The sequence below is a fragment of the Chelonia mydas genome, chromosome 1, assembly GCF_015237465.2.
Source record: "Chelonia mydas isolate rCheMyd1 chromosome 1, rCheMyd1.pri.v2, whole genome shotgun sequence".
Taxonomy (NCBI): domain Eukaryota; kingdom Metazoa; phylum Chordata; order Testudines; family Cheloniidae; genus Chelonia; species Chelonia mydas.
The window spans coordinates 47,207,798-48,242,218 of NC_057849.1; the positions used below are offsets into that span (position 1 = coordinate 47,207,798).

A 1,034,421-nucleotide genomic window follows, 5' to 3' on the forward strand; every position below is an offset into this window, starting at 1 on the left:
AATTCATATTGTTTACTTAAGACCACCTTACCAAGCAATCCAGACCACTCTGCATCAATGACCTGTCCTCTTCATTATATAGCCCCCCCAATTTTTATCTCATCTGCAAATATCAGTGATGATTTGATATTTTCTTCCAGTCCATTGATAAAATAATGAAATAGGATAGGGCCAAGAACTAATCCCTGTGGGACCCCACTAGAAACACACACACTCAATGATGATTACCTGTTTACAAATACATTGAGACCTATCAGTTAGCCATCTTTTAATCTATTTAATTTGTGCCATGCTGATTTTATAACAGTTTTAATCAAAATGTTGTGCAGTAACAAGTCAAATGTTTATTACATCATTATTGCCTTTATAAACCAAGCATGTAATATAAAAAAAAATCCAATTAGTTTGACAGGATCTATTTTCCATAAACTCATGTTAATTGGCATTAATTATGTAACCCTCCTTGAATTCTTTATTAATCAAGTCCCAAATTAGCCACTCCATTACCTTTCCCAAAATCAAAGTCAGACTAACCGATCTATAATTACCCTGGTAATCCCATTTACCCTTTTTAAAAAATTGGTATATTAGTTTTCTGCCAGTCACCTAGAAATTCGCTATTGATTTATTGAAAATCAACATTAATAGTCCAGTCAGTTCTTCAATCCACTCTTTTAAAACTCTTGGATGCAAGTTATCCAAGAGTGTTATCACATGATATTGTTACACTAATAAAATAATACCAATAGGATCTTATAAGAGGGATAAGGCAAAATGCCACGTTTATTGTAAATACAACAATTAACATATGCTTTTCAATCTCACACACACAGACCGTGCACACAGTCCTGCCAGTTGATGTTTATAGTTACCAGTCCAGAGTCTGGATCAGTCTAGTGGCCAGCCAGATTGGTCGCAGACGGGAGCAGGGCTCTGTTGGTCATGATCCGATGCTCCTGGAATGTGGCAAGACAAACCCGAAGTCTCATGGTCAAGCACCCTGTTCTTATGGTCTTTTTTTCTCTGTTGAAGTCTATGGATTTTGCTGTGTCAGTTTTTGACTGGTTATTCTTTGATTGGCGTTAACATTTCAAAACACCTTTGAGAGGGTCATCCTGTCCTGGTTTCGATTTAATCAATTGTCTTTAGGGGTGCCGGCCTTCCCCTCAGGGTCGTCAATCTGCCCTTCCTTTATTATGGATGCGCATTGATGATTTTCTGGTGTCCTTAAGTCTCTTCACTCCTTCTTCCTTGACCATCTGGCTATAACAATGGCCTTCACACCTTATCTTTTCCTGATGCATGCATTCCTCATTCACACAGTCTCTCACAGAGAAGACAGAAATTAAACTTCACTAAACCTTGTGGTCAAAAACAGTTTACATTGTGCTCAGGCCTTCAACATTCCTTTAATCTAATTAACAGACATAATACAAGATCCTGTCTATTAACTAAACTTTATTACAGGTCCTAATTGTAATGCATATGGAAAAATAGAATCTCATAGTCTTAGAGGGTCATTCCCTTCTGCTATTCATATGGGGAGGGCTAGCAGGATGAAATCAAGACATACATTAATGCTTATAGTACAAATATAAAATCCTGCTCCTACATATCCCCCTTTTGACACTAAGATTATTAATCGCCAGTGTCACTTCTTATTTAGCCCACGTAATAGAAAATACTGGGAGGTGATTTAGGCCTGTGGCTCTAGCTTTGCATACATTCGTTACAGCACACTCCAAACATCCCAATTAAACAAATACAATTTAAAACCAAAACAATTAGGGGGTGTAACATTACAGATAGTATGTCAGTAGTTATGGGAGACCATCCAGAAAACATGTCATTCCAATGGTAAGCTGTTATTTGTCCTTCTGCAGTGGCAATTCTTATCACGTCCCCGTTACATGTATAATATGAATGCTTCAGTTTCCCACATTGCCTTTTGTTTGTTCTAGGAACTGTGTTACTTCTTTACCTTTTAACAGATGATTGGTACCTTTCTGCCATTCAATGCCAAGATTGATAGATAACTCAGCTAAATCAGTGCTTACATTATATTTACATTTGTTTACTGGTGGGTTGCTAACACTTTCATCCTCCCAAAACACTTCTTTCCAAGAATTAACACATACACATAGTCCATTATACAGTACTTTGGTCTTATTATTCAATTCATCCCACATACACTATCCTAGCGAAATGTTTTTACTACAGAGCTCTGGAGCAACAGGCAAGGACAAGCACACCCACTTTTGAGGAGTTTACTTGGTACAACCTCTGGTGTCCAATAGCTTAATCACATGATATGACATCATTTGTTTTCCCCCAAATACAGAACAGAAATATTTACTGAACACATCTTTTATGCATTATCATTGACGGGTCTTAAATTTTTTATTTCTCAGCGGGGGGCCCTCCTCCCCACATCCTTCAACATGTTATAAAATCTCCAGGGGGGGTTGAAAATATTTACCAGAGCTCTGCTCCGGACAACACTGGCTGAATTTAAACTCTGATTATTGATCATTCTACCATTTCCATCTAGTAATGGACCAATACTATTGTTGTTATTCTTTTTAAAAAAATATATTAGGAACAAACTCCTTATTGTCCTTAACTCTGCTGGTTATAGGTATCTCCTTGCTTCCCTTATCAATTTTCTACAATTCCTAGCTTCTGACTTATATTATTCACTATCAACTTCCCCCTTCTTCCATTTGTTTATTTTTATTATATATAATAGCTGCATTCCCTTCCTCTCTAAAACAGTTTATTTTAAAATCAGCTCAGACCTTCCTTGATTGTAGGATTGCAACTTTTTGGACATCTAGTAAAGTGTTCTTAAACAATTCCAAATTATCACTCTGTGATGGGTTCCTGGGGTACAACCTGGAACTGTGAGAACACTGTCTCTCCTTAACTCTCCAGCCTGCACTGTCTCAATGTATTGCCAGTGACAAGCAGCAAACCTGTCTCAGTGCTACAGTCACTCAGCCACCAGCATGCAGAGGCACACCCAGCTAAGCTGCATGAATACTTTGCAAGCCACTTATGAACTATACACAGGGAAACACCAGCAAATATCCCAAGGCCCCAGCCCCAAATCTTACTGATTTGTTTTTAAATATGTCAAGTCAACCTAAACAAATGAGAAACAAATCTGCAATGAACAATATCAGAACGAGTAGATAAGCATGCTATTCAGCAATTCATTTTCCACATTTCCTTTTAAATATTTAAATATAACAATTTTATTTCCATTTCATTTTCCTTAACTACTTGCTGTGTAATACAACTGCAGGCAGTAACAAGTAAAGCTTATTGGGCAGTAAAACAACTGAAGTCTGCTCCACAATGGAGGCCATTAGACTATATCAGTTAATAGTTTCACATAAGCTGACCTTTTAACGTTCAAGCTACTGAAAGAGATTTGTCTGTAATACACATTCAGTGCAGATGTTATTGTAATTTCTCCTATGTTTCTTGTAGTCCACAACTATCCTACGAAAAACTCAACAGTTCAGGGCACCGATCTCCTACAGAATTTACAGAAAAGGCCACTTTAATCAGACATTAACAAAGCAGAATCAAAAAGGAAACACTGTGAAGTAAGGGATTCAGGCCAGGGCTACACTAGATTTATATCAGTATAACTACATCGCTCAGAGGTGCGAAAAATCCACACCCTTGAGCAATGTAGTTATACCGACCTAAGCCTTGGCAGAGACAGTGCTATGTCAGTGGGAGAGCCTCCGCATTGCTCTGGGGAGCTGGATTAAATATGCGGATGGAAGACACCCTCCCATTGGCATAAGCCTATCTTCACTTAAAACGCTTCAGCAATGTTGCTATAGCGCTTAAGTGTAGACTTAACAGGTGCCATCTTCCCGCGCCCCTGGGGGTGCTCAACCCGCCCCCCCCTCCAAAAAAAACCTCTTCACACCCCTGGCCCGCCCCAGCCCTGCCTCTTCCTGCACATTTCAGCCCCGTCCTGGCTCCTCGCTCCCAGCGCCTCCTGCAGGCAGCGGCACAGCTGATTTTGGCAGGCTGGAGACACGGGGGAAGGGGGGAGGGGAGCTGGCTGCCGGTGGGCGCTAAGCACCCCCTAATTTTTTACCACGACTGCTGGAGCACCCACAGAGCCGGCACCTATGGGGGCGTTACTGTCAAGGCAGGGTGAAAATGGGAACGGCAGAAAGGCTGCTACAGCTGCGGTGCCAGCTTTGCCTCACGCCAGGGAAGCCCAGGCACCCGAGGGGCGCGAAGCAAGGGTGGGGCACAGTCGGGTGGGTGGAAACATTTCCCACGGTCCCGCTCGCCCCTTCCTACCCCAGCAGCCCGCGCAGGGGCCGCGGCTCCCCGGCCCCCGCGAAAGCCAGGCTGCCCCGCGAGCTGGGCAGCGGCAGCGGAAAACGTCCGAGGGGCTCGCGCCGTAGCCACCCAGGCCGGGCTCTGTGGGCTAGACCCGGGCCCGCCAAGGAGGACACGACGCCCCGCCCCGCCCCGGTCACAATCACCAGACGGGCGCCAGGGGCAACCGGGCGGCGTCCCGCGCCAACGGCTCCCAGCGGCCCGGCCCCCTGCAGGCCCAGCCCTTGCCCGCGGCACGGAGCGGCGCCCCCTGGCCCCCGCTGACTCTGGGCCTCGGCCCCCGCCGCCGAACGGGCTGGAGCCGCCGGGGGGAAGCGCCTCTTGCCGACCCCACACGGCGCCGCGGGGCGGGCAGCGGAGACCCGCCCTTCCCGCCATCAACGGGGCCACGGCCGCCCAGGACCCCCGCGGGAGACCCCGCCCCGGCTCGCCGGCCCCCGCTCCGCCAGGTGAGACCCGCCCCGCGGGCGCTGGGAGCGGAGCCCAGGCGCGAGTGAGGTGCGCATGCGCCTTAGCAATAAAGACGCGTCCGCTACAGGTCCTCGGCTGTTGCCAGAGTCCCCGGCAGGGGCTGGGAGCAGGGAGTCGGGGAAGGGGCGTGGCCAGGGGGCTTGGCCGGCCAGGGGGCGTGGCCAGCCAGAGAGGGCCAAAGGTACCGTGGTGGGAGCCGTGGGTAGGGTTGCCAGAACGCCCCCGGGGCAAAAAGGAACCCTGGCAGCTCTGATCAGTACTGCTGACCGGGCCGTTAAAAGTTTGGTTGCGGCACAGGCAGGTGCCCCGAAGCTGCCGGCATGTTCCTGCAGCCCCTAGGCACAGGGCCGGCCAGGGGGCTCCACGTGCTGCCCCTGCCCCGAGCGCCTCCTCCACAGCACCCATTGGCTGCGAGCGTGGCCAATGGAAGCTGTGGGGGAGGCGCCCGTGGCCGGGGGGAGCACGCAGAGCCGCCTGGCCGCACCTCCGCTGCCTAGGAGCCAGATATGCTGGCTGCTTCTGGGAGCCGCCTGAGGTACGCGGTACCCGGCTGGAGCCCGCACCCCGAACTCCTTCCCGTGCCCCAGCCCTGAGCCCCCTCCCACACCCAAACTCCCTCCCAGAGCCCAAACCCCCTCCGGACCCCAACATCCTGCCCCAGCCCTGAGCCCTCTCCCACACCCAAACTCCCTCTGGAGCCTGCATCCCACACCCCCTCCTGCGTCCCAACCCCCTGCCCTGAGCCCCCTTCCACACTCCAAATTCCTCAGACCCAGCACAGTGAAAACGAGTGAGTGAGCAAGGGTGGAGAAGAGTGAGCGACAGAGGGAGCGGGGATGGTGTGGGCAGGGCAGGGGGCAGGGCAAGTGTGTTCGGTTTTCTGCAAATAGAAAGTTGGCAACCCTAGCAGTGGGGCAACCAGAGGAGCGTAGGTTGCAAGGTGGTGGGGTGGGGGAACTGAGGGCCAGGCAGAAGGAATGTGAGGCAGCCCCATGGAAATGCTGCCATCAGCAAATACGCCCTGGTTAGTTGGGCTGGGCTGTGGGTAGCAATCTGTGCTGGTGCAGCTGGCCCCTCCACGCAATTCCTCCCTGTGCTGACCTAAGGAAGAGTTCTGTGTAGCTCAAAAGCTTGAACCTGGCGCCACCAGAAGCTGGTCCAATAAAAGCTGTTACCTCCCCCATCTTATCTTTCTCATATATTTGGACCAAGATAGTTACAGTAACACCGCACAGGGCAGATTAGCACTTTCCTGCTGCTTCAATTGGAAGAGCTCAAAGTCCCCCAGGAACCAAAGTCCATCATGCATCTCATCACCTTCCCTTCCAAGCACATGCCTTCTACCTGTCTTCTCAAATATAAGCACATAGCAACACATTCATAGAACCTCCTATAACAAAGAAAACTCTACTAAAACAAAAACACTACACTAACCATGGCAAATGTTAGTCACATCACTTAATGCACTACTGGAAAGTGCTCAGATACTATGATGATGAGCATGGTATAAGCCCTTATACAGAATAGTTTCATCGGGCTGCATTTTTTGTAGGGGGAGTGTTAAATTATCTATAATGTAATGCCTGGCTTTGGAAATGTAATGTATTGTAATGTCTGGCATTTACAAAAGGAATAGCCCTGCCCCTTTTAGTCTCTAATCGCAAATTCAGTCCCTAACCACAAATTCAGAATTCTCTATTGTCACATCAAGTTCTACAAGTGTCATCAAAGGAGCAGATACAAAATAGGGTGATCTTGTAACACAAACCGAACACTGCAAGGCCCTGTCACTTTAGAACTAGTTTTGTTTAGTGTTTACAACTTACTTTCCATAGAAGTGAACTTCCACATATTCACTTGTTTAAATTATTTTTTGTCAGTGCTGTGATCTTAATTAACTCCTTTGAGGTATGGAGTGCTGAGTTTGGTTAGGGTTTCTGCACAGAAATAGCAAGTGACTATTACCCCAAATCCCACAAAAACCTTTACACCTTTACACATGCTTAATTTTATGTATATGAGTAATCTAAGACCCAGATCCACAATGGTACTTAGCATAGGCACTGACTCTGTGGGTGCTCCGGGGCTGAAGCACCCATGGGGAAAAATTAGTGGGTGCTCTGCACCCACCGGCACCCAAGCTCCTGCTCCCCCTCGCCCCACCTCCCCCCAAGCACGCTGCGTCCCCGCTCCTCCTCCTACCTCCCAGCGTTTCCCGCTCGGCTGCCGCCAAACAGCTGTTTGGCAGTGTTAGCACGCTCCAAGGGGAGGAAGAGCAGGAACGTACACTCAGGAGAGGAGGCGGGGAAGAGGCAGGGCCAGGGCAGGGATTTGGGAAAGGAGTTGGAATATTGGCAGGGAGGGGACGGAGTTGGGGCGGGGACTTTGGGGAAGGGGTGGGAAGAGGTCGGGCGGGGTCAGGGTTCATGGAAGAGTGGGGGTGGGGCCAGGGGCAGAGGGGGGGTCGAGTGCCCATGGGAAAGAGGGGAATTCGGTACCTATGGTACTTAGGCACCTAAACCCCAGTTGTAGGTTCCACTGTGATCCACAAAACTTCTGGACGGGGGCCAAAGCCTGAGCCTGCCTGAGCCCTGCCACCCCAGGTCGCGGACCAAAACCTAAGCCCCACTACTCCAGGCAGGGGAGCCAAAGCCAGAGCCCTGCCACCCAGAGGCTGAAGCCCTTGGGCTTTGGCCCTGGGCGAAGGGGCTCAGGCTTCAGCTTTGGCCCCAGGCAGTGGGACTTGGGCTTCAGCTTCGGCCCTGGGGGATAGGGCTCCGGCTTTGGCCCCAGGCCCCAGCAAGTCTAATGCCAGCCCTAGCAACCCCATTAAAATGGGGTTACAACCCACTTTGGGGTCCCAACCCCAGTTTGAGAACCATTGCTTGAAAGTTCTAATCCATTCACATTTTATTATTTCCAAAACTGTTCAACTTCTCCTTTTTTGGTTTCCCCCATTCTCATCTGTCTCCCTCTTCTTTGAAAATGTTGTCAATATCACTACCCTCATAGCACTGTATATTCACACTCTAGTTCAAATCTCTGCTCTCCCCTCTTCCTAATACTGTTCTCAGTTTTTACGCCTTCCCTCTCCAAACCCCTCTGCTTTTCTCCTGATTGTTTCCCATGGCCATGTATACTATGCCAGAAATGGGGCCTGTAATTCTCCCCGGTGCAGTCCAATGGTAGCAACAGTGGAAGCAGTACTGTAGCTAGGGCTCAGGCTTTTTTACCATCAGTGTCACCAGACCCTACTTTAAGCATGCTGTTTTCTTATGGTAGCAGCTAGAGGCGCTAACACCATTATACTAGAGCAGGGGGAGACAACCTATGGCACGGGTGCCAAAGGCGGCACGCGAGCTGATTTTCAGTGGCACTCTCACTGCCCGGGTCCTGCTCACCGGTCCGGGGGGCTCTGCATTTTAATTGAATTTTAAATGAAGTTTCTTAAACATTTTAAAAACCTTATTTACTTTACATACAACAATAGTTTAGTTATATATTATGGACTTATAGAAAGAGACCTTCTAAAAAGGTTAAAATGTACTACTGGCACGCGAAACCTTAAATTAGAGTGAATAAATGAAGACTCGGCACACCACTTCTGAAAGTTTGCCGACCCCTGTGCTAGATGATGTGCAAATACAAATTTTACAAATGTGTAAAAAGATGGTTCCTGCTCTAAAGAATTTCAATCCAAGTAAAGAATTTACCTATTTCTGCCAACATATACTCAGCCCTGTTTGGATTAACTGCTCCCAACTAACATGATGCTTAGAAAGGCAGATGAAATAGCATACAGATTCAAAGGCAAGGCAAGGCAAGCACATCAGTTGCTGCGGTTGACTCCAGCTGATTCAATTGAGAGGGAATTCTTTGCGGCCACAAATGGTCCTGAGTTATTTTGTGTGTATAGCTTTATGAAATTGCTTATCCATAGTTTCTTACATCTGAATGATTTATTTGAATAGTCACAAAGATAGGATAGACCACATTGTGTATTTATCACATTTATAACTGGTACAATATGTTTTTAGGAGACAAAATAATGTGGGATCCGTTTGAAACTACAATGAAACATGAATACCCATATAGAGCACCAGTAGAGACTGAAGCAGTACGGTAAGACAATATTGGTTAGATTAATGCTAACACTTCTGTTAGTTTTGTTTTTGTGATGTATTGAAAACCTGTGTTCATTTCCAGATGAGTAACTGTTGAGTTACAGTAGCACTTGGCAAAAACAAAACCCAACAGATTTAATGCATGATAGTATGTGACTTTACCCCAGTGTTTGCAATACTTATAATAGGAAATACATTTACCACAAAAAGAAAAGGAGTACTTGTGGCACCTTAGAGATGAACAAATTTATTTGAGCATAAGCTTTCATGAGCTACAGCTCACTTCATCGGATGCATGCAGTGGAAAATACAGTAGGGGGATTTTATATACACAGAGAAATGAAACAGTGCTTGTTACCAAACACACTGTAAAAAGAGTGATCCGGTAAGGTGAGCTATTACCAGCAGAAGAGGAAAAAAAAACCTTTTGAAGTGATAATCAAGGTGGTCCATTTCCAGCAGTTGACAAGACCGTGTAAGGAACAGGGGGGGGGGGGGGAATAAACATGGGGAAATAGTTTTACTTTGTGTAATGACACATCCACTCCCAGTCTTTATTCAAGCCTAATTTATTGGTATCCAGTTTGCAAATTAGGTTGTAGATCCTTGATGATGCGCTGCAGAGGTTTTAGTTGGGGGCTGAAGGTGACGGCTAGTTCTCGTCCCCTAATGCCCCTACTCTACTTGCACTACATTGATGACCTCTTCATCATCCGCACCCATGGAAAAGAAGCTCTTGAGGAATTCCACCATGGTTTCAACAATTTCCATCCCACCATCAACCTCAGCCTGGACCAGTCCACACAACAGATCCACTTCCTGGACACTACAGTGCTAATAAGTGATGGTCACATAAACACTACCCTATACCAGAAACCTGCTGACTGCTATACTTACCTATATGCCTCCAACTTTCATCCAGACCACACCATACGATCCATTGTCTACATCCAAGCTCTACGATACAACCGCATTTGCTCCAACCCCTCAGACAGAGACAAACACCTACAAGATCTCTATCAAGCATTCTGACAACTACAATACCCACCTGCTGAAGTGAAGAAACAGATTGACAGAGCCAGAAGAGTACCCAGAAGTTACTTACTACAGGACAGGCCCAACAAAGAAAATAACAGAACGCCACTAGCCATCACCTTCAGCCCCCAACTAAAACCTCTCCAGCGCATCATCAAGGATCTACAACCTATCCTGAAGGACGACCTATCACTCTCAAAGGTCTTGGGAGAAGGTCAATCCTTGCTTACAGACAGCCCCCAACCTGAAGCAAATACTCACCAGCAACCACACACCACACAACAAAAATGCTAACCCAGGAACCTATCCTTGCAACATAGCCCATTGCCAACTGTGTCCACATATCTATTCGGGGACACCATCATAGGGCCTAATCACATCAGCCACACTATCAGAGGCTCGTTCACCTGCACATCTACCAATGTGATATATGCCATCATGTGCCAGCAATGCCCCTCTGCCATGTACATTGGCCAAACCGGACAGTCTCTACGTAAAAGAATAAATGGACACAAATCAGATGTCAAGAATTATAACATTCAAAAACCAGTTGGAGAACACTTCAATCTCTCTGGTCACTCGACTGCAGACCTAAAAGTGGCAATATTACAACAAAAAAACTTCAAAAACAGACTCCAATGAGAGACTGCTGAATTGGAATTAATTTGCAAACTGGACACCATTAACTTAGGCTTGTATAAAGACTGGGAGTGGATGTGTCATTACACAAAGTAAAACTGTTTCCCCACGTTTATTCCTCCCCCCCACAACTGTTCCTCACGCGTTCTTGTCAACTGCTGGAAATGGCCCACCTTGATTATCATTACAAAAGGTTTTTTTTCCTCTCCTGCTGGTAATAGCTCACCTTACCTGATCACTCTCGTTACAGTGTGTATGGTAACACCCATTGTTTCATGTTCTCTGTGTATATAAAATCCCCCTACTGTATTTTCCACTGCATGCATCCGATGAAGTGAACTGTAGCTCACGAAAGTTTATGCTCAAATAAATTTGTTAGTGTCTAAGGTGCCACAAGGACTTGTTTTCTTTTTGTGGATACAGACTAACACAGCTGCTACTCTGAAACCTGACATTTACCACAATATTTGCAGTATTACAGGTGGTAAATGATAGATGTGCTTTTATACTTTGTGTCCCTATTTGTAACTGCAATTTCTAACGTATTTCTTATAGTCCCAGAACAGCAAAAGGACATGTGAATCCATACCAACTTAGTGATCCTATTGGCTTTAACACTTACAGAGAAGAGTTCTGTTGGAAACCATATTCCAAGGCAGAACCTATAATGACTGGCTCATCATCAGAAACAAGGAGAAACAATCCTCATCCCAGTCAAGTAAGGAATGCTATAGCATTCTCCCTCATTTATGGTTGGTGGAAAGGTACTGTGGTAGGGCTTAATATTTTGTTTCCGATACAAAGTTTATGGCGCTGTAGTTTTGGAGCACACCACTATATGGGATGCCAGTAGAAGCACTTAGCAACAAGAAACTTTGAAGAGGTGGGTGTTATTCTGACTCTGGGATCTGGTAGTTGAAGAAAACAACATCATTCACTAATATGTTTACAGTGTAAAAGAACAATGTCAGGTCTCTTCTTTAAGTACTATCTTGGGCAGATATTATTTGGGAAGTTTGGTGGCTCTTCTATGGTGATGCACGAATATTCCCATTCTGAAATATGCAGTCTCTGCTCCGTTTTGGGCTGCAGCCACTCCATAGCAGACTAACCATAGCATTCCTTCCATTCAGTAAACTCTTCTGTGTATCACCATCTTCTGTAGATGGTCTCCATTTCTTCATGTATGTCCAGAATATTCAGCCCTTAGCATTTACATCTTTTCATCATTCCCAATGGTCTGAAAAGAAAAATAAAGACTCATATTTAAATATTGCCCATCTCAAAGGATCCCAAAGATTTTACAGACCATAAGCACATACCCACACTAATCACTTCATCCACCTGTGATATACAGCAGTGCACAGTGCTATTACCCAATGTTTATGACAGGAAGGGGCAAAGTATTCAGCTGCTGAGTATTTGAGGAGCAGAATGTAATTATTAGCCAGACTGGAATTTGGCCTGAGGTTAACATCCCTGCTTTTGTGTTAAGAGCCAGGGGCTCTTTTTCTCCATTTTCAGCTTGTTTACTTTGGACATTTGACAGCATTTTGGATCAGGCTCTTAGCTTATAGTCAATTTCACTGTTTCCTCTTTTTTGTTAGTTTCCTCTGCTGTTTGTGTGTCTTTCTTACACAGCAACTAGGGAGAGAGAAGCATTCTAAAAATAGGAAAATATGATTATAAGCCCACAAAAATTGGTTAGGGGTCTTGGGAGAAGAAGAAGTACCTGAAACGATTGTAAATTCATTTTTATTTTGTAATTGGCTGACTAATTTTCAAGTTGATACGTCCCTTTTCAAAACTGGCAGCATATAACTGGTGCTTTCTATGAATACTACTTGAAACTCCTCATATAGTAGAATTATTGTGCTTAATATACAACAAAAGGGAAAGGCTGGTCCAGTGACTATGGCATTGGCCTAGGATGTGGTTCAATTTCCTGCTCTGCCATGGACTTCCTGTGTAACCTTGGGCAAATCACTTAGCCTTTCTGTTCCTCAGTTTCCCATCTGTAGAATGGGAATAACCCCTAATAGGGGTGTTTGAAGGAGGAGAAATAGATTAAAGATTATGAAGCATTTCAAGATCTACTGATGAAAAGTGCTATATAAGAAACAGGCATTATTATTACTGAACTTCAAATTATATCTTACTCTGTGGGAGCTGGCTGAATACAATCTAATTTACTGTACATGTGATGCTCTGATTGTAGACCTGCAGATCTACAAAATCCCACTCTTTGTGTTATTAGAGTTTCATGATTTGGAAGATGCCTCGAGAAGAAAAACCGCAGCCCTCCAACAGCCTTTCACCCTGGACACAGCCTATTTCTAAACAAGAAGTCAGGGAAGCAATCAGAGCAAAGTTCAACTCTACCTATAATGGAGATTATTTAGGATTACCACAGGGTAAGGTCAATGATTTCTCTCTCTTCTTTTAAAATGGTCCATTAAGGGTCCATTAAGACACTCTGAGGCACAGTGCTGTGGTAATGTCGAGGACAGAGCAGAGGCACATTGCCCCAGCAGGGGTCTTGGAGGCACTGTGTCTCAGGCAGACACTGTTTCTCTGGGAGCATAAAGGAAGTGTGGGCCACAGGGTGCATGCAACATGTATGTTCTCCCCATTGCAGCTGGGGCAGACGGATGGTAGGGTCAGGGCCCCACCAGGAATCCAACTAACCCCTTTTTTTCCCATCTCCTCCCTTTTCCCTCACCTAGTCACATGCTTCTGGCATTTATCCTTGTAGATCAGGGTCCCTCTAAGCCTCCCAGTAGGTTATGGCCAAAAGTACAAGGCTGTTACTACTTTATCGAAGACAACTAACTGAAGCTTCATCCCTGGTTCCATTGTTCAGTGCTTCCTCATTGTCCCCTTGACAATCTCTCTTTCTGTGGTGCCCACTGAAATAAATGGAAAGGCTTCCATTCACCTGAATGGACTTTGGGCAAGGTCCTAACACATCTTGGAAGTAAAGCATCTGTTGACTCAGAAATTTAGTGCCGGTCTATTGTAATCTGATCTCCCTCACCACAAATCCAGCCTTTCAACTCTTTCCATCTGTAGTGAGGTGCCAATATGACTGATTAGTAGAGCAGGTCAGAAGATGAGGGGGTTTTTTCATATAGAAAATTTCAACTAAAAAGAAATGCTGCCTTGGTGCCTCTTGGGAGTTGTAGTTTTGGTGCTTCATGCTCCTGTTCTCCTCTATAAGCCAGGCTCCCTGATTGAACTACAACTCTCATAACGCAGCATGGTCTTCCCTTTTGCTGAGGGTAGGGCATGCATCATGGGAGATGTGGTCCTGCTGGGTAGCCTGGTCCAAGAGGAGAATGGGAGCACGTGGCACGCAAACCACAACCCCATGAGGTACTATGGTGGCATTTTAGACTCAAAACACGCAGGTTTTTGATCGGGAACCAAATTTTTTTTTAAGTTCTTGAGCATTCAGTTTGTCAATAACAACTTGTAATTTTCCATGGAAGCAGATCCTTTTCATTTAGTTGAAAGCCCAATTTTCTATTTAAAAAAAAAAAGAAAAAGATTTGACAGAAAAATTTTGACTGGCCCTACTGGTTAGCTTCCTGTTGTTTACTTCTGAGATGCGCACACACACACACACATCTCCTGTTTCACTGAGAAGAAGATATTTTATTGGACCATAAAACTGACACTATTTTTTAACTTCTCCAGGTTTACAAATTAAAGATACTATTCCTGTGCCTCCTGACTGGAAAAAAAGAATCCCACATCCTCCAGCAACTGAGTTTAGGCATCATTACCAGGCCCCAGCCCACATCCATGACTTCATGGACTTTTCCTGGAAATATGGATGTAATGCAAACCGGCATATTCCAGCAAAAGGAGTTGGTAAGAATATATTTGTTTTTAAAACCTTAAATAAGTAAAATATTGTGAACTGATGAAAACCATGGCTTCAGCTCTTCACATGGTATTCCTCTGAGGAATCAGATTCTTTTGAAATCCTGTCAAGTATTACATTAGTTCTTCGGTAGTCTCTGGTCACTTCTACTTACGTAACTGATTGGTGATGTCTGAAGTTTTCCTGTGACAGGAGAAAATGAGCCTGTTTCTTTATGAAAGTCCAGCATGGCTTTGCACCAGGGAGTAATTTTACACACAGAAGTGCAAATGTGCTTTTCATTTGCTTATCTCTGCTCCTATTGAAGTCAAAGGGAGCTGAGTGCTCTTGTAAATCCCACCACAAGAACTCTGTTCACCAATATTTGACATGCACAGACATGTCAGGTTGGGAAAATGATCCCTAGCATTGGAAAGTCTGCTGGGAGTGAGGGCACAGTGATGCAATTCCTCATCCACTGGGGGAGAGGTTCAGAGCTCACCAATGCCACACACAAATTGGTCAAAGCCAACCCAGGAATGGTCAGGGCCAGCCCATTGGGAAATACACTTGATTACGTGCATCTTCCAAGCAGCCTTTGCCACCCTGTGGAGCTGCTATTTAGCTAAGTCCTGATTTTTCAACAAGCCATTGAGAAAGCTGGAAGATGGTGCTGTTTAAAGAAGATATAGAGCTAGGTGTCTATCTAGGATCTTATATGACCTTAATCATTGTATCTAAGCACCTTTCACTCATTAATGGGTTTTATCCTCACAACACTCCTGTTAAATAGGGAAGCATTTCCCCCCATTTTACAGATGGGAAATGGAGGCACAGGGTAGATTAAGTGATTTGAACAAAGTTACACAAGAAATCTGTAACTGAGCCAGGAACTGACCTTCGGTCTCTTGAGTACCAGTTCATGCCTTAGTCCTCCTTCCTACTACAGGTGCCATCTGTGTACTGCTGGCATTTCAGCCTGTGTTGTCTCACCATCTCTCTCATTGGCTTCCTATTGGTGCTGAAATAATACGAGGAGAGACTGATCCTAAGGGAACCCCACAGATTGAGGGATTTAGAGAGGGAGGTATACTTACCCATAATGACTCTGTTGGGTTGGTCTAAAGATATGCACCTGAGCCAGTTTAAGGCATTTCAGATCCCTCTTGGAGCTTCCTGGAGGTGGCACAGGAATATTTGTTAATCAGAGGTATGAAATACTGCAGAGAAGTCCAGAAGGATGTGTATGTCTCAGTACCATGGCCAAGCTGAAGCCTGACTGAGAGAAAATTCAAAATACTGTGTTACCCGCTCAATTTAAGGCACCCCGCCTATACCCTTCCGAGGGCTCAAGGCATGACCCAATCCATTTAGGCACCCCCACCCTTTCCCTTCCGAGGGCTCAGGGTGTAAGGCACCTATCCTTACCCACAGGGCTCAGGAAGAAATCTGGTCAATTTAAGTACCTGCCCTTTCCCTCGGGGCTCTACGGGTCTGCGGAACCTTTTCCCAGTGAAAGAGCCTTTACACAGTTGTGCTCTAAACATCTATTTATTAGCAACACACAGAGAATACCAAGCAAATCTTTTATGCTCACCACTCCCAATATACAGACAATTTTCACCCGATGGCCAGTCAGGATTCATTCATCTGGGGGTTCCCAGTGATGCCTCTGCACGTCATGGTCATGCAGAGGGGTCAGAGTTCTAGCAGCGTGAAGTTGCACTGCAATCCGGAAATGCTTCCTAAAGAGCATTGTTTTTCATTTACATTATATAGGTAAAACTAGCTACCTCCTTCAAATTTACTAAACCTATCACATTATCTCACATTCCTAAATAACAAAATTTTTAACCAATTACACACTAGCACCTATGTGTCCTCCTTCGTGCCCAAGTTTTTTACATTTTATCTTTCATGCCCAAATTGTAACTTAGTTGTGACCTTCTCTGGTTGTCCAGATGGTCAGCATAAAACGCTGGTCAGAGCTTATTTTACCATTTGTTGAGTCTCTTTCTGGATCCTCCCTAACTTCCCAGCATCTTTACAACCTTGGTGGTTCTAGCTCTAGTTAGGGACATTCCTGAGGTAGGGGTGCTTTATCAGCCGCAGAACATTCCTTTTTTCAATGTTAGTGGTGAACTCCCTGACTTTCACCCAAGGCTGGTTCAATATGGGGGAGGGGAAGGGAGTTGATCAGGTCTCAGGCCTAACACCTGGTAGCTAAAACTGGGTATAGACTGGATTCCAAACAAACACTATCCAAAGCTAACTACACAGAGCATTATTATTATTACTATTATTATTTATATAGTATCACAGATATTAATGGTGCTTTACAATACAGATAAGGCTTCCCTTTCCTTAAGGCACTTAGATGTACTCTTAAGGTGCTAATTCTGCACTAAGATATGAAGAGACTGATTCTATTGAAGGAAAAGGGCCTCAATTAAAATGAGAAGAACAGAGGAGACTACACTACAAGGAAGGAGAGGGGAAAGATGAAGGGGAGGATTATAGGGTTATGTTTGGTTTCACTCAAATGTTCCTACCTGGTTTACCTTTACAGTTCCTACCGTGACATTTTCTCACATCCAGAACCAAGAAAACATTAAACAGATGACCACATACCAAAGAGATTTTGGGAAAGAATATTTCAATATCTTATCAATTTTAAATTCTCTGGATCCAGAACAAGTTAATAAGTACATTGAAAGAGCTCCAAAGCAAGGTAGGGTACCATACTAAGAAACAATTTAATCCATCCTGTGTAAATTATCATGCACCCAGTCACTGATGAAACACAAGCTGCGAAACTTTCTGAACACTGCACTCTTCACACTTGTTGGAAAGGTAAAAAAAATCATCTCTCTCTGTCCTGCAGGGGGGGTGAACCCTGAGCCTCTTGCCCCTACTGGAGGAATTACTAGGAAACAGAGAATTTTTCCTCCCCTACACACGAATATGTAGGAGAGAATTGTCTGTGCTCCTATAAAAACAGTATATTAAAAGTGCAATGGTTGTTGTATCCTCACTCAGAATTTGTAAATGAAATCTTTAGATAAAATAGACTATCCCAATGTTCATCTTTCCTGGAATTTATTGCAGCTGACAGCTTGAGATTCAAATTAACTCTTTTGTTTTTTAATTGTATTGACAGAGAGAGCAATTCTTCAGCACTTTCTTAACACAGTTTGTGGGAGCCAGAGTGAGAAGTTCAGAAGGACTTCACCCTCAAAGAAACCAGAAGACAAACTATCTGACAGACTATCTGAATGCAAATGATACCCAACAATCCAAAAGGAGAAAGGCCTCCAGAATCCAGCTGGGGCTGAACGAGTGGCATAATTATAACCCATAATGTCTGTGTGTTCTCTGTGTGTGGGATGAATAATTTGCAAAACCCTGTTTTAAAGTAATAAAGGCTGTTGTGCTGCTACCTCATCAAATAGGGTGCTGCCTTTGAGAGCGATAGAATGTTAAAAGGGATTTATGTTTTGTCATTTCTGTACGGTAAATTCCAGCAAAACATTTATTCCTGGCTCAGAAGATCCTATAAGTATATTGTCAGTCAAAGATGTCATGTACTCTAATTATGATTGTTGTTTTGTAGGGGTAAACAAAATAATATCTCCCACCCTCAAATTCAGTCCTCAAACCCAAGATTCAGCATTAGGGCTAAACTCCTGATTTTTAAATATTTTCCCCATGGCCAACGTCAGTCTTACCTGAATGACATCCCACCACTGACAGACCGGAAGGCCAATACTGCAGTTTTTATGTAGTCAGCCAGCTTGTGAACCATCCTTCAAGTAACCCAGCCTTTGAGGGTTATGTGTACCCTCACCCAAGGGCAGCAGATGCTTAAATCCCAAGTCTACCATCTCTCACGTCTGCCAGCTGGCTCAGGCTTACGGGGCTCAGGCTAAGAGACTGTTTAATTGTGGTGTAGATGTTTGGCTCTTGTAGGGTCCTAGAACCCAGGCGTCAGCCCAATCCTGAATGTCCACACTGCAATTAAACAACACCTTAGCCCAAGCCCCAAGTCAACTGGAAGAGGCCAGCTGCAGGTGTCTAACTGCAGCGTAGACATAGCCCAAGTGGTGAATGAACATCCACACCCCCAGCACACACACACACACACACACACACACACACACACACAACAGAGTAGCTGCGTAAGTGCCTACAGCTGCTAGAAGCTCTCCTCAAACTGGAAATATTGTTTAAAAATTAGTGTCAGCCCTATAAGAAGCAACATCCTGTATGTTCACTGAACCTACAGCTCTTGATGCATGTTATCTCCATTAAGAATTGGATTAAGAAGTCAATTTTAATTATTTTAGCTCATTGATTCAGCAGCTGTTAATTTCTCCAATCTACTTTTACCCTAAACCTAACCTGCCCACACACACATTTTAATTCTAAAGACAAGATTTTATACTGAAAACCCTTCTCCTAAAAAATTATATTATTTCTTATACCTTGAATTTATCAAAATTAAACATCAGATGGTTTATCTGCAGACAAATCCCAGATTTTGTGAAGCTGGCCTCTTTACAAGTGCTACTCAAAACCTGATCACTCTTGGAGTTCATGTGTTTCCATTTTTCTAATTAAAGGATCTTAGATCAATAGTCACTCCTCTTCTGATGAGGAATGTGTCTTGAGATGGGGGACTTGGAACAGCCACTGACTTCACTATACTTTGTCTATCTACCATTTAAAGTACCAGTCCTCTAAGGACAAGTTAGTATGTGCATGTAATTATACATGTGAGTAGCGTGTGACTACTTAAACCATGCTCCAGACTAGTCTGTAGGAAGAAACCCTGCTATGTACAGGACCAGGAGACATTAAACAAGTGGGTTTGTTTGGAAGATGGGCTTCATTAACCTGCCACTTAGGGACCTGCTGCCCTTGGGTGAGTGGGGTCTTGCCAGCCCACCCACACCCAATTCTGCCACCCACAAGAAAGGCCTTCAGCCCAGATAGCTGTTTGGAATTGCCAGTGAACCAAAACAATCAGTTATTCACACAGCTCTTGCAAGGAGACCCAGTGACTATGTGACTCTTCTGGCCTAACCTGATACACAGAGGCAGTATTGCTTGAAATGGATACTAGTGCTCCATCCCATGCCCTTGTGTTTGGAAGGAGGATGTCAGTCTGCGCAACCACTGTGCAATTGTCTTGCACAAAGTCCAGATGGTTGCAGGCAGGGACCCAATAATTACTGAAAGACTAAGAAAAGAAAATGAAGACGTCTCACCTATTAATAGTTAAATAGTGGTAGCTGCTAAAACACTGAAATGAGCTTTTGAGGCAAACAGCAAATCAGCAGTATTATCAGATACTTTACTTCAGAGAGTCTTATAGGGCTTGTAGTCATTGCTTGTGAATGGGCTGCAAGACGTGGAAGATCACAGTAATATGGCTAAGGGTCACAGAAGAATGTCTCATTCCTAAATTTAATATAGTTGACACTGAGGTCACCATGTAACACTAGACTCAAGGCAACATCTCATATGCTGAAGGAAGGAAAATGCATCAGTGAGAGCATTAAAAGCAACACTCAGAGCAAACACAAAGAAAAACAAGGCCCTTATTTCTATGGTTGGTACATATGTACTAGCAGCAGAGATAGTGAATTTATATCCAATATAAAGTTATGTATGGATGGTCATGTAACTGAAAAAAGAAGCTGTCATTCTGTTTGCTGTATACTGAACCTTGAAATGTATAAAAGGTCTCTGCTTGCTGCAGTTGTGGTTATGAGGCACTTACTATTGTGTGTTTTATTTTTGATGCAAAATATTTCTGAGAAAGTCATTTTTTGTGCTCTCATGAAGACTTTATATGTTTTCTCACTCTGTATTTCCTTAATCTGAAATAAGTAATCTGGACTGAAAATACCTGGTTTGTTCTTTGTGTGCTGGAGAACACAACAGAATTTTGAGTTCCCTTAACTAGTTCTTAAAAGTCACTATTTTATCTTCCATGCATTTGATGGTCTTTTACTAAAGAACTGTACCTTTTGCCTCTCTAAATGTTTTGCCTTTCTAAATAAAGTATTTTGATTGAGTATTTTGTTGGGAAAATGACTGTTATTACAAGAATTCATATGAACAAATTATATGGTACTTATTACACTTGATCAGATGGACTATACACTGCAGCATAACTTTTTTGGGGAATTCCTGCATCAGAGGAGTTCATCTTGTTGTGACTTTCTGGTAAGACTCTATAATACTTGTTTGGAATGCAGTACAGTTCCAAAGGTAACATGTACTGGCACTTCTCAAGCCTAGAAGGAAGGCAGATGACTCAAAGGACTATCATCCAATCACTTTGATCAGCATAACTTTTAAGCTGTTTGAGAGACTGGTACTTAAATGACTATTGCCTTTAATTGCCCCACAGTTACCTCAGTATCAGGCAGGGTTCCAACCAGGCCATAATGCTGAGGATCAGCTGATTAGACTGACAGCTTTTATTTGATGCATTCATGTGACACACTGTACTTCGTATTCATCACTTCTATATGGTTATGATATATTTTGTACAAAGTGTACCTTTAAAAACTCATTTATAAACTCATAATCTGATGAATATTATTATCTTGTTGAAATGTGTGTAACAACACTGCATGTGAAATTATGAGATTTTGCTGTAAGATTGCTACAGAAATATGTTGTAATTCTGGATAACACTCCTAAGCCATTTCCTCGGAGACAAAGCCACACTGGCATGCCAGCAAAGTGCTAAATAGCCATTACATGCTTAACTGGGGACTTGCCAGCAGGGGAGTTGTAAAGAAGAAATTTACAATTCACACCGGAAGGACAGTTGGCAGCTCATGTACGCCATGGAACTGCCTGACCCCATGATCCAGCAAAGGTGCCTCTAGACCAGGGGTGGCCAACCTGTGGCTCTGGAGCCACATGGGACTCTTCAGAAGTTAATATGTGGCTCCTTGTATAGACACCAACTCCAGGGCTGGAGCTACAGGCGCCAACTTTCCAATGTGCCCGGGGGGTGCTCACTGCTCAACCCCTGGCTCTGCCACATGCTTTGCCCCCACTCCACCCCTTCCTGCCCCCCCTCCTGCACACCATGAAACAGCTGATCAGGAGGTGCGGGGAGGGAGGGGGAGGTGCTGATTGGCGGGGCTGCCAATGGGTGGGAGGCGCTGGGAGTGGGGAGGGAAACTGATGCGGGGCTGCTGACGTATTACTGTGACTCTTTGGCAATGTACATTGGTAAATTCTGGCTCCTTCTCAGGTTGGCCACCCTTGCTCTAGATACCTCTCCTCCCCCATCCCTACTGATGACAGTAAGATCCCCTGAAAGACATCATTGAACTAGAGGGAGTGGTCCTCTGGAGGTTTTTCCAGCCATTACAGACTGTTGAAAGCTTTTGGGTGAGATAAATCTTTTTGCTTTTACATTTATTAGCCTTTGTAAAGTTTAGGAATTAGCTTGCAAATTTATCTTTTTATTTCTTTTGTAACCAACTCTGACTTTTATGCCTTTTCACTTGTAAATCACTTAAATATATATCTTTTTCAAGTTAATAAACTTGTTTTACTGTTTTATCTAAAACAGTGAATTTGAATTGAAGGGTTTGGGAAGGCTCCACTTGAGACAACAAAGCTGGTGCAAATTTATTACCCTTTGTTGGAATGATGGAGTAATATATGAGCTTGTACGCTCCAGTGGGCTACTGAATGGTACAAGATGCACATTTTTGGGGGGCAAGACTGGGACTGAGAGATATGCTGGTGTCACCCTGTATATATTCATGGCTGGCTGGGCATAGCATTCATGTACTCAGCTGGGAGTGACTTTGAATGTTGGTGATTGAGTGATCAGAGGCTGGAGAGGAAAGTCACAGGCCCATTGTGAGCTGAGTGTCCTTAATGGGCCATCAAAACATAGCTGTCTAGCCCTGATGTAAATCTATTGGGTGGGGGGGAGAGAAGGTGTGAGCCAGGCATACAACACATTTCTGAGATACAGATACATAGCCAATATTCATAACTTCAGATATAAAGATATAAACAGAACTATCATACTTAGCAGGTTACAACTTTTCATTGATATCTTACATGCCATACTTTGCATAAGATTTGTTGCAATTGTATAACAGTGCTAGCAACAATAATATAAATGGTCATATTCAATCATACAGCATCACAGTGATTTCTAACAGAACAGTGATTGTCAAGTGTGGAGATGGTTCAAGTCCCCAGTGTCATATGAACAATGGATTTCTGTAGGGATCTGTACTCCCTCCCATACTCTTTACTCCTGGGGGAACACTGCACACGCCCATAATTCATGTCCTGCCACAGATTTTTTTTCCCTGCAGAAAATACATTCTGCCTGAGAAGTGCTGCAGTTCTGCTTTTTGCCTGCCGGAGGCGGCTGTGGTGCCAGAACAGCCAGCAGCAAGAATGCAGCCAGCTGCTGGCTGTTCTGGCACCACAGCCGCCTGTGGTGGGCAAAAGGCGGAACTGCAGCACTTCTCAGGCAGAACGTATTTTCTGCAGGGAAAAAAAATTGTGTGCAGTGGCGCAGAATTCCCCCAGAAGTAGAAGTTCATCACAGCACTCTGCCTGTGGAGCCAAGTTAGCACAGGCAGAGTGGGGCACACAGGGCTGCTGGAGGGAGGGGGCAGGGAGGGTCACAAACCAGGGTTCAAAATGGCTAGTGAGTGCGATACCCTGGAGCACAGGCTCGGAGCTAGTGGGGTGACAGCACTGAGCCGGGGCCAAATAGGAGTGGGGGTGCAGGGCCACATGGAGATGGGGGAAGAAGGCTGCAGGGCCACATGGGGATGGGGGGTGTGTGGGGACAGGGTCAGATGTGCCTGACTGCAAAGGAGAGGTTTGGGGTCAGCCAGGGTCTGCATTGGGAGGCTCCCCAATTCCCTAACAATGCCTCCCTTCTCCCCCCTCTCTGTCCCCCCAAAAAAACTCCTGTTCCATACCTTTCCCACCCACACCCAACAACCCACCAGGTTCATTCCAGGCTCCTTTCCTCTCCCTCAACTGCTCCATTACCCCTGATTCCCCCAAGCCTTTTGTGACATTGTATACCTTGGGGGACCATAATGTAACCCCCATATTCCTCATTTTCATATAATTGTGATCTTACATATAAAGCATGCCTTGTAAGGTATTGGGGAAAGGTTATGATCTGCTGAAAGGCATTTCTCTATCCATATATGTGTATCATTAATGCATATGAAGTTATAAGAATTGTGTGGTATGGTTGTCACTAAAACAGGCTGTAAGTTGGGGGAATCAGCCAGATATTAGCTCCGCAGAGGCAACAGCAAGGAAAATATCCAACACCCAGGCGGGGTGTCAATCAACTCATCAACAACCATTGTCCAGCAAGAAAGCTACAATGCGATGACTCACCTGTATGAGGCCACACCAGGGAATTTGCTCAACCTTGCTTAGAGAGATTCAGTAATGCTCACCTGACTCTGAAGGTGGGGGGCAAAGGCAGGAGGGAAGAAAGGACATGATAAAAGGGAGAGACAGTTGCCATGCTGGCTCTCTCTCTTCCACCTACATCTACAGACACCACACCAAGTGACTGAAGCGCTGATCAAAGGGGAAAGCCTGACTGAAAAGTAACCAGCCAGCCTGTGGTGAGAAGTACCTAAGTTTGTAAGGACATTGAAAGTGTTAAGATCAGCTTAGAATGCATTTTGCTTTTATTTCATTTGACCAAATCTGACTTGTTATGCTTTGACTTATAATCGCTCAAAATCTATCTTTATAGTTAATACATTTGTTTGTTTATTCTACCTGAAGCAGTGCGTTTGGTTTGCAGTGTGACAGAGGCTCCCCTTGGGATAACAAGCCTGGTACATATCAATTTCTTTGTTAAATTGACAAACTTATATAAGCTTGCAGCGTCCAGCGGGCATAACTGGACACTGCAAGACAGAGGTTCCTACAGTTGTGTCTGGAACTGGAGATATTGGGTAGTGTCATTCGCTTGCAAGTAGCTGGGAGCAGCTTACACCCAGAGGCTGTGCGTGAACAGCCCAGGAGGGGGGGTTCTCACAGCAGAGCTCCCAGAGTCAAGGATTGGAGTGGCCTAGCAGACCACTGGTCTAGACAACACCAGAGGGAAACATCACACCTTTGCACTGCTTCTGACAGGTGCAGGAAATACGTTTCTGTGTTGTAGTTTAATGAATTACTCAAAGTTCTGTATTAATATGTCTAGTAAGGAATCTATTTGTTAAAAAAAATCTTTTTTTTTGGTCTGTATTGTTACAGACATACTTGCTGACAAGTATTTTGAAATAAATTATCAAAATAATTGAACTGGAGTGATTATCTTGTGTTACTTTGACAAATAAAATATGCAGAATTTTTCAGAATTTTTAATTTTTTGGTGCAGAATTCCCTCAGGAGTACCTCTTTTATAGGTAGATAGATAGACACAGCTGAACTGCCACCCTCCTCAACAACAAAGTTTATGTACACTGATGACATCTGCCTGTCAATAGGCAGAAGGAGCTCTGAGGAGCTGGAGTCCTGCCTGTTATCTGACCTCGAGACTTCAGCCAAGTATTTTTTGAAGTGAAGACTCAAAAAACACACTGAAGACAGCATCATCTTGTTTCAACTCATCATCGAGTTGAGCTCATTGACAGCTCCAGGTCCTTCTGCACCATCAGCCAACTGTACCCTACTTATTTGGGGATAAAGCTTGAATGCGCTCTGTGCTTTCAACAACACGTCAAGAAGACAGGCTAAATCCAGTCAAGAGTCATACTCCTCTGCAAGTTTGTCAACAACTCATGGGGAGCCAGCACAGCAACCTTGTGGACATGTACCAACGCCCTAATTATTGCACCTACTGAATACTGTGCAGCAGCTTGGGACTCTAATAATCATTGTGGCAAGCTGGATTCAATGATCAACTGAGCCCTTCATATCATGACCGAGGTGACCAGGACAACTTCAGTTTCCAACTTTCAGGTCCTGGCTGGCATTGTTCTCCCGACGATTAGGTGTGAAGGGAGGGCCCTGGCCATCTTACTGTGTGCAGCCAACTATCAAGACTGCCTACTTCACAATTTCATCTCAGAGCCACATCAAAAAAGCCTGTTAAAGTTTTCTTTTCTAAAATAGCCATGCCTCTTAGTAAATCAGACATGACCTTTTTAAAGAAAAGCACCACAGGTTGCACAGGACTATTGTCATAAATATAAAGGGAAGGGTAACCACCTTTCTGTATATAGAACTATAAAATCCCTCCTGGCCAGAGGCAAAACCCTTTCACCTGTAAAGGGTTAAGAAGCTAGGATAACCTCGCTGGCACCTGACCAAAATGACCAATGAGGAGACAAGCTACTTTCAAAGCTGGAGGGTGGGAACAAAAGGTCTGTCTGTCTGTGTGATGCTTTTGCCAGGAACAGATCAGGAATGCTCTTCAGAACTCCTGTAAAAAGTTAGTAAGCAATCTAGCTAGAAATGCGTTAGATTTTCTTTTGTTTAATGGCTGGTAAAATAGCTGTGCTGAATGGAATGTATATTCCTGTTTTTGTGTCTTTTTGTAACTTAAGGTTTTGCCTAGAGGGATTTTCTATGTTTTGACTCTGATTACCCTGTAAGATAGTTACCATCCTGATTTTACAGAGGTGATTCTTTTACTTTTTCTTCAATTTAAAATTCTTCTTTTAAGATCCTGATTGCTTTTTCATTGTTCTTAAGATCCAAGGGTTTGGGTCTGTGTTCATCTATGCAAATTGGTGAGGATTTTTATCAAGCCTTCCCTAGGAAAGGGGGTGTAGGGCTTGGGGGGATGTTTTGGGGGAAGACGTCTCCAAGTGGGCTCTTTCCCTGTTCTTTGTTTAACACGCTCGGTGGTGGCAGCATAGGGTTCAAGGACAAGGCAAAGTTTGTACCTTGAGGAAGTTTTTAACCTAAGCTGGTAAGAATAAGCTTAGGGGGTCTTTCATGCAGGTCCCCACATCTGTACCCTAGAGTTCAGAGTGGGGAAGGAACCTTGACAACTATATTTTGGATCGATGGTGCATTTTTTGGCAGATATACAATTCAGATCTGCACTCCCTAGTCTATCCGGATCAGCTGTCGCATGCCCCTCAGCAGGGCAGGCGAGTTATATGAGCCTGTGGTGCCTGGGCTCCAGCAATGTTCAGGGCCTGGGGGCCCAGCTCCACCAATGTTTGGGGCCGGGTCTCTCCCCTGGCCCCCCTGCTGCCCCCCTACGCCTCCCCCGAGTGTCCCCCAGCCTCTGCTTGCTGCCCCGGCACACTTCTCCTGGGGCCCCAAAGCATCTCTACCTCTCCCCTGCAGCTCCATATGCTGCCTCCCCTCTGCTGGCTCCCGGCATCAACTGCCACCGCAGGGTGCAGGCTCCTAGCGCCCCCCAACTACTAGTGCTTGTCCTTCTCTGGCCTGCCTGCACTCCAAACTCCTCATCCCCAGCCCAGCCCCACCCCAGAGCCTACACCCACAGCCAGAGCCCTCACCCCTCTCACCCCAACCCTCTGCCCTAGCCCTGAGCCCCTCCCACACTCCAAACCCCTCATCCCCAGCCCCAGCCAGAGCCCTCATCCCCTAACCCTCTGCTCCAACCCTGATCCCTCTCCTGCATCGTGAACCCCTCATCCCTGGCCCCACACCACAGCCCTCACCCCACCCCCCAGCCCTCTGCCTGAGCCCCTCCCACACCCCCAACCCCTCATCACAGCCCCATCCCAGAGCCCTCACATTTTTACATTATTTTAAAATATATTTTTTGGCTTACAAGGCAGATGTGTGTGTGTTGGGGGGGGGGGGGGGGGCGGAGACTTGGACCTGTTCTGGGCACCACCAAAAATTATACAAACCTGCCGCCCCTTTCCCTCAGAACAACCATCTGAACCAAAAGATCCTTCTTTGTTACAACGGGATAGGTTGTGGTCACAAACATCTTAATTTACATCTTTACCCCGAGGGCTTCTTGAGCTCCCTGCCTTGACCCAGTGGAGCTCAGGAACAAACAGTGTGTCATCTGGTTATGGACTGCCCTCCTCCTCTTTATCATCTTGATGGTGGATGGATGTGCTTGATGTCTCCAGATGATGCTACCGTGATAAAGTGACGACATTGCTTACCCAATATTTGTTTGCGCCATCAGAAGCCATATGACAGAAGACTTTATGTATAGTGTCTTACCTACAAACTGTAGCCCCAATCCTGAAAACGTTTATACACATGCTTAACTTTAAGCACAGGAGTATTCCCATTGAAACTTAAAATTGTGCTTAAGAGTCTGCAGGACTAGTGCCTTAGTTTGTTGGCAAGACAATAAATATACATACTACACAATGAAGTTATGCTACCATATTGTCTAGTGTAAGTGTTCGTAGGATAAGTGCTCAAATTTCAAAATGCTTTACAGTCTTAGGGCCTGATCCTGCAATTCTAACTTGGGCAAAACTCCCACTGACTTTAGGTCCTTAAAAATATCCCTATTACAGAAGTTAGGGTGTGAGGAATTTACAGATAAGAGATCTTGTATTCTAGCTGAGATTGTTATGAGACAGAATGGCAATGAAGTGATTAGGAATTCTATTTTAGGGGGTATAAGCTCCAGAGGAGATGTCTCTTGCACCAGCAATGGCCAGATTCAAAAGAGGCTAGAGACAAGTTATGCTCCCTCCTGTAGGATGAAAAAAGTTCATGAAGCATTTAGCAAACAAAGAGCAATGGCCAATTAACAACATAAAAATAAACAATTAACACATTAACAAAGGCTAAAGAAACACTTATCAAGATTTAAGTTGATATATAAAAAGGAGGAAATGTTTGCTAACCATTAGCAACTGATTGATTAAAAGCAAATTTTAGAATAGGTATGCAAATAAAGTAATGTAAAATGAACGTATTCCAAATATTAGTTTTAAATAGAAATTTTTAACATAGAAAATAACTTAATGGTAAATAATTTGGAACCTTAGTAACTCAGGCTGTCATGGGAAATAAAATAAAGAAGTAAGAGTCACAAATTTATAGAAAAAATGCAAAAGTCATGGGTAAATGTATTTAGAGCAAAATATCCAGGTCACTGTCCCATATTGCACTGTACTGGACATACATACAGGCATTCTTGGATTCTTTTTTAATTCATGGCAAAACCTTCCTTATTAATGAGCTTGAAGATAATGGGTGAAATCCTGGCCCCACTGGAGTCAATGGCAAAATTTCCATTGATTTCAGTGGGGCCAGGATTTCACTCCAAGACTTCTATAGTGTTGGGTGTGGAAGGGAAAGACAAGTTATACAAACACTCCCTGGGGTATGCAAGACCCGACTTACACAAATTCGCACTTACGGAAAAAGTTCCATAAGCCAGAAATAGGATTTTCGAGTTGTGGAAATTTTTGCATAATGTACAGCTATACGTTTCCGACTTACACAAAATTCAAGTTACGCAAGGCTTTCCAGAACAGAACGATTGGGTAAGTCGGGTGGCTTCTGTATTGTTAATGTCATGAAAGTTATTATGGTTATGCTTAACAACCTAACCCTCAGTTGTGGATTACATCTCAAGTGGTCTCCTCCAATCTGTCCTAATCTGCATTTAGTTTAGACACTCTTCCTCAGACCAAAAGAAGAGCTCTGTAAAGCTTGAAAGCTTGTACCTTCCACCACCAAAAAACCCCCCATCATGTCACATATCTTGTCTCTCTCATGAAAACCATGACACAGACAAACACATAGTGTTACCCATAACTTTAAAGGATGTTCTCTGGAGGGAAATGCAGTAGCTTTGAATCACAGAGGTATGTGTTCTACCATATTAATAAAAGAACAAAGGGAACAATGCTGACACTCCCTCTCTCCATGGGTTTTGATGGGCAATTGTTGGGCCACTCCACATCATTCAGTTTTTTAAAATATTCTGCCCATATGGGTCCTGATTCTGCCACTGTTACATTCTAAATGGGCGATCTTGATTATCACTACAAAAGTTTTTTTCTCCTGCTGATAATAGCTCATCTTAATTAATTAGCCTCCTACAGTTTGTATGGCAACTTCCACCTTCTCTGTATATATATATATATCTTCTTACTATATGTTCCATTCTATGCATCCAATGAAGTGGGCTGTAGCCCACGAAAGCTTATGCTCTAACAAATTTGTTAGTCTCTAAGGTGCCACAAGTACTCCTGTTCTATTCACTGAGTAGTTTCTATTGATTCCATTAGGTGCCTAAATACCTTTGTAGATTCACCCAGCTGGCTGATTGTTTTACAGGGTTTTAAATTGTATTACTTTTCACACTATCTCTCTGACACCCTGAGGTGGGATTGTTTTATCAGCAAAATGTTTCTATATCTAACATCCTTGCTAATCTCAAATTGGGTATATTCTGTGCTGGAATCAGCCTCTTTCTGCAAAACACACTAGCTTTAACAACCCTGCTCCTTGCTGTTCTTTTGAAACCCGGCAAAATGAAATTAAAAGCAAGTGACAATAGCTGCACCTATTCTTTTCTGATCTTCTCTTGCCCTGACTGGGCAGGAGAGGAAAAATGATTTACCCACAGTGTCAATCAAGGGTGGCATTTTCCTGCCTATAACTGACAGCTCCATAGATTGGGGGAAAGTTCTGTTTATTACATGAAGTGACTAAATGTTGCCAAGTAGGGGCTGCTCTTCTGTGGGCATTTTCAATAAACTCTTCAGATCGGGGCTAGCGCTGAAATTTTACTTCTTTTGCTCACTATTGCGGCACCCCCTCTCCCTTTTAGCCAGGGGGCCGAGGGCCAGCCCCCGGAGAGATGCATTCTGCACAGGCTGCGCCACAGCCCCGGGCAGCAGACCACGCTGCAGGAGCACCGTTAAGCTGAGGAGAAGAGTGATCGCACTTGGCAGCGCTGTTCCCGCCAGTCCCGTGCACTCCTCGGCCTCACGTGCCAGGCCCGCGGAGCGAGGGCGGTGCTGGGCGGGGAGCAACCCCACGTGCCAGGTCTGCAGCGCCCTGCAGTGCGGCGGGGCACGGGCTGCTGCCGCTGCCGCTGAGCGGGCTTGGCTGGGGGTGCCCGGAGACCATGGCTCTGAGGAAGGCAGCGCGACCGCGCTCTGCATCCGGAAAGCTGGAAACATTCCCCCGCGGCAGGTGAGCCCCCTTTTCCCCTCCAGCCTGCGGGCGCGGGCCGAGCCCCGGCGGCAGCAGCGTTGTGGGCTGTTGTCAAGCAACCAGGGCTGCGGCTTGCGCCGGCCAGGAGCCGCAGGTGCTCCCCGCGCCCAGCCCCGCCCCGCCTCCCCTCGCCGCGGAGCGAGACGTCTGAGGGCAGTCGCCGCGCGCCTTCCACTCCGGGCTGTGCGCGGGCTCGGGGCGTCCCTCCCCGCCGGGTCCCGCTCTGCTGTGCGCAGCCTGGGGAGTCGCTAGCCTGCTCCCGCCGCGGAGCGCTTGGTGCTGCCATGGGGAAGGTTTTGTTGTGGGCGCTTAGAGAAAGCGGTGCCAAGTCCCCCGCTGCTCGGGACAGCGCGAGGGAGGAGATGGAAGGAAGGAGCATTGCAATAAACACTGGGAGCCTGAGGGTCCTTTTTTTAAACCGTTTCCTGTTAATGTCCTTGGTTATTGCCAGTAGTTATTCCCCTCCCTTTCTTCTTCTTCCTCTTCTGCTGCTGCCACTGTATTTGTCCCAGAGCCCAGACTGATGCACAGGGCACAAGGTTGTGTCCTGGTCCCATGTCTGTCCTGGATCCGGCTCACCACTGCTGTAGCGTATTGTGGAGGGGGGACAAGCCGCTGCTTCCGGGAGCTGCACAGAGCCATGTCACCCGTGGAGCGGGGCAAGCCCCCGGCCCTGCTCCCCAGCGGGAGCTCGAGGGCCGGATTAAAAGGTCGGTTGCCTGGACGCGGCCCGCGGGCCGTAGTTTGCCCACCCCTGCACTAGGAGAACACTGTAGGGACTGGTTTCAGAGTAACAGCCGTGTTAGTCTGTATTTGCAAAAAGAAAAGGAGTACTTGTGGCACCTTAGAGACTAACCAATTTATTTGAGCATAAGCTTTCCTGAGCTACAGCTCACTTCATTGGATGCATACTGTGGAAAGTGTAGAAGATCTTTTTATATACACACAAAGCATGAAAAAATACCTCCTCCCACCCCACTCTCCTGTGACTGTCCGTCTTTCCCAGGCCAAGTGTAGGAGGACTGGGCTGAGTGGAACTTACCCAGAACTTGGAAGGAAAGAACAAAGTTTAGGTGAGACCCAGGCATGTAGGCTTTTTGATCTGCATGCTGTGTACCTTTGGTTGAATACGTAATAGTTTGTTTTGAAGAAGTCTTGAAGTTACATTAATCAGCCACTGGTCACAGGCTTTTGGAGGAAAAGGGCTAATGTGCCAAAGTTGGGGCTGTCATGTTATCCCAATTGGTAAACAGGAGGGCTGCAGCATGGTCTAAGCATGGTAGGACCATGTGCCCCTTTCCAGAAGGGGTGAAGATAGCAAAACCTATCTGCAGAGAGGTCCACTCAAGAGGGACTAAAAGGGGCTTAAACTGCAGCTCATCCCATAACTTTGACATTTGACAACATCTGCTTTTATAAGAGGAGACTTCCAGGTGCTTCTAAAACAGTCCTGGTGAGATCCCTACTTATAAAGAACAGGAATACTTGTGGCACCTTAGAGACTAGCAAATTTATTAGAGCATAAGCTTTCATGGGCTGCGATGAAGTGGGCTGTAGCCCACGAAAGCTTATACTCTAATAAATTTGTTAGTCTCTAAGGTGCCACAAGTACTCCTGTTCTTTTTGAGGAAACAGACTAACATGGCTGCTACTCTGAAACCTACTAATAAAGGTATCTCTTGACATGACAATCTTGACTTCGCAACCTGTATTGAATTTCTTAGCATGTGAGCAATGTTTTTAGTCTTGGAAGAAATGCTTGTGGTGGTATATTTTTTGTTATACAAGTTTGGGGTAGAGGGAGCTGTGCAAGTAGCAGGAGAGTCTGCGCTCTGCTCGCTCTGATTAGACTGAGGCAGAGTTGTATGCTGGAAACTGACCTTTGGTGGTGGACTGAGATTTCTGAACGAAGTGATTGCCTGCATCTCTGTTCCAGGACTAGTATATTTGTAACTAGAGCAAGTTACGTTACAGCTATGTCTACACTTAAACCACCGCAGTGGCCCAGCTGCAGTGGTGTGGCTGCGCTGTTGTAGCGCTTCAGTGTAGACACTCACTACAGTGGTGGGAGGGTGTCATAGGTGCTGACTCCATGGGTGCTCCGGGGCTGGAGCACCTATAGGGAAAAATAAGCGGGTGCTCCGCACCCACCGGCAGCCAAGCTTCCCACTTGTCACCTCCTTCTCCCACCCTCCGACCGTGCCACATCCCCGCTCATCCCCCTCCCTCCCAGCGCTTCCCACCCCACCCCTTGCTGCCTAACAGCTGTTTGGCAGCACTTAGGACTTTCCGGGAGGGAGGGGGAGGGGTGGGGATGCAGTGTGCTCAGGGGAGGAGGTGGGGAAGGGGTGGGGACTTGGCGGAAGGGGATGGAATTGGGGCAGGGACTTTGGGGGAGGAGTGGAATGGGGGTGGGGCGAGGGCAGGGCAGGGAAGAGGTGAGGCCAGGGTGGGGTGGGGGGGTTGAGCACCCACTAGCCAGAGGGGAAGTCGATGCCTATGGAGGATGTGACGGTATCCCTGAGGTGCAACCGGGGACTGTGGGTCTGCGGTGCCCCCTTAACTCACTAATCTTGGTTGTCTCAATGCCTTACTGGTGACAAGTAGCAAACCCCCCCAGTAGACCCACACGTGGAGCCCCACACCCACCCAGATTGCATGAATCCTCCCAGAGACATTCATGAATCACACAGAAAAGGACACCAGCCAAATCATGCCTGCTCCCAGCCTTGTACCACCGGAATATACCATCTTGCACTGCTCAAGACCCTTTCTTGGGCAATGCAGGTTTATTAATTTGTTCATCACTTCATCAATGGAAAATGGACATAACACCAGCCTTTGTAACCTGAGCGGATTTATCAAGCACTTCAGTCAAACTCACTGGTAAGGATAAACATTAGAATAAGTTTATTGATTACAAAAGATGGACTTTAAGTGATTATAAGTGATAGGCAAAATTCAGAGTAGTTACCAAAGGAAAATAAAAGATAAGCACTCAGTCTAAATTCTCAACCTTAATAGACTAGGCAATATCCGGACTAAGCAGTTTTTCTCACCCCACTGGATACTGCATATTAGTTACACCTTCATATGCAGGCAGAGCCATCCTTAGGATTTATGGGGCCCTATGCAGTATTATTAAACTGGTGCCCCTGTACCCCACGTCAGCCGAAGCTTGCAGCCCAGTGGGGGGTGGAGGGGAGGGAGGGATGAGACAGCAAAGGATAACGAGATGCCTCAAGGTGGCGGAGAGTCACAGTTCCCCGCAGAGACCCCTGTACTCTCTCCCTCACGCAGAATGGACATGCAGAAGTTACCTATTTAAAAGCACTAAACTTGGGAATAAAAAATGTCAGTCACAGGTTTTTTGATATGCTCTGAAGTTTGTCAGACATTTATTTTCAAAAACTTTGTAGTAAGGGTGAGTCAGCTGTCTTGCTGAATACAACATTAAATATTATGGAATACATGATGGAGCTCTTCTCTGTTTTACATTTTCTTAATCAGTATTTCTAAGCTGATTTTATATTTTAAATGTACTCTTAAGCCTTCATAAAATAATCATTCCAGATTACTACATATTTAACTCACTGAAACAAAGACATTATTTTAAATTAATCAGTCACAGAGGTTTAGTGTGTTCATAACAATGTTCATTGCTTTTAGAAAAAGGGAACATTAACTTACTTTGTGTAATCGCCATAACAATAGACATGCTTATGAAATTTCACCAACTTTAAAAAATATGTTTCCAAAGATTTTAGGCATAACAAAGGATTTTATATCTTATTAAGGTACTGATTTTGCTGGAGGGTTCTCTTAAAACTAGTTCATCAGATAATCAGAAGTAAAGAAAGGGAAACTTTGTCCAGCTATCTGGAAAGAAAGGAGTGTTGTCTCTTTAAGGGCTCTCTTCAATGGGGGGTGGGGGGAGAGGGGGTGAAGGGAGACAGGGAAGGACAGGAAGTCTTTGGAAGCAAGTTCTTTTTACTATAGTAATTAAAATGTGTATTTTAGATAAGGGTGGTCTCTTTGAAGGATTTATTTAAAAAACTATATGTCTGAAGATCCCAGCATTTAAGGCTAAAGATAATTGTGCATCTGAAAATCTATGCAAGGATTTTTTGGAGATATGATTTTATAATAAAAAGAAAAGGAGTACTTGTGGCACCTTAGAGACTAACCAGTTTATTTGAGCATGAGCTTTCGTGAGCTACAGCTCACTTCATCGGATGCATAGCATATCGTGGAAACTGCAGAAGACATTATATACACACAGAGACCATGAAACAAAACTTCCTCCCACCCCACTCCCCCGCTGGCAACAGCTTATCTAAAGTGATCATCAAGTAGAGCCATTTCCAGCACAAATCCAGGTTTTCTCACCCTTCTCACCCTTCCCCCCCCCCCCCCACACACATACAAACTCACTCTCCTGCTGGCAACAGCCCATCCCTCTTTGAAACCCCTCTTTATAATGCGCATGATAATCAAGGTGGGTCACCTCCAGCACTAATCCAGGTTTTCTCACCCCCCCCCCACACCCCCCCCTTTCCAAAAACCACACACACAAACTCATTCTCCTGCTGGCAACAGCTCATCTTACAATGTGCACAGCAATAATCCAAGTTTAACCAGAACGTCCAAGACGTTCTGGTTAAAATTGGTTTATTGCTGTGCACATTGTAAGATGAGCTATTGCCAGCAGGAGAGTGAGTTTGTGTGTGTGGTTTTTGGAGGGGGGTGTGTGTGGGGGGGGGGTGAGAAAACCTGGATTAGTGCTGGAAATGACCCACCTTGATTATCATGCGCATTATAAAGAGAGGTTTCAAAGAGGGATGGGCTATTACCAGCAGGAGAGTGAGTTTGTATGTGTGTGTGGGGGGGGGGGGGGGAAGGGTGAGAAAACCTGGATTTGTGCTGGAAATGGCCCTACTTGATGATCACTTTAGATAAGCTGTCACCAGCAGGAGAGTGGGGTGGGAGGAAGTTTTGTTTCATGGTCTCTGTGTGTATATAATGTCTTCTGCAGTTTCCACGATATGCTATGCATCCGATGAAGTGAGCTGTAGCTCACGAAAGCTCATGCTCAAATAAACTGGTTAGTCTCTAAGGTGCCACAAGTACTCCTTTTCTTTTTATTCCATGTGCTTGGAGAACACAAGTCCAGGCATGTCAGGTGGGCATTGCTGAGTCACCAGGCAAGGCTGAGCAGTTCCCCTGGTGTGGCCTTGTGCAAGCGAGTCATTGAACTGTAAAAAGAAAAGGAGTACTTGTGGCACCTTAGAGACTAACAAATTTATTTGAGCATAAGCTTTCATGAGCTAAGTCTCTAAGGTGCCACAAGTCCTCCTTTTCTTTTTGCGAATACAGACTAACACGGCTGCTACTCTGAAACCTGTCATTGAACTGTGACTCCCTTGCTGGACAATGGCTGCTGATGATTGGTCAACACCCACCTGGGCATTGGTTAGCTCCCTTGTGGTTTCTGGGGAGCTAATATCTGGGTGATTCCCCAATTCACAGTATATTTTAGTGACAACCGTACAGCACAATCTCATAATTTCATATGCACTGATATACATATTTAGATAGAACAATGGCTTTCAGCAGATCATAACTTTTCCCATGATACCTTACATGGCATGCTTTATATGAAATATTACAATGATATAAAAATGATGAATAGGTAGGTTACAGGGTGCTCCCCCAAGGTATAGAGTGTCACAGAGGGGTTTTCCCGTTGCTGTAGTTAATCCACTTCCACGAGATGCGGTAAGTAGGTCGACAGAATTCTTCTATCAATTTACTGCTATCTACGCCAGGGATTAGGTCGGTTTAACTATGTCCCTCAGAGCTGTGTTTTTCACACCTCTGAGCATCGTAGCTGGGTTGACCTAACTTTTTAGTGTAGACCTGGCCTCAGAATGTACCCAGAATCTGTATCACTGATTTCTGCTCTGCTGGGAAAGCTGACCTGCAAGGTCCTGACATCTGCTACCGCTTGGCAGATGGGCAAGACTGGTGTCAGACTGGGACAGTAGTATCAGAAGGGGGCATTAGGATTGAGTTGTGTTAATTAATCACAAAGTACTGGCATTCTGTTCCAGCCTTCGTACCCAGCCTTCAGAGACTGACACCTCTTGGGTTTCTCTTTCTGTCAGTTTGAGCAAAATCAAAAGACTTACTGATGTTGGGTAATAGAGTTTGGCGTGAATCCATACATCATCCTGGGTCATGATCATAGTCCTCACTTCATCCTTGGCCCAAGTTGTTGGTCAATCCATCACAGATATGGCTGGCACAAGAACTTCACAATCTGCCAGAAAATAAATGGTTGTGGTCAATAAGGGGCGTGTTGCCTACACCTTCCAGGCTATTTATACTGCCCTAGAACATCCTGGTGATGTAACATTACCCTATTGATACATAATGTGGTGTGGGGAGCATAGCGTGCAGGCACAGAATGCTCCTTGTTACATTTGGTGCACTGCATTATGGGATTGGTGCACTGCATTGTGGGATTGCCTACCACAAAGAAAAATGGAAGTTAAGAGAATGTTCTAAACTGACTAAACTAGTGTGAAAGGTTTGATCACAGAGATCGCCTTGGGACTGTCACCTGACATGCTGAATTTACCTCTGAGCCCATTTTCCCTGCCATCTTGGGACTCCAGAACCCTGTCTTGGTGAGCCAGACACGCTAGCCTGCTGCAACACAGACTCAGATCTGGTCCACGCCCCCCAAAGCTGCAGACTTTAACCAAAAACTGCTCACCAGGTCACCTATCTCCAGCACCCAGACACCCAGTTCCCAATGGGATCCAAACCCCAAATAAATCTGTTTTACTCTTTATAAAGCTTATACAGGGTAAACTCATAAACTGTCTGTCCTCTAAAACACTGATGGAGAGATATGCACAGCTGTTTGCTCCCCCGGTATTAGTCACTTACTCTGGGTTTATTAATAAACAAAAATGATTTTATTAAGTATAAAAAGTAGGATTTGAGTGGTTTCAAGTAATAACAGACAGAACAAAGTAAGCTACCAAACAAAATAAAACTCTCAAGTCTAAGCCTAATACATTAAGAAACTGATTACAGGTAAATCTCACCCTCAGAGATGTTCCAATAAGCTTCTTTCACAGACTAGACTTCTTCCTAGTCTGGGCCCAATCCTTTCCCCTGGTACAGTCCTTGTCAGTTCCAGCAGACATCTTAGGTGGAAACTAGGGGTTTTCTCATGACTGGACCCCTTTTGTTCTGTTCTACCCCCTTTTATATCTTTGGCACAAGGCGGGAGTCTTTTGTCTCTCTGGGTTCCCACCCCACCTTCTATATGGAAAAGCACCAGGTTTAAGATGGATTCCAGTATTAGGTGACATGTTCACATATCCTGTGAGACCTCAGCCTCCATTCTTCCAGGGCTGACCCCCAGGAATACAGGAAGGCTTACAGGTAAATAAACCATTTACAACCAATTGTCCTAGTCAATGGGAGCCATCAAGATTCTAAACCACCATTAATGGCCCACACTTTGCATAATTACAGTAGTACCTCAGAGTTATACTTCATATTCCTAGTTTCAGATACAAGAATGATACATTCATACAAATAGGATGAACACACTCAGTAGATTATGAACTTTGTAATGATACCTTACAAGAGACCTTTTGCATCAAGCATATTCCAGTTACATCATATTCACACTTATAAACATATTTTTATAAAGCATATGAAGTGCAATGTCACAGCTGGCACTAGTCATGCTTCCCATCCATATCAGGAAGCTAGCACACTACCAAGAGTTCAGAATGACACTAGCCCCAAGCAAGACTGTCAGTTTTGTCAAAACAGTCAATTCTGGGTCTGATTCTGTTCAATATCTTCATCAATGATTTAGATAATTGCACAGAGAGTAAACTGTGGATGATACCAGGATGAGAGGGGTTGCAAGTACTTTGGAGGATGGGATTAACATTCAAAATGGTCTGGACAAACTGGAGAAATGGTCTGAAGTAAATAGGATAGAATTAAATAAGGGCAAATACAAAGTACTCCACTTAGGAAGGAAAAATCAGTTGCACACATACAAAATGGGAAATGACTGCCTAGGGAGGAGTACCGTGGAAAGGGATCTGAAAGTCAGAGTGGATCACAAGCTAAATATGAGTCAACAGTGTAAGACTGTTGCAAAAAAAACAAAAAAAAACAAGTATAATTCTAGGATGTATTAGCAGGAGTGTTGTAAGCAAGACACGAGAAGTAATTCTTCCGCTCTACTCCACGTTGATTAGGCCTCAACTGGAATATTGTGTCCAGTTCTGGGCACCACATTTCAGGAAAGATGTGGACAAATTGGAGAAAGTCCAGAGGAGAGCAACAAAAATTATTAAAAGTCTAGAAAACATGACTGATGAGGGAGGATTGAAAAAATTGGGTTTGTTTAGTCTGGAGAAGTGAATACTGAGGGGGGGACATGATAATAGTTTTCAAGGACATAAAAGGTTGTTACAAGGAGGGGGGAGAAAAATTATTCTCATTAACCTCTGAGGCTAGGACAAGAAGCAATGGGCTTAAATTGCAGCAAGAGTGGTTTAGGTTGGACATTAGGAAAAACTTCCTTTCAGGGTGGGTAAGCCTTGGAATAAATTGCCCAGGGAGATTGTGGAATCTCCGTCATTGGAGATTTTTAAGAGCAGCTTAGAGAAACACCTGTCAGGGATAGCTTGAGAAGCACTGATCTAGACTATCTGATGTGGGGGACCGGTGTTTTTTTTTTCCAATATGTGCGCAGACCGGCAGCTGATGGCTCGCAGACTGGCACCGGTCCGCGGACCCACCACTTTGAGTAACACTGGTCTAGATGATACTTAATCCTGCCGTGAGTGCAGGGGACTGGACTAGAGGACCTCTTGAGGTCCCTTCCAGTTCTACGATTCTATGATTCTGTTAATTTAATTTCAGTTCCAACAACCTGTGTTAACCCATGTGTATGTGTGAATACAACCTAGGTTTCATCTTTAAAAGAATTGGGCACTGAATTTGAGCATCTTTTTGGCCAGGGGTAGATGGGTGATTAATTGTTCAATAGCTTCATGTCTATGTTCTCAGACAAATTATTTTGGTGCTAACTTCTCCTTACTCCTGGCAATGTTGTTGTCATGAGCAAACTTCACAGCTGCTGCTGATGTGCTCTCTTGTGTTAGGAGGAATGACTCTCACTGTGGCAGTAAATGATAACAAGAAATCTCAGTAATGCACAAATGAGATCATCCTCTCACAACTTCAAACCAACATGTGATTACAAACCATGACATTTCAATGCAGCGTGATCTCCTGCATGATGGAGAAAAGCAGCTTGCCATATGGATTGCTGCTCCATCACATACCTTTGCAAGTACATTCACAGACATGAGTCACAGTAGAGAAGAATCATTAGTGTTTGGGCAAATGTAAGCTGTACTCGAGTGTGCATCGGTGATTATTTTGTTATGTGCTACATCTTGGGGAAACATAAGATGGTTCCTGCTTATAGGGGCCTGAGCCACATAAGAATTATTTTCAATTATATTTGATTGAAAATACATTATGGAAATATGTTGGAGAGCCTGTATCAAGGGCTCTTACTCTCCTAGGCTAGCATGACAGATTGTCTTGTGTACCCTAGCAGCATGAACATCATCATCATGTGAAAATAACTATTCTTGCTTCCATGTTCCATGAGGGAAATTCATTTGCTTTCATCTAGAAAAATTGTTTGTGCTTTTCAGACCTGCAGATGAGGCAAGATTTAGCAAGTGCGCAAAGGACCCAGTTCTTCTGCCCTTACTCTCGTTAATGGGGCTACTGACAGGAGTAAGAGCTGTAGGATCAGGTCCATATCCAGATCATATAGTGCTGTAAAATAATTTCAGAAAATTCTAAGGAAGATCAACAATCTCACTAGTGCCTAATGCCTAAACTAGGCGGGGGAGGTTGGTAGCATGCCTCACCACCCTCTCCCCAAACTGATGGTGTGTTCTAGCTTCCCCCTACCGTCATTCATTGCCTTTTCCCATTTGTCAGCAATGAGAAGTAGAAGTATGGAATAGCTAGCAAAATCTCCCTAACTTAGTTCAGAGAGGCAGTCTTCTCTAGTAGGTAGAAACACAGCCTAGGAGTCAAGCAACCTGCTTTCTGTTCCTGGCTCTGCAACCAGTGTCATGTGTGGAAGTGAGCAAGCCATTTCCCCTTTCAGTATCACCATTTCCCCATCTTTAAGAGGGACAGTAAAACTTATCCCCCTCTGTAAAGTGACTCGAGATGTACAGATGAAAAACACTACACAAGAGCCAAGTATCATTGGTTTCAGTACTCTGACGTTGCCCCGTACATGATTCTCTTCTGATGTTTGTTCTGACAGCATTCTGAATGAGCTACGGGAGTCGATGGCCGAAACCGAGGCTTCATTTCGACGTGCCCGGACTTCGCTAGGAGGCCCCAGATTGCAAGCTGCCTCTCCAGTTTCCCTCAGGAACTTTTCAGAAGAAGCACGAGAAGAAAGCTCTTGGCTTCCAGAATGGCTGGTGAAAGAGTTACTGAAAGGGCAGCAGAGGAGTCACTCAATAGGACTCCTGGAGAATATTTTGGAGCGTGAAAGTTTTCGGCATCACATTGACTCTGCCAAGAGTCTGAGGAAAGGAAAGGTATTTTCAGTGCTCTCCAGTTTGTGTCTCCTGTGGTATGCCCCCTTTGTGAATAGCATTTGCCACAGGAGAGGAGCCAGAAAGCCAGAACCCTGGTTTTCAGTGTGAGTGTAATGATCTTAAGAACTTTACAGTGTAATGTGTGTTTTAACCCCCCCCCCAAAAAGCCTGTTTAGGCATATGCTTGCCTTTTGATGCACCGAGTTATATGGCTAAATCCCTGCATGGTGACAGGGATGCATACTCAGATGCAACCCACCTGAAAATTTATCTGGCCATCTAAGAAAGCAGAGCATCAAAAAGCCCTGGATGCTGGCTCTGCAGTAGGCTGATCTGAGGCAGAAACCAATTTAAAAAAAAAATCTGCGTACAAAAAGCAACCCTCCAGTTTTATGGTGCGAGTTGCCCAATGTAGGGATCGCTGCTCAGGTACCTGAATTACCTGCATGCACTCCTATAATCAAGACCATCAGCCTACAAGTCTCAAAAGAGTGACTGAGTGTGGGTTTGGGAGGATGATACCTCTAACACTCAGCTGCACCAAGCCTCCACTTAGCTAGTCTAAAAAGGAATGTGGCGAGTTGGGGTGGAATATCAGTTGCTGGAAGTTGGGCTGAGTAAGGACTTGTCTACACTTGAAATGCTAGAGCAGAGCAACTGCGGCACTTCAGTGTGGACGCTGCCTATGCTGATGGGAAAGGTTCTCCCATCAACATAAATAACCCACCTCCCTGAAAGGTGGTAATTAGGCTGAGGGGAGAATTCTTTCATCGACCTAGCGCTGTCTACACAGGGACTTACATCGGCTTAATTATGTCACTCAGGGGTTTGGTTTTTTCACACTCCTGAGTGATGCAGTTATGTGGGCGTAACTTTCTAGTACAGACCAGGGCTAAGGACTGCAGGATTTAGCTCAAGAAAAGGAAAAGTAGGGTAAGTGTCACATTCTGAGATGCAATCCAAACTGGTGATGAGTTGTCACCTCTCATCCTGTAACCCTTAAGTGCCTTAAAACTTCGCTATTGTAGCTCTTTGCCTGGGACACCCACAGTCAGGAGCAAGCATGCACTCTACGTCTATGTATTGGGCAGCTCTGGTCCAATGTTTTGGATCCAGGAGCTTGCCTGCAATACCACAGACTTCTACTGGTCTCCACCAGCCTTGGTTAACAACTGGTAAGGTGACTCCATGCTCTCCCCAGCCCCAAAATTTCCCCGAAACGTGTTCTGAAATGTCCAGCTCTGTCCTGGCACAATCAGAGGAAAGTTTAGGTTTTATTGCTCCTTTAAAGAGTCAATATTCAACAGTTTGTTATTTTAACTGGAGTTACCAAACAGTTTGGTTCAAATTAGCGCTGGATTGGTTTAGATTAAAGATAAACCAAGTTTATTTAATTCCAAAGAGAGAGGTTTTAAGTGAGTACGTGTATAAGGATTAAAGTCAGAAATGGTTACAAGAGAAATAAAGCTCAAACCCTTTCTAGTAACTAAAACTTAACACTCTAGACTTGGTTCAAGATAAAATCCTCACCATGTTTCCATCAAGATGGCTGATCAAACTCCTGAGTCAGGATCCCCAGAAGTCAAAGGGCTGGTACCTTTGTCTTCTTAGGTGAAAGATGGATAATTTAGGATTCTGTACCCCTCTCTTTTATAGTCCAATGAATCTTTGAAATGGATTCTTCTGAAGGATACCTCCAGATAAGTCTATTTCTAGCTCTGGGGCAGGCAACATGGAGTTTGTCTTGAAGGAAGTGATCTGCTGCTTCTTCTCCCACTGGGGTTGGTTGCTAAAATGCAGATTATTTAGTTTCTGCCCCCTCCAGTGCGGCAGAATGACCATTAAACACACGATAGTCAATCTTTTCCCTGCTGTAATAGTGTGAGGTTTGCCTCCACAAGTTGTTAGCTTGATGGGTCTGTTTATGTAATATATAAATACATTCTTATGGTCTGTCAAAGTATTTTGGAAGTAACTTCCTGGTGGTAAAACCACATTCCTTTGTCTAGTGTGGGATAACTCTTCTTTGGCTGGCAAACACATTTCAAGAATTATAATTTCAGTTTATGTCCATAGTTCAGTTCTTTGCACCTATATAATGCAGTAGAGATGGGCTGAACACTTCAATAGTCTACTCAATAGACCATCCACAACTGATCGGCGTGTCCTTGCTCATTTACCCAAGAAACCTATCAAAGAGGATCTCGACTTCCCTCCATCAGTTGAGGAAGTTATGAAAGCCATTAAACAACTGAACTCTGGCAAAGCATCCAGATACGATAGTATCCAGATACTATCCAGAAAAGATAGTATTCCAGCAGAATTGTATAAAGTAGCAGGCCCAAAGGTTATCAAGGTGTTTCATGACATCTTGAGGAGCATTTGGGAGGAAGAAGAAATGCCACAAGACTTCAAAGATGCTATTATTGTATTACTGTTAAAAAACAAAGATAGCAAAGCTGACTGTGGAAACTACAGAGCCAGTGCTCTCCTCTGTACAGCAGGGAAAATACTAGCTTGCCTTCTACTGAGCAGACTCATTGCAAACATATATGAGGAGAATCTTCCAGAAGCGCAGTGTGGTTTCAGACCTGTTCGTAGTACTATGGACATGATTGTTGTTGGAAAGCAGGTCCAGGAAAAATGTTTAGAGCAGAACATAGACCCATATGCAGTTTTCATTGATTTGACCAAAGCTTTTGATACGATCAACAGAGAGGGTCTAAAGAAAAGGAGTACTACGGGCTATTCTACATAAACTGGGCTGCCCAAGAAGGTTCATATAAATCATCCATCTGTTCCAAGACCACATGACAATGCAAGTGCTCACCAGCAGTGACTTTTCTGATGCATTTGAAATTTCGAATGGAGTGAAGCAAGGCTGCGTACTTGCTCCAGTGCTGTTCAATTTGTTTTTTGTCTGTGTCCTCAGCCATGCCACAAGGGACTTGGATCAAGGGATATACATCCGCTACTGACTCAGTGGCTCCCTCTTTGATCTTAAAGACTCAATGCGAAGACCAAGGTGCTGGAGAGACTTCTCATCTAGGCACTTTTTGCAGATGACTGCGCCTTAATGGTCCACAGACATGATGACCTTCAGGCCATTGTTGATAGGTTTTTTGAAGCATCCCAGCTCTTTGGATTTACGCTCAATCTTGGTAAGATAGAGGTCTTGTTCCAACCAGCATCTCGTTCCAATGCCCCAGTGCCAGCCATCTTCATCTAAGGTACACAGCTGAAAAATGTGGATCAGTTCAAGTATTTGGGCAGCACCATCTCAAGTGGCAGTTCCCTTGATAAGGTAATTGCCTCCAGAATCAGTAAAGCCACCCAGGCTGACTCCAAACAAAAGTCCTTAACCAACACAACATTCGTCTCTCCACCAAATTGAGGATCTACAGTTCAGTGGTTCTAACATCTCTCCTGTATGGATCTGAGACATGGACTCTTTATTGCTTGAGCAATTTCACATGTACTACCTCCACTCAATAATGAGCATTCACTGGCAGGACAGAGTGACCAATATTAAGATAATTGAGCATAGGTGCTGACTCCATGGGTGCTCCACGGTGTGAGCACCCATGGAAAAAAATTAGTGGGTGCTTAACACCCACTGGCAGCCAGCTTCCCCCTTTCTCACCCAGCACTTTCTGTCCACCAGCAGCCCTGTCGATCAACTCCTTCCCCTACCTCCCAGCCCCTCCCGCCTCCTGCAGATCAGCTGTTCTGTGGTGTGCAGGAGGTGCTGGAGGGGTGGGGGAGGAGCGGGGATGGGGCACACTCAGGGGAGGGGCGGAACTGGGCAGGAAGGGGCGGGAAGAGGCAGGGCAGGAGTGGGGGTGTGGGGGAAGGGGTTGGGTGGGGGTGGGGCCTGGGGCAGAACTGGGCAGGAAGAGGTGGGGTGGGATGGAGGCTTGGAGGAAGGGGGCGGGTGGGGGCAGGGTCTAGGGTGGAGCGGGGGGGTTGAGCACCCCCAGGGCCCAGACGTAGCTAGGGCCTGTGTCCTTGAGAAAGAAAACACAACCAACAGTGAGGAAATGTTACTGAGAGCACCAGACATGTCATCCGAATGGAAGAACACCATCTCCCAAAACAGATCTTGTAGCTGAGTCAGGGCAAAAGAAAGAAGGATCGTCCATATAAGCACTTCAGAGATAATCTGAAGAGCAGTCTCCAGTGGGCTGGCATCATTCCCAAAGAACTTGAGCAAATGGCTCAGAACAGGGCTCACTGGCAGTCTCTGATAAGATCAGCATGTAACAGGTTTGAGAGGGATCGACAAAATCATCTCCAGGCTGCATGTGAAAGGCGCCACAGAGCTGCATCATCAAACATCAAAGATACAGACTTCCCATGCCCTCAGTGCTGCCAACTCAGTGAACCAGGGTTTGGACTTCAGAGTCAAATGTGTAGCCATAGATGAGCACTGCAACAATATCGTTGTCATCGGCATCAATGGACTACCAACATGCAATTATATTAGTAACCAGTGGGTTATGAGCTTTCTGTTGGTACCTTGCATGGCACTTATCAGATACATTTCATTACATTAGAACTGGTAGGCCAGCTGGAAATTCATTAGCAGATATCAGAGTGCCCCTTGCCCCCTGGGCTGTTCTTAATGTCACAGTAAGAAATATTAAAATGTTCCTGGTTATAAACATATTATGCAGAGAGAAGGGTAATTACAAGGGTGGATTAGTCAGACAAATTCTGCACTTGTATCCAAGTATGAAAAGCTGATAGCCTTAACATGAGTGGCGACTTATGGGAGTGTCTGTGCAATGATACGTACCATTACATACATGGGGAATTATCAGTGTGTTACGGTTCTGAGCATGGCCAGCGTTACCAAGATATTTCCAGAAGCCTGAGTAGACTCAGTCAAAAGTACCTCTTCTCAAACCAACTGGCCTCTGGAGTTCATATTAAATATTACATCCACTGAAACTCTGTGTGTGTGTGTGTGTGTGTGTGTGTCTTCAAGAGCAGAATTTCCCCTTAATATTTGTGTGGTTCTTGGAAGGTGTAAAGCTCAATATAAATTATAAGTATTATTACTCTTGCATGTTTATACAGTGGTAAAAGTATCATGTCTGTGGTAAATTGTTGTTGTGTCTATGTTAGATCAGTCATGATGCACTCTCACTTTGCCACAGATACTGTGGATAAGAAGGAACTTTAAGTGAATCAGGTAGAGCAGGGGTGGGCAAACTTTTTGGCCCTAGGGCCACATCGGGTACAGAAATTGTATGGAGGGCCAGATAGGGAAGGCTGGGGGAGGCGACGCCTCCCCAAACAGCGAGGCGTGGCCTGGCCCCTGCCCACATTCCAGCCTCCCAGAACTCCCACCCCCATCAAACCTCCCCTGCTCCCCACCCCTGACTGCCCCCTGGGACTCCTGCATCCTATCCAAACACCCTTGCTCTCTGCCCCCTGACCATCCCCCTGGGACGCCCATCTCCTATCCAGTCCCCCCTGCTCCCCACCCCTGACCGCCCCCGTAGTGCCCCCCCCCATCCAACCCTCCCTGCTCTCCCCACCCCGCGTTACCTGTGGGGTGGGGGAAAGGGGTGCTCAGTCATTTCCCTGTGCATTTTCCGTGCTCGTTCGGCTGCTCTCCCTGGCAGTCGGGCAGGGCTCGCTCCCTGTCTGGGCTTGGCTACTGGGGACAGGGGCCAAGTATGCTGGAGGTGGAGAGGGGCCCTGGTTTGCTCTGCCCCTGTCCTCAGCAGCAGGGCCCAGGCCTCTTGACCACCCCCCTGCAACTCCCTCTGTTCCTCACCTCCCCCCCAGAACTCCCCCTGACCGCCCTGCCCTGGGGCACCAGGTTGGGCCGTGCTATAGCCATGCCACCTGGCCAGAGCAGCAGCCACGCTGCCCAGGTGCTGGGGGAACTGTGACTGTGAGGGAGGCAGGGGAACAGAAGGGGAGGGACCAGGGGCTAGCCTCCGTCCCGCTCACCACGCTGCTGCCGGGGAGTTGGGCTGGCTCCTCTCAAGCCTGTCCTGACCCCACTCCCTGGCAGGAGTTCGGGGGCCAGAGGGAAGGGTCTTGCGGGCCGGATGTGGCCCGCAGGCCGTAGTTTGCCCCCCTCTGAGCTAGAGACTCCAGCCAGTAGGAGCCGTGGCAAAAGGATCCAAAGCAGGGAATGCTGCATTGGTGGGGGTGGGAAGAGGTAAAATGAGGTCCAGCCAGGGCCACCTCTTTCCCCAGTATCCCTGCACCCAGAACAGTGCAGGGAAGACACTCTACCCCATCTCTGGGGAAACTAGGATCCAGGCAGTTCCTTCACACTTCACCCCCACTCCACTATGTATGTGGCCTTGTTTGGGGGGTGGAACTACAGGGAGGAGCCAGCCAGATGCTCTGTTCAGTAGAAGCTGAAGCAGACAAAGCAGAATTCAGAGACCTGTGTACAGTTTTGACAGGACTTTCTCTGCCCTGTGCTAATTGGTGGTTTGCTGTAACCCTCTCCCTCCCTTTCCTCACAGTCTCTTCACTTCAGCTGCATTCCACACCTGCCCCTCTTACCACCTTCTCCCCTGCCCAGTCCCCTTCACTCCCCTGCCCTTCAGTGTCCCATCTCCCTTCAGTTTTCTTTCCACGTAGCTGATCTCTTCTAAACTCACCTGCCCTCAAAAAATTGTGGAATTAACCTCAGGTTTGCTGCCATCACATTGTTCGCTCTGTTTGTGTGTTTATAACCTTTCCCCTACCCTGTGTCTGTTTTGTCTATTTAGACTGTTAACTCCTTGGGGCAGGGACTGTTTGCTACTCTGTTTGTACAGTGCCTAGCACAATGGGGCCCTGTCCTTGGTTGGTCCTTAGGCACTGCCTTAATAATTATGATTAGACCTAAAGTGAAATGCAGCCTGATTCATTGTTTGTCATTTCAATTAAGCCAACAATTGTAGTGTTGCATAGATTACAGCTTCAAAAGACACATTGTTTATTCAATAAATTATTGATGAATGCATCTCAGTGAACATTTGAAACAATTGCTTGTCAATCTACTGAATAAATAACAACACCTAAAACACTTACGGTAAATATTGCCTCCTGGATTCAAAGGGACTCAGGGAAAAGGATAGATGGATGCTCTTTTACTTTGTCTTCATAGAGGTATATAAAAATGCATTTCATATTTGAGGGTCTGATTATGTGGTGGTTTGAGCATCTCCAGTGATGTGTTTGGCTTCAGTAGAAATTGAAAACAGTCAAGTGAAGTTGAGCGTTCTCAATATTTTACAGGATCAGGCCTTTAGTCTGTCATAAAGTTTAGTTTCAAGATGATTTTGATAAAACAAAGAACGGGCCTGATCCTCTTCCAGTTACAGGCAATTACAAACCCCCTTTGTCTTCAGTAGGTGTAGGATTGAATCTTAATTCAGAGAATGTACAATTGGGATTTTCTTAGCATTGATGCAACAATTATGTTTAAGAAAACAATCTGAGGGGAAAGAAGTTGGTTTAACTTGTACGTAAGTAGAGATCCTCTTCTTTCCTTTCCTCTCGACTCCCTTTTAGACACGAGCCTCACTCAGGGTTCATATCAGTTGTGTATTCCACTTTTGTGTCTTCACTAAAGGTGTGGCTCTAATACAGTACATATATTTTTAACTCTTGCTTTCTCTCTTTATTTTGGAAAGATTGAACAACAGGTGACCCTTGAACAACTTCAGAAACTAAATACAGCTTTTCAGGTATGACTTTATTAGTGAAATCATATCAGTACATAGCCCTGATCACAAAAGGAAATGCCTAATTTATGCAAAACAATGTGTAGATTAGAAATAAACTTGGGGGGCAGGAACTGTTTTTCTCTGTACAGCGATGAGCCTGTTTTGGGTACCACTGTAATACAGGAATCATTTATAGAATCATGGTTGGTGCTTCAGATGTTTCAGGTAATGTTGTGTCTTGTGCTTTTATGTAATGTTGTTAATAGGTACATTATGCATTGAGGTTTGTTTCCCTATGTAGTTGTCACTCACACCCATGTTTGTTTCTCAGAACTGTGGTCTTTCCTGGTTTGCTTTTTGGTAAAGAATATTTCAGGCTGAACTTGTGGATCTAATTGTTAACATGACAAACTCTTTCTTTTTTTCTCTGAACTATATATGGGGTTTTCTTAATGCATATGCCAAGCAGAATGCCCAGAAGATTTGAATATTCTTTGTGGAACATGTCTTTGTACAAAATAATACAGTTTGCCTCATGCAAATATTTTAGGATCAGTGTTCTAAAATCAATAAAGAACAGGTTTTTTGGACTCTAAAACCCCAATGTGTGGATCATTCCTTTATATCCAGGTTGATCTGCAAAAGGACAAGCAGCAAAAGTGATCAGGGGCTCTACAGTAAAGTTATTACATTAAATAACAGTAATACAGTGAACTCCCAATGATCTCAAAGAACAATATACAGAGAGAGCAGATCTACCAGTGGCCTGTACATCAATGTAGTTACACCAGTGCAAAACCCTAATGGCAGACAACAGCACTGTTGCAATCTCCTTTATGCTGAAGTTACACCAGCGTGAATTTCCTAGCGAGGGGCTGCTGTTTTGTAGGAGGAAGAGGGGAAATGGGAGCTGTGCTCAGGAACTGGAGCTGCCAACCACCATCAGGAGCTGTTGCAAGGAGAGAAGGCAGGAACTAATGGAAGGAGAGGAATGTCTGAGGGGGAAGGAAACCTAACACCCAGGTAGCAGGAGAAGGGAGCTGGTGGCCAGGCAGCATGTGCAAAGGGAGAGGAGGAGCAGGAAACATGCAGTAGAGGTAGCATGGTACTTTGTTTTGTTGCAATCCAATACCTAAATACTTCCCTAATGCTGCTATTGTTCTAGAAGTCCCAAGGTGGTGTTCTGCATGACTGTGAATGGTCGGGGAAGTTTCTGTCAGAAGAGAGATGATCAGGGAGCTAGCCTGGAACGTAGGAGATCTGAATTCAATTCGCTGTTCCATCCCAGACTTCTGGTGTGATTTTGGGCAAGTTGCTTAGCCTCTGTGGGCCTCAGTTCCCCATCTGCAAAAGTGGGGGTAATTGCACTTCCCCTATTTCCCCGGGATGTTGTGAGGGTAAATACATTACAGGTGTTCTGATACTACATAGATGAGATGAGCCAAATTATCAAAAAGCTTGAGAATCTCTGCAGTAACTAAAATAGCAGTTTTTTAAGTTCTCAGATTGCTTGTGAAGGAGTCAGTGAGCCAACTGCAAAATGAGATGGATGTGCTGACTAAGCCCCCTGCTAGCAGCTTCCTGAAATCTGTGCAAATGTTGCAACCCTTTAGAGCAGGGGTCGGCAAACATTTTGGGTCAAGGGTCACATCTGGATGGGGAAATTGTGCGCAGGGCAGGGGGTTAGGGTGTGGGAGGGAGTGCGGGGTGTGGGAGAGGGTGCGGTGTGCAGGAATGGGCTCAGGGCAAGGGATAGGGGCAGAGGAGGAGTGTGGGGTGTATGAGGGGGCTCAGGGAAGGGGGTTGGGGTGCAGGAGAGGTGCAGACTGGGAGGGAGCTCAGGGCAGGGGGTTGGGGTGCAGGAGAGGTGCGGGGTGTGGCAGGGGGCTCAGGGCAAGGAGTTGGAGTGCAGCAGGGGGCTCAGGGCAGGGGGTTGGGGTGCATGGAGGTGCAGGGTGCAGCGGGGGCTCAGGGCAGGGGGTTGGGGTGCGGCAGGGGGCTCAGAACAGGGAGCTGGGGTGCAGGAGGGGTGCGACGTGCGGCGAGGGGTTCAGGGCAGGGAGTTGGGGTACAGGAGGGGGTGTGAGGTACAGCAGGGGGATCGGGAGGGGGTTGGGTGCAGTGTGCAGCACGGGGCTTAGAGCAGAGAGTTGGGGTGCAGGAGGGGTGCAAGGTGCAGGCAATGAGGTTAGGGCAGGGAGTTGGGGGGCAGGGTGAAGGAGGGGTTCGGGCTCCAGGCTCCGGCCCAGCGCCCCGTACCTAAAGCGGCTCCGGGGTGGCAGCGACGCGCACTAGGGCCAGGGCAGGTTCCCTGCCTGCTCTGGCCCCACGCCGTGCCGCTCCGGGAAGTGGCCGGCACTATGTCCCTGCGTGGTCCCTGGGCTCCATGTGCTGCCCTTGCCATGCCTCCAGGGACCTCCCCTGTAGCTCCCATTGGCCGCGGTTCCCCGTTGCCGGCCAATGGGATCTGCGGTGCCTGGAGGCAAGGGCAACGCATGGAGCCCTCTGCCCCCGCTCCCGGGGCCCCAGGGACATGCCGGCTGCTTCTGAGGGTGACGCAGGGCCTGGGGCACCATGGGGGGCAATCCTGCGGGCCGGATCCAAAGCTCTGAGGGGCTGGATCTGGCCCGCAGGTTGTAGTTTGCCCACCCCTGCTTTAGAGGAAGTTTGATAAGTTGAGCAGTGCAGTCATCAGTTCTGGAAATACAATGACTCCTCCCATCTGGTTGAATTCAAGCCCTAGAAATAGCACTGAGAGGCATTAATATATGGTTTGAAATGAGCAAAACTCAATGCTCAGGCTCAAACCGACACTTACTTGCACTTCTAGCCAACCATGTCCTATTCGCTCAGAGTGCCTGTGCTCCCACAGGGGGGTCAGCGAAAGGGTGGGAGGGGAAAATGAAACAGGGCTACATGGCTGGAGGGAGAAACAAACAGGGGTGACCCAGAAGAGAGAAGAGGGGCCAGTGAGAGAGAAATGAGAAGGGGGGGGGGGAAGGGCCCAATCCAACTGAAGTCCATGGGAGCTGTTCCGAGGTCTTTTATGTGGATTGGGGCCCTGCAGGGAGGGAGAGGCAGAGAGGAAATAGGGAAACAGGCTGGGGAGTGAGATGAGATGGGGGACTAGGGAAGGAAAGGATGGGGAGCAGTGATAGGAGAGAGACAGTAAAACAATAAAAGGGAGAAAAAGAGACAAAAGAGTTTAGTGCTAGGGAGGATGAAGGGAGAGATGGAAGGAAAGAGCAAGAGAAGCAAAAATAAAAAGCGAGGAACAATTCACCACTTTCAGGTTAGACTCTATTCATACATTTTTTTCACACCAATTTAGAGCCTGGTGGGGAGTGGTGAGATCGGGGCCAATTGTAGCCTGGGCCTGAAGGGCATATTTTCAGATTGATGGTGGGGAAAGAGATGTATTTGCTCAGTTCATGGACCTGAACATCCTTGCAGGCTGGGTAGATGGGACACTGACCACTGTCCCAAACTGCACCTTGGGCATGGGGAGGATTGAACTTCCCTTTCCTCACTTGTGGAACGTGATCCAGAGACTGCCCCCAAACCTGGTGGGTCTGGGGAGGCCAGGGCTGCTCAGCCAGACATCCTGTGCCCCTTCCTTGGCCCTGGTAGCTTCGTCCAGCTCCCTGGCAGCATGACTTCATTGGGCTCTCCTCTGTCTATGTCGGCCTCCGAGACCCAGGGATTATACCACAAAGGTGGTAGAGCTCTAAGATATATTAACTTTTCCAGGATCCTTCCCTGGGACCAGATAGAGGAGGATTTACATGCTCCCTTCAGCCCACCCACTGCTCCTCCCAGCTACCCTCTTTCTCCCCTCTTACCTCCCCGGTACAGACCAGAGAGGTCCCTGCTAGGTCTGGAGGAAGGCGGTTAAGCCACCCACTTCTGTATGGAACAGGTGGGCCCTCTCTGTGTTGGATCTATGGAACAACAGTCTGGCCTGATATATATTACAAACCCACAATATCCTATCGAGCAGTCTGCCTTGACACCAGGTGTCCTGTGATAGGATGGACTGTCCAAGCAGTAATATAGCATTTACAGCCATGCCAACCCTTGCTAACAGCAGATTGTTAGAAGGGTCAGACTAGAGGAGCATGCTGTTCCTTTTCATATAACGTTCCTGTTCCTGTTATGTTTCTCTAACCTTGTGGTCTGACTTAGGCTTCCTACTAGTCATAAATGAACACAGTAAAAGGCTGGTTCTGATTGATGATGTTAGACTACTTTACAGGTACACTCATTATTGTCCATTATACGCTCCATGACTTGCTGTAATACTCTTCTTGGATACCAAACATTTTGAATATTGTCTCAGGGCATGGCTACACTTGCAGATGTAGAGCGCTTTGAGTTAAACCAGCCTTTGGCGAGCGCAGTAGGGAAAGCGCTGTAGTCAGTCCACACTGACAGCTTCAAGCGCACTGGCGTGGCCACATTTGCGGCACTTGCAATGGCATTGAGCGCGGTGCATTATGGGCAGCTATCCCAGCATGCAAGTGACTGCAACATGCTTTTCAAATTGGGGTGGGGGGTGGAGTGTGACAGGGAGTGTGTTGTGTGTATGTGGGGGGAGAGAGAGTGGGTTTTTGGGGGGCTGAGAGCATGTCAGCATGCTGTCTTGTAAGTTCAGACAGCAGCAGACCCCCCCTTCCCCCTCCTCCTCTCTCTCTCACACACAGCATTCCACACTAATGGTTGCTTTGTCTCGGAGCAGTTAAGCATGCCCGCTGTCAGAAACGGAGCTTTCAAAGGGCATATCCGCATTCCTACAGTGATTCAAAAACAATGAGAAGAGTGGCCACTTGACTTAAGGGGATTATGGGATGTTTCCGGAGGCTGATCAGAGCGCAGTAATGCAACACCTCGTCCACATTGGCGCCATGGCGCTCCAGCGGGGGCACAGCAAACGTTATTCCACTCGCCAAGGTGGAGTACCAGCAGCACTGTACCTGCAGAGTCAGAGTGCTCTACATGCCTTGCCAGTGTGGACGGGTAGTCAGTTCGTGTGCCCAGGGCTCCTTTATTGCGCTGTAACTCGCAAGTTTAGCCAAGCCCTCAGTGTTCCCATTTCCTTGAGTTGCTGGTACCCATGTATGAACTGAAAAGTGTTAATGGATGCTTTTGCGTACTTAGCACATATACCAAGCTGTGAAAATATTGATACCCACTAGCATCCACTGGTACTGTGCCCACTGTAAATCCTTTGCTTCCCAAATAAGGAAACTGGTAGATCCTGAATCTGGGTCCTTTGTGGGCTGGGGAGAGAGGGATCTTCTGGATATCCAGATAGATTAACACATTAAATCAATAAGTTAAATTAAAGTATGGCGCATACACTTGAAACTATTTCCCTAATAGTTATAATTTTCTCTGCCAGCATTTCCCAAATTTAGCAAACTAAGCCTTTCTCAAAAAAGGCTACATTTATTAGAAGTTTGAAACTACCATCATTTTTTATGTATCCGAGTGCAAAACCAATCTGAATATTTTTTTGGCAAGGGTTTGGAGTTTATTTTTAATGAGTGGGATAAACAATATTATCATCACATTCAGGTAACTAAAAAATAGCTACGCAGATTTTCTTGATATTATTAAAAAAAATTAGGGAGTAAGAAAGCATGAGAAATCTCAGTCTAAATGTTATAATTTAGAGCAATAGGCTGATACATGCATATCTAAGCATCTATTTATGTTAATGCAAGCTAAGGCTATGGGTATGTCTACACTACGGAATAAGGTCGAATTTATAGAAGTCGGTTTTTTAGAAATCAGTTTTATATATTCGAGTGTGTGTGTCCCCATAGAAAATGCTCTAAGTGCATTAACTCGGCGGAGTGCTTCCACAGTACCGAGGCTAGAGTCGACTTCCGGAGTGTTGCACTGTGGGTAGCTATCCCACAGTTCCCGCAGTCTCCGCTGCCCATTGGAATTCTGGGTTGAGATCCCAATGCCTGATGGGGCTAAAACATTGTCGCGGGTGTTTCTGGGTACATATCGTCAGGCCCCCCTTCCCTCCCTCCCTCCGTGAAAGCAAGGGCAGACAATCGTTTCGCGCCTTTTTTCCTGAGTTACCTGTGCAGACGCCATACCACGGCAAGCATGGAGCCCGCTCAGGTAACGGTCACCTGGGTGCTGGCAGACGCGGTACGGCATTGCTACGCAGTAGCAGCAACCCATTGCCTTCTGGCAGCAGACGATGCAATACGACTGGTAGCCGTCATCGTCGTGTCCGAGGTGCTCCTGGCCACGTCGGCCAGGAGCGCCTGGGCAGACATGGGTGCAGGGACTAAATTTGGAGTGACTTGACCAGGTCATTCTCTTTAGTCCTGAAGTCAGTCCTATTGAACCGTCTTATGGTGAGCAGGCAGGCGATACGGATTGCTAGCAGTCGTACTGTACCATCTTCTGCCAGGCAGGCAAGAGATGAGGATGGCTAGCAGTCGTACTGTACCATCTTCTGCCGGGCAGGCAAGAGATGAGGATGGCTAGCAGTCGTACTGTACCATCTTCTGCCGAGCAGCCATGAGATGTGGATGGCATGCAGTCCTTCTGCACCGTCTGCTGCCAGCCAAAGATGTAAAAGATAGATGGAGTGGATCAAAACAAGAAATAGACCAGGTTTGTTTTGTACTCATTTGCTTCCGCCCCTCCCCTGTCTAGGGGACTCATTCCTCTAGGTCATACTGTAGTCACTCACAGAGAAGTTGCAGCGAGGTAAATCTAGCCATGTATCAATCAGAGGCCAGGCTAACCTCCTTGTTCCAATAAGAACAATAACTTAGGTACACCATTTCTTATTGGAACCCTCCGTGAAGTCCTGCCTGAAATACTCCTTGATGTAAAGCCACCCCCTTTGTTGATTTTAGCTCCCTGAAGCCAACCCTGTAAGCCGTGTCGTCAGTCGCCCCTCCCTCCGTCAGAGCAACGGCAGACAATCGTTCCGCGCCTTTTTTCTGTGCGGACGGTATACCAAGGGAAGCATGGAGGCTGCTCAGCTCACTTTGGCAATTAGGAGCACATTAAACACCACATGCATTATCCAGCAGTATATGCAGCACCAGAACCTGGCAAAGCGATACCGGGCGAGGAGGCGACGTCAGCACGGTCACGTGAGTGATCAGGACATGGACACAGATTTCTCTGAAATCATGGGCCCTGCCAATGCATGCATCATGGTGCTAATGGGGCAGGTTCATGCTGTGGAACGCCGATTCTGGGCTCGGGAAACAAGCACAGACTGGTGGGACTGCATAGTGTTGCAGGTCTGGGACGATTCCCAGTGGCTGCGAAACTTTCGCATGCGTAAGGGCACTTTCATGCAACTTTGTGACTTGCTTTCCCCTGCCCTGAAGCGCATGAATACCAAGATGAGAGCAGCCCTCACAGTTGAGAAGCGAGTGGCGATAGCCCTGTGGAAGCTTGCAACGCCAGACAGCTACCGGTCAGTTGGGAATCAATTTGGAGTGGGCAAATCTACTGTTGGGGCTGCTGTGATGCAAGTAGCCCATGCAATCAAAGATCTGCTGATATCAAGGGTAGTGACCCTGGGAAATGTGCAGGTCATAGTGGATGGCTTTGCTGCAATGGGATTCCCTAACTGTGGTGGGGCCATAGACGGAACCCATATCCCTATCTTGGCACCGGAGCACCAAGCCGGCGAGTACATAAACCGCAAGGGGTACTTTTCAATAGTGCTGCAAGCTCTGGTGGATCACAAGGGACGTTTCACCAACATCAACGTGGGATGGCCGGGAAAGGTACATGACGCTCGCATCTTCAGGAACTCTGGTCTGTTTCAAAAGCTGCAGGAAGGGACTTTATTCCCAGACCAGAAAATAACTGTTGGGGATGTTGAAATGCCTCTATGTATCCTTGGGGACCCAGCCTACCCCTTAATGCCATGGCTCATGAAGCTGTACATAGGCAGCCTGAACAGTAGTCAGGAGCTGTTCAACTACAGGCTGAGCAAGTGCAGAATGGTGGTAGAATGTGCATTTGGATGTTTAAAGGCGCGCTGGCGCAGTTTACTGACTCGCTTAGACCTCAGCGAAACCAATATTCCCACTGTTATTACTGCTTGCTGTGTGCTCCACAATATCAGTGAGAGTAAGGGGGAGACGTTTATGGCGGGGTGGGAGGTTGAGGCAAATCGCCTGGCTGCTGGTTACGCGCAGCTAGACACCAGGGCGGTTAGAAGAGCACAGGAGGGCATGGTACGCATCAGAGAAGCTTTGAAAGCCAGTTTCACGACTGGCCAAGCTACGGTGTGAAAGTTCTGTTTGTTTCTCCCTGATGAAACTCCCCGCCCCTTGGTTCACTCTACTTCCCTGTAAGCTAACCACCCTCCCCTCCTCCCTTCGATCACCGCTTGCAGAGGCAATAAAGTCATTGTTGCTTCACATTCATGCATTCTTTATTCATTCATCACACAAATAGGGGGATGACTACCAAGGTAGCCCAGGAGGGGTGGTGGCGGAGGGAAGGAAAATGCCACACAGCACTTTAGAAGTTTACAACTTTAAAATTTATTGAATGCCAGCCTTCTTTTTTTTGGGCAATCCCCTGTGGCGGAGTGGCTGGTTGGCCAGTGGCCCCCCACCGCGTTCTTGGGCGTCTGGGTGTGGAGGCTATGGAACTTGGGGAGGAGGGCGGTTGATTACACAGGGGCTGTAGTGGCAGTCTGTGCTCCAGCTGCCTTTGCTGCAGCTCAGCCATACACTGGAGCATACTGGTTTGGTCCTCCAGCAGCCTCAACATTGAATCCTGCCTCCTCTCATCACGCTGCCGCCACATATGAGCTTCAGCCCTCTCTTCAGCCTGCCACCTCTCCTCCCGGTCATTTTGTGCTTTCCTGCACTCTGACATTATTTGCCTCTATGCATTCGTCTGTGCTCTGTCAGCGTGGGAGGACAGCATGAGCTCGGAGAACATTTCATCTCGAGTGCGTTTTTTTTTCTTTCTAATCTTCACTAGCCTCTGGGAAGGAGAAGCTCCTGTGATCATTGAAACACATGCAGCTGGTGGAGAAAAAAAAAGGGACAGCGGTATTTAAAAAGACACACATTTTATAAAACAGTGGCTACACTCTTTCAGGGTAAACCTTGCTGTTAACATTACATACATAGCACATGTGCTTTCGTTACAAGGTCGCATTTTGCCTCCCCCCACCACATGGCTACCCCCTCAACCCTCCCCCCTCCCTGTGGCTAACAGCGGGGAACATTTCTGTTTAGCCACAGGCAAACAGCCCAGCAGGAACGGGCTCCTCTGAGTGTCCCCTGAAGAAAAGCACTCTATTTCAACCAGGTGACCATGAATTATATCTCACTCTCCTGAGGATAACACAGAGAGATAAAGAACGGATGTTGTTTGAATGCCAGCAAACATACACTGCAATGCTTTGTTGTACAATGATTCCCGAGTACGTGTTACTGGCCTGGAGTGGTAAAGTGTCCTACCATGAAGGACGCAATAAGTCTGCCCTCCCCAGAAACCTTTTGCAAAGGCTTTGGGAGTACATCCAGGAGAGCCACGAATGCCAGGGCAAAGTAATCCTTTCACATGCTTGCTTTTAAACCATGTATAGTATTTTAAAAGGTACACTCACCGGAGGTCCCTTCTCCGCCTGCCGGGTCCAGGAGGCAGCCTTGGGTGGGTTCAGGGGGTACTGGCTCCAGGTCCAGGGTGAGAAACAGTTTCTGGCTGTTGGGAAAACCGGTTTCTCCGCTTGCTTGCTGTGAGCTATCTACAACCTCATCATCATCATCTTCTTCTTCTTCTTCTTCGTCCCCAAAACCTGCTTCCGTGTTGCCTCCATCTCCATTGAAGGAGTCAAACAACGCGGCTGGGGTGGTGGTGGCTGAACCCCCTAAAATGGCATGCAGCTCATCATAGAAGTGGCATGTTTGGGGCTCTGACCCGGAGCGGCCGTTCGCCTCTCTGGTTTTCTGGTAGGCTTGCCTCAGCTCCTTAAGTTTCACGCGGCACTGCTTTGGGTCCCTGTTATGGCCTCTGTCCTTCATGCCCTGGGAGATTTTGACAAATGTTTTGGCATTTCGAAAACTGGAACGGAGTTCTGATAGCACGGATTCCTCTCCCCATACAGCGATCAGATCCCGTACCTCCCGTTCGGTCCATGCTGGAGCTCTTTTGCGATTCTGGGACTCCATCATGGTCACCTCTGCAGATGAGCTCTGCATGGTCACCTGCAGCTTGCCACGCTGGCCAAACAGGAAATGAGATTAAAAAGTTCGCGGTTCTTTTCCTGTCTACCTGGCCAGTGCATCTGAGTTGAGAGTGCTGTCCAGAGCGGTCACAATGGAGCACTCTGGGATAGCTCCCGGAGGCCAATAACGTCGAATTGTGTCCACAGTACTCCAAATTCGACCTGGCAAGGCCGATTTAAGCTCTAATCCACTTGTCAGGGGTGGAGTAAGGAAATCGATTTTAAGAGCCCTTTAAGTCGAAATAAAGGGCTTCATCGTGTGGACGGGTGCAGGTTTACATCGATTTAATGCTGCTAAATTCGACCTAAAGTCCTAGTGTAGACCAGGGCTATGATACCATGTTTTCTAGGCTAGCATACTGTAAAAATTCAGGTGGCATCCCACAATATATAGTATAAGACTTTGACCAAGTTTTAAAGAGGAAATGGTCCTGAAGATTAGGTTCATGTTAAGGTACTCACATAACGATGCTCTTTTACAACAAGCAAACCAAAGGTAGTCCTTTTCAGTAGCTAACTGTGCTTTGCCTGTTGCTGCTTCTGCTTTCAGGAGTTAGAAAAGAATGGATGTAAATCACTAGATATGGAGAAATTCAAGCAGGTAGTGAAGAACTGTATGGCACCACATAGAACAGTAAGTGAGCAATTCTCTTAAAAAAGTTGTATAATAGAAAACCTTTTACGTTAAAGCCTAGCTCAGCTCTGTAGGCATAACCTTGAAATCTTGAATATATTTGATCCATGAGTTGTTGGATTGACTGGCTTCTTCCTGCAAACCCAAGAATGTTACACATCTGTACTAAAAGTTCAGAGCAAATGAGTGTTAAAGTTCCCATTTTGGGCTTGAAACTGGGAGTTCTCCTGAGTAAACACTGCAGGATTGGACCCTTTAGGACAACTCTCTTAACAGATCTGAACAACATCTGGAACTTTTTCTTCTGTGTTCAGTCTTCGGATCTGAGGATTTGAAAAGTTTAGATAAAACTCAACAAATTTGGAATATTCCAATGTGATTCACATTTGGAAACAAGCTAGGAAATCAAATAGAATTTTTTAAAAAATTTAAATAATGTAGCATCTGCAAAACCTGTTGTCCCTAGCTGGGAAGAGATGCACTATGAAAACTTAAAATCTTTTGATTATTCTTCATATACTGTACTTGTAATATATAACAATACTTTTAATATGCCTTTTTCCCATAGAGTGATGAACAAATAGAAAAACTTTTCATGAAAATAGACTGTGCTGCAACGGGAAGAATTCAGTGGGTGAGTGAGTGTATGTGTGGGTGGTGGTTGTTTTGGGAGCTTTTTGCAGTTCGTGTAACACAACTTTGTCAGTAAGGAAAGTGTTTTAGAATCGCAGATCCACAACTTCTGGAGACATAACTCAAGTGGGACTAAACATTTATTTTATTCAACCTTTTTAAATCAGTGGTGGAAATTTAATTCAAAGGGAAGGGGCAAATTGTATAATTACAGTTTACAGAATTTTTTGAAGAGAGAGAGAGTATTAAAATGAGATTTTATTGTTTCAAATTGAAAATATTCCACAGCATGCATCATTTTGTCCTACTTTAGAGTATGACCTAGGAAGGGGTCCAAGTCTCATGGTTGAATTTTGACTTAAGTGAGCAAGAAGCTAGGAATATTATCCTGGAATCCTTTTCCAATCAAACTTACATAAATTCACAGCTCCAGCATCTTGTCAATGCTCTCTTTGTTCTGTACAGCACTAAGCATGCAACTGGTGCTCCAAAAAATAAAGTACCTGCATCTCATGATATTAATATAGAATGTGACATTGTTTCTTCCAGCTAGAAATAATGACTAGGTAGCTGGCCGGTGAGGATTGCTGATATATTTTTTATCTTATAATAATAATAATATAATTAATAATTATTAATAAATATATTATTCGTATTATTATTTATTATTATAAATAAAAAACTTGTAACCCTCAAGTTGTGAACATAAGACATGGTTCAGCAAAGCATTTAAGGACAGGGGCCCTTGCTGGTCTGTGTAGCAGCATATTCCTATTGCATTTGCCTTTGTCCTCTCCCTCACATTCCTTCTATTTATTGCACCAACTTGTTCCATCTTGTCATCTTAGATTACAGTTTCATTGTGGCAGGTACCTTGTTTTTCTCTATGTTTGTAAAATGCCTAGCACAAAAGAGCCCCAACTCTCACTGGTGCCTCTAGGCACCACCATAGTAACATATTCGCTGTCTTTCTATTATAGCTATGAATCACCAGCTCTTTTCTGTACTAGGATGAGTTTTGCACATACATGCAGCTAGAATATGCAGAACAAGACGTATCATCTGCCCGATTAAAGGAGCTGACATTCTCGCTTCCTGCTGTGATAGTAGAACGTTCTCCTGGAGAGCCTGTCCTGCGCATTTGTTCTCTGTTTGACAACACCTTAGTAATGATCCAAGAAGATGGAGTTATTTCCTTCTGGTCTCCACAACTAAAGCTGAAACGAAGCAAGATGGTTTTTGTATGTGCATTTTATTTTCTCAGTAACTGCTCAGGTTTCATGGAAATGCTAGAACGCTTGATTTCATTGACAATTAAATTGTTTATTTTAAGTTCAACATTGTAAATCATGATTGATTCTGCTATATTACCAGCACGATAGGGAACTGCTCTTAAAATATAAGTTTTTATTATGCTCCCTTGTTCTATGGTGATTTAAAGCAGAAATGATTCTTTACATGCTGTGTTCGGAATAAAAGTTTGTAATGGCTGAATTTGCAGAGGTCCTGAGCACCCTCCTGGCTTTTCCTGAGGTGACCTGGGAAAAGTACATGTTAAATGCAGTTGAATTTAACTGAAACTACACAAGCAAGGTGGAGAAGGATCATACATGTGGGGCTGGAAGGGACCTCAAGAAGTCATCAAGTAAGCTCCCTGAGCTGAGGCAAGAGCAAGTATACCTAGACCATCCCTCTTCTGGTGGTTCTGGAATACTCCACAATCCTGCCTACAGGATAATAAACCGTAATAACATCACCAGAACAAACTTGTATTTGCTGAGCGTGTGATGCTGTTCACGAGTAACTTCTCAGAGGTATTAACCTTTTTTGAGTGCTGTAGGTCCTGATCCAGTGACAATGGCTGTCAACTCTACCAGGGTTCAGTGGGACTTGAGTGCTCAGCACCCTGCAGGATTGGACCTGTATATAATAATTTGACACGATACAACGTTTTGTGATTTGCTTCTGAGCTATATCCTGTAGGCAGCAGCTTTGTGTGTAAGAAATGGTTCCACTCAGAGGGACTTGGGAAATGAAACGATCTAAGGGCTGATCCCGAGAGATGCTGAATGCCTCTTAATTCCCATTATATTCAGTGGGAAGTGTCCTGTGCTTTGCAGGATCTGGCTATAAAGGACATATACTCTTCCTAGTTAACCCATGCAACCCCTTTTCAGTGGGTTTGCAACAGTGTCACCAAGAACAGATTCAACCCTCATCTGTGGTGTCTTGTCTTTTCATATGATGTAGGGATGACAACTAGCTCTCTCACTTTTTAGGAAAAACCTGTCAACAAAAAATCTAAGTGGGCGACAGATTCCACTGTTATGACACATTACAACAAACTCATCCTGGGAACTGGGTAAGTGCTGTTGTTTATCAGAATCAGAACTAAAATTGAATGTGGTATTATCAGCACTAATTATCTCTGGGGGCTGGGAACTTGCAGAATAACGCTGCATAAGTGAAACAGTTGGTGATGTGAGTTCCAAAAATGCTGTCACAGCTGGTGTTCTTGTGGACAGCCTCATGGTGGCTGAGCTGCCCTCTCACACCCACAGAGAGTCTTTCCAGGTCAGTGTAGAGTGAGATTGGGAATGCAGAATAGGGAAGCGTGTGCTGACCATATTGTCATTAATTAATTCATTTATTAGGTTATTAATAATCGTAATATAAAGCTGTGCATGCCCCTTTAAAGACATAAAACCTATTCCTTGTCCTGAAGTGCCTGAATCTAAGTTATTGTGCCAACCCACACCCCCAGACCCTTAAATACCAGGTTCAGGATTTAATCCAGCCCAAACTGGTAATGAAATGACAAAAAGTTATTCCTATCTGATGGCTGCTCAGTGGCCTATGTGCAATGAGATTGGTGATCTCAATCCAGATTCCTATGAAAGGATGCCCCTACCTGAAAAATCACCACCACAGATTGCAAGCTTGTTACAGTCCTCTGCTAAGAGGCCAAGGATGGAGTGAACATGGAGATTGGTCCCTTAGAGGAGGTCTCTCAGGGTCAGGGATTAGGGCTTGGCTACACTTGCGAGTTAGAGCGCATTAAAGCAGCCCCTGGCGCCCTAGCTCACTCCCCGTCCACACTGGCAAGGCATGTAGAGCACTCTGACTAGAGCGCTCCCAGTACTCCATGTCGGCGAGAAGATTAACACTTGTTGAGTAGTGGCTGAAACGCCCGGGCGTCACTGTGAATGAGGTGTTGCATTAGTGCACTCTGATCAGCCTCCGGAAACATCTCATAATCCCCTTAAGTCAAGTGGCCACTCTTCTCATTGTTTTTGAATCACTGTAGGAATGCAGATATGCCCTTTGAAAGCTCCGTTTCTGACAGCGGGCATGCTTACCTGCTCCGAGACAAAGCAACCTTTAGTGTGGAATGCTGTGTGAGAGAGAGAAGCGGAGGGGGGAGGAGGGACTGCTGCTGTCTGAACTTACAAGACAGCATGCTGATGTGCTCTCAGCCCCCCAAAACCCCACTCTCTCTCCCTGCACATACAACACACTCCCTGTCACACACCACTCCACCCCACCCCCCCATTTGAAAATCACGTTGCAGTCACTTGCATGCTGGGATAGCTTCCCATAATGCACCGCTCCCAATTCCGCTGCAAGTGCAGCAAATGTGTCCACGCCAGTGCGCTCAAAGCTGTCAGTATGGACAGATTGCAGGGCTTTCCCTATTGTGCACTATGAAGACTGGTTTAACTCAAAGCGCTCTACATCTGCAGGTGTATCCATATCCTTAGATACATTGGTGGGTAAGAAATGGTTCCACTCAGAGGGACTTGAGAAATGAAACGAACTAAGGGGCAGTGTGGAGAAGATTGTCTTGCAGCATCCTCAAAACACTTGTTTGATAGTTAAACAGAAGATTTCAATCTCCAGGACTGCTAGATAAACAGCATCCTTAAATTAACTACACTTCACACCCATTAAAAAATATAATTTAAAAGACAAACTGTTTAAAAGAAAAGATTAACAGTGCCTCAAAGGGATGACTGAAACCTGTGCTCATTTAAAATCTGTCTTGTTTTCTGACAGGGATCGTGAAATCCAGTTGTACGAGATGTCCAACTTTGAACCGTACTGCCAGATCAGTGGTTTGGAAGCAATCCCTTTAAAACTTGACTATTGGTAAGCAATGTGCTATGTTCATGTTGTCAGTCCCAGGTCAACAGTATTTCATTGCACACTTTAAGACACAAGGTATTTATTTGTGATATCTGTCTGGTCTCGGTATCATCTCAATGTTCAGTTTTTCTGTTTGTGTGGTATCTTGTGCTATTTCTTTTCAACATCCTGTCAGACATACAGTGTTTTGTTGTCAGTTCATCATTTTATCCCTATAGATGATGATCAGAGTTTTACTTTTCTACTTCAATTTGTACATTTTGGCTCTTATTAAGCAAGATAGTGGGACACTCATATGCTTAAAGTTAGGCAAGTGCAAAAGTACAGTGGTGCATCAGGGCTGTAACGGGAAGTGAATATGAGTCTTTGTAATGTGCATGTTGAAAAGCTATCACCAAAATATTGTGCACGGATAAATATGCAATGAGGGTGGGAGGTAGGAGATTACTCTGACTGGATATTGTGGTAGAAGTTGAGTAGTGTGGATGAAATGACCTCAGTGCTTCCTCGTGAGGTTCTATAGCAGTTACTGCGTATTGGAGGTCATTAAGCAACTGGAAAGCCTCATTTTATTTCCTATAAAAACGTGTTTATTTCTCTTTGTTTCAAAATCTTACCAAAACACGCATCTGTCTCATGTTCATGTACACTGAATTCCTATGCAACCTTTGGCAAATTACCTGAGGTAGAATTTCAAAAGTACTGTGGTGATTTACGAGCCAGTCCATGGGGGCGGGGGGGCGGTCCAGAGGTGCCACGGGTGCTGGGGAAGGTGGCCCGGGGGACTCCGCTGTTGCTGGGGTGGGAGGTTGGCAGGGCTATCAGGGGCTCCCTACCCAGCTCCATGTCCCTGCAGCTCCTAGGCGGTGGAGAAGTCGGGGCTCGGCACACTGCTCCTGCCACAAGCGCCAGCTGCCACAGCTCCCACTGGCCAGGAACCACAGCCAATGGGAGCTGCGGGGGCAAGGCCTGCAGGCGTGAGCAGTGTGCAGTGAGCAGAGCCCCCCCCATCCTCCCCCCCGACCCCTTCGCCACCTAGGAGCTGCAGTGCTGTGGAAGCTGGGGAGCCCCCCACTCTGAGGTAAGCTCCCCCCTGCCCCTAGCCCCCTCCCACACACCCAAACTGCTGCTGCTGGCCCAGGGGCTGCCCAAGTTGGGCAGCCCTTGAGCCAGCACCAGCAGCTGCAGAAGTCACTGAGGTCACAAAAAGTCACGGAATCCGTGACTTCTGTGACCTCCATGACAGACTCGCAGCCTAACTCATAGGTCATGTTTTCTAGACCTGTAATCATTTATGTTGCTCTCCTCTGGACTTTCTCCAATTTGTCCACATCTTTCCTGAAATGTGGCACCCAGAACTGGGCACAGTACTCCAGTTGAGGCCTAATCAGCGTGGAGTAGAGCGGAAGAATTACTTCTCATGTTTTGCATACAATCCTCCTGCTAATACATCCCAGAATGATGTTTGCTTTTTTTTTTTTTTTTTTTTTTTTTTTTTTTTTGCAGTAGTGTTGACTCTTGACTCTCATTTAGCTTGTGATCCACTGTGACTCCTAGATCCCTTTCTGCAGTGTTCCTTCCTTGGCAGTCATTTCCCATTTTGTATATGTGCAACTGATTGTTCCTTCCTAAGTAGAATACTTTGCATTTGTCCTTATTGAATTTCATCCTACTTACTTCAGACCATTTCTCTAGTTTGTCCAGATCATTTTGAATTTTAATCCTATCCCCCAAAGTATTTGCAACCCCTCCAAGCTTGATATCAACCACAGACCTCGTAAGTGTACTCTCTGTGTGATTATCTAAATCATTGATGAAGATATTGAACAGAACTGGACATGTTGAGCCACTGTTTTTCTTCACTTAAAAAAAATCTCCCTGTGCACAGTCTGTGTTCTAGTTTATGGCATTAAAGTCTGCATTTATGACATTAAATTCTGCATTACATTCCTGGTGCCAAATGCAACATGGAGTAAATGGGTCCCTGAATATGTCAAGGCCAAATTGAGCAGGGACATGAATGAGGGAGTGGCTTACACTTTGACACAAAGTAGTGAAGTAATTTTCACCAATTTGTCATTCTGTAGATGTGCAAAAACAGGGGTAACATAGAGAAGTATTTTCTATTTGTGTTCTCCTCCATCACTACCTCTATCTCTCTCATCACTGTAGTATCCGAGTGCCTTCTGGTAGTGCATAAACAACACAACTAACATCTGTCATGTGTGATTTGTTCTCTCTCTGTGTGTTCATGGCAGAGAAAAGAAGCCAAAGATGTGTACCTTTCACTTGGAGCAGAAGGTAGTGAGGTTTGTGGTGGCCCTCAGTTCCTAGGGGAATTCATTATGCAGTGTTGGATCAGCCTCTAATAAGTTCTTGTCTCCTGCACAGACGAGCTTCACCTTTGTGACAGAAAATTCCATTATGCCTGAGGAGCAGAATTATTGATCATTGTCTTCATCCCAGAGCTTTATGTGATTTTTAGGTATCCTAGGCCATTGGGTTATCAGGAATCTCTGTCACACGCATATTGCTCGCTGGTTTGATGATGTTCGTTGTGGTTTCACACTTAACAGGATAGGCTGCGTGAATGTCGTCATATTCCAACCTGTTATCAGCAATATGTAAGATAAAGCAGCCCTCTCTCTCCATTAACATTTACTTGCAGTTTGCACCATCCACAACACTGGTGGGGACCAAATTTGTCCCTGGTGTAAGTAGATAGACCTCCCATTGAGTTAAGGAGAACATTTATCCTTATACCAGGCCTGAATTTAGTCTTTACAGAATGCCACACCTGTGAACAGCGGCGGATTAGAGGTTTGTGGGGCCCTGGGCCAGAGCAAGCGGGGGAGGAGTGCCAGGCGGGCAGAGCAGGTTGGGGTGCCCACTTTTCTGGGGTCCCCCCATTTGGCTGGGGCGCCTGGGCCCCGTTGGTCCAGTGGCTAATCCACCACTGGCTGTGAACATGGCATTTGTTTTGTCTAACGTATGTTTCACTCAGTATGACTTTTATTTCTTTTAAACTGAAGTGTTTTGACTAGATTGCACTTATCCTTTTTTCCATCTTTTTTTTAGTTGCACTGATCCTGATGAGTGCATGATTCTATATGGTGATGACCAGGTAGATTTTTTTGGTGTGTTTTTTAAAACAACAACAAAACAGTGGTTGATATAAGTAGGGCCCGTCATTTATTTAATTTTTCCAGGGAATTATCAGTGTTTATTACTACAACAAAAACAGGTGAAAATTGGTGGAAAAAACTATTAATAATTTTTCTGGATAAATATTGGGGTTTATTTTGGTGGATGGAAGGACGGGGGGAAAAGTATTCAGTGAATTAACGCTTTGATGAACGGAATTCAATGTGGCTTGCTGCTGAACTAAAACAGAACTTAAATACAATGCCACCTTTGACTTTAAGAAAACAATATATCTCTAATCCCCAAATAAAACTTTTCATTTGAATAAACAGTTTACGTTGTAGACTTAGACCCATCAGCCTATAAATATTTAAATTTAATAATTGGGCCACACCATTTGCAGTGCACACACTCAACTTCATCCTTTTCTCCTGTTTTTGTTTTTTTAAAACTTTCAAATACTTCCTGTGTTCTGAAAAAAGAAAAGGAGTACTTGTGGCACCTTAGAGACTAACCAATTTATTTGAGCATAAGCTTTCGTGAGCTACAGCTCACTTCATCGGATGCATACTGTGGAAAGTGTAGAAGATCTTTTTATACACACAAAGCATGAAAAAATACCTCCCCCCACCCCACTCTCCTGCTGGTAATAGCTTATCTAAAGTGATCACTCTCCTTACAATGTGTATGATAATCAAGTTGGGCCATTTCCAGCACAAATCCAGGTTTTCTCCCCCCCCCCACACACAAACCCACTCTCCTGTTGGTAATAGCTTATCTAAAGTGATCACTCTCCTTACAATGTGTATGATAATCAAGGTGTGCCTTGACTTGAAGTCAGTGGTGTCTCGAAGGTAGCTGGGAGTGCTGGTAGCGTAGGGCCTGAGGAGGGAGTCTACATAGCCAGACAATCCTGCTGTCAGGGTGCCAATGCCTGAGATGATGGGGCTATGGATGTAGAAGCCCTCTACACCAACATTCCACACAAAGATGGACTACAAGCCGTCAAGAACACTATCCCCGATAATGTCACGGCTAACCTGGTGGCTGAACTTTGTGACTTTGTCCTTACCCATAACTATTTTACATTTGGGGACAATGTATACCTTCAAATCAGCGGCACTGCTATGGGTACCCGGATGGCCCCACAGTATGCCAACATTTTTATGGCTGACTTAGAACAACGCTTCCTCAGCTCTCGTCCCCTAACGCCCCTACTCTGCTTGCGCTATATTGATGACATCTTCATCATCTGGACCCATGGAAAAGAAGCCCTTGAGGAATTCCACCATGATTTCAACAATTTCCATCCCACCATCAACCTCAGCCTCGACCAGTCCACACAAGAGATCCACTTCCTGGATACTACAGTGCTAATAAACGATGGTCACATAAACACCACCCTATACCGGAAACCTACTGACCACTATTCCTACCTACATGCCTCCAGGTTTCACCCTGACCACACCACACAATCCATTGTCTACAGCCAAGCTCTGCGATACAACCGCATTTGCTCCAACCCCTCAGACAGAGAAAAACACCTACAAGATCTCTATCAAGCATTCTTACAACTACAATACCCACCTGTGGAAGTGAAGAAACAGATTGATAGAGCCAGAAGAGTTCCCAGAAGTCACCTACTACAGGACAGGCCTAACAAAGAAAATAACAGAACGCCACTAGCCGTCACCTTCAGCCCCCAACTAAAACCCCTCCAACGCATTATCAAGGATCTACAACCTATCCTGAAGGATGACCCAACATTCTCACAAATCTTGGGAGACAGGCCAGTCCTTGCCTACGGACAGCCCCCCAACCTGAAGCAAATACTCACCAGCAACCACATACCACACAACAGAACCACTAACCCAGGAACCTATCCTTGCAACAAAGCCCGTTGCCAACTGTGCCCACATATCTATTCAGGGGACACCATCACAGGGCCTAATAACATCAGCCATACTATCAGAGGCTTGTTCACCTGCACATCCACCAATGTGATATATGCCATCATGTGCCAGCAATGCCCATCTGCCATGTACATTGGTCAAACTGGACAGTCTCTACGTAAAAGAATAAATGGACACAAATCAGATGTCAAGAATTATAACATTCATAAACCAGTCGGAGAACACTTCAATCTCTCTGGTCACGCGATTACAGACATGAAAGTTTCGATATTACAACAAAAAAACTTCAAAACCAGACTCCAGCGAGAGACTGTTGAATTGGAATTCATTTGCAAATTGGATACAATTAACTTAGGCTTGAATAGAGACTGGGAGTGGCTAAGTCATTATGCAAGGTAACTTATTTCCCCTTGTTTTTTCCTACCCCCTGCCCCTTCCTCAGATGTTCTTGTTAAACCCTGGATTTGTGCCGAAAATGGCCCACCTTGATTATCATACACATTGTAAGGAGAGTGATCGCTTTAGATAAGCTATTACCAACAGGAGAGTGGGTTTGTGTGGGGGGTGGGGAGAAAACCTGGATTTGTGCTGGAAATGGCCCAACTTGATTATCATACACATTGTAAGGAGAGTGATCACTTTAGATAAGCTATTACCAGCAGGAGAGTGGGGTGTGGGGAGGTATTTTTTCATGCTTTGTGTGTATAAAAAGATTTTCTACACTTTCCACAGTATGCATCCGATGAAGTGAGCTGTAGCTCACGAAAGCTTATGCTCAAATAAATTGGTTAGTCTCTAAGGTGCCACAAGTACTCCTTTTCTTTTTGCGAATACAGACTAACACGGCTGTTACTCTGAAACCTGTGTTCTGAAACATATTCTGATACAGATTTTCGTTTTCTTTCCATTTTAGTGTGTCAGATCTTTAAGCCGTTATCTGCTAATAGTTTGAAATGTGTACATGATGGGCGTGAGACTCATCAGTATGTTCAGATTCGCATGCACTTCAGAGCTTGCATGCGTGCCTGTTTTCTTTATTGTTTTATCTTCTACACTAATACGTAGCCTTACTTCAACAGGCAGCTTTTGTATTAATGTATTAACAGACTAAGATATTATCATAATACATATATCTCATGCAATGTATTGTATTTTCCTAATAAAACAAGTTATTTTTTTATATATTTGAATGATACAAAAGTAGAGAAAATCAGAAAAAACGAATAATACTTCCTGTAAAACCTGGGATTTTTTTTGGTAAAAATTGGTTTAATCTGAAAACGAAGGGGCTTAAATATAAGCCATGAACTCACGGAGCATCCCTTAGATCTTTGGGTAATCAGGGACCTGTCCTAGAAGTGTCTCCTGGCCAGTCTCCCTGATTATCCAGTGGATGGGGTGTGTAAGGTACACCTTTTATACAGTAGGTTGCAGGACTGCTACTTGTAGGTCAGGCTTCTGTACCAGATACAGACTGGCTACAGAGCTTCCTTCCCAGAGAGATATACCAGAGGTGTTCACTGTAAGATCCTTTAAAGCACTTCCTGGCTCTAGCTGTGACCAGCTCAGATAAAGTATGGCACCCCCTTGTGGCTGAAGCCCCCATATCAGAACCTCCCCCTCCCCCTAGTGCATCCTGCTTGCCGGAAGGCCCCACCAATCAACACATCCCTCTTCTTCCCCACGCCTCCCGCCCACTGCAATCAGCTGTTTCGCGGCATGCGGGAGGCTCTGGGCGGGAGGGGGAAGGAGCGAGGATGCGGCGTGCTTGGGGGAGGGGGCGGAACGGGATGAGAAGAGGCAGGTGGGGTGGAGTGGGGGCGGAGTCTCGGGCAGAGCTGCGGGTCGAGCACCCCCCGGCACATTGGAAAGTCGGCGCCTGCGTCCATATAGTTGCTGTTGGTGCATGGGATGAGGTATACCACATGTTGTGATAGGACCCAGGGATCTTGGAAGCTTGTGTCTCTCAAACAAAAGTTGGTCCAATAAAGGATATTACCTCACCCACCTTGTCTAAATATAGTCCAGAAATTCTTATTCTGGTAAATCTCCTCCCACTTACTTCAGGGACTGAATGAGAACTACAGGATTTGGCCCTATCCGTTTAGATTTCTATAACAACTTTTTTTTTCTCTTTTCAGGGGTGTGTGAATATCTTGCTTTTGTCTTCCGTGGGGGAGCTCCTACGGTAAGGACTTTACATTGTAGATGTAATTTTAAAAACTGACAAAAATGCAGTCACTTCACCTATTTAACTGAACACTAAAAGTCTTTGTAAGCGTTATCACTGAGGTTACCTGTGCTCATGTTCTTCTGCTACACTGATCGATACTTCTAACTGACATCCCCACAGCATTCTGGCTCTTGTGTCTGCAGAAGTATCAAGTTGGGATCCTTGGACATGACACGAATGCAGCAGGCTTCCAAGTGTTTGGAGGATACTAAACTTGGGGGCAGAGAAAATGAAGAGAAGTGCAGCAGATTCAAAACTATTTAGACACCTACATGATTAAGCCAACAGGTGGCACTTACTGCTTTTTTCATTGTTGTTCCAAGAAACCCCGGTTCAGTGTCTGTGGCCAGATCATTTGCCCACCTCTTAGTAGAATCATAGAAATGTAGGGCTGGAAGAGACCTCCACAGGTCATCAAGTCCATCTCCCTGTACTGAGGTAGGACCAAGTAAACCTAGACCATCCCTAACAGACGTTTGTCCAACTTGTTCTTAAAAATCTCCAGTCATGGGGATTCCACAACCTCCCTTGGAAGCCTATTCCAGAGCTTAACTACCCTTATCGTTAGAAAGTTCTCCTTAATATCTACCCTAAATCTTCCTTTCTGCAGATTAAGCCCATTACTTCTTGTCCTTCCTTCAGTGGACAACAAAGTTCATTTGTTTACCAGGGGACACTTGTAAGAACCCTGACTACTAGTCATTTTTCAAAGGGTTGGACTGTGAAACAATTTCCACCTCCACTCAGCTAGCTTGAAATCCTAAACCTTCAACACCAATGGTCAGAAATCTAAACCCTTATGGTTTGGGCAGGTTTCATGAACTGTTTTTCCAGTGTTGCTCCTAGCCGCTATGACACTTGAAACATTTCTTGACAATTGTTGGCGTTAAAATCCCAGTGTGGGGAGTTAGTCGTTTAATGTCACTTGTAACTTGGCCAGTTGTTTCAATAAACACACGTGTTGGGACAGCTTGTGTTTGCTACATTTAAAAAAGCCCAAGGAAGTATATGTAGACAAGGGCGATGCTCGGAAACAGGGCCGGCTCCAGGCACCAGCTTTCCAAGCAGGTGCCGAGGGTGGCATTCAGAATGGGGCGGCAGTCCATGTCCTGCTGCGGCAATTCGGCGGCAACTCTGCCGCTCTTCCCGCTGCGGCGGCTTTTGGGCGGCAGCTCCGCCGCTCTTCCGGGCGCGGCAGCAATTCGGCGGCAGCTGTTGCAGCGGTGGCAATTCGGCGGCGACTGCTTGGGGCTGCAAAATTGGTAGACACTAGGACTGCTAGGAAGACACTGAAGAGTGGGGGAATGAGCTTGAGGCCACTTTGTCCAGGAAAAAAGGGGTGGTGGACACTACAGAAGAGAGCATTCCCGCACTGTTCTCCCTGACAGAAAAGGAGCTGTACATATCCTCATGGCGGAGGGGAGAAAACTGCTGTGTCCCCCCAGTATAGGGACGGGAAGGAGAGAAAGGACTCTACAAGCAGGGCTTAGATTGAACCAATATGCAGCAGTACAGTGTTCTGACCCCTTTCTTGCTGTCTAGTTCTCAAGGACAGATCCTTCTGCAGCCCCATCTGAAAATCAGCTGCTGGGCTAGGGAGTGGAACCTGTCCCTTCTCACTGACTGGGCTGGGACACAGCTCTCGTTGGCTGTGCCTCGGGTTCCCCATCTTGGGACAAAGCCCTGGTCTCCACCCAATCAAGCCCTGTCTCCGGTAGCTCACTTCCCCCCCCAGTCAGAGGTTTCTTCGCGCCCTGTTGAGTAGGTTGCCCGGTGCTAGGGCAGGGTGCCTCTCCCTGACTCTGGCCCCAGGCAAGGATCAGGGCACTCTGAGTGCCGTCCAGCCACTCTTCCAAATCATGCAGTATTAACTTTGTTGACATTTAACTCAGATACCCAGTGATGAGGATGAACTATTTAATTCCTCATGGAGGAGAGGAAGAGTTACAGACTGCACAATTTACTGTGAGTGACATCTCATTTTGCTGCCATAAGTGGGTGGCATTTTGGAGATGGCACTAATTATTTTTTGCCCAGAGTCATAAGGGAGCCAGGACCCAGGAGCCCAGTAGAGCCCATGGGCACATTCAAGCCATACTGAGGAGGAGCTCAGAAAGCCACAAGATCTACTCGAAGCAGTGTTTCATTTTGGCAACTCACATGGGCAGGGTTTGGAAGAGTATGACTGCCTTTTTCCCTCCCCCAGTAAGACCCCTGCCCACTAGTGACTCCCAGCAAGTGGTCTGCCCTCCCCAATCCGTCAGGCCTCCCTGGATCCTTGCTAATATAGACTGTGGTGGGATGGTCACCCCACCATGCCTCGAAGCGCTTAAAACAGCCTAAGAGAGGGCTGTAGCGGGAGGAAAGCTAGGCTGATTGGCGGAAGTAGCCACAGGGGGGGCCACACCCCAATCAGGCCACAGCTGGCCCTATAAGAGGGCTGTTAGCCAGGAGCTGAGACAGCCACTCTCTCTAGCTACATGGAGAGAGGGGGACCTGGCTGCTTGGGAAGCTGAGGGTACCTAAGGCAGAGCAGTGCTGGGGAAGGGCAGAGGGAGCTGGGGAGCTCCAGCCTAGCGGAGCTGCAGGCCGAGGTAAAGGCCCACAAAAGAGTAGTAAGGCTGCAGAGGAGCAGCCCAAACCTAGACAGCAGCAGCTGGTCTGATTCCCCCCTTGCCAATGATGAGTGGTACAGACTGCAGTCTGCCCCAGGGAGTGGGGGCTAGACGATGACTGACAGTAGCCACTGAGGCAAGGGAGGGATTGGGGGTTCCCCTGGGAGGGGAGACCCAGACTGAGGGGGTACTGCCAGGGGGCAGAACCCTTCTCTAGAAAGGCACCAAGGTCTGGGAGGGGCATGGGGCCAGTGGCAGGCAAGACACTGACTGGCAGAGGGCACTCCTGGCTGAAAAGAGCTAATTCCCTGGACAACCAGCAGGAGGCGCCACAGCGGTGAGTCGTCACCCTGTCACATAGACCCAGGCAGAGCCCTTGCTGGCTTCTCCAGCAGCTACTCTTCTTTCCTCAGCAGGGTGTCTGCTGGAGCAGCCTGCAATCAGAAATTGCTGGGGCAACTTTTCAGTATCCCAAAAGGCAGGGTAAATAGCTACAATCTTTTGAAATAACAACCTTGGGTTGGGAGTTTAATGCCAGAGAAATAGTCCAGATTTTAGGAGTGTGAGGAAATATTTGCTTCCTAGCACTTAAGGATGATGGTTGCCGTCTCTCTTCTCTTCTTTGTCCCTGGATTTTTCAGAACGTGGAAGAAACTGCCAAAAGCTGAAAACCTGCCTAGTGTTAGCATTGAGAATGCTGTTCTTTCTCCAAATGTGACTTACATTCGTTGGAAAGTGCATGGAGATTGGGTTACACAGGTAAAAGAACCAAAATCTTTCTCACTCCAAAAGAAATAAAATAGAAAGTTTTCCACAAATGAAATTGTCATGGGAATAGGTAAATAAGGTTTCAGCCACAGCATCTAGTCAGTCTACAGAAAAAACTCTTATTTGTCAATTAGAATAGCACTGTCAACAGTATGATAGGAAGAACAGGGAAATGGCACAAACTGTCAAACTTGATAGAATGAGGGCTTGACAATAGAGAATAAGGCATGAAATTCAGATTGAAAGTTGTGAAGCTCAAATTCAACACCTGTTTAGTTTTCAATTGGACTTCAGTAGTACTAGCTTTTAAAGTTAGGCAAGTGCATAAATTCCTTGCTGATTGGGGCCTGAATAAGGAGAGATCTGAGTTTGGGATTACTGCACCCCCAGGATCCAAAGTCAGAAGCTAAAGGAGAATGGGCATGGAACTAAAGAAATGCTCTCGATCTCTTCTAGCCCTGACTGCAAAGTGTACAAACTTTGAAGTCGTCGCTGCCCCTGGACTGACTGTTGCCCATCCTTGACCTTTCAACAGTGTCATTTTGGGGGATAAAAAGGAAGTATTTGATAGCTCTCTGAAGCTATTCTGAGTTTTGGAATGTTAAAGATAGTCCTAGTGGCATATTTATACATTGTCTCACTAGCTGATCTGATGAGATAAATAGAGCCCTGCAAATCTGTGGATATCTGCTTGTTATCCATGGACCATCTTTGCAGATTGTGGACTGGATGTGGATATAAATTTTGTATCTGCTCAAGGCACTAGAGATAAAATGTATTTATTATAGCACCGTACATTTTTTTTAAAGCTATGCCCTCATATCTAGAAAGAATTTTAGCCCCATTGCACAGACCAAGCAACTGGGTCACTATTGCAGCCTTAGCACTGGAGTGACCTCTGCACAGCTTTACACCCCTTTCATATCTAGAGTAACGGCTTCCTCTTCCCCCAGCCCCAGTGTGCTCGTCATTGGATAAGTGTGGCTCAGACCTCAGGTTCCCAAATCCTGAACCCTTGTGCAGCAGCACCACATTGGGCTAGATCCTGGAGGACCCTCCTTGACCTTGGAGGAAGGGTCAAGACTTTTTCTAAAATGCAGCTTTATGGGTCATGTTTTACATTCTTGAAACCAGTCTGGGGGTTACATGCCATGGTACATGATGGGAGCTGAGTATTTTTTTGCTTTTCTAATGCTGCTGTTGCTGCTTTCTGCAAGCAGTGGGGGCCCCACCAAGCCGACTGTAGCTCAGATGAAGTACCAGATTGTTTTCCATGTTCTGGTCCATCAGGGAAGAAGTAGGGAAGCCTCTGACTTCCACAGAGAGTCCTGAAATGGAACTTAGAATCTGCATGTCATGCTTTTGGATACACAAAGGAGTGAGGTACACACATTTTGCCCTTTTTACGTGAGAAAAACAGCAGGAACGTGCTGGAATAAGAGCCACTGTAATGCACCCACTCAACCCACCCTTAGGCAAACAACTTTAAATGTTCTTATTATTCATCCTGCCTTCAGAAAGAAAAACATTATAAGAACAGAAACAAATGAAATAATCCCAGCCGATTATATTCTCTTCTAATCTGTATTGTGTATCATTTATATATAACAGTAATCTCTTGTTCTGTTCCTTTTAGCTGCACTACTATGATTCCATTAAAGCAGTGATTTCTACCTCCAACCATGAACCTACAGCTTTAGTAATAGGTAACCATTTTAATCCTATTAAGGCCTCTAGGAATTTCTTTCAACTTAATGTTTCTCTGATTTACACTCCGTTCCCTCTCCATGTCTGCAGTCTTACTTGTGGTATAGTGCTGGTCACATTGCTGTCACCTAGTTGGCTTTATTTCTAGTAGTGCCACTGTGTGTAAGATTGTAATTGGTAATGGGAGAATCTCAAAGGGTTTTTCAGTCTTCTGATTTAGTTCAGCTAAACATCCTATCATTAGGAGGCTAGAATGACCTTCCACAAGGGCATATTGTGTCCTCAGAGCCAGCTGAGTCAGAAGTAAGGGCAATTTTTAAATGCCATCTGGGGCTGCATAGGAGACACGCCAATCAGTGCATGTCCCAGCTGGCTTGGGCCCAGTCCCTTTCCCTCACCAGCCCCACTCAGTTTGGGGGATGAACCAGCTGTCCATGGGCCTTCTGGCAGAAGGCAAGTCACAAGCCGCTTTCACTGCTGTATCTCTGCTCCCATGGATTTACAGTACCTCTGACAAGGGCCTGCATCAAGCCCAGTATGTTTGTCCAAACTATCTATTCTCTTGTTTCCATCACAATTATGTGGCTATTAGTGGAAACCTTACGAGAACAGGCTTTCTCCTGAGACTGCCAACTTTTTCATTCCTGTTCCAGGTGGATATACCATAAGACTAGCATTTGCATGGTGTTTTACACACACTAATGTAGTGAGTAAAAACCTCCTTTTATCTACTGTATAAAAGCCAGTTGCTTGGGACAGGTTTACCACCCATCTCCTATTTCTCTGAAATATTTTCTAGTCCTTCTGATATTTTTATCATTGCTCGTTCAAGAACATTGCTCAACAGATAATTTGTACCCTCTTTGTGCAGGCTGTCACACTGTCTGTCTGGAGTGGCTCATGGCCATGAGTACCTACCTCAGGGCAGACTGTCAAAAGCAGGGCAGACACCCCAAACTGGTGGTATGTTCTATAATTAGATTTCACCAACCCAGTAACAAACATGAACTCCTGGATCACTGTAACTGTCTTACCATGGAGTCACAGACAGTCTCCTTAAACTCTCCAGTCTATCGTGCCACCCAGACAAGCTGGACTTAGTGACAAATGATACCCAAAATCACACAATATTCTGGTTGCTTCCTGTCCTGAGAAACCAGTCACTTATGCCAGATCAGTTGGTACCCTAGATCTTACACCAAGGCCTGTAGCCAATCCTGTAATAAACTATATAAAAGTTTAAACAGGAAAAAGAAATTAGTTATTTACAAGTTAAAACAAGCAAAAATGCACACAAATGAGTTATCAGCTATGATTCTGAAACATGACAGAGATGTGGTAATATGTCAATTCAAAGTGTAACCTTTTTATTTTATTTAAAGTGAATTGAGTGATGCTGTATTATACTACCATGCATTCGGCACAGGTTGCTACAGTTTCAAACTCAACAGAGTGAAATTGCCTCTGATGCTTTTCTCAAATTTGGAGGCTCTAGAAACACATGGAGTCCAAGGATAATGACCACAGACACAGTCACAAGTACAAAGTCTTATCTGTACTACAAGTTTTATTAAAGCAATAAATAAAGTTACAATTAATTACCCATGCATATAGAAATCCTACAAAAACCTATGCAATAATTATGGCTGTAGTCATACTCACATCCTCAGAGATATTCTAAGGTCCGAAGGACCTCTCAATAGATGATTGAGGAATAGTTCCTGTAGGGGTTTCCCGTGGGCTCATCCCTTAGATCTTCCCACTTTTACCCAACCCTGGGAACCCTCTTTTATATTGTAGTTCTGACCACACCTAACACTTATGCACATGCATGAAGGTGTCAACCCTCTTTTCCTTATCTGTACTTCCACACCCCATGAATATTGGGGAGCTTGATTTTTCGCAGGTTATTTGTAGTTCCTCTTATTCTCATTAGCATCTATGCATGACATGTATCCTGTGGTCCAGACAGACATTTAAAGATGTTACAATCAGGTGTCTACTGGCCTTGGACAATGCATTTCAGTCTATTGCAATCCATTTTTCTATGACATCACTAATTGGCACATCTTTGGCAGTAATCCTGTGACTTTATGGGCACAGAGTTATTGCTAGGTCACTCGTTCATGTCCAGCATTCTTAAACCTATGTCCTAGTGTGGCTAAGCTAAAGTCTTACAGGTCTCAGCCTGTAGGCCTTGTGTTCCAGCCATGCTTTACTTATACACCCACTACACACTTATCACACCTAAATACTTATCAGTCCTATAATTCTATAATTTAAATCTGTTTAGCATACATTAATTCTATATGAAATAGCATATAAATTGACCATAACGTCACACAATACAAGGATAAATGGATGATAAAATGAACTAATTAGCTATAAAAGTGTCTTTCAGGGCAGACCCCCGGCTAACTCCTGGGGATCTCTGCCTCACTTTAGAGTCTCTGGCCCTGTGAGTGCTCAAATAGCAGAGAGGACAAATTTTCTTATGCCCTGTTTTATCTTTTACATTTGGCTTTCCAGTCCATGCGAAAAGCTCCCTTGCACATAGCATTTCCATGGTGTGATAGGGCCATTCACCAATCCCTTGTATTGTCATGTTTCTTAATGGCTCATTTAATCTTGATTCCTGTGCCTGGGCTCACAAGTTCAGAGCAAACATTTTTAAAGTTATAAAGCAAAACTTATACAATTCCTTATAGTGTGGTATACAGGCATTACAGGTGAGATTAATGCGTGCAGCAATTTACAAGCATTTCATAGAGTCTAAACACTAAATACATTCTTATAAGACTAATACCTATTTTGAACAAAACTAATATACTGTTGAGCTGTTTTGGTTTCCAGCTATGAGTTTGTCGGTTCTTAGTTAACACCTATGGCCTTGGCCAAAGCTGGCACTTGGTTTACCATTATCATGCAGGTTGTGAAGAACAATCTTATTTTACACAAGTTATACAGGAGAGTCTTGTTATGATGCAGAGTCCGCAGATTCATAGATTTGATTTTTTTTTTTTTTTTTTTTTTGAAGCCAGAAGGGACCGTTAGATCATCTAGTCTGACCTGCTGTATATCACAGGCCATTATACCCATTACTCATGTATTTAGCCCAATAAACAAAAGCAGGCTGTTTTACACAACGTAAAAGCAATTAATATAAAAATGTGTCTTTTGTTTGATGTTTTGGTATTTGAGTTGTGGCAACCAAAGAGGTTCCAAACTCTGCTGGAGAGGTGTTTCTTCAGGTTTGGGGAATGGAACCAGCTTGGAACTATGTTCTTGTTTGTTCATGTTATGCTTTACATCATAGACTTGGTCTTGGGAGGGAGTGTGTGGTTCCTCTTAGGGCACTGAACTGCAAATGTGTAGGATGGAAACTGTCCATCAGTCAGGATGATAGCCATAGAAATAGATGACCCAGAAGTCATTCTGTATTTTTCAGCTATGTTTGGGAACCCTGAGAGCAAAGGACAGATGTTCATGGTTATGGAATGAGTTAATAAAAAGATGTCCAAGCCAAGTGCTAACTGACAACAGTATGATTGTCATATTTCTTTGTCTCGGGGCTTATGGGTTTTTTCCCTCCCCCATTTATGTTGCCTCGCGTCAGTCAGTCCTTAAATAACAAATGCATGTGAAAAAGATTTGTACCTGGTTCACTTCAAAATTCAGATAATCTAATATCTTCACATTGGGCCCAATCATAGGCAGTTCTGAGCACCCACAAATCTCATTGGGTAGGCAATGGGAGATGCGAGTGTTCACCTCTCGAGCCCTGATTCAGCAAAGCAGGTAAGCACATGCAGAATTAGGACCAGAGTTAGGTTCCTCCAATCTGTTCCTACTCCCAGAAAAGTCAATAGCAGTACTCCCATTGACTTCAGGGGGTACAGGAGCAGGCTCTTTTATTCAGTGCAAATAACTGAATGAAATTACTTCAATATACAAAGCAGTATTCATGTAGCACAAAGTAGTGTGATACAGCAAATTTCTCCTTTATTTAAGCATCACAGAAAGCTGAAAATAGTGCTGAAAATAGTCCAAATTAATTCATGGTCCATACTTCCCTTAATTTTTCATCTTAAAATATCCAGTACTGTTACCTGGAACTCCACATATGATGAAATCAAATGAAAGTCCTTACATCTATTTCAGTTTCTTAAGCGTCTCATTTGCTCTAGCCAAATGAGTAAAACATACTAAAACTACTCCCTTAAGCAAGCTTATAAAACCCCTACCTAATCTACCTAGCCCATGTAGATTTCAATTATTCCATTCTTTGCTTGTTGAGATCCCTTTCACACTTACTCCTAAGAGACTCGGAGGACAGGTTGACAAATATTTAGAATTGGTTTAGTGCATTGGGGGAGGGATAGCTCAGGGGTTGGAGCATTGGCCTGCTAAACCCAGGGTTGTGAGCTCGATCCTTGAGGGGGCCATTTAGGGATCTGGGGCAAAAATTGGGGATTGGTCCTGCTTTGAGCAGGGGATTGGACTAGATGACCTCTTGAGGTCCCTTCCAACCCTGGTATTCTATGATTCAATGCACAGTCAACCTGTAGAACTCTTTGCCAGAGGATGTTGTGAAGGCCAAGACCATAACACAGTTCAAAAAAGAACTAGATACATTCATGGAGGATAGGCCTATCAATGGCTATTAGCCAGGATGGGCAGGGATGGTGTTCCTAGCCTCTGTTTGCCAAAAGCAGGGAATGGGTGACAAGAGATGGATCACTTGATGATTACCTGTTCTGTTCATTCCCTCTGGGGCACCTGCCATTGGCCGCTATTGGAAGACAGGATACTGGGCTAGATGGACATTTGGTCTGACCCAGTATGGCTGTTCTTATGTTATTTCAGAGCAGTTTCTTGCTGGTTTTGGTGAAGCTTTATTTCAGTCGCAATTATACTTTTTTTGACCACCTAATTTATAGTAATGTAATAACACTTCCATCCAGTGACCTCAGTGCATAGTAAAGTATTAATGAACAACACTGCTGTGAGTCAGACAAGTATTCTTACCCACAGTTTGCAAAGAGGTAAATGAAATACAGAATGGTTAATGGCCCGTCTACAGTACAATCATCATGAATGTTAATTTCAGACAAAAAATACCCCAGCAGTCTGACTTCACCAGATGGTGGACACACACAATCTGGAGTAAGTCAAACTGACACAGTGACAACAACAGCTCCCATAATTCATAAACACAAAGTTCTTTTAAATCCCATCAAGATCTTATTTTCTAAGGAGTAGCTCACAACTGGAAAATGTACCTAGTTTAGTGAGAGAGAATTAATAATAGATCACTAATCTGTTCTGGAAGCACTGAAACCCCCTAGGACAGAATCTTCTCAGCAGCAACATTTTGTGGTGGACTCTGAATTTCCAGCTTTTTATTTAAAAGCTTTTTGCTTTGTGTGTGTGCATTTTCCAGATCCCCTTGTTTTAGATCTTGGAGGTGGAGGGGGGAGTTGAATGCCATTGTTTGTGGCATCCTTTGCCCCTTAATGTGGGCTTTTTTACTCCCCCTCATACTGGGATTAAGCATCAGAATTAGTCTTGGGAAAGCAATAGTGACATAGAAATGAGTCTTCAGAGACTAGTTTGCTTCTTCTTTGTATCTTGTCTCCTGCCTCTCCTTCCTGGCACTTTTCTTTGTTTTATTTTGCCTGAAATTAGAAGCAGCAGCAGCAAATGTCTGTTCTAGACATTGGTGCAGACTCTGTGCCTCGATGAAATGATGAGCAGCATGTTCAACATGGCGTTCAGTTTTGAACCTCTCTTTGCCAGAACGATGTTAACAAACTGTAAGAAGTTCCAGAAAGTGAAGCTGGAAGGATTTTCTTATCAGGAAAGATCAAAATAGCTAAGTGCTGACTAATGGGAAACATGGTTAACTAAAGGGTTCTGAAAATAGTAAACCCCAGTGGGATTGGGAGGAGGGATTTTTTTACCATAATAAAAAGGTTATAATAAATAGGACTAATGGCATGAAATGAAGAAAGAAAATTATAAAAATTTATAAAATGACTATTGGGAGAAATTTCCTGAGGATGAAAGTTATTAGTACCTAATCTGCAGGAGGTAGTGGGAACCAAGATGTCTAGGATATTTTCAAATTTATCAGCTGTTTCGGTGAGTATGTTCTTTTTCAGGGTGTACTGTTGGCGCTACTAATGTTGAGCAGCAGATGAAAAAAATAAAGGACCGTGGGAAAGATTCAAAAGCAAGAAAAGGGCAGGTGATACCTAGAATCCCTCCAAAGAGAGCTGAGGGAGATCAGACTGTGTTTCAAGTCTACAAAGGAGTAAAAACATTTGCATTCTGTAAAAAAAACAACCTCATAGTGACAGGCGGAATGGATCGAATCATTCGGATGTGGAACCCTTACATGTCTGGGTAAGAGACGGTTACAATACTCACTGAAAGACTCTGTTATGAAGGGCTTTGTAACTACACATTACTGATAAGTAATTCTTACTGTCTAGTGAATTGCCCTGTTAATAGGCATCAGCTAAGTGCATTGAGGAGACAATCACAAATGTCCTGGAAATATGCGTGAGTTTACAGAATGGCTCTGCTGCACTGTTGATAATATCAGCATGCACACGCGCGTGCAGCAAAATCATTCCCATAAGTTTAAATATTTTATATAAATATAAAAATTCATGGATTATCCTCTGTTTTTTATCCAAGATTGATTTGAGATTTTGATTGTGCCTAAGACCCCAGTCCTGCGATGATCTCTGCCCACACGGATCTCATTGTATAATTGAGGTCTAGGAATCCATTTGGCGCATTAACATCTCATGAAAAGCTGAACTCTGCAAGCAGATACTATTGTTTCATGTACATCACTCCAAGTGCCTGATACTGGAAAACTGCTCTGTTTATGTGTGGGTTTTTTTTTTTTGGTGAAAAAACCCAAAATACAATTCCCACCAAACATACAACTAGTAGCAGATTCCAGCCCATTTATTTTTACTTTGTTTTATAAAAAACGATCAATTTGAAACCGCTTAATATTGAACTGTTCTTATTAAATTTCAGCCGACCAACAGGCATGCTCAGAAGCCACACAGCGCCAGTCTGTTACCTCTCCATAGCTGCAGAAGATGCGAAAATATTTTCCATATCCACAGACAACACTATTAAGGTCTCATTGTATATAGCAAGTGTCTGATATCCTACCCCAGTTCTCTGTTTTGTTTTCGTGGAAATAAATATAAATATGTTCAATCTAATAAACATGAACACATACATAATAGTACAGTATGGAAATGTAGGGCCTGATCTAATTCTCACTGAAGTCAATAGAAAAGACTCCAACTGAAATTGAAGTTGGATCTGGCCCTTAGACAGATCAATGTAGAGAGCAATTCCAGCAAGTACTCCTATGAGTCAACAGTCTCTTAGGTTTTCAGTTCAGTTGTATTAAATGCATTTGTTGCTAAATGTTTCACAAATTATGATAAAACTTTTAACAGGGATCTAGTACTCTGAAGTTTTTAAAGTGTTGTTCTACTTTAGAAAGCGACTTTGTGTTTTGTTTTTTAATTTAGGGATCTTGCTTCTATGGTATTTTCTCTAGGATAGAAAAGGAGTACTTATGGCACCTTAGAGACTAACCAATTTATTTGAGCATAAGCTTTCGTGAGCTACAGCTCACTTCATCGGATGGGAAATAACAATAAATTGGTTAGTCTCTAGGGTGCCACAAGTCCTCCTTTTCTTTTTGCGAATACAGACTAACACGGCTGTTACTCTGAAACCTGTTTCTAGGATAGGTATTTCTGTTTCTTCCTTTGCTGAAATCTCCCTAACCAGGCATATATTACATGCGTGTATTACACAAAAAAACAACAACCATACATTAAAATAATATGATGAAGGTTGGAAATGCTGGAATTAAGGTTTTCTCATGCAACATGAATTTGGGCTCTCCTGCACAGGCAGACTAGTTTAAATACACATACTATTTTTCCCACAATTCTTTTGCCTCATTCAGTGCACAGAATGGATAGTGCTCACTTAATGAGAAGCTATCAAATATTCTGCTTTCTTCTTGTTCAACCCGGGGCCTCATTAATTCTGGCATTTTCCTAACTTTTGAGTGCTTGACTTTGCAACCTTGTAATGTGGATTTTTGTGTGTAATTTCTTAGGTTTTCAAAAAGCTAACTGAAAAAAAACCTGAAACTCTGTCACATGAAATCATATTGACATTTGCATGGGTCATCAGCAGGGGTGGAACTTGATCCACCGCACAGACCTCTACCATTTGAGCTAACAGGACAACTGGTAGCAGTAGTAGGTTGTCATCATCTGTGTAGACAAGCACTACAGGAGAATGGGACACTTTCCCAGTGTGTGACCCACTCAGGGATCTTGGGCTCCACTCAAGCTTTGACGGGGAGTGTGCTCTAGTGATGCAGACTCTTCTGTGCATTCCCCTGAAGTGTGACCCCGTCTGCCCCATTCCCTTCAATTTATCCCTGTCCCAGTCCTGTCTATTCCATACCCCAGGCTTCTCATCCCTTTCCAAGTCCCATTCTCCTAGCATAGCCAGTCCCAGTCTCCACTCCTCAGATTTCTCATCCCACCCCCAGTCTTCTTGCCTAGCAAGTCCTAGTCTCACTCCTCTGCACTACCTGTCACCATCTTCCCCGTGGCCCCAGCAACATTTCATCCCCAGTCTCCTTGACAAGCCAGTCCCCCACTCCTGGATCTCTCCAGTTCCAGTTTCTATACGTCCCAGCTCCTTGTCACATTCTACTTCTCCCAAGCCCCAATAGGTTAATCTTTTGTCCCCTCTGTATTTGAATCAGGCAGCTTCCTCTTCCACGCTGCCTGGGCCCAGCAGGGTGTCATGGTCTCCCTGCTCTCAGTCTAGGTGGTCAGACCCAGCATGGCCCACAGCAGCCAAGAGCTGCAGTTGCAGGGAAAGTCTTGCTTAGCCCTGGGCTAGAGCATGCCCAGGGTGGGTGGAATCTTCAGGGAGATTAGCTGCTAAAATTAATCTCTGTTTAGCATGTGCGAACTGTGATTTTTTTTTTTTTAAAAAGAAGGCTTATAACTTTGCCAAATTTGGCAGACTTTCACAGGAATGGCAAAAAGCACATCCCTGACACAAAAGCCCAGCCCCTTGTTAAATCTAAAGAATACCTTCTCCAAAGTATGGAGGAGCTAGAGCTTTCCAAAGACAAGTTTGATAGATTTTTTTTAACATGAGTAAAGCACATTTTTTCTTACCCTTGTTCTCAGAAACTGCTGAACCATTTTGGCTGAAATTTTCCAAAAGTATTTAGCTTAATGCAGACACTCAGCATGGAGAACTTCAGCTCAAGTGGTTAAAATTTGCTAAAATAAGTCACTGAAAACAGGGTCTTATAATGGAAAGGGTTGAGGAACCTTAATAATAGGCAGTGCTACCAACTCTGCCTATAGTAATAATATTAATAATATTATTTTGCACTTCTTCCAGTGTATGACTTCAATATTAAGTTTATGTTTCTGACTGCTATATTAGCAAGCATTATTATATTATTATTTTTAATTACCTATTTAATCTCCAGTGGCATGTCTTTAGAACTCTGCTCCACACTTTATAATCACAGACATCTTCTGGTGTTTGTGTGGGTCTTTTGTGTTTCCAGAGGATTCCACTGTTTTTCTCCAAGTTTGTACCTCATTTGAACCATGTATGTGTACATCCATTGTGAGCACCTTTTCTGTTTGATTAACTTATTAATTGCCCCTAATTTAAAATTTTATTCAGAATTTGTAAAAACACGATGCAGGGGTTGACTTGTTTTATAAATGTAAATTATTGTTCATCATTTTCCATTATACCATATGTGCCAAATTCATCCTTAGTGTGTCTCCATTGAAGTCAGTGAACATACACTGAAAATTAATTTAGATATAGGGCTAAATTAATCTCTGGTATATTTCCACTGACTTCACTGGGTATAGTCTAAGGATGAATTACGCATACATGGTATGAAGGAAAATCACAAACAGTAGCCTACAGTTATATTTCATCTCAGAGCACTTTCACCAAGTGTGGGCTAGAGTCAGTGGAAAGACTCTCAGGATTAGACCTATAAAGCTACTTAGGTGCCTAAATCCAACACTTAGGTGCCACTGATGTTTTCAAAACCACCACTCAGCTGCTGCCTAACCCTGCAGGTGCCTAAAGTCCACTAGCTGTCTAAGTTTCGACCAGTGGGTATGCACAAAAAGGGGCCTGAGTCCTGATGCTGCACCACAGCTAACTAGCTGCTTAGAGCCCTTGTTTGTGCCTAAGCCCAGTGGGATTCTTAGACTAGCATGTGTGTGTTGTGTATAATACCCAATAGTCTTGTGGTTTGGGCACTCAGCTAGGAGGTAGGTGACCTGATTCACATTATAGACTTGAACCTGGGTTTTACATATTCCAAGGGAATAACATAACCACCAGGCTATTGGGTATCCTGGCATTGGTCTCTCTCAATCGCCCCTCTTGAAGCAGCTCCACTTTGTATAGCTAATTAATTATTCACTGGAGCAGAGACTTGAACCTGAGTCTCCTACATCTCAGGTGAGTGCCCTAGCCTCTGGTCTATAGAGTCAATCTCTCTGGCCTTGTGAGTGAGTATGTATGTATTTATTTATACAAAGAGGAACGGCTCCAACAGGAGAGATGGAGAGACCTACCCCAGGATAATCTATCTTGTGGTAGCTGTTCCCTTCTGTGGAAAAGTAACACAGCATTTTTAGGGTAAGTAATTTGTTGCTTACTTCCCTTCTCTGATTCTAAAATACCCAGAGACCCTGGTCTAGCAGCATTGTGTTGGGGGTACTGTTGGTCAGGGTCTAACCTTCCAGTGTATGTGCCATGCATAAATACTTGACCTGGGAAGGGAAGCATAGCAGTGTAATTTTAGAATTGCATGAGGACGAGTGTCTGACATTCGAGTGCAACCCTACTAATTTTTGTTCCGTTTGTGTAACATCTTTTCCTGCAGATCTGGGATACTGTGGACCAGACCTGTTTATTTACAGCCTGTTCAAAAACCAGTGGAATTAAGGGAGAGCTCACTGCTTGCCATTACATCCCAGGCATCAGATCGCTTTGTGTTGCTGCAGATACACTTGCTCTTCTTCATCTAAGATTAAGGTACGTGGCAAGCTCATTTGAGTTTGAGGGTTTTTGAGCCTCTTCAGCTGTTATTCAAAAGTTCAACAGATGGGAGGTTTGTGCGTGTGGGAAACCTAGAGCATATGAAATATAATTGGAGAAGTTTGCCCTCTGTGGGAACAGGGTAGCATAGATCCCTGTCCCCTCCTTTCTTATCTACCCTCAGGCTTCCACTATAACAGCTGCTGGTGCAGTGGGACTGGTAGCAGCACAGGTGGGAATTATTTGCAAAGATTCCCTAGAGTTTGGTCGAATAGATGCAGGCAGACTAATAATGGGATGGGTGTGGAGACCAAAAGCCTCCCTCTTTCTTCCCGCCGCTATCAGTATCTTTAAATTAAATTCACAGCATCGCTTTTCCCCTTTTGGAAGATGTACTGAGGAAATAGCATAGAAATGCTTAATGCTGTTGTACTTTCTCCAGCTCTTGTAGAGTCTGGTTGATATATGGTGCATTGCTTTGGTTTGTTTTTCCGTGAGACAGGCCTCCTCCAGAGCCCCACTTGATCGTGTCTCATAAGGAGCCCGTTCTGTGCTGCAAATACAACAAAGAGTTCAGGCACGTGGTGAGCTGCTCAGAGGGATCTGTAAGTGAAAACTATACCACATAAAGGCAATGTAGTTGCTGACACGACTCCATGTGCCTGTCTAATCTGTTGTATGTAATCTGTGCCTTTTTAACACACCCATCACTAGAGCTGGTCAGAGATTTTCCAGTGAAATAGCTTTGTCAGAAAATGCTAGTTCTTTAAACCCCAAATGTTTCATGAAAGCAAGTCAGGTTCGACAGACTTTCTGTGAATCAACCTGCCTGGTTCCCTGTCAGCTTGCCTTGTGGGCTGCTGCAGGGCTATTCTACGTGGACTGCCCGGGGCCAGAAACTCCAGGCTTCCAGGATCCATAGCTTCAGAGCCACCCTGTCATGCCAGGGCTTCCAGACTCCCTGCCGTAGAGCCAGGAATCTGGAAGTCCTGGGAGACCTCTCTCTAGTCAGGACTCAGAATCTAGGTTCCGAGCTCCACAACAGGAAGCTTAGAAATCACAGGGCTTCTAGGCTCACTGGGCAAAGCTGGGACCTGAGAGGCCCTGGGACAGAAGTGGGGGAGCCAGCTGAACGAGGAGTCTGGAAGCCCTGGAGTCCTGGGACACATGCTAGGGCTACCCTGGAGCCACAGACCTCAAAGTCTGGGCAGCTGCTGCCTGCAGTTGGCATTCTTGTCAATCTCACTGTTGCTGTTAGCAGTGGTGAAACTCATCGCAGCAGTGACACTGACCACAATGTCAGTTGCAGTCAGCAACTGCCAGCCCAGAGAGCATATTTTGTTTTGGAAATGCAGGATGTCAGAATCAGGTTTCTTTCTTCTCCAGGATTTCTGGTTCACAGGAAACGTCAAAAATTCTGGAAATTTGGAATTAAATCAAGTTTGAAAATGTTGCAATTTCTCATGAACCAGAAAGCCCAAGTTTCAAGCAGCTCTACCCAGTGTAGCTAATCGCCAATCTGTAAAGTATTTTAAAGGCAATAAATCAAGTCATGTCATCTACAGTGACATCTTCAGAAGAACTTCACATATTTTTGAGAAGAGGCATATGTTACTTAGGGCTTGTCTTCACATACAGCGCTGCAGCTGCACCACTGTAGCACTTGAGTGAAGATGTTACTATGCCAACAGGAGAGCTTCTCCCATCAGTGTAGTTAATCCACCTCACTGAGAGGCAATAGCTACACTAGGAGTTAGGTCACCCCAATATGTGTCTTTCTAGAGTCAGTGTTTCTTTTTTCTCTCTCAAACACTGAGCCCGTGAGAGGCATAGTGCTTAGGTCGATGTAGTTAGGTCAACACAGTATCAGTGTAGCTTACATCGGCTGTTGCTGCCTTCCAGAAGCCATTCTACATTGCCCCAAACGGACAGTTAATCAGTGCAAGTGCTCCTGGTGAGGATATGCGCTGCCAACACAAGGCGCATAGCATGGACATGCAAAGGAGATTTAATTACTTCCTTGCTGTACATTGACGTGACTTAGGTCGTCTTAATTTTGTCCTGAGTAAATCTGGATACTGATTAAAGTGATGGTAATCCAGGCAGTCACGTTGAGTAGTGCTATATAAATTTCTTCATGCATCCGTGCCAATCCAGGATAGGTAGATACTTGGCAGACATCATATTGGTATCTAGGCACCTTACAAGACTCATTTTGAGACACTGAAGATCTCAGTAAAGGAGATCAAATAATAGGCTCTCCTGCTGCCTGCAGCGACACCATTCAGCTAAAAAAAAAAAGCAGTTGGGAAAGGCTGGGTTGAAGGGGGTAAAATGGAAAAATCCTGCTACTTTTCGGACTCCTTCAATCACTATTTGTTTGCTTGTCTTTTAAAAGGTGGTTAAAGTGTGGGATTTTGAAACAGGAAAGCATTTATTTGAGTTTAGTGCTGCTCATGGAGGTGCTGCAATCACCTGTTTGACCTTTGATGTCAGTGGAAGAAGGTATGTTTCTTTTTATGTCTATTTAAAGCTATATATATAATTGTTGGCACATGTGGGAAATATATTGAATTTTAATCCCATTTTAGGTTAATTACAGGCGGAAGAGATGGATGCTTGAAAATATGGAATTACAACAATGGACATTGTTTGAATACTTTGAAAAGGGGTAAACAGCATGTTTAAAAATATTTGAAAGACTGGAAAAATGTGATTTAAATTATTGAAAAGAATAAATGTTTGGTTTATTTTTCCCAACAGAAGACAAATGTGCTGAAGTCTGTGACTGCACCTACGTGGAGGTGAACAGAAGCAGGTCAGATCTTTCACAGCTTGGTGTGAAGCTTGTCCTAGGGCTAGGGAGTGATATGTATTGTGGGAATTTATACGGCAAGTGCTAGCTCTTTTCTGTAAAAAGTGATTACTGGAGCATTGGTCACACCTGTGCCACAAAAAGAACTGCAACCTCTGAAAAAATAAACATAGTGCAAATAAACAGACTTGTACAGCTATACAAAGCAGGTTACATTCTTTGATGAATGCCTATAGGGCCTTTAATGGAGCACTGGCCTGTAAGTATGGGGGCAGCCAGCCCATCTGTTGATGGGGCATGGCACAGGGTTGCTGAGAGTTGTAGTCACCAGACAAAGCCCATGAGGAAAGGGGTCAGCTGACTAAGCAGTATGTGACTGTATGCTGGAGACTACATAATGGAATGCCCCTGGCTCAGTCTGGAGAAGATAAGGGTTGACCTAAGACCCTGAGAGAAGTCCCTTCATGGGAACCTGGCAGGAGGCCTAGCAAAGATAGCCAGGAAAGGCAGCTCAAGGTGAAGGTTGTGTCCTGTCTCTTCCCAGCTTGCTGAAAGCTTCAGAGGCCTCTGGTGGTTGGGACCAAGTGTTTTGAGATACTTTGCTCTTGTTTTGAATCCTCTAGTGATGACAAAGCCAGCCCAGAAAAAAAGGGTATGACCCAAACTGCAGTTTTGGCTTTATTTTACCTTCCCTGGCTAGTGTATCTGCTTACTGGCTTACAGACCCCTAGTTCTCTGAGACAGATACTGTTGCTCCGCTACTCAGTACACAGTGCTCCCATGTTATTATCATTTGTGTTACAGTAGCATATGGAAGCCAGGACCCCAGTTGTGTTAGCCACTGCAGAAACATAATGAAAAACACAACATTGTCCTAATAGGTGCTGTCATTCCATGAAGGCAGTTCTCAGTGGATTATTTAATTAATTTTGGCAAGTTGTGTGTAACTTTCCCATTTCCTTGATGTTTAAAACAGTAATATTTAAAAAACATCTCTCTTTAAAAGAAAAATAACTAGTATATAAAATCAAACAGAAGAATACTGAACACTTTATTAAATCTTCTCGTAGGTATATCATAGCTGTTGGATGGGATAGAAGAATAAACATGTATTTTGTAAGTGAAAAATATATATCTAAAATGACTTAGTATAAATATAAAATTATTATTATTTTAAAACAAACACGTAAAATTTGTGTTTTTTGCTTCTCATTCAAAGTAAAAAGGGAAAAAAATCTGTTTACAGTCACTGATGTATTAACCGTTTCTGTTTTGGGCTAAGATTAAAAATGTTGTCCAACACTCAACCTCCTCCGCTTAAAGGTAGGACGTAAAACTTGATCTCACCCTCTGTAGGTTGCCTACGGTTCTATGCCCAGTAAACAAACAAAATTTCAAGGACATGATCCTGCAGAGACACAATAATGTGGGTAACTTATTCCACTGAGGGTGAAGTCCTAGTCCCATTGACTTCAGTGGCAAAACACCAACTGACTTCACTGGGGTCAGGATTTCACCCTGAGACTAGTTCCATTGAATTCCACATGGCCACTCAGCACATAAAGTTGGGCACACATGTAAATCTTTGCAGGATCATGGCCTGGACATTTTATCTATTTTCTGAATTCAGTACCTTAGGCAACCTGCAGGAGCAAGTAAATGCAAAATTACATTTGACAGTCATCAGTGAGCCATCCAGTTGCCCATCATCAAACACATGGCCAAATCAAAGAGCCTTTAGCAAGCAGTGCTGTTACATATACTGCTATTAATATGCAATGCATGTTTATTATAATATTTAGCCAGATTTTAATTAAGAAATTAACTTAAATAGACATCGGAAACATGCTGTTCTCAAACCTTTTGGTTTGTTACCTATTGTTTCTAGCAATATGAAGGGCCTCATCTGCTCCCTTTTGTATCAGTGGGAATTACTTGCGTTTTAAAGCCATTTGGCCTTTGCACATGTGAGTTCAACTTCTTTTGAGCTGTACATACATACCTAGTAGGAGAACAAATCCCTGTTGGCTGAGAAAATGCTGAAAATACACCAACTTCTCTTTTATCTATGTTGTTTGGAACAGGACTCTGCAGACGACCTTCATCACTTTCAGAAACCTCAGCCCTATTGGCATGATGACATAGTAAGAATCCATCTTGATTCTGTATTACAAATAAATTTCTTTAAAAAAAAAAAAAAAAAAAGTCAGATGTGATTTGACACAAAGCTGGATAAATAATTGAACATAGGATTGAACACAGACAATTAGACTTTAGTAAAGAGCAGTTTATTTGAATTCTTCCCAACATATAATTCTAGATAGATTATTTTCACACCTGAGTTTTGAGCAAATTAGAGAGGAACTAGGTAAGTGTCATACAGGTTGGAAAGGCGGAGGAAAAGGAGATGTAGTAGTTGAGGCATGAAATGATCGAGGTCTGAACAGGAGCTTTTTATGTTGGGAATGGAAAAGAATAGCTGATTTTGCAGAAGTTTTGGAATGAAAACCAGCAGAATTAGATGGCCACTTCAGTGTGAAAAGGAGAGAGGAGTAAAAAACTGACATCACGGTTGTGAGGCTAGGAGGATGGTTGGGCTGTGGATGTAATGGAGAGGAAGAGGGAGGGAAGATGATGATCCTGGAGGAAAGACGAGTTCGTTTTTTGACTGGTCTAGTATCTTGAGGCTTCAGTGAGACATCCAGCAGGAGATGTCAGAGAGACAGACACAGTCTTAACTGAGGATGGGAAATCTGTGAGTCACCAGCAGAGAGAGAGAGAAGGTGGTAATAATTAAAGTTGTGTGAGTTGTAATCCCTGATGGGATGGGAGGAGGAAAAGCATCTGCAAATAAGATGTATGGTCCAAAAGACACTAATCTCAGTTGTTTTAAATTTCTCACCTGATGCTACGTAGGAGATTGGACTGGAGAGATGACATAGGTTCTTGTGTGTGAGCTGCAAGAGCCAGGGGAAGTCCGTGCCTGGGTCCCTGGGTCCCTTTCTCTTGCTGAACAAAGGGAAAGGAGCAGCCTGTGTTTCTTTGATGTCATCTTTTTTTCATTTAGAGCTGTGGCCACAAGGAGGATATTCTGTGTATTTCTCAGTGTCCACCTACTCTTCTTGCCACCTCCAGTTATGATGGTGAAATTATTGTTTGGAATATGATCTCAGGACACATATACCGCAAACTTCACACATCTTTTCCCACTCACTGTGCTGGCATAGAAGGTAAGTACTCACTAGGGAAACTATAGGGAAAACAATTCCTAAACACTTTCCAGCTTAATCCTTCATTGGAAATCTTTTCTGGAGAGATGTGGACCTTGCATGTTACAGCAAACTACTATTAGAAGGACACTTAATAAATTCAGTAGAGCAGGGAGACAGCAGGGTAGCTGTACATCAGATAAAATTATTGCAAGGTAGGGCAAAGGAGCGCTGCCATACCATTGGTTTAGTTAAAGCTGTTATCTCTAACGTAATGAGCAAATCAAATAGTTTGTAGTAAATATCAAGGACAAAGGATGAAGTTGGTTATATATGTTTTCTTGGTGTGTTTGAGAGAGTATATATACACATATACATGAATAATTATTTGTATTACAGTAGTGCCTGCCTAAAGGCTCCAAATGAGACACTGTGTTACATATGCTGTATACGCAGAGAGAGAGAGAGAGAGAGCGAGTCCCTCCCTTGAACAGCTTATATTCTAAGTAGACAACCCAAAGGAAAGCTTATTATGCTCATTTTATAGCTGGGAAACTGAGGTACAAAGCGACTAAATGACTTGCCCAAGGTTAGGCAGGGAGTCTGTGGCAGACCAGAGAATTGAACCCAGACCTTCAGAGTCCGTCTACTGCCTTAGCTGCAAGGCCATCTCTTTCTTTAAGCATTACAACTAAATGAACAACTGTCCTTTGGCTACGTGCTTAAAAGTATAATAGTATTTACAAGTTCCTTCTTCTGGAAATATTGGGCCAGGTCCTCAGACCATGCTCTGTCTCCTTAGCTCTGCAGAGCAGCAAAGGGGATGGAAAGCTGCCCTAATAGGGTATCTGGAGATTCCCTTGGCATGGTGGAATTCCTGATTGGTGTAACTCAATGGTTCTCAAACTTCACTGCACTGTGACCCCCTTCTGACAACAAAAGTTATTACATGACCCCAGGAGAGTGGACCGAAGCCTGAGCTTGCCCAAGCCCCACCGCCCGAGGTGTGGGGGACAAGCCAAAACCCAAGGATTTCAGCCCTAGGCAGGGGGCCTGTAACTTGAGCCTCACCACCCAGGGCTGAAGCCCCCTTGGGCTCTGGCTTGGGCCCCGCGCAATGGGGCTTGGGCTTTGACTTTAGCTCCGGACCCCAGCAAGTCTAAGCCAGCCCTGGAGATACCATTAAAACAGGGTCGCAACCCACTTTGGGGTCCCGACTCACAGTTTAAGAACCACTGATATATCTGGCCTTCCTCAGTGTAAGAGGTGCATTGGGAGGTATGGTGGGGCATGGTTACAGTGCCTTTCATTCCAATGGTCCCCAACGGCCTGTTGGCCCCTAGCAGGCTATTACCGGTCAGAATCAGTTGTCCTTTCAGCAGTTCCATAGGACCTGACTATGGAACTGGTGCTTAGGAGCAGCTCCACATCACTTTCTGCCCCAACTTGACTGTCCTTGGGATCGGTCAGGCTGGCAACAAGCTCCCCTGTGCTGGAGTTTGGGGCATGTGTATCCTTTAATCCCATGGATAACAGGGTCAGAATTTGGCCCCAAATTGATATTCTAGTGCTTGGCCTGGCCTGTGGAAATGACCCAACTTCCCCATCCGGTTCAATCCTATATACATAAGAATGGTACAGAACCATTTTCTGTCATGTCTCTTTATCTAGATTCTTGTACCATACACATCACTGGTGTCCTGCCTTAGCATGCTGCATGCTCTGCAATACTATACATTATCTTTCTCAGGTACACATATATTAATACAGCAGTGATGAGGCACATTTCCAAATGCCTTCACTCTGAAGAAATGCAAATGTGCTGCTATACACCTACCGACGTTTTCTTATTGTGTACTAAAATTCTGAACGTTCCTGAAAGTAGAAAATATTTTGAAAAATTTTCCATAGTAATTATAAAGGAATTGCTGTCGAAGAAAAAAGGCATTCTTGCCAAAACCATAATTTGTACTTTCTTCCTTTCACCATCTCACCACTAGCATCCAGATATTTTGTTTATCTAAGGTTGCATTAAATGAAAAACTACTAACAAAAGGAAGGGTGGAACTTTTTAGGTGTTAAAAGAAATCTATGTAACAATTGCTTTAATTTATCAAATTAAAAATTGCACAACATATTTTATTAATAAAATATTTATTATCATTTCATTTATTTGTATTGTGGTAGTACCTATGCGCCCTCATCATGGACCAGGACTTCACTGTGCTAGCCATTGTACAAACACAGAACAAAAAGAAAAGGAGTACTTGTGGCACCTTAGAGACTAACCAGTTTATTTGAGCATGAGCTTTCGTGAGCTACAGCTCACTTCATCGGATGCATAGCATATCGTGGAAACTGCAGAAGACATTATATACACACAGAGACCATGAAACAAAACTTCCTCCCACCTCACTCCCCCGCTGGCAACAGCTTATCTAAAGTGATCGTCAAGTAGAGCCATTTCCAGCACAAATCCAGGTTTTCTCACCCTTCCCCCCCACCCACCCCCGCCACACACACACATACAAACTCACTCTCCTGCTGGCAACAGCCCATCCCCCTTTGAAACCCCTCTTTATAATGCGCATGATAATCAAGGTGGGTCACCTCCAGCACTAATCCAGGTTTTCTCACACCCCCCCACACCCCCCCTTTTTTCCAAAAACCACACACACAAACTCATTCTCCTGCTGGCAACAGCTCATCTTACAATGTGCACAGCAATAATCCAAGTTTAACCAGAACGTCTTGGGGGGGGTTTTGCAGGAAAAAAACAAGGGGAGACAGGCTACCTTGCATAATGACTTAGCCACTCCCAGTCTCTATTCAAGCCCAAATTAATAGTATCCAATTTGCAAATGAATTCCAATTCAGCAGTTTCTCGCTGGAGTCTGGATTTGAAGTTTTTTTGCTTTAAGATAGCGACCCTCATGTCTGTGATTGCGTGACCAGAGAGATTGAAGTGTTCTCCGACTGGTTTATGAATGTTATAATTCTTGACATGTGATTTGTGTCCATTTATTCTTTTACGTAGAGACAAGTTTTGTTTCATGGTCTCTGTGTGTATATAATGTCTTCTGCAGTTTCCACGATATGCTATGCATCCGATGAAGTGAGCTGTAGCTCACGAAAGCTCATGCTCAAATAAACTGGTTAGTCTCTAAGGTGCCACAAGTACTCCTTTTCTTTTTACGAATACAGACTAACACGGCTGTTACTCTGAAACCTGTCATTATGCAAGGCACTGCATTTAGCCGCATGGAGTGGAAATCTATCAACTGCATGAAAAAACTTGTACAGATACAGACAGACATCATCTTCCTTTCCAAATGCAAACAGATGGACATCGTACCAAAAGGACTGAAGGTAAAAAATCCATTACAATCTACATACCACACAGACTATGCTGACAGCTTGTGCCACACGCTCTCAAAGAAACTGCGGAATCACCTGATCAACATCCTCTACAGCAAACAGGGGAAGATTAAGAATGAGCTCTCAAAAATGGATACTCTCATAAAAAACCAACCTTCCACACAAACTTCCTCGTGGCTGGATTTTACTAAAACTAGACAAGCCATTTACAACGCACACTTTACTTCTCTACAAAAGAAAAAGGACACTAAACTTTCTAAACTACTACAGGCTACAAGGGGCCACAGCAATGGTTCCCTCAACCCACCCAGCAATATTGTTAATCTATCCAACTATACTCTCAGCCCAGCAGAAGCTGCTGTCCTATCTCGGGGTCTCTCCTTCTGCCCCTCCACCCCCTCGAACATGATACAGTTCTGTGGTGACCTAGAATCCTATTTTCGATGTCTCCGACTCAAGGAATATTTCCAAAATACCTCTGAACAACATAATGATCCACAGAGGCCTGCCTACCAACATTACAAAAAGAAGGATTCTAGGTGGACTCCTCCTGAAGGTCGAAACAGCAGACTGGACTTCTACATAGAGTGCTTCCGCCGACGTGCACGGGCTGAAATTGTGGAAAAGCAGCATCACTTGCCCCATAACCTCAGCCGTGCAGAACACAATGCCATCCACAGCCTCAGAAACAACTCTGACATCATAATCAAAAAGGCTGACAAAGGAGGTGCTGTTGTCATCATGAATAGGTCGGAATATGAACAAGAGGCTGCTCGGCAGCTCTCCAACACCACTTTCTACAAGCCATTACCCTCTGATCCCACTGAGAGTTACCAAAAGCATCTACAGCATTTGCTCAAGAAACTTCCTGAAAAAGCACAAGATCAAATCCGCACAGACACACCCCTGGAACCCCGACCTGGGATATTCTATCTACTACCCAAGATCCATAAACCTGGAAATCCTGGGCGCCCCATCATCTCAGGCATTGGCACCCTGACAGCAGGATTGTCCGGCTATGTAGACTCACTCCTCAGGCCCTACGCTACCAGCACTCCCAGCTACCTTCGAGACACCACTGACTTCCTGAGGAAACTACAATCCATTGGTGATCTTCCTGATAACACCATCCTGGCCACTATGGATGTAGAAGCCCTCTACACCAACATTCCACACAAAGATGGACTACAAGCCATCAAGAACACTATCCCCGATAATGTCACGGCTAACCTTGTGGCTGAACTTTGTGACTTTGTCCTTACCCATAACTATTTTACATTTGGGGACAATGTATACCTTCAGATCAGCGGCACTGCTATGGGTACCCGCATGGCCCCACAGTATGCCAACATTTTTATGGCTGATTTAGAACAACGCTTCCTCAGCTCTCGTCCCCTAACGCCCCTACTTTACTTGCGCTATATTGATGACATCTTCATCATCTGGACCCATGGAAAAGAAGCCCTTGAGGAATTCCACCATGATTTCAACAATTTCCATCCCACCATCAACCTCAGCCTGGTCCAGTCCACACAAGAGATCCACTTCCTGGACACTACAGTGCTAATAAACGATGGTCACATCAACACCACCCTATACCGGAAACCTACTGACCGCTATTCCTACCTACATGCCTCCAGCTTTCACCCTGACCACACCACACGATCCATCGTCTACAGCCAAGCTCTGCGATACAACCGCATTTGCTCCAACCCCTCAGACAGAGACAAACACCTACAAGATCTCTATCAAGCATTCTTACAACTACAATACCCACCTGCGGAAGTGAAGAAACAGATTGATAGAGCCAGAAGAGTTCCCAGAAGTCACCTACTACAGGACAGGCCTAACAAAGAAAATAACAGAACGCCACTAGCCGTCACCTTCAGCCCCCAACTAAAACCCCTCCAACGCATTATTAAGGATCTACAACCTATCCTGAAGGATGACCCAACACTCTCACAAATCTTGGGAGAAAGGCCAGTCCTTGCCTACAGACAGCCCCCCAACCTGAAGCGAATACTCACCAACAACCACATACCACACAACAGAACCACTAGCCCAGGAACCTATCCTTGCAACAAAGCCCGTTGCCAACTGTGCCCACATATCTATTCAGGGGACACCATCACAGGGCCTAACAACATCAGCCACACTATCAGAGGCTCGTTCACCTGCACATACACCAATGTGATATATGCCATCATGTGCCAGCAATGCCCCTCTGCCATGTACATTGGTCAAACTGGACAGTCTCTACGTAAAAGAATAAATGGACACAAATCAGATGTCAAGAATTATAACATTCATAAACCAGTCGGAGAACACTTCAATCTCTCTGGTCACGCAATCACAGACATGAGGGTCGCTATCTTAAAGCAAAAAAACTTCAAATCCAGACTCCAGCGAGAAACTGCTGAATTGGAATTCATTTGCAAATTGGATACTATTAATTTGGGCTTGAATAGAGACTGGGAGTGGCTCAGTCATTATGCAAGGTAGCCTGTCTCCCCTTGTTTTTTTCCTGCAAACCCCCCCCCAAGACGTTCTGGTTAAACTTGGATTATTGCTGTGCACATTGTAAGATGAGCTGTTGCCAGCAGGAGAATGAGTTTGTGTGTGTGGTTTTTGGAAAAGGGGTGGGTGTGGGGGGGGGGGTGAGAAAACCTGGATTAGTGCTGGAGGTGACCCACCTTGATTATCATGCGCATTATAAAGAGGGGTTTCAAAGGGGGATGGGCTGTTGCCAGCAGGAGAGTGAGTTTGTATGTGTGTGGGGGGGGGGAAAGGGTGAGAAAACCTGGATTTGTGCTGGAAATGGCTCTACTTGATGATCACTTTAGATAAGCTGTTGCCAGCGGGGGAGTGAGGTGGGAGGAAGTTTTGTTTCATGGTCTCTGTGTGTATATAATGTCTTCTGCAGTTTCCACGATATGCTATGCATCCGATGAAGTGAGCTGTAGCTCACGAAAGCTCATGCTCAAATAAACTGGTTAGTCTCTAAGGTGCCACAAGTACTCCTTTTCTTTTTACGAATACAGACTAACACGGCTGCTACTCTGAAACCAGAACAAAAAGATGCTCCCTGCCTGAACCAAAGCGTTTCCAGTCTATATAGATTTCACTAAGAGTGCCCACACTCTCTGACAACAGACAGTGGCTGTCACTACACATGGTAAAATCTAGAGCTGGGTACAGAACAGAAATTCCATTTCATGGAGGATTTTGAAATTTCTAAATTTTGTGTTCATTCTGAATTGGGACAAAACCTGAAAATTAAATGCTCCAGGAAAGAAAATTTTGATTAAAAAAATTCTCTTCAAATTTATCCAAACATTTTGTTTCAATGAAATCGAAACATTTTATTTCAGTTGACTTTTGACTTTATTATATTATAATTCTGTATTATATAATAAAATAATTTAAAATTCAAAATGGAAAATCATTTTAAAAGGAAAAATCAAAATGTTTTGTTCAGAAAATGTAGAAATGTCTTTTTTGAACTAATTTCCCCTTTTCTCTGTAATTTCATGAAAAATAACATGATTTTGCAAAGCGTTTTTATTTAAACTGAACTGTGTTTTTTCCCAAGGAAAACTGTTCTGTTGAAGTTTTCCCAACCAGCTTTAGTAAAAATCATCAGTGCTGATATATTTGTCATCAACACACAGAGCGGTTTAGTATGTCTCAAGCAAGTATAGACAATAAATATGGAGTTGTGCATTATGCCTACTTAGAGAGCAGTAGGAATTTAATTGTTATAATCTAAATATGGTGGAAAATAATACCCTGATCTCTGGAAAACCTGCAGTTACAATATAATTCTATTTTAACATTTTGGTTTTATCCTTCACTAGAGAGCAATTAAGTTGTGTTCAAGATTTAAGTAGGCTTAGAATGAACAAATCAATCTTGTTCTTCTTTTTCCTTCCCAAGCTGTAGACACAAGTATTACTCAACTCGTATTTCTGAGGACTCGCGCAGTGAAATTTGAATCAGCAGCAGCCTCTCTTATTTCCAATGGGCCTCAAGGTAGGAGTTAATAACTCTAGCGTTTATTACAATATGTTGCATCTCTAAGAAATAGGATTTTTTAAAAATGATTCATGCTACTAAATTGATTTTAAAAAATCCAGACGATTATGGTTTTTCCGGAAAAAGAGCATTGAACAATCCTTACCTTCTTTGGGACCATAACTAATTGCCGCCTTTAATCCAACTCAGTTCCCACAACACCTTGGACTCTGGAAACCAACTTCCAGCCAAGAAGAATTGAACAGCTTTCCCTTCAGAGACCATCAACAGCTCATTCCTTAAACCTGCATAATCTTTCTGAGGCTACATCTACGCTATGAGCAAGAGGTGTGATTCCCCTCCTTGTGTGCACATACTCACACTAGCTTCATGAGAGGTAGTGCAAGCATAAATAGTAGTGTGGGTGGCCGCAGAGCATGGGCAGCAGCAGCATGGCTCAGCCATGCCAAGTATGTACCCAGGGGGTTCCGGAGGGCTTATATTCAGCACGACTAAAGCAGCTTCCACTGCTGCTGCCCGCGCGACTGCAGCTACATTACTATTTGCACTTGCACTCGTTCTCATCCAGCTAGCGCACGTATGTGTATGCAAGCACGGGAATCACACTCCCAGCGTCTACTGTAGGCATACAGCCTTTCCTATCCATCCATCCAGCTGAAACTCTCATCACGGTTCTCATCATCTTGTCTCAATTAAAGCAACATCCTTCTCCTTGGCCTTGACAAATGCAATCTTGCCCTGCTCAGATCCATTCAAAATACTGCTTCAAAGGTAATTTCCTAGTACATCGCTGTGACCATGTCTCTCCTCTTTGCTTTCCTCCACTAGCGCCCGCTTCTCTTTTGCATCAAACATAACCTGCTTGCATTCACTTTCAAGGCCCTTCACAGTCTGTCCCCACATTGCCTGTCCCCTCTCATTTACTGTTGAGATATCAGCTCCCACCTCTGATTGGCCCATGGGAGAACCTCCATTGCCCACTTGCTGAATTTTCAAATAATCACCTTCGTGCTTTCCTCATGGTGCCCCTCACACTTAGGAGAAGTTCCCTGTAAACATCTACAAAGCTACGTCCTCCAAAACCCTCCTTTGTCATGATGCCTACTAAATGTTGACCACGGTTAGGCCACTGATGTGCTGAGACCACAGCCTGTCGTGTTGACCAGTATTGTCTCATTGTTTCCTTGTACTCCTCTGTCTGTATCTGTCTCTTGTCCCTTGTTTTATACTTAGATTGTAAGCTCTTTGGGGCAGGGACTGTTCTGTGTTTGTACTGTGCTTAGTACAATGGAGTCCTGGTACTTGACTTGGGCTCCTGAGTGCTACAATAATACAAATAATTAATAACTAATTACTGTTGTGTTATGCAGCACAACCTCTGGGACCTTTGCAGTGATCCCATAAGCTGCCAGTAAGCTGCCCCAGAATAGAATTTAGGGCTACTCTATGGCAGGATTCTCTAACCATTTTTGTATCACTTGGATTGATGCTTCCTCTTGTTTTTGCAATCACATTACATCCCTATAGCAATTACAGCAATTGCTTACATGGAAACTAATACCAGGGAAAGTACTTACACTGAACTGAAAGAAGCTAAAAATATATTATAGCTAGAAATGAGGAGGCAGAACCAGCACTGCGTGAATGGCTAGCTCACTGTAGATCCAGTGCCCTGTGGGGGAGAGACCTCGATATTGATGATAAAATTATTATGCCTTTTTTCATAAGTCATAACAAACTTGTTTGCATCTTTTCTGAACATTAAGATATAGCTACGCGCATGTTATAGCTAGGATGCTTGGAAATATAACGATACAGTATACTCCTGATTATCCGAATAGCATGGGCGACACGGATTTTAGCCGGATAGCTGGGAGGTGGGATAATTGAGAAGGCGGCAGGAGCAGGAGCACAGGGAGCCCTCTGCAGTGCCACTGTCCCAGCCCTGCTCACCCACAATTCTGGATGCCTGTGAAGTAGCGATCAGTTGAACAAGGAGTGTTTATGAAACAAAAGTTCAGCAGGAAAGAAGTAACCCTCTTTCTGTGAGCTTGCTGAAAAATCTGTATTATTTCTGGGCCACCGCCTGCAGCACTGACCTGTCAAAGGGTGCCACTGCAGAAGAGAGAGGATCCACCTTATAGTGCCCAACGAAGGTGTTCGGTGTAGACCCGGGGGGGGGGGGTCTCAACTTTTTTCTTTCTGAGGACCCCCACAATAGGCTATAAAAACTCCACGGCCCACCTGTGCCACTACAACTTTTTTTCTGCATATAAAAGCCGGGATGGCATGAGGGGGAAGCAAGCAGGGCAGTTGCCTGGAGCCCCACGAAACTAAGCTGCTCAGGCTTTGGCTTCAGCCCCGGGTGCTGGGGTCAGGGCAGCGTGGACTTTCTGCCCTGGGACCCAATGAGTCTAATGCCAGCCCTGTTTGGTGGACCCCCTGAAACCTGCTCATGGACCCCCAGGGGGCCTGGGACCCCTGGTTGAGAACTGCTGGTGTAGCCCAAGTGGCTGCTTTGCAAATTTCTGAAGTGGGCACACTTGCTCGTTCCACCCGTGAAGTTGCTAAGGATCTTGTGGAGTGTGCCTTGATCTATAGGTGCTGGAACTGGGGGTGCTGCTGCACCCCCTGGCTTGAAGTGGTTTCCATCACATACAAGGTTTACAGTTTGGTTCAATGGCTCTCAGCACCCCCACTATACAAATTGTTCCAGCACCCTGCCTCGATCCTTTCTGGGACAGGAGCCTCTGATGATTTGTAGGCTTCCACAATACATAGTCTAATCCACCTAGTGATGGAAGACTTGGAAGCTCTGAGTCCCTGGCATTTTGGTGGAAGGACACAAATAGGGAACCTGATTTTTTCATGGATTCTGTACACTTGAAAGAGATTTTCAGTGCTTTTCTGACATCTAAGGCATGTCACACCTCTTCAGTTGGATGTTGTAGTTTTGGACAGAACTTAATATCTTCTGTGAATGCACAGTAGTAGGGGTGGTGCATTGCAGAGAAACAGCTCTGAGGAGCTCAGAGGTTGGAGTGTACTGATTATTTCCTACTAGGTGAGATTTGGACTGGGAGGTTCTTGAGGAGTTTGCTGGTGAGGGAGATTGACTGGTGTGGCAGGGAGCTGACAGCCTAATTTCTAGCAAAGCTCACTCTTGCTGAGGCAGAAAGGTGTAAACAGAGACTCGGTGTCCCCAGCAGACTGTTACACCCTTGCAGTCCCACAGTCCGGGGGACCAAAAGTGGTTCATGGACCCCAGTTTGTGAACCTCTGCGTCCAGAAGTCAAACTCCTAAATATTTGTATTTCTGTCAAAATAGACTTTTGTTTCATTGCTATTAATAAACATTTTCACTGTTTGCTTTTTTTCAGGTTCTGTCAACTTCTGGAGTCCGTTCAGTGGAATCCCACTTACAGCAAGCTTCATACCTGTAAGTTTGAGCGATGAATTTCAGAGGGCTAAGCTGTGTAGGACTGAGTGCAGCATACTTCTTACAGTTCAAGATATACTCTGTATGGGGGAGGAGGGGAAACATTGCTTTGCTTTGCTTTGCTAAATTATGGTAAGTACACATCTGCTTGTTTAGATTTATTATGAGCATTCACATGTTGCAGTTTTATTTCCATTATAATCAATATAGTATTATCATGCTGCATGAATTATTAGCTAACAACACAGCCTGTATTAATGTTTGTCTCAGTCTAGAGTGAAATCCCACATCAGCAGTATTGCCGTCACTGCGGACGATTCATTTATTTATGCAGCAGATGATGATGGATACGTGTACGTCTACAGCATCAAGGACTATGCCCTTCAGGACCCAGAGCGAGAACCACCGAAATGTGTGTCTTGTGGATTGGGTTTTTATATATTAAATATTTTTGTATTTGTATTTTTATATATAAGTATAAAACATATTTTGGAACATATGTGATCTGGGGGAAAAGGGTTTAAAAACCAAGTCCTTCTCATGATCTGTGTCTACTTATACTTCTATTTCATTGTAATATTTTAATCCCCTTTTTCCAAATCATGTACGCTCCAAAATGTTTATGCCTTAGCTTGTTCTTAGCATAGCTGAGTATGGTGGCCATAGTTCCCATATAATTTCCTTAACAAAATTAATATACTGTGGACCAAATACAGGCAAATCTCAATTGAATTCAGTGGGAAGGAAGGACTGAGTAAAACCTGGATGAGACTTCAGGATTTCATCTGGTGCAATGGTTCTCAACCTATTTACCATTACGGGCCACATATGCAGCTCTGTATGTGTTACGTGGGCTACATCCACTCAATATCCTCAGGGCTGTCCAGGTAGTATATATGTCACATGGGTTGCAGCTGTGTACTGATTGGGCCACAAGCGGCCTGTGGGTTGCAGGTTGAGAACCACTTATCTGGTGACGTTTATAACTGTGTATCTTAGTGGGAGCTACCTAGTAACAGAAAACAGAGCAGTTTCAAAATACATCCAGGGTAAAGTTTTAACAACTTCGTTGCATTTACAAAAAAAATTGCTTTAAAACCATGAATACTCTTTAATGTCCTTGCTTCTTAGGTAGTGGTTGGTTTACACCTAACATTTCTATCTTACCTGACACAGTGCAGTGTTCTTGTGTAGTAACATATTTGTGTATTAATCTGAATTATATGTATAATACATATTTATTCTCTATATTGCTGTAGATGTGAATCATTGGAGAGCTCATGTAAATATAGTTGTATCGTAAGTATTGTCTCGTGTGTTTTTAACAGAATATTTTTTATGTATAAATACACAAACCTGCACACGTGTTGCTTGATATAAATATAATTAGGTTTTATGTCTATTATGATAACACCTAAAAGGCTCAGTCATGAGTCAGGATCCCTGGTCCATTTTCCACTATTATACGATGATCATGTGCAGTAAATACTTTTCAAATGACAAACTCATTTATGGTTCACTTCAGTGTCATTCAGCACTATCAGAAATATACAATATCAGATATTGCTTTGAGCTGTAATCCCTTGAAACAATGAATACTGTAGCAGCATTCCCATTAAACTGTACCATTGGCAGAAATGACCCATGTAGACAATTTGCAACACAAGAAGTTTCTAATGACAAAATGTAAGTGACATGGTGTCCTAAGTCTTTAGTTAATATGGTTCTTAAGTAGATTTGTTCTGATTATCACTTTCATTTTGACAGAGTAGAAGTGGTTGATGAAGAAAAAGTCCTGCTCTCCTCTTCTATTGATTGTACCGTTCGTCTGTGGAGTTTGGGGGGAGAGTACATTGGTAAGGCTTATATCTACAAAAATAGCATGGCTAGGATAGTCAACTTTAAAAAGGAGTGACATACAACAAAAATATCTACTCAGGTAGCCCCTGTGGACATTCATAAACTCCCATGTTGCTGTATCCATAGGCTAATAAATTATCTTAGCCAGAGGAGTCTCAGCTCACAGTGGAGTATTTCATGTTAGGACTTGTACGTTTTCATGGATAAGCAGGCCCTGTTTCAGTTCTACATGGGCTATCTTTGGCTCACGAGGCAGGATTTGCCCACCCCTGAAACAGATGCTCTTTTTTATTCCCAGTGAAAGCCAGCAGTGGCATTAAAATAGTGTATGATAAAACTGCTTTCCAATACAGAGCTTTCTAAGGAGGTAGAGTATGGCCACACCATATTTAGAAATGGCTGTCCTTCAGTTCAAAGCACTAAAGGTTAGATTTTGAAGTATTTACATGCCTAAAGATGCAGATAGGCACCTAGTGGGGGATTTTGCAATCAATAGGAGTTAGGTGCATAGGCACTTTTGAAAATTCCATTATATGCTATCTGCATATTTAGACACCTAATTAAAATATCTTTAAAAATCTGTCCCTAAGTGCCTGATCCAACACCCCCACTCAAGCAAACATATATCTTTTAATTGGCCTCAGAGGCATTGGATCAGACCCTAATGAAATAAAATCTCCTGACAAACTACCTTGCAATTAAAGACTTTTCTGGTCAGTTTATTTCATCCACAAAAGTTTTTAAACCACAAGTGCTATTCCGAGACACAATTTCTTTTCAAAGTTCTTCCTAGCAGCAGAAGTTTGTATACTTTAAAAAGTAAAATTTTTAAAGAGTTGCTCTCTGTCTTAGGTGTGACTTCCCTTGATTTTAGGAAAAGGGTTGGGACTGTGTACCCTTTGAAACTTTACAATGCCTGCTTGTTTGTATTTTCTTTCTAGGGACTTTTGGGCAGGCAGAACCATGGGAAATTTTCACACCTGCCTCCTGGAAACATCCCAGGGTTCCCTATGAAATCTTGATGAACCCACAAAGCATGCCAATTCACCCCATGCTAGAAGGAGAATCACCTGTCTTACAACCCATAAACACAGAGCCAAGTAATGTAACTCTGGAAAACTCCTTATCTAAGGTTTGTGTATAGGCAGCAAAGTGGGGTGTATTTCATGTGGGGTGGCTGTTTTGCATGTTATCTAGTGAAGTACACCTGTAGGAAAATGATGTAATAGATTTATGTAAGGCAAATGGATTAAAACTGTCTAGCTATAGGTCTCAAAATGTAAATGTAAATGGGGAATCATCAAGCGGATGTATTCCAAGTGGGGGCCCACAGGCATCAGTTCCTGGCCCTACCCTGTTAAACATTTTTTATCCATGTCCTGCAAGAAAACAAAATCATTACTGGTGAAGTTTGCATATGACAAAGATTTGGGGAGTTGTAAAAAACAACTAGTCACTGTTGCAGTGTTTTCTGGATTGTTTGGTAAGCTGGGTACTAGCAGATGTGTTTCAGTAGGGCCAAAGTCATACATCTAGGCCTGAAGAATGCAGGTGCCATGCTCACAGGATAGGGGACTCTATCCTAGGAAATAGTGACTCTGAAAAGACTTGAGCCATGGTGGACAATCAGCTTAACGTGAAATCCCAGTGTAACACTATGGCCAAAAGAGAATATAGGGTAGGAGTAGAGAGATTATATTACCTTTGTATCTGGCACTGGAGCAACCACTACTTTGTCCAGTTCTTGTGTCCACAATCAAGAAGGATGTTGATAAATTATAGAGGGTTCAGAGAAGAACCAAGAGAATAATTAAAGGCTTGGAAAATGCGCCTTACACTAGCTTGAAGGAACTCAATCCGTTCAGGTTAAGAAAAGGTTAGGAGTGACTTGACCATAGTTTCAGTATCTACCTGGGGAACAGATATTTAATAATGGCCTCTTCCATCTAGCAGATGCAGGTATAACAAGATCCAACAGCTGGAAGCTAAAGCTAGCCAAATTCAGACTAGAAATAAGGCATAAATGTTTAATAATGAGGGTAATCAACCCCTGAAACAGCTTAAAGGTTGTGGTACATTCTCCAGCACTAGAATCTTTTAACTCAAGATTGGATGCTTTCCAAAAAGATAGCTCTTATTCAAACAAGAATTAATTCAGGGAAGTCCTATGACCTTGTTATGCAGGAGGTCAGACTAAATGACCATGATAGTCCTTTTTGGCCTTCTATCTGTGAATAGACAACTTACAGCCCAGTTTTCATTTTTTACCTTTAAACCATAGTGTCTAGGACCTTGCTCCTGAAAATCCTAGCACAGGTGCACACAGTTATGTTGCAGTGCAGCTGAAGGCTACATGTGAGCACAGTTAAGATTAGACTAGGCACAGGCCCCTGCATTGAACATATGCAAGTATCTGGCCCCTGGCATACCTGTACCTTTACTTGCAAGTAGCCATCTTATCAGGAAAAAGGTGTGGGAAGACAATGGGTTTCTTCCTTCTGAGTTCTCAGAATCCATTTCACAATATAGGGATTGCTTTAGTTTCACTGTCTTTTCTGTTTTTAAATAGCAATCAGTGTGTAGTGGTTCAAGTCAGTGTTCTCTTGAAAAGGCTTCCCACAAATCTTCTATTCCAATTATCTGTCTGGCTCCTGATTTGTTCTTATATATCGAAAAAGACTAGCTGAGATTTGAATCTCAACAAGACTAAAGACCAGGCAGACTGGTATAGCGGGCTATAGGAATTCGTTTCTTTTAAAATAAAATCCATTATGAGGAAGAAGTCCTCCTGGTAGTGTAGCAATCAAGGTTTGCCTCCATCTTCCTTCTCAAACCAGAATGCTATATCAGCAAAAAAAATTTTTTTAAATAAGCAGTTACAAATAGTTTACCAGAGTTCAGTCCACATACATGAAGCTAAAATGGATAGTATCCCATGCTGTATCCTAAATAGTAAGCAAAGAAGAGTGCATGCAGCCTGCTAAATGCATATTCTTATTAATACAATCTGCACACACTTGAAGAATTGTCACAACATAAGGTTCATGCAAATTGAGGCCTTACATAAGATTGTAATCTGAGAACCTTCCAAATAAATTTAACAATTAACACACATGTATGACATCAAATACATTTAATTCATCCCTCATCTCTGTTTTAAAGCAACTGTTTTCTTCCAAACATTTTTTAAATGGTTTACTCAAACTCGTAAAGCTGCCCCAGAAGTGACAGGATTAGATAGAGGGACCATCATGGCAGTAATATGAAGAAATGTAGTGGCAGTCTAAATACTTCCTGCATTGCTAAGTGTTCTCTTGGTGTGTTTTTAGCATGAAATGAGCTTTAATCCCAAACTTCCTCAAGTCACCATTCCTGACCTGGATATCAAAGAGGAAATCAACCAGCGGTCTTATGCACAAGCTTTGGGTAAAAGGTAAAAAGAAAACAAGGCCACCAGGTAAATTAATTTCCCCCCACTTTCAAGACAAATTAATAATTCATGCTTTCAATTTTCTTTCCCTAGATTGAAGCAGGAGCATTACAAGAAGATAAATAGACCACTTGCGTCTGGGGGACAGAGTACATATCACCTAATCAACAGCTGCGAAGTTGTCATTGCACCACCAATATGTAAAAAGCCTGACTTGTCTGTTCTTGGTACAGACTACTTTTATGAAGAATCGTTAGGGGAAGAGTAGAGCAATAATTCTGGAGGTAAACTGAGCATAGGACCATCTGTCCCTTCAGTGGTAGAAAAGCAGTTATTTTTGTTTCTGGTGTAATTTTTCTTCTATTGTTTTGACAGAAATACACTTAAAATATGGTGAAGTGGGTTCTAGCCCACGAAAGCTAATGCCCAAATAAATTTGTTAGTCTCTAAGGTGGGGCGGGCAAATTTTTTGATCTGAGGGCTGCATCGGGTTTCCGAAATTGTATGGAGGGCTGGTTAGGGGAGGCTGTGCCCCGGCCCCCCTGCCCCATCCAACCCCCCCAGTTCCCTGACTGCCCCCTGGGACCCCGCCTCATCCACACACCCCCATCCTCTGTCCCCTGACCACCCCTGGACCCCACACTGCCCCATCCAACCCCTCCTCTCATTCCTGACTGCCCCCCTGGGATCCCTACCCCATACAACCACCTCATCTCCCTGACCACCCCCAGACCCCCCACCCCTAACTGCCCCCTGCTGCCCCATCCAACCTCTCTCCTTCCTAACTGCCCCCCCGGGACCCCTGACCACCCCAGAACCCCTGCCCCTGACTGCCCCCCACTGCCCCATCCAACCCCTCCACTCCTTCCTGACTGCCCCCCTGGGACCCTTCCCCCATTCAACCCCCCTGTTCCCCACTCTCTAATCGCCCTGACCCCTATCCACACCCCCGGCCCCTGACCACCCCCTGCCCCCTATCCAACCCTCCCTGCCCCCTTACCGCGCTGCCTGGAGCACCAGTGGCTGGCGTCGTGGCTGCACCAGGGCAGGCAGGCGCGCCATCTGGCTGGAGCCAGCCATGCACCGTGCAGCACAGAGCATTGGGGCAGGCCCAGAGCATTGCGCCAGCAGCGCAGTGAGCTGAGGCTCCAGAGGACGGGCTAGGGGAGAACCTCTGGGGCTAGGCAGGAGGGTCCTGTGGGCCGGATGTGGCCTGTGGGCTGTAGTTTGCCCACATCTGTTCTAAGGTGCCACAAGGACTCCTTGTTTTTAACTTAAAATATGCATGTTTCTTAATCACTTCTGGACAGTTTATCCTTCTAAGCTTCCTACTATAGTAGCTCATCAATTAATTCTACAGAGCTGGACTTATGTGGCATTTAAACAAGAATTATATAAGCAAAAAGTGAAACCAGAACATGACTGTTAAATAAACAATTCCATATTAACTAGAGCCTGGTGATATAATAGCACTGTGGAAGCATAGTAAATCTGCACACTTAAGGCCTTAGCAGCCTTGGTTTAGGTCTAATGAGACTTATTCAACTACTTTCTGGCTTTGGGGGTCCAAGCGATGGCTGGTGTATTGCATATGCTCCTGGGGGAATTCTGCACCAAAAAATTAAAAATTTCATGCACAATATTTTAAAATTCTGCATATTTTGTGTGTCAAAATAACACAATATAGCCACACCAGTTTCAATTATTTTTGGTCATTTATTTCAAAATACCGGTCAGCAAGTATGTCTGCAACAGTACAGACAACAAAAAAGATTCAGGAAATATTTCTTGACAAAGGGATTCCTTACTAGTCTCATTAATACAGAACTCTGGGTAATAATTCATTTAAACTACACTACAGAACCATATTTCCCATACTGCTCAGAAGCAGTGCAAAGGCTACTGGAGGAGCTGAGGGAGAGGGAAGTAAGTAAGTTGCTGGGAAGGAGCCTGGGTGAGAACTTTGAGGGTTGTTGGGTATCGGTGGGAAAAGTATGGACCAGGTTTTTGTGTGGGGTAGGAAGGGATTATTATGGAGCTTCTTCCATGCAGACCCTGGCATGCCTAGCCTCTCCCATTGTCAGGCACATCTGCCCCATCCCCATGTGTTCCTGCACCCCCACTCAGACACCCCTCTCCCACCCCCATGTGGCCTTGCACCTCCTTCCCCCTATGTGGCTCTGTACCCCAACCCCATGTCTATGCCCCCACTCAGCCACCTCCCATGCCTGTGTCACTTTACCCCCTCCCAATGTCTGTGCCCCCACTCAGACACCTTCTGTCCCTCTGCACCCCCTCCCCCATCACCATGTGGCCCTGTGCCTCCACTCCCATTCAGCCCCTGCCCTGGTCTGTCCTCCCCAACTTGCCCTTATGACCCCCCCCCCTCCCCCAGCACCCTATGCTGTCTGTCTCCCCAGAGCCCCCATCTCCTGACAGGCACTGAGAAGAAGGCAGAGTCTCTCTTCCCTAGCTGGCTGGGAGCTGCTGCTGTGTTCTATTGCCACAGCACCCTCAGGTGGGCAAAAGGCAGAACTGCAGCAACATTTTGGCTGAAGCTTTTTTACACACAAAAAATTAATATGCATGGCTCATTAATTATGTGCACACACACAGTAGTGCACAATTCCCCCAAGAGTAGCATATGCACCTGACATGGAGCTGAGCAGCGATCAGAAGAGCCTGCCCTGTCAAAGTGCTCTAATATTACAGCTACTTATGGTAGCTCAAGAGGGGCCAAAGCATGAGGGAGCTGAGCAGCTGGTTAAAAGCTGCAGGCAGGAATATGCCCCCATCAGAGCTAGTGGAGGAGGAACATAAAACAGGGCCAGCAAAAGGGTGTAATTGGCTTCCTTAGTACTGACTAATCAGGTATGGTCTGCACCATTAAATCAATTCTGTTCAGAGTAGTGCCAAGCTCACCCTTTTGCTTGTAGTATGTAAGTTGTTCCTTATAGCAGTAAGCAAGCCCTCCCAACTGCATGCTACTGTCTTGTAGATCTTATTGGGCTGTCTATTTAACAGGAAGGCTTCACCACCACCATTGTGTTCTCCACATCAATTGTTCCTTTGCAAGAAACTTGACCAGAAATTCCTGAGGGGAGAATCTTAACCTTTAACTGGCTTTTCAAGCTGGCCCTCCCCCAAAGCTGCTTGCTTAGCATGGGAGAACATCTCATTTACTGTGTTTGAGATCAACTCCTTTCTAATAAAGGCCAAGAAAGACTTCCAACTGATTTTTTAAAAAAGGAGTACTAGTGGCACCTTAGAGACTAACCAATTTATTTGAACATAAGCTGTAGCTCACGAAAGCTTATGCTCAAATAAATTGGTTAGTCTCTAAGGTGCCACAAGTACTCCTTTTCTTTTTGCGAATACAGACTAACACGGCTGCTACTCTGAAACTGATTTTTAGTATCTCAACTGAAAATTTTAGTCTCTTTAGACCCGCTTTTGAAAGTTTTATGCCCAGCCTTTGCTATTTTAAGTTTCCAGGCAGTCATGCTGTCCCCAGATGCGTGCTGGTTTGTGCAGTTATTAAGAGTAATAAGCTGTTTCTGCTTGGGTAGGCTGAGTATCCACAACTCCAATTTTTTCCACACTCAATGGGAGGGCAGGGGGAAGTTCTATAAGCTTCTGTTCACACAACACAGCTATTTGGCTTTATTGTCTTTACCATTTGTGACAAAAGACAGCAGTCACACTGAAAACAGTACTGAATATAATCAACGCAGCATTTTAGGAAATACCAGTTAGATGAACTTTATTATTAAAGCTCATTAAAAGGTTTCACAACAAGATGAACAGGATCAGCATCTCTTTCATTTTGCTTTCTCCACATGAAAATGTACTGTTTAACAAGATGAAATCTACCACTTAACATGCTACTTAACACCTTTCACCATCTTACTAGTCAGCGAGGGTACAGGACAGTGATAAAGAGAGTGAGGCTTAGGACAGGAGGTTTATTTTGTTCATTGTAAATTGAACAGCCATTGGCTTTATACAGATGTGCCAAATGAGTGGTCAAATGAAAGAAAACTACCTTGGCATCTACAAGTGCTTATGACTATTTCAGTTACAAGCCTGGTGAAGGAGCAGTAAGTATCATAGCAAAACTGATTTCATCCTTACTGAAGCTAACGGTTAAATACTGCACAGAAGCTTAGTATGAAATCACAATTCCACAGGAATCTGAAAGTTACCAAGGCAATTTTCCCTTTTATGGTAGTCATGATCAGCTTTCTACTCCCCCGCCCCACCATCATACAACACATTCCAGACAACCTTATGAAAAAAATATAAATAGTTCCCAGAACTATATGTCCCCCCCACAAAATCACATACTAAAGCAATAATATTTTCTTTCATGAGATCTAATTGCTCAATACAATGCAGTAGTCTAGTCCAAGTCCATGCTCGTCGTGTTTTTATCGTTTGGATGACAATCACCATTTTGTTGATGGATTTCAGCATTATTTTTATCTTCTTCCATACCTTCATTTGTATGAAGACTGGGTCCATTCAATGGATTTTCCTCTTTAGGTGAGTCAACATTTGGTTTTGGTTGCAGCACTATAGGCTCACACACACTGTGTAATTCCTAAGATCAAGAGAGGCACTCAGAATACAATTCATGGGATCCACAAGCTACCTGATGAGCCAGCACTGCTGGTCAGAGACTGATTCCCAGTATCTTTGCTTCCTGAGCACAAAGAGGCTGGAGATACTTTAGGGGTAGCATATCTAGTTTACTTTTTAGACAGGTTATATTAAGGTTCTTTATACAACACTTTGGCACTTTAAGTGAAAAAAAAATATCCAATCTCTCAGAAATGTTGCACTGCTTTAATATTTTCTTACACACCCTGTTATATGTATTTACATACTATTGGAAAAGCAGACACTGAATTTTTAACTCTACTGAAAGATGTTTGTAGTGTAAGTTTATCTGCCTAACCCATATATATAGTAAAAACATTCTCCACAGAAATTTTTACACAATAGATTGTAGCTTCATCCCTCCCTTGCTACTCAGATTATTAATTACCCTTTAGAGCTGCCAACCAGTTAGAACATACACTGTGATTTCTAAATAATGGCCTAGCTATATCACTAGTCAGTGGTTAGAATTAATTTCTTTCAGCACTAACCTTTAGCTTTGCTTTGATTTCACTTGCACGTACAACTGGATCTTGATCAAGGCTCATTTTAGCCTGGGCATTCATAACATTACTCATCCATTCCATCATTTCCTTGACACATTTCTCTACTTCTATCATTTCCGATTCATCAATGTGAATGTATTTCTCATCCTGCATGGAGTTGAATATTTTGGGTTTGTCAGTAAGAACCAATTCAATGATATCAGATTATCCAGACAGACCATCCAAGTTGGTTGTGTTCTCTCACTATTTAAATATTTGTTACATTACTGCTTACTTTGGAAAGAAAATAAGTTCACTGCAGCAAGAAGGGCCATGAAACAGTGGCAGAATCAAACCCATTTCTGTGTTTGATAAACAAGCTCACAGAGAGGAAGCTGGGCTTCACCACAGTTTAATGGGGATAACATACCTAGAATTGGGAAGTTCATACTTTCATGTTAATAGAGCAAATCCTGCCACCCTCCAGAAGCCATGTATTAGGTTCTGTAGGATATAATCCAACCTTTTTAGGGCTCCAGTCAGTGCTGTAGGTGGGGGCAATAGAGGGAGAAAAGGTATCCAATTACACAGTCTGGTATTTTGGCTGGCCTTAGATTGGAGAATTTGGGTTTATAAAAATGAAAGCTTGAGCCAACCAGCAGAAATTACCTTTCATAGCTGGATGAGTCAATGGAATCGGACACCCAGCTGCTTTGATATTTCTGGACCACGTGATATTAATTAGGGCTGTCAGGCGATTAAAAAAAATTAATCACGATTAATCACATTGTTAAACAATAATAGCATACTATTTAAATTTTTTGGATGTTTTCCACATTTTCAAATATAATTTATTTCAATTGCAACATAGAATACAAAGTGTACAGTGTTCACTTTATTTTTGATTTCAAGTATTTGCACTGTAAAACAAAACAAAGTATTTTTCAACTCCCCCATTACAAGTACTGTAGTGCAATCTCTTTATCATGAAAGTTGAACTTCAGATGTAGAATTATGCACAAAAAAACCTGCATTCAATAATAAAACAATGTAAAATTTTAGAGCCTGCAAGTCCACTCAAGTCCTACTTCTTGTTCAGCCAATCGCTCAGACAGACAAGTTTGTTTACATTTGCAGGAGATTTGCCCGCTTCTTGTTTACAATGTCACCTGAAAGTGAAAATAGGCGTTCTCATGGCACTGTTGTAGCCAGCGTCTTAAGATATTACATGCCAGATGCGCTAGAGATTCAGATGTCCTTTCATGCTACAACCACCATTCCATGGGACGTCCATGCTGATGACAGGTTCTGCTGGATAACAAGCCAAAGCAGAGCAGACAGATGTATGTTCATTTTCATTATCTGAGTCAGATGCCACCAGCAGAAGGTTCATTTTCTTTATTGGTGGTTCAGGTTCTATAGTTGACGCATCAGAGTGCTGTTCTTTTAAGACTTCTGAAAGCATGCTCCATAGTTTGTCCATCTCAGATTTTGGACGGCACTTCAGAGTCTTAAACCTTGGGTCGAGTGCTGTAGCTATCTTTAGAAATCTCACATTGGTACCTTCTTTGCGTTTTGTGAAATCTGCAGTGAAAGTGTTCTTAAAATGAAGAACATGCTTGGTCATCATCCAAGACTGCCATAATATGAATGTATGGCAGAATGCAGATAAAACAGAGCAGGGGATATACAATTCTCCCCTAACGAGTTCAGTCACAAATTTAATTAACGCATTTTTTTTAAACGAGTGTCATCAGCATGGAAGTATGTCCTCTGGAATGGTGGCTGAAGCATGAAGGGGCATACAAATGTTTAGCATATCTGGCATGTAAATACCTTGCAACGCCAGCTACAAAAGTGCCATGCAAATGCTTGTTCTCACTTTCAGGTAAATAAGAAGAGGGCAACATTGTCTCCTGTAAATGTAAACAAACTTGTTTGTCTTAACGATTGGCTGAACAAGAAGTAGGACTGAGTAGACTTGTAGGCTCTGAAGCTTAGCTTTACAGTATTTTGTTTGAGTGCAGTTATGTAACAAAAAAATCTGCATTTGTAAGTTGCCCTTTCATGACAAAGATTGTACTACAGTACAATGAGGTGAATTGAAAAATGCTATCTCTTTTGTTTATCATTTTTACAGTGCAAATATTTGTAATAAAAAACCTTTGATTTCAATTACAACACAGAATACAATATATATAAAAATGTAGAAAAACGTCCAAAATATTTAATAAATTTCATTTGGTATTCTATTGTTTAAGAGTGCAAATAGTTGGGATTATTTTTTAGTTAATCATGTAAGTTAATTGTGATTGACAGCCCTAATATTAATGCAAGTTTACTCTTTTTTTAAAAAAAAAAAAAAAAAAAGGTTTTCTAGCCCTTTTCGACATGAAGAAACCCACTCTGAATTTGGCCCTGATGCAGTCCTGACAGACTGGCTAAACCAGCTTTGAATGTTGTGAATTACCCCCATTCACATAAACAGCGTATTGGCTCCAAAACCCAATGACACCAAGGACTAACCAGATTTCCAAAGGGCAGGTGTGCTATTGTGACTAATAGTATGTCAGTGGTCAAATAACAGGCACAAATATAACATACGTAAAATAGGGATGTGTAAGTAACTTATCTTAGGCTGTTGTATAGACAATCATCACTGAGCCACTTCACCACCAATAAAGTTGGAAGAGCACAAAACTTGGCTCAAAAAGTTCAGTTAAAAAATCATAGCTCATTCTTTGTGCAAATGCCCTTTTTGACCAGAGATATATTGAGCAACTCAGGTTCAGATTCATTGTCTGTGGGAGATGTGTTACAGATTATGTTCTTAGTTGCGTAGGCTTAGCATACAGGCTACCAATAAGTGAACAGCCCACTTGACAAGGATTTTGACACCACTGCTATCTGGTGCAAGTCTGAATGAATCAGTCCCCTCCTACTCCCAGCCCATTCCCTGTGAGGCTACTTACCTTGTCCCTGTATTCTCCTGCTATTTTGGCATAGTGTTGAAGCTTGTGTCCCAGTTCTTCCAACACCCGTGGTCGCTCCTCAGCTTCTTGGTATCGCATTTCAATTGGAGTACCTAGTTTCTATAGAAAGTAATATTTTCTATGCATTTCATAATTCAAACCTACATTTACAAAAAAAAAATCATTCCTGCAATACACCTCTACCCCGATATAACGCGATCCGATATAATGCAAATTCGGATATAACTCGGTAAAGCATTTCCCCTCCTCCCCCCTCGCTGGCTTGCGCAAGCCTGGGTGGGAGGGAGGGATGGGGGAGAAGCGGAGCAGCAGCATGCTCAGGGGAGGAGGCGGAGCGGTGGTGAGCTGGGGGGAAGGGGAAGACAGGACGCGCGCAGAGGAACCACTCCCCGCCCCAGGTCACCTCCACTCTGCCTCCTCCCCAGAACACACCGCCGCTCTGAGCAACATGTTAAGGGGGCCGGGCCATTGGCTAAGGGGCAGAGGGTTTCGGGGGGCAGTCAGGGGACAGGGAGCGGGGGGGTTGGAAGTAGGTGGGGGTCGGATAGGGGGCGGGGCCAGGCTGTTTGGGGAGGCATAGCAAATTCGATATAACACGGTTCCACCTATAATGCGGTAAGATTTTTTGGCTTCCAAGGACCGCGTTATATCGGGGTAGAGGTGTATTTTGAAAGTTACATTATACGAGAGTGTAAATGGACCTACCTTTAAATCATCCAATTTATCTATGTACACCTGTTTAGCTTGGTCCTCTCCATCCTCATACAACCAATCTTCTATCTCTGTTAGGAATGCAGAGAATTTTTGAAGATCCTAAAATAAAATTTGGATGCAGTTTAGAATACCAATCAGGCCAAAATACTTAGTAAGTAAAGGAAAAAGGAGTACAACTGCACCATGGTCTGTTACAAAGAAGGCTATTTGCATTTTTCATAGTCAAGCCCTAAGGCTGTTTCATGTCAGGGGCTCAGAAAACAAGAAATACAAAGATTACTTAAAACCACACTTGTACACCAGCATTTGTTTCTGCACTGAGAACATCTTGGTTTGAACAAAGAACCCAGCCCAGCAATCTGTCTTGACACTGCATACTTTTCTGTGACACCACAGAAAGGCGCTACCAAATTCATTTTTGTCTGCCTCATATTGAGGGGACACAATGTTTCACGCAAGGCACTCATTTCAAGTCTCCTAGCTGGGAACTGCATTTACTATTGCAATTTCTAGAAGTCTGTGCAAGTCAAGCTAAGCTGCAAGGGTGAACGTAGATGAAGGCAAAGCCAACAGAAATCTGTTCGTTCCCTAATATGTTTTTACCAACTACAATAAAAGCTTGATAGCCTGCAGGGGAAAAAAAAAAAAACTTGCACTGAACAAAATAATATGGGTACTGTGTCTTTTTTGGATACATTTTTAAAAAAGTCACAAGGGTCTGTTTTCATAACATCTATGCATTTGGACAACTCTCTGTTGATAGTTAGCAAGATACGCTGGACCAAATGATGTCCTTTTGAAAATACAAGTGCAATTTTAGTAGATGTACATTGCTCTGCCTTTTGATTTTAATGGATCAAAATGTGGCAGGTGTTTGCATCTCATATCTTTCAAATATTTAAGATCCAGATCTAGATCCAAGTATGGCTTTGTTGAGTGGAATGTTTACTTCTAAAAAGGTTTACTTGATCAGTTATTTGTGGGAGGATCAATTGGCCAGTGATATATTTTAGGGGTGAAACTGCTGGAGATTCTCTTTGAAGAAGAGTCCAACACCCTTTGCTTCCTCCCCTTTCATCTCCTCTCCTTTCTTTTCTCTTCCTGCTTCACCTCCCCATCACCAGATACCTCCACTTATTCACTCTCTGGTCTCATCCCTTCCACTTGTCCTCCGTGCCTTCCATTCCAGGTCTCAGCCCTATTCTTCCTTGCAGTCTTCCATGGTTATTTAACTAGTTTATGACTAGTCAAATTCAGACTGATTTATTACTTCAATTTTTAACACTTACTATAGTAGAACCTCACAGTTACAAACTGATCAGTCTACCACACACCTCATTGGGAACCAGAAGTATGCTATCAGGCAGCAGCGGAGACAAAAAGAAAAGCAAATCCAGTACAGAACTGTGTTAAACAAACTACTAAAAAATAAAGTTTAAAAATATATTTGACAAGGTAAGGAAATTTTCTGTGCTTGTTTAATTTAAATTAAGATGTTTCAAGCAGCATTTTTCTTCTGCATAGTAAAGTTTCAAAATTTTATTAAGTCTATGTTATGTTGTAAACTTTTGAAAGAACAACCATAACATTTAGTTCAGAGTTACAAGTAACCTCCACAGTGTTCATTAACTCTGAGGTTCTACTGTAATTGCAATTGTTTTTGGACAAAGCTAATTCTGAAAAGGATATGTACATTTTGCAAAACTAATGCAACTCCAGATGATAGATAGCTATTTTTCAACTGCTTAACTAAGATTTTCAGATATCTACAGTACAGGTATGAGGGCAGAATTTCACCACAAATAAGCAGGACAGATTTTTGATGCTAATGTTTCAGGTAAACTACTAACTTTATAGCATACCTCTTCACAAACAAACTTTTGGTATGGTCCTGATAACTTATCCCTGAACTCATACACATATTCTTCCACAGCATTTTTTGCATCATTTCTTTCCTTCTCCAGCTTGTCTTGCATGATCATCTTGCCCTGTTTGATCATAGAAAACAGCAAGTACTTTATTAAAACAAAATTAAACTTAAAAGCAGTCTTACAAAAGACTACAATAGTCTTTGAAGGCCTTAATTCATACTGTTGCTGAAACTGTGCAAGTAACAGTGGAATGAACTAAAAAATGGAGACTCTCCCAAAAGGTTCAGATGGTTTTGAAACAATATGCGATCTCATTACATAGATTACTGCTGTAATGCTATAATTCAAAGTGACATTACAATGTTGCCAACATTTGCAGTCAAGAGCTTAAATGAGGTATTGCATTAGCTCATTATGAATGTATTAGTGGCAGGAGTCTATTTTCAGGTTTTTTTAAATGTAAAGTCTGACGTTGCTCAGAAATAGTCACTGAATAACAGTAAGCAAGAATCAGTCTCCCTCACCAAGATTACTGAACTCACCTCTGTTTTGATATACATGTTGAGAAGGTCTTTCCCTAACTGCCAGACCAGATTAGCTTCAATAGGCAGCTCTACATTCTTCACCTTTATCTTGGGTTTTTTGGCTTCTGGAGGTTGATCACTTTTCTTCTCATTTGTCTAGATTGGAAAGGAGAAAAAAAAAATAGAAAATAAAAAAATCATATCCATGACTTAGTAGGAGTGGTTTTTCACTGCTATGCTAAAATCCCTCAGCAGAACATGGATCAGTATGTATTTTCTCACTGTTCCTTGGAATCTCACAAATATATCCTTACACAGGATTTTGTTTTTCAGCTGCTGTATATCTTACCTTCCCACTTCACCTAGTCAAACGTAACCCATATTTCAGGAGAATGATGTTGGAAGATAGAAAGGGCAATTGCCAGAAACACTGTCTATTAGAAGGAGACAGCCATTCTTTGCAAGTTCTTTTACAGATTATCACTTCAAAATTAATGCTTACAGTTACATGTTATCATAACACTTGGATGAAAATTAAGTGCAAACTTCATTAGCCTGAGGCAGCTTCTTGAAGTCAATTTTTTTGTTTGTTTTTAAAACAGTAATTCTCACTATTAAGCGTCAGTACTAATGCTTGAAATAAAAAGAGTACAAGCCCTTTGTGGCAACGACTACATCATGTTTGTTAAGAGGCGTAAACTTGTGTTATAGGCACCTTCTCAGTCTGGTTTCTCTGCCTACAGTTTAGTTGTGGTAAATTTAATAAGCTCAGCCTCTAGCAGTTGTTATACAAAGTGAAATACCTTCAAGGAAATGCACATATTATGTAATGCTGCATAAATTGAGGCAGTAAAGAGAAAGCCTTGTTCCTTGCAGGAAGATTATGACTAGAATAGTGAGATTTTGCCAGCTTTATCTTGTCTTAGACAATTATTGGTTATGTTACACAAAAATGAAAGTAAAGATGCAAAAGGTAATACACACAATACACTGCAAGAGCACCAAACTGCCTACTTTTGCGTGTGTGTGATGGTTACGGTTTTAAAATGCCATCATAATAGATATCATTTTTCAATACAATTATTTGAAAGGGTCACTCACTTTCTTGGCATCTGGTATTTTGTTTTCTTCAGAGGAAGGTTCTGGTGAAGGGGGAGACTGTGGAGTTGGTTGACCATCAGTTTGTACCTGGGACTGTGTTCCAGCTTCATTGTTGTCTTGCTGGATATTTTTCTGAAATGAAAGCCCAGGCACAAAGGATGTAGAAAGAATGTGCACTTGTATTTATTAGAAGTTATAGTGTAATTGCTTTCCCACATGCTTTCTTACTTACTGAGCAATAACTCTGTAGTCAATGTATTCATGGAATGATAAGTATAAGATGAGAGACTGATCAAGACATCTAGGCCGCCCTAATGTTGCAGGATTCTTTCCCCTCCCCCATTATAGAAAGTCAATAGTTTTTCCCCATGGGTAAGCCATTCAGTACTTTACTAATAATGCACGATTATGTGCAGATAATCAAAACTAACTTTTTTATGCTACAGTTATTATCGTCACACATTAAAGTTTTCCCTATTTGGGGATATACCAACAACCTGAATGTTAGTTACAAGCAAAAATTGCTACTGCTATTTGACTCTAAAGATATTAAACTAAATGTACAGATTGAATACTTAAGTTCCTACTAAAAATGTCAAACTGATTCCATCATGGGACATAAGCTTGTTTCTGGACACACTTTTCCAAGGAGACAGCACTCAGCTGCCCCCCTTTCTTGTAAAAGAGTTTTCTTTCTCCTGAAGCCTGGCCCAAACTTAATTACTTGGTCTCCCTAGGAGAAGGTATTTATAATTCATCAAGTATTACAAAAGAATGCATTTTGTTCAGAACACTGTGTGCAAGAACAGACCAACTTACATCATCTGAATTCTCCGGAGGCCTCTGGTTCACAATCACTACTTCAGTCTCCACACTGAGATCTTCATTCTCTTCAGCTTTAACTTGTTCTACCATTGAGGCAGTAGACACACTGAAAATGCCATGAGTATTGACACGGACTTTAACTTTAACTTTAGACCTCTCTCCATCTTTCTGAGCTGCCACATTTTGGACAATGTATCTGCCTAAAAACAAAGGGGATATAAATTTGTCTGTTGTCATTTTAGCTATTTTTCCAGCATAGCATCTTTCACAAAAACTGTATTTCCATATATTTTATGGAGTTAATGGAGAAAAGAATGCAAGACATGAGATCTGGCTCAGGCAGAGGAAGTTGCAGAGAACTGTCATTCTAACAGTGAAGAGAGGTAAGAAGACACTGATGATCAGGGAGTGAGTGTTGAAACCTAAAAATTCCAGGGTGGGTTTAAGTTTCTCTCCAATTTCCATACCAGATGCACTTAATCTACAGACAAGATATCTCCCTTCCCCACACCCCAAATACACAAACTTTCAGCCCTGCAAACTCAGTCCAAAATCTGAGTCAGAATTGGGCACTTTGTCTCATCTGCACCACCACCAGTGAGAGATTCTAAAAGCCAAATTAGGCTGTACCAGCTTCAATGGGGTCATACATGTGGCCCTGCAACCGAACTTAAATAATTTGATTGATGATGCACAAAATGAATTAGAATCCAGGCAGTAATTGAGGGGAAGATGGGTATAAAACAAAACTTTCCGAATACAGACTGTGGTCTCCAGTCACAACTGTAGTAGAAATATAAAATAAAAATAATGAAGGAAGTTCACCCACAGTTGTGTTGGCTCAAAAGTAATGCCAAGATTTAAAAGGTTACTATAGTAAACAGATAATGAATGAGTCAACAGATCCTGCGTGTATTCAAATTATGTCATTTTTACATAAATTCCTGTTCAGTGTAGAACAGCACTTTGAAAATACAGTCAGATTCCCCCCACACTTTTATAATCTTTACCAGCAACAGCATTCTATTAATATCCTTTGCTCCGGGTGTCAGAATGTGTTGGTCTTTTGCTACTCACACGAAGAATTTCAAAGGGTTGTGAAACTGAGAAATATAATATTAGCTAGAGCCAATTGCTGCTGTGCCAGCTTCCCCCTACAGCTCTGGTTCACACAACTCAAACCATGCAACCTGGAATTTTTGAATATGGATGTTTCCTGGTTTTTAGTTCAATGTTTATAACTTTCCTCAGTCATTGACTTCTATTATATAATGCTATTTAAGAGTCCTCCAATTAGCTTTCTATTACTTAATATGTAGATTGTGGATGTGCCAGAGAGATGACAGGGAATTATGGTGCATGATTAATTGCCAGTCAATAAAATGCTGTTGTAACCAGCAAATATTGGATTATAGATTTGTCAAATATGTGAAGCTGAAAAAGTGATTTCCCTGCATTCACTTTGCTAGCTGGCAATTGGAGACTTGAATTCAGATTTAGCTACCACTTTTTTTTTTTTAAGCAGATAAACTGGAGCAAGCTCAGATAGTATTTTGAGAAGTATTTAGGAAATTAAGATATAAGAAAAGGTTAATGCATGTTTCTACTCTGAGAGGTGACTACATACAAATGTCCTCTTCTTAATCAGAATGTCTGGTCCCTTTGTGTACTGAGTTATGTCTGCTTACTTTACTGACTGAAGTCAGTTCTAAATTCTATTTTGTCTTGCAAAATGAATACAGCTAAGGAGCATGACCTGCATCCTCTTCTGGCTCACATGTCACAACTACTAACTCAATTCTGATGAAGAAACTAACTATTGATTGTGTGAACCAGTACCAAACTGACTTTCAAATTCCAGGTAAAGTTTTCAGGGTTGAAGTTAAATCTTTTGACTTGTAAAACTGTACAGATGTTCTAAATTACTGTAGACAAACATGAACCCTACAATGCCTTTATAACAGTCACAACTGTGAATGTTCCATCTAAGGAAAAAAAAAGACAAAGGGAAGACTATTATGTATAAGCATGTAAAGATTATGAGCCCAATTCTCATTAATCAAGGAGACAAGTACATGTTAATAAAATGCAATACAATTTTCTGATTAAATATTAAGGGAATCCCTACAACAGTAAAGCAATGGAACAAGTTTCCAAAGGTGGTTTACGGTTTCACTTTCAGTGGAAAATTCAAAGCTTAATTTTTTTTGGTATATAGGGGATGGGTTTAGGGATACATTAAAATTGAGACTGCGGTGGTGCAAGGTGGAAAACTAGTTTTAAAAAAGCGTTAAGAAATCCCTTGCACTTATAATGGTTTCATTCTAGTCAAGGAACTTGACATAACTGGCAGTCTCTCTTTAGCTTGTGACATGGAAGTGCCTACTAGGGGCTAGGCTAAATGCAAATTCAGTTCAAATGTAAATTGGGCTGGAAACATAAAAACATATACATAAATCCATGCGTTACAGCTCTATCAAAACAGAATGAGGTGGGTTAACATTACACAATTCCAGTGAAAGTAATGAAGGTATAGTATACCAAGAGATTTGATAGATGGCAAAGTGCCACATTCACCAGGACAATCACTTACCAATCTTTGTTTCAGGATATGGGACACCATTAGGATCAGAATAGAAAGCTTCTAGCTCAAATGGACCTTTTCTGTAGAAGGTGAGAACTTTGGAGAAAGGTGCTGCATGATTTCTGCTGAACACTTCATGAACCCTACAGTTAGGATCAAGCAAAAAGTACTTTAGAACAGTACACATAAATAGTCCTGAGAAAAAGTTATTTCTGGGAAAGAATCTTTGCTATCAGACATTACAGAGAGACCTACATTCTAAGTTGATAAATGTGAAGCGATTACACATTCCAGCTATTTTAGGACCTGGTGAGTAAGACAGTTTAGTCATGTTTGAATAGGATTTGGGAACAGTTTACCAGTAGATGTACAGTACTTGACTTTTCTTCAGATGTGTCCCTCAATTATCTTGACATAACTATTTAAATTCAAAATTGCACTTCTATAATGCCTTTCTGAATCTCAAAAGCTATGTTCCTGCTTACCAGCTAATCTGCTTTGTGGCTCAGTGAAGAGAGACACTATCATTTTTCCTCCCTTGCTCTGACAGGAAGGCTGACAATTATTCATCCAGGATTCTCCTGTGCTCTGGGCTTTCTGTGTCAGTCTGATTACTTCCAGTCTCCAGAAAGTTTAATCTAACAAATCTTTTGTTGAACTCCAGTCTTGGAAACATGGCGGGGAGAGGAATTAACTGCCTCACAACTGAGCCACAGAAAACAAGATAGTTGAAAATGGGAATACAGTTTGCCTTCAGAGATTCAGTCTACAACAGAACAAATACTGAGATCTGTACAGCTGCATCCTATGAGAAAACACAGATGGACAACAAGAGATTCAAGGCTGAACTAAATGGAACTTTGGGCAAGGACAGACTTTATCATTTTGGAGAACTGGTGTAGAGATTGAGGTGTATATACAGCACTGCTGCAAACCACATGTGGTAGATTTAACAGAAAATACGGAAGTGTTGACTCTATTTCAATTGCAAGAATTATAAAACAACAACAACATTCTTTAAAGATTATTATGAGGAGACACTAAAGGGTTTTCATTTTTTTTAAAATATGGCTTAGTAGCACATCTTGCCACAATTTTTTTTTTAAAACAGTTACTGAATGTATTCTTATATCAGTATCTTTAATTAATCAAAGAAAAATCCTCTACAAAAGTTTGTTTTATCAAACAATTAGGATTTCAAACTATTAGAAATATTTTCATCTAGAAAACTGCCCACCAGCCAGTCCACCTTTGAAAGGAATTGGAAAGGTAAAAAATGTTTTCAATGTATGTATTAACATTTACATAGTTCTTGATTAACCTCTCATTTTTGTATTTATTATCCAATAAGTTTTCTTCTCAAATATGCAAGTCAAATTGGGCCCTGTATACAGGTGGCCACTTTATCTCATAATCAGTACAGTTCACTGACGAAGGAGGTTAATTCTGAGTCTGATTTACAAGCCACCGTTCTTACTTGTGGTGGGGATTAATACAGCATTCATTCAGTTTCACTTGTGAGACAAAAGTACATATTGTTAGCACAGAACCACTACCAAAGCTATGAATAGCACACCTCAATGGACCTATGAGTTGTTAGATTATTTAGCACTGACCCTTCAAGACAAATGCATAGATGAACTTTATCCTTATATAGCGTAAAACCGAAGTCCAAATGGGAACAATACTTTAAGCTACCTACCCTTCAGTGTCATCTGCTTCTGTGTTCCACATCAGAGATATTGGGAATGGAACTGCATCTGTGACAGAGAATTCTCGCACTTTAAATGCTGGAGAAAGAATTGCACACTAAAAGACAAACAAACAGCTGTTATGATTGGCTATGTGCCTGAATGTTATGCCTTAAAATAAAATAAATATTATAAAAAGAGTCCTATACTTTATTGATTGTACCAAAAAAAATTTGGTAAATTAACTGCTTAAGTGAAACCCTGATATGAAGGAAAAAGGAATTATGTTCAAAGAGTCCATGTTCTTTAGGTACAAGGGACCTTCAGTTTATCCCTTGCACTGTAGCAGAACTGCTAGTTATCCCTAAACCAACCAAAATTACTCCTATCACCTTAGTTCTAACACAGATTAACTAAGTTTTTCTTTCAGAGTAACAGCCGTGTTAGTCTGTATTCACAAAAAGAAAAGGAGTACTTGTGGCACCTTAGAGACTAACCAATTTATTTGAGCATAAGCTTTCGTGAGCTACAGCTCACTTCATCGGATGCATACTGTGGAAAATACAGAAGATGTTTTTATACACGCAGACCATGAAAAAAATGGGTGTTTATCACTACAAAAGGTTTTCTCTCCCCCCAAAACCACTCTCCTGTTGGTAATAGCTTATCTAAAGTGAACACTCGCCTTACAATGTGTATGATAATCAAGGTGGGCCATTTCCAGCACAAATCCAGGTTTTCTCCCCCCTCCAACCCACTCTCCTGATGGTAATAGCTTATCTAAAGTGATCATACAGTTCTTCTTGTTGCTTAACATTACAGTTCTCAGGGGATGCACTTGGTATGTTCCAAAGGAGTAGCAGCATTGCACAGAATGCCATGTGAGTGAGCTGTGCATGTCCAGCAGTAAAGGGGGTTAAGCCCATTACCGTTGTTTCTTGTTCTGTGCTTATGGGAGTAGTCAATGGATGTTCAAGGGCTGTGGTTAGTGAGGTGGAAGACAGGAACAGAACACAAAACAAGGAATGAAAGGAAACAAGGGTGATGGAGGCAGAGAAGGAAAAAAGTTTCAGAGCAAAAGCAATTTACTTTCAGGGTATGTGTACACTGCACATGACTGTGTGTCTGTAGCTTGGGTAGTCACATCCCACTTGGGCCAGCTGCCTGAGTAGAAACCCATCAGGGACCCCGAGCATATACTTGGGCTGCAAGCCCATGCCACCACATGTTCGCTACTAGCTAGCGCCCTTAACAATAGATTAAGGGTAGCATGGGCATGCCTAACTGTGCTACTTCACACCTTCACTTGCAGTGTAGACATACTGTAAGAGATAAACAATCTACTTTCAAAGTCAAGTAAATATGGATTGCGGGAAGAGCAGCAATGACTAACCTTCTAAGTTAGTGTTACATTTTGTGATTAAGTCCAATACCAGAAAATGTTACACATAAATGTATGTATTTGTATGTTCAATGGTAGTACATACAAGCCATCTGAATACGTTAGGAAACAAAGGAGGCTTTTGCAGCCTTTGATGGATAATGCTAAATCATTCGTGCCAGAGGTGATCCTCCTATATTTCTGAAGAGTTTTGCTTCTGGAATGCACCTAATTGTAAATGTTTTCTAAACCAGCATAGCAGAGAATACCCTGAACCCCCTACAAAGGCCTACTGTCTTTTTGCTGATTACTTTGTATTGTCTAGACTGGTCAATGACCATGGCCTCACCCCGTCTGCACCTGGCAGGGAGGCTTTGAATGAAGCCTGAGCCCTCTCAGCAGCACCCCCTCAGGACTGACTGGAAGAGAGGTGAAGTGGAGAGAGAGAGAATAAGGTATATGACAAGAGCATTGGGAGTCTGGGAAAAAAATGGCAATGGCTCCACAGGCTCAAGCCAGGTAAAGTGCAGTGACTAGTTACAGTTTAGTCAAATCAGTAAGTATGTCAAATTAAAGTGAAAGAGCTTTTTAAGCATGTCACTGTTTCAGCACAAAGTGTATGTTCCATTGCTCGCTTTAAGAGTGCCACTTTTGCCATCTGCCATAACTACATGGTCAATTCTCCAAAGGAAGTACTTTCAGAAGACTTAAGTGGTACTGTGAATACTGTACCTGTAGAGCACAGCCTCTTGCAACAGCTTCGTCTGCATTCAGTGTTGTGCTGACATCTTTGCCAAAGAACTTAGCAATTTTCTCTTTAACAGCTGGAATGCGTGTAGCTCCACCAACAATCTCAACAGCATTCACATCTTCCACTTTAAACTGAGTTTGTTCCATTAATGAATGGAGGGGCCCCTCTATCCTTTGTAGGAGCTCAGCACATAATTCTTCAAACTGGGATCTAGGAAAATTAGACAAAAGCCACAGTTAAAAACTCTGGAGTTTTGCCTTAGCAGGTTTTGTTAGGAACTGTTTAGAACTGCATAGTTCATAAAGCCTTTTTGCTGAAACAAGCCACCATGAACAGATCTTAAAGCTGTTTAGTATTTTTAAAGTTAGTGAATTTAGTGTTTGCAAATGTGCCAAACTCAAGTGATGTCCACACAGGCTAACACTACAAACAGATACCATGCAAATTTCCCCACATTTCTGTCAACACAGCTCAACTTGTGCCTCTAGTTTCTAGGGCTAAACACCAAATATCCACCTGAGATAGTTACTTTTGGTCAGTAGTGATTGAGAATGAATGTAAATTAGTAAAGCAGTCTGTATGACAGTCAGCTAGTCGCCTGTATAGCATTATTCTGCCCTCCAGTTCTATCATGGGGTGCATTACAGTATTTGCAGATAAAGCAATAAAGCTCCTTTTATCACCAAGGTTGAGATCGTCAAAGAGGTACAGGGGATTTAGTTTTAATTAAGGGTGTGTAGCCAACTTCCCTGCCCTGCTTTGAAAGTGTCAACCCATGCTTGTAAGTTAATGTCTTTCTGTATAAGTGGAGAGTTTCTATGTTTCTACAGATGAAGAGGGCAACTATGTTACTTTAATTATTTGCTTCAGTCTCTCAACCAGCAATGAGAATTCACTGCATGTACAACATCTCTACACATGAACACTTAGATGAATTTATACCCCACTTTAAACCCATGTTTTTCTCTAAAAGGAGGCAGCCAGTCAGTGAGAGATTTTACACCTTTGGATTCTTTGTGTAGTTTGAATGTTTTCTTTCTCTCCATACATTTTTAATAGAAATCTTTTGAATTTGGGCTCTCAAACAAACACACAAAACTTGGCACAAAAGTGAATCTTGAGTAGATCTGGTGTAACAGGCAGGTTTTGTTTTTTTTTAAAAAGGTTGGATTTAGGGTAATTTTTAGCTATTTTTCACATCATAATAGAAAGTTTGTGTGCTGTGCAAACAAACAACTATAAGTAGAGGAATAGAGGGTATGCACATTAGGTGGGTTAACTTTTTATTTCCTTACTTTCATGGATTTGTATCACGTATGTTGCGTGTTGCAAAATTAATTGCTTCAAACTACGAAGTATTTTGTGTATTAAGTCTAGCAGGTTTACTTCTAGACCCAACATGACAGTGCCTTGTACCTAAAAATGAAGGCATTTCAGATTAGGAGTATAGGCAGGCACTGCAACATCAGTGTTTAACATTGTACATTTGTTTCATTCATATGGACACCACATACATTATGTAATCGAGTCTGAACTACTCCAGCATCACAAAAAAGCTGGAAGTATTCACAACAAAGATTAGATTTATAAGTGGCCAGGATTGGCCACTATTTCAAAGATACTCCATGTTTAATAAACAGTACTACATGTAATCTAAGTATAGATGGTCCCTTTTCTTTTAAGGCCGTGGAAACGAAGAATCCCATCCCCTGAGGTTTTGCTTTAAACAGTGTTCCCTCATTTTCCTTTAGCTCTTATTCACCTGTTCATCTTTCCAGCCACATCTCTATCATTCATAAAGCACTCAATGTTAAGTGGGATGTCCGTGCTGTTAGAGCTCATTAGCTTCTTCAGTTTCTCACACTCCTGATACAGACGAAGAAGAGCTCGAATTTTTGATTTCGGATCCAGTTTATACTTTGCTTTTATTTCCACACAAAAGTGATCCACTAACTTTTCATCAAAGTTTCTCCCCCCTAGGAAGGGATCAAAGGCTGTGCCAAGCACCTGGTTTGACAGAGAAAATAGTTTAGTGTTACATTTGACAATCAGACATTACGCTGGACTTCCACCTATACCAGCAGGACTTTTTTTAAAAACAAAGATGCCACCACATAGGCTTATTTCTTCCAATGTGTAGGTTTAAAGATTTAGTAAGATGTATTAGCATAAGTTGGTCTGTACACCTGTAAGTTAGAAGTTTGCCTTAAAAACAAAGAAAAAAACCCATAGTCTTTCTAGAATGGGTGACAGTCCAGTGTCATCAGGGCCTTAGTCCACACACACTTCAAATGGCTTCTTACAATCTCAAATGGCTGTACTCTGATTACAAGAAGTCAATCAATTTACAGCTTCAGTGTAAGGAGCCAATATTAATGGTGCTAAAATCCTTAATGTTTGTGTCCATCCTATCACTTTCCACACATTAAATAAATACTTCCAAAAAATGAAGCTGTAAGTTGTATATTTTAGTAGTCTTTACATATACTGCCACTAAGAGCTTTTCTTTTTTAAATGTGGTCAGCAGTTCAAGAGGTGTAATTGCTTTAGTTGTTTCAGTGTACTGTTACAACTATTTCACATGTTTATATCAGAACAGTTTTCAGGTCACTTGAGTCCCATCTCCCCTGCAAAAAAATAAATTCACAATCTAGAGCTACACCTGCTGATCAATATGAAGAGATGTAAGGTGTTGTACAGCCAAGTTCTGTTTGGTCATCATTTCAATTCAAGCCACATTTTAGTGGTACAGTTTTCCCCCCTTTTTTCTTGACTAAACTTTACATGGCCCATGGAGTAACACAAAAATGGATTATCAGCTGACTACCTTTAATTTACCCTTGTTAAAAGCACAGGCTGATACTTGAAATGCAGAATGTCCCATGTCAACAAACACCACTATCCGTGGCTTCTCTTCTGGAGCTGGAAGGTCTTGTTTATAAATTCCATAGTTAAGAGCCACTGTAAAGCAAGAAGCATCAAATGTTATCTGCACAATCACTAGTGGATCTCCATTCAGTGCATCATTCAACTCATCATTTTTTTAATGGTACACAGTGACAAAAGGCAGGTTCCAACTAAAATGTTTACATATATACATTGCTATACATACTTCCTAGCACTAATACTTTATATTACATCTACCAATGAATTTTCTGAGCCCTGAGCACATCAGCAAAAGTAGATTAAATATGTATATGGATGTCGACAACCACAGTTACACTGACAGTGGTTTTATATCCTTGAACAAAAAATTCTAACTGATGGCAAATACTACGAAAAAGTTCCTCATACAGGCAACTTACTGAACAATTTATCACTATGACGCTTCTTACACATTCCTCTGAAGAGACAGGATGCTGGACTAGATGGACCATTGGTCTATACTGCTAGGGCAACTGTGTGAGTGAGGGGGAAGTTAACTACAGTAGAGTAGAACCTCAGAGTTAAGAACACCAGAGATACAAACTGACTGGTCAATCGCATACCACATTTGGAACCAGAAGTATGCAAACAAGCAGCGGCAGAGACAAAAAAAACAAATACAGTACAGTACTGTGTTAAATATAAACTACTAAAAAAATAAAGGGAAAGTATAAAAAATGTGATAAGGTAAGGAAACTGTTTGTGCTTGTTTCCATTTAAATTAAGATGGTTAAAAGCAGCATTTTTCTTTTGCACAGCAAAATTTCAAAGCTGTATTAAGTCAATGTTCAGTTGTAAACTTTTGAAAGAACCACCATAATGTTTTGTTCATCGTTTCAAACATTTCAAAGTTACGAACAACCTTCCCACCGGAGGCGTTTGTAACTCTGAGGTTCTACTGTATTCCTATTAAGTCACCTTAGGAAGCAAAGCTTTCTCTTTTTACCATCTTCACAACACCTCATGACAGAAGTTTTATAGGTCAAGAAAAAAAGGGCACAAGTGTTGTAAAGCAATTCTACTTTTAGTGACTGGTCTATTTTTAGGAATTCTTTGTTTCTTAGTTTGAAGTTATTTCAGTACAACTTTACCCCGATATAACGCGACCCGATATAATGCGGCTTCGCATACAACATAGTAAAGCTCCGACACGCTGCTCTGAGCAGCGTGTTAAGGGTGCTGGGCCGGGGCCGAGGGGTTGGATAAGGGGCAGAGGGTCTCGGGAGTGGTCAGGAGCTCCCCCCCAGAGTCTGTGAGGCAGGAGCTGTGGGGGGGCACTTTTGGGGCCCCACAGTCCCAGACTGGCCCGGGGGATTAGCAGGGGGCCAAGGAGCAGCCCGCTCTGCTTCCCTCGCCCCGGCCCCAGCTGTGTCGCTCGGGGGAGGGGGTTGGGGGAAGCGATCCCCCCGCACTCACCGGCAGAAGCGGAGCAGCCCGGTCCCAGCCCGCTCTACTCTGCCAGCTTCCAGCCATGGTGCTCCGCTTCCCGCTGCAGGTGAGAGCGGGACATTTCCCCAACCCCCCCAACCCCAGCATAAAATGGCTGGGGCAAGGAAAGCGGAGTGGGCTCGGGCCACGTCACTCCCCTTCCCGCCGTGGGTGAGTACAGGGGGCATCCTTTCCCCAACCTCCCCGGCGATGGGAAGCGGAGCACCGCGGCTGGGAGCTGGTGGAGTGGAGTGGGCTGGGGCTGTGTTGCTCCACTTCCCGTTGCTGCCGGTGAGTGCCTGTCAGGGGTCGGGGTGGTGTGGAGCAGCCAGGGGACAGGGGGGGTGGTCTCTGGAGGGAGTAGTCAGGGAACAAGGAACGGGGGGGCCAAAGCAAGTTTGATATAACGCAGTCTCACCTATAACGCAGTGAGATTATTTGTCTCCTGAGGACTGCGTTATATCGGGGTAAAGGTGTATCTAAATGGATCGCCATTAAACATACACTTGCTGGAATAGGTTTCCTTTGCTTTACCTGCTGTCATGTCATTCATCAGTCTCAGACAGTTCAGGCCAACAATCTGAGCAGCATCTAGGACAGACCTCCTTTCAGCATCAGTGAAAAATGATGGAACCTGAAGAAATCATGTGGGAACAGAATAACCATTAGAAAGCCAGACTTTCAACACAAACATTTGTTTGAAATCCTACCCATTCATCATCCCCAAAAGGAGATATCTGCCACTGTATCTAGCCACTGCAAGATTTTAGCCCAAAATAAAGTTAGTTACTTAAGACCCTGATTCAGGATGGTACTTAGTAGTCCCATTGAAGCCAATGATTAAGTACTGTGCTGAACTGGGCCTAAAAGCACATGCAACACCAAACAGTAAAGTAGAATATTTTGAGGAGAGGCATAATGTAGATGAATCAAGCCTAAATTAATTTTTGACAAGAAATAGTCACTTTGATGTTAACATTAGATGCAGCGTACTGCCAAAAATTTTTAGTTTAAATTCTTTGCTATACTTGAAACCAAAGGAAATTTTCCAAGTGGCACGGTGGTGCCCACTGGCAGATCACTTAAAATAAATATTTAATAGCTTGATATATTGTGCAGCTTGACAGAGTACTCACAATATTTCTGTCTAGGTATTTTAGCTTGTTCATCTCCATGGTATCTGAGCATCTGTTCAGCACTTAATGTAACACCCCCTATCGTCTTTTTCCTAATTACAATGCTTTTCAAAGCTATTTTACTTTAACATAAAGGCAGTATATTAATATGAAGTAATAAATCTGTACTTTTAATATTGGCGGTTTATAGCTTCCATTGCTTTATAACAAGCTCATATATAGAATACACATATTCCTTTTTAGAAGGTTAACGTTAAATCTGATATGTACAACATTACCCTGAGCATACAAGTACTTGAGCTGAACAGCTTCTCAAAACGTTATTTAAGCTAGAAATCTTCAGTGATTACAACTAGGGAGATTAATATTTCTACTGGTCCAATGTAAATAGAATTACTTACAGAAATAACACAGTCTGTTACTGGCTTTTTTAGGTTAGTCTCAGCAGTCTCCTTCAACTTAGTCAACAGCATAGCTGTTATCTGTTCCACACTAAAGAAATGTTCCTCACCCATGTACAATACCTGTATAGCAAAAAAAAAAAAAAAAAAAAAAGAGAACAATTTCATTTTAATTGCAGAAAAGCAGAGTTCCACCTAATAGTTCTGGATGCTCTGCTGACCAACAACCCTTCCCTCCAATCTTAATGCACTGACCCAACTCATTATACAGTTACAATTGAGAATTCAACCCCCTCAGAGTTTGCAGATAATGTCATTCTGTTTCTACACACTCAGCCCTGGTCTACACTAGGAGTTGAGGTCAAATTTAGCAGCGTTAAATCGATTTAACCCTGCACCCGTCCACAAGACGAAGCCCTTTTTTCCCCCGACTTAAAGGGCTCTTAAAATCAATTTCCTTACTGCACCCCCGACAAGGGGATTAGCACTGAAATCGGCTTTGCATGGTCGAATTTGGGGTACTGTAGACGCAATTAGACAGTATTGGCCTCCTGGAGCTATCCCAGAGTGCTGCATTTGACTGCTCTGGACAGCACTCTCAACTCAGATGCACTGGCCAGGTAGACAGGAAAAGGCCCGCGAACTTTTGAATTTCATTTCCTGTTTGGCCAGCGTGGCAAGCTGCAGGTGAGTGCAGAGCTCATCAGCAGAGGTGACCATGATGGAGTCCCAGAATCACAAGAGAGCTCCAGCATGGACCGAACGAGAGGTACGGGATCTGATCGCTGTATGGGGAGAGGAATCCGTGCTATCGGAACTCCGTTCCAGTTTTCGAAATGCCAAAACATTTGTCAAAATCTCCCTGGGCATGAAGGACAGGGGCCATAACAGGGACCCGAAGCAGTGCCGCGTGAAACTTAAGGAGCTGAGACAAGCCTACCAGAAAACCAGAGAGGCAAACGGCCACTCCGGGTCAGAGCCCAAAACATGCCGCTTCTATGATGAGCTGCATGCCATTTTAGGGGGTTCAGCCACCACTACCCCAGCCGCGTTGTTTGACTCCTTCAATGGAGATGGAGGCAACACAGAAGCAGGTTTTGGGGATGAGGAAGATGATGATGATGAGGTTGTAGATAGCTCACAGCAAGCAAGTGGAGAAACCGGTTTTCCCGACAGCCAGGAACTGTTTCTCACCTGGGACCTGGAGCCAGTACCCCCCGAGCCCACCAGGCGGAGAAGGGAGCTCTGGTGAGTGTACCTTTTTAAACAGTATACATGGTTTAAAAGCAAGTGTGTTTAATGATTAATTTGCCCTGGCATTCGCGGCCAGTACAGCTACTGGAAAAGTCTGTTAACGTGTCTGGGGATGGAGCAGAAATCCTCCACGGACATCTCCATAAAGCTCTCCTGGATGTACTCCCAAAGCCTTTGCAAAAGGTTTCTGGGGAGGGAAGCCTTATTCCGTCCACCGTGGTAGGACACTTTACCACTCCAGGCCAGTAGCACGTACTCGGGAATCATTGCTGGCGTTCAAACATCATCCGTTCTTTCTCTCTCTGTGTTTCCTCAGGAGAGTGATATCATTCATGGTCACCTGGTTGAAACAGGGTGCTTTTCTTAAGGGGACATTCAGAGGTGCCCGTTCCTGCTGGGCTGTTTGCCTGTGGCTGAACAGAAATGTTCCCCGCTGTTAGCCACGGGGAGGGGCTAGCCACGTGGGGGGAGGCAAAATGTGATCTTGTAATGAAAGCACATGTGCTATGTATGTAATGTTAACAGCAAGGTTTACCGTGAAAGAGTGTACCCACTGTTCTATAAAATGGGTCTTCTTAAATACCACTGTCCCTTTTTTTCTCTCCACCAGCTGCATGTGTTTCAAGGATCACAGGATCTTCTCCTTCCCAGAGGCTAGTGAAGATTAGCAGGTGAAAAAAAAGCACTCACAATGAAATGTTCTCAGAGCTCATGCTGTCCTCCTACACTGACAGAGCACAGACGAATGCGTGGAGGCAGACGACGTCAGAGTGCAGGAAAGCACAAAATGACCGGGAGGAGAGGTGGCGGGCTGAAGAGAGGGCTGAAGCTGAAAGGTGGTGGCAGCGTGATAAGAGGGAGGAGCAAATGAATACAAAACAAATCCGGTGTATTTCTTGTTTTGATCCACTCCATCTATCTTTTACATCTTTGGCTGGCAGCAGACGGTACAGTAGGACTGCTAGCCATCCTCATCTCCTGGCTGCTCGGCAGAAGATGGTGCAATAGGACTGCTGGCAGGACTAAAGAGAATGACCTGGTCGAGTCATCCCTATTTTAGTCCCTGCGCCCATGTCTGCCCAGGCACTCCTGACCCACCTTACCGAGGCGGCCAGGAGCACCTCGGACATGATGACGATGGCTATCAGGCCTATTGCACCGTCTGCTGCCATAAGGCAATAGGTTGCTGCTGTGTAGCAATGCAGTATCGCGTCTGCCAGCACCCAGGAGATGTACGATGACAGTGAGCTGAGTGGCCTCCATGCTTGCCGTGGTGTGGCGTCTGCACAGGTAACTCAGGAAAAAAGGCATGAAACAATTGTCTGCCGTTGTTTTCACAAAGAGAGGGAGGGCCTGACGACATGTACCCAGAACCGCCTGCGACCATGTTTTTGCCCCATTAGGCATTGGGATCTCAACCCAGAATTCCAATGGGTGGCGCAGACTGCGGGAACTGTGGGATAGCAATCCACAGTGCAACGCTCCGGAAGTCGACGCTAGCCTCGGTACCGTGGAAGTACTCCGCTGAGTTAATGCACTTAGAGCATTTTGTGTGGGGACACACACAATCGACTATATAAAAACCATTTCTAAAAACCGACTTCTATAAATTCAACCTAATTTCGTAGTGTAGACATACCCTCAGTGTCATTGATGAATGAATTCCCCTGGATAAAGTCACTGCCAGATGACTTACAACTTACACCATTATCTGAATTGCTGTAAGCGTCAATTAATAAGGCTAGCACACAGTAATGAATCACTATGCCAATAAGTTAAAAGTGGCCAGCAACTTTTAAATTGCTCACCACTGCAGAAGAGGTAAGTAATTATCTACCACAAAACATTCAGTTAGGAAGAGTTCTTCTCAGCAGTATTAAAAACATTTACTTAAGAGCTTCTAAACTATTTCATAAAAGAGTTTCCCAAAAGATCACTATGCTCAAAACCTAAGATTTGTGTTGTGTGTCTTGGTAGCCAAAACAGCCTGCACTTCAATAGTTCAAGTTATATCCAAGAATCAAATAATATAAACAAGCTTAAAAGACAAAGTTAAACAAGCCTTTACTCTCATATTGCTTCCTTCCTATAGGCATCTTTGCAAACTAAAATGGCTGGGAAGGGAAAAGAAGTACCACTGTAAAATCAGTTTTAAATTACCTCTGTATATCCCTTCTTTTGTGTATTCACCTTTTTGTCACCTATTTTATAGTATAAAAAAGGTGTAAAGCAGAATGCTTTGCAAGAGATCCTCTTGTGGACTCCAGACATGGCAATCCCCTACTGCTTTGTTCTTAAAACATTTTTCTCCATGGACAAGAAAAAGCTCCACACAGATTGAGAAAAAATTGACAGTGACCATCACAGTACTCTCTCTCTTAATACCAAATTTATCTAACTCGTATATGTGTTAAAGAAAGCTACTTAAACTCGCTCCCATTAAAGAGACACCACACAAAGTATCTACCATTGTTACAACTCACAGTTCAGGTAACTATGGATGGATGAAGAAAAAGTCTCTTTGCAGTTTATTTTGTGCATTGCCCACGTTTGTGCGGATCTTTCACAGAGCACTGAGGGAGAGGGTTTTTTTTGGGGAGGGGGTGCGGGGGGGTATTAAAGAAACGGAATTGTGACTACAAAAAAATCACACTAATTGGTTGTGGAATCTATGGGGCAGGTTTAGTAAGTGAATCTATTTTTAGTTCTTTTAAAAACTGACTAGATTTCAGATTGAAACCATGGGATACTGTTTCGATCCTCCCATGTACCAGCAAAAAAGTCCAATCTAGAGGTAGATAAGGACTACTTGTATGTATGCATGCTTCGTGTAGTTTAATTATATGATCACATACCCTATCAACTATATCACTTTTTTCTTATAGCCTTAGATACACATAACACATTGAAACATTCTCATTGGCATAATGGCCACTGTATTTACCTGACAAGCTTCTTCTATGCTAAGTTATCGTCTCTAGGTCTCACTATTACTTTGTTAGTTAGACCTGGTGCACGCTTCAAAGTTTTGCCGGCACACCTATGTCAGTTAGAAGTGTGGGGAATAAAATATAATAAAAACCCCTAGCTGACATAGCTCTGCTGGCAAAAGTCCACATGAGGATAGTCATACCAATAAAATGGTCCTTTTGCCAAAATAGCTTATTTTATTTGGGGCATGGTGTATGCTATACAAGAAAAATAAATCTTTTGCCAGTGTTGCATCTCCACAAGGAGGGTTGGGAGGCATAGCTATAGCATCCTTTCTAGTGGAGACAAGGTTCTAGTCTGCAACAGATGTTGCAGGAACAGTTTGTGTACATTTACTGCAAATGTCCTTAGGGTCTCTGTCAAGTAATAGTAGAGGTTCTAACAAAGTATATAGCATTAACTTGTATTGAGAAACAGTACGCCACCATGTAATCAGATTATCACAGTGCACAGGCACAGGGGGAATTAAGAACACCATTTCCCTGACTTCAGTAAAAAATTATATAATCCTATAATTATCTTAATAGTTTTTCCTGCCAGAATGTGTAGACTGTGCTCACAATTGCCACCAGGGAAGCTCTTGTTTGAGAAAGTATTTATAACGAAAACTTGACTCCACTCTGGAGTAAAAAAGGCTATTCAGTTCAAAAGCCCTTCTGGTACAGAGTAAAGAACAGCTTTTATGGGAATTAATCATGAAAATAAGGGATTTTAATTAAGTGCTAGAAAACAAAACCTTTCCAACACAGCTATAGAAACTAGAAAGCTAGACTGAAAATATGACACCCTTACCTTTATTCCAACACCGCCATTTTTCATTGGAACCAAATCATAACTCAAGCTTTCTTTCTCCTTCTGAATAAAAGGATCATTAAATGCACGGCCATGGAACCTCTTGAAGTTAGATACTGTGTTGTTAGCATGAGTAATTTGCTGCAAGAAAGAAAAAGAAGGTATCCTGAATGCAACACTTAGCCTGCATGTTAGTAAAAGAATGGCAGTGTCAGATTGCTAGCCTCTGTTCCTAAACCAGACACTTGACATCTGACCTCTTTTCTCTAATATTAAATGATGTAGTACTCTAGTTTTATACAGAAATATACGGGTATAAGAGGTGAATGAGCATTGCATTACAGTGTTTACAGTTTAAAGTCTCAAGCTGTTACAATACAGAAAGTCTACACTCAGTCTATGTAACAGTTTAATTTTAACAAGAGCAATAAAAAAAGCCTTTTGTTCTCTACCATCTACTGATGACTTATAGTACCCAGCAAATACCAACAAAACTTCAAAAACAGACTCCAACGGAGAACTGGAATTAATTTGCAAACTGGACACCATTAACTTAGGCTTGAATAAAGACTGGGAGTGGATGTGTCATTACACAAAGTAAAACTATTTCCCCATGTTTATTTTTCCCCCCTACTGTTCCTCACACGTTCTTGTCAACTGCTGGAAATGGCCCACCTTGATTATCACTACAAAAGGTTTTTTTCCTCTCCTGCTGGTAATAGCTCACCTTACCCGATTACTCTCGTTACAGTGTGTATGGTAACACCCATTGTTTCATGTTCTCTGTGTATATAAAATCTCCCCACTGTATTTTCCACCGCATGCATCTGATGAAGTGAGCTGTAGCTCACAAAAGCTTATGCTCACATAAATTTGCTAGTCTCTAAGGTGCCACAAGTACTCTTCTTTTTGCGGATACGGACTAACACAGCTGCTACTCTGAAACAAATCTAAAGGTAGTAAGTCAAGGGATCAACATATTGATGGAGACTTGTTTTGTTCGGTCACCCCAGCACAGACGAAAACAAGGGCCTTGGTAGCGTAAAACTAACTATAACAAACCTCCCGAGGAAGGGTACTTGACATCTACTTATAGATACTTAACCCATAGCTCTATGGTCATTCAAGTTGGAAGCACTTAAACAGCAAAAGTAACTTAGTATGCAATAGGCAACAAAGCAAAAAACTTTAGTGGCTTTTAATGAACTGATTTAGAGTTATCTTGATTTTAAAAAAAAATTGTTAATTTTCAGGTTAACTGTATGTACAATCTGAAGACACTTTTTTAAAGTAATCACATGCCATTAATACTGTAGGATATTTGAGAATATTCCTGCTGTCTTGGCCACAGTTAAACAGCAGCAAGCCAGTTAGCATGCCACACTTAACCAGCGCTACTACAACATGGTATTCTTCTGAAAATTCAGCAGAACATACAGCAAGTAACAGTGAAAGACCAGAATGAAGTAATTAACTATTCCCAAATCTGTCTAGCATTTCATTGAAGATGCACAAAAACTGAAATTTAAGTTGCTGTTAAATAGAAAACCATGTCAAAGTTAAATTAAGATGATTACTTGTTAAAAACCCAAAACAATTCAGGTGTGTAGTTCTTCTGCTTGAAGAAATGACTGTTACACTCCCTTGTTAGTGAAAATGCAATGCCCAGATTGTCATGGGCCAAGAAGTGCCCATGCTTGCATGGGCAACAATGACCTAAAATTCCACTGTTGTCAGGAAAAGAGACTGTTCACTACTAAGATGTACTTGTATTTTGAAATCCTCAAATCACCCCAAATTTTTAAGTGTTTGTCAAATGGAAAAAATTGGTTCATTTTGTTTTCAAACTGTTAAAACAAAAAAGCATGAAAAATTGAATACATAGTACCCTTTTGAAGTTATTCCAAAAGCAATTGAAGCCACAAACTGTCCAAGAACAAAAGTCTGTTGTGAATGCATGTTCTCAGATGTAGGTTGAGAGAGAAACTGCTTTGCTTTCAATTTAGCTAAAGCTGCTGGACAGCTTTTAATTGAATGATCTCTTAGTAACACTCCCCACATCAGTCTCTTGAGAATCCAGATAGAAGCCATTTATGTAAGACAACAAATGCTCTGAAGACACCTTTACTTTTTCTCACTACTTTATTGAATTATGTTAACATCTGAATCAGTGACATGGAAATATAGTCTAAAGAAATAAAAATAAAAGTAGTGGTATGAAAGTCCTGATCAAAAAGATCAAAGTTAAATCTCTAGTGAAATATTTGTTCCACAATGTTTTATGTGGCTATTTGTTTTAATTAAATACATTTCCATTCCTAGGAATGAATGAAAAACTGCAAAACTCACTATGCAAATCACTTTGTTAGCTTCTGTCTTTGAATCCTGTACTTGCAAACGTATGTGTGAGTAGCTTAGGAAAGAGGTTATGATCACTCGTATATTTTCAATCACATCTCCCTGTTTGTTCATAGCTAAATGGAAGACTTTCACAGTTGATGCTCTCTCTCTCCATGGAAACCTGCCACAGCATCTTTTCCCCTTGACAGATATGAATAGGCCAGTAGACAAAGCATGCTTGGTCTGCACCTGCAGTACACTAATCTTATTTAGATATAATCAGCCCAAAACATGGCTTTTAGAAGTTGATATCTGAAGTTTTAAACATTGTACATGGTTATTTTAAAAAACGTATTAATGTTTTAGCACTTTTTAAAAAATATATTACTGCAGTGAATAAGACAAAATATTTAACACTTTCTCCTTTTAGAGTAGTTCATTCAAGCAAAGGCCAAAGCTCTTAGTTCATATTTCAGTTTAAGGACACATTCTACATAATTTGTGAAGATGCATTTCTAATGCAAAGAAATTTCTTAAGTAAGCGTGTGTTCTGGTGATTTTATTTTTAAAATTATCAAATAAGGCAGGCATCTAACTAGAAATTATTAACCCAGCAGACAGACCTAGAGTTCTAGCAATGGCATCCTCAGCAGCAAACCTGGAGAGGAGACTGTCGGCATAATGCAGTTCTCTGATTCTGAAATGTTACCTGACAATTAAGATCACAGAATTTTATCTAGCTGCAATCAGCTATCTGGAACATATTTATGTTATTAATTTTACTAGTAGTTGGATTCTCTTTCATAGAAGATAACCTACCTGGTTTTTAGCTGAAACACCAATAGCTCTGTTTTTGGATCCAAATGATACAACTGATCTGAAAAGAGAGAGAGAGGCTTGTTAACTAAGTATTTTATTTTATTGCAAGCAGAATTTGAGAGTTTGAGCAAGTTAAACTGCTACTCTTGTGGCTTATGCTAATACACGGCATTTAAAAAAACTGATCAGCAATCTCTCACTCTGAGCCACATACTTTTCTCTATTATATATTGCATGTTTTTATTTTCATGCACAGAAAGTCTCAGCTCCAAAGCATGTTTTGTAAAATTACAACACGTGCGTTGGAGTTGAAACGTTCTGTACTTAGTCTCAGCCCAAGTGTAAATTGTTCTGTACAATTTCAAGAACAAACTTCAACCAAGTTATCTGCATGAAAAGAAACAGATGTTTGTGTCACCATTTTTTTTAAATGGTAATTTTTTTTTGGTATGACTAACCTATGAATAGCTGAACTTCTGAGTTCACATGTAGCACTAAGTAATTGTTTCAATGTGGGTTAGAATTTTCTCCAGTGTAAAGCTGAGCAATTACAAAATAAATTTCTGTACAATAAAGCTTTAAGTTGTTTAACAGCCTGCTGTACTAAGAGCTTGAACAAGAGAGACTGCATATCTTCAGTTCCATAGCTTAAGTTTCTTTATGCCCTTTTAACAAAAAATTAAAGCCCAAAGACTATATTAAAGCAAGGCTGCAAATTAAACCACACATCAGGAAATTTATAATTCTGATTCAAACATGACTTCTCCCAAAATGCACCTAAGAGCCTTCCTGGTTACAAAAGCTACTACCAAAGCATATGCATAAATATATTTGCAGTGTGAGAGAGTTAACACTCAGTGAGAATCTTTTCTAATCCTTCAGTGTGGTTAAACATACAAACATTGCATGAGAAGTATTTTAATTTAGCTATAAATTACATTCTCAGTGTGTACGCCCAAATCTGTCAAATGTTAGTGCATCTGCTTTGCTGTGGGAACACTCTCCCCCCGCGAAGTTGTCTATTTCATTTCCGATCACAATACAGCATTACTCTTCAGATTTTAAATAGGAAACCTCCGAAGATTACAGAGCTGTGCACGTTACATGCAGCTGTTTATATTCCCCGGTGCTTCTCCAGCAGCCGCTTTCCGATTCCTGCTGCTCCAAGTGCCCGCTCCCGGCGCGTCCATGTCACGATCCACCCGCGCCCCGTCTCCCGGGACTGGAAGGCTGCGCGCTTCAGGGCAGCTTTACTCAGAGGGCGCGGACCCCACCGCGGGGAGGCAGGCGGGTACCCAGCCCCCTGCAAGTCCCCGCTGCCGGGGCTCCGTCCCTCCCCTCACGCCAGGCGGCGGCGGGGCTCTGGCAGGCGCGCGGGACTGAGGAGGCGCGGGAGTAACGCGGCCGCGCGGGGTGGGGGGAAGCAGGCGGCTGCTCTGGGAGCTTCCAGCAAGTTCCGACTCGCGGCGCAGCGAGCGCGCCCCCCCCGCCCCCAGCGGCACGAGCCGCTTCAGCATCACCGCCCCGGCCGCAGCGTTCACTCTCCCCCGCTCCCGGGCCACACTGGGGCCGGGGATGCTGCCCCGGCCCCGCGATACCCCGCCCGGCTCCCGCTGCAGCCCAGCCGCCCGGCGCCCCGCACGCGGCGCGGGAAGGGCCCATAGCCCCCGCTCCGGGCGGGACAGCCCGACTCCCCTCGGGGCCCCGGCAGGCCCCCACCCCAGGCTCGGCCGAGCAGCCCCCGCACTCACGGGGTGCATCTGTCGCTGAACTCGTTGGCGACGGTCTCGATGCCCCCGGCCCGGGCCACCGCGATGTAACAGCTCTGCGAGCCCAGGTCGAACCCCACCACGGCCATGGTCCCGCCGGCAGGGGCAGCCCCCGTCCCGCCCGCGCGAGCCTCTCCCTGGACGGCTCCGCCGCAGAGCGCTGGCTCCGGCGCTGTGTTGCTGCCTCTGGCCGCGGGAAGGGAGGGGGGGGGAGGTAGCTGGCGCCGCCGCTTTAAATATGACAGCGGGAGAAATTTCCAGAAACTGCGGCAGCGCCTTGCCGGCTCCACGTGCGGCTTCCGCTTCCGCTTTCTCCAGCTTTCTCGAACAATGCTAACCAATGGCGGGCGGAGGAACGCAGTGACGTCTTTCGTTCTCATGACGACCTGGGACGCCGCGCATTCTACGCCGGCGGCGGCTGTCAGACTGGGAGGAAGCCAGCTGGACAGGAGGGGGTGGGGCCTGGAGGCTGGTAATACGGCTTGTGAGGGGCGGGCGTGTCCTCGGATGCCCGCTTCACGGCGCTCCCGGCTATGGGCTCCTGGCGCCAGTGCGGCCCCCGTAGCTGGGCTCAGGATACCGCGTCTGCCGGATCCCTGGGTCCGGCTCGGCCTGTGTCTGCTGCACCACTCCCCGTCCCGCGCGCCCTGCCCCCAGCCTCCCCCGCTCCTGCCGCTCTCGCTTGGCGGCCTGTCCCTGCCTCTGCCCCCACCGCGCCGGGCCCCCGGGACACGCTTTATCCGGACTAGCGCGGGGTGGCGAACGGACGGGGCGGGCTCGTGACTGGTGCTCGTGTGGCCATGGAGGGTTGTGCCGGGAAGGGGAAGTCTCAGGAGGGTGAAACTGGCAGCCAGGACTACAGGGTAGTTAGGGCTTGGCGGGCCTCGTCGCTGTTCCCGATGGCTACTGCGGAGTAAGCAGTCCGGAACTCCCACTGCCGTGTGGACGCTCCTGTTCTAGACTAGCCAGCTAGACAAGCTCTTTGAGAGGCGCGGGCGGGGAGCAGACACCGCAGGAGATGGGCTGGCGCAGTGGGAGGCACAAGTAGCCTGGCCAAGAATTCTCTTTTAAGACCCCCCCACAAACTCCACTCCACTCCCCTCCGCTTGCCAGATTCCTGGGTGCCCCTTTATAGAATGAGGACCAGGCATGACTTATAGCCATTTGGGTATTAGGCTTGCTGTAAATTAATAAAAATTTAAAGATTTAGGCTCTGATCATGAAGACATTAGGACCCTAAATACCTTTGGGATCTGGGCCTTACTGATTTAATTCCTCATTTTACTTTTTCTCCCCGCTTTTCATTTTTCCTTTGTCTTCTGCTGTATTTTGCTGAATCCTTTCTTTTGTTTTTTAAGGATAGATTTATACTGCATGGTTTGCCTATGTCAGTATTATTCTCAGCAGTGTTAATTGTTCTCTGTCTGTCCTTGCTCATCTACATTTATTTCTGTATTGGGTCCTTGTTTTTCTTTTTCATGTTGTCAGTTTCTTCCCAAAGAAAGAATGATTTCCATGATTTCCATCCCCAAAGTAACTTTTTTAATTTTCCATTTTTTCCTCCTGCAATCCCAACTATTTCTTTCTCCTCAAAGGATAGGGTCAGGTTATTTCCATCCCAATTAAAAGGGGCAGTGGGAATAAATTGGGCGTGTGTGAGGGTTGAGATAGAAGCATGTGTGAGGGTTGATATTGCTGGTAGAGATGGCATAGCAGTTTGCTCCCAAGGGAGAGGATGCTTTGGTGCTAGAGAGGTTGGGGAAGAACTTTGTCTCGGAAATGTGAGTGAGGCATGATTTTCTTCTCTCCCCACAACCCAAGTCACAAGAGAAGAAGGTCTGTCTGAGTTGGATATGAGGAAGAGCTGGTATGTTTGCCGTTCTAGAGGAGTTGCAGAGTAACTGGGCTATGCAGTAGAGGGAAGGTGAGATCATCTGTTCCTGATTCTCACCTCTTTAATTCCCAACTACTTTCCAGCTGCTCTTGCAAAAGTGAAAGTATTATCAAATTTCAGTTTAAAAAGACAGATCCACAAAGGTGTCCCTGTGCCTCCCAGACCTTTTCATTTAAACTATTTTTCTTGAAAATTTTACTCAATCTCAGATAGTTCAGAAATGTTGGTTTTAAGAGGAAAAAGAATGCTGTCATTGCTGAGACACAAAACATACATCCTAAAATAATGCTCAAATTAGATCAATAAATCTTAGGCCTTATAATTAATATCAAGCACTTCAGACATTGAGAGATCTAGTAACAAGAAAGGCAAAGATAACTGATAATAAAATATGAATTCAAGATGGCTAAATAAAAAGTAAGTGCACCCATGCCTAATTCCAATTTAGGAAATCTGAATGAAAAAAGTATTTCCCATCATATTTTATCAAAAGTAACTATGGATTAAGTTAGAAGGAGAAGTTCTACATTTCCTGATTTGGGCAGTTGTCTTTATCATTTCCAGACACTACCCAAGTAATTCTGGATAAAATCCTTACCACCTGTCAAACTAAGATTGAAATTATGATTCTGATCCTGCATCAACCTGGACCTCAGTAGCTGTTCTGCGTCTCACTGAAATCAATGGGCTAGTGCAAGCATCTGCACTATCCTGTCCTGATGGATGATTGGGGCCTTATGTGGAATGGAAAACCTCAGAGTTAAAAATATCCTTAAATCTAGAGACAAAGGTGGACTAATTATTCTTAGTCTGCAGTTCTATTAGGTGGCAAAATTAAGAACAACAGTAGATTCAACTAAGCAAGCACATGATACATCCATAAAACATAGGTTAAAATGGAACGTGTATTTTCCACATTTCCCTTTTGGGGGTTTAATTTTAATTCCTTAAAACGAAATTGGCCACGACTCTATATGAATGTTGCTTTATGATTTTAGCTAGATGATATGCATTATCTTGGTGTCTCCAGAATTGTTTATTAAGCATACTTTGGATTAAAAACAAACAACAACAAAAAACCTGCTGAACCAATATTACAAAAAAAGGAATTTGGTGACTGTTTTCACAAGTAAAACATTAAATTATTATGTATTGTTTGGGAGCATTCAGACAGTTGTGTGACAGACTAACAGTATTCTGCAATATCCTGAACAAAACTTATGGAATTAAGAAAATTTTTATTGAATTAAGTTAAACCATTATTAATTAGATTTAATACCTTTGGGGTCCATTGTATTAAAATGTGTATGTGTTATTGTGGATTTGTATTAGGGTTTCCAGGTGTCTGGTTTTTGACCAGAACGCCCAATCAAAAAGGGACCCTGGTGGCTCCAGTCAGCACCACTGACTGGGCCATTAAAAGTCCGGTTGGTGCAGGGCTGGCAGGCTCCCTACCCGGCTCTGCACTGCTCCCCGGAAGCGGTGACATGCTCCTCAGCTCCTAGGCGGAGGGGTGGTCACGAGGCCTCCATGCGTTACCATGCCCCAAGCACCAGCTCCGCAGCTCCCATTGGCTGGGAACTGCAACCAGTGGGAGCTGCGGGGGCGGCACCTGCAGGCGGAGGCAGCGCGCAGAGCCGCCTGTCCATGCCTCCACCTAGGAGCCGAGCAATATGTCGCCACTTGCGGGGAGCCACCCAAGGTGAGCACTGCCCAAAGCCCACACCCCCTCCTGCACCCCAGCCCTGAGCCCCCTCCCTCACCCTAACTCCCTCACGGAAACCACACCCCCTCCCACACCCCAGACCCCAGCCCCCACCCACACTCTGAAACTCTTGGCCCTAGCCTGGAACCCCTTCCTGCACCCAAAACCCCTCATTCCCAGCCCAGAGCCCGTACCCCTGGCCTCAGCCCGGAGTCCCTGCCCCCCTCACACACTCTGAACCCCTCGGCAACACCCCCCCAGCTCAGAGCCCCCTCCTGCACCCCAAACCCCTCAATCTCGGCCCCAGCCCAGAGCCCCCTCCCCCAGCCAGAGCCCTCACCCCCCCTGCCCCAGCCTGGTGAAAATGAGTGAGTGAGTGAGGGTGGGGGAGAGCGAGCGACAGAGGGAGGGGGATGGAGTGAGTGGGGGCAGGACCTCACAGAAGAGGCAGGGTGTTCAGTTTTGTGCAGTTAGAAAGCTGGCAACCCTAACTTGTATGTAACTCCGCTAGAAGGAGGAGGGTGCTAATGTAATTCCTCTGTTATCAGTCATCCCCTGGAGAGGTGTGCGTATACTATTTCAAACTGGATTCTTCAGGGGTCAACAGAGAAAGAAAAGATTTTTGGATAAATAGCTTGGTTTTAAACAGGCTCTGGGCCTTTTAGCTGATCCAACAAATGGACAAGACCCCTGGTCCAGTGAGGGCCGCAACCCTTATGAAAGGCTTGGAAGGACTGGACCTCTGAGGCCCCATAAGACTGTGCTTCTTCTAAGCTGAAGCTGTGATGAATTGAAACCACAAGGAAATTCCTGGGGTGGGGTATTGAAGGACTGCTCCTCCCAGAGACCATGCTAGGGCTGAGGTGATCTCTGGTAAGCTTATTAGCGTGCATGTAGGTTCTTTTATTGTTTTTATATATGTTCTCTCTGTAATGATTTTTTATTTTAAGAATAAAATAGGCTTACTTAGAATGCACTGTGTGTTAACTTACATCTGTGGGTAGTCACACTGTTAACTGTCTCTGCAGAGAAAGCAAGCAGGTATGCTTGGGCTGCCTCTCTCTGGAGAATTACACTGAAGACAGGGAACTGTGCAGCCTGGAAAAACCTGGGTCAGGAGAGAATGAGGTGCAGGTCTCCAGCCAAGAAGGGCAATGGTTGGGGAACTAGAAGCCTAGGAGTTGGTGTCCTAACTGGACCACTGAGCAGAAGTACAGGTGCAGTTACCCTGAACTTGATAAGCTGTCCAGTGTTAGTGGAAATGTTCATGAATCCCAACAGTTTCATGAATTATAGCTAAGGCTACGTTTATGTCATGGAGGTCATGGAAGTCACGGAATCCCTGACTTCCAGAGACCCCCCGTGATGTTTTCTGCTTCAGCCGCAGGGGCTGTGGGACTCTGGAGCTGGCAGCCAGCAGGGCCCTGGCAGGGTTCCAGCAACAGACAACAGCAGTGACAAGTGGCAGGGGGCCCCCTGCAAAGTTCCAACGACAGGTGACAGACTCCTGAGGGAGTCCTCCTCGTGGTTCCGGTGACAGGCGACAGCCTTGCAGGGGAGGGAGAGATTGGGCAGAGGTGAAAGTAAGCCGGTACGCCCCGGTAAGGCGTACCGGTAAGAGGCGGTGCGCCGTACCGGGACCGGCTTTCCCAGACGGCAATTTAAAGCCCTGGGGTAGCGGCGGTGGAGCTGCGACGGATTTAAAGGGCCCCGGAGCTCCAGCTGCCGCTACTGCCCTGGCCCTTTAAATCCCCACCTGAGCCCTGCTGCCGAAGCCCTGGGGTAGCGGCGGCGGGGCTCTGGCGGGGATTTAAAGGGCCCCGGGCCCTGCTTCTTCCAGTTGAGGCCATGCCCCCTGCTCAGGACTCCGGCATACCGGTAAGTCCTCTAACTTACTTTCACCCCTGAGAGGGGGACACCTTGGGTAAGCGGCTGTGGATGTCCCGTTTTCTCTTTGGGAAATATGTTCACTCTGCAGCTCCCAGCCACCGTGGGTAGAGAGGGAGCCCCCCTGGAGCTTCCAGCTGCCGCAGGCAGAGGGGGAACCGCACAGCTCTCAGCCACTACGGTGGTGGGGGAAACCATGGAGCTGTGCAGCAAAAGTCACAGACAGGTCATGACTTCTGTGAATTTTTTTTTATTGCAGGTGACATGTCCATGACTTTTACTAAAAATAACCATGGCAAAATCTTAGCCTTATTTATAGCCTGATGAATGATTATCAATTTGAAATTTCCTACTTGAACTTTATTATTTGTCATTCTCAATATGTTAGTAGTAATCCATTTTTTCTCTTGTTTAAAAAATTGATAATACAATAAAGGTACAGAAACAATGTAATTTAGCTGACCAGTCACACACTACAAATTTCAAGTAGCAAACAATCAAGTTTGCAAGTAAAACACAGGCTGAAATTTGTTTGCATAAATGATGTGTGAATACCTTCAAATAATTAATACATTTATATAAATCAGGATTTGTTTGCAAAATAAAAAGGGCTACATTTACAATAAATATTCAGAACGAATAATTTGACCTGTTGTATTTATTAACTTAAATTAATTAAAATAGTTTCTCTCTCTAAATATACAAATTTCTGATAAATGAAAAAACAGATGAGGAACAAAAATAGAATTATATGTCAGCTTGGAAAAGAGAACTTGACATTTAACACTTGATCCGCAGCAATCAATCTGGCAAAGGGAAACCATTGATATGTACTCTTTCATATACAATAATAACACCACTCTTATTAATAAATCATTTTAAGATGGATAAAGTGATACCCAGAGAGCTAAAAGTAACTTGCCCAAAGTCACACACATGCTAGGAGCAGAGCCAGGAATAAAAACCAGGCCTCCTTAGTCTCCGGCTAGTGCTCAAGCGACTAAACCATATGGACTCCCTAGAATACTGTCTATTCCAGGCCCTCTTATAATTGCAATGTTTAACATTGGGAGGAGTGAGGAGGAGGCAGAGAGAATCCCACAGCTCATGGTACTGTTTGAAGAAACTAGTAAGCCTCTTTTTCTCTCTCCTCCCATTGAACTTGTGTGATTCATTATTATTCTCTAAAGTTTATTGTGTTGGTTAAGTTTAAAATTTTTTTGAAGAAAAGCTTTGTTTACTGAATATATTGAATGCCCACTGGACTTTTAACATGGGCTGAAGATTATTATATATTTCTTTAAATCAATAAACAAGTATTTTTGACCCAAAGTCACTTACAAGATGTGCATGAAATGTGAAGGCTACCTGTATTTTGAACATTGGTAAAATGTGTTGAAAGTCATAGTACCCAGAGTGGTGTGAGTATGAAGTGCAGTTTCCAAAGTCTGCCAAATCAAAACCAGTTTTAACCAGAAAAATCAAGAAATACTTTGATGAAGACTACTGCAGTGTCCAAATGCTGGTAAAAATAAAATAAGGGGATTTTTTCCATATTCAGAATGTGCTGAGCATTCACCCTCTGAAAATCAGTCCACCTTAGTGTCTCAATTTGGACACCCAAAAATTGAGGCACCCAGAATAACTAGTCACTTTTGGCCTAGATCTTTTTGCCTTGATTCTCCTAAACAGTGGGAGTATTCATTTTATATAGAACTAAGGCTGTAGTCTTATGTCCCTATGTAATCTTAGAAGGATTTTTTTCTGTTATGGAATTTAACAAGTCACAACATTTTGTATGAATTTTTATTACTGAGCCACTTGTATAATTTTACTAAAAATCCAAAATAGGAGGTAGCTTATATTGCTTCTCTCTCTACCACAATAGCAAACAAAAAAATGTATATGCTCTTTTGGACATTAGGCAGTACCATAACACCATATAAACCATGAGGTCACTGTTCTACTAGTCAAATCTATTGGCCTTTCTTATCTTTGCTACTATTCCTACTCCTGGGGGAATTCTGCACCAAAAAATTAAAAATTCTGCACACAATATTTGAAAATTCTGCAATATTCTGCATATTTTATTTGTCAAAATAACACAATATAATCATACCAGTTTCAATTATTTTTGGTCATTTATTTCAAAACATCTGTCAGCAAGTATGTCTGTAACAACACAGACCAACAAAAAAGATTCTAGTAATTTTTTTTATAAACAGATTCCTTACTAGGCATATTAATACAGAACTTTGTGTAATTCATTTAAATTACTATACAGAACTGTATTTCCTGCACCTGTCAGAAGCAGTGCAAAGGCTTGGGGGAGTCAGGGGTAACAGAAGAGCTGAGGGAGAGGGAAGGAGCCTGGGAGTGAACCTGGAGGGTGTTGGGTGTGAGGTTTTTGTTTGGGGGTGGGTGGGATTGTTAGGGTGTTGGGAAGCTTCCCCCATGCAGACCCTGGCTGACCCCAAGCCTCTTCCATTCAGTCAGGCACATCTGCCCCTGTCCCCGCACCCCCCATCCCTATGGGTCTCTGAAGGCCCCCTTCCCCATACCCAGGCTCAGCGCTGTCACCCCACTAGCTCCTGATCCCATGCGCTAGTCTGTTTCCCCACTAGCCATTCTGAACCTCAGTCTGTGACCGCCCCAGCAGCCCTGTGTGCCCCACTCCATCCTAACCTGGCTCTGCGGGCAGCGTGCTGTGATGAATTCTGCAGCACTGGGCATAGAATTTTTACTCCTGGGGGAATTCTGCGCGTTCATCTGTCTCACATAATTTTGTATTTTCCCTCATAAAAAACATTTTGCCTAAGAAGTGCTGCAGTTCTGCCCTTTGCCCACCAGAGGCTGCTGTGGCGCCAGAACAGCCAGCTGCCTTGATGCGCAGAATTCCCCCAGGAGTAAATTCAATAACGCAGGTCAGGAACGAGAAAGTTTTAGGTGCTTGTCTCTCTTTTTTTTTTTTAAAGCTTCCATCCCCCCTCCAAGAGACCAGCAATTGAGGGTTCTTAGTTTCATGGATTTGTTGTTAGATTATTCATAGAGTGGAGCAAGAAATCAACAAGACTGTTGACTGTGCAGTAAATAGGGTCTCTAAGGGCTTGTCTACCTTAGTGAAATTTGCACCAGCTACTCTGTGTAGCTATGCTGCACCAAAGTAAAGAAGGGCTTACGCCAGTGTGGTTTGCTCTGGTAATTTACTGGTTTAAATTGCACCATTGTAAGCCCTGCTTTACGCCAGTTACACCTATTCATATTAGAGATTTGCACTGATGTTTACACCAGTGCAAATTTTTGAAAAAAACCCTAAATGTAGACTACCTTTAGTGTTTATGGCTCAAGTGAGGCAAATACGTCATTTGGGTTGTATACAGATCCATTCTTTCAGAAGGTGTTTGAAATCACTGAGATAGTGATGCCCAAATATGTTCAAGTAGTAGATAGTCCTATGTATGTCAATGATTGAGTTCACTGATCTCAATGACTGCATTCTTAAACTGATTTACCAATTATGCAGTATTTGGCAGGAGCTCTTCATTTTGAGCTAACAGAATGAGTGAGTAAAAAGAATGGTGTTGTTTGGGGGTCTGTGACACTATTCCAACTAGAGAGAAGCCAAAGTTTTCAAAGTTTCTGAAACTTGGCTGAATTTTCTCATGGCAATATAATCTGTGGAAATTCTAGCTCAGTCTTGAGAAAGTATAGTGGATGGAGCGTGGCATTCTGATTAGAGCTGGATGAATAACAGTGATTTGTGATATTTTACATAGATAAATATGACAAGTTCGTTCTGTTGTTATTCAGGTTGTATTATTCATTGTTTGCAACTATTTGGATGACTATTGATGCAGAAAGTTTCACAAATTTTACCATGCATGTCTATTTGTCTGAAAATTTGTATCAGAAATGTGGTGTTCATTATTCTCCTGTTTAAAAAGCTTCAGCAGTTCAGAGTGGTAACAGAAACAATACCACATGACTTAACTAATATACAACCAGTAGTTGTTATAGTTTGTGAACCTCCCACATGTTAAAATTTACGTGAACAGTTCAATACTTATAAATAACAAATATATTCAGAGAAGTTAGAATCAGTTCACAAAATATTCACAGACAGAAGAATAGGCTAAATTAATTGGATTGTTTATTTGCAATGAATAATATGACCACTGTAAGCTTGATGTTTATTCTATATAGAAATTATTACTATGGAATACCATGAGTTCAGATTTCTGTTAAACTTCAGATATCTAGAGCCTTCCAGATAACCATAGAGTAGCATGCAGCCAAATGGAAGACATGGAAAACATACTCTGGAGGCTGGTAATATCCATATTGGGGCAAATAGTGATGAACAATCATTTGAAAATTTTATATTGATGAAACTGTTAGAAACTCAATATCATTTCCTCTCTTGCATGTATTTTGTCCAAAATAGGATCCCTGATCTGTATAAGCAAAATTATTGTCAAGTAATAATGATGCTGAAAACAAAAATCTATTATTTATTTAGAGAAGATCATTGCCTAGCCTTTTCTTGAGTTTTACAGTCCCCTAGGCCATCAGGAATGTCAAAAGATCACTGATTTTCCATTATGAGGATTTTGATACTAAGCACACAGGGATTTCCACATAATGTTTAGCTGCATATTTTATAGGAATGTGTGATGGGGTTAGGCTGCTCCTTAAAAGTAATAAGGCCTAGAGGTCAGCTCAATCCCATCCGGTTGTTGCATCCTTTTAAGAGTTGGGGAAGTTTGATATAGGAAAGGGTTTGGGATATAGAAGATATGGGTAGAGAGGAAATGGTCTTGGGGGTAAGTAGTACTTGGGACTAGAAATTGTTACTATTCCTTTAAGGTCCTGGCCCAGGACACTTGCAGAATGGCTTTCACCCAACCAATAGGGGATGTGCTGGGGAAGGGGTCAGGATATATGCTGCTTTTTCCCGCATAGTGAGGATATACACTGTAAGAGGAATGTCTGCCTGCTAAAGTCCTCACGTCTAACAGTGAAAGGGTTGATTTAGGGATTATTTTTCTTTTTTCTCAAGCATTAGATACTTGCTACTATCCCTACAGGTTATGTACATTTCAGAGTAGCTCCTTCCGCAATAATAGTTCTACATTCTGTATTTAAAAGGAGTCAGATGGCTGCCAGGCCCCACATTTACTCCTCAGCCCATGAAAATGTCACTTTTCTCTTTTTAAAATCTTCACCTAACAGAAAACAAACATCTATTTGTCCTCCAAAATAGGGCCCACAACAATTTGACAGTCCCAGCTCCTAGGCCAGGAGGAGACTTACAAACAACAAATAGTAGGCTTATTGAAGTCATAGATAAGTCTTTCATATACCTGTCATCATTCAATGCCTTCATTCTTCCTGCTAGCTCTGTTTTTTGTGAAGTAACTAGTGACTGAATATCATGACCATGGCCCTACCAAATTCATGGTCCATTTTCGTAAATATCACGGTCGTAGCATTTAAAAACTCTTGAATTTCACGGTTTCAGATATTTAAATCTTAAATTTCACGGTGTTGTAACAAAACATGAATATGTATTTAAAAATGGCAAAATATAAACATGTAAAGCCCTTAAGACTCAGCATTTCTCAAACTGCAGGACTCAACCCAAAAGGGGGTCGCAAGGCTATTTTAGGGGGTCACAGTATTGCCACCCTTTCTTCTGTGCTGCCTTCAGAGCTGGTGGCTGGAGAGTAGTGGCCTGACTAAATTGTAACAAACATGATTGTATTGTGTCCACACAGTCTTTTCGCCCCACCCCTAAATAGTACCATATATCAACAGTTGTTGGTATGTCCAAACATACCATGCTGCTTGCTTGTATTGGTCCATTCTGGGAAAACCTTGGCGGCTATCCCAGATTGTGCTAGGGTGAAACATACACAGGGTTGCACAAGCAGCACACAGGTGTCATACTAAACAGAGAGCTGGTAGAAAGGAGGACTGACAAAACCAATTACAGTCACAGTTAAGGGGTCCCCTGTATACAGCAAAATGGCGGTGTCTCAAGATGACAACTATGTGCCAGTCTATGCCATTGGCAGGATTCACACATTTACCCATTCATGTCAGCAACTGGTTAAAACTTATAATGTAAACAGGCCCTACAATTCTCAGTACTATCATCTTGACAGGGTAAGGCTGAATTGGATATTTTAAAAATCAGGAACTGCCTTATTCAGGATGAGGTGGGACTACCAACACTAAGTCCCCAAAAGTTGGTCTAAAGATGAGTGAGTTGTGGAGCTTTTAAAACAAAGAAAATTATTAATTCAGATTTTACCTCTGAATTGATCCTGTCTCCTGCAGTACAGAATGGATCCCTTCTATTCATTTAAGCCAATTCTACCTGCTTTATTCTTCGTGTCACTTTGTTTTAGTGGTTAATTGTAAATTATAGGTAATTCTTTTTACTGCTGTTTCAGTTCTCCTAGTGTGAAAAAAGGAGAGGGGGGAGTGATACTGAGTTTTTACTTATTTTTATTTTTTAAGGATGCATTCCATTCTTGTTGTCTTTATTAGTTTTAGCCCTCTTTGTCCATTATCTATATTTAAATACACTTTGAATTGGCAAGATAGTGTCTCTTTAACAATATTCAAAAATAGTATCCAGTAGCTTAGGCTTAAAACTTGTTTTACTTTAAAACTGTTGCAGTTTAGCAGGGAACGTATAAATCCCTCTGGTATTCTCTGTGAAGGCAGTTCTATCCGGAAGCAGCAGGGAACAAAAGAGCAAAGAGTACTGTGTCTGACAGTTCTTTAAACAAGCTGTTAATTTGACTAGGGATGCTGGCAATCTACCCACGACTCCAAATCAAAACTGAAGATCTGCAGTCTTGCTTTATAAGTTTGCCTTCCTATAGTTTCTCCTCAAAGCTTTATCATTGGGGTTTCTCCTTCACTATGTAGGGTACAGTAGAAAAAAAGATGTATAACACATAAACTTGACTGGCTATAGAAAAATGTTATGGCAACTTCTATAAGCTTAGCCTTGTAAATGGTATTTGTCTATGCTTTTTCTCTGGCTTCTCTTAAAGGGACCTGTCATGGATTCACAGGCCCGGTGTTCTTGAACAGCTCTGGAACAGACCCTGGGAGGACCCCCTTCAGTTTGGCAACCCTCTATGAGAGTTGCAGTCTCTCTTTGGGATAAGCCCCTTCACCTGGGATCGAATGTCAGAGCCTTCAGCACCCTTGCGTCACACCATGAGCGTCCCTCTGCGAGTCCACTTGCTTTGGACCCCTGAGTGGAGAATTATTCACCCAAAGGGAGCAATGCACCCCCAAATTAGTTTGGAGTGACTCTTGGCCAGCATTGTAAAATGGAAGGATTTGTTAACTGTCTGGAAGTCCTGGGGCAGCATAGAAAGCTGAAAAGTTCAAGTGGGTCTGACTAGAGCTCAGAATTATCTTGCAGCCCCCAGTCCAGAAGTGTCCCTGCTTCCAGCAGTCCACACTCAACTGAACCAATCTGCCCCTCCTCCGTCCTTTGTTCCTCTTTCTGGGCAAATCAAAGGTCACCTGGCCATCCACCTTAGCTCTTTGCTCTCCAGCTGATCCGAATTGGCTGGCCTCTGTTGTTAGTTGCTAGTCACCAGATATCTGGGCATTGTCTTCTGGGTTCTCTGTGGGCATGGGGCCCAGATACCCAGGCGTCAATCACACCTGGTCCTCTGAGTCTCTGCAGAGATCAAACAATCTTTCCCCCCACCTAATTAAACATACAGCACATAGGGGAAACTGAGGCACACAGAATATTCACACAAAATATTAAGAAACTTCCCACTTTGTCACAGGGCCCTAGATAACCAGGAGCTCAATCACAAACTGGGTAGCAACTTCAGAGAAATTGCTTGCCTGAGCTCTGTCTTCCCAGGAGTCTCTCTTGCAGTTCCATACAAAACTTGCAGTGGATTCCTTGAGAAAATATCTCAAAATGAGGCCCTGAAAACTTGAACTGTTTAAAGCAGATATCTCCTAGACACCCAACAAGGAGGGACACAGAGGACTCTGACCATATTCTGTACAGTTTTAAAGTGAGTATTTACCTCCTTCAATGTTCTGTCTGCTTGTTAGGGCCAGCTAATGTACATGCAATGACACATATAAGCCAAACCCACAAACTGTTAATTGCATGGTTCCAATTTTATACCTCAGCTGTTAAATTCTTAGCCTTCAGTAGCTAAAAGCTGGGGAATCCCACCCATTCTGCCTTCCCTAACAAAGAAACAGCCTTGCAAACTATTATAAGGAGATCAGTTACAACAGATTATTCGTTACAAACATTAGGAAAAATACAGTTTGACAGTTAGCCATAAGCAGGGATGTGCAAACTAGTTCTGCAAAAGTTAATGACCTTATTTCTGAACCTTCACTAGTGCCTGGATCTGAATCTGGGTCAAGAGGGGTTGCAAATAGAGGAATATGTGTGTGTTACTGAAATATGCGGTGAGGTTGGGAACACCCACAACCAGCCTTTCAGATACAAGAGTGGAGTAGCCAGACCTGCTGATGGCCAATTAAAGGGAATCCACACCCAGTGGCCATCCCAGAAGACTTCTCAGAGAGAACATATAGACATTATAATGGAGACTGCTTGACTAGTGGGGACTGCCAGATCCCTATGTGAAAAGATCTTTCCAGCAAGCTGGAAGAAACTATAAAAGAGGGGAGGTGATGTCATGACCTCCCTCCCCCCACAACTCAATCCTGGAAACAGGTCTGATGGACAAAGACTTTGAACTGGGGAGGATGGTCCTAGGCTGGAAAAGAGTCCCAGAACTATGCCATCTGTCAGAGTGAGACGCTGCTTGATTCAAATCTTGTTTAGTTTGTAGAACTCAGACTGCAAATTTACTTTTGTTTCTCAGCTCAGTTTACGAAAGGTAGTGTGTGTCCTCTCCACGTCAAGGGAGGGGTGGACTGGATAATGAACTTCCACTAGTCAGGCTTCTGACCAGTGCAAGATGGTACAGTTCTCGGGTGCAAGACTGGGAAGCTGGGGGGAATTGGCTGGACCCTCTCTATTGTTGGTTCATGAGTGGCTGGGGAAAGAATTCATGTAACTCAGTTGGGTGTGTCACTGCCTGTGGATGTCTGTGTAAGTGCAGAAACTTACCAACAGCATCACAGAGTGAGAGGGATACATGCCAGGTTGGTGGGACAGACAGTTTAGCAATCTCACAGTCCAGGCTGCACTCCGGGAACCCCGTCACCGTCTCACAATGTAAATGTAAGATTTCATTATTTTTATATGTCTTTCTACTGAGCCTATTTTTGTGGCATTTGTGAGCTTCACAAATGTGAGCCAAACGCTGGACTGTTAATGTAGCACTATCATAATGACTGGTCACATTTTTGTGGAGACATGAAGATATAGTTATATCTTAACCACTGTGATAGTCTGTACCCCTATGTTCACCCCTTTTACAAGACTATGTGAAATTTTGTACAAAGCATACTGTGTAAGGTATCATTTGAAAACTCATGATTTGCTGATCATTATTGTCCTGGTAAAATATGTGTATAAAGATGTAAGATTCCATTGTGTGATATACTGGGATATGTTCTAGAGGGCAGTCACAAACAAGTTCCCCAGAGACAAAAGGTAAGCCAATGCCTCAGTCAGGTGTCAATGGGATCAAAGGGACCATCACCTGATTAAGTGACCAGGAGAGAGGGTGTGTGCAAAAATCTACATTTTGATAAAGAAGCAGTTTAAGGTTCACAGCCACACAGACTTTCTGTCTCCTGAACATCAGCTGGAGGTGATTCTTGTGTAAGGGAAGGCCTATAAAAGGAGAGGGGAGATGCCCCAAATCATCTTCTCTCCCTTACTCTCTTCCCATGGCATCCTCAACACCTGAAGAACAAAGGAAGCAGCATTGGACTGGGAGGGAGATCCTGACTGAAAGAGGTTCTGCCAGTAAGACTGCTGGAACATGTGACGAGAGGACCTTTGCTTTGTATTTATGCAGCTTGTTAAATTAGATGTTAGATGCATTTTACCTTTTATTTCTTTGCAACCAGTTCTGATTTATATGCCTCATTACTTATAGTCACTTTGAATTTATCTTTCTGTAGTTAATACATTTGCTTTATTGTTTTATCTAAACCAGTGTGTTTGGATTGAAGTGTTTGGGAGACTCCATTTGGGATAACAAGATTTGTGCATATCATTTTCTATTAATAAATGACAGACTTTATATGAGCTTGTATTGTCCAGGAGGATGCTGAGCAGTACAAGATGCACATTTCTGGGCATAGGCACTGACTCAGTGGGTGCTCCGGAGCTGGAAAACACATGAAAAAAAATAGTGGGTACTCAGCAGCCACCGGCAGCCCCACGGATCAGCTACTCCCCCTTCCACACAGCTCCTCCCACCTGCTAGCAGGCCCCACTGATCAGTGCTTCCCCCTCCCTCCCAGTGCCTCCTGCCTGCCATGATCAGCTGTTGAGTGGTGTTCAGGAGGTACTGGGTGGGGAGAGGGTGGAACAGGGCAGGAAGGAGGGAGGTGGGGGTGAGAAGGGGCAGGGGAGGGGGCTTGGAGGAAGGGGTGGAGTGGGGGTGGGGCCTGGGGCAGAGCAGGGTCGAGCACCCACCCAGGAACTGGGGGAAAGTCTGGGACTGGAAGTTTGATGGTGTTGCCCTGCAGGGTAATTCGAGTGGCTGCTAGAGCACTCATACAGTATAGCTGGGAGTGATTTACATGCTAGAGGCTGTGTGTGAGCAGACCAGGAGTGGTTCCTTTCACAGCAAAGCAGTGTAAAAGGTACCCTAGGTTGGGAATTGAGGGGACACATAGCTGTCCATCAGCCCAGACTGTACCCTGGGTAATGTCACAACCACCATTTTGAAGATGGCAAGTCTCAAACTCAGCCTAATCTGGTAATGAATGCCATTGCCATAGTCCCTCCACGAAGAATACCTTGCCTATCCAACTACCCTCCAGAACAGAACACACAACAGAATTGATACCTGACTGAGGCATTGGCTAGCCTTTTGTCTCTGGGGAACTTGTTTGTGACTGCCCTCCAAAACAGAACCCACAGCAGAATTGAGAAATCTGGGAAAGGTCTGGGAAACACTTCTCAGATTTATAGGGGGAAATAGTGAAATGCAAGCATATATAAAATATTCAGAGGGGTGTACTTTTAAAATCTTGTATTAAAAATGAATATAGACAGGTGAACAAATTAATTTTTTTTTCAAATTGACAACATACCACGTATCCCTCTGATGTCTCTGTGTATGAACGTTTCCAGTTAATCACAACAACAAAATAGCTGTTTTGGAGCCCAGAAATTTATTTGCTGAAGTGGAATGGTGGGCAAAAAGTCCATGCAAAGGTTTTCTGGCTGTGGACGGAGTTTGTTTATATATTGTGGATATGTCCTGAGCCTCAAAGACTTTGGAATTATGACAATTATGCAATTAAAATTAAAGTTTTAACAAAATGGGATCTACTCTTGAGGCCTGTGCATGTATTTGTTGTGTACCTGTGTGACACCTGTATTACAATAGTATACAGAGACCCCAGCTGAGGGTGTGGCCCTGTGGGCATTGTAAGAGACAGTCCCTGCTTTGAACAGATTACAGTCTAAATATGCAAGACAAATGGAGGGAAGAAAGAGCGTGTGATAGTGCAGGGTGTCAATGTGAGAGTTGATGTGTTGTCTGTGTCTATAGAATGTGTTGGATATGTACAGGGAAAGTGTATGTGTGAGAGTGTTCTCTATGTGGGTGGCTCAAAGTATTAGGAGTCGTAAAAGTCATTTCAAAATGTGAAGACGAAACTTGTGTCTAATCCTAGAAAAAAGGAGAGCTGCATCATAACTATAGCACTCTGCCACTGGATTTAGGAATGCACAGTAGTGACAAATGAATGAGAGAGACCCAAACTCCAATACAGAGCCTGACCCTCCTCTCACGTATACCATTGTAAATCATGAGTAATTCTACTGAAGTCAGTGGCATCAGAATAGTGTAAAACTGGTGAGAGAGGAGAAATAGGCCCACAGTTTGTAGCCCTATCCTGGGTGGAGTGTACCTACTTTTGACATGTACCAAGGGATCTGTGTGTGTGTGTGTCTCACTCTCTCTCTCTCTCTCTCTTTTTTTTTTTTTTGACACATTGGCAAAACTTTTATAGCTTATTGAATTGAATGTGTGTGGGGGAGGGGGAGGGGGGACAGAGATGTGTTTGTGTGTAGAGGCGCAGGGTCAGATTACAGCATAAGCCCTAGGACCATGTCTGCACTGCAGCTGGGAGCAAGCCTCCCAGCTTGGGTAGACAGATTCACCTAGCGGAGCTTGAGGCAGTATGCTAAAAATAGCAGTGTGATGGATGCTGTGGCTTAGGCTCTGAAGCATAGAGGTTAGGTGGACTAGCTCAAGCTCTGCTAGTGCAAGTCTGTCTACACAGGCCGGGAGGCTCACTCCCAGCTGAAGCATAGAAACATATCCTATATGTCCATGTCTAGGGCCCTCACTCCTGGAGTCATGTGACTATGTCAGACTCTCAGCTTTTTTCTTTTTAAAGCATATTTCCTCCTCTCATTGTTCCCAAGAAAAGTTTGAAAACATGAATGAAGGGCAAATGATGTAGTGATATCTGCCTGAGGTTGCAGACAGCTTGAAAATAAAGCTCTGACAAAGATGAGTTTCCTCATTCATCTCCAAGGCTCCCTGCTCTGGGGTACCCTACCTAAACCACCCCAGGAGAAGACTGTATGTGTGGTAGAAGCCCACTCATCCAATCAGACAGTCCATTTTATAGGTCAAGTGTAGGGTACTGCACTAGAGTGAGGTCCCTGCTGCCAATTCTGAGGGAAAGATAGCCCCATGATGCTGTCCTTACCCCCTTGATGACACCAAGAGGGGATAGAACTATGATTCGGGGCAGCAGAGGCAGAGCCCTGGAGGGCCCCATGCCTAGCACCAAAGACTGACATAATCTGGTCCTGTAGAGGGGTGGTGGGTATTTTCTAGTAAGAAGCTGGTATGTCTGGTTGGATCAGTGGAAGGGTGCTACCGGCAAGGTGTTTATATAGAGAGGGGTGTGTGGGGGGGCAGTTTATGTGCTGGGTGTCTCCAGTTGGGACTGGTCTTTCTAAAGGTGCTGGGCATCCAGAGGATTTTTGTGTAGGAGTGCTGGGTGTTTGTGGAGTAGTTGTTTGGGGGTGATAGCTGCTGTCTGTCTGAGGAAGGGGGGGCTTGGTCTGCGTGAGGGCCATCCTATGGAATGCTGGGTGTCTTTGGTCCAGTTGTTGGCATGGGATTGGTGTCTTTGTGAGGTTCTGGATGTCTAGAAAAGTTTATGTATGCAGAAGTGCTGTCGTCAGGAGATGTTGGTGAGTTGGGCCTATCAGAGGGATTGCATGGGGAGAGATGTGGTGTGATGAGTGGGTGGGATTGATGTCTTAGGTGGATTATGAGTAGGGCCCTACCAAATTCATGGCTACGAAAAATGTGTCATGGACCGTGAAATCTGGTGTCCCCCTGTGAAAGTTGTATAGTATAGGGTAAAAACACATAAAACACCAGATTTCACAGGGGAGACCAGCTTTTCTCAAATTGGGGTCCTGACCCAAAAGGGAGTTGCAGGGGGAGCCAAAAGGTTATTTCAGGGGGGTCGTAGAATTGCCACCCTTACTTCTGCGCTGTCTCCAGAGCTGGGTGGCTGGACAGCTGTGGCTGTTGGCCAGGAGTCCAGCTCTGAAGGCAGCGCCCCGCCAGCAGTAGCACAGAAGTAAGGGTGGCAATACCATACCAAGCCATCCTTACTTCGGCTGCGCTGCTGATTGCAGAGCTGCGTGGCTGGACAGTGGCAGCTGCTGTCTGAGGGCCCAGTTCTGCAGGCAGCAGCGCAGAAGGGTGGCAACACCATACCAGGCCTTCCTTATGTCTGTGCTGCTACTGGCAGTGGCTTTGTCTTCAGAGCTGGGCTCCTGGCCAGCAGCCGCCGATCTCCAGCTTCCCAGCTCTGAAGGCAGCATCACAACCAGCAGCAGTGCAGAAATAAGGGTAGCAGTACTGCAAACCCCTCCCCCACAATAACCTTGCGACCCTACCACCACTCCTTTTTGGGTCAGGACCCCTACAATTACACCACCATGAAATTTCAGATTTAAATAACTGAAATCATGAAAGTTATGATTTTTAAAATCCTATGACAGTGAAATTGACCAAAATGGACTGTGAATTTGGTAGGGCCCTAAATGAGTAGGCTTGGCAGAATTCAATTTTTAAAAATTTTGATTGATAATGTATATTTCAGATTTTTTCTATTTTTATATATTTAAAATTTCACAGTTGTGGGAAATTATGGGGGGTGTCACACAATTAATTATTTAATTGCCATAGATGTCGATTCAAAAATTTAAAGCTTTATAACTGTTAAAACACAAATTGTCAATTTCACATCAAAATATACAAAGTAAATATCCTTAAATCAAACTAAGTTTTCATTCAGCATTGTTCTTACTTTGCCTATCCATAACTTTTGATTATCATTGATGGAAATATGTTTCATTGGTTTGTGTGTGTGCGGTGAAATCAATGTATACTGACACTTATGAATACAAAATCTAATCCTTCCAAGCCTAGTTATAAGTGACTAGTTATAGGTGTCTGTAAAGGAACTCTCTGTATGGTAGCTGCTCCCTGCTAGGTCTTAGTGGGGGGAGAGCTGAGGTGCATATGGGGATGCTGGATGTCTCTGCTGGGTGGGACTGGTGTGTGTGAGGTGCTGGCGGTGTGGTGAGGAGTTAGTGGTGTTTCTGAGTGGGACTGGGGGATGGATAGAGGTGTAGGATGGAGGTGTCTGTGGGGGATGTCGGACGGGTTTCTGAGGGGAGTGGGGAGTAGGATGGAAGTGTCTCTGGGGAGATGTGGGGGAGCAGGATGGAGGTGTAGGATGGGGAGCTTCTAGGGGGAGTGGGGAGGTGTGGGGAGTAGGATGGAGGTGTCTATAGGGAGAGTGTGCGGAGGTGTCTCTGGGGAAATGTGGGATGTGTGAAGATGTGGTGGAATAGTATGGGGGGATCTCTGGGGGAAGGGGGAGTTATGGGGAGTAGGATGGAGGTGTCTCTGGGTGGCGATGGTTTGAGGATGTTGGGGTGTAGGATGGGTATCTCTGGGGGAAGGGGAGAGGTGTGGGGAGTAGGATGGAGGTGCCTCTGGGGGCAGAGGGTGTGAGGATATGGGGGGGGTGTAGAATGAGGGTCTCTGAGAGAAAGGACACCTGGGGAGTAGGATGGAGGTGTCTCTGAGGAGATGTGGGGGAATAGGGTGGGGTGTCTCGGGAGTGTGTGGGGTGCAGGATGGGGGTCTCTAGGGAGAGGGAAACGTGCGGGGAGTACGATGGGGGTGAGGAGGTGTGTGTGTGGGCGGGTGGGTCTCTGCAGGAGGGTGGAGTCGGTGCGCCAGGCTCGTCAGCCGCTGGGTGTGTGGAGCCCCGAGGGGCCGCCCTTCCCCCTGCCGCCCGCTAGATGGCGCCTCTCACGCGCAGCGGCAGCTCTCTCGTTCCTGGCGCCCGGCTGTGCCGGGCGGGCGCGCTCCAGCGGGGGCGGGTTGGCGGCGGCAGAGGCACCATCCCGAGGCCGCTTGCTTGAGCTCCTGCCGCAGAGGGAGGCGGGGAGCCAGACGCGCCGCTCCCCTCCGCGCGCGGGCGGCGGCCGCTGCCAGGATGCCTCGGGAGCGCGGCGGCAGCTGGCTGCTCCCCGCGCTGCTGCTCCTGCCGCCGCTCTGCGCGCCGGGTGAGTGGCCGGGGGGGCTCCGGTCTGCGCGCTGCTGCCGGGGGAGAGACCGGGCACGCGGAGCGGCGGCACCGGAGCCGCAGCGGCCGCTCGCCTCCTTTCCGCGGGCGGGGACACGGCTGCGGAGGGACGTTCCGCCTCCCTCGAAGTTTGTTGGCGGGATGGGCTGGGCTGGGCTGGGGGAGGAGGCGGCGAGCAGCCGCCTCCCTGGGGCCCCGCACGGCGCCCTCTGCCGCCTGCCGGCCGGCCGGGGGCTGGCCGGACTCGGAGCGTCCCGCGCCGGGCAGGGGGCTCTCTGGTGAGGGCCGGGAGTCCTGTGCCTGGCGCCCGGGGGTGCTGCTGGCCGTTGGCCGCGAGCTCCGGGGCAGGGTAGGGTCCCGCGCTGCTCCCCTGACACTGAGGAAGGGACCGCAGCCTCCCTCCGCTTGCCTGGAGGCCGGCGGGGGAGCCTCGGGGGGTGCCTCCTCCCACAGAGCCCCAGCCCCGCGGGCTGCGGCGGGAGGGGGGTTGCCAGGGCTGGGGTTGTGTCTGGTGCTGTTTGTGAAGCGCTGGTGGTTGCGTAGGGCCTGAATCACAGCACGGTAGGGCTGGAGAGTCCCAGCCCCAGCCCAGTGCAGGACCAGGGAAACCTAGACCAGCCCTGACAGGTGTTTCTCCAACCTGCTCTTAAAAATCTCCACTTAGGGCGATTCCGCAACCTCTAGGTAGAGTCCTAGAGAAATTGCCAACTCTTAGGGCTGGATGGGGACCCAGTCAGGTAAAAATCAAGTGTTTTAAGAACCAAATAATTCATACCTCTAGTCCAAATAGCTGTTTAGGCTGGGGGTGCTGCAAGGTTTTTAGGATGTGTGGAGCACTTCTTAATACAGAGGAGTGTCATGGAGCATCTCCCCATCTTTTGATATTGCAAGAAGCAATTGCTAACATAAAATAAGGAAATACTTTCCAGGTATTAATGTGGTTTACCTGACTTGTAATGTGCTTTGGCAGATGGGAGAATAAAAGAGGAGAGTTAGTCCTATGTGAGCAGCTTTCCGCAGCCCAGTGGTCTATGTACCACAGTTTGGAAACCACTGCCTGGATGGGTAAAAATGAAACACTCTTCCAAATCTAATTTGTTTTTAATTATTTGTGCTGATTTTTAAAAAAAAAATTATCTCATCTTGGAGAATAACATAGCGTTGTCAATTTGTTATTAACCAACCTTGATATCTGGTTCTTTTTCATTAGCACACTTTTGGGGTAGCAAACCCTGCAGGGGAATATTTAAATATAAACAAACTTCAAACTCAAATAAAAATATTGATTTTTCTTTCTTGTACAGTTTATCTTCCTCACCAAAATAACTGCATTTTGGGATTAAACTATCTGACAGTCTCTTTTTAAAGCCATATTTCAATCCCTCTCAGGATGAAGGATTTTGTTTGACTGTAAATATCACTGAAACAGGTTTCTTGATAAAGGTGAATCTCCCATCCTCCAAATTGTCATCCCAGCCTTAGAATAGCAGCTTCAAGTTTATTGCTATGTAAGGGGAAAGTCAGTCAGTTTTTTAAAAAAACCTTAAAAATTAATTAACTTCTGAAGGGGGAGAGGGCAATGGAATTGTAGGTGTGTGGACCCAATTTAAGTCAGTGGGTGTCAATATGGGTCTAGGGGTCTGCTCACATGGAGCTCATTGCAGGATCAGAACCTTAGTTTGCATAGTCTTAGAAATACCCATTTCTTTTAAGCTAAGAGCAGCCTCTTCTTTCACAAGCATCCTGTGATTTTGTGATGGCAGACGGAAAGTTGAATATTTCTCAACAGTGTTAAACATTCTTTTCCATTGCCATTTTACAAAAAAGGTAATTAGATATCTTTGAACTTTCTTCTATGAAATGTATTTGCTGGTAACATGCACAGTGGAGAAAAATATTTACATAGTTTTATACTTAGTCTTAGGCTCAGGACTTTTTCATAAAGAACCACAACAGAATGACCCCCTCCTCCTAACCCCCCCCCCTCTTATATTTCATATAAAGAGATAGTGTACATAATAAACAATTTAAGGAATCATTTTTAATAGTTTAAAAGGTGACTTCAGCCTGAATATTTTTTCATACATGTCTCAGTTGCTTCTTTAAAGGGCTAATCTAAAAAATTAAATGTGACTTGTTTTAATTGCCTTACATAATGTTTGGGGTTCTGAAGCTTCCAGTACCCCTCAAAACTCTGGCCTAACAAGTTTGTAGCACTAACAAGGCTTTATCTTTACTGGTTAGGTTAGAAGCCTTTGAAGTTAATAGGGCAGTAGCAGTCAAGAAGAGTTGGTATAAAAACTTCAATGTAAATAGATAAAAGACTGATTTATTTTGCCTCTTTACTGCTCCTCGGTTGTCTCAGTATCAAAGACCCCGATCTGTCTGAGAGACAGCAGCAATGTAGCTGTTACCGAAACCCTGGAGTGCTGTGAGAATCTGACAAAGGCAACAAAATAATACAGGGCACCAAAAGAGAGACCCAGGCTGAAAGGATCTCTTTATTAAATGATAATCAGTAAAAGTCCAAGGACTGTCTTGCATGCTGTACCTACAAGAGTCAGTAATATCAGCTGTTTCAGCATTCTAAACCTAGCTGTTCCCAAGTATTTCAAATTTTTGAAAACTGTTTATTAACAGTGTTTTTTGACACATGTAAACAATAACAACATGAAAAGACTCTCATAAGGTAAGGGATAATATCATAGTTTTTCATCACCTCGTTAAGAGACCAATGCAAAGCACCTCAACTGGAAAGACTCCCTGAAGTCAGGCCCTCAAAGAGGAAGATACAATAAATGTCCTTTAGGTCCTTGGTATATGCTTTAGTTTGATCTGGTTATACCATGCTTTTGCTCTTATAAATATTTGTACCTTAAATGAAAAATTTTAAATAATGTTAAGTGTGTGGAAGCTCCTCTTGTTTCTAAAAGGGAACACTTCTAAATGTAAAGAAAAACATTTTATTATTATAGAATGAAGGTTCATAGTAGTCTGCTGTTTACCAGTTGAGCAATGGAAAAGATAAGTGAGAGCTTTCCCTCTCCAATACTATCTGCCAGTGACCTTTCCCATCCCAATTTTCGTGAATGTGATGGGGAACTTTAGAAAAAGATCAATGGTAATGAAAAGCCGTTATTTTACTTTCCCGGATTTCAATTTCCAATTTTAGTGGAAATCGGCTGAAAACCAGGAAGTCTGACTTTTTCTGAAAAAACAAAAGGAGTACTTGTGGCACCTTAGAGACTAACAAATTTATTTGAGCATAAGCTTTCGTGAACTACAGCTCACTTCATCAGACGCATTCAGTGGAAAATACAGTGGGGAGATTTATATACACAGAGAACATGAAACAATGGGTGTTACTGTACAGACTGTAACGAGAGTGATCACTTAAGGTGAGCTATTACCAGCAGGAGAGCAGGGGTTTTAAAATATCTAAAAGTGCTCTGCTCGCCTTTACCTTATTCAACTTCAGTTACTATGGAAGTAGAATCAGAATGGCTACTGGTAGCCAGCCAGAAAGTGTGGGGACTGGAACTTGACATTTTCAACTTATGGCTGATTGCTGTGCAAATCACATAAACAACTACAGGTGCCAACCAGGTCAAAGTCTACAATACTAGAAATATGAAAAATGTGAACTTAAAATAGCAGGTAACACTTATGTGATTTCCTTACTATTTTTTTCTTAGACAATTGTAAAGATTGCCTGCAAGATAAATTGGTTAATGAGTTTGACTTATGTGGTTTCTCTTGGTGCCTCCACAACTGGAACATTCACTAGCTAATCAAATTCTTCTCATAATACTTTTATGATTATCATGTAACATGGTAACTATTCCATGCGGGGTGTGTGTGTATGTGTATATGTATATTGGTTGACAAACATTAGGGGATTGGAAGTGTTTCTGGAATTGGGAGGTCTGAGTGGGCATTTGAGTACTTGTGAGTTTGGAGAACAGAATAGGTCTCTTCTAAGAAACATTAAATGAAACATACTGCAATTGTCTGAATTTGTGGCAATGTTTGGAGAACACCACTGTTGTTATGTGTATTGTGGTGGTGCCTAGGAGCCCCAGTCTTGGACCAGGACCTCACTGGCACAGAACAGTCAGACAGTCCCTACTCCAAAGAGTTTACAGTCTAGTCTGCTGGGCTCCGCCTTGTGCCTTCTTTTCAGAGCACTGAGTAATCTACCGAGGGAGTGGTTCCTGAGTGTTAAGAAATTCTTTGAGCAGTCATTTTCTACTGAGTGTCTGCCAAAAGATAATTCAATATTTGTGCATGTTAAACTCTAAAGCCACTAGTGGCCTCTGTGAATATTTGAAAAGTCTTCCCAGTTCACTTAGTGCGAAGGATACAAAGTAAATTTTTGTGCTTATCTGTTGGAAAAGAGCAGGGCTGAGAATGTAAAATTATCAGGAGAAGGATAGTGACATATTTAGACTACCAGTGTCATTACTTTTCTGGACTATGTCCAAAAAGTGAATTTTGGTGGCCACAGAAACTGCATATGAGAGAGTGTCCTAGGTGAACAGCAGAAGTAGGAGATGGGAATAACAGATTTAGCAAGGCTGAAGATTTTCTGGACAGATGTCAGGGTATGCTTCTACGGGCACAAGGTTCTGAAGATTCAGACCAGGCTGCACATCGGGGACAGGAGGACGGTGAAGAAAATTGGCATCATGTGACCTCCAGAAGAAAAAAGGGGAACGTCCATGTACCAGCAACGCACATACAAGTAAGTAACCATTTTCATGTTCTCTCCACATGTACTAAAGCGGAGAGTGGACCAGATGATATGTCTGAGGGAAGGGAGCAGAAGGAGACTCGGCCGATTAGAAGGCATGAGATGCACTGTCCTAGGGTTGGGGGTTCCACAACCACCACTCCCAAGAGAAGGAGGTGGGTGGTGGTGGTCGGGGACTCTCTCCTCGGGGACTGAGTCATCTGCCGCCCCGACCGGGAAAACCGAGAAGTCTGCTGCTTGCCAGGAGCTAAGATTCGCGATGTGACGGAGAGACTGCCGAGACTCATCAAGCCCTCGGATCACTACCCCTTCCTGCTTCTCCACGTGGGCACCAATGATACTGCCAAGAATGGCCTTGAGCGGATCACTGCAGGTTACGTGGCTCTGGGAAGAAGGATAAAGGAGTTTGAGGTGCAAGTGGTGTTCTCGTCCATCCTCCCTGTGGAAGGAAAAGGCCTGGGTAAAGACTGTCGAATCATGGAAGTCAACGAATGGCTACGCAGGTGGTGTCGGAGAGAAGGCTTTGGATTCTTTGACCATGGGATGGCGTTCCAAGAAGGAGGAGTGCTAGGCAGAGATGGGCTCCACCTAATGAAGAGAGGGAGCAAGCAGGCTGGCTAACCTAGTGAGGAGGGCTTTAAACTAGGTTCACCGGCGGAAGGAGACCAAAGCCCTGAGGTAAGTGGGGAAGTGGGATACCGGGAGGAAGCACGAGCAGGAGCGCGTGAGAGGGGAGGGCTCCTGCCTCATACTGAGAAAGAGGGGTGATCAGCGGGTTATCTCAAGTGCCTATACTCAAATGCAAGAAGCCTGGGAAACAAGCAGGGAGAACTGGAAGTCCTGGCAAAGTCAAAGAATTATGATGTGATTGGAATAACAGAGACTTGGTGGGATAACTCGCATGACTGGAGTACTGTCATGGATCAAACTGTTCAGGAAGGACAGGGAGGCCAGAAAAGGTGGGGGAGTTGCACTGTATGTAAGGGAGCAGTATGACTGTTCAGAGCTCAAGTATGAAACTGCAGAAAATCCTGAGAATGTCTGGATTAAGTTTAGAAGCGTGAGCAACAAGGGTGATGTCGTAGTGGGAGTCTGCTATAGACCACTGGACCAGGGGAATGAGGTGGACGAGGCTTTCTTCTGGCAACTCGCAGAAGTTACTAAATCGCACGCCCTGGTTCTCATGGGAGACTTCAATCACCCTGATATCTGCTGGGAGAGCAATACAGCGGTGCACAGACAATCCAGGAAGATTTTGGAAAATGTAAGGGACAATTTCCTGGTGCAAGTGCTGGAGGAACCAACTGGGACAGAGCTCTTCTTGACCTGCTGCTCACAAACTGGGAAGAATTAGTAGGGGAAGCAAAAGTGGATGGGAACCTGGGAGACAGTGACCATGAGATGGTCAAGTTCAGGATCCTGACACAAGGAAGAAAGGAAAGCAGCAGAATACGGACCCTGGACTTCAGAAAAGCAGACTTTGACTCCCTCAGGGAACTGATGGGCAGGATGCCCTGGGAGAATAACATGGGGGGGAAAGGAGTCCAGGAGAGCTGGCTGTATTTTAAAGAATCCTTATTGAGGTTACAGGGACAAACCATCCCGATGTGTAGAAAGAATAGTAAATATGGCAGGCGACCAGCTTGGCTGAACAGTGAAATCCTTGCTGATCTTAAATACAAAAAAGAAGCTTACAAGAAGTGGAAGATTGGACAAATGACCAGGGAAGAGTATAAAAATATTGCTCGGGCATGCAGGAGTGAAATCAGGAAGGCCAAATCACACCTGGAGTTGCAGCTAGCAAGAGATGTTAAGAGTAACAAGAAGGGTTTCTTCAGGTATGTTAGCAACAAGAAGAAAGTCAAGGAAAGTGTGGGCCCCTTACTGAATGAGGGAGGCAACCTAGAGACAGAGGACGTGGAAAAAGCTAATGTACTCATGCTTTTTTTTTTTTTTTTTTTTTGGCCTCTGTCTTCACGAACAAGGTCAGCTCCCAGATTACTGCACTGGGCAGCACAGCATGGGGAGGAGGTGGCCAGCCCTCTGTGAAGAAAGAAGTGGTTCGGGACTATTTAGAAAAGCTGGACGTGCACAAGTCCATGGGGCCAGATGCGTTGCATCCGAGAGTGCAGAAGGAGTTGGCGGATGTGATTGCAGAGCCATTGGCCGTTATCTTTGAAAACTCATGGCGAGCGGGGAAAGTCCTGGATGACTGGAAAAAGGCTAATGTAGTACCCATCTTTAAAAAAGGGAAGAAGGAGGATCCTGGGAACTACAGGCCAGTCAGCCTCACCTCAGTCCTGGAAAAATCATGGAGCAGGTCCTCAAGGAATCAATTCTGAAGCACTTAGAGGAGAGGAAAGTGATCAGGAACAGTCAGCATGGATTCACCAAAGGCAAGTCATGCCTGACTAATCTAATTGCCTTCTATGACGAGATAACTGGTTCTGTGGATGAAGGGAAAGCAGTGGACGTGTTGTTCCTTGACTTTAGCAAAGCTTTTGACACGGTCTCCCACAGTATTCTTGCCAGCAAGTTAAAGAAGTATGGGCTGGATAATGGACTGTAAAGTGGATAGAAAGCTAGCTAGATTGTCGGGCTCAATGGGTAGTGATCAATGGCTCCATGTCTAGTTGGCAGCTGGTATCAAGTGGAGTGCCCCAAGGGTCTGTCCTGGGGCCGGTTTTGTTCAATATCTTCATAAATGATCTGGAGGATGGTGTGGATTGCACCCTCAGCAAGTTTGCAGATGACACTAAACTGGGAGGAGAGGTAGATACGCTGGAGAGTAGGGATAGGATACAGAGGGACCTAGACAAATTGGAGGATTGGGCCAAAAGAAATCTGATGAGGTTCAACAAGGACAAGTGCAGAGTCCTGCACTTAGGACAGAAGAATCCAATGCACCGCTACAGACTAGGGATCGAATGGCTAGGCAGCAGTTCTGCAGAAAAGGACCTAGGGGTGAGAGTGGACGAGAAGCTGGATATAAGTCAACAGTGTGCCCTTGTTGCCAAGAAGGCCAATGACATTTTGGGATGTATACGTAGGAGCATTGCCAGCAGATCGAGGGACGTGATCGTTCCCCTCTCTTCGACACTGGTGAGGCCTCATCTGGAGTACTGTGTCCAGTTTTGGGCCCCACACTACAAGAAGGATGTGGAAAAATTGGAAAGAGTCCAGCGGAGGGCAACAAAAATGATTAGGGGACTGGAACACATTAGTCATGAGGAGAGGCTGAGGGAACTGTGGATGTTTAGTCTACGGAAGAGAAGAATGAGGGGGGATTTGATAGCTGCTTTCAACTACCTGAAAGGGGGTTCCGAAGAGGATGGCTCTAGACTGTTCTCAGTGGTAGCAGATGACAGAACAAGGAGTAATGGTCTCAAGTTGCAGTGGGGGAAATTTAGGTTGGATATTAGGAAAAACTTTCCCTAGGAGGATGGTGAAACACTGGAATGTGTTACCTAGGGAGGTGGTGGAATCTCCTTCCTGAGAAGTTTTTAAGGTCAGGCTTGACAAAGCCCTGGCTGGGATGATTTAATTGGGGATCCATCCTGCTTTGAGCAGGGGGTTGGACTAGATGGCCTCCTGAGGTCCCTTCCAACCCTGATATTCTATGATTCTAAGGCCTGTGGGATCCATGTACCTTTTGACAATATAAAAGAGAGATTTATAACCTACTTCATCTCTATATAACTCCTTAAATTTTCTTCTGTGCTGTCAAGGATATAGTACAGTCTTTTTTTCAGGTTAGCTGTGTAAGCCTTGATTTATTTTAAGGATCCTGTAAATTAATATTTTATAAATCTCAGAAGCTGTGTTGTGTGAGTTATTTAAAGGTCTGATGAGAAAGGAAGTATTTCTTTTCAGTCTCAGTTGCATATTAAAGCCTCTCACTGGCATGTTAAAAATCGAGAATAATGAAATTCGATATTTATGTTGCAGTCATGCAAAGCAACACAATTTACCTGGCGATACATCATTTTCAGGTTAATGCCTTGCGAATATTAAGTTTCCCAAAAGATGATTTCTTGCATTAATCTTGAAATTAGAATTCTGTCAAATAGAGGACATGGAGCTGTTTTGCCTATGCAAGGTTTTCCTTGTGTAGTGCTCCAAATGCAGTTATTTTGATTCATATAGTAGATAGAGGATAAGATTTTGAGGTTTTCAGAGAGGTATAAAATTAGTGTTTGGCAATGTCTGCACTAGTGAGCTTACAGCGGCACAGCTGAACCAATGCAGCTGCACCTCGGTAAGATCACTCATGTAGCCACTCTATGCCAGCGGGAGAGAGCTCGCCAGCTGACATAGCTACCATCGTTTGTGCAGATGGTTTTATTATGTTGGCGGGAGAAGTTTTCTCGCCAACATAGCACTGTTTACACCGGCACTTCTGTTGGTATAGCCCATGTCGCTCAGGGGTATGTGTTTTTTCACACCCCTAAGCGACATAAGTTATACCAACAAAAGTGGTAGTGTAGCCTTTGTTGTTCATTAGAAAACACTGGAGTTCTCAAAACACGTTGTGTCCTTTCAAAATAGGAGTGCAAAATGATTTCTTAGTCTCTGATTTGGAAATAACATTGTGCGGGTAGACCCCCTGCACTAATGGAGAGTGCCATTGAATCCAATGGGTCTTCCCATGCATAACCCCTGAAAGAACGGGGGCCTTAATCAAATCAAGTCTTCCCCATTAGATGTTTTGGGGTGGCTGTTTACCACTGTTTTCTTGTCTTCATTGGTATGAGTTAGAGATTAGTTTCAACAGTAGCTGGGATGTCATCATGAAATACAGTGCCTAGATATTTAGTGACATTTGGGCTCCAATTTAAAGGGTATAGGACTATGGATAACCAGAAATGAAAAAACAAAAGAGTTGGGACAATCCTGCCTAGTCCTTCTCCTAAATTACAAGATGCCTAGTGGGGATACTATTTACTAGTATTCTGGCTAAGCAGATTTATAAAGAGTAGCTATTCATTTTTTAAAAACTTCATTCCAAACTTTATATGTTTAAAAGCTGCAATAAGAAACTTCATCTGATCCAGTAGAAGGTTTTCTTGGTGTCAAGGGAAACAGTAATTGTGTAATAAGTGACCAGGCTGAGTGGAGTCTTTGGATCTTTCCTTAAATTATAGCAGTTTTGGTTCAGAATACTTTTCACTTCTTTGTCACCTTTAATTAAAAAAAAAATCTTAACGATCTTTACAAAGCCTCAGCCCCCTGAGGTAAATATAATCCCCATTTTACAGCAGGTAAATTGAGACATAATTGGCTAAAAAGTTACATTGGGAAGGAAGCAGAAAAATTAATAAAAATCTTTTTTTCAAATTTTAAATACTTAAAGGTTAGAAAGAAATTAATGTGGACATGTGTGCTCCTAAGGCAATTTCAGCTTACCAGTAGGCAGGGACTCAAGATAATATTAGGTCAGTCCAAATTGGGAGCCTGGGCCTCTCTTCACCCTGCTAATTCCTAATTGGACCTCCTTTCCCCATGCATTAAAAACTGCTATACTGCTTGCTGTTCAGCGTATGTGATCAAGAAATATGATGGCCCTCTTCAATTATGACATTTTTATTCCAGCTCCTGACAGTATTTCAGAGAGTTTGTGTATGAACTCGCCTTCACGCTGGATTTCCAGTGGGTCTTCTCTATAATAAACACAACCCTTAACCTCAGGGTAGAGTGAAATCTAAGTCCTCCCATATGATACATTGTACTATCATCTGAACCATTGGACTGGCCAGATGTTTTTTCTTTTTTTAAATGAGATTTATTTTGACTTGAAGCCAAAATCAGTTGGCCTCACATCAAAGAACAATTTTCTGTTCAGAAATGTATGATAACAGAATTGTCAGGCTAGATCAATGCAGCTTCTCAAACAGCAGATTGTCTAATGGTTGAAAAGATTATCACAAATATTCTCCACATTAAGTGACTCTATTATCTAAGTTGCTTTCTTGTTCTTAAAAAGGCAGAACTTTGTCCAATGTGATGATCAACTACTGTATTTTGAAAAAATATATTATTTTTGCTTTTTTTTTTTTTTTTTTTTTTCCAGCTTTGGCTATAAGTGTAGCTGCTGAAGATGCAAAGGAACAGATTGAGCGACTGGTATCACAGGTAGTAAATTCTAATTCTGTCCCAGCAGTAATGTACCATCTAGATTATAAAATCTTTGGGGAAGAGACTGTGGGTAAAATTCTGATCCCTTTGAACTCAATGAGATCTTTGTCATTGACTTCATTGGAGCCAGGACCTAATGCTGCCTTATTTTCTCTGAGGCACCTAGCACATCTTTAGTAATACCACTTTTCTAGAGCCTCTATCTTACAGCTTTTCCCACCCAAAGAGTTCTTAGAATGACCACACCTGGTCCTATATTGATTTTATTCATTTCAATCCCTTTCTTAAACTGGATCTAATATATTTTGATATTGTATTTTAAGAGTTATAGCTTTATTTTATTTAACACATCCATTTTTCTAACAGAAATGTTGTAAAACTTGTTTTGCAATTTAGACATAAATTTTATATATATACAATTATAAATTGGCCTATGGAATTCCCCAAATCTGCATTGCTGAGACCTGCAACTGTCAAATTCTTCCATTTTTTGTAGTACTGATCACATATTGTGGTAGCTGCTTTCCTACTCTGTCTTCCTCTTCTGTCTTGCCAGTTGGTAATGTCAGTTGAAGTCTTTCATTATCACATGTTTTAGGTAGGTTTTTTTGTACAGTAAGCAGAGTGCTTTGGCATGACAAGAAGTCACTCAAAAATAAAATTGTGTTTAGTAATTGAAGGACAGAAACATTTTTCCTGTCCAGTACTCATTTAAAAGTAGAGTAAAAACCTTAGTAGTTAGTATAAACAGATAGCAGTTGACGAAGTTATCCAGAGTAAATTTTGAACACACAACACTATCAACACAGAGCTCCTCCCAGTTTTCATTTTATACTTTGTGTGTATGTGTGTGTGTGTATATGTATGTATGTACACCTGCTTGGTTAGTGGGGATAGGAAGTGTTAAGTTTTACTTCTTTGTTGATTTTGAATAATATGGAATAACTTGAGGATCAAATGGTGCCTTTCTGCTAAATTAAATCTGACATATTTCTATACATGCCACTCTGCAAATAAAACTTGCATATCTAATTTTTATATTGTGAGAACACCACATAAGTAACTCCTAAATTCAGGTAAAGCCATCCCTGCCCCCATTTAGTTGAATAACAAAATTGCTAGGTTTTGGGGGTTTAAAAAAAAAAAAAAAAGAACCAAAAATGAATTAGTCAGGAATAGACTCTGTGAGCAATATCCACTTTTTATTCTTAACCAGCTGAAGAATTTGCATCCAGTAATGTCTTGGCATCATCACAGTCAAAGACCTAATTAATGTGTTCATAAATCTTAATTTTTGCTGGACATTGCTGCTCCAGCATTAATCTTAATACATTCAGATTTCTGTACCACAAACTTTTGAGGTACTGACATACATGCATTCTAGTATGAAAGATAAGTTGTCATATTTTCATTACCATCAGATGCTTTTTTGTTTGGCTACTTCTAATGCAGCTTCTCAGTCAAATGTAGACCTAAAAGAAACAATGAAAATCTTGCTTCTGTCACTTTCCAGGGTATGCTCTTACTTGTGTTGGGCTTTATGAAGTCCTTCCCATTAAGTCAGAATTCCAAAAACTTCACTCAAATTAACTTAATCCCTATAGAAGTGCTCTCTTGAGAATTCTGTAGACTATAATCCTCTATTTGTAGAACAGAAATGGCACAGGTGACAACTGTGCCAAGCTTCACCATACAACCCTATGTGCTTACCAGTAAAACTTGAATTACCGGGCAGTTTTGGAGGACATTCCTGAACTGTATGGCATACTGTAAATACTGTTCTATCAGTTTATAATAAGCAACCACTATCTGTCTGTGACCCCTGAAAGAATTTACTCTTTAGAGAAAATTCCTCAACTGGCTTTTACTTTAACATTGTGGATGAATGCTAACTCAAGGTCAGAGAAGGGGCCACAAAGACCAATATTGCTCCCATTATGGAGGGCACGTGAGGATATGTCTCACTGTAGCTGGGAGGGGTGATTCTCAGTGCAGGTAGACAGACTTGTGCTAGCTCACCTCAAGTTAGCATGCTTGGACTTGGGTGGCTAGCCCGAGCTGCTGTGAGTGCTGCAATGCCCTCACGGCTATATTTAGCGTGCTAGTTTAAGGTGAGCAAGCTAGAGTGAGTCTGTCTACTTGCACTGGAAATCACCCTTCCCAGCTGTAGTGTAGACATATCTGAGAGAGTTAGAGGATGGCTTACTGGTAGGCTGAGAGGCACACGTCCAGGGTAGAAGCATTGTGGATTACAAATGAAATCCAGCTTCTGTTTTGTTTATGTTCATGTGCAAGGCTTGTCTTTCTCCTTGGCTTATGAAATGTGTTAGGTATGCTAGGTGTTGGACTGTGGGGATTTTATGTGTAGTTGATTGATTTGTTGTATTTATGTTGAGGCTGTGTATTGAGTTGATCTGGGGAAATTGTTGGGTCTGCTTATTTTAGTGTATTTTAAAAAAAACTGTTAAGAATACCCAGAGAATTAGATGACTGCTCTTTTTATTATGTTTCTAGATCAAACTAACAAATAAAATGCATTACGGTAGTGTTAGTTTTTAATTTTAAAAATAACAACCAACTGATATCAGCTTTTGCCCTGTTAGTTTTTACAAATTATTTTGAGTCTGAGAGCTGTATGTCCAGAAAGAAAGTATCTCCTCCAGATACTCTCCGACACCGCTGTCAGAGAGCAAGGTTATGTGTGCATCATACATCTGCATGGAAGGTCTATCTTCAAAAGTCAGTGGCCTACTCTTCATGACTATTCTGCCATTGTCTACTTTGCTGCCACTGTTACTGAGGGTGACAGTTGTGAAGGTGTGTTTTCCGAGGTGGATACTTGTTTTCTGGAAACTAGACTGACGCCTTGTCTCGACTACAAAATTAAGTAGGTTGACGTACAGCCACTGCAGTAATTACTGCAGTGGTTCATGACCACACTATGCCCCTGCTGTCAGTGTTGCGTGTCCTAACCAGGAGTGCCTCTACTGACTTAACTGTTGGGATATTGTGGGGCACTGACAGCTGGAGCAGCCCTGCCCCAGAGTGGCCAGCTTCTGGCTGTGTAAGTAATATAGTCTCTACACAAACAGTGCGTCACTCTAACTACATCAGCCTAAGTGCTATGCCTCTCATGGAGGTGGAGTTATTAGGTTGGTGTAGTGGGCAATTTAAATCAGCGGGAGCAATGTTGTAGCGTAGACACTTACAGAATTAGATTGACGCAAGCTGCCTTACGTTGACCTAACTCTATAGTGTAGACCAAGCTTTAGACTAGTAGCCCAGTTTGCATCTCATTCTGTCGGACACAGATTTCATACATTTGTGATTTCCAGGCTTGGTTACTGTAACTCATATGTGGGTATGAAAGGTGGGGTCTGATTGAGGGAGAGATCCCCAACAAATCACCAACGAATTAGATGGAGATAATGGGAAGGAGGAGAGGGATTTACAGTCAGAGCCCCAGGTTTTTGCACATTCAGAGTAACACAAAATAAAATGAAAACCAATGTGTATGAAGAGTTAAAATGAAAAACTTACCCCGCAGTGATAGCTCCTGTGGCTATTGTCCCCTGAGGCTTGGCCTTGCTCCCTGCTTCAGGAGTTTGTGAACTCCATACATAGGGTAGCGTGCTGCTCAACTTCGGCCTGGCCACCCCGCACTTCGCAATCCCTCACTGCCTCTCATCCCCCAAGGGGCAGGACCTGACATGTCGTCTTTTCCTCTGTGGATAAAACAAACTGCCCAAAAAATAAAATGAAAAATGATAAAGAATGTCGGGGGCGGGGGTCTATTTATAGTCAGGAATTAACAGACACAATGGTAGGGGAATTAAAAATAAGTTCACTATTTAACAATAAATAAACAGTACTTGTGTACTTAGTCTGTTCCCTCTAAGCATCTCAAAACACTTTTTAAACGTAGTTAAACCTTATGCTATCCCTGTGAAATAGATATTTATCTTGATTTTACATGTGGGAAATGGAGGCATTGAAGAGGTGCTATCAGTGAGAAACTATGCAAACTGGGACTTTTTTCTTTTTAAAACTTTTGTAGGAGGCCCAAGCTGCTATTAAACTTAGGGCTAGTCTACACAGGCAACACTAAAGTGCTGCCGCGGCAGCACTTTAACATGCCTTGTGTGGTCGCGGCAGAGCACTGGGAGAGAAAAAAACCCACCTCCACGAGGGGCGTAGCTCCCAGTGCTGGTGCACTGTCTATACTGGCATGTTACAGCGCTGAAATTTGCTGCCCTCTGGGGGGTGTTTTTTCACACCCCTGAGCGAGAAAGTTGCAGCGCTATAAATTGCCAGTGTAGACAAGCCCCTATCTCTCTATCAGCCAGCTGAGCTCAAGCACACACTCTTTCGAATCAGTCTTCAATTTATTCAGAATCAGTTGAATAAGCTCCCCAGATATTTTTAGAACTTACGTCTTGGTTTCCTCTGTGATGCTGTAATGTCACTACTCTGTTTCTAAGCACACCACTAAAATTCCATCACAAATGTGTATAATATGAAATTACGGGGATTTATTTGGGCAGCTGCAGCAGCCTTTTTATATTTCTTTGAACTCTGTGGTGTAACTTCGATTTAGGGGTTTTCTTTAAGAATGTTGTTTATCTCAATATGCAATGCAGTTATAGCTGTGTCAGTCCCAGGATATTAGAGAGACAAGGTGAGTGAGGTAATATCTTTTATTGGACCAGCTTCTATTGGTGAGAGAGACTATTTTTCCAGCTTACATTGAGCTCTTCTTCTGGTCTGGGAAAAGTACTTCCAGCATCACAGCACCAGGCAAGGTGGAACAGAGGGTTTAGCTTAAGTAGTTAGCACTTATTGTAAGGGAATATTCAAGGTAAAGTGGTCCGTTAACACCTCTGCAGTCATAGGACAAAAAGAGGGGTTTAAAGGATTACAGATTGTTGTAATAACCCAAAAATTCAGTGTTTCTGTTAAGCCCATGATTTTTAGTGTCTGTCAGAGTACATAAGCTCCCAGGCTCGTCTTTTGAAAGTGTTGTGTAAATTTCCTTTGAGGATGAGGACTGATAGGTCAGATATAGAGTGATTGCTCTCTGAAAAGTAAAAAAAACAACAACAAAAAACGAGGAGTCCTTGTGGCACCTTAGAGACTAACAAATTTATTTGGGTTTAAGTTTTCGTGGGCCAGAACCCATTCTAGCCCATGAAAGCTTATGCCCAAATAAATTTGTTAGTCTCTAAGGTGCCACAAGGACTCTTCGTTTTTTTTGCTGCTACAGACTAACACGGCTATCACTGAAACCTGTCATCTCTGAAAAGTGTTCACTAACAAGTGATGTGGTGTGTTTGTCTTATTTTCCAGTGATAGTTCATTCGAGAGCATAGTGATTGTCTGGTTTCACTCACATAGTTCTTGAGGTAAGCTCCTCACAGAACAAGAGATATCAACTGGACAAGAAACTGGATATGAGTCAGCAGTGTGCCCTTGTTGCCAAGAAGGCTAACGGCATATTGGGCTGCATTAGTAGGAGCATTGCCCGCAGATCGCGGGAAGTGATTCTTCCTCTCTGTTTGACACTGGTGAGGCCACATCTGGAGCATTGCATTGATGTGGACAAATTGGAGAGAGTCCAGCGGAGGGCAGTGAAAATGTTTAGGGGGCTGGGGTACATGACTTATGAGGAGAGGCTGAGGGAACTGGGGTTATTTAGTCTGCAGAAGAGAAGAGTTGGGGGGCGGGATTTGATAGCAGCCTTCAGTACCTGAAGGGGGGTTCCAAAGAGGATGGAGCTAGGCTGTTCTCAGTAGTGGCAGATGACAGAACAAGGAGCAGTGGTCTCAAGTTGCAGTGGGGGAGGTCTAGGATGGATATTAGGAAACACTCTTTCACTAGGAGGATGGTGAGGCACTGGAATGGGTTACCTAGGGAGGTGGTGGAATCTCCATCCTTAGAGGTTTTTAAGGTCCGACTTGACAAAACCCTGGCTGGGATGATTTAGTTGGTGTTGCTCCTGCTTTGAGCAGGGGGTTGGACTAGATGACCTCCTGAGGTCTCTTCCAACCCTGAGTTTCTATGATTCTAACTCCAAGTGGCAATAGACCCTACCAGAGCAACAGATTCAAAACCTGCACTCCTATCTCCTCTGCTACGATGTTCAACACATCTTTCAAGATCCATGGGTTCCACACATGCCTATCACAACATGTGGTGTTCCACATCCAGTGCACTAAATGCCCCAATAGCAACTGTGTGGGTGAAATCAGATAATCACTATACCCTCAAATTACACAGGAAAATAAGACAAAAACACCATGTCACTTGTGAGTGAACACTTTTCCTGTGCCAGCAATGCCCCCTCTGCCATGTACATTGGCCAGACCGGACAGTCTCTACGCAAAAGAATAAATGAACACAAATCAGACATCAAGAATTGTAACATTCAGAAACCATTAGGAGAGCACTTCAATCTCCCTGGATACTCAATAACAGACTTAAGTGTCCATTCTTCAACAAAAAAACTTCAAAACCAGACTTCAACAAGAAACTGCAGACTGGAATTAATTTGCAAACTTGACACCATCAAATTAGGCCTGAATAAAGACTGGGAGTGGCTGGGTCACTACCTCCCTCTGTTGATACTCACACCTTCTTGTCAAGTGTTGGGAATGGGAATGGGTCACTTCCACCCTGATTGAATTGGCCTCATTAGCACTGACTCCCACTTGGTAAGGCAACTCCCATCTTTTCATGTGCTTTATATTTAAACGTGCTTACTCTATTTTCCACTCAATGCATCTGATAAAGTGGGTTATATCCCACAAAAGCTTATGCGCAAATCCACTTGTTAGTCTGTAAGGTGCCACAAGGACTCCTCGTTGTTTTTTCACAGAGCGATCACTATATCTGACCAATCAGTCCTCATCCTCAAAGGAAATTTACACAACACTTTCAAAAGACGAGCCTGGGAGCTTAAATTCATTACTCTGATGGATACTAAAAATCATGGACTGAACAGAGACGCTGAATTTATGGGTTATTACAACAATCTGTAATCCACTAAACCCCTCTATTTGTCCTATGACTGCAGAGGTGTTAACGGACCACTTTACCTTGAATGAGTAGCAGCTGTGTTAGTCTGTAGCCGCAAATTTATTTGAATATAAGTTTTCGTGAGCTACAGCTCACTTCACACGAAAGCTTATGCTCGAATAAATTTGTTAGTCTCTAAGGTGCCACAAGTACTCCTTTTCTTTTTACCTTGAATGTTCCCTTACAAAACACCTCTACCTCGATATAACACGGGTTCGCATACAATGCGGTAAAGCTCCGACATGCTGCTCTGAGCAGCGTGTTAAGGGTGCCGGGTCGGGGCCGAGGGGTTGGATAAGGGGCAGAGGGTCTTGGGGGTGGTCAGGGTCTCCCCCCTCCCCCCGCTCCCCATGGTCTGGGAGGCAGGAGCTGTGGGGGGGTCACTTTTGGGGGCCCTGGTGTCCCAGAGTGGCCCGGGGGATTGGGGGGGGCCAGTAGCAGCCCGCTCCGCTTCCCTCGCCCCGGCCCCAGCCGTGTCGCTTGGGGGAGGGAGTTTGGGGGAAGAGATCGCCCCCCGCACTCACCAGCAGCTACAGAAGCGGAGCAGCCCGGCTCCAGCCCGCTCCACTCCACCAGCTCCCAGCTACGGTGCTCCGCTTCCCACCTCAGGTAAGTACGGGGGGGCATCCTTTCCCCAACCTCCCCACACTCACCGGCGGTGGAAGCGGAGCACTGCAGCTGGGAGGTGGCGGAGTGGAATGGGCTGAGGCCATGTTGTTTCGCTTCCCGCCTCTGCCGGTGAGCACTTTTCAGGGGGCGGGGTGTGTGGATAAGGGTCGGAGCAGTCGGGGGACAGGGAGCAGGGGGGTTGGATAGGGGTTGGAGTCCTGGGGGTGATTAGGGACGGAGGGCCTCTGGAGAGGGCGGTCAGGGAACAAGGAACGGGGGACCAAAGCAAGTTCAATATAATGTTGGTCTCACCTATAAAGTGGTGAGACTTCTTGTCTCCTGAGGACCGCGTTATATCGGGGTAGAGGTGTATGTGCTAACTATTTAAGCTAAACCCTCTGTTCCACCTTGCCTTGTGCTGTGATGCTGGAAGAACCTTTCCAGACCTGAAAAAGGGCACTGTGGCTTGAAAGCTTGTCTCTCTCACCAACAGAAATTGGTCCAATGAAAGGTATTACCGCATCCATCTTGTTTATCTCAATAGACATGTGGTAGCGGATCATGTATAAATGAGGTGTTCCTGAATTTGCTATGATTTTTTTTCTGTGTTTTGTACCTTTTTATATCATAGAATCATAGAATATCAGGGTTGGAAGGGACCTCAGGAGGTCATCTAGTCCAACCCCCTGCTCAAAGCAGGACCAATCCCCAATCAAATCATCCCAGCCAGGGCTTTGTCAAGCCTGACCTTAAAAACTTCCAAGGAAGGAGATTCTACCACCTCCCTAGGTAACGCATTCCAGTGTTTCACCACCCTCCTAGTGAAAAAGTTTTTCCTAATATCCAACCTAAACCTCCCCCACTGCAACTTGAGACCATTACTCCTTGTCCTGTCCTCTTCTACCACTGAGAATAGTCTAGAACCATCCTCTCTGGAACCACCTCTCAGGTAGTTGAAAGCAGCTATCAAATCCCCCCTCATTCTTCTCTTCTGCAGACTAAACAATCCCAGTTCCCTCAGCCTCTCCTCATAAGTCATGTGTTCCAGACCCCTAATCATTTCTGTTGCCCTTCGCTGGACTCTCTCCAATTTATCCACATCCTTCTTGTAGTGTGGGGCCCAAAACTGGACACAGTACTCCAGATGAGGCCTCACCAATGTCGAATAGAGGGGAACGATCACATCCCTCGATCTGCTGGCTATGCCCCTACTTATACATCCCAAAATGCTATTGGCCTTCTTGGCAACAAAGGCACACTGCTGACTCATATCCAGCTTTTCGTCCACTGTAACCCCTAGGTCCTTTTCCGCAGAACTGCTGCCTAGCCATTCGGTCCCTAGTCTGTAGCTGTGCATTGGGTTCTTCCGTCCTAAGTGCAGGACCCTGCACTTATCCTTATTGAACCTCATCAGGTTTCTTTTGGCCCAATCCTCCAATTTGTCTAGGTCCCTCTGTGTCCTATCCCTGCCCTCCAGCGTATCTATCACTCCTCCCAGTTTAGTATACGTTTAGTCACAACTGGTATCCACAAAGGACATTTTTAAAAAAGTAAAATGCTCACAGTAATACAAATCTAATTATGGAGGAATTTGTTAAGAAATAAGCATTATAAAATGCTTTTCAGTAATTCTTTAAATATGCAAATACCTTGCTTCAATCATTGTATGGCCATGTAGAAAATGTCCTTATTATATTAAATAGCTGTCCCTGAGGGTTGAAAGGTTTTACTCTAGGATTTTTTTAATTGTAGAGTCTGTTAAAACATGCTAAGAATTCGGATAGAACCTGATGAACACTTCGTTATTTAGATCTCTGAAAGCAAACATTAGGATTTTTGTCGGCATCCTCATGGTTTTTTCTTTTCTTAAAACAGGAGTCTGAAAAAAGTGGAAAATCAAATAAAATAAACATAGGTAAGTAAACAAATTCTTCTTAGTCAAACTATAGTAGTCCCATATTGAAATGTATATGTATCCTCATGTTCTGTCAGTGGTCTTGCGTAATGCTTATTTTCTCTTTACTTATAGCTGCTTTACTAGTAGTGTTGAAGTACAGTTATGCTTAGATTAGTCACTATGTAAAATGGCACCTTATTACTCAGCAGTATTGTTTAACTGCTAATTCCAGAATCTTTTGGTGATGATACTTGAGCTAGCAATAGAACAGCTAGCCATTTGCAGAGCTGGTAGTTAGAAAAATCCAGCTTATTTATAAACTGAGTATCTGTGATATGAAAGTGATTGAGACAATAAGCTTAATACCTCACAATGGTATTTTTTTTATCAAGTTGCTTCTTAGAATGTAACTGAATTGTAAGGACTTAATTGTGAGACTACAACTCTAAAGGTCTAATAGTATAGTAGGTTTGTAAAAACTTAGATAAATATATGTTAAGCACATGTGGAAACACTAGTATAATGCTAAGTAGCAGAACAAATATCTTTATTGGACATGCCATGTGAGGCAGACTATAGAGTTCACTTTTCATGTACCCATTCAAAAGAATGTTGAAAATGTCCAGGCCATCTTCCAATATGGAGAAACTCTCTACCTGAAAAGTACATAAAACGTAATAAAAATAAACATCCTTCTGTAACGGAGAAACTTTTCATAGTGAAAATAGTAAACAAAGTTTCATTATTTACATTTTTGATTGTGAGCCAGTGTATTCTCATACAGACTGCCACACTGGCCTGCAGGCTATTGTAGAAGGAGCAAAGAAAGGCTTAACCATGATAGTGAATATGTAATGGGGTGGCACCCGCCTCTCATGAGCACCCCCAGTTGAGTGTGTGCGTGCCTGCAGTTTCTCAATTTCTAGGCTCACGGTGACCCGTCAGCTGCTGTGCTTGTCAGGCGGGTCTTTGGTGACTCAGCCCTCCCGCCAAGTCTCTCACACAGTCCGTTTGCAAACATACAAACAAACTCCTTCTGGAGTATAAGTCCAAAATGTCCTACAGCCCTCCCTGGGCTCAGTCCTTCAACAATCCAACTGGGCCCATCATAGTACAGGTACCCCTCTGTTGGCAATGTCTCTTTAGCTCGTCCTGGGCTCGGTCCTCAGTCTGACCAACAGGTCCTATCTCAGTACCCTAGGTGGTCAGCTTATGTGTGAAGGTTCCTGCTCTGGGATGGAGCAGCACCCCCCAGGGCTTCATCCCTGGAGGCTCTTCACCTGCCCTTTAGTTCTGTGACTCCAGGTATCCAGCTGGGTCAGTCTCAGTTCAGCCCCCTTCCAGGGGGGCCGTAACAGGTCCACGTACAGTCCCTTCCCTAGGCCAGTCTAAACTCTCTTCTCTCAGGGAAAAGCCACTTTCCCAATGGCAGTTGGGGGTGGGGGGAGAGACCCAGGCCCCTCCACTACTCCAAGTCCCAGCCCAGGGACCTTCTAAGTAGCAGCCACATACCATGTCCCTTTAACTAATTACATTTCCCTGGGCCACTTCCCCGTAGCCCATCTTAATTGAGTCTTGATAGCCATCCAGAAACTATTCCCTTGCTTTCCTGCTCCCTGCCAGCAACTACCTGCCTTAGCCCCTGCAGTCAGCCAGGAGCACCTCTAGCTCCCTCAGTCCCAGCAAGCAGACTGATCTATCCAGCCCTTTTAGCTCCTTTTATATGAGCCTTCTGGGCTCTGACTGGCTGGTCCCTGCGACTCCTCTCGTTGGCTGTGTCAGGGTTCCTTCCCCACTCTGAACTCTAGGGTACAGATGTGGGGACCCACGTGAAAGACCCCCTATTCTTACCAGCTTAGGTTAAAAGCTTCCCCAAGGTACAAACTTTGCCTTGGCCTTGAACAGTATTCTGCCACCACCAAGCGTTTTAAACAAAGAACAGGGAAAGAGACCACTTGGAGACATCTTCCCCCAGAGTATCCCCCCAAGCTCTACACACCCCCTTTCCTGGGGAGGCTTGAGAATAATATCCTAACCAATTTGTTACAAAACATCAAAGACCCAAACCCCTGGATCTTGGAACAATGGAAAAATCAGTCAGGTTCTTAAAAGAAGGATTTTATTAAAAAAAAAAAAAAAAAAAGAAAGGTAAAAATCATCTCTGTAAAATCAGGATGGAAAATACTTTACAGGGTATTCAGATTCAAAACACAGAGGATCCCCCTCTCGGCAAAACCTTAAAGTTACAGAAAACAGGACTAAACCTCCCTCTTAACACAGGGAAAATTCACATAAAACAAAAGATAAACTAATCCACCTTGCCTGGCTTACCTATATTGGTTGCAATATTGGAGACTTGGATTAGGATGGGTTGGAGAAGATGGATTTCTGTCTGGCCTCTCTCAGTCCCAAGAGAGAACAACCACGTAAACAAAGAGCACAAACAAAAGCCTTTCCTCCTCCTACCTGCCTTGCGCCCCCCCCCAAGATTTGAAAGTATCTTGTCCCCTTATTGGTCCTTTGGGTCAGGTGCCAGCCAGGTTAGCTGAGCTTCTTAACCCTTTACAGGTAACAGGATGTTGCCTCTGGCCAGGAGGGATTTTATAGCACTGTGTACAGAAAGGTGGTTACCCTTCCCTTTATATTTTTGACACGCCCCCCAAATCACAGATAGAGTGAAACACTGGCTGTGATTTCTTCCTGGAGCTCTAGGAGAAAACAGAGTTAATAAGACACATGCATCTCTAAATATACTACTAACTGTATAAAGACTAATAATATTTCACACATCTTAAGGACGATTTGGACCAGTTGATTCTGGGAAACTTTCACGGGAGAGTGCATCAGCCACTTTGTTAGAAGCTCCTGAAATGTGTTGTATGTCGAAATCAAAATCTTGGAGAGCTAAACTCCACCGAAGAAGTGTTTTGTTTTTTCCCGTGGCGGTATGAAGCCACTGTAGCCCAGCATGGTCGGTTTGCAGCTGGAAATGCCGTCCCCAAACGTATGGGCATAGCTTTTCCAGAGCATAGACAGTGGCATAACATTCCTTTTCACTGATTGACCAGCGGCTTTCCCTCTCAGACAGCTCCTTGCTGAGAAACACGACAGGATGGAACTCTTGATTCGGTCCTTCCTGCATTAAGACTGCTCCCACACCATGCTCGGACGCATCTGTGGTTACTAGGAACGGTTTGTCAAAGTCTGGGGCCCTTAGCATAGGGTCAGACGTGAGTGTCGCTTTAAGCTTGTTAAAGGCCTTCTGATACTCTTCAGTCCACAGAACTGCATTTGGCTGTTTCTTTTTGGTTAGGTCTGTCAGTGGGGCGGCAATTTGGCTGTATTGCGGTACAAATCGCCTGTAATATCTGGCCAAGCCTAAGAAGGATTGGACCTGTTTCTTTGACTTGGGGACAGGCCACTTTTGGATAGCATCCACTTTGGCCTTTAGGGGGTTGATAGTTCCTTGACCCACCTCTTGTCCAAGGTAAGTCACTCTGTTTAGGCCTATTTGACACTTCTTAGCCTTAACAGTTTGTCCTGTCTCCCTTATGCACTTGAAGACTTTTTGTAGATGTTCCAGGTGTTCTGCCCAGAAATCCGAAAATATGGCCACATCGTCAAGGTAGGCGACTGCATATTCTCCTAATCCCGCTAGGAGACCATCTCCAAGTTTTTGGAAGGTGGCAGGTGCATTCCACAGCACGAAAGGGAGCACATTACATTCATACAGCCCGACATGTGTGATGAAGGCTGACCTTTCCTTGGCAGATTCATCTAGCGGTACTTGCCAGTACCCATTGGTTAAGTCCAAGATAGAGATGAACTGGGCCCGTCCCAGTTTCTCCAGTAGTTCATCTGTGCGTGGCATTGGATAGTTGTCTGGGCGAGTTACAGCATTTAGCTTACGGTAGAATACGCAAAAACGTATCTCCCCATCTGGTTTGGGAACTAGAACCACTGGAGATGCCCATGCATTGCAGGAGGGGTGGATTACACCCATCTGTAGCATATTCTGGATCTCCCATACCGAGGAGACACCCGGTTAGGTTGGACTTTAATTGGGTGAGCATTACCTGTGTCAATGGAGTGGTATGCCTGTTCAGTCAGTCCTGGGGTGGCTGAGAACGTTGGCGCGTAGCTAGTGCACAGCTCCTTGATCTGCTGTCGCTGCATACTCCCAAGGGTCATGGAGAGGTTCACCTCTTCCACACCACCAGCACTTTTCCCTTCGTAGTAGACACCTTCAGGCCACTCAGCGTCATCTCTTCCCTGGGCTGTAAACTGACAAACCTTTAATTCTCTGGAATAAAAGGGCTTTAGAGAATTAATATGGTACACCTTAGGCTTTCGGTTGGAGGTGGGGAATGCTATGAGATAATTAACAGCTCCCAGGCGCTCCTGGACCGTGAATGGCCCTTCCCACGATGCTTCCATTTTATGGGCCTGGAGCGCCTTTAAGACCATGACCTGGACTCCTACTTTGAAGGAATGCTCTCTGGCATGTTTATCATATCAGGGTTTTTGCTCTTTTTGAGCATCCTGTAGGTTTTCTTTAGCAAGGGCTAAAGAGGTTCGGAGGGCCTGTATTGTTACAGACATACTTGCTGATGGGTATTTTGAAATAAATGACCAAAATAATTAAAACTGGTGTGGTTATATTGTGTTATTTTGACAAATAAAATATGCAGAATTTTAAAATATTATGTGCAGAATTTTAAATTTTTTGTTGCAGAATTTTTATTTTTTTGGTGCAGAATTCCACCAGGAGTACAATATGTAATTACACACATTTCATAATATGATTGCACACATTTAATCTTTCCCATCACCCTTTCACCAGGTAGGAACATGCTCTACAATGCTACCACAAATCTGTGGGCTATATGAATGGGTTCTTCACCATAACTCCTGGAGCAATATAGGTTAGATGCTTTAATGGCCGAATAACCTGCTCACTTCTATTTACTAGGCTCTACTAAGCACTACTGGTACAGTCTCAGCCACTCCCTAGGCCAGTGGTTCTCAACCCACGGGCCGCTTGCAGCCCAGTCAGCACACAGCTGTGGCCCATGGGACATCCTCAGGGCCATACAGGTAGTATATATATTATGTGGATGTGGCCTACACAACACGCTCAGAGCTGCATATCTGTCCCACAGTGGTAAATAGGTTGATAACTAGTACCCTAGGCTATTGTGGAAGAAGGGTCCCCGGAGCTTATTTCAGACAGGAATACCCTTGTCCTAGTGTTCTGATACTGAAGGTATCAAAGTATTTAGAACACCCTCCATATCACTATATGTATCATCTAACAGTAAGTTATTGGGATCCTTCGCTCCTTCTTCAAGTAGTGTCTCTGTGGGTGCTCCACTCTAGGTGTGCTTGCACCCCCTGCTCCTTTCATCGGAGATTTCTCATAGCAGCATCCGTTCAGCCTGTGCATGCATGTTACTCAGTCTCATGCTCTGTGCTGCTGTTATATAGCACTGCATGGGTGAACTGGCCTTAGTTCCCTCTCAACCACCTTGGCCTGAGATGGAGCTTTAGCAGCTGTCTGTATTGAGTGTTACATTAACTCTGTCCCCTTAGCTCTTTTCGTGGTTATAGTTGTTTTTAGTAGTAGTTAGTACTTAGCACTTAATAGCAGCTTTAGCTGTAGTAGATTTGAAAAAACCCAACAACTTAACTTGAAAAAAAAATTATGTAGCTTTCTTCCTAGTACCTTTTAGACAAAGCTCCCAGGAGGGGAGAAAGCTACTGCCTGGTTTGCCTAGTTTTGAATGTTGCCTGTTGTACCAGGAGGCAATCCTGGTGAATGGCAGACACTCCCAGTGCATCTGTTGCCTTGGGGAATCTCATCTTTCCCAACAGTGAAACTTCTGTCTGGCATTAAAATCTAGAGCCAGAAAAAACAAGGAGATCAAACTTTGACTCCTCATGATGGGGAGTTTGCTGCGCCCAGCCTCTGACCCTGGCCCTCTACTCCAGTCTCTGAATAAGTCCACTGTCTATGAACTGCACTGTTTGGGGGCATCTTAAGAGGAAGACCCAATCTTCCTACAGTAAGACCCCCAAAGACCGTACCTTGAGTGCTCCAGGTAGGGAATCTACTCCAAGGAAGTCGTGGTCTCTGATGACTCCAGCCACTTCTGCACCCATTGCTCTCTGACCCAGTACCCACAAGATTGCTGGTTCCTCAGGTACTGAGGGCACTATCAAGCCCAAAGCCTGTAAAGTCTAGGGCTCTGAGAGGTCATTGGTACCGTCAGTGAAGTGAGGCAGCAAGAAAAGCTCTACCTCTTCTCACTTGGTACTGAAAAGCCTGTTCGGGCTCTGACTGGACTCCCCTTGGAATAGTCGAGGTCCATGGTACCGTCAACTCCCTCAGCCACTATCTCTTTGGTGCAGGCCATGGACACGGTACCGACAACACACTTGTTACTGCAGGAGTTTCACTTTCTCCAAGACCTTGCTGTATCTGAGACACCAGACTCACCTTTGCTTGGCTCCAATGTACTCGTGGTACCAAGGACTTCCAATCTTTGGACATTTGCCTTGTACCGACTGTTTCACCTCATGTTTCTTCTGGTGCTCCACCGCTAGAGTGATTTGGAAGAGGAGGATTCTGATGAAGATCTTTCCTCGGTCTCCCAAACATCTGTGCAAGGCTTTACTCTCCATTCCTATAAAGACAGGTTTCAGAGTAACAGCCGTGTTAGTCTGTATTCGTAAAAAGAAAAGGAGTACTTTCGTGAGCTAAAGCTTATGCTCAAATAAATTGGTTAGTCCTCTAAGGTGCCACAAGTACTCCTTTTCTCATTCTCCTCTTTCCTGGAAGTCTCTGAGGAGATTGGCATCACTTGTGAGAGATGGCCCCAACCACCAGCTTGCTGGTATGAACACCTCGGGTGTTCATGAGAAATCTCTGATCAAAGGTACAGGGGGCACAAAAAACCTGCATCCATAGGGGTAGACATCTTGAACAACCAGTTACTGCACAGGGTGTGTAACCATGTCTTCCTCCAAGTGATCAGGTCCCACATTCATAGTCTGCTCAACTGAGGGCTCAGATGAAACAGATGCTGGCACAAATATCTTTGCATCAAGGTTAAGCCCATTAGACTGCCTATGCTCATTGCCTTTTATATAACTGAGCAAAGCACTTGGACGACCCAGAGTTGAGCCAGGATCACTTATCAAGGACTGGAGTCGCATCCCTGACCCCACATCTGAGTACTCTAGAGCAGTGGTTCTCAACCAGGGGTACGCAGAAGTCTTCCAGCGGGTCTGTAACTCCTCTAGATCAGTGTTACTCAACCTGGCTGTCATGGGGCAGGTTTAGGTGGGGCTGCAAGCACAGGGCTGGTATTAAAGAGTGGCTGGCAGGGCAGTTGACCAGGGCCCCATGTCACAGGTGGCCCCACAAAACTAAGTTACATGCTTCAGCACTGGGTGGCGGGGCTTAGGTTTCAATCCTGGGTGGCGGGGCTCGGGCTTCAGGGGTACAGTAGTCTAGAAAGGTTGAGAACCACTGCTCTAGAGCAGTCTCCTCTCCTTCTGAATCACTCTGAGCTACCTACGTGAGGTACTTTATGTCTATGCAGTCTGCCATAACTTGAGTGTGAACCTCTTTTGACACTTTTCCTTTGCTCAGTCTTGGAATCCGTTTGCCTCACAGTGGGTGCTTACTGGGTCCTCCACAGGTAAGAAATAATTCCTATGCAATGTCTTTGACCAGGGCTGCTCTCAAGTCTGATCTTGTAGACAGGCAGATTCCCTGATTTTTCCACCACCCAGTGGGGGAGTGCCTCCCACTGGTTGGCTATTTTACAGTTTCTCATAGCACCAAAGTTGCACAACAGAACACTTATCACCTGGCTGAAGCTCTTGAGAGCACATGCTACTATCATATCTGTATTTGTTCCTGTCAGGCGTTGAGGCTGAGAGTCCCTTGGCAGGTGTTAAGGGGTGGTCCTTGCATCTTTAATCCCAGCCATACTGAGCACCACCTTTAAAAAGTGACTTGCAAAATCCTGTCCTTGGTCAGAGAGTATCTGAGCTGGGAAGCCATACACTGAACAATATTTTTCCATAACACTATGGCCACTGTAGTAGTCTTCTGATCCCTAGTTGGACAGGCTTGTGCATACTATATAAAATGGTTAGTCATGACCAAGGTGTTGGCAATATTCTTTTGGCCTGTTTCCAGAGACAGAAAATCAATGCATGCTAGCTCCAGTGGGTTGCTGCTGGTGCTATTTTCCAAGTATGCCACTGTGGTGGCTAAAGTTTTCCTCTGTGTACCTCGGGCACATGATCCCATTTCCTGTGAAGGTCATCCACCATTCAGGGCCAATAAAATCTACTTTGTACAAGGTCTTGTACAAGGTCCAAGGTTTTCTCAAGTCCCAAATGCTGGAAGTCATGGTGCAGTGCTCTCATAGCTAGTGCTCTGTACTCTTCTGGTAATTCTAGTTGTTTTTGTAAAAGGTCCGTGGTTATTTAGTATCCTGTCCCATTAATCAGTTTTAACTTCCACCATTCCCTTAATAGAAGTTTAGCCTATACCAGGGTGGGCAAACTTTTTGGCCCGAGGGCCACATCTGGAGATGGAAATTGTATGGTGGGCCATGAATGCTCACGAAATTGGGGTTGGGATGTGAGAGGGGGTGAGGGCGCTGTCTGGGGGTGTGGGCTCTGGGGTGGGGCCAGAAATGAGGAGTTCAGGGTGCAGGAGGGGGTTCTGGGCAGGGGGTTGGTGTGCAGGGGGGGAAAGAGGTGAGGGCTCTGGGTGTGGGATCTGGGGTGGGGCTGCGGTTGAGGTGTTGGGGGTGCAGGAGGTTGTTCTGGGCTCGGATGGAGGTGTTTGCAGGGTGGGAGGGGGATCAGGGCTGGGGAAGGGGGTTGGGGTGTGGGAGAGGGTCGGGATGCAGGCTCTGGGCGCTGCTTACCTCAAGCAGCTCCCGGAAGCAGCGGCATGTCCCCCCTCCGGCTCCTATTTGGAGGCGCAGCCAGGCAGCTCTGCATGTTGCCCTGTCCGTAGGCGCCACCCCTGCAGCTCCCGTTGGCCTCACTTCCTGGCAAATGGGAGCTGCAGGGGCAGCACTTGGGGAGGGGGGCAGCGTACGGAGCCCCCTGACTGCCCCTATGTGTAGGAGCCAGAGTGGGGACATGCTGCTGCTCCTGGGAGCTGTGCAGAGCGGGGCAAGTCCCGGACCCTGCTCCCCAGCGGGAGCTTGAGGGCTGGATTAAAATGTCTGGAGGGCCGACAGCGGCTTGGAGCTCCTTCCAAATGGCATGGAACGTGGCTGACTCGGCGGCTAGGGTGATCGTGTCGGCGGTGGTTATCAGGCGCAGCTCCTGGCTTCAGACCTCCAGCCTCTCCCAAGAGATGCAGATGTCGATCGAGGACCTCCCATTCGATTGGATCAGTCTTTTTTTCAAAAGAGACGAATGTGAGGCTTCATGGGTTAAGACATTCGGGCCACCCTTCAGTCGTTGGGCATGCATATGCCGCAGTCTGCAAGAAAGCAGTTCTGTCCGCCCCCACCGCCAAGGCCTTGGCCTGAAAGGAGAAGGGACAGACACGTTAGTTTCAGTGGTCACCGCCTTTCCTCCTCCCTCCCTCCACCCGTTCACCTGCATAGCCTGGCCCAGCAAAGCACCCCGGGGACCAGAAGTGCTTGTTTTGAGGGTGCAGTTGAGAGCGACTCCCCAGTCACCTCCCAGGATCCACCCCATTCTTTCCTCAGCTGTCTTCGTCCCTACCATTCGGCCCGGTCACAGGTCACCTTGGACTGCTGGGTGCTGGAGATAGTGTCTCAAGGCAACACCCTGCAGTTTTTGTCCGCCCCTCCTTCCCACCTCCCCTTTCCCCATCTCTCTTCATGGACCCTTCTCACAAGCAAGTCCTCGTTCAAGAGGTCGAGAACTTCCTGCACATGGGGTGATGGAGGAGATCCCTCGGGACATGACTGGAAAGGGATTCTACTTCAGTTATTTCCTAATCCAAAAAGCAAAAGGGGCCTAAGACCCACTCTGGACCTGTGATGTCTCAACAAGTCTCTCAGGAAGTTGAAGTTTTGCATCATTCCCTCCCTGGATCCAGGAGACTGGTACCCGCCCTCGACTTGAAGGACAATTATTTCCATATTTCAAGGTTACAGACGTTTCCTCCATTTCATAGTGGGCGGATGCTATTTTCAATTCATGGCACTGCCCTTTGTCCTGTCATCGGCCCCAGGGGTCTTCACAAAATGTATGGCTCCAGTGGCCAGTGACCTGAGACATCGAGGGGTCCATATCTTCCCGTATCTCGACAACTGGCTCATCAAGGGCAGGTCTTGGGAACAAGTTTAGAGGACCCTCGATCTGGTGCGTTCCACCTGCCACGACCTGGGGCTGTTGATAAACGAGCAAAAATCCACCTTCAGGCCAGTCCAATGAATAGAGTTAATCAGGACAGTTCTCAGCTCCATGCGAGCCAGAGCCTTCCTTCCAGAGGCTCTTTTTCAGGCCCCATTGGACCTGATCTCCCATGTGAAGAACCACCTGCTCACTATGGCTCACCTGCCTGTGGTTGTTGGGCTACACGGCCGCCTGTACATACGTGGTCAGTTATGCCCAACTCCATCTCCGGCCTCTGCAAGCATGGCTGCTGTTGGTTTACATCCCCAACAGACACGACCTAGACTGGTAGGGTGCTGGATCACATCCTGTCGTCCCTGGAGTGGTGGTTGAACCCTGGGTCAGGGTTGGAGGGAGTTCCCTTCGTGGCCCCATCCCCGTCACTCACCCTGGCCTTAGACGCTTCAGAGCTGGGTTGGGGAGCCCACCTGGGCGAGCTCAGCACTCAGAGCTGCTGGCTGCCGGACAGTCTGGACCTTCATATTAATGTCAGGGAGCTAAACGCAGTTTGCCTGGCCTGCCAGGCTTTCTTGCCCCACCTGAAGGGCAAGGTGGTGCAGGTCCTCACAGACGGTACCACCGCAACGTATTACATTAACAGGCAGGGTGGGACCAGGTCATCGTCCCTTTGCCAAGAAGCTCTCTGCCTTCGGGACTTCTTTGTGCGGCATGCCATTCATCTGGTAGCCATGCACGTGCTTGGGACCAGAATTACTTCAGCAGGACCTTCTCATCTCACCACGAGCGGTCACGTCATCCGGAGGCGGTCAGTATGATCTTTCAATAGTAGGAAACTCCCCAGGTGGACTTGTTCGCGTCCCGTCAGAATAGGAAATCCACGTGTTCTGTTCACTCCGGGGGATGGACAGGGGTTCCCTGTGAGATGCTTTCCTGCTCCCTGATGTACGCCTGATGGTGGGGCCTGATGGTCTTTCTCTCCGGACATAGAATAGTCTAATGGCCTGAGCATGGAGGTGGGAGTCAGGAGCTCCTGAGTTCAAATCCTAGTGCTGTTACTCCCAATTCTTTTAAAATGGATTTCATACCGACCTGCCTCTTTATTTAAATCCAGAGGCTAATAATCACTTAGAATTTCCCTTCCAAGTGTTCTCTTACCATTGCTTTTATTAAGAAAATATAGAAACACTCAAACTCACTCCATGTAGATAGTGACTAAGTCTACTAAGTGTTTGGGGGCCTGATGTACGCCTTCCCACCAGTGCCGTTGATCCACAGAGTTCTCGTGAAGATCAAACAGGACAGAGAAAAGGTGATCCTGATAGCCCCTGAGTAGCCTCGCCAACACTGGTTTGGCACGCTGCTGGACCTTTTGGTAGCCGCCCTGCTGCAGTTACCTCTCTGACTGGACCTGCTGTCCCAGGACCATGGCAGTCTTCTACACCTGAACCTGGAGACTTGCGCTTGTTGGCATGGCTACTGCATGGGGAAGAGCAGGAATGCTCAGCCTTGGTTCAACAGGTCTCATTGGGTAGCAGAAAGCCCTCCACTAGAGCGACTTACCTGGCCAAGTGGAAAAGGTTCATGTGCTGGGCTTTGGAACGATATATCCGGGCCTCACAGGCCTCGCTGCAGGTGATCCTGGAATATCTTTTGCACCTCAAACTTCAGGGTTTGTCCCAGAAAGCTCTATAAACTGGCATTTCTGATCTTCATTGAAATTCTGGTTTATAGTCCGGTTGGCGCGGGGCTGGCAGGGGGTTGGGGTGTGGGAGAGGGTGTGGAGCACAGGCTCTGGAAGGGAGTTTGGGTGCAGGAGGAGCTCGGGGCAGTGGGTGTGAGGTGCTGGATCCAGGGGTCACTCACCTTGGGCGGCTCCCCGCAAGCAGCAACCTGTCCCGGCTGCTCCCAAGCACAGGCGTGGCAGGTGGCTCTGCGCACTGCCTCTTCCCGCAAGCGCTGCCCCCGCAGCTCCCATTGGCTGCAGTTCCCAGCCAATGTGAGCTGCGGAGCTAGTGCTCAGGGCAGGGCGGGGGCAGTGCGCAGAGCTGCCTGCCGCGCCTCTGCCTAGGAGCAGCCCCAGGACAGTTCGACACTTGCGGGGAGCTGCTCAAGGTGAGCGACCCCTGGATCCGGTACCCCCCGCACCTCCTCCTATGCCCTAACCCACTGCCCCGAGCCCCCTCCCGCACCCAAATTCCCTCCCTCTTAGTTAACCAGCATTTTTCACTTACTGGCATCCCCCATTCCCCCAACATGCTGGATAAAACAGCTTGTACTGTATTGAGGCAAATAGCTTTGCAAGATTAGAAAAGGTGAGTGAGGTACTATCTTTTATTGAAAGTTGGTCCAATAAAATATATTACCTCATCTACCTTGTGTCTCTGATTCCTGGGACCAGCATTGCTACAACAACACTGCAGACAGAAATAGAACAGAAGTAGACATTTATATTTATGAGACTAACGTATGCAGCTATACTAACTCTCTTAATCTTCATACTGCAGAGTATGAGCTGATATCCAGCTGGAGTGATGAATAATACATTTATATACTGCTTTTCATCCACAAAGATCCCAATACTCTTTACCCAACATATTTACAAATTTATTATTCTCTTCTCCAGCTATTGAGGTAGATTCGTCTCCTGTTTGACTTCTGGGCGCTTACAGTACACAGCACTATGGACAACTGTTCAAAACCAACTTCAGGTCTTGTTTTAGAGCAGTGGTTCTCCACCTTTTTTGGGCTCAGGACCCATTTGTAAATGTTTATGGCCTGTTGTGACCCAGTAAATTGTCTGAGGGTGGAGGCCCTGGGGTGGTTTCAGTTGGATCCTGCCCCCCCAGGGGAAGTGGGGTTTGGCTCCTGTCCAGGACTCACCCCACAATGGCGGCTCCTGAAGCTCCTATGCTGTGGGGCTGGCTGAGCTTGACTCTCTGCTCCAGGCATTGCAACCTCTGGGGTTGCAGTGCCATTCAGTCCTCCTGATTGGACCAAATTTGTGTGAGTGGAGTTGTGACCTGCTCATGGGGTTGCAGTGCCCCTCACTCAAATTTGGCCGACTCGGACTCCCGTCGTCATGACCGCTGGGCTAAACCTGAGTGGTGCTGCAATCCCAGAGGTTGAGGTGCCTGGAGTGGGGAGGCGAGCCCAGCCAGCCCCGTGGGACAGGAAATGCTGCGCATCTCTTTGAAACATTCTGGTGACCCAATTTTGGGTCCTGACCCACATGTTGATAAACCCTGTTTTAGAGTGCAGGTAATGTAATTACCTAGATTAGAGGACACTTGCATTCCTATCTGTTGTAAAAATTACTGTGGGACTTTTAATTACCACAAGCAGTAAGGACCTATTTTTTTCTAATTTGAAAGATGCCTCTTTTGGTATCATTCCCCCCACCATCATGTTTAAGCACTTGTTCAATACTGATTCAAAAGGAAGTGTGTCACTTTACTGAATCGACATTTGGGCTTTCTAAAGGACACTTTACTAAAGGCTCTTCCAAGTATCTACCAAACCTTAACCCTGCTTAGTTATGAGATCTGTTGTGACGTTGAGATATTGATGTTAATAGGGGTCAGGAAGAATCGTTACCCTTGTATTTTATTATTGCACAGAATATTTTAGTGACTTTGCAGCATCCTCTGAAGCACAGGTATTGACAATTATGAGGACAGTGCTAGATGTAGTAAAGCTTTTCAGTAATGAGCTCCTACTTAAAACGTAAACTCTTTGGAACAGGGATAGCCTTTTTGTTAGGAGTGTAGAGTGCCTCGCACAATGGTGCCCCAATTCCTGATTGGCAATACAAATAATCACAGTAAAATAGTTATTGTTCAGACATGTGAGCAATTACATCTCAGGCAAAAACTGGACCACAACGCTTCGCTTTTGTAGGAAGGCTTGCATAATATGATTTTATTAAGTTCCTGTGGGGAAGATAATTTTCTTACCAACAGTTTAAATTCCTGTAAATTTAAGGTGGTGAATGATAATTTTTATCATTCATCACAAAAAAGATACATAAAAAGAACGAGAGAAGGAAAAGTGACATGGTAGTAAACCAGATATTTCTCAAGCAGTGAAATACTGTAGTTCTTATCAAGTCAGGAAGAGAAGGGAGCCTTCTAAAATACTAATAGGTCTGCTGAGTATTAATCATGAAGTGTTTTGTTTTATGTTTTTATATAAAAGTGTGCATTGAATTTTTTTTAAAGAAATGTATTTCTTTATTCCTTTAGATGGGTTCTTCTGTGCATTTGTTTACTCTAGTAAAGGATACTTCCTGGGAAGTCTCCAGTGCACAGACCGCAAAGTGGGTATTGGATTCTTTCTAGGGAGTGTTCTTCTCCAGTACATCCCCATTTGCTGCTAAATATACCATAAATGAAACTGTCTATAGTTCAGACACTGCCGTATCTATAAATGTACTACTAAATCAGTAATTTTATAAAACTATCTAATTTTCATTATTTATCTCTAGGGATATATTTTGAGAGGTATACATACAGATTTAGCCTTGTGACTCCCATTCATATCAATGGAAGTTGTGTAAATCTGTGCACTGAAAATGTATGCTTTTAGATAGCAAACAATTTATATTCATAAGCTTTCACTGCAGATTCTTTTCAAGTAGTCACTATCTTTGTGTGTGTGTGTGTGTGTGTGTGTGTGCGCGTGCGCGCGCGTGGTGAGCCTGGAGGTAAAATAAGGCTGTGAGGGAGAAATGGAGGACATCGGGGGATAACTATAGTTATTAGTTGTTTGCAGTGTTGTAGCTGTGTTGGTCCCGGGATATGAGAGACAAGTATGCCTGAACCCCTTATGGGTAACAATTTGTCCCAACTTGTATTTAGTTTAAACACTCTGATTACCATCCCCAGAAGGGAAGAGCTCTGTGAAACTCGAAAGCTTGTTCTGGCCCCAAACACAGTTATGCCTTCCACTACACCATGAGCACAAACTTGTAAAAGCCCAACATGGAGTGAGTTAGGACTGCACATTTAATGAGTCACGGAGGTGGTCTCAGAGTCATGGGTGGAGGCAAGTATGAAAAGAACAATATTGATGTGGATACAGCAGCAAAGTGAGGATAGACACATATATGGAATTAAGTGGCAGGCCACAACTTTTCTTAAACTTTAACACAGGGGAGGGTGGCTACCTGCTTATCACTCATACTTTCCTATACCAGCATGGGCAGCAGGTGAACCGCGGGCTCAGGCAGGCTAGCCCCCACTGCGCCCCTTGTGCCCAAGGCCCCACCCCTCTGCCCCTGCCAGCGCCCAGCACCTCCAGCCCCAGAGTGCCAGGCGGGTGGCACAGTCCCCAGCGCCTCCTGCCCCCGAGTGCCAGGTGGGTGGGCAGTGCATGCACTGGCTCCAGTCGCCTGTAGTCCCTGGCCGCAGGCCGGCCCCCATTAGCCCCAGCCAAGGGCCCAGGCCATGGGGGAAAAGTTGCAGAGTGCTCGGAAGCAGGAAGGGGCCTGGGGGTGGAGCATGGGCAGGGCCACACAATGCTGTTTTGAGATGCTCAGCCTCCCCTGGCCTTTGATACCTCTGCCCGTGTATACCAGGCATTTAATTGGTTCCAGTGCAGGGGTTACAGGTCTCCATATCATATAACCTGTAATTTGGGGTAGGTTAATCTCAGCTACCACCCAGGACGCAACTCTGAGTTCTAGGACTTTAACAATAACAAATGTGTTTTGGTGTGGGATTAATAAATAGATGTTTAAACTTTGGATATTTCCTCCTTGGATTACAGTGGTAGAAATTTTGAGCTGAAACTGCATTAGTTAAAAGTTTTTCTGATACTGTTTTCTTCTCTGCTCTTTGTTCACATAGTTTATCTTTTCTTTTCCTTGAAATTACTTCTCTTTCTTTCATTGTCGTTCCTTCCATTTCTCTGCCTTTCTTTAAGAATTAGTCTCCCATCTTCACTCCTTCCTCTTGTTGTAGCAATTCTGTGGTTATCTTAGCAGCTTTATCCTGAAGGACTTAAAAGTGACACCATAGTCTGATAGATTGTCTTGATAATGTGATAGAAGAGTGTTTTTCCTTTTCTAAAGTAAATTAAGAATATTTATTTTCTCCAAGCTAGTCTTCTTGCAGGATATGAAAATTAGAATGCATACCCCCTCCAACAGAGGGGCAGTCCTGTAAGTGCTATCTAGGTGGTGGTTGTACATAATGCATTCCCTGTGGTGCACCAACAGCATTATGAAACTGTTCAGCACTGCTGTGGCTACAGGCATAAAGACAGAACTGCATGGGGCCTGATGTAATAATACCAGTATTGCCAACTCTTGTTGTTTTTATCAATTTTGGGGGTGTTTTTTTGCCTGTATCTCGAAAACAAGATGGAAGGCTGCCAATTGATTAAATTTTCCTTATTCAAAATGGCCACCATGTCTGATTATTGTCAATGGAACTGAAGACTGCAAGATGTAGACTGCAGGGAAGTGACAATCTGCAGGTTGAAGTGAGGCTGCCCTTAATAAAAGTGACTGCCATCTCCCAATGTTTTCAGTGAGACTGAAGCCATATCCTCAGGCATGATGGCTGCCACTCTATGGTTCAGCAGGCTAGTCTGGGCATATGGACTGTGAGGAGCAGCATAGACATGGTGAAAGGTAAATAGTGGGAATGAGAGGGTGCAGGAGAAAGGGGGGCTCTGGAGGGGAGGGTTGGAGAGGAGAGGGAGGTCAATCATAGTGATGAGCAAAGAAGAGCATGCGTGGTGGGGCTTAGTGAGTGCTGTCCAGTCTCAGGTAGAGAAGTGGGAGGGGGTCAGGGAAGTGTTGCCTCTTGCAAAAGGCCAAATCAATTCCATATTTTAACATTATTGCTTATGTGATTAATATAAGACAGACTAAAACCCATGATTTGATGGGTTTTAAAATCTCATGTTTTGGGGGGCTGGTATCACGATTTTTTATCTCTTGAGGTTGGCAATTCTATAATACCATGACAAAGTTAGAGTTCTACTTTCCTACAAGCAAACAGTTAAAACTGGGGCTGTTTGAGAAAATAAACACTTTTATGTATGTTTATGCATTTTTATTATTAATTAAATAAATCAGTTATGATTTTATGTCTTGCTTTTCCCCCTCAAAGTTCTCTTTAGCAGTGGTGCAGAACTTACATTTATTTCTGTTTTCTTTAAATATTTTTATTTCCTTGTTCACAGAATTACAAGAAATTGTATTTGTCATCCAGAGTCAAAGTAACTCTTTTCATTCAAAAAGAGCAGAAGATTTAGAGCGCAATATTTTAAAACAGGCTGAAGAGCTTGGAAAGGTATGTGTAGATAAAATATACTGCGTGCTTCTTGCATATGTCTGTACAACGTTTTACTACCTTTTGGCTGAGCCTATTTTTATAATCCATTTTATTTTGTTAACCTATCTCAGGGCTTGTCTACATAGTGTATTAGTCTATATCAGAGAGCTGTAAATTGTAATGCGCACTAACTGCCATGTCTGGACCCTTATGTTGTCACTAAAAGTTCCCCAGTGCACATTTAATGTAGTACTGTTTTAAACAATACTACATTAATGCACATTAGGGAGCTTTTAGTACACACTAGAAGAGTCCACATAGCCCAGTTAGTGCACGACATGCTAGTGCACGCTAGAATTTACACCCTTCTAATGCAGACTAGCGAACCATGTGGACACGCCCTCAGAATGCATTTGTTTACTCTTCTCTGTGCATTTTCTGAAGAAATTGTTTAAGCTCAAGGCTATCACTGATGGCATATGATGATGATCACCAAGTGGGATTTTCATGCTGAATTACATACTGTAGTGAATAATGTTTGTAAAACAACTGTTTTTGTGCGAGTGGAATTTGATCTGAAATGATAAAAGAAGTTGTTGAATGGAAAAAGCTTACAAATAGGATCTAATGGTATAAGTTGTTTTTTTTTTTTTTTTTTTTAAAGTTTTTTAATATGTTTTTTCTGATGAAGTAGGTACATCAGTTTAAGTTAATATGTAGGATCACTTTCAGGGGCACACCTTAACATTTGTAATGCATCTTCATTTGCTTCGGTATAGCTTTTGTCTGCATTTTTATCACATAAATGTATTATCACTGGTTTAGAATGAACATTAGTCAGAAATTTGGATCACAGAACCTTAGCTTAGAGCTAAAATTGACTTGTTAAACCATAGTTGTTCAAAGATCTTAAAATTTCTCTTCCTCATTTTTTGATCTTTTTAAAATAAAAGTTTATATTTAAAATGAAATTGTGAGGTAACATACTGTGGTGGGGTTATTGAACTGAACTTTCGTCTCTAGTAAACTGGGTTCAAAAAGTTATTAAAAAAAATGCTATGTGCACTAAATCTCTAGGATTCTTGCTGCCCTTGTATGAAACGCTTCCTAATTATGTATCTACCTGAGCTGATCAATACTATATTAATTAAATATGTTCTAACTGCCCTTTTTTCAGGCCACATTTCTGTAATTGCATCCATGCAGGCAGTCCTTGCACCACATGGAGCCCCCGTTAAGTTCAGTGGGTTCCTCGCATGGTTATATTTGCACGGATCCAATGGCAGGAACAAGGTGTGGCTATTAAAAATGAATTCCTGGTAAACTTTGTTAATGCTGACACCTCAGAATGTCGCTGGCTGGGAGCCAGAAAAGTCAATAAGAGGTAGCATAGATATGTTCATCAAGAGGGAATAAAGACATGCTTGTTTACACAAGGGAAGGAAGAGAGGTTAACATCCCGTAAGAAGGCAATAGTCATGTAGTTGGGAGCAACTCTCACTTCTGAATGAACTAAAGTGGGGTTTTTTTAGTATTGGGTTTATTTTTCCAAGAGAATCCCATAGTGCTTTAGAAAAATGATCCCTTCATCCTAGATTGAAATGGAAACAGTTTTCAGATGTAACAATGCCTGCTTAACAGTCCACGTGACGATTTAGGACAGGAAGTGAGGAAAACGATAGCAAACTAAAACTTATGTCCAGAACCTGATAGAGGGGGGGTGGGAAAAAAAGGCAGCAAAATGTAGAAAAAAGTTCAGCAAACCTCTTTGTATTCCTTGTGTCTCTATTCTCCTGTCGTCACTTTCAAATACTGTACCCTCAACCATTGTGAATAAGATCATGAGTATTGGTCACTGAAGGGAAAAACCTTTGAAATCTCTGTGCATTGAAATTTGGAGTTCAGACTTCCATTTGAAAGAATGTGTTCAAGGGCATCACCTTCAGACCATACTGAAGTTAAGTCCCTGATGATATGCATCTTAAGCATTTACAGTTAATGAGTTTTAAAATTGAAAAAATAAAACTTGTCACCTGTATTTATTTTGTTTACTGAACTACAGTGAATGTCTCTTGCAGTGTTTTAAAAGTCACTGCACTGTTTGCATCCACTGTAAAAGTTTCCTATTGTATAATTTATTTTTTTATTTTACACTTCACATTTTAAAAATGTAATCCTACCTATTTTATACTATCATTCAGGTTGCCACTAGATGTCAGTGTTGCTTTAATTGTTAAAATGAAGTTGATGCTTATTACTTAGCTATAAAATGTTTTTTTCCAGTATTTTTTCATATTAAGTAATTATTTAAAACCTATTGATGAGGAAAATTTCTTAAGTTCTTTACCAGTTTTTTAAGCTATGCAGTGGAGCATGATAAAAATAGAAATACAAAGAGGAATAACATGTCAAGTATGAGGAAAATATTAGGTAAAGCATATTATAATGTTTGGACTTGGCTCACCCCAGGAATTTAGAAACGCTGCTACTTCTGGGAATAGCTAACTTTACAGCTGAAACAGCTTGTAAAAATATTGACCCTTTAAAATCACCAAATCACTCTGGACTACTAATGGAGTTTTTGAAGCAGTCCTAGTAGCTTGGTTGCCTCTAGGGGCTGATAAAACTACCTTGGAAGACAGGGATACTATGTATCAAGTTGATCTAGTAGGTGAAACATGTTCTTATTATAAGAACCTTCAGGTTACAGAAAACTCTGAAACTAATTCATTACGTTTGTAGACATGTTGCTTTTAAAACGTAAAGATGAAAGGGAATTATGAATGACTTAACCAAACAGCTGTGGTGTAAAGTTTCTGGAACTCGGGTGTCATTAATACGCAAGTGTACTTGAACATAAAGTTTACAAAGCTTATAAGAGTGCAAGAAAATCATTTAAGTCCTTTTCATTCAGTCTTCATTGCCTTTGTTTTCCAGGGCTTTGCATGCTTCCATGGGATTAATATGTATAAATGCTATTGTATAAAACAAATGTCATATATCTCTGTAATACACAGTATTTGTGCCATAGTGCTTTGCTTGTTATGAGCAGAGATCCTAGAAATCCATTTGCCATGGGAAAAATGTGGAAAAAAATAGACTTTGCATTTTTACAGAGAATCTTTAGTTTTTACATTTTGTGAAAAAAATAAAAACATATATTAACTATCAACTAAATTTTGCTGAAAGTTAGTGTGACCCTATTTCCCAAAGTGAAAATGAGAGACTATGCACGGCTGGTCTGAGGTGTCCTGGGCTGGGGATTACGGCCCAAGCCCTGTCGCCGCTTGCCCCCCTGTACGTTCCTCTGCGCCCCCATGGGGGCACACCCCTTTTTTGGCAAAACTACTCATTCTTCCTGTTTGCTGCTCAGTTGGCAAGAGCAAATGGGACAAATGCCCAGTTTTGCCAAAAAGTCAGGATGTCTGGGACAGGGCTTAAAGAGGGGACTCCTGGCCAAAACAGGGCTCATGGTCACCCTAGTTCAACTGATACCTATATATATTGTGACTAGGGAAACTAAAGTTCATCATTTCATTTTAATTGCAGAAAAATATGGACTTTTATATTTTTTTTATTGGAGAATTTTGATATTTTTAACACGGGAAAACTAGAATCCCTGGTTATGAGCAAAATCACATTCTAAAGCATATAGCTGAGATCAATTGCACCAGTTTAAACTGATGCCACATACAAAGGTGAGACACTTAAGGCTAGTCTACACTAGAAGCTACAACAGTGCAGCTGCACCAGTGCAGCTGTGCCACTGAAGCACGTTAGGTGAAGACACTCTATGCCAACGGGAGAGAGCTCTTCCATTGGCATAATAAAACCACTTCTTTGAGAGGCGGTAGCTATGCTGGTGGGAGAAGCTCTCCTGCCGACATAGCACTGTCCACACTCAGGACCTGATTAACCTTTTGTCGATCCAGCGCCAAACATATTTGTAGGCTCCCAGGGGGAATGTTTGTAAAAGACAGGGGATTGACATAGAAGTTGTCTGTGACACAGCACACAGCTGTACAAGTTTTATTTACGTTTACAGATTTAAATTGCAGATGGAAATGGCTGTCGCTAGGGTACCAGCAACGGTAGCCCTAGGGCAAAAAGCATATACAGAAGTGTACATAAAATAAATTCTAAAAGAAAAAATACAAAATAAAACACAGTGGATAAAAACAGCTAACCAAATCCAAAGCTGGCCAAAACATCAGCCATGTGCTGCTCCCGTTAAAAGGAAACCATCACACTATCTCACCCTTCACATTTCTCATATGAATTACTAGTGCTTCAGTTATGTTTTTGTATGAAATTGGGGCAAATTTAAAACTGTTTAAAACATTTTAAAAATAAAAAACATGAAAAACTTTAATACATTTTATTTACAGTGTCATTATTCATATTAGTCCGGCTTCAGGACAGACAGCAGACAGGACCCTGCATCCCACACACTCCCACGCCAGCACTGGTGCCAGTCAGGACGCTACCCCAGGACTCTGCATGAGCTGCCCACAACCAGCACCCAGTGTGGCAGACTGCGCAGACCTTGTTGTTCCACAGATCCACTGCCATGTGAACTGGTGCCCCTGCCAGGGTTAGGGCCAGGCACATTGCACTGAAAATCCAATGCCTATGGTCCTGTTGCCCTGCGCCAGCAATGGCAGAGCTGCAGTGGGGAAGGGTTCAGCCCTCGAGGACAAAACAGCCTGCACCCAGAACCAGTCACCAAAATGAACCAGAAACATGAGTGCAGCTGCCAGTCTGTGTTGCCCCAGCCAAGAGAGGGTCAGTGGCCCACATGCTGCAGTGGGGGGGGGGCACACAGAACTCGCCAGGGGACACACATGGGGAGGGGTGACACCCCCCCACTCCCACCACAAACATGGGGAAGGGTGACACACACACCCTTACCCATTTCTCACACGTGGTGGGTGATATTTGACTGACCCTCCCTGCTCAATGCTCTGTGCCCTTCATGCCTGGCTGGGCCCTGGGGACAGGTCCACTTTTCCCGGTACCTGGCGCTGCGTCTTCCCAGTCTCGCCACCTGGCTCTGGTGGCACCTCAGCCCGGCTTGGGGCCGCCGCTGCCACCCACCCACCCACACGCACTCATCAGCCACCACAGCTCTCAGTGTGCAGCCAGTGCCGGCTGTAGACGGGCCTGGGGCTGGGGAGCGGGGCCCTGCTGGCCAGGCTGGGATTGGCCCTGGAGCCAGCAAGTCCAGGTGTGTGGGGGCTGCAGTGATGCACCTTGCCCCATGCGCTGCAGCATCACCTTGCTGCCTCCTTGCACACCCACCCCCATTGGCTGCTGAACACCCCCCCGCCCACCACTCACTGCCAGTGGGTGGGCAGCTGGTGGAGGAGAGATTTGACCAGCAGAACCCGTCACAGTGCTGCAGCCGTGGCCATCCCCTCGTGGGCCCCCTCTGAGTGTAGGCCCAGCCCTTTGGTGCCATTTTAAACCCAGTGCTGTCCACACCAGTGCTTAGGTCAGTGTAATTTACGTTGCTCGGGGGATGGCTTATTCATACCCCTGAGCGACATAAGTTATACCGACATAAGTGTTAGTGTGTACAAGCCCTTAAGTTTCTGTCATTTCAGCCTGTAATTTCATCACTGCAGATTGTTCCTTTAGTGGCCGTTATTTCTGTTTAAAAAAATGAGTTAATACAAGGTGTTCTGAAGTTTGTGTGTGTAAACAAATGTCATGCCATGCTGCCTGAGCAGAGATGTATTTATTCTTTCATAGGTTCTGTGAAGTAATGAATCTGCATAAAGAAAAGGAGTACTTGTGGCACCTTAGAGGCTAACAAATTTATTTGAGCATAAGCTTTTGTGAGCTACAGCTCACTTCGTTGAATGCATGCAGTGGAAAATCCACTGCATGCATCCGATGAAGTGAGCTGTAGCTCACGAAAGCTTATGCTCAAATAAATTTGTTAGCCTCTAAGGTGCCACAAGTACTCCTTTTCTTTTTGCGGATACAGACTAACACGTCTGCTACTCTGAAACAAATCTGCATAAGACTTTTTATACTCTATAATGCTAATCTTTTGCAACAGCCTAAATCTGACTTTCATATATTTCTAGTCCTGTTTACAAGAGAGGCAGAAATTTGTGGAGTTGCCGCTTTAGACTGAACCGTTAGCCTAAATTTGGCAGGGTTCTTTTCATTAGGAATAGATGTTTGTGGCACAAGTCAGGTACAGTCTTGGTATAATCTCATTTATGTATTTTCAAAAAAGTCAGTACTGTTTCTCTGAACACAGTAGAAACAGTATCCTTGCTCAGAAATCCCCTAGTCTAGCACTCCAGTGAGCTCAGTTCCCAAGAAGTTCTGTCCTTCTGCTTCCTTTCAGGGTAATGTTCACAACTTTCTCTTGCCTGTCTGCCACCAGCGTGCACAGTCTGCAAATCACTATTCTGGGGGAATTCTGCGTCAAAGAATTAAAAATTCTGTGCACAATATTTTAAAATTCTGTAAAATTCTGCATATTTTATTTGTCAAAATAACACTATATAATCATGTCAGTTTTGGTTATTTTGGTAATTTATTTCAGAATAGCTATCAGCAACTGTGCCTAATAGTACAGACACAAAAAAATTCCTCCAGGAGTAGAGTGTTGAGGAAACCGCTATGACAACCCAGTTCCTGTTTCTCTGCTCCCTTCCCGCAGAGCCCAGTAGGGGGGCCAGACACCCTGTCCCCACCAGAGTCCAGCCCCAGACACTCGCATGCACCTCCCCCAGATCCCAGCTGCGGGCCTCCCCATCCAGACACTTGCACCCCCGCCCCCGACTCCAGCTGTGTCCCCCACACCCAGACACTCGCAAGCCCTCCCTCCCAGAACCCAGCTGTGCCCCCCCAGCCCAGACACTTACACCCCCTCCCTGCCAAGACCTCAGGGATCCAGAGGGAGAAACAGCTTGATGCTGGGTCCTCGGCTTGTGTGGAGTTTCCTGCACACCGCCTCCTTCCTTAAGGGCATACTAGGAACTGCAGTTGCCAGGAACCCTCCAGCTCCTCCTGCCCTGCCACCCACGCAGTGTCCTCTACTTGTGAGCTTGCTCTGCCAGGTCCAGCAGCCACTAGTGGCGGCCAGCAGTGGTGCAGAATTCCCCCAGGAGTATTAACCTACTGGGCTGCTTAGTACCTTGAGCAGTAGTCTCTGTTTGCAGCTGTATTTACTACATAAGAGGCTGGATTGCTCCTCCCCTTCGGTCTGAAAGAGGGTGCTTGACACACCCATAGGCTTAATGAGGTCTTTGAGGTTTTGGATCCAAGGGTCTTCTGATGACGCACGTTGCGGCATAAGGGTATCATGGACCGGTGAACATTTGCAACATTTAATTTGAAAAGTTAATTAAGCAAATGTTATATTGTTGTCTTTGTTCTATGCATACCCATTTTTAAAAATAGCTATTTCTGTAACCACAATGTTTTAATTGCCTTGTTACATGTAAAAAGGTATCTTTTGCTTTATGTGCCTAGTGTATTGTTTTCTTTCTTTGCAAGGAAAAGAGCTAGACTTCTTTTTAAATGAAAGGTGAAATTTTCTTTCATGAGGTCCTCTCTAGTTAGTGAGTGGAAAAGGCCGGACACAAAGTGTTTTGGAGTATTTTTCAGTGTGGATTCTACTTAGGTGTGCATGCGTCTAATGCATGTGAGGTCGGAGTTTATTTAGTAGTCATGTCCACTGGGCCTGTGCATGCACCCTTGTGCAAGGACATAAAGGGCAGAGTGGATGTGACCCTCCTTCAGTTCCTTCTTACCTGCGGCAGTGAGATGGAACCTCGCAAGTGTCTGATCTACTACTTTTGAGATTCATACTTACCTTTTAGGCACTTCTTCACTCTCCTTATCTCTGTTCATTTTTAATTTGAACGTTCCTTAAAAGCCAAAACTCTCTCTGTACACACCCCTTTGCAGCAAAGCAAGGCAACCCAGGCCAACTGCCATGGTGAACTCTAACCATTGTTTCATGTTCTTTATGTATATAAATCTCCCCACTGTATTTTCCACTGAATGTATCCAATGAAGTGAGCTGTAGCTCACGAAAGCTTATGCTCAGATAAATTTGTTAGTCTCTAATGTGCCACAAGTACTCCTTTTCTTTTTGCGAATACAGACTAACATAGCTGCTACTCTGAAACCTCTAAAACTTCTATAAGCCCTGCCTGACTTGTGATGGACTCATCCTTGTGATCAATTGGCATCGCTGATGCGTTTTCTGTCTGGGGGACAGTTACATCCCTGATAAGTATTTAGTGTGTAAACCCTTCTCATTGAGGACTTGCAAGTTGAGGCCTGGGTAAGGAATGGTGTCCCTAGCCTCTGTTTGTCAGAGTTTCAGAGTAACAGCCGTGTTAGTCTGTATTTGCAAAAAGAAAAGGAGTACTTGTGGCACCTTAGAGACTAACCAATTTATTTGAGCATGAGCTTTCGTGAGCTACAGCTCACTTCATCGGATGCATACTGTGGAAATTGCAGAATATCATTATTATATACACAGACACCATGAAACAATACCTCCTCCCACCCCACTCTCCTGCTGGTAATAGCTTATCTAAAGTGATCATCAAGATGGGCCATTTCCAGCACAAATCCAGGTTTTCTCACCCTCTGCCCCCCACAGACAAACTCACTCTCTTGCTGGTAATAGCCCATCCAAAGTGACCACTCTTTTCACAATGTGTATGATAATCAAGGTGGGCCATTTCCTGCAGAAATCCAGGTTCTCTCACCCCCCTCCAAAAACCACACACACAAACTCACTCTCCTGCTGGTAATAGCCTATGCAAAGTGACCACTCTCCTTACAACATGCATGAAAATCAAGGTGGGCCATTTCCAGCACAAATCCAGGTTTTCTCACCCCCCCCCCCCCCACACACAAACTCACTCTCCTGCTGGCAATAGCTCATCCAAACTGACCACTCTCCCCACAATGTGCATAACAATTAAGGTGGGCCACTTCCAGCATAAATCCAAGTTTAACCAGAAGGCCGGGGGGGGGGGGGGTAGGAAAAAACAAGGGGAAATAGGCTACCTTGCATAATGACTTAGCCACTCCCAGTCTCTATTTAAGCCTAAATTAATAGTATCCAATTTGCAAATGAATTCCAATTCAGCAGTTTCTCGCTGGACTCTGGATTTGAAGTTTTTTTGTTGTAAGATAGCGACCTTCATGTCTCTGATTGCGTGACCAGAGAGATTGAAGTGTTCTCCGACTGGCTTATGAATGTTATAATTCTTGACATCTGATTTGTGTCCCATTTATTCTTTTACGTAGAGACTGTCCAGTTTGACCAATGTACATGGCAGAGGGGCATTGCTGGCACATGATGGCATATATCACATTGGTGGATGTGCAGGTGAACGAGCCTCTGATAGTGTGGCTGATGTTATTAGGCCCTGTGATGGTGTCCCCTGAATAGATATGTGGGCACAGTTGGCAACGGGCTTTGTTGCAAGGATAGGTTCCTGGGTTAGTGGTTCTGTTGTATGGTATGTGGTTGTTGGTGAGTATTCGCTTCAGGTTGGGGGGCTGTCTGTAGGCAAGGACTGGCCTGTCTCCCAAGATTTGTGAGAGAGTTGGGTCATCCTTCAGGATAGGTTGTAGATCCTTAATAATGCGTTGGAGGGGTTTTAATTGGGGGCTGAAGGTGACGGCTAGTGGCGTTCTGTTATTTTCTTTGTTAGGCCTGTCCTTACACATTGTGAAAAGAGTGGTCACTTTGGATGGGCTATTACCAGCAAGAGTGTGAGTTTGTCTGTGGGGGGGCGGAGGGTGAGAAAACCTGGATTTGTGCTGGAAATGGACCATCTTGATGATCACTTTAGATAAGCTATTACCAGCAGGAGAGTGGGGTGGGAGGAGGTATTGTTTCATGGTGTCTGTGTATATAATATTCTGCAATTTCCACAGTATGCATCCGATGAAGTGAGCTGTAGCTCACGAAAGCTCATGCTCAAATAAATTGGTTAGTCTCTAAGGTGCCACAAGTACTCCTTTTCTTTTTGTTTGTCAGAGGGTGGAGATGGATGGCAGGAGAGAGATCACTTGATCCTTACCTATTAGGTTCACTCCCTCTGGGACACCTGGCATTGGCCACTGTCAGTAGACAGGATACGGGGCTGGATGGACCTTTGGTCTGACCCAATATGGTCATTCTTATGTTCTCATGGGTGGCAGAAACTACACCTACTCTAGCAATTGATTCACGTTGCCTTGGACCTCCAGGAGGCCACAACCTCTTAGCAATCCAAACGGTCATTCTCAGTGAGTGACCCTCTGAGTAGACCTCAGACCCAGGGCTCCAGCAGTGAAAGGAGGGCAGGGAAGAAAACTCCAGTGAAAATGGATGCCTATCATCCCAGCATTGGGGCCCTTGGCATCAGCTGCCACTGTTTCAAGACCAACGCTGTCAGCCAATTTGAGGGCGAACCTAGAGCCAGGACTGGAGATCCCTCTTGTAGGATGCTGTGTAGGTTAAGTATAAAATTAAAGAATTAAAGTTAGTTTATTGGTTAAGGAAATATATATATGTGTTGTAAAGAAAGGGCCTGACTAGCAAATAGAAGGAAGGCCTTGAAAATAATGAGTTATAAAGTGAAAAGGAATGAAGCATGGAGGATGTCTGGTTCAAAGAATAACTCATGAGATCAGGAGAAGTTTCTAAAAAGTAGACCTTTGACCAATAGGGGTGTCTGCAGATGGTTTTAAATCACACAAAAATTTGTCTTAAAGGAGCCAACATGGACCTTTGTGCCCCCATACCAGTGTTATCTCCTATTGAACCCAGGTGCAATGAAAAAGCTGTTGGTTAGCAGGAAGGAGGGGAAGAGATATAGAGGAATGGCTTTGGGAAGAACTGCAGTACAGGAAGCCATGGATGCCTCTGATGTAGTCATGAGTTTGATGGCCACAGCTGTGACCATGAGGTTTGCCTCTTGACTGTAAGCATCCAGAATACCAATACAGTCTCTTTTAACCACATACAGATTCAAGGAGCTTGGTCCCCAGATGACAGTGAATTGCATGTGAAAGTCCTCCAGCTGAAAATCCTCAGATTGTCCTGTATATAGTGTCCCTACATGTTTTCTGGAACTCAGTGGTGCAAATTTTCACAAACATGACAACTGTGTACTACTTAAACAATGGGATGCTCATTTCTCACATCTCTGTCTGGAAGCCATCAAGCTCTGGACATGGTGATGTTTCAGTGGGTGACCACACTAGCTCTTCACCTTCTAGGGGTCAGCAACAACTTGACCAGTATCTTAAGCAGGCAGTCAATGACCAGCCATGAATGGTCCTTGCACAGATCCATTATAAAACTGATATTCTGCTATTGGGGAATCCCCTCCCCCAGACTATTTTGCCTCCAAAAACAATGCCAAATGTCAAAATTCTTCTTCCAGGAGAAGACTAACCAATGATTGTTGCCAGATGCCTTCCTTCTACAGTGGAACAGAGACTTACCCTACACTTTTCCACTGATTCCTAGAGAATATCCAAGATCAGGAGAGATAGGACCGTGATGGTTGTTGCCCTGTATTGGGTGAGGCAGTCTTGGCTGACAAACCTGTTACAAATGCCTGTTCAGTCTTTAGTTGAGCTCATGCTCTGTACAGGTCCTGGAAAATTTGGCTCAGAACAGGAAAAATCTAAATGGAACAGGTTCTCAATATGGGCAGCCCAGCGTGGCTGGGTCTCAGTCCAAGACTTGATACTGAAGATCCTTGACTACCTACTACACTTAGAACAGGCTGGCCTGTTGTTCAGCTCTAATAGTCCACTTCACGGTAGCTTCGGTTTGCCACCTGCCTGTACAGTTGTCAAGGTGGATTTAAATCACTAGGTGGAAAGACTTTATATAAATCATCAATTTTAATCAACTTTTCCATTTGCACTTTTATTTTCTAAAGAACGGTCCATTGTCACTGGTTCCTATAGCAATTAAAACAAGTTGATTTACAGTGAAATAGAGCCTTTACACTAGATTTGGTGCATCTTTTTGCTACTTAGGAAGGTACACTATAACTATACACATTTAATTAAGCAATTACATAGGTTAATATTTTCAGATTCTTATTGTACATTTTTAGTATGTTAGAAAATGGTGAATGGTATTGCTTATTTACTAGATAATTAACTTTTAGTCATGATTTGTGTCAAGCTTCATTAGTATGGTAACTGTAATTTAAAAAATCTATTTTTATTAAAGCAACTTTAAATGTTTTGGATACATAAGCTCTTATCAAACGATTTTTCACATTTACAGCTAAATGAGTTATTAAAGGAACAGAGGGATTAATTTTAGTCAGTGAATTAAGATGATAATGCAGGTCAGGCGTATTTGAAAATTTTTCTAGGCTAAGTGAAAGTGATTGGCGCTTAAGTTCCTACATGCCTAAGGCTATGTCTACACTAGAGAGCTTACAGCAGTGCAGCTGTAAGATCTCTAGTGTAGCCATGCTAAGCTGATGGGAGAGAGCTCTCCCGTCTACATAACTACCGCTGCTCATTGGGGGTAGATTAATTATGTTGACAGAAGAAGCTCTCCCACCGACATACCGTTGTCCACAACAGCGCTTATGGCAGTGTGACGTATGATGCTCAGGGGTTTGTTTTTTTCACATCCCTGAGCGACATAAGTTATACTGACATAGGCTATGTCTACACTACCACTTAAGTCTCTTGAAAATGAGATGAGTCTCCTAAGTTACTTAGTCTGTGCGTCAAACTTTTAGAACTGTAAGTTCTAGATCTAGTTTTAGATCTCATGTCCTCCCCCCTCATTTTTATTCATAGACTGGAAGAGAAAAGGATTGATTTTTCCTGTTTTTTCAGCTCCCAGTTGATTTCTCAACTTTGAATGAAGTAGTTCAAATGAAGAAAATATTCTGTGTGCCTGCAGAAGAGGTTACTACTGTAAAAAAAACTGGTTCAGCACTTCAATAAACTCTGGTCCCAGCTGCTTAACTGGTGATGTACACCAGTTCAGTGGTGTGACTTTCTTAGCAAACATATACTGCTTGAATGTTTCATTTCCAGCCCTGAAATTTATTATGATTGATTATTAGATGCCCGTTTAATAGTAGCATCTTCTTCAGCAGTGAGGCATTTACCCTAGTATGTTGAGCTGAGAATATTGCCAAGAAAATGAGGTAAAGTATTGGGTATTTCTTTCTTTAATGTCTCTTAAGTGATTTCTAAATTTCAACAGCATTAGCAGTACAGTAGCAATCTTTCTGCAGCTTGTCCAAGGCTATGGAAATAGTTTTCAGTATATTCAGCTTATCTTCTACATTTCTCTTTAGTCCAGTGTTGACTACTTTGACTGTGTTAGTTCCATCTGTTTTGGCGTGATTTTCTTCACAAATTGTCATCTGAATAGGCCAGTTCTTAATAAATAGCTCAAAACAAGTCAGTCACTGAATTCCATAATACATCTTGGAGATGAATTAGTTGGGATCATCCTGCTCTCTTTAGTGAAGCTGAAGCAAAGTGGTTGTTACAGAAAATGTTGCAATTTCAACAACATTTTCCTTTATTCCTGGAGTTGAACTTAAGTCTTTAGCTAAAAGATGCATCAGATGAGCACTGCACCCATATGTTATAAGCTTCAGGTTCCCTTCTTCAAGATTTCTTGCCTTTGCTACATTTTGCAGCATTATCTGTGACAAAGCTACATATGCAAGGCTTGATTTTTTTGTTCAGTTTCTTATAGCTTTTACTGCTGTTACTTTTAAATATTATGCTGTATGGCCATTCCCTGATGTATAATTTTTTTTCTTCAAGATAGAAAACCCCATCTTTTGTTTCATACAAACACACTACTAGAACATTGTATACATTGCTTCACCCCTCAAGACTCAGCTTAATGAATTTCCCATTAATGTTTTTTTGCACACTGTTCAATTTTTTTCTCGTACAGGAATCTTCCAGCAATGTTTGCTCTGCTAGGTGGAGAGTAGCCTGGTTGTAATGATTGCACCCTATGAGATGTTTGTCCTGAACAGGATAAAAGGGAGAATTCAGTGTGTGAATAAACTGTGAGCAATCCTTTCATCTATGGAGTCTTTCTGGAATTTGCTGGTCTTGATTAGGAACTCATCCATGTTTTTATTGGATGATTGAAGAAAATCTTTTGTTTAAATACAGATAATTTACTATCTGATGTATGCTTAGTTGCAGCACTGCCTGTGTACCAGCAGATGACTGAAGTTGTAGACATTGCAGATGATGGACGTTCATAACCCGTTATGTCTAAGCTGGACCTTGAAACAAAATGGTAAAAAAAAAGTCACTCACTCACTATTACTCAGTGCACTGCTTCTTCTTTTTTTTTTTAAGACTGTAAATGAAAGATTCCGCTTACTACAGCTATTTTTACCATGGTTTATATGATATAATTTATTCTAAACCCAGTTTTATAGGTAAAATAATAAATCATAAGAGTTATTTAAACCTATTTAAACCTTTATCTCTAGCAACACACCAAACAGCTTGAAAAAACCCTATTTTAAATGTTAAAATTCGTAAGTGACTAATAAACATTGCTTTTAAACAGGAAATCTTTACTTAGGATGTTTGATTATATTGAGTAATAAAATTAGTCAGAAGTCCTGTAGTAATGGTAAAAATGCAGCTGATAAATACTCCCACAACAAAGTAATATACCAATTATATTTTGAACACAAACATTTTGAAATTCATAAGTAAGTGTAATCCACCCAAAACACAATTTATGACAATAATCTGTTATCATTTACAAGCACAGTAAGTCATGGTAGGCAGTCCATAACAATGGTCCAAAAATAAGTTTACTAACCAGTTGATCCTGATTGTTCAGACTTGTCCACATCATCTTCAAAGTCATTGCTTTCTGAAGAATATTTGTCATATTATTTCATTCTGACAATCAGGTCTTGCATCTCTTTATTGCACTGTTTATTTTGACAAGTGTTCCTTTTTTACCTAGAAATACAGAAATTCCTTGAAAATATTCCCACGTTAGTCTTTTTTACAACCTCTATCCATGGCAGTTTTTTCCCCGTCAGTTCCCAGGTATTGAAATCAACACTAGAGGCTTCACTCTAAAGAATATTGTTCCTTTTTCCCAAGTGTCCTGCTCTGCTACCAGTGTTGCTCATTGCTGGTTGTGCACGCTTTCTCCTTTATTACCGGGGCCGGGGAGGGGGAAGGGGAAGGGGAAGGGGAGAGAGAGGGAGGAAGAACTGACGACAATCCAAGACTTTTGCTGTGTAACCCACATGTCTTTTACATTGTGGTGTTTTATTTAGTTAGAGAGGAGGCAGTTGAGAAATTAATGGATTTCTGTTTGTATCTCTCTCTGTGTACACATGCAAACAGATTAAGTAAGTGGCTTTACTCTAAGTGCCCAGAATCATGGGTGGCGGGTACCATAGGCAGGGGAAGGCTGTGTCTCCCCAAACAGCCTGGCATGGCCCTGCTCACACTCCGCTCCCAGGCCCCCTCCTGCCTACTTCCAGTTGCCTTCCCTTCCCGCTCTTCTGTGGCCGAGAGGCCGGGGCAGGCAGGATGGGGCCGGTGTGCACAAGACCCCCAGGCCATGCCATGCTGCCTATCTGTTCGGCTGGTGCTGGGGCTGCACTGCCTGCTCTGGCGGGGGATGGGTGGGGCCTCAGGCAGAGGAGGAGGGGCTGGGGGCTAGCCTCCCCAAGGGTGCGTTCACCCACCATGCGTGCCAAGAGCCATCCAGAAAAAAAGTGCTGGTATTTACTGAGCAGATCAGTGCTTTTCTGTGAGCTGGAGAGTAAGTTTCCATGGTGGATGGAGTCATACATATTCATAATTTGAAAGCTGAGCCAATCAGAGGGTGTCAAGGCTGATTCCCCACTCTGGCACTTCAAGTGCAGAAGGTGGGGGCCCGCAAAGATTCAAAAAATTAATACTGGCCACTCCAGGCTTGTATTAAGCTCCCAAGGTTACAGCTTTTCTCTGGCCTTGGATGGGTAGATGCTGCCACCACCCAAGTGCAAAACTCCCTTTTAGAACCCAAGAAGGCGCACTTGGGAATTCCTTCCTGTGTGGTACCCTCAAGCCCCTTCATCCATCCTCCCCCCACCCCCCAAAGTCATCATAGGCTTTGGGACCTGGCCTCTTACTCTAGGAGACACCCTCATGTATTCCATCAGGATCATCCACTGAGCATACCCGGTTGCTGTCCTACTTCTGTTTTATAGCTTCTCCTTACTTGGCCTCTGTGCTAAATGAAAGGGGTGGGGAAATAGCTTCCTTTTATGGACACGCAGCCAACCAGTTAGCTATAAAACCCCTATTTGTAGCTGTTCTCTACTTGCTTTACCTGTAAAGGATTAAAAAGTCCATAGTAAAAGGAAGGGAGTGGGCACCTGACCAAAAGAGCCAATGGGAAGGCTAGAACTTTTTAAAATTGGGGAAAAACTTCCCCCTTGTCTGTCTGTGTTGTTCTCCCAGAGGAGAGACAGGGCTGGAACTATGCTGTAAAAAGCTTTGGACCAGGTATGAAAATCATCAGATCATGCCTAGAAACTACTCATTTGAAACCCCAGATATGTAAGATACTTTTTATCTTTTCCCAAATCATGTCTTCAAACCTTGTTTGCTTTATACAGTCTTCCCAGTTTCAGGGCTGCCCCAGGTTCCACAGCTCTGGGGCAGCCCTGCCACGCAGATTTCCCCCAGGCAGGGGACATGAGGACTTCCAGACTCCTGGGCTGTCTAGAATCCCAGGGAGCCAACTGGTCCTTGAATCTGGAAGCCTTCGGGTCTTTGGCCCTAGGGCAGTCTGTATGGTAGGGCGCCCCTGGAACTGCAGACCATGTTAACCCAACCCAGGAATTCCAGGCTCCCTGTTCAGTGACGGTGAGCTTAGAAGCCCTGGTAGCTCACAGCACTTTCAGGCTCGCTGTCAGACCCGGATGTGGAGGTCATGCCTTGTGGTTGGAGCAGGAGTCAGGCAGCCAGGTATTGGAATCCGGGTCAAAGGCTAGATGTCAGAGCCAGAGTTAGAGGCCAGGAATCGGAGCTGAGAGTCAGAACCAGGTTATCTGGAGTCAGGCAAGTCTGGGTCCAAGGCAGGAGCAGGGTGGGAGCAAGGCTAGGAACAAGCAGGCGGAAGAGCTGTTGCAGCTGTGGGCAAATGCTTTGAAGAGCCACCAAACTGCTGCTTCTGGGCTTAGGAGCTGGTCTATTGACTTTTCCCACTAATACCACAGAGAGTAGCCAATCAGGCAGCCTGCTACAGGCAAGCTGCACTTGTTAGGTTGCCCAGAGACTGCTGCAGGTCCAGATTCCTTATACTCCCAGCTCCAAGATAGGGAGCCTGGAAACCCTGGTGTGGTTGGGCTGTCCCAGAGCTGCAGACCCTACAAGCCTGGGGTCCTCAGCCCTTAGAGCAGACTGCATGGCAAGTCTCCGTATCAGTCTGCCAGGCAAGCTGGCAGGGAACCCTGCCTGTGCTTGCCTGAAAGTTCATCAAATCAGACTCGATTTTTTTGAGAGAAATTTTGGGTTCGAGCAGGTATTTTCCAGCACAACTGTTTCATCAGAAAATTTCTGACCAGCTCTGACCAGCCTGCTTCCCACCTTTGCCTCCTGTCTATCTAAATTGTAGCTGTTAGCATTCTTGCTCGCCCAACACTTCAGCATCATCACATATCTCCCTTTTTCCCCTTAAACATCCTTTTACTCGCTTCTTGTCTTTCACCTCATCAGATGCAAGCTCTTTGTCCTTGCTTTCAGTTCCTTATGTAATCTTGTTGCACATATATCTCAGCTTTCATTTCTTTCTTTCCTCCTCCCTTGGGCCCTGGCAGTCTTCCCAGTCTTCTCCCTTATTGCTCCCTTTTGTCTGTATTCCCCTCCTAGTTTTATGCTTTCTATCATCCTGTGCCGAGAGCAGTCTGTTTTCTGCTCGTATGTATTCTTGTACTTCAGATGCCTCCTTAACACCCACATCTAGGAATACGTTCTATCTTATCCCAAATCATGTCTTCAAACCTTGTTTGCCTTATACTGTAAGATACATAGGTAGATAGAGATAGATAAATGAAGTGATATCTAATAAACATAATCTATGCTTATTTGTAATGAGTGCAATTCACCGCTTGTTCCCTCAACTCTTCCTTTTGTGTCTTGTAGGTAATAATTGGATAATTATATATTTCTAAAGTTTTCTAACCTAGATGAAAAACCACTGTACGCATTTGTGTATACTTACACAAATGTCATCCTAGTCGCATATTCTCTGGCAGCATTGTTTACTTTACACTTCAAGGCAGCAGTGACACCTATCATTGTTCATTTTTGAATATATTGTTTAGCCTGCTGATATTCATTCACCTTTAACATCAGCATACTGATCTTCATCATGCTTTCATCATGGTGCACACTTGGACACCAGTGGCTTTTAGTCTGTTGTTGAAAATGTAAAAGGATCCAAATTTCTTTCCAGAAAGAGGGAACTATTCAGAGTATATGCTTTAATGTAGTTTACTGCTTGTATAACATCCACCATAGCATTAAGGCACATTAGCAATGTCTTTGCAGCTAGGACTTTGATGATGGATTCCACAATGAGTGACAGTCACACTAGGTGACATGCACTTTACCTTCTGCTGAAAGCCGGACCATGTACCCATCATGGCTGGAGCACTGTCGGTACGGATACACAAAGATTTTTCCACTCATTGCCATTGCTTTTGAAAAAGGCATTTACCTTATTGAAAACGACCTATGCTGTTGCTGTTGTTTTAAGTTGTTCGCAGAGTAAGAATTCATGCTTAACATCCCCAGCATTAACATACTGTATGAGCACTATCAATTGTGCACACTTAGTAACATCAGTAGTTTCATCAAGTTGCAGGCTGAACATACTGAAAGCAGAATATTTAATTTCATGCACAACTTGTTCTTTGATATCTTCAGACATCTCACATATTCTGCGTTTCACAGTATCATTCAACATGGAAAGTATAATAAGCTTTTTGGCAGTATCATTGCCAAGCATAAGAGACACAATGTCTTTGCATGCTGGCAGAACAAGTTCCTCACCTCTCATATGCAGCTTTTTGGTACGAGCGATTCATAGCGACACAACATAAGAGGGCTTCACAGCTGAGGATGTGTGCTGTTGGAAACCTCCATCTGCATCAAGCCTGGCTTTCTTTGTTGCTTCTTCTCAGTGTTTGGAAAAATCCACATTCAGATTTTTATGCTCAGGATGTCTAGTTTCAAGATGTCGCTGCAATTTGCATGGTTTCATCAGTTCATCAGATAAAACTTTGCAGCAAATGATGCACTGCGTTTTTTCAATACTGGAGGTGACAATGCTGGTAAAACCGTGTTTAATGTAAGACTCTAAATACTTTTGCGTTTTAGCAATAGAGGGGGCCATTGTTTTCAGGAAAGGTATGCGCCTGTATGTCTGACTGTTAAATAATAAAGTACTTTTTCAGCTGCTGAACAATCAAGCGGATGGTGTTTCAGTCCCAAGGCTGGCCTTAGGGAAAAATGACGCCCTGGGCAAACTTCTATTTGGTGACCTTTCTTTGGAGGCGGAGCAGGACTGAAGGTGGAGTGCAGATGGGGTGGAGCTGGGCTGGAGGGGTTGGGGACTGTGAGCCAGACCCAGGATGGGGCTCAGGATCCACAGCTCCATGCGTGGTCCGACTCTGGGCTGACAACCCTGCATGTGGCCGGGCTCACAGCCCCACACCCTATGGGGGTCGGGACTCACAGCCCTGCGTGTGGGCAGACTCTGGGCTGACAACCCAGCATGTGGCTGGTGATCGGGTCGGGGCTCCTGGCCGGTGGTTGGGTTGGGGCTCATAGCCCCGCACGTGGCCAGGAGTTGGGTCGGGGCTCACAGCTCGTGACTCCCACATAATCACCTCACAACCCCCTAAATGGTCACAACCCCAAGTTTGAGAACCCCTGTTTTTAGGAGACATTCAAACAATATGCCATAATCAACTCATTTGATTTTTTTGGGGAGGGATAGCAAGAACATCTGCTGAGTTTAACTGACCAAGAACTTCAGTAATGGAGATAGTTTTACCAGCTGATGCAAAAATCTTCAAGGCAACATGTGTGAGAGAATGAAATCTTCATAATTTAACATTTATAACAGTTCAGGTCTCAAAAAAAGAGAGGTTAGAGAAATTATGGGAAAAAAGGTGACGTATAGATGAGTGTGTTCAGTCATTAAAGTATTGGAATGTGATTCATAACCAAATGTTACAAATCATTAGATGTTTGTTACCAAATGATCTGTTGGTGATTCTGGTGCTTACTAGTAGAAATGGGTCTCATTCAAGAAAATAGTTAATTTCTCATTAGTTAGTAACTACTATGAGTAGTAGTCCTACTACTCATTACTAACTACTATTGCTAGTTTTTCAATAGAAAGGAAAAATTTGGCCCAAATTTAAGAGAATATTGTTTAAAAAGAAAAAAGTTATGGAGAGAAAAAAGGTCCAAGCTTCAGAATCACATAGCAAAATGGCAGGTTTCAGAGTAGCAGCCGTGTTAGTATGTATCCGCAAAAAGAAAAGGCGTATTTGTGGCACCTTAGAGACTAACACATTTATTTGAGCACAAGCTTTCGTGAGCTACAGCTCACTTCATCGGATGCATGCAGTGGAAATTTTCACTGCATCCGATGAAGTGAGCTGTAGCTCACGAAAGCTTGTGCTCAAATAAATGTGTTAGTCTCTAAGGTGCCACAAGTACTCCTTTTCTTATAGCAAAATGGGTGAGCACTACTGAAAAGCATATTCTGCACTTCACATCATACAACATCAATAGTCCTGCCAGAAGTGGTTTATTGAGCTTGCCAAAGGCATAATTACAGTATATTTTTAAAGTTCCCATCTGTCTTGCTAGTTGAGTTCTGATATTTTTCCACATGAATCATTCCAACTGAAACATATGTAATTTTTTCACATGCATTTTGAAATTAGAAAGTGCTGTAATGTTGCCCTACTTGAGATTGCAAAAGTTACTTGGCATGTGGGATGTAATTAGGTGGAGAAGGAAAGGGGGAGGGTGGTTGTGTTTCGGTTTTTTTGCTTGTCTGAAGAATTCCAATTCTAGTAGGAATATTTTTTTTCAGATTGGGTCTGTACACACTCATTGGTCAAAGCTCCTGAAATAGTCAGATAACATGGTGATAGTTGTGATATTAAAAATTTGACTAGAATAAAATAAATTCTGATGCCTGTAGCACTACCTCAGCCACTAGATCACCTCTATGATCCTCAGTTGTTCCATTCATCTGTACAGGTGGCAGAATCTGTTTCTTGTGTAGTCGTAATCTTCAGTTCTTTGCACAAGAGTCTGAAGATCTGAAATTTTAATGCTTTCCAATAAGTAGATGACTCTATCTTTCATATTTATGTGGACAATGATGAGTACCTTCTCTTATGCAGTCTTTCTAATACTGGACAGTTTTCTTCTTCCCATAGTGAGGTTTTCCTTCTGACATGCAGTATGTTGTCCTGCCTTCAGCGTGCAAAACAATTGTCCACATTTCTGAACATTATGACCTACTGGTAGAACGATCTGCAGCTGCTCTCAGTGCCAATATCTTTTCTTCTATCTCTTCAGAGTTTTCTCTCTCTGCTCATTGTCCTTGTTGGCATTACATTTTCAAAAGTGACTGAGTGCCTCAATATTTGGGTGCCCAACTTTTGAGACCCCTCTAAAAGGGTCTGATTTTCAGAGGACAAGTGCTCAGCACTCTGAAAATCTCAGGCCTTTTAAAGTTAGATTGAGCTCCAAAATATAGAAGCATTCAAAATCATTAGTCACTTTTGAAGATTAAGGCATTAGCTTGTATTCAGATGTTTCCTCCTTAAAGTCATCTAGAAATAGGTGATTCTTTGAAGGTTTGAGATAAAAAGAAGTTTTGTATATTTGACTTCTTCTCATCCTTATCTTTGCTTTCTTCTAACTATTTCCTTTTGCCACTTCTTTATCATTGTGGTCTCTGCCTTTATGGTCTGTGCTTGTTTCTTGCATTCTGCAGTGCTGCCTTTTACAAAATCTTATACAGAATATTTCTAACAGCCAAGTTGAGTTCATAGACATTAAAAGTCCAGGTGCTATATCTAGCAGGGCACATACCTGCCTTGAACCTATTGAAAGATAAATATTTTAGATTTTGAATTCTTCTACATCTTTAATATTTTGAATTTTTGAGGAATTGTTGAGCAACTGGCAGCTATATAAACCATGTAACATTTTACTGTCGCTAACTGGGCCTGCTCCTGTTTCCACTGAAGTGGATAATATTCTCGATTTCTCTGTAAGGAAGATTAGACCTGTGCATCCAGTCTTGGGAAACTTTGAGTGTTCTTAAGCCCCATTGTTAGGCAGGAGAGCTAGGGATGCTGGGAGTGCTGCAGTACCCCCAGGTTTTATGTGAGGCTCTGGCCGCTGGCCCGGGGCTCCACTCCCTGGCCTGGGGCTCAGGTCCCGGCCGCTGGCCCTACGCCTGGGATTCTGCTCCTTGCCTAGTGTCCATCTCCAGCTGTGGCCCCAGCTTTGGCCCCCTTACCCTTGTCCAGGTCCCCCCTCCCGGAGACATGACCCTGCTCCAAGCCGCAGCTCTGGGGGATGGAGGGGCATGTACAGGGGTAGGGGAACATGAGGTCAAAAGTAAAAACTGCTTTCAGCACCGCCACTATTAAAAGTGGTCCAGCGCCACTGGCCCCATTAGCTTCACAAGATGTGTTGAGCATTTCTGGTCAGAATGAGACTTCTCCTTGAGGTGACTTGAGCATTCTTCTCATCCCAAGTCAGTCCACCCAGATTGACAGTGCTGGTAAATATTAAGTCAGAAAATTTGGTTGCCTACAGATTTGCAAAATGTGTTGATTGTCCAGTTCCTAGTGGATAGATGTGTGTAAAGCCATGGATTTGAATAGGCAGGAAACTGCATTGTACTTTCATACCTACGAGCAGCACCTTCAGAACAGAATTGATACATGTTACTGAAGAAGAGGGTGGAAGAAATTGGGCTTCTACATAGGGACAATGGCCAAGCATACTTCTTGTGTTGCATAAATGATAAATAAATAAAACATATTGCAGGTCTCTGATGTGCACAAATAGAGGAAATAGGCTTCCCAGTCTGTCAGTCTAGCAATTTTTAAAGTATTATATTTCCATTAAAAATACACTGTCAAAATGTCAATCAAATGACAAACACATTTGAAAGATCATTATAATGTATTTTAGGTTCTGCAAAAATATTTACCAGTATATTTGTTGTAAAAATTGCTTCTTGGATATGGAGCCAAACAGGTAATTGCTGTGTAAATGAAGACTATTAATTCATACTGAAAATCTTGTATGGGTTCTCCAGCCTCATTGATACTTTTTTTAGACTGTCGAAAATAAGACTTTGATGGTATATAAACCCACACCAAGAACAGGCACCAAAAGATAGAAAAGGACAGATTTAATTCAATAAGGTTCATCCAGCATATTGCAGAAAACTGCCATAGCTATCACACTATGATTCAGTTTCTTTTGGAATTAAGAAATGACATAGACTGTCGATCCTTATAGCTGTACTACAGACTTTGCGTATTTCAACATGAAGGTATATGGGATGCATGGAATGATTCTACATCCTGGTTCACATACTACAACTCTGAAAATATTCAAAAGTTGCATCAGTCTTTTTTCTCATCATCTGCATTTTGCCTTGTCACAAAATAATCGAATTACATTTTGGGAGACTGTTTAAAGCCAGCTTTCTGAAGAACAGATGGGGGAGAAGAAAAGGGGTATAATATAGAAAAAGATAAAGTGAGAAAGAATGAGACAATAAACAGCTGAATCTTGAATTCCCCCCTCCAAGAAACTTGTGGTGGACATACACCATACATTTGATCCAAATTTTCTATTAAAAATTTTAACTAAAATATGCTAGTGCTTTGAATTAAGATAATGAAATACTAAAAATGGCTATAGTGTTAAAGTGGGAGGTGAGGAAGTTGTTGGGCTTTTTTGTGCAATGACACTTGTCAACACAGTTGTTTCACTGTTGATTCAGGGTATTTTTAGAAAGACAAAATGCATATTATTGATTATTTTCCCATGACTTTGAACAATGGTACATCAGACGCTACATAGATCTCATTTGCAGACAACATTTTTTGAATGTCTGATAAAAATAAAGAGTAAAACTACAAGACAACTAGAGATATTTAAATACAGAATAACAGAGAAGAATACAGAATCCTGACCTGAGTTTTGTGAGTGCTTGTGGGTTTTTGAGAGTGCTTATTAAAAGAAGCATCAATGTGTTTTGTTTCTGAACTGATTTGTTTTACAGTCTTTTTAATATTGCGGTTCTGAATGCTTTGGGTTTAAGTCAGGTAAAAATAGTCTCTGTTCTTGTTTGTTTAATATCTGCTCTGCGCCTGGGAAGAAAGCATATTTTTGTCTGCATAGCAGAGCACCCAAGGTTATTCCAACCGTTTTTGGAAGAGAACTTGGCAGTGTAAAATACTTCAGGGTACAAATCTCAATTTAAAGCACCTATTATAGTTAAGTCAGAGTATTTTACACATACAGTATGTTGTCCTCCTTCCTGGGAAATCCACATACAAAAGGTTGAGTAATATAGGTTAAAAGTGTGAAGTCCTGTGAGGGGGGTCTTAGAAATCAGTTTTAATAGACATCTCATCTTTGTTTAGGTTCCAATCCTGGGATTGGATCTGTGTCCTGAATTAATAAAGACTTTCTTCTCTCACAATGCTCGCAAGAAGTCAACATATCAAAATATTTATGTAACTCAATATTAATCCTTCCTCTGGTCTTCTCAGTGCATGAATCCAGAAAAGTTGTATCTTTTGGATTGTAAATTCCTACTCTAAAGAGCTATCTTCACTTTATGTCTTGTTGGCAAGAAATGAAATGATCTATCATTAGAATTTTATATGTATTGTTCAGATTGAAAGTAAACACAAAGGTTAATGCTTTTATTAGATGGCAAACCCTGAATTCTTGCTAAAGCAAACACAAGTCACATTTTGATCACTGAAAAGTAAGATTAATTCCATCATTGCTGTCACCTGAAAATTGTGGAGTTTGGAAACTGAAATATTTTTATGCTCCCTCTCCTCCCCAATAATTTCTGAAAATAAAGGCGCTATTCTTGAGCAGTATGGTTACTTTGAATTTAGGTACATATGCGACTATCCAATCGTGAACGTGGATATATTTTGAAATTTTTTTCCATTAGACATTTATGTTACTTCAACTTTCTGGCATCCTGGTCAACTGAGCAGTACTTTGTAAGAAGAACGTGTTAATGTCTTAACCTAGTTTCTGGCAATGTTAATGGTAAATGTAAATACATTTATGAGGTTACTTGCTTTTTAAATATTTATTTTGGTGGCTTATTCCAAAAACTTCTTTCTAACAGAATCTAAGAGTACCTTTGGGCACCTTGTCAGCATAATGCAAAATAAAATTTAGGGGAATGGCCCACCAAAAACAAGCAAATATTGGTAAAGGTGCCTTATTTACAATACTAGGCTCTAATCCCACAGAAGGAGACTGCGATATTTATATTGAGGCCCATTGAAGTCAGTCGGACTCCATGCACGTGCAAAAGTCTGTTTCAGGGTATGTCTGTACAGCAATAAATCAAATCAATAAGTAAATAAATAAATACCCGTGGCAGAGAGTCTCGGAGCCCGGATCAACTGACTTGGGTTCCTGGGGCTCACACTGTGTGACTAAAAATAGCTGTGTAGATGCTGGGACTACTGGAGCCTGGGCTCTGAAACCCAGTGAGGCGGGGGCGTCTTGGAACCCAGGCTCCTGCCCAAGCCTGAACACCTACATGGCTTTTTTAAGTCTTGTAGCTAAAGCCGGTTCACCTGGGCCCCGAGACTTGCTGCTGCAGGTTGTTTGGTGGTTGTTGGTTTTTTTGTTTCTTTGGGTTTTTATTTATTTGTTTGTTTGTTTATTGCTGTGTAGACAAACTACTCGTTAGTCTTGGTGGCCCTGATTCTGGTCCCATTGAAATCAGTGTTAAAACTCCCTTTGATTTCAGGGGTGCAGGACTGGGCCCTGGCAAGGTGAGTCCCCATCTGAGGTCCATACAATGTGGTAATCTTTTTGGATTTCAAACATCTTTCTCTTGATTGATAGAAGCAGAGTATGGCTAAGACCTTGACCTCTTTGTAGAACTGCACTTGTTTTTATAGAACAGGTCCATTTTTCAAAACAACAATCCAAACACTAGAGAAATAGAGATTTTAAAGTAACACTGTTACATTATTGTTATATATATTCAGAGGGAGACTTAACACAGAATAATTTTTTTTTTCCTTGCTGGTAGCTACTTGTTTAAAAAGCTTCTAAAATAGGCAAATTAATGGGGAAGGATAAAAAATACTAACTAGTTGATATTTGCACACCTTTTGTTCCTTTGGGCGGAATTCCTAAATTGTGCACTTCATAAAAGAGATAAACACTGTACAGTTCTGTGCAGGAGTAGTAGGTCAAGGCAACCTTGGATAAACAACCTAATAACTGATGATGTGTTAAGTTGAAATAAAGCAATTTTGCTACTGGTAGTTTCATGCAAAACCAATATTTTTACATCACTTGCATTTTTTGTTTGGATAAAATTTTGTGAAAAAATGGTTCGGGTTCCTTGGAATATAACTGGTTGTCTGATGCTTATCAATACTTGTGGCTTCAAAGCATTTTAAAATTGATTATTATAAATACAGATTTAGTTTTAAGTGAATTTAGTTAGGTGATCACTCTCATAAAAAAAAGCAGTTCATAGCATTTGACAGTAAGAATTCCTGGCATGATGCCCTTCTTTATGAGTTTAGAGCTCAGAGACTTGCACTATCTTTTCACTATGTCAGAAATCCTACAGAGACCTACAATATGGTATGTCTTTTTAAAGGAAAATCCAAGAGAAACTTTTGGATATATTTTGCACTTGTTCTGTGTGAGAGGGTTGAATAAATTGCTACATAGGAACATAGAACTCATCCTGGGTCACTGAGTCCAGTCTGCTGCTGTCATAGGCAACCCCTTCATATAATCTTCGTGAATTTATCAAGCTCCATCTTAAAACTAGCTAGGTTGTTCGCCCCTAGTATTCCGACTGGAAGGCTATTCCTGAAACTTATTCCTTTGATGGTTAGAAACTCTCTTCTGATTTTCAGCCTAAATTTATTCATGACCAGTTTATACCAATTTGTTCTTGTACAAACATAGTCCTTTATTTTATCTAGCTCTTCTCCCTTTCTGGTGTATATTATGTATTTCTACATAGTCATAATCTGTATTGGGCATGCATTTGTTGACGCTTTGATCAAATGACTTGTAGTTTAAATACAAATATCACCATCCACTACTGAGTTTTATATTTCACTGACGATTACAAGGCACTCACATACAATGGCATGTAGAAGTCACACAGGGCATGTTGCATATATCATAGCAATATCAAGATTGGATGACTTTCTAAAAGATATGCCCTAGCTCAACTACAAATTGTTGGGTTAGACATAAGAATTCCAGGGTGAACTTCTGTGGTTGTGTTATGCAGGAGATCAAACTGGGTGATCACAGAGGCTCATTCTGGCCTTAAAATCGATGAAAGTTCTAATCTCTTTTTGGTTAGTACACTGCTTCTTTTCACATTGGCTGTAGTTGTACAATACTGATAGATTTCACTGTACAGCTGTGAAACTATATCCAATACTATGTGAATCTAGGTATTTGCATACCAGATTTGGTTAAATTAGGTTGCATAGCCACATTCTGCCAATATTTGTCTCAGATTAGCAGTTAATCTGTGAAATTTCAGTATTAACAAAAATGTTTAAAAAAATTATTAGACTCTGAGCAGTTATTTTCATGTGGAAATCTGGTAAGCCATTCTCAAAATATTTAGCTTACTGATGGAGAAGATTTTTAATGCATACAGCTAGGAAAAGTCATGGCCCTGAGTTCTATTTCTAGCTCTGCTTGATTCACTGTGGATTGAGCAATGCTTTTAGCATCCCTCTGCCTCATTTATACACCTATAAAATAATTTTATTACAGCTTATCTACTGGTGAGTTATAAGATTGCTTTAATGTTTATAAAGTACTTTGAAGACATGTACCTAACCGTTAAATAAATGTTTGCTTCTTTGTCTTGTCTGTGTAGACTGTAAGATCTTAGGGGCAGGGACTACTACTGCCTGTATGTTTCTAAAGGGCTTGGCACATTTTGGGCTGAAGTGTGTTACGCTACGTTCCAAGCCAGAAGTGACTTTAAAAAAGTAATTAAAAAATGACCAGAACGCCTGATTGAAAAGGTGCCCTGGTGGCTCCGGTCAGCACTGCTGACTGGGCCTCTAAAAGTCAGGTCGACGGCGCAGTGGGGCTAAGGCAGGCTCCCTGCCTGCCCTGGCTCTCTGCGGCTCCCAGAAGCAGCAGGCAAGTCTGGCTTCTAGGCGCAGGGGTGGCCATAGGGGCTCCGCATTCTGCCTCTGCCCCAAGCACTGACTCCACAGCTCCCAATGGCCGGGAACCGTGGCCAAGGAAAGCTGTGGGGGTGGCACTTGCGGGGGCAGGCAGCACGTTGAGCCCCCTGGCCTCTCTGCCTAGGAGCTGGACATGCCTGTTGCTTCCAGGAGCCGCCTGAGGTAAGCACCACCTGGCCGGAGCCCGCACCCCAACCCCCCCACCCGACCCCTCCAGCCCTTAGGCCCCTCCTGCACCAAAACTCCCTCCCAGAGCCTACACCCCGTGCGCCCTCCTACACCTTAACCCCCTGCCCCAGCTCTGAGCCCCCCCCCCGCACCCAAACTCCCTCCCAGAGCCTGCACCCTGCACTCCCTCCCACACTCCAACCCCGTTCCCTAGCCCTGAGCCCCATCTGCACCCTGAACCCCTCATTTCTGGTCCCACCCCAGAACCTGCATCCCCAGTCAGAGCCCTCACCCCCTCCTGCACCCCAACCCCCTGCCCCAGCCCGGTGAAAATGAGTGAGGGTGGAGGAAAGCGAGTGACGGAGGGAAGGAGAATGGAGTGAGTGGGGGACGGGCCTCGGAGAAGGGGCAGGGCAGGGGCAAGGGGTGGGGCAAATGTGTTCGGTTTTGTGCAATTAGAAAGTTTGCAACCCTAGCATAATTTAGCAAGGCTTTTGGCAGAGAGATGTGAAATGCGGAAGTAGGAGCCATATAGACAACCTCTGTCATGTTGGAGAAACATATGTGCTATGACAGAATAGATTCTGTAGACCACTGTTTGAATAATAGGAGAACAACAGAGTTGGTGCATCTCTGGAGATGGATAAAAGGGAAGATCGGCACCCTAACATTTTCTGGTTTTAGAGAGAGTTAGGAAAGAAGGAGAAAGACAGCACCAGAAAGAGCGAACTTACAAGAGCAGAATGTAGACTAAACCTAAGGGAAAGGGATAATAATAATAATATGTGTACAGGAAAAGATATTGTGCTAAGGATAAGATTGTTCCCTCCATTTCCATTAATGGAGGAGCCTCCGATATGAGGAGAGAGAGAGAGTGCTTTTTCTGAGCTTCATCCCATTGGTGCTTCCCAAAAGAGAGGAGCTGAGCCAAGGAAAGGTGATTGAACCAGTTTACTTTGTTCAGACTGCTCTCTTCCTACATATACTGTAAACTACCCTATAAATTTTGTGTGTAACTCCTGATTATATCCAAAGTGTATATTAATCCAGCCCTTTCATCCTTTTGCTTTCTTACCTTGAACCATTAGATCATATTGTTATGATATTCATAAAATGTGTTCTGATAACATGCAATGGTGGTTCTTGAATCACACTAACAGTAAACAGCCAAATGTTGATTGAAATTTTAGTAGAACATATAATGACCCGTAAAATACACTGGATTGTTGATTTAAGTCTTGGATTGTTGATTTAAGTCTTGACTGGAAATTTGGGGACACTGCATACTTGTAGTAACTACTCCTAACAATACCAGTGGAATTGGAACAAAAACAATGGTGTCATCAAGAATAGTGGGCTTTATGTTATAATCTTCTGTTAGATGATAAATTAGCTCTATAGAATTAAATAAGTATTTCTGGTTAACATAATTTATGTATAATTCATTAGAAGAGTTTGCATACTCCACTTTCATTTATAAACACTGTCTTTATAAGATAAACATTTCATTGTTCCAGAAGTGATAACCAAATAGATTATCCAGAATAGTTATAAAATTTCACTGAAGTGAGAGGTGCATTAGTTTTATACCTGAGAGAGGGTTTAGAAACAAGAAATTGCAAGAAGTTCCCTCTCCAAGAATCTGAATTATATCCCTCTGCTACATCCCTAGTCTCTTTTAGTCTACAAGCGTGTTTGCTACTCAGTTCTATGGAAAATAACAGAGTGAAATAGTCTTTCCACAAGAATTTAGTTTTAAAATTAATTAGGCATCTAAGAAAATACTGTGTTGTAAAATACTTTGTTGTCTCATAAGAATATTTTTGGTTTTCTTAAAGGAATTACCTAGAGTTCTGCTTATTCATCAGATGGACAGACATGATGGTGCATGGACCATACTACCATTAATGCACGAGTAAGTTAAAATTCTGTACAAATTGTTGACGTGCTTTAATGCTTTTGTGTAAGTAAAAACATCAACACCTGTGAATCTCTTTTGTTTGTTCATTAGCAATGATTTAAAAATGGAGTTTTAACTTTGAATTTTTTTGCACTTCTTGGTCAGTATTAAAAATGTTTCCTAAAAATAGTTTTCCAAAACAGTTTGCTTTTAAAATTCACTAAATCAGATAAAACGTTTATCAAATATAAAGAGATTTAAAAAGTGAAGTAATGTAACATAATTGAACAATCAGCTTCCTACAAAAATCAGTTACTAAATTACTTACTAGAAAAAGTGAACTAATTCAAAAGAAATATAATTTTGTGCTAATGTTTGAGAGCTCTACTTTCTAAATGGCTTTGTTTGCTATACCAAATATTTCAATTTTAATACAGCCGTTCTTCAGAGGAAGGGAATTCCTTTTCAACTTTTGTCACCTTATCTGGTCAACTTCAAATTTACCTTTGTGACATGTCAAAACTTCTTATTTTACATGTTGCATACTAACGATATTTATGCGAATAAGTTCACTGATAATATGTAAGGGGTCATACTATTCTGTAATAGCAGTAGATCACAAAGGTAAATCTGATATAAACTGGTTGTATAATTATTATTTACATCCATGCCCAATACCCTATGGCAGGTGGCAGAGTATAGGACACTATGTGGAGGTACAGAGTGATTCTGTTGAGTTGTCCTGGTAGCTAGACCAGGTAGGTCTCATTTATTCTGATTCACTAAAAGTATGGCATTGTTTCTGAGGTGAGAAAGGTAGGATGATGTATGTGATGTCCTTCGTGGAGAAACCTTAGTAGCTGCCAGCTGAAAAGTAGACCCAGGATAAGGTTTAGGTTTGTAAGATAAGTCCTGCCCTGGGGAACATAAGTTAATTAATGAAGGTAAAACACCAAGAGTTTGAATGGTAATGCATTGTATTGTACTGCATGAAAACTGAGATGAAGGATCTCATCTGTTTACATGCACCTGCTATTGTAGAATCTGGATGATATTTACATAGGGTACAAAACAAACATTTCCTAAAGTTGGGGATGTATATATCCCAAACCCTTACAGATGCAAGCTAATTTCTCTGAAGGAGTCAGAGATGGGAAAACTCAGATGGCAGACTAAATATCAGTGGATTCCAGGACTGGTTTTATTTAACAAAGATTTAAATTTTACAGTATATTCCAAAGCGGCCAAATGTGGGTTCAGACTGTTCTAGTGGAAGTTAATTCTAAAAGTGAAAGTTCCAGTGATTGCTGCAATGGGACGTGCATCGTGAAGGGCTTTACAGATAGTAACCTAGCAACTTGAATTTCACCTGGAAGTAAATTGGTAACCAGTGCAGAAAACTTAGGCAATTTGCCAGCTAATGAGTCTTACAGTACATGTAGGAGGGGTTCTTGCCTAACTATCCTGAAATTAAGTTCAGTCCTCTGATTCCAGGCCTTCTAGAACATGCTAACCAGTGTAGGACTCCTGATGACTCATCTTGTTTTTCTTATGCTGTTCTGTAGTTAATCTTGATGGAGAAAATTATATTTTCCATTACTGTCCTCACCACTGTTCAAGAACAGGGATTTCTTGCTGGAAAACTGTAGTATAAAAAAAAATTCATGACAAGTTGACTTGCATTTAAGCAAGGCCCTCATAGAGAAACTTGGTTGAATTTCAAGTAAACCTTATTATTAAACAACTAAAATGATAAGTCTGCTGAAAGTAAGCAAAAAGAAATAACTCTTACATAGAATACAGAGTGGAGTCGCATCTTACACAGGGATTAGGTTCTAAAGTCAATGTGTAAGGCGAAAATCGCGTATAGTCAAAATTACCCTTGAAAATCCCTTAAATTGCTCATAAAGTACAGTATACTGTACATGGTTTTGTGTATTCAACCCTGTACAGTAATAGATGTAAATGTATAATGTATACAGTATATAATAAAGAGTACATATGCAAAATATAATTTTACAGTACTGTATTTTTAATTGCAGGGGATAATTATAGGGAGGTAATTACAGGGGGTCATCAGGGCTTGATGTTGAGCTAGGAGACGGAGGTGACGGAGAGCTTGGGTGACGGAGAGTGAGTCGTAGACGAAGTGGTTGGCTCCGGTTCAGCTCGAGAAGTTGATTGCGTAGGCTCATCTGCTGCTTGTTCTTTTTTCTTGAAAAACATGGTGATTGGCAACTGTCGCTGTTGTCTCTTGAGCTGCTCAAACATTTTTTGATATGGTCTCAAATCGTCCGTAATACGAGGCTTTGTTCCATAGAGGGATTGTATTCAGAAATTAAATCATTCAAGTGTTTTGCTGCTTTGAACACTTCAGCAAATTTATGAAGATTCCAACTTGCTGGCTCTTCCTGTTCGTCGTCATCATCTTCATCTTCTATAGACGATTTTATCAGTTCCTCTAACTCTTCGTTAGTCAATGTTTCTCTATGGCCCTCAATTAATTCTTCAGTTTCTTCCTCAAGGATGTCAACGAAGCCATCACCACCCACTTGCCTGGCCATCTGAACAATGCGTTTCGCTTCTTTGTCAATGGTTGGGAAACCCTTAAAATCATTCACACATTCTTTCCATAGGTTTCGCCAACATGCATTGACTGTTTCAGGCTTGACTGCATCCATTGCCTGTTTAATATAAGTGATGTAATCGGCAATGTTGAAGGACTTCCAACACTCCATCACATTAAGATTGGGATCAGCATCCATAATGCTATGTATCCGTGAGAACGTAAGCCTTGTGTACGTGACCTTGAAACAGTGAATCATGCCTTGGTCGAGAGGTTAGAGGATGGAGGTGGTATTGGGAGGGAGAAAGACTACTTCAACGTCATTATGCGCAAACTGGAGTGCCGCAGGGTGATCAGGAGCATTGTCTACAATCAGCAACACTTTAAAGTCAAGTCGTTTCTCTTCAAGGTACCGCTTGACCTCAGGAATGAAACACTTGTGGAACCAATCCAGAAATAATGCTGCCGTCACCCAAGCCTTTTTATTTGATTGCCAGAACACAGGCAGGAGATTTTTGTTCTTGCCTTTTAGGGCACGGAGATTTGCAGCCCTGTAGAGCAAGCCCGGCTTTATTAAATGCCCAGCCGCATTGCCACAAAACAACAGTCACACGGTCTTTAGCTGCTTTGAAGCCACGGGCTTGTCTTTCTGATTTCGAAGTGTAAGTGTGGTTGGGCATTTTTTTCCAGAAGAGCCCAGTCTCGTCAGCATTAAAAACTTGTTCCGAAGATAGCCCTTTTCTTCTATGATTTTCTTTAATTGTTCGAGGTAAGCTTTTGCTGCCTCTTCATTGGCAGATACAGCTTCATCAGTAGTCTGCACGTTTTTGAGGTTGAAGCAGTTCCTAAAACTGTTAAGCCATCCTTGGCTGGCTTTGAATTCCTTCTCATCAGAAGGCTGTCCCTCTTTGGCGGGAGGTTTGAACAGCGCGTAGAGGCTAAGAGTCTTTTCTCGCAACGTGTTGCCATCGATAGGCACACGTTTATGGTTCATGTCTTCCAGCCATAAGTTTAATGCCTTTTCAGTCTTCACTAAAGTCTTATCATGCACCTGGCTCCTAACCTTAGCAGTTATTGGAGCACTTAATGCCACGGCTTGATGAATTTCTCTCTCTCGAATCTTGATGGCACAGATGCTAGATTCATTGCAGCCATATTTCTGTGCCATGTTGGAGACTGACATACCATCTCTCAATAAATCCAACACAGCCAGTTTTTCCTCCAGCATTAGAACAGATCGCTGTTTCTTCGATTGAGCACCAGATGAAGAAGTTGGCTTGCATTTAGGGACCATGTTGTACGAAAAATACATACAGTATTTTTAAACACTAGAATCACACTCAGCATGGCGAGATGCTCACACTATGAGAGGCACGTGGGAACTGAGACCGACTGAGGGAAGAGCAGATTCACGTCTCCCATCTCACGCTCACTCCGGGGCATATGCTCATTGAGTGGAATGGTGGGCGGAATCGTTCGCACTATTTACAGGTATCCTGTTATTTTTCTTCTTTTTTGCCGAGTGCGTATAGTTGATTTCGTGTAAATTAAACGCGCCTATGATGCGATTCACCTGTACACCGAAAATATGTGCATTTGCTTATACCTCTTAAATGTAGTTTTGCATTTAGGATGTAGGATATTTTTACAGTAATATTCCTATGATTTTTGTCCTAATTATACATATACAGTTTTGCAATTATGTATTTAGGGGGCTTTCTCTGAGAGGGTTGTGGTATGTGGAGGAAATATGTATTTAGAGACTTTATATTACTGACTATATCTATATAAAGTATTACTATATGTATATATACACTATATATTACTATACTATATATAAGTTATACTTTATATAGAGACTTTGTGTTATTGAATTGGTCTTGCAAACATATATTGGAGACAAGGTGTTTCTTATACATCCACATACATAATTGTTTCAATCTGTTGTTGTCATGGAGTCACAGACTCAGTGCTTTGGAACCGCTCTGAATGAAGTCAGACAGGACTGTAGTGCAGTGTGTCTCCCCTCTGGGCATACTCTCACTCGGGCAAGCCTCCTCCTCTTTAGCACCTCCTGGGTCTGACCTCGGAGTGTTCAGCACCCCTGTTCACACGGTGAACTTCCTGCAGGGAGTCCACCTGAATGGGACACATGGGGAAGCCTTATATGCCCCCCAAAGGGGCCATGCACCCCAGCTTTGCAGTCAGCAGTGACTCTCAGCCACCGTTGTGAAACAGAAGGGTTTATTAGTCATCGTCAACACAACATAGAACAGATCTTGTTAGTAAAGAAAGCAGGAAGTGACAGCCAGGGGCGCCATTTCAGATTTTGGTGGGAGGGGGGCAACTTTAACTGTGAGTCCAGGGGCTACTTAGGCACCTGAAAACTATTTTTTTTTTAGATAATAACTTAGATGAAGTGCTTCTGTCAGCTAATTTCTAATTCCTATATAAAGGAAGAAAATTAAATAAATATTAGACCCACTTAGGTCTAATACTAACATGTTCTGACATCTTGTGTCAGGTCACTTAAGGGACACTGGTTAGGTTTAACATTTTAATGTATGTTCTTACTTTGTTACTAACTCTTGAACACAACAATTCTAACAACTGTAGAAAAATCTGGATTACTTTCTATCACTTTTTTGCAGTTCACCGAGCTTGGAATAGATCATTTAACTTTTGGAAATATCGTACTTGGGCAAGGCCCTGTGAGTTTGTACTGAATCTGCCTTGGGCTCTAGGGATATTATCCCCCTACAAATAATAGACTAGAAACTGACTTTAAACAGGAGTGAAACTGACATTTTCAAGTCACTTTCTGACAGTCTTGCTAACCCTAAATATTCAAAAATCATGAAGCAGGTTCACAAAAAAACATGAGATTGACTTTAGAATCATGAGATTATGTAAAAATAATAAGTTTGGTGTTCTTTGTATTTGCCTTCTGCTTTTTGAGCTTTGAGGGTTCACTGGAGTCACATTTTGAAGCTTTCTCCACAGCCACGAGGGTTAGAAACTTCATTTTTCTTTAAGAATGAAGGCTGAAATCATTACGTATCCACTTGACTCCATGAGCTGGGGCTCTAAGGAAAACAATAATGATCATGAGACTCCTGGTTACAGCACAGTCCATCTTGGGAAGGGGAAGATAGAGAGCCCAGAGCCCTGGGTTCTGCCCCCGAGTCCCAAACCAGGAGACTGACTTGCTTCTGGCAGCCCAGCCTCTGTCATGCCCAGCTGCTCCATCTCCAGCCTTTGTCTGTTTCTCAGGCAAACACATGACCTTGCCTCCACTTCTCTCTTTGTTCTCCAACACCTTTGGCTGGCTCCTTGCAGAGGATGGGCCTGGCTATCAGTTGCCAGTCACTCCTGCACTCTAGCAGTCTCTGCAAAGGTCACACATCCTTATCCCACTACCCAAATACTTGAGTAACACAGAGGGGAAACGGAGACACACACAGTATTCAGAGAAAACATTAAGAACATTCCCACTTTGTTACAGTTGTACAGACCTTGTTGTTGGCATCCTTTCGTCTGCAAGGGATGGTGGGAATTGCAGCGTATGATGTAGATGGTTTGCAATGTCTCATGTGTCTGAATAGTCCAATCCAAGATTTGCATGATCTTTGGCAGTTATTGCAAATGTATGTATCTTGGTTGGGAGCTGCTTGCTTCCTATGGACTCTTTTCTCTTCAAGGTGTAGGAGCCAGCTTCTGTCATGGTCTTCGATACCCTGATGGAGACGATAGCACCACTTGTTGTGATCACTTGCCAAGATTTCCCATTGGTTAGGATCAATTCCAGATTCCTTCATATCTTGCTTGCATGTGTCTTTATAGCAAAGCTTTGGACATCCTGTTGTTCTTGTTCCCTCTGATACCTCCCCATATAGCATGTCCTTGGGTATGCATCCGTCTTCCAACCTACTCAGATGGCCCAGCCAGAGCAGTCGTCTTTGCTTGAGCATGGCTGTCACACTAGTTACGTTTGCCCTTTGAAGAACCTCTGCATTGGTGACTTTATCCTGCCATTTGGTGTTGAGTATGCGGCATAAACAACATAGGTGGAAACTGTTTAACCTTTTCTCCTGATGAACATAAGTTGTCCATGTTTCCCCACTATACATGAGAGTGCTGAGGATGCAGGCTTGGTACACTAGCATTTTGGTCTTGATGGTAAGCTTTGAGTTGTTCCATGGTCTTTTAGTTAGTCTGCTAAAGGTGGTGGCGGCGAACATTTCCAGTGCGAACATTTAGTTCATCATCCAGTGAGAGGTTGGTGGTCACTGTGGAACTTAAATAACTGAGCTTTTGGACTACTTCTAGCTGGTTTGCATTTAAGGTAATTGAAGGATCTTGTGGAACCCCCTGTCCTAATACAACCATTTTCTTGATGCTGATGGTGAGAGCAAATGCGTGACAGGCACTTGAAAGGCAGTCCATGAGTTCTTGTAGTAGATCTTCATTGTGGGCTATGAGGGCAACATCATCAGCGAATAGTTGTTCCCTGATAAGCACTTTTTGGCTGTGGTCTTTGACTTAATTCGGGACAGGTTGAAGAATTTCCCATCTGATCTTGTGTGGGGATACACTCCATCTTTCATGTCCTTAAATGCAAAGTTCAAGAGTACCGAGAAGAACATTCTAAAGAGTGTAAGGGCAAGAACACATCCTTGCTTCACTCCGTTTTCCATCTCAAAGCTGTCCGAAGTGGACCTGTCAAACTGGACAGTTGCTCTCATGTTGTGGAACGAACGTATAAGACTTAACAGGGTTGGTTGGCATCGTATCTTTTCTATTGCAAATAGACCTGCTCTGCTGACTGTGTCGAATGCTTTGGTTAGGTCCAGAAAGGTGATGCACAATGGTCGGTTTTGCTCTCTGCACTTTTCTTGGAGTTGACACAGAGAAAATATCATGTCTATAGTTGATCTTCCAGCCCTGAACCCGCACTGTGATTCAGGGTAGACATGATTCACTAGCTGTTGTAGGCGAACTAAGATGACTTTCGTGAAAGCTTTTCCTGCTACACTTAGTAGTGAGATACCCCTGAAGTTGTTGCAGTTGCCCTTTTCGCCTTTATTTTTATTCAAAGTGATGATGTTTGCATCACACATCTCTTGTGGTACCTCACCCTCTTTCCAGCATTTAAGTAGCAGCTGATGAAGATATGGTAATAGGTTGTCTTTCCCGCACTTGAGGATTTCTGCTGGGATGCCATCTTTTCCAGGAACCTTGCCACTTGATAGCAAATCAGTGTCCTTGCTTAGCTCTTCTACAGTGGGCTTCACATCTAGCTCTGGCATGACCTGTAGACTTGGTATTTGGTCCAGTGATTTACTGGTGATGTTTCTTTCTTGTGCGAATAGCTCCGAATAGTGTTCAACCCAATGAGACAACTGCTTCCTTTTATCTGTAATGATTTCACCACTGTGCGATTTGAGAGGGGCAACCATGTCAACAGTGGGACCGAGAGCTTTCTTCAGGCCATCATACATGACTATGAGGTTTCCTGACTTCCCATTGGGTGTTTCTACGAGTTTTACCCACTTGTTTCTCACAGCAAAACTGATACTGTGCAGATGAGTTTCTTCACAGATTTTACCTTGCCAAAAGAGGGTATAATTGGCCTCTTGGACAAAACCAGCATCTGCAAGTCTTGTTTCCTGAAGTGCTGCAATATCAACATTGGGTTTGTACAGCTCACGATCTATCAAAGCTGACTTCCGTATGCTGCTTCTGTATTGTAGGTCATCATCATCTGTCATTCCCACTTTTACAGTTGTGTAGACCTTAGTCCATCCCAGGCTTTGCTGCACATTGGGCTACCCACATTTGCCATTCTTGCATAGGTTTGAGATACAATGCAAATAAATGTAAAGTCATAGGATAAGCCTATAGGGACAGAAATCAAAATTGAAGAGAGAAACTGGAGAAGGTGGACAATTTTACGTATCTTGGAAGTGCCATCAGCCAAGATGGTACTAGTTCCGAGGAAATAAGAAGAAGAATCGGGAGGGCAAACGCTGCATTTGGAAGACTCAAAAACATCTCCCTCAAGACACAACTGAATGTGTACAGTTGTTATCACTGTCACAACATATAGCAGTGAGACATGGCAATTTACCGAAAAAGATGTACAAAACCTGGATGCATTTCATCACAAATGTCTGAGAAGAATATTGTGAATAACATATGGAAATAGGAAGACGAATAAAGAAGTCAGAAAAATTACTGGACAAGGTACCCTCTCATATCATAATATATAACATACAATGTCTGAGATGACCCTACAGGTAGCTGCTGTTTTTGTTCCTGACTTTGGATCTGAAACAAATTTTGTTCTGAGCTTTTCCTTCTCATATTTAGTGTTTCTGTTCTTCTGGGATGGGGAAAGGGCAAAGAGATTTCTCACTTTATTTCTTCTCCTCCACCATTCAGTAAAAGGGAGTCCAGAGATGGTTCTCTCCAGAACCCTTCAGTGATCTTGCTGGTGAGCTATGCTTGATCCTCCCTCCAGCTTCAGTAGTGTTCCCCACCCCTCCTGGTCTGGGACTCAGATTTGTATCTTCCACATAGTAGCAGGCCAGCTACTTAGTATTGAAGTATATTTGTTTATGACTGCTACCAAAAGCAAATGCAGTGAATACTTGTCTGCTTCAAAGAGAGTTAGCTAGATTGTGTGAGCAAGATCTCAAGAATGGATAGTGAGCTTTAAAGGTGAATAAGGTCTTTTAAGGCCAGCCTTAGCTAAAGAGAGAAGAAACTAGATAAATAAGGTATTACAGTAGCATCCTTGCTATAATCCCTGATAGTGAAGCTTCTCCCCATGAGATGGTAAGTCTTACAAGTGGACAGTACCTTGTTGTAACATTCTAGTAATAGATGGGGCCCAGAAATGTCAACTATAATTTCAAATTTTATTATAAAACATTTTCCGCTTTATTCATCAGGTTAAGTGCTTCTTCATTTTGAACTTTCAGATTACTTGCCTAAGGCAAATGAGTAATTTACTTTTAAACCAGACCATATATAGCCTGTTGTCTTATCCTGTTGCCTCAGTGAACTATCAAGCATTGTTGGCTACATATCACTATCTGAACTATTCTAACTTGAGACTTTATAGACAGGCTCTCACAGCATGACAGTGCCCACTTCCAGGGTCTTATTGAGAAAGATAAGACAGAACTGTATTTCAGTCAGCAGTTGATGCAGCAGACACATAATCTAGGTCAATAGCAACAGCCACTGTGATGCGCCATGAGTCATGGCTACACACTTCAGGATTTCCCAGGGAGGTCCAAAATTCTGTAGAGGACTTGCCCTTTGATGAAGCCCACTTTTTCAACGAAAAGATGGATGAGTTCTTTCATATTTTAAAGGACTCCAGGGCCATCCTCCATTCCTTGGGAATGTAGACACCTGCCCCAAAAAGGGCATCAAAGAAAGGCAGCCTTACAGACAGACTAACATCTCAATAGTTTTATCACCAATGATCTTATGACCCTCCTCATAACAGACAAAGAGTACAGAAGTCTTGTTTCCCTGCATCTCCCACATCTAATGCACCATCTCAATCCCATCCTCCAGCAAAAAGATTTTTGACGGGAGTTTGAGAGCTGCAAACTATTAATGATGCCACCACTACCCGATCTCCACATACCTTTCGGGGATCATTTAGCTCTCTGTTTGCATAACTGGAGTGCCGTAATGGACAAGTGGGTATTAGCTATCATCCAGTGTGGCTATGCAATTGAGTTTACTTCTCTTTGTCTTTCAAAACCCCCATCCCTGCCCCTCTTCAGGGACCATTCTCACGCAGGAAGTGGAATCCCTTCTGAGCGAGGAGCAATAGAGTGCGTACCTCTTCAACACCAAGGAAAAGATTTTTTACTCTATACTTCCTAGTCCTCACAAAGAAGGGAGGTTGGAGACGTATGCTCGATCTTTTCAGTCACTTTATTCACAAGCTGAAATTTCACGTGGTCACTCTGGTGTCAATAATCCCCCCCTGGAAAAAGACATTTGGTTTACAGCTCTCAATATGGAGGATGCTTACTTTCACATGTTCACTCTGCCCACGGGTGTTTTCTCAGATTCGTGGTGGGCCCCAGTAACGTCCAGTACAGGGGTGCTTGCATTCAGCCTCACCACTGCCCCCAATGTCTTTCTGGTAATAGTAGTGCATTTCAGATGGAACAGCTTCACCGTCTTTCCCTATCTTGACAATTGGCTTCTCAGTGCTAGGACACATCAGGAAGCCTATGAGTTGACCTTATTAATTATGCAACTACTTTCTTCACTAGGAGTCAGTGTAAACTTGGGAAAGTCTGTCTGTCCTCACTCCGATGCAGACTATAGATTTCGTAGGGGCCAACCTAGATTCAGTCACCGCAAGAGCTTATCTACCAAGGGACAGGTTTCACACCATGAGTGACCGGATAGATCAGGTTATGTGCAACTCTTGAGCTTCAGACAGTACTTGTCTTTCCTTCCTGGGTCACATGGCTTCTTGCACTTACATTAGCCCATTCAGCTCACTCCACCTACATTGCCTTCAGGTGTGGTTCCAGACAGTGTATTCACCAACCAAACACAGCATAAATACCATGGTAACAATTCCTTCCAGTGTGTGATGGGGAAGGATTTCCATCAGGGATGTGTGGTGTCCCCTTCCTACTATCCTCACCAGACTAGATGATCATTACAGACTCCTCTCTCTCTCAGGCTGGGAGCCCACATAAACAGTAATATGGCACAGAGCACTTGGACATCCCAGGAGGCCAGGATATACATCAACCTTCTGGAACACTGAGTCTGAAAGGCTTGCAAGATTTTTCTGCAATTTATCAGTCTCACCATGTCCTCATAATGTCAGACAGTATGACAACTGCTTTTTACATCAACAAACATGAAGGGGTGAAATCCATTCCCTTGAGTGTAAAAGTAATCGCTATATAGAATGGGTGTAACAGGAATCAAATCATCCTGATGGCAGCTGACCTTCTAGGAACTCCGAATGTGTTGGTGTACGCCGTCAGTAGGCATTTCACGATCAATCATGAGTGGGAATTGGATGATTTGGTAGTTAAGAACATCTTTATTTAATGAGGGGCTCCCACCTGGCATCTCTTTGCCTTCCAAACGAACAAGAAATGCAACATATACTGTTCCAGAGGAGCTCTAAGACTACACTTTCAGGGTGATGCTCTCCGTCTCCCCTGATCAGGCCATCTGAGCTATGCCTTTCCTCCCTTACCACTCCTACCTTGGGTCTTAAAGAAAATTTGCCAAGACAGGGCATGAGTCATCCTCATCGCCTCCAGCTGATCCAGATAATTTTAGTCTCCAAATGTCCTCCGATCAGCATCCGGTCCTTACCCTTCTTCTGGGTCAAGAAATGGGGAAGGATCTAGCATCCCAACCCCAAAGCACTTCACCTCATGGCTTAGTTTTGGACGGGCATCAGCAGTAGAACATGTCTGCTCTCAAGCTGTAAAGCCATCCTTAATAGCAGAAAAGATTCCACTAGATATGCTGTTCAGCCAAGTGGAAGCATTTCTCCATCTGACCGCAGCAGAAACATGTATCTCCTGAGTCAGCAAATATTCCACTCATTTTGGACTACCTTTTCTCTCTCAAAACAGGTGGGCTTTCCCTCAGTTTTATACGAGGCAACCTGACAGCAATCCATGCATGCCATCCACCATCAGACATTATTCAATTTTCACTCACTTCTGATTAACGGATTCTTAAAGGGCTTAATCAGAACTTTCCCAGCAGCAAGGAAACATACTTCTCAATGGGACTTAAACCTTCTTCTTTTGGCACTCAGTAAGCCTCCCTTCAAACCATTTCTCACTTATAAATTAAAGTTGCATTCCTTATGGTCATCACCTCAGCCAGGAGGGAAGGTGAGCTGGGAGCGCTGATGTATCATACATTATATTCCATAAGGGCAAAGTCTCTTTATGGCTGCATCTGAAATTCACCCCCCAAAGTAATTTCAGAGTTTCACATAAACCAATCAATTCACTTTTGCTGTGGGTTTTTTTTTTCCTGAAACCACATGCATTGGGGGAAAAGAGGAGACTTCATTCCCTTGAGGAATAATGCATTCTTACCTTCTAGCTGCAAAGGACTAAACCAATTAGAAAATCACCTAGATTATTTCTCACTATAGCAGAACGAGTCCAAAGTCAAACTGTTTCCTTCCACAGAGTCTCTAAATTGATCTCTGGCTGTATCTGTTATCAGTTGTGGTATGTTTCTCTCTGCATGGGATGAGGGCTCATTCTATAAGAGCATAAGTAACTTCAGTGGCATCCATTCAGGAAATATCCTTACCTGACATTTGCAAGGCATCTACATAGAGTTCCACCACACGTTCACGAGACATTATTCTCTTGTGCAGTACTGCTCCACTGATGCATCTTTAATTGTTTCCTGTTATCCAGAAGGCACTGTTTTCCCTCCCAGAGGAAGGACAATAAAAGCACCTTTAAGAGTACAGGGAGGCATTATTTGGCTAAGAGATATTTTAGTTGTGGAAGAATTTGACTGAGAGAAAAATGGGAAGATCCTCCTGGAGAGGCTGAGAATCCTGCATTGTGATTAGTTGTTGCCTGCCTAACTAAACCTCAGTGAAGGGAAATCCCTTCCATCTGTGCAGTTTTTAACTGAGTTAAAGAACACAAACACCATTAGATTCAGGGGCTAGTGTAGTTAGTGCAGGGCAGTTTTGCTAAAACACCAACTAGTATCACTTCTAAGGTTAGTGCTCTGTTTGTTAGACTTCCAACAAGGGGATTCTATGGAAGAAAGGTAAGGTGGAGGGGAAGTAGGTTATGTACCAGTACCTGGAGAACTCTGAATTTATTTACTCTGCACATCTACATTCGTCTCTGTGCAGATTATGGGCAGATAGTCAGGAACCGAGAGCAGGTCTTTGAGTTTCCCTTAAGTAGACATCTACATTTCACTGCATATGGGTTATGGTCCATGATCCTGCATTGACACTAATTGTTTTAGGGTCCATATGGCTGAGAGATTGACTTCCAGTTAACAGGGTTTTTGTTTCTTTGTTTTACTTAAGGTTTGTAATCTCTTCAGAAATCAATCTTGTAGTAAACCAACCTCTTTCTTTTGTTAGCTTCTCTGCTTCCTATGGTAGAAACTCCTCATGGATTTTCTTCTGTGAAGAAGATACAAGAATACAAATTGTTAAGCTGCTGGAAACACTTAGAAGATTTGACAAGTCTAAGGTGAAATAAAAAATCATCAGATGTCTAACCTTTTGAATGTGCTTGAAGGAGATTTTTATATTGGATAAAAACACTGGAAAACTAGTTCAAATAATTAAGGCTATGATTTAGTCATGGTATTTTTATTAAAAGTCACGGACAGGTCATGGGCAGTAAACAAAAATTCACGGTCTGGGACCTGTCCATGACATATTAAAAATACCTGTGATTAAATCTGGGGGGAGGGGCCGCTGCTGGGGGTGGCACTGGGGGAGGGGGGGCGCTGCTGGGGCGAGGGTACCAGCTGCCGGGGACCGCGGATCACGGCTGCTTCAGATGGCTGGCTGGGAACCACGGCTGCTCTGGCCGGCCACCCGGGGACCGCTGCCAGAGCCAGCGACTGTGACTGCTCCGGCCGGCTGCTTGGGAACAGCTGTCTGGGGCTGTGGATCGCAGCTGCTCTGGCTGCCCCAGGAAGGCTGGTGTGGATGTCCCAGGGGCCACCTGAGCACCTCGGCCCAGAGCCAGCTCCTTGGGCAGCCCTAAGGTCAGCCACACTGGCCTTACAGAAGTCACGGAGGTTGCGGAAAGCCACGTAATCAGTGACTTCCTCGACCTCTGTGACAGACAGAGACCTACAAATAATTCATTTAAAATACCAAATGATGAATATAAAATGTTATTTTTTAAAGTTATAATTGTTTCTATTATAAAGAGTTCCATTGTAGACTTGTACTTGCATGGCTCGTAGCTTACAAAATAGTGTGTGTGGGAAATCTAAATAGCTTATCATAGGAAGTATATACCCCGCATTCAAGCAGGGAATGTGTTAAAGCTTGCAGTATGAAAAGGTATGAGTACCTGTCCTGCCTTGGAGGAATTGCTAAAGTTGACTGTAATGGAGCCCTTCGCTGCTCGTTCCACAAATCAGCCGGAGACCGCTTAGCGTGCAGGCACCAGTGCTCTTTTATTTGCAGTGTCACTTCCCACCACCATCAATATACAGTCTGTTCAACACAACTCCCTGGGGGACAGCTACCTTCCTCAGCCAGCAGGGACCTACAGACACAAGCTCCTCCCTTTCCTGTTCCCCCCTCCTGCTTCCTTCCTGCCAGCTTTTATATAGCCCCCCTGACTAATAAGGTCCGCAGGTGTTTCTCATCAAGCCCTTAGGCGAGCCATACCCAGCCAGCCCCAATTAATGCCCCTTAATTGGAGTTGGGCTAACAGGGGCCTGGCCAGGACCTCCTGGCCAGCACCCTGTTACATTGACCATAAAGAAGATTTCTCTAGGTGGGTCTCATGACAACAAAGCAGCCATAGGAGGAGTGGGTGGCAGTCTACTTTGGGGATTCTTGCACCTTCCTTTCAAGCAGCTGTCACTGACGATTGCCAGACAGAAAACTGGACTAGGTGGACCCTGGTCTGATTTGGTAGGACAATTCTTTGTTATTAGGCTAGTTGGTTCCTAAGAGAAAAGTAATCTTTCATACCTGCCCAAGAAGAAAAGGAGTTAGGAAGCTTTTGGAACAAAGGACCAGACCCAAAGCCATCAATGAAGAGCTGCTCAGTTGACTACTGCCCTGCCCACAGAGGCTGTGTTAGAGGGGAGCCATGAGTTGGACTGTTGATCTGGTATTTTGGGGGACTTGCTGAAAAACACGCATCTTGATATCCTTACTTTGACTGGCTGAAGGAAGCCATACTTCTATATTACTTGGGAAACTGGCAGGAATTGGCCTTGTTCATTTACTGTTGTTTTGTTCAAGGGCTGAGGGAAGCCTTACTTCAAGTATGAGTGTAGGACTTTGTTTAGAAATACACTTTCTTTACAGCCACCTGGCATAGCCTCTCTTCTAAACAACCACTTTTAAAATGTGAGACCCTTAACAACATAGAGTTTTTAAAATGCTATTTGTAGTCTCATAACCAGGGATCCTAGATTTCTGTGATTTTAAAAAAAATCCAAATTCTCCGATTAAAACCCCCATAAAATCCGTGTTTTTGCATAATTAAAATGAAACGCTGAACTTCAGTTTCACTATCCACAATATATATGGATATCCATTGAACATGTTTTATTGATATACAGTAGAACCCTGTTTATCCAAGCCTCCATTATCCGGGTCTCTGTATAAACCGAACCATCAGCCACCTGGGCCTGACAGTGGCTGGGGCTCCGGCTGACTGCCCCGAACTCCCCCTTCCCATCTTAAAATAAGGGACACATAGCTCTTTGCCCTTTCTCCTGATTATCCGAGCTGGCCCCAGTCCTAATTAGATCCGATAAACGTGGTTCCGGTGTAAATTTAAAGCACATTCAAAAATCAACCACAAGGAGTGGTTATGTGCATTGAATAAGTGATATTGGTACTTTCAGTAAAATTTAGTTAATAGTTAATGTTTTTATTTTCCACAAAATTATAAACTAGAGATTCTCTGAACATAAGAATGGCCACACTGTGTCAAGCCAAAAGTCCATCGAGCCCATTATCCTGTCTTCTGACAGTGGCCAACACCAAGTGCCTTAGAGGGAATGAACAGAACAGGTAATCATCAACTGATCCATCCTCTGTTGCCTATTCCCAGCTTCTGGCAAACAGAGACTAGGAACACCATCCCTGCCAATTCTAGCTAATACCCATTGATGGACCAATCCTCAATTAATTTATCTAGTTCTTTTTTGAACTCTGTTATAGTCTTGGCCTTCACAACATCCTCTGGCAAGGAGTTCCAAAGGTTGACTGTGTGTCATTTGAAGAAATACTTTCTTTTGTTGGTTTTAAAACTGCTGCCTATTAATTTCATTTGGTGACCCCTAGTTCTTGTGTTATGAGAAGGAGTAAATAACACTTCTTTATTTACTCTCTCCACACCAGTCATGATTTTATAGACCTCTATCATATTCCCCCTTAGTCATCTCTTTTCCCCAAGCTGAAAAGTCCCAGTCTTTTTTAATCTCTCCTCAGACGGAAGCTGTTCCATACCCCAATCATTTTTGTTGCCCTTCTCTGAACCTTTTCAGATTCCAATATATCTTTTCTGTGATGTGGCAACCAGATCTGCGTGCACTATTCAAGGTGTGGGTATACTATAGATTTATATAGTGGCATTATGATATTTTCTGTCTTATTATCTATCCCTTTCGTAATGATTCCCAACGTTCTGTTTACTTTTTTGACTGTCACTGCACATTGAGTGGATGTTTTCAGAGAACTATCCACAGTGGCTCCAAGAGACATTATTAAGGGCACAAGAGCAAACTATCCCACTGTGTAGGAAAGATAGGAATGATGGCAAGAGACCACCCTGGCTTAACCAGGAGATCTTCCATGATCTAAAACACAAAAAAGAGTCCTACAAAAAGTGGAAACGCGGTCAAATTACAAAGGATGAATATAAACAAATAACACAAGCATGTAGGGACAAAATTAGAAAAGCCAAGGCACAAAACGAGATCAAACTAGTTAGGGACATAAAAGGAAACAAGAAAGCATTCTACAAATATATTAGAAGCAAGAGGAAGACCAAGGACAGAGTAGGCCTGTTACTCAATGAAGGGGGAAAGACAATAACAGAAAATGTGGAAATGGCAGAGGTGCTTAATGACTTCTTTGTTTTGGTTTTCACCAAGAAGGTTGGTGGCGATTGGACGTTTAAAATAGTGAATGCCAGTGAAAATGAGGTAGGATCAGAGTCTAAAATAGGGAAAGAATAAGTCACAAATTACTTAGACGAGTTAGATGTCTTCAAATCACCAGGGCCTGATGAAATGCATCCTAGAGCATCAAGGAGCTGACAGAGGAGATATCTGAGCCATTAGCAATTATGTTTGAGAAATCATGGAAGACAGGAGACATTCCAGAAGACTGGAAAAGGGCAAATATAGCGCCCATCTATAAAAAGGGAAATAAGGACAACCCGGGGAATTACAGACCAGTCAGCTTAACTTCTGTACCTGGAAAGATAATGGAGCAAATAATTAAGCAATCAGTTTGCAAACACCTAGAAGATAATAAGGTGATAAATAACAGTCAGCATGGATTTGTCAAGAACAAATCATGTCAAACCAACCTGATAGCTTTCTTTGACAGTAACAAGCCTTGTGGGTGGGAGGAAGCAGTAGATGTGGTATATCTTGACTTTAGTAAGGCTTTTGATACTGTCTCGCATGACCTTCTCATAACCAAACTAGGGAAATACAATCTAGGTGGAGCTATTATAAGGTGGGTGCATAAATGGTTGGAAAACCGTTCCCAGAGAGTAGTTATCAGTGGTTCACAGTCATGCTGGAAGGGCATAATGAGTGGGGTCCCGCAGGGATCAGTTCTGGGTCTGGTTCTGTTCAATATCTTCATCAATGATTTAGATAATGGCATAAAGAGTACACTTATAAAGTTTGCGGACGATACCAAGCTGTGAGGGGTTGCAAGTGCTTTGGAGGATAGGATTAGAATTCAAAATGATCTGGACAAACTGGAGAAATGGTCTGAAGTAAATAGGATGAAATTCAATAAGGATAAATGCAAAGTACTCCACTTAGGAAGGAATAATCAGTTGCACACCTACAAAATGGGAAATGATAGAAAGGGATCTGGGGGTCAAAGTGGAACACAAGCTAAATAGAGTCAACGGTGTAACGCCGTTGCAAAAAAAGCAAACACATCATTCTGGGATGTATTAGCAGGACCATTGTAAGCAAGACACGAGAAGTAATACTTCTGCTCTACTACGCACTGATTAGGCCTCAACTGGAATATTGTGTCCAGTTCTGGGTGCCACATTTCAGGAAAGATGTGGACAAATTGGAGAAAGTCCAGATAAGAGCAACAAAAATGATTCAAGGTCTAGAAAATATGACCTATGAGGGAAGACTGAAAAAATTTGATTTGTTTAGGGACATAACAGTTTTCAAATACATAAAAGGTTGTTACAAGGAGGAGGGAGAAAAATTGTTCTTCTTAACCTCTGAGGATAGGACAAGAAGCAATGGGTTTACATTGAAACAAGGGCGATTTAGGCTGGACATTAGGAAAAACTTCCTAACTGTCAGAGTGATTAAGCACTGGAATAAATTGCATAAGGAGGTTGTGGAATCTCCATCATTGGGGATTTTGAAGAGCAGGTTGGACAAACACCTCTCAGGGATGGTCCAGATAATACTTAGTCCTGCCTTGAGTGCAGGGGACTGGACTAGATGACCTCTCGAGGTCCCTTCCAGTTCTATGACTCTATGAAGAGCTCTCTCTTGAGTGGTGTCAAGGTTCCCTCCCCACTCTGAACTCTAGGGTACAGATGTGGGGACCCGCATGAAAGACCCCCAACCTTATTTCTACCAGCTTAAGTTAAAAACTTCCCCAAGGCACAAATCCTTCCTTGTCCTTGGATGGGTACTGCTGCCACCACCAAGTGAGTTAGACAAAGATTCAGGAAAAGGACCACTTGGAGTTCCTGTTCCCTAAAATATCCCCCCAAGCTCCTTCACCCCCTTTCCTGGGGAGGCTTGAGAATAATATACCAACCAAATAGGTAAACCAGATTCTTAAAAAACAGAACTTTATTATAAAGGAAAAAAAGTAAAAGAAGCACCTCTGTAAAATCAGGATGGAAGATAACTTTACAGTGTAATCAGATTCAAAACGCAGAGGATTCCCCTCTAGGCAAAACTTTAAAGTTACAAAAAACAGGGATAAACCGCGCTCTAAACATAGGGAAAATTCACAAGCTAAAAACAAAAGATAATCTAATGTGACTTGCCTTATTTACTTACTCTTTTTGCAATATTGAGACTCATTTTAGGATGATTTTAGGAGAAGGAGTTTTCTGATCTGATGCTTCTCTGCTTCCCCAGAGAACACACAACACAGGGCACAAACAAAGCCTTCCCCCCCACCCCCGATTTGAAAGTATCTTCTTTCCCTTATTGGTCCTTTTGGTCAGGTGCCAACCAGGTTATCTGAGCTTCTTAAACCCTTACAGGTAAGGAGGAATTCTAGGCTACCCTTAGCTGTATGTTTATGACAAGTGGTAACAGCTAATTTAGACCCCATAATTTTATGTGTATAGTCGGGATTATGTTTTTCAATGTGGATTACTTTGCATTTATCAACATTGAATTTCATCTGCCATTTTGTTGCCCAGTCACCCAGTTTTGTGAGATCCCTTTGTAGCTCTTCGCAGTCTGCTTTGGACTTAACTATCTTGAGGAGTTTTGTATCATCTGCAGATTTTGCCACCTCACTGTTTACCCCTTTTTCCAGATCATTTATGAGTATGTTGAATATGACTGGGCCCAGGACAGACCCCTGGGGGACACCACTATTTACCTCTCTCCATTCTGAAAACTGACCATCTATTCCTACTCTTTGTTTCCTATCTTTTAACCAGTTACCAATCCATGAAAGGACCTTCCCTCTAATCCCATGACAGCTTACTTTGCTTAAGAGCCTTTGGTGAGGGACCTTGTCAAAATCTTTCTGAAAATCGAAGTACACTATATTCACTGGATCCCTCTTGTTCACATGCTTGTTGACCCCCTCAAAGAATTCTAGTAGATTGGTGAGGCATGATTTCCCTTTACAAAAACCATGTTGACTCTTCTCCAACAAATTATTTTCATCTGTGTATCTGACAATTCTCTTCTTTACTATAGTTTTAACCAGTTTGCCTGGTACTGAAGTCAGGCTTACTGGCCTGTAATAGCTGTTTTCACCTCTGGAGCCTTTTAAAAAAATGGCTTCACATTAGCTATCCTCCAGTCATTTGGTACAGAAGCTGATTTAAATGATAGGTTACAAACTACAGTTAGTAGTCCTGCAATTTCACATCTGAGTTCATTCAGAACTTTTGGGTGAATACCATCTGGTCCTCGTGACCCAGTACATGTCTGATTTACGAACACTGTCACTGCAGATTTGACAAAATGCAAAGAAGGTACCAATGTGAGATTTCTAAAAATAGCTACAGCGTGCGATCCAAGGTTTGGGTCTGAGAGGGATGAGGTGTGAAGCATGCTTTCAGAAGTCTTAAAAGAGCCATATTCAGACGTGGAAACTACAGAACCCGAACCACCAAAAAAGAAAATCAGCCTTCTTCTGGGTGGCATCTGACTCAGATGATGAAAATGAACATGCATCAGTCCACTCTGCTTTGGATAGTTATCATCATGGATGCATATGCATATCCTCTGGAATAGTGGTTGAAGCATGCAAGGGACATATGAATCTTTAGTGCATCTGGCAAGTAAATATCTTGCAGCGCCGGTTACAACAGGGCCATGAGAATGTCTGTTCTCACTTTTAGGTGACATTGTAAACAAGAAGCGGGCAGCATTATCTCCTGCAAATGTAACCAAACTTGTTTGTCTGAGCGATTGGCTGAAGTAGGACTGAGTGGACTTGTAGGCTCTAAAGTTTTACATTGTTTTATTTTTGAATGCAGGTTTTTTTGTACATAATTCGACATTTGTAAGTTCAGCTTTCATGATAAAGAGATTGCATTATAGTACTTATATTAGGTGAATTGAAAATACTACTTCTTTTATTTTTTACAGTGCAAATATTTGTAATAAAAAACAAACATAAAGTGAGCACTGTACACTTTACATTCTGTGTTGTAATTGAAATCAGTATATTTGAAAATGTAGAAAATATCCAAAAATATTTACATAAATGGTATTCTATTATCATTTAACAGTACAATTAATTGTGATTAATTTTTTTAATTGCGTGATTAATCACAATACATTTTTTTAATCACTTGGGAGCCCTAATAAATGTATAAGAATTGCTGTTTACCTGCCAAAATGTGGGTTCATGGCTCCATATGTGATGACGTGGAATATGTCTATCAAATTGTGAACTCCATTTTGTATTAGCACCTCCATTTTATATTATGGGTAGAACACGTTTAATCTTGCCCAATGCTAGTTTATTGAATTGAATTCCAAATAGGTGCTCCATCCAGGAAAGTTGCTTGACCACCTCATTGAAGCACCATCACTCAGAAACCATCACAAAGCAAACTGGAGCCATCACTTTTGTGGCTCAGGTTCTGGCTCTGACTCCATCAAACTATGGATTTTCTATACATGGGTGCCAGTATGGCAGGTGGATCTCCAGCATCTCAGCCTGGGAACCTGGAAAAGAAGAGAGACCGTACATAAGATTTGGGTACTGCTTTGAGCAGGGGGGACTGACCATTGCCACTTGGAAGCACGACGTGTAGGATTGAAAAGGGCAGGAGGAACTCTGCCCAACTGGTAATGCTGACAAACCTCAGACTTGCAGAAGAGGCAAGATCAGACAAGGGAGGGAGTGCTTCTCAGGACCTCCGTAACTTTTCAAAGAGTTAGAACTCCTGAGTGCCTTCAAGAGTATAGTCGCTGTGGTTAAATTCCTTTAAGTATGTGTACCTTGCTTTCCTGCCATGTTATTCCTGAAAGGGTTAAACTAGAAGCCCAGAGCACCTGCAGCCTATTTGGAGCTCTGGGGGATCATGTGGAAGCAGCTGGGGGGCTTGGGAAGTCTCAGACATCGATTTTAGGTACTTGTGCAGCAGCGCCTCACATCTCAAAGAAGGATGTCAGACCAGAAGTCTGATTCTGGGAATGTGGTCTAGAGCCTCAGAGCTAGAAACATTGACTTAGACTGCATAGGCCCAGTTGACTTGGAAGCACTTGGACCCCAGAATTGGGACTACTCACAACAGACTGGTATTCCTACAGAAGGGCACTGGATCAGGCTATGACACCATGTATCTAGCTCCCCTGCATGAGCTGTTGACATCACAATCTGCTTGTGATGGGCTAGAGTGTCACAGGGTAAATGGACACTCTATCCCACTTTTGTTTTAAAATGTAAATATTTAAATTTTGAATCAGCATGCATTCTGTTAATGATTTGGCTCTTAAACACCTTTAAACATTAGCTTTATATTTCACCTTTAAATAAATTAGTTTGTGACACTAGGAAGAGTTCAAAATTAGAAGCTGATGCTCTGTATTTAACTTGCTCCATTTTTCAGTTGTGTTGCAGTTCTGATACCTGTGAGATGTTGTATGCTTAACACACTATATCACTTCACTTTCAATGCTGCCTACTCCTTCTCTTCTTGAATTTATTCTGCCAAAAAAGAAATATTAAAATTTAAAACAAATAAACTAACAAGAGGCATGTACAACCATAATTTCTGTAAATCCAGTGCACATCAATGGCCTTGTAAAACTATAATATGGAATACAATACTTAGATGTGACAGAACACACTTGAGAATAGAATATCAGATGTAATTTTGAATGTACTTGCTGTTGTTGATTGGTGGGTTAATATTGCAGACACAATATTCTAATGAAAATTTATACCAATGGTTTTCATTTTCTACTTTTTATAGAGTAAGGAAAATAATGTATGGTTTTTACACCCAGGAACCATGGGAAGTAGTTCTTATAGGTTATTTTAGCATAACTAAAATACACAATTACATAAGAATGGCCATGCTGGGTCAAACTAATGGTCCATCTAGCCCAGTATCCTGTCTTCTGACAGTGACTAAGGCCAGATGCTTCAGAAGGATTGAATAGAACAGGGCAGTTATCTAGTTTTCCATCCTCTGTCGTCCACTCCCAGCTTCTGGCAATCAGAGGTTTAGGGACAGCTACAACATGGGGGTGTGTCCTTGACCATCTTGGCTAATTGCCATCAATGGAACTATCCTCCATGAATTTACCTATTTCTTTTTTGAACATACTTGTACTTTTGGCCTTCACAAAATCCCCTGGCAACAAGTTCTCAGGTTGACTGTGCGTTGTGTGAAGAAATACTTTCTTATGTTTGTTTTAAACCTGCTGCCTATTAATTTAATTGGGTGACCCCTTGTTCCTGTGTAGGAGGGTAAATGTGTGAAGGGGTAAATAACACTTCCTTATTCACTTTCTCCACACCATTCATGATTTTATAGACTTCTATCATATCCACCCGTAGTCGCCTCTTTTCTAAACTGAACAGTCCCAGTTTTTTAATCTCGCCTCATAAGGGAGCTGTTCCATACCCCTAATCATTTTTATTGCCCTTCTCTGTACTTTTTCCAGTTCTAGTATATCCTTTATGAAATGATGTGACCACATCTGCACACACTATTCAAGGTGTGGGAATACCGTAGATTTATATAGTGGCATTATGATATTTTCTGTCTTATTATCTATCCCTTTCTTAATGGTTCTTAACATTCTGTTAGCTTTTTTGACTACCACTGCACATTGAATAGATGGTTTCAGGGAATAATCCACAATGACTCCACGATCTTTCTTGAGTGGCATTTATACCCCATCATTTTGTATGTACAGTTGGGATTATGTTTTCCAATGTGCATTACTTTGCACTTATCAACATTGAATTTCATCTGCTGTTTTCTTGCCCAGTCACCCAGTTTTGTGAGAACCTTTTGTAACTTTTCACAGTCAGCTTTGGTCTTAACTTGGTATAAGAACCACTTTTTGATCTGTTTATTTATTTAGGAAGTTTAGCAGGATCACAAATCATTATCATGTAAATATCAGAGACTGAAAAATAATCATTACAGCCGTGAGCTTTTGTATAGAAAAATATTATACAGCAGTACAACCATGAGAGCTCTCCATTTTGCACCATAATATCACAGAGTGAGCCTTTCCACACTACCCAGGGCATGTTGTTTCTGGTGATTTGATTAAATTGAGTGACATCTCTGATTACACATTGCCTAGCACAGTGCCTGCTCTTGACGAGAGTCGCTAAATGTTACCATAGTATGAAAATGTTAGAAATAATTTACTGAAACTGGTTGTCAAATAGCATAGAATGTATGTAGCATCAAAATGATTCAACCCTTAAGGACCTAAATCTAGACTGGAAACGTTTTGTATGGCTTCACTTTTAAAGAGTGATTTTGTTACTCAGAATAGTACCTTTTTATACACAAGAGTTTGCATCTCTATCCATTTCCATTCTTCCTCAAATATTTTTATCTGCTAGATGGCTTTCCAGTGGATACTGTTGTCACTAATAGTAAACAAAGAAAAATGGACTTATTTTGTTGGTGGGATAAAACTCAGTGCCTAAGGGCATAGGGGATGGTAGGAACCCCTCTGACTTCGGTGGAGGGAATGTCAAGAAGCCTTTCACCCTTAACCTCCTTCTGTCCTGGTAGAAGCTGGTTTGACTAGGGAATCAGATGGGGGAGCATGTTTGGCACCTGTATAGAGATGCAAGGGATTATGGGAGCTGGAGAATTAGGAGCCTTTCCATATGCAATTGTACAAATGGCTGCTGAGAAGAAGGGAAGGATGTCTTGAGGTTGAGGTGTCCTGCCTTAATATTTCTTAATGTTCTGCTTAAATATATTCTTTTTGTCTAATAGATCTAAAAGTTTGGTATCAAAAAAATATATTCCAGAAGACTAATTTTCAAAAAAAGAGTGATTATTTTTCCTGAAAGTTATAAACAGATGGAAAATGGGGTTTAGACTGGAATTTTGACACAATCTTTACTATGGCCTAAATAACACTACATGACATTTTGTATGTTGTGATGAAATTATGAACCCAGCTTTGTCCATTTTACCTGAAGAATTTGTAATTTTATATTGTAAATTGTCAAAAGCCAAACAGTGTGGGCCATGAGGCACTGCAACAATACATAGAATAATATCTACAATTAAAAAGCTTTTGTTGAACCACTGCTTGAGATGATCCAAATGTTCCTAGTATTACTTTTTGGCCCTGTGGCTGTGGATACTGACCCATTCCTTTCTTAGGTGTTGGTTTTATGTTAAAAATCCTCTTTAGGGTCCTAGTCCTGCAAATACTTAGATGTGAAATTAACTTTAGGCATGTGAGTAGTCAGTCTTGCTATTTAAAATTAATGTCAGGGAAAGTACCAGCATTTAAGTTTATTAAATATCTCCCGACACAATAAATCATGTCTTGAACTGCCCTTTTTGTAATGTTCTGTTATAAGTAATTTCTTATTCTCCCGCTTCATTCATGTAAAACTTAGAACAGACTCTGGTCATCTTCGGTCAGTTATTCTTTTGAGGGATTGGGTACTTAAAATGTATTTGCCTGAAAAAATCACTAGTGAAACATAACTGAAGATTGACGGACATGGATTCCAAATTTGATGTGGATTCAACCTGTGAGGATATGGTGCACCCTCTAGCCGACACTCAGAGTAGTATTAGAGGTTTCAGAGCAGCAGCCGTGTTAGTCAGTATTCGCAAAAAGAACAAGGAGTACTTGTGGCACCTTAGAGACTAACAAATTTATTTGAGCATAAGCTTTTGTGAGCTACAGCTCACTTCATCGGATGTAGTATTAGACTTATTCAGTCCTCAGTTGAGGGGGAAGCTGCTGCAATGCAGGACCAAAGGGAGCTGATGGTTTGGAAGTACTTTGCGTGTGGATCTTTAAAATATTTTCTCTCCCTCCCCTGTTTTCTCCTCCTCAGTTCTCACCATCAGCAAACAAATGAAATTTTAGTCAGTCTCATTACAAACAACACACCCTCTCTCTCGGGTTCATTTTATTCAGTATGAATATTGTTTTTTATCTGTTTCCTTTATTAAAGCAATGCAGTAGATGAGCAAAATGATATATCCCACCTCTCTTTACAGGAATGGTTCTTAGGAAAAGCGTTGTATGATGAAGAATCTACAATAATACATCATTATGCCTTTGCTGAAAATCCTACAATCTTTAAATTTCCAGATTTTGCTGCTGGCTGGGCACTTAGCATTCCGCTTGTAAACAAGTAAGAATTTAATTTGTAATCTTTTCTAAAATTGTTTTATTTATAGTTAATTAGTTCATGTTTGTAAAGTGCTTTGAAGATATAAAAAGCTATATAAACACTAAGCAATATTATTTTAAGGAGTTATGATTGAGCACAGATTAGTGTTTTACACGAAATTTAAAATACTACTATTTCTTATAAAATGCCTTCCCTCCTCATCCCGCATACCGAAACACACAAAAGAAACTTTGCAAACACAAATTATAATAATAAATAATTAAAATTTCATAAATACATATGTGCAGAAATATATTTTTGCATGTAACTTTGTCTCTTTGGTATACACTTTGATTTCACATACCGTGTGAAGTTTAAAGTCTTATGCACCTTTATGCAGTAAAAGTATATATTCATAAATGGAAAATGTTTAAATATTACAAATGGGAGCACAAATAGGAAGAAAAAGCTTAGATTAGTGAGCAAGGGGCTGATCATTAAGCAGCTGCAAGCACAAAATTGTCTCCTTGAATGTTAAAAATGTGATTCTGGATTGCAGGTCCTCTCCTATTGAAGACTTTCTTCTTGGGCAGGCAAAATTGACACTGAGAGGCATCTGCTAAGAACTAGTACTCACAGCAGCGGGCTATGTTCAGATGTTTGCTTTCCATTCCAGATTATTTTATATAAACATTTTCTGGTTCTAATAAATCCAGAAGTGTGATTTTTTTTTTTTGCAGTCAAGAACCCCCAGCCCCCAAACGACTCTCCACCTCTCAAATTCCTGATGAATTAGCTTAATTTTTTTTAAATGTTGAAGGAGGGTTGTATAGTAAAATAACACTGCAAATGTTGTTTTCTAAAAGAATTAGTTCATTTGTAGCCTATTTTGGAATTGTATCTGCTAAATTCCTGCAACTCATGTGTAAACAGCTCATTATCAAGAAGCCCTTAGAAAATGATTTGGCATTTCATAGACATAAATAAAATCTCAAGTTTGTTTTAAAAATTGTTGCTGTCTCCATTACATTACTCTTGTTCTTACATTATGAAGTAAGTAAATTTCATTATGTTTATTTTACAGGCTTGCAAACAAGCTGAAAAGTGAACCACTTAAGTCAGACTTTACAATAGATTTAAAACATGAGGTAAGCCATGTTCTATTCCTGTGAGACATGTAAGAAAATAACCTTGTCATTTTCTGTTTAAATGCTGATAAATTGAAGCCTAAATAATAGACTTTTTAAGGTTGTTAAAGTTTTGAACTTTCTGGACTGTATATTTTTTTCCTTCCTTTTCAGTGTTATAATATGTAGAATTGTAAAAGTTCTATTATTACAAAATGTAGATGGTACTGCAAGTAAAGCTGAATTTGTATTATGGGGTAGTGTGCAAGAAGGCATCACTTTTTGGAAGTTTGCTAGGGAAAAAAGGAAGAGGTCCCCAGCTCATCAAATAGAAAAGTTTGCATTTTGAGTCTCCTCTTCTATATCCACTAAGGATTGTCTCAGATATCAGACTGCCTCACTGATATTGAATTTCAAACTAGACTGAACTATTATGATGGTTGTTGGCAGCAGGAAGCATTTTAAGAGGCCTGCTTGTGGCTTGTGTGTGTGTATTATTCAGGCAGTACAGCCAAACAGATTTGGGTATTTGTGGAAGTGTGTGTGTGGGCGGGGGGTGAGGGGTGGGGAATGGAAATGCATCACTGTTTTCTGAGAAAGGAAGTTTATATTTGGATGGTCGTCGAGTCATTTCCACCATTTCTGGTTTATCCAGAAAGTCCCTCTATTTCTCTCTGATGCAGACCTTCCTGGGGCCATCCTCTTTTGCCACACCCAGACTAGGCTACTGTAACACACTCTAATTGACCCCAAGGCTGTAACAATTGAAATGGCAATCGCTCGCTTGCTTCTTCAGATAGAAGTAAAGGGGTGGTTACACCTGTCCTCCATAAATTACACTGCCTGCAAGTAAATCAAAGGATACAATCCAGTATCTTTAATATTGGTATTATAGAGTCTAAATTATGAAGATGTTAAATATTTGAGCTTAGTTTACGATCCTGCCCTCATGAATCCACTCATTCCTTAATCCCAGTATATTTAGATTTCAGTGAAGACTGGAGAAGCTGGAGATACAAGGGAGATGCGACAGAAGAGTGATTACCATGTTCTTCTGTTTTGCTTTATCATTGTTGAGGGGAAAAGGAATTGTATTATGCTAATGTACCTTCAGTAAGAGAATCCAAGTGACATCATTTGCCTTAAGTGCTTTTTTTTCACCTTTGTGTCTATTAGGTCTAGCTGCTGCCTATTCATTAGTCTTCTTCCTAATACTGTCTACATTCACTTCTCTGCTGTGGCTTTCCAGATGGAACACAGTCTGTCTTACAAATATATGGCTTTTTTTTGTCATAAAGCACACACATTGTGTTCGTTTATGGTTTTCTGCAAGAAGACCTTTTAGAATGGCATTCCATAAAATACCTTTCATTTTCAATGTGAATCTTAGAACTCTGTTTTATCCTCCACATTCAGTGGAGCCCCATGCTTTATTTAATGCACACTAGCCTATGCTGTACTGAATACAAAATTATTTATTTTCTCCTGGGTGTTTCTGTGGCGCTCTCACCATAATATCTGAGTGCTTCACAAACATTAAAGAGTTTGTTTTCACAACATTTCTGTGAGATTAGGTGATATTGTCCCCATTAGAATTATTGTCCCAATTTTACATCTGGGGAACTGAGGCACATTGAAATTAAGATCCAAGTGCTCACTAATTTTTGGAGCCCAGCTTGAGACACTTAGGTCCTTATTTTTTGTCTGCTTAGCCTTTTTATAGCACTTCATTTATTCAAAGCAAGCTTCCAGTCAACTTCAGTTGCAGTTGAGTGCTCACTAATTCTACAAATCTGAAGATCACTTTTAGTGATCAGCAATGAATTATGTTGGTTTAAGTGACTTGCCGGCACTTACAACTTTAATCAAAAATGGATTCTAACATAAGCTGAAGAGTGGTTTAGTTTTCCTTAACCTTACTGTGGCATATGATATGGTTTGGCACACAGGCATTTTGATGAAATTGTCTAGAACTATGCCAAGTTGGTTAGTATGTGCAATGGCTCTGTTTTTGAGAAGTCGCCATTTCAGTGTGCATATTGGTGATAGAACAAGTGCTTGGAGGCACCAGAAGAACAGCTTCTTGCAAGCATTATCGCCAATGTTATTCAACTTATATTCGAATGACCTACCATATATTGGGTCTCACAAGTTTGTTTATGCAGGCAACATATTCCTCGGCACTCAGTCACACTCCTCTGACATACTTGAGAGTGTTCTGAGTGCAGATATGGCAGGTATGGTCAATTATTGTTTTCTGTGGCATCTGATACCAAGTGGAAGTAAGACTGTGTCAATTGTCTTCCACTTACATCATGCATAAGTGGGCAGAGACCTGAAGATAGTTCTCAATGGTCAGTGAATAAAACATGATTTACACCCAGTTTATGTAGGCGTCATGTTGGATAGAACTCACATATTGTGACCATCTTAAAAGACAGTGACTAAGGTCAAAACACGCAACAACCGGCTCTGAAAACTACCCAGAATGACATGAGGCTCCAGTGCCCAAACATTATACACTTCAGCCTTGGCAGTGTTATTCAGTGGCAGAATATTGCTCTCCAGTATGGGCTTGCTAGTCTCACACAAAGATAATTGACGTATAACTTAATTCCACTGTGCATATTATTTCAGGCACTCTTAAATCTACTCTTCTACCATGGTTACCAGTTCTCTGCAATATTGCTCTGCCCAGTGCATGCAGAGAGGAAAACATAGCAAAGCTTGTGACAAAATTATGTGATATTAAATTAAAGACCTGTTTAATCCACCATATTGTCATCTGCCCTCTTGGCTACCGATTTGGGTATGTTTACCAGATGAGGGATTTACGGTAGAGGAAGCATTGCGAGCTTCATGGTCTGCAGAGAAAGTAATTATATTATCTTGTCTTGTACTCCACTCAAACTCAGCCTGGGTTTGATTTACCACAAAGGCATGGAGCTTTCTGAAGCAGTTTCATACCAGACATGGAATTTGTGCTGCAGCAGAATTTCATTGGTGTTTTAGAGTCAGTCCACTATGTCAGTGTGGGCAGCCACAAACCATGACACACTGCTGAGAACTGCAAAATGACTCAACTTCAAGTCTTTGTGCCTTGAATATGATTGATGAGAATGCCGTTGCTTGTCTTGACCGGATTGCATATGCCAAATGTAGTGACTTGCCCAGCATCACTTAGGAGCTCTGTGGTAGAGGCACAGCTAGAATTCAGTCCTTCATAGTAGTATTTAACTTTAACTAAAAGACTATCCTTTCTCTTCCTGCAGTTCCCTGCCTCATTCACTACATACCTTCCAGCTTCTGCAACAAATGAGGCAGGGTCCTATAGACAACAGTCTCCTTCAGTACACAACCCTGATTCATTCTCAGAACACATCCTGGGATGGGGGGATGAGCTGGGGATCCTGGGGTGGGGGGAAAGTAGTATCTGAACATGTAATTAAAGACTATATCATGGCTGGCTAGACTGTCGGGCTCAACGGATAGTGATCAATGGCTCAATATATAGTTGACAGCCGGTATCAAGCAGAGTGCCCCAGGGGTCGGTCCTGGGGCCGGTTTTGTTCAACATCTTTATTAATGATCTGGATGATGGGATGGATGGCACCCTCAGCAAATTCGCAAATGACACTAAGCTTGGGGGAGAGGTAGATACGCTGGAGGGTAGGGATAAGGTCTAGAGGGACCTAGACAAATTGGAGGATTGTGCCAAAAGAAATCTGATGAAGTTCAACAAGGACAAGTGCAGAGTCCTGCACTTAAGACGGAAGAATCCCATGCACCACTACAGGCTGGGGACCGACTGGCTAAGCAGCAGTTCTGCAGAAAAGGACCTGGGGATTACAGTGGATGAGAAGCTGGATATGAGTCAGCAATGTGCCCTCGTTGCCAAGAAGGCTAATGGCATATTGGCCTGCATTAGTAGGAGCATTGCCAGCAGATGGAGGGAAGTGATTATTCCCTTCTATTCTGCACTGGTGGGCCACATCTGGAGTATTACCTCCATTTTGGGGCCTCCACTACAGAAAGGATGTGGACAAATTGGAGAGAGTCCAGCAGAGGGCAACAAAAATGATCAGGGGGCTGGGACACATGACTTATGAGGAGAAGCTGAGGGAACTGGTCTTGTTTAGTCTGGAGAAGAGAAGAGTGAAGGGGGATTTGATAGCAGCCTTCAACTACCTGAAGGGTGGTTCCAAAGAGGACGGAGCTTGGCTGTTCTCAGTGGTGGCAGATGACAGAACAAGGAATAATGGTCTCAAGTTGCAGTGTGGGAGGTCTAGGTTGGATATTAGGAAACGCTATTTCACTAGGAGGTTGGTGAAGCACTGGAATGGGTTACCTAGGGAGGTGATGGACTCTCCATCCTTAGAGGTTTTTAAGGCCCAGCTTGACAAAGCCCTGGCTGGGATGATTTAGTTGGTGTTGGTTCTGCTTTGAGCAGGGGGTTGGACACTAGATGGCCTCCTGAGGTCTCTCCCAATTCTAATCGTCTATGATTCTATGATCATAACGCATACGTTCAAAGGAGACGGATCAAGATTACACAGGCAAACTTGATCCTGGCTTTTCCTATGCTTGACTTGGCAACCTAAGGTAGATTTTTAAAATAATTTTTGAAATTTTTTTTTTTTTTTAAAACCAACTGAGACGGAAATTCTATCATGTGGAACCATATTGCTCCCCAGGTTGGGTCATCATTTGGTTTAGGACTTTAGGTTCACCTCTACCACTAGAGCTGAAAGAGTAACTGATAGCAGCAGGAAACTGTTATCCTCTGTGTGTATCAGTCACTAGAGGAGGGCCGTGAGACACCTTGCCAGCAGGTTTCATAGCTATCTGCTGAAAGAGGAGTGGAGAGACTAAGTTCTGTAGGAGTTTTCTCTCGTGGTTGTAGACACTTCTGCTCCTGTGCCCCTACCTGTCTTTGTCTCCCTCTATTACTATATATGCTTGCAACTTCTGGCTTCTGCTCCTGTCCACCACCCCCGGCTCCTGATGCTAACCTCCACCTCTCGTTCTATCCAAATCTTCCCACCCAATCCTGAATCCTGCTCACCTCTGTCCCTGCTCCTGTCAAAGTCCTCCTGCCCCACCCTGGGTCCTGCTCACCTCCGTCCCTGGCCCAAATCCTCTTTCCTGACCGTGGATGCTGCTCACCTCCGCCTCTGCTCATATCCAAATCCCCCCATCCCAGCTTCTGCTCCTGTTCCCCCCCCCCATCCCATCTCCTATTGCCTTCTCCTTCTGCACCTATCCATGCCCCACCCGTATGAGTTCCTGACCCTTCCTCCCCTCTATTGCTTCCTAGCTTCTGGCTCCTGCAACACCCCCAGATGTCAGGAGGAGTATTTGCAGGGAAAATTGTGCTATCCTCCTGCATTCCCAAGATAGAGCATTATTCAGTGCAGACAGTATATTAGGAGAATTTAGCTATCAAAAGTCTCCACTGAGTATGTGCAAACTGAGGGTTGTTTTTTTGTTTGTTTTTTAAGGTTTTATAACTTGGCCAAATTTGTGAGATTTTTCATGGGGGTGGCCAAAGATATCAGAGCAACCCTCCTGCCAAAATCAAGTGTCTGCTTCAAAACATGGAGGTGCTGGAGCTTCTCAGTGAAGTAGTTCAGCGTTTAAGGCCAGAAGGGATCACCAGATCATCTAGTCTGATCTCCTGTGTATTTCAGGATACCAATGTCACCCTCACAACTGACAACAACTGAAACTAGACCAAAGTATTACAGCCTATAGGAGACTATGTGCCACAGGCAGAGAATAAGAGGGACTGAGGTGCACAGTACCTGAGGCCCCAGTAATGGCAGGGAAATGAGTAAGTGAGATATACCCAAATAATCCTGACAAGTGACATGCACCCACATGCTGCAGAGAAAGGTGAAAACCCTACAAGGTCACTGTTAATCTGACCTCGGGGGAAATTCCTTCCTGACCCCACATATTGCAATCAATTATACTGTGAGCATGTGAGCAAAGAAAGAATTTGAAAGAATTTTTTTAATTATAGCAGAAACATATTTCCCTCTCCTTTTGTTCTCTGAAACATCTGAACCATTTTAGCTGAAACTTTCAAAAAGGAGGGAGGGAAGGAATCAGCCTGATGCAGACATCCAGCATAGAAAATTTCATCTCATACAGTTAGTTGAAGTTAATAGCAGCTGAAAACAGGGACTTAAAATGGGAAATGTCAAGTAACCTTAACTAGAGGTGGTACTAACAGCTCCACATATAATAATTTACAACATGGAGCATAATTAATTCAAGATACGCTGAGACAAGATGAACCTTTGTCTTTACTTCAGACTTTGTCCTTGTATTACTTTTTCTTTCTTTAAAGACGTTTGTTAGCATTCTGGTAATCTTTCAGTTTACAATAGACAAAAGGATCTTTCAGTACACTTCCATGGTAGTTTCATGTTCATTCTGGAGTATTTTAAATTATCATCAGAGAACAGGTCCATTTTAAAATCTATTTATTGTTGACATTAAAACAAACAGAATTAAGCATTCCATATCACCAAAATTAATTGCAAAGAACAACACAAAAAATAAACTTTATCTTATATTTAAGAGTAGGTGCAGATAAATTTATTCAGTCTCCTTCCTCCTGTACCCCGGCTTTTTTTGTTATGTATTTACACTTACAGTTTTTTGGCAATTTGGAATGCCTGGAGCTAATTATTTTTAAAACTTTTAAGTTATGGCAGAGAGGTTTTTTTTAAGTAAAAATTGTGGTTTGATTTTAAAATCAAAATGCAAAGTAAATAAACTAGTTAATCAGTTCATACACACAGTCTCTGCAGAATCCTCTTTATTTCCCTGTTTCTTCTGTCATGTTTTATTAATTTGCTTTATAACAACGATTTCTGAGTATATTACGAAAACTATTGTTTAATTCCATTACTCATTACTACTTATGTTGTATATTTTGATAGATTGCATTATATATTTGGCAGAAAGGCAATGGACCACATCTTACTCCAGTGCCTGAGTTTTGTACGGATGACTTGAACTCATATAAGGCTGTTAACTGTGCCACAATGTTCAGTAACTTCCTACCAGTTTGCGTAAGTATCATATTTTAAATTATACTTACAAGCTAGAGAGAGCATTGTTATTACAAAGGCTGAAACTTGACTTACAGAAAATCTCAGGGACCTGGAGAAAATATTTTTACCAAATTAAGGGGAAAAAATATCACATTTGGAGTACCATTCTCCTACTGTTTCTTACATGCTCAGCCCTCTATTACACATTGTATTTCTTATAGACATGATTGATCTATCTAAGGTACTCATGTTCCCCCATTACCAGAGTATCTGAGTACCTCACAGTCTTTAATGTATTTTGCCTCACAACATCCCTGTGAGCAGGGGAAGTGCTATTTTACCCATTTTATGAATGGAAAAGTGACTTGCCCAACATCACACAGGAAGTCTGTTAGACCCCAGTCTTCCAGATACCCATACTAGTGCTCTAACCATTGAATTGTTCTTCCTGTCTGTTAAATAGATAGTTCCATATCATGTACCCTTCAACAGGAATTGAAAACACAATACCTAGTAAGATTATTACCTGTCCTCATTTTTATTTATAGAAGCTGTTTGATGAAAGTATTGCATGCACTATTTAATTATTTCTCCTGGTGACCCTTTTTCTTTAAATGTAAAGTGATGGCAATGCTGTTAGTAATTCTACTCCTTTTGCCTAGTCCCTTTAACTATGTTGAATAGTTTTATATGTTGTTGGTGTTCTGCCATGGTAAGTGATATGTTTTCAGTTTCCTTTTAGAATCCTTAGAACTATCAGTGTGGGTCAGTGGCTAGAGCACTGGACCATGGCTCAGGAGTCCTGGGTTGTATTCTCAGCTCTGCTACTGGCTTGCAGAGTGGCCTTGGGCAAGTCACTTCACTTGCTGTGCCACTGTTTCCTTATCTGTAAATGGGAATAATGATACTTACCTCCTTTGTAAAGCACTTTGAGATCTACGGATGAAGATCAGTATATAAGAATTAGGTAGTGGGGGTATTAATTTGAATGTAGTGCACTAAGGTAGGATTACAAACCCTTGTGTTCCCCACAAGAAATGTGAGCTAAACAGATAATAGCAAACCTAGAAAAAAATTAAATAAAATCTTGGAGCTAAGAAGACACACACATGAACTTCCCTGATCTATCCCTTCCCCCATTCTTAATTTGTTAGTCATATGGTTAGTTTGTAAACTTTTTGTCAAGCATTTAGCATGTATAGCAAAAGATGATAGAGCTAGGAGAAACTGCTATGAGAGAAAACCAAGTGTGACACTCTGTGCCCCATATTCACCATGGTGATATAATTATGATATGTTTTGTACAAAGTATGCCTTGTAAGGTATCATTTTAAAATTTTAAATCTGAACATTAAGTTGTATGTGCTATCATTGTATATGAAGTTATTAAATTTTCCTATGTATGTGCCACTGAAACATGTTGTGAGGTTGGGAACACCCACAAGCAGCCTTTCACGTACAACAAAACAATAAAGCCAAAAAACATTGATGGCCCATCAAGGAGAATACACTCTCAAGGATTATCCCAGGAACTGTGTGCAATGGAAACCTTTCAGAGATAGCACATAGCCAAGGGAGACTGTTTGACTCATGTCACAGCAAAAGCTCTTTCCAGCAAGCTGAAAGAAGATACAAAAGGGGGACGTGACCTCACTTGACCTCACTCCCTTTACAACACAACACCTGGAAACACATTAGGAACAAAGACTGACCTGGGGAAGAGGGGTCCAGGCAGGACAGAAGAATTCCAGCCTGTGTACGCAAAAGCTATAACTTGCTTGTGCTAGCTAACAGGATGAGACACCACTTGATTCAAATCCTATCTAATTTATAAGGCCTAGATTGCATTTCTGTTTATTTCTTAGGTAATCTGCTTTGATCTGTACGCTCACTAATAATCACTTAAAATCTATCTTTCTGCAGTTAATAAATTTGTTTTATATTTTTTATCTAAAACAGTGTGTTTTGCTAGAAGTGCTTAAGGAATATGCTCAGGATAAAAAACTGGTGCATTGTCTTCTCCACATTGGGGCAGGGGCGGACTGGGAAATAAACGTACAGGTCAGGCTTTTGACCAGGACAAGACAGTACACCTCTGAGGTGGATAAGGAATTGGTTAAAGGGGAGACTACAGCGGGTCCTACTGAAAGGTGAACTGTCAGGCTGGAGGGAGGTTACCAGTGGAGTTCCTCAAGGATCAGTTTTGGGACCAATCTTATTTAATCTTTTTATTACTGACCTCGGCACAAAAAGTGGGAGTGTGCTAATAAAGTTTGCGGATGATACAAAGCTGGGAGGTATTGCCAATTTAGCGAAGGACCGGGATATCGTACAGGAGGATCTGGATGACCTTGTAAACTGGAGTAATAGTAATAGGATGAAATTTAATAGTGAGAAGTGTAAGGTCATGCATTTAGGGATTAATAACAAGAATTTTAGTTATAAGCTGGGGACGCATCAATTAGAAGTAACAGAGGAGGAGAAGGACCTTGGAGTATTGATTGATTATAGAATGACTGTGAGCCGCCAATGTGATATGGCTGTGAAAAAAGCTAATGCGTCTTGGGATGCATCAGGAGAGGTATTTCCAGTAGGGATAAGGAGATTTTAGTACCGTTATACAAGGCACTGGTGAGACCTCACCTGGAATACTGTGTGCAGTTCTGGTCTCCCATGTTTAAGAAGGACGAATTCAAACTGGGACAGGTACAGAGAAGGGCTACTAGGATGATCCGAGGAATGGAAAACTTGTCTTATGAAAGGAGACTCAAGGAGCTTGGCTTGTTTAGCCTAACTAAAAGGCGGTTGAGGGGAGATATGATTGCTCTCTATAAATATATCAGAGGGATAAATACCGGAGAGGGAGAGGAATTATTTAAGCTCAGTACCAGTGTGGACACAAGAACAAATGGATATAAACTGGCCACCAGGAAGTTTAGACTTGAAATTAGACGAAGGTTTCTAACCATCAGAGGAGTGAAGTTTTGGAATAGCCTTCCAAGGGAAGCAGTAGGGGCAAAAGATCTATCTGGCTTTAAGATTAAACTCAATAAGTTTATGGAGGAGATGGTATGATGGGATAACGTGATTTTGGTAATTAAATATTCATGGTAAATAGGCCTAATGGCCTATGATGGGATGTTAGATGGGGTGGGATCTGAGTTACCCAGGAAAGAATTTTCTGTAGTATCTGGCAGGTGAATCTTGCCCATATGCTCAGGGTTTAGCTGATTGCCATATTTGGGTCGGGAAGGAATTTTCCTCCAGGGCAGATGGGAAGAGGCCCTGGAGGTTTTTCACCTTTCTCTGTAGCATGGGGCACGGGTCACTTGCTGGAGGATTCTCTGCTCCTTGAAGTCTTTAAACCACAATTTGAGGACTTCAATAGCTCAGACATAGGTGAGAGGTTTTTTGCAGGAGTGGGTGGGTGAAATTCTGTGGCCTGCGTTGTGCAGGAGGTCAGACTAGATGATCATAATGGTCCCTTCTGACCTTAGTATCTATGAATCTAAGCTGTGGAGCTGGGGGAGAAGCCTCCATGTAACTGCAGCTGGGTGTGTCCCTACCTGTGTAAAGGTTTGTGTAAGTGCAGGACCAGGAGTGGTCTGCAGCTTGTCACAGCCTTCACAGTGAGAGGGGGCCCAGATTGGTATGTCAGAGGGCTTAGTTCCAGGTTGCACACCCGAGGGGCTCGTCACACCATTTCTTGTGCTTGAGGGGAGCAGTGCTTTGCATCTCGGCAATAATCTCTGTGGCAATTCAGACGTGATTAACTGTGGTCCTTGAGGATTGTCTACTTTGGGAAGATAGCACAGAGCTTGCATCCCATGGTAAGGGCGGGCCTAATGTGGCATTAAACCATCTTTGTGACCTCCAGAGTCCTAGGGCCGGTCTATGTAATGGCAGCTTCCTATAGCTGTCCTATAAGCTGCAGCTCCCTATGCCCATACTTCTGAGGTGGTCCTTGGAAGGCAGCTTTATGTCTATCTTCCACAGTTCATGTGTTGGAAGAATCTTCCCCCAAGCAGATCCAGGGCTTTTAGGGATCCTTTACATTGCTCTGGCCCTCCTACCTGTATAAAGGGGCTGGAGCTGGGTGATGTTCTCACCCTATCTGTTTGAGCAGGACAGTAGGAGTTTGGAGACCAGTCCTTCTTTACTCAGCACCTTTATTGACTCACTGTGTGACTTTAAACTCTCTGTCCCTTAGTTTCACTGTCTGGAAAATAGGGTCAATAATCATCAATTTTCTGTATGAAGCACTTGGATTCTTACAGTACAAAGGTGCTGTATAATTACAAAGTAGTATTAGTAAGGCATTTTTTAATTAGAAAAGAAAGTGATCATACTACCATATTGTTTAATGTCTAGTGAGATAAAATCCTGACATCTACCTCAGAACTCATTACTTTTAGATAGCTTTTCACCACAAATCTCCACTTCAGTGATTTCTTCTCTCACTCTGGCATGTGATCCTTTAAAAACAAATACAAACAGTGAAAAATCCCAAAGCACCTAAAACAAAATATCATAGAGAAAAATGTATGAAAACATTTTTATTGCTTTTCTTGTACTGCCCTTTGTCAGCGTTTGTCTAATTTAGATTTTAAATTATTGGAAACAGGTGTGCTTTAAAGTGCTTTGCACTTCAATAACTATAAAAATGTGTTAATTATTGTCTGTATGTCAATGAATGCAGCATAACTTTATGAATATTGCTTACACCAAAACAGTTTTTTCTGATATGTAATCCTTTTTAAATTTCTGCTTCCCAACATTGGGGGAGGGGTAGCTCAGTGGTTTGAGCATTGGCCTGCTAAACCTTGGGTTGTGAGTTCAAGCCTCCAGGGGGCCATTTAGGGATCTGGGGCAAAAATTGGGGATTGGTCCTGCTTTGAGCAGGGGGTTGGACTAGATGACCTCTGGAGGTCCCTTCCAACCCTGAGATTCTATGATCCTGCAGTTTCTGCATCCTACATTACAACAATTATTTTGTTACAAAGATGACCAAACATGTGACATTTTATCAGGGTTAGTACACGAATTCCTCCTATTCATTTTCTTAATGATTTGTGTTTCTGACTCCAACTATAATACTACAACATTTGAAAACAATCATTGGACAATGTTATTTCAATCATTTGAAAGTACTGATGCCATATCTTGACAGGTAGAAAATGTATTTTGAACTGTACTACTTAGCACTGTACACTATGCAATGCAAAGGTATTTTCTGTTTTATTTCCAAAACATACATGTGTATACAATGTAAAGTTAAAAGCAGTGCCTGCAATTACATCATTCATTTTTCCATTTCCTTATAGGGAGACCCAGTGAAGAAAGAGGATATCTTTGTTGCTGTAAAAACATGCCGAAAATTTCACAGAGACAGAAGTAAGTTCTTAATTTTTCAAGACTGAAGCTGTATGTCGCATAGGTTAATGAAATTACCTTAATAGTTAATCAGCAAGCTAACATACTAGAATAATTGTTTGTTGTATGTAGTTCTCATAACTAACTATAACTTTAACTTATAACTTTAACTGTTTGTGAAATCTCCAGGAAAATATAAAAGCTGAATAGTTCCAGTTTTCAGAATTTAACAAGATCCCCAAACTGACCCACCTTAATCCATTTATAATCTGCTTAACTATTTCATGATTTAAAAATGCCAAGTTTAAAAAATATTCCTTCAATCCCAAGTGGCCCAAACAAATGCACTGCACTCTTTCATTTCTCCCTGAATGTCAGGAAGCCTTCACACTGTTGATATTCAGGGAACATTCAGAATGCCGTCATTATAAATTATTGTGGCTATGTGGAAACGTAGCTATTTGCTGAGGAAAGAATTACATAGTGTTGCATTTTTATCCAAACTGTTTCTACTTCATGTTACTTTATTTAGGTTAACATTATCATTCTATGAAAAATAATAATTACTTGAAAAAAATTACCTAACACGAAGTATCTTGCATTCTTATCCAAACGACCGTCTTCCTTTCATATTAATGGCTTCAGATTAAGTAAAATATATTTTACTTTTACACCAGGGTGTCTTATAAAAAACGTAATTCAAATAAACCAACAATTCCAAATAAACTCTGTGTAATAATTTGGGAAACAGCAATCTTGGTTAGCTATCTTGCCCCCTCCCCCAATAACAGGGGTTTGTCAGGCTCATTGCTAGGTGATCTATTTAGGTTCCAGACAAATAGCTGATACAGGGAGGATCAAATCACTCTCAGGTTGAAGCTAATTAAGGTAGCCTGCCTAAATTAGTAGTTGTTAGGTAATAGCCAGTATTTTCTACCCCCAACATAGGGGTACATGAAACAGTCCAGTACAATTCAGGATGACACAGCTATTTAATTTACTATTTGAATGACAAATTTAGAATTAAATAACATGATTTGTCAGGATTAAACATACGACTCCTAACCCATGGAATATATGTGTGTGTGATCTTTTAGATGACAGTGTTGTTTAACCTACGGTTGTCTCAGGTATTTGAGCAACTGCTTTGTAGGAGTTGTTTTTAAATAGGTTCTATGGGTTCTGTCCACACACTTCTGTACTCTTACATGCGCGACCAGTCATCTGCTGGAGTTAAAAACAAGTGCAAGAATTCTTTGGTAGAGACATCCTTCTGGTAATAAAAAATATGGGAAAAGAAAACAAAACCAAAAAGACAGATACTTATGCAGGATGGTTGTCACAATTCTTGTGGTTTCATTCAGCCTCAAGAATCTGGTACATGGTTGAAAAGATTAGCCATTGGTCCTACTGGCTTCGATGATTAATGTTGACACACTTGCTGGCTGCCTAGAGGTCACTTGCTTGAAGATGCTGAATCTTAAATGTTGCATGTTGCTGGACTCCTACCCATTAGTGGGCTTGCTGGAACAATGGAGGCAGCATAGGCCTCTTAGTCAGTCATTGCATAGCCAGAGGCTAGCAGCCATGACAACAGCCATTGCAGGCAAACAAGCCAGTAGCAGGTCATCTTCCTAATGTTCAGTTTTTGAAGCTGGTGGTCTGACTGGTCCCAACACCTCCTCCTCCTCTCCCCCTCCGCCCCCGCCCACACACTTTGGAACTCTTCTCAGGAGCTTCTCTCCTGTTCTGAGGCCATTGGCATTACCTAGTAGGGGCGGGTTAGGTCACCTTTAGGCAAACAAAGTGCCTCCCCATTCTAGTAATTTCAAGTTCAGGAAAGTCCACAGATACAGACTAACATGGCTGGTACTCTGAAACACAGATGCAAAGTTTACTCACTGACTTGGTCAGCAAGTTTAGGTGTATTTTGAGACATTTGAGGTCATGGGTCAGTCTAAAGGCATTATTCGACTATCCTAAAAAGCCCTGACTCAAAAATAATTTTAAAAAAGCAAAGCTAGCAAAAAGTTGGAAGTAAAATCATAGGAATAGACCAATCATACATTTACTCAGCCATGAGGGGGATGAGTTCTGTTTACAGACATTCTTATAACTTAACCTTTATATTTTGGCTCTTAGCCCCTCAACTTTTGAATAGTATCTTGTTGACACACACAATCTGTGTGAAAGGTTGGACTTCAACTCAGTCAGAGTAAAAAAGTCTTTTGCTCCTAAAATCACAATTTTGGGGTTCAGGTTTTTTAATGCAGGTCTGTGTGCCTCACCCCTTGTGAGTTAGGTAAAGTTTATTGATGTTGTTAATTTGTTATTCTGTCAGAATTATGTGACTATAGTAATTGTTGCTGTTGGCATGTATTCTATAGGAAAACAGAGTATATTTATTAAAAAGAAGAGTTTAGATTTTAGAAACGAGATTTTTCCCGAGTTAATCTCTCTTTTTTCTTACTGTATGATGTTGACCTCCCAGGAATTAAGATGGGGGCGCAAAAGTTATGCATGGTGAATTATTCTTTGAGAAGACCATAATGGGGGGGTTGAATAAGAGGGAACTGTGAAGTGCAATTCATATTATGTGAAGAAAGGACAGAAGTGGTGAAGGGAGCACCCATTATTAAATATTTACCATTTGAGCACAAATTATTTTAATAGTTTAGGGTGATATATATTATATTAGAGCTAAAAAAAGGAACCAAAGGCTTTAAAGGCTGGGAGACATGAATGCACAGTATAAACATCCTTCAAGGAACACATGTTGAAGACGGAGGAAAATTCTTGAACTTTCCTCACAGCTTCCAGTGTTACACAGTGAAGGATAAGCTCAGCCAAGAATGTGAAAGATTAATGGATTCCAGCTTCAGAAAGCTCCTTTTTTCCAGTAAGTCATTTTTTTATTATATGCCAAAAGCTACATTAATGCAACATTAAGGCTGAGAATTTAATTACATGTAAGTGAGGGCATTTAAAATTAAGAATTTAACACAACTTTAACTCTCCCTGTTGCATGTATGCATTTTATGATCACATTAAAAGAATAAAATGTACCTCCAAGGTTTTAGAAAGAGGCGCAATTCAAATATAAACCAGGAGCACAGAGTTGAGTTAGAATCATAGAATATTAGGGTTGGAAGAGACCTCAGGAGGTCATCTCATCCAATCCCCTATTCAAAGCAGGACCAACACCAACTAACTCATCCCAGCCAAGGCTTTGTCAAACCGGGCCTTAAAAATCTCTAAGGATGGAGATTCCACCACCTCCCTAGGTAACCCATTCCAGTGCTTCACCACCCTCCTAGTGATATAGTGTTTCCTGATATCCAACTAGACCTCCGCCACTGCAACTTGAGACCATTGCTTCTTGTTCTGTCATCTGCCACCACTGAGAACAGCTGAGCTCCATCCTCTTTGGAACCCCCTTTCTGGTAATTGAAGGTTGCTATCAAATCCCGCTTCACTCTTCTCTTCTGCAGACTAAACAAGCCCAGTTCCCTCAGCCTCTCCTCATAAGTCATGTGCCCCAACCCCATAATAATTTTCGTTGCCCTCCGCTGGACATTCTCTGATTTGTCCACATCCCTCCTGTAGTGGGGGGACCAAAACTGGACGCAGTACTCCAGGTGCAGCCTCACCAGTGCCAAATAGAGGGGAATAATCACTTCCCTCGATCTGCTAGCAATGCTCCTACTAATACAGCCCAATATGCCACTAGCCTTCTTGGCAACAAGGGCACACTGCTGACTCACATCCAGCTTCTCGTCCACTGTAATCCCCAGGTCCTTTTCTGCAGAACTGCTGCTTAGACAGTCGGTCCCCAGCCTGTAGCGGCACATGGGATTCTTCCTTCCTAAGTGCAGGACTCTGCACTTTTCCTTGTTGAACCTCATCAGATTTCTTTTGGCCCAATCCTCCAATTTGTCTAGGTCACTCTGGACCCTAATCCCTACCCTCCATCGTATCTACCTCTCCCCCAAGTTTAGTGTCATCTGCAAACTTGCTGACGGTGCAATTAATCCCATCATCCAGATCATTAATAAAGATGTTGAACAAAACCGGCCCTAGGACCGACCTCTGGGGCACTCTGCTTGATACCAGCTGCCAACTAGACATCGAGCTGTTGGTCACTAAATTTGCTTAAGAACTTTTGGTAAAAATTTGCATTTATAGTTAGAATAAAGTACATTTTCTTTGTAGTCATTGCCATATAATGCAACATTATGCGATGTGGAGTGATCAAGTAGTGAAAGTCACTTTGAAATATGTTATGTACAAGGAGGCAGACTTAAGGTGATGGGAACTTCCTGTGTTCAGTGCAGTTCAAATCTCAACCTTAATATTGTATTGACATAACTTTTTGCATATATTTACTTTTGGGGTTTTGCTGCAATTTGCAAAAAAATAAAAACATTTAAAAAAGTGCACCGAAATATTTTTAAAAACAGTATCTTCTAGAGCAGAATGTTACTGCAGTGGAATCATATCTTCTACAGATCTTAAAGCTTTGTTCATTTTTGTTCACCAATTCTCTCCATTCTTAAACAGCAGTTATCTTTTTGTGCAGTTTAATTCTTAAACTGATTATTATTCAAGCAAGAATAAACGACTCTTGTAACTACTTATGTGAATAGAGCATAGTACAGGAAAGCAAACATCAAATCAAGTACGATTGTTCTTTATGAAGAATCCACTTAGCTGTCAAGAGTTTGTAATGTTTCCACTTAGCTGTCAAGAGTTTTGTAATGCCATACAGTGCACATTTTCTGGTCAGCCATGAACCCTCCAGTTTCCCAATTAATGTTCTTCCAACAATTATCAATAGTTTTCCTGCACTGTTGGGGTGCACTGGCAGAAGTGTGGGGTGCAGAAAGGTTGGAGTACAGGGACTTGAGGTGTAGTGGCACTGCTGGGGCTGCAGGGGCTTGGGGTGCACTGGCAGAGCTGGAGGCACATTGGGGGTTGAGGTGCACTGACAGAGCTGGGGTATGTCATACCTCTTGCCTTCCCTCACTGAAGCCCCAAATCCCTCTCCTCCTATTTTCCCCATTCCCCCACCTTCTAATACCCCTCCCCTTCCAGGAAACATTCACATGTCTATTGTTTTCCCAGAAATTACTTGGATTGAATTCCCCCCAAAATAAAATTGCCACCCATTACTCACAAATTGTAGAAACCTTTCACCATTCAGTTCAAAACTCCTTTTTGTCATAGGTTAGAATAGATGCATTAACTGAAGGATGAATTCATAGCAAGCCAAAGGACTGTTCATTCATCAGTCATTAATACCTTAGTTTAACAGTACCAGCAGAAGGAAACCATGTGGCTTTTTTTGGGGGGGGGGGGCGGAGGCGTGACGGGTCCGGCACCGCAGCGCCCCTTTGTGGCAGGGGTGGATGGGGTGTCGGGGCCTCGCCGCTCTTACTTTCCTACGCCTGTCCTGTAAGGGCATTCCAACATGGCCTAATGGCCAGTTTCCCTGTGCTCGCCCCTTAGTCGGGGTAGCGGGACCTAACGACTTGAGTCCATGGGTCGCCCTGTGTCCCCCTCGCAAGCGGGGTGGTGCGGCCTAGCGGCCAGAGTCTATACCATCCCCCTCACAAGCGGGGGTGGTGCGGCCTAGCGGCCGGACTCTAGATAACTCGCCCCACACGTCAAGGCAGTGTGGCCCAACGGCCCGAGTCCATATAACTCCCTCTCAGTCAGGGAAGTGTATCCCAGGGGTGGGGACCTGGGCCCGCCCTCTCCACCAGGTCCCGACCCAGGGCTCTCCTATTGGCAGGATTTCCCCATGCACTTAGCTCGGCAGGGATCCGCCCGCAACATGCTGAGCGTCAGTGCAGCTTGAAAGGTGCCCGTCTCTAAAATGCCCCTAGGTCACTTCTTTCCCTCAATGTCATCTTCTCCACTCCGGGTAGGGGGGGATCCTCCGGTCCGTCCCCTCCTGCCAAGACCTCTGTCTGGGATGTTGGGTGTGTCCCGGCTTGGTTGGCCCCTGGATCCGGGAGCTTTGGGTGTGCCTCCTTCTCCTCCAGTGGTCAGCCCAGACTGAGCACCTTTGCAGGCTTTTATACCTATTCTCCAGTTGGAGCATGCCCAGCAGGGCTTCCAGGGCGGGGCTTTCTCTCCCAGAAAGGAAGGGTGTTAACCCCTGCGATACCAGTGCGGGGCCACTCAGCCCCGTCACAGGGGGGAAGGAGTTGTAGCTGAGGGATTCCTTGGTCAAATGATCCCAAATTTGGATCACTTATGCTGTCCTGCACCCACATGAGGCTCACCAAATTACAAAGCAGTCCGATTAACTGTTCGTATTTTAAAGCACTTACAAGAGTTGAACTTCTAAGCATTCAAAATGGCAGGAATGGAAACTCTCAGGCCGTTTTTCTGTATTGTTACATGAGCAGTGTTAAAATGTACATTTTCCTAAATACTGTTCTCAAATTGAGTCCCACCAAAGATGTAGTGGATACCATGCATTACCTTGGATAAAACTCAACAGAATGGGACAATTTGATCCGCATCACATTAATCAGTTGATCTCCAGCTCTGGGCAAAAAACCCCCCAAACATCTACAATTTTTTTAAAATGTTAATTTTGTCAGGGCTTATATCTCTGGAAACCCTGGCTCAAATGACTCCAGATGACTAACCCTACCCTATACCCTCCTGAGGCACACCAAATTTTAAAGAAAATCTGACTAAGCCTGTCGATTTTAGAAGAGTTAGAAAGGTACACCTTTAAACAGATGTCATGATGCAAACTTAACTATAGTGGCACTCCCACACCACTGTAATCATTGTTACCACAGCATTATAAACAAAATCTAACACAGATGTAAAGGTAATAAATTCCATAGCCTGGTCAGCATTTATTTAAACATCTTGTACAAAGGTGTTGGATTAAATCCTTCATACAATATGAATGAAAATACACTAATATTTTATGAGAAGTTTTATTTTTATGTAAAACTCACCCAACCACTCGAGGCTTGTCTTTTACAGAACAATAAAGCTGCCTCTCCTAAATACTGTGGTACTGAAAAGAACAGAATAAGTGTTAGGGTCATGATGCCTTAGTTAGAAGCAGCATTTTCATTACCATGCCACTGAATATATCAGCTACCAGGCATCCAACTGTTATGGGTTCGATTTAGTTTATAACACGAGATGTCAAATAACATAGGTTTAATCAATTTATGAGTAAAAGACAAAACAAACAGCATAATATAGAAAGGAAGGCCAATATGCGGTCAGCCAATCCGGGACACCACAATGCAGCTGCTCAGCTGTCTCAAAAGTTGCAGAAAAAGCCTAACCCCTCTGGGATGTTTTCAACAAACAGAAGATTTCACAATTTCTTTGAATTACTTTAAATCTAATACATCTTTCTTATATATATTGTTTGACGTGTTTTCAAAGCCAAAGTGATGCCCATAATGGTCTGTACCTGGATTGATGGGGCATATTTTGTAAGACACACATTTAACACTCTTTACACAAACCCTGCACATAATCAGGACAGAGATTTGCAACAGTTTCTTATCTTTGTTTTGAACATTTGTGATAAATGAAGGGGAGAGGGGCTAGCTCCCTTTTATGGACACCCAGCCAGCCAGCTAGCTATAAAATCCCTCTTAGTAGCTGTTCTCTACTTGTTTTACCTGTAAAGGGTTAAAAAGTCTCTCTGCTATGTATAGGTAAAAGGAAGTGACTGGGCATCTGGCCAAAAGAGCCAATGGGAAGGCTAGAACTTTTTGAAATTGAAACAAGACTCCTCTTTTGTCTGTCTGTGTTGTTCTCCTGGGGAGAGGGGAACAGAGCAGCAATGCTGTAAGAAGCTTTGGGCCAGGTATGAAAAATCATCTGTATCATACCTAGAAAAACTACTCATTTGAAACCCCAGATATGTAAGTAGATCAGGAAATGTCTAGGAAGACGCAATTAGGTTATCTCTTTTATTTCTTTATTTACATTCCTGGTTAATAGCTCTGTTTTGAGAGAGCTCAGTTTTGCAAATGTTCAGTATAATTCCATTCCTTTTAGGTGGAGCTATACCAGCAGCATAAGCAATGTATGTAACTAAAACTTTCCAAGCAGTGTTTTTCCACTTTGCCTTTGGCCTCGCTGCAAAGCACTTGTTTTGTTTTAATTTGGTCAATACAGCCATTTAAATAAACAGTAGCTACTTATGTTTCTAAATTATCTGTTACCAGTCAAGAAAGATCTTGGCGGATTATCATGGATAATTTTCTGAAAACATCCACTCAGTGTGCATTGCAGTGAAAAAAGCTAACAGAATGTTAGGAACCATTTGGAAAGGGATAGAAAATAAGATAGTAAATAGCATAATGCCACTATATAAATCTATGGTATGCCCACACCTTGAATATTGTGTGCACTTCTGGTTGCCCCATCTCAAAAAAGATATATTAGAATAGGAAAAGGTACAGAGAATGACAACAAAAATGATTAAAGGTATGGAACAGCTTTCCTCTGAGGAGAAATTAAAAAGACAGGGACTTTTCAGCTTGGAAAAGAGACAACTAAGTCGGGGGGAATATGATAGAGGTCTATAAAGTCATGAATGGTGTGGAAAAAGTGAATAAGGAAGTGTTATTTCCTCCTTCACATAACACAAGAACAAGTGGTCATCCAATGAAATTAATAGTCAGCAGGTTTAAAACAAACAAAAAGGACTGACTTCTTCACACACGGCACAGTAAACCTGTGGAACTCATTGCCAGGGGATGTTGTGAAGGCCAAAATTATGACTGGATTCAAAAAAGAATTAGGTAAGTTCATGAAGGATAGGTCAATGAATGGCTATTAGGCAAGAAGGTCAGGCATGCAACCCCATGCTGCGAGTGTCGCTAGCCTCCGACTGCCAAATGCTGCAAGTGTACAACAGGGCATGGATCACTTGATGACTGCCTGGTTCATTCTCTCTGAAGCACCTTGGCATTGGCCACTGTCAGAAGACAGGATATTGGACTAGATGGACCATTGGTCTGACCTAGTATGGCCATTCTTATGTTTCAGTATGACTAATTATTTTGCAGTACCGATTGTAAAGCAGACCTGGGAAGGTGAGGCTGCCATTGTTGAATATTATAGTGATTATGCAGAGACCTCCATTCCTACTATAGATTTAGGAGTACCTAATACTGAAAGAGGTAAGCTTCTAATATTATCTTTGCAGAAAGTTTCATTGTATGAGTATGATAAGTTTTCAAGGTGAAATGTCTATTCAGTGTATAGTAAGTTATGCTGAAGTGTTACATTTTTGTAACACAGTCCCCTGGAAGTAAAAATAAACTAAAAATTCTTCCTACTAACCACACAAAACAAGAGAAGGTGGGAGAATACAGTTCCTTTGGACAGAATCATTTTCTTATGATTTGGTGCCTAGTTACTATGGAAGTGGACACAGTACAAATGCCTGACTGGACAGTTTTCTGCCTGTTGAAATGTTTCCTTCTGCCACCACTATTCTATCAGTCTTGTGATGAACAAGGTTGTTACAGGTTTCAGAGTAGCAGCCGTGTTAGTCTGTGTCCGCAAAAAGAAAAGGAGTACATGTGGCACCTTAGAGACTAACAAATTTATTTGAGCATAAGCTTTTGTGAGATACAGCTCACGAAAGCTTATGCTCAAATAAGGTTGTTACAATAGCAGTGTCAGAATGATACATTCATAACAGAAGACCTTATATGATGCTAACTATGATGTAGCATGAAGCACTTACAAAATGGTTTCAAAGTAATATGTAAAAAGAAAAGGAGTACTAGTGGCACCAATTGGTTAGTCTCTAAGGTGCCACTAGTACTCCTTTTCTTTTTGCGAATACAGACTAACACGGCTGCTACTCTGAAAGTAATATGTGCCTACATCTAGTACGCCTGTGTTTTTAAACATTAAAACTAAATGGAAAAATCAAACAGTATTTTCTCTGAGCATGTAACATAGTAGTTTAAAGTAATAATTTGGGGTGCCCTTGAACAGAAAAAAGCTTTCGATACTATGGCTTCAGTGGTTTGTTCATTCTCATTTTCTTACACCAAGTGAAGTGCGTGAAAGAAGGCATTTCTCTTCACTGGATAGCATAGAACTGGAAACATTTGCTGTAAATCCATTTTTATTATGTTAATGGATTCAAAAAATAAGTAAAGATAAATAGAGGTTCTCAATGCCAAGAGGAAAGAAAAGAGAAGTTTTTAACCAAAAATATTCTGCTGTGTGTCAAAAAATGTTTTTGTTGAAAAAAATCCCAACTATAATACCTCAATCTTATTTGTTTATTTATTACAAGACACATTAATAGTGTTAATTGCTTCTGAAATGCTTCTGAAATATCTCTCCTGAACACAAGTGATTTTTAGTGAGTATTAGTGGTTTACAGTTTGATCTTCCTGGAAGACATTTTTAGCTTTAACTAAGCTTGTATGACACTTTATTTCTCTTGCCATTTTGATTCTAATCAAGAACATCTCACTTACCAGCTGTAAAACATTGCTTTGTATTAAATTCTAAAGCTTTTGCTAAGAAGCTATCAGGAGCCATGATTTAATCTGAGTTAATGCCTATACATTTGATTATTCCATTGATTGGTTGTGCCTACTCAAGTCTTAAAAAAACAAATCTAAAACAAATCCCCCAGCAGGCCAGTGGTAGACCAGGGAATAGAACCCAGGTGTCTGGAATCATAGTCTAGTGCCCTACTCTGTAGGCCACATTGCATCATAGAAAGCAGCCTCTTGTGGATCACATCCAAATTGAAAGCACTCTCTACAATACAAATTGAAATTTGGATCCTTGGCTCCTTTGCCAGTTTGCCATTATCTGCAAAAACATGTTTCCACACCTTGGTCAATACTGTATTATCTAGTAAAGTGTATCATTCAGTTTAATTTATAAATAATTGTACACACACACACACACACACACACACACACACACACACACACTCTCTCTCTCTCTCTCTCTCTCTCTGTCTGTCTCTCAAAAACAATGTACGTCCTTTCTCTTATTCGTCCCCCTTTTAGGTCATTGTGGGAAGACTTTTGCCATTTTGGAAAGATTTTTGAATCACAGCTCTTCCAAAACACCATGGTTAGTCATTGTGGATGATGACACCTTAATAAGGTACAAATTACAGTATTTCAGAAATACTGCTCTTAATTTGTATTAATAAGAGTTTTAGAAATATTTATTTTTATTTATACTCCAATAAATAGGAGCACTATCTTTTGCTCCATATATTCCTGGATTCCTTTTAAAAATACAGTTTACTCATATAAAATCTCCTATAACAAATAATTTATACACATAATAATCTGTCACTACTTTGAAAATGTGACAGTCATACGTTGCAATCTGTTGATAAAAGAGCATATAAGGCATTAGCTGGTTGTGACTAACTTTAAGTTAACACATTTTCTAATACAGTGCATTTTCCTGATGTGGAGTAGATCCCAGAGGATGAGGGCTCCAAACCCATACTTAGTCCTAACAGCCAACCATACCTATGTCTAGGGCTTGGCTTTGTTAGGAAATTATCATGTTCGAACCTAGAATCTAATTTTCTAAAAAAGAAAAGCCCTAGAAATGTTTACTGTATGTCTCTTTCAAAGTAGATTAGTAAAGTATATTTTGTTATTGCTTTCAAAGAAATATCAAGTCGGTAATTTGAACAGTCATGCAGAAGCGGAAAAATACACATTTACTACTTTACATTCAACACATTTTGAAGGGAAATTAGTGCTGCAGAACTCACATGGAGTAATGGTGATCCCACAGTGATGAATGAGGAATAAATTAAATTTCCTGTTTTGTTGAAAAATACAAATTGTCAAAACCAAAGTGTTTTGCAGAACACCTTGAGTTTAACAACCTTTTGTTGAATCACAGGCAGGCTTCTATCAGAACCCTGTGTGGTTTCCTGGGGCTGCTGGGGAGCCTGGGCTTTTAGGGTCTGTGGACTGCCCCAGAGCCAGGGACTCCAGGGTTTGTAGCTCGGGAGCAGCCCTGCCCTGCGACCTGCTCCAAAAAACGCAGTGCTTCCAGGATCTACAGCTGTGGAGCAGTCCCACCATGTCTCAGGGCTTCCAGGCCACCATGAAGCTAGGAGCCTAGAAGTCCTGGGACCCAGGTTCTAACAGGGCTCAGCTCCCAACTTGACAGAAGGAGCTTCGGGCTCTAGAGGCTTCCAGGTTCAGTGCCATGGAGTCAGGAGCCTGAAAGTCCTGGTACGGACTGCCTAGAGAGTTTAGGGAGTCGGCTGATCCAGCAGTCTGGAAGCTCTGAAGCCCCAGCTCAAGACAATCTGCATAGTGGGTCTGTCCAGGCGCTACAGACCCTAGAAGGCCCAGCAACTACTAATTGAAAAATTGATACAATTGTTGTCAGTTTCATCTCTCCTGTTCAGTGGTAGGTAGGAGTGAAACTGACAAGAATGTCTGTTTCACCCAGCATTTGCCAAGGTCATAGGAAGCATTTTTTGTTCAGAAACACAATGTTTTCAAATAAAATGTTTCAGACTCCCCAGTTCATGTGTAATTCTCAAATTAGACTGAAACCAGATTTCAAAATATCAAAAATTCCCATGAACCAAAAATTCCAGCTTTTGGACAGTTCATGCCTAATTAAATGAAGCTTAGCAAGTAGCAGGGTCAGTGTGCTATTACTAAGGCTATGTTTAGGTCATGGAAGTCACAGAAGTCATGGAATCCGTGACTTCCAGAGGCCACCCTGATATTCTCTGCTTCAGCCTCAAGGGCCGAGGGACTGGAGCTGACAGCCAGCAGGGCCCCGAGAGGCTTCCAGTGACAGCAAGAGCCTCCTCATCAGGCCCCCCCTGCAAGGTTCCAGCAACAGGCAACAGCCTCCAGAGGGGGCCCTCCTCAGGGTTCCGGCAACGGGCAACAGCCTTGCGTGGGGGGCGCCTTGAGTGAGCGATTGTGGGTGTCCCATTTTCTGTTTGGGAAATATGGTCACCCTGCAGCTTCCAGCTGCCTCGGGCACAGGGGGAACCCCACAGCTCCCAGTCACCACATTGGCGGGGGAAACCATGTAGCCGCAGCAGGAAAAGTCACAGAAAGGTCACGGCTTCCGTGAATTTTTGTATATTGCCCGTGACCTATCCATGACTTTTAGTAAAAATAACCATGACCAAAATCTTAGCCTTAGCTATTACCTTTCAAAAAAAGAAATCCAGGACAAGATTGAACCAATTAAGAAGCGTGACTCAAAAGTTCTGATTAAAACTGGATTTGATACATGTGGCAGAAAATTAGATCAGCATGTTGAAAGATGGTGAATCTGTAACAATTGGCACTTGTTGAGATAGAAAATGAACTTACATTGCTTCTGTGACACTGAGATACAAGAGAACAGGCAAAGCAATCAGATATCAGCATCATGGGCCCCTGAACATGAGGAAAAATGGGTCAAGACAACAACAACATTCTTAAGGTTAAATCATATGACAAAAGAGGAATTTGCGAAGGGCTCGCTATAAGTAATGAGTTTGTTACAGCTGAATTTGCCAGTTACCATACAAGGAAGAGGAGACATTCTACAGACTCTGTATAGGAAAGAGAAATATATGGATTATAAAAATAACAAGATTGCTATAACCTAGTGATGAGAATTGAAAATCAGAAAAAATAAGTTTGTCACAGCCCCAATAAAAATCAATCGAGTGTTAGGAGTTGATTTATTATTTGGTATCCTGGTAAACTGAAGATTACATGTCAATAATAATTTTACCCTTCCGACTGGAAACTGTGGACTAGACTGAAATATTGTAACAAAAGATGGCTAGTTTTTAATGGTACTGATTTAAGTGACTCTTAGATTGCATAATAAAGTTGAATTTTTAGCCCATTTACATTGCAAGGAACTAGTTTGATAGCACCTACCATCATCTGTACTATAGTAATTTCTCAGCATATTTTCCACACCAGATCACAAAAACTGATGCTCATTACTTTGGAGATTACTGTAAAAAAAAAATCACATAATTCCTCATTCTTTTTGACTGAACAAAAGAAAGGACGGGAATTAAAAAGGGAAGAGAATTTAATTATAGCTAATAGATAGCTATTGAAATCTTAATTCTATATGGTATGACTACACTATGATCAATGAAGCTATTATCCAAAGACTGTGTTAATGTTTTGGGGGAGGATATAGTGACTGTGAAGTAAGAATTTTAACAAGTGTTCCAGTTTGTTACCTGTGTTGATGAAAAATCATTTGACAAGAGAGATTCCAACTCTGGTTTAGAGAATGAATAATTCAGTTACAAAATCCAGATGTAATTATTCTACCTTTATAGCAATTTTGAAATGATTTATTAAGCTGTTAAAGGTATCTCTTTTCTCTAAGTACTTTGTGGGATACATCACAACCAGTTTTAAGAGATAAAGGAGTAGTTCAAAAGTATAAAGATATTGCATATAAAGTATGGAAATAGAGGTTATAAAAAGAAGTAGAAATAGAGGTTTAAAAAGAAAAATAGTAGTAAACAGGTTTAGAACCAGACTATTTAGTGTTTAATAGTACCTTACACCATACATATGGAGCAAAGCGCTACCCATTGTGCATAAAGGTATTGAATCTGCCGTTTGAAAGGTCGGGGGAACAGCTTTTAAAACAATAGGATCAGATGATTTTTTTTAAAAGAAAAAAATATGGAATGTTTTTATATATACACACATGCAATGATTCTTGTCCATAGTTTGTGGTTGAACTAGAGCAGTGGTTCTCAACCAGGGGTCTGCATACCCCTGGGGGGTAAACAGAGGTCTTCTAAGGGGCACATCAGCTCATCTAGATATTTGCCTAGTTTTACAACAGGCTACATAAAAAAGCACTAGTGAAGTCAGTACAAACTAAAATATCGTACAGACAAACTGAGAAAGTAAGCAATTTTTCAGAAATAGTGTTCTGTGACACTTTTGTATTGCTATGTCTGATTTTGCAAGCAAATAGTTTGTAAGTGAGATAAACTTGGGGTACACAAGACAAATCAGACTCCTGAAAGGGGTAAAGTAGTGTGGAAGAAAAGGGGGGAGGGATAGCTCAGTGGTTTGAGCATTAGCCTGCTAAACCCAAGGTTGTGAGTTCAGTCCTTGAGGGGGCCATTTAGGGATCAGGGCAAAAATTGGGGATTGATCTTGCTTTGAGCTGGGGGTTGGACTAGATGACCTCCTGAGGTCCCTTCCAACCCTGATATTCTATGATTCTAAGAGTTGAGAACCACTGAACTAGAGCACCCTTTTTGCAATTTGTGTTAGTTTAGCTGTAAAATCACTTTAGAGTAGCATGAAGAGGCCCAAGCAAGGACTGTCTTTGCTTTGGGATCCTGATCCTACTTAGGACTCTTGTTGTTACTGTCATATAAATAACAATAATAAAATAAGACCAATTTTGGTACAGATCACTGCAGTACTCTGTTAGCCTTTCAGTCTTCGAAAATTCTGCCTCTCCACCCTTCTTTCAGTGTAGTCTGGAAAAATCCAAGTATACTTTAAAATTGAAGACTCAGTGTTGCTGCAGAACTAATTGTTTCTTTTGATAAATGTTTCATGAACAATCTAGTTAATCATTTGAAGTATTATGAATTATTTTTCAAAGGAAATGGCCTAATTAGCTTTAAACTTCCATTACCAAGTTCAGATTGCCTGTCTATATCTGATTTAATATATTTTTAATAAAATGGACTCTCATTTTAGTATCTTTAGGCTCCGGAAATTACTCAGCTGCTATGACCCAAATGAACCAGTGTTTCTTGGAGAGCGTTATGGCTACGGATTGGGAACAGGAGGATATAGTTATATCACTGGCGGAGGAGGGTAACTTACTTTATTTCAAATCCTACTGAGAGCTGACTAAACCACTCACTCTTCCAGTGCAAATGTTTTGGAATATTAGAGATAACAAAGAGGTGACAAGAATAATATTGTTTTATCACGTGATATAATGTAAAAAGAAAAGGAGTACTTATGGCACCTTAGAGACTAACCAATTTATTTGAGCATAAGCTTTCGTGAGCTAAAGCTCACTTCATGGGATGCATACTGTGGAAAGTATAGAAGATCTTTTTATACACACAAAGCATGAAAAAATGGGTGTTTACCACTACAAAAGGCTGTAGCTCACGAAAGCTTATGCTCAAATAAATTGGTTAGTCTCTAAGGTGCCACAAGTACTCCTTTTCTTTTCGCGAATACAGACTAACACGGCTGTTACTCTGAAACATGATATAATGTAGTGGAAGTAAAAAGGAGGGGGGGGGCTTAGAGCACAGTTATTGCCTTTGTTGAGGGAGCATCCCTCTCCCTCTTTGTTTGTCTAGGGTGTGAGTGAAAGTGATTGTCTTCCTTTTGTTTTTTTAACTCATGTTCTGAAGAGGTAGGTGAGCGAGTTCTTTAGTGTTGGTATCAATGGAAGATAGTTTCTCATGCAGAGAGATCACTGCAGATAGATTGTCCAGTCCTTATGGTTGAGAACTATAGTTTCCCAGTGGATCTGGTGAATGATTTGGGTTTCAGCTTAATATATCCATGATCTTCTAGGTTGATCCAAATAACATTAGTGAGACCCATCACTTGTGGTTCTGATCTCTGTCCATTTTGTTTGTTGGGTAGTTGTAGATCCATTATTCTATTTTGATCCATTATTCAGTCCCATGCTCTGAATGCCCTTAAAACACATAAAATTGGTATTCTCCAGGAAAAAAAAAAATATTATACTAACTCAGTAGACTGTTCATGTGTCCATAAATAAGTAAGACCAATTGGCTGGCATTTTCATTGTCTTGCATAGTGTGGGAATATGCCTATCATTCTTAATTATGCAGAGTTTACCCCTTTCTTAAGAAACCATCTTTTGACGCTGGAGTGCTTGCCAGTTACCAACAGATTTTTTTATATTTTCTGTTGTTTGTTCTGCGATACTGTTTTTCTATACCTTCAAGAAGCATCAGAGCTTTCTGATACTCAGGTCTGTGAAGATATGTATATAAGATAGCTCACTTCTCCTTCATATCCCTGTTTATTGTTGAGGATATTTCTTGGGAGGTAGTGAGTAAAGTTAAAGATCTTGTATCACTTTGACCATGCCCTTTCTGTTATCAAGTAGTGAGTGGGTTTTTAAATTTGCTAACTTTATACTATTTACTTTATTCTTCTATGACAACTTTTCAACAGCAACACATGCTATTCTAGTCACAAGGCATGGTTATTATAACTCCCTTTTTTCCAAGGTTCTCAATATAGTTGCTCCTTTGCTTGCAAATTGATCATAATACAGCAACATGACTGGTCATGATTATATTTTGCCTGTGCTCTACTCTTTTTCCTGTTTGCCTGCCAGATTGACCTTAAATTGGCACTGCTGTTTCTAAAGCCTTTAACAACAGTGATCCTGGCAATATTCAAAACTTATTCCTTGAATTTTGTATTGGATGTATCGGAGTCTACACACCAGCTGCCATTTAAGGATACTTCATTAAATACTTTTTATAATTGCATTTTTATTAGATAGTTTCAGAGGAGGGAAAAAGAGATGAGTATTCAGTTCATATAAAAACACACACAGCTTCAAACAAAAGACTAAATTATGTAAGTACAGGATTTCTGAATACTCTATATGTCCTATGTATACTCGCCATTCCTCCAAACGGAGTTCTCCCCTCACCCTGCATCAAGAAATAATGTGTGGAGGTAAGGGACAAGTAAGGATCACTAGCAAGTAAAATGTTGGGTAATTAAGATTTTCTGTAATTAAATAAATCACATCATAATTTGATCTTACTATTTAGAATAAATATGTCTCAGAAAAATCTTCATTAAGAATTCAAGCCTGAATGCTATCTTCTCACATCTTTCAGTTTCCCAAATACTGTACACCAGTGGACTACATTCCATGTTGTGATTTTATTCCACTGAGCAAGATTTAATAAATGGAAATTGTTTACAGTTATTCAACTATATTGCTAATGAGTGTCTCATACTTTGTTTGCTTTTATTGTTTAGGATGGTTTTCAGCAGAGAAGCAATTCAAAAACTACTTGCTAGTAAATGCCAGTGTTACAGCAATGATGCTCCAGATGATATGGTCCTTGGAATGTGTTTCAGTGGTTTAGGAATCCCCATAACACATTGTCCACTTTTCCATCAGGTGAGAGACACATTTTTACAAGTATTGAAAATTGATATTTATTTAACTTATTCATTTAAAGTGCACCCAACTCCTTAAAATCCCATATAAATTGGACTATACCAATAATTTTAAACTGTCTCAATCTCAGACATTCCCACTACAACCCCCGCCTCGCTCACCCCTTCCACCCAGAGAAAGTCTGATAAAACAGATAAAATAGATTTTAAAAAATGTAAAATGTGGGCAAATATCCATTTTAATAGTGCTACAGAGGTGTCTGAGTCCCACTTCCCCGGCAATGACAAGGATTTAGGACTAAATTTAGCTAGTTAGGCACCTAGTGGGATTTTCTAAAATGATGAAGTGCCTAAGTCTGATTGGAAGTGCTTTTGAAAATACTATTCTGTGTCTGTCTGCCTCTTTAGGCACCTAACTACCTTTAAAAATCTGGCCCTTAAATACTGCAACGATGGGTCCTATAGAAAAACCCCAGATACATGAATATTTACAAACTCTAACAGTAGTCTCATCCTATCTATATTTGCTACGGGAAAGTCTTAAAAGTTGAGGAAGTAGAGTGGCAGGCACAAGAGCAAGCGAAAGTAAAAAGGGGGAGAAGGTCATGTGGTATGGAGGTAGGAGAAGATATGCTGTTTAAAAGGATCCAAATTGTACATATTTTGGAAATGTTTTTGAGGGGAGAGTACCCAAGACTCCCATCTGATTCACAGATTTAAAATCTCCAGAAAATTTAATTCCTTGTTTTGTCATCGGTGTACCTAACCATTTTTTCTAGTTTATTTAATTTATAAAATTTAGCAAAATTGAAATCCATCCTCATTTGTTACATTATTTCATATCACCTTTAGTTTATAAACCTATTCAGATATTCTTTCAGAAGGCTAATATCAAAAAAATTCCAAAGTTCACAATGCTTTAAGACCGCTTACCTCCTGGACATTTTGTCAACTTTCCTAACAGATCAATTAATGATTTTGATTCCTTGTAGATCTGCGATGTGACTTTTTGCCAGGAAATCATCTTTTTAGATTACTACATACCAATAAAAAATTGGTAAAAATACCTTTTTCCATCGTCAGACATTTGATTCCTGATGATAGAGCAAGCAAAATATGAATGATTATCATTTTTTATTTCCTAAAATTAATGGCTACCTGTACTATATTTTTTAAATAGGTGTAAATATATATTTAATTATATAGGGTCACATTGTGTCTTATTCTGTATGCTCAGGCAACAAGTAAGAAGGCATAAAGTGCTCTTTTCCTTCTTAGTGCAAGTGTGCTGTACCACTGATTGCTGCATATGTGGATAAACAGTCTCCACAGAGCTGCAGCATTCTCCACTCACACAGATGGGTGAAGGAGCAGTGGAGCCTTGTCTCTGCCCATCAGTGTGCCCAGCAGTCTAGTTATGCAAGGGCATGGGGAGTATATGCTGCAACAAGTATAGATAGACTGACCCATCGCAGTTTACTTCCTCACAGGAGTAGCAGGGAGGAGGGGCAATAGATTGTGACTCCTTGAGTTACAGACTCCCTCTTGGGTTCCTGTCTGCAACAACTCTGCCCTTTACTCTGGGACAGATTGCAAACTGATGATCAGGCTGGACACACAACAGGCTGCTATGTTTAGACACACATGCTTGGCTTATATGCTCTTAAACTCCTCTTGCTCCCTAGGTAGGCTTCAGGCACCACCTCTGGCTTAGCATTTGGGCACTGTAAAAAATATCTAACTAGCACGGTTGGTGATAATTGTATACAGTAATTGAGTCCCCAGAGCATGAAATAAAGGAAAATAGAGAAAGCGCAATCAGGAGAGTAGTATATAAGCATCTATGATGATATACAGAGTCATACATTTTAAGTCAGAGTTATCTAAAGTAATCTGAAATATAAAGAATGTTGTAATTAATACAGATGCAGTTAAAGCAAATTTGTTCCTTATCAAACAGCAGAGGGTTTATATAAATTTCAAAGTAAAACTACTGAAAGAGGGTTTTTTGCCAGGCTCAAGTGAGAGTAGTTCAATAATTGTCTATGTCAAAATAAATTTCTTAAGGTCATCAAATCCATAGATATTCTCCAATGCTGAGATTTTCAAAGTGCCTCAGGGTATTAGACTCCCTCTTGGCTCTTCAGTGGTTGTTTTGTTTTTTAAATAACTTAAATATCAAAGAAGAAAATCCCAAGAACAGGATTTTGTTAATGTCAAATTGTATTACCTGATTGTAGGAAAGGAATATACAAAGTATGGCATGAAAGCGCTATGGAGCATTCATTAATACATCCATCAGTAATGAAAGCATACAATAGCTTGTAAATCAATTTTTAGCTTAGCTTCCTTAATATGCTGTTCTCCTTTTCTCTTATGTTTGTTACTGTAGAAAAAGAAAAACATTTTTACATTAGTTATTTCTTTGTCAGCAAGACACTAAAGTGTTGAGAGAGAATAAAATCTTATTTTGGGAGTTTATATACATTTTTACTGAAATCCTCTTTAGTATAAATCTAATTGCAAAGGACGAATTTAAATATTTTAATCGGAACAACTGCAATTGAAACCTGTTTTACATAAGTGCTTTGCTCATATTCCATTGAATTCTTGTAGGGAAAATCATAGAATCACAGAAGATTAGGGTTGGAAGAGACCTCAGAAGGTCTAGACCAACCCCCAGTTCAAAGCAGGACCAACACCAACTAAATCATCCCACCCAGCCAAGGCTTTGTCAAACTGGGCCTTAAAAACCTTTAAGGATGGAGACACCACCTCCCTAGGTAACCCATTCCAGTGCTTCACCACCCTCCTAGTGAAATAGTTAAAAGAAAAGGAGTACTTGTGGCACCTTAGAGACTGACAAATTTATTTGAGCATAAGCTTTCGTGAGCTACAGCTGACTTCATCCGATGCATTCAGTGAAATAGTGTTTCCTAATAGACCTCCCCCACTACAATTTGAGACCATTGCTCCTTGTTCGGTCATCTGCCACCACTGAGAACAGCCGAGCTACATCCTCTTTGGAACCCCCTTTCACATAGTTGAAGGCTGCTATCAAATCCCGCTTCACTCTTCTCTTCTGCAGACTAAACAAGCCCAGTTCCCTCAGCCTCTCCTCATAAGTCATGTGTCCCAGCCCCTTGATCATTTTCGTTGCCCTCCACTGGACTCTCTCCAGTTTGTCCACATCCTTTCTGTAGTGGGGGGCCCAACACTGGAGGCAATACTCCAGATGTGGCCTCACCAGTGCAGAATAGAGGGGAATAATCACTTCCCTCGATCTGCTGGCAATGCTCCTATTGAAGCAGCCTTATATGCCATTAGCCTTCTTGACAACAAGGGCACACTGCTGACTCCTATCCAGCTTCTCATCCACTGTAATCCCCAGGTCCTTTTCTGCAGAACTGCTGCTTAGCCAGTCGGTCCCCAGCCTGTAGCGGTGCATGGGATTCTTCCTTCCTAAGTGCAGGACTCTGCACTGTGCCTTGTTGAACTTCATCAGATTTCTTTTGGCCCAATCCTCCAATTTGTCTAGGTCACTCTGGACCCTATCCCTACCCCCCAGCATATCTACCTCTCCCCCCAAAAGTTTTTTTTAACAAACAAAAGTGAATACTTCTGTTGCACTGAGAAGTCAGCCACATTTGGGTTGGTTTTGATTCTGTCTCCTTGAATGTAGCTGACAAAGGGTAACAATGTGAAGATATCTGGCAAAGGAGTAATATCTCCTGGAATCAGTTATCTTTTTCATCATAAGAGCCTCACATTTTCACAATTACTCTGTATGGTGGTAGCGTCTTGGACTTATTATCCTGCCACATTGACAGTTCTGGCATCCAGCATTTAGAACTGGAGCAAAAAGAATGACCCTAACCTTAGGTTTCTCTTCGTAGAATCCAAGCAGTGCATAAAATAGGGACATATTATAAAATGTTTCCTCCCCAATTTTAAAACAAGTTTCTGTCATTTGGCCCAAAATTACTTACCCTAATAGCAGTCCTCTGTTTGATCCTATATATGTGCCAATGTTCAAACAAACACTATATGCACTTATTTCAGTGCAGGATCATATTGTGTGTGTTTGTTTAAAAAAATTAAAATATTTTAATTTAATTTTACTAGATTTGTTGTGAATGTTAGAGGCCTAAAGGTATGCAATGTCCTTTTTTACACAAAGAAACACAATGTGGTCCTGCACTGAAATAAGAGTGCACAGTGTTTTGGTCTATATATTGGCATGTATGTAAGGGATCATATGAGGGAATGCTACTATGGTAAATAATTTTGGGCCAGATCACAGAAATTTGTGACTAGGTTGGGTGTTGAGACAAGAATGAGAGATATCAACGTATGCCATGCAAACTGTCCCTTATGGTAAACATACCACACAGCCATAGCCAATAGCTATAACCAATAGATCCTGCAAGTTATTCCATGCAGGCAAACCATATGCCCATAGATGGACTGTTGAACAAAAATGTATACAAAAAACAAGTTACAGGATCACAAAATAATAACCAAACAAAATAAAAAACACAGCAATTTTCAGCTGATGTGACCACATAGTGATGTTGGAGGTAAGATTGACTTTCAACATTTTTTAAATTATAGTACATACTGAAAAACCTATATTAAAAGAAAACTATTTTGGACTTTAGTGCAAAGTCAAATGCTAAAAATTAGGAAATGCCAGATTTATGGTTGCCCATATAACCTTAATTCTACCTCTTTGTGCATCCATGCTATGCACTGAAACCCTGATCCTGTACAGAAAATAAATGGGTGCAAGATAAAGCCTTGGATGAGATGGGAGTCCTGTTAAAAAACTTTATATAATAATGTACTTAAACACTGTATCATAATGCTTATTTGCAAGGGAGAAGATTTGAGATTACACAGGCAACCACAAATGTGGCATTTCTTAACTTTAAAGTGTTGGTCTTTACAACCTTTGCAACCTTTTCTTAACATTTTTAATGTAGTTTCCTATGTTTTTCTTAAAAGGAAGAATGTGAAAATAAATATATTATGTACAATTGTAATAACAACCCCCATACAGACACAAAATCATGCATCAGCAGGAGCATTTGAACCCTGACCTTTCAGCCTGCAGCACAGACTTCAACCATTTGACAGGAAAAACTGTGATCCTAAAGAAGAATATGCTTGAGGGGATTGTTGTTGAGAGCTCAGACTGTCTTTCCCTTTCCTCCCAGGAAGGACCTGAGGGAGCTCTTGTTATATGGTGCCCTCACAGTGGGGATGTGGGTTGCTGGGGCCAGAGCCTGCCTCAGCATTCCTCTTGCTGCCCCACGTCCCGCAGCTGCTCCTGCAGCTCCAAAGCATTTAAAAATCAGTATTGCAGCAGTTGTAGCAGCACTTCAGAATGCTTGTGTTTAGTTATTATTTTGGCATTCTGTCAAAAATTTCCTGAGGAAACGCAAGTGAGAGAAGAGAAATGACAATTTTCAAAAATCTCTCAGCAAAACTTAAATGGAATTTCATAGGACAAAGAAAAGAGACTTCTCTAGCCCAAGGGCTTTCCTCCTGCCCCAATTCAAAGGTGTGCTGCATCAACATAAAAGCTTCTCAAAAAAGGGTTGTAAGAATCTTTTGTGGTGGAATGTGTTAGGCAACCTACGTGTGTGTGTGTGTGTGTGTGTGTATATGTGTATATATATATTGAGAGCAATTAGCTTCTAGCAACCCCTAAAATAAAGCTATAAAAAGTTAATGCTAGTTTTGGGATTATCTGGGATAAGAAGGTCTGGAGTTGAGTTGTGAATAAAGAAAACAACTAGAAAAAGTACTTGGCATGGATTTTTTCACTAAGTTTTATTTGTTTTTGGTGTGCCTGGCCAGTTAAGATTATCCCTCATTTCCATGTCTGTCATATTCCCAACTTGGCAAAGACTGAAATCAGATAGTCATGAAATAATTTCAATATGATAATTTCTAAACTGGCAGGTCCCCTCAAAACAAACAAACTGACTATGAGTTCATTCTATATTATTTTAAACTTTTGCAGCTTGGTACAACATGAAAAATGTAATTGAAAACATAATACAAACATTTTGTGAAAATATTCTAGCTGTTTCCCTCTACTTTTACATGTTATAACAAGGGCCGTTGATTAATCGCAGTTAACACGTGATTAACTCAAAAAAATTAATCTCAATTTTAATTACACTTTAAACAATTGAAATGTATTAAATATTTTTAGATGTTTTTCTACATTTTCAAATATATTGATTTCAATTACAACACAGAATACAAAGTGTCCAGAGGTCTATTATTATTTTTCATTACAAATATTTGCACTGTAAAAATGATAAACAAAAGAAATAGTATTTTTGAATTCACCTCATACAAGTACTGTAGTGTAATCTCTTTATTGTGAAAGTGCAATTTACAGATATATCTATTTTTTGTTACATAACTGCATCCCCAAAAACAATATAAAACTTTTGAGCCTACAAGTCCACTCAGTCCTACTTCTTGTTCAGCCAGTCGCTAAGATAAACAAGTTTGTTTACATTTACAGGAGCTAATGCTACCCACTTCTTATTTACAGTGTCAGCTGAAAGTGAGAAAAAGGCAATTCTGGAGCCGGCTTTGCAAGATATTTACGTTCCAGATATGTTAAACATTCATATGCCCCTACATGCTTCGGCCACCATTCCAGAGGACATGCTTCCATGCTGATAACGCTTGTTAAAAAAATAATGCGTTAATTAAATGTGACTGAACTCCTTGGGGGAGAATTGTATGTCTCCTGCTCAGTTTTATCCGCATTCTGCCATATATTTCATGTTCTAGCAATCTTGGATGACGCCCCAGCACATGTTGTTCGTTTTAAGAACACTTTCACCACAGATCTGACAAAATGCAAAGAAGGCACCAGTGTGAGATTTTTAAAGATAGCTAAAGCATTCGACCCAAGGTTTAAGAATCTGAAGTGCCTTCCAAAATCTGAGAGGGATGGGGTGTGGAGCATTCTCTCAGAAGTCTTAAAAGAGCAACACTCCAATGTGGAAACTACAGAACCCAAACCACCAAAAAAGAAAATCAGCCTTCTGCTGGAGGCACCTGACTTAGATGATGAAAATGAACATGCATCGGTCTGCACTTCTTTGGATTGTTATCGAGCAAAACCAGTCATCAGCATGGACACATGTCCTCTGGAATAGTGGTTGAAGCATGAAGGGACATAGGAATCTTCAGTGCATCTGGCGCGTAAATATCTTGTGACGCTGGCTACAACAGTGCTACACAAACACCTGTTCTCACTTTCAGGTGACATTGTAAACAAGAAGCAGGCAGCATTATCTGCTGCAAATGTAAAGAAACTTGTTTGTCTGAGCGATTGGCTGAACAAGAAGTAGGACTGAGTGTACTCATAGGCTCTAAAGTTTTCCATTGTTTTATTTTTGAATGCAGTTATTTTTTGTACATAATTCTACATTTGCACGTTCAACTTTCATGATAAAGAGATTGCACTACAATACTTGTATTAGGTGAATTGAAAAATACTATTTCTTTTGTTTTTTACAATGCAAATATTTGTAATAAAAAATATAAAGTGAACACTGTACACTTTGTATAGTGTTGTAATTGAAATCAATATATTTGAAAATGTAGAAAACACCCAAAATATTTAAATAAATGGTATTCTATTATTAACAGCGCGATTAATTTTTTTAATCACGTGACAACCCTAGTTATAACCTTGTCTAGCTGAGTAGTAGGACTCAAACACCATGATGATTGTAGTCCTTAAAAGTCAGATACATGAATATAGATTAATGCAAGCCAGTCAGTTTAATAGTACTATGTAAAAATGACTGCAATCATTATGGAATATTTTACAGTAATACTATATTACTGATGTCAAAACATTTGAGATGAGAAGTCTATTTAGTGATGATTCTTTATCCAAAATTCACTTTACTGTTCTAAAACATTTTTTAAACCAGTGAGAACTAGCATTTTTGTTTTATCCTCCCATCTTAGGCAAGACCAATGGACTATCCAAAGGACTACCTTGCTCACCAAATTCCAATATCATTTCACAAGCATTGGAACATTGATCCCGTGAAGGTGTATTTCACATGGCTGGCACCAAAGATGGAAGATTCATTTACTGAAAAGAAACAGAGACGTATTAGGGAAGATTTATAATATATAAAATATTTTAAATCTCAATAATGTACTGCAGATTAGTGAGAGACAGGCTGTACTGTAGTTTCGGTGTTGTGTTGTACTACTTGTCTGCTATATTGCATAGAACCCTAAATGTTTCAATCCATTACGTGTTACACTTGTTAGAAAAGGAAGAGGGAATCAGCTTGAGTGTGTGTGTGTGTGTGGTTTGAGGATTTATTGTTGGAAATACCTTGAGTTTTGAATCTTGTGACCATTGTATTTAACATTTTAAACATTGTATACAGTATTTGTGTGTGTTCCCGTTTGGAATTCTCTGTCAAACACCAGCAATTCACATTTCTCTTTTCCTCACTGTCTAATAGTGGCCTAAGTTCTATATTTAGGGGCCTAATTCTAAAAGGTACTGAATACCTACACTTCCCAATGACTTCAGAGGAACTTCTGGGTTCTTGAAATCAGTCAGAATCAGGCCTTAGGTAATGAAAGGGTAGGGTGGTGTGACTATTTTAACAAACAGTGGTCTGGAAGGAAAATGTCATGTACTGTACTTTGTATAGTTTCCAAATAGAGAAGTTGCGGATGCATGGGACAGATCCAAAGGAAGGTCTGGGATTCTTAAACTGATTACAAGATGTTGCCATGATTCATTAAAAAAAACCTAGGTGACAGTTTCTATCTTTGGCAAATATAAATGTTTGTCTCTTAAGGAATTTTGAAAATCTAATGTTTAGATATTTATAATGTGCATATCACCATAGTGTCTAAGTGCCAAGCTAAAAATTAGTTTGTAACATCCACAATTTATATCATCTGCAGTATACATAGTAAAAAAATACAACTAAGTAATATAATGCATATAATATTAACATGTAAAGAGTGCTGCATATTTGACTTTGTTTGTTTTCTATGTATGATTCAGTTTTGTAAAGATATTTGAATAAAATCTGGCTTTAGTATGTTCTAAACTAATTTTTATACAGTAAAGGATTTTTTCCTTTTAAGACAACAGCATATCGTGTATATATGCTGTTATCTAACTTTGCTTGCTATGTTGTAACCAAATGCAGGGTCTTAAAGCCATATTACTGAAATTGTTTATTTGTACACGTTTTACAATATTTTCTGTAGTTCAGCACTTGTTTCAGTTCCAAAGTAATGCAATACTTACTCCAAGTCTAAATGGGGAAGTAATTCGGTAATCACTGAGAAGTATGCACCTTTTGTGAACGTAGCTTGTGGATTTTTAAGCATTTGAACAGTGCTCACATTCATAGTGGTTTAGAAGAATGTTGATATAGGTGTAACCAACATAATGTAACTTTTTCTTACCAATATCAGTGCCTTGAACAGTAGACATTTCTACTGATACCAGAGCTACATTCTTTGGTACCGTGGATGTATTGTTAATTAGGTTTACTGTTTAGAACTGCGTGAGCCTAAAACAGAATAAAAACATACTTGTTTAGATTTTTGAGTGCATTGTTCCCATCCTTCTTCAAAGACCAGATACACTTTGGAATGTTTAAACTCATTTATCCAGTACTCCTTGTGGTAAATACACCACAGGATATTATAAAGTTAACAAAACAGAGGTCAGTAGCACCAAAAGAAAGAGTTCAAACAGTGTTATTCTTTCTGGTTCCTGACCTCTTTCTCCAGTCCACGCTGGTTGGCTGTGTCTCTTTCTGTGCAAATGGTAAAGGCAGATTACAAACTCTGTTTGTTCAGTGCCTAGCACAATGGGTTCCTGGTGCTAATGCAAAACAAATAATACACAGTATCACCAGACGGGTCGGAGGGCACTATGATTTAACCATCCAAAAAAACCTAAAACCACACCTACCAATATAAGACACTCCAATGCACATACTCCTCCTAGGGAGAAGGAAAGAGAACAAATACATGACAAATGTTAGTTACATTGCTTAGTTAATGCACTAGTGGAAGGCATTCAGATACCACGGTGATGAGCACAGTATAGGAACATGAACAGAAAGAATCGCTTTCCAGCCAGAACTTCCCTCCAGAACTGCAAACAAAGCAGCTTTTTAAAGTCTCTGCCTTATTTTGCCATTACCCTAGCTTTTACTGCAATTCTTTGAGATGGCTATGAGTATTGTGGAGGTTGGAATTGGGGGAGACTTCTGTTGCAGTCCTGAACCTTCAGGTCCTAAGATCAAACACCTAGAAAAGTCAGAGCAAGCGTTGACTCTTTAAACTAGGTGTTATTGAGAATAGAGGGTACAGATATAATTTCAGTGTTTGGTGGAGCAGGGGATGAGGTGCTAAGGGAAGTCATATTGTTCCAGTGGCTCTCAACCGTTCCAGACTACTGTACCCCTTTCAGGAGTCTGATTTGTCTTGCATATCCCAAGTTAAACCTCACTTAAAAACTACTTGCTTACAATATCAGACATAAAAATACTAAAGTGTCACAGCACACTTATTGAAAAATTGCTTACTTTCTAATCTTTACCATATAATTATACATGAAATGTAAGTACAATATTTATATTCAAATTGATTTATAGTGTATAGAGCAGTATAAATAAGTGTCTGTGAAATTTTAGTTTGTACTGACTTTGCTAATGCTGTATATGTAGGCTATTGTCAAACTAGGCAAATATCTAGAAGAGTTGATGTACCCCCTGGAAGACCTCTGTGTACCCCCAGGGACTATGCGTAGCCCTGGTTGAGAACCACTATATTAGACTATGGGATGGGGAGGGAGCCCTTAGAACATAGAAAAAAATGTTTTTCCTCCACTGAGTGTAATTCTATGCCCTGTGTTATGCAGATCAGATTAGATCATTTTAACAATCTCTTTACTGCGTTGGTAAACTAGTTCTGAAAGCCTCAGAAGTAGTAATTGACAATACACAGAACCCCATCTTCTCTGCCCCCAAGACATAGTGCTGCATCTTATTAATTATCAGCAGAAAGTGTCTCTTATGTGCAAAAGCACAAAAAAAAACCCTTTTCTCCAAGGAGAAAAAATTCAAGTCTTTCAAGATTTTTCAGCGGTTACTTTGAAGCAGAGAAGAGAAATAGGGAAGACAGAGAATTAAAGAAAGCTTGATCTAAATGAGGCTTTCCATTTTAAATTCACTTTTATCTAGCAAAGCAAGAATGTTAGTATCTGAAAACTAAATATGGGGGAAAGCGCTTCAGTCCCTGGGACTCTGTTAAAATTGAAACAAGCAGAGAATTCTGAGGTGGATCAAGAGGCTTATCAATGGCAAAGTATAGAGGAGGAGTTTGGGACTGAGCTTTGCAGGAAGCAGAGGAAGATTAAGCATTGAATGTGTCCTTAATTCCCTTTCCAAGAAGTTTAAGAACCATGGCATAAGAAAATCTGGGAATGCTTATGGAAAACTTAACCTGACAAATACTTAGTCAACAGGGGTACTAAGTTATCTGGCTTCCTTTTATTCAATTCTCTGAATCTAGCGGTTAATTATACCTTGTTTTGAGTATTACAGGTAATCTTCATAGTAGAAAAATCTTGACATATCAGTGCCATTAATACAGTAGGGCACATGCAACACATCGACAAAGACCACCGCAAAAATGAGAGATCAGAGCTCTTTGTTCACATTGACGGAACTTGGAGCACTCAGCCATCTATCAAGACTTAACTCCCAGTGAACTGTGGGTTGTTGGACTAGATGGTTTAACTATGTAATAGAAAACACATTTTGATCCAAACAGTATGTTATGGAGAGCAAAAAATTTGCTTCTTTTGATCAAATTCTGAATACGGTGTATAAATACTATAAAATATTTTTAATGAGTAAGTGCCATTCTTGTTGACCAGCAATTTTTTTCAGATAGGTGGCTGAACTCCCCCTGAAAATGGGAAATGCTTTTGATCAGAGAAATGTCTGATCCCATGGAAACAAATATTGCTTACTTTATAAGTCAGTGTTTTGTTTTCGATTTGCATGTTGCCCAGAATGTAGCATATCTTTCTCTTAGATGTGCTGTCTTTCCAAATTATAATTTAGTAGCAGAATAATTATGGAGTGTTTTGATTAGCCTTTGAACAAATCTACATTTGATCAGGACAAAAGATCAAAAACATGTTGCTATGAATTGTCCATTATCTGTCTAATCAGCAGATAATAGGACACATAGTTTCAAATTAAACTTTGATTAGTTATTCGTCAACCACGTTTGTCTTAAGAAATGATCCTGAAAAGAACATCCAAGAAATTGTAAGCACAGATTGAAATAAAGGGTCTGGAGTTTGAAGCCAGGAAGTTCAATATTATATATTTTTCAAGCAGTAGATGTAGTTTAGTATAAAAGGGATGGTTATTTTGGTGGGATGGACTATACAAGTGCAATGTTGCATGTGGTTTTGATGATTGTTCTGTCCATAACGTATTCGTCCCAACATGTGCTATGCATTTATGTAGTGAAAAAAAAAATCTTGGTAACTCTAGAAAATGTAAGCAATTAACACTCTTTAGCTTAAAAAACCATAATAAAAAGGCACAAAGCTAAGAAGTGAGATAAGTGATGGTTGGGAAAAGATCTATCTGAAATTGAGAAGTTCCAGAGAAGGGAAATGAAGACTGTTAGAGGCAGTGAATGAGTGTGTGTGTGTGCACGTGTACATACATACACACACACACACGATGAGAGATGCACAAACTAGGATTTTTTCGTCTAGAAAGGAGAAAAGTAAGAGGATTTTGTTCAATATATGTCGTTATGACAGTTATAGTGAAATTTATTCCTTTTACCCTGCTCCGTAATGTGTAATGAGAATGAGAGAATACCGCCTATGGAATTCATTGCTGGAAGTCATCAATAGCAATTATTTGTTTAGGAGGCAGTTCCATGAAGCTCCTCAACGCTCAGTCATCTTGTCTGACCTCCTGAATAACATAGGCAATAGACCTTCCCCACAATAATTTCTGTTTAAACTAGATCATGTCCTTTAGAAAAACAAATATAATCTTAATTGAAAAATTCCTAGTGATGGAGAATCCAAGACAGCGCTGGGAAAATCCAGTGATTAATTACCCTCACTGTTAGGAAGTAACACCTTATTTCCAGTCTGAATTTGCCTAGCTTCTACTTCGAGCCATTGGATCCTTTTGTACCTTTGTCTGCTGGAATGAAGAGCCAATTATCAAATATTTGTTTCCCCTGTAAGTACTTACAAACTGTGATCAAGTCACCCCATAACATTGCTTTTGATTAGCTACATAGATTGAGCTCCTTGAATCTTATTTTCTAATCTTTTACTCATTCTCGTGGCTCTTCTCTGAACCCTTTCCAATTTTTCAGCATCCTTCTTGATTTGTGGACATCAGAACCGGACACAATGTTCTAGTAGTACCAGGACCAAATACAGAGATAAAATAACTTCTCTACTCCTACTCAAGATTCCCTTGTTTCTGTATCCAAGGATTGTATTATCATAGAATCATAGAAGATTAGGACTGGAAGAGACCTCAGGAGGTCATTGTGACGTTACTGACATAACCTGTGACCATATAGATTATTGCTGCAACCACTGTTATATATTTGCAGCAAGTATTGTACAAAGGTTGTTGTGTAAGATGTCTATGGAAAGGTTATGATTTGCTGATGATGATTATGCTATCTGTATAGGTGTATCATTTTTGTAGTTGAAGTAATGAATATTGGCTGTGTACTTGTATATCAGTGTGTTTTGATTCTAAGTAGCCTCAGTGAAGCAGTTGGTCAGCTTCTTCAGTAAGTGCCCAATCAAAAAACACTTAACTAACAATGGACTTTGCAAGACGCCAATCCACATCTGAGCTTTCCTGGGAACATTCAAACTAACATGTAAACAATGGCGTCGGCCTGTAAAGAACTGAGCCATGCATGGACATGTGACTTGCCCATGTGACTCCAAACTCCCTCTTGCTGTGATCTTGTACAGAAGAACAAAGGTGTGCTTCCACCTGGAAGAGACTATAAAAGGCAGCTGCCTCATCTCCATCTTGTCTTCAGTCCTGCTTCTTGCCCCTGGAGGGACTTGGCTACAAACTGAAGCTCTGAACAAAGGACTGAATGATCCATCCCAGCTGTGGATGTACTCCAGAGACTTGATTTGTGCCTGCAGTTTATTCCATCACTGCTACAAGCCTGAACCAAGAACTTTGCAATTACAGTATATAATTAATTCCATTTAACCAATTCCAGCTCTCATCTATATCTTTTTCCTTCTATAAATAAACCTTTAGATTTTAGATTCTAGAGGATTGGCAACAGTGTGATTTGTGGGTAAGTTCTGTCTTGTATATTGACCTGGGCCTGGTCCTTTGGGATCAAGAGAACCTTTTTTTCTTTTGCTGGGGCATTGGTTTTCATAACCATTCGTCCCCATAACGAGTGGCACTGGTAGTGATGCTGGGAAACTGGAGTGTCGAAGGGAATTGCTTGTGTGACTTATGGTTAGCCAGTGGGGTAAAACTGAAGTCTACTCTGTTTGGCTGGTTTGGTTTGCCTTGGTGTGCAAAGGAACCCCAGCCTTGAGCCGTAACTGCCCTGCTCTAAGCAATTTGTCCTGAATTGGTACTCTCAGAAGTGTGCCACCAAAGGCAGCATCATTACAGTCATCTAGTCCAACCCTTTGCTCAAAGCAGGACCAACGCCAGCTAAATCATCACAGCCAGGGCTTTGTCAAGCCGGGCCTTAAAAACCTCTAAGGATGGAGAGTCCACCACCTCCCTAAGTAACCCATTCCAATGCTTCACAACCCTCCTAGTGAAATAGTGTTTCCTAATATCCAACCTAGACCTCCCGCACTGCAACTTGAGACCATTGCTCCTTGTTCGGTCATCTGCCACCACTGAAAACAACTGAGCTCCATCCTCTTTGGAACCCCCCTTCAGGTAGTTGAAGGCTGCTATCAAATCCCCCTTCACTCTTCTCTTCTGCAGACTAAACAATCCCAGTTCCCACAGCCTCTCCTCATAAGTCATGTGTCCCAGTGCCTTGATCATTTTCGTTGCCCTCCACTGGGCTCTCTCCAGTTTGTCCACATCCTTTCTGTAGTGGGGGGCCCAACACTGGAGGCAGTACTCCAGATGTGGCCTCACCAGTGCAGAATAGAGGGGAATAATCATTTCCCTCGATCTGCTGGCAATGCTCCAACTAATGCAGCCTAATATGCCGTTAGCCTTCTTGGCAACAAGGGCACACTGCTGACTCCTATCCAGCTTCTCATCCACTGTAATCCCCAGGTCCTTTTCTGCAGAACTGCTGCTTAGCCAGTCGGTCCCCAGCCTGTAGCGGTACATAGGATTCTTCTTTCCTAAGTACAGAACTCTGCACTTTTCCTTGTTGAACTTCATCAGATTTCTTTTGGCCCAATCCTCCAATTTGTCTAGGTCACTCTGGACCCTATCCCTACCCTCCAGTATATCTACCTCTCCCCCAAGCTTAGTGTCATTTGCGAACTTGCTGAGGGTGCAATCCATCCCATCATCTAGATCATTAATAAAGATGTTGAACAAAACCAGCTCCAAGATGACCCCCTGGGGCACTCTGACTGATACCAGCTGTCAACTAGACATGGAGCCATTGATCACTACCCGTTGAGCCCGACAATCTAGCCAACTTTCTATCCACCTTATAGTCCATTCATCCAGCCCATACTTCTTTAACTTGCTGGCAAGTCCTTTTTGACCACAGCAGTGTATTGAGAGATCATGTTTAGCTGATTATCTACCAGCATCCCCAAGTCTTTTTCAGCATCACTGATTCCCAGGATAAAATCCCTCAGTCTGTAAATATGGCTTACATTCTTTGTTCTGAGATGCAGGACTTTACATTTGGCCAAATGAAAACAGATATAAACTGGGTGCAAGCAAGCGAAGCAATCCAGATTGCGCTGTATTAGGGGCCTGTCCTCTTAATTATTTACCACTCCCCCAATCTTTGTGTCATCTGCAAACTTTATCAGTGATGGTGTTATGTTTTCTTCCATGTCATTGATAAAAATGTGAAATAGCATAGGGCCAAGAACTGATCCCTGCAGAACCCAATTAGAAATATATCCCCATAAACTCCTGTGTTACAACTATAATTCTACTGATATGCCAAGCAGAAGCACCATCCAGACTCCCCCTCACAGGCACTGACTTTCATTTTTCCAGGTGGGTGCTCCACCCCCACTCTGTCCTAAGGCCCTGCCCCCACTCTTCCCCTTCCTCAAGGCCTCACCTTCACCCTCTTCCTACCTGTCTCCACCACTCCCCTGAGGCCCTGCCCTCACTCCACCTTGTCCTGCCCCCTCTCCGTCCTCTACCCCCAGTGCCACTGTAGCCCAGTGGGCTAGCTTGCCTTTATTATATTCACTGCTTTGCATTATATTCTGCTTTGCATAATATTCAGCAGTAATGCGAGAAATTTGTATCCTGTAAGACATTAGCTTCAGCAAGTTAGCATAAGGCTTGAGGCCTATGAACTTTGAACAGATAAACTTTGCACAGATAAACAGCCCAATGGAAAACCCCAAGTATTTGGGGAACTGAAAATAGAGTTTAAGAGGAAGTTCTGATCACAGGTACATGAGTCAACCACAGAAGCATCCTGACAATGAACTGATGTATATAACAGGTACATGAGACACATCTAAGCCTAGCCTGCTTGCTTGCCTATATATCTTTTCTTATAAGTTTCTTATCGGTTTGATTATTTGTTTTATTATAATTGGTTTATATTAGAGTATATTTTGGCTATAACACAAGGGACCTACAGGCCACATCCTGTACGTTGAGCTAAGACAAAGTTAGCATACATACGTTTGGGACCTTTCACCTAGATGGCAATGAGCTAACGCATACAGTCCATATATGGCTGAGAGCTTTAACATAAAGGATGCTTTGCAGTAGGTTGGCATAGGGGTCTTCCTAAGTTCAGACCCTTTTAAACTTAACAGGTACACCACAACTTGGAAAGAACCGAAATAACTGGTTAGGACAGAAGTAACAAATGTGACATCTAACCACAAAAGGGCCATGGTAACAAATTGACATATATGATAAGTTGAGATCACTGATATACTAACCTATAGAAGAAAAGACGCTCCAACATTAGTAAGGTGAGGAAATACAAATAAGGAAAAGGGGGAAAATCCCCTAATGAATATGCAACAAACATAATGGCATCAGTGTAACATATTATAAAAGTGGCATCACAGCCCAGGGGCGGTAGGAGAAGGAGATATAGTCCTTAGGACGAGCCAGAATGATGGCCACTGGTGATGAGGAAGATGATGGCCAACGCTTCAGGTTGTTCTACAAAGGATGGTACGAGTATATGGATGTGCATATGTACATTCTGTAGTATCTCTACCTTACTGAGTTGGGGTGTTTGTGACTGTGCTAAATGTATTCATAAACTATATTTGTAAATATAAAAGAGTTCCTATAGTGTGAGTGTTGCAACTGTGCACCTTGGGGTTCCCAACTATATAATAATTTAAATTAGGGCGGTTGATTAATCGCACTTAACTCACATGATTAACTCAAAAAAAAATTGTGATAAAAATTAATCACGATTAATCGCACTGTTTAAAGGATGTTTTTCTACATTTTCAAATATATCAATTTCAATTACAACAGAATACAAAGTGTACAGTGCTCACTTTATATTATTTTTCATTACACATATTTGCACGGTAAAAATAATAAACAAAAGAAATAGTATTTTTCAATTCACCTCACAAGTACTGTCGTGAAATCTCTATCATGAAAGTGCAACTTACAACTGTAGTTTTTGTTGTTATATAAGTGCACTCAAAAACAAAACAGTGGAAAACTTTAGAGCCTACAAGTCTACTAAATCCTACTCCTTGTTCAGCCAATCACTAAGACAAACAAGTTTGTTTACATTTACGGGAGATAATGCTGCCCACTTCTTAATTACAATCTCATCTGAAAGTGAGAACAGGCATTCACATGGCAATGTTGTAGCTCGCATTGCAAGATATATACGTACCAGATGCGCTAACGATTCATATGCCTCTTCATGCTTTGGCCATCGTTCCAGAGGACATGCTTCCATGCTGATGACGCTTGTTAAAAAAATAATGCATTAATTAAATTTGTGACTGAATTCCTTGGGGGAGAATTGTATGTCTCCTGCTCTGTTTTACCCACATTCTGCCATATATTTCATGTTATAGCAGTCTCAGATGATGACCCAGCACATGTTGTTCGTTTTAAGAACACTTTCGCTGCAAATTTGACAAAATGGAAAGAAGGTACCAATGTGAAACTTCTAAAGATAGCTACAGCACTTGATCCAAGATTTAAGAATCTGAAGTGCCTTCTAAAATTTGAGAGACGAGGTGTGGAATATGCTTTCGGAAGTTTTAAAAGAGCAACACTCCGATGCAGAAACTACAGAACCCAAACCACCAAAAAAGAAAATCAACTTAAATGAACATGCATCAGTCCACACTACTTTGGATCATTATCAAACAGAACCCGTCATCAGCATGTCCCCTGGAATGGTGGTTGAAGCATCAAGGGACACACGAATCTTTAGTGCATCTGGCATGTAAATATCTTGCGATGCTGGTGTAACAGTTTGCCCCCCTTCAAGATGCTACCTTATGTACTGGGATACAGCTGAGCCCTCCTGTTCTGCCAGCCTGGGCGCCCTTTTTACCTGTCTTGCTGAGCCAGGCTATTAAGCCTCCTCCAGCACACACACAGGCAGGGCCACACCCAACTGCAGAATGACACAGACACTGAGATCAGCTCTGGGAAGACTCAGCTTCAGAGACTTATCCCATGACTCAGGTGCCCACTTCCCCTGGAGTGCGGACCCAAAGGTATATTATGAAATCCACCTCCTCCCTCAATATGGAGGAAGGTATGCACAGCCTCCCTGCCCCCCATTATGAATTTCACCAACGGGGTTATATTATAAACAAGAAATAAGTTTATTAACTACAAACGGTGAATTTTAAATGGTTAAAGAGATAGCAAACAGAACAAAACAGATTACTAAGCAAATAAAACCAAACATGCAAACTAAGCTTGTTTCCCTAAAGAAATTGGTTACAAATAGTAATTTCTCACCCTAGATATTATTGCAGTTAGATTATAGAAAGTCTTGAAAGGCAGCTGCACTGGTCTCCAGCTTGAGACCTCAGGTATTATTACTCACAAGCTAGACGCTCTTCCAACTTGGGCTCAACCTTTCCCCCTCAAGTTCAATTCTTGCTTCCAGATGTTTTTCAGTGTCCCTTTGGGTGGGGCAGCAGAGGAGAACCACGATGATGTCACTCCCCTGCCTTGTATAGCTCTTGTGTAAGGCGAGAACCCTTCGTCTTCCAGTGGAGAAACACTGGCATTCCAAAAGGGGAAGAGGCGTGTCCAATACCAGGTAGAGCTCTACTGCTGTATCTCTACCCCCTACTAGCAAACCCTTTCAAGTGCAGACAGGGCTGTATTGTGGACACAGGCAGACTATATGTACACTAGCAACTGTATGCGTGTCCATAAGAACGGCTATAGTGGGTCAGACCAAAGGTCCATCTAGCCCAGTATCCTGTCTTCTGACAGTGGTCAATGCCAGGTGCTTCAGAGGGAATGAACAGAACAGGTAATCACCAAGTGATCCATCCCCTGTTGCCCATTCCCAGCTTCTGGCAACCAGAGGCTAGGGACCCCATCCTGGCTAATAGCCATTGATGGACCTGTCCTCCATGAATTTATCTAGTTCTTTTTTGAACCCTGTTATAGTCTTGGCCTTCACAACATCCTCTGGCAAGGAGTTCCACAGGTTGACTGTGCGTTGTGTGAAAAAAATACTTCCTTTTGTTTATTTTAAACCTGCTGCCTATTAATTTCATTTGGTGACCCCTAGTTCTTGTGTTATGAGAAGGAGTAAACAACACTTCTTTATTTACTTTCTCCACACCAGTCATGATTTTATAGACCTCAATCATATCCCCCATTAGTCGTCTCTTTTCCAAGCTGAAAAGTCCAGTTTTATTAATCTCTCCTCATATGGCAGCCATTCCATACCCCTAATAATTTTTGTTGCTGTTTTCTGAACCTTTTGCAATTCCAATATATCTTTTTGAGATTGGGCGACCACATCTGCATGCAGCATTCAAGATGTGGGCATACCATGGGTTTATATATAGGCAAGGTGATATTTTCTGTCTTATTATCCATCCCTTTCTTAATGATTCCCAACATTCTGTTCACTTTTTTGACTGCTGCTGGATGTTGAGTGGTTGTTTTCAGAGAACTATCCACAGTGACTCCAAGATCTCTTTCTTGAGTGATAACGGCTAATTTAGACCCCATCATTTTATATATATAGTTGGGATTATGTTTTCCAATGTACATTACTTTGCATTTATCAACATTGAATGTCATCTGCCATTTTGTTGCCCAATCACCCAGTTATGTGAGATCCTTTTGTAGCTCTTCGCAGTCTGCCTGGGACTTAACTATCTTGAGCAGTATGGTATCATTTGAAAATTTTGCCACCTCACTGTTTACCCCTTTTTTAGATCACTCATGAATATGTTGAATAGGACTGGGCCCAGTACAGACCCCTGGGGGACACCACTATTTACCTCTCTCCATTCTGAAAACTGACCATTTAATCCTACCCTTTGTTTCCTATCTTTTAACCAGTTACCAGTCCATAAGAGGACCTTCTCTCTTATCCCATGACAGCTTATTTGCTTAAGAGCCTTTGGTTAGGGACCTTGTCAAAGGCTTTCTGAAAATCTAGATACACTATATCCACTGAATCCCCCTTGTCCACATCCTTGTTTACCCCCACCCAAGGAATTCTAGTAGATTGGTAAGGCATGATTTCCCTTTACAAAAACCATGTTGACTCTTCTCCAACAAACTATGTTCACCTATGTGTCTGACAATTTTGTTCTGTGCTATAGTTTCAACCAGTTTGCCTAGTACTGAAATCAGGCTTACCGACCTGTAATTGCCAGGGTCACCTCTGGAGCCCTTTTTAAAAATTTGCATCACATTAGCTATCCTCTAGTCATTTGGTACAGAAGCTGATTTAAATAATAGGTTACAGACTACAGTTAGTAGTCCTGCAATTTCACATTTGAGTTCCTTCAGAACTCTTGGGTGAATGCCATCTGGTCCTGGTGACTTATTACTGTTTAGTTTATCAAGTTGTTCCAAAACCTCTTCTACTGACACCTCAATATGGGACAGTTCATCAGATTTGTCACCTAAAAAGTATGACTCAGGTTTGGTTATCAAGAAGCTAAAAAAAGAGCAACCACACAGCCCCCTTTATTACATCCCAGACTCTGGCTCCCAGTCAGCATGTAGGCTGCTGTGGCACCAGAAGGGAGGGCAGCTGGCTCCAAGCAGTCAGGCGCAGAGAGAGAGAGAGGGGTCAGAGGCTGCCTTCCTCACAGTGCCCTGCCTGTGGGGCCAGGTGAGAAGGCACAGGATATGGGAGGGATGGCCAGAGCAGGACACATGGGGCTGCTGGGGGGAAATCACATAGACTGTGGGTCAGAACGGCTAGTGGGGGGACAGACTGGGGAAAGGGCACAGGAGCTAGTGGGATGACAGCACTGAGCCAGGGGCTGAATGGAAGTGGGGGTGCAGGGACACATGGCGACAGGGGCAGCTGTGCCTGACTGAATGGGAGAAGCTAGGGATCAGCCAGGATCTGCATGGGGGAGGCTCCCCCAACTCCCTAATAATCCCTTCCACCCCTCCCCCACAAAAAATCCTGTTCCATACTTCTCCCACCCACATCCAACAACCCTCCATGTTCACTCCGAGGCTCCCTCCCAACAATTATGTCCCTCTCCCTCAGCTCCTTCATTACCCATGATTCCCCCAAGCCTTTGCACTGCTCTTGAGGGGTGCAGCAAATACATTTCTGTATTATAATTTAAATGAGTTATTACTCAAAGTTCTGTATTAAAATGCCTAGTAAGAAAGCTCTTTGTCATTTCCTGAATTTTTTGTTGTTGTTATCTGTATTGTTACAGACATACTTGTTGATAGATATTTTGAAATAAATTACCAATGTAACCCTTCTGCCCATCAGAGTTGGCAGCAACAAGGGCCGGGTTCAGTATCTAGGGTTTCCATTCCAATAACACAATGCAAAACCGGCTCGAGCCCCCACCCTCTCACAAGCACAGAGTCTGAGTGTAGCAAAAGCCTTTTAATAACAGAGAGAAACAATGTGGCATTATGTTGGGGAACCACCACCAATAGGATTCATAACAACCCATGAGCAAAAACTCACCCCAAGCAAATTGGGCCGTGTCCTTTCCCTTTGGTTCTTGAGTCCACCCACCCAGAAGTCACCCAAAGTCCCAAAAGTCCAATAACCCAAAAGTCTCTGTTCCTGGTCAGTGCAGCCCCGGAGTTCAAAAGTTTATCTGCGGAGTTTTACCCCCCCAGCCTTGGTGGAAATGGGGGGGGTTAAGAGGCACCTTACGTGGTCCAACACTGACTGCCCCGCTTCTCTGTGGCACTCCGTTCAACTCCACCAGCCATCCCATGAATCGCTCTGCTCCACCAGCTGCTCCACTCCGATCCGCCAGCTGTCCCACAAACTGCTCCGCTCTGTCGTCCCATGAGCCGCCCCAGCCATCCCACAAACTGCTCCACAATATAGCTTCAGGCCCCCCACTACTTAACACAGCACTCAGTGATTTCAGCTCTTAGTAATTTTAACTCTTTATTGATTTCAGCTTGTAGTATGGAAACCTCAGTCCTGGTGCACCATTGGCCCAAAGTGAATTCAGCTCAATGGTCTGTAACTAGACTCCTAATGGAATCAAAACTAGCTCTGATATTCCACAGTTGGGAGAGAAGGTGCAATTGGCATGTAGAGCCCTCACCAGGAGCCCGTACCACCAGGTATTAATACCTGTCCCCAGCCTCTCTCAATTCACTGGGGTTTTGAACCCATGATTCTTGCCTAGCAAGTGCTGCTTAGTTGATGACGAGTCCCTCCATTCTAACAAAAGGCCAAGTACAGTTCCACTGTCCTTGATTCACATAATTAGGATAACAAGAGTTTATTCTTCCTGCCCCAATAAAAGAGAAACTCGGGTTCCTACAGCAGCCAAAGTGACCATCTAGGCGGGGTGGGTGTGCCTATGCAAATTAGATCACCCCCTGAAGTTCTTTTCCACAACCCACCACAACTCGCCACCAGATATCAGGTTAGAGCTCATCCTGACTATTCTTACACCAACATAATTGAAACAGACATGATTATATTGTGTTATTTTGACAAATAAAATATGCAGAATTTTAAAATATTGTGTGCAGAGTTTTAATTTTTTGGTGCAGAATTTTCCTAGGAGTAATAATTAGAATAGATAATGACTGTGATTATCACAGTGTGGCAAGTATGTTGAACATCAACTATTTACTGATGAATACTGTACAAATAAGGTTTATGTTTCAAAAGTGCTAAGTCCACGTGGGGCAGGATTCACAGGGGGAAACTTAGGCACCTGACTCCATCATTGCCACCAGCAATCACAAAACTTCTGCTTACTGGAGAAGTCCCTTAGGCACATACATTTTTGCTGAGCATGCACCCACCTGCATTCTTCCTGACATGACTGAGCAGCTTGATGCGTAACTCATCCCAATTGGACTCACAACCCTTGCCTACCTCATCTGTGGGGCCTGATCCAATAGAATAAATCCAGTGAATTGGACCCAACACAAAATGATGGTGGTGATAGTAGGGCCACTACCACAGTTGCCAACTTTCACTCGGTAAATAAACACCCTGATAAGCCAGAAATCAAGCTAATCCCATTTCAAAACAAGGCCAAAACAAGCCAATTCCTAAGAACCCCAACGCTCTATGTGATTAGATCCCCCCCGCCGTGCAGTCTGGGACTGTGGTGGGCCCGCTGTGCACCCCAACTCTCTCCTCCCTTGTCCCTGCTTGCCCCCCATGCTTGCTGGGAGCTGATCAAAAAAAAAAAAAAAAAAAAGCAGGAACAAGCCAAACAAACAAGCTACAAGCCAAGAACTAGCCAACAAGCAACTCTCAACCAATTAAGCCAAAACCAAGCTCAATTTCTGTGTTTTTTTGTGGGGGTTTGGCATGGCTGGCCACTACTACTGTTTTACCCAGTGGTTAGTATGCTCACCCATGATGTGAGAGGCTGATCCTCTTACTTTTGGCCATATTCCACTTATGTAGAACACTAAAATATTCACTGGAGGAGAAACTTGAACCTGAGCAGGTGAGTGCCCAAGCCGCTGGACTATAGAATCAGTCAGTCATTCACTCTTATTCTCTCCCAAAGAATATTTGATTATTTGTACAAAGTGGAACAGCTTCAGCAGGAGAGAGAGAGCAAGCCCAACAACCCCAGCACATCTGAAATCCACCTTCTCGGTGCACTCTCATGGGAGGAAGGAGACATCAATTCAAGTCCCTGCTCCACCTCAGGCAGAGTGGGGATTTGAACGTGAGTCTGCCCCATCCTGTGTGAATGCTCTGAAGACTAGGCTCTTGAGTAAGAGGTGGGAGGCACCACCGTCTCCAGCTGTGCTTTGTGCAAGGCCCAATCTGGTAGACATGCTCAAAGGCAACCTCTGAGCATGTCTACTGGATCAGGCCCTGACAGTTAACTGGGCAGAAGTTGTGAACTCTGCTGGGAGTTAGGCACCCAGCTGCTGGGTGGTTTCAGGTAGTGTACGTGCCAACCAGCAGAAGTACAGGTGCCTACAGAGTTAGGGGGCAGCTGAAGAGTGATACCTTGTGATCCCACCCTCAGGAGTCGAACTCCCACTTATTTTCAGGACTGCAATGTACTGCCCCTATCTATTGGGTTACTCCTTTAACACCAATCTCCTTATGGGTTTTGATGGACAGGCCTGGGTTTGTCTGGATCCCACCTCCAGCTTAGCAGGGTTTAACTTCCTTATTTTCTCCTCCTATGAATTTTTTCTGCAGTGCCTCCACTTCACTCACTCCTTCCTGGCAGGGTCACCAGGACAACTTGGAAGGAAAATTCTAACCACTTACTTATCAGCTAGTTAGAGACTCCCAAGGAGTAACGCAAACACACACAATATATTCAACAGAGTATTAAACAGGAAGCAAATACAACTTAACAGGGAAACTGCTACTCTGAAGGACACCGGTTCCGCAGCTGATAATACCCATAAATTTCCCCACACATGTGACCCGATAGCGCAAGAGTCAGATTTAGTGTCCCGGTGGTATTCATACATCGTTGGGGCCTGGGATGACCTGTGACCACGGTATATTCTGAGCAGCAATAAGCAACTTGTCTGACTTGGCTCAGTACAGCCCAAAAGACTCACAAACGGGGTAAGATGGTAAGTCCCTCCACATATTTAACAGGCAGCAGGTAATAAAATTCCCAAACCCTTATCCCTTGGCTTGAGGACACAGTTCAGGGAATAGAGGGACTCCCAACAGTTTCCCTGACGATCTCACTAAAACGGGGGCAGGCAAACTTTTTGGCCTGAGGGCCACAGCGGGGGTGCAAAACTGAATGGAGGGCCGAGTAGGGAAGGCTGTGCCTCCCCAAACAGCCTGGCCCCTGCCCCTGCCCCCTATCCATCCTCTCCCACTTCCCACCCCCCTCAGAACCCTTGACCTATCCAACGCTCCTTGTCCCCTGACCGCCCCCTATCCAACCCCCTCTTCTCCCTGTCCCCTGACTGCCCCAACCCCCATCCATACCCCCAGACAGGCCCCTGGGACGCCCACGCCTATCCACCCGCCCTGCTTCCTGTCCCCTGAGTGCCCCAACCCCCATCCACACCCCGACCCCTAACTGTCCCCCGGGATCCCACCCCTTATCCAACCCCCCCTGCTCCTGTCTGCCCCGACCCCTATCCACACCCCCACCCTCTTACAGCCCGCCCAGGATTCCCACGCCTATCCAATGCCCCCTGACTATCCCCCCCAAACCTCCACCCCATCCAACCACCCCCTACTCCATGTCCCCTGACTGCCCCCCAGGGCCCTTTGCCCCTTATCCAACCCGCCCATACCATGCTGCTCAGAGCAGCAAAGCCCCTCCGCCTGGCCAGAGCCAACCCTGTTACCACCGCTGCGCTGCCCGGCAGGAGTGGCAGGCCAGACCTCTGGCAGCATGTTGCGCTGAGGCTGCGGGAGAGGGGGGACAGCAGGAGAGGGGTCAGATCCTAGCCTCCCTGGCCGAGAGCTCAGGGGCCGGGCAGGATGGTCCCATGGGCTGGATGTGGCCCGCGGGCCATAGTTTGCCCACCTCTGCACTAAAAGATGCCGTACTCACAACTCCAGCAGTGATCCTCAGATTCAGAGATGGATCTGGACTCCTCAGCCATTGCAGAGGGGCTGACAATCACAGGCCAGGGGCTGGCTCCAAACTCCCCCAAATAGCTTCTCCCCTCTCACAGTGCTCCCAGAGGGGCAGGCTAGCTCTTCTTCCCCAGGCTTTTACCTCCCAGTCTACCCCGTTCCTTTCTCTCAAACACTGCTTCTCCTCTGAGCAAGCACACAGGTGGTCAGCCAGGCACACCTGTTATATATTTCCCTGAGCTTACTAGGCCCTTCAGATAGTGTCTCTCTTCTCTCTGTCTTAGTTGCCTAGCAGACTATGAGTCTGCCTAAGGCCCTCATGCCTCCCAAGGTCAGCTTGCCTCTCCTTGAGTTATTAGCACACAGAGACCCAGGCACCAAGGTAAGCTCCTTGGGGGTTACAGCAATGTTTATCAAGTTGGACTAATGGTAAAACTTTTAAAAATATTTTTGTGACTGACAGGAGGTATATTAGTGCACTAGGGCTGAGGATCTTATTGCTGTTTTAAAAGAACATCAACATAAAAGTCATGCTGGTGTCTGAACACTTTCCCCTACCCTTCCAGCCCTTGCTCATTGTGCCAATCATCTGTCTGCTTTGAATTTTATTCTTCTCTGAAGTTGTGCTTTGGCTGTAGCCATCTGTGACTCTCCCTTCCCCGCTCCCTATGCTGCGTTCTCATGTTTGAGTGTCAATATTTAATGGAAAAAACTAAATTGGAGGCATAAATTCAATGGCAGCTGGAGAATCTAAAAAGAAAAAAATAGCAAACAAATGACATCAGTTATTTGCATTATGGGTCAGATCCTCAGCTTGTGTAAATCAACATAATTCCATTGGCTCAAATGAAATTATGCTGATTTACACAAGTTGGGGATCTGACCCTATGATTTATATATTATGTTTAATATTTAAAGAAAACAATTCCATAGGAACTAGTTTACCAGGAGTAGCAATGTCTAAAGCAATGCTTAAAAATTACTCTTTTAAAAATAAAACCATACAACCACTTTATAATCACAATTCACGTCAGAGTAAGCCATATGGCTGAACGATCCGCAACACAGGAGTGCTGTATTATTCCCTGAGGTTATTCATTGCATTTGTTAGTGGTTCTGCACAGTCTGTTGTGTCATATTGCTTAATTAACTCATGCTGCAGTGGATCTCTCTGGGTATCAGATGGCACTTATACTTTCAAAGTGAGCAACACACAAACCATTCTGCTTCCCTTGTCTATAATTTTGGTCTTGACTAAGCTGCTCATGTGACCACTTTCAAACCGCAAAAGCAGCAATTGCTGTGACTGATTTTACAGCAATATTAAATGTATCATCAGTGGGAACCAGATCTCATTCTTGTTTCTTTGTTATAACAAGCTTAATTGCATAGGGAATTTGTGTAATTTGGAGTGAGGGTACTGTGAGGAAAAATCCCTCTGAGAAGGTTATAGATGTGAAAGTGATATCCGGGGTGAAAATGCTTTTCTTAATTTCTTGAGCTATGAAAGGCCACTAGGATTCAGGCAAAATTAAGTGAATCCTAACAACAAGGAATTTGGTCTAAGAGGAAATTTAGCAGGCGAGTACTGGTGAGAGTTTGAATATTTAAAGTTATGTAGGGGTCAAATTCTGTTCTCAGATATAAGTATAGGAAAAATTCTATTTAAGTTTCTGTAAGATTTGAACATGCATGATTTAGTTCTTAAAATAATGGATGGTTCTCTTGTTTCAAAAAAGTTCAAGTGAAAGGAAAACCAGTCCAAGGTACTTTGGAAGTGTAATATAGTGTCTCAAAATAGGTGTGTGGATGTGTGTGCTCTCCATGTTTAGGATAAAATGCAAAACCACCAATAAAATCTGAGTCAACATAACTTTAATACTGCAATGAAATATTCAGCAAAGGTAATGGCTGGATTCTTATGTACTTTACAGGACAAACTCTCTACAATATGAAGCCACTTGCATCCACTATCATGATAACTGCAAGAGCAACCTAAGTGCAGAAATGCAGTGTTTGTTTTTGTGCATGCATTGTGCTCAGGACTTTTAACAAATCAGATCTAGTAAGTTATTTCACGTGATTGTCTTACACCAGTAAAATGAAATTTTAAATGTTCTTTATGTAATGAAAAATCCCATCAAATAATTATTTTGCCCTGACTTCAAGACTTAATGAACAGGTACAGCCTATATCAAAAATGTCTGGTTACCAGAGTGACCTTTTGTGTTCTTCATGAGTTGAAGGTTGATCTGTTTTTCTAGGACATGATGTTTAGTGGGGATAAGGTAAAGGGTTCTGACAATAAACATTTCCCAACTTTCTTTCTGGTCCTGTATGTCAAACCAAAGCCAGATCAACACCTGTGAATGGTCCTCTGAATAGCCCTGTTAGGATGCCCAGTGTCATCATGTCATATTTCCACAAAACTATGGAGAAACCTCTGCAATTTACCATGCCCAATGCCATTCAGTTTAATACCTGAGGCCTTGTCTACACTACCTGGGAAAGTCAATCTAAGCTACACAATTTCAGTTCCGTTAGTAGCGTAACTCAAGTAGACGTAGCTTAGATCTACCTACCGAGGGGTCCACGCTACACTATGTTGACGGGAGACGCTCTCCTGTCAACTCCCCTTACTGTTCTCGTTCCAGTGGAGTACAGGAGTTGACAGGAGATACATCTGCTGTCGATTTAGTGGGTCTTCACTAGACCGGCTAAATTGGCCACCGATGCATCGATCGGCCCACATTGATCCCCTGGTAAGTGTAGACAAGCCCTTAATTTCCCAGGAAGCTAGACTATCTTTCCATCTAGTCTGAGTAAGAAACTCTAGCGGGGCATGCTGTATTGCAGCCTTATTCAAGAATTCAAAGGGGAATAAAGCTCTCAGTAGTGCCCTCCATATTTGTACATTGGAAAGAATTTTCCCACCTCCTTTTAATTTCACTTTAAGCAGAAGCCTGTGTATTTTGAAGCAGATACCCAACAGGCAGCAACTACTGGATTTCAACCAGACTTTCCCAATGTGGTTTTGCTTCTCGGTGTTTAAGTGTTTAATTTCTAGAAATAGGATATGATCTTATGGCCAAATTCTACTCTCTGTTACAGCCATGAAACTCCCACTGACTTTAGTAGGCATGAGAGAGACAAGGTGGGTGAGGTAATATATTTTACTGGACCAATTTCTGCTGGTGGAAGGGATAAGCTTTCAAGCTTCATAGAGTTCTTCCTCGGGTCTAAAATATTGTAAGTAGAGTGTTCAAGATAAATACAAGGTGGGACAGACTGTAAAGCATAAGAGGTTGGCACGCGTTGTAGGGTACCACTTAAAATGAAGTGGGCAATTAACACTTTTGCATAGTTGTGTAACTGAAAGCATAATCCAGCTCTTAAAATATAAATTCAGAAGTCTTCTGAGACACTGAACAATATGGTTACAAACTTTGTTACTTTTACTGAAGAACAATCAGTTTTGACTTTAAAAAGAAATATAAAGTCCATAATATTGTCCACCACTGGAAAGTTTTTTTCCATAGATGACTTACAGAATGACAAGTGTAGCTTGGCAGCCTTTTAATAATAAATAGTTAATAGAAGCAGTTAATGAAAGATAGCTGAAACACAGATCCACTTTGCTTCACAGAATCAGAGTTATATCACGCAGTAAAATTAAATTATTCTTCCCACATGAAAGTTTAAGGAGCCTTACCCTCGGCCAGACACTATTACTTTCTTCATGTAAAGCCCAGGGAGTGTCAGCCAGGTATATTGTACCTCAGTCCAGCAGGTGGGGCTACAGCATAATTTCAGATTCTTAAAAGACAAAAAACTATCTCCTTTACATGCAAATAATGTTACAACATTTTAAGATAAAATGTACTAGAGCCCCCTTCCATATACTACTTTCACATACCAAATTAGCTTCCGAAGTCCATGTACTTCCCAGTCTAATTTAAAGTGCATTTCCTAGATGTTCCATGCTTCTCAGACACAGCAAAAATATAGTTTCCATAGTTCAGTTTCTTTTGTGCAAATCCAACACATTTCCCAAAGAAATATGTCCATTATTATGAATTGGCATGTGTGTGTGAACTACTTATTTGTGCTAGAAGGTGATAGGCCTCCTGAGACATAACTGGACTTACTTGAATCAGTAGGGGCCTGATTCTATTCTCATATTGAGTGTAATTCTATTCATTGATTTTAAAGTCAGAAGGGATCATTACAATCATCTAACGTGTAAGGTGATGAGTGCTCCTGAACTCGAGCCTGATTAAGTCACATGCACTGATGAATCATTCCTGTGGTAGGCTCCAGCCAATCCACAAGCCAAGAAGTGGTCTGGTGAATTGCAGGGTAGATATATAAGCCTCACAGGAGGAGCAGCAGCTCAGCCCGCTCAACCTCACTCCAAGGCTTGGAACTTTTCCTTGCCTGATAGTGGCAACAGACTTTCCAAGCCTTAGCCTGCTCCAGCCTTGCTCCAACCCCATTCTGGACTCCTGATTCTTGCTGTGACCCCCTGGCTCCAGCCACTAGGTCTCACTGCCACAGCTCTGACCACTAAGTTTGACTATCCCTGTCACAGAGTGTGATGGGGATAGTCAAAATCTGACCTTCTGCATAACACAGACCATATTGAAGTTAACTGAGGTACCCTGGTGTAAAATCAGTATGACATCAGAGCCAGGCCCCACTAAATTTAGTAGCTGATGGGTAGGGCCCTACCAAATTCAAGGTCCATTTTGATCAATTTCACAGTCATAGGATTTAAAAAATCGTAGATTTCATTATTTCAGCTATTTAAATCTGAAATTTCATGGAGTTTTAATTGGAGGGGTCCTGACCCAAAAAGGAGCTATGGGGGTGGGGGGTTGCAAGGTTATTGTAGGGGGGCGTTGCGGCACTGCTACCCTTACTTCTGCGCTGCTGCTGGCGGCAGCGCTGCCTTCAGAGCTGGGCGGCTGGAGAGCGACAGGTTCTAGTTGGGATCCCAGCTCTGAAGGCAGAGCTGCCGCCAGCAGCGGCACAGAAGGAAGGATGGCCTGGTACGGTATGGCCACCCTTACTTCTGCGCTGCTGCCAGCAGAACGGGGCCCTCAGTCAGCAGCCACCCCTCCCAAGCTGCCCAGCTGCGAAGGCAGCAGCGCACAAGTAAGCGTGGCATGGTATAGTATTGCCATCCTTAACTCTGCACCGCTGCTGGCGGGGCGCTGCCTTCAGAGCTGGGCACCTGGCCAACAGCCACTGCTCTCTGGCTGCCCAGCTCCGAAGGCAGTGCAGAAATAAAAGTGGCAATACCACAACCCCCCTAAAATAACCTTGCAACCCCCCTGAAACTCTCTATTGGGTCAGGGCCAGACATGCCAAACCCACCAAAAAAAAGTGCAGAAATTGGGCTTGTTTTTGGCTTAACTGGCTTGTGAGTTGCTTGTTGGCTAGGTTTTGGCTTGTTGCAACTTGTTGCTGCTTGCCTTTTTATTTTGTTTTGGTTTTTTTTATTGGCTCCTGGCAAGCAGGGGCAAGGGGAGGTGTCAAGGTTCCCTCCCCACTCTGAACTCTAGGGTACAGATGTGGGGACCTGCATGAAAGACCCCCTAAGCTTATTTTTACCAGGGTACAAACTTTGCCTTGTCCTTGAACGGTATGCTGCCACCACCAAGTGATTTAGACAAAGAACAGGGAAAGGACCACTTGGAGTTCCTATTTCCCCAAAATATCCCCCCAAGCCCTTACACCCCCTTTCCTGGGGAGGCTTGAGAATAAACAAGATGGGCACAAACCAGCTTTGGATTTTTAAGACCCAAAAAAACCAATCAGATTCTTAAAAATCAGAACTTTATTAGAAGAACAACAACAAAAAAAAATAAGAGAACAACTCTGTAAGATCAGAATGAAAGATAATCTTACAGGCAGTCAGATTCAAAACATAGAGAATCTCTCTAGGCAAAACCTTAAGTTACAAAAAGGCACACAAACAGGAATACACATTTCCTCCAGCACAGCGAATTTACAAGCCAAATCAAAGAAACCTAATGCATTTTCTAGCTAGATTACTTACTAACTTTATAGGAGTTGGAGGGCTTGCATCCTTGATCTGTTCCCGGCAAAGGTATCACACAGACAGATAAAAGCTCCCCCCCCAGATTTGAAAGTATCTCGTCCCCTCATTGGTCATTTTGGGTCAGGTGTCAGTGAGGTTACCTTAGCTTCTTAACCCTTTACAGGTGAAAGGATTTTGCCTCTGGCCAGGAGGGATTTTATAGCACTGTCTACAGAAAGGTGGTTACCCTTCCCTTTATATTTATGACAGGGGGCAAGCAGGGGCAAAGGGGGGAGAGAGTCAGGGGTGCACAGAGGGCCCACCACAATGCCAGACTGCATGCCAGGGGGATCTAGTCACATAGAATGTTGGGGTTTTTAGGGATTGGCTTGTTTTGGCCTTGTTTTGAAATGGTATTAACTTGATTTCTGGCTTATTGTGGAAAGTCAGGGTGCTTATTTACCGCGTGAATGTTGGTAACTGTGGTCAGGACTCCCAATTTGAGAAATGCTGGTCTCCACTGTGAAATTGTATAGTATAAGGTAAAAGCACACACAAGACCAGATTTCACAGTGGGAGACCAGATTTCACAGTCCATGATGCATTTTTCATGGCTGTGAATTTGGTAGGGCCCTACAGATGGGCCCACCTCTGATTTCACACCAGTGCTGCTACTTCACTGACTTAAGTGAAACAGCTCCTGCTTTTCCCAGTGTAAATTGGATCAGAACGGTTTCTTTTAGTTCAAATTCCACTTCCTCTTTTGAGTACCAGGGCCTGATTCCATCGGTACTTACCTTGCGGTAAAGCAGGAGTGATGTGGTGTGAAACTGAGCTCAAAAATCAGATCTATGCACATGTCTACACCTGATTGGTGCCAACCACGAAAAACTATAAGCAGCAAACGTCCTTTCCTTTTTAATCAATGAATAACCTGAAATTAATAAAAATGAAAATTTTTTACCAATGCTTGCCGTAGCAATAGATATATGGTTTAAAATTTTTATTTATCCATATGCATTGGTAGGGCCAAAAAGTTTGCCCACCCCTGCCCTAAGGTTGCCCCATCTCAAAATGGATATTGTGGAACTGGAAAATGTTCAGAGAAGGGGAACAAAGATGGTTAGGGGTAGGGCCACATTTACAGCTTACGTGCCCCTAGGCACAGCATCTTCAGCTCCACCCCCTGTCTCCCCATGTGGCCTGGCCTGGAGCCCCCCTCCCGCATCCCCATGTGGCCCTTTGACCTCCCAGCAGCTCTTTGTGGTCCACTCTGCCTCCTAACTTGGCTCCAAGAAGGCTGCTGTGACTTTTCACTGGAGGAAAAATGCACCCGCCACCCGCCTGCTAGCTGTTTGCCGCCACCCACCAGAACAGTCAGCCTCAACGCAAGCCGGTTCTGGTGCCACAGCGGCCTCTGGTAGGCAAAAGGCAGAACTGCAGCACACTTTCTGCAGGAAAAAAAATTCTGCCTCCCTTGGACAAGAGTTCTGCGCATGCTGCAGCAAACATTACCTAAGGGGAAGGGGCATGACATGAGACAAGCGGTGTGTGGGGCGTGTCAGCAGGGGATGGGGCAGCTCAGGAGGCTCCCTCCTCCCCAGGAACTCCCCATAGTGTGGCCAGTGGTAGACCAAAATACCACAACTCTTAACGGCTAAAAAACCCTGGCAACTGTCAGCTACAAATAGTCTAATTGGGCTAGAAAATCACACACTTGACAACCCCCTTAGAATGCCAGAACCCCTGTGCATGTACTACTGTGCTTAACTGGAAACTCGGCCCTGATTAAGGGTATGGAATGGCTTCAATGTGAGGAGAGACTAAAATGATTAGGGCTGTTCAGCTTAGAAAAGAGAGGATTAAAGGGAGATACAATAGAGGTCTATAAAATCATGAATGGTGTGGAAAAAATGAACAGAGAAATGTTTTTACCCTTTCCCACAATACACAATGAAATAAATAGGCAGCAGGTTTAACGCAAACAAGAGGAAGTACTTTTTCCACACAGTGCATAATTAACCTGTGGAACTCATTGCCATGAGATTTTTGTGGTGGCTAAAAGTATAATTGTGTTAAAGAAAGAACTAGATATGTTCTTGGAGGGATAGGTCCATCAGTAGCTATTAGTCAAAATGGTCAGGGATGTAACCCCAGACTCGGGGTGACCTTAAATCTCTGATTGCCAGAAGCCAGGAGGAATACACAGGGGTCGATCTCTCCAAATTGCCCTGTTCTGTACACTCCCCCTGAAGCTCTAGTACTAGCTCCTATCAGAGACAGAATCCTGGGATAGATGGACCATTGGTCTGACCCAGTATGGTAGGTCTTATGTTCCAGAATGTTTGCTGCAATTTATTCCTCTGTAAAGCTTTCTTTCAGATTGCTATGATTTCAATAGAGGTAATTCATAGCAATCATATTTTATAAAATAGGTATGCTATAAAAGTTTGATTTCAAAAGATTTTTCTGTTTTTCCCCCTACTTAGGGTCAAGGTCTGCCCTTGTATGCGCAATCTGTGATTCCCTTCCTCATGTCATCTTCATGCCAGAAATACTTATTCCAGACTCCTCATGTTTGCAGGTGAAACACAAGAATATAGTACAACTTTAAAATTATCACCACCACATTGATGTACTATATGGACTTTTTCCAGTAATCTGCAGAAATAGAAAGTTAAACATTAATTTTGTACAGTTGAGTTTCTAGCTATTCTATTTTTGTTAAAGAAGAGGAGAACCTCTTGCATCTGTCTGAATGTTCAAAATTCTCTACTGAGCAAAAAAGGCAATTCTTTACTTCAAAAGGCTCAGATCATTTCAGGTAGAAGTCGGTACTAGCCACAAACTGTTCTTAGTAGCTCTCCGATGCGTCATCTTTCAATACCTTTCCCCTATCTTGCCTTACCATGAAAATCATTGATGTTCAAAGCCTGCATTGTGCTGTGACCTGGAGTGAGGATGCCAAGATATGGTGTCTGATGCACCCGATGAAGTGAGCTGTAGCTCACGAAAGCTCATGCTCAAATAAACTGGTTAGTCTCTAAGGTGCCACAAGTACTCCTTTTCTTTTTATGAATCAGAATGGTTTTTCTATTTGGATTATTTTCAGTACATTCCAGCGCTTCATTTCATGATCATTCACAGAACAAATATAGCGAGTGTAACTGTTCCTATAAATCTTCCAGTCCTGGAAGAGACTGCAGAATCAGGATAGCATTAGAAAGACAGGGAACTCTTTTGAAATAGGAATGAGTATATATGCTGAAAGTAAATAAACTTGAGCAATCCAGAAAAGTTTGGTTGTTTTGAATATGGGAGTGCAGGCACCAGTCTTTGATAGGTAGTTGGTATATGAGTAGTAACATACCTATCTGTCAAGATTAGTAATATGATTTATCTATTCAAGTTGGAAGGAATGTATCACAAAAAGAAGCCTGTAAAAGTTTCTTGCTGCTTTGGAAGTCACCAGTGTTATCATTTTTATATAATGTGATCAGGTGTAAAGTCAAAAGATCAAAATCCAGTGTAAAGTACTAGTACCTGTGGCATGTTCCTTACTGAGTTCAGACACTTCTGAACCCAAATTTCATACAGCGTCTCAGGGGAAGCCCTATAGCAAGAATACTGTGTTAGAGCTGCCAGGCCCAGTTAACGCAGTTGCTGACCAATGCAATTTAACTACATAACTCTATTTGTATAGCCTAGCTCATTGAAAGAATCTGTGAGTTCTGTGTTGTCTTTTGACCAATGCATCTGGACAAGGTTCTTTTGTATGTCCGTTGCTTTGAGAATACACAAAATATGGGGGAGAAGTCCCCTCTGAAACCTGTAAACTCCCCACTGATCCCTTGCATATATATAAAAACAGTCTGTAAAATACTATTGTAATGCAGGCAAATTTCTGACATGCTTCCAAAATTCACCTTCTAAATTGCACAGGATATACACCAGCATAAATACAAAATAGTTGAGGTCAGTGGAGTTACTCTGAATTTATGCTGGTGTTCCTGAGATCAGAATCTGGCCCAAAGTGATTTATACTGTAACTGATAATGTGTAATAGAAGCTAGGTCTCTCAACAGATTCAAGTAAATGATGGCTCAGTATTCTAGAGCTGTCAATTAATTGCAGTTGACTCAAGCAATTAACTCAAAACATATTAACTCGATTAAAATATTAATCGCTATTAATCGCCGTTTTAATCGCACTCTTAAACAATAATAGAATACCAATTTAAATTCATTATAAATATTTGTGGATGGTTTTCTACATTTTCAAATATATTGATTTCAATTACAACACAGAATACAAAGTGTACAGGGCTCACTTTATATTATTTTTTATTATAAATATTTGCACTGTAAAAAAGATAAAACAAAATAAATAGTATTTTTCAGTTCACCTCATACAAGTACTGTAATGTGATCTCTTTATCATGAAAGTGCAATTTACAAATGTAGATTTTTTTTTTGTCACATAACTGCACTCAAAAATAAAACAATGTGAAACTTTAGAGTCTACAAGCCCACTCAGTCCTACTTCTTGTTCAACCAATTGCTAAGACAAACAAGTTTGTTTACATTTACAGGAGATAATGCTGCCTGCTGCTTATTTACAATGTCACCTGAAAGTTAGAACAGGTGTTCGCATGGCACTTTTGTAGTCAGCGTTGCAAGCTATTTATGTGCCAGATATGCTAAAAAATTCATATGCCCCTTCATGCTTTGGCCACCATTCCAGAGGACATACTCAGTGACGAGCTGCCAAAATCTTATCAACCGGTTCCCTCCTCACTCCACGAGGGGGTCATTGCCCAACCCCGCCCTCCGGGACTCCTGCCCCATCCAACCCCCCCACGTTCCTTGATACCCCCCCCCCGGACCTCTGCCCCATCCACCCCTGTCCCCTGACTTCCCCCAGAACCGGGCAGGAGGGTCTCGTGGGCCACCGTAGTGGGTGCCCACCCCGCCTCTAAGAGCCAGAGGGACCTGCCAGGGGCGAGGTGGGGAGCCCCGGTGATGCTTACCAGGGGCAGCTCCCAGGAAGCATCTGGCAGGTCCCTCTGGCTCCTAGGGGTCGGGGAGCGTAGCGGCCACTCCCCCCCACTGATTACATCAAAAGTGGCGCCTTAGGCACTGACTCTGTGGGTGCGCCGCAGCTGGAGCACCCCCAGGGAAAATTTGGTGGGTGCAAAGCAGCCACCGGCAGCTCCCCACCCCACGCCTGGCCCCAGCTTGCCTCCGCCTCCTCCCTGAACGCGCCGTCCCGCTCTGCTTCTCTGCCCCCCTCCCCCAGCTTCCCGCGAATCAGCTGTTCATGCGGGAAGCCGGGGAGGGCTGAGAAGCAGGTGGCGGCTTCGCGCTCAGGCCCAGGGAGGCGGAGGTGAGCTGGGGCGGGGAGCGGTTCCCCTGTGCGCCCCCCAGGTTACCTGCTGTGGCGCGGGCAGCCCTCCTCGCACCCCCCTCCCCAGCTCACCTCTGCCTCCCTGGGCCTGAGCGCGAAGCTGCCGCTTGCTTTTCAGCCCCACCCCCCACGCCCCCCCGTGGCTTCCCACACAAACAGCTGATTCACGGGAAGCCGGGGCGGGGGGGGGTGTGCGTTCAGGGGAGGAGGCGGAGAGGAGGTTAGCTGGGGCTGGGTGCGGGGCAAGGCGGCAAGCTGTCAGTGGGTGCTCTGCACCCACCAAATTTTCCCCTTGGGTGCTGCAGCCCCAGAGCACCCACGGAGTCCGCGCCTAAGGCACCACTTTTGGCTGGTTGTTAAATTTAGAAGCCCTTTTAGAACCGGTTCTAAAAGGGCTTCTAAATTTAACAACCGGCTCCAGCTCACCACTGGATACTGATGATGCTTTTTATATATATATATATATATATATATATATATATATATATATATATATATATATATATATATATATATATATATATATATATATATATAAACAAGTGCTAATTAAATTTGTGATTGAACTCATTGGGGGACCATCCTTTTTGGTTGTCCATTGACAAATAAATGCAGATTATAAACATCAATCTATAACAAGTCAAATTTGTAATTTATTATAAACTAGACTGACATTTATGTTAATGGAATACAAGTAGGTATGATTAATCTATACCTGGTTTATCTGTGCATGTACGTCTCCCAATGGCATCAAGGCATACAGATAAATCAGGTACTTATTGTCATGCACAGGTACCAATTTGATTTATTAATCTTAATTCTTTAAATCCCAATTAAGAGGAGGTTGCTAAAGATGCAAGTTAACCAGATCCAATTACACTTTTTTTCTCTGTATAAATCAACAAAATTAGTCTTAAAATTTATCAACAAAACTTAGAGCATGAATGTGTGACTGCTATATGCTATTGTTAACTATAATGTGTCTTTCAAAAATGGATTCCTTTAAGATATCAGCAGGGAAACTGAACATGCTGATATATAGAGATCGCTGAACTGGGGCATTTATTTAAAATCAAATCAATACACCAAGTTTTGACTGATCTAAAAAGCTTTACATCTGTAGTTATTTGAACTATACACTCTTTGTGAGTGTACAGTCTCTCTTGAACGGTAGTTTCCAAAACAAGGCAAAAACTACATTTTCTAAATCATTTGAGACTATTTGGACTCAGACTTTTGTAGATTTTGGGGGCAGTGAGGGGAGGTTGTCTTTTGGTTTTTGTTTGTTTTGCTTTTTTTACATTTTTGGTATCCTTAAAATATTTTCTGTTATAGTTTGCTGAAAGTAGTGCCATAAAGAATTGGATATCTGGCATATTTACAATATTCTATTGGATTCCCTTCATTCCTTTATAAACATGGTGTATTCCTTAAGGATTTCAGGGCACAATAACCCTAATAATCAAGCTGGAAATCATAGTTCTTTGAGACTGAGATCTGATATCACTGGACACTCAAATTAGTGAATCCCAGATTAGTGGAGACAAAGCATAAATTATATATGACATATGGAAATAGTAAATAGGCCAGTATGGCACCATCAGGAGCTTTCTTTAATGACCTGAAAATCAAAAAGGAATCCTACAAAAGATGGAAACATGGACAAATTGCTAAGGAGGAGTATAAAAGAAACACACAAGGTTGTAAGGACAAAATCAGAAAGGCATAACTCATTTTGCGCCTTAGCCTAACAAGGGACATAAAAGGCAATCAGAAGAGGCCTAATTTCCTTCTTTAAATACATTAGGAGCAAGAGAAAGACAAAGGAAAGTGTAGGTCTTCTACTTAGTGGGAAAGGTGACCCCTTAACAGATGACATCAAGAAGGCTGAGGTGTTTAATGGCTATTTTGCTTCAGTTTTCACTAAAAGGGTTAAAGGTGTCCAGCTACTGAACACAATTAATGAGGGAAAGAAGGCAAGCCAAAACAGGAAGAGAACTGGTTGAAGAATATTTAGATAAGTTAGATGTATTCAAGACAGCAGGGACTGATGAAATTCATCCGAAAATACTTAAGAAACTAGCTGAAACAATCTCAGAACCATTAGCAATTATCTTTGAGAACTCATGGAGGATGGGTGAAATCCTCTGGGATTGGAGAAGGGCAAACATAGGCCTGTCTTTAAAAAGGGGAACAAAAAGGACCTGGAGAATGATAGACCAGTTAGCCTAACTTCAATACTTGGAAAAATACTGGAACAAATTATTAAACAATAGATATGTAAGCATCTAGCGGATAATAGGGTTTTAAGGAATAGCCAGCATGGAATTTGTTGAGAACAAATCATGCCAGACCAACCTAATTTCCTTCTTTGATAGGGTTACTGGCCCAGTGGATGGGAAATAAGCAGTAGACATGATATATCTTGATTTTTAGTAAAGGTTTTTGACACAGTCCCCCATGACATTCTCATAAGCAAACTCAGGGAAATATGGTCTAGATTAAATTACTGTAAGGTTGGTGCACAACTGGTTGAAAGATCATATTCAAAGTGTACTTAATTATGGTTTGCTATCAGATTGGGAGGGTGCATCTAGATGTGGCTTTGCAGGGATCAGTCCTGAGTCCATGACTATATTTTTTTTTTAATGGCTTGGATAATGAAGTGGAGAGTATGATTATAAAATTTGTGGATGACCCCAAGCTGGGAGGGGTTGCAAGCACTTTGGAGGTCAGGATTTGAATTCAAAATGACCTTGACAAATTGGAGAATTTGGTCTGAAATCAACAAGATGAAATTCAATAAAGACAAAAGCAAAGTACTACACTTAGGAAGGAAAAATCAAATGTACAACTACAAAATGGGGAATAACTGGCTAGGTGGTAGCACTGCTGAAAAGGACTTGGGGGTTATATTGGATAACAACTTGACTGTAAATCAGCAATGTGATGAGTTGTGAAAAAGGCTCATATCATTCTGGGGTGTGTTAACAAGAATGTCGTGCTCTACCTGGCACAGGTGAGGCCTGAGCTAGAGCACTGTGTCCAGTTCGGGGTGCCATGTTTAGGAAAGATGTGGGCAAATTGCAGAGAATCCGGAGGAAAGTAACAAAAATGATAAAAGATTTAAAAAACCTGACCTATGAGGAAAGGTTAAAAACACAGGGCATGTCTAGTCTTGAGAAAAGAAGACTGAGGGGGGACTTGATAATAGTCTTCAAATTTGTTAAGTGTTTTATTAGAGAGGCTATGATCAATTGTCCTCCATGTCCACCGAAGGTAGGACAAGAAGTAATGGGCTTAATATGCAGCAAGAGAGAGAGAGTCAGGTAAGATATTAGGAATACCTTTCTAACTATAAATTAAGCTCTGGAATAGCTTCCAAGAGAGGTTGTAGAATCCTCTTAATTGGAAGTTTTTAAGAACGGGTTGGACAAACACCTGTCAGGGATGGTCTAGGTTTACTAGACCATTTAGCACAGGGGCCTGGGCTTGATGACCTCAAGGTAGCTTCCAGTCCTAAACATTTCTATGATTCTATACTCTTCCATAAACAAGCTCACTGTGATGAACAAAATACTAAGCGTAGTCTTATTGAAACAGCATATTGTGCACAGGCTACTTACTACCCTGTGATTTGGGAAATACACTTGTTCGTGTAATTCAGGATGTGATAACTAAAATAAAAAACTATTTTAAAGTTTGTTGATACATAACAAAATTTACTTCTTTTCCAGAGACTTGGAAACTATAGAGATTCCAAATATAAATTCAAGAATGTTTCAGCCTCCGAGGAACCTTTCCTACATGTACATATGGATAATAGCAGACATCATGGTGACATTTCTTTACCATATAAGAATGTACAAAGTAGCTCTGATTATTAAGTCTTTCCATATTATTAAATACTAAAATATTTGTCACAATGGAATCTTGTTTCTGCAAAAAAAAATTAAGTATATCATTTTATACAAATAAAATAAAGAAAAATACATTTTCTCCATGTAATTCATATTTCCATAGGGCATCACTCCTCTCTTCCCCACACAGTAACCTCTTTTATGACATGGGGTGGTGGTGCCTGATTACTTGGAGTTACACATACTTCTGGGAAGCAGAATAGCTCTTCAAGTGCTTAATATCATAAGAGAGGTAGAGTTACCCAGAAATTTACTGTATGCAAAGAGTACATATATTTTGGCTGGGGGAAGAGCTGTATATGTTTGTGCAGACAGTAATATGTGTTTCACGTGACTATTTTCCTCTACTGTCATGTCTCAGTAGCTTCACAACATGTCCTAGCTTGTAGTACTATTGGATGCCTCTGAACTATAAAACACTTCCTCCCTCCCCCCCTGTTTTTAAGGCAGAGGACCCCCCCGGTGCTGGGAGGACAGGTGGCACAGCCCCAGCCTCCCCAGCCCCGGAGCGCTGGGAGGGTGGGCGACATGGCACCAGCCTGAGCCGGGGATACTGCACAGGGGGAGTGGAGCAGCAGTGAGTGGAAAGCAGGATGGGGCACGTACTGTGGCCACGTTGCCTGCCCTACTGGGAGGACTGGGGCTGCACCTCCTGGCGCTCTGGGGCTGGGAAGACTGTGGCCACAGTACCCACTCTTCTGGGGCAGGAGCCAGCGGTCGGGGGGCTCTGGACTCTGGCAGCGGGGCACGGAAGGGGCAGGGCCTCAGGTGGAAGGGTGTGGCTGGGGGCTAGCCTCCCGCAGCCAGTGGTTCACGCACCACCCATGTATATTTCCTTCCGGTAAATATATGTCAATTGGGGCTGTCAAGTGATTAAAAAAATTAATCATTATTAAACACACAATTAAAAAAATCAATCGCAATATTAATCGCACTGTTAAACAATAAGAGAATACCATTTATTTATATATTTTGGATGTTTTCTACATTTTCAAATATATTGATTTCAATTACAACACAGAATACAAAGTGTACAATGCTCACTTTATATTTGATTACAAATATTTGCACTGTAAAAAAACAAAAGAAATAGCATATTTCAATTCACCTAATACAACTACTGTAGTGCAATCTCTTTATAATGAAACATCCAAAAATATTTAATACATTTCAATTGGTATTCTATTGTTTAACAGTACAATTAATTGCGATTAATTTTTTTAATCACAGTTAATTTTTTGAGTTAATCGTGTGAGTTAACTGCGATTAATCAACAGCCCTAATGTCAATAGTTTTAAACTTACTACTATTTTTACTATAGATTGGGAATGAACTTTTCCACACACACCCCTTCTGCAGACATGGGCCTTCCTCAGAAACCACATTCCATCTGGCCTAAGAAGTCAGAATTGTCAGAAACTCAGTAACATACATGAGACCCAGTCTGCTGAGGGCCTTAAATGTCAGCTATCAATTTACAGTCAGTCCACACACCAGCAGTCTGTTAATGCAGAAAGCAAAGTAGTGCCCTGGCAAAATCTTTTCTGCCAAGACATTGTAACAGATTTGCATCTTTGTCAGCCCAGTATGAAGAAAAGTAAGGCAGCAGAATTGGATTAGTGCAGAGGGATGCATTAGGGTTACAAGTTCAAAGTAGCCACATTCTCAAAACAAAACCACCTTTGAGCTGAGCTGACAAAAAGACCTCTAATATCAGCCATAGATCAAGGGCTACACCTTGGCTGCATGTTACACTGACTAATGCAAAATGCTATTCACATTACACCTCCTACTTAAACAATAGGCATAATTTTGGTTGTTAGAATTTCCTCTCTTTCACTTCTTTATGTGTAATTGCATAGCTAAAACATAACTGTGACTTTGACCTGTGCTTGAACAGCAATTTTATATGTTCATTTCTTTGCTTTCAGCTATTTCAGAAAGTTTTGGTATTGTTCCTATGCACTCCACGTGCAAATATGCACACCATTAACAGATGGGATTTCATCATTTGAGAACTCTTGGCTAATAATGTTCTTCGAGTATTTGTCTGGGTCACAGCTTGTGGTACCTGTTTTGGAAATCCTTTTGTCATTGGAATGAGCTCATTTATCAGAGCTGAAAACAAGAAGCACACCACGTCTATCAAAATGTTGTGTTGTAAGTATATATTAGTGGTATTATTTTTAAATCAAACTGACAGACCATTGTACTATGTATATTCGAGTATTCAACCATTTACGTTATAGATAAAAATATAAGCAATGCATTAACTTCAGAATATTAGTAAACTTTGCTATTTTTGTCCCATTTTCCAATATTCTAAATATAAGCAGAAAGTTGCTTTTAACTCTTAAATTCAAATGGTCAAAATGTATAAGAAGAGTCTATGCAGCCTAATGGTTTCACTTTATTAATTTTACTGTTAATTCTACATCCAAGAAAACAGAAAGGTTAACCAGTGCTGGACTGGCTATTGCATGCATTTTGTGCCATGCCATCTTATTCTTCTCAGTTTTGTCACCAGCAGCTAGTAAACTCCACTGTGGTTTATGAATTCCATGTTTCGTAATTAGCCAGAAAATTATATTGACTCGAAATTAATGTACCGTATTTTGTCTAACAATAATTTTGGAATTAAGAGCCTGCATTTGAACAATATTAACACAGGGCCAAATTTAGATCTGCTATAAACAAGTGCAACTTCCTTAAAGTCAATTTATACTGGCTTCAGTTTATAAAATGAGTGTGTGATGCTTCCCCCTTCTATCCTATAGAGAGGATATGGAATCTGATACTACTTCCAGGCTAAGAGAATTCTCCCTTGGCTCAAGTAGTACTAGCTTGTAGTTCCATCTCCCTATCTGTATGTGATTGTCAAATGAGAGGTGTTGGTTACCTGCAGTTCATAGATTTACCATGGTGCCATGACGCACTATTCATGGCATGATCTCAGTCAGTTCCATCAAATTCATTCTGATGCCACAAACCCTGGGTTAAATTACATTACTGCATATATCAGGCAGGATCTGGCCAATTCTAAGAACATTTTTAGTATATAAATCTTTAAATGTCATTACTCTTTTTAATAAATTGTGAAAATTTCTTTTTAAGTAGGTGCTGATTGTCTGATGGGTGTGTGCTTGTTCTCCATTGGAGTCTCTGACATTAAATACCGTGGACAATATAAAAACTATGCTGTACTGTGGATGGAGGGCTTACCATGTCATAACATGGGTTTCCTGGACATGTTTTCTACAGAGGTCTCTGTCTTGTTGACATATCTGACTTTGGAAAAATATTTAGTAATTGCCTTTCCCTTCAGTAATATCCCACCAGGAAAGCATCAGACAATAATAATCCTTGTATCCATATGGTTTATTGGATTTGTAATAGCAATAATCCCATTTTGGGACGAGGATTTTTTTGGAAAGTATTATGGGAAAAATGGAGTTTGTTTCCCACTTTATTCTGATCAAACAGAAGAAATTGGAGGCAAGGGGTATTCTCTTGGGATTTTTCTTGGTAAGTTTAATATTTTCATACGTCTTTATTACTTGTTTCTCTTATTGCAATACAAAAACTGATTTCCAGACTACAGCAAACTCATGTATAGTAGATATATTTTTACAGTGGTCCCAACGATTGTTCAGCCTGTCTAACTGGCCCTGCATGGGGAACTGGAAGCATTTTCCAAAATGCTACCAAGGAGGTCCTGGATTTTAATCATTTACCTAGCAGCCTAAATTTGGCCTCCAGGACCTCTCCTCTACCTTTCTCCCTAATGTACCCTGACCACCGTCTGCTCCCAGCACTGCATATAGGTCTGTCTAGATGTTTCGATAGGTCTGCAATCTTTGCACCTGGCAGACAATTCACCATGCAGTTCTTCCAGTCATCACACATCAAAATATCTATATTTCTAATAATCAAATCCCCCATTTCTATTACCTGTCTTTTCCTAATAACATGGGGCCCCTCCCGCAGAGAAGTATCCTCAGTATTCCTGCACAATAATGGGGACCCCTCTCCCCAGAGAGGTATCCTCAGTGTTCCTCTACAAGAGGATTTTTATCTAAGTCCACTTTAAAGTCCACAAGTAGGAGTTGCATGCATATCGGCTGGCGTGATACGGTGCTAACTCTTGCAACATTTTCTTGTCTGTCTTTATGTGCAGCTCTGCTCCCTGCATGCTGTTTTCTGCAAGAGAGGAGCACATGGACCTCGGGGAGGCGGGTTGGATTTCTGTAACCACAGCCTATATTTGTAACATATACATATATTTGTTAATCCATAAGTCATACTATGGAACAATAACTTTTTAAATAAAGTGGTTCAATGGAAGGACAGAAAATAGCTGTTTATGAGAAGAGTCTTCCACAGGAGGGAATTGAGGAGAACAAACAAGGTCTTAATAATGTATTTGCAATGAATTTATTATTGTCAAATTTTAATATCAATAAAATATTTATAGGAAATCATCTTCCAGAAAATAATTTTGATAGCCTCCTATTAAGCACTGAAAACCATATTCACTCCTCCTTGGATTTTTGATACTTTAAAAAGGGATCGGGGGGACAATCTAAAATAAACCCCAAAATTTGCAAACAGTGTATGTGGATGGAATAATTTAAACATGTGGATCAGCAACCTCTGAATTTTTCTTTTTTAATGAGCCAGTCCTACTGTGAATGCAACAAAAATAAAATATATCTAAAACCGGTCCTATTTCTGCAACCCTGGTCATGCAAATAGTCCTTACTCAACAGAGTGGTCCCATGTATCTTAATGGGATGATTTGTATGAGTACGGACTGTTCACATAACACTTACTTGAGTCAGTAAAAGTTGCAGGACTGGGACTCTAGTGAGTCCCAAGTAAAAATGACTACGGCTCTGATTCAGCAAAGTATTTATATATGTGCATTGCTCATGCGCTTAAAGTGATCAGATGCAACCCAGTTGCGCTACTGATGTGACTAATGTTACACGCTGCTTTAGAATCTTGCCGAACTGGAGCCTAAAACAAAAATATCTCTTCATTTGCCTGAGCTTGCACTAAAACCTCCTTGGAAGAGATCAAGATCTCTCAAAAAGGTCATTCTCTCAGTTCCAGGAAAACTGCCTCCAACCAAAATCTTTAAACTGAATAGTTTAGTATAGCAAGAACACAGAAGAGAGCAATCTTCCCTCACCAGCAACTGTTGTGTCCTTTTATATTTACAGCTCATAACATTTTCAGTGAACAAGGAAATGCAGTATTTTCCAAATCAGTGCTAAGTATAATGGGTTTTTCAGCAGGATGCCTCATCATAGAAGATTTCCATCGTTCATAGTTTGGTTCTGTTTTCGAAAAAAGAGGCGAGGCCTTCTTTGCGAGCTCATACCTGCCAAGTGGCATTGCTCGAAGCCTTTTATTTTCTTTTTTTCTTTCCCCTTTTAACTGAACAGGGGATTGCTACATGAGTTTGACGTAGTCTTTGGAAAGTTTATTGCCCTCACACTTGTGGCTCAGGGGAGGGGAGTGTGATTTTTGTGTATATATTTTTGTGTATAGTTATTTTTTGCCTGTTTTGCTAAAAGAAAACCTGGGAACACTGACCAAGAGACAAAAATTGGGGATAATTGTGGAATATAAATATTTTGGCAGTGTATGAATCTGGCTTAGGGAATGTGGGGCAGAGGGAAGACAGTGTGCCAAGAGTTTGACTAATGCTCAGTCTTTGGCATGGTGGTGTGTATTTCATACTAGAGTTTTTATTTAGTTTTTTTATGGCTGCTTATTCCCAGTTCAATTTATAGCCTAGCTTGGGAAATGTTTCCTCAAATTCTCTGTGTTAATCTTATATGACTGCTATTTTCTGCTATTACACTGCACCGAAGTTGTCTGCTTTTGTAATTTGATGATTTGATCCATTATGATCCCCGGTGAGGACGAGGTTGAATGCTGGTTGGGGATACCTGATTTTACTAATTTATAAAATGGAAAGGTTTCAAAAGATTTGGAACCATCATGTTGTGCATCAGTGCAGCTATGTACAGTAAAGGCCCTAAGCCTTTGCCAGCCTGGGCAGAAAACCGTTTTCTGCACCCCATGGAGCAGCAAAACAAAAAAATAAAATGGCCAAGTGGCACAGCGATATGCCACCCCCTGGAAACTGGTGTTCAGACTGACTGTGCTGCTTGCTGGCCCCTAGAATTGGCCATGGCTATATAATTGGATTATCTTATTATTGTTAGCCATATCCCTGCCCCCACTTCTTTCCCTCCTTTTGTTTGTTACACTCACTTGTGTCTTGAATAAAGATTAGATTCTGCACTCTTCACAGAATGGACCATGTCTTCCTGTGTGTATACGTGAGGTGGCAGTTTGCAGATGATACAAAATTATTCTAAATCAGAGGTTCCCAAACTGGGGTGCAGCCCCCCCAGGGGGGCACAGAGGAACATTCAGGGAGGCACAGCTGGGGCCTGGGTCAGCCTCTATGGGGGGCGGGAAGGGAGCACCACCCAGCTCTGGTCCCAACTCCAGCTGCCAGCCTCGTACCCAGGGCTCCACTCCCGGCCCCACACCCGCAGCCCCAGCTGCCTGGCCTGCGCCTAGGGATCTGCTCCCCACCACAGCTCCCGCCCCCATGCACAAGGCCCCGGCTGCCGGCCTCAGCCCCTGGCCTCAGCTCCGCTCCCACCTCCACCCCCTCTTGTGGCTCCAGACTCAGCCCCCTTACCCTTGTCTGCGTCTTCCCCTCCTGGAGCCATGGCCCCGCTCCTGTCTCGGGTTGGGGGGCACAGAGAAGGGTAAGTGGGGGCATGAGGTAAAAAGTGTGGGGACCACTGCCCTAGATAGTTAAGTCCAAAGCAGACTGCAAAGAGTTACAAAGGGATCTCACAAAACTGGGTGACTGGAAACAAAATGGCTGATGAAATTCAGTGTTGATAAAGGCAAAGTACTGCACATTGGAAAATATAATCCCAACTATACATACAAAATGATGGGGTCTAAATTAGCTGTTACCACTGAAGAAAGACACCTCGGAGCCATCGTGGATAGTTCTCTGAAAACACCCATTCAATGTGCAGCAGCAGCTGTCAAAAAAGCTAAAAAAATGTTAGAAAGCATTAGGAAAGGGATAGATAATAAGACAGAAAATATCTTAATGTGACTATAAAATATATATGGTACACCCACATCTGGAATACTATGTGCAGTTCTGGTCACCCCATCTCAAAAAAGATACATTAGAATTGGGAAGAGTGCAGAGAAGGGCATCAAAATGAGGAGATTAAAAAATTGAAACTGTTCAGCTCAGAAAAGAGATGACTGACAGGGGACGTGATAGAGGTCTACAAAATCATGAATGGTGTGGAGAAATAGAATACTGAAGTGTTATTTATCCCTTCACATAACACAAAGGGGGTCACCCAATGGAATTAATAGACAGCCTAACAAAGTGCTTCTTCACACAACACACAGTCAATCTGTGAAACTCATTGCCATGGGACGTTGTGATGGCCAAAAATATAACTGAATTTAAAAAAAATCTAAAAAAGAAAAGGACGACTTGTGGCACCTTAGAGACTAACCAATTTATTTGAGCATAAGCTTTCGTGAGCTACAACTCACTTCATCGGATGCATACTGTGGAAAGTACAGAAGACGTTTTTATACACACAAACCATGAAAAACGTCTTCTGTACTTTCCACAGTATGCATCCGATGAAGTGAGCTGTAGCTCATGAAAGCTTATGCTCAAATAAATTGGTTAGTCTCTAAGGTGCCACAAGTCCTCCTTTTCTTTTTGCAAATACAGACTAACACGGCTGTTACTCTGAAAAAAAATCTAGATATGTTCATGGAGGATCGGTCCTTCAATGGCTATTAGCCAAGATTGTCAGGGATGCAACCCCATGCTCTGGTTGTCCCTAAACCTCTGACTGGCAGAAGCTAAGGCTGGATGACTGGGGATGGATCACTCGATCAAGTACCCTGTTCTGTGCATTCCTGCTGAAGCATCTGGCCCTGGCCAGTTGGAAGACAGGATACTGTGCTAGATGGACCATTGGTCTGACCCAGTATAGCTATTTTTATGTTCTTATGTTTTTACAAAACCTGCATTGATTGCACCGGAGGAGCCATGAAGGCCAGCAGTCCAGCAGATTGTACCACTATGGGCACAGGGGCTCAAGACAATGATATTTTGAGTAGCAATATCTTGAGTTCCTTATTCGCCGTCACAAATCTATACACACACCCAACAATAATACATGGCTCATGTTTGCATCTATAGCTAACCATATGGGGATAAGCGGAGTCCCTCTTTATAGGTGCCTTAGCGCAATGTTTAAACATGGTTCTGACCAAACTGTATTATAACACTGTTTGTCAGGGTCAAATGAAATTTGGGCTATAGCTTGTTTTTGAAAAATAGTCTAAACTGATTTTGGCCCCATCCAGACCACCTACCCAGCAAAACTGTGTTGTAAGAAGATTAGCAATAATTGGACCAGAATTCTGTTTTTGGCTGCATTGTTGTAAATCCAGAGCAGCCCCCTTTATTGAGAACAGAATTTGGCCCATTGCTAAAAGTCCACTTCTTAAACACTGATATGATGCTAGTGTAGACTGGCTTTTAGAAACAAGTTGCAAATCCTGTTTTGTGAACATTCCTCCTGCAGTAAGTTGTGGTAGGTTTTTGAACAGAGCTGAGGTAGCTGTTCTGGGGCTAGTACAAGTATCAGCTGGTTTTGGCCCTTCCACAGTAACTATGCCATTATTTCAGCGATATGCAAGATTCCTGCAGATACTTTGTGTTCCAGCCTTATTGGAGCATATCTAAGCAGGGGCTCAGACCTCTGGGGAATTCTGGAAGCTATCTGTTTCTATAGTAAGTTACTGCAGAGTCCTTCATTTCACACTATGTAACAGAGGGGAGTACATCTGTACATGTACATAAGAAGACTTTGTGACAGCAGAAAATATAGGACATATTTCTAACAATAAAAAGCTATCTGCAATGATGAATATTTATAATAAAGTTAGAAAGGAAGAAAGAATATAAAAATGGTGGGAGACAAGTAAGATATGAGGATATCCCTTTTATAGGATTTGCTGTTTTTGAATCTTCTGTTTTTTCCAACAGGTGTGAACCTACTAGCATTCATCATAATAGTGTTTTCATATGTCGGTATGTTTTATTCCATTCAAAAAACTGCCCTTCAGACATCAGAAGTAAGAAGCAACATTCACATGGATGCTGCTGTTGCCAATCAATTTTTTTTTATAGTATTCACTGACTCCAGCTACTGGATTCCTGTCTTTGTTATAAAAATCCTCTCCCTATACCAGGTGGAAATTCCAGGTAAATCCAGTCAGCTGTTTGAGAATGTGATTTCTTATTTCTTCTTTGGTTAAAGTTTCAAATATTTATACAGGTCTGAACCCTGCAATGCTTGCCCAGTGCTTCTTCAGGCAAAACTCTCATTGACTGGGAGGAGTGGTAGATACGCTGGAGGGTAGGGATAGGATACAGAGGGACCTAGACAAATTGGAGGATTGGGCCAAAAGAAATCTGATGAGGTTCAACAAGGACAAGTGCAGAGTCCTGCACTTAAGACAGAAGAATCCAATGCACCGCTACTGACTAGGGACCGAATGGCTAGGCAGCAGTTCTGCAGAGAAGGACCTAGGGGTGACAGTGGACGAGAAGCTGGATATGAGTCAACAGGGTGCCCTTGTTGCCAAGAAGGCCAATGGCATTTTGGGATGTATAAGTAGGGGCATTGCCAGCAGATCAAGGGACGTGATCGTTCCCCTCTATTCGACACTGGTGAGGCTTCATCTGGAGTACTGTGTCCAGTTTGGGGCCCCACACTACAAGAAGGATGTGGAAAAATTGGAGAGAGTCCAGCTAAGGGCAACAAAAATGATTAGGGGGCTGGAACACATGACTTATGAGGAGAGGCTAAGGGAACTGGGGATGTTTAGTCTACGGAAGAGAAGAATGAGGGGGGATTTGATAGCTGCTTTTAACTACCTGAAAGGTGGATCCAAAAAGGATGGATCTAGACTATTCTCAGTGGTAGCAGATGACAGAATGAGGAGTAATGGTTTCAAGTTGCAGTGGGGGAGATTTAGGTTGGATATTAGGAAAAACTTTTTCACTAGGAGGGTGGTGAAACACTGGAATGCGTTACCTAGGGAGGTGGTGGAATCCCCTTCCTTAGAAGTTTTTAAGGTCAGGCTTGACAAAGCCCTGGCTGGGATGATTTAGTTGGGGATTGGTCCTGCTCTGGGCAGGGGGTTGGACTAGATGACCTCCAGAGGTCCCTTCCAACTCTGATATTCTATGATTCTATGACTTTGGGGAGAGTTTTGTCTGAAGAAGGACCTAAGGATTATGCTGTCAGGATTTAAATACTTGCCAAAACATTTGACTTCCTTGTGTTCAGAAATTAGATTCAAACTAAGGCATGCCCCTCTCAAAATGCATGTAAGGAACTGAGCACTCACCTGAATTATACAGTGACAAAGCTCTTGTACTGTGGTGGCTACAAAATCTCACAATACATAAAATAAGTCCAGTTATTTGCCCACTTGGAAAATATAAATATGCTAAGAGACTTTTTCAGCCAATCCAAACTCCAAAGGGGAAACACTGACAGATCCCTAACTATTCAACTACTGATAGATACTGCTTTAATAAAAACACCTTACCTTTCCATTATACTTCTAGAAAACTGACATCTCACATTTTGCATAAAGTCGGGTAAATAGCTTTCACCATGAAGCTAACGAAGGCATTATACAAACACTGTAGACTGTCAGGAAACCTATTGATTGCCTGGAAAAAGATTTGTATCCCAGTAGGAAAAGTGGTAAACTTGGATGGTTGAAAATAAATTGTGGCTCTCATATATGTGTTCCAGGTAGCCTATTTCCCCCATGTCTTAGGCCTTAGTTCAGGAAAGCATCCCAATTCAGGACAGCGCTTGAGCACACGTTTAACTTTAAGAGCTAGGTATTGGTATTAGTATTAGCAATGTCTGTAATTTGATTAAGTCCCATTGAAGTCAATGGAATTTAAGCACATGCTTAAGTACTGTCCCGACTAAAGATGGACTTAAGCGCATGTTTAAGTGTTTTCCTAAATCGGGGCTTTATTTCAATAGACAGCAACTAAATACATGAGAGAGTATTTGGCCATAGCACACAGGTTAACAATCTAGCTTGTGTGAAAATATTTCAGTTTTATGCCTTTTTACCCTCTTCCATTAAAAACCATGCTATGCTTAATAAAGAACCCAATAGAAAGTGTATATTCAAGCCCTTTTCATATAAAAATGATTTTATATTATAGTTCTGAAAAATTCAATACAACAAAAGGTGTTGAGTTTAAAATACACTACATTGTTGCTTCTATGTACTTCATACCAAAAGAAAACGCTGATTATCTTCTAAAGTTCTGTATTTCATTGTGGTTTTTTTCTAGGCACTGTCACTTTCTGGATAGTGATATTTATTCTGCCAATAAACAGTGCCTTGAACCCAATTCTCTACACTCTCACCACCACTTTCTTTAAGGAGAAGTTAAAGCAGTTACTGCAGAAACATTGAAGGAGATCGGTTTTAAAAAATGACAGCAAAAGCTTGGCTACTTCAATAGTATGGACAGATGATTCCTTAATTCATGCCTCCTCTCTTAGACTTGGATTTTTAAACAAATAACTTTTGGGGGCTGAGTAAATAAGTTAATTTACGGTTTCTCAGCAAGAGCATGGGCATTGGAAGTACCAGAATTAGTTGTTAATCTTTTTGAGATTCATTTTGAAATGTCTTTGTCATTACCATCTTTGTATTCATCTTCCTGTAAGATAAAATGACAGCTGTTGCTTTTATCATTTCAGTTTCATGTAAATGTTTCAGTGCAAGCACACTGTGTGTTGGGGCTGAAAATAATGAGGCATTTTCATTATTCATCCCACTCCCCATGAAGCCCTAATTCCTGCAGAGACTAAATTGGCTTGGCTTGTCCTTACAGACACTATGTGGTATGGGGGATGGGAGGAGATGAATTGGAGTAGCCATTAAACTTTACACCCTGAAATGTTTTAGACAGTATTATAAGGTTTGAGGTCATGCAGTAATCCTATTGTCATCAGGAAAATTAGAAGGAGAACTGGTCCAAAATGACAGTGCAGCTGTGACTTTTCAGCACTGACTCTCGAGGTCAAGATTGGGTACAATTCAGAGGGTAATGAGAGGTCGGAACCTGAATTTAAAAAGGCAACCAGTGCATTTAGCAAGTAGCCATCTAAGAGTAGGATTGCCATTGGCTACTTCTGAAGGGATCACCAGATGACAATATGTCCTTTCAAATTTCTACTTCAGTGTACTCCCCTAGAAATGCTAGAAAAGCGATTCATGCCAGTATACTACGGCCATGAACCAGTGCCAAGCAGGCAAAAATCTGGTGTCACAGCTCATGTAGCTAGGCACCTCTTGTCTCAAGCTACAGTTAATGTTCACTAACCCAGAAGCCACATGGATTTTTTTTTAATTTGCCAAGTAGTGTCCATCCTTTCACTCACTTCAATTTCTAAAGCATTTCTACAGTGATTTTTGGCAATTATACTTGTAATTCCCAATTATTGTCTCTCTAACATTGAATAGATATAGATGAAGCAGTCTCCAAAACTACTTTGCCTCAGTGATATTGCACTGTATGTTGCATGGTGTGGGTCTGGTTAATATGTCTCACCATGGGTGAGATAGACTGCTGGGCAGAGTGTTCACATACTTCCTATGTGCCAAGTATGTTGTATTTAAAGTCCTATGGGACTTAAGTAACATATAGGCTTTGTGCTTGCTCTCTGCACAGAGATTAATTTCCTTTAGCACATAAGGTAACCAATCAATCACATAGGACATCAGAGTGTTATTTTTATTTTTTTTAATAAAGCAGGAGCTAAAAGTAAAATGAAACTGGGTTAACCTGCCCCTCCCCACTGTTCAAAGATAGAGCTAAGTAGGCTCCATTAGGAGTCTTTTTTGTTTTGTTAAGTGCTCACTAGAACTGAAATCACTTGTGATGGGGACAGCGTTTCTGCCCAGCCTGCTTCAGGTTCCCCCACTAAGAGCTGACAATCACTGAGAGCCAGGTGGAACCTCAAGAGACTGACCTGCAGAGATCACAATAGAGAGGCAGGTGGCAGCAGAAGGTGACCAACAAACAGCCGGCGAGGGTGAGCAGCGAGCAGGCGGCTGGTGGGGCAGCCAGGAGAGCAATGAGCGGCTGGCGAAGCGGCCAGCGGAATGGTGGCTGGCGGAGTAGCCAGCTAGAGCAAGAGCAAAGATGGTGGAGCAAGCCAAATGTTGTCTTCACCAGATGGGAGGTGAACTCACACAGATGCGCTTTGAACCCTAGGTCCTCACTGACCAAAGACAACCACTGTGTGTGGGGTGTGATAAGGGAGCAGAGAGGGGCACAGAAAAGGAACTTTTGGTTGTAGAACTCAAGAACATGAGGCAGAAGACACTGCCCCACGCACTCTGGGGTGGTTGCTGCAGGCTCCACCAGGCAGAAGGGCTACAACAGCAATGTGGTGTATCAACAGGCAAGGGAGACTAAGATCATCCCCACTCTGTCAGGAAGCCATACTTCTATGGGAATGCTGCATTTTGCACCAGATCACACTGGTAGCTCTGCAACTTCCTGATCTTCAGAACACCCTGGCAGGCCAGCTCAGTAGGGATTTTCCAGAAAACCATACATGATCTCTTGAGGACTCAGTTCTGCAGAGCATCTTTTTCAAATGCATTTCTGAAAATAGTTCCCCCCTTTGAGCCCTTAGCAACCTGCTCCCTTTACTACCTGACAAATGAAAACTGCTTTCCTGGTGGCCATTACAATATCTAGAAGGGTAGGGGAGATTCAGGCTCTGATGTTAGGTCTCTTGCATACAGTATTTCACAAGGACAGGATTACTCTTAGACCTCACCCAAAGCTCCTGACCAAGGTATCTCAGAATTCCATATAAATCAGTCTATTCACCTCCTGGTTTTCTTTCCTAAGCCTCATCCTAGCCTGGGTGAAGTGAAGTGTCGCACTAGTCATTGTAAGAGCATTATCATTTTATTTAGATAGAACAAAGTAATTCAGGAGCACACATAGGCTATTCATGGCATTTGCTGACAGGCTCAAGGGACAACCTATATATCCCCTCAGAGGTTATTCAAATAGGTCTCTGACTGCATAAAAACTTGTTTTGAGGTAGCCAGGAGAGATCCCCCTGCCCATAGTACAGCTCATTCCATGAGGGCTCAGGCCACCTCAGATGCCTGTTTGGCTAATAACGCCCATACCTAAAATTTGTAGAGCAGCTACATGGAGCTTGATCCATACACTTACCACTGGCTATTCCCTACTGCAGTTTTCCAGCCCAGATGCTAGCTTTGGTAGAGCAGTCCTGCAGTCACTATTCAAGTAGGACTCCTCATACGCTCTTCCAAGTAGACAACTGCTTGTTAGTCACGAAGTGTAGGATCTGTGTGGACAATCACTCAAAGAAGAAAGAACAGTCACTTTCCTACAGTAAAGGTGGTTCTTTGATATGTGTTGTCCATACAGATTCCGCAACACACCCTCTGTCACTGCTAATGTACAGTCCTATACCCGTGGGATTTTGTATTGGCAAAGGAACTGAGGGGTGGCTGGGCCTATTTCACCCTTGAGTCAGGGGCATGAGTGTACCTATGATGCAGCCCCAACAGACATTGGTAAGCAAAGAGAATCTGATCTTATGCACATGGGACACTGGCACACAGTCATTAGAATCCGAGTGGACAACGTATCTCAGAGTTACTGTAAGGTAAGTGACTTTATTTCAGATGTTTTGCTGTGGCAAAAAAAGCAAATGCAATTTTACGTTGCATTAACAGCGGCATAGCATGCAAGTCATGGGACCTGATAGTGCCACTCTAGTGGGCATTGGTTAGGCCTCAACTGGAGTACAGTGTACAATTTTGGTCACCAATGTATAGAAAGGATGTGTAGAATCTGGAAAGGATCCAGAGGCAAGCAAGAAAAATGATCAAAGGGATGGAATGCAAGCTATATGAGCTAAGGCTGAAGGAACTGGTTATGTTTAGTTTGGAAAATACAAGACTGAGGTGGGACATGATAGCAGTCCTCAAATACTTGAAAGGCTGCCTTAAAACAGATTGAGAAAAGTTGTTCTCTCTTGCCACAGAAGGCAGGACAAGAGGCAATGGGTTCAAACTGCAGAATAGCAGATTTAGAATAAATCTCAGGAAAAACTTGCTAACTGTAACAACAGCAAGGCAAAGGAACAGACTGCCTAGGGAGATCATGGAAGCTCTTTCCCTGGAGACTTTCGAAAGGAGGCTGGATAGCCATCTGTCTTGGATGGTTTAGACATAACAAATCCTACATCTTGGCAGGGGTTTGGACTAGATGACCCTGGAGGTCCCTTCTAACCCTATGGTTCTATGATTTGTGGTCATTAAGAATCCAATGGCACTTTTTTTGCAAGAGCCTGGTGTCCTGGCTAACGGTAATTATACCAATCTTTCCTAATGTTTCCTCATAAACACATCCTGCATTCAACCTGGCAGGTTTCATGACCCACAGGTCTCAAATGCAGGCCTGCATGGGTCACAGGAACAGCCACACTCCAGCCCTTCTTGTGGAAGCCTGCTGGCAATAACTTACCTCAGACCCATGAAGCCCAGCCCTGGCATGAGGCACTGCCCCAGAGGTCTGACTGGCAGAGTCCCAGAGGCGCTGATTGGCCCACTGGCCCTACTTAAGACAACAGCAGGAACAGGAAGCTGTCTGAACAACTGGGCTCCACCTTAGTCTGGACTGTGTGCCCTGTGCTTCCTGCTAATCCCTCCTGCTCCACCAGCGTGATCTCCTGGCATTGCAACCCAACTTGACTCCTGGCATCTAACTTGTGGTTCTTGACCTCCAGTATGTCTCCTGCCTCTGGCCTCCTGGTATCCTGACCCAGCCGACTCTTGACTCCTGTCTCCAGACTGTGGACTTTGGCTCTGACTACTAGGTCTGGCCATTCACAACCCTATCATGACAGTAGATGGCTGCCTTTTAGTGGCTGTTGGCATGAACCCACATATCTGGGGTTTTTTTCCTAGATGAAAGGGCCTATAAAAACAAATATATTATGACCCTTTTTTTCCTAGAGGTGGGTGAGGTGGCAGGGTAACTGATATATTCTATAAAGAGAAAACAAATCTTATTTGAATTTCAAGACACCTTACGTTAATCTTTATTTCTAGTACTGGGCATCAATAAGTTTGGATGAACACTGTGATAGTAAACTCATGATTCAAAAAACAGGCAGGAAGTGTTGTGTGATACCTGAAAAATATCATCACCTAGTTGCACGTACTTTGTCCCGCTCAAACTCACATTTGCACAGCTTTATTGCTGATTGCTCTTCAGAGAGCTGCAGAATACACAGGTATTTAGTTTTAGAACTACTCCATACTTATCTTTAAAACAAGTAGTGTGGAGCCAAGTAAATAAAATACCAACCACTATGCAAATAATGGACAACAATTAACAACTTAGAGACAAATTCTCCTTTTGTTACACTAATGCAAATCAACTGAAGCTAATGTGATTGTCTCAGGGTGACTCGGATGAGAATATGGCCTGTAATCTTCCAAATGGATTAACCAGAGTCAGCGTTGATTCATTTTTTTAATAAATACAACAATCTGTGAAGCTAGTATTTATAAACCTGTGTTTTAATGAATGATTCATAACAATGACAGATGGAAAAGAGAGGTAAGATCATCTTATCCATCCTCTTTTTTAGTGCAGGATTATCCCTATACTTTATTTTTCATTGTTTTAAATAATCAGTGCAACTTTTGCTTTAATTATTGCACACACATTCATTACCTTATAGTGAAAATTCTGTCAGGGCTTTCTTTTTACTTGTTTTGTAGTGGTGTATATATCCAGACAAAGCTACAATAAAATAATGTTTTTTGGCTCAAGTAAAAAAAAGTGGTATTCTTATGGTACAGCATAGTTGTTCCAAGTATGTTAAAAATATACTGTCTTTCTACATAGGTTCTTGTTCTGTGCCTCTCACCAGGTATCAGGCACCTAACCTTTGAGTATCTGGGCCTGAGTGCCTTTTTGATAGTGACCAAATTAAATCTAACTTTTTACCTTGGCAGAATGTGCCACTGTAAGGAAGACATTGAGAACAGAGAGTAAAGTTGAGCCTGTGGCATTGTGTCACAACAAGAGAAAACAAACTCCCAAAAGACTGCTTGAGTCTGGAACAGGACCTTGAAGCCATACCTTCACTGAACAAGCTAGGGCTCATATGGGAATGCCAGATGTGTAGAAAGACAAAGATGCTATTGGTTTATTTGTTTTTTCCACAGAAAATAATAATACCCCACAAAAAATAGTGTTTGTATATATAAAAAAACAAGACTGAGACTTCCAGGAGCTACTTGGGGAAGGGTGGCTGCCTAGCTTTATAGCTTCCTTCCCCACTTCCTGAAATCCACAACTGTCAACAACTGAATCTTTTTTCCATCTGATATTCATCAGATACTATGCCACAACTCTTTTTTAAAATACCATTAAGGATGCTGCTCCATTTCCAGACTTGCCAAAAAACCCTAAAAAAGCAGAAGCTGTCAGACAGCCCCCTTACAGCCAGAAAGGCTGACCAGGGAGAGGCTGCCCCTCTGAGACTAGATGAAATTATGGACTGGCTGAAACAAATCTCAGGTGAGCAGACAATCTTGAGAAAAATATCTGAAGATATAACTGTGATCAAAACTATTACCAGGACACATCAAGCTAATTTGCAAGGCTTGGTTGGCATCAAGACCAGAGGAAGCTGAGAACAGTGTCTCCTCACTAGAAGATACAGTGAGTACTATAAATATAACCTGAGAGCAACAGGAAAGGATTATTAAAGCACTGCAGGAGAAGGCTAATGATCTTGAGGGAAGATCAAGGAGAAACAGCCTGAGAATTGTGGGTTTGCCAGACAGGCTGGAAAAAGGGAGGCCTGTGGAATTTTTATCCACCACACTGCCAGCGCTTCTGTCTCTCCCCAATCAGAATGTAGTTATTGAGAGAGCCCGCTGCTCCCTTGCGCCAAAACCCTCCAAATGCAAAGTCCTGGGCCATGATTGTAAGGTTTTTAAAATACTGTGTTAAGGAACTCATTCTTTAAAAAATGTGTGAAATTAAAACTCTTAATGGAAGGCTGGTGGGTTCTCCTGGATTACACCAAAGATGTGGTGGAAAACAGAGCTAAATTCAATAGATCAAGAGCCCTAGCCAAAGGATTGAGTTTGGACTACTTCATTTCCTTCTCTGCTACTTTCAGCATTAAAAAGGTAGCCAAGATGCTTAGTTTTATGACAGCAGAAGCAGAAGGTGTCTGATCTCACTACAGCAAAACACCCCCACAGAAAATACAGGCAGGATGCACTAAAGCAACTTTACCAGATCAGTCACTGCAGTGTGAGATTCAGTTCTCAGCCTCACAATAAACTATACAGGGCAAATCCACCATTGTGTCTCCTCCCTTCACGTTGGTTTCTTTGAATTCCCCTGGTTTCACAAGTGGAGGGAGCCAACTGGGAATCAAATGGGTGGGGAGAAGGATCTCATCTCTGATTGAATTTTGACCCTCCACCCAGACTCCAGAAGCAGCCATGGGTTCCCGCTGCTGCTATTCGCGGATTGGAGTGTTACAGTATGGACGTACCTGCTTTGCCTGCATCTACCCTACCCCAACCCCTTCATGAATCCTGTGCACCGAGAGCACATCCACCTCTGAGATCCTGAGTCTAAGCAAATCATTCAGCTGGGCTTGGGGACTCCTTGTACCCATGGATTGGCAAGCCTCAACAGAGAAGTGTGATTTTGTTGTTGTTTTCTATGTGAAGCACTCTCCCTTCTGGTACCCTTTTCCAACTCTCCTCTCCCTTTTTAAAAATCTTCCTCCTCTTTCTTCTCCCTCTATAATTTTACTTTGTTTCATCTCCATCTAATTTCTTTTACTATAAAAGCCAGAAATATTCAACCCATTTGTCCTACATGTACACTTATAAGAGATGCCAGGTCTAAACAATGTAATGAAGATTTCTGTTTAATGATGAACCTTTTCAATTCCCCAACTGTAGAGAAATCTGATCTCCTAAAATCCTATCCAAGAATTATTATTATTGCTGGTTATGATTCACCAGATTACTGAGAATCTGTTATGTGACTGTCAGTTGTTTTTTCAATAATATCAGTTCAAGTTCTTTTCTTTAGTTTTTATTTTTGTTGAATTAGTTGAAATAAATGTGTTGATTGACATGGCTGATGTAACTACTGTATTTGGCACTGGCATACACACTATTATCCAGCATGAACAAGGCTCTAGGGGACAAAGTTTAGGCAGAACTATTCTGCTAATGAATCCTTAGCTGCAAATGATCCAGTTTCATTGGAATAATGTTATTTAAACAATGTGTGTAACTTTCTTATATATCCATGTAACCATGCCTCAGTGGATCACAACTGAGGATGCCAAATTCAGGACAAACTGCTGAGAAACAGGGCAAACACAACCCAAAACTGGTGGTTATTCTTCCATAAGATATACCAAACCAGCCACAAAAGTAAACTTGTGTTTCACCACACTGGCTAACAAAAAGTCATAAAAGCAGTTTCCTTGGGCATTCCAGTTCTGTCACCACCAAAAACACTGGATTTACAGGTGAGTGGTTCTTTACAACCAGTCTCATCAAGTAAAAGGTTCTCCTGATCCCAAAGGACCAGCCACACATCCAGGTCAATATATAATTCAGATCTTACCCAAAAATCACGCTGATGCCAATCCTTTAGTATCTAATATCTAAAGGCTTATTTTTAAAAAGAAGAAAGGTGAGAGTTAAAATTGGTTAAAGGAATCAAATACATACAGTAATTGCAAAGTTCTTGGTTCAGGCTTGTAGCAGGGATGGAATAAAAGTCTGGCTTAAGTCAAGTCTCTGGCTGCTTCCAAATCATTGGAAGGTCCTCAATTCACTGGTTAAAATGCTCCCACTAGTATAAGGTCATAGGCCAGAGGCTGGAGCAGGATAGAGGCAAAATGGAAGGGATTCCAGGACCTTTTATATCTTCTGCCATGTGGAAGGAAATCCATTGTTTTAAACAAAAACCTCAGCACAGCTAGTGGAAAATTACAGGTAAAAGATGGTAATTTGGAGTCACATGGGCAAGTGATATGTCCGTGCCCAATTTTGCTCAGAAATTGCAGGAAGCCATTACCTATACTCTAGACAGCACGTTTACAGGGCAGTCCACTTAGGTAAATGAGTGTCTCCTATTGTCCATTGTGAGTTAAGTGTCCTTTTGATGGGCCGCTCAGTTTGAATAGTCTCTTCAAGATGTGCTGGCTAACTACTTTGTTAGTTACCCCAGGAGCAAACATTTGAAATACAGGTACAGAGCCAATACTCATAACTTCAAATACAAAAATGATACATGCATACGATAGCATAATCATAACCAGCAAACCATAACCTTTTCATAGACATCTTACATGCCACATTTTGTACAAGATATGTTGCAAATTTATAATAGTGATTTCAGCAATGATCTATATAGTCATATTTTAATCAGATTATGTCACAATCCACTATAGACTTGTTCTTAAGTTTAGACGGTAGCCTTCTTCCCTCTTTGTTCTTGTTGTGAATAGTGCAGAAATTATGTGAGACTATTTTTTCTTCATAAAGTTAAAGGAAATCCTGTTATACCTCAAGTGCAGAGGTGAGGGGAGTGAGTAATGAGGCCACCCCATTGTAAACCTGCTGGATTTAGATCCTATTTCAGTTGAGATGAGAATTACATATTTTTAAAGTGATTCTTGATCAATTTTTATCACTTTTTCCCTTTTTCTCTGTCTGTTCCCCACATCATATTTATCTTTTTTCTTTTCCTGGTCTGCCTTATCCCATATCCTTTCCCCTCCCCACCATGTCCCTGGGGTAATGAAGGGACCCCAGATATACCTTTCCTAGACCTGGAGTTAATAATGGCCCAAGCAATGACACCGTCCAGGTGCCTGACAAAAAGATATATTTGATCTAAGCACTCTTTATGGCTAATATTACAAATTGTGTTTCCTGGAACATCACCCAATAAAGAGAAAAAGAATTATCGCTCATCTAAAAATACTGAAAGCAGATATTAACTTCCTACAGGAAACCTCAACTAATGGAGGCAGAGAAATTTAAGAGCGGGGTGGATGGAGTAGGGATTTTTAACAATTTCTCCTCTGCAGCCAAAGGTGTAGTGCTATTGTTTCACAAAAGACTCAATTTGCAAATTCTAGCTGTAAATGAATGAGGCAGAAGATAGGTGGTGGTTGTTGTGGTGGTTTTTTTATTTTGGTTTGGTTTGGGGTTTTTTTGCTAGTGAAAGTTGGTATCTCTGACTCTATATATACATAGCCTAATTAATAAGTATAAACCGGTGATGGGGTGCTCACCCCCACACAAGGCAGAGCAGTTAAAGTAGGTTTAATTAACCTGAAAGTCTACACCTGGGGGAGAGCCAGAGCTTGAGAGGCTGATTGCAGATGGAGCCCAGCTGAGAAGGAACAGATGGGGCTGGTATAAAGCCAGGAAGTTAGCAGCCCAAAGAGGCTTCAGGGGATGTAATCTGCAGTCACTTCATGAGTAAAGGGAGGTGTGTTGGGAGCCTACAGAATTTAGGTAGTCTGCAGTCGCTCCTTGGAAAGAGGGAGTTTAAGATGGTTAACCTAGAGAGGGTGGAGCCGGAAGCCGAAGGAAGGAGTCCAAGGAAAGAACAACAGGGTCTGAGAGAAAGCAGACCACAGTTGCTAGATATAGGTGTAGTAAGTGGAGGCCCTGAAACATAACTTCTTGTATCAGAGGCCTAGTCTGAAGCCTGAACCAAAGTACCTCTAGGCAGCGATAAGCAAAGCTGGGCTGTGAGCCAGAGGCAGGTCCCACTCACAGAAGTTGGCAAGAAAAGGTTGTTAGAGGCACATGCACACAGATGCATAAAGGCTAAAGAGGAACTTGTGCCAAGATGGCGGCAAGAAACTCCATAGACATAACAAGGAACAGGCAGGTGCATCTTAAAGACAGGGTCAAAAGAACAACATGATGGATAGATTCGTTTGAACTATGATGGGTAATCGGTCCTGCAACGGTATAAAAGTAGGTCTCAGAGCGCATATCTTTGGCTAGCCTAGGGGGCAGTGGAGTGTCCCGCCACTGACTGAGCTGTGTCCATTGCCAGGGAGCACAAATTCATAGTATGCCCTGTAGAGTCTATAGGGAACTATTACTGTGCTTCGTTTAACAATAAACCTGGCTTGGTTCCTTTGTACCTTACTAGAGTCTGTGGTTTTGGGGGGTTCTCTTGGGGTCTGCTGCGTTAGCTATCTGCGCAGAGCTGGGGCAGCACACAGAGGGAACACGCATGCAGCCAACTGTTATCATCGAACAAGAGCAGAGCACCACACCGGTGGCTACCGACAACGATAGGGTCCCTGAAGTGGAATCTGGAGTCGAGGAAGGGACTTGGGCTCCCTACCAGCCACTAGGCAATGGAGCAGAAAGCTGCCTGGGACAATCATCCAATGGGACTTTGATACCCTGGAAAGGGAGGACTATAGTGGCCAAGCAACAAAGAGAGCACCCTGAGTTGTAGAGAGAGAGGCAGCAGCGTACATGAATGAGTGACAAAAGAGGGAGTTGGACCTGGAAGGAGCAAATCCTCATAGCAGCAGGAGGTGGTGCCCTAGTGGTGAGTGAACCCCATGACAGGACCCTATAAAGATGATCCAATTTTTTAAAAAATATTTTTTTCCAGATTAATATCCCAGATTAATATCAGCATAGCAGGATACTTTAATGAGGTGTTGGACCCTTTTTTTAGACAAACCAGGCCAGCCACAATCTACACAATCACATGCTAGAAATATGATAAAAGATTATATGGAAAACTGGGGTTAAAAGGTATAGGGTGAATGCAGAACCCTAAAATGAATTTTTTTTCTCCCCACATTCCACTTGCTCACAAATAGATTTCTTCCTCATTTCTACAAATCGGGTGGATTCTGTGCTTAATAATGAAATCAGGTCTATCATGATATCTGAGAACGCACCTGAGATATTAGATTTTCCCTTCCTGAGACAAATTGGACTTGTGAAAGATGGAGTCTGAACTCCTCTTCTGAAAGATAAACACTTTCAGAATTATGTCGCAGGAGAAATTTGTTTTTTCTTCAAAACAAATGATGCAACAGGAATATCCCGGTTCACCCCTAGGGGATATACTACTCCCTTTTTTTAGGAGTAGGATCGTTTCTGACCTCAGTGGGTAGGAAGAGGGCTAGCCATGCTTGGCTCCTGGAATTAAGTGAACAACTTAAAGTTAAGGATTTAGAATGTAAAAACTACTCCTCTTCTCTGTCTTCCCCCCGCCCCCTCAAAAACAACCACCTTAAAACATTTTTATCATCAGTATAGAGTAAACAGAGTGATTTCAGCTCTTTTGCTCTTTTTAGATTCAAACATACTGGGAATTGGGAGAGAGTGGGAAAATTTTTCCCATACTGATTAAAAAGTGAGAAGTCAAAGGTTTCAAATAGTATCACTCCAATCTGAACAAAGGCAGGTGATTACTAATCAAAAAGAGATCAGTGATTGATTTTTGAAATTCTACCAGGCTGTTTACACTATAATTCATCACCTGACCCAGAAGAAGTGAATAACTTTGTTAAAATTATCCGATGAAGCTGTAGCTCACGAAAGTTTATGCTCAAATAAATTTGTTAGTCGCTAAGGTGCCACAAGTACTCCTTTTCTTTTTGCAAGTACAGACTAACATGGCTGCTACTCTGAAACCTTTGTTAAAACTCTTACCCTCCCACAAATCTCAGAAGAGCAGCATGCCAGGCTGGCCGCTTCCTCGCAATCACAAAAAATAATCAGTTATGAAGGAAATGAGTCCAGGCAAGACCCTAAGATAGAATTCTATCAAAGTTTCAAAGAAATTCTGGCCCCTAAGCTGATATACATTGATGAAGATACCTTAAAGAAAAATACTGTACCTCCTACTATGAGGGAAGCCCTAATTACTGTATTAAACTGGGCAAGGATGTGCAAAAGTGTAATCACTACAGATCCATCTCTTTAATCAATACTGATTTAAAAATACTTTCAAACATATCAACCAAGAGGTGTGAAAAAGTAACCATATCACTCAATCAGCCCAGTTAGGCGGGATTTATTTTAAAAAAGCCTGGTTCAGATAACACACATCAATTGGGCTATATCTACGCTACTGTTTATGCCGGCGTAATTTAAGCCGCTCAGGGGTGTGAATTAAACCACCCCTTGAGCAACAGAAGTTACACTGGCATAAATGTTCATGTGCACACTCCTATGTCGGCCGGAGAGCTTCTCCTGCTGACATAACTTCTGCTGCTTGCAGGGGTGGTTTTATAATGGTGACAGGAGAGCTCTCTCAGGGCATGGGGCTGGGGTGTGTGGGGGGTGCAGGTGTGAGGGCAGAGGGCTGGGGTGTGAGGAGGGTTCAGGGGTCAGGGCAGAGGCCTGGGGCTATGTGAGGGAAGTGCAGGGATCAGGGCAGAGGGCTGGGGGGTGTGTGGGGTTCAGGGTCAGGGCAAAGGGCTGAGGTGTGTGGGGGGGTGCAGGGGTCAGGGCAGAGGGCTGGGGGTGTGGGCTGGAGTCATGGGGGTGCTCCCAGCCCCCTGCCCTGAGCGGCTCATGGCAGGGGGCTGGAGGGGATATGCCGATTCCACCCCCTTCCCCAAGGTCCCCGGAGAAAAGAGCGCGCTGCGGCTCGGCTTTTCCCTCTCCCCCTCTGTCGCAAGGGCCATCAGCTGATCCGCCGCAGGAAGGGAGAGAAGGAGGGGCAGGAACCCTGCATGCTGGGGGAAGAGGTGGGGGGAGGGGGAAGCTTGCCTGCCCTGCAAGGAGAGAGCGGTGGGTGGGGGGCAGAGAAGAGTGGGCTGGGCAGGATTTTTAATGGCACGCTGCTTTCCCCAGCAGACAGCAGCGTGCCGTTAAAAATTGGCTTGAGTGCCGTCTTTGGCACATGTACCATAGGTTGCCGACCCCTGGCATAGAGTGTCTTTACCACATGCATTGTCACATATCACCCTCATATTGGTGCACATAACAAAATTCATTCTGCACATAAGTGGGAAAAATTAGAGGGAATACTGCCCTTGACCCACCTGAACGGCTTTCATTTCTCTAAATATTACCCAGATGGCAAAGGTTGGCAACACTATGCATGCTTGGCCAGCAAACTTCAACTAAACCTGGATTTCCTACAATAGAAATTGGAGGATGAACTAAGTCAATTATTCTTTGGCTAAAATTTGTTTCCATTGTTTAGCAATGCTCCAAACTGTTCCTTGAACCTCCATTGAAGATTAATCCAGCAGAAAATCATATGGAGAATGCACTGGATCCCTCTCTGATTGTTCAAAACAGATGCCACAAAGTCAGACAAATGTTAGCACTGGCTCAATCACATCACCAACATAATGCATATGCTCTGGGAATGCTCCTATACCCGTATGTTTTGGGCAGAATTTAATTGCAGAGTTAATTTTGTCCTAGCAAATAAAATTGTTACAAGCTAAACATGTAATTTTAAGTCTAAAGGATGTTAATTGGAAGCCAAATGAATCTGAAAATCTTTGGCTCACCAGAGCACTAATAATTGCTAAACTAATTGCTTACAAAAATGGAAACCCCAAAAATGACCAAGAATTGAAGACTGGAGCATAGACATCATAAGCTTGGCCACCATGGAAAGAGTTGTATACCATAACAGGAAATACTCAAGAAAACTTCTCAGATTTGGGATGCACTCTTAGAAGTATCTGAATGATCCTATTAAATAAATCATGACTGCCCGCCCTTTGGCTTCACCTCCTCTCTACCTATTTCATTCCCTTCCTGTCTCTATTCCCCTTCTCTGAACTTTGCTTCTATTCTTTTTTATTTTAATAATTTTACTTTAACTAGTTGGATTTTTATAAACAAATTTTGTTTGTAAATTGTGTAATACAAATAATTGATTTATAAATTTTATATATAATCACATGTTTCTAAGTTTAGGTATTTAATGGTTAATATATTATGATATGTTAATGTTTATTAGAAGTTTATGTATAGTGGTTACATCTGATTTTTCTGTATATATATTTTAAAAAAATAATAAAAAGTTGATAGGAAAAAGAAAATAAGACTCAAGGCAACCCTTAGCATGCAGAAAAAGACCAGCACCAATGACAATGTGAAACTAGGTCTTTGACATCAAATCAGCGACAAAGTGATTATTAGGGACGGAAGAAGCAAAGAAGCTTAAGTGATTACAAGTTTTAAAATCCTCAACAACTTTTTGAAAAGTGTCATGTGACAAAGATAATGAATCATGACTTTCTTCTAACACTGAACAAGAATCTTTATTAAAATTAAGAAAACAGTATTATCTCTAAAGCTAGTCTCTCTCTGCTTCACTGTAGAGTTTCCTTCTACAGCCATCTCCTGCCTGGCTTTCTGCTACAGATCTGAAGAAATACTATACATGTGCTCACAAAAACTAATATTATTTCACATTTGTGGTACAATACCAGCCAGAGGTTCCAGAGAAAGTGAGTCCCTTCTTTGTGATTGGTATTCATATATGAACATAGGATAATTCTAGCTTTGAGCTGGGTGATGTGATTCCTAGGTTGAGCAGACATATCTGCACTAGCTCTGCCCCTAAAAAAAGAGCAGTGTGTCTGTGTGATGGAATATAACCCTGTATTCACACCCTAAACACTGTTGTAATAACCTTTGTACAAGATATGCCTTGTAAGATATCATTTGAAAACTCATAATTTGCTGGTCAGTATTGTCCTGGGAAAATGTGTTTGGCAACATTGTATGTGAAGTTATAAGATTCCCCTGTATGGTAGTATTAACACATGTTCCAAATCCCGCAGCCCTGCCTTAGCAGAAGTCTGCAAACAGGTCTGTCCTTAGTAAAGGAATGTGTGCTTGCCTTAATGTCCATTTATGCAGTAAACAGAGTCATCAAGCAAAAAGGAAAAATAAAGGAAATTCAAACCCATGAAAAAAACCCAGCAGGGAACATCCTTCCACAGAGACTCTGTCTCTGGGTCTCAGCTGGAAATGTTTGTCAAGAGGGGGACTGAAACTATAAAAAGGAGGGACAAGCACCACAAGCCGCCACCACCACCCCCTTCTTGCCCACCTCATTCTCTGCACCTGAGAAGTCAAAAGGAAACGGCTGTTGGACTCTCGGGAAGAGGTCCTGACCTGAAAGTTTGGTCAGTAATCTGATGAAGCATGTGGTAAGAAAGTTTCTTAAGTGTTTTATCTTTTTCTCTTGTAACCATTTCTGATTTTTATGCCTCATTATTTGTACTCACTTGAAATCTATATAGTTAATACACTTGTTTTACTGTTTTCCCTAATCCAGTATGTTTAAGTTGAAGAGTCTAGACAACTACCGAAGGTAACAAACTGGCATATTATTCCCTTAAAGGAATAATGGACTTAATATATTTGTACTGTCCAGGAGAGGGCTGGAAAGTACAAGACATACACTTCTGGAGGAAAATCCAGGATGTGTTTGGGATCACTCGGCAGTATACCCAAGGCCGGTGAGAGCCAGGGTATAGCTTGGTAGGTTGCAATTACCCACAGACACTCAGGGTGTGGCTTGCCCACTGGAAGGCTGTTTGTGAACAGCCCAGGTGGGAGCTACTTTGGCAAGGCATTGTAAGGCACACAAGGTTTCAGGGCACGGCCCCCCAGCATCTGAGTTGTATCCCGGGTATGTTGCAGTCTGCTCAGGCTAGCAGTCCCGAGTAGGGTGCTGCCTGACCCCCCCCCCCCCCCCCCCCGGTATGTACTCAGGTGGCTTGCCTGAGCTGCTGCCTTTGCCGCTGCAGATACAATGCTTTTTTTAGATGCTATCTTGAGCGCACAAGCTGGGAATCGCACCTCCTAGCTCAAATGTAGACTTACCCTTAATCTCACCCTAAAGAGCGTACGTTACAGGGATGTTTATATTGAATGCTGCCCTCATAACATAATGAAATATAACTGAAGAGTTAAACGCTGTCCTCATTTGCACACACAACTCCCATTGACTCCTGCTTGTGCGAAGGCATAGTTTGAATCTGTGTTATTACATGGGCTTATGTAATGTAACATGAGCTTTCATTAACTATAATGGTAGATTAGTAATGTGCTTTTGCCACTGTTTCATGTGATACTGCAAGAACATCTATAGTCAAGCTATCTAAATAAGATCTCTAATCTCATTTAGACAGACTGACGAAAGAGGGTGATCCATGACATTTTCGCCAATCTTTCCATTTCCTAACAGTCTGGAGGGTTTTGGGGGGTTGTTTGTTTATTTGTGTTTAAGTTCAGAGAAATTAATTCTACAGAAACTTGCATAATTTGACAGTATATAAATTCTGCAAGAATGGAGGTAACATTGTATATGCCTTCCTTCTCAGGAAAGTTTTTGAGGCAGGGACTATGTCTTCATATGTTTCTGTAGAATGCCAAGTAGACTGGATCCCTGATCCTGATTGGGACCTCTGGGTGTTACAGTAATATAAATATTAAATAATAACTATGCTTAGACTTTTTTCTGAATGAGTACATAATTTAGCCCATTCAGATTGTGAACCCTTTTTCATACTACTGATGCTCTTTGTGCGTTATGGGGATGAATCCCTTTGTATACATGTACAGCAAGAAGTTTGACAGGAATATCATGAAATTTTAATACAACATTTTGACATTTAGTACTTGGGTAGTCATAGCACTTGCATATTAACACCCAGTTGTTCTGAAGTGCAAACACTGCTCTCCCTGCAGTGAAACGAATGAGAAAAACACAAGCAGCCTGAGTTGCTCAAAAAGCAGCACTAACTGTGCTAAACAAAACCTTCATGAAGGGGCCCATATATGTACTGTTTAGGTGAAATACATAAGAGTGAACTCAAACTTTTACCCCAGACTTCAATAAACCTTTCTTGAGGTTCAAAAGCTTGAACCTTATCTTTCCCTCTGTTTTTACTTTTTATGGCCACTAGATGTTTGACCAACCACAAAAATTCTCAAATATCAGAAGAAAAGCTGCTGTTTTAGTATTTTTGCCCCAAGTAGTACATGAAGTATTTCCCTAGGAAACCTTTCTCATGAGGCTTTCAGTCAAATTTGCTGAGAGATTTGGACAATTTGTTTAATCATCATCTTGCAGGTGCTCAACTGAACCTTCTGTGTACTGCAAATCCCTGGAAACAGAAACACAAGGTTATGCTGGCTCTCGTTCAGGGCTCCTAAGAAGACAGATCCATTCACTCCCCACCCCTACAAAGACTATACCCACCAAGAAAATCATTGCTCAATTGTCATGCTTTGCTTTACTGAATTTAGTGTTTGTGGAAGTGCTGGATTGAGATCTCAAGACTTATGCAGGGACAGCCATTATTTGGCATCTCTTTATACAGTGGAGGTGTCAGAGATTGCAAGCAAACCCACTGAGTTCAACAGGGAGCTTCCAAGCCCTTCCAGATTACCAACAGCAACAGTGCAAGGTATAGTAGTCTCATAGAGCAACACTAGTAGATAATGGACAAGAGACCTTCACCTTGAAATCCGATCTGGGAGATCTTGGACAATTGACTCACTTTTTCTTCCTGTCTCCAACTGCCCTCGAAGAATGACTCTATCTTGGCAGATTTATTCTAATGTGAGCTGGCCAAGCATATGCCAGGTCCCTTCTCCTACACCACAAAGAAAAGAGGAGGTTACATTTGCGGCAGCTAAAAGAAGGGAAGATTCCTGACCAAACTGACATTCTTGTGTCCTGTTTAAAATCAGCCCTGCACAGTGATTTGTGAATACATTTGAAAAATAAAAGTTTCATTAGTAAGATTGTGTCAAGGGCTCTATTTTTTTTCTAGTAGTAAAAAATTCTCTCAAATGTCTCATTTTAAGTTTTATCCAGATGCTAATTGGGTTCACTCCTGCAGCCCTTATTCAGTCCTTCAACCTCCCATTAACATCAAAGAGAATTTTGCCTGAGAAAGGACCACGATAGGGCGCATCACATTTTCAATGAATGCAGTACTGTGGGGATTTTGCATATCACTGTGTATGGAGTTCAATGTGCATTTCCCACAGATTCTCATAGATCTTAGGCACAGAAGGGACCATTATCATAATTTAGTCCGACCTGCTTCATAACACAGGCCCACAAATACCCCATCATTACTTACAGGTAGCCAACAACTTGTGGTTGAGCTAGAACTTATCTTTTAGATATACATCCAATCTTGCTTTAAAGACTTCCAAGTGATGGAGAGTTTGACATCCCTGGGTAATCTGTTTCAAAGGTTAATTTGCTCTCATTGTTAAAATTGTGCATTTCACTTTCAGTTTGAAGTTTGCTTACTTCAGCTTCTAGTTATTGGACTTTGTTATGAATGTGAATGAAGAAAAAGTCTCTCTGAATAAAATGTTTCAGATGTCTTGTTCTTTGCTTATAGTTTATTTCATTTAGTGCATAAAATGCTGAAGGATTTTAAAGGCTATTTTTCCTTTGCAGCTGTGACTCAAGGACCTCTTGATTCCAACTGATAAAGGGCACAGAGGAAGACAAAGGTCTGGGGGTAAAAATGTCATGTAAAGTCTCTAATGAAAGCTTGTGTCACACTGGTTATCATAATCATTGTGAGATATAGCTATGGAAAAATATAAGAGTTATGTATAGATACTAAAAATTATGTTCTCTGGGACTGTGAGTTAAGACATGACTCCAAAAGGTAATCCATGTATTCCTGACTGGCAGGGAAGAAGAGATGCTTATCTCACTCTGGCTGTTTTTTTGCAAATTAAGTATTGTATCATTCACAATGAATGCCTATTTACTGCCTGAGCAAAATCCTAATCAATAGATTATGGGGGTTGGAGGAAAAAATAAAAACACTGGGAGTTATCCTGCTTAAGAGGTAAGACACTGAACTTTTGAAACTGTATCTGGAGTACAGATGGACCCCGGGGGGTATTCCTTGAATCTGTGAAGAATAACTGCCAGCAGGCTTGATCATAGGGGAAGGGGTCTCAACCAAACTGGCTGAAAACACTGGGGAAATAACTTGGGGTAAACTATCTGGTAAGAGATAGGGGAATGCCTTGTTAGTTAAGTTTAGTCTCAAGAAAGCATGTTATGATTTTTGGTTTATATGTAACCATTTTTTCCCATTAATCTTACCCATTGTCACTTGAATCTGTTCTTTGATAATAAACTTATTCTTGTTTTCATATAAATAAGAGTTGTGTGTTAAGCAAAGTGGTGATCCTGTGCTGAATCTTACAAGCTGGTATGTGCTATTCCTCTGGGAATAGGGATCTGAGAGATCTGTGAGCTTTGAGAGGAACGGGCTGAGCCACTTCAGAGGGACACTTGGAGGACTCAGTGACTGATGTGTCCCTATCCCTAACCTGTACAGAGATCAAGGCCTGTCCAAGCCTGGAAGGCAGTGCTTGTATTGCTAGCAGCTGGGTGTTTCAGGAAGCTGATCCACAGACCAGGCTCCCTCATGCTAAGGGCAGGTGGTAGTGGGCCTCACAACCCTAGGTACTCCTGGGAAGCAACACAGCCGCTTTTTTGTTGTTGTTATTTTTTTTATTGGTTGTACAGCTTTGTGACCATGTCCCCCTGTATTTCCGAGATGTGACAAAGGAATGGAATTCTGGAAGAAAGAGCTATTCAATCTGGTCTTATGTTTGTTTTTAACGTATGGATACTGTGTGTGATTAAAATGATGTGTGGCTTTTTCTTTTTCACTGTTTGTTTACATATTTTTCTATGACTATCTCCCAGTTTTTAACTGAAAAGAGAAATAAGATAAAGCTAACATCTGGTTTCCTAATAAAATGCTCCTTAGAATTTTCTATCATGTTTATTTTTTAAAAGAAAATGCTGTGGAGCATTGAAAGAGTGACTGCCTTTGTACTGTCAATTTTTAAAAAAACAAACTTTTGGCTATGCAGTCATGAAAATCTTTCTAACTAGAAAAGAGCTAATGGCTTACTTCAGAGCAAAATACTATGGTGAATAATATTATCTCTTGTCTTTAACCATCAATTTGGTGGTTCCTAAGTGTTCTTTTCTTATACACTGTCCTCACAGGTCACTTTGATATAAAAATTACCTATGACTGATTAAACATATGAGTCAGAAGTTGGAGTACTAATGGTGGAAATCACGATTGTTGTCCTATTGATTGCAATACAGGAGAATTTTTAAGGTCCTGCACTGTGACTGTGATGCAGGCAACAAAAAAGTTCTCCTCTTCACCATTTTATCTGTGAAATGTTAACAACATTACTGCTCCACGTGGTGGCCAGCCTGGTGAATCTGTGTTCCCTTCACTCTCAAACAGTCAGATTTTTCATATTGTGAGGAATATCTACCTACTTCATGGATAAAGTAGATTGGATTCTGATCATATTGGCTGATTCTGTGGGTGCAGATCTGTGTCTGGATAGGAAAACTGCTGTCTTTTCTGGTTAAAATTCAGCCACTTTCACTCACTGAGGTTCTCTAGGAACTTTGGACCGTGACCTGCAAGTTGGTCCTATGCCCTTTAGGGCTATGACAAACAAGAGAAATAATTTCCTATTTAATTTTTAAAATGGCAAAACCTGCCTATGTTGGGTGAGACAGGGGAATGAGGTGAGAGAGTGAATGAATGAATGAAGTTTGTACTTACTATGTTTTTTAACTACAGGGGCCACAAAAATTTGACTGATGGGGCCAAGTATCAAAAATAACTGATTTTTTTTAAAATAGTTTTCTCCTGAATAATTGGGAACCATTTTATCCAAAAACTGACAGCAAAAATTCAGTTGCCCTCTGTAACAGTAATCTTAGTAAATTTGGAGACTAAATTCAATCACTGAACTGTGGAATAGAAAGATTTTAAGTCTGCTTTATGTAAAAAGCTAAACACAACCTTCTTTATGGAGTTTTTCCCTATGTCTCCATAATTTTACTTGAAATATAAAGCACTTATGTTCTCGCTTGGACAGATGAATAAATTGTCAGAACTTTCCTCTTTAGACTGGAGGATGCCCGCTGATGTCATAATACTGAGAGGCTTTTAGATTAATCTATTTTATTTAGCTTTTGTACATTTTAGTGCTTTAGAAGTAAGTATGTATGGTGCCCTTAGGATATTTCTAATACACTGTTACTCACTACTTGTCCAAGGTAGAAGTACTTAGCTTCCCTGCTCTGTGGCCCAGAACAAAGATTGCTCATGAGACAAGGTCCCCTCAGGACAACATATGAATAATGGAACCAAGAGTAAAGCTAGTCACCTTCCTTTTAGTATAAAGCCATAGACTGTATGCCAGTATGATGGATGATGATGGCAGTGTATTGCATATTCAATGATGTCTCAGTGTCTAAATAAATAGATGTTTTAAATAAATTATGCATCAAAAGTGTGTCTAGGCCTAGATGGGGTCATCTCTTCACCTCTTCTAGAAGAGTGCTGTAAACAACAAAAATACATTAGTGGCTTGGGTTGCCTTTGCCTATTATTCCACTGTCTGACATTTAGTGGACACTTACTGAAAGCACAAACATATTGATTTTTTTCATTAGACTGAGTAGCATTTAAACATGATCTTTTTGCTGCTTGAACATGTAAGAAAAGCAAAACACTGAAATACAAATCATGTCATAAAATCTTGTAGGTCTAGATATACACATCAGTTGACTACTGATTGTTATCTAATGGTTTCATTCACATTTACTAATGAAAGCAGGGATTGTAACCAAAAATAATCCTATATGCAACTTTTCTACCTTGAAATGAATGGCAAAAATTGTTTGTTTGGGTTTTTTTTTGTTGTTTTTGGGTAAATGCAGGCCAGACATTTGGAGATTTGAAAACATCTCTGCACATCCAGAGGCACCATGCAACTGGAGTATAGGGTGGCACTATTAATTTATCACTTTGTTGTATGAGAAGAGGGAAGGCTGAAGCTCAAAATGTTGCATGTAAAGAAGTAAGAAACTCCCCTCTTTCTAGCCTTGAAATCTTCCTATTTTCTTCCCACTGATTGTTGTCATTCCCCCATCTGTCACTAATTCCTATATTGTTTTGCACCATTGCTTTGTGTGCACTAATAGTAACATGGTGGAGCTCAAGCAAATGCTGATTTCTGAAGCTGGTATTATTGTTACTTTCACTTTGCTATTGCTACCACACATAGAAGGGAGCAGTAGGACAACAATGGAGGAATCAGAGGGTAAATAATAGTATTTGTAAGGTTTCACCATGCAATACATCACAAAGAAAGTAACGATATTTCTATTAGAACTCCTGGGTCTACTACAGTAGCTCTTTAGCCATTTCTGCAGTGATATGCCAGACATTCACTGCAGGAACATGTATCCTAAGAAGGGGGTTTACTCTCATTAGTGATGATGTTGCTATTCCTACTAGTGCTAAAACAGCAGCATGCCCTTCATCCCATTTCCACATGTTGCTTAATAAGAGTTCAGTGTCAAGGCCAGATTGTGGCTGTCCCTGGGGTGGTGCCCCAGGCACGGAGAGAACACAAGAATAATTTGCCTTTTATCCTTGTCCCACTGAAGAGGGAGTTGTGACACTGCACCCCATATTCTTCATAGAGATATTATGATATGATTATGGCATAACTATGATGTAGTTTATACAAGATAAGTCATGTGAGATATCATTGAAAGGGTTATGATTTACTGAATATGAATTATCCTATTGGTATGCATGTATCATTTTTGTATGTGAAGTTAGGAATGTTGACCAAATTAATGACTTAAGTAAGTATTAAGTGAAATTAATTAAGAAAAGTATTAATTAAGTGAAATTAATAGGTAGCAGGTTTAAAACATATTGACCAAATTAATAGGTAGCAGGGTTAAAACAAACACAGGAAAGTATTTTTTCACGCAACACACTGTCAAACTCTGGGGTTTTGCTGACATTGGATGGGTTGCAGTGGCAAGCGAGTGGAAGTGGCATATTGGACTTTATACCACACAGTGGGAAACTGAGGCAAAGGACTACTGCTCAGGATACTGTGGGATGGATGTTTGTTTTTTGTTTGCATACTTTTGAGTTATTGTTGCAGTGTTTTCCCACAGTAATGCCGTGTTCCCTCTCCTCTTAATAAAAGTTTTCTTTTGTTATACACAGATTCACACCTGGTCTATTCACAGTTAGGTTGATGTAAGGCATCTTATATCAACCTAATTATGTCAGTGTCTACACGACCGCCTTGCTCCCACTGATGTAAGTGGCCTCCTTCAGTGTGCCTAAGAGCCAGCAACAGTGGTGGCTGCAGCTGCTGTAGTTCTGTCCATGCAGCACCTTTTTGTCTGCTCTAGTGTCTGGGGAAAGTTTCCTTCTCTGGACCCACACATGCTCTCCTAGTGCACAGCCCATACACTCAAGCTGGCCTTTCTGGTGCCCCGTGTAGGGGGCTGATGGCCCCTTACTGAAACTTAGTGTGGTCTTTGGGTTGGCCCTCTCCCAATACCAAAAGAAAAGGGGAGAGCTGAAGAGAAATCAGGTCCTGAGACTGACAGTCCCCAGGGCCAATGAGGAGAGAACAATGATCCAGGTCAGCCCAATGGACGGGGCACACAGGCCAATGAGGAAGTCAGGAGCTCAGGGGCCTGTCCTCCATTTGGGATGCAGCTGCCTGAGCCAGAATAGGGCAGAGCTAAGGTGAGAGCAGCATCCAGAGCTGGGCTGGCATCAGAGCTGCAGCACAGAACCGGGCGGGGGGGTGGGGGGAACTGGAGCAGTGCAGACCAGCCATGCCTGGCGGTGAGCTAGGGCTGAGCTACAGCGGGGAACTGCAGGGCCAGAGCCAGGATAGCTGACGCCGGTTGTGCCACAGGTAACACTGCAGCCACACCTGGTGAGCGGCTGGGGAGAGCGAGGTGGAGGCCCAGTGCAGGGAGCCATCATCAGACAAGAGGGCCTTGAAGGCTGGCCTCGGGGGATGGGGGGATGTGAACCTGATGGGAGGGCCAATACTGGGGAGAAGGGTCCCTGCCACCTAGAGCCTGAGGGTGTGTGGCCACCATCAGAGCAGGTGACTTACCCGTGGAATAACTGCAGTGATGCCAGGTCCTGGGAGAGAGGCTTGGGACATATGAGGAAAAGTCTGAACTATTCTTACATCCCAGAGAGAGATGTTTATGTTGGTCCCCAGGCCCATAGGGTGGCATTGCTTGTTTCCTTTAACCTTTTCCATTTTTTCTTATTTTTCAACATTTGCTGTTTAATCAATTTTGTATTCAGTTTGAACTTAATATGGTGATTAGTGGGTCAGAGAAGTGGCCAGAGTGGAGAGAGTACCGCAGAGTGGGGATACCCTGGCCCCTGTCCAAGTGATCATGACAAGACTGAGGGCTAAGCCTCCCAGGAATCCTGGGCCCTGCCTTGTCGGGGTTACAAGGACTCTGCCGCATGGGAGAGTGGAAGGGGAGTCCTCAAGGTCAGGCAGGCCTGTGGGTAAAGGGAGTTGGAGTGAGGACTCAGATCCTTTTGCTATCCAATTCCACCGGGGTAGTGCAGAAGCGAAGAAAGTTCCCCATAACATTGGCCCATTCCCTTGCTTACATCCACCCCAAAGTCCCTAGCTATGCTGAAATGCAGGGATTCCCCTGACTCGCCCTGCACTGGTTCTGTTGTATTCTAGGCCTTCATGGCCACAGGATTGGTCTCTAAGTGCTTTTTATTATTCCTTTTAATCAGTGTCATAATTCACATTCTTCTAAGTCAAAACAGCTCCTTTGGGATTTACATCTGGCATAGGACCAGCTACAGACTCACTTTTAACTTCATTCTGTTTGCAAGGCTGTAGTTAACCCAGTGTTACTGGCTATTGTATGTTAGAGAGATTGTGTCAACTACTTTTAGACCTAGGGTTGCCAGGTGTCCAATTTTCGACCAGAATGGCTGGTTGAAAAGGGACCCTGGTGGCTCCAGTAAGCACCACTGACCGGGCCATTAAAAGTCCGGTTGGCGTCACAGCCTACCCGCTATGGCTCTGCACAGCTTCCGGATGCAGCAGCATGTCCCCTCTCTGGCTCCTATGCGTAGGGGCAGCCAGGGGTCTCCGCACGCTGCCCCTCTCCCAAGGGCCTGGTCCACAGCTCCCATTGGCTGGGAACTGCAGCCAATGGGAGCTGCGGGGGCGGCACCTACGGACGGGGCAGCGTGCAGAGCCACCTGGCCATGTCTCCACGTAGGAGCCGGAGGCGGGACACACCTTTGCTTCTGGGAGCTGCTTGAGGTAAGTGCCGCCTGGAGCCTGCAACCCTGACCTCCTCCCATGCCCCAACCCCCTGCCCCAGCCCTGATTCCCCTCCCATACTCCCAACCCCTTGGTCCAGCCTGGAACCCCCTCCTGCACTCCAAACCCCTCATCCCCAGCCCCACCCCAGAGCCTGCACCCCCAGCCAGAGCCCTCAACCCTCCTGCACCCCTGCCCCAGCCCAGAGCCCCTTCCCACACCCTGAACTCTTTATTTCTGGCCCCACCCAAGAACCCACACTCCCAGCCCAGAGCCCATACCCCATCCCACACCCCAACCCCCTGCCTCAGCCCAGAGTCGCCTCCCATACTCTGAATCCCTCGGCTCCACGCCCCCAGCCCAGAGCACTTTCCTATACCCCTAACCCCTCATCCCCAGCCCCACCCCAGAGTCTGCACCTCCAGCCGGAGCCCTCACACACACCCCCACACCCCAACCCCCTGAGCCAGCCCAGTGAAAATGAGCGAGTGAGTGAGAGTGGGGAGAGTGAGCAACAGAGGGAGGGGGGATGTAGTGAGCGGTGGGCAAGTAGAAAGCTGGCAACTCTATTTAGACCCTAAATGCAGGGCCAAACTCTAGTCTCCTGTGGTGTAAATTAGAGGAGAATGGAGAGATGAGGAAATTCCACCCCCCAAACACTATTCCTGGGGTAGCATAGCTCCCCATGGAGCGGAGAAAGATCTATTCAACATTGCCTGTCTTCGAAGCCTTCAATTTTGAAAAATAAAGTGGCGGAAAAACTAAGAGAAACAGCTAATATGAAAATAAATAATAATCATTATCTCTCATATAATGTTTTTCGTCAGTAGATCTGAAACCATGTGTACCATGATTTCATTTCCATGGAAACATTTTAAATTTAAACACTCTTGTGCAGCGTTGCAAAACTAAACCATTGTATTCATGCAGGATAACCAGAAAATGAAACTGACTGCAAAAACCTAGCCTGTCTCTTTTTGTTATCTAAACCAAGTGAAATGCAAAATACAAATAAACATCATAAAGATTGACAATCAAATAAGATTCCTTTAAGTTTTAGTATTTCAAGTAGGGCTGTCGATTAATCACAATTAACTCATGTAATTAATTCAAAAAAAATAATTGTGATTGAAAACATTAATCGTGATTAATCGCAGTTTTAATCACACTGTTAAACAATAGAATACCAATTGAAATGTATTAAATATTTGTGGATGTTTTTCTACATTTTAAAATATATTGATTTCAATTACAACACGGACTACAAAGTATACAGTGCTCACTTTATACTATTATTTTTATTACAAATATTTGCACTGTAAAAAGATAAAATAGTATTTTTAGTTCTCTTCATACAAGTACTGTAGTACAATCTTTTTATTGTGAAAATGCAACTTATAAATGTAGCTATTTTTGTTACATAACTGCACTCAAAAACAAAACAGTGTAAAACTTTAGCGTCTGCAAGTCCACTCAGTCCTACTTCTTCTTCAGTCAATCACTAAGACAAACAAGTTTGTTTAAAGTTATGAGAGATAATGCTGCCCTCTACTTATTTACAATGTCACCTGAAAGTGAGAACAGGCATTCGCATGGGACTTTTGTAGCCGGCATTGCAAGGTATTTATGTGCCAGATATGCTAAACATTCGTGTGCCCCTTCATGCTTTGGACATGCTTCCATGCTGATGACGCTCGTTAAAAAAATAATGCATTAATTAAATTTGTGACTGAACAACTTGGGAGAGAATTGTATGTCTTTGGCTCTGATTTACCCGCATTCTCCGATATATTTCATGTAATAGCAGTCTCAGATGATGACGCGGCAAATGCTCATTTTAAGAACACTTTCACTGCAGATCTGACAAAACGCAAAGAAAGTACCAATGTGAGATTTCTAGATAGCTAGAGCACTCAACCCAAGGTTTAAGAACATTGAATAATGGTCCTACCCTGTCCTTGGTCTTCCTCTTGCTTCTAATATATTTGTAGAATGTTTTCTTGTTTCCCTTTATGTCTCTAGCTAGTTTGATCTTGTTTTGTGCCTTGGCCTTTCTAATTTTGTGCCTACATACTTGTATTCCCAGCTGGGGAACCATTGAGAGACTTGCCAGAAACAGATAGGAGTGGAGGAGCTTCGTCGCTGCCCTAAACGCCAGAGGCGTAATGGGAATATGATGATGATGATGATGATATTTGTGTTATTTGTTTATATTCATCCTTTGTAATTTCACCTAGTTTCCACTTTTTGTAGGACTTTTTTGATTTTTAGCTCATTGAAGATCTCCTGGTTAAGCCAGGGTGGTCTCTTGCCATGTTTCCTATCTTTCCTACAGCAGTGGGATAGTTTACTCTTGTGCCCTTAATAATGTCTCTTTGAAAAACTGCCAACTGTCTTCAATTGTTTTTCTCCTTAGACTTGCTTCCCATGGGATCTTACCTACCAACTCCCTGAGTTTACTAAAGTCTGCCTTCTTGAAATCCATTGTCTTTATTTTGCTGTTCTCCTGGATGCATAGGCGTATGTTCTCTAGAATGGTGGATGAAACATGAAGGGATATATGAATCTTCAGCGCATCTGGCATGTAATATCTTGCGATAGCAGCTGCAACAGTGCCATGCGAACACCTGTCCTCACTTTCAGGTGACATTGTGAACAAGAAGTGGGCAGCATTATCTCCTGCAAATGTAAGCAACTTGTTTGAGTGATTGGCTGAACAAGAAATAGGACTGAGTGGACTTGTAGGCTCTAAAGTTTTACATTGTTTTATTTTTGAGTGCAGTCATTTTTTGTACATAATTCTACATTTGTAAGTTCAACTTTCATGATAAAGAGATTTCACTACAGTACTTAGGTGAATTGAAAAATACTAGTTGTTTTTTACAGTGCAAATTTTACTGTTTTTACAGTGCAAATATTTGTAATAAAAATAATATAAAGTGAGCACTGTACACTTTGTATTCTGTGTAGTAACTGAAATCAATATATTTGAAAATGTAGAAAACACCCAAAAATATTTAAATAAATGGTATTCTATTATTGTTTAACAGTGCCACGATTAAATTTTTTTAATCGCTTGACAGCCCTAATTTCAAGGTGTGATTAGTAACAGAAGTAAGGTTTTTTTTTTAAAATGTGAGTTTTGCATTAACAGTGTTCTAAAAGCTAACCTTTATAGGTGAATATTTTTCATACCAATTTATAATTGTAATTTCTGCTTAGTAATCTAAATATATATATTTCTGGGTCTGCTGGCTAAGTCCAGCTCCTTGTAGTCAAGATGTGAGTTTACTGATTTCCCAAATTAGTGCAAATCCTTAAAGTATATTGAAAGGATTTTCAGTGAAGTTTTAAAAACACACATTGATGTCTCTACACAAATGGTCCAAAATGCTGTAGTTTACAGTAGCCATGTTTTGAGCTAATATAGTAATTTTAGGGGGAGAGGGGGTTAAGGAATATTCTGTATAGTATTCAATGAATATATTGAATATGAGAAAAAAACCTGGAGTTCTTAATGACTGTACCCAGAACCAGCCGTTAATTTTCTGTTACTTGTGGTGTGTTTTTGTTTTGTTTTTTTTAATTTTCAAGAAAATGTCTGGGTCAGCAACACAGAGTAGGTTACAGGCTAAATTCATCAGTAGTGGGAAGTCTGAAACGGATCATTTCTCCTTGTGAGACAATGTCTTGTGTTTAGCCCAAAGGTATATTACTCATTATACCTGAGCCTGGTCTCAGGAGCCCTGAGACCAAAGCCCTGAGGTAGGCGGAGAAGCGGTATACCGGGAGGAAGCATGAGCAGGAGCATGTGAGAGGGGAGGGCTCCTGCCTCATACTGAGAATAAGGGGCGATCAGCGGGTTATCTCAAGTGCCTATATACAAATGCACAAAGCCTGGGAAACAAGCAGGGAGAACTGGAGGTCCTGGCAAAGTCAGGGAATTATGATGTGATTGGAATAACAGAGACTTGGTGGGATAACTCGCATGACTGGAGTACTGTCATGGATCAAACTGTTCAGGAAGGCCATGGAGGCCAGAAAAGGTGGGGGAGTTGCACTGTATGTAAGGGAGCAGTATGACTGTTCAGAGCTCAAGTATGAAACTGCAGAAAAACCTGAGAGTGTCTGGATTAATTTAGAAGTGTGAGCAACAAGGGTGATGTCGTAGTGGGAGTCTGCTATAGACCACCGGACCAGGGGGATGAGGTGGACAAGGCTTTCTTCCGGCAAGTTGCAGAAGCTACTAGATCGCCCTGGTTCTCATGGGCAACTTCAATCATCCTGATATCTGCTGGGAGAGCAGTACGGCGGTGCACAGACAATCCAGGAAGTTTTTGGAAAATGTAGGGGACAATTTCCTGGTGCAAGTGCTGGAGGAACCAACTAGGGGCGGAGCTCTTCTTGACCTGCTGCTCACAAACCGGGAAGAATTAGTAGGGGAAGCAAAAGTGGATGGGAACCTGGGAGGCAGTGACCATGAGATGGTTGAGTTCATCCATCTGAACTCAAGGAAGAAAGGAAAGCAGCAGAATACGGACCCTGGACTTCAGAAAAGCAGACTTTGACTCCCTCCGGGAACTGATGGGCAGGATCCCCTGGGAGAATAACATGAGGGTGAAAGGAGTCCAGGAGAGCTGGCTGTATTTTAAAGAATCCTTATTGTGGTTACAGGGACAAACCATCCCGATGTGGAGAAAGAATAGTAAATATGGCAGGCGACCAGCTTGGCTTAACAGTGAAATCCTTGCTGATCTTAAACACAAAAAAGAGGCTTACAAGAAGTGGAAGATTGGACAAATGACCAGGGATGAGTATAAAAATATTGCTCGGACATGTAGGAATGAAATCAGGAAGGCTAAATCACACCTGGAGTTGCAGCTAGCGAGAGATGTTCAGAGTAACAAGAAGGGTTTCTTCAGGTATGTTGGCAACAAGAAGAAAGCCAAGGAAAGTGTGGGCCCCTTACTGAATGAGGGAGGCAACCTAGTGACAGAGGATGTGGAAAAAGCTAATGTACTCATTGCTTTTTTTGCCTTTGTCTTCACGAACAAGGTCAGCTCCCAGACTACTGCACTGGGCAGCACAACATGGGGAGGAAGTGGCCAGCCTCTGTGAAGAAAGAAGTGGTTCAGGTCTATTTAGAAAAGCTGGACGTGCACAAGTCCATGGGGCTGGATGCGTTGCATCCGAGAGTGCCAAAGGAATTGGCGGATGTGATTGCAGAGCCATTGGCCATTATCTTTGAAAACTCATGGTGATCGGGGGAAGTCCCGGAAGACTGGAAAAAGGCTAATGTAGTACCAATCTTTAAAAAAGGGAAGAAGGAGGATCCTGGGAACTACAGGCCAGTCAGCCTCACCTCAGTCCTGGAAAAATCATGGACCATGTCCTCAAGGAATCAATTCTGAAGCACTTAGATGAGAGGAAAGTGATCAGGAACAGTCAGCATGGATTCACCAAGGGAAAGTCATGCCTGACTAATCTAATTGCCTTGTGTGATGAGATAACTGGTTCTGTGGATGAAGGGAAAGCAGTGGACGTGTTATTCCTTGACTTTAGCAAAGCTTTTGACACTGTCTCCCACAGTATTCTTGTCAGCAAGTTAAAGAAGTATGGGCTGGATGGATGCACTACAAGGTGGGTAGAAAGTTGGCTAAATTGTCGGGCTCAACGGGTAGTGATCAATGGCTCCATGTCTAGTTGGCAGCAGGTATCTAGCGGAGTGCCCCAAGGGTCGGTCCTGGGGCCAGTTTTGTTCAATATCTTCATTAATGATTTGGAGGATGGTGTGGATTGCACCCTCAGCAAGTTTGCGGATGACACTAAACTGGGAGGAGTGGTAGATACGCTGGAGGGTAGGGATAGGATACAGAGGGATCTAGACAAATTGGAGGATTGGGCCAAAAGAAATCTGATGAGGTTCAACAAGGACAATTGCAGAGTCCTGCACTTAGGACAGAAGAATCCAATGCACCGCTACAGACTAGGGACTGAATGGCTAGGCAGCAGTTCTGCAGAAAAGGACCTAGGGGTGACAGTGGACGAGAAGCTGGATATGAGTCAACAGTGTGCCTTTGTTGCCAAGAAGGCCAATGGCATTTTGGGATGTATAAGTAGGGGCATTGCCAGCAGATCGAGGGACGTGATTGTTCCCCTCTATTCGACATTGGTGAGGCCTCATCTGGAGTACTGTGTCCAGTTTTGGGCCCCACACTACAAGAAGGATGTGGAGAAATTGGAGAGAGTCCAGCGAAGGGCAACAAAAATGATTAGGGATCTGGAACATATGACTTATGAGGAGAGGCTGAGGGAACTGGGGATGTTTAGTCTACGGAAGAGAAGAATGAGGGGGGATTTGATAGCTGCTTTTAACTACCTGAAAGGTGGATCCAAAGAGGATGGATCCAGACTATTCTCAGTGATCGCAGATGACAGGTCAAGGAGTAATGGTCTCAAGTTGCAGTGGGGGAGATTTAGGTTGGATATTAGGAAACACTTTTTCACTAGGAGGGTGGTGAAACACTGGAATGCGTTACCTAGGGAAGTGGTGGAATCCCCTTCCTTAGAAGTTTTTAAGGTCAGGCTTGACAAAGCCCTGGCTGGGATGATTTAGTTGGGGATTGCTCCTGCTCTGGGCCGGGGGTTGGACTAGATGACCTCCAGAGGTCCCTTCCAACTCTGATATTCTATGATTCTATGATTATGGTTTCAGAAAGCAGAATAATGTGCAAACAAGATAAATCAAATGGAAAAAAATAATTTGTATTATTAATGCTACAATGAATACTTATGGCCATAAATATGCTTAAAAGATGCAGTCTCTCCACTGAACAGTCCATAATCTAACGTAAAAACTTTTACTTTCAGTGTTTGGGGGAGAAAAATAACTGATTAATTTATCTGTCTGGGGTTCAGCTGTGAAATATCTAGACTCCCTGGCACCATAGATTCAGATCCCTTTAGAGTTGACTCATCCTTAAATTTTCTAAGAGAGCTAAATTGCATACCATGCCGTTTATTATGTGTGTCTTTCAGACAAGACCTCAGAAAGAATGAGGTCCTTTTTGTTCTAAATAGACATAAAATGCCTGATTTTTAAAACTCAAAAGCCCAAGACCACATACAAAAGTGCATATACCACATTACATCTAATATTCACATGCAATTAGTGAGATTTGTGAATAATACAGAATGCTATGAGTGCTAAGTGTCTGTTCACAATACAGACATTAACTAATTAACTGAATATTTGAACATGTAGTCAACTAGATAGCTCATTGGTGGTTTGAGCACAGAAATACATGATTTGCATGACATTTGTTTGTGCAGCACTGGGCTCCTGAGCTTTTAAAAGTCAAGCACTTTGTGTAGGCACAGAGTAAATATAACTTCTTATTTTCAATAGTCACTCTGAAAGATGCCCATAATACTCGGCATGGTAGCATTGCAAACTACATGTGGTTTTGAAAATATGGCCCTAAAAATGCTTCAGCACTTTTACTAAGAGCACACGTGCAGCCAACACTGTCTCCTGGGTCACCCCTCCTGATAGAGGGCATCTGTGCGGGTGCCACCTCCCTATTCCATTTCCTGCTAGGCTTCTCAGCTGGACAACTGGGATCAAATTCCAAATCTGAGAAGCTAGGTCTCCTTGTCAAATTCCTACTTAAAACTGAGCTAATTAGGAGTGAGACAGGACATCCTCAACCCCTGAACACGATTCATCTAAAACAAACAAAAATGTACAAATCCCCATACAAGTTCCTGGGCTGCAGTCGAAGCTGCTTATTTTATCCGGGAGCAGGAGCTGCAGGGTTAGAAGGGGGGATGGGGATGGGGATGGCAACAGCCATTCAAACCACTAAGTAAATTTTAAAGGGAAAGGAGGATGAATTACTCATGATATATGCAAATTACACGAGTAAATCATTAGTACAAAATCTCCAGATTTCTAGATCTTCAGCCTTAAAGTGTATTCCCTAAGTTTCCTCTTGCTCCTTCACATTCCACTGAATCTTCCTAACCTCCTATCCTCCAACAACCTTTTCTTGTGCATTCATTCCCTTCACTCCTTCAGCCTCCTCCTGTACTCCCACATCCCCCTGCACGGCCTCCCTGTTCCACTTCAGTTTCTTCCCTCCAGTTTCCTTCTGCAGCCCATTCTTCCTACTCTTCACACTCCCTTCTCCCCCAGTCTCCTCTTGCACCCTGCTTTACCGTCCAACTGAATCTCCTCCTGCATCCCATCAAGTTCTCCCTCCTACTCCCCGCACCTCACAGTCCACTGTTGTCTCATTGTTTGCAGCTTCCTAAATTTAGCACCCAAGGCAGTGGTGGGCAAACTTTTCCAGTCATGCACATCTTCAGCCTTTCCTTCTCTAACATAAACACATAACAGTGTGTAAATTTAAAAAACAAAAGTAAAAGCCAACCAAAAGAAAACACTACACTGCAGACAGAATTCTCCCTCTAGGGAGAAGATGAGAGAGAGAACAAACCACACATGACAGACGATAATCATGTTTATGCACTACTGTAGGGTATTGAGATAGTACAGTGATGAGGGAAGTATAAGAACCTAAATAGAAAAGAATAGGAGATTGCTCCTGAGTGCACGACTGAAATTCTCCTGGCGGCTGGCCCTTTCCCTTTTTTGTTGTGCTATGCACCTGGTTGCAACATTGCCGTCCAAGGAGGTTGCATTTCACTCACTGTTGTGTTTTGTGGAGCTATAGTTAAGGTTGCAAGATTCCATGCATGTGTTTTCTCACTGTCCGTTTGTTTGTATCCCTCTGTCTCCGTCTTATAGTTAGGCCCCAATCCTTCAAGCAATTATACATGTCCTTAACTTTACTACTGTGAGGAGGCACATTGATTTCAATGGAGCTACTCTCAGTAGTAAAGTTTAGCCCATGTATAAGTGTTTGCAGGACTGGGGCCTTAGACCGTAAGCTTCCTAGAACAGGGAATGTCTCTTTTTTTGTTTTTTTGTTATGTATTTGTATAGTGCCTAGCACAATGGGGTTCTGGTCTATAACTGGCATTTTTAGGCATTACTGCAAAACAAATACTAATAATTAATAAATAATCAAAGTGCAATTTGGATACCACCTCCATTGCTAACTTTCACAGAAAGAACTCAAGTCAGCCTGGAGTTTCTCTTCTGAATCTTTGGTTTCACAGTAGCAGCCGTGTTAGTCTGTATCGGCAAAAAGAAAAGGAGTACTTGTGGCACCTTAGAGACTAACAAATTTATTTGAGCATAAGCTTTTGTGAGCTACAGCTCACTTCGCTGTAGCTCACGAAAGCTTATGCTCAAATAAATTTGTTAGCTCACGAAAGCTTATGCTCAAATAAATTTGTTAGTCTCTAAGGTGCCACAAGTCCTCCTTTTCTTTCTTCTGAATCTTATCACCTCACCAGTTGTTTTTCCTCTTTTCTATTGTCCATTTTTCTCATAATTGATTATATTCCCATCTTTCCATTCGTCATTGCTGGGAAACTTAGTGTTTTCTTTGGACAATTTCTCTTTTCTGATAAGGAACTCAAAAAATACCATAGCGTTAATTCTACTCTAAATCAAGCTATTTCCTAGGACTTCATGTTGTTACTCCCTTTCTTTCTATTCAATCTGTTCATTCATCTTTCCCCAATCTTTTTACCAACATTTATTCTGCTACTGACATTTCTAAATATCATTTTTTTCTTCTACTCCAACCATTAGAACTCTTTTTTCCCCCATTTTTAAAATGATTCCCTTCCTTTTCAAAAAGAAAAGGAGTGCTTGTGGCACCTTAGAGACTAACAAATTTATTTGAGCATAAGCTTTCGTGAGCTACAGCTCACTTCATCGGATGCATCCGATGAAGTGAGCTGTAGCTCACGAAAGCTTATGCTCAAATAAATTTGTTAGTCTCTAAGGTGCCACAAGTACTCATTTTCTTTTTGCGAATACAGACTAACACGGCTGCTACTCTGAAACCTTCCTTTTCAGTTCATCTCCAAATCTCCCTCTTTCTATGTATCTAATGCTATCTTATTTTATCTAATCAATCTATCTATATAACCTAAATCTACGATGTCAATTTTCTTCTTCTTGAAGTGTGGCTCTATCCTGAAAAGAGGTTATTTGAAACTGCCTACTAGAGCTCTAAATTTATCATCTCTCAATAACTTCCAGGTCAAATTGGTCAGTTTATAAGAAAAAAGGATTCCGCCCCCACCAACTGCCAACCCTGTAGCCTCACCATGGGACTTGCACAAGTGTAACTGCTTCCCAGAATACTGAAAGAACTGGCACATAAAATTGCAAGTATTTGTAATAAATCTTTCAAATTGGGGGTAGTAGCCTATGACTGGAGAAAAGCAAATGTAGTACCTATATTTAAAAAAGGAGGGGAAAAAAGCAATCTGGGCCACTACAGACCTGTTAATCTGACTTTAATAGTATGCAAGAGTTTAGACTAAATTTTGAAGGAAAGAATCATTAAAGACATAAAAGTAAATGGGAAATGGAATAAAATGAAACATGGGTCTACCAAAAGTAGATCATGCCAGACTAACCTGATCTTTCTTTTATAAGATAACTGATTTCTTAGACAAGGGAAATGCAGTAGATCTAATCTATCTCGACTTCAGTAGAGCATTTGACATAGGACCACAAGGTAAATTATTAGTTAAGGTGGGAAGGAACTGGCTAAAGGAAAAAGAACAATGGGTTGTGCTCAGAGGAGAACTATTGGGCTGGAAGGAAGTTACTAGTGTCAAGGATCAGTCTTGGGACTGATTTTATTTAATATTTTCATTAATGATCTTGGCACAAAAGGTAGGAGGGTTCTAATGAAATTTGCTGATGACACATAATTGGGAGGCATCATAAATACAGAGGAAGCTCAGAATATTATAGAGCAAGAATTAGATGACCTAGAGGACTTAAGTAATACAGAGATGAGATGAGATCATGCACCTGGGGACAAATAACAAGAATTCCTGATATAAACTGGGGGTTTAGTTGGGTATGAGAGAGGAGGGAAAAGAACTGGATATTTTAACTGATTAAGAGCCACCAGTGTAATGTAGCCCTAATAAAAGCAAGTGCAATCCTGAAGATGTATCAGGCAAGATATTTCCAGTAGAGATAGGGAAGTATTAATCCCATTGTACAGGACATTAGTAACATGTTCTCTGGAATGTGTACAATTCTGGTAACCCATGTTCAAGAAAGAGGAATTCAAACAGGAATAGCTTGAGAAAAGAGCTACTGGGATGATCAGGGGGAATGGAGAGCCTATTTTATAAGGGACTAAGAGCTTAGTTTGTGTAGCCTAGCAAAATGAAGGCTGAGTGGAGATAGGATTGCTGTCTATAAGTATGTCAGAGGAATACACCAGGGAGGGAGAAGAGCTATTTAAACTATAGGATAATGTTGGCACAAGAACAAACTAGCCATGAATAAATTTAGGCTAGAAATTAGATTTCTAACCATCAGAGGAGTGAGATTCTGGAACAGCCTTCCACTGGTGGTAGTGGGAGTAAACAACCTAACCAATTTTATGATGAAGTTGATACATTTATGAATGGGATTATATGATAGGGTTACCTGTGATAGCAGGGGACACAACTCAATGACCCAGCGGGTTCCTGCCAGTCCTGTGTAACTGAAAGAACAATAAGAAGAAATGAGGCTGCACAGATGTATCTGAGTGCATAATTTGGCCTGCATAAACTTTGGCCCTGATTCTGCATGTTGCTCTGTTGGGATAGACCCCTAACTCCCAACCCCTGAACCCCATTATGCCTCCTCCACCTGCGTGAAGTATCTTAGCGGATTAGGGCATTTATTGCTAATGATATTCATGACAAGGAAAGAGCTTAGTCTGACTTCCAGATCCCAGGTCTGAGAGATTCCAGGTTAGGCAGTTTTTTAAAAATCAGATTTTTGTCTCTAATCCTGCAAACACTTCAGCACATGTATAACTTTATTCCCACAACTAATCCCATTACAGATAATAGGTCTACTCATATGAGTAAAGTTGTGCAGTTGTGGAAATTTCTACAGGATGGGGCAGGGGGCTTTATTTGTAAACTAGATATAGTCTTGGAAAGACAATAAATACAGAGCCCCATGGTGACATTTTTACAGAGTCACTTCACTCTTTAATACACCAGTTGTTGATCTGTTTGGACACAGTATTCCAGTAATGGTCTCATTCATACTTTATACAGAGGCGATATCATCTTCCTAATCCTATTCTATGTTCCCTTGTTTATATATCCAAGGATTGCATTCCTCTTCTGATCTAATCATCGCAGTGGAAGCTTGTGGTCAAATGGTTATCGACTGTGACTCCTATGTTTTTTTTACAGTCACTGCTTTTCAGGATATAGTCCCCATACTTATGTGACCTACTTTCTTTGTTCCTAAGTGTCTGATCTTGCATTTGGCTATGTTAAACTAGAGCTGGTTGAAACTTGGAATTTCCTTTTCATGGGAAATTCTGACATTTCAAAACATCCTTTCATCCTGAATTGGAATGAAAAGTTGAAATTTTCTGCTAAATGATATTTCCAAAAAAATTTATTTAGATAAGGTAATTTTGATATTTCTAAAACAAAGTGTTTTAATCTTATCAGAGCACTGCATTTTGATAACTTTTCATCAAAGATTTTGACAATTGATTTATTTCTGTGAAATGTTTAGATTTTGCAAATCTGTATTTTCTGATGGAAGTTTTCTGTTTCATTGTATAATTTTCAGCTGGCTCTAGATATAAAATCCATGTTATGGAAATAAAACCGTCTTACCAAGAAATCCAGGTCTGTAAATGTATTCCCCAGATTTATTTACCACTTCAACAATTTTGTGTCATCTGCAAACTTTATCAATGATTTTGTTTTCTTCCATTCATTGATAAAGATACTGAATGCCATTGGGCCAAGAACAGATTGCTGCAGGACCCCACTAGAAATACCTGGATTGGATGATGAGTCCCCATTTACAATTATTTTTTGAGATCTATCAGTTAACTAGTTTTTAATCCATTTAATATGGGCTACATTGATCTTATATAGTGCACATTTTTTTATAAGAATGTCATGTGGGACTAAGTCAAATGCCTTGCAGAAGTCTATCTATGTTAGGTCAATACAGTTACCTGTATTAACCAAATTTGTAATATAATCAAATAATGATATTGTATTTTGACAAGACCTATTTTACATAAAGCCTATGCTAACTGGCATTAATCAGGCTACCATATTTTAGTTCTTTATTGATTGCATCCCATATCAACCTTTCTGCAATTTTCCCCCTCAAGGATTGATGTTGAACTAACCCATTTATTATTTTTAAGGGTTAGCAGAACATTAGGTTTTTTCCAGTCCTTTGGAAATTCCCCAGTATTCCAACATTTGTTAAAAATCAGCATTAGTGGCTCAGAATGCTCCTTGGTCAATTATTTTAATACTCCTCGGTGCAAGTTTTCCAGCCCTGCAGATTTTAAAATGTCAACTTTAATAGTTGCTCTTTACCATCCTCCTTGGTTACTGATGGAATAGATAGTATTACATTATCACTGTAAGAGATGAATATGTCATCCTGCTTCTTTCTGAATACAGAACAGAAACATTTATTGAATACTTGCCTTTTCTTCATGATTGGTAATTTTATCATCCTTGTTTAGTATTAGAGACCTATACCATTGCTAAGATTTAATGAATTCCTTCTTTTGTTAAGCCTCCTGGCTATAGATTGTTTTCACAGAAATCTTTAGCTTTCCTTATCAGTTGTCTGCATTTCCTAACTGCTGATTTGTACTTATTGCTATCAGCTTCTTCATTTTTCCATGTTAGGCTGCTGGTGTTCTGAGATCACTGCCTATCATGCTGAACAATATTGTTTTATTGTTTCTTGGTATTCTCCCCGTCTATATCCATCTGTTGTCTCTTATCTTATACTTAGACTGTAAGTTCTGGGGACAGAGACTTTTTGTTCTGTGATTGTACAGTGCCTCAACAATGGGGTCTTACTCCCTGACAAGGGCTCCTAGGTGCTATGATAATAATTAATAATTATAACTAGCTTCTTTTACCTCCCCTCTTAACCATTTTTTTTAACCAAACAAGCTGCCTTTTATGATTGTAGACTTGTGTGTTTTGGGGGAAGGACATCTAATAAAGCATTTTTAAATAATTCCCAATGATAATTCACATTTTTAATAGGACTGTGTAGCGAAGAAGTGTGGCCACACTCGGAGATTGGCAGCGAGGGGCAGCCAGACGCCTGCTGGTGGGTGGGACCAGGAAGGCCACGCTCTCCATGCCGGAAGCAGAGGGGTGGGACAGGAACAGGAAGTATAAAAGAATGGCCCTGTAGTTCAGTTGAGAGGTAGCTGCCAGAGGAGACAGATGTGTTCTTCCTGCTGCAGATGCAGGAACCCATAGAAGACTTCTACTGTCCCGAGGAGGGCCCCAACCTACCCATACGGCCAGACACACTGGATTCTGAAGAGTTGCTGGGACTGCCACTTGCCGTGTACCCTCAGGAGGCAGAGGACGACCCTTGGAAGGTACACCTGAGGGGGAGGATAGGAAGCAGCTCACGGGAACCAGACTACCGTCTGGCTGTGGTGCCACCTCAGACACAGTCAGTGTGTTGCAGGTGGATTCCCCGCTGACCCAGTGGCAGACCACGCTGCTGCTGTTCGGGCCCTGGGCTGGGACGCGGTGGAGTTGGGTGGGCTCATGTCCCTCTGCCATCCCTCCCCTGGGATGGTAGTACTCCCCCCTCTTTAGGACAGGAGACCTGCGCTTGCTGGGCACTCAACACTTACTGGAGCCCCCTGGCCTGTGTTGGGGCAATCACCCTTTGCCAGAGCCCCTGGAACTGTGTTGAGCGCTCACCCCTGCTTGAAGGCTGGGCTCCTAGACCTTTACCTGCGCTACCCTGCTTGAGGGTTGGAGCTTTAGACTGCTTGTTGCCCTGCCCTGCCTAAGGGCTTGGACCCCTGAACTGATCACTGCTCTACCCTGCCTGAGGGTTTGAGCCCTAGAGACAGGTAATTTCCCCCTGTACAGATTGTTTTTCCAGATACATGACAGTGAAGAGGTGTGGCCACCCTCAGAGATTGGCAGTGAGGGGTGGCCACGAAAGCCTACACGCCTACAGACTGTCAATTAATCACAGGCATTAACTGAAAACAAAATTAACAACATGTTAATTTTTTTAATGCATTAATTGCATACCTCTGTGTGGAGAAGGAGGGATCCGTGGTGAGGAGCTGAAGCCCCAACTTAGAGCTCTGCGGATGGCAGGGGGATGAATCCCCAGCCTGAAGCTCTGGAGGTGGCAGTGGGGTTGAGGCCCCAGCCCAGAGCTCTGCAGCGGCAGGGCAGCCGAAGCCCCAGCACGCAGCTCCAGAGGGGGCTGAAGCTTGAGCTGAAGCTCCAGCCCCCAATGCTGAGAAGGGCTGAAGCCCCAAGCCCTGCACCCTGAGGGGACTGAAGCCCCGAGGGGGTGCTGAAGCCCCAAGCCCTGCACCTTAAGTGGGCTGAAGCCCCGAATGGGGCTGCAGCCCAGAACCCCCAGTCTGGCTGAAGCCAGGAGCCCCACGCCCAGCAGGGCTGAAGTTCCCCACCCTGAGCCCCCTAGGGCTGAAGATAAAGGGTTGCAATTTTTTTTAAGTACAAATGGGGTCACCAGCACAAAAAGTTTGAGAAACACTGCCATAAAGAACAGGGGCTGGGCAAACTCAGCCTCCCTGCACCATCCTCTCCTCCCTGAGGTAAAATCCATCCTCCCTTGCAAACAAGGGCTCACTCAGCTGAAGGGAGTTATTTAAAATAAAAATAATAAATCTACATTTGTAAGTTCAACTTTCATGATGAAGAGATTGCACTACAGTACTTGTATGAGTTGAACTGAAATACTGTTACTTTTGTTAATCTTTTTTACAGTACTAATATTTTAATCAAAAATAATATAAAGTGAGCACTGTACACTTTGTATTCTTTGTTGTAACTGAAATAAATATATTTGAAAATATAGAAAATATCAAACAATATTTAAATAGGTCATATTTTCTTAATGTTTAACAGTGCAATTAAAACTGCAATTAATCGTGATTAATTTTTTAAATCTTGCGATCAATTTTTTTTAATATCTTGACTGCGCTAATTTTTAAGTTTTTAAATTTTTCTTCCCACTTAATTTTCCTCAGGATTGTTTTCATCAGCTTTGAGAACTGGCCTTTTTAAAGCACCAAGTACGTCTATTACGGAGTGGGCCTACATTTGTCTTGCACATCACAAATTAACTTTTATTCTACATTGATTCCTATACAGGGGGTCCCCAGTATACATCTCCCCTTTATCCATTTTTTCGGCTATCTGTAGCTCATCAATTTGGGAAACATGTTCCGATTTACATTGGTCCTGATCCACATATCCATCATTTGCACGGATTGGGACTGATGTGAATTGAAACTCGTTCCCCTATTGAACAGTACTGTACTGTACTTGCATCCGCTGGCCACATTCAAGGCTAATTATCTATGGAGGATGTTCTCCATGCTTATTAAGGAGACAGCAGGTGAAGGAAAGCCCAGTGCAAGGAGTTTTGGAAGTCCTACAACATCTTGAAAAGCGTGGAAAACATTGACGTTGTGGGAAGAGGTCACTTCGTAATGTATGAACGGCATTTGGCGCCATGCATGGCCAGATGCTGTCCACAGCTTTGATGCCATTTCTGCTCTTGAGCAAGAAATTGTCAAGTTGGCAAAGGATGTCAGCTTTGAGGAAGTGGAGGAGGATGATATACAGGAGTTGTTGGAGTCTCATGCTGAGCAACTTACAAATGAGGAACTGATTGAGATGGATCAACAACGGATATCCGAAGAAAGCAAGGACAAAAACATAGGGCAGGAAGCCAGGAGTCTGATGACAACGAATATCTCCCATTTCTTTGGATTGCTGGATGAGATGACAGAAATCATACAGAGCAGTGATCCTTTTCGTAAACACAGGTTTCAAAGTAGCAGCCGTGTTAGTTTGTATTCGCAAAAAGAAAAGGAGTACTTGTGGCACCTTAGAGACTAACCAATTTATTTGAGCATAAGCTTTCGTGAGCTACAGCTCACTTCATCAGATGCATTCAGTGAAGCATAACCTTTTGTGAGCTACAGCTCACTTCATCGGATGCATTCAGTGAATTCCACTGAATGCATCCGATGAAGTGAGCTGTAGCTCACGAAAGCTTATGCTCAAATAAATTGGTTAGTCTCTAAGGTGCCACAAGTCCTCCTTTTCTTTTTTTGTAAACAGTCTGCTGAAGTCTCCAGGGCTCTCAATGATGTTGTGGCTTGCTACAGGGAGATCTATCGTTCAAAGATTCATGCAGGAGAGCAGACATTGATAAAATCCTTTTTTAAGACTTCTGCGACCAAAAAGCCAGCCACAGAAAAGCCAGCCCAAAATCCAGCCACCACCCCTACCTAAATTTAGCATAATTGACACTGTTTTATACTGTATTACGGTACTGTATTAAAATGTTCTGTGTTTGAACAGTGTTAGTAGGGTTTTACATTATTTTATTCAATGTTTTATGTGTAAAATATGTACTGTATAACCTGTCATTGTAAAAAGATACACTATTCAGGCAAAAAAAGCATTGCCACAGGTGAGTGTGGTGAAGTTGTGAACGCATTTCTCTCCCCCCCCCCCCCCCGCATTCCATTATTTCTTATAGGGAAAAATTCCCCAGTATATGTCATTTTGTTCTCCATTGCCCTTTTCAAGAATGCAACCCCAATATATACAGGGGACTCCCTGTACCGCAAAGGCCTTCCAGGAGTGGAGCTGTCAGGTGTGCTTTGGTCGTTCCCTCTCCTGGGGGGAGAACTGTGGGTGAGCGGTATGTTTTGGTGATGGGGTTATTTCCTCCTCTTATGCACCTGTTTACAGGACAGAAGACAAGCCTGCAGGAGTGTATAGCTCAGGGTCCTGTCTCCTGTCCAGTCCCTCTGGGAGGGGCAGCTGAAGGAGAGCGCCCCACACAGCCTTCCCTAGCGTTTGTTACGCGTCCCAGCCCCCTCGTTGCGGGCCGGGGAGTGTTACCATCAGGGCCAGGCTCCTCAGCGCTGGGGCCTACGTGTGGGGGCGTATTTTGTTTGGTGAAGAGTGTGTGTGTGTGTGTGGGGGGGGGGTTAGGCCCCTGGCCGAGGAACTGGAGCTGCCCTTCCCCCCTCTGGCCCTGCCTCTGCCCTGGCACCTCCGGGGCGGGAGCGACGCCCAGGGGCAGGAGGACCCAGGTGAGACGGGGGGCGGTGCCGGGCGCTGTGAGGGGTGGGCTCTGCTCACGCTACGCCGGCTCCGGCCGGGAAGGAGGGAGGAAACACCGGCGGCCGCCAGCGCTGAGAGCGGGCGGGCGAGCGAGCGAGTGAGTGATGCTGGGGGAGCGGGCGGGACGCGAAGGTGCCTCTGCCCCGCGGCGATGGGGGTGGGTCGGGGCCGGCGTTGGGGGGACACAGCCCGGAGGAAAGTTTCACTCAGCCCCTTCCGTACCTCTGCCCGCTGGGGGCCCCTTCCCCATCTCTCCCGGGAAGCCGGGGCCCCGAACCCGCATCTTCTACGCGCGCCCTTCCTAGCAAGTGCCTGGCCCCCACCCGGGCCCCATCCATCCTCCTGCCGCCCCCTCCTTTCCCTTTATTGTCTCTCCTGCTCCCTGCCGATGCTGCCCTTACTCTGAGCCCGGGCCAATGGGCAAAAGGAACAAAAACCATTTAGCAGTGGGCAGCTGGGGGCCCGAGACCTTTCCCCAGCCCCCACCTGCCGGGCTCGGGGGTGTGACAATAATAATCCCCCTAAACCTCGGTAAAGGTCCCCTCTCCTCAACAGGGTTTGTTTTTATTTCTCGTTATGGTTGGATGCCGACTGACTTGCATGGGAATTGCTGCCCTCTCTGGTTAGAAGTAAATGCTTAGAAACGCTGGCTCTGCCACATGCTGTGTGCGCCAGAAAACTTATTTTTAGATGTATCTCATATTTGTATGCATTTATAAATAGTTTAATCCATATTCAAGTTCCGAGAGAGGAAGTGATTCGGTTCTGTGAGCTCCAGACTTTTTATAGAAATTACTAAATAGAACCATTTCTGTAGGCTGGCCCCAGGTGGATTAGTGCCTTTTAGTGCGGCATTGTCTTTCTAAATGGCTGAATTATTTAATTATGAAAAATGGCAACTGCACATGCATGATATTTTAAAACATCTGTGTTTAATAAAAATATTTCATTTACACGTTCAAAGAACCTAAGGATGCTAGTATTCTTATCCGAGTCCCATACAAATGATACCTTGCAGCAGTTTTAAATAATTTAAAAATAGTAATAATTTAAACCTATAAAAGAAAGGTAATTCTGAGTTTAGGAGGCCTTTCCCCTTCTCACTGGTTGTGGAAATTTAATTATTTTGTAGTGTAAGGATTTATGCATGTGAAATGTCCCATTGAACTCAATGGGGCAACTCATGGATGTAAAATTATTCATGTTCTTGGGTTTCAATCTAATAAAGACTTAACAATGTACTGTGGCTCCTATTCAGTACATCTGCAGATTGTTGGTTTTTTTAGGGAAAAGTGTTTGCAGGCAGTATAGAGAAGTCCTATTTAGTATTTTGAAAAATAACCCTTTGATTTTTTTTTAATGTTGTATTTAGACTGAATTTACATTTTATTTTTATGATGACTTGCCATTACAGGAATGTTGATAGTATTGTACTATTAGATAATTACTTCTCTTTTGCATTTTTACACTAATATAGATACATGGGAGACATAGTGTAAATAGAGTACTACTCCTACTGAAAAAACAAAGGAAAGAAGTACAAAGAATGCCTAGTGACCCTATTCCTAGGTGATGACAGTCATATTTAGGCATACTGCCAGCAGCTGCTAGAGACAGTGCCAAGATTTTGGGCTTGAGTGATGATCAGAGCTTCATTCTGTAGTCAAGAGGGTTATTACTAGATTTTAGTGTTTTAAACTCTTTCTTTTGTTTGCTTGGAGGATTTCAAGCCAGTTGCAAAGTTGGAACTAGTCCACTAGATGAATTTCATTTTTAGAGCCGGACAAATAATTTCTAACGAACAACTGATTTGACAAAGTTATCATTCACTGTTAAAAAATCATCCCCAACCAGATCACTCTTCCTAGATTTTTCACTAAATAATTTCTGAAAATGTTTGTGAGCAATTCATGCATAAGAATTTGAAATTTGTGTAATTTTAATTGGATATGCAGATCACATGGTGTTTCTCTTCTCGGATTAGAATAATTCTTGGTATTAGGTTTCCAGTGCAAATACTCAGTTATGAATTTGAAATTTGCTTTCCACAAATGTTCTGAACTGTTTGCTTAAAATTCACTATTTTGGTGGATATTGATATTTGTGAACTCATTTATTAGACTATTCATAAAGTAAACACACAAACATTATGGAAGCAAATTTGTTCAGCCACATTCAACCAAATAGTTTGCAGAATTCGCCCAACTGTTCTTTTCCCTTTCTAAAAAGAACAGGAGTACTTGTGGCACCTTAGAGACTAACAAATTTATGAGAGCATAAGCTTTCGTGGGCTACAGCCCCCTTCATCGGATGCACAGAATGGAACGTATAGTAAGAAGAGATCTATCTATCTATCCACGTAGAGTTTGTATGGCAACTTCCATCTTCTCTGTAAGAGGCCAGTTAATTAAGATGAGCTATTATAAGCAGGAGAAAAAAACTTTTGTAGTGATAATCAAGATGGCCCATTTAGACAGTTGACAAGAAGGTGTGAGGATACTTAACATGGGGAAATAGATTACTGTAGCTTCATGTCCCCAACATTTAAAACCTCACCTTTTGCCCTTTCACCAGCCTTTAGTAGGGTCCGTTTGTCATTTAAAGTATCAAATATTGGGTCAGTGTGGGTGAATAAAATTCTGTCCCATATTCTAATAAGGGAAAGCTTTTTAACTTTAAACTTGAAGTTAGCTGTGTTTTGGGAGGGAGAAGCTTTGAACAGTGGAGTGCAACCTGTTGTTATCAGAAAGGAGCCCTTGCACTGTTTATGTATTGTTTAATGCACTAGAGAAACCTTGCAGTTCATGAGGCAGTGGAAGACTCAGCTGTAATTCATAATGCTGTTGGAGGAGTGAATGATATGAGCACATTTTTTGTTCAGTGAACATAGTTTTTCTAGTCTGTGCAGTTAAAAAATTTACTACTTGCGGCTATGAAACATATGAGTGGCTGAATTACCTAGCAGTTCTTAATACAAACGATTGGACCTTACTGAAAATCTTTCAAAAGCAAGAGGGTATGTCCAAAAAGTGATTCACAACACGCTGCTTGTGGAAATGTCTGGATAGAATTCCAGAAAATTAGTGTGATCTCATTTACTATTTATTGAACTTTTTTGAATAACTTCTGCTTTTCACTAGTACTGTATCAAATAATTTATTGAAATAGCAGCCTCAATGACTGACTACACAGAATTTGATATTGTAATTTGTGTTTATTTTACAAGTTGTCTGACTTACGTACACCATACTTCTGTACTGTACAATGCTATGTTGGACGTTAGAATGCCACAATCACACCTGTTGACTTGTATTGTTCATGGTGAGTTACTGCAGCAGGAAGCTGTCAAATCTACCTGCTCTCTTCTTATAGATCTGTATGATATAAGTCTTAGATACACTTCACATGCACATCTCCACAAGTTCTTTCCATAGACTCATACAATGCTATCTTTTACATATTTCTGTTCTGTACAAGCTCTTGTACTTCGCACATCACTGTGGTTTCTGAGAACTTTCCAGTAGTGCAGTAAGCAATGTGACAAAAATCCATCATGTGGTGTTCTTTTATCCTCTACCTAGGAGGAGAAATGTATGTAGTGGAATGTCTTGTTTAAATAGGGTTATTTTTCTCCTTCTTTTAATATATATGTTTGTTAGAGAAGGCAAAGATCAAAGAAATGTGCCTTGTACTTAGCATAAGGGGTGAGGTTTGTGATGGGCCTCAGTTCCTGGATCCTAAAACATTCTGTCTCCTGCACAGACAGACTTTACCCTTATGGTGGAGAGTGGTTTTTGAGACAGAGGATTATAGTTGTCTACCATAGAATCATAGAATATCAGGGTTGGAAGGGACCTCAGGAGGTCATCTAGTCCAGCCCCCCTGCTCAAAGCAGGACTGATCCCCAATTAAATCATCCCAGCTAGGGCTTTGTCAAGCCTGACCTTAAACTTCTAAGGAAGGAGATTCCACCACCTCCCTAGGTAACGCATTCCAGTGTTTCACCACCCTCCTAGTGAAAAAGTTTTTCCTAATATCCAACCTAAATCTCCCCCACTGCAACTTGAGACCATTACTCCTTGTTTTGTCATCTGCTACCACTGAGAACAGTCTAGAGCCATCCTCTTTGGAATCCCCTTTCAGGTAGTTGAAAGCAGCTACCAAATCCCCCCTCGTTCTTCTCTTCCGTAGACTAAACATCCCCAGTTCCCTCAGCCTCTCCTCATAAGTCATGTGTTCCAGTCCCCTAATCATTTTTGTTGCCCTCCGCTGGACGTTTTCCAGTTTTTCCACATCCTTCTTGTAGTGTGGGGCCCAAAACTGGACACAGTACTCCAGATGAGGCCTCACCAGTGTCGAATAGAGGGGAATGATCACGTCCCTCGATCTACTGGCAATGCCCCTACTTATACATCCCAAAATGCCATTGGCCTTCTTGGCAACAAGGGCACACTGTTGACTCATATCCAGCTTCTCATCCACTGTCACCCCTAGGTCCTTTTCTGCAGAACTGCTGCCTAGCCGTTTGGTCCCTAGTCTGTAGCAGTGCATTGGATTTTTCCGTCCTAAGTGCAGGACTCTGCACTTGTCCTTGTTGAACCTCATCAGATTTCTTTTGGCCCAATCCTCCAATTTGTCTAGGTCCCTCTGTATTCTATCCCTACCCTCCAGCGTATTTACCTCTCCTCCCAGTTTAGTGTCATCTGCAAACTTGCTGAGGGTGCAATCCACACCATCCTCCAGATCATTAATGAAGATATTGAACAAAACCGGCCCCAGGACCGACCCTTGGGGCACCCCACTTGATACCGGCTGCCAACTAGACATGGAGCCATTGATCACTACTTGTTGAGCCCGACAATCTAGCGAGCTTTCTATCCACCTTATAGTCCATTCATCCAGCCCATACTTCTTTAACTTGCTGGCAAGAATACTGTGGGAGACAGTGTCAAAAGCTTTGCTAAAGTCAAGGAACAACACGTCCACTGCTTTCCCTTCATCCACAGAACCAGTTATCTCATCATAGAAGGCAATTAGATTAGTCAGGCATGACTTTCCCTTGGTGAATCCATGCTGACTGTTCCTGATCACTTTCCTCTCCTCTAAGTGCTTCAGAATTGATTCAGAATTGATTCCTTGAGGACCTGCTCCATGATTTTTCCAGGGACTGAGGTGAGGCTGACTGGCCTGTAGTTCCCAGGATCCTCCTCCTTCCCTTTTTAAAAGATGGGCACTACATTAGCCTTTTTTTTTTTTTTTTTTTTTTACCATGGTCTTCGTCCCAGAGCTTCAGGTGATCTTTTCGATATTCTGGGCTCAGGTCATGGAACTCTAAGAACCCGGATCTCAAACTTGATTTGAAATTGTATGTGAAACCAGCATAGAAAGTGGAGGACGGGTTGGATGTGCTTGTGATAGCCTTTGTTGCTGAGGAAACATACTGCAGCATTCTATACTACTTGGAATTTTCAAAACACTGAAGTCTTCATGCCCATGTACGTCACATTGCTGTATTCCAACCAAGAGGTGATGAATAACTGAGGCTAGGTCATTTTCTGTCAGGCTGGGAGGGAGTGTCCTAGTAAAATCCTGTAATTTACCACTACTAGTTTTTGCAAAAAGAAAAGGAGTACTTGTGGCACCTTAGAGACTAACCAATTTATTTGAGCATGAGCTTTCGTGAGCTACGCTCACTTCATAAGATGCATACTGTGGAATGAGAAAACCTGGATTTGTGCTGGAAATGGCCCAACTTGATGATCACTTTAAATAAGCTATTACCAGCAGGAGAGTGGGGTGGGAGGAGGTATTGTTTCATGGTCTCTGTGTATATAATGTCTTCTGCAGTTTCCACAGTATGCATCCGATGAAGTGAGCTGTAGCTCACGAAAGCTCATGCTCAAATAAATTGGTTAGTCTCTAAGGTGCCACAAGTACTCCTTTTCTTTTTGCGAATACAGACTAACACGGCTGTTACTCTGATACTAGTTTTTGATGACTTTTGGAAAATGAGATGTATCTCGTATTTTAAATTCTAAGCATGAACTGTTTAGTCTAGTATTAGTATATCAAAGGAACCTGGGTGGTTTTTAGAATGTACAACTCTTTTTTGTTTTTCTTTATGCATGGTTTCAAATCCAACCTGGTTAACCGGTGGCCATTTTGCTATCCTCCTAACTTTTAATTTGTTTGTCCCTGATACATCTGCCATTGATGGGTCATTATTGTAAGAGAAGGAATAAAGTCCCTTTTAGGGAGTGTAGTGACCTTGCCTAACTTGACAGTGTTAGACACTAGAGTATAATTTTCAATCTGGCCAAAGTCGCAGAGATGGAGTTAGTGATACAGCTGCCAGAACACCTGGACAGTAATGATTGGAATTTATCATACAAATCAGTATTTAGCCATAGGTATAATACCGAGAATGTGCTTGTCAGAGTTCAGAGTGGTAGTCTTGTTAGTCTGTATCAGCAAAAAGAACTAGGAGTACTTGTGGCACCTTAGAGACTAACAAATTTATTTGATCATAAGCTTTCGTGGGGTAAACCCCACTTCATTGGATGCATGCAGTGCAAAATACTACTGCTCCACCAATACTACCAGAGAACTACTGCTAGAGGACTGGTCTCTGCTATCTTTACCGCCATGTCATTTAAACATGATCATAGCAGGGTTGGACACCCTGGTGGTTAAAAACATGGGTAGCAATTGTCTTTTGTTCTAGTGCTCCCACTGTTACTAGTACCCTACAACCACACCAATTCTAGAGCAATGTGTGAGAACTCTCAGTGCAAATGCAGCCAAAGAAGTTAAGAGTTAAACTAGATCGTGGGATAATTTTCTTACCACAACCTGTCCCAACAGCCTTTTTCTGGGCACTGCTCTGATCTGCTACTTAAATGTCGTCCAGACAGCACCAGAACACCTGCCTAAGTGCATGGACTAAAAACACAATAAATACTTGCTTTTACACTACCCAATTGTTGGGTATGTTTAATTTTTTTCCAGTCAGGGACTTAGTTACATTTCTAAAACAAGGTGAGAACAGAAAGTGAGTATACCAACACTCATTCCCACAAATTAAAGAGAGCATGATAAATTAGCAGTAATAGTCTATAAAAGGAGTTCAGATACCCATGTCAGTCTGGGTTGTTAAATTAATAGTTATTTGAAAGCAGTATAGATCCTCTTATGCTATTAAAGTACATCCTACATTTGGTTTGTCTTAGGGCTGAAGATTTCTGAACTTTATACTTGCTCATGACAGGTAACATAGACTTCACATGGAATCAAGAGTGTTACCCAGTCCTGGGATTTGAACTGTGAACACCAGACATTTGAAGGAGTAATGCTTGTCTGACAGGACAGTGTGTGTAATGTACTGACAATCTTGTATGTGTAATATTGCTCCTGTTAGATCAAACATCAGATATAATCAAGCCTCTGTATTTATTCATTTTCTACTAGTAGCTGGTTCTTAAAAAAAAAAAAAAAACCAGCCTTAATAGTGATATCTAATACTCGCTTTCTAATGGAGACTTTTTTTTTAACTCAAGTGGTAGAGGCCTGTATTTTGAGAGTAGGGCTATCCTCACTGTCATCAAGCATAGTATAGCTGGAAAGTGCTGTTTTATACAGACACTACATGAATTCATTATAGGATGAAATCATTATTAGATTCTTTTCATACAGCGATATGTTGCACTATCAACTTGTTTCTGTATGTTTCTTTTACGTCGCCTGGTATAATATTAAAAACCTAATTTTTATATGAAAGCAAAAAATGACTATAATAGTTACCTTATTTTTGTAAGCACTAGACACAGTTGCTTTTAAAATGAATGCTACTTTTATTTTATTGTTAGAGGCAGGTTAAACTGATGAGAGTGACAGCCTGGTTGCAGGTCAAGAGCAGGGCTGTGACCTCAGCACACATGAGGTGCCACAGATGGTCCTGCAGTTACAATGTTGGCACAGAAGGTGAAATGACCCGCAGGTAATACCGTAATAGTATCTAGGTCTGCTGAAATTATACTGACTGCTGTCAACAAAGAATTCTGTTCTATTTGTGCTATATTAGTCTGGTCAATTTATCTCAAAAAAGATACATTAGAATTGGTAAAGGTATAGAGAAGGGTAGCTAATATGATTAGGGGTATGGAACAGTTTCCAGATGAGGAGAGATTAAAAAGACTGGGACTGTTTAGTTTAGAAGAGACAGCTAAGGAGGATATGATAGTGGTCTATACAATCATGAATAGTGTGGAGAAAGTGAATAGGGAAGTGTTATTTACCCCTTCACGTAACACAAGAACCAGCAGTCATCCAATGAAATTAAGAGGCAGCAGGTTTAAAACAAACACAGGGAAGTACTGTTTCACACAACGCACAGTCAATGTGTGGAACTCGTTGCCAGGGGATGTTGTGAAGGCCAAAAGTAGAACTGGGTTCAAAATAGAGTTAGATATGTTTGTGGAGGATAGGTCCATCAATGGCTATTAGCCAAGATGGTCAGGGATGCAACCCCATGCTCTGGGTATCCTTAAATCTCTGACTACCAGAAGTTGGGACTGGATGAACAGGGGATGGATCACTCAATAGTTGCCCTTTTCTGTTTGTTCTCTGTGAAGAATCTGGCAGTGTCCATTGTTGGAAGACAGGATACAGGGCTAGATGGACCATTGATCTGACCCAGTGTGGTCACTCTTATGTTTTTAATAAAATTCATAGAATTATTCAGTTTTTCAGTTTTTTTTCATTGTGGGTTTTGAAAATCCGTTAGGATGATAGGTAAAGTTACTCTGTGTAGGTATAATCAAAATTTTCATTCAGAAGCCCTGCAGACTAAGACATCATGTCTTCATACCATAACCACCATACTGTATTGTACACTGTATTGGTGCACCTTTAATTTGGTTATTATTTTGAAATTGGTATTATTGGGATTTCAGAATCCTACATATTGTATGCATTCCAAAAACTGCATATTGGAGATGTTTACATGCCCAGGGGTGATTTTCAAGGGCAATAAGGTTGTAATTACAATGAGCCTCTGAAAAGAAATGTTACAGAAGATCCACAAGGGTCATTTAAGAATTGAGACGTGCAAACAACAAGCATGAGAGGTGCAGTACTGGCTGCAGATCAATCACAACATTACTAATGTGGTAGGAAACTGTTTTTCATGCTTGAAATACAAGTCATGCCAACAGGCAGAGACGCTGAGACCTCATCCAGTTCCACAAAGGCCTTAGGAGAAGGTAGGTGCTGATTTATTTATCTGGCAATCAAAGGATTATTTAATTATTTATTATTCTCTGTATCCAGAAATTTGCACACTGAACAGTATTAATAGCAAGTCAGTGATAACCAGCATGAAGGGAATCTTCTCCAGATGAAGTCTTTAGTGATAATGGTCAGCAATTTTCCAGTGCAGATTTTCGGCAATTTGCAATAAATTGGGATTTTCATTGCAAAAGATCAAATCCAAATTATTCCCAATCAAATGGACTTGTGGAAAGATCTATATGGACAGTAAAAAACTTTATGAAAAAGACTTTTGACAGTGGGGGTGATTTCTATAAAGTTTTATTGGTTTACTGAAGTACACCTTTGGAGAATGGCTTTTCTCTAGCTCAGCTGTTAATGGGAAGAAGGATCAGATCTAATTTACCCATTAGTGATCACTTGCTGAAATATTATAATAATGAATCCCTAGAGAAGATGAAAGAAAATCAGAAGTGGAAGCAGAAATATTATTTTGACAAAAGGGCCTGTGATCTCCCATCTCTTAACTTAAGTGATAGAGTGTGCCGAGGAATCGCACCTCTAATACTTGGGGCCAAAAAGGTAGATGTGGACTCTGGCATTTCCCATCTGACTGATTCTTTATCATCAATACACACAGCAGAAACTGTCAAGGAACAAGAGAACAACTCAGCTTTTTAGTATCAGCCTTTCATTATAAAATCAGAGCGGGAGATTAAGTGTCCTGAAAGACTCACAGAGACTTGCTAACCTGCCTGGAGAAAGGGGATTTGAGGAAAAGTGGTAAAGACTTGAGAGTGATGTGCTGGTAACCTCTCTTCTCTAGGTAGTTGACACACTGGGGTTATGGAAATGTACTACATGGGTTAAGAATTGAATGCATGTGTTATAAGATAGTTGTTAGCTGTTTATATATATATATGTTACTCCTGGGAGAATTCTTCACCAAAAAATTAAAAATTCTGTGCCAAAAAGTTAAAATTCTGTGCACAATATTTTAAAATTCTGCAAAATTCTGAAAATGTTGTTTGTCAAAAATAAAACTACATAATCACACCAGTTTCAATTATTTTGCTAATTTATTTCAAAATACCTGTCCGCAAGTATGTCTGTAACAATACAGACACACTCAAAAATTTCCTCAGGAGAAGAGGGTTAAAGAAACCCCTATGACAACCCAGTTCCTGTTTCTCTGCCCCCTCCTTACCCACACCCCTTGCCCCCAGATGTCAGCTGTGGCTCCCCCCAGTCCAGACACCCATCCCCCTACCCCTCACAGCCCAGGGATCCAGAGGGAGAAACAGCCTGATGCTCGGTCCCAGGCTTGTGTGGAGTTTCCTGCGTTCCGCCGCCTCCTTCCCTCAGGGCGTGCTGGGAACTGCAGCTGCCGGGAATCCTGTAGCTCCCTCAGTCCCTCCCTCTCCCCCTGGCAGTGTCTTCTATGTGTAAGGTGGGCTCTGCCAGGTCCAGTGGCCCCTAGTGGCAGCTAGCAGCACTGCAGCCCATTTCTGTGGTGGAAAGGAAATTCTGCATGCGCACATTAATTTCTGCAAAATTCTTCATTGTGCAGTGGCGCAGAATTCCCCCAGGAGTAATAATATGTATAGAAGAGTTAATTTGTTTTTCTTTAAGAGGGAAGATGTAGAGATATGTTTGTAGAAGATACTGTCCCTTATGAGGGAGCGTCTCTAAATTAGTATTATGAACACAGGAATTTGGAGATGTGCCCTGGAGACGGGTGTTGGAAACACTACATGGTTGCTTGCAGCACCTCACTACAGAAGTTCTCCAGTTTGTTTTATTAAAGTTTTATTCCTTTCTCATTCATTGGCTTGTTATTTAATGAACCTCAAGATTGTTACAATGGAATAGAAAAGAGGAAGAAAAGGGTTACGAGAATAAGGATACCCTAGAAACTATGGCAAATTGAGGGATTTGGAGGGGCGGAGGTTAGTAGGAAACTAGAAACTGATATTGAAAGGAGGAAGGAAGAATATGAGGGAGAGAGATGGGTATAGGATGGGAAAAGGGGAGAGAAGATTACAAACTCTTTGGGGATAGAGACTATTTTTTTTGTTCTGTGTTTTTACAGTACCTGGCACAATGGGGTCCTGGTCCATGACTAGGACTTCTAGGCACTATGATAATGCATGATGAAGCCTTTGTTTGTGTGTTCTCAGTTGTCTACTAATTAAATATTGTCTTCCAAAAAATCAGCATTTTTTAGTTCAGCTGTGCTTGATATTTTTCAGTGGTCACCAGCTCCTTATATTTCATGCATGGTTTAGTAGTAGTATGTCTGTTCTGACTGTGGTTCGTTCTTCACCAGTCCTAAGCCCCTTCTTTTGTGAGCAAAAATGGAGAATGCTACATGTTTATGCAGTCAACATCACGTATACATTGCACAGATGGTTCACTTTATAATTCTGCAGTGATAATTTTTAGTAGTTTGGAGACAGTATCAGAAGCCAATGCCAAGGTCTTTTTGTCACTATAGAGCTTTAGGAGAGCTGGGGCTGAGAACGTAGCATCTTCTCCTTTTGAAGATGCAATGCCATGGCTAATCACCAGTGTCATGTCCGTGTGTGTGTGTGTTGGAGTAGGGGGAGGTTGAATATCAGTTTGGAGAGCCACAGTTTAATTGTCTTTTGTTCTTTTGTTTGCTTGTATTTGTTTAGAAAGGGGCTGAGGAGTGGCACTTACAGTAGAGAAGAATATCTGTGCATGCTGGCATGTGTCTTTTGCTGGTGGAAATTCTAATGGCTCAAAATGTGAACTAAATGAAATCTGACGTGTCACATGCAAGAAGTGAAACATACACAAAGTGGAAATCTACTGCAGTCATATCTTCTAAGGGCATGAATTAAAGGTAAGTAGCCTTCTCTTACCTAATTATTTATAATCAAGCTTTGTTGCTAATTATTTTTTCACATAATTTGCTGAATGGGCTACTGTGTTCCTTATAATTATGGAGCTTGCCTAGTACAATAGTTTGGTGTATAGAGTGCATGCATTGCTGATAGAGGTTTGCTGATATATCTTCATAGTTCAGTCATGCTTTTTTCGCTTTATTGAGCTGGCTAAATAATTTATTAAAAGTTCAGAGGTGCCTTCCTATAATAAACCTAGTAGCTTAAGTTACATTGCTCTCTACCTAGGAGAGTGCTTTTGCAGGTTATATCTTAGGGTATGTCTACACTACTCACCAGATTGGCGGGCAGTGATCGATCCAGCGGGGATCGATTTATTGATAAATTGACCCCGGAGCACTCTCCTGTCGACTCCTGTACTCCACCACCACGAGAGGCGCAGGTGGAGTCAACGGGGGAGCAGCAGCAGTCGACTCACCGCGGTGAAGACACCACGGTAAGTCGATCTAAGTACGTCGACTTCAGCTACCTTATTCACAAAGCTGAAGTTGCGATTCCCCCTCCCCCCCCCCCCCGGGCTTAGTTTAGTATCAAAGTCTGCCAAAAACAAAACAGAGTGGTAAATTAAGTTGTTTTGTTTGTTTTAAAGGAAAATATTTGAGGCACCCAGAAGACTTGCTATACTGAGGGGCCCTTTCAGAAGTTATAGCTGGGGTCGAAGCTCTTGTAGGAGGCAGAAACCGATCTAGTAGCAGTGATTTTGAAGAGCAGATCAGTTCAGCAGCTGTGGAGCATAGGAGAGGAGCAGCAGGGTCCTCTGTAGAGCTAGTTGAGGGCAAGTGTCTGCAAACTTCTGAATTAATGAGGTGGAGGCAGGATAGGCTCCAGCACACTCTGTCCAAGATAGCAATGGAAGCCAGTATTTCTCACCCTTAAATAGGCAGCAGATGGTGGTGTGCTAGCTGGCAGAGAAAAGCCATCCCATCAAAAACGTGCATCTGCAGCTGCATAGAAGATGTAGTCTGGAGAAGGGAGAGCAAAAAGAGCTACAGCTAGTTTCACTGTATCTTGAAATTGCCTGCCCAGGCTCTGATCGAGTCCCTATCTCTCTGCTTCTAGCAGGTTGGGCTACCCATTACTTCTCCAGTTGCAAAGGTGGTCCCTTAAGAACCACTGGTGGGAGAGAATGGAGCAATGTCTACACAGCTGGCCCTGTCTTCTGCCCCAGCCCCATTAGAATGGGGGAATCTAAATTTCTGGAAGTCAGAAGGGGCATAGGACAAGGGAACTGGGCACATAAGAGTCATGGCTCTTTTCCCTCCCCACATGGGTGTAAGATTCAGATTTTCTATACAGAATATCAATTATCCACCAAATAAAAGGCTTTCAAGTGGTCATTTATGATCTGGCACCAGACAATCTTGAATTGCTGCTGCTGCTGCTGCCAGTATAAGCACTTAGGACTACCCTTTGCACCTATGCTTCCTTGCTGTAAGTAAATATTGTTTTAATATGAGTAAATACCCTGCATAAAAGAAGCCTAGTGGAACAAACTGTGAAGAAGTAACTGATGGCTGAAATTCTGAAGATATCTTTACCTGTTTTTTTCGTTTGAAATGAAAATTCTAGAAAAATAAAATCCCTAAAGCAATGTCCCTTCTTACAAGGAGTATCTAGAAACTTGTTTTAGAAGAAAATGATAGGTAGTCATGCAGAAAAAGCACTGGGTGCTAAAAATATTCATTCTGTTAAGAATCTTATGCACAGGGAAAAAACAGGTGAAATGGAATTTGATCTAATTCAAGTGTTGAGGAAAGCATCTTTATCTAAAATACAATTTTCAAAATAGTTGTCTTTATATAGAGCAAAAATGGTTGTTTTCACATGCAAGTGTAGTTAGAAGAACAGCTTGCCTTTTACCTACACTATTTGGTTATGGAATGACTAGCAGAGACCTGAGTTGTGCAGTGCCTATAGAGAAACCTAATCTTGCAAAACTCTAGAAATTGAGTAACTTTGAAAACGGTAGATAGCATAAATAAAATTAATGCTCCTCACTTTCTCCAACCTGATTGTGTGGGCACATAGAGGATATTGTTTCTGAAGGAAAGTGGGTGGTGTTTGCACAGAATTGGTGCCAATAAAGTTATTTTCATATACCAGTATCATAAAATCACATTTAAAATGTCTTGCAGAAGTCCTCAAAAATATCTTGAGACAGAAAATGTCAAGCTCAGAAATCTTATTTATAGTATTTGACATTTCTCTTAATGGCACAAACTAGGTTCTTAGCCAAAGCTTTTTGACGTCTATGTAAAACTCCCACTGACTTTAGTGAATTTGGATCAGGCCCCAAGTTACTATCAGCTTTTCACAATATGTAATCAGTTAGATCAATTACAGAACTATCTTCAAAATTTTCAGAATAATCTTGTCCATTTTTGATCTGGGATGCCTAAAAAGTTGCCTAATTATCATGGTAAAATATACTGTATTTCTGATTATTTTTTTTTTAAATTAACTTCAAACTATCCTTTGTGGAATGTGTCTTCCATTTCACAACAGCAGTGAGAATATGCAGGCAGTGTATTTACTGGCTGTTACCTTACTTCTCCTGGTTTAGCTTCAGAGGATTTTTTTTTTTTTTATTAAAGGAAAAAAAAACTAAATGGTGTGAACCAAATGAGGGGGTATGCCCCAGGATGTTTTGAGAGAGAGTGGAGCTGTTTTTTTTGCAATCATATTTATCTAGATAGTTTAAAAGAATTACAATTTGACTTTTGTGTTAGATTACTAAAATCTAGCTTGCTTTGTTTGACCTGGTTCTTTTGAAATCAGCTATGGAATATCATTGGACAGTTCAAATCAATCACACAAACAAACAAAAAACCCACCCCAGTAGTTAGTCTTGATCATCCTCCATGTGAGTCAGAAAACCTTAGGAATATTTTTACTGGCCAAGTGGAAAAGCATCTTATTTTAGGACTTAACCCTTTCTAAATTTAAAAATATTTTTAGCCCTGTTACTGAATGTGTGGCATGGAACCATAACCACTTAAATTGAAGATTCCAAAGAGCTGCAAGTGGTCAAAGTGCAGGATAAAGATCACAGCATATTTCAGGTATCAAAGATGCCAAGAAGCTGTGAAAAGTTTAGTGGACATTAAACATGAATCCAAAAGAGAGAGAGCATTGATTTGCAGTCCATTTTAGTTTTTAGACTTTTGAATAAACATTCATTTTACTTAGGAGGGAAACATTTTTCTTATTTATTAATGAAGTTGGGAAACTTTATTGTTTAACAATGAGGTCTTGCCCCAAGGTGATAATATTCTGCAGTACTTCCTGCAAAACAATGTTAGAGCATTAAATCATGTTCAGTGCTCAATGGCTAGACTTACTACAAAATATCCCTAGATCTTTTGCTTAAATATAACTAAAGATGATGCAGATCAAATAGCAACTAGAATTAAGAGAGGAAGCCAAGTTTGAAAAAAAGCACTAGTGTTACTGTCTTTACAGGATCAAAGTTTATGAGGAAGCTGAGTTACTGCCATCATGATAGTAAGCACTGAAATCTTATTTTTGCTGAGTTTTTCCCCTCAAAAACATAATCCAATATAAAATGTATTTTAATAGTGCTGTAATTATGGAGTAATTTATAGTCAGAATACAAGAAAAATATTTTTGTTGAATAAAAACATAGTCTGCTTTGTATGCATACAGTATATATTTAAAATCCTTTCTGATGGGCAAACAAAGGGAAGCCACATGAGCCATCCTCCCCAGCAGTATGTTTTGGGTGCCCAGGCCAGCTGGCAGGGAGGTAAATCACTGTGGGGTGGGGACAGGACTGGGGAAGACCCGGCTGGTGGCTCTTACTCTGTGCTGGGCTCAGCTGCTAGTCCCAGCTGGGCTGGGGATGATGTGACTTCCTCTTCCCCTGAACGGCATTCAGGGCCAGGTCAGACCAACCCCCAGATTTCTCCCCCAGCCACAGGAAGCTCTGCAAACTCCCTCCACCCCCGCTTCCTGCACCCATCACTCCTCAGTTGCAAGGGGAGGGATCCCTGTACAGGGAGCTGCTCCCCGATTTGCTCAACCCCCACACATCCAGACCTCCTCATACCTAGATTCTCCCACCGAGCCTCACTCCTTGCACTCAGAACCCCCCCCCCTCGGATGAGCCCCACCCCCCCTGCACCCAGAGGAGCCACCCACACCTGGATCCCCACCCCACCGAGCCCCAACTAGTTGCACCTGGATTTCCACCCTTCTGAGTCCCACTCCCCACTGCTGAGCTCTATCCCCCCCACTGAGACACGCCCCCCCCCGCTTAGCCACAAGCACCTTCACCTGGACCCTTCCTACAGAGTCCTATTACCATTGCACCCAGCCCCCCTCCCTCCCCCCCAGCAAGACCCAGTGCATCCTGATTTCCCCCGCATCCGGATCTCCCTTTGAGCTGGCTGCACCCAGATTGCCCCACACTGAACCGTCTCAACCCACACCTGGATCCCCCCACACTAAGCCCCTCCACACTTGGATCCTGCCTTGCTGAACCTGCCTGCCCACAGCTGATGCACCTGGCATGGAGGGGCAGGACGCTGGGGTGTTTCTGGGGCAGGCCCAGTCCTTGCGTTGTGTCAGGGTTGTGTGCAGCCTCACCGCTGAGTCTGTATCCCGGCGGCGGAGGGGAGCTGCACAGTGATCTCCCACCTCTGTGCAGCCAGTGGCCTGTGCTCTCCAATGCCATGCTGGAGCCTCCATATTTATTTGACAAATAAAATTTGCAGAATTTTAAAATTTTTGGCACAGAATGCTCTCAGGAGTAGGATTTGATGAGAACAAAATGAATTGTTGGGGACGAGAATGAAAATTTTGAACAAACAGAAACTGTGTCAACATCCAACTCAGAAATACAAGCAGTGCTAAACCTGTCTACTGAATCTACCGAGTCTCAGGCAATGAGTTTGAATACAGAAAAAAATGGGACACAAACTCCTGTTACGGCCTCTTTAGGGCAGCGTGATAAGAAAACCGGCTAGATAGAGCCCATTCTAGATTTTTAAGGATTCAGATTAGCATTATGAATGTTGAATTAAGGTGATACAATTAAGTAAAAAAGTTGAAATTCAGTTAAATTGTATGCATATCGTTTTTTAAAAAGGGAGATGTAATGATGATAGGAGTTTTGGAGAAGGACCAAACTTTCCCGTAGTGTTATATGGGGCAAATCATTATGTAGTGAGTCTTATCAGCAGACACACATGTTGCTTTTCTGTGGACTTGGAGCCAGGTTGACAAGCCAGCAATACATATCTGTATAGTTTTCAGTAATAAGTACAGTGTTTGCTATTACTTAAACTCTCCAATATCTTTTCTTATAATAGCTAGTTGACAACCGCTATTACACTGAGTAGATATTTTCTTGTGCTGATGTAAGCTTTATATAGGGCACCCAGGTACTATAAAGATGGTAATATATAAATGTTAGAAATAAATATGCACAAGAACTTGAACAGATTTTTTTAATATACAGCTGTCCCAAAAAGGAGATACCTTTTAAAATCTGCCTCCAAAACAAGTGATGGTGCTGTTACAGCATGAAATACCAAGAGGTACTTGCTGTCTGAAATGAACCAGAAAAGGAGACAGTAGCTATCAAAGAATTGTATTAGCTACTCTTCCAAGAATGGCTGAGACTGGATCCTTTAGTTCCATGTTTTCAGGTACTCCAGTTAACGCTGAATTTGTAAGTCTATCCTTATTCTGAGGCTAGTTTGTCTGTATCTGTTTCAATATCCCTGAGAAATGTCTTGGCCTGACAGAGAGCATTTTAGGTACGTAGTGTCAATATGTTGGAAGACCTACAGTTGCAATAGGGTGGATTCTACCTAGTGGGTCTTTTCCTTCTCTAACTTCTACGATCCTATATATTGTGTATCTTTAGATAAGAGATTCTTCCTTTTTTCAGTAGTTATGAAGATTAATGTTTTTTAGGGGAGGTAACACACAATTCATAATTGCTAACTAAGAATTCCAAGGGACTGGAATTGAGTGAAGTAGCTTGGGCTGTGATCTCTCTGAAGATTCTTGGGTTAGATCCCTTGCAATGCAAAGGTTAGATTTCTGTCTATTAAAGAAAACCTGGTCAATCATCTCCATGCTGAAGTGTAGCAAAGTACTTCAAAACACAGCTTGAGTCAGTGTTCCCCAAAGACCCATGGGAGAAATCACAAGTTGAAACAATGGATGAGATTGTGGTGAAGAAGCAAGAAAGGAAATGTAGAGGAGAAGAGCAGACAAGTTGATGGAATGGAAAGGTGCTATGATTGTGAAGGCAGAGGACATTTCCCACACAGTGAAAGTAGCCAAATGTCTCAGAGCCTGTGCTCCAGCCAGACAGGGCGCATCTGTGCTGCTATTTTTAGCAAGCCCCTGAAGCATAAGTCATTTGACCTGGGCTCTGAGATTTGCTGTGGCAGGGTGTGTTTTTTCCAGTGTAGATATACCGTATGGTGAAGAAAAAGGTAGTAGGATAGAAAGTGGGGAAGGAAGGAAAGAAGTGGAAATACTGAAGGTAAAAGGCAATATCAGAATAGAAGAAAATGTCTTGCGCAAAAGCCTGTAGAAATAACATGTCTTAAAAGGATGAGAAATTATATGAAAATAGTCATAATTGCTGAAGTAATAATGATGCATCAAGGCAGAAGTTGATTATGAAAGGAAAACATGAAAAGGGAAGAAAAAGCATGGAAATATAAATATTTCAGAGCAGGAAATTGTACCTTTCTTATATTGTACACTGAGAAAATTGTTGATACTACACAAATAATTTTTGATTTTAAGCAAATTTTCTAAAAAAGGAAGTGTAACTCTAGTGGTTTGGCTGTTCAGTTTTTTTAAAATGAACAGTTTTCCAGCTTTTGTCAGGCAGATATGGTGGCTATTGCCTCAGGACATTATTATCATTACTCTTTTTAATTCTGAAATGATGATTATGTAAAATTTCATATTTATAATTGATATGCCAACACAGAACAAATAACCAGCTGTTTACTTTTGAGAAAAGCTACCTTTTTAATATTGCTAAACAAGTGAACTTTATTGACATACAGAAAATTATCTAGAGTTTAGGGTGTAATAAGCAGAATATCAAGTAACACAACAGCTAAATCTAATATTAATTTTCAGACTTCACTGATTAAGGCTAGGAAGTGAAGTGTGATGTTGCCATGGGGAAGTCTATAAGATAAAGCGCAAGAAGAACTGAGTTAGTAAATAATTGATATGGTTCTAAGATTAGGAATGATCATTTACAGTCTGTTCTCTTTGATACGTATGCATACTTTGTACATTATAAAGTCTCAAACAACACATAAGCAAATTATGTGACAGGTTTCATGCAGAACTTTAATATATTATACAGCTGTGTGTGCACAGATACATACAATTATATATAAAGTTACTGCAACGTTAAAGTTGAAAAATCAATCACATAACGGAGACAGTTAAAAAATGTACAGCTTGTAAGATCATATTAACTTTGCTATCCTGTGTATATCATGGTATACTTTTAATAACAATATATTAAAGTATACATTTAACAGGGAAGAGATGAATGGAAATATGTGCTTTGCTTTGAGATAATGGTGCTCCAGAAACCTTAATATTTTTAATTGCATGTCTGAAGGCTTGACTCTTTAACTTTTAATCTTGCATAAGATTGCCCCTGTAATATTAGTTTCCTAGATTTTTTCCCCCTTTTTATTAAATTTTTTTTTCAGAGGAACTTAAATGAGGTGTCCTTAATTAGACATCCTTAACTGAGAGATACTTGATACAGGAGCTCATAAGAAAAATGAAAGAACTGTACTAGTTTCCATAAAGAGAGAAGATTGATCCTGGCAAGTGTTGCTTTTGAAGTCCAAAATCTATCTGTGGTAAAATAATTTAACAAATATCTAGAAATTTTCTTCTTAATATGTTGAGGGGTGATGAACAGTAAGCAGCATAACATTATAAGCAATAATCTTGCATGATAAACTTGTTTAACTTTGTGAATGGAATTATATAATTTGTGAAGGGACACAATGGGTATAAATATATTTAAATCTTAGGAAAGGATTTTACACATCTCTCAGAATTAACTCTAATCGCTTTTGGACTGAAATGCTATCATACCGTTTTAAAATTAATGAAGAATTTTCACCAAAGGAGTTACGATAAACAGCAATATACTGGTCTAGAGAGGTGTCAAGGGAAAAACTGCACAGATTAGTGTTAGGACCAGTCCTGTTTAACATTTTACTATCTAGAACAGGTTTTTTTTAAAAAAAAAAAACAGCATGCTAATGAAATGTGAAGATTATATTAAATTGGGAGACACCATAACCTTCCCGTAGTAAGTTCTACATATGTGCATAAACACAATACACCCATCTTCTCTTACACAAACAAATGTAAACATGCAAATTTAATCCTTATGAACTAATCAAGCCATATGTTTTGGGAAGGTGTTTTTGGGAAGAGAGCGAGGTGGTGTTTTTTGTTTTCTGTTTTTATATACTATGATGTTGGGGCATGAATCATATAAGAAACGAAATAGGCATAAAAATGATTGGAGTATTTTTCTAAGTTTGTCAGTAATATGACTCCGTAAAGCCTATTTCCCATAGATGAACTCAAGAGAGAGAAGGTATGGGTTGGATTTTTGGATCTGATTTTTGTTTATCAGACAATTGAATTAAACTTAATTAGTTTATGTTGTCTGCATTTGAGACCAAGGCCAGCAAAATAATTAAGCAAAAGAATAGAAGTGGAATCTGTTGTAAATACAGACACAAAGGTTTAAGCACAATGGGTCCAGGAAACACTTAATATAGGAAATCCCAACAAGGGAAGCTCTAACATTGCTACTCTAAAGAGGAAGCTCTTATTAATGGGGGATATAATTTGTAGTACATAACCAGTGTCTGGACTTCAGATTCTCCTTTTGTTGTAAAGCTACAGAAATGATGGCCTTAGCACACTTCTTCATTTTTAATAGTCTTTGAGAAGAAAAGCATGGCTTGAAGAGGAAGTAGAAATTGGAATATATATGCTAATCAGTGGGTTTCTAAAGGGTTCTTACTGTAGATGACAGAGGTATGCAGACCTGAAGAATAACTTTGTGTAAGCTCGAAAGCTTGTCTCACTCACCAGCAGAAGTTGGTCCAGTAAAAGTTCTCATCTACCTTGTCTCTCTCAAGGTGTACATAGTCAGTGAGAATAGTGAAATGTGTTTAGAATTGTAATTGCTGCAGTTATAACATAAATGGTATTTAATTGATAAATGTGCATTATCTTCCTGTGGTTAAATATTGCATTTTTATTTCATGTTTCTCCAGTAACTGTGCACTGAATAATTTTCACTATGCAGCTGCAAAAATGATAAAATGGTTTCTTGGTACTGTATCCGGTATTATAGCAGATCATTGGAAACTTAATAAGTAAGATAGAGGTTTGCGACTAATTCTAAGACATGGATGTTCCGGAATATGGGGTTCATGCATTCACATGTGAACTTCCAAAATATGCCTGTGACCATAATTTTTTTCAGTTTATTCTTAAGAGGGACGCTGGTGGCAGAGGATCTAGGATCTGTCAATAATTTGTTTTATGATGAGAGAAATTAATAACAAATTTTTAAAAGGTCCCATCTCAGCTATCTCTGTATCCAGCGGACACTGGATATATTCACGAAGAGAGTATAAACTAGTTCCTATAGAAAGTAACAATGATGCAGATCAAAAGTTGGTCACCATTCTTAATCTTAAAAAATTGAAATCCCCAGTGCTTTTGATGCTTCTAGCCTCCAAGGCTGGGAGATTCTCAGAGGTAATTAATTAGGAAGCGTTCATTGTTTGGCCTCCTCTTCTGCACTCAACCCTTGAAATGGGACTTCATGTCAAAGGCTCAATGTTATTGAAACCTGCTGAGGTAACGACTGTAACCTGAGGCAGACATAAGGGGCGTATCTGAAAATGCATGCTGGCACAGTCAGGGGGACTTAAAAAGCAGGTCTTGGATGCAGAGAGAGTTGTCTGGCATCTAAATAGCAAGTGATGCTGACAGGCTAATTAAAGAGAGAAAAATGGGGATAAAAAATGAAATACTAAGGGTCTGAATCTGGAAAATATATCCACAATCTCTTCAAGCAGTAACATGCAACTTCTAGATCTACCACAAGTTGAGTTAATCAGGGGAATGGCCAGGCTGAAACATCAATAAACCTTATCAGCTTTGCAGTGAGAATATGCAGAAGTTATAGAAACGTGGGAGATGAGCAGCTCAGGGAATTGAGCACCCCAGCTCCCATACTCAACAACTTGATCCATCCTTTCTCTCCACTCCTCAAGCCAGAATATGGCATCCCACTCTATGGGAACTATAAACCTGTGTTGGAAGAATAGTGCCTTCAGCCCAGGGACTGGAATTAAAAAAAAAAAATTGAATGAGATGAGTTGCCTTTGTCTCCATCCCAGGGGTAGATGAAAGTCTCCCTCTGCTAAATTAGCATTTTGTGTTTTATGGGATATAATGGAGTGGTCCCAAGCCCTTCATCTTTGCTTTAGGATCTCAAAATCTGAATAGGTAGGTAATAGGTATTCTTTGAGTTATTTGGTATCTTTGTTCCCTTTGGCTGATTGTGAGACAGAGCTGTAAATTAAGGAGAGATTACTATCCTTGGGATTTGGGACTTTTAAAATTCTTCTACAGTAATTTAGTAAGGTGGGTAAGATGTTGTCATGCATCAAGAAATCAGTGAGATATAATTTCTGCGAGTCCGGTTGACATTCCGCACTGCATATTATAATTCTGCTGAGTGAAGTCCAATGTAGCCCTTAGAGAAAATGGAAAATGCATCCGATGAAGTGAGCTGTAGCTCACAAAAGCTTATGCTCAAATAAATTGGTTAGTCTCTAAGGTGCCACAAGTACTCCTTTTCTTTTTGCAAGTACAGACTAACACTGCTGCTACTCTGAAACCAACCATTAGAGAAAGTAATTCTCCCTGAATACGAGGTAGCAGCTATGGCTCTGTGGCCCAGGAAGCTCATGGAACTTCTAGGGGACAGAAGTTGCCTTTCAGCTAGGTAAACCCCTAAAATAAGGGGATAACTGTATGCTGCAAATATTGCAGCATTTAGTTCTAGAATGGATTCTGAGGGGGAATGTAGGATATTGCTGAGGTATGTTGTATTTGTCTTTGGGGAGGCAGTTGGAGGTGGGAAGCAGTTGAGATGTGTCTGGTCTACTAGTCACTTAAAATGTCATTACAAACAATGGAGAAGAGGGATCTAATGCTCCATAAATACTGCAGAGACAGAGCCATTTGCCTTTTTCCCTTTTCAGGGATATATGAAAAGAAGGTAACAGCTGAGAAAATTATAGTATCTGAGACCCATTGCATACTTACACAGACTTTAAGATAGGAGGAAAAGAATGTATTTTCTTTCCATTATTTAAGGATTAAGCTTGTATTTTAGTAATCTAATATTCATTTCTTTTCCTATTATTTTCCTAGGTTTTATGTCTAGTTTCTTCTGTTGGCATGATGGTTATTGAAAATTAATAAATTGCCCCTCATTTTGTATTACCATACTGGAGTGTTTTCATGTAGATAAAAGAGATAACTTATTTACTTCTTTCAGGCTATGCTATATCTAGCTAGATTCAGTAAAACTGCCCAGCATCAATAGTCACAGTTGAAACTGAGTTGTGGTGGTGACAGCAGTTGGAAAACCCTTTGTCTCATAGATTCTACATAGGAGCCTGATGTCTGTGATTGCTACTGGTACTGTTTCCTTTCCTATCTGCTTCCAAATTTGGGGAAAGATCACTATCAGAGGTACCTTTTTCTCTGAAAAAATTAATATCCTTTATTTTAATAATGAAACTAACTACATCTGGTTTTTGACATTTTGCAGTTTATTTGAATGTATTTTACTAGGAAAATCTTGACAGATATAAACAATATATCCAGGTGAGGAAATACACAATTTGTAAGAATTTACAAAGGTTACCATATGCCTAGGTATCTCTAAGAATGAGGATGATAATATTTGCCCACATTTTCTTAAAAGCACTTTGAAATTTAAAGAGGAAAAGTACTATAATTGCTAATTATTGTCTTGTACAATATCATGGCAATAGGCACTCTCAGAACACAGATGTTCAATATTCAAACCACCACCAATAGTTGTATGTAAACAACTTTCAACATGCCATTCTTAACATTTTCAAAATATATTTTAAATTATTTTTATACCAGTGAATTTTTGTCATATCAAAAAAGCAGATTATTCAAAATGCTGCATACATGATATACAAATGTCCCCATGAATTTGTCTAAAATTCATCTCTATGTACAACCTAAGGGTTTTCTTAATAAGTTCCTGCCTCTATTCCTATAATGGTAGGAAGATGTCCGAAGCTCCAGTGCCATTGAATGGCAGGTCTGGATCTTCTCCCAAGCACAATGGAGACAGAAAACACTGCGAGTCTTGCTGGATGTGAATGTTTTGAGAAGTTTTTGTCCAATGAGAATAAATTTTCCTTTGGTTTTGTTAGTATGGATTTTGAATAGTGCTCATTGCTTAATCCTCAAGAAGTGCATTGATAGTATGATTATGACAACAGTGGCTTATTGTGGTGCTGAAGAAAGCTATATAGATTGCAATTACAAAGACTTCCTTACAGACTCTTTCTGAATTGTTTAGTCCTTCTAAATGAAGTCAGCTTTTAAGGGATTTTGTAACTGGAGATCTTTTTTGATAGTATCCTTTCGCAGAGCTTATTCTTCATTACTATTATTTTGACTTTATTTTTGAGGTTCGATTATGTCAAACATATGACAGCAAGAAAATGCAATCACTTAAGGTATTATGCAGAACAGTTGATACCTGGTCAAATTTGTCTTTTACCGTGTGTGTGTGTGTGTGTATATATATATAATTACAGTTACAGGTACAGACTTTTTAATCCATAAAGTGATTTTATATATATAAAAAATGACTTTATGGATTAAAAAGTCTGTAACTTTAAGTAAAATATATAGTCCAAATTTCTCACTTTCAAGCTCAGTTCAACAGTTTTTCTCTCTGCCGTTAGCTCTGTTGGTGACTATTTAGGCAGCAAGTTGATTGCTATACCTGACTGGCTAAGAATTATGCACATCCTATTATTTTTGTTATGCTCACTCCCCCAATTCTCCATCCCAACCCACTTGTTTGTCTTAACCATTTATTATTATGTTTTGTTTTTACACTGTATGCTCTTTGGGCAGGGGCCATCACTTTCTATGCATGTGCAGTGCCCAGCACAATGGGGCCATAACCTGGATGGTTTCTTAAGTGCTACTGCAATATAAAAGTTAATATTTCTAACACAAATTAGAAACAGCTGTGCCACCTTGTTACACACTTGCATACCAAGTATCCTGACACAATACAGCTTAGGCCTGATCTTTCCCTGCTCTTCTGTTGACAAAATTCATTCTACAATGTAGAATAGTCAGTGACCCCCTCTCCAAATAGAACTTTAGCATGACTGGTTTTACAAAAGTGTCTGATAACATGTCTCAGATCTTCAGCAGATAGTACCAATCCCACAGTTTATGTTTTTGTATCACTCAGCAGGAGGGTGGATATCTTATGCTGTTGATGATGGGAGAAGGATGCCTGGACAACAGATGCCTGGTCCAACATTCTTGTCTTTCAACTTGTCACTGGTAGTGATATCAGGAAATAGCCCAGCTCAGGACAAAGGCTGAAGTTTATATTTTGTTGTTGTCTATGTTAACAAAAGCCCTGGTGTATACTGTTTGGATCAGAGTGAGAATTCCACCTGCTTACAAGTTAAAGGATTCAGTAGTCTTCATGGCTATGCCAATGACACTTACAGGAGGCAGAATAATTGGGAGTTGCAGAGCCAGGGAGTTATATATATGAATCTTTGAATCTTTTGTCCCAGGGCCCAGAACAGATCCACAATCCCCCTTCTTTGCAGCTTGGAATCTGAAAGTTGAACCTCTGGAGTTTTGGTTACTCCAAACAGATAGTCTATATTCTGCTTCAGGCTAAGGCCCCACAGCAAGGTTCTAAAAACTGGCTGGGAAGGGGAGAGTTATGTCTTCTGATGCAATTCCCATGCTGTGGGTCCTAATGCACTGTACGCTAGAGATTGAGCACCACGGTGGCCTAGATCTAGTTTGTTTTTTGTAAAAAGAAAAGGAGTACTTGTGGCACCTTAGAGGCTAATCAATTTATTTGAGCATAAGCTTTCATGAGCTACAGCTCACGCTCACGAAAGCTTATGCTCAAATAAATTGGTTAGTCTCTAAGGTGCCACAAGTACTCCTTTTCTTTTTGTGAATACAAACTAACACGGCTGTTACTCTGAAACCTTTGTTTTTTGTAAAAATCACAGTATTGGTAGATCAGACTCTCCTGAAGTCCAGAGAATTTGGCCTTTCATTGTTACATTGCTTTAAGGAATTTAGCAATCTCTAAAATTAAACTGGTGGTAAGGGAGACTTTTCAAAGTGGAATCTGGGTCTTTTGCTTCAGGCCTTCACTTATCTTCATTTATAACCATGTATAGAAAGAAGCCTTTTTAAGCTTTGTCACCCTTAATATGCTTATTCTGCTATTATTTCAATATACAAGGTTAGTGAGATTGGAACATCAAGGAATAGAATTGGTCTATAGGAAGAGATTGCCCCCGCCCCAACTAAATTCATTATTTCATATTAACTGAGACACTGCTTTGCTCTAACTTTGCCAAAGACCAGAATAGCCTCAGGAAGTTCAACAACCTGGTATTCCAAGTGCTGCATTAATATAACTTGAGCCTTCTATAAATTTGGATGTCCATATGTGCTGTGTGGGATATATAAAGGTCAACGGAGAGAAACTCCAAGATGGGCTTACCTAGCCTACTGCAAGTCTTTTTTGGTAAAAGTCAAGCAGACCATTTCTCTTCTGTAAACATAGATTTCAGATAAATCCTTTAAAAAGTCAGCTGTCTTATTCTTCCCTCCCTTTTTATAGAAATACTTGCTAATTCCTAGTAGTGATGCCAGTTTTATGGAATTTTGTATGTGAAAAATGATTTAAATTTAAATTAGCTTTCAGTGTGTAGAGTGGCTTAGAATTTTTCTTCAGAATATCTGGTACACGAACACACCATTTCAGAAAATGAAAACTGCCCATTCCGGAGAGTCAGTTGGTAACCACTTCCCATTTACACACAACAGGAGTTTCCTACTGTAAAAAGGAGTCTGTCTATCAGAAAAAAATGTTATTTAAGCAGTTGTGCATCAGAAACTAATATTCTGGGATGAAAATTATATTAAAAACAAGTGCAAATTATTGTTATATTTGCAGACAGTTGACAAACTATGCAATAGACACAAACATCTACATAGTTTCTCCTGTACTATAAAATACTTTCAGAAACATACTAAAAAAAAAAAATCCTGTAAAACAAAATGAAACACAGATGGAGGTCTTTCTTAGTTAAGTGTGATCCTACTCAGGTGCTGAGCCGGCTTTTGGACATATGTAAAATGGACCTTTTTAAAAGGAAGATTCACTGTGAATAATGTTACAGAATCAGAATTAAAAGTAATGCACAACAAAAGAATAAACTGGGTTATACAACAATTGATATTTTTTATGAAGAAGTCAGGTTTGTATTTTTTAAAAATTCCTTCTGATACTAGACTTTTAGTCCTGACCTTAATTCTTTCACAAAGTACCCATCCTTCAGTCCATAAATAATGTCAATTTTACCTCATCAGTTTTTCCTCTTGACTTCAGTGGAGTAGAAAAAATTATTCCAACCTTTTCAAAATCAAAAATTCAGATCCATTGTTATCTCCATTTTCACCATCCAAATGTATGATCTTTGATTTTATCTTATTCTTTTTTATTACCATGTCATCCCCTAGATACTAAAGTGAAAGGTGCTTTGTAAATGTCTAACATAGCGAATACCTGGTGATAAGAAAATTTTCAGGCATGGTAACTGGATAAACTGAAATCTTATTCAGGATTTAAAGGGGGGAGGCGCGGGGAGAATTAGCACTAATGATACTCACTTCAAAGGGTCATTATCTTTACTCCTCTGTATGCATTATTTGTGGTGATCTAAGCATATATTATAGTCTTAACATTATATTAATTACACTTTTTGGGGGGAGGGAGATATTTTAACTTTATCTTCATTCATTCATTCTCCTGTGTTGCATTTCTGAAGAAAATAACATATGTTTCATAAAGGAAGGGTGAGAGTAATGTCTTTTTCCATTGTAAAAAAACAGTCAGTTCCTGCATCTCTCTCTTTCTAATTTCACAGTTGCAAATTGTTACTGGAGTAGGTTCTCTGTTTTGAACCCCACCCTGACTGTTGCTAGGCAGATGAGCTGTGTTGCGTAAGTTGCCAGTTACTGAACAGACACAGAAGCCATAACCAGCAGTGTTACAAACAGCCAAATTCTGGAGGAAATAACTTCTAACACTTACAGTTCAGAACAAGAATATCAAATGTGGAAAAAAATGAAAGGGTGAAGTTGTATTAGAAACACAATTAAAAAAAACAAACACAAAACCCTCTTGCCAGCAGTAATGACTTTGAAGGAAGAACATGAATGTCCATTATTTTCTGACAAAGTAGTAACTACTTTTGAAACTACTGAAAATATAAGTTTTGGAGCTTTAATTCATATCAAGGTGAGCTATGTTTTTAAATTTGTGGTCCTGGTTATAGCGGGCTGGACTGTGAATCCAGATGTGAACATTCTTCAAGATTGGGATTGTATGGATGGGGGCTTCTGGTTTGGGCTGAACTTTGATTCCTGTACTGGTTGATAGCCTTGATGAGCTGCACAGTTTTCATAAACTGGTCTCAGTTTTATTACGTACATCTAATATAAGGCTCTAATAATCCTAATCTTAAGACTCTAACTCTGATCTTGAAACTGTCATTTCCCCCCCACACATAGTCATTTTCACAATTCAGGGCAACTGTGCCTATATTATCCCTTCATGGTCCCTTGAGAGAACCCCCTATAGGCTCCTCTGCTGTTACCTCTCTTGGGTAGAGATCCTTGTGCATCTCCCTCCTGACTGAGGCTTTTCCAGGCTACACAGTTCCCTGCTTACACTGTGATAGTCCCAGCAAGCCAGACAGCCTAAACAAGCCAGTGTCTGCACTTTGCTTTCTCTTTGAAGGCTGTGAACAGTGTTATTGCCAGTAGTTATGTTACCACACAGCCCTTTACAAGTAAGCATATCTATTCTTAAAACGAAAGCATTACAGAGAAATCAAATTTAAAATGCTAAAAGATCCTATATGCATGCTAAAAGCTCACCAGAGGTCACCCATCAGTCTTATGGGGCCTCAGTAGGCCTAAATCCTTCCAACCCTTCCCAGGAAGGATTGGGGGCAGATGGTCTTGTCCGTTTGCTGGGGCAGAAGGGAGGCCCCGAGCCAGTTTAAACTCAGGCTATTTATCCAAAATCCTTTCTTTGTCTGTTGGTCTCTGGAGAATCTAGTTTGAACTAGCCTCTACAGGTGATGGAACTTCTCTGGAGGTGTTACAACCTTCGTGAATTTCCAAATCACTCCCCCTCCCACACACACACACACTGTTCTTAGTTCATGGAGGAGCTGTGGCTGTGGTCACCCTCCCCGATGGAATTACATATACAGTAGAACTTCAGACTTGTGAACACCAGAGTTATAAACTGACCAGTCAACCACACACCTCGTTTGAAACTGGAAGTATGTAATCATGCAGCAGCAGAGAGCAACCCCCAATCCCCCAAAAGCAAATACAGTACTGTGTTAAACGTAAACTACTAAAATAATAAAGGGAAAGTTAAAAAATAAAAGATTTGACAAGGTAAGGAAACTGTTTCTGTACTTGTTTAGTTTAAATTAAAATGGGTAAAAGCAGCATTTTTCTTCTGCATAGTCAAGTTTCAAAGCTGTATTAAGTCAATGTTCAGTTGTAAACTTTTGGAAGAACCATAACGTTTTGTTCAGAGTTACGAACAACCTCCATTCCGGAGGTGTTCATAACTCTGAGGTTCTACTGTAATTTCTGTCCTACAGTTGCATGCTCAAATAAATTGGTTAGTCTCTAAGGTGCCACAAGTACTCCTTTTCTTTTTGCAAATACAGACTAACGCGGCTGCTACTCTGAAACCTACCCTACAATTATACATAAACTTAATGCGATAAACTCTCCCAAAGATATTGCAGGAAATGGCTATATCTGTCACAATTATATGGTAAAATAAGTTGGCCAGAGTTTGTTTGTTTGTTTTTTAAATTGCAAGTAAAGATTTAAGAAGTGAGTGGTAGTCTTGATTTGACTAATACTGTAAACTTGGCTGATGTTTTTTTAAGGCCATTCGCCTTAGCTGGGAGCTTTTTAGATCCTTTAAAAAGTCATTTTCCTTTCTGTGTACCTGTGAAGTCCCCATAATATATATATTGGACAGACATACTTCCTCAGTGGCTGCTCTACTGAAGGCAGCTCGGTTGACTTCTGGGGAGTTGCAATCACACAGAGTGCTCTCTACTCAAAAGCATTTCTCCTTCACTAGACAGATAGATAAAGTTGACTTTTAGCCTTATGCAGCCACCTAGCCCTGCCTTCTGCCCCAAACAGCGGTCAGTCTCTTGGAGACTATTATTATCATGTACAAATCACAATAAATGTACCCACTACTGTATAGGAGTAGCTTAATATCAAACAAGTCATAGTTGCATTGAAGAGCTTAGAATGTAAAGGTGTGAAGAAATACAAACAAAAGATACATAGAGAGATGTGTGGCCATTAGGTCACAGAATGCTTCACAGAAAACGTGGGTTTTAGGAGTTTCTTGAAATTTAAGATAGAGGGAGGTTGGCATAAACTAGTGTGAGCTTATTCTAGACCTGGGAAGTGGAGGAAGAACCTAAAGAAACAGCAAGGTAATGAGCATGAAGTTAAGGGTAGGGTCTGGTAGGAAGATGCAAAGAGAGATGTAGGCAGGTGCAGAATTGTGGCGTGCTTTGAAGATGAGAAATTTGAATTTTATAAGGAAGAATAATAAGAGCCAATGCAGAAATTTGAGATCACTGCCTTTCTTTATATCCTAGTATTGGTGGATTCTTCTCTATCTGACTGGAAGTATGATAGTTACCTTTCTTAGACTACCTCTCCCTTGTTGTGGCAGTTAAGGTCATCTGAGATACTCTCTTTTTAGGTTCTTGGAGTGTCAGTTCTGTGTATCCCAGCTTCAGGCTTTCTCAGTTGAGGGACCCTGTTTCTGGAAACCACACTGGCTGGCTGTCCACCATAGCACAATGTGTGATGTTCATATTTTGCTCAATTTATGTCTAACTTCTGGGATTTATTTGTCTTTGCTTTTGGTTGGATAGTGCTGCTACCTTTTGTGGATGGTTTATATATATATTTTTGTTAAACAAACAAGCAACCCTCTCCCCCGAAAAAAACAAAAACAAAAAAAAAACAACCAAACAAAAAAACCCTAAATAAGCACCTAGCTGTTACAGTGAGAGGTGTTCTAAAAAGAAACATTCTTCACATGTTCCATGTGTGGAACTGTCATTTATGTGAATGGAAATGCCACGTGAGACTCCATGCACTAGAAATCCATGTTGTGGAAACTAGATCAACAGAGTCGATTGGAAAAAGGGGTATTTTGTCCTTACAAATTTAGAGACTGAGCCTGCCCTCTGTATCAAAAGGTAAGCTTGTGCATTAAATGTTCAATAATGTTGTTGTTATACAGATATATTTTTAATATGCTGTATATTTTTCATCATTGATTCCCTCACCTCTTCAGATTCACACATGTTCTTGTGTAAAATCCACTTTACTCCTAGTTACAGATAAAGACAAATGTCATTAACTGTATAGGTTTCAGAGTAGCAGCCGTGTTAGTCTGTATTCGCAAAAAGAACAGGAGTACTTGTGGCACCTTAGAGACTAACCAATTTATTTGAGCATAAACTTTCGTGAGCTACAGTTCACTTCATCGGATGCATAAAGTGGAAAATACAGTGAGGAGATTTATATACACACAGACCATGCAAAAATGGATGTTTACCATACACATTGTAAGGAGAGTGATCATTTAAGATGAGCTATTACCAGCAGGAGAGTGGGGTGGGGGGAGAGAAAACCTTTTGAAGTGATAATCAAGGTGGGCCATTTCCAGCACATTTCCAGGAGTTAACAAGAACGTCTGAGGAACGGGGGTGGGGGGGGGGGGGGGAATAAACAATTAACTGCATAGTTCAAAAGGGCCAGAAGAGGGTGATAAAGTGCTGCAGCTGATACTCTCATTAGCTTCTTACCTTTTAAAATCACTGTGTGTAGCCAAATTATTCTACTGCTAATAGAACAGAGTTTTTTTAATTGATCAGTTGCAAATGAATTTTTTAGATTTTTTTTATTGCGTGTAATACCATGATTTGTATACATTTATTTATTTTTGTAGGCTTGGTTTTCATTTTGCATGAGGCTGAGACTTTATTCCAAGAAAGTCCTCTTCCTAATTAGTAACACTTTCTCTTTGGAATTTTTAAGATACCTGTCCACCTAAAGAGTTAGTTATTGTGTGCTATTTTTTTTAATATTTATTTTTGAGGCAGTCCTATTTATTAGCAGGGAAAAGCTGGCATTAGTGTGGCAATGATTTATTTGGGTTGGCTCTCCTGTTTTGCAGTGCAACTCTTATTTTCAGACCCGTGTCTTCTGCACATCAGTGCAATAATCTCTGATTACCATGCAACTTGATTATCATATGTATGTAGTTTGGTGTAAGTCTGGTATATATAGTTGGTGTAAATTAATGAGATACATCGGCCTGAATGCACTTTTTCAGTGTTTGCACAGTGATGCCCACCAAGTTGTCAAATCATTTCTAATTTAAACCATGCTCATTATATCCAATATGTTCTATTTTGTGAGATTATTTCACCACAGAATGTATATAGATCAAGAAAATAAATAGTTTTAAGGATTTTGTTTTTGTTTTCAGTGTTAACCTTGTCCAGATTCTGGGTTTTTCCTCTGGCTTCAGAGAAGAATGTTTCTAATTGCTTTTACAGAAATTCCAAATATTTTGTGTTGAAGAGCAGCAGGGGGTGTACTTGCACATAGACGTTGAATTTGACTGGAGACTACTTGTTTCCTCTGCAACTCATCCCTTTTCTTTGAAGTCAAGTCCATGCATCAAAGTTACTATATATTGGTCTTGCATCAGTCTTCACATGCTGTGAATAATCCCCCACCCCAGTAAAGTATAACTACTTTAGATCAGTGGTTTTTTTTTTTTATTTGTGGACAATTTTGAATGGAGATGCAGACCCCTTTGGAAATCTTAGACATAGTCTAGGGAGCCCCAGAGGTCCGTGGACCACAGGTTGAAAATCTCTGCTTTAGGTGTTTTAGGATTGGGATGTGCAATTTATCACACAGACATGTGAATCCAGTTGTTTTCAGATTTCTTTTGATATGTGTAGTCTAATTACCCCAAACATATATGCTGTTTATGTGTCAAATTAAGTTTGCTTTCTTGCTTTTAATGCACACTAAAATAAACAAGGGGCTTTTTTTGTTTTGTTTTTTGATTAGTGAGGCAAAAGTAAGTAATCAAATGTCCAAAAATTGCATATTCCTGTGATAGTGTTTCATGAAGTGTGGGATATACTTCCCAAGAAGGGGCATTAAGGACTAAATAGGGGGTGTGGACAGACCTCTCATTTCTCCAAAATATCAGCTTTCATTTAGGGAAAAAAGTAAGTCTCTAGCAGTTATAGTTGTGAAGAAAATCTTCAAAATATGGAGGGACAGTAACTGATGATGTGTTGTCTGTCTGAATTTGCAGAAGGTCCAAAACAATAACTATGAGATATGAAAAACCCCATTGATCTCAATGGGTGCTAATTCAGATGTGATACTTTATAATAGGGATCAGCAACCTTTAGCCCGCGACCCACCAGGGAAATCCGCTGGTGGGCTGGGATAGTTTGTTTGCCTGCAGCGTCCGCCGGTTCAGCCGATTGCAGCTCCCACTGGCCATGGTTCGCCGTGCCAGGCCAATGGGGCTGCAGGAAGCGGCAGCCAGCACATCCCTCGGCCCGCACCGCTTCTAGCAGTCCATCAGGGCTAGGTTCCTAGGCAGTGGCAACAATCCCAGTGTATATGATGCATTCTGCCTTGGGAGAAGAGAAGCCTGTGGAGCGCCATGGATGGACTGATCTGTCCAGATTCCTGGGATCCACCAGTGCGGGTGGCCAAATTTTCTGCAGGCCTCTAACTACACTCTCTTTCCCAGGCATCTAGTTATAGAGAAGTTCTGTGAGGTTCCTCTCTACATATCTCTGTGGAAGAAGATATTCTTCTTTGAGGGGCCTCTATGCATTTCCACTCATGGGACAAGCTGGTGGTGCAGCTCTGATGGTTGAACCTTCTTGTAGCAGTGCCTCCCTGCTCTTGTGTCCCTCCTGCCAGTCCCCTCCCTGTTCCTGAGTATCTGAGGGCGAGCTTATACAAGTGGGTGTGGCACTCCGATTGCCTCAGCTCCTTACCACTGCTGTTGCCAAGGGACCAGGAACCTCACCGGGTGGCTCCATTCCAAAATCGACTCAAGATGCAGAGCCTTAGCTCGCTCTCAGTGTAGGATTAGCCTTCTAAATAAAACTCCTTTTATAAAGTTCTTTATTTCTTCATTTTGTTCATTTTAGTTGGTTCCCTTGCCTTGGCATGGATCTGCAGATCTGATGGTGGATCCAGATGGGAAAAGAACAGGATTTAAAAGGTGGGCTTCTTGTCCTGCCATATTTCTGGCTTCAGATGCCCATGTTAGGTGTCTGGCTTGCTTGGAGGAAGGTTATTTTCCATGTTGCTGTGCCATATGCAGTACATTCACCCCAAGAGCTTATAATGAGTGTTAAAACCAGCTCCAAGCCTTAGCAGCCAAGCTCTCCAGTTCTTAGTCATTGTGATGCATGAGTACAGATAGGCTTACTTAAGCCCCAGCACCTTCAGGAGACAAAGAGCAGCATAAGATCCCATCCAGAGTTCTGGCCTGCACTACCATGGCAAAACCTGTCACCATAGTACCGAAGGATCTAGAGCCATCAGATCTGACCAGCCAGCCAGACAGGCCCTTGTAGGTGTTGGCCTTTGTTAGCAGAACCAGGTCTCAGAAATGCAATCCTTGATACCCACCACCTCTCATTCTGAATAAAGAAATGTCACAGGTGTTGGCCTCTCTTAGCAGAGCTACTTTGTGCACAAGGACCCCCTAGGATTCCATAACTTCCATTCCAAGACCACCTTTGAAACCCAAATCAAAAACAAATGGCCATGGCGTTAGCAACTCCTGAAAGAATGCTCATACCTCTAATGTAACGAGCATATGTTAGAAAATTGTCTCTAGCACCTTTTGTGGCAATATGACACTTCCCAGGAATACCCAGTGTTTAGGTACTTTGCTACCACCTGTCCTTAGTGTGAGGAAGCCTCATCTGTGCCTGCTGTGGGCCAGTTCCGCAGCACGAGCACTGCCTCCACACGCCTTGCTCTCTCTGTGCAGGTTAATGATAGGCACATGCTAATCCCCGAGTCATCCGAGAATCCCCGTGGAGCACCTAGCATCTGATCCAGTGGGCACTCACAGAATTTCCAGATCTTCTGCTCCCAAGGGAACAATACATCCCAGCTTACCAGTTACATCCACTTAAGACACAGCACTTAAATATGTTTACAGTAAAAACAAGTAGTTTATTTAACTACAAGGAGTTGTTTATATGCTGAAAATAATGGTTTTGAAATCTGTATCAAGGCAGCGATGAAAAACCGGCTTTCCTCCAGACAGTAGGTAAGAAATATATATCACTCTGTTGGCATTGTAAGTTAACACAATGGGTGCTTGTTTACATACAAAGTCACTTGCTAACATAGAAATGTGAACTCAACATGGAAACAGCGCACAGGAAGAACAAAACACAAGTGATTGTCCTATCTTGGAATACAGAAAATGAACTTTGGGGTTATATGTAGGAAGCAAAAAAGACACACCATCTTATCCTGCACCTAGGAAGTAAACAGGAAGTACATTTACATTCATGAAAATGGGATATCAGCTAATCTTGGTTGAAGATGCTGCAGAAAACTTTGGGTGAGATAAATTTCTTTAGACAAGAGATTAACCTAATAGTTTTAGTCTTTAGAAAGCTTGTTATGATTTTATTTTATATGTATCCATTTGCTTCCAATGTCTTCGCTCATTATCTCCTTACTCTCTAGACTTTGATAATAAATGAATATTTGTTTTCACTATAAATATATCTCAATGCTGTGGTGTAAAGTGCTGGCCCTGAGCTGAATCTTTAAAAACTGATGCGTGTATTGTTCCTTTGGCAACAGCAGACCTGATTTTTCTGTGATTAACCAGTGTCAGGGACTGGATATCACAGGGGGAGTGCTTCAAAAGGACTTGGGACTGGGGCGCACCTATTGTCTTGCAGATTAACAAGTGGGAGCTGGCATAGCCCAGAGGAGAGTGTTTGAGTGGCTAACAGACTGGTGCTGTTAAGGAACTGATACCCAGTTAAGCTCAAGCAAGACTCCCTCACACAGATGGCATGAGGTAGCAAGAGGACTCATAATCCGGGGTACCATGAGAAACATCACAACTGTCCAAAGAACAAAAGAAGGACAGGTACACTCCACCTTGTCTTACAGAGAAGGGAAAAAGCTTGACTCCCTAGGCAGAAGGGTCCTCTCTTCAGCATACCTGGGCATTATGGTTTCTAATCACCAAGCCTCAAAGTCCAGGTATCATCACCACCTGTGGAAGAAGATGGCCACTTTCACCATAACCCTTCCTGAAGACCAAAAGAAGCTGGAGAAAGTCCTAATCTCTGAAGGTCAGTTAGTATCCAAGCATGTTTTAAGAGGATCATTTGTCTTCTCTGACGTTCGTAGCTGAGATCCTGGGCTTCCGTTAGAAATGAGAACACACGTGTAAGACCTTTCATTTGAGGGAGATGGTCTGTTCAATACAAGGACAGACCAAGTTCTAGAAAAGCTGAAGGATGGTAAATGCACAGCTAAATCTCTTGGATCTACCAACTAGTTAGAAGATTTGGTGTTCCTGCCTTTACATAGAATAAACAATAATACTCTTGTTCTTCTTTATCCTCCAACTTCATTCAGACATGGCAGTTCCAGCAACAATCTCCTCCGCAGCAACAACAAAGGAGGAAAATATATAAACTTTGGATGAAAAGTAAACCAGCAACTTCCTTGTCTTCCATGGCAGACCTTGGACCTAAGGTTTGACAAGACACCTGAGAGCATTAGACTAATCTTAATCCATCAACCTCATCTCCCTGCCCCTCCCCTCTTTGGAAACAGACATTTCCATTCCTTCAACATCTGAAGTGCCATCATGACAGACAGATGGATCCTGGAAACCATTCAGAGGGGCTATTCTATTTACTTCAATACAATACCTCTCCTGAAACTCTTGCCCTTTTTCCCTTTTCACAGACAGAGAAGGTTCTAAGGGAATTCCATGGATAGGGTTTTATATTCTAGAATCTTTCTGATCCCGGATGGAGGCCTTCAGTCCATTCTTAGACCAGCGAAAGCTCAACTCCCATTCATCAGAAAGTTCAAGTTCAATCTGTTAATCTTATCATCAGCTATTCCCTCCTTATCCACTCCAGATTGATTTTGATCTCTCGATGTGCAAGTTGCATATTTCCATATTGCTAATGGGTCTTCATATATTTGTTTAATTGTAGGAGAGGACCATTTCTGGTACAGAGTTCTCCATTTTGGCCTCTTGACTGAGCCTCAGGTATTCACAAAGTGCCTGTCTGCAGTAGCAGCACATCTTCGAAGGCAGGATATCCTCGTTTTATCCCTCTTTAGGTAATTGGCTCATCAAAGCATCTTTTCAGGAGGACCTATCCAGAGCTCTGGTCCAGATATGCTCCCTATTAAAAACAAACAACCCACCCCCAAAACCACCACTCTGGGACACGGAATAAACTGGAAAAAATTGCATATAGCTCCTGTGCATTTAGTCCAATTTAATTGGGGGAGTTCTCGATTCTGAATGATTATTTATGTATTACATTAACTGCTTTAATAAATTGTCTCCTATTTTGACATTTTCTTTTGGGTGTTGACATGCCAGTATTTAGCAATAAGGTCAATTATTTTGTTATCCATGATTATTTCCAATGCCTACTTTATTTCCATATATTCAACTATTTTTATGAGTGTGTTTGCAGATCATTAAAAATAAAAGGATCATTAGTGTTTGTGTGCACAGATATTTGCACACATGTGGCTTATATGTTTAGGATACACACCATTGTGATGTACAGACTTGTAATGATATTAAGGCCACTCCTGAACAGCTGCGCTGACTTCCATGCAGCTGGGTGTGAGCACGAGAGAATACAACTGCAGCACAGCTTGCAGAAGTAGGACCTTAGGTGTCTGTTCTTAAAAGGAGCATGCTGGCATGCTGTGGCCTTGTGAAGGTATTTTTGCATGATTTACTGTTTTATGTTTATTTTTAGTCATGAAGTTAAATAAAACTAACTTTAAATAGTTTTTGTTAGTACACTTTAGACACCAAATCAGAAAAGACAGGGGAATGTGTCTGTGTTTGGAGAGTTTTTTGTGTGTATGCACATATATACACAATTCCTCACAATCAAAGTGAGAATACTAAAGATAAAAATGTTTCAGTTCTATATCTGCTCCTATTCACATAATCTTAATTACCTCCTTTGCTGAATTTTATAAAATTCTACCCTGTGATTTACTCAATATGAAGAAGTTGTAGGTATTGCTCTGTTCTGCCAGGTGCTAAATACTCTGGTAGCAATTCAGTAAACCACTTAAGCACATGCTCAATTTTAATTCCATTATTTTCAGTGTCACACAATTAATGTTAAATAAAGACTGAAATGCTCTGCAGGGTTCAGGCCAGAGTGTGAAGCACCTTGCAGGACTGAGACCTTACAGCAGAACTGGATGCGTTCTCCTCCTCCTCTTCTACTAGATCTTTGACATTTTTAAAGAACTCCACTATTATCAATTCAGTTAACACAAAAATAACTCAATATTTATTTGTAGTTTTTACATACCATGTATTGCCAAGCAATTCTATGCAAACAGTAACTTCATTCAGCAAATTAGAAAAGGCAGTTCCATTGTGAAACTTGCACTTTATTTACTTAAAATTATCATTAAGAAGCACAGTATTTTCAGGATTTCCATTGAAACTTCGTAATTATGGAAAGTTTATTGGTTTTACTTGTGGGTTTGTTTTTTTTTTTAATTTTCAGAGGGAGACTAAAAGCCAAACTGAGGCCGTTTCTCTAGCCTGCTAACAAAGAGTACTTGTGATTAAACCAAAAATACAATAAACATACACTTCCAGAAGATACACATTTCCCTGAAAGGGTGAGAGGGTAGTGGTTGTTTCATCAACTAATTTGTGTTTTGATTAGGGAGTTGTTGATAAAGGCCGCATCAAAGAAAATTAATGATTGACTGGGCAGAGGTGTACCTGTGAATTTAAAACAATAGACTGGGGCAGAAGAAAGGTCACTGGAGGGAGGGATATAAGTTGAATGGAGTCGGTGGTAAAACAAAACGTAATTAATGACTTAACTGGAAGAAATTATTCTTAAATTCAGTTTGGGCCTGTACTTTTGGTTCTGCTGCAACTGATTTAGTACCAGGACTCATTTGAGGTAGCTGTGTAACATTCTGGAAAGCTACATAGCAAAGCTAGAGAAAGCAATGAAAGGAGAAATGTGGGTTATTTTTCTTTATACTCATCTTGAACATGTGTTCTGGTGTGTGTTACACTTGAGGTTGATGCCCTCATGCACAGGGAAGGATCAATTTGTATTTTCATCCTCTTTTAAAGAGGAGGTTCTTTAGACAGTGCTATTGATAGTGTGAGTGAGAGGGGAACTAATCTTGCCAACTTTTTATGTGCATCTGGGCTCCTTTTAAAAAAGCTTTCATAGGTTAATTTTGTGACGGGTTGGATCACAGAAACCCCCTGGGAGCTGCCACCCGATGTGCCAAGACTACTTCTGCTCCTGCTTTCCTGCCCTGGCAGCTTAGGACTTCAGTGCCCTGCCTGGTTTGAGCCAGACCCGCTAGCCTGCTGCAAACCCAGACCCAGGTCTGAACCACGTCCCCTAACAGCTGTAGGCTTAACTGAAAGCAGCTTACAGAAGTGTGCCTGTGTTTGACACTCAGATGCCTAACTCCCAATGGGGCCCAAACCCTGAATAAATCCATTTTACCTTGTATAAAGCTTATACAGGGTAAACTCATAAATTGTTTGCCCTCTATAACATGGATAGAGAGATATGCACAGCTGTTTGCCCCCCATACTCTGGGTTAATTAATAAGTAAAAAGTGATTGTATTAAATACAGAAAGTAGGATTTAAGTGTTTCCAAGTAGTAACAGACAGAACAAAGTGAATTACCAAGCAAAATAAAATAAAACCCGCAAGTCTATGTCTAATAAAACTGAATACAGACAAAACCTCACCAGTTCCAATAAGCTTCCTTTTACAGACTGATCTCCTTCTAGTGTGGGTCCAGCAATCACTCACACCCCCTGTAGTTATTGCCCTTTGCTTCAGTTTCTTTCTTGGAGGTAGAGAGGCTCTCTCTTTAGCCAGCTGAAGACAAAATGGAGGGGTCTCCCATGGGCTTAAATAGACTTTTTCTTGTGGGTGGAGATCCCCTCCTCTCTCCTATGCAAAGTCCAGCTGCAAGATGGAGTTCTGGAATCACATGGGCAAGTCACATGTCCATGAATGACTCACAGTTTTTATGGGCAGAAGCCATTGCCCACATGGTATCTTGAATGTCTCCAGGAAGACTTCTTATGTGGATTGGAGCATTCCAAGATGCATTGTTCCTTAAGTGCTTCTTGATTGGGCACTTAACTTTGCGAATTCCTTTCTCCAGGAACTGACCTGGAGGAGGGGCACCGTCACAAATTTAGGTGGGTTTTATAGCAGTTTTAGACTTGGTTTCTTGCTATTTTTCTGATTTGAGTCCCAGGAGGATGGACTCTTGCAAGGAAATATGGTAACAGTAAGGGAGATCTAGTGCTTTCCTAGGTAAAGCTTTGTTTTGAGCAGTCCATAACTGAAACTTAATTTGATACTGTCCCATTGGTTTCAATGATTGCATGATAACCTGCCCTTGGGAAAGCTAATTCATAATCCCAGGCAGTTAGTAGTTAGTTTTTAAGCCCTGAATCTTAAGGTCTTATATGCCTTTAGTATTGTTATCTGATCGGATGTAGCTGTGGATGTTCTCATTATACAGGTCTGTCAACACTGAATTTCACCTGCCATTGTGCTGCCCATTTTCCTATCATTGTTAGGTCCCTCTTGAATTCCTCACAATCTTCTCTAGTCTCGACAAACCTAAATCATTTTTTATTATCTGCAAATTTTGCCAGGTAATTATCCTTTTCTCCAGATTATTGATAAATGTGTTAAACACCTATTATAGCACAGATTTTGGGGGCTTAAATGTACCTCTGCTGGAAAAAATCGTTAAGAAAGACAAGGTAACTCAGTGATTTCTGGAGTGCTTCATTCTCTTTGACACCAGTCAGGTTGACTTTAGGCTTGGGTTTAGTATGGAGCTCGTGCTCCTTTGTTAATTATTTCCTTTTGATGATGGATGAAATAGTAACCAAATAGTTGAACCCTTATAAAAACAGGGAAGATGGTAAAAGCACATCAAGAGTCCTCACTTTTAAAATTAATATTGTTCTACTATAGATAAAACTATTAATAATTATTCCTGCCAGGAAATAAGGTGTAGTGCTTAAATGGATTAAGCTTAATGTGTATATATAAGCAAGGGAATTGCCAGGAAATTTTAAATTGCAGTGCTTAGTGCTATTTTGTTTGGGTTGAAACAAATAACGTTGTTGTTTAGACAAATAACATTGTCCATTTTTAAACTTAGGCAATCTTTACTGAACACATTCCCTCAAAGGGTAGGAAGGAGGGGAAACACTTCTTCTCTCCATTTATATCCAAAGATATTATTTAGTTTTTCTAAATACAGGTTTGCTATTCTAGGCTGTATACTGACCCAGTTTGAGCATTTCTAAAAACATAGTGGTAAAAAAAAAAGATGGCAAGAAGATTTGGATTAGATATTCAGTTAAACTCATGAAGTTATATATGTAATTGAATATTTAACACAGGTAAAAGTACATATTTCTTATGTTCATTTATTTTATCATTGAAAGAGCTCAATACATCTAAAATACCCAGTCTATGAGAGAGTTAGGTTTTAACAGGAGCTTTTGCAATTTGAACACATTTGTCTTGAACATCTATCTAAATGCAATTGGACAGAGAGGACTGGGGCTCATATGTTCCTCTACCCACCTTGGTCTGTGCCAGCAGGATCCTCTCCCTGCCCACTTGGAAGGGAAGTTAATCTCCCTGTTTCTGGGACCTCCTGGAAGTTTCTCCCTGGGATCAGGAGGATAGAGGATTAGGAATTCTCAGGATGTGCATCAAAGCCAGTCTACATGGAGTTCCCTCTGCACTGTGGAATTCCCCCAAAATGGATATACCAGATGCAGCTGCAAGCTCGGGCAGGACAAGAGGTCCAAGAGCTGATTCCCTGATATCCATGTGGAGTTGGGGAGTCTGTAGGTTTTGGGGCAGTTGCTGGGGGATGTAAAAGAGGAGCATGTTTTACCTCTGGTGGAATAATCTCAGGTAAAATTCCACAAGGATTAACCACAAGAAGTGTTCCCGCTCACAGACCTGTTCCCAGTAGTATTTCCTCAGGAGAGAGCAATAGCGCGCAATGCTTTTGTTCACAGAAAGGGACTTGACATGCCAGTTTTAGCACAAATGAAAAGAACGTCACACTACACCTACATTTATTTTTTCTTTTTGTTTCACCAACGAAAACAAAAAGGCACCATACTTAGTCTTTAATTTTTTTTTTAAGTAGAAAGACCTCAACAAAATCACTGGCTGTATCTAGAATTTACTCAGTGATCATTAAATCTACAAATTTGCTACATGGCAGTGGATTTGGGCTCTAAAATGCCTAATGTGTTTATACAGAAAGAACATTAGTTTATACAGAAAGAAACGGGACAAACTGGTCCAATTTCTTTACTTCCTCAAAATGATTTGTAAACAGTATAGACAAATAATATTCTGAAACTTGTCAGACCAACAAGTCTGGTCTTCCTGCTTGTTAGTTCTGGACTATAAAATAGCAGGCTTTAATGTGAGATTTCAAGAAAATACACAGGGTCTTAAGCCCCCTCTTTCTTTTGGTTGGATTCTGTCTGCCTGCCTGCCTAAGAATCCAGTCAGTTTTAATCATTTGTTTTAATTCATGTTATTTTTCTACATATTTACAAAGTGGGTGGATAAAAATCGATTAAAAAAAAACAGATTTTTTTTTAATTTCAATATGATTTTATATTTAAATACAGTTTATCTTTTAAAAATAAAGCTGTTTAAAATTATAATTTTAAATGATAACATGTTAAAGGCCAACATTTACGGTAATTGATTGAAATCATTTCGATATTTTAAAAAAAATATTAAGCATTACGTGTTTGCTGATAAAATGTTAAAGAAAGTCAGACCACTGAGTTGGTGAAAATCACTGGCTATGTACCTGAAACTGGAGTTTGTTGAAGTGCTAACCCAGCTTTTGACAGCCTATTGCAGGTATAGAGAGAATATTTTATAGAAAGGACCAATGTGGTCAGTTGGTCTGACCTACTGTATAATACAGGCCATAAAAGTCCCACAAAATAATTCCTAAAGCATATCTTTTAGGAAAAAAAACCAATCTTCATTTTAAATTGTCGGTGACGGAGAATCGACCACGACCCTTGGTAAATTGTTCCAATTGTTAATTACTCTCACCATTAAGAATTTACACCTAATTTCCAGTATTCTATACAGTATTCCAAAAACGATCACACCTTTGCCAAACACAAAGGCAAAATAGCTTCGCTACTCCTACTCGAGATTCCCCTGTTTTATGTGTGCACTTGGGAAGCTCACACTGGGAGCTCATGTTCAGCTGATTATCCACCATGACTCCCAAATCTTTTCAAAGTCATTGTTTCCTCAGATAGTCCTCCATCCTGCAAGTATATAGGAAATCGAAGGATTCTCAAGATCTTTACAGATATTGAATCACATTCAAAATTCTCTGTCGTATCCCTTGCATGCTATCTAGTCACCTCCTCACTAAGTACAAATAGTGCTGTTTCCTTGCTATCCCACTGTCTGAGTGAATCAGAAGGTCCTGAAAGAAGGACCCAGATGATAAAATAGCTGTCTAGTCCAAGAAACACAGAGGTGACTACAGACAAAGTTAACCTTTTGAAGACCTAGCAAGAATTGTCCTTGCTGTTAAAGGAGGGCACCTCCCCTCCTGTTGTCAAGGTGGTGTCCAAATTTGGAGTCTTTTGACAACTAAATATTATCATTTATGCACCATGTTTATAGTGCCAAAGTGTGCTAGGTTCTTAATAAACAAATGTGAGGGAAATGGTTCCTGCCCCAAAGCATTTAGAGAATCGGATCCAATTCCTATTGAAATTAATTGGATTTTTTTTACTTCAGTGAGCATTTGATCAGGCCCTATATCATCACTTTTCATGGACACTCAGGCAGAAATAGCTGTGGTTAAGAATGCCTTTTCCCCCATCTTTTATTGTCCTGAAGACTGACTGTGCTTTTACTTTGATGCAGATATAGTCACAGATCTATGCTATAATGGATTATTACTTCTATCTTGAACTGATTCTGAAAGCACAAGAAAATTATAACTAGTCCAAGCTACAGGAATACATCACGCCAAAACTGTATATTCTGTGTTGGTCTCCCCACTGAAGAACAGGTTCATTCGAAATCCTTGTTTTTAATCTTGAGAGCTCTAAAGGACTTGGTGTGTATGTGAGGCCTGGCCTATACTTAAAAGTTAGGTTGACCCAGCTACGTCACTCACGGATTTGAAAAATCCCCACCCTTGAGCGACATAGTTAAGCCACCTTAACCCCTGGCAGCCAACTCTAGGTCGATGGAAGAATTCTTCCAACAAACTAGCTGCTTTGTCTCAGATGGGTAGATTACCTATCCTGACAGGAGAAGCCCTCCTATCTGCATAAGTAGTGTCTACACCACAGCATTGTAAGCAAAGCCCAGGGAGACTCACTTTTGCTCACTACTCTACTGCTCTTCTTAGTTTGGGAGGGGTCTCCGAGGCATTCACAGTTGAACACCCTGAACTATGGAATATTCAGGTAGAGTCAGAATCTTGCCTCGTTTTGAGTGTGATACAAGATTGCAGGGAGGGATAGCTCAGTGGTTTGAGCATTGGCCTGCTAAACCAAGGATTGTGAGCTCAATCCTTGAGGGGGCCATTTAGGGATTTGGGGCAAAAATTGGGGATTGGTCCTGCTTTGAGCTTATGATTCCTCTCCTTTGGCGAGCCTTCTTTAAACAACTAAACTGTTATTGGCCCTGGCTTCATGCTCTAGGAAATAAACTACCTAGATTTAAATCCTTTTATATAAATGGCCCATATATAGAGAGGAAATGGAGAGGAGCTTTATTCTTCTTTCTTGAGGGAGTCAGCATATTTATACAACCATTAAACAAGCCCAGACACTATCGAGAAAAATGTTATAGACATTTACTTATTATATTGAATGCTTTGACAACAGCCTATATTAATTTAATTTTTTTTGCTCTACATTACCACATACTTGCCAAGTCCATCCACAGCATGCTATAATTTTCTCTGGTGTTTTCATACTTGGCATTAGTTTTAGCAAGAATCTTGTAAGAACTTTAATAAAAGAATTTTGTCCTTTGCTGTTAATCTCATGAACCTCAACCACTGTAGCTATAGTAGATGATGGGAAGACACATTCAGGTAGGCATTCCTAAAGGGATACATCTATTAGACAATTATATGACCCAGACACAGTACAGGCAAGTCTTGGGAAACTCTTCCCTTTTCCCTAGCAGTTTGTCCATGGTAATGTTTATATGCACAATTCATTCAGAGGATGGCAAGTGGAGTGTTGTGAGTTTGTGGGTGGGTAAGGGGGTTGTACGTGTTAAAGGATTGCATCTTGGTTGGAACAGTCAGTGAGGTGGCTGCTCAAGCTGTCATCTCATTTGCCCTGTATGTGGCACATCCAAACCATTTTAAGTCTAGGTAATTCTTTGAGCTTATAAGAAGATAACAGTACTGTGAGTTCCTAAACATGGAATGTCTTCTCCAGTTTAATTCAGCATGCTTTTAACTATGCTAGAGTACCTGGCACACACATTTACTGCGCAATCCAACCACTGTTCTGACCCTCATGTTGTATCCCCCAAATAACTTTTGAGAGAGTCCGTGAAACATGACATTGCACTGTTGCAGCATAATATGGTGATGCTGCAGCAAAATGTCATTATGCCACTGCAACAAATAAGAGGTAAGATCACCCCTTTGGATCTGATACTCTCAATTCCAAAAAAGATGGTGGCTCATAATGAGACACCCTGCCCCCCACCGCCCCGACAGTAGGGCAAAGCATGATTGAGTCTCTTGAATTCCTTTCAGAGTAACAGCCGTGTTAGTCTGTATTCGTAAAAAGAAAAGGAGTACTTGTGGCACCTTAGAGACTAACCAGTTTATTTGAGCATGAGCTTTCGTGAGCTACAGTTCACTTCATCGGTTCCACGATATGCTATGCATCCGATGAAGTGAGCTGTAGCTCACGAAAGCTCATGCTCAGATAAACTGGTTAGTCTCTAAGGTGCCACAAGTACTCCTTTTCTTTTTACGAATACAGACTAACACGGCTGTTACTCTGAAACCTGTCCTTATGCAAGGCGCTGCATTTAGCCGCATGGAGTGGAAATCTATCAAGGCAGTTTCCACGATATGCTATGCATCCGATGAAGTGAGCTGTAGCTCACGAAAGCTCATGCTCAAATAAACTGGTTAGTCTCTAAGGTGCCACAAGTACTCCTTTTGAATTCCTTTGTTGGTTCCAATAACCTCCTTGGATTCTAGACTGAAGCCTGAGATGTACTCAAGGTAAATCTTTAAAAGGGAGTCATACCCCCTACTGTAACAAGTATTACCATTCAGAATGTCTGTTCGGATGCCACGGTTCTGTCCATGCTGACAGCAATGGTGGTAGCACAAGATCACTGCTCAGATCCACAACTACTTGTGGATCTGGAGTTTACTCAGATTATAAATCGCCCAAATGAGACTCATAAAAGGTATAAAAGAAAAGCAGTAGATGCATGTGATCGTGCTTCTCCTGCAGATAAAAGACAAAACGTCAAGGAGCTTAATCAGATTTCCCTGGAACTGTTCCTTCCCCCTCCTACAAGCTCATCAAGGAAGTTAACTTTCCCTTTGTCAGTTTTTTTAAAGATTGTTTTAGTTTAGTTAATAGTTTAGTTTTAGTTAATTTACCTACATCTTTCTCAGTGTGGCACCCAGAATTGGCCACAGTACTGCAGCTGAGGCCTCACCAGTGCCAAACAGAGTTAGACAATTTCCTCCCTTTTCTTACATATGACACTCCTGTTAAAACATGCCAGAATATTAGCCTTTTTTGTAATTGCATCATTCTGTTTGCCCATATTTAATCTGTGATCCACTATAACCCCAAGATCCTTTTCAGCAGTACTACCGCCAGTTGTACATTTGATTTTCCCTTCTTTAGTGTAGTACTTTGCACTTGTCTTTTTTGAATTTTATCTTGTTGATTTCAGACCAATTCTTTAATTTGTCGAAGTAGTTTTGAATTATAATCCTGTCTTTCAAAATGCTTGCAACCCCTTCCCAGGATGGCGTCCATCTGTAGATTTCATAAGCATACACTACACTCCATTATCTAAGTCATCAATGAAAATATTGAGTAATACCTGACTTGGTACAGACACTTGCAGGATCCCACTGGATACATCCTCCCAGTCTAACAGTGAGCCATTGATAACTATTCTTTGAGTGTGTTTTTTCAACCAGTGATTCACCCACTTTATAGTAATTTAATCTAGACCACATTTCCCTAATTTGCTTATGAGAATGTCATGTGGAACTGTCAAAAGACTTACTAAAATCAATATATATAACACCTACCACTTCCCCACATCCACTAGGCTAGTAGTCCTGTCAAAGAAGGAAATTAGGTTGGTTTGGCATGATTTGTTATTGACAAATGCATGTTGGCTGTTACTTATAGCCCTATTATCTTCTAGGTGTTTACAAGTTCATTGTTCAATAATGTGTTCCAATATCTTTCCAAGTATCAAAGTTAGGCTGACTGGTCTATAATTACTCAGGCTCTCTTTGTTCCCCTTTTTAAAGAGAGGTATTTCATGAGTCTTCCATGATTTCTCAAAGATAATTGCCAATCATTCTGGGATTGTTCCTTAAGTACGCTAGTGTGAAGGGCTCTCCTCACTGCAGGTGCGCCACCTTGTGGCCTGGTTCTGGGAATTAGCTCTCACCCCATCTGGCACACCCTTCTGTTGGTTGCTCACACTGTTGTCCCTCTCTCTCTCTCTCTCTCTCTCTCTGTGCCTTGGGATGATTCAGCCCTCTGGAAGGTCACTATAGAGTCCCCCCATTCCAGGGTAACAAAATCCCACTGGACAAGCTGTCCAGATGCCACCTCAGACAGTCTTCTGTTCCATGTCTCTAGATCCTGTATCACTTTCCTCATGGCTGGTAGGGAAATCCAGGCCTTCCTGCTATTCTGAGTTCCAGCCCAGGGCCCTGAAACTAGCAATCTAAGTGTACTTAGCCCTGATCTACACTTGGGGGGGAGGATCGATCTAAGTTATGCAACTTCAGCTATGTGAATAACGTAGCTGAAGTTGATGTACTTAGATCTACTCACCGTGGTGTCTTCTCTCTGGTGAGTCGACTGCTGCCGCTCCCCCGTCAACTCTGCCTGCACCTCTCGCGGCAGTGGAGTACAGGAGTCGATGGGAGAGCGCTCGGGGATCAATTTATCACATCTAGATTAGACGCGATAAATCGACCGCCTCTGGATTGATCACTGCCCTCCGATCCGGCGGGTAGGGTAGACATACCCCTAGTTTGAGACCCTGTTGCTGTTTCCCTTGGTTCTTCCTACCCCACTTCTCTATCTCCTTGCCTGTCTCTGGTTTACTACTGGAGATTCCTTTGTTCTCCATGGCTACTTCACCTGTCTCAGCCTTTTGCGAGACTCCCTAAGCCAGGTCTTACTATCCCCCGGGAACTCCTCCTTGTCCCTGGCCAACTCCCTTTCCCTCTAAGGAGTGACTGCAGACCTCATCCCTGCAGCCCCTTCCTGGTTTATAATCCTGTCCCAGCTCCTGCGCTAACTCGGTTTCATCTGCCTTTTGGTCCTATCAATTCTTGCTCTCCTCCAAGTGCAGCATCTGAAGTGAATTGGCTCCTTTTGGCCCACATTAACCTATTTAGGGCTTGTGTGGGGTGGATACTTCATCACGCCAAGGATTAATTTGATCAGGCCTGTGTTCCTTCCCCCTTGTTGTTAATATTAATTGTGTTAAGTATCTAATTAGTATTAACCTTTTTAGTGAAGACTGAAGCACAATAGCCATTAAACACCTCAGCCTTTTTGATGTCATCTGTTATTGGATCTCCTCCTCCACTTTGTAGTGACCTACACTTTTCTTTCTCTTGTAGTTATAGAACCTCCTCTTATTGTCTGATATCTCTTACTCAGTGCAACTCTTTTCCTTAGTCTTTCTGATTTTGTCCCTCTATTCTTTTGAGCTCATCTTTGGCGACTTTCCCATATTTTCAATTTTTAGGATTCTTTTTTGATTTTCGGATATTGGCCTCTTACTAGTCTATCTTTCTTTCATATTGGGATAGTTTTCAGACTCTTACTTACCACTTCTCTGAGTTTGTTAAAGTCTGCTTTTTGGAGTCCATTGTCCTTATTCCCCTGCTCACATTCCTTCCTTTCCTTAGAATCATGAAATCTATGATGTCATGATCACTTTCACACAAATTGCCTTCCACCTTCAGATTTTCAACCAATTCCTCCCTGTTAGTCAGAATCATGTCTGAAATGGCTATCCTCCTGGTTACTTCCTCCACTTTTTGAAACAAAATGTTATCCCCAATATGTTTCAGGAACTTTTTTGAAGTTGTGTTCTGCTGTATTACTTTCCCAACAGATGTCTGGGTAGCTAACGTCCCCCATTACTACTCGTTCTTGTGTTGTGGATATTTTTACCATGATGTTGCCCCGGGTTTCCCTGCTCTTTTAATAATTGATTTTGTAGTTCAGCTCTCCTTAACTGCTACTCCTCCTCCACAGTTTGTTTGCTTCCTTGTCAGGGCTGGAAGTAGTTTTATAATGGAGTCCCAGTTTAGATTAGTTCAGGGGGAATCATAATACTTATATTTTCTGCTGATTGTTGGCTGAGAATTTATCTAGCTGTATTTCTTCCAATTGATTTAGCTATTGCTCCTTTACTAGAATCTGTTTCCAATACAGTGCAACCACATGTCTTGATGTTGGTACAATTTGAGCTACTAACTTCTGTCTCATTTAAATGAAATTTCCTCTAGTCTCGATATCAGGGGAAATTAGGGTTTGGGGAATTAATCGTATTTATTTACTGGTAACGTTCTGTATAATTGAAAAGATTTATTTTCAAAAATCTCGTATCACAGGCCGCTCCTGACAATCATATGTGTGTGTCCCTTCCTTCCACATCCTCTCCAGCACTTGCCAGGGCACATCATAGTGCATTTTTTTATAGTACAGAAGTTTTCAAAGGTAATTTATAATGGAACAATCATACTAACAGCTTTTTCCCTTTTCTAAAAATTAGAATTTTTAATCTAATTAATTTAGGCCCACTTTTAGTTCTACCAATGCTGTTTTGCCTCCTCTCTTACTGAGGGCTTGTCTACGCTTGGACGTTTACCAAAATAACTATTCTGGTATCATGTGAAAATAGATTAAACTCAGTCAGAAAAAGGCACTCTTATTCCAGAATAAGAGTGATCACACAGGGTCTTAATAATTATTCTGGAATAGCTATTTTAGTAAATTTCCAAGTGTAGACAAGGCCTTAGCTCCAGTATAATCTGGATATGATTTTGAAAGTGGATCATTTTTTAGTTAAGGCAGCTTTAGCTTCAAGTAATGACCAGTCATGAAGGCTCAGGGTATTTACATAGTTATTGGCTTGAAGGTATTGATATGTTGATCTGAGTGGTAGATTATTTTTGAGGAACTTAAGAAAAAAACAAACAGACCTTTATCACTGAAATGTTTGGTGAATGTAACAGCCTAGAGCTATAAACTCCTTTCTTTGGTATTTCTTCACTGCAGAGTTAACTCTGGTGATCAGCACCCAGGTTAGCCTAGCTTGTGTGTGAGCCTTTCCAGTGCAAAGGTATACTCGAATTGCTGTATGCAGACTGGAGATGTACTCACTCATGTGAGGCACTAGGACTTTTCTGGATGCTTATCCCATGGTTCTTAGCACTGCACTAAGCTGCACCACTATATGAATTCTTTTGGAAATGCACTGTGGAAGAACTTGTCTGTCCTTTCAAGGCCTGTGTGCAGAAGTGGGTCTAAGCCCCAAACACAGTAAAGTAAACCACTTCTGGCTTTTCTCACTCTAGATTTCTGTCCACAGCCTCCGTTCCAACCAGTAGCAAGGCATGGATCCAAGACAATGACCCATTCCAACTTTTGGCATTAATGGATCTCTCATTTTGGAAAGAAGCCACAATCTGCAAATATCTTAAGGACCTCTGTTCCCTGAGGCTAGCTACCACCTTCACTTTAATCAGGCTAAAGTTAAAGCATCCCAGCTGTCACATTGGGATGTCCAGCCATTTATTTAGTTCTAATTTTTCCTGTTATAGGTGCATGGTGTTAGTAGAACACACCTGGGAGCCTTGATGAACTTCAGATCCCCAACTATCTGAATCCAGTGACTAAAATTGTTTAAAAGTTCATAGAATCATGATCCTGTTGACAAACTCTTAAATCTGTGCACCTTGCAAAACAATATGAAAATCCTTCTTTTGAAAGCCGAGGAAATGTTTCAAAGAAAGAAAGGAGGAGCCTCTGCAGAGGCAGTGTAATGTTGTGACAGGGCCTGTTTAACATCAGTCATCTAAAGACTGGCTACTGAGACTTGTAGAATTGCCACCCTGCTTGTTCACCAACAGCTTATTAAAAGTTGTTATTTCAACAGTGCAATATCTGCTGGCTTCTCTTTTGCACAAGTTTGAACTTTTCTGGCAGATTCAGTTCACATGGTTATGCACCTTCACTCCCATCAGTCTTCAGGTTTATATGAACCCCTAAAATAATACAAATGTCAGACAAACTCAGTGAATGGTTTTATGGCAATTGCAATGGTGCTGACTTTTGATGACTTTCTTTTACTAGTGAATTTTGTCTGTATATTTACAAAACTCTAGCAAAGATATGGATGCACTGACACTTCTTTTTGCCTTTCTAGAATCCAAAGACAGCAAAAAGATTTTGTTGAAAGGTTTGTGCAAACATCATGTGGTTTCAGTGGCAGGTTATCCCTACTTTTTTGTTAAATGGAAATTGTGCAGACCCCTCTGTCTGTCTGTAAATATGTTCTATATGTACAGAATATATCAAAATAGTAAACTTCTATTTAGGCTGCCACATTTTAACCCTGGCTACAGTTAAGGAATAATGTTATTACTGCTCCTTCCCAATGTCTCTGCTATGTCTGCCATTTATTAAAATTGTTCTTGGGGCAGGGGTGCGGAGAGAGAGTGTGTAGGGGTGTGTGTGTGTATATATATATTACGAAGCCTAAATAATTAGAGATATATAATCTCAGAAACACTATGTTGTTGAGAAAACAAGCCACAGTGGTTCTGAGAGTAGAAACCAAACTAATACAGAAATTGAGCATAAAAATCTCTGGGGCATTACTCTCAAAATGTGCTCTACTTCTGGCCAGACAGTAACACTCATTCTGAGACAGATGGACACAGGCCCCAGCTAAAAACCCAAACACACTGGTCAAACTGTACCTTCCTTCCCCTGACAGATACCTGGAGGGTCTGTGCTTTTTGTTGTTGTTGTTTGTTTAACAGTTGAGCAATGACTTGTTTAGTTTGTCATGCTGATAAAACATTAATGAACTGAACTGTGAAATACAGTTGATGAAACATGAAGTACAATACCCCATACCAAAAGAAAAGGAGTACTTGTGGCACCTTAGAGACTAACAAATTTATTTGAGCATACGCTTTCATGAGCTACAGCTCACTTCATCGGATACATCTAGTACCCCATACAGTGGCTGTTATTAAGCAAATTTTCCCCTTTATGCAGCAGGAGCTGGTGAGTTCAGATTTGTTGAATCTTTCTAGAGATCCAAAACCTTTTAATCTAATGATTTCAGTGTGTCTCCTCCCCTGTGTTGTTTAAGCATTGAAAGGAGGGGCTACATAGTAATTCTACACCTGTTTTAGCCCACGCCTATCAACTTGCTAAACTTACCAAACAAGTGCAGAGTTAGGCATGAGAACATCAGGTGTTGCTTAGGAGTTTAACCACCATCAAATAAGCCTTTGAGTGTGCAGATTTTTACTGTTTGGTCTTATGCTGGGGTAGCTTTACAAATTAGTCTGCTATAATGGCAATTGATGACAACAATTTATGCTCTAGGACTAAGAGTAAACTGAATTCATATCACACTGACTATAAATCAACAAGACGGAGCAGCCTACCACCAGACCTCCTCCTAGGAAATGACATTAAAGGAAAGTTTCAAAGAAATATTAAGAATTTAGAACCTATACACCCAAGGCGCCCTAAGAAAAGACCTTCTATTTTTCCAGGTAGGACATGCTATGTTTACTAGTAGATTGGTGCAGTACCTCTTTAAACTTTGTGATGATATTTGAGGAATTCAGTGATTATTTAAAACAATTATTAGATGGACTATGTTCAGTATAAAATCTATCTACAAGTGTTGTCTAAGATTTATAAGACAGAAGAAATATGGCTGTTGTTTGTAGTACAGCAGCATGACACACACCGGTCTAAACTGTAACTAAAAAGACAGCATTCTTGGGCTTTTTGTTTTCATATTGTTTGCTTGGTATGTTAATGCTTACCATTAAAAAAATAATTTCCATGTATTACAATGCTTACAATTCTGTGTTTACTCAATCAGATTTACAAAGAGCACAGCTAATTAACTATTTAATTATGATACTGAGATATCCAGCTTGCACTTTTAATTCTTTCAGTGTCTCTTTTTCTTTTTGTTGGGATGTTGGAGAAGCATGGACTTGTTCAGTGAAGCTGGTGGTTTTTATGTAGCCAGAAATTAAAACCATTAAATACTCAAATGCATGCTTTGAATTCCTGTCTTGCATTGGAGCCTGAAGATATTTGTAGTAAATGATTCAGTTTAACCTCTGGTTGTTAAAATTTATGAACAAGCTGGATCCGTATATTTCAGTCAGAATAAAATATATACTTTAAAAAATCTATAAATAGTGTCTAAAATAAGCAAGAGATTAGGAGGAAAACATGGAAGCATCTGTTGCAGAGCAGTATTTGGACCTATTATGAGATTTTTTTACCAGATGATTTAAAATGGTTAGAAAAAAAATCAATATTTATGTTCATTCCTGTAGAAACTGGAGGTGTATCTCAGTGAAATAATCAAAGCAAATACAATCCTTATTCCAAAGAATAAAACTTGTTTCAGAAAATATATGTATCTTATTTTCAGCTGAAAAAATCAGATTGATTTAAATTCCCAAATCCTCTTTGGGGAATGGGGCTGTAATGCAGACACTTACCAAAGAGCAACTGTTGAGATTTTTATTTTTAAAATCGTGGGGTGTTTTCCTTAGAGGCCGCTAGACGTATAAGGGAACCAGAGGCAAAGCTCTGCTCATATGGTGAGCTGAACAATCATAATAGGAGCAAGGGTAAGAGAAAGGAGACCAGATGCCAGAGAAAAGTGAAATTTGCTCAGGGTTTAGAATCTTAAAATCGAGTTACAGGAATGTTAGGGGGCTTCTCACTTTAATATTTTTGAAAAGTAAAATCAGTTAAGAAGCATTTGAACACTAAAGGAAATAAGGCCCCCTTCCTTCTCTTTTTTTTCCCTTTTATTTTTGCTCTTAAAAAATACATTTCCTACAATAGCTTTATGTCAGGTGACTCAGGCATGCCCTGTAGCTCCACCACTTCCCAGTGCCTGAACCGGTTCTTCCTGAGGCAGTGCTGCCTGTGTGACTGTCAAACTATAGTCTATCTTATCTTTCCTTTTCTTTTGTCTCTGTATCTACCCTATTTTCTTCTTGCCTTTATTGCATTCTCTTGTTTTCCTCTTTTTGTTTTTTTCTCTTTCCCCATTGTACCTCTTCTTTGTTCTTCCCTGTCTACCAACTTTTTTCATTTGGATGTAACCATACCCAGTATCATTCTCTTCTTTCTGATCTGATCTTATGCTCTTGTGTCCATTCAGCTTTGCTCCTTTTCCTTTTATACTCTCCCCTCACCCGATCCAGGGTGATCTTGGACGAAAGACTACACTTTCTGTTTGCCACTACATTATTTCCCCTTCCTCAAAATCACTCACACCAGCATTTGTCCTCACAAGGTTTGTGCTGTCTCAGATTTGAATTCTCTAAAATGCTTTGTGCATCTGGAATGCTGCCACAATGCTTATGAAATGCACTGCAGCAATGTTACAGTGCACAGTGACTGAAAAGTAATGCAAATTGCTGGCTTCAAGCTGTAGGTGGAGTGGAGTGGAGAAATGTGGTCTGTTCCTTTATCTGGAACTTCATCACTCTATATGTAGAATTTTCAGTTGATAAATTTTTAGAAATAATCTACTGTAAGAAAAGTTTTAAAAGCCTTCTAGACTCCTCTCATTGTCACTGATGAATCCTGGTCACATATGTTGCACATATGCTAAGAAGATTGTCACTGATGTAAATATAGAGTAGAATGGAAATGGAATTATACTGATGATTCAAATGTTCTGCAGTCCTGATTTACTGAAGTGTTTCCCAGACTTTTGAAGGCTGAATGCCCCCTTCAGGAAGGTAAAATCAATCATGTCCTCTTGCTCCAACCTCACCATGTGTTGTTATATTTTTAATGTAAACATATTCCGCATTTTCTCCTTCCCTTCTTCCCTTGCTAGTCCTTCACTCCTCCCTGCACCCCTGCAAGGTTTGGGATATGTGTAGATATTCATAATATAAACCTTCATCTCCTTCCTTCCTTCTTGATGTGCTTTGAGCAGTGAAATAATTAACAATGATAACACTTAAAGGCATCTAAGTTATCACCCCTTAAGATGAATGGGGCACTTCATACATCAGATCTCTTGTTTCAGACTCTGTGCAGACTCAGACAGGTGTCTGCACTGGTTAGACTCATTTCACATTTTAGTCACAATCATAAGAACTAGAGACTTTTTTTAATAAATGAAAACTGAAACTCTGGAGAGCACTTGGTGTGTCTGTCTGCCTGCCGCCTTTCCCGCTCCCCCCCAAAGGTAGTCCTTCACACACACCCATGCAGGGGTGCCCTACATGCCACAAGTCCTCCTTTTCTCTTTGCAAATACAGACTAACACGGCTGCTACTCTGAAATCAGTTTACTATATGTGCTTCTTGGCTGCAGGATAAAGGTTGGGGGGGGGAAGAGGGGAAGGAGGAGAGAAGAGGAGAAAAATGCTTACCACAAGTAAAAGTAACGAATAGGGCCCTACCAAATTCACAGCCATGAAAAATGCATTACAGACAGTGAAATCTGGTCTCCCCCCTGTGAAATTTGGTCTTTTTGTGTGCTTTTACCCTATACTATACATAGGGCCCTATTCACAGTCCATTTTGGTCAATTTCACAGTCATAGGATTTTAAAAATCGTAAATGTCATGATTTCAGCTATTTAAATTTGAAATTTCACAGTGTTGTGATTGTAGGGATCCTGACGCAAAAAGGGGTTGTTGGCGGAGGGAGGGGGGGTTTGCAAGGTTATTGTAGGGGAGGTTGCAGTACTGCTAACCTTACTTCTGCTCTGCTGCTGCTGGTGGAGAGCTGCCGCTCTCCAGCCTCCAAGCTCTGAAGGCAACACAGAAGTAAGGATGGCAATACCGCAACCTTCCTACAATAACCTTGTGACACCCCCCCCCCCCCCTGCAACTTCCTTTTGGGTCAGGACCCCCAATTTAAGAAACACTGGTCTCCCCCATGAAATCTGTGTAGTATAGGGTAAAAGCACACAAAAGACCAAATTTCATGGGGGGAGACCAGATTTCACAGTCTGTGACACATTTTTCATGGCTACGAATTTGGTAGGGCCCACTGCTCGCCAGCTGTCCAGCTCTGAAGGCAGCAGCAGCACAGAAGTAAGGGTAGCAGTACCACAACCCCCACCAACAATAACCTTGTGACCCCAGCACAACTCCTTTTTGGGTCAGGACCTCTACAATTGCAGCACCTTGCAATTTCAGATTTAAATAGCTGAAATCATCAAATTTATTATTTTTAAAATCCTATGACCGCAAAATTGACCAAAATGGACCATGAATTTGGTAGCGCCCTAGTAATGAACCTTGCCAAAGGATTAAAATGTACTAAGACATTTTTTAAAGCAACAGATTTTTCAGTTCTTTGAAATTCAAAGTTTTGGAACAATTTTTCCTCTAAAGACTAGGAATTTAACTTTGCAAGATGTGTACATATTTTTTATTGACCTGATTGTCCACCCCTAAATACTACCAAAAGGTTTTGTGGAATTTCTACCTGCAAGGAAATTTTTTAATTTGGAACAAAGACCGGTAGATTGAATTGTAACAAACTAAAGGCCCATATGCTGTCCTTATGCATTGCCAATAGGAATTGCACATTATAATATTGGAGAGTATGTGGCCCCCAAGTGATATCTTATTTTAAACACTTGAAAACAAACCCTGTGGGCTTAATTCTTCAGTCTTTTTGCATGTAAAACTCCCATTGGTTTCACTGGGAATTAAGGACCATATCCAATGTAATGAAAGTCAGAAAGCATTTTTATATTGACTGCTGTTCATGTCTATCTTAGGGTTTTTATACTGCTGTTCATCACCATAACATCTGAGCACCTCCCATGTAAAATCAGTAGCAATAGAGGAATTCTTAGTAGATTTCATTGAGTTTCTCACTCTTCTTCCTTCTCAGAGTAAAGACTCTGCTTGGAGTGGGAGTTTTTTATGGTTCAGTTTTGTTTGATTTCTTTATTTTGATTTTTTTGGAGTTGGAATGAGCATTAAATGGATAAAAATGCTGCATGCCCTTCTGTAATAATGTGTTATGCTCCTATAGAAGATACTAGTCAACCACAAATCTTCCACTGGCATTAGCAAATGATTGATCAAATTGGTAGGATTGCTGAACACAAGAATGATATCACTTAAGAAGCATTGTAAATTCGCATCCTAAAAATTTAAAAACTTCAAGATGCAGATTTGCTTTTCTGTGTATGTATGCTTAATTCGAGAGTAAATCGAATGATCATATCAGTGACCAACTAATAATGATGACAGGAAAACCGTGTACTAAATTCACCGTATATATTCCACATCCTGACTGGCAACACTGCTCTGAATATTTAGTCTAATAGTGTCTGAATGCCTGGTAATAAAGAATGTAGTGTAGCAAGGACCCTCCTACCTATGTTGAGAACTGTGCTAACATATAGTTCTTTATGTAGTGTAGACAGGTCCTAGAGATTATAATTAAACTTTACAGTTAACATCTGTCCATATGGATGGAGGAATTCATGCCATAAGAGCTATTGGTTCAGTATGACCAGATCTGAGCTGATAGGGCTGATTCTATATACTAGCCCTTGATGCAGCCTTTGTCTGGGTGGTATCTTATTGAAAAATGAATGGTGTATTGTCTTGTTTTGAAGACGATTAATAAATGATGAATTAGTAAACTGTTAAAAGCCATGAGTGTATAGTCCATAGTGGTGACAAGAAACTATAGTTTTACCACAGGTTAAACTAGGCAAGGTCATTTATGGGTGGGGATGTTGACGTTGCCTAGCTAACTCTCAGTAGAAATTTCACAATCTAATTACTTTTAATAAGGATGCTACAAATTGTAAATGTAATACATGTCTTGATTTAAAGAAGACGTAAAGTAATATTCTCATTTTATTAAAATATGAACAATCCTACTTCCTGTTTGACTAAATCTATACTAAGTTAAAAGTAGTTATGTCATTTCTAAAACCCTGATACTGCACTGTGATCTGTGTGGGTGTATTGCTGTGCATGCGAAGGCCCGTTAGCTTCAATGGGGCAGTGCGCCAATGCATAATCAAGTTCAGGATGATGGACAGTAGTTGTAAATTAGGGCCTAATGCTGCAAACAGCACCAGGCAGAGAAAGCAGAGGGGAGACAGGACTTGCTTCTCCCAAAGGTCTCCAGATGGTGGAGGAGGTATGCAAGGTTAGGTGCCCCCCCACCGATTTCTGCCAGAGTTTTCTGGCCCCGCTCAGTCACTTGGTGCATCTGGGCCCCCTCCCTGCACAGCAGCTGCCGGAGCTGGCAAACTGCGCCCCGCGGGCAGAAGCAGGCAGGAGCAACAGCTGGGAGCTGCAGGGAGGGGCCACTGCTTTTCTGGAGAGGAGACTGAGGGTGAGGGGGGTGGGCTTAAACGGTGTGGGGTGTGACTCGAGCTGTTCCGGGGGTGACCAAACCTTTAAATTGTGTCCCCCCACTATCAGGAGCTATGGGTCATCTCTCACTAGTTCATTTAAAGTTAAGAAACTGGATGGAAACTGAAAAAGAAGGAAAGCTTGTTTTCCTCTTCTAGCCGATGAATAAAAACTAGGTGTGGGATGATGAGATCTACTAGTACTAAAATCTTGAAGGGCATGGTGACCAGAAACAGACAGTTCAATTCACTAACGACAGATAATACTTCCTTTGTTTAATAAATCAATTTTGAATGCAAAATATGTATTGATGAGAAAAAATAAGCTTATGTTTAAGGTAATTTATTTAATAAAAATTATTAAAATGCTGTTTGTGCATTTTAATTTAATTCCAATTTCCATCTAAATAGAGTGTTACACAAATTGCAAGTAAAAATTTAATCTAGTAATTAAGAAATGCATCATTCAACACTTTCTAACGTAATAAAAATGTAAACAATTAAAAATCTGAATTAATGCAAATTAAGATGTATAATTTCCTAAATAAATGTGTATGGATACACTGTATCTTCTGGGTTAGAAAAATGAAGCACCAAGTTTCATGTAAATATAACTCTTGAGGAAATTCTAAGCCACTGCACAGGTGCAGAATTCGTGTTCCCCGCATATTTCTTTGCTTCCCCTTAGAAAAATGGCTTCTAATGGGGAAGCAAAGGGAAGCTGCAAGAGCGGTCACACAGCCCTCCCTAGCTGGGCAGACACGTCATTTTGGGGCGCCCGGAGCAGCCAGCAAAGAGAGAACTCAGTGGGCGGGAGAGGCACGAGGCTGGGGACTCCCCCATACCCAGACTCCCCTGCCGAGCCTCACCGCCCCCTGCACCCACAACTCTCCCCCAAGCCCTCTGCACTCCCACCCCACTGAGCCTTATCCTCTGCATCCAGAGCCCTCTTGCACCTGCCCCGCCAAAGCCCCCCACGCACAGCCGGCCCTCCATAACCCCACCCAGGGCTGGAGATGTCCTGGCTGGTGGCTCGTACCCATGCTGAGTTCAGTTGCTAGTCCCAGCTGGGCTGGGTGTGGGGGAGGAGCACACTTCCTCTGCACAGAGTGGCTGGAGCTGGGTCAGACCCCACACCCTGAAACCTCACCCAGCTCTGCATTCCCCTCCCCCGCTTCCTGCCCCCATCACTCCTCAGCCACAGGGGGAGGGGTCACTGTACGGGGAGCTGCTCTCCTGTTCACCCAGCTCCCGTGCATCTGAATCCCCCACATACCCAGACCCTGCCACCAAGCCTCATCCCCCACACCCAGAGCTCCCTGCACCTGACCCCAAATTTCTGGCATCCAGAAACCCCCCTGCATCCAGACCCCAACCCCTGAACCCAGACCACCCCCCGCTGTGCCTCCTGCAGTTGAACTCCCACCCCAACAAGCCCCACTCCCTATGCACCTGGACCACCCTGACGAGCCCCCAGCACTTGGACCCCAACCCTACTGAGCTCTAACCGGCTGCACCAGGACCACTCCCCCAGCACCTAGACCCCCTGCCGAGGCCCATTCCCTCATACTCCCCCCTCCCCCCCGTGCTGAACCCTAACCACCTTCACCTGGACCTCCACACCTGCAGAGTCCATTGCCCCTGCACTCGGACATCACGCCCCCCCATGAGATTCTGTGCATCCAGATCCCTCCCCACACCCAGACTCTAAACTGAGCCGCCTGCACCCAGATTGCCCCACACAAAACCCTTTCACCCACACGCGGATCCCCCCACACTAAGCCCCTCCACACATGGATCCTGCTCGGCTGAGCCTGCCTGCACACACTGGGTACATCTGGCGTGGAGGGGCATGGCCCATAAGTGTTTCTGGGGTGGGGCAGGCCTGGCCTTTGCACTGAATCAGGGTCGGGTACAGCCTCACCACCAAGTCCGTGTCCTGGAGGGAGGGGGAAGAGAGCTGCAGGGTGATCTCCCACCTCCATGCAGCCAGTGGCCTGTGCTTCCCACTGCCATGCTGGAGCCTCTATATTTATTTATTGATGAATACATTTTGCAGAATTTTAAAATATTGTGTGTAGAATTTTTATTTTTTTGGTCCAGAATTCCCTGAAGTGTAAAATATTATGTTTAGTTGCAAATCAACTTGTAATGGTTACCAACCAATGAGAATGAGCCTTTCTTTTAGAAAATACTTTAAAAAGTACAAATTAAAAGCATAATTAAAATCAATTATTTATAGATAGATACTAAGGTCAGAAGGGACCATTATGATCATCTAGTCTGACCTCCTGCACAACGCAGGTCACAGAATCTCACCCACCCACTCCTGCGAAAAACCTCTCACCTATGTCTGAGCTATTGAAGTCCTCAAATTGTGGTTTAAAGACTTCAAGGAGCAGAGAATCCTCCAGCAAGTGACCAGTGCCCCATGCTACAGAGGAAGGTGAAAAACCTCCAGGGCCTCTTCCAATCTGCCCTGGAGGAAAATTCCTTCCCGATCCCAAGTATGGCAATCAGCTAAACCCTGAGCATATGGGCAAGATTCACCAGCCAGATACCCAGGAAAGAATTTTCTGTAGTAGTTTAAATCAAGTAGCTTTGCTTGCTGATTTAAAATTATTGCTTGAATTTAACTCAATCCATCCTTGGTCGTCTCCTCCCTTTTCTTCTCCTTTTCCCCTCCAAAACTTGTAAGCTAGGGAAGTAATTCATGTGCTTCAGTGTATCCCCATTTTATAGCTGGGAAACTGAGGCATAGAACGCTTAAGTGACTTGTTCAAGCGCACACAGGAACACTTTGAAAAGTAGAACCAAAATCTTCTGAACCAAGACTCATTATCCTCTAAACATTTTATAGCTAAATTTTCTGCTAAAGGAAAAAATGTGTTAAACTGATATTTTCCACATTTTATTAGCTACTTCATAGTAAACTTGCTTTAATTCAAACCATTTTCTTTTCTGTTTTATTTAATCCTGTTCCAAAATTGCTAAATTGATGTGAGAATGTCACAATTTTATAAATAAGAATCTGAATAAATGGCAGTTGTTCTCAATTTGATTTTTTCCGTGAATAAAACTTTTGCCTTTTTGCTTGTGCACATTTTAATTTTGCACTCGCACTTTCATATGCCTCCTTATTATTCATCATTTTAAGCCTTTGCTATTCCTTTTGAATGTAATTTGTCCATGATTCTAAGGAAAGCTTTAGATTCTAAATCTAAACAGGTCTGATGGATATGGTTGTCAAATTTGTTTTCTTTTTTCATTCATTGGTATTACTGCTTTTGGTGCTTAAGGACTATGTAGATAGATCACTTGATCTTCCATTAGGCCTATGATGAAGATGGCACCACCTTATCCTCAGGTTGTGTTTGGAACATCGAGGAGGCTCTCCATTTCCATTGGAGAATCAGCCTGAAGGTGAAGATGAAAAAGATGAGAGAGTTGCTACTATAACTACTTTTTTACCTTGCGTGTTGGTGTTGTATAGTTTCCCCTTGCTGTAGGGTCACGATCTCTTATTACTGGTGCTAAAACACATTTTTAGGCCAAGATGGTAGTCCTGTGAAAAAAGTCCATTAGATAGACAGTGGGCTATATCCCATCTTAAGTAATATATTGGAAATTAAACAACACGTGGTGGTTTAGATTCATTGCTGTACTAGGGCTCGTCTACACTGGGAATGCTAAAGCGCCGTTGCGGCAGCGCTTTAACGTGGTTTATGTGGTCGCGGCAGAGCGCTGAGAGAGAGGTCTCCCAGCCCCCTTAAAAACCCAGGCCTTCGTGAGGGGCGTAGCTATCAGCGCTGGGGGCGTAGCTCCCAGTGGTGGTGCACTGTCTACACTGGTGCTTTACAGCGCTGAAACTTGCTGCTCTCAGGGGTGTGTTTTTTCACACCCCTGAGTGAGAAAGTTGCAGCGCTGTAAATTGCCAGTGTAGACAAGCCCTAAGTTTCCTCGTGGTGGTGGGAGGGGAGCCTCAGGGAGCCAGTTACCAGATTCTCAGCATGGATTTGCTTCCCAGCATAGGATAAATCTGTCTTGGGGCTAGAATGCAAAAAAAGAATCTGGCCCAGTAATACATTTTACTTGTTTGACTCTTCATTTGTACAGTGTTTTATCTAGAGGATAATAATTGAAAAATATACTGAAATTTTAATTTAGAGCATATACTGAATGTATGTCCTTTGATGGGAAATGTGTAGATTTCTGTATATAACAAAATATCCCTTCATTTTGAAGAAAGCTTTTAAACGAATGTTTGCTACTGTTTTTTCTTCAACAGATGCCTGTTATAGAATGACAGTTATAGCTGTATAAAGGTGTTAGTTAGAAATTAGAGAGCAACATCGGAATTTGAAACAAAAACATGAAAAACAATTAATTTCAAATGCAGTAAATTATAGTAGTTAGTAGACATAGATATTTATAGTTCATTTTTAAAAGTCTATGTTCAGAAGTCCTTAGAAAATAAAGTCTTTTCCATCTCTTTGCTCCTAATGTACTTTAAGAGTGTAGATTCCACATCAAACTGTACATACTCTTCAATCACAAAATAGTGTTATCGTGCTAATATGACAGAAAATTTGTCTGAATTACATTTTTAGAGAGCTGATAAAATCTGGAGTATTTCATTAAACATCAGAAATATTCATCCTTCTCAAAATTTTAAAGGAATACTTCTGGAGTAATGAAAACACCTAGGGCAAACAAAATGCTTTTTGAAGAAGTAGACTTAAGGGTTATCTTAGTGCTGCTTGTTTAACTTTCTTCCTAACCTTTGTGGTTTCTCCTTTGTTTTTCTGTGTTTTTTATCTAATCTATGTGGCTAGTGAGGGGAAAATTTGCCTTTATGCCTCATATTGACTTTTGCATAGGTCTATATACTACAAGTTAATCATTCGGTGTTTACTGTTTGTATAGTACTTGCTTACTTGTAGGCTTGCTGTATGTATATGGTAGGTAGCTATCTTATCAGAGCTGTTGATCAGTCACATGGCCTTGTACCTTCAAAAAGGACACACGGTATGTAAAACCTCATCCAAGTTAAATAACCAGATGATCTTATAACCCAAAGAATACAAGTTTTCAGTATTTTCTTTTTTTATTTCTTTAATGTATATTACCTCCCTCAAATTTTAAAAAAAAAGTTTATTAAAAGCTAGGGTTTCAGGAATTTCTAAAAATATTTGATTTTGTATTTTCAAAAATAAATGCACAAATGAAATGCAGTACTAAATAAACATTCTCTCTCTTTAGGTTCAAATGATCCTTTGTTTGTATTATTTTTAATAAATATATTGTTTAATGGAAAATTAATGTGTAATAGAATCTATGCTAGGTAATACAGAGTGCTCAGAAAAAGGTTACTGGAATTACCTGCAGTTAGCTGGAAGGACAGATATATTGCTTGTCAAGATAAATATGTTCTGACACAGTTGTGTGAAGAAGCCTTTACAGTATCTATTGTGAATTAACAATGCCTGTCTCTAGACAGATCTGTTTGTGTCTCACTTTTAAAATGAGCAAAGTTCACCAGATGCATCACACATTCTGAAAGTCCTTACTCCTACAAAACTATGGTTAGTTTGGAAAAAAAAATTCTGTTAGGAAAAACTTATTTTGTTGGGATTGGCTTCTGAATCGGGTTCTAAACCTGAGAGGTGCTGAGCATCTCCAGCTGCCTTTGAGTTTATTGGAAGTCATGGCTGCACGAGTGCCTCTGAAGATGAAGACCTTTAATTTGAATTATTTATTGGTTTAAGGTACACAGGTTTCTGGCTGCTTTACACTGTTGAAAGCATATTGAGGGCAAGGCATCACTCCATGTTGGTGCTGCAGTTTCTGAAACACTATGAGCCTTTGTCTTTGTTTTTTTCTTTACACTATTAACTTGAGTGGTAATTTTCTTTTTAGGTTAAACTACCTCCCCCCCCCCCCCCACAAAAAAGTGTTTAGTTCACATTGATCGATAGTATGTGATACACTTTAATAATTCCCTTTTAAAGACCTTGGGTGGGAGTTTCAAAAGTACCTAGGTGATAGAGGAACACAGGTTCCATTGACTTTCACTGGTATGTGTGTGCCTCTGTTGCTTAGATGCTTTTTGAAAATCCTCTATTGTCTTCATATTCTGGCATATATGTGTTGCTGTTTGACAATAGAATAACATGTGACTCAGATTTATAGTAGTTTATCCTGTTGTTATATTCATAAATTACGTGTTAAATTGTGTGGGGTTTTTTTGTTGTTTTTGGTTTTTTGTGTTTAGCATAGAGAATGTCACAAGTTGGCCTACTCCCTCCCTCTGGACAGATACCAATTTATTGTGAGTGGACCCAATCCTGAATCCTCTAAGCCCCACTGGGAAAAGTGCGTTTGTCCAAAAAGTGGCAGTGTCAAAAACTGATAATCCTTCTGCGAGTGAGCAAGTTACTCATCTCTCTCCAAATTTTCATTTTGTCTTTTAAATACTGAAAGTAGCAGATGAACAAATTAAGGCATCCCCAGACAATGCATGACAAGAATTCTTCAGGCCTCTGGTTCTCATTGACAACAATGTTATTGTTGTTACTTACTCCTCATTGATATACTTTTTTCTTCATTGTTCGGTTTTGTGGGATTAGAAAGTTGGCAACCCTACGCCTCTTCCACACAGACAGTATTGCCAGCCCCAAGTGCTCAAAATCACGAGTCGGGCTCCAAAAATAATGAGATTTTTCTGAAAATTTTCTGGCCTTTTAAAATGCATCCAAGCTTTTCTCCACAACCATGGTTTCTTTCATTTTCATTAGTGAAAACGGAGACTCTTGTGTAATCTCTTGATTCCAGCAGCAGCTTTAAGAAATAAACCAAATATCATGAGACTCATGATAAAATTGTGAGGGTTGTTGTCAGCTGCTGGCCCCTCCTTCAGAGCAGCGGGTTTCAGCATGAATAACACAATAAAATGTATGGAGTTGTCTGCAGATAAAGCTGCACTGGTGAGATGGGGTCATGTTTTTGAACTTTTCTCCTCCACCATGAGAATTAACTTTTAAAATGTATTCTCATGTCATCACTTGTCTCAGGAGCTGGGGCTCTAAGTGTGGGTCCATGCCCTTTTTTATTTTTTGCTAGGGACTGAGTTTGGTTATATTAACTTTGGTATGTCAGGATCCATCGTGGTTGCTTCCCACCTTTCAGTGTGGATTATCACCTGCCAAGGGAGATATAGAGAAAGCAGCCATATAGGGATTGTAAACTGTAGCAGCAAGACCATCCCTATGCATTGATGTGTTGCCACAATCCTAGCATCTGTTTTCTGCTGCTAAGGGGAAAAGTAGTTCTGATCAAGACCTGGCAGTCAGCACCATGTGATCTGCTAAAAATGGCTTTTCAGGGGTATTGCACAATGTAAATTATGTGTTATGACACGTGTACTTCCCATGTTTTGTCAAAAAAGGAAATCTCCCAGTCTAAAATCCACATCCATCCACACCACTAGCCATACTGCTCCCACAAACTGGCATGCAGCTACATACTGTGTTCTTTGGGCAAAATCCCCCAGTGGTTCTCAAACTTTTTTTTTCGCAGATCACTTGAAAATTGCTGAGGGTCTCGGTGGACCACTTAATGATCTTTCCAAGTGTTGTTTGTACCGTTAGCTAACTATTGTAAAGTGCTTTGGATAAAACCGCTATATAAAAAAACCTTTATAATAATTAACTTTTTTTGTTTTACAAATAAAAGCACACAACTCATATTTTAATATCAATAGTCTTACTTTTCTAATGCAATGGATGTGCCCTCTCTCCCCCACTGCAGCAGCCCCCGAGCTGGGGCTGCGAAGGAGGGGAGTCTCTCTCCGGCAGCCACAGCCCTGGAGCTCGAGAAAGTTGCCTCTTTCTCTGGCCGCCGCAGCCCTGCACATCCCAAATTCTCCCCACCCCCTCTTTTCATCCCACTGCCCCCTCCCATCTTACCCCCTATTCCCTGCAAGGCTACCACGTCACTTTACATGTGCATCTTTTCCAGGGTCTAGGCACCTAATTAGTGGCCCTTCATTCTCTCATGTGCAGCCGCCCAGGCGTGCACTTTAGGGGGAACTATCCACGTACCACCTGAATGGTCCGCGGACTACAGTTTAAGAACCACTGCTGTACAGTAAGTGTATGCAAGTCCTGGGGTTGAGTATGCATGGATACCATGTGCATAATGCAAGGATGGATAATGTTAGAATAGCTGCTAGATAGCAGCCATAGTCACTCATAAATTTTAATCTTTTAGAATTAGCACTTTGTGCTAACTAAAAATAGGATATATAGTAGTATTCTGGTATGGCCCTGAGCTAGGAGAGTAGCTTCTATTGCAACTTCCTTCAGCAGAGATAGTGAAGAAGTGGCATTATCTTCATGGATATTGTTTTCCTTTTTGTTCACTTTTTAAAGCATTTCTGGCACATGGGAGATGTTCTCCATTTAATAATTATGAAAAATCACTGTAATTTGGATTTGCACTGTTATTTTATGGTTTGTTTATATTTATAAGTCCTACTGTGAAAATTATACCTTCTGGTTTTCAGGAGACTATTCAGAGTCTACTGCCTAGGATGACCTTCTGAATTTTTTTCTTTTTCTTTTTTTTGGGGGGTGGGGTGGGGGGACGGACACTGTTTTTGTAAAGAGACAAAACACATTTCAGATTTTTTAGATGATCATGATGTATAAGAGTTATTGTGAACTGGAAAAAATGATTTAAGATACTGAGAAGGGATATGTATATACATACTATGAACACTGATGTTTATGATGTTTGCTTAAACTACTTGTTATTTATTACTGTTATTATTAAGATGAACTGTTCGATGCTATTTATAAGCACCTCCTTCCCCTCAGTACAGGTGCCAGATACTGGAGGGATAGGATGTATTCAGTTTATTTTATATATTATAAATGTATTTCATTATGAAGAGCACTTTCCCTATTGTGTTTTCAAAAGTGTTAAGTATTCAGTGTTAGTCTTAAGCTGGATCTGGCATGATGAGGCCACTGCTTGGAGTTCCTTTTCTGTAGCTCTAGGGAAAAAATTAAGAAATAGAAAAATTATATATAATGTTAAGTTTAAGTTGAAACATTTCTGGTATTCATAATACATGATTTTGTGTCTTTGTGTCTTTGTCCACCATGTGCCCATGGAGCATCTACACTGAATCAGTAGATCTCTTATCTAGGGTGACCCCCATCTTTTCTGAGGCTAGTCCTGCTCTCCTCTAGATACCACTGGCTGATTCCTGCCCGCTGCACAGCGGGTTTGTGCATAGCAGACTTTCTGCCAGTAGGCCCCAAAGCCTGGATGCTGGCAGTTTAACCCTGGCGGAACCCAAGGGGTGAATTGGGTTGATTGTACTTAAGATTCCTAATATAATTTCTCATCTATAGATCTGTTAAAGATTTTACATTGAAAGGTCAAAATTTGGGTCTAAACCAACTTTAAAATTATTGTAATACAATGAAGATCCTTTGATCTATATCCACCATTCAGTTGCTGAATTTGTAAATTGTTATTTTAGTGAAATCCAAAAATACAAACAAGAGAGCTCTTTTTCCAGCAACTGCTTATTAATATAATTATTTTCCTATACAGACAGATGGGTACATTAGCATAAATGTTTTAATATAATTGTATATTACTGAAAATTATTGATGATGCAGTGGTTCTCAAACTTTTGTACTGGTGACCCCTTTCACATAGCAAACCTCTGAGTGCAACCCCCCTAATAAATTAAAAACACTTTTTAATATATTTAACACCATTATAAATGCTGGAGGCAAAGTGGGGATTGGGGTGGAGGCTGACAGCTTGTGACCCCCTGAGGGGTCCCAACCCCCAGTTTGAGAACCCCCGATTTAAATGATTAATCTATTACAGTCTGTGCAACTGGGTACATCTAGAATGTTCAGTACATGTCCTGGAAACTGGGTCTGGTACCGTGAATACTTTGATGTGTTTTACCAATTTGCAAAACATCTTAATCTGGATCCAGACTGCCAGTTAGTACCCGAGAGCCATCAAAAGGCCTTTATTGTGTTGCTTGGCTGCATTGAATTGTTCCTGCTCAACTGAAAGTTATAGGCTTGATGGAGGAATTAAAGGATGAAATTCTATGGCCTGCATTATGATGCAGGAGGTCAGACTAGATGATCATAATGGTCCCTTCTGGGTTTAATCTTATGAATCTGTGAATTGACATCACAGGAAGTAGTGCCTCTCATAATTAGTAACTAGAGTGCTTAACAGTGTTGCTTCTGGAAATAACAAATAGCTCAGTACTAAAAAGTGCCTTAAAAGAATGTTCCTCATGCATGCGGATTAGAGTTGTAGGGAAATTTTGTTGAAAATGCAATTTCTCTGAAAAGTATATCTTTTAAATTATCATAAATGTTTTTTTCTCTATTTTCCGGCCATCTCTGGGGTGACTGTATGAGTGTGCACACTTTTGTGAGTAATGCACTAACTCCAAACTCATGTACATAAAATTTTATACCACACTGTACTGTCATGTGTTCCTGTGTATAAAATGCAGTTGGAATCACACACTATTACTCTGACATGGCTCCTAATATGTGCATACTCCCCTCCCAATAGTTCTGGGGTTTGTGGGATTGTCCCACTTTGACCCCCAAAGCCTTCTGTCCTCGTTGAAGCAGCTCCTGTCCCACAGGGCTCTCTGGGCACAGCTCCCCGATCCAGGTGTTGCAACCCAGCCCTGAGCACACAGGTCACAGCACCGCCCAGATTTGGGCCCAGCCTGAGTAGTGCTGCGACTTCAAGTGCCAGGGGCCAGGTCACGGCGCACAGAGTGGGAAACTGAGCCCTGCTACCCCCATGGGACAGGAGGCACAGAAGCCACTGCTGCAGGGGAGGGCTCGCTCTGCAACTGCCCTCCCCCAGGCTTGCCATCACCTGATCCTCCCCTCAACCCACTCCCTTGGAGCAGGATTTGTCTGCTTTAGCCCCTGGGAATGTTTGGAGGTATGTATGTGCAGAGTCCCAGTGTATCAAACTTATATTTTACTCCTAAAACTAAAATGCTGAATCAAAATAACATATAGTTCTGTAAAGAGAAAAAAACACATTTTTTTCTCCCAAGCAAAAAGCTGTAGTGTGGTTTAGTGCTGGAACTGTAATCTTATAACAGGAAAATAGTCTTGCACTGTTGGAGCAGTTTTAGCTTCATAAAGATTTCATTCTGTACTGATGATGCATTTTCAGCTTATCAAATTAGTTGGTGTCTAGTGATGACTCTCTTGACCTGCGTAGAAGAAAGGTTCAGGCAAAGGTTATACATCAGTGACCTGCTGGGAGTCCAAAGGGTATGGTGTGACTGAGCACTACTGCAATTGATACAGCCCAATTCCATGTCCAGAAACTGATTCTGTTCCAACAGTGGCTCTGATGGCGGAGCTGTTAGTGAGCTTTTACATCCACAAGGCAATTAAGAATTGTTGATTTAAAAAAAAAATAGATTTTTTAAAATTTAAATTAAATACATTTTCCTTCTTAAAAATAAACCTTAATTAAAATTATATTTGAAATTGACATCCTATAGTAAGCTTAGATCTTAAAAAAATCTGTTGAAATTATTTAAATCAGCGGTCCACAAACTTTTGAGGGTCACACCCCCGCCCCTGTCCATGCCTCCCCCCCCAACCCCAAGCCGGGGCCAGGAGCAGGGCCGTGGCTGCAGGAGAGGACACAGACAGAGGTAAGAGGCCTGAGGCCGGGACCACAGCTGGGGGTGGATCTGGGGTCGGGAGCGGTGCCACAACAGGGGCCGAGGCTGGGGGCCGGAGCAGAGCTGTAGCCGGGCTGCAGTGTGGGCCGGCAACCAGGCCCACGGCCAGATGTGGTTCCGCTCCCGGCCTTGCTCCGAGCCTTGGCCCTGGGCTGGGAACGGAACCATGGCCAGCGGCTGAGGCTGGGGGCTGGCACAGGACCAGGAGCAGAGCTTCAGCTGGGCCATGGTGGGGGCCGGCAGCTGGGCCCCTGGCTGGGTGCGGAGCTGAGGCTGGGGACAGGGCCAAGGTCGGGGCTAAGAGCTGGGGATGCTGGGGGTGAGGCCAGAGCAGAGCTGGGGGTGGGGAGGGGCTGGGTAGTGCTCCCTCCCCGCCTCTTTGGGGCTGGTCCAGGCCCCACTGTGCCCTCCCAGATGGTCCTCCTTGTCCCCCCTAGAGGGGCACATCCCCTCACTTTGGGGACCTCTGATTTAAATAAATATACTGTAATATGCTGCATCAATGAGCCCTCCTCAAATTTTAATGAGATAAAGGGTGCTGCTTTTTAAAATACATACAAAATCAAGGGCAAAATATATAACTTGTGAGGTCAACTCAAGCTTTCTAAGAGTATGTGTACACTACGAAATTAGGTCTATATTATAGAAGTTGATTTTTAGAAATCGATTTTATACAATCGATTGCGTATGTCCACAGTAAGCGCATTAAGTCAGTGGAGTGCATCCTCACTACCGTGACTAGCATCGACTTACGGAGTGGTGCACTGTGGGTAGCTATCCCACAGTTCCCGCAGTCTCCGCCGCCAATTGGAATTCTGGGTTAAGCTCCCAATGCCTCATGGGGCAAAAACATTGTCACGGGTGGTTTTGGGTACATGTTGTCAGTCGCCCCTCCCTCCGTGACAGCAATGGCAGACAATCGTTTTGTGCCTTTTTTCTGCACAGACGCCATACCACGGCAAGCATGCAGCCCGCTCAGCTCAGCTCATCTACACCACCGCTATTGTGTCCTGGGTGCTGCTGGCAGCAGACGGTGCAGTATGACTGCTAACCGTCGTCATACACTGCTTCCGCTGCAACTCTGCTCTGCTGCTATTGTCTCAATAGCGAATTTCTCCATGTTGTCTGTCATGGGCTCCCGGGTACGTGTGTTCTTCCTCGGGAAATGTGCACAGTGCTAACTGTTGTCCTCCACCACTTCCGCTGCAACTCTGCTCTCCTGCTCTCATGAATCCACCTCTCAGGTCCTCTCGTTGTTCTCTATAAATATCTATTCTTATGGCATCTGTCGTCAGCCACCGCTTCTGCTGCAACTCTGCCCTCATGCAGATGCCATACTATGACAAGCATGGAGCCCACTCAGATCACCATGGCAGTTATGAGCATTGTAAACACTTCGTGCATTATCCTGCAGTATGTGCAGAACCAGAACCTGCAAAAGCAGGCGAGAAGGCGACAGTAGCGCGGTGACGAGAGCGATGAGGACATGGACACAGACTTCTCTCAAAGCACTGGCCTCAGCAGTTTGGCCATCCTGGTGGCAATGGGGCAGGCTCATGCCATGGAATGCCGATTCTGGGCCCAGGAAACAAGCACAGACTGGTGGGACCGCATAGTGTTGCAGGTCTGGGATGGTTCCCAATGGCTGCGAAACTTTTGCATGTGTAAGGGCACTTTCATGGAACTTTGTGACTTGCTTTCCCCTGCCCTGAAGCGCCAGAATACCAAGATGAGAGCAGCCCTCACAGTTCACAAGCAAGTAGCGATAGCCGTCTGGAAGCTTGCAACGCCAGACAGCTACCAGTCAGTCAGGAATCAATTTGGAGTGGGCAAATCTACTGTGGGGGCTGCTGTGATCCAAGTAGCCAGTGCAATCACTGAGCTGTGGCTATCAAGGGTAATGACTCTGGGAAATGTGCAGGTCATAGTGGATGGCTTTTCTGCAATGGAATTCCCTAACTGCGGTGGGGCGATAGATGGAACGCATATCCCTATCTTGGGACCAGAACACCTTGGCAGCCAGAACATAAACCGCAAGGGGTTCAATGGTGCTGCAAGCACTGATTGATCACAAGGGACGTTTCACCGACATCAATGTGGGATGGCCGGGAAAGGTACATGACGCATCTTCAGGAACTCTGATCTGTTTGAACAGCTGCAGGAAGGGACTTACTTCCCAGACCAGAAACTAACTGTTGGGGATGTTGAAATGCCTATAGTTATCCTTGGGGACCCAGCCTACCCCTTAATGCCATGGCTAATGAAGCCATACACAGGCACACTGGACAGTAGTCAGGATCTGTTCAACTACGGGGGGGGGGGGGGATAGCTCAGTAGCTTGAGCATTGGCCTGCAAAACCCAGGGTTGTGAGTTCAATCCTTGAGGGGGCCGTTTGGGATCTGGGGCAAATACTGGGGATTGGTCCTGCTTTGAACAGGGGGTTGGACTAGATGACCTCCTGAGGTCCCTTCCAAACCTGATATTCTATGATTCTATGAGTCTACAGCCTGAGCAAATGCAGAATGGTGGTAGATTGTGCATTTGGAAGTTTAAAAGCGCGCTGGCGCAGTTTACTGACTCGGTTAGACCTCAGCGAAACCAGTATTCCCATTGTTATTGCTGCTTGTTGTGTGCTCCACAATATCTGCGAGAGTAAGGGGGAGACATTTATTGGGGGGGGGAAGTCGAGGCAAATCGCCTGGCCGCTGATTATGTGCAGCCAGACACCAGGGTGGTTTGAAGAACACAGCAGGGTGCGCTGCGCATCAGAGAAGCTTTGAAAACCAGTTTCGTGGCCAACCAGGCTATGGTGTGACAGTTCTGTTTTTCTCCTTGATGAAAACCCGCCCCCTTGGTTCACTCTACTTCCCTGTAAGCCAACCGCCCTCCCCCCTTCAATCACCACTTGCAGAGGCAATAAAGTCATTGTTGTTTCAAAATCATGCATTCTTTATTAATTCATCACACAAATAGGGGGATAACTGCCAAGGTAGCCCAGGAGGGGTGTGGGAGGAGGGAAGCACCGGGTGGGGTGGTGGAGGAAGGGAGGAAGGAAAGACAAGGCCACACTGCACTTCAAAATTTATTGAATGCCAGTCTTCTGTTGCTTGGGCAATCCTCTGGGGTGGGGTGGTTGGGTTCCCAGGAGCCCCCCACATGTTCTTGGGCCTCTGGGTGAGGAGACTATGGAACTTGGGGAGGAGGGCATGCGGTTACACAGGGGCTGCAGCGGTGGTCTGTGCTCCTGCTGCCTTTCCTGCAGCTCCACCAGACGCCGGAGCATATCAGTTTGATCCCCCAATAGCCTCAGCATTGCATTCTGCCTCCTCTCATCGCGCTCACGTCACCTCTCATCTCACTCATCCTTTCTGTCCTCACGTTCATTTTCTCCTTTCCTGGACTCTGACAGTGACACGTATTCTGCTGAGCTCTTTCAGTGCGGGAGAACTGCATGAGCTCAGAGAACATTTAATCGCAAGTGCATTTTTTTGCCTCCTTATCTGAGCTAGCCTATGGGACGGAGATGATAGGGGGAGCGTTGAAACATTTGCAGCTGTGGGAGGAAAAAAAGGGAGAGTAGTATTTAAAGACACATTTTAGAGAACAATGGGTAGACTCTTTAACGGTGAACCAAGCTGTTAACATTACATAGCACATGTGCTTTCAGTACAGGGTCGCATTTTGCCTCTTATATTGAGGGCCTGCCGGTTTGGTGTGAGAGATCACACATGCAGGGCTGGGCAACAGAATTCTGCTTGCAGGCAGCCATGGTAAGCCACAGTCTTTTGGCTTCTTCTACCTTCATAAATGTGGGAATGGTTTCAAACAGCAGTGCCCTCCTTTCCCTACCAAGCACCTGTTGGGTTGGCCATTTAAAAGGAGGGGCTGCGGTTTTTGGGTTAACGTGCAGCACAAACCCAACTAAACCCCTCCCCACCCAATTCTCTGGGATGATCTCTCTCCTGAGGATAACACAGAGAGATAAAGAATGGACGTTGCTTGAATGCCAGCAAACACCGGGACCATACGCTGCCATGCTTTGTTATGCAAAGATTCCAGACTACGTGCTACTGGCCTGGCGTTGTAAAGTGTCCTACTATGGAGGACGCAATAAGGCTGCCCTCCCCAGAAACCTTTTGCAAAGGCTTTGGGAGTACCTCCAGGACAGCTTCATGGAGATGTCCCTGGAGGATTCCCACTCCATCCCCAGACACGTTAACAGACTTTTCCAGTAGCTGTACTGGCCGTGAATGCATCCCAAGTCTTCAGGGCAAATTAATCATTAAACACACTTGCTTTTAAACCATGTATTATATTTACAAAGGTACACACACCAGGGGTGCCTTCTCCGGCTTCATGGTCCGGGAGCCTGCCTTGGGAGGGTCGTAAGGGTATTGGCTCCAGGGTGCTAAACGGTTCCTGGCTGTCGGGGAGAACAGTTTCTCTGCTTTCCTGCTATGCGCTCTCCTCCTCCTCCTCTTCCTCGTCCCCAAAATCCTCATCCCTGTTGCATGAGACTCCCCCCTGGCAGGTGTCCACGGACAGGGGTGGGATAGTGGTAGGGCCCCCCCCGCCCCAGAATTGCATGCAGCTCATCGTAGACGTGGCATGTCTGGAGCTCTGACCCGGAGGTGCCGTTTGCCTCTTTGTTTTTTTGGTAGATTTGCCTGAGCTCCTTAATTGTCATGCGGCACTGCTGCGGGTCCCTGTTGTAGCCGCTTTCCATCATGCCCTTGGAGATTTTTGCAAATATTTTGGCATTTCGTCTTTTGGAAAGGAGTTCTGATAGCACAGATTTATCTCCCCATAGAGCAATCAGATCCAGTACCTCCTGTTCGGTCCATGCTGGAGCTCTTTTGAGATTCTGGGACTGCATGGTCACCTGTGCTGATGAGCTCGCCATGCTGGCCAAACAGGAAATGAAATTCAAAAGTTCCCGGGGCTTTTCCTGTGTACCTGGCTAGTGCATCTGAGTTGAAAGTGCTGTCCAGAGTGGTCACAATGGAGCACTCTGGGATAGCTCCCAGAGGCCAATACCGTCGAATTGCATCCAGACTACCCCAAATTCGACCCGGTGATGTCGATTTCAGCGCTAATCCCCTCGTCGGGGAGGAGTACAGAAATCGATTTTAAGACCCCTTTAAGTCGACAAAAATGGCTTTGTCATGTGGACGGGTGCAGGGTTAAATCGATCTAACACTGCTAAGTTCGAGCTAAACTCATAGTGTAGACCAGTATGTATGGCTAAATTCGAGCTAAACTCATAGTGTAGCTAAGTATGTCATAATGTCATGTACTGCATTAAATATTTAACTATATTATTTTCAGTCTTTACAAATGTGGGTATTTGCATGTTTCCAAATGTAAGTACTTTCCATTTCTGTTGTGCATCAAAGTTTTCCCCTTAATTACTTGTGTTTTCAGTTTTGCTAACAGGGACAGAGAGCATATATTTTTCATTTGGACGGATTCATTCAAATCTGAGAAACCAATTGGGAGTTGAAAGTGCAGGAAAGCTTTTCCTCTTCCAATTTATGGATAAAAAGCAGATGGTAGAGGATGAGATCTACTACTTCTAAAAACTTGACAAACATTGGACCAGATTTTCAAAGATATTTGGGCACCTGAAGATGCAGATAGGTGCCTAGTGAGATATTCAAAAAGTGCCTAAGCTGGTTAGGCACCTAACCTGCTTAGGAACTGTTGGAAATCCTAGGCTGCTGCTTTAGGCACCAAACCACCTTTGAAAATCTGGCTTATAATGACCAGAAACAATCCATCAGTTCACAAACTATGGTTAATACTTCCTTTGCATTTAAAACTGATTTATAAAACAAAAACTGACATTGCAGTTGCCTTGAGCATTGGTGCACCTTGGTTTCTCCTAGTCTCTGCCTGTGGCATGTAATCTTTGTCTCCTGAGGACTGTAATGCTTTGCTCTAACTTTGGCTGTTGGAGTTAGTGAGCATGGTGGTGGCCTGTGATATGCAGGAGGTCAGATTAGATGATCTGTTGGTCCCTTCTGACCTTAAACTCTGTGAAAACATGTTTTTGATAAGCTTACTTTTTTATTTAACTAATAAAAACAATATTAAAATGCTGTTTTTGTCATTTAAATAACTTTGATTTAAAGCAATCCATCCTGCAAAGTTGTGAATGAGTGCGGGAATTGTATAGTCCCCCAAACCTTTCCCTGTTCTGCAACAGGGCCTGCTGAGCACTAATCGTTGTCTTTGCTTCCACTCAGGATTCAACAGTTAGTTACCAGCCTGATGGAGCAGTCCTTTAGTCATCTAGTTGTTGGCCTTATTGATTAAATGGCTGAGTAGAGAGTGGAGGTGAGGTTCCCTCTCTCTTCATTAACTTCTGCCCTTTCAGTGGATCTGCTCTGAACACTGCCTTCAAGTGGAGGCAGGAATGAAAGTTCTGCTCCCTGTCCCAGTTGTCTGAAAGAAAGCTTGCTCAAGCAACTCAAGGTGAGGATGTGAGGGGTGCCAACCTGGAGACATAGTAATGGGTCCACTCAGAAGAGCAGCCCAGCACGGGACAATGACCAATCGGAGGATGGATCAATGTAGGAAACGGGAGTGGGAGAAGCATCTCTTGGAGAAATGGGGGAGAGACGCTAAAAGATGAGGAACAACACAACCCAGGTTTTTTTGAGGTGATGAGAGCAAAGTATTTCTGGGATGTAGGAGGGAAAGAAAAGAACAAATAGAAGCAAAGTGTTTAAGGTTGGGGAACATACATACATACATGCTTTTTTGGCTTTGTTAAGTGTGATGGCATAAATTGGCTCAGACAGACAAAGGTGTTAACATGACCTTTTCAATGTACAACACTGAACAATTACACAAGGTTTGAGGGTTTGAACCCAGAGACCCCAGCCTGCTTAGTCCCATGGCAAACACACCATTAAAAATCTTGTTAACCTTTCATTGAAGATATAAAAAAAGTGTGCCCAGTCTGGTCAGGGCATCTTTCCGGATCAGTTAAAGCATTTGAAATGGAAAGTATAAGTAAGGCTTTTATTCTAACGATATCCCTTATCTTTCCCTTTAACTGAGGGAAAGAGTTAGAATTTAGAGAGGTTTTTAAAAGAAAAACAAACAAGCCAACCCTGTGTGATACTTTTAGATGGTATTAAAGATGACCATCTGTCTTTTGTGGGGGAAAGGAGAAATGAGATGTGCTGGAGCTGCTGCTCTTGTGAAAGTCCCGTCTCGTTTTCTTGAAGACAAAGCAGGACAAACATGCACAAAGTGGGAGAGAAGAAGAGCAAAGATAGCAAATGCAGCTTCTGTCTCTGGTGCTCACTCTTATTTGCGGATGGAAAAACACAGGCACAGCACATAGTTTTACTAACCACTCTGAGAACTGGTGAACTTGTACCAGTATCAGGCTGTTTAGGGCATTGCTTTTAGTTGCTTCTCTGGTCACAGGCTACAGTATTGTTGCAAAATATGCAGCCTTGGCTGGCTACACCAAACTCTTACTAAAAGCAGAAGGGAAAAGGAGAGAGATGAGAAAGAGAAGAAATAAGGTGGGGAAGGCTTAAAGATGCATGGGGGCTGGGGTCTCACATCCCAGTTGGTGTTTGGGATCGAGCTGCAGCTGATAGGAGTGGCAATGTCATTTGGGTCCCCCTCTCTGTCCCAGTCTGGTCAGGACATCTTTTAGGATCAGGATGATGAAGGCCCATCAGTGTCATGGTGGATCCCAGGGTTCAAGGAAGCAATGGGGGTAGTAGCCATAATGGTGAAGCTTGCTGCTTCCGATCCACTCAACTTCCAGCCAGCTGGCTAACTAAGAGCTTGTCTACTACACTTTAAATACTACAGTGGCATAGCTGCAGCACTTTAGTATAGACACTACCTATGCCAACAGGAGGGGTTCTCCCATCAGCATTAGTAATCCATCTCCCTGAGGGCGGTAGCTAGGTCGATAGAAGAATTTTTTGTTGACCTAGCTCTGTCTGCATGGTGACTTAGGTCGGCTTCACTAAATTGCTCAGCAGGGTATGGATTTTTCCACATCCCTGCACAATGCAGCTGGGGTGATCTAATTTTCTACTGTAGACCAGCCCTAAGCTTAAGAACCCCACAGAAGAGTGATGGGTGGAATAGCCCAACCTCTCATTATTCTGTTCTATTAGGCCAAGGGTCGGCAACCTTTCAGAAGTGGTGTGCTGCGTCTTCATTTGCTCACTTTAATTTAAGGTTTCGCATGCCAGTAATACATTTTAACATTTTTTAGAAGGTCTCTCTCTATAAGTTTATATATTATATATTGTTGTATGTAAAGTAAACAAGGTTTTCAAAATGTTTAAGAAGCTTCATTTAAAATTAAATTAAAATGCTGATCTTACGCCGCTGGCCTGTTAAGTCCGCTGCCAGCCTGGGGTTCCGTTCACCTCGGCCAGCAGGGACCCCGGCTGGCAAGGGGCTGGCAGCCAGAACCCCAGACCGGCAGTGGGCTGAGCAGCTCAGCCCGCTGCCACTCAGCCCGCTGTCGGTCTGCCGGCTCCTGCCAGCCAGGGTCCTGGCTGCTGGCCCCGCTCAGCCCGTTGACGGTCTGGGATCCCGGCCCTGCCCACATGGAGTGGGTACCTACCTTCTCCCTGGTTCTAGCCCATTCTCTTCCTCTCTCTCTGCACTGAGATGAGGGTGGGAGTGCGCTGAGCACAGGGCTGGGGGTGAAGGAGCAGGCTGGGGGTTGGGGTGTAGGGTCTGGCCAGGAGCTAGAATGAGGGAGGGGGCTCAGGGTTGGGGCAGGAGGTTTGGGTGTGGAGTGCTTACCTGGGCAGCTCCCATTTGGTGCGAGGGGTGCAGATGGGAATGTGTGGGGGGGGGGTGCAGGAGCTCCCATTTGGTGCTCAGGGTGGGGGTAGGAATGTGGGGGGTGCAAGAGTCAGGGCAGACGTCTGGGTGTGTGTGAGGGGGGTGCAGGAGTCAGGGCAGAGGGCTGGGTGTGTGAGGGGGGTGCACGAGTCAGGGCAGAGGGCTGGGTGTGTGTGGGGGGATGCAGGAGTCAGGGCAGGGGGCTGGGGTCGTGGAGGTTGCAGGGATCCGGGCAGGAGGCTGTGGTGTATGAGGGGGGGTTCAGGGCAGAGGGCTGGGGTGTGTGTGTTGGGGTGTAGGGGTCAGGGCAGAGGGCTGGGGGTGTGGGCTAGGGTCGAGGGGGTGGTCCCAGCCCTCTACCCAGAGCGGCTCACGGCAGGGGGCTGGAGGAGATATGGCCTGATTCCACCCCCTGTCCCCACAGCCCCGTACCCACCTCTTGTTCGCCTCCTCCCCGGAGCAGTGCACGCTGCAGCTCCACTTCTCCCCCTCCCCCGCAAGGACAATCAGCTGATCTGCAGCAGGGAGGGAGGGAGAGAGGGAGGGACAGGAATCCAGCATGCTGGGGGAAGAAGCCGGGGAGGAGGAGGCTTGCCTGCCCTGCAGCTGCAGCCGGCAGGACCAAGCTTCTTCAGCCTGCCCCCGCAGGGCAGGGGTGGAGAAGAGCAGGCCAGAGCGGGCAGGATTTTTAATGGCACGCTGCTGCCTGCCGGCATCCCAGCCGTCAGCCCCCTGCGGGCCTGGGTTCGGCAGCGGGCTGAGCAGGGCTGGCGGCTGGGACCTGGCAGGCAGCAGCATGCCATTAAAAATTGGCTTGCATGCCGTCTTTGGCATGCGTGCCATAGGTTGTTGACTCCTATATTAGACCTTAGTTCTGACACAACAATTTTGGTTCATAGATTTCTGGTCCCACACTCCTCTTGTCTACCAGACACAGTGTCAACACAGTGCTTGAGTTATATCAGGAGGGCTTTTTGTTTGAACTAACCCAGTCCTTTGTCTCCCTTTTGTACATTTTAACATTTGTTATAGGTCATTGGAACATTATATAAACTCTTAATCACTTTCTGTCAATTGAGCTTACCCTTGGAGTTGGCATGTGTGAGGCCCCAATTACTAAAACAGCTCCCAATCCTGTTAACTATTCCCATTAATTAGATTGGTAGTTGTCAAGGCTGATTCCCCACTCTGGCACTTTGAGTGTAGAAGATGGGGGCCCGCAAGGATTCTAAAAATTAATACTGGCCACTCCAGGCTTGTATTAAACTCCCAAGGTTACAGCTTCTCTCTGATCTTGGATGGGTAGTTGCTGCCACCACCCAAATGCAAAAAAACCTAACAACCCTTTAAACCCAGGAAGGTGCACTTGGGAATTCCTCCCTGTTGGGTACCCTCAAGCCCTTCTCCCCCCGCAGGGAAGAGCTGAGAAAGAAAACAAAGGAAATCAGCTGTTGCCACCAGCTAATTAAACAACATATGCACAAACCTCTTAGGACACAAAAATCTTAATCCTGTTCTTAAAAAATGTAAATTTTATTAAAAACAAAAAGAAAGAAAATACATCTGGAACTTAGGCTATTGCTAGATTTAAAAAGAGCAAATATAATAATTAAGCATCAAGAATGGTTTTCTTGAAGTCCAGCTTAATGGTTACAAGCAAAACAAAAGCATTTGAGGGTTAGCACAGAGAAGCCACAAGCCATAAAGAAATCAAAGAGGTAAACCTAATCATGTCTTCCTAGACATTTCCTGATCTACTTACATATCTGGGGTTTCAAATGAGTAGTTTCCAGGTATGATTTAATGATTTTTCATACTGGCGCAAGCTCTTACAGCATAGTCCAGCGCTGTCCCTGCTCTCTGGGAGAACAACCACAGACAGACAAAAGGGGAGCCTTGTTTCAATTTTAAAAAGTTCTAACCTTCCCATTGGCTCTTTTGGCCAGGTGCCCACTCACTTCCTTTTACCTATGCATGCAGTTAGACTTTTTAACCCTTTAGAAGTAAAGCAAGTAGAGAACAGCTACTGAGAGGGATTTTATAGCTAACTGGCTGGCTGGGTGTCCATAAAAGGGAGCTACCCCGCCCCCCTTCATTTATCACAGTAGCCAGAAATAAAATTCCTAAATCCTTCTTCCAAGTGTCAGATTCCCTTCACCAGCTCATTTGAAAATGTATGGATGTTGTGGGGGGAATGGGAGAAAGATCCCAGACCTTTCCTTGTGACCCCAGATAAAAATAAAATGAAAGGTGTGCCCCAAAGTCTCATACAGCATTTCTGCTTTCTAGATTTCTCCCTGTAAAAGAATGTCAGGTTCTAGGACCCCATGTTGTGGTTGTCAGATCACTAGTGATGGGAGCTTTCCTGTTTGTTAGGTTGTCCCGAACTCCCACCCCACTTGGCCTTGGGATGGAAAACCATACTCATATTCCCACTATGGCCAAATCTCTTGGCTGGCTTCTGCAACCATTGGGGAGGTAAGAATTTACCCAGGAATAATTACAACATGCAGATAGATCCCAACACTTTATATGATACCTAGTTGGTAAGGAGCAAGCATAGAACTTGGCAAACTTAGGAGCAGGTTGTGGCAAAAAGTTTGTTTTTAAGTTAACAATAAGGGGGAGAGACCAAGAAGGGACTGAAGTCCCCACTGTACAAAGACTTGTGCACATATTTAACTTTACTGTCATTTCCATTGGTTTCAACCAGGAGTTTGAAGAGCAGCAGCTGAGAGGGAGCTGAGGGCCCAATTAACCCTCTCCTCACCATCGCCCAGAGGGAGCCCCTTTTCTCATAAGACTTCTACAACACTTAGGAGAGACAAACCTTTGTTAGAACATTTGGCTGTTCTACTCTAAAATTATGTAAGGGGGAAAAATGGGGAAAATCTTTAACATCTCTCTCTATTATTGAGTTTTGTCCTCCCACAAACTACTTTTAAAGGTGAAAAGATACATATTTAAAGATAATTGAAAAGAAATGTTCTATCCCTTTATATTGTAAAAATGTATGCATGATATTGCAGGCTACTACAGGGATTATTGTGTAAAATGGTTGTGTAAATCTCCACCTCCTGTCTAGCAAGCATCCAAGCATGTCTTTGTGTAATAGGATTTAAAATATTACAAAATATATCCATTCTGTTGTGTCTTATTCACCACCGGTAAAGAATTCTATGGAAAGATCAGGTATTTTAGTGACATCACATCATCAGAATTTGGGAATAGAGAGAGGAGTTTGAGTAGCTGCAGGAGAGTATTTAGGCTGGAGCTGTAAACCCACAATGAGCATCCACTTTAAGGAACAAGAATCATTGCACTCAGTGCATATACTGCAAAGACTTAAGACCTGATTCTCCATTGCCTTGCACCCTGAGGCGGATTAAGATTTATTGGGGCCCTGGGTACAAAGAACATTTAGGTCTCCCCTACTTCTGGGCCCTACCCCCTGCTCCTCCTCTTTCCCCCAAGGACCCGCCCCCTGGTTTGGCTGGAAGCCAGGCCATGGTAAGAGCTGCCCAGGGAGCCCAGGCTGCTGTGGGGAGCCCTTGACCCTCCACCTGCCCTGGGCAGTGCACCCTGGGGGGGCAGGGACATGGGCCAGGGGCTGTTCTCAGATATCCCCGTCCCTTGCCCAGGGCAGGTGGAGGGTCTGGGGCTACCCAGAGCTGCCCAGGCTCCCTGGGCAGCTCTTACTACAGCCTAGCATGACCATATATCCATTTTGGCTGGGACAGTACCCTTTTTAAGCCTTGCTTTAAAAAAATGTGAGCTGGGAGGGAGGTGTGAGCAGTGGGACTCGGCCGGATGAGTGGCGGGGCTCGGGCCAGCCCTGCACAAGGGATGAATGGGGCTTGGGAAAATGGCTTGGGCCAGGTCCACATGAGGGAGGAGGAGGGCTCAGACTAGCTCTGCATGCTGGAAAGGGGAGAGGGCCTCAGGTCAGCTCTGTGGTGGGGGGAATATGCTTACCCTATGATAGCCTGGCTCCAGCTTACAGCCTGGCCAGGTGGTGGGGAATCAGAGGGAAGAGGAGGAACAGGGCTGCAGGACCCTGGGGAAGAAGAGGAGCAGGGGATGGGGTCAGAGTTCTGGCGCTCTTGTGTGGGCCCCCAAATTGAGTGGAGCCCCTTGGCATGAGCCCCGTGGTCCCATGTGGTAAACCACCACTGTAAAATCCTCTGTAGTCATTATGTACAATTATGCAGTCAAAATGTACAAAGTGGGTCTAAAACTACCAGTGGTGCAAGTTTGTGGAGAATTCCAATTTGTTAGCATTTTATGCACATTTTGGACATATGTAAATAACTTCATTGGGGCAATGCAGTGCAGACTTAATCTCATAGCCACTAGTCACAGTATATAAAATAACACAGGGTGGGTAAGTACATGCCAGGTGTTTGCCAGTTTCATCATGAGGAGGAAAAAAAAAAGCTTCAGGATCCTGTGGTGACTTTTCTTTAGCGGTTTTGAGTTTTTGGAATTCCTTCTTCTTCACCCTGAAACAAGGAAAACAGTCATAAATATTACCCTGCTGTGTAACTAGATCATCATTCCAGAGAACCAGATTGCATCACAAATCTGAAATAGACTTCAGATATTTGAAGCTGTACTTGAGCTTTTCTTTTGGAGCATAGCATTTTGAATAAGACACCCCCCCTTCCCCATTACTTATCTGTTAATGTCCAAAGGCCCTAATATGCTAGATGCTGTATGTCCACAAAGGCAGAGAAGGTCCATGCCCAGAAGAATTTACATTATACTTTGAAACAGGACACAACCAATGAATGTACGAAACTGTAGGAGCCCAGTAGGAAAGGGAGGATGACAGTAATGGCAATAAGATCATATAGCTATCTTGTTTAGTTATGTGCACAACTTGATACTTCCAAATAATTTCATAGAATCATAGAATATCAGGGTTGGAAGGGACCTCAGGAGGTCATCTAGTCCAATCCCTTGCTCAAAGCAGGACCAATCCCCAACTAAATTTGAAAGGGTTCTTTAAAAATTGTTGATAGATAGATATAATCTGTCCCTATTCACTGCTCAATTTAGCCATCATTGGATATCTGATTTCTTGGAATGCTTGCAGCAGAAATGGGTCTTGAGGAGAAGGTAGTAGCCTTTGGGATTAGTTCATGGAGGCCATTTCATGCGTAAAGTCAGTGTGGAGGAAAGTGCATAGATGTTTGGACCAACACAGGAATTGGTATCCTGGATCAGACCCAAGGCCCATCGAGTTCAATAGCCAGTCTCCCTAAGAATAGCCAGTTCCAGAAGTAATAGGAAGGTGTAAGACACCCACATTTGGTCTAACACTGATCTTTAATAGATAAAGATTGGCTCACACCCTGAAGCAGGAGGTTTAATATCCCTTCCAAAAATTTTGATAGCATTAACTATTTGTGAGAGAAGCAGACAAATGGACATTTGAGGTTGGTATGATGGGTGAAGCAAAAGGGGCAACACAATCAGGGGAATACTTTTGGTGGAGAATACAGTAGCTAGACTTCTAAGGTATGAATGTCCATATAGGTCAGTCAGAAAGGAACTTTAATAATTAAGAAAACAAAAAGGAAAGAGTTTTTAAAAAAGAATGAACAAATCAAGTGATGCACAAGAAGAACAAAATGATGTAAAGTTTGTTGCTTCAGAAGTTAACAGTGAGAGTTTTGTGATTAAAGAAAGAAGAGGGAAGAAAAGAGAATATGTATTTATGTAAATGGTTTTGATATTCAAAAAAATATTTTCATTAAAAACTGTCACTAAAATTGCCTGAGCCAAGGCAGCAGAGATTTTGCACAGCTGTGCTAGAATCTGAAAACAAGTTCAAAGCCTACTGTATTGACAGTTCATGTTCAAGCCATGAGTGAATAGAGCACATTATGTGCAAACATCTGGTTGCAAATTATTCTTTTGAACAGTTGGTTTTAAAAGAAGAAAATAAAGAGAAATAGGAAAACTATGAAATAGAGGGAGCTGTCATGGTCTAGAGATAAGTGTCCAACTTGTGGCCCGTGATGGCGACCATGTTAAGCAGAAAATGTATGATGAGTTCTTATCCGAAAATGTGTCCCCCTGAGTCACATCCTGTCACTATGGGTAGGCACTAAGAAGCACCTCCTCCCAACTGCCTCCCATTGCTTCCCCTTGAGCTTCCGGAGCAGCTCTGATATGAATCAGGAGTACTCTGTTCAGCTGTTGTCCCTTTCCTTCAGAAGCTTCCTGGCAGGCTACCTCATGCATTATGGGAAAGATGAGAGTAGCCCAGGTCATGCTGTGGGAGGCCTGGGAGAGCAAGACAGGAGCTCAGTTGGGTCTGCGTGAGTCTATGGGAGCACTCTTGACCTTTGAAAAGATTAGACATCCCCTGGATTGGAGCATGAGACTGGGAGTCAAAACTCCTGGATTCTCTTTGCTCTGGCACTGACTCTTGTAACATAGAACCAGTAATTTAAGTGGCCTTTCGTTGTCGGTACCCATCCTGTCTCTCAATCTGGGCATCCAAAAATTGAGGCACTCAGAACCAGTGGCCATTTCTGAAAATTTTAGCTGTGGGACCTCTTTGTATTCCCAGGCATATTGGGACATTTGTCAAGCATGTTAATTATTATTTTATACACACACACACGGAAAACAAAAGAGTTTGTAACAAAACTAGGAAGGGGAAAATGCTGGTTTATAGGTACATCACAGGCCTGCTCTCACAGGAAAATAACTTGCTGGGAAGCTGACTAGGGTGTAGAGCAGTGAGAGGATGCTGCTCAAATAGCTCTATGGTTGCTGATCAGGGTGGATTTGATTTAAATCAAATTTAAATCACTAGTCAGGAAGACTCGATTTAATTATTGTTTTCTACATAAAAGTGCATTCTTGTTGGTTGTTATAAACTTAATACATATTCTTCACAACTCAGAGATAGATGTAGGTTTCATTTTTAGAAGGTACACACTATACATTTTTAAACAGTGATTTATTTTGAAAACTTTTCGATTAGTTTTACAGTTATATCAGAAAATGAATGATTGATTGGTTATTTCATTTACTAAAGGTAATTGAAGCAGATATTTATGAAGTCACTGGGAGGTGAACTGTCTCCAATTCAACAGGTTAATAATTAATATTTGGAGGATTTTCTTGCCATGCTGTGTTTGGAGGAGAACATCACCAGAGAGACATTTAAATTGTTTTATTTAACTAAAACAACAACATTAAGTATTCTGGATATTTTTCTTCAACAGCAAACATTTACCTCCAGACGACTTCTTGTCCAGATCTATTTCACCCCCAACAATCTTCTATTCATTGAACTTTTTGAAACTTTGCACTTTTAGAGTGAGGTAAGGGATTGACTCTGTGTATACAAATTTGCAGAGGGACAATAGAGTTGAGGTCTGTTATTTCTCACCTCTATATATTATTTGTTAACATTTTTACTGTTAAGAAACATGTTACCTCTGGAGACACAAATCCACAGTTTGAGAACTGCAAAACTAAGTACCTCTGATGGTATCTTCTAGAGTGAGCACTGAGTCCCATTGGGTATATAGAAAGATTAACCTAAATAATCTGTACAGAAGCCTGTGGAACCCCATAAGATTGGGTCCCTAATCCATGAACTACTGGAACTCATTTACAAAATTTTTCTTAAACATTATATGAATATATTGTCTCACACTATAGAATTAGAATTTATAATCCCTATTCCATGATGAGATATCTTTGAGCTATAATGTATCTTAATTAAAATGATCTTGATAGGTTTTTTCCTCAAAAAGCATTTTATCAAAAAAATCCGATTTAAATTAAAAAAAATCAATGTGTTTGATTTTTTTTTTAAATCATTGATTTTTATCCACCCTGTTGCTGATCCATGTAGGCTATATGAGGTTTGCATATTGTGGAGCTCCAGAATCTGCACCCTATTTTGAATGAGGGCTTGCACCTTTTTTGTGTGTTACGCAAACCTACTCTAACTGGTAAAACTGCAGATTTTAACCTGGGTTTGTAGGATGAACTTAGAAATGTTTGTTTGTGGTGGGTCTTGGGAGAGTCGTAGAAGTTCATCCCTGGTTGACTGATGCTACTTGTGACTATCAGCTAGAAAAAATGTTTGAAGTGGCTACAGATTCCTAAATGCGTACATCTCAGTCTGACAGCTTCAAAACAAGGCACAACCAAGAAAAACAGCATTTGTAACAGCTTGTCTCTTCAGAGCACTGTTCCAATATTAATTAATCTTCCAAGGCACCCCCGGAGGTACTGGAGGTCAATTTTATTATTGGTTTTAGAGTAACAGCCGTGTTAGTCTGTATTCGCAAAAAGAAAAGAAGTACTTGTGGCACCTTAGAGACTAACCAGTTTATTTGAGCATGAGCTTTCGTGAGCTACAGCTCACTTATTATTACTTATTAGTATCAGCCATATTTTACAGATGAAAAGCTGAGTTACAGATCGCTTACGACTTGCACAGGATGCTCATCAGTTCAGTGTCCAAGCCAAGATTAGAACAAAGGTGTTAAAATAAATACTGTAAAATAATATTCTTACTTTAAATACTTTAAATTATTGGTATCCAAATTCCCTAGTTGTCTGATATAATTTCTTTGAAAGTCAGTAAGCCCATCTGTCTTATTACTTACTACATTTCTATTTTCAGTTTATGAGTGTTTAAGCTCATCTCTCTCACCAACAGAAGTTGGTCCAATAAAAGGTATTACCGCAACCACCTTGGCTCTCACTTCCATTAGTCAGCCATCTTTGTTCTGTTCCGTTGCTTCTGTTATGCTTTTTACCACTAAGTGGCAGTATGTTGACATATAATTATAGACAGAAGATAAAATGGTGCAGCAAAACTGTAACTGGATTGAGACATAAAAACTGAACAGAATTACTGTCACCTTAGTTTACAACCTATCAGACTTAAATGGTTTTAGCTTAATGATAATCGTTTTGTGCATAGGTTCAGTATAAATCTATATTTTGAATTTGGATTTTGGCATGTTGAATTTCTCTTTTACGATGTAATGATTATGGATGCCTGTATAAGTATACAAATTCAAATGGACTCAGATGAAATCTGTGATCTGCATTTCAAGTGAGGACACTAATAATACAACGCTTGTGCATGTAGTGTGCGTAACACTCAGTTTGACTTGTTTAGTGCTATGCACATTTTTGTATTTGGTAAATCTAAATTGGATGCATTTGAAAGGCAAAAAAAAGGGCTCTGCTAAATATTTTAATGTGAGGAAAGTGAAGACTTCGTAATTCATAAATTCAGAGGTTGCCCATTTGAAATTAATTAAATTCTTGGAGATGGGCTGGGGCTAGGAACATTACACACTGTATTATGAATTCCATTATGTTTGTTTTGTGATATAATAGATTTTTAATCTGCTTTCAAAAACGAATGAAATGAAACAGTTCTAAAAAGGAATCATACTGTAACAAAAACTAAAAAGAAATTGTCTTCTCCAACTCTATTGGTTATAATTTTGAGAAGTGTGTTGTCTTTTAGTTGTCTTTTGTCCTACAGTATAGTCAAAAAAGTGTAAATTTATTATACTGATTTAGAAAGGTGTATTGCTATGGGGAAATCATTAATGTGGGTTAATATAGTTTGGAAAAAGAGTCTGGAGATCTTAGAAAGTAAATATATGATTCAAAATATAGACAGTTGTTTAATTTCTCTACAACAAAATATATCATTATTGTGCTGTCACACATTCCTATCTCTCCTCTCCTCCAACATGCCAGCCTCCATCACTTTCTTGTCCGCTTCCCACATGAACACCTTTATACTTTCTTCCATGCTACCCTTTACTCATAGAATTCCCTCTCCAGATTAATTCGTAAAGCCAGTATGCAGGTTCTTGATCTTCTTGATCTTTCCTCAAGACCCACTTGCACCATGATGTCTGTGATAGTTTACGAACTGATAATACCCGTGCAGGTACTTTAAATAAACCAGTAGCTTAAGCGTGTGCTTCACTGTTTTGAGGATCAGGACTGCAGGGCCCAGACTGACACCTTGAATGATTAAGCCCTAGATCAGACTCCAAGCCCTAGATCAGCCAATCCAGAGTACCAGTTTTATACTACAACAGCATATTAGACAGTGCATATGTCCGCTGACAAATACAAACACTATGGTTTATCAGTGGGGATCGAAACAAGGTAATTAAGGACCAAAAGCACAATCCCCTGCTACCTGAGCTAAAGGAAATCAAGGATCGGTTTTAATTATTAGTAGCTGCCACTAGAGGGAGATACATTCAAGTACACTAATCCACTGTATTATACATACACAAAACTCACAAATCTAGTTTATACTTAGTTTGCTCCTGTGGTCTGCTTCAGACGTGGTCCTGAGAGGTAGGGTAACCATACGTTCTGTTTTGGCAGGGACAGTCCCCTTTTTAAGCCCTGTTTCTGACATCCCGACTTTTTTGGCAAAACTGGGCATTTGTCCTGTTTTGCTAGGAAAGTGGGGCACAGAGGAACATTTGGGGTGGGGGTGGGGTAAGCGGCAACTTTTGGAGGGGGGGATAGGAGCCTGGATGATGTGTCTCTGCAATGTCCTGCCCCTCCAATCAGGGAGTAATGGGATGTCATGTGCTCACTCTGCCACCCAATCCGTGGGCAACCCAGCTCGTGAGTGAATGACCAGGTCCCGCAGCATCTGCTTGTGCCAGGGCACCAAAGATGGCATGGCCCTCCCCGCAAACTCCTCCCCCCGAGTGGTCCCTGCAGCCCCCACCACGGCCTTATGTCCTCCCCATCCACCATCCTTCAGAGCCGGTCCCGAAAACCCTGTACAGCCCCCCCACCCCCACCCAACAGGCTTCTTTTCTTCTCCAGTCTGCGTCCAGTAGCCCACTTCTGCCACATCCCAGCAGGGGCACCATTTAAGGAGGGCATCTCCCCACCCGACTTCTGTACCACTGGCTAGGACCAACTCCACCACTCTCTGGTCCTCCATCACTTGCTCACTCCTCTCACCGGCCGGGAGTGAGCTGCCCCCTGTCATTCACTCCTCTTCCCCCTCCCCAGCCAGGATTTGCCTCCCCCCCCAATCTGAAATGGTGGCACTGCATCCCAGCTGTCCCCCACTTCTCCAGGGCTGCTCTCTGGAATCTCCTTGGTCCCTCCCATTACCTGGAGGCTCCTTCCTGAACCTCTGCTGTCCCAGCCCCTAGAGGGGCATCACACTGCTAAAATGGATCATAGTTCAATAGCTTCACCTGGCTGTGAGCCCTGGCTACTCACACCCACACACTCACACCCTTCTTTGCTGCCCAGATCCCAGTCCATACCCATTCCTCTTCCCTCTTTCTCCCATTTCTGCTACTTTGCTCTATTGGGGGCATGGAGGAACGTTTGCAGGAATGTGAGAGATGAGTAGTAATGCCAGGCAGCTCAGGCCAGCCCTGCACATCCCGCTTTCAGCTTAGGGAAATATCATCACCCTACTGAGAGGCCTCCCCTACTTCTTGTGTTTAGCCTCCATTGCACTTTCTTTGTGTTCAGAATGTAAAAGTTTTGGCACTACATAGTTCCCTCCACATTAAAGCTAAAATGAGCTTCAGAGATTGTATCTGATCAGGCTGCAGGCCTGTGCTGTACTCCCAGCTCCATTTAAGTGGACCTGTTTTAAGAATTCCTGTAAGTATTGCTCAGAATATACAGTTCTTAACTGCATACATGAGTCTTTATCATAAACAGTAATCACGAAGATTTAAACGTACTACGCATTTTTCCATTCTTTTTCTCTTATCGGGTAATTATTTTTGAAGACTATTTTCAAAAGTTTAGTAGGAGAACATCTGGTTGTGGCGATCACAGTAGTCTGTGCATAGACAGAGTACTGATCATGAGAGCATCATTGATTTTTATGTAGGGCTAGTCCCCTAAGCCTCCCACATGCTGAAGACCATTTCTTCTGTTGGTGCTCTTCCAGATGGTGGGGTTAGTCCCTTTTCCCAAGACTCCTGGATATCTGCTCTCCGAAAGGCCTGGAGAACACAGGAAGTGGACAAGACAGCAGGAGTATAGGGGCTGGCTTGAAGGCAGTTGTACATGACTGAAATGGGCAATTTATCATGGGTTATCTGTGAAAATACTCAGATTCTTGATCTTTTATTTCCTTTTTATGGTAAAAAAATGTTATATTAGGACTCTTTATTTTAAACTCACGTGTACTAATATCCACGCTGTCATAGACAAAAACATGTACATTATGTTACTGATATACTGTGAATACATAGGGCTCTAAAATCCATCCAAAAAGAGTTCTTTTACACCTCAGGAGTCTGCATTGTGCTAATCAGCTTTTCAGCTACTGAAATACATAATAAGATAGTGAGATATCAGAAATTAATTTAATGTGGAAGAAAGCAGAACTGATGTATTTTTAAAGATGTTAACCCAGTTAAAGCCAATTTGGGGAATTTCTTTTGGATCTGAAGTAGAGTGCGGCTGTTACTGCCATTTCAGCTAGTTGCAGCTGTTTCAGGAATGTTTCCGAGATGTTGCCAAAAATGTGCTGTTATCTCTAGATGTTCTAATATTAGAGTGAAATTTATATTGAAAAACATTTAAATAGGATCAAAATACATTTAAATACATCTTCAAATCTGATGTTTCATATTTTAAGTTGCTTTAATAATAAGATTCAGTATGATTTTAACTGGCTATACTTGATATATTTTTCTTTTAAATAAGTAAATCAGAAGTTGAACTCTGATGTGATTGTTAATTGAGTGGATCATACTATTTGAAGCATCATTAATAAAAGAATAAATATCAACTAACAGTATATAGTAAATCTGATTTTAACAAAAGGTTGAATACAGTAAAATAAAGGACTGTAATAAAGTAGTGGAATAGTTGTTTCTCTGGTGGCTGGGTTTTTTATCAGGCTGACGAGTTTGTAAACATTCCTATCTTGACTGAGAAAGCTCAACAATGCCTTGAATTGTCGCTATAGTTCATCTTTGTATTTTCTTCTGAGACCAGTAGGCACAATGTTAAAAGGTCTTTTTCTATGTGTATTTTTACATTTGATGAAAAAAAAAGTATAGTTCTAGAATGATGATTTTTGTTGGCTTTTTTCCCCAATATTCTATGTATTTTATGAAACATTTCAGTGTAATTATGCATTTTTCAGGAGAAAACAATCTGATAAAATGCATATCAATAGGAATTTAAATCTGAAGATAAAATTTTCTGTACACTTGAACCAAGTTTCTAAAAATCCAATGTTCACAGTGTTGTTGAATGAATCCATTATGGAGATGCTATATATCTGTTTAAACATTATAGGACAGTACACTATTTATTCCACTAGGTGAGAGAAGAAATAATGTAAAACTACGCAAACTGAAATCAGGAAATATGATACCAAGAACTCAGGAAGCAAAAAGCCACTGGAAAACTGATACTTCTTCATTATTAGCAAATTGTGCATACTGATGTATTGTGATTATTAGAAAATTTTAAGAAATAGGTAAATTGTAGCTAGTAATCAAATTTAGTATAGAATATGCAGAGGGTGAAATAAGCAACTAGCTTCCTGTTTTATTTTCCAATATTGATTCAGCTTGCTGTCTCTTATCTTATAAAAGTCTAACTCAAGACAAAAATGACATCAAACAGAGATTCTTCTTTAGCTGCGAAAGACGAGAACAAACAGCCATTTAAATGTCTGGTTGTTGATGCTCTGCAAGTGCTTCCCTTCTGCAACTGGGCTGACTGATGGGCTTTTTTAAAACGTCACTGCAATCAGATAGATGGGTGCAGCTTTGCTTTACCGCAGCATGATGCAGTTGTGTCTAATACAGTGTGTTGTTCTTGGAAACAGACTGAAGGGAAGCAGCTGACCAGATCATTAGAGGTTTTTCTAAAAAAGAAACGAATAACAAAACCTGTGAAATTCCTTCAGCTGCAAAAGAGACATTCTCAGTAGGGCTTCAAGTTGATACTCTGTGTTTGCTTGCCGGAGGAGGTGCATACGATCAGTCTATCAGTCTCTAATGGAAAAAGCCTTCAGACAGGCAGATTGCACGCTATTAAAGGCCAGCTCAAAAACTCTTCAAGGAGACATTCTAACTGTTTATACAACAGCTGCTTTGGTACAGTATATGTATTAAACGGAGCCTATGGAAAAGGTGCAAAAATCTGATTCATTGTGGAATGGAGTACATGAAAGCTCCTACTGAATGTCTGCAGGGTGAAAAAAAATACAGCAAATAAAGCTAAGTACCAGCCCTGAAGGAGGAGCAGAGGACGAGCATCTCATGGTGTGTTGTTGTTGTTATTGTTGTATTAAATGTGGGCTTACCTACCACGGAAGAAGTTGATCTGCAGAGACTTCATTTCCTCTTCTGACCCCTCGTTTACATCACTAACTGGTGACAGTTACATCTACATACTAGTACCTGCCACTTCAACTGCTCAGAATTATAGAAGCCTCTTTGTATGCAGCAGACATGGCTAGCCAGCAGGATTCAGGCTTCTTTGAAATCAGTATCAAATATTTACTGAAATCCTGGAGCAATAGTGAGTAGCAGAAGAGTAATATTTTAATATTGTACATTGATTGGTAAATAGTAAGGATAACCTAAATAATAAAATCTTAAATTTACTGTATGTTTGTGTTATTAGTGAAACAAATAATTTTTGATTCCATCTTCTATAAAAACAAAAATGTCACAGATTTAAATACCTTTCATTAACTGCAAATATGGCAATGAGATTATACTAGGTTTTGCTTGATTGAATTCTCAAGTTAGGCTGCTTTCAGGCTCTCTGAAATAGCACAGTGGTAGTGCATTAAAACAGAATTTCCTGCCTAGATGTTTGTTTGATTTGTTCAGGCTTTATCTAAATATTTTAAGTGCTATTTAATCAGTGGGGTGTGGCATTGTTCTGAAGTATTTTGTATTTGTTTTATCCTTGTATCATGTGAACAAAAAATGGACTGCTTATGTTCCAGATCTGCAAGTCATCACTGTAATATTGTAAAAGCCAGAAAAAAAAATCAATTAGGTACTTACAGGTTTGTTTCTCTCCCCGCCCCCTTCCTTTATGCTTTAAATTCAGATTCGTTTGAAACATTAGTATCAAAAATGTATCAGGGAGTATATCTAATCCAAACTTGAAGCTTTATACAATGTAAACAAATGAGATTATAGTCTTCTTTAATTATTTCTCTATTCATAATGCTAATAATTTATCACTGTGTATATCAATCAGTCTTATTTTTCAGGAATGCATTGTAATATAATAATGTATTATGATGTATAAGGTCTCAAAAGTAGAGGCAATGGTTGTAAATATAGTCACATTAGAATTAGGCCTCTAGATTCTTACTTCTGATACAGATTTAATTTTTATTTAAAATATGTACATATATGTTGTATTCTCTTTTCGCATTAGCTACTGTTAGTAGTGGCACACTCAATACATTAACAGTTTAAAAAATATAGAATACAGTCTCTCTGGAAAAATCCAATTTGGATTCATTACTGCATACGTAACCATCATCCCAATATCTATAATTAAATAGCTCCTGAATAAAATGGTGTGTTAGATACTATAGTATATAAAATTATACCTCTGCAGACATTGTTAGTGTCTGACATACATCTGATAACCTGTTAAGAAATGTAAAAAAACCCTAAATATGTGTTGCACTAGGATATCCATTTCTAAATGATAACCATGGAAACCATGTTTTTTCCAGGTCAATTTCAACCATCGGGCTTGTCTGAATCAGTTTTTCTCCCACAAGTGTGAAACCACTAGGGAATAATACTGTTACCTAAACAGTATTTCTTGATTTGCTATAATCCTAAACCATTTTGCACACGTTCATTACGTTTAGAATCTATGACATAAGACTCAGATGATGAATTTACTATTATTTTGCTTTTGAACTATTAATTGTTTAAAGGAAACAAAAGTATGTGTTGTAACAATGGGTGTCATAACTAATTACAGTCAGTGTTACGAAAATAAAGAAAAATAAATCATTTTGAGGGTAGGGAAATTGTCATAAATGGATCCTGTTTCTTTTTTTAATTATATTAATAATAAAGGCCAGGTGATACTAGCCCTTACATTTTTTAATCATAAGAGGTAAGAACATAACACTGTTACAATATTATGAAGATGGATATAATTTTTTTAATTTCTAAGTTGCTGATACCACAGATTTTTTTCCTAGGAAAGTATTTTGAAATAACTAATGCATTCCTAAACTGAAATTAGAAGTCCTTAAATGAAATTCTGTATTTTTCTTTGTTTTAGAAAAATTAAATTGATATATGAAGTATCACTCTTTCTGCCATTCCTTCACAGATAAATGTGGTGTTCTCTACTGTACTTGGATTAAACATTGAGGAAATCCAGTCAGATAATCCAGTTTTATTTAAAGTTGTTGTTGGACTATCTACCTGCAGTCTGAAAGACTGTTTATGAAATTGTACATATTTTCTGTGGTTAAACAATAAACTATTTGATCAGAGAATTTTGTGGAGTTCAAAAGATTTGGGGCTCTATTAAACTCTGTTATGTGGTGGGTGGAACACCCCCTTGCTTGAAAACTTACTGCTAAGGTTCCACATTCATGCACAGGAACGTGTTTTTCGGAATAAGAGGTGATGTGTGTCTGCATAGGTGAGCACAGAATCAAGCTGTTAGTTATGCTAATGTGTTTGCCCAAAAGAAATACTTCTGAAAATACTATTTTAAAAGAAAAAAAACATAAAGGCTCTGCTTTGTAATTTACCAAAATGGTAGTGGTAGTAAAGGTCCTATTAATAAAAGTTTCCGTAAACTGGCATTTAATAGAAACAGCAACCATAGATATTGGTTGTCCTTCTTAAGGTTTATCAGTCTAACGAAACCAGTCATTCCTGCTGAAGGGTATTAAGGTTTATACAGAACATGAACTTTTTCTTAATGGACTGTTTAGTGCACAATTACCCATTCTGTTGCATGGTATGGTGTTAGTGTCCAACTTTGATATCTAAGGTCTTCTGAAATGCAATACTACTTTACAGTTTCATGAAGCGGCAAGGTAGGATTTCTACCAGGCATTCCAGAGTGCTTGCTGAGGGGCCCATCTGTCATGCTCACTGGCTCACCATGGTCAGGTGAGGGAACCAGCTAATATTTATTTTAGGTGTTTTTATGCACTCATAATATTTAGGCTCAGCTTGGCAATAGCATGTTGTAGATGGGTAAACACGGCTGCTTTTTGGAGCAGCAAAAAAGGTGCATTCAGTGGTATGGCTCCTTTGCATTCCCCCATATGTGGCTGTAAGGATCAAAGGCAGAATTTTGCCCTAAATCTGTTAATGAAAGACTGAATTTCAAACAAAGCTGGCAAATATTCCTATAACTTGCCAGATTGACAGTGCTTCCATTTGCCACTTTTCACATATAGGAACAGCCGTAGATCATAAAAGCAGTACATATTATTATTTTAGAAAATTATGTTAATAAAATACCAAGGCCCAGATACTCATACCCTTACTCATGTTGAATAGTACCTTATTCCAAGAGTAGTTGCACTGAAATAAGTGGGACTACTCCTGAACTAAAATACTAAATGTGAGCAAGGGTATCAGAATATCATTTGTAGATTTATTTTGTGGTCGTGTCCCAAACCCTGTATTTTTAAAGAAATTATTTAAATTAATGCAAAGAATATATGTAACAAGAAGGTTCAGTATTTTAGGCTGGTCTGTCAGTAGAATATTTGTTTTGTAAATGGTTGTTACATCTTGGATTTATGCTTAACTTCTCATCTTTTCAGAATAAAAAAAATCTGTAGATAAGGGATCTTTTTATAGTCTACAGGAAGTGTACACTGTTAAATATCCAAACACAAATTCATATTTTTGTACTTTCTATATTAGACTAGCAGTTCAGTGTTTTCTTCCTTTCCTACTCTGTAGGAGATTCAGAATGATGCAGGTAGATGGCTTCCTTCCTCTCGCCACAATTCAAATATTATGTGAGCTGGTACAGATTGTTTTGCAATGATTTCATTTTCCTAAATATAGATTTTAAGATGGCTTTTATGAATTATAAAATGATAGATGGGACACATTTTGCATAGCTAACATTTTGGTTCCTTCTGCTCCTTTTCATAGAATTGCTTCAGCAAGCACATGGATGCATGTATAGAGATAAGGCTCCAACATTCAAAGGCAGAGAATTCCAAAGTCTTATTGCCTTGAAAGCAAATATCATTATTCCTAAAGGTCACATCTTTAGGAATAATGATACTTGCTTTCAAGGCAATAAGACTTTGGAATTCTTTGCCTTTGAATGTTGGAGCCTTATCTCTATACATGCATTTAATTTAAATTCAGACCGAGGCCTTACTTGTTCAAAGTTGAATTTTAATTATTTTTGGTGCTATATTTTGTGATGTGTAGAAGTGAAAGGTCTATGTATATGTGACAAAGTGGGAAAGTTCTTAATGTTTTGTCTGAGTACTGTGTGCATGCCTCAGTTTCCCCTATGTGTTACTCAAGTATCTAGGTGGTGGGACAAGGGTGTGGTCATTGCAGAGACCCCAAGAGGGCAGGTGTGACTGATGTCTGGCTACCTGGGCACAGACAATGGCTGACACTCTGTATCCTGGAAGTTGATGTCTAGGGTCCATCCTCTGCAAGAATCAGCTGGAGGTACTAGAAAACAAAGTGCGAGGTTCAGGTCAGGTGACCTGTTTGCTTGGAAAAGAGACAAAGGAAGGAGGCGGGGCAGCAGGTTGTGACCAAGGCTGGGCAGCTGAGAGCTGGTCAGTCTCCTGCTTTGGGACTCCGGGACAGAGCTCTGGGCTCTGGATTTCCCCCCTCCAAGATGGACTTTGGTGAATGTTCCTTATTTCTCTGCAACAAGATCTGTTCTATGCTGTGTTCCCGACAACTAATAACCACTTCTATTTTCCAAGCTGGTTGAGAGTCACTGCTGATTGTGGATGTGGGGTGCAGGGCCGCTTTGGGGGTCGGGTAAGGCTTGTCTAGGTGTCCCATCCAGGGGCACTCACTGTGGGCAACTCATGGTGTCAACAGGGGTTCTGAATGCTCTGAGGCCAGATCCAGGAAGCACTGGAGCTGAGGAGGCTTGCTCTGGTGAGAGTATGCCCTGCGGGGAATCACACTGCACTAGAGTGCTGTATTTTTATAAAAGGAAAAAGAAATGTAATGTAAGGTTATTTTGAAGACCAGCATTGGCTAGGGTGGCTTTAGAATCATAGAATCATAGAATCATAGAATATCAGGGTTGGAAGGGACCCCAGAAGGTCATCTAGTCCAACCCCCTGCTCGAAGCAGGACCAAGTCCCAGTTAAATCATCCCAGCCAGGGCTTTGTCAAGCCTGACCTTAAAAACCTCTAAGGAAGGAGATTCTACCACCTCCCTAGGTAACGCATTCCAGTGTTTCACCACCCTCTTAGTGAAAAAGTTTTTCCTAATATCCAATCTAAACCTCCCCCATTGCAACTTGAGACCATTACTCCTCGTTCTGTCATCTGCTACCATTGAGAACAGTCTAGAGCCATCCTCTTTGGAACCCCCTTTCAGGTAGTTGAAAGCAGCTATCAAATCCCCCCTCATTCTTCTCTTCTGCAGACTAAACAATCCCAGCTCCCTCAGCCTCTCCTCATAAGTCATGTGCTCTAGACCCCTAATCATTTTTGTTGCCCTTCGCTGGACTCTCTCCAATTTATCAATTTATCCTTCTTGTAGTGTGGGGCCCAAAACTGGACACAGTACTCCAGATGAGGCCTCACCAGTGTCGAATAGAGGGGAACGATCACGTCCCTCGATCTGCTCGCTATGCCCCTACTTATACATCCCAAAATGCCATTGGCCTTCTTGGCAACAAGGGCACACTGCTGACTCATATCCAGCTTCTCGTCCACTGTCACCCCTAGGTCCTTTTCCGCAGAACTGCTGCCTAGCCATTCGGTCCCTAGTCTGTAGCGGTGCATTGGATTCTTCCATCCTAAGTGCAGGACCCTGCACTTATCCTTATTGAACCTCATCAGATTTCTTTTGGCCCAAACCTCCAATTTGTCTAGGTCCTTCTGTATCCTATCCCTCCCCTCCAGCGTATCTACCACTCCTCCCAGTTTAGTATCATCCGCAAATTTGCTGAGAGTGCAATCCACACCATCCTCCAGATCATTTATGAAGATATTGAACAAAACCGACCCCTGGGGCACTCCACTTGACACCGGCTGCCAACTAGACATGGAGCCATTGATCACTACCCGTTGAGCCCGACAATCTAGCCAGCTTTCTACCCACCTTATAGTGCATTCATCCAGCCCATACTTCCTTAACTTGCTGACAAGAATACTGTGGGAGACCGTGTCAAAAGCTTTGCTAAAGTCAAGAAACAATACATCCACTGCTTTCCCTTCATCCACAGAACCAGTAATCTCATCATAAAAGGCGATTAGATTAGTCAGGCATGACCTTCCCTTGGTGAATCCATGCTGACTGTTCCTGATCACTTTCCTCTCATCTAAGTGCTTCAGGATTGATTCTTTGAGGACCTGCTCCATGATTTTTCCAGGGACTGAGGTGAGGCTGACTGGCCTGTAGTTCCCAGGATCCTCCTTCTTCCCTTTTTTAAAGATTGGCACTACATTAGCCTTTTTCCAGTCATCCGGGACTTCCCCCGTTCGCCACGAGTTTTCAAAGATAATGGCCAAGGGCTCTGCAATCACAGCAGCCAATTCCTTCAGCACTCTCGGATGCAGCGCATCCAGCCCCATGGACTTGTGCACGTCCAGCTTTTCTAAATAGTCCCTAACCACCTCTATCTCCACAGAGATTTGATGTACTAAGCATCAGTGGCACACTGTGTCCTGTCTGTTTTTAAAATAACTTTCACTACTGGTTGGGGATTCTTATTTTACTGTTTCGGAGGGGAGGAGGAGGGGGTTGTCTTTTTTGTCCCATGTGGGTTGTTTTGTAAATGCATATGTGGAGAAACAGCGCAACAGTGTTAAGTGCAGAAATGGCTAGTACTTGTACTGCGTTGAAGAGGATCATAATATGGTATGTGGTGTGCTCTAACCTCAAGGTGTCAGAGCCCTGGATGGGTTTTTTATGTCATTACTCAGCTTCCCTGTGTTTCCAGGTGGAAGTCCATCATTAAAGGAAGGAGCCCTCAAGATAAGCTGAGTATAGGGTAGTACCCAGGGAGGATTAAAAATCCCAGCATTGAATAATTGTGGATCAGTGCAGGTCTAGCCTAACAGGCCCAAAGGTGATGCAATGACATCCATGGAGCAATCCTCATTGTGCCAAGATGAAGTGACATCTTGTTGCAGTCAAAGTCATGATGCGGTACCCTCATGGTTCTTCACTTAAGAGTTGAAGCATTGGAGCCTTCCTCAAAGCTTGTGTTGAGGCATGCACTGTTGGTGGGTCATCTTTCTTTTCCTTATATGCTTTAAATGTATATATGCCTTAAACGCCAGAACTACTAGGGTCTTCTGTTGACACCAGACCTTCTGGTTCACTTACTGAAAGGTAAAGCCGATGGGTTATGACAGCATGGCTGGACCAATATTGGCTGCATCACTGCTCTCACCCACTTAACAATGACTACATAGATGTCCTGGCACTGGGGCTGCTTAGAACTCCATGAATAAACAGCGTGTGCGAGCACTACTGATGCTTTTGCCCAGAGGTCAGTGATGTTGATGCATTTGGTGTCAGAGGAACTGCTAAGAGATTCATTGTTGTCTGCTCCAGGCCTTTTGACATATTCTGGGGTGATGCTGCAGTGTCTTAGCCAGCAAGGTCACATCTCTGTCTTCCCAGGAGACAGATTTTGGGCTGTACTGCAGGAGGCTAGTGTGAAGACTTTCCTGAAATCCATTGTGTAGATTTTGCAGGTACATCACAGGACTCACTAGACACTCCATTGATCTCTGTGGACGCCGATAAGGAGCCCATGCAAAAAGATATTTGATCCCTAGTCTAGGAGGCTCATCTTAAAATAAATCCTAATTTACAGTCAAGGGGCAAAGTCCTGCCTTCTGTACTGGAGAGTTGTTGAGTTGTGACTTGAGACTTAATCCCACAAAACAGTCCTGATTTCTACTTACTTGCCAAGAAAGGAGAATATGATACTGCTTGATTAAAATTTATGATTGTGGAATTGCTAATGGCTTTACTTGTAATTTTATTATTATTATTATTATTATTTTATTTATTATAAATTAGTAAAGTTGCCTCGCAGTGAGACTTTGATGCTTTGTTGGATTATTGTGCATTCAATAAATAAGTACATAAGAGGAACTTGACATATCATAGATTCCTGCCAAAAATACTGTATTCTGGGAGTTTCACTTCAATTAAGTCATCATTCTACTAATATTTTTCTCATTATCTCATAGCCATCCATCCAAACATAGTGCTTTATCCACGAGCTTGATATAAAAAAGAGCCTAAACTTTTATGTGGAACAAATTAAACCTGTAAGAATGTCCATCCAGATTTTTTTTTCTTTTGAAACTAATTCCCTTGATTGAATAGAACCATGTTTAAGAAACTTGCAAAGCAGACATGTAAGGTTCTCTACATATGTTCATAAGGCACTATTGCTTTTCTTCAGAATCAGAACACAGCTCCAGGCTTGGTCTATCTGTTCTGCAGAATATCTTTCTGGGTTGGAAGTAGCTCAACTTTCCTGTCTTCTAGGTTCTGGTTTTTTAGGATCCCGCTCATATGTTTTGTTGTATCTCTGGAGGTTGTATCATCCCTTTATATTTAAAAATGGTGCCAAGTTCTTGTTCTGGTTCACCTATAGCTAGTAAAATAATTCTTCTCAAGTGTTTTCTGACTGAATGCTTTCCAGACATTTCTTCACTTAGCATCATAACATGCTTACAAAAGAAGGAAGTGTTATCTTCATAGGATTGTTATTATAGATGGGCAAACTAGGACAGAGAAGTTACTGATGTACATGGGGTCACACAAGAAGTCTGTGGCTGCGATGGGAATAGAAGCCTGTCTTATGCCTTAGCCACAGGAACCATCTTTCCTCCATATTGACTGTAGCCAACTGACGCTTTGTGAATCATGCTTCTACTGGTTATTATTTATAACAAGATGGTTAATTGGTATTAGTTAGCAATTTTCCCGAAGATATCCCTGGAGCATTTTACTTTCCATAGTGTGCAAATGTGTTATAACTGATACCTTTGGAGAAGAGAAAATATTTAATTATAATTCTTGTTCTTTGAATGCATATACTTATAACAAATAATCCCACCACATTCTATTCCTCTCTTGGCCTTAGAGGTAGAGATCATTTTATTTTGATTTTTGTTTTATTAATCATGTCCAGGGCCTTTTATTTTTGTTTTTTGTTTTGTTGTATGCAGTGTTGTTGTGTCATGTTGGTCCCAGGATATTAGAGAGATAAGGAGGGTGAGGTAATATCTTTTATTGGACCTCTGTGATATTACTTCACCCACCTTATTTCTCTAAAATTTCCCATGAATTTATCTGTGTTTGTTACAAAAATAAAAAAAAGGTGTAAATTGGGGCAAAAAATTAACTTCCCAGTTTTCTGGGTTGATATTGGGAGAAGAGAGGACAGAAGAAAGCAACAAATAGAGAAAAATGGACCCAGAAATGGAAGAGGTAGCGGATGCAATGGCGCCATTTCCTCAAGCTTCCTCCTCCACTTCTTCTGCTTCTGTGCCCTCTCCAGAAGGAGAGATGGTGGCTTGGTTACCTGGGCCGGACAGGGTACTGAGCCACTCTTTCTCCTTCCAGAGCTGGGAGTCAGGTCAGGGAAGTTCATAGAATTGTAGGATGGGAAGGGACCTCGAGAAGTCATCTAGGCCAGTCCCCTGCACTCATGGCAGGACTAAGTGTTATCCAACCACCCCTGACAGGTGTCTCTCTAAAGTTTGGCACTTTAGGGCTTAAGCATCGACATACACGTGCGCACGTTCGTGTGTGTGTGTGTCTTCCATGACACTGCCTTAGTTTAACAGACAACCTCACCATTACATTTGGACTAATTTATTATTAAAATAAACACATCTATTGGATTTTCGTAATGTAATATGTATTTTCTGTACCTGAGTGGTACAAAATTCAGGTGAAAATCAGTAAAAAACTAATAATAGCTTCTATAAAATGCAGGACATTTTTGGTAAAAATTAAAAATGAAGGGCCTGGGTCATACTGAAAGGCCATTCAGCATAGCAATGTACATATTTCTACCTAGATGAATTGTTGATCAGGAACAGTAACTTTCGGATAATAAGGTCTGTCAGTCTCACATTTGAAGTACAAGAGTCGTTAGGGTTTGGGTGAATTAAAGCTAAGTCTGTTTGTTCCTGACGAACCTTTAATATGTTCAATTGAGACAGAAGGTAGAGGTGTTATGGAACAGAAGATGAAGCATAAGAATTTCATTAATGTATATACACATATATTTATAATTTTAAGATCCTGCTTTCAGTGGTTTTTCATTTTGACAAACTTAAATTTTGGGGCTGAAATTTCCCATGCTGGCTGTCGGCCTCAGTTTGTTTTTTCAAAAAGAAAAGGAGTACTTGTGGCACCTTAGAGACTAACCAGTTTATTTGAGCATGAGCTTTCGTGAGCTACAGCTCACTAGCTCACGAAAGCTCATGCTCAAATAAATTGGTTAATCTCTAAGGTGCCACAAGTACTCCTTTTCTTTTTGCGAGTACAGACTAACATGGCTGTTACTCTGAAACCTGTCAGTTTGTTTTTTGTTTTTGTTTTAATTTTCAGCCAAAATAGTTCAGCTGTTTCTGAGAACAAGGCTAGGAAGAAATGTGTTGTTTCGCCCATCTTAAAAAATTCTGGTGACCTTTTCTTTGAGAAGCTCTAGTGCTCCCATGCTTTGCATCATGGACTTGAAATTGGCAGAGGATGGCTTTTTCGCTTCTTATCCTTTGAAAAATCACAGTTCGCACTTGCTCAGTAAAAACTTTCTAGTCCTTTGCAGTTAAATTCCCTGAAGTTCCCACCTACACTGGGTATGTTGCAGCTTGGGCCTGAGCAGGACTTTCCCTGCAATTGCAGCTCTGGGGAGCTATGGACTGGGCCAGGACCAGGCACTGGAACTGAAAGCAGGGAGGCTCTCTTCTGTGCTGTTAGAGCCCCCACCTGGCTGGACTCAAGCAGCATGGAGGAGGAAACTGGCTGATTTCAATGCAGAGGGGGCTAGAGCCAGACCTGGGGAGGGTGCAGGGAATTGATTGGGATGGCAAAACTGGGTGGGCAGCAGAGACTGGGATACGGAGCCAGATGGAGAAGTAGCGAGGAGCCAAGGAGTGAAGTGGGACAATGGGGACTGGCTGTGTAAGGAGATGGGGACTGGGAATCATGGAGGAGGAGGGGGAAACCAGGACTGTCTGGACAAGGAGAATAGGAGCTAGGAGGAAGGAAATGGAGGATGGCTGCCTAAGATCGGATGAGGAGCTGGGGGAGAGAGTCTGAGACTGGGAACCAGCAGGGATGGGGGAAGGAGACAAAGGTTGGATGAGGAGCCAGGAAGAGGGGAACTGAGGCTGGCTGGGCAAGGAGACTGGGGACATGGAGATGAGGTAGGGGTGATAACTAGCAATGGCTGGGCAAGGAGATTGGGAATGGGGGGAAGATGAGCTGCATTGGAGAGGCTGGAGGGGTTAGACTAGGATTTTGCTCAGTAAAGAGACTAGAACTGGAATTAAAAGCCTGTAGGGTGGAGAGCAGAATCAATCAGGGAAGGAGAATGGGACTGGATTGGGGAGCAAGAGATGGGGAAGAGACAGAACTGGGACAGGGACATCTTGTAGGGGACAGAGCAGAAAGACTCAAGCTTTGGGGGAACAGGCAAAGGGGTTTATGCCCACTAGAGCACATTCTCCTCCAGAACCTGAAATGGAAGATTTCAGTCTCACCATTCCTCTGCTGAAGCCCATTGGCAGGGCTGGCCCTAGACCAAGTGATGCCCCAGGCAAGGAGCGTCTTTGCCTGCCCCCCGCCTTTGTTAAACTTTTGAATACCTTATTTTTTATTACATTTTACTTCAGACATTTAATTTTCCCTTTTCTTGTTAACAACAAAAACAGCACCTCAAGCCCGGTGCCCCCCAGGCCTGGCACCTCAGTCGCCTGGGTCACCTGCCCCTAAATCTGGCCCTGCCCCCTGGCAAAGTGCATGTCTCATCCCTATCTAGAACTGTTCACATGGAGGGTGACAACCTACTGTTACTGTTCTTAGGTGACATGATGGAGAGTATTAAAATCTGTCATCTGGGAAGACCTACACATAATTTGCATGTGCTACTAAGGTAATTGTGTGGGCTGTTGGCCTGCTAGGTAGGCATCAAATTGATCGGTTGTGCATAATATTACCATGATTGTCAATATGCAATTCTGAAAGCCTGGGCCCTCGGAGTTAATGGGACCATGAGGAATAGCATGCATTCATAAAGAAGGAATTTACCAGATTATTATTTTTCTATTAATTATTATTTCTACTGGTACTGCATAACAGACACATCAGGGCCCCAGTGAACTAGGCATTGTACAGGCTAATAACACAGGGCTAGTCCCTGCCACAGGGATCTCATAAGTTGGGATAGGCCAAGCAAACTGGATTGCTTTTTTTGACAGAATTCTAAAATTAGCAGATGCAGAAAGCAGAGTGTATGTTTGGATTTTAGTAAAGCATTTGAGTATTTCACAAGAATTTGAGTATTTTACAATATTTTCATAATTAATTTTATGAGTACTATATTGAAAACTCACACCAGGGATTGTACATAAAGTACAGTTATTGATGGTAATTTATCAAATTAGTATGGGTAGGGTAGTGGGGTACTACAGGGATGGATGTTAGACTTTATCTTCATCGGGATCTTTAGTGATTTGGAAGAAAGTGAAAGACATTGATGATATTTGCAGATAACTCTCCAATTGGGAGAAGTGAACATCGGTGAAGATGGGGTAGAGGAAGGGATGCAGAAGTTAGAAATCTGGACAAAGAGTAAGAACATTCTGTGAGGGAAGAATTAGGCTGAATATCAGAAAAAGTTTCTTGACATGGAGATCTATTAGACTGTGGAATTGTCTCTCAAGTGGAATGATTGAAGCCCTGTTTTTTGGAACATTTAAAACTTGAACTGGTGAATGCATTAAAAACTGTTCTAGGGAACAGTCCTGTACTGGAAGGAAGATGGACTAGATGACCCAATATATCTTTTATTCATCTCTGCATCCTGTGATTTTAGAGCTCCAAGCAGATCTATGCAAATTCCAACTTGTAATTTGCCAAAAGCACAAAATCCATAGAGCTGTAATGTGAACTGTATACCCTTAATGTAGAAGAATTACAAGTAAGGGACTTTCTCTTGTTTTAGGGTGAATGGTATTCATATAGGAAGTAGTGTGGAAGCACCTCACCACTAGCATGTTGGAGATGTGTTAAGAGGTCACATAATCATGATATAAATAGCTCTTTTAATTTAAAAGCTAAATAAATAAATGTAATGTAAACACTAATTTTAATACCTTTATTTCCAGCTCACCTAGAGATCCATAATTAGAAAAATGTACAAGTTACTTTCTTGTTACCAAAAAGGGTCTCATCCTACAAGGTGGTGAGCACCTTCAACTCCAATTGATTTAAATCAAATATTTTGTGGAATTATGCCCTAAGAGGGGAGCAGCTGATTCTTCTTTCCTATGTGATGTAGTTTGCATAAAGTTGTTCACATGCTTTGGAGCTCTTCGATCTTGCTACATAGCTAGTCCATGTGCTGAACTTTCCTTTAACATTATTTGTAAATGTCTCAAAGCCTGTCAGACTTACAAATCAGACTTACAAATCATGCTTTTTAAAGTCTGAATGCACAATTTGACAAGGCCCTTAGGGCAATAATTGTTATTATCAATGTTACATTTTTACAATATGTGAGTCAATAAAGGCATTTTAAGTTGATATATTTTGTGTTGAATGCGGGTTTCTACATGATTTTATAGAAGCAACATTTAGAATGTTTTGCTAGAAGCCTGAAACTGTATATTAAGAGATTATATGCTACTAATTAAATACCGAAAACTATCTTTAATTATCATTAAGGTTGACATAAATCAACAAAAACATGGGAAGTGAGACTAAGCTTTTAGGTTCTGTATCTGACTCATGCTGTTGATTAAAACAGCATGAAATTGCATGATATTAAATTTAATATGCACAATGGATTCAAATTATCACTATAACTTTCCGTAAACTCTCCAACAAATGTCCACAACTTCCTGTCATCCTCATGAAATCTAAATGGACAATATAGGCCTTAATATAGATAGATAGTGGTTGGATTTTCAGAAGCGCCCATCACTGACATAAATCTGCTTCCATTGCAGTCAATGGGAGTTTAAGAATTGACTTCAGTGGGAGCAGAGTTAGGCTGATGTTGAATGCTTTTTAAAATCTCGCCCATTGTGTGTAATCAAACTACAGCTATTAAGTTACAGTATTTCAGGGAGAATACATTTTGTTGTTTCCCCAAAATAATGGGTTCAAAATTGAACATACCATCTTTGATCTGTAGTATGAGCCAGACAAAACCTTACAGTTTATAAAAACATTTTCAGGAAGGATCAGTTGCGGATTTCTTTGTATGCTTACTCCTTTCATGTTAGGTCATGTTAGGCCATTACTTCAACTTCTAGTTACAGCTCTCTGTGAGAGGGCACAATATTTTTTCCTTTGTTAGAAACTTACACTGCCCCCCTTGATGAAAACACAGTATAGTGCGGGCTACTTAGCACAAAATTACTAAGGCGCTTCATTCTCTCCGCTGTAGCACTATAAATACATTTAGTGAAAAATATCTTCATGTTTAGAAACTTAATTAGAATGCAAGCAATGTATAGTTGAACTTTAAAGTGTGTATGACTTTCTGCCTTATGTTTGGAATTTTTTCATCTTTTAAAAAATAATAATATGAGTCTGACGCAATCTTGGAACCGATAGCGATTATCTTCAAGAACTCATGGAGGATGGGTGAGGTTCCAGAGATCTGGAGAAGGCCACCAGAGGCATTATAGAATAGTCAGCCTAATTTTGATACCTGGAAAGATACTGAGGCAAATTATTTAAAAAATCAGTTTGTAAGCAAATAGGGTGATAAGCAATACCCACTGTGGATTTGTCAAGAACAAATCATGCTAAAGCAAATGAATTTCCTCTTTCACCAGGTTATTGGCAGGGTGCATTGATTTAAATCAAAGCAGTTTAAATCACCAATTTTAATCATGATTTAAATTAGCAAACAAGAAGCCTTGATTTAAATAAATGAATTTAATCTTGTTTTGCATTTGTACCTTTTAGTTATTTTCCTAAAGAAAGGTTGATTCTCATTGGTTGGAAACCAAAAATCATGTTGATTTCCAAGTAAATATAGCTTTTACACAAAATTGGTACTTCTTTTTGCTAACCAGGAGGATATACTGTATTGATATATATTTATTTAAGCAAATACATAGCTTAACCCACATTTATTCAGAATCTTAATTTTTACAGTTTTATTATGTTATAAAATGTTGAATGATGCATTTTTTATTTACTATATGATTAATTTTTTACTTATGATTTGTGTCAAGCTGTATTTGGATATAAATTAAAATTCACAAAAATAGGATTTTAATTTTTTATTAGTTAAGTAAATCTCTATGTGCTGGATACATTTAAAAAGTTTATCAAATACATTAAAAAGTTTTGAATTTAAAACTAACTGAATTATTAGACAAGAGAAGTATTATCAGTAATTAGTGAACTGAACTGATTGTTGCTGTTCATCATGACCTTCAAGGTTTTAGAACTGGTAGCTCTCATCCTCTCACACCTGGTTTTTATTCAGAGATTGGGAGAGAAAAAAACAAGCTTTCCTGCTTTGGCAAATCCCAGTTGGTTTCTCAACTGTGAGTGAGCTAGTCATTGAGCTGAACTAGTTGAATAAACTGAAATAAAGAAAATATTTGCTCTGTACCTGCATAAGAGTCTACTGTTGTGAAAAACTGGTTTAGCACGTCAACAAATCCTGGTTCCAAGTGCTTGTCCTGTGACTTCCACCAGTTCAGTGGTTTGCCTTTCTTTAAGGCTTCACAGCAAACATGTACTGCTTAATATTTTTAAAATTAATTTAAATTATTTTAATATATAATAGCTTAGGCCTTAACATAGGTTGTTGTTATTTCAATTTTTATTTATAAATAGGTTTCTTTTATAAAAATAAACCTGTATTTAATTTAAATTTTAAAAATCTCGATTTTTTAAAATGTGTATCCACTTTGGTTGTTGGCCTAGTGGATAGAGAGGAAATAGTAGATGTGATTTATCTTGATTTTGGTGAGGCTTTTGACACAGTCCTGCATGACATTCTCATAGGCAAACTATGTGAAATTACTGAAAGGTGGGTGCACAACTCATTGAAAAACCATACTCAGAGAGTACTCAATGGTTCGCTGTCAAAGTGGGGGACATATCTAGTTGAGTCCTTCAGGGGGTCAGTAGTGCGTCTGGTACTATTCGCCATTTTCATTAATGAGCTGGATAGTGCAGTGGAGGGTATGCTTATTAAAATTTTGGATGACACCAACCAGGGAGGATTTGCAAGCACTTTGGAGGACAAAATTAGAATACAAAAGGCTCTTGATAAAATGTAAAGTTGGTCTGAAATCAGCAAGATGGATTTCAGTAAAGAAAAGTGAAAACTACTACACTTAGGATGAAAAAAACAAATGCACAACTACAAAATGGGGAATAACTGTCTAGAATGTAGTACTGCAGAAAAGGATGTGGGGTTACAGTAGATCTCAAATTAAATCTGAGTCAACTGTGAAAAAAGGCTTATATGCTGGGGTGTCTTAAGGAGTATGTCATATGTAAGACATTGGAGGTAATTGTCCCACTCTGTTCAGCACTGGTGAGGCTTCAGTTGAAGTATTGTGTCCAGTTTAGGAAAGATGTGGACAAACTGGAGAAAGTCTGGAGGAAAGCAACAAAAATGATAAAAGGTTTAGAAAACCAGACCTATGAGGAAAGGTTAAAAAAATCTGGGCATGTTTAGTCTTGAGAAAAAAAGATGGGGTTGGGGGAGGGGGAACCTAATAACAGTCTTCAAATATGTTAAGAGTTGTTATAAAGAGAGTTATTGTCAGTTGTTTTCTCTGTCCCCTAAATCTGCAGCAAGGGACATTTAGATATTAGTAAAAGCTTACCTTGGGAGGCTGTGGAACCCCTGTTATTGGAGGTTTTTAAGAACAGATTAGACCATCACTTCTCAGGAATGGTCTAGGTATACTTGATGGAGGATGGACAAGATGACCTCTTGAGGTCCCATCCAGCTCTACATTTCTGTGATTCTATAAGCATGTTTATATGTCAATTAAAAATGAATGAATAACATTTTGAACCTCCAGCATCTACATGTGCCTAAGCAGAGGAACTATTTAATCGTATTTCCATAAACTGTGAACTTTCTCACAACTCCCCCTTCTGGGTGTATGTTTTATCCTTTGTTGTCTTTAGGCCCTGAGTGATCCTGCAGTCAGATCTACAGCTGTGGACCCTTGCACCTGTGCAGAGTATCATTGATTTTACTGGGTCTCTGCATGAGCACAGGGTAGAAGTCTGCCTCCATGGGTCCAGTTTCACATACAGGGCCCAATACCATAAATTGATTCAGTCAAGGATCCATCTTCTATGCATTTCCTGTGAAGTGCTCAGGATATTTGTATGTGCTAAAGAACACATTCTGTGTTTTTCATAATAATCTGGTTTAAATGTAATCCACTTAAAATTGCATAAATTTTCTTTGAAGGTGTCAGTTAAGAAAATATAAAAGGTTGTACCCCAAGCATTTGCTAATGATTAATGAATGTGAAGTTCAGTAAAATAAATCAATGAAAGTAGTCATGTGCTTCATTAATTATCTTCCTTACATTTTTTCTCACTTGAACGACAGATTTGTTTTGGAGTTTCAGCTTCATATTGGTTGAACTAGATTGTACAAATGAAAGGCAGATGTCTAGTTACTAGCACTTATAAAATCAGATATCGACTTTCCCACATTTTTTCTCCTGATTCACAAATTACTTACGAATGTTTTAGGAGTGGAATATAATTGCAATACATAGTCCATACCAATATAGAGACCTCTTACTAATAGGATTTGAATGTCCTTGGAAAACGAAAGAGAGAGAATTGAATCCATACAACAAGCAATAAAAATCTCCCCCTCTGTTAGGAAATCTCCATCCTTTATTAAAAAGAAAATTCAGACCTTAAATGGAATCAGAACCATACAAAATTTAAACTGTCGAAATAAACAGGGGACCCAGGATTAGGACAGACCTAGTTACACTCTAATGCCAGGCTGGCACTGGAAGTATAATGGGTTGACACATGTAGACTACAAGCTGTAATTTTTTTTACTCGTCCCTTATGCACTCTGACAGATATAGCAGTTTCCTCCACTCTCCTTGAAAGAATAAAGTTTAAGTAGCTTTGGAGTACATTGTAATAAAAATGCCAAGTTCATGTATTATTGTGAAATTGTATGTAAATTTCATAAGAGTGGGGTTGGGTGGGGGGTGGAAGAGATGACCTGTGCAAAAGCAGGGAAGTGTTATGAGCTTCAAAGGATTATCTGACTATGTGCCAGACAAGAGCAAACTTACGAGAAAAAGCTAGGTTCACTTCCCAGGAAATCTTTTGGGGGAGTTGTATGCGAATGTCCTCCTGCCTGGTTATTCAAGAACTCAGTTTTTTGAAACTTTGTCCTGAGGGGTGGGACCTAAACTGTACAAAGGAGTGACTCAAAGATTCATGGGTGATCTTGTTTTGAGCAAAAGCTGTTATGAACTTGTGACTGGAGAAAAACCCCTTCGTGGGGTTTGAAGGACTGAATTCTACCAAAGTCCTTGCTAGAGTTGGGGGATGATTTCAGGTAAGCTTATTAGCACGTGTGCAGGTTTTTTTAGAAATGTTTTCATAGTTTTTTTCTGTAATGCTTTCGCCTTAAAATAAATGTGCTTGCTTAGAAAGGGCTATGTGGTAACTTATAACTGTAGGTATATATGCTGTTTCTAGCCTCTGGGGAGAAAGCAAAGCAGATCTGTTCAAGCAGTCTGTGAATGCTGGGGAATTCACAGTATAGGCAGGGAACTCTGCAACTTGGAAATATCCAGGTCAGGAAGGAGAGAGAGACACACAGTTCTTTGCCCAAGAGAGGTGACAGCTGGGGAGCTATAAGCCTTAAAGTGTGTGCCCTTGCTTGACTATGAGAGGGAAATACATAAGCCACTGCACTGAACTTTGACACATAGTCTGGCAGCATTTGTGGATCTATTACTGTGAATTGCATAAATGCCAACAGTAGTGAAAGCAAGTACCGTAGAAGGGGAAAGCACAGAAAAAAGTCTCAGTAGTCTTTTTAGGAAAGAAATAGTGAAAAGACAAACAGGGGAGAATGAATTATGAACAATTGAAGAAAGTCAGCTAGATGAGCTATACAGAGAAAGATATTCAGCACTGAGGGGTGGACAAGGGTGCAACAAGATGTCTTGCTGTATTCTCAGGATCAGAAGAGGAATGATGATATATGTTCGTAGGGAATAGCCAGTTCACTGGCAGAGGGTCCAGCAGATGGGAAAAATCTTGGAACCAACTCCCTGAAGGGAAACAGGGAAGAGGCTGACAGAAGCAGCAGGTATGAGCTGTCCAGACTGAGTACACCACTGCAACAGGAATTGTGACAGACACCATTGTTCATTGGCCATATTCGGGGAGACTACCCTGCCTTTGACCTACAGAACATAGTGCAGAAAATGTAGAAGAGAAGAAAATGATTGCTTAGAATATAGTGGTTGGTGAAAACAGAGAAGCTCATTGAGTTGATGTTTTGAGTCACTGATTTAGGGAGGAGATAATCCCCTTTGATTTACAAATTTAACTTATTGCTTAAATCAGCCTATGTACCAGATGACTGGAGGTAGCTAATGTAATGTTGATTTTTTTAAAAAGAGACTCTGGGGTGATCCTCGCAGTCATAAACTGTAATCCTGACTTCAGTACCAGGCAAACTGGTTGAAACTGTGGTAAAAAACAGAACTATCAGACACATAGATGAACATGATATGTTGGGGAAGAGTCAAGACGGTTTTTGTAAAGGGAAATTATGCCTTACTGATCCATAAGAATTCTTTGAGGGGGTCAACAAGCATGTGGACAAGCGTCGTCCTGTCGATGCAGTGTACTTGGACTTTCAGAAAGCCTTTGACAAGGTCCCTCACAAAAGGCTCTTAAGCAAAGTAAGCGGTCATGGGATAAGAAGGAAGGTCCTCTCGTGGATCAATAACTGCTTAAAAGATAGGAAACGAAGAGTAAAAATAAATGGTTACTTTTTATAATAGAGAGTAGTAAATAGCTGGGTCCCCAAGGATCTGTACAGGGACCACAGCTCTTCAACATATTAATAGATGATCTGGAAAAGAGGATGAACAGTGATGTGGCAAAATTTGAAGATATTGAAAACAAGATAGTTAAGTTCAAAGTTGACTGCAAAGACTTACTAAGGGATCTCACTAAACTGGGTGATGGGCAACAAAATGGCAGATGAAATTCAGTGTTGATAAATGCAAAGTAATTCACATTGGAAAAAATAATTCCAACTATACATACCAAATGATAGGGTCTAAATTAGCTGTACCAGTCAAGAAATCTTGGAGTCATCATGGATAGTGCTCTGAAAACATCCACTCAGTGTGCAGCAGCAGACAAAGAAGCTAATAGAATGTTAGGAATCATCAGAAAAGGGATAGATAATAAGACAGTAAATATCGTAATGCCACTTTATAAATCCATGGTATGCCCACACCTTGAATATTAAGAACATAAGAACGGCCGTACTGGATCAGAACAATGGTCCATCTAGCCCAATATCCTGTCTTCTGACAGTGGCCAATGCCAGGTGCTTCAGAGGGAATGAACAGAACAAGCAATCACCAACTGATCTATCTCCTGTCCTCTGCTCCAGCTTCTGGCAGTCAGAGGCTTGGGGCAACCAGAGCATGGGGTTGCATATCTGACCATCTTGGCTAATAGCCATTGATGAACCTAGCCTCCATGAACTTATCTAGTTCTTTTTTTGCACCCCTTTAAAGTTTTGGTTTTTTGCTTTAAATTTGATACCTATTAATTTCATTGGGTGACCCCTAGTTCTTGTGTTATGAGAAGGAGTAAATACCACCTCCTTATTCACTTTCTCCACAGCATTTTTGATTTTATGTACCTCTTTCATATCCCCGCATTAGTCATCTCTTTTCCAAGCTGAAAAGTCCCAGTCTTTTTAATCTCTCCTCAGATGGAAGCTGTTCCACACCCCTAATCATTTTTGTTTCCCTTCTCTGTACTTTTTCCAATTCTAATATGTCTTTTTTGCGATGGCAAGACCAGAACTGCACTCAGTATTTGAGGTGTGGGTGTATCATGCTTTTGAATAGTGGCATTATGCTATTTTCAGTTTTATTATCAATCCCCCTCCTAATGGTTCCTAATATTCTGTTAGCTTTTTTGACTGCTGCTGAACACCGAATGGATATTTTCAGAGAACTATCCACAATGACTCCAAGAGCTCTTTCTTGAGTGGTAACCGTTAATTTAGACCCCATCATTTTGTATGCATAGTTGGGATTGTGTTTTTCTATGTGCAGTACTTTGCATTTATCAACATTGAATTTCATCTTCCATTTTGTTGCCAAGTCACCCAGTTTTGTGAGACCCCTTTGTAACTCTTCGCAGTCTGCTTTGGATTTAAGTATCTTGAATAATTTTATATCATCTGAGTGCAGTTTTGGTTATCCCTTTCACACACACAAAACTATTAGGGTTGGAATATATTAGAATTGATATAGAGATGGGCAACAACAATGATTGGGGTATGGAACAGCTTCATACAAGGAGAGATTTAAAAGACTGAGACTGTTCAGCTTAGAAGAGAGACAATTAATAAGGGATATGATAGAGATCTATAAAATGATGAATAGGGAAGCATTATTTATCCCTTCACGTAACACAAGAACTAGGGGTCACACAATTAAATTAATAGGCAACACGTTTAAAACAAATAAAAGGTGGCCTTCTTCACACAATGCACAGTTATAACTGGGTTCAAAAAACAATTTGATAACTTCATGGAGGATAGGTCAATCCATAATTATTAGCCACGATGGTCAGGGATACAACCCAATGGTCTGTGTATCCCTAAGCCAACTGCCAGAAGCTGGAACTGGATGACGGACTGGATCACTCAAAATTGCCCTGTTCTGTTCATTCCCTTTGAAGTGCCTGGCACTGGCCACTAGGATACTGGACTAGATGGACCATTGGTCTGACCCAGTATAGCCATTCTTATTTTCTTAAACATAGGTTAAGTTGTAGGAAAGCCTTCATTTGATGCTTAAATGTGGCTACCAATACCACTGTTCCGCCCTAAGTGCTTTCCCCCAAAACTCACTAAATAATGTCTTGTTTTGCCAGATAAGAACCTTGATGGGAGAGAATTCAAGACTGTAACCCTTTTGGCCAGTAGCTTTCATGGTCTGAATGTCCAGGAAAGGTTTTAATTTGTATTGCTCCTGGGCAACCCTAATCATTGACTACTTTGTGTCCTTTGGAAGCTGCTACTTACCCATTCCAGAAGCTGGTGTAATTCAGCATTCATGAAGAATTCATGTGTCTGCCTTGTTGGGTAGGAACTGGGGTATGTGGGGATTCAAACAGCCCAGAATGAAGGGCTGAATAAGAATGAGTTACTCTCTCCTTGACCAGTTCCATTTTGAAATACTAAATTTCCTGAATATACTTTACTTCTGATGGTTATCTGAGAAGAGGGACAACTATATTCAAATGTTTGGAGCCTTTTTTCTTCACTGTACAAAGAAAAGTACACAATTAAGCCACTGCATAAATTATTTTATCTGCAACATGTGTCCAACATTTCAGCTACTTCAGGTTCAAACTTCATTCTGTTTTGTACATGCTTTCTCCTCGTGGCATACCAAAGCAGGTCGTTATCTTTGGGATGCCACACTGTACTGATCACATGGTACAGGGAATACTAAGCCATTATGCTAATGTAGTTTGTCATGGTCCTCGAAGCAAAGTGATGTCCCATAACCAGTGTTCTAAAGCAACATCTGATCTTTATTGTTAATTAAATTTACAATAAATTGCCTTTTTGTGAAATGCTACTGCCTAACACTTTAGCCCATTTTCTCTGAAATGTCACTTTTGACAACATATCTATTTGTTTAACTATTTATGTATTTTAAGGTAAGTTTTATGACGTACAACTTTTAATTTCTGTCTAGTGATATCATTAATTACCCATTATGAAGAGGTTGTTGCCTATTGACTTATTTGTAAGCAGCCGTTTGCCTTCTGAATTTTCTCATCTCATACAGCAACAGCTGTATGCTGTGTTGTGCTATGCCCACTAGAATAGGGGCAAGGCAATCTGCTTGAATATGGCTGGCTAATAAGGGTGTACAACAGAAAGGCAAAACAAACTACCTTGTGTACACTGAAAACGTCACTCCATGATGCACCTGCTCCTTGCTTACACATCCTAGTATGAAACTAAATCCATTCCAAATTATGCTGTTAAACCAGGTGCTGCTCTAGAATCTTTTTATTGATTTGCCTTCCTTCTGTGGCAGGTGTCTAGGCTTTTGATCGTGCTCTGTCACTTGCCCGCTGGACAGCAATCCAGATATAAACCACTCCAGATTCTCCAAGGAATCCAAGTGTGCATGCTATGTAAAATGGCATCCTGACTGAAATTCTTCTATGTTACTCAACACTCTTTCAGAATTTTTGTTTAGGTTAACTGAACAAGTGGGATATAAGCTCCCACGCACATAGCACAGTGTCATTTGCAGAGTTTGAATCCTCCGTAACAAAAGCTTTCTTATGGCCAAAAAAGGTTAAAATAGAACAAATTTTATTTAAATTACATACAGACAAATTTCTTAACATAATTAGGAAAGAAGCATATCAATGTTTCTACTACAAATGGCCTTTCTCAATGTGATATAATGAGTGGATATTTTATTTGGGTTTTTTCTCATAGAATGAAAATTGTTTTAGGGAAATATTTACAATTTTGTCTTTGTTTGTTAATTGGTTTCTCTGAAATAATTTGTATTGTATTAAAATAATTTCTTGTATTACTAATGCAGTGGATTTAATAATGTTGTTTCATAAATTCAGCAAAACCACCAGTTTTTTGCAATGCTGATTTCAAGTACTTCACAGATTAGTCATAAAGGGTGTCTAAGAATGAGTTTGGCAACATACTGTACTCCCGTGTCCTCAGAAAATGCCATGAAAACACAATCATCTCAATTAACTTCTCCCATTTTTCGTAATCCTTAGAAGTGTAGTTTAAAAGGTTATCTTTAAACCAGCTTCTCATTTGGCAAAGCATATTCAACAAATCATTTTGGTAGGAAATTATTCCACAATATTGGTCACAAAGACAAAAATCAAATAGTGATGGGGAAACCTCAACACACATTTAGGTTCAGATATGCACTACAAAGTTAAAATGTCTGTTCAAAAATTCTGAAATTTTTATTCTTATAGAAATATAGAAATTTGAGATGGGCAAGACCTACTTAGGAAATCTGTTCCATCCTCATATCAGTGCAGTCTTATTCCCTGCATTATGTTTTCTACTAGTTCATAGATAATAAAGTTAAAAGGCGTCACTGTGGTCATCTAGACTGACATGTATAACACAGGCAATATGAAAAGGAGTACTTGTGGCACTATGACTTCCCTGAATTATTTCCTGTTTGAACTAGAACGTACCTTTTAGAAAAAACATCCAATCTTGATTTTAAAATTTCCAGCGATAGAAAATCCACCAGTACCCCTTGGTGAGTTGTTCAAGGATGTCGGAGACTATAGGGTATTCTGAATTAGGTCACTCCTATTGTGTACAAATACACATGCAGTGGGCTACAGTGAATGTGAGAATGTCTCTATAATCTGGTGGTACGGGCACTCACCTGAGAGATAGGAGACCCGTGTTCCAATCCCTTTTCCCTGTCAGGCAAAGGTGGGAATTGAACTGGGGTCTCCTAAATCCTGGGTAAGTTCCCTAACCACTGGGGTAAAAGTTAGTAGGGAGGCCTCCTTCTTCTCTCCCTCCCTTCAGCCCCAACCATTTTGTGAATCTAATACTCCTTTGCTTTTGTCAAAATGCCCAAAATTGAAACAAAAGATTTTGAGTTAGGTTGAAACAAAACATTTTATTTTTACCCTGCTTGAAATGTTTTCAACTTTTTGATTTGCTGAAAATATTTTTAAAAAATTGTTTTCAGTTTGACCCCAAATTTTTCAGAATTGCTAGTGAACCAAAAACACATTATTTGCCCAATTCTAGTCATACACCTAGAAGCAAAGAATAAAGGCCATGCTTACCAAATGGGAGATTGTATATCCTGGGAAGGAGTGATTCTGAAAAGAACTTGGTGGGGGCGGGGGGAGGGGAGTAATGCAATCATTGGATGTATAAACAGGGAAATACCAAATAGGAGTTGAGAAGCTATATTGCCTCTGTGTTTGAAGTGGTGCAGCCACTACTGGAATACTGTGTCCATTTCTGGTGTCCACAATTCAAGAAGGATGGTGATAAATTGGAGAGGGTTCAGAGAAGAGCCATGAGACTAATTAAGGATTAGAAAGCATGCCTTATTGTGAAAGACTCAAGGAACTCAATCTGCTTAGTTTAACAAAGGGAAGGTTAAGGAGTGATTTAATCACAATCTCTAAGTACCTACATGAGGAAATTTGATAATAGAAGACTCTTCAGTCTAACAGATAAAGGTATAACAAGATACAACGGCTGGAAGTTGAAGCTAGAAAAATTCAGACTAGAATTAGTCTGTATCATTTTAGAATTTGTATCATTTTAGTTTCTTAATCAATATGTCCTGGTATCAGGTCAAATGCCTTACAGAAGTCTAAGTATATCTCTTCAGCACTATTACCTTTATCAACCAAATTTATAATCTCTTCAATAAAATATTTCAAGTTAGTTTGACAAGATCTATTTTCTATAAACCCAAGTTGATTGACATTTATTATATTATTCTCCTTTAACTCTTTATTAATTGAGTCTTGTATCAGGCCTGTTATTACCCGTTTCATCCCATTTACTCTGTTTAAATAATGGCATGTTTGCTTTCCTCCAGTCCTCTGGAACTTCCCCCATGTTCTTGTAAATCACATGAACATTAATACCATATCCTCCAGTCTAAATTTAAATGTCCCAAGTAAAGGGCTTCCACCACTTTTTGTGGGGAGACTGTTCTACAACCTAAAAGATTTTACTGTCAGGAAGTCTTCCCTCTTGTTCACACTAAATTTTCCCTTTAATTCAGTTATTTGTAGTTATATCCCTTTGTGCTATCCTAAATAATTCCTCTAGTTTCTTAGTGTTTACACATTTCAATTATTTGGGAACTGTTGTGTCCGCTCTTAATTGCCTCTGTCAAAATACATATATTTAGCCCTTCAATCTTTTTTTCATAAACTATTTGCTGCAGTTTGTCACTTTTGTTGCCCTTTTCTGAACTTGACCCCACTATATCAATATTATTCGAATATTAAGTTGCAATATTGTAAGATTCCATTTGATGAGAGATTTTAAAATAAATTTGGGTGGCCAGATCCCCTAACAACTGAAATATATCTGATATTAAGGAACCACCAGATCAGTGAAGGAGCACTACAGCTAAGTTCCCTCTAAGCTGCACGGCTGCACAGCTGCCTATTAAGCCCCGCACAGAGATTCAGGGCTGCGGCGGGGAGAGGCGCCCCTCCCTGCTGGCCCAGCACGGACCTGCCACAGTGGGGAGAGGTGCCCCTCCCTACCGGCCCCAGCACGGACATACCGCGGCGGGGAGACCAGCTGCAATGGGAAGATGCGCCCCTACCCGCCGGCCCCAGTGTGGACCCGCACTGGACTTGCCGCAGCCTGGGGAAAGTAGCCCCTACTTTGGCCTGGCCCAGCCCAGCTGGAGCTGCCTCAGCTGGGGAGAGGCGCCTTTCCTCTGGCCCGCAGCTGCTGCAGCAAGAGAGGGTTGGGGGGAGTCCTCTCTCCCACCGCAGACTGCACCCCAAACCCAAGATCCCTGGCCTCACCCCAGAACCCACACCCCAAACCAGAGCCCTCATCCCCACACCCCAACCTTCTTCCCAGGCCTGAGCCCCCTCCTACACCCTGAACCTCTCATTCCAAGCCCCACCCCAGAGTCCGTACCTCCAGCCAGACTCCCACCCCTGCATCCCAACACTCTGCCCCAGCCCTGAGCCCCCTCCCACACTCTGAACCCCTCAGCCCCACCCCCACCACATGAATTTTATTATGTGCACCAAAATGAAGGTGATGTGTTACACATCACTCATCACCTCCATATTGGTGCACATAACAAAATTTATTCCGCACATGGATGTAAAAAATTAGATGGAACACTGGTTACCATTCTGCATGTCTAGAACATCCCCTGAACTGTCCTCTGGTCACTATTCTTCACTCCTTGTTCAAAACCGTTGTATAATGTTGTTACGTGCTCTTAAACAGTTGCCGTGTTCCACTGGATAGGCAGCTGCATGTAAACTGTGGATGAAATGGTTCCTGTGCAGCATATACATACCCATGAAACTCAATTACCTCATGATAATTAATAGTCCCCGCAACTGGAACTTAGTAAATAATTCTGTTGACGATGCACAAGAAACAGAAGCCAGCTCACTCTTGGAACCTCAGAGCCAGAAGTTAATCATGTGATTAAGTGCTTTGCTGAATTTGTGCCCAGATGAGTAGGTACCCATTTTTACACAGTTATTTTTCAAAGTAGAACCACACTTTTAAAAATATTGACACCTTTGTTACTCCCTCACCTAGATCCCCCTGGTGCGTCTTCCCTACTTTAAATCTCTTTTTTACTATAAGCTATTCAAAGGCAGTGACTATTTTTGTTTTTGTTTCTTGCACTCCATGTAAGTCAGCAATTAAACTGCTGCTGGTGAGGTCCATAATCAGGGTTGTGTGGGTGGAAGCTGGCACCGCCCAAGGTGAGAATAAAGCCCTTAGCTGGCACTTTACACATACAAGCTAAATTTCCACAGGCAAAATTTAAATACTACACCACTTTCTGTGAGCAAAACAAATAAAACAAACAAAAGTTTTCTGTGAACAAACATAAATTTAACAAGAAGTCACACTGAGTGATACACCTCTACAATGCAGCAACCAACATGGCATATATTAAAGGAAAATTGAGGAAAAAATATATTATATGCAACCAGGATATGGATCTTCAACTCTTAAAATAAAATTACCGCTACCATTGTTATTTGCTATCTTTGACTGCTTCATTTTTAGTTATCATTACTTACCACTGATGACGGGGGGCTCCCACAACATGATCTGTTTCTGCTGAAAAAGACATTCCAAGGTCCTGATCCTGAAAACACTTAAGCATGTTCTTAACTTTACTACCATGAGTACTCCCGTTGATTTCAATGGGGCAGTTAAGAACATGCTTAAGTGTTTGCAGGATCAAGGCCTAACTAACTTTTCCATATTTTGTATTAATCTGGCCTGTTTACAGCCACCCTGCCCAGCAATGTCCTCATTTGCTACTATCTAACGAGTTATATTCTATCTTAGGGTTTTCTGTAGAGCCCATTGCTGTAATATCTAAGTATTATGTACTTTCTTCTTCAACACTGAACCCACTTCGTTTCTCATTTCCAAATCCAAAAAACAAACGTTGCATAATAGCTACTGCTAGACCCAGACATCACGGACAAAAACACTTCCTGCCTTGACATTACCCGAGAAGACTTTTTGCATCTACTTTAACTCAGTGAAAGCTTCTGAAACTCTGGCTTGAAGCCAGCTACTAAATAAAAACCTTTCACTTGAACAAATCATTCAACCAGATGGAATTTAACCTACTATCTGACTGTACATCATACTTGACCAGACAGTAGTAAACCCCAAATACATCATGTAGAAAGACAGTGTTCTTTATATTGCCCAGTAGACTGTGATGAACACCCCTTTTATACACTGAAACCCCTGACTGCCATCAAAGAAATGACCACTGGAAAAAGATACATTATTACATGCTGTTAGGCCACTCTTCCATGTGCTGAGAAACAGAGACACGGAATAAAAATGGACAAAAATGAATGAAAAAACATACTTAAGTCAGGCCCCACGAGAAAGAGTTGAGAATTCACTTACCTAAAAAATTAATTATCTGTAGTGCAGCGTTCCCTCCATTTTTTTACGTCCATGGGCGGAATGAATTTTGTTATGTGCACCAATATGGAGGTGATGTGTGACACATCACCTTCATATTGGTGCACATAACAAAATTCATGTGGTGGGGGTGGGGCCAAGAGGTTCGGAGTGTGAGAGGGGACTCAGGGCTGGGGCAGGGTGTTGGGGTGTGGGGGGATGAGGGCTCTGGCTTGGGGTGTGGGCTCTGGGGTGGGGCTGGGGCTGGGGGTTTGGGGTCCAGGCTGCCCCAGGGCTGCAGTGGAAGAGAGGATTCCCCCTAGCCCTCTCTTGCTGCAGCGGCTCAGGGCCAGGGGAGAGGCACCTCTCCCCGGCTGTGGCATCTCCGGCTGGGCTGGGCCGGGCCAAGGGAGGGGCTTCTCTGCCCCTGCCATGGCAAGTCCAGGGCAGGTCCATGCTGGGGCCGGCAGGGACGGGTGTCTCTCCCCACTGTGGCAGGTCCGAGCCCCTGCGTGGGACTTAATAGGCGGCCATGTGACTGGGCAACTTAGAGGGAACTTAGATGGTAACTACTTAAATTGGAATATGGCCAGGATACCAGTGTTTACACTCCTAGTGTTGTGAAAAGTATGATCTTTAATAAACAAAAATAGATCTGTTTTCTATCTCAGCCAAAACCCTAATCATCTTTATTGTTGCATGTTTAGGGAGGGAAAAAAATACACCTTGCTGAAAAGACGAGGAGTAAGGAGGGAAAATGCCGGTCACGTCCTTTGTGTTGCCTGGCCCCTCATTTTTTTGAAGCAGATAGTCTTACTTTTTAGCACTGCGCTTGCATTCTTTTTTAAACATCTTGAGCTTCCTGGGCCTTTTCCAAGCTTTACACTCACAAAATTCAAAGAAGCGTCTTCACCTCTTCTTCTCGAAAATGAAAGGCTACTTCAACAAAACAGCAGGCTCGAAATCGTATGGGAAACCCTGTTTTTATATGTGAACTTGCCAGCACTCTAGTTTCAACCAGATCAGAAATTTAGAGAGTAGCTTTTCATTCAGTATTTTAACAAAAACAACTAAGCATAGGGAAATGTGAAAATCTTTACTATAAAACAAAATATTTTCTTAACTTTATTTGAATTGCAAAGACATTCTAGTTCAGTTTGGGAAACAGACCAATGTTCAATGTGTGTTTTTAATTTATCCAAATCCGTTTACTTATTTAAGTACAAAAGGTGATGACTTTCCCCCTGATTATTAAAGCCTTTTTACTTTTGAAATAATTGGCAAGATCAGCAAAGATAATAAAACCTTTAAAGACATATAGAAAGTTTGTCAGGATTTCCTAAACATACTGTATTTGTTAACCTAAGGTCAGCATTCAAAGAGGAAACATTTAATTGTTCTCTAAAACACAGAAGCTGAGCAGTATTTGTGTTTAGTTCAACTCTGATAACAGAGACAATGTGGGTATTTCCATAAGTGAGAGGAAGTTATCCCCCAAATGATGTTATGTTCTAAGTATGCCAGGTTCCACCATTAAATATAAATAAGTTAAATGTTTCTTAAATTTCTATGAAAGTATGAAACAGTTTAATCCCACACAGAAACTATAGTAAAAGATCATTCTGATATTTTGCACAAGGTTTGCCAATAATTACTTTTAAAATATTTATTATTTATTAAACTTTTTCAATTTTTCTTATAACAAACCATATAAATCCTAGGTGCCAACATACAGAACAAATTCAAAAGTAATAAACACCAGAAATGAGCAAAAAACAAGATACAGTAAAAGCTGTTTTATCTGACACGTCACCAACCGGAAAGCTCTATAAACCGGCATTTCTGATCTTCATTGAAAGTCCGTTTTATAGTCCGCTTGGCGTGGGGTCGGCAGGGGGTTGGGGCATCGGAAGGGGTGTGGAGCACAGGCTCTGGGAGGGAGTTTGGGTGAGGAGGGGGATTGGGGCGTGGGAGGAGGTGTGGGGTGCCGGATCCAGGGGGCACTCACCTCAGGTGGCTCCCCGCAAGTGGCAACCTGTCCCGGCTGCTCCGAGGTGGAGGCATGGCAGGTGCCTCTGCGCGCTGCCTCCGCCCGCAGGTACCACCCCACAGCTCCCACTGGCCGTGGTTCCCAGCCAGTGGGAGCTATGGAGCCAGTGGGTGGGGCGGGGACAGCATGCAGAGTTGCCTGCCTCGCCTTCACCTAGGAGCAACCGGGACAGGTTACTGGTTGTGGGGAGCCGCCCGAGGTGAGAGCTTCCTGGATCTGGCACCCCCCGCAGCCCCTCCAATGCCCCAACCTGCTACACCGAGTCCCCTCCTGTACCCAAATCCCTCCCAGAGCCCACGCCCCACACCCCCACTCGTGCTCTAACCCCCAGCCCCACATCCCCTCCCACACCCAAACTCCCTCCCTCTTAGTTAACTGGCATTTTTCACTTACCGGCACCTCCCATTCTCTCAACATGCCTGACAAACCAGCTTTTACTGATTTTACACAATGCCTGGCTTCCCACCTATTAACCACACTATTTCCAGACACATATCAGAATAAACACACAAACAAAAATTCAAGAAATCAAAGTCAAGAGGGAAAAGGGTGGGAGGGATGGGAGAAGGTAGTATGTGGATGTATTGTCTGCCTTTCATCCATGTCTCCTGCAGGGATCTTTAGTCAACCAGTTCTAGGAAACTGTCCCAAATGGACTCACATTTTTCTGGGGCTCCTTTGCCCCCACTTTTCCAAAATTGATCACTGGGGGCAGCTTTAATTTTGTGTAGTGTTTGGGGTGACTAGTGCACCCTAAAGATGATGTTGTGTAGAATGAAACATAATTGGAGGTCCAAGTGTGCTTCCTTATTCTCTCATATTGCTCTGTTCCACTGTGGGGGTGAGCTATTTATTGCCAGTTCTTTGTTCCATTTTAGCCTCATTACATCAGTATTCATATTTTGGCAGGTAGTATAGTGTAGTTGCCAGTCTGGGGGAATGATATAACTCTACAAAATTTGAGTTCAGGCACTTTGGACAATGCAGTTGCTTCCAGGCCTGATTCTGAGGTGAGCAGGAGACAAATTTGAAGATGTTGCCTGTAAGGTTCCTCGGTCTCAGGGCCAGGAGCGCCCCCTTTGGTGTTAGCAGGGAATCGGTGTTCATGCTGGATTGGTCTGTCAGGTGTCCTGTCTAGCAGCCAAGTCACTAAGAAAGTGTTAGCTCAGGCCTCCTGGATGAGGGGCAGAGCAGAAAAACTGTCAGTGGGTCAGGCCTTCTGGCCTAAGGGTTGAATACTCAAGCAGCCTGTGACTCAGGCCTCCTTCCTGAGGGCTAAGCAAATAAGCAGTCAATGGCTCAGGCTTTCTTGGTAGGGACTAAGCAAGCAAGCAGTCTATGGTTTATCCATCCCCAAGTGCGGGGCCAGTGGTGTGAAGACCCGGGCCTACCCTGCTCCACTGGATCTCAGTCTAAGACCCTAGAAGTGAATGGGTGATCCTGTCACAGGGTTGGCAGGGAAGCCTGGGGTTGCTTCCTTGCCCCACAGCAATAGAGCCAAGTCAATGCCTTGTTTCCTTGAGCTACGTCCTACTATTGTCTGGTGGGGCTGCTGTGCGGCCCCTGGGGCCTGGGTCCTCATCTCTGTGCCAAGCAGCTCACTCTCTACTGCCTCTCTGGGTCTCTCCATCTCTTGGGATAGTGGTTGGCCTTCTCTCCTGGCTGGCTCAGGGCAGTTGTCACCTGCCACAGCTGGTTGTGAGCTCCGCTGGCAATTCAGCTCGTTGGGAAGGACATCAGGCTCCTTCTGTGATCTGGTTCCAACTAAGCTTCAGGGCCCTGCTCTGATACTTTTTGCCCTGTCCCTGTAATTCCTTTGAAGGGGAAGGGGTGAGGTTAGCTGAGCCCAACAGGAGCCCTTTGTGCCAGAATGAGGTCATTCCTCCTCATTACATTGCCACATTGCCGTATCTTATAGGTTGTATTGTAGCTGGAGAGAAGTAAACATTGTGATTTGGTCCTCACTTATTAGTTGGGAGGGAGATATGTATAATATGCTACATTCCATCCAATTTTTCCACGTTGTCATCTTTCCCCCAATTTCCCCCCACCCAATTTTTAGAATGGGATTCCCAAATGAAGGGTGGAATTTGTGTTGGCATGCTAAAGTGGCCCTTATTTGACAGGCCATACGGACGGTGGGAATTAGATATTTTTGATATCTACAGTCTCCACAGCCCAATATAGCCATAATAGGAAAGAATAGGACAGCTCTTTCTTAATATTCACCCACATAGATGTTTGATTTGTGATAGTATATGTCCATTGCATGGCCTGGCTTATTATAAAGGCTTATTATACAGGCATTATGATATTGCATCAGATTTGTGATTCTAAACCTCCCTAGATCAACTGGTAGCTGAAGTCTCTTCAAGGACATGATTCTTTCTGCCCCCCTGCCCCCCCAAAAAAGAATATAAATGATTTTTCTGAAAATAGTATTCGGATATTTGGAGTGAGAGTAGCCCTGAACATATAAATTAATCTGAGCAGTGTGTTCATTTTTATTAGGTTTATTTTTGTCAAGAGGCTGAGGAGGATAGCTTTCCATTTACCCAGGTTGTTAGTGATTTGTATAATAATTGAGTCTAAACTGATTGTAACTATTTGCTTTAAATATCAGGGGATTAGAATTCCTAGATATTTGAATGCTATCAGCTTCCATTGGAAATCCCACTGACTAAGCAAAGACCAGTACATGTATTTAGTTAATCCTAACTCCTCAGATTTGTTCTAGTTAATCTCATATCCAGACAAGTGCCGAGACTTTTCAGTGAGTTCTAGTAATTTGGGTATCAGCCTTTGTGGATTAGAGTGATAGTATCATCCACATACAACCTAGTTTTTTGTTCTATATAACAAAAGTGATCTGGGCAATTATAGACCCATTCGTCTGTCCGAAGTAATATACAAGGCTTTAGATCAAATGTTGAAGGAAAGAATAATTAAATTCATGGAGGTAATCAGAAAAGGGGATGTAATGAAATATGTTTATCAAAGGTAGATCATGCCTGACCACCTGATATCTTTCTTTGAGAACAGACGATAACTGATTTTTTAGATACGGGAAATGCAGTAGATCTAATTCTAATATACTTGGACTTCAGAAAAGCATTTGACATAGTACCACATAGGAAATTATTATTTAAATTATGATGGGGATTAGTACAAGAATTGTAAGGTAGGTAAGGAACTGGCTAATGGGGAGAAGCAACTAGTCATGCTAAAAGATGAACTATCAGGCTGGAGGGATGTTGCTAGTGGAATTCCTCAAGGACTGGTCATGGGATTTACCTTATTTAATATTTTTATTAATGACTTTGGCACTAAGTCATTAGGAGTGTGCTAATGGAATTTGCCGAAGATACAAAGTTGGGTACAGTACAGATGAGGAATGGAATATTACAGGAAGAATTAGATGACTTTCAAAACTGGAGAAACAGAATTTGGATGAATTTTAAGAGTACAAAGTGCAAGGTCATGTACCTAGAGTCTAGTAAAAATAATTTCTTCTATAAATGAGGACTCATCGGTTAAAAATGACAGAAGAGGAGGAGAGAAATCTGGGCGTGTTGGTCCATCACAAGATAACCTGGAGCCACCAACGTGATGCAGCTACAAAAAAGGCAAATGCGATTCTAGGATCAGGCAGGGCACTCTAGAAGAGATAGAGAAGTATAAATGCCATTGTGCAAGGCATTGGTAAGACCTCATCTGGAATACTATGTGCAATTCTGGTCACCCATGTTCAAGAATGATGAATTCAAACTTGGAACAGGTGCAGAAAAGAGCTACTAGGTTGATCAGAGAAATGGAAAACCTCTTTTATGAGAGGAGGCTAAAAGAGCGTGACTTGTTTGGCCTAGCAAAGTGAAGGCTGAGAGGGGATATGGTTGTTCTCTATAAATACTTTAGGGGGTGAACCCAAGGAAGGGAAAGAGCTATTTAATCTAAAGGACAATGTTGGCACAAGAACAAATGGGTATAACTTGCCATGAATATATGTAGGGTGTAAATTACAAGAAGATTTCTAACAATCAGAGGATTGAGGTTCTGGAACAGCTTCCTAATAGATGTTGCTGGGGCAAACAACTTAGTTGTAAGAGAGAGCTTGACAATTTTATGATTATGATTGTATGATGGGGTTTCTTGGGGGAGGGGTGCAGGGCTTGGCAGCACTGGGGGCTACTTCTGATTTATGTCTTATATTCCTAAAATCTCATCCTTCAGAACTTCAGCCAGTGATTTGCAGAGGACAGAAAGGGAGACTTTTATTCCCCCAATGTATTTTTCTTTTCTTTTCTTTTCTTTTCTTTTTTCTTTTTTCTATGTTTTTTTTTTTTTGGCTCCTTCCTCTGGTTTAATGTTGGTGTTTGGATTAAGTGTGCAGCTGGCTGGGTGGGGTTGGTAGCTGTGATATACAGGAGATCAGACTAGATGATCTGTTGGTCCCGTCTCACCTTAAGCTCTGTGATTCTTTTTGATTCCACTGTATCTGGCGATCACATCACAGCATCTCATGTTCTCTTGAGGCTGTATAGTCCAATCTGCGAGGATCAAGGTCCTGAACAGATGTCATGTAGGAATGCATACTCTCCCACTGAAGACATGGCATGATGCTCGGCCCTTTTCAATTAGTTTTTCGCATCTGTTTTAAAGTGTTTACAAATTTTATTGATAGTAGTTCTCTGTTCAAATATGCCCTTGAACGTGTCTTTGAACTTATCAATATTTATGCCATGTGAGTTGAGATTCTGCTAAAGAGTGTCTTTGAAATATTTATGTTGACTGCCATTCCTGCCCTTTCTGAATTTCAGCTCATGATAGAGGAATTTTGGGGGGAATCTGTCATTCCCCCATGGTGATAACATGACCAGTCCATTTAAACTGATCTTCAATAATCATTGTCCTCTCTCCCTCCACTGCACCCCACTCACAGTTGTTCTCTTTGGTCACTGAAGACCCAGAGTTCAGAGGTGCATTTGCATGAATTCATCTCCCACCTGGCAGGGAGGGAGGAAGGCACCATGGCTCGCTCCACCATCGGCCACTCTGCCGCCACTCACTCCACCATCAACCTCTCTGCTGGTGGACGCTTGCTCCACCGTCAGCCGCTCCGCTACCAGCCACTCACTTCACCACTGCTCGCTCACTCCATCGTCGGCTGCTCCGCTGTCACTCTCTCTACTGCAACCTCTGGGATGTCTTGAGGTCCCACCTCTTACTACATAGAGTTAGAGGGACTGCAAGGTTCATCTAGTCTAACTCCCTGCCAAGATGCAGGATTTTTTGTGTCTAAACCATCCAAGACAGATGGTTATCCAGCCTCCTTTTGAAAACCTCCAGTGAAGAAGCTTCCACAACCTCCCTAAGCAATCTGTTCCATTGTCCTACCTTTCTTACAGTTAGGAAGTTTTTCCTGAGATTTAATCTAGATCTGCTATGATGTAGCTTGAACCCAGTGCCTTTTATTCTGCACTCTATGCAAGAGAGAACAACTTTTCTCCCATCTTTTTTATGGCAGCTATCATATCCCCCCTCAATCTCCTCTTTTCCAAACTAAACATACCCAGTTCCTTCAGCCTTTGCTTGTATGGCTTGCATTCCATCCCTTCGATCATCTTTGTCACTCACCTCTGGATCCTTTCCAGTTTCTCTACATCCTTTCTATACATTGGTGACCAAAACTGGACAAAGTACTCCAGTTAGCTGAGGCCTAACCAGCACCGAGTAGAGTGGTACTATCAGCTCCCATAACTTGCATGCTATGCTGCTGTTAATGTAACCTAAAATTGTATTTGTTGGGGTTTTTTGCAACAGCATTGCATTGCTGACTCATGTTGAGGCTGTGATCTAGCACAACTCCCAGATCCTTCTTAACAGGGCTGCTGCCAAGCCAGTTTCCCCCCATTCTGTATTTGTGCATTTGGTTTTTCTTCCCTAAGTGTAGCACCTGACATTTGTCTTTGTTAAATTTCATTTTGTTGTCTATAGCCCAGTTCTCCAATTTATCACAATCTCTCTGAATTTTAGCTCTATCCTCTAAAGTATTGGCAACTCCTCCTAGCTTTGTGTCATCTACACATCTTGATCAGTGTGCTCTCTATTCCTATATCCAGGTCATTAATGAAGATGGTATATAATCCTGAACCAAGAACAGATCCCTGTGGAACCCCATTTGAGACCTCCCACCAATCTGACATCATTGAATTAATAGTTACTGTTTGTTTGTGGTTGTTTAACCAATAATATATACACTTAATGGTAGTTCTGTCGAGACCGCACTTCTCCAGCTTACTTATCAGTATGCCATGTGGGACTGTCAAAAGCCTTGCTGAAGTCCAGGTATATTATGTCCACCGCATTCCCCCTGTCCACCAAATCAGTTACCCTGTCAAAGAAGGAAATCAAGCTGGTTTGGCATGATTTGTTCTTTATAATATAAATCCATGCTGGCTGCTAGTGATTACCCCTTCATCCTCTGGGTATTCACAAATTGAATGTTTTATACATTGCTCTAGTAGCTTCCCCGGTATCGAAGTCAGGGTGGCTGATTTATAGCTCCCTAGCTCCTCCTTTTCCCCATTTTTAAAGATGGGCACTACATTAGCCCTTCTCCAGACTTCTGGAACTCTCCTGTCATCCATGAGTTTGTAAATATTATTGCCAATGGCTCTGAGATTTTTTCAGCTAATTCCTTCAGTACCCTCGGGTGAATGCATCCGGCCCTGCTGATTTAAATTCATTCAAATTGGTGAGAAGATCTCTGATGCGCTCTTTTTTTATCCTGATTTGCATCCCTTCTCCTTTATTGTCTATGGTAACTTTGCTAGTCATCAGTTCACATGTTATTTTTTGTGAGAAGCGTGAAGCAAATTAGGTTTTGCTAGTGGTTGATGGGGCTGGTTGGAAGTTGACTTCAGTTTTTTCCAGGCTGATTGTGAGTCCAAACTCCTTAGTTGCCTCTGAGAACCTGTCAAGGGGGTAAGTTGTAGGTCACTTTCACTGTGACTAAGTAGACCACAGTCATCCATAAAAAGGGTTCACATAGGAATTTCTTAATTACTTTTGTCTTTGCAGTAAGCTTTTGGTCATTGAAGAGTTTTCCATCAGTTCTGAACCTCATGTAGCAACTAAAGAGAATCAGTGCTAGCGTGCAGCCTTGTTTCATCCCAATAGATATGGGGAATGGTTTAGAGAGGCCACCATCTGAGAGTACTTGACCAGTTCTATCTTCATGGAATTGACATATGGTATTAACAAATTTGGTGGGGCAGCCAAATTTTTCTAGCATTTTCCAGAGGCTGATTCTGCTTACAGTGTTGAACCCTCCTGCCTCCCCATCCCTCCATGATTCTATTATGATCTTCATACCCAATTGTGCATACTAGCGATTCCAGTGCTATGTTGAAGAGTAACAGGGATAGTGGGCAGCCCTGCCTTGTTCCTTTCTGTAATGAGACTGTTTCTAAGTACTGGTAATCACCCAGGAGGGGATCTGGTGTCGAGCAGTTTAATCCCAGTTGATAAAGTGATCACTGAATCCCATTCCCTTAAGGACCCAAAGAGAGAATCTTATGCAACTTTATTGTTTTATAGTTTCTTAAAAATTCTCGAGTTTGTCATTGATGAAAGCCACAAAGGCTACATCGGTGAGAAGCAGGGTGTTAAGTCTGCACACATGTCCAGGAGTGCTCTGGCAGCTCCCCACTGCTGGAGCCTTTCACCAATGAAGCCTTTCCCTGCTGCAGGGAGCTGCCAGAGCCTTTCCCTGCTGCTTCCGCCTGCCAGAGTCTTTCACATCGGCTTGTATCTACACACTGCAGTGCGGACACAGCCTGCTTTTCACTGCAGTGTGTTGCTACACATACCCTACACACCACTGCCACTGTAGACAAGACCTATAAAAGTATACCTCATTTTTTTTTAAATATTAAGATAGGAAAGGAAAGACTCTAAAAAGTTGACAAAGTGTGTAACTTCATGACATTTTTCCTGTCAGACTCATTTCATTCTTTACTATGCTAATCATATTTTGAAACAGCAGTTTCTTGTTTCTATTGGAGCCACCTACATCAATAATAGAATTTGTCAGCAAAGAGAACAGACTGTCTTGAAATATTGTTTCTATGCTAAGCAAAAAGAGAGTTAAGGTACAAATTTTTAATCCAACGTGGTCTCATCTATTTAATTAAAAACAAAGGTATATGAAAAATGTTAACTAATAACACTTTGTTTAAACATCTATACATGATAAAAAGATGTATCTGTTCTATAAACTGCAAAAGATTTGAAATTGGTTTTCTCCCATAGAAGAATATGTCTCCGCAAATTGTCTTCAAAACTACATTCATTAAAAATCTCAGTGATAACTATAATTTCAGTTATTCGTATTACAACTATAAAGTATAAATTCTGTCCAGATAAAGGATACAATATAGAACACTTTTTAAAATAACTATTGGAAGAGGAGACTAGGTAGTGCTACAGAGCTGTCTGGATGAAGGAAAGTTGAGTTCCTCATACCTTCTGGCAATCGCATCCTATCCACCCTTCCTAAAGTCTCCCCAACCTAAATAAAGGACCTCCTAGAAGAAAAAGGCTTGACAACATCTGGGGTGAATTATTTTGCCTCCCCCACGAGCCCTGATTTTGATGAAAAACTACCTGTTCTGAGCCCCTCAATTCAAGATGCCAGTGCCCACAGAGACAAGCGGAGACCAGTATCAGCTTGTGGGGCTGATCAAACTCATGGCTGGTGATGTGACAGAAATTAAAAACAACATGGCCACTTGCAAACTTCTGTATCCATCATACCATACCTTGCCCCTTTTCTGGATGCAAGAATATATAATACAATCCAGAGATCAGAGTACTGAATTTGTGTAATTTTAAGAAGAGATGTGTCAGTTTTAGGAGGTAGTTCTTTTGAGACCCTCTTGAAGTTTAGCAGTTTGGCTTCCCCATGCCTTTCTAAATTGTATATTTTTAGTAAGATTAAATGCATAAACAATCTACACCAGTGACACTTAGACCTCAGTGGTTCAGGAGCCAAATTAGCGTTCAGTATTACCCAAAAGAGCCACAATAGTGTGAATTCATTGTTTCATTTTATATATATTTCTCACAACAAATAAGTTATCAACTTGAACTGTTATTAACTTAATTGGTTAATAACATAGTAAAAGCATCCTGATTCGTTAATAGCTTAGATTGGTTAATAATTAAATCACACAGTGTTTTAATATATGTCCTGTAAAGAGCCACAGGAGACACATTAAAGAGCCACTTGCGGCTCATGAGCCTCAGTGTGACTATCACTGGTCCTCACTTGCCTTTTAGATAGAAATGCAAGAGGAATGTTATGACTGTGGCTTGAACATCTGCAGTTAGAAATTCAAGCCATACAAAAATGTACAAGCGATTAGGCTAGCAACCCGAGAAAAAAAAATCTATGGGCTTTCAACTGAGGAGTCCAACTCCTCAGTTACAGTTAATTTAACCTCACAGCATTCCTTCAAGGTAGGAATTATACTTACCCTCACTTTGCAGTGGGGAAAACTGATCTAAAGAGAGGTTAAATGGCTGGAGAAGACCTAGGAACTCCTGATGTCCTGTTCTCTGCTACAACCATTGTACAACATTTTGTCTTCTGTACTACTGTGCTGTGGGTCAGATTTTAACATTGAGTCCATCTCAGTCTGAGGCCAAAAAGGATCTGGGATATTGGGGAGACAGCATGCTCAGTGCTCGGGGGGAAAACACCAATTCACATTTTCTAGTGATTCCTGTGGCTGAACCAGGAGAGATTTTGATGGACTCTGGAGCCCCATGTCCAGACCTCCTTGTCAAGAAAGATAATTGGCCCAAAACAAGGTCATAAGCACTTGAGGAGTAGATAAGGAGAGGGGATGAATGCACACACACCCCCACTTACCAGAATAGCATTTAACACCATTCACTGAAAGGAATGCAAACAAGTAGGCGGATATGACGTATAACATCTTCTAAATTCTGTGCGCAAGCTGCTTTGTGTGTAGGCCAAAAGCATACAATATGGACATAATTTCCTTTCTCTAATACTGAAAACCCATTGCATTTCAGATTGCAGGATGTACTCTCCTAGGGAACAAGAGATATGAGATTACCTTTTGAATACATATCGCCCACATACAATGAACTCAGGATGTAAATGGCAATTTTGCATTTAGCAGAACCTGCTGCTGCCAGCTTGTCCCGTATTATAAAAATGTTTAAAACAAATGCCAAATTTAATCTACAAACAAATATTCATAATGGGTGAAATTGATTCTTGTGCAGAGATTAAGGCCAAGGTCTTTACAGCACATAAATTCCACTTTGTGCCTCAAAGTGTGACATTAGCTGGTGCATAGAACTTGTGCTGGCCCTCTTTCCAAAGGTGAATTTCACCCATTAAGGATAAATCTGCAAAAAACCCCAAACCCACAGGGTTGAGAGTAATACTATAAGACTCAACTTCAGCAGTCTTAGTTGGTCAATATAACATCATGTGGGTTTTTAAATAGTGCTTTAGTTGTGTTTTCTTCATATGATTCATTGTTTAAATGGTTAGTTAAGTGTATCATGTCATTGTTAATTTTAGATCTGTATTTATAAAGCCTTTTTTGAGCCTGAAAATGATGTAAATTAATGATGCAAAGTAACATTTACATTAACAAAAATGTATAAAAATCTTAGTTGTGTCTATACAAATATATTGTCCCTGACCAGTTCCTGTGACTAAAATAAGATCAATCTACTACATTTTCAGTTTGTTTTTAAGCCTTGAATTTTATTTTCCTTGCCTGACAGTCTATCACTGATCTGGAAGGGTTTTTCTTCAAAGAGCATAAAAGCTTTCTTTTGCCAACCTTGCTGCTATGTACTTGACCTTATAAATTAAGTTCTTAACAATTTGGTTTATGCTGTGTGTCTTTTTTAATATTATAATTATAGTTTTAAAACCAAACACATTTCCTTAAGAGTTATTCCAGTAGATGTTCACTGTGTAATTTTCCTTAAGGATGTGTGGTTTCTCACTGGCTCTTTGGCATGGAAAAAGGATACTGTGTTGGTTTTGTCTCAAGGAATGTAAACTGTTTGTACTTGTGGCCAAAAGACCTTAGTTACAAAACAAAAGTTTTATCACCCATCCTGTGTTCTTTCTATCCTTAACATTTCTTTACTAAATGCCTTCAACTTGAACTGTGTGATAATACATATATTTGGTACACATGGTTTGTTTATGCCGAACTGCATTAGCCAGTCTCATGTTCTTGGAGTGCTTGAAGTAGTTTCACTAATCTGTCAGTATAGTATGTACTTTTGGATAAATATAGACATGCAGCCACTCTGCAAGTTGTAGGTCATCATCATATGCTGAAGCTAAAAATTACCCCTTTGGCTATGGAAAGCCTGATCCGATCGGGAGGCCTGCTCGAACTTCAGCACTTGCCTATTTAAAAAAAAAACAAAAAACCTAAATGAAATGCCTGCCTTGATGTTGAAGAAAGACATATAGTGAAAGTGTGAAACAGGATCATGAAACAAGTAATTTCTTTCTCCATTTTAGTAAGAAAACAGTTTTGAGAATTGGAACTTCTCAGTTATTTTCAGGCTCATGGATATTACAGTAGCCTGTTGGAGAAGATTCAGTGTGGTCAGTTTTATAAAGGAGCTTGGTAGGTATAAAAACATTGGGACTTTGTGTTTTAGTGTGTCTCATTAGCCTGTATGGTGTTAGATTCAAACTTTGGCACTCTTAAGTTAAAGAAAATGTATTCTTTTTCCTGTTAAATATAATGAGACGTCACTAACAGTGTTTTTCTAAAATTGTACCCACTGTGTTGCAAGTTTTTAACTTGCACATACTAGATTGATTTTTCTGTTGTTTTGCTTGATCTTTGAGTTTGAAGAAAAGTTTCTGTAATATAATGTACAAGAAGTACTGAGGAAATGGCATAATTTAGTTTTGTACTCCTCACTTTTCATCAGCTTACTACATACGTATGTTTAAAAGCTACTGTACTTTCTTAGAACTCTTACTATAGTAATTGTTCATCACATCAGAAAAGCAAATTATTTACAACATGAAAAGAATTAACAGTGATTTAACATACATTTCAATGCAGTTATCCAGTTTTCAGTAATGGCATAGGGTCAAAAGGATATGTGGATATTTCATTGCAATGTCCATACTATGTCTTTCTCACATTTAAAGAAAATGCTATGCTGTTATAACCTGGTCTAAGTGAAAGTGTTAGAAAGAGAAGGATTAATGTTTCTGGGTACCGTTGGTTTGCAGGTATGATAGAATCTAAGTAATAACTCAAGGTACCAAGCAAAACTGGTTGCTTAATGGGGGTGGTTCTCTACAAAATTGGACTAGAATTGCACTTGAAATGTTGGAGATATTTTTGGGATGATCTGATAAGGGTGATATCTTGTTCAGGGGCAGGTGTTTTGTGTGTGCGCATGTGCGTGTGCATGTGTGTGTGAAAAATAAAACCCCAAAAAACCTATGTTAAACATTAAGTTTGCAAAGTCAAGCACTCAAAAGTTAGGAAATGCCAAAATTAAGGTTGCCCCTGCAACCTATAATCAGCCCCCCAGTGTTTATGCATTTTGATACAATCTAAAGTTATGTGATCACATACTATTTTTCCCACAGGACTATACACCAGGCAGTGCATAGGATGAACGGTGCTCACTGAATGCTAATTAAACATTTTGTTTTATCCTCGTCATTTATTGTGTGTCCCTTTGCATTATTTACTGCATACCATCCAAATCCTGTACCCACTACAGAATTAATTTACCATAGGATTTTCTATGATGCTGTCATCATAGTATCTTAGTAGGATAGTATGTGGCCATATTATTAATGACTATATCATCATGCATAAGTGCAAGGGAATCACATTACTGTTACACCGGTACCTTAATTCTGGCATTTCTTAAATGTTGAGTGCTTGGCTTTACAAACTTTATATTCTGTTAATCTAGTTTTTTGTATATAAGATAGTTTTTTCTTTGTATATATAGATACTTAAAAACTTACTACATAGTGTAGAGGGTGCAAATGTCTTTCAGTTTTTCTTACAAATCAGAAGACAAAATTTTTAAAACTGGATGTTTGCATTTATTCAGCACTTATGAAAATTAGCCCTCCTTAATTTAGGAACCTAAATGTATTTTTAAGATGCTAACAGGCAACCAGCTTTGCAAATTATGACAATAGTAATTAGTAGTAAAAAGTTCTTGCTCCATTTTGTCTGTCCTTCTGCAAATGGAAAACTTGTCCCTACAATATATTCTTAAAGTGTGGTTCTACAGTGAAAAGTAACTGTGCAAATCCGCTCCCTTGAGTAAACAGTACGGTTTGTTGACTGTAGTGACAAATGTAAGTTCTCTCTTATTTTACTGAGATCAGCATTACAGAGCCAACATTATGGATTCCATTCTGGTTCACAGATCAGCAGCAGAGTTGCCAATGAAGTTCCAATTGCTGGGTCACTCTTTTTACTCTTTTACTATGCAAATATTTGACACAATATGCCACACATAAGAACATAAGAATGGCCATACTGGGTCAGACCAAAGGTTCATCTAGCCCAGTATCCTGTCTACCGACAGTGGCCAATGCCAGGTGTCCCAGAGGGAGTGAACCTAACAGGTAATGATCTAGTGATCTCTCTCCTGCCATCCATCTCCACCTTCTGACTAACAGAGGCTAGGGACACCATTCCTTACCCATCCTGGCTAAAAGCCATTAATAGACTTAACCTCCATGAATTTATCCAGTTCTCTTTTAAACCCTGTTATAGTTCTAGCCTTCACAACCTCCTCAGGCAAGGAGTTCCACAGGTTGACTGTGCACTGTGTGAAGAAGAACTTCCTTTTATTTGTTTTTTTAACCTGCTACCCATTAATTTCATTTGGTGGCCCCTAGTTCTTATATTTTGGGAACAAGTAAATAACTTTTCCTTATTCACTTTCTCCACACCACTCATGATTTTATATATCTCTATTATATCCCCCCTTAGTCTCCTCTTTTCCAAGCTGAAAAGTCCTACCGTCTTTAATCTCTCCTCATATGGGACCCGTTCCAAATCCCTAATCATTTTATTTGCCCTTTTCTGAACCTTTTCTAATGCCAGTATATGTTTTTTGAGATGAGGGGACCACATCTGTATGCAGTATTCAAGATGTGGGCGTACCATGGATTTATATAAGGGCAATAAGATATTATCCGTCTAGTTCTCTATCCCTTTTTAATGATTCCTAACATCCCGTTTGCTTTTTTGACTGCCGCTGCACGTCTTCAGAGAACTATCCACAATGACTCCAAGATCTTTTTCCCGATTAGTTGTAGCTAAATTAGCCCCCATCATATTGTATGTATAGTTGGAGTTATTTTTTCCAATGTGCATTACTTTACATTTATCCACATTAAATTTCATTTGTCATTTTGTTGCCCAATCACTTAGTTTTGTGAGATCTTTTTGAAGTTCTTCACAGTCTGCTTTGGTCTTAACTATCTTGAGCAGTTGAGTATCATCTGCAAACTTTGCCACCTCACTGTTTACCCCTTTCTCCAGATCATTTATGAATAAGTTGAATAGGATTGGTCCTAGGACTGACCCTTGGGGAACACCACTAGTTCCCCCCTCCATTCTGAAAATTTACTATTTATTCCTACCCTTTGTTCCCTGTCTTTTAACCAGTTCTCAATCTATGAAAGGATCTTCCCTCTTATCCTATGACAACTTAATTTACATAAGAGCCTTTGGTGAGAGACCTTGTCAAAGGCTTTCTGGAAATCTAAGTACACTATGTCCACTGGATCCCCCTTGTCCACATGTTTGTTGACCCCCTCAAAGAACTCTAATAGATTAGTAAGACACAATCTCCCTTTACAGAAACCATGTTAACTTTTGCACAACCATTTATGTTCTTCTATGTGCCTGACAATTTTATTCTTTACTATTGTCTCAACTAATTTGCCCGGTACTGATATTAGACTTACCGGTCTGTAATTGCCAGGATCACCTCTAGAGCCCTTCTTAAATATTGGTGTTACATTAGCTATCTTCCAGTCATTGGGTACAGTAGCTGATTTAAAGGACAGGTTACAAACTATAGTTAATAGTTCCGCAATTTCACATTTGAGTTCTTTCAGAACTCTTGGGTGAATGCCATCTAGTCCCAGTGACTTGTTACTGTTAAGTTTCTCAGTTAATTCCAAAATCTCCTCTAGTGACACTTCAGTCTGTGACAATTCCTCAGATTTGTCACCTAGAAAAGACGGCTCAGGTTTGGGAATCTCCCTAACCTCCTCAGCCGTGAAGACTGAAGCAAAGAATTAATTTAGTTTCTCTGTGATGACTTTATCATCTTTAAATGCTCCTTTTGTATCTCAATCATCCAGGGGCCCCACTGGTTGTTTAGCAGGCTTCCTGCTTCTGATGTACTTAAAAAACATTTTGTTATTACCTTTGAGTTTTTGGCTAGCTGTTCTTCAAACTCCTTTTTGGCTCTTCTTGTTACATTTTTACATTTAATTTGGCAGTGTTTATGCTCCTTTCTATTTACCTCACTAGGATTTGACTTCCACTTTTTAAAAGATGCCTTTTTATCTCTCACTGCTTCTTTTACATGGTTGTTACGCCATGGTGGCTCTTTTTTAGCTCTTTTACTGTGTTTTTAATTTGGGGTATATATTTAAGTTGAGCGTCTGTTATGGTGTCTTTGAAGTGACCATGCAGCTTGCAGGGATTTCACTCTAGTCATTGTACCTTTTAATTTCTGTTTAACTAACCTTCTCATTTTTGCATAGTTCCCCTTTCTGAAATTAAATGCCACAGTGTTGGGCTGTTGAGGTGTTCTTCCCACCACAGGAATGTTAAATGTTATTATATTATGGTCACTATTTCCAAGTGGTCCTGTTCTAGTTACCTCTTGGACCAGATCCTGCGCTCCACTCAGGACTAGATTGAGAGTTGCCTCTCCCCTTGTGGGTTCCTGTACCAGCTGCTCCAAGAAGCAGTCATTTAAAGTATCGAGAAATTTTGTCTCTGCATTTCGTCCTGAGGTGACATGTACCCAGTTAATATGGGGATAATTGAAATCCCCCACTATTATTGAGTTTTTTATTTTGATAGCCTCTCTAATCTCCCTTAGCATTTCATCGTCACTATCACTGTCCTGGTCAGGTGGTCAATAATAGATTCCTACTGTTATATTCTTATTAGAGCATGGAATTACAATCCATAGAGATTCTATGGAACATGTGGATTCAGTTAAGATTTTTATTTCATTTGATTCTACATTTTCTTTCACATATAGTGCCACTCCCCTGGCCCTCGCAAGACCTGTTCTGTCCTTCCGATATATTTTGTACCCCAGAATGATTGTGTCCCATTGATTGTCCTCACTCCACCAGGTTTCTGTGATGCCTGTTATATCAATATCCTCCTTTAATGCGGGGCACTCTAGTTCACCCATCTTATTATTTAGGCTTCTAGCATTTGCGTACAAGCACTTTAAAAACTTGTCACTGTTTATTTGTCTGCCCTTTTCTGATGTGCCAGATTCTTTATGTGAATGTTTCTCATCTGATCTGGGCCATACTTTATCCTCTTTCATCCCCTCCTCCTGACTAAAACCTAGAGAATCTCTATCAATAGACTCTCCTCTAAGAGAAGTCTCTGTCCAATCCACGTGCGCCTCTGCAGCAATCGGCTTTCCCCCATCTCTTAGTTTAAAAACTGCTCTGCAACCTTTTTAATGTTAAGTGTCAACAGATGCAACAAAAGACAGAAATTGCATACAATAGTTGCACCGGTATAAATTAGGATAGAATTTGAGTTGTCAAATCTTCTTAATGGTGGTTATGTTGCCTTTCAGACCTGAGACTGAATATGTGAACCTGGCAGTTAGAAAATGATCATTTTGCTTGTAAACTAAACAAGTTTAATGTCAGAAATTGCTACAATAAACCTGGAACCCCAATGCTATTTTACATAATTTCTTTGCAGAAAAGTGTCTCATCCATTGCTAAAGGACTCAAGTGACAGAGACACTTCCATCATCTAATAGATTTGATATTGAAAATAAATTTTCCCTTTTTCAGTTGCACCCCATTATTCCTCATAATACCATCCTAAATGATGATGGGAGAGGAATTTGTAGTTATGCTCTTCACTCATTGTTCTCTTCTTCATACACTAGAAGTCTGTTGTTGTTTAGACTAGCTGAAGTAAATGGGGCACTCCTGTTTTAGAAAATGTAGAAGTGCTCTATTTATGATTTGTTATATGTACAATATCACATTCCCAGCATAGCTTAATTATCATTATTATGTTTTAACAGTCAATAATCAATGTAAGCTTTATGGAAAGTTAAGCTAGATGGAGAAAATACTTGGTGATAGCTGTACTAGAGCTGTATGTGATCTCATATCTTGTTAATTAAGAGGCTCATTCCCACTGCACTGCAATATGGATTGGATATTTAACACCCATTAAGAGTAATGGCTATTCTGTCATACACAGAACAGTAAATTTACTTCAATCTAGCATATACATGATATATAGTGGTCTTTTAAAAATGGAATTTTGAAAGAAAACTATCTGTTCCCTATTCTGCAATGCAGTTTCCATAATTTTCAGTGCAAAAAATGTGGGCCTAATTCTGCAAGGTTCTGAGCACAGCCTGCCAAGTCCAGTGCATCCTCAAATGCCACTGAAATTATTGGGAGTTGAAGATGCTTAGCACCTTGTAGAAACAGGATGTTAAGCATATAAAATATCATCTATTCTTATGGTAAATTCAGATGGTTAATATTTGAAAATAACTTTCAGCAGAAGATACCAAATTCGTCCCAGAAGACCATATGGTATAGAATGCTAAGAGCCAGATTCTAATCTTAGATGTGTGATATCCATCACTGCATATCTGAAAAACCTGCGTCTGTACTTGCAGGTCTCATTTTTTTCAACCTGGTAAGATGCACACAAAAGCGATGCATGTGCTTTTTGGTTGTTTTTCTCTTATGATTGCAGCAAGATTGGGAAGTGATATCAGCCTTGTACATTTTATCATTTTTTAAATCTCTCTACCCCCAGCTCCACAGCTGCTCAAAAGTGTTCTGACACCTGAATTGCAGCAGGAGTGGCAGGTGATCTGCACCATTGAGAGCTGCTCATAATACCACTTCTTATACCAACTGGAAAGTGAACAGCAGGGGATGCAGCCAGCATCACACTACAAGATCAAACATGTCACTTTTTCCCCATAGAGGACTAAACCTCTTCTGGCATAAGTTTGGGAATTTAAGTTTAGGGTTCTCATGCATAGAAAAACAGTATTGGCACTTGCTTTTATTTCTCTTCTGGTTTGTTATAAGAAACAGAAGCAGAGCTAAATACAGTGCCCATTGTCATCATGCTTATGAGGCTGATAAATAATGTTAATAAAACAACAGTGTTTGGTCCTTTCAGGTAAACTGATAAAATAATAGATGTTCAGTACCACAGAAAATATTTGGGGCTTGACTCTCTTCGCATATGGTTTATACTGGTGAAACTCACTGGACTTCTGATTTACAAGTGAGAGGAAAATCAGGCACTCTATATTCTGGTTTTAACACACACAAAAATAGTTATACTTCTGGTGTCTGTGGGAGTTGAGCATTTTGAATAACAATAAAGAGACTAGCTGACAATCGAGCAATCGTGATCTTGCATGGAAGATAAGATGATAAGAAACTGGAGTGTTATTAAGAGCAGTGAGTGATGGCAGGTCTCATCATGTAAAAGACAGTACAGAGTGGAACAGGAAACGTAAACTGTACCCAGTCATAAGATATAAGATGTCATCTACAGTTTCATGTGACAATCTCATCATGCACAGACCATAGAACCTAGTCTAAACTTTCACATTTTTGTTGAACAAGTGCACAACTTATTTTCAATATTTATTTTTACATAGTATGTTTGCCTGATGAATCATAGAACTGGAAGGGACCTCGAGAGGTCATCTAGTCCAGTCCCCTGATCTCAAGGCAGGACTAAGTATTATCTAATTTGTTGCTTTGTTTCACTGATAAGACATTAGAATAGTCTTAGAAAACTAAAACATGCAGGTGTTGCCTAAAGTAAACATATTTCTTGTTCATTTCAGCCTCTCCAGTTGGTAACGGATACATCAAACCACCAGTTCCACCTGTTTCTGGCACACAAAGGGAAAAGGGACCTCCAGCCATGTTGCCCATCAGTGTTGACCCAGACAGTAAACCAGGCGAATATGTCCTGAAGAGCTTATTTGTTAACTTTACAACTCAGGCTGAGCGCAAAATTCGCATCATCATGGCAGAGCCCCTGGTGAGTACAAAAGAAATCCTAAAAAAAAGTTTAAACTGCATAGAGTTTATTGTTAAATCACTGTTGAGTTTATTATGAAATTTCTAATCTGTTTCAGATTATGATATAAATTTCAATGAGGTTTCAAAAAGTCAACAGTTCTCAAAAGCTAAAACATAAAAATCTGTAGTACAACAGCCTGTATTTTACTTCCATGATAATAGTAGGTTTCTCTTTTAAGAATTATTTCACTTGACCTAATGTTATTATTCCTAATCTTCCAGATATGAGTAGCCCATATTATGCAACTAGCCTTCTGTACCTTTAACCAGAAACTACATTTTATTTAAATTTTATGATCTTGAATAGGCCAATAATAGTTTTGCAGCACATATTTTAGCTGGAATAGATTCATAGATTCATAGATACTAAGGTCAGAAGGGACCATTATGATCATCTAGTCTGACTTCCTGCACAACGCAGGCCACAGAATTTCACCCACCCACTCCTGCAAAAAACCTCTCACCTATGTCTGAGCTATTGAAGTCCTCAAGTCGTGGTTTAAAGACTTCCAGGAGCAGAGAATCCTCCAGCAAATGACCCATGCTTCATGCTACAGAGGAAGGCGAAAAACCTCCAGGGCCTCTTCCAATGTGCCCTGGAGGAAAATTCCTTCCTGACCCCAAATATGGCGATCAGCTAAACCCTGAGCATATGGGCAAGATTCACCTGCCAGATACTACAGAAAATTCTTTCCTGGGTAACTCAGATCCCACCCCATCTAACATTCCATCACAGGCCATTAGGCCTATTTACCATGAATATTTAATTACCAAAATCATGTTATCCCATCATAGCATCACTTACAAATAATTAGGGACCTAGATTTCTAAGTAATTGGAAAAATTTTGCAGTGTCTTTATAACATTTTATAATAGAACCCTGTTTAGAACATCTAGAAAATCTGATTAGACCCCATATCTTTAGGATTCTAGAGATTCCTAAAGGTAGGGAAGATCCAGATTGTCTTGGCTCTGATGAAATGTGACTAGCTGTATCTTTTGAGTTAGATTTAGGAGGATTTGTTGTACATAGAAATATTTCTTCCCTCTGTAATATTGTGCAGATGGAAGATGGAGATACCTTACATAATTTTGTCAGAGGTAAAAGACTGGGAAAGAATTTTAAGCACAGCATGGTAAAATGAAGCAAACTATGTGGGGGAAGGAGGACGATCCAGTTTACTTTTCTTTCCAGATCTCTCCAAATAAATCAGAGAGAGTAAAATAAAGGAATCAACCATGGTACAGGGTCTTCTTGGGAAGAGGGAATGACAGAGGCCGTTTGGTACGAAACAATCTTTATATTATCTGTAGTGAACACTTTTAAACATATAGAGACAAAATAATACTAAGAAATTGCTAGACAAGATAAGAGAAGCAACAATAAGATGGATTCTGAAGAAAAGTTAAAAGGAGACTGCATACTGAGAAATACCTCTGTATTGAGGCCATTTATGTAGCCCTTGAACACTTGATCATGTGCTTTCATTTAATGTTGCAGGAATAAGCATAAGAACATAAGAACGACCATACTGTGTCAGACCAATGGTCCATCTAGTCCAGTATCCTGTCTTCTGACAGTGGCCAGTGCCAGATGCTTCAGAGGGAATGAACAGAACAGGGCAATTATTGAGTGATCCTTCCCCTTTTGTCCAGTCCCAGCTTCTGGCAGTCAGAGGTTTAGGGTCACCCAGAGCATGGGGTTGTGTTCTGGACCATGTTGGCTAATAGCCATTGATGGACCTGTCCTCCATGAACTTATCAAATTCTTTTTTGAACCCAGTTATACTTTTGGCTTTCATAGTATTCCCTGACAACGAGTTCCACAGGTTGACTGCATCGTGTGAATTACTGCCATGGATTTATATAGTGTTATTATGATATTTTCTACCTCATTATCTATCCCTTTCCTAACATTCTGTTAGCTTTTTTGGCTGCCACTGCACATTGAACAGATGTTTTCAGCAGCAGTCAAAAAAGTTAAAATGCAATGAAATAGAGACTTAATATAGTGTCTCTGTTTTTCCCCACTTCACTTGTGTTAGGATTACTTGCGTTTGCAATGTGTTGATATGTTAATTTTTGTGTGTGAAATGTATGACAATGTTAATGATAATCTTATTTTTTATTGGTTATGTAAAATTTTACTTGTGCTGTAGAAAACGGAGTCTAGAGTATAAGAATTTTGTGATGAACTGGAGGTTTGCTCTCTTCTACAGTGTTTGCATTTGTCCTGAAAATATTGTTTAATTATGAAATGCTATCAGTGTTTCAATTAAGTATTCATATCTAATTAGTAGAGATAAAGCATATAGGGTATCGCCAGCAAAGGGTGACCAGATGACACATACTGAAGCAGTCCTCTGTAGAGACTCAACCCAGGTGGCCTTGAGGTAATACTTACAAGATGGAAGAAACTGGGGAAAATGGCAAAAAATATATTGGCCTGCTGAGTGAGGGTTTATGCCCACCATTTCTTGCTTGGGTTTATAATCTAGGGGAGCTGTTGGATATCCAGCTGCTTCCGAGTAGTCTGCCAAGCATGCTTTTATCAATTGCACTTCATAAGAAGGTTGCCTCCGTTTTTTTTTTTTAATGGGGAAGAGATATGGACCTCATCAAGGCTGTCTGTGACTTTGTCACCTCAAAATGACATTTACTGCATTGTTTAATGGGGCTACATCCTCACACCGTTTGGAAACTGCAGCTACTGCAGACTGTGACACCTTGCCTATTAAACAGGATTTCCCACAGAGTGCATTCTTTAAAGACACCATCCAGGCAGGTTTTTGACTCCTGAGGCTATAAGCTCCCAATGTGATGTGTTAATCTGACATATGAAGTCCTAAATGTTTTGAGTCCTAGCTACTTGAGAAACTGCCTTTCTTTCTCTCTGTGATAAAGCAGCAATTGTGATCATGTGAATATTTTGAGCCAAAGTGTCTCCTGGTTTAAATGGGAGGGGCCTGGGAGCAGGTCATTCCTGGTGTGAAGCGTCTTCTGATTTGAAATTTATTTTCCCCTTTCCTGCCCTCCTAGTCCACCGCAGTCCAGATGTAGTGACATGCAGTGAGATTCATTTGTCTCCCCAGACTTTTCAGAGGTTTAAGGATTGATTAGGGAACTGATGAATGATGCGGTGGAATTAATTCTAGGGTTGGGCATATTTTTTGGGAGGTCTATTTTTCTACTATCGTATTGATACATTTTGATAATTAATTCAGCATACAACCTCTTTAGTGCATGTAGAGACTTCAGTAGACACAACTGAAAAAAATCTAAATAAATAAAGTTTTAAAAAACTTAAACTGGATTTAAACTGATAAGTGTATATTAAAGAGCACACTTCAACTGATGGTGGGTGAGGGGGGAAAGACTGAATAATCTAATAGTTCTGTTCCATTTCTGTGGTTCAGTTTCTTCCTGCTGGGAAGTAGATTAAGATGCAAAAAAACCGCTCATTATTTGAATAAATGAGAAAGGCTCAAGACTTACAAAGTTGCTGTATGGCAACTTGCTGTTTGTCTGATATTATTTATTTCAGGTATATAGTTATTTAAGAACTTACCTTACCACGTGGAAAGTTTCTGTCTTTGTGGAGAGCTATGTCTTAATCTATTTGCCAGAAAGAAGCCTCAAATGGATCAAGAAAAGGATCAAGAAAATTTCCACTCCCAATAAAAGAGACACCAGCAGCATTCACTGACACTTAATTCTCGTTCCAGTTGTTTCATTGTGGTACAATGCAAGCTTCCATTTCTGGAACAAAACCAAAGCCCAAACTATTTCAGTCCTCAGAAAGCGACAACAAACCTTTTGCTGTATTTCTGCTTCTTTTAGAAAAGCAGCGTAGAGAGACATAGAGACCAGGGCCTTTTAATATCAAATATCATCATCATGCACCAATCCAAATGTGTGTAAATTTAGCATGCTTTCATAACACCAGCATTCAGCACCAGGAGTTCTACAGAAAGAGAGTACCGTCTTTAGGTTTTACAAATACAGTAAAAATGGAATCCAGTAAATGACAAATGTTTCAGCCTTTCAGCAGCCTCTGTGGGGACACTGGGACATCAAGCTTGCTGGGAAATGGGAAATTATAGAACCCCAGTTGAACCAATGCTATTGAACAGAAGTGAAACATGGGCATTAAGGAAGGCTGAAGAACACCAGATTGACATTTTAGATTCTTGTTGGTTTCTTCAGCTGCTCCATACCAACTGACAGGACAAGATCAAAAATGAGGCTGTTCTAAGCCAAACCCAGCAATCACCCCTATCAGCACTGGTTCAGTTTTGGTGGCTTTCTTGCTATAGACATATTGTTACAATGGAAGACCAACAAATTTTGAAGCATGTGTACCAAGGAATGCTGCTGTAATGCACACACCTTCTGGGTGTGGTGTTATGTCCCATCTAGTGGTACTGAGACCACTTAGAGAGAGAGAGATTAATGAGTCTGCTCTACAGCATTAGCTAAGAACCATGTGGCTTTTAGCTCATGCAGTAGAGGCTCATGCATTTAGCTCCAGGTTCGATCCCACCCCCCCGATGACCGGGGTCTGTCAGTGTTACACAGCTACACAGCTGGCAATCACATGGCCATCAAACGCTTTGGTGGATATAAACTAAATATATAACCGAATAACTTTAAGCAGTATGCCAGAGATTGATCCAGTTGATAAAATTAAAGATATATTGATAAGGTTTTTCCCAGATATTTTTCTTTGTACATAAAGAGGTGTGGATGGGAGAGACTTTTTAATTATTTTATTTTTGTTTGTATGTATTTTTCTCTCACTGTTGTCTTCCCCATATCTGTTTGTATCCATCTGCTGCCTTTTGTCATATACATAAGGCCTTAGTTTGTAGATGGGAGAGTCTGTGCTCTGCCTAGGAAGTTGTGGGAAGTTCCTAAGGTGACTTTAAGTCACATTTGCATCCTCCTAATTCTGAACTGCTCCGGGTGCTAGGGAGGTCCCAGCATAGCTTAGACACTCCTGGAGGGCTGCCTATGTGACAGTAGCCTCTCCCCAGTTTACAGGGGCACCTGTACTGCCCAAAATCTCCATGGCACATAGCACTGCATCTCTGGCTCCTGGCATTCGCAACAAACCCCTTCCAGTCTCACCCCAGCATGACTTTTACAGTGAGTTTGTGTGGGGTCCTCAGAAGACAGTACGCTGTCTTCCTCAGTTCCTGTGTCAAAAGAATTCTTCTTTAGTCAGACCCAGTGAGGGTTGCCAGTCTGGGGTTCTGTCCGCCACCCCTCTTAGCCCGGTGATGGTCTGAGGTTCCGGCTGCTGGCCTCTTGCCAGCCGGGGTTCCAGCCATCAGCCCTGCTCAGCCTGCTGCTGGCCTGGGATACCAGCCACCGACCCCGCACACCTCGCTGCTGGTCTGGGGTCGTAGCCACCCGACCCCCTGTCAGCCGGGGTCCTGGCCGCCGACCCTGCTCAGCCCGCTGCCAGTCTGGGGTTCTGTTGGGGGCCCCTGTAAATGTAAAATTTATTACTGGCACATGAAACCTTAAATTAAGGAAGACTTGGCACGCCACTTCTCAAAGGTTGCCGACCCCTGTGCTAGCCCATCCATATCCCAAAGCAGCCCCCTCTCCCACTGTTGACACATGTTTTATACTACCATTGGGTTATCCCTTGCCTGGCATGTATGTGTAACACCAACATACCCCGATTGTCGGTGGGCGGGATTGAATCTGGGACCTCTAGAGCTAAATGCATGAGTTTCTACTGCATGAGCTAAAAACCACATGGCTCTTAACCAAGACTGAAGCAGACTCATCAATCTCTAGCTGGGCTAGGTGCCACTAGAGGGAGACAGAGTGCCCCACCAAGTGGGCATACTACCCCTAGCTGAGGAAGTGCACCCTGAGCTTCAGAGACTTTTGAGTTGATATCCTGGATGAGCCCCCCTTGTAACACTGACAGAGCCTGGTCACTGGTGGGTGGGATCGAACCTGGGACTTCTGAAGCTTAGTGTATGAGCCTCTACTGCATGAGCTAAAAGCCATGTGACTGTAGCAGACTCATCAATCTCTAGATGGGCTAGGTGCCACTAGAGGGAGACAGAGTGCCCCACCACGCAGGCAAGAGTTACATATGCACACAATCCTTCCATGACTCACAAAAGTGCATATGCTGCATGAGGTGTCATCTTTGAGTAGAATGTGCTACATGCACTAGCATGTTCCTTGATTCCTCCACCTTGTGTCTGAGCACATCCTTTGTCCCATAGGCATCAAAACATGTGCTTTGATACTGAACAGGGACTTCTATTATTTATGTGGTGAATGGTGGAGTATAGCATATGTTGTTATTTGTGTTAAGATAGCGCCTAGCAGGCTCAATCAGAATTGAGTTCCCAATATGATAGGCTCTGTACAAATGCAGAGTATGAGACAGTCCCTGTCCCAAAGAGCTCAGAATCTAAATGCACGAGACAGAGAAAATTTAATAAACTGACAACATACAAGCCAAATGTTAAAAATACAAAATTTGGTAGTTCCCTTTTTTGGTAAAATATGTAAGATTTTGGCTTGATATATTGACCCAGAACCTCAGATGTTCACATGAGGCAGTTGAACTCAATGGCACTGCAAACTCGTATTAGGGCAGTAATAGTTTATACTGTATTGGAAACACTATGCAGTGAACTAGATACTACCCACTGCTGCCATAGATGGGGAAAGAGGGCATAGGCTGCCTCTTCCCCATCACAAAAGCAGCAGGGTAGTTTATCTATCTAGTGCTCAAGACAGTGCCACAAATCACAGTGATCTGACAAACGGGGATGGAAGGGGCTTATCGATACGCTGCCGTCAGCAGCAAACACTGGAAGGGGATACAGAGTAGTGTTCCTTTTTAGAACAGCGGCACAGTGCACTCCACAGTGCTTCCCTTCGTTACCCCATGAAATCTGGATTGGGACAGCAGAATTCCAGCAGTAGAGGGTACATGGGGCAGTGCCACTTCTCTGTTTTACTGCACTGACCATAGCAAGATGCAGCTTCAGCCAATTATGTTTTGACTTTTTGGCTACTGAAGCAGGCTGTGATCAGCATGAGGACAATCTTTCTACTCAATATGTTTTATAGACACGAAGCAAATGTAGAATATGCATCTTTAAGACCTTAGCAAGATAGTGCAAATTAGACTTGACACCTTTTGTTTTTAGATGTTGATCTTTCTTTGTGCTTTAACTAGAAAGGATTTCGTTTAGAATTGCGGGGCATCCTCTTTACCTTGTTTTGATCTGCAGAGTTTAGCAGGGATATTAATAAATACATTACATTCACAAACACATGGCTAATTATTTAGTCATTTATATATATAAATGGCTTTAAAATATTGAAGTGTTGTATGGATCTAAGTCAAATGTATTCGACAGCATAATTAATTTTTAAAAATGCTTTCCAGTTTATAAAGTCATATGCGGTTAAGTGTATGATAGAACTTTTCTTACTGTCAATTTTCTCTAATAATTTATTTTTTTTAAACAGTTATTGAACCTCCCTTGTAATGAACTTTAACCATATTTCCTGGAGACCATTTTTTCATATACATGTATATAAGTACATTTGTAAAAAGAAAAGGAGTACTTGTGGCACCTTAGAGACTAACCAATTTATTTGAGCATAAGCTTTCGTGAGCTACAGCTCACTTCATCGGATGCACGAAAGCTTATGCTCAAATAAATTGGTTAGTCTCTAAGGTGCCACAAGTACTCCTTTTCTTTTTGCGAATACAGACTAACACGGCTGTTACTCTGAAAAAAGTACATTTGTGATAGTTTATTTTGAAATGCCTTTCTTTGCATCGCTTCACTTCCAAAACCATAATTTGGCACTTTGTGTTCATTACCCCTTGATCATTTCCCCTGATTTGGTAGTCTTATAATTAGTTTAGAATTAGGGAGGAAGGGAGGTCATTTTGCTGTTTCAAATTATAAAATGTATTATCTCAAGTAACATACAAAGAATAGAAAAGGCATAAAAAATTAGTTTTCATCTTTATGCCTGTTGATCACTTTGGGTGATCATTTATTCTATATTATTCCATATTTACATATCTGTTTTTATTCTCAGCATTAGCAGGCCTGTCTTCAAACTGCTTTCTACAGTATTTATGTAGTTGTAGACAGTGATGAAGTGTAATAAATTAAGGCATTGACAGTGGTTTGCTAACCATTAATTTAGCTGTTTGTGAACTTCCATTTGGCTTTTCTACGGCAATCCTTCTGAAGCGAGTCTCTTATAGGACTTCAAATTCAAGAACTCTGTCTTGACACTGAACTCAGAAGGGAGTCTGAGTCCCTTGAGAACTAGGGCTACTAGAATATCCATGCATCCTGCCAATAAAAAGCCCACAGCATAAATTTATAAGGCCTTTGAAATGAAAAACTGATGGTGCTGGTGTGACTAACTGTAATTCTGATTAAACAATTTATTTCTTTATTTGTATTACAGTAATGCCTGGAGGCCCCAGTCAGGAATTAGCACTGTGCTAGAAGTTGTACAAACATAGTAAAAAGAAAGTCTCTGCCCCAAAGAGTTTACAGTCTGACTTACCTCAATATGAGACAGGAGTAGTAGACGAGCAAACTGGTGGGGGCAGGAAGAGGGAGGATGAGGTAAAAATAACATGAGCATGTTTTTGTAAGGACTAGCAGTGTGCACAAAGTACTGTCTGCCTGTTATCACAGCAGAAATGAGTTAAGGAGATATTTGAAAGAAGATAAGGTAGCAGGTTTTTGAGGGTAGAAGCTCATTTTGTGCAGATTAGAACAATGTCATGTGTATTTTACATTCAGCCACTATGCAATCTTTTCTCTTTTATACAGCCTAAAATACCAACAGATCAAATGAAACATCACCGCTTTGTACTCACATATAATGGCACATTATAACACTTTACGTTTTTTACATTTAAGTCATCATAAATGGCTTGAAAACATAAGAGCCTGGAGTCCCCTATTTATTCACAGAGTAGGCACATTACACAGGCTGCAGCTATTATATAATATATATTATTTTGTAAACAGTTTTTATACCTTGCCTCTGCTCCAGCTATCAATTCAGTTTATGAGAGCCCAAAGGAAGAAATCAAGATAACATTGTTTTAGTGAAGTGACACTTAATGGAACCTTGTAAAGTGTATTTTTGCCCTTTATAGAAAAATTTAATCAATGAAAAGTAGAAAATGTTTTCCTTGGAAGCATATTCTTTAAAATGCTACAGATATGCTATTTTTTTCCCACCATGAGTCTATAGCCATCTGTGCTCACTCTGCATGATTCAAGAATGTATTTCTTAATTGTGATTATTATTAGGGGTGTCAATTAATCACAGTTAACTCAGGCAATTAACGCAAAACAAATTAACTAGATTAAAAAATAGTCACAATTAATCACAGTTTTAATTGTACTGTTAAACAATAATAGAATACAAATTGAAATTTATTATAAATATTTTTGGATGTTTTTCTACATTTTCAAATATATTGATTTCAGTGACAATGCAAAATACAAAGTGTACTTTATATTATTCTTTTTTATTACAAATATGTGCACTGTAAAAAAGGATAAAAGAAATTGTATTTTTCAGTTCACTTCATACAAGTACTGTAGTGCAATCTCTTTATCGTGAAAATGCAACTTACAAATGTAGAATTATTTTTGTTACTTAAGTGCACTCAGAAACAAACAGTGTAAAACTTTAGAGCCTACAAGTCCACTCACTTCTACTTCTTGTTCAGCCAAATGCTAAGACGAACAAATGTATTTACATTTATGGGAGATAATGCTGCCTGCTTTTTATTACAATCTCACCTGAAAGTGAGAACAGCCATTCACATGGCACTGTTGTAGCCAGCGTTGCAAGGTATTTACCTGCCAGATATGCTAAACATTTGTATGCCCCTTCGTGCTTCAACCACCGTTCCATAGGACGTGCTTCCATGCTGATGAGGCTCATTAAAAAAAAAAGTGTTAATTAAATTTGTGACTTAATTCCTTGGGGGAAAATTGTACGTTTCCTGCTCCGCAGTTTTTCCCACATTCTGCTATATATTTCGTGTTATGGCAGTCTTGGATGACGAACCAGCGTATGTTGTTCAGTTTAAGAACCCTTTCACTGCAGATTTGATAGAACGCAAGGAAGGTACCAATATGAGGTTTCTAAAGATAGCTACAGCACTTGACCCAAGGTTTAAGACTCTGAAGTGCCTTCCAAAATTGGAGAGGGACAAGGTACGGAATATGCTTTCAGAAATCTTAAAAGAGCAACACTCCAGTGTGGAAACTACAGAAACCGAACCATCAAAAACGAAAATCAACCTTCAGTTGGTAGCATCTGACTCAGATGATGAAAATGAAGGTGCGTCAGTCCGCACTGCTTTGGATCATTATCAGGCAGAACCCGCCTGTTTTATTTATTCAGAACAAAAGCATTGCAGAGAAAACATATCAAGAAAACAAAAAATAGTTTACATGCATGCCTAGCTTAGTAGGTGTCACCCATCTTTCCTGTGGAAACCCTGGAAGGTTTCAGAGTACTTAGGTTCTCTCAGAAGGCCTGTCTCTCTGGATCACAGTCTCATGTCAGTTCTTGGACTGGGGCAGAATGACCCCTCTCCCTACATCAGAGTGGTCACTTTATGCAGATGTCAGTTTATTGTTTGTCAGGCCTCTTGAACTAGGTCAAATTAATATATGCAATTTCCCTCAAGATGTGAGTCTTCTCCAGACTAGTTAGTTGCCTGAGGATTTGCATTAATTATCTGTTAGTGATTATTAGTTTATACAGGACAATAGTCTTTAGATATTCCATGTGTCATAGTATCTATCACATCCCTTAGGTTCCCCGCCCCTTCAGCAGCCAGCAGCTTAGCCAGACCTCCCGCTGCAGAGCTTTTCTGAGGGAAATTGCAAACTTCATTTCAAATTTTTAGACTAACACATGGGTTCAGTAATTTGACTGTGTAATTCCCAGCTGTGCTCCAGGGCTGCATTTGATTTTTGGGGCGATTGTCTGCTCAGCTTGGGTTCCATTTCTGAGATGACAGTGTATGGGACCCCTGCATGCTTCAGAAAGCAACCTAAGCTGAAAAAAGCCAGAGGAAAAAGGAAGAGTCCATATTTCCTGTTCCACCCCCTTTACTGAGTGTCTCTTTACTGGTTCTGTGGATCAGAGGAAAGCGGTGGACATGTTGTTCCTTGACTTTAGCAAAGCTTTTGACACGGTCTCCCACAGTATTCTTGCCAACAAGTTAAAGAAGTACGGGCTGGATGAATGGACTATAAGGTGGACAGAAAGCTGGCTAGATTGTCAGGCTCAACGGGTAGTGATCAATGGCTCCATGTCTAGTTGGCAGCTGGTACCAAGAGGAGTGCCCCAAGGGTCGGTCCTGGGGCCGGTTTTGTTCAATATCTTCATAAATGATCTGGAGGATGGTGTGGATTGCACCCTCAGCAAGTTTGCAGATGACACTAAACTGGGAGGAGAAGTAGATACGCTGGAGGGTAGGGATAGGATACAGAGGGACCTAGACAAATTGGAGGATTGGGCCAAAAGAAATCTGATGAGGTTCAACAAGGACAAGTGCAGAGTCCTGTACTTATGACGGAAGAATCCTATGCACCACTATAGACTAGGGACCGAATGGCTCGGCAGCAGTTCTGCAGAAAAGGACCTAGGGGTTACAGTGGACGAGAAGCTGGATATGAGTCAACAGTGTGCCCTTGTTGCCAAGAAGGCCAATGGCATTTTGGAATGTATAAGTAGGGGCATTGCCAGCAGATCGAGGGATGTGATCGTTCCCCTCTATTCGACACTGATGAGGCCTCATCAGGAGTACTGTGTCCAGTTTTGGGCCCCACACTACAAGAAGGATGTGGAAAAATTGGAAAGAGTCCAGCGGAGGGCAACAAAAATGATTAGGGGACTGGAACACATGACTTATGAGGAGAGGCTGAGGGAACTGTGGATGTTTAGTCTACGGAAGAGAAGAATGAGGGGGGATTTGATAGCTGCTTTCAACTACCTGAAAGGGGGTTCCAAAGAGGATGGATCTAGACTGTTCTCAGTGGTAGCAGATGACAGAACAAGGAGTAATGGTCTCAAGTTGCAGTGGGAGAGATTTAGGTTGGATATTAGGAAAAACTTTTTCACTAGGAGGGTGGTGAAACACTGGAATGCGTTACCTAGGGAGGTGGTGGAATCTCCTTCCTTAGAAGTTTTTAAGGTCAGGCTTGACAAAGCCCTGGCTGGGATGATTTAATTGGGGATTGGTCCTGCTTTGAGCAGGGGGTTGGACTAGATGACCTCCTGAGGTCCCTTCCAACCCTGATATTCTATGATTCTATGACTGGGGAGCTTGGCCAACTCTGTGAGCATGACACAGTTTCCCTCACAGCCCCATTGGGTGTGGTCGTCTCGGCTTTCTTCCTTCCATGAGGCAGATAGGACTGGAACAGAACAAGCTTCAGGACAAGCAGCTCCTCTCCCTGCATCTCCACATGAGGCGTGAACCCAGAAGGGCAGTTTGCCAGATGGAAGATTGCTCCTGCATCCCTATGTCATGCACCAGCAGCCATGCCTCTGATGGTGGAGATCAGCCACTTCCCCTTTGCTTCTCTGCAGGTCTTGGCTGGAGGGCATCAAACACTGCCAACACCAGAGAGTGTGGTAAGGGGCTTTTGGACCACTGCCCTCCCCCCACAGCCCCTCCCTATAGAATAGACTTTGCATGTGTATTTGGTGGCCAAACTCGAGGTGATTTTGTTTGATAAGCTCTTTTTAAAATAGTTGAATCATGTTTTTAAAAGTCTTCTAATGCTTCTTTTTACGTACATCCTATCTCAAAAGCAGCTTGTCCTAGAAACTTCAGTAACATTTATCTAAAAAATTCTTGATGCAAACTAGTGCACATGGCAAACTTTAAGCTGGAAAAAGGCATATCAGGGAAGATTTCAATGGTGAACTAGGAATGTCAGACTCCTCTCTGGGCTGCTTGTAGTGGACTTTTAAAGAGGGCCAAATGTATGGTGAAGATCTCAGCTTTCATTTTAAAAAAAGGTGTCTCACTCAGTTATGACATTCAAATTTGAATAAAGTTATAAAGTACTACTACTCATATCTTATTTTTGAGGGACTTCCTTTATTTACAGGATATGGAAGAAACACCGACCCAGTAAGAAGTTCTTACCGAGTCATTGTTACTGAAACTGTTACATTGTTCATTCTTGCATTGTACACCTAGTGGGTTCAAGAATAGTTTTCTAATATAGTAATCTTGTTTCTCTCTCAAATATGTTTTCAGTTTACTCCACATTTGCTTAGCATGAATACTGAAAATTAATTTGACACTTTGGCATGTTTTATCAATTTTTTCTGATCCTTCAATCACTTAAAATTAATTATTCTCACAGATAGAACTTCTGAACATTCACATTGAAAATGTTGTTAGTAGAAGGTATGTGTAATATGCCTCTTATCAAGAATGTGATGACTGGAGACAAAAGTGAGCCTGTAATATGTGATGTGATGGCATAATCTATCACTGATTTACTTTCTTGGAATGCTGGTGAAGTGGATACCAGAGTAGTAAGATTGGGAACTAGAGAGTAAAAACCTGTACATGAAACAAAATTGTAGCTCTCTCACAATTTTTACGTCCAGTAATACATTAGATGGGACCAAGCTTATCATTCCATTTATCCACATGAGTGAATTGGAAGAATTTTTAAAAAGATGAGTGATTTCATGAATGGGGGAGGGATGGTTTCATGACATTGATCAGTTAATCTTTGAAGCCATCCTCTTTGTATCAGCTTTCCTCGGTTTCAGTGTAATAACTATAATTGAGATGCATGTTGACTTGATTTTACTAAAGTAAACAGTATTTTGGGGATATGATATGTTGTGACATCTATATGGCATCCCTCATATGCACTCAGTTATAAGTAATCACCAATTTCCTCTATTTGAAGTATGTATAATGGAGCCTGTTGAAGTTAGTGTTCCATTGTTTATACTTTTCAAAAGGAAATTCTTCTTTAACTGTTTCAGTTTTTATAATTTTGTATAATACAAATTTGATGTTTTCTTGGAAACATGAACAACATTAAATTATTTTCATATCCATTTTGTTCTGCTTTTGGTTAATATTTTATTTTTGCCATATGTTGTGACACAGAAGCCCATGGGTGGTTCACTGTGCTGTGTCAGCAACTCTTGTAGGCCTGACAAACTCACTACACCTAATGCATTGCTGTCATAGAGTTTATCTATAAAGAATTTTGTATGATATATCAAATGGAAGCCAGTTACACACTGGTCATTTATATCATTATGAAATGTATGCATTAACAGTATATGAGAAATTATGGATACTTACTGATATGATGCTTCCAGACAGGAGGGTAGGTGGTTATCTCCCTATCACTAATGTAAACTGATCATGGTGAAACCAGAGACAATGGGAAGTTTATTTGCGTTGGAGGAAAACAGGACGAGCAAATTAAGAGGTGTGTGAGAAGAAACAGCATGGGTAGCATTGTGTCTGCAGACTAATTGGGGAGAACTTTGTCTGGGTGTACCTGTCAAAAGAATATATGTCAAAGATTTTCTGAACTATAAGAAGCAGGGGAAGGAACGCTTTTGTTATCCATCACTCAGGGACCAAAGAGGTCTGCGCTCTTTGCATCCATGAATGATAGATCCCCAGCCATATTGGTTGGTGAAACTAAGAATTGGCTGTAAGTGAGAAAAACTGCTGTAGACAGAGATTGGAGCCTGCTAAGGTTATAATGTAGTCTCTTAGAAGTGTGTTATACATTTATTTTATTTGTAACCATTTCTGTTTTGATTACCTTTGCTTAGTAGCTCTTAAATTTCTGTTTTTTATTAATAAATTTATTCTTGGTTTTACTATAAATTCATCTCAGTGCTGTAATATTAAAGTGTGCATCCTCAACTGAGCTAACAGGCTGGTGTTGTAGACAGAGGACTTGGTGATTTCTCCAGTGACAGAAGCTGGATACTGCAGAAGAATGCTCTCCAAAGGGGCTTGAGATTGGGGTGCACCTAATGTTAACCTGCTAGGCCAGGGCAGGACTGAGTAGAGTGCTTGAGTGGTGGAAAGGCTGTTATTGTACTGGAGCTGACACCCATCTACCACAAGATAGACTCTTTGACATTGGAGGCAGGGGCTAACAAGGTCACCCATAGTCCTAGCACCTCAAGACAGCATCACATCTGTCTAGTATTGCAAAGATTTTAAAAAATATTCCACACCCAGTTTTGTTCATTTCACTGTCTGAGCACCCTTATCCCTAATACAGGGCACTACAGACAGGATCTGGTTGTTAACAGGCACCTAGCAGAGCATCAGGCAAGCTCAAGCATTCTAATGCCATTACACTGAAATAGTGATTTTTTTAAGAGTTATGGTGACCAGATGATTTAGAAAGAGATTTTGAATACACAGGACATTAATCACCTACTTTTCAACAGTTTCAAGAGAGATTGTGGATTTAACTGAGAGATCTGGGCCCTTGTAAGGACTGGAATTTTAATATTCCAAACAGGGTTCCTCGTGTAAGAAATAAAGACAATTCACAAAATGTAATAAAGCAAATAGCAGACAGGAGTGCCTCCTGAAAGAAGTTCAAAATTATTTTCATTACAGCAGACCTGTATGACTACTCCTTTCAAGACTACCCTTTGGATCTGCCATTTTGTGAGGTTTTTTATCAGGCTAGACTAAGATGGCTCTCTATGGAATAACACACACAGCCTTCAGAAGGTTCTTGAAATCATCATGTTTTCAGTCACTCCTCTAAATACAGGTTACAGTTTACAAACCAGCTGTGCACCAACCTGACGGCGATAGGATTTCTGATCTTTGTAAAAGTAATAAGTAATGAGAGACCTAAAAATTTAAATGGCACTAACAATAGAAATGGCACAATCCTGTGTGGTGCTGACTCTGAACACCTTCCACAAAAAGCTGACCACTTTTAATTTCCATTGAAGTGAATGGGAGATGAGCATGCTGAGCACCTCATGGGATTTGGACGTTCATTGGGATTGTTGAAGAAAGCATGTTTTTCTGGATTAAAAATATGATGCTTCTTTTAATGTGTTTTAGATAAAAACAGCTTTAGTAATTGAAAGTAGCCTGTGCATATTACGTTTTAAATAAAAGTGAAACAAAGAGCGCCATCATTTTGTTTAATGGTCCCTTCTACTCCCATTTCTTCTTGGAGACTCTCCCATATCTAGGGAATCCCCAAGAGAGAATGTGTAGCCTGTTTCCATTTTGTATCAGAATATTCTTGTGTTCAGTAAGCTTTTATAAGAAAATAGGTTTTATCTGTGTTAATAACAGTAGAAAGCTGCAGCTGTGTGTTAGTTGTGTGCATAATGGTTGCTGTGAATGGAAGTGGCTGGCATTTTAAGTGGAACAATATATCATTGTAATATATTGACACAATGAATTCTAATATACACTACAACATCCCATTGTTTATTTTTCATGTTTTCCTGAACACTGAATTTTGTGACAGGTGTTTGGGAAAACATGTGCCTATCTAAATTTTCCCAGTTATATTTGTGTATTGACCTAGAAAGGAGGAAGAGGTTTATGAGGTTTATGATAATATTTTTAATTTAAATAAACTTAAAGATTAAGGGCAAAATTCTTCTCTCTGATCTCCACTGCTTATCTCTAATGAATATTAATGTCAATGGGAGTTTCATAGATGAAACAAATGCAACATATGCCATTGAGAGGAGCACTTCAGATAAGAAATAAGAATGTTAATGATTAAAAATGGGAATATTTTTGTTAAGGACTCAATTTTTCTGAAATTATCTGACGGTTTCCACAGTCCAGAATGCTGTGGGTTATTTCAGATGAATCAAACCCTTCTTTATTCATATTTTCTGTGGCTGTAGTTCTTGGCTCCATATTCAACCTACCTATTCATACAGGAGTTGGAAGACCTTTCTGTAGAGTGTAATAAAGCTACAGAAGCTCAGATGGAATGGACATTTCATATAAAAGAGCCTCTCTGTCATTTCTGAGCTGGGTGGACAAAAAAAAGGTTTCCTGAGGCTGAAAAACTTTTTTGTTGTTTTTTTTTTAAATAAATTCATTTGTAGGGCAGATAAACTGCCATAAAATCCACTGCTTATCAACAGCTTCATTTTATTGTATTTTTTAACCTTCAATACAAACAATACATCTTTATTGTATATAATAGCTTTCATACAAACTAAATCTGAAATGCCTCATAGAATTAAATAATAAATAACTTTAGAGTTAAATCTATAGTAGCAGAGCCAAATAATAAGGAAGAGCTACATAGTCAACAATAATAGAGGGTGAGAGAAACTGAGATAATAGGCAAGGGAAGAAAATTTGTTTTGAGAAGAGAGTTTAAAAGATACAGAGTGATGAAGGTGTGCTAAAACAGGAAAGCTGTCCTAGATAACAGTAGCTTCAGAGGAAAAATCTTTTGTGCCTCAGGTGCTGAGATTCTATCAGAAGACAGAAATGGCTAGTGCTAGATAAGTGGAGGAAACAGGAAGGGTAATAAAGGTGTATGAAATAGTCAGACATTTCTTTTTCTGAAGACTTCTGTCACAAGGTGGCTGGCCCCTGTGAATGCAGTAGCTCCAGCATCCCTGTGCCAGAGCAGGTGCTCCCATGTGGCCAATTAAGAAGGCAGAGTAGCACCTATGGGTTATAAAAGGTCAGAGATATCCCCAGTCAGTTGGAGAGATCTGGTGAATAAGAGTGGAAGTCAGGGGCAGGTAAAAGCTGCCAGAGACTGTATGTTTGGGACCTGGAACAAAGCTGAAGGCAGGAGAACAGCAAGAGTGTTACATGGCTGTCGTGCCCAAGCCAGAGAGCCAGGGCTGAAGGCAGGAGGAGCAGCGGAGGGAAATGCTTGCTGGCTGTAAGCCAGAGAGAGCCAAAGGTAGGAGAGCAGCAGAGGCGCTTACCTGCTGATGTCTCCCGGGCCAAAGATCTGGACCCAGAAGAACCTTGAGAGGCCAGAGGGAGTGCAGGATGCTCCCCTGGTAAAGATGAACTCCCAGAAGAGAGGCTGTGGGGGTTCCTGATGGAAAGACTGGGGTTACACTCCAGTAGGAAGGGCTGGGGTGACTGTCCTGGTACCAGGACAGGGGAGGATTGCCAGAGACTCTGGGTGTGGTTGAAGGTGCCAGTGTATGATACATGGGGCATCATGGCATGAGGCATTGGGTGATCTTAATGGCTGTTTGCACTGGGGTGAGAAATGAACTATATGAGTTTGGGACTTTATGTTTTGGATGATTTGCACAATGTCTTATTGTGTCAAGAGAGCTTGCATGGAGTTACGAGGGACTCTGAAATAGGAAACTGAGGCAGGCATGCCTGTCATGCTGCAGCCTGCTGCAGGAGGGCACTCTGGGCAGGGTCTGCCCTAAGACATTTCACACAGCTGTTTAGCATGAGGACTCCTTGAGTTTACTCAGCAGTGTCTTCCTGACATAATTTCTTGTTAAATTCTTCATATGACCACAGGGGAATGCATCCTTTTATATTTTTGAAGTATGCTGTTGTCACAGGGTGCTCCACTCACTGCTAGGCTGGTGCCTCTTCACGGTCGCTCTGTGGATTAGCTTATGAGGTTGACGCCTTTCTCTGGTTTCATGCCATCACTCCATCTCTCTCTGGTTTGCAACCTCTCTCCCGCTCTATGGACCGCAGCGTCCTCTTTATGACTTGGCTCTCCAGCCAGGTCACTCAGCATTCCCCCCTTCCAGGATATAGTCCTTCACAGTCTCTGTCACTCCCACAGTGACCCCGACAGTCTTCCAGTTCACTGCCCCACTGGTGCCACTTCCCCAGTGGCGGATAGGGGAACCTGAGCCAGCTCTCTACTCTGGGTTCCAGCCCAGGGACTCTACCACATGCAGCTATGTCCTGTTCAGTCCCCAACCTTGCTTCTTACTCCCTGGTCTGCTTCTCACTCCTGCATTCTCCCCTCTCTGGGGTTTGGTGGCCTCTCTACTCCCTACAACCGTGGGGTACTTGTCTCTCTAGTCCCCCGTCACACCTCCCTTCTCCCAGGGAGTGACTTCAGAGTGTCTCCCTGCAGCCCCTTTCTGCTATCAGCTCCCTGGCTTTATAGAAGCCCAGCCTGTTCCCACACAGGTGAGCTTCCCCTAATTATGGCTTTCCTCTCAGCCTTCAGCCTAACAGGTTAATTAGCTCATCTGGCCTCCATTAACCCCTTCAGGGTGAGTGTGGGGCGGACACCCCCTCACAGCTATTCTATAGAATTGATATAAAACACTGCATTCTACATTAGTGTTACTGCAGTGAGGATGTTAGGCCTTGTCTACACTACTGGAGTAAGTCAACCTAAGTTACGTTACTCCAGCTACCTGAGTAACGTAGCTGGAATCGATGTAGCTTAGGTCGACTTACTGCGGTGTGTACACTGTATTGCATCAATGGGAGATGCTCTCCCATCGACACAACTTACTCTTTTCATTCCGGTGGAGTCGACCAGAGAGCGCTCTGCGATCGTCGACCAGACAGCGCTCTGAGGTGTAATACCCTCTAAGTGTAAACATGGCCTTCACGTGGAATGATACAGTATTATTTCCAAAGGGGTGGCTGAAGCTTTATTGCAGCTTGAAGCCACAAACACAGAACTTGCAAGACCTGAATTATAATTTGTTTCTCCAAACATTGTGCTCCTGCCTCAGATTCTTTATATTCAGTACACACTGTTTACTTAATTATATTTTCTCTAATTTTTTGTACAATTAAATCTGAGATTTACAATACGTCTTAAAATATTTATGCTATGTCCTTTTCTGATGTTAAAGGGTTATTATTTGCTTCAGAGACACATTAAGTAAGCAAACGTCAGTGGTTCAAACTTTTATTAGAATATTTTTGCATACAGTTCTGAGACAATGGATCTTTCCTCCTCCAGTTTTTGGTCAGAAAGCACACAAATTCTGGTAGTGTTTACATTTTTATTTTTTGAAAAGCATAGATTTTGTAATAATCATTTTTTGACAGCTGTAGAGGCAAGAGCTAGTGGTACAGGTATAACAAATAGATACCGTTGCATTGAAGTAAGGTTAACTCGGTCAAAAAGCAATTTACTGTCAGCTGCAAAACAAGGATTTGTTCTCGTGCTGTGGTGTAAGCAAGCCAGTCAGTGACACAGATGACTTAAAAGCAATTTGATGATTGGGAGCATTTTAACTAAGACAAATTGCTAAGTGCTTTAGGCTACTAATATTGTCCAAGATATCATAGAATGTCAGGGTTGGAAGGGACCTCAAGAGGTCATCTAGTCCAACCGCCTGCTCAAAGCAGGACCAATCCCCAACTAAATCATCCCAGCCAGGGCTTTGTCAAGCCTGACCTTAAAAACTTCAAAGGAAGGAGATGTCAAGCTGTTGAACTGTTAGTCTGGTTCATCTTATAGTGGGTTATTAGATTCTTCAATAAAAAAAATTACTTCTGCTTTTTGGAATTCATTACTGTTGAGTATTCTGTCTGAAGGAAATTACCACCGAAAGTGAAATTCAACACATGACCTCTTGGTTTAAATAGGTTTTCCAAATACAGGATCAGAGGTTCCCTCAAAACCCTAAAGGGTATTGTCCTCAGCTTTCTTTCATTTTGGCTCACACACACTCCCAATTTTGAAAGCCTCTAATATAAGAGCATAAGAATGGCCATACTGGGTCAGACCAAAGGTCCATCTAGCCCAGCATCCTCTCTTCCAACAGTGGCCAATTGCCAGGTTCTCCAGAGGGAATGAACAGAACAGGAAATCATCAAGTGATCCATTCCCTGTCGCTCATTCCCAGCTCTATCGTTTAATCCAACTCTTATTGTGCTGGTTAGTATCTATTCATATAAAAACAGTGCTAAAACACCACAACTAAGATTAGGGACCCATTGTTCTAGGCATTCTACATATATGTAGTGTGACAAAGCTCTGTCCTTGTCTCCGTGGGTCCCACGTTTCCTGGCGGATTTCGCTAGCTTCAGAGGCTCACTGTGACCCTCCACGTAACCCTTCTCTCTCTAGAGACAAGGGTCACAGTCTACTGAGCCATTTTCATCATAAGCCAGCGAGGGAGGTGAGGAGAAGCTATCCTCCCTTGCACAGTCTCTGTTGTCTCCCAGTCTTAGTGATTAATCACGGGGGGCGGGGGAGATGGGGGGAGCCTGGGCCCACCTTCTATTCCAGGGTCCAGCTCAGGGACCCTAATAGTATCCGCTATGGTAGCTGACCTTTTAGAAACATGACACGTACAATTCCCTGGGCTACTTCCCCCACAGCAGTCCCCACTTCCTCAGGCTCCACTTCACCCTTACCTCAGGGCCTCCTTCCTTGTGCCTGATATGGTGTGTACTGCTCAGTCTCTCCAACAGCGCAACTTTCTCCCACAGCTCCTGACATGCACACCCACCTGATTGGGAGGCTTTTAACTAGTTTCAGCCAGCCCCTGATTGGCTTCAGGTGTCCCAATCAACCTAGCGTTCTCCCTGCCTTCTGGAAAGTTCTTAATTGGCCCCAGGTGTCTTAATTGACCTGGAGCAGCTGCCATTTAACTTATCCTGGTACCAGGGATTTGTTTAGCCTGGAGCTAATATATCTATCTCCCACTACTTTTCTATAGCCATCTGGCCTTGCCCTGTCACAGTAGTTACAAACAGTCTCTGGTCCTAAGAATTTAGGCCAAGATTTTTAAAGGTATTTGAGCCCTCACAGTCTAAGTAGTTAAGAGATACAGTTGATGGGAGAAATGGATTTTCATTAGTATTATCATTACTATTAATTATGCCCACATTACAGATGAGGAAATGAGGCACAGAGTGACTAAGGGACTTGCTCATGGTCACCCTGAGGTCTGTGGCAAAGCTGGGAACTGAATATCAAAATTCTATACATTTTTTTAATTTCTAAATTTCCCCAACATATTAAGATCATTTGTTGGTTTGTTGCTGACCCTTCACTAAAATCTTGAGGAGCCCCTTTATATTTTGAAAAAAAATTAAATACTTGCTTTGGAATGTCTGCTATCTCCCTTTTCAGTGTGCATCAACTGACAATACACATATTACCCAAACGTGAGATGCAGCTGAGTGGGGAAAGGCTGAGCCCTTGCACAAATGAATGGGGTTAGTACTATGATATTTGGCACCCTTTTTTCCCAGTTACTGTGTGTATATCACTAAGAGGCATAATGAACATATATGGTACAAATGCCAATAAGCTGCCACAAAACTCTTAATAAAGGCTATTGTGCCATCAATATACTTGGAAAGGTCACTTTATAGACTGAAGTAGCTACTGCCTAACAAGGGGAAATATTGTGCATTGTACTGGGCAAAGCAGTGACTAAACACTCAATAGAAACAACCTGTTCATTTCTCTCCTTGCTAGGCAGTCGGGGGGGGGATTAATTGTTGACTCTTCAGAAAGCCTCGTTTCCAGGTAGCATTAAGACCATATCAGCATAATTAATTATCAAATCAGTCAACAAACTATACAAAATAATATTCTCCCCAAAATAGCATTCATAAATGAAAATCCTTTGCACTTGAATAACTCCTTCCATCCTAGCATCTCAAAGTGTTTTAGAAACATTAATGAATTAAGTCTCACATGCATTACGTCTATTTTATTAACAAACCAAGACACAGACAGGTTAAGCAGCCTGCACAAAGTTATACAGAAATTCTTTTCTGAAGGGTGTGGTAATACCTAGATCTTCTGATCATGGAAAAGAGGGACATACTTGGTTTTGGGAGAGCGGGAGAAAAAGGTTGCTGACAAATGATTCCGACATAGAGACATGGACTGTTCACCAGGAGAACTTAAAATTCAATGCACAGTTGCAGGGATCACATATTTTTCAGCCTGTCCTGTAGTTTTTCACAGACTTAGGTGGGAGAATCCTATACTACAATACAGAAGCATCTGCCTCCATGCCTTGTGGGATCTTTTATCTCCACTTCTGTTCAGCACATTCACATTTTATACAGTGCTGGTCACCAATGTCGAATAGAGGGGAGCGATCACGTCTGGCAGTGCCCCTACTTATACATCCCAAAATGCCATTGGCCTTCTTGGCAACAAGGGCACACTGTTGACTCATTGGCGGCTCATAGTCATCCTGTGATCAACCAATACTCTGAGGTCCTTCTCCTCCTCTGTTACTTCCAAGTAATGCGTCCCCTGTTTATAACAGAAATTCTTGTTATTAATCCCTAAATGCATGACCTTGCACTTTTCACTATTAAATTTCATCCTATTACTATTACTCCAGTTTACAAGGTCATCCAGATCTTCCTGTGTGATATCCCGGTCCTTCTCTGTATTGGCAATACCTCCCAGCTTCGTGTCGTCCACAAACTTTATTAGCACATTCATGCTTTTTGTGCCAAGGTCAGTAATAAAAAGATTAAATAAGTTTGGCCCCAAAAACCGATCCCTGAGGAACTCCACTAGTAACCTCCTTCCAGCCTGACAGTTCACCTTTCAGTATGACCCGTTGTAGTTTCCCCTTTAACCAGTTCCTTATCCACCTTTAAATTTTCATATTGATCCCCATCTTTTCCAATTTAGCTAATAATTCCCCATGTGGAACCGTATCAAATGCCTTACTGAAATCAAGGTAAATTAGATCCACTGTGTTCCCTTTGTCTAAAAAATCTGTTACCTTCTCAAAGAAGGAGATCAGTTTGGTTTGACACGATCTACCTTTTGTAAAGCCATGTTGTATTTTGTCCCAATTACCATTCACCTCAATGTCCTTAACTACTTCCTCCTTCAAAATTTTTTCCAAGACCTTGCATACTACAGATGTCAAACTAACAGGCCTGTAGTTACCTGAATCGCTTTTTTTACCTTTCTTAAAAATAGGAACTATGTTAGCAATTCACCAGTCGTACGGTACAACCCCTGAGTTTACAGATTGATTAAAAATTCTTGCTAATGGGCTTGCAATTTCATGTGCCAGTTCCTTTAATATTCTTGGATGAAGATTATCCAGGCCCCCTGATTTAATCCCATTAGCTGTTCGAGTTTGGCTTCTATCTTGGATGTGGTAATATCTACCTCCATATCCTCATTCCCATGTGTCATCCCATCATTATCCCTAAGCTCCTCATTTGCCTCATGAGGCAAGACTGAGGCAAAGTATTTGTTTAGATATTGGGCCATGCCTAGGTTATCCTTAACCTCCACTCCATCCTCAGTGTTAAGAGGTCTCACTTCTTCTTTGTTTGTTTTCTTGCTTGTTTTTTCCTCTCCTGTAAACCTCATACCTGCCTCAGTAAATGGCCATTGGGTGCTGGGTCAAGCAATAGGAGAAAAAGTTCATTGTTCTTAAAAAGAAAAATGTATTTTTTTCTGGACAAATACCACATTTTAAAATCTGTTGTAAATTATGTAGTATAGCTTTCCAGTCCATTGATTAGTTCAGACTTGCATGATCCTTGGGTTGTGGACCAGGCTGACGTCATGTACAGAGTCACCAAGCCATTGGGGGGGGGGGCGTTATTTCACCTTCCCCACAGCAGGTTCATGGGGGGTGAGGGCTTAGTGGGGGTGAGCATGGAATGAGGGTTAGGCTATGGTGTTGCAACTCATTAAGTAAGCATGGGGAGGATGTCCAGTGCAGGTATTCCGTAGGGAAGGGATACAGTGATCAGATAAATGGTTTTGAAAAGGATTTAAAGAAGGTATCTGTTAAGGAGCAGAAATGGGGGGGGGGCTCCTATGACTGGCATGGCAGGGAGCCAATTCTCGCCCTTTTAGCCCACCTTAACCCTCATTTGTGGGTGGGGGATGGTAAGGTCCCAGCAGCAGGTTGGCTGGGGACCAGGATGATGGAAGCCCCCCAGGTAGATATTGAAATAGAGCTGCTTGCACTGTACATTTTTATCTACCAGGTACTCTCAGACAGTTAATAATAAAGTTGAGGTCTAAGTAAAACCACATCCAGTGTCTCCTGTCCTCCTTATGGGAGGGAAACATTCCTCCCCCCCGACCCCCCAAGAAAACAGCTGCTAGCGCAGTGCCCACAGCAGAGCCTGAGCAAACCTGGTATTTCGCCACTTTCATGTGTGGGAGGGTGGGTGCTGCTCTGCTTGGTCTGAGTGAAAGAGAGGCTCCTCTCACCTGGCTTGCATCTGTATTACTTCTGCTCTCTTCCGGTCACCTGGTGGACGAGTCAGCGTCCCCACACTGACCTGCTCTGCATCTGCAGCAGCATCCCTGCCTCTGCTCTTAAAGAGGTATATCCCTTCCCCCAGCAGGCTAGACAATAGCCCTCCACTTAAGGTCCAATGCAGTCATTTTTGTATTGCAAACTACTTTCCCTGGCAAAAAAGTATCCTGTAGTTAAAGACAGTACCTACAATATGTATAGGAGGAAACACTTGACTCATTTCAGATCTCCTGTGTAGCTGACTGTTGAGTTATTGAAGAGCAATCTTATTCAATCATAATAAATTTTAGTAATTTTTTCTTTAAAAAAAAATACCAAAAGGAGCTATTCCAATGTCAATAAATGTACATGGATATGTCGTCTTTTGTGTGTGTGTGTGTGTGAAGTAAACAACTTTCCCTCACTACAGTAGGTGGGAAGGGAGAAACTATCGGGATAGAATGATAAGAGAAATGTAATAGCAGTGTTGCTAAAACATCTCAAAAGGTGTCTCTTAAATAATATATATTTTTTAATATTTAATTTTAGGAAAAGCCACTGACCAAATCTCTGCAACGAGGAGAAGATCCCCAGTTTGATCAAGTAAGTGATATCTAAAGCAAGGACATTTCTTTCTTGTTGCTTCTGTTTCTCAGGACAAAATCTAGGTATTTGTAGGCTAGCCTAGTGTCCTCATAACATTACAATGATTTGCCATGGGGGCAATCAAAGTCTCTCATTCTACTTGAGGCTGTAGAACTGAAAGTGCTCTGTCTAATCATCTGCCTTAGGAATTAGGAGTAATTTCCATTTCTTCTAAACTTAATATTGTTTGTCACTACAAGTTTTTAATTTTTTTTTTAGCACATTCAATATCTATGTATTATTTCCTGTGGATTTTTTCGGATGCGATTCGTGAGATGAACGTCATATCTTCGCGGAACATTCCAAACTGATGGACTTCTGGTTCAACGTTAGAAATAAGATGAAAAAGTTATATAAAGATGAAAGAGCTGTGCCCCAATTTCTATTTTATGCTGTTAGTAAATCAAAGCATTTCCTAAAATTAACCAAAGATTTTGGAATCCTTGTCACTGCAGACATTTTCTTCAGTTTTTTTATCAGTAGGGCTGTGATCATGCATAATTTATGTACATGCTTAACTTCATGCAATGTGAGTGATCTCACAGACATTAAAGTCAAACATGTATGCGAGTCTTTTCAGGATTGGCCAGGGCCTATTGTTGCAAAAATAAGTACCCACTAGAGAAATGTGGTCGATAGGAAGGAAGATAATTAACAGAAATAAACTTATTTACTTCCTCTATTAGATTAACACATAAAATAGACCAGTTGAGGGAAAACGGACCAAGTGGGATGAACTGGTTAAAAATAAATAATTTCATATATTAGATTTAGCTTTTTTCTTGTTTACTGCTTATATAAGAAAATAAATTCTACTGTCATCATTGCTGAGATAAAGATCAGAAAAAATATGTAGTAATAAAAGATCTCAGGTTTATGTATATGCAGGATACTAGAACCCACAAAATCAATTCTTTAGGATACATTTAGTGAATCTCCTTTTAAACTGATATGGTTAACTTAAAAGTAATACTTATAAACAAACACATTTCTTTAATTATGTTACTGATTATACTTTAGATTACTCAAAATGAAAGAATTTTTAAAATGCATCTTGTTTGTGTCTATGCTCTATCTATTTTTATTATTTTTAATTTTTCTCAGTTTGCAAAATGAAAATCAGTTAATTCAGTTTCATTTTTGTTTATAATCAGTTTCTCTATAATGACTTTAGTTCAGCAGTGTTTGGTTGTAAACACTGCAGGGAAATATCTGTTTTTTAATGCAACTCTCTTGTGTTCATTGTGGAGACAATTCTGTAGGTCTTAAATGTTATTAAAGCATAATTTACACAAAATTTTAATTATGGGCCTAATTTAAAAGGGAAAGCTTGAAGATGTAGGCTCCAGCCTAAATCACCTTCCTAACAAAATGAGGTAAAATTATTTAAAGGCCTGTAGGTGCTTTTGAATCCCAATGCCAATATTTTTGGTTCTACAATCTCAACTTCCTATTTTTATGACTGTTTTCTTGTTCCCCTTGCTATGAGAGAAAAGACTCACACACACAGAAGAAATTAAGTTATAAGAAATTACCTAATGAAGGTATCAATACATAAAATCCAGCAAAAATTTAAGCACATGCTTAACTTTATGCACTGTGACTACTCCTATTGACTTCATTCGGTAGTGTCATCAGCAGGTTTTTCATGTGCCTAAGTATTATCTGCAGAATCAGGGCCTAAGGGTTAAGCAAATTGTGTTCCTTTATTAGGATAAATTAAAGTTCTTATGCATCTCCTAGCTGTTGCTACAGTGACAGTTTGAACAGCACCTGTTAAGTCAGCGTTGATTAATGAGGACATAGGGTGCTTACTAGAGTATTTCCAAGTTGTAACAGGTGTTGAATCTGAAACTGGCGGAGTGGGGGAGAAAGATAAAGACATAAACAAGCTTTGAAATACATAGCAGTTGTATACAATTCTAACTGCATATCTGTCCCTATATATATTATATACAGAGCTGGTAGCAAAGTCTGTAGTTAAGCATGCTTGACACTTCCTGTTACAAGACCCTGTTTTCAGTTGGTTATAACTTTGACAGCCTTAAAACTGTCCAGGCTGAAATTTTCCAGGCCAGCTGTCTGCCTCAGGCAGTATTATCTGGGAAAGTTTCAGCCAAAATGGTATAGCCATTTCTCAGAATGAGATTAAGGAGAAACACATTGTTTTGTCCATGTTAAAACATTCTTAAAACTCTTTTGCATAGAAGTATTAGTGCCTCTGTGCTTTGGAGCAGGGACTTGAAGCTTGGCAGGGTAATTGGCTTAGTCTCAGGGATGTGTCTCTTACCATCCTCATGAAAATCTGCCCAAATTTGGCCAAATTATGTAAGTCTTTAAGTATGTCTACTTTAAGTATGTCAGAGGTGTGACTGCAGCATGATTAGACATACCCCAAGATGGCTTTTATCTAGCCAATTCAAATAAGAAGAGCAGTGAAGCTACAGCAGCATGGACTGCCACTTGAGTATGTACTTCTATGTCTACACTGCAATTAAGCAACCGCGGCTCGCCGTGTCAGCTGTGTTGGGTTTGCAGGGCTCAGTCTGAGGGACTATAAAACTGCAGACTGTCCCTTCTGGCATCCACAGCTGATTGGTCCCTCCTTTGCAGCTGCTGGGTCCTGCCCTCCCAGGTCCAGGCTCCCAGCCCTGGGGAGAGGGAGAGTCACGCAGGGAGGCGCTGTCAGATGGGCTGGCAACGCATTCTGGGCCTGCACCTGCTGCCCTGCCACCATGACAGGGAGTGACACTGCCCCCCACCTTGAGAATGAGGCTGCAGGTATCCCCTCCAGCACTCCCCAGGTAACCCTCCAAGTACACACACACACACCCCTCCAGCACCCCCAACTATAGCCTCCCGGCTCCCCCATTCACCCCCCCAGCAGTGTCCTCTTTTGGGGAACCCGAGATATGATAACCCTCATATGTCAGAGGGAAAGCTGTGCAGATCTAAAAACAGAAGCCTATTTCTTTTATGTTTTAAATGTAATAAATGTAAGTCAAGGAAACCATCAAACTAGAAAATAGAAAGTAAAATAAATAAGAGGCTAAACAATATGCTAATTAGGCTCAACAGCTGTCCATTGTTTATGACAACTTTGAGGTGGTGGATAATGTGGTGATAATCACCAGCAAAATCAGTATTCCCACTCCATAGTATGTCTGCAAGAGATGGTACATGAGTAATCACATCAGTATTATGATTGCATTCATCTTCCTGAACAGCTGCATTACTTTAGTTGACCCTCTTTGTTTTCATTTTTTCCCCTTTGCTTCTTCAGTTTCACACAGCAGCCCTGTTCACTAGCGGTAGGGTACACAACAGAGAAAGGATGAGGAGATTATGTTTACAGGAGGACCTTGGCAGCTGGTGTGGGCCCTTAATCACAGATTTGAGTATAAAACAATGTGGAAAGAAGCACTTCAGGAGACAAATTCAAAGGTCATAGGTTCAAAAGTTAATTTACAGTACACTAAAAATAAATGTTATTTTGTTTAAAATTTATCTTGGTGCCAAAATAGCTATCAGCGCTCCAAAATCAAGGCAAAGTAGGTAAAAACACCCATCAATAAACTCATGATGCTGAGGTGGTTTTTGAACTGAGACCACAAACCATTACTAACAGGTCTAATTTTATCCTTACCAGCTTTAAGAATTTCCCTTTATCTACATATTTCCAGAGACTTTTAGGTGCACAATACTGCCATGAGAGAATACTGCTTAGAACTAAGATGCTAATAAAAGAAACCTACACTATCAGAAAGCCACTGTTTGCTCTTCATATTGAATCTCGGTCCTTTTTTCATGAGGGAACTAGCTTTTTTTGAAAGGGTGGCCTTTTCAGAAAGAAGGTGATTTATGTGTCTCAAAGGCACTCATAGGATGTAACTGCCTCGGATAAGAGCACAATGCAGCACATCATCTTCTACTACAGTCTATAGAATTTGAAGAAGGAATTTTTTTTAGTTTCTCTTCTAGTTTTTAAATATTAGGGGTGAAATCATGGTCCCACTGAAGTCAATGGGGGTTTTACCATTGACTCCAATGACCCAGGGTTTCATCCTAGGTCTTACTTTATTAAGGCCTGTTTTGCTTATGGATATGTTTCTATTATAGACCTTTATTTTCTGTAAATTTGGCCTATTTTCCCTACTGTAAAATGAGTGAAGTGCAAGAAACCTTTAACAAAGGAAAAGCATTCTTATATAACTATGAGTATCCTAAATATATCTAAGAAGATGACATGTGACTGAATTCTGCTCTCAGTCATACTGGTGTAAATGCAGAATAACTCCACTGACTTTTTGAGTTATTTTCCATTTATACCAGCATGATTGAGAGCAGAATTTGTCCTATAGTATGCAAGACAAAACAATCATTCTAAGTCTGTATTATTAAAATGACAGTAAAATTCATATGTATGAAAACATGTTATAAGCAAAATGAAAAAAATAGAAGCTAAGTTCCAAAATATTAATGATATAATTGGAAATTGAGCTAGTAGTGAATATAACTGCTGTTAAATTTATCACTTTTATGGTAAAATAATATTTGAAATATAAAAATGCAGATTAATTCAGTCATTAGTATACTATCAACACATTTTCTTTCATTTTCAGTTGAGCAGTATAATAAGACTTTTATGAAAAACTGTAGAAGTTGTAGCAAACTGTCTAGAGCAAAGTTTCATTAAATTTATTTTTTCAAATTATGCCAAAATAAATATTAAGGAAGCATTTACATAAAGAGCATTTAATGCTCTATGAACACAGGGTTTAAACAGATCTGTGCTTGTGTAGCCCCGATATCCTTAAGCTGTACAGTATGTCGTTCATTTATGATGGAATAACATGATCATGCAACAAGGACATATTTGTACATCTGTACACTCCCTTTCAGCAACAGCACAGACCTAGAATTCATCTCACCGCTGGATTTGCTTCCCATAAATTAAGGAGTTGAGTAAGCAACATTCTGGCTAGACTTTCCTCCCTTCCTGTTCTCTGAGAACCAGGTCTTTGCAAATTCCACCCTTCCTTCCTGCCTTAAAAGAGCAATGACAGAAAGATTAAAAAAGCTATATTGACCTTTTATCCATATTAAAGACACCTACTCTAAATTTACCAGTGAAAGTATGTCATGTGGGTATTTACAATGAATTACTTTGACTTTTTATGGCGAGTGAAATCATTATAGCTGAGATTTGAAGAATAGCACTGACACACGCTACGGGGAATGTGCAGTTACACCTAATTCAGCTACATAGAGCTGAATTTTATGATTTAAGATATTTCGGTGTCAATTATGCATTTTTCCTTATGGGCACGACAGTTACCATGAAACACACAATTTTCCAAAAAGAGTATTAATCTTTCAAAATGAATTATCCACACATTGGTGTTAGCCTTCACAATTAACTATGAATAAATAACATTCAAGTAGTGTCCTTACGGGTGCTGCACTTCAAGTGTGCATGTCCCCACACGCTTTTAATCAGAGATTTTCGTTATCTGTGTCCATTCCCTTCACATCTTCGTACCCTGCACTGAGGCTATCTAGCGCTGCTATAACAGCCTTTCCTTCCCCAGTTGAAGGATTCTCAGTGTTTGCTCCCTCAACAACTCTAAGGTGTATCAAAGCATTGAGGAACCTTTTCCCTCAAGGGAAAGACCTCACTCCAGCTTGGGATCTCAGTCTAATTTTCAGATGTCTCTCAAGACCTCCCTTTGAACCAATGGCTACCTGCTCTTTACTGAACATGTCTATGAAGAGGCCTTTTTTGGTAGCCATCACATTAGCCCAAAGAGTCAGAGAAACTGGGGCCTTAATGTAGACCCTCTTCAAGGACAAGATTCCCGTATGTCCGCATCCTAAATTCCTACGTAAGGTGTCATCTGAGTTTCATTTTAATCAGTCCATTCATTTACCATGTTCTTCCTCAAAAATCACATAATTCCAAACAGGAGGCTTCCTTCCATACCTTAGATGTCAGAAGAGTGTTGGCCTTCTATCTAGATAGAACCAAACCACTTTGGAGGTCTCCTGTTTGTTTCCATTGCAGAAAGATCTAAAGGATCCCCAGTCTCCACCCAGAAGCTATGAAGGTGGATAGCTGAGTGTGTTATTGCATGTTATGATGTGGCGAGCATTCAAACTCCTTCTAGGATATTAGTGCACTCTACAAGGTTGCAGTCAACATCTATGGCATTACTTAAAGATGTTTCAGTATCTGAGATCTGCAGAGCCACTACACCCTCTTCAGTACATACCTTCTCCGAGCACTATGCCTTGGTCCATGCTTCTAGATCCAATACATCAGCTGGCCATGCACTACTGTCTTCAGTTCTGGACCCGACTATGAAGATCCCTCTTCCCTGCAAGGATACTGCTTGGGAGTCATCTGATGTGGAGCACCCATAGGGACACTCCTCGAAGAAGAAGAAGTTACTCACCCTGTGCAGTAACGTAGTTCTTCAAAATGTGTGTCCCTAGGGGTGCTTCATTAACTGCCCTCCTTCCCCTCTGCTTCAGAGTTTCCTCTGTGGGACTTTGCAGTAGAGAAGGGACTGAGAACAGTTCACTCACAAAGCCCTATGTAGCGTTGGTGCGGGGCATGAGGACATGAAGGATGTATACACAGTCCAAACGGATATTGCTAATGAAAATCTCTGATTGAAAGCACGTGGGGCACACGGGCACTTGAAGTGAAGCACCTGTAGGGGGAAACATCTCAAAGAACTACAGTTGGTGCACAGGGTGAGTAACCTCTCCTTTTCTTGCAGTGCATACAATATCTGAGAAGATCTAAACCCTTGTTTATTAAAAAGTAAATGAAAAAAATGTACTGAATTATTCATGTTTTCTTATACATCAGGCAGTAAAGTGGCTCTGAAAATGCCCATCAGTGGAAGCTCCATGAGGTCTCTGTGTGATTGACGAGCACAAATTTAAAAAGGTGTGGCTTCTGTAAAAGGCTGCATTAGTTTTCCTCATCTGCCACGACTTCTCCATGCTGCATGCACATCAAAATCTGGTAGCTCTTATCCTGATAGCCTCAGACACTAATTTGGCAATGGTGAATGATGTAAAAAAGACTGGCAAGAACATACATCAGAGTCCCCAACTTTTGAGAAGGCAAGCTGTTTACTACTTTTTATTTGGCAGCTCTGTCGGTCATCCCAGAAGACATTTAACAATATGTGCTGCTCATATGATCTAATACTAGAAAGTAATAATTATTAAACAACCATATACCATATGCCATATATAGCTCTCCAATGTAGGGTGGATAATTTCCAGACAGACACCATATGTAGTACACTGGATAATATTAAACATACATATGTAATGGGAAAGAGCTCTCAATCACTATTAAAAACTAAAGCTAAATTCCTCAAGAAATTTTCTGTAGTCTAGACCATAACAGAGTTGAGCCAACAGCTTCAAATAAGATCAGCCTCACTCCTGAACCTTCACCAAAACTTGAAACAAAATTGACTCAACCATTTTAGGAGGTTTTCTTAAACGTGGTTGTCTTTTTCCATGTTTGCATTCCTCTGGGCTTCCATATTTTGGCTGGGATTAGGAGCGGATGTGCTTCATCCCCTTCACATAACACAAGAATTTGGGATCACCCTGTGAAATTAATAGGCAGTAAGCTTAAACAAAAGGAAGTACTTCTTTACACAATGCATAGTTAATATGTGGAACCCATGGGATGCTGTGAAGGTCAAAAGTATAACTGGGTTAAAAAAAGTAGATAAGTTCACAGAGGATAGGTCCATCAATAGTTACTAGCCAAGATGGCCAGGGATGCAGCTTCATGCTCTGGATGTTCCTAAACTTCCAACTGCCAGAAGCTGGGACTGGATGACAGGGGTATGGATCATTCAAAACTGCCCTGTTCTGTTCATTCCCTCTGAAGCATCTGGTACTAGCCACTGTCAGAAGACAAGATACTGGATGAGTTGGACCATTGGTTTGACTCAGTATGGTCATTCTTATGTTCTTACCCTGAAATCTGCGAGAGTTCTCACGAGATTTCCAGCCTGATGCTGCAGAACCAAGAGGTCTAGATAACTCAGATAAGCTTTGGTTAGGTACCAAAACTTTTGAATTTGTATTTGAATGGAACTTTTTGAGGCTTTCCCATTGCTTGTCATGAACTTTAAGTAACTCCTTGTGGTGAACCTTTTGTTCAAACTTGAAGTGAATAATATAAATCGGTTGAACTAGAGTTAGTAGTAAATGGGAGAAAGAAACTTCATTTGGAAGAGTATTTTGCCTTTTAGGGTTTAGCTTGGTTCTGCGGGGAATCATAAATAAAGAGCTCTGCAACTGATACTTCTTGATTCAGTTGGCAGAGTAGCTGTGGGTGCTCATTTATGTGGCATTATGACCTGGTGCCAACTTGAGCAGTACAGAAATCTATGAAAAAGTATATAGTGAAAATATGTACTTGTTTTTTTAAAGTAGCTTTTCACTAAAATTACAAAAAAAGAGCAAAACATCAGCAGTACTACTAATCTATCTCATGATTTTGTATTTGTAACTGTCTCACTTCCCATTGCACCCAGAATTTCCTTATCTTCCAGATCCCTCATAAAAAGTCACCTCTTCCACAAAGCTTTTGTGTGATGCTCATTAATGCTCATTAATGACGTGTCTGCCCTTTTTCATTTTTGGCCTCTTTCTGTGTATTGTATTTGGATGGATGATGTGTGAACTCTTTGAGGCAGGAACCTTGTCTTTTTACAGGTTCTTTAAAGGGTCATGTACATTTATAGTGCTATACTAATTAATAATAAACATTAATGGCAGCTATACTAGAAAAGAACGTGTTATAAACAACTGGGGTGAAAAACAGGTTTCTCTCTGGAGTGCATAGAAAACATAATTTAAATTTGCTTGCTGCTTTTCTGCTATATACATTTCCCAGTCTAGGTACTTTATTGTTATGAAGCATCACATCTTGTTACAGTATTTTTGATATGACAATTGATAGCCATTGAAATTATTAATTCAATGCAAAGTTGAATATGTTTGTACAAGTTCATATTTTTAAATTGAGAACAACATTTCCATGTTCCTACACCTTCCCTTCAAAAAAATTGAATCAAAAGGTATAATGGGTGCTCTGAAAATGGGATCTCTGCGTGAGTTTTATACTCTGGCCCAACCAGTGTTATTTTAATTATTATTTATGAGTAACAAAAATTGTTGTGACACGCTGCAGAAATAACTTTTTCAAGCTTTAGAAAGTAAGATAAAATTGTCTAAGCTGTAATTTGATAGCATCCTGAATTGATAGTGATTAGCATTTTGAGCTGACAACATTGTTTATATCCTTTACATGCTTATCTGAATGCTTATGCTTCAGGACTTTAGTATAATTTAATGCGAACTACTGTAATATTTTATCATTGAAGGTCCCTGACACGACACCAAATTACAATGTCTTCATACCAACTTCCAGTTATTGGTTTCATGTATCAAATAATAAAATGTGTTGAAACAGCTGGACTGAAATATATATGCTTTTCTAGAAAGAATAATACATTTGTAGAAATGTACTATTTTTACACAGGCAATAGGTATAATTTTTTGTTTAACATGATTAAATTCTAGCCCATAAGTTCTAGTCCATGATGTCTGAATACAATTGAAAATAGTAATAATATTTAGCACTTTTCATCCTGAAAACATTTCACAAACGTTAAGCCTCGTAAGATGACTGTGAAGTAGGTTAGTTCTGCATCTAATCAAAAATCTGCAATTCTATAATGAAATAAATCAGAATTTAGGTTAAATTGCATTTCTGAATGAGTTCTGTCATTCCATAAAGGCTGTTATAAATTATTTTACTGCAGTTTGGGAACAATGTTGTTAGGTTAGGTGTTAGAATAGGGAATTTGACCTCCTTTGGTCTATTCCTGGCTTAGACACTGACACTCAATAGGCTTGAGCTTGCAAGGCTTTTAGCTGTCAGGACTTGATCTAGCAAAGCACTTAACTAGATGCTTAACTTAAGCATGTGGGTATCCTAATGGAGTTAATGGCACTACTCACACATTTTAAGGTAAGCACATGCGTCACTGCTTTTTTGGGCCAGGGCCAGAGTGCTCATCACTTTGCAAGTCCTCTGGCTTCTGGCAAATTACAATGTCTAGGTTCAGCAATTCATCCATCTGTAAAATGGACATATATCCTTACCTTGGAAGATGTTTAGACACCATGGCGGGGAACATGGTATAAAAACTTAGGCCTAGTCTACACTACAAACTTAGAGCGACACCAGATGCTTTATGTGGACCTAATAATGTATGCGTCTGCACTATTATGTCCCTTCTGCCAACCTAACTCACCTGTTACGTCAACTTAATTACTCCACCTCCACAAGAGGCATATCGCTTAATTCAATGTTGATTGGTCAACAGAGAGGCAGCGTAGACGCAGTGTTGTGTAAGTCACCTGAATTGGCCTCCACGAGGTGTCCCGCAATGGTCTGCTGTGACTGCTCTGGTGATCATTTTCAACTCCACAGCACAGCAGCCAGGTATACAGGAAACAGCCCCTTCCCTCTTAAAGATTCTTCCCAAGGTGTTGCAAGATGTAATTAATGTTTTTAATGCACTTTGATATTAGATGAAAGGCACTATAAAAGTGCAAACCATTTTACAGTTCTGTTTGTATGTGTGTGTGGATAAAGAACATTAAGGCGCATTGCTGGTGGTAAAAATAAAAAATTCAAACGGAGATAAAAACAAGAAAGAGCAAGTTTAACCTTTAAGTATGAACTTACAGCCCTGTTTGAAGGAGAAGATAAAGCATGAATACTATCTGAATTATTATGTTTTTCCCATAGGTAATAAGCTCAATGAGCTCTCTTTCAGAGTATTGCCTACCCTCTATTCTGCGCACTCTTTTTGATTGGTATAAAAGGCAAAATGGCATAGAAGATGAATCTCATGAATACAGACCAAGAACAAGCACTAAATCCAAAAGGTACACTCTTGAGTAAGCATAATTTAGATTCTAAGATGTAATGTATTACATTTAAGCATTCAGCTTCTGTTATATTTTTTTATTTAAGTGGCTTTTCAGGCATAGAAATTTTGGAATTTCAGGAAAATTTCAGGAAAATTCTGGTATTGGGTGACATTTCTGAATCAAGTTTTTGTATATCAATTTGAATAATCACTTTTTAGCTGAATAACCAAAACAAATGTCTAAATATTTAAAGGGCACTGTCAAGATTCTTGGGCTCTAAATACTACCTACCTGTATTATAACATACAACCATTTTATTCTTCACATAAAGTTTATAGGAGTCCACCCCCAGGCCACCTGAAGAAGGAGTCCAATATTCTTACAATTAAAATTATGCTCCTGGATGATCCCATATCAACCAGAGTATTGGTCCTTCCCACCATTTTGAATGTTGTGAATGCCATTTAAATAGTGCTTTTCATCTATTGTGTCCGTCTGCTTTACTCTTGTGAGAAGGTACTGTACTGACAATAATCTCCAAGCACATCAGAGAGCAGGATTGTTATAGAGTTAGTATGCTGCTTGTTCACAAGAATAGAACAGATGGGTTAAGTAACAGTAAAAAACACTCCGGGTTGCATACTTGCTTTCTCATATACATATACCAAAACACTGCAAAGAGCTCACTTGGAAAGCTCTAGCACAGTGGTCTTCAACCTTTCCAGACTACTGTTCCCCTCTCAGGAGTCTCATTTGTCTTGCATACCCCAAGTTTCACCTCACTTAAAAACTACTTGCTTACAAAATCAGATATAAAAATACAAAAGTGTCACAGCAAACTATTACTGAAAAATTGCTTATAAAATATATCAATTGAAATATAAGAATTGTACCTATATTTCAGTGTATAGTGTATAGAGCGGTAAAAACAAGTCATTGTATGAAATTTTACTTTGTACAGACTTCGCTAGTGCTTTTTATGTAGCCTGTTGTAAAACTAGGCAAATACCTAGATGAATTGATGTACCCCCTGGAAGACACATACACCTGGTTGAGAACCACTGCTCTAGCAAATATTAACCTGATCCCAAATAAGTAATATATGACGTTGTATGTTAATGTTTTATTGTAACTTTGCCTCAATGAAGTTTCAAAACAAAACAAAAAAAACCCAACAGTGCTACCTAAACCTCATATGATGTAATTGATTCTTGTGTTTTAGGGAACTAGATAATAGCCTGTATCTGAGGTCTGCTCTTAGCAGAGATTTTTTTAGAGAGTTTTTAGTACAATTTTATTCTTTGAAAACTACAACTGCTTGAAAAGTGGCCAATAATTACTGAAGTCAATTGGAGCTGTGTGGGGCCTACTAGAACTTTAGTTCATCAATGAGGATATAAGATTAGCATTTCATTTCATAGATTTTTATGAAAAATATACTGGATTTTCTCAGATTATTGTAGACTAGCAGGCAAGATCGCACATCCCTTATAAAGAAAAGGAGTACTTGTGGCACCTTAGAGACTAACCAATTTATTTGAGCATGAGCTTTCGTGAGCTACAGCTCACTTCATCGGATGCATACTGTGGAAATTGCAGAATATCATTATTATATACACAGACACCATGAAACAATACCTCCTCCCACCCCACTCTCCTGCTGGTAATAGCTTATCTAAAGTGATCATCAAGATGGGCCATTTCCAGCACAAATCCAGGTTTTCTCACCCTCCGCCCCCCCACAGACAAACTCACTCTCTTGCTGGTAATAGCCTATCCAAAGTGACCACTCTTTTCGCAATGTGTATGGTAATCAGGGTGGGCCATTTCCTGCAGAAATCCAGGTTCTCTCACCCCCCTCCAAAAACCACACACACAAACTCACTCTCCTGCTGGTAATAGCTTATCCAAAGTGACCACTCTCCTTACAACATGCATGAAAATCAAGGTGGGCCATTTCCAGCACAAATCCAGGTTTTCTCACACACCCCCCCCCACACACACACAAACTCACTCTCCTGCTGGCAATAGCTCATCCAAACTGACCACTCTCCCCACAATGTGCATAACAATCAAGGTGGGCCACTTCCAGCATAAATCCAAGTTTAACCAGAAGGTCGGGGGTGGGGGGGGGTAGGAAAAAACAAGGGGAAATAGGCTACCTTGCATAATGACTTAGCCACTCCCAGTCTCTATTTAAGCCTAAATTAATAGTATCCAATTTGCAAATGAATTCCAATTCAGCAGTTTCTCGCTGGACTCTGGATTTGAAGTTTTTTTGTTGTAAGATAGCGACCTTCATGTCTCTGATTGCGTGACCAGAGAGATTGAAGTGTTCTCCGACTGGCTTATGAATGTTATAATTCTTGACATCTGATTTGTGTCCATTTATTCTTTTACGTAGAGACTGTCCAGTTTGACCAATGTCCAGCGAGAAACTGCTGAATTGGAATTCATTTGCAAAAATCCTCCCATATGTTCTAAATACCTCTTCACCCCACATCATACTACATCAAACCACTCAAAAACAAATGTGTTGTATTTAATTATGTTTTATTTTTAATTATACTTTACAATATCCTTTAAATCCTTTTAATTATCCTTTAAAAAGTGGAGGTTAAATCCTATTAAGGAAAACAGAAAGGAGCATAAACTCTGGCAAGTGAACTGTAAAAATATAATTAGGAAGGCCAAAAAATAATTTGAAGAACAGCTAGCCAAAGACTCAAAAGTAATAACAAAAATTAACGTATATCAGAAGCAGGAAGCCTGCTAAAGAACCAGTGGGGCCACTGCACGATCAAGATGCTAACGGAGCACTCAAGGACGATAAGGCCATTGCAGAGAAACTAAATGAATTATTTTTGCATTGGTCTTCATGGTTGAGGATGTAAGGGAGATTCCCAAACCTGAGCTATGCGTTTTAGGTGACAAATCTGAGGAACTGTCCCAGATTGAGGTGTCATTAGAGGAGATTTTCTAACAAACTGATAAATTAAACAGTAATAAGTCACCAGGACCAGATGGTATTCGCCCAAGAGTTCTGAAGGAACTCAAATATGAAATTGCAGAACTACTAACTGTGGTATGTAACCTATCATTTAAATCAGCTTCTGTACCAAATGACTGGAGGATAGCTAATGTGATGTCAATTTTTTAAAAAGGCTCCAGAGACGATCCTGGCAATTACAGGCCAATAAGCCTCACTTCAGTACCAGGCAAATTGGTTGAAACTACAGTAAAGAACAGAATTATCAGACACATAGATGAACACGATTTGTTGGGAAGAGTCAACATGGTTTTTGTAAAGGAAAATCATGCCTCACCAATCTACTAGAATTCTTTGAGGGTGCCAACAAGCATGTGGACAAGGGTGATCCAGTGGATATAGTATATTTAGATTTTCAGAAAGCCTTTGACAGGGTCCTTCACCAAACACTCTTAAGCAAAGTAAGCTGTCATGGGATAAGAGGGAAAGTCCTGTCATGGCCCCCAGCCAACCCGCCCCTCATCCCCCACCGAAGACCCTGGGGCCAAGCTGGGAAGGGCAAGCAGGGCTTCAGGGAGGAGCATGGGTGGGGCCATGCCAGGCTGTTTGGGTAGGCATAGCCTCTCCCAGCCTATGCAATGTACCACCCATGCATGAATCAGTAACTGGTTGAAAGACAGGAAACAAAGGGTAGGACCAAATGGTCAGTTTTCAGAATGGAGAGAGGATTACTGGTTCTGTTCATTCCCTCTGAAGCACCTGGCATTGGCCATTGTTGGAAGACAGGATACCAGGCTAGATGGACCATTGATCCATTGACCTGGTATGGACATTCTTATGTTCTTTTGTATTTATTTACAAAAAATCCTGCAAGGTCACCTCTGTAACTACAGGGCATTTAGATATTCATGTCTGGTTACTAGGCCAGCTTGAAGATTTTCTGTTTTGGGGAACTTGATTACAATTGAAGCAAAAATCAGTAGTGATTATAAAATATAATCTGTTGCTGTTGATGCTACTAGGCTTTTTTTTAAGTTCTAATGCTATCTGACCGGAATATGAAAAAGATACTGAATTTCACCAGGCCAAACAAATCTTTTCTGAAAATAATCTTTAAAACATTGTCTGAGGCTCTTTCAAGTCTCATTTTCTTGTCACTGACTAAAAATTATTCATCAACATTATCAATATATACTTTTGGTGCCCAAATTTTAGTACAGAACTTTAGTCAGTATGACACAGTAAACTATAATTCAACCCTAGTTAAATGCAGAGGCCAAAATTTTCAAAATTGAGTGTAAAGTTAGCCAATTAAATACATATTTGGTCAACGGTCTTTGACCTCAGCAGGATTTATTAGTACTCAGACCTCTGAAACCCAGGCCTATGATTTAGGTGTCTAACTATGGATTTAGATGCCTGACTTTAGGTACCCATGTTTAAAAAATGTATCTCAATGGGAGCTGCTGGGTGTTCAGCACTCTAAACAGTAAAGCAAGCACCTTCATCTGGATTTGGGAATCTAACTTCAGGCTCCTATTTTTGAAAATCTTGACCTAAAATAATTTCTGACTAGTACAACACTCTAATACTGTTTCCACCTTTAAAACCATTGATTATTTAATAAACAGTGACATTGAGAGTGAGATCGAAATACAAAATCCACTCTCTAGATTTCAGTTCAGCATCACTCAATTAGAGCATAAAAAGAGAAAATGGAGTACCTGAGTGTTGAGGGAGAAGGAGCCAACATGGGTCTCTGGAGCTGGAAACAGAGAGAGAGGAAGTAAAGGGAGGGCATGTCGACTTCTGAAAATAGATGAATGTGACAGGTCTGTTGTTCTATTTATCCTAGATTTTAAGAGACTGTCATTGTACGGCCTTTCATTTTTTAATTCAGGATTACAGTTTGAAAAACTGGAACTAAAACCCAATTTATGATTATTTGAATACTTATAATTTATGCAGACCAATTATATAAAATAAGACACATGTCTCACTACTGTTTTATTTCTTGTTTTGATTTTGCAGTGATGAACAGCAGCGAGACTATCTAATGGAAAGAAGAGATTTAGCCATTGATTTTATTTTTTCTTTAGTATTAATAGAAGTTTTGAAACAGGTATGGGATCCTTAAAATAAATGATTCTTTAAGAAGTAAATGATTGTGAAGTACAGTATTTCATCTCTCAGGCTAATTTTCAAATTATTATTAATTTATATTTATAACATAAATAGTCTAACACAAAAATGGTTTCTAAACCAACTGTTTGTTTATTCTGTCCTCTCTTCCCACATATGGGAAACATCTTATTGAACTTAGTATTAATATAGACTTCATTTTGCCATATTTTTCAGAGATGAAATATTTCTTTTCAGTACTAAGCCATCTTTATATTTTTAGCCCTTTTTCAGCTCGTATAATATTTATTCAGGGACGATATACAAAAATAATATTGGCACTGAAGTATGAAGCATAAACTTTAATATTCACATGCCAGTTATGTTTTATTTGTACTTTCAGATTCCACTTCATCCTGTCATAGACAGTTTGGTACATGATGTTATTAACTTGGCTTTCAAGCACTTTAAATATAAAGAAGGGTAAGGCTCTTTCCCACAAAAAACACAAAAAGAATTGCTTGCTGAATTGTTTAATAAAATTGTACTAGTTAAAGCAGTGTGCTTTCTCAACCATCTGATTATTTCTTGCTAGGTACCTTGGTCCTAACACTGGAAATATGCACATTGTTGCAGACCTGTATGCAGAAGTAATAGGTGTGCTAGCGCAAGCTAAGTAAGTATACTTAAATACACTGCCTACTGGAAATTTGAGAGATTTTAATTTTATCATTCTGGAAACATGGATATTTTGATATTCTTTATTTTATAGTTTAAAGAAACTGTAAATCATTTCACCTGAGCACTCTGTTCTCCAAAATGTTTCATCGCACGGGAGCCTATGGAATCACAGAAGGTGCAGACTGGGCTTCTGCATCCAGTCAAGTAATTCTAGCTACATTCAACCAGACTACAACAGCTTTAGTTTTCATCACAGATGCTATCTGTGGAAAGCCTAAGGGGATGGAGAGACCTAATTTGAATGAATCTTTCTACTATGTGCCATTCTTTCCCTAACTTGGCAAAGCTAAAAATGACCCATACCCAGTCACGGAAACTTTTTTTAAAATGTTTTAAATGTTCACTTTTAAATGTTCACAGCCTAAAGGGATGGAGAGACCTAATTTGAATGAGTCTTTCTACTATGTGCCATTCTTTCCCTAACTTGGCAAAGCTAAAAATGACCCATACCCAGTCATGGAAACATTTTTTAAATGTTCACAATTATTGCAGTTTAGAACTAAATTTAAGTGGTGCATTTTTTGGAGATTATATTAACGTCATAAAGATAATTTTGGGACCTGCTGCTATTTTGTCAAAAAATGGTCAAAGTTATTTTTAGGTTGAAATGAACATGAATGAAGCAAAATATTGGTTAGTTTAATAACCTTAAAGTTGCAAGTGTTTTTTTCTCTTTTTCCATTCCCTTTTTTAACATATTCTTTTTTTATATTGCTAGTTCTTTTATTTATCTTTTGTTTCTGTCCTTTTTTTATATTGTTCTTTGTTAATATACATTGTTATTAATTATATTAGAGTCAGGGAACTGTTTGTGGAAGCAGGCCCCACACTTAGTGTTTGCAGGACTGGGCTTTAAGTCATGACAAAAACAACAGAAAGAAATGATAACTCACAGAGACGTTGTGTGGGAGGTTAAAGAAAGTAAGCTCATGTGATTGCTGAACACAGTAATAGCGATGTATATGTCACTTTAGCGCCCTTGTGGCCAAGATGGAGTTTGTTCTGCAGGCAGCTCTGAGCAACGGAAGGCACGCGCAGGTATGCAGCAGGAAAAATGCCTTCCACCCCAGGGGCACCTGTTCCAAACCCCCCAGAGTGAACACACCCACCCACAGCAAAAGTACAATGAATATAAGAAAGGGAAATATTTATTTCCAGAGGGATGAGAAGAGAAAAACAACAAGGGGAAATATAGGGGGAGCGGTAAAACAGGGTTGCATCCAAACCAAGGCCCCACCGGCCCAGTGGTAGCACAGTCGGAAAGGGCAGACACCGAGCAATGTGCCTGCACACAGAGTTCAGGACTCCTGAGCAAAGTTCCAGTCCAGTGGTGAGTCTTGGGTGCTCCTGGTCGTCTTCGGCGCCAGTGAACTTTCCCCAACAAACCCTTCCGGTGCCCTCTTCTGCCGCTCTCTGCAAAGCCACACAGAGTGACCACCTCCCCACTTAACTAGCTAGTAGCCTCCCTCCTTATTCCCAGTGCAGAGTCACAAGCCCCAGTACTCACAGCCCCGTGCAGCTCTGGGCACCAGAGATACTGGGTCCAGCTCCAGCCTGTCCTTCTCGGGCGATACCTCCCTGGCACAGTGCTTCTCCTGGCTCCTGTCCTGGGGTGTCCCCAGTCAGCAGCTCTGTCCTTCCCAGGCTTCAGGCAGGTTCTCTGCTGCTTCACTTTTTGAGGGCCTACAGGCTGCAGCCCTTCGCCCTCTCTCTGGAGCTCCAGAGCCACACCCTGGAGTTTTCCCTCCTTTCTCTCACTGCTTCCCCTCCCTCCTTAGGAAAAAGATTTAAAGGGGCCATATTCTCTAAACCCCAAAGGGGTTACACATAGAAGGTTACATAGTTTTGTTTTAAAAAGATACACAGGACTGCTGTATACCAGTCTCCTCAAAGAAGTCGGTTTCTTTCCCCTGTGCCTCCTCATTCTTTCCCCTATCTAATTTCTGTGTTTAGTCTCTTCCCCACCTCTGTCTCTTTCACCTGTTTTCCTCCCTGAGTTTTCCTCTCCACAGCTTTTAATTTATGGTTCCAGTCCTGAATTCTGTTTAATAGTAAACAGAGCCATAAGCTGTTACTAGCACAATAATCAAAAAGAAGCACCTATCCTGCTTTTTTTAATTACATTTTTACCTCTTATTTTATTCATGGGATAATTGTGAACAGATCAAGATTTTTTTAAGTTTTTCAAAATTATTCAATGGATTTTTTTAGAAGTTTCATATACTCAATGGCTTGCTACATGAAGTAACAAAATCCAAAATTAAAACTGTATTGCTTGCTTATGCTAGGTTGCATAAGTCTCATGGTATTGTTTCTTATCACTGATTTCCTGGTGTGAATGCTCAGAGAAAATAAATTCTGAAGCCCACTTTCTACAAATATTCAAGCCCACAAGCTTAAAATTTGCTATTGGTAAGCATCCATACTAGTAAAACTTGATTGCATGAATATTTAAAGAAAGCAAACAGAAAAGGGGCATGGGCACTACAAAGTACATTTGTTTAATAATTTAATATAATATTCATAGAAATATTTTTGCAATTCTCACCCATCTCTATTCACCAGTAAGACATCCATCGGGAACTTTACATTTCATTTGTTAGTTATTGAGCCAGGATTCCTGAATGATTACTGAATTACAAGGAAAACAGATGACATGAGAGTACATATGTAGTAATTTGGTATCATTGGTGGATAAGTCATTGAACTGTACCAAGTGATCATGTGTAAATAAGAGGAGTTTTTGTGGAAACACAATAAGGCCTCGATCTTGCAGCTTCTTGTGCCCGGGCATACTGCCGCACTTTTATGGAGTCCTATGGAAATCAGTTGGCATCTCCACATTCGTAAAAGTTCACTGACACAAAAAAGTTGCAGAATCATTTTCTCATTTATAGGGTTTGTGATCTGAGTTTCCATAACATTTTAATTAATCTCATTACTATAGGCCTGATCCTGAAAATACCTGCACATATATTTGATTGTACACATATTGATAGTCCCATTGACTTCTTTGAGACTGCTCATAAAACTACCCTTATGACTAAACTACTCATATGAGTACTCACATTATCCAATGTTTGCAAGTCAGGGCCTATATTAAGGAGTGTATTTTCAGCCTGGTTTTTACCATTTTAGCTGCATTAACATTGGTGGCGTTAATGTGTTTTAAATAATTGTTTAAAAGATTCTACCTACATTATTATCGATATTCAATTTTTTAAAATGTTCATTCTGCGGTGGTAAATTGAAAATAGATGAAAAAGTGTTATGTCTGAACAACAGATTTGAGGGAATTACTATATCGTATATCTCTTGTTTACTATGCGAAATCATTCTAGGTTTAATCTCAAATAGAAAGTGTGACAGGGTCAGGCCAGATGGCTATAGGAGAGTAATAGAAGGCAGATATATTAGCCCCAGGCTAAGTAGGTCCCTTTTCCCTGGGTAAGGTAACAGGGAAGGCTCCAGAACAATCAGGAACCTTCTGGAGACAATTAAGACAGGCTTATTAAAACACCTGCAGCCAATCAAGAAGCTGCTAGAATTAATTAAGGCAGGCTAATCAGGGTACCTGGGTTTTAAAAAGGAGCTCACTTCAGTTTGTGGTGTGCGTGTGAGGAGCTGGGAGCAAGAGGCACTAGGAGCTGAGAGTGAGAATGTGGACAGTTGGAGGACTGAGGTGTACAAGCATTATCAGACACCAGGAGGAAGGTCCTATGGTGAGGATAAAGAAGGTGTTGGGAGGAGGCCATGGGGAAGTAGCCCAGGGAGTTGTATTTGTCACACTGCTGTTCCAGGAGGCACTCTAGACAGCTGCATTCCACAGGACCCTGGGCTGGAACCCAGAGTAGAGGGCGGGCCTGGGTTCCCCCCGAATCCTCCCAACTCCTGGTCAGACACAGGAGGAGTCGACCTAGACTGTGGGTTCAGAAAAACGGCCAAGCTGAGGGCTGCCATGAAGCTCCAAGGCGAGCAAATCCACCAATAAGCACAAGACCCACCAAGGTAGAGCAGGAACTTTGTCACAAAAGTTAGAGTGGATGAGCTACCAACATGGAATTAAAAATTGTAACCTTTATCATAGCAGATTTCTGTTCCATGCCTTTGGATGACAATGAATGATTGAAATGTCCTTGGGCACAGTACACTGTAAAGTTGAAAAAAGAAAAGGAGTACTTGTGGCACCTAGAGGCTAACAAATGTATTTGAGCATAAGCTTTGGCCGTTTTTATATATATAATTAATATTATATAATATATATATATATATATATATATATATATATATATATATATATATATATATATATATATAATATATCTCTTTTATTGTTTCTCTTCTAGGTACCTTACAATACATGTCAAATCTTACTACCAGTCTATTGTTTTGTAACTAACCAGTGTGATTTCATAGATTTCCTGCTGTGAAGAAGAAATTCATGGCAGAATTAAAAGAGCTGCGGCATAAAGAGCAAAGCCCATACGTGGTTCAAAGCATTATCAGTCTAATAATGGGGATGAAATTCTTTCGCATTAAGATGTATCCCGTGGAGGACTTTGAAGCCTCTCTTCAGTTTATGCAGGTAACATTCTTTGATGTAGACCCCACTTGGCCTGTCTTAAACAGTTTAACTTGCCAAATTATATCATGCTGTAAAAGGCGGGGGAAATCATATTAGAATATGAAAAAAAATCCTCATTTGTTGGTCCTTAATGCGCAAAGGACACGATTCCTAAAAGATTAGCTTACATGTGGGTATCTTTATTCTTTTTCCCTGTGGGCATTTTTTGTGACAGATGGACACATTGGCAGTCACCATTCATTTTTGTTAAAATCCTATTAAAAATACATGCTTTTTTACTGGCCTGTGTATGGAGACTAGCTGAGTGAAGATTTCTCATAGATAAAAATCAATATACCCTATGGTCATGTTAGGTGTCCTAAAGTAAGTATTTGAAATATTAATACAAATATATTTTTTATTTTCTATAAAACCTAAATAGCAACTGCATAAGTATTATTTTGGCAAAATGCTTTATATCATATTTAGCAACATAGAAACTCTCTCTTTTTCCTCTTCTCTTTAGAGCAGCACACCCAAAGTCCATATTGGTTATGTTTCCATGTGTGCAGCCATATTCATGAATGCCTACATATTGTCATATAAGTTATACGGAGGTGTCATGTTGCACGATTTTGTGTGTGTGAAATGTACATTGGTGATATGAATAAATGGTAGTGTTTTCTGATAGTACAGTGCTATTGGGGCCCATTCTTGCTACCTTTGAAGGCAATGGCAAAATTCCCATTTAATGGAAGCAGGACTCGAATCTATCTAGATTTTTGAACTGTAGTCATCACCATACTATGTGTGTGCCAAACTCACCATCACACACAGAATATAAATGTATTATAATAGGTGCTAAAAGTATGTATTAAAATCAGACATACTTGATGTGTTTTATAATACAGCTTGCACTTTACACATATATTTACAGTAGAATAATTATAAACTATGGGCTATATTGTAAATTGGTTTACACGCCCATGCAAGGGAGGAAAAGATAGTAAGAACCGTCCTTGTATACTATATAGGCTGTGTGCTAACTAAGGCAGGGAGACACACTGTCCCCGGTACCCTTTTATGTGGCTATGGAAAAAGTGGTCTGATAATTGCAGAATTCTCAGGATGGGGTGAATTTATAAAGGGCCTTCACCAACTCATTGGATGTGCTGATGACCTGGCTATTGTAGAAGATAGAAGGAAAACCCTTATAAAGCCTATATTTTATATGGATGAGAGACCTGGCTTCTTGCTAAAAAGGAAGAAAGGCAGCTAACTACCTTCAAAAATAAAGTCTTGATATGAGTTTTGGGGGTAGTAAGGGAGAATGATGTATAGAACAGATTCTAATAGGGAACTGTCTATGAAGAACCAAAACTATAGTAAATATAGTGAAATCTCAACAACTCCAGTGGGCAGGGCATGTATTTAGGACAGAAGACAGACCAGCTAAACTGTTCTTGGAGGGACATCCATGTGGTGTCGAACCATTGAAGAAGATGGAGGGATAATGTTGATCAAGACCTGAGAGCTCTTAATGTGAATTATCATCAATGGGGAAAAAATGATCTTCACGGAAGGGATGGAGGCAAATCATGAGGGTGGCTAGGGACCTGTATGGTCTCTAGAGCCAGGGAGGAGGAGGAGTATCTGTCTAGATCTTGGGCCAAGATATGCAGGAGTAACTGGAGCTAGGTGCCTGTTTACTCCATTTCCAGAGCAGTTGAGGAGAGAGGAGTGTGGAATGGGCACATCCTTGGCTCCTTCCCCTCTACTCACTGCCAATACAGCTTTGGGGATGGGAGTAGTAATTTATTGCAGGTATAGCCCCATTATAAATTACCACCCTCCACAGTGAATCGCTCCATTCTGAACCACAATTCATGCCCTCAGAATTACTGTAGGTGTGTCCTTGAAACATAATCTAACCCAAAATATTTAGGGCAGGATTGTCCCTTGGTCCATGCGCCCATTTGGTGGAGTAAAGAGGCAAAAGGTGATTCCATATTCCCCTCTGTGGGCTATGTGCCAGATGGATCCAAATGCAGGGCTGTTACTACTGGTCCCACACAGATGGCTAGGCAGGGATGGGGATTGTGGGAAGCCTTGCATTTGGCCCCCCAGTTAACTAGCCTGCACAAGCTAAAGCAAATGGAGAGTCATGGACAGAGCCACAATTCCCGCCTGATCTGTTCCTGGTGCTATGCACTGCCTCATGCTCAGGGCAGATTGTGAATGCGGAACCTAAACCTTAATTGATGTATAAAATGTTCTTTGCAGTATAAGAAACAAAAGCTATCACGTGCTTTTAGCAAACACTGAAATGTCTTTATTCCACCTGATGTGTAATTTTTTTTCTTCTCTTTAATTGTCTGCCAGGAATGTGCACATTATTTCCTTGAAGTGAAGGACAAAGATATCAAGCATGCATTAGCAGGACTGTTCGTTGAAATTCTTGTCCCTGTAGCTGCTGTGAGTTTTATTTATTTGTTTATTTATTTGCATGACTTTTTTCATGTTAGATTCGAAAGTCAACGTACGAAAAACAGTGTTAACATGAAATCTCTTTTCAGGCTGTTAAAAATGAAGTGAATGTCCCCTGTCTGAGGAACTTTGTTGAAAGCCTGTATGACACAACACTCGAGCTTTCTTCTCGAAAGAAGCACTCACTGGTAAGTAATCCTGAGAAGCTGAAGCTAAAATTCTTTGTCAGAAGTCTCTCTAGGCAAGATTCTCAAAGGGCTTGCAGAATTGTTGCAAAACCATTCATCTGCACTGGCTCAACGTACAATTAATTGCTATTTCAAAAGTATATGCTGTATCCAATCTATTTTAGTCTGAATCCTCTAGGTGTTTTCAGATCCTGCAAATTATTATTATAAAATGGTCAACACCTGTTGTGTCTGACCATTAGCACCATTAGCATTAGAGGAAAAACTTAACAGACAGTGCATTGCCTGTCCAGTGAGAACTAATGGGACAAGTGGGAACAGCTCTTTCAAAGTGGTTAAGTAATGTTTTGCAGGAACAAACCAATATATGACAGCCTTTTAAAATGGCAGTGCCTTTTTACACAGCATGTCGGCTAAGAAGCTCTCTATGTCATATTTTCTTGAGAGATTTACAGTGGCATAAAAGTGTATTGTTGGGAGCGATAGCTGAAGTGGATTAAATGGAGCACTGAGTCAGGTTGACACTGGCTGCCTTAAGCATTCTATCTTTCCAACTGGGTCAGTGCACCTCAGCACTGAGGCGTCTTTTAATCCATTTTGAAGTCTTTGGGCTTTTAAGAAAAGAAAGTTATTTTCATTGGTCCTTTCTTATTTTATGTAAAATTCAAAAGGACCTCCCTATCCCCCACTATCTCTCTGAGAGTTGGGAAGTGATGCTATCAGATTTCATTGATGGACTCGTACAGGCACACTTGTGACTGCTGCTGTCATTACTCCAGCCAGTTCCAGAAGGGAGTCAAAATACTTCTTTCTGGGTGAAATTCTGCCTCCATTGAAGTCAGTGGTAGTTTTGCCATTGGCTACAATGGAGCCAGGATTTCTCCCTTTAGGCACATATGTAGCCAACCCTGTTGGCGGATGCAGACACACTGATAACACTTTGTTGAAACTACAGCAAACTAAGGATCCAATTCTTCAATCATAGAATCATAGAATATCAGGGTTGGAAGGGACTTCAGGAGGTCATCTAGTCCAACCCCCTGCTCAAAGCAGAACCAATCCCCAACTAAATCATCCCAGCCAGGGCTTTGTCAAGCCTGACCTTAAAAACCTCAAAGGAAGGAGATTCCACCACCTCCCTAGGTAACTCATTCCAATGCTTCATCAACCACCTAGTGAAAAAGTTTTTCCTAATATCCAATCTAAACCTCCCCCACTGCAACTTGAGACCATTACTCCTTGTTCTGTCATCTGCTACCACTGAGAACAGTCTAGATCCATCCTCTTTGGAACCCCCATTCGGGTGGTTGAAAGCAGCTATCAAATCCCACCTCATTCTTCTCTTCTGCAGACTAAACAATCCCAGTTCTCTCAGCCTCTCCTCATAAGTCATGTGTTCCAGTCCCCTAATCATTTTTGTTGCCCTCCGCTGGACGCTTTCCAATTTTTCCACATCCTTCTTGTGGTGTGGGGCCCAAAACTGGACACAGTACTCCAGATGAGGCCTCACCAATGTCGAATAGAGGGGAATGATCACGTCCCTCAATCTGCTGGCAATGCCCCTACTTATACATCCCAAAATGTCATTGGCCTTCTTGGCAACAAGGGCACACTGTTGACTCATATCCAGCTTCTCGTCCACTGTAACCCCTAGGTCCTTTTCTGCAGAACTGCTGCCGAGCCATTCGGTCCCTAGTCTGTAGCGGTGCATGGGATTCTTCCTTCCTAAGTGCAGGACTCTGCACTTGTCCTTGTTGAACCTCATCAGATTTCTCTTGGCCCAATCCTCTAAGTTGTCTAGGTCCCTCTGTATCCTATCCCTACCCTCCCGTGTATCTACCACTCCTCCCATTTTAGTGTCATCTGCAAACTTGCTGAGGGTGCAATCCACACCATCCTCCAGATCGTTAATGAAGATATTGAACAAAACTGGCCCCAGGACTGACCTTTGGGGCACTCCGCTTGATACCGGCTGCCACCTAGACACGGAGCCATTGATCACTACCCATTGAGCCCGACGATCTAGCCAGCTTTCTGTCCACCTTATAGTCCATTCATCCAGTCCATACTTCTTTAACTTGCTGGCAAGAATACTGTGGGAGACCGTATCAAAAGCTTTGCTAAAGTCAAGGAATAACACGTCCACTGCTTTCCCCTCATCCACAGAGCCAGTTATCTCGTCATAGAAGGCAATTAGATTAGTCAGGCATGACTTACCCTTGGTGAATCCATGCTGACTGTTCCTGATCACTTTCCTCTCCTCTAAGTGCTTCAGAATTGATTCCTTGAGGACCTGCTCCATGATTTTTCCAGGGACTGAGGTGACGCTGACTGGCCTGTAGTTCCCCGGATCCTCCTTCCCTTTTTTAAAGATGGGCACTACATTAGCCTTTTTCCAGTCATCCGAGAGCTCCCCCGATCGCCATGAGTTTTCAAAGATAATGGCCAATGGCTCTGCAATCACATCCGCCAACTCCTTCAGCACTCTCGGATGCAGCGCATCCAGCCCCATGGACTTGTGCTCATCCAGCTTTTCTAAATAGTCCTGAACCACTTCTTTCTCCACAGAGGGCTGGTCACCTCCTCCCCATGCTGTGCTGCCCAGTGCAGTAGTCTGGGAGCTGACCTTGTTCGTGAAGACAGAGGCAAAAAAAATCATTGAGTACATTAGTTTTTTCCACATCCTCTGTCACTAGGTTGCCTCCCTCATTCAGTAAGGGGCCCACACTTTCCTTGACTTTCTTCTTGTTGCTAACATACCTGAAGAAACCCTTCTTGTTACTCTTAACATCTCTTGCTAGCTGCAACTCCAAGTGTGATTTGGCCTTCCTGATTTCACTTCTGCATGCGTGACCAATATTTTTATACTCCTCCCTGGTCATTTGTCCAATCTTCCACTTCTTGTAAGCTTCTTTTTTGTGTTTAAGATCAGCAAGGATTTCACTGTTAAGCCTGCCATATTTACTATTCTTTCTCCACATCGGGATGGTTTGTCCCTGTAACCTCAATAAGGATTCTTTAAAGTACAGCCAGCTCTCCTGGACTCCTTTCACCCTCATATTATTCTCCCAGGGGATCCTGCCCATCAGTTCCCTGAGGGAGTCAAAGTCTGCTTTTCTGAAGTCCAGGGTCCGTATTCTGCTGCTCTCCTTTCTTCCTTGTGTCAGGATCCTGAACTCGACCATCTCATGATCACTGCCTCCCTCCAATCCTTATGCTGAGTAGAACTTTCCTAAACAAATAACCTCATTGCAGATAATGGAGCTACTCACTAGAGTAAATGCTACTCAATTTGAGTAAGGGATAGAGTTGGGGCCTTTCTGTGTGATTGCTTACATACAGATACCACATAATGAAAAGTAATGAAATAGAATAGACTCCTGGGCACTGTTCCCTCTAAGCTGTGGCTGTGTGCGCACGCACACAGATCCTAAACCCCGCGCACACGACGAAACACTGTGCTCACAAAATTTTGCACAGAAGCACAACAATTTGCACAGAAGAATTTTTTTGCGCACACAGCCTGTCAAAAATTAGAGGGAACATTGCTCCAGGGATGATCTATTAGAAAAGCAAACATTGCAAAGAAGAAAAGAATGGTAAGCAGCTAGCAGTGAAAGCAGTAGCTGCAGATATTTCCAAGGGAAGGGCTATTGGCCTTCTTTAAACAAGAATACAAACTACTTTAAATTTTAGGGGATGAGCTTTTGCCATGAGAATTATGTTTTGGGGATTATTAGTCATTGTTCAGTCAATATGCATGTAACCTATCTTGTCCTGTAGGCAGGGCCCTCCCTAGGGGGGGTGTGGGGCCCGGGACATAGGCGCCAAGTTTCTAATCTGCTGGGGGTGCTCCCCCAGGCCCCACCCCCACCCTGCTTCTTCCCACACCTGCTCCACCCCCTCCCTGCCTCTTCCCTGCCCAGTTCCACTGCCACCTATGAGCACACTGCGCCCTCGCTCCCCTCTCCCCCAGCACCTCCTGATGCCGCAAAACATCTGATCTGTGGCAGGTGGTAGGCACTGTGAGGGAGGGGAGGTGCTGATTGGCGGGGCTCGCCAGCAGGCAGGAGGCACTGGGCGGAGGGGGAGGTTTTGGTGGGGGCTCCTCCTCACAACCCCCACCCGCCTGCCCGCCTGCTGCTAGCCACTCGCCTCCCCGTTTGCCTCCTCAGCCCTCCCACCTCATCTCCCTACTTGCCTCCTCATGATTTTATTGAAGCGCAGGGGCCCCCAGAGCACGGGGCCTGGGGCGGTCGCCCCAATTCGCTGTACCCAAGGGACGGCTCTGCCTGTAGGGGCTGTTCATCTGCCACATACATGATATTTATCAGTCTGTGAGGAAGCCTTTTGTGAGGAAGCTTTAATTCTCCTCTGGGTACTACATTTCTGTGTGTTTTGATGTAGAACGCTAAAAAGTTATACGTATTTGGTCTTATGTGTCAGTGAACTTGGAGTTAAACTAGCTCAGGGGCAGGCAAACTTTTTGGCCTGAGGGCCACATCGGGTTTCAGAAATTGTATGGAGGGTCGGTTAGGGGAGGCTGTGCCTCCGCAAACAGCCAGGCACGGCCCAGGCCCCGCCCCCTATCCGACCCCCACTGCTTCTTTCCCCCTGATGGCCCCCCTGGGACTCCTGCCCCATCCAACCCCCTGTTCCCTGACAGCCCCCCGGGACCCCTGCCCCTAACTGCCCCCCGTCACCCCATCCAACCCCCCCCCTTCCTGACTGCCCTCCCAGGACCCCTGCCCCATCCAACCACCCCTTCTCCCTGCTCCCTGACCACCCCCAGAACCCCCGCCCCTGACTGCCCCCCACCGCCCCATCCAACCCCCCCTCTCATTCCTGACTGCCCCCTCCCCCCCGAACCACTGCCCTATCCAACTACCCCGTCTCCCTGCTCCCTGACCACCCCTGGAACCCCCGCCCCGACTGCCCCCCACCACCCCATCCAACCCCCCTCTCCTTCCTGACTGCCACCCCTCCCAGGACCCCTGCCCCATGCAACCACCCCTCCTCCCTGACCGCACCCGGAACCCCTGCCCCCATTCAACCCCCCTGTTCCCCGCCCTCTGACTGCCCTGACCCCTATCCACACCCCAGGCCCCAACCACCCCCAAACTCCCCTGCCCTCTATCCAACTCCCTCCCCCCCACTCCCTGCCCCCTTACCGCACTGCCTGGAGCACCGGTGGCTGGTGGCGCTACAACCGCGCTGCCCAGAGCACCAGGACAGGCAGCTGTGCCACCCGGCTGGAGCCAGCCATGCCACCGTACAGCACAGAGCACTGGGTCAGGCCACGGCTCTGCAGCTGCGCTGCCCCAGGTGCTTGCAGCCCCACTGCCTAGAGCGTTGTGCCGGCGGCGCAGTGAGCTGAGGCTGCGGGGGAGGGAGGACAGTGGGGGAGGGGCCGGGGGTAGCTTCCCTGGGCCAGGACCTCAGGGGCCGGGCAGAACGGTCCCACGGGCCGTAGTTTGCCCACCTTTGAACTAGCTACAGACAATGTGTGCCCTACGTTGAGAGAAACAGGATTTGGATTTTACAGTGAGGTTTACATTTAGGGGAAAGCCTGAGGCTGAAATTTTAGGGTTAGTTTTAAGACTCAATTGTGTTTATGGTGCAGAAAGCTGCCTCCTCTTTGGTCATTGTTTTTTAAAGGCCTGACCTGGCTGCATTTAAATAAGAACTGACCCAGAGGAGGAGCTTGGAACAGCAAGGTCACTGTCAAAATCAAGATTTATTCCTGACTTATAGCCTTATCTTTTAGCTTATCTGTAGCAATGCAAATGTCAAACATTGGTCAGAACAGATCTGGGAAAAGAACACCGCACACAGTGTTTGATTTTTCTATCCTTTGTCTTGCCTGTTTTTACACTCTGAGCAACTACCCTCCAGAAGGCTTATGTTTTGACCGTAATTTAAACCATGTGCCCCTGGGATCTGACAGGTCTTCAAATAAATGACCATGGATTCTGAGGGGAGTTAGGTCTCCTGTAAACAACAAACAATGGCCTATGGGGATTCTAATGCTGAGTATGGTACGCAAAGCAATTCCTCAGCTACTACATTTTTCAGTTAACTGACACAGAAATTAGCCCTGTGCTGCTGCAAAATTTTGGCTCATTTTTAGGATTTATGAACAGTGATATAGTTAGGCATTTGATTGTTTTTGGTGCAAATGTAATTCTACATTTGTACAGAGTAAATCATACAAATGCATAACAGCTTTAGAGATACATTCCTTTTAAATTATGTTATTGAACAATGTGTTTATGTTGGCTGGTGTATATAGCATAACACAGGGGCTCTAGGACTCTAAATGTACAATGGTTCTAGTGTTAAATTAGTTTGATGTTTTGTTGACATACAAATAATCCTGTATCATCTTTCTTTCTATTTAGGCTTTGTATCCTTTGGTAACATGCCTGCTTTGTGTCAGTCAGAAGCAATTCTTTTTAAACAGATGGCATATTTTCCTCAACAACTGCCTATCCAATCTCAAAGTTAGTATCTTATTTTCTTATTTAATACTTTGCTAGCTCACTGTACGTAGCCTGGGTCATCTTTAGTTTTACGTGATTTAGCTTTTTGATAATAGCTGAATCTATCAGTAATTTTATTTCATAGCAATGCTTTTATAATTTAACAATACAGATTTGTCAATGAAAAAAATATTCCTATGCCTAGTTTGAATTTCTCATATCTTTGTTAATGGAGAGTGGCTTGAACCAAACAACCCAAATATTGCATATGCATGTGAGGACAGACTAAATTGTTGGTAAAAGTTAGCCAGGAATGGAGTGGAAGAAGAAAATTGCCAAATGTTATTTTTGAACCTTTTATTTCATTCATTCTTAAACTGGAGCACTTGCTGCTAGCCTGAGGATAGCTGGCTGGTCACATGGTACTGATTCTCCTTTTTTCAATCTGAAAGTCTCATTAAAGAAACTAAAACTAAATTAAAATGTTTGTGGTACTCCTGTTTCTGTCCACCTAAACAACTGATGTTCTTCCCCAGGACTGATACATGGTTTACTAATTATTACCACAGCCATTTTCATCCAGTCTTTAAGGAACTAAGAAATACTAAAAAAATCACCTGATGTGAATGTATGGTATGTGCTTTTGTAAGAAGATGCTTTTTCTCTGGTGTGCGCACCCTGTGATGCTATTCGGTGTACAGTAAAATTAAGATATTTTGTTGAATAGTGAAGGAAATTAAGAGATGTGAAACCTACATAATCACTTATTGATTTAAAGAAGGAGAGGAAAGATGGTCTTGTAGTTAGGACTTGTTCCAAAGCCTATTACATTCAGTGGGAGTCTTTCCACTGACTTCAAAGTGCTCTGATCAGGCTTTTAGTCTCTCTCTGCCTCAATACTATTGCCTGTAAATACCTTACCTTACAAGTCTTGTGAGGGCAAATTCATTCATGTATGTGAGATGCTCAGATATTAAGACTGTGGATGCTATACTAGAATCTAGGCAGATAGATAAAAGTTAAAGCGTCTACAATAAGCATTCCGACTCTTTTTGAGAATGAACTTTGCTGTTTAATACTTGTGCTGTAGTATGTTTGATCTTAAAACACTTCATTTCTGGGTGATAATTCCATATGTACACAAAATAGTATGTAGAGGTAACTTCTGAACAATGAAATTGAGATATGTTGCGTATTTGGAGACTTTCTAAGCATTGTGAAGATGTTTCTGCAGTATGCTGAACTATCCTCTCAATAGGTTGCGAAAATCCATGGCTTGTCCAGCAAAAGAGACTATTGATGCAGTTTGCTGAATTGGGACAAGCATTTATGTTATGTAACTGTAAACATTTCCTAACAAGTGAGGAATGTAATCTGTGGGGTAGTTTCCAAAAGGAAGTGGCAGTCCTATTGCTTTGGATCATTTTAAAGTTGTACTGGACAAAGTGATAGAGAATATTTAATAAGGAACTATCGTCCTTCGGTTAGACAAGGGAGGTTAGGCAAAGTGACCTAATAGATCTTTTCCATATCTAGTTTCTGTTGTTTCATTAATATTTCACATACTGTTTTGCTGACTGAGCTTCCTGTTTTTTTTTAACTAATTGCAGTATTGCTTTGATGTCAAATGGTAGTTTTGAAATGCAGTAGTTAATAATGAAATAAAAAATAATTTGTTATTTAAGTGTTAATTTGATACAAATTTTTATATTCAATTGTATATTAACTTTAGTTTTTAAAAAGTGATGTGGCTCAACAGCACTGCCATTAATTTTTGTGACTTGCTTTTATAGAATTTATGAAATTCGGCTGTAGTTATTTAGTTTAGTGTGTTTAAATCATTCTGACATATTTGTAAATGTTTTAAATGTCTTTATTTAGTGACTGTGGCTTGAGTAATGTTAAAATTAAATATGTTGTTCATGCTAATACATGAAGCTCTGCATTAGCAAAGCTATCCTTTCATGCTCACTTATACTGTACGTTAACTTGAAAAGCTGCTTGGTCAAACTTCAGACCAATGTCATTCAGGCACATAAATCAGCAGAAGAGGGAGGGAGTTAGGTGGGACAATGAAAGCATTTCTGTGTTCTAAACAGTAAGATAAGGTGGTTTTTAGAAAGTTGTCTGTAGGCTTTACTTTATACTTTATACCACCTTAAACTTATCTCAGCTAATCAATTTTTGGATGGTTAGCAAGCATTCCAGAAACAAAGGTTTTTATGTGGGTTTTTTTGTGGGGCCTTTTTAAAACCTAATACATAGGCATAGTTTGGGAGGACATGGGGGGGGGAGGGGGCATTGCTCCCCAAACTGCAAGCCCTGGGCAAGTGTGGAATTTGCTTCCCCCCCTCCCCAACCCTGCTCAGCCCCGTTGGCCTGGCTGGAGCAACTTCCTGAACTACGCCTGTGATCTCATATGATGGATATTATTATTTGCTTTGCATAGATATGTACTTTACAGTATTACAGACTTATCCCAACCTGCCAGAATAAAATCCCATCTGCTCCTCAGCAAACTCCCATTGACTTCTGTATAGCCAAGACATCACCCTGGGAGAAATAGATACAGTATGTGATTGTAAGGAAACTTGGGCACTTTCAGACCAGAGGGATAAAAGTTCCGGAGTCAAAGGCCATCACTGAGAATAACCTGTTATAAGCCAGGGACTATAAGTAACACTCAGGCATCCCAGATGACCTCATTAGCTAGGGTAGAATGAAGTTAAAGCTGAAAAGAAGAGACGAAGCAATGGAACTGCCCATGAATAAATCCCAGATGACCACTGCAAATATTTGGATGTATTAGGGCAAAATTATAGAGGAATTTCGGAGTAATACAAATTCTGCCCTTATATTAAAAGGGAGTCAAGTGGGCCTGCTGTACATGCCACTGTGATTGCAGGGCAGAATCTCTCAGGGCATGCCAAAACCATGCACCAACAGGTATCCTGTGCTGCTGTTCTAAAAAAAGCAACATGTTTCTCTGGTTAGCATGTGCTGCTAGTGGGGGTGGGGCTGGACAGATTCCATAGCTGGCATATCGCGACACCTCTGGAATGTGGTGCACCAACTAATGCAGTTACAGGTCTCCTCATAGCCATCTGGGGAGTGCTAGGTAGAGATACTTCATCTTATGGCCAGCAGCTCTGCACTGCCCTGTTGCACAAAACAAACAGTAAATTGCTGTAAGGACGTAGGTGAGAGATTCCCCTGATGGATCAGAATCTGGAAGTAGAGTAAATCCAGTGTAGCCAGCTGCATGCTTTTACTTGCTCCTCCTCCCCTCTGGCACAGGGGGAACTGTAGGACAAACTGCGGTTATTAAGGGTCTACTTGCTTAACTTTGAGAATGGTGAGCAGTACAACAGAGGTCAATAAAGCTTACTCATTTGCCTAAATGTTTTGCTGGATCAAGGCCAAAATTATGCTAGATGCTGAAAAGTGACTCTTGTCTTGTCTATACTATGAAATTAGGTCTATTTTATAGAAGTCGATTTTTAGAAACCGATTTTATACAGTCAATTGCATATGTCCACACTAAGCGCATTAAGTCAGTGGAGTGCGTCCTCACTACCGTGGTTAGCATCGATTACAGAGTGGTGCACTGTGGGTAGCTATCGCACAGTTCCCGCAGTCTCCACTGCCCACTGGAATTCTGGGTTAAGCTCCCAATGCCTGATGGGACAAAAACGTTGTCGCAGATGGTTTTGGGTACATGTCGTCAGGCCCCGCTTCGTCCCTTCCTCCATGAAAGCAACGGCAGACAATCGTTTCACGCCTTTTTTCCTGGGTTACCCATGCAGACACCATAACACGGCAAGCCTGGAGCCCGCTCAGCTCACAGTCACCGTACGTCTCCTGGGTGCTGCTGGCAGATGCGGTACTACATTGCTACATAGCAGCAGCTCCTTGCCTTCGCAGCTGACAGTGCAGTAGGACTGATAGCCGTCGTACGTCTCCTGGGTGCTCCTGGCAGACCTCGGTGAGGTCGACCAGGGGCGCCTCGACAGACATGGCTATTCTCCTCTTAGAGCACCGAATGGGAGCCAGAGACTCCAGGTCATTCTCTTCTTTAAGTTTCATCTCATGGAGATTCAGTCCTGCCTGGAATATCATGCGAGCTGGAGGCTTCTGCCTCAGGTTGCTCTCCCAGCCAGCAGCACCACGTGGTCGCACCTACCCCAGCCTATCCTTGCTCCCATGGCTCATGAAGCCTGGACAGTAGTAAGGAGCAGTTCAACTATAGGGTGAGCAAGTGCAGAATGGTGGTAGAATGTGCCTTTGGACGATTAAAAGCTTGCTGGAGCTGTTTGCTGACTAGGTCAGACCTCAGCGCAACCAACATTCCCATTGTTATTGCTGCTTGCTATGTGCTCCATAATATCTGTGAGAGTAAGGGGGGGACATTTGTGGCAGGGTGGGAGGTTGAGGCAAATCGCCTGGCATCCAATTTTGAACAGCCAGACACGAGGGCGATTAGAAGAGCACAACAAGGCGTGCTGCGCATCAGAGAGGCTTTGAAAACCAGTTTCATGACTGGCCAGGCTTCAGTGTGACAGTTGTGTGTGTTTCTCCTTGGTGCAAACCCGCCCCCTTTGTTGATTTTAATTCTCTGTAAGCCAACCACCCTCCCCCCTTCGAAATAAAGTAACTATTGTTTTGAAACCATGCATTCTTTCTTTATTAATTAAAAAAAAAAAGAGATAACGGACAAGGTAGCCCGGATGGGGTCGGGGAGGAGGGAAGGACAAGGCCACATATCTTATTGTAGCCACACTAAAAATCAAACTGTTTGAATGACAGCCTTCTGTTGCTTGGACCATCCTCCGAAGTGGAGTGGCTGGGTGCCCGGAGCCTCCTCCCCCCTCCTCCCCCTCCCCTCGCGTTCTTGGACCTCTGGGTGAGGGGGCTATGGAACATGGGGAGGAGGATAGGCGGTTATACAGTGGATGCAGCGGGGGGTCTGTGCTCTTGTTGGCTTTTCTGCAGCTCCAACAGACGCTTCATCATCTCCATTTGCTCCCCCATTAGCCTCACCATCGCGTCCTGCCTCCCCTATTCGCACTCACTTAATTCTTTCCTGGCCTCTGCCACTGAATGCCTCCATGCATTGCCCTATCAGTGTGGGAGGACTCTGTAGTTTCCGCATCGGAGTGTTGCTCTTTTAAGACTTCTGAAAGCATGCTTCACACCTCGTCCCTCTCAGATTTTGGAAGGCACTTCAGATTCTTAAACCTTGGGTCGAGTGCTGTAGCTATTTTTAGAAATCTCACATTGATGCCTTCTTTGCATTTTGTCAGATCTGCAGTGACAGTGTTCTTAAGTCAAACAACATGTGCTGAGTCATCATGAGAGACTGCTATAACATGAAATATATGGGCAGAATGCGGGTAAAACAGAGCAGGGGACATACAGTTCTCCCCCAAGGAGTTCAGTCACAAATTTTATTAATGCACTATTTTTTTTTACAAACATCATCAGCATGGAAGCATGTCCTCTGGAATGGTGGCTGAAGCATGAAGGGGCATATGAATGTTTAGCATATCTTGCATGTAAATACCTTGCAAAGCCTGCTACAAAAGTGCCATGCGAATGCCTGTTCTCATTTTCAGGTGACATTATAAATAAGAAGCAGGCAGCAGTATCTCCCATAAATGTAAACAAACTTGTTTGTCTTAGCGATTGGCTGAACAAGAAGTAGGACTGAGTGGACTTGTAGGCTCTAAAGTTTTACATTGTTCTGTTTTTGAGTGCAGTTATGGAACAAAAAAAATCTACATTTGTAAGTTACACTTTCACAATAGAGATTGCACTACAGTACTTGTATGAGGTGAATTGAAAAATACTATTTATTTTAACTATCATTTTTACAATGCAAATATTTGTAATAAAAAATATAAAGTAAGCACCGTAGCTACCCAAAGGCTAAAACAACTGACCACCACACCAGATGAAGGGGAAACAGGAGACTTTACTGGTTCAAACTTCCAAAAAAACCCAACACAGATGTTATTCTCAGCCTCAAATGTTACCCAGTCTGACTGGTCATTCTATCTAAGTTTAAATGTTGTCATTTTTAAATGTGTGCAGTATATAATACATTTATTGGATGTATGATTAATATCAGTGCATAAAAATGGAATACGATTTGTATTATCAAAAGTCTGACAGCTTAATTGAAGATGAAATTTTTGTCTAGATTTGAATAGGATTGGTTTCCATAGTGATTCTTAATTGCACTACATCTCATCTATTTTATGCTAACACAGACACTTAGGATGTCTGAAATCTTTAATAGTATTTTAAAAGATGGGTCATTTAGAAACAAGTTTTAAAAAACTTTTAAGATTAAATTCTGTACAATGATAATGTTATATGTTTTTCTGTGTGCCAGTACTATATTTGGGCATCAAGCAGCTGTGTGTTTCCACGTCTTTTTATGATGCTCAGTACCAAGGCTATAAATCTTGGCATGCACTAAGAGTGGATATGCAGCCCAAACTTCCTTTATAGGTTGTGCTCCGAGAAAAAATTAGAAGGATTTGTAGAGTTAAGACTTAACTGGCTGAAATCTACTGTTTGCTTGTGTTTTTCTTCTAGAACAAGGACCCCAAAATGGCTCGAGTTGCACTGGAGTCTCTCTACAGACTACTATGGGTTTACATGATTAGAATTAAATGTGAAAGCAATACAGCTACCCAGAGGTAAAGTTTTGCAGTTGTGATTGTAACCAGGCCCCTTTGCTGTGGATGTTTCCATTGTAGAAGTCCAGTGGCTCCACTGAGTGTCCTTGACCTAGAAGAGATTCTTCTGTCAAACGTGCACAATAAAGTATTCCCTTTTGTGACATTTAACAGTTTTTCTCCTGCTTTTTTCAATTACTATACCAAAAGCTTTTGCTTTTGGAAGAGCCAGAATATAAACAGACTCACTCTTTTCTTCTGGAAATAGTGAAAATTGAAAGAGAAGTGTGTTATTGGCAGGATTGTGGATGCTTGCAGCACAATAACAAAATAGCAATAACTCAGTCAAACTTAGAAACAAAGAAATAGAGCAAGCTACTACTGTACCTTTTAATTTGGAAAAGCCTTTCCATACCTGAGGCTTTCTAAATGAGACCAAGATTTCCAGACAGAATTTGGGATGATTAAACAAGAAGATACACCTGCCACTCATCTGCAAGGAATGGAACTGTGCTAATACTTGCTTTTTTCTTTTCTTAGTCGACTTATAACCATTGTCACAACGCTATTCCCAAAAGGGTCCCGTGGTGTGGTACCAAGGGATATGCCTCTAAACATCTTTGTGAAAATTATACAGTTCATTGCACAGGTATGGAAAAGAACTGTGTCCAAGTAATGAATAATTTATTTTCCTAATAAATTATTAATGGCAGAATAAACTCGGTATTGTGTCACTTTATTCATCCCCCACTAATGGTAGCCTTCTCTTAGGCAATGGTAAATTGTGGGTGTGGATTAGGCTAGAAATGATAGTGGAGTTGCACTGGTGTAAAACAAGGGAAAGTGGCAGGATCGGTTCCAGTAATGCAATTTTAATGCACCAGGGACTGACACACGTAATGTTATTCGGTATTAATGGGAGTTAACCACATAAATTCTGCACTCATCAGTAGAAGTCTAGTCTCCTCTGTGGCTCCAGTTCAGCAAACCATCCCCATTTAGCAAAGCACTTACATGTGTGCTTAAAATTAAGCCCTTGCTTAAGTGCTTTGCTAAATGGGGATGCACTTAAGCATATACTTAAATGCTTTGCTGAATTTTAGACGCTTTGCATCTGTGAATAGACTTTTGTTTTATAAAATAGCACATTAATACTACAATTGCTCAAGTGAAATTTAAATAATTTAAAAAAGAGACGTTCAAAGTTACTCATTTAGGTACCTAAATTAAGTGGCCAGATTTTCAAAAGTGCTCAGTACTCAGCAACTTCCATTTAGACAGTAGCTGGAATAGGAGTTGAGTTGTGCTGAAAGTCTGGAACACATTGTGGGTGCTGTGCACTTTTGAAAATATGATCCTAAATAAATTTAAATAAATCCTGATGACATCCTGCTTCAATATTTCTATTGCATTTAACAAAAGAAGCAACTTCATATGATTTGTAACAATTCTTTTTTCCATTTTAGGAACGTTTAGATTTTGCAATGAAAGAAATTATCTTTGACTTTCTTTGTGTTGGAAAACCAGCAAAAGCTTTCAGTCTGAATCCAGAGGTATGACATATATGCACACTCTTTACTGAAATATGTATTTATTGCATTATGTTCAGCTTTAATTTTGATTGCTCAGAATAATTTACATTCTTCTTCAAGTGCTTGTTCATCTCAATTCCAATCAGGTGTGCATGCGCTGCATGAATGACAGCTGGAAGATTTTTCCCCTGGCAGTATCCGTAGAGTCGGCCTGGGTGCCCCCTGGAGTTGCACCTGCATGGCGCCCAATATAGGGCCCTGCCAACCTGACCCTCCCTCCATTCCTTCTTACTGCCAGTGACGGCTAGCTGGAACTTCTCTTGCTCTTGCTTCTGCAAACGTCTCTAGCAGTGTCCCACTATCATCTGTATATAGTTAGATTCTTAGTTAGTAGTATTAGCAGTGTTAGTAGTTTCTCTAAGTTTCTGTTTTGAGGGTTCCAGCTAGGTTCCAGGGTTCCCCGTTTCGTCCCCCAACACCAGGGTATGCCTCGGTCACCGGGGTTCAAACCGTGTGAAGTCTGTGGTAAATTGATGCCAAGGAGCGACCCGCACACTTCTTGTTTGAAGTGCCTTGGCAAGAGTCACCAAAAGGACAAGTGCTGCATTTGCAGAGGGTTTCGGCTAGGGACCCTTAAGGATCGCAAGCAGAGACTTAGAATTGTCCTCCTGGAGGCAGCCCTCTGCCCACAGTCCGACCTCAAGTCATTGGAGACTGTGCCAAGTGCGTCCTCGTCTGTGCGTGGCGCCAATGGTGCACAAGCCGGCACTAAGGAAGGAGGCTAAGGACTCCCAGCACTGAAATGGTGCTGAGCATAAGACTTCTGGTAGCCGCCAGTCTTCATCCACGTGCTCCAAAAGAAAAAGAGGCAGGAGAGACGGTGCTCTCCCCCTCTTAAGCCTTAGGAGCCAGCGACTGGGAGGCCTCAGCCCATCCAGCCTAAGTTGGGCCCAGCACCTCCCAGGAGTTCGTCAACTCCTGCGCTGCCAGGGGTCCAGTCGAGTCCGACCCACTACCGTTCTCCAGACCGTCAGACCGGGATATTCAACTCCCCTCCTCTCCAAAGACTTTTGAGGTGGCACAGGACCATATTCGCCTCACAGCACTGCCTTCTCCAAGGAGGGACGAGCCACTTGTCATAACCCAGCCACCTATCCCATCTAGGGGCAAGCCGGCGATGATGTCACACCGCTCCCCATCTCCGCGATGCCACTCCCTGGTGCCGGCTGCCCACGTGGGGGGACCGCACCAATCCCCAGAGGCCCGGCACTGCTCATCAGCACCACCCAGTACCGCTCCTCCGTGGTCTTCCTTTTTCGAGACCTCGGAGTCTGAGGCAGAGTCCTATTAGATAGGTCCAGCAGCAGGAAGTCTAGATCTTGGCGACACCGCCAGCCTCCTCCAGCACCGTGGCCACCTCAGTGGCAACCACCAGCTCAGTGGCCCTTTTGGACTCCCTGGGCCTATCATCAAGCCCAGGGTCAGAGCCAGGCATCGAGATGCAGGTTGGCATTGGTCACCCCCGCGCAGCAGCTGGCACCAGAAACGATGCCGATACCTCTGCTTGCTGCTCAGGCCTCCGTGCCGATGACCATCTCGGCACCGACCTCCTTGGCACCGGCGACTGCAGCACCAGCGTTTATAGCACCCCAATGGACAAAGTGACCCTCTTGGGGCCAAGGGCAGTGACCAAGGCCATGTGCTGTGCTCTCGGCCTCCTCCTCCCCAGATGAGGCCACTGTGGGCACGTCAACGGGCCCCACCTTGGAGGATAGCAGGGTCCTGCAACAGTTGTTGTGCAGAGTGGCCCAGAACTTGGGGATCCAGGCAGAGGAGCTGGTAGAGGATACGATCCCAGGGTGGACATCCTTGCCCCCTCTGGGCCCTCACGCATTGCTCTGCCACTCATCAAAACTATAACTGAAACCACAAAACCACAAAAACTTTGTGGCAGACGTCAGCCTGTTTGCCCCCTAAAGAGAAGAGAAAAGAGAGACGCTATTTCATCCCCTCAAGGAGATATGAGCATCTCTATTCCCACCCTACACCCGATTCCTTGGTGGTGGATGCTGCAAACCAAAGGGAGTGTCTGGGGTTTCAGGGACCCTCCCCTAAAAATCGGGAGGTGAAAAAGTGGACTTGTTCGGGAGAAAAGTCTACTCAATCGGTGGTTTGCAGCTCCGCATTTCAAACCAGCAGGCCATCATTAGTAGGTATGCCTTTAATACCTGCGAGTGATGGCCAAGTTTGCCAAGCTATTGCCACCAGACACCCGCTCCTAAATTAATGCCTTGGTAGAGGAAGGCAAACTCATTTCTAGGGCCTCCTTGCAGGCGGTTCTTGATGGTGCTGACGCAGCAGCCCGAACCATGGCTACGGGGATGGCCATGAGAAGGTCCTCTTGGCTCAGTGTCTGTGGGCTTCCTTACCAAGTCCAAGAGACCATCCAAGACCTACCCTTTGAAGGTCAGGCCCTTTTCTCTGAAAAAACAGACAGGAGACTGCATAGTTTAAAAAACTTGAGGGCCACCCTCAACTCCCTAGGCATACACATCCCCACTACACAGCGCAGACACTTCAGGCTGCAGCCTCTTCAGCAGTTTTACCAACAAAACCGACAGGACGGTTCCTGGAGGAGGAATGGGGTGGCAGGAAAAGGCCGCACCCGTCCTCAGGCCACAGCTCTAGCTAACCCGAGCCACCTTCGGGCCCCAAACCAGCCTTTTGAAGGTGTGGTTGAGGATGGCACACCAGGACAAGAACTGGATCTACCCCGCAGGCAGCAGGTACAGATGTTCCCATACCTCGACGACTGGCTCATCAAGGGCCGCTCCAGATGTCAAGTGGAGGCACAAGTCGACTTCATAAGAACAACGTTTGACGAACTGGGCCTCCTTCTGAACGAGGGGAAATCAGTGCTGTCCAGGGTTCATAGGGGAAGTATCTGAGTCGACACAAGCCAGGGCATACCTCCTGGAAGCAAGGTTTCGGTCCCTCAGCAACATCATACGAGGTCTAAGGCAGTTCCCTACCACAACAGCAAGGAATTGTCTGAAACTTCTAGGACACATGGCTGCTTGTACCTTTGTGGTGCAACACGCCAGGCTCAGACTCTGGCCTCTCCAATCGTGGCTAGCCTCGGTGTATTGGCGAGCTTGGGACAGTTTGGACAGGGTTGTGACTCTGCCTCGCTCAGTCCTCAACGCCCTCCAGTGGTGGCTTGACCCACAGGTAGTATGTGTGGGAGCCCATACTATCAGCCCTCAGCCTTCTCTCTCCCTAGTGACAGATGCGTCAGTTATGGGCTGGGGAGCACATTTGGGAGACCTCAGGACACAAGGCCTCTGGTCTCAGGCGGAACTTGCTTCCACGTCAATGTCAGAGAGCTGAAAGTGATACACCTGGCGTGCCGGACTTTCTGAGCCCACTTAACAGGGAGATGTGTATCAGTTATGACAGACAACACCACGGCGATGTTTTATATCAACAAACGGCGGGGTGCACGCTCCTCTCTCCTGTGCCAGGAAGCCCTCATGCTGTGGGACTTCTACGTAGAACATTTGATATATCTGCAAGTATCGTACCTCCCTGGAGTACAAAACGAGTTGGCAGACTATCTCAGAAGGTCATTCCAAGGCCAAGAGTGGTCCCTTCGCCCGGACATTGCAAACTTGGGGGCTTTCCCCAGATAAACCTGTTCACCACGCGACGCAACAGGAAGTGCCAGAAGTTTTGTTCCTTCCTGAATCACAGTCCAGGTTCCATCACGGACGCGTTCCTCCTCCCATGGGAAGGCCATCTCCTATACGCATTTCCGCCTATCCCTCTCGTTCACAAGCTGCTCCTCAAGATTTGGAGGGAATGAGCTTTGGTGATATTGATAGCTCCAGCCTGGCCCCACCAGCACTGGTACACATCGCTCTTGGAAATGCTCCAGTCACCTTGCCGCTCTTCCCGGACTTACTAACTCATGACCACGGCCACCTCCAACACCCGAACCTTGAGTTGCTGCACCTCACAGCGTGGAAGCTCCATGGCTGAACCTGACGGAGCTCTCTTGCTCGGACCAGGTTAGACAAGTCCTCCTTGGCAGTAGGAAGCCTTCCACAAGGGCTACCTACCTTGCCAAGTGGAAGAGATTTTCTGGTTGGCACAGCACTGTTCGTTTCTGACGCTTGTCTCCATGCCACTTATATTAGACTCTCCTCCATCTCAAGCAGCAGGGTCTGTCCATGTCATCAATAAAGGTTCACTTGGCCGCCATCTCTGCCTTCCACCCAGGCGCAGAGGGCTGGTCAATCTTCGTCAACCCTATGGTCAGCTGTTTCCTGAAAGGTCTCAACAGGCTATACCCGCAAGTCAGGCAGCTGGTCCCGGCCTGGGACCTCAATCTGGTCCTTTCCAAATTGATGGGGCCACCCTTCAAACCACTGGTGACTTGTTCCCTGCTTTACCTGTTGTACAAAGTGGCTTTTCTGGTAGCGATAATCTCAGCCAGAAGGTGTCCGAGCTCAAGGCCCTAACATCAGAGCCCCCTTACCTGGTGTTCTGTAAGGACAAGGTTCAGCTGAGGCCACATCCTGCGTTCCTCCCAGAGGCTGTCTCCCACTTTCATATCAGCCAGGACATCTTCCTCCCAGTGCTCTATCCTAAGCTGCACTCGAGCGGCAGGGAGCAGAGGCTTCACTCATTGGACATCTGCAGAGCTCTAGCCTTTGAAAGAACAAAACTGTTCCAGAAGTCCATTCAACTGTTTGTGGCTGTGGTAGACAGGATGAAAGGTCTTCCAGTCTCCTCTCAATGAATTTTGTCGTGGATCACGTCCTGCATCCGAGAGTGCTACAACCTGGCAGTGGTGCCTGCCCCTCCGATCACCGCACACTCCACCAGGGCGCAGGCCTCTTCAGCCACTTTCCTGGCTCAGGTTCCTACCCAGGAAATATGCAGGGCAGTGATGTGGTCCTCCATACACACTTTCACCACACATTATGCAATCACCCAGCAGGCCAGAGATGACGCGGCCTTTGGTAGAGCGGTACTACAATCAGTGGACAACTCCAACCCCGCCTCCTGAACTTGGGCTTGTGAGTCACCTGATTGGAATTGACGTGAACAAGCACTCGAACAAGAAAAAACGGTTACTCACCTTCTCGTAACTGTTGTTCTTCGAGATGTGTTGTTCATGTCCATTCCAATACCTTCCCTCCTACCCCTCTGTCGGAGTCTCCAGCAAGAAGGAACTGAGTGGGGCTCGGGTTGGCAGGGCTCTATATTGGGTGCCATGTAGGCGCGACTCCAGGGGGTGCACAGGCCAACCCTATGGATACTGCTAGGGGAAAAATCTTTTGGCTGTCATGCATGCAGCGTGCGCACACCTGATTGGAATGGACATGAACAACACATCTCGAAGAACAACCGTTACGACAAGGTGAGTAACCGTTTTTTATTTTAGCCTTATTTAATACAAGATATGATGCATTGTAGGAAATATTGTTGAATGTTTATACCACAGATTTTTTGTAATTGCCACAACTGTATGGAGTTTGCATTATAGACATAGATATATGTGCTAACATTTAATGTGGTTGAGTAGAAACATTATTTTATTCTGTTCAAATTTTGACAGAGGGAAATATCTCTGTAATTTAATTTATTCAGATTTGGTATAGCAAAATTTTATTTCTGAAATGTGAGCAGAGTGGTAATTATTTGATTATGCTATTCATTCATATTTTGAACTTTACAGAGAATGAATATTGGTCTGAGAGCTTTCTTGGTGATTGCTGATAGCTTGCAGCAAAAAGATGGTGAACCTCCAATGCCAGTTACTGGAGCTGTCCTTCCCTCTGGAAACACTCTAAGAGTGAAGAAAACTTACTTAAGCAAAACTCTCACAGAGGAGGAAGCTAAAATGATAGGTCAGTAAAAGGCATGTAATAATGTGCAAACTTATAATGACCAATGTAACCATGTACAAGACTCCTAAGTGAATATGTAGAAAATTTTAATATAGTTATGTATTTAATTGTATTTTTATTTATCATATATTTTTAGTTAAATATATCCTTTAGACTGATTAATTTTGTTTTCTTAAATTTAAGCTTATTGGGTTATATTTCATGATTCATTGAGTATGTAAGTAAATAGATAAATCTTCTGAATGCTGAATATTTGTTTGTTTATTCAGTTTCCCTGCTAGTAATTGAAATACAGTGTTTGTACTCCACATGTATTCACTAGTTTGAGAAACACCATCAGTTGTAGAGTATCTATATTTTAAGTACTGGAAGAAACTGGAAGCAAGTACTGGAAGCAAGTGCAGTATAATTCCCCACCAATGAAAAATACTTTTGTGTACTATAGTATATAATCATGATAATAAAAAACTATAAAAATTTAAGGCCCAATCCTATAAACACTTACTACTAGGTATTAGTGCTAATCATATTTACTTCAATTACTACTCACATTAGTAAGCTCTGCAGCTAGTATGAAAAGTCTGCAGGATTGAATTCTTGTTATTAATTTATTTCTTGTTACTGTAGTTTTGCAGCAAAATATTTAGCACCAGCTTTAAACAGTCTGGTTTCCACTTTGTGAGGCTGCATTTGTTGTTTTTTTTATAAACAGAATTTTAATTCTGAAATGAAATGGAGAGTCAATTATTCATGTTCAATGTAATATAAAATCATGGTAGATTACTTATTCATATGTTTCCCACACTACCATGGGATTTAGAGCATATGAAGAAGTTGAATGTTGAGGTCATTTCAGAGTTCTGAACCTATGCTGGCTTTATCTGCTAAAAAGTGAAATAGTTAGAGAAAAGCAGATTAAGAAATACCTCTTGATTGGTGGTGATTTATGTAAAGTTTCCTTGGGATTCTTTGAAAAGCTCAGCCTAATAGGATAAAAGTAAGAAGTGTTATGTTTTGGGGTTTACATTTTTAATTGTGTAAATTATATCTACCTTTAAATTATCTGATTTCCATTTGCGAGTGTATTACAGTATGAAACTAATATTGTATTTAATACAAAACAGCATGACCTAATTTTTCATACCAAAAGAGTATTTTGAGAGCTAGTTCAAATCCAATTTTTGTGTTAATTTTAAGACTAGCTGCTGGCTCAGAACCTTTATTTTTGTCTTTATCAGGTTTCTTTAAAGCTCTCAAAGTCTAAGAGGGTGGCTAAATATATAATAAAGCTTTTCAGGACGTGGACTAGAATTATATAAAATTCAGTTTTCATTTAACCACTTACAGCCAGATTTCAGTTACTAAGCTACTAAGGCTGTGTTAGTATCTTTTCCCATAAGTAGTCCAAATCATTGGGACTACTCTCAGAGTAAGGTACTACTCACCATGAGAAAGGGTGGCTGATCTGGCTCTGAATCAGGGTGTAGTAAATTGAGGCAATAGGTTACATTATAGTTAAAACTTTGTGTTTTTTTACTTCTTGTAACATTACTAGAATAAGGCTCTCCCTTCTTCAAAATGCCTGAATCTCTATTAATATTATGTTCTTCTTTAAAAATTTAAATATATATATTTTACAGGTATGTCATTGTATTATTCTCAAGTAAGAAAAGCTGTGGACAACATACTAAGACATCTTGATAAAGAAGTCGGACGATGCATGATGCTAACTAACATACAGATGTTAAACAAGGAACCTGAAGACATGATCACGTGAGTGTTAAATGAAAGTAAAGAAAAATCCTGTATGATTGAAAAAATAACTCAAAAGGACCTTTTGCTTTATCTTTTCCAACCAGTCTCAAGTTCTGTCTTAGCTGTCATAGGGACAGAGAGTAACAAGTACAATTTGCGAATGTATACAACTAGTGCCTTTTGTGAAATCCACCATTTGTGGGTACAGCAGGACTGGTCAATGATGTCACCTCCTCTCTTAATTAGAAAATATAGCTTTGTTTTTCTGGATTTTAGTGTTTATTTGCATGCATGTGGTAAAGCGGCCAAATGACCTCAGAATTTTAGGAATGAGAAGGTAGTGTAAAAAGCACCAGTGTCCACAATGCAGGCCTATCAGCAGAGTATGTAAAGGAATGACTCAGACCACTGTTGCTAAATATTTCTGCCATCACTGAACTTCAAAATGGTGGCAGTAAATTTTGAGAACTACAGTTAATAGTAAAGAAGTTTTGAAATTTCTCCTCAATGTCCATGACTACAGTCAAAATCAAACCTTCATTACAATCCCAAGTCATCTTGTGGTGATGGCCTTGAATTTAAGAGGATTAAAAGGAGCATTTCTTCACTGGTGCATTCATAAATACATTCAGTATGAATCACTGAACAAGTTCTCTGTTGAGTGTTCCAGGGGAAAGGGATTTTTACTAGATACAGAGCAATCTGAGGTGTCATGTGATGAAGGAAGCCGGGCAGTCGCTTGCAGAAAACTGCCTTGATGGAAAGAGGAGCCAGATCATTGGACAGACGTTGCCCATCCTTGTTGTGGGAGGGACAGAGCGAGTTGTTGTACAATCAGAGAGCCAGCCCTTTAAAGGAGGCTTGCCCCTGGTAGAGAATGAGACCATTGGAGATATATGGTAGTAGAGAGGCAGCTGGACTGTTGTGGATTTTTGATAGGTTTGTCAGACAAAATGGCCAACTTACCAGCAGTACAGCGAATACCCAGTCAACTTCACTAATTGGCTGAAATCCAGCTGTTGTTACAGCTGTGAATAACCTTTGTGTTGTAACTGCCTTTCCTCTGTTCTCCTTTGTTGGTTCCCATTGCTCTGTTAGTCTAAATTAGATTGTAAGCTCTTTGGGTCAGGAACTCTGTCATCTTTTATTTCTGTTAAACATCATGCACACCAATGTTACTATGTAAATAATAATAATGCTATTTCTGCATCAAAGTATTATGCTTGGTGCTTATACCCATAATGCTCATCAGTGCTCACAGCTATTTCAGAGCATTTTGGGTGTCCAAGCTTTTTAGGAAAAATTAATGGTCTTGACACACCCCTTTTTTTCAGCTCAGGCAGACATACCATGTCTCTTCTTAAGAGGGAAAAAAGGGGGAAGATGGTTTGAGTCCCTGCCATGCTAGTCATGGGAGCCCCAAACCCTCTTTCTCCGCTCCTTTAAAGAATGCCTCCTTTAAATCCTTGATTAATCCATTTTATCTGATCACCATATCCATTCCCTATGAAGTACCTGCACTGGACATCTGCCGCAAGGAGGTACCAGTAATTTGCTTGGCTGCCTCCTCCCCATACTTAGCCAGGTATTTACTGAAGCCTTCTTTAATGTCAGCCAAAAATAGATCAGCTCCCCAGTCAGACAGGTGGACCCTGTCCTCCCTGAATAACTCTGGTGCCCCTGTTCACAGGTCTCCTAGCCTTGTCGATCTGCAGGGGCTTCATTGCTCCACATCCTGCATCAGACCAAATAATTTTTACTCCTTGGAAAATGTATAGGATCCGTACCAAGTCCCTCTTGTTTCTGAACATCAAGTCTACCCCTTTACACTTTCCCAAATCATTTTCCCCAAGGTGAACTACAGTCACACCCGGTGACTGCTATTGGGTCACCAGAGTATACAAGGGGCATCCACTGGTGCCGTATCATGCCTCTCCTGCCATGCTATCTCTGGATTGGTTCACCACTGAGGCCGAGCTGTGAACCTCCTGTCAACCTGGAAGCCACTGTATACACAATATTGTGCCCACAGATCCATACCTGTTGTGTTCATTCCCTCTGGGGCACCTGGCATTGGCCACTGTCAGAAGACAACATAATGGGCTAGATGGACCTTTGGTCTGACCCAGTATGGCTGCTCTTATGTTCACCACTGGCTGCCTGACTTGTCTGCAATTGTCTGAAATGGAAACATAAGCAACATTATTTCTGATTCCCAACCTAGGGTTTCACATGCATCCTGTATGCATTAGAATGCCAACGCCCAAATGCCTGAATTGCCTTGGCCCCCAGACCCAGCTGCGCCATCGCTGTAGCCACCCTGACCTGAAATGAATAGGAAACAGATTTATGAGCTAGAAGCCCCATGTCATCAGCCCCCATCTTAAAATGGTAACAAACCAGTATGTTGTGAGGGGGCTTCGATCACTATGAATAAAGAGGGTCCCATCTTTAATTGGTCTGATTGCAATATATGCCCTCATGGCCCCCACAGGGCAGATTCTCACCTCGTCACCTTCCTACAGTATAATGGGTTGACCCCGGCCTCCCAAATCTATCTTTGACATCCTCAGTGTTAAGATAACTAATCATCCTCACAATGTAAATGCCTCGATTCCAAAGCCCTTCCCAAAGTGTCCCTCCATGACCCAGGCACTAATTTGCTGATCCTAAAAGCCCCCAAAAATTCTACCAGGAACGCCACCCTGACCAAGGTTGCCTCTCGTCCACAATGACATATGAGATCAGGAATTTGCACCAAATCCTTAATTGTATTAACAGTGATGGGGTGATGTGGGTCGTCTTTGGGGCCAGTGCTTCATGACCACCCCACTATAAACCTCCCAAATGAAATCCTGCCACAAGCATCTTGGTAACCATTCAGCCTACTGACAAATGAAAGTCCCAATAGGAAAGTGGAGATGGCTGACACCAGCCCCTGGCTTGCCAGCCACACCATGTACTGAAGTACCCAGTCCTCCAGGATTGGCCAAAGTGTGGACAGGCCCACCTCCTCCCGAAACTGAACAAAATCATTAAAACATCTCTCACAGTTCCTAAATGTTTGCAGAGCCGCTGATTGCTCGAGCCCTGCAAATCTGTGGGTATCCACTTTATATTTGCAGATCGCTGATGGATGCAGATCCAAATTTTATATCTAGATCCCTGCAAATATGCGGATATCCACTTATATCCCCGGATATCCACATCCACAGACCATCTTTGTAGATCGCTTCAGACGCAGATACAAATTTTGCATTTGCGCAGGGGTCTACCAATCTCTGCACTACACTCAAAGCCATCATATGCCAAAGTTGCATATACACATTCTTTTACAATTACTGTAATAATTTTTGTAGACTTAAAAAAAATCCTTTCTAGTCTGCTTTAATTTCCCACCCTCAACATGCAAATACTGTCCTTCCAGCTGAAAACAGGTGGAAGCAACTTCGTCCAGAATTCATCATATGAGTTCCTGAATCAATCAAAGAGATCACTGCAGAGCCATGTCAGCCATTCCTCAGTAAAATCTTGCATGCTATGTCCACAGAACCCTCACTAGCCCAGATAATGTCTGAACATGAAGGCTTGTCAGATTAGGATCCTCCCATAGGAGTGCTCTGAACAGTTGCTAAACTACTGGAACAACCTAGAGACATAATATTTATAAATATTTTCACATCTACTATTATAAAGGTTTCTTCTTGAACTGTTAGCTCACAAGCTTCCACTTAACGCATGAACTATTAGCCCTAGTGACTGCTAGCAAAGAATTCTTTACTAATTAAATGTCTAATACTGAACCTGCTTTGTCTAGCTAAAAGCCCTGCAAATTTTATCTTGTAGTGGTATCGGTATTAATGAAGTACTAGGACAGATCACCAGATTGTTAAGTTCTCAGATGAAAGGTTATAATTTAGAGATACTAACAATGCCTAGCTCTTACATCATGCTTTTCATTAGTGGATCTCAACTCACTTCACAAGTAAATGCAGAACTTCATAATGGGAGTCTATTCAAATAAGATACGCTTTAAGATACAGATACTATTAAGTTTCAGAGTAGCAGCCGTGTTAGTCTGTATTCGTAAAAAGAAAAGGAGTACTTGTGGCACCTTAGAGACCAACCAATTTATTTGAGCATAAGCTTTCATGAGCTACAGCAAGTAATTCATCAGGAAAAATAATATTCATGCATTATACAGTGGAAGCAGAGTACATTGAACATTCATTTGGATTTGTTATATTTTTGACAGTCCAAATTCAAGCTGATGAATGTATGAAAATGTGCTGAGCAATCATGGCTGCCAAGTAGGGCCACAAAACTACCATTAAATTCACATCTTCATATTATAATAAGTATAGGCTCTGTTTGTATCTGTAACATTAATAGTTTCAAGAATGCATTAAAATGGTGATGTTCTCTAGTCTCGTTTCAGTGTTTCTAAATGAATGCCATCTGTGTTATTTCTCATGAGAATAAGATATCCAAATTTAATACCCTATGTAGTCTAGATAGGGTAGTGGACTGGGACTCAGGAGAGCTGGGTTCTATGACTTTGGGAAAGTCTCATCAATTCTCTGTGCCTTGGTTTCCCCTCCCATCCTTTGTCTATTTAGACTGTAAGATTTTCAAGACAGAGTCTCTCCCTTACTATACATTTTTGTAGAGTACCTACCACAGCGGGTACTGATCTTGGCTGGGGTCTCCAGGTCCTACTGCAATACAAATAATTAATTGTGTGAAAGACTATGTCTGTTAAAATATTGTACTTTGGTTAGCTTATTTATATGGGTAACTAATGCCAGATAGCCAAATAGCAGAAGATTTGGTAAAAATAGTCAAATTAATGATCATTTTTTGGAGACTATAGGAAGGATTTCTACTCTACTTCTGCATTCTCACAGAAATATTTGTAATGATCATAGGAAGTGGCACAACTAGAACCCATGCTTGTTGCAATATCTGTCATTAAAATAATCATTGGTTGAAAGCCTGCTTTTAAGAAATTTCAAGATTTTGGCCCTGGCCTTGGTTCTGACAGAGCTTTATGCTCACCCAATCGTCAGGGCTGCCAGGAAGCAGTTTGGCCATTGCACAATTTAGAGCAGACTTAGGGTTGCTATAAATTGTGCCAGCCCGTAACAGCCTTCAAGAGGTTGTTACATCATCTGGGGATCAACACAGGTGCTCTGGCCGCTGGCTGGGCCGCCCCTTCTCTCCCCACTTCCAAATTCCTAAGTGCTCTGCGGGTGATGTGATATGTCCTCCTTGCCAGTGCCATAGAGAGGGCCAGAATCTGGTGCTTTAATCAGTGTATTATGTTGGTCTTCTTAAATACTGTACTGTGAATCGGTAAATGATACGTTTTACAGTAAGTCCACAAAAATAAGCAAATGTTTTGGTAGTCATGTCTCCAAGAACAGCTAAAGCCAGTCATTTATTTCAGAGAAGTTTCCTTGTTGTTATATTGTTAGTGCTTAGACTTTTTGCCAAGAACCTTACCAGTGGTCTGGCACTCAAGCAGATACATTTTTTTTAGATGTTTTATATCTCTTCCAAAACATTTTAGCAAAACTATAGATCCTTGAATATGTTTATTTCTCAAGTTTGGTCAGCTTCCGGTGATCCATACATTCTGTTTCAAATTTTCAGTGGTGAGAGAAAACCGAAAATCGATCTTTTTAGAACATGTGTTGCTGCTATTCCTCGATTGCTTCCTGATGGAATGTCAAAACTTGAGCTGATTGACTTGCTGGCAAGGTAAGTGTGTAAACACTGAAAAGTTTGATCAGCAGGAATAGAATGAAACTGAGCACCAGTCTGTGTAATTATTTCTTAGAGGCACATAGATGTGCAAACTAATCTGTTATTAAAGTTTAAGATTCAACTGACCTGAGCAGCATTATGACCAAGGAGACATTATACCTAAGACCCCAAATGTGATACAGAAACAAATGTGCTTTCTTAAGATGTTTTTCACGCTGTGATTCAGCACATAGATTCACCCCCTTGGTAGCACTTTGAAAACAAACTGTTATTTTGTAATATGAAGAATATATAATTCTCACTATTTTTACCATAATCGTATGTTAAACAAGAGAAGAGAGGATTCATTTTTACAGTAATGGGAAAACAAACTTTTAAAATTCAGTTTTGGATTATGAATCCTACACATCAACTTGGCAAAACATAATGTACTAGAGATGGTGTGTTTTCACATTCTTCTTACTAGTACATCATAACTAGACTTAGCAGAATTTGATTTTTATTTTTTTATCATTTTGACAGATAATATCAATGTTTATTTTCTAAGCATTTTCTTCAATTTTTGTTCGTTTCAATTTTCACAGTTATGTAGGGGTTTCAAACAATGAGGTGTCAGACAATAATTGTCTAATGACAGTAGAAGTTAAAATTCAAAAAGTTAAAGCTTTATAACTATTAAAACACAAATTGTCAACATCACGTCAAAATATACAAAATAAATATCCTTAAATCAAACTCTAATAAGTTCTCAAGCAGCGTTTTTCTTACTTTGCCTATCTGTAAATTTCTATTATTATTGTTGGAAATATTTTTACATCAGTTTGTGAGTGTACAGTGAAATTGACATTTACCAATAAAAATCTAATCTTTCCAAGCCTAATCATAATTATTTTTAATTAAAAGAGAAAAAATAGAGAGGTAGGAGTGCTTGGGTCTCTCTATCTCCCAGAGCTGGGGTCCTTACCTCTGATTTGTCTGGATACAGTATCACTATCATGAAGGAGAGGGATTGAGGCACAGCATCTATACAATGGCGGTGGGCTCGTAGATGTCATAGCAGTGACACGGTCCAAGTCTGAGAAGATTCAGTTGTACGACAGTTATGATAAGAGATGATGGTAGCAAAGAACTTTCAGCACAGAACCCTTTGCCATTATATCTCAATTCTGGTGTCAGGGTGCCTTTGCTAAGTGATTTCAACATATTCCTCTTAAAATGGAATTATTATTGGATTACAGTGACAAAGCAAGTCATTGTGGCCACCATTATTATCAGATAAGTGTCCAACCAATTTGGGCCACATCCTAGGTTGTGACTAAACTGTACAGGGTGGAGTCTCGGGGTTAGAGGTTTAAAGAGGTTGATTCTGCCCAACTCCCTTGTGCTGTGGTACCAGCTCCCATGTGGGATAATGGATGTGGGGCCCATGCTTAATGTTTTAGTAGCTTAGTAATGACTTGTCAGCACATGCACTCAATCACCATTCTTTGATGGGCCTATGGCAGTTGTTGCTTCCTTGAAAGGCAACTAGGGAGTAACATGAGGGTCTTATCTCGATGGAAGTTTATGAACTACTCCAGTGACCTTTAACCTAGAGACACAAAATTGTTTTTACATCTTTATCAGAATAAAGTGCATTCACTATAAAACAATGAAAGTTTTCCCAGTCTCAACTCAAATATGGGCTATTTCCCTCACACCAGTCTTCTCTTGCCACCCATACTGCATCCCAAGGGCTCCGACTTTACTGGTCTGGAGATGCTGCATAATATGTTACAATATTTTCTCACTTCAGGTTCAGGACTCATCACATTTTGTGACTAAAATCCATACCGGAATCTAAAGTTTTGGGGATTCAACCTTTCCTAACTATAATCCTTTTGAAAAGAGCAATCCAGAGTCCTGGGCCACCTTTCAGTAGTGGTCTGTGTGAACTCTGATGTTTGGACAAAAAGCTATTAATGTGTTTTTCTTTCTCAAGATTAAACAACATCTCTGGTTTAACAGATTCTTTTAGTTTGAATTTTCATACTTAGAACAGATGTGTCTTTTGGCAAATCCCAGAAAGAATCTGTAACTCAAAAACTAGATTTTCTTCCAAGACAGCTGTATTCAAATTATGAGCAGCAAAGCAGATGTCAAGCTCATATTCTGCCTTTTGCTGCCCACTGGATCCATTCATTACAAATCCCCAAGGTAGGTTTTAGATTTAAGAGTCTGAAGTGAAAACAAGTGGCTTTACTGGCTTTGGTGATCTTTCTTGCTCAGTAAGAATTGTGAGAAACCAAAGTACTTACTACCACCAATATAGTACAGGATGACTTGTCTTTATATTTTCTTGACATCACCTGATCTGCTTCATCCTAAAAACGACTTTGCCAAGCCAAATTATTTACCAGAAAGAGTTCTTCTCATAAAGTCCTATATCTGAGTAATAAGGAGAAATTCTTAATGCAGCCATGGTAACTCTTCAAATTCATGTCCTTTCTACTGACTCCACTGCCATAGTATTACAGAGCTATGGTTTTATACTAGGTTTATTTCTAATCTCTCTTGATAATGTTGTCCAATGCATTTATACAGTAACTTGAGCTTGGAGGCAGTTTTAGTCTGTGTTTTGTTTTCCACTACCTCCATGTGTCAGTTAGGCCTGGTCTACACTGGGGAGGGGGGGATTGACCTAAGATACATAACTTCAGCTACGAGAATAGTGTAGCTGAAGTCTATGTATCTTAGGTCGACTTACCTCGCGTCCTCACGGCACGGCGTCGACTGCCGCCGCTCCCCCGTCGACTCTACTTCCGCCTCTCGCCACGGTGGAGTATAGGAGTGGACAGCAGAGCGATCGGGGATCGATTTATCACGTCTACACTAGATGCAATAAATCGATCCCTGATAGATCGATCACTACTCGCTGATCCAGCAGGTAGTGTAGACGTACCCTTAGAAAGAGTCATTTCATGAATGACTCAGTCATAATCTGAGTTTATTTCTTGGTTTTGTGATCTTTAGTGTCCAGAGGTGAAGGTGATAAATTGCCTTCCTTTAGTGTCAGAGAAATACAGTAATTCCCAATTTGTTAAGAATTTCATGTGGATATGTCACAAGTTATACCTATAGTGGTGAGGGTGAGCACCTCTCTCATCCCAGATGTTCTTTTCCTGACTGTAAACCTTTCTGTAGCTCTGGTTTGGAATGTGGGGTGCAGTCCCCTGACTAGAAGTCTGAGGGAGGCAGCTCTCTCCCTTCTGGGCATAACAGCCATTCAGAATGTAAAAGGGAAACAAAATAATCCTGCAGTCTGCAAAACAATCTGGCAGAAGGCACAAGGCAGAAGGTCAATAGTCTCTGTGAAAGGGTTCCTAATCCCCTGTATGTTTAAGGTTGCCCAGGCTGAGTGCCCTGGGCCCTAATGAAAGAAAAATGAATTAAAGATGGTCCCTCTGTGTCTCCAGAGGGTCCATGCAGCAAAGGCTCTTAAGCAGCTCTCCTGGGTAAGCAGCCCCTGCTCTGCGCTCTAGTTCTGCTTCCCTCTGAGTGCCCACCCTGCACTGGACTTGGATACTTACTTTTAAGAAGCTGCCCATCTCAGGTTTGACAGGCCTCAAAGGTACCCACAGGAGCTGTTTTGCCCTTTGCTGACTGGGGTAGAACCTGTTGGTGAAGTTTCATGGCAATTAGACTTTCCTTGCTTAGAATAAAACAGTCTTTGACCTGCCTATGAAGAATTTTCAGACTGGTTGGAGTCAATTAACTTCACTTTATCACACACTGAACCAAATTCTTCTCTCAAGTATACCACATCGTACAATTTTAATGGAAAAGAATTTGGTCCACTGCATATTATTAGGGCCTCTAGATTTTTCTCTATTTATTCACAAATATATCCTCATTTCTAATTATTCAGGGACAACTAAATTTAAGTACTTGGAAAGTGGATGCTAACCCATGCATTAATATTACTACCTTTTGGTTAATGAAGACTTAGTACACTGTGGAAGTGACAAACTTAAAAATGTGATGAGCATACTGATCTTTAAGTGTTTCATTCTGCCCAGCTACAAGCTATGAAGTGACTTTCTCATTTTGTTTTAAAGAGGAAACATGGATTGTGGTCCATCAGAAAAGGACACAAATGAGGTGCAAATATAGAAATAGAGAAAATGGGATCTAAAATGCCAGTTCCTTAGAAAATGCTTTGGGGGGATAGACTTCTCGTTCTTAAAAAATGGAAAGTATGATGGAGCTGTGGTTTCTATTTCTATTTCCCAGAAGAAATGAAAGTATGAGGCAATGTTTGTGTTCTAGTTAGGAATTTTTAATTTCATTTAAAGATTCTCTCTCAGTAATTATAATTTGCTTCTTCTTAGTTGAAGGTTAATTTTAATTGTTTTACTGGCACATGGGAGTTTTTTGTTTGTTTTTGTTTGTTTGTTTGATTTTATCTTGGAAGTAAAAAATAAAAAATCTGAGGTGCACACATTATCCTGAAAGACTTTTGCTCTCATAAGTGATCAAGTCAGCAGTTTTCTTTGTTCTGAGAAACTGCAAAGTTTCCATATTACAACTATCTGGAACATGCTCTTGTAAGTGAAAAAAAATAAGTTGCTCACAAAGCTGCTCTATGGTATCTTTTTGGACTGGAGCAAACATATCTTTTGGATCTATGTATGTATTCAAGTACTGGTGTAGCAAGAATTTCTATAAAATGTCGACAATGGTGATTGTGGTCAATAACAATAAAAGCTTGAATAGTTTTATGAAATTTTATATTAACTTTTGGGAATTTCTGTCAGTGTTAATTTCTACTTTACTCACTTACACCATTTAATGGTGTTTACATTTTTAGTGTCACTTTTATTTTAACATGCAGACTCTCTATCCACATGGATGATGAACTTCGGCACATTGCACAAAATTCTCTTCAGGGTCTACTTGTTGACTTTGTTGACTGGAGAGAGGATGTGCTCTTTGGTTTTACTAACTTCCTACTACGCGAAGTGAATGATATGCATCACACTCTTCTTGATACTTCTCTGAAGTTGCTGCTACAGTTGCTTACACAATGGAAACTTGTAATACACACTCCAGGAAAAGCCAGTGAACAGACAAAAAGCAGATCATCAGAGGTATGAATAAAAGTGAACTGCATTCCAATAGTTATACTCATTTATGACGTTATTTAACTTTTCCTGGATATTGTTCAGTTTTATGTATGCCTTATTTACTCAAATTGTGCTCCAGCAGAATTCACTGCTGTTAGACTTTTTTCCATAAAACAGTTAGTTCAGCTGTCTCATAGAAGCATAGAAATGTAGGGCTGGAAGGGACCTGAATAGGTTATCGACTAGTCCATCCACCCATGCTGAGGCAGGATTAAGTGTACCTAGAACAGCTGTTACCCTTTGCAGCATAGTACATGTCATTGTAGTGCAGCAACATAGGAGAATGTATGTCAAACCAAAATAGGCTTGTTAACAAAACCACATAAAAGTGGTGGGGCTGACAGGAAGACTTTTTCCCAGCACTGTAACTTACAGATAATGCTAAAATGCCATAATGTTTTTCTGTTTAACCCTTCAAACTTTCTAAAATTTGACATATTCATGATCTGTGATCACTGGTTTGTGAGCATCTATATAAACCCTTCCTAAGTGTTACATTGTCTCATGACTATCTATCTATCTAACTGGTAACATCAAAGGGACTAAAATGATTTTTTCCAATTAATTACTTTTATGAGCAACAATAAAGCCCCACTCATCCAAAAAATCATTATGTGATTAAGATTATGTCCCCCAATGGCCATCACTAACATGAAAAACTTAGTTTATTTGAATTCCCATATATCCAGATAAATTCCTTATCTTCCATTTTGTTTGGATAAATAAGCATTTATAGCCAGGATTTTCAAAAGTGAATTTAGGTGTCTCAGTATTTTAGGTGCCCAAACTGAGATATTGTAAAGGGCTTAATTTTCAACAGTAGGTGCATGATCAGCACTTTTTGAAAATCAGCTGAGCAAGAAACTGAACAAACCATTTGCTTTTAATAGAAATTTTCAATAATTTTTTTGTTTGTATTCCCTAAACAATATGACAAAATCTAAAAGATTTGGTCATGCTTTCCAAAATTTATCACTCTATCTTTCTCATGTATTTCACTATACTAGCACCAAATTAACACCTATGTCACGAAATATCATGGTAGATTAGGTTGAATAAATAATATTATATAGACCCAATGTGTTTTTAGAGGAGGTCACTATGCTTCACAATGTTGCCGACTCTCATGATTTTATTGAGTCTTGCAATATTCATTTTTTCTGAAAGCCCCCAGCTTTTGGAGTCCCGTGATTACATGAGAATCTCAGCTTTCATTTAAAAATGAAATTAGGTTTCCAGACTGTATAGTCGGGGAAGAAAACTTGAAAACATGACCTGAGTGCACCTTAAAGGCTCAAAAACCAGAAGACAACTAAAAAGACATCCTCCTCCCTTTATTTTGGTTTTATTTTTTATCAGTATTATCATTTGCAGGAGGCTGACTCATGATATTTGAATGCTTGACATCATCAGCACTGAGATTAACACAATTATTTAATGATCTGCTGTAAGGCCTTGATCCTGCATGCAGAAATGCTCATTGCTTATTTTGAGCCCCCCTTCCTATCTTCTGTTCCTGCCCAGAATGCAAATGGGGATCTTGCAGTTATAAAGGTGGCTGGGGCTCTGGACAATGGTGTGGAGCTTCACCTCCCTCAGCTGCCACATTGGTCAATTCAAGGGATGGTGAGGGAGCTGATTGGTTCCAGCAAAACCCCCTCTCCAGGCATGTTTAAGCATTCCTGGGCACACTGCAGCTTTCTTCTTGCTGAAAGCTGTCCCATCTGCCCAGTAGGTACTTTCGTTGTCAGAGCTGGGTTTCCAGCAGTGACGGATTAGGCACTGGGCCTACGGGGCCCGTGCCCAGGGGTCCCGGACAACTCAGGGGCCCCAGAGCCCTGGCTGCCGGGTGGGCAGGGAAGACAGGGAAAGCCCCCGTGCCTGACCCTGCTCCCCAGTAGCAGCACCAGACAGGCACAGCAGGAGAAGCCCCTGTGCCCTCACACCCCTGCTCCCCAGCAAAAGCCCAGGGTGGCAGGGGAAGCCCCCAGCGCCCTGACCCTGGTCCCCCGCAGAAGCCCCGGGACTGAAGGAGCTCTCGCTACCTGCCGCAGCCTCAGGGCTGGGGTAGCTTTCACTCCCTGCTACAGCTTGGGGCTGTGGCGGGGGAACAGAGCTTCTCCGGTCTTGGGGCTGCAGTGGGGGGGGAGGGGGGAGCCCAGAAACTAGCAAAATGGTTGCGGGGCTGCAGTGGGGGCGCAGAATGGGGGGACCGTGGGTGGAATGGGGGCAGGGCCCTGGAGAAGAGGCAGAAAGGGGTGTGGCTATGGGCGGGGCTGCAGGTGGAGGGGCTGGAATAGGAGCGGGGCAGCAGGTAGAAGGGATGGGGTGGGGCCCACCACTTGCTCTGGCCCAGGGTTCCAGGAAACCTTAATTCTCCTCTGCTTTCCAGGCCTGCTGTGGGTCTAATATAGTTGTTTTTTGGGATCAAGGAGGAATTTTTCCCTCTGGGCAAGAATGATAGGATATCTAGTGGGTATCCTGGAGGCATAATAAGGATAAGTAAAGGTACTTATGAAAATACTTAAAAAGGGGGAAGGGTTAAATAAATTTCAATAAATAGTGTTGTGACTTGTGGCTGGTGTCCAGTGCAGGTAATAGGCTTCAGAGCGTCAGCACGTGGGAAAGAGCACAATACCTAGGAGGGCCTAGTGGATCCTGTTAACCTGAGGATGAGAGGAAGTCTTAAATCCTCACAAACTATGTACTCCCTTGTCCACCATCATGCCACCTTGCAGGAGGAGGATAGTGGCATTTAGCAGTGGGCTTAACCATGAATTAAGTGGAGAGCCACTAAGAGAGCCAATCCTCATTCCTTCAATGAATGTCATGGAGCCATTTAACCCCACCTATGGTGACCAGCTGTCCCAATTTTATAGGGACAGTCCCGATTTTGGGGGCTTTTTCTTATATAGGCACCTATTACCCCCCACCCTTGTCCCGATTTTTTACACCTGCTATCTGGTCACCCTAACCCCTCCTGGGACCCAGTTAATGCCTGATAGCTTGGGTGGGGTCAGTCCTGGCCAAATAGAGCACTTCTCAGTAACCTCATCCTCATCTCCCATTAATATTTCCCTTTTGAGTATAGTTTTCTCATTTCTTTACAGCTGATACCAAACGGATCCAGCCATAGGATACAGTCTGAAAGAAGTCCTTATTCCAACGTACTGCATGCTGTGGAAGGATTTGCACTGGTACTACTTTGTAGTTTCCAGGTTGCTACCCGCAAACTAGCAGTTTTAATTCTCAAAGAGATCCGTGCTTTATTTCTCGCCCTGGGGCAGGCAGAGGTATGGATTTTTTTTAGAAGGTCCAAAGAAAATTTTCCAGAGATAAAGCTCTAAACTAAAATTAACAGTGCTGCTTTACCATAATGCATGTAATGGAAGAGGACATTTATTATACATAAAAACATTTGGCTTATTTGGAATTTGCCATTTTAATGTGTCTGATTATTGCAGACCTTACAGTTTATGGGCTGTTGACTATAAAGCACTAATAACGTTCTTTTTGCAAAACCTGTTCTGTTGTTCACAAAGAACATCCAGTTTTGCACAACATCAAATCCTTTTTCAGTTTTTTTTCTGTTATAAAGTACACACAAAGGTATACTGTAAAAATGTTCCTTGAATTGGGCAAATAATTTTTGCATCATCTGCGTTATTAATTTTTAGTGAAGATAAAATTCACTATTACAATGTCTCAGTATATTCAACAAAAACAGCACAATAAACATTTAACTTTATTCACATAAAATATTCCTTGTACAGTACAGAAGTCTAACTCTTTTCTTGTGTACAGATACAAAAGTATGTAGAGTCTTGCTGTGTGCGGTGGCCCCAACACACTGAGCCATCGAGCTGCCTGAGAACACAAATATGTGTGTTCATAGAAAAGGAATGCTTTAGTTAAACAGTTAAGCTAGGTTTTCAGTCCTTTGATACCAGATGTCCCAAGTCATATGGGATTTTCTGATGAGCACTTTTGTTCAGTAAACAGTGAACTAAGGCCAGTAATTAACTTCCTTTCAAACCACAAGCTGGGCTTGACTTCGAGGTTAATACAACAAAAGGTAAAATGTATCCATCAAGACAACCACCTGAATATATTTTTTACCAGTTCTGTATCTTATAATCTTTCATGCAGTTCTGTTTCGTGTATTGAACAAAGATTAAAAGAATCAGTTAGCTAAGGAAAGTAGTTGACTGCTATTACCTTAATTTGTACAGGATGATGACAGGCCTATGATTGATGTCATGGATCAGCTAAGTTCTTCTATTCTTGAAAGTTTTATTCATGTGGCAGTTTCTGATTCAGTAAGTACCTGTTTATTTTCTGATGATAGACATTTGCAATATACCACCAGCTATTACATGTTTATAGGGGCAGATCCTCAGCTGGTGTAAATTGTCATAGTTCCATTGAAATAAGTGGAGTTATGAGAATTTACACCAGCTGAGGATCTACCCCTTATTGTACATAGCACCTTCTTTGTGGTAAATGTCAGTATTAGTTCTGTGGTTATTTTTACCCTGGCAGTCGTAAAATATACACTGTAGCAACCAATTGTGCTAGGTGATTTACAAACATAAAGAAGGACACAGTCCCTGCCCCCAAAGACCTTATCATGCAGAAAGACAGATGGGTGAGGGAGAGGAATACAGCATACAAGCAAAGTTGTAAGAATGGTGATTGATATGTATCTTCTTAGTTCCAGGGGTTTTATTTATGGGTAAAATTTTCAAAGTCAAGCGACTTAGGTACAAAAGTGTGTAACAAAACTGAAAATTTCACTGAAAATTTATATCTATGTCAGTATATGTATGTATATAAATGTGTACATAAAAACATATGCCCATCTATCCTCCCGCTTAGTCATTGTTCGTTTCTTTGTTTTGTTTTTGTCAATAAAAAAGTTTGGTATATGATATAAAAACAATTTTGTATATACAATTATGACCCAATAACATCAGTGTTTTTCAGATTTAATTAATGTAATTAATTTACCAAATTTACACATTTTTAGCCTTCATTCACATAGATATTTTTCTTAAGAAAAGAGTTAAAGAATATACAGTAGAGAAATGGTTTCTTCATCTGATGGGAACAGCTCTTGCCAATAGGACATGATATTTATAACTGATTAATGCCTTGATTGAACAAAACACTTGAGCATCTTTATTTAGGAAGTAGATGCCTAAATGACTTGCTGAACTGTGGCCTAAATAGTTGGGAATAAGTTACTACCACTGTGATATTGATTTTCTTTTTCTCTCCACAGACTACATTACCATTAACACATAATGTGGATTTGCAATGGCTGGTAGAATGGAATGCAGTCTTAGTAAATAGTCATTATGATGTAAAAAGCCCTTCCCATGTCTGGATATTTGCACAGTCAGTTAAAGATCCATGGGTTCTCTGCCTCTTCAGTTTTCTTAGACAAGAGAATTTACCAAAACATTGTCCTACAGCTCTTAGCTACGCTTGGCCATATGCTTTTACGAGGTTACAGCTAGTAATGCCTCTTGTGGATCCAAAGTAAGTGATACTCTGTACACGGCTTTCATTTGTTAAGGGTTAGTGACATTATTATGTACATTCTTTAGTCCTACATATTCAGACCAGTTTGACAGTCCAGCTATGCTAATAGTATCCAAACTTTTGGTATTTGATATGATGATTGCCACTTTAAACTGTAATGATTCCTTTTCTTATTGCCTTCATTGATTTTATTTTTACATCATATAATATTTAATAGTATAGTTGTTGTTACTTAGCTTGTTTGGTTTTTTAAAAAAGCTCTGGAAAATTAAAATTAGGAACTAGAATTAACTATTTTTTTTTTTTAAATTCCAGTATCCCTGTTAATGCAAAGAAAACCAGTACAGCGAGCAGTGGAGACAACTATGTAACTCTGTGGAGAAACTATCTTATTCTCTGCTTTGGAGTAGCGAAACCCAGTATTATGAGCCCTGGACACTTACGTGCTTCAACTCCAGAGATCATGGCTACCACTCCCGATGGAACAGTGAGCTACGATAACAAGGTGACATGGCATGCTTCAGAAGAATTATTCTGTAATTATTTTAAAGATGTTTTTAAAAGAATTTACATGTGAAAGTCAAGTAGTAGCGATAAAAGTACATCTGAGGATTATTTCGATATATGTGATTTGGTTCAAGTATTATTATTTATTATTGAAAACATTCATTTGTATAGCACATTACACCATTTGCCATTAAACATATGACAATTCCCGTGGTATTTGCAGCACATTCCTGTGTTATGTGATTAATTCGTATTCTAAGTAGTATATATTCAAGGTATGGAAATGTTGCACATAATATGCTAAAGTTAACTTTACCATGTGTCATGCTTTTAATGCAGATCACTCTGTTAAGTACTGTTATAGCACATACATAAGCAATAAGGCACAATAGGTGATGTATTTCTGCATCATTATTGCAATTCTGGAGCGTGATATGAAACCAAAGGCCTAGTGGTAACTGCTTGAGAAATGTACTAGTTCCTACAAATTCATTGACTGGAGTCTTTTTTGATATTGTAAACTTAATAAGAAAAGTACAATACTATCTATGAAAATAAAGTACAATACTCTCTTTGAAAATACAGAAAACGTTTAAACCAGGATGGATAAATATTGATTAAAAAATTAAAATCAGATTTTTAATTTAAATTCAGATTTATTTATAAAAATATGCTATTTAAAATTAAATTTGAAATTGACAACCTATGTTAAGGCCTAAACGTTGTATAATATATTAAAATAATTTAAATTAACCACAAAAAATAATATTGGAGTACTTGTTTGCTGCCAAGATTTAAAGACAGTCAGCCCACTGAATTGGTGGAAGTCACTGGCTAAGCACCTGGATCCAGAGTTGGTGAAGTGCCAGACCAGGTTTTGAGAGCAGTAATCTTTTCTGCAGATGAAGAGACTGTTTTCTTCATTTCTGTTTGTTCAGCTAGTTCAGTTCAATGACTCGTTTATGCAAAGTTAAGTAACCAGTTGGAAGCTGAAAAATCAGAAAAGCTTGTTTTTTTTTTCTTCCAATCTATCAATAAAAACTAGATGTGAAAGGATGAGATCTACTGGTCCTAAAATCTTGAAGGATGTAGTGACCAGAAATCATCTGTTCAACTCACCAACAATAGATTGATATTTAATCAATATTTAACCAAGGCCATTGTGATCATCTAGTCATATAACACAGACCATAGAACTTCCTCAAAACAATTCCTAGAGCATACTTTTTAGAAAAACATCCAATCTCGATTTCAAAATTGTCACAGACAGAGAATCCACCACAACCTTTAGTAAATTGTTCCAATGGTTAATTACCCTTACTGTCAAAAATTTACATCTCATTTCCAGTCTGAATTTGTCTGCTTCAACTTCCTGCTGATGGATGAATGGATGGATAAACTGTTTAATAAATCAGTTAGTTTTAAATGCAAAACATGTTTCAATAAACTTTTTTCTTATGCTTTGTAAGGAAGTTTTATTTAATTAAAAATTGCTGTTTTGTGCATTTTTAATTTAATTTCCATCCAAATAGAGCTTAACATCAATCACTAGTAAAAATTAATCATCATCTAGTAAATAAGAAATGCAACATTCACCATTTTCTAACATAGAAAAATGTAAAAAATTAAGAGTCTGAAGAAATGTAAGCTAAAGCTATCTAATTGCTTAAATAAATGTGTATAGATATAGTGTATCCTCCTGGTTAGCAAAAAGAAGCACCAAATTTAGTGAAAGAGTATATCTGGTTGCAAAATCAACATGTTTTAATGGTTACCAATCAATGAGAATAAACCTTTTTTGAGGAATATAAGTAAGTTCAAATGTAAAACAAGATTAAAAATCAAGGATTTAAATCAATGTTTTCTGCATGCTGATTTAAATCATGATTAAAATCAGTGATTTAATTTACTTTGATCCATATATTTACTGGACTTTACTCACATGGATATGATGTAGAAGACAGCCAATTAGAACATATCCACAGTTATAAAGTCATTTCATTATGATTTACAAAAGGCACTTTTTGACTCTTAAATTATTCTTTTTTTGTTGAATACTTATTCATGCTTTGAAATCTGTAATTGTTTATTTGATATAGATAATGCTAATAATTAAATGTTGGTGATTTCTTAATAAATATATTTTAGGCTATAGGAACCCCATCTGTTGGAGTCCTGTTAAAGCAGCTAGTACCTTTGATGAGACTTGAAAGCATAGAAATCACAGAATCACTTGTATTAGGATTTGGAAGAACAAATTCTCTCGTTTTCAGGTACTGAACAGTTTACAATAATCCCAGGAATTTGCTTTTAATTCAGATATGCTGTTTTTGTTTTAATGTAAAATTATTAATTTTTAAAATTTTAATTCTAAAATGTTAGTGTTTATGTAATAAATAGGATGTTGAATTTTATGGGAGAAGGGAATGACAAGGAGCACTGAATTAGCAGTGTATGCGTGTGATGTGGTATTGGATGGAAGTTCTGGGTGAAAGCCACAGATCGCTTTTCCCAATAACCTAATATTTCATAAGCACTAAAAAGCTTTACCTTTCTATTCATATTAGGTGTAATCTAACCAACCATTATGTTAGTACTTTCTCCCACTGCCTTAGTGTAGAAACTGCAGCCCTAGTGGGAACCCTTCCTAAAATTTGTCCTTGCAGAATACCAGTGCCCAAATACGTAGCTGGGAGGGAAAATACACTATCCAGATCAATAAATGTATTATAGAAGCCTTATAGAGCAGTGTAATACTCTTTATCTTAAAAGGAGAATTTAATTCATGAAGATGGACTCAATTATGAAGGATTTTGTTTAGAACGTTTTTGTTTTGTTTTAATTTAGGGAATTAGTAGAAGAACTTCACCCATTAATGAAAGAAGCCCTAGAAAGAAGACCAGAGGTTAGTTCAAGAAATTAGATTTGTTTATTTAAATTGCAACATGAAGTTAAAAGTAGCGAATGTGTTTCTTTAATTAAAAAAAAAAAACAGAAAAACATCCTATTGGTAACTCTAGCTTGATATTTAATAAAGGAACTTTTCAATAATTGTGTAGAAAAAATTACTTAAAGCAATTCCATTTAAAACTGGATTTAAATGGATTATTTAAAATTAAATTATTGTGTAAAAATACAGTTCATAAATTTTTATTTATATTTTTTAGGGGAGGAACAAGTTAGTTAAATACAGTGCCACCTCTTCATGGTGAATTTAGATATAGTGAAATCCCACTTACAATGGTGAGAGAAAAAGATATTGTAACATAACTCAGCCACAACCACGTTTCACAACAGTGTTGGAAATATGGTTTATCTCTGTAGTATAAACAGGTCTTACCAGGGACTTCAGTTTCCGTTAGCCCTTGTCTACACTAGAAAGCTGCCCTGCTTTAATTCTACTGGTATAGTTCTAGTTCTATAACCCCGTCACACTAGGGATTGTACTAGTATAACCATATTGATAACAAATCACACCCCTAAACAAAATAATTATGCTGGTACAACTTTCAAGTGTAGACTGGCCTTGTACTCAGGGAAAATATGACTTTTAATGAGGTGGTCCTATATTGACTGAAAAATCCACTACTAGTTGCAGTGACTGGTTTTATCACCTTCCCTTGATTTTTTTCTAATTCAGAGCAATAGGAAGAGGGGAAGGAGAGGGAAGACATACTTTCTGGTGTTCACTGGAAGACAAGACAAGACAAAACAAGTCATCTTTGTTGCTCTCTTCACTCCCAGGAAGCTGCACTTCCAGCTAGGTTAATCAGATGTCCCAATTTTATAGGGACAGTCACGGTATTCAGGGCTTTGTCTTATATAGGCCCCTATTACCACCCACCACCATCACCCTACTTACAGCTGTTCAGGCGAAGAGCAGGCCTTGCTAGCTGACTTCACATTTGTCAGGAGCAAAGCAAGGGCTTTTCTGGAGGTGAAGGAGAGCTTTCTGGAAGTGTTAGGTGAAGAGGAAGCATTGGGGTTCTGAGACACTTTAAACCACACTTTCTACTAGTGAAAGTATAAAATACAGGAGAGAGTTTATGAACTAAGACTATCATGGTTGCAGGAAGTACTGTTGATGCTCACTTTCAAAGATCCAAGAAGCACCATTCTTGGATATCATATGATAATATTTCAGCACATGAAGAAAGTGTATTTTCAGCACCAAAACTTGAATATTAAAAGTTATTTCTGGTCCAGAATTTCAAGAATACCATGTTCACTTTTTCTTTATGGACAAATATGGCTATAAACTGTTTTTTCAAGAAAGTTTAGAAAGTTAGAAATGTGAACATACCTCTACCTGTGTTGTTATGTAAGCATACATGTACTATGGTACACACAAATGTCATAGTACTCCATCATAAGTAAATAAGTCAGTTATACTGCTTTGCTTTAAACACAGTTTCAATGACCAGGCTTGCATTATTTTAATGTCTGCACCTGCGCATGTATTAAGTATCTCTTTTTTTAACCCCAAGAATAAGAAACGCCGTGAGCGCCGAGATCTGCTGAGACTGCAGCTATTGCGAATTTTTGAATTGCTTGCTGATGCTGGTGTTATAAGTGACAGGTAACACTGTTTTGTATGGAAGAATTTCCATTGGTGATGTTGTCATTCTGTTTGTTTTAGTAGCTTCTTTGAACAATTATAAAATATACAAAATATGGGTTTTTTTAAAATATGCGACTATGGAAGCTTAAAATCTGTGTTTAAAGATGATAATGTATTACGTCACAAGTTAAATGCACTGTCACTCATATTGAAATGTTCAACTTTTCTTTATTCTAGTACAAATGGAGCCTTAGAGAGGGATACTTTAGCCCTTGGAGCCTTGTTCTTAGAATATGTTGATCTAACTCGCATGCTGCTAGAGGCTGAAAATGATAAAGAAGTTGAAATTCTTAAGGACATGAGAGCACATTTCAGTGCCATGACTGCCAACTTGATTCAGTGTGTTCCAGGTATGATATATTACCTCATTATATTACACAACTACACTTAACACATGTGTAAGTACATTGATATATTAATTCATTATTTAGTTTTTCTGTTTTTCTCTTTATAAGCCACGCTTCATAAGGTTGTTTTGTAGCAAATATTAGAGGGAATTTGGGCAATCGAGTACAGAATTCTCTCAAGAATCAACATAGCACAGCTTGCAATGTACATATATAAGACTCTTCTCTTTCTAAGCCCAGCAAATGAACCATACACAGCCTATTGCAGCTCCAGATTTCTTTTACATAGGGCTTTATCCTGCAACCTTTGAAGTGTCAAAATTTTCATTAACTTCCTGGGAACTCAGTCAGGCCCATAGAAAAGAAAAAAATCTCTATTGATAGCTGCAGAAAATGTTTTTTCAGTTTTAAACATATAGTGGAAAACTTGCTTCCAGTTGTACCCCATTTCAGCAAAGCTCCCTTTGGCCTTTCTTACAGCAACGGATTGCTCATATCTGCTCTTGCTTTGCTATATTATTATAATATGGCCATATTCTCATGCATTGTGTATAGTGCAAGATTGTTTTTAAAATGTAAAGTAATTCTATTAGCAGATAAAGTAAAAAGGTCTGCTTCAAAAGGCTCCACCTAACTAATAGAAACTAAAATGTGGAAGCTAGCTCACGTCCAGTACATTTGCTGTTTACAGAATATTTGACAGACATCAACAGGCGTACCAAGGAGTAGGAAGGAGGGAATGCAGAAGAAAGGGAAAGAGTAATGAGACCACGCATTAACATAGGCCAGAAACGTGCACAACTGGATGGTTTCATGATTTGGTTGTTTTCAGGTGTATGATATATGTAACATATATAAGAGATGTACAAGATAAGGAAAAGAAGTCTATAGTGAACACCTATAGTTGATCCTGCTCCAATTCCAGTCAATGGAAAAATCCCATTCATTTGAATGGTGCCATCTCATTAGCTGTTATCAGTGGACAATTTACTGAATTCCTTTTTTCTGTTCCCATCTATATAGGGTTTGTGTGAGAAATTACTCAGTAGTGAATATTTGCAAAGGTATTCCTCTTTGCGTGTATTCTCATTGTGTTTATAATCTAATGTGCATTATCTGTAGTAACTATATTTCTATGCACTTTGCACATTGAAACAGCCATTTTATATGTTCTGCAGAAAGCCAACAATAACTGTGTTTTAATTAATCCAAAATTTCTTTCTGAAGAGACTATTATCTTTCTGTTAACAAGCAGATGTTAAAACATGTCCAAAACTACAAAGCCATAATACGTAATTCCTTGACAAACACATTTTCATTGTCTGCTTCCATTATCTTTAGATAATTGTAAATATTGGACTTGCAATTTTTATTAGTTACCTAGACTAGACTTTGGGGTTTTATCTTATTCTTCGGATGTGGGGTCCACCAGGAGCAGTGTGCTCTGCCTCTTTCTAGTAAACCAGAAATGCCTTTTTAATAGTGTAATCAATAGGTTCAGTGTGTCCCCTCTTAACCAGCTGGGAGGCCTGTGAATTAATTTCTGTGGTTAACAGGCCCTGTAACTCAGCAGAGATAGTTCTAGTATATGCAGTTCCATGTTTTTATTGGTCTTGTACCACTCCCCTTCCTGCCTTATAGCCAAAGGCAAAATGAGTCCAGCAACCTGTCAGTGCACTGGCGCTGCTTCAGGAGAAGTAGCAGCAGGAATGGGCTAGGCCCTCTCAAGGGAACTATTTTTTATCTGGATAATGCAGCACTTAAACCTTTTTGTCATTTCCTTCTCTTATGGATTTTCACTTTTCACTGAGTTAGGAAAGTTTTCTCTTGTTCATTTCAGCCCCACAGGGTGAATTTCTACTCTGTTTAATTTTGTATTGGACATTGCTATCTGAAATTCCTATTTTTGGGCTGGCATACAAGGATGTTGAAGAATGGTAATTTCTTCCCTGTTAAATTGGTTTTTCCCTAGTCTGTGTCTGCCATCTGAGAGATCCTATCCCCCATCCTGTTTTGAGTTGGAAGAATTTTGAAAAATTCTGAATTTTTTTCCCACATTTTTTTTTAGCGTTAATAGATACTTTTCTTTTGCTCAGGAACTGTCTTAGCATTTGAGTTAGCCTACCAAACCTCTTTATAAAGGAATGATATGATAAAAGCTTTGATCTATTTCCTATCTCCACCTGTTACTGTAGTAGGACAGCATTTATCCACTCTTAGGGCTTGTGTTGAAAGACCTGGAAATATCAAGCAGGTAGGAGTTTACCATGAAAGGAGTACGTGAGGCAGTGAACTCCAAAACCCTGATTCTAAAGTTAGTGTACACAGACATGATTATAAAATATAAACACATGTTCATTCAAAGCATTAAGGCTCTTGAAAATAAAATGTCTCTTATTAACTATATTAGGTTGACAAAAGATGTTTAGCTACTTTGAACTAAGTGTATCCTCAAATATAAGGAAAGACTTTCTATTCATGGAAGTATGAAATTCATATACTATCACTACTGCCATTGGGAGAGGGCACTGACTGACTATTTCTATTGTGTTTATTTTACTTTAGCAAGCCATGACAAATTTTATTTTTATTCCCTTAGTTCACCATCGGAGATTTCTCTTCCCTCAGCAAAGCTTGAGGCACCACCTTTTCATCTTATTTAGTCAATGGGCTGGACCTTTCAGCATTATGTTTACACCACTGGATCGTTACAGTGACAGAAATCACCAAATTACAAGATACCAGTATTGTGCATTAAAGGTATAGCATATTTTCCTTCCACTATGCAAAGTGATCTATTCGATAAAACAGATTACAACAACAAAGCCTAAGTTTAGAAATGTAAAAGAGGCAGATATTGTGGTTATTTGTTTCCTTTTATTTAAAGTAATTGATTATTTTGAGAGAGAGAGCGAGACAGAGATCTATAAAGTTAAAAATTCCTATTTTTCTTTCCAAAATTATAATCTAAAGTTATTTCTCGTAGTATACTTCTTTGTTGCCCACATAGAGTGAAATTTTGTTTTATTATTTAGATTTTCAGTAAGAAAAGGCTCGCACTGACTTCAGTGGAAGCAGGATATCAGGCCCTAAGATCAAGTGCAATATCAGTTCAGTATCTGATACATCCTATTTCCAGAGGACTATATCCTGCACTTATATGGGGATGTACTCAATAGTTTTAAAAGTCTTGTCCAGCTCTAATAGCTGCAACTCAAGCTCCTAAATAAACTGGGGAAATAATGTTCTATGTACCAGTATATGCTGCATCAAATGATATAAAACAATTTTAATTTAGACAGAGAACATAATGCTAATTAAATGTTTAATAGGTTTTATAATCTCATTAAGAACAGATTGGCTGAAATGACAAAACACATTTTGAAGCATTTGCAAAGTGTTCCTATTTCAGTGTTCGTTTAATGTGCTTATTTTTTTAATTCAGCATTTGAATTCATTAATGCAGTTTTTAATTATAATTAACCTATTTTAATTAATGCAGTTACCTTCTAGATCAATGTAAATGTTGAAATCTAGCAAAAAAGCACTATTTCACTAAAAACGGGTAGCAATTGGAAATGTCTTGCAAGCACAGTCTGTTAAACACATTCACAAATGTTAAATTAAACAGATTTCTCTGTATTACTAGGCAATGTCAGCTGTACTCTGCTGTGGCCCTGTTTTTGACAATGTGGGTCTTTCCCCTGATGGCTATCTTTACAAATGGCTTGATAACATTCTAGCTTGTCAAGATTTACGAGTAAGTACCTCATCAATAATGTATGGTTTTAAAATGATTCTAAACTCTGTACTTGTTGAATGCAGTCCACTTTGTGACTGTAAAAAGAAAGGGAGTACTTGTGGCACCTTAGAATTTGTTAGTCTCTAAGGTGCCACAAGTACTCCTTTTCTTTTTACAGATACGGACTAACACGGCTGCTACTCTGAAACCTGTCTGTATGACTGTAGGCTTTGTGACCTTTGTTTTGAACAGAAAACAATAGATCTGTGTAGTATTCAATTACAAATGCATAATGAACCGTATCACAATAACGTTTAAGTAGTAAAAGGAATTTTATTATTTCAGGACACACAGTTTGTGTAGCATACTAAACTAAGCAGGGTTCTGTTATGAGGCTCAGACTGGTTTGCAGCAATATTTTAGGTTTTTCATCCATTATTAATACAAAGGTCAAGGACAGTATGATCTCAAACAGTATTTATATTTCTGTTTGGAGTATTTCCATCCCCCCGCTTCCAGGTCTTGTGAAGTAAGAATGTAAAATCATTTCCTGCTCAGTGATGTAGCTGCTGGTGAGGCAAATCTGAGTGAGTCAATGTGTGTGGGCAGATCTTCAGAAGGCGGCAAAAAACCTACTAATTTTAGGAAAAATGGAGTCTTTATCTTATAGCCTGGATCTGTAACAACCAAATATTTATTGACTTGTTAGTGTTTGAAAATAACTCGAGTACTAATTTGATGGATTATTTTTGCATTTAAAATGATTGTGCCCTAAAGACATTTCTGGTTAGATGATAAAGGGAAGAGAGGTTTCAGAGTAGCAGCTGTGTTAGTCTGTATCCGCAAAAAGAAAAGGAGGACTTGTGGCACCTTAGAGACTAACAAATTTATTTGAGCATAAGTTTTCGTGAGCTACAGCTCACTTCATTGGATGCATGCAGTGGAAAATACAGTGGGGAGATTTATATACACAGAGAACATGAAACAATGGGTGTTACCATACACACTGTAACAAGAGTGATCAGGTAAGGTGAGCTATTACCAGCAGGAGAGCGGGTGGGGGGGAACCTTTTGTAGTGATAATCAAGGTGGGCCATTTCCAGCAGCCCTCCCCCCACCCACACACACTGTTCCTCATACGTTCTTGTCAACTGCTGGAAATGGCCTGATAAATCTGGATAGATATGGATGCTCTCATTCAGAAGTAAAGTGCCCTAAATTCGCAGTAGCTTAATCCTCCTCTATTTACCATGAAGATACTTACATGCTGTAATTAAGTCACCTCTCAGTCTTCTTTTTGATAAACTGACAGTTTGAGTTCTTTATGTCTCTCATGATAAGGCATTTTCTCCAGCCCTCAAATAATTGTTGTGGCTGTCTTCTGCATCCTCTCCAATTTTTCGATATCCTCTTTACAATATGGAGACCAGAATTGGATGCAGTATTCCAGTATTGGTCTCACCAATGCCATATACAAAGGTAAAAATCACTCACTGCTCCCCTGTTTGTACATCCCATGATCTCAATATCCCGTTTTGCCACAGTATTGAACTGAGATGTGATACTGAGGTGCTGTCCACTATGACCCCTAGATTCTTTTCAGAGTTACTGCTTTCCAGGATATAGTCCCCCATTCCATTCTGTAGGTATCAGCATTTTGCCAGCCCTTAATACATTTAAGATGTGCTTTATAAGTACAGTATTAATTTTTAATCAGAATATTATGCAGTACTAAGACAAACACCTTACAGAAGTCTACGAAGTTACCTTTATCAACCAAACTTGTAATCTCATCCAAAAAAAAAAATCAGATTTGTTTGACAATACTTGTTTTCTGCAAAATACTGTTGACTGACTGGCATTAATTATATTCCTACTGTTTAATCACCAGGCCAGGGATTTCCTCAGCTAACTCTTTTATAACTATTGAGTACAAGTTATTGGGCCTGCTGATCTAAAAAGGTTTATCCCTTGTAGACGTTGTCTAACATCCTCCTCAGTTGCTAATGAACTCAAAAGTTCTTCATTATCATATGATATAAGTACTTCATCATTTTTTCCAAATACAGAACAGAAAAATTTATTGAATGCTGATTGTCACAAACACATCTGCTTTTTGTGCATCATTATTAATAATTTTTCCATCTCAATTATTTAATTATTTAATTTGAATGATTGCAAAGATTTCTGTTGCTCCTTAATCATCCTGATATCTGCTGGGAGAGCACTACAGCGGTGCATAGACAATCCAGGAAGTTTTTGGAAAATGTAGGGGACAATTTCCTGGTGCAAGTGCTGGAGGAGCCAACGAGGGGGGGAGCTTTTCTTGACCTGCTGCTCACAAACCGGGAAGAATTAGTAGGGGAAGCAAAAGTGCATGGGAATCTGGGAGGCAGTGACCATGAGTTGGTCGAGTTCAGGATCCTGACACAGGGAAGAAAGGTAAGTAGCAGAATACGGACCCTGGACTTCAGGAAAGTAGACTTCGACTCCCTCAGGGAACTGGTGGGTAGGATCCCCTGGGGGAATAACATGAGGGGGAAAAGAGTCCAGGAGAGCTGGCTGTATTTCAAGGAATCCCTATTGAGGTTACAGGGACAAACCATCCCGATGTGTCGAAAGAATAGTAAATATGGCAGGAGACCAGCTTGGCTTAACGGTGAAATCCTTGCGGATCTTAAACATAAAAAAGAAGCTTACAAGAAGTGGAAGATTGGACAGATGACCAGGGAAGAGTATAAAAATATTGCTCGGGCATGTAGGAATGAAATCAGGAAGGCCAAATCACACCTGGAGCTGCAGCTAGCAAGAGATGTTAAGAGTAACAAGAAGGGTTTCTTCAGGTATGTTGGCAACAAGAAGAAAGCCAAGGAAAGTGTGGGCCCCTTACTGAATGAGGGAGGCAACCTAGTGACAGAGGATGTGGAAAAAGCTAATGTACTCAATGCTTTCTTTGCCTCTGTCTTCACGAACAAGGTCAGCTCCCAGACTGCTGCGCTGGGCAACACAGCATGGGGAGTAGGTGGCCAGCCCTCAGTGGAGAAAGAGGTGGTTCGGGACTATTTAGAAAAGCTGGACGTGCACAAGTCCATGGGGCTGGATGCGCTGCATCCGAGAGTGCTAAAGGAATTGGCAGCTGTGATTGCAGAGCCATTGGCCATTATCTTTGAAAACTCGTGGCGATCGGGGGAAGTCCCGGATGACTGGAAAAAGGCTAATGTAGTGCCAATCTTTAAAAAAGGGAAGAAGGAGGATCCTGGGAACTACAGGCCAGTCAGCGTCACCTCAGTCCCCGGAAAAATCATGGAGCAGGTCCTCAAGGAATCTATCCTGAAGCACTTACACGAGAGGAAAGTGATCAGGAACAGTCAGCATGGATTCACCAAGGGAAGGTCATGCCTGACTAATCTAATCGCCTTCTATGATGAGATTACTGGTTCTGTGGATGAAGGGAAAGCAGTGGATGTATTGTTTCTTGACTTTAGCAAAGCTTTCGACACGGTCTCCCACAGTATTCTTGTCAGCAAGTTAAAGAAGTGTGGGCTGGATGAATGCACTATAAGGTGGGTAGAAAGTTGGCTAGATTGTCGGGCTCAACGGGTAGTGATCAATGGCTCCATGTCTAGTTGGCAGCCGGTATCAAGTGGAGTGCCCCAAGGGTCGGTCCTGGGGCCGGTTTTGTTCAATATCTTCATAAATGATCTGGAGGATGGTGTGGATTGCACTCTCAGCAAATTTGCGGATGATACTAAACTAGGAGGAGTGGTAGATACGGTGGCAGGTAGGGATAGGATACAGAGGGACCTAGACAAATTGGAGGATTGGGCCAAAAGAAATCTGATGAGGTTCAACAAGGATAAGTGCAGGGTCCTGCACTTAGGACGGAAGAATCCAATGCACCGCTACAGACTAGGGACTGAATGGCTAGGCAGCAGTTCTGCGGAAAAGGACCTAGGGGTGACAGTGGACGAGAAGCTGTGTGCGTCAACAGTGTGTGAGTCAACAGTGTGCCCTTGTTGCCAAGAAGGCTAATGGCATTTTGGGATGTATAAGTAGGGGCATAGCCAACAGATCGAAGGATGTGATCGTTCCCCTCTATTCGACATTGGTGAGGCCTCATCTGGAGTACTGTGTCCAGTTTTGGGCCCCACACTACAAGAAGGATGTGGATAAATTGGAGAGAGTCCAGCGAAGGGCAACAAAAATGATTAGGGGTCTGGAACACATGACTTATGAGGAGAGGCTGAGGGAACTGGGATTGTTTAGTCTGCAGAAGAGAAGAATGAGGGGGGATTTGATAGCTGCTTTCAACTACCTGAGAGGTAGTTCCAAAGAGGATGGTTCTAGACTATTCTCAGTGGTAGAAGATGACAGGACAAGGAGTAATGGTCTCAAGTTGCAGTGGGGGAGGTTTAGGTCGGATATTAGGAAAAACTTTTTCACTAGGAGGGTGGTGAAACACTGGAATGCGTTACCTAGGGAGATGGTAGAATCTCCTTCCTTAGAAGTTTTTAAGGTCAGGCTTGACAAAGCTCTGGCTGGGATGATTTAATTGGGGATTGGTCCTGCTTTGAGCAGGGGGTTGGACTAGATGACCTCCTGAGGTCCCCTCCAACCTTGTTATTCTATAATTCTATGATTCTATGATTCCTAACATTTAAAAATCTCTTTATTGTCCTTAGCCCAGCCAAGTGTCGATTTTTCTCTGATGTTTTATTTTTTTTCAATTTTTTTGTACTTCATAATGTCTAATTTATATTGATTGATGTCTATTTCCCCCTTTTTCCAATTGATACGTATTGATTTTTTATTTCTAATTGCTGCTTTCACTTTACCGCTGAACTAAGATTGGCTTTTAGCGAAGTTTGTTTTGTTTCTTGATACATATTGATTGTGTAATCATGGCTTTTTGCCATCTAATAAATTCTTCTTAAAGAATTCCCAGTTTTCATTCACATTTTTCTGTCTAAATTTTTCTTCACAGTCAATTTCATTGATAATTTTCCTCAGCTTTGAAATGTTAGCCCTTTTGAAGCTCCAAATATATATATTACGGGTGGGACTGTCCTCTGTTTGCCCCTATTGAATGTAATCACATCATAACCACTCATCCCTAGACAACCACTAACCTTCAGTCCAATGATTAATTTCATTTTTGTCCATCATAGTGAGATCCAAAATAGTGTTACCTCATGTTTGGCGCAACACCTTTTACTTCTACATTACCTGCAATCCAAGAAACACAAAGATGTACTCCAAGCTTTACTTAAAGGATTAACGAACATGAATGAGTTTAGCCTCACAGCACTCCTTTGAGGTAGAAAATTAGCAGTATCTATGTTTTACAGGTTGTATAGCAAAGACACATGGATGTTACGGTCAGCCAGCAAGTGTGTGTTAAAGCTGGAAATACAACCCAGATCTCCTGACACAGGATATTAATCATAATATTATGCTTTGACCCTTATTTTGAAGGTCTATTTTAAAAAATATATTTAACATATATGGGGTTTGTGCAAGACATATTTTTATGAAATGTGGACTATTCACAACTGAGTTAAATCCCATCTGTGGTATACATAAAATGTATTTATGATAAACGCTCCACTTTATTTTTCTCCATAGTGCGCAATAAACATGGTCCTTTTTTTTTTTCATTTAAAAGGCAGGTTAGTTTTGTGACTTTGTGTCTATCTCCCTGAATAATTTTAAGAAACCTTGGGAGGATCTTTTTTATTTTTTACAAAAAATAATAATTGGCATTCTGTGTGTATTCAGGTTCATCAGCTTGGATGTGAAGTTGTAGTCTTATTGCTGGAACTAAACCCTGACCAAGTAAATCTTTTCAACTGGGCTATCGATCGGTGTTATACTGGCTCATACCAGCTTGCTTCTGGATGCTTCAGAGCCATTGCGACTGTGTGCGGAAGCAGGTATTAATAAACCTAGAAGTAGACTGTCCCTGAGGCAGTTAGTGTGAAACAAGATCAGGGCTGCTATTTCTAAGATGTTTACTCACCAGATATTTTGTGTAATCCTACTTGTTTCTGTTGGAAACAGATTCTAAATGTTCTTTTCCATTAAATTTAAAAATAATGGTTGAAACTGTAAGTGTGTTTGCTGTTGGTTGCTGTATTGCCCTGGGTTGCATGCTATGAAAGACAGAAAAAAACTCATGTATGTGAATGGGAATGGTGAAGCATCTGCACAGCCAAGTGTTATACTGCCTTAGACCATCCACTGAATAACAGTCACCTCTGTGACTTTGCAGCAAACAGGAGAAAAGGCACCAGATCTGGGGCCAGATGCAAAAAGTTTGGAAGAGCATCTCTTATCACATGAAATGCGTCTGCAAACATGCTTATTTATACTGACAAAGTCAGCACAGTATTGGGGAAAGGTTAAAAAAATAATCTCTGCCTTATCTATGTATGTGATCAAGTCTGCAAGGGAGTGGCCAGGGTGTTGAGCAAGTTCTGTATGGAATTGCTGCTAGCATTCCCATGTCATGTCTTTTTACACAATGTTTTGAGGCTACACATCCCTGTCACTCTCTTACAGGCCTGCCTGAGGCACATTTTTTGAGCATGTGATAAATTGCCCCTTGTAGTGTCCTGTTGCTGCGTAGGCATTTGAACTTCTGATCCTTCCATGCACAGAAAGGTAAACTAGGGCCTAAACCTTTTTATTTGTAACACCATTTTTAAAACTAGTGCCAAAACAATTTTTGATGGATTTTTCCAATACCTTCAGACTAAATAATATGAAAATAAAAGTTTTCTATGTTGTCATTTGCCAAACAATTATTTTGTCCTTTTTCTAACTGCCCTTGGATTTGACCTGAGTTTCCTTACCTTTTGTGTTCGGATTAACATTATCAATGATGTTAACAGAGTGGGAGCACAAAACATTGTTTTTTTGTATAGGTCCTGCATAAACATTTTTTTTTCTTAGTATCTTTTCAGGATTAAAGTGGAAAAGAGGTTTAACAGTTATTTTGAAATAAAGGATAGTTTTCATCTGACTAGGCATTTGAAGTGCTGATATATTTTAGACTGAGACTTCTTGACAAAAACAGTTTGGCAAGATGTCTGATCAGTATGTTTTGAGAGAGTGATGTGTGGGACAGTGCAAAGTTTCAAAACATGTTAAGTATTTTAGAATTTGGTATATCTCTAAAAAACACTATTTTGTTCTTATAGAAACAGCTGCAAGTACAAGCTGCATTGCCCTGAGATTTAAAAAGTATGATTGGAATTTTATGCTTGTAGATTTAGTAGCTTCTGAGGTTCAGTTTTGCTATCTTAAAAGAAAACACAAAAATACTAGCCCTTCACCTACAGTCTTTTCTCCTCAGATTTTTATTAGATAGGACTAAGTGCCCTGGGAAAGGGTTTCATTGATGTGCCATTAGCAATAGTTAAAAATGCATGATCATTTTCAAGAAGAAACTCATATTTCAGCCTATTTGGGGAGCTATGTTGAGAGTTTAGCTAATACTAAAAACTGGTTGGCAATTTCCCATATTCCATCCTTTCGTCAGTAGCAATAAGTGTAGGGGGACCTCCGCTTAATCCAGCTGTAAATAAGCAATGTAGTATTGCATAACTTATGCCTCTCTTTCCACAAAGAATCCTCTCCATTAAAAAACTCTGTTTGTCCCAGCCCATGGTTTCCCATGCTATATTTCTATTGTGATACTGTAAATAATGTGTTCTGGAGTTTCACTAATCATGTCCCTACAGACTGGAATACTGGAATAATTGAAAACATACACTTTATTTACACTTTTCTTCCATTTCTTTTCAACTAGTAATTACAGGGATTTTACTTGAGTTCAAATTCCTGGACGGCATATCCTTTGGCAACAACGTGGCCAGTGGCATTTTGATGATGAAGTGGGAAGGGCAATTGATATCTTAGTCAGTTGATATCTTAGTCAGTTAAGACTTTTTCCTTGAGGCAAAACTATAAAGTCTCCATCATACTGTATAAGAGAGGCTAAAGGTTAGGTATCCGAATCTTTATTTATATACATTAAAAAAATCAGAACATTTATTTAAATAGTAGGAAATTGCTGGATGCTCACCATTTTGAAAATCAGACCACTTATTTAGGTGTCTAAATATGGACTTCATTGACTAATGGTAGGACCACAGGTTTGCAAATATTGACCAGACCGGTTCATATGATTGTCAAATTCATTTGAAGGAGGCCTATACCAGATAGCCAGTGTTCTTTATTTTTAACTACATTTATTTATTGGCCATTTCACTGCTATTTTTCATGTAGCTTAGTTTTTTCTATTTTGTATCAATGTACTCTACAGTATAATTATTCTGTTAATGTAAACTTGTTTTACCCTAATCTTTAGATTTTTGTGTTGGATTCTCTTAGGCATGCTTTTGTAACCCTTGATAGTTTCCTCTTTCAAGATGCTCCCTCAGGTGGGGATTATTTGAACTTTGTGAACTGTGGGAGGGACCAGGTTGGGGAAGGACCAGATAGACTGATGTGGAGCAGCAGAGCTGGGGTACACTAGTATGTGGATTTAGTAAAGATGTCCCAGAAATCACTCTCTGTCCATCCAACAACCCAGCAGCCTTTGTCTACACTAGGTAATTTAGAACTTCCATTTCACTGCCACAGCAGCTCAACTGATAACAGTGGTGGAGACTCTAATGTAGACAGGATTCAGGTATTTTTTACCGCCATGTTGTCTGCCCTAGACTCGGTGGTAAAAACCTCCTGAGTCCTGTCTATATTATAGCTTCCATTGCTTCCACTGGTGGAGCTGCAGTGATGGTGAATTATGGATCCTAAATCTGCATGTGAAGACTCAGCCTAATAGACAAGATAATGAAGAAGGTTGTAGGTCAGTTACTGAACATGGTTGAGATCATGTCTACAATTTGGAACAATCTCGTAAGTAAGTCTGGAGAGAACCGTCTTGTAATCAGATCCCCTGACTCATTTGTAATTGTAGTGTAAACAGGCTCTTAGTTCTGTATTCGTTATGGTCGAAGTGGTAGATATACAAATTCCACAATTTTATGTTGGCTAAAACTAAGGTAGTGTATTTACATATCTACATGGAAAAAGGGTAGAAATCTCCAATCTAGATTTGTGCAAGACCAAATAACATTACATGGAAAATTGCCTTTCTAGCAATAGTGCCTTCAGGACCCTGCTCTTATTTATCCACTCTGCACTAAATTTTGAATACGTAGGATGGTGGAATTTCTTCAGCAAGAGCGTGTCATTTGTTGAGCCAATGCATTCCCATTCTTCATGTTTATCCTTCACTAACTGTTCAATCTGATAGAGAGTTCTCTTTGACTTTAATGTCTGGGAATGTGCAATTTGAGGAATATATCCTTTTCCAGAAGAGGCTATTTTAACTGTCAGTGGAATTGCTTGAAGAATATTTTATCCCTGGAAACTGTCTGCCCAACCATCTTTGCTCTTGGGAGTTAGTTTATAAAAAATTAGATACTATATTTAAAAAGAATTTACGTTTATGGAATAGGCAATTGCAGTGCATTGCTAAGCATTGTCTCAAGGTAATTGTCCATCCCTCCCTCACCAGATGGCCACTTGACTCCGGAGTATGTATCCATAAGTAAATAACTCCCTTTCCTATAGTCTGGTGGAGGAGTGGAAAAAACAGAGGTGATATTTTTCTTTATATCATTTTTACGCATAGGAAATCAGAGTGAATTTAAACTGAGATTCTAATGTTGACAAAAATGTATTATTTATTCTTCCAGGAACTATCCTTTTGATATAGTGACACTTTTAAACCTAGTGCTATTCAAGGCGTCCGACACCAACAGAGAGATTTATGAAATTTCCATGCAACTTATGCAGGCATGTATCAGCTACTTAAAAAAAAATCTCCTTTAAAACAGTAACGAAATGCAAGTGTCCCTATCGTTTTCACCATGAACTTCTTACCATGTATTACAGTTTGGTTGGGGTGTTTTACTTTTTGTTTTGAAACCACGACTAGGTGCTACAGTAATAAATATAGTATATAATAATAATCATAAATGCTGCAGTGATTACTTGTATACAAATTTAATGCAAATGATTATTTATAATATTTCTGAAACTTGGAAATTTTACTGTGGAACATGTAGACCTTTATGTGATTTCTTAATCTGTTTAAAGTTGAAATTTGAAAGTTTTGTGCACTAATGAAATCCTTTCACTTCATTGCCCACTTTCTTCTCTTCTGTAGATTCTTGAGGCAAAGCTTTTTGTTTATTCAAAGAAAGTTGCTGAGCAAAGACCTGGCAGTATCCTGTATGGTACACATGGCCCATTACCACCTCTTTACAGTGTTTCATTGGCACTTCTTTCATATGAACTAGCAAGGATGTATCCTGAGCTCACCCTTCCACTTTTTTCAGGTACCTGTCTATTGATATTTTAAAAAAATGTTTTCAATATTTGTTTTTTATGTAGTGTACAAGTGGTAGCCTGTTAGTGTATTTCAAGTTGTGAATAACAATTAGATTGATATTTTTGGTCAGTTTGGTTATATTCCAATTCTATTGTACTAAAATTAAGCAAATGCTTTGTAATTAGATACACATTTTCCTGCAGACATATGCAAAGTACAGTGGTTGATATTTAAAACTCAGGGTGTGCAGTCTTTGGGGGTGGACTGGGAAGGGGCTATGGTCAGGGGTGCTGGAACTAGGAGTGCCCCTGGCTTGAAGTGGTTTCCATCATATACAGGGTTTGCAGTTTTGTTCAGTGGCTTTCAGCATCCCCACTATAAAAACTGTTCCAACGCCACTGACTGTGGTGGTTTTAAGGCAGCTTTGTGCCCTCACAATCCTGCGCTGTTCCTTCACTGGTTAATTCCCTCACTTAGAAATTTGCACCTTATTTCTAGTCTACACCAGTCCAGCTTTAACTTCCAGACACACATGCACACACATCCTGGTGGAGAGGCTGATTTAAGCAATAGATTACATACCATAATTAGTAGTTCTGCAGTTTCATATGTGAGTTCCTTAAGAATTCTTGGGTAAATACCATCTGGTCCTGCTGAGACCTCAGTCTCGGACAGTTCCTCAGACTTTTTACCTAGAAAGAATGACTCATGTGTGGGAATCTCCCTCACATCCTCTGCAACAAAGACTGATGCAAAGAATTCACTGAGCTTCTCCACAATGGCCTGGTCTTCCTTGAGTGCTCTTTTAACACCTCAATCATCCAGTGACCCCACTCATTGTTTGGCAGGCTTCCTGCTTCTCATATACTTTAAAAAATGTTGCTCTTAGTTTTTGTGTCTTTTGCTAGTTGCTCTTCTGATTCTCTTTTGGCTTGCCTAATTGACTTGATTTGCCAGAGATTATGTTTCTTCTTGATTTTCCTCAGTAGGATTTGACTTTCAATTTCTAAAGGATGTCTTTTTGTCTCTAGCTGCCTCTTTTATTCTGTTGTTTAACCATGGTGGCATTTTTTTGGTCCTCTTACTCATTTGGGTTTTTTTATTTGGCGTATAAATATAGTTTGAGCCTTGTTATGGTGTTCTTAAAAAGTTTCCATGCCGCTTGCAGGCATTTCACTCTTGTGACTGTTTCTTTTAATTTTCATTTAACTAGCCTCTTCATTTTTGTGTAGTTCCTCTTTTTGAACTGAAATGCTACTGTGATGGGTTTTTTTGGTATTTCCCCCCCTACAAGGATGTTAAATTTAATTACATTATGGTTGCTATGAGCAAGCAGTTCAGCTACTTTCACTTCTTGGACCAAATCCTGTACGCCACTTAGGACTAAATCAAGAGCTGCCTCTCCCCTTGTGAGTTCCAGGGCTAGCTGCTTCAAGAAGCAGTCATTAATGGAGTCATTCTTGTGATGCCTAGAGTCCCCAGTTGAGGTCAGGGCCACTTTGTTCAGACCTACACCCTGTACAGACACATTGCAAGAGGCAATCCCTTCTCATAAGAGTTTACAAGACAAGATGGACTGTGGTGGGAGAAACAAGTATTATTTTCTCATTTTTTAGGTAGAGAATTGTGGCACAGAGAAAGTAAGTGGCTTACCTGAGGTCACATAGGAAATCTATGGCATGACTCCTGAAACCCCCCAGTCCAGTGCCTTAACCACAGGGTCATATTTCCTTATTAATAAATTATGACTTTTTAATGGCATACATTTTATGTTTACACATATTGTTTATTTGTCTATAATATGCTTTCACACCTACTTTTTATGAAATAGTGTTAGTGTTCTATAAAGTATGTTCACAGTACTCAGAGTCATTTGTGAATTAAATAGGTCTTCACAGATAAGGAATTAAAACTTTATATTTAGGGCCCTACCAAATTCACGGCCATGAAAAACACATCACAGACCGTGAAATCTGGTCTTTTGTGTGCTTTTACCCTATACTATACAGATTTCACAGGGGAGACCAGCGTTTCTCAAATTGGGGGTCCTGACCCAAAAGGGAGTTGCGGGGGGGTCACAAGGCTATTTTAGGGGGGTTGCAGTATTGCCACCCTTACTTCTGCGCTGCCTTCAGAGCTGGGCGTCCAGAGAACAGCGGCTGTTGGCCGGGCACCCAGCTCTGAAGGCAGCGCTTCGCCAGCAGCACCACAGATGTAAGGGTGGCAACACCATACCAGGCCATCCTTACTTCTGCGCTGCTAGCTTCAGAGCTAGGCTCCTGGCCAGCAGCCGCCGCTCTCCATCTGCCCAGCTCTGAAGGCAGCGCCAATCCCAGCAGCAGTGCAGAAGTAAGGATAACTGTACCGCAACCCCCACTACAATAACCTTGCAACCCCCCCAAACTCCTTTTTGGGTCAGGACCCCTACAATTACAACACTGTGAAATTTCAGATTTAAGTAGCTGAAATCATGAAATTTATTATTTTAAAAATCCTATGACCATGAAATTGACCAAAATGGACTGAATTTGGTAGGACCCTATTTATATTGTATTCTGAAGACATGTATTTTTTTCTTTTATGTATTTTGTTTAAGCCTTGTCTTTATTGTTGTTGTCTTCTTCTAATTTTCTTTTTGAAATACACTAGTTACTATAGAAATAATATCATTGATATGAATAATGCTTAGTGATAACCACAAGTGTTTTTATACAGTCAATGTATGTAAATGCCTTGAGATTTAGGCCACAGTTAGGAAATATAGAAGGTTATGCGACAATTATAACCAGATATCAGAATACTATAATTATTTACAGAACACTACTGAAAATTTTCCATAATTCTCCAAAAGCTTTTAAAATTCTAGAATAATTTGTCAAATCTGCCCTATTTTTTTTGTGTTAGCAAAAATTTAGCTGTGTGTGTCGGTACACAGCAATCTGTAATAGGGTATGTCTTGAACATGCTTCTTAATTTATATTTCTAAATTCAAAATTCTTACCTCAGTTATTTTGCACTTAAGACCTCTGACACATTGTTTACTAGTAGCTTACATCAATGTAATGTATGTTCTTCCTGCTAATACCTAAATATTTGCTTTTGTGCTTTGACAATATTCTCTTACCTTGCAAGATTAAGGTCATCAGGTGGCAAAACAGAAACAATCAGACTTGCTAAGCATGTAATTTTTTCAGTGTACTTGTACTTATCTTAATAGACTAATGATTGATGCTTTTTAATGCTTACTATTTTAGAAGTAAGTCAACGATTCCCAACAACCCATCCAAATGGGAGACAGATCATGCTTACCTATCTGCTACCATGGCTTCATAACATCGAACTTGTAGACAGCAGACTTCTTCTCCCAGGTTCAAGCCCTAGCACCCCAGAAGATGAAATAAAGGCTAAGGAAGGGGAAATAGCTGTCACATATGGACTGAAAGGAAATGGATGGGGCTCTCCTGAGGCCACATCATTGGTGCTTAATAATCTCATGTATATGACAGCTAAGGTAAAGCAAAACTGTTTTCTGAAATATTCAAGCTATGATATTTTTAAATATTCAAAAATACTCAAAAACTAAAGTGTGTCTAGAATTCCTTCTATTGATATAATCTTGCATGAGCACAAATACTCACGTCTCTCTAAATGTGAATTTCATTCTGAGTAAAAAATTGTACACGTTTCTAAGTGACTTAGGAGCCCAAGTCCCACTGAAATGCCATTTCACTTCTGACTGGTATGTAGGCTCCTGAATCACTTAGTTGCTTTTGAAAATTGTACTCTACATCTTGTTACTGTGTTTTGCTATTGATTTTGCATGAGCTGATGTTGTACAATAACATACCTTTAGTTTCTCTTCTAAATGTCTGCATATATTAATGATATGTTTAGTGCACCTTTTCAAAAGTTCCATCTCTGTGCCTCTTTACAGTATGGAGATGAAGTTCCTGGGCTAGAGATGGAAAATGTCTGGAATGCCTTGGCCAACAATGAGAAATGGAGCAACAACCTTAGAATAACACTGCAATTTCTAATTAGCTTGTGTGGGGTTAGCAGTGATACCATCCTTTTACCTTATGTAAGTGTTTGTGTTTTGTTTTATTTGCTGTTGGTTGCACTGTATTTTTAAGGAAGAAAACAGCATCTGTAGAAAATTAATTACTGCCAAAATACCCCATTATGCTTATCTATTCACGAGCATCCAGTATTAAATTAGGTCAGTTGGGAAGAGTAAACGAGCCCAGGCGCTGAAGGCAAACAGAGAAAATGTGCCATCAGAGCCTCTCTTTACACCAGTGGAGCTTACTTGGTTCCAAGCAGGGGTAAGCTCCACCAGTGAAAATAGCAGCTTTGTCAAAGTTCAGCTTTGTCAGCACGGGGGAATAGTGCAGCAGTAACAGTGGCTGGCCACTAATGGCTGAAAGCATTGTGAACAAACATCAGAACCATTTTTCAATATCAAACTTACACAACAGATATTCATTTTGTACGTACAAAATGTTATGAACACGACAGAAAGGAACTCTTACAAGTTTAAATAACTTGCATGAAAAATTAACTAAGTTAAAAATATTAAATGCCTTGAACTTTCCCCAGCAGGCAGCTAGTTTAGACGACAACCAGTACGCTAAATTTTGCAAGGGCTTAAAACAATGAAAAGTTATACAAGGAAAAGGATAATAAATTCATGCTATCTCCAGTATTAGTGTTTGTGCATTTTAAGGATTTAGCTCCAATTCAGGAAAGCACCAAGCATGTGCTTATCTTTAAACATGTTCTGAAGTCCATCCTTCTTTAGCAAGGCTATGATTTTGAAAGGTGTGTGTCAATGGGAGTTGGGTGCCTAACTCCTTTTAAGCACTTGCAAAAATCCCATTGCATAGCACTTAAGAAAGTGTTTAAGACCCCTCTTAGTCCACTGAACTTAAGCATGTGCTTTAGGGCTTTGCTGAGTCAGAACCTTATATCAGTTATTTATGGTGCAATGCAGAATGTCAATTTAAACACTAGTGGAAATTGTAAAGTTTAGCATGTCAGCTTATTCCTTTTTGTTCCCTGCATAGCTGTCGTTGGTTACATAACTGTTCCTTCTTGTATGTGAGTCAAGTTGTACAATATATTGCTGCTGTTGCTGCCGTTAGAATAAAACAGGTTTTTTTTCTGAGTGAAGTAATATAGCTCCACTTCTGTCTGGCTCTTCAGTGGTTGGGAGAAACTGAATCAAAATTTAGTGCTTTTTACTTTTTTCAGCAGAATTACAGTTTTTTATTTGACTGTCCCTATTAGTTCCCATACTAAGAAAATGAGAATCCATAATTACAATGATTACGTTAGTTAATTGGCATCACAGGTGTGCATAGTTCTTTATAAACAGTTTAAAATGACAGGCTTGCCCTGAGGAGTTTACCACCCATAATAGAATAAGGGAAATAAAGGGTGGGGGAGAGTTTGTGGGAAGACAATGGAGGATCACAAGATATCCTCATTATTACATACACATCTTTTTGGTTCCCTTTTATTTTTTAATTTAATATATTAAAATTGTGAACTCTGTCTTTGTGCAACGAAAGCTGGAATGGTTGTTAGTGCAAGAAAGCTAATCCAAAGGAGAAAAAATTGAAGGAGGATAATGTGGTGCTCCTGGTCAGGAAGGATTTTCCAGGTTTAAAGGGTTGGTATGGGAAAAGGTGCAAAGCTTATGAGAGATGGAGACAAAGGGCCTGATCCAAAGCACATTGACGTCAGTGAGAGTTTTTTTATTGACTTAGCTGAATCAGGCCCAAAAGGAGCATCAAGGTCAGTTGAGTTGACAGGAGTTGTGGAATCTCCTTCACTGGAGGTTTTCAAAAGGAGGCTGGGTAGCCATCTGTCTTGGGTGATTTAGACATGACACATACTGCATCTTAGACTAGATGACCCCTGCAACCCCTTCTAACCCTATGATTCTATGAGAGAAAATGCTGGGAACTGAGGGTAGACTAGAGAGGCAGGACTGTTACAGGATTCGGATTGATTTTAGGAAGGCAGTACTAGCCATTTCAAAACACATCCTTTGCCACCTGAGCTACTGAAATGCTTTTTCTGCTTCTCCAGTCTGTGTCTACATAATGCTGCTAAAGATGGTCAAAAGCACAGGTGTGTTTTAGGTTTTGTCAGCCCAAGAAAAGGTATGCTTTCGTCTGAATTTGTATCCAAAGTCCATTGGATACCTGTTGCTTTACATACAGCTTCAAGAGAAAGGTTACTAGAAGGGGGCTTTAATTACTCTGTCATGCTTTGTTTTCTGGAACTGACTTTTTCCTTTAGCTCAAATAGCTTATTTACAGAGGTCAGTGATGGCAAATTATTACCATTAAATAATTCACTGTTTTTGTGTATGCTTTATTTGTATCTCATGTAGCCAAGGGGAGGCATATATCCACACACACTCTCACAGAGATTATACTCTCATAGAGAAATATACATATACTACTCCTGGGGGAATTCTGCACCGCAAAATTAAAAATTGTGTGCCAAAAAAATGAAAAATTGTGCGCACAATATTTTATAATTCTGCATATTTAGTTTGTCAAAATAACACAGTATAACCATTCCAGTTTCAGTTATTTTGGTAATTTATTTCAAAATACCTGTCAGCAAGCATGTCTGTAACAATACAGACAACAAAAAAGATTCCCCCAGGAGTAGAGAGTTAAAAAAACCTCTGTGACAACCCAGTTCCTTTTTCTCTGTTATGCTTTTGTTGGGCGCCTCAGTCTGGGTATGTCACACATGCCAGCTGAGCATATCTTTGGGGAAAACTCTGCGCCTGTGGTCTTTTGGTCGATTCTCATTTTTTTGCCCTGCCCCCTGTAGGGTTACCATATAGAGATTCCCAAACAAAGGACACTGCCGAGAGAAGGGGAAGGCATGGAGGGAGCTGGAGGGGGGAATACAGTTGGAGGGTGCTGGAGCAGTGTGTGTGTACTGCGAGGGTTACTTGGGGGAGCTGGAGGGGGCTGTGCGGGGCCCCCCGGCTCAGACACCCACATTCCCTCCCCTTCAGAGCCCAGGAATCAAGAGGAAGAAACAGCCTGATGCTGTTCAGATGGGGCTTGTATGGAGTTTCCTTCACACAGCCTCCTTCCTTCAGGACATGCTGGGAACCGCAGCTGTCAGGAACCCTCCAGCACCCTCTCACCCTCCCCTTCCAATCAGTAATGTCCTCTATTTGTGAGCTGGGGAGCCTCGCTCTGCTGGTTCCAGCAGTCCCTCGTGGCGGCCAGCAGCTCTGCAGCACCAAATCTGCAGGGAAAAAATGAAATTCTGTGCAGAACATTAATTCTGTGCAAATTCTGCATCACGCAGTTGTGCAGGATTCCCCCAGGAGTAACAGACATAAATCTATACATTCAGAGATGGTATTAAAACAGCAATGCCTGTATGCAATGTAATGTAGGTATTGTTTGTTCATATATAACAATGGGAGAAACATGGAAGGCCTATTTAAGAGAAATCTGATAGAAAAATGGAGTCATAAATTTTAAAAATGATGATAAAAATAGGAGATTTAGAGAATATACTCTTATGTGGAGATGCAAAACAATCCCGCCGCCCCCCTCCCCACACACAAAACTTCAGCAGTAGCCATGAACATTTAGAAAAAGGAATTAATGTAATATATTCAAACACTATTTATTGCTTCTTCACAAAAAACTGGAATATAGTTCTTCCACCAATGCTGCTCTTTGCAATATAAAGTTAAAAGAGCAAAGGCATCTTTGTGTCTGTTCCTCAACTTTGACCTGATAGGAGTTTGACTTCCATTATGATTAAGGCTGTGAGTCTATCACGGAAGTCACAGATTCCGGGACCTCTGGGACTTCTGCAGCAGCTGGTGTGGCTGGCCCTGGGGCCGCCTGAGCAGCTCGGGCAGCCCCTGGGCCAGTTGTACTGGCCGCTGCTGGGGCAGTCTCAGGCCACCATGCCCCCTCCTCCTAGCAGCAGCAGGATTTTGGGTGTGTGAGGGGGCTCAGGGCTGGGGCAGGTGGTTGGGGCATGGGAGGGGGTGAGGACTTGGGTGGCACTTTCCTCGGAGGGCTCCTCGGAAGCGGCGACATGTCCCTCAGCTCCTAGGTGGAGGCGTGGCCAGGCATCTCCGCATGCTGCCTCCACCTGCAGGTGCAGAGTCGGCGCTTGGGGCAGGGGCAACACGCGGAGCTCTCCTGGCTGCGCCTCCACCTAGGAGCCGAGGGACATGTCACCACTTCCAGGGAGTCATGCAGAGCCAAGTAGGGAGCCTGCCAGCCCCGCCAAACCCCCTCCCTTCCCAGCAACCGCGAGGATTCCAGGCCACATGCTGTTTCCCGCCTTCCCAAGCACCAGCAGGGGTCCTTAGATGCCCCTCCCCCGAGCACCCGCAGCGCCCCTAGGTGCCCCCTCCCCCAAGCACTCCTGGCGCCCCTGGGCCACTCCCTGCCACAGAGCACACAAGATTTAGTCAAGGGTATATAGTACAAGTCATGGACAGGTCAGAGGCTGTGAATTTTTATTTACTGCCCATGACCTGTCCATGACTTTTACTAAAAATACCTGTGACTAAAATGTAGCCTTAATTATAATTCATATCTTGATTGTGATAATCAGTAGCACTTTCATCTACATCTTCATTTAGGCTATCAAAATATGTCAGCTTATCACATGAATCTGTGCAATGCTTTGATAGTGCCCCAGTGTACCAAGATAAGAAATCATAGTTTACTGTGATAACTATAAAAGGTTTTTCATGCCATAAACACATGTTCCTTTAATCATTTATCTTACAGATAACTTATATACATTAATAACAAAGTAAAATAGATATGTAGATCTTATCCTAACAACTGTAGCAAAGGGAAAGAAACCACTTTCAGGATGGTGGTGGGTGTGTTAAAGACAGATGATAGGACATACTCCAAGTCAGTTTTGCATCAGAAATGTAAAAGAAACAATAAGACAGTTTTAGAGTAGCAGGCAGCTAAAAAGCCACCACATGCCATTAAACATTTACATTGTGCAAAAAGCAACATATGACTTTTGATATTAAAAATGGAATTTCATAATCTAGCATTAGGAAGGACTAGCATATGTGGTACAGGTCCTAGAAACAGGGATATCAGCATTCCTCCTGTTCTTCTACATGTGGTCTGAGAGCTGGGACATTTTTAATGTTAAGAAAAAAAAAGTTAAATGCTCTTAAAGCAGCAAGCTAGATTTGGGTGAGTGAGTTTGCTCCTAAAGAGAGAGGCAGTGAGGATGGTGGCAGCTAAGGAAGAGAAGTAAACCCCGGGAGGACAATTGCTTGTTAAAACCTGTAGCTACTCAGATTTGTTATGTGCAAATTAGACCTGAAATGGCAATAGTATACCACTCACCCCTATCCTCGTTAGAAACAAGGAGAACACAATATGTTTACTGCAGAGAGCATAGATGAGTCATGCCTCCCCATACTTGGGGGGGCACAATCTAAAGGAAAGGACATGTGACCACCCCATGTGTCTCCTCTGCCCAGTGACTCTCCCCGCCATGTGTCCTGCCTTGTGCCCAGCGCTCTCCCTGCCACACCAGAGTTAACTGCAGGAGGTTGGGGTGCTCTGTCCTTCTCCTGCTGCGCTTCTCCCCCGCCCCCCACAGCACACTGAGCTCTGCTCTCCCTGGCAGCCTGGCAAGGAGCGGTACGGAGCCGCTTCTCACGCAGCTGAAGCTGGCCACTCCAGGTCGCTGCTCTGTGCAGCACAGCAGCTGCCTGAGAGAGCCTGGCTGGGGAGGTGGTGGCAGTGGGCTGCCCCCCACCCAGGCCCGGCTGCCAGGGACAGGAGCCACGCGAGCTGGAAATGTGCCAGGGGAAAGAGGGGACTGCGGTTCACTCAGCCCCTGTCCCCAGTCGCTGGGCTCAAGCGGGAGGTGACCTGCCACCGCCGCCACCTCCACAGCCAGGCTGTCTCTCAGGCAGCCACCATACTGCACAGAGCAGCAACCCAGAGTGGCTGGCATGAGAAGTGTCTAGTCCCCCCTTCCGCTCCCTGCCTGGGCCTGGCTGCCAGGGGCAGAGGCGACACGTCCCAGGGGGAGGCTCAGTGGGAGAAGGACACAGCCCCTCTCCCCCCTCTCTCCCATCCCGGTAGGCCAAGCAGAAATCTCGGGGGGGGGGGGGGGGGCACTCGACCCTACATGCCCCTTCTATGCATCGTCTATGGCAGAGAGCAAAATAATTAGCAACTAAAAATAATACCAACAAATTATCCACAGCATTCAGGCTTGCAGAATCCAAAAGGCCACACTGCTGCAAGATTAACTCTTTGTCTTTACCTTTCTCTGTTTTGGAATCAGTGTGCCTCTGGCCCTCACCAGCTGCTTCCTGCCTTCAGCCATATGTTCTGGCTCAATGGGCACAAGGCAATGCCTCTAATGCTTTACCGGCTGGATTTTTAAAAGAGGCAAAGATTGCTTTAAGAGGGCTGGCTGGTATTTTTTTATTTCTTTGTCTTTTAAGTGTTGTTTTCTTAGTGCATCCACATGAACTGCTCTGCTCCCCTGGTTTTAGAGGGTGCTGTGCAAGGTTTGTTAGGTAAGGTGTTGCCCATCTTTAATTGCAGTACAAATGATGATTGAAAAGCATTTGCTTTTTAGAAACTCCTACAATATCACTCACAGTGAAATACAACAAGCACATTTTTTCCAGTTACTTTAGCATAGTCTTTAAATGTGTACATTTTCTCTAAAGTTAAAAAAGAGAGTAAAATAAATAGAAAATAATAAATGTGAGAATTTTGCCATTCACTTCAATAGGAGTAGGCTCAGTATGGTATGCATTATTGACTTTACTGTGATTGCTTGTTTACCTATATAAATATGTATTTTCAAGACTTCTGAAAATACCTTTGACTCTCATGACACATGTAAATGGCTAGCTGGATCCTTGCCTACCATTTGTGTGTACAATTACCTGACTTTCACACACAATTGCATGCATAAATGTACGTATGAAATTATGCGTGGACCCCTGCTTTTCTTTTCGGAACTTTGGCCCTATGAAGTATGGCAAGCTTCAGCTTGGAAGGTATTAATGTATTCAAAAGATAAACCCCTGAATATGATTCACTAGTAATGCTAGTTACAGAGTTTTTAATTACATTCTGTATATTAAAAATGTTGGCTTATGGGGGATAATAACCAAATAATTTTGAGCAACCAGATCAGAGATTTGTTTTTAAGAGAAAGTATGTTGAAATCAAAAGGGAGTTGTATTCATATTAATATGAGCAGGGTTAATTCAGTTACATTGTTCTGGTGTCTTTTTCAACAGTAATATATGCATTTTAGCCTTTTAGTTATTGCAAAGTAATATGTTTTTATTGTGTGAACTATTCTAGTTGTTTATCTATTTTGTGTGGATACTAATAAATGTCTTTTTTCTCCTTTAGATCAAAAAGGTTGCCATATATTTGTGTCGGAATAACACTATTCAAACAATGGAAGAGCTTCTTTTTGAACTGCAGCAGACCGATCCAGTAAACCCTATTGTCCAGCATTGTGATAATCCACCTTTTTACCGCTTTACTGCCAGCAACAAGCCCTCAGCTGTTGCTTCTGGTATGAGCTAAATATTATTATTTCAGCTATGACTTTATACCTGTTTTTTAGTCTCAGTCTCTTAGTTCAGTTCTGGAATACAAATAAATAATAATGACACCTATAAGTCACAGCACCTACTAGCGTGGCTGCATGCTCTGGAAACCACATGCACTGAATGACAGGTTCATTTAGTTGTTCTCTCTCGTGCAACCTACTATAGTGCTTCTCTAGAACTCAGCAGGATCTTGGTGAGACTGAGCTTGAGATCTGGTGTATGTCATAGTGTCATGTTCTCTTTGACCACCTTGTTCTGAAAGTTGCAGTAGACTTTCAAAACTAGGACTGCAACACAGTTAAGGTGCTAGCTTGTCAATAAATTGGTGCTGGGGAATGCCTGCTGTGATCATGGGATTGCTGGTCGCACACTGTTCTGTAATATTAATGATAGAAGAACCAATTCAGATAAATGATGAACTGCACCAAACCCTGACAGCATCTTTTTAAACTGGTAAAGAACAGGGAACACAAATTTACAGGACATGCAAGATTCTGGGAACTCACTTTTTTTAGGATGTGAAACAAGACCCTAAAACACATGTACATGTTGCATGGATATGAATGTGTGTGTAGTATATGCATAATGACCAATTTTACTGTGGCCTTTGACATAAATCTAAAGTTAAAGTTTTTTATTGTTATTTTAGTATGAAAGAAAAGCAGCTCATGAAAAGACTATGTATATTTGTATGCGTGTGTAATTTAATGGGTGTGCTTGTTGTCATCTCACATACAGGAACTACCTCTAGCAGTAATACTGTTGTAGCTGGCCAAGACAGTTTTCCTGATATAGAGGAGAGCAGGATGGTGAAGGAAACGGATGAAAGGTTTGTAATCTGTTTCTCCAAAATGTGCGCATTTTAAAAAAAGATTTTAAGGGCCAGATTGACATCAGCTCATGTCAATCAACCAAGCTCCATTGACTTCAGTGGAGCCACACTGATGTAGACTGGCTGATGATCTTTCTGACCAGAAGCATTGTTTTTATCCCAGGAGGAATGTTTTTAAATAGTCATTCAGGAAAGCAGTAAAAGCAGGCTGCAGAATCTCCTGTTTCAAACAGTTGATTAGTAACATAAGCCTAATATTGTAGGTACAGCCTAGGTATGTGTGACATCTAAATTGAGCAATTTGTGCTACCTAGCTCATGTTGTAGGAACCAACTGGACAAGAGAAAGAGAAGTGGGGGAATCTACTGAAAAAAAGAATTTTAAAATCTTTTAAAAATATTGGGTTTGATCCCATACTCTTTTAGTCCATGGAGAGAGGATAAAAATCTGTGTGCAGATCAGTGTTCCTGACTGTGCAAAGAAGCTCAGTATCACTCTTCCTTTTTAGGATCAGGTGGCAGATATTGGAAGGACCATTTTCTACATCTGAAAAATATTCTGCCCAGCAATCCTGAGTCACTTAATATATTTCCAGCCTTCTATATCTTTCATTTCTTATTGTATGTGTATAATCTTGATAAATTGGAAAACTGGGCTATAGACAACAAAATGAAATTCAGCAAAGACAAATATAAGGTGCTACACTTAGAGAAGAAAAGCCAAATGCACAAATACAGAATGGGGGATAACTGGCTTGATAACAGCACTGCTGAGAAGGATCTGGGAGTTGTTGTAGAACACAGCATTGTGAAGCTGTTGTAAAAAAAGCAAATGCAATTTTAGGTTGCATTAACAGAGGCATAGAACGCAAGTCACAGGAGGTGATAGTACCACTCTACTCGGCGCTAGTTAGGCCTCAGCTGGAATACTGTGTCCAGTTTTGGTCATCAATGTATAGAAAGGATGTAGAGAAACTGGAAAGGACTCAGAGGTGAGCAACAAAGATGATCACAGGGATGGAATGCAAGCCATACAAGCAAAGGCTGAAGGAACTGGGTATGTTTAGTTTGGAAAAGAGGAGCTTGAGGGGGGATATGCTAGCTGCCATAAAAAAGATGGAGAAAAGTTGTTGTCTCTTGCCACAGAGGGCAGGACAAGAGGCAATAGGTTCAAACTACAGCATAGTAGATTTAGATTAAATCTCAGAAAAAACTTCCTAACAGTAAGAACAGTAGGACAATGAAACAGACTGCTTAGGGAGGTTGTAGAAGCTCCTTCGCTGGAGGTTTTCAAAAGGAGACTGGATAGCCATCTGTCTTGGATGGTTTACACACAACAAATCTTGCATCTTGGCAGGGGGCAAGACTAGATGCCCTTTGTAGTCCCTACTAACCCTATGATTAAAGCACCCATTAAAGCAGATTACAAAACAGTAGAGTCACAAGTTAAAGGGGCACACTATTTCCAGTACCACAGAAAAGTCTATTTTCTTTTTCTTACTAAATCCCTTTTCTCTTTAGACGGGAAATACGAATGAGCTGCAATAACGTCAGTGAAGGTCCCCATTGATGTTGAATTAGTTTATGGTTCTTGATGTCCACTAGCATCATTTCAAAGTCCCATTTTCCACTGGATCAGGGCTCAAATGAGCAAGAACAATCAGCTCAGAGATCTTCTCCTGTAGTTCCCCTCTTTATAACCACTTTGAACTATCTCTTTGTTAGGTCTTATAAATATAAGAGGTTGCCATTTTCTCAGCTCAATCTCTTAGTTTCTCTATAGAGTAAGCTTGGTTAGGCATTCAGATGTCATGCTGTGGAGCATGGTATAAAAACTTCATATAACAAAGAGTGTGCCAAAAACTGATAGAGGTCTCAGAGTAGGGAGCAAAAAGACGCTGTGTGTGAGCAAAAAGAAAATAAACCTCTTTGCCTTTGGGTGTCCTTCTTATTTTTCCCTACAAAAATGTTTATAGGTGTATTGTATTAAATTGGGGTTTTTTTAAATGGCGAAGTGAACAACTGATACAACGTTTTTCATTATGTGCCCCAGTTGTAACCTGCCAGCAATTTCACAGTGTCCTGTCTCTCACAAAATGTAGATGTGGCCAAACCAATTTTTCAGTAGTAGTGTGCTGTGATACTTTTGTATTCTTATGTCTGATTTTCTAAGCAAGTAGTTTTTAAGTGAGGTAGAACTTGGGGGTATGCAAGACAAATCAGACTCCTGAAAGGGATACAGTAGTCAGGAAAGGTTGAGAGCCACTGCTATATTTAAATGCACAGATGTAGAATTGTTCTTAGTGTTCTCTTTGTCATTTGTCTCTTTGTCTCTTGTAGTCATTTTTTTTAAATAATAAGATGACCAGAGCAGATGTTGTGCATAACTTTGTCTCCAACAATCATTGTTCTTTAAATATGTTTATGATGAAAAAATTCTACAGTAAGTAATAAAAGTTTTGCCACCTGCTCTCATAATCACAGGCCTGTTTTGGAATAACTAAGTAGAAAATATTCTATAATGAAACTAAGTAGAAAATATTCTGGTTTTTGCGTTGAAGACACAATATCACATAAAAGGAAACCCTGAGTAATGTGTAAAATGCCATTTACTTGTCTAGAAATTTTTTTGATCTGGCACAATGTCATCATGCTGCACCATAGCTTTTCAAGGTGATGTTGCATTGTGTCTTGTCTTGTGATGTGATTTCTTTCTCTGACATCATAATACTGTATTGTTTTGATATCAGTGTGTTTGGATGTTATATTGTGACAGTTATGTGTTTGTATTGTCCGCATCTGTTACATGGTTTTCAAAGTGACCGCTTTCTCTTATTTGCAGTCTGTCTAGCTATATTCTTACGGAGTTCAGATGAGGATAGAATTTGACATTGTGCATTTCTTCATATGTGTTTTCCCCTCAAAATATATCTTTTAGTACACTTTTCAGGGTTTTTTTAAAGACTGTCACAATAATATGCTAAAACAACGAGGAGTCCTTGTGGCACCTTAGAGACTAACAAATTTATTTGGGCATAAGCTTTCTTGGGCTAAAACCCACTTCATCAGCTGCATGGAGTGAAAAATACAGTGAGCAGAATATATATTCTAGCACATGAAAAGATGGGAGTTGCCTTACCAAGTGGGGGGTCAGAGCTAATGAGCCAATTTTCCCTCCCTTGGTATTCACCCCTTCTTGTCAACTATTGAGAATAGGCCACTTCCAACTTAATTGAATTGGCTCATTAGCACTGACCCCCCACTTGGTAAGGCAACTCCCATCTTTTCAGAATTTTATTTAGGTTGCAAAGTCAAGTACTTAAAAGTAGGAAATGCCATGCTTAAGGTGGTCCTTGAAAATTTGGTCGGAGTGAGCATTTACTACAGTGGTTTGCTTTGTCTAAATAAAGCATTTAATGAAGATTTTTCTTGTATTTCAAGGTTCAGTAATGTAATCAGAGCACACAGTCGACTAGAATCAAGGTACAGTAATAGCTCTGGAGGATCTTACGATGATGATAAAAGTAAGTGCTGACATTCCATTTTATGCAATTTCTTGGGTGTATTGGTGGGAAAGGAAATGTTTCTTGTGACTTGAAGAGAACACCTGATAAAGCTGTCTGTATAGTCTAGTCAAAGCATAAGAAGCTATCATTCCAGTGGCTTTCTGTGTCACCTTATTACCTTTAAACTGATCTTATAGATAATTCCTTTTGCTAGCTCAGGACTCAGTAGGCAGAGGCAGAGCTTCATTGGAATGGGGAAAGTGAGGTACCATGCAAGCAGCAGCACTTGGGTGGAGGCATTTTCGCTTCGAAAATTATAACACTTCTAGGGGCACTATTGGGAACACACCAAGCATCAGGACTTACCACATCAGTGTAACAGAAGTAACCAGCACTCTCCCTTAGTACCTGGAGATGGGGAGCAGGTCCAGGGACCCACCAAGACATGTTATGTCAGCAAATCATATCCCATCCTTTCCATTCCCCACTACCTGCAGCTTAATTCTGGCTCCACACTTGTGTTGGGGGAAAAGTAAAAAGGGCTCGCTGTGTCTGTCACCCCCGCACACCTACTCTAAACTGACCATAAATTGGCCCTTGGTATTTATCTAGTAAAGAATATCAAGAAACACCTGGTATTTCAGTTATTTACTAAATTATGTTTGGCATTTGGGAAGTCTGGTAGTATGAATTCATTTTTGCAATGGTCTGTGAAGAGGCTGATACACTGATTTCATTTAAACCCTAAACTGCATCTTAGAAAGACCAGTCCTTTATACAGTCCCTTATTCCTGACTGATAAAAAAACCACCAAGGTGAATCAATGATATGGCTCTGGCCATACAGTACTGTCTGGTTCAACATGAATAATAAATGTAATAATGTTTTATATCTTCTGTTTGTCCAAATGAAATTCTTTTGGCAATATTTTTCATAATAAAAATAGGAAACTTATTAAATGTAATGTAATAACCTATTTTGATTATTTTAAACTATACAAATAGTTCCTTTTGCATGATTGTGAACAAATAGAAAACCAGTAAATATTTATACAAAATTAATTAATAAAATAAATATTCTGCAACATACTCAACCTACATTTTGCTGCAATTTCCCTTCCCTTGTGTCTTGCTAGTGCTGAATTCTTCAGCAAATTGACAGTTCTGCTGCAAAGGTTAATTAATGCAGCAGTGTTCATGTGATTTTAATGAACTATGTTCCAATACAGAACAACGTTAATATGTTGAAACGCTTTCTCTACAACACGGGCTTTGGGCAAAGTGGGTTCAGAGGAATAGCAGCTTGCCTGGGATTACATGATGAGTGAGTTGCAGAACCAGTAATCAAATCTAGGAGTCCTGACTCCCAGTCACTGATGTAACTCCCTCTCTTCCTAGTACTGTTCTGCTGGAGGTTGGGTGGCTCCTAGCAGTATGTCTTTGATTTACAGGCCATCACAAACCTCTCCCAAAGACTACACTGAATACAAACATAGGGGCTGGAGATGGGTTTGATTGTAGAGGTGGGTGGGTGAGCAAGAGAAGCACTGGGTGTGTGTGTATGTGATTGCGGGTTTTGAACCTGGGTCTGTAAGTCTGCCCATTAAGTTCCTGATAGGGAGAGACATGTGGCCCAACTGATTGTCTTGGCCACACTACTTAAACCAGAATGAGACACAGGAAGTTGTCTGAGTAACTAGGTGGATCCCTGGCTGGTTGCCTGCCACTTTGGACCTTGAGTCCTGAGCCCTTCCTACCTGCCTATTCCTGCCCTCCTTATCCCAGATTCTCCTCTGCCCCTGGTTTCTGCTTTCCTGTCTTGCTCCAGATCCCTGATCCTCTGCCCTATTCTTGACTCCAACTCTGGCTTGACTCTTGACTTTTGACTTTGACTCCAACTTGACCATTGGCTTGACTCTTGAATCCAGCTTGACCCCTCACTCATCCCCTAACTCTGATTCCGCTTTGACCCTTGGCTTGATTCCTAACTCTGTCTTCAGCACTGACCCTCAGCTACAGTTCCTGATTCCTGACTCTGACCACTAGGTCTGACCACCCACATGCCACTCCTTACAGCATGGTCCTGAGAGAAAGTCAAGAGATCTTTGTGGGCTGAGTGCTGGTTGGAAAGAGGCTTGGAATTGTGAGCAAGAAACTACAAACTATTTTCTGAGTCCAACTTTACTGAGGAAAACAGGACTTTGTATACAGTCTTCATAAATAAGTAGGATTTCATCAAAGATATACCTGATTCTAACATCAATTTGTCCCGCTAATGGAAACAATCCTCAAGGGGGTGGATGTTGGCTAAACCCTCAAACTAAAAAGGGGTATCCATACTGAGTTAAACATTTCTGTAACAATTGCTTCAAAAGGAACAGTTTAGGGAGACTTCAGGAAAGAGAGAAATACACCACCACTCCACAAACCCAAGATGGAATATAGTCACACTTCCATCCAACCCTCTGTTTGTCTTGTTAACAAAATAAAAAACCTTAGTTCAGATTCTTCATTCTCTTTTCCCTCCAGTTTTAGCGTCTGTCAACTTGAATTTTACCTAAGTAACTCATGAATTTAATCACACACCATCAGATACCAAAAACTTCATGTTGCTTTCCATGATTAGAAGGATGGATCAGAGATACAGTTACAGTAAACTAAGATGATAGTTATAGCATCATATAAAATCCCCAAAACATCTTGCTAGTTTTAAATGGGGGAGAGGCAAATCAAAGTCTTAATTAAGAAAAGTGAGAGTCTCCATAGGTCTGTCTCCTCAAGTCATGTCTGTGACTGAAGATCCCTATTTTTATCTGCAAGCTTCAAAACTACATAATTATTGGGACAAGGTTTCCTTTTGACAAATATCAAGATGTAAAGTATATGCTTTAAACCAGGGGTGGGCAAACTCCGGGCCGTGTCAGGTCCATCAGACATTTTAATCTGGCCCTTGAGCTCCCATCAGGGAGCGGGGTCAAGGGCTTGCCCCGCGCCGCATGGCTCCCGGAAGCAGTGTCATGTCCCCCTCTGGCTCCTACACATAAGGGCAACCAGGGGGCTCCATACGCTGCTCCCGCCCCAAGTGCTGGCTCTGCAGCTCCCATTGGCTAGGAACTGCAGCCAATTGGAGCTGCAGGTGCAGCACCTCCAGACGGGGCAGCGTGCAGAGCCGCCTGGCCGCATCTCTGTGTAGGAGCTGGAGGGAGGACATGCCGCTGCTTCCGGGAGCTGCTTGAGGTAAGTGCTGCACAGAGTCTGCACCCCAACACTCTCCTGTGCCCCAGCCCCAACCCTGATCCCCCTCCGAACCCCTCGGTCCCAGCCCGGAGCACCCTCCTGCACCCCAAACCCCTCATCCCCAGCCCGACCCCAGAGCCCACACCCCCAGCCAGATCCCTCACCCCCGTGAACCCCAACCCCCTGCCCCAGCCCAGAGCCCCCTCCCCCACATCCCTACCCCCTGCCCCAGCACGGAGCCCCCTCCCGCACCCTGAACCCTTCATTTCTGACCTCACCCTGGAACCTGCACCCCCAGGCCAGATCCCGTACCCCCTCCCACACCCCAACCCCCTGCCTCAGTCTAGAGACCCCTCCCATACTCTGAACCCCTGTGCTCTACCCCCAGCCCGCAGCTCCCTCCTGCATCCCAAACCCCTCATCCCTGGCCCGACCCCAGAGCCCGCAGCTCTAGCCGGAGCCCTCACCCCCTCCCGCATCCCAAACCTCTGCCCCAGCCTGGGGCCGCCTCCCACACCCTGAACTCCTCATTTCTGGCCCCATCCCAGAGCCCACACCCCCAGCCGGGGTCCTCACCCCCTCCCACATCCCAGTCCCCAATTTTGTGAGCATTCATGGCCCACCATACAATTTCCATACCCAGATGTAACCCTCAGGCCAAAAAGTTTGCCCACCCCTGCTTTAAACGGAGGTGCCTAGGTACTCATTTAGAGTTCGAGTGTGACATTTAGCCACATCTCTAAGTAGATGGGCCAATCCTTCTTTCTGCTCTCCATCATGCAGGCCAATTCCTTTATGATGATGCAGCCTGCTCCCTTTAGCATGCCTAGCCAGCTGTGCAAGCTTATGTAGAGGGGTTCTTTGTCATGGTCTGCTCTCCTCCCCTTCCTGCCCCAGGTTGTATGCTTAAGGCACATGCAGGGAGTAGTCTCTGTACCCCTCTGGGCACAGAGGCTGTGGGTTTTCTGGACCTTTGTGCAGGGATCTTAGGTGAGGGGGTGGAAGGCTTCTTGTGCTTCTTACATAAATATTCACCCAGGGGTCCCACACGCACTCTCCCAAGAACCAGGGACAATCTTGACTTTAATATAGATTTAATAGAATAGTTATTGTACTGTATATTAAATAGATTATTGAATAATAATAAATCATAGCTATATAGTGCTTTTCATGTGCAAAGCACTTGGCAAACATTAATAAATTATCACAAGTTCTTATAAGGCAAATAAGTGATATTTCTGTATATTTATAGATAAATATCTTGTTTTTTAATGTAACAACAGCTTCTCACTAAACCTAAACTAAATAGATATTTGAGAAGCTTAATAAATATTTAATCCCTATTGTAAAAATTGTATCACACTGAAGATATTTTTCACATTCCTTATTTCCTCCTCCTAATTCAGCAGATTTAATTTTTGGCTTCTTCATAGCATCACTCAGCAGGGCACCTGCTGATAGTTACAAGAATGTGTCACTGGTAGAGGGCCCTGTACAACAGATGCCTTGCCATGGCAGTTATGTTGGCTGAACTTTACTCTCATTTTTTAGGAGAGAGTCCATTGCTTGGTGTTTTGTGATCTGGATCCTAAGCTACTAAAAAATGACACAAGGAATTCAGCTGCAGCCTATAAAATTCAGTGCTGCCTGCTTGGACTCTGTGTTACATTTTCAGCATAGTGAAGGAGGAATTAAGCATCCTTCACTTGTTATTGCAAACCCATGTCCTCTTGCCAAATATTCTGAACTGAATTTAGCATGCACATTGTTTTAGATACTAGATAATAAAACTATTTGGTTTCTAAGTTATTACAGACTAAAGCATGTTTTAATATTTTACCATGCAGATGATCCTGTTTCTCCATATACTAGCTGGCTGTTGAATATTGTGGAGACCAAACAGCCACAACCCTTGCCAATGCCTTACAATGGAGGATGCTGGGCACCACTTGTTGACTACCTCCCAGAAACTGTCACGCCACGCGGACCCCTTCATAGGTGAGCAGTACTGAAATAAGTCTCCGCTAATTAGATAATTGGTCAAGCACTTAGGAAAAATCACTAATACATTTTACTGCTTCCCAACATTTCAGTGTTAAATCAAAAGGCCTTGCAATTCTAGTGCCTTGTTAAAACTGTAGCTTGTTTACTTTGCATGTGATCATATATACTGGTAGGAATTGGATTAAAGCAACCATATCTGATTCACAGAAGCTGAACATTGTCATTCCCAAACCTAACAGACTGTTATTTGTAGCACTTTTTTGTGCTATTCTAATTTTGCTATACATATGCTAGAACTCCTCTTTTACATAATCTACATTGACATTAATAATATTATTTTCAATAATGATACTTAACAGCTAAGTACAGTGACTTTAAGTATTGTGATATCTTTTTGACATTAATAACATTCAAAAGGAAGCTTAATTTTGGAAAATGCTGAGGATTTTCTGACTTCTCCAGTATAGCTTTGTATCAATTCATTTTTCTTGCTATACGTTCCATGTACTATGATAATTTATGGCAAAAGCTGGTCAATAGCATTTCTGTGACTGTCTTCATAATTTTCATTTCTTTTATCGTTATTAATGTTGTTTTTAGTATTGCCACTTCTTTAAATAATGGTTTGGGTGTAGAAACTCAGGACCTATTAAACGTTAGCAGTGACTAGCAGAGCCAGCCAGTGTGCAGGCTGCCTGCCTCTGCCAGTGGGCCTCAGTTCCCTTGTATCAAACCTGCTACATTCTAGTCCAGGGCTTCTTTTGAGTGCTGAATGGCGATCATGCTAAACTGTACCAAACTGTATGTTGGATTAGTAATGAAAAGAAGAGGGGAAACTAGGATAAGACCATCAAACTAGTTTCACTTGGGATCCAGGTCAGGGTTTGAATTTCATTCCCCAGAGCTGAAAGGCTAGTGCATTAACCCATGTCTTACCAATTCTCATGTGATTGCATATCATATTACTGTTGTCCAGCTCCCAGAATAAGTTTTTCAACTGATTTTGTGATTTCATTTATTAGGTGCAATATTGCTGTTATTTTCATGACTGAGATGGTAGTGGATCACAGTGTGAGAGAAGATTGGGCCCTTCACCTCCCTTTATTACTTCATGCTCTTTTCTTAGGTAAGACCAATACAACAGGAATTAAAACATGGGTATACTCCAATACCATTAGTCAAACTGAAGCTGTGGAGTTAGCATTATTTTAAATGTATTTTTTCTTTGCCTTCCCCTCCATAGCTATGTTTACAGCCGTCATTCGTATTTTGTTACATCAGTTCTTGAAACTAAAATTGATCAGCTGGAATGCTGGAATGTTGTGGCTGCAGCATTCTTTATCACACCTCACAATACGCTGAATTTTTTGTGGCCTTTTTTCCCCCACTTTACTTTATTGATAATTTCGGGGTTCTCATAAGCAGAAATGTTTAGCATACTAGAGTAATTAGGAAGTGTATAGGCATTATCCAATTCATGTGGTTGATACATACTTTCTGTATGTCATTAGAATAGCTAGACATATGGAATGAACTCATAATAAGTAGTGGTCTCAGTCCAATTCTCAGTGGATCAATGTCCACATTCCAAAACCCACGACCATAATTGCAACTAATTTCCATCCTTATTGGTAGTCTCAGCACAGACAGCGAGGATTGAATGGCCATGGAGGCTGAGCTAGAGATTATAGCACATTTGTAGAACAATGGGGGAAGTCTATGGATCAAGAAAAGTACTTCTAGCTCCATTGTGGTCACTCTGGTACCTTTCGCAAGCACTAACAACAGGCAGAAAAAATCCAGAAAGAGAAATCAGAGTTTCATTAGAGGTCTATCCAGATTTAAAAGGATACAATTCCTCTTTAATAAAATGGATGTCATGGTAAAATTACCATTCATGCCACTTTCCTCTTCTCTCTCTCTCTCTGACTTTCATAGAATATTATATCAAATATCTATCTTTTGTATTATTCCCAAGCAATTTACAAAGACAGTCTTAAAATATTTTATAGGCAGCATCAAAATGTAGGCTTAAAAACAAAAATGGATTCAGCTTTTCAGACTCAGTTGGGAGCTGACTCTCCAAATATAGTGAAAAGTGGCTGAAAGGAAAAAGACTCTGTAACATCAGTCTTGTGTGGACAAAACAAATAGCCAGCAACTGGTGAACTGATTGAACGGCTAACGAATTATAGTTGTAGCTGTTCTGAAAAACAGATGGGCCTTTGTAGTTAGAAATGTATTAGTAATAAAACTCAATTTGAGTCAATGAGTCAATGAAGGGACTTGAGAATAAAAACAATATGCAGCAAGATGAAAGACTCTAGCCTTTTCATTTTGGTTGAGAGACAGCCAGTGTATACTAGTCATCACTGACCAATGCAAGTAGATATTTGCAGAAATAGATTTCTGATATTACAAATGCATTTATCAAAATTTCTTTACCTTTTTTGTCAGGTAATATCTTAACATTACAGTATTTCATAATGACTCACATTTAAATTAACATTAAAGCTTCCATTTTATTATGGTTTCCTTTCATTACATTTCTATAGATCCCCCTTGTGAGGGTGTAGGGAAGTAGTATTAAATGTGTTGGCCAGAGGTGTGAATGTGACTTGCACATGAAGAAGTCATGTCATGCTGAAATGTGAGAATGCACATGGGAAGGAGTGTATGAGGGATATGATTGAGAAAGAAACTAGAGATATTTTGGCAGTTAAACTGAGCATGTGCCTTTTCACATATTGGAAGAAATAGGAAAATAAAATTTAAGTGAAGGGACTCTACAGTAGAAACATAGGTAAAGGATAGGATGGTCTGTAATATTGATAATGAAGGGGTTAAAAAAATTTCTGTTAATTGAGTCCTTGAATAAGACGTTGGATTGACAGCACCAGTTACGGAAATCCTCTGTTTTTAACCACACAGCGGCACTGTAAAACAGTCCAGGATTGATCTAGATGTTCCACCTCTGGGGTGAGAGGAAAGCTCCATTTCCATGCTCATTCAGTCCTTGGCCTCTCTCCTTAACTCTGAAGGTTACCAATTGGTGCAAATTGTGGTGGTGGAGTAGGACTGTGCCCACCAATTCATTTCACATAGCTACCAAAGAGCTGTCAAATGGCAGTGGCTTTCAGGCACTACTAAACCAAGCAAGTTCACAGCAGCAACTTGCATCTATATCTCATTCCTGAATATTTTGAAGGGTGGATGGGTGGGTGGAGAAATTAATTCTTGGCAGCTGGAAAGAAAGGGAGGAAGGGAAGGAGCAAGGAAGAAAACAAAAGTAGTGGAGTAGAGAATAGAAGCAAGGATGGAGAGGCTGGCGGAGGGTCCTAGCATATTGGTAGGTGGATGAACCAGAGGATCACAAGGTTCTAAAAGGATGGTCCACAGGAGTCAAAAGAACTGCTGACTAACTGGCATACTAATAGCAGCTACAGTTTTGCAGGCCAGTCAAAGAGCAGAGTGGCAAGTGTGCACCAGAGGCACATAACATGAAGGAGCAGTGTGGAGGGACTAAAGAAGCAGGCTCCCAGGGAAGAAGAGATTCAGACAAGGAAGGAGCTGAGGAAACAGCCAGCTCTATTATTCTGAGTTTGATCTCTCATGCCACCATCTCAGGTGTTGAACCAGAACTAAGATGATAAATGAAAAAAATGCTTTGTCACAGTGAAGCAATACATTTTATACAAACTTGAATCATTTATGTTTATAGCTCATGATCCTTTCATCTCAATACCCTTAGTTCAAATCCAGCTCAGGCTACTAGTGACCAAAAGCTACTGCACCCCTTCACAACATCTCAAAACCCACTACAGTTAGGACTAGTTGTCCACCTGGCAGTCTTACTAGGGAGTTTAATTCCTGAATGTACATGGACACTGGATTACCCTCTCATCTCTGGAGGTGGTCCCCCCATCTCAAGGTCTGGGCACTGCTACAGCTCATGATGTACTGTCTCAGTAGATACAGAGAGGACTTAGTTCTGGTGCCTTTCTCAAGTACTAAATTCACACAAATATTTAAAGAAAAAACTGTGGGAACTGTGTCCTGAAGGACTGTATCTTCTGTTTGTTCTGTACTGTTGCCATGAAGTGCCTTGGAATCTTTGCTATTTCTGGAATTTAAACTTGTTTATAATCACTTCATACTCAGTGACTGCTGGAACTCTTTTCTTCAGGTCTTGACCATTACCGCCCTGAGGTCTTTGAACACAGTAAAAAGCTACTGCTTCATCTTTTGATTGCATTGTCTTGCAACAGCCATTTTCAGGCCATTGCCTCTGTGCTTCTTCAGACCAGAGAGATGAATGAAACCAAGACTCTGACAGTCCAACCAGCCTATCTACCTGAATTCCTGTATACAGGTAATCAAGTACACTTGGAAGAGACACTACACTATATTTTAAAAGTTTAAAATATTGGAACATAGGGGTTTCTTTCCTGATATAGTGTTATATTTTTGATGTACTATAGGTTGAATGATCAAAGTGGGAAATCTGTACAGCAACCATTGATCTTAACTCCCTGTGAACTACTTTGGAAATGCACCACAGATTACTAAATGATGACTTACTATGAAAGTAGGAAAAGCCCCTTGCTATAAGGAAAAAATTATAATATAATTTTAGAAATGAATGTGCCAATTTTACATACCTGTAATTTTCTAAGGGCTTGTCTATACGGTTTGGCAATTTGCCCTATGTACCTGTGATTTCTAAAGCATATTAACATGCTGTGTATTAATTGGTCTGTGTAGATCCTGCTGAGGCGCACTAAAGGTTCCCCAGTGTGCTTTACCATAGTGCTGTTTGAAACAGTGCGCACAGTGCATTAAAGTGCACTAGGAAACCTTTCGTGTACACCAGCTGGATCTGTATGGACCTATTAATGTGAAAAAGGTTAGAAATCACATCCTCATAATGTGCATTACCCCACTGTGTAGACAAGCCATAACACACTGAGACACAGAATTCATTAGAAATGGAACTTTAACCTAAATAAATAATATATGGTTGCAGCATAAAAACAAGAAAAGCAAAGGAATTAACATGGTTAGGAATGATATATCCACCTCAAAGTTCCAATTAAACCTTTCCTTCAGTTCAGTAGAGCTCCAATATGAAGTACTCCCTCCAACACCACCTATCTCTTACTGACCATGAACACACTTCCTCCCTCGGCTGAAATCCATTTCTGGTTTCAGCAGGTCTGTCAATCACTGATAGGCTGGCTGCTCTGCTAACTTTTTGCAAATTCAAGGACTTTTATGGGGTTGGGTGGGGGCAAAGCTTGATGAAAGTAGCTGGACAGATTTTAGACTGTTGTGACATGATACCAAATATAAGGAGCCAGTTGGGAGTTGTGGGAGTCACAGCGCCTGTTTAGAATTGTGGAGATAAGATTGGGGTTCAGGAAGAAGGCTGAATACAGTCAAAGAAAAAAGAAAATTATGATTGTGGTAGAAGGAGGAAGGGAGAAGGAAAGAGGAATGATCTTGGCATAAGTGTCACTTCTGGCTCTAGTAAAATAGCAGAATGCATGTGAAGAGAGAGAATCTTGAAACTCTTAGATGGTAACAGAATCAAGAGCAATAAAGCAGCGCGAGTTTAGAAACAAAAAAGAGATGATAAATTGCTTTTTTCCTGGGACTACAGAACTAATGGGTGAAGAGAAGGCAGTAAATACAGTGTATTGAGGGGCGAATTATGCCTATGGGGCACAGCCCTGATTAAGGTCAATCCAGAAGTGCATCAATCCAGGAGTAGCTTGAATGCAGGGATTGTACCTCATAGATTCCCTGAGCTGTCCTTGAGTTTCTCACTGTACAGGTTTACATCGTCCTTTTGGAGGACAGCCTGATTCCTCCACAGTGTGTTTGGAGAGCAATCCTCTGGCCAGTTGAAGATGGAAATGGGTATTTTTTTGCCTAACTATTTGTACTTGCCAGAAGCATTGAGGAGTCCAAAAGGACCTCAAGGCTGGAAACCAACTTAACATTCTTAGGGCAGAAGTTCTCAATGTTATGGAAAAGGTATGTTCTTTACACGTCCCACCTCCTACCTCAGTGCTGCCTGAGCTCAGCTCTAGCCATCTGCATGTCATCCAGGTGCTGATTTCAACTAGTCATTAAGCAACCTGGGAGATAGTGCCATGTACATTTGATATAAACGAGATAGAGGGTGTTATCTGCATATTGCAAGTGCCTCAGTCTATGTTGTCTCAAAAGGTCTTCCAATGTCTTGATATAGACATTGAATAATGGGGAGGAGAGAACTGATGCCCTTTTGGACTCTGCAAGTGAGGGCTTGGGAAGTGGTGGAGCAGTTATACATATTGGTCCTGCTAATCTTTGACAAGAGATTAGAAGTGAGTTTACAATGAGATGTGGCAGAAGAAAGGCCAGTGCAGTTTTGGGCCATGTACACAAAGGCATCAAGTCACTGACAGGAAGATAAAAGTCTGTCTTCTGTATGGCTCTGGTAACACCATATCTGGAATATCAAATTTAATTCTGGGCACTTTGTTACCAGAAAGATAGTAACAGATCTGGGGGCTAGTTCAAAGAACATCAGTCAGGAAGATGGAGAGATTGATTTATGATAAAAATATTAACAGTGATAAATATTTATACTTGGCCAAACAACAATAAAGCTGGGAGATCAGAATACATGTATTTGAAAGGTAAACAGCAAGGATAGAGAAGTATTATTTAGGGTGGTGAAAGAGATAAAATTAAGAAAGGGGATCGTAAAGCTGAATAGCAAAAAACGTATTCAATGTGAGATGCACTAGGCTGTGTAATAGTCTCCCATGGGAAATGGTAGAAACCTCCTTGTTTGGTACATTTAAAATTAGACTGGGCAGGAGACTAGAAAATTCATTTTGAGGAGCAGTCTTTCTTTGGGAATAGACTGGACTGAATCTTTCTTTGGGTACGGACATTAGCTTCCATAATTCTAGTCAGCAAGGATTGGTGAGAACATAAGAACGGCCATACTGGGTCAGGCCAAAGGTCCATCTAGCCCAGTATCCTGTTTTCCAACAGTGGTCAATGCCAGGTGCCCCAGAGGGAATGAACAGAACAGGTAATCATCAAGTGATCCATCCCTTGTTACCCATTCCCAGCTTCTGGCGAACAGAGGCTAGGGACTCCATCCCTGCCCATCCTGGCTAAAAGCCATTCATGGACCTATCCTCCATGAATTTATCTAGTTCTTTTTTGAACCCTGTTATAGTCTTGGCCTTCACAACATCCTCTGGCAAGGAGTTCCACAGATTGACTATGCGTTGTGTGAAAAAATACTTCCTTTTGTTTGTTTTAAACCTGCTACCTATTAATTTCATTTGGTGGCCCCTAGTTCTTGTGTTTTGAGAAGGAGTAAATAACACTGCCTTATTTACTTTCTCCATACCAGTCATGATTTTATAGACCTCAATCATACCCCCCATTAATCGTCTCTTTTCCAAGTTGAAAAGTCCCAGTCTTATTAATCTCTCCTCATACGACAGCCATTCCATACCCCTAATCATTTTTGTTGCCCTTTTCTGAACATTTTCCAAGTCCAATATATCTTTTTTGAGATGGGGCGACCATATCTGCACACAGTATTCAAGATGTGGGAGTACCATGGATTTATGTAGAGGCAATATGTTATTTTCTGTCTTATTAGCTATCCCTTTCTTAATGATTCCCAACATTCTGTTTGCTTTTTTGACTGCCGCTGCACATTGAGTGGATGTTTTCAGAGAACTATCCACAGTGACTCCAAGATCTCTTTCATGAGTGTTAACAGCTAATTTAGACCCCATCATTTTATATGTATTGTTGGGATTATGTTTTCCAATGTGAACTACTTTACATTTATCAACATGGAATTTCATCTGCCATTTTGTTGCCCAGTCACCCAGTTTTGAGAGATTCTGTTGTAGCTCTTCACAGTCTGCCTGGGACTTAACTATCTTGAGTAGTTTTGCATATCTGCAAATTTTGCCACATCACTGTTTACCCCTTTTTCCAGATTATTTATGAATATGTTAAATAGGACTGGTCCCAGTACAGACCCATGGGGGACACCACTATTTACCTCTCTCCATTCTGAAAACTGACCATTTATTCCTGCCCTCTGTTTCCTATCTTTTAACCAGTTACTGATCCCGCAGAGGACCTTCCCTCTTACCCCATGACTGCTTACTTTTCTTAAGAGCCTTCGGTGAGGGACCTTGTCAAAGGCTTTCTGAAAATCTAAATACACTATATCCACTGGATCCCCCTTGTCCACATGCTTGTTGACCCCCTCAAAGAATTCTAGTAGATTGGTGAGGCATGATTTCCATTTACAAAAACCATGTTGACTCTTCCCCAACAAATTATGTTCCTCTATGTGTCTGACAATTTTGTTCCTTACTATAGTTTCAGTTTGCCCGGTACTGAAGTCAGGCTTACCGGCCTATAATTGCTGGGGTCACTTCGGGAGCCCTTTTTAAAAATTGGTGTCACGTTAACTATCCTCCAGTCGTTTGATACAGATGCTGATTTAAATGATAGGTTATGGACGACAGTTAGTAGTCCTGCAACTTCACATTTGAGTTCCTTCAGAACTCTTTGGTGAATACCATCTGGTCCTGGTGACTTACGACTGTTTAGTTTATCAATTTGTTCCAAAACCTTCTCTAATGACGCCTCAATCCTGGACAGTTCCTCAGATTTGTCATCTAAAAAGAATGGCTCAGGTTGGGAATCTTCCTCACATCCTCAACCATGAAGACCGATGCAAAGAATTCATTTAGTTTCTCTGCAATGGCCTTATAGTCTTTGAGTGCTCCTTTAGCATCTCGATCGTCCAGTGGCCCCACTGGTTGTTTAGCAGGCTTCCTGCTTCTGATGTACTTAAAATAAATTTTGCTATTACTTTTTGAGTATTTGGTTAGCTGTTCTTCAAATTCTTTTTTGGCCTTCCTAATTATATTTCTACACTTCGTTTGCCCGAGTTTATGCTCCTTTCTATTTTCCTCATTAGGATTTAACTTCCACTTTTTAAAGGAGCCTTTTTGCTTCTCATTGCTTCTTTTACTTTATTGTTTAGCCATGGTCACTCTTGTTTGGTTCTCTTACTATGTTTTTTAATTTGGGGGTATACATTTAAGTTGAACCTCTATTATAGTGTCTTTAAAAAGTTTCCATGCAGCTTTCAGGAATTTTACTTTTGGCGCTGTACCTTTTAATTTCTGTTTAACTAACCTCATTTTTGTGTAGTTCCCCTTTCTGAAATTAAATGCTACAGTGTTGGGCCTCTGTGGTGTTTTTCCCACCACAGGGATGTTAAATTTAATTATATTATGGTCACTGTTACCAACCGGTCCAGCTATATTCACCTCTTGAATCTGATCCTGTGCTCCACTTTGGACTAAATCAAGAATTGCCTCTCCTCTTGTGGGTTCCAGGATTAGCTGCTCCAAGAAGCAGTCATTTAAGGTGTCAAGAAACTTTATCTCTGCATCCCTTCCTGAGGTGATATGCACCCAGTCAATATGGGAAAAGTTGAAATCCCCCATTATTATTGAGTTTTTTTTTATTTTAATAGCTTCTCTAATCTCTTTGAGTATTTCACAGTCATTATCACCATCCTGGTCAGGTGCTCGGTAGTATATCCCTACTGCCATATTCTTATTATTCAAGCATTGAATTACTATCCATAGAGATTCTGTGGTACTGTTTCATTCATTTAAGATTTTTACTTCATTTGATTCTACGCTCTCTTTCACATATAGTGTAACTCCCCCACCAGCACGACCTGTTCTGTCCTTCCAATATATTTTGTACGCTGGTATTACTATGTCCCATTGATTATCCTCATTCCACCAAGTTTCTGTGATGCCTGTTATATCAATATCCTCATTTAATATGAGGCACTCTAGTTTGCCCATCTTATTATTTAGACTTCTAGCATTGGTATTTAAGCACTTTAAAAACTTGTCGCTTTTTAGCTGTCTGCCATTACATGATGTCATTGAATGGGACTTTTTTTCTTTTGACTGTTTCTCATCAGATTCTACCTGTATTTTATCATCTTCCATCCTCTCCTCCTTATTAGGACATAGGGAATCTCCATTTATAGATCCTCCCCTAAGCGATGTCCGAACCACGTGCTCCCCCACATCTGTCAGCTTTCCCCCGGCCCTTAGTTTAAAAACTGCTCTGCAACCTTTTTAATTTTAAGTGCCAGCAGTTTGGTTTAGGTGGAGCCCATCCTTCCTGTATAGGCTCCCCCTTTCCCAAAAGTTTCCCCAGCTCCTAATAAATCTAAACTCCTCCTCCCTACACCATCGTCTCATCCACGCATTGAGACCCTGCAGTTCTGCCTGTCTAACTGGCCCTGTGCGTGGAACTGGAAGCATTTCAGAAAATGCTACCATGGAAAAGAGAAACAAAGCTCTGCAAGTTTTTGGACAAGTTTCAGGTACTTTGTCTCCATAATTTGGATACTTATCTGAATCTTTTGAAGTTTATCTATCACTAATCACTATAGGATTTTTTGCCTAAAATAAAAATAGACATGATGGGGAAAGGAGGCAGAAAATAATCTATTGAATGTGCAATGCAGCATAACAATCCAAAGGTCATGCTGCCCTCTGCCCTGGGCACACAGTCCATGGATTCTTATTCAGTATTCTGAAGGGAACAATCACACAGTTTAAAAAGGTCACGGACATGATTGTTTTTTAAAAAAGAGCAATAACATAGATTAAAATTCTCACTCAAAAATTGTTCTTATTAAAATTAAGGCTGTTTTTAACCCTACTTATGAAATTTGAATAGTGCATAACTTCATGAGCAGTAGAAGCTTAAAGAAAATTACTTTAGAACTTTAATCTTTTGACCTTCAATCAGTTGCTTTGGTGCATGGCCAGAACAAATGAAGATTGATGGCTTTCATTTTTTTTATCAGAGACCTTTAGGAGAATGCTGATAGTAATGGTAAACAACATTTTTTGCTTAATTCAGGATTATTTATTCCACTTAAATGTTTCAGATATTTCATTGCAAAACTTTATCGTAATTCAGGACAAACATATTAAATCAAATGATTTATATGCCCATTATTTACCTTCAACAGCAGTGAAAAACATATTTCCTTCCCAAACTGTGTGAAAATCCTTCTTTCTGTTGTATGTTCACAAACTGTTAAACCTATACAATAAACTATTACATTTAAATTACATTTTCATTTTCCCCTAAGATTCACATGGGTTTTCCCACCTTTGATATCCCATGTCAAGGCCTCTTTTGTGGCCAGGGTGAACTGAGTAGAACTCCCTTTTGAGTTAAAATGCTTTTTAATCAGCTAATGTTGAGGAGTTGCTGTTTGTATGAGGAAAGCAATTCGGATACAGCCAGTATGCTATATGGTGCAGAAGCTAGAACATAGAATCTAAAATGAAGACACCTGGCTTCTAATTTGATCTCTGAAACTGACTCTTTGAGAGACAAGGTGAATGAGGTAATACCTTCATTGGACCAACTTCTGTTAGTGAACGAGACAAGCTTTCGGAGCTTACAGAGAGCTCTTCTTCAGGTCTGGGAGAAGCACTCAGGGCTAGTATACCCTGGCAACACTAAAGCGAGAAAGTTGCAGTGCCGTAAATTGTCAGTGTAGACAAGGCCTCAGAGTGTCAGAGCTAAACACAAGGTGGAGCAAACTGTTTAGCACAAGGAGTTAAGATGCTGTAAGAGACCATTCCAGGTGAAGTAGGCAGTTAACCCGCAAAGGAGGGTTAAATGAGAATGAATGAGGATAATATCACCTACTTCACTCTGTGTTATGAACTTAAGACCCCATCTTACATTTCTTGCAAATCTTATTCAACATCAGACCAGCCTGGATTAATGAACTAGACTTTTGCCTTGGTTTAGCCTGATTGTAGACATATTCTAATGTTATTTAAATGTAATACAGTTTACAAAAAGATGTTACTTCTGAATGTAACCTGTGAAACATTTATTTTACAGATACAATACCTATAGTGCAGAAATTTTTTGACTTTTGTATTAGTCATTTTTTTATTGCATTCTGAAGATATGAAAGTGTAAGATCACCAGTTTTCCACTCTTGCTGTAGGTTTTTGCATTTTGCTTATATTTTCTGCTTCCAAGTGAAAGTTTTCAGCAGCTTACTTTTTAAAAGAGGTGTTTGTCCTATTCGTTCATCTGAAATGCTGACGTAAGTGGTGCATTCCATCTTTATCTTCTCCTCTGCTGCTGCCAGGTGGTTTTGACTTTCTACGGGAGTACCAGTCATCACCAGTGCCAGATTCTGGTTTAAGCTCCAGCTCTACCTCCTCGAGTATCAGTCTAGGAGGCAGCAGTGGAAATCTCCCACAGATTACCCAAGAGGTGGAGGACATGGACACAGCTGCTGAAACAGATGAAAAGGCAAACAAATTAATTGAATTTCTAACTACCAGGTAATCAAGATAAAGGAGAGGTTACTGTGGGTTACACTTGAAAAAGATTCGTCTTCTGTAAAATTATCTATAATAACTTTAAAAGGACACAGATGAAAATGTTTGAGGTGAACATACAGTAATAATAAACTTGTAAATGTGAAGATGTATTTAAAAGCATTACAGTGTCAGGAACACTGCAAAAAATGCTGCCTGACCAGAATAAATTGTTCAGTATCCTATAATATTATGCTCAAGACAGAACTCATGAAATAGGACAATTTTATTGCTATAAAGGAGACAGCAGTTGTGAGGGGCCACAGTGAGCCTAGCTTTAATTACTGAATAGGGCTGGCACATCCTAGGCTTGTTCTGTTGAAAAATTTAGGGCCTGCTCCTCATTTACATTAAGACCCCTTTACCCTGCCCCAGCAAAGTGTCTGGAAGCCTAAGTCTAGCCAGCTGAAGAGCAGCTAAAGAGTGACTGCATTTTATTTTTCCATCCAGAAGTGTAGTTCTTAACTGACAGCAAAAGAAGAGCTGGCATTAGGCGCGAAAGGCTGTAAGTGACATGTAATCATTATAAACTAGCAAAATCCAGAGTAATACATGATTTTGTTAGGACTTAAAACTCATTTTATTTAACTTAGTTAATTTTCTAAACTGATAATATTACTGTCTCCTTGGTGAACTTGTATTTGGAATAATGTTTCTTTCTCACATCTTACCTGATTTTTTTTAAAGGAAATAGTTTTGGAAAGTCTTTCTAATCACAGTTAACCAGAATTTCACCAAGGAAAACATCCCATTCATTACAGCATAATCAAAGGCTTTTTGGGGTATTAGTCCTCTGGTGGGGTTTTTTGATATTTGCACTTAGCATTTTGAATAAGTAACAAATCTAGCACAGATGGGTGTCTTTTCAATATGAGGCAAGTTCTCTTTCAACCTATTTTTCTTCTCCGTACTTAGTTGTTGACAATTCCACTGACTTTCTTTAATCTTGAGAAGTCAGGAGATAGGCAGGAAAAATGAGAACAAAAATCCTGTTCAGCCACACACCCTGTAGTGTGCATCCAATTAATTCAATTCAGGCCTTGTGCTGCTAAGAAATTTACACCCAAGGGGTTGCAGCCAGGAATAAGACCTTAGGAACAATGTTGGCAACATCTTTTGAAATCTTTAATGTCCACACTATGCAGATCCGATATGACTGGAGCTACAGAGGGAGCACTGCAGAGCTGGGTCAGAGGCTGTTTATGAATTTTTACTTGGTAGTCCTTCAATTCCCTACATACTTCTCCTCATGGGGATTAATCATGGCCCTGGCACAAGTTTGTAGGAGCAGCTGGGTGGGTTTTGTTCAAACCCTCCTGGGCTAACCAGAATACAGCCCAAGTTAACTCTGTTCTTGCAGCATTAACACATACCCCTGTTCGCGCAGAAGGTGATTGGCCCAGAGTTGGACCCTATAGTTGCCCTAGGCACACTTGAGAAGTCTACTTTTGCAGAACACTCACCGTGCCTAAGGACCTTGTCTACACATAAAAGCTGTACCATTATAATTATACCAGTATATTTAAAACAGTACAACTTCCCTAGGGTGGATACAGTTACACTGTTGTTAATGTGTTTATACTGGTGTTTAGAGAGATAAGGTGGGTGATGTAATATCTTCAGAGACCCAAGGAAGAGCTCTGTGTAAGCTTGAAAGCTTGTTTCTCTCCCGACAGAAGTCAGTCCAGTAAAAGATATTACCTCACCCACCTTGTCTCTCTAATATCCTGGGACCGACATAGCTACAATAACACTGCATACTTATATAGGTATAGCTTACTCATGTATACCACACTCAGGGCTGTACCACTTTAACTATTTTGGTAATAAATCACATCCCTAACCAAAATAGCTGTACTAGTGTAAAAACTGTGTGAAGGCCAGGCTTAATGGTAAAATCCTGATTCATGCAAAACTTCTATTGAATTTAATGGAAATTTTGCCTGCATGAGGACAAAAGCGGGAAATCCTAGGTTTGCCTTAAAAATTCTTGCAAATTCGCATTACCCACATTATTTGCAACAACTACACTACATTTTTAGTTTTATTTGTGTTTGATACATAGTATTGTTCAACCTGACACAGTAGATGCATTAAGTAATGCTGTGTAATTATGTCAGTAATAAGATTGTCTTCAAGTTGTAATATAAATTGAACTTTACCAATCAAATGTCTGATTAAATCCAGTTATGTATTCAATAGTAACTGTGCTTTTAAACTGAAAATTATTCCTTAATTTGATATTTATTTGTATTATGGTAGTGCATAGGGACCCCAGTCATAGACCAGGATCCCAACATATTAGGTACCGGACATAGAACAAAAAGATGGTCCCTTCAACAAGGAATTTACAAGCGAAACATAAAACAAGATAGCATGTTCAAGCTTTCATCAATCTCTTTGTCTGCGTCTGTCAGTTTCACAACTTGTTTGTTTAATGCTGAGTAGGCCTTCAGCAAGAGTTGTAGCTGTCAAGATTAACACTGCTAAGCCTTCTCTACACTAAGGAATTTACCAGAAAAAATGCCCACTATTTTTATCACCAGTAGGAAACTTAATGTAGACCAAAGTCTTGTGGATAGACCTTTTTTTTTAACCTCTTTTCAGCAGTACTAAAAACACCAGAAGCTACCTGAGCATTGTCTATACTATGATTCCCATAGTGGTAGGTAGCACCAGTGGGGTTTTGTTCATTTTATTTTATTTTTTTGTAAAATTGCCCAGTGTAAAAGATGGCCTTACATTTAGAAAATGGAAAGTAGAGCAGTGCCCTGAAATGATCAGTCATTTATAATGTTATGCCAGTAGTTCATTTTAAATTGGAAATCTTTGTAAAGCTGAAGTGTAGCAGTAGTTGTATTGTTCATAGATTTACGTTCAATCATGTTTTCCAGCAAGTAGTTCTGTCTGTCTCTTTTTGGATGTACAGTATAATAATTTTTAAAATTACTTACATTTATTTCAACTACTTCAAAGAAATACTTACACATTTTGCTACATTTTTCTTCTCTTTAAGGGCATTTGGTCCACTCTGGTGCCATGAAGATATCACACCCAAGAATCAGAATACAAAGAGTGCTGATCAACTTACTAATTTTCTGAGACATGTTGTGTCTGTATTTAAAGATTCCAAGTCAGGTACTGAAACTTTTTTCCATGATTGTACCTTAGTTAAAACCCCCGTCTAGTGGACAAGTCCCTATTGTTTGCTTAGAGAACTTACCTTTTAATGCCAGTTTCTTTGCTCCTGAATGGCTGCTACAGGAGCTTGCTTGTGCAACAGTGCCCTCTGTTTTGTGAAAATAATAATTTCATAATGATTCTTTATTCTTTGTTCAAGACATCTTCTTTCTTGCAGTATTTTATGTGCGAGGATTAAAAGTTTTAAAGCAATTTTGTTTTCGTAATTTGTTTCAAGTTATTCTTTTCATATACTCTGATTACACTATGTGACTTTAATTGGATTCAGATATGTTTGGTGCAAATAAACACTTTCAAATTAATTTCAAATAACTTTGTTTCCTTTTGTAGGAAGTTAAAGATCATATTCTTTTAATGCTCTTGTCATTTAATTTTATTGTATTCCTGAAGAGATTACTACAGACTGCTCCATTTGATCAGTGAAAAGTATATATTCTTCTTTAGTTTATTTAGCCCACAGTAAACTTTTATCCTGTGATCTTTCTTTCATTAGATCCATATGCTGAAGCATTTTGTATCCTATATAGGACATATATTATGTACTTACTAGAAAAATAGCATCATAGATTGTTTTAGCATGCAGCTACAGTACAATCGATTCTTCTAAACCATCACTGATGGTTGATTTTGATTGTTCTATTTGATAAAAAAGGGAAAAACTCCACCTCTTATTTGTAAAATAGACTGGCGATATTAAATAATCTTCCCAACAGGCAAAATGTTCTTTGTTCATTTAATTTGACAATTATAGTTTATTTTTAATGATTTATTATGGGATTTCATAGTAAACTAGTAACACTAAACAGTATTTTGAAAAGTAATAAAAACTCACTTGTTATTAGTAGGGCAGAGAGCAACATAGTGTGCAATTAGGACCTGAACCAAACCCCATTGAAGTTAATGGAAAGACTCCTGATTTCCAGTGGGCTTTGGATCAGGGCCTAAGGCCTGAATTCAGAAAAGTACTTAGGCATGTGCTTAACTGCTTTCCCTAATCAGGGCTACAGTGCTTGCATTTAGCAAAGTATTTATATAGCATATTTATATGCAATTGTACATCTTCTAGGCACAGTATGAATATTAAGTAGCTAATCCTCAAAACAACCCTATGAAGGAGATAAGAACTGATATTCCCATTTTACAGCTGAAAACACTGAAATTATTATTATTGTTGTTGTTATTTACATTACCGTAGCGCCTTCGAGCCCAAATCATGGACCAGGGCTCCATTGCGCTAGGTGCTATACAAACACAGAACAAACAAACAGTTCCTTTCCCCAGGAGCTTACAGGTTAGGTGATTTGCCATGGCCACACAGTGAGTCAGTGGCCACAATTAGAATGTGTTCATTAGTAAAGCTGTTTGGAAATGTTCATTTGTTGAGAGCAAAACGTTTTTGCAGAAACACGTTGCCTTTGAGAAAAATTCATAGAAAAAAAACCCTGAGAAAAAGCATTTCACTAAGGGAAAGTTTTGACCTTTTTGGAATGGAATGTTTCAATTTTCTCTTTCAAAACAACTCCCCCCACCCCAATTTTTTATATTATGAAATATAATATAAAATGAAAAAGTAAAAATTGGAACTAATCATTTAGATTTTGTCAAAATGAAACATTTCAATTGATCCCAAATTACTATTTTTCCAGAATTTCAATTCATGGGAAATTTTGAAATCTTTTGGTTTTGTTCTGTTCTGGAATGGAAGAAATTTTGAAATCACACAACTCCAAATTCCCATGCAGCTCTACTCATTATAACTAGACCATGCTGCCAATGTTATATACTGTATTGTCCAGTAATAGGAATTGTTCACTTATTTGTAAAGAAGGTTCTAGTGGTTCTTTCATAAATTAATATACCTTAAAAAATGGCCAAAACTTTTTGAAATGCTAGGGAATTGGTCCGCTCAGGGTTTCAACTATAAAGTAACTTTGTCTCCTGCAGTAACATCTGCTTTGTTAGATTTTAAATATCAACATACTATTATTTTGCTGCTTAGGTTTTCATTTGGAGCAGCATCTGAGTGAAGTTGCTTTACAAACAGCTCTTGCAAGCTCTTCAAGACATTATGCAGGTCGATCTTTCCAGATATTCAGGGCGCTAAAGCAACCTCTTTCTGCACATGCATTGTCTGACCTTCTGTCAAGATTGGTGGAAGTTATAGGAGAACATGGAGATGAGATTCAGGTACACATGTGTGACAGTGCTGTATTCCTGACAATGTTTCACAATGCTGCATATGTTCAGTATTGTTTGTTTCATTTTAATGTAAAGGGTGAAATAAACTTGGAAACTATGATGCAAGTGAGAATGTGACCTTAGAAAACAAAAACTGTGTTCTCATCACAATTTCAGAAATTACAAAAATGCTGTCAAAGTCCTGATCTAACTGTTATTGTCTGAGCCCTGAAAAAGAAAAGTCTAATTTGTTTCAAAATGTATCACCCCATTGTGAGATTTTAAAAATTGTAAATAGCCAACTGTAGTGGGGTTCACAGAAACAGCACTTTCAGCTTCCGCTGCTGCCTTTCCAAAAGCAGTTAAATTGCAAACACTGGGCCAAATTCCATTGTCCTTTACTGAGCAATATTCAACTTCAAAGCAATTAGGAATGTTGCTTGATTAAGGTCTGCGGCTTTTGGCCCACTGGATGAGTTGGTAGTATTTTTATTTGCCATATGCTAAAAGATTAAATCATTAAGGATTTTTAATATAGATAAAGAGTACTATGAGCAATGGAGAGTAAAAATAAAATTAAAAACAAACTGCTTTGGCCCTCTCTTTTTAAGAAGAATAAATTAACAGTAGAAAGAACATACTGTTTTAACAAGCTCACACCATTACAATGCAGCTGATCCAGTTTGAAAACAAACCATGGTGTAGTGTTAACCTGAGAGGTGGACTGGACAAGGGATTATAAGTAGTAATAGATATGGGAAAGCTGCATGACCCTGAATCTGACCTGCTCCCTGCTGCAAAAGTTTCTCCTGGCTGCAGGTAGGGTTGCCAGGCATCCGGTTTTCAACCAGAGCGCCTGGTCGAAAAGGGACCCTGGCTGCTCTGGTCAGCACCACTGACTGGGCCGCTATAAGTCCAGTCAACGGGGCTAAGGCAGGATCCCTGCCTGTCCTGGCTCCCAGAAGCAGCTGGCATGTCTGGCTCCTAGGCGCAGGGGCAGCCACGTGGCTCCGCGCGCTGCCCCTGCCTTGAGCGCTAGCTCCGCAGCTCCCATTGGCCGTGAACTATGGCCAGTGGGAGCTGTGGGTGCGGCACATGTAGGCATAGGCAGTGTGCAGAGCCCCCAGCCCCTCCACCTAGGAGCTGGACATGCTGGCTGCTTCTAGGAGCCACCTGAGGTAAGCACCGCCCAGCCAGAGCGTGCACCCTGAACCCCCTCCTGCACTCCATCCCCCTGTCCCAGCCCTGAGCCCTCACCCTCACCCAAACTCCTTCCCAGAGCTCACACCCCTCACCCCTTCCCACACCCCAACCACCTGCCCCTGCCTTGGGCCCCCTCTCACTCCCAAACTTCCTCCCAGAGCCAGTACCCCACACCTCCTCCCACACCCCAACCCCCTGCCCCAGCCCTGGGTCCCAGCCTGCACTCCAAACCCCTCATCCCCAGTCCCACCCCAGAGCCCGCACCCCCAGCCGGAGCCCTTACCCCTCCCACACCCCAAGCCTCTGCCCCAACCCAGTGACAGTGAGTGAGGATGGGGAGAGCCAGCGACGGAGGGAGGGGGGAATGGAGTCAGTAGGGTTGGGGCTTCAGGCCAGGGGGCAGGGCAGGGCAAGGGTGCTCAGTTTTGTATGATTAAAAAGTTGGCAACCTTAGCTGCAGGCAAAGTGGCAGGGGAACATCTTGTTACTCTTCCCCACCAGAAATAAATCGGGCTGCAAGAATACTCATGTACTGGCCTGGAGGCTGCTGGCCAAGAGTCTCTTCTCTGTGCCAGCCAGCCCATCCATGAGAAAACCATGCAGACTCGCACCATGGAACCACTCATGGATATGTGCCACCACCCCTTCAAGCAGCATGCATTCTTCTAGGGAGTGGAAGATAAGAGAGAAAAATGAAAGATAGAGCAAACACCAAGGAAATGTATGAAAAGGAATAAAAATAGATTAATAAATCCATAGATTTTAAGATCAGATGGGACCATGATGATCATCTAGTCTGACCTCCTGCATAAAATAGGTCATAGGACTTCCCTGAATTAATAACTGCTTCAAGTCCAATAACAGTGGTTGAACTAGAGCATATCTTTTAGAAACACATCCATTCTTGATGTAAATTTTCCAGTGATGGGGAATCCACCACAGACCTTGGTAAATTATTCCAATAGTTAATTAACCTCCCTGTTAAAAATGTCCACCTTATTTCCAGTGTGAATTTGTCTAGCATCAACTTTCAGTCACTGGATCTTGTTATACCTTTGCCTGCTAGATTGAAGAGCCCTCTATTATCAAATTTCTGTTCCCTGTGTAGGTGCTTATAGACTATGATCAAGTCACCCCTTAACCTTCTCTTGGCTAAAATAAAAAGATTGACCTCCTTGAGTCTTTCATTGTAGGGCATATTTTCCAATCTCTGATCATCCTCATGGCTCTTCTCTGAACCTTCTCCAATTTATCAACATCCTTCTTGAATTGTGGACAGCAGAACTGGATACAGTGTTCCAGTGGCAGTCTCACCAGGGCCAAATACAGAACTAATATAACCTCTCTACTTCTACTTGATATTCCTCTGTTTATACAGCCAAGGATCACTTGAGCCCTTTTGGCCACAGCATCATACTGGGTGCTTGTGTTCAGCTGATTATCCACAATGACTCCAAAGTCTTTCTCACGGTCACTGCTTCCCAGAATAGAGTTCCTCCTCCGGTAATCATAACCTAGATATATGATTTTGCATTTGGGGTATGGAAACACATATTGCTTGCTTGTATCCAGCTTACCACACAGGCAGATCACTTTGTATCAGCGACCTGCGTCAGAGTTTCAGAGTAACTGCATCTGTATTGCCCCTGCATGGTCCCTCGAGGGCACCCACTTAAAGTTTCCAGCTCCCAGACATCATTTCTCTTGGGTGGAGATGTTGTATTAATAAATACAGTAGAGAGCTGCATCACTCTCCCTCCTGCCCAGGGTTTTAAGACTGCACAGCTCACTGTCTTACATTGAGATATGCCCAGCAAGCCAGTCTTTCTAAAGGCCAGTGCCTGTGCTTTTCTTTCTGTCCAAGGACCATGAACAGTGTCTTGCCAGCAGTTATAAGATACCACACAACTCTTTCTAAGCAAGCAAAAGTATTACAGAGAAAACATATAAAACAATAAAAGTTACTATGCTTAAAACTTACTAGAGATCACCCCTCAGACTTACGGGGCTCTTGTAGGCCAAATTCTTTCCAATCTTTCCACAAGGGTTGGGGCTCTTGGGCAGAAGATCCTGTCCATTTGCGGGTTCAGAAAGTAGTCCCTGACTCAGTTTAAACGCAGCCTTTTTAAGCCAAAACCCCATTCTTTGTTTTCCCAGTCTCTGGAAACCAAGTGTGAATCAGTATATGTGAACCTCCCTAGAGTGTGCTACCTTTCTGGAGGTGTTTACAGTGTGAGTGATTCACCTTAATTGCCCTGTTTTAATTCCTGGAGGAGCTGTGGTAACCTTCCCCCATGGAGTAGAACATAATCGTAATCCATGGCCCACAGTGATATTTATACTTAATACAATATGTTCCCCAATAGATACTGCATGAAGTTGCAATATCTGTCAGAAACAGTCCTCTTCATTATTTAACACTGTCCCAATCTTTGTGTAATCTGCACATTTGATCAGTAATGAGTTTGTTTTCTTCTAGCTCTTTGATAAAAATGTTAAATACTGCAGGGCCATGAACCGATCCTTGTGAGACCCTAATAGAAACACACCAGCTAGACGATTCCCCATTTTCAGTTACATTTGTGAGACCTGGCAGTTAGCCAGTTTTTAATTCATTTAATGTGTGCCATGTTGAATTAGTATTGTTCTAGTTTCTTAATCAAAATGTCGTGCAATACCAAATGCCTTACAAAAAACGAACACTGTTACCTTTATCAATCAAATTTATAATCTCACCAAAAAAAAATCAAATTAGTTTTACAAGATCTATTTTCTATAAACCCATGACAATTGGCATTAATCATACTATCATCTTTTAATTCTTTATAAGAGTCCCTTATCAGCCATTCCATTATTTTGCCCGTGATTGATGTCAGCCTATATTTACCCAGGTCAATCCCTTCACTCTTTTTAAATATTAGCGTAACATTAACTTTTTTCCAGTCCTCTGAAACTTCCCCCAGACTTCTTGAAAATCAACATTAACAGTCCACAGAGGTACTTGCCCAGCTCTCTTAAAATTCTGGGATGAAAATTATCTGTACCTGCTGATTTTAAAATATCTATCTTTATTAGAAAAAAGAACAGGAATACTTGTGGCACCTTAGTCTCTAAGGTGCCACAAGTATTCCTGTTCTTTTTGAGGATACAGACTAACACGGCTGCTACTCTGAAACCTATCTTTATTAGCTGCTGTTTTAATATCCTTCTTACTTACAGTTGGAATGAAAAGTATTTCATCATCATATGATATAACTACATCATCTGGCTTTTTCCCAAACACAGAACAGAAATATTTATTTAATAGTTCTGCCTTATTAACAGTTCTGCATTATTATAGACCATTCTACCGTCTTCATCTAGTAATGGACCAATACCAGTGTTTGGATTCCTTTTGTTCTAATATACGACTTCTTCTAGTCCTTAGCTCTGTTGTCCATTGGTTTCTCCTGTGTCTTTTTGTTTCCCTTATCAATATTCTACCATTCCCACTGTGACGGGTTGGGTCACAGAAACCCCCTTGGGACTGCCATCTGATGTGCTGAGACTACCTCTAAGCCCGTTTTCCCTGGCAGCTTGGGACTTCAGTGCCCTGCCTGGTTGTGCCAGACACGCTAGCCTGTTACAGACACAGACCCAGGTCTGAACCACGTCCCCCAAAAGCTGCAGACTTAACTGAAAACAGCTTAAGAAGTGCTCCTGTCTCCAACACCCAGATACCCAGTTTCCAATGGGATCCAAACCCCAAATAAATCTATTTTACTCTGTATAAATCTTATACAGGGTAAACTCATAAATTGTTTACGCTGTATAACACTGATAGATATGCACAGCTGTTTGCTCCCCCAGGTATTAATACTTGCTCTGGGTTAATGAATAAGTAAAGAGTGATTTTATTAAATATAAAAAGTAGGATTTAAATGGTTCCAAGTAATAACAGACAGAACAAAGTAAATTACTAAGCAAAATAAAACAAAAACACACAAGTCTAAGCCTAATACAGTAGGAAACTAAATGCAGGTAAATCTCACCTTCAGAGATGTTCCAGTAAACTTCTTTGACAGACTAGACTCCTTCCTAGTCTGGGTCCAGCAATCACTCACACTCCCGTAGTTACTGTTCCTTGTTTCAGTTTCTTTCAGGCATCTCTTTGGGGTGGAGAGGCTATCTCTTGAGCCATCAGAAGACAAAATGGAGGGGTTCCCAGGGGCTTATATAGTCTTTCTCTTGTGGGTGGAAACCCCTCTCTTCTCCCCTCCATAAGATGGAGTTTTGCAGTCACCTTAGCAAGTCACATGTCTATGAATGATTCAGTTTTTTGTAGGCCGACTCCATTGTTTACATGTTAGTTTGAAAGTTCCCAGGAAAGCTCAGATGTGGATTGGTGTCTCCCAAGGTCTATTGTCAGCTGAGTAATCCTAATTACTTGAATAACCCCTTCACACTATGTTGACCAAATCTGCCTTATGTGCTTCCTACGGCAAACACTTTAAATACAAGCATAGAGCCAATGCTCATAACTTCAGATATAAAAATGATACATGCATATGAATAGGATGAATACATTCAGGAGAACATAACCTTTGCAAAGATATGTTACATGGCATATCTAGCATAAAACATTCCAGTTATGTCATATTTACACTCATAAGCATATTTCTATAAAGCATTATGGGGTGCAACATCATACCCACCTTCTAGCTTATATTCATTGATATCTACTTTCCCTTTTTTCCATTCCCCCCCCTCCCCGAGTCAGGCTGGTCCTTTAACGAGTGTAGCCTTCTTTCTCAATTGTGGGATTGTGGCTTTTTGTGCTTCTAGTAAAATGTTCTTAAATAGTTCCCATTTATCATTCACTTATTTTCTGTTGGAATTCTTTCTCACGTCTGATTTGACTCATGATTGTTTTTATCTTTGCTAAATTGGTTCTTTAAAAGCGACAAGAATATATATTACTGGTTGGGGCTTTATTTTGCTTACCCATGAAAAATTTAAGGGTCAGGGTCACTTGAACCTAACCAGCCACTGATTTTTAGTTCTGTGATTATTTCACCTGTCATTATCAGTTCTACTATGGAATTCCTCTATGCAGAATGCAATTTTTTTTGAGTTAGCAGATAGTTATGAGTAATTTTTAGAAATACCAATGATGTTTTATTACTGGCGGCTTGAAACCTCCAGCATATGTCACTCAGGCTGAAGTCCTCCATGATTATGCAACATTTTTTCCCTATGCCTGACATAGATGGGTGTTTAAGGAGCCTGTTCTCTACTGTGGTTTGGTTGTTGTAGCAGACACCACTGTTGTACCCCATCTGGTACTTTATCTGCTAGAGCACAGCAACAAAATCAAAACCAACAAACCCATACCCTGACCTAAATGTCCCCCTTTATTGATGGAGCAGTAGTTTGTTCTCTATGGCTACTCAATCTTTGACTTCTCTCCTGAGATTTCTACCACCATAGCATTCTTGTTAGTGTTATTTTTATAATCTTGACACTATTAACTTCCATTAGGAAATGGACTGAGATCACCAACACATTCCACATAGATCATCAAATAGCCTCAAGGTGACAATAATATTCTGTCACAACTGCCTTTGCAGAATTTGAACCAGTGACATGGAGGCGAAAGGCTCAGCATCGTATTATCCATCATCCCCTGATAAGATAACTGGTCTCCTTAAGTATACTCTCTCCTTCACAGATCATTCAGGGAGACAGAAAATAAAATGTGCAGTAATATTTTAATGTGCAATGTAATGGCTCTGGGTTTTTTACTACGATTAGTATTGTGTTGTGTTTTCAATAAGATGCGTCAGTACAGAATGATTTGTTACTGACTTACTCATGATTGTTTTTGCTAAAATCACTGACTGTATGTATTTGACAGGGTTATGTAATGGAAGCACTACTTACCTTGGAGGCTACTGTGGATAATCTGTCTGATTGTTTGAAGAACTGTGATCTCCTGACCGTATTATCTCGGTAAGAGTCTGTCTATTCCCTTAATCACATAATCTTTTCCCATATAAATCTTATGAAGCAATACAGTGTTCTGCAATCAGAATTGCATGAAATGGTTTTGGTATAACTGATCTTGCTCAAAATACATTTACAAAACGAGCCTAAGAGTGCATCTGAGCCCAATTTGGCAACTATTGAAATAAATATTGATAAACTCGTGGACCCTCCTAGCCTGTTATAGCTTTTCTTTCTTCCTTTCAGCCATCTACAGCACATTTGATGTCCTCTTTAAACAAGTAACATTAGGATTCCACGTTCTGTTTTTGTACCTAACGTAGTCTTGAAAAGATGTATAGGAAACAACATTTACTTTGCTTAGAATATTGCAGATGGGGGTACAGATCACTCCCTGTTGTGAGAAAACTCATGGTTCCACTAATGAAGTATTTCCCAAATCACTGCATGAATGGGCAGGATTTGTCGCCTTTGTGGAAAAAATAGGGGATTCTGTCCTCAGAACTCAGATGTCCCAAGGGGTCCTCAAAAGGCCCTATGCCTCTGCACTTGCTTTGTTTCCCCTTCCTTGACAACCTCCATAAGCAGATGTCTGTGGAGCCTCCTATGAAGAGGGGTTCCACAATATGAAAAAAGGCCACACACAGATTTCCTTTCAGGTTTGAGGATGTTCAACAGTGTGCACCCCCTGCTCTTGTTCTCACGCACAGTCCTTCTCAGCTGTGCATCCTTGAACTCACTGGGAGCCCTCCAAGGTTGGAGGATGGCAAACCTTTCTCCTTCTAAAGCACAACCAGTGACAGATCTGTGCACCAAGGGGAGGCTAATGTCTGTCTGTGGTGTCCGTTAGCAGTAGTAGGAGCTGGGTGTGTCCCTGGAGAGATCTCCTTAAATTCTAAAACTTTTCGGCAACATAAAAGTTTGTGGGTAAAATTCCTGGGGTGGTGCTGTTACAATATATTATAGTCTTTTATATTCCAAACCAAGAGTCACATGTTCCTCTTGACTACACAGTTCAGAAGGGAGCAAAATGGAACAGAAATGGCCCCAAATTGTGGAAGGAAGGGGATAACACCATCCTCCCTCCTCCCCCTAGTGACTGTGTAAGCCCTTCTGCGAGAATACCACAGAGTAGGGGCTTTGCAGTTTTGTGAGTAGAGCATTTCAGAGGTAAGAATGGAGGGAGCTGGGAAGTAGCTGTTCTGTACAGCAAGCTTCCCTTGGAACTGTAAATTGTTAGGTTATAAGCTTTTTGGAACAGTGACTTTGTCTCACTGTTGTCTTTGAACAATACCTAAACACTGAGGGTGCTATTAGAATATAAATAGTTAATAAGGACTGCATGGAATTCCAAGTGGTAATCCATGTGGCAGTTGTAACTCTTTGAAACGCCAGCTAAGTCTCCAGTGTGCAGACTACCTCCCTGAAAGGAGGCTAGGGTAGCAGCATGGATTCTAAGGGACAGTACTTCTAAGGGGAGCCCTGATAGCTCCATGACAGGTAGGGATAACGCAACATTTCTAAGTTTCTGCTTACAACCATTGGTTTAGCTGCATACATTCACCCATGGTGGCCAATACTCCTCCTTCCACAGGGTCAATTGCCAGTAATTCTACAAGTGTGACTTATGCCAAATAACTCCTGCAGCGGGTCCAGTGGATAGGATACTGAGATTCAGGAGACCTGAGTGCTAATCCCAGCACTACCACTGACCCAGAGCATGACCTTCAGCAACCACTTCACCCCTCGTTTTCCCTTCCCCCTACTTTCTGCCTTGTCTATTTAGATTGTAAACTCTTCAGGGCAAAGTCTGTTTCTTACTCTGTGTTTGTGCAGTGCCTATTACAATATGGCCCTGTTCTCAGTTGGGGTCTCTAGGTTATATGGAGAAATCTGTGGGAGACTAAAACAGACGGCGTGGTGTTTGTTTACTTTTTTTTTTTTTACTGTTTATTTATCTTTTGATAAATTCTTGGTTTACTTCCTTTTTATTTGTACTAATTTATTTTCTACATTGCTGCTTTGTGATATAATAAACTCCTATTTATTTTATTTTATTTTATTTTTTTTGCTTAGTTCATCATCACCAGACTTAACTTCAAGCACTAAACTGACTGCAAATCGGAAGAGTACGGGCCAGCTGAACGTGAATCCTGGGGCTGTAAGTGGTAACACAGCCACTGCTGAACGAAGTAGACACCAGAGAAGCTTTTCTGTACCCAAAAAGTTTGGTGTTGTGGACAGATCCTCAGATCCACCACGCAGTGCCACACTAGATAGAATTCAGGCATGCACCCAGCAAGGCCTCTCCTCTAAAACCAGGAGCTCATCATCTCTAAAAGACAGCCTCATTGATCCTTCTAATATTAACAATCCAACCAACCTGTTGGCCACCATCTTCTGGGTTGCTGTAGCTTTGATGGAATCTGATTTTGAATTTGAGTATCTAATGGCTTTACGATTGTTGAATAAACTACTAGCTTATTTGCCACTGGATAAAGCTGAAAATAGGGAGAAGTTAGAAAAGTTACAAGGACAGCTAAAGTGGTCAGATTTCTTGGGGCTGCAGCAGCTGTTGCTAAAAGGATTCACTTCCCTTACCACCACTGACCTCACATTACAGCTCTTCAGTTTGCTGACACCTGTGTCACGAGTATCCATGGTGGATTCCTCTCAAGTTATAGGTAAAGCCAATTTTTTCTGTCTTTCACATTTTGATTATGAAATTGTTTCTATGTTTGATATGAAAACCTCACTATGCTACTTAAAAATACCTATGTCACCTTATGGAATATAAATTTATTTTTGTGTGTACAAATTGTAATGCTACAAATTGTAATGCATTTTTTAATGAATACATATTTATACTCATTGCAGATCTCTCCAAAGAAACAACTAAAGGGAAATTCTTTTGTTATTACTATTATTTATTATTTGTAATATCATAGCACCTCAGCACCCCAGTCATGGACCAAGACTCCTGTGTGCTAGGCGCTGTACAAATAAAGAACAAAAAGACAGCCCCTGCACCAAAGAGCTTGCAATTTAAATATAAGACAAGAGACAACAGATGGATACAGACGGGGGAGTACAAGGAAACAATGAGACAGTTTTGGTCAGCATGATAGTCAGAGGTCTCAGCACACCTATTCAATATCAGGGGAGCAGGAAAGATGTCATTTTTGTACAGGGATATTCTTTCACATTTTATTTCTAGTTATAGAACATAGCAAGGCCTGTGAAGTTTTCTCAGTATTTCTATAATAAAACCTCAAGTTCTTTTTTCTTGGGATGAGGCGGGGCTGCTATATTCAGAGCCGTGAGAATCCTCACTAGTCAAGGTCTGAAACCAGAATCTTTTTTCCAAACACCGCCATACTTTGAGAAGAACTGTGTGACTTAGATCTAAATTTTGCTTTAGCTTTCTACCAATTCAGAATTCCCCTCACTTGGGGAATTCTCCGTTGGCCAGTTGCAGACATCTTCTTCCTCCCTCTTCCCCCTCCCCGCCCCTTTTTTCTTTTGGCCACTCAGTGTAAAATGTAGGGAAATGGGGCTGAGAATCAGGCCCAACATTTTATTTTATTACCTCCTCCTTCTCTTACCATATATTAGCAGTATATATTATACAAAAAATGCCTCCAGTATTATTGGAATTTTGGATATTGAGGTGTAGGGCCAGATCCTGCAAACATTTACGATTAGTAGCAGTGCTTACTACTACTAATTCCATGTGATTATACCTGGTAGTAAGCACTTTGTATGTTAGTAAATGTTTGCAGAATCAGTCCCATTCTTTGTAATGACACCATCACACTGTCATATATTTAATAGATGTTATGTTTAATCTGATACAGCAGTCTTAAGGTGAAATATGGGGTCTGAACAATTTGAAAGAGTCTATATAACATCACTGTAATGTACTTTTGTGATTATAGCTGCCAGCAAAATATTGCTTAAAAGACAACTAATATTCCTGTCCTCTCATCAAATATCCACTTTGTATTGTATTGTTCTGTACCAGGGTTCCCACTGAATGTCTTGTGTCTCCTGCCTCATTTAATTCAACATTTTGATAGCCCAAACCAGTTCTGTAAGGATATAGCAGAGAGAATTGCTCAGGTAGGAAATTTATTTGGTACATTGTACATCATATTAAGTCTTGTGAATGTCTTTGACTTGTTCTTAACATAATGTGACATTCATATTTAATTAGGCTTGTTTGGAAGAAAAGAACCCTAAGCTATCAAATCTTGCACATGTGATGACCCTTTATAAAACTCACAGCTATACAAGAGACTGTGCTACCTGGGTAAATGTTGTTTGCCGTTACCTCCATGAAGCATTCGCCGACATTACCCTGAGTATGGTTACATATTTGGCTGAGGTAAGTTTTTAAAACCAAACAATTTTCCATCTTCAATTGACAGACAAACTGAAGGGCTATAGCCTCTTGGCTATTCATTAAAGATCTCCTATCCTCTGTTCTTACTCAAAGTGCAGATCTGAGAGCAGAATTTTGCTGTATGCTTTTTTGAAAAAATTGAACACTTAATGCAAAACATATCCAAAGTCAAGTAAAGTCCTCAGGTTGATTACTTCTTAAAGCTGTGCTTGCCCATGAATAAATAGGGTTTTCCACTGCATCCAGAACTGGAGTACAAAGAAAGAGTGTGTAACTACCTTATGCATGCACCTTTTATAGTTTATAATTTTGGGCTAGATTGTCCATCCTTATTCGTGTTGGTGAACACTTACAGGAGTTAGTATTTTCTGTCATTCCTTTCAATGGGACGTAAGTAAGGGCTGCACAATCTAACCTAAACCGCTTGTTACATAACAATGCATTTCTTGTTATAAATATCCATGCGTAATGGATCCAAATGCATTCTTCTAACTCCAGAGAGAATTCGCTGCTTCTCTCCTCATTCATCAGTAATGGGTAATACCACCTGTCTGCAGAATTCAGAGGCCATCTAATGTTGCTGGAGACTCCAAGCTGGAGCCCCATTCTTCTGCTCAGGCCACCAGATTTTCTGCCCCATTTTCTGCCCCATTCAGCAGCAGAAAAAGTTGGCAGTTCAGATTTTCTCAACCATTTTCTATAACTTTCATGTTTATTTGTTGTCATGCATGACTTCACTTCCTTCTAGCTCCTCTCTCTCTCCCCTGAGGTGAGGAATCAGTGGAGTATTGAGGCTCTAATCCTCTTGCTTCTCCAATTCAACACTTCTCTAGTGAGCACCCTCTGCCCTCCACTGTGGCAGCAGAGAAGCCCTGCAAACATCCAGCCAAGCCCAGGGGGAGCTATAGGGAGCTTTCCAAGAGCCTCACAGGATAAACTGAGCCCTGCTGCCACAAACCATTGACTGTCACTCTGCTGAGGTAGGGGCTTGAGAAGGCTGTCTATGCCCTGCTGCCACAAGCCATTGACTCTCCCCCTGCCAGGTCACAGGCTAGAGAGGATAACGGTGCCCGGTAGCCATAAAGCCTCTGACCCTCGCTCTGCCAGAGCATGTGGCTTTGAGTCGGAGAGGTGTGGAGGGCCTCAACCCCCACCCAAAGCTGAAACACCACCATGGGAGGCTCAACCAGGAGCATGACAGTTCCCATAGAGAGGGGAACACCTCTCAGCCTGCTCAGGGTTTACTTATGCAAATGCCAGAGACTCTGAGTTCCAAATAGGCAAAAGCAAGCATCCCCTTTGAAAGAGAGCAGTTCAGATTGTTAATGAGCAAGTGGGGTAAATGTCAGGGTTTAAACCCTTTCTCCTTTTCCTCCCCACCCTGAGAGGCAAGTGTGTGCTGTGGCATCTCTGCTTACAGGGGTCCTCTGACAGTGCTCTGTAGCAGGTACCCTGCCCCTTCCTTACCCTGCAGCATGTCTGGACCAGCAGAGAAGCCTGTTCCGCCTGCGCAGCCCTGCCTCGGGCTGCAGTGTAATGGGAATTGTGCCTGTCTAGTTTTCAGTCTGCCAAGGAATGGGGCTCAGAATCTGATGGGTAGGAAGAGGTCTCTCTCTTTGCCTTTCCCTTCTCCATATTCTGGCTCCATGCCAATGGACTGTAGGCCTGGCTTGACATCAGTAACTTGCCTCACTTCTTAATGGGCCAATTGGGAAGATGAACAGAAGGTTAAGTTGTAAATTAGGGCTTAATAAGCAGTATGTGGGAGTCAGGATGTCTGTGCTAACTAAGATAAGCAGGAACACCCTGGTGCTATGAACAATGGATAAGCTTGACCTACAAAGTAACCATGCCAATCTCAAATGTTGCAATGTATATGAATATTGTATCGTGAAATGTAATGTGTAAATATATATAGAGGAAGAGGTTTGCTGTGTAACTTTGGATGTGTGGTATGCTCTATACCAGTGGTTTTCAAACTGTGGATTGGGGGCTCCACGTGCTGCCCCCGCCCCAAACACTGGCTCCACACTCCCATTGGCCAGTTCCCAGCCAATGGGAGCTGGGAGGGCAGTGCCTGCAGGCGAGAGCCACACGGAGCTGTTTGCGCACCTCCGCCTAGGAACCGGACCTGCTGTTGGCCGCTTCCAGGGAGCAGCATGGTCCTCAGTGCCAGGACAGGCGGGAAGCCTTCTTCTGCACCCCAGCTGCACCACTGACCCGAAGCCACCGGAAGTAAGCCCTCACCCCAACCCTGCACCCTGCCCCAGCCCTGAGCAGCCCCCAAACCTGAGGCCCCTCCTGCACCCCAAATCCCTCATCCCCAGCCCCACCCCAGAGCCTTCACCACCAACCCAGAGCCCTGACCCCCTCCCATACGCCAACCCTCTGCCCCAGCCCTGAGCCACACTCAAGCACTGAGCCCCTCATTCCCAGCCCCGCCCCACAGCCCTCACCCCTGAACCCCAAACCTCTTCCCCATCCCTGAATCCCTCCCACATCCCAAACCCCTCATCCCCAGCTCTGTTGGGTCGCGGGCATCAACAATTTTCTTCAACTGGGTCGCCAGAAAAAAAGTTTGAAAACCACTGCTCTATCCTCACCTTCTATGCTCGAGTCTGATCAATTCAGCATAGCTTTACTGTGTGCCAAATAAAGGAACCCGAGTGAGACGGGGCCTCAACCCTCACTACCAAAGCCAACATAGCAATCCGTTGGTCACTGTCAACACCAAAGGTGTTCATGAAGGGACTGTTCCCCTAAGAGGGAAGAATCTGGAGCAGAAGCTCCTAATGCAACCTGCATGCATTTTCTTCTCAAAGCAACAAAATCCTCAGTATGACAAAGAGAAAATGAGCATTTGTGTGAATTCTCAATTCCTGTACAGGACTCTTCTTTCTGCTCTACCCTTTATACCCAGAGTAATAAAAAAATGGCTATTAGTAGTTACAGCAAGGCTCAGGAAGGGACAACATAGCAATCAGTGACTTGTCCAGAGAAACAGACCCATTCACAGCTTGCCAGCTGCTTGAACGGATTCATACCCAGGCATGAATCTGGTAATAATTTTGCCATCACAGTAAAGGTTTGCAAAGATCCAAAACTTGATTACATCATCCATTGCTTGGCAGTGGTCAACTGTAGACAGTTATCTCTGGTGGCTCAGATTGCTGGTGCTATGCACTGGGACAATCCCTGAATGCTTTTTCTCAAAATGTACTTCCAGTTCCTTCTAAATACATGGAACCACTCAGCAGAGACCATGCAAATTAGGTGTCATTCCCAGGTCGTATCCAAATGTCCCTTTGTGGGCAGGTAAGTATGAGCAACATGCAGAAAACCAACCCAATTTTCACTGTAGCCCCTTACATATGCACTATCGAAGCAAGTCTTGCAGTATGGGGAGCATACTTGGAGACTGATTTCCAAAATCTCAGAGTACACGCTTTTAGTTCTCTTCAACAGCCCTATCAGATGCATGTGTGAACAAAAACATATAAATGTGACCACATGGACTCAGACCAGTGGTCCACTGAGTCCAGTATCATATCTGACAATAGCCAGCACAAGTCACTTCAGAGGAAGGTGCAAGAAACCCTGTAGTGGGCAGTTATGGTGTTCATAGGGGAAGTTTCTTTTTACTTCCCATTAGAGGTTTGCTTAAGACTGAAGCATGCATGTTTATATCCCTTCCAAAGCCAAGACATAAGCAGACATCAGAACCTCTCTGTGATAAAGGAAATAATATCCTGGGTAGAGAAGAATGTGCTGTTTTTCAAGACAGTTCACATAAAGCATGCAGAAAAGAGGAAAAAGCAGAACTGAAGTCCCACCTCATCCCACTCCACCACTGGCCCAGAAAGCACTTCAGATTTGAAAGACAACTAAGGAACCTCCATTGCACCTGCAGAAAACACCAGTCCTCTCGAATTCTTTGATTTAGACCTGGACAACCTACAGTTAACAGGATGGACATGAGAAGAGAAGTGTAGTTTATCAGAGTTTCTCCATTAGCATCATAGATATTTTTTGGTATCCAGACAGAATTCAACCAGGAAATTGCAATGATTGATCTGGTCAAATTACATTTTTGTGTGAGGAGAAACTGAATGCTCTCTGGGGCAAAGGTTGTCTTGTTTGTACAGTGCCCAGCCCTACGGGTCCAGGGCTCTAGATGCTACCATAATATAAACAATAATAGTAACCACAAAGTTCTGGTGATCTCATTTACACTAGTTTCAGAGTAGCAGCCGTGTTAGTCTGTATCCGCAAAAAGAAAAGGAGGACTTGTGGCACCTTAGAGCCTAACAAATTTATTTGAGCATAAGCTTTCGTGAGCTACAACTCACTTCATTGGATGCATCCGATGATGAAGTGAGCTGTAGCTTACGAAAGCTTATGCTCAGATAAATTTGTTAGTCTCTAAGGTGCCACAAGTCCTCCTTTTCATTTACACTAGAGATTCTCCAGGATGGTTCACTGGAGTCCTACAACCAAGCACCATGGAAAAGTGGGTTCTTCAGGCAGGCACATCAGACTCCTTATCTGAGTATCATCAGGTGTCAAAATTAATCAAAATAACAGATTAGACAAGCCTGTGGCTGGCTTTTTTTAGTTGCCATCACCTTGAAAAGATAAGTTTGGAATTAGTTCCTCTGTCAATACAGAACCACACTACTGTTGTCATGAGGAAAAAAGTTACTTGTACTGCTCCAGAAGACTTTCTCTTCAGATGAGTTTTTATTTCCACAGTTACTGGTAAATAGGGTTTTCCCGTCATTTTGTTCTAACCCTTTGCACCCCTTTGGAAAGTTGTGGCATGTATGGGCATTCTTAGAGCTCTAAAGATATTTTTCAAGCATATAGAGTATACATGCCAATTGTACCCTGTTCATCTCATCCTGTCCAAAATGCCAAGTCCTTAGGACCTCAATGTTCCTACAGGCACAATGTTAAAATCCTGCACCAGTTGGCATGCTAGGAAGCCATTTACAAAGGAGTCAAGCTCACTCTGTGAGGTCTCTGGTGGCATTGTGGGTAAAAGGATATGAGCCTAATCTGAGGAAGATTTGCAACATGGATTTCTATTCCCCTGCAGAGGCATCCTTTGGTAGGAAAGTGTTGCTGGGTCGGTTCCCAAATAATTCCTTAAATTATACAGCTCTTACTTTATATGGGGGGAATTCTTGTTTCTGCCTAGTATTCTACTGTAATAATAATTAAAACTCTGCTTCTTTCCCCCCACTTTTGTGATTTATTGTTTACTACTTCCCATTATTGGTGAATGAGGAGAGAAGCTGTGCTACAGAATGAAAAATTTCTTACCTGCTTATTTTCTTTCTGCTAGGAGCTTTTCTCCTCATTGAACCCAACCTACTAGTCTGGGAAATGACTGGAATAAAATTTGTAAAATTTGAAATTTTTCTCTAAAAGGAGACTTGGACATATAATGATCTTAAGTTTATTTACATATCATATCAAATTGTTGTCTTAATGCTAATAATTGACTGCTGGAGTATTTCTGCAGCTCTGAGAGATCTCTTCTGGCAGCCAGAGCTGAAAGGTGGGGCTTAGTCCTAGAGCCTCCAACAACATTAGACCACCTCCAACTTCCACATGCAGGAGGTATTACCTGTTAGCAACGAATGAAGAGAGAAGCCACTAACAGAAAATTATCAGATCAGAAATGTGTTATTCATGTGACACACAAATCCTTAAGGCTGTAATCTTTGAAGTCAGTGGAACTACTCACATACGCCAGGTTAAGCATAATCATGTTTGCAAAATCAAGATCTTGTACTCCTGGATGCAGATCCAAACATTCCAGAATTTGGGAATATTTAAAGCTAGGGTTTTCGTTTAGGCTCATCTCTATATTAATTTCTACCATGAGAGAGACCAGGCATTCCATCTTCCTATCCAGTGAATATGTGTTTCCATGGAAGCTATCGCTGGAGGGCATTGGTAGTGAAATTTATTGGGTAAATATAATTTGCTGTCTGAATAATGGTGGTCTATTTCTTTCGGCCTGTGTCTCCTCAACCTTTTCCTCAGACTTCCAGCCAAGGAAAAAATAAAAAGATATTTGGTTATTTTTTATTGGATGTCTCTCTCAATTAAGTTCTGAATTTCAGCTGCCAGCTTATTCTGTCCTTGTACGGGCTTTCTGGATAGCTTAGAATAGGAGTACTGGGCAGACAAGAAGTTTTATGTTTCATTATCAGAATATAGTTAATTAGCTCCAGACTCCATAATTTACCTTTTGTAGTTTGTCTTGTTAGTAACATCATTACTAATTATTGTAACAAGACATTCTAAAATTATTGTTTTTCAGCTAGGGAAATGCTGTCTGTACCTGACTGATATTGGTGCTGTTTTCTTGGAGAAACAACCTTTCAAAATCCAGTTATTTTCACTTGTTTTTTCATAGCTACTAGAAAAGGGCCTTCCCAGCATGCAACAGTCCCTCTTGCAGATGATCTACAGTCTTCTTAGTTATATGGACTTGTCAGGTATTCCTGTTAAACAGTTTAACATGGAAGTGTTAAAGACAATTGAAAAATATGTGCAGGTAAATATTGTATCTTCCTTGTATTAAAATATGAATTGAACAGTAGTTACTGTGAAATATTAAACTTTCATATATGAACTTAGGAATTACCATACTGACACACAATATCTAGTCCAATATTCTCCCTCTGTCTCTGCTGCAGCCAATACCAGGTGTGCCAAAGTAAGATGTAAAACTTTCATAACCCACTATAAAATCTTTAATTGGAATAAAATACTTCAGGTCAAGGAGTCTTGTGCAGTACAAGCACCTTGTCTGTGCCTAACCAATGATAAATAATAATGTACCTAATTGCAAGTAAATGCAAAACTGTACCATGATACCATGGCAGAAATCTCTTCCTGACCTAGCTGGTAATTAATTCATACTCTGAAGTATGAGGGTTGATGTTAGTCCTTGTAATTTTATCCTTCTCGTTTAACTGCAGTTGTTATTTACAAAAATGTCCAATCCTTTAAAAAAAACACCTTTATTCTACTAGCACTATTTCTAGAACTCAATTTTGTGCTGAATTCCAAAATCTATGAATGATTTCAGTATTTAACTTACTTTAATTGTGTGTCATCACTTTTAGTAGTTGTTAAGATTCGTAGTTAATAATGCGGCTGTAAAGGTATTGTTAATTGATGTAAATTCTTCTTTCAAATTGTTTTGACAAAAACAATATCTACTTCTAGAGCATTCACTGGAGAGAAGCCTTGAACATCTTGAAGTTGGTAGTTTCTCGCTCTGCCAGCCTGGTTTTACCTTCCTACCAACACAGTGATCTTTCGAAAATGGAAATACATCGAGTATGGAACAGTGCTTCAAAGGAACTGCCAGGGAAAACTTTGGAGTTTCATTTCGATATTTCTGAGGTACTGTATATATCACAAGGAAAATCTACTAGTTCGGACCTTAATTTCCATCTTAGTTCGTTATGAAAGTTGAAGAATTGGGAAGCAGGGAAAATTTCAAGACATCATCTTAAAAACATTGTTTTAGATCCAGAGTTAAACTTAATACCTATATGGGAAGACCATGTTCTTCTTTGAGTAGTGTGCCTCTGGGTGCTTCACTTAAGGTGCATGAACACCTTTGATAGGAGATTTTCATTAGTAGCATCTCTTCAGCCCACATATGCGCCATTGATATTCTTGTGCCTCACACCAAGGCTATATTAGGCTGCATGGACGAACCACCCTTTTCAACCACTTCAGCCTGAGTGACTGATTTCTTGGGACTGAGAGCAACCTGAATATTTTTGATTGTTTGTGTAAGTGATATGTATCACTAAGTCCAGCTTGCTTGGGTGGCAAAATAGACTGGAGTGCCCAATGGAACTGTCTGTGACTCCAAGGTAAGACTCGTACAGTGATCTAGGAGTTCACATTTGTTCCTGGCTTGGTGAAATCTAATTATAGAATATACCACCAGTTTGGGGTGTCTGCCCTGCTTTTGACAGTCTATGATAAGATTGGCACTCTCGGTCATGAGCCACTCCAGACAACGTGACAGAAGTGATAACATTGGGCTATACACTCCATTTTACTGCCCTCCCACCTCCTTGTTCCCCTTCCCCATCCATCTATAGGGACCCCCTCTTATGACTCCCTGTTAAGACAGGAATTAAATTCCCTTCTTTGGTTAGGAGCAGTTGAACCTGTTCCTGCTCAGCACAGGGGGAGAGCTTTCTCTCTGAGGTATTTCCTCAGACCATAGAAAAACAGAGGGTGGAGACCAATCTTAGATCTCAGACGCCTAAACAAATTCATAAAGTCTCAGAAGTTCAGAATGGTGACTCTGGCAGCTATAATTTCTTCTCTAAAATCAATGGATTGGTTTTCAGCCCTTGACCTTTAAGACACATACTTCTATATAACAGTACACCTGTCCCACAGAAGGTTCCTGCATTTTTTGATAGGCCAGGATAATTTTCAGTGTCGGGTGCTCCTGTTTGGCCTCTCCTCGGATCCAAGAGTGTTTTCAAAGGGTCTGTTGGTGGTTGCTTACTTGCGTCATCAGATGATCACAGTATTCCCATACCTCAATGACCGGCTGCTCCAAGGATCAGTCATGCCACGAGGTGTCATCTGCCATGCAAAAACACTTTCCCTGTTCTTAGATTTGGGCCTATAGATGAATGTGGAAAAATCCACACTGACCCCCATTCAGAACATACAATTTATAGGGCCATCCCTGGCTCTTTAGTAGCCAAGGCCTTCCTTCCCATGGGCAAGTTTGTAACATTATCAAAGCTTGTCAGAACTATTCAAAAGAGCCCTCAGACTTGAGTCAGAAACTTTCTTCAATTCCTCGATTACGTGGCAGCTTGTACCTTTGTGTCCGAACATATGAGGTTACATCTTTGCTATTTCTAGCAGTAGGGGCAACACGTTGGGGGCATGTGCCCCCCCAGATTGCTCACTCATATGGTGGGCTGGGCCCCCTCCCTGCGGAGCAGCTGAGCCGATGAACTGTGCCAGGCAGAGAGAGGCAGGAGCAAAGGAACAGCTGGGAGCAGCATGGAGGAGCTGCTCCTTGCCAGGGGGTCGTAACTCAAGCTGTTCTGGGGTTGTGCCCCTCCGCCCCCGCATCAGCAGGCATGGATCATCTGTGCCTAGGGATGGCTCATCAGTTTATTCACCAAACAAACACATCCTAGACAAGCAGGTGTCACTTCTCCAGCAGGTAAAGCATTCCCTAGACTGGCGAAATGTTCATCACAATGTAGGGGCAGGGGTTCCTTTTCTGTAACCATAACCATGGATGCTCTCACAGTACAGGGGAAATGATCACCCCAGGAAACCTCCCTCAATATCAATCTGCTGGAGCTCACAGCAGTCAGAAATGGGTGGCTTCATTTTCTGCCTCTTATCAGGCACAGATCCATGAGGGTCATGATGGACAACGTGGCCTGTGTGTTCTGTATCAGTCAGCATGGAGGAGGGAAATTCCCCTTCCCTCTGTGCTGAAGCAATAAGGTTATGGAACTGGTACATAAAACATCACATGGGAATTTTGCAATGTATTTTCCGGTCAGACAAAATGTCACGGCTGATGCTCTCAGCAGGTATTTTCCCCAAGACTACAAATGGGAGCTGAATCCCCAAGTTCTGGTCAGCATTTTTCAGATTTGAGGATTACCAGAAGTGGCCCATTTTGCAACAACTAGGAATAAAAAATGCCACATATTTTGTTCAAGGGGAAGGTTAGGTTGCTATTCCCTGGGAACACCTTCCTATTCCCTTGGAATGGGGAAGCTGTTTTATGCTTTTCCCCAGATGCTTTTGATCCTCAGAGTGGTGAACAAAATCATACAGGATGGGATCAGAGTCATTCTAATAGCCACAACATGGTCGAGGCAAGCGTGGTTTCCTTACCTGTTCCACCTAGCTCTCTGTCCACCAATACATCTCCCAATCACTCCTCCACTCCTATCCCAGTTGACTGCTGCATCCCAGTCTGAGCCTTCTCTGCCTCAAGGCGTGGCTCCTCGATGGTTCATGGGGCTAGAGTCATCCTGTTCTGCAGAAGTACAGTACATATTATTAAACAGCAGGAAAGATTCTACTAGAAATACTTCAGAAGTGGAGAAAATTTAGTCACTGGTGTGAACTCCAGGACACTGTCCAGCAATCTGGCCCACTTCTGCCTGTTGTGGAATATCTTTTTCAGTTCAAGAAAACAGGGCTGTCACTTAGTTCTCCCAAAATTCATCGGGCAGCCCTAACAGCTTTTCATACCATTATTGAAAAGTTCTCCCTGTTTTCTCACCCTGCAAACATAAGGTTCACGAAAGGCCTGGGAAATTTCTTTCCACTGCTGAAAAGCCCTACCCCTGTTTGGGACTTTAATCTGATTCTTAAAAGTCTCAGGAAGCTTTCCTTTGAATGGGTAGTGATCTGCTCCTTATCAAATTTGTCTATGGAAACAACCTTCCTAATAACTATTACCTCAGCCCACAGAGTTGAAGAGATTGGGGCCTTAATGGCAGAACCTCCTTTCACAGTTTTCTACAAGGATAAGGTTTCCTTATGGCCACGTCTCAGGTTTCTTCCTAAAGTGTCTTCTGAATTTCATCTGAACCAGATCATTACGTGACAGTTCTTTTTCTGAAACTGCACAAGTCCAACGTGGAGACTGTACTCCATACTCTAGATGTCAGAAGGGCATTATCCTTCTATCTACATAGGACTAAATCATTCCTTAGATTGTACATTTCATTTGCAGACAGGTCAAAAGGCTCTGCAGTTTATACCCAAAGGTTATTAAAATGGATTTTGGAGTGTATTATAGCTTGCTACCAGCACTCTTCTCTCTCCCCCTCCCCTACCCCCCAACGGCTTGTCAGTTACTACACAGTCTTTGGTACATTTCTTCTCCAGACACTGTGCTTTAGTCAGTGCCTCCAGATCTGAAGCAGCAATTGGCAATGCAGTTCTTTCCTCAGTAATGGACTTGACTCCGAAGCTCCCTGATGGGATACTGCTTGGGAGTCATCTGAAGTGGAGCACCCCTAGGGACACTACTCGAAGAAGAAAGAGAAAGTTACTCACCCTTTGCAGTAACTGTAGTTCTTCAGGATGTGTCCCCCTATAGGTGCTCCACTACCAGCCCTCTTTCCCCTATGCTTTGGAGTTTCCATTTGAGACTTGGCAGTGGAGAAGGAACTAAGGGTGGGTTGCCCGCGCAGCCTGATATAGTGTCAATGCAGGGCACAAGGATATCAACAGTGAATGCGCAGGCTGAACAGACACTGCTAATGAAAATCTCCCATCGAAGGCTCATGGGCTGGACACACACCTGAAGCTGAGCACCCATAGGGACACACTATCTCGAAGAACTACAGTTACTGCACAGGGAGAGCAACCTCTCTTTTTGGTTTTGGTTTCAACATATTTTTTCCGAACATGGGATTCCAAAGGAAAAACTCTTAAAACCTGGGGAAAATAATGACATATATATATATGTCGTTATTTTCCCCAGGTTTTAAGAGTTTTTCCTTTGGAATCCCATGTTATATATATCCATGTTATATGTGTATATATATATATGTCTGTGTATGTTACATTTCACATCTTTATAACATAGCTGTTGACTTGATTAATTTAAATACAAATTATAATAAACTCTTCTTTTTAAAAATGTACAAAAATATGTTACCTAAGTAAATCCATATTATCTAGTTTCAGACTGGAGTCTTTTGACAGGAGACATTTTGACCATGCAAACACTTACGTACATACTTAACTTTATGGGACTACTCACCTGATTAAAGTTAATCACGTGTGTGTATGCAGGATTGGAGACTTATTCTTACAACAGCTACTGAGAAACAGGGTTTATAAAGGAAACACTACCACAAAAGGATGTACTTTTAGTATTTTTCCATAAAGGTTTTCTCACTCTTACTGTCCTTGGCTCTCTGAGCACTCTGGCCTGATCCAGCAAAACATTTCAGTATGTGCATAAGTGCTCTGCTGGATCGGAGCCAGAGTGCTCAGCACCCTGCAGAAAAACCTCTGTAACAACAGCCTGTGAGAAATCTGCAGCTGAAATAAGTTTATTTAACAAAATTTGCTTTTCTCCATTGCTCGTTCGGTAAACTCATTTATTTCTGTAAGCTGCTCCTGAATACTGAGGTGCTGGCATTGTTGGGGGTAGAGAAGCTGTGAAGAATATATGGTGGAAAATATACATGTAAAGATTTACATGAGGCTCATAAACAGAAAAACAAAAAATAGGTAAAATTTTGGGCATACCTGTCTTCAGAGTGACATTCATCTACAAGTGAGCTAACAGGTGCCTATATAAGCTCATTAACATTATTCGACATAATACGGCTTTATTCTCTATGTTATTTCAGACTCCAGTTATTGGGAGACGATATGATGAGCTACAGAGTTCTGCTGGCCGAGATGGTAAACCCCGGGCAATGGCTGTCACTCGAAGCACTTCCTCAACCTCCTCAGGTTCTAATTCCAATGTCCTCGTTCCTGTGAGCTGGAAAAGACCTCAGTATTCTCAGGTAGAATTCCCACTAAGTGCCTATAATGGAGCCCCCTATTCATTAAAATACGCCTGCAGCATTGCTCCTGAATGTGACATTGTTTTGCACTATTGGATTTTGTTAGCTGCCAGCTAAAGTAAAAACATACAAAATATATTTATTTATTTATTGCTGTTGCTTAGCATATTGGAGATTTGGTGTAATGTAAAAACTTACGCATGTGCTTTATTTCAAGATCTTGAGTAGTCCCAGTGAAGTTATACCCGTGTTTTAGTGCTTTACTAGTTTAGGGCCTAATGGCATGAATAGACCAGTTTTTAAATTTTTTAAGTACGGAAAAAGTATTAGCTACTGCTTTTATCTATTTCCCTGTATGTATACTTGCTCTAAAATAATTCCTTTAACATCAAACCAGTGAGTCTCTGATCATAGTTTTTCCTAATAACATATCCCTCTAGTTTCCAACAGAATGGATAAAGAATGATGCTAAAATTAAAAATGTTTTTTCTAGAAAAGGACAAAGGAAAAGCTGGTACACGTCCTTACTCTGTGTGGTCAAGATGTGGGGCTGAGCAAAAACCCTTCAGTGAGTCTTGCTGCGTTGTCTGTTTCGTGTTTTGTTATTTTTGTATCTTTAATTTTAAATATCACGAACTTCATCTCCCTGAATTTCAGAGCTGTTTTAATTTATTCCATGTCACAAAACCATCATCGTAGTTAGCACAATCTGGCACATGTTGCATTTCTCAGCACAAACGGCCCTCTCACTTTTAGAGGCTGTGCTTCCAGAACAGGCTATGAAGCAGTTCGGTGGAGCGTTGTTGGATTGCTGGCACTATCACTGTCCAAGCTTTACCTGTTCTATGGATAGAACATTTTCGTCTCCAGTACTGTCAGTCTAGCTCCTTTCTAGATTCAATTACAGAAAAAGCAATGAAGATTAGCACCCTTATCATCCCATGAGATAATGATCCTAACATTACTCTTTAAGGAAATGAGTATTGTCTCATGCAGTGGAACGTATAGTGCACTATTCCAGTTTTCTTGGTTGATCGAGGGATTTTTTAAATTTCAAAGATAAAGATTTGTATTTATTTTCTTTAAAATAATGCTTAAACATTTTAAAAGCAATATAAAAATCTTGAGGACTTTGTGATACATTATTACTATGCCACTCTTGCTATAATGTTGTGGACGTGTTCTCAGTTTGAACAAAACAGGAACCCACAGAATGAATTGTTCTCATCTAAACTGCAGACATTGTTCAGTGGGAAAGGAAAAGCTACTGCTGCACAAATTAGTCTGTGTTATGTTTCCTAATCTCGCCACATGCTTAAGCATGTTTAACTAGAGGTTTTCTGGTGAAAGTATTAACTCATCCCCTTGACAGTCCTTTCAGCAGTGAGCTCTTTGAATTTCATTCCCATAAATGTATCTAAACATTTAGGCAACATCAGTCTGCAGCCATTAGGAGGTAGCTGTTACATTCTTGGACATGTTCCTGCAGCATGAAGTTGTGTCTTTGTACAAGATTTAATCTCAAGGCACCTGTCCAACATAAATAGTAAAAGAGCGTGTTCTAAAAATACCAGCTAAAGGAATTAGGTGTGTACTGGAAATACAGTCTTCTGAATAACCAATTCAGCTTTTACTAACAAGCAACCAAAGGGGAAAGTTTCTCAAAAGAGAAATCTTTTGAATTGTAGGTAATTTTTTCTTCATGTGGTGATTTGGATCTGATTGAGCACCAGACAAGCTTGGTGTCTTCAGAAGACGGAACAAGGGAACAAGAGAACATGGACGATTCAAACAGTGAACAACAGTTCAGAGTCTTTAGGGACTTCGATTTCCTAGATGTTGAACTGGAAGATGGGGAGGTACAGTATATTCTCTATGAAATGGCTTTGCTTAAGTTTTATCTCTGGCTAAAACACAGTTTAACACTTCTTATTACTAAGTAATTCACTCTTTATAACATAAAAATGTAACTATATGACTCTAGATTTGATTTTCAATAAACGTATTTATAATGTTCACAGTGTTGTGACAGTAGCTTAACATTGGCAAGCTACCACACCCTTCCTGTCTGAATCCACTTTAATACACACTGCAGAATTACTACTGAAAGGCAAAGCTGCAGTTCTAATGGCAACACAAATATCAGGTTTCTGTAACTTTAAAGTGAAATTAAAAGCTTTGAAACACAAGTTGTTGAAGATCCCAAATTGTTAACAAAATATATCTGCAGCTTTTAAGAAATTACGTTACAAAACAAAAAAGTTTAAAATCAGTTCTTTCATCAATAACTTGCCAAAACCTGAATTCAAGCCCTCAGGGTTCTGTTACTCCTGCAACAGTTGATGAAATCACTAACATTTGAGCACTTAAAAGGATGCAGTTTCTGCTCTGCCTTGGGCGTCAATGATTTCATGGCTCTTGCAGGAGCAAAACAGAACCCTGAGGCTTGAGATCAGGACTTGGCAGGTAAAGCCTGTCAGTTCACCTTTAATTACAAACGCTTCAGGGGAATTTCAATCAAATATACATTATACAGTTGAGGGATAAGGTTGTTCTATTCTTTATTTTGTTTTAGTTTTTTTAAACCATTTAACCCTTGAGCAAACTTGTGCCAACTGGGAATAATCCTTTCCACTTGAATGGGAAGGGACAAGAAACTCATACCCAATATTGTACATGTCTAACAATGTTGCTACCATTTAAAAATTCAGAAACTATTGGTCAACTATTTCCAAGTATTTAAAATGAAGATCTTTGGCCAGCCTGACAGTTCAGCTGGTAGCACATCTTGCTACCGCTGTGGAGACCCAGATTCAACATTAATAGCCTCGAGACAAAAGTGTGTGCAGCAGAGCTGACAAGCACCCTTGCTTGCACATTTCAAGCCGTATTACAAGCAGCAGTCATACTTCTCCATTGTGAACTCAGGTGTCATAATGCTTGTGATTACGTTTTTTAATTGAGAGATAGAAGAGAGAATGAAGGGATGGAGCAGAAGTAGCGTTAGTGTGGGTTCATGCGTTCAGTTGGACTCACAGAAATCATGAAACCAAGGGTGCAAAACCAGGGAAACATACACTTTCCTTAGCCAGATAAGTAGAGGAGGCCCCAGGGTGGTTGGACAATGAACGCACCCCTCACTCATACCACCAGTCGTTTCCCGTCCCACAGTGCTGAGCCTGTCTCCCCACTCTGAATGTTGCGACCTGGTGCACGGGGTCACAGTGCCTCTCAGGGATGGCCAGGCCAAACCTAAATGGCACTGCACCTCCACACAACCCTCCCCCCGCCCCCCCCTCCCCACAATTTAATGTGATTGGCAGCCTCTGCTCAAAAGTAGCCCATAACTGGAAATGCAAAAGTGGTGGCATGCAAGGATTGAGGTGCATTGGCAGAGTAGTATGAGGAAGCTTTCACAGTGCCAGCCTGTAATATGGCTTCTTAAGCCAATAATGTTAGCCCTCACTTTCGTAAGCACAAAATTCACTTACAGCTTTTTAAAATAAAAATTCCAGGCCCCCAGCCAATTCTGCCATTATCTCTAGTGCTGTCCATGCAGAAGATATCTTTTCCAATAGCATTTTACGTCTCAGTTCTTGAAATTATAGGGTCACTCTCCCTACCAGGCTTCACTCATCCTTACTGTTGTCATTCATGACAGGCATTTTCCTACATAATCATTTTCTCTAAAATGCGGTTATTTCAATTTCAGACCTCATTAGGTAGAATGATAGGGGAAAGAGGCACCCGTATGATATGGCACTTCCCTCTTTGACCTCTTGGAGGAAAGCACTAATGTCTCACTGGATGTAGCTATCTGACAAATAAAAGCAGCTCTTTCTTGAACTATCTGAAATGAAGTCCTAGCATCATTAGTCAAGAATTTAACAATCCATCCAGGCTGATCTCTGGAAGACAGAAAGAGACAAACGTTAATTTAGTTCCCATTGAGTGGGAAAGCAAAATCATCTGCAAGGTCCATTCATGGCTAAGCTGAATAGCTTGCACGAAAAATTTTAAATTAGTTCTGACTAGATCTACAAGATTAATTTTTGTCTGTGATTGTTACAATAGAGTTCAAAAGCTGTTAAAGATAATGATAAAGGACAAAATATTTATGCCAAATAACTTTGTGGAAAAAAAAACCACGGGCTGCAGTCATTACAAACACATCTTTAAAAATGTATTCAAAATATTACAATGCAAGATAATTTTATTATAATTTGGTCAATTATCAGACGATAAATTGGCATGAGAATCATGAAAGCAGGATTCCACCCACAGACTGAGATTTGAGAATTGCTTCTTCTTTCCCTTCAGCTGTTAAAATCAGATGGAGAAAAAAACTTCAGTATTGAGCCAGAGAGCAAAGAGTAGAAATATAGACAAAGCAGCAAACCAATTAGAAAATTGTTATTAGTAGCACTGCTGAAGTAATGCTTATAGATCCAGAACCAGGTTGGCGCCTCATTGTGCAAGGTGCTGTGAAGTCCCTGCCCCAAAGAGTTGATAGTCTTAATCCCTGATCCCGCAAAGATTTAAGTATGTGCCTAACTTTAGGATTGAGGCCTAAATTAGTCAATATATGGATAGAAGGGTGAGGGGGATGGATGTAACATAAACTCAGCAGATTGTGCATTGTTAAATTTTGGCAAACATTTTACAGTTCATTATAGTAATAATAATTAATTAATGATAATATAAACATTCCCAACTCTCTACAAGAGATTAGTCCATGTTATTGAATAAAGGCCATATCATCCCTGGAATCACATGAGCAGCTTCCCTTGAACCAGTGATCATACCAAACATGTAGCAATTACAAAGTCAGATACAAAAGTAGGAAAAACTTAATATGTGTTTAGTTCATCCCGGAAAGGATTCTACTGTGGTTTTCCATATGTTTTGACCATCCCAGTATTGAACTACTAATGACAAAACTTGCTTCTAAACCTTAAAAAAAAAAATCAGTCTTATGGTACTTGTGGATCAAGTATCCAACATCTCTATTTTTACATAAAGTAAAACTAAAAATACAGATATAAAAAAACCCTTCACTATTTGATAAACTGCTCCACATCTGGAACTTGCCTATCAAGATTTAAGCGAGACTGGAGTTATTACTTTCAACTTTGAAAGCCTGAAAAGAGGGAATTATAATGGGAAAATATATTTATTTTTAACTATAGCAACATTATTAGGCAACCCAATAATATATTTCCTGTAATTGAACCCTCACATCATTATGCAATTCAGTGTTTTAAACAAATACAAATAAAGGGCCAAATTCAGGCCTTGCATAAGAGGTGAGAACTATAGTGACTTCATTGGAACTTTACTCACTTACACCTAATCTAAATTTGGTGTTCATAAACATGAATAAAACAGTGTTGGAAAGCTCAGACTAGCACAAATGGAGACAGCTATTTTGGAAAGATTATATTATAAACCGGTCAGTGCTGGGTGCATTATGCACAGATCACAAGATATGATTGTTTGGTATTTAATAAAGATTTAAAAACCAATAACATAGTATTTTATTTTATTTTTATTTTTTACTTAATGGTAGCATTACAGAGCTAAAGTTTTTCTGATAGCGTTATTTATTACTGTAGGGCAAATGTTTAAGTACATGGTATCTTTAATACAGTAATTTTAAATAGATTTTTATTTGTTTTTCTATCTATTATATCTGCTATCCAGGAACTTCAGGTAAGATAATGCTATTTGAATTCAGATATGCAAGTAGATGGTGTGTATTGTTGCAAATTTGTATTATAGAATAACACCGTAGGTTTTTTTCTCTTTCAGTTTGTGTGTGTGTATGTATGTATGTAAGTGGTGTTTCACCTGCTGCTTTGCCCTAGAAATATTTTTAGAGCTCTAGAAAAATTGAGTTGAAAGTAATTCAGCTATTTGGGGCTTAACTTCAAATATGTGTGGCTTTACATTATCAAAGAATATGTGATTTTAAAAATGGGGATTCTAGATTAAATCCCCTCATTTCTAATTTGAGTTGCAAAGTTGGACTCTTTTTCTTTTTCAATAACTGTGCACATAAGTAGTACACAGACACTAAAAAACAGGAAATATGTTTAGTTAATCTGTCACATTCATCTTGTTAAAATGTAGAAAAGTTTTTTGCTTTTGTAGCATTAAACTACTGATGACTGACTCTTAACTTCCATGTTGAAATTAATAGGTACATTAGTTCTTCTTAGCATGCGGCGAAAACAGGTACATGTGACCTCTTTATAGAAAAGTTTTCAGTAGTCCACAGTTCCCCAGAGTTTTACTGACTATTTATGGCTCTGATCCTGAAAACATATGTGTGCTTACATTTAATCATGAGTAGTTCCAGTGAAGTCAATGGGACTAATGTGAGTAAAGTTAAGGATGCACATATGTGGTTTGCAGAGTTGGGGCCTAAGTTTTAAACCTTTAACTTTCTGTAGAAAATTGAAATGACACTGAAAGCTATTAAGAGATCATAGAAAATATTATTTGGAGAGCGAGAGAGCCTCGTTCATCCTACAGCAGCAGTTCCTGTTCACAGAATTGGGGCTGGCTCCCCATTCTGGGTGTTGTGACCTAATGCATGGGATCACAGCATCTCTCTGGTTTGGCCTGGCTGGACCCCTATCATGACAGAGAGGCAGCCAGGCCAAATTTGAATGAATGGCACTGTGTCCCCATGTGCCAGGTCATAACATCCAGAGCAGGAGCTGGGTCAAGCCGCCACTACAGAATAAGTATGGTGCAGGCTCGCTCTCCAACCCCCTTATGCCTCCTAGTGTCTCCCCTTTACACTAGATCTGCAACCCACTAGAACCTTCCCCACCATTTGGGAAACAGACACAAGCATATGGACACAAACATATGGAAATACTGTGTTAATCTTAAATTACTAAAACATATCTAATCTACATGGACAACACTGTATCTATATACATTGCTATTTATGGGCAAAGTTAATGGACTCATGTTTTGCCAACACTGCCAGGGAAGCTCTTGTCTGCAACAAGCTTAGCACAATTCCTTCTGGCTTGATTGAGCATATATTCTTGTCTGCCTGGTAGAACTGCTTTTTATTTTATTTTTTTCCCCTAACCACAGAGGTCCCAGTTTCAGTCTGGTTTGTGGTAGTGTTTAGGATGGACACACAATGTGTTCAACCCCTGCCCCCCTACTGTATGATGCTAAGTGATAGAGTATGCTGTCATATCTGGCCATTGTTCAGGAGTCACAATGATCACATGAACTGATCTGTGTTTGTAACAAGTAGCTTTATGGAAAGTAGATGATAATTTCTGCGTGCAGCAAAAGAGAAGTTAATAGCTGCTTAAGACCATCTTTCCTCCTCATTAATTGTGATAACAAAATTATTTTTTGGTGTAAAAATAGTAATCTGTCTACACGCTCCAGTCTGTCATTGAATTCAGTGTGAAATCTGTATGTACCATTGGAAAGATCAGGCCCCACATATTTTTGATGTGTACCTCACATCTCCTGCAAGCCTCCTCTCTTGTACTCTCTCCTCATTTTTAGTGTCTTCATCTTCATAATTTGTTTTCCTTTCTTTGATTTGTCCCATTTTCTCTCACCCTGTTTTTCCTGATTACATTTACTATATATTGCCCTTCTTTTTATCTCTCATCCATTTTGTTTTTCTTTTCTTCTTTTCATCTTTTCTTCTTTGAGAGATTCCAAAGAGGACAGCAGTGGAAATAAATTAGTGCTTCATTTCTGTGGCACCAGCTGCAAAGTAAAACTGCTGGATATTTCAGTGGCAGTTGGCATAATAAAGACAAGGGCATGACATTCATCTATTTCTTGTTACCGGATACCTTGTGGAGGAAGAGAAACTGGTGCAGTTGTCCTGTAGCCTTCATGTTGGGGAAAAAATAATTTTTAACACAAATAAATAGTTTGAAATTATAAAATATTTTTTACAATTCAAAGAGACAAGTTTCCTTAAATGTTGGACATAATTTCTGTTCTTTTCCAACGACCAACCTATTATGTGTTCCCACTTCCATAATATGAAAGACACAATATTCTGCTATGTCTGGCTTCATAATGGATTCATTGTCATTTTGCTGTTGATTGTAGTATATCCCTTAAGTCTACCAAATGTTTCAGTGGGCTGGGCTAGACTAGCATATATTTCTAGAGGTATTTTCTCTTTTCTGCATCTATTTTAAGTTTTGCTCCATCTTTGTTCATGAGAGGTTAGCTTATCATTGTTATCCAGAGCTTTTTCTCTGAATATCTATATGCCAGTGTTCTTTACACTAAAAGGCAGTGATTCAAAATGCTTATATATCTTTGCACAAATTCAGTGATTTATTTTAAAATAAACTTATACTTAATTCATTGCTGCTTATGCCTTTGGCCCTGATTTAGCAAGGTATTAAGCAAATGTCTAATTTTAATTATGTGAGAAGTCCTGTGAAAATCAATGGCATTGCTCATATGCCCAAAGTTAGGTGCATGCTGAACTGGGCCTTTTTCACCTACGAAAATTTATTATATTACTCAGGAGTATATTCTGGATGGGTGTGGGACTCTATAAAAATATAATATACTTCATGTGTAATATATAATTTTTTCTTCCTGTTTATGATTTTAAGACAAAGATTTTTTTGCCAAATTTTAAAAATATATATTTAATTATTTCATATTTAAAGGTTAATTGTTAACTTGAAGCTGATTCATTTTTAAAAATTCTGGTTTCTTGTAGAGCACCATTTTAAAAGTAGGTTTTGTACTTACTTTTTCCCCCCTTTAATCCTTTTTCCTGTAATAGCTTTTTTTCTTATGTTGATGTCTTTATAAGAGTCTTTTTAGCAAGAGGGAAAATGATTAAGACCCCAAACCTGCAATTGGATCCAAATTGGATGACGCTTGGCCCTGTGCAGAGCCCCTTTGACCTCAGTGGGCCTACTCATATGAGTAAAATTATGCATATGCTTAAATATCTGCAAGGACTTGGCCTTAACTTGCCCCTAGAAGGGAATTAGTGAAACTGACTACACACAAAGTACTGTCAAATGCAAAAGTAAACAAATGGGAAAAATAGTGTGAAACACTTTTTTCAGTAACTTTATTCATTTATAACAATCTTAGGCAGTGTTTGCCACTATTGTCTTAATCCTGCAAATACTTACCCATTGTGCTTTAACTCATATTTGCATAAGCGTGCATAGACTCAGAACCTTAAATAGGAAGAAAATATTCAGATACAAATTTGATTTTTAAGTTGACTTTGTCCCTTTTAAAAAGTGAAATGTTGGTCCATACTAGTCAGCTTATTTCTGGGGGAAAAAATGTCCAGTTTATAAAGAAAAATCAATCAGAAACCTAGAATAAAAGTTAAAAAGCTGTGCTGCTTTCGCCATTGCATTGTGCATGCAAAATTAGAGCTGCATTCAAATCTGCCTTAACTTTGCATTTCATTACTGTGGTTATGTACGTAGTACAGAGAATCTAAAATATTTAACATGTGATTTGCTATTGAAATATTACTATGAACATGTCCTGTATGATTGAGTCTAATGTTTTACAGTAACACTGGGGGGGGGGGGGGGTAGAGGGGGGGGAATCTTTTCAAGTTGCTTTAAAATTTTTATTTAACCTGTCACTGTTTCATTGACATTGAGATATGCATATATGTGCTCATGGAATTATAAAAGCAAATTTTTAAGCAGCAAAGCATGAAAAACACTTAGTATTCAAAATAATGAATATTAATGTAACTTTTATTTCCATCTTTATTGCTCTTATATCCAAATGGAGTCTTAGAAAGTTTCAGTAGTTTCTGGTTACTTTATTGCTTAACAAAATTGTGATCATATAAGATCAGTACTATATTTTTATATCAAAAACATTCTTCTTCTAGATTAGAACAAATTATTAGTAATTTTGAAAATAATTGTATATAATAGTATAGGAAACAAGTTGAGCCTGCATATGTTTTCAGGGTGAAAGTATGGACAATTTCAACTGGGGAGTGCGCAGACGTTCTTTAGATAGTCTGGACAAATGCGATATGCAGCTTCTGGAGGAAAGCCAGCTTTCAGGAAGTACACCCAGCCTAAATAAAAGGAACCATGAGGACTCCGATGAGTCATCAGAGGAGGAGGACCTAACAACAAGCCAAATATTGGAACATTCAGACCTAGTAAGTAGTTAATTTACCGTTTGTTAAGAATAGATAGATTTTTTTTAATAAAGTGATCTTTTAATTTCCTGTTGCCTAAATGCAAACTGATCAACTGGGATGCCAAATGTCATGTAACTGAGTGCTTTCTAATGGCTCGCTTGTCCTTTAACTGAAAATGGAAAAGAATGTTGATGAAAGTACTAAACACAGGAAGTGTCAGATCTGATAAGCAGCACTTTATTCAGCAAGCTATTAGTTTTGCTTAAATGGCCAATGTTAAATCCTTCAGATGTATAATGTTTATAAAATGTAGCAGACATCCGATTTTGAAAAATTCACCTTTGGGATGTTTAAATATGAATAAAAAATTGAAAGATTATAAAATGAAAAGTATACAAGCTGAAACAAGCTAATCAACAGCCTTGGGAAGGTGGCATTAGCACAGTGTGTGCATTGCATTCATATATTAAATGGCAAAAAACTTTGTTAATGCGGAGATAAAGTTGCCTGGTGTAGCTCATGCCCTTCCAGAATGTCAGGTACAGCAAAACTCAAACTTCTGGAAAACCAGGAAATACAGAGATAATGTAAACACCAAAACAACCTTAACTTTGCCCTCCCCTTCCCCGCCACCACCGCCAGGACCTGGAGCTGGCACTCCATCTGCATTTACTGTGTTAAGTGTAAAAAGAAAAGGAGTACTTGTGGCACCTTAGAGACTAATCAATTTATTTGAGCATGAGCTTTCGTGAGCTACAGCTCACTTCATCGGATGCATACTCAGATAAATTGGTTAGTCTCTAAGGTGCCACAAGTACTCCTTTTCTTTTTGCGAATACAGACTAACACGGCTGTTACTCTGAAACCTGTGTTAAGTGTAGCTGTATTGAATGGTGGAGGAGTAAACTGGGGTAGCTTAGAAGATCTCTGACTGTGATATGAGGATATCTAAGTCTGAGTCCTCCCACCCCACCCAAGTGTATTATCAAAGGAAAGAAGTGCACATGTATCTTGAGGTTCAGTCTGCATCATTTCAGTACAGAGTTGTGTATGTTGTGTCAGCAGCAGGGCACAGGGATCTTCTTGAGATAGGTATTGTCAGTAGTGAGGTTGGATCAGAGAGCAGTCTGTGGATTTAATAATAGGGGTATAGGTTGAGATGGTATCAAGTGTGCAAGTGTAAAGGGTTTGTAAAAGGATATGAAGTTGTTAAATTTTACAAGTGTGATATTCCGTTGGGGGAGTAGGCTTAGTGCTTAAATGTAGGGCAAGTGCAAGTAGCGCCTGTCCATTACACTGAAAAGACAGAGTGGGAACGTGTGCATTATGGGTGCATTGGGCATCGCTCAAAGAGGAAGAGTTACGGTTGTGTTGACGTTTACCTGAACCCTGTATTCCTTGGTTTTCAGAAGTGTGAGTTTTGCTTAACTCAGGGTTTTGGAAGGGCACAAGCTGTCACCAACAGCCTTAACTTTGGGTGTATCTACATTTCAACACTACGGTGGCACAGCTACAACACTGCAGCTGCATCACTGCAGCACTTCAGTGTAGACACTCAGTGCAGCAATGGAAGGGGTTTGTCACAGCCAGGTCTTGGGCTGCCAGACTAGTGATCAGTGCCAGAGTCCACACTCATGAGACAAGAGTCAGCAAGGTCAGGATATAAGGAGATCAGAAGGAGACAAACTGGAGATCAGAACCATGAATCAGATGCTAGGAGTCAAGTGAGGTCAGGATGCCAGGAAATCAAGCTGGGGGAGCAGGAGCAAGAAGCACAAGACACATAGTCCAGGGCAGGGTGGACCCAGTTGTTCAGATAGCTTTCTTTTCCTGCTTTAAGTAGGGCCAGCAGGCTAATCAGCAGCTCTGGGACTCCACCAATGGGCCCTCAGGGATGGAACCTCAAGCTGGGGCTGGGCTTCATGGATCCTAGGGAAGCAGTTGTCAGCGGGCTGCCAGGAGGAGTGTTGGAGCAGGACTGCTCCCATGAACCTGGGTCATGACAGAATTCTTCCATTGCTATAGTTAATATACCTCCCCAAGAAGCAGTAGCTAGATCAACAGAAGAACTCTTCCATCAGCCTAATGCTGTATACTCCAGGGGTTAGGTCAGCTTAATTACATCGCTGAAGGGTGTGGATTTTTCATACCCCTGAGAGATGTAGCTATGCTGATGTAAGTTTTCAGTGTAGACCAAGCCTCTGTGTTAACAGGTTTTTGCCATTTAATTTCCTAGTTTTTTAAACAGAAAGAGAAATGTTTGTTGGTAGAAGTTAGTGGTCATTTAGACAGTTGTAGTTCTCACCTAGGTTTGCAGCAGAAAGACTACTGTGGCTAGGTAATAATCAGAAAAAGTGCTTCTGTATAGAGCTTTTCATCAGTAGATCTGAAAGAACTTTACATCATTGTCCACATTTTACACAGAGGAAACTGAGGTACAGAGTGATGAAGTGACTGGCACAAGGTCACCCAGCAGGCCAGTGGCAGAGCCAGGAATAGGCCCAGCCTAGAGGTCTTTCTACTAGGATATACAGTTGCTGTGTGATTCCTCTGTGCTCCTTCCCTCATCCCCCATATATTTTGTTATAGTGGAGTGGGGATAATGGTCATGCTTTGAAATGTGTAGCTGCTAACAGAGCCAGTGAGGCAAGTCTCATCCATGGTCTGTGTCCCAAAACCTTGAGAGTTTTATTTGTGGTTGTTACAGTAACTTTAAGCATGTGAGAGAATACTGGTGTGTCTCTCCTTCTCAACCCCTGCCCCCACCAGTCCCTGCAACATTTCCAGATGCCCTCTCCTGTTCCCATCTAATTAAGCCAATTTCCTTTGCTACCCCTCACGTTCTCCAACCCTTCCCATCTTCTCCCCTCCCACATCCCCTAATTTTCACCCCTCCCTCTTACCTGAGCCCCCCAACCACTCTTCTCTCCCCTGCCACCAATTCCCATTTATACCTTATGCCTAATATCCTCCCTGACCAAAACAACTCTGCCCTATTCCCACCTACTCTTACACCCCTAATCGCCTTGCCCCTCCCTTTCAGACTTCAAAGTGGCCCATTCATCTCAAGGAGATGTTTTCAGCTGAAAGAGAATACCCCAGGGGTAGGCATACAGCCTGAAACAATAGCTCTGAGACCTGTGAACTGCTCCATTCCAGTCAGTGAGCATTCCCTTCCTTCTTCCCAAGGGTTGGAGCATTTCTGATATGTGTCAGCAAGCATACACGTTCTCAGCTCCTCACCCCGGCCTCAGCACTATGTCCCTAGTGCATGCTCCAAGCATGCCTGTTCTAAGCGCCCCACCCAGAGTGGCAGGGCTTCTCCAGATCACAGATCACATGGGGAGGGGACGGAGAGGAAGAGGGACTCAGATACCCCAGATCCTGGCTCATACACAGAAGGGGAGAATGTGGGGTGGACAGACCCCCGGCCCTCCTGCCACTCACCCCAGTGTGTCCCTCTCCCTCACCTGAGCCCCCCCAACCCTTCTTCCCCCTTACTACCCATCGCCATTTATCCTCCTCTCCTCCATGCAGTCCTAACCCCCCTCACTCCTATTTCCCCCACCCATTCCTCTACCCCATGAAATGCAAGCAAACATTCACATATCTCCTTTTTATGAAAATATGAATACATATGAAGATGAATACAAAACATATGAATTATATTCCCCTCAAATTAAAAAGAAAAATCTGACAGCACACATCCATACTTTTCCAAATTTCTGCCCAAGGTGGGACTTGATCTGACAGTGGCTGGCTGGCTTAGAGTCCAAGGACTATTGCTTATCCCCGTGAACTGCCCAGGAACTTTAAAGGTTAACAATCCTGTTAAATCCTCTTTCCCCACATGCTCAGTGTAATTTCTTTAGCATATCAGTGTGCAAGGTTTGCAATGCTCTAAACAGGAGATAAAAAATCTTTTTGAAATAACCTTTTAATTTGAGTTCACCCCAAAGTGCCATGCACTCTGTTGGGATAACCCTCGAGTATTGGACACCTTTGTGGGATGATCTGAGCCTTGGTTTGATCTCTGTCTGTGAGCAAAAAAAGGTTAGCAGAATCTCTCAATTCTTAGCAATGCTGTTTTTTTTCCAGAAGCTGTATCCTGAAATCCTTTGGTCAAATAGCCCCAAGTTTGGTCCATTAACAAAACCCCATGCTCCCATGAGGCACACCAAATTTCAGTTTGCATTCTGAGTGACCATGTAGATTTTAGAGCACTTAGAGTCAAGCTTTAACCAGAAACCTGGTCCTAACCTTAACTGTAGCAGGGCTGTCACCTTGGTATAATAAAAAGGCATGTGATAGAGGAGCTTCACAACTGGTTCTATTATTATTTATTATTATTCTTTTTAACAGATTATGACTCTTTCCCCGTCTGAGGATACAATTCACACGGACTCTCTTTCTACATCATGTGATACAACCTCAGCTGACTCGCATCATTTTAATACAAGAACATCTAGCTTTGAAGTGTCTTTGCCCAACATGAGTAATCACCAGGTGTCTGAGGGTTCTAAGGTGAAGGAGTTTTGAGAACTTTCTGATTATACTTTTCCTTAAATGAACTTTTTTTAAAAAATAGCTTATTTTTAAAATGAGGGGTTTGAATGCAGGGGCAAGTGTGTTTTCTCTTCCCCTAGTAGTATAGAGTGTTTGTATGTTTTATATATATCTATATATAGGTATATTTTCACACACTCTTGTGTGACCCAGACACTTCTTTTTTTTTTTTTTAACATTTGTCTCTTTCTATTTTGGTCTTTTTAAATTAAGTATTTTGTATAGTATGAATGCCACTAACTAATGGCAAGATAAATATATGAGTCTCTGAAGTTGCAATGCTTGAGAAATACTCCTAATGTTCTTAATGCTGATTTTTATAGGATAATATGCTAACTGGGAGTGTGGGTGTATGCATGTATTTGTGAGATTTTTTTGTATGTGGGAACCTATTGTGCAGTTGTATGCACTGGATTCAATTCTTGCCTTTTGGCATACTGTCAGAATGTTAAATGCCTAATTGCAGTATTATGTTAGATTTGCAAAACACTGTTCCATACAGCTGTCTGAAGTGAACCATGCCTGCAGACACAATTCTGTCATTATGAAAGGTTGGTAAAAGATTATCAATGTGTGTGTGTGGTTCTCTTTCTTTTTGGTAATACTTCCATAACAGTATATCAGCTGAACCTTACCCTTTCCTCCCTCCCTCCCACAATACAAAAGAAAAGAAAGAACAGGTGATACACATAATCTCAGATTACTCTAATATTTTTGTTGTATAATTAGGACATAATAGGGTTACCAGTCAGGCTGTTGTGGCTGAGTTGGGTACTTTTCACATAACAGGAAAATAAAAGAATGAGACAAGGAAAGAAAATAAATGAGAGAGTGTTATTGAGTGGGCAGGGGTTGATAACATTTTATTTCAAGTAGCTCTAGTCAAAGAGATTCTGTTGCAGGCTACAATTACTGCCTGCTCGATACCAGTGTTTAAGGGTCCTTGTAATAGTTATTGATCTGTAAATTAAACTCATAGACCACTATTCATGAATGTTATATGCTACTTATATGCCTAATTTAAAAAACAGTATCATGAACTTTCATGTAATGTCTCTATCCTCATACTGACATGTTTGGTACAAAGTTGAATGCATGCAATCTATAAAGGAGTAGAGAATGAAAACACATGATGAGCTGTTTGTAAAACTGATACACAGATTAGGTTAGTCCCACAACAGGTTTAACATTTATGAAATGCATAACCCAAGTTGATAGGGACCTTTCCACAGACAAGGTGGGTGAGATAGTATCTTTTATTGGACCAACTTCTGTTGGTGAGAGAAAAAAGCTGTTGAGCCACACAGAGCTCTTCCTCATGTCTGGAAAAGAGCTGTGTGTGACTCAAAAGCTTATCTCATCCAGTCTTTCATTACAAAAGCTTTAAACTTGCAGCTAAATAATTTCACGTAGTCTAGTAAAAGCAAAGCTCTACTCCCCCCTAGTTCTTTATTCCTATATTTCCTACTAGCAGATTAGCAATGCAGAGGAGGAATTGTTGCTTTTTATATAGTGCCAAAATTTGTACTAGGCACTTCACAGGCAACCAGAAAAGACATGGTCCCTTCCCCAGGAATCTTACAATGTCAGTTTTAGACACAATGCAAGGAGTGACAGCAACAAACAATGAGAGTAGATAGGGGAAAGGGAAACCTTTCCAAACCTATGTCTCTTTTTAAAGGTTCTTCTTAAGCATTCCTGTGCCAAAAAGTATCTGCCAATGTATAGTCAGTTTTTCAACCACAGAAGGTAAAGCAAGTACGAAAGATAAGAACTAGATGGCACCATTTTAAACCTGGAAAGAAATTAAGTGACTTTGTCACGTCTCTAAGGGCAAAGATTGCAACAATTAGTAGATTATTAATAGGAATTAGGACTACTGATGGGAAAACCTAAAAGAGATTCAGATCTATCTATCTCTGGTATTTTCATGGCTCCTATCACTGTAATATCTAACCCCTCATATTCTGAAAGCATATTAAAACATAACTAAACCTTTGGAGGTTACTTCTCCTTTACATCCCAGCTTTTTCTTTATATCACTTCCTTTCTTCCTCCTAACTCAGCTAGAGCTTTATCTCTTCTGATAAGAACACTGACATTGCCATAACCAGAACAAACCGATGATCCATGTATCTGATATTCCATATTTCAAAGTGGCTAATGCAGTTGCTAAAACAAAAGAAGTTATAGCATGAATATAGTACTTCAAATTGTGCAGTACCTGACCCCCCTATTATCTCCTATTCCTGCAGTCTCACCAGATAACCTTCATTTCTCTCTTCAGTGCCTACAAACACACTCCTGTCCCTTCCAATACAAACTGTTTTTTCTCAGAACTCAGGATATCTGGAATCTTTTGCAGGGCTGAGCAAGTGTGGTAATCTATGAAGGGCCAACTGTTTTAAGGAAATTAGTTAGGGAAGTGGATTGGAATGAAGAACTTATGGATCTAAAGGCGGAGGAGGCCTGGAATTACTTCAAGTCAAGGTTGCAGAAACTATCAGAAGCCTGCATCCGAAGAAAGGGGAACAAATTCATAGGCAGGAGTTGTAGACCACCCTGGATGAGCAAGCATCTCAGAGAGGTGATTAAGAAAAAGCAGAAAGCCTACAAGGAGTGGAAGATCAGCAAGGAAAGCTACCTTATTGAGGTCAGAACATGTAGGGATAAAGTGACACAGGCTAAAAGTCAAGTAGAGTTGGACCTTGCAGAGGGAATTAAAACCAATAGTAAAAGGTTCTATAGCCATATAAATAAGAAGAAAACAAAGAAAGAAGAAGTGGGACCACTAAACACTGAGGATGGAGTGGAGGTTAAGGATAATTTAGGCATGGCCCAATATCTAAACAAATACTTTGCCTCAGTCTTTAATGAGGCTAATGAGGTGCTTAGGAACAATGGTAGGACGACAAATGGGAATGAGGATATGGAGGTAGATATTACCACATCCGAGGTAGAAGCCAAACTTGAACACCTTAATGGGACTAAATCGGGGGGCCCAGATAATCTTCATCCAAGAATATTAAAGCAACTGGCACATGAAATTGCAAGCCCATTAGCAAGAATTTTTAATGAATCTGTAAACTCAGGAGTTGTACTGTATCACTGGAGAATTGCTAACATAGTTCCTATTTTTAAGAAAGGTTAAAAAAAGCAATCTGGGAAACTACAGGCCTGTTAGTTCGACATCTGTAGTATGCAACGTCTTGGAAAAAATGTTGAAGGAGAAAGTAGTTAAGGATATTGAGGTCAATGATAATTGGGACAAAATACAACATGGTTTTACAAAAGGTAGATCATGCCAAACCAACCTGATCTCCTTCTTTGAGAAGGTAACAGATTTTTTTAGACAAAGGAAACACAGTGGATCTCATTTACCTTGATTTCAGTAAGGCATTTGATACGGTTCCACAGGGGGAATTATTAGCTAAATTGGAAAGATAGGGATCAATATGAAAATTGAAAGGTGGATAAGGAACTGGTTAAAGGGGAGTCTACAATGGGTCATACTGAAAGGTGAACTGTCAGGCTGGAGGGAGGTTACTAGTGGAGTTCCTCAGGGATCGGTCTGGGACCAATCTTATTTAATCTTTTTATTACTGACCTTGGAACAAAAAGTGGGAATGTGCTAATAAAGTTTGTGGATGACACGAAGCTGGGAGGTATTGCCACTACAGAGAGGGACCGGGATATCACACAGGAAGATCTGGATGACCTTGTAAACTGGAGTAATAGTAATAAGATGAAATTTAATAGTGAAAAGTGCAAGGTCATGCATTTAGGGATTAATAATAAGAATTTTTGTTATAAACTGGGGACGCATCACTTGGAAGTAACAGAGGAGGAAAAGGACCTCGGAGTATTGGTTGATCACAGGATGACTACGAGCTGCCAATGTGATATGGCCGTGAAAAAAGCTAATGAGTCTTGGGATGCATCAGGCGAGGTATTTCCAGTAGAGATAAGGCGATGTTAGTACTGTTATACAAGGCACTGGTGAGACCTCATCCAGAATATTGTGTGCAGTTCTAGTCTCCCATGTTTAAGGAGGATGAATTCAAACTGGAACAGGTACAGAGAAGGGCTACTAGGATGATCCGAGGAATGGAAAATCTGTCTTATGAAAGGAGACTCAAGGAGCTTGGCTTGTTTAGCCTAACCAAAAGAAGGCTGAGGGGAGATATGATTGCTTCCTATAAATATATCAGAGGGATAAATACCAGGGAGAGAGAGGAATTATTTAAGCTCAGTTCCAATGTGGACACAAGAACAAATGGATATAAACTGGCCATCAGGAAGTTTAGACTTGAAATTAGACAAAGGTTTCTAACCATCAGAGGAGTGAAGTTCTGGAATAGCCTTCCAAGGGGAGCAGTGGAGGCAAAAGACATATCTGGCAGAATAACAAAAAAGTAGAGAGAACTGGGACTGAGCTGAACTTTGTTCAGGTTTAAGAATTGGACAGGAAAGAAAAGCCTCGGGAATATAAGGAGGTTAGATCTGGGATAGGGATCACCCAGGAAGCCAATTGTGTTCTGAGAGATGGGAAAGGAACACAGGAGGTTTCAAAGTACAAAAAGAGGCTGTTGCATTTCCAAAATGGTGGGCGCACAATCCCTATATTCACTTTTTAAAGTGCTGTGGAGCCCTTCTGAATGAAAGTCATTCTGTAAACATAGGCACAAGACATGCTGATGAAGTTTCTTTAAAAACATCTTGATTAAAGGAATGGATTGTACAAATATATAGTTTCTGATCAAGAGTAACTTAATTTTAGTCTTTTTCATTTTCACTTTATATTTCTCTTGCTTAACAAATGTTGTTAAATATACATTTTTTACATATTAGCTTGTCTGCTTATGAGTCAAAATGATACATTTTAAATTTGCTGTTTCCTCTAAAACGTTATTGCTGTTTGCTTTCTCAGGCCGAAGCTGCACATGAAGAGGAAGATACAACAGTACATGAAGATGACCTTTCTGGGTCCACAAATGAACTCCCAGCAGCATTTGAGTGCAGTGATAGCCTTAGCCTGGATATGACAGAGACTGAAGAAAAAGGGGACAGATTGTTGGAGCAGTTTGCTCTTGCCAGGTACTGGTATACTTGGTAGGGTATAAAGTTCTTCCACAACACATACCAAAGATGTAGCCATGTAATTAATTTCTTAATATGTCCTTCTAAAGAATATAACTTGCTATGTTGGCCACAACTGGAATAAAACTCATTGGAATTGAGGACTGTGGAGAGGACAACTCCGAAAAATATGTGTCTTCTCAACCAAATTTATCAACACTTGAAAAACAGGGCAAGACATTCCTCATAGCAGAAATTGTATAAGATTTGTGCATCCATCTGTACAGTTACATTGATCATGTGTATGGTACATTTCACCAAAAAAACCCCCAAAAACATATGGCTTGTATGATTAACATTCAAGAGTCAGATCATCCATGAAATCTCACCCCTTGTGTCTCAGGCGGTAGGGGGTGCAAGGATGTCATAACTCTCACCTTTTCATTCCTCCAGTCCTGTGAGTGCTGTGTGCAGGGATCGTCCCTCAGCATACGTTAGAACAACTTGAGGTTCTGGTACATACACACTGCAGCCTTTCTGAGCCATGCCTCCCACAGTTCTGCTACACATGGGCTTCTCTTCTCTCTCTGCAGCTTCCAGTGGCAGTTTGAAGCTGCAGTGTGGCTTGTGCTGGCCATGCCCCTTTCTCCCGCTTGCCACCAGATCCTCTGCCTCCGTGGCAGCAGATAGTGACAGTTCACTTCACTCCCATCTCTTTTCTTTCACCTTTATTGTTCTGGCAGTTTTTTGAGCAGTTCGAGCATTTTGTTTTGTTTGCTTCAAGCACGATGGTTACAGTCACCTGAAGCCTCCACTCTGGCGGCTCCCTGCTGAGCTCCTCTACCCTGTGTCAGGCATGGCAGAGCAGCCATGCAAGCACAGGGCAAAATCCAAGTGATGATCTATAAGCAAGGCAGCACTTTCAGGCTCAGCAAAAAGCGAATTTTGTCCAGCCCGTTCCCAATCAGCTGACCCTACCTCTGCTAGGGCACAGGGTACTGAGTTGGGCAGGCCAGCTGGGTTCCCTAGCACCCAAGAAGCTATGACTTCATCATGAAAGAACCCAGCCAGGAGAGACGGAGCAGAACAGACAGAGGCTCTAAGGAGAAGGAGGACTTCATCCAGCCTGCCCAAGAGGTAAGTCCAGGGGTAAACAGGAACGATAAGATAAGAACCCTACCCCACAAGTCCTGACCTAGGTCTTAGATTCCTTGGAGAGAGATGCCGGACTCATAAATAGCCTCTCACCCTCCCGGTCCAGATCAGGGAACTCCAGTAATGAGACCCCCATCTCCGACCCAGTGGGAGTGGGACTCTGACCGGGAAGACTCTGATAGAAAACTCTAGAAAGCTTTGGGCTCTGTGTAAGGCAAGCTGCAAGAGACTGCGTTCTGGCCATCCCTGGGTAGCCATGCCCGCAAAGTGTGCCAATAAGTCAAAAAGTCAAGAAAGAACAAAAAGGGAAAGAAAAAGTACAAAAAATCCAGAAGACACTCAGCCTCCTCCTCCTCTGCCAAGGAATGAGCGTTTCCAGGTTCTGAATGTGAGCATGATTTGGGGAAAATGCAACAACAAAAAATTTTCTCCCAAGAAGTCTGAGGCCATATGCAAAAAGATTGTGTCTACCACAGATCCAACCTGAAGAGGCTCCTGAGGACAACTCAAAGTAAATATTTCCCTTCAGAATCCTCCCTCAAGGCTGCAATTCCCCTGCACTTCGCCTTTGAGGATGCGATTAAAGAGTGAGGAAAACCAGACACGACAAGCACATTAATAGATATGGTCTTATATTTTACAATAAGGATTTTACAAGCTATAGGAGCCAAAAAATTGTGTAGCTGAGGTTCCAAAGTTGGATGCTGCAGTAGCATCCTTAGCAGGAGATATGTTTATTCTGGCTGAAGGGGAATTCTTTCCTAAGGACCCCAGAGATAGGAAAGTAGAGATCACTCTTCAAAAGAGACTTCAAGGCATCCTCAGCCCCTCTCAGAGCATCTCTCGTATCCACATGGTTTGCAAGAGCTTCACAGTCCTGGGTGGAAGACCTCAGGGCCCCGAAGGTCAGGGATCATCCCAACTTCTGCTCTCTTCTCAAGAAAATCACCCTGGCAACAGCATTTGTGGCTGATGTTTCAATGGATGCAATGAGGTTTTCAGCCAAGACTGTGGCATCCAGCTCAGTGGCCAGGCAACATGTCTGGCTCCATCCTTGGAAGGTAGACACTCTGAGCAAGTCTTGTGTCCCTCCAAGTTCATAGGATCTCTCCTCTTTGGAGAAAAATTAGATAAGATTGTGACAGAAAATATAAGCAGTCCCTCTGAAATATAAGCAGTCCCTCCCTTCTCCATTGAGTACCTTCAGGAGGGAATACAAACACGCCTTCAGACAGAGGCTCTCCTTTCATTCTTCTCCCTCACTGAAGTACCAGAGGAAGCATAGCAGATACACCAAGGGAAAGTCCTGGTGCCAGAGTTCAAGCAGAAAGCCCAGAGGTTGGCCTGCAACCCTCAAAAGCCCATCCTGACAATAAGCAGATATGACTCAGCCCGGAACAGAATCTAGGAGGCAGAATTTCCTACTTCTCAGAAGAATGGTTTGTATCAACCACAGATAAGTGGTAAGTCAGGGATATTCCCTTGAGCTATGAGCTCCTCCCTCCCATCTCCACCATTCCCATCAAGCACAAATTGATCCATAACTAAATCTCCCATCTCCTAGATATAGGAGCTATGGAAGTTGCTCCCTCAGAAGAAAAGTTCTTAGGGTTCTACTCTTCATCGTTCAGAAGCATAGAGTTCATACTCTACAGGCTTCTTCATCGTTCAGAAGCATACAGGGGGAGTCAGAGCCATTCTAAATATCAAAAGGCTCAACAAATGGATGACAAAAACAAAATTCCTGATGGAGACCCTAGTTTCTGTGGTGACATCCCTGTGTCATGGGGATCTCCTAACTTCGTAGATCTGGTGGACAAATGTCTTCATATCCCCATCCACCTGTGCCACCACAGACTTCTGAGATTTGCTTATGGCACAAAGCAATACCAGTAACTAACCCTCCCATTCGGTCTCTCATCAAGCCTAAAGGTCTTTACGAAGATGCTGGTGGTCAGAGCCAGGCTCGGGTCACAAGGGACTCATCTATACCCCTGTCTGGATGATATTCTAATGAGAAATCTGACCCAACCTACAGCACGTGATGCAAACTCTGGACCTCCTGCAAGCCCACAACTTTGTAACAGACATCAAGAAAAGTTCCTTGATCCCATCGGTAAGGATAACCCACCTGGGAGTGGACAGAGACAGCTCAGTGGCAAAGATCTACCAATCACTCAGCAGGTTCCAGAAGATCCAGGAACTCATCTCTGTCCTGCACAAGTGCACCAAACGAACCATAGCTCAGTGCTTCCATCTACTGAACCTCCTGGTATCATGCACAGGGGTCACTCAGGTGGCCACAAGGCCTGCTATATGCATTCCCACCCTTTCCTGGTAGGGAAAGTAATCCAAAAGATAAAACGGTGAATAAGTGAAGGTGATTGTAATAGCTCCAAACTGGCTAAGGAGATTCTGCAATCTGATAGAGCTGAAACTGGAATCAACATGACAGCTGCCACCCAGACTGGACATTCTTTTCCAAGGCCCTTTTCTCCACCCAGACCATCTTCAATTGTCGGCCTGCACTGTTGCTGGAAGGAAAGCATAAACCATACTAGGCCTATCTTCCAAGTTGATCAGGATTTTACTTGCGTCCAGGAGAGTTTCCACAATAAAAGTCTATTCTTCCATCTGGATCAAGTTCAACCTTTGGTGCCAAGAGAGCAATGCTAATTCAAGAGATCCTTGAAATCTTGAAGAAAGTCTAGGATTAGTTAGAAAGTGTGGATAAAGATCGTCAGCCCAGCAGCATAGTACACTACGTATTAGCCATTAGTAGAGTTCTAATTGCAGGATCCTCTGGCTCTTTGGCACAGAATCCCCAGATAGCTAGATTTCTCAGAGCAGTCAGGCTTTCAGGGGAGCACAGGGACCGATTTCTCCATGTACATGCACCATTTCCCAGGGGGAATGTCCAGGAGACAGTATTTTAGCACTTCCTAAAGTAGGGATCAGCTCATTCCCCTATTGCACCATGTTGTTCCAGGAAGAATTCTTCCTCCCTGAGATAGAATTCCTCTGAGAGCTCCCCTTTGGACAATGCATCTCCACCCTCCACCTGACACAGCAGGAAAACCCTTTCAAAACTTACTACACATGTACAAAGTGCAGTTTTCCATAGGTCATACTCAAGTTATGTCAAAACCAATTTCCCCTGAAAGCAAAAGGTCCTTCTCCTCAATTGGGTCTATTTCTCTGCCAATTCTCACTTTCTTCCTCCAACCTTATGAACCGTAAAGCTACTCAGAACATATTTGTGGAGGGTGGGGCAAGGGGGAGAACAATGAGGAAAGTATGTTTATTTTTACTCTCCTGCTACTCAAAAACAGCTATACAATATTTGATCAAACTTTCCAAAATGTTAACTTTTGAGCAGAAACCAAGTATGGAAAATATCAGCCTAGTAGGTGATAATTTCAGAAAGTTCTGTGCAACTGAAAATAAGGATTCTGTAATCTTAATTATATAGAGAGACCAGCTTTCATATATTGTAGATAATTGCGCATATGTTACTAAGACAACATTTTCTTATATTAGTAGTGTGTACTGCAGATGCTTAAGCTCAACCTTTTGAAAGTATTCAATACACAAAAAGAAAAAGAAAGTTAAAATTAAAGTAAATAAAAATTAATAATTGAAAAATACTTAACTTTTTTCCCTTAAAAATATGTTTTACAATTATGCGTGGGCATTCTGATTTAGAGGTATTGAGTTATACTCTCACATCTCACCAGTCTCAAGCAGTAATTACCAAGATTCTAGTTATGATAGGAAGATACTGTAGTGGTATTTAGATTACATCAATTTATTGCAGCATGCTAAGACAATAAGCATCTTATCTACAGCATCTTTTGGATGTATTTGCATTATAGAGTGAGATGGTTTATTTTTCTCTTCTCCTCCAGTTTTGGTGAAGGTGATAGAAATGCCTCCCCTCCTCCTTCACCGTTCTTTTCTGCCATCCTTGCTGCATTTCAGCCCGCTGCATGTGATGATGCAGAAGAAGCCTGGCGTAGTCATATCAACCAGCTCATGTGCGATTCTGATGGGTCCTGCGCAGTTTATACATTTCATGTGTTCTCCTCTCTGTTTAAGGTAAGAGAATAGATCTGGAACTCTAAAACAATACCTTTAGGTGACCACATAGACACACACACACCCCTCCATACATTCTTTAATAGTAGTAGTAATGAATTACTTATTATGTTGTCAGGTTTCAGAGTGGTAGCTGTGTTAGTCTGTGTCAGCAAAAAGAACAGGGAGTACTTGTGGCACCTTAGAGACTAACAAATTTATTTGAGCATAAGCTTTTGTGGGCTAAAGCCCACTTCATCAGATGCATGCAGTGGAAAATACAGTAGGAAGATATGTATATATACAGAGAACATGAAAAAATGGGGGTTGCCATACCAACTCTAACGAGACTAATCGATTAAGGTGGGCTATTATCAGCAGGAGAAAAAAAACTTTTGTAGTGATAATCAGGATGGCCCATTTCAAACAGTTGACAAGAAGGTATGAGTAACCATAAGGGAAAAATTAGCATGGCGAAATAGTTTTTAGTTTGTGTAATGACTCATCCACTCCCAGTCTTTATTCAAGCCTAATTTAATGCTGTACAGTTTGCAAATTAATTCCAGTTCTGCAGTTTCTCGTTGGAGTCTGTTTTCGAAGTTTTTTTTGTTGAATAATTGCGACTTTTAGGTCTGTAATTGAGTGTCCAGGGAGGTTGAAATGTTCTCCTACTGGTTTTTGAATGTTCTAATTCTTGACATCTGATTTTGTGTCCATTTATTATTTTGCTACGAAGATAGCTAGGAGTGCTGGTAGCGTAGGGCCTGTAGAGAGAGTCTACATAGCCAGACAATCCTGCTGTCAGGATGCCAATGCCTGAGATGGATGGCATTGTGTTCTGTAGAACAGCCTCAGGAACAACTCTGACATCATAATCAAAAAGGCTGACAAAGGAGGTGCTGTCATCATCATGAATAGGTCGGAACATGAACGAGGCTGCTAGGCAGCTCTCTAACACCACATTCTACAGGCCATTACCCTCTGATCCCACTGAGGGTTACCAAAAGAAACTACACCATCTGCTCAAGAAACTCCCTGAAAAAGCACAAGAACAAATCTGCATAGACACACCCCTAGAACCCTGACCAGGGGTATTCTATCTGCTACCCAAGATCCATAAACCTGGAAATCCTGGAAGCCCCATCATCTCAGGCATTTGGCACCCTGACAGCAGGATTGTCTGGCTATGTAGGCTCTCTCCTCAGGCCCTACGCTACCAGCACTTCTAGCTATCTTCGAGACACCACTGACTTCCTGAGGAAACTACAATCCATTGATGATCTTCCAGAAAACACCATCCTGGCCACTATGGATGTAGAAGCCCTCTACACCAACATTCCACACAAAGATGGACTACAAGCTATCAGGAACAGTATCCCCAATAATGTCATGGCAAACCTGGTGGCTGAACTTTGTGACTTTGTCCTCACCCATAACTATTTCACAATTAGAAAAGGAGTACTTGTGGCACCTTAGAGACTAACCAATTTATTTGAGCATAAGCTTTCGTGAGCTACAGCTCACTTCATCGGATGCCTACTGTGGAAAGTGTAGATCTTTTTATTCACACAAAGCATGAAAAAATACCTCCCCCCACCCCACTCTCCTGCTGGTAATAGCTTATCTAAAGTGATCACTCTCCTTACAATGTGTATGATAATCAAGGTGGGCCATTTCCAGCACAAATCCAGGGTTTAACAAGAAAGTCTGGGGGGGTGGGGGTAGGAAAAAACAAGGGGAAATAGGTTACCTTGCATAATGACTTAGCCACTCCCAGTCTCTATTCAAGCCTAAGTTAATTGTATCCAATTTGCAAATGAATTCCAATTCAACAGTCTCTCGCTGGAGACTGGTTTTGAAGTTTTTTTGTTGTAATATCGCAACTTTCATGTCTGTAATCACGTGACCAGAGAGATTGAAGTGTTCTCCAACTGGTTTATGAATGTTATAATTCTTGACATCTGATTTGTGTCCATTTATTCTTTTACGTAGAGACTGTCCAGTTTGACCAATGTACATGGCAGAGGGGCATTGCTGGCATATGATGGCATATATCACATTGGTGGATGTGCAGGTGAATGAGCCTCTGATAGTGTGGCTGATGTTATTAGGCCCTGTGATGGTGTCCCCCGAATAGATATGTGGGCACAGTTGGCAACGGGCTTTGTTGCAAGGATAGGTTCCTGGGTTAGTGGTTCTGTTGTGTGGTATGTGGTTGCTGGTGAGTATTTGCTTCAGGTTGGGGGGCTGTCTGTACGCAAGGACTGGCCTGTCTCCCAAGATTTGTGAGAGTGTTGGGTCATCCTTCAGGATAGGTTGTAGATCCTTAATAATGCGTTGGAGGGGTTTTAGTTGGGGGCTGAAGGTGACGGCTAGTGGCGTTCTGTTATTTTCTTTGTTAGGCCTGTCTTGTAGTAGGTGACTTCTGGGAACTCTTCTGGCTCTATCAATCTGTTTCTTCACTTCCACAGGTGGGTATTGTAGTTGTAAGAATGCTTGATAAAGATCTTGTAGGTGTTTGTCTCTGTCTGAGGGGTTGGAGCAAATGCGGTTGTATCGCAGAGCTTGGCTGTAGACAATGGATCGTGTGGTGTGGTCTGTATGAAAGCTGGAGGCATGTAGGTAGGAATAGCCGTCAGTAGGCTTCCGGTATAGGGTGGTGTTTATGTGACCATCGTTTATTAGCACTGTAGTGTCCAGGAAGTGGATCTCTTGTGTGGACTGGTCCAGGCTGAGGTTGGTGGTGGGATGGAAATTGTTGAAATCATGGTGGAATTCCTCAAGGGCTTCTTTTCCATGGGTCCAGATGATGAAGATGTCATCAATATAGCGCAAGTAAAGTAGGGGCGTTAGGGGACGAGAGCTGAGGAAGTGTTGTTCTAAGTCAGCCATAAAAATGTTGGCATATTGTGGGGCCATGCGTGTACCCATAGCAGTGCCGCTGATTTGAAGGTGTACATTGTCCCCAAATGTAAAATAGTGATGGGTAAGGAGAAAGTCACAAAGCTCAGCCACCAGGTTAGCCGTGACATTATCGGGAATAGTGTTCTTGACGGCTTGTAGTCCATCTTTGTGTGGAATGTTGGTGTAGAGGGCTTCTACATCCATAGTGGCCAGGATGGTGTTATCAGGAAGATCACCAATGGATTGTAGTTTCCTCAGGAAGTCAGTGGTGTCTCGAAGGTAGCTGGGAGTGCTGGTAGCCTAGGGCCTGAGGAGAGAGCCTACATAGCCAGACAATCTTGCTGTCAGGGTGCCAATGCCTGAGATGATGGGGCGCCCAGGATTTCCAGGTTTATGGATCTTGGGTAGTAGATAGAATATCCCAGGTCGGGGTTCCAGGGGTGTGTCTGTGTGGATTTGATCTTGTGCTTTTTCAGGGAGTTTCTTGAGCAAATGCTGTAGTTTCTTTTGGTAACTCTCAGTGGGATCAGAGGGTAATGGCTTGTAGAAAGTGGTGTTGGAGAGCTGCCGAGCAGCCTCTTGTTCATATTCCGACCTATTCATGATGACAACAGCACCTCCTTTGTCAGCCTTTTTGATTATGATGTCAGATTTGTTTCTGAGGCTGTGGATGGCATTGTGTTCTGCACGGCTGAGGTTGTGGGGCAAGTGATGCTGCTTTTCCACAATTTCAGCCCGTGCACGTCGGCGGAAGCACTCTATGTAGAAGTCCAGTCTGCTGTCTCAACTTTCAGGAGGAGTCCACCTAGAATCCTTCTTTTTGTAGTGTTGGTAGGGAGGTCTCTGTGGATTAGTATGTTGTTCAGAGGTGTGTTGGAAATATTCCTTGAGTCGGAGACGTTGAAAATAGGATTCTAGGTCACCACAGAACTGTATCATGTTCGTGGGGGTGGAGGGGCAGAAGGAGAGGCCCCGAGATAGGACAGCTGCACAACTGGGGACAATGTATACATTTCACAATTGGGGACAATGTATACCTTCAAATCAGCGGCACTGCTATGGGTACCTGCATGGCCCCACAGTATGCCAACATTTTTATGGCTGACTTAGAACAACGCTTCCTCGGCTCTCGTCCCCTAATGCCCCTACTCTACTTGTGCTACATTGATGACATCTTCATCATCCAGACCCATAGAAAAGAAGCCCTTGAGGAATTCCACCATGATTTCAACAATTTCCATCCCCACCATCAACCTCAGCCTGGACCAGTCCACACAAGAGATCCACTTCCTGGACACTACAGTGCTAATAAACGATGGTCACATAAACACCACCCTATACCGGAAGCCTACTGACCGCAATACTTACCTACATGCCTCCAGCTTTCATACAGACCACACCACACGATCCATTGTCTACAGCCAAGCTCTGTGATACAACCACATTTGCTCCAACCCCTCAGACAGAGACAAACACCTACAAGATCTCTATCAAGCGGTCTTACAACTACAATACCCACCTGCTGAAGTGAAGAAACAGATTGACAGAGCCAGAAGAGTACCCAGAAGTTACTTACTACAGGACAGGCCCAACAAAGAAAATAACAGAACGCTACTAGCCATCACCTTCAGTCCCCAATTAAAACCTCTCCAGTGCATCATCAAGGATCTACAACCTACCCTGAAGGATGACCCATCACTCTCACAAGACTTGGGAGACAGCCAGTCCTTGCGTACAGACAGCCCCCCAACCTGAAGCAAATACTCACCAGGAACCACACACCACACAACAAAAACACTAACCCAGGAACTTATCCTTGTAACAAAGCCCGTTGCCAACTGTGTCCACATATCTATTCAGGGGACGCCATCATAGGGCCTAATCACATCAGCCACACTATCAGAGGCTCGTTAACCTGCACATCTACCAATGTGATATATGCCACCATGTGCCAGCAATGCCCCTCTGCCATGTACATTGGCCAAACCGGACAGTCTCTATGTAAAAGAATAAATGGACGCAAATCAGACGTCAAGAATTATAACATTCAAAAACCAGTCGGAGAACACTTCAATCTCTCTGGTCACTCGATTATAGACCTAAAAGTCGCAATTCTTCAACAAAAAAACTTCGAAAACAGACTCCAACGAGAGACTGATGAATCGGAATTAATTTGCAAACTGGACACCATTAACTTAGGCTTGAATAAAGACAGGGAGTGGATGTGTCATAACACAAAGTAAAACTATTTCCCCATGTTTATTCCTCCCCCCCCCACCCCCCCACTGTTCCTCACACATTCTTGTCAACTGCTGGAAATGGCCCACCTTGATTATCACTACAAAAGCTTTTTTTTCTCTCCTGCTGGTAATAGCTCACCTTACCTCATCACTCTCGTTACAGTGTGTACGGTAACACCCATTGTTTCATGTTTTCTGTGTATATAAAATCTCCCCACTGTATTTTCCACTGCATGCATCCGATGAAGTGAGCTGTAGCTCATGAAAGCTTATGCTCAAATAAATTTGTTAGTTTCTAAGGTGCCACAAGTACTGCTTTTCTTTTTGAGACTGAGAGGTTACTGCAAAGCCTTAAACCACATATCAGTAATTCTTACAAAGTGACTTTTGGTTCCATATTTCTTAACATGTTCTTCTAGAGGTGAGAGAGTTGAAATGGACCAGTTGTCCCTATCCGTGCATGAATTCTTGAGCATAGCTGCAGAAACAGTGATAGCTGATATTTGTTACACATGTAGTCAAAGGAAGCCAGTCTATCATTTTGTATGAGGTCTTTAATTTTTGTTAGTTCTTTTTTTCTATCCAAATTGTCTTAAGCATGGAGTTGGCCTTGATACTGAGAAGTGGGTTATTGCATCGTGGTATGAGAGGAGAATTAGTAAGATTGGATGCTTTAATCATCTTAACATGTTGCAGGATGCTCCATGTAGATACAAAGAATGGATTTTTCCTTAAGGGTATGGCTAGCCTCTTAAGATATATAAAAGAAGAGCAGGAACTGAACGGTATACCTGAACTTTTTTCTATCTCAGACCAGGCCGATGTGTATACAGAGCCACTAGAGTAGAACCACCTTACAATAAGACACAATTGGAATGCTGGATAATATCAATACAAATCTGGCAACCCCATGTAACCTCCATTTGTCCAGGATTTTTCAGGAGTCTGTTGTGACAAGTGAGGCTGTTTTATATCCCATGTAAATTGCACCATAAGCGTATTTATTCGAGCAAAGAGTGAAAGAGAGACTTGAAAGGCAATTGACTAATAATATAAGTCAATCTTGAGCAGATATTAATTTTGGCTATTTCTGTTCTCCCCAGTAAAGAAAGAAGGAGGAGATGCCACCTCTCTACATCCTTGGAAATTTCTTTTAATATATAGTCCACATTTATAGAAACAATTTTTGGAAGCTTAGGATATATCTTAACACCTAATTAAGTTATTTCCTTGCATATTTGAAATGGAAAATGCTGAAACTGAGAAGGATCTGGTCTTCTGAATATATCCATTGCTTCTGATTTATTCGAGCTAATGTGAAAACCAGAGATCTCTCCAAAAATGTCAACTACATTCAACAGAGACGGGAATGATGAGGATGGATCCTTCAATAGTACAAAAAATGTCATTAGCATATAAACTGATTTTGTATTCTTTCCTGTTTATAGTCACACCTTCCGTGGCTGAGTTCTGAGATATGTGCATTGCCAGTGATTCAAGAGAGAGATTAAAAAGGAAGGGTGATGGGACAGCCCTGTTATGTGTGTCTTTCTAGTTGAAATGTGGGAGAAATAATTCCATTAGTTGATAGTGAAGCAAGGGTAGAGTTGTATGATGATGCACTGACTGAGTTCAGGAATATTGGTCCAAATCCAAAAATTTTTAGGTCAGCCATTAGATAAGGCCATTCAACTCTATCCAAGGCCTTCTCTGAATCTAGAGACAAAGCTATGGAGGGAACATCTGACATCTGAGTTTGCTGGATGAAGTGAATGGCTGCTGATAATACAAGAAAAATCAATCTTCCTTTAATGAAACCTACCTGATCTGCGTGTATAATTGATGGGATGATGGTGTCCAGTTGTGTCACTAAAATTTTTGCAATTATTTTGCAGTTTGTGTTTAATAGAGATATGGGGCAGAAGTCGCCACAGTTGCGACCATCTTTGTTCTTTAATATGTAAGTAATTAAAGCAGTTCTCATGTCGTGAGATATGGTTCCTTTTTGGAATGTTTCAGTGAAGACCTTTGAAAGACTAGAAGATAGCTGATTACAAAACGTTTTGTAGAAATCTGCCAGATAAGCCATCTATCCCAGGGGCCTTGCTGGAATTCATATTTTTTTATAGCCTGTTCGATCTCTTGTGTTGTGAAAGCTTTGTCCATAAAGAGCACGTGTTCTGAAGTAAGGTTATTAAAAGGTAGGCCTTCAACAAAATGATTAAATTTATTAGAGCCACACTGGTTGTCTGATTTATATAAAGTTTGATAGAATTGCTTAAATTGTTATTTACATCTATTGCTTCAAGGATGGCACTATCATTTTCTTGTAATAAGGAACAAATATTGTTGATAGTTCCATTGTGAGTCTTCCGACAAGTAGTTCATCTGCTTTATCTCCTCATTCATAATATCTTTGTTTGACCCTGAGTGTAAATTTGATGTGGCTAGATAAGCATTCATTATATTTATATTTGGCATTGATTAGAGAATGTAGGAGGTTTTCATTATTTTGGTCAGTCTTGTGCATTCGCTGCAACTCATTTATTTCCTTGGCCAGAGGACCTAGTAACTTGAGTCTCTCTGTCTTTTTGTTTTGGGAGGAAACTAGCATCTTCAAGCTAGCACTGCAAGCTAGGAGTATCTTCAACCCCATGAAATGGCAGTATTCTATTCTTTGAGGTGAAAGCACAGGAACACCAACTTCCCCAAGCTTTTATCATCTAGTTCCTGACTTGTCCAGAAATTGATTGTTTTTGCATCACAGAATTTTGCCACGTATCTGCTAACTTCATAATATAAGACTGTTGACCCAGGCCAATGGGAAGTTTCACAAACAACTCCAAAATGTGCTAAGTTTGCAATGTGAAATACTCCCAACATAGTTGATTGTGCAACAAAATCTTGTTTGGAGCAGCCTGTCAACCTAATACTGTGTTTAGCGAAAGACATGCAATTTTCAAGGCATCTAGAATTGGGACTGCCTCAAACTGTTTGTATATTAGGTGTTTGCCCACAACACAACAGACTTGTTTAAGATTCCTGAAATTATTGAAGTACTTCCTCGGTAAACTGATGGGATGTCTCTGGAGCCAGGTAATCTTCATGGGTCCCTGCTCTGCTGTTGCTTCTTTATGTTTAAGTTAATTCCTCCAGTAGGCCATCTAATTCTGTGATGATTGGAATCAAAGGCCAACAGTTAGGTTCTATAATTGAGGCCTTTACTGATTAATAAATATACTGCTGAAAATGCTCTTTCCAGCTGGAGGAGGAGAATATCAGATGAAGGAGTAAAAAATCCTGAGAAAATTGTACTATTTTTATGTTCATATAAAATGTTCATGGATGTTATTGACATGCACTTCTCACTACTCTTTTCATGTACGATTAGTAAACCCAATGCTGATTAACAATACTGTTCCCAAAAGCCTCTGTTTACATGAAACATAGGATCTGATTCAGGTCTGGGCTAAGTTGGTGCAAATCCCAATGACTGAAGTCAGCAGGAGGGAGCTGAGCCCACTTATTGCATGACTGATGGCCCATGTAATTACATACTATTAACTGTGAACTAAAAAGCCAGCCTGTTCGCAGCTGAAATTTCAACATTCTCTGCAATATTACCTAAAATAAATGAAAGAGTATGTTAATTTAAGAGTTCTGGTAACCAATTAAATTCATTTTTGTAGTATAATATTGGCTAATTATGCAAATACTGTATACTAAGTAGCCCCATTATCTCTAACACTTTAACTAAATACTGTTCTAGTAGTAGTAGGTGCTTCATACTTTCCTTCTAAACTGCCCTCATCTTGTAATTAGCCCACGTAGACTGAATTCAGAATTGCCTACGTTTTTTTTACTCTAAAAACTATTCAAATCAAGTAAGAGGAATGAGAAATTATAGTACATTCAGGGTGTGAATCTGAGCAAGCCAGCAACAGTGATACTTAATTAGCCCAAAAGGATTGTTTCTAAATGTGACATATATAGAGTTTAGTGTTTGACTTCAATGGGACTTCTCCCAGTAGTAAGCACTACGCTTGGTTGTGCTCGCAAGATCAAGTCTTCTATGTTTCAGTCACACTGTCTTTACTTTAAGATTTTTACACACTTTGCTTTGGCCTCCTAAACTCAACAAATTTTAAGAAATGTTGCTTAATATAAAGAATTAATCTGCACCTGCTACTTCACTATTTAGAAAAATTTCTTTAAATGGCCTCCCATTTCCATGTCCACACATGCAAAATAATTTATTTTTTTTATACTGTCTCTACCCTTTACATCATGTATTACTTCAGAGCCTGGACAACTGCTGTGAACCAAGGGATGGAGACACCAAGATTAGAACTGTGTGAATAATGGATTTTTCAAGTTCTCTGGTATTTCCAAAAGATCATGAAAAAAATTATATTGGGTCAAATAAAATGTTTAATTTCTACAAAATCAAAATGTTTCACTTAGTTTTCATCTATTTTTCAACATTTTTTATTTTTTAAATAAAAATAAAAGGAAATCAATCAAAGGTGTTTTAGAGGAACAGTCAGGAATGGACAATTATGGATTAAATTTGTCCATAGGGGAGATTTCTCCCTGACCATGGTTGATTTGTGCCTCAAGGCATGAGGGTTTATAAATCCCTTTTAAAATTGCTTTTCCTATCTAGTGCAACGTAGGTGGTCTAATTATCCATACAGCATCTCTTCCTTTTTTAAAATGTCAATCCTACTGAGCTTCTGGTCTCAGAGGTATATTGTGGCAGTGATATTTGCATAATTGTTTCAATTCTTGAAAGGCTTAAACTGTCTTTTTATTACTATTATTTATTAAAGGGAAGTCATTTAAAAGAAGTTACAGGAGCAGTATGCTCCTTGAAGACCAAGACTATGTACTATTTTAGGTGCTGTACCTACTCAGATATCAAAAATCTGTGTGAACAATAGTTTCCAGATGCAACTTTATATTGTTGGAGCCTTCCCAAGCAGCAGAGGTGTTCAAGCAAGGAGGTTTCTCTGAAGAGTGGAAAACAAAAGGAGAGAAACCTCTTTCATGAGTTTCTGTGCTGCTGTTTGATATTAGGCTTGTTGCTACATTGTTTGATTGGCCTCTTGATATTGGGTACTAACAAAACAGTATCCAGAATGGGCAGAGAATTCGTGTGTTGATCAACACTGATGATCAGCAGGAACAAGAAAAAACTACATCAGGGTACATAGTTTATAAAGAATGAATCATCCTCACAAGCAAGAACATGGTACTTCAGCAGCAGTTTGTAATTCCATTGCTAAATGTGAATTCTCTGGCCAGTTCCACAGCTGCCTATCTGAAAAAACTTCTGAGCACTGTGTCCAGTGTAATAGTAATTGTTATTCAATATCCTTGTGCAAACATTCACTTCCTCCCATGGGGATGGTTTCTTTCGCACTTGCTGTTATTCTGTGAAAAAGGAATGTATGCAATTGTGTTTGCAAAGGAAAGATGTTTGTACTTGAGCAATGAATGTGATAAGAACTATTTTGTTTCACAGAATATTCAGAAAAGGTTCTGCTTCCTAACTTGTGATGCTGCCAGTTACCTTGGCGACAACCTACGAGGAATAGGCTCAAAGTTTGTGAGCTCTTCTCAGATGCTAACTTCCTGTTCAGAATGCCCCACTCTTTTCGTAGATGCTGAAACGGTGAGTATATTCCTGTAGAGGATAATAACTAGCATGTCCAGCATGTGTCGTGTAAAGGAGGCTAGGGTGGCAAAAACCTCACTCAGAATATTCTTGGGTTGGCAGGCTTAGATTTCTACCCAAACTATTTGCACAGCCTTATTGGAGAATACTGGAAACATCCAGCTTCTTTTGTTAGAAGTGATTTTGTTTTCTTCAGTCAAAATTGCGCTTATAATAAGGATGCGAGTTTGTAGTTTGAAGACATTGTAGAGCAGAATCTTGCTAGTTCACACTTTGGTGAAACCCAAATCCACATATTCAGTTTACATTATGTTTTGGATTAGTAATAATAGTAACAACTAGGGGGTCATACACTTCTTTGCTTTTGTAGGCCAAAAGAATTGCACACACCAGAAGCTACTTGTATTCCTCCATTTTCCCACTCCACCCTCAAGCTCCCTAGGTGCTATTCTCCCTTCCCTTCTTTTTCAGGGACTCCTTGCACATGCCCTGTGCCAGGGTCTCTGCATGCTTTCCCATTGCCCCCTCTTTCCCATCTCAGGGTACACCACTCTCCCCCATACACCCCTTTTCCTTCTTCTGCCCATACTAGAATCCCCATTTCTCCCCCCATGCCAGGGTCTTTGCATGTGCTCCCTATTCTCCCCACACAAAGGTTCCCCACCCTGCCCATAGTTTTATGTGATTAATAATTAAGCAATCAATTTGCAAACACCTAGAAGATAATAAGGTGATAAATAACAGTCAGCATGAATTTGTCAAGAACAAATTATGTCAAACCAACATAATAGCTTTCTTTGACAGGGTAACAAGCCTTGTGGATAGGGGGAAGCGGTAGATGTGGTATATCTTGACTTTAGTAAGGCTTTTGATACTGTCTCGCATGACCTTCTCATAAACAAACTAGTGAAATACAACCTAGATGGAGCTACTATAAGGTGAGTTCATAACTGGTTGGAAAATCATTCCCAGAGAGTAGTTCTCAGTGGTTCACAGTCATGCTGGAATGGCATAACGAGTGGGGTACTGCACGGATCGGTTCTGGGTCTGGTTCTGTTCAATATCTTCATCAATGACAGGGGTTCTCAAACTGGGGGTTGGGACCCCTCAGGGGGTCTCGAGGATATTACATGGAGGGTCACGAGCTGTCAGCCTCCACCCCAAACCCCGCTTTGCCTCCAGCATTTATAATGGCGTTAAATATATTAAAAAGTGCTTTTAATTTATAAGTGGGGGTCGCACTCAGAGGCTTGCTATGGGAAAGGGGTCACCAGTACAAAAGTTTGAGAACCACTGATCAATGATTTAGATAATGGCATTGAGAGTACACTTATAAAGGTTGTTACAAGGAGGAGGGAGAAAAATTGTTCTCATTAACCTCTGCGGATAGGACAAGAAGCAATGGGCTTAAATTGCAGCAAGGGTGGTTTAGGTTGGACATTAGGAAAAACTTCCTAACTGTCAGGGTGGTTAAGCACTGGAAGAAATTGCCTAGGGAGGTTGTGGAATCTCCATCATTGGGGATTTTTGTCCCTCATTGTCTGTCCTTTGGGGGAAATTGTAGGAAGGTCATTGAATGACTGTCAGCACCTGAGTGATTTAGCCTCCATCCTTACTGCAAAGTGGGTGGGTTCTAGCCCGAATTGAAGTGGAGGCCGTTTTCTAACCCCCAGCATGGTAAGGTAGCACGGACTTAAGGCACCTCCAAACTCAAGTCAGAAGATTTTTTTTTTATTGTATGGATGGTAGAAAGACTAAGGCTAGGACGCATGTAAGACCCCAGGTTAACTGTGCAATGTAGACATACCCTCAAGTGGAAACTAGCTAGGTTCTATAGATAAGTTGGGAAGAGTAGGGAGATTGCTATTTGGAAAGCACCATGTTATACACATTGACTCCATCAACACACTCTCATGGTGTGAAGCAAGGCTTCTCTCGTGCTGCTGCTCTGGACAGGGCAAAGTAGTTGGAGTACCATGTATTTCTGTTGGAGAAAAAAGAGTGAAGAAGAAGCCAGCAGGTGGTTTTTGAAGAGGCCATCAGATTTTAGTGGGGCAGGCTTTCAGAATGGCCTTCCTTTTGCTGCTTTGTGGTTAAGTATGGAGCTCTTGGGAAAGCCAACAGTGCCTGTGCACTCCCTCAGCTGCCCTACTTGCCTCCATGATTGAAGTTGACAAGCAGCCAATATTGTGTGCATTGCCAGGTTGGCATGGAACACTTCATGACATTTGAGTCATCTCTTCCTCTTCTAGCTCTATATTTGAAAGACAAGAGGAGGGGGCAGAACTGGCTCTAGCCATGTTGAGTCATCAGACAACACAATATGCTCAGCAGCTTCATTTGAGTTTGGTGTAATATGGGTTGTATGATACAGACTGGCTTTACGAAATGAGACAACCTTTCTAATTTCTTGTGACTTTGTCCATCTTTTATCAATTAGCCATAGGTAGATGTTCTGTGATGGCAGTGTGATCTTGTGCATTTTATATAAAGCTGCGAGCTAGAAACTTCTGAACTATAATCTGGGTCAGCTCTGACTCACTGCTGTGGCCTTGGAAAAGTTATTAATTTCTGTGCATCTGTTTCTGTATCTGTAAAAATGTGTATACTGTTACTTACCTCACAGGAGAGTTGTGAAGATTAACTGGTTAATATTTGTACAGCACTTTGTGTATTTATTTGGGAAGGTCAGCTTTCTGTCTAGCATTTTGAGCTGAAGCCCAGAGTACAAATGTGTTTCCTGAGATTTTAGTAATAAGAGCTAAGGTGGCTGACTCAGCTCCAATAGCCCCTGAACCTGCCCTGCGGATGGAATCAAGCTCTGAAAGTCAAAAGAAAGTGCTAGTTACTCCAGAAACCCTTACTGGCTGCCAGAACCATTAGCAAGATGGGTTGTGTTTTCAATTTTAATTCCAGTTGGAGCAGGAACCTGTACATCCAGAAATGTTAGTAGAGTTTTAGCATAGGATTGAGACTGGCAATGGGTAAACTTTAAAGTGCCTTTTTGCAGTGCATACCATAGTTTCTACTTTACTAATATTTTTCTTCTTGAATAGTAAAATTTACTGGCCCATTTTTTATTTTAATGTTTCCAGCTTCTCTCTTGTGGACTTCTTGAAAAGCTAAAATTCAGTGTTCTAGAACTACAGGAGTATTTGGACACATACAACAACAGGAAAGAAGCAACTCTCTCAGTAAGTGGGATTTCTATGCTTTATTGCCCTGTGTATTCATATATTAAAATGTTTTGATCTGAAATCTGTTTAAATTAATAGTAGTATAACATTTTGTAGGTCAATATTGTATCTAGAATTTGGATCCATAAATGTCTTCTCTTTCTTTTTTGGGAAGATATTGTAATTGATACAACAAGAATTAAAAGAATGGCTCTTTATATAGCTTAATTTCAAATGTGTGTGAATTCTCTAGTCTTTCAAGCTCCTCCTCTCTATTAATTAGTAATTCATGTATTAATTTGTTTTGTTTATATGATATAAACACTATTAGAAATCAGAATTATAGCTTTTAACTCAACCCACTCATGCAAAATGTGTTGGGCTGTCTGAATGAAGAGCTTAATTGCAAAACTTGACTTAATATGTTTTCAAGACATGATATTGTGAGACTAAAATACTTATGAAAAGAAAAGGAGTACTTGTGGCACCTTAGAGACTAACAAATTTATTTGAGCATAAGCTTTCGTGAGCTAGAGCTCACTTCATTGGATGCATGCAGTGGAAATTTTCACTGTACTGCCACAAGTACTCCTTTTCTTTTTGCAGATACAGACTAACACGGCTGCTACTCTGAAGCCTTAAAATACTTATGTTACTCTTCTTTAAATCTAGCCAGAGCTGATACCTCACTTTTTTTTCTCTGAAAACAGTGGCTTGCAAACTGCAAAGCAACGTTTGCTGGGGGTTCACAAGATGGAGTTATTACTTGTCAGCCAGGGGACTCTGAAGAAAAGGTAATAAGGAGCTATTTTACCTTCCTGTCAAGTGACATTTATGCATTGTTTCTTGATGCCAAAAGAAGCTGGTGCCTTTCCCTCCTTGTATCCCTTTGCAAAGCTTGGACACAATACAAGTTCTTGCACTTATGAGTCTATTGTCGCTGTTGGCACAGGCCTGCCCAAAGTGGGTGGAGAACGGGTGGGGATGTGGTTCTGTTCTCCCACTCTGCACCAGTAGGCAGAGCTGGCCCTGACCAGGGCAAATGTATATTGCTCTGTAACAGCATAATGTCTCTGGGAGTTCCTTCTGGTGCACTTTATTTCCAGAGCACCTTCAATGTGGCCAGTGGCTTTGCAGCCACAATCTGGCCCCATAGTGTGTAGACTTTTTGCATTTGAGCTTTAATACCTGAAATATTAAGCCTTTCACCTTTAAATTATTGGTTGAAATCCAACTGATGTTAGTAGTAACAAAATATTTACCATCAAAGGACTTTTCAGTGGTCTGTGAAGTAATTAATGCTGTGGAAAAACACTTATGCGAAACAATGTTTCATGTATTGCATTTGAAACAAAAGATTCCTGTATATGCTGTGCAGTGATTGCCATAAAGCAGTCAACAGTCTTCCTGGTTCTTTGCTATTTTAACTATAGAGAACAATTGGTATCTCAAACACCATTGTGTGGGAAGTCTTGGAAAATGTTATTCTTTTTTAATGGCAAATACTGTATATGTTCATGGCAGAGCAAGTGCTAGACAATTTAGATGTCTTCAAGTCACCAGGGCCTGATGAAAAACATCCTAGTATACTCAAGGAGCTGACTGAGGAGATATCTGAGCCATTAGGGATTATCTTCGAAAAGTCATGGACAACGGGAGAGATTCCAGAGGACTGGAAATGGGCAAATATAGTGCCTATCCATCAAAAGGGGAATAAAAACAGCCCAGGGAATTATAGACCAGTCAGCTTAATTTCAGTACTCAGAAAGATAATGGAGCAAATAATTAAGCAATCAGTTTGCAAACACCTAGAAGATAATAAGGTGATAAGTAACAGTCAGCATAGATTTGTCAAGAACAAATTGTCAAACCAACATAATAGCTTTCTTTCACAGGGTAACAAGTCTTGTGGCTGGGGGAAAGCAGTAGATGTGGTATATGTTGATTTTAGTAAGGCTTTAAATAATGCCTCACATGACCTTCTCGTAAACAAACTAGGGAAATACAGCCTAGATGGAGATACTATAAGGTGGGTGCATAACTGGTTTGAAAGTCATTCCCAGTTAGTAGTAATAAGGGGTTCTCAGTCAAGGCATATTGAGTGAGGTCCAACAGGGATCAGTTCTGGGTCTGGTTCTGTTCAATATCTTTATCAATGATTTAGATAACAGCATAGAGAGTACACTTATGAAGTCTGTGGTTGAAGCTGAGAGGGGTTGCAAGTGCTTTGGAGGATAGGATTACAATTCAAAATGATCTGGACAAACTGGAGAAATGGTTTGAAGTAAATAGGATGAAATTCAATAAGGACATATGCAAAGTACTTCATTTAGGAAGGAACAATCAGTTGCACACATACAAAATGGGAAATGACTGCCTAGGAAGGAGTACTGTTGAGAGGGAGAACACACTTAAGAAGTGACATCTTAAGGCAGAAGAAAGAAAAAACATGACATTCCCTCCTTCTTTGTCTTTTTGTGTGTAAAAAAAAAAGGACAATAACCTTTTCAGAACTACACACCTGAAATTTTAGCCATATTTTCCTCTAACATGTTTTCTCTACTTGTTCATTATCTCTCCTCTCCCATTCTCTCCCTTTTTTTCTGGTTCATTTTCTTTCTTATTCCTTCTCCCCTTTTTTTTCTGATCATCCTTTGTTCCTCTTCCTCTGTTTGCCAGAAGCTGGGAATAGGCGACAGGGGATGGATCACTTAATGATTACCTGTTCTATTCATTCCCTCTGGGCACCTGGCATTGACCACTGTTCAAAGACAAGATACTGGGCTCAGTGGACCTTTGGTCTGACCCAGTGTGGCCATTCTTATGTTCTTATGTTTCTTGCTTCATTTTTTCCCTCCTTTGTACTTCGCTTTCTGTTCCTGCTCTCCCTTACTTTTTGTGCACGTGCATTTGTGAACATATGGGAAGGGAGAGCAAATTCCACAGCTAGTGCTTCCCCTCCCCCCCCCCCCCCGTCCCAGTGTATTTTGGCTGCCTTGACACTTTTAGCATTAAAGCCTGTGGACCAGTGCCAGCATAAGTATATGCACACATTGGGAAAGCTGCTCACATACCTGACAACGCTTGGGTTGCTTTTTACAAGCCCTGATATAGTGACACATGGGCATGTTGTGGGTGGGCTGTGTGCAAAACTAAGTAAAAGATGGATATGGGGAAAGATTCCTTATTGCTTTTATAAATACAGTTCAAATATGAGATAATATTTGTGTGGAGGTTTAACGACTGTAATATGTTTAATCATTGTCTTCCCACTGTACTAGAACTGAAACCAAACAGTAGCTTAAAAAGTTCCTGATGCACTGCTGTTTTTAAAGCTTCCTCGTCCTCACCAGTCCCTGCTTTCATAATTGTAATTCTCAGTCCCATTTTACAACATCTTGTTCATTATTTTAAAAGGAAATAAAGCAGAAGGAATAGAGAGAACACTGAATGATGCACAAAGGGGGATTAAAATGTGAATTGGGTACATAGAATCTGCATAAGATACTAAATGGCCTAAACACATCTAAAAATATGAATGTCATATTACAGTTGTGTTGTGTTTGTCTTTAATAAGGTGTTCTCTATTTCAGAGTTAATGTGTGTGTTTTGTGAAGCAAGGGTTAGTATACAAACTACTTGTTGGTCAGAATGAAAAGAAGTGTTTCTCGCTGCTGCAGGAATCCCTATTCTCTTCCCAACAATGTTCCCTCAACACAAAATGTATTATTCCTGGGAGTTCACAAGATGGTAGGACTTTTGATGGACAGATACATTAGTTTCTCTTCTCCCCTCCCATTCACCTGTCCATATGAAACAGTCCTTCTCACCAAAAGGCCTTTCTTCTCCAACACTTTTCATTCTATTTACTTATCAAAAGTAGAATGGGAGGAAGACTCCAGGGAAGCATGTGCTGAGAAAGTGTCATTGGGAAGGAAAAAATAACTCCTACAATGGTGAGTAATTTTTTCCATACCTTTCTTCTGCTCTTCACCCTGAGCATGAAATGATAGTTCAAGACAAGCACAGAATGAAGAAGATGGGGATATGCCAAAGAATAAAATAATTGTTGGTAAAAGAAAGGCTCTCTGTTTTACAGAAGAAGCAATAGGGGAACGTACCTAAACTCTTTAATGCCATTTAAAGGTTATACATAGGTCCTAGAATGCTGCTTGGCACATGAACTCCCTCTTCTGACCTTCGAACAGCCCCTCAACCCTGCCAAGCTCATCATCAAAAGCAAGTTCCCCAGGACGCATCAACTCAAAGCAGCACCAGCCCCTGCCAGAACAACAGTTGCAAACCCTGTAGATATATCTCCATGGCTATGATGATCAATACTCCACACAACACATCTTTCAAGATTCACAAGTCCTACACATGCTTATCACAACATGTGATACACCGCATCCAGTGCATCAAATGCCCCAATAACAACTATGTGGGCAAAACCAATCATTTTACAAGGTGTGATTCCTACTTGATGCCAATTTGGTTTAACTCCTACTGGGTTAGCCACAGAAGGCTCCCTGATAAAGTTGGATTAGGAAGATCTGGAAACAAGTCTCAGTTTCAGTAAAGTTGAGCACTCACAGCAACTCTTGAAGCTAAACTAGGAACTCTGTTAATGATGTAAGTCCTCTATACTGGCTGACTACAAATGGGCAGACGCAGCCTTTAAACATGGAGTTGAATTGCCTCCTGCACCCAGCTCCTGGAAAGGAGGAATACATAGCTATCCAAAATACAGCTACAGGCTGAGCACAGTTTCTACTGCCTTCAAATCCAACAGTTACTTAGGGATATATTAGCACATGTTCTCTCTCTCTCTCTCTCATACTTTCCAAGGCTCGCAGAACAACATCTGAAAACAGTAGAACCAATGCTGAGGACTGGAACACCTGAACATCATCCACTTGCTGCTGAATGCTCCAGCTCCTGTGGGATTCTCCTGTGTCAATGAATGGCGAAGAATTGTATTACCTTTAAAGTGTCTGTCTAGTCTGGAGTCACATTAGCACCTTCAGAATAATGGGGTGACTCCCATCTCTTTTTAGGACCTATAAGTACTTCCTTAAAATCACGAGAAGGCTTACCGGCATCAGACTACTTCTTTGCCATCTTTCTACCCTGTTTTAATGGCCCCAGTTCTGATCTTGTCAAAACTGAAAAACTACTCTTTTCCTGAAAAAAAGATAAATCAAAATTTTGGTGGAGCACAGTGACTTTCTTACTTTTTTCTTTCTTAGACCTATTTGAAAAATATGGGTAATATTCATTCCTACAGGGTTTTTACCACGCAGGTCTGTCAACTAATCTCTATCCTCTCTCTCACACACATACCAAGAAAATTTAGACTGGAGCCTGAGAGACCTTTGAGTGCTAAAGTCATTCTGCCTGAACATTTAAATGGCAGGGGAAGGCAAATGAGTTCTCAATCAAAAACTGATTATCCTCTCAACTTCCAAGGTATATTACTTTTCATGCTGAGGGAGCCAGGATGAGGAATTAAAATCATTATCAAATTATAGAGCCAAGTTGGGGCTGGGCATCATTAACCTAGAGGATCTCAAGTATATTTATTTAAAGAGTGGTATGTTTTCCTTCAGTGAGCAGGGAGGGTTTTGTTCTCTTGACTTACTCTGTGCCTTTCCCTTCATCCTCACCTCTCCTCCCCCTCCACTCACCCACACTCACACACACTTTCTTTTTGGAAGCAGGGGAGAGAGAAGGCAGCTTTTCTTGAACAATAGACCATGGAATTCACTCTTTTTTTGGCTGCTTTACCCCACTTTTAAAAAGTAAATTCCATGGTAAATTAGGACACACTTACTTTTTTACTGAATCAGGGATTTTTAAAAGTTCACATAAAAGCTGAAGATGGTGCCAAAATTTGGAAATATATAGTGAAATGCTTTGACAAATGCAAATCAGTGTAGTTCTGAATTTAATGGCACAGTAATCTGTCTTATCTCTTCCTGTTTGATCTTATATTTAGTTGTACAAGGCTTAATTACATAAACTGCATGGAATTTGACCAATAATGTCAAAGGCTTAATGTTAACCACCACAAAAGCCAGCACATTTAGAGCTTAGTCTGCCATTCAGTCATTAACTCATCCCATTGTATAGAGGTAATGTAGGAAACTGGGCATGCTTAAATTCATACATGCTTTAATATCAAAGCACAATGGGATGAGGACAGGGCTGAATTCCTTTGCTTTGGCAATGCCAGGATAGTCCCTTAGTATTTAACATTTTTGTATTTGCCTTCTTTGTTTTTAAATAATAATATAAAGTATTTTATAACAATTACCAATGTTCATTAACATCACTGCATGTGCACTGACATCACATTGCAGCTGGGCAGATGTCAGTGTAGGTTTATGCAAGAGTTAAACTGATGACATGATGGTTTTATAGATCTGATATGGCACCTCGACAAAATGGTGAAAGCTGTATTAGAAATGCATAGACAGATATATTAGAGCAAACACTAGCTCCTGGGAAAAGGAAGAGAGAGCATCTCTCCTTTTTCAGGGAGGGGACTTTCTTTAAAGTTCAGACTTTAAAATACTTCACAGCTTAAACGTTATACACAAAACTTTTCAGTTTTAAAATGCCCAGTTATAAACCTGGAAGCCACAGGGTTTTTAATGGAAATAATATTTGACCTTATACATCCATATAACACAACATTTTTGCTTCAGTTCTGTTAACGATTTGAAACCACTGCATAAACTTTTGAGAACTTCTGTGCTATGAATTCTTTGTCCATAATAAAAAGACCAAACATAGCCAAATTTATTCATTTAAAAATCATTAAGCAGTGGAAACTTTGATGGTTTAATTTCCTGGTTTTTGGAAATACACTCTGAGAGAAATTGGGAATAATAAATCTCAAAATTTAACTGATTTCAGTTAGTTTATAATTTACCATTAGGAGTAAAGCTTGGTTTTAATGAGAATGCTGTGCATGATGTGTGGATGGTACATTTTCAACCACTTAGCAAACTGAGGCAAGCAATGCTAATATTGTTGACAGTTAAGCTATTAAAGAAGGGCTGTGCTTTCTATTGCATGCATTACACTGACACTATACTTTCTTTCCTTTCCTTTTTCCTGTGCCATGCTTGCTGTGTAGCAAATGGAATCTCTTGCAGTAAGTTGAAGTTTTCATATTCTTTGTCCATCTAGAGATGGACTAATACAGCCTGATTTTACTGGGTTTTTTTGTTTGTTTGTTTTTTATCTCTTGGCATGTTTTCCCTTTTTCTTTTCATTTTTTCCTTAGCAATTTTGATTCAACATATTATTAAAATGAGTAACTAAGTTGTGTTTTGAGTCACTTTTCTCTTGAAGCAGAAATCTAAGCTGCTATTACAAATTCTGGCATTGTCACATACCATTTAGAACAGCTGTTTAAATTAATTTTGGGTGTGAGTCAGTCTTGTTTAACAATCCAGACTCTAAGTAGCTTTAATAAGCTAGAATGGAGAGCGGAAGTGATTATTTTAAAACTTGTAATGTTTCAATATATCTATATGAAACATTGGAAATACTAATTTTAAATTAGGTTTTAAAATGTTTTCATTATATGCTAATTTGAACAATTTCACCATGTTGTCATTTCAATAAGTTATCCACAAATAAAAAAAAGTAAGCTGCATGATATGATAGTTAACGGCTGAAACTTACATTTAATTCAGATTAGTTTAGTTTTGCACAATTATGTTAGTTTAATTTAGTAGTCAGAAGGGAAAAACTGAATGTTAAAACTATAGTATTGCCTATCCTAAAGGTTCAAAAATCACAAGTTAACCCCCCAAAACCATGAGATTTTAAAAAAATGTTATATTGTGGTTTTTTGGTCTGTGTTTGGTTTTTGAATTCTTCCCACCTGCCCCCAGTGCATGTGTGACAATTACTGTGGCCCACTTTTCCAAATTTCTTGGGTAAAGTGATTTTGACCCTGCAGCAAGAATCACCCCATATCTGCTCATTCCCCTGCCCAGGAATTAATTCTATCCTCCCAATCCCCAAATCAGTTCTGTCCCCTTATGAGATCTGCCTGTCACATTAATCTGCTCATCCCTAATTTTGACCCCTCAAGTTACCCCTTCAGTTCTGCCCCCACATCTGCCCTTCCTTCACATCAGTTCTGCACCCCATCCCCAAAACTCAGCACTGCTCCTTCTGGTGTGGGGGTGAGGGCAGCTGCACTAGGTTTCTTCTTCTCCTCTTTGCCAGGCCAGGTGTTGCAAGAAGAGAGCAAGTTGTTCCCAGGAGGGAAGGAGGGAGTAGAGCTGCCCTAAGCTAATGCGATTTTTCTGTTCCTTCCTCCCCACTCTTGTGAGAATGGTTCTTGAGGGCACAGGGCAAAATCTCGGCCTGCTTCCTATAGCAGCCCTGGCTGGCTGCTCTTCCCCAGGAAGTGAGCATGTGGGGAAGGCAGCCAGTCAGAGGGGTTTTCCCTCCGTATAGTGCTGAAATTCACCAGAGGGCAGGAGCATCTCATGTCATTGCGAGACTGGCTCCAACCCTGGCCAAACTCTTGTGACTTGGGGAGATATTGCAAGGGTTGGTAACACTCTGATTAAATCAGAACCTTGTTTCTAACTAATTGCTGGTTACAAATTACAGAAGTATCATACTTAATCTCTCATGTGGGAGATGGGGAAGAAACACTTTGCATTGCCGTCAAGTTATTCCATCATGGAACCCTCAGAATGAGCTGTGTCCAGCCCTCCTTGTTCTAATAAAGAGTTGACACAATACTGGTTTGGGATAGAGTTGGTGAAATGGACAATGTCTCATAAAGCCTTTTGTGAGGTATTTTTTGTTAACAAGCTTTTAACGCAACAAAAGCAGCCACTGAGATTATGTCTAAGCACAAGTCCTTTTGGTCCCTTTTGAAGCTTTGAACATTTTGCTTTTTCTTTTAAAAAGTCTGTAAGACAAATCATCCCCTAGACAAGTTAATCCTTCCTGCATGAGAGACAGGAAGCTCCTTGAATTAGGATTCAAAGCATTTCCACCTCAGTTCAGTCAGGGACACAGAATTTGGCCCCTGGTCCACCTGTAGGGTTCAGAACCCCAAAACCCACACTCTTGGGAAAGCCACAACTCTAGGTCCATCTGCTCCTTTGAACCTCATAACTGCTGCAGCCATTCCATGATACCTTGGTATCCTCAGTCCCCCCTTGGGGATGGAGTTGCACATCATGTTAGGAGAATCATTTTAAGTTAGTACTCCTGTGGCAATATTAACTTAAGATGGCAGGAATGATACCACAGAGACCAGAACTCCCCTTACCTATGGAACTTGATCCCCACCCTGGAGTACCATGAAGTGATTTCATCAAGGTTGAGGAAAAGGGGTTTTATGTAGCAAACCCAGCACTTCCTACCTCCCCCATGTCCACATGATTGGATTCACTGCTTTTTGTTCCTTTCCATTCATAGAAGCAGAAGGGAGCATTTGGCTCGGTTGGAGCACCGCCTTGTTATTCTTATTATCGCTTGTTACTTGTATTATCATAGCACCTAGAAGTCCAGGTCATGGGACAGGACCCCATTTTGGATTTCCTTTCTCTCAGAAGATATCCACTTTTGAATTTTAAAAGCATTATATATATGCAAGTTACTGCCCCTCTTTGTGCCTCAGTTTTACCATCTGTAAATTGGGGATAATGATACTGAACTCCTTTGTAAAGCACTTTGAGATCTACTGATGAAAAGTGCTATATAAGAGCTAGGAATTATTATTTTGAACTGTGACCAGCTACAGACAAAACAATATCGTGGGTGTTTTCACTCTGATATGTGCTCATAGTTTGGTAAAATCATGCCAACCAGCTTTTTCGTACCAGAGAAACAGTAATACATATATCCCCAAATATGTTTTATTGGCTGCACAAAAATGACCCAAATCTGCTGCTCTTTATTAATGTTATCTCTTCCTATACATCTTTCCTTAGCAATTGGAACTGTGTCAGAGATTATATAAACTCCACTTCCAGCTGCTGTTGCTTTTTCAGTCGTACTGTAAACTCATTGGACAGGTGCATGAAGTTAGTTCCATGCCAGAGGTATGTCGTAAGCACAACCAAGCCTTTTACTAAAATAATCACTGTATCTTTGTGTTTTTATTTCTACATGATTTCACCAAAAATTAATTATTAACCTGAACGATGGGTCTCCAGACTAAATGTTTCTGTAACACTTCTTTGTCTGAATTAAAATGTGTTTAGGAATTCTGCACTGTATGTACAGTGCAGTACAGTGATTCAAAGTTTGAGTTCTTTTATGCAGTCAGTCTTCAATGGTAATTTCAGTAAATTGCATGGTAATGAGTGAGAATACTAAATTAGGCCCAGTCCTGCAGAGATTTATTCAAATGCTTAATTCAAATGTTGGGATTACTCACACTATGTAAAATTAAGTACATGCATAAGTCTTTATAGGATCAAAGAAAATTTTCAGGGAAATTGACCTTGCTTCCATTGTCTGGAAATGATTCTTATTCTAGGGCATGGTTGATGTTAGTTGGACTTTGTGGCCAGATCTACAGTAGGAGCACTTTGCCACTATAACGATACCAGCAAAGTGCTCTTAGTGGATGCAGTTTATACTGACAATACTGCACTTTTGCTTATTCCAGATCCCCGAACGAAATAAAAAGCTTCTAGTGTAGATATAGTTATACCAGCAAAAGCACATTTTTTCTGGTGTAACTGAGTCTACACTAGCAGCTTTCCCACCGCAGCTGTGTCAGTCAGGGATCACACCTCTTCATACCCCTGACTGACATAGCTACGCTGGCAGAAGTTTGTAGTCTAGACTGGACCTTAAGCTTGCATTGTAAGTGTTCATGCTGTACCTCTTCTGCGGATTCACAAAGGTCTCCAGTCTCTGCTGCTGTCGATCTGACTCCATCCAAGAGTACTAAATTCACTTAAAAGAAAAAATATTAAAATTATAGTGTACAAATAATCATATCATCATAGTCATTTAATTTTAATTTGATTCATAAAGATTGTATCGCTTGTTTTAGAAAATATTTCCTAAAATTTCTCACTACATCTTTGAGATACAGTAGTTCTAAAACCATGACACAGAAATGGTCTATTTTGAGCTTGATAGTTGGCCATTTCTCTTCAAATATTTCTACGCAGATTACTTTTTAAAATACTTCACATCAGCAGGTTTTGGAGGCAAATATATTCTCATAAATACTCCAAAACACATAATATATTAAGAAATGGTATTTTTCATGTAACCACTGTATATTCTGTGGTCATCACTGAAGAGAAGATGAGAAAATAAATTACAGCATATGTTTTTTTCCTTGTAAAAATTTATTATATATGAAAGTAGTGGGAAAGAATTAGAGCTTTTAATATGATTGTATTCTTAGAACAACAAGTTTCAAATTGTAAAGTGTATACAGCAAGTAGCTCGCAGATTCTGTAGTAATTGGGGATTGTTTAATTTATATAGTTATTGGTTTAATTCTGGTGTGATTGTGGTGTGGACGCTACACTCAATCTGAATATTACCCTATCTTTATCTTGAGACGCTGCTGCCAAGTATTTTTTGTCGTTTTGCTAGGCTGTTCTCTTCGACGGTAATGGATCATATTGCAGAGGACAGTTATTAGGACTCTAGTACCATGAATGATAGACTTTTTTTTTGCTTAAGATCTTACTAATTTTTTTAGTAGAGAGTTGATTTTGTAAACATATTTTAGCACAATACCTGAGGTTAATGAGTGAATCAATGGGATCATTTGTTACAGTTGATGCAACCTACAGAGTGGAAAAAAACAATACGAGGAATAGTTTTAATCATGAAAGTAGCATGTTTTGCTGGATACATGAACTGTTATTTAAAAGAAATAGCCACTGTCAGTTGCTGTCACAGTCGATAGAACATGATATTCACATATTGTCATGTTCTGTTATATCCTTAGAACCAAATTAAGGCATTGTGAATTGTCTATCTTTTGCCACGTTAAACTTTCTGTCCAGTAAAAAGGTTACACAACTACTATCTCCTTATTGAACATTTCAGGGGGCTGATCCTGTTAGATATGATATATTTTGAAAGCTAGACGTGTTCTGATATGTTAAAAGCCAAACGGGAAGCAGAGGATTGAATAAAGAATAAAAATAGGATCTATTCAGTTTGTTAGATGCATATACTGTACACACCAATGAGAATTTTTTTGCCATTGAGATTGAAAAGTGTTGTTCTTGTATTAAAATGTTTGTTCATAAGCAACAAATAATTCTAATATGATGATAGTGCTTGGCTGAAATGTATTGCTGCTTCTTGATACAAAAGGAAAATATAAACATGTTTATCAATTCTTGTCTTTCAACAGCTCCTAAATATGTCAAGAGAACTGAGTGAATTAAAGAAAAATCTTAAAGATGCTACTGCTGTTATTGCAGCTGATCCTGTAAATATGGAAGCTGCCTTATCTGAGCCCACATTCAGTTCTACAGAAGCAGCCATTCAATCCATGTTGGAGTGTTTAAAAAATAATGAACTTGGTAAAGCATTACTACAAATAAGAGAATGCAGGCAAGTTTTCCCACATGATTTATACTAAACCGTCACATTATTAAAAATGCATGTTTTTATCGGTTTCCTAAGTGGATTGTTTCTCCAGCAAGAACATTTAAGTGATATCTGGAGTAACTTTGGGGATGTTAATACTAGATCAAACAAAACTCGCTATCCTAATTTCTTTAATTATAGTACAGATCAAAAGTACTGCAGTGAAATTGTTTTTGAAAATTAATTCACTTATAGGACCAGATCCTCAGCACGTGTAAATCATTAGTTTACACCACCTAAGGATCCAGCCCATTGTCTTTTCCATTTCTTTCTATGTTTTCATTTTCCAGTTTTATATGATGGAGCTTGCATTTTATATGGTATGTGAATTCAGTGTCTAATATTCTGGGTCTAATTGACAAGTAAGTGTTGTGAAATTATTTAGTTCCAGCATGACTATAGATATGTAGAAAGTACAATTGATGTATATAAGTAAAATATCATCCCACCAAACAAGTAATAACATAAATATGCTTTCCATTGGTTGCACTGCAGGAGTTTGTGGCCAAATGACATCTTTGGAAGCAATTCTGATGATGAGGTCCAGACACTACTGAACATTTACTTCCGGCATCAAACACTGGGCCAGACTGGCACTTATGCACTAGTGGGCTCCAACCAGAGCCTGACTGAAATCTGTACCAAACTAATGGAGCTGAATATAGAGATTCGCGACATGATTCGCAGAGCTCAGAGTTACCGGGTCATCAATACTTTTCTTCCAGACTCCAGTGTTTCCGGCACAAGTCTCTGACAGGAGTCTTGTGTCCCCTTTCTCTTTCAAGCTGGGAGTGCTGCCCTGCTGGAGTGAGGTGGTTCGATGTCTTCTCTGCCTTACAAAGGTTTGGTCAAACTGTACTCACTCTTGTTACATTTAGGACTTCTTCTAAAAAGAGGTGGGCAGAACTTCAAATGTGTAGCAATACTGTAAGGGCAAAGGAAGCATAGAATATCCAGAACAGAATCCTTTGTTCTGTGTTGCACAAAAATTGGTTAGCATTTCACTGAGCAACTGCAACTCACTACTGAAGAAGTGACTTCCATTGCATACCAAAGCCTACTACACTGAACAGTACTTCCTTTTTAGAAAATTATTTTAGATTGGCAAAAGTGCAATGTTTCCTTCACTATAGAATATTTTTTCTTATAAAACGTGAACATTTTTTCTCTTTTTTGTCTTGTTTGATTGAATGAAAGCTGGGCAAAATGAAGCTGGCCACAGAACATAGCAAAATTGGTCGAAAGCTGAGAGCCTGTGTATATGAATCAAATTGTAAATGGACTACAATTTACTGTACACTGTAATTTGAATATGATTACTGTATCTTAAAACAATGAGCTGCTATGAAGTACATTTCCTAATGTTGCTAGGCTACTGTTTCTGAAGGTACTGGATCATATTGCAGAGGTCTGTTCTTAGGCCCTGAATGCCATGAATGGTCTAGGTAGATTTTTCCCTTTTTCTTCTTTTCGTTAAGGACTTTGGCTGCTTTTTACTAGAGGGTTGCTTTTATTAATATATTTATACTATTAAAGGATGGTTGATCTGATTTACCTTACCATTTTGTAGGAAAAAGTCACATCACATATTCAAAATCCTTTTGAACTGTCACGCATGCATATTTTTATTTAATATAAATTTGGACTATAAAAATTTAAAATATTAATGTGAAATGCAAGTTCTCACTTTAAGTTCTTAAAAAGATGTCTTATTTGATTTGTTATATATAAAGTCATTCTTGTATGTTTTTGTTTCCTTACATTTAACTGCTGTTAAATGTGTGCATGTAAATCTGTTGCACATCTGAGACACTCTTATTCAGACATTATATAACTTATTCAGGCTGTAAATACACTTAGTTTTTTGTGAAGTAACTTTGGTTGATATTTTGATCAGTACATTCATTTAACTAAAATATAAAAGTCATATATCACAACTGCGTATGTGCTGATTGGTTTGCTGAAGAACTTGTTCTTGACTGAGTCTACAATTCTGACTCAAGCTGTTAATAACATGCAGACACTGAAATGTTCATAATTATTTCCTTCCGAAAAGGCTAAGCCCATTATACAGAAAGAAAATGTAAGATATCTGTATTCTGTTCCTTAGCAATAGCATGTACAGAGAAGAGCAAATTGACTGTAGATTTTTTAAAAAACAAGTTTCTAAAATCTCATGGTTTAAAGTTCAGTTCTGAAAAATGACTATGAATATAACACTGTGGCCTTCCAGTTTTGTGTCGGAACGATTTCCATCTCATGTGTTCTTGGTTTATAGGTACTAACATCTTCTAACTGTCAACGTTGCCAATTCAGTCTGGCATCTGAGAGTCAAGTAGCATTTCTTCCTTTGAACACACAATGACTTGCCACCCTTCTCTTATTCCTTGCTTGCACAGCCATAATTGATTGGCCCTGTAATTGGAACTTGGTAAACAACTGTGTTGCTGCACAAAAAGGTATATAACCCATCTCTCAGATCTGCGTTGACCCTGTAGGGCCACAAGTACTAAAAAAACCACTTCTAGTTGTATGACTGAGTAGACACAGGGAAAAAGTCTGTTCAGGAAGAAATGCTGTTACACATAAAAAGTTTCTACTCTGAAAAAAATTACTAAAGATAATGGAAAACAAGATATCAAATGTCAGCTATATATTTCATTTCTAAATACTGTTTTGACTGACTTTCATTAGTAAAGTACTGTAAGAACTTTGTGTCGGTGCTCAGTAACAGCACCTGTTTCAATATATTTACACCCATCTGGGATTTTTGTGATAAAATAAATAGGGATCCCAATTTGCATCTATGTGGATGCATCCAAGTATTGAAGCTGGTCACTGGGACCTTGTTTTCCTGAGTGAACTTAGTAATAGGAACTTGGTTTTAGCCAATAGAACTATTAGAAGAAATAGACCGTTGAAGCTGGAGAGGTAGAAAATTTAATTAATCACATTCTCTCTTGTCTGCCCGTTTACTCTTAAAATTGCCAGCCAGTCCCCTATGAATAATAAATGTTAGAATTTTCCCTTCAAATCCCCACTGCCAGCTGACTATACTGTGTGACTGAATGCAGCTCCCACAATGGAGCAGCTACTATTGCTTCAAATTAAATCTCCTTGAAGGAGCATCTATTGAACAGTGCACTTTTTCCTAAACTGCAAAAATAGTTTGGGGGAAAGTAGGTACTATCATACAGGAAAACTTTATTATTCTGTAGGGAAAACATGTTGTACCACTGGATAAAATTTAGTCAACTTAATGGCTATGGTGACTATAGCCAAACTGCATATCAGTTTAATGTACCTGCCTGAAAGGCTAAAAATAGAAATGACAATCCTCCCCTATCCACCATCTTCCCACTCAACTGCTCAGTGCCTTTCATGGGTTTGGGAAATAACTCAGCAACAATGGAGTTAAACTTGTCAGTGCAATACATACAGATCCTCTGGCAGAGCAAGAATTTAATACATGAAATTAAGATCCTGGACTCTGCAGGGCCTTACTCTAATCACCTCTGCCCTTTATCTTAACTGTTGTGACTAGGTCAATGTACAGACACATGGGAACTCAGCCCCATACCTCAGTGATACCTGCAACTTGGGATATGTCTTAATGCTCTTTGTGAAGACTCAGGTTTTGCAATACTTTATTTTTGTCACATCACTAAGGAAAGAGGAGTTCTAGACTTCCCAGCACAACTGAGTTTTTCTACCAGTGCCTCAGCAATTACCAGAGCCACATAAACATAATCAAGCACCACAACTACTGTGAAGGCCAACTGAAGTTTTTGTTACAGGAATTTAGAGTGGGATTCCAGCCAATGTTAAGAACTACCTTCTGTCAAGTATTAGTGACTTCTTCAGTTATGAACTGAGGTAAGTTACTCATGTTTTCATACTTGACATTACTTCAGTCCAAGTTTGTGTGCACATTTGTTGTTTCTCAGAAGCAGAGTTTGACTATGGAACCTAGCTATCACCTAGCAACAAATCATAATGATTTAGACCCAAGTCTTGCAGACACTTGCATGTAAAGCTAAAGACCTGCAAAAGTAGTCAAATTATTTCAGCCTACCAAGTACACATGTGCATGAGTGTTTGCAGGAATCAGGGTCTTCATTTGTGTAGTTACCCAAGCTAGTAGTCATAGCTGAACCATGAGGGTGCTTGGATTAAAGACCAGTATATACAACTGAAGATAGCAGAAAGGGTGACAAACTAACTTGGACCTTGTAATTAATTTTAAGGTCTCCTGAATTTGCTACCGTACTTAGAGTGTCTTTCACCATTCATATAATTTGCCTGGCACTGGATTGCTTCCACTCAGTAAGGATTGAAGCCCTTTTGGCATTTGCAACAGAGTTGTTTAAAGTAAACCTAAGAAATGTAAATGCTTAGTTACCACTGTGACACTTACATTCAGAAATATTTCCAAGACAGATCCTAAATTTGTGTCATGTCAGATTATTCTTATTAGAGGAAGAGTTCCTCCACTCTACAGACTAGAATATGGATAATAAGGATTTCAGTACATTGTTAGCTACCTTGTTACTTCCAAAAATGCACCACACATAGGCGCTTTCCAGTCTGATTTTTCAGTCTTTACAATGAAAATAGCCATACTTCTGTTCCAAGAACTGTGACAGAGAAAGTTCAGTCATAACCTGCTAGAATACAAGGCACTGAATCAAGTCCCTTTTTTATGTTCTTCCATGTGACTGATCCTAGATTTTTAGGGGGTTGCACTACACCAGTATTAGAAAGGAGCTAAACCGCTGTGAGCTTCAGTGGTTACATGATTATGCATAACCATGAAGCGTGGATCTCTATCCCTCATCCTTTTTTAAAGGCAAGAATTTTTCATGAGACCACAGAACTTTTAACTGTAGCAGTGTTTCCCTTGTAATCCTTTAGAAAGAGTGTAAGTCCCTGATTCAGGAATGCTTTTAAGCAGCATGTGCTTAAAACCATTCAGGATAGGATTTAGCCTGTGAATCACTGGCCCTAGTATTTATCTAGAAATCCTATGCTAGAATTGCTAAGTATTTCCTTCATTTGCAGTTAGCATTAAGGCAGTGTGTTGAGACCCTGGTGAGGGAGTTCAGTTACATTTGGAGGTGTCCCCTCCCACCTCCCAACAATTGGAGTTAGACCAGTGTTCTCAACCGGTAGCCCAGCCAGCACAGAGATGCGGCCCATGTGACATCCTCAGGGCCATATAGGTAGTATTGAACATAGCCCACAATGGTAAATAGGTTGAGAACCACTGGTGCAGCTTTGATAAGGAGTACTTAATACAAACTGTATCCCAAAGCATTTTAGGAATCACTCAAGAAAGGAAAAGGGAAAGAAACAGGTAGATGCAATAAAAGGTGTTTAGAGTTTGAACGAGCTAGAATAAGATGAAGAAAGACCATTCTAAATAATATCAGATGCCCTAGAGCCGTGGTCTCTAATCTTTTTACACACAAGATCATTTTTTGAATTTTAGTGTAACCTAGGATCTACACCGCCCCTTCCCTAAGGCCCCGCCCCACTCACTCCATTTCCCCCCCCACCCCCCCATCACTTGCTCTCCCCCACCTTCACTCACTTTCACCAGGCTGGGGCAGGCAGTTGGGGTTCATGAAGGGGTGCGGGCTCTGGGATGGAGTTTGGGTGCAGGAGGGGGCTCCAGGCTGGGGCAGAGTGTTGGGGTACAGGAAGGGGTACAGGGTGCTGCCTCCAGGCAGGGGGTCAGGGCTGGGGGTGCAGGAGGGGGCTCAAATGCAGGGTCCCGCCAGGCAGCACTTACTGCTGGTGGCTCCCGGTTGGTGGTGTAGTGAGGCTGCCGCTAAGGCAGGCTACTTGCCTGCCCTGGCCCCACATTGCTCTTGGAAGGGGCCAGTGCGCCCCTGTGGCTTGAGGAGGGGGTAAGGGGTCTCCATGCACTGCTCCTGCTTGCAAGCACTGCCCTCACAGCTCCCATTGGCCACTGTTCCCCATTCCCGGCCAGTGGGAGCTGCAGGGGTGGTGCTTGTAGGCAGGAGCAGCATGCAGAAACCTCTGCTCTCCCCCTCTCCCCCCCCCAAAGCCACAGGGTTGTGCTGGCCGCTTCTGGGAGCAGCCTGGGGCCAGGGCAGGCAGGCAGCCTGCCTTAGCGGCAGCTCCACTACACCACTGGAGCTCGCAATCAACTGAGAGAGCCTCCAGGATTGACCAGAAGATCGCGATCGACCAGTTGGTGACCACTGCCCTAGAGAATACTAATTGAACAGAAGTAACCAATGCTAAAAAATAAATTAAAAATGGAGTATAAACAGGGAGTGTGGAGCATATAACAGGGAGTGTTATGTAGGCCATCCTGTCCCATCACTATAAGGTCTAATCAAATCCATGGAGGATTTTAAGACTACAGAAGTTATCTGGATCTTAAAATTAAGAGACATTACAGCTGGAGGGTGGTGCTAGTATGGTTGCACTTATGCTTTAAGAGATGCAAGAATGTTCAGAAACATGGATACCATGCTAGTGGAGATCAGAGAGGTAGCCATGTTCAAAAATGAGATTGCTACCAGACCCACTCCTTCCAATCCCATACAACCCATTGCTGCCGTCAGCCATAGGAAATTTCCATTAAGCCTGGATTAGATTTTTATTGGTAAATGTCAGTAAATGTTGACTTCACTGTGCACAAGCCAAACAGTTCCATCAACAGAAATTTTAGACAGGCAAAGAAGAGCGTGCTACTTGAGAACTTAGTTTGATTTAAGGATATTCACTTCGTATATCTTGACATGTCATGTTGACAATTTGTGTTTTAATGGATATAAAGCTTTAACTTTGAATCTCAATGTCAATTGTAAATAAAAAGTTAATGATTCCCCTTATAATTTCCTGCAACTATGAATATTTAAATTTAAAAAAATCTATAAATGCTCAAAAATAAACTATTGGTCAAAATGATTTGTGACCACCCTTCGTATGACAGTGGCTAGGTAGGTGGAGAACTAACATCCCTTATTCACACTGCTGTATAACTAACATCCCTTATTCACATCTCAGAGATTATGCCCCTACACTGTGCAAATACAACCTTGTCCAGTTCCCCCTCCCCTTCCCTCTTGCCTCTGTTCAGCCTGAACATTTCTCCAGCCCCGGCAACGTTTCCAGCTTTTTGTCCAGCGCCGGGCACAGTGGGGCTCGTGGCCGCTTCTGCACTGCAGCCATTGGGGCAGCAGCTCCTGCCTAGGGGAAACCTCTGTCGGTGATATTGCGCAGCGGGAGCTGGACGGTGCCTGCCAAGGGGCGGGAACCTGCCGCTCCCGGAGCCAGGGCTGAGTCTGGGCTGCTGAGCCGGCGGGTCACAGTGGAGGGGGGGGAAGGCGGCTCTGCCCTAGCCAGGACCCCGTTTCCCACTCCGTGCACTTCGCAGTGAGCCCCGGCGCAGAGGGAACCCAGCCCACCTGGAAGGCAGATCTCCGTCTCAGCAGCCCCTCCTCCCGGCGGCACCTTTTAAGTCTCCTCCCACTGCGACAGCTGGGCAGGGGCGGTGGCCTCCCTCCGGCTCCTCTCACTGGGGTCTTCCTCCGGCTGCAGCGCCGCCTGCTCCCCGTCGGCTCCCTCCTTCCTCTCCAGGGCCGTGGGCAGCACCTCCTGCTCCACCTTAGGCCCGGCCGCCTTGGGCAGGGTGAAGAGGTGCTGGTTCAATCCAGGTGAGTAGATGGCCAGGGCCGCCTGGCTGAAGCAGGCCGAGGGGCTCTGTGGGTGGCCGCCCTGCAGTGTTTCAGGGGCCCCATCAAGCACTGCACCAAAGCATCCACCCACGGGTTCACCTGCACCCCCACCTCCTTGGTGTTGGCCTTGCAGAGCCGCAGGGTGAGGCCCAGGCTCACCTGGGACAGCAGCCCCTAGAGCTGCACCTGCTTGTTGCTGTCCAGGTAGTCAATGGGCTCCAGAGTGGCTTCTGGGGAGGGGGTGGTGGGGACGCCCAGGAAAGGGCTGCTGCCTTTGCTTTGCTTCCAGTTGGGCTGCTTCTGTTTGGGGCCCGCCAAGCCCCCGTTGTGGCTGAACGTGAAGGTGCCGCTGTACCCCTGGTACACACTGTAGGGGGGATAGACAAATCTCTCCATGGCCTGCTAATGCTTCTCCCTTCCCTCTTTATCTAGAGAAAGATAGCCTGGGCCCACAACCCCCACTTTTATCCTGCAAGGAACTGCTGGTAATTAATGCTAACCTATAGGGAAATTGACATTGCTCCTGGGTAATTAGCAGCTCCTTGGATAGTCAGCACAGGATTGGCTCAATGCCCCCTTCCCACACCCCCTCCTCAATGATTCTGCAAAAGGGGAGGGGATTCAGTGATTAATTAAGAATGAGATTCAACTCACAAAATGAGTGTGATTATTAAATGCACACCCAACAAAATCCCCCTCCCCTCTCCGCAGAGGAATAGGAGAGACTGTAATACAAGGCACATACTCCTCCTTCCCCATCCCCAGAAGGGGAGACTGCAACACACATGGCAAAATGCTACAGTATATTCAGTATTCATCCCCAGTCTTTATAAACACTGCCTAAAATCCATTGCCCACTAGGAAGTATGCCTTCCCATCTCCTATCACTCTCAATATACCCAAACATGAGGAAGGCTAGTGGTAGAAGTCTGATTAAATGAATGAGATTTTCTCTTCCAAAAATATACGATTTTAAATGTCCCATTAGCACAGATACATACATTAATCATCACAAGAGGGAAAGACTTTAAACACTGTTATAACATCAATCTCTAGTGAGAGAAAAGTCAGCAGCCAGTCTGTCAAAATCCCCAATCCTGTAAATATGTGCATGCTTACATTTACTTACACTAGTAGTCCCATTATAGTCAATTACACTGCTCACACGCCCAAAGTTAAGAATGTATATGTTTGCAGGATTAGGATCTAAATGAGCATGTCTCCATTCTCCAGCTCCAAAAAAAGGGTGATATTTTACGTTACACAGAATAAGCAAAATACTTTACAAAGTTCCACACATGCAAAAATTCATTATGAGTTTGGTTCTTTTCTTGTAACTAAAGTAATGTTGTGGTGTCTTTGGTGGAAAGGGAAATCCATATTTCACATGTTCAAGTAAACTGTTGATTACTTTATATTCAGACCTTGAATGAAATGTGTTGTATAACAATATGAGTGAAACTCTGGCCCCAATGAGGTCAAAGGCAAGATGCTCATTGACTGCAATGGGCCCTGGATGTCACCTGATAGCTTACCTATAGTTTGTAATATTTGTAAACATGAAAACCTTTTTAGCTCAAACCAATATTTTGAATTGCACCTGAGAGACAAGGTGTGTAAGGTAATATCTTGTATTAGACCTGCTTCTATTGGTGAGAGAGGCAAGCTTTCGAGCTGCACAAAGCTCAGATTTGAGGAAGAGGTCTGTGAAGCTTGAAAGCTTGTCTCTCTTGTCAACAGAAATTAGTCCAATAAAAGTTATTACCTCACTCACCTTGTCCTTGTGATATCCTGTGATCTACACAGCTACAGCAGCACTGTATACCTGAATTCTGTGCAGTTCACCTAACACAGGTGTCCTCATACTGACTCACTCCGCTAATCAGATAAGCTACAGCATTTTACACTAAATGCATGTAGCTTCCTAATGATCTTCAAGTGTTGCCCAAAGTAGAAAACATTGCAACAATGGCTTTATAGTTTCAGTAATATCCCCATAATCAACAAGGATTGCAATTGTTTAGCTACCTGCAAATTATAAAAAGTGCCACAAGCCACTCTGAGAATCCAAAATCAGTCAAGATCTAAAACAGGGGTCTCCAATTCAAATGACCATGAGGGCCACATGAGGACTAGTACATTGGCCCGAGGGCCGCACCACTGACCACCCCCATCCCCACTGCTGCCCCGGCCCCACCCCCACTCCACCCCTTCCGTGAGGCCCCACCTCTTCCCACCCCTTCCCTGGGGGACACCACTATTTACCTATCTCCATTCTGAAAACTGACCATTTATGCCTACCGTTTGTTTCCTATCTTTTAACCAGTTACTGATCCATGAGAGGACCTTCCCCCTTATCCCATGACTGCTTACTTTGCTCAAAAAGCCTTTTGTGATGGACCTTGTCAAAGAGGTAGCAAAATTTTTAGAAGACACAAAGTTATTATATTAGTCAGGACCAAAGAGGGCTGAGGAAACGCAGAGAGACTTAACCAAGGTAGGTGAATGGGCAACACGATATCAGCTTAAATTCTATATTGAGAAATACAAAGTTCTGCACATTGGAGGAGAAAAATTTACTATTCAGACACCTTATAGAGTTCTAAATTAACTGTACCAATTCAGGAAAGATGAGGCATCATTGTGGCCACCTCAGTTAAGACTTCTGCTTAATGTGCACAAGTTGAAATTAGATTCTGAAGTCATTGCCGCAGGATGTTGAGGCCAAGAATTTAGCAAGATTGGATGCTTTTATGGATAACAAGAATATGCAGAGTTATACTGATTAATACTAACAAAAAGTATTGAAAAGGACACAGACCTTGTGTTTCAGGGCTTAAGACAATGTCTAACTAGTAGGGATTAGGATGAGACCTTTATAGGGGGGCTTATTCTTCTGCCCATTGGTACATCTACTGTAAGGTTTCTTGCATCTTCCTCTGAAGCATCTGGTGTTGGCCACTGCCAGAGACAGGATATTGGACCAGATGGATCCTGATCCAATATGGCAATTCTTATATTATTACTCTGTGTGTAGGTAAGTGATGGGAAATGGTAATAGTGGCCTGGATGGGAGGGCTCTGATAAGAGAGATCTCTGGACATAAAGGGCAGTTAGTTACTAGACAGTGGCAAGAGAGAGGGGTTTGCTTTCAAAGGATGTAAACCATTTACTTTCTTTTTTATCTATAATGAAGCTGAGAATACCTTATGTACTCTAGTTTATGAGAAGTAAAAATGTAGATACATTAAGCAAATAATTTTATTTTACTTATATGTTCTTTCTATTTTGAATAAAATTTGTTTTTGTTAAGACTGTTGTTATATGGACAATTTCATGCAGTACAGCCACAAAGTAAACACTGTAATCTCTAATGGGAGGTACTGAGACAAAAGAGCTTCCGGAAGCTAAATCCTCCTTTCAGTTTTGGTCATGTGGGCCTGGACAAAGATGTCCTATCCCAGTGAGTTGTGTTGTCAAGAGTAAATAAATGATTCTGCAGTTAGCGTATGGTGGGGACACACATTGAGGGATGAGGATAAACAGAAATACTGAATAGCTGCTCATTCAGTGAGCACCATCCATAGGGTGCACTGAATGACATACGGACATGGCTGGAAAAATAGTATGTGATTATGTAGTTAAAGATATGCATACACACAAGTAGCCAAATGAAGATTGCACAGGAACCCTTAAGACTAGAATTTCCTAGATTTTGAGTACATGACTTTGCAACTTTAGCTTTCTTTTATCATAGCTTGTTTTTTAAAGTGGAAATTTCAAGTTTTTTTTTCATTTATAACCATATCGACCCTCCTCCTGGGTCATCAGCACATCTGGGACTCTTACATCCACTGTACAGACTTCTACCACTTGAGCTAATGGAGTAACTGATACCTGTAGTAGGCTATCCTCCTCTATGTGGACCAGCCACTACAGAGGGATAAGACACACATATTACCAGTGGGATACATAGATATTTGCAGATGACAGAGAAAAGCTGGGATGCAGGAATCTTGGGTTCTCAGATTGTGGAAGGAAGTGTGTTTAGAGGTCACAGACATTTCTTTCCCTGCCTAACTCCTCCTTTTGACCCTGTCCCCTAACATATACCTGCCTGTCTCTTCCTCTACCCATCCTACAATGTGGTTCTTCCCCTATCCCTGTAGTCCCCCTTCCCCACAGCCAGAATTTACTTCCACTTTTCCTCTAACCCATTCTCAGTTCGTCTATGACCGCCATGTTATGGTCTCTCTCCACAGGGGGGATGTTGCTGTGTGTGTTACTGTCTCTCTCGCTAGGGGGATTTTGCTTTGTATGTTACAGTCTCTCTCCCTAGGAGGATGTATGTCGATGTGTGTTACAGTCTCTTTTTCAGGGGATGTCGCTGCATGTTACAGCTGCTCCCTCTTTCTCTAGAGGAGTGTTACTGTGTGTGTTACAGTCTCTCTAGACGGGGTGTTGCTGGGTGTTACTCTCGCTCGCTCGCTCTCTTTAGGGGGTGTTGCTGTGTGTGTTACAGTCTCTCTCTAAGGGGTGTTGCTGGGTGTTACTCTCTCTCTCTCTCTCCCTCTCTCTCGGGGGTGTTGCTGCGTGTGTTACAGTCTCTCTCCAGGGGGTGTTGCTGGGTGTTACTCTCTAGGGGGATGTACGGCGCGGTGTGTTTTGAGCTGACAATAACGGTTCAATTCCCCTGTCTAAATCCTCCCCTCACACGCTTGAGCCTGCGTTTCACCCCCACCCCGCAGAGGCGCAGCCCGCACTGGGAGCGGAGCGCGGCGCTACCGCCCAGCCCCACCCTCCCGCGCTGACTGTAGCGCAGCCGCAGTAGGGAGCCGGCGCTGTGGCGTTAGAAACTGCCTTCGCGGCGCAGGCGCAAGGGGATTTGGCGCCAGCGCTTGTGCGCGGCGAATGAATGTTGTGGAAGCGGCAGCGCTGAGGCAAGTGCGGGGCGCGTCCCGGGCTAGCCCCGCGTGTGCTGGGGGACTCGATGCTTCCGTGTGCGGGCCCCGGTGGCCGCTTCCCGGCGGCGAGTCTGCAGGGGCTCTCTCCGGGGGCTGCTCTTGGATCGGGGGGGAGGGGCATCGCCGGGGGCAGGGGGCTGCTCTTGGGAGGGGCATCGCCGGGGGCGGGCAGGGGAGGCGTTGGATTTGATTCCTCTTCCCTTCAGGCACGCATAGGATGGGGGAAGGGATAGCTGAGCGGTTTGAGCATTGGCCTGCTCAACCCAGGGTTGTGAGTTCAAGCCTCGAAGGGGCCATGTAAGGATCTGGGCCAAAAATTGGGGATTGGCCCTGCTTTGGGGGTTGGACTAGATGACCTCCTGAGGTCCCTTCCGACCCTGAGATTGTATGATCCCTGGGAGCCTCCACCCCCAGGGTGGCAGAGGGCGGGGTGGGTGGAGGCACAGGACTGCCTCCTGGTCACTCTGCCTCCCTCTTGCTGCCAGTTGGAAATACTGATATTTAAAAAGTCCCTCCCGAGCGCTGGACTCACACGTGTGGGAGATGATTCCTGTTGTAGATGTCCTGTCTGCTATATCCCCCAGTGAAGGGGAATCATAGAATATCAGGGTTGGAAGGGACCTAAGGAGGTCATCTAGCCCAATCCCCTGCTCAAAGCACTGAGTGTTAGAGGGAAGTGAGGGTGGCCCAGTTATTTTCTCCCATCTGTATTACATTTGAAATACTGATTCTAAAATCCATTCCCAGTGAAGGTGTTTCTTGTCATCCTGGGGAAGGGAGAGAAAGTTTGGGGGATTTCTGATCAGCTGTCCTTTTGTACAGGGTCACAGAGAAGTTAAGCACGAATAAAATGGGTCTCTCTCTCTCTCTCTCTCTGTTATTTTTAGAGTAGGGTGAATGTACGCTAAACTTCACAAAGCACTTCTGAGGCAACATCCCACACTGGGATTTGGCTCCCTTCTGTGCCTGTGTAGACAACATATAGAATTTTTCTGAATAAAATAAAATGAAAATGCATTTTTTGAACATTACTAACTATCATCCTTGCATCCCCCCAAAAGTAAATTCTCTATGCAGGGATTTTGAGGGCAAATCGAGGAACGACATGGTTCATCAGTGATAATGTTACAGACTCATGGTGTAAAATAAGATCAACCGTCTTCTAAAACTTATTTTACACAAGAGCGTCACATAAATGCATGTGGCAAAAATTTTCAGAGTCAAACATTTGAAAATTAAAAGGCCTTAACTTTTAAATTAGTAATTTTAAAAACTTACAAGTAGTTTTCAAGTATTCTTACCTTTCAGTTCCTTGGCCAATTTTTGTGGTTTTGTAATAACATTTTCCCACTTTAAAAAATGTTTGTTTCCCCTGGTACTCAGAGAGAGCCACATAGCTGAAATTGACAGACTATCCAAAAGGAAACAATAAAATAGACTCTACTTAAAATGCTTTCAATTGCACAAAGTAAATAAACTGAAAAATTGCTACAGTAATCTTAGTTGTTACTTGTAGCAGTAGTTTAAAAAAATCAACAATACAGATGTATGTTTTTGAAATTGGCAGTCTCTGTCTAGCTGGCATTCCAATTTCAATCACATTCTTATTTGGTGGATGCGTCTGCCAGCAAAAACAGCCTTTCAGATTTCACTATGTATATATGTCCTAATTATATAGAAAGTGATATACCTTATTAATCAAGAATCATTGTAAACACTGATTCATTTAGTGTAAAACTTTACCAAAGTATTCTGTATTTTGCATGGTGTTCTTGTCTTCTATGATAGAGTTGAGTTCTTTTTCCTTTCCCTGCAGTGAGACTTCACACACTGGAGATCATACTATTTTTGTCTAGGTTTTTATGCTACGCCCATTATTGTGTTGAGTGCATACATTGCAGCTATAATTCTGCCATGTAGGACTGGATGGAACCCTCTTTATAATCTATCACCACAACTAATTGGCTAGGAAGGTCATTCCCTTGGGCTAAGTGTGTGCTGCCTTACATCACTCCCTGAGGAGCAAAAAAATGGGAATCAGGGGTCAGCACCACCACATTGTGTGACAGACACTCGAGAAAATTATTGTGCTAATAGTGACGGACATTGTGGGGTGGGGGAGTTATGTCATTCAGTCATTCAATTTTTTGAAAAATTACCACAGACTTCAAAATTTTTACCACGGACACTTGTGTCCGTGTATGGACATGTTGCTGACCCCTGATGGGAATGGAAGCCATGGACTTCTACCTGGCAGTGCCATTTGGATAGCTGAATATCAAAGCATTTTGATACAATTTTGCAGGCTTCTTTAACAAGCATACCAGTGATGTTATGGAAAAGAAAATGGCTGACAAACCTGTGGAAAGACCAGCTTTCTTTGAAATATTTAAGGCACGATGCAGTGAATCAGGTACAGCTATTATTTCATTTGATTAAAATAAAGTACTGAAAGCATATTGTAATCAGAGGCATTTTCAGGGTGCTGTATTCTGTAGGCATTTGCAATAAACTCTATATCCCAGTGAAGAGTTTAGTTTAACTTGATTGTCTCCTTAGATTCCTATGTTCTTTATCCACAAGATGTGGTTGTAATTTCCAAATGGTTTTAATAATGGCTCAATACTCATAAATGCTCTAATATTTTAATATACTTAATTTTATCAAGGCCTTAGTCTCTTATATGTCAACGTTAAAAATAATTTCACTTTTAAGTTGCCTCCCGCTCTAGGTTCAGAAGTGCTAGTGGTCATGATTCTTTTTCCAAATATACTGTATTTTGTGATTTATTCATTTTGAGAAGGACTTCTTATTTTTCAAACTTCTATATTGCTGTTTTTAGCAAAATGGGTCCAGTTTCCCTTCTAACTGTAAAACAAACCAATTCATAGAATCATAGAATAGGATCATAGAATAGGGAAGGGACCTCAGGGGGTCATCTAGTTCAACCCCCTGCTCAAAGCAGGACCAATCCCCAACTAAATCATCCCAGCCAGGGCTTTGTCAAGCCTGACCTTAAAAATATCTAAAGAAGGAGATTCCACCACCTCCCTAGGTAACGCATTCCAGTGTTTCACCACCCTCCTAGTGAAAAAGTTTTTCCTAATATCCAACCTAAACCTCTCCAACTGCAACTTGAGACCATTGCTCCTTGTTCTGTCATCAGCTACCACTGAGAACAGTCTAGATCCATCCTCTTTGGAACCCCTTTCAGGTAGTTGAAAGCAGCTATCAAATCGCCCTCATTCTTCTCTTCCGCAGACTAAAGAATCCCAGTTCCCTCAACCTCTCCTCATAAGTCATGTGTTCCAGTCCCCTAATCATTTTTGTTGCCCTCCGCTGGACTCTTTCCAATTTTTCCACGTCCTTCTTGTAGTGTGGGGCCCAAAACTGGACACAGTACTCCAGATGAGGCCTCACCAATGTCGTATAGAGGGGAACGATCACGTCCCTCAATCTGCTGGCAGTGCCCCTACATATACATCCCAAAATGCCATTGGCCTTCTTGGCAACAAGGGCACACTGTTGACTCATATCCAGCTTCTCGTCCACTGTAACCCCTAGGTCTTTTTCTGCAGAACTGCTGCCGAGCCATTCGGTCCCTAGTCTGTAGCGGTGCATGGGATTCTTCCGTCCTAAATGCAGGACTCTGCACTTGTCCTTGTTGAACCTCATCAGATTTCTTTTGGCCCAATCCTCTAATTTGTCTAGGGCCCCTGTATCCTATCCCTACCCTCCAGTGTATCTACCACTCTGTCACCAGGGTCACTTGTGGTATCTGCAGTCCAGGAGAAGATCAGAGCCGCAAAGGGAACTACAAAAGATAAGGCCCTCAAGAAACTGGGCCTTTACAGTACAAAGCCTTACTTTTATCCTCCCTCCAGTATACATTGCAAACTACTGTTTGTAAAATACAGTTTTCTGATGTGGGAGAGGGTGATCTCCTACTATGAAAGGTCCCGTAGGACTATAGGGAGTAGCTGAGACACACCATCAAGGAGGGAGATGGTACCAAAACAGCACTACAAGGAGCAACAGACAAGTCTAATACAGCAACTTGATCCATGGCTAAGGAAGTCCTAGTGCATCAGGTCTCCTAGTTACAGGCATCTGGGGTTCTGAAATAAGTCTAGGTGACAAAAGAGGACCTACTCTTTGCAGGCATGGCGATCTTCCACAAGCAGACAGACAATGCACTCCATTCCCTCAAGGATTTGAGTGCAATGCTGAGATCTTTAGGGATCTATACCTCAGTGCCATACCATAAGCCCTTTTGGTACCAGCTCCCACAAAGACACAGAATGCTATATTACTCCCTCAGTCACCAACTGGAACACTACCTGGAAAGTGGCCCTGTCACACCAGGAGGCACCTGTCATTGTCCTCTGTCCCACGCCAGGCTCCCTGTGAGAGGGAGCAGGCTTGATAGGGGTATTGAGAGCCCCATCAAGGCCATTCCAGAGTCGGCCTGGGGAAATTCTTACTCTCTTCAATCAGGCATGGTCAAAGATTACAGCTGACAAATAAGTGCTGGACATTTTCACCCATGGCTGCCTCATCCATTTGCTGTGTTTGGCACCTTGCCATACCCTTCTCTATCCCTTTTCAGGAACCCTACTAATGAGAGCTTTCCACAAAAAGAAGTGGCCTTCATCTAGGAATCACAGAAGAGGTTCCCCAGGAATACTGGGGAAGAGGCTTCTACTTCTGGCATTCCCTCATTCTCTTTGTCCTATGCTAGACCTGAAGAGACTAAACAAATTCATATGCTGCCTCAGATTCAAGATGGTAACACTTGCCTTCACCATTCCCTCGCTTCAGACTCATGACTGGCTTGTGACTCTCAATTTTGCCGTCCACTCAGCCCTCAGGAATTACCTGAGATTTATGCTGAGATCAAATCATTACCAGTACAAGGTACTGCCTTTATATATATAATATATGGTTGACTGGCTTATCAGAGGCAGATCATATCAGGAGACCTTGACAAGTTTCAGTTGTGCCCTCATGCTGCTTGGAGAAATATGATAAATCATCACTATCTCATCACAGAGATAGGGTCCAGGATAGATTCTGTGTCTTATGAACTCTAAGGACCGATTCCTCTCCCTTCAGACATTACTGAATACAGTAAATTTCACCTGGCTACAATGGTACAGATTTGCCTTGCAGCATTATGCCATGTGCCCTCTTATATTTATGTGATGCTGGTTGCCAGATTCTCCGGAGACTGCTACAGTTCTGACTCTGGTCACTCTATTCTCCTGCAAAGTCACCGACAAAGAAGGTTCTAATACTTCCTTGTGTCCTTGCGGTGCTGCACTGTTTGCTGCATCTTGACAATGCCCTAAAAGGGGTGCCATTTGTGGCCCAGTTGCTATCCAGGGCATTAGTGACTGCTGCATCTGGGACAGGCTGCGGAGCCCACCTGGACCACTTACAGATGCAAGAGATATGGAACTGCATATAAATACCTTAGAGTTTTAAGATGGCAATTTACATGCCATAATCCTGGTAGTTCTGCACCTCGCAAGACTCAACAACGCACTGAACTTCCTGAGCAGTCCATCACCAACCACGAGAGGACACTGCAGAAATTGCTCTCCAAATTGATATTTCATCAGTAGGGGATGCTGCTGACAGATATGTTTGCCATCAAGGACAATGCCAAGTGCTCAGACTTCTGTTCCAGAGGGGGCATGACTCTTGGATCATTACCAGATGCCTTCCTTCTGCAGTGGAATCAAGTCCTTCTATATGCTATCCCACCAATTCTGTTAATCCTCATGGTGATTGCCAAAGCTAGACGAGACCAGGCCATGCTCATTCTCATAGCTCCCTGCTGGCCGAGGTAGTTTTGGCTGACAGACCTGTTACAGATGTCCACGTGATCACCAGTCAGTCTCCCAGATTGCTCAGACCTGTCATCAAAGATCAGCTCAAGTACTCCACCCAGACCCAAGGTCACTACACCAGATGGCTTGGATGCTGGCTGATTGAGCATCTCAGAAAGGAACTGCACCTAGCATGTTCAGGAAGCATTGGCACAGAGCAGGAAGCTATCCGCACCTTCAAATGGAAAAGGTTCTTAACATTGGCAGCCCGATGTGGCCAAGACCTGCTGCAGGCCGCAGTACTGAAGATTCTTGACTATTTGCTGTAGCTAAAACACTCTGGATTTTCATTTAGCTACGTCAAGATCTGGCTGGGAGCACTGTCAGTGTATCATTCACTGGTAGTTGTTGTTAGTCTTCTCTCATTTGGTAGTGTCAGAATTTCTTAAGAGTCTAATGCATTGCTTAATCACTGGTTAGAGATTTAAAAATTTTATTAAAGGTAATGTTAAAAAAAATTTATATAATACATAGGTTGGAGAAAGAGTGTCTGTACATCTGGGTATAGTGCTTAGATTATCCACAAATACAAAGTTAGTTTTTAAAGTCATATGACACACAGAAAGAATGAGGAGTACTTGTGGCACCTTAGAGACTAACAAAATTTATTTGAGCATAATAATAAATTTTGTTAGCCTTTAAGGTGCCACAAGTGCTCCTCGTTCTTTTTGCTGATACAGACTAACATGGCTACCACTCTGAAACATGATACATAGAGTACATAATCAGCAATAACCCAAATTTAGGTGAATAGATTTAACAATACAGTTTAGATATTAGAATCCGAATACTCGGGTATATCGCTTATGAAAAGTTGTACAGAGATTTGGTTGTGGAAAGCAAAGTATATCAATGAGTGGAGATTGTCCCTCAGTAATTGAGAATTAGGTTGATTGTCTGTTTAGAAAATATAGTCCATGAGAAAAGTATCTACTTCAGAATGGGACCTCAACATCCTCCTCCTAAAATTTATGGAGTCAGCCCCCGCACCTCTTTAGCACCTCTTGGAGTGCTCCATCCACTATTTTATTCTCAAAATTGCCTTTTTGTTGGTCATCACCTTGACCAGAAGAGTAAGTGAGCTTCAGGCGCTCATAGAAGAACTCCCATATACTTAATGCCATAAAGACAAAGAAGTACTGAGACCTCATGCAAAATGCATTCCAAAGGTAACTTCTGAGTTCCACTTAAAATAATCAATTAACTTGCTTGTGTTCTTCCCAAAACCACATTCCACACCAGGGGAGAAGAAGCTATGAACTATGTGATATTGACAGAAATCTTTTGACTGTCCCCACCTCTGTTTGTGGTCATAGCTGGCTGCTCCGAGGACCAGGCCATTGCAAAGATTGTCTGAATGGCTTATGTTTTATATCTCACTGGGTTACCAGCTGGGCAATGTGTCTCTCACTCTGACGATTAAGGCTCACTTCACCAGAGCACAAGCAACATCCTCTACTTGCTCCTGAAATACACTGATACCTGAAATCTGCAAGGTAGCCACATGGCGCCACCCTTTCATATTTGTCAAGCATTATGCACTGGATTTAGCTAGTAGATCAGTCAGCAAGTTTGGAAGAGCAGTACTCCTATCTGTGTTTGACGAATGCAGCTGTGATACTCCTACTATGTAGAGATGACACTGTTTGCCATTCACATATATTGGGATCCACACTGACGTACGCAAATAACAGTTGCTTTGCCCTACAGTGACTGTGGCTCTTCAAGGTGTTGTCAGTGTGGATGCCACAACCTGCTCTCCGTCCTGTTTTCAGAGTCTCAGCTAACATGGGCTCTGAGCTGTGAGGGAGCTAAGGGAAGGCTGTGACTCCTCTGCCCTTTATGCCCGCATAGGGCAGCACAAGGAGGCACAGCATAGGTGTGCTGCGCTGGCTGACACTGATGTTCCCCCCACCCCACCCCACCCCCCCAAAAAAAAAGAAAAAGAAAAAAATCTAAACTCATGTGCATGAGGCTTATGTGCACCACAGTGGGATCCACACAGACTACAACATCTTGAAGAGCCACAGTTACTGAAGGGTAACTGTTCTTTTGGTAAAAAGCCACAGTAGTAGTTTAGTCAACATTGTTTGATTTTTGACAAAACTGATGTTGAGTCAACATCAAAATTGGAAGGAGTACTACAATATAAAAATGTATGGTTAGAGGAGTGTTGTTGGGTTTTATAACAGGCTGGTTTAAATGTCCAGTATTGTCCAATCTCAGCTATTGTATAATGTCCTTCATGGAGTATTAAACTGATTTGAATTCAGACAATTTAACATAAAGTTAGGGTTTCTCAAATATATATAAGGCTAGGTTTAATTACATATAAAAATAGTGTGATATTTTTCTTTATAGACTTAGGGCCAATAAGTCTCAACTGGTTTGAGGAACTCAGCACAGAAGCTCCACCCTATGAATCTGAAACATCAGAGAAACTTGAATACAGAGCTGGCTGGCTTGATCAAAGTGCTACTAAAACTCCAAGAGGGAAACCCTCTACATATAGCCAGTTGGCATCAACTCCAATGATTTTCAAAGAACAGAGTGCAACATTGCCACTTTTGTCTTCTCCAATAAAAGAACTGGGTCAGAAGAAAATAGAAGCAGGTGAGTACCTGGGTTTGTTTGAGAGAGTTCTCTCTCTTTTCAGGTAGCATTTCACTTAAGACTGTACCTCGTTGTCTTCCTCAAAGTATATGCCAATTTTCACTCAAGTTTTGACATATCTAGAAGTTCTAGCATCTATGCCTCTTGGATCAGAATTAGATGAACTATAAAAATGTTTTCTGCATAGGTATTTCTGATGCATCCATTGCTACTATATCTGATTTGTACATTTACTGTAAATTTGTGTCCTTCCTTTCAAATATTGGCTTCTGCTGAAGCTGGATCTCTTGACATATATCAGAGGCTTACCTAGATTCTACAGTAAAGCCTTTAAAGATGTTCAGCAAGTCAGAATAGCATTGCACAAGATGTAAATCAGGGCAGTTTATGGCTCTCCCATTTTAAAAGGGTTATTTGAGTTGTTTTGTATTTCAGTGCTTTACATACATTTGTGTAATGGTTCGAGGATATACCTCAGTATCATATGGCCAGATTGTGAACCCCTTACTTACACCAATGAGCAGTTACTTATATAAGTAGTCTCATCAGAGTCAATGGGACAACTCGTATGAGTAACTGCTCACCACCCAAGAGGTTCACAGTTTAGCCCATAGGGTTCCAATGGCCAAGGTGGAAATGCTCTTCTTCATTTACTAATTCTTAACTCTCAACTGTTCATGAGACACTTGTAATACAAATCGGTACTGTCTGGCACTGTACATAAAACCAAAAATATTTCTTCTTTATGCTAGCTTATTCAATGCAAGAAATTTATTTTTTGTGCAGACCTGGGAGAATGCTGGTACAATATATCTGTGAAAGAGCTTTATGGCCTCTCGCAAAAATCATTTCTCCTGTAGTAACAGGAAATTCAGTGACAATGCACATTGACTCCTTTGCCTAGCTGACATAATCTATAGTGAAGATAAATAAAGAATAAATTTAATAAATATTTTTTAAAAAAGAATGAGCCTTATTAAATGAACTTAACTGAAATTCTGTGCATGTATTGTCATTTTGACTAGAATTTCTGAACGTATTCCAACTTGATCAAAAGGCTCCATTATTAGAAATGTAAGTAACATTGAACAATGTTTCTTTTTAAAAACTAAGGCTTTGTTATGTACATTTTAAAAGGTAAGTTTATTTTTAAATTTCAGAATCAAAATAGTTATATATGCAGGACTTGGTTAACTGTCTACTGTATATACTATACATTGCAGGCAAAGTCAGTTTGGTTAACAAAGAACATAGAATAAGTCCACATGTTATGAAGACAAAATTGGATCAAACAACTGAAATATTTTCACCTCTCAATACCTCCCTCAGTGTAAGGTATGTTATGGATGTTAACACTTTTTAAAATGAAATGTTCAAAAGTATTTGACTTAATATATTTTATAGGAGGGTTATATTTAAATTCAAATTATATTATAAAAACTGTTGGCTAGCACATGGATGGAAACATAAGAGTTTCAGAACAGTGGATAATCTTGCATATTTTATACACAAGCACTAAAGTATATATACATAGCTGAGTGATTTGCAAATGGATTATCAGCTATATTTGGAATTTCCTCCTATTTTAGGTTTGTTGGACTCTTAAGAAACTTTATTAAAATACTCTATTTCCTTTTTATTTTTAAATTGTAGCATAATGTGCATAGGGTGCTTTAGTTGACATCTCAACTTCACAAATTCTTAGCATTTGATACAATGACCATAAAATACTAACTGCAACATATTAACACAATGCACTATTCATAAAATTTGTTTAGTAAAGGAACTAGTTTATGACAAATGGTGCAAGTCCCTGCAACATTTCAAATTCTACAATTCTTTTTATTTATTTATTTATTTATTTTATTTATTTCAGATAAATCGGGCCAAAGTATCTGAAACTGTAGAACACTTCCGTAGTGAAGTATGTTCATTTAAAATGACAATTGGACTACAAGCTTGTATGCCAGATTTTAATACAGTTCAGTCAAAGCATTTATTGAACAGTTGGTAGAAACCCATGAAAATTGGTACTGATCATGGAATAGCTTCATTGTTCCTTATTTTAATTATCACATGCAAAGTCACTGGATCTTAAATATTCCATGAGTTCTGTTTTGATGGCCCATATGGCTAAAGTAAAACTGTAAATATTTTTGTGTGTGTGAAGGCAATATAATAGAGTGTACAATAATGTCTATTAGGAAAGCTTACCATTTAAGTTTGATAAGTAACAATTTTTTTCTTTGATTTTGTTATTTAGTCCAGCGGCTTTAAGGGATATTTACAGAACACCACAAAGAAATAATATTCCTGGTGAGTATCTGTGCTCCTTCTCTTACTAACAAAAATATTTATCTCTAAAGATCATTGGATGACTTAATTAAATGTTCTTTCTAATTTCTAAATGTTTTTCAGTGGCACGTGGACGCTTGTTTTGCACACCTAAATTTTTGGAGGTAAGCATTTTATTTCCGGGTTTAGAGTCATAGACTTTAAGGCCAGAAAGGGACCATTAGATCATCTAATCTGACCTTCTGTATATTACAGACCATTACATTCCAGCAAGATGCCCTATGTTGATCCCAATGACTTTAGCTAGACTAAAAGAATCCAAACGGTTGTGTACCACAGATAGAGAACAGAAGATACTGAGGTACTATCAATGCCTGAACCTCTTTCAATGGCATTGAATTAATTAGATGAGACATGCTCAGATGATCTTAGCAGGTGATCCATGCCCCATGCTTCAGAGGAAGATGAAAAAAACCTAAGGTCCCTGCTAATCCGAAGTAGAGGAAAATGATTTCTTGACCCCAGAGCTGGCAATCGGTATGACCCTGAGCATGTGAGTAAGACGCACCAGCCAGGCATCTAAGCAAGAGCGTTGTTTTAAAATATACTTTTAAAATGATTTGATGTATTTCTAGGTTAAGACACCAAAATGTATTTCTGAAGGCCTGGGAGCAGAAGTGGATCCAGATATGTCTTGGTCAAGTTCTTTAGCCACACCCCCTACGCTTAGTGCAACAGTGATAATAGGTAACATTAAAAATGTGTGGTATTTCAAGGTTAACATAGTTGGCTTAAATGTTTTTATAATCCCAGGAACACGTGACTGAAGAGTAAACTGGATGTTTATATGGTATTTATATGACAGCTTTGTCTTTGCTGTAAAGTGGTGTCCATAACTGAGCAGTAGCAGTTGGTTTTTAACAACATCATCCTGAAAGGAAAACATGAACCTGAACTGTGTTGTTGCTCTTTGAAAAGCTAGTTCCTTTATATCAGGGCTCAGGGCATATAATAATAGCATCCTACCTGACAGAATAACATAGCAACATTTATAGAAACAAAGATTAACATGTTACATTGATTGCCTGCATCTATACCACCTCAAGCTGTGATTTTTATAAGGTCAAGCTAAACTGTGTCAGGCTGGGTCGACACTTGGGTGTAATATTTCTAGGAGAAATAAGATTCAGTAGTAAGTGGTATTGGTGATTCAATAGGTTTAATTTGCCCCATAAATTCAGTATTGAAAAAATGTGCTCGCAACGGGTTGATGGGCACTGGGCTGCTGGGGGCACAGTCTTTCAGATTAAATACAAAACCAAACAGCTGCAATGTTTGATCTCAGATGTCTTTGTATGTCATTGATGGATGAACTAATATACTTAGTTTGTATAATCAGTTTATAAAATACTCTGACATATCTGGATAAAGCACACTATATAGCTATAAAATGATCATTAGTCCATCATCCCATACGTACAGCAAAAGTGCTTGTCCAGTGTTGCCTAACATCTTAATTATTATAGTATTTATGATGCTGTACAAATATTAGTATATACTTTTTTTCCCAAATAGTCAATTTATTTGAATTAAAGTTCACTTTAGAATTATTGACAAGTCCAGTAAGTGGTGAAGGGATTAAAATACTGAAGTTGTGAATTTGTTTTAAGGGAGCAGGACATATAAGACTGTATGATAAAACATGCTGTGGGTAGCTTATGTTCAATTTTTTTATCTGATGTCCCATTTTTTAAAACATAAAATCAGCCTCTGTAGTTGTGATTTGATCTACTGCAATCTTTAGTTTTATTTTTTTACACCTCACTGATGGCATTGTGCCACCCATTTTTGTTTTCCATCCTTCATTCATTTACTTCCAACAGATGTCCTCCTTGTTGGAGATGGGTAGAATGACTTCTTTTACTAAAATGCAAAATTCAAGTCTTTCTCTACGCTCAGGTGTTCTAAATAAAGTATGATATTTAAACACTATAAATTCTCTTCTATATTGTGTATTTTTAACGAGATGAGGGTAAATTGGAGTAGAATTATAGGAAAGATTTTTGTTTATGTAAGTGGAAGACTAATAAATAGATCATTACTTTTCCTGTTACAGCTTTTCCAGTGACAACACTCCAATTCTTCATTGGTGTGCAATATCGGAAACAATCATGCTAAATTGTGGCAGCTTTTATGATGTGCGTAGATGTCAACTCTGGAATTAGGTTGAGACCATCACATTTATTTCATTTGTGTCTGTTTCTAGAGGTGAAAGATTAGCATGTTATCCAGATGGTCTTTCAACTTTTTCATAATTGTTTTGAAAATATGTTTACAGCTGATTTTCATAGAGCCATTCTGAATCCACATGTACTGGTCAATTTAGGAATGATGCGTAAAGTGTTTAATGGCTTGGTTTCTACTACAGAAATAACAATGCAAAAGGAAAACAGGTTTATCAAGCAATAGTTTCTTGCTAGACCTAAAAACAAATAGTTACTGCAATCCATCAGCCTCATATTATTTCACTGTGATTATTACAAATATCCTGTGTATTCCAAATATACAGTGAAATCTTGACACCTCCCCCCCCCCACTCTTGCCCCTGTATGCCATCCATAGGAGTTGGAATGGTCCATAGGGTCTCTAAAAGCTCTTCATTATGCCTGGGGGGAGTTCCCCCAAGGGCAGAAACTATGTAAGACCAGCAGTAAAGCTGTTTTCAGAGGACCCCTTTGCAAACCTTGGCATTAGGGGCATGTTGGGAGCAGAGTCACAGTATGCAGCACTGTACTGATTCTGAGTTACTGTCACCTGCAGTGCAGTCCAAGGAGACTGCTGTAACTTAAACAGCCCCTCAGGACACTTTAAAAGCACAGGACAAAATCTCACCCATAAGCTTTTTAAATGACTGGTCCACAGATTTGAACTGTTTAAGTACTAGACAGAAATAAATATTTTACATATTTCAGAGCATTTTATCAGCCACATAAGTATAAGTGAATTGAATTATTTTTTAATTTCAGCTAGAGGAAATGATTCCATATCTGGAGCAAAGCAACATGATGAGAGAATTGCTATGGTGAGTAAATTTAAGCAGAAAATATCCTACTGAATCTGTTTTTTTAAATTTATAGTTATGTATTTATTTATTATTTAATATTCCTTGAGCCAAAAAAATGAAATATTTAATTTCCTCTTCTCTTCACTCTGTTATCTCCAGTATGGTTTAAAACAAGTTACATTTTAAAACTTAGTGTTTGCAAAATTGAGTATGTAAAACCAAGCTATAATTTCATTTAATGTGTTTGTTTTGAACTGATGCAAACTCCACTTGTTACTATGCACAACTATATACACATTAGCAGTATTAAAACTTGTAAAAATCATAAGTATTAGTAAATCCTAGTGAGCGTTTAATATTATATAATTGTTATTTGACTCTTGGGTTTACAGGTCTTGCACAACTTTTTCTCCAGTCAGGGTAAAAGGCCTGAGAAGAATGATATAAATGTACTATCCATACCAGAGACAGTAAACTTAAATACAGAAATTGATGTCAAAGACCATGGTAAGCACATATACTTTTAATATTGTTAGTTCCTTATTGGGTTTACTGTTTCTTAGCCTCAAATATTAAGCTACCTTCACTAAAAGAAATATATGCAAGAAAAACTCTCAGGGTAGTTGACTGTTGATCAGATACAGAACTCATATACCTTAGAGAGAAGACTGACACATGTTGTAAGGTCAGGAAATGCAGCCATAAATGTTCAGAATTTTAGCTAGGATACAAAAGACTGTAGTAGCAGTTATGTTCCCGTTCATACTGTATTAAAGTAAATATATTAAGGGTTTGGGGTAATATTTTCAAAAGTGTCTAAGTCCCATTGACTTTCAATGAAATGTCTCCAAAGTGCCATTTTCAAAAGCGACTTAAGTACTTAGGAGCCTGTCTGAAAGTCAGTAGGACTTAAACTCCTAAGTCATTTGGAAATGTCTACACTACACCTGGGAGCAAGCCTCCCAGGCCAGGAAGACAGACTCATGCTAGCAGAGCTCAGGCTAGCAGCTCAGGCTGCTAATGTCGCCGTGTTAATGTTTTGGTTTGAGTTGCATCTTGGGCTCACAAGACCACCCAACCATCTGAGGCTTTCTTCAAGTGATGGTCCCTGTTGTGGGTTACGCATGCGCACCAGGCACCCAGAGTCGGAGAATTTTGAAAGTAGAGTCTTTTGCGCCCTGGCTCGCCTCATGCTTCTGACCGAGGCCATAAAGGCTGGGGTGGACTGACTGCCTCTTCAGTTCTTTCTCACCACCGCATGGTCTGGGTTGGAACTTTAGTGTCCTAATCTCTGACCTTGTTCTAAATAAATAATTGTAAATAGTTCTATTAATTCTTAAATAACTTGTAGATTAGTAGTTTTACCAGTTTTAATAGTTTTAGAATAGTGTATAAAGGCCTGAGGGAATAGTCTGATGCATAGGCACTGACTCCATGGGTGTTCCAGGGCTGGAGCATCCACGGGAAAAAAAATAGTGGGTGCTCAGCCCCCTCGATCAGCTCCTCCCCCAGCTCCTTGCCTGCTGGTGGGCCCCGCCGATCAGCTCCCTCTCCCGCCTGCTGGTGATCAGCTGTTCAGGAGGCATGATCAGGCATGCAGGAGGCGGTGGGAGAGAGGGGGAGGACTGAGGGTGGCATGCACTTGGGGGAGGGGGTGGAGCAGGGGCGGGAAGAGACAGGAAGGCGTGTAGTGGTGGTGGGGCCTGGGACAGGGTGGGGGTCAACCACCTCCCAGCAACTCAGAAAGATGGCACCTGTGGTCTGGTGTCTAAAACTCTACCAGTCAAGATGGAAGTTATTGACTTAGAAGATTTGAGTCATCGTGCTAGAAACTGGCATAGTTGAAACAAGTGAGAGAGACACAGAGCTGCATTGCACTGTTGGAGCAGAGAGAGAGAGACATCTTAAATTGACATAGAAAGAAGGGGGCATGGCTAAACTAGAAAACAAGATGGTAGCTTAATCCACCTGTTTACAATAAAGGGAGAATAAATTAAAGCAGTTTAAGAAGATAAAAAGAACTAAGCCAACCTGAATCCACAGATCTGTGCCCTAAATATGCAAATCAGAAAAAGAAGGCTAAAGGGAGCGGGCAGATCCCAGTCCTAGAGAGCAGCCTCTGGAAGAGAAAATCCAGCAACGGAATCCACTGCCATTAGGCTGCAAAACATATTAAAATTACTCTTTAAGCTTGGAGTTGTTGATCCGGACCCTCATTATGCTGTAAAGGTACAGGGGATGAGTGCAATGAGGGTTTTAATTTTTTTAAAAATTGTTTTGTTGTGGCTGGGGGAGGAAGTATGGAAGCAGCCATTTTGAGAGAGTCACAACAAGCAAGGATGGAAGACAAGAAGATTTAGATGTCTGGGAAAGGAAGGAAATCCTCCCCTTCTCCCAAATGAAGACATGGTTGTGGAAGAGAGTAACCGCCCCTCCAGCAAACACACCATGGATGTGGGTGGAGAAGCAGCAGTCATTGAGTCTGACCTGAAGGCCCTACATATAGAAATCAAAAAGATGAATAAGGAGATGAGAGGAAAAGTCCTGGCTCACAATAGATACAAAACATTAAATTAATGGGAAAAATTATAAAATATGGAAACGGGATTAAATGAGCAATCAGACATCATTACTAATCTAGAGGAAAGAATCCAAATAATTGCAAAAGGAGAAAAAAAAAAAATAGCTGGAGGACATAGAAATTAGAGAGCACAGGAATAACATAAGGATTAAAGGTGTTCAAGAGGAGACTGAAGGGACAAATCTGCTGGCCATGTTGGATGATATTTTCCATTACACATTAAAATGTGGCAAAAAAGATTGCATTCATAATGAGAAGCTCACAGATCCCTTTTCCCCAGGCCCTCAGCAGGCTCCAGACCAAGAGAAATGATTATCTATTTATACTACTGTCAAGACAAGGATAAAATACTGAGGGCGATGAGGGAGAGAGCTGAACTGCCGACAATTCTTAAGCAGCCCATACACATTTTCCCAGATCTGGCAACCTCAGCCCTTAGATAGTGAAGAGAACTATACCAGGTAACCACAGTTCTTAGGACAAAATAAGGTACAAATGGGGGTCCCCATTTAGACTGGCTTTTAAATGGAAGGACAGATATGTCTATCTCAAATCCAAAAGAAGAGAAATGGGTACTGTTGGACATGGGAATAGGTGAATCCCCTGAAGACAAATCTGAATGGGCTCAAGGCATCAGTCCTACAGTTTACCAAGAAATTACTGGGAATTAGTGAGATCAAAGAGAGCCATAACAGCTCAGAAAGATGCAACATCAGGACTAAAGGACAGACTTGAGAGCAGAAGAAACAGTCCAAATCCAGAAGAATAAGATTAGTATCTGGGCTATGACATTACAGTAAATAATGGATATGATATCCATGTGGTTATAATGATAAAGGAATATAGTTAAATGGCAGCTGAGCTGTACAGCATCCAGGATATTTTATGCTGTGCGACTACCGAATACTTAATGGGCATAACACTTAATATTGTGATTTATATTGTAAACAGAGTTAATAACGAAATAGCAAGAGACCCAGATCTCCCCTACTGAAGTAAGTCTCGCTTTAGAGTTCTCACAAACATTTTAAAATTTTATATTAATTGGAAAAGGAACACCTGTGATGGAAAATGTTAAGAATAAGTGAACTCAAAGATGGTATAATTTTCTCATAGTGTCCAGTGTTATAAAGAAGTTTGATGGGATTAGATAAGGCTTGGTTCTTAAAAATATATATATAAAAAACCCACCCTCCAGCAGGGAGCTGATATATCCATGGAGTAAGTAAGGAGAACCCAGGATCCCACAGCTAGAGGGGACCTGGGGACAGTGGGGGAATGCATAGGGAGAGATACAGGGGAAATTGGATAAGAGAACAGAAACAGATGTTAAATGTAGTTATATGTTCTAATAGAAAAAATGTATATTTAAAAATAATAGGCCTCAGTGTTTAAAAATATATGGTAAATCAGACTTATGGTACAACAATATAGGTGTTAAAAAGAAACACAATATATGTGGGAGTTCTAAAATTACTATGTGTATGATGGGAACTCTATCTAAAATGTCTTCTTTAAAGAAGAGTCACAAATGTACTGGAGAACTGGCATCTCACTGCTTTTAGCAATGGGTAATGTACTGGGCAAGATAAGCCTTCATACACATGGGTGAACTGGTTGATTGCATGACCATTAATGTTAACGGGGTGAACAGCTCACCAAAAGGAAAAGGGCATTTTGCTCACTGAGCTATGAGTTATGATGAAACAATAAAAAGGAAGTGTTTAGCAAAGAATATTGCCACCCTTCTTCTATTAAATTGCCCTGGAGAGACACATGCTGGCTGTATCCAAGTATTCAGGTATTTATGTTTCTTCAAGAGTGTTTCCTGTAAGTAGATAATCCTTTTTACCAGGGATTGGCAACCTTTGGCACACGATCTGCCAGGGTAAGCCCCCTGGCGGGCCTGGCCGGTTTGTTTACCACATCCACAGGTTCAGCCGATTGCAGCTTCCACTGGCCGCGGTTCGCCGCCCCAGGCCAATGGGGGCTATGGGAAGAGGTGGTCCGGCCCACCAGGGGGCTTACCCCACCATGGGGCTTACCTTGGCGGGCCGTGTGCCAAAGGTTGCCGATCCCTGCTTTATATAGAAGACTGATACATTTTATTTAAGGGGTCCTTGAAAGGTAAACTTCTCACTTTAGCCAATGTGTGTGCTCCCAGTCAAGGGCAAGCTGCTGCTGCTCTTTTTGTTGTTTGTTCAGTTTTTTAAGCATTTAGGAAATTTTAGGGAAGGAGATATTATTCTAGGAGGGGATTTTAACAAGGTGCTTAATCCCTGTAGGAGTTCATAGAGGAGAAAGCACAAGCACAGCAGCAACTGATATGGGGACTGGTGAGTCCCACAACCAAGAACAGCAGTAAGACATGGGGGTGTGTAAGATGGGTCCTGGAGATGACCCTGTTGTGTTTTTATCAACCTTAAAGAGAGTGGCAACGGGAGCCAGATGGGATAAAGGATCGTGGATCCGCCAAGTGGCACCCTACTTGTCCAGAGAAGCCCAGGCAGACTTTGTGGCCCTGAGTGAGGAGCAAGCCTGGGACTATGGTAAAGTAAAGGTGGCCATCCTGGACAGGGTTGGCCTTTCGGGGGGAAAATATAGACACAAATATTGGGCTGCTAGATTGATTAGAGGTGTGTGACCCCAGGCATGTGTGCAAAAATTAACAGATTGGGCAACCCATTGTCTACAACCAGACACCCAAGCTTGGGGGTAATAATAGACATAATAATACTGGAGCAATTTCTCCAGTGCCTCCCTGAAAGCACACACTTATGGGTCCAGAGGCTCCAGCCAACGACCCTGGAGGAAGCAGTAAAGCTGGCAGAGGAGTTTGTGGGTGCAGATTTTCCTAAGAAAGAATTCCAGATGTTTCAGGGACAGGACTCAGGGAAGAAGGGCAGCAATTTGGCCACATCCTGGATGATTGAAAAGAAAAAGGAGGAGATGATGGGGACTTCTTTGGGGAACTAGGGAGTGATTTGCTACCAGTGTGGGCAGCCGGGGCATATAAAGCTGGATGGCACAGATATGAAATGTGGGTTTGCCGAATTTTGTGGGTGGACTCAGTCTACACAGGCAGAAAAAGAAAATGCCTAGCATCCCTGTAAAAGTGGAGAGGAGGCGCCAGAGGGGACTGGTGGACACGGCCTCAGGATGCACACTGGTCCAGAGGGGTTTTGTGAAGCCTTGTTGGATACTACCGGGAGACAGCCTGAAACTAGAATGCATCCACTGCAAGAAGAGGCTCTGCCCAGTGCAGAAATATCCCTAGAGGTCAAGAAGCACTTTGAGTGGAAGCAGGTAGGGGTGGTAGATGGGCTGCCCCATCCAGTCATTATAGAGACAGACTGGAGCCTCTTCCCTTCTAAGGAGAAAATGAGGGTCTAGAGTCCCCCACGGTAGGAAGCAAGACCAACAGGGAATGGGGCAAAGGAGTAGATATAGGAAAACCAGAGAACCCTAGACATAAAGATACAAGCCAGAAGGAAGACTCGACCACCCTCAAAAAGGAGAGGGTGAAAGCAGATGGCCTAACACAAGGCGCTGAGGAAAATAGTGCTCCTAGCTTCAAGTGAAAAGCAGGGAGTTCCAGGGAACCTCACCACCAGCACAGCAGGAGGAGGGATCCTGGGACAAGTTTGTGGGGTTGGGGGAACCAGAGCCCCCAAGTGGAGGAGGAAAGGGAGGCATAGTGACAGGCCCTGCCCAAACTGAAAGAGAAGGCAAAGGGAGTGGGGAAACAGGCTGTCCATGGTGTGCGAATCTGTGGGTGGAAACAAAAATGATGAGGATGACCCTCACCCACAAAGTGTGACTTCTAGGGGTGGAACATGGACAACCATGCTGGGGCGAGCATGGGGAGCTCAGAGCCTCTAAAGAAGGGAGGGTGCAGAGGAAAAGAGACCTTGCAAGGATGGGTGGTGTGTGACAGAGTGCAAAAAGTGTGTAGGTGAGCCTGCGCTCTGATAAGTTAGATGCTAGTTAGTGCCCCAGGAGAAGCTGACTGGGGGTAGTTATCTGAACAGACTGGGTGGGGTAAAAACTTAATTAGCTCCATCAGCCCCGGGCTGATAAAAGTGTGCGCCTTTTAGGAAGGAAGGGGGCGGGGGGGGAGAAGAGGGACAGAGTTAGCTGCATCTAGTCATATAGAGGCCTCAGAGAAGGGAGATCTCTGTTCCCCTCAGGTCCTGCTGAGACAGCCTAAAGCTCATCAAATATTGTAAATAGGCAGGAGCATGGGGGAGTGTGGTGATATTGGTGAAGGGGAATTGTAATAGTTTCACTCTGCGCACACCTGGTGATATCTCTGCATTTTCTTCAGGGAAGAGGATGGGGTGGAGGTGGGCCCCTGTTACAATTAGATTAAAAGACTGGAAATAAAAAGGGAGATTTAATAACTGGTCTCAGTCTGATCTCTGCAACATTTGCTAACGTTTTGCATTCTTTGTATGCTTCAAAACAAAGTATGAAACTACCCAGAGGGTGATGTAGTTCTTGATAGGCAAATTGCTGCAGAGGAAGTTAAAGTTGTAATTAAGAATTTAAAATCAAGAAGGTCCTGATGGATTTTCTTTGGAGTATTATAAAGCTCTAAAGTGAGTGGTGGTCCCAATTTTAACTGAATTGTTTAATGGATAATTGCAGGAGAATGAGATTACAGATTTATGGAAAAATCAAAAAGTGTGGTTATTACTAAAGAAGGAAAAGATCTTACTAACTCTGCACCATACAAACCTATTTCTTTAGCTAATGTGAAAACCAAAAATTATCCCAAATAGATTGTCTGATGCTGTGTATAAGAAAGGTGACCATTTGTATCACTGTTCTTACCAGTGTTGCACAATTTCCATAAATCTTATACAAAGTGCATCATGTAAGGTGTCAATAGAAAAGTTACAATCTATCAAATATGATTATCCTGGTTAAATTAATGTATCATCCTTGTATCTAAAGTTATGAATATTGGCCATGGACTTGTATCTTATACTTGAGTTGTATTCCTGGGTAAGATCCACCAGATAGCTGTCTGGCCTTAATGTAAATTCTGTGTGTTGATGGCCCATCAAGGACACTTAGCTTTCACAATGGGCCATAGAAGAAACTCATTCTGCCCAGATAGCTCTTATTGGGGACACCTCAGACTCCGAGGGGCCAATGGCCACCCCTTGTGGTTCAGTAAACTATGTAAGGACATGTGATATGCTCATATGGCCCTGGACCAGTAGTGTAGCTAGGAATGTAAGTTTGGGTGGGCCGCAAATTATTATGGATGGGCAATATCTCACCCATACATTTCCTTACAGACACAGCTTTGTTTTTGATTGGCCTCTCCCTCCACCAAATGATGTGTCTCCCTAGCACCAGCAGCGCCTCCTGCAAGAGGCACCAATCCCAGCAGCAGTGGCGGCTGCAGGGACACAATGGGGGGGCCCCTCAGCAGCCCCATCTCCTTCACGGGGGTCTGAGGACAGGGGGGAGATCACTGAGCACGCTGGCCCGATTTGTTGGGAGTGTGGCTGGAGCCATGCTGCTCCAGAGCACAGGCCCCCTTGGCTCTGCACGTCCCAGCCCAGCAGAGCTGCGGTTTGCAGCTTTTTCTGCAGTCCCTGGAGCAGAACCCCAGCAGCTGAGTAGCTCCCAACTTTTCTGATGGGGAGGGGGGATGCAATTCTTCAACTGAAACTAGCCTGGGTGACAGAGAGAGCAAATAAACCCAGCTGGGAAGTGGGAGGAGAGCTCGCCTCCCAGGTGCCAACCCCTCTGCCTCACGCAGCACCCAGGGGCAACTCAGAGGACTCTCCCACCCCCCACCACCCGCTAAACACACACACACATAATTGCAAAGTCGAGCAATTATGAAAACGCCCACAGTGGGCAACAGGGCATTGGTGTGGTTGTTGGGGAAACTTGGCTGAACTGTTAACTTTTCCTTTTCTCTGTGTCTCCCCCAAGCAGCTCTAATCCCCACTTTCTGCAGCATGGGAATAATCTGTAGCCCGTGATTTTAAAAAAAACACCGCCCTCCCACTCCCAATAACAGAGCGAGAGACACACGGAGCCCCTTTACCATGCTCAGAAATTTCCTCCGCATGCAGCTCCTTATCCAACTTGAGATGCTGGGGCTTTGCTTGCTTTCAACGAGACATGCTGCTAACCGCGGCTTCTGGATACTGCTTTTTGCAGAGGCATTTGCAGGAGGTGGGGGAGTTGGAAGTAATTGATTGCAAAGAAAAAGTCAAGTTGGTGGCTGTCATAAATATAAAGGGGAGGGTAACCACCTTTCTGTATACAGTGCTATAAAATCCCTCCTGGCCAGAGGCAACATCCTGTTACTTGTAAAGGGTTAAGAAGCTCGGCTAACCTGGCTGGCACCTGACCCAAAGGACCAATAAGGGAACAAGATACTTTCAAATCTTGAGGGGGGCGGAAGGAGAAAGGCTTTTGTTTGTGCTCTTTGTTTACATGGTTGTTCTCTCTTGGGACTGAGAGAGGCCAGACAGAAATCCATCTTCTCCAACCCATCCTAATCCAAGTCTCCAATATTGCAACCATTATAGGTAAGCCAGGCAAGGTGGATTAGTTTATCTTTTGTTTTATGTGAATTTTCCCTGTGTTAAGAGGGAGGTTTATTCCTGTTTTCTGTAACTTTAAGGTTTTGCCCAGAGGGGGATCCTCTGTGTTTTGAATCTGAATACCCTGTAAAGTATTTTCCATCCTGATTTTACAGAGATGATATTTTACCTTTCTTTTTTTTTTTTTTTTTTTTTTAAATAAAATCCTTCTTTTAAGAACCTGACTGATCTTTCCATTGTTCCAAGATCCAGGGGTTTGGGTCTTTCATGATTTTATAACAAATTGGTTAGGATATTATTCTCAAGCCTCCCCAGGAAAAGGGGTGCGTAGGGCTTGGGGTATTTTGGGGGAAGATGTCTCCAAGTGGTCTCTTTCCCTGTTCTTTGTTTAAAACGCATGGTGGTGGCAGCATACTGTTCAAGGACCAGGGAAAGCTTGTACCTTGGGGAAGTTTTTAACCTAAGCTGGTAAGAATAAGCTTAGGGGGTCTTTCATGCAGGTCCCCACATCTGTACCCTAGAATTCAGAGTGGGGAAGGAACCTTGACAATGGCAGTGGTGGAGGGGGAAACAAACTGAGCTTTGTTTGAGACAATAAAATTCCGTGCACTTGGCAGAGGATATACAAAGGTTCCTGAGATATCTTCCTTTTGTCTTCATTTCCTGCTTCATTTCTCTGGATTGGATTTCTAACAATGAAGCTCTAAACAAGGACTGATGACCCCCAATCTGTTTGGATAATTCCAGAGAGGCTTTTGCAAGCTCACAATTTATTCCATCACTGCTATGATCTTGAGCTATAAACACTGAAAAATGACCTATATGTATATGATCTATTAACCATTTATAACCCTCTTCTTTTCTTTTATTATTAAGCCTTTAGTTTTTAGTTACTAAAGGATTGGCATCAGTGTGATTGTTGCATAAGATTTGAGTTATATATTGACCTGGCTAAGAGGCTGATCTCTTGGGATTAGAAGGACCCTATATTATTTGATTAAATTGGTTTTCAGTAACCACTCATCATAAAGTCCAGTGTCTGGGTTTTTCACTTTGTTACTGGCTTGGTATAGTCTAATGATAGAATAATCACCAGTTTGGGGTGAATCTGCCCTATTTCTTAGCAGTTTGTCCTGAATTTGGCATCCTCTGCTGTGATCCACTGAGACATGGTGACAGTGTCATGTTGCCCAGATCTGTTCCCCTGACCAGTCTGGGATCGTTGCGAGCTGGCGTCTATCTGATAACATCAGAGGATCTCTGAATTTGACCTAAAATATTAATTCTGGCAATTCTTCCTGTGTGCTGCTTTCTTTGGATGCTGAGAAAGCCTTCAACAGGCTGGAGTGGGAGTACAGTACTTCAGACAGATTTTGATATGGTTTGGTTTTGGAAATCCATTTTAGAGGGGAATATTAGACCTATGTACTCATCCTTCAGTGTCTGCTTTGGTCATCAGTCCCTTTCTTTTACTTTGTCTAGGGGTATAAGACAGGGTTGCCCTGTGAGTTTGCTTTGGCACTGGAGCCATCTGCAATGTGTGTGAAACAGCCCCTTTGTGTAGGGCATTAAAATGCCTTCAGAATTAGAACACAATATAGCTTTGTGTTCTTGATAGTGTTTTGCTATATTAGGAGGATCCAGAAGCTTTGCTAAAAATTATAGAACAACTAATTTTGAAATTTGGGCAGCTACCAGGTTTCAGAATATACTAAAATCAATCTGAAATGTTAAGAATTAATATTCCTGAAAGGGCTGAAACAAACTCTTGTCAGTTACATACATTAATATAGGTAAAGGAATCTTTAAAATATTTAGGAATAAATATTGTGGAGAAACTTAAAAATCTTTTTAAGGCAAATTATTCTCCAGTGAGGAATAAAATAATAAAAGACTTGGAGGAATGGAAAAAATATGAAATTTCTTGGCTAGGTAGAGTAGCCTCGGTAAAGATGATTTTCCTCCCAAAGGTGTTAGGTTTTTTTCAGTGCATCTCTGTTTGTGTCCCTGACATGACATTAAAACATGGCAATATGTGCTATTAAAATTTGTAAGGAAATATAAAAGACATAGGGTGAGTTGTAAAGCTCCGTATAAGCCTACAAAGTGGGGTGGACTAGTGTTCCCTAATCTGGTTGATTTTTATTTATTTATTTATTATGCATCACAATTAAAATATTAGATCATTTGCATTAACGATAGGCCATCCAAACACTGGGCAAAACTTGAACAAGACTCATGCTCAAATATAGCTATTCATAGTCATTGTTAGATTAAAAAGAAATTTAGGTCACCTGAAAAAGCCCAAAATACTCATTCATCCAGACCACCTTAGCAGCTTTGGACAATTTTTTTGAATTCCTGTTGCCACAGTGCTCTCCCTTAGCTACTTTCATTAATAATAAGGAATTTATCCCTAGTCACAAATATTTCCTATTTGTAGTGTGTAAGAGTTGAGATTACTCAATTTGGATAGGTGTTCCTGGGTCCTGATATGAATCATATCAAGCAATATGTAAATAATATGTACAATAATATGTTTTCAATATGTACAAATCAAACATTTTATTGCGAAATCTGGTTACAGTGTGGCTCTATACAGACAGTTAACCCCATTTGAGGAGTTGACCCAGGAGTAAACTGCAAAAAAAGGTTTATTTCTGAGATATATACAACTTTGATTTAAAAAGCTGTTCAGAGAACAGCTGAGATGAAAAGATGGCTAAGGGACTTTGACAAAGAAATTGATCTGTCTGAGTGGGTCTCTGAAGGAGAAAGGGGATACATATCTTCAATTTGTGTAGCACATAAAGAAAAATATTATAAATTACTGTATAGATGGTATTGTAATCTAGTTAAGATCCGTAATTTTTTTTTTCTACGGAGCAGGCACTCTGTTCGGGGTGAGGGAGAAAAGGGAACATATTTGCATGCATGGTAGTCATGTCCAGGAACTAGATGCTTTTGTGAGGAAATTATTAAAAAGCTTCATCTTGTGAGAAAATGCCAGCTTCCTGTGATCCCCTGACCTGCTTACTTAATGCTTCAGTAAAAGATCTATATTTTAAACAGAATACACATTATATTTGTTGTTGTTAGCTCTAAGACTTGGTATTGCACATTATTGGAAAAATCTGAATTCTATAGAATTGTGGTTTAGCAAAATATGGACTGTCCTTGTAATGAAAACACTTCCACAAGAGGAAACACCAAAAAGAGGAAAGGCATTTAGAAATTTGGTCACCCTTTTTAGCATACTCAGAGGAGAAGGGCTCTCCCGCCAGCAAGCTAGAATCTGAAGTCATGTTCTTTGAATATTAACCTGATCCTACATAAGTAACATACGATGTTGTATATTAATGTTTTAGAGTAACTGTGCCATAATAAAAAGTTTCAAAAAAGAAAATGCAAAGAAAAGCTTATACTACAAGATCACAAGATGCCATTTTCCCTAGACCTTTGCACCTTAACTTTTAAAAGAGAGAGCTGCGGAAAATTACAGCAGCACTCAGGAGGTCAGATATCCACTATAGATGGGGATTCCCATTTTCATTCTCATTCAGTTTCCAAAATCAGTAGTACACAGTGAGTGACTCTAAACAAGGAAAAAGTACACTCCAGTCACTTGGGATAGAGATCCAAATGTCAGGTACCTACTCCAGAGGTAGAAACTAATGATAAGCTGCTGAAAAAATCATCAGAGATGGTGAAACCCAAGAAAAGGAGGGTAGGAAAAATAAAGACAGAAGACTCTAGAGAATGTTCTGGCTATGGCAGAAGTGATGCTGAACAAGAGGACTCAGATACCTGAGAAACCTGAATATTAACCAGAAGATATTTATTGGGAGTCATAAAGAATGAACAGTAATTATGTTAACATAAAGATACTATGAAATTTGGTTTAATTGGGTGGGTTAGAGTTGGGTGAAACATTTTGGACAAATAGTTTATTTGCCAAAAAATGCAGTTCAGTTGACCTGAAACTTTTTGTGAATTTGACACGAATTTACCAAATAATTTAAGCTCCTCCCCCCGACCCCACTTCCCACTTAGATGCCATTCACAAACTTTTGGGAGGGAAGAGGAGGATGTAGTGGTGGTGTTGTCTTCCGTCTAACTTTTAGCCCAGTGGTTCAGTCACTCAATTGGTATGTGGGAGACCTGGATTCAGTTCCCTCCTCTGCCTGAAGTGGAGAAGGGAGAAGCCAGCCACCTCAAAGAAATAATGGATTGGGGGTAATCTAATCCAGCCAAGCACGAGGTTGTAATTGAACAAGAAAATGGTGACCATGTAAATATTACTAGGTTACCATAGATTAATTCTTAAAAAACCATGCCCTCCAGAAATTTATACATATTCCTTAGCAAATGCTACTCTCTGGGTTTGGGATAGAATTAGAAAAAAGATCTTTTCCTTCACCCATGACACCCATTGTAAATAATCCAGATTTAACCCAGATTACAAATCAGAGTTTTCAGTGCTTGGGAGAGCTATGGAGTACATACAGTTGGCCAGTTGTTCACCAAAGGAACTTTTTAAAGAACTTTTTAGAAATCAAAACCAGTTTTAATTGCCTCACTCTCCCTGGTATCAGTACCTTCAGATTAGGCGTTCTGTTTCGCAACTTTCTAGTAAAACCGTTTTATGGAGAAAGTTAACTTTAATAGAAGTGATGGCTTCTGATTGATTAGGTTTTTTGTTTGTTTGTTTCCTAATTGATATCAGTCTTTGCAGGCAACTTTCCTAATATCCATATATGACACCATGGATACAGGATTTGGATAGACAGTTACCCCGGGGGAATGGGCTTTGATATGAGTAAGAGGACATGGAACCTCAGTCTGGAGTAATAAAAAAAAGACTTTAAGACACTTTCATTGTTAAGTAAATAAATAGAAACTGAATGGAGATACATGTTGGAGAAATTGTGGTCAAAGAGGTAATTTTATGCACTTTTTGTATGGACATGTCTCGTCATCAGAAAGTATTGGGATGTGAGTCGTAATCAAATATTACAAATTGTTGGATATTTATTGTAAAATGATTCCTTGTTAATTCTCTTGGGACCTCCTAATGGAAATGATGGTCAAGAAATGAAAATTAATCTCCTCTGCAAGTAGCTGCTAGACTACTACTACTCTGAAAGTGGAATGGTTAAAATATATAGGCGGTTGTTATGGAAAAGTGCATCAGTTACCCAGCAAAATAAAGGACAGATATATATATATAGATAGATATTTGGTTAACATTTATTTGTATGTTCACTTGCAAAAATCAACATCTCTCCAATTTTTAATATTCATGTTTGATAGACACACCTAGTTTGATAAGTATGAGTAGAATCCGTATTTTCACTTTATTTAATAAAATCCCCAGAAACAAATGTGGTGGATGAGGTAAAGAAGCTCACTCTTTAATATGGTAATGGTAATATCCCTGCCAATAGAGACAGTTGACTATATTATTCTGTAATGTTTCTCTAAACAAAAAGATAAGTGCATTGTTGTAAAGATTGTTTTTCTAATATTTATAGGGCAGTGATTTGTAACCTTTTTAAAACTTCCTAAATAGTTATAAAATGAAGAACCCGTGGTTGTCTTCCTAATCTTTTTTTTAATGCGGTGATATTGTGCATGGAGAATGATCATGATAGATTACATTTTTCCCATTAAATTATTGTTCCATTAACTACAAACAGTAGATCCAAAGAAAGGAAAAAATGTAAAACATTGAATTTAATTGTAGGTCCTTCATTGTCCCCTGCATGGTATAACTTGCATAGGAGACAAATACAGAAATTTAACTTGTGGAGTTTTCTACTAATTTTTCTGTCCACGGGACATTCACACTTTCCCTCCCACTGGTAGAAGAAGCTTGGAGTTCCATTCTCAAAATTTGTTGGTCCACTGCAGTCCATAGGAGGCAAGAGATATCTGCACCGATGCCCCATGTCTCTTCTCTCCTATCCATAGCATCAAAAGCTGGTCACTGGAGAACGCTCCTGCTGTGGACACCCACTATAGCTCCAAACTGACACAAAGGGTCAGTAATGAGAGGGAAACAGCAGGAGTAAATACAGTTTGCAGACTACAAGATAGAAATAGAGTAGTATTTCTAAGGTGATATTTTCAATAATCCTGTTTTTTAACTATTTACAGAGCTGGAGAAGATGTTAGATGGCTCATTTGGTGAGATGAATAGCTTGGAAGATAGATTTCACATTTCCATTAAGTCAGGTGGGAACAAAATGGCACAAAATGCCCTGCAAGATGGAGAGATGCATGAAATGACCATAGATATGCCAGATGCAGGGGAACATGTTCTTTCTGTATGTCGTACTAGTGGCAAATGTCTACAAGAAGTGAAAACAACCAACTGGACTAAGAAAACACACTTTGATAAAATGTCTACTGTTTTACTTCAAGAGACTAGTGAAGTGATGGGGAATTTTAAAGATGCTTGCTTAAGGTGTGAAAGAGAATTGGATTCTCCTAGGTGTGAGCTGTTTACCCCTAACATACCAAATAATAGAATACAGAAGCCCTCAGAAAATAGAAAATTTACAAGGGAGGATATGCCATCTTCTTTAACGTCTGAATGGTCTCAGCTGAACTTGTCTGGTCTAGATGTAACACAACTGGAAAAAATATCCACCCGGGACACTTGTTCACCGTCCAGTTTCTGTAGCAAGAAAAGATCTGAAGGCAAATTAGCACTTGTGACTAAGGAACATGATAACTTCAGTACTTTTGAAACATCTTTACTGAACACTTCAAGTCTAATAAAAGCAGAAAAGCTGTTGAATATCAATTGGTCAGAACACATAGAGAACGAAACAAAAACTTATGAAAAGTACTCAACCTCTGAAACCTCTCTAATGCATTCTGTCTCTCTGAGTGTTCAGGATCCAACTTTAGTGAAAGCATCTGCAGCTGAAAAGGTTTCTGAAGTGAACTTTTTAGACTGTAGTTCCTTCTTAATGGAAAATACAAACTTTACAGAATACCCAGAAGTCCATAACAGTTGCTTTCATAAACATTTAAAGGAACGTTCTAAATGTTCCATAACTGATGTTACCTCTCACCCTGTTATATGTAATGCTTCAATTCCGAATAATCCTGATGACACAAAATGGTCAACAAATAATGAAAACACCCCTGTGAGATCTGGCTTGGAAAGCATGAGTGTGTTATCCAGCTTGAAAAAGAGACCAAAAAGATTTATTTATACAGTAAACAATGCTTCCCCGTATCAAGAGGGAAATGTCCAGAAAGAAATAAAAACAGGTTCTTTTACTCATTCTGCATCATCTCATTCAGAATTTGAATCATGTACCTTTAAAGGTCCTGATACAGCCAATAATGATGATCAAGGTATGGCTTTTAATTATTTTCATTAGTTGAAGTTTTTTTAATTAAACTTACCTCTTGCTTCCCCTTCACAATTCAGATGAACAAGTATCGTTCTGAAGGGAACTGTAATTCATAAGATTGGTAATGGGGTCTGATGGTGACAGAAAGATATTACCATATGAAAACAGTCTGGTTAGCTTATGTGAAATGCAGTGGTCTCAGTTTGGTTTCTAGAAGAAAAGTTTCCACCTCAAATAAATTGTCAGAGCTGACAACTTTTTTTGCAGTGTCGCCAGAGGTGACTGAATGGGCATGGAGTATTCTAGAGATAGTGTCTCTAGGTCAGGGTTGATGAACAGTATGGGGAACATTGTACTACTGTTGCATCCTTTATGTATAGCTGGAGGGCTTGAATCTCTAGACCAGAGGTGGGCAAACATCCTGCCCGGCCCTTGAGCTCTCAGCCGGGGAGGCTAGCCCCTGGCCCCTCCCCTGCTGTCCTCCCTCCCCCGCAGCCTCAGCTTGCTGTGCCGCCCACCTTGCTGCCTGCACTCTGAGTGGCATGGCTGCAAGCTCCTGCCAAGGACCGTGGCTGGCTCTGGCTGGTAAGGGGGCAGGGAGCGGGGGCGTTGGATAAGGGGCAGGGAGTCCCGGGGGCAGACAGGGGACAGGGAGCAGGGCGGGTTGGATAGGGGGTGGGGTCCTGGGGAGGTGGTTAGGGGCAGGGGGTCCCAGGAGGGGGTGGTCAGGGGACAAGGAGCAGGGGGTGGTTGGATGGGGCGGAGGTTTGGGGGGGCGGGGTGGTCAGGGGACGGGGAATGGGGGAGTTGGATGGGGCGGAGGTTCGGGGGGAGGCAGTCGGGACAGGGAGCGGGCGGGGGTTGGATGGGGCGGAGGTTCTGCGGGGGCGGTCAGGGCACTGGGAACAGGGCGTGGGAGTCCTGGGGGGCATGTCAGGGGGCGGGGGTGTGGACAGGGGGCAGGACAGTTAGGGGACAGGGATGGGGCGGTTGGATAGGGGGTGGGGTCCCCGGGGGGGGCGGTTAGAGGTGGGGGTCCCGGGAGGGGGCAGTCAGGGGAGAAGGAGCAGGGGGGATTGGATGGGTCGGGGGGTTCTGAGGGGGGCAGTCAGGGGGAAGTGAGAGGGGATGGATAGGGGGTGGGGGCCAGGCTGTTTGGGGAGGCACAGCCTTCTTTACTTGGCCCTCCATACAGTTTGGCAACTCAGATGTGGCCCTCGGGCCAAAAAGTTTGCCCACCCCTCCTCTAGACTTTTCCATCTGATACCTTTCAGGAGCACTAAAACACTTTTTAAAAAAAAATCTGCCAGGGTTAATGTAAGTAATACACCTGTTGTGATATACATAATTTCTTTTCAAAAGCTGTGAATCCCGCCTCATGTGATGCTCTTACCGCAGAATCCATGTGCTGTGACTTCACAAGGGGGATACCTATTCCTCTGTTTTAGCAAAAGCATTACTTGATTTGTGATCACAACTCATGGTATTTGAACTGAAGGCTGCTGATTTCTGTTCATGGTAAAGTCAATTGTCAGACCATGATTAAAGTATATAAGGCCCTGATCCTGCAAACACACACTTGAAATCAATGGGACTACTCGTGGTTATACAATTAAGCATGTACACAAATGTTTACAGAATTGGGGCCAAAGTTGTATTTAAGGGCTAAGCTAATTAACTTCAGTTTATTTGAATAAGTGAGAACTGCTTTGTGTCTTCTGTTTATTGACATGTCTAACTATTTTACAATGTTTTTCATTTCCTTATAGATCTTTTGGTTTCTTCTGCTGAGAGAAAGTATTTGCGGTCAGATACTGAGGAAAATTCCACGCTATTGAGCAAATATGCCACAAGAGCAGATAGAGTAGATAACTCACCTAGTAGTTCTTTCAATAACAGAATGATACATCAAGACTTGAAAGATGTATTAAGAAATAATAGCAGGGAACATCAGCCTGCTTCATCATTAAATTGCTCAGAAACGTCTAATACTCCAAAAGAATATTTTATGCATAGGAACGTTAATCCGAATAACGACACTGTTATACTTCAGATCTTTAAGGATCAACCTGGAGAGCCGTCTAGTGATAGTGAACAGTTGGTTGAAATGGAACAAGAGCCAGTATCTATGAAAAACTGTCACTTCAATGATACTTTGAGTGAAATTAACCTTGACATAAGTAAGAACAATAGTGTTTGTTGCAATAAAAAAACATCAGGAGATGAAAATGATGTTACAGGCCATTTGCCAATAGATGAATGCGAAGCTGTAACTCTGCCACCTATGGCAATTCAGCCATATAAAAATTATATGTTAAACAGAGAGAGAAAAACAGATGTAGTTCCATTTTCAAAAGCTATAGCTGCTGATCAAGAAACCAAGTCAATTGAAAAGGATGAAAATAAGCTTCAGACAGCTGCTAACAAAAACACTGTAACTCTAGAAAGTGGCAAAAAACCGTTCGATCACAAAGACTGTGGTTCATTACAAGTTGTAATTTCTGAAAAATCTACCTTGCCAGAGCTTGCGTTACAAGTCAGACCTGAACAAATAGTCTCAGGCTTTGTTACACAAGAACCAGAGCCTAATGTAGAAGATAAGTATTGCATAAAGAAGCTGATCAAACTTCCTTCCAAACATATTGCATCAGATAAAGATTTATATTCAAAAAAACCTTTATGTTTAGACATCAAGTCAAAAGAAAACCCAGAAGACAAAGAGAAATGGTCAGGACATGCAAATTTTAATGGCCATGGCTTAAATGAAAGCTTTGGTGGCTTCCAAACTGCTTCTAATAAGCAGATAAAACTCTCTGAAAATAGCATAACAAAAGGCAAAATGTTGTTCAAAGATATGGAAGCTGAGTGCCTTGAAGACTTTTCCAGAGAAGGGATCAAAAACATTTCAAATCAAATTACAAAGGAAAATGTTAAGATTTCTCCAGTTGTGGATAATAAATTGGACACTAACGATTCCCATGGTTTTGATTCACAGGCAAGTCTTGTTGAACCTAAGAATGCACAAGGTATCCTGCCTGAAAGCATTGATTCATCTCTTCAAAACTTGCCTATAAATCGACAACCTCAACTAAACCGAACTTTGACAGCAAGCCAAGAAGCTGAAATTACTGAACTTTCTAACATACTGGAAGAAACAAATAGTCAGTTTGAATTTACACAGTTTAGAAAGCAAAGTAATATGGTGCAAAATAATAGCTCTGAACTGTCTGGATGTGTAGATACAAATGAAACAACTAACTTGAAGAATATTTCTGGTATGTGGCAAGATGCTGATTTTGATGACTCTTTTGAAACTGAAGCCCAAAGAGTAAATGATAAATCTAGTAAGCACACCACAAATGAAGAGTCTACAGTGATGGGTAATGTAAAAGAAGAGAGAGATATTTTCCAGAAAAATAACTGTGAAGAGTTTACCTCTACTAACTTATGCAGAAATGCAAATAAGACACTTCTTGTCCCAAGTTTTTCAGTATCTACACAGGACAGTTTTTCTAATTTTGGAGGGTTTAGTTCAGCTGGAGGCAAAAAAATTAATATTTCTAATGAGGTTTTGATGAGAGCTGCAAAATTGTTCAGTAACCTGGATGATGATGGTGAGATGTTTAAACCCACTGAGATGAATCCCAGAAGTGGTTATTGTAATAAACACATGCCTTCTAGAAGGAATGTTTCCAGATGTTTGACAGAAAAAGACAACTATTGTGGAGAAAGTTTAAAAGATGCAAATGTTGAATACCAAAATACACTGAAAAATAATGAAGAAAATATTAATACATTTGTGCAAATACATAAAGAAAATCAGGGGAAAAGTACAAAAAAAATGGGTGAAAATGATTTTATTTCTAGTAGTACAAAAATTAATAATTTAAAAGCTATTAAATATTCTAGATATAAGATGGAAAATGGTCTGTCATCTAGTGAAGACCACAATCAGACTCTGAACATGTCAACAAAAAAAAATGAGAGTGACACTCACTCTCAGTATAGTTTACAAGAAGGTTTGTCAGACCTAACATGTTTGAGCGAAGTGTCTAAAACTGAAGAAATATTAACTTTAAATATTTCAGATGAAACAGAACTGGATCCTAATAAAAATGAACAAAAGGTAAAAAATCTAGATGATTTTCAAACTACATCTCGCAGTAATATATCAGTATCTCTAGCACCATTGGATAAACTCCATTTGTTTGAAACATGCACAGAAAAAGAGCTGGATAATATTTCATCAAATTCCAATAGGCAAATGAGAAATAGTGTAAACAAGAAAGGCAGAGGTGCTACTTCTGTAAAAAAAACCATTAATGTAAACCAAAACAAATCCAAAATAGGCTCTGACCATCAACAAATCTCCATCCAAGACACAGATTTTGAAATAAAAAATATAAAACAGAACAATATGACAAGTTTCCATACCGCTAGTGGCAAGAGAGTTATAATTACTGATGAATCTTTGACTAAAGCAAAACAAATTTTTGCAGAAGAAAATGTTTTCCTAGAAAATAAGCATAATATTGGTAATTTTGAGGACTCCAAGATTCAGGCTTTAAAAAAAAAGAAATATAACAAAGACATTATCAAAGATTGTGAGTTATTTGCAGAAATTACTCCCAAATATTATCAAGAAATGCTTAACCTTACAGGTAACCTTGTTTCTAAAGAACTTGATAATCTACCTAAAAAGATATTAGATGATAGTCTAATTAAACAACCTGTGGATGTTGAAACTGTGAAAAAACTTTCAGTAGAGGTACATTTATCTGCTAATTTGGACAAAGAACCTGAAGAACACTCAGAAACTTCATTTTCAAAAAAGCCTGTTTGTGTGGCCATAGGAAAGTCAGATTTAGGATTTTATACTGGAAATGACAAAAAAAAATCTCTAAGTGAGGCATCTTTATTTGAGGCAAGAAAGCTATTTGCAGAGGGAGATCTGGAAAATTCATCCCAAAAAAATGATGGCTCAAAAAGTACATTAATTGTTTCTGCTATTGATCAGATTACTACAGATTTGCAGTTAAAAGAAGTATCCGATATTCTTGCAGAACATCCCATCTACATAAATATGAAAAATATTTTAAATGTAAAGGAGGACAAAATAAAAAATGATTCTCTTTACTTAACTCACAGGGAAGAACATTGCTCTTTTCATTTAAAAGATGATAGTAAAGGGTCTGACTTTCAACATTCAAATGATTCAAGTCATGATGTGAACTGCTTCCCAGAAAATATGGATAGTGTTTCTCAAGATCAGCCACTCATAAGTCTCACTGCAGACAAAAACAACTTAGTTAGTTCTGAAGATTTTCAAAATGAGAGTTATGTGAATCAAAACTGTGATTTAAAATTTCTGGATGCCAAGAATGTTTTGAAAATCTCAGCCACTGAAGTGGCAGGCTCCAGTTCAAAGTTTTCTAAGGATGGACTAGTTCCATTCAGTACAGCAAGAGGTAAAACAGTCACTGTTTCCTATGATGCACTAAAGAGAGTCCGACAGATGTTTCCAGAAAACTCTGATAAATCTAGGAAACAGAACACTGAAACTAAATCAGAAACTAATCAAAATGAAATTGCAGCAAATTGCTCTCAGACCTTGGACAGTGCTAAGTGCTCCACTTCTGCTAACTCTTCAAATATAGACAAGAATGAGACCTATAATTCATCTACATGCCATTTTCCCAATGCAAATGAGAACAGCTATGAAGATGGACAAGCACTACAGTACAATAGAAATAAATCTGTAGATATTGGGTCTGAGCCAAGTCCTCAGACGTCATGCTTTCAGGTGAATGACACATTTTCTGGCCTATGTAAGTTTTCTAAAAAACTAAATCATCAGTCAGACTTTTCTACAGGTAATTATGGATTTTTTAGCACAGCAAGTGGTAAACCTGTACAGTTATCTGAAGATTCATTAAAGAAAGCTAGAAGTCTCTTTTCTGAAATTGAAAATAATAATTTGTCAGATCAACAATGTGTATCAGAGCTGAAATGTGATTATGATGCATCTTCAGTTGGGGACCAAGTAGAAAAGTTTGTTGGAACAGGAAGTACTTCAGCACTTAGGAAATCTGAGATAGCAATATTACAAGAAAAAAGATTTCCAAACCCTGAACTGATTTCAAATGCTACTTTCGGATTCAGCACAGCAAGTGGAAAGCAAGTGCTAGTTTCTGAAAGTGCTTTTCTGAAAGTGAAGCAGGTGTTCGATGACACTGCCAACAGCAAATACTGCTTTGCAGATCAACTTAGTTTAAGACAAGATCCTGTTACAGCCCTAAAATCTTCTGTTAATTATGTTGATGCAACCAAAGCAGTAGATAAAGCCTCTTTAAAATCCCAAATCCAGGAAACTCATAATGAAGAACTTGACTTAACAAATAGCTGTCCTCTTGAAATGAAGCCTTTACGAAACATTTACAATATTAAAATACCTGCATGTGCACCTCACAGTGAGAAAGATGAGCACCTAACTCTGTTAAACAGTTTTACACCTTCAGAGGAGACTCAGCTTTTCGAAAAAGAGCATCACGGTCTAAATAGGATGGAAATGGAAGCTGAAGCAGTTCCGTGCAGTGCTCCAACTAAAACAAAGCTGGATGTTTATCATCTTACACGCTCCCAAAGTTCAGAAAAATACTTGGAAACAGAAGCAGTAGAAAGTGCCAAAGCTTTTATGGAAGATGATAAACTCTCTAATTCTGGAGTAGAAAATAATACAAAAAAAACCCTCTTTTTTTGTAGAAAGATTGATAAAAACTGTCCATTAAATATGAGAATTGGGAAAAGACACATGGAAGAGAAAACCTCACTTGGTAGGTGTCTTTTTTTTTTTTTTTTTTTTTTTTTTAATTCCAGTAAGGGCATTTAATTTTGCATTTCTAAATAGTTTAGAGCACTTTGCAATATAACTTGTTTAAGCTGATTTTAAGTAATCTAAGGCTTGAACCTGCTCTCCTTGATTTCAGTGTCAAACCTCTCCTTGACATTGGTGATAACTTATCTATTGATTTCAGATGGCGCACGAGCAGGACTCTTGTTATGAAGCACAAACCGTACTTTAATAATTAGCATAATTCTAAAGCTGCAGATTTTTTTTGCTAATATTTATGAAAGCTACAGCTGCCACCTGAAAGCTATGGCAGACTCTCACTTTTTAGCATAGGGGGCCAGAACAGTAGCTCCTTCCTCCTGGGAGCAGGCAAGTGCTAATGGTATCTCTCTCTGCAAATCTAATTAGCTGCGTCTAAAGGTTATTCAACCCCAGAAAAGGACAGGTAGTGTTTCCACCTTCATTATTTAGTGTCTCATCAGTGGAGAATAGCTTTCAGTTGTGACAGGATTTCATAGGGATTCCACTGGTGGAAGTGCTCCCTACGTGGATGTCTGAATTAGGACATCTCTACCTGCCTAAGGGCTTGTCTACACTGGTAATTTACGGTCAAACACCCCCCTGAGCACAGCAAGTTTCAGTGCTGTAAAGCACCAGTGTAAACAGTGTGCCAGTGCTGGGAGCCATGCCTCTTGTGGAGGTGGGGTTTTTTTAGAATGCTGGGAGAGCTCTCTCCCAGCGCTCTGCCGTGACTACACAAGTCATGTTAAAGTGCTGCTGCGGCCAGTGTTTAGTCACACCCTCTCCAAAGCTACTTTTAGCATTTCCTGTGGATTTCTTGCCATCCTGGCTGTGCAAGGGAGGTTGCAGGCACCTTGTGCCACACAGACAACTTTCTGGCATACTAATCCTCCGCCTCCCTCTTCTGAGCAAGAACTTGCTCCAAGGTCTATAGTAGCTTATGCTCCCCATAGATATTACCATGGAGTGAATCAGGCGTATTGTCTACAAAGAAGTCTCCAACAAACTGTCTATTGTATGAAGTTTTAGAAGCACTCCCAACAATGCTACATAATAGAGCCAGACAGGAAAAAAGTTTGCAAATTAAATCATCGGGATCCATTACTTCTGGAAAAGGCTTTAACCATTTAAACTGATTTGACAAGAATGTTTTGATAGTATTTAGTGTAGTTCTGAGAAGGGCTATAACCCCCTAAACAGACAACCCCAAAGCTGATAAAACAGGCTAATCTTTCCACTTACACAAGCTATTTCCCTACATTAGTACAGTGTGTAGGTTGCTTGACATCACTAGCCCTGTAGGAAAGCTGCTTTATAGATATGCAAAAGCAAGGTAAAGAAACACTTTTTGTTTAAATGTCTTTTAATTAAGTGTTTGGATAGTCAGCAGTTTCTTATAAAATTGAACTTGGTTTTTAGTTGGGAGGGTTTAAGGAAACATATCTCTTCACCTTGTGAATTGCTAATACTATGGTAATAAGGATATATAATAATGCCTAAGATAATAGTATCAGTCAGACTTGGAATATTCTCCTTTAAAGATTTTTGAAAAAATTTCTCTCTTTACTTTATATTCAAACTTAAAATTATTTATCATGTTCAGTTTTGTCAGTGATTTTTTCCAAAACACTTTACATAGTATAACAATATTTCAAATAATCAAGGTATTTGAAACAGGCATGATATATGTGTATAACGGAACCCTAGATAAAATGCATTCCTATTTTATATCCTTCTCTTTGCTTTGATTACTAAACAGAAGCCAAATTGTGGGAAAAGACATTTAAATTGAGAAAGTGTGGTCTGTAAAGTTTCTAATTTTAGTTTGACACAACTCTTTAAATGCTAAATTTAGAAGTTCAGCTACTATATTATAGTGGGAGAGATACTGAGCTTAAGGTGCCACAAGTACTCTTTTTTTTTTTTTTTTGAGTTTAAGAGAAAATTCTTTTTTAAAATTGGTGTATGTAATTTATTTTTCAGGAGAACCTCCAATTAAAAGACAACTATTACCTGAATTTGACAGAACAGAGAATCCCCACAAATCTTTGAAAGCTTCAAAAAGCACTCCAGATGGTAATTTTATTTTTCTTGTTCATATACGATATAGTAAATTGTCATATCAAGTGCCATTTATAGTTCTTTTTTGAATAAACCAACACAAAAAAGTTAATGAATTAAGATTGCTTAAGCGCTGTTCCCATCAACACACTCATGAAAAATCAAGGAAATCGCCATTTAAGCAATATTAACATCTGTGCTAACCTGAAATCAGATGCCTTACCACACAAATAGAATACTGAAGTATATTCACAGCTCACCTCTATAAAAAAAACTCTATCACTTCCAACATACAATCATCCGCAGTGCATGCATCCAGTAACTCAAAATTTCAAACTGCAACCTCAGTAAGATGAGGATACCTTACCAATAGGTGCATTTTTATGTAAATCAGTATATTATTTCTGCATAAAAATTTGGAGGTCTGAGTTAAAACATATTAACACCGAAGAGTCTTTGAGGAATATAGCTGCAGAGAGATCTTAACATCCCAAAGAGATGCTCTTTTAGATACCTTGAAACATTTTTATGGAGGGCCTTGAAGACTGGGACCAAGAATTTTACCCTGACCTGGTATTTTGTGGGGAGTCAGTGTAGTGACCAGAGCACTGGGGTTCATATGCTCTTGGCACCTGGTGTTGGTAGGGCGGGAGGCTGCAAACTAATTAAGCTAACTGATCTTTTTTAAGGACTGTCATCCTATCTAGATATACAAAGTTGCAGTAATTCACTCTGAAGGTCACAAAAGCACATATCACAGTGATAAAATTGTCATCAGACAATTTTGTAGAATTTAATAGGTGGCATTCTTCAGAGTGGCAGTTATTTGAAAATTTAGGATCAGTGAGAAGTGTAAAAAGGCCCATAGTGTACCGACCAGTTGATCACCTGGAAGCAGACTCCTTTAATAGAGAGTGATTAGATAGCAGTAGATAGCTTTTGGAAGCATTTTACACATTCTACAAGCATCCCTTCCATCTTGCCTTGGTTGAGTTTCTGCCAGTTATCTTTAATCCAGGTACTGATTGCAGCCAGCCACACACTGTGATATTTGGGAGAGGATACTGGTTATGCCTTCTGCACTGGAAGCGAAGCTAGGGATCATCTGCATAATGCTGATGTGAGATTGTGATCTCCCCCAGTTTGCTTCTCACCCAATGGCTTCATGTAGATGTTAAAAAGGATGTATTAGGATTTCTTTGGCACCATTAGTTTGAGCTAGAACAGCTATAAAATTGACGAAAAGACAAAAAATAATTACTGTAAGCTGTATTCACACGTGTCTGAAGTACTGAGATGTGAAAATTCTAAGCTGTCTACTACTGAGCTAATCTGAAATATAGCAGGGCGTAACATTTCTGGTCAGAAAGAATGCCTGTGGGCCAGAGGGTTTCTAGAAGCAGGCAGGTGAAGAGACACAGGCTATGTCTACACTACCGCAGTAAGTCAACCTACGCTACGCAGCTCCAGCTATGTAATTAGTTACCGCGGGGTCGATGGGAGAAAATCTCCTGTTGGGGGTAGAGTACAGCGGTCGATTGGAGAGCGGTCTGCGGTCAATTTGGCGGGTCTTTACTAGACCTGCTAAATGGATCTCAGAACGTCAATCCCGGTTGTGGTGTAGACCTGCCCACAGATCTGTGCCAGAAGAGGTTTTGCTGCTGGTTTCTAGCAGCTCTGTTAGGCAGGCAAGGGAGTTCTAATAACAAGAACTGCTCTCACAATAATAGTAGCTGTTCAGGTTTTGGATCTGGGAAGCATATCTGAGCTCACTTGTCAGCACAGCAAAACTTACTTTTCACTCACTAATGGTAACCAAGGAGACCTAAATATTGGTCTCTTAAAAACAAAGAGAATTTTATATGAAATCAGTTCATTTCCTTAAAAAATAAAAAAGGAAAAAAACCTGTTTATTGACTCTGTAGACTTGTGTGTATTATTTGTATATGTGTGTGTATACATTGTGGGTTGGTATACACACACACACACACACACACACAATCTTCCAGAAACATCACATGTGCCATTGAAACATACTATGTTTTCATTATTTTTTAGGCACAGTGAAAGACAGAAGAAAGTTTATGTACCATATTCCTTTAAAACCTGAAACTTGTGTTCCTTTCAGGTAAGGAAAAAATGTGTAGTATAATTTCAGATTTATTTCTAAAGAATTGCTTAACAGAATATGGGGTGAATATGTTCTTGTGGATTGATTTTAATCTTACTATAGTAATTTGCTACACAATTTTCTAAAAAAAATGCTAATCAATTTTAATTCAAATTATACTGAAACATCATCTAAATTTTTGCCTTACTATAAAACCGCTGCAATATTCCATGGAAATTCTACATATGTGTTCAGATTTTATTTTTCCATAGATATGAAATGTTGTATTAGGTAACCTGATTTCTTTGAAGTAATAAAGCATTAGCTAGTTCTAAGAATTATTTTATGTGAATGTAATTGAAAGTTGTTTACTAAATGGGAGACTATTAGAGTAAAGAAAAAATTATAAGGAATGACAAACTTTGTTAGGTTTTGTATGAAAATTTACTGATAGCCAAGCTCAATTATATATTGTTCAATATTTTCCTCTATACAGTGCTACTAAAGAACGACAAGAAGTCAAGAATCCTAATCTTACTATACCAGACCAGGGTTTTAAAGGATTTAAATCTAAATCTGACATTTTTCAGCATCATGTGTTAAGACAGTCTTTAAGTGGTACATCAGGCTTTTTTACTCCATTTAATAAGATTTCTGCTGAAGAAACTGAGAAAAGAAGAAATCTGCCGGTATTGAGCAAAACTGCCAAAACTTTTGTGCCACCTTTCAAAGTTAAGACAAATGTTTCCACAAATGAGCAGCATGGCAGCAAAAGACTTGACTCATTGATTAACAAAAATATGAATAGAGATAAAGAACTAAAAGATGTCACAATTCAACCAAATACTGGAGAGTCTGAAGATTATCAGTTAGAGGAGAAAGATTGCACCAATCAAGTTACAGTGTGTAATTTAGGAGATAATGGAGATGGTGATTCAGGTATTTTCAAGCGAACGTTTTTGAACATATATCTGTTGTGAGCAGTAATTGTTTGAATATAACCTTGAAGGTTTTTGCATATTATTGAGAGTTTATTGCTTTTATTTTTAAACCTAGATGTAGGAACATTAGAAATTTAAAAATTTAAAAGTAAAAATCTTTTTTCAATATTTGATTGATTTTGGTCTGTGATATTCATAATGCTGCATTTGCATTTATATGTAAATTTTGAAAGTGAGTCAAGGACTTGCTATACCTTTGGACACCGGTTCTTGGAAAATAAGTTGTGTGACAGCTATTTGAATTTCATTTAACATTTGGTTATACATTTTTGTTTAACATACAGCATTCTAGGTGCTGTATAGAATGGTCACTTGTGGTATGTTTTATTTATTTATACATACATACGTACGTACATTTATTTTGTTTGCTAATGTTTTTAAAATTTAGGTCCAATCCTGCCAAACACTCATTGCCAGCATTTTCCAAGAGGCATAAGGGAATTAGGTACTCAGCTTTCAGTGGGAGTTGGGATTACCTCTTTTAGGCTTTTTTGAAAATCCCAGTCAGCGTGTGTAACTTCGCTTATGTGAGTAGTCCAAATTTCTTCAATGGGACTACAGTAACTCCTCGCTTAACATAGTTATGTTCCTGAAAAATGCGACTTTAAGCGAAATGATGTTAAGCGAATCCAGTTTCCCCATAAGAATTAAAGTAAATGGGGGAGTTAGCTTCCAGGGAAATTTTTTTCCCCAGACAAAAAACTGTATTTTATATAGTTACACACACACACAGACACACATACATACACACACTGTAAGTTTTAAACAAACAAACTAATACTGTACACAGCAATGATGATTGTGAAGCTTGGTTGAGGTGGTGAAGTTAGAGGGTGGAAGAGGGTGGGATATTTCCCAGGGAATGCCTTACTGCTAAATTATGTGAACTAGCATTTGGCTGAGCCCTCAAGGGTTAACACGTTGTTAATGTAGCCTCACGCTCTACAAGACAGCACAAATGGAGGGAGGGGAGACCGCATGGCAGACAGAGACACACACCCTGTGTGTGGGAGAGAGAGAGATGCACATTGCCCCTTTAAGTACGCTGACACCATTCTAAGTACATTGCCTTTTTAAGTAGATCAGCAAGTTGAGACAGCAGCTGTGGCCAGCAAGCTCTCTCCGTCCTGAGCCCTGTCGTGTCCCCATCCTGCTCTATTTGGAGAAGGGGTAAGCGGGGGGGCAGGAGTAGAGGGGAGGGGGACGCCCTGAGATTAGCCTCCCTCTTCCCCGTCCTCTCCGCATAGTAAGCAAGAGGCTCCGGGGAGCAGGTCCAAGGCAGAGGGCAGGAGCAGCACATGGCAGTGACAGGAGGGACAGCTGAACTGCCAGCAATTGGTAGCCAGCTGGGCGGCTGCCACACAGGGAACTTAGGGGAGTGGGGAGCTGATGGGAGGCTGCTGGTCCACCCTAGTTCCAAGCCCCCACCAGCTAGCTGCAACGGGCTGCTCTTCCTGCAAGCAGTGGACAAAGCAGGCGGCTGCCAAACAACATTATAAGGGAGCATTGTGCGACTTTAAACAAGCATGTTCCCTAATTGAACAGAAACGTAACAACGAAACAGCGCTAACTGGGACGACTTTAAGTGAGGAGTTACTGAGATTATGTGCATAAATTTATACCCATCTATAAGTGTTTGCAGAGTTAGGCCCATTGCTTACAAGGAAAAGGTCACTTTTTACAATCTCAAGATTATAGATTCAGAAATGATTGACTACTTTCTATTTATTTAATGTTTTCAACAAAAACAAACTTAGATTCTAGAATAAGAGTGTTTAACTTTGTTTGAAATGCACTCATTGAACTAAACATTTTAAAATGTTTTCAATGAATGATGCTTCTTAAATCATTCTGATTCTGTATGTTTGCTCTATGGCAAATTCTAAAAATTATGCGAGCTAAAAAAAAATCATGCTTGTTACCCACTTGCTTTTACTGAATTGAGTTCATATCCTAAATTAACACACAATTGAAACAGGATTTGATGTGTGGTGATTTTTTTCTTAGCAGATTTGATGGAAATGATTGCAAACCTTCACTGTGCCAGAAATCTGCAAGAGATGAGAATTAGAAAGAAAAAAAGGCAAAATATTCACCCACAGCCAGGCAGTCTTTATCTCATGAAAACATCTGCAGCAAAAAGGATCTCCCTGAAAGCTGCTGTAGAAGAAAAATCTCCTAGTACTTATTCCATTGAACAGGTGGATCTTTACTGTATTCTTCACAAGGTTTAGCTAATTTTGAATATGTGAATTTAAGTGAAATATGTATCTTCTTGGATTTTATAGCCAAATATTACAACAGTACATTCCCTAAGGTTGTAATTACAATAAAAAAAATTAACTAGTACATGCAGTCATTTTAGTTTGAAGAAACTTTTGTATCTCTGTGGCCCTTCAAAAATTATATTACAAAATAAGAGTAGAGCAAATTACAAAGGTGAAGTGAGGGGTTGTAAATCCCCTAGTGAGATGGCTCTTAACCCACAATAGTTAATCCTAAAATGAAATTTCAGCCTTTTATATAACATGTTCTGATTTCTGCTGAGATCCTACTAGTGATTTTTCCTCTTTTCTGTTACCTTGGAGCCAAGTTGGTTTCAGAAGCCTCTTGTTCACAGGAAAGGAGCAGAATCTCATAGTCATCCCACTGTTATTATTGGCTGTGGTGGTTTTTGGTTTTTGTAATTAATATGGGTTATCACTCCGAGAAACCTGAGACTTTCCTCATAGCCCACAGTGTGTATAAAAGATTTGGCTTTACTAGAGAATTGATAGCTTTAGAAATGATTAACTGAAAAGCCTGGTAATAGCTAATAGGTGACATGTATGGTCTCTTAGGCATGAATGTAGCAAATTGGGGTTCAAATTTTATTCCACCTTCTTATTCCACCTTTTTTTTCCTCTAGCTAAAATGACAAGCTTGCCATTATAATAGAGAAAAATAATCTTTTAAATGATGTTTTGGGTCTTGTTTAGGCAATTCGTTTTGTTTTAAATATTTTACTCGTTGGTGTTTATATTCATCTTCTTTGTAAATTTAGGACAAAAGGGCTCAATTCAACAATACAAAAATATCCATGTAAAATCTTTTACTGCTGACTGAGGATCTCATACTGTTTATGCAAATTTTGTTGAAAAATGTTTGATAAGGGAAAATTTTAGATTAATAGATTATAAAGACAGAAGGGACCATGGTGAAAATCTAGTTTGACTTCCTGTATAATATAGGCCCTAAGGCTTTCCTGAATTAATTCCTGTTTGACCCAGAGCATATCTTTTAGAAAAACTTGCAAGCTTTCTTTTAAAATTGACAGTGATGGAGATTCCACTTCAATCTTTGGTAACATTGTTTCTTCTTCGAGAGATGTCCCTGTGGGTGCTCCACAGTAGGTGTCAGTACGCCCCTGCGCCGTTGTTCGGAGATTTTTACAGCAGTACCCATATTGGCCGCACATATGCGGAGCCTGCCTCACATACCAGTCTTGTCTTAATTGTGTGCATGCGCGGCCGAACTTCTCAGTTCCTTCTCTACCGTCCCCCGGCCAGAGTCGGACCTACAGCAGACTCGTTAAAACTTTTTCTCTTACCCATTCTACATCCTTTTCCCCCTTACTTTAGCACTCTAGTTACTAGATAAGTTCATCCCTTTTAAAAAAAAAAAAAAAAATTGTTCCCGCTTGTTCCTCTCAGCCTCCAGCCGACGTTAATATGTCTGGCTCCCCAGGATTTAAACAGTGCACTATATGCAGGGACGCCATCCCTATGTCAGATGGTCACTCCCAGTGTATAAAATGGCTGGGGAGTTCCTCAAAAATGTGCCTATTGTTCCAAATTAAAGTCCAAGGCACATAAAGATAGAGAACTCGGCCTGAAAATGATTCTTGGGCAGAAGTCACTCTGACCTGCTTCTGACCCAGGTATGGGCTCCTCAGTGAACCGCAGCCCTCCCGCCTCCAAAAAGGACAAAAAAAAAAAAAAGACGCCTGCCTCCGTCACCCAAAAGGGAAACATTGCAAGCAAAAAGGTTGCTGAGCAGGTCTATTTCTTCTGTGCAGACCTTTTCTCCACTCAGCACCTTTGATGTGCCGGTTCCCCTGGCATCGCGCTAATCCTGCCTCTGGCTGCGGTGACAGCACAAGCTCCCAGTGCCGAGGCTTCAGGCTTCAAGTTGCCTGCCTCTCTCATGGCACCGTCTGGCACCGCAGTGGACACGGTGCCAGCACAGAGGACCTTGCTTGAACAGACCCGGGCTGTGCTTACCTTCCCAGCACAACCGACCTCAGCGCATACATTGAGCGCTATGGTGCAGAGAACGTCTGTGCCGAATGACCCTCCATCACCGCAGGTGCTCCTAACAGAGGATTTCTCTCACACAGGCTCCCTGGCACTGCAGTTCATTCATTCACTGGACCTACAGGTGTCACCTAACCTACAGTTACCTCTACTTGACACCTGTTTTTCTCCGGACATTCATGTGTGGTCCAGATACCTGTCTCTGGCTGTATCTCACTTTTCTAGTGATGAGGAAGCCATAGTGCAGGGATACTTTTCATCATACCAGTTCTCCCAGTCACAGAGCCAAATCAGCACTGGTCACAGAAAATCTAGGTCTTCTTTCATCAAGAACCTCCTGCCCTGGTATACAAATCCATGGATGGCACCACCTATGCCTTTTCCCCAGTCAGTGGCAATATGGGGTCCATGAGCACCATATAAGCGATTCCACTATGATCGCCAAGATGCCAAAAATAGGAGCAATGCCACCTTGCCACCACCAGTGCATACGGCTACGAATGAGAGACAACAAGCTCTTACTCCACACTTTGATGAACACACTACACATGCTTCCCTAACCCTTGTGGAGCCTGTATCCACACAGGATGAGGCTATACTGCCTCCCCACCAACACTGTCGGATGATTTCTTAAAATTTCAAGATCTCTTCAAAAGAGTCGCCAATGAATTGAGGATTAATCTGGAGGAAGTTTTCTGAAAACCAGCATGAGTTGACTGACATCCTGCAGCCTTCCTCCACGTCCAAGATTGCCTTACCTATAAATCCAGCCATTATGGATCCTGCCAAAACCATATGGCAGACTCCGGCTACTAGCAGACCTACCTGTAAGCGAGCTAACTGGAAATATTTTATTCCTTCCAAAGGGTCTGAGTTCCTTTTTACTCACCCAGCGCCAAAGACATTGGTAGTAGAGGTAGCTAACCCAGTTCCCATGTCTACCCCAACTGTTAAAGACAGTAAAAGGCTGGACCTGCTTCGTTGTAAAGTGTATGCTTCGTCCACATTACAATTCTGGATATCTAATTATGCGGCCGTTCTGGCAAAATATGACCACAAAAATTATGAGAAACTCATGGACTTTATTTATGACATTCCAGAGGTGGGGAAAAAAACAAACAAACAGTTTAAAGCCATAGTCTCTGACGGACAAATCATCTCCCGTACTGCACTACAATCTGTGCTTGATGTTGCTACCACAGCTGCGAGGTCCACTGCTACAGCAGTCGTGATGCGTCAAGCTTCATGGCTTTCATCATCATCTTTTCCTTGCAAGGTTCAGAATACCATAGAAGATCTCCTTTTTGATAGTGAAAAACTATTTGCCAGTAACACCAATGATGTGCTTCACTCCATGAAGGACTCAAGAGTGACATTATGGTCTCTTGGTATCCAAACCCTTGCAAATAGGAAGAGACAATATAGATACCAACCTTATCAACATCCATGCTACCCAATGGATACTCAACAAAGTCATAGACCATATGAACAACAACGTCCGTGACCAAGATATCAATGTCGCCACATCAATTCATCGGCTTCATGTCAACCCCCTCCCACTAATAAGCAAATCTGAAGATGTGAGCAACGGTATAGAAAACATCATCCCTACTTCGTGCCCATTTCCCCCCCCCCCGCCCCCCCGTCCCTTTTCAGGGACCCCTCTCACAAACAACTGCTCCACCAAGAGGTGCATCACCTCCTCCAATTAGGAGCAGTACAACCAACGCCTGACCAACACAGAGGAAAAGAGTTCTACTCCCAGTACTTTTTAACACAAAAGAAAACTGGGGGATGGCAACCCATTCTCGACCTCAGACGCTTCAATAAATTCGTTAAATAAAATTTAAAAAAAAAATGGTGACTTGCAACCATAATTCCTGCACTGGAGCACGGAGATTGGATTTTCAGCCCTCGACCTGCAGGATGCTTATGTTCCTGTGACCATACATCCTGCCAACAGATTTTTTATTCGCTTCGTTCTGGGCTCACAACACTACCAGTACAGGGTCCTACCTTTCGGCCTCTTGACTGCACCTTGTGTCTTTTCCAAACTCCTCACAGTCATAACAGCTCATCTCAGAAGGCAGAGAATCATAATTTTTACTTACCTCGACAACTGCCTTTTCAAAGGCTGGACGCTCCAAGAAGCCATTCAGTCCACACAATGGACAGTCCAATGTTTCCATGCTCTTGGCCTGCGAATGAACAAAGAAAATTTTCACTCACTCCCACCCAACAACTGGAGTTCATAGCAGCACATTTCGACTCATGAAAAAGAATAGCATCTCTCCCACTCCACCTTTATAACACTATCAACCTTTTCGTTCCCAAGCTGTGCAACAGTCCACAAGTGGCTGCACAAGTTTGCCTACAACTCCAAGGCCCCATGGCCTCTTGCAGTTTTGTAGTCAGGAACACTTGCCTCTTCATGAGGTGTTTCCAAAGCTGGATTCCACTGTCTACAGCCCGAATGTCCATGGTCTGAACAAACTTTTATACATACCTCCCAGAGTCTAGGACTCTCTCCACTGGTGGACATTGCCTCACAACCTTTGCTACTGGTCCCCTTTCTACAGGATGTCCCATCGGTTGTCTTATGCATCCCTTACGGTATAGGGAGTACACATACCCCAATACGCTACCCAGGGTCTTTTGTCTCCGGCCGAGACATCCCTTCACATCAACGTCTAGAACTCTGAACGATACGCAATGCCTGTCTCCAATTTCTCCTTTCATACAAAACCAACATGTCAGGATAATGACCGACAACATTGCCTATATCTTCTATGTAAACAGGCAAAGGGGGATGGGGGCATGATCCCACTCCCTTTATACAGAAGCGATGAAATGATGGAATTGGTGTCTCAGACACAATGTCTGAATATCAAGCTGCATACTTACCTGGCTCTCTCAATACCACCGTGACGACTTCAGCAGAAGATTTCCCATAGACCACGAATGGGAACTAAATGAGGATGTAGTACTAGACATATTCCACACATGGGGATACCCAACCACAGAGCTTTTTGCAACTGCAGCAAACAAGAAAGGCCCAAGATTTTGTTCCAGAGCAGGACTAGGCAAACACTCCTCGAGGGATGCGTTCATGTTCCCATGGAACACCGACCTAATGTATGCATTTCCTTGATGTCACTCATACACAAATTATTGATAAAAATACGAACACACCAAGCCAGGGTCATAATGATAGCCCCACATGGCCCAGACAGGCATGATACCCTTTCCTTACCAAGATGTCACTTTCTGCATCCATCCTACTACCCTCTGCCCGAATCTCTTGTCCCAACAACAGGGTCTACTACTCCACTCCAGTTTAACCATGTTACACCTCAAGGTTTGGCTCCTTCATGGTTCTTTCATGCCAAGAGAACTTGCTCGGGGCAGGTTCAAATGTACTCCTTCGGAGCACAATAAATTCTACATGCACCACCTGCCTTTATAACTGAACAAGATTTACACACTGGTGGGCTGTCACAAACACTGCTCCTTTTTTCCGTGCCTCTCCCGCTAATCCTCGACTATCTATTAGAGATTAAATTATCTGGACTCTCCCTGAGTCCCATCAAACTCCACTTGGCCGCAATTACAATGTTCTATGATGCCATCGACGATAGGACTATCTTTGCTCATCCCATTACTAAGTGATTCCTTAAGGGACCCCAAACCTTATACCCACACATCAAACCGCCTAATCCATCTTGGGACCTCCCCTTAGTCTTAACATGCCTAACCCAAAACCATTTGAACCCTTAGCCACATGTTCCCTCCTACATCTCTCTATGAAAACTGCGTTTCTGGTAGCGATTGCCTGTGTGAGACACTCAGGAGAAATTGCAGCACTCATGGCAGATCTGCCATGCACCATATTTTTAAGGACAAAGTCACCCTACGCTTACTCCCCAAAATTCCCCGAAGGTGCACTCATCTTTCCCTGTCAATGAGCCTGTCCATCTCCCTACCTTTCCCAAAACCACATGCGAATTCCTTTGAATCTATGATGCACACTTTGGCCTTGTGCAGTGCTTCGTCCTTCTACTTTGACAGGACTAAAACCTTTATGCATTCCGATAAGCTATTCGTCCCCATTGCAGAACGCCCTAAGGGCTCATTTATCTCTAACCACTGACTTTCCAACTGGATCTCAAATTGCATTTGTCTCTGTTATCAACTACAGAACGTGACCCCTCCTACCTTTATCACGACTCACTCCACCAGATCCAGGGTGGCCTCAGTGGCCTTTCTACAGAACGTCCCCCTTTAAGGACATTTCCGGAACTGCCATTTGAGCTTTTGAAAATACGTTTGCAAAACATTATGCTCTTACACAGGGACCCATCACCAATACGCGTGTGGGCAGAGCTGTTCTATCTACTGCATTCCTTCCAGATTCGAAGTCCCTACCTCCTTGAGAGATACTGTTTTTCAGTCACTTACAGTGGAACACCCACAGGGACACCTCTCGAAGAAGAAGAGGAGGTTACTCGTGCAGTAACTGAGGTTCTTCAAGATGAGTGTCCCTGTGGGTGCTCCCCTCCCCATCCTCCTCCCCCGTACTTCGGAGCTGGGCGGCCTCCGTTGTAGAGAAGGATCTGAGGAGTTCGGCCGCGCATGCACACTTTCAAGACAAGACTGGTATGTGAGGCAGGCTCCACGCATGTGCGGCCGATACGGGTACTCCTTTAAAAATCTCCAAACAATGGCGCAGGGGCACACCGACACCTACAGTGGAGCACCCACACGGACACTAATCTTGAAGAAGGTCAGTTTTTGCACAGGTGAGTAATCTCCTCTTCAATAGTTAATTACCCTCACTGTGAAATATTTGCATCTTATTTCTAATTTGAATTTGTCTAGCTTCAACTTCCAATTAATATTGTTAGGAGTTCCTCCTCTCTGCTTGGATTACATACTAGTTTTCCCTGGCAGATGAGAACTGCACACATTTAAAGGAGATGTTTTACAATAACTCTGTATTTAACAAGATAAATTGTCTGGTTGCTGAAATGCTTGTTGTATTGGATAGTTTTTCTTACTTTGCTGTCTCCCACCTGATCATTTACAGCTGCACATGTATGGTGTTTCGAAGCACTGCATAAAAGTTAACAGCGTAAATGCAGAATCTTTCCAGTTTCTCATCCAGGATTTTTTCAGTAAGGAGTATTTACTGGCTGGACATGGAATACAGCTTGCTGACGGAGGATGGCTTATACCTACTGATGAGGGAAAGGCAGGGAAAGAAGAATTTTACAGGTTTGATTATGAGTTTGAGGAAAAAATTATTCCTAAATTACTACATGTTATTACCCTATGACAGGGGTTCCCAAACTTGGTTGGCTACTTGTTCAGGGTAAGTCCCTGGCAGGATGCGAGACACTTTGTTTACCTGAGCGTCTGCAAGTACAGCCGCTCGCAGCTCCCAGTGGCCATGGTTCACCGTTCCTGCCCAAAGGGAGCTGCGGGAAGTAGTGGCCTGTCCCACGCTGCTTCCCACAGCTCCCATTGGCCGGGAATGGTGAACCGCAGCCACTGGGAGTTGCAAGTGGCCGTACCTGTGGATGCTCAGGTAAACAAAGCGTCTCGCGGCCCACCAGGGGCTTACCCTGAACAAGCTGCAAACCAAGTTTGGGAACCTCTGCCCTATGATAAAACCACTATACACAGTAAGTGTTTATAAGATGGTAGCTACCCTCTTACTACAGGTCATTAATGCACATTTTAGTCTACTTATGTCATTGTACTAAAGAATATTTTAAGCCTTTGTATTTATGGGAGGCTTAATATGTGCATTAATGGGTCATCTGTCCATTTCTCCACTGTGGTGATCTGCAAATAGAAATATAGAAGGTTGGCTTGTATTAAAATCAGGAGCATATTTTTGGAGGGATTTTCAAGACTCATGTAGCCTGGAAGCCTGCTGAATCTTTTGATTGATATCTTTTGACATTTTTCAGGTGGGCTTAAGGGGAAGGGGTTTTTTTCGGTTTTTTTGCATGATGGGTGAGAGAACTGGCAAATCTTCCAGTTCAGTTATTACTTTATCTTCCCCTGCAAAGGGAAGTTGGATTTATAGAGTGAGATCCTGACTCTACAAAGGTCAATGGTAAAACTCCTGTTGATTTCAGTGGGTCCGGTTTTCATTCATACCTTTTTGGCAGCTTTCTGAAGTTGTAAGAAAGGTCTGAAGGATTTTTTGTTTCTACATTAGAAATTCAGGGCTTGTCCACTCTGGAAGCCTCTGGATAATTTCACTATTGGCAAGATTATGACATGAAGATGATCCCTCTCAGCTAGTTTGGTTTCATTTTCATTCGGATTAAAAATTTGTGAGTTTTTTATTAACACCTATCTTATTAAAACACTTGGTTGAAAAGTTCTCTTAAGGATTTAACACCCCTGCTCTTCAGATGAAGGACTAAAAGCCCTTTATCCTCAACTGTGAGTTGTCCAAGGAGTCTACCAAACAAACAAACAAAAAACGGGGAGACAAGTCATTCATAAAATTACTAAGGAAAACAACTAGCGGAAAAAAATTCTAACTTTTCTTATTTGAGGGGGGGAAATGCTGTTTAAGGCTTTTTTAATATACATCGTTAGTGGTTTAGTTTAGATTATCAATTAGCAAAATGTCACATCACATGGCTCAATCAATTTATTAATCAGATAGATCAGCACAGAAGGGTTTATACATTACCTGTTTCAGGGGAACAGTATTGCAGCAGTTCAGTCTGTCCCAAAGTGTGAGCTTAATTTGACTTATATTTATAGTCCACTTGTTTATTACAAGAATAGTAGAATATTATATATACCTTACTCCTTTTTTCTTATCTAGTTCCATACCTGTATTTTCAGGATACAAAGATATTTGTACCAACCATACACAATAACATTCCAGATATTAGTAGACGGTAAAGTAGGTTTAGACAGTAAAGAAATGAACTGTTTTCTCTCCCAGCACACAATTTATATGTAACATTGCTTAACAGAACATACAACTTCTGATAGAAAGTAAATTTCCACAAAAGATCTTAGCATTAGTACAAAGCATTCTGGGAATCCAGTTCATAGTTATACAACTTAGCCTAAATACAATACATTTTGTAAATATACGTGATATTGGCTAAGAAGGATAAGAAACAAAAAGGAGGCAAACATATCTCTTTCCTCCACACTCGCTATCCCTACCCATTTGCAGTCCCCTTCTAAAGATCAATTAAAAGCAAAATATACACACGTAGTGTAACTCTACTGTGCACTTTTATAAATCAATTATATGTTACCTTGCTACTGGTCATTTTGCATATTAGTTACAACCCAAAAGACATCATATGAAGCAAAACACCGCACATTTGGTTTTGATTATTTTAGAAAGATTTTTTAAATATTTTATTTTCTTGTCAACATTTTTCATGTTTTCTGATTCAGTGCCCATTCCTGATTTCTCAATAAATAGGATATATTAAAATATGTATTTTATCAGTAATTTTCCAGTACATGCACCCTTAGATGTATTCCTATATCAGGTACCAAAGTACTAATATAACAGATTAAAATATTATTGAAAATACAAATTTGAAAAACTTAAAATGGTGTTCAGTTTAATATTATAACAATTTGTATACAGGGCACTCTGTGATATACCTGGTGTGGATCCAAAGCTAATTACTGAAGCCTGGGTCTACAACCACTATAGATGGATTGTATGGAAATTGGCAGCTATGGAAATCTCTTTTCCACAGGAGTTTGCTAATAGGTGTTTGACACCAGAAAGAGTGCTACTTCAGTTAAAATACAGGTAAGTGTACAGCAGTATATGTAAGGTTTTTGCTGCACTGTAAGTTTTGTGAATTTTGCACACATCAATTTTATCTTTATGAATCTGTTTTAATGCTTGTGTTATTTAACTTCATCCCTTTGATACTTAAAATATGTCATAAATATTTGCAAAAATAAACAGAAGTTCCAGTTTCTGCCAAGGGGGCTTTTTCATATAGATTGGTTAGTTATAGTTAATCACTGTTTAATTTAAAAGAAAATATCTTAGACACTGTATATTTTCAAGTGTATTGTAAATGCATTGTTCCTTTTTTTTTTTTTTTTTGTAGGTATGATTTGGAAATTGATAAAAGTCAGCGATCAGCTATCAAAAAGATAGTGGAGAGAGATGATACAGCTGCAAAAACACTCATACTGTGTGTTTCTAAAATCATATCATTAAATGAAAACATGCCTGATATCTGTAGTAATAAAAACATTGTGGAAAGCAAAAAAAAAGCAGCAGTGATTGAAGTTACAGATGGGTGGTATGGGATTAGGGCTCTCTTGGATCCTCCTCTCCAAGCACTGTTACATGGAAGAAGGCTGACTGTTGGTCAGAAGATCATAGTACATGGAGCAGAACTTGTGGGCTCTCAAGATGCATGCACACCACTGGAAACTCCAGACTCTCTTATGTTAAAGGTGAAATTAAGTATTACTTTAACTTGATTAGATGTGCATTTTGAGGGTGATGGTAGTTATCACGGCAGTGCCATAGGTGTAGATGGTGCTTTACAGACAGATAAAAAATATATTCTCTGTCAGAAAGAATTTGCAGTCTAGATTTGGTGGGCCATGACATGACAGAGGGATAGAGGATATTATACGAGAGAGGTAGGAAATGAAGGAACGTTTTTATACAGCAAAGTTGTATCAAGTTACTACATGTTGATGTGTTCTTTAAATGCTTTTTAAAAAAATTTGGTACTAAATCGCTCAAGAATGTGAGACGTTTGTTTGGGAGGGGGATGAAAAAAGTAGGTTTTGGGGAACGATTTTGAAGGAGAGAGGAGAATTTGGGACACAAGTTGTTTCTGGGGTATGAGATGTGCAAAATATTTTTATTTGAGGAGCATTCTATTCTGGTATGAAGTAATAAGTCTGTTAGGTCTCATGGACACTCACTATTCACTAAAATACATGAGGCCATCAGTTTGCATATCTCTCTATTCAGATGTGGTTCACACTGTGAAAAAGTTGGAAAACCCTTAATATGTTCAGTTTCACAAATAAGAACATTTTAGATTGAGAGTTTTCCCACTAAATTAAATTACTTGCTGATCTTTTTGGTCTGTTTGTGTGGTATTTTCACTGAAAAACACTTAATTTACTCAGATTTCAGCTAACAGTACTCGACGTGCTCGGTGGCATGCCAAACTAGGATTTCATCAGGATCCCAGACCTTTTCCTTTGCCCTTGTCATCACTTTTCAGTGAAGGTGGTACTGTTGGGTGTATTGATATAGTTATTCAAAGAGCTTATCCTATTCAGGTACCGTATGAATACTTTTGGGCTAAAATGTTTAATAAGATGATGTATCATTTGTGAAATACTAATGGAGTAGATTCTCGTTTCATTATGTCTGCACTTGACTTAACACTTCAAGAGGAGTGTATTCCTCAGTGTACCAACTATTTCAATTTATGCCCATTATCCTCTAATCAGCTTTACTTTTGGCTCCTCAGAGCCTGGAGTAACAGAGTTTCAGAACGTTGTAATTTTTAAAGTGGGAGACTTGTTTGAGAGTGAGCTGAGGAAAAATGTTGATGAACAACCTTTCAGCTTAAAGCAAAACAAACCAGACCAGTTGGGTTCAGTTTGTAGCATACAGCACCACTGCATAGAAGTTAAAAATTAAGGAGCATTGTTAGGATTGCTGCTTGTCTTGCCTGAGTTGGTTGCATCACTATGTGACCTATTATCATTATATTTTTAAATTTCAGTGAAAATAAGTTGTGAATGTTTATAAAATAGAACAGAGTCATTTTAAACACCACCAGAAATTCAGATGGAATTTTTTAATATTCAGATACATGCTTCCTTCTGCAGGCCTACATCTCCCACAATACTGATCGCACTCCTCTCAATAATTTTGTAGCGCAACCAGTGCTGGCCACACACCCCTCTCCAGCTTGATGGCAGAACTTCAACTTCTTCAGCAGAAACTAGTGGCAGTTTGCATTGCTCCTGACCATTTTCTTTGCAAGCTTTATTTTTATACATTTTTTGGATAGTAGCAAGCAACTTTTACCCCTTCTTCCTCCTGTTTGTCTTCTAGATTGGGTATTTAGCAGTGTGGATCTACTGCTGCAGCACTTCCTTGCCTCTGCTCCTGTCTCAGACATGGCTGAATTTTACCATGAACTACAGAGCTAAACCAAAGTGGTGGTATCATATGTGAGGCAGCTTTTGCAGGCTTATCAGAAGGCAAATTATGTCATGTCTGTTCTCATCCAGGCAACCTTTGCGCTGCCAGTGCATCAGGCTGAAAGTCAGACCAACATGTTGGGACACCCCTCCCCTGTGGAATGGCTACTCCAACAGAGAATAATTTGATGTTTCTGATCATCTCAGGGAGAGAGTCTAAGGATAAGACCAGCACCATCCAGCCAGCTAAGGGAGGTAAATTTCACAAAAGACCCAGCCCAGAAGGACACTGTGTTTATCATTTCCCCCAAGATACTGAAATGGATCTTCAGTTCCACGGGAAAAATAAAGCAGGCCTTCTACACCGCTCCTCTTCTCCCCTACATGAATCAGTGGATTCTCACAGGTAGTGGGATGGTATGACAGATATGAGACACTGATAGCATGGAAACTTCAAAAGACTGATCTAGACAAATTGGAGGATTGGGCCAAAAGAAATCTGATGAGGTTCAACAAGAGTCCTGCACTTAGAATGGAAGAATCCCACGCACTGCTACCGGTTGGGGACCGACTGGCTAAGTGGCAATTCTGCAGAAAAGGACCTGGGGATTGCAGTGGACGAGAAGCTGGATATGAGTCAACAGTGCGCCCTTGTTGCCAAGAAGGCTAACGGCATATTGGGATGTATTAGTAGGAGCACTGCCAGCAGATTGAGGGAAGTGATTATTCCCCTCTATTCGGCACTCGTGAGGCCACATCTGGAGTATTGCGTCCATTTTTGGGCCCCCCACTACAGAAAGGATGTGGAAAAATTGAGAGAGTCCAGCGGAGGGCAACGGAAATTATAAGGGTGCTGGGGCACATGACTTACGAGGAGAGGCTGAGGGAACTGGGCTTATTTAGTCTGCAGAAGAGAAGAGTGAGGAGCGATTTGTAAGCAGCCTTCAACTACCTGAAGGGGGGTTCCAAAGAGGATGGAGCTTGTCTGTTCTCATTGGTGGCAGATGACAGAATAAGAAGCAGTGGTCTCAAGTTGCCGTGGAGGAGATCTAGGTTGGATATTAGGAAACACTATTTCACTAGCAGGGTGGTGAAGCACTGGAATGGGTTACCTAGGGAGGTGGTGGATTCTCCATCCTTAGAGGTTTTTAAGGCCCAGCCTGACAAAGCCCTGGCTGGGCTGATTGAGTTGGGATTGGTCCTGCTTTGAGCAGGGGGTTGGAGTAGATGACCTCCTGAGGTCTCTTCCAACCCTAATCTTCTATGATTCTACTACTGCAATACTGAGTTGTGCAAGACACTATGGGCAGATGGAATATTCATAGACTTTTGCACCAATATGTATTGCTGTGAGCTACGTATCGTATTCTGGCTCCATGGGAGGAGGGTTACAGATCTTCCTCCAGGAACTAAAATTCACTGGGGAGTAATTACTGCAAAATCCTGGAAAGGCACATAACTCCAGACAAGTATCACCAACTGGAGGAATAGCATGTACTGGTTCCGATCAGCTTCAAGAAGCCCAGCAGCCAAAAAAACAAGCTTTATACCAAAAGGAGCATCCTGAACTGACTCACTCCTTCTCTTGATCTACAAACTGACATGATATTTTAAACAAAAGTGAAAAATCCTGCTTGAAGGGTTTGAAGGATTTTGAAAACCTACTAGGGTCTCCATGTGGAAAGTGGATAACAGACAGTAAGCTTAGCATGTATGTAGGCAGTTTATTTTATCTGTTCCCTCTATAATGCTTTTGTCCTAAATAAATGTACTAGGCTGGCTGGTCGCTGGTAAATACTGTCATAGCCCTTAGGAGAGAGCAGAACTGCAAGTGCTAAACTAAAGTCAGACTGTTGGGATAAGCACAGTGAATTGTAAAGGGACTGTAACTGTAACACTCCGGTCTGGAGGGAAAAGGAACATGAAATCCTGCCTATAGAGAGATGGCGGCTAGAGGCCTGAGACCTTAAAGAGGTGCCCTGGAGGAGACCACAAAAGGAACAGAAAGGCAGTTAACTCAGGAACTGTGGCAAAAGGGGACCTTGTTGAGGATGATGCAGAGGTAGAACTTGAGAGGCCTCAAGGTTTTTGATAAAAAGGACACGAGAGAGACAGACACTCCTAGTGGTCAAACAAATATAAAAGGGAAAGAAAAAAATTACAAGAAATCTAAGACCTCTGGCTCAGGCTTCACCACATGTACTCAGGATGGGAGAGCTTTCTGATTCAGGCTCTGAGCAGAGCATGGAAAAAAATGCGTGGAAATGTTGCATCTCGCATCCAGCGCAGATACCTGATGGGAAGCCCAAAGGCAAGTACCTGCCAGGCAAGTCTCTGCCTGAAAAAGCAATCCCATTGTATTCTTCTTTTGAAGATATGATCAGTGATAAATGGAATACTCCTCAAAAGCATAAGCGTATCAGCAGACATGCACTTAGATACTACAAGGTGCAAAAGCCAAAAAATGCCATCACATCAAAGGTAGATGCTACAATGGCATTAGCAACAGATATGATAATACTAACCAAATGGGATTCCCAAAGATACTACTGAGAGTAAGGTGAAAATCATCCTCAAAGGGATTTTGAGTCTTCCTCGGTTGCCCTCACTGTCCTTGGCCACTTGTCTCCTTTGCAAGAGCTATCCCCATGTCCTAGCTGGACGACTCAAACACCCTGGACAACAAGGACCAACCTGACTTCATCTACCATTAAGAAAATATCCCTAACAACAGCCTTTGTGGCAGATACCTCAGTGGATGGTGTGAGATTCTCAGCCAGGGCCATCACATCCAGTTAACAACCAGGTACCAAATGTGGTTGTGCTCGTGGATGGCAGATGCCCACTACAAACAAATGCTGTGCTCATCCAAATTCACAGGCACTGCCCTATTTGGAGAGGAAGTGGGTGACATAGTGGTGGACAGTGCATTTAAACAAAGCAGTTCCTCCTCTGCCCACATGGTATCCTGAGAAAGGACTACAAGCCCAGTGTCAAAGGCTTCAAGGATCCAAGCTATTCCTGGCCAGTTATGCAGGTGGAGCAATACAAGGCATCAGATTAATGTCTACAAGATCTATCACAACATCCTGGGCAGAAAAAGCTTAAGCTTCCACTGAGGAAATCTGCAGAGCAGCAACAAGGTCCTCTATTAACAACTTTTGTTAGATTCTATAAGGCGGAATTTCTGTCCTTTGCAGAGGTCTCCTTTGGAAGAGAAGGTGCTGCATGTAGTGATCCAGAAATAGTTCCCATTTTGGCATTTAATTTCAAGGGGAGACTTCCCTGTCTTAGTCTTTCTATATCCCTTCCTACTTAGGTGCATTGCTTGCTACTTTCCCATGTGTCTCAGAAATGTGGGAGACAGTTGGCTGCAAAATGGAGAGTTTCTTATCCAATAATTTTCTTTCTGTTTAGCAGCATCTTCCACAATTCTGCTCTTCCTGTATGGCTTATTAGCCAATGGACAAATTTAATTTTTATATCTCTAGTTTGTGAGCCAGTTAATGTAGTGTATGTAGTTTCCTGGTTGGCTCTAAAATTGTTACTAATATTCGAAGAGTTCTTACGCAGTTTTGGAATGAATAGTCTGGCAGCAAGCCAGAGAAAGGAATGTGGTCATCACAGGCTATGTTACAATGTTTTAAATCATCACTGGAACTGCAGAGAGGAGGGGAACCATTCATATATCTCAGAATTGTGGGAACAGTTGCTAGCAGAAAGAGCATACTCAGCTAAGAAGTTTCCTATTATCATTTCCTTTTGTTTTGTTAGTTTTCTTGCAAATAATTCTCTCTGAGATAAAACAAAGCTGTCCCTTGCGTCCAACCTATACTCTTTGTCCTCTCTGGTATCTTTCACATTAATAATGCTAGGCACTTCTGTTGTCATGGTTCCTGTCAGAGGTCCAGTTTCTTCAAACAGTCCTTCATGAGTAAACATTTGTACTATTGCTTTCAGTCTTTGACTCGTCCCTCACTTTTAAACTGCAACAGAGATAGAGTTACTGTTTTTTGTAGCTGTCATCTCAACTAAGCTACAGCCCTGAACTTTGGAGTTATCTTTATTAATTTTTAGTAAGCAGATAAAAATACAAAAAATATAAAATTATTTATAGCTTGTATATGTTCCCAGATACCATATACTTCATGGAAGCTACAACAGAATTATGCAGTTTTATAATTGATCAGATTCAAGACTATACTATAACACAATAAGGTGGAGATTAAAATAGTAAAATGGGAGAAGATGTACATGAGGAGGAAGGAAGGTCAACCAAAGCCGAAGGGAATTAGGGTGGGATGTGGCAGCTAGATAGGATGGAGAACTGGCATTCTTTGAGCAGTCTGTTATTTGTATTCAAACATACCTAAAGCAACAGGGTCCAAATATCTTCGATTTCATATAACTGATTCCTAGGGTAGTAAGCTATTCTTTTTTTGGCTGCTAATTTGGACAGATCCGAATACCACCGCTGTATTTTGGGCATAAGCCTATTCTTCCATTTTTGTAAAATCATGCACTTGGTAATCATTGCAGCCCTCAAGTTTTTGTGGTGGAGATTAAACCCAGTTTAGCAGGTGTAATGTCAGATTTTAACCTAAATTGAAAATATTGCAATAGAGGGAGAGGATAAGGGAGTTATTCAAAACTGAAATGAAAATTTGAGACCATGCAAAAAATCTAGTTTTTTGCCCTTTATTGATGATAGTGAAAAAGCTTCCAAAAATTGCCATTATTGGAGGGAGAATAGAATTTTAAAAGACTGGGTTAGGGCACTTTTAAATAAATAAATAAAAGCCTTAATTTTATATGTGAATTCTTATTCTAGTGGGTGGAAAAAGTACCAACTGGATCATATGTGTTTCGTAATGGTCGAGCTGAAGAAAGGGAAGCTGCAAAGCATGCAGAGAATCGACAAAAACACCTGGAAGCTCTGTTTTCACAAATCCAAGTGGAGTTTAAACAGCATGAAGGTAAAACTGTTTGTTTCAAAGTATGCAGTGTAGTTGTAGCTATGTTGGTCTCAGGATATTAGAGAGAGAACGTGGGTGAGGTATTATCTTTTATGTGACCAATTTCTGTTGGTGAGAGAGACAAGCTTTTCAGTTCACACAGAACTCGTCTTCAGGTCAAGTCTTCTGTTTCACTTTCTCGAAGGTATTCTCATTGTTACAGGAATGTGTTTTGTGAACCCAAGGATCTTGTTTATAGAGGATTCTCCTGTAAATGCTGAAAGAGGAGTTTTCCTGAAATACTTTGGGAGATACTACTAAGATTTTCTGCCAAGTCTGAATGCAGTAGTTTTGGTTTTTTAATGTTATTTCTGAGATGTTTAAGGCAACTCTGATGAGCTGCTACTCCCCATCACTTGTAAATAATCACCAGAAATACTACAGTAGACCCTTCAGAGTTATGAATACCTCGAGAATGGAGGTTGTTCATAACTCTGAAATGTTCGTAACTCTGAAGAAAACATTATGGTTGTTTTTTCAAAAGTTTACATCTGAACATTGATTTAATACAGCTTTGAAACATTACTATGCAGAAGAAAAATGCTGCTTTCCCTTTATTTTTTTAGTAGATTATGTTTAACAGTACTGTGCTGTATTTGCTTCTTTTTTTTTTTTTTTTTTTAATTCGTGTGTGCATGTGTCTGTGTCTCGTCTGCTACTGCTGCCGCCGCCTGATTGCATACTTCCGGTTCCAAATGAAATGTGTGGTTGACTGGTCAGTTTGTAACTCTGGTGTTCACAATTCTGAGATTCTACTGTAACTTGTTAACAGATTTTTGTACATAATTTAGGACTTGTTCCTGTGAGGTGTAGACTTGGAATACACAAAAACAAATATAGAGTCACTGATAGTTGAGTGAGGTTGTTGTCGCAATTTCTGGTGAACTGCACCTCTGAATTCTTCTGGTCTCAGGCCTCTAGCTATCACCAGGTTCGTAGATTCTAAGGCCAGAAGAGACCACTGTGATCATCTAGGGGACCGTCTGTGACTCCACGGTGAGACTGCTACAGTAATCAAGGGGTTCATATTTGTTACTTGCTTGGTGAAATCTAATTATAGAACATACCACCAGTTTGGGGTGACTGCCCTGTTTTGGATAGTCTGCCATGAGGTAGCCACTCAAGGTCGTGAGCCCCTCCTGACAACATGACATGGTAAATAGTGAAGGGACAGATCATTGATACAGAACAACCTGGATTGCTTGGTAAACTGGGCACAAACAAAAAATGTGTGTTTTAATATGGCCAAATGAAGTTATAGATCTAAGAACATATGCCATATTTACAGGATGAGGGATTCTATCCTGGGAAGCAGTTAACTCTGAAAAAGACTTCAGGGTCAAGGTGGTAATCAGCTGAACATGAGCTCCCAGTGAGACACTGAGGCCAATGGGGCTAATTAGGTCCTTCTTTGCATCATTAAGAACTCTCAAGTAGGAGTGCAGAGTTTGTATACTTCTCTATTTGGCACTGGTGCAACTGCTGCTTGACTACTGTGTCCAGTTCTGGTGTGCATAATTCAAGAAGAATGTTGAAAAACTGGAAAGGATTCAGAAAAGAGCCACGAGAATAATTAAAGCGTGCCGCATAGTGATAAACTCCAAGAACTCAACCCTTAACTTATACCTTGTTAAGTTAAATCATAGATTCATAGGACTGGAAGGGACCTCGAGAGGTCATCTAGTCCAGTCCCCTGCACTCATGGAAGGACTAAGTATTATCTAGACCAGGGATTCTCACAACAAATTTTTTGGTGGCCTCGAAGTGCAGCCACCAACTCTTGCTGGTGGCTGTGCTGACAATTTTTCCTAAAATACTTAATTAACTTTAGGAAAAACAAATATATATGCACATACACGTGTCCAAATCATTATAATTTACTGAATATTTTTTGCAGACTCAATAATTAAAATAATGTACAATTGCTTCTCTTCTTTACAGGATCTTAACAGAATAGAAACACAAATAAGGTGCTCTGCAGGTTCTTATCTTTTTTGTTATTGTTTCTTTTGCTTTTTTTGGTTGCTTTTGTTAAAGGACTTGCTAGCTAGTAAGTCTGCTGCTGTCAAAAGTGATATTAACAAATATACAAATATCATTTTCCGCAGCAGCAGACTTACTCAGTCCTGGCAAGCCCGGGGACAAATTAAGCCTGGATAGGGAGGTCGGTAGGGGGGATGTGAGGGACAGAGGGGAATGCATGACAGGCTGGCGGGGGTCAGGGGTGATGGGGGGTGAGCCCTGCAGTTGGGGTTGGAGCCCTGTGACCAGAGCCTACTGCCTGCCACTCCAGGGCTGGAGCCTGAACCTACATCCCCAGGAAGGTGGGGAACTCACTAGCTGCCTGCTCCTCTAGCATTTGTGTCTCCAGAGGGGGCCAGGGTCCAGCCCCTGGTGGCCCTTTGGGAGGGACCACTGCTTCCCCCCACTCCCCCCATCACTGCCTAGGAGGCTGTGTCTACAAGAAAAGCCCCTGGTGACTGCATTTGAGAAACACTGCCTTAGACTCTCCAGTGTATCTTGCCACCCAGGCAGACTGGATTTAGTGATAAATGGTTACTTATACCAAAAATCACACAATATTCAGGTTGCTTCCAGTCCCAAGAGACCAGTTACTTACCCCAGATCAATTTGTATCTTCTGTCTCACACCAAAGACAACGCCTGTAGCCAATCCTGTAATAAACTAACTTAAAGGTTTATTAACTAGAAAAAAAGAAATAAGAGAATTATTTCCAGGCTAAAGCAAGCAAACATAAACACAAATAAGTTATCATCTATGATTTTTAAAGATACTACATCTCCGTCAATTCAAGATGGATTTCAGGGCGGACCCTGGGGGTCTCTGTCTCTCAGTTTATAGCCTATGGCCCTGTCAGAGTTCAAACAACAGAGCTGTAACATCTTTCTGTGTCTTTGTTTCGTTTCCGTCATTCAGCCTCCAAGTCCATAGACCAGCTTCCTTGCATGTGGTGTTTCTAAGATGCGATAGGGCCATTAATCAATCCTTTGTATTGCGATGTTCCCATCTGATTTTGATTGTTCTTCTGGATGGTGGCAGGAAACACTCTTCCCATCTGAGTTCATAAGTTTAGAGCAAATATTTTCAGTTATAAAGCAAAACTTACCTATTTCCTTATAGCATGGAATACAGACATTGCAAAATAAGATTAATGCATACAGCAACTTACCAGCATTCTATAGAGTCTAAACACATTCTTATAAGACTAATACCTGTTTTGAGCAAAACTAACACATAAGTGAACTGCTCTGGTCTCCAGCTATGAGTTTGTCATTTCTTAACTAATGCCTGCAGCCTTGGCACCTGGCCTGCCAGTGTCACATACCACTCCCCAGTCTTTGTGTCATCTGCAAATTTTGTCAGTGATGATTTTATGTTTTCTTCCACATCACGGATAAAAATGTAAAATAGCATAGGGTCAAGAACTGATCCCTGTGGGACCCCACTAGAAACACATTCACTTGATGATTCCCGGTTTACATTGCATTTTGAGACCTGTCCATTAACTAGTTTTTAATCCAGTTAATGTGTGCCATGTTCATTTTATGTCATTCTGTTTTTTCAATAATCGTACGGTACCAAGTCTTGTGACTTACAGAAGTCTAAGTATATTACATCCACACTATTACCTTTATCAACAAAACTTGTAATCTCGTAAAAAAACAAAACCTTCGTTTTACAGGGTCTGTTTTTTACCATAAACCATGTTGATTACCATAAAGAATTAAAGGAGGACAAAACAGTTCATTATTTTGAGTCCTGTATCATGTGCTGTATTATTTGCCAAGGATCGGTGTCAGGTTGACAGGCCTATAATTACAGAGGATCTCCTGTTAATCCATTTTAAATATTAACACACAACATTAGCTTTCTCCCTGTCCTCTGGAATGTCTCCAAAGTTCCAAGATTTATTGAAAAGCAATATTAATGGTCCAGTGAGCTCCTCGGCCAGCTCTTTTAAAACTCTTGCAGGTAAGTTATGTGGACCTGCTTATTTAAAAATTCCTAACTATAGTAACTCCTATTTAACATTCTCCTAAGTTACTATCGGAATGAAACATGTTTCATCACATGATATTACTTATATAATCTGATTTTCCTATGTAGAGAAAATAAATATTTTCTCTTTTTTGCATTAATATTGACAATTCTACCATTTTTATCTAGTAAAGGACCAGTTCCATTAAGGTTTTTTCTGTTCCTAATGTACTTAAAACTCCTCCTTCATTGTCTTTAACTCTGTTGGCCATAGAGTTCTCCATGTGTCCTTTTGACTCCTTTATCAGTTTTCTACAATTCATAACTTCTGATTTATATGCATTACTCTCAACTTGCCCTTTCTTCCATTTGATATATATATTTATGAGTTCAAGACATGGGGTAGAATCAAGTGATTCTTCTACTCTCCTACCAGGCCCTGGGGAATAATCCCCTGCTAACTACCCATGATTGCCTCAGCAAATCTGGTTTAAGCTCAGACACTCTGCCCTCTGGGAGCAATGACAGTTGAAGTGAGAGACCAATCATCCTCCTTTAAGCAAAATATTATTTATTAGAATAAAACCCTTTAAGAAAAATATACTTTAAAAATAATAAACTAGCCTTTATGAATGCCTGCTTTTCCCTAAAATTTACCATTTCCTGAGTCTGGGAAGGTCCAGCTCCTTCAGACTCCTCCATCGAGCCTGACAGCATGTCTTCCTTTCAGAGCTCACTGACAATTGATTCCCTCTTCTACTTCTGAGAACCGCTTTTTAATTGTTTGTCCTTTTCATCTCTAGTTTCTGGCCTGGCAAAACACCTGTGTCACTTTGGCCTGGAGCCTGGAAGTATGCCATTGTCTTATCTTAGAATCATAGAATACCAGGGTTGGAAGGGACCTCAGGAGGTCATCTAGTCTAACCCCCTGCTCAAAGTAGGACCAACCCCCAACTAAATCATCCCAGCCAGGGCTTTGTCAAGCCTGACCTTAAAAACCTCGAAGGAAGGAGATTCCACCACTCCCCTAGGTAACCCATTCCAGTGCTTCACCACCCTCCTAATGAACAGGTTTTTCCTAATATCCAACCTAAACCTCCCCCACTTCAACTTGAGACCATTACTCCTTGTTCTGTCATCTGCTACAACTGAGAACAGTCTAGATCTATCCTCTTTGGAACCCCCTTTCATGTAGTTGAAAGCAGCTATCAAATCCCACCTCATTCTTCTCTTCTGCAGACTAAACAATCCCAGTTCCCTCAGCCTCTCCTCATAAGTCATGTGTTCCAGTCCCCTAATCATTTTTGTTGCACTCCGCTGGACTCTTTCCAATTTTTCCACATCCTTCTTGTAGTGTGGGGCCCAAAACTGGACGCAGTACTCCAGATGAGGCCTCACCAATGTCAAATAGAGGGGAACGATCATGTCCCTGGACCTGCTGGCAATGCCCCTACTTATACATCCCAAAATGCCGTTAGCCTTCTTGGCAACAAGGGCACGCTGTTGACTCATATCCAGCTTCTTGTCCACTGTAACCCCTAGGTCGTTTTCTGCAGAACTGCTGCCTAGCCATTCGGTCCTTAGTCTGTAGCGGTGCATGGGATTCTTCCATCCTAAGTGCAGGGCTCTGCACTTGTCCTTGTTGAACCTCATCAGATTTCTTTTGGCCCAATCCTCTAATTTGTCTAGGTCCCTCTGTATCCTATCCCTACCCTCCAGCGTATCCACCACTCCTCCCAGTTTAGTGTCATCTGCAAACTTGCTGAGGGTGCAGTCCACGCCATCCTCCAGATCATTAATGAAGATATTGAACAAAACCAGCCCCAGGACAGACCCTTGGGGCACTCCACTTGATACCGGCTGCCAACTAGACATGGAGCCATTGATCACTACCTGTTGAGCCCGACGATCTAGTCAGCTTTCTATCCACCTTATAGTCCATTCATCCAGCCCATATTTCTTTAACTTGCTGGCAAGAATACTGTGGGAGACCGTGTGAAAAGCTTTGCTAAAGTCAAGGAATAACACGTCCACTGCTTTCCCCTCATCCACAGAGCCAGTTAGCTCGTCATAGAAGGCAATTAGATTAGTCAGGCATGACTTGCCCTTAGTGAATCCGTACTGACTGTTCCTGATCACTTTCCTCTCCTCTAAGTGCTTCAGAACTGATTCCTTGAGGACCTGCTCCATGATTTTTCCAGGGACTGAGGTGAGGCTGTCTGTCCTGTAGTTCCCTGGATGCTCCTTCTTCCCTTTTACAAAGACGGGTACTACATTAGCCTTTTTCCAGTCATCCGAGAGCTCCCCCGATCGCCATGAGTTTTCAAAGATAATGGCCAATGGCTCTGCAATCACATCCGCCAACTACTTTAGCACTCTCGGATGCAGCGCATCTGGCCCCATGGACTTGTGCTCGTCCAGCTTTTCTAAATAGTCCCGAACCACTTCTTTCTCCACAGAGGACTAGTCATCTCCTCCCCATGCTGTGCTGCCCAGTGCAATAGTCTGGGAGCTGACCTTGTTCATGAAGACTGAGGCAAAAAAAGCATTGAGTAAATTAGCTTTTTCCATATCCTCTGTCACTAGGTTTCCTCCCTCATTCAGTAAGGAGCCCACACTTTCCTTGACTTTTTTCTTGTTGCTAACATACCTAAAGAAACCCTTCTTGTTACTCTTAACATCTCTTGCTAGCTGCAGCTCCAGGTGTGATTTGGCCTTCCTGATTTCACTCCTGCATGCCTGACCAATATTTTTATACTCCTCCCTGGTCATTTGTCCAATCTTCCACTTCTTGTAAGCTTCTTTTATGTGTTTAAGATCAGCAAGGATTTCATTGTTAAGCCAAGCTGGTCGCCTGCCATATTTACTATTCTTTCTACACATCGGGATGGTTTGTTCCTGTAACCTCAATAAGGATTCTTTAAAATACAGCCAGCTCTCCTGGACTCCTTTCCCCCTCATGTTGTTCTCCCAGGGCATCCTGCCCATCAGTTCCCTGAGGGAGTCAAAGTCTGCTTTTCTGAAGTCCAGGGTCTGTATTCTGCTGCTCTCTTTTCTTCCTTGTGTCAGGATCCTGAACTCAACCATCTCATGGTCACTGCCTCCCAGGTTCCTATCCACTTTTGCTTCCCCTACTAATTCTTCCTGGTTTGTGAGCAGCAGCTCAAGAAGAGCTTTGCCCCAATTGGTTCCTCCAGCACTTGCACCAGGAAATTGTCCCTTACGCTTTCCAAAAACTTCTTGGATTTCTGTGCACCGCTGTATTGCTCTCCCGGCAGATATCAGGGTGATTGAAGTCTCCCATGAGAATCAGGGCCTGCAATCTAGAAACTTCCGTTAGTTGCCGGAAGAAAGCCTCGTCCACCTCATCCCCCTGGTCCGGTGGTCTATAGCAGACTCCCACCACGACATCACCCTTGTTGCTCACACTTCTAAACTTAATCCAGAGACACTCAGGTTTTTCTGCAGTTTCAGACCAGAGCTCTGAGCAGTCATACTGCTCTCTTACATACAATGCAACTCCCCCACCTTTTCTGCCCTGCCTGTCCTTCCTGAACAGTTTATATCCATTCATGACAGTACTCCAGTCATGCGAGTTATCCCACCAAGTCTCTGTTATTCCAATCACATCATAATTCCTTGATTGTGCCGGGACTTCCATTTCTCCCTGCTTGTTTCCCAGGCTTCTTGCATTTGTGTATAGGCATTTGCTGATCGTCCCGCTTTCTCACTATGAGGCAGGAGCCCTCCCCTCTTGCGTTTTCCTGCTCGTGCTTCCTCCCGGTATCCCACTTCCCCACCTACCTTAGGGCTTTGGTCTCCTTCCCCTGGTGAACCTAGTTTAAAGCCCTCCTCACTAGGTTAGCCAGCCTGCTTGCTCCCTCTCTTCATTAGGTGGAGCCCGTCTCTGCCTAGCACTCCTCCTTCTTGGAACACCATCCCATGGTCAAAGAATCCAAAGCCTTCTCTCCGACACCACCTGTGTAGCCATTCGTTGACTTCCATGATCCGACAGTCTCTACCCGGCCTTTTTCTTCCACAGGGAGGATGGACGAGAACACCACTTGTGCCTCAAACGCCTTTATCCTTCTTCCCAGAGCCACGTAGTCTGCAGTGATCCGCTCAAGGTCATTCTTGGCAGTATCATTGGTGCCCACGTGGAGAAGCAGGAAGGAGTAGCGATCCGAGGGCTTGATGAGTCTCAGCAGTGTCTCCGTCACATCGTGAATCCTAGCTCCTGGCAAGCAGCAGACTTCTCGGTTTTCCCAGTCGGGGCAGCAGATAGATGACTCAGTCCCCCTGAGGAGGGAGTCCCCGATCACCACCACCACCATCCGCCTCCCTCTCTTGGGGGCGGTGGTTGTGGAACCCCCATTCCTTGGACAGTGCATCTCATGTCTTCCAATCGTCGAAGTCTCCTTCTGCTCCCTTCTCTCAGATGTATAGTCTGATAGTCCACTCTCCGCATTAGTACCCATGGAGAGAACATGAAAACGGTTGCTTACCTGTATCTGCACTGCTGGTACATGGACGCTCCCCTTTCTTCTTCTGGAGGTCACATGCTGCCAGATTTCTTCACCGTCCTTCTGACGATTCAGAGCAGGCTGTGCAGCGGGGACAGAACATTGTGTCCATAGAAGCATATCCTGACGTCTGTCCAGGAAATCTTCAGTTTCTCTTATGCAACGCAGGGTCGATAATTGTTTCTCCAGACCTTGAACCTTCTCTTCCAATATGGAGACCAGCTTGCACTTTGTACAGACAGTCACTTCTGTCCTGTGGAAGAAAGACAAACATGTCACATCCTGTGCAGGTAACAACAGCTGAACACTCACCATCCATATTATCTTCCTTCTAAGAGCTTCCTCAGGTGTTGTAGTAACTACTCAGAGAAGCCTGCACAATGAAAGCCTCAGTGGGCTCTCCCCAGGCGAACTTCCAGACAAACTCCCTCTGTTAGTCTCTCCGCTGTTCGCCACTCAGCTGGTTCGCAGCTAACTGGCTTTTTATAACAGTCAGGCCTACTCAATTGCCACCCCAAGTCTTTTTTGCAAGAGTTTGCTTATCTAGGGAGACATGTTGCCTTTCTGTTTGTTCTTCCTGCGGTCCCTTCTTACACTACAGCAATACATTTGTACAGGAAGGTCTTATAACCCAATATACAACAACTTCCCTTCACTGACCAGGTCCCATAAAGGATCCATAAAATTGTTACATCTCATTATTCTTAGAATATTGCTTAGCAGCTCCTATAGTAATCATAACATTATTACGTATCAGCTCCTTTTCCCTCACACTCGTTACCCTGCACAAAGAGGTCCTGACTTGTCTTGAATCAACACACTGACATAGATTCACAAGCCATTAAAATATAAAAGTAAAGTAGTTCAGCCACCTAATTGCAAATAATATTTTATCCCTCTTATATGACAAAGATGACTTTCCTTTTTAATAGATATTTTCTATTTTTGTCTCCAGTGATTCTGTAGTGAGTTTATACCAGTGAGCTTATACCACATTCTACTATTTGAAATCCAAGTGAATAGTAGACTTTCTGCCACTTGTATTACTAAAAAAAGTGAATTCTTGTATGGAGACTCAGCCTGATATTTTCATTCAGACACACTTTGGCCACTCAAATGAGCTTTCTACATCACATTTTTAGTTGTTGTTGTTGTTTTTAAGATTGTAGCAAACATTTTTTTAAACAGACAAACCTCAAAGAAGAGCACTGAGATCGCGTGCACTCACCAGACAGCAGATTCATGCTTTGCAAGATGGTGCAGAGCTTTATGAAGCACTTCAGAATGCATCTGATCCTGGTTGTATGGAGGTAATTATTAATTGTGAATACTACCCTCAAATACATGTGGAATGTCCATTGTTTTTATTCAAGAGTAGTTTCTGCTGGATTCAAGGACATATGACCTTAAATTAGTATCGCCTCTTGCCTTCTTGTGAGATGTTCTGCAATGTGCTGATCATTAAATAAGAATTCAGATTAAAATAATTTAAAAAGATGGCATGCAGGATTCAAATTTTGTTGCATTTTTTCACTCACTAGTATTGGTCTGTTAGAACTGTCACATTTCTGGAGTTACCTACAGAGTTGTAGGTAACTCCAGAAATGTGGTCTCTTCAAGGGCATCTCTTTAGGTCTTAGAAGGGTGATGACTAGTGGCCTAAGGACAGGAACCAATGTTCCTTTTCCTTCCAGACCAGAGGGTTAGGGTTGCAGCCCCCTGGCAATTCACTGTGCTTATTCCAGCAGGTCTGACTTTTAGTCCAACACCTGCAGTTCTGCTCTCTACCAGGAGCTGTGACAGCATTTACCAGTGACCAGCCAACTTTTACAAAGCCCAGTATATTTATTTTGGACAAAAGCATTATAGAGGGAACATGTAATAAAACAATAAATAGTCGACGTACATGCTAAGTTTACCAGATGTCAACCATCTTCCATGTGGTGACCCCAGGGTATCTTCAGAGTCCTTCAAACCCTTCCAGCAGGGTTTTGCCCTTGGTTACAGTCTCATGTAAGGTTGTGGATTAAGTGGGGGATCTCTGAGTCAATTCAGGTTGTCACTGTATTACAATTTGAGGGCTTGTTCCTGAGGGCTCATGAAACAGGTATAACTAGTCAATGCAACTTTTCCCAAGGGGGAAAAGCTTTAAAGATTGGGTATCTACCTATTTTGGCACTGGGACTCTGCATTAATCAACCCCTATCCCTGTGATCCCCATATTCCATAGGAAACACATGGGGGGAACCAGGAACATAAAGATACACACATAAAACTTATTAATACAAAGGTCTATGAATATTATGTACCCATAGCATTTGGCATATCTCAATATAATAGTCTTTGAAGTTTTCCATGTTTCCAAGGTCTCACATCTGTCACATCTCATTTAAAGAGAAGAGTAACAATATGAGAGGGGGTGGAGGAACTGAGTCAGGCATTCTTTCATAAAAATAAACCAGAAGTTTCCCAGTTCTCCACAAAAACAAACATATTAATAAAAATAAATATAAAAGATGTTTATTGAATTTAATAAACATTTTACTAGTGGATTTTAAGGTGTGAAAAGATGTACTCTAGAGTAGAGCTGAACAGAAATGTTTTGACTAACAGTTTCATCAGAAATTGCCAGTTTGTCAAACTCAGAATTTCTTGTGAAAATGAGTCGGGTTCAGCTAACTTTCACTCAGTCACAGGCACGTTTCCAGAGGTACCCTGGCTGCTAGGGTTCTAAAGGAACCCAACTAGGTCTACCATGCAGTCTGCTTCCAGGCCACGTTTTTAGGGTCCTTGGCTTCCAACATTTCTGCTTCAGAGTTAGGAGCCTGGTAGCCTTGGAGGTCCTGGGAACCCTGGCTCAAGCTGTGGCTCTCAGCTCAGGCTCTCAGCTCTGCAGTCTGTTCATATTTTGGCCTTACTATTTAGTGGTGGGAAGCAGTGAAACTGACATGAATTATGTCAGGTCCACTGGCAGCTGCTGGGGATTGGGGAGCATGTTTTGTTTCAAAAACATTTTATTTCAAAAACACTATGTTTCAGTGTTTCCCAAACACAATTTTTTTGAATCCGCCAGTTTCATGAGAAAATTTGTAATATTTGGTTTCAGTTTGAATGAATCTGAAACCAAATTTCAAAATACTGAAATTCCCTATGAACAGAAAATTCCAAATTTTGGGCAGCTCTTCTCTGGAGTTAAGCTCCAACTGTGAACTGTGAAATTTTACAAATCTGTAAATATATGGCTCTACAAAATTATTTTCATTGATAATTTTTTTATTGTTATTATTTATTATTAGGGCTGTCTATTAATTGCAGTTAACTCACATGATTAACTCAAAAAATTAATCACAATTTATTGCACTGTTAAACAATAGAATATCAATTGACATTTATTGAATATTTTTGGATGTTTTTCTACATTTTCAAATATATCGATTTAATTACAACACAGAATACAAAGTGTACAGTGCTCACTTTATTATTTTTTATTACAAATATTTGCACTGTAAAAATGATAAAATAAATAGTATTTTTCAGTTTACATCATGCAAGTATCTTTATCATGAAAGTGCAACTTACAAATGTAGGGGTTTTTATGTTACATAACTGCACTCAAAAACAAAACAATGTAAAACTTTAGAGCCTACAAGTCCAGTCAGTCCTACTTCTTGTTCAGCCAGCTGTTAAGAGAAACAAGTTTGTTTATGTTTATGGGAGATAATGCTGCTCACTTCTTAATTGCAATGTCACCTGAAAGAGAGAACAGGCGTTCGCATGGCACTGTTGTAGCTGGCGTCGCAAGATATTTACGTGCCAGATGCGCTAAAGATTCATATGCCTCTTCATGCTTGAGCCATCATTCCAGAAGACATGCTTCCATGCTGATGACGCTCTTTAAAAAAATAACATGTTAATTAAATTTGTGACTGAACTCCTTGGGGGAGAATTATATGTCTCCTTTTCTGTTTTATCCTCATTCTGCCATATATTTCATGTTATACCAGTCTCTGATGATGACCCAGCACATATTGTTTGTTTTACGAACACTTTCACTGCAAATATGACAAAATGCAAAGAAGATACCAATGTTAAATTTCTAAAGATAGCTACAGCACTCGACCCAAGATTTAAGAATCTGATGTGCCTTCCAAAATCTGAGAGGGATGAGGTGTGGGGCATGCTTTCAGAAGTTTTAAAAGAGCAACACTCCGATGCAGAAACTACAGAACCCAAACCACCAAAAAAGAAAATCAACCTTCTGCTGGTGGCATCTGACTCAGATGATGAAAATGAACATGCGTCGGTCTGCACTGCTTTGGATCATTATCCAGCAGAATCCATCATCAGCGTGGACGCATGTCCTCTGGAATGGTGGTTGAAGCATCAAGGGACATACGAATCTTTAGTGCATCTGGCATGTAAATATCTTGCAACACCGGCTACAACAGTGCCATGCAAATGCCTGTTCTCACTGTCAGGTGACATTGTAAACAAGAAGCAGGCAACATTATCTTCTGCAAATGTAAACAAATTTGTTTGAGCGATTGGCTGAACCAGAAGTAGGACTGATTGGATTTGTAGGCTCTAAAGTTTTCCATTGTTTTATTTTTGAATGCAGGTTTTTTTATACCTAATTCTTCATTTGTAAGTTCAACTTTCATGATAAAGAGATTGCACTGCAGTACTTGTATTAGGTGAATTGAAAAATACTGTTTCTTTTGTTTTTTTACAGTGCAAATACTTGTAATAAAAAATAAATATAAAGTGAACACTGTACACTTTGTATTCTGTGTTATAATTGAAATAGATATATTTGAAAATGTAGAAAGCATCCAAAATATTTAAATAAATGGTATTCTATTAACAGCATGATTAATCGTGATTAATTTTTTTAATGGCGCGATTAATCACAATTGATTCTTTTTAACTGCTTGACCGCCCTAATTATTATTAGTATTTAAATAAATTTTCTACTTGAGTAAATATTTACCAAATATTTGTGGTGCAGTGACAATCGGTGCTTCTTGCCATGCTTGTGTTTCCCTCCCCAATGTAATTATAACAAGACCTCTATAAGAACCTGGTACATACAAAAATCACTAAAGTAACTGAGTAGCAGTTTGAGAGAGATTCAACAAACAAATCTATACTTTCAGTTCAGCCAACTTAGCAAACAATGTAATTAAAATTAATGTTTGTAGTTTTATGCCCTTGTCCTATTTTATGTTTTTGCAAAAGAAGTTGATCCAGGTTTGCGTTCTACTAAAGTTTAAAAAAAAAAAAAAAACACACCGTGATGTGACCCTCTAAACTTACATACTTTTCACCTAAGTGATTGCTGTCTTTGCCCCCAGTCTTCCTCCTTTTCCAGCTCCAGCCTGTGTTTGCCATATCTCCCAATCTTAATTCAAGCATAGACACTTAGCGACAAGCTAAGTAGTGAGTAGTCCCATTGTGTCTATTATAAAGCTGAGCACATGCCTAAGCATGTGCAGAATCAGGGCTTTTGACAGTAATAAGTTCATGCCGTCTGAGACTTTGACTTTGTGAGTTTGACTTTGTAAAATGTGTGTATTTATGGTGCTGTACAATGCTTATTATTTGCATTCCAGTAATACCTAGAGAGCCTAACCAAGATTGGGGCCCCTTTGTGTTATAGTATATAATAATACTTCTGAAATCCTGTTGTTATATTAATGAAATGAAAATTAAGCTTGTATATTTAGAGAAGACTTTCTCAAAATCTGTGACAGACTTTTTGACTGATAGACACATGAAGCTGAGTGAGTTTGCCCTTTGTGGTTACAGGGCTATCTTAGTGGGGAGCAATTAAAAGCCTTGAATACTCACAGACAGATGTTGAATGATAAGAAGCAAGCTCAGATAGAAGCAGAATTCAAGAAGGCTATAGAGTCTGCTGAACGGGAAGAACATGGTTGCTCCAAAAGGGATGTGTCTACTGTATGGAAGTTACGTGTTGTGGATTACAGAAAACAAGAAAAAGATAACGGTTAGTATTGAAAAATGTAAACAACTTCAGTTTTCACCATAATAGGCCAATTTAAACTCTTGGGATGGGGTGGAGATTAAAGATTAATAATCAAGGTATGGTCCAACACCTAAACAAATACCTTGCCTTAGTTTTTAATAAGGGTAATGAAGAGTTTAGGTAGTGGCAGGGTGGCTAATGGGAATGAGGATATGGAAGTAGAAATTACCACATCAGAGGTGGAAGTCAAATTTAGCATCTTAATGGGACTAAGTGAAGGGGCCCAGATTATCTCCATCTAAGAATATTAAAGGAACTAGCACATGAAATTGCAATCCCAATAATAAGGATTTTTAATGAATGTGTAAACTCAGAGGTCGACTGGAGAATCACTAATGTAGTTCCTATTTTTAAGATAGTGACAACAACAAAAGTGATCCAGGAAACTACAGTCCTGTTAGTTTGACCTCAATTGTATGCAAGGTCTTGGAACAAATTTTGAAAGAGAAAGTAGTTAAGGCCATAGAGGTAAGCAGTAATTGGGATAAAATATAGCATAGTTTTACAAAAGTTAGATTGTGCCAGACTAATCTGAATCCCCTTCTTTAAGAAAATAACTGATTTTTTAGACAAAGGAAATGCAGCATATCTAATCTACCTGGATTTCAGTACGGCATTTGATACAGTTTCACATGGGAAATTATTAGTTAAATTGGAGAAGATGGAGATTAATATGAGAATGGAAGGGTGGAAAGAAACTGTTTAAAGGGGAGATAGCAACAAGTCCCACTGAAAGGTGAACTGTCAGTCTGGAGGAAGGTTACTAGCAGAGTTTCTCAGGGATTGGTCTTGGGACCAGTCTTATTTAACATTTTTATTGACAACCTTGGCGACTGCTAGCAGGAAATATGTCCAACAGTCAGTGAAACTAGATGTGGAGGGCTCTGAGTTATTACAGAGAATTCTTTCTTGTCTGTCTTGCTGGTGGATCTTGCCCACATGCTCAGGGTCCAACTGGTCACCATATTTGGGGCCGGAAAGGACTTTTTCCCTGAATCAGATCAGCAGAGAGACTGGGGGTTTTCTGCCTTCCTCTGCAGTATGGGATATGGGTCACTTGCAGGTTTAAACTAGTGTAAAATGGTGGATTCTCTGTAACTTGCAGTCTTTAAATCATGATTTGAGGACTTCAGTAACTCAGCCATAGGTTCAGGGTCTATTACAGTAGTGGGTGGGCGAGATTCTGTGGCCATCAATGTGCAGGAGGTAAGACTAGATTATCATGATGGCCCCTTCTGACCTTAACATCTATGAGTCTATAAATTCAAGAGTTACACCAAGGATGTCTTAACTTGAATTTTTTTGAGGCCTCCATGTTACTGCATACTAATATGTTTTCTAATCTTACATTATAGCCATTATATTGAATATATGGCGTCCATTATTGGATGTATGTTCTTTGTTAAAAGAAGGTGGTCGGTACAGAATATACCAGCTAGTAGCTTCGCAATCCAAAGGCAAATCAGACACTGTTAATGTACAGTTAACAGCCACAAACAAAACTCAGTACCTGCAACTACAGGTAAAAACATTTAACTGTAAATATATATATTAGACTAACAGCATAAACAATTTATATAAGCGTTATGGCATAAATATTTAAAGTTCTATTTCTTCAGGCTTCGCAAGAGGTGCTGTTACAGATGTACATTCCAAGGAAGGCTCTGCAGTTCAGCATGTTGTTGGATCCATCTTTTCGACCAGCCTGTGCTGAAGTGGATTTAGTGGGATTTATAGTTTCTGTTAGCAAGAGAACAGGTATATTGTGCATTGTGTCCAAGTTTTTTCATGTTTAAACAGATCATATTTTAAAAAAATCTTACATTTCCAAGCTGATCTTGGTGTTGTACCTGCAGGTTTATAACTGTCTAATGTTTAGGTTAGACAGGCCAAACCATAGAATCATAGAAATGTAGGGCTGGAAGGGACCTTGAGAGGTCATCAAGTCCAGCCACCTCTGCTGAGGGAAGACCAAGTAAACTTAGACCATTCCTGACTAGTGTTTGTCCAACCTGTTCTTAAAGGTCTCCAATTATGAGGATTCCATAAAATCCCTTGGAAGCCTATTCTCTTACCCTTATAGGCTATGCCTACTCTAAGAAGTAAGGGTGTGATTCCCCTGCTCATGTACACATAGTGATGCTAGCTCCTATCAAGCTAGCGTGAGTATAAATAGCAGTGTAGCCGTGCTAGCACAGGTAACAATAGCAGAGCTTAGCAGTGCCATGTATTAAACCCCTCTGGAACTACTGGGTATGTGCGGAGACATGCTGAGTACATAGCCACCAGTTTCACATGGGCTTGTATTCAGCATGGCTTAGCCATGTTTCTGCTGCCACTACTAGTGCTACTGGAACTATGCTACTATTTATACTCCCACTAGCTTGGTGAGTGCTAGCATGATTATCTGTATGCGAGCAGGGGATTCACACCTCTTACCGTGTAGATATAGTCATAGTTAAAAAGTTTTTATTTATATCTAACCTACATCTCCCTTACTGCAGATTTAAGCCCATTATTTCTTGTCCTACTTTCAGTGGACATGGAGGACAATTGGTCACGTCCTCTTTGTAACAGCTCTTAATATATTTGAAGACTGTTGTCAGGTTTCCCCCTCCCCGCCCAGTCTTCTTTTCTCAAGATTAAACAGGCCCAGATTAACCTTTCCTTATAGGTCAGGTTTTCTAAATCTTTTATTGTTTTTGTTGCTCTACTCTGGACTCTCTGATTTGCTCACATCTTTCCTAAAGCATGGCACCCAAAACTAGACGCAGTTACTGCAGCTGAGGTCTTACCAATGCTGAGTAAAGCAGGACAGTTATCTCTTGTGTCTTACATACGGCTCTCCTGTCAATACACCCTGGAATTATATTAGCCTTTTTTGCCACTGGATCACATTGTTGCCTCATATTCCATTTGTGATCCACTATAACTCCCGCATCCTTTTCAGCCTTATGCCACCTGCCATTTATTTCCCATTGATTTTTCCTTCTTGAATGAAGTACTTGTCTTTACTGAATTTTATTTTGTTGATTTCAGACCAGTTCTCTAATTTTTCATGGTTGTTTTGAATTCCAGTCCTGTTCTCCAAAATGCTTGCAACCCCTCTCAGCTTGGTATCATCTGCAAATTTTATAAGCATACTCTCCACTCCATTATCCAAGTCATTAATGAAAATATTGAATAGTACTGACTGCGCTGTGACCCCACTAGATAAGTCGTCACAGTTTGGCAGTGAACCATTGATAACTACTTTTCTGAGTATAGTCTTTAAACCAGTTGTGCAACCACCTTACAGTAATTTCATCTCGATCACAGTTCCCTAGTTTTCTTTTGAGAATGTCAGGTGGGACTGTCAAAAGCCTTACTAAAATCAAGCTATACCATGTCTACAGCTTCCTCCCTATCCACTATGTCAGTAATCCTATCAAAGAAAGAAATTAAGTTGGTTTGGTATGATTTGTTCTGGTTATTCCTTATAACCCTGTTATCATCTAAGTCCTTTACAGATTGATTGTGTAATAATTTGTTCCAGTATCTTTTCCAGTATCCAAGTTAGGCTGACTGGTCTATAATTCTCCAGATCCTCTTTTTCCCTCCTTTTTTAGAGATAGGTGCTATGTTTTCCCTTTTCTGTTCCTCTGGGACTTATAGATTCATAGATATAATGGTCCCTTCTGACCTTATTGATCATCTAGTCCAATCTCCTGCACAACGCAGGCCACAGAATCTCACCCACCCACTCTTGCGAAAAACCTCTCATCTATGTCTGTGCTATTGAAGTCCTCAAATTGTGGTTTAAAGACTTCAAGGAGCAGAGAATCCTCCAGCAAGTGACCCGTGCCCCATGCTACAGAGTAAGGCGAAAAACCTCCAGGGCCTCTTCCAATCTGCCCTGGAGGAAAATTCCTTCCTGACCCCAAATATGGCAATCAGCTAAACCCTGAACATATGGGCAAGCTTCACCAACCAGATACTACAGAAAATTCTTTCCTGGGTAACTCAGATCCCACCCCATCGAAGATAATTGCTAATGATTGCTTCAGCTAGTTCCTTGAGTACCCTAGGATGAATTTCATCAGGCACTGGCAACTTGAATACATCTAATTTATCTAAATATTCTTCTTTGAGTACTTGCTTATGTCATTCTAGGTGTGTGTGCCCACATGCATGGTCGTCAGAGATTTTTGCCTTAGCAGTATCATTAGGGTCAGCTGTGGCGCCCCCTTGAGTGTAGCACTCAAGCGTTGGTATAGCAGGCACCACCAGCCCTACACCCTCTCAGTTCCTTCTTACCACCCATGGTGGTTAGTCGGAGTGCCTTTCCTTGCATAGTAGGGGCTAGTGGTTTCATCTGTTCTGAGTTCAAGCCTTAAGGACTTGTAAATAGTTGTTTATAGTAGTTAATGTTAAATAACTGTTAAGTGTAGTTAGAAGTTAGAGTCCTCGCAAGGACTTCGTTCCAGGAGGGGCATGCCCTGGTCTCTGAGGTTTAAGCCCTGAGCAGACTGTAACAGGCCTATGCCTGTAAGTGACCCCCACAGCAGCTGCCTCAAGTGGTTGGGGGAATCACATGTGAAGGACAAGTGTCATATTTGTAAACATTTTCGACCCAGGACTCAGAGTGTGGGATATTCACTTGAGGGCTCTCCTCATGGAGGCTGCCCTCCGTCCGGCTTGCAAGCCATCCTGCCAAGACTCAACTCCTAGTACCTCGGCCTCGGCGTGCAGCACACCCCCAGCACCGGGCTCCACCTGGCACTGCTCCCCGTCACCAGTGCCCAGAAAGAAAACTAAGAAGCATGGTTCTCCGGCACAGGGCAAGAAAGGCCATGGGGCATCGGGCAAAGGACCCAGTTTGGGCCGCCTGGGAACTCCGGAACCATGTGGACGTGCCTTCCTGGTTGGGGCCCTTAGCCCCTGAAAGGATCCACAACCAACTCCCGGGAGCGGTAGGGACCCAAACTTATGTCGACATCAACTCCTTCCCAAGCTCCCCGGGCACCAAGAGAGCAGAGGCCTTGGCCCACGCCGCAGGCATCGGAGGAAGCGGCAAAGGCTTCCTACGAGGGCAAGCCAGCCGCTAAGACCCCACCAAGGGGCAGTGGAGCACTGCCGATTCCCCTAGCCAAGGCAGCGATCTCCGTCTCCGCACCACAGATCTCCGGCATCGCAGCCCAGATCCTCTGGTGCTCACCCTCGGTCACCGGCACAGCATTCGTGGTCCCTGCCATCTCGACGCGGATCATCTAGGGGGAGGTGCTGGATTCTGTATTACCATCACCCTTCGTCCTCGCGGCGCAGATCTCCGTCGCTTACCCCGTGGGAGTGCTCCCCTTCTCAATACTGGTCCCCCCGACATTGGCACCGATCCTCCCACTCCAAGCGCCAGTCTCGGGTGGCCACAGGCAGACACAGGCATCGATGGCCCCACCATGGTCACCGGAAGGGGATTCCTCCGGCATGGAAGGGCAGCTTAGTACCTCACTGAGACTCCGCCAGCGTAACTGGACACCTGAGGCCCCATCGACGTCTACGGCGCCACCTTGGCAGCACGGTCACTGGCCTCCCCAGTGGCCTTATTGGAGTGCGTGGGGCATGCTGGTGATGACGATGCCCCCTTTGCACCATTCAGCTGCCGCCACCTCAGAGCAACAGTTGACTGCACCGGCGGCACCGGGCTTGGTGCATGAAACATGCTTGGAGGTTGGGGTAGAGGAGACAGTGCCCACCCGCTACCCCCACGGGGGATGATGCCCTGGGGCCTCCCCCCACGGTACAGTCATTGTCTGAGATTTACGGCCTGCTGACATGAATGCTTTTAGCAATAAGTAATAGTGGTTTCAGGCTCTTTACTGGTTTGCCAAAATCTCCCCATACACCCTACGGATACTGCTAAGGGAAAAACTTCCGGCACCAGTGCATATGGCGAGCACACACACCTAATATGGAATGAACATGAGCAACACATCTCGAAGAACACCAGTTACAGAAAAGGTAACTGTCTTTTCTCCTTCCTTGCTAAGTAGAGGACCTACCCTTTCTTTCATCTTGCTCCTAATGTAATTATAACCTCTTCTTACTGTCTTTTATGTCCTGTGCTTGATGTCACTCATTTTGTGCCTTAGCCTTTCTGATTTTGTCTCTATATGTTTGTGCTATCCTTTTGTTCTATCTCCTTAGCAATTCCTGCATGTTTCCATTTTTGGTAGGATTCCTTTTTTGATTTTTCAGGTCATTAAAGAGCTCCTGATGAAGTGATTTTGGCCTCTTACTGTTTTTTCTCTTTCCTTTGCATTGGATTAGTTTACATTGTGCCAGCTCTCCTGGACTCCTTTATCCTTTAGATTTTTTCCCCATGGGACATTTTCTGAGTTTGTTAGACTCCTTTATTGAAGTCCATTGTCCTTATTCTGCTGCCCTAATTCGTTCCTTTCCTTTGACACATAAAAGCGATCGTTTCATGATCATTTTCATCCAAATTACCTTCCACCTTCAGATTTGCCACCAATTCCTCTCTGTTGGTCAGAATCAAATCTAAAATGGCTGTCTCCCTGGTTACTGCCTCAACTTTCTGAAAGAAAAACTTATCCCAAATACATTCCAATAACTTACAGGAAATTTTGTTTTTTGTCATATTACATTTTCCAACAGATGTCTGGGAGTTAAAGTCCCCCATTACTACCAGGTCTTGTGTTTTGGATATTTATGTTGTTTGCTCTAGAAATGCCTCATCCACCTCCCCCTCCTCCTGATTTGGTGTTCTATAGTAGACCCCACTATAATAAATCTGCTGATATGGACCTTTCACCATAGTATCTGAGGGCTGTCTGAGACTTTAGAAATAGTAACAACAATCTTTCTTCATTCCCGGCCATTGAGGAAAAATATCTTGATTAATTATTTGTTGGGGAAGAACTTAGTGGAGATGAGTTTTGTTTTTAAGTTTGGTATTCTCATCTATTGCAGGAGTGATTTCCTGTGTCTAGGTTCAATACCTGTGAAATTTCTGTCCTCTATACTCATGAGTTCCCCTCTTGATCAGCAGTTGCATGGATCCAGTGGAACCTAGCTGTTGAAGGTGATGGTTGCAGAGAGACCGGTGATCTTATTGGTAACTAGAGAAAATCCTAGAGAGGGCTTTTGAATATCAAAACAAAGACCTGGAACTGGACTCTCTCTTCAGTAGTGAACTAGTGAAGAGAATGAATTACACACCAGACTAATGTAGTCAGGACAACCTTTCTTGCTAAGCAGATGAGCAGCTATATTTTCTACCAGTTAGACCTTTTTTAAGGTGTCTGGCTTCATTCCTAGATATAAGCAGCAGTAAACAAATCTGGAGGTCACCAATATTTGGTCTTTGTGGCAGTTCTGTTCCCAGGAGGATGTAGCACAATCTTCTGGGCAGTTACAGATAGAAATGGGCATTTATTTTTTTTTTGTTGGAATGGTTATTTAGGCATCTGGTAGCACTGAATCCATCAGGGGGAACCCCAAGCTACAGACCAACTTTTAGTCTAAGGTGAGATGTCCTTGATAGTGGGGATGTTATAGCTGAGGCAAGTTCTTTGAAGCATTTCTCTCTCTCTACCAACATGACTTCAGTCTTACCTGGGTTCAGTCAAGTGTTGATTACAACTAGGCATTGAGAAATCTGGGAAATAGAGCTGGCTTATATTTGACAAAAGGAAATGTAGATCTGGTTGTTGTTGATGTACTGGTGCTGCCTGCATCTCAGCCTGTGGTGTCTCATCAGCTCTCTCCAGGACTTCATGTAGATGTTGAATAGTAAGGAGGAGAGGACTGAGTTTTATGAGACCCTACAGGTAAGGGCTCCAGAAGTGGAGGAACAATTGCCCATAATCCTCTTGGTTTGGACATAGAGGAAGGACATTTCAATATCTAGTGATTAGCGCTATCAAACGCTACAGATGGGTACAGCAGGATGAATATGGCTTTATTTTACTTGTCAGTGGACAGATCATCTACCAGAACAAGCAATGTCTCGATACCACGCCCTGACCTGAAGTTGACCTAATAAATCTTCCCTCTCCAGTTTCTTTGAGAATATTGTGCTGCGAAACCTCTTTTCCTTTTACTGCTATATCACCAGTCCTACTGCTGCTTTCTTCCTTTTCTCTTGGAAATAATAAAAGCTGTAAGGTTGTCTTCAGAGATTGCTTACAATGTTATTATCTTCAACTCTCATCTCTGAAGCCCTGAATTGTTCTGCTAAGCTTGATGTGTTTTCTTTCACACAGAAATTAATTAGACAACTACTAAGGGATCTTCACCAGAAGTTGTTTGTGAAGTATTCTGCTTGCAGATTGTAAAGTATTTTATATATTTTTGAATAGAGATTTCTCACTGTTCTTTTACTTTCATCTCCTGGTTTAGTCAACTACTACTTTGCGGGCATAATTTTTGTTTCTACACAAAAGTTATACTTGTAACTTGTAAAAAAAAAAATTGATCATTTATAAGTATCCTTCAAATTTTTGCAGTAACATGGTACAAGGACTTACAATATTTTGGGGTTTTTTTTAATGACCTAAGGCATTTTACCCCACTAGACAGCATAGATATTTTAAATATTAGTTTGAGTCCCAGATGCATTTGACTTGAAAGGTATTAAGGGCAAAATTCTGCTCTGTTATGCCAGTGTAAATATAGAGTACAGCAACTCTACTGAAGTCAGTAGAATTACATCAGATTAACACTAGTGTAATTAAGAGCAGAACCTGGCCCTAAGTAAATAAAAATCATTTTGCAAGTAGGAAGGCTTCCTTTCTTTGGACTTTGGAAAAACAACCCAAAAGTAATAATAGAGCAGGTTTTTTTCTAGGAAAACATCTGTCCAAACTGCATGTATCATTTTGTTAATTAAAACTTTTTAGGTTTCACTACTCTGGTATATTTGTCAGATGAAGATCATAATCTAGTGGCCATCAAGATCTGGACAGACCTTAAGCAACTTGCTATTGAAGACATAATTAACCCTTTTACATTGATTTCTGCAAGCAATCTTCAGTGGAGATCTGAATTCAAATCAGAAATTCCCACCTTATTTGCTGGAGACCTTTCCATATTCTCTGCAAGTCCTAAGGATCGCTATCTTCAAGAGAGATTTAATAAACTGAAGAGCACAACAGAGGTAAAGTGGTGGATTTTTTAATACAGTAGTTATTAGTACAGTACAGGTTTTTTTTCAATATAGAGTCCATTAACACAGGTAATACTCTGACCAACCTATGGTAACACTGATAATATTCAGTTTGATTGATGGGATTTTTGCAGGGGGGTTGTTTGTTTTTTCTTCTGGAGGAGCCTCCATATCACTCATGGAATTTCTTCATTTTTCTTGGCTTTTCACTACTATCCTCAAGGGCACTGTCAGGGTCATCATCCTCAGCCTAAGAAAAGTAGAATAGTTTTCTATGTGGAACCTGTCATTGCCACTTTAATTGGATGAAGTTAAAGATATGAGAAGTACACTGCTTTTGTATAGTTGAGCCCATTTGTTAACAACAGTTTGCTCTCACAATATTTTTGCAGTGACTGCAGTTTTTCAACTGAACTGTGTCAAGTGGAATATGAAATCAACATAGCATGCATTTTCTCCCATTTATTTAGTTTTCTTTCAAATGTATACAAATATACACGAACAATTAGAATTACTTTTCAAGTAGCAAAACTTCATACTGTCATAAGCTATTGTTTCATATAGCTAGTATATATAGAAAATATATAAATATTTGAAAAATCATTGATAGTACCTGAAATAATTGGTATTAACTGCAGTTTGGCACCGGATGCCAGACATTTGTAATTCACATTGAATAGGAAATAATTTCATGTCAGTTGATACTAAACAAGTACATTTATTTTGTTTTGGATTATTAGGCACGCTGGGGGAGTTTAATTTTTTTCCCCATTAACAGGAACGAAGTAGGATTAACAATTTTACATTGTTCTCTAAGAGCTGCAGTAAAATTTGTTTTAAATTCACAACTTGAATTAGTAATATTTAAATCACTTACTAGCCAGGAGACATGCATGATAATGTTCACAAAGCTCATCTTAGCATTATTGTTTCAGTAGTAAACATAATCTGAGATGTTATATTTTATACACATTTTAAAAACCACACAACCTCCTTACATTTTTCTCTCTTCTGTCTTGTAGAATGTAAATTGCTTTTACAATGAAGCAGAACGCAAACTGATGAATTTGCTTCAAAGAAATGACCCACAACCATATAACTTACCTAAAGAGTGTGGTTTAGATCACCTTTCTCCTTCCTGGAAATCAGGACTTGATGCAGGAAATAAATGTCTGGTAAGTTTAATGAAGTGTAAGATTAGTGTTTCCTTAGACCTCTCAGAGCTGTTTGAACCAGTATATGCAAACTAGTCTGGGGATGGTACTTCTCTAGAACTGTTCACAATCTCAAGGACTGAAATAATCACCTCCCACTGTTTTTAGTTCCTGGAGTGTTGTGGTAACCATCCTCCAGGGAGTAGAGTACAATCCATAGCCCAAAATGTTCCATATAACATTCATAAAGTCAAATAAAGTGGTCTCAAGATATGCCTTTGTTCATCACATCTGTAAGACTTCCTATCTAACTTTTATCTGAAACAAACTGGGGGCCTGGCTACACTTGCAGATGTAGAGCGCTTTGAGTTAAACCCGCCTTTGTAGAGCTCAGTAGGGAAAGTGCTGCAATCTGTCCACAGTGACAGCTACAAGCGACTGACATGGCCACATTAGCAGCTCTTGCAACGGCCACAGAGAGCAGTGCATTGTGGTAGCTATCCCAGCATGCAAGTGGCTGCAACGTGCTTTTCAAATGGAGGGAGTGGGGTGGAGTGTGACAGGGAGTGTGTTGTGTGTTTGTGGGGGGAGCGAGAGTGGGTTTTTGGGGGGCTGAGAGCATGTCAGCATGCTGTCTTGTAAATTTAGACAGCAGCAGACCCCCGCTCCCCTCCGTCTCTCTCTCTCACACGCAGCATTCCACAGTAATGGTTGCTTTGTCTCAGAGCAGATAAGCATGTCGGCTGTCAGAAACGGAGCTTTCAAAGGGCATATCTGCATTCTTACAGTGAGTTCAAAACAATGAGAAGAGAGGCCACTTGACTTAAGGGGATTATGGGACGTTTCTGGAGGCTGATCAGAGCGCAGTAATGCAACACCTTGTTCATACTGACGCCTGGGCGTTTCAGCCACTACACAACAAGCATTAATCTTCTTGCCGAGGTGGAGTACCAAGAGCGCTCTAGTCAGAGTGCTCTACGTGCCTTGCCAGTGTGGCCAGGGAGTGAGCTAGGGCGCCCGGGGCTGCTTTAACGCGCTCTAACTCGCAAGTGTAGCCAAGCTCTAAAGATCAGTTCCCAGCTTTCAGTTCAAGAGCAACATACCCTATTTTCCTTTTTTGTCTCCCTACTTCCCTACCTCTTATTTCTTCAGCCTCTTGTCATTTAGAATATATTAGGTCAGCCTGTCTTTTCGTAGCTGGTCAGGCATTTTATGAATCCTCATCATCTGATGGAAGAGGTTTCCCATATGGGAAATTTAGATTTGAGATACAGCGCCAAACTGTTCTCTCCCTTAATATGTATGTACATAGGGACCCTCCTGGAGTCATACAACTTTTTTCTACTAACTTCAGCTTGAGATTGATAGCCACTACCAGAAGAGTGACTAATGTGCTCAGACATAAATGGTGGCACAGTATCGTTTTGTCCAATTTTTTATTGTATGTGGAAATAATAGGAAATTAACTAAAATAAGGAGCTTGACTCAACATTAAAACTTTCTTCTTTTTAACTAGATTTCCTCTCCTAATAGCGAAATAAAGTATCAGAGGTCTTTGCCAGCCAGCAAGCGTGACCTGAAACTTGTTCCACAAGGCTCAGCACAAATGACCCCACATACTTCTTATAGTGAAGAACCCCCCAAGAACTGCAAAAAAAGAAAAGCTCTGGACCTGCTCAGTCAAATACCTTCCCCTCCTCCAGTGACACCAATCAATTCGTTTGTTTCTTCATCTTTGAAAAAGGCTTTTCAGCCACCACGAAGCTCTGGTGTCCAGTATAACAAATCATTGAAGAGAACAAATCATAACTCTGGTCATATCAACTCCTTTAAAAGGACAAATGAAACTGCCCCTCTTCCTGAGAATGACTTGGTTGCTGATGAAGAACTTGCAATGATAAACACACAAGTGCTCTTGTATAAATTGCCAGAAGAAAAGAAGATAGATTGTGTGGCTGAATCCACCAGTGCAATATCCAATTATTCATCAGATCACCTTTTACTCAATAAGAATTCTCCTAAGTCTGCTGCAGAAACAAAAACTTTACAAAACAATACTGAAGGAGCTGAGGCTCCTGGGAAAGACCCAAGGGAAAGTGAGGGCTCATTAGCAATCCAAAAGAAGCTACAAAGGCTAAGAAAACGAAAATGCTACTAAATGCATATGTACCGTACTGTATATACTTCATATTTAAATGATTTTTTTAGTCTTTGCACATTGTAAACATTTATACAGTACCTAATTGTACTTAATAATGCACATCTATATTGCAAAAACAAAGGTTTAATAAATAGAATTTGCTCTATGGAATAGAAAACCTTAGCGTTGAACAAGAATGGTACGATCTTTTATCCGTTAAGATCTCCTTCATACCAGTATATTACAGCAGCACTGCTCACAGTGGTGTAGTTAAAGGTCTGCCAACATTTAGTTGTGAACCCGTATTTTGAACCTGATGTATTGATAAAGTACAAATAGATTATTTGTTTTAAATTAAACTGTTGGCTTTTCTGACTTTCTTGGATTATCCAGGAAGTCATTAGAATGTATTTACAGTATTTAGCTGCTGAATCTAGAATCCAAGTTTTGCTGGTCATATATCTACTACTACTAGTTTTTGGATGAAGAGATCACCTAGAACTGTAACGTCATGAAAGGGGCTCACATCTTCTTCATTTATTTATAACATGTAAACAATCAAATCCACTTGCCTAGAACGTATCCTTCAATTCCAGGGTTGAATACATATTTTTACTGACCACTTTTATTTTAGTTCTGGTTGTACATACCAAGTGAGGTTTGTCAGAGCTGGATTTCCCCATGACAAATCACAAAGATTCACTAGAGGGAGAAGCCGCCTCCCTGACTAGGGCTACTTGTTTGACTGCAGCTTTTCCTCCTCAACCGCCTTCCTCTCCACCATGTCCTACTGGCAAGAAGGGGTAAGGATTGTCTGAAAAATTAAGCTAGCAGCTCTGGCAAACCTGCTGCAGAGACCTGCTATGATTAACATTAGCAAGTTGGACCGGGACTCCTGTTGTTATGCTTAAAGGAGGACTATAGGGAACATGGTGGGGTGTAAAAGGACTCACCACTGACTCACTAATACTGCTGTTGCACACCTTTTCCCAATTTCCTGTCCCTAATGAGTATCTGGCTCCCTACTTCCCAATTATTTATAAGTGGTAGAGTGGAGATCCTCTCTAGCATAATGTACAAGGTTTGTCACAGCACAAACCTGTTTCTCCCCACCCAACAGAAACACCATTTTCCCCATAAAATATCTGCTTTCCTTCAGTGACCACTATGGAAAGCCCAGCTCCCACACACAAACATTGCTGTTGCTTCCTCCATGCCACCTACCTACCCTCTCCACCCTTCCATGTCTACTTGCACAAACCTTGCTGCTTCTCCCTCTGTGCTGCTGACCATCCCCTCTGCCCTCCCATGTCCACAATTGTTCTATGCCGTGCTCCTTCTGTTCCAGTCCAATTCCTCAACTCCTGCTGTCCTCCCCACTTCCTCCAAGGGTGTACACCAAAATAACTCAGTACTGCCCCCTGCCCAACACTCCCCATTCCTCTACTTCTAAAAGATTTCTCAAGGTGTTCAGATATGATGGTAATAGCTGTGCTAAGCACAGCTTCTATGTTTAGTCATCACTAATGGGTTAATGCTTGTATCTGTGAAATTCAGAGGTGGTCCAATGTTGCTGGAAGCTCCTGAACTAAGCCCTACTCAGCTCAGACTTCCAAATCTGCCTCTAGCTGCACAAGTTGGTGGTTCAGTTTCTCCTGACCATTTTGATTTATAATTTTAATTTTTGTTTGTTTTTGTGCAGTACCAATTTACAATCTTTCTTCCTTCTCCTCCCCTGAATTATGTATTTGGCAGCATGGTTGTTTCAACCACCCAGATCCACCACTGCTGCACCTCCCTTCTGAAATTCCTGCATAGCAGAGCTGTCCCACAAATACTGTGCTAAATCTAAGCAGCATTCTCAATGTGGGGCAGCCTTTACAGGCTCTACAGCAGGTGACTTATGCTCTGCCTGTTCACAGCCAGCCAGTGCTCTCACTGCCAGAGCATAGGGCTGAGAGTTGGATCAGCACCTCCTCCCCTGAGAAGCTGCAAATCCAATAAGGACCTTCTGAGCATTTTGAGGAGAGAATCTAAGGAGGCTACCATCTGGCCAGCGGATTGGGGGTAAGTCCCTGGGTCAGAGGGGAAAAATTCCTGAAGGAATCCAAAGCTGCCTCCTCTCTTCAGGATACCAAAGTGTGTATGGGGGGGGGGGGGGGGGAGGCATTCTCAGCTCCATGGGGAAAGAACCAGGGCTTGTATGCAGCTCCCCTTCCTCCCATTATGAACAGGGGGATTCTCATGAAGCTTGGGGCTACATCTTGCAAACTCCAGAAACTGTGTCCCAAAAAAGGCAAAAGCAACCATCCCCTTCATAATAGCAATTTGTAGTGATAATGAACAAGTGGTATAAAAATCAGGGGTTAAACTCCTACCTTGCCTTCCCTCCCCTTGAAGAAGTGTTTGCTGGGATTTTGCTAGTACACAGAGCCTCTTTCACAGTGTTCTGTATTATTATTATTATTATTTATTACCGTGTATCCTGTAAGCCCTAGTCATGGACCAGGACCTCATTGTGCTAGGCTCAGTACATACATGGGACAAAAAAGACAATCCCTATCCCGAAGAGCTTACAATCTAAATACAAGACAAGAGACAACAGATGGATACAGACTGAAGGAGGACTGCAAGGAAAGAATGAGACAAATATTGGTGAACATGATAGGCAGTGGTATCAGCACACCAACAATCTCACTGTTGTCTTGTATCAAGCTCACCACCTCTTTCTCACTTCCTGGCAGCATGTCTGGGCATGCAGGGAAACCTATTATTCCGGTGAAGCCCTGGTTTAGGCTGCAGTGTAATGGGAATTGTGCTTAAGGGCCTTTGTCCAGGGAAAGTGGCTCAGATTTCAGGCAGCTGCAGAATGGTCCTGTTGGACTTGATGGACAGTCAAGGAACCTTCATTGCACTGTCAGAAAAGACCAGACCTCTTGAAGCAGGGACTTCTCCTTTAATCAGACCTAGACAACCTACAGTTAGCCTGGGCATCAAAAGAAAAGAATAGTTCAGCAGAGTTTCTCCATTAGTCTCATTGATCCATTTTGATTTCCAGACAAAACTCAACCAGAAAATTTCAGTCATTGATCTTGGAGAGACAAGGAGGGTGAGTTAATACCTTTTATTGAACCAATTTCTGTTGTTGAGAGAGACAAGTTTTTTCGAGTGATGGTCCCTGTTGTATTCCACTGAGGGTTATGTGCCATGCGCCCAAAGCTGGAGCTTTTTCGAAGTAGTTATGTCTGTCAGTCCGCACATGTGCCCTTGCACTGCCTCATGGTTTCTCCCAAGGCGATGAAGGGCGGGGCAGAGCAGACTCACCGCATGCTCAGATCCTTTTCACCACCACATGATCTGAGTTGGAGCTTCTGCTGTCTTCCCGTCGGTGTGATGCATTTTCCAATCTTCTGTAAAACTATTTTTATTTTTGTACATAGTCAGGATTCTTGCCATTTTTGTAGTAGTTTTCTTGCTTCTAGAAGTTTTGTAGGTTTACACGCTAGGGATGCCGCTTCCGTGGTTCTCATCAAACAATCCCTAACCCCTTCCCCGCCACAGCACCCAGGTTTGGGTACTGTATACAGTCAAGATTTTTTGCTGTTTTTGTAGTAATTTTCTTGTTTCTGAAAGTTCTTGTACGATTAAGGACTTTGGGCACTGCTTCCGTGGTCTCCCACTGAACAATCCCCCACTCCAGCATCCAGGTCTGGGTACTGGATTATGCCAAAGAACCTGGGATTCAAAGTCTGTGCTTCCTGCCTCCATCTATTTCCTCTCAGCAATGAACACCAACATTGTCTGTACTGTTTGGTGGAAACTCGCGCTATGTCCCGGTGCAGTATCTGCCCCTCCTTCCCTTCTGTATTAAGAAGTACCTCATGGACATCACCATGGGGCCGCAGCTGGATCTTTGCTAGGGAATCCCCACGTACGTCAGCCAGAACAGTTCAAGAGCCTCCTACCATAGAGCCTCAGTACAGCTCTACCGGTACCAATGCTACGGACCCTGCGCCAGGGCCTAGCCGTCAGTCACGGAAGTATGCACATAAGCATGACAGTAGGTCTTCCTCCAGGTCTAAGAAAGAACCCATCCACGAGTTCCAGCCATGGAGCAACACTGCGTTCCAAGGCCCACAAGACTGACAAAAAGTCACATCACTCACCAGATCTGCCAGTCCCAGACCCCTCCTGCATCAGCTCCGCTGGTATCCTATGAGTCGTCGGGCTTGAGACAGATCTCCTTACTTGCCCTGGTTCCGTCCGTAGACCAAGGTACCACTGACTTAGGGAAACTTGGAAGTGCTCCTGGGCCTTTATCTCTGAGTTGTTCTCTCTGGAAAGGATGAGGTCTCCGTGTGTTCCGGTACTCTCACCTACTAAGAGAGCTCCATCCAGTGTCTTGGATCCACCACCTTCTGGACGTGTTCCTACACACACCCCATTCTGTCGGCATCGCCATTTGTACAGGACTCTGAGTCTGAGGATCCGGATGTTATGCATGGTCTGCCACTTCCATTCCAAAGACATAACTATCAGAGGGTTCCGACAGCACCGTGGCAATACCCTCCCTTACCTAAGCCCAGGAGTCATTGGTACTCGACTCCTTGGGCACCACCATTGTAACAGCAGGATCAACCAGGTTGGCCATATTGGAGCTTGTGGCCCCAATATTTGGCTTTGGAACAGTCTCTTTCAATGTGGGAGGACTCCTCTGTTTCACTGCCTCATCATTTGTCAAATAGATGTTCAGAACCAGTGCTAGATGATGCACCAATCAGCCTGGCCCTGACAGATCCGGAGAGGTTTCCCTTGTCGTTCCCGCACATGGCTGTGTCATCGATACCCTCCTCTTCTCCAGACGACTATTGTCAGTTTCACGAGCTGCTACAGATGATAACTAACACTATTCAGAACCCATTAGAAGAGGTACAGGACAGTCAACACCAACTACTAGACATTTTGCACACATCAGTACCAGCCAGGGTGGCCCTACCAATCAATGATGCCATTCTACAACCAGCAGGCACCATGTGAACCCAAGCCACGTGTGCCCCCACCCTGAAAGGGGCAGGAAAGTGATACTATGTCTCCCTGCAAGGGGTCTGAGTTTCTGTTCTCACGTCCTCCACCCAATTCCCTGATGATTCTGGCTGCTACGGAGCAGGCTAAAAAACAGCATCTACACTGCACACCTGCTGATGAGGGCAAGAGGTTAGACCTTATAAGTCGAAAAGTCTTCTCAGTCAACCTCCAGTTCCAGATCTCGAACTATCTGGTATTGATGACCAACTATGATTTTGTAAACTGTGGACAGATGGTGGATTTTGCTGATAAGCTACCTCAACAGGATCTTGCCTGATTCCAAGCTATTTTAGAAGAAAACAAGTTAATCGCTAAGTCCGTACTTAACGCAGCAGTTGATTCAGCAGACATGTCCTCGTGCATATTGGCAACTGGAATTGTCATGAAGAGGGAATTCTGGTTGCATTCCTTAGGTTTCCCTAGGGAGGTACAGAAAACAATTGAGGCCCTCTCTTTGGATGAATCATATCGCTCAGTCAGAAGACGGATGATTCCTTGAACTCACTAAAAGACTCCAGAGCCACCCTGTGTTCCTTAGGCATATATATGCCAGCACCAAAGCAGAAATTTTACCATCCGCCGCCTACACAATGCTACAGGTCTTCCCATTTCTATCACCAAGCCTACATGCCTCCACAGAAACACCCAAAGGTTCACAGATCCTGTCTGCCACAGGTGCCAACTTTTCAAACTGCCAGGGGTTGTTAGACTCCTGGCTGTGCCCCAGGCCCTGCCCCCACCCCACCCCTTCTCCCAAGGCCCCACCCACACCCCACCTCTTCCCGCTCCAGGTCCAGCCTCCCTGCACGCCACAAAACAGCTGTTCATGCAGGGAGGGAGGGAGAGGTGCTGATCCATGGGACCCACCAGCGGGCGGGAAGCGCTCGGGGTGGAGGCAGATGATAGGGGGGCTGCCGGTGGATGCTCAGCCCCCATCACATTTTCCCAGTGGTTGCTCCAGCCCCAGTCGTCATGTAAGTGATATATCTGAGTTCAACTAGAGAGCCGTTAGCCTCTTTGCATCTCAACTCTCTTGCCAGCCACACTTTCGAGGGTCATCTCAAACTATTTCTGCCAGCATGGAGAGTGATAATGGACAAGTAGGTCCTGGATGTCACTCGACATGGCTATACCATAGAGTCTATGGTGCTATCTCCTCCACATCTCCTGCCCCAATCGTGGCCCAAGGATCATTCTCATAACAGTATGCTTACTCTAGAGGTGGACACCCTCCTGCAGAGAGGAGTAGTGGAGCCAGTCCCTGCAGCCTATCAGCACAGACTTCTGTTCCAACTATTTTCTGGTACCCAAGAAGAAGTGGTGATGAAGACCAATATTGGACGTCTGACACCTCAACCGTTCCATTCATAAGCTGGAGTTCCACATGGCTCACTAGAAGAAGTCATGTGGCTCATTGCTTTCGATATGCAAGATGCCTACTTCCATATCGACATTCACAGAACCCACAAATGGTTCCTGAGATTGATGATGGGTCCTCGGCATTTCCAATACAGGGTTCTCCCACTCAGACTTGCCACTACCCCATGGGTCTTCACACAGGTTTTCTCTGTGGTAGAGGTTCACCTCTGACGTCAAGTCCTTGTCTTCCCTTACCTAGATAACTGGCTGCTGGTGGCACGATCCAGAAAGGAAGCTGAAGAGTCGACATCCCAGCTCCTTCTACTCCTCTCCTTCCTAGGAGTAAACGTCAATGTTGAAAAATTGACTTTGCATCCTACTCAGTTCCTGGAATTCCAAGGAGCATGCATCGATGCAGCCTCAGCACGCACTTATCTGCCAGAAGACAGGTTCCAAAGCTTACTACACCTGATCACCTTGATGACTACCAGTCCCTCAGTCTAGCCAGAACTTGCCTTTCCCTCCTTGGTCACATGGGAGCGTGCACTTACATCATGGCCTTTGCTTGCCTGTGCTTCCACTGTCTACAGCTATGGCTACAGGGAGTCTACTCCCCTGTACACCTACCCATGGACACCATTCTTGCCATTCCACCAGAAATCATCTCTTCCCTTCAGTGAGGGACAGGCCCGCTCCAAGTTTGCTCCAGAATGCCCTTCCTTCCGTCTTCCCCTAGCATGACAATCATAACAGACATGTCACTTGATGGCTGGGGCACCCACAAGGGAGATTGCATGACAAAAGGCACTTGGGCCACTCGCGAAGCCAGGATGCACATCAACATCCTGAAACTTTGGGCAGTGCACAAGGCATGCTGCATGTTTTTACCAGCTCTCCGTTCTCATCATGTCCTCGTCACGTTGGACAACACCACTATGGTTTACTACATAAACGAACAAGGGGGCACAAGGTCCCCAACATTGTGTGCAGAAGCTTTATGCCTTTGGAAATGGTGCATTGCACACCATATCCTTCTTCGGCAGCCTACCTGCCAGGAACTCAGAATGTGATTGCTGATGCCTTCCGCAGGAACCTTGCAACCAACCATGAATGGGAGTTACACGTCACAGTAATCGCGGACATTTTTGGTCACTGCAGAACTCTGATCAGGGACCTATTTGCATCTCACACCAACATCAAGTGCATTCAGTACCGTTCAAGGGGAGGATCTGGTGCCCATTCACAAGGAGGACACCCTGGTCGTCAAGTGGTCGGACTGAATCAACTAAGCCTTCCCTCCCCTACCAGTGCTGCAATGTATCCATCACAAACTCTGATGGGAGAGGGCGACGTTCAACACGATAACTCTATTCTGGCCTCACCAGTTCTGTTTTCACCTTCTTCTCCACATGTCAAAGCATCTTCCCCTCCCACTACTGATGTTTCCAGAACTGCTCACACAACACCATGGCAGACTCCGGCAGCCTGATCCACGGACGCTTCACCTGACAACTTGGTTTTTGGATGGACGCTTCCACTAGCACTGGAGTGTTTGTTGGCAGTACAAGATGTCCTCTTCAACAGCAGGAAGGACTCCATGAGACAATCCTACCAATCCAAATTGGAATGTTTCACTTCTTGGGCCCAAGAAAGGTCTTTCCCCTGAGGCTGTGGGTATCCCAACGCTCCATTTGAAAACCTCAGGGCTTGATCTCCACTCCATTAGGGTACACGCAGCAGCTATTACCGTTTTCCATCCTCCAGTGGAGAGAGATTCATTTTTTACCCATCCTTTGACTGTCTGATTCTGGAAGGGCCTTGCACATAAATACCCGCCCATTCAGCCTATCACTCCCAATGGGACCTCAACCTAATCCTTACATCATTAATGAACTCTCCGTTTGAACCTCTGGCTTCCTGCTCTCTTTCACTCCTTTCCATGAAGGTCGCCTTTCTGGTTGTTATTACCTCTGCAAGAAGGGTTGACAAACTGGGGGCCATGATGGCAAATTCCCGTTTCACCACATTCCATAATGACAAGGTTTCACTGCACCTGCATCCCAAATTTCTTCCAAAAGTGGTTTCCTGCTTCCACCTAAACCAACCCACACATCTACCCACTTTCTTTCCTAAACTGCACACCTCAAATGAGGAATGGCAGCTCCACTCCCTCGATATACGCAGAGCCCTGGCCTTTTACCTACAAAGGACAGACAAAGCCATTCTGGAAAACTCCCAAACTGTCACCATAGTGGAGAGAATTAAAGGGTAGGCCATCTCCACCCAGAGAATCTCAAAGTGGGTCTCAGGGTGCATTATGCTCTGCTATCAATTATTGGGACGGTACCCACCAGGTGGGATACGGGCCCATTCCACGAGAGTGCAAGCATCAACTACTGCCATGCTCCACGACGTGCCCCTAGCAGACATATATAAGGCAGCCACGTGGAGTACGGTACACGCCTTTTCTTCTCATTATGCTCTACTCTAGTGCATGGTTCTGTGATGGACGCCTCATTCAGTGCAGTGATCCTCCATTCAACAATTCCATCATCTTCCTTTCACCCTCCGCCTATTTAGGTATTGCTTGTTAATCACCCTCAGTGGAATACAATAGAGACCCTCACTCGAAGAAGGGGAGGTTATTTACCTGTAACTGGAAGTTCTTTGAGATGTGTGGTCCCTATCTGTATTTCAACCCCACCCTCCTTCGCTTCTGCTGAGGATCTGGTAGCTCTGTGGTGGAGAAGGAACCAAAGACACAGTTGGTCTGCCCTGTCCTTTATCACCTTGGGCAAAATCACAATGCAGTACAAGGGTGCATGCACAGACCGACAGACATTACTACTTTGAAAAAGCTTTGGCTCCAGGTGCATGGCACATGCGCATAACCCTAAGTGGAATACAGACGGATTTTGGAATTAGTTCCTCAATCTATGTCAGTGCTGTTGTCATGAGGAAAAAGTTACTCTTCGTTCCAGAAATCTTTTTGTTCAAGGTAAATTCTTTCCACAATTCCTGGGAAATAGTTCTCCCATCATTTGTTTTAATCCTTAGCACCCTTTGGAAAATGATGAAAGTATATCTCAAACATATGGAGAACACACACCAATTGTACTCTGCTCAGATCATTCCATCCAAAAGGCTAAGGCCTTAGGGCCACAGCTTGCTGCAGCAAGATGTCAAAATCCTGCCCCAGTTGGCATGCTAAACATCTAGGAAAGTATTTATGGAGAAGGAATCAAGACTCTCTCTACAAGGACCCTAGTGGTATTGTGGGGGGAAATTGTATGAGCTTCACATAATAAAGATTTCAAAGCAGTTTTCCATTCCTCTGTAGTACTGTTCTAGGGTCGGAAAGTGCTACTGGGTTTGTCCTCAAAGAATTGTTTAAATTACAAAGCTCTGGCTTTATATGAAGTAACACTTTTATTTCTACCTATTGTTCTATTATAATAATGCTTAAAGCTCTGTTCCTTCTTCCCCCCCCCCCTATGATTCACTGCTTGCTACCACTTTATGCATCCGATGAAGTGAGCTGTAGCTCACGAAAGCTTATGCTCAAATAAATTGGTTAGTTTCTAAGGTGCCACAAGTACTCCTTTTCTTTTTGCTTGCTACCAGCCATTAGTGATGAATGAGAAGAGAAGCTGTGCTGCAGAACCAGAAAGTTATTACCTAATGGTTTTCTTTCTGCTAGCAGCTCCTCTCCTCATTCAATCCACCCTGATAAACAATTGGAATAAAATTTCTTTGTCTTAAGGTTCTCTTTGCCTTAAGGTTCATTGATATATCAAGTCTGTTGTCTTAATGCTAATAATTGGTTCCTGGAGTATTTCTACAATTTTGGAAGAACTCTCTTGGTGACCGGAGCTCAAGGGCGGGGCTTAATCCTGGAGCTTCCAGCAACAACATTGTGTCGTCTCTGAATTCCACAGGTGTGGCACATTGACTCATTAGAGATGAATAAGGAGAGGAGCTGCTAGCAGAAAGAAAATGATCAGATAATAAATTCCACATTCCTAATAAAGCAATCACTAGAAATCAGGCACATCACCAGCTAAGCCAACATGCTTGTCCACACCATAAAGATATACTTAGAGTTCTTTGACATTCTGGGTGCTCAAAGCACTATAGAGACATTATCTAGTGAATGCTCACAACTCCTGTGTGAGTTAGGTGGGTAAACATTATCTCCATTTTTATAGACTGGTAAACTGAGACACAGAGATGATGTGGTTCGGCAAAGGCTTCCTCAGCTCGCATGCCTTAATACCCAAACTTTATAATACACAAACGGTTCATATTTATTCTTTTTTATTTTTTTGGTTGTGGTCATGCATGTTTTTAAGGTAGATTAGTTTCTCACACTTAAAAAAAGAAAAGAAAAAGTCCCATTTTATCTTTTTATTTGACATGGTTTAGAAAGAGAAAACTTCCATACATTCAAGTACTTACAAAGTTTTTTAGATTTCTTCTGCTTGTCTGACTACCTTTTGACTAACTTTCTGTTTTTGAAATATCAGGACAAAATTCTCCCTCTTCACCCAAACCTCCCTGAGTCTCAGCACATGAGGCCTCCTAAATGACCTGAAAAACAATGCATATTGATGTGTGCCGGGTTTTTTTGGGTTTTTTTTTTTGCTTTTTTTATAAATCTCAAACGTTGTGTGTATTTTAATCCTCTTCTGTTCACAGTCTATTTTGATTATAAAGCCAGAGTTGCATCTCCTGATTACCTGACAGGGAAGCCATCCCTCTACTTGGTCAATAGTTTGCACAGTGAAAAGCAATACAACTTGAAAGCCAACCATGACATCAAAATGTATTTGTTTTTCCTGTTTACATTTTTTTCTGTTGTAAATAAGCCCACTATTCTCCGGCTACTTTAATGTTTTTGTGACCCTTTTTCACAGATTGAGGCAGAGTGATTTCATAGCTACAGCCATTACAACACATAAACAGAGAATGTGCATTTCCAGTTAGATTACCAGAGAAATCAAGTTTTACACAATAACAAGACTAAAGAGATGTGCCACAAAGCAGGAACCAGAGTGTAGAGCAGTACCCAAGAAAAAGCCCAATATCTGTACACAAATTCTTATACGTAATATTATACAAAGGGTGTCATGTTCCTCATGGATACTGTGTGACACACAACATCAAATGCCAGATAACTCCATAACTAGTGCAGTGTATGTGAACTGTCCATCCTGGAGTGATAAGGAATGAAAAGATTTCACATGGTCTAATATGACAAGGCTAACCATGAGGCCCAAGGCTAACCCCTCAGTTTCAAACTTGTATGCCTAAAACAATGTTCCCAAATCCATATTTAGGTGTCTAACTTTAGACCACCAAATTGAAAAACAAGGCCCTACAGCCCAACTTTCAGAGGCGAGTCTCCACAGTCCCCATTTAATTGTTGTTAGTTTTATATTACAGTAGCGCCTATGGGCCCAAATAAAGGATCAGGGCCCATTGTGCTAAGAGCTGTACAAACAAACAATAGAGTGCCCTTGCCCGAGAGAGCTCAAAAGTTTAGGATATTGACTAGATCAGCAGTTCTCAGACTGGGGTCCGCAGACCTCTGTGGGCCTGCAAGGGTACTCCAGGAGGTACTCAAGTCCTGTCCAGGGCCACTGGCCCCACTGATCAACTCCTCCTCCTCCCTCCCGGTGCCTCCTGCATGCAGCGGAACAGCTGTTCAGTGTTGTGCAGGAGATGCTGAGAGGGAGGGGGAAAAGAGGGGAAGGGGCACACTTGAAGGAGGAGTAGGGGGTGGGGCCTTGGGGGAAGGGGTGGAGTGGGAGCAAGGCCTGGGGCTGAGCAGGGGTTGAGCACCCCCGTGGAATATTAGAAGCTGGCTTGAGGGTCTGCGAAAAATTTTAAATAAAAATGGGGATCCCCAGGTTGCTAAAGTTTGAGAACTGCTGGACTAGGTGCAACAGGGATGAAACAGACAAAAATTGAGCTAGAAGAGGACAAAATAGTAATATTAGAAGCTCTAAAAATCAGGCTGTGCGTCTTCAAACTATCTAGGTGTCATATTAGATAATGTCAACATACCTTGAATTATCTTAGTGCTGTGATAAAATGTCTTAAAAACCCACACAATGTGCAAAGGAATAACTACAAACATTTTTGGTCGTTTCTCAAGGTAAGGTTGCAAGACAATTGACTCGGCTGTCTTTAGTAAATTGTTCTATTTCTCTTGTGGTTTTACAATGTCCCCAATATGGAATTATTAGCATTTAGGTCTTTATTTTTTCTATTATTAGTATTATTTTATTTTAAAATTTTATATGATGCCAGTAATTCACATTGCACTTCAAAATATGTTCTCTGTCCTAAAGAGATTACAGTATAAGAGAAAACAAATACAGAACAACAGTTGAGGAAAAGGGTAGGCAGGTGGTGATGATTAATGAAGGGAAGGGAAAAGGGATTGCTAAAAAAGGCGTTTGAATGAGGAGAGAGGTGGTGGTGGGCAGATGAGGATGGAGAGAGTAGGTGAAGAGGGGCAGCATGAGAGACGGCATGAAACAGTTTGAGGAAAGTGGGGAGAAAAGTGAAAGGATTGAGAAGAGCATGAGAAATGAAAGCAGTGATGCAGGTAGGAAGAAGGTTGTGTAGAGTCTTGTAAGGTGAATTTCCTGTAAGAAGACAGGAAACCAATGGAAGAATTGAAAGTTTTCATTGGTCAAGCTGAGGTGAGAAGAAGTGAGAAGCACTGAGGCCAGACAGGAGAGAGTAGAGAAGCTAAAAAAGACTACAACATGGACAAGTGTCTTGGCAACGGAGAGCATGAAGAAAGGGTGGGTTTTGGAACTATTAAGGAGAAAGAAGTGATTGGCGTTAGTGAGAGACTGTATATGGGGGAGAAGGAGAGAGAATGGGCCTGGAAGACAGGAAGAAATAATATTTACACTGCATCATAAATGTTCATGATCGTTACAGGCAAGAGACAAACCGCATCCCTACGCTGCAAAATTTATAATCAAAGGTTAAGACATGACTAAACAAGGAAAACTGGCAAACACTGGGGTGTACTGGGACAGGGATGATGTGTACAGTTTATATTGGTTTTAGTGGTCTCAGATTGTGTAATTGACAAAACAACATTACAGTGATATTTTAAGACTTGTAAATTAACAGAAATAACTCCTGATTTAGAGATTTAGTAGAAAAATATAAAAATTGAGAGTAAAATTAGTAAATTTTTTTAGTCTTTTATACCCTAATGAAATACATTCTGGAATCCACCTCTATTAAATGATCTTTCATTTGTGTAGCGGCTGTGTGGTCTTCTGTTTGGGAATGTTGGACACATATTGGAATAAGCCTCAGTGTTGTGAGCAGCATTTGGTCCACTGGAATCTCTGCTTGGTTTTTCAGAGTGAAGCACGATATGAAAAGTAATGTCATGCTCATACTGGTCTTTCATGCGCTGTATCTTTTCTTTCGGGACACCATGATTGTTTCTTCTATAGAATTAAAATTAACAGAAAAATGTAAGTATTTACCTCTCTAAGTGTATCAGATGGATTTTCTTACATTTGCAAACCTTCCTGCTGTGTTTAGTAATGCACTAATTCTTTTCCCCCTGGGTCAGGCTTTAACATTTTTGCTACCTCTCAGCTAACCTAGTTTTCAAAGCTATGTTGGCCACTTCACTGCAAAATGTAACCCAAGTATTTTTATGGGCAGTCAGAATGTAATTTTAGGTGAATCCTTTGGAACAAGGGCAAGTCCACTGAAACTGCTGTGAAGAACATGGGCGATATCTTTATTATTTTTATGAATATTATATGTAGCTCTTTTTGATTACTATCATGATGTCTGCTACATGGGTGCAGAGAGTCAGCTCAGTCCTGGGACAGTTCACATCTGCAGAAAGGCAGACAATGGTGTTCGATTGCCCACTCATTGATACTGAACCATACGACACAGGTGTCAAGATCGGTCATTGTTCAAGCCCAAGTGGAGCACAGCCACCCTCCGCACAGGACAGACTCAGGGTCCTACCAGCACAGTGGAGACTACCAAAGACTTGGTAAGGCCTCTGATCTGCTGCAACAAACGTTGAGGACTGGAGAATGGAAAACCCCCAAGGGAAGAATCAAAAGAGACAAAGGTGCTAGAATCTGCTGTCAAAAAGGGATACTCTCTAGCAAGGGGAGTCCAGAGCAAAACCAGAAGGGAAGGCTTGACAGGAGGAGAGGGGATACAAAAGGACCCTGGATCTTCTGAAGAATATTAAGACCTAAAGGGCTTTCAGAGTGGTGAGGAAACTGAGGCAGGGTCTTGCATGTGGTGGTTTTTCCATACATCTGTATATCTCTTGTGCTTTGTCTAAGTTTACAAAGTCTGCGTGTTCCTTGTTTTAACTGTCATGTAGCCCTCAAACAGCTAAGTGGTGAACCATGTGGGTAAAACCCTAGAGAGCGTGCATGAGCTCCTGAGTTAGACTTGGGTCTGCACTAGTCTTGGGGCTTAGGGGCAACTGGGCTGAAGGGCCCCACATCCCAAGAAGGGGTACCAGCATTGGAGTCTGTACCCGAGGAGTGTACTTGAAAGGCTAGTCTTAGACAGTTTCTGGACACTTCTCAGACTCAGTAGACTTAAAAATATGTGAGATCCAAGGTTTGGATCTAATACAGTAGCCTAGTGACCATCCACAAAGAGATGGTGATTAGACAGGGCCGTAACACCTGCCATCGAAGGTAACCCATTGTATCTTGTACAACTCTTAGTTAAGGGATAGGGGAGCGTTTCAAAATCGGGACACTTTTACAGTGTGTACTGACTGAATAGTTCATTGATATCCACCCTCCGTCTTTACCTGAATCACTTTCCAATGTGTTGCCTTAAATTGTGTGTTTGATAGATTTGGTTTAGATATCCACTTGCCTGCACATCTGGGTGAAATTTTGACATTCACCCCACTGATTAATAGAATAAAATACAAATCATTAGGAAGCTGACCCTAAAATTAATACTATGGTCAGATGTTGACTGCATGTGTGTTCATTCAGTGTGCTGTCCCAGCTCTGCAGAGATAGAGGAGACGACAGACCTCAGTTAAACTGCCCAATAAATCCACAGACTCGGTTTTCAGCGAAGGCACCTGGCCAGGTTTATTGTTGACAAAACATGGTAATAGCACCTGCAGACTCTACGAGGGTACTAAGACATGTATGCTTGTCGCAATGGACGCAGCTCAGTCAGTGGTGGGACTTTCCATTGCCCCCTAGGCTGGCCAAAGACACTCCCTCTGAGATACATCTTTATACACCAATACAAACAAGTTAAATTTTGCTCCTGACATATTAGGGTGCCACCCGTTGCCTTGTACATGTTGGTTTGATTAAAACTTTTTTATTTATTATGCTGTTATTCTGACCTTATCTTTAGGATGGGTCAGTGTGTTCCTGTTATCTTTGGGGAATGTGCTGGTATGGAGGTGTTCTGGAACGTCCTTGCGTGAGTGCTCTGTGCCCAGCACCTCTTAGGAATATGTGTTTCTGCAATATCAGCCCTGTGCTTGCCGAATTCTGTGAGCAGGGCCTTCCTCTTGCTCACAACCTAACTTTGCCTCATATAACGAAGTTTTAACTTCTACTTTAGTTCAGGCCTCTGATACAAGGCCTTATGTTTCAGGTCCTCTTCTTACTACAAATACATAATAATCCTTAAAACCTACTTCTGCTGTGATGCCTGCAAATCACTAACCATCTTGGGCACTGGTTAGGCAACCCAACACTTTCAATGTGCAGCTAAACTGTTCATTTTATTACCTCATCCCCATCCCCAAACCACTTGTCTCTTTTGCCCACATTTCCATCCTGTCTGACACCTAGACTGTGAGCTTTCTGGGTAGAGACCATCATCTTTGGTATTTGTCTGTGCAGCACAAAATGGGGAAACTCACTGATCTTTGACTGGGGTTCACAGCCACTACCATAACACAAATAAAGAATCATCATCATAATCAGCTAAAAGCAACATGGAGAAGGCAAACAATGCCATACTTCTGAGACCCACAATATTTTGTCCCTTTTATAGATGTCAGTCAAGATCTGAAGAAGGATCCTTCAGAGACTGATTTATTGCATATTATTAATGTAGCATCTACTCCTCCCCAAACTATATTAAAGAAATATTATGGTTATATTTTAAGTGCATAAGTCACAAAATGTAGGTATTATTCTAGTTATTCATTTATTTGTATTATCGTAGTGCCTAGGTGTCCATGTTGTGGACCAGGATCCTATTGTGCTAGGTGCAGAACAAAAACATGATCCCTGCCCCTAAGGATCTTACAATCTAAGGAGCAGCTTACAATCTAAATGAACCCCTTCCTATTGATTCATACCCTTCAGCATGACTAGAGTTGTTGGGTGTTAATTTAGTCCACATTGAGAACTAAGTAACAAAACCATTCCTCAGCTGTCTTCGACTAGTCATTTACTAGACTATTTCTAGTCAATGGTCAAGGAGGAAGGAGCATCTTACAATCTTGCTCTTTCTTCTAGCACAAATGTGGAAGTAATTGAGATGCAAGCTGATGAATTAAGGAAAAAAGATGTACCTTGCTAACTCTCGAACATTGAATTTCCAGTGTGTGTCAGGTTCTTGGAATATAACTTCATAGTTATTCTCACGTGCCTGATTTGAAAAAGTGAACAAATTTTAAAGCAGTTACCATGTAGATCTTTTACATCTCTTGAAGATTTATGCTAGCACTTAACATTTACTATGTGCCTAGTCACCTACACCAGGAATTCTCAAACTTAGAGGGTGGTCCACATTCTTCCCATTCCTAATCACACAGATCATCTTCTTTCCCATTCACAATTACATAACATGTCTGTGGCGACTACAGCAATTGCTTAGATGGAAAAGTGAGATTAGAAAAAAAAGTATTTAAAATATTTTTACCTTTTTAAAAAGAATCCAATTTAGTAGCTGGAAAGGAGGGGGAGAGCCAGCACCACATGACCAGCCACACGTTCACAGTTTGGGAACCTCTGATCTAGATTGCTGTTACTATGCATTCATCCACAAGTGGAGACAACCTTGATTTTCATTAGAAAAATTACACACAAGCACTAGTTTGGTAGTAGCTGAGAGGACACAGAGCCGCCACCACCATTATTTCCTGCATCTTGGAGGTCTCAGCCCTTTAAACTCTAACAAGATCGCAATCTAAGGTGGCTGTACTCAAGCATAACTGAAATATTAGCACTAACTGGCCTCACTATCATACTAGGAAGACTGCCAATAAAGCTCCATCTCTGCCAACCATTAAAGGCTGATACAAATGCAGCCTCTAGACTCTTTGTGTGATCTCCACACAGCAAGATGTAAACTAAGGCCATAAATTAGGACTTTATATATTTGTCAGATAAACAATATGGAAAGTGTTAAATATAGACTATTATTGGGGGAAGGAAAATTACAGGTTGATCTCTCAGTAATTATCAGGTAAGTTTAACAATAGACAACATTTTCACATGATTTTTGCTCTTACTGAACTAAAGAGTTTATTAGCATGTACACAGGCAAACCTCTTCACCCACTTCTGCAAGGACTCAACTGTTGATAAATATAACTGAAGAACAAAAGAAAAATTGAAATACTAATTTTTTAAAATATTTTCCCTTTTTTTTTTCAATCAGTCCACCTCTTAAATTTCATAGCTAAGCATTTAGAATGATAGTCGATTAGAGTTTTCCCTACCATAATCAAATATGGCTTCATTTCCCAAGCGTGGATGTTGGTATTATCAATAATAACCGGGGATTTCCCATTCTTCATTGCTTTATGTGCTGTAACATAACATTAAATAAAGCTCAAAAACACCAGACAACTGTCAGAGGGGTAGCCATGTTAGTCTGGATCTGTAAAAGCGGCAAAGAGCCCTGTGGCACCAGACAACTGATGGATCCAGACTGAAGACATTCTCTATTTGAGACATTCTAAAAATTCATTGGACCGTTACCCCCTTCTGACAACAAAAATTACTACACGACCCCAGGACGGGGTGACCAAAGCCTGAGCCTTGATGCCCCAGTGGGGGAATAGGACTAGCCAAAGCCCAAGGGCTTCAGCCCCGGGAAGGGGGCCTGTAACCTGAGCCTCACTGCCCAGGGCTGAAGCCCTCTGGCTTTGGCTTCAACCTGGGCCCCAGCAAGTCTAATGCCAGACCTGTTGACCCCATTAAAACGGTGTCATGACCCACGTTGGGGTCACAACCCACAGTTTGAGAACTGCTGCTCTATTTGTACGGCCCCCCAGCAAAGTGGCATCCCATTCCTGACCTGGACTTTGAGGGCCCGTCACCATAGGGCACCGACTCCGTGGGTGCTGCGGGGCTAGAGCACCCACAGGGAAAAATTAGCAGGTGCTCCACCCCCACCGGCAGCCAAGCTCCCCCCGCCTGCACCCCCTCTTCGCCTCCTCCTCCCCCGAGTGCACCATGTCCCCGTTCCTCCCAGCGCTGCCCACCTGCCACCTAACAGCTGTTTGGTGGTGCTTAGGACTTTCCGGGAGGGAGGGCGAGGAGTGGGGACGCTGCGTGCTCGGGGGGAGGAGGCAGTAAAGAGGTGGGACAGGGGCGGGGACTTGGGGGAAAGGGGTGGAATTGGGGTGGGGCGAGGATGGTGCAGGGGCGGTGCCATAGAGAATCGGTGCCTATGCCCATCACAATGAAAATAAATAATGATGGACTGTAATCAGCTAACGCTTTTAAAATTGCTAGAAGATGTTAAGTAGCCAATGGATGTGCTCAGTAGTAAAACTTGAATTAAAAATAATTTATTCTAAATATTGATATTTAGTTTTAGAACATACTTTGATTTATATAAGCAGTAGCAATGTAAATGAAATATTTATAAAGGGTGATTGCTAGCAGATATAAATACACTTTGGTACAATATATACTCCTGGCAGAATTCTGCCCCCATGCAGAAAAATGCAAAAGAAATCTGCGGGGGGACATGCGCCTCTTCCCAGGCAGCGCGTCTGTTCCAGTGTGCCTGGAGAAGCCTCAGAGACGCAAATCACCATAGGGAGACATTGATCACTGTCAGGGGGCGGGGCTGGGCGTGCATGCCTGCCAACCAGCAAGAGACACCAGCATGGAGGGCTAGGGCTTTTTATTATGCAAGAGGAAGGCTCTGTCCCCGAGGCAGAAATGTAGTAGCCTGCCTGCTACTTAACTGATCTCATTCCCTGGGGCAGAAATGGAGCAGCCTGCCTGCCTAGTAACATTGTTAATGTTCCTATTGTTAAGTTAACTGTTCCCATTCTCAGTCAATTCCCCCAGGAGCATAAAACCTGTAAACAATTTTAAGGCCGCTACGTTGCCAGAGTGATGTAAAGCCTTATAAATGACAGTAAGGGAATCAGCTAGGAAGATCTGTGCTTTTTCACTTTTTTCCTGTGCCAAAGTGGCACAACAGAGTTAGATTACAGCTCAGGCTTTACTTTATTTACCCATTAAAAAAAAAAAGACTTTGAGGGCAAATAAAACATTTACCAAGCCGTCAATAAAATGTCAGGACAATCAGAACCAAGCACTTCCCAAAGTACCCAGCCAGGTACAGGACAATGATTAGCAAAACTGTATGACTTTCATGTGTGAATGTCTGAGCAATTCAAAATTACATTCTACTTTTTTTTTCCTGTTTGGCATAATGTAATTTAGATGAAAATCCAGGATGATAACTCGAATGCAGGGTATTAGTTACACGTGTTTGTAACTTAACTTTCATGTGTTTAGGAAATGCTGAATAATTATGGTGACTTTTTTCAGTATTGTAGTTTAAATAACTACCAAAACAATTGAAACTGGTGGGATTATATTGCATTATTTTGACAAATAAAACATGCAGAATTTTTAACTTTTTGGTGCAGAATTTTTAATTTTTTTGGTAGAGACTCCCCCCAGGAGTAAATAGAATGTTGTAATATTGATATACACAAGTTCACACTCATCAATCTCTTTAAAAGACTGTCACAATTTTCTCCCTAAAATGTTACTGTTATTCAGCTCCCAAACCTAGTAAATATCTTTCTAATAAACTCTGTAAACCATCTCTTTGACACAACAAATACCTAGTGTAAAAGCCACAAATCAATCATTGTAGATGGTTAAGCTGCTATATTCTGAACAATTTCAGCTGGAGTTTCTATACCACATCGATATCTAAATTTCGCAACATCTGCATTTCTATAGTAAGTGTGTACTGCTTAAAAAAGTTTTTTAAAAACAAAATTAGCCATGAGTTTATCAAAGTTCGTTCATGTAATACTGAATTTATTTCTTTAACATCCTAGAGAACAAAGTTGGAGACTGTAAATCCTATGGTTTTTGAGAAGACTGACAAGCCACGCACTTCAATGGAAGATCAACTTTAAACTTGCTCTCGCTCATCCTCGGGTGTCACTATAATGCAAGGATACTAAGCTGAAATGTTATGGTTTTGAAGGCCATATAAGTACGTAGACAGACTGATATGAGTGAATCTATTAAGACTGTGAAGAAACTAGGAATGGTTTCAATCACCTCTCTTTTGGTTCCATAAGTGTGCTTCGTCTAGACAATCAGGACTGAACACATAGGTGCCATCTTCCGTGAAGAAAAAGTCATCAGTGCTAAGAATCACAGCACCAGGAAATTCACGTTTCAGTTGTCTGAAAAATGGTGAGAGAAGGATTAATGCACATAAATCTATTCCTTTACTATATAACTTACAAATAAAAATTTGCATGACTGACTGCCAATTGCATAATGCTTTCATTCTGCAGATACCAATTAAAAAAAAACTAAAATATTTCCTCAATCTCTTGGAAGACAGGCAGAAAGGAATGGAGTTGAAGGGCATGTTTTTGATCCCTTCCTTTAATCTATAAGAGAGATCAACAATAAGTGTTCAACATGTGAGTCTAAGTCATAAATCATGTTGATAAATCCAGTTGTCTTTCTGAGTTAGCCGAAGGGGGAATGCTTGTAAATTTCCAAAAAGCTATCAATAACCTCAAGCTAATCTGTCTTTTTGGAGGAAACAAAGAGAATCTGATCATCTGAGTTTTTCCTTTAAAGAAGGAAAAACTCTTTGTACATAAAGAAACATCAGTTTTTCAAAGACGGTTGGGAAAACAGGTGGAGTGGATAAGGGGCATGGTTTGGTGCCAAGGAAGATGTGATTTTCATCTCTGTTCTACCAGTTTTCATATTTTTTCCTTCTATCCCACCTCTTCATTTTTTGCTTTTTTAGCTACATAGCACACACATCTGCATTGTCATATTTGTAAATAAATTTTAGCATGATTAATCAACATTTTTCCTACTCTTTTAATGTAATACAAAGAGAGTTTTATCACAACAATTTTTTGTCTACCACTGACTTTTTGTTGATTTATGTAGGCGTGTTAGCTGTATGTGTAATTCATACTTATCCCTTTTCCTCCAAAGTTTGTAACTTTTATTTCATTTTATAATTAAACATTTTTTCTAAGTGAATATGTTTAAATCTACTGAACTGATGCTAAAGTCCCTTAACATAAAACAGGTCCACTATGGACAGAGGCACATTTCTTCCCTATATGCTTCATGGTTGATGTACCTGCAAGAGTGACTGATAGTTCAGTTTCCATGACCCTTCAGTCTGGAGATTACCAGTGAAAATCTGGAAGGTGAGTTGTTTGTGGTATGGACACTTATGTTTTCTCTTAGGTATAAGAAGAGCAACCTTTCAAATATCCCATTAATCAGCAGTGGGAAGTAAGGATGTTCCTTTCCTATTGACTCAAATTTGAAACACAGACCTAACCATACTTTCCTCTCAGCATCCATCAGGGGGATGGGGTTTGCCCATCCACACAAAAGGATACTGGGCCTTCCCAGAAACCTGGTGGATTCCAGGGAGGCTTGGACCACCTATACAGAGGCCCTGTATCACCACACAGGTTCTGGGCCCCAGCTCTCCATCAATCCGATTCTTTAGGAACTCTGCTGCTCAGGGATGGTTCCAATGAGGTAGCTAAGCCTTGGCCTCCCTTCTGCAGGGGTCCATAATCTATCTGCTATGCTTAGACTCAGACTGCTGAAGAACTGCTATAAGCAATGTTTAAAGTGTGCCTGGTCAAAAGGGGACACTGACCCCACAAATAACATTTCTACAACTCCAGCGGGATTGTTGAGGGAGCACTTCTGGTCAGCCTGGGGGAAACTCCCTTCTGATTGGCTGCTTTTCCCACTGCCCTGCCCTCCTGGGTGTCAGCAGACAATCAGGACTGTTACAGGAAGCAGGCAGAGCTCCCTCTCTTCAACTACCCAGCAATAATCTCACAGGAGGGGAGGAGGGAGCTAAATAGCCCACCAGCTTAGTGCAGCTACACCCCTTCCTCTTCCCCACCTTCCTTTGACCAACTGGCCAGTTCCTCTGCTTCTCCCCCACCCCCCCGGCTCCAATCCCTGCCTCTCTGCAACACCCCTCCTGGGAAAGGGGAGAAGGGGACCTTGCTGCAGCCTCCCAGGCCTGGGAAAGTGGGAGGTGAAGAACAACTGCAACTGTAGGAAGAACTGAGGGGGGGGGGGGAGTAGGAAAACAGATGTGGGGCCAGAGTTAATGAAGAGTCAGGCGATGTGATAGCAATTTCGTATCTGTAGCTAGACCCCCTCCTACCTACCCCCCTCACTTTTTTCAGACCATTTTTAAGAACTGATACTGGACAACAGGAGGAGTTAGTGGAGGGCAAGACATAACTGCTGTTAATCAGTAACAACAGATATGTGAATAGGTTGTTCAATTTCATATTTTTTACTGTGATTTTCTTCTACTCATACATGTTTTTATTTGGATTAGAAAGAATTTCAAATTGGCCAGTTACTAGTCACCACCTTAAAACAGCCAGACACTCTAAATATAGAATAGGGGTACTGAGGGAAGCTCCAGTATTTGTTTTTCTTTTGTTTCAGTTCATGTGCGCAGACCCATGGATAAGGGAAGCATTAACAGGTCTGACTATGCTCTGTCCCAAGATCAAATTACGTGGTAGTTATATTACATGATTGGTGTATTGACTCTTGTGGTGAGATAGTGTCACTTTGTACAGTCAGATATAGGGCACATCTAGAAAATTAATGTCTTGTGCATTAGCCAAGCAGACATTCAGTTCATTTCTTTTTGTCAACTTGCCTCTTTGAGCTCTTGTGCTCCATATATTCCAATTGTGTGTGTGTGTATCTTCACGGATCTCTCCTTCCTCTCACATTTGAAGCTCTCAGTCTTACCCGCTATCCTTTTGTTTGATGATGGCCTCACTTTTATTTTTTTCTACCAATGGTCTAATGTCCTCTGCACTAAACTTTTTATTTTTCCAATCCTTTTGACCTTTTTCAGAGACTACTTAAATTCCTGCTACCATTTTTATTTCACTGCTTTGATTGTTGATCCCCATTTTTTTTTTTTTATTTTTATTTTCCTGAGCATTGCTGCTTGGTATGTTTTCATCACATATTCCTGCTCTACTTCTTTTTTTCTCATATTTATTTTCCACTCAGTTCTCTCCTCCAACTAATTATTTATTATTATTATTATTAATTATTATTATTATTGAAAACTTTGTAATTGCAACCTCATTGTTAAGTATTTTAAGGTAACTGTTTCATTTGTAGCCCTGCACACGTTGAAAAGACAACACTGGCTATACACGTTCTTAAAAAGGACATTAAATTTCTTTACTGAATAATTTCACTGTAGATCTTTCATCTTCTAAAGCAATGTTTCCCGGTGGTCGGGGAGGTGAGAGGGGGGATCAGGCAAGTTAGGAGCTTCAGGGCAGAAGAGAAGATAACATGGGTGGGAAAGTTGCAGGTGAAATCTCCACCTTCCTCCTGCATTGCTGTGTCTGCAGATAAAATGTCAGGTTGTGCACTGAAAGCCACCCACCTTCCCTCCCTGTACCCACTGTGCCCCCCCCCCCCCCCACAGCTGACAGGGGAAGCAGCTCTTATATAGAAGACTTCAGGCTCAGGCAGCTGCCCATCAGCCCAAGTTCTTTTCTCCCCTCCTTCAGCACTCCAGTCAGCCTTGGGTGCCATCAGTGGATATCATGCACCCTAGACATCATGGATTCTTCTGGTGAATGGGGATGGGAAAGGGTCAGAACTACAGCAGAAAGGGTGGAAGAGAGGAGTAGAGCCAGGTAACAGAGCAAGGAAAAAGAAATAAAGGGAAAAAGACAATGAGGAGAAAAGAGAAGAGACAGAAAAGCAGACTGACAGGAAAGAGAAAAAAGACAGATGGCAGCAACAGTGTCAGGATATGGTTATAAAGAGTAGGGGGCACCCATCCCACATCCATCTCAAGGGTGCAGGGTGCTCTCAAAAAAGGGTTAAACTACCAAATCCATAATTCTTAAGATGCAAAACTGTTTCTCAATGTGTTATCTAGTTGAGCAATAGCAGGGAAGGAACTGCTTTGGGTTATCTACAAATAAACAGAGAGGCAGACAGCCAAAGATTAATTCTGTCATCTCTGTTTGCTATCTGTCTGTGTACTTGTCTACCTTAATCTGCCTGCTGTTAGAAGTTCCTCACTTGTAACTTATGTTGTATATTGGTTTAGACTGTGCAATTATTCTTCATAAATTTGTATCAGTACGGTTCAGCTGCTGAGTTTGCTCCTTTTTTCTATTTTGTGGCTTTTATCTGCCAGTTAAATGAGTGCTATTTTATGGTAGCTACCGCCACATACAGCTGTGACTCAGTAGTTACTGGCTGATGGCCAGAACTAGCCTCTGTATTATAAAAATTCCATAGACTTCACCTTCCAAAAGCTGGATCTGCAGTGGAGAATTCAGCTGTTTGTAACTATTTGTATTAGAGTCTGCCAATATATCAATTCACACTAACTATCTTGCTTTTGTCCATACTGGCATTGTTTCAACCGTTTAATTTGCACTGCCTTTGGGTACCTATCCTCCAGTTCCTGGCATAGCTTACAGAAACAGGAAGACCTGGAAAGGCCATCAGTCCCCTGTGGGGCAGTAGTGGGAGGCCTATCTGAAGCATCTTCATGCTGTCCACATTGGCACTAAATTGGTTTAGACCTGCTGAAAGCTATTCTAAATAGTTCTTAAAAATGCAAGAAAACAAGTTGGAGCTTGTGTGAGTTTGAGGTGTATTGCAAGTGTTTTAATGGGTTAGACCGGTTAGAATGGTACATTCCTCTGGTGTACTCCATGCTTGCATCTCTTGTTTTTAACTTGCCTTTTGCAGACAGTCCTGTGACTGTTGTGACTAATACATCCAATACCACCTATTTCTGCTTTCTATATTACTAAGTGAAGTTATTACAAGCATTCAGGCTGCAAGATCTTTTGGTTTATTTGAGTTCAATGTAAAATCTATTTCCTATAAAACCTCAAGGCAGGACCAATATTTGCAATTATTTCAGTTGTTCTGAATAACACTGAGGTTGTGTAGGTACTGCCAAAATCTTCCAATATGAGTTCCTAAAGTTTGGCACCTAAAGCGGTGGCCTTATTTTCAAGGGTGCTGTGCACCACTATCTCCCACTGACATTACAGCTAAGGGTAGAAACTAAAGTCAGCATCTGTGAAAATCAGGCCACTGATTTAGGTGCCCAACTTAGGGCACTCAATTTGAAAATTCTGGCCAAAACATCCTAATGGGCTAATTTTCAATTAAATGCTGCTGCATTGTATTTGCTGAAGTAATTTCATGGATAAATGTCCAATGATGGTAGTCAGAAAAAGCTATTGTACCTGTGTGTTACCATCTGGAAGTTGGTTTGGGAACAAAGATGTTGCATGACTGAGCCTCATGACAAAAATCCTGAATTCACTCAAGTTAGGTTTGAGCAAAGAAACTTGAAATAACCTACAGACATTTTGTGAAGATAGTGTGATGTAGCAGAGCCAAAGTTCACTGTGGCATATGATACAGCCTATCTATGACCCGAACATTAGACAGAGAAAAGAAGAGCAGTTCATGTCTTTCAGAACTCTAGTGCAAGCTCTGTGCTTGAGACTTCAACTACATATTAAAACCACCTGCAACGATAAACCATTACTCTCAGTGAAAGAAATTAATTTAATTTTGTCAGACCTCCAACCTCCCATTTCAAATGAGGAAGGAGGGAAAAATTATAAAATGTTAGTGATATTCCTAAGTTTCTTTCCATTGCCAGTCCAACTGAATATTGGACTCATAATCACAAAACTCAAATGTAATTAATTTTTCCTCAAATGCCTCTAAAATTAAACCATTCTCTCTCTCTCCTGTATTTGCCTCTTTCCCACTCCCCACCAGATATGCTTTCTTTCTCTTGGTCACTTACACATGATCTCATAATTATAATTAAACCACATATTGTTGATTACCCAGGACTTTTACGGTCATATAACTCAGGTTTTTCTGCACCGAAAGCACAGTACCCTACCACATGAACTAATAGAAATACCTTTAGACTGTAGCAGTATTAGGGTTTAGGGAACACACATGAGCAGATCCAACATTCTACCCAGTAAAGGACAGTGCTACGTTTACACACATTATACTCTCTTGTCTCCCTCCTGCCCCGCCTAGCTTCATTTTTACTTCTTTTCCCCTCTTTGTGACAGATTCTATCCCATTCCAGCTTTTGAGAGTAGCCTTCATAAAGCAAAGGAGTACTAGTGGCACCTAAAGCATGCAACATAACAGAAGAAGGCTGTATGTAGATTCCTCCTGAGCCAGTTGGAGCTGCTTCTTTAGCTGGGGAGACCTTAAATTCACAAGGGATAACCTCTTCTTAGCAACCGAGTTCATGCCCTCCTCAGTTCTCTCATCCCTGGATGACACAAGGAGTGAGAGACCAAGTTGGTCTTAAAATTTGATGTGCTGCCAGGGGACCAGCCTCCCTTCTGTCTGCCTCTCCTCCCTCCCCACACTTCATTTTCCCCACTTCCCTGACTTTTTTCATCCCTTTATTTGCTTTCTCCAACCTCCCTTTCAGTTTGATCTAGCTCTCTCTTTCTATCTTCCTTCCCCTAAGATGTCATTGTTCTTTTTCAGACACTGGCCGAGGCAGCCACAGAATGCCGGTCAGTTTTGCCTTACAGCTCTGTGGTGGAAGTGGTATGTGCAGCAGCAGTACAGACACAAACCTGTGCTGCTGCCTGGATGGCTGTCTGAGAGCCTGCCTCCCATCCACTCCACAAAACCAAAGCCTGTGTATTTGGATCACATGTCCAAGTACTTTTGTGCATGCCAGAATGGGAGGGCCACTAACTAAGGTATGCATGTTCTATTGCAAAAACAGATGCATTTTCTTTGTACCATGCTTAGGTTTATATATTGAATCTCATTACGATCTAGACATCTCAAAGATTTTAGAATATTTTGTTTCTTTGAGCAATATATAATGTGACGGCAGTGATGTACAGCCAAATGTTGGGGTTTTCATGAATTAAAGTGATAACACAGCAAGTATACTAACTTTGAACTATTTTGCTTTTGCAGAATTTTATTATTTTAAACTTTTGTTTTAACATTTCAAAATCCCAGGCATCTTGTGTTTAGCCTAAACATCCTTCTCTTTGGTTGCTTTTGATAGAATAGGTGGTCTCTGAGACGATAATTAACTGGACTTTCTTACACACTACACAAAGGTGAAAGTTTCGGTGTTATCTATTTTTTCCCTTTTTGGATTTTAAAATGCCTAATTAGATAGAGAGTATACGCTCTCTTTATACAGATTTATTAATAGACAAGGTTACACTGGTTTTGCATTTGAAAAAATAAACATAGCATCATTAGATTTGAGAAAACTATCAAAAGTGTGACACTTTACACTTACATTTTTAGTATCTTTCTCTGAGAAACTCAAAGCACTTTTCAGACATTAATTAAGCCTCATAACAAACCCAGGAAGGTAAGTACAGCAGAACCTCAGAGTTACGGACAGTTTGGGAATGGAGGTTGTCCATAACTCTGAAATGTTCGTAACTCTGAACAAAGTGCAGTTCAGGCTCCAGATCCAGCGGCTGAGACTCCAGGCCAGGATTCAGCAGCAGTTGAGCAACGTAGTCAGCCTGGCATGAGTTTGCAAGCTTGTTCCCTTCCCGACAGAGGTAGGTGTGTGTCGGGATGTGTGTGTGGGGACTGGAGGATAGCTAATGTGATGCCAATTTTTTAAAAGGGCTCCAGAGGTGATCCCAGCAATTACAGGCCAGTAAGCCTGACTTCAGTACCGGACAAACTGGCTGAAATTATAGTAAAGAACAAAACTGTCAGACACATAGATGAACATAATTTGTTGGGGAAGAATCAATCTACTAGAATTCTTTGAGGGGGTCAACAAGCATTTGGACAATGGGGATCCAGCTGATATCTTGTACTTAGATTTTCAGAAAGCCTTTGACAAGGTCCCTCACCAAAGGCTCTTAAGCAAAGTAAGCTGTCATGGGATAAGAGGGAAGGTTCTCTCATGGATTGGTAACTGGTTAAAAGATAGGAAACAAAGGGTAGGAATAAATGGTCAATTTTCAGAATGGAGAGAGGTAAATAGTGGTGTCCCCCAGGGGTCTGTACTGGGACCAGTCCTATTCAACATATTCATAAATGATCTGGAAAAAGGGGTAAACAGATGGCAAAATTTGCAGATGATACAGAAGTGCTCAAGATAGTTAAGTCCCAAGCAGACTGTGAAGAGCTACAAAAGGATCTCTCAAAACTGGGTGACTGAGCAACAAAATGGCAGATGAAATTCATGGTTGATAAATGCAAAGTAATGCGCATTGGAAAACATAATCCCAACTATATATATAAAATGATGGGGTCTAAATTAGCTGTTACCACTCAAGAAAAAGATCTTGGAGTCATTGTGGATAGTTCTCTGAAAACATCCACTCAATGTGCAGCAGCTGTCAAAAAAGAATGTTGGCAATCTTTACGAAAAGAATAGAAAATAAGACAGAAAATATCATACTGCCTCTATATAAATCCGTGGTATGCCCACATCTTGAATACTGTGTGGTTACCCCATCTCAAAAAAGCTATATTGGAATTGGAAAAGGTTCAGAAAAGGGTAACAAAAATGATAGGGGTACGGAACGGCTTCCATATGCAGAGAGATTAATAAAACTGGGACTTTTCAGCTTGGAAAAGAGACCACTAAGGGGGTATATGATTGAGGTCTAGAAAATCATGCTTGGTGTGGAGAAAGTAAATAAGGAAGCTGGGAATGGGCGACGGGATGGATCACTTGATGATTACCTGTTCTGTTCATTCCCTCTATGGCATCTGACATTGGCCACTGTTGGAAGACAGGATACTGGGCTAGATGGACCTTTGGTCTGACCCAGTATGGCCGTTCGTGTGTGTGTATGTGTAAAGAGCAGCGAGGGGTGTAAAAACAGCACAACCGACTCCCAGAGGACGGGTGGGGGTGAAAGCTGCGCAGACCCCAGTGTTGCTCCTGCTCTGCTGTCTCTGGCTGTCTTGGGCTGGCAGCCACAGCATCTTGCTGTAAGTGGCTGCCCCGTGAGCAGGGATGGGGGCAGGGGCAGGCAGCCCAGATGTGCCTACCTTTAAGATGCAATATAGGCACAGTAGAGTATATGCTTTTTTTTTTTTTTTTTAAATCTCTGCTGCTGCCTGATTGGTTACTTCTGGTTTCACATGGTGTCCAGTTGACCGGTCAGCCCGTAACTATAGTGTTCGTATCTTTGAGGCTCTACTGCAGGGATCGGCAAACTTTGGCATGCAGCCCGTCAGGGAACTCCGCTGGTGGGCCAGTTTGTTTACCAGCAACGTTCGCAGGTTCAGCCGACTGCAGCTCCCACTGGCAGCGGTTCGCCGCTCCAGGCCAATGGGGGCTGCAGGAAGTGGCGGCCAGCACATCCCTGGGCCCACACCACCTCCCCCAGCCCTCATTGGTCTGGAACAGCGAATCGCAGCCAGTGGGAGCTGCGATCGGCCAAATCTGCAGCCGCTGCAGGTAAACATACCGTCCTGGCCCACCAGCGGATTTTCCTGACAGGCTGCATGCAAAAGGTTGCCGATCCCTGCTCTACTGTATTATCTCCAATTTACAGTTGGAGAAACTGAGCCATAGAGTTTGTGACTCACCCAAGATCACAGACCAAGTCAACTGCTGAGAATCTTGGCTCATAGTCCTGTGCTTGCTACTATACCACATTGCAAAAGTCATACAGCTACATAACCTATGCCTTCCAACCTCTGAAAAGAAGTCATGTTCACAAAACTGCTTTAAAGCACAGATGTCTAAAAAAAAAAATACTCTTGGTACTTTTGCAAACAGTTACTTTTTCTGCCTGATTCTGCCCTTGTTCTATGCAAAGAACTCCAACTGTTTGGGAGTTTCTCACACTCAGAATTGGCGAAGTACAGCCCCTTCTTAGCAAAATAAGCATGAGAACCTAATTAAACAACCACCATCACATTGTCCCTGAGATCTTGGAGCAAGATCTTGAGTTCTGTCCAGAAGTTACATTCTGCATGAATGTGCCTATACGTTTACTGATCATTTAGCTGCAGGAAAGTTTAACTCCAACTGCTGCAAAATGAAAAAATATGGTGGTGTATGTGTTTAAAATGGAACACTTACTTTCTGCCAACATGTTGTCACTGTGGCAATGAAACTGGTATTTCTGTACGTTGATAAACTTAAACTGACCTTCTGTCTTAACTCTGATGTTGCAAAACACTGTCTTGCCCTCTGGCTCAATCTTAGCCTCCGAATCATGACCTTTACTGTAAACAAATAGTTTAGATAGAATAAACAGCCCCTTCTTTCTTTGACTATCAGAGGAAGAGGTGGCTATCTTGAGAGGAATAATATTGTCCCCTCAGAATTGCTACTTCAAAGTTTCTTGAGCAAGAAAACAGATAAGCATCCTTTAGTAAAATTCTCAATTTGAGAAAATAAGCTGCTTAATCAGGACAAGTTAATTGTTCTGCCTTATCTCACTCCAGACACAGCTCACATACATTCACATATTTCACATGGTGGCTTTGATATTCATCCTCATAGCTATCTAGACTGTATCTGCAGGGTGTTTGTAAACTCAAAACTAGCGCTACCAGTTTCACCCCATTGGTATGTAGGCCTAACAGCTTCCAATCTATTTGTGCTTCAAAAAGAAAATTATATGACACAATGTACATTACAAATTATGAATCATTAGCACATTTGATATGTTCTGTTTTTAGAAGCATATATGTAAATGCCAATTGACAAGACCATAAGCTTACATTAATTGAAAGGAGATGTTTACATCTGGCTTTGTAAAGTAACCAAACTGAAATATTGTAAGTAATAGGTTCTCATGTTTTCTGTAAACTCTTTTACAGTCTATGTAAAAGGCTAATTGCCAAAAGTTTTCTCTTTTGACCTTTATTATTTAAAGTGCACACACTACTCCTAAAAATCACCCATGTCAGTCTACCCATATTAAGTACATGTTGATTTTTAACTGAAGTAAAGTTATATCACTATCAATAGTGTCACCATAAATACTACCTTGAACAACACAATGCCTACATTTTATCAAAATCTACACCAGGCATTGAAAATGGGAAATTTTGTCACCAATACAAATTTAGTAGTAGATTTTGAGCAGAATTGTAAAAAGAAAAACCCACATATTAGTTAGATTAGTACACACAAAACCATATACAGAAAGAAAAGACAGAAAACATAGCTGGTAGCAAGATCAAAGGATGCTTGTAACTGAACCTTATCAGCTCTGTTTTCTATTATTAAACAATGTCATTGGACTTTAAGTACTAAAATGTGATAGGGAACAGTTGTCTAACTGCTAATATGAATTCCCATGGGTTGGGCCATTTTATTGCCTAACAACCTACACTCTATTGTCTTAGTGTGATTATAAAATATATAACTTTTATTTACAATAAATTGTTTAAATATTTTGCATCTTGCTAAACAATAATTTTGTCACTAGAATTGACTAGAAGGCTGCTTTAGGGAAACAGTATTTCCTCTAATTTGTAATGAAATTCTTATCATTCAAATATTTTCAATATCTAGCTTTACAAGCCAGCACATAAACCATATCTTTCTCCTTCCCCTCTCCTGTTCTGCTTGAACTCTAACACCAACTTTCCAATGGGCTTTAACTATAAGAGGCAATTATTTGCTGCTTAAAAAGTTGAATTGGGGGTGTTTCTTGAGACTACTTAAAATATTCAGTATAAGCTCCTCACTCCTGCTCCAACCACTTTATGCTAGGTAAAAGGGCCAGAGCAGCACAAAGGGGACCGAAAAGCCTGTATTTGGCTGAGGAGGATTTCCCCCAGCGCAGGTGCAGTGGAAGAGAACTATAAGGTTGTTGGTCGAGGATTCTATGACAATCCCTGGTGTAGGGGAATGTGTCAGTGGTGGGACAGAAGCACACAGCACTGCTGTGGCTTGTAGGGCAGCTTGGGCAGGTTGTTGTAACATAGACAGCCCCAGGGTTGTCCAATTTATGCTGGAGACCTCTCCACCTTCCAGAATACCACAAGACTGGGAGGAGGCAATGGTAGCGTAAAGCCACCAGATACTCTCCCCACACTTAGAGCTGCGAATTCTCATCCTCTGTGTATTGGTTTACTCTCTTCTGGGTAGGAAGTGTCTCTACTTGTAATAAGAGTAGTAATAGTAATATAGCAATAAAAAAATACAGTATGTAGAGAAAACAACTCAAACAGTCCAGGCACTGTTGAAAGGAGATGTCCCAGATGACTTCTCTGATAAAAGAACTGCAAACGGTTGTAGGTGTATATAATGGATGAGAACATAGTCCACGATGGCATATGTTGCTTAAGGGTTTCTAGGGAAGTCCTTGTATATGCCCATGGAAGGTCCACTTTAAAATTTTTTTTGAAATTTAATGTATCAAGGAAAGAAAACCAATACAAAAAGAATACCAACATCTGGTTCTGTTGGATTTTTCAACAGCAATTGATGATGCTGACACAACGTATTGTGGAATGGACAAACAGCTCTCCAGTAGCTTTGTTCTTCTTGGAGAGATCCCACAAGGTCACGCTGGCCAACTGTTGTCCACTCTAAAGGCACTCACATGAGATCTGCAGGGTTCTGTCTTGTCACCTCTCCTGTCCATTGTTTATATGAAATAACTAAATGAGTTGGGAAGCATTGTAATCATGTTAATTATGTATTATTTTTCAAGTTCACACATCATTCTACATTCTTGGTGTTTTACATCAATAAGGATAAAATGAAAGTCCTTTTTTTGCTGAGAGCACTGCATATTAACTCTTCAAGGCTTCCATATAACCATTTCAGACTTAACTATATACCTGTTTCTGTCCATGAAAACAAGTAGTTAATGTTCAGCTTCATTTTGCATAGGTGCTGAAATGCAAGTAAGCAGCTGGAGAGAGGCCTCCAGGTTCATGGATAACATTGCTGGGGAAATAATCAGAGCTTTCAGGTGTTTTTAATCACAGAATTTGAAAGACATTGAGTTCTAGAAAGCATACTGAAATGGATATTTCATCATTCAGATTGGGAAAGGCATCATAGGTTACCCATATCCAACAACTGGTAAAGTTCCAAGATTTTTATTTGTTGCCTATTTAATTGCTTAGGGTTCTAATGCATCTAACAGCAGTTCCACACACCCATTCTGTTCACTCCTCACAAAGCAAGGGATCACTGGAACATCTAGAAGGGGATTTAGTATGGTATACACCAGGGGTTCTCAAACTGGGGGTCGGGACCCCTGAGGGGGTCACGAGGTTATTACATGGGGGGGTCGCGAGCTGTCAGCCTCCACCCCAAACCCCGCTTTTCCTCCAGCATTTATAACAGTGTTAAATAAATTAAAAACACTTTTTAATATATAAGGCGGGTCGCACTCAGAGGCTTGCTGTGAAAGGGATCACCAGTACAAAAGTTTGAGAACTACTGGTGTACACTTAAGGATCATTCATATTTAGAACACATGCACTTTCACAGAAAGTACCTTTTTACTTGTAATACTGATTGCAACTGTTATTTCCCAGAAAAGATTTTGGTGTGCTGACACAGGAGAATACCAGTCTCCTTCCCTATGGTGGTGTAGAGTCAGAGCAATTATAGTGGCCCACTGCATTGTGTATCACGTTCTCTGCCTCAGTAAGAAGTGGTTTACTTGGATTAGAGCCAACTCTCTAGTCAGAATTTAGAGAGGGATGGGTATACAGGGGTTCATATTAAGGAGAATTATGTGCAGATTACACATTATTAATAGTCAAAATTAAATTCCTACAATATGTTAATGAGCTACAGGATCTATTATTCATAGCCCATAAACTTCTCGATATCTGGATATGCATTCAAGATCCTAATAACCTTATAAAAGGGTTGGAGTGGAGACTAAAATAAGAAGTAATGGAAGGAATTTGACAAAAGGGTTAGAAATGAGTATCGAGAGACAAAGAAATACAAACTATATGGAACAGTACTTCCTTTGGGAATGGCAGTATCATTAGTCCTAGCATTTCTCAGAGCCCTCTATCAGTGGGACCACTCACTGCACGTCTGAGGAGGGATACAGAGCTGACCCTCTTAAAAGTAGGAATCAAAAGAGACTGGAATTATTGGCTGAAAAGTTATATACTGGCCTATTAAATTAAGGGGAGACTGAATGATCTGCTATGGTTGTTGGATCAGGTCCCAGTGTTTGTGCAGAGATACCAAATACATGACAATATCATTTGTTTTGTGCATCATGGTAATACAGTAATGGGTGTAGATGTAAATATTGTACAGTAGAGATACTTTAAGAATCAGTGCATATAATGAATCCTGTGTCCTTCCCACATATGTAACCTGAAAGTAGCCTGCTGAAGCCAATTGAAATGAAGGCCTTGATCCCACAAAGTTGGGATGAATTGCAGTTGTTAGTGATAAGATGCAAGATTCATGGAGTTTTTCAAAATTGTAACCATAGATCAGGGAAGTTACTCACGCTTCCTGCTCCTGCCTAGCTTGAGTGAGCGTGGTCACACTGCAAAACAACACTCGAGCCACACACAGTGATTTGTAATAGCAGCTGAGAAGTTGCACTAATTTGAGCTGTAGTCTGTACCTTCTGGGAGGCCAACTAACACAAGTTAGACGCTCCATCACACTCATGTTGAGGGGTTTTGTGTGGGAAGGGGACCCAAGTTAGGGGCAACTTGAGTTATTACTAGAGTTACCCCTACAGTGAAGATAAGCTCTCTGTTGCTTTTTGGACATAAAGGTGCTGCAGATGCAATGTTATGGACGCCTGGGAGCCAGTACCTCACATCTGTTCAACCACAACTTCTGACTGCTTACTAATTTGCACCGATAGGCTCAGAAGGATTGTAAGGATTGTGTGGAGTGGTCTGACAATGTATTTATATTGCAAAGTCCCCCTAGTGGATTTCATGGAGTCTATGGCATGTCTCCCTTGTCATGGTAAAAGCGCTGCTAAGAGTAGGGGTTAGGGTTTATTTATTTATTTTTTAGGGATGGGGCCCTTTTTGAGGGAATGTGAGGAGTAAGGCTGGGGTTATGGAGTGGAAAGTTCCTACAATGTTAGGCCTTGCATGACTATTGCCCAGAAAAGACTTTGGTGAGCTGACACAGGAGAATACCAGTCTCCTTCGCTATGGTGTTGTAGAGTCAGTGCAATTAAAGTGCCCCATGGCACTGTATATCACTTTCTCTGCCTCAGTAAGGAATGGTTTACTTGGATTAGAGCCAACTCTCTAATCAGTAATTGTCTCATTATTTTTTATCCCCACCTCCTGCACCCCAACTATATCCATCTGTCTCTTGTCTTACACTAAGGCCTCGTCTACACATAAACCACTGCAGCTGTGCTGCTACAGTGCTTCAGTGAAGATGCTACCTATGCCAATGGGAGGGCTCTTCCCGTCAGTGCAGATAATCCACCTCCCCAAGAGGCAGCATCTAGGTCAAGGGGAGAATTCTCCCATCAACCTAGTACTGTCTCCAAAGGTGAGGTTGGTTTAACTGTGTCGCTCAGGGGTGTGGATTTTTCACACACCTGCATGTTCATTTTCTAGCGTAGAACAGTCCTTAGATTGCAAGGTCTGTGGGACAGAAACTGTTTTTCGTTCTATCTGTGCAACACCTGGCACAGTGGGGTACCATGGCTATGATTCCTAAGCACTATGAGTTAGAGTTACAAAGGGATTTAGGTGCCCACCTGTCACTTTAGATGCTTAAATCCAAAACATAGATCCTCAAAAGCCCTGCTCAGTGGCCACCTAACTGGAAGTGCCTAAATTTCTGCTAGTGGACATGTACAATGCTGCTTCAGTCCTGAGGCCCAGGGCCTAGCTGGATCCTCAAATTATCTTTCCCCCACCTATCTCACCTGTGGTGCCCAATCTGGGAGGTGTCGTCAGAGCATGCCTACTAGGTCAGGACCAGCACAACCCACAGGTGGTGGTACCACCCTAGTTTATACTCCCATAGCCATGGAGTTAGTGCACTCACCTATGATGTTAGAGGCCCAGGTTCAAATGCCCACTCTGCTTAATGTGGAACAGCGACTTGAACCCAGGTGTCCCATATCCCAAGTGAGTTCCCTAATCATTGGGCTATAGAATTAATCTCTTACCCCTGAATCAAAGTGGAACAACTTCAACAGGAGAGTGGGAAATAGCTGCCCTAGAGTACCAAATGCCAAGTGGTTAGGGCACTCACCTACTCACCTAGGAGGGAGACCTGGCTTCAAGTCCCTGCTCTACATCTCTCACAGTGTGGATTTGAACCCTGGTCTCCCACATCCTGAGCAAGTGCTGCACTACCTCCTCCTCCCTTTTGTTTTGAGAAAGGACTGATCTGGTTTAGATGCCTAACTGTTGGAGAGGGTTCAGAGCTCTGACTCCCAAACAGAGAGGGTGGTGCCTCTCACTAGACATTTATCTCTGAGGGGCATGCACATCTCTCTCCTCAGCTCTTCCTACTGTCCAGCTTAGGTGGCTCCCCATTCAGCCTGCTGGCTTTTGTGAATCCCATTCTTAGGTGTCTTACCCTTCCCCAGACAATGCAAAGGGAGCCTGAGCACCAAACTGAGGGCTGTGGATGCCAGTAAGGCATTACACTGCTGACTCTAAGTCCCCTTTGTAGCTCTAGGCTTCTGGTAACACAAATTACAACTATAATAAGCAGAGAGAGTAAGTGGTTTAATGAGTTCACACAAGAAGTCTATTGCAGAGCCAGGAAAGAACCCAGAGCACATGAGTTCCAGTCTAGTGCCTTAAGCACAAAACCATCCTTCCTCTGCTATACTTTGTGGATGCAACATATTTACCCGTGCCCTTAGATTATTAGCTCTTCTTAAGAACACCATTCAGTTTGGCACTGACCTTTCTCTGAACAGCAGCATATACAGTTACAGTGCTATAGGTGTGATTAGAAGTAATTATTTCTAAGGATAGATTGATAAACTCAATTTGTTGCAGTAGTTCTGAAGAAAAAGCAGACTGACCGTTGAATGTTGTGCTTGTTTAAGGGTTTTGCAAGCCACTTTTCCCATGTTTCAGAGTAGCAACCGTGTTAGTCTGTATTCGCAAAAAGAAAAAGGCCATTGCCAGCTGTTAACAGGAATGCCTGAGGTGCAGTGGGGGGGGGGGATAAACATAGGGAAATAGTTTACTTTGTGTAATGACACATCCACTCCCAGTCTCTATTCAAGCCTAAATTAATTGTATCCAGTTTGTAAAACTATTTCCCCATGTTTATGTCCCCCACCACTCCTCAGGCGTTCCTGTTAACTGCTGCCAATGGCCCACCTTGATTATCACTACAAAAGGTTTCCCCCCCCGCCCCCGGTAATAGCTCATCTTCACAGGTTTCAGAGTAACAGCCCCGTTAGTCTGTATTCGCAAAAAGAAAAGGAGTACTTGTGGCACCTTAGAGACTAACCAATTTATTTGAGCATAAGCTTTCGTGAGCTACAGCTCACTTCATCGGATGCATACTGTGGAAAGTACAGAAGATCTTTTATACACACAAAGCATGAAAAAATGGATGTTTACCACTACAAATGGTTTTCTCTCCCCCCACCCCATTCTCCTGCTGGTAATGGCTATGTAGACTCCCTCCTCAGGCCCTATGCTAACAGCACTCCCAGCTACCTTCAAGACACCACTGACTTCCTGAGGAAACTACAATCCATCGGTGATCTTCCTGATAACACCATCCTGGCCACTATGGATGTAGAAGCCCTCTACACCAACATTCCACACAAAGATGGACTACAAGCCATCAAGAACACTATCCCCGATAATGTCACGGCTAACCTGTTGGCTGAACTTCGTGACTTTGTCCTTACCCATAACTATTTTACATTTGGGGACAATGTATACCTTCAGATCAGCGGCACTGCTATGGGTACCCGCATGGCCCCACAGTATGCCAACATTTTTATGGCTGACTTAGAACAATGCTTCCTCAGCTCTCGTCCCCTAACGCCCCTACTCTACTTGCGCTATATTGATGACATCTTCATCATCTGGACCCATGGAAAAGAAGCCCTTGAGGAATTCCACCATGATTTCAACAATTTCCATCCCACCATCAACCTCAGCCTGGTCCAGTCCACACAAGAGATCCACTTCCTGGACACTACAGTGCTAATAAACGATGGTCACATAAACACCACCCTATACCGGAAACCTACTGACTGCTATTCCTACCTACATGCCTCCAGCTTTCACCCTGACCACACCACACGATCCATCGTCTACAGCCAAGCTCTGCGATACAACCGCATTTGCTCCAACCCCTCAGACAGAGACAAACACCTACAAGATCTCTATCAAGCATTCTTACAACTACAATACCCACCTGTGGAAGTGAAGAAACAGATTGATAGAGCCAGAAGAGTTCCCAGAAGTCACCTACTACAGGACAGGCCTAACAAAGAAAATAACAGAACGCCACTAGCCGTCACCTTCAGCCCCCAACTAAAACCCCTCCAACGCATTATTAAGGATCTACAACCTATCCTGAAGGATGACCCAACACTCTCACAAATCTTGGGAGACAGGCCAGTCCTTGCCTACAGACAGCCCCCCAACCTGAAGCAAATACTCACCAGCAACCACATACCACACAACAGAACCACTAACCCAGGAACCTATCCTTGCAACAAAGCCCATTGCCAACTGTACCCAAATATCTATTCAGGGGACACCATCACAGGGCCTAATAACATCAGCCACGCTATCACAGGCTCGTTCACCTGCACATCCACCAATGTGATATATGCCATCATGTGCCAGCAATGCCCCTCTGCCATGTACATTGGTCAAACTGGACAGTCTCTACGTAAAAGAATAAATGGACACAAATCAGATGTCAAGAATTATAACATTCATAAACCAGTCGGAGAACACTTCAATCTCTCTGGTCACGCGATTACAGACATGAAAGTTGCGATATTACAACAAAAAAACTTCAAAACCAGTCTCCAGCGAGAGACTGTTGAATTGGAATTCATTTGCAAATTTGGATACAATTAACTTAGGCTTGAATAGAGACTGGGAGTGGCTAAGTCATTATGCAAGGTAACCTATTTCCCCTTGTTTTTTCCTACCCCCTCAGACGTTCTTGTTAAACCCTGGATTTGTGCTGGAAATGGCCCACCTTGATTATCATACACATTGTAAGGAGAGTGATCACTTTAGATAAGCTATTACCAGCAGGAGAGTGGGGGTGGGGGGAGAGAAAACCATTTGTAGTGGTAAACACCTATTTTTTCATGCTTTGTGTGTATAAAAGATCTTCTATACTTTCCACAGTATGCATCTGATGAAGTGAGCTGTAGCTTACGAAAGCTTATGCTCAAATAAATTGGTTAGTCTCTAAGGTGCCACAAGCTCATCTTAAGTGATCACTCTCCTTACAATGTGTATGATAACACCTATTTTTTCATGTTCTGTGTGTATATAAATCTCCTCACTGTATTTTCCACTGAATGCATCTGATGAAGTGAGCTGTAGCTCACGAAAGCTTATGCTCAAATAAACTGGTTAGTCTCTAAGGTGCCACTAGTACTCCTTTTCTTTTTACTTTTCCCATGGGGGTGAAACCTAATTTTTCACCATTGTGAATCTATTTTCCTCCTTCCCTGCATCCACTTCTCTTGTTACTCCTCCCTCCTAATGGGGCCTGATTAAGGTGCACAAGTGACTTAGCTACAACACACACAAAACTAATCATCGCTGCATGCAACAGTATTTGTGAAACCAATCACATTGGTGACTTTGCTCTCCTATGCCAGTTGTTTTCCTCAGTTCACCAATAAACTTGTGTACGCATTTAACTTGCCTGTTAACTGACATCACACAGAAAGAGCAGAAAAATGGGGAGATTGTTTCATATTCACAGAATGGTAGTACATAAAGCTGAATATGAAACATACATGGACAGACACCAAAGAAAAACCCCCAACTATACAAACAGTTAGCACACAGCAAGCTAGGCTGTAATTCTACCTTGCACTAGCCCGTCACAGGCTAACTGTCCATGTGGACCCTGTGGCCATGCAGTAAAAGTTCCCTAGCACACTTTGATATGCTCTACTTTGAAATGGGAGTAGATCAAAGTGCACTACAGAAGGCGAAGTGCGGGGCAGCAGGGTCCACGTGGAAGATTAATGCACAGCAGACTAGTGCAAAGTAGATTTACATCTGAGCTTGCCCTGTACTAACAGTTGATATAGATGTGCCCCCAGCCTCAACTCCCATTAGAAGACGATGCTTGATGTACTACATTAACCTCTAATACTGCAATGAGGGTTTTATCAGATTTGCACTTTGGCACAGATCCTTCAGAGGAAAAAAAGGATGCTCTTATACTTTAGGCAATGGCATAGATCATGGGAAAGCTGAGTTTACTCCTGACTCTGCCACAGACTTCCTTTAGGGCATGGGACTGACAACCTCCCAATTCCCCATGCATAAAATGAGATAATACTTCCCTACCTCATAAGTGTATTGTGAGGCTAAAGTCTGTGGTTGAGATCCTCAAGCCCATTCCAGCCCCTTTAGGCTGAACAAAAGGACCAGAGCAGCATAAAGGGGCCTCAAAAGTCCCAGTTCCAGCTGAGGTTTCCTTTAGTACAGCCAAGACAGTAGACAGCTGAGAGTCCTGGTGCAGGAAGCATACTGGGAGCAGGAGGAATATGTCAAGAGTGAGGCCATAACACTGCAGTCTACAGGGCAACTGGGGGGGGGAAGGGGGCCTGCCATAATTCAGAAGCCTCAGGACTGTGTATGGTATGCTGGGGGCCTCTCCAACTCCTGGATCAAGAAGGCAAAAATGTGCCTTAAAGTCCCCCCTCCCCTGCACTGCGCTGCATAAGAGATGCAGCACAGAATCTTGCCCGTGGTATTCGTAAGGTTCTTGGATACGGTGCTGTGTAATCCAAGGTTTTTCTCTTCACTGAAGCTATCTGCATGGGAAATTAAGCCAAATTAATTAACCACATGAATTTAACACATATTAGTTAAAACATATTAATCCTTGTGTGGATAAGATCATTTGGAAGTAAAGTGGCCTTAAGTTTGCTTTAGCTTTGAGTTAAACTAAAGCAAAGATTTTTGTTTTGTTTTGCAGTGACGAGCTTTTGAATACATTCAGGTAGGAACAATGAGAGGTGGAGAGTGCACAATAGGAGGAAGAAAAGGTATCACAGAGATGAGAATTGGTCTGTGTACGTAAAGTGGCTAGCAAGTGTTGACAGGCACAGTGTACAAATCAAAGAATACACTAAAAGAAGAAAAGTCACAGCTTCTATGTGGTCCAGTCACTGCTTAGTGTACATTTCTGTTCAGTTCAACTTTATTAACAAAAAGGATACAACAGCGATAGTCAGTTTCTACATTAGCTTTCCTTCCGCAAAGGGCGGGAGGGGGGCCGGGTTTCCCCCAGTGCGAAGCCACTGCTGCCACCTTGTTCACTTTACACCACCACCACCCAGTAGCGTGCCAGACACGTGACCGCTGTTCCTGAAGCCCCGAGGAGAGGAACCCGGCACTTCCTCCCCCAACGCTGCAGAAAAGGGCGGGACCCAGCTGAGGGCGCTACCGCTGCCGCTTTACAGACTCGGGAGACGCTTTAAGGCCGCAAAGGCCCCGCTCCGACGCTGGCCGCATCGACAACAGCCACGAGCGGGGCAGCCAGCAAATGTGCCCCGAAGGGCAGCGCGCTTCCCGCGGCTGGGCAGCGCTGCGTGAGCCTGCGCCCGCAGGGCGACTCCGGCCTCGCCTCGCTCCCGTCCCGGAACTGGGCCCCGCCCGCCAGCGCTAGTGCCCCCGGCGGACAGGGACGCCTCGGCTGGGGTGGCTGCAAGGCGGGCGCTTGGCCCCGCCACACCCAGGCCAGGCTCCGGCCCGGCGCCTGCCGCGGCAGCCCCGCAGCGGGAGCGGCCCAGAGCAGCGCGGGGCGTCCCTGCCCCAGTGGGGTCACGACACCCGGGCGCCCCCCGTTACCTGGCCCGCGTGGTTTTCCCGGAGCCGGGCAGGCCGCGCAGCAGGTAGAGGCGTTTGCTGAAGCGGCGCCTGCGGGGCTGCGCCCGGGCCGGGGGCTGCAGGCTCAGGCCCCCGAAGGCGCGGACCAGGCTCCCCTCCATGGGCGCGCGGCAGCCCGCTGCCAGCCGCAAACAGGTGCCCGTCAGCCGCTGCGAGCGGCTCGGCCTGTACTGAGCATGCGCGCTAACAGCCCAGCCGGGCATCGCCACGTGCTCAGGGGCGCGTGGGGCTGCCCAGGGCGGGGCCCAGGGGCCAGCTCGCGGGAGAAGTGGTGGGGTTGAGACCGTGCGCGAGGCGCTGCCAGCCGCGGGGCGGGGCGGGGCGGGGGCGGAGCTAACCGTTATCCCAGGTGCGCTGAGACGGCTGCAGCGCCTGCAAAAAAAAAAAAGGGGGAAAAGGGGGGGGCGGCTCGTAGCATCGGGGTCCTCCCAGGGCTGTGCCCGTCAAGGCACCGTGCCAGAGCCCAGTGTCTGACCACGGCCCCACCTGATTTGCTGTAGTGAGTCGCTAAAGGAGCGGCGATCCTGTGACATCTGTTTCAGACCCGCCCCCCTTCCCCGCCCCCACCAAAACCAACCGCGATGGTCAATGTTTGACAGTTTAGCACGTGACAAAATTTGCCTTGTCGGCTGGCCTAGGTTGCCTGAACGGGCGGCCTTTCCCTTGCCAGCCACGTAAATGGATTTTTTTTTCCTACACAAGTTTATTTTTTGGGCTCATATGATGTCAGGCTGACTGATTTCCTGGGTTGATGGCAAAACTTAGGGTTTCTTTAATCGACCAAAGGGCATTCTACCTTTGGCAGCTGTTATTTTGCCTCTATCCAGCATCCTTGTCCTTTTTCAGGTTCCCCACTTGTGTGTAGAATATGGATCACTACAGGCCACATTTTTAAAAGTTGAAAGCATCTAGCTGCTTTTGAAAAGCCCACTAGTTGCCTAAATACATTTAAAAATCTGGAGCACTATATCAAGGAGCACTACACTCTTTGTATTAAATCCTTCTCAAAAGTAAATATCTGCTGTAATTTTTACTCAAGATAGGTACACAACCGCAAGATAGAGTGGCAATACGGTGACCAGATAGCAAGTGTGAAAAATCAGGAAGGGGGGTAAGAGGTGCCAATATAAGACAAAGCTTAGAATATCGGGACTGGCCCAGCAAAATCAGGATATCTGGTCACCCTAATTGGCAACCATCAGTATTCAAAAATCATGAATTATGCACCCAAAAGTCACGAAATTAAAATAAATACATACATACATTTTGGGTTCTTTTAATTTGCCTTTTTTGTTACTCAGTCTTTAGGGTGCATAGCTTCCTACTTTTTTTGTAACCTCTCCTAAAAAAAGCATAGACCTATATTTACTTTTGAGAGGTTTAAGGTGCTGTAAAGAAGTTGTACATTCCTGTAACAGTCAATACTGTTTTGGTCTTCAAGTAGCATGTGATTCCCTCTGCACCCTTTGTAATTGAAAACTTATTTAAAATCCTTATTTTTGTAAGTAATTCCCCATCCTGCCACCACTGAAGGGCCCACTATACTCTTCTACTACTTCATTTGCTGCATACATTAATGTTGATTTTTCTATTGTTTATACTTCTAATTGCATATTTTCATGTCATAGCCTTTTATGTATGCTACATATTTTGTTAAGATACATTTCAGTGATGTTCTTTATTCTGACAAGCTTACTGTTTTCTACTGTCAAAATCAAGGACTTTTTAAGATAAATTATCCTGTTACTCCTTTGCATTGGTTGCCTTTTGGAGAAATGAAAGTACCTTATCTCCACCTGTTTTTAAAGGGAGCTAGCTAATGCATGTTAGTTATCCCAAAGTAAAAACACACGTTTTCTTAACACTAAAGACACAGACTATAATCCTGACTCAGATGTTTAATTAACCAGGGTGCTGGAACAATTTTGATAGTGGGGTGCTGAGAGCCATTGAATCAAACTGTAAACCCTGTATACAATGGAAACCCCTGCCCCTGCTCCACCCCCACTCCCCTGAGGACTGCAGCAGGGCTGGGCTTGCACTCACTGGCAGCGGGAAGTGCAGCGACCTGGCCCCAGCCGTGCCACCAGTGAGCGCTGCGGGGTGGTTTTCCCCTGCCCCCCAAGCCAGCTCCCCCTCCCCCGGAGGCCTGCCCCCCCCAATCAGAGGGGCTGCATAGGGCCCCAGAATAGCTAGGGACGGTCCTATGGAAATCATTTCAAACCAGGGGATGCTGTAGCAGCCCTAGTTCCAGTACCTATGTAATGACAGGTTTCAGAGTAACAGCCGTGTTAGTCTGTATTCGTAAAAAGAAAAGGAGTACTTGTGGCACCTTAGAGACTAACCAGTTTATTTGAGCATGAGCTTTCGTGAGCTACAGCTCACTTGCATCCGATGAAGTGAGCTGTAGCTCACGAAAGCTCATGCTCAAATAAACTGGTTAGTCTCTAAGGTGCCACAAGTACTCCTTTTCTTTTTACGAGTACCTATGTAGTTACCCATTATTGTTCATAGCTTGACAAATGTGATACTGATTGTGTGGCTAACACTGCTCCTTTCTCATCAGATAGTTACATCTGAATGTCTGCAGCCCCTTCCCCTGCTTGTATGGGTGTCATTCAAAACCTGTTAAAGCATTTTAAACTAAAGGAATTAATAGAGGCTCCCCGCCCCCGCATCTATTTCCCTCATTACTTCCCTTATAAAGGGCTTGTCTAGGTCATGTGACAGTAAAGGTGTGAAGTTAATGTACATACATTACAGTGCCTTAAACCCCTGTGTGGATGCTTTCATTGAAAAATAAAGTGCCCTTAGTTTTGACAACGGCAGTTAGGGCAACCCTCGAAGATGGCAGGACTCATTCCCAAACCCTCTATTAATCATCAGGTCTTAGACTTGTCTTGAACATTTAAAAAATTTTGTACAGGCCAGGGGTAACCCACATTTGCTTTTTTTCAGTCCAAAAAGGTATGAAGTAATGGAGCACTCATCTTAACTTTTCCTGTAGAAAAGCCTTGGCAATATTTCACAGGTGTAAATATTGGCCTGACAAAATTACAAGAAATGGTTTAAAGTAGGCCTTTCAAGTGATTAAAAAAATTAATCGTGATTAATTGCACAATTAAAAAATTAATCACAATTAATAGTGCAATTAATCGCACTGTTAAAGAATAATAGAATACCATTTATTTAAATATTTTTGAATGTTTTCTACATTTTCCAATATATTGATTTCAATTACCACACAGAATACAAACTGTACAGTGCTCACTTTATATTATTTTTATTACAAATATTTTCACAGTAAAAAACAAAAGAAATAGTATTTTTGAATTCACATAGTACAAATAATGTAGTGCAATCTCTTTATCATGAAAGTTGAACTTACAAATGTTAATTATGTACAAAAAAATAACTCCACTCAAAAATAAAACAATGTAAAATTTTAGAGCCTGCATGTTCACTCAGTCCACTTCTTGTTCAGCCAATCGCTCAGACAAACAAGTTTGTTTACATTTGCAGGAGATAATGCTGCCCGCTTCTTATTTACAGTGTTACTTGAAAGTGACAACAGGTGTTTGTATGGTACAGTTGTAATGGGCATCACAAGATATTTATATGCCAGATGCTCTAAAGATTCATATGTCCCTTCATGCTTCAACCACCCTTCCAGAGGACATGCATCCATTCCGATGATGGGGTCTGCTCAATAATGATCCAAAACCGTGCGGGGCGAGGCATATTCATTTTCATCATCTGAGTCAGATGCCACCAGCAGAAGGCTGATTTTCTTTCTTGGTAGTTCGGGTTCTGTAGTTTCCGCATCGGAGTGTTGTTCTTTTAAGACTTCTGAAAGCATGCTCCACACCTAGTCCCTCTCAGATTTTGGAAGGCACTTCAGATTCTTAAATCTTGGGTTGAGTGCTGTAGCTATCTTTAGAAATCTGACATTTGTACCATCTTTGCATTTTGTCAAATCTGAAGGAAGTGAAAGTGTTCTTAAAACGAACAACATGTGCTGGGTCATTATCTGAGACTGCTATAACATGAAATATATGGCAGAATGTAGGTAAAACAGAGCAGGAGACATACAATTCTCCCCCAAGGAGTGCAGTCACAAATTTAATTAATGCATTTTTTTTAAACGAGCGTCATCAGCATAGAAGCATGTCCTCTGGAATGGTGGCCAAAGCATGAAGGGGCATACAAATGTTTAGCTTATCTGGCACATAAATTCCTTGCAATGCCAGCTACAAAAGTGCCATGCAAATGCTTGTTCTCACTTTCAGGTGACGTAAATAAGAAGCAGCATTATATTCCATAAATGTAAACAAACTTGTCTGTCTGAGCGATTAGCTGAACAAGAAGTAGGACTGAGTGAGCTTGTTGGCTCTAAAGTTTTACATTGTTTTGGTTTTTTGAGTGCAGTTATATAACAAAAAAAAATCTACATTTGTAAGTTGCACTTTCATTATAAAGATATTGCATTATGGTACTTGTATGAGGTGAACTGAAAAACACTATTTATCATTTTTACAGTGCAAATATTTGTAATAAAAATAATATAAAGTGAGCACTGTACACTTTCTATTCTGTGTTGTAATTAAAATCAATATATTTGAAAATGTAGAAAAGCATCCGAAAATACTTAATACATTTCAGTTGGTATTCTATTGTTTAACAGTGCGATTAATCACGATTAATTTTTTATTCGCGATTAATTTTTTGAGTTAATCACATGAGTTAACTGCGATTAATCGACAGCTCTAGTTTAAAGTTAAAATGTAGGTGATCTTGCTCCTTCTTTCTGCCTTGTGCTGGTCAGAGCAGGAGAATGAAGGCCTAATAGTGCCATGATAAATCCTGCTGTGCACACAGAGGGTATTGGCCTAGCTATAGAAGGATCCGCTCTATAAGCAATACATATAAAGTGGTGGCACTCTTGTCCCATTAGAATTAACCAAATGATACATGTTTTTAATGCTTTAAATATAAAGATTCCTCGTGGATCTCAGCTTCTGCCTGCTGAATAATCACACACGATATAAACCTTATCTTGAACTAAGTACGTGCTCCTAAGAAAATTTAACTTACAAACACAGCAGTTGTTGTGTTTACACCTTTCTTACATTATGATGGTAATAGTAATAAGTTTATTATTGCAATATCCACAAAGGTGTGAGGACACAGTATGAGAGGCTGCAACAAAAATATTTTCAGGTCACTTAAAACATTGTGGTGGTGTATCTCTGTGCATATGCAGAGTGCAGGGCCCATTACCTAGGGTTGCCAACTTTCTGATTGCAGAAAACTGAACACCCTTGCCCCACCCCTGCTCACTCCATCCCCCTTCTCTCCATCGCTCGCTCTCCCCCACCCTCGCTCACTTCCTCATTTTCACAGGGCGGGGGTAAGGTAATGAGGGCTCTGGCTGGGAGTGCAGGCTCTGGGGTGGGGTCAGGGATGAGGGTTTTGGAGTACAGGAGGGGGCTCTGGGCTGGGGAGTGGAGCCAAGGGGTTCAGCATGTTTGAGGGGGCTCCAGGCTGGGGCAGGGGTTTGGGGTGCGGAGTGGAGTGAGGGCTCCGAGGTGGGGCACGCAGGAAGGGGCTTCAGGCTGGGGCCAAGGGGTTCAGAGTGCAACTGATGGCTCAGGTCTGGGGCTAGGGTTGGGAGGGGGCGCAGGCTCTGGGAGGAAGTTTGGGTGCAGAAGGAGGCTCAGGGCTGGGGCAGGGGGTTGGGAGCAGGTTTGGGATGGGCTCCAGGTCGCGCTTACCTGAGGCTGCTCCCAGATGCAGCGACACATCCTAGGGCTCCTAGACGCAGGGGCTGTCAGGGAGACTGCATGCTGCCCTTGCCCGCAGGTGCGTCCCCCACAGCTCCCGTTTGCCGTGGTTCCCGACCAATGGGAGCTGCAGAGCCGGGGCTCGGGCAGCACATAGAGCCTCCCTGGTAGCCCCTGTGCCTAGGAGCCAGAGGACGTCACCGCTTCCAGGAGCCACATGGAGCAGGCAGGGAGCCTGCCTTAGCCCCGCTACACCATCAGCCAGACTTTTAATGGCCCGGTTAGCAGTGCTGACTGGAGCTGCCAGGGTCCCTTTTCAACGGGGTGTTCCAGTAAAAAAATAGACACCTGGCAACCCTACCATTACCTAACCCAGAAACATCCAAAAAATCAGGTGTGGCAGTTACTAGATATGTTCTATATTTGTTTCCGAAGCTGTAAAGGATGTTTTCATTGTGGGCAAGCCACTTGACAGGTCACTCTGTGTTTATTCACCTTACAGCTGAGATAATCAGACCTCAAGGGGAAATGTTATAAACATATCTGCTGAAGATAGCTCTGTGACATCATTTGGTGATCAATGAAAGACTATGCACATCTGCTGAGAGGTGGTTTTGCTGACAATACTGAGAAATGTTTTGAAAAGGAGGAGAATGTTGACATTCTTATGAAGATCTGAAGAAGCCAGGCACATGTGCTACATATTATGGCCACATTATAAAATCAGAGAATGACAGAAATGTAGGGCTGGAAGGGACCTGAAGAAGTCATTGACTCCAGCCCCCTGTGCTGAGGCAGGACCAAGTAAACCTAGACCATCCCTGACAAATGTTTGTCCAACCTCTTCTTAGAAACCTCCAATGATGGAGATTCCACAACCTCCTTGGAAGCCTATTCCAGACTTTAACTACTCTTATAGTTACTTTTTCCTAATATCTACCCTAAAACTCTCTTACTGCAGATTAAGCCCATTAGTTTTTGTCCTACCTTCCACGGACATGGAGAACAATTGTTCACAGTCCTCTTTGTAACAGCCCTTAACATATATGAAGAATGTTATCAGGTCCCCCTCAGTCTCGAGACTAAACATTCCCACCTTTCCTCCTACATCAGGTTCTTTTATCATTTTTGTTGCTCTCCTCTGGAATCTCTCCAGTTTGTCCATGTTTCCTGAAGTGTGGTGTCCAGAATTGGACACAGAACTCTAGCTTAGGCCTCACTAATGCTGAGCAGAGTGAGACAATTACCTCCCGTGTCCTATGTACGACACCCCTGTTGATACATCCCAGAATATTAGCCTTTTTCATAGCTGCAACATACTGTTGACTCTCATTCAATCTGTGATTCACTACAACCCCAACATCTGTTTCAGCAGTACTAACACCTAGCCAGTTATGCTCCATTTTTTTAGTTGTGCATTTGATTTTTCCTTCTTAAGAATTCTCTAATTTGTCAAGGTCATTTTGAATTCTAATCCTGTCCTCCAAAGTGCTTGCAGCCTCTCCCATCTTGGTGTCATCCACAAATTTTATAAGCATATGCTCCACTCTACTATCCAAGTCATTAATGAAAATATTGAATACGAATGGACCCAGGACTGAGCGTTGTGGGACCCTGCTGGCCCCACCCTTCCAGTTTGACAGCAAACAATTGATAACTATTCTTTGTGTAGTCTTTCAACCAGTTGTGCACCCACCTTACAATAATTTCATCTGGACTGTATTTCACTAGTTTGCTTATGAGAATGTCATGTGGAACTGTGACAAAAGCCACAGATATATGATGTCTACTTCTTCCTCCCATCCAACAGGTCAGTAACCCTGTCAAAGAAGGAAATTATAATGGTTGGCATGATTTGTTCTTGACAAATCCTTGCTGGCTATTCCTTATAATTTTATTATCCTCTAGGTGCTTACAAAATGATTTTTCAATTTAATTTTTAAACTCACAGTATTCCTGTAAGAGTCAAACCTCAAAACCTTTTCTTTTTCATAAAAAAAAAAAGATAGAGAGATTTTGACATTTCTTTTTTATTTCAGGTGTTCTGGAAGTTCAATACTCAGTTAACAAGATTAAATTTCATGGACAGTAAATGTACTCAGATTCCTATTCTTTGCCAAATAAACATAAATAGGAAAAAAAATCACATTTCTGGTTAAATGTTTGAGTGAATCTTTCTTTAAATTAAATGAGACCTGTTCTAACGTCACTAGTGTTTCATGCTAAATTATGCTGCACTAATGTTGCAACCAATGTGAAATACCAACCCCCTTATTATTTTATATAGTGTTCATATTGGCAGAAGTACAGTACATTTTCTCCCAAGGGAAAACAATATTAAGCAAAATGGAAGTACCAGTTTTGCCAGTGGTGCACTAATAATTTTAGAAATGCTGATGTGCTAGAGCTGCTTATTCAATTTTGTTTATTGGTTTTACATTAGAGCCTGTGGGGAAATTGCAGATAGTTTAGATCACAAAGCAGCAATCCTTTAGCAGGCGTTCTGGTCAGGAGCTGATACATAATAAAATACTGGTGAGGGGGAAATGGCGGGAGGGCAGAAGATAAGAGATGCCCAAGTCAGAGAAACTGTATTAAATTGTTTTTTAATCTGAAGCATGTGGGGGGGGAGAGGACTGTGGTAACCTAATCCAGATAGTTTGTTTGTTTGACAAACATATGCAAACTAAGCTTTCTAATGTGATAGCCTCTCCACTCTTCCACCCCCTGGTCTTTTATTTTTTCCACTTCTGCCATGAGTCAAGGTAATTTTTGTCCTTCTCTGTTCATTCCCACGCATCACAGAGAAGCTTTCATCCACTCCTGTGACAGGGCCCTCTGTGATTGACAAAAGTTGTGCTAGTGGTAAGTAGCATTTTCTCTCTTCCCTTCTGTTTTCTTTATGTGTAACTATGTATTTCTTTATTTTGTAGTGCCATCTGACTATGCCATAAACTATCAATTTGTCCTTTCACCTTCTCCCCACTTCCTTTTCTATTGTTAGTCTTTATCTTTACTGCTTTTAAATTCCTTCTCTCCTCCTGCGTGTTATTACTCCTTTTTATAGCCAAAACTATTTCCTCTTCATACTTTATCCCCTCTTTCCATTCCCCTTCCTGTTACATATGTCCTCTTGCTTTTCCCCTCCCTCTCTAGTTCACCACACCGCATTCATTCCCTTCTGGGCTCCTCACCCCTCCCACACTTGTTCTGACACCATTTATGTATGAGTGCTGGTCATTCAGTGCTACTTGACCACTCTCCTCCTGCAGCACCTCTGGGACATTCTCCACTCCCCATCTCTGCCTCTCAGAAACACCAAGTAACTGAGCGCCAGTTTAAGAAATGGAATGATTGTGAGCTGTGCAGCACAACACTACTGGCAGCAGAGCAATTTGATGCTTCCCCATGGAAGTCCTAAAGCACCGTTGAGCCACACCGTTCCTATATCCTCCAAAGAACAGACAAAATTTTGAAACCCATTAATGCCTCAACAAAAACGGAAATTCTATTTTAAAAACATAAGCATTGTTAGTCTGCTTTTGTTGCTCATTCCCCACATGAAATCAATCTTCTGTTAGTGCTATTATAATTTCCACAGCAACAAATAGAGATGCTACCAACAAGACTATGGCTTCAGGTCAGGAATAAGCAGCAGCTAATTAATTCTGAAGGAAAAACCCAGCAATTAAAACTAGGGAAGTAAAACACAAAAATGTGTTATACCAGGAAAATAATTATTTTTAATTAGGTTATTTTCAAAGTTTTCCATCAGACAACAGAGGCAAAAGGAGCATCATTGATGGTAATATAAATAACTAAATATCAATAAGGAGTCCAGTGGCACCTTAAAGACTAACAGATTTATCTGAGCATAAGCTTTTGTGGGTAAAAACCTCACTTCTGCAGATGCATGGAGTGAAAGTTACAGAGGCAGACAAATATACTGACACATGACGAGAAGGGAGTTACCTCACAAGTGGAGAACCAGTGTTGACAGGGCCAATTCGATCAGGGTGGATGTAGTCAATAGATGAGGAGGTGTCAATTCCAGGAGAGGCAAAGCTGCTTCTGTAATGAGCCAGCCACTCCCAGTCCCTATTCAAGCCCAAATTAATGGTGTTAAATTTGCAAATGAATTTTAGTTCTGCTGTTTCTCTTTGAAGTCTGTTCCTGAAATTTTTTGTTCAAGTATAGCTACTTTCAAATCTGTTATAGAATGTCCAGAAAGATTGAAGTGTTCTCCCACTGGCTTTTGGGAGACACGGACACAGCCCAGAGCATTGGCACTCCTACAGCAAGATTATCTGGCTAGAAGTGCTGGTAGCGTAAGGTCTAAGGAGAGAGTCTACGTAGCCAGATAATCTTGCTGTAGGAGTGCCAATGCCCGAGATGATGGGGTGTCCAGGGTTTCCAGGTTTATGGATCTTGGGTAGCAGATACAATACCCCTGGTTGGGGCTCTGGGCTGTGTCCGTGTCTCCCAAAAGCCAGTGGGAGAACACTTCAATCTTCCTGGACGTTCTATAACAGATTTGAAAGTAGCCATACTTGAACAAAAAATTTCAGAAACAGACTTCAAAGAGAAACAGCAGAAGTAAAATTCATTTGCAAATTTAACACCATTAATTTGGGCTTGAATAGGGACTGGGAGTGGCTGGCTCATTACAGAAGCAGCTTTGCCTCTCCTGGAATTGACACCTCCTCATCTATTGTTGGGAGTGTACTACATCTACCCTGATCGAATTGGCTCTGTTAACACTGGTTCTCCACTTGTGAGGTAACTCCCTTCTCTTCATGTGTCAGTATATTTATGTCTGCCTCTGTAACTTTCACTCCATGCATCTGCAGAAGTGAGGTTTTTACCCATGAAAGCTTATGCTCAAATAAATCTGTTAATCTTTAAGGTGCCGGACTCCTTGTTGTTTTTGTGGATACAGACTAACACGGCTCCCCCCTGATAAATATCAATGTTCATAGAAGGCCCAATCAAAAGCCAATTGAAGTTAAGGGGACTGTCTCCATTGACTTCAATGGGATTTAGATCAGCCCCAATAATGAAAAATCAAAGATGACTTCTACTTATTTCTATCGTCAGAAATAAGTCTCTATCAATGTAGTGTAAGGGAGACTGCAAGCATGGGTTCAAGACAGAGTAAATATGAACAAGAAAAGGTTAAGTATTTGTGGAACAAGGAACAGGGAGGAGAGACTGATGAAGACTTGCTCCATTTAGTATCATAAGGAGGCAAGGGATGAAAACAATTAGTAACAGGGAATAGGAGAAAACAGAAGTATAAAGGATAAATCATCTAACTTGCCACAAACACAAGACTTATAAAGGGACACCAGCAGTGAAGACAGATATCCCGCTCTGCAAATGCATTGTTACCATCAAGCCATTACCTTCTAATGCATATAGCAAATATTTCTGCGTTCAAGTAATGAATTAGATCCAGGAGTCTAACGTTTACAGTTTATGTAGACAACAGACCCCTCCCCTTCCTTTGGTTTGTAAACACAGAAATCAGTCAATGTGGAATTCTTTTTGCTATTTTTGCTTCAGACTAAACATTGGGAAAAACAATCTCCTTTATTTTCAGTCTCTCTGTGCCATAGAAGGATGAGTAAAAGAAGCATGGATATTAAGTGACTTCTGAAACTGGCCATTTGACAATCAAATATTATTACAATTTTTTTATTTCAAAACCAGAATGGGTGGCTATGTGGATATAAAGCCTAAGGATTACTGAGGGTCATGGATTCAGCACCAAATTCTACACTGAATACTTCTCCCAGGTTCTTCCTTACATTTATAACACTTGATTGTAAACTGAGGTCCTTCCATGATGGTGCCAAGCTTGACAAATTTCTGTAATATAAAAGAAGAGAGCCTGCTGCAGCATCATAATAACCAATAACCAATGCAGATTTTAAAAATACTAACTGTTGTAAACATTGTTTCAATATTGCCACATCCCACCTTATGACTAAAAGAGAGTATTAAACGATAATTGTTCACCTCCAGTCCCTGATAAAGGGATCTATTTCCTTCTCAGTTTTACAGTTTGATTTTCATTCCTCCTTTTGAAGGAGGTACAAAGAGGGATTTTGAAGGCTTAGCCCTGGTCTACACTACGGGGTAGGTCGAATTTAGCCGCATTAGGTCGATTTTAAAATGAACGCGTCTACACAACCAACCCCATTCCGTCGACCTAAAGGGCTCTTAAAATCGACTTCTGTACTCCTCCCCTGCAAAATCAACCTTGCTGGGTCGAATTTGGGGTAGTGCAGATGCAATTACACAGTATTGGCCTCCGGGAGCTATCCCAGAGTGCTCCAATGTGACCGCTCTGGACAGCACTTTTAACTCCGATGCACTAGCCAGGTACACAGTAAAAGCCCAGGGAAATTTTGAATTTCATTTCCTGTTTGGTCAGCGTGTCGAGCTCAGCAGCACAGGTGACCATGCAGTCCGCCCAGAATCGCAAATGAGCTCTAGCATGGACCGAAAGGGAGACACTGGATCTGATTGCTGTATGGGGAGAAGAATCTGTGCAGGCTGAACTCTGATCAAAAAGAGGAAATGCTAATATATATGCCAAAATCGTACAGGGCATGGTGGAGAGAGGCTATAACAGGGACATACAGCAGTGCCGTGTGAAACTTAAGCTCAGGCAAACCTACCAAAAGACAAAGGAGGCAAACGGTCGCTCTGGGTCAGAGCCCCATAGATTCCGCTTCTATGATCAGCTGCATGGTATTCTAGGCGGGGACCCTACCACTACCCCACCACTGTCTGTGGACACCTGCAAGGGGGGACTCTCACGCAACAAGGAGGATTTTGCAGATGAGGAAGACGAGGAGGAGGAGATGAATGCGCAGCAGGCAAGCAGTGAATCAGTTCTCCCTGACAGCCAGGACCTTTTCATCACCCTGGATCCAATACCCTCCCAAGGCGGGATCCCCGACCCTGAAGCCGGAGAAGGCATCTCTGGTGAGTGCACATTTGTAACTACAGTACGGGATTTAAAAGCAATAGTGTTTAATGTTTGATTTGCCCTGAAGAATTGGGATGCATTTGCGGCTAGTACAGCCACTGGAAAAGACTGTTAACGTGTCTGGGGATGGAGTGGGAATCTTCCAGGGAAATCTCCATGAAGCTCTCGTGGAGGTACTCTGAAAGCCTCTGCCTTATTTTGTCCTCCACGGTAGGACACTTTACCATGCCAAGCCAGTAGCAAGTAGTCTGGAATCATTGCAGGACAAAACATGGCAGCGAATGGTCCTGGGTTTTGGTCGCATTCAAGCAACATTCAGTCTTTATCTTTCTGTGTTAGCCTCAGGAGAGTGATATCATTCACGGTCACTTGGTTGAAATAGGGGAATTTTTATAAGGGAACAGTAAAAGGACCCCGTTCATGCTGGGTTGTTTGCACTTGGCTAAAAGGGATCGTCCTGGAGAATAGCCACGCGGCGCGGGGAGGGGTAAAGGGATCATCCCAGAGAATAGCCACGTGGCAGGAGGACGGGTGAAGGGATCATCCCAGAGAATAGCCATGCGGTGGGGTGGGGGGAGGTGTGTGCTGCACATCCACCTGAAAACCGCAGCCCCTCCGGTGAAACCCAACCAGCATAGCTTGCTATGGGAAAGGATGGCGCTGCAGTTTGAAACCATTCCCACATGTTATGAAGGTGGAAGAAGCTCAACCCCGTGTACCAAAAGGCTTACCATGGCTGCCTGGAAACCAAATTCTGTTGCCCAGCTGTGTGTGATGTGTCACCATACCGGCAGGTGCTCAATATAAAAGGCAAAATGTGACCTTGTACCTAAAGCACATGTGCTGTGAATTGCTTGATTCACTGTGAAAGAGTCTTCCTTTTGTTCTCAGAAATGTATCATCTTAAATTTTACTCTCCCTTTTTATCTCCCCCCAGGTGCAAATGTTTCTGTGCTTCCCCATCATCTCCGTCCCTGAAGTTATTGCAGATTAGAAAGCAAAAAAAACGCACTTGTGATGACATGTTTTCCGAGCTCATGCAGTCCTCCTGCACTGATAGGGCACAGCTTAATGCATGGAGGCGTTCAGTGGTAGAGGCCAGGAAAGCATTAAGTGAGTGCGAAGAGCAGAGGCAGGAGGCGATGCTGAGGCTAATGGGGGAGCAAACGGACATGATGAAGCATCTGTTGGAGCTGCAGGAAAGCCAACAAGAACACAGACCCCCGCTGCCTCCATGGTATAACCGCCTGCCCTCCTACCCAAGTTCCATATCCTCCTCACCCAGACGCCCAAGAACGTGGGAGGCTCTGGGCACCCAGCCACTCCACTCCAGAGGATGGCCCAAGCAACAGAAGGCTGTCATTCAAACAGTTTTGATTTGTAGTGTGGCTACAATAAGCAATGTGGCCTTGTCCTCCCGCACCCCACCCCACCCCACCCGGGCTACCTTGTCAGTTATCTCACTTTTTTAAAAAAAATTAATAAAGAAAGAATGCATGGTTTCAAAACAATAGTTACTTTATTTTCTTTGCCAGCTGTGATCGAAGCGGGGATGGTGGTTGGCTTACAGGGAATTAAAATCAACAAAGGGGGCAGGTTTGCAGCAAGAACACACACACACACACACAGCTGTGACACCGTAGCCTGGCCAGTCATGAAACTGGTTTTCAAAGCCTCTCTGATGCGTAACATGCCTAGCTGTGCTCTTCTAACTGCCCTGGTGTCTGGCTGCTCAAAATCGGCCACCAAGAGATTTGCCTCAACCTCCCACCCCGCCATAAACATCTCCCCTTTACTCTCACAGATATTATGGAGCACACAGCAAGCAGCAATAACAATGGGAATGTTGGTTTCGCTGAGGTCTAACCTAGTCAGCAAACAGCGCCAGCGAGCTTTTAAACATCCAAAGGCCATTCTACCACCATTCTGCACTTGCTCAGCCTATAGTTGAACTGCTCCTTACTACTGTCCATGCTGCCTGTGTACAGCTTCATGAGCCATGGGAGCAAGGGGTAGGCTGGGTCCTCAAGGATAACTATTGGCATTTCAACATCCCCAACGGTAATTTTCTGGTCTGAGAAGTAAGTCCCTTCTTGCAACTGCTCGAACAGCCCTGAGTTCCTAAAGATGCAAGTGTCATGCACCTTTCCCGGCCATCCCACGTTGATGTCGGTGAAAAGTCCCTTGTGATCCATTAGTGCTTGCAGCACCATTGAGAAGTACCCCTTGCGGTTGACGTACTGGTTGGCAAGGTGGTCCGGTGCCAAGATAGGGATGTGTGTTCTGTCTATCGCCCCACCACAGTTAGGGAACCCCACTGCAGTAAAGCCATCCAGTATGACCTGCACATTTCCCAGAGTCACTACCCTGGATAACAGAACGTCACTGATTGCACTGGCTACTTGGATTACAGCAGTCCCCACAGTAGACTTGCCCACTCCAAATTCATTCCTGACTGACCAGTAGCAGTCAGGTGTTGCAAGCTTCCACAGGGCTATCACCACTCGCTTCTTAACTGTCAGGGCAGCTCTCATCTTGGTATTCCTGCACTTCAGGGCAGGGGAAAGCAACTCACAAAGTTCAAGAAAAGTGGCCTTACGCATGCAAAAGTGTCGCAGCCACTGTGAATCATCCCATACCTGCAACACTATGCTGTCCCACCAGTCTGTGCTTGTTTGCCGGGCCCAGAATCGGCGTTCCACTGTATCAGCCAGCTCCATGGCCACCATGACGTCCCAATTGCCACAGCCCATGCTTTCAGAAACGTCTGTGTCCATGTCCTCATCACAATTGTCCTCTTAGCCCGGTTCTGCACATACTCCAGGATAATGCGCGAGGTGTTTACAATGCTCACAACAGCAGAGGTGAGCTGAGCAGGCTCCATGCTTGCCGTGGTATGGCATCTGCATGGGTAACCCAAGAAAAAAGGCGCAAAATGATTGTCTGCTGTTGCTTTCACGGAGGGAGGGGCGACTGACGACATGTACCCAAAACCACCCTCAACAATGTTTTTGCCCCATCAGGTATTGGGAGCTTAACCCAGAATTCCAATGGGCAGCAGAGACTGCTGGAACTGTGGGATAGCTACCCACAGTGCACCCCTCCATAAGTCGATGATGGCCATAGTACTGAGGACACACTCCGCTGACTTTATGCGCTTAGTGGAGACATACACAATCGACTGTATAAAATCGATTTCTAAAAATTGACTTCTATAAAATCAACCTAATTTCGTAGTGTAAACATACCCTTAGAAAAGAAATGAAGTGGAGAGTAGAAAAGGTGGGAAGACTGAAAAGAATATAGAGGAAGGGAAGATAGGAAGACAATGTCAGAGCTGGAGCAAGACAAGGAGCTAGACATCATGAAGAATCAAAAACAAGAATAGGAATAAAGGATAACAATACTTAAAATGAACTTAAAATTTCACCAATATTACTTCAGTCATAGCTAGGCTTCAGAAACTGATTTCAAGTACAAACTTTTCTCTTTTTCTGTTAAATTTATATGGAACCTGATTGTCTTCTATAAAAAAATCTGAGGAATTCTGTGGAAGATATCAGCACAATTTGATCTACAATTTCTTAAGCTCTTCTAAGTAGATACAAGCCTGTATTCTATATAACTCTTGTGTCTCCTATCAATTATTTCCTCTCTTTTTGAAGTCAAATGTGACACTGGACTCTATTAGTAAACATTGTACAAGGGAGTTCTTTCTCCACATTTGTCCAATCTCTGCGTATATTTAAACAAATAATTTTATTTTAACAAAGGGGGTAGTATTCTCCTTCATTTGAGCTTTAGTTCTAGCATAAAATGTCAATAGTCTAAAGATCTATTTTGTTTTGTGTAGAGGTTTTGCATTTAATGATGAGAAGAGACTGTTTATGGCTAGCTCTCTGTGCTCATAAATGCACTGACTATCCACATGTCTATGGTATTAGCATACCTTTCTCTGCAGACTGTTACAGTTTTATCTTATGCTGAATAATAATAGAGTGTAAATTAAAGGTTATACCAACATGGGAAAGATTCAGTAAACTAGAAATGTAATCTGTGGATATCTGTATACTCACTACATCACACAGTTCTTACAAAGTAATACAGTAAAAGCTGTTTTATTTGGCATGTTGGGGGAATGGGGGATGCCAGTAAGTGAAAAATGCCAGTTAACTAAGAGGGAGGGAGTTTGGGTGTGGGAGGGGATGCAGCGCGTAGGCTCTGGTAGGAAGTTTGGGTGTGGGAGAGGACTCAGAGCAGTGGGTTGGGGTGCAGAAGGGGGTGCGGGATGCTGGATCCAGGGGGCACTCACCTCGGGCGGCTCCCCGCAAGTGGTGACCTGTTCCGGCTGCTCCTAGGCAGAGGCCCGGCAGGCAGCTCTGTGCGCTGCCTCCACCCACATGCACTGCCCCCGCAGCTCCCATTGGCTGTGATTCCCCACCAATGGGAGCTGCGGAGCTAGCACTTGGGGCGGGGCAGCGCGCGGAGCCGCCTGCCACACCTCCGCCTAGGAGCAGCCAGGACAGGTCGTCACTTGCAAGGAGCCACCCAAGATGAGTGCCCCCCCCATATCCGGCACCCCGCACCCCAACCCCCTGCTAGTCCCGTGCCAACCGGACTATAAACCAGAATTTCAATGAAGATCAGAAATGCCAGTTTATAGAGCTTTCCGGTTGGTGAAGTGCCAGACAAAATAGCTTTTACTACATATATTTAATAGATTATACTTCCCACTAAAGTTAGAGAACTGGGCACTTAATATTTTACTCACCTGTCCAAAAAGAACATTAAGTTTTCATTATAATTGTGATAAAATGTGAGCTGGGTCCAGATCTGAAGAAGAGCTCTGTGTAAGCTCGAAAGTTTATCTCTCTCACCAATAAAAGATATTTTATTGTTAAATAAAGCAAGTTGAAGTTTGGGATGGAAGAATTGACTATAAGGTGGATAGAAAACTGGCTAGATCATCGGGCTCAATGGGTAGTGATCAATGGCTCCATGTCTAGTTGGCAGCCGGTATCAAGCGGAGTGCCCCAAGGGTCGGCCCTGGGGCCGGTTTTGTTCAATATCTTTATTAATGATCTGGAGGATGGCGTGGATTGCACCCTCAGCAAGTTTGCAGATGACACTAAACTGGGAGGAGTGGTAGATATGCTGGAGGATAGGGATAGGATACAGAGTGACCAAGACAAGTGAGAGGATTGGGCCAAAAGAAATCTGATGAGGTTCAACAAGGACAAGTGCAGAGTCCTGCACTTAGGACGGAAGAATCCCATGCACTGCTACAGGCTAAGGACTGGGTGGCTAGGCAACAGTTCTACAGAAAAGGACCTAGGGGTTACAGTGGACGAGAAGCTGGATATGAGTCAACAGTGTGCCCTTGTTGCCAAGAAGGCTAACGGCATTTTGGGCTGTATAAGTAGGAGCATTGCCAGCAGATCAAGGGACGTGATCGTTCCCCTCTATTCGGCATTGGTTAGGCCTCATCTGGAGTACTGTGCTCCACACTACAAGAAGGATGTGGAAAAATTGGAAACAGTCTAGCGGAGGGCAACAAAAATGATTAGGGGGGCTGGAGCACATGACTTATTAGGAGAGACTAAGGGAACTGAGATTATTTAGTCTGCAGAAGAGGAGAATGAGGGGGGATTTGATAGCTGCTTTCAACTACCTGAAAGGGGGTTCCAAAGAGGATGGATCTAGACTGTTCTCAGTGGTAGCAGATGACAGAACAAGGAGTAATGGTCTCAAGTTGCAGTGGGGGAGGTTTAGGTTGGATATTAGGAAAAACTTTTTCACTAGGAGGGTGGGGAAGCACTGGAATGGGTTACCTAGGGAGGTAGTGGAAGCTCCTTCCTCAGAGGTTTTTAAGGTCAAGCTTGACAAAGCCCTGGCTGGGATGATTTAGTTGGGGATTGGTCCTGCTTTGTGCAGGGGGTTGGACTAGATGACCTCCTGAGGTCCTTTCCAACCATGATATTCAATGATTCTATGATTCTATATTACCTCACCCACCCTGTCTCTTAATATCCTGTGACCAACATGACTACAACAACTCTGCAAATTACACCATCCCTGAGAGGTATTTGTCTCATCTGTTCTTAAAAACTTCCAATGACAGTGATTTCACAACCTCCCTTGGTACTTAACTATCTTTATAGTTGGAAACGTTTGTTCTAATACCTAACCTAAATCTCCCTTCCTGCAGATTAAGCCCTTTAATTCTTGTCCTACGTTCTGTGGACATGAAGAACAATTGATCACCATCCTCTTTATAACAGCTCTTAACATACATGAAGACTGTTACCAGGTCTCCCCTCAGTCTTCTTCTCTCAGGACTAAACATGTCCAGTTTATTTAACCTTTCCTCACAGGTCAGGTTTTCTAAACCTTTTATCTTTTTTATTGCTCTCCTCTGGACTCCTCCAATTTGTCCACATCTTTCTTAGTGTGGCATCCAAAATTGGATACAGTACTCACTAGTGCCAAGTAGAATGGGACAGTTACCTCTTGTGCCTTACATATGATACTCCATTAATACATCCCAGAACAACATTAGCCTTTTTTGCAGCTGCATCACATTGTTGGCTCATATTCATTCTGTGATCCATTAAAACCCCCTGATTCTTTTCAGCAGTACTTCTCACTAACAAGTTATTCCCCATTTTGTACTTCTATATTTAATTTTAACTTCCTAAATGTAGTACTTTGGACTTACGTTTATTGAATTTATTCTTGCTGATTTCAGACCAATTCTCCAATTTATCAAGGTCATTTTGAATTCTAATCCTGTCTCCCAAAGCACCCCTTCCCATCTTGGTGTCATCCACACATTTTATAAGCAAACTCTCCACTCCATTAGCCTAGTAATTAATGAAAATGGAGAATACTACCAAACACAGGACAGACCCCTGTGGGAACCCACTAGATATGTCCTCCCATTTTGACAGTGAACCATTGATAACTATGCTTTGAATATGGTCTTTCAACCAGTTGTTCACCCACCTTGTAGTGATTTAATCTAAACAGTATTTTGATAGCTTGCTTATGATTATATCACGTGGGGCTGTGTCAAAAGCCTTACTAAAATCAAGATATATCACATCTATTGTTCTCTCCCCCGGCCCCCCATTAGACCAGTTACCCTGTCAAAGAAGGAAATTAGATTGGTTAGACATTATTTGTTCTTGACAAATCCATGTTGGCTATTACACTATTATCCTCTAGTCTAGACTTGCAAATTGATTGTTTAATAATTTGTTCCCAGTATCTTTCCAGTTATCGAAGTTAGGCTAACTAGTCTATAATTCCCCAGGTCCTCCTTCTGCCCCTTTCTAAAATAGATGCTATGTTTGCCCTTATCCAGTCCTCAGGGATCTCATCTGTCCTTCATGAGTTATCAAAGGCCATTGCTAATGGTTCTGAGATTGCTTCATCTAGTTTCTTAAGTACCCTAGGGTAAATTTCATCAGTCTCTGCCAACTTGAATATATCTAACTTACCTAAATATTCTTCTACTGTTCTTCCCTGGCTTGTGTTCCTTCCCCCTTGCTGTTAATGTTATTTGTGCTAAGCAGCTGGTCACTATTAACTGTTTCAGTGAAGACTGAAGCAAAATAGGTATTAAACACCTCAGCCTTCTTGATGTCATCTGTTATTAGCTTCTTTCCCGCTAAGTAGTGGACCTATACTTTCTTTTGTCTTTTTCTTGCTCCTAATATATTTATAGACCCTCTTTTTTTTTTTTTTTACGTTCTATGTCCCTTGCTAGATGTAACTCATTTTGGGCTTTAGCATTTATGATTTTGTCTCTACATGTTTGCTCTGTTCTTTTGTATTCAATCCTTAGCAATTTGTCCATGTTTCCATAAGCTACTTGGACTTTCACACCCTTTCCCTTCCCTACTTATCTTCTTTCATTCACAATCAAGATGTTGTACCCTGCCGCTGATTGGCTTATGATCCTGGCCTCATTGCCCACTTCTTAAATTTTCAAATAAGCACTTTTGTGCTTTCTTCTATGGTGCCCCTCACACTTGGGAGGGGCTGACCATAAACATCCAGAAAATTACCTCATTATCCTCATTCAGAACTCTGCTTAAAACTCTCTTTTTCTATGATGCCTGCAAAAAAACTGGACAATGCTTAGGTTGCTGGTGTGCTAAGACCATTCCCTATCATCCTGACCAATACTGTCTTATTGTTTCTTTGTATTCACCTGTCTGTTGTTTCTTGTCTTAGACTGCAAGCTCTTTGGGGCAGGGACCTTCTTTTTGTCAGTGTTTGTACAGCACCTAGCATAATAGGGTCCTCGTCCCTGATTACAGCTTCTAACTACTATGGTAATACAAACTAATAAATAAAAACACTTGTTTCCATTGATCTACAGATGCTTATTTCAGTAGCAGTTTTGATCATAGTCATTTGTCTATTCCCCAGAACAAGTTATTCAACCACTGATTTGTTGTCAATGTTTTGATAAGGAATTCTTACAAAAATGTTGTCTCTTAACCAGAAACAAACCATGTTCTGGGAGGCATATGTGTGCAAAGAGGAGCAGAGAGACACAAATGTATTCATTTAGACGAAAACACACAAGCTATTAAAGGAAGGAAGCACCACCACTCGGCAAACAGATTTATATTAAACTGAACTTTGCTAGAAATATTTATAACATGTTTCTCAAAAATATACTGACTAGGATGATAGCATTAGCACTGCATTCAACTGCATTGTGTAATTTAAAGAGGTTACAGTGGAAATTCCCAGGAGTCTTCGCCTCTGTGAAATTTATTTTTAAAATACCTGACATTTGGTGAAATATGGTCCATTTCAAGATTTTTATATTTCAGAGTATTTTTTTAAAAGCCTCCAGAATGTCACTTCTGACTGGATTACTTTATTAGCATCCACTGGGGAGGTGGGAAATGTGTGATTTCTTGAGAGGGAGAGAGATTACCTCCCTTCAAACCGATGGCAACATTTTAACAACAGGCTCTTGTGAGCCTCTCAGAGCTAGTTCTCACACACATCCCTGCATATCTCATACACATTCAGTACTCTCACATGTATGTTTAAGTAATTATAACTTAATTTATAAGTAATTATACCTGACTATGCATTCTTAAAAGCAGATCTTTCACACTATTGAGTTCAAAATGGCAGAATGAAAAATAACACAATCACCAACAACTCAAATGTTATTAGACTCCTCCTTTCACCATTTGATGACATGATCACGTATTGGATTTGTCACTGTCTATATTTATATGCATAATTTTAAAAACCCCAAAGAGGTTAATTAAACCATGTTTACTCCATTCTGGGTAAATGTGAAGATACTTCAACTAAGAACTTACTGAACATCCATCCACATACAGTCTGATAGGTAGGATGTATAGTATCACAAGAGAGGCACTGAATTGTAAAAAATAACCACCTTAGTTCATTTGGAATATCACACCCCAAATTTACTCTGTCATTATAATGATATTCATTACATTTTAGGACTTCTATTTAAACCAACATTTTTTTTTTTGGGAGCTTGGAAATTTTTTTCTCCCCACACTCATAATGTTCACACATATCTTCATAAACACAGACATACTTGTACATACACAAAATACAGAAATAAGGTTAATTCTGTATTGCTTAGAAATATAGTAACATAAACAAGTTTAATGGTTAAGATATCAGCCAGTGTCCTGTCCTACAAAACATGGGTTAGAGAAATATCATCTAGGAAAATATCAGATAATTATTTGGAATAGTTAGAATTAAAAGGATTGAAGAAATGAATCTCCCAACCTCTGGATCACGAGACACAGTATGTGTTGTTCGTTAGCACAAGTTAATGTTAGGTAGAGATGGTTGGGATTTTTTCGATAAAACATTTTTCATCAGAAAATACGTTGAAACATATGAGTTTCAATTAAACTTTTATCAGGAAGGTTTCTCAGGTCCAAGATGGAATTTCTGGTCAAAAGGAGAAAGTGAGATTCCCCACCGAAAATAGCCAATAGGCTGGTGGCTAGGGCATTCTCCTGAAATGTGGGAGATCCTCCGCTCTGCCTGGAAAGAACTTTAACCTGGGTCTCCCATATCCCAGGTGAGTGCCCTAAACACCAGGCTATAGCTATTCTGGGATGGGTCTCTCTCAGTCTCTCCTGTTGGAGCTGTTCCAATTTCTATAAATAATTAAATATTTACTTATAGTAAAGTCATAGGTGCTAACAGACAGGATGAGCTGTTAGTATTTTTAAAATCATTTTATTATAAATGAATGGAATAATCTTTGTTTTTCAGCTGTTTAGACCAGCATTATCCATAAGAATGACAGTTTTATAAAATGTTACCTTTATCTTCATGTTGACTTTTTCTGTTTAAGATGACATTCAAGATTGGTTGATATGTTATACAAGTGCTTGTTGTCTGGATAAGTCACGGAGTTCTCTTCTACTACATGTTGATATAGGTTTGTTTCTGGAAGGGTTTCAGAAGATTCTTGACTCTTTTGGCAATCTTTATTTGTATTCTCCACAGTTTTGGCACCAACTAAAAAAATATGATTGTAATTTGCCAAATGACACCCAAAGTATAATTTATATAGTTTGTCATTTTTATTTGTCAAGATTATTTACAGAACATGATTATTGCCCTAGAAAACTACAAATGTTACCAATTTTACACACAAAATATTTAATCTAGTTTGTTGGATTTTCAGCTGTGCCCTGACAATTACACACATTCCCTGCTGGTCTGAATCTCTCTTGGCTCTCCAGCAAATTAACTTCCAAGGCAAGAGCTACAGGGTATGTCTATACTGCAATTAAACACCTGTGGCTGGCATGTGTCAGCTGAATTTGGTTCAAAGAGCTCGGGCTAAGGGGCTCTTTAACTGAGGTGTAGACGTTTGGCCTCAGGCTGGAATTCAGGCTCTGGAACACCACGAGGGGGGAGGATCACAGAGCCTGAGCCCAACTTCTACACTGCAATTAAACAGCCCCTTATACCGAGCCCTGTGAGCCTAAATCAGCTGACACAGGCCAGATTTGGGTGTTTAATTGCAGTGTAGACATACCCTCGGTCTCTCTTTTCCCACTGGATCTGTCCCCAACTTCAGACACCAAGTTATCTGTCATTCTCCAGGAAATAATTATATCATGCATTTCCAACAATTTTAGAAGGCCTTATGCCAACTTGTGCAATTATATTAAACACCAAAAGCTGTTCCCTAGATGTGATTATTCTCCTATGATATAGTATTTTAGAACACATACATACAGTATGTGAAGTAGTGTGCATTACCAGACACTGCTGCAGCAGATACCTTTAGGGAAAGGCTGCCAGCAGGGTATTCTCCAGCTGCCTTCAGAGATCTTATGGGCTAGAGTGAGAGGATAGATGCAGTTGGTGATTACAGAGGGAGGCTGCTGGAAGCCAGCTCTCCCACTGAAGACAGCAGAATTGTGGGATAGATGCTTTTGATGCTCCCAGTCCCCAAAGAGGACATTGACTGGAAGTCAGTCGTGACCCACCCATCCTAAGAAATGAAAATCAGTGTGAGGCAACTGGAAACATGCTCCTGCCATCTGAACACTACAGGATTCCTTCACCTAACATAGCTCTTGATGGTTCTCATCAAACCTCACTTTCCTCCGAGGCCAAGGAGCCTGATCCATTGAGGTGCTGGTCGTCTTCAATTCCCACTGAATTCAATGAGAGTTGATGACCCCCAACGCTTCACAGATAAAATCTAAGACAACATGTTTTCCACTTTGTAGCCCGATATATAGATTATGTATTATTATATTGATTACTTAAGAATTCCCAGTTATCACTTTAAGGGTTGACAGGCTCTTGTCCCAAGATCAGGCCCAGTATTATTAAAATTACTATACAGTTGGGACCCCCAACGTGCACAATTGCAACACTCACACAATTGGAACTCTTCTATATTTCCAAATAGTTTATTAATACATTTAGCAAAGTCACAAACACTAACTCAGTAAGGGAGATAGAGAGACTACAGAATGTACATCTGAATATCCATATACTCACACCATCCCTTGCAGGATGACCTGAAATGTTAGCCATTATCTTCCTCATCACCATAACCTTCCTCCTCACCACTAGTGGTCATCATTCTGGTCCCTACTAAGGGCTACATTTCTCTCTCCTACTGCCCACGGACTGGCATGCAACTTCTATAATACGTTATGCTGATGCCACCATATCTAATGCATAGTCAGTAGGGGTTTTCCCCCTTTTCCTTATGTGTATTTCCTCATCCTACTAATGTTGAGGTGTCCTCTTTCTGTAGGTTAGTATACCAATACATGTAACTACAATCTCAACTCATGATCATATCCGCCATCGCTTGCTTAAGCAGATCTGGGGTTATTACTTCCATGCTCCTTGTGGTAGCACTTACTGGAACATTCTACCTCCTACCATTGAGCAAGCGATCCTTAGTTCCTAAAATCTAAAGGTAACCGTTAATCTATGCCAAGGGTTACAGCCTACTTAACCACACTTATACTAGCTTATGCTTCAGCTAATGTCTTACAGGATATAGGATACTGTATGCTTCTTGCATTACAGCTGAATATAATGAAAGCAGCTAAATATAATTAAGGCAAGGCAGTGAATATAGTAAAGGAAAGCCTATGCACTACAACTTTAAGCTTCATCCGAATTGGATTCAAGTAAACTCAAAGTAAAATTATTCGATTCATTTAATAAGAAAAACTGTTAAGTTGGAGAATTTCAAATCACAAGTGAGGAAATTCAAAATTGTGTCCCACAGCAGCTGTAACTCTGCCACATTGTATGTATACTGTATATGGAGGCATACATTTAATACCATACACTACAGTACAAAATCCTGCACTTGCACAAGAAGTAGTTACAGATACTATGGGCACAGTAACTTTCAACTTACTTACTTCTACGTTAACTGATTGTTGCACTGAATAAATAACGTTTACATTCTTTTTGTTCACGAAGTTATGCTTACCAGCCAAGGAATTCCCATTCTGTAATCCATTCTTTTTCTGTTTCCTCTAAAAACAAATAAAATAAGCAATAATAAAGGAGAGAAGAAGAAAAAGAAAATCTATATGATGATGGGGGGGGGATTGAGTAATCAGTGTACAGAACAAATTCTATATTATATTACATAAGTTTTTAAACTGTATTTACAAGGCTTTTGTCCTTTTCATCACACTATCCTGTATTATCTCCTAAAAGTTGCCTCCATAAAACAACAGCCCTAGTAATAGGCTATCCTTTCATTGAGAAGTGACAAACAAAAGGTTAAGAAATACAAAAAATTATTTCAGAAATATGATTCAGTCCAACTATTGACTAAACTACTCTGATATAAACAGTATACAAATATGTAATATTGAAATATGAAACTATGTTACATTTACACTTACAGCTCTGCATTGTCCTACTTTATCAATAATGGGGTATTTCCTAACATGTGAAATTATACTGTACCCTCAACCAGTAGAGAATGCCTGCATGTTCAAATATGTATATATGTATATAGTGGGACAAATATTCTAAGAGGGCCAAACCCAGCCTCTGTTTTGCATGCATATTATTGGATCACACATATGTGAAGGCACATGTGACAGTCTATCACTTGTGCACGCAAGTGACGGGTTTTGCATATGTAAATTCTATCAACTGTAAGTGCCAATGACAATGCTCAAAGTATGGATATAGATATCCATGCATGTAGAGGCTACTTTCTGAAAGTTTGGAAACAGTATATAAATATATGTATACATACAGAGCCCCATCCTAAAAATCGTCTTCACCCAAACTCCTGTTTAAATGAGAGAGGTTCTAAGTATGCACAGAGATCTGACACAGCCTTACACAGTTTGCTCTTCTAAGGGAATTTCAATGTGTGCACTACTTTCCCCTACCCATCCAGCTATTCTATCTCATTTTACAATTATTTAAAACAACACTAGCATTAAACGTTTTTAAAATGTACTGTGTTCCCTGTCCACTCTTTTTTCCTTTCCCTACTTTTTCCTTTCCATTGCCTAGCTATCTTGGCATAACTTTTCTTTTTTAATTCTGTTTCCCCTTAAACTTATTTTTAGAGTATAATTTTTCTGATTTCCCTTGTCTCCCTTAATTCATTCCTCCACCATTCACACATACACCTTATACATTATCCCATCAATCAAATTCTCCCTTGTATACCCTCCAAGCACATGAATTTTATTAAAGCTAATGTTAAAAAAATTATATAATACATAGGTTGAGAAAAGAGTGTCTGTACATTTGGGTATAGTGCTTAGATTATCCACAAATATAAAGTTTGTTTTTAAAGTCATAAGATACATATAATTGCCCTCATCAGTCATATAAGCTAGATCTGCCTCCCTGAAGTCACTTCCAGTTTCTATGAGTCTAAGCTCATTCACCTCCTCCCCTCAACACACTTAGGGTGATTTCTTCTTATCTATCCCCACAAGGGAGGAAGGTTTGGAGAAAGGCTCTTTTTCTCTTCACCGACAGAGGGGAGTGGCACTGAGCTGGGTCTCTGAATGGAGTGCACTGACAGAGTGTGAAACAATTACAGTTTCTGACCAGACAAAGTAAGCTAAGTCCCAGTCAGCCACTCAGCACATACTCTGTGAGCATTTTTGCTTGAAGTGATGGGTAAGGAACTGCAGATACCGGGGGTGGAGTCTGATTAGAGGGCAGCAGAAGGAGGAGGAAAAGGAAGGAGGAGGACTGTATCTGCAGGGTAAAAAGAAGGACCCTGAGCAATAGGGAGCAGTTTTATTTTTGTTGACTGGTTCATATTTTTTTTGCTGCTCTGTCCACCTAAACCCTCAACCCTGCTATAGGTTAGAACTCTCCCTTGCACAGGGCTTGCAAGACAGGATCTATATAATGCCTCTTCCTTCACCGTTTGTATTCATTTATATAAAACATGGACCTACCAGCAAGAAATACTCTTTCTCCACATGAACTGAATCCAGAAGCACAATGACTGCGGGGCGGGGGGGGAGCAGCAGGAGGGGCATAGATGCTAACACAAATTCACAGTCTCCCCTAGTCTTTCCGGGGGGAGGGAAGGTCCCAGCTGGTCCTTGGGAGGGGAGGGGAGGGGAGGGGAGGGACCTGGGATGGCAGCTTCTCATGGGGCTCTGGCTCCCGGCACTCCCTTGACCCAGCTCCCTGCTTCCCAGAACCCCAGGATGCCATCTTCTCACACTGCCTCTTCCACTTATGGTCTCACTCTGGAAGGAGAGATGGTGGCTCAATGAGGACATGGCAGGTGACCTGGGCCCACTTCTTCAGAAAATGCTGGTTACACCCTAAAGTAAATGGTGCCTCTTTACTTCTAAAATACAAGAAAGCCTTGCAGACAACTTAAACCCATACCTCCACAGATGTCTTCCATAGTAAATGGATCTGCTTTGATGTTTTCCAATCAAGAGGAACTATGTAATCATCTGGCAGTAAAGACTCTGAAAAAGAACAAAACATTTTCACAGCTGACTATTAATACCTCGTTACATAAAGCAGTGATCCATCAGAATAGTATCATGGCATTATATTTTGTCAGGTTTCATGCATATCTGAAGGAGATACTGCCAGCTCAAACAAAGCCCAGAATTTAGGTTTTATACAAATAAGCTTCTACAGAACCTAGGACCAATAAAAAAAAAGTCTATATTTTTGTTCAATGCCAATGTAAAGATATTTTTTAAACCAAACATTTTCCTGCATTATTTACACTGCCAAAATTGTAGCTTTGTCCAAGTGCACGGGAACTGGAAAGTGAAATTTACTAGGAAAATCACTAAAAACAAAAGTGAAACTTCAGTCTCTAAATTGAATAAAATGCAAAAAGTAAACAAACATCTTAAATGAAAAGTAAATTTAGTTTTTAAAATTTTATCAGTTTTAACAATTTATAAGAGGAATTTTAACATAGTATATGGAAATTATTCTATAAATATGTAATATTTTTAACCTGATAGAGTTCTTCAATGATTGAAAGTTCTTCAAAGTTTAACATAGTATATGGAAATTATTCTATAAATATGTCATATTTTTAACCTGATAGAGTTCTTCAATGACTGAAAGTTCTTCAAAGTTGAAAAGAAATGCTTTGTAGAAAAACAGTGTAAAACGCTTATGGAATACACATTCTGTTATATGTGTTAACTGTAAATAAGTGACAAATAAATTTGTTAACTAAAAAGCTATTTACCTTCCAATAGAACAACTAACAACATTTATAGTACCTTTCATTTAGGAATACTCCTAAATGCTTTATGAAACCATTGACCCACACATTCATTGTACTTGCCTTAACAGTACGCAGCAGTACACAACAGTTTAGGACAGGCAATGAGGAAAAATATGCATGACTGAAATTGCAGCAGACATTTAAAAAGAAATAATATTGATACTCAAATCAGAATATGGCCAGGACAGTGGAATTAACACCTATAATTCTGAGAAAAATGCTATAGGTTCTTTAAATGATCACAAGTGGCCAGCGCCTCAGACTATGCCTATACTACAGCTTAAGTCGACATAAGTTATGTCATTCACAGGTGTGAATTACCCACCCTCCTGAGCAACATAACTTATGCCAACTTAAGCACCCGTGTGGACAGCACTATGTCAGCAGAAGAGCTTCTCCCACCAACATAGCTACTGCCACTCGTGGGGTTGGGGCGCTGGAATAGGGGGGCCCGGAGGGCCATGGCCCTCCCACTTCTTGAAAGTGGACGAGGTCTGGTCCGTTCACTTTTTGCCAGAGGCTCTGCCCCCTGCTCCTCCTATTCCACCTGAGGCCCCATCTAGGCTGGCAGCTGGAGCCTGGCTGGGGATCCTGGGTAGCATGGGGTGCCATGCCACGGACCCTCCAGCAGCCCGGGGTCAGGTGGCCGAGAGCAGCCTCCTTCCCATGTCCCCACCCCTCCTAGGTCCCCTGGCCCAGGGCAGATGGAGGGTGCATGGTTCTTTCCATAGCCGGGCTGTGGCTCCAAGACCCCTTCCCCTGGCCAGAGCCATGTCAGGGTAAGAGCTGCTCGGGGAGCTGTGGGGAGCTGTGGGGAGCTGTGGATCCTCCTGCCTTGGGCTGGAGGGGGGCCTTCAGGCTGTGGACATGGGCCAGGGCCTGCTCTTGGCCCCCCCACCCCAGGTAGGTGGAGGGCCTGCAGCTCCTGACCCACTCCAGCTTCTGGGTTGTCCAGGGGCAGGGCCTTGGGCAGAAGAGGCAGGGCCACGGAGGGGCAGGCCCCCTACCCCACACTTTTTGGAAGGCTCCGCCGCCCCTGTCATTGGGTTAGAACAGCTACACAGAGAAAACTTAAAGTGGCGCAGCTGCACTGGAGCAATTGTTAATGTTTTCATTAAGGAGAGACTACAATTAGAGAGTTAGAAGGTTCACAAGTACCTTGCTAAACAGGGGTCTAAGTGACATCAATCCTTTATAAAGCCCTGCAAATCTGTGGATATCTGCTTTACGTCCGCGGACCATTTTTGCTGATTGCGGATTGGATGAAAATACAAATTTTGAATCTGCGCAGGGCTCTAAAGATTTATGCACAGTCAGATATATACACATGAATAGTCCCATGGTAAAATTAACCATGTGCCTAACTCTGAAGAATTAGGGCTTAAGCAGTTCAATCTTTCTAAAAGGGTTTACACTACATGACTTAGTATACATTAAATGACACTAGAATATGAAAATTCAAGCTCTGTTTGTTCATTTACCTTCTAACCATGACATCTGAATGTATGGATTGCATGATTAAAAGAATATGTTCAGTACTAGAAAAAATACTTTATTGTTTTTAATTTCAATTTCAAATTAAATTTGATTAGGGGGAAAATTTTCATACTGCTGAAGTGATTTAAGAGCATATGTCTGTTTGAAAGGCAGTGGAATTAAACCTCCAGAATGTCTATGGCACATTTGAAAATGTGATGCAGGTGCTTTTGAAAATTTTACCCTATAATTTTAAATTATTAGTAAAGGGATACTACTGTATTACAAAGGTGAAACAAACATTTATCAGCAAAGAAATACAAATCAAAATAATACGTGTTTTCATGCAGTTTCCTAAATGACAGGTTAAAAATTCACTCAGTATGATGTATTTGGGCAGCTGAAATTGCAACACAGCTACAAGGACATCATTCCTTGCATTTAAAGTTAGTAAGTACTCAGTATTACTCAAGATCATGCAATGAGGGTAAATTGCTAACAAAAGAAAACAATGATCATTGCGTAATAGATAATCTACAGAGCTGAAAAGCAAAATCTTGGTGCAAAGTACCATTTGCAAGACACTAAGTGAATGCCATCAAAAGTATCTATATTGGCAAGCAGTGATCAGCTACAATATATTATCACATTTATGTAATTGCTAGTTGCAATAAGAAACTGAGACTTATATAATTAAGCACTGTTAAAAATAAATAATAATAATATTACCCAGTGGAAATCCAGGAGAACCAAAAAGGTCTACAAGTTGAAATGCAAATCCCAATGATAACGGAAGACCCAAAAAATGGGATTTAGTATGTAAAGTATCTTGATTAGCTTCAATTTGTGAGGACTGTGATGGCTTACTTTCATCTGCTTTGTGTATATCTTCACCACAGCTTTCAAATACATTAGGGTATGTAGAACAGTCAGATGTTACTTTAACAGAACACAAAATATCTGGTTGACTATTTGTAAGCGCTGAAGAGAACTGTTCTCCCTCACCCTCTTTTTTATCAAGTATTTTTTCTTGTTTAAAAGTTGTAATTTGTTCCCTACTTGTTGAAGAAACTATACAAAAACTAGAGGGAAACTTCTGAGCTGGAGAAGAAACAGCTTTCTTTGAAAGACACAGAGATTGTCCCAAATGATGATTATGTAAGAGAGATCCCACACCATGGTTAAGTGAAGAATCTGTCACATTATTATTAGAAGGTGCTAGATGTTCTTGAAATTCAAGGTGTTGCTCATTCCTCTTTCCATTGTCCTTATTTGAAATTCTTTCTTGTTCTGTTTTCAAAACATTTTCTGATAGGTTATCATCCATTAATAGAGCATTCTTGCGTCCCTCCTTTGTACTAACAGCAATCTGCCTTGGTAGATGAAAGTTTGGTGCCAAGTTGAAAATCCTTTTGCATCTTCCTTTTTTCTTCGATGGAACTGGTGTACCTACATTGCTTGGAACATTTATTTCAGTTAAGCAGTTTGAAACAGTGACTCCCGACTCTATAAATGAAATATCATGTACTTTGTCAATCAATGATGACTGTAGACCACCATGTGTTACACTGCCACTCTCTTCATTTAATGTTTGCAGACTGGTTTCTTTTTCTAATTCTTCATTAGATTCATGAGTTTGTTCTACTGTGTTGTCAGGATAGGCCTGTTTGGGCCGCCTCACTCTTTTTGGTCTTTGCTCACATATGAATTTATGGGCACCCTCAGGCCAAGAACAAGAACCCAGCCTATCAGAGCCAAGCTGCAATTGTATATCAGTTAAATCAATTGAAAAAAAAGCCCAAGGATTTTTCTCATTCCTTTTTGATGTCTGTCTGTCTTTCATGGTTTTATCAGGCAAGACAACACAAATTTCAGATGTTTTCAAATCATGCTGGAGAGACAGGGTTTCCTTTTTTCCATTACTTACATTTAACAATTTACTTTCTAGGTCAGGTTCACATGCAATTTGATCTGATGTAAGTTCATCTTGATTGTTTAACATCATAGCACTATTTTCTTTACTGTTATATTCTGTGACTAGAACAGAACTGTGATCATTTGTATCGAAGGAATTGGTCTCATTTTCCTTAAGGTTTTTATTTTGGTTATGAGCAACCACCTGATCATCGGTTTCAGAGTAGCAGCCGTGTTGATCATCAAGTGTGTGTTCAAATTCAATTACGTTTTTATTAGGAGCAGATGTCAAATTTATTAGAAATGGACCATCATCTTCTGTAAACAAGTCACTTTTCACTGGACTAGCTAACATTGCTGAAGTCTCAGACACAGCAATAGGTAAACTTCCTGTTTGATGCTTTGTAGATTTTGGGCTTTCATTATAGTCACTATTGGAACGACCTTCACAACCTTCGTCTCCTGGATCTCCATTAAATGTAAATACTGATTTTCTTTTTTCTTCTTCTGAATCTTCCTCTTCACTCTCTGATGTTTCCTGGTCATCTGGAATTAGATGACAAGGGGCTCCATCTGATTTTTTCTCTGTGATTTTAACATGATCATGCTTCATTTTTCTGTTTCTTTTTCGCTTTTTCCTCTGTTTAGCTTTGCTCAGTCTGTGCCCAGGTTTCTTCTTAATGTCTGTTTCCCTAAATGTAGAATAAAAAAACTAAATATGAAAGAAAATCCATAGCAGTAATAACCCACTCATAATATGCAGCTTTAGGAAAAAATATTTAACTATTTGGTAATCAAGTTTTGATCCCTTCACTACTGAAATTTTTTTTTTAAATCCTGATACCTCTTCATTTAAAAATTACCATTTCTGTATATTTCAAAAACATGATATAAATGTGTCTTACCATTCACAAAGCATCTTTAAACTGTTTAATATACACACATTGAATTTTAGTTTGAATCTCATTTCAAGAACTTCCAACTTAAAACAAAGCAGTAGGTAAAGCAGCATTTTCAGGTGTCTTTCAAAATTATAAATGATTGATCCCCACTAGTCATTCAGCATCTAGGGTTTGCCCATGTTCTGTAATTTTGTGAAGTTCCACTTTGTGCAATGTTCAGAATGGTGGAAAATGAGTGGACAGTAACATGATCTGTTTTCCTTCTGTTAGAATATCCCACTGATATCAGAGTGTTCTTCTATTGGGCAAAATAGGTTAGATGGACTCAATAATTCAGAAGATACTAACTACAAAAAATCCTGATTGACATACAAGTTTAATAATTATTACCATTCCCTCAGACCTATTGCTCAATGTACCATGTTTAGCATGTGTACACATGCATTTTATCAGGGGAGTATAGTACCTCTAATTACTTACTTATTTAATTTGGAACAAAGTGGTACCTCATGACTCTCGGAAGAGATGGTATATTTAGGCCTTCCAGAAGCCTGCTGTGGATTTTAAGAGTCTGTTCTGATAATGTTCAATAGTGTAAACATAAGTAGAACTGTATGTGTAAGAAACTGCAGAATAATTATGTTTGTGAGAACAAGAAAAGATAAACTAACTAAAAAGCTATAAAAGACCAGTCTGAACTAATACTAAACCTGTACTGACAGGGAAGGAGAGTTGACATGGAAATGAGAATAATATATATGTCTAAGAAAAGATAACAAAAATTATAAATAACTTTGTGTAAGAAAGGGAGCTTGAAGCTGTAGAGTCTGGTGCTGGAGGTGACTGTGATGAGATTGTTCTAATGAGCTTCCTATTTATAAGTAACTGATAACTACTTGCTGAGTGTTTTGCCTTAATAAATATTTTTTAGACCCATCTGTTGAGTAAGTGAACCTCAATCCAATGATTTAAGTTTACTAGAGACAAATTAATTTAGTAGTAGGCAATTATGTAATTATGAATCTCAAGTCTATAAATCTGAATTGTTGAGTTGCACTTCTCATCAAGATTAACAGGCAGCAGTACAAATAAAAATGGCAACTAAACTTTTTGGCATCACACTTCTCAATTACAGGTTTCTAACCAAACTAAGCCCTAAATAAAGAAAATAAAGATGACTAGATAAACCTATTACAGGAATTTAATATATTCTATAGATATACTTTTATTTATAGAGCAAAACAATGAAGGGAAGATTTCAGAGTAGCAGCCGCGTTAGTCTGTATTCGCAAAAAGAAAAAGAGTACTTATGGCACCTTAGAGACTAACAAATTTATTTGAGCATAAGCTTTCGTGACCTACAGCTCACTTCATCGGATGCAATGAAGGGAAGGTAATTCCAAATAAATGAATCTGAGGTTGATGACCTATATAGGTAAAATAGTTTCTTTTCATACCTTCATATACACCAGAACAGACTGATACAAATTGAGAAGAGATTCTATAGAAATAAAAAATAAGGGAAGAGTTGATACCACCAGTAGAGTACCACATCCATACCTCGAGTCCACATCCATAGAGATTTGTTTCCTCCCTATAATACCCAGTAAATGAGTGCAAGAATGATTAACCTGTCATCTTACAAATGTCATTTTCCATTTCTTTACTGGAAAAGTATTGTTACTTATCTTGTACAGTAACTGGAATTCTTCAAAATATTTGGTCCCTATGTGGATTCCACTTGAGATGTGCATGCATTCCATTTGTCTGAGACCAGAAGATTTTTGTTAGCAGTGTCCATTGGTCCATGCCTGCACCCTTCTCCTCCTTGTGTTTTGAACTAAGGGCATCAGTGGCACAGTGCACTGACCACTTCTCCAGTTCTTTCTCTATAGTGAATTACCAGCAGGATCCACAGCAGAGGAGAAGGAGGGCAGGTAGTGGAATATACACATAGGGACTCAAGTTCTTTAAGAACTTCAGTAACTGCATAAGATAAGTAACCGTACTTTCTTCTTTGAATGATAGTCCCTATGTGTATTCAACCTGAGGGGGCTTACTCGCAGTATTCATTGAGGCCGAGGGTGGGGGGGTGAGGAACCTTACTCTACCACAGATTGGAAGACTGTTCTGCTGAAGGCCGCATCTGCTGTAGAGGCTTGTACCAGCATGTACTGTCTCACAAAGGTGTGCACAGAACACCACCTTGCTGCTTTACAGATTTCCACAAGAGGGGCACTTGAAAGTGAAACTACTAACATAGCCTGGGTTCTGGTCGAGTGGGCCCTCACACTTGTGCGGGAGAGGTCGCAGTTAGTTCATTGCAAAGCAAGATTCAGCCTGAAATCCATTTGCAAAGTCTCTGTGAGGAGACTGCCTCCGCACTCGTGCTTTTGGCAAAGGAGAAAAACAGTTTAGGGGATTTTCGGAAGGGTTTTGTCCTTTTCAGGTGTAATGTCAAGACTCAACAGACATCCAGAGTATGTAGCTGCTTATGCTGTCTGGTGGCATGTGGCTTCACGAAGAAGAGAGGTGAGTGGATGACCTTGTTCAGATGGAATTCTGAGATTACTCTGGGGAGGAATTTAGGATATAACCTCAAGGAAACCTTGTCCTTCTGGAAGACCATATAGGGCAGGTACACCATAAGGACGCACTGCTCACCTACTCTTCTGGCTGAGGTCATTGCACCCAGAAAGGTAACCTTTGTAGCTAGATGGAACATTCATTCATGCTATTAAGACTAGACTGAGATCCCATACTGGGTTAGGTTTTAGTACCAGAAGAAAGTTTCTGACAAGTCCCTTCAGAAACTGTTTTGTAGGAGGATGGGGAAAGACCAAATGTCTGTCCACTGGACGGTGAAAGGCACAAGTTACTCTCAAGTGCACTTGCAAGGAGATGATAGATAGTCTCAATGTTTTTAGAGAGAGGAAGCAGTCCAGAATAGTAGGGATCTCAGCATCCTCTGATGGTCTATGGCACAAGATAGAAAATCTTTTTCATTTAGCTGTATAGCATTTTCTCATGAAGTCTTTTCAGCTATAGCTAAGAATGGCTTGTACTATCTCTGAGCATGATCATTCTGCACTTGTCATCCATCATAACCACCTGTTAAAGGGAGAGATTCCGAGTTGGGGTGGAGGATCTTGCCATTGTCCTAGGTCAAAAGATCTGGGAAGAGCTGAATGCAGAGGAACAGGCGTGAGGCCACCTGGAGAAGGCTGGTGAACGAGAACTGTCTCGACCACTGAGAAAAAACTAAGATCACCAATGCCTTGTCCTGTATGATTTTACTCAGGATTCAAAGTAAGAGCAAAATGAGTGAGAATGCATACATCAGTGTTTCTGGCCATTGTACTAGAAACACATCTCCTCTGCACTTGAGGCCCCTAGCCACTCTGGAGCAGTATGCCAGGCTTTTCTTGTTTTCTTGGGATGCAAAGAGATCCCATAATTGGAATATACTCTGTACCACTGCGATATAGAATCTCTGTATGTGTGGATGTGGTAGGGGGACACAAAAGTCCCATCAAAAAGATTTCTTGGTGGGAGGCTGGAGCTAGAAGGATAATGAAGAAGGAACAGTCTGTTCACTATACTGCATTCTTTGGTGTTTTCTACGAGGCTTGAAAGCTCTTTGATGGTAGAATGATTGAGGAGATGGTTATTATATGGTTATAAGATTGAGCCTTAGGATATATCCTCCTTGGTGCGAGAGTAAAGATACTCAGAGAACAAAGAGTTGCTCTTGAGTCTTCGAGGGTACATAACAATTCCTCTGTTTTCTCACCGAATAGGTTATTTCCCATGAAAGATCCTCTGTAGTGGACTGAACTTCTTTTGAAAATCTGGAGGATTGGTGTCACAAAGCCCAACTCATAACTATGGATGTTGCCTTCGAGCAGGGATGCTGTACCTGCTGCGTCCACCGAAGCCTGGAAGGGCCAATCTAGCTAGCAATTTACCTTCAGCAGTGATTGCTTGGAACTGAAATCTATCCTTTTGAGGTAGTTTGTTATTGAATTCAGAGAGCTTATTGTAATTAATAAAATCATACTTACTTAGACATCAATGCTTGGTAGTTCACTATGTAGAACTACAAACTTGCTGATGTGAAATTCATTCTTCCAAAGAGGGCTACACGTTTGGTCTTCTTCTTTGTGGCTGTAGATCCAGGTTGGCTGTTGCTTGTTTCTTTTGGTGACTGCCTGCACCACTAAAGAGTTTGGAGCACAGTGTGAAAGTAACTTTTCTGTCCCCTTTAATAATACAAAGTATTTCTTCTCCATTCCTTAGGGGGGGGGCAGTGCAAGTGGCTGGAATATGCCAGACTATTTTGGCCAGTTCTAGCGTCATTAACAGGCAGTGCCACTTTATTGGGACTAGCGCTCTGGAGGATATCCAGTATCTTCTGAGGGGTGTCATATACTTCCTCCAGCAGGATCTGGTGTGTGTCTGCAATTCTCTTCAGAATGTCCTGGAATTGCCTGTAGTTATCAGGTGGTGATGGTGAGGCTGCTGTGACTGCCTCATCTGGTGAGGACATTGATAATTCTTCAGCAACGAGTGGTTCCACCTGTTCAGGTTGCTCCTCTTCCTCAGTGTCCCTGAGCAGGTTAAGGCTCTGCCCCAAAATGGGAAGCCTGTCTTGACTCCCCTTGAAACCTTGCCTTTCTGGGATACCTCACATATGGATTCCATGGACCCCAATAAGGCCAATGTGAGGGATCATAGGTAAGGATACAATTTAATCATGGAAGTTATGGATTCCATGACTTTAATGAACGTCCACGACTTCTTTGGCTTCAGCCAGTGGCGGATCCTGGAGCTTTCAGTCCCATCCTCACCACTGCGGGACTCAGGCTTTAGTCCTTTAGTCCCCCTGGTAGTCTTTCTCCCCCCAAAAAATAGTTTTAGTAAAAGTCATCAACAAGTCCTGGGCTTCCATGGATTTTTGTTTATTGCCTGCGACTTGTCCATGATTTTTACTAAAAATAACCAGGATAAAATCTTAACCTTAATCATAGGGGTAACAGGGTGGTCCCCATGGAAGAGGACACCATTGGTTCCAAGTTGGATATTCCTTCCTGTGAGATTGGGAAGGTGCCCTGGAGATCTTGGAGCCTCTATTGGGGCTCACTTCCCGCCTTGATAGGGGTGGTGAAGCTCTCCCCACCATATCAGACTCATTGGAGGAGAATGAGGTCTCTGTGACAATAGGAGGTGCCGTTGGTAGCCGTGGTCTCATTATGATTCAGCTGGTCGACAATACTGAAAAGTGGCAAAATGTTGGTGTAGGGACCTGCTTGGTTAGGACTGGATCTGAAAGTATGGGTGATTCTGGATCTGCACAGATCATAAGGTCCTCCAGTATAGTGTATCTAGTGGCAGCCCCAGGTGCTGGAGAGTGGATCAGGCTCCCATACCTTAGTGGTGCCAGCTTCAGATGGGCAGCATATTTTGGGTACCGACGATTCCTTTTCTCTGTGCATCAGTACCATTGGTGTAAGAGGCATCCACTGTCTTCTCTCCCTCATCAATACTGACGATATTTCCAGCCCTGCAGCTGTCAACAGTTTTGGTTGCTTGTTCCTTCTGTGGTTCAGTGCTAAGGAACCAATACTGTGGTGAGTGCCACGCCACACCCATAGGTGCAAAGTGATAACTGACATAAAGGGTGTTGGAGAGGAAATCTTCTTTTGGATGAGGTCTTGGAGGGAGATTTCTCACTTTTCTTGTGAGAGCGTTTGCTTTTACCCTCCTGATGTCTCTGTTTGGAAGAATCTTTAACTCCACCTTGAACAGCCTCAGAGCCAGAGATCACCCTGCTCAAGGGGGAGCTTCTCAGTGCCTCTCTCCGATGTACAGGAGCGTCTGATGGTCCAGAACTGGATGAGGTTTCATGGAATGATCCATCAGGAATCTTCTAAGCCTGAACTCACAGGGTTGATTAGTTTGGTGAGGAGAGGACCAACAGACACTGTACTGAGAGAGGATATGAACTTTCCTGTGGCAATAAAGACATGTATCAAAGTCGTCACTGACTGGGAAAGCCTGGGGACAGGCCACACAGATCTTGAATCCCAGGGTCTTCGGCATCCTAGGTACCTGCATAGGGGGGTATCAGGGTGAGGGCGCCCCTTGTACACCTGAACTACTGAAATGACACTATCTAAACTGGTAAAACTATTAACAGATCTATGTTTTTTTAACAGGAATGCTAGCTAAAGCTACGGACACTAGAGAAGTCCATCTCAGGCCACAGGTGGTAGAAAGGAATTGGAGAGGCCTCTAGTCTAGAGCACCCTTTATGCCCTTACTTCAGAGTATAAGGAGCAGAAAGGCACTGGTGTGGACCAACTGACGCTGCTAGAAAAAATCTTCTGGTCTCAGATGCAAGGAGTGCATGCACACCTTGAGTGGAATACACGTTGGAAATCAAAGAAGAGGCACCTTGACTCTCAGTGGATATGGTAGGTAGGTCTCAGTCAAAGGTAAGTCTCAATCTTCGAGGTAGGTCTCAGACAAATTCACCAAGCTATAGTGGATTTGAAAGTCTTGATTCCCTTTTATATTACAGTTTTTAAAAAAAACATCAATTAACCTGGTATCTAAGCTGTGAATATACTTGAGACCCTCCACTAGCAGAAACATGCCAAATTCTTTCCAGATTAATTGAGGAGTCTTCTGTGACAAAGAAGCACCAAAAGGTGCTCTTTGTTGGATATAGAATGGGACAAAAACATGCATTTTTAATTCAAAATAAACCTTGAGATAAACAGAAAAAGGAAGGAGGAAATGGTCCTCAACACAAGACTTTCCTTATATAAAACAAAAAATATAATACAAGACAATTTGCCAGCTTGTCACTCTGTGGTCACCAATGTGTGTGTGCACACTAGAAAAAGTGTTAGAGAGCCCACAACAACAGGGCAGCTGTACCTGTGCTAAGTTGCTAGAATAATACTAGTAAAAATGCCTGACGCTGTTCTACATTAGCACTTACCTGATTCCTACCATGACAGCAGCCTTACCATTGCTGGCAATTGCATTAAAATGAATAGGAGTACTTGTGGCACCTTAGAGACGAACAAATTTATTTGATTATAAGCTTTTATGAGCTACAGCTCACTTCATCGGATGCATGCAGTGGAAAATACAGTGGGAAGATTTTATATACACAGAGAACATGAAACAATGGGTGTTACCATACACACTGTAACAAGAGTGATCAGGTAAGGTGAGCTACTACCAGCAGGAGAGAAAAAAAAGCTTTTGTAGTGATAATCAAGGTGGGCCATTTCCAGCAGTTGACAAGAATGTGTGAGGAACTGGTGGGGGGAATAAACATGGGGAAATAGTTTTACTTTGTGTAATGACACATCCACTCCCAGTCTTTATTCAAGCCTAATTTAATGGTGTCCAGTTTGCAAATTAATTCCAATTCAGCAGTCTCTCGTTGGAGTCTGTTTATGAAGTTTTTTTGTTGAAGAATTGCCACTTTTAGGTCTGTAATCGAGTGACCAGAGAGACTGAAGTGTTCTCTGACTGGTTTTTGAATGTTATAATTCTTGATGTCTGATTTGTGTCCATTTATTCTTTTGCGTAGAGACTGTCCAGTCTGGCCAATGTACATGGCAGAGGGGCATTGCTGGCACATGATGGCATATATCACATTGGTAGATGTGCAGGTAAACAAGCCTCTGATAGTGTGGCTGATGTGATTAGGCCCTATGATGGTGTCCCCTGAATAGATATGTGGCCACAGTTGGCAAAGCTTATGCTCAAATAAATTTGTTAGTCTCTAAGGTGCCACAATTACTCCTTTTCTTTTTGCGGATACAGACTAACATGGCTGCTACTCTGAAACCTATTAAAATTAATGCTATTTTTTGTAATGTACAACATGCCTAAAAGGACACTTAATGCTCAAGAACATTAGTGGCCAAAGACAACAGTTTAATTAAGCATATTAAGGTTCCAAGGTGGAACAACTGTTCAAAAGGGAACAAGTCATTTTGACTCGCCTTTGATAATGTAATGGTGCACAAGTGAGCTTGACCCTCAGTCTCTGAAGATGCGCACTCTCACAGATCATAGAATATCAGGGTTGGAAGGGACCTCAGGAGGTCATCTAGTCCAACCCCCTGCTCAAAGCAGGACCAATCCCCAACTAAATCATCCCAGCTAGGGCTTTGTCAAGCCTGACCTTAAAAACCTCTAAGGAAGGTGATTCCACCACCTCCCTAGGCAACCCATTCTAGTGCTTCCCCACCCTCCTAGTGAAAAAGTTTTTCCTAATATCCAACCTAAACCTCCCCCACTTCAACTTGAGACCATTACTCCTTGTTCTGTCATCTAGTACCACTGAGAACAGTCTAGATCCATCCTCTTTGGAACCCCCTTTCAGGTAGTTGAAAGCAGCTATCAAATCCCCCCTCATTCTTCTCTTCTGCAGACTAAATAATCCCAGTTCCCTCAGATCAATCCATGCATATCTGAGAGGACAAATAAGCAGTTAATTGTATCCCTCTCATGAAAGAATTCAAAACAGATTGAGGGAACCATATTGACAAATCAGAGCTAAGGTGTCCAGGGCAAGAACTACTAGATGTGTTGGGGTCTTCTGCCTGATATTCCATTTTTCTAAATAATTTTGGGGAATGAATGACATAACAAAATTATGGAACCATGGCAATAGGGGAAAAAAGTGACCATGAAAATCACCATATTACCTGACAACAGCTGCAGAAGTGGACAGCTCAGTATTGGTGCAAAAAGAAGAAAAAAAGGTCTTTGTCTGGCATCTGTGAGATCAAACTTGCTTGGGTGCATAGTTAGCTTCCCCTGAACTGACAGCCAGCTGAGGAATTCTACTAAGAGATTAGTCTTCCTTAATAGATGTCAGGCTCTTAAGGCAAGGGGATTCCTCCACTTAGGTAAAAAGAAACTGACTCTCCTCCTCCAACCCATCATTTCCTATTTCTTGAAGTACATTGTTACAAAAGTATCCTCAAAGTTGAGGATAGGGCTCTACTTTTCCAAAGGGTCAAAAAGCTTTCCTGGTAACAATAAACCCGAACACATTAAATGGAGAGACAAGTTTTTGAGAGAGAGCACCTATCGCATGCCACCCTATTTACATAGCTGAGCATTTATATTATGCACAGTGTTGTAGCTGAAGCTATAGCCACACTACAGAGCTTACAGCAGTGCAGCTATACCAATGCAGCTACACCACTGTAGCGCTGCTAGTGCAGATACTCTAAGCTAACCGGGGAGAGCTCTCCCGTCAACTTAATTACTCCAGCCCCTGCAAGCAGCAGTAGCTCTGACAGCGGGAGAAGCTCTCCCGCTGACATAGTGCTGTCCACACTGGCGTTTATGTCAGTGTAACTTACGTTGCTCAAGGAAGTGGCTTATTCATACCCTTGAGTGACATAACTTATACCAACGTAAGCTGTAGTGTGAATATAGCCTGAATGTCTGCATCCAAGTACTTCCTACCAAAAATATGGCATCTTTTAGGTCTAACTATGAATAAAATTTACAATAAATTAAAGACACAGGATGTTGGATCCTTTAGAAATGAGTGGGCCATATTTAACACTTTGACAACACTTTGATATAAAAATTATCTACCTTGCTTTAGCAGCTGGGTAGAAAGTTTGATATATCGAGAGACAAAATTTTTAACCCTGATACAGAGCTGACTAATTCTTCCTCTTCCGATATTCAGAATTCTGATAAGCAAACTACGGAAATGTGGCCTGGATAAAATAACTATAAGGTGAGTGCAGAACTGATGAAAGACTATACTCAAAGATTTCAGAATGGTAGCATAGTTATCAGTGGTTCACTGTCAAATAGGAAGGGCATATCTACCAGAGTCCCACAAGGGTCAGCCTTGGTCTGGTACTATTCAATATTTTCATGAATGACTTGGATAACAGAGTGGAAAGAATGCTTACAAAATTTGTGGATTACTGCAATTTGGGAAGGGCTGCAATCACTTTGGGGACAGTACTAGAAATGAAAATGACTGACAAATTAGAGAATTGGTCTGAAATCAACAAAATGTAACTCAAGTGAAGAGTTTACAGAGGAAGGGAAGTGAAGGCAGCTATAAAAAACAATATATATCAAATGGAAGAAAGGGAAATTAGGTAGTAATGAATATAAATCAGAAGTTAGGAACTGTATAACATTGATACCAGAAACAAAGGGACACTAGTTTAAATTTATGGTTAGCAGAGTTCAGGAAAATAAGGTGGTTTTTTTAGTCTATTCAGAATAAAAAGAATCCTGATAATTGGTCTTTTACTAGATGAAAATGGTAGTATTATCAATAATAATAAGAAGAAAGAAAAGGCAGAAGTGTTCAATAAATATTTCTGTTCTCTATTTGGGGGAAAGAGGGAAAGATATAGTCTAATCATTTGGTGACGATAGCTCTTTCCGTTCCTCTAGTATCTCTGGATGATGATAAACAGAAGCTATTAATGTTGGATATTTTAAAATGAGCAGGTCCATATAACTTCCATCCAAGAGTTTTAAAGGAACTGGCTAAGGAGCTTACTGAATCATTAATCTAATTTTCAATAAGTCTTGAAGCACTGGGGAATTTCCAGAAGACTGGAAGAAGGCTAGAGTTGTCAAAAAAATTTTAAAAGGGTATACGGGATGAACTGAATAATTACAGACCTATCACCTGACATCGATCCCAGGCAAGATAATGGAGTGGCTGATATGGGACTCGATTAATAATTACAGTACCCTCCTTTCATTCTTTAATTCAAATCAGCATGGGTTTACAGAAAATAGAAACTGTCAAACTAAGGTATTTTTTTAATGAGATTAAAAGTTTGGTTGAAAAAGATAATAGTATCGACTATTTAGTCTAAATAATATTTAGACTTCTATAGGACGTTTAACTTGGTACCATATGACATTTTGATGAAAAAACTAGAACAATACAGAATTAACATGGCACACATTAAATGGTTTAAAAACTGGCTAACTGATAAGTTTCAAAATGTACTTGTAAATGGGGAATCATCCTCAAGTGGGTGTCTTTCTAGTGGAGTCCCACAGTGACCGGTTCTTGGCCCTATGCTATTTAATATTTTTATCAATGACCTGGGGAAAAAAAAACACAAAATCATCACTGATAAAGTTTGTAGATGACACAAAAATTGGGGGAGTGGTAAATAATCAAGAGGACAGGTCACTGATTCACTGTGATCTGGATCTTTTGGTAAACTGGGCACAAGCAATGTATGTTTTAATATGGCTAAATGTAACCCGCATACCTTCTGGATGTGGTGTTCTGTTCCACATGGGGGGGAGGGAACACAAACACCTCTACAGCCAGTTCGCTTTTAGTTCATGCAGTAGAGGCTAATGCACTAAGCTCCAGAGGTTCCAGGTTCAATCCTACCCACCAATGACCGGGGTCTGTTGGCGTTACATATACATGTAGAAACAAAGAATGTAAGCCATATTTACAGGATCATATCCCAGGAAGCAGGATACTGTGTCTAGTTCTGGTGCCCACAGTTCAAGAAAGATGTTGATAAATTGGAGAGGGTGGAAGAGTCACAGGAATCATTAAAGAGTTAGAAAACATGCTTTATAGTAATAAGCTAACTAGACTGAGCTCTTTGAGTCTAACAAAGGGAAGGTTAAGGGGTGACTTGATTACAATCTTTAAGTATCTACATGGGAACAAATGTTTAATAATTTGCTTTTCAACCTAACAGAGAAAAAGGTATAACATGATCCAATTGGTGGAACCTGAAGCTAGACAAATTCAGACTGGAAATAAGGTGTAATTTTTTAACAGTGAGAGTAATTAACCACTGGAACAATTTACCAATGGTCGTGGTGGATTTCTCCATCACTGACAATTTTAAAATCAAGATTGGATGCTTTTCTAAAATATATGCTCTAGGGGAAGTTTTATGGCCTGTGTTATACAGCAGAGCAGACTAGATGATCACAATGGTCCCTTCAAGTCCTTAGAATCGGTGAATCTATTAAAGTACTTCACTTCGGAAGGAAAAATCAAATGTACAACTGCAAAATGGGTAAACAACAGGCTACATGGTAATACTGCTGAAAAGGATCTGGGGGTTATAATGGATCACAAACCAAATGTAAGTCAAAAATGTGATGCAGCTGAGAATAAAACTAATAACATTCAGGAGTGTATTAACAGCAGGGTAGTATGTAAGACACAGGAGGTAATTATCCTACTCTCCTCAGCGCTGGTGAGGCCTCAGCTGGAGTATTGTGTACAGGAAAAATGTGGATAAATGGAAGTGAGTCCAGAGGACAGCAACAAAAATGATAAAAGGTTTAGAAAACATGACCTATGAGGAAAGGTTAAAAAAACTGGGCATGTTTAGTTTTGAGAAAAGAAGACTGAAGGGAGACCTAATAACAGTCTTCAAATATGTTAAGGGCTGTTATAAAGAGGATGGTGATCAATTGTTCTCCGTGTCCACTGAAGGTAGGACAAGAAGTAAATGGGCCAAATCTAAAGCAAGGGAGATTAAGATAGTAGGAACAACTTTTGAACTATAAGGATAGTTAAGTACTGGAATAGGCTTCCAAGGGAGGTTGTAGAATCCCCAACATTTGAAGTTTTTAAGAACAGGTTAGACAAACATCTGTCAGGGATGGTTGGTTTACTTAGTCCTGCCACAGCACAGATGTTTGGATTTGATGACCTCTCAAGATCCCTTCCAGCCCTACATTTCTATGATTCTATATGGAAGATTTACAGGGATGCTAGAAGACTTCTCTAGAACTGATGCAAACTTCTTCCTTAAAGGTCTCTTGCAATGAGACAAAGACAGGGATGTCCCAACTTCACAAAAGGAGCTGCCCTGTGTATCTGCAGTAACGGGTTCCTTGCTATTACAAAAGAACTAAGTATTATGCTACTACAGTACAGAAGTGCTTGAACAACTATAAAGATCTGAGAGACATACTTCCAATGTTGTTAGCAGGAATGAGTATAATTGAAATCCAAAGGCAAAGGTATGGAGTCATCATTTACTTCTCTTATGGTTGCTGGATTAGCTCTATCCCTTCTTATCATTCTCCTCTCCTAGATGTGACTTTGCAGCCTGCTGAGGCCCAAGCAAAGGGAACATTACAAGTACTGATTAAAGCAGGTTCTCTGTACCTTCCCCATGGGCTTAAAAAATTGACAAAAAGTTGAGGATTCACTCACCTCCTGATATACTGGGCCACTTCTCTCAATCCATTCCACATGAGAGCCCAGCTCTCTTGGGACCTACAATGGAGGGTGGGTTCCTAACATATTGCAGAGGTTTACAAAAGTGTGAGGAAAAAATCACAAGACTAACACAGTTAGTCTTCCCCCCTGCCCCAATCATCATTCTGAAACAGGTAGCAGAATAACATCCTAACAGGATTCAACTAGCAGTGCAAGAAAAGCAGGAGTACATGAACTATGAGGAAAGGTTATGATCTTTGAGGGAAGGTTAAAAAAAACTGCTTGTTTAGCCTTGAGAAAAGAAGTCTGAGGGGCGGACTGGCTAATAGTCTTCAAATATGTTAAGGGATGTTATAAAAAGGACTGGTTTCAGAGTAACAGCCGTGTTAGTCTGTATTCACAAAAAGAAAAGGAGTACTTGTGGCACCTTAGAGACTAACCAATTTATTTGAGCATGAGCTTTCGTGAGCTACAGCATCCGATGAAGTGAGCTGTAGCTCACGAAAGCTCATGCTCAAATAAATTGGTTAGTCTCTAAGGTGGCACAAGTACTCCTTTTCTTTTTATAAAAAGGACTGTTATCAATTGTTCTCCATATCCACTGAAGGCAGGACAAGAAGTAATAGGCTTAATCTGCAGCAAGGAAGATTTAGGTAGGATATTAGAAAAAACGTTTAACTATAAGGATCATGGGCGGACAGTGACACAGCCATTGGGGGAGGCTAAATCCCACCTCCTCCCCTTGTGCCCAGGGCCCCATCCCTCACCCTCCCCTTCTGCCCTCCCTTTCCCACAGGAGTCCAGAGCACCCCCACCACGGCCCTCGGCCCCAGCACTGGGTGGACAGGGTCGAGGCGCCAGCCGCGGTGCACTGGGTGGCGTAGCCACAGCACACCCAGCCCTGGTGTGCTGGGAAGAAGTGACCCCAGCCTTGGTGCACTGGGTGGCCAGCCCCAGAGCACCAGGTGGCGCAGCTGCAGCGCCCCCTACCCCAGTGCGCCAGGCAGTGCGTCTGCAGCACCCACAGCCCTGATGCACTGGGCAGCCAGTCCCAGAGCGCCAAAGGGTACGGTCTAAGCGCTGGGTGGGCTGCGTGACCCCAGCGCCAGCCGCCCTGAGTCCCTGCGAGAGACAGGCCGGCCAGCCCCAGCCAGCCTGGGTCAGGGCAGAATGCTGGAGGGAACTGCAGGAGGGGGACCTGGCCCTTGGGGTGGAGCCATACTAGGCTGTTTGGGGAGGCAGTGACTCCCCCAGCCTACGATACCCACCGCCCATGATAGGGATAGTTAAGTACTGGAATAGGCTTCCAAGGGAGGTTATGGAATCCCCATCACTGGAGGTTTTTAATAAGAGGTTGGGCAAACACCTGTCAGGGATGGTCTACGTTTACTTGGTCCTTCCTCAGAGCAGAGGGCTAGACTTGATGACTTCTTGAGATCCCTTCCAGCCCTATATTTCTATGATTCTATATACATTAACTGTATTTTAACTAAGTTAGAGCAACTACTGGCACCAGAGACTGTGGAAACAGGAATCTGAAGCATCTAGCACAGAGGTGGGCAAACTACGTCCCGCAGGCCCTCCTGTCCGGCTGGCTAGCCTCTGGCCCCTCCCCTGCTGTTCCCCCACCCCGCAGCCTCAGCTCACTGTGCCACTGGCACAATGCTCTGGGCGGCGGGGCTGCGAGCTCTTGCCGAGCAGCGCAGCTGCAGAGCCGCAGCCTGACCTGGTGCTCTGTGCTGCGCGGTGGCATGGCTGGCTCCAGCAGGGCGGCACGGCTGCCTGTCCTGGTGCTCTGGGCGGCGCAGCTGTAGCGCCGCCAGCCACTGGTGCTCCAGGCAGCAAGGTAAGGGGGCAGGGAGCAGGGGGCGGTTGGATAGAGGGCAGGGGAGTTCAGGGTGGTGGTCAAGGGTCGGGGTGTTGATAGGGGTTGGGGCAGTCAGAGGGCGGGGAACAGGGGGGTTGAATGGGGCAGGGGTTCTGGGGGGGCAGTCAGGAAGGAGAGGGGGTTTGGATGGGGCAGCAGAGGGCAGTCAGGGGCAGGAGTTCCAGGGGTGGTCAGGGAGAAGGGGTGGTTGGATGGGGCAGGGGTCCCGGGGGGGTATTCAGGAATGAGAGGAGGGGTTGGATGGGGCGGTAGGGGGCAGTCAGGGGCGGGAGGTCTGGGGGCCGTCATGGAATGAGGGGGGATTTGATAGCTGCTTTCAACTACCTGAGAGGTGGTTCCAAAGAGGATGGTTCTAGACTATTCTCAGTGGTAGAAGATGACAGGACAAGGAGTAATGGTCTCAAGTTGCAGTGGGGGAGGTTTAGGTTGGATATTAGGAAAAACTTTTTCACTAGGAGGGTGGTGAAACACTGGAATGCGTTACCTAGGGAAGTGGTAGAATCTCCTTCCTTAGAAGTTTTTAAGGTCAGGCTTGACAAAGCCCTGGCTGGGATGATTTAATTGGGGATTGGTCCTGCTTTGAGCAGGGGGTTGGACTAGATGACCTCCTGAGGTCCCTTCCAACCCTGATATTCTATGATTCTATGGAACAGGGGTGGTTGGATGGGGCAGGAGTTCCAGGGGGGCCACTGGGGGGCGAGAAGCAGGGGGGCATTGGATAGGGGTGGGGGCCAGGCCACGCTTGGCTGTTTGGAAAGGCACAGCCTCCCCTAATCGGCCCTCCATACAGTTTTGGAAACCCGATGTGGCCCTCAGGCCAAAAGGTTTGCCCGCCCCTGATCTAGTGGAACCAATAGCTATTATTTCATTGAAACTGCTGCCTGCCAAACTCAGTAAGAAGTGCAACCCATCAATCTGGACGGATGGATTTAGCAGATTGAGCTATATTATTCCACGTTCATAAGGCCATGTCAATGACTTAGGGTTTGGAAGAACAGAAGTATTAGTAGAACAAGACACATTAAGCTAGTTTAGCAAAAAACTCGGGGTGGAAAAAAAAAAAGCAATGGTGCTACACTCTAGATCAAACATCTGACCTCATTCTTTACCTCTCCTTTGCCCAGACAGATGCACTTCATTCAATAGGTTCTATCCTAAGTCTGGTTGATAAGGCATCTGTTTGTCAATGTTTCATTGTGCTAGCAGCACTAGGAACGATACTTTTGCCTGGTGTGTATTCTATGTCATATATTAAGATTTTAGAATTTAATAAAAAAAATCAAAGAAAATTAGTAGAAATATTTGCTTCTTTCATTCTCTTTTTGATCACTCATAAATCTATGGTGGAGAGTTTTCCGTATCATAAAACCACACACATAATAAGGTACATTGAAACACCGAGGAAATTTGAGAACCAGCATGGAGATAGTTGTTTACAAAGTGGAGCTTTTTAGTAGGGTTGTGTAAAAAAACAAAACAAAACCCCAAAGAATACCAAGAAAATAAACCAAGTTGTTGTTTCAGTTTTGTTAAATATTGCTGTACAGTAAGTATAAAAACAATGTTTCTTCATAAGTAAACCTGAAAGGTGACACTTTGTCTTTATTATATAAGAGTCTTATTGCTTATTTGCTGATATTTTGCATCCTTTTGTTCTACCACCAATAAAGAAGCATGAAATATCAATGAAGTGATGCTCTGATACTTATGATTTTGTGGTATGCGCTAATGCCCAAAATAATTAATGAAGTCCAGCTTGATTGAAAATCTATGCTCAAAATAGGCTGCCCACTGGAACAGCAAATGCGCTTCTGACTGAAGTACATTCTTCTGAAGAGAAAAATACACAGAAAAATTATGCCAGACCTCTCTAAAATATGTCAGATTCAAAACAAGCAGTTTAACCAAAGACAGCTTTGCCACTTTAGAAGCCTCAAATTTAGCACATCCCAAAAGCTAACATTGCTTGATTATAATATCTGAGAATGGCTGTACTTGTTCCTGAAATAGAATGTAAATGAACTGATAACTCAAAAATAACTCTGTGCCCATGAATATGGCACAATACTAGGACATATGCTATTTAGAGAAATTACTTTGTCAGTGGACTCAAATAAAAGCAATATTTATATAAAATATTTACTTGAATAATCCTCTCTTCTATTATTCCAAATGTATGTTTGAACAAAAATGTTCTCCCTCACAACCTAACCTCACTTCAGCATCACAATCTTTCTGCTGTATGATTTAACTCTAGGATCAAAGAGAATTAAATAAGGATTTACTTTCTTAAAGCCTAATGAAGCAAAAATACCTTTGGTGATTAAGAAAAAGACAGTTACCTTTTCTGTAACTGGTGTACTTCGAGATGTGTTGCTCATGTCCACTCCATATTAGGTGTCTATGCTTGCCACATGCACCAGTGCCGGAAGTTTTTCCCTCAGCAGTATCTGCAAGTGGCTCTGACGCCCTCTGGAGTGGCGCCCACATGGCGCAGTATAAGGGGCGCCACCATTTCCCGACACCCTCAGTTTCTTCTTGCTGGAAACTCCAACAGTGGGGAAGGAGGGCGGGTTGTGGAATGGACATGAGCAACGCATCTTGAAGAACACCAGTTACGGAAAAGGTAACTGTCTTTTCTTCTTTGAGTGCTTGCTCATGTCTATTCCATATTAGGTGACTCCCAAGCAGTACCCGTGGAGGCCGGTAGGAGTTCACGGACGTGTAGATTGCAACACAGCTCTGCCAAACACAGCGTTGTCTCTGGCCTGCTGAGTGATGGCATAATGAGTGGTAAACATGTAGACAGAAGACCACGTTGCAGCTCTACAGATGTCCTGGATAGGGACGTGAGCCAGGAAAGCTGCCGAAGACACCTGAGCTCTTGCTGATGGGGCTCTGACAATCGGCAGCAGTGGAACCCTCTCCAGATAGTAACAGGTCCTTATGCATGAGGTAATCCAATTGGAAATCCTCTGCAAGGACACTAGGTGACCCTTCATCCTATCCGCTGTAGCAACGAAGAGTTGAGTCGATTTTCGGAAAGGTTTGGTATGTTCTAAGTAGAAAGCCAAGGTCATCTGGACGTCTAGGGCGTGAAGATGCCTCTCCTCACTGGTCTTGTGCTGTTTGGGACAGAACACCAGGAGGAAGACATTCCTGGCTCCTCTGGAAGGTAGAGACCACCTTTCGCAGGAAGGCCGGGAGGGGCCGCAACTGAACCTTATCTTTGTAGAAGACTGTGTATAAAGGTTCTGAGGTCAAGGCTTTAATTTAGAGACCTGTCTTGCTGATGTCACCGCCACCAGGAATGCAACCTTCCATGACAGATGGGAAAGGGAGCAGGAATCCAGGGCTCAAAGGGCGGGCCGGTGAGCCTAGAGAGGACCAAGTTAAGATCCCACTGCGGGACAGGAGTCTGTACCTGCGGGAAGAGTTTCTCGAGCCCTCTCAAGAATCTGACCGTCATGTCATGCAAAAACACTGTCTGTCCTTGGATCAGCGGGTGAAAAGCGGAGATCGCCGCTAGATGCACTCTAATGGAAGAGTGTGCCAGGCTCTGGTTCCTCAAATGGAGCAGGTAGTCCATGACAGCCCGTATGGAGGAACGGGAGGGACAGATAACATGCTCGGACACCCAGCAGGAAAACCTTGTCCACTTGGCCAGGTAAGTCAGTCTGACTTACGGCTTCCTACTCCCCAAGAGGACCTTTTGGACTCCTTCCAAACAGGTCTGCTCCTCCAGGTTCAGCCACGCAGCATCCATGCCAAGAGGTGGAGGGACTCAAGGTTGGGTTGTAGGAGCCGGCTGTGGTCCTGAGACAGCAGGTCCTGGCAGCTGGGCAGGGGACAGGGAGGGGCCTCTGACAAGCTCATGAGCATTGTGAACCAATGTTGGCGAGGTGGGGCCATCATGACAACCTGCGCTTTGTCTCTCTTGATCTTTGCCAGGACCCTGCAGATGAGTGGAATCGGAGTGAACAAGTACATCAGGCTCCCTGACCACGACAGGAGGAAGGAATCGGAGAGGGAGACCTTGCTAAGACCTTGCCAAGAGCAAAACCGGTGGCATTTCATGTTCTGTCTGGTAGCAAACAGGTCCACTTGGGGCATTCCCCACCTTAGGAAGATCATGCAGGCTGCCTCTGGATGGAGAAGTCTTGCTGAGCTGATCCACCAGCATATTCTTGACACGGGGAAGGTGATAAGCTTCCAGGTGGATTTCGTGGCTGATACAGAAGTCCCATAGACCTAATGCCTTTTGACAGAGAGTTGAAGAGTGCGCTCCCCCTTGCCGGTTGATGTAGGAACATCAAGGCTGTGTTGTCCATCAGGACTCGTACCACCTTATCCGACAGGTGGGTCAGGAAGACTCCACACGCCAACCGGACTGCTCCGAGCTCTTTGACATTTATGTGCAACTTTGCCTCTTCTGGGGACCACATCCCAGGTCTGGAGATCGCCGAGATGCCCACCCAAGCCAAAGTCTGAAGCGTCCAACACCAACTCAATGGAGTTGGGGGTTGTTGAACAGAACCCACTCCAGGACTGTCTTACGGTTGGTACACCATCGCAGCGAAGTATCGCCTGGGGAATTGTAACCATCTTTTCCAGTGGGTCTCTGGACTGGGAATAGATGGTCCCCAGCCATTGTTGCAGGGGCTGCATTCAGAGGCTGGCATGGTGGACCACGTAAGTGAACGCTGCCATGTGACCCAGGAGGTGCAGACAGACCCTGGCTGCAGTCAGAGGGAATGCAGAGACTTCCGTGATGAGGCTCATCAACATGTGGAATCTTTCCAGCAGCAGGAAAGCCTGGCGCAGGTCGAGTTGAGGACCATTCCAATGAACTCTATCCTCTGCACCGGCACTAACATCGACTTTTTGTTGTTTACCAGTAGGCCCACAGAGCAGCATGTGGCCTGAAGCACCACAACATCCCTTTGGACTTGAGACCTGGAGCTGCCCTTGATGAGCCAGTTGTCAAGGTACAGGTAAATCTGAATACCCCAGCAGCTGAGGTAAGTCGCTACCACTGACATGCACTCGGGCGCACCCTCAAAATGACTGTTTGGCCCCCTGCTTATCACAGGTCGAACCCAACTGGGCAGAGGGTGGCTCGGGCAGCAGTTGTAGCACTTGGCTCATTTGTAGAGTTGGTCCTGCCGAGGCCAACTCTCTTGGCCCTGCAGCTGCTGCAGTTTGAACTGCTTACGCGCTGGGGCTGGGACGCAGACACCCAGGGTTTTTAGTCCTTGAGGCCATGCAATTTGCTGTCTGTTTGCTCCGCAAATAGGGCCCAGCTGTCCAAGGGCACATCCTGCATTGACTTCTGAGCCTCATGGAGAACCCAGAGAGGAGCAGCCAAGAGGCTTGCCGCATGGAGATAACGGAAGCCTTGGTGCAGGCAGCATCCGCAGCGTTTGACTCTGCCTGGAGGGCCGCCCTGGTCGCAGTCATGCCCTCATCAAGGATCGTTCGGAACGCCTTTCTTGGAAGCCTCAGGGAGCAACCCTTCGAACTTGGCCATGGCTTGCCACATACTGAAGGGGGATGGGATACTGAGGTCGCTGGCCTCTCCGAGGCTCCCGACACCAATCAGGCAGCCTGGGAAGGCTGGGTGAACCCTTAAGGGTTCCACGGGTACCATCGCACCGGCCACTGCACTTGGGGCCATGGGACAGGTTTTGGTGCTGATAATGTACCATCGGTACCGGTGCTTGTCCCGCAGTCAGGAAACCTCGCTCTGAGCCAGAGCTACCTGCGAAGCTGTTGGTCCCAGGCGAGCAGGATCAGGCTAAGCGGTGGCTCTTGTCCAACTGGTGCCAGTTGCTGCATCCCAAAGCCAACCTGTCTGAGCGGGACTGTCTTGGTCGGGCTCTCGGGGACCGACGGTGTTCGGCGGATCTGCGTCAGATACCTGGTAAACCATGCCTCACGCTACTCGACTGGTACCAGGATGTCAAACGGGACCGGGAGCTACTATGAGCCTGCTGCTGGGAGGATCGTCCTGAGTAGGGCAACCTTCCTCTTGGAGACGGCGATGACGGCCCAGCAATCGGCAGTCTCTGGTGCCCGATCAGTCCCGGGATCGGTCCCGGACCCTTGAAGATGGTCGGGGCCAATCCCGGGGTTCTTGCCGGGTGGCATGTGCCACAGAGGGTCTGTGCCAATCTACCAGCGAGGTATGCCTCGATTCCCTTGATCGGTGCCCCCCGTATGGGGACCGAAGAGGGCTCCGCTGAGCCTCCCACGCCTCAGGACGGGAGAGAAGGCTGCAGGCAGGGCAACGCTGGCGAGACGTCCCTCTTGATGGGAAATGGTACTGCTGAGGCGGGGACACATGCATAGGTCCTGACGTGGGTTTTCCCCGAGATTGGGGTACCATGGGAGCCAGTGAGGGCGGCACCAGGAGTGTCAGGATCTCCTGAGCTGCTTGAAGGGCTTTGCGGGTCAATGGCACCTGAAGCTGGCTGGGGCCTAAACTGCTATCTGGAGTCGCAAGCAAGGCTTGGGATGGGCTGCATCGCTCGGCTTGAGCTGAAGCCCGACTTCCCGAGGGGGATGTTGACCTGCCCGACACGAGTCTTGGCTAACCCCCTGCCCTCTCCTTTCCCTTACAGGAGGCAGGAGATCTTCCCCTCAGTCTTTTTCGGTTTCTTGACCAGAGTCGTGGAGGGAGACCAGTGCCGGCTTGTGGATGGTGCTAGGGGAGCACTGCGCACGGAGGCCATGGTGCTCAGTGTGGAGTCGAATTGCTGCTCCAGTGCTGGAGTGAGTGCCAACTCCATTAAGAGTCCTCCTTCTTCGTCCTAGGTTTGAAGGACTTGCAGATAAGTGACAAATGCCCTATGTGCCCTTTGCCTAAGCACCTTAGGCAGCTGGTATGGTGATCGCTGACAGGCATAGGCCATTTGCAGCTATCACAGGGTTTAAAGCCTGGGGACCAGGGCATGCCCTGACCCCCGGCTGGGTCCCATTCGGGACTAATGGAGAGTTTGAGAACTACTACTAAGGGTAACTAAGAAAACTACTAACTATGTATAACTATTTTACAGGATTTCAAAGTTTGCAAGAACAGAGAAGGAATCAATGCCAGCAAACATTCCAGCACGATCACTGGAGGCAAGAAGGAACTGAGGGTGAGGGGAGCCAGCGGCACCCCTTAAACAGCATCAAGCAGGCGCCACTCCAGAGGGCACCAGAGCCAGTCCCCTACAGATACTGCTGAGGGAAAAACCTCTGGCACCGGTGCATGTGGCAAGCACACAAACGTAATATGGAATGGACATGAACAAACACTCAAAGAACTATCGCATACTCTTCTTACCTTCTGGAGAAATGTACAACTACAGGTACTACTTTTTTATTCTGATAAAATGAAGTGGTTTGGATGTAGAACTGTTTTATGTTGCCATACAATCTTGTATGTCCTCATCCGGTAATTTGATGGTCAACAGACATTGCTGTCAGTGAATTTAGAATCAGAACTATTTAAGGTATAAGTAACAGAATACAGAATTTTTGCATGTCTAGGTGACAAGTATGAATCTGACACAAGATTGTAAGAGTCATGGCCACTGTTTGGTGGGAAAGAGATCAGCCAAGGTAGTTGTGCTGGGGTTGATGGCATTTCATGAATGCATCTGAAGAACGAAATAATCAGTCCAAGTAAATGCAGCAGAAGGTCTGGCTGGTGCCTTCAGCTGCTGCTCTGTGAGAGGAGGTTGAACCATGAGACAGTAGGTTTCTTACAAGAGTGAGGGCGCAATGTGCACCAATAGGACCCTACTTCTGATGCCCTGTAAATTCTTGTAGCAGACCTGATAGTGATTTCAAGTTCTTAACATCTGAGGCCTATATGTAAATCATTTGATTAACTCAATACTGCTCCTCGGCATCCTTGTTGGCGCTCTAAGCGGAGGCACCAAAAACTCAGTGGGCATGTGGTCAGCTACCGTTTTACTTTTTGAGGAGGTCCCTCCAAGACATGTTTGAAACAAAGGAACATGCACCGCATGAAGAAGCATACATACCTCTGTTATTCCAATTATGTGGCTAGACAGAGGACCTCAGGTAACATCTGTCAATTCAATACCTTTCACCAATGCTTAAGCATCATTAAAAAGAAATCAAAGTAGAAAGGGGAGAGCAGAAGTTATAGAAAGAAAAACTGTGAGGCTGAAGTTACCCTTTATGTAGGAGTCCCAATTTCTCTTTCTAAATGTAACACTTTTCGCATGGATGGGTAGTTTCTGGAGTCAGTCAGGAGAAGCCTTATGTACACCTTTCCATTAACCACTTTCCTCTAACAGAACAGATAGATACTAACACCTAGAGCCCTGAGTGGATACAAAATTTCTATCCACATCCGATCCATGATCCGCAAAAGTGGTCTGCGATATAAAGTGGATATCTGCGGATCTCTAGAGTTCTACTAATACATGTATTTAGGTTTTCTATGAAGATTAGAAAATGCTACTTTTGTTAGTTAAATGGCAAAAATTCAAATGGGAAGATAATTTTTCCAAGACCAATATGCCAAGGAAGAGGAATAAAGGGACTAAGACTGTAGGAAGATATTTTCCCTTTCTACTGAGAGGAAAAATTTACTGTAGCACCTGTACAGGACGAAAAGTGAACTGGGAAATCTGTCCTTATAATAAAGCTGAGGGTAGAGGGGGGCAGCTATTGTCTGATTAGAGAACAGAGCCAGGAATTGGGGGATCTGGCCGCTTTATCCAACGCTGCTGTTGACTTGATACAACTTTAATTACTTCATCTATAAATTAACTTGATAATGCTTGCTTCTGTACAGTACTTTAAGATCTATGAATGAAAAGTATTATTTTATTAGAGAACATAGTCCTGATTTCTGAAGATGAAACCTGAGGAGTTTGCGACTGTTGTACTTACTACGGTCCCAATTATGGCCTAGCTAACACGGCAGCATGTGGGCAAAAGGGGGCACATCACAAATCATAGCATGGGTGTGAAAGCAGGCTCTACAGAGCTGCTACTTCCCCCTCATCCAGAACAAGTGGGTGGGAGGGGGTGGAATGGCATGAGGAATGGGGAGAGCCTTGTCTCCACACCCCCAGGTGTAGACCCCCCAGGGTGTAGACCTTGTATTACCAAAATATCTGAGCTCCTCACAATTTTTCATATATGTATCCTCACAACATCCTTTGAGGTAGGGAAGTAGTATTATCCCCATTTTACAGAGAGGGGATTGAGGCAGAGAAAGGCTAAGATATTTGTCAAGGTCACATAGGAAATCTGTGGTGGAACAGGGAATTAACTCAGGACTCTCAAGCCCTAGACTAGTGCCCTAACCATGGGACCATCCTGCATCCAATTTACTACCTCCCATAGTAGCAGGGGAACCAGGAGGGAGAGTTGCCCTTGTTCATGGGAGATCATTTCCTCATGATCTTGCCCTTAATTTGCAGTGCCCAAAGACAACATTATAGATACATTCTAGTGGAGTAACCTGAACATAGCGTTAGAAACTGGTATGCTTAGGATGGACTGCTAAAAAACAAAATCAAGTAACTTTTAGGTCTATATATTATATAAAATGGAACTTCTAGTATTACGTTTAAAATAGTTTACAGTAAAAAGTCTCTTTCCTTCTACTTTTCCCAATATTTGAATATTTTTCCTCTAGATTTTGTCTCCTAGCCCCTAGCTCTTTATGCTTTGCCTATTCAATCTCTCATTGAACATGTTTTATAAGTACTTCCTTTATGAAAATCCAGAAAAATAAACAGAAAGAGATTTTCCCCTCATACTTTTGGTGAAAGATAGTCTCATCATTTAAACTTTAAGATGCTGAAAATCAGAAACCCTTTTTTTTTTCTTGAAAGTGGAAGATGAATGAGGATATTAAAATGGAACAAAATCTTTTTTTACTTTTCCTATGTGGCCAAAGGAAAATCCTCTTCCAACTATAGTAATCATGAGATTAAAAAAAAATAAAATCTGGAATTTCTTCATATACTTCATATATCTGAATATTCTGAGCATATACCATGCAGAAATCTGCTATATAATCTGTAATATGAACCTAAATCACCAGAGTAAGCATTTACTAAAGTCTACAGTAATCTAAAGTACAGAAGGTTAGGATTTTTAGGACCTTTTGATTTACCCAATTCCAGATGTTTTACTTTCCATTGTTTTTGATTTACAGTGAAAAGTTTCTCTTCTTTTCTTGTGGAGACGATACTCTAATGCTTAATAGTATTTTCACTTCTCCATATAATAATTACTTTGAAGAAAATTAATAATAATAAGCACTTACATAGTGTTTTCATCTGTCATCCTCTAAAAAGTAAATATTTTATCATTTTACAGAAGGGGGCAACTGAGGCCCAGAAGAGATGCACAGAGTCGGGGCAGAACCAGCCACTGAATGACTTCTAGACCCAGGTCCTGTTCACTCTACCTTTGCAGCATCAGAAAGTGAAGATTTTCAAGCTATAGTGTCTTGTCTATGCTAATCTATTTTCTGAAAAAATTCCACATCAACTCTATTATCAGGTCTGCTCAGTTGTGGTGACAGTGCTAATCTGGACAAAGCTCCAGGGGGCCATGGGTGTTTTAACTTCAATCTTGTGTAGACCTGTTTTGAGAAAGTTTAAAAGACACAGTAGTTAAAATGTCAACAGCTTGGAGCCTTGTTTACACTAGCACTCCAACCTAGTGAAACTGTAGTAGTGTTAGCAGTAATGAGAAATTCTCCAGAAAAAAAGGCTAGTGCAGACAATGCCACAGAGCTTTCCCACTCTACGCCAGAAATCTGATTCCAGCCCAGGTGGCAGGGAAAAAAGTCATCCCTGTCTGATAGCAGTTCAGTCGTCTATTATAGAGAGAATATAGCTCTTCACAATTAAGGCTACAACTAGGTTCTTAAGCAGTCTTATATTTAGTCCCTTTATATCTCTGAATAGTAAAATTGTTTTGTCCTAAAAATTGCCAAGTTTAATCTAAAGGTTGGATAGAATTTTTCTGTAAAGTGTGAAGAAAATTGGTCAAAATTTGAGTTACATGTAAGTAAAATTAGCCTAATTCAAAATTTACTTCTCTAACTTTTGTGCCTCATTAGCTATAAAACACCCTAATACTCATTCAAACTTTTCACATAGTTAACTCACTTAAAAACAAAGGCACACTACACCTAACAATCAATCTAAAAATGGAAGTCATGTGGTGTATAAAATTGATATGGGAAGCTAAAGGTATCAAGGAAAAAATCCATGATTGGTGCGCTAAGGACAATACTTTTTAAAATCTATCAGGAACAAAAATCCTAACAATGATATACGGCCATTACTAAATAATAATAAATAATATTAATAATAAATAAGAAGAGGCAGAAGTATTCAATAAATATTTCTGTTCTCTATTTGGAAAGAAGAAGAAAGATGTCTTCAGGAAGACGATGAAGAACTTTTCAGTCTATTAGTAAATAAGGAGGACATTATAGAGCATCTACTAAGGATAAACATTTTGAAATCAGCAGCCTCAGGTAACTTGCACTCAAGTTCTGAGTCATAAAAGAGTTGGCTCAGGAGATCTCTAACTCACTGATGTTAATTTTGAATAATAATAAAAAATTCCAAGATACTACAAGAGTGTTAATGTGCTAATATTCAAAGAGCACAAGCAGCATGACCCAGGTAATTACAGACCAGTTAGCCTGACATCAGCTTCAGACAAAATAATGGAAAAGCTGATGCTGGATTCTATTAATAAAGAATTAAAAGAATGGGAACACAATTAATGTCAATCAACAGGGATTTTGAAAAATAGGTAATGTCAAACAAACCTGACTTTGTTTTCTACGAGATTGATGAAGTTTGGTTGATAAAGCTAACTGCATATTTTTATTTAGTAATACCTGTCAATCTGATTACAAAATTAGCACTACACAATATTGATCAACTACGTGATAAATGTATTAAGAACTGGTTGACAGATCTCAAAAAGTAGTTGTCAATAAGGAATCATCATTAAATAGCGGTATGTCAAGTGGGGTGCTTCAGGCAGGGCTTTGGAGCTGTGCTCCAGCTCCTCTCCAGCTCCAGGCAAAAACCTGCACCTCCACTGCTCCGGAGCTGCTCCGCGCTCCAGCTCTGGGCTCCGCTCCAAAGCCCTGGCTTCAGGGGTTGGTTCTAGGCTCAGTGCTATTCAATGTTTTCATCAGTGATTGGGAAGTAAACAGAAAATCAACTGCTGATAAAATTTGCAGATGATACAAAGATTGGCAGAATGGTAAATAACGATGAAGTCAGGGCATTTATACAGAGAGATCTGGATCACTTGGTAAGCTGGGCCCATTCAAACAAAATGCATTTTAATATAGTCAAATGCAAAATCATAAATGTAGGAACAGACCACACCTACAGAACGAGGGATTGTATTCTCAAAAATTGACTCTGAAAAGGATTTAGGGGTCACAATGTACAAACAACTCAATGTGTGCAATCCAGTGCAATTCTTGAATGTGTAAAAAGCAAATAGATGTAGGGAGGTGATTTTACCTCTGTATACAACACTGGAGAATCCGATTCCAGAATACTAAATCCAGTTCTGGCATCCACATTTTTAAAAGGATGTTGAAAAATTGGAAAAGGTGCAGAGAGGAACCAAAAAACTATTCAAAGGTTGGATAAAATGTTTGACAGTGATAAACTTGAAAAAGATCCATCTGTTTAGATTATCAAAAAAAAGAATATCAAAGAGATGACTTGATGAGTAAGTATCTTCATGGCGAGAAAATACAAAGTACTACAGGGCTCTTTAATCCAGTGGAGAAAGGCATAACAAGAATCAATGTCTGGTAGTTAAAACCTGACAAATTAAAAATAGAAATAAGACACAAATATTTAACAAGAGCTGAGCAAAACTAATTTCCATTCCATGACAAATTCTGATATTTCAAAATCTGTTTTCTTCCTGAAATAGGACAAAATGTTGAAGGTTGAAATTTTCTGCAGAATGGACAAATTCAAAGGTATTGTGATTCAGAAATGTTTAAACAACTTGTTTTGACATTTTTAATCAAAATATTCCCTAAACAGAAATGTTGTCTCAGTTTGTTCAACTGCATTTCAACATTGAACTGCATTTCCCTATTCCCTTATGGGAGTTGTAGTTCGGACCCCCATTCTTTCCTACGGGCCAGGCTTCCTGGCCAAAATAGATCTTCCATAATGCACCCAGACTCATGTGACAGCCATGTTGCATCATACAGAGGAAAAGTATTATGGGGAATGTACTGCATTACGCAATATAGTCTTCCAGGGAATCTAGCCCATAGACGGGAACAGGGGCTAACTCTGGGGCAAGGACCCTCTTTTTATTTTGTGTTTGGATAGCACCTAGCACTATGGGATCCTAGTCCATAAGTAAGGCTCAGAGACGATTTGGTAATACAAATTAATAATAACTACAACACCCATAGGGAAATGCACCATATGTAAATACAGTTTAAATTTTTTAAAAAACTCATTTGAAATGAAATGTTCCTGGTCAGTTCAAAACACATAGTATTCCCATTTGGGATGAAACAACCCAAAATAAAATATTTCAGTGATGGGGTGGAGAGTGTGCTCTCCCATACAAGGCAGAGCAGGTTGTCAGGCCAATTAACCTGGTAGGTTGCACCTGGGGGACAGCCAGCAACAGAAAGGCTAACTGATAATGAAGTTTAGCTGGGCAGGGACAGGCTGAGTTTGTAGAAAGCCAGGAAGCTGAGAACAGAAGAGGGCTGCAGGGGAAGTAATCTGGAGTCACTCCTTGGGAGAAGAGAGGGGGTGTTTAGGGCTACAAAGTCTGACAAGAAGTCCAAGAGGGAAGTAGCCTATAGGTACTTCCTGAAAGGAGGGAATTTGGGCTAGTAACCCAAGGGAAGGAGGGGGCAAAAGATAGGCAAATAGCTACAGAGTCTGGGAGCAAGCAGAGCATAGTTGCTAGACATAGGGTCCCTGGACTGGAACTCAGACTAGCGGGCGGACCCAGATTCCCCAGCCATCCACAAGGGGAAGTGGCATAGGACCCAGCCTTGGAGTGGAAGGCTGTCTGGAACAGCATGCAGACATCTGACCCAGTGGGACTTTGATACCCAGGAAGGGGAGACTACACAGTGACCTAGCTGGAGGACTGAGCCACAAAAGGAAGCACTGCGAGCCCCGGAGAGCAAGGAGAGATGTGGTGTAAGCAATCCGTCAGAAGAGCAGGGGTATCAGACCTAAATGGAGGTAATCCCCAGACATGGCCACAAAGAGGCACCCAACAATGAGTGAATCTTGTGACAATTTCATTTAGATTTTCCTAATGGAAATTTTGCTCTCCCCGCAACCAAATCAGAATTTTTTAACGGGATGGTCTAAAGGGTCCCTTCTATCCTTAAAATCTATGAACAGAATAAAGTAGGTATTAAGAAAATTAAGGCAGCCTTTTGGGGGTAAGACGGTACGAGAGAGACAGAACGATTAGCTATCTATGTGCCAGGTGCCACAGAAAAAACAAAGATAGACAGAACATGGCTTTGAGTTACCCACCTCCTACATAAAGTTCCAGGTACACTTCAGTAAAAAAAAACAAAAAACCACCAACAATAGAACACCAACTTATTTCAAAGGGAGAAGATTATATCTTTGGTCTCTCCCCTTTTAAAATCGAAGAGTTTAAAACAATGTTCACAATTTGATTAGAATAAGCATGAAGAGGACTCAAATCACTGAATGGAAGATATCTTCATAATATGAGCCCTTTATATCTCTTATCTGATTTGAGAGAATAATGCACTAACACTTTTTCTAGCCCTGAAAAAAAGGAAAATTGGAGTGCTAATAACCATCTCTCCATTTACTGGCATAGATATAATGTGACATACTAATATATAGGCTACTGAAAATTTCTCTCAAACATGTCAGAAAATAAATTCATTAATGCAAAAGAAAAGCAGGCAAGAGATAAAATGATAAATAAATACAGTTCATTTTCCTTCATTAGTAGACATAACCGTACACTAAAACCTTATTAATTTGTACTAGTACATGGAAGATACGTTGCAAGTTACTAGTTTTTTGGAAATTAGTCAATGAATAATTAAGTGGCTGTCAACCTTTCCAGACTACTTAGTCCTGGGGGAATTGTGCACTACTGCGCATGCGCATAATTAATGAGCCCTGCAGATTTTTAATTTTTTGCACAGAAAAAGCTTCTGCCAAAATGTTGCTGCAGTTCCACCTTTTGAGCACCAAAGGGTACTGTGGCAATAGACAAAAGCAGCAACTCCTGGCCAGTTAGGGAAGAAAAAGCCTGCCAAAGAAAGCCTGCCTTCTTCACAGCACTTGGTCAGGCCAGGTCAGGAGACAGGGGCTATGGGGAGACAGACAGCGTAGGGTATTCAGTTTGTAAACGTTTGAAAGAACCACCAAAACGTTTGTTCAGAGTTACAAACATTACAGAGTTATGAACAACCTCCATTCCAAAGGTGTTTGTAACTCTGAGGTTCTACTGTACTCTCTGGGAACAGCTTTCCAACCAGTTATGAACCCACCTTATAGTAGTTCCATCTAGGTTGTATTTCCCTATTTTGTATGTGAGAACGTCATGTGAGACAGTATCAAAAGCCTTACTAAAGTCAAGATATACCATGTCTACCTCTTCCCCCCATCCACAAGGCTTGTTACCTTGCCAAAGAAAGCTATTAGGTTGGTTTGACAGGATTTGTTCTTGACAAATCCATGTTGACTGTTACTAATCACCTTATCTTCTAGGTGTCTGCAAACTGATTGCTTAATTATTTGCTCTGTTATCTTTTTGGGTACTGAAAGTTAAGATGACTCGTCTGTAATTCCCTGGGTTGTCCTTATTCCCCTTTTTATAGATAGGCACTTTAACTGCCCCTTTCCAGTCCTCTGGAATCTCTCCCATCTTCCATGACTTTTCAAATATAATTGCTAATGGCTCAGATATCTTCTCTGTCAGCTCCTTGAGTATTCTAGTATGTAGTTCATCAGGCCTTGGTTACTTGAAGACATCTAATTTAAGTAATTTTTAACTTGTTCTTTCCCCATTTTAGCCTCCAATTCTATCTTATTTTCACTGGCATTCATTAAATTAGATGTCCAATTGATACTAAACTTTTTGGTAAAAACTGAAACAAAAAAGTCATTTAGCATTCCTGCCATTTCTGCATTTTCTGTTGTTTTCCCCCCTCCTTGAATAATGGGCCTACCCTGTCCTTGGTCTTCATCTTACTTCTAAGGGTTTGTCTACATTGGCACTTTATAGCGCTGCAACTTTCTCACTCAGGGGTGTGAAAAAACACACCCGAGCGCTGCAAGTTTCAGCGCTGTAACGTGCCACTGTAGACAGTGCACCATCTCATGAAGGTGGGTCATGAAGGTGGGTTTTTTAGAGAGCTGGGAGAGCTCTCTCCCAGCATTGTGCCATGACTACACAAGCCACGCTAACGTTGCCAGTGAAGACGTGCCCTTTTGTATTTATAGAATGTGTTCTTGTTACCTTTATGTCTCTAGCTAATCTCGTTTTGTGCCTTGGCCTTTCTAACTTTGTCCCTACATACTTGTGTTATTTGTTTATATTAATCCGCTGTAATTTTTGTAGGACTCTTTTTTGAGTTTCAGATCATTGAACACCTCCTGGTTAAACCAGGGTGGTCTTCTCCTGTACTTCCTATCTTTCCTACACAATGGGATAATTTGCTCTTGTGCACTTAATGATGTCTCTTTGAAAAACTGCCAACTGTCTTAAACTGTTTTTCCCCTTAGACTTCCTACCCATGGTATGCTACCTATCAACTCCCTGAGTTTGCTAGAGCCTGCCTTCTTGAAATCCATGATCTTTATTGTGCTGTTTTCCCTCCTACTATTCCTTAGAATCATGAACTCTATCATTTCATGATCACTTTCACCCAAGCTGCCTTCCACTGTCAAATTCTCAGTTCCTCTCTATTTGTCAAAATCAAATCTAGAACAGTCTCTCCCCTAGTAGCTTTCTCCACCTTCTGAAATAAAAAATTGTCTCCAATACATTCCAAGAACTTCTTGTAATACCATGCAATAGCACTTATTAAATCTTTGCTGAGAGGTCAGGATAATATGGATATTTTTGGGTAGATTATGAAAAGTATTAGCAAAATGTGGATTAGCAAAGTTCTGTTGTATGCCATTGTATCAGCATGAAAGAGCATTCCTATTTTGATGGCTATTATTTAGATTAGAAAAATGAGAAATTCTGTATATTAACTTCTAAGAAAGCAAATTCTAGTTCCACTAATTCATAAAATACAAAGAACTGGCAATTTATTTTACAAGTTTGTTACTTAAATATTCAAAGAGGACCCGATTCTGGATATATATACTATTGGACAAAGAGTTTACTGCATTGAGAAGAAAAAAAAAAAAGACTATTCACAGTATTAAGAGGATTAGGCCCCACACTTGAGTTTGTTCCTGAAGGAGTGTTCCTTGTTGACAAAATTGGTGATTTTTCTTACTTTTAAGGGTGCAAAAGGAAATTCCCCCTGCAATTCCTTTCAGTTTCACTTCCTCTTTTATTATTATTCATTACCTCTTATTGTTATTTATATAGCACTCAGTGTACTAGATGCTCTTCAGACAGACAAGGAGGGGAGGTTATATACTTTACAGTCACTTGAGTTCTTCAAGAGATATTTTGTTTCTATGGATGCTTCACCACAGGATGTGTGTGCGCCCAAGGCTCTTGATCGGAGACTGCAAAGAAACATCTGTGGGCCTGCACCTGCACAGAGAAGTGCCTTGTGCTCTGAACAAGAGCATATAGGGAGATGTGAGCTGGCTGCCACTCATTTCTTTCTCAACTGTGAAGCCGAACTCCACAGCACAGGAGGAGGAGGGTGGGAGGTGGAGCAGCACCCATAGGGACAAAATATCTCAAAGAACTCAAGTTACTGCAAAGTAAGTAACCTCTCCTTCTTCAAGTATATGTTCCTGTGGGTGTGCTACCAGAGATGACTCCCAAGCAATAACTCAGTGAGGAGGTGGGTGCTGAAGAGGTACGTCCAGGACAGTTCAAACGGCTGCCTCACCAAAGGTGGTGTCTTTTGGTATGATGGGGTAATGTTTGGCAAAGGTATGAACAGAAGACCAAGTAGCAGTCCTGCAGATTTCTGCTGTGAGAATGTTCTTCAGCAGAGCTATAGATGTGGATTGAGCTCTAGTGGAATGTGCTGTTTCTCTCTGAAACTTGAAGACATCTAATTTAAGGCTAATTGGACCCCGGCATTTTCATAGCTGCTCAAGATGCAACCCAAAACCCACTTGGACAATCTGTGTGTGGAAATCAGTTGGCCCTTTATTCTATACAAATAGCCTGAGAGAGGCCAAGAATAGGTTAGTCCTGTCCAGATAGAAAGCAGGGGCTTTGGGGGATATGGGATAGCTCAGTGGTTTGAGCATTGGCCTGCTAAACCCCAGGTTGTGAGTTCAATCCTTGAGGGGGCCATTTAGGGATCCGGAGCAAAAATTGGGGATTGGTCCTGCTTTGAGCACGGGGTTGGACTAGATGACCTCCTGAGGTCTCTTCCAACCCTGATATTCTGTGATTCTATGAAGCGCCTTTCTAACATCCCATGAATGAAGACTTGATTTTTCTGTGGAGGTCTGAGGTTCTGGTTAGAAAACTTAGGGAATATCCTGGTTAAGGTGATGTTATGATTAGACCTTTGGGAGGAAGCAAGGATGGGGATGTAATATAACTTTGTCTTTGTAGAAGGTGGTGTATGCTGGGTCCATCATGAGCACTCCTAGCTCCCCCATTCTCCTTGCGGAGGTGATGGCAATTAGGAACAAAATTTTGAGGGAGAGGTGGAGGAGGGAGCAGGTCACTATTAGTTTGAAGGGGGAGGGTTTCCTTAGAGTGTTTAAAACCAGACTGAGGTCCCATTGGGGGGCCAGCTGTCAAATGGCAGGAAACAAGTTGTACAGGCCTTTAAGAAATCTGTTTGCTGTATGGTGGGCAAAGGCTGAGAAGCCTTGATAGATGAGTGGAAGGTTGTGATGGTGGTCAGATGTACTATGACTGAGCTCATTGAGAGACCCTGTGCTTTTCATTTTAACAGGTAGTCCAGGATCTTGAAAAGTGGAACTTCTGAGGCTTGAGAAGATGAGAGGGAACCCCAGGATTGGAAGTGCTTCCACTTTTGGAGGTAAGTCTTGTAAGTACCAGGCTTTCAGAGAACTGACTGATCTCTATCCAAAATGGTCATTTCCATGCTTGAATGCCATTGAGGAGCCCTGTTCTCAAATTCAGGAAGGAGGAGTTGGGATGCATGAGGGACTCTGAGTTCTGGGTCAACAGAATGCAGGGAGTCTGAGGGGTGCTACCTCTGAGAGGTGGACAAAGTTTGAGTGCCTCATCTGTCTCAGACAAGAAGGTGCTATGAGGATAGCTTTCACTCCTTCTTGGGGCAGCTAGAGAACAGTCTTGTGCATAATGGTATAGGTATAAGTACAAAGGGTATGGGATCATGGTGTTGTCAGTACACCTCCCAGAGTGTTGTGGCTGTAACCTCCCTTAGAGTAAAAACAGACTACATTATGTGTGGCAGATGCTGCGGAAAAGCTTTTGAGCTCTCATTCCTGAGCTTGCTGTAAGTATTTACTCAGGGAGTTGTGTAACTGTTTTCTGGAGCCCTGGTGGACAGACTGCTGATATCTCTATCTGCTGGTAGATACACCAGTTGCACAGCGTTAATGACTCTGCACATAAGGACTGGGATCTTGCTCTGCTCTGGAGGCTGATGTAATACATCACTGCCCTGTTGTCCAGCATTACTTATGACCTCATATGGTGTGAAGGAAGTGTTGGCAAGAATAATGTACCATTCTTAGCTCCAAGATATTGATATGGAATGTCAATTCCTGTGTCAACCATTTGCCCTTTGCTGTCTCCCTATGCTGAACTCCCCATCCTAACAGAGACGCATGTTGTGAGGGTCTTCAAAGGTGCTTGATTTAAGACTGGGGGTCCAACACAGACCTTCCTTGAGCCCTTTCACCATGTAGTAGAGTCCAACACCTTCTGAGGCACTATAATGCATTTGGAGAGGTTGCGTCTGTTTTGGGTATGCACTGTTCTTATCCATGTCTGGAGGCATCCTTGTGGGGAGTCACATATGTGGAGGCTGACATGTGGCCCAAGTCCTGCGGACAAGTCATCATGGCTTGCCAGCTGCACTGTAATGTTGAGATTAGGTTCGACAAGGTGGAGAATCTCTCCTTGGGAGGTAAGCTTTTACTGTTGCAGAGTCCAGAGAAGCTTCGATGGGTCTATTGTCTGTATCTGAGTTAGTATGGATTTTTTGTGGTTGATGTTGAGGCCCAGAAATTGGAATAGTGTTACTGCTCTGGACATGGGCCGACTGGACATCTTGCGGTGACCAGCCTCTGAGAAGCAAGTCATCAAAATACGGGAACACTGTGAGCCGCTACCACTGAGAGAATCTTTGTGAGCACCCTTGGGTACACGGACAGTCTGAGGGGGAGATATCAATATTGACAGTGCGCCCCATCACAAATCTTAGGAAATGCTTGTGGGAGAGGTGGATGGCTACATGAAAGTAGGCATCCTATAGGCTTAGGGATGGAATTATGTCACCATTCTCAAGTACTGTTCAAGTTCCTGAGGTCAAGGATTGGAGTCCACCCTTCACCTTTCTTGGGAACAAGTAACTGGAATAGAACCATCTTCCAATGAACTCTAGTCAGACTGGTTCTATTGCTCCTAGGAAGAGGAGAGAATGAAATTCCTGTTTTAAGAGTTGCTCATGAGAAGAATCCCTGAAGAGGGATGGAAAGGGGGTAGGAAGGAGAAAAAGAACCAAGTGTATAGAGTAGCCCATTTTGACAACCTCCAGTATCCACTTATCTGAGATAAGGTACTCCAGACAAGTAGGTAGTGTGATGTCTCCAAAGGAGAGGTAGTCACAGAACATGTGATCCAGTGGAGTGAACTAGTTGATGCTCTAGACCGAGGTGTCAAAATTGCCTCTTAGCCGGAGGGGCTGATTGGGCAGAAGTAGGGATGGAGGCCCCAGTTTTTGTATCCTGGCCTCTCTCCTGAAGGGCTCCTGAGGCTTAGGGAAAGTGCGCTGATGGTACTGGAATGGTTTTGATCTTTGAGTGGGTTGGAATCTACTTAAAGGCCTTTTTGCTGCAGGCAAATAAATTTCCAGTGACCACAACATTGCTCTGGAATCCCTGAGCATGTGGAGAGAGGAGTCTGTATGTTTGCTGAAGAGCTTGGGCCCTTCAAGCAAGATGTTTTACACTGTGTTTTGTACATCCCTTGCAACACCTGAAGATTGGAACCAGAATGCTCTTCTCATAACTACTGCCATGGCCATGGACTTGGAAGCTGTGTCAGCAGCATCTACAACATCTTGCAGGGAGGCTTTTGCAACCAACTTCCCTTCAGTGATGACAGATCAAAATTGATCTTTCTGGTCTCGTGGCACGTGCTCAATATAATGGATAAATTTGGAGTGTGTGTTAAAATCGTATTTTGCCAGGGTCTGGTAGTTGGTAATATATAATTGGAGAGTAGCTCTTCCTTCCCAGCAACTCCAGCTGTTTAGGCCCTCTCCATCTGACAGGGAATCTAGAGTAAGCTTGACAGTTCCTTACACTGGTTGATCCACTAAAAGGAAACGGTGGTTAGAGTGGGAGAAGTAGTACTTCATGCCTTTCGGTAGGATGTAGTATTTATCATCTGTCCACTTACAGGTTGATGGGATTGTGGCAGATGTTTGCCAAAGGGTTATGTGCAGCAGATGATAAAGCCTCATTGATGGGTAGGGCCACCTTTCTCTGGGGACTGATGTTCAGGACGTCCATCAAGTAATGTTTTGACTCTTGGACTTCCTCTAGTGGGATCTGAAGTAAATTCAGTAGTTTTTTCATGAGGTCCTGGAAGGTCTTAAAATCATCAGTGTAAGAGAGAGGTGGTAACATTACTGTCTCGTCTGGAAATTAAGGGGAGATCTCCTTAGCCTGAGATTCTTGCTCTTCCTGTATATTGTCCGGCACTGGAGAATCGTGTGGTACTGAGGTGTGTGTGTGTGTGGGACAGATGCACACAGTACTATAGGACGATTTGTAGGTGCCAGTGGCTGGTAGAGTACTGGTGGGTGCCAGTGCTTTCTCTTAGGCACCTGATGGAGTTGGTTGCTGTACCGCATAGGTCCCAGTAACCCTAATGGGGAAGGGGATAAAAGAAGGGACCTCAATGATAATCATAATCTCTGAGCCTACGATGCCTGGTAGGTTCTCTAGGATCCTCTTCATGAAAGGGACTCATGAGGGTAGGGTATGTATCCCCGTACCAAGCTCTCTGAATCAGAGGAAACTTCCCCTAACCAGTACCGAAGCCTTGAGATGTAAACAAGTCTCAACTTGCTGCTTGCTTGCTGGTACCAATGTGGTGGCAGTGGTAGATCTTGCCAACATTGGCGACACAGGTTCATCAGAGATAATGAGATCCTCTGAAGAAAGGAACCTGGAAGGAGGTGGAGGGCTTTCACATAAAGTTTGGATTGTTACTGGCTTGTGACATGGAGGCTTTTGTGGTACTGAGGTAAACTGTAGAGTCATCTCCCCTTTCAGAGGTACAGTGAGATACAGATACCAGGAAACGGATGGAAGCCCTGTGCATCTCGCAGTGCTACAAAGTATCAGACAGTGCTGCCATAGTAGCAGCTCTGACGGCAGGTATATCAAAACTGGGTTTCTCCTTTGGTATTGGACTCAGAGCCTCTCCTGTACCCTTAGAGGAATAAGAGGTCTCCCGACAGTGAGTCTCATGAGGTGACCTGCCTCTTTTCTCCTTTCCTTGCTTGGAAAGGTATGTTTTCTTCTTTTTAAAGTCTTATTGTCCGGGGCTGCAGACATGGCAGCAAACTGGGACTGAGGCAGCTTGAAATGTAGAGGCCAATGTACAGGGAGGAGAAGCAGATCCCTCCAGAGCTACAGCACGTTCTATTAATAGGAGCTTGTCTATTCTCCCTGTCTTTCTTGCATCTGCCTTCCAAACCCAGACAGACCTTGCATTCAGAAGGGTTGTGAGGGTCCCCAAAAACCACAGGTAGCTGGAGTGTTCCTCATTATGGGAAAATGGCATGTGGCAAATCTCTCAGGTCCTATGCCCAAGACCCCACAGCTAAACAAATTGTGCTCTGACACAAATAAAAGATCAAAAAAAGATAAGGGGAAAGAGCCCCTATCCCTCAACCGATACAAGATAAATAAAATAAAGATATCAAATGAAAATAGATAATGAAAAGAAACTACGAAAACAAATAAACAAACAAAGTAAAGAACTCACAAAGTGAAGGCAGGAAGTGAATACAGCAGAGAGCAGAACTCTCTATCTCGAACTGCAGGCAGATGAGAAGGAACTGAGTGGGGGTGGGTTCACGCCTCCCTATATGCCCTTGTTCAGCACACGAGGTGCTACTCTGTGCAGGTCTGAGGACATTAATTTGCAGTCTCCGACTGAGAGCACACAGACACATGTACACCCTATGGTGCAGCACTCCTAAGGATATAGACTCAAAAAAGAGGGCAAAGTTTCTGGCATGAAGTGCTTAATGTTCTGATATTATTTATAATTAGTGCTCATTACAATGACTTTTCATATCCCCAGCAGATACAGATATACAAAAGACAAGAAAATAAAACATAGCAAAAAACAAAATATAACAAAGGATACATACTACACAATCAGCAGAGCATTTTCATTTTGTTTACACTTACCACACCTTTGCACTTTCCCTAAAATATAGGTTTACAGATGAGATAGAATACAGCTTTACAGAAAATGCTGGTAACATGCCAAGCTGTAAAAAGTAATATGTTCTTCATACATACTAGCCTACTTTCATCTGTGTGCTTTTTATACCAAAAACATAACCATGACCCATGAATTATAATTCCAGATAGGCCAAAAACATAGAAGATGCCTGTATATTGTTTTTTAACCTTTTAGACAAGAATTAAACCTCACAATTTAAACAAAAATTTCCAAGTGAAAACTAAAACTCAGTGTCAACTTCCCAACTTCCTTTAAAAGCTGAAGGTTAAGTTATTGCAAAATCCTTGCAAACACATATCAGATTCCAGTCATTGGCTATTTTTTCCTATAATATCTTGATGTAAACTGAAGACAAAACCAAGTAATTTTCTAACCTTATTATGGGCTAGAGAAACTAACAATCACAATAGTAAGTGAAATGAGGCTTCCTAAAACTTTTTTTTCCCCTCAAAGTAGTAATGTATTTTTATGTTTAAGTGTACAAAGATTTGGGACACAGAAAATAATTCTGACTTTTTCCTATGATTTCCATGCCTTCTTTAAGGATATTTACGTTGATAACTAAACATGAAAACTGAAGAAAAAGTAATACAAGTGGTTGTGAATAAGATACAATAACTGGATGTATTTAATAGAATGTTAACTTATGAAATACACTATAATTCAAATATTTTAACAATTCAAGCACGGACTACAAAAACATCTTCACTGCAATAACTTGCAAATGACTAAAACCATTACTAAAAAGAAAACAAAATCATATGTCCAGCTTTTAGTTTTAATAAAATTTCTTATCAAAACACTTAGATATACATCACATTGTACAAATTTAAAATTGCACAATAGGTGTACAGAACCACAGAAAGAGACTGAATTAAATGTCTGGATTTTCAACCTTGATGATTTGCAGACTCTAATTTAAAATACTGTTTTCCACAATTGCTTCATAATAAAACAAAAGCATGCTGATGCAAGTATTCAAAACTAAGCCCCACTAAACCAAAAAGTGCACTTAAAACATTAGTTCAGTTATGTATTTCTATTTATTGCCTAATATGTTTATATAGAAAACCACCTCAAAAATCTTAGAATAATTAAAAGTGATTATCAAATTTCAAACATTTTTCCTTAATTACCAAATCCTGATTTTTTTTAAAAACAAAATTGTGATGACTAACTGCAGATTATTCTTCTAAAACCAGAATCTTATATCAGTGCTCTACTCCGATGTGCAATGGACCTTGTTGCTCTCTAGTGCTATGTAGTGCTGTCAAGCAATTAAAAAAATTAATAGCAATTAATCACGGTGATTCACACAGTTAAACAGTAATAGTTTAAATATTTTTGGATGTTTTCTACATTTTCAAATATACCGATTTCAACTACAATACACAGAGTGCAGTGCTCACTTTATATTTATTTTGGATTACAAATATTTACACGGTAAAAAAAAATATATTTTTCAATTCACCTAATACAGGTACTATAGTGCAATCGCTTTATCATGAAAGTTGAACGTACAAATATAGATGTACAAAAAGAATGCATTCAAAAATAAAACAATGTAAAATTTTAGAGCCTGCAAGTCCACTCAGTCCTACTTCTCGTTCAGCCAATTGCTCAGACAAACAAATTTGTTTACATTTGCAGGAGATAATGCTGCCCGCTTCTTGTTCACGTCACCTGAAAGTAAGAACAGCTGTTCTCATGGCACTGTTGTAGCCGGTGCCGCAAGATATTTACATGTCAGATGCGCTAAAGATTCGTATGTCCCTTCATGCTTCAACCACCATTCCAGATGACATGCATCCATGCTGATGATGGGTTAGGCTCGATAACAATTCAAAGCAATGCGGACCGACGCATGTTCATTTTCATCATCTGAGTCAGATGCCACCAACAGAGTGTTGATTTTTTTTTTTTTTTTGGTGGTGCGGGTTCTGTAGTTTGCGCATCAGAGCGTTGCTCTTTAAAGACGTCTGAAAGCATGCTCCACACCTCATCTCTCTCAGATTTTGGAAGGCACTTCAGATTCTTAAACCTTGGGTTGAGTGCTGTAGCTATCTTTAGAAATCTCATATTGGTACCTTCTTTGCGTTTTGTTAAATCTGCAGCAAAAGTGTTCTTAAAATGAACATGTGCTGAGTCATCGTCCACGATTCTATAACATGAAATATATGGCAGAATGCGGGTAAAATAGAGCCGGAGACATACTATTCTCCCCCAAGGAGTTCAGTCAAAATTTAATTAATGCATTTTTTTTTAAAACAAGCATCACCAACATGGAAACATCCTCTGGAATGGTGGCCAAAGCATGAAGGGGCATACGAATGTTTAGCATATCTGGCACGTAACTGTCTTGCAATGCCAGCTACAAAAGTCCCATGTGAATGCCTGTTTTCACTTTCAAGTGACATTTTAAATAAGAAGTGGGCAGCACTATCTCCCATAAATGTAAACAAACTTGTCTATCTTAGCAATTGGCTGAATGAGATGTAGGATTGAGTGGACTTGTAGGCTCTAAAGTTTTGCATTGTTTTGTTTTTGAGTGCAGTTATGTAACAAAAAAAAAAATCTATATTTGTAACTTGCACTTTCACGATAAAGAGATTTCACTACAGTATTTGTATGAGGTGAATTGAAAAATACTGTTTCTTTTGTTTATCATTTTCACAGCTCAAATATTTGTAATAAAAAAGATAAAGTGAGCAGTGTACACTTTGTATTCTGTGTTGTAACTGAAATCAGTATATTTGAAAATGTAGAAAAACATCCAAAAATATTTAATAAATGTCAATTAGTATTCTACTGTTTAACAATGCGATTAAAACTGTGATTAATCGCAATTAATATTTTAAATCGTGATTAATTCTTTTGAGTTTATCATGTGAGTTAACTGTGATTAATCGAGAGCCCAAGTGATTTGACATGTATTTTTATATGCAGCCACCCTTCATAGGCATCTACAACTTCCCCTTAACTTTTCTGATCTTCCCTTTCTCAGAAATGAAATAATGATTTAATGGTTTATTCAACCTGACCCCATTACAGGTTCAAATGTTCCCCTCCAAAAGCCACTATAATGGGGCCTGATGATATACTCTTCTTAGAATACTAGAATGACAGCTGTATAAAGTCCTAAAAGTTTGCACTGCACATCTGGACTCCCAATAAATGGTGACGGGGACAAATGCACATTGTGCCATGGAAGGGACAAAGTCAGGTACTTTTAAACCCAAGATTTAGATTTTATTTAAAAATTGAGAAAACATCCCTTGTTAATATAATAGAAAATGTAAATAGGTTTTTTCCCTTTTAAATGTTAATAAAAACTTTGTTTGATTTTTAAACACCTTCCTGCAGTGTTTGATCAAAGGGAAAACTGAATGTGAACAAGAACTGAACAATCTAGTTTTATCCTCCAAGTTGAGAAATATGCAAAAAAAAATTTAAAAAAAAGTTAAATTTATCCAACTATTTCAGCTTTAATAATCAAATTTACTAATAACCCACACAGGGAAACTTACTGTTTTTTAAATAGTCATTTTTAACCCAAGTGTCCCTTTAATCATGTAATCAGGTTTAAACATATAATAAGAAAACATGATTAAGTGTTTATATATTATAAAACCTATAGAGCAAATGGGCTGCACCTTTTAGAGTTCTACCCAGTGATTGCTGACATTTTTATTTTCATATTTTTATTTAATACAACAAAGCATACTGACCTAAGACTTTCCAATATTTAAAAATGAATTAGGGCCAATTTTCAAATATCATGATTACACAATACAAAACATAACAGGAACCCATAGGATGTGTACTTTAACGGTACATACCGATTTAAAGTCTTGTTTCTCCCTTTCAAGATCTATTATAGCAGACTAACTACACTGTAATTTCATACCTAAACCTTAAAAATGGAAGACTGAGGTATGTCTTAAATGCAAATTTTCAAATAAATACTTTTTTTTTGTTTTTGGAGTTGCTTTGTTATAGTTTCCTACACAATTACAGAAGTCTTAATTGCATCAACCACTTTTCTAGAAAGAGCCTCAGATTTAAAAACTTGTTTTGTGGTTCTCATCAGTCAGGCAGCATGTAGACAGCCAATGTATCTAAAGATCAGTAAATTCATCCCATTACCTGTAGATGTCTTGTATGCTTAGCCCCTTATTGTAGAAGTACAAATTGATACCGTATTACATTCCTTGAAATTAATGAGGTTTGCTTTGGGCAGTTTACTTGAGCAGCCATTGTAAAATGCTGATTTTTTTTTCTGCCATCATATCTCTACAGTATAAACATGTTCAAGGAGGCATTATAAACTTATCCATTCATTGCACAAAAGTAAAAAATGCATCTTGGTGTCTGCAATATAATTGCTATCTTATTCTAATAGTACTGCACACAACCAAGTTCTTTATAATTGTCTTTGAAGAACAGAATTAAATATTAAATGAAGATCTATTTATCCAATGGACAAAGATTCCTGAAAAAAATTGCCATCAAGATCTCCCCCACGTTTCTTGACACACAACAGAAAATCCAATGTGGCACAGTCTAAACATTAACTATATCAACTGCTGTTTAAGTAATATTTTCATTAATATAAAACGATAAAACATAAGAACAAAATACTAATTTTGTCAGACTTACATTGGACTACTAAAACAATGGCAGCAATAACAGACAGAGAGATACTTTATTAGTCCAGGGACCAGGAAAAATGCAAGCATTAGATTTAAAACTTACTACCATACCAGTGTTTAAGCTTAAGGTAAAAAGGATCTATGGCAATAAAAGGATCAATCTCCATGCTGGCTCAGTTTTAGGCATCTGCTAAGAAGAGAATATTACCTGTGTCAAAATCCTGAAAAGAATGTAATGTGGTTTTACAGAACTGAGACCACTGTCCACCTGTACCTACTTGGTGCAATTGCACATACTCCAACTGCAGATGATCCCTGAGAGATTAATATTTTAAGTATTCTGTTTTCTTTGCCCAGTAAGAACACTTAGCCCCAAAAGACTCAGTTCCAATTAAGCATCTTAATGCTGTAAACTTAAAGAAATGCAGCTGTACATTTTCATGCCAACAAAAATCTCAAAAAATAAATTTAGGTAATTTCAAGGCACAACTACATTTGGTATTTCAGTAGATAGCAAACAAATTTAAGACAAATCATGGTTTGTAATTTCAGGCTGGTGAATACTGCAGTTGCAGCACATTGATTTCACTGCCGGCTGAGACTCTGAGCCAAAAGTGAAGATGGAAACCAAGGAAAGAGGAAAGGAAATCTGGGTTATAAGCGTGACAACATTTTGGATACCAATTAAAATGAACAAGCATCCAGCAAGAAATAGAAAACATAATTGTTCAGTATAAAAACCTGGTAAAAGTTGGATAAAATATTAAAAAGCAGTGGAAATAGTTAAAATGCAATAACTACACACATAACTTATAACTCTGGGCTTTTCTGAGTTCTATTTAAAAAACAGTTTTGTTTCCTAAGTTTTGTTAGGACTTCCTCAAAAAAAGAACAAAAACAAAAATCTGCTCAACAATATCCTCTGTAGATAACATTATTTGAGACCCAACTATAAAGGAAGACTTGTTTACTTTACACTATCCAAAACCAAAGTTAGTACAAATGTAATAAATAGAGATTGTAAAAACATTTAACATACATTTTTATATTAAATTTTATTTACATTTAAGCCTCCAAAACTTTGTTTAATGGAACAATCTCCAAGAGAGAATGGTCCTTTAATTGCATTAAGCCTATTTAAACCTCAGGAGAAAGTCCACTGTTTAATATTTTTAAAAGAGTGATCAACAAACTGGTGTTAGTTGAATGTAACCTGAGTTATCGGTTATTTGAAATACTGAAAGAATTCCAAGAGTCTATACAGCTTCCCCACCTCTGTCTTCGCGGTGGAGGTGGCCTTTGTGTGTTTTTGTGAGGAGGTTCCACTGAATTCATTACAACAGAGATGGACATTTGATATTCATATCGTTCCAACATCTGAGCAATCTTCTCACGAGGGACCCCATGTTTATTCCTCCTACAAAAATAATAATTTAAATAAACTGTTTGGTACTTTTTATATGTTCGCAGTCTTTCTTAAACTTTTGAAGAATATCTTGTGTTTTATCCTCTCCATCTATCCAAACTGTCAAATGCCATCATTTAATCTTCTGCCCACCTTCGAGATCCAGAAGGATCACATCGGGTTTTCCAACACTACAACTATATTTAAGCTTACTGTTTTGAAATAAATTCGCTACAACTGACTACACACTTCTGAAAAACAATATGCTGTAGTGTGTAGAAGTTCAGATTTAATTACACAGTATTTACCATTTTATAATATACAAATTGTATTACATCTTTTTAACACAATTCATTGTATATACTGTACAAATATACAAATATATATACTTCAAAAATATAAAACAAAAGTATTTTCCTTTATACAGTAACGTGGTGCTTTTTGTCACAGTTTCAGAGCAACTGCACCTGTATTTCCCCCTCTGTGGTCCCTTGGGGGCACCCACTTCAACGTTTCTGGCTCCCAGTCATCACCTCTCTTGAGCAGAGACCTGCATCTCACTCCCCCCGACCAGTGGTTTTAAGGCTGCACAGCCCCCTGTCTTCTACTGCAATAATAGCAGCAAGCCAGTCTGCCTAAAAAGACCAAGACCTGTGCTTTGCTTTCTCTTCAAGGCCTATGAGTGGTGTTAATGCCAGCTGTTACAGGTTACCACACAGCTTTTTCTAAGCAAGCACATTTGTTCACCAGGTAAATACACATGTAAAAACAAATAGCCTACCAGAGGTCACCCATTCGTCTTATGGGGCCCAAGTAGGCTAAAGTCTTTCCAATCCTTCTACAAGGGATAGGGCCCCGCTGTGACAGCAGCTCCTGTCCGTTTGCTGGACCAGAAACAAGGCCCCAAATCAGTTTAAACTCAGGCTATTTACCCAAAAGTCCTTTCTTTGTCTGTTAGTCTTCGGAGAATCTGCTTAGAAATAGTATATGTGAGCCTCTCCAGGAGATGGTACCTCTCTGGGAGGGTTACAACCTGGCTGATTTGCCTTAGTCACCACCCACTGTTTTTAATTTCCAGAGGAGCTATCGTAATCCTCCCCCATGGAGTAGAACACAATCATACATAAGCCATGTATTTAAAACAATGGACCCCAAAGATACTGCATGGGTTTGCAATATCTTACACACTGTTAATATGGACAATATGTGTATACTGTTCTAAGATGACTCTTCTATTTACCTATCAGATACTACGGTGCTGTTAAATAGAACCATGATGGGGGCCATATCATTGAGTGGGTGTGTCAGGGACCCACAGTTGAACACAGACCCTGCTCATTGGATTTGGCTGACTCGCTAATGAACCCAGATTGGCTGAAGACTTCAGCACTCAGTCTTAAACAAGCACTGCATCAGCCCTGGGTTCCTGGCTGCTCCACAGCATTCCACAGCTGCACCTGTGTTTTTAGTCCTGCTTCCTATTCCTGCTCTCAGCTCCCTTCTTGCTCCTAGCCCTTACTCTGAATCCCTGCTCCTGCCTCCTGTTGCTCGTCTCTGGTTCTGTTCCTGGATTCCTAATCATGGCTCCCAGTTCCTAATCCCTGCTCTTGGCTCCTGCCTCCACTCTGGCTCCGATCCTTGACTCCTGATTCCTGGCTCTGGCTTCCTCGCTGGACTTGATATTCATCTTCTGACCACAGCTCTGACCCTTGGCTCCTGGCTCGCTCCCTGCACTTGGCATTAGGTTTCTGATCACTGCTCTGCCCCTGGTTCCTGGTCTCTGGCTCTCGGCTAGCCCCTCTAAACGTGATAATTTAGCTCCTAACCTGGCCACTAAGCTTGGTTACCTCTCTTCCAACCATTTCATTCCTTTTGATAGCATCAAAGCTTTTGATACAGTCTCGCATGACCTTCTCATAAACAAACTAGGGAAATGCAGCCTAGATGGAGCTACTATAAGATGGGTGCAAAACTAGTTGGAAAACCATTCCCATAGAGTAATCAGTGGTTCACAGTCATGCTGAAAGGGCATAACGAGTGGGGTCCTGCAGTTCTGGGTCCGGTTCTGTTCAATATCTTCAGCAATGATTTTTTTAGATAATGGCATAGAGAGTACACTTATAAAGTCTATGGATGATATCAAGCTGGGAGGGGTTGCAAGTAATTTGGAGGATAGGATTAAAATTCAAAATGATGAGGACATACTGGAGAAATGGTCTGAAGTAAATAGGATGAAATTCAATAAAGACAAATGCAAAGTACTTCATTTAGGAAGGAACAATCAGTTGCACCATACAAAATGGGAAATGATTGCCTTGGAAGGAGTACCGTGGAAAGGGATCTGGAAGTCATAGTGGACCAAAAGCTTAATATGAGTCAATGGCGTAACACTGTTGCCCAAAAAAAAAAAAAAAAAAGCGATCATTATTCTGGGACGGGGTGGGCAAACTTTTTGGCCTGAGAGACACATCTGAGTATAGAAACTGTATGACGGGCCATGAATGCTCACAAAATTGGGAGTTGCGGTGTGGGAGGGGGTGAGGGCTCCGGCTAAGGATGTGGGCTCTGGGGTGAGGCCAGAAATGAGGAGTTCAGGGTGTGGGAGGGGGCTCCAGGCTGGGGCTGGGGGTTAGGGGGGAGGAGGTGAAGGCTCCGGCGTGGGACTGAGGGGTTTGTGGTGCAGGAGAGTGCTCCAGGCTAGGACTGAGGGGTTCGGCAGGCGGGAGGGGGATCAGGGATGGGGCAGGAGGCTGGGGAAGGGGGAGGGGGGGAGGCGGGTTTGAGGGCTCCAGCTGGGGGTGCAGGCTCTGGGATGGGGCTGGGGATGAGGGGTTTGGGGTGCAGGGGGTGCTTGGGCTGGGACTGAGGGATTTGGAGGGCAAGAGGGGACTCATGGCTGGGGCAGGGGGTTGGGCCACAGCGCGAGTTCAGAGGTGTAGGCTCTGGGAGGCACTTACCTCAAGCAGCTCCCGGAAGCAGCGGCATGTCCCCCCTCCGGCTCCTATGCAGAGGTGCGGCGCTGGCCAGGCGGCTCTGAGCGCTGCCCTGATCGCAGGCGCCATCCCCACAGCTCCCAGAAGCAGCAGCATGCCCCCCTCTGGCTCCTACGCAGAAGCGCAACGCTGGTCAAGCGGCTATGCGCGCTGCCCCGTCCACATCGCCAGCCAATGGAAGCTGCTGGGGGTGGCACTTGTGGCGGGGGCAGCATGCGGAGTTCCCTGGCTACCCCCATGTGTAGGAACCAGAGGGGGGATACATGGAAAGCCCCTGATCCCGCTCCCCAGCCAGAGCGGGACAAGCTCCCAACCCCACTCACCAGCAGGAGCTCCAGGACCAGATTAAAAGTTCTGACGGGCTGGATGTGGCCCGTAGTTTGCCCACCCCTGTTCTGAGATGTATTAGCAGGAGTGTTGTAAGCAAAACATGAAAAGTAATTCTTCCGCTCTACTCCACGCTGATTAGGCCTCAACTGGAATATTGTGTCCAGTTCTGGGTGCCACATTTCAGGAAAAATGTGGACAAATTGGAGAAAGTCTAGAGAAGAGCAATAAAAATGATTAAAGGTCTAGAAAACATGACCTATGAGGGAAGACTGAAAAAATTGGGTTTGTTTCGTGTGGAAAAGAGAAGACTGAGAGGGGACATGATAACAGTTTTCAATCCCATAAAAGTTTGTTACAAGGAGGAGGGAGAAGAATTGTTCTTCTTAACCTTTGAGGATAGGACAAGAAGCAACGGGCTTAAATGGCAGCAAAGGAGATTTAGGTTGTACATTAGGCAAAACTTCCTGTCAGGGTGGTTAAGTACTGAAATAACTTGCCTAGGGAGGCTATGGAATCTCCATCCCTAGAGATTTTTAAGAGCAGGTTAGACAAACACCTGTCAGGAATGGTCTAGATAATACTTAGTGCTGCCATGAGTGCAGGGGACTGCACTAGATGACCTCTCGAAGTCTCTTCCAGTACTATGATTCCCCACCCAGACAAGTTCAATGGGGATCACAGGGCTTCTCATGGGTTTCTGAACCAATGCCACTCCTGTTCCATATAAGGCCACACACCTATTGCATCGATAGAGCCAAGGTGGGGCTCGTCATCAGTTTCCTGATTGAGAGGCACTTGCCTGGGCTTCCCCCTTTCTGGAGTAAGCCAGTCCCTTCTTGGGAGAGTTTAAAAACTTTGTCCAGGCCATGACAACCATCTTCAATGACCTGAACCAGATACATATGGCAGAATCAGCACTTCAAGCCCTGAGACAAGGCCACAAGCTGGTCACTAGCTATGCCACAAAATTCTGCTGCCTCGCAGCTGACACGGAATGGAACAAGGCTACACAGCACCACCACTTCTGGCGTGGTCTGAGTGATGAAGAGAAGGACGAAGTGGCCTGGGCAGAAATCTTGGCCAGACTGGCACCCCTGATCAACCTGAATATAAGAATTGATAGCCGGCTACGGGAACGTTGCCAGGAAAAGGCAACGGTGCCCTGACCATACCTCAGTCTCAGTCACTCATGCCCAGATTCAGCTCCCCACTGACCTCCTGCCGCAACCAGAGTCCATGCAACTTGGCATTGTCTGATCCTGCCTTTCTGATGGCGAAAAGAACCAATGCCACTTGGCAGGCCTATGCCTTTACTGTGGCAGAACTAGACATTACAGCTCAAGCTGCCCAGCTAAAGGTTGGTTCGTCTCCCAGCAAGGAAATACCAGCCCTCCACCTTTTACAAGAGTTCTGGTTGGGGGTGATGTATTTCCCCTGGATCTAGCTTGATACATCGGTACCCTGTTAGTGGCGGTGCTCCACCTTCGGCTCCCGCTCCGCTTAAGACATCCGGCCATGGCAGATGTCCACCTGGAAGCCCTCGTGGACACAGGAGCATCTCACAACACCAGATATCAACATGTGTCAATCCCATCCCAGACCTCATTGAAGCGGTCAATGGATCTCTACTTTCCTCCAGCCCAGTTACATGAGAAACAGCTCCTTCAGAAGTCACCACTATCCAGGACCACCAGGAGACCTTTCGGTTTGGCCTAGTCCATTTCCCCCTCTTCCTGGTTATTTCTGGCATCACTTGGCTAACCACTCATGACCCCCACAACTGCTGGAGCTCTAGCATATCAAGTTCACTTCTCTGCACTGATGTCAGACCTGCTGTCTCAACCTCAGTCCGAGAAAAGAGGCAGCCCACATCTTGTACTTGTTGAAGCTGTCTCTCTCAAAGCCAGGCTAAGGCAGGTTAGAAGGGGCCTGATGAGACACAACCCGCCCCTCAACTACTGTGGCTATACCTGCAAAGTATCAGGATCTATTTGATATTTTTGACAAAGGGAGGACCAATATTTTGCTGCCTTGTCAGCCCTATAATTGCCCTATACATATCCAGGCCAGAGTGGAAATTCCTTTGGGACATATTTATTCCCTTTCAGAACCCAAGCTGCAGGCCCTTAGAAGCTACCTACAAGAGAGTCTGCAAGGGGTTCATCTGCTCCTCCAAGTCCTCGAGCAGGACTCCAATTTTATTTGTCACCAAGAAGGATGGTTTCCTACACCTGTGTGTTGACTATTACATTCTGCATCTAGTATAGACATTTTGAATACACTGTGATGCTGTTCTGACTACACAATGCCCCTGCTACTTTTCAACATTTTATAAATGACATTTTCAGAAATATGTTGGACCATTTTGTAGTAATTTACTTAGATGACATCCTGATCTTCTCTGAAAACAAATATCAGAATGACCAGCATGTACACAATGTTCTAGAAAGAATACGTCAGACCACTTCTACACTAAATTAGAAAAATGCAAATTTGATTGGAACATAGTTGAGTTTCTGGGTTACACTGCCTCCTCAGAGGGCCTATGGACTCACGTAAGGTCTCTACCATCCCAGAGTGGACCGCTCCGAGGGATGTCTGGGGCATACAATGATTCTTAGGGTTTACTAACTTCTACCAGTGTTTCATCTGAGATTTCGATACCTGGTAGCCCCCCAAAGGCCCTTCTGAAAAAGGGAGCCTGATTTGTCTGGGCTGCGGAGAGTCAACATGTATTCAATCAGCTAAAAGAGGCTTTCATTTCTGCTGCCACCCTTGTCCATTTAGATCCCTTCTGTTGACAATGGAGGCTGATGTTTCTGATTTTGCCAGTCATTCTTTTGCTCCCAACTCACTGATTCTCAATGCCATAATAATTCAGTCCCTACCTCAGAATTAGTATGTGGTCGCTCCTATTTTAAGTCTTTCGTTGTATGAAATGGTAAGGGATGGGGGAGGAAGGGCAGTGTCCAGTGGCACAGGCAGCTGCAAAGAATTTGTACTGAGGAAGGCACCTGCAGAGAGCCAGTAAGGCCCCAAAGGTAAGTGGTGCTGACAGTGGAGGAGGCATGGCCACAGTTGCTGATGCATTAGTTCAGTACATCCCCACAATAGTGTCCATGGACAGAATTTCTAAGGAACACTGACTGCAGCTTAAGGCTGCCCTCCAATGGCATAAAACCTGAAGAAGCGGGATAGTAGAACTACCACTTGCATTACCCTATTGTAAATTCTCCCAAAGCACAATGAACCTCTCCAGCACAAGGAACTGCAATTTTGTACCTCCACAGGCCATTCACTTTAGACCTATATGAATGAATGAATGAATGAAGGCCTCTATGGAGGGAGAAACAGCAACTGTTTAACAGAGTAGAGCAACACTTCACACAAATACTGTACCCAATTGCAGGAGAAATGTAATGTGTAATTACCAAGAGAAGAATCTGGCCAGGTCGCCAGAGTTAACGTCCCTAACTCTTGCAAAATAATTTCATGGACTATTTTATAATTACATGTGATCAGAACTAACTGGTAAGATGTTGATTCTCACGGTAAAGTCCCTCTGACAAGTGCAACACCTGTTCAATACTGACTTTGAGGATAGAATGTCTTACGGAACCACCAAAGACCACTTCCTAAGCAGCCCTGCATTTTCCTTGATGACCTTCTACATAAGTACTACCTAGATCCTACCCTGCTTAGCTATTAAGAGCTGATGAGATACTGAATTGGGATTCCTACTTTTGTTTCACTCCAGTATTGTATTAGAGCCATTACACTTCTTTATGTAAGTTTTCATTATAACCTACATTTTGAAAGAGTTCAGATACTTAGTCATTAAGAATTTAGTTTAATTTGAGAGAGATTATGCATGCAATTTCTCATTGTTTAGTAATTATTATTCTTTTTATATACACTATGCTTGAATCTAAATTTTAATATTTTTAGTTACCAAAACAAGAAAACCAAATTTTGTGCTCTTCTGACTACTATCTAGTTAGAAGGTGAATGTTCTTACTATTTTTTCCTTATCCCCTGTTAACATACCATTGCAAGGCTAACTCAACCCAATCACTTTGTCGGTAGCCCTAAAATGATACCATGTCAACAAGAGATGGGGAAAAAACAGTGAACATCTTCATCCATTTGACTTCTCCCAAGTTTGCCTGGCATGCACTGACATCCCATAGATTTCAAGAGGATCTGGAGTGGATGACAAACATCAGAAATTAACAAACAAAATTAAATGGGCACTGCCATAACAGATCAGACCAAATGTCCATCTAATCCAGTATCAAGTTTCCGACAGTACTTACTACCGATGATTGGGTGGGGGAGGGTGCGCGGGGGGGCGCAGAAAAAAGTTTCAAGAAACACTGTGATGGACAATTATGGAATAACCTGCTCATATGGAAATTTTCTTCCTAATCCCCACTAGTTAGGAATGGAGTTACACCCTTAGGCATGAGGATTTATATTCCTTGTAAAATGTTTTATCCTACCTAATTAAACTGTCGGTGTTCTTATCTATATAAATGTTTAATCTATATAAATGATCATGGCCTCAGTCACATCTTGTAGTAATGACTTCCCAGGTTAGGTTAATCATCCGCTGTGTAAGGAAGTGTGTCCTATGGGCCTGATTATTTTTCCACTTAAGTCCATGGAATTTTGCTGTTGATTTCAAAGGGACCAGGACACAGGGTCCTCTGTGTATTCCTGAGCTGATATTTATGTAAGCAGTATATTTACATACATATTAACAGAAGTCAGTACATACTAGAAAACACATGTTAGCAGTAAAGCACCTAAGCAATTATTGAAGTACTGAGAAAAATTTAAATTAAACCACAATACAAAAGAAAATAACTATGATGGCTACTATAACACAAGTCTTACTTTTCTAATTCCTCAGGATCAAACTTCCACCATGTGTCTGGCTCATGGAATTCCACTCTGTAGCCTTTCCCTAGAGCCTACAGCAAACAAAGAAATACAGTATGCATGACAGGTGTAACATTATTATACTAGTTTATGCTGCAACAAACATAACGTCATTAAATAGAAAAAATATTAATGAAAAACAGACTTATTGAAATTAAATACTAAGCAGTCTTAGCCCACTGAACTTTAGATCACTTACCCCACAACCTCTAGGTTTCATCTTAGGATAAAAACATTAGGTCAAGTCAATCCAAACTAGACTACCCCCATACCTGTTAGTGGCTATGTCAAAGAAATAGCCTGTTCGAGGAGAGAAAGGAATGTCAACAAGGAAGACCCATTACTAGACAAAGTAGTTGCATTCGTGCTTTGTGAAGGTAGGTCTGCAAAAAAAAAAAAACACAGTATAACAACAATGGATTTAATTACACAGTAGTTATATTTACCGTTTCCACATACGGCTTCATTTCCCAGGCTTGAGTATTAGTGTTGTCTATTATAATTGGAGATCTTCCCTGGTCCATAGCTTGCTTTGCTGCAGTAAATAAAGATTACAATACAACCCTCAATATATGAGTGAAAAATTGGAATGAATATTCTGTCTATTTCAAGTAAAATGATGACAAGCATTTTTGTTCTACAAGAGGTTTGCACTAGTATGTTGTGATTAATTAAGGAATCTAAACTGGATTTCTATTTAATTAGATTCCACTTAAATAAGGCAGCCACAGCTTCAGGGTAAACCAACAAACAGTAATCTGCTTAACACAGACAAGTGCTAACAGAGCTATATAGTTAACAGGGAAAACTGCCTATTGCCTTCTTGATTCCTAATAATAAGCTATGGAGGCATTTGTTGTGGGGAACAAGACAAGAAGAGTGTTGGCTAAAGAACTTTTATAGTTACTTTTACAGTTAATTCCTAGAATAATAATTACAAGGGCCACATTACATGGAATACACATTTATTGTGACAGAGATGGCATGAAAATGCTTCTAGAAAAACTTATGCTTAAGTTACTTTATTGCTTTAAGCAACTAATATATCCATTAATAAAAATCCCATATGAATAACTGCAAACTATCAAGCCTAGAATTTTTGGCTGAGCTAGAGCATATCTTTTAGAAAGACCTTCAATCTTGATTTAAAGACTTCAAACACCACATTTCTAGGTAACAGGTTTCAGAGTGGTAGTCGTGTTAGTCTGTATCAGCAAAAAAACTTCAAAAACAGACTCCACCGAGAAACTGCAGAACTGGAATTAATTTGCAAACTGGACACCATTAAATTAGGCTTGAATAAAGAGTGGGAGTGGATGGGTTATTACATAAAGTAAAAACTATTTCCCCATGCTAATTTTTTCCCCTACTGGTACTCATACCTTCTTGTCAACTGTTTGAAATGGGCCATCCAGATTATCACTACAAAAGTTTTTTGTTCTCCTGATTATAATAGCCCACCTTAATTGATTAGTCTTGTTAGAGTTGGTATGGCAACACTCATTTTTTCATGTTCTCTGTGTGTATCTGTATATATCTTCCTACTGTGTTTTCCACTGCATGCATCCAATGAAGTGGGTTTTAGCCCATGAAAGCTTATGCCCAAATAAATTTGTTCGTCTCTGAGGTGCCAAGTACTCCTCGTTCTTATTTCTAAGTAAATTGTTCTCATAGCTAATTAACCTTTTTGTAAAAAAATCTGCACCCTGTTTCTGATCTTAATTTATTCTAGCTTCTAGTTCAGAGGTTCTCAAACTGAGGGTCGTGACCCCTCAGGGGGTCGCAAGATTATTACATGGGGGGTCACCAGCTGTCAGCCTCCACCCCCAAACTCCACTTCACTTCCATCATTTATAATAGTGTTAAATGTAAAAAAGTGTTTCTAATTTATAAGGGGGAGGCGGGTCACACTCAGAGGCTTGCTGTGTGAAAGGGGTCACCAATACAAAAGTTTGAGAACCACTGTTCTAGTCACTCCATCTTGTTATGGCTTCTGTATTAAACCGAAAAGGCCTCTACTACCAGAGATCTTTTCCCCATATAGATACTTATAGACAGATCAAGTATCACCAGTGAACTTTCTTTGTTGAATGGAATTTTAGTCTCACTGTAAGACCTCAAATCATTCTGGTAGCTCTTTTCTAAATCCTTTCCAATTCATCAAAATCCATTTTTAAGTGTGGAAACCAAAACGGAATGCAGTATTCCAGTAGGGACTAGCCACTAGGTAACATGGGGTGGTAAAGAGGAGGCAAGACTGACCCAAATGCAAAAAAGGGGTAAGAAGGAAATTGGAAGGAGTAGCCTGGTAGCGAGTGAGTGGAAGCAGGGATAACAGCAAATGGAATGGCCCAGAAAATGGTGTGGTGGTGAACAGAAACAGAGATATGTGAGTAGTATCTAGGGGAAAGGAGTAGGAGCAGAGAGGGGGAAGGACAAAAGGGTCTATAAAAGGGGTGGGAACACTACAGCCCGGGGGGCCGCAACTGGCCCTCCAGACATTTTATTCTGGCCGTCGAGCTCCCAGCGGGAAGCGGGGTCTAGGGCTTGCCCTGCTCCAGCTGGGGAGCGGGGATGGGGGCTTGCCCCACTCCACACAGCTCCCAGAAGCAGCAGCATGTCCCCTATCCAGCTCCTATTAATATGGGCAGCCAGGGGGCTCCGCATGCTGCCTCCACCCCAAGCGCTGGCCCCTTAGATCCTGTTGTCTTGGAACCACAGCCAATGGGAGCTGCAGGGGTGGCGCCTGCGGAGGGGGCAGCGCACAGAGCCGCCTGGCCGTGCCTCCAAGTAGGAGCCGAAGGGAGGACATGCCGCTGCTTCTAGGAGCTGCTTGAGGTAAGCGCCCCCCAAAGCCTACACCCTTGGCCCCCTCCCATGTTCCAACTCTCTGCCCCACCCGATTCCCCTCCTGCCCTCCAAACCCCTCGGTCCCAGCCCGGAGCCCCCTTCTGCACCCCCAACCCCTCATCCCCAGCCCCACCCCAGAGCCTGCACCCCCAGCTGGAGCCCTCACTCCCCGCCCCTCCCCCTAACCTCCTGCCCCAGCCTGGAGTTCCCTCCCACACCCTGAACTCCTCATTTCTGGCCTCACCCCAGAGACCACACCCCCAGCCAAAGCCCTCACACACTCCCACACCCCAATCCCCAATTTCATGAGCATTCATGGCCCACCATACAATTTCCAGATGTGGCCCTCGGGCCAAAAAGTTTGCCCACCCCCAGTCTATAATCACAAGAGCACATTCCCCTCCAGAACCTGGAATTGGACCCAGATTTCCAGAGTCTCAAAATTCCTCTATTGCCTAGCAAATAGCCATTGCAAAAGGTGCGTCATCTTCGATTAGTGGTTTGTCCACACAGCATACTATTGCTACTTGAGAGGACCATACATAGAGAGGAAGGATGATCCAGCAATTACAACACTACACTTGGACTTGGTAGACCTCTCTACAAGTTTCTGTTTGGCCATGGACTCCCTGTGTGAGTCTTGGGCAAGTCACTTAGCCTCACTCTGCCTCAATTCCACATCTCTGAAATAGAGATGACAGTAGTTTCTTTTTCATAGGGGTATAGTGATAAAATGTTAAAAAGATTGTGAGGCACTCACATATTAGAGTAACAGAGGGCTATTTAAGTACCCAAGACAGATACCAGTTATTAGTTTAGGTCAAGTGGTAGAAGCCTGATAGATTTAAGATCCAAATCCTCCTGATGATCCATGCAAGAGTCAGCAGGGTTCCACAGGATGGAATGTGGGTGGGTTTCAGTTTACTTTTTTAAAACCCTAAGAAGTTAAAGCCCAAACAACCTATGTTAAAAGTGCGTTAAATCTGCAAAGTCAAGTGCACAAATTTAGGTAATGACAGAACTAAGGTTGCCTGTGCAATGAATGAGACTACTGTCTATAAGAACCATGCATCCCTAACTTGATTTCAGAAGTTGGAAGATATGTACAGTAACTCCCTGCTTAACGGTGTTTCGATCTTACTTCCCTGCTCAATTATAGAACATGCTCCATTTAAAGTTGTGCAATGCTTCGCTATAACATCGTTTGGCTGCCTGCTTTGTCCACAGCTGGCAGCCCCCCTAAACCCCCCCACAGCGCCTCCCACCCGCTGGCAGACACCCACAGATCGGCGCCTTCCCCCGGCTCCTGCCCGCGGCAATCAGCTGGTTTGCAGCGTTCAGGAGGGGGGAGGGAGGAGCGAGGACTTGGCACGCAGGCTCCCTCACCCTCCCCTGCCTCTCGAACGCTGCAAACCAGCTGACTGTTGAGGGCAGGAGGCAGGGGAGGGAGGGGGAGCCTGGGCGCCGTGTCCTCGCTCCTCCCCAATCCCTCCTGAACGCCGCAAGCCAGCTGATTGCCGCGGGAAGCAGGCAGGGGAGGAGCGAGGACGCGGCGTGAAGCGTAACCGGGGGAGGAGGAGGGGATGAAGAGGTGGGTTAAGAGTGGGGGCTTGGGGGAAGGGGTGGAGTGGGCAGGCCGAGGGTTGAGCCCCCCGCCCTGGTGCTTGCAGAGTAGAGGAAGCTGCCGCTGCTGCACAATGTGCTTCTCCTAGCCTACAGCACCTTCAACCTCCTTGCCTGCCTCACTGTCTCCAGTACCAGTGTCTGTGTGGGGTAAGACGGAGGCACCTCCCAACTATAGTACTGTACTGTACAGTCTCATGCTTAAAGCACTTGAATCATAGAATATCAGCGTTGGAAGGGATCTCAGGAGGTCATCTAGTCCAACCCCTTGCTCAAAGCAGGGCCAATCCCCCAATTTTTGCCCCAGATCCCTAAATGGCCCCCTCAAGGGTTGCACTCACAACCCTGGGTTTAGCAGGCCAATGCTCAAACCACTGAGCTATCCCTCCCCACAAATGTCATCTTGGAGAACTGGATTCTATCACTGCTTCTCCCATGAACTTCCTATGTGTTACTAGGCAAGCCACTTAAATGAAACTTTTCAGAGGTTGCCACTAATTGTGTGTGTCACCCAAGGACCTCTTGATGCCAACTGGCAGAGGACACAGGGGTGCATAAGGGTTACAGGGATCCCCTGGTTCTGGTATTTACATTCACCAAAAACTGTCATGCCAGGTTTCTACTGAAAGCCTGCCACTGTTCATCATAATCATTGTGAAATGTACGTGTGAATAATATGTAAGGAGCTATGTATATGTAACTGTGAATTATGCCTTGAAATTAAAGACAGATCACCTGGAGGTGACATACCTTAAGAAAGGTTACACCAGACATGAGGTAGGAGACATTTATCTCCTTGTCTGACCACTGTGTATTCTGTATCTTACAATGGAAATCTATTTGCATACTGAGTCAAATACCATTGAAGAGATTGTGGGGACTTCAGGAGAAGAAATCAAGAGGAAGATGTGAACAGCATGTGGGGTTGGGGGAGGAGAAAAGAAAACCCTATTTACAGGTGAAGAACAAAGGACTGGTCTATTATATCAATATATATCAGAGATACCCTGGCATCCTTCATCTTGGAGACAAGGTGCCAGCAGGCCTTTGGTCTCATGAAAGGAAGGTTCCAGCCATTCTGATTGAAAATACCATGAAAAGCACTTTGGGTAAGCAGTACCTTATTAGAGAAGAGGGCATTTTGCTACTTAAGTTGTAGCGGTGAAGCCTATCACTGAAAGGGTGCACTAGAGGGACTCAAGTACAGGTCACCCTGTAACTGTGACAGTGATAATGTAATTAAAGACAGTAGCATAATACATGTGCACAAGGAGGTCAAATTAAAGTTGCATAAGCAACAATAATTCTGCTATTTCCTAATGTTTGACTACTTGACTTTGCAACCTTACATTATTAACAGTTTTTTAAATGCAATATACAATTATAATATATAAATTGTTTTAGCATCAGCTACAATCTGTAAATTTAATTTTCAAATTAATATTTTGGAGTCTAAAATTTCACTCTGAGCTAAAATCTAATTAGTAGTTTTGTAAAATAGGTATCAGGTAACTCTCAAGTGTTCTGACATGGATAACGTTAAATTACCTTTCCAGCTTTACAAAAATTTCATAAATTATTCTTGACTGACTAATTTCCTCATTTGGGAAGTGTACTTTCATTTTTGCTTTCTTCACTGTAATCCTAGTATAAGTCGTATTCAAGGCTTATATACATGTGTAGGGCTACAAGCACTTTAGCAAGTCTATGAATAAATGTATGCACCTCCCCAACACCTACATAATGATGTAATTAATAGCTGCTTGCACCCAAAGCTGTATAAAGGCATTCACTGCACGCTAAAACTGAAGGTAATGAGTTGTTCTGGTACTGCACAGACACACCCCAGCTTCAGAAAATAGGAACAGTGTTCCTATTAAATACTGAAATACAGAAATATTGGATAACTTAGATAAATGGATAAGGAGATATAGAGCTTTTCACCTCTAGGTCACTAGTCTGAGCTAGTCTCAGGTCAGAAAGGACTAAAAATCATTATCAAATGACAGCTGTTTGGTGGCCTTTATTTATATTTTTATTTATAAAATGCCCTCTAACATGTCTCAGGGACAAAAAACACTTAAGAATGTACATTTTTTGCCCTCCTCTAGAAGAAAAAAATTACAGTTCTCCCGAAATTCCCTTCCAAAACAATTTCTAATCAAACACTGTGTCATAAGGTCAACATACCAGATTATTGCTGACCAACACAGGAAAAAAAATTTTGAACTGAGAATATTCTATCACTTAACATTTAAATCTAGAATCTAAATCGCTCAAACACTTCAGCTGACCTCATTCACCATGCTGGCTCACTGGGAGAAAAGTTGTTTTTTCTATAGCTAAGATCTAGAACAAGTAAAGCTTTTCAAGATTAAAGTCAAACTCTGCTCTATATCAAGAAATGAACTAGAAAACTATGAAAACTTCTGTAATACATTTCCTGTATGCAGGAAACCATATTTTGCACTAGTTGGAGTACACAAGACTTCTTCAGTGTGACCCAAATCAGAGCCTTTTCAGTAACCAAATCCAGAAAACACAGTGGCACGGATAACTGTCTGAATGTGTAAGAAAATGCTGTAAACAACTTAAGAACATAACAACGGCAATACTGGGTCAGACCAAAGGTTCATCTAGCCCAGTATCCTGTCTTCCGACAGTGGCCAATGGCTGGTGCTCCAAAGGAAATGAGCAGAATAGGTAATCATCAAGTGATCCATTCCCTGTCACCCATTCCCAGCTTCTGGCAAACAGAGGCTAGGGACACCATCCCTGCTCATCCTGGCTAACAGCCATTGATGAACCTATCCTCCATGAACTTAACTAGTTCTTTTTTTAACTTGCCAGACAGACGTAAAAAAACTACAAACAAACAAAACATAACAAACTCCTCCTTTCACCACCTCCACGACCACCACCCAAGTTTATAGGGGTCCAAGAGCATTCCCATGTTTAAATTTCCTTGGACAAAAGACAAGCAAATAAAAGGAGCAGAAATAATTGTTTCCTTTAACCCACCAGCCACTTCTATTTTGTCTGGTTTACACAGAAAGATCATTCTCATCCAAGTCCCAATCTTGGCCAGGTGCTGAGAAAGCACAGACACATCATCATCCAGGTCTGATAAAAATGAAGATGCAGAGCAGCATGTCATTTGCATAAGGATGACCCTACGTCCCAAAATGTCATGCTATTTACAAGAGATTCTTCAGAGCGGATAAGCAATTGTTCAGAACCACTCTCCAATACCTCTTTGGCCTTGTCTAGAGTAGGAAAAAGGTGCTTATTTTCAAATTGAGTTTAACTATGTATATTAGTGCTAAACAGAATTAACAACATTAGCTCAATTTTATCAGGTTTAATTATAGCCTTTGCCTACTAAAAATGAGCAAACGATATAAAACTAAGTCTACATTGGTGCTAAATTGGGTTTTAAATTGAGTTGAGTTAATCTGATTGAAAATAAGCACCTTTTCCCCTACTCTACTAAAAGCCTTGGAGAGGAAACTTCAACTAGTGGCCACAGGCAGGTTAACAAAACCTCAGGCCTGGTCTACACGGGGCGGCCGGGGGGGGGGGGATCCATCTAAGATACGCAACTTCAGCTACGAGAATAGCGTAGCTAAAGTTGACGCATCTTAGATCGACTTAGAATCACTTATTTCGCGTCCTTGCGGCACGGGATCAACGGCCGCCGCTCCCCCGTCGACTCTGCTTCCGCCTCTCGCCCTGGTGGAGTTCCGGAGTCGACGGCAGAGCGATTGGGGATTGATTTATCGTGTCTACACTAGATGCGATAAATCAATCCCCGATAAATCGATCATTACACAGGGTAGTGTAGACGTGGCCTCAGTATCAAAGATTGCTGACAGATTTTAAAGGATCAGAATAGTTAAACAACTGTTGTCCATTATCAGGAAGAGATTAGCCACCAAATGAGTTACAGTCTCATTCCAAGTGAATAAGTGTCTATATCAGAAAATCCACCACAATTACCATAGTTGGCAGTTTTAAACAAACGGCCAATTAATCAACTAACCTACACTCTACTCCTGAAGCTGGTCCCTCTCCATAACACTATTGAGAAGTAGTGGATGAAGCCTACACTGTTGCTGTTCCACTATTTCGATGGAATACGAAAATTTATCTGTGCTTACTTGAAAATTTCCTTTTTTAAAATAATAAGATCCACAGATCCTTTACAATGGGTACTTCAGCCTGCTTGGAGGTAGAACCAGACCTATCAGTCATTAGCAGCCTGGGAACGTGCTACTTCCTGAAGTTCCCTCCAGTTCAGATAACTTCCACAGCCAGGATATTTCAAACCTACTTAAATTTACAGATTGTGCTAAATATACTTTGAGGAAAAACACAACAATTTCTCCTACTGCAAAGCTAGGTAAATACTAACTAATAGCAACAACCCCAAATCCTTGGATGTCAATTTCCATCTCTGTTCTTTATGATCCACTTGTCTCCATGGTAGGCCAGATCTGTGGACCTTATTACTTAAAGAAAGAAAATTTTCAAGTAAACATTGATACATTTCCTTATTCTTGGTGCATAGATCCACAGATCCATTAGAACGGGATTTTCATAGCAGTGTCCCACCACAATGGGAAGCAGGAATATGCTTTAAAAATGGACATCCAAAACAAGGTAAATTATATAAATATTGCCTCCATCTTTCCTTGGGCACTAAGGTGTGGATAAAATTTCTGCCCAAAGAAAGAAAATGCATTGGATAAGGCTGGATGAGCAAATATTCAGAATATGGTGAAGTCTAGCAGATATCAATAGCAGAGACATGACTACTCTGTCCTGAGATTGTCAACGTTCCTAAGGACTGGACTTTGATGCTTAACTGAAGGAGGAATATTTCTTGAATTTATTTAAGGAATGGATGCTATGACAGCTGTCTGAATTAAAATTACAATACTAAATATCAGTTAAAAAGCTCTCAATTTATTTAAAAAAAAAAAAAGAAACTCATCTGACTGAAGATAGTAGCCATCTGGAGGTCTACTCTAATGGACAGGAAGTGTAACAACCCTTCCCGCAAGGTTTCAATCTGGGCGATGCTGTAAGGAGCAGGACAACATGCCAAGGTTGTACTCTGTGACTGTGTGAGGTTAGGGCAAGATTGATGCCCTAAAGAGAGATTTAATGTTGGGATGTGTAAAAAACTGCCTTTTATTGAATACGCTGAGAACATTATACTACAGAGCCTTGACCTTTTTGCTGGGATGCTCACGCTCTCACAATAAAGCGCTCCAGGCTATGGCCACTCAAGGATATGTTTCACTTATTTAACATGGTAGTTATTCTACTGACCGGTGCACAGTCCACAGTTTAAGTTCTATTTGTTTCCTTCTCTTTTGGAGTCCATGACAGCAATAAGTCACCTCATCCAAGTATTCATTTTAAACCTGTCCGGTCCCAGAGGAAGGATTGGTTTTGCAACAGCAGATCTCTTCTGTGAGATAGGGACATCTAAAGATCCAATGCTATGTTAACCAGATCTGAGAACCACAGTATCACTAAAATAGCTGGAAACTGATTTGTCTGAGCATCTAATCCCAAGGTCCAAAGCCCCATATACATGCATGAAACAAATATGAACCTCTTTTCTCTCCCTTTTTCTTCTTTCCAGGGAGAAGCCCTTAGGCTAAGCAATTTTTAGGTTGCAATAATCTCCACTTTTGTTAGTGCTGCTTGTGAAAGCATAGGGAGTCACTCAGCATGTCAGATGACAGTTCATATTTGTTTTATTTTTGTTCATCTGATGCCACCTAAAAGTTTTCATGCCCAAAGAAGGCTGCGATGAGATGATGCCTGACTGAACTTGGCTGGCTGTAAAGGGCCTGTATATGAAGAGGCCATTCTTTCAAGTAAAAATCTCTCTGAGTTCAAAACACTGAATCCCTCACCACAAGGGAAAACAGCCACATTTATCTCTGACACCAAACCCAAGTTAAATATTGACTAGTGAACATTGAGGAAACTTCTGGCCTTATAAAATGGAGGCCAGGGCAGAAAAAAAATAAATGGTGAGTCAAGAGGCCTCACACTGCCCACTGTTTCTTTCACATCTGGGCTGCTGTCTCTTCCTTCACCCCATAGCCCATGTGTCTGGTGGGAAGTGATGGAAGTAATGATGAGAGACATGGCAACCTGCAACAGAGGTTGAAAACAATAACCTGGATATTAGGGCATGGTGATGCACAGCAGCAGCTGGGAATGACAGCATGATACTTTCCCAGTCTTTTTGGTGTGGCCAGAAATCCCTATCCCTTCAGTACATCTTCCCAGAGTGCATAAGGAAGAGTATATGGCTACAGCTTTTCTTGGGTAAGAAGCTGCAGACCTCCTATGCATTGTTTCACAATACTCGGCACTCTATTGTCGACCAGTGTCTATCTTCTGCTGTGTTGTTTGTTTGTTTAAATTTATTTTACTCTTTGATTTTCTAACTCTGATTTCATCTGCTGGCCTTCCTCCTGCAAGCAGGAAGAATTCCCTTTGCATGTTTGTTAAGTGGGGGGAGGTGCATGCCTAGAGGAATCAACACCTGTCTATGGCCTAGTCTTTTTTTCACTGATCTGTCCTGCTGCACTTTGAAGACGAGCAGAGGAACTCTCACAGAGGATTATCTGCCCTGCTGCACTTTGTGAAGGTCAGCAGGGGAAACAGCACCAATTTTATTATTCATTTATTCGCTCTTTGGGAATCTGTCCTCATAATCTGGCTTCAGAAGGAGGAGTGAAACTGGTCCCAAATTGCTCCAGAAATATTTCAAGTGGCTACCGATACCTCTGTCCTCAAAGAGGCTGGACAGAGACTGTTTCCCTTTCGGGTCTCTCAGGAAGGTCCTGTCCTGGTGCTCAAAGATGGGCTTCCCCAGGAGCTCCACCCCTCTCTACTGCCTGGGATCCACATGGTCCAGATAGGTCAGTGTTTTCCCCAAGGACTCAGCCTGGAATAGGAGTAGGGATTCCTAGAGGAGGCTGTTCTAGAGATGAGACGATGGGGAGGGAGCTGGGTCCAAAGGCCTTTTACCACTGTCTCTGGTGTTGGCAGCATCCACGCTTGTCCGATTCACTCCAGTTGTGACCTACAGAAAAGTGGAAGGGGACAGGGAGGAGGCAGTTGAGCTCCTCAGTCACAGGCACAGCTGCTAGTGTAGGTTATAGGAACTCAGATGTAATCTTCCATCTAGTATGCTGCCCTTCTGGCTTCACTCCTCTCCCCTCATGGGAAATGAAAAGGGAGTGGCTGCTTGCCCTGGAGCCAATTTCATTCCAGTCCTACCTGAGTCCTTTCTTACCAGGCAAAGAGGGTCTGAAGCAACCCCACCACACCTGAACTGCATCTTGCCCAGCAAAGCTGGCTTCCCCAACACTGTCTGGTTCCTCTCCTTCCCAGGAACGGGTGAGGCAACAAGCCAACCCTGCCATCCCTGGGCTGAGAGGGAAACTGTATCCTGCCTGCAGAGCCAACTGAGATACCCAGTGAGACACTAAGTAAGCGGGGGAGCAGGAGACAAAGGGCCTTCCTTTTGCTTCTAGCTTTTCTTGACGGAGCTTGCACCCTGAAGCCTGCAGAGGCACCATCCGATGCAAACACCTCAGAAAGGGACGCAGAGCTGAGGGGACAATTGCCCCAAAATCAAGTGCAGCCCTGGGACATGACTGGGAATTAGACAAAAACATTACTGAGGCCCAGTGTTAGTCTAAAATTTTGAAATAAAAGACAGGAATTTCCCACAGAAAAGTTCTGCGGCAGGGAGGGGTGGCTGAGATGCTGGCCACTGCCGGGAACTTCAGGACACAGGGTGTTCCCCTGCTGCCAGTGACTAACAGATCTGGTTCTGCCCTGAGCCGGAAAGCAGGATGAAGTACCCACGGTAATAGATCTGCGGATTTTGCACAAAGAAGAAAAAGGATTTTTGTCTACAGTCTTCTCACATCTGAATCTTTAGTTTTAAAGAAGGGTACAGAAGTTATGTATTTGTGAATTCCATGTAAACTGACCACTGACACTTGCATATATATGTTTATGCTATACATGCATGTTCTAACCATTCAAGATCTAAAAGAATTCGTCTACTGGGTTCACACCTCTCTTCTGGTTCCAGTCATGAGCATCACCAAGCTGAGCAACGTTATATGTATATCCATCTTGCTGTCGAAAATAATCATCGGTGCTGAACACCACGCCATCACGATTTTGACCAAGTAGAATACTGTTAAACAAAGGAAAAAGAAAACCATTACAAATTAACCAAATCTTATTCTTTAGAGGGTAAACAATAAAGTGATATAGAGAAGTTTAATGCTGTACTATTTTTGATCTTCGATACTTTCAGTTTTGTAGCTAAAAGAAACTCAACAATTTCCAACCCAAAATTAAGCGTTTTCTTTACTCTCCACTGTTTCTTCATTCGCTGTTTTTTCTCCCCTCCTCACAGGAGGTACACTTGTGCCTAATTTCCATGACAGTAGCAACTGAGCACATTCCAAATCTTTTAATGTATATATTCTCACAACACTCCTGGGAAGTATTACTCCCATCTTGCAGGTGGGTAGTATGGGATACAATCACACAGGGTGTTTGTGGTAGAGTTCTGAATTGAATTGGGTCTCCTGAGTCACAGACCAGAGCCCTAACCACTAGACCATCCTTTCTCTCATTTGTACCTGTGCAACTCTAGCACAGCGCTTCTCGCATGCGGCCACCAGGGGCTTTTCTTGTGGCCACACCCTCCTGGACTGTGATGGGGGTGGGGTGGGGGGTGAGTGGCAAAATAGCAGCATCTCCCCATCCCTGTTGCTCCTGGATACACCACATTAGTGTTGATTGCTGGGGCTGCCAGCAGCGGTTGGGCTCGGACCCCCTCTGGAGACACCTGGGGCACAACGCTGGAGGATCTGGCAGCCAATGAATTCCCCACCTTCCTGGAGCAGTGGGGCTCAGGTTTTGGGCTTCAGTCCTGAGGTGACACAGCGGCAGATTCTGACTGAGGGACTTTGGGCTCCAGCCCCGGGCTGTGGCTGTGAGGCGGTAGACCCCAGGCTCCGGCTGCAGGGCTTCAGCTCCAGCCCCCATCCAGGGCTTAATTTATCCACAGGCTTGGCAGGGCTGAGTAAGTCTGCTGTGAAATGTGATACTGGCATGTTTATTAACAACACTTTTCACAACAGACTTTCTATCTAGCAATAAATAAACAACAATCTTTTCGACTGGTCAGTGTGCATATCTATTTGTTTTTCCTAAAGCTAATTAAGTATTTTAGGAAAAAGTGTGAGAGCAGCCATCAGCAAGAGCTGGTGACCATACTCTGAGGCCACCAAAAAATTTGTCCTGAGAACCCCTGCTCTAGCATATAGTACATGCCTAGCCGGAGCAGCACAGTAAAACTAACAAGACTTACACGTCAATTACTCTATTGCTGTTGCACACCCAAGAAAAACAGGCAGTGGCAGCAGCACCAATGTAACAACCCTGCAGGACTGTTCTACTGAGGAAAGTCAGAACTGCAACAGAGCATATGGCTTTCCTTAAAAGCATCCCTCACTTTTAACTTAATTTAAAATAAGACAAGCAATTTGATTCACCCGTCCCCGTCCCCCCCGTCCCAAATTTAACTTCTCCCACTTTTGGTCACACAGAGAAATCATTTGATGAGTCCCTCTACCCTCCATCTTTCCTAAATTTTCAGTGGAAAACACTGTTTTAGTGTCACTGCACGCACTCTTAGCTCAACCAGGAGAAAAAAAAAAAGCACATTCCTCCATCAATGTAATACTAAATCCAATCACCACACTATCACTCCCTAATGCAAAAAATTAAATATCTTAATCTTAATAATTAAGGGTTTACATTTCATAATTATTTGATGCACGGTATTTTTTATTTAAAATAAAACCTTTGCCAACACTTCTATGCATTAAACAATCTTGGTTGACAATGGTTTCTTAAAAAGCTTTAAAGAAATGGCAAAGAAAAAGAGAATGATTTATGTTATATGAATTTCTGCTCTCTCTCCTTCTGTTGCTCTTCTTTCCTTTACCTGTTCTCTTACTAATCTATCCTCCTAAACCACCTCACCTCCCCCTCCACTTTAAATTTTCTTTTAAAATTTGTCAATGCCAGTTTGGTATTGTATCATGGATTGGATCCATTTAATACTACTACTGTTTCATTCAGACATCCTAACACTTTATTATTATTTAATCAATCAAATGTCTTTCACATTTCAAATATATGGGGCCAGAGAATTATGATTTTTATAAAAGCCATATCATCCCCAAAATAAACCCATCAAGTGTCCTCTGCAGCTCCTGTAGGATCCATCAGAAGAATAGTATGTACATAATTAAGGCCACAATCTACCAATGTAACACTATGTTGCCCCACTGAAGCCATGGAGGCCTGTCCAGTTCTTTTTAAGGGAATGGGACCATCGTAAATATGCATTTTATTTTCACTGGAAATGCTATTGCAATCTCAAATAAATCAGTAATGCAAAAGCAGTTCTGTCTTGGGAAAACATACCACTCATTGTCACCAAAATCTACTATACACACATTTTTATAATTCTATATTTTTATCTAATTTTGTCATCAACTACCATGATAAATAAGCCATTACAGAAGAGGTCTTAATTTTTATATGAATGATTTTATTCTTTTCAATTTTTAAATTCTGAATACAGCTAAAATTAACAAACTTTTGTTTTATCCAAAATTCATTTCAATATTGCCTAGTCATGCCAAAACATATTTGTGAACCAGGAAGGTTGATTTATTACAGCTCAGTTATAGGAACAGAATTATCTGCTACCTCATCAGCACAATCAAAATCTCAACCCAGGGTCAAAATGAGACTACTTAATATATTCACATTTATCAGCCACTTCTTAGACCCACTATTACTTTAACAGGTTTCAAGTAAACATGGTTAAATTTGTATGTACACAGCAGTCTTTCTGCCACTACCAACACATGTCCACAACTATCACACTGCCTAACCATATTGGTATCAGTGCATTCTTGGAAATCTAGGCAGCTATGTTATATGGCCTCAAAAGGAAACAGAGTAGCCAAAGGATAAGAAATAGAGCAGCATGTGGGGCATTGTATTCTGGGATGTCCCACATTTTAGAAACCAGAAAGGAGGAGAACAGGACAAATCACAAATAACGTAGAAGCATAAGTGTGTCAATTTGCACACTGAATTACCATACCTGTCCATAAAAATTTGCAATAACTTTACTCGTTAGAAGTTTAGTTATTACACGATTCTGTCCTTAACTTTGTGCACACAACCCACTGTCATCAGCAAGATAAGTCAGCAAGATCATAAGTAGTATATAATCTAACATTGTAGACCAATGTTAACCACACATCTTCATTAAAAATTCAACCACAGAAGGAATCTGACACCCCAATCCGCCAGATCAATCATGAAGATAAAGCTCATAACACAGTACCTAATCTGTTTCAGAGTAGCAGCCGTGTTAGTCTGTATCCACAAAAAGAAAAGCTACAGCTGTAGTTCCCGAAAGCTTATGCTCAAATAAAATTGTTAGTCTCTAAGGTGCCAAAAGTACTCCTTTTCTTTTTATCTAATCTGTGTATAATTTATATTACTTATGCATTTATAGCGCCCTAACACAGCAATTTATAATGGCATTAAGAATAATGAAATCCAAAAGATACTAATGATCCAAGTTGCAAGTAGTATGATCAAGACTGTGCTAAGAATGGTTTCAGAGTAGCAGCGGTGTTAGTCTGTATTCGCAAAAAGAAAAGGAGTACTTGTGGCACCTTAGAGACTAACCAATTTATTTTTTTCTTCCCCCACCCCTATAGATAGGGTTACATAAACATCTTTATCAATATATGTAATATACATTTAAAATGTCATAAATTGTAAGAATTTGAACACAAGTTTCCTCCTGAGCAAATAAAGCTCATAGTACTGATGCCTTTTTAACAACTTTGAGGTAAATGGTGAGTTTTCCCTTGCCTGACAGCACTTCATTTCCCCCCCAAAAAAAACTTTCTTCTATAGATACTACATTCCAGGAAGCCATGATTTCAGACAAGTAGCTGATTTTCTTATTCAGCTCAAGATAATTCTGCATTTTGGGAATGAGATCCGGCTTCCATATTATTCACCTACTGTATAAAACACATATACTTCAGGTGTAGCTATTCTCCCCAAGCAATAATTGACAATTCAGTAGATTCTTACAAACAAAAATTTCTCCTATCTTAAGATAAAGTACCTACCTTAATGAAACAGGTCGTAGATAACTAGGCCACAATCCACCAACTGGCTGCATATAGCCATAGTCATGCACCTCTGAGGAGCCCCAATGACTTTAACAAGTCTCTCTGCAAGGCTAAATGTGTGGCCTTCAGTTTTATTTTAAATTTTACAGTGTCATTGTTATGTACAATTTACATAGCATTTTATGTTGTACTGCCACATATCCAGCACATTCCGCTGTATTCTCCTATTTGCTAAAGTCAATATTGACAATGGCACAAAAGTCCTGCAATCCCAGAAACACAATAAATTATTTTATTTTCCATGTATTGGTTACCCCCAGCCAAAACTCTGAATACAGCACAATTAAGACAGTCATAACATATATATTAAAATTAGGGCTGTTGATTAATCACAGTTAACTCATGTGATTAACTAAAAAAAAAAATTAATTGCGACTAATCACAGTTTTAATCACTGTTAAACAATAGATTTCAGAGTAGCAGCCATGTTAGTCTGTATCCGCAAAAAGAACAGGAGTACTTGTGGCACCTTAGACTAGACTAACAAATTTATTAGAGCATAAGCTTTCGTGGGCTACAGCCCACTTTATCGGATGCATGGAATGGGTCATATAGTAAGAAGATCTATACATACATAGAGAAGGTGGAAGTTGCCATACAAACTGTAAGAGGCTAATTAATTAAGATGAGCTTACTCAATTCAATTATATTAATTCAAGCTCAGCAGTTTCTCTTTGGAGTCTGTTTTTGAAGCTTTTCTGTTGACCTAAGAGTGGCAATTCTGGCAACCTTTTCTCTGAGAAGTTCTAGTGCCCTCGTGCTTTGAAGTAGGGACTTAAAATTTGGCATGGGGTAACCTTAATGCCAAAGGTGGGCCATATGCCATCCTCATAAAAACCCAAATCTGGCCAAGTTATAAACCTTTGAAAAAAAAAGTCAGTTCACATATATTCAGCAGACACTTGCTAGCATAGCTAAAATCCCGGAAGATTCCATCTGTACTGAGCAAGTACTTCCCCAACAATTGTTTCTCTGGGCTGCTGTCAGCAAGAGCAGGAAGCATGTCAATCCTGTGGTTTTGGTCCCAGGCAGCATGGAAGAGGAAGCTGCCTGATTAAGATGCAGAGGGGACAAGAGTTGAGGAGGGGATTAGGGAGCAAACAGACAAGTAGAAGGGGGGAGGGGAAGAGACTGGCTGGGCAAAGGGACTAGGAATGGGAGCCAAGGTGGGAAATGGGGGGTTGGGTCTGGGAGCCAGTTCCCGAGGGGGTGGGGGAGAAAACTGAAATTAGATGAGGACCAGGCAGGGAGCAAGGAGGAGGAATTGGGACTAGCTGGGCAATGAGACTTGGAACCATTAGAAAGGGCAGAAGGAAGTGACGGAGAAAGATTTGATGAGGAGGCAGGGAATGGGGAGAGAATTGGGACTGGTTGAGCAAAGAGCCAGGAGCCAGGGTGTGGAATGAGATTGGATAAGGAGACCGAGGAGGTAAACTAGGACTGGGAGCCAGGGGAAATGGGAAAAGTGGGTGGGGAGGAAGACATATCAAACAAGGAGTAGAGGGGGAGGAGGAGGGATGGGAATGGCCAGGCAAGGAAACTGGCAACGAGGAGCTGATGGGGTTTGGGGGGAACTGGAAATGGGTTGGCAGGGAGACTGGGAGAGGAAAACTGGGATAGGGAGTCAGGAGGTGGTGACCAGGACTGGCTGGATAAGGAAACATGGCTTGGGATTAGAGATTGAGGAGTAGAGACTGGGACTTGGATGAGGGGAATGGGGTGGGAAACAGATAGGACTGGGACAGCTTGAAGGGGATGAGGCAGAAGGGGTCAAACTTTGAGGGAATGAGCAGAAAAGTCCTTGCCTACTAGACCACATTCCCCTCCAGACATTTCTCTGATTTCTGTATATATCTATGAAATCCCCTGGACCAAGTGTGCATCTCAGCATCCTGTAGTGCTGGTCTGCAAAGAGGATGACAACCTACTATTTCTACCAGTTACTCCATTAGCTCAAATGGCATAGATCTGTGTAGTAGATCCAAAGGTTCCATCCCTGCTGATGAATCAGGTGGTTGTTAATATGATGTCACATGATGAAATTTCTGTTTGTTCACTTTGTTTTTCAAAAAATCTAGGAAATTACACACAAAAATCTACATTTAAAATGTTATTAAGGATTCAGTCTTTAATTACATGATCACAGACTATTTTTTCCACAGGACCCATGCTTCTTTCAGAGCACAGGATGGACTTACTCTGGGAATGAATTAGGGTTGTGAACTGAAAGAGCTGTTGTCTGCCCTTACTCTTTGTTGCAGAAATTGAAAGGTGTGTAGTGAATGAGACAGGGAACTGCAAGAATAGAAAGAATTGGAGCATAGTTAAAGCAACTGAATGCTGCCTTGGAGAACTGGATTCTACCCTTGCCTTTGCCAACAAGTTCCTATGTGGATTTGCCAAGCTTCACATAAACCAAACTTTTTACAGATGGTCACTAATTGCGTGTCCCACATTTTCTAGATGCCTGACTTGAGACCCCTGGGTCTAATCTACAGAAGTACTGAGCACTCCCAACTGCAAATAAAATCACTGGAAGCTGTTCTTTGAACGTACAAAGTTAAGTGCTCTGAAATAATCAGGTCCTAGGTGTCTCAAGTTGGGCACACAAAGTTAGTCGATACTTTTGACCTTAAAGTATCTGTGTCTCAGCTCCCCATATGTAACACTGGGAAAATAAAACCATGTCATCTAATAGGGGTGTTGTGAAAACAATGTAATGTTTGTGAAGCACTCATATACTATAGCATCAAATGCCATAAAAAGCTTAAGAAATTAACAATTCTGTCTTTGGAGCAGGATTTGAATAAGATACAGTAAGAAAAGCATAGGAAACAAAATATCAAATAGCTGCTCATTAAGTGAACAGTGTCTTTTCTATGCAATGCATATGCACAAGGGGGCTCAAATTAAGACAAACTTAATTCTGGCATTTCCTAACTTTTTAGTGCTTGACTTAGCAAGCTTAATATTGTTTTTTTCCCCCTTTAGAAGAAGAAGAAAAGAAAAATAAAGTATTAAAGGAAGTTTTAGCGGATTTACAAATCAAAAACAAATGCTAATTATTACAACCGTGAGCTTTTTTTTGTTCCAAGAAATATTATGCAGTAATATGATCATCAAATCTATTTAACAGGGTAAGCTCCTTTAAATCATGCAGGAAGTGTTGTTTCTGGTGATTTTATTAAATTGAGTGAAACTACTGACTCAAAAGTTCCCTTAATGTAGGTTTTTTTGATGTGACAGATACATAAACTATGCTCTTTGATGACAGGCACATTGTCATAGAATGTTGTAAGACACAATGTACTTGAAAACTAGTTAATTAAAATAATTTTAAAAAAATTAAAAGTGGTGTCAGTTCATACCAGACTTGAGTCCCTGAGAATTTCTATAGTTTAACTAGCATACCTTCCTTTAAAAAACTTTTCTATCCCCTTTTGTTGTGGGAAAGGCCTTCACCAAATGTGGAAACTGAATGACTACACTGGAAAAACAGTGAAAGTGACTATAAACAAAGTTTTATTAAAATAATTACTCACAAATGAAACACACCGAAAACAAGAGGTGCTCTCTTTAGTCTCTTTCACTTCTACTAATCTTAAGTGTTATTTGTAAAATTAAACAACAATAGAAAATGTAAAACGTTCATATGAATGAGATTTTTCACGCTGATAGTGTCCCATTAAAGTTTATTTTATTGGCATAAAAGAGCACTTCTAATTTAAATGAATATTAGTAGACTTGGAAGAAGACATTTTAAGGAAGGAATTTGAAAGACCAGAGGGTGGCTAACTTTCATATTAGAAGCATTTGGAGTTTCAAGAGTCAGCATGGAAGAATGCATGAGTCACTGGATAGAAGAAAAAAAATATTTCTAAAACAAATATAAAACAGCTTTTTGTGATCATCAGCATTATTACTGAAAAAGACCAAAAGAACAGCTAACAATGAAGTGACTAATATTTCCAATATTCACAACTGTACCCCTTCACTATGTAACAAATAGGGCCTCAATTCTGAAGACTTATACATAAGAGTAGTCCCACTGACTTCAAAAATACTACTTGTGTAAATCTTTACAGGATCAGGACCTAAAACAAGAACAAACTAGCAGAGTTCTATTTTTTTTAATTATTTCAACATATACTTACCGAGACAGCGTTGTTTTCCCTGAGCCAGGAAGACCTCTTAAAATTAGAAGTAATTTCTGCAACCTACGTAACTTGTCTTCTGAAAACTGCTGAAAATTAAAATTGTGTATTCCCTCTATCTGGTAAGTTCTAGGATCTTTCCAACACTCTTTTCTTGTTTCACAGAAACCATTATTCATGCATCCATCCTGGTCGCTATATCCATTTCTGGAGACTTGCGTACTATGGATATCAATATGACCAGCATAACTATTATTCTGATCAAACAATGGACAGCTCCTGTGTGTACTGCCACTATTTCCATAGTAACCCACATAATTCTTGTGAGAAGGTCCATCATTCTGAGGATGGAGAGTATCTGGTTGATGTGGTGGGGAATTAAGAGTTTGAACATCTAAATGATGGTTGAACCTAGGAGGAAGAGGACCTTGAGGCATTATGAAAGATAGTGTTGGAGTTGGCTGCCATCCAGGCCTAAACTGAGGGACTGAATGGTTCCAGAATTTAGAATCAGCCTGCCAATTAAAATGATTCTCAGTTCTCCAGCCATTTGTTTCATTGTCAAAACATTTTGGTTCACTGCCTGTCTTCCGGCCACTTGGTTCATTATAGAAACGTTGTTCATTGTCATAATATGATTGTGTTCTATTGTACCAGGTATCTTGTTCATCCTTGTGAGATGATTGACTGTATTTATTACACGGTATAAATCGTTCCTGAGATGATTCAGTTTCTTTTTCCTGTAAGTGACCTTCTAACTCATCTTTATCACTTTCAAGCTGCTGAATTTCTTTATAAAATTGGCACAATTCCTCATCTATTTCTGATACATCACAAGAGAGAGTTTGAATTTTCTTTCCTTCCTCTTTGTCAATTCTGTTGTCAAGTACAGCATTTTGTTCCTCTCTGCCTGTCCTAAATTTAGTGAAATTCCTGGTTTCATCCTGTTTGTTCTCCTCCACAGGTCTGTAAACGGGCCCAATAAATACTTTGCTTGTACCATATTCTTCAGCCTTTACTGTGAATGATTTATTGCTAGTTTCTTTAATATTAGCTTCATCACCTTTTTCAGTAATGAAAGGGCATTTATTTTCTGTAACCTCAGTGTCTTTTATTGGAAGATTTACACTCTGCATGATCGTTGAATGAGTAGACTCAATAATCCCCGGCCTATTACAAGGGAATTCTTCACTGGATGTTTCCAAGACATTTGTATTTTCATTCTCTTTCTGCTGCACTTCCTGTTTTCCTTGGACATCAGAGATGCATGAAGGTATCCATTCATTGTTTATTCTCTCAGTGTCTGTTTTCATATGAGATCCCTGGAAACTATCATCACAGAATTTATCATGAGCTTCTTCTGTTGATTTCATTTTTTTAGAACATGGTTCAATTGTAATTTCATCTTGACATTCCGAAGGCCTTACTTTACATTCGGCATGAAGCATCTTAAAGAAAAAAAGCAAGAATATTAACAGTACATACACCTTTAGAATACATTATGCAAAATTACAAGTTATTCTAAGCTATAATTTGTAACATCAGAGTTTATCTACTTTCACAACTAAAATAAGTTAGTTATTCATTTCATCAAAGAAAGCATCCACTATAGGCTAATGTAGTTTTGGCTTTAAATAAAAGTTACCTATTTCAGTAGGTAATATAACAACTATTTTAGTACAGAGCTTTTCTCATCTTTCAGTGACAATATTAGCAATTTACTATCTGTGCTAAGCTATTTTTTAAAAGTGAATTTAGTGTTTCAGAAATAAATTAGATCAGCAGCCTGAATACTGGAATTCTCTAGTTATCCACAGGACAGGTTCAGTATGGGCATTAGCAATACAATTACTTACATCCTTGCCAACAAGCTTCAGTCCTTTTTCTACAGGGATCGCTCCTAAGAATTAGATAACCAAATGCCTGTGCTCAGTTAATGCTTGACCTTTCTACTCAGACTGCCAACAAAATGTTACTTAGAGCCACTGTGATGTAATTTCTATGATATGCACTAGACTAATCCAACTCATAGCCCACCAAACGAACACCTGTTAGATGCCATTTATTAATCAATAATAAACTAGATCAGATTTAAAAATTAAAGCTATAATCTATTATTAGTTGTATTACTATATCACCTAGGAGCCCCAGCCATGGATCAGGACCTCACTGTAAAAGGCCACTGTACAAATGGAGAACAAAAAGACTGACCTTTCCTCAAAGAGCTTACAGTCTAAGTACAAGACAAGGGACAACATATGGATACAGACAGATGGAAGGGTACAAGGAAATAGTGACACAATATTGGTCAGTATGACAGGCAGTAGTCTCCAAAGGCCATCATTATCACTCCTCTGAGTGTCATCCAGTCACCTACATACAAAGTTACCTAACCCAAAAATACATGGTCTTTCATGGCATTCCAGAGGTATATAAAGAATGCAATATCAACTGCCTTTCAAAAGACAAGACATATGCTATTTTTTTGGCATGAAATAAAGCGATAAATGCATCAGACAAGACTGTGGATAACAGACAATTTCCAGTTTCAAGTTCCTACTAGAGGATAAATTCTACAATTGTCTGTAACCTATTAAACTTCTGAACTCTGGAAAGTGACAGGAATCCAATAACTGAACTATAATAAAATTAAAGAGAACTCTCCAATTTGCAGGGAGAGTCAGATTCCCTTATCCAAACATGAAATTTTAAGTAGTTTTTATAGTCTCACCTTCCATTTACAGAAAAAAGTTTTGCTGTATGTGAGGAAGGTTAGCCTCTACCCTCCCGCTCCAATATGGAAATAAGAATAATTTTGCTACATGCATATTAGTCTCTTCCATCTCAAGGGGTGGGAAGAGAACTTTGCTGTTTTCTGCATTGTGAGTTACTCTGGGGATAAGACTGGACTTGGAAAGGAAGAAATGTCTCTCCTCTCTCGGGATGCAGATATTGTTAGGGTGTATGTGTACATATGTATATAGGTGTGTATTTATATATATGTACACACACATCTTTGTCTCCCCAATTGTCACCCATGCTGCAACCCCCAACTTCAAGAATGATACAGGGAATGTTGCTCTGTGTTATAAACTACCTCCCCTTGTCTCTAGGGCTAGGATGGAGGATGTTACTCTCTCCAGGTAGAGTGCAGGCTATTGTTGTGTTTGTCACAGTCTCTCCCCTCTCTCTGAAGTGGGTTGGGGGGGTGTCGATGTTTGTACCAGTCTCTCCCCTCTCTCCGTGGAGGGGAGCGTTGGGTAAGAAGTGTTACTGTGTGTCAGTCTCGCCCCTCTCTCTAGGGTAGGAAGTGTTGCTGTGGGCATAAGACAATCTCTCTCTCTCTGCGGCGAGTAATGATGTGTGTCGCAGTCTCTCCCCTCTCTCTGGGGTGGGTTGTAGGGGGTGTTGCTGTGTGTGTGACACAGTCTCTCCCTCTGTGCACGGGTGCATGTTGTTGTGTCCACCGCTTGCGCTCTCTGTGGGTTAGGGGTGTTGTGTGTGTGACAGTCTCTCTCCCTCTGGGTTGGAGGGGTTGCTGTGTGTCTGGCAGTCTCTCTCCCTCTGGGCTGGAGGGATTGCTGTGTGTCTGGCAGTCTCTCTCCCTCTGGGCTGGAGGGATTGCTGTGTGTCTGGCAGTCTCTCTCCCTCTGGGCTGGAGGGATTGCTGTGTGTCTGGCAGTCTCTCTCCCTCTGGGCTGGAGAGGTGTTGCTGTGTGTGTGAGACAGACTCCTTCTGGGCTGGAGGGGTGTTGCTGTGTGTGTGAGAGAGACAGACCCTCTCTGGGCTGGAGGGGTGCTGCTGTGCGTGTGAAACAACCTTTCTCTGGGCTGGCGGGTGTTGCCATACGTGTCTATCTCCCTCTTGGCTGGAGGTGTTACTGTATGTGTGTGACAGCAGGCTCTCTCTGGGCTTGGGGTGCGGGGGTTGCTGTGTCTGGCAGCAGGCTCTGTGCGGGCTGTGTGTGTGTGTGAGCAGGCTCTGTCTGGACTGGGGGTGTTGCTGTGTGTGTGTGAGAGAGAGAGAGCAGGCTCTGTCTGGGCTGGGGCTGTTGCTGTGTGTGTGTGTGACAGCAGGCTCTGTCTAGGCTAGGGGTGTTGCTGTGTGTGTGTGTGACAGCAGGCTCTGTCTGGGCTGGGGCTGTTGCTGTGTGTGTGTGTGACACCAGACTCTGTCTGGGCTGGGGCTGTTGCTGTATGTATGTGTGTGTGACAGCAGGCTCTGTCTGGGCTGGGGGTGTTGCTGTGTGTGTGTGTGTGACAGGGTCTCTCTGGGCTGGGGGTGTTGCTGTGTGTGTGTGTGTGTGTGACAGCAGGCTCTGTCTGGGCTGGGGCTGTTGCTGTGTGTGTGTGTGTGTGACAGCAGGCTCTGTCTGGGCTGGGGCTGTTGCTGTGTGTGTGTGTGTGTGACAGCAGGCTCTGTCTGGGCTGGGGCTGTTGCTGTGTGTGTGTGTGTGTGTGTGTGTGTGTGTGTGTGTGTGTGTGACAACAGGCTCTGTCTGGGCTGGGGGTGTTGCTGTGTGTGTGTGTGTGTGTGTGTGACAGCAGGCTCTGTCTGGGCTGGGGGTGTTGCTGTGTGTGTGTGTGTGTGTGACAGCAGGCTCTGTCTGGGCTGGGGGTGTTGCTGTGTGTGTGTGTGTGACAGGGTCTCTCTGGGCTGGGGGTGTTGCTGTATGTGTGTGTGTGTGTGACAGCAGGCTCTGTCTGGGCTGGGGCTGTTGCTGTGTGTGTGTGTGTGTGAGACAGGGTCTCTCTGGGCTGGGGGTGTTGCTGCTGACTCGGTTTCTCCCACACTGGGGCCCGACCAGCACTGTGCGGCCCACCCCGTTCCCGCTCCCCACCCGGCAGGGCTCTCGGGGAAACCCACCCTCGAGCGCCCTCTCACACGCGGGGGAGGCGCCCGGCACCGGCCGCCCCCCTCTCATCATCACCACGGCTGGGTGAAAGGACCAACCTCCAGGCAGAGACAGCAACAGCCTTCCGCGGCCTAGCCTGGCCTCCGGCTCGCAGCACCGCAGTCCCGGGCAGTTGGGGGAGGGGAGTTCCTACTGCGCTTCGCTCTCAAGATGGCGTTAGCAACCTCAGCAGCCACGCCGGGGTGAACGCAGCCTGGTGTGGGGCTTGTAGTGCAGCCCTGCCTGGTCTTAGAACTACAACGCCCAGAATGCCCCGCGGGCGGCCCTTCCGCCACAGCTCAGGTGTGGGGCCGCCCGGGAAAGGTCTGCAGAGAAGCGCCGGCAGATGCTGCTTGAACGTGGTGGACCAGGGCAGGCTGGGGAGAAGGTCTCTCCTGGGGTGGTGACTCTTACGTGGGTGATGCCTTGTACGTTGATGAGTCACAAGGAGACATTATTAGTAGGGTGCGGACCCCCCTTTTTGGGGGGTCCTTAACTGGGAAGCGGGGAGCTCCCCTTGTTTCGGAGGGGATGGGATACCCCCTGTTTGGGGCTTGGTTTTTAGGGCCACTGTTTCCAGTCTACCTCTCTGTGAATGATCTGTTTTCTGGGGGGGTTCTGCATGTGTTACAGTCTCTTGCCCCATCTCCCTGAGTAACAGGGAATGAGGGGAGAATTTCAGTGTTAGTTTTATGGAGTGGGACTGCAGACATGTAATAAGTGTGATTTCTTTACATAACTATTAAAGCGTTAAAAGAAAAATAAAAAGCTCTTCAGATGCTATTGGAAACATGGGGTCTGGGTGATGGTTTGTGGTTTCTTCTCAGTGGCCACTTGCTGAAGGTTGCAGACTATACCTACAATCACATTTTGAACCGTTTCCGATTTGTGGTTGCTGCAGTTTGGTTTTGCTTCCTAAAACTCTTTAATGCTGGATTATTTTTCTTAAAAATAAACTACAGTGGTAGGTCTTGGCTAGTAACTGCTCTGTCAGTATGAATTTGAATATAGTATAATTGTCTTCCTCTGTCTCCCATGGCTGTTTGTATATTTTCAGCAGACTAACTTCCTTTTACTATGCAAAGAAATGACATAATACATTTTCTTTTTTAGAGAGTTCTGAGATTTAGAGAATTCCTTTTTCTTTAGCTTGCATTTGTCTTGTACTAAAACAGATTATATTGCCTTTCTTACATATTTTTCAGAATTGTGTCTCTTCTTTCTCTAGCTGTTCATGAAAAGATTGATTTTCTGATTCCAATCTCTTGCCACACTTCTAATATTTTTAGAACAACCAGTCTGTAAACAAGTCTTCTAGGCTCTCACTCTTCCCTAATAATGGGTTACTAGAAGTCAGTTACTAGAATGATCACACTTCTTTTTCAATAAATTTACAGCTATCCCATATCTCCAGCTCATTTGAGCAAAAGCCCCCATGCAATTTTTTTTACATGTTCACAGCTACGTACAGATCCCAGCACATACAGCTGGGATCCACTTTTGCAGCAGTAGGAAACACAAAGATCATCTCTACAAATAAACAATTTTGATGTTAAAAAGTAATGCGGTGTAGCATACCTCCCTCAAATCATCAGGCTGACTGTGCATAATGGTTTGATCATGGTGGCAGGAGTCAATTATATTTGAATATGTGATCAAAAATACTGTTCTGACCCACCCAAAAATCCTAAAACTGACTCTTTTACTAAGAAGTGAGTCACCAAATTGTTAAACTTAAATATAACAAATCATGGTCATTGCCAACCTAGGTTGGATTTTAACTGCTGACTTGGCTGTGAAAGGTGACAAATTGTATTACTAAACCCCACTAAAGTAGAAAGGATTCCATATATGCATTTTAAAGATGCAGATATGATGAAAGATACATTTATAGAAACAGAAGCTCTTTTTTACCAAACCAAGAAGCAAGCTTTCCAGAGATTCAGTGATTCCAGATTTACATCAGCATAGCTGACAGCAGAATTTCTGCTGAGAACAGATCATTTTGGATCATAGGAACTGGGAAAGTCAAACACACAAGAGCAATGCTTTACTTATAATGGCAAAAATTATAACTGTCATAACACATAGTCATATACACAGATTACTGTGGATAAGGGGAGATAATACTGGTACTCCAGGGCTCTTTAAGCTAGTGGAGAAAGCCATAACCACTGATGAAAATGAAGCCAGCTAAATTTAAAGAAGTCACACATTTTTAACAATGAGGATGATTAACCATTGGGACAAACTACTAAGGTAAGCATTGGATTCTCCATATTTGAATGTCTTCCTATCAAGAGTGGATGCCTTTCTGGAGGATATGCTTTAGTCAAACATAAGTTATTGGGCACAATATAGCAGTAACTGGGTGAGGTGTAATGGCCTATGAGAGACAGGAGGTCAGACTAGATCAGAGGTGGGCAAACTACGGCCTGCTGGCGCAATGCTCTGCGCAGTGGGGCTGCGAGCTCTTGCCGGGCAGCACAGCTGCAGAGACGCAGCCTAACGCAGTGCTGTGTGCTGCGCGGTGGCATGGCTGGCCCCAGCTGGACGGCACAGCTGCCTGTCCTGGTGCTCTGGGCGGCGCAGCTGTAGCACCACCAGTCACCGGTGCTCCAGGCAGCACGGTAAGGGGTCAGGGAGCAGGGCGGGTTGGATAGAGGGCAGGGGAGTTCAGGGTGGTGGTCAGGGGGTGGGGGTGTGGATAGGGGTTGGGGCGGTCAGAGGGCGGGGAACAGGGGGGTTGAATGGGGGAAGGGGTCCTGGGTGGACAGTCAGGAAGGAGAGAGGTTTGGATGGGCGGTGGGGGGCAGTCAGGGGCAGGGGATCCAGGGGCGGTCAGGGAGAAGGGGAGGTTGGATGGGGTAGGGGTCCCGGGGGGGGGCAGTCAGGAATGAGAGGAGGGGTTGGATGGGGCGGCAGGGGGCAGTCAGGGGACATGGAGGGAGAGATGGGGCAGAGGTTCCGGGGGCGCTGTCGGGACAGGGAACAGGGCGGGTTGGAAGGGGCAGAGTCCCAGGGGGGCCGTCAGGGGCCGAGAAGCAGGGGGGGTTGGATGGGAGTGGGGGGCTGGGCACAGCCTCCCCTAACCCGCCCTCCACAGAATTTCGGAAACCTGATGTGGCCCTCAGGCCAAAAAGTTTGCCTGCCCCGGACTAAATCATCTAATGGTCCTTTCTGGTCTTAAACTCTATGAATCTGTGAAAAAGCTTGCTTAGCATCAAGGTCATTTAAACAATAATAGTTTGTAATCTATTAAGGAGAAAGGGTAATTGGCTACATCCTCAACTGCCTTCAAAGAGCACACTATATGCAGGGTTGGGAGAGTGGGATGTAAAGCTCATCTTTGCACTTCCCTGATTTTGGGCTGGCTGGTCCAGTCCCAAATATAGCAGAGAATACCCTACATGGGTTGGTACTCCTGTGGCCGGATGCTACTAGGGATGTGGAACAAAGCAGCCATACTACTTCCAAGAAACTGGTTCCCTTTATTAATTTTCCTTTAGATACAAGAAAAAGGCATTCACGGATTTTAAGATAAAAACATAAGAACGGCCATACTGGGTCAGACACTAGCCCAGTATTGTGTCTTCCGACAGTGGCCAATGCCAGATACTTCATGAACATTCATGAGGGAATGAACTTTGTATCATCTCTTCAGAATCTGTTTACAGTTACTTGAGAGATCTGTGTGTTTTTGTACCATCTTCTCCTGTCAGGAATGTGCTTACTTGTTTAGCTGACACCTTGGTACATCACTATTTTGACAACGCCAGGCTTAGTCTGGTTCACAACCTTTGATTCATACTGTTACTTATGCTTGGAGCTCCAGCAAGGCCTACACTAGCTTACAGAGAATCCCCATTAGTAGATCCTCGGCTAGCAGATGTCTCTGTCTGAACAGTGTGCTCCTCCATACCTGTCGGCTTTCCGCCAGCCCTTAGTTTAAAAACTCCTCTAGGACCTTTTTAATTTTACATGCCAGCAATCTGGTTCTGTTTTGATTTAGGTGGAGCCCATCCTTCCTGCCTTTCTGATTTAGTCCCTACGTGCTTGTGCTGTTCTTTTGTACTCTTCTCTAGCATGGTCTCTCATGGAAAGATATGTAAAATTAATACTGGCAAATTACTTCCAAGAACCATTGTATTAAAACCACTTGCATTAAAAAACAAACATTTAAACTTTCATAGCATTCTGTTGCATAAATGGTCATTTGCAAGGTGGGAAAAAGGTCTCAGCAACACCAGTTCAGTTACTATACACTGCAAGCTCTTCACAGTGTTTGTTACTTTTGTGCCAGCCGTTCCCTATATAGACATTAGTCCCAGAGAGCAGGGTGTAGCTTTACCTCTTATGTCATGGTAGCATTGCTCTAATGGAGACAACTGGGGTATTATCTTCCATGGCTAACTTTCCTCTTCACCACAACCAAGCCTGAGGCCTGGTTTACACTGGCAAGTTTCTGCATAGTAAAGCAGCTTTCTGTGGTGTAACTCCCAAGGTGTACACACTGCCAAGCCACATAGTGCACAGAAACTGCGCAGTTGCAGCGCTGTAAAAAAACACCCCGATGAGAGATGTACAGCTTTCTGCGCCGGGGATACAGCAATGCCCTGCCAGTGTAGACACCCTGGTCGATTACAGCACTGTAGTTGGACTCCAGGAAGTGTCCCACAATGCCTGTTCTTGCCTCTCTGGTCATTGGTTTGAACTCTATTGCCTTGCCCTCAGGTGACCAACCATCAGCCCCACCCCTTAAATTCCTGTTTGCTCGGTGACACATGCAGTGGTCTCAGTGCATCTTTCCAGGTGACCATGCCTGCTCCATGTACCAGGCGATCCCCCGCTTGGAACAATGCCAAGCTGCTGGACCTTATCAGCATTTGGGGAGAGGAGGCTGTCCAGTCCCAGCTGTGCTCCAGCCGTAGTAATTATGATACCTACAGACAGATTTCACGATGCATGACAGAAAGGGGCTGTGACCGGAATACACTGCAATGCAGGGTCAAAGTGAAGGAGCTGCGGAACGCCTACCACGAGGTGCAGGAGGCAAACCACCACTACGGTGCTACGTCCACGAGCTGTTGGTTCGACAAAGAGCTGGACGTGATACTCAGTGATGACCCCACCTCCACTGCGAAGGCCACTGTGGATACTTTGATGGCTCGCATGCCAGTCGAGAGTGGACCAAGCCAGGCGGAGGAAATCTTGGATGCGGATGTGGAAGGGGACCCAGAGGCAGAGGATGACTTGGAGGCCAGAGATGCATGCAGCCAGGAGCTCTTTTCTATCCCGGCGGAGGCTAGCCAGTCACAGTGGTTGGAGCTTAGCGAAGCACAAACAGGAGAGGAGGCCCCTGGTAAGTGGCTTTGATTTTGGGAATCACTGAAGCAAGGTGTTAGGGCAGGAGGGTTGCAGAATGCAGGCTTGTGTCTGTATGATGCACATATCACCACATGCCTAGTCTGAGCGGCAGAACAGGGTGTTGATTGACTCCTTCACTTCACATGAATCTGCCTCAGAGATCTCTACGAAACTCTCATGGAGATACTGGGCAATCTGCTGCCATAGATTCTTTGGCAGAGCTGCTTTGTTTCTTGCCCCATTAAGGATAACTTTCCCACGCCACTCTGCCGTCAGTGTGGGAGAGACCATTGCTGCACAAAGGTGAGCTGCATAAGGACCAGGGCGGAAGCCGCAGTCTTGGAGAAGACCCTCCCTTGATTCCCTGCTCACCCTAAGCAGTGAGATATCTTCCATAAAGAACACAGCCTGTGGAAAATGTGGGGACAGTAATGATTACAAGGTCCCCCTTACAGTGCTGGCTCTCCCCAGGAGCCCACATGCCCCCAGTACGGTCCCGGAACACTGATTTCCCCCGCTCTGCGGTTACTCACCATTTTGGGGGTCTTGTGGCTCATGTGTGCTTGCCTGGGGTCAGCCAGTTAGTGAAAGGTATGTAATAGTGGCTGTGTTTTAAATCACTGAATCAGTGGTCTGTGTGTTGCAAACAATACTGCTTCTGTAAAATGTTGCATTTTGGCTTCACAGATATGACCTTAGGAGCCCAGCCTCCCTCTTCGTTATCGCTGGCTGAACAGCTGTGCAGAATTAGAAAGCGGCCATGAAAAACTAAAGAGGACTTTCTGCATGATGTCATGGTGCACTCCGTGGCCAAAAACCAAGAACTGAAGGAGTGGCAGGTCAGCAAGAAGAGGGACCAAAAGGAGAATGCAGCACACCAGAATGAAGCCCCGAACCAGCTCTTAAATGTTATGGAGCACCAAGTGGACATGCTCCAGGCGCTACTAGCCCTGCAAACCAAGCAGCCCCGCACCTGCCCTTCCCTGCAGCCGCTGTCGCAAAACTCTTCCCCATGCGCCCCCCCAGACACCACCAACACACTCTTAGCCTCCTGGCTCCAGTCTGTACCCGCTGCATTCCACTCCGGCCCCGTCACAGTCCAGCCCTGCGGACTCCCAGTACCCACTGCACTCAACACCTGTCCCTCTGCACTTTAGACCTGCTGAAGAATAGTACCCACTGCACTGTACTCCAAAGGACAAGGTTGCATATGATACCTGGACGTACACAAATCTTTAACCATCTCGGGACCCCACCTCCTCCTGGGACTCTCCCTTCTCCCATCCCCCGCAGTGCTGATGTGGTTTTTTGTTTGTCTCTCTTCTCCGGTTGTTGTTTTTTAATAAAAGAATTGTTTTGGTTTGAAAGCAATTTTTATTCCATTAATTGAAAGCAAAGCAACAGGCAATTTTCTTAAACCTTCACAGTGCATTGTCTGCACCAATCACAATCGCCTCCTAGCATTACAAGTACTGCACTCCCGAGAATAGCAACAAATATTAGTGGCTTTCAGCTTCAGATTGGTGCCTCAAGCCATCCCTGATCCTTAAGGCCCCGTGCTGCACCCCTTTAATAGCCCTGGTCTTTGGCTGTTCAAATTCAGCCTCCAAGCGCTGAGCCTCAGCAGTCCAGCCCTGAGTGAAGCTTTCACCCTTCCCTTCACAAAGATTATGGAGCATACAGCATGCAGCTATAAGCATAGGAATATTGTCATTAGCCAGGTCCAGCCTCCCATATAGGCAGCGCCAGTAGGCCTTTAAACAGCCAAAAGCACACTCAATGGTCATTCTGCACTTGCTCAGCCTGTTTTTGAACGGCTCCTTGCTGCTGTCAAGGTTCCCTGTGTATGGCTTCATAAGCCATGGCATTAAGGGGTAGGCAGGGTTTCCCAGGATTACAATGGGCATTTCGACTTCCCCTACTGTGATCTTCTGGTCCAGGAACAAAGTCTCTGCTTGGAGCTGCCTGAACAGGCCAGTGTTCCAAAAGATGCGTGAGTCATGCACCTTTCCGGACCAGTCTGCGTTAATGTCAGTGAAACTCCTCCGGTGATCCATAAGCACCTGGAGAACCACAGAGAAATATCCCTTTCAATTAATGTACTTGGTGGTTAGGTGGTCCGGTGCCAGAATTGGAATACACGTGCCCCCTATCGCCCCTCCGCAGTTAGGGAAGCCCATTTGTGCAAAGCCATCCACAATGTCACGCACGTTGCCCACAGTCATGGTCTTTCAGAGCAGGATGCGATTAATGGCTCTGCCCACTTCCATCAACATGAGTCCAATGTTGTGATGAGTGTTTCCAATGAGTGTTTCCCACTCAAAACTGGTTAGCGACTGATCGGTAGCAGTCTGGAGTAGCCAGCTTCCAGAGTGCAATTGCCACGCACTTCTCCAACAACAGAGCAGCTCTCATTCTCGTGTCCTTGCGCTGCAGGACGGGGTGAGCTCAGTACAAAGTCTCATGAATGTAGCTTTCCTCATCTGAAAGTTCTGCAGCCACTGCTCGTCGTCCCAGATGTGCATGACAATGTGATCCCACCACTCAGTGCTTGTTTCCCGAGCCCCAAAGCGGCGTTCCACTGTGATCAGCACCTCCGTGAATGCCACAAGCAATCTTGTGTCGTAGCTACTACATGTGGCAAGATCAATGTCGAACTCCTCTTGCCTTTGTAGTTTAAGGAATAACTCCACTGCCACTCGTAATGTGTTAGTGACAGCAAGCAGCATATTGGTCAACAGTGCGGGATCCATTCCCACAGACCGAAGAGGCAGAGCACGCAGTACACAAACCATTGAAAGATGGCGCCAAATGCGGACGGAAGCACAGGGATTGCTGGGATGCAAAGCAATGCATCCTGGGGCATTGGGACAGGACCCAGGATGCCCCACGACCCCCTCCGCCTTCCCACAACTCTTAGCGGCAGAAGAGGAAGAGATGCTCTGAGAGGTAGTTGCCCAGAGTGCACCGCTCTGAATACCAATGCAAGTGCTGCAAGTGTGAACATGCTATTGCATAGGCAGCTGACAGTGTGAACACACAACAGTGGTTTCCCTTCAGTGCTTTCTGAGCAGCGATGTAACTGCCAGCAATGTAACTCTGCGAGTGTAGACATACTCTGAGAAACCAGTGTGTAGCTTCTTCCCAGGGAGCAGGGCTGGCACAGTCTCCACCGCACTCCAGGCCAGGAACTAGGGCGGGACCTCTTCCAACATACTTACTGCCTGGGCTGGAACAGTCTTTTCTTCAATAACACTGCTGCCTGGAGACATGAAACCTGACTGCTCTAATAATTTTTTGGAGCCCACAGCAAAAGAATGTGTAAAGAAGCTTGTATCATTTAAACCCACAGGAACTCTCATGAGAAGGAAAGTAGAAATGGTTCAAAGAATTGTCCTTTTCCAGTGGAAAAACTAAAACAAGAGGGCTAGATGCTAGGAGAGTGATACAAGCTCATTTATTTATTATGCATGCAAGCAGGGCTATTACTTTAACTTGAAAAGGGCATTAGAATGTCCATTTTCAAAAGGGAGACAAATCCAATTCTTTTCACTCACACCAGCTTTTCACCAGTTTAACTCTACTGAAGTCATTGGAGTTGCTCCTGATTTTTCAAATGTAAGAAGATTTTGGGCACAAAGTGTTCCTGATTCCTATGGCGAAAAAAAACTTTGAATACTGGTATTGTTGATTATTTGCTCCTAAAGACCTCCCCTTCCCCGCTCAAGATATCCTTTCCTAAATCAATACTGCTCAGGTCTCTAGACAAGGTAAATCATGAAACATCAAAATTAATCTTTTAGATAGGAAACAAATATACTGTATTTTGCTTCCTCATTTGTGTCTTTTGCAGCCAGTATCTGGAGATGAAAAATCTCAAGTGCCTCTTGTTATAACAACAATCATTTCCTGTCTCAGATATATTTCATTTTGGGAATTCTCTCAATACTCAGGTACCTGATTAAATAAACCACATAATTTGTAATTGACAATACCCCAATGTTAATTTTTTTAACTTCAATGAAGGTGATTTTCCCTGATGATATGTCTACAGTTGCTACAGCTCCCACATGTAGGGTGACCAGATGTCCCGTTTTTAAAGGGACAGTCCTGTTTTTTGGTACTTTTTCTTATATAGGTGCCTATTACCCCCCATCCCCGTCCCGTTTGTCCACAGTTGCTATCTGGTTACCCTACCCACATGGGAAACTGCTGTACCTGGTTATTATATAGATAAAAATAGTCTTCCTGGAATATGCCTCCCCAAGCCATAGTAGAATGAACTTATCTCCAAGCTCTCTCCAGGCTGGATTAGAAGCTCCTGTAGGAACGCAGTGGGTAGGTAAGTTGGTACGTGGCTTTCAAGGAGCCAGCTACTGCAGTAGAAGTATGTTTGCAATAGGGGAATTGGGGAAGGAAAGGAGAGGAGAAGAGAAGGAGTGCAACTGTGCAAGGTTAAATCTGGAGTCAGCCAACTTTCCCTAGCCCTTGCTGCTCTTGTCATTTACCCCAAGTCTTGCCATACCCCCCAGCTTGGGAAACACTGTGCTAATAGTTCTTCTGTAAAACCCTGAAAAGTTAAAAATTAAAATACTATTTAAAGTGTTGCAGTTTACTAAGATCCTGATCCTGCAAAGACTTTTGCATGTACTGTAATGAGACTACTCACAATGCATAAAGTTAATATCATGGATGGTGGGTATCATAGGCTAGGGCAGGCTAAATCTCCCCTGACCCTAGGGTTGCCAGGCGTCCGGTTTTTGACCAGAATGCTCGGTCAAAAAGGGACCCTAGTGGCTCTTGTCGGCACTGCCAACCGGGCCATTAAACGTCTGGTTGATGATGCAGCAGAGGCCCGGGGCTAAGGCAGACTCCCTGCCTGCCCTAGGTCTGTGTGGCTGCTGGAAGAGGCTGCCAGGTCCCTGCAGCCCTAGGCGCTGGGGTGGCTGAGGACTGGGAGGCTCCGTGTGCTACCTTCGCCTGAGTACCGATTCTGCAGCTCCCATTGGCTGGGAACCACGACCAATGGGAGCTGCATGGGGTGGTGCCAGTAGGCACAAAGGCAGCGCACACCACACTGAGCCGCCTGGCCACCCATGTGCCGAGAAACTGCAGGGGTCTGGAGGCCACTTCCTCGGAGCCATGGTCAGAATCATCAGGACCCTGCACTCCCTCCCACACCCAAACCCCTCATCCCCGGCCTCACCTAGAGCCCACACCCCCAGCCGGAGCCCGCAGCCCACTTCTGCAACCCAAACCCCTCATCCCTGGTCCCACCACAGAGCCCACACCCACAGCTGGAGCCCACACCCCAACCCCCTGACCCAGCCCAGAGCCCCCTCCTGCACCTCACACTCCTCATCCCTGGCCCCACCCAGAGCCCATGACCCCAGTCAGAGTCCTCACCCCCCCACACCCCAACCCCTTGGCCCAGCCCAGATCCCCCTCCTGCACCCCAAACTCCTCATCCTTGGCCCCAGCCCCAACTGGAGCCCTCAACCCCCTGCCACAATCCAACCCCCTGCCTGGTCCCACCCCAGAGACCACACCCCCAGACAGAGCCCACATCCCCTCCCGCACTCCAATCCCCTTGGCTGCAGCCCGGAGCCCACCCCCTTCACCCCAAACCCCTCATCCTCAGCCCCACCACCAGACGAAGCTCTCACCCCCCTGCACCTCAACCGCCTGCCCCAGCACGGAGCCCTCTCCAACATCCCAAATCCCTCATTCCCAGCCCCATCCCAGAGCCCACAACCCCAGCCGGAGCCCACCCTCCCTCCCACAGCCCAAACCCTGCCCAAGCCTGGTGAAAATGAGTGAGGGTGGGGAAGAGCAAGCAATGGAGGGAGGGGGATCTAGTGAGCGGGGAGTGGGGCCTCAGAGAAAGGGCAGGGCAGGGGTATTTGGTACTGTGTGATTAGAAAGTTGGCAACCCTACCTGACCCAGGATGTGGCCCCGCCCATGCTGCACCCTGAGGCCCTACCCTCCCTCTCTACCTGAAGCTCGCAGGGCACCAGGGGCTCATCTCCTGCAGGCAGGATCCCCTGAGATCGGGTCCACTGGCGGCCCGGAGCAGCACTGTGGCCAGCAGAGGGAGGGAGTTGGCCCAGCCACTCAGCCTGGCACTGGGAGGGGCGGGGGAGGGGGCTAGCAGCTTGGCCCAGCGATGGGGAGGTCAGCAGGGGTGGGCATCGGGTGGAGACTCCTTTGGCCACGGGGTGGGGGGTGCTCGGGGCTCCAGCAGGCAGGGGGGCATGGCTGCCCATGGTTAATATATTTGTAAGGCTTAACAGGACTGAGGTCTTCAGGTATGTCTGCACTGCAAATTAAGGTGTAATGGTAGCACACAGATATAGCAAAGCTAACTTTAATCTAACAATTACAATAGTAGTGAAGATGCAGTGGCCAGCAAGGGCCAGCAATCCAAGTACCCACCTGCTGGGCTTGTATGGAGACAGCTAACTTACGCTGAAGCCTGTGCTCCTGCATCTTCACTAGTGTTGTTAACTGTGCTAGCTAGATTAAAGTTAGCATGGGTATGTCTACCTGTCTATAACTACAACTTCTACTGCTGGGGGAATTCTGCACCACTGCACATGGGCAGAATTCATGTCCCCTGCAGATTTCTTTGCTTCCCCACAGAAAAATGACTTTCCAACAGGGAAGCAAAGGGAAGCTGCAAAAGCAGTCATGCATCACTCCCAAGCCATACAGATACATCGTTTCAGGCACCTGGAACAGCCGGCAGAGAGGTCAATCACCACGGGGCTGGGGACACGTAAGCCAGTGGCTCCTACTCTGAGCTGGGATCAGCTGCTAGTCCCGGCTGGGCTGGAGGCAGGAGAGGACGGGACCTCCTCTTCCCCTGCAAGGAGTGGCTGGGGCTGTATCAGACACACACCCAGAAACATCCCCCACCCGCAGGAAGCTCAGCATCCTCTACTTCCCTTCCTGCCCCCATCACTCTTCAGCTCTGGTGGGGAGGGGTCATTGTATCCAGACCTTCCATACGCAGACACCCCTGTCAAGCCTCACCCTGTACACCCATATGTAGCACTCCATACCTGAGCCCCACCCAACTGAATCTCAACTCCTGCATCTGGAGCCCCCCTGCACCAGACCTCCTGACTCTGGACCCCCACCCCTGCACCACAGACCACTCCCCACTGAGCTCCCTGCACTCAAACTCCCACCCTGACGAGCTCCATCCCTCCCACACCACCCTGAGTCCCCAGACACCCACACCACTGACCCCCAACCAGCTGTGCCCAGATCTCCACCCCACCAAGCCCCACTCCCCCAGCACCCAGATCCCTCCACTGAGCCCCAACCACCTTCACCTGGAAGCTCCTGCAGAGTCCCATTGTCCCTGCACCTGGAACCCCCCCAACAAGCCTCTGTGCATCCAGATTTCCCCACACCTTGGCTCACCAATGAGCTGCCTGCACCCAGATTGTCCCACACAGAACCCTCTCACCCCACAGCTGTATCCCCCACACTGAGCCCCTTCACATTTGGATCCTGCCTGGTTGAGCCTGCCTGCCACACATCTGGTATGCCTGGTGCAGAGGGGCAGGCCCAGGCCTTGTGCTGTGTTAGGGTCAGGTGCAGCCTCACAGCTAAATCATGTCCCAAGGGTGGGGATGGGAGGTCTTCAGGGTGATCTCCCACCTTTGTGCAGCCAGTGGCCTATGCTCCCCACTGCAATGCTGGAGCCTCTACATTTATTTATTGACAAATAAAACTTGCAAAAGTTTGCAAAATTTTAAAATATTGTACTCAGAATTTTTAATTTTTTAGGGGAGAATGCCCTCATGTGTAAACTCCATTTGAGATATAGACATATTGTTAGATGGTAAATTCACAGAATAGGGATCTGTCTTTTTATGTGTTCCTTTTATGAACACCTGCAGTACTGTAAAATATAACAAATATTGACATAGGTCAAAGGTGTAGGAGGTAACCCAAACTAGGACTGGTTTCAGAGTAGCAGCTGTGTTAGTCTGTATTCGCAAAAAGAAAAGAGTACTTGTGGCACCTTAGAGACTAACTAGGACTGTTTCATTTTTAATAGCTTTATTCCATGTATTCAATCTGGTAAGGAACTAAAAGTCCCAATGTACATACAAACAGAACCAAATAATGATGTTTGGGTCTCCTGACACAGTAGAAGTGATTTTTCTGTCTGCGCAAAGCTGATGCTGTGCTAATTTATTTAGAAAAAATGTATTTATTAATTTATTTATAAAAAACCACACATATTCCCATTGCCCAATCATCTGGGCATGTTTACAATACTGAATGATTTTCTACATTTAAGGAGATAAATCATGAAGCATACATCATCTGGGGATAGAAGCTATTTGCAGTTAGCATGTTGGTTTATCTTCCTTAATATGATTATCATTAATGAAAAATGAAAATACAGATTTTGTTTAGATTGATACTTTGGAACAGCTATTCATATGCACACTGTACTATATAAAACAGTATGCATATCTGGACTAAAGCAGTTTCTCAGGCCAACAACCTATCTATTGAAACATGCATTAATAAACATTTACAAATAAATAATGTATGCCCCTTTTATAGTATCTCAAGGATCTCAAAGTGCTTTACAAAGATGAGCAGTTATTAACTTCTCCAGATGGAGAAAATGAAGCACAGAGAGTCTAAGTGACGTGCCCAGAGTCACAAAGCAAGCTAGTTTAAGAACTGGGAATAGAACTCAGGAATCCTACTTTTCCGGTTCCCTAATCTAACTTGCCTCCATTGTGACATAATTGTTAAATGATATTTTTATTGATAACTGGTGACTTATTTTAGCACTAATACTGCATTTTACATGCTGGAGTATTTCCTCCCTAAAAAAGTAAAAACTAATGTTATATGATTACTTTTGAACATAAATGTTAATGTTTTAAAAAGTCTATCTGCTAGATATTAAAAAAACATGATCAAATCAAAATATTTATAATTAAAACAACTATTTGCAAAAATTCCCCTCCACTGTTCTCTCCACTGTACTAAATACTACATTGCATCAATTAAAACAAATGTGACCACCCCTGCCCATAGTATAGTATCAGAATGAGCAGTCAATGTGTTGATTCCAGGGCAAAAATACAAACACATAATTTTAACACTTCTCCCTTTTTAACATTTTCCATCAAATGTACTGTATTTTCGCCCTGGAATCAAGACGTTGGAAATTGACTGCTCATTCTGATACTATACTATGGGCAGGGGTGGGTCACATTTGTTTTAATTGATGCAATGTAGTACTTAGTACAGCTGAGAGAACAGTGGAAGGGAATTTTTGCAAATAGTTGTTTTAATTATAAACAATATTTTGATTTGATCATGTTAGTGTTTTGTAAGCACTTGAATACACAGTACAGTAGAGACTGAACAGTCTCATTCTTTTTAATCTCTCATTATATGCAAGCTGTTCCATACCTGTAATCATTTTTGTTGTCCTTCTCTGCACCTTTTCCATTCTAATATATCTTTTTTGAGATGGAATGACCAGAACTGCATGCAGTATTCATGGTGTTGACATACCATGGGTTTATACAGTGGCATTATGATATTTTCTGTCTTATTATCTGTCCCTTTCCCAGTGATTCCTAACATTCTGTTAGCTTTTTTGATGGCTGCTGTACATATAGTGGATGTTTTCAGAGAACTATCCACAATGACTTCAAGATCTCTTTCTTGAGTGGTACCAGCTAATTTAGACCCCATAATTTTGTATGTATAGTTGGGATTATGTTTTCCAATGTGCATTACTTTGCACTTATCAATATTGAATTTCATCTGCCATTTTGTTGCTCAGTCACCCAGTTTTGTGATATCCCTTTGTGACTCTTCGCAGTCTGCTTTGGATTTAACTATCTTGAGTAGCTTTTTATCATCTGCAAATTTTGCCACCTCACTGTTTACCCCTTTATCCAGATCATTTATGAATATGATGAATAGTATTGGTCCCAGTACAGACCACTGGGGGACACCACTATTTACCTCTCTCCATTCTGAAAACTGACCAATTATGCCTACCCTTCATTTCCTATCTTTTAACCAGTTATTGATCCAGGAGAGGACCTTACCTCTTATCCCATGACTGCTTACTTTGTTTAAGAACTTTGATGAGGGACCTCATCAAAGGCTTTCTGAGAGTCTAAGTACACTGTATCCGTTGGATCACCCTTCTCCACAGTGAATTCTAATGAATTCTAATAGATTGATGAGGCATGATTTCCCTTTACAAAAGCCATGTTGTCTCTTCCTCAACAAATCGTGTTAATCTATATGTCTAATAATTCTGTTCTTTACTATAGTTTCAACCAGTTTGTCTGGTACTGAAGTTAGGATTACCGACCTGTAATTGCCCTGATTGCCTCTGGAACCTTTTTAAAAAATTGGCTTCTTATTAGTAATCCTCCAATCATCTGGTACAGAAGCTGATTTAAATGGTAGGTTACATACCACAGTTAGTAGTTCGGCAATTTCATATTTGAATTCCATTACAACTCTTGGGTGAATACCATGTGGTCCTTGTGACTTATTAATGTTTAATTTATCAGTTTGTTCCCTATCCTTCTCTTATGGCACCTCAATATGGGACAGTTTCTCAGATTTGACACCTAAAAAGAATGGCCCAAGGGGTGGGAATCTCCCTCACATCTTCTGCAGTAA

The 1,034,421-nt window shown here is 41.9% G+C and overlaps 10 protein-coding genes and 2 long non-coding RNA genes across 56 annotated transcripts; 6 read left to right on the plus strand and 6 right to left on the minus strand.

Moving 5' to 3' along the window:
- Positions 1-763: 763 nt before the first annotated feature.
- On the plus strand, positions 764-18,032 carry TEX26 (testis expressed 26). Of its 2 annotated transcripts, none has more exons than XM_043531473.1 (7): positions 764-4,826; positions 8,886-8,970; positions 11,202-11,364; positions 12,904-13,065; positions 14,345-14,522; positions 17,084-17,245; positions 17,675-18,032. In XM_043531473.1, exons 2-7 carry the CDS (start codon positions 8,897-8,899, stop codon positions 17,797-17,799), a joined length of 864 nt encoding a protein of 287 aa, XP_043387408.1. In that variant the 5' UTR covers positions 764-4,826; positions 8,886-8,896; the 3' UTR covers positions 17,800-18,032. The 2 variants fall into 2 exon arrangements, with proteins under 2 accessions (XP_043387408.1, XP_037747864.1); XM_037891936.2 differs by having other exon boundaries at positions 4,194-4,826; positions 12,904-13,060; positions 14,346-14,522.
- Positions 18,033-30,408: 12,376 nt separating this feature from the next.
- On the plus strand, positions 30,409-112,644 carry LOC102948172 (WD repeat-containing protein 64). Of its 5 annotated transcripts, XM_037891951.2 has the most exons (30): positions 30,418-30,681; positions 41,111-41,393; positions 49,049-49,102; positions 59,881-59,964; positions 60,533-60,598; positions 61,608-61,838; positions 62,877-62,959; positions 64,654-64,746; positions 67,822-67,867; positions 71,942-71,988; positions 75,290-75,407; positions 77,053-77,122; positions 83,288-83,531; positions 84,183-84,288; positions 88,141-88,292; positions 88,798-88,900; positions 90,694-90,800; positions 90,887-90,966; positions 91,059-91,113; positions 92,181-92,226; positions 93,195-93,254; positions 94,178-94,340; positions 101,634-101,729; positions 105,113-105,171; positions 105,442-105,583; positions 106,431-106,470; positions 106,939-107,027; positions 107,973-108,163; positions 110,361-110,464; positions 110,555-112,644. In XM_037891951.2, exons 1-30 carry the CDS (start codon positions 30,614-30,616, stop codon positions 110,727-110,729), a joined length of 3,255 nt encoding a protein of 1,084 aa, XP_037747879.1. In that variant the 5' UTR covers positions 30,418-30,613; the 3' UTR covers positions 110,730-112,644. The 5 variants fall into 5 exon arrangements, 4 of the variants coding, with proteins under 4 accessions (XP_043387420.1, XP_037747879.1, XP_037747889.1 ...); XM_043531485.1 differs by lacking the exon at positions 92,181-92,226 and having other exon boundaries at positions 30,416-30,681; positions 94,246-94,340; positions 110,555-111,191; XM_037891961.2 differs by lacking the exon at positions 59,881-59,964.
- Positions 112,645-114,207: 1,563 nt separating this feature from the next.
- Positions 114,208-146,303, minus strand: HSPH1 (heat shock protein family H (Hsp110) member 1). 2 transcript variants are annotated; one of them, XM_037891981.2, is made up of 18 exons: positions 145,881-146,303; positions 144,130-144,187; positions 140,971-141,111; positions 135,934-136,056; positions 134,931-135,030; positions 132,871-133,004; positions 131,806-132,050; positions 130,025-130,253; positions 127,923-128,029; positions 126,230-126,363; positions 123,631-123,836; positions 122,812-122,943; positions 121,729-121,866; positions 121,178-121,303; positions 119,307-119,414; positions 118,581-118,700; positions 115,615-115,776; positions 114,208-115,064 (listed from the first exon to the last, which is right to left on the minus strand). In XM_037891981.2, exons 1-18 carry the CDS (start codon positions 146,276-146,278, stop codon positions 114,864-114,866), a joined length of 2,862 nt encoding a protein of 953 aa, XP_037747909.2. In that variant the 5' UTR covers positions 146,279-146,303; the 3' UTR covers positions 114,208-114,863. The 2 variants fall into 2 exon arrangements, with proteins under 2 accessions (XP_037747909.2, XP_037747915.1); XM_037891987.2 differs by lacking the exon at positions 122,812-122,943 and having other exon boundaries at positions 145,881-146,185.
- A 20,641-nt stretch (positions 146,304-166,944) lies between these two features.
- Positions 166,945-308,702, plus strand: B3GLCT (beta 3-glucosyltransferase). 11 transcript variants are annotated; one of them, XM_037892001.2, is made up of 15 exons: positions 166,945-167,177; positions 178,021-178,082; positions 187,644-187,683; positions 205,228-205,337; positions 235,891-235,967; positions 249,674-249,785; positions 262,413-262,549; positions 263,613-263,676; positions 270,609-270,740; positions 276,047-276,116; positions 285,167-285,280; positions 287,150-287,249; positions 291,845-291,964; positions 294,149-294,293; positions 302,309-303,931. In XM_037892001.2, exons 1-15 carry the CDS (start codon positions 167,108-167,110, stop codon positions 302,474-302,476), a joined length of 1,521 nt encoding a protein of 506 aa, XP_037747929.1. In that variant the 5' UTR covers positions 166,945-167,107; the 3' UTR covers positions 302,477-303,931. The 11 variants fall into 11 exon arrangements, with proteins under 11 accessions (XP_037747929.1, XP_037747946.1, XP_043387462.1 ...); XM_037892018.2 differs by lacking the exon at positions 302,309-303,931 and adding an exon at positions 307,763-308,702 and having other exon boundaries at positions 166,955-167,177; XM_043531527.1 differs by lacking the exon at positions 302,309-303,931 and adding an exon at positions 295,285-296,953 and having other exon boundaries at positions 166,955-167,177; positions 270,630-270,740.
- On the minus strand, positions 217,227-220,506 carry LOC119565549. Its single transcript, XR_005224248.2, has 2 exons — positions 220,165-220,506; positions 217,227-219,610 (listed from the first exon to the last, which is right to left on the minus strand). It is a non-coding gene; the product is annotated as an uncharacterized LOC119565549 (long non-coding RNA).
- LOC122463238 lies at positions 304,108-320,902 on the minus strand. The gene is made up of 3 exons (XR_006286408.1): positions 320,760-320,902; positions 304,305-304,336; positions 304,108-304,214 (listed from the first exon to the last, which is right to left on the minus strand). It is a non-coding gene; the product is annotated as an uncharacterized LOC122463238 (long non-coding RNA).
- Positions 320,903-321,058: 156 nt separating this feature from the next.
- Positions 321,059-347,881, plus strand: RXFP2 (relaxin family peptide receptor 2). The gene is given in 9 exon segments (XM_043531570.1): positions 321,059-321,167; positions 322,720-322,850; positions 329,321-329,415; positions 335,975-336,046; positions 338,089-338,171; positions 338,174-338,317; positions 339,275-339,682; positions 345,297-345,515; positions 347,646-347,881. Coding segments are annotated over 7 exon segments (1,212 nt in total). The 5' UTR covers positions 321,059-321,167; positions 322,720-322,850; positions 329,321-329,365.
- A 43,934-nt stretch (positions 347,882-391,815) lies between these two features.
- FRY (FRY microtubule binding protein) lies at positions 391,816-762,959 on the plus strand. Of its 13 annotated transcripts, none has more exons than XM_043531626.1 (64): positions 391,816-391,968; positions 403,945-404,135; positions 537,355-537,554; positions 563,414-563,467; positions 574,377-574,528; positions 579,522-579,612; positions 580,015-580,094; positions 580,207-580,287; positions 584,769-584,937; positions 587,299-587,391; positions 587,493-587,591; positions 593,993-594,094; positions 600,677-600,780; positions 601,300-601,408; positions 602,226-602,312; positions 608,038-608,209; positions 609,850-609,982; positions 615,620-615,727; positions 620,607-620,862; positions 624,009-624,191; positions 625,131-625,217; positions 626,183-626,442; positions 626,761-626,950; positions 629,101-629,225; positions 629,800-629,857; positions 631,440-631,531; positions 631,751-631,923; positions 634,520-634,680; positions 635,570-635,680; positions 641,441-641,595; positions 645,433-645,532; positions 645,906-646,077; positions 649,325-649,581; positions 650,005-650,151; positions 657,515-657,683; positions 658,459-658,549; positions 661,993-662,075; positions 667,141-667,291; positions 668,320-668,423; positions 671,484-671,669; positions 679,569-679,767; positions 682,820-682,941; positions 685,004-685,191; positions 692,282-692,376; positions 694,447-695,054; positions 696,395-696,492; positions 696,587-696,757; positions 703,206-703,346; positions 704,024-704,203; positions 709,195-709,356; positions 709,850-709,924; positions 711,045-711,215; positions 715,060-715,068; positions 719,339-719,539; positions 723,884-724,045; positions 729,018-729,184; positions 734,230-734,419; positions 745,070-745,219; positions 748,318-748,416; positions 749,109-749,192; positions 755,543-755,560; positions 758,379-758,489; positions 760,787-760,989; positions 761,521-762,959. In XM_043531626.1, exons 3-64 carry the CDS (start codon positions 537,435-537,437, stop codon positions 761,777-761,779), a joined length of 8,928 nt encoding a protein of 2,975 aa, XP_043387561.1. In that variant the 5' UTR covers positions 391,816-391,968; positions 403,945-404,135; positions 537,355-537,434; the 3' UTR covers positions 761,780-762,959. The 13 variants fall into 13 exon arrangements, 12 of the variants coding, with proteins under 12 accessions (XP_043387561.1, XP_043387569.1, XP_043387560.1 ...); XM_043531634.1 differs by lacking the exon at positions 391,816-391,968 and adding an exon at positions 391,984-392,096; XM_043531588.1 differs by lacking the exons at positions 391,816-391,968; positions 403,945-404,135 and adding an exon at positions 486,293-487,246.
- Positions 762,960-765,267: 2,308 nt separating this feature from the next.
- Positions 765,268-769,173, minus strand: ZAR1L (zygote arrest 1 like). The gene is given in 4 exon segments (XM_043545656.1): positions 765,268-765,402; positions 765,570-765,662; positions 768,556-768,795; positions 768,798-769,173. Coding segments are annotated over 4 exon segments (807 nt in total). The 5' UTR covers positions 769,137-769,173.
- A 4,373-nt stretch (positions 769,174-773,546) lies between these two features.
- On the plus strand, positions 773,547-862,858 carry BRCA2 (BRCA2 DNA repair associated). Of its 3 annotated transcripts, none has more exons than XM_037892049.2 (27): positions 773,547-773,680; positions 776,010-776,117; positions 781,960-782,211; positions 783,435-783,546; positions 784,475-784,527; positions 784,630-784,670; positions 785,142-785,253; positions 787,533-787,588; positions 787,963-788,077; positions 802,889-804,103; positions 805,872-810,935; positions 812,957-813,049; positions 815,093-815,162; positions 815,641-816,083; positions 818,153-818,346; positions 825,527-825,714; positions 828,086-828,256; positions 828,567-828,921; positions 829,615-829,770; positions 835,478-835,622; positions 845,372-845,493; positions 849,992-850,193; positions 851,588-851,754; positions 851,852-851,990; positions 859,133-859,389; positions 860,421-860,573; positions 862,069-862,858. In XM_037892049.2, exons 2-27 carry the CDS (start codon positions 776,039-776,041, stop codon positions 862,708-862,710), a joined length of 10,596 nt encoding a protein of 3,531 aa, XP_037747977.1. In that variant the 5' UTR covers positions 773,547-773,680; positions 776,010-776,038; the 3' UTR covers positions 862,711-862,858. The 3 variants fall into 3 exon arrangements, with proteins under 3 accessions (XP_037747977.1, XP_037747982.1, XP_043387516.1); XM_037892054.2 differs by having other exon boundaries at positions 818,156-818,346; XM_043531581.1 differs by lacking the exons at positions 860,421-860,573; positions 862,069-862,858 and having other exon boundaries at positions 851,838-851,990; positions 859,133-859,270.
- A 10,670-nt stretch (positions 862,859-873,528) lies between these two features.
- Positions 873,529-906,001, minus strand: N4BP2L1 (NEDD4 binding protein 2 like 1). Of its 3 annotated transcripts, none has more exons than XM_037892163.1 (6): positions 905,699-905,837; positions 896,510-896,618; positions 883,712-883,839; positions 880,882-880,970; positions 879,731-879,807; positions 873,529-876,623 (listed from the first exon to the last, which is right to left on the minus strand). In XM_037892163.1, the coding sequence occupies exons 2-6, from the start codon at positions 896,521-896,523 to the stop codon at positions 876,377-876,379; spliced, it is 555 nt and encodes a 184-aa protein (XP_037748091.1). In that variant the 5' UTR covers positions 896,524-896,618; positions 905,699-905,837; the 3' UTR covers positions 873,529-876,376. The 3 variants fall into 3 exon arrangements, with proteins under 3 accessions (XP_037748091.1, XP_037748087.1, XP_043387631.1); XM_043531696.1 differs by lacking the exon at positions 896,510-896,618 and adding an exon at positions 877,982-878,084 and having other exon boundaries at positions 875,412-876,623; positions 905,699-905,974; XM_037892159.2 differs by lacking the exon at positions 896,510-896,618 and having other exon boundaries at positions 905,699-906,001.
- Positions 906,002-913,211: 7,210 nt separating this feature from the next.
- Positions 913,212-1,018,757, minus strand: LOC102945514 (NEDD4-binding protein 2-like 2). 13 transcript variants are annotated; one of them, XR_003565607.3, is made up of 12 exons: positions 1,018,415-1,018,639; positions 1,013,461-1,014,908; positions 1,005,065-1,005,189; positions 992,915-993,003; positions 992,424-992,500; positions 984,070-984,213; positions 937,023-938,899; positions 933,944-934,029; positions 931,539-931,584; positions 928,876-929,074; positions 917,331-917,391; positions 913,270-913,340 (listed from the first exon to the last, which is right to left on the minus strand). XR_003565607.3 is itself a non-coding variant. In XM_043531651.1 (12 exons), exons 2-11 carry the CDS (start codon positions 1,014,906-1,014,908, stop codon positions 928,884-928,886), a joined length of 4,053 nt encoding a protein of 1,350 aa, XP_043387586.1. In that variant the 5' UTR covers positions 1,018,415-1,018,638; the 3' UTR covers positions 917,072-917,391; positions 928,876-928,883. The 13 variants fall into 13 exon arrangements, 10 of the variants coding, with proteins under 10 accessions (XP_037748034.1, XP_043387586.1, XP_027684105.2 ...); XM_043531651.1 differs by lacking the exon at positions 913,270-913,340 and having other exon boundaries at positions 917,072-917,391; positions 937,023-938,421; positions 938,452-938,899; positions 1,018,415-1,018,638; XM_037892106.2 differs by lacking the exon at positions 917,331-917,391 and having other exon boundaries at positions 913,212-913,340.
- Between the last annotated feature and the right edge of the window lie 15,664 nt (positions 1,018,758-1,034,421).

Bases quoted from the DNA above. Each gene is read 5' to 3' on its own strand.
- TEX26 (XM_043531473.1), top strand. From the start codon at position 8,897: ATGTGGGATCCGTTTGAAACTACAATGAAACATGAATACCCATATAGA. The intron at 8,971-11,201 runs GTAAGACAATAT...TATTTCTTATAG, and splicing joins GTAGAGACTGAAGCAGTACG to TCCCAGAACAGCAAAAGGAC. The intron at 14,523-17,083 runs GTAAGAATATAT...TTACCTTTACAG, and splicing joins TATTCCAGCAAAAGGAGTTG to TTCCTACCGTGACATTTTCT.
- LOC102948172 (XM_037891951.2), top strand. From the start codon at position 30,614: ATGGCTCTGAGGAAGGCAGCGCGACCGCGCTCTGCATCCGGAAAGCTG. The intron at 91,114-92,180 runs GTCAGATCTTTC...ATCTTCTCGTAG, and splicing joins GTGGAGGTGAACAGAAGCAG to GTATATCATAGCTGTTGGAT. The intron at 94,341-101,633 runs GTAAGTACTCAC...TTCCTTCCCAAG, and splicing joins TCACTGTGCTGGCATAGAAG to CTGTAGACACAAGTATTACT.
- HSPH1 (XM_037891981.2), bottom strand. From the start codon at position 146,278: ATGAGAACGAAAGACGTCACTGCGTTCCTCCGCCCGCCATTGGTTAGC. The intron at 144,188-145,880 runs GTGAGTGCGGGG...CTCTCTTTTCAG, and splicing joins TTCAGCGACAGATGCACCCC to ATCAGTTGTATCATTTGGAT. The intron at 118,701-119,306 runs GTAGGTCCATTT...TACTTTCTATAG, and splicing joins ATAAATTGGATGATTTAAAG to AAACTAGGTACTCCAATTGA.
- B3GLCT (XM_037892001.2), top strand. From the start codon at position 167,108: ATGCCTCGGGAGCGCGGCGGCAGCTGGCTGCTCCCCGCGCTGCTGCTC. The intron at 263,677-270,608 runs GTAAGCCATGTT...ATATTTTGATAG, and splicing joins CAATAGATTTAAAACATGAG to ATTGCATTATATATTTGGCA. The intron at 276,117-285,166 runs GTAAGTTCTTAA...ATTATTTTGCAG, and splicing joins AAAATTTCACAGAGACAGAA to TACCGATTGTAAAGCAGACC.
- FRY (XM_043531588.1), top strand. From the start codon at position 487,177: ATGGCTAGCCAGCAGGATTCAGGCTTCTTTGAAATCAGTATCAAATAT. The intron at 587,592-593,992 runs GTAAGTAATCCT...CTTTCTATTTAG, and splicing joins CTCGAAAGAAGCACTCACTG to GCTTTGTATCCTTTGGTAAC. The intron at 641,596-645,432 runs GTATTAATAAAC...TTATTCTTCCAG, and splicing joins GCGACTGTGTGCGGAAGCAG to GAACTATCCTTTTGATATAG.
- BRCA2 (XM_037892049.2), top strand. From the start codon at position 776,039: ATGGAAAAGAAAATGGCTGACAAACCTGTGGAAAGACCAGCTTTCTTT. The intron at 788,078-802,888 runs GTAAGCACATAT...AACTATTTACAG, and splicing joins AATTGATGTCAAAGACCATG to AGCTGGAGAAGATGTTAGAT. The intron at 860,574-862,068 runs GTAAGTTTAATG...CTTTTTAACTAG, and splicing joins ATGCAGGAAATAAATGTCTG to ATTTCCTCTCCTAATAGCGA.
- N4BP2L1 (XM_037892159.2), bottom strand. From the start codon at position 905,940: ATGCCCGGCTGGGCTGTTAGCGCGCATGCTCAGTACAGGCCGAGCCGC. The intron at 883,840-905,698 runs GTAACGGGGGGC...ACCATTTTTCAG, and splicing joins GGGAAAACCACGCGGGCCAG to ACAACTGAAACGTGAATTTC. The intron at 876,624-879,730 runs GTACATCTTTTT...TTAATTCTATAG, and splicing joins AATGTTCGAGAGTTAGCAAG to AAGAAACAATCATGGTGTCC.
- LOC102945514 (XM_037892106.2), bottom strand. From the start codon at position 1,014,908: ATGCTTCATGCCGAATGTAAAGTAAGGCCTTCGGAATGTCAAGATGAA. The intron at 992,501-992,914 runs GTAAATATAACT...TGTTTGCTGTAG, and splicing joins TGAAGCCGTATGTGGAAACG to GCTCTAGGGAAAGGCTACAG. The intron at 931,585-933,943 runs GTATGGGTTTAA...ATTTGTTTTTAG, and splicing joins TATGGAAGACATCTGTGGAG to AGGAAACAGAAAAAGAATGG.